This window comes from Pseudophryne corroboree, chromosome 1, assembly GCF_028390025.1.
Source record: "Pseudophryne corroboree isolate aPseCor3 chromosome 1, aPseCor3.hap2, whole genome shotgun sequence".
Lineage (NCBI taxonomy): Eukaryota > Metazoa > Chordata > Amphibia > Anura > Myobatrachidae > Pseudophryne > Pseudophryne corroboree.
Genome location: NC_086444.1, coordinates 327,201,857 through 328,355,289, shown reverse-complemented (window position 1 = coordinate 328,355,289; position 1,153,433 = coordinate 327,201,857). Strand labels below are relative to the sequence as shown.

Here is a 1,153,433-nt window from a genome sequence, read left to right as displayed (position 1 = left end):
CTGTGCTCTTCACAGATGAAAGCAGGTTCTCACTGAGCACATGTGACAGACGTGACAGAGTCTGGAGATGCCAAGGAGAACGTTCTGCTGCCTGCAACATCCTCCAGCATGATCGGTTTGGCAGTGGGTCAGTAATGGTGTGGGGTGCCATTTCTGTGGGGGGCCGCACAGCCCTCCATGTGCTCACCAGAGGTAGCCTGACTGCCATTAGGTACCGAGATGAGATCCTCAGACCCCTTGTGAGACCATATGCTGGTGCGGTTGGCCCTGGATTCCTCCTAATGCAAGACAATGCTAGACCTCATGTGGCTGGAGTGTGTCAGCAGTTCCTGCAAGACGAAGGCATTGATGCTATGGACTGGCCCGCCCGTTCCCCAGACCTGAATCTAATTGAGCACATCTGGGACATCATGTCTCGCTCCATCCACCAACGCCACGTTGCACCACAGACTGTCCAGGAGTTGGCGGATGCTTTAGTCCAGGTCTGGGAGGAGATCCCTCAGGAGACCATCCGCCACCTCATCAGGAGCATGCCCAGGCGTTGTAGGGAGGTCATACACACACCTGGAGGCCACACACACTACTGAGACTCATTTTGACTTGTTTTAAGGACATTACATCAAAGTTGGATCAGCCTGTAGTGTGTTTTTCCACTTTAATTTTGAGTGTGACTCCAAATCCAGACCTCCATGGGTTAATAAATTTGATTTCCATTGATAATTTTTGTGTGATTTTGTTGTCAGCACATTCAACTATGTAAAGAACAAAGTATTTAATAAGAATATTTCATTCATTCAGATCTAGGATGTGTTATTTTAGTGTTCCCTTTATTTTTTTGAGCAGTGTATTTATACAGGTTGAGTATCCCATATCCAAATATTCCGAAATACGGAATATTCCGAAATACGGACTTTTTTGAGTGAGAGTGAGATAGTGAAACCTTTGTTTTTTGATGGCTCAATGTACACAAACTTTGTTTAATACACAAAGTTATTAAAAATATTGTATTAAATGACCTTCAGGCTGTGTGTATAAGGTGTATATGAAACATAAATGAATTGTGTGAATGTAGACACACTTTGTTTAATGCACAAAATTATAAAAAATATTGGCTAAAATTACCTTCAGGCTGTGTGTATAAGGTGTATATGTAACATAAATGCATTCTGTGCTTAGATTTAGGTCCCATCACCATGATATCTCATTATGGTATGCAATTATTCCAAAATACGGAAAAATCCCATATCCAAAATACCTCTGGTCCCAAGCATTTTGGATAAGGGAGACTCAACCTGTATATACACACGATAGGTGCGATAGGTTATTAATACCCCACTTTAAGTGAGCTTCAAAGATAATGCAAGCAGGTAAGTTGAATATAGCTCCTGTGCAATGTTGTGTGCTCCTCTTCAAAATGTGATAGGTTATTAATAGCCCTATTGCACTTTTGGGAGGAGCACACAACATTGCACAGGAGTTATATTCAACTTACCTGCTTGCATTATCTTTGAAGCTCACTTAAAGTGGGGTATTTAAAAAAGTTTGTAAGAAAGGACTTTTGTATCCAATTGGATTGAAGTTTCATAATATCCATAACATTTTACCACAAATCTGTTTATAAACAATTGTTCCTATGATTGTCACTTGGATTGACTGTATAGCTACACAGACCATCCCTCTGAAGAATTCCTTATAGGACGAACCGCGTCAGGGCTGAGGAGAGAAAAAGACCCTTCATAAAGTCAAACTGACACAACTGGCATGATTTGTGTATTGAAAGGGTGTATCTCTGTATCCACATAGCAAGAAGTGGTTTTAGAAAATTTTAATAAATGATTGTTATTGGTCATTTATGTAAATTGCTGGTTATTACTTGGAGAGTGATCTATAGCGCCCTCGATCTCATTTGGAGGTGGTATTTGTGTTTGAGCCTCACTAACAGGAGGATTGAGATAGAGGAGCAGCATTACTATAGCGCAAGACAAGGGTATATTTTTTGTTTTTATATATATATATATATATATATATATATTTATACACACATTTATCTACACACACACACACACACATATATATATATATATATATATATATATAGACAACATACGGGTCCGGCCCTCCCAATAGTGGGTACAATAGCGCTGGGTGCCTCCACAGACATCAAATACAAACAGCGGCGGGTGCGGCACTCCAAGCGGCGGAATCAACAGTACACTTACGTCCGAAGTTGTGACAACGTTTCAATGCATTTTAATAGTGCATTTTCATCAGGTCAAGTGACAAAAGAACAAACAGTGCTTACCTAAATAGTGTGTGCGCAAACGCCATCACCGCACTTCCGGATCACAGGCACACGCCTGGTCCGTCGGCGCTCACCCATGACGTCACTACCCACGGCCGGTAGCCATGGTAACATCAATAAACATCAATCAAAACAATACAAACATATTAAATCTACTAAGAGTACAAGTATAATACATAGTACAGATAACAGCAGCCTGGTAACCAGCATAAAGGACATGCATATAAACAGGACATATTAGAGTATATGCAGCAGTGACTAAGTGTAAGCATATAGCCTAAATCAACCAGCGTAAACCAGCATGGTGTAAACAAATGTATACCAATATGTCTACCGGCAGCATCTAAAGCCAGTCCATGATATCAATCAAGCATAATGCGAATAAATATATTTGTATAGGAGCACACATATTGAATCTTACTCTGACTGGACTCCACAACATTAAGCCCAGTGGTCCCTGCATGCCTACTGTCCTGCAAAGCGACTCCCGCAGCTATACAGTGTCCAATACCAGTAACGCTTATAGGAATACATTCAACCCTAGATGCTCATTCAAGCCTCTAGGGTGTAATGTCCCCAGGCGGTGAATCCATCTAGTTTCAAGCTGAAGGAGCTTCATACATCTATCCCCACCCCGGGTAAGGGGGGGGGACATGATCAACCATGCGGTAGCGTAGAGCCACTAATGGGTGTCGTACTACCGCAAAATGCCGGGCAACTGGCTGGTCGCTCGAGCCTTTGGCAATAGCTGCTTTGATTGCCGAACGGTGGGCTGCCATACGTTCTTTAAACATTCTTACCGTTTTGCCTATGTACGACAGCCCACACGGGCACAATAGCTGATAAACTACAAACTTAGATGAACACGTAAGTGTATAGTTGTAATGTTGTGGGGTCCAGTTAGAGTAAGATTCATTATGTGTGCTCCTATACAAATATATTTATTCGCATTATGCTTGATTGATATCATGGACTGGCTTTAGATGCTGCTGGTAGACATATTTGTATACTGTACATTTGTTTACACCATGCTGGCTTATGCTGGTTGATTTAGGCTATATGCTTACACTTAGTCACTGCTGCATATACTCTAATATGTCCTGTTTATATGCATGTCCTTTATGCTGGTTACCAGGCTGCTGTTATCTGTATTATGTATTATACTTGTACTCTAAGTAGATTTATTATGTTTGTATTGTTTTGATTGATGTTTAGTGATGTTACCATGGCTACCGGCCGTGGGTAGTGACGTCATGGGTGAGCGCCGACGGACCAGGCGTGTGCCTGTGATCCGGAAGTGCGGTGATGGCGTTTGCGCACACACTATTTAGGTAAGCACTGTTTGTTCATTTGTCACTTGACCTGATGAAAATGCACTATTAAAATGCATTGAAACGTTGTCACAACTTCGGACGCAAGTGTACTGTTGATTCCGCCGCTTGGAGTGCCGCACCCGCAGCTGTTTTTATATATATATATATATATATATATATATATATACACCTCAACGTGACCCTCCCCAGGAGGGACAAAATGCTCTGCTTCTGGACTTTGATTGTTGGCACCTGTGTTGAACAGGTTAATGGATAAGAAGGGTGTTCAGCACAGGTGATGCTAATCATAAATTAAGAGGGAAGTTCAGGAGCAGAGCATTCTGTCCCTCCTGGAGAGGGTCATGTTGGGAGGTATGAGATAGAAAGATAGATAGATAGATAGATAGATAGATAGATAGATAGATAGATAGATAGATAGATAGATAGATAGCTTATAATCTAATGCAGACAAACAATGGCAGTTACTCTATCATTCCTGGAGAAAATTATATCAGGTGCTAGAAAGGGGGAGTGGTCACAGAAAACAGCAGACAGAGAGGGGGGGGGTGCTTTTTCCCCCCTTGGTATCCCCCCAGCACACTAAAAAATTACCTGTAACCATACCTGAACCTAGATGGTAATAGAATCTCAGAGAATCAGTCACACGTGTTTGCAAAGACATGTTTAGCTGCTGAGCCGTGCCAAGGCTTCTCCGATATCAGCAATCCTAACAATACATAATAGCAGTGCCCACGTAGGGCCATGTAATTTGTCTACAGTAGACCTCATGATAAAGGCTCATACCAAAACACATCCAGATAGAGAGCTAACTTACCCGGGAGCCACCCCCAGGATCTCCCATTAGCACTACAAGGAACAGCATGCCTTCCAAATACTGCTCCCATTCAATGCCTTTCTCACACATGCAGACAAACAATGGCATTTGCTCTATCATTCCTGGAGATAATTATATCAGGTGCTAGAAAGGGGGAGGGGTCACAGACAAACAGCAGACAGAGAGGGGGGGTGCTCCCCCCCAGTATACCCCAGCACACACAAAAATTACCTGTAACCATACCTGAACCTAGATGGTAACAGAATTTCAGAGAATTAGTCACATGTGTTTGCAAAGACATTTAGCTGCTGAGCCGCACCAAGGCTTCTCCGATATCAGCAGTCCTAACAATACATAATAGCAGTGCCTACATAGGGCCATGTAATTTGTCTACAGTAGGCCTCATGATAAAGGCTCATACCAAAACACATCCAGACATGCAGTGTGCTGGGGGGATACCAGGAAGGGGGGAAGCATCCCCCCTCTCTGTCTGCTGTTAGCCTATAATCTAACACAGCCACTTTTGCATAAGCCTTACTTTTGAAAACTACAGTGCTTCTGGCACTGCACTCAGTCCTCCTTGCGGTGAGGATAGGAGCCTGGTGGTAGCTCAATGGCCGGAGTCAGAATGACTCCGCAAAGTCCAATGGGAGGAGGAGCTGCTGCCTCTGGGCATGCGCAGCAGCCCTCCTCAAAGACCGGCAGCCATATTGGTTATGGGGAGCAAGGAGCCTCCAAAGCAGCTCGCAGACTGGCCCACCATCAGTGCCGCTGCCCACAGCCGCGTCTGCACCCGCTCCGGTGCTACCGCAGGCGGCTCAGCTCAGATATGCAAGAGAAGAGCTGCCGGTGGTGCCCCATGGACCACCAATGTTAGTTGAGCTGGCTCCTTGGCATAGTAGGGAATTTGCCTAGTCTGCCTATAGCTAGGGCCGGCTCTGCCACTCTGGGTCTGCAATCTGTAAACTACTCACAACTGATGTAGCTGAGTGTATACTCCTGAACTCGATGCTGTTTTTCTTAAATCTTGATGTACGTTTTTGCATGCTACTATTAAATGTAACTCATTATGCTGCACACCCTGTTCTTTGCGTAGACATCTTAAAGTGACTCCTGAGGAGGAGTAACATTTCAAAGGGTGCTGCAAATAATGAATGGGAGATAAGACATGATAATGACCTACTTCCTCTAACTTTATTGCATGGACTAACGACTGTGCATGGTGATATACAATGGTCATTGTTTAGAAATATATTACTACAGTATATAAAATGGATGAATAGGTTTAATAAGTGTATACATTTTGTAACCACGAAAGAGAGTATTTTACCATAATTAGAAATTGGAAAAATGGTACGTATAATGAAACCATGCTACTGATAAGGTGATAGCCATTCATTACTCTAGGACAATGATTATTATTAAAATTATTGTACTTTAATAGGCAGCTTACAATTGTTTTTAATCAATTTCTAGCTTTATGTACATCTTTGTAATTTTTTTAATTGTGTTTAGGTAAGATGATCTCACAAAAGTAATATAATTACATAAAATGTGTTCTTAATTATATTGAATAAAGAGTAAACCATAAAATGATTTGTTTCAGCCCTAAATGCACTGCAGATTTATCTGAACTCCTTTCATTCTTTATGTTCTTTTTTCTCTGTTTTGGGATGCAGTCTGCGCTGTTTTATCCCTGATAGAAGGATATCCTGTCTGACCCTCACTATTCAGATACGTATTTATTTAACGCTACAAAATATCTAGTTATATGAATTGTTATGGCCTTTCGTAACTTCATAAGGCATAGGGGGATATTTACTAATGGAGTTTTTGTTGCTGTTTGTAAACTGCCACACAACTCATTGCGCTTGATCACTGGTGATCCAGCCAATCATCTCCCAACTGTCATTTTTCAAACACATGACAGTTAGGAGCTGAACACATGGCAGGAGCTGATTGGCTGGAGCACCATTAACATACATTTATCATTCACAATGAGTTTTATCACTCATTGATAAATGAGCCCCTTAGTTTTAGGGCTGAAAATTAAAACTACAGATGTGTCCTCATACTGTACATCAAGCCTCAATATGCCACACAGCACGAGATGCCTGGCGTGAGTGAACCTCCAGGCAGGCTTGGACTGGCCCACAGGGGTACATAGGAAACCACCGGTGGGCCCTACTGCCTGGGGCCCCCCTTCTGCTCTAAGGATCAGGTTCCAGACTGTGCACTTGAATTATACATTATACCTATGTTACCTTATACTGGACTATGGTGTATTTGCTGTTATTAATCTGTTATTAATCTGTTACATTATCATGCATGCAGCAGCTGAATTTACTGTATATATTTATGAAGGGGCCCAGACGTTGGACTCTCTAATGGTTAGTCAAACCAATGAGGTGGCAGGCCACTGTTAGGGTCTCCTGCTCTGTGCTGCCACGTCGTCATGGCAACCGGGATACAAGTGCTAGCGGAGTAACCTGAGCGTAGCTGATACTCCGGTTCGGGTCTTTGGTGTGCAGTGGTTACAGGCTCTGTGCACGGCAGGGGATCCGGTGCTGGTTTTTGTGCTCACAGTCTGTGAGGTCTGAGTGGGGCGTGGACAGCACCTGCTATATAAACCCTCTTCTCAGGTTAGGCAGATGCTGCTGAATCTTTGTTGGTTAGTCAGTTCCTGAAAGCTAGCTAGTACTGTGTAAACTTTGTCTTTGTTTGTTGCTTACTGCAAATAGGCCTTGGGATTTGGTATTACACTCTGCCAATCCAGACCTAGCAGTAAGACTGGAGTCAGTCGTTTAACCTGCTGGGGTTCTTTTGCTACTCTGTGAACCTAGCAAGTTTGCGGCTGTATTCTCAGACTTGCTTGCCAAAATCCTTTCTCACTGTGCAAGGTGTTCAGGTGTCAGTTTAGTGGCAGTAAGCTGAACCAGTGCACTGCAAGTGAGGACTAGGATTGTGGAGACTCTCCTTGTGTCTATTATTCCATCTCTGACCAAGGAGTTTACTGCCACACCCGTTGGTAACCCTTTAGGGTTTTGCTGTTGCCCTTAGCAACAGCATTTCGGGTTCTCTACGTATTAAATCACTACATCTCGCTTCTTTCCATCTGAGCATTCCTAATACTAGGGAGACACCCAGTTTCTTAGCCTTTGGGCTTCTCTGTTCACTTTGTGTTTATTTTGTTACCCTATCACCTTCTGTGTATGTAATGTCATATTCCCCAGTCTGTCTGTGAGTTCATTTGTTTTGCATCCCTCACCGTTCAGACACCAGTACATTCCTGCTGGCACTGGTGTGCATAACATATTCAGCAGCCTAATACTCCTGTTGAAATTTTGTGGGAATATGGAGCATACCCCTCAAAATACTTTGCAACAGGTGGTCGATCAGGTGCAGGTCCTGACACGACAATTTAATGATTTGTCCATTAAAATGCACACCTCGAAGGCCGCTGGCGGAGCTCCCGCAGCAGCAGTACCTTCAGGGGTTAAGGAGCCGGAAGTAAATCTCCCAGATCGTTTTTCTGGAGATCGCTCGCAGTTCTTTTGTTTCAAGGAGAGCTGCAAGCTATATTTCCAGCTTAGGCCTCAGTCTTCTGGGTCGGAGATTCAGCGGGTGGGCATAGTGATTTCCTTGCTACAAGGAGACCCAAAGATCTGGGCATATGGGTTGCAGCCTGACTGTCCGTTGCTTAAAAGTGTTAATGCTTTTTTTACGGCACTGGGCATGTTGTATGATGACCCTGACAAGACTGCCTCAGCCGAGGCTCAGATTTCGATCCTTAAGCAAGGGCGAAGGCCAGTTGAGGTTTATTGTACGGAGTTTCGGAGGTTGGCCCATGATACCCAGTGGAATGACCCAGCCCTGAGACACCAGTACCGAAGAGGTCTTTCTAACCAGTTAAAAGACCAACTGGTACAATATCCCTTGCCTGATAGCTTGGATCAGCTCATGCAGTTATCCATTCGGGTGGATAGACGGCTGAGAGAGCGCAGGCTTGAAAGGGAGACCGAGGTTTCCTTCTTTCCCAAGGGAACCTCAGACTGAGGAATTTTCCGAGGAGCCTATGCAGATTGGGGCTACCCGCCTCTCCTCGCGTGAGAAGACGCGGAGGAGACAGCAGGGGTTATGTTTGTACTGTGGGAATAAAGGTCATGTGGTAGTATCATGCCCAGAAAAGCCGGAAAACTTCAGGGCCTGAGGGTGATGGGAAATATCCTGTCAGGTCAGAAGTCGGAATTTCCCAAGAAGACTTTTATCATTCCGGTGACCTTGAAGATCCTCGGTCAAACTGTCAAGACTGAGGCCTTTGTGGACAGTGGGGCCGACGGGGTTTTTATGGACCGCCAATTCGCCCTGAAACACTCTGTTCCCTTAGTACCCTTGGCATCGGAAATTGAGATTTGTGGGTTAAACGGGGAACCATTATCCCAGGGTAAAATTACCTCTTGCACTAGCCAGATTTCTTTGTTTATTGGAGCCATACACTCTGAAAAATTGTCCTTTTATGTGACTGTCTGTACTTTTGCCCCATTGGTGTTGGGGTTACCCTGGTTAAGGGCCCACAATCCTCAATTTGACTGGGTCTCTGGGGAGATTCTTAGTTGGGGTACTGATTGTTTCAGGAGTTGCTTGAGCCTTCCAGTCAGGCTTTCGCAGCTAAGTTTGCCAGGATTGCCAGGATGTTATGCAGATTTTGCGGACGTGTTCTCCAAAATAGTTGCAGAGGTACTACCTCCCCATCGCCCCTATGACTGTGCCATTGATTTGTTGCCGAATGCTAAGCTTCCCAAGAGCAGGTTGTACTCCCTGTCACGTCCTGAGACTCAGGCTATGGCAGAGTACATTCAGGAGAACTTGGCTAAGGGATTTATCAGACCTTCACAGTCTCCAGTTGGGTCGGGGTTCTTCTTCATGGGTAAAAAGGACGGTTCGTTGCGACCCTGCATCGACTTCAGGGAATTGAACCGTATCACGATTAAAAACTCATACCCACTGCCTCTCATTTCGGTCTTGTTTAACCAGCTTTGTACTGCCACCATTTTTTCTAAGATTGACCTACGCGGTGCGTACAATCTAATCCGAATAAGAGAGGGGGATGAATGGAAGACTGCCTTTAATACCCACTCAGGGCATTATGAATATTTGGTGATGCCTTTTGGGCTCTGTAATGCCCCGGCAGTCTTCCAGGACTTCATGAACGATGTGCTCAGGGAATATTTGGATAGATTCTTAGTTGTATACTTAGATGACATCCTAATCTTCTCCCATTCCCTGGAGGAACATCGGAAGCATGTACGCTTAGTCCTCCAGAAACTCAGAGACCACCGGCTTGGGGCGAAGCTGGAGAAGTGCGAATTTGAAGTTCAGCAAATCGCATTTCTAGGATATATTATCTCCCCAGAAGGTTTCCAAATGGAGGGTTCCAAGGTACAGGCAGTCCTGGATTGGGTGCAGCCCACTAGTTTGAAGGCGCTTCAGCGTTTTCTGGGCTTTGCAAATTTTTATAGACGATTTATCGCTGGATTTTCGTCTATAGTGGCGCCCTTGGTGGCACTCACTAAGAAAGGGGCGGATGTTGCTCACTGGTCTTGTGAGGCCAAAGCGGCTTTTGCCCGTCTCAAAAGGGCATTTGTCTCGGCCAAGGTGCTGCGACACCCAGATCCAGAGCGTCCTTTTGTGGTGGAGGTGGATGCCTCTGAGATGGGTATTGGGGCAGTGCTCTCTCAGATGGGGGTGTCTGATAATCGCCTTCATCCCTGTGCTTACTTTTCCCGTAAATTTTCGCCTGCCGAGATGAATTATGATGTGGGTAACCGGGAATTGTTGGCTATTAAGGATGCACTCAAGGAGTGAAGACACTGGCTTGAGGGGGCTAAGTTTGTGGTCTCAATTCTCACCGACCATAAGAATTTGGCATATTTAGAGTCAGCGAAGCGCCTCAATGCCAGGCAGGCACGATGGGCTTTGTTTTTTGCTCGCTTTAATTTTTTGATAACATATCGCCCTGGGTCAAAAAACATCAAGGCTGATGCGCTCTCGCGGAGTTTTGCTCCAATCCAGGAGACCACCGAGGAGCCATTGCCCATTGTGTCCCCATCATGTATTAAAGTGGGCATTACCCAGGACCTCTTGTCATTAGTCCTTAGAGCACAGGAGCAGGCTCCTCCAGACCTTCCGGTAGGTCTTTTGTTTGTGCCTCCTAGGTTAAGATAGCGAGTGTTCCTGGAATTCCATGCCAAGAAGTCGGCAGGTCACCCGGGTATTGCCAGAACTCGGGAGTTGCTATCTAGGGCGGTGTGGTGGCCCTCGGTGGCTAGGGATGTGGATCAGTGGGTTCGGGCATGTGACATCTGTGCCCGAAATAAGACTCCTAGAGGGGTTCCTGTTGGCCCATTACATCCACTCTCTATTCCATCTAAGCCATGGACCCACATTTCAATGGATTTTGTGGTGGACTTGCCCAAATCCTCGGGGATGACAGCCATCTGGGTTGTCGTTGACAGGTTTTCGAAGATGGCGCACTTCGTTCCATTGGTTGGGCTACCATCGGCTAGACGCCTGTCTGAATTATTTATGCTGCATGTTGTGCGCCTCCGCGGGTTGCCACTTGATCCCAGTTTGTGGCCAAATTCTGGAGGGCATTTTGTTCCGATCTCCAGATTTCTGTCAGCTTGTCGTCAGGCTACCATCCGCAGTCTAATGGGCAGACTGAAAGGGTGAACCAGTCCTTGGAGCAGTTCCTCAGGTGTTTTGTCTCCAAGTGTCAGACTGACTGGGTGGCTCATCTGTCCATGGCGGAGTTTGCCTATAACAACGCGGCTCACTCTGCTACAGGGATCTCTCCCTTCCTTTGTGTGTATGGGCATCATCCTAAGGCCAATTCTTTTGACCCCCTGGACTCCACGCCTGGTGGTTCCTCTGTGGTTTCGGTCCTTAGAGGTATTTGGAGGAAAGTGAAGAAAGCCCTTGTGTCTGTGTCATTAGTGACCAAAAGGGTTTTTGATATGCGGAAAAGACCCTGCAGCTTCAAATTAGGAGACTTCGTCTGGTTGTCTACCAAGAATTTGAAGTTGAGACAGCCATCTCATAAGTTAGGCCCCTGGTTCATCGGTCCTTATAAGATCACTAGGGTTATCAATCTGGTGGCATTTCAGTTAGATCTACCCCGTTCTTTGGGTATCAATAAAACATTTAATTGTTCCCTTTTAAAACGGGCGATTAGTAATCCTTCTTCCAGTGGAAGACCTTCCCCTCTTCTGATACGTGGCCAGAGGGAGTTTGTTGTTGAAAGGATTCTTGACTCCAAGATGGTTCGGGGTCGGCTGTCATTTTTGGTGCACTGGAAGGGGTATGGCCCGGAGGAGCGGTCGTGGGTGCGCAGTTGTGATCTTCATGCCCCCAGACTGTTACGCTTTTTCTTCTCGCAGTTCCCCGATAAATCCGGTGGTAGGGGTTCTTTGACCCCTCGTCAGAGGGGGGGTACTGTTAGGGTCTCCTGCTCTGTGCTGCCACGTCGACATGGTAACCGGGAGACAAGTGCTAGCGGAGTAACCTGAGCGTAGCTGATACTCCGGTTCGGGTCTTTTGCTGTGCAGTGGTTACAGGCTCTGTGCTCGGCAGGGGATCCGGTGCTGGTTTTTGTGCTCACAGTCTGTGAGGTCTGAGTGGGGCGTGGACAGCACCTGCTATATAAACCCTCTTCTCAGGTTAGGCAGATGCTGCTGAATCTTTGTTGGTTAGTCAGTTCCTGAAAGCTAGCTAGTACTGTGTAAACTTTGTATTTGTTTGTTGCTTACTGCAAATAGGCCTTGGGATTTGGTATTACACTCTGCCAATCCAGACCTAGCAGTAAGACTGGAGTCAGTCGTTTAACCTGCTGGGGTTCTTTTGCTACTCTGTGAACCTAGCAAGTTTGCGGCTGTATTCTCAGACTTGCCTGCCAAAATCCTTTCTCACTGTGCAAGGTGTTCAGGTGTCAGTTTAGTGGCAGTAAGCTGAACCAGTGCACTGCAAGTGAGGACAAGGATTGTGGAGACTCTCCTTGTGTCTATTATTCCATCTCTGACCAAGGAGTTTACTGCCACACCCGTTGGTAACCCTTTAGGGTTTTGCTGTTGCCCTTAGCAACAGCATTTCGGGTTCTCTACGTATTAAATCACTACATCTCGCTTCTTTCCATCTGAGCATTCCTAATACTAGGGAGACACCCAGTTTCTTAGCCTTTGGGCTTCTCTGTTCACGTTGTGTTTATTTTGTTACCCTATCACCTTCTGTGTATGTAATGTCATATTCCCCAGTCTGTCTGTGAGTTCATTTGTTTTGCATCCCTCACCGTTCAGACACCAGTACATTCCTGCTGGCACTGGTGTGCATAACAGCCACTCACCCTCTGCAGACTGGCCACACCCCTAACATGGGCCCCTACCACTGCATTTCCCCGGTGGGCCCTACATGCCCCAGTCCGACACTGCCTCCAGGTGCCAAGCAATTCTGCTGGCGTTGGGCATCTTTCTTTTGCCAAAAAATACCTCTTAGGGCCAGATGTACTAAGCCTTAAACAGTTATACATTTCACGGTGATAAAGTACCAGCCAACCAGCTCTTAACTGTAATTTTTCAAACCCAGCCTGTGACATGGCAGTTAGGATCTGATTGGCTGGTACTTTATCACTGTGAAATCTATCACTTTTTAAGGTTTAGTACATATCCCCTTTATGCTAGCCATACATCAGACCAACTTTTCTCCAACACTCCAAACTTCCAACCATCCAACTTGTCTGTTCAACTAAAACAGTGCCCCACACATCTCACCAACTTTTTACCAGTGCTCCACACATCTAACCAACTTTTCATCAGACCAACCAACCTTCCAACTTCTGTCCAACTTGTGATGTCACCGAAGTAGGCGGACAGTGCCTGCCTACAGTTCTTCAGTTTTGTTTTGTTTTTTTAATTTCAAAACATGCAGAAGTGTCTTTTTTTCAGTGAAACTGGGCTTTTCTTTCACCACCATACATTTATTAGGTTTACTTATTTTTATACTGAACTATGGATACCAGCATGGTTGGGCTGCCAAGGCAAATATATATATATATATATATATATATATATATATATATATAAGATGTAGATATTCGGCACTCCCAATGTAGTAAAATGTACAGCTTGCCTGGTGCCCTCTTTTTTGGAGGCACAAGTATTATTTATATATTTTTAAAAAGATTATTATTATATATATATATCTTTTTTTTTAAATGGAATGGGAAAAACCCGAAAAAAATTTGCGTGGGGTCCCCCCTCCAACGCATAACCAGCCTCGGGCTCTTCGAGCCGGTCCTGGTTCTAAAAATCCGGGGGAAAAACGGACAGGGGATCCCCCGTATTTTTAAAACCAGCACCGGGCTCTGCGCCTGGTGCTGGTGCAAAAAATACGGGGGACAAAAAGAGTAGGGGTCCCCCATATTTTTTACACCAGCATCAGGCTCCACTAGCTGGACAGATAATGCCACAGCCGGGGGTCACTTTTATACAGTGCCCTGCGGCCATGGCATTAAATATCCAACTAGTCACCCCTGGCCGGGGTACCCTGGGGGAGTGGGGACCACTTCAATCAAGGGGTCCCCCCCCAGCCACCCAAGGGCCAGGGGTGAAGCCCGAGGCTGTCCCCCCCATCCAAAGGCTGCGGATGGGGGGCTGATAGCCTTGAGAAAATTTAAAGAATATTGTTTTTTCCAGTAGTACTACAAGTCCCAGCAAGCCTCCCCGCAAGCTGGTACTTGGAGAACCACAAGTACCAGCATGCGGGAGAAAAACGGGCCCGCTGGTACCTGCAGTTCTAATGGGAAAAAAATACCCAAATAAAAACAGGAGACACACACCGTGACAGTAAAACTTTATTTCACACATGTCGACACACACATACTTACCTATGTTGACACGAAGCAGTCGGTCCTCTTCTCCAAGTAGAATCCACGGGTACCTGAAAATAGAAGATAATTATACTCATCTGATCCAGCGTCCTTATACGTAATGCCACCCCTGTAGTAGTAGTAGCATCCTTATACGTAATGTTCCCCCAGTAGTAGTACCGCCCTTATACATAATGCCCCCCCAGTAGTAGTAGCATCCTTACATGTAATGCCCTCCCAGTAGTAGTAGCACCGTCCTTATACATAATGCCCCCCAGTAGTAAGAGTCCTTATACATAATGCCCCCCAGTAGTAAGAGTCCTTATACATAATGCCCCCCCAGTAGTAGTAGCGTCCTTATATGTAATGCCCACCCAGTATTAGTAGCCTCCTTATACATAATGCCCCCCCAGTAGTAGTAGCATCGTTATATGTAATGCCCCCCTGTAGTAGTAGCGTTCTTATACATAATGCCCCCCCAGTAGTAGTAGCATCGTTATATGTAATGCCCCCATGTAGTAGTAGCGTTCTTATACATAATGCCCCCCAGTAGTAGTAGCATTGTTATAGGTAATGCCCCCCCAGTAATAGTAGCGTCCTTATACATAATGCCCCCCCAGCAGTAGTATCGTTATATGTAATGCCCCCCCCCAGCAATAGTAGCGTCCTTATACATAATGCCCCCCCTATAGTAGTAGCTTCCTTATACGTAATGCCCCTCCTATAGTAGTAGCGTCCTTATACGTAATGCCCCCCCTATAGTAGTAGCGTCCTTATACGTAATGCCCCTCCTATAGTAGTAGCGTCCTTATACGTAATGCCCCCCCTATAGTAGTAGCGTCCTTATACGTAATGCCCCTCCTATAGTAGTAGCGTCCTTATACGTAATGCCCCCCCCTATAGTAGTAGCGTCCTTATACGTAATGCCCCTCCTATAGTAGTAGCGTCCTTATACGTAATGCCCCCCCTATAGTAGTAGCGTCCTTATATGTAATGCCCCTCCTATAGTAGTAGCGTCCTTGCATGTAATGGCCCCCCTAGCAGTGGCGTCCATAAAGCGCGCACACACAGACATACCTCACACACACACAATTCACACATATATACAGACACACACACACACACACACACACACCCCACCTTGCACACACACACATCTCCACCATACACACACACACACACACACACACACACTTCACATATATACAAACACACACACATATATACAAACACACACACACATATATACAAACACACATATATACAAACACACACACACTTCTCTCTCACCCTCCACTTACCAAGTCTGGCTGGCCGTCACTGCAAAGCTGTCTGGTCCCGTGTAGCTCCGCCCCTCTATTCCGTGTAGCTCCGCCCCCTCGTGCCACCGTAGCTCCGCCCCCTTTTCAGACCCCGCACTGCACAGCCCGCTGTCACAGGTGATTGGGGGGGGGAGGGGCGCTTTTCATGCTGCCGGCACAGTAGGCGGACACTAGCAGGCAGTGTCCGCCTACTTATCGTTCAGTTGGGTGGAAAGTTTCCCCTACACCTGAACGATTGGTTGGGAAAATCAAACAGGTTTGATTTTCCCAACTAGTTGGACAGACCGTTTCTGTCCGTTTTTCAGCGTGTGGGAGCAAACGGCTGATAATCGTTTGCTCCCACACACTGCCAGATTATCTTTCCAACCAGCCAACTAGTTGGCTGGTTGGAAAGATATCGTCCTGATGTATGGCCAGCTTTAGTCACATCACAATGGGGCAGATGTATTAACCTGGAGAAGTGATAAAGCAGTGATAAATTAGTGATAAGCACAAGGTGATAATGCACCAGGCAATCTGCTCCTAACTGTCATTTTTCAAATTCTTAATGATTGGCTGGTGCTTTATCACCTTGCGCTTATCACTGCTTTATCACTTCTCCAGGTTAATACATCCGCCCCTATGTGACTAGAACACATCAGGTGACGGTGCTGATTAATTTGATATGTGACACTTGCATATTGTGTGTGACTGAGTCCATGTACGGTGCACAACAGAATTTCTTTTGAAAAAAGCTGTAGCTGCTACGTTGTAGCACTTCATATACAAATTCAGAGAGTCAGTTGCACACATAATTACAAATGTCACATATCAAATTAATCTGTACAGTCTCTTTGTGCATCCTAGTCGCATGCGACTAAGATGCATTTTCAGCAAAAAAAGCAAAATAGATGCATCCAACATGTTAAGCCAAACCACATGTGGTAGGCTCTGAGGGGCCAAGTTTACTCTAATTTGTTTTTACGTTTTTCTTTGATGGGGATGGGAGCCCAAACGAGTATGATTCCTAAGGGCCCATGGGACTTTTAAGTGGCTCTATTCCCATGCCCAAAATCGATCCAAGCACCAGCGCTCTTTGCTTGGGGTCAGGGCTGGCTCTAGACCTTGTGGCACTCAGGATGAAAGTTTCCTTTGGCACCCCCCCCCCTCCCCCCAACAGGTAAAACAGGGTTAGTGAAAAAATAGGGACATGGCTTCATAGGGAAGGGGCGTGGTCACAGTTATGTGCTCTGTAGCTGTGCCCGCTGTAGTTTTGGCCCCAGTAGCTGTACTCCCAGTAGTTTTGCCCCCTGTAGATGTGCCCCCTTTACTGTGCCCCCTGTAGCTGTGCCCCCAGTATTAATGCCCCCTGTAGTTGTGCCTCTAGTATTAATGCCCCCTGTAGCTATGCCCCCAGTATTAATACCCCCTGTAGCTGTGCCCCCATTATTAATGCCCCCTGTAGTGCCGCTTACACAAATAAATAAATAAATAATCACCAGCCCCGCCCCTGCTTCCCGACCGCTGCTGTCCTCAGTCTCCGGCCGCCGGCACCGTTCCTCAGATCATGACGTCTCTCCCATAGCACCGCACAGACACTAGAAGTCAATTGTGACCTCTAGTGTCTACGGCCGCTCCCACAATGCCGTGCGGTGCGCGATTACGTCAGGTGCACCACACGGCACCAGTAGCGGCTTCTGCCACGGCGGCGGCGGTGCCCTTGGGACATCGGCGCCCCCGGCAAAAAGCCTGCTTTCCTATGGCAAGAGCCACTACTGCTTGGGGTCCATCTATACTGTGTGTTGTCAGACACCAGTAGCACCTACAATCCAGTGCTGCAAGCAGCATGTCGTGTACAGTATGTTTGCTAAAGTGAATTTGCATTTTTGTGTAATTTTCACAATGATATCTATCTGCACACTGCAGTGTATTGTCACTTGTGAGACTGGGATTTTAAGATTTGTCTAAACAATACTGTGCTGTGTCTGCGTGAGCTGCACCCCAAAACTAATAAGTGGAAAAGGCATTTTTTTCTGGTCTTAAAAAAACATATCAAGTCTTTTATAATAATAATTCAATTTAAATAAAACATTTTCAAGAGTGTAGGTTTCATAGAGGCAGTATATATTACTCTACTTAGGGCCTAATTCAGCATGGGTTGTAGATGAGCAAAAAATTACACACCTACATCCCTTTACTCTGACATGTGGGGGGACGCCCAGCACAGGGCGAGCCTGCGATCCACCCAGCAAATGGTCTGGACATGCTTGCATTGTCTGGACCACACCTCTCAAATGCCCCCGCAATTCCACTAAAATGCTGCCGTGACGCCCCCTCTCGCCCCTGCGTGTGCGCACACTGAAGAGGGCTTCAGCATGCAAACACTGTCAGAGCAGTGTTCCATGCTGAATTAGGCCTTTAGTGGGCGAGGGCATGTTCCTGTCATCTTCACCACAAAAATAAGCCATGCCAAAATTTATTTTTTTCCCTGTTATAACATTTCAAGTCTTTCATAATAATAATTTAAATTGTGTTTCTTCAAGAATGTGTGTTTCATAGAGGCAGTGTTTTTTACTAAGCTGAGAGTGTGGACATGTTCCCATCATCTGCACTACAAAACTGATCAATGGGAAAAAAAAAAAAATTATTGCTGGTGTTAAAAAGAAAAACATTTTCAAGTTCATTATACTGAACATTGAATGTAAATCATATTTCTTCATGGGTGTGTGTTTCATACAGGGCCGACCCTATAATTACGCATATTACGCAGATGAGTAAGGCACCGCACATAGACTCACTCAGTCTGCTGTCATTCAACAAAGCAGTGCTCAGCACAGCCCAGTGACTGTATTACTCACTGTGCTGCTGCGGCTGCCTGGGTGCAGTGAGCATATCTGTGCTTGGGCAGGACGCCGGCCACCGCGCCATTGCCGCGGCGCCTCGTGTGGTGCGTGCTTGCCTGACCTTGAACGGAGGAGACATCTATGAGCGGGTCACGCGCACAGGCCGCACTGCTCGCTTCTCTGGCTGCCGCTGATGGAGAGAGGAGGTAGAAGACTAGAGTGTTCTTTGAGATCCTGATTGCTGGGCTGGCAGGCAGGCAGGCAGTGTAAAGGAAATTGTACAGGCTACAGCACATCATCATGAATATCTGTATTATTTTTTCATATATATAAATATATATTGAATATATATTTACTTGTATATATAATATAGACTAGTCTATAATTATTACAGAGGGAGCAATATTCTGCACATGTGTGCTGTTGCAATTTTTTTCAGTGGGCAATGGGCTCAAAACTTGCAGATGGCATGGCCCCCTCATTAGTGCAGAAGATTGCTCCCTCTGTAATAATTATATATATATATATATATATATATATATATACAAACACACACACACACACACACACACACACACAACGAGAGTACTCGTGTGTGTATATAAGTGGCGGAACTAGCGAGCGGTGGGACCAGGTGCAACAAAATGCTTCCCCCCCCTCATCCCATCCAAGTCCACCCCCTCTCCCCTGGAGAGAATCTGATGAGGGGGACCTGCTCAGGGCCAGGTAAATGGATACCTAGCAACAGTGCCTAGAACTAGACATTTTAGTGCTATGTGCAAGAAATGGCATTGGCGCCCCCCCCTCAATGTAAAATAGAGGCAGTGCGTGCAAAAAATATAGGGACGTGGCTTCATGGGGAAGGGGTGTGGCCACAAAATAATACCAATTAATATTACGGTGCACAGTAGTCTCCATTATTCAAATTATGCTGCACAGTAGCACCACTACACCAGGTAGAGCCCCTTTTACACATTACGGCGGACAGATTTCCCTTTTTACACATTACGGCAGACAGTGTCCTCTTTTTACACATTACGGCAGACAGCGTCCCCCTTTTTACACTTTACATCAGACAGCGTCCCCTTTTTTACACAATACGGCAGACAGCGTCCCCCTTTTTACACTTTACATCAGACAGTGTCCCCTTTTTTACACAATACGGCAGACAGCGTCCCCTTTTTTACACATTACGGCAGACAGCGTCCCCTTTTTTACACATTACAGCAGACAGCGTCCTCTTTTTACACATTACGGCAGACAGCGTCCCCTTTTTTACTCATTACGGCAGACAGCGTCCCCATTTTTACACATTACGGCAGACAGCGTCCCCTTTTTACACATTACAGCAGACAGCGTCCCCTTTTTTACACATTACGGCAGACAGCATCCTCTTTTTACACATTACGGCAGACAGCGTCCCCTTTTTTACACATTACGGCAGGCAGCATCCCCCTTTCTACACATTACAGCAGACAGCGTTCCCCTTTTTACACATTACGGCAGACAGCGTCCCCTTTTTACACATTACGGCAGACAGCATCCCCTTTTTACACATTACGGCAGACAGCGTCCCCTTTTTACACATTACGGCAGACAGCGTCCCCTTCATCCCCCTTTTACACATTACGGCAGACAGCGTTCCCCTTTTTACACATTACGGCAGACAGCGTCCCCTTTTTACACATTACGGCAGACAGCATCCCCTTTTTACACATTACGGCAGACAGCGTCCCCTTTTTACACATTACGGCAGACAGCGTCCCCTTCATCCCCCTTTTACACATTACGGCAGACAGCGTTCCCCTTTTTACACATTACGGCAGACAGCGTCCCCTTTTTTACACATTACGGCAGACAGCATCCCCTTTTAACACATTATGGCAGACAGCATCCCCTTTCTACACATTATGGCAGACAGCATCCCCTTTTTTACACATTACGGCAGACAGCGTCCCCTTTTTACACATTATGGCAGACAGCATCCCCTTTTTTACACATTATGGCAGACAGCGTCCCTTTTTAAACATTACGGCAGACAGCGTCCCCTTTTTACACATTATAGCAGACAGCGTCCCCCTATTTACACATTACGGCAGACAGCGTTCCCCTTTTTACACATTACGGAAGACAGCGTCCCCCTATTTACACATTACGGCAGACAGCGTTCCCCTTTTTACACATTACGGCAGACAGCGTCCCCTTTTAACACATTACGGCAGACAGCATCCCCTTTCTACACATTATGGCAGACAGCATCCCCTTTCTACACATTATGGCAGACAGCATTCCCTTTTTTACACATTACGGCAGACAGCGTCCCCTTTTTTAAACATTACGGAAGACAGCGTCCTCTTTTTACACATTACAGCAGACAGCGTCCCCTTTTTACATATTACAGCAGAGAGCGTCCCCTTTTTTACACATTACGGCAGACAGCGTCCCCCTTTTTACACATTATGACAGACAGCGTCCCCTTTTTTACACATTACGGCAGACAGCGTCCTCTTTTTACACATTACGGCAGACAGCGTCCTCTTTTTACACATTATGGCAGACAGCGTCCCCTTTTTTACACATTACGGCAGACAGCATCCCCTTTTTACACATTACAGCAGACAGCGTTCCCCTTTTTACACATTACGGCAGACAGCATCCCCTTTCTACACATTAGGGCAGACAGCGTCCCCCTTTTTACACATTACGTCAGACTGCGTCCCCTTTTTACACATTACAGCAGACAGCGTCCCCTTTTTTAAACATTACGGCAGACAGCGTCCCCTTTTTACACATTACGGCAGACAGCGTTCCCCTTTTAACACATTATGGCAGACAGCGTCCCCTTTTTACACATTACGGCAGACAGTGTCCCCTTTTTACACATTACAGCAGACAGCGTCCCCCTTTTTACACATTACGGCAGACAGCGTCCCCCTTTTTACACATTATGGCACACAGCGTCCCCTTTTTACACATTACGGCAGACAGCGTCCCCTTTTTACACATTACAGCAGACAGCGTCCCCCTTTTTACACATTACGGCAGACAGCGTCCCCTTTTTATACATTACGGCAGACAGCGTCCCCTTTTTACACATTGCGGCAGACAGCAACCCCTTTTTTACACATTACAGCAGACAGCGTCCTTTTTTTACACATTACGGCAGACAGCGTCCCCTTTTTTACACATTACGGCAGACAGCGTCCTCTTTTTACACATTACGGCAGACAGCGTCCCCTTTTTTACACATTGCGGCAGACAGCGTCCCCCTTTTTACACATTACAGCAGACAGCGTCCCCTTTTTAAACATTACAGCAGACAGTGTTCCCCTTTTTACACATTACGGCAGACAGCATCCCCTTTCTACACATTACAACAGACAGCGTCCCCCTTTTTACACATTACGGCAGACAGCGTCCCCTATTTACACATTACGGCAGACAGCAGCCCCTTTTTACACATTACGGCAGACAGCAGCCCCTTTTTACACATTACGGCAGACAGCGTCCCCTTTTTTACACATTACGGCAGACAGCGTCTCTTTTTAAACATTACGGCAGACAGCGTCCCCTTTTTACACATTATAGCAGACAGCGTCCCCTTTTTACACAGTATAGCAGACAGCGTCCCCCTTTTTACACATTACGGCAAACAGCGTCCCCTTTTTTACACATTACGGCAGACAGCGTCCCCTTTTTTACACATTACGGCAGACAGCGTCCTCTTTTTACACATTACGGCAGACAGCGTCCCCTTTTTTACACATTACGGAAGACAGCATCCTCTTTTTACACATTACGGAAGACAGCGTCCCCTTTTTTACACATTACGGCAGACAGTATCCCCTTTTTACACATTACAGTAGACAGCGTTCCCTTTTTTACACATTACGGCAGACAGCGTCCCTTTTTTTATACATTACGGCAGACAGCGTCCCCTTTTTACACATTACGGCAGACAGCGTCCTCTTTTTACACATTACGGCAGACAGCGTCCCCTTTTTTACACATTACGGAGGACAGCATCCTCTTTTTACACATTACGGAAGACAGCGTCCCCTTTTTTACACATTACGGCAGACAGTATCCCCTTTTTACACATTACAGTAGACAGCGTTCCCTTTTTTACACATTACAGCAGACAGCGTTCCCCTTTTTACACATTACAGTAGACAGCATCCCCTTTCTTCACATTACGGCAGACAGCGTCCCCCTTTTTACACATTACGGCAGACTGCGTCCCCTTTTTACACATTACAGCAGACAGCGTCCCCTTTTTTAAACATTACGGCAGACAGCGTCCCCTTTTTACACATTACGGCAGACAGCGTTCCCCTTTTAACACATTATGGCAGACAGCGTCCCCTTTTTACACATTACAGCAGACAGCGTCCCCCTTTTTACACATTACAGCAGACAGCGTCCCCCTTTTTACACATTACGGCAGACAGCGTCCCCTTTTTACACATTACAGCAGACAACATCCCCTATTTTAAACATTACGGCAGACAGAGTCCCCTTTTTACACATTACGGCAGACAGCGTCCCCCTTTTTACACATTATGGCACACAGCGTCCCCTTTTTACACATTACGGCAGACAGCGTCCCCTTTTTACACATTACAGCAGACAGCGTCCCCCTTTTTACACATTACGGCAGACAGCGTCCCCTTTTTACACATTACAGCAGACAGCGTCCCCTTTTTTAAACATTACGGCAGACAGCGTCCCCTTTTTACACATTACGGAAGACAGCGTTCCCCTTTTAACACATTATGGCAGACAGCGTCCCCTTTTTACACATTACGGCAGACAGCGTCCCCTTTTTACACATTACAGCAGACAGCGTCCCCCTTTTTACACATTACGGCAGACAGCGTCCCCTTTTTACACATTACAGCAGACAACATCCCCTATTTTAAACATTACGGCAGACAGAGTCCCCTTTTTACACATTACGGCAGACAGCGTCCCCCTTTTTACACATTATGGCACACAGCGTCCCCTTTTTACACATTACGGCAGACAGCGTCCCCTTTTTACACATTACAGCAGACAGCGTCCCCCTTTTTACACATTACGGCAGACAGCGTCCCCTTTTTACACATTACGGCAGACAGCGTCCCCTTTTTACACATTGCGGCAGACAGCAACCCCTTTTTTACACATTACAGCAGACAGCGTCCTTTTTTTACACATTACGGCAGACAGCGTCCCCTTTTTTACACATTACGGCAGACAGCGTCCTCTTTTTACACATTACGGCAGACAGCGTCCCCTTTTTTACACATTGCGGCAGACAGCGTCCCCCTTTTTACACATTACAGCAGACAGCGTCCCCTTTTTAAACATTACAGCAGACAGTGTTCCCCTTTTTACACATTACGGCAGACAGCATCCCCTTTATACACATTACAACAGACAGCGTCCCCCTTTTTACACATTACGGCAGACAGCGTCCTCTTTTTACACATTACGGCAGACAGCGTCCCCTTTTTTACACATTACGGAAGACAGCATCCTCTTTTTACACATTATGGAAGACAGCGTCCCCTTTTTTACACATTACGGCAGACAGTATCCCCTTTTTACACATTACAGTAGACAGCGTTCCCTTTTTTACACATTACAGCAGACAGCGTTCCCCTTTTTACACATTACGGCAGACAGCATCCCCTTTCTTCACATTACGGCAGACAGCGTCCCCCTTTTTACACATTACGGCAGACTGCGTCCCCTTTTTACACATTACAGCAGACAGCGTCCCCTTTTTTAAACATTACGGCAGACAGCGTCCCCTTTTTACACATTACGGCAGACAGCGTTCCCCTTTTAACACATTATGGCAGACAGCGTCCCCTTTTTACACATTACGGCAGACAGCGTCCCCTTTTTACACATTACAGCAGACAGCGTCCCCCTTTTTACACATTACGGCAGACAGCGTCCCCTTTTTACACATTACAGCAGACAACATCCCCTATTTTAAACATTACGGCAGACAGAGTCCCCTTTTTACACATTACGGCAGACAGCGTCCCCCTTTTTACACATTATGGCACACAGCGTCCCCTTTTTACACATTACGGCAGACAGCGTCCCCTTTTTACACATTACAGCAGACAGCGTCCCCCTTTTTACACATTACGGCAGACAGCGTCCCCTTTTTACACATTACAGCAGACAGCGTCCCCTTTTTTAAACATTACGGCAGACAGCGTCCCCTTTTTACACATTACGGCAGACAGCGTTCCCCTTTTAACACATTATGGCAGACAGCGTCCCCTTTTTACACATTACGGCAGACAGCGTCCCCTTTTTACACATTACAGCAGACAGCGTCCCCCTTTTTACACATTACGGCAGACAGCGTCCCCTTTTTACACATTACAGCAGACAACATCCCCTATTTTAAACATTACGGCAGACAGAGTCCCCTTTTTACACATTACGGCAGACAGCGTCCCCCTTTTTACACATTATGGCACACAGCGTCCCCTTTTTACACATTACGGCAGACAGCGTCCCCTTTTTACACATTACAGCAGACAGCGTCCCCCTTTTTACACATTACGGCAGACAGCGTCCCCTTTTTACACATTACAGCAGACAGCGTCCCCTTTTTTAAACATTACGGCAGACAGCGTCCCCTTTTTACACATTACGGCAGACAGCGTTCCCCTTTTAACACATTATGGCAGACAGCGTCCCCTTTTTACACATTACGGCAGACAGCGTCCCCTTTTTACACATTACAGCAGACAGCGTCCCCCTTTTTACACATTACGGCAGACAGCGTCCCCTTTTTACACATTACAGCAGACAACATCCCCTATTTTAAACATTACGGCAGACAGAGTCCCCTTTTTACACATTACGGCAGACAGCGTCCCCCTTTTTACACATTATGGCACACAGCGTCCCCTTTTTACACATTACGGCAGACAGCGTCCCCTTTTTACACATTACAGCAGACAGCGTCCCCCTTTTTACACATTACGGCAGACAGCGTCCCCTTTTTACACATTACGGCAGACAGCGTCCCCTTTTTACACATTGCGGCAGACAGCAACCCCTTTTTTACACATTACAGCAGACAGCGTCCTTTTTTTACACATTACGGCAGACAGCGTCCCCTTTTTTACACATTACGGCAGACAGCGTCCTCTTTTTACATATTACGGCAGACAGCGTCCCCTTTTTTACACATTGCGGCAGACAGCGTCCCCCTTTTTACACATTACAGCAGACAGCGTCCCCTTTTTAAACATTACAGCAGACAGTGTTCCCCTTTTTACACATTACGGCAGACAGCATCCCCTTTATACACATTACAACAGACAGCGTCCCCCTTTTTACACATTACGGCAGACAGCGTCCCCTATTTACACATTATGGCAGACAGCAGCCCCTTTTTACACATTACGGCAGACAGCGTCCCCTTTTTTACACATTACGGCAGACAGCGTCTCTTTTTAAACATTACGGGAGACAGCGTCCCCTTTTTACACATTATAGCAGACAGCGTCCCCTTTTTACACAGTATAGCAGACAGCGTCCCCCTTTTTACACATTACGGCAAACAGCGTCCCCTTTTTTACACATTACAGCAGACAGCGTCCCCTTTTTTACACATTACGGCAGACAGCTTCCTCTTTTTACACATTACGGCAGACAGCGTCCCCTTTTTTACACATTACGGAAGACAGCATCCTCTTTTTACACATTACGGAAGACAGCGTCCCCTTTTTTACACATTACGGCAGACAGTATCCCCTTTTTACCATTACAGTAGACAGCGTTCCCTTTTTTACACATTACGGCAGACAGCGTCCCTTTTTTTATACATTACGGCAGACAGCGTCCCCTTTTTACACATTACGGCAGACAGCGTCCCCTTTTTTACATATTATAGCAGACAGCATCCCTTTTTTACACATTATGGCAGACAGCGTTCCCTTTTTACACATTACGGCAGACAGCATCCCCCTTTCTACACATTACGGCAGACAGCGTCCCCTTTTTACACATTACAGCAGACAGCGTCCCCCTTATTACACATTACGGCAGACAGCATCCCCTTTTTTACACATTACGGCAGACAGCGTCCCCCTTTTTACACATTACAGCAGACAGCATCCCCTTTTTACACATTACAGCAGACAGCATCCCCCTTTATACACATTACAAAAGAAAGGAAGAAAGAAAGAAAGATAATAGATTATACTTATTGGCTCCTCGGTGCAGGCAGATGATGATCCCGGGCAGGCAGCGAAGGAAGAGGAGGGAGGTGGAGGAGGGAGCCGCAGCAGCGCAGTGTAATTGGTGGAGGCGCTGCTGCAGCTGTCCTCTCCTTCCACATAGACTGGCCATTGCTGCTGTGATGAGGGAAGTGCATCCCATCATTCACAGCGGCGGAGGACAGCCTATGTGGAAGGAGAGGACAGCTGCAGCAGCACCTCCACTAATTATAGTGCGCTGCTGCAGCTCCAGTCCTCCTCCTCCCCGTGGCTGTGTTCCTGCACTGAGTGCACTCTCCTCCTCTGCGGCCCGCAGCGACAGGCGGCATGTAATGAGTCAGTTTTACTCATTACATGCCGTGCTGGCTTTGGGCCCCTTCACAGTGGCAGGCCCCAGTGCCAGGCACTGCTTGCACTGGCGGTAGTTCCGCCACTGGTGTATATATATATATATATATATATATTTATATATAGCACACATGTGCAGAAGATTGCTCCCTCTGTAATAATTATAGACTATATATATATATATATATATATATATATATATACATATATACAGTATATACATGTGTATATATATATATATATATATATATATATACAATGGGAGTACTCGGCACTCTGCTAATAATACAAGTTTAGCCTGCCCGGTGCCCTCCTTAGCTAAAAAAAAAACAATATAGCATATGTGATAGGCGGCACTCACAGGTCTTGTAATGTGAGTAGAAACGAGATCACTCTGTTCTGTGAACGTGTGCTGTTGCAGTTTTTTCAGTGGGAAGGGGGCTCAAAACTTGCAGATGGTATGGCCCCCTCATTAATTATAATGCTACAGTATCTTGCGAAGTTTTAACTTTATGGTAGACAGTTGATTACACCCATAATTTGCTTGATGCGGTTTAAGCTGTTTTGTGTATAATATTTTCCATCATCCATGGGGGGGGGGGGCGCCACAATCTATATTCGCTTACCAAAAATTTAGGCTTGGGCCGGCCCTGGTTTCATAGAGAGCATAAATCAGTATACATAGAAGTGTGGCTGTATCCCCATCATCTGCACCCAAAAACTAATACTGTAAGTGGATTTATTTATTTTTTGCTAGTGTTAGAATTGTATTTCAAGAGTGTGTGTCCTGGAGAGGCAGCATATATTACTTTACTTACTGGGTGTTGTAATGAGACTGTCCTCATCAGCTGCACACCAAAAATTAGATATAAGTGGGTTCAGATTTACTTCGTTCTTTATCTGGGTTTTTCTCCAGCAGGGTCCACAGGTTATCCACAAGATAACATTGGGATATGATGACGCGACAGCGGATTAGCACGGTCAAAGCTTTCAGCTTCCCAGCATGCAACGGGCCAGTCCACAGATACCCGCCTCCTGGTTTAGGAAAATCAGTTTTTTATTTGGTGTGTCAGGAGCCAGACCAAGGTCAATGGGCTGCTGGTTTTTAGCAACCATAAGCTTTTTTATTTTATTTTTATAGTCTTGCTAATTTTTTTGAGCGATCTTTCTAAAAAGCGTCTTATACGTACCTTAGAAAGAGTCGCTCCAACTCCCCACCGGGTCACGACAACGCTTACCCACGTGTACAATGCTGTTTCGGTGGGCAACTGTGTAGGCTGTACTAGCAAGTCCAACAGATGTTACCAGACTGTGACAGGAGCACGGGGAGAAGGTAAGGCATCAGTTCCACTTAGTAGGGGAATACAGACACAGCCGCACTGTTTTGGGAGGAGACTACCAAACAGTCGCTGATGTGGCTGCCGCCTTGTGTTCACCAGTGCTAGGCCTTAGGAATCATAGGCTCCAGGGGTAGTATGCAGCCACGATCCCTAGGGTTGAGGTCAGCAGTGGGGAGTAAGACGCTCCCTTGGTTGTCCCTCCCACCGGTTCATGACCATTTTCCTCTGAGTTTCCTGCCATGAACTGAGTTCCCGCTTCTGTCTGAGACACTGTGTATCTAAAGGGACCCAGTTGCAGCATAGACGGCTGTGTGACTAGTGTGTCAGTGTTCACTTGGGTGACTGTGTTCACTGTAGGATCCACTCAGCGTTCGCTAATGTATTGATCGATCCTGGAAGCGGGGTGAAGTCTCCCTGAATCCCACTCTCCTGAGCCGGGTGATACAGCACTAAGTCTCTATCTAACTTTGAGTACAAATAGTTGGATAAGTGCCTGATGCATATGAGTCTGAAAACTATTGCTGCTGTTTCCTTTCGCTGTGCGACTGAATACGTTAAAACTCCTATATAAGGTAATGCAGTAGTATGTTCTCCTACATACTTGAAATGTATTTGTAGTTGATTATGTGCTCATATTGCTTATTATACTAATGTATAACCTGGGACTGATTGCTAGTGTGATTGCTGACTTTACTATAATTCTGTCAGTTTTCTGTGTATTCTGGTCCTCAATGCTGGTGCAAAGCAGGGTAGGGTCAGCTTATATGTCACTTTAACAAATTTTAAAGTGATTACAGTCACAAATTGTGTAGTTAACGCTGTACAGGTGTGTGATTTATTTATTGTGTCCAAGAGCGGCAAGGGTTAGGAAAATTCACTTTCCACAGCAGCAACAACACTCATTTCATGTTTGTCTTGCAAAGCTGGGTTAACCTCTCAGGATCTGGTTCAAAATGGATTATGTGCAAATTGTTTTAGCTTTCACTGAAGCCTCTTAAATAATCTGAGGCAGGCACAGGTTCAAGTTGAACCCTCATGGGCTACTTTTGCACAGACATTTTCCAGTGTAGCTGAGTGGATAATGCCAGCTCCTATACCAGGGATAGGTTATCCTATTAACCCTTACATGCAACATTCCACCTGGGGTTTTTAACATCCAGTACAGGAATTGGCAGCCTCTCAACAAAAGCAGACTGAAAGGCCAGTGGTAAGTAAATCACATGAAACAACATCTTCACAGTCTACACATGTTTCAGATGAGGATTCATCATCGGAGGAGGACTCATCGCACTCTGGGTCTGCATACAGAGATGAGGAGGAAAACCTCAGCTCAGTGGATATACCTGAGCTACTTAGTGCTATGAAAGCCATTCAATCCTAAGAAGAGGCAGCAGAGCCTTTGTTAAAATCTAAGGCACCTGTGTTTAAACGTCCCAAAACAGTTAGGACTGAGTTTCCTGGGTCAGATCAGCTGATGGAAATTATGCAAGAGGCCTGGGTTACACCCAGTAAGAAGTTTAGGATTCCAAAGAAATGGAATTCCCATTATCCTCTTCCAGCTGGGGACTGTTTAAAAAGGGAGGTGGCTCCCAAAGTAGATACGCATGTCATTCGATTGGTGCGAAAATTCTATGTTACCTCTGCCTTCAACGTCATTAAATGATGTCACGGATAGGAAGATAGATGGTTTTCTAAGAACCATTTTCTCATTGTCTGGGGCAATCTTAAGACCAGCCATGGCTTCAGCCTGGATGGCAACAGCAATGGCAGCCTGGGATGATGCATTGGAGGATGATCTTTCAGTGGCATCTAGAGAACAAAAATCCCATATTGCACATATCAAACATGCAGCTATTTTTATGGAAGAAGCAGCTTTGGATATGGGTACAGTTACTTCTCAGGCATCAACCTCAGCAGTAGCAGCTCACAGAGCAGTCTGGCTACGTACATGGAAAGCTGACTCAGAATCCAAGAATGTTCTGGAGTCTCTGCCTTTCACTAGAGATATTCTTTTTGGTAAAGAAATAGACAGTATTTTGGAGTCAGAAGCAGATTCCAAGAAAGTAAAGTTTCCTTCCATACACAAATCCAAACCTAGATTTCCAGCTTTCGGTCTCAAGAAAAAGCAAAAGGAAAGGGTTATGGCAAACAGTCCCAATCTGACAAGTCTAGTAAGACTAAAAAGCATTGGGCTACCAGAGGACTGGCTTCTAAATCAGAAGATAAGCCATCAGCCTGATGGTGCGGGCCTCCACCTGGGGGACCCCAGGGTGGGAGGTTGACTTCTTCAGTTTGCACAAATTTGTCAGCAACCTACCACAGATGCCTGGGTGCAAGAAGCGGTATCTCACGGTTATGTGTTTGCTTTCAAGAAACACCCTCCTCAAAGGTTTTTTTGTACCAGTCCAGAAGTTGCTTCAGTCAGGAGTGATAATTCCAGTTCTCCCTGCAGAACGAGGATAAGGTTTTTATCCCAACCTGTTTCTAGTCCAGAAGCCAAATGGGTCGTTCCGGCCCATACTCAATCTGAAAGTGCTGAACAAGTACATTTGGGTGCCTCGGTTTCATATGGAGACTTTATGTTCCGATATGTTGGCCATGGAACCGGAGGATTTTATTTTATCCCTGGATATCCAGGGTGCTTACCTACATGTTCCTATAGCACTGTTCCATCAGCACTATCTCAGGTTTGCTATCCTCAAGCATCATTTTCAGTTTCAGGCATTATCATTTGGACTGGCCACAGCTACCAGAGTATTCACCAAAATTATGGTGGTGATGGCATCTTATCTCTGTCAGCAGGGGATAAGGATTTTTCCATACCTCGATGACTTATTAATCGTGACACAGTCTCAGGAATTGCTTCAGTGTCCTCTGCGGCAGACAATAGCTTGTCTACAGAGACACGATTGGCTCATAAATTAAGCAAAGTCGTCCCTGGTTCCGTCACAATGGATGACTCATTTGGGGGCTGTGCTGGATTCAGGTCTTCAGAGAGTATTTCTACCTCTGAACAAAATATCCAAAATTCAGTCAAGAATTCAGGAGCTGCTACACAGTCAAAGGGTATCCATTCACGCCGCAATGCATGTGATGGGGTTTATGGTGTTGACATTCGACATGGTTGAGTATGCTCAGTTCCATTCGAGGCCTCTGCAATGTCTGATCGTTTCCAAATGAAATGGTTTTCCTCAGACAATGAAAACACAGACTATGGTCCTTCCTCTGGGAGTAAGGAGGTCATTAGCCTGGTGGCTACAGACATCCCATCTGGACAAAGGGAGACCCTTTTGAATATCAGATTGGAAAATTCTGACAACAGATGCCAGTCTTCAGGGCTGGGGAGCAGTGTCAGGAAGGAATTGCTTCCAGGGGCAGTGGACCAAGGAAGAAAGTTGCCTGCCAATAAATATATTGGAACTTTGGGCCATATATATGGCACTTATTCAGGCAAAAGACATCCTTCAGGGGAAACCAGTCCAAATCCACTAAGACAATGCAACGGCAGTAGTGTACCTCAACCATCAGGGAGGAACTCACAGTCAGAATGCAATGAAGGAGGTAAGTCACACATTAAAGTGGGCAGAACTTCATCTTGCAGCCTTGCCCGCAGTGTTCATTCTCCGAGTCCTAAATTGGGAAGTGGATTTTCTCAGTCGACACGCCATTCATGCAAACGAATGGGCTTTACACCCAGAGGTCTTTCAAATTCTGGTAGACAAATTGGGGTTACCAGAGATAGATCTCATGGCGTCATGCTAGAACAACATAGTTCCCAATCACCCTGTTACCCAGGATAATGAGAGAGGTAAAACAAGCAAAGGCCGCAGTAATACTATTAGCTCCGGCTTGGCACAGAAGACATTGGTACACAGGTCTGCAGAGGATATCGATGGATGCTCCAGTCTTACTCCCTCAACATCCAGATCCACTGTCTCAGGGTCCTTGCTATCACAAGCATCTTTGACAGCGTGGCTCTTGAGACTACCATCCTGAAAGCAAGAGGTTTCTCACAACAGGTAATTCAAACAATGCTCAGACCAAGGAAACCTTCCTCAGCATTTATCACCGAATATGGCAAGCCTATTTTCAATGGTGCAGTGACCGGAAATTTTACCCTAGGGTGTTCAGAGTTTCCAGAGTCTTGGCATTCCTTCAGGCAGGAATGGACAAAGGTCTATGGGTAGCTTTCTTGAGAGTGCAAGTGTCAGCACTGACTATATGGTTCCAAAAGAAAATTGCTAACCTTCAGGATGTGCACGCTTTTTTCCAGGGAGTGCTGCACATTCAACCTCCTTTTGTTCCTCCTACAGTGCCTTGGGACTTAAGTTTAGTCCTAAAGGCCCTTCAAGTTGCCCCATTTGAACCACTTAAATGAGTGGATCTTAAATGGTTGGCAGCTAAAGTTCTCTTTTTACTGGCTATTGCTTCAGCTAAAAGAGTTTCAGATTTAGGGGCATAGTTATGTCACCTTCCTTTTCTGATATTTTATCTCAGAGCCAAATCTGGGTATCTTCCTAAGGTGGTGTCTAAATTCCACCTTTATTAAGAAATTGTAGTCCTGGCCTTCCAGGGACCGGACCGTTCTGCGGGAGATGCATCGTTGGATGTAGTCCGTGCCTTAAGGATCTACGTGGATCGTACCAGTACCATCAGAAAGACAGACACTCTCTTCGTTCTCTACGTATTTTACAAGAGAGGATGGCCTGCTGATAAGCAGACACTGGTGAGGTGGCTTCGGATGACAATTTCAGAAGCATACTCTCAAGTTGATCTCCCTGTTCCGGCTAATGTCTACTCGTAAGGTAGGTCCGTCATGGGCAGCACAACGTGGTGCTTCAGCAGAACAGATATGTAAGGCAGTCACATGGTCTTCCATTAACACATTCATTAGACATTATGCATTTGATACTTTTGCCTCTCAGGACGCTGAATTCGGGCAAAGGATTCTCCTGTCCAATCAGGAGCGTCCCCACAACTAAATTGCTTTGGGACATCCCCATATTATCCTGTGGATAACCTGTGGACCCTGCCGGAGAAATAATCATTATGGTAAAACTTACCATTGAAAGCTATTTCTCCTAAGTCCACTATCCACAGGGATCCCCCCCTGACGCATCTGATTTGAGGATCCTTTCCACTCACTAACCACTTCTTGTATGGAAGGGTGTGCATGTGTGTTCTTCTCGCCTGATTAGGGCTCTCTATGATGCTCCTGCCTTGAGCTTTGGAAAAACAACTGATTTGCCTGAGCCAGGAGGATGGGACCATTGCATGCTGGGAGGCCAAAAGCTTTGACCGTTGGGTGCAAATCCGCTGTAGCGTCATCATATCCCAATGTTATCCTGTGGATCCTGTGGACTTAGGAAAAATAGCATTATCAACCGGACGTTTTACCATAATGATTATTTCTGATTAGCTATCCAAAACATGTGACTTCCAATAAGATGCCATTTTGAGATCTGGGTAAATTCAGGTAAATCCAAACCCGCACATCTTTACCAAAAATAAAATTTTTTGCTGGTGTCAACAAAGATCTACAGTCTTTTAATTAAACTGCATAGTAAAGGTAACCATCCCTCATTTCCCTATATCATTATACATTTACTATGTTGGTTGGCAGTTAAGTTCAACTACAGTAGTGTTACTTCGCCCTAGTGCTAAAAATAAAATCAATCATGAATCAGTCGATAGAAGAGCACGAGCAGCCCAGCATTAGTACTGGCAGTCATAGTCCTTCTTCATCATCTACTAAAGGAGGTCAAGGGGAAAGAATGTTTAAAAGGCACCTCAACTCTTAAGTAGAGTACTTCACACTCTTAAAGAAAACATAATCTTTAACTATGAAGAAAACAGTGCCTAAAAAAAGTAAAAATTGGCAACATATCATTCAGCACATGTAGTGGCAAGGAAAGTCTCAGAGAATGACCTTTATTTGTGAGTGATGGTCCTGCTACTGCTCATGCACTAAAAGGCTATTGCAAAAGCCAGGGCCAAACACAGTCAGGCATCTTCTGTTTCATCGCATGCACCACTAAGTCCAAATGTGCCACCTTTAAAACAGGCAAATCAGTGCAAAAAAAAAGTACACTAAGGCTGAAGAACAAACTATGGGCGGGATTCAATTCTTTTCACCCCTTTCCACACCCATTCTGTTTCTGCCCTCAGGGACGTTGTATCATTATTTCAGCTTGCTACCCCCGGAGCAGTGAGGCACACAACCCTTTACACAGCTAAACCTGATTACTATGGGCGCAATATGCGCGATAGCGGAGATCATTTTAGAAAGGAAATTGGGCGTGATATATCATTTGAATCTCACCCTATGTGTTTACAAACTTCACAAATCCCTGAGGAGAGTCTAAGGGTATCTGAGTGATATGTCTAAGTCTCATTGTTTTGATTCTGACACTGTAATACTAGAGAAGCCTCCGTCCACCATTTCTGAACCATCTGCAAATGTGAGCATGAGTAGTAGTAAAAGTAATGATGATAATGAGGATGCAACATTGGAAGTGCCAAGGGATGAAGGGGATCATTATGTATCTGGCATAGACATTGAGGATGCTACTTGGGAAGTTAGAAGAAATGAGGGAAATCATTATATATCTGGAGCTAATGAGAATGTTGATGATGAAAGTGTTGGACAAGATATAGTTGATTAAGTTCAGGAGGATGATGTTGTTTGTGTCAGTAAGTCAGCCACCAATAGCAGTAGTTCTTACCAGAGCTAAGAAGATGCATTGACAAAAGATCAAAACAGCCACCTCTTCTGTGTGGATTTGTTTTACCCAAAACCTAACAACATTTGTTAAGGCATCAGTTCCCTTTGTAGATTGAAAGTAAGTAGAGGTAGTGGTGTTAACCAACTAGGGACTTCCTCCCTGTTAAATCATTTGCAGTGAGCTCATATATTGGTAATGATAAATATAGTGTGTGTGCCTCTTCACAGTTTACTAAAACTTGTTAATTTAATGATAATTACACACCTCTGCATTAGATGTTTGTTTGGCTTTGAAAATCATATTGTCTCTGTTGGGATATCAAAGGTAGTGAGGTGTGTGTAGAGTTTACTGTAATGATGTTTTAATATGTATTGATCACTAGAATACTCTCTGTATTATACCTTATACAGGTCTCTAAATGTGCTATGTAATGTATGAAGGTCACTAGAATGTGTTCGGTATTGTACATTGGTCGATAGAATGCTATGTTTTGAATAGAGGTTACTAGAATAGTCTCTGCTTTGTCAGATGGAGCTAGCAGGTGTAGCATTTGTTTATAGCACTTTGATAGTTTTCTTATATTTCAAAGGATATACAAACCACATCCATATTAGTCAAACCATGCTTGCACAGCTTTTATCACACCCATGTTTATGTTACTCCACGCTGGCACAAAAGACAAGGCCACTTGCCTATGTTTTCCCCCATGCTGAAAGTATCCAGCCAGCCCCTGGGCACCAGCCACAGCACAATGGTTTTCAAGTAGATTTATTTAGCCATGGAGAAAGCCTTGCCTGAAGTAATAATTGCTACCATTGCAAAGCGATAACAAAACATGGATGGCAGAAAGTAAATTATGCTATATTCTTTCCCATGACTGTGCTGTCCACTTGGAAGAACTGGCGTGAGCACAGGAGTCTCTCAATGGAATTGAGTAGAGGCATAATTACCTATAACCCATTTGTTGAATCCCTGAATCAGGTCAAAACTGTAGTGCCCTAAACAGTACAATTTCAGTCACATCTCCTAAAATGTATTCCGTCGAAGGAATCGATTAAAGCAAATTTGTTCTGCGTTTAAGATCTGTCTGTATTTGACTAGAAATTTGTGTATAGTGCCATAAAACAGAGAAAAGACTCTTTCCTAATCACAGTTTAGCATGAAGTTATTGATCGAACACCAGCATTGATTATCTTTAATGTAACTGTGAAGCAAGTGGCTTCAGGGTGAAGGTATAGGGCACATTATTCTGCACCATGGTAGGGGCTAACAGACTGTACTGCATGGAGTACAGTTTGAGTTGTATTAACCAGTAATGTGCAATCTCATAAAACAAGGATTTATAATAATATTATATCAATGCCGACAAGTTAAATACAGAATTTCAATTTGCAGGTGAATAAATTAACACAAAAGTGTAAAATATAATATAATATTAAAGTCGATTGCTGTAATATTGTAAAATGTACAGTATAGATGCACACACTGGATATTGAATGGCGCATTGTGGAGATTATTATAGTTGTTCCATGCACTGATAAAGAACTTTGGTAGGAGGGTATGCCCTTTCTGTTTTTATTGAATTAATTTACTTCTGCCAGGTGAATTGAAGCAGCACAGAATAATAACAGGATGCATCGTCTCACATTTTCATAAAACTGTAGCTGTAATGCTCATTTTTTACTTTGCAAATGTGAACTGACAGTTTATGGCTTTCATAAGAAAATTATATTATTGAGCCTATAAAATGGGAAAAGAAGATGATAATTCATGATACTAAGGTGCTTTTGAGACATATATTATTATATCTGGTAATGTATATTATAAAGATATTATAAGTCGCAGGAAAGAGTTCCATGATCATGTTATACCAGTGTTTGAAATAGATTAAAAATACATACATTTGTTATACAGGGGGTTCTGTCAATATTAAATATTACAAGCATATGTATATAAAATAAAAAAATAAAACAGAGCATATGCTATGGATAGAGAAGAATGAAGTGTAGGGTTGGGCTGAGAGACACTTGGAATAACAATAAAAATCATATTTGCCTTCTCTCCTAGTATGTCTGGGAGCAGGGCCAGCCCAGGACTAGTAGCACCCCGCGAGCGAGAAATTTTGAAGCCCCCCCCCCCCCCACCCAAATTCGGTGCACCTTAGGCATATTCACCCCCTCTATACACACAATTAGCAGCTTTGCACATAACACCCACAGTAGTGCTCCTTACACATAATGTCCCCAGTATAGTGTCAGATACACATAATGTTCCAGTATAGTGCCAAATATACATAATGCACAAGTAGAGTGCCAGATATACATAATGACCCCAATAGAGAGCCAAATTCACATAATGACCCCAGTAGGGTGCCAGATACACATAATGACCATAGTACTGCAGTGCCAGATACACATATACCCCCATCAGTGCCAGATACATACATATGCCCCCAATAGTATATGCCCCCAGTAGTGCAGTGCCAGATACACATATGCCCCTTATAGTGCCAGACACACATATGCCCCCAGCAGTGCCAGATACACATATGCCCACAATAGTGCCAGATACATATATGCCCTCAGTAGTTCAATACTAGACACACATATGCACCAGCAGTGTCAGATACATATATGCCCCCAGCAGTGCCAGATACAAATATTGTATGCCCCCAATAGTGCCAGATACACATATGCCCCCAGTAGTGCAGTGCCATATACACATATGTCCCTAATAGTGTCAAATACACATATGCCCCCAATAGTGCCAGATACATATATGCCCTCAGTAGTTCAGTACCAGACACACATATGCACCAGCAGTGTCCGATACACATATACCCCCAGCAGTGCCAGATACAAATATTGTATGCCCCCAGCAGTGCCAGATACACATATGCCCCAATAGTGCAGGATACACATATGTCCCCAGTAGTGTAGTGCCAGATACACATATGCCCCCAGTAGTGCCAGATACACATGTGGCCTCAGTAGTGCAGTGCCAGATACACATATGGCCCCAATAGTGCCAGATACACATATGCCCCCAAATAGTACTAAATATACATATGCCCCCAGTAGTGCAGTGCCAGATACACATATGGCCCCAATAGTGGTAGTTACACATATGCCCCCAGTAGTGCAGTACCAGAAACACATATGCTCCCAATAGTGCCAGATACACATATGCCCCCAGCAGAACCAGATACACATAGTGCCCCAAGAGTGCCAGATACACATACTGCCCTCACAGTGCCAGATACACATATGTCTTCAGCAGTGCCATATACACATATGCCCCTAATAGTGCTAGATAGACATATGCCCCCAGTAGTGCAGTGCCAGATACACAGATGCCTACAGTAGTGCCAGATACACTTATGCCTCCAGCAGTGTAGTGCCAGATATGCATATACGCCCAGTAGTGCCAGATACACATACAGCCCCCACAGTGCCAGATACACATACTGCCCCAACAGTGCCAGATACACATATGCCCCAAGTAGTGCTGCTCACTGCCACTGCCCACCAGGTTCTGCTGCTGCTGCCACTGCCAGGCCCTGCTGCTTCCACTGCCAGGCTCCACTGCTGCTGCTGCATCTGAGGGGAGGAGAGCACAGCGAGTGCCTCTCCTGCCCCTCAGTTCAGTGACCGGTGGTGGGTATCTCAAATCAGGTGCCGGTTCATGAGCCAATCAAAGCTTACTGTCCAGCAGTCAATCAGAAGCCACCACTGCCAGTGTGCGAGTTCTGATTGGCTGACGAATCGGCGCCTGATTTGAAATGGTAGATGGCTGACGGCCATCCTTAGGAGTCTGGCCCTGTCTGGGAGACTAGTAAATTTTGTGAAGAATTCCCAGACTCTCAGGGGAGCATCCACCCCCGTCTGATATAAATGCAGCACAGTCTATCATTGCAGCAGCACTCACCATGTTCCTCCAACCTTGATGTCACCTTCCAGAGAGAATTTTGACACATTCAGTAAGTATGCTATAAATGCAGTTTGCGTACCCAGAAATGGATAGGCACATTTAGTTCTCACTACCACAAATTTTTAAAGGATAGTTCAGATTTCCAAACAAGGGGAATATGACCCATCAAAGTCAAATTCCGTAAAAATGCCCAAAAATATAATTTTTTACACCTCATGTTAACATGCCTGATTCTTCTTGCTGGCAGCTGCTCTCTGATTTATCTGGTCTGGTGCACTGAAAGAGTGTCGACTGGAACAACCCCTATGTTAGCCTATGAGTAATTCATACCTACCAACTGTCCCAATTTTCACGGGACAGTCCCATTTTTTGGGGCCTATACCTCTGTCCCACCCGCGGGCCACAGTGCCCTGTTGTGGGGGGGAGGGCATTTGAGAGGCTTCTGTCACTCGCTGCTCTGCAGCAGTGAAAAGATGCTGTGTGCATGTGCACAGTATCTATTCACAGGAGACAGAGGGACTGGGGGCATGCCAGTGGCTCAAAGAGCTGGGCATGCCCCTTAATAATGAAAATGGGCGCATGGCCCGTGATCGCGGCTCTCCCGTGAGACCACGCTCCTTTTTCCATAGGTCATGCTCCCTTTAGGTCACACATGGCAGAGCCGCGCTAGGGGGTCCCGCTTTCGCAGCAGATGTTGGGCGGTATGATAATTACATTCTGGTTTCTCTTGTGTATATTGGTAAGACCCAGTACTAACACTTCTTCTACACATTAAGGAGAAAATGTAGTCCACTGGATGAACCTCAAATGTCCAAAGGACTGTACAGTATAGGCATACTTGCCCTCTCTTTTGGACTGTCCAAAGACACCAGAATTTTGGGGAGTTCTCATGCCACCCTTCAGTATCCTGTCCACTTCTCTAGTGAAGTGGGAGGGCTTGATGCGTGGTCATGGCACTGCCCCAAACTGCAGGGGACTGGGCCACGATGATGCAAATTTTGCTGCCAAGGTTCCTGCATTTGTTCTCTTGACCTTCCCTTTATTATCTCCTATATAAAGTATATAAACTGTAAGTTTTGTTGATATAGTGTATGAATGCTTGTATAAGCTAATGTGATATTTCATTGTCATTCTATCTTTATAAATGTCTTTGCACTACTGTGTCCAGGAAGTGACTACCAAAATACTGTTGCTCTTCCTTATCTTTTTCATCCAAATTATTTTCTGAGCAGTGTGACAGCATATTTTATCTCAAAACAAAGAATATATTTAAAATTTTTATGACAGGTATTTCATACAGTTGTGGTCAGTCTACATTGCTCTGAAAAAAATGGAGTATAATTGTTTTACTATTTTGTTTATAGCTAAATTCCTATTTTATTTCTGACAGATGAAACTTTATGGTAGCATAGGGAATAGATATATTGGGGGTTATTCAGAGTTGCTAGCAAACCAAAAAAAGCACACTGAGGGGCAAAACCATGTTGCACTGCAGGTGGGGTGTGTTCAAACTGAAATCTAAATTGCAGTGTTAAAATAAAGCAGACAGTAATTGCCATGCACAGAAACAATATAACCCACCTAAATCTAAATCTCTCTGCACATGTTACATCTGCCATCTGCCCCAAGCTGCAGTGCAACATGGTATTATCCAATTGCTTACTTTTTTGGTTTGCTAACAACTCATCGTGTGCAATATGTAAGGTAAAGTGCTGATAGATTAATAAGCAATTCATTGTATATATATATATATATATATATATATATACAGTATATATATATATATATATATATATATATATATATATATGAACAATGGCTATAGTTTTTCAAAAATATTTTTATGTTTAATAATAGTACAATCTATTTGAAACTATTTTTGAGCAGCTCCTCTTGATAAGAACCCACCAGTACAGGTTCTGGTGAAACACTATTGCTCTATATCTAAAACTATTTAAGTAGTTATCCTATATATCAGAATGCACTGTACAACAGTAGTGTATCAGATCGCTGAAGGGGTGGGCCACGGTGGCTGCGTGACGCCACACGCAGCCTCCGTGACCCTCAACATGGTGGCTAGCCATCTGCCTTCGCAGCTAGGCTGCTCAGGCAGAGGGCTACCCCTGACATGTGAAAGCATCGCCGCTGTGCGATGCTCTCGCATGTCTGCTGGGGGGAAGGCTGGATCCAGCATGCAGGGCGGACTTGCCCTGTGCTGGGCGTCCCCCCACATGTTAAAGAAATTGATCACAGATATGCGTTTTCTCGCACATCTATGATCAAGTTTGAATTAGGCCCATTGTCTGGTGATCACCCTGTTTTTGAACGAGAGCGTGCCGGGAGCATGTTCATGGCGGCTGTGTGAGCAGGGCTCAACCTTAATTCAAAGTACCCGCAGTTAAATTGCAGATGCATCGTGAGGTGGCGCCACACATGATGGATGCCGTGCCCTGGGGGACCCCATCATGTGAGGAGGTTGAAGTAGATCTTGTTGTGTATGCAGCGATTTGCGTCTATCTCTGAATAACCCCCCATAGACCCCCTAAGTTCTGTAACAGGAACAATTAACACTAGTGTCTATTACACCTGTGTACTGTATACTCCTGTATATTACACCAGGAAACCTTACTATAGTGGTTTACAAGATTTTGTTTTATGGAATTATACAGAGAAAGTTTTGTAGCCGCTTTAATGATTGACAATATTATAGGGCATTTATATATAATTTAGGGGTAAAATAAAATCTTGCATGTTTTTAGGTGTTATCAAATTGTTTGTCCTAGTTTTATTAAGCATATAAATCTAGGTCAATTCATTAAGAATCAGACAAAGTATATTTGCTGTGACACGCTAGGCTGTCCCGGAGAGAACCTGTCGATGTGGCAAATGCAGGGTTAACCATTTAACAAAAGAAATAAACAAAATTCTTTTATCAAGTTGGCAAAGAAATTTCTAATTCTTCCTTTCTGTGAAAAGACTACTTAGGTCTGACTTTTCTATACAAAAACAACATCTCATTACTGTTAATGTTGTGTTTTGTTAATTGTTAATTTTCAGAATGTTGTATGTATTTTGCTGTGTATAATAAATTTAGAGGTTCCAGAGGCACCAATGACAATTCTGTACAAATGACCATATTGAATTTGCAGCATAATGATGCAATTGATCTTGAGACCAAGATGTATACAGAATAGTAGTGTTTTATGGTACATTACTCTACAATGTCATTATCTCTTATCAAATCCCTTGCTTTCCAGAATAAACACCTGGTAAATCCGTCTAATGACAAGTTTTATAATAAGTTCATTATATACAGCAGGTTCATGATTCTACAGATTACATTAAATGAGCATCTCATGTTTTGTAAATTAGTCAGGTACTAGGGAAGTAATCTCATTATATTTCAGTTCCAATCCTCTAATTTATATATGTTGACCCATGGGACAAAGATATGGAGTGCTGATCCAGCTTTCCGACTTTGTATACCACAAGCGTGCTTTTATATAAGGAGTGAAAGCGTGGCAGAACACAGCATAAATGTTTGTTTTTTTCAATCAAATGTTCAATATTACATAACAAACATGCACAGATCAATGATGAACTGTATTCAGAAACTTGCTGACTGTCCCTAATTTCCAGAAACTGTGCCAGGTTATAAATTGTTTCCCTGCAAATGTTTCTGGTTTTCAGTATAACCAACTGCATGCTAAAATTCCACTTTACTTATTTTTAAAATTCATTCCTATGTATATTCTGACCTTTATAAATTAACGTATTTTGAGAAGTATTTAAAATGCAGAATGTATGTTATAATCAAATTCTGTGTCTTGTACATAGAAGTGCTGCAAAGCCCACTGAAAAGAAAGAGATGTGAATACATGCATCTGCTCATTAGCTAAATATCCTGGAAACTAGTTTAAACATTGCCAATTATAATATAAATTAAGAAGTACTCTACCTAAACTTAAAAAGTGACAATTCTAGGATTGGCCATTGACCATTGATGGTTTACCACAAAAGAATGATGGTTTTGCCATCAATGGCAGAGTTCTGATAGTTCTCCACCACTGATGGCAGACAGTGCAGTGATGTTTCCTCCCTAGTGCAGAGAACACAGTGCACACTTACTGTACAACTGATGTGACCCACATAGCTCCACTCTCTTTCTCTGATTGGCCTACCACCCACTGAATGCCAAGTTCCTCTCAGAGCCACTGCAGTGATGGTCATCAATTGCATATTCCATTGGTGGCTTCCATCATTGGTTTACTGCCATCTATGTAAAACATAGATGGCACCATTGATGGTAGACCTGTTGATGACCATCCCTACAATGTACAGTATAGCCCATGGATAGTGGTACTCACCATTGGTGTTCCCTGCGGCCTGTTGATGAATAGCTAATGTCTTCTAATTCTCCCGGAGAGTTTATAGCAGTACAAGTAGTGCACACTTCCTGTGTCTTTTGAACTTGGAATTGATGTCCTGATCTCTGAACTTGGCCATCAACATGTAACGAGAAAAATCTGACAGCAATACTCTGTTGTTTAACATAGAAACATATTCTGTAGAATTTGACGGCAGATAAGAACCACTTGGCCCATCTAGTCTGCTCCTTTTTTACCATATTTTTACTGTAGCCCTCAACAGTGTGAAAAACATATTTTATAGGAGGAGCTACATCAAGCCTTGGAGAGAGATAAAGTGGAAAAGTTGCCCAAATCAACAAATCAGCTTCTATCTGTCGCTTCATAGACTGTGTTAGAGAAATGACAGAAGCTCACTGGTTGCTATCTGCAACTTCTCCACTTTATCTTTCTCCAAGGTTTGATACATAGTTACCTAGTTAGTGAGCTTGATACATCTCCACTATACTGATTTATTCATGGTAGAATTCTGCTTCCTTACTATATACAGTACATAGGTACCCCAAAGATCAGAGTTTTCCAAACTCTACCATTACAGTCCAGATTTTAAGGATATCCATGCTTGAGCACTTAATTAGTACCTCATCTAGACTCAAGCATACATAGCCTTAAAACCTGGTCTGTAATGGTGTAGTTTGGAAATCTCTGAGGTGTTGTGCTGTCAGTATATTAACTAATGAATAATCATAAGTGCATATATATTTTATTTATTATCATTTATATAGTACTGTAAAGGCATATAAGCAACACTTTATAGTTAGAACAAATACTGTAATAATATTAGACTATTTACATAGAATAATAGTATATGAGTTTAATACATGAGACTAAATGCTACATAATGGTAATTGGCCCAGCCAGATTGCAATGCTAACAAGTCCTTAGTGGGCTATATGATCTAGCCACACAGCAATGTACAGTAAGCCTGGAGTCAGTAGGGTAAGTGAATGTAGAAAGAGAGCACAGATGAAAGTTGTGTGTGGATTGTGTAGTAGCGAGGAAATTGGGTAGAATAGTTTATGGAGGTGTTGTGGGTGGTTCAGTTATTTAATAAACTTGCCTGGAGAGGTAAGTTTTGAGGGAATAGTTGAGGTTATGGAACCTAGAGGAAAGAGTTTTTGTGGGAGAGTCATATTGTTACAATGGTAATTGCAAAATTATGGAATTACATTAAACTAGTGTACAAATTGTGGCAATGTTGAGATTTACATTTACTATAGAGTGAAGCATTTGTTTACAGTATCTAGCAACAGTTTATGGGATTGAAAATGTCCCAAAGAATTGAATTGCATCAACTTTTTATCACTTCATCTAGGGAGTGTTATCATGTGATGTAGCTCAAGCACCAATCACACTTCAGATTTCACTTCAGCAAGAACAATGGGAGATGTACTGCTGTAGTGCCAGTAAATTACTGCTGTTCTCTCCTGAGTCCTGCTCTAGTGTGTTTATAAGGGAGAGACACATCCTCATATAATATATTGGACACTACAATAATAATAATATAATAAAGGACCTCCTTTTGAATAATATGTTTGGATGCTTGATGATGATGTACAGTCTAATAGCTTGATCATATATTAATGTGTAGAGAGGTGTCACTAATCCCTCATAATGAGGATATCTGCTCCTCTAGGGAAAATAATATTGTGAACACCTGACTACTATAACCGACTGTTATACATCTAATTACTATTGACATCAAGCATTTGGATATTAATGAATCACATTCTGCATAGAAAGTGTGAAAAGGTAGTGGATCCAACTAATTAAGAAGGTATCACCAGCCCTTATAAATGAAGGTGTTTGCCTTCAAGGGACAACAATAGTGTGAATACCCGAACATCATAAGAGAGTGTCATATACTATATTGATATGAACAACTGAGGAAGATATTCCTCCCCTCAGAGTGTATTACACATCAATAATAGATTTATAGCATCATCTTTATATTTCATATTATATTATATTTCTGATCTAAGTAGATATAGCAACGAATATTTCATTATACCTAATTTGAAACCAAACAGCCTATAATAAATTTATATTTAGGGTATCACCACAATTGATACCTATGCCTCCTTCATAAATTTGATAAGGACTAAACATACGAATTAATACTGATCCAATTATGCAATAATAGACTATACACACCTGGACATTAGAATAAAACACGTGGACACACATTTTAATCTTAAAATCACCTTTATTTCATTGCACTTTGTATGTTTTGTTTATGTCAACATTTTAACCTCTATGTTTCGCTTATACTCATGGTCATGTGTAAGTATAATACACCAGTTTTAAATAGATATCAATAAAAGTTACATTTTATTAAAATATAGGTAGATGTGATAACCAGATCTAGTCTTCCTTATGTGCACTGACAATACAGTTCTTTCCTTCTTTTTTCCTGTATTTACGATAAACTGTAGTTGGTAGCACCCCCACTGTAGATGGTAATCACCACTAATTCAATAGGGGTTTGTGATGGAACGGATGTTCCAAATATAGATGAGATAAAGATAGTGTGTGTGTAGATACAATTTTCTGTTTTATAATATCTAAAAGACCTGTTAGTTCTTCCTGTTCATTATTTTCATGGAGTTTTGCAAAAATAAAAGATATCCCTGACAGAAATGGCTCTGACAGGGATACACCTAAATCTTTGGCCTGTATTCATTTAACCCTTCATGCATGAATTAGGATAACCTAATGCAAGATTTAAAATAAATCAATATATTAGTATGCAGGGATTCTAAAAACACAAAAAACTTTTTAAAAAAAAACTAAAGAAGTTATACACATGTCCACTTAAGTTGACATCATGCATCTGCAACATAATAAATTGCCCTACTATCATGGAACAGTATTTTAACAATGAAAGTTTTTTTGTCTTGCAAAAAAAAAGTAAGGTAAACTGAAAAAGAAAAACAAATGTCTGGTATGGTTCCAACTTGTTCTTATGTTGTTTATTGTATTTTTGTACAAAATATCCTCTAAGTTAAAAACAATAAATTGTTAAACCTATTTATGGATATACTCGTTCAAAAATGTCCTCGGTATTTATAATACATATATTTTCATTTACTTCTGAGTTTGCTTCATACCTAGAAAGTTAGCCTTTTTCAAGAACTGGATTTGACTGATTTTAATGCTTGGGGGGGGTCACTTCAGTTAGGTGTGAGTTGAGAGTATGTTTCATGAAACTTGCAAACTTTTTATGGATGCATGCACCCAAGAATTATCCAAACCAATTAAAAATGCCTATTCGCTGTACTTACAGCTGGAGTTTGCGATTTGTCTGCCAAGTGCAATGTGACAAAAGTGTAGGAAAAAGTGGGGAGACCTTCCTGGACCCCAAGAAGTGACAATTTTATTTACAGAATCATATGCATAAACTATGTTAAATGGCTGATTTGTGCATATTTTAAAAAAAGTAAAAAAAAAAGATAAAAAGCAACTTTTTTCGTTTACTTTCATAAGAAAAAAAATAAATATGCAAATAAAAGTAGGAAAATCCCAATTATTATAATTTTTTTTTAACAAACACTCTAATTCAATTTTGGATGCGTACAGCTACGAAAAGTTGATTTTGGGGTAATTTGAGGCCATTAAAAATTAAATGTAATTATTGGACTAAGTAAACTAAATCCTTCTGATTGCCTAATTAGAAATTAGGGTTGGTGTCCAAGGGGTTCTGCATGGTGACCCAACATTTTAACCTTAAAATAAGGATTTCACTCCCATGTCTCACCTTTAGTAAGGTGCAAATGGAAAAATGTGAGTTTACACTGACTGGTTCGATTAAGTTTCTAATTGGATTGCAAAATGAATTGCAATGCAAATTTGCAGACAAAATGGCAACTTGCATTCGGCAACTCACACCTACTGTAACTGGATTTACCCATTTGTATGAAAGTTGGAGAACTACCCTGAAGACAAAGGCTCAAGATACTGCATGCAGATGTACAGTACTTAGGGGGTTATCCAGAGATGGAGGCAGCTCTTGCTTCCCCAGCAAGATCTGCGTCCATCTACTCACATGCTGGGGGCCACCCACCACAGGGCAAGGCGCCCAGCATGTGTGTGGCGCCACCCTGTGATGCATCTGCAATTTAATTGCAGATGCACCGATTTAATGTCAACCCCTGCCCGTGCAGCCACCCTGAAAATTCTCCTGACATGCCCCCATTTTGCCTGCAGTGTTGCGTCACCACCAATACCCTCTGCTGTCAATCATTTTGCGGATGCATCCTTCGGGGATGCACCCGCAATGTGTTTGACCGTTCTTCGGCAAACTGCGCACGTACAGTGGCCACATCAGCAGCAGGCTCTGAATAGGGATCTTATTTTTTTGTGTACAAAGTGCATTGTGGCATCTGTTAGCATGTTTTGTATCCGTAAGCTTTGGCCAGTGATTTCCAACACTGAACCTGATCTCAGGGTGTCTCTTTGAAATAACCCTCTGCTTTAACAGATATGGTGTCTCACTTGATCGTCCTCTTCAAAATTACTCCATAGAGTCAACATTGATCAATGCTTGAGCAATGTATGCTTTGAAATATAACTGATACATTCATTTAATCTAGACATTCGATACAACAGCCATTTCACATCAATACAGCAGCCAAGACACATCAATACAACAGTCAGATCACATCAATACAGCAGCTAAGTCACATAAGAAAATGAAAGAACATCCGAATGTACCATTTCCTGATTTTGTGTTCTGTATGGTTACATCGCCACATACTTCTCCATGAGATCCACTCCTCTCATGTGCGCTGTTTCAGAAATACTGCCACCCTTTGCTCTAAAGCTTCTAATCATCCATTATTGTAACTCGGATAAATCGTCCCTTTTACCCATAACAGCAATGAGTTATATGGGTGGCGACAGCCTACCGCACACCTTATATACCCACCAAGCCAGCGCAGGACTTGTGATGTACTTCATGGGCTATGTGCTGCCGATGTCAGTTGTAGGAGGTTGATATAATAATGTGACTCGACCATGTATTATGCCCTAAACTTTACTTTCCTTGATTATCTTTTTTTACCCACTCTGCTATCTTTGAGTAAAAATATTTTACAGAAATTCCTGAAGTACTCTGTGCAGGTGAAATTTTCTCACCCATTTTTTTTTTGACGTTTTTGTTTTTGTAGGAATTAAAAACTGCCACTAGGTGGCGTACATTCTAAGTTTGGTAGAGGTCCAAAGAATAGGACACATTGCACTAGTGATGTCAAAGGAGAGTTTCTGTAGGAGGTAATGACTTAAAAACAGCTGTTCACTGTAGTGGTCTTTATGCATGAGGTCCCTTTCTGGGGAAGAACCTGTACCTGGTACCAGGGATGAACTTACAACTGTGAACTATGTTTATTTATCAATTATTAGAGCACTGTATTGGAGTGTTAGCAGAGCTGAAACTAGGATTTTTGGCACCCGGGGGAAGATAGTAATTTGGAGAAACTCCCCACCCCTCAAAAAAAAATTTAATTAAATTACTCCACACAGTAGTGCAACCTTATTCACATTACACCACACTGTAGGACCCCTTATTAATATTACACTACACAGACATGCCCCTTATTTACTCTACACCACACACTAGTACCCCTTATACACATTATGCCACACAATAGCGCCCCTTATTCACAATATGCCACACTGTAGTAATGCCCTTTATAGCACATTATGCCACACAGTAGTATCCCTTAAACATGTTATGGCACACAGTAGCAATGCACCTTATACACATAATGCCACACAATAGTAGTGCCCTTTGGCTCAAGCGCGTTGAGTGAAGCGAAGATGTTCTGAAGCAGTTTAGTTAACACACCACCAATAAACAGGACTGCACATATATACACAGCCACTGAATACCGGTCCTTGCTGCAGTTAAGTATAATCAAAAAATCAAGGGGGTTGACGTGGGGTGTACCCGGCAGCGATGGCGCATGCACGGCTACAAACGAAGGGCCTAATTCAGACCTGGTCGCAAGCAGGCTTTTTAGTACTGCTGCGACCATCTAGTCTCCGCCTACAAGGGGAGGGGGTAATCGCTGTGCAGGAATGCGAATGCATGTGCAGAGAGCTGCAAAAACAAAAGTTTGTGCAGTCTCTGTACAACTCAAGACTTACACTCCCTGGAAAGGGTCAGTTGACACCCACAAACGGCCTCTTCCTGTCAATCGTCTTGCGATCGCCGGTGCGAACGCTTTCTTCAGTAAGTCTGTTACTCTCCGGCGATCCCTGTCGCTGGGGGGTGACGCGCCTGCGCATTGAGGAGCATACACATGCGCAGTTCTGACCTGATTGCAGCGCTGCAAAAAAAATAGCATGCGATCAGGTCAGAATGACTCCCTAAGAGTCTTTATCACAGAAAAATACCCATGGATTTGCAGTAAGTCAGAGAGAAAGAGCTTTCTCACAAGCTCTGTATCTGCAGTGCAGAGTGGGGCAAATTTATCATATTAGATTCGCATCTAAGATGCAGATTGTGATAAATATGCCCCTTAGTGCTTAACCAATAATGACTGTCTTCAATATTCCATCAGACCAAGCTAGTAGTGGTAGACAGGATGTTCCTCATTAGTAAAGTAAAATAATCAGCAAGTTTGTGCATTAGTATAAAGTTAGCAACCATAAAGCGTCAGTCTCCATAGATAAATCCTGTTATAACTGTTATTAATTCTGCATGGAATACTACAGAAAATGTTAATAGCAAACAAGCCCACCAGCAGATGCTCTATGTAGCAGCATAAATAAAGTTCTAAAGATAATGAAGTAATTAAAACTTCAGGCTAGATGCCCTCTTACCACTTTGTATTGTAGTGCAATATGATATCCCCCTTACTTGGTCTGTCTCCTGGGTAGCACACAGTGAATTTCAAACTGGTGTGTATATGGCCCAATAAATCATGTGCTAGATAATCCTCAGGACATGATTATAAGGTAAGTCCTGCCACTCCTGCAGAATGTGAATGGAGCCATGCTGCACAGTCGGGTCTGATAGTCATACTGCCTCTGGATAACAACACTCACTGCTGTCCCCTACAGCCTGGAGAAAAACGAAACAAACACATATTTTTTCTTACAATCAATGAAAGCCTGGAAAGACATCGGCTTATAACTGTGGGAGCAGGAGAGATGAAATATGTACAGGGTATCTGCAACACGGAGGGATTATTATTATGTATTAAAACAAAACGTTATCTACCGGGCCATTCCAGTGTCATGTATGGCACATTTGTACAACTTTTTAACATATCAATTTTTGTTAAAACGTAACATACCTCCCAACTTTCCGACTGCCCAAGAAGGAACATAGTCGCATGTCGGAGGCACGCTCCTGAAATTAGTGGATGTGGCCTCATGGTAAGGGGGCATGGCGCTGACCATACCTCCTGTCACTCTCTGCAAGTGAATAGACGCTGTGCGCATGCACACAGCATCTATTCACCCGTGCTCTGCTAATCAGAGCAGCATGACAGAGGGACTCCCAACTGACCCCCCCCCCACACACACACACACACACACACACACACACACACTCCCACCGTGGGACATTGCAGCCCATGCGGGTGGGACAACGGAACAGTCTGTGAAAAACAGGACTATCCAACCAAAATTAGAACACTTGGAAGGTACAGTATGCTTAGCACCAGGAAGTTTTTTTTTTCTTTTAATAATGATGGATGTAATATCAAAGTGTTTAAGTAGGCTTATTTTTTAGATAGGAAAAAAAATCTTCATTATACGCAAACAAAATATCACAAAACTTCGTTGTCACGTACAGGACAAACCAAGTCGACCACTGTTTTGTTTCTTAGTGATAATTCCCCTCAACTCCAAATTAAAAGCCTGTCTTATTTTTTTATTTTTTTATGAAAACCTATGTTGAAGAGCTATAATTTAACTTGTCAACCTATGTTGAAAACTCATATGATGCAAAGCTACAGATTTATTTTACAGGGGACATTTTTAATAATTTTTATGGATAGACCCTACAGCAACAGAAACAGCAAGTGAATATATAATATAGGCAAAATAGTCATCCTCTCAAAAGAGCTATAGTAAGACTCTTTGCCTCTTGTGTTCCAATATATTATATTATCAATTATTCAGTATGTAACTGATCATAATGAGACCACGAGAACATTATTTTGATACATTTCAATGAAAGTGTTTACCTGCCTCCTTCTTCTTCATGGACAGATAAACCCACAAAGCCCTAGTGGGCTTTTAGTTTAATTCCCCTTTGAAACGAACAGTATAAAATGATGAAGAGCCTTGGGTTAGTGCATGCAAAAAGAGGGTCTTCCCAGACACATAGGAGCATTAGTGTTGTCTGTTTAGTAGATACTGTAGGCTGGACAGTCAGAGCAGAGAAAAACAAAGAAACATATATTGCAATATTTCTGCAAAACTCGATCTCACATCTCATAATATTATTGGATTGCTGAATAAATTGCCTTGCTTATACCAGATTCTTCATCTTGATCTTAATTGGAATGCACCATGTTTTTTCTTATAGACTCTCTACAATGACTTGCTAAAGTCTTCTTAATCTTAACAAATTCTGTAATTTTACTGAATGAACAAATCCTACTTTGAAATCAAGTTATTTGTGATCTTTTTTATTTTAAAGCGCTGAAACTGGTATATTACAAACATCCCCAGAAAGAGGGTATCCAGCAGTAATTATCTGCACAATCCATTGTTCCATCTAATTGAACGAGATGCTTAGTCCCCATTGACGAAAACCAGCCCCACAACATAATGCTGCCACCACCATAATCTAAATGTATGCATACATTTTTCTATATATTGTATTATAGCTACTTGGTGACTTTTATGCTTTTAATTAAACTCCAGATGGTTTACAGTATTTTGTGTAATGGCTTGTTTTCTGCCACTGACCATCCAGACCAGTGTTATGCAGTGGCGTGCGGTGAGGTCAGTGGCTGGTGAGGCACTACAGCCATAATGTCCACCGAATCTGCCGATGACCCCTACCGCCGCCGAGTAAATGCCCGCTACTGACCCTGAGTCGATGCCCTGTGCCACCGCCAATGGCTTACAAACTCACCCACCATCAACTGACCCAGCCCTCCGCTACTAATTTGCATCTCAGTCCGATGCCGACAATGCCCGCTGCCTGCCTGCTCATCATACTTGTGATATATTGTACATTTTTATAGAAAAAAAATAGTGTTTGGGACTGGGAAGGGAGTGGGAGGACATGAATGCAATTTTGTTGTCCAGGGCTTCCATTAACTTAATGGAAAAGGGTCTGAATGGGTAAAAAAAAAATGCGTGAGGTCCCCCCTCCTAAGTGTAACCAGCCTCGGGCTCTTTGAGCCAGTCCTGGTTGTTTAAATACTGGGGAAAAATTTGACAGGGGATCCCCCGTATTTAGACAACCAGCACCGGGCTCTTAGTCCGGTCCTGGTTCCAAAAAATACGGGGGACAAAAGACATAGGGGTCCCCCGTATTTTTGAAACCAGCACTGGGCTCCACTAGCCAGGGACATAATGCCACAGCCGGGGGACACATTTACGTAAGTCCCTGCGGCCGTGGCATTACCCCCCCAACTAGTCAACCTTGGCCGGGGTTCCCTGGAGGTGTGGGGACCCCTTAAATGAAGGGGTCCCCCCCTCCAGGCATCCAAGGGCCAGGGGTGAAGCCCGAGGCTGTCCCCAGCACCCCTAGGCGGTGGGTGCCAGGCTGATAGCCATAAGTGTGTAAAAAAAGAGTATTTTTGTTGTTGTTGTGGAACTACAAGGCCCAGCAAGCCTCCCCCGCTTGCTGGTACTTGGAGAGCCTCAAGTACCAGCATGCGGGGAAATAACGGGCCCGCTGGTACCTGTAGTTCTACAACAACAAAAATACCCAAATAAAAACACAACTCACACACCGTGACAGTAAAAGTTTATTAAAAACACACTTACACACTCACACATACTTACCTACATCCCATGCCGGTCACGTCCACTTGTCCAGTAGAATCCAATAGGTGGTTCCTGTAAAAATAAGAGAGAGATTACTTACCTACATCCCACGCCGGTCACGTCCACTTGTCCAGTAGAATCTAATAGGAACCAGGCACCTGGAACAAGAATGCAAATAAATACGAGAGAGAGAGAGACCCGGCCTCACTCTGACTCACAGACAGCTCCCGGCCCGTTGCTTAGTAATGGGACGCGCCTGGCAACACAAGTCACAGTGCCGCAGGCAGGAAGGAGGCGGCAGCGGTTGGAGGCGGAGGGCCAGGAGGAGAATTGAGCACTACGGGGACTGCTGCAAGGCAACACACACATACATACATACATACATACATAAAACTCACCCGTCACTCCTGCTTCAGGCCCGTCGCTCCAACGCCAGTCACAGCCGCCGGGTCCCGCCGCCTCTTCCCCCTCCAGCATCGTGTTGGTTATTGGACAGCGGATCCAGCACTGGATCCGCTGCCCAATCACAGGTGCCTCGCTGACATGGGGGTGGTGTCCCTGTCAGCGAGGCACTTGTTTCAGTGCCGCTTTCCTGCTCTGTTTCAATGGGCTTTTAAAGCCCAGTGTTTGGCCCCGCCCCCCGCTCTGCCCCCGTTCCCATTGTCCACGGGAGGCACTGCTATCAGTGCCTCCCAAAGTCATTTACACGCATCAAATTATTACAATTAAATAAAGAAGATACTTATGACACAGACTATGTGTCATAAGTATCTTCTTTGTATGATTTTAATAATTAATTACAGGGGAGGCACTGCCTCCCCTGCCTCCCCTGACTGCACGTCCCTGGTGTTATGTACAGCTTGTGCTATGGAGCCTTATGCCTGCCTCAGCTACTCATCTGTAGATCCTTCAAGAGATTGCCAGCCTCTACAGAGCTTCTCTTACAAGTATCCTTCATAATATGCACAGAGTTTAAGGGAAAACCTGTACACACAGCGCCTTGATGTTTTGATGTTACTTCCACTTTCTAATAATTTAATAGTGCCAGTGATGGACATCCAAACAATTGGATATTGTCTTGAATCCTCCTCTTAATTAATGGATTTGCCTTAGGGATTTGTATTAGTTTATAATATATTTAAGATGGTCTTTAATTTATAGCTGCCCTTTATATTCATATGAATAGTGATCTTTTAACTGTAGGTGTTTTTCAACAAAAAGTGGAATTAGTTATACAGTATAAAAATAGGGGTTGATTCTATTAGGTACATCTTGCCCCCCTCACAGCCCAACCTTATCCCCATGGCAATAATCAGTGAGTCCAGAAGTACTCGTAAATGTGCAGCATATAGTCTAACTTATCAATGCCGCGAGTGGTCTCATGGCTAATAGAATCAAGGTCTTTGTGTTTCTACAACACAGGAATTAATACTTCAAATATCATACAGTGTTTCTGGGGTTTTTTAAATATATGTTTTGTAAAACAATGTTATATATACAAACTGCACTTGAGGTTCAGTGCATTCAAATAAATGTATCTCACAATAAATTATCAGCTGAAATATTTTTATTCTGTAATATAAGATAATTGGTCAAGGATCACTTTACATGTGCCTTAGCAAGGCACTGTATATTTGCAAATACTATTATAGATGCAAATGCAATTTGCATTGCAATCTCATTTTTAGCACTTATCACGTGGTATATTCCCAGGCTACAGTATTGCTCTGGATACAGACTTTTGTTATCACCTTCTAATATCTCATAGCCATTGCTCTCAAACAGCATGCTACATTACTGTATGTCTCCTTCTGCACAATGCTTTCAAATGGCAAATTATACCCAGTAGTGAATAGTATCAAGAATTAAATCCAACAGCCAACAGTTCCGCATTCATATGCACAGACATCACAATGATAGCTTGCAAATTGTTTTATTCCCACTAGGAAAACAACAGAAAAAAAGAAAGAGACATTCTACAAATGTATACATGGACTTAATTAAATAAATTCTTGGGTAAGCGATTGTGCTAAGGGATATATTTTGACAGCTAAAGAATAAGGTACTTAATAATTTATATTTACACTTCCATCTTAGATCATTCTTTTAGAATGGCTTATTTTTCCTGTTTTGTTTCTAAACATTTTGTTATCATAAAAGCCTGCAGCAAACACAGATTTGTTGTTTTTATATGCTGCTGTTGTTGCTTCTTCTTTTTTTTTAACCAAAGTAAGTTATTTAAAAGAGCAATAATACAGAATAGTGCTCCAATGCAAATGTTGCTATAATTGCCAGAATTTGCCAGAATTTGTTGCTATTGCTCAGTTAGTAGGAAACTATGGCAGCTGTAGTTCATCAATAACTAAGCAACCAAAGATTACCGTTTTGATAACTTGGCGCAAGTAGTACATGAATTCAGCTGACATTTGCAAGCCAGACTTGAATCCCAAAAGCTTTCAACTTCTATGGAATTAGATTGCTATTAAGTGATATCATCTATAGAATATAAAACATACATAACACTTTGTGTTAATATAGAAAATGCTACAATTTACTGTATACAAAGCTGAAAACCTAATGAAAACAGTGGTGCAACTGGAGACTACAAACGCTCTATTATAATGGCGCACAACTCCGGCCTACATTTGGAAACATAGCCTGTGCCAATTGGTCATGCAGAAGCTTGCAAATGCTATGGTTTGCATTAGTCATCTAAATGTGAATCTTAGTTTCCATGACAAACCTCATCTATTATAGTCCTCCTGATGCAAATACATCAACAATACTCACTTGATATTTAGAAGTTAATACTGTATACAGTATGATTTTATATTACTCATATTGTAAATCCATTATTGAAACTTAATCATGTACAATGTCTTGTAGATAGATGCACATTTCCCTGCTCAAAACTTACATAAACAGACATTTATAGGCTCTAGGCTTTATCTCAAGATTGTGGCCAGCTCTGCATGGATAGCATGTACACCAGGTTTACCCCTGGAGAAACAATAGCGTATGCACCACATTAACACTAGGATAAACAATAGTACAGTTTATACAGTACATCTGGTTAATGCAAGTAGATGTAGCTTAATAGTGTTAGTAGCAAATGCTAATTGGTACACTGCGCTTTTTGTTAGTGATGTGCACCGGACATTTTTCGGGTTTTGTGTTTTGGTTTTGGATTCGGTTCCGCGGCCGTGTTTTGGATTCGGACGCGTTTTGGCAAAACCTCACCGAAATTTTTTTGTCGGATTCGGGTGTGTTTTGGATTCGGGTGTTTTTTACAAAAAACCCTAAAAAACAGCTTAAATCATAGAATTTGGGGGTCATTTTGATCCCATAGTATTATTAACCTCAATTACCATAATTTCCACTCATTTCCAGTCTATTCTGAACATCTCACACCTCACAATATTATTTTTAGTCCTACAATTTGCACCAAGGTCGCTGGATGGCTAAGCTAAGCAACACAAGTGGCCGACACAAACACCTGGCCCATCTAGGAGTGGCACTGCAGTGTCAGGCAGGATGTCACTTCCACAAAATTGTCCCCAAACAGCACATGATGCAAAGAAAAAAAGAGGCGCACCAAGGTCGCTGTGTGACTAAGCTAAGCGACACAAGTGGCCGACACAAACACCTGGCCTATCTAGGAGTGGCACTGCAGTGTCAGGCAGGATGGCACTTCAAAAAAATTGTCCCCAAACAGCACATGATGCAAAGAAAAAAAGAGGCGCACCAAGGTCGCTGGATGGCTAAGCTGAGCGACACAAGTGGCCGACACAAACACCTGGCCCATCTAGGAGTGGCACTGCAGTGTCAGGCAGGATGGCACTTCCAAAAAATTGTCCCCAAACAGCACATGATGCAAAGAAAAATTAAAGAAAAAAGAGGTGCAAGATGGAATTGTCCTTGGGCCCTCCCACCCACCCTTATGTTGTATAAACAGGACATGCACACTTTAACGAACCCATAATTTCAGCGACAGGGTCTGCCACACGACTGTGACTGAAATGACTGGTTGGTTTGGGCCCCCACCAAAAAAAGAAGCAATCAATCTCTCCTTGCACAAACTGGCTCTACAGAGGTAAGATGTCCACCTCATCATCATCCTCCGATTCCTCACCCCTTTCACTGTGTACATCCCCCTCACAGATTATTAATTCGTCCCCACTGGAATCCACTATCTCAGGTCCCCGTGTACTTTCTGGAGGCAATTGCTGCTGGTGAATGTCTCCACGGAGGAATTGATTATAATTCATTTTGATGAACATCATCTTCTCCACATTTTCTGGAAGTAACCTTGTACGTCGATTGCTGACAAGGTGAGCGGCTGCACTAAACACTCTTTCGGAGTACACACTGGAGGGAGGGCAACTTAGGCCTCCAAATTGCCTCTTTTTCCTGCCAGTATACGTACGGACTGTCTGACGTGCCTACTTGGATGCGGTCACTCATATAATCCTCCACCATTCTTTCCATGGTGAGAGAATCATATGCAGTGACAGAAGACGACATGTCAGTAATCATTGGCAGGTCCTTCAGTCCGGACCAGATGTCAGCACTCGCTCCAGACTGCCCTGCATTACCGCCAGCGGGTGGGCTCGGAATTCTTAGCCTTTTCCTCGCACCCCCAGTTGCGGGAGAATGTGAAGGAGGAGATGTTGACGGGTCACGTTCCACTTGACTTGACAATTTTCTCACCAGCAGGTCTTTGAACCTCTGCAGACTTGTGTCTGCCGGAAAGAGAGATACAACGTAGGTTTTAAATCTAGGATTGAGCACGGTGGCCAAAATGTAGTGCTCTGATTTCAACAGATTGACCACCCGTGAATCCTGGTTAAGCGAATGAAGGGCTCCATCCACAAGTCCCACATGCCTAGCGGAACCGCTCTGTTTTAGCTCCTCCTTCAATGTCTCCAGCTTCTTCTGCAAAAGCCTGATGAGGTTAATGACCTGACACAGGCTGGCAGTGTCTGAACTGACTTCACGTGTGGCAAGTTCAAAGGGTTGCAGAACCTTGCACAACGTTGAAATCATTCTCCACTGCGCTTGAGTCAGGTGCATTCCCCCTCCTTTGCCTATATCGTGGGCAGATGTATAGGCTTGAATGGCCTTTTGCTGCTCCTCCATCCTCTGAAGCATATAGAGGGTTGAATTCCACCTCGTTACCACCTCTTGCTTCAGATGATGGAAAGGCAGGTTCAGGAATGTTTGGTGGTGCTCCAGTCTTCTGTACGCGGTGCCTGAATGCCAAAAGTGGCCCGCAATTCTTCGGGCCACCGACAGCATCTCTTGCACGCCCCTGTCATTTTTTAAATAATTCTGCACCACCAAATTTACTGTATGTGCAAAACATGGGACGTGCTGGAATTTGCCCAGATGTAATGCACGCACAATATTGCTGGCGTTGTCCGATGTCACAAATCCCCAGGAGAGTCCAATTGGGGTAAGCCATTCTGCAATGATCTTCCTCAGTTGCCGTAAGAGGTTGTCAGCTGTGTGCCTATTCTGGAAAGCGGTGATACAAAGCGTAGCCTGCCTAGGAACGAGTTGGCGTTTGCGAGATGCTGCTACTGATGCAGCCGCTGCTGTTCTTGCTGCGGGAGGCCATACATCTACCCAGTGGGATGTCACAGTCATATAGTCCTGAGTTTGCCCTGCTCCACTTGTCCACATGTCCGTGGTTAAGTGGACATTGGGTACAACTGCATTTTTTAGGACACTGGTGAGTCTTTTTCTGAGGTCTGTGTACATTTTCGGTATCGCCTGCCTAGAGAAATGGAACCTAGATGGTATTTGGTACCGGGGACACAGTACCTCAATCAAGTCTCTAGTTGCCTCTGAATTAACGATGGATACCGGAACCACGTTTCTCACCGCCCAGGCTGCCAAGGACTGAGTTATCTGCTTTGCAGCAGGATGACTGCTGTGATATTTCATCTTCCTCGCAAAGGACTGTTGGACAGTCAATTTCTTACTGGAAGTAGTACAAGTGGTCTTCCGACTTCCCCTCTGGGATGACGATCGACTCCCAGCAGCAACAACAGCAGTGCCAGCAGCAGTAGGCGTTACACTCAAGGATGCATCGGAGGAATCCCAGGCAGGAGAGGACTCGTCAGACTTGACAGTGACATGGCCTGCAGGACTATTGGCTTTCCTGGGTAAGGAGGAAATTGACACTGAGGGAGTAGGTGGTGTGGTTTGCAGGAGCTTGGTTACAAGAGGAAGGGATTTAGTGGTCAGTGGACTGCTTCCGCTGTCACCCAAAGTTTTTGAACTTGTCACTGACTTATGATGAATGCGCTGCAGGTGACGTATAAGGGAGGATGTTCCGAGGTGGTTAACGCCCTTACCCCTACTTATTACAGCTTGACAAAGGCAACACACGGCTTGACACCTGTTGTCCGCATTTGTGTTGAAATAATTCCACACCGAAGAGCTGATTTTTTTTGTATTTTTAACCAGGCATGTCAATGGCCATATTCGTCCCACGGACAACAGGTGTCTCCCCGGGTGCCTGACTTAAACAAACCACCTCACCATCAGAATCCTCCTTGTCAATTTCCTCCCCAGCGCCAGCAACACCCATATCCTCATCCTGGTGTACTTCAACAGTGACAACTTCAATTTGACTATCAGGAACTGGACTGTGGGTGCTCCTTCCTGCACTTGCAGGGGGCGTGCAAATGGTGGAAGGCGCAAGCTCTTCCCGTCCAGTGTTGGGAAGGTCAGGCATCGCAACCGACACAATTGGACTCTCCTTGGGGATTTGTGATTTAGAAGAACGCACAGTTCTTTGCTGTGCTTTTGCCAGCTTAAGTCTTTTCATTTTTCTAGCGAGAGGATGAGTGCTTCCATCCTCATGTGAAGCTAAACCACTAGCCATGAACATAGGCCAGGGCCTCAGCCGTTCCTTGCCACTCCGTGTCGTAAATGGCATATTGGCAAGTTTACGCTTCTCCTCAGACGATTTTAATTTTGATTTTTGGGTCATTTTACTGAACTTTTGTTTTTGGGATTTTACATGCTCTCTACTATGACATTGGGCATCGGCCTTGGCAGACGACGTTGATGGCATTTCATCGTCTCGGCCATGACTAGTGGCAGCAGCTTCAGCACGAGGTGGAAGTGGATCTTGATCTTTCCCTATTTTAACCTCCACATTTTTGTTCTCCATTTTTTAATGTGTGAAATTATATGCCAGTATCAATAGCAATGGCCTACTACTATATTTACTGCGCACAACTGAAATGCACCACAGGTATGGATGGATAGTATACTTGACGACACAGAGGTAGGTACAGCAGTGGCCTACCGTACTGCTATATATAGTATACTGGTGGTCACTGTGTCAGCAAACTGCAAAACTAAAATGCACCACAGGTATAGAATGTAGATGGATAGTATACTTAATGGATGACGACACAGAGGTAGGTACAGCAGTGGCCTACCGTACTGCTATATATAGTATACTGGTGGTCACTGTGTCAGCAAACTGCAAAACTAAAATGCACCACAGGTATAGAATGTAGATGGATAGTATACTTAATGGATGATGACACAGAGGTAGGTACAGCAGTGGCCTACCGTACTGCTATATATAGTATACTGGTGGTCACTGTGTCAGCAAACTGCAAAACTAAAATGCACCACAGGTATAGAATGTAGATGGATAGTATACTTAATGGATGACGACACAGAGGTAGGTACAGCAGTGGCCTACCGTACTGCTATATATAGGTTACTGGTGGTCACTGTGTCAGCAAAACTCTGCACTGTACTCCTCCTATATAATATTAATTATACTGGTGGTCCCCAGTCCCCACAATAAAGCAGCACACTGAGCACAGATATGGAGTGTTTTTCAGGCAGACAACGTATACTGGTGGTCACTGTCAGCAAAACTCTGCACTGTACTCCTGCTATATAATACAGCTGCTCCCCAGTCCCCACAATTAAGCAGTGTGAGCACAGATATATTATGCAGCACACTGAGCACAGATATGGTATGGAGCGTTTTTTTCAGGCAGAGAACGGATAAAAACTGGTGGTCACTTATCAGCAAAACTCTGCACTGTACTCCTCCTAACAGCTGCTCCCCAATCCTCCCCACAATTAAGCAATAAAGCAATCAACTTCAACAATAAACGGAGAGGATGCCAGCCACGTCCTCTCCCTATCATCTCCAATGCACGAGTGAAAATGGCGGCGACGCGCGGCTGCTTATATAGAATCCGAATCTCGCGAGAGTCCGTCAGCGGGATGATGACGTTCGGGCGCGCTCGGGTTAGCCGAGCAAGGCGGGAAGGTTCGAACCTGCCTCGGACCCGTGTAAAAAGGATGAAGTTTGGGGGGGTTCGGTTTCCGAGAAACCGAACCCGCTCATCACTACTTTTTGTGCACAATATAGTACTTTAATGAAGTATCATATACTGTAAGTATCATATGCATCAGACAGTATATCTGTGTTGTTAAATAAATACTAAAGTCATATTTGTAATGTAAATATAATTAATTAATAATGCAAATACTAAATAAAAGTACTTAATAAGTTCAATTTAACACAAACCTTTTGTCATTAAAAAATCATATGGGCTTTCCTGTTGCAGGCTGAATACTAATATTAAATAAATAACGGAAAAAGCAAAAAAAATAAAAAATACCATTATGTCCAATGCTACATTAGCCCTTATATTGTTTTCAGTTACTTAAATACTATATATACTTAGGAAATGACTGCAATATATTACTGTATCCAAAATGTACTCACCCTCTTTTAATCTTACCATATGTCCTTCTCTGGAATATACTGTACTATTACTAACCTGAACTACTTTTATTTATTTTAATCTCTTTAGCAGTTTATGCCTAAATAAGTTTAAATACAGCCAGAATAGGAGGCATAGGTTATTCTCTAGTATTGAGGCTTATTATGCTCTAGAGCCACTAAACAGTTGCCTGTCATTGTAGGGATGTGTTCATATGTAACTAAGGGATTTATTCATTAATATAAAGTACACATATATAATAAAACATTATCTGTGATGCAGTTTATCAGTAATATATAATTGGGACAGCTGAACAATACTGGCCCAGATCGGTGAGATATAATTACTACTTTGGGGTGTATCCTATTAGCCCCGATGCAATTTCGGCCATTAAAAACGGCCTGATATCGTGATTAATGACCGATGGTCATTATTGCAGTATCCATAATCCTTGATAAGTGACGGTATTGGGGGAAAAGGACGCTGACATTGGGGCCAATAGGATCGCTCCCAGCGATCCTATTAGCAGCGGTAAAGTACTGCTGCTATTAGGCTAAGTCTGAGGGTATGTGTGATCCAGCTAGATTTACACATAAAATAAACTTATTTTACATAAAATAGACAAATAAACTTTTTTTTTTAAAAACAACCAAATTCTAAAATAATAATAAAAATAACAACAATACAAGAATTAGCTATAAAAAATGCTTTAGTCATTCATTTAATATAAATCAAATTAACTATGTATACCGCAATAAAAGTTAAATAATCATACCCATAGGGAACTTTGTGTCAGACGAAACCTGACCTTGACACCTTGATGATTATCTTTTGCCCTATGTTAAATATGCCCCTTAGAGTAGCTCGAAGCATAACAGTAAAAGGAAAAATACAGTTATACAATAATTCCAATATGCACACTTTTGCAGCTGGGGCTTATTTTATGAAACCTTGTGCACAGTTTTTTTCAGAGAACAGCATTTGTCTTACAAGCCTGTAAAATGATTATTCTTTTAAGTGAACAAGGATTGAATAATGCATAAGTGAATTTTGTTTATTGCAGAGAATGAAACTAAACTGCATTTTTGTCCCCGGGGCTGGTGGCTTGTGTGCTTTTGATGTCTACTTACACCAGCATTTCCCAGCTGGGACTCATAATTTTGTCAAATTCAAATCTTTAAACATCACGGTAAAGCCGCTGCAAAATTATGGAGGCAGTTATATATCCATAGATTTTATTGAACATTTCAAGTAATGGAAGAAAGCAACACTTTGTGGGACCCAGCAGAGAAAACAAAGTTGGTTAAAATATATCTCTTTAATAGTAAAGCCTAAAAACATACAACATTTTATTACAAGAAAACAAAGATAGCTTAGCAAAATTCAATATTCATTTTAAGATTATGACTACTCCATGAATCTCTTCACTGCACTTCACTGCCACTAAACTTTGATGATCTTTTGATTTCTCAGATTTCTGAAATAGCTAATACATAAGAGATTTTCAGCAGATGGATGAGAAATTCAGTATAACAAATAATCATCTTGCAAGCTGCAAACAAGTCAATATTCAATGATAAGTCTGAATGCATATGACCATTGCTGTTTAGTACTCAAAAGTGTTCTTTAATGGTCTCTTTACATGCTTCTATTTTTTTCCCTTACCAATAAGCACAGCAAGAGATGTCAGGGAATGCAAAGCTAAGAGAATGTCCATTGTGATTATATAGTGCAGGGGAAAATACATCAAATCTTCATGCTGCCTAATAGATGTGCTGTATGCATTCCTTCTCACAAAACCTTTTGTCCTAATGATTTCAAATCATGCTGTAATTCAGCTCATGAATACTACCCTACTGCTGCTACAGCTTGCACATTCAGTATTACCAGAGGCCTATCAATAACTCCTATTTTGACTTCAAACAGCATTAGGAAAAAGCAGTAGGAGATCTCTATCTTTTAAAGCCATCCAGATGCCTCCATGCTACTTTGCTATCTCTCTGCATGGAGACATGAGGTGTAATTCAGATCTGATCGCTAGGCTGTGTTTTCGCACAGTGGGCAATCAGGTCTAAACTGCGCATGCGTATGCACCACAATGCGCAGGTGCGTCGCATGGGTACAAAGCGGATTGTCACTCAGCGATGGGTTTGTGCGAAGAATCCATTCGCACGAGGCGTTCGCAAGGAGATTGACAGGAAGAGGGCATTTGTTAGTGGCAACTGACCGTTTTCAGGGAGTGGTTGGAAAAACACAGGCAAGTTTTTGGGTTCCTGACGTCAATTCCAGTCCCGGACAGGCTGATGTGATCGCAGCGGCTGAGTAAGTCCTGGGCTGCGCAGAGACTGCACAAAATCTGTTTGTACATTTCTGCTACACATGCGTTCGCACACTTACACAGCTAAAATACTCTCCCCTATGGGCGGCGACTATCTGATCGCATTGCTAGCGATCAGGTCTGAATTAAGCCCTTGGTGTACAGTATGTCCCTGTTACTTAGTGTTCTGGGTGCTCCAATAGCATATACTGTACTTATACACTACTCTTCTGTCCGACACTTTGCTACTGTTTGTCCACTCTGTGCATCAGACCTGTGAAAATGTGTCAGACCACACTTCAGCCTATTCTCTGCCTTTATTTTATTTATTTATTTGCATTAACATTTATTTATATAGTGCCAGCATATTCCAATGCACACACTTTACAAAAGGGAACAAAACACTAATAAAACAAGGCTGGGTAATTACAATGAACAATCACACGGTAACAATTTTTTAGGGAAACAGGCATTTTATACACAAGATTAATGCTATATATTGTAAATAGGTCTACAAATATTCTTGATGGCTGTAAGTTCCAATTACACAGCAATGTTGGTCTGGTTTCAGTGGGATGTGTGAGTGTAGAAACAGCACATACTGTATGTAAAGTTATATGTGTACTATCAAGAGGGGAGGTAAATGGGTAGAATAGCTTACGGAGGTTATGTGGTCGGTTCTGGGATTTCCAGAAGCTTGCCATAAGAGGTGCATTTTCAGGGAATGCATGAAGATTTGGAGACTTAAAGAAAGTCTTGTGCATGGGCGGCCATTCCACACAGTGGGTAAAGCCCAATAAAAGGTTTGTGCCCATAAATGGGAACTGGTAATAAATGTTGATGAGACACATAGAATTTGCGCAGAGCATAGGGGACGAGCTGGAGATATTTTGAGGTAAGATTACTGCTTATAGATAATTGTACCAGACTTGGAACTGGATTAGACCTTACTTTATGTCTGTTCCATATTACTCTGCTTGTCAATTTACTGTAGCTCTCTCTGCTAACCACTTGTACCAGCAGTATCAGTATTAAAGCATCCTTTTATCACAAGCATATGGTCTGTCTATGTTGCCTGCATGCTCTAATCTCCTACCAGTGTGGGGTCCACCCCTGAATCTTATCGGTAGCATCTCTACAATATGAACATGACAGAATCACCTAGCCCCTACTATGCACTCCATAGGACACTCATCTCCGAACACTGACACGGGTTTGTTACAAGCTAACCCAACAGTTTTTTAGGACTATTGGCAGCTATGCGAAAAAGGATAGATGCAAGCAGCTCATGTAATACAGACTCCAGTGATGGCAGCAATGGATGGCACTGCAATGCCTGCTATGAATCAGTATCCTTAATGACTGATTAAGCTTCCTGAGACAGTTGGTAGTGACAGAGCTTAGTACTGTCCATTTAATGCTCAGTGCCAACTAGAGTTTCAAATGTGTTCCAGAACGTATTGTATAACACTCTGAAGATGGCGCTTATTCTCACAGTACTATAGGGGGATTCCCTAGCCTGGGCGACACACTACTTGGAAAGCCATAGCGCTCTTTAAGTGTCTGACACCATTTATTCAAGCTTTTGGAAAAGCCTTTGATGACCTTCAAACTACAGCGGAGGCTAAGCTTACTATTCTGTGACATAGTGCTCGCTCTGTGCTAGAGTACAAAATTAAGTTTAGACAATGGATGAGAGATACAGATTGGAGCAATAGTTTCAAAAGGGACTGAATGATGAAGTTTAAGAATGTATAGGCCTGCATGGATTTTCCTCAAGTCCTTGAACAATCCATTGAGCACTGCATTGCCATACACTTGTGTCTTAAAAACTTAACTGACAAATTATTTTCCGAAAAACAGCTCAGAAAATGTCGGGGGGTTTTATGAGTGAATTAGATGTAGAATGTGTATTAGACCTTATGAAAAATTATTTTAGTTAAAAAGAAAAAAAATATATATTTAAAAAATATATATTTTCCCCCCAAAACATTGGAACATCGGTCACCACCATCTGAACATCGCAGCTATCGGAAACATCACGACCATCGCAGCTTTCATTTTGAAAGCCAGGAAAGCTACCAGGTACATAGGAGTGGCTTGGGGGGTTAATTTACACTTCTCCCAGCGGCTGCTATTGTCTGCAGCCATGGGTAGTGGGTCCTGCCGGGCTGACCGATTAGCAGTGATCGGCAACACGGCAAACTCTGGGGGGGGGGGTTCGGGGAGGCAGATGGACCTTCCGGTCCCTCTGAGAGCATCAGCGGAGGGAAGTTTCTCTTCCCTGCTGCTGCAAATGCTGCTTATATGACTGGTCGTATCCTGTGCGACCAGGTCAGATAAGACACTTGCTGGTATGGTCGCATAGGATGCGACCATGCCAGGCAAGTGGTTAATAAACAGTGAACGGAAAAGCGCAAAATGCAGTGCTCACTAAATTATGTTGCTACTAGTTACCAGCCCATCAAAATGATGGAACATAATAGTACTGTCAGCATCGGGGGCTGTGCACGCCCAGACAGAGCAACACCTTAATTGCTTCGTCGGGTGCCATGTAGTGGCCGCCAGTGCAAAAAACACTTAAATTCCACCCATAGTGGTGAGGAGCAGTGTCAGCCTTTAATTATATACTGTAGGAAGTCTAGACTACCTAAATCTACACATGAAACTCAGGATCAGAGCCTATGCAGTTTTGAGGAGTAAGAGGTTCCCTGTCTCCTAAAGAAAGACTATTTCACAGAAAGCTTCAATTACGACTTTTCTGTGCCAGCCCTGCTCACTAGTTAGCTGAATGTACTTTATGAAGAAAACCCTTCAGGAAATGCAAGGGCCCACAACTCAAATCGGAATACATATGAAATTCCGCCGGTTGGGATGCCAGCGGTCACATGACCAACAGCAGTATCCCGACTGTGAAGATACCAACATCAGAGGGGGTAATTATTTCTACCCCCCCTGTGCCCTACCCTAACCATAACCCTCGGGGAATGGCAGGTATGGCTAACCTCCCAGGGATTGTCGGCTATGGCTAACCCTCGAGTGGTGGAGGCTAGGGCTAACAACCCCCCCCTAGTGCCTAACCCTAGCCCCTCCAGTACCTAACCCTAGCCCCCCTGGCTCTAACTCTATTCCTTGACACTTACTTTTTGGCATCCTGGCTGTCAGTGATCCAGTGCCGGTCTCCCGGTGTCGGAATTCTCCTATTGTCACAGCATTACAGAGCTCGGGTTTGTACACCAGGTCGGATGGCACTGATCTACCCATGTTGCGGCATCTCCCTGTAGTGATCTTCCTTTTGGACACTGGCTTCTTTCTCCAGCTGCTGCTCTGTTTCAGGCAATTTTATTATTTATTAACAGTATATTAGTGCAGTATATTCCATTGTGCTTTACAATTTGAACAACAGTAACAGGACAAAACTGGGTAACAACAGACAGACATAGAGGAAGAAAGGCCATGCTAGCAAGCTTACAATCTATAGGGAAATAGGCATTGATACACAAGTATACTGTAGGTGCTACCTATTGCATAATGGTCCTGCTAGATTGCAAATGTTCATAATGGGCTGTATAATATGGTCACCCAGCAATGCATGGCAAGGTTCTGGAGGATGTGAAAGTGAAAAAAGAAAAGATATCTGAGGGTTGTGTGGACTGTACAGTGAGCATGTAACTAGATAAGGAGTGGGTTCAGAATTTGATAAGCTTGTCTGAAGACGTGAGTTTTCAGGGAACACTTGAAGATTGGAGACTAGAGTAGTCTTGTGCATGGGAGGACATTCCACAGAGTGGGTGCAGCCTGGAAAAAGTTCTGTAATTTTGAAGGGGAGCGAGTAATGTGTGTGGATGAGAGACACAGATCTTGTGCAGAGCGTATAGGTCATATAAGGGGATATTTTGAGATGAGAAAAGAGATGTATGTTAATTAATGTAAGTAAAAGTATTTTATATTAAATACCGGTAATCAACGGATAGACTGACAAAGTGGATTCATCTAGAAAGGAATATCAGCCTCACAGCTGCATTCAAAATGGATTGTAATGGTAAGAGCTTATTTTTAGAAAGACCAGTATGGAGACTATAGCAATAATCATTGCAGGAGTTAATGAGAGCATTGATTACAGTTTTTGCACTATCTTGTGTAAGATATGGTCATATTTTAGATATGTTTCTTAAGTCCCGTATTCACAAACCGCTCAGCACACATCTCTCCCACCGCTCAGCACAGCTGAGTGAAATGAGCGACCTTCTAGATTGGCCTGCATGGCAGTCCAATCTAGCACCAGCGATAGCGATGTGCGGGCTGCGCATCGCTATTGCTGTGGGGGGTACACACGGAGAAATCATGCTTAAAATCTAAGCAATCTAGTCAGATTGCTTAGATTATCGCTTCGTGAGTACCCCCCTTTAGATGTATGTAACATAATTTTGAGACAGATTGAATGTGGGGAAAAAAGGACAGTTCAGAGCCAAGAATGAAACCTAGGCAGTGAGCTTGTGTGGTAGGGTTAATTGTTGAGTTATCAACAGTGATAGAGATATCAGGTTGGTAACTATTATTTGCCATGGAAATATAATGAATTCTGTTTTGGAAATATTACATTTGAGGTGGCGAGATGATATCCAAGATGAAATGGCAGAAAGGCATTCAGTGACATGGACCAATAAAGATGGTGACAAATCTGGGGAAGATAGGTAGATTTGAGTATCCTCTGCATACAGATGATACTGAAATCTGAAAGAGCTTATTAGTTTGCCAAGGGATGTGATATCGATTGAGAAAAGAAGACTGAGCCTTGCTGTAGTCCAAATGATAGCGGTAGAGAAAAGAAGATAAACAAACACTGAAAGAGTGATTAGATAGGTAGGATGAGAACCAAGAAAGGGCTGTGCCCTGGAGACCTATGGATTGTGGTCTTTGTAAGAGAGTGGTCAACAGTGTCAAAAGCAGCAGAGAGATCAAGAAGAATAAGAAGTGAGTAATGGCCTTTAGATTGAGCAGTGGCTAGCTTATTCACTACCTTAGTCAATGATGTCTCTGTGGCGTGTTGGACACAGAAGCCTGAAGGAAGTGGGTCAAGTAAGTTGTGTGAGCTAAGGAACTGTGTGAGATCAGTGTAGGCAAGTCTCTTAAGTAGCTTGGAGGGGCATGGGAGCTGAGAAATAGGACGGTAATTTGAGAGGGTCACAATTTTGTTTTGTTTTTCTGAATGGGAGTAATCACTGCATGCTTGAACGGGAATGGAAAGATGCCAGTAGATGAGAGAGATTACAGATTTTACTTAAGGTTGGGATGAGCACAGGAGACTTTACGTATTTGTGAGGGTATAGATCAGAAGGAAAGGTAGTAGAGTAGGCAGATGAGAATAGTGTAGATACTTTATTTTCATTTGTGGAATCAAATGAAAAGTGCCAGATGGTTCAGGGAGGAAATGAGCAGGTCAATGGCTGTGGAAGAGCAAACCATTTAATTTTTGATCTTATCAATCTTGTCTTGAAATAGGAAAATAGATCTTGTGCACTGATAGTAGCTGGTGAGATTGGTGAAGGAGGGATAAGTAGTAATTTAAATGTATTAAAAAGTCACTTGGGGTTAGAGGCTCGAGCAGAGATAAAAGTTTGGAAATATGTTTGGCAGTGTCCAAAGCATTACAATAAGAGTAGTAAGTGGTCTTATATGTGAGGAAGACACTTAAAGTATGAGATTTACGCCACTGATGTTCTACTTTACATGAAAGTGTTTGTAGATGTCTTGTGAATTTAAAGCACCATAGTTGACATCTAAGTCTACAAGGAGTATGATGGGGAGCTGGAGCCACTTAATCGACTTCTATTTCTAAAGTCTGATTCAGGTGTGATACAGCAGTCTCAGGAGAGGTGACTGTAGAAATTGGTGAGAATAGTTGTTGCAGAGAGGTGGATAGTTGTTTAAAATTTAACAGTGTTAATATTTCTGCAGGTTTGAGGAGGTTTGGTAGACTTCAGTGACATTGATCATAGAAACATAGAATTTGACGGCAGATAAGAACCACTTGGTCCATCTAGTCTGCCCCTTTTTTATCCTTTAGGTAATCTCAACCCTTTTTGAACCTTAATTCTTTGTAAGGCTCTTGAAGTAATGGAGGAGAGCATGCAGGTGATAAGGTTGTGATCTGAGAAAGGGACAGGAGTGTTAGTAAATTCAGAAACTGAGCATAGTCTGGTGAATACACGATAAAGGCAGTGGTCCTGATGAGTCAGTCCATTGGGAGAAGCCAAGAGAGGAGGTTAAAGTAGCTTGGAGGCATGGGGAGATTGTGGACAGTCAAACATTATATTGAAATTGCCCATAATGATGGTGGAGATGTCAGAGGATAAGAAGTCAGAGAGCCAAGCAGAGAAATCTTCCAGAAATTGTTTATGTTGTCCAGGTGGACGATAGATAGCAGCAACATGCAGAGAAAAAGTGGTGAAAATCCTGATAGAATGTATTTCTAATGATTTACTGTAAATGTGAGTGTGTAAGGGGTTGGGCACCCTCGCTACGCTGGAGGTAGCAAGCTGAAAATATTATGCCATGCCCATCAGCAGAAACAGAATGGGTGTGGAAGGGGGTTAAAATAATTGAATACCGCCCATTGTATTTGCGCATCAGGGTAAATCTCTGCCATTGGGAGGAAGCTCAGGAAAGTTTCAGTTTCAAGTTAGCCCATTAATTCACAGCTCCTGTTGTACCTCCTGATCAACCCATGCAGGTCAGAAAATCACTACTTCCTGCTAAGCAGAGAGAGAGAGATTTAAAAACATGCTTTTACTGTGGAGACATGGGTCACCTTCTTACTAGCTGCCCGAAGCTTCCGGTACGAAAAAGCCTAACAGATCAGGGGGTGATCAGTTTAGGCATAATTCAACGCACCCCAAAAGACAATACATATGTGTACTATTGATGTATCCTTGTTGTGCAAGTTCAATGCTTTATTCAATTGTATATTGCAACTAGAGATGAGCGCCTGAAATTTTTCGGGTTTTGTGTTTTGGTTTTGGGTTCGGTTCCGCGGCCGTGTTTTGGGTTCTAACGCGTTTTGGCAAAACCTCACCGAATTTTTTTTGTCGGATTCGGGTGTGTTTTGGATTCGGGTGTTTTTTTCAAAAAACACTAAAAAACTGCTTAAATCATAGAATTTGGGGGTCATTTTGATCCCAAAGTATTATTAACCTCAAAAACCATAATTTACACTCATTTTCAGTCTATTCTGAATACCTCACACCTCACAATATTATTTTTAGTCCTAAAATTTGCACCGAGGTCGCTGTGTGAGTAAGATAAGCGACCCTAGTGGCCGACACAAACACCGGGCCCATCTAGGAGTGGCACTGCAGTGTCACGCAGGATGTCCCTTCCAAAAAACCCTCCCCAAACAGCACATGACGCAAAGAAAAAAAGAGGCGCAATGAGGTAGCTGTGTGAGTAAGATTAGCGACCCTAGTGGCCGACACAAACACCGGGCCCATCTAGGAGTGGCACTGCAGTGTCACGCAGGATGGCCCTTCCAAAAAACCCTCCCCAAACAGCACATGACGCAAAGAAAAAAAGAGGCGCAATGAGGTAGCTGTGTGAGTAAGATTAGCGACCCTAGTGGCCGACACAAACACCGGGCCCATCTAGGAGTGGCACTGCAGTGTCACGCAGGATGTCCCTTCCAAAAAACCCTCCCCAAACAGCACATGACGCAAAGAAAAAAAGAGGCGCAATGAGGTAGCTGTGTGAGTAAGATTAGCGACCCTAGTGGCCGACACAAACACCGGGCCCATCTAGGAGTGGCACTGCAGTGTCACGCAGGATGTCCCTTCCAAAAAACCCTCCCCAAACAGCACATGACGCAAAGAAAAAAAGAGGCGCAATGAGGTAGATGACTGTGTGAGTAAGATTAGCGACCCTAGTGGCCGACACAAACACCGGGCCCATTTAGGAGTGGCACTGCAGTGTCACGCAGGATGTCCCTTCCAAAAAACCCTCCCCAATCAGCACATGATGCAAAGAAAAAGAAAAGAAAAAAGAGGTGCAAGATGGAATTGTCCTTGGGCCCTCCCACCCACCCTTATGTTGTATAAACAAAACAGGACATGCACACTTTAACCAACCCATCATTTCAGTGACAGGGTCTGCCACACGACTGTGACTGATATGACGGGTTGGTTTGGACCCCCCCCAAAAAAGAAGCAATTAATCTCTCCTTGCACAAACTGGCTCTACAGAGGCAAGATGTCCACCTCATCATCACCCTCCGATATATCACCGTGTACATCCCCCTCCTCACAGATTATCAATTCGTCCCCACTGGAATCCACCATCTCAGCTCCCTGTGTACTTTGTGGAGGCAATTGCTGCTGGTCAATGTCTCCGCGGAGGAATTGATTATAATTCATTTTAATGAACATCATCTTCTCCACATTTTCTGCATGTAACCTCGTACGCCGATTGCTGACAAGGTGAGCGGCGGCACTAAACACTCTTTCGGAGTACACACTTGTGGGAGGGCAACTTAGGTAGAATAAAGCCAGTTTGTGCAAGGGCCTCCAAATTGCCTCTTTTTCCTGCCAGTATAAGTACGGACTGTGTGACGTGCCTACTTGGATGCGGTCACTCATATAATCCTCCACCATTCTATCAATGTTGAGAGAATCATATGCAGTGACAGTAGACGACATGTCCGTAATCGTTGTCAGGTCCTTCAGTCCGGACCAGATGTCAGCATCAGCAGTCGCTCCAGACTGCCCTGCATCACCGCCAGCGGGTGGGCTCGGAATTCTGAGCCTTTTCCTCGCACCCCCAGTTGCGGGAGAATGTGAAGGAGGAGATGTTGACAGGTCGCGTTCCGCTTGACTTGACAATTTTGTCACCAGCAGGTCTTTCAACCCCAGCAGACTTGTGTCTGCCGGAAAGAGAGATCCAAGGTAGGTTTTAAATCTAGGATCGAGCACCGTGGCCAAAATGTAGTGCTCTGATTTCAACAGATTGACCACCCGTGAATCCTTGTTAAGCGAATTAAGGGCTCCATCCACAAGTCCCACATGCCTAGCGGAATCGCTCCGTGTTAGCTCCTCCTTCAATGTCTCCAGCTTCTTCTGCAAAAGCCTGATGAGGGGAATGACCTGACTCAGGCTGGCAGTGTCTGAACTGACTTCACGTGTGGCAAGTTCAAAGGGCATCAGAACCTTGCACAACGTTGAAATCATTCTCCACTGCGCTTGAGACAGGTGCATTCCACCTACTATATCGTGCTCAATTGTATAGGCTTGAATGGCCTTTTGCTGCTCCTCCAACCTCTGAAGCATATAGAGGGTTGAATTCCACCTCGTTACCACTTCTTGCTTCAGATGATGGCAGGGCAGGTTCAGTAGTTTTTGGTGGTGCTCCAGTCTTCTGTACGTGGTGCCTGTACGCCGAAAGTGTCCCGCAATTCTTCTGGCCACCGACAGCATCTCTTGCACGCCCCTGTCGTTTTTTAAAAAATTCTGCACCACCAAATTCAAGGTATGTGCAAAACATGGGACGTGCTGGAATTTGCCCATATTTAATGCACACACAATATTGCTGGCGTTGTCCGATGCCACAAATCCACAGGAGAGTCCAATTGGGGTAAGCCATTCCGCGATGATCTTCCTCAGTTGCCGTAAGAGGTTTTCAGCTGTGTGCGTATTCTGGAAAGCGGTGATACAAAGCGTAGCCTGCCTAGGAAAGAGTTGGCGTTTGCGAGATGCTGCTACTGGTGCCGCCGCTGCTGTTCTTGCGGCGGGAGTCCATACATCTACCCAGTGGGCTGTCACAGTCATATAGTCCTGACCCTGCCCTGCTCCACTTGTCCACATGTCCGTGGTTAAGTGGACATTGGGTACAACTGCATTTTTTAGGACACTGGTGAGTCTTTTTCTGACGTCCGTGTACATTCTCGGTATCGCCTGCCTAGAGAAGTGGAACCTAGATGGTATTTGGTAACGGGGGCACACTGCCTCAATAAATTGTCTAGTTCCCTGTGAACTAACGGCGGATACCGGACGCACGTCTAACACCAACATAGTTGTCAAGGCCTCAGTTATCCGCTTTGCAGCAGGATGACTGCTGTGATATTTCATCTTCCTCGCAAAGGACTGTTGAACAGTCAATTGCTTACTGGAAGTAGTACAAGTGGGCTTACGACTTCCCCTCTGGGATGACCATCGACTCCCAGCAGCAACAACAGCAGCGCCAGCAGCAGTAGGCGTTACACGCAAGGATGCATCGGAGGAATCCCAGGCAGGAGAGGACTCGTCAGAATTGCCAGTGACATGGCCTGCAGGACTATTGGCATTCCTGGGGAAGGAGGAAATTGACACTGAGGGAGTTGGTGGGGTGGTTTGCGTGAGCTTGGTTACAAGAGGAAGGGATTTACTGGTCAGTGGACTGCTTCCGCTGTCACCCAAAGTTTTTGAACTTGTCACTGACTTATTATGAATGCGCTGCAGGTGACGTATAAGGGAGGATGTTCCGAGGTGGTTAACGTCCTTACCCCTACTTATTACAGCTTGACAAAGGGAACACACGGCTTGACACCTGTTGTCCGCATTTCTGGTGAAATACCTCCACACCGAAGAGCTGATTTTTTTGGTATTTTCACCTGGCATGTCAACGGCCATATTCCTCCCACGGACAACAGGTGTCTCCCCGGGTGCCTGACTTAAACAAACCACCTCACCATCAGAATCCTCCTGGTCAATTTCCTCCCCAGCGCCAGCAACACCCATATCCTCCTCATCCTGGTGTACTTCAACACTGACATCTTCAATCTGACTATCAGGAACTGGACTGCGGGTGCTCCTTCCAGCACTTGCAGGGGGCGTGCAAATGGTGGAAGGCGCATGCTCTTCACGTCCAGTGTTGGGAAGGTCAGGCATCGCAACCGACACAATTGGACTCTCCTTGTGGATTTGGGATTTCGAAGAATGCACAGTTCTTTGCTGTGCTGCTTTTGCCAGCTTGAGTCTTTTCATTTTTCTAGCGAGAGGCTGAGTGCTTCCATCCTCATGTGAAGCTGAACCACTAGCCATGAACATAGGCCAGGGCCTCAGCCGTTCCTTGCCACTCCGTGTCGTAAATGGCATATTGGCAAGTTTACGCTTCTCCTCCGACAATTTTATTTTAGGTTTTGGAGTCCTTTTTTTTCTGATATTTGGTGTTTTGGATTTGACATGCTCTGTACTATGACATTGGGCATCGGCCTTGGCAGACGACGTTGCTGGCATTTCATCGTCTCGGCCATGACTAGTGGCAGCAGCTTCAGCACGAGGTGGAAGTGGATCTTGATCTTTCCCTAATTTTGGAACCTCAACATTTTTGTTCTCCATATTTTAATAGGCACAACTAAAAGGCACCTCAGGTAAACAATGGAGATGGATACTAGTATACAATTATGGACTGCCTGCCGAGTGCAGACACAGAGGTAGCCACAGCCGTGAACTACCGTACTGTACTGTGTCTGCTGCTAATATAGACTGGTTGATAAAGAGATGTCTATGTAACTATATATGTATAAAGAAGAAAGAAAAAAAAACCACGGTTAGGTGGTATACAATTATGGACGGACTGCCTGCCGAGTGCAGACACAGAGGTAGCCACAGCCGTGAACTACCGTACTGTACTGTGTCTGCTGCTAATAATATAGACTGGTTGATAAAGAGATGTCGTAGTAGTATGTATGTATAAAGAAAAAAGAAAAAAAAACCACGGTTAGGTGGTATACAATTATGGACGGACTGCCTGCCGAGTGCAGACACAGAGGTAGCCACAGCCGTGAACTACCGTACTGTACTGTGTCTGCTGCTAATATAGACTGGTTGATAAAGAGATGTCTATGTAACTATGTATGTATAAAGAAGAAAGAAAAAAAAACCACGGTTAGGTGGTATACAATTATGGACGGACTGCCTGCCGAGTGCAGACACAGAGGTAGCCACAGCCGTGAACTACCGTACTGTACTGTGTCTGCTGCTAATATAGACTGGTTGATAAAGAGATGTCTATGTAACTATGTATGTATAAAGAAGAAAGAAAAAAAAACCACGGTTAGGTGGTATACAATTATGGACGGACTGCCTGCCGAGTGCAGACACAGAGGTAGCCACAGCCGTGAACTACCGTACTGTACTGTGTCTGCTGCTAATATAGACTGGTTGATAAAGAGATGTCGTAGTAGTATGTATGTATAAAGAAGAAAAAAAAAACACGGTTAGGTGGTATACAATTATGGACGGACTGCCTGCCGAGTGCAGACACAGAGGTAGCCACAGCCGTGAACTACCGTACTGTGTCTGCTGCGACTGGATGATAAATGATATAAAAAATATATATATATCACTACTGCAGCCGGACAGGTATATATTATATATTATATAATGACGGACCTGCTGGACACTGTCTGTCAGCAGAATGAGTTTTATTTTTATAGAATAAAAAAAACAACAACACACAAGTGAAGTCACACGACGAGTGTTTAACTTTTTCAGGCAATCACAATATAGTATACTACTAACTATACTGGTGGTCAGTGTGGTCAGGTCACTGGTCAGTCACACTGGCAGTGGCACTCCTGCAGCAAAAGTGTGCACTGTTTAATTTTAATATAATATTATGTACTCCTGGCTCCTGCTATAACCTATAACTGGCACTGCAGTGCTCCCCAGTCTCCCCCACAATTATAAGCTGTGTGAGCTGAGCAGTCAGACAGATATATAATATATATAGATGATGCAGCACACTGGGCTGAGCCTGAGCAGTGCACACAGATATGGTATGTGACTGAGTCACTGTGTGTATCGCTTTTTTCAGGCAGAGAACGGATATATTAAATAAACTGCACTGTCTGGTGGTCACTCACTATATAATATTATGTACTCCTGGCTCCTGCTATAACCTATAACTGGCACTGCAGTGCTCCCCAGTCTCCCCCACAATTATAAGCTGTGTGAGCTGAGCAGTCAGACAGATATATAATATATATAGATGATGCAGCACACTGGGCTGAGCCTGAGCAGTGCACACAGATATGGTATGTGACTGAGTCACTGTGTGTATCGCTTTTTTCAGGCAGAGAACGGATATATTAAATAAACTGCACTGTCTGGTGGTCACTCACTATATAATATTATGTACTCCTGGCTCCTGCTATAACCTATAACTGGCACTGCAGTGCTCCCCAGTCTCCCCCACAATTATAAGCTGTGTGAGCTGAGCAGTCAGACAGATATATAATATATATAGATGATGCAGCACACTGGGCTGAGCCTGAGCAGTGCACACAGATATGGTATGTGACTGAGTCACTGTGTGTATCGCTTTTTTCAGGCAGAGAACGGATATATTAAATAAACTGCACTGTCTGGTGGTCACTCACTAGTAAACTCTCTGCACTCTCTACACTTCTACAGTACTCCTCCTAGTCCTAAGCTCCAGTAAATCTCTCTCTCTTATAATCTAAATGGAGAGGACGCCAGCCACGTCCTCTCCCTATCAATCTCAATGCACGTGTGAAAATGGCGGCGACGCGCGGCTCCTTATATAGAATCCGAGTCTCGCGATAGAATCCGAGCCTCGCGAGAATCCGACAGCGTCATGATGACGTTCGGGCGCGCTCGGGTTAACCGAGCAAGGCGGGAAGATCCGAGTCGCTCGGATCCGTGTAAAAAAAGCTGAAGTTCGGGCGGGTTCGGATTCCGAGGAACCGAACCCGCTCATCTCTAATTGCAACCTAAGTTTCTCAAAAGCAGATAGTAATTCTTATAATTGCTAAACAGATTTTTTTTAAACAGTGTCAGCAATAATATATTAAATTAGTCCTCGAAGAATCATTGTGTAATTTAAGATTCAATACTGAGACTAGAGTGAGATTATTTGCCTCTGCAATATGTACTTTACAACTGGTGGGCAAAGTATCAATTAATTAATATGGATACAATTGTGTCATTATGTTGTAAATGTTTATCCACTTCAATTTAATACATTGCAGGTGATATTACCCACCAGTTGGCTTAAGAAAAATCTTTTATTTTGGTGTCATACTGGCAATATTAAGCTGCTTAAACCTCTAATATAGTAGCAACTACAAAATCCATGCTGCTAAATATATCTGTATAGAATATTTAGCTGTTTTTTTTATATTCCATATACCTGTGTACCCCTGTGAACAGTAGTGTCAAATTGCTCACTGTGGCATATGTATAGAAATATAAATAATCTGTTTTACAGGGAAGGGATATGTTGAATTGTCTCTGTGTTTTCTGATTTAACTTAAATACGATATATGCCGAAAAATTTTCACCAATAGACAAGGGCCCTCAATCCGGGTTGTTCACTCGCTAGCTGTTTTTAGCGGCATTGCACACGCTAGGCCGCCGCCCTCTGGGAGTGTATCTTAGCTTAGCAGAATAGCGAACGAAAGATTAGCAGAACTGCAATTAAATAATTCTTAGCAGTTTCTGAGTAGCTCGAGACTTACTCCTACACTGCGATCAGCTCAGGCCGTTTTGTTCCTGGTTTGACGTCACAAACACGCTTTGTGTTTGGCCAGCCACTTCCCCGTTTCTCCAGACACTCCCGCGTTTTATCCTGGCACGCCTGCTTTTTTCCGCACACTCACAGAAAACGGTCAGTTTCCGCCCAGAAACACCCACTTCCTGTCAATCACACTCCGATCACTTCAGCGATGAAAATTCTTCGTTCTGACGTGAGTAAATCTACTAAATTTTGTGCTAAAATACTTAGCGCATGCGCGCTGCGCACCATGCGCATGCGCATTTTTGCCTTAATCTCTCCGTTGCAAAAATCGGCAACGAGCGAACAACTCGGAATGACACCCAATATACGGTCTTTAAGATTATTAACACTTTAAACACAGAATTCTAAATATATGATATGTTATTAATCCTTTGGGCAGACTAGTTATTAAAATAGCAAGTATACCCTAATATTTTAAAAGAAGTGAAATATATGTTTTAAATGTATCAACCATTTCTACACCAACATAAGAGTGCCCCAAGAAAGGAATTACTTTCTGTGCTAGCCAATGCTAACTCTTTCTTTCTGAGCACAAAATATTTATTTCCTGGCAGCACCAACTCTGAGAAATGACTAGATAATTGACATTATCTAAATACATTGGTACCAACACATTTTCCTGAGTTATACAATAATCCTGTACAGGATCATCTCTTATTCCTGAACTATATCAGTGAAAGATGTTATAAGAACATGACATATGCCTCCGCAAGGTCCTCCAAAGAGTCCAATAAATCAACATGCAGTTAAACCTTGACACATGTTATTTCAGAGTCATTTATATTTTTGTGTTGTCTATGTCTAAGTTACCTCTGCATGTAAAGGCATCCTAGGTTAAAGGGGGGTACACACGGAGAGATCCGTGCTTAAAATCTAAGCAATCTTGCTAGATTGCTTAGATTTTAAGCACGGATCTGCCGTGTGTATGCCCTCCAGCGATAGCGATGCGCGGCCCCGCGCATCGCTATCGCCGATGCTAGATTGAGCTGCATGCAGGCTCAATCTAGCGGGTCGCTCACTTCACCGTTGTGTGAAGTGAACGGCTCCCCGTCGGCTTTCCCCCTCGCTCAGCACATCGCGCTGTGCTGAGCGGGGAGAGAGATGTGTGCTGAGCGGTCTGTGTTAAGATCGCTCAGCACACATCTCTCCCGTGAGTACCCCCCTTTAGTCTCTAATACACCCCCACACATTTCAGTTCATTATTGTATATTTACCACACAAAATGCTATGATTCACACATTAACTATTAATACACTATTCTGGTCTTGTGTATACAGTACGATAATTATATTATTATATTGTATATAAATAGCATAACATGAATGTAGTGTTAACGACTAACAATGTCAAGCTACAGCTACTGTGCCTGCTATTGTGGGACGGGAGTATGCACACTTGCTATATGTCTGGTGCAAAGGCATTTCAGCTGGACGCTTCTGATACATAGAGTATGACTCAATATACATACAGGTGTACGATTTTTTGTGTGTCTTTTCATATATGTTTGTTATTTACATTCTTCCAATTTTAGATGTGATAATTATTAAAGTCCCATTACAACCACACAAACAATAATCATTTTAAATATTGCAGTGTGTGTATACAGTATATATACAGCATGCAAGCATAACATTCTGAATTAGATTCTGTTTGGTTTTACAGAGAAATCCTATGGGTTTGGTTATGATTTGAACACAATTTGACCATGTTCTAGTTGGCTCAAACATGTTTAAGCTTAAATTGCATATTCAAAAATTAATAAATGGCAGAAATTACCTCATTTCACAGTTTATTTCAGTTTATTTAACTGTTGCTATGAATGCAGCCTTTGAATTCAAGTTAACAATTTAGCAGTTCTAAAATAAGTACTATGGTGGTAAAACAAACAAAAAAATGTAAATTGTTTTAAAATGACTACTGTATGTCAAAAGTTCTAGGTGAAATTTCAGCTGGTGTGTGTAGTTCAAGCAACTCATTAGCTATCAATGCATTAAATACAATTAAGATGAATCCCCAGGGCAGTTGCTAAAGAGGTAGACAAAAAGTCTTATAAGAACTCCAGGCAGCCTAATGTGGTTCTGAAGTCCCTGAAATGCAGGTCACAACAAAATGCGGAAGTGTATTTGGTAAACAGTCCCCTCAAAGCACACTCTGGCTAAGATGAAACTGACGGAGGTGGTAAAATTGTCTGTTTTTCATTTTCTTACCCTGCTAAGTAACATAGAAATATAGAAACATAGAATTTGACGGCAGATAAGAACCACTTGGCCCATCTAGTCTGCCCCTTTTTTATTTTATCCTTTAGGCAATCTCAACCCTTTTTTAACCTTAATTCTTTGTAAGGATATTCATATGCCTGTCCCAAGCATGTTTAAATTGCCCTACAGTCTTAAGGCCCATACACACTTGACGATAAAATGAACGACGTCGTTCATTTCAGCCCTCATCAACGACGTCGCTCATTATATCGTCAAGTGTGTATGCATCCGACGACCACCGATGCGCGGCCCCGCGGGACGTTAACGACCCTCGCTTATCTGTGGAGCATGTATGCTCAATTTCCACTATGGTCGTTACCGACCAGAGACGTCGTTGAATGTGTATGGTGTGAAAGACCAACGACCAACGACCAAGCCACTGTTCACCAGCCCTGTTCCCAGCTCATTATTTTAATAAACTGTTCAGCTTGGATGCTTCAACGATGAATGGTCTTTGGTCTTTCGTCTTTGGTCTTTCGTCTTTCGTCGTTGGTAGTTTGTATGCTCATGTCGTTTGCTCAGCTGTTCAAGGGAAGTCGTTAACGACGGTCGTTAACGATGTGTGCATCGTCAAGTGTGTATGGGCCTTTAGCCTCTACCACCTCTGATGGGAGGCTATTCCACTTATCCACTACCCTTTCTGTGAAGTAATTTTTCCTTAAATTTCCCCTGAACCTCCCCCCCTCCAGTCTCAATGTATGCCCTCGAGTTCTAATACTTCTTTTCCTTTGAAGAATGTTTCCCTCCTGAACTTTGTTAAGACCCTTGATATATTTGAAAGTTTCTATCATGTCCCCCCTTTCCCTTATGTCCTCCAAACTATACATGTTAAGATCTTTTAGCCTTTCCGGGTAAGTTTTGTGATGTAGGCCATGCACCATTTTAGTTGCCCTTCTTTGTACACTCTCTAATGTATTTATATCCTTCTGGAGATAGGGTCTCCAGAACTGGACACAGTATTCCAGATGGGGCCGTACCAATGACCTATACAGTGGCATTATGGCAGGGAACTGTGGGGGCACAGCACCACGAACAGGCTCAGCAGGGACATCCCCATTGCTTCTGAGTATGCCCCCCACATTCTCCTACCCACCCGTACTAAGATCTGATCAAAATGTTATCCCAATCCTACTTCTGCCACTAGTTACCTGCTATTGTGTGTTTTTTTTTCTCTCTTCATTGCTCGCTTCCACCCCACCATGTGTTTTTCCTGTAATGTTTACCTCCACTGATTGCACACCTTTCCATTGTGCCCTACATGCAGGGTACATCATACTACTACATAAGCATCAGTCTTCCCATATATGAACTTGGCCCTTTTATGGCTCACCTCCCACAGTGTAACCTTCAAAGTGTGCCCAACATGGCTGCCCCATATGGTACACTTGTGGATGGGATGAAAAATACATAGGCCTGATGGTTTTGATGGAACCCTACTGTCACGATCCGGGTACTGAGACACCATTCTCCCTTCTGGATGTACGTTCTCCATGGGCCTCTGCTGCCACTTCTGTCTCGCTGACCGCCGCGCGCCGCTGGGCGCATGTTATTCTGCTACTGCGGCCTACATCGCAAGTGTTGCACCTTTCCTATAGTACTTAATTCCCCTTCTTTGTTTGTTCATGGGCGCAGCCATGTTAGACTCCAGTCACATGACATTATTCCTCCTATCCACGGTGCTGGAGCCTTGTCATAATTGCCCAGCCAATCCCTGCTATGCAGCAGGTATAAATATCCGGTCCCAGCTCCCAAAAGATGTCAGTGCTTTCATTGTCAACAGTATTTCCAGCCTACAAGCTTCACTACAGACTTCCTCCTGCAATTCCATTCTGCAGATCAGCCTGACTTCCCTGGTGATTACACTCTGCTGTGTAATCCGACTCTCCAGTGTTAACCCCTACAGCCTACTTTGGATTCCTGTGTTTGAACTTTTTGCTTTGCAGTAATCATCCTTCATTCTTCAGTTCCTGCGCACTCCAGTTTCATTCCTCATCTTCCAGCGAACCACAGCTTCATTCCTCATCTTCCAGCGAACCCCAGCCTCACTTATTGTTTACAGGACTTTCTTCCATATTCCAGGTTACTGGCCTTTACCGATTGTGAACCTAATTATCACGTGTGACTTTATATTATTCTTTTGCACGTTATTTGACTTTTTATTTAATAAAAGCACTTAAGGAATTCCCAGTTGTCGTGGTCACGCCCTCGGGCATTCTTTGCTGCTGTCAATACGTATGTCCAGGAGTCACATAGCTCCTCCTAAATTTAAGTACCCGTCAGCCCCTACAACTGAGGCTCCCAGTAACGGTCCCCAGCCCTCAGTTGTGACACCTACTCTGAACTGTAGGACTCTGAAATCGCCCCCATTTTGTGTCACATCTTTTCGGGGTGGACTGTTCCACCCTGGGTAATCCTACGCTGAGCGCCTAAGATGGCTGCCGCACCTGGTACCTTGTGAGGGTGGAATACACAACCCTTGGAAGTTATTACCCAAAATGCCTACACCAATCCTGCATTATGCTTTCTGTGTGCTTAAGGTTTTCTTTTGTCTATGTTGCTTGTCTATTGTTGTATTACTCAAATCCTCTGTATCATGTGCATTGTTTTTGATATCTGTAAAGCGCCTTGAGTCCTGTTGGAGAAAGAGCGCTATATAAATAAAATTATTATTATTATTATTATTATTATTATCACTTCTTTTTTCCTGCTACTGATTCCTCTCCCTATGCAACCAAGCATCTGACTTGCCTTTCTCATTGCTTTGTTGCATTGCTTTCCTGCCTTCAAGTCACTTGAAATAGTGACTCCTAAATCTCTTTCCTCCTCAGTAGTTTCCATTATAGTACCCTTGATACTATATTTAGCCTTTGGGTTTTTTAGACCTAAGTGCATGATTTTGCATTTTTTAGCATTAAACTGTAGTTGCCGTGTTCTTGACCATTTCTCAAGCCTACCTAGGTCATCAATCATTTGTTTGACCCCTCCCGGTGTGTCTACCCTGTTGCATATCTTTGTATCATCTGCAAAAAGGCATATCTTCCCTTCAATACCATCTGCAATGTCACCAACAAAGATATTAAAGAGAACTGGACCAAGTACAGATCCCTGGGGTACTCCACTGGTACCATTTCCCTCCATAGATTGCACTCCATTAACTACGACTGTCTGTAGCGTGGGCAGATGCAGGATGGGAGTTTCCATATGTTTTATTTTAGAGCAATTGTCACCAGCTCATGAAGGATTTAGGATGCAATATAGAGCAATTGTCGCCAACCCATGAAGGATGCATAATCAGGATGTAACAAGTTTGCCCAAAGTGCTGTTTATGTAATACAGTACGTCAGACATATGCAGGCCAAATGATCATAGGAGGTCACTTACCAAATTCTCTCTCTTTTTGTGATGACTGAGCTCTCAGATCCACAGACACACACACAGCAGACTTGGTAGGAAAATGTGCAGCAGCTCCATTCTGCCCTTTATACTGCTTGCATTGGCCCCTGGCCAGGCTGTGGGGAAGAGGGGTTTCCAGGCAACTGGAAACCTCTTCCCTGTATCTGCCTATGGGTAGCACCTATTCCTCACTTGTACTGTCTGAGACAGATGAAGAAGAGCCTGGAGTACAAAGAACATGAGCAGGGTTGGTTAATAGAAGCAATTACACTACTGGATCATGGTGCACTGCGCTCTTCATCATTAGATGTTTAACAAGTGGGTTGCAGTTAATTTTCCAGCTGTCGGGATCCTGGCGATCCAGATACCGACACCGAAATCCCAACAGCCAACAATGCTGACAGCCGAAATCCCGGAGCACATGGGCTATTCCCACTCGTGGGTGTCCACGACACCCACAGAGTTGGAACAGAACCTGTGGCGAACGCCGCCGGTAAATCATACTGATCCCTAACATGCATTGGCATAATGCTCTTCTGTGTTTTTTTTTATATATTTCATTAAATGTTATTAAGCCCTTAGAATAAAAACAGAGGGTTAAGTTCCAACCATTATATAGAATAATATGAATTGTACTGTGCAATTTGTCAGTATAGACAAGCATGGACATTTCCAGTGACTACTTTAAACCTGTGACTAGTCTTGGAAATTAGGGATATTGGCAACTATACTATGACCCTCATTCCGAGTTGTTCGCTCGGTAATTAAATTAGCTATGCAGTTAGGTATTTTACTCACGGCATTACGAGGTTTTTTTCTTCGTTCTGGTGATCGTAATGTGATTGACAGGAAGTGGGTGTTTCTGGGCGGAAACTGGCCGTTTTATGGGTGTGTGCGAAAAAACGCTGCCGTTTCTGGGAAAAACGCGGGAGTGTCTGAAGAAACGGGGGAGTGTCTGGGCGAACGCTGGGTGTGTTTGTGACGTCAAACCAGGGGGGTCATTCCGAGTTGTTCGCTCGCAAGTGGATTTTAGCAGATTTGCTCATGCTAAGCTGCCGCCTACTGGGAGTGAATCTTAGCATCTTAAAATTGCGAACGATGTATTCGCAATATTGCGATTACACACCTCGTAGCAGTTTCTGAGTAGCTCCAGACTTACTCGGCATCTGCGATCATTTCACTGCTTGTCGTTCCTGGTTTGACGTCACAAACACACCCAGCGTTCGCCCAGACACTCCCCCGTTTCTCCGGCCACTCCTGCGTTTTTTCCGGAAACGGTAGCGTTTTTTCCCGCACGCCCATAAAACGGCCTGTTTCCGCCCAGTAACACCCATTTCCTGTCAATCACCTTACGATCGCCAGAACGATGAAAATGCCGTGAGTAAAATTCCTAAGTGCATAGCAAATTTACTTGGCGCAGTCGCAGTGCGGACATTGCGCATGCGCATTAAGCGGAAAATCACTGCGATGCGAAGATTTTTACCGAGCGAACAACTCGGAATGACCCCCCAGGAACGAAACTGACTGAACTGATCGCAGTTGCCGAGTAAGTGTGGAGCTACTCAGAAACTGCTAAGAAGTGTCTATTCGCAATTCTGCTAATCTTTCGTTCGCAATTTTACTATGCTAAGATTCACTTCCAGTAGGCGGCGGCTTAGCGTGTGCAAAGCTGCTAAAAGCAGCTTGCGAGCGAACAACTCGGAATGACCACCTATGTACTTACCTGTTATAAGGGCTGATTTTGGGCTGTGAACAATGACAAAGAAATCACATAACTTTGCACCTGACCAAAAAACATGTTGCAGTGGCAAGGGGTGCAAATACATTTATGTTTCATGCATGCAGGCTAAATAGTGGTTAATTTAGCATTTACAGTAGCCCACAAATACTGGACAGCTCTATTTATACACTGCAATTTAGATCTCAGTTTGCACACGCCCCTCTGACATCTACTGTAGATCTCTGCACATGTTACATCTGCCCCACCTGCAGTGCAGCATGGTTTTGCCAAGAGGCAAAGTTACTTGCTCTTTTTTTTTTGCGTTGCTCGCAACTTTGAATCAACCTCACAACTTGCATTAGTTATTTTTCTACAATAATATTAAGGTGACGTTGAGGAAAAAATATCTATTTCATTTTATTCAGAGAAGAAACTGTCATTCATTGTTTTCTGATAATTATGAATTAATACGTTTTTCCAAGCTGCTTATGTTTCACCTTGATAAACAGACCTCCGACCCCAAAGACTCTTTGGAGCATCATTTTATCACTGGTTTGCTTTGTAATAGTTTACTTGTGCTGCTTTTAAATGATATGCATGATGCATGTGCCACGGGTATTCAGTATTCAGACTAATAAATCATAAGCGGAGTACTTGTCATAACCTTGCTTCCAACAGCTAAGTGTACTTCCTGCTCAGCCAGTGACAGAATCTGTACATATCAGGCCCTTTCATGCTTCAGCAATGCCGGCCTTGGGAAGGAGAAGAATGCCACACTCACTTGGTTTTATCATAAATGCTCATAGACCCCTAGCTATAAAACTCTTTTTAAATCACTGTTTGTTCCGAGACTTTTCTAGTGTAACCTTAACTGTTTGTTTGCTACATGAGTGAATCTACATTCCAGAATTAATAAAAACTACATTTGAAGAAAATCCATACAGTTCTAAGCATAGTCCCATGCATTTTAATCTGCTATTGGCACCACATCTGAGAGGGATGATTATACGAAGGCTACCTATTAAGATGTTCCTATCAATATACAGATGGAGCATGTTTGTGTTTGACAAACAACGCTACCCTGGCACCTCCAGAACAGACAGAGCATTAACACTTCCCACCCACGGTTACTTGATCATTCTGTTCACCTAAAACCATCAGGCTCCATCTGTAACATTAAATCCCACGACTTGTCAAAAATGTTTCATCTGCATATTATTTTATTTCATATAAAATATCCTGGGCTTAAATGAAAAAGCATAACCTGAAAAATAAAAACCTTGTATTTTTCAACTTTGTAGTATACCTGCCATGAATTAATGCATTTCTATTATATTCCGTGAGTAAATATGGCCAACGCTGGACCACTTTCCATTTTAACATTGTTGATATGGAAGGAGTATTCAACTCCAGTCCTATAGTACCCTCAGCAGGTCATGTTTTCAGTATTTCCGTATGGAAACTGATGGGATAAATACTGACCCAGTGTAATAGATGAACTCATCTGTAATAATTAAAGAAATCGTTTAACCATGACCTGTTGGGGACACTTGAGGAATGGAGAAGCATTTGGGATAGGGTGTTGTTGTTCACATACAATATCAGGCTCTGGCAACCTTAAAATGTATCCAGTTTTTCGTACTAGTGGTAGAAACAAAAGGACAAAGAGATATACTGTACCTCCCAACTGTCCCAATTTTGGTAGAACAGTCATGTTGATCAAGAACTGTTTCATTGTCCTGTGGTGGTGGGGAGAGAAGTTGGAAGCCCCCTCTCACTTGCTGGTCTACTTAGCAGAGCAGTGGGGAATAGACACTCTGTGTATGCACATGGCATCTATTCCAAGGAGAGAGGGTCTGGGGGCATGGTTAGCAGCTCACAGTGCGCTGGGCGTGCCCACTCGGTGATGAAAACAGGGCGTGGCTTGCATTCACTGCACTTTCCAAGAGGCCACCCCCCTAATTTTGGGCACTCATCTATGGAGCACACAGCTGTCCCTTTGCCAGCCCAGACAAAGGGCCTAATTTAGACCTGACCGCAGATGTGCAAAAAAATGCACATCTACGATCAAAATCTTTGGCATGCAGGGGGATGCCCAGCACAGGGTGTGACATTACGCAGTTGCCGCGGCCTGCCCTGCAAACAGTCTGCCTGCATTGTCCAGACCATGCCCCCCCAACACTGCCAACATGCCCGAGACTGCCCCGCGACCGCCTCTGCCTGTCAATCTCACTGCGTGCGCACGCGGCATAAGGCTTCAGCCTGCGATCACTGCCGCTGCAGCGTCTGAATTAGGCCCAAAGTAGGGAGGTATGAAAGAACTAAGAGGGATGTGTCATGTTTAAATCATTTTGCATCTCCCCTGTGGTATCAAGGTATTCTCAGAATTCACCCATTTGCTCTATAATGCAAGAGTACAGAGGAGGTAAGGTAATATAGAAAAAGTGCCTTAACCACATCAAAGTAAAGCACTGGAAACATCCAAAAGTGGCTTGTTTATAGGTTAGCGCTTCACACTGCAGTAACATGCAGGAAAACCATCTTTTATCCTACCACCTGGGCTTCTGCAACCAGGTGCGAGAATACAAGTCATTTAAAAATGATTTAGCAAATACAATGGACAGTCCTACAAGATGGTAGAGCATATTAATACTGTGCTATCTAAGAACTCACTTATCATAACAATTTGGTAGCATAGTAGCATCATAAAATCCTATAGTAAGTATCAGATTGTAGGCACAGGTAATGTGCCCTGCTAATGAACAAGAGTATTCCCTGCAGGACTTAATTGGTGTGTAGTAAAATGAATGAACACTATAGTGATCACAGAAGGTTAGATGTGTCATTGGCTCTAGCTAATAAATGACAGTACATTTCTATTATTTTTTATGTTACTACTTGGACACTTGCATACCTTTTCAAAATCATCTTATGTTTTTACCTCAGACCTGCCAGGTGTTAATCTGATTCATATTAATTTTCCCTGGATTTACTGCAGACCTTCACACGGCTGCTCATGTTGATTTAAGATTATAGTAGGTATTTCTTTCTGGTCTTTCGTGTTTCTGTGCTGTTCCTCCATTTGTCATAACCAGCTGTCCTTAGAGCCACAGTTGGTATGGATAATGCTAGAGGCCATGTACTGCCAACACTTGGCTCTACTCTTAGGGGAAAAATGTAAAACTGTTTTCATTCTGCCAGAATGGAAAGTTCTGTGACAACCGCTATTACATGTAAATGGGTTTTCTCAGGCAAGTATACTCTCTAACAGCAATTGTGATTTGTAGAACTCTACTATTTAAGTGCATTTATTTTGCAGAGCTCAGGAAGGCAAAGGTCTTCTTTAGCTAATCTGATTTAAATATGAATTAAAATAAAAATGTTCAGTCTAAATGCATTGCAGTATCATGTAATTGCACCTGCTCTATTGTGGCAATAGTAACAGGATAAATCATATTTATCGGAATTTTAAGTGACCAAGGTGGTAATGTAAAACCACTACATAGAAGCAACAATGTGATGATAAACATCACATTGGCAGACAGCGCTGGGACTGTGACAGTATAGACTATTTGATTGTATAACCAGGAAAGCTGAAGCTCCTCTATGGGCAGTTATATTCTAAAAAAATAAAACTCATACACAACTTGTAAAGTCTGTAGACCTACTGTATGGTGCTTCTTATGCAAGGCAGTCAAGAATACATGAAGTTGCATGTCTACTGTGCTGTCTTAACATGGCCATACACTGACACATGATCTGGCAAATCAGATCAAAAGACCACCCTGATTAATCATCTGTCAGATTAATAAATCGCGGCTAGTTCCTTTTATCTTTCAGGTGTGCACCTTAATGTATATGATAAAGAGTATTTTTATTCCCTCTGTTTTTATTGATGGTTGAGTGCACTGAGAGTTGTGTGGTGGAAGGTGAAGAGTGGCTGCAGACACGAGACAGAGGAGCTGCAGTCACAAGACAGAGAAACCAAGAGAAGCTCCTCTGGACTGAACCTTGCAGTGAGCATGACAGGAGTGGCGCGCAAACAGCAGTTAAACAGTAGGTGGGGTGGGGCGGAGTGGTCAGTTGCTGAGGGAGCAGGTTACCTGGAGGAGAGGTGACTCTGCTGAGTCGATTTGGCTAGTAGTGTTGGTTTCCACTGGTGACATCTAGGCTGCCATCACAGAGTATCCAGAGGCAGGAGTCTTCAGATGCAAGTCCAGCCTCTCAACCAATAGCTGTGCCTTAGACTTACAAATTATATGAATGCCTGCCAAAACGGGATGTAGTTAAAGTGCCACCAGATGGGATCCCGATGGTCGAAATACCGACACCAGAATGACGGCCTAAGGCCCCTTATCAAAATCCCGACGCAGCTCAGGATCCCGACATCAAAATACTGACACCTGGAATCCTGATTGTTCATTCAGCAGGACGTGCTCGCTTTCTGCTGCGGGGGTGGGAGGTTAGGTTTAGGCATTAGAAGGGGAGTTAGGGTTAGGGTCCACGGACGGGAAGGGGATGGTTAGGTACAGGGGAAGGGGCGTTAGGGTTAGGCATTTACAAGGGGAAGTTAGGGTTAGGCACCACCGGGGAGGGTTAGGATTATGCACCACCAGGGAGGGTTATGGTTAGGCAGCACTGGAAGGGTTAGAGTTAGGCAGCACCAGGGAGGGTTAGGGTAGGGGGCAGGGGAGGGTTAGGGTACATTCTGGGGGGCTGTCAGGATTCTGATGGTAGGGATGCCACAGTCGGTATTCTGACTGCTGGCATCCCAGCCATTGGGATATCATACAGACTCCATCAAAACCCCAGCTTCAGCAGCAGTGCAGGACACTTACCACACCTCATCATTATAACTATACTGGAGCAGCTGAACTAAACCCTAAGATAGTGAATACAGCATTCATATCAGAAGATACAAGTGTATAAATGAGCTTACATCACAATTCCATTCATTCTGTGTAAGCAGCAGACATATATGCCATTATATCATGGATTCTGTATACCGTGAGGAATGGATTGCACGCCTAACTCTGTTCAGCCTTGACACTATCTTTAAGAGACACAGACAATATATTGTAGACGCTATTAGGTAACAAGGCTTGATTTTACAGAGTTAGAATCAACTCCTCAGTAAATAGTGGATTGTTCACCTCAATATGTAATGTGCAAAACAGAAGTAATTCTCTCAGCCTAAATAAATTCGCAATGCATCTGAGTTAGGAGGAGTGTACCAGTATCAATCTGGTTTGTGCACCAACATTAGAAGAACCACAGGGCACTGATACAAACTTTTATATTATATGTATTTTACAGACCTAGCTTGAATTACTCTGTTTATATGAATTGATCACCCGGTAGTTAAAAGAAATGAAGTTCAGTTATGAGGCTAAAGAGTTAAGAAACATTGTTTATGTGTTATTAACATATAGCTCTATGTTATTGTTAATACACTATTTTATCATAAGTGTTCACTACCATTTTGATATAATTGATTAAATGTTACTTACTGTACCTTAAATATTGGTGTCCACTAAATGAGATCCAATCGGAGGTGTTTATTAACCATTTATTTTGTTGAGTCTACAAGAAGATACAAATTCTAGTAAAATAAAATAATATCCCTTTGTTGTTTCATTTTATTTCTGTGTCTTTACTATAATGCCACAATGTACACCACCCCTAGCAAAAAAAACTATATGGTATATCTAAAATTGTGCAGGTGTAGCAGGGGTTGTCAGAAGCTAGCCGCTTAGTGCTCTTTAAAGAACATTCCTTAGCCTGGGTGGAGGCACCAGTTGTTATAGTTACCCGATCATACAGGAGAAAAAAGGAAGTTACAGTATGATGTAATGTTAATACATTTGTAGAATAATAGATAATCACTTTTCATATCATAAATGCAACGTTTGACTGAGTGACCTTACAAAGTGTTCTATACCAAACTATAGACAAATGAGGATGCTTTTTCCTACAAATGTAATAGCCATATTAAAGGTTTATTATTCACAATCTAATGCTCTGACTTGAAAGAAAAAACATCTACTGTGAATTGAAAATGTGTGGTTTGAGCTGTTTAGAAGAATCTCTACTAATTACAGATTGATTAGTAATACATACAAAACAAGTCTGAAGTGTGTTTATAGACTGGCTGTTTGTTTCCCATTGTTTTGTTCCAAGATAAGCAACAAAGACCAAAATTGTGCTACTAAATAATATGACTATAGTATATGGCTTCAACATGTTGTGCTGCACTTTTATAGAGTTATGTTATCAAATGATTTATTATAATAGTAAACACAATACAAGACTCCTATTTAACATAGCACAATCACCAAAGGACTATTAATAACATCTCAGATTTAACAGGTTAACCCCCCCCCCTCCCCTCCAAGGCCTTTCAGGATACCTGCTGCCTGGGCTCTGTTAGCAAAAGAGTTCCTACTGACACACACACACACACACACACACACACACACACACACACACACACACACACACACACACACACACACACACACACACTGCTCTTGGGTAGGCTTAACATTCTATCCCTTGTAGTCAGGATGCTCATGAATTACACAGGTTCTGTGGCTTGCTGACTTTATCAACTCAATTATCGTGGGCCAGCTGCACGGACGGCACTGGCTACCATGGAAGATTTCCGGGCTACATCACTTCTAAATTCCCTGGGGACCACCAGCGCTGATTGCACGGCGCCCGGGAATCGGCATAAACCATGACAGGGTTAAGGCAACCCCCTGGACTCCAATCAAAGCTCTTTAATATATCACCAGTACGATCCTCCCTAGCTAGTGTGAACAGTGCATCCCAAAGTTCTGCTTTGGAGACATGGAGGACCCAACTATTGCCAGGAACCTATCCCAGATTGTCCACCCGGGAGGATCGTACTGGTGATATATTAAAGAACTTTGATTGAGAACTGTTTTCCACCGGTTCTCATGTTTTTCTGGTAATTTTGCAGTCTATTCACAATATCCACAGCACTCAGGACATAGCTGTTCGATGTTTGTCTATTATTGCTATTTGCACCAATTGTCTTTTTAATGTGTAATTAAAAAATACTGTACCACAGATGTTGTATCATCTGTTTTCTCCCTATGTGCTGATTATACGGGAGTAGAAGAAATTATCCTTGGAAAGAACTATTCCACGCATATGAAAGGGATGTATTACTGAGTATTCTTCTCATTAATTATTTTTGTTGGTTTGTGTGGCGCTCTGTGTAACGTGTACCGTTTACATTTACCCTTTTGCACGGTGATAAAGTACCAACCAATCAGCTCCTAACTGCCATGTTACATGCTGTGTTTGAAAAATGATAGTTGGTACTTTATCACTTTGCAATTTATCACTCTCCAAGGCTTAATAAATCTGGGACTTTATTTGGAAAAACTGACACACCCTTCCTCAGCACCTGATCTCTATACAGTATTAAGACATGACTAGGGGTGAGTTCATTTCAAAAGGCCAGCAAAAACAGGGAGCATGCTGGGAGATGTAGTTAAACTAGACAATAACTACAGGGAAAAATAAAAGCACAATCTTTTACACAGAGGAGAGACCATCGAAACTAGAGATGAGCGCCGGAAATTTTTCGGGTTTTGTGTTTTGGTTTTGGGTTCGGTTCCGCGGCCGTGTTTTGGGTTCGACCGCGTTTTGGCAAAACCTCACCGAATTTTTTTTGTCGGATTCGGGTGTGTTTTGGATTCGGGTGTTTTTTTCAAAAAACCCTAAAAAACAGCTTAAATCATAGAATTTGGGGGTCATTTTGATCCCAAAGTATTATTAACCTCAAAAACCATAATTTACACTCATTTTCAGTCTATTCTGAATACCTCACACCTCACAATATTATTTTTAGTCCTAAAATTTGCACCGAGGTCGCTGTGTGAGTAAGATAAGCGACCCTAGTGGCCGACACAAACACCGGGCCCATCTAGGAGTGGCACTGCAGTGTCACGCAGGATGTCCCTTCCAAAAAACCCTCCCCAAACAGCACATGACGCAAAGAAAAAAAGAGGCGCAATGAGGTAGCTGACTGTGTGAGTAAGATAAGCGACCCTAGTGGCCGACACAAACACCGGGCCCATCTAGGAGTGGCACTGCAGTGTCATGCAGGATGGCCCTTCCAAAAAACCCTCCCCAAACAGCACATGACGCAAAGAAAAAAAGAGGCGCAATGAGGTAGCTGACTGTGTGAGTAAGATAAGCGACCCTAGTGGCCGACACAAACACCGGGCCCATCTAGGAGTGGCACTGCAGTGTCACGCAGGATGTCCCTTCCAAAAAACCCTCCCCAAACAGCACATGACGCAAAGAAAAAAAGAGGCGCAATGAGGTAGCTGACTGTGTGAGTAAGATAAGCGACCCTAGTGGCCGACACAAACACCGGGCCCATCTAGGAGTGGCACTGCAGTGTCACGCAGGATGTCCCTTCCAAAAAACCCTCCCCAAACAGCACATGACGCAAAGAAAAAAAGAGGCGCAATGAGGTAGCTGACTGTGTGAGTAAGATAAGCGACCCTAGTGGCCGACACAAACACCGGGCCCATCTAGGAGTGGCACTGCAGTGTCACGCAGGATGGCCCTTCCAAAAAACCCTCCCCAAACAGCACATGACGCAAAGAAAAAAAGAGGCGCAATGAGGTAGCTGACTGTGTGAGTAAGATAAGCGACCCTAGTGGCCGACACAAACACCGGGCCCATCTAGGAGTGGCACTGCAGTGTCACGCAGGATGGCCCTTCCAAAAAACCCTCCCCAAGCAGCACATGACGCAAAGAAAAATAAAAGAAAAAAGAGGTGCAAGATGGAATTGTCCTTGGGCCCTCCCACCCACCCTTATGTTGTATAAACAGGACATGCACACTTTAACCAACCCATCATTTCAGTGACAGGGTCTGCCACACGACTGTGACTGATATGACGGGTTGGTTTGGACCCCCCCCAAAAAAGAAGCAATTAATCTCTCCTTGCACAAACTGGCTCTACAGAGGCAAGATGTCCACCTCATCATCATCCTCCGATATATCACCGTGTACATCCCCCTCCTCACAGATTATCAATTCGTCCCCACTGGAATCCACCATCTCAGCTCCCTGTGTACTTTGTGGAGGCAATTGCTGCTGGTCAATGTCTCCGCGGAGGAATTGATTATAATTCATTTTAATGAACATCATCTTCTCCACATTTTCTGGATGTAACCTCGTACGCCGATTGCTGACAAGGTGAGCGGCGGCACTAAACACTCTTTCGGAGTACACACTTGTGGGAGGGCAACTTAGGTAAAATTAAGCCAGTTTGTGCAAGGGCCTCCAAATTGCCTCTTTTTCCTGCCAGTATAAGTACGGACTGTGTGACGTGCCTACTTGGATGCGGTCACTCATATAATCCTCCACCATTCTTTCAATGTTGAGAGAATCATATGCAGTGACAGTAGACGACATGTCCGTAATCGTTGTCAGGTCCTTCAGTCCGGACCAGATGTCAGCATCAGCAGTCGCTCCAGACTGCCCTGCATCACCGCCAGCGGGTGGGCTCGGAATTCTGAGCCTTTTCCTCGCACCCCCAGTTGCGGGAGAATGTGAAGGAGGAGATGTTGACAGGTCGCGTTCCGCTTGACTTGACAATTTTCTCACCAGCAGGTCTTTCAACCCCAGCAGACTTGTGTCTGCCGGAAAGAGAGATCCAAGGTAGGCTTTAAATCTAGGATCGAGCATGGTGGCCAAAATGTAGTGCTCTGATTTCAACAGATTGACCACCCGTGAATCCTTGTTAAGCGAATTAAGGGCTCCATCCACAAGTCCCACATGCCTAGCGGAATCGCTCCGTGTTAGCTCCTCCTTCAATGTCTCCAGCTTCTTCTGCAAAAGCCTGATGAGGGGAATGACCTGACTCAGGCTGGCAGTGTCTGAACTGACTTCACGTGTGGCAAGTTCAAAGGGCATCAGAACCTTGCACAACATTGAAATCATTCTCCACTGCGCTTGAGACAGGTGCATTCCACCTCCTATATCGTGCTCAATTGTATAGGCTTGAATGGCCTTTTGCTGCTCCTCCAACCTCTGAAGCATATAGAGGGTTGAATTCCACCTCGTTACCACTTCTTGCTTCAGATGATGGCAGGGCAGGTTCAGTAGTTTTTGGTGGTGCTCCAGTCTTCTGTACGTGGTGCTTGTACGCCGAAAGTGTCCCGCAATTCTTCTGGCCACCGACAGCATCTCTTGCACGCCCCTGTCGTTTTTTAAAAAATTCTGCACCACCAAATTCAAGGTATGTGCAAAACATGGGACGTGCTGGAATTTGCCCATATTTAATGCACACACAATATTGCTGGCGTTGTCCGATGCCACAAATCCACAGGAGAGTCCAATTGGGGTAAGCCATTCCGCGATGATCTTCCTCAGTTGCCGTAAGAGGTTTTCAGCTGTGTGCGTATTCTGGAAACCGGTGATACAAAGCGTAGCCTGCCTAGGAAAGAGTTGGCGTTTGCGAGATGCTGCTACTGGTGCCGCCGCTGCTGTTCTTGCGGCGGGAGTCCATACATCTACCCAGTGGGCTGTCACAGTCATATAGTCCTGACCCTGCCCTGCTCCACTTGTCCACATGTCCGTGGTTAAGTGGACATTGGGTACAGCTGCATTTTTTAGGACACTGGTGACTCTTTTTCTGAGGTCTGTGTACATTTTCGGTATCGCCTGCCTAGAGAAATGGAACCTAGATGGTATTTGGTACCGGGGACACAGTACCTCCAACAAGTCTCTAGTTGGCTCTGCAGTAATGATGGATACCGGAACCACGTTTCTCACCACCCAGGATGCCAAGGCCTCAGTTATCCGCTTTGCTGTAGGATGACTGCTGTGATATTTCATCTTCCTCGCAAAGGACTGTTGGACAGTCAATTGCTTGGTGGAAGTAGTAAAAGTGGTCTTACGACTTCCCCTCTGGGATGACCATCGACTCCCAGCAGCAACAACAGCAGCGCCAGCAGCAGTAGGCGTTACACGCAAGGATGCATCGGAGGAATCCCAGGCAGGAGAGGAATCGTCAGAATTGCCAGTGACATGGCCTGCAGGACTATTGGCATTCCTGGGGAAGGAGGAAATTGACACTGAGGGAGTTGGTGGGGTGGTTTGCGTGAGCTTGGTTACAAGAGGAAGGGATTTACTGGTCAGTGGACTGCTTCCGCTGTCACCCAAAGTTTTTGAACTTGTCACTGACTTATTATGAATGCGCTGCAGGTGACGTATAAGGGAGGATGTTCCGAGGTGGTTAACGTCCTTACCCCTACTTATTACAGCTTGACAAAGGGAACACACGGCTTGACACCTGTTGTCCGCATTTCTGTTGAAATAGTTCCACACCGAAGAGCTGATTTTTTTGGTATTTTCACCAGGCATGTCAACGGCCATATTCCTCCCACGGACAACAGGTGTCTCCCCGGGTGCCTGACTTAAACAAACCACCTCACCATCAGAATCCTCCTGGTCAATTTCCTCCCCAGCGCCAGCAACACCCATATCCTCCTCATCCTGGTGTACTTCAACACTGACATCTTCAATCTGACTATCAGGAACTGGACTGCGGGTGCTCCTTCCAGCACTTGCAGGGGGCGTGCAAATGGTGGAAGGCGCATGCTCTTCACGTCCAGTGTTGGGAAGGTCAGGCATCGCAACCGACACAATTGGACTCTCCTTGTGGATTTGGGATTTCGAAGAACGCACAGTTCTTTGCGGTGCTTTTGCCAGCTTGAGTCTTTTCAGTTTTCTAGCGAGAGGCTGAGTGCTTCCATCCTCATGTGAAGCTGAACCACTAGCCATGAACATAGGCCAGGGCCTCAGCCGTTCCTTGCCACTCCGTGTGGTAAATGGCATATTGGTAAGTTTACGCTTCTCCTCCGACAATTTTATTTTAGGTTTTGGAGTCCTTTTTTTACTGATATTTGGTGTTTTGGATTTGACATGCTCTGTACTATGACATTGGGCATCGGCCTTGGCAGACGACGTTGCTGGCATTTCATCGTCTCGGCCATGACTAGTGGCAGCAGCTTCAGCACGAGGTGGAAGTGGATCTTGATCTTTCCCTAATTTTGGAACCTCAACATTTTTGTTCTCCATATTTTAATAGGCACAACTAAAAGGCACCTCAGGTAAACAATGGAGATGGATGGATACTAGTATACAATTATGGATGGACTGCCGAGTGCCGACACAGAGGTAGCTACAGCCGTGGACTATTGTACTGTACTGTGTCTGCTGCTAATATAGACTGGATGATAATGAGATGTAGTATGTATGTATAAAGAAGAAAGAAAAAAAAACCACGGGTAGGTGGTATACAATTATGGACGGACTGCCGAGTGCCGACACAGAGGTAGCTACAGCCGTGGACTACCGTACTGTGTCTGCTGCTAATATAGACTGGTTGATAATGAGATGTAGTATGTATGTATAAAGAAGAAAGAAAAAAAAACCACGGGTAGGTGGTATACAATTATGGATGGACTGCCGAGTGCCGACACAGAGGTAGCTACAGCCGTGGACTACCGTACTGTGTCTGCTGCTAATATAGACTGGTTGATAAAGAGATGTAGTATGTATGTATAAAGAAGAAAGAAAAAAAAACCACGGGTAGGTGGTATACAATTATGGATGGACTGCCGAGTGCCGACACAGAGGTAGCTACAGCCGTGGACTACCGTACTGTGTCTGCTGCTAATATAGACTGGTTGATAAAGAGATGTAGTATGTATGTATAAAGAAGAAAGAAAAAAAACCACGGGTAGGTGGTATACAATTATGGATGGACTGCCGAGTGCCGACACAGAGGTAGCTACAGCCGTGGACTATTGTACTGTACTGTGTCTGCTGCTAATATAGACTGGATGATAATGAGATGTAGTATGTATAAAGAAGAAAGAAAAAAAAAACCACGGGTAGGTGGTATACAATTATGGATGGACTGCCGAGTGCCGACACAGAGGTAGCTACAGCCGTGGACTACCGTACTGTGTCTGCTGCTAATATAGACTGGTTGATAATGAGATGTAGTATGTATAAAGAAGAAAGAAAAAAAAAAACACGGGTAGGTGGTATACAATTATGGACGGACTGCCGAGTACCGACACAGAGGTAGCTACAGCCGTGGACTACCGTACTGTACTGTGTCTGCTGCTAATATAGACTGGATGATAATGAGATGTAGTATGTATAAAGAAGAAAGAAAAAAAAAACACGGGTAGGTGGTATACAATTATGGATGGACTGCCAAGTGCCGACACAGAGGTAGCTGCAGCCGTGAACTACCGTACTGTGTCTGCTGCGACTGGATGATAAATAATGATATAAAAAATATATATATATCACTACTGCAGCCGGACAGGTATATATTATATAATGACGGACCTGCTGGACACTGTCTGTCAGCAGAATGAGTTTTTTATTTTATAGAATAAAAAAACACCACACAAGTCACACGACGTGTGTTTAACTTTTACAGGCAGACATTCACAATACAATATAGTATACAATATACTGGTGGTCAGGTCACTGGTCAGTCACACTGGCAGTGGCACTCCTGCAGAAAAAAAGTGTGCACTGTTTAATTTTAATATGTACTCCTGGCTCCTGCTATAACCTAACTGCTCCCCAGTCTCCCCCACAATTAAGCTGTGTGAGCACAGTCAGATATTATACATAGATGATGCAGCAGCACACTGGGCTGAGCATAGATATGGTATGTGACTGAGTCACTGTGTATCGTTTTTTCAGGCAGAGAACGGATTATATTAAATAATATAAAACTGCACTGGTGGTCACTGGTCAGTCACTAGTATAACTGACTAATACTATCAGCAAAATTCTGCACTCTCTGTCTGAGTACTCCTCCTAAGCTCCAGTAAATGAAGTGTCACTGTCTCACTCTGTCACTAGTATAACTAACTAATACTATCAGCAAAATTCTGCACTCTCTGTCTGAGTACTCCTCCTAAGCTCCAGTAAATGAAGTGTCACTGTCTCACTCTCACTCTCCTATCTATTTCTTCTCTAAACGGAGAGGATGCCAGCCACGTCCTCTCACTATCAATCTCAATGCACGTGTAAAATGGCGGCGACGCGCGGCTCCTTATATAGAATCCGAGTCTCGCGATAGAATCCGAGCCTCGCGAGAATCCGACAGCGTCATGATGACGTTCGGGCGCGCTCGGGTTAACCGAGCAAGGCGGGAAGATCCGAGTCGCTCGGATCCGTGTAAAAAAAGCTGAAGTTCGGGCGGGTTCGGATTCCGAGGAACCGAACCCGCTCATCACTAATCGAAACTACCGGGCTCCATGTTACAACAATCAGGTTACTAACAAAAAGACACCCCCCTACACAGTCTAACCCCTCACAAACAATGCCCATGAAACCAGGGGTCAGGGAACTTGACTAACTTGACTGTTTCCAGACTTTCATAAATAAAAAAAAGAAGTGACAATACAAGTATTAAAATGAAAGTTAGTATTTTCTGTTGTCTCATCTCAATTTAAAATAAATAAATTCATAGCATAATGATGACATTCGCAGTTAGCAATCCTTTGCTGAGTTGTTGTTCTTGCACTGGCTGACTCAATACGCTGTTCTGGGGTATTTCCAGCTATTTGTATCTGGCAGGAGTTACTATTACTAGTATTAATCTAAATCATCATTATTTGTCTGCATCTGTCTCTGTGAAAATAAGCTGCTTTATGGAACAGCTTTGTATCTTCCCCCTGCTTTGTCTATTATATGTAATCCGGCAATCCGTACAGATAAAAGCTCAAGGGCTCCAATCTATGTAAACCCCTGACCACAGCAACAGTACATTGTGCAGTTGTCTGCTACAAGGGGCAGTCAGGAAATGTGATCCATTATTCCAGTGACTGTAAAAAACCTTAGATGGCCCCTGATGCAACAAAAAAAGATTAATGGTAAGTTTGATTAGATAGCATTGAAAGGGTTAAAGGGACAACTAAGAATTGCCTGTGCCCGTGTGGCTTAATTAGAAATTATTTTCCAATTTCCATTACTTCAGTGCTCTAAACCAAGCTCACTGCTCTGATCTCTTCCCAACCACATGAATCAAAATCATTAGTCCTCCAAGTACCCATGACGTAGGGAGGGGAGATGGTAGCGCTTTCTATAGCAGACAGCTGATGGATGCGAAGGTTATTCTAGGACACCACACAGATGAAGAGTCTGAATGTCAGATATCATTCAACAGACTGTGCGCACTCACTTCAGTGTGTGTAATGTCATAAGTTCCTCTTCTGCATTGGTATAAAAGGGACAGAAATCCAGGCATATGCCAAATAATAAAGTGAATGAAAGTTACCTACATTTAGAATTACAGTATACTTCAATAAAATTAAGTTTCGTTCATTTTGTTAAACCTACAACCTCTGTGCTAGACACATTTTTCACTCCAATGAAGCATTTAGCTCTCAGTGGCTGTGTGCCAAGTACCGGAAGTCCTTTTAGAATGATTTGCTTCATATTTTATTCAGAAAGTAACGTACTGACATTGCCACTGAGCTGCAAATTCCCTGTGAATTAATGGGAAGCAGTGGTTTTATAATCAATATATTCTCACCAGGAAGCATAAGCCAAAGACTCATGATTCTTGTAGTCTAAAATGGAGACCTATCTGTAGTTTTAGTTTATAGAGTATGCTGTACCTCTAAACATGATTGCAGATGAGAACTTCCAAGTCCTGATAACCAATAAGAGAGCAGACAATAATACAATATGATCCCATGTAATCTGGCTATTGCTATTTGCACCTATGCAAAACATCCATATTCCAAATGTATGTTCAAATCTCCCTATGTAATCTGGCTATTGCTATCTGCACCTATGCAAAACATCCATATTCCAAATGTATGTTCAAATCATTTGTTAGACAGTTTTGTGATTTTTGCTTTTGTTTGTAATGTAAAATACCTGCGTTTCAAAGCTTGGTCAGTGCCGCATATTTAATTAAGGCTTACTGGGCTGGTGTTTGTTTAGTCAATCACTGTGTAATGTAACACCTTTGATTAGTGGAACATTTGCCTCAGCTGTAGTTGGGTCAATTTCCCATAGTATATCTGTAACTTCAACCATGCACAGCTGTGCATGTCAGCTGTGCGTTCCAATACTCAACGCGTTCCTTCTCTAAGCGTCTTGAAAATGAACAGTTAAAAAAACAGTTAAACAAACATTAAACAGCATCAAGAAAGAAATCTGGAACATTATGTGGCCTCTCCTCACCTCTGCCATGAGAACACCAGGACCAATGCCTACTACTTCTGTGTCCAAGAACATCATGACTGCCCCGGGACTACCCCTCAAGCTCAGCAGGGAACTGAGGGACGTGCGCATCAGGACCAGACTTTGCTGGGTCAGTTCCATTGGACATTAGTGTGCACCCCACATTCTCACACCCACCCGCACTGCTCTCATGAGACCAGGACATTTATCTTTTTCACAAAATAATGTTAGTACAGTTTTTTCCTGCAAATGTGTCTTTCTCTTCTCTTTCTTCTTACACGGTACTTCCACCCCACTGTGTGCTATTCCCGTAATGTGTACCTCCATTGGTTGCACACCCTGCCAGCAGTAACCTATGCAGTGCGCCCCACATGGCTGCCTCGGATGGTTCCCCTGTGGGCGGGGTGTGCTTCATTTGGATCTTTCCATGCAGGGTATAGCATACGCCTACACACGTGTCAGTTCTCCCATACATGCATTTGGCCCCTGTATGGCTTATCTCCCACTGTGTAACCTTGTAGTGCGCCCAACATGGCTGCCTTATCTGGTGCGCTTGTGGATGGGATGAAAAATGCGTGGACCTGATGTTTTTATTGGAACCCTACTCTGAACTTAAGGACTCTGCAATCTCCCCATTTTCTGTTCTCTTCTAGGGGTGGACTATTCCACCGTGGGTAATCCTACGCAGTGCGCCTAAGATGGCTGCCGCACCTGGTGCCTTGTGATGGTGGAATACACAACCCCTGGAGGTTATTACTCAAAATGCCTACACCAATCATGCACCAATCATTCTTTCTGTGTCTTTGTCTGTGTGGTTTATCTTTTGATGTAATGCTTAAATCTTCTGTATTATGTGCATTGTGTGAGTTCTAGTTGGCGCCGCGGATGGCTGCCTCGGTGCTGCTCTGCCAAGCAGCCTTAGTTTTTAGTCTTAAATGTATAATATGTCTACTGTACAGTTGCATATGTGCAGTATGAACTCATATGTGTAATGTTTGTAATGTATGCTACGTTTTTTCCTCCATGTCGCTGCTTGGCGATGCATTGTACCACAAAGAATTCCTAGTGTACGTGAGTACACCTGGCCAATAAAGCTGATTCTGATTCTGATTCTTCTTTTCTCCATGTTTCACTGACTGTGCCTCATTTCTTCATATTTCATTGTTCAATAGCACAATGAGCACAACAGGTCTGATGCAGTGTGAGACTGTGCTGGTGAAATCATACTGCATACCCAGAACAGTATGTGCAACATATGCACCTATGCAGATTTGGGTCATTCAGTTCTTACACCTGCACCCGGTTGGGCAAAATGGAACAGTGTAGTTGTAATGTAGGACAAGCACAGTAACGGCATGTACATGCTATTCCAAACATGTGCAGACTGAGAAAAGAAACATGTAGACCTTAGAATGTAGTTTAATTTGTGTGGGCATTACCAGGTGCTAAATGGAGATGATTACTATTGCTTTATGGAATCATATTTATGAATATTAATATTTAATATAACATATATGGTTATTAATATATGGATATATTTAAATTAATATGCGTTATCATATATATCTGCAAATATATTATGTCAGGCTTACAAATTAATTGGCTGATAAATATATGCAGTCCTTATATATATATGACTTATGAAATTATGAAGTTAAGATTCCTTAAAGAGAGTTCAAGCTTGAATATTACCGCTCTTTTTATATGATTCTTTATTTACAGGCAGATCAAATCGTACAGAATAAGATATACACAGTAGTGATATATATACTAATTATAATTATATTAAGCTATGCTATGTTTCCTTCGTTACATAACATAAAACAACATGACATAAGTTTCACAAACAGTTTCAATTATTATCATATTTATACTTGCAAGTTAAAGATTGCCATCCCAAGAATCATTCCTTCTGCATGTTCTCCGTGACTTCTCCTCCTGACTGACTTCCTTCCTTCTCCTTCTTCTTCTCCCTCTCCCTCTTCCTTCTAACTCCTAACTACAAGTCTGGTCCTTTTATCTCATATTTTACCAATTCAAACTATCATATTCTCATAGTTTCCAATGGAATAGGTAATTATAGGTTTGTCAGATTCCAAGGTGTAATAAAACAAACATTGAACTGGGCTGTCGTGTCCTGTTCACGGAGGCATGGTGTCATAAAAGTGTGGTGTCCACACTGCCTTAAGCAAGTATAGTATTGTAAAATCTGGAATGTCTTTTCATCCAAAGTTCTGTTGTATTGACAAGTTTTCCTGGGGTCGGTTACACAATGTTTTATCAATGGATGTGATCTCTTTTCATAGTAGTTAATTTATACTCCCTAGCTTTTAACCTTCACTGGACAATAGACAAACCAGTAGATTCTGATCTACTGTAAGCACACCTGTGAATTCCAATGACCAACAGAGCTCTGTCACATACCTATTATCATTTATGGCCTAATACCTTTTCTCTACAATGACTCTTGATCTTACTGTAACCTCTCTGGCCTTATTTATGACTAGAGCAGAATAAACCTGTTCCCTACACTATTTTTTACCATCTTGCTGTAAAACACAAATATACAGTATATCTATATAAACACATACACAAACCTAATCTCTTAAATCAGCTAAACATTACCTCATACATTCAAACTTATTTCATATCTATTCCTTACTATATATATCCAGTATACTGTCCACTATGGTAACATCGCCTATTTATAATGAATTATATTTTGATTCAGACAATATCCATTGCCCTAATATTATACTAAGTGCAGACAATTACCTATAAGGCAACAGTCGCCCCCTTGTGGCCATGAGAAATTCTTTTGATTGGCCACACATTAAACTAGCGTAATTGCTTCCAAATACATTTCAAAATATTCCTTCAAACATAACTTTCGTTGTAACCATAATATATACCATAAGTGTAATAATAATAACCATTATGATTTTAAAAATCTCTAAAAATTCTTAGCTTACCTAACCTTATTCTACTTTTTAACTAAAGCAGACAAAACTGAGGTTTTTATTCAGTATTCATGAGGAAAACTAATTTCTACAGACATTTGGAATACCATAGCCCAATTGTAGACCTTTTTTCTGTATCTGGATCAGTACGTTTGGACATTTTTGCTGTTCTTGTATGTAGCAATTTACTGGGATAAGACTGTCATCTGCGTGGTTTGCTTGCAATTGGAGATGCCTTGCGTTTGCATTATGGCCTTGCGTTTGCAACATTTGCACCATTACTAGAAGTAGAATTCTTCGTAGCAGCTGCTCCTTTGCTTGCCATTTCGCTGTTTGAGGCAGAGGGCTGTGTACGTCGAGTGCTGTGTCTTGAACATTCAGTACTTGTGACGACCCTCAGTAATAGTAATAGTCTTTATACAGTCTTTAGCAGTTCTGTTTCCTTTGCGTTTATCCAATGCCGCAGTTGTGACCAGTGTCCATATTGCTTTTGCACAAACAGGTTGTGATTTTGAATAGAACAGGCATATATGAAACAGTCTTTTTTTTTTTCTTTCTTTCTTTCTTTCCTTGCTTGTTAATAGTAGGTCTTAATTGTCTTCGGGCAATAGTACCACAAATGGCTGTGAGTAGTACACCTACTCTGTTCTGTATTTCCTCACTGAATAAATTACCATGCAGTCTTAAATCTCCTTATTCTACCTTGTACCTATTTATACATCTCAATCTTACATAAACTTATACCAGTTTAACCCATATAAAGGCGTTTTCTATCCTACCTATATTTTGACTAATAATTATTTAAAATGCTTTTGATGTGTATATAGTAACATCCTATCAATACAATAAATGAATATAATTTTGCTTCAAACAGATATTAAATATCATTTAGGAATGGCTTTAAATATATCTAATTCCATCCAATATTATTTTATATGCAGCCATGTGCATATACAGTGACCCTGTTATGCTACAAATAATTATCTTAGACTTGTGACAGTCTTTATTAAGAGAATTATTCATCCCACTTAATAATCTCGGCCCAATTTGTTATAACGTGGTATACCATCCTGTATTAGATATTTAATTACTTTTGAAGCTTTTACGAAGGAAGCATAGGTAGTATCTATTGTGTAATATATAAAAAAAACATAAAATATTTACAAGGTATATATGCAATGATATAAAATATATCTCAGACAAATGTTTACATATATGTGATTAAGGTATATGAAGGGATGAGACAGTTCTGTATAATCACAGTGATGAGATGTGCTGTACACTGTTGTGGGAGTGTACATGTAGTTTGAAAGACAAGTAATGATTACTTGTGATGAAAGGGTTAATGAAAACCTTCCCCTTTCTTGTGAAACTGGAAAACTCCTTGAGGATTTGTCCATATATCAGTCTTTAGGGATGCTATGTAGATTTTGCTGGATAGCAGCGATGAAAGGGTTAATGAAGACCTTTTCCCTTGTAAATTGGAGTCTTTTTGGAGTCTTGCACCATTCTGTATACAGGTTGCCAGGATTACTATGAATCAAACAAAAATACATACAATGACTATCACAGATATTTATACAGTGATTTAACATAGCTTGCTATGCATTCTGTCCTATCTGCTGCATGTTATCAGGTACAGAATTTACAAATGTGTCTTTTAACGATTGAATAACAAACAAACAATTGTTTCTGGCCTGTGCCAATCTTTCCTGTCACATTGTGTGTCAATGACAGCACAATTGTCGCTGCAGATATGATGCAGGTTTAATTTGGAAACTGTGGCTGTTTGAACATCAAAGCAAACAATGGCTTCATTGGATCTAACAAGTAAAGGAATGATACTACCGTATTCACTTGTGACCATACTCCCTTGTGATGCAGCCTGGTCCCAGACTGTCTTTAACCATAGCGTTTGCTGCTTGGTGTGGCTCCTTAGTTTGGAAGAATCTTGGAGCTTCTGAAAAAACCTACTTTTGTGGGGAGAGAAACTTGTTAAACTTTGCCAAATATGTATTGCAGGTCCCAGGGCTTTCTGTCTTTCCACACCTGTAATAAAATGGTTATGGCACCAGGGCATAAAAACATTTTCATCCTGGTGATCCTTTTTGTCATTGTTAATTGGTGTGTGGTTTGCAGAATGACACTCTGCATGTGGTCTCTCTGAGAGCATGCAAACATTTGCACCATCACTAGAAGTCTCTGAGTGCTCTGTGGGGGTTACATAAGTTTGGGAACTTTGTTTGTAAACATGCATTCCTGAATTAATTTCATGGATTTTCCCTTTAAACATGTTTCCAGGTGAATACATTTCAAGGTTTGCAACTCTGGTTGCCATGGGAGTTTTCACCATGGGGAACTTCCCCACCCCTGTGTGCACTGTACTGCTGCTATCAGTGTTTAAATCTGCTGACAATTCACCTTTGCCTAAGGGCATAACAAATTCTTCATTTACATTGGGAACTCTGAGAGTGTATTCAGCAGAATACTCATAATCTGAGTTACAATGATCTTCCCCCTTACTAGACACAGTATAGGGGACATCTCCTATTGCTGCTACCTCCTTTACATTAATGTGCTGTCTGATGATAGACACATCCGGCACATTGCTACTTTCTTCCTTTACCACAGAGGCTGTTCTGCTGGTGGTCTGTGTGACCATAGCAGACTCCATGCGCTGCACATTGATGCAGTCCTGCAACATGTAACTTTCCTTAATTTTAGGATCTTGACTGATTAAGTCATTTCTGACTCCTGTAGACTCTGTGTACAGAGTTTCACATACCTCAACACTATTCCTGTTTGGTGTTTCTATCTCAGCTTGCTTGCTGGATGTTATCTCTTCATCAGAGATCTTGACAATTTGATTACAAACTGTCAGGCTTTTCGCTTCTGCCCCAAACTTTTTCTGTTTATTTTTCTGTTTAAGGGACTTAAATAACGAATGCATTTTTGCATTAATGGTCAGGCACGCCTTACGAAGACGTGAACCTGATTCTTCTTTACATTTCTGTTTGGCTTCTAGAGCCGCAGTTCTGCGCATTTTTCTAAATGCTACAGAAAACTTTTGCATTTTTAACATTTCAATGCTAAATTTATATATTCTTTGTTTTTAGTACTGAAGGTATCCTCTCCTTAAGATTGACCGGTGTCTTAAGGTTAAACTCTAATACCTGGTACATTTATACATTTATTTGGAAATACTCTTTTCCACTGTGCACATTTTCTATTCTAGGCCTTTAAATTCTTTATTCTCATTTGTAACCTATTCCACTGTGATCTTGTATTTTGCCAGCAGGCTTATAGCCTTTGGTGCTGCTTCCTAATAGATATTATGTTAGTTAAAATAACGTATATTGCACTAACACATTTATCCTAGGTTATACAGAATACAAAATTGACATTACACAATGGTAATAAATTTTCATAGATACATCCCCACCGTGATTCTGCAGATTTGGTAGCCAGCTTATAGCATTTGCTACTCCTCATAAATATTATAAATCAGATAATCAGATTCAGTAATAACAAGTCCAATTCGTGGTCGCCAATATTGCTTTATGGAATCATATTTATGAATATTAATATTTAATATAACATATATGGTTATTAATATATGGATATATTTAAATTAATATGCGTTATCATATATATCTGCAAATATATTATGTCAGGCTTACAAATTAATTGGCTGATAAATATATGCAGTCCTTATATATATATGACTTATGAAATTATGAAGTTAAGATTCCTTAAAGAGAGTTCAAGCTTGAATATTACCGCTCTTTTTATATGATTCTTTATTTACAGGCAGATCAAATCGTACAGAATAAGATATACACAGTAGTGATATATATACTAATTATAATTATATTAAGCTATGCTATGTTTCCTTCGTTACATAACATAAAACAACATGACATAAGTTTCACAAACAGTTTCAATTATTATCATATTTATACTTGCAAGTTAAAGATTGCCATCCCAAGAATCATTCCTTCTGCATGTTCTCCGTGACTTCTCCTCCTGACTGACTTCCTTCCTTCTCCTTCTTCTTCTCCCTCTCCCTCTTCCTTCTAACTCCTAACTACAAGTCTGGTCCTTTTATCTCATATTTTACCAATTCAAACTATCATATTCTCATAGTTTCCAATGGAATAGGTAATTATAGGTTTGTCAGATTCCAAGGTGTAATAAAACAAACATTGAACTGGGCTGTCGTGTCCTGTTCACGGAGGCATGGTGTCATAAAAGTGTGGTGTCCACACTGCCTTAAGCAAGTATAGTATTGTAAAATCTGGAATGTCTTTTCATCCAAAGTTCTGTTGTATTGACAAGTTTTCCTGGGGTCGGTTACACAATGTTTTATCAATGGATGTGATCTCTTTTCATAGTAGTTAATTTATACTCCCTAGCTTTTAACCTTCACTGGACAATAGACAAACCAGTAGATTCTGATCTACTGTAAGCACACCTGTGAATTCCAATGACCAACAGAGCTCTGTCACATACCTATTATCATTTATGGCCTAATACCTTTTCTCTACAATGACTCTTGATCTTACTGTAACCTCTCTGGCCTTATTTATGACTAGAGCAGAATAAACCTGTTCCCTACACTATTTTTTACCATCTTGCTGTAAAACACAAATATACAGTATATCTATATAAACACATACACAAACCTAATCTCTTAAATCAGCTAAACATTACCTCATACATTCAAACTTATTTCATATCTATTCCTTACTATATATATCCAGTATACTGTCCACTATGGTAACATCGCCTATTTATAATGAATTATATTTTGATTCAGACAATATAATGACAGTCGCCAAAACTAGCAAACCATTTGTGACTGCCTCTTTTCTGAGACTGCACTAGAACCAATTGGTGTTTTCTTCATAGCACGTTTAAGCTATTTGTGTGTGTGATAACTTAGGCCGTTCTTTTGGTTATAATAATATAATGTTCCAGGCAGCAGCACTAGGTTTGTCTGCTAAGGAACAAAAGGCTACAGAGAAGCAGATAAACAGACTGAAGGTTGCAGAACTCTGGGTGTGTAGAATGCACATCGGGCCCTAATTCAGTAAGGATTACAATTTCTGCTAATTAGCAGAATTTGCAATCCATTTCCTAGCATGCTGGGGACCGCCGCCTCCCCCCCCCCCCCCCCCTTGATAAAGCAGAAATTGCGATCGACTCAAAATTTCTGCTTCATTGTAGAAATGAATGAAGCCTCCTGCCGGCGCAGCCTAGCTGCAGCCGTAGGAGGCCCGCCGCGTTCTTCTCGATCGTGACGGCTGCGTGTGACATCATGCAGCTGCCATGATCACGCCCCCGTTTGTCCGCCTTCGCCCCCTGTTTGTGCAATGCCACCCCTACAACGCTCCGTCTCCGCCCTAGAAACTGAGGTTTGCCGCCCCCTGCCCTGCGAGCGCCTCTGCCTGATTGACAGTCAAAGGCGATTGCATTTTCTTTCCCCCCCCCCCCGCAGAAAGTGCGAGCGCAGGATGGGCGCTGCACATGCACTCGCAGGGTGATCATAACAATTCCGGTTGGATCGCGATTTGTGATCCAACCTGAATTAGCCTCCTTATCCTTGTGTACTTGTGGGAGAAATTTGCACTCTGGATATAGTAGAAATGTGATGGGTTTTAGCTATGATTCAACGGGGGTAATTCCAAGTTGATCGCAGCAGGAATTTTGTTAGCAGTTGGGCAAAACCATGTGCACTGCAGGGGAGGCAGATATGACATGTGCAGAAAGAGTTAATTTGGGTGGGTTATTTTGTTTCTGTGCAGGGTAAATACTGGCTGCTTTATTTTTACACTGCAAATTAGATTGCAGATTGAACACACCCCACCCAAATCTAATTCTTTCTGCAAATGTTAAATCTGCCCCTCCTGCAGTGCACATGGGGGCTAATTCCAAGTTGATCGCAGCAGGATTTTTTGATAGCAATTGGGCAAAACCATGTGCACTGCAGGGGAGGCAGATATAACATGTGCAGAAAGAGTTAGATTTGGGTGGGTTATTTTATTTCTGTGCAGGGTAAATACTGGCTGCTTTAATTTTACACTGCAAATTAGATTGCAGATTGAACACACCCCACCCAAATCTAACTCTCTCTGCACATATTATATCTGCCTCCCCTGCAGTGCACATGGTTTTGCCCAATTGCTATCAAAAATCCTGCTGCGATCAACTTGGAATTACCCCCATGGTTTTGCCCAACTGCTAAAAAATTTCCTGCTGCGATCAACTTGGAATTACCCCCAACGTTTAGAGGGATCGGTGCACTAAGTAGGAGTTGTCTACTGTACATGCTGACATTTTTTCGTCATTCTGCTGTGAATCATGGAGAGATCAAGAGGACAAATGTAGGGACCCTGGCAGCAAAATCAGGACAGACCCTTGACAGCGTACCATGTCATCAAGCACTACCTACGGGATGAGGTGGGATGTTGGAGGTTGGCCTGCACTTCTGGAAGCTGAGCTGAACTCCGCAAAAATATGGAATCTTATTTCAGAGAGTATGCAAGTATGCCTGTACAAGTGGACAAGTGAGGCTCCTTTGGTGGAATCAGGGCCAGGCAACAATGAGGTGGAGGAAGCTAAAGCTCCAGACCTCCACACAAAAATAGGCCCATCATCACGGCAGCATGATGATGATCAGCTGCCTAGCCAGGGCTGGACTGTCCTACAGGGGTACAGGGGAAACCCCCGGTGGGCCCTACTGCCTGTGGGTCCACCCCTTCCTCTATGCATCAGGTTCATTAGACTTATGTTACAGTATAATGCACAGGACTTTGATGTATTTAATACAGTGCATTGCTGTTATTAATCTGGTACATTATCATGCATGAATTAACAGTATTTACTATATATATTTATTAAAGGGTCCAGATCATGCACTTGCTAATAGCCAAACAAGTCTCTAAACATGGGCCCCTTCCACTGCATTACCCTGGTGGGCCCTTCATGCCCCAGTCTAACACTGTGCCTAGCTGTCCACACAGTCAGCCATAAATAATAAGCATTACAATTGGATTTCAGGTTTTTCACAAAATTATACAATTTTTAAGTTTGTGTGTATTTAGAGAGACAGTGGTGCTACTAGTGTAGGGGTATACACACACACATGGCACTGACCACACTCACACAATACTGGTCATAGTTCCTCCCCTTCTCAGTATAGACTATTAAACATTTTCGGCTCCAGATGCATATGGCCCTTAATCCGGCCCTGAGTAGAATACAACTCTCCAAAATGTGTAGTAGAAGTGTTAGTACTGGCTCTTGCATACATACATGAGAAGCCCAGAATGTAATTACTGCCCCAACTTTCCACTGTATAGTCCAATAAAACCATTACAGTACATTCCATGAACAATTGATAGAGGGATAAAACAAGAATATTTTATTTTATACACTCTCATTCAATATAAACTTAGTTCAAATGCATACAAGGATGGAAAAAATAATTGCCCATACAGAAGAAAATGTATTGCATTTTTTTTTAAATGGATTTAAGTCAACACTATTAAATGTGAATAAGGGGCACTAATATGTATCAATGGCACTACGTGCAGTAATGTGAATAAGATTGGGCTACTGTGTGGCGTAATTTGAAATGGTGGTATTATAGTGTGGCCAAGCCTCTTCCTTTTGAGACCACACCCCTTTCTACCGCCAGTTCCTTTTGTAAAGTATAGGAGGGTGCAAATTTATAGTTTGTAGGGGGGCGCCGAACACCCTAGCACTGGCCCTGCAGGTCTGTCTCTGAGGCACAGCCATGCCCTCTTCAGCAACATATATATTGTAACCCGACATTCACAATTGGATGTGATTATTCCTTAACATCTTGGCCACAGCCCCCCTAAGTACTGGGGCTCGAAATATCTGAGTCCTCATGATTAAATTCTAGTTTTGAAAAATGATCCATCAGAAATAGCCACACGTACTGTATGACTATTAAGGCAGAAGGAAACACATACATTATTTTCAGCTGATAAGTATATAGTTGACTTGACTCAAAAAATGCTCTGATATTTTGTTTTTAATATGTTTGCAGAACAAATGAAATGTCAGTTTGCCAGACTCTACTACAGTATTTACTGTGCTCTTCAATAAAGGGAGGGGGGAAAAAAAGGGAGACTAAAATGTGAGCACATTGCACCAAAAATTCTGGTGCTGCCTTAATAGAGCCACCTAATAAACTGTGGAAATAAATACGTCCGTTATTTTTATACATACCTGCACAACAGATGGTTATATGCTGTAAACTCCTTCCATTTTCAGCCAGTAGAACCCGGAAAATATCCACAGGCTACTAAATACATTTACAATTGCTGCAATTTGCTCACGTAGAGTTGACAAGTATGAATAACTTCATTTCTATATGAAAAGCTAAAGAATAAAATCTATAAAAACATCTATTTCTTGTAGTGGGCTGGATACATTTTGGAAAGTTATCACATAATTGCATTTTAGGAGAACAATGCCCTATATTTGCTATACTGTATTCACTCATTCACACACGACATACTGATCTGAAAAACACTGTTAAAATATACTCCTTTACTCTACCTCTCTAATGTGTTACAGCAGGTATTCCCAACCACCGTCATCAAGGCACACTAATACCCCGATCAGATTGCAATTGCCGGGTCGTACCCGGGAATTGAATACAGGCCCTTCACGGGTGGGACCTGGCATCGGACCCTGAGAACATGCTTCCCGACCCGGCAATATGCTGTGTCGGGTTGCAATCCGGGAGTGGGAACCATGGCAGCATTGGGGGCAGGTGCGGAGGCGGCGCTGGAGATGAGATCATCTCTGCGCCACCTCGCCCTATGCAGTGAACGGGTACCGGATCGCATCGACCCGGGTAACCCGTTCATACTGCGCCTGACCCAGTAATAACTCGGAAATAACCTTCTTTATTCCCGGGTTGAAATACCTGGTCAGGTGACCTGGGAATTCGGCAGTGACCCATTCACTCCTCACAGCGACCCGTGTCGACCCGGTAAAATCCTGGGTCGATACCGGGTTATTTGTGCAGTGTGAATGGAGTATTACAGTCCAGGTTTTAAGGATAGGCATACCCAATTCAGACCTGATCACAGCAGCAAATTTGTTCTCTAATGGGCAAAACCATGGGGGTCATTCCGAGTTGATCGCTAGCTGCTGTTCGCAGCGCAGCGATCAGGCTAAAAATCTGCATTTCTGCGCATGCGTATGCACCGCAATGTGCAGGCACGTCGTTCAGGTACAATGAGCATCGTGGGTTTGCACAGAGTCTAACGAACATTCCTGTCGCACGGCCGAACGCAGGAAAATTTACATGAAGTGGGCGTTTCTGGGTGGCAACTGACCGTTTTCAGGGAGTGTTTGGAAAAACGCAGGCATGGCAGAAAAAATGCAGGCGTGGCTGGACGTTCGCTGGGCGGATGTGTGACGTCAAAAGCCGTCCCTCAGTCGTTAGAATCAACGCAAACGAAGAGTAACTTAAGGACTGGTCTTAGAATTTGACGGCAGATAAGAACCACTTGGCCCATCTAGTCTGCCCCTCTTTTTTTTTTTTTTACTTTTTTTTTACTTTTTTTATCTCTTGTCTTGTTTTGCACAAAAAGATTTTGCAGGCGCTCTGCTGCACAAGCATTCGCACTTTTGCAAAGCGAAAATACACTCCCCAGTGGGCGATGCGATTGCACGGCTGCTAAAAACTGCTAGTGAGCGATCAACTCGGAATGACCCCCCATGTGCACAGCAGGTGGGGCAGATTTAACATGTGCAGAGAGAGTTAGATTTGGGTGTGGTGTGTTCACACCTAAATCTAAATTGCAGTGTAAAAATAGAGCAGCCAGTATTTACCCTGCACAGAAACAAAATAACCCACCCAAATCTAACTCTCTCTGCACATGTTATATCTGCCACTCCTGCAGTGCACATGGTTTTGCCTATAAGAGAACAGTTTTGCTCCTACGATCAGGTCTGAATTAGGCCCTTAATTAGAACCTTGGATATTTTGAATTACCTATCTGTGGTCAAACATGGATATCACTAAAACATGGACTGTGCGTCTTGAAGGCCGTGGTTGGAAAACACTGTGTTACAGGCTGCTATATTAACGTAACGTATTCTGCTAAATAATATGCCTACATATACAGCTAAAAGATGCATTTGCCTCAAAATGATAAAACATGACCCATATCTTGTAAGCCTGCCAGTACTGTGAGGCATGTTTGAAATATACATTATGAATAAAGCTTGTATGGAAGCGGATTACTGCCCTACAGACTATGCATTGAGATTAAAATACCAAACATAAAATCTTCTGGAACACAAGCTATCAAGCGAAACAGTGTGAAGTTTTGTTTTTTTCATAAGCAGACATCCCTCAAGGCCTAGTAAATCCTAAATCCTCCCAACAGATGAATGCACATTTTACTACCAGACAATTATTAAGTATCTATCTGTGAGGCTGCCAGCAGATTTACTGAGTGATAAACATTTTCTTCCTGTAAAGATTGTTAATCAGCTCCAGATCACGGTCTCTGTAATGAGAAGGCTGGGCATGTGCTTGGCCTGATTAATGACAAGGGGCAAGCCTGTGTCGTCTGCGACACTCAGAGAATTCTTAAATTCTAGTCAAAATGTTGTATTATCACCTCCTACATCTACTTATAACATTAAAACAATTTTAGTGCTAATTGCTTCAGACTCATACAGAAACGGACTAACATAGCAGAAAGGCATGAATATTATCTATACTTTTTGAGTAAAGTTTAGAAAATTTTAGTCAAATTATCCTGTGAATCAAATTTCACTGTGGAACAGGCCATTTCGCTAAAATGGGAAGCTGCTTCTCTGTGCTCCAGAATGCCATTCTGCACTGTATTTTATGCAACAGAATTTATGGATCTGGGAGGGTGATGGACAGTTCATTGTACAGTGTCGTAGTTGGGGTATTATTGGGAACACTTCAGACCATGGGGTCTATTTTTGAATCAGTGACGAGTGGAGAAGTGAGCCAGTGGAGAAGTTGCCCATGGCAACCAAGGTAACATTTATAAAGTGCATTCTATAAAACCGTACGTAGCAGCTAACTGGTTGCCATGGGCAACAGCTCCACTGCTCACTTCTCCACTTTTTTCACTGCTTCAAGAATACACCCCCAAATCTGGTAGCCTGACATTTTACAGCCAAATATGAAATGTGGTGAATATTTTGCTTAATTACTTTTACAATATTGCTCATTGCTAGTATTGCGGTTGAACTTACTGTACTGTGGTTGAACTATTCAGAACTTACTGCAGGGCCATCTTTTCGTATGGGCTCAATGGGCATTTGCCCAATGGCCCCAAGCTTTTCAGGGGTACCAGATTTTTAAAATCGGCCCTGGGGAACAGGCGGTAACCAACTTCAAAGTAGTAGTCCCCATCCGGGCCTGTTAATTACTCTTCTTAGCCAGATATCTTGGCTTTTATCTGACTTTTCTGGGGGTATATTCCAAAGGCTGGGACTCTCCCCTTTTGCTGGACAATGGCAGCTTGTCTCTATTATGCCCAGAACCAGAGATATCAGCCTTCCAGCAGCAGGTCCCTGCTCCAGTTCCACACACCTGGTACGCAGTTTTATATTTTGGTTGGTGGATTGCTCTAGCTCCTAAACTCTGATCCCCTAGTCCACAGTACATCCTGTGTTTTTATCCCATTGAAAGCCAAGAAATCTATTTCCAGGAACTGGATATACTGTATGTATATATATATATATATATATATATATATATATATATATAGTATATATACTAACCAGAACACTGGAATAGTGTTTGAAGGCAGATATATGTGTCCAAAGTTTCTAATCTATGTATTTTAATACCCTGGGATTATGTTGTGCTTGTTTTCCTGAGAGCTTTTTGGGTTTTAGTAAAAGCCTGTAAAGGGATCCTGGGGTTTGGATGGAGAGAGAGGACGGGCTTTATCCATTGAGATCCCGTTTTGGTCTTAGGGCATGTTGGCCTCACAGAAGGCTAAATAATGATTTCAGCTACATGAGTGTTATAAGGCTTGCAGCATGATAACTAGCTCTCTCATACTGCCTGGGGAAAAGGAGACTAAGAGTCTCTGTGAGAGAAGCCTGCTACTGTATACAAGTGATATGTTATTTATGGTTTTGTAGTGTTAGTCAGGAGAGACTTACAGATGGAGCCACGCTAATTGTGGCTCCGTCTGTGCCCGGGCGTGTCTGGTGAGGCAGACTGCCTGGAGCAAACGGGCCGCGCGTGCATCGTAGATGCGCATGCGCCCCATTCAAAGTGAATGGGAGCATCTGTGTATGCTGGGCGGTAGGCAGAGGCGCAGGTGCGCCTAGGCTCAACACTTGCCCCCGCCTGTGATGTAGCCATGCTAAATCTGTATGTTTAGCTAGTGCCAGACGGCAAGGTGTTTTTTTTCCTTCAAACTGAGTCCGCCCGAACTTCACGGAACCAAGAGAATCTGAACTGTGGCTCAGTTTTCCTGCACAGCTCAGATTCCATATTGAGACAAAACATCATCATTCTGGTGTCAGATCTCACAGGTTTTGGATTCCTTTTCACACAGGAACATTAATATTATTATTATTATTATTATTATTATTAATAATAATAATAATATCAGTAATTTAAGTTTATGCTGGAGCACAGCCCAGAGCTCATAAGTGCAGTGATTACCATCATTAACTAGGGATGAGCGGGTTTGGTTCTCTGAGATCCGAAACACCCTCCACCCCCCGGACTTCAGGATCTGAGCCCGGATCTGAGTCCGACTCGGGACTTCCCACCAGACTCGGATACCAGAACGAGGAAAAACGTCATCATCCCGCTGTAGGATTCTCGCAGGTTTTGGATTCCATATTAGGAGCTGCGTGTCGCCGCCATTTTCACTCCAGACTTGGAGAGTGAGGGAGACAGACCTCTGTCTCTCTGTGGGTGGTGGCGTCAGGTGGGGTCAGTGTGTGCTCTTTAGGGGCATTGCTGTCCTGTTTCCTGTTAAGGGTGCTGTACAGGGGTGCTGTCCTGGGGTGTCCTGAGCTATTTGGGGTGCTGTACAGGGGTGGAGCTGTCCTGTGCAGTCCTGTGCTGTACATTGGTGGTGTGCTGTGCTGTTTGGTGTGCTGTACAGGGGTGTTGCTGTCTTGTGCTGTCCTGGGGTGCTGTCCTGTGGTGTCCTGTGCTGTTAGGGGTGCTGTACAGGGGTACTGCTGTCCTATGCTGTACAGGGGTGCTGTCCTGTGCTGTTAGGGGCACTGTCCTGTGTGCTGTAAAGCTAAAGTGGCACTGTTCTGTGTGCTGTAAAAATAAAGGGGTGCTGTAAAAATAAAGGAATGCTGTGTTCCTGCCAGGTGCTGTCAATATAAAGGAACGCTGTGTCCCTGTGCTGTAAGCTGTAAAAATATAGGGGTGCTGTAAAAAAAAGGAACGCTGTGGCACTGTCGGGTGCTGTAAAAATAAAGGAACACTGTGTCCCGGGTGCTGTAAAAGTAAAGGAACGCTGTGGCCCTGTCCTGTATGCTGTAAAAATATAGGGGTGCTGTAAAAATAAAGGAATGCTGTGTTCCTGTATGGTGCTATAAAAATAACGGAACACTGTAGCCCTGTCCTGTATGCTGTAAAAATATAGTAGTGCTGTAAAAATAAAGGAACGCTGTGTTCCTGTCGGTTGCTGTAAAAATAAAGGAACACTATTTCCCTGTCGGGTGCTATAAAAATAACGGAATGCTGTGGCCCTGTCCTGTATGCTGTAAAAATATAGTAGTGCTGTAAAAAGAAGGAACGCTATGTCCCTGGTGGTTGCTGTAAAAATAAACGAACACTGTCCCTGTCGGGTGCTCGCAGCAGCAAATATATTAGCAGTTGAGCAAAACCATGTGCACTGCAGGGGGGGGGGGGGCAGATATAACATGTGCAGAGAGAGTTACATTTGGGTGTGGTGTGTTCAAACTGAAATCTAAATTGCAATGTAAAAATAAAGCAGCCAGTATTTACCCTATACAGAAACAAAATAACCCACCCAAATCTAACTCTTTCTTCACATGTTATATCTGCCCCTCCCCCCTGCAGTGCACATGGTTTTGCCCAACTGCTAACAAATTTGCTGCTGCGATCAACTCTGAATTTCCCCCTAAATAAGCAGTGTATAGAACAGAACTAAAGGCGAGTACTCACTGGCCGATGTGGGAGAGATGTGTGCTGAGCGAACCGCTCAGCACACATCTCTCCCGCCGCTCAGCACAGCACAATGTGTGCTGAGCGTGCGGGGGGAGACAGGGGGGCGCTCATTTCACCCAGCGGGTGAAGTGAGCGACCTGCTAGATTGGCCTGCATGCAGGCCAATCTAGCACCAGCAATAGCGATGCGCGGGGCTGCGCATCGCTATCGCTGTGGGGGGTACACACGGAGCGATCATGCTTAAAATCTAAGCAATCTAGTCAGATTGCTTAGATTTTAAGCAGCGATCGCTCCGTGAGTACCCCCCTTAAGAACCAGGAGGACACATGCTAGCAGTAGTATTGGAAACTATTGTTGATAAACAGATAACTGATTGCAGTATGCAGCAGCAGTGGCGTAACTACTGCCCCTGCAGTCCTCGCGGTGGCTTGGGGGCGAGGGGCTGCGGGGACGCCACCACTGATTTAGAGCAGATTGACATGCGGACGAGCGTCCGCATGTCAATCTGCTGTCTCCTCTCCCTCCCTGCTGTAAGGAGGGACACGGAGGGCACAGAGCGCGCCCCTCCCGTGTCCCTCCTGCATCTCCGTCTGGTCTAATAAAGGAAGTGCCGGTTCATAAGCTCTGATTGGCTCACGAACCGGCACTTCCTTTATTAGACCAGACGGAGATGCAGGAGGGACACGGGAGAGGCGCGCGCTGTGCCCTCCTTGTCCCTCCTTCACAGCAGTGAGGGGGGCACTGAGGGGACATATATGGCACTGGGGGGACACTGAGGGGGCATGTATGGCACGGGGGGGCACTGAGGGGGCATATATGGCACTGGGGGGGCACTGAGGGGGCATATATGGCACTGGGGGGGCACTGAGGGGGCATATATGGCACTGAGGGGGCATATATGGCACTGGGGGGGTACTGAGGGGGCATATATGGCACTGTATGTGTACCTGGCACATGGGGGGGGCTATATTTGGCACTGGGGGCACGTGAGCACCTGGCACTGTGGGGGAATATCTGGCACTGGGGGCATATGTGGCACTGGGGTGGGGGGGGCTATATTTGGCACTGGGGGCATGTGAGTACCTGGCACCGTGGGGGAATATCTGGCACTGGGGACATATGTGGCACTGGGAGCACAGCCCTAGCAACAAGCACTACCCCCTAGCCACGAGCATGACACCCAGTGCATGAAACCCCTGGCAACGAGCATGACACCCAGTGCAAGAAACACCTGGCAACGAGCATGACACCCTGAGCATGAAAACCCCTGGCACCGTGCATGGAACCAAGAGCATGAAACCCCTGGCAACGAGCAGGTAATTTAAAAGTAATTAGAAGCCTTACTGTAGGACTTAATGTGTTATGGGCATTACGGTGTGTGGCATAATGTATCACGGACATTGCGGTGTGTGTCATAATGTGTCACAGGCATTACAGTGTGTGGCATACTATATCACGGGCATTGTGGTATGTGGTATAATGTCTCAGGGACAATGCAGTGTTGCATAATGTATAACGGGCATTGCGGTATGTGTCACAGGCATTACGGTGTGTGGCATACTATATCACGGGCATTGTGGTATGTGGTATAATGTCTCAGGGGCATTGCAGTGTGGCATAGGGTATAACGGGCATTGCGGTATGTGTCACAGGCATTACGGTGTATGGTATACTATATCACGGGCATTGTGATATGTGGTATAATGTCTCAGGGTCATTGCAGTGTGTGGCATAATGTATCACGGACATTGCGGTGTGTGTCATAATGTGTCAGGCATTACGGTGTGTTGTATACTATATCACGGGCATTGTGGTATGTGATATAATGTCTCAGGGTCATTGCAGTGTGGCATAATGTATAACGGGCATTGCGGTATGTGTCAGGCATTACTGTGTGTTGTATACTATATCACGGGCATTGTGGTATGTGGTAAAATGTCTCAGGGTCATTGCAGTGTGTGTCATAATGTGTCACAGGCATTGTATGTGCTATAATCTATCAGGGGCATTGCAGTGTGTAGCATAATGTATAACGGGCATTGTGATTCCTGTCGTCATGTGTCACAGGCATTACGGTGTGTGGCATAATGTATCACAGGCATTACGGTGTGTGGCATAATGTGTCACAGACATTGCATGTGCTATAATGTATCAGGGGCATTGCAGTGTGTAGCATAATGTATAACGGGCATTGCGATTCCTGTCGTCATGTGTCACAGGCATTACGGTGTGTGATATAATGTGTCACAGGCATTACGGTGTGTGGCATAATGTGTCACAGGCATTATGTGTGTGCATATTGTGTCATGTGCATTATTGTGTGTGGAATAATGTCTAAGGGCCATTGCAGTATGTGGCATAATGTATACTGGGCATTACTATAAGGAGGAAAAATGACAAATAATGTAAGGGGCATGAATCAGGATTATTTTTCTTTCCTGTGGTGGCTAACGTCTGGGCGTGCAGGTTGCAAAACTGGGGTATAAGGAAGTCTTTTCCTGCAATGCCACGCCCCTTTATGCAAAGCCACACCCATTCCAACGAAGCCACGCCCCCTTTCTGCGGCATGTGTGTCCCTTTAATAGTGCCAATTATGGGGGATGGGGTGGGGGGGGGCGCCGAAGAATTTTTTTGCTTGGGGGAGAAAAACTTCTAGTTATGCCACTGTGCAGCAGGTTTGATTTCCAAGCAGTAGAGTTTAGTCCAAATAAAAAGGTACAAGCATGTACTGTATGAAACTAACTGAGCATGATTGAAGGCAGAGTAACCTGATGGTCTGACAGAGAATTCCAGATACAGAGATCTGGCACAGAAGTTCTGACATGGTTAAAAGATACAGATTTTCTGACATAATAATCTGGCAAGGGAAGTACTGGTAAGCAGGTAATAATTAGAGATGGGTTTGGATCTGTATTTTGTTTCTAAAAGAATGCTAAGATCATGTCATTTGCGCCTGATTTTGTTCCTACAGTGTTATTAACATTAAAAAAAATTATTTCTTCAATAATTTCCAGTCAATTTTGACCACCTGACAATATTATTCACCAATACTGGCCAAAGGCTAGCTGGCTAAATTAAGCAACAGAGCAGCATCACAAACACACGGCAGTTATTTCTGTTTAAAATGTGTTGCAAATTAGTAATGTATTAGAGCAATAACCAATAAAAATGTTTATGTAAAAAATACCCTCCCCAATGCCCCACAGAAATGCAGCCTATTATGAAAAGAAAAGTGGTGCAAGATGGAATTGTCCTTGGGCCCTCCCAATCTTACAGTATGTTGCATATTACCAGGCATCAAAATATCTTTCTTTCTGTCATGGGCAAGAACTGCTGCCACACAAACAACATTATAAAATATCCTCATCATCATCAGATAGTACACAAATATCCCCCTCATCTTGTTGCATTTCCACAAGAGCATCCTCAATTTCAATTATGTACTCATCACCATATTTACCTGTACTACTCATTCCCATTATAATTATTAGAACCATGAGGGGGGATATTATTACAGCTCGGTGAGAGATAACAGTGTGAGAAATAAACTCCCAGCCAATCAGTTTCTGCCTTCCATGTTACAGGCGGTGTTTGAAAAATAACAGTAGCTGAATGGATGGTACAGTATCTCTCACAATTTTATCTCTCTCCAAGCATTTACAAATACCCAATAAAAAGTTTAATTTTAATGAATAGTGCACTTCCTTAAAGCAACTTCTGCTTTCCTTTCTTTCATCATATAAGACACAACATCAGAGCTGTAACTCAGTATATACACACATTCATGTGCTCCATTCTGCTGCTGCTATCACACACATTCCAGGACTCTTCAGCTCAAGGGGGGCTACAAAGGGGGTTTGTGTGCAAGGACAGAAGTTAGCAGTGACTGTAGCAAATCACTATGAAATGAGTGGAGAGATCTGTCCTAGTTCATCAGCCCCCTCAGTCTTTCCTCCTGGGTGCCCCCTCCTGACAGCTGAAGCCTGGAGGCCAGTGCCTCCATTGTCTCTGGGAGTTATGCCTCTGCCCCCTATCCTTTCTTTGGATAATGTTATATTTTTTTCTTTTTTTTCGTGAGGCTGTGGAGGTATAGAATGGTCTTAATATATGTTTGACTTTTGTGAATAGCCTTGCTGTTGTGTTAAAATAACAAATCTGCTGTTATGTTTTTCATTGTTTGGGTCTGCTGTCCTTTTAAGTTCAGGCAAAGTCAATACCTCCTTACAGGTGTGGAATGGCCCTTTTTTCAGGTGTAGATCTGAGTTTGAATGGTATGTCTGTATCTTTCTTGGATATCCTGTGCTAGGCCACCTTACTTTATTTGCTGTTGACAATAAACCTTTGCCATTTTTCATGTTAAAGAGTTATTCAGGTAAGTTTAATGAAACTGGGTTACGAGGAGATCTCATCTGGTATGATGATTATGGTTTTTCTGTGATTATTGTAGACTCTGATTAGGACCAAAACTAGGGTCGGATGTAAAGTGGCTGTGTTTGTGTGATACAGCGGAAGCCAGATTTCCTATCTTGATTTAAGCTTCTGGAGGGCTATTGTGAAGATCCATGCCGCTCCATCCATTGTTTTCTCTGTCCACATCTGCAATCATCATCATCAGTAGCGCCATTTGCACCAGCCCAATGCTAGGCTGAAACAGGCTTCCCTTTCCCATACAGATGTCTCAGCATAGCACGGAACTCAGTTGCTACATGCCTGTGACACTCCCACAAGATAGAATAGTTTCTTACTCAGGGCCGGTGCTAGGGTGTTCGGCGCCCTCCTGCAAAATATAAATTTGCGCCCTCCTGTACTTTACATGCAGGGCCGGAGGGTTACCATGGCCTCTTGGGCCCCTGAGCTGCAGGAGATCCGTGTAAGCCTATGGATGTGAACTCTCTGCCCATACACACCCTGTGCAGCGCTAGTTACGGCCCTACACACAGACAGTGCCGTAACTAGACATTTTAGCGCTGTGTGCAAGAGAGGGCATTGGCGGACTCCCTGTATGTAGAACAGGGGCACTGCGCGCCGCAGGGGCGCGCAAAAAAAATAGGGGCGTGGCTTCATGGGGAAGGAGTGTGGCCACAAAATAACACCAATACATATTACATATTATAGTAGTCTCCATTATTCAAACTACGCCGCACAGCAGCGCCACTACACCAGGTAGAGCCCCTTTTACACATTACGGCGGACAGATTTCCCTTTTTACACATTACGGCAGACAGCGCCCCCCTTTTTACACGTTAAGGCAGACAGCATCCCCCTTTTTACACATTACGGCAAACAGCGTCCCCTTTTTACACATTATGGCAGACAGCGTCCCCCTTTTTACACATTACGGCGGACAGAGTCCCCTTCTAACACATTACGGTAGACAGCATCCCCTTTATACACATTACGGCAGACAGCGTCCAATTTTTACACATTACGGCAGACAGCATCCCCTTTTTACACATTATGGCAGACAGCGTCCCCTTTTTACACATTACGGCAGACAGCGTCCCCTTTTTACACATTACGGCAGACAGAGTCCCTTTTTACACATTACAGCAGAGAGTGTCCCCTTTTTACACATTACGGCAGACAGCGTCCCCTTCTTACACACTACGGCAGACAGCGCCCCCTTTTTACACATTACGGCAGATAGCGTCCCCCTTTTTACACATTACGGCGGACAGTGTCCCTTTTTTACACATTACGGCAGACAGTGTCCCCCTTATTACACATTACGGCAGACAGCGTCCCCTTTTTACACATGACGGCTCTGCATACAGATACACACATACATAAATACAGTATATACATAAATACTAGTGATGAGCGGGTTCGGTTTCTCGGAAACCGACCCACCCGAACTTCAGCCTTTTTACACGGGTCCGAGCCGTGCTCGGATTCTCCCGTGTGGCTCGGGTAAACCGAGCGCGCCCGAACGTCATCATCCCGCTGTCGGATTCTCGCGAGATTCGGATTCTATATAAGCAGCCGCGTATCGCCGCCATTTTCACACGTGCATTGAGATCCGTTATAGTAGAAAAGACTGAGTGACTTAGTTATAATTGTGGGGAGGATTGGGGACGGGAAGCAGCTGTTAGGGAGTACAGTGCAGGGTTTTGATTATAATACCACCAGTGAGTTTAATCCGTTGTTTCTCTGCCTGAAAAAAACGCTCCACCATATCTGTGCTCACTCAGTGTGCTGCACTGCTGCATGATATATCTGTGCTGAGTGCACTGCTCACACTGCCTAATTGTGGGGACTGGGGAGCAGTTATAGCAGAAGTACAGTGCACAGTTTTGCTGACAGTGACCACCAGTCCAGTATACGTTTGTCTGCCTGAAAAACACTCCTGTGGTGGCTTTTTTTTTCTTCATACTACTAGTTTAGCAGTCTGCTGACAGTGTCCACCAGTTCCGTTATTATTATACAGTATATTATATATATATATATAGCAGTACGGTAGGCCTCGGCTGTACCTACCTCTGTGTCGTCAGTGCACTCGTCGTCCATAAGTAATATAATACTATACTATCCATCCATCTACATTGTATACCTGTGGTGGCTTTTTTTTTCTTCATACTAGTTTAGCAGTCTGCTGACAGTGTCCACCAGGTCCGTTATTATTATTATACAGTATATTATATATATATATATATATATATAGCAGTACGGTAGGCCACGGCTGTACCTACCTCTGTGTCGTCAGTGCACTCGTCGTCCATAAGTAATATAATACTATACTATCCATCCATCTACATTGTATACCTGTGGTGGCTTTTTTTTTCTTCATACTAGTTTAGGAGTCTGCTGACAGTGTCCACCAGGTCCGTTATTATTATACAGTATATTATATATATATATATATATATAAAGCAGTACGGTAGGCCATGGCTGTACCTACCTCTGTGTCGTCAGTGCACTAGTCGTCCATAAGTAATATAATACTATACTATCCATCCATCTACATTGTATACCTGTGGTGGCTTTTTTTTTCTTCATACTAGTTTAGGAGTCTGCTGACAGTGTCCACCAGATCCGTTATTATTATACAGTATATTATATATATATATATATATAGCAGTACGGTAGGCCACGGCTGTACCTACCTCTGTGTCGTCAGTGCACTAGTCGTCCATAAGTAATATAATACTATACTATCCATCCATCTACATTGTATACCTGTGGTGGTTTTTTTTTTTCTTCATACTAGTTTAGCAGTCTGCTGACAGTGTCCACCAGGTCCGTTATTATTATACAGTATATTATATATATATATATATATATATATATATATATATATAGCAGTATGGTAGGCCACGGCTGTACCTACCTCTGTGTCGTCAGTGCACTTGTCGTCCATAAGTAATATAATACTATACTATGCATTCATCTACATTGTATACCTTTGGTGGCTTTTTTTTTCTTCATACTAGTTTAGCAGTCTGCTGACAGTGTCCACCAGGTCCGTTATTATTATTATACAGTATATTATATATATATATATATATATATATATATATATAGCAGTACGGTAGGCCACGGCTGTACCTACCTCTGTGTCGTCAGTGCACTCGTCCTCCATAAGTAATATAATACTATACTATCCATCCATCTACATTGTATACCTGTGGTGGCTTTTTTTTTCTTCATACTAGTTTAGCAGTCTGCTGACAGTGTCCACCAGGTCCGTTATTATTATTATACAGTATATTATATATATATATATATAGCAGTACGGTAGGCCACGGATGTACCTACCTCTGTGTCGTCAGTGCACTCGTCGTCCATAAGTAATATAATACTATACTATCCATCCATCTACATTGTATACCTGTGGTGGGTTTTTTTTTCTTCATACAAGTTTAGCAGTCTGCTGACAGTGTCCACCAGGTCCGTTATTATTATACAGTATATTATATATATATATAGCAGTACGGTAGGCCACGGCTGTACCTACCTCTGTGTCGTCAGTGCACTCGTCGTTCATAAGTAATATAATACTATACTATCCATCCATCTACATTGTATACCTGTGGTGGCTTTTTTTTTCTTCATACTTGTTTAGCAGTCTGCTGACAGTGTCCACCAGGTCCGTTATTATTATTATACAGTATATTATATATATATATATATATATATATATATATAGCAGTACGGTAGGCCACGGCTGTACCTACCTCTGTGTCGTCAGTGCACTCGTCCTCCATAAGTAATATAATACTATACTATCCATCCATCTACATTGTATACCTGTGGTGGGTTTTTTTTTCTTCATACTAGTTTAGCAGTCTGCTAACAGTGTCCACCAGGTCCGTTATTATTATACAGTATATTATATATATATAGCAGTACGGTAGGCCACGGCTGTACCTACCTCTGTGTCGTCAGTGCACTCGTCGTCCATAAGTAATATAATACTATACTATCCATCCATCTACATTGTATACCTGTGGTGGCTTTTAGTTGTGCGCATTAAAATATGGAGAACAAAAATGTGGAGGTTAAAAAAATAGGGAAAGATCAAGATCCACTTCCACCTCGTGCTGAATCTGCTGCCACTAGTCATGGCTGAGACGATGAAATGCCATCAACGTCGTCTGCCAAGGCCGATGCCCAATTTCATAGTACAGAGCATGTAAAATCCAAAAAACAAAAGATCAGTAAAATGACCCAAAAATCTAAATTAAAAGCGTCTGAGGAGAAGCGTAAACTTGCCAATATGCCATTTACGACACGGAGTGGCAAGGAACGGCTGAGGCCCTGGCCTATGGTCATGGCTAGTGGTTCAGCTTCACATGAGGTTGGAAGCACTCGCTAGAAAAAAGAAAAGACTTAAGCTGGCAAAAGCACAGCAAAGAACTGTGCGTTCTTCGAAATCACAAATCCCCAAGGAGAGTCCAATTGTGTCGGTTGCGATGCCTGACCTTCCCAACACTGGACGGGAAGAGCTTGCGCCTTCCACCATTTGCACGCCCCCTGCAAGTGCTGGAAGGAGCACCCGCAGTCCAGTTCCTGATAGTCAAATTGAAGATGTCAGTGTTGAAGTACACCAGGATGAGGATATGGGTGTTGCTGGCGCTGGGGAGGAAATTGACAAGGAGGATTATGATGGTGAGGTGGTTTGTTTAAGTCAGGCACCCGGGGAGACACCTGTTGTCCGTGGGAGGAATATGGCCATTGACATGCCTGGTCAAAATACAAAAAAAATCAGCTCTTCAGTGTGGAATTATTTCAACAGAAATGCGGACAACTGGTGTCAAGCCGTGTGTTGCCTTTGTCAAGCTGTAATAAGTAGGGGTGTGGACGTTAACCACCTCGGAACATCCTCCCTTATACGTCACCTGCAGCGCATTCATAATAAGTCAGTGACAAGTTCAAAAACTTTGGGCGACAGCGGAAGCAGTCCACTGACCAGTAAATCCCTTCCTCTTGTAACCAAGCTCCCGCAAACCACACCACCAACTCCCTCAGTGTCAATTTCCTCCTTACCCAGGAAAGCCAATAGTCCTGCAGGCCATGTCACTGGCAAGTCTGACGAGTCCTCTCCTGCCTGGGATTCCTCCGATGCATCCTTGAGTGTAACGCCTACTGCTGCTGGCGCTGCTGTTGTTGCTGCTGGGAGTCGATCGTCATCCGAGAGGGGAAGTCGGAAGACCACTTGTACTACTTCCAGTAAGCAATTGACTGTCCAACAGTCCTTTGCGAGGAAGATGAAATATCACAGCAGTCATCCTGTTGCAAAGCGGATAACTCAGGCCTTGACAACTATGTTGGTGTTAGACGTGTGTCCAGTATCCGCCGTTAGTTCACGGGGAACTAGAGAATTGCTTGAGGTAGTGTGCCCCCGTTACCAAATACCATCTAGGTTCCACTTCTCTAGGCAGGCGATACCGAGAATGAACACGGACGTCAGAAAAAGAGTCACCAGTGTCCTAAAAAATGCAGTTGTACCCAATGTCCACTTAACCACGGACATGTGGACAAGTGGAGCAGGGCAGACTCAGGACTATATGACTGTGACAGCCCACTGGGTAGATGTATTGCCTCCCGCTGCAAGAACAGCAGCGGCGGCACCAGTAGCAGCATCTCGCAAACGCCAACTCGTTCCTAGGCAGGCTACGCTTTGTATCACCGCTTTCCAGAATACGCACACAGCTGAAAACCTCTTACGGCAACTGAGGAAGATCATCGCAGAATGGCTTACCCCAATTGGACTCTCCTGGGGATTTGTGGCAACGGACAACGCCAGCAATATTGTGCGTGCATTACATTTGGGCAAATTCCAGCACGTCCCATGTTTTGCACATACCTTGAATATGGTGGTGCAGAATTATTTAAAAAACGACAGGGGCGTGCAAGAGATGCTGTCGGTGGCCAGAAGAATTGTGGGCCACTTTTGGCGTACAGGCACCGCGTACAGAAGACTGGAGCACCACCAAAAACACCTGAACCTGCCCTGCCATCATCTGAAGCAAGAGGTGGTAACGAGGTGGAATTCAACCCTCTATATGCTTCAGAGGATGGAGGAGCAGCAAAAGGCCATTCAAGCCTATACATCTGGCCACGATATAGGCAAAGGAGGTGGAATGCACCTGTCTCAAGCGCAGTGGAGAATGATTTCAACGTTGTGCAAGGTTCTGCAACCTTTTGAACTTGCCACACGTGAAGTCAGTTCAGACACTGCCAGCCTGAGTCAGGTCATTCCCCTCATCAGGCTTTTGCAGAAGAAGCTGGAGGCATTGAAGGAGGAGCTAAAACAGAGCGATTCCGCTAGGCATGTGGGACTTGTGGATGGAGCCCTTCATTCGCTTAACCAGGATTCACGGGTGGTCAATCTGTTGAAATCAGAGCACTACATTTTGGCCACCGTGCTCGATCCTAGATTTAAAACCTACGTTGTTTCTCTCTTTCCGGCAGACACAAGTCTGCAGAGGTTCAAAGACCTGCTGGTGAGAAAATTGTCAAGTCAAGCGGAACGTGACCCGTCAACATCTCCTCCTTCACATTCTCCCACAACTGGGGGTGCGAGGAAAAGGCTACGAATTCCGAGCCCACCCGCTGGCGGTGATGCAGGGCAGTCTGGAGCGAGTGCTGACATCTGGTCCGGACTGAAGGACCTGCCAACGATTACTGACATGTCGTCTACTGTCACTGCATATGATTCTGTCACCATTGAAAGAATGGTGGAGGATTATATGAGTGACCGCATCCAAGTAGGCACCTCAGACAGTCCGTACGTATACTGGCAGGAAAAAGAGGCAATTTGGAGGCCCTTGCAGAAACTGGCTTTATTCTACCTAAGTTGCCTTCCCTCCAGTGTGTACTCCGAAAGAGTGTTTAGTGCCGCCGCTCACCTTGTCAGCAATCGGCGTACGAGGTTACTTCCAGAAAATGTGGAGAAGATGATGTTCATTAAAATGAATTATAATCAATTCCTCCATGGAGACATTCACCAGCAGCAATTGCCTCCAGAAAGTACACGGGGACCTGAGATGGTGGATTCCAGTGGGGACGAATTAATAATCTGTGAGGAGGGGGATGTACACAGTGAAAGGGGTGATGAATCGGACGATGATGATGAGGTGGACATCTTGCCTCTGTAGAGCCAGTTTGTGCAAGGAGAGATTGATTGCTTCTTTTTTGGTGGGGGCCCAAACCAACCAGTCATTTCAGTCACAGTCGTGTGGCAGACCCTGTCGCTGAAATGATGGGTTCGTTAAAGTGTGCATGTCCTGTTTATACAACATAAGGGTGGTTGGGAGGGCCCAAGGACAATTCCATCTTGCACCTCTTTTTTCTTTCATTTTTCTTTGCGTCATGTGCTGTTTGGGGAGTATTTTTTTGAAGGGCCATCCTGCGTGACACTGCAGTGCCACTCCTAGATGGGCCAGGTGTTTGTGTCGGCCACTTGGGTCGCTTATCTTAGTCACACAGCTACCTCATTGCGCCTCTTTTTTTCTTTGCGTCATGTGCTGTTTGGGGAGTATTTTTTTGAAGGGCCATCCTGCGTGACACTGCAGTGCCACTCCTAGATGGGCCAGGTGTTTGTGTCGGCCACTTGGGTCGCTTATCTTAGTCACACAGCTACCTCATTGCGCCTCTTTTTTTCTTTGCGTCATGTGCTGTTTGGGGAGTATTTTTTTGAAGGGCCATCCTGCGTGACACTGCAGTGCCACTCCTAGATGGGCCATGTGTTTGTGTCGGCCACTTGGGTCGCTTATCTTAGTCACACAGCTACCTTATTGCGCCTCTTTTTTTCTTTGCGTCATGTGCTGTTTGGGGAGTATTTTTTTGAAGGGCCATCCTGCGTGACACTGCAGTGCCACTCCTAGATGGGCCAGGTGTTTGTGTCGGCCACTTGGGTCGCTTATCTTAGTCACACAGCTACCTTATTGCGCCTCTTTTTTTTCTTCTTTGCGTCATGTGCTGTTTGGGGAGTATTTTTTTGAAGGGCCATCCTGCGTGACACTGCAGTGCCACTCCTAGATGGGCCTGGTGTTTGTGTCGGCCACTTGGGTCGCTGAGCTTAGTCACACAGCTACCTCATTGCACCTCTTTATTTCTTTGCGTCATGTGCTGTTTGGGGAGTATTTTTTTGAAGGGCCATCCTGCGTGACACTGCAGTGCCACTCCTAGATGGGCCAGGTGTTTGTGTCGGCCACTTGTGTCGCTTAGCTTAGTCACACAGCGACCTTGGTGCGCCTCTTTTTTTCTTTGCGTCATGTGCTGTTTGGGGAGTATTTTTTTCAAGTGCCTTCCTGTCTGACACTGCAGTGCCACTCCTAGATGGGCCAGGTGTTTGTGTCGGCAACTTGGGTCGCTTAGCTTAGTCACACAGCTATCTCGGTGCAAATTTTAGGACTAAAAATAATATTGTGAGGTGTGAGGTGTTCAGAATAGACTGAAAATGAGTGGAAATTATGGTTATTGAGGATAATAATACTTTGGGAATCAAAATGACCCCCAAATTCTATGATTTAAGCTGTTTTTGAGGGTTTTTTGAAAAATACATCCGAATCCAAAACACACCCGAATCCGACAAAAAATTTTCGGTGAGGTTTTGCCAAAACGCGTCCGAATCCAAAACACGGCCGCGGAACCGAACCCAAAACCAAAACACAAAACCCGAAAAATTTCCGGTGCACATCACTAAAATACAAACACACACATACATACACATACCCACACACACACACACACACACACACACACACACACACACACACACACAACACACACACACACACACACACACACACACTTTCTCTCTCACTCTTTTACATCCACAGTTGTGCTGGCCAGATCTTCAATAGCATGATCCTGTGTAGCTCCGCCCTATTGGTCCGTGTAGCTCTGCCCCTTTTCGGCCGAACGATCACTGACACTCCTCTCCCTGTCACAGGGGAGAGAGGAGAAGGCTTCATGCTGCTGCGGCTGCCTGTCAGTGTGACAGGGCAGGCGCAGCAGCAGCAGCAGCAGGGGGGGACAGGACGGCGCTTCAGCTGGGATGCAGAGCAGTGAAGGCGCCTCTCCTGCCCGGCGCCTACCTGCACTGCATCCCTTTGCTGAGCGGGTAGCGCCGGGCCTGTTCTTACTATTGCATTGTCGTCACCCAGTTCTCACCTGAAGCCCCATTTCAGGCAAAGAGAGATACGGCCATGTCAGACTCTGGTAGAGATACGCAAAAATATATAACTTTTCTTCTGCAGATGTGCTCTATGCTAAAGCTTGCGGTTTTGCGGATGTAAAAAACCTTTGTCAGGTTAAGGGTATATGTTTCTTACAATCAATGCCTCATCCAGTACATAAGGTTAGTGTTTTTCACAATATATTCTATTCCTATTCTCTCACTTGGTCAATAATTCTCTTTGATAAATATTCAAATTAATGAAAGCAGAGATGTAGATGTAGTTTGAATAGTTATGGTTATTAATCTTAGTCGTTTTCTAGTAAGCTTATGTGAATGAGAATGTCATTGGCATGCTAAGATGGAGTCAATGGTTTTGTGAGAGAATTCCAACAGCAGACAGTAGCTCTGTGATATATAGTAGGAGGCTCATCAATATATAGATCTCTTAGGATAAGCCCCTTTTCATTTACTATAAAAACAATGGCATTAAGCCGCAGTTTAAATAGGTGTAGGGACATGCATCTTGCTCTCATTCCTGTCTCCATAAACAAAAACTGCTACCTTATCTCCTTTAAAAAAATAAAAAAACACCTTTGTTTTGGACTAAATAGGTAAACTCAACAATACACACACATAGACACACATACATACATACATACATACATACATAAATAAATACATAAATACACACATGTAGACATATAGGGCCATATGCAATTGCGGTCGAATTGCCGCAAATGTCGAAAAAGGGGGCATTTTCGACAAAAAAACCTGTCGAACTGGATTCGACAATGCAATACAGTACTTTTCGTCGAAAAACCTGCCGTTTCAGATTCAAATTTTTGCAATTCAACATTTTTAAATTCGACAGGTCTGCAATGGTAAAAATGCGGCTTTTCGACAAAAGTATATTCAATTGAAGAATGTCGATTCGACAACAGTGCTTTTCGACAGTCATTTCGTCAATTTCAGTTCTCCTCATTTTGCTGTCGTGATCTAATAAAAAATGTAAAAAACATTTTTGGGGTGTTTTTTGATTGCTAATAGCATATCTATTTATATTAGAAGGGATTATCTACTTGGTTTGTCTATTTAGGAGCCACGAGTATTATTTAATATATTTTTTTTAAAGAATATTTTTTTTTTAACTGACTAAAATAATATGGAGAGATCAGAGCATGTTTTTCAGTGGGAAGGGATGGGAATGGGTTAAAAATCCTGAAAAAAATGTGTGGGGTCCCCCCTCCTAAGCATAACCAGCCTCGGGCTCAGTGCCGTCTTAACAGCAGTGTAGGCCCCTGGGCACAGCAATGCACTGGGCCCCATATCCATCCTCCAGAAGCAGGGATTTGGGTGCTATCAGCGGCGGTAGGGGCTGTTCTATCTTCCGCTCACATGTAGGACATGGAGCAGTAATTTCTGCTAATTACTCCTTTACTGCACAGATGGGGCTAAACTGTAGAAGGAGGCATTGGGCTGAATGAAGAAGCCCTGATACATGACTTCCAGGGTGGTAGGGGGTGTTTAATACGTAGGGGAGGGTGTATAGTGTAGTGGGCTTAATATTCATAATTTTCCGGTGGGAGGGCAGCTTGCTTGACTGCAGGTATCTCAAGTTCCTGAAAATAGATTTCTTAGCTTTGTATTGGATAAAAACTAGAGAGTCACACATTTCTGGAGGTACTAGGAACTTGGGGATCAGAGCTCAGGAGCCAGAGCAATTCACCAACGAAAATATAAAACTGCATATTAGGCTTGTGGAGCTGAAGCAGGGGCCAGCTGCTTGAAGGCTGTTATCTCTGGTTTTTATTTGGGTATTTTTTTTTTAGTATAATTACAGGTACCAGCAGGCCCGTTTCCCCCTGCATGCTGGTATTTGTGGTTCTCCAAGTACCAGCTTGTGGGGGAGGCTTGCTGGGACTTGTAGTTCTGCTACAAAAACAATATTGTTTTTTTTGACACTTGGCTATCAGCCTCCCATCCGCCGCCCTTGGATGGGGGGACAGCCTCAGGCTTCACCCCTGGCCCTTGGGTGGCTGGAGGGGGGACCCCTTGATTTAAGGGGTCCCCACTTCTCCAGGGTACCCCGGCCAAAGGTGACTAGTTGGGGATTTAATGCCACGGCCGCAGGGATCGGTATAAAAGTGTCCCCCGGCTGTGGCATTATCTCTCTAGCTAGTGGATCCCGGTGCTGGTGTTAAAAATACGGGGGACCCTACGTGTTTTGCCCCTTGTATTTTTGGCACCAGGACCGGACGCAGAGCCTGGTGCTGGTTGTTAAAATACGGGGGATCCCATGTAATTTCCCCCCCCGTATTTTTACAACCAGGACCGGCTCAAAGAGCCCGAGGCTGGTTATGCTTAGGAAGGGGGACCCCACGCAATTTTTTTCAGGGGTTTTTTTAACACTTTTGTGCCATCTATGAAGTTGAATCCAGGACGCACACTATCGTCAATTGGTCCGTTTTTCGACTGTCGAATCCGTTCTTTATTGAATATGTCGAATTCGGGTCCCGGCCGCCGGGATTCGACGGTCGAATTGTGTCAAATCCAAAAACGGTCTAATTCCAGCCGGAATTCGACCGCAATTGCATATACCCGCATAATCTGACACCAAAATCCTGTATTTATTTTGATTCACTCCAGCACTCTACTCTTGTTAATTTTAAAAAATAGCTAATTGCATTCTTAATCCTTGCATACTGTAGCACACTTTAAGAGGGTTCTCACATCAATAGATTTTTATTGAAATTTGATGAGATAGTCACTGTAGAAGCTACAATCTTTATATATAACAATCTTAATCCTCAAAATACTGCCATAACAGGTAAGATAGTAAAATACAAAGAAAAATATATATCAAATAAAACAAGCATGGCAAATTTTATTATTAAAATACACTTACAAACATAACAAAAGTCTAGCCTAAAAACAGTTAATACAAATAAGCTGGCCATATCCCAGACTCAGATTCCAATGTGCCTGTATCCATTTTTATTTTTTGACCACCAGGAATTATGAAAATAACCTTGGCCCCAGGAGTGATCCAACCAATCCCCATGGACATGTTTCAAGTTGTGATAACTCTTGGTCAAAGCTACTGGGTGTATAAATGAATACTGTATTTATAACAAAAATGACCAATCATTAGTAATGCTAATTGTACAATATATACTGTAAAAATGTACAATAAAATGATTATGCAGAATATTTATTTAAATAAATCCTGACATCTACATAATAATAATAATAATAATAAAAATAGAGGGGGGGGGGGGTTCAAAATATACACAAGGCTATGATTGTGATATGGACTTAAAATCATACTGAAAGGTAATTCAGTGCTCAAAACAAAAAAGTTGCAATTTTTCTACGATGATGTGCTACTTCAATATAGTAATTATAAACAGTGGATTTATGCAATTAGTGCAATTTTTCCCTTTTCATGTAATTTTTTCAGAAAATTAAGCAAGCTTTAGCTAATGAATTTTAATATGTTGTTAAATGTTTATTTTTTATTTATGTTGTTATTTAGATATCTACAATAGCCTTTTAGAACCTCTTCATTACATCTCAGTATATGTTATATACCTCTGTCATGACACTAGGTTCATCCTGTATGCATGCCTTTCCGAAACCAAACTAGTCTTGAAAAAGATCATGAAAGTTTTGCATAACAGAGAGCAAACATAGTACCCATTGCCACCTCAAACTGTTCTATATAATAATTACCATTAAATTAAAATAACTATTTTTTAATATAAAATCCCTTCAGTGATGACATTTTGAACTCATCTTCCATATTATCCTACAGTACAGTATAAAGATAATTTCATATCCTCTGTTCCTTTCATACGTTCTATAATAGTGTATAGCAAACTAACATCTGCTGTTTCTAAAAAAAGATTTTCATCTCCAACTACATATTTTAATTTATTCAAGATATCTTTGGTATTTTTAACATAGGATTCACCTTTAATATGAATGGTTGTAAACAATTATCTTTCTAAGATAATATTACAATAATCTTGTTTTTACCAACCACAATTATTTTTAACTTTATGGCAGAAAGTAAACATCTGGCATTGAAATGAAAATATTTCACTTTTTCTTCAGTTATCGTAGATTCACATATTTATAAATAAATTCTTTACATTTTTATTTATATTATTCATTGGATCTCACATTAACCCCTTCACTGCTGATAGTTTTCTTTCTCATGTGCAGAGGTCATTTTTCACATTTGCACTCGCACATTCCAACATTGATAACACTGAGTGGTTTATGCAGAATCCACACTCATTATACAGTACCATGGTTTTTTTTTGTTGCTGTTTTTTTTGTTTTTTTCAGAATACGTGGGTTTTAAAATCTACACTTACATAATAACACTGAACAAAGTAACAGGAGACATGCCAAGTGTGTACAATTACATAAGAAAAAAAAACACATAAATTACACAGTATATGAAACACAGTAAATAGACCAATAGTACAGCAGAAAATTCAGTAAGGAAGAGAAAGACTGGAGCAATAAGTGCACATTCTGTATAAACAGAATGAAGTGAGTCACCAAAACTCCATACTACTTTACAAGAACAAATCCAATACAAAAGGTGTCAGGAAATCAGGAGTAGAAGTTCCATTTTTACTGCATGAAATATTATTGGGAACAATTGAATTATTTATTTATTTATTTATTACCAGTTATTTATATAGCGCACACTTATTCCACAGCCCTTTTACAGAGAATATTTGCCCATTCACATCAGTCCCTGCCCCCAGTGGAGTTTACAATCTAGATTCCCTATCACATGTACACACAGACACATTCACTAGGGTTAATTTTGTTGGGAAACAATTAACCTACCAGTATATTTTTGGATTGTGGGAGGAAACCGGAGTACCCGGAGGAAACCCACGCAAGTACGGGGAGAATATATAAACTCCGCACAGTTAGGTCCATGGTAGGAATCGAACCCATGACCTCAGTGCTGTGAGGCAGTTATGCTAACCATTACACCATCCATACTGCCCAATCCCGCCTTTAGTGTATAAGGTGTATATGAAACATAGGTGTATATTCAATTGAAGTTGGATCCATTCCGACATGCATTTGTCAGAATGGATCCGACAACCCCTATTCAAATCTCATCTCATTTCGACTTTTTAAAGCCGAATTTAGATGAGGGACCCAGAGGAGGAGAGGGGGGGAGCAGCGGGAGACCAGCGGGGACAGCCGCCGGCAGACGCAGGAGATCAGCACTACAGTAGCGCTGCAGGGGGATGTCACACAGCCGCCCGCTCTCACGGCAGTGTCCACCCGGCTCCAGCAAGCGTGAACTCACTTGCTGGAGCCGGGTGGAAGCTGCCGTGAGCGGCGCGGCTGTGTGACATCCTGCTGCAGCGCTGTGCTGTTGCACTGATCTCCCCTGGCTGCCCGCGGCTGTCTCCCCATCTCCCTGCGGCTCTCCCCCCCTCTCCTGCTCTAATCCCTCATCTCAGTCCGACATTTTTTTATGTCGGACTGAGATGGTCGAAAAGGGGGCCAAAACCGACAGGCCCCATTTTCGACACAAGCACGTGGATTGGCAGCTATTCAACCGATCCACATGCTTTTCAACAAGTTGAATTCATCGACTTGTCGAAAAATTTGGGGATATATTGAATAGGTTGAATCAGGATTCGACCTTAAAAAGTCGAAAACTGCCGTCTTTTCGACAGACGGCAGTTTTCGATTTCAATTGAATATACCCCATCGACTTTTAGAGTTGGGTCCGATCCCAAAGACATCTCCATTATGGTTTGCAAAATACGGAAAACTCTGAAATCCAAAATACTACTGGTCCCAAGTATTTTGGTTATGGGAAACTCTACCTGTAAACTTATTTTAAATATATGACACTATATGCCAATTTTTTTCATCCCACATATAATTTCCAACATCATAGGAAACTAGGAGCTACATGAGTCACCTGTCACAATAACACGTTTAAGAAATATTGTAAGGATCATATAGGACGAAAACATATTGTTTTGCCTTACTACACAGCAAGAGGGAAATTTACTAAAGGTCAATTTTAATTGATTTAAAATCAATGAAAATAATCTAAAATTGGTCTCAACTGATACTTGGTTTCAGGGGCTGAAGCACACATTTGCTAATGGGTGATATTTTTTTATAATAATTTTTAAATATTATTAAATGTGTGTTTTGTTCCTAGAAGTAAAACATCAAATTTGATCAATTTTCAATCGATCAAAATCGACATTTAGTAAATTTCCCCATAAGTGTGCACTTTATTTTGGATCCTATTAAAATTCTCATTGGTATACTGCACTAGGATGCACCTGTTGTCTCTATTTGAACTAAAGTTATGTGAATTAAAGCTGAGCAGTTCAGATTTACTCGGTTATGTTTGTGTTTCAAAAACAGCATCTTCTAGACTATTGGCTCTCACATGGTTTGAATAGCCAATAAGATAAATCAAGATAAATCCGAACTTGTGTTAGTTTGGCTAAATGAATCAAGTAAAACCAAACCCGCACATCTCTAATGTGAACTATAGGACTCTAAGAGCTGACACCCTACATGGAGTGTTTTACCTTTCAGAAGTCTCATCTATGGGCTATGAGATATATACTGCAGTGTAATGTGTAGGGGACATTTATATAATGTCTGAGTCCTGCCTATGATTATTTTAAACCACCTTCTTCATCCAGTTTTAACCCTTCCTTTATATTTTAAAATACTACTTGGTTTTCATATAATTGAATGGACTTCCTGCACTGGTAATGGGTCACTCCAGGGCTTTCTCGGTGAGCAAACTCAGTGGCAAACCCAGGATTTGCATGGGGGTGGGGGTCCAGAACTGGGTGGAGCCAATCACGGGGGTGGGGACTGAGGTGACCCAGAATATGCTGGGTCCGTAAATCTAGTGTGTCTGTGTGTGTGTATATATACTGTACATATATCTACACATATATATATATACATGTATATATATATATATATATATATATATATACATACACACACATACATATACACATATACATAGCATATTAAACATGCATACATATATATATATATATATATATATATATATGTACAGTACACATATATATACACATGTATATATATATATCGTGCGTGTGTGTGTTTACATGTATGTATGTATGTATGTATATACATGTGTATATATGTATGCACATGGATATATATGTACTATAAGTAAAATAAAGTAAACTTTTATTGCACTTACAAGTGCCACCAGGAAGACAGCAGGCTGCAGAGGACGCTAGACAGCCATTAATAATACTCATGCAGCTAAAAAAAAAATTTTTTTTTTATTTTTTTTTAGTGGAGGGGGGTTTCTGGGTGCTCGGAAACCCCCCCTGGGTGAGCCACTGAAACTGGCACTTCCCTTACTCCTTTATTTCCTCCTTATTGAGAAGATAAGAAAGGTGTATGCCCCAATTCTAAATCAGGCGACTGATGTTTGGTGTGCTGCACATACTTTATTTGGATCTCAGGGCTGGGATCCAGATACACCGCTTTGGGACAATACTGTACTCTCCGAGCTTGGAACTTTCATGGTGAGTCATTTTGGCTCGTTCTTAGGACATGTTTACCAGGGAATTTCTCTTAAAACTTTTGATCAGGTCCTTTTCCCAAGTCGTCCTTTTTTTCGTTACTTAAAATTGTGTCATGCCCAGTTCGGGGATTCCCCTGCCCCTGTATCTTAGACTGAAAAAGCTACTGCTTTCCATGATCTCCCATAAGGTTGGGTTTGCTGTTTATTTTATGTTGGCATTCTTCTCCTCATAGGGGGTAATTCCAAGTTGATCGCAGCAGGAATTTTTTAGCAGTTGGGCAAAACCATGTGCACTGCAGGAGTGGCAGATATAACATGTGCAGGGAGAGATAGATTTGGGTGTGGTGAGTTAAATCTGCAATCTAAATTGCAGTGTAAAAGTAAAGCAGCCAGTATTTACCCTGCACAGAAACAAAATAACCCACCCAAATCTAACTCTCTCTGCAAATGTTATATCCGCCCCCCTGCAGTGCACATGGTTTTGCCCAACTGCTAAAAAATGTCCTGCTGCGATCAACTTGGAATTACCCCCATAGTCTTATGCACTTTTTGAAAGCTACTGTAGTTATTATTATTATTATTATTATTATTTTACTTTATTTATATGGCGCAACAAGGGTTTCGCAGCACCCAATTATAGAGTACATATGCACATAATCAAAACAGGAAAACAGTGTCTTACAGTTGAAGACAATATAGGACAAGTACAGGGTAACTAAGCATAACTACATCAGTAGACGACATTGAGATAAGTTTCAAGGTGGCCGAAAACTGCAGGATTTGGGCAATTGAGGATTATTAAAGTAAGAAAAGGATAAGAACATGAGGGAAGAGGGCCCTACTTGTGAGAGCCTACATTCTAAAGGGGAGGGGCAGGCAGACACGGGTGACACAGATGGGGTAGGCCGAGCATGGAACAGAGGGTTAGGATGAGATTTGTTTGGGTTTGGTAAAGAAGTGGGTCTTAAGAGCCCATTTGAAGTTCTGTAGAGAGGTGGTGAGTCTGAGGGGGAGAGGTAAAGAATTCCAGAGTAAGGGAGAAGCACATGAAAAATTTTGGAGATAGGAGTGGGAGGAAGTAATCAGAAGACAGGAGAGTCTGCGTGCATTAGCAGATTGAAGAGGACGGGTGGGAGAGTAAAGGGAAATAAGGTCAGAGATGTAAGTGGGAGAAGAGTGGGTGAGAGCTTTGTATGTGAGTGTGAGAAGTTTGAATTGGATTCTGAAAGGGAAGGGAAGCCAGTGAAGGGCTTGTAGGAGAGGGGAGGTGGATGTAGTGCATTTGGTGAGCAAGATTAGCTGGGCTGCAGCATTGAGAATAGATTGGAGTGGAGAGAGGTAATTTCAGGAAAGCCAGTTAGGAGTCGATTACTGGAAATAATCAGTGAGTGGATAATGAGCTTGGTGTCATCCTGGGTAAGAAAGGGTCTGATCCTGGAAATGTTTTTGAGATGAAAATGACAGGTTTATGAGAGGTGCTGAATGTGTGGTTTGAAGGAGAGGGAGGAGTCAATGATTATGCCAAGACAGCATACTTGGGGGGCTAGAGGAGATAGTTGTGCCATCAATGGATAATGAGATTGTGGGAGGTGAGGTTCTGCGGGAGGATGGGAAGATGATCAGCTCAGTCTTGGGAAACTGACGTATGAACAGTGGCGGATCTACTGTGAAACTAATGAAGCTTAAGCTTCAGGGAAGCTAATTCCATAGGGGCCCTGAAGCAACATTTTTTCACCTCTTATTTTTATGTATTGTATGGTTATAGCTCGTCACTAATAATATTTCTTTCAAGGAATATCCGCCTTATATGATAATCCTAGGGCTAATGTACTTGCCAACGGGGTAATGTCTCCATCCTTCCTGATTTCCAATGGGACTCGACAGTGTTGCCCTTTGTCCCCCCTTATATTTGCCCTGTCTATAGAGCCACTTGCAGCGCGGATACGTGCCAACCCACATATAAAGGGTAAAAAAATAGGTTCTCTTGAACACAAAATTGCACTTTATGCAGATGATGTTTTACTTACAATTTCTGACCCCGTGCACTCTCTGCCCCATCTTTTCTGGGAAATAGAGGGATTTGAGGTACTCTCTGGCTACAAAATAAACACAGACAAAGCTGAGGTTCTTGACTTTTATATTCCGCAAAGCTCTAAGGATATCCTGGAACAGACCTTTCAATTTAGATGGAACACATGACAGTTAACATATCTCGGAGTTTCCATTACCAAAAATTACCGCTTTCTTTTTCAAGCCAACTACCCCAAACTACTTGCCCAATTTCAGAAGGATATTGAAAATTGGGGGAGTCGCTAAATATCTCGGATTGACCGTATCAATGACGTTAAAATGAACCTATTGCCAAGACTTCTATACTTATTCCAAACACTCCCCCTATGTTTTCAAGCACCTTCAACACATAACTTCACAGTTTATATGGTCCAAGAAGCGGCCCAGAGTGAAGCGCACAATAATACAAAAACACACCTCAGAGGGTGGCCTTGGGGTCCCGAACTTCAAATCCTACTATTTAGCGGCCAGACTAGCACAATGTATTCAATGGAACAGTGCTAAGGATGAGAGGGTTTGGGTCTCGATAGAAACCGATGCTCTTAAATTGCATTACATTTCCTCACTATTGTGGCTTCCTAGGCCAGCCCGACCCCGAATTATCCAACTTCATCCTGTGGTATCCCACTCCCTAGATGTTTGGGACTTGGCTAATTGTCAATATAATATAGCCCCACACCAGAGCCCCCTAATTTTGTTGTTTGACAATCCCGCTTTTAGACCAAGTTGTCAACCAGCTGCCTTCGCACACTGGCAGGAAGGTGGTATAAGGTTGCTGCTTTTCTAGATATCCAATCCAAAGTTTCTATCCCTCATACATTTTTCTTCCAATATTTGCAAATTCGACACTTTCACGCTACATTAGTATCGCAATTTAATCATAGATCCCTTATTACTTTAGAAGACCTTGCTCTACACAAGGACTCAACTAAAGGGCTTATTTCCACTATATACGCATCTCTTTTGCTCCCCTCACAAACGGACAGAGATCCTCACGAAAGAGCATGGGAATCAGACTTAGGAGAAATACTAGATGACGAATGGTCTGATATTTACTCAAATTTAGCGTTGAGTTCCATCTGTGTACGAGTGAAGGAAAATGCGTATAAGCTCTTTTATAGATGATATTATGTTCCCACCCGCCTTAAAAAAATGCATCCTGACCTCTCTCCCTTATGTTGGAGGTGCAACACGTCGGACGGAACGTTTTAACATATTTGGTGGGATTGGCCAAAAATATTGCTTTTATGGAAAGAAATAGGGTCTTTGATTACCTCTATTTTAGGTATTCAGATTCCTTTATGCCCTAAATATTTTCTTCTTGCAGTGTCCCTACCTGAAGCCTCTTGATGTCAAAACAAATTATTTACCCATATAGTCCTGTCAGCTAGATGTGTCATAGCCTCAGTCTGGAAATCTACAGAGGTTCCCACCATGGGGGAAATTATAGGGAAAATTTGGCACATTCACTCTATGGAACATATTACTAGCATTTTAAAGGGGTCTTCCAAAAGTTTTATCAAAGTCTGGAAGCCGTGGACTTGTTTTTTCAAACCCCCCCCCCCTCCTTTAACTGAATGACCTCTTATCTCCTATCTACACTAGATGTATAAATGCCAATACGGTGTTCTCTATGTTGTTACCCAGAGATTTGACCAGTCGAGGTTCTTTCTTTCTACTCCTCTTACCTACCTCTCTTCTACTTTATCTTTACCTCTTACCTCTTTCAATTTCTTTACCTACCTCTCCTTTTCCTTTCTTCTCTTAGTTCATACACTGTTTATTATACTAAAAATACGATGAGACTGTTTAACTGTTTACAGATTACTATGTTTTCAGAAATTTTTCTATATCAGATATCGGGTCTGGGACTCCGGATACCCAGATATCGCCTTTACAAATATTGTAATTTCTGAAATGTCTATCAATGTACTAGGAATCCTGTTGCGGGCTTCCGCTGGAAATTTCTGTATTATATCTCATCTCTGCAAATAAAAATGTTACTTTAAAAAAAAATAACATCATGACAACCAGACTTTTAGTACGGCATAGCGTCTTTTACATCTTGGATGCACATTGCTTAATACCATGGGAGCTACTGGGAGTTCTAGTCTAGCTCTGTGATTTGTGCTCTGTAAATAGAGTGAAACATGTATACATTTTAAACTACAATTCCTGACAGTCTGCAGAACTTCTCTTTGTGACATTCCCAGGAATCGCAGCCTGAGAGGGCCCATCGCAGGGAGAAGGCTGGGAGCAATGAAGGGTTAGGAGTGCGTGAGAAGGAGGCGCCTAATAAGGCAATTTTGCTGGCACTGAGTGGTATGTGCTGTCCTTGCAAGGGCAGTTAGACCATTTGGAAATTTTGTTGCCCTACTGTTACTGGTTGTGAAGGGGTCCCCATAATATTTCAAGCTTTATGGTCCCATTAATGGTGGTCCGCCACTGTTTAAAAACCCTCTCAGATTAGCAGTGGGTCCATATGCTTGGTGCTACTGCCAGATAAAAAAAAATTTGTTTTTCATAGAATGTATTACTCTCCACTTAGTCTCTTTAATATGGAGATTCGGACTGACTTCAATTGATGTAGATGCGGGCTGTCAGAGGCAGCTTTTTGACATGTCAGGATGTGCAACAATTTGGGGATCAGATGTGCGATTGTGTCTATACTGCGCTACCTGCTTTGCCTCTTCTTTATCCAGTCATATGCCTTTTTGGTTTCTCCATTGAATAATCATTCAATGTTATAACATACCAATATGTTTTTAAGTTGCTGTCATTAGTTACCGTTATTATAAAGTGGAAGCTGCTGTGGGTTTATCAGCCTGATTTCAATAGTTGGGACTCACTGGTCAATGAAACAGTCAATCATTAGAGATACTTGTACATGACTAGAGAGGCTTTGCCTAGATTTAATAAATTGTGGTCACCATGGTATGCCTCTCACTGTGGTCAGAGGGGTGGAGTTTCTCCATCTTTTGGAGAGGGCTGCTTGTAGGGGGGTTGCCAGTGCACTAGTGTATTATTATTCATTGTTTGGCTTACTGTATGTCTTTGCCACTTGCTTGCGCATGTTGAATCCTCTGTAATTGTTGCTTGATTACCACAACTATAATGTGTTCCTATGCATATTTTCCATGCAATTTGTATGTATTGTCCACCTTGTGTCTGTTGGACAACTATCAGGGGGGCCACAACTTTTTAGTTGAGGGGGCCAAGATATAATTTCATTTTGGTGCCCCTAAATCTCTGAATGTCTCCCCTCAAGGACAGCTGGACTTACCCACCACACCACCTACCTAATGACAGAGAAGCGAAATATAAAGTACAGTAGATATCTTTGATATCTGCTGAAGAACCCTTCTAATACTTTCATGGGATACTTACATTTTAAGGGTATCACGATTTTTCTTTTGATTTCCCACAAAATGTTTATAATAAATATTAGTGATGAGCGGGTTCGGTTCCTCGGAAACCGAACCCCCCCGAACTTCACCCATTTTACACGGGTCCGAGGCATACTCGGATTCTCCGGTATGGATCGGTTAACCCGAGCGCGCCCGAACGTCATCATCCCGCTGTCGGATTCTCGCGAGATTCGGATTCTATATAAGCAGCCGCGCGTCGCCGCCATTTTCACTCGTGCATTGGAAATGTTAGGGAGAGGACGTGGCTGGCGTCCTCTCCGTTTATTCATTGTTGATGCAAATATTTGTGCTTGCTTATATCTTAATTGTGGGGACTGGGGAGCAGCTGTATATTAATATAGGAGGAGTACAGTGCAGAGTTTTGCTGATCAGTGATCACCAGTTTTATCCGTTCTCTGCCTGAAAAAAACGCTCCTTATCTGTGCTCAGTGTGCTGCATACATCTGTGCTCACACTGCTTAATTGTGGGGACTGGGGAGCAGCTGTATTATATAGGAGGAGTACAGTGCAGAGTTTTGCTGACAGTGACCACCAGTATACGTTGTCTGCCTGAAAAACACTCCATATCTGTGCTCAGTGTGCTGCATATATCTGTGCTCACACTGCTTTATTGTGGGGACTGGGGACCACCAGTATTATATTATATAGGAGGAGTACAGTGCAGAGTTTTGCTGACCAGTGACCACCAGTATACGTTAACTTGTCTGCCTGAAAAACACTCCATATCTGTGCTGCATTGTAGTATATAGTAGGAGTACAGTGCATAATATTGCTGACCACCAGTATATAATATATAGGAGTACGGTACAGAAGGCCACTGCTGTACCTACCTCTGTATCGTCAAGTATACTATCCATCCATACCTGTGGTGCATTTCAGTTTTGCACAGTTTGCTGACCACCAGTATATAATATATAGCATTACGGTACAGTAGGCCACTGCTGTACCTACCTCTGTGTCGTCAAGTATACTATCCATCCATACCTGTGGTGCATTTAAGTTTTGCACAGTTTGCTGACCACCAGTATATAATATATAGCATTACGGTACAGTAGGCCACTGCTGTACCTACCTCTGTGTCGTCAAGTATACTATCCATCCATACCTGTGGTGCATTTCAGTTTTGCACAGTTTGCTGACCACCAGTATATAATATATAGCATTACGGTACAGTAGGCCACTGCTGTACCTACCTCTGTGTCGTCAAGTATACTATCCATCCATACCTATGGTGCATTTCAGTTTTGCACAGTTTGCTGACCACCAGTATATAATATATAGCATTACGGTACAGTAGGCCACTGCTGTACCTACCTCTGTGTCGTCAAGTATACTATCCATCCATACCTGTGGTGCATTTCAGTTGTGCGCAGTATATATAGTAGTAGGCCATTGCTATTGATACTGGCCTATAATTCCACACATTAAAAAATGGAGAACAAAAATGTGGAGGTTAAAATAGGGAAAGATCAAGATCCACTTCCACCTCGTGCTGAAGCTGCTGCCACTAGTCATGGCCGAGACGATGAAATGCCATCAACGTCGTCTGCCAAGGCCGATGCCCAATGTCATAGTAGAGAGCATGTAAAATCCAAAAAACAAAAGTTCAGTAAAATGACCCAAAAATAGAAATTGAAAGCGTCTGATGAGAAGCGCAAACTTGCCAATGTGCCATTTACGACACGGAGTGGCAAGGAACGGCTGAGGCCCTGGCCTATGTTCATGGCTAGTGGTTCAGCATCACATGAGGATGGAAGCACTCCTCGCTAGAAAACTGCAGTGCCACTCCTAGATGGGCCAGGAGTTTGTGTCGGCCACTTGGGTCGCTTAGCTTAGTCACACAGCGACCTTGGTGCGCCTCTTTTTTTCTTTGCATCATGTGCTGTTTGGGGACTATTTTTTTTAAGTGCCATCCTGTCTGACACTGCAGTGCCACTCCTAGATGGGCCAGGTGTTTGTGTCGGCCACTTGTGTCGCTTAGCTTAGTCACACAGCGACCTTGGTGCGCCTCTTTTTTTCTTTGCATCATGTGCTGTTTGGGGACTATTTTTTTGAAGTGCCATCCTGTCTGACACTGTAGTGCCACTCCTAGATGGGCCAGGTGTTTGTGTCGGCCACTTGGGTCGCTTAGCTTAGTCACACAGCTACATCATTGCGCCTCTTTTTTTCTTTGCATCATGTGCTGTTTGGGGACTATATATTTGAAGTGCCATCCTGTCTGACACTGCAGTGCCACTCCTAGATGGGCCAGGTGTTTGTGTTGGCCACTTGGGTCGCTTAGCTTAGTCACACAGCTACCTCATTGCGCCTCTTTTATTCTTTGCATCATGTGCTGTTTGGGGACTATTTTTTTGAAGTGCCATCCTGTCTGACACTTCAGTGCCACTCCTAGATGGGCCAGGTGTTTGTGTCGGCCACTTGGGTCGCTTAGCTTAGTCACACAGCTACATCATTGCGCCTCTTTTTTTCTTTGCATCATGTGCTGTTTGGGGACTATATATTTGAAGTGCCATCCTGTCTGACACTGCAGTGCCACTCCTAGATGGGCCAGGTGTTTGTGTTGGCCACTTGGGTCGCTTAGCTTAGTCACACAGCTACCTCATTGCGCCTCTTTTTTTCTTTGCATCATGTGCTGTTTGGGGACTATTTTTTTGAAGTGCCATCCTGTCTGACACTGCAGTGCCACTCCTAGATGGGCCAGGTGTTTGTGTCGGCCACTTGTGTCGCTTAGCTTAGTCACACAGCGACCTTGGTGCGCCTCTTTTTTTCTTTGCATCATGTGCTGTTTGGGGACAATTTTTTTGAAGTGCCATCCTGCCTGACACTGCAGTGCCACTCCTAGATGGGCCAGGTGTTTGTGTCGGCCACTTGTGTCGCTTAGCTTAGCCATCCAGCGACCTCGGTGCAAATTTTAGGACTAAAAATAATATTGTGAGGTGTGAGGTGTTCAGAATAGACTGAAAATGAGTGTAAATTATGGTTATTGAGGTTAATAATACTATGGGATCAAAATGACCCCCAAATTCTATGATTTAAGCTGTTTTTGAGGGTTTTTTGTAAAAAAAACACCCGAATCCAAAACACACCCGAATCCGACAAAAAAATTTCAGGGAGGTTTTGCCAAAACGCGTCCGAATCCAAAACACGGCCGCGGAACCGAATCCAAAACTAAAACACAAAACCCGAAAAATTTCCGGTGCACATCACTATATGCCCCACTAATATAAATGTAACATGTGAGTGACTTTATGTAGAAGATGAAGAGACAGAATGCACTCATAGCTTGCACCCAGGCTTAGGCTGTGCATGGAGGCTAATGAGACTTTACAGGGTTAATTTTCAACTGAACCCAGTTAAAAATGGGGGGAGGTCAGGGGGTGCCATGAGGGAAGGGGGTGGGGGGCACAAAGGAGAAATGAGGGGGAAGGTGTGAAGAACTTATGAAGTTGGAGGTGAAAAGGGTACAGGCATTGCCAGAGTGGAAGACTCACATTAACTAGCCACACACTGTAGGGGTTGGAGCTGGGGGCAGGGGGTAGTAGAGCCCTGGAGGCAGCCGTATTTGGGTTGTGGGGAGGGAGCAGGTGGACCAGCTGAAAAGTGTAATATCTCCACTGCCCCTAATAACTGCAGATGGTAGCCGCACTGCACCCCATGACCTAGTACTTTGACTGGCACCTTTAAAATATTTGTGGGGGCAAGCCACCTCCCTCCCTCCCTTTCCTGGTTACATCTATGATGACCTATGGTCTATGCTCGGTTTTCTTTTTTTCTTTTATATTGTTTTTTGTATTTGTACTTGCTAGAAAAAAAAAATACTACTTGGTTTATGCTCCTTTACTGTATGTCATAATGTAACCATAAAAGTCAGGGCATAATTGGACTGTCTTTATTACATGTGACACTTTTTGAGGTTTTTTATTAGTTATTACATTTTCCTTAAACACGTCCCATTGAAAGAATAGTGTGAATTCTTATTACTGGTTCTGCTTTTATACCCATTTAAACTCCATTGAAAAGATTAATTTGCTGTGATGCATTCCTGTAGCACCCTCAGCAGACAATGCATCTCAACCGGGATCCAGATGTGGCTTATTCTTTGTACTTGCAGTATGTTATACGTATGTTGTTTCCAAGCTGTGTTTGTATCCAGAAGGTTATGATGATTCTAGTATTGGAAATGACAGTGCATTAATACAAATGTTTGAAAATCCTGTCCGAGGCACATATACACAAATATGAAATGAAGAGATTTAATTTATATACACAGAGTTTGGAAAACAAGTATACGTGCAGAAGTGATATTCTCCTTATTTCAATCCCAACCTTAATTGTTAGAATCATATGTTCTGTATTCTGTCCTCTTTTAGGTGAATCTGGAAGAAGGTGGAGAAAAGAGCTATGGTTGGGGAAGATATAATGAGGCAAGGTCTCAAAAAAGGAGAGGCCGGTCACAAGTTTTGGGGCACCAACATACAAACCATAACTATGGACTGTTGGTTTATCAAAGACAAAATGCTGAATTTGAGCAATGTTAAGGTTACTCTTAGACATCTGCAACCCCTGTTAGGAAAGTTTCAGTTTTGCCTGCAGAGTCATGCCTGAGTCCAGGAATTTCTACAAGCCAGTGTCTCTGGCGTCAGTAGGCTTGCATTCTGTCTGTATTCAGGTGACTTGGGACTTAAAAATCTACAGTAAGTGTCAGGAACAAGTTCTTGGCTGATTACTATGGGAAATCATTATTGTTAGCAAGAGTTCAGCCCTATTCAGACCATTCATTATACAGTACAACAATTGGTGTGCGAGTGAATTAGCCAAGATGTGGCATGAAAATGGGTTAATAAGAAACTAGGACCTGATTTAGAAGAAAATTGGGTAGTTATGCATGGGGAAAAATGCATATATTAGTTTGTATGCAGATTTACTCTATTTGTATACCTGCTTTGCTACTAGTCATCATCAGTATCTGTGAGTACTTGCACCTTCACTATACAAGGTACAAAAGATACTCCTTCTAACAGACATATTTTTGGCAGAAGAATATGTGTTGCTGGGTATGTTGCATTATTTATCATTATACTGCTTTGAGGCTTACTGTAAGGGTAAGGTCCCTTACTGTATGGTCCCAGTGAAGTGATAGATAATGGTATTCAAATTTACATATTTTTCATATTTTAGTTTTAAAAACTGTGCCCAATTAATAGCTTTTATTGTTGCTGAAAAGTTCTGGATATTTTCCTGACCGTCCTATGGTATTTTGATCATTAACTAATGCTAAAAAATGTACCTTAGAGTGGTAGCTCTTTCCCAAACAACATGCTTGTGATTGGATGATCCTTCTAACCTTCAAGGTCCAAGGTGCCACAAGTTCAAGATTCTTTTAACCAGCGGTTGCTTCAGAGGTGGGGCAACTCCAAATGCTGCCAAACTTTGCTGTCTGGGACTTATTGGCAATTAGTGAGGCTCCCTTATTTGAATTTTGGACTGTGGTACAGTGTCACCTCTGGAACCACTATTGCTTGTATCTCTCAACAGTAAAGCTAGACTCTCTGTCACCCGGGGCAAAGACATAGCTCAGCGTCAACACCCATTCCCAGTAGGTATTAGTCACCCTCTACCTACAGTATATGACAACCATATAATGGAGAGAACATCACAGTGTGATGGAGAGAACATCACAGTGACCGCCATACTACATATAGCATCACAGTGAGCATTGAAGTGACTGCAATAAAATGCAGAAAACATCACAGCGCCCTCCTCAGTAGAAATAAGTTACCCTCTACCTATATGACTGCCATGTAATGCAAAGAACATCACAGTGACCACCATACAATACAAAGAGCTTCACAGTGAACATTGGCGTGACTGCAATAAAATGCAAAGAATATCACAGTGAGCACCACATCACATAAAGTATACCACAGTGGCTGCCAAATTATGCAGAGTACATTGCAATGACTACTATATAATGCAGAAAACATAGTGACTGCAGTATATAAGAGAGAGAACATCACAGTGACTGCCATATAAAACAGAAAGCATCAGTGACTACCATATAATACAGAGAGCAACAGAGACCTCCATATGATGTTGACAGCATCATTCTGCACCATACTTTATATAAATCACTAATGACAGCTATATGATACATAGAATTGTGACCTCCATGCAAAACAGAGAGTATTTTGATCACCTTACAGTATCATTCCCTCATCAATATTTAACCCTTCCTCAAGTATTAAACTATTTCAGGGTCATTTGTAGCAGCTCCATTCACTATAATTAATATACCACCATGTACAATAATTACTGCTGTAACTCTGGCTCCCCACTTAGTGCACATGCTTCGTTTGTCCCCACCCCGCTTTGCAGCACCCTTGACTCTAAATATACTGTAGGGGCAAGGTTTGGCTCATATACAAATAGCATCGAAGCACATTTTTAAGCAATGCACATTAACTTACATCCAGCTGCCCAAAATGGGTTTAGTGGAAATGCCTGTGATGTCATCAAATCACATTATTTTCCATGCAGTATGGAAAGACCCTGTTAAATGACTGGTGACCTGAATCATACCTCTTATGTAAATAGTATTACTGTTTTGAGCCATGAGAAATAAATATAATTGCCATCTCTATATACTCTAGTTAGGGTATATCTAAATGGCTCCCGGCAGCCGAAATACCGATTCCGGAATCCCGACTAGGTCAGAATCCTGACCAAGTCAGCATTTCGACGCTGGGATACTGACACCCAGGATCTTGAAGGTAAGTATACACGGAAGGGTTAGAATTTGGCTGTGGGGGAAGCGGGTAGGTTTAGGCATCACTGAGGGGGGGTTAGGGTTAGGCTGTGAGGGTTCGAGGGAGGGAGGTTAGTGTTAGGCTGCAGGGAGGGGGAGTTAGGGTTAGGTACCACCAGGGGGGCTAGGTTTAGGCACTAAGGGGGGGGGTAGTTAGGCTGCGGAAAGGGGGGTTTAGGTTTAGGCACTAAGGGGGAGGTTACAGTTAGGCAGTAAGGATGGATGTTAGTCTTAGGCTGTGGTAAGGGAGTTTGGGTTAGGTTTAGGCGCCACCTGGGAGGGGTTAGGCTGCGGTGTGGCAAGGTTAGGGTTAGGCTGCAGGGTTGGGGAGTTAGGATTAGGTACCACCAGGGGGGCTAGGTTTAGGCACTAAGGGGGAAGGGGGTAGTTAGGCTGTGGAAAGGGAGTTTAGGTTTAGGCACTAATGGGGAGGTTACAGTTAGGCAGTAAGGAGGGATGTTAGTCTTAGGCTGTGGTAAGGGAGTGGGGGATATGTTTAGCCGCCACCTGGGAGGGGTTAGGGTTAGGCTGCGGCAAGGTTAGGGTTAGGCTGCAGGGTGGGGGAGTTAGGATTAGGCACAACAGGGGGGGTAGGTTTAGACTGCGGAAAGGTGAGGGCTAGGTTTAGGCTGTGGTAAGGGTGAGTTAGGGGGGTAGGTAGAATACTTACCCCACCCCTGTCCGGATCATGAACATCAGGGTGCCGGTATCGGTATTGTGACCGGAGGCAATGGAACTATTAGTTTCAACAATTATGTAGACCTACACCTTCCACTATTGTGAGTCCCAGACAATTTCACCCAACACAAAATAACTCACTTCAGACACATAATTTCTAAAGCAATTATTTGCTAAAATAACAAATGAAGAGTGGGTTCAAAAGACCCTTCTGCTAAAAAGAAAGTCCTCTACTTTCTATTTCCCTGAGGTTTTCCAACCAACAATGAGGATATTTAAGTTGATATTTTTGCTGCTAGACACTACTTAATCTAGATGTCATGCTCCGATCCACCTACAAGTGTCACACACACACCCCACGAGTGTCACACACACTCATAAGAGAATGCAGCACATATTGATTCAGCTGATGCACTTAAGCAGTATGGTGCAACAATCAAGAGTATGGGCCTAATTCAGATCTGATCGCTGTGCTGCAAATTGCACTGCCTTGCGATCAGATAGTCACCGCCCAGGGGGAGTGAGAATTTGCCCCATGAAAGTGTGTGATTGCATGTGTACGCCTTGCAAAAATTCCCGTCTATCAGCGGACAGCTGCAAAACCAATTGCATCACACTCACCGTCAACTGTTTTTCCCATTATGTGCAGTGTGTGCAGCTCAATACTTACTCCTCCAGTGCGAAGATATCAGACTGATTGGGTCCAGAGCTGATGTCACACACCCGCCCTGAAAATGCTTGGGCACGTCTGCGTTTTTCCTGACACTCCCAGAAAACGGTCAGTTGCCACCCACAAACGTCCTCTTCCTGTCAATCACCTTGCGAACGCCCGTGCGATCGAAATTTTCACACCATCCTGTCACTGTTTGGCGGTTTGCTTGCGCATTGCAGCGTCTGTGCATTGTGGTGCATATGCATGCGCAGTCAGTCGATAATCAGCCGCTGTGCAGTTTCGCACAACAGCGATCAGGTCTGAATCTGGTCCTATGTACTGATATTTAGGAAACTAAATGTTGATACCCTGAGGGTAGAAAATCTTCCAAATCACTGAATTAATATTGCATATATTGGCTGGAGTATTTGAAATTTGAAAACAAGCAACACTCTCATGATCAAACCTGCTGGCGAAGACACAAGGAAATCATATCAAATCCAGGGTTTGAATTTGTAATCAGAAGCAAGCATAATTGGCCGCACTGCCCAGTGGTAGCAAATAAAATAAATCTTCCCCTTTTCTTAGTCCTCCCTCTGCTCACGTTCTTTTAAAGCTGATTAGCAAAATGGCAACAGAACCTTTCTGAACTGCTTCCAAAGGCTTCCAAAATCTAAGCTATTGCTTTTCACTGATGTCATTTCAAATATCATAAGAGCCAAGCTGGACTAGTAACCCAAAGAGAAACTTTGACAAGCTTGGTTGCTTTAGAAGCTCCCCATGCAGGAATCCTGATTAGATGTATCTTCTTTTACAACTTATTTTTCTCTGCATGCACATTTTGGATTTAGTACCAGTGATATGTACAGTATTTTTTCTGAGCCTAATCCAAATGTAACCGTAATTTATTTATGGCATTCTTCCAGCAAACCTATAGATGCTACAAGAAGTAGTTAGGGCAAAATCAGGGCAGCTTCTGGCTGTTGTTGCGCCCTGGGCAAAACTATAGGGGCGTGGCTTCACACAGGGGCGTGGTCAGTAACGCTCCCATTTGTGCCCCCTGTAGCGTCGCTGGAATAAAAAAAAAAAAATATATATATATACTTACTATCCCCGTTCCTGATCCAGACCGCTACAAACAGCCGCCGGCGCCGCTCCACGATCAGCATAGACACTAGAGGTCAATTATGACCCCTAGCGTCTGTGCCACAATGCTGTGTGGTGCGCGATGATGTCATCGCGCACCGCACAGCAAAGGTCCCCTCCACGAAGGGAAACTAGACGCGTAGCATCTGGTTCCCTTCAGAGCGGGGGACCAGCGGGGGGCACAGCGGCGGGAGTGACAGCGGGGGGCACAGCAGCGGGGGGGGGGCACAGTAGCGGATCTTGCCATGGTGCGGCGCCCTCCAGAAGGCGCCAGCGCCCTCCGGAAGGCGGCACCCTGGGCAAAATTCCTGCTTGCCCGTGGCAAGATCCGCTACTGGGCAAAATATGATGGCAAAGGCTTTGGAATTATATTTAAACATTTCTTTACACACACACACGTGTATATATATATATATATATATATATACTAGTGATGAGCGGGTTCGGTTCCTCGGAAACCGAACCCCCCCGAACTTCACCAATTTTACATGGGTCCGAGGCATACTCGGATTCTCCCGTATGGCTCGGTTAACCCGAGCGCGCCCGAACGTCATCATCCCGCTGTCGGATTCTCGCGAGATTCGTATTCTATATAAGCAGCCGCGCGTCGCCGCCATTTTCACTCGTGCATTGGAAATGTTAGGGAGAGGACGTGGCTGGCGTCCTCTCCATTTATTGTTGAACTTGATTGTGCTTTATTGCTTAATTGTGGGGAGGACTGGGGAGCAGCTGTATAATATAGGAGGAGTACAGTGCAGAGTTTTGCTGATCAGTGACCATCAGTTTTATCCGTTCTTTGCCTGAAAAAAACGCTCCTTATCTGTGCTCAGTGTGCTGCATATATCTGTGCTCACACTGCTTAATTGTGGGGACTGGGGAGCAGCAGTATTATATAGGAGGAGTACAGTGCAGAGTTTTGCTGACAGTGACCACCAGTATACGTTGTCTGCCTGAAAAACACTCCATATCTGTGCTCAGTGTGCAGCTTTATTGTGGGGACTGGGGACCACCAGTATAATATTATATAGGAGGAGTACAGTGCAGAGTTTTGCTGACCAGTGACCACCAGTATACGTTGTCTGCCTGAAAAACACTCCATATCTGTGCTGCATTGTAGACAGTATATAGTAGGAGTACAGTGCATAATTTTGCTGACCACCAGTATATAATATATAGGAGTACGGTACAGAAGGCCACTGCTGTACCTACATCTGTGTCGTCAAGTATACTATCCATCCATACCTGTGGTGCATTTCAGTTTTGCACAGTTTGCTGACCACCAGTATATAATATATAGCATTACGGTACAGTAGGCCACTGCTGTACATACCTCTGTGTCGTCAAGTATACTATCCATCCATACCTGTGGTGCATTTCAGTTTTTCACAGTTTGCTGACCACCAGTATATAATATATAGCATTACGGTATAGTAGGCCACTGCTGTACCTACCTCTGTGTCGTCAAGTATACTATCCATCCATACCTGTGGTGCATTTCAGTTTTGCACAGTTTGCTGACCACCAGTATATAATATATAGCAGTACGGTACAGTACGCCACTGCTGTACCTACCTCTGTGTCGTCAAGTATACTATCCATCCAAACCTGTGGTGCATTTCAGTTGTGCGCAGTATATATAGTAGTAGGCCATTGCTATTGATACTGGCATATAATTCCATACATTAAAAAATGGAGAACAAAAATGTGGAGGTTAAAATAGGGAAAGATCAAGATCCACTTCCACCTCATGCTGAAGCTGCTGCCACTAGTCTTGGCCGTGACGATGAAATGCCATCAACGTCGTCTGCCAAGGCCGATGCCCAATGTCATAGTAGAGAGCATGTAAAATCCAAAAAACAAAAGTTCAGTAAAATGACCCAAAAATCAAAATTGAAAGTGTCTGATGAGAAGCGTAAACTTGCCAATTTGCCATTTACGACACGGAGTGGCAAGGAACGGCTGAGGCCCTGGCCTATGTTCATGGCTAGTGGATCAGATTCACAAGAGGATGGAAGCACTCATCCTCTTGCTAGAAAAATGATAAGACTTAAGCTGGCAAAAGCACAGCATAGAACTGTGCATTCTTCTAAATCACAAATACCCAAGGAGAGTCCAATTGTGTCGGTTGCGATGCCTGACCTTCCCAACACTGGACGGGAAGAGCTTGCGCCTTCCACCATTTGCACGCCCCCTGCAAGTGCTGGAAGGAGCACCCGCAGTCCAGTTCCTGATAGTCAAATTGAAGATGTCACTGTTGAAGTACACCAGGATGAGGATATGGGTGTTGCTGGCGCTGGGGAGGAAATTGACAAGGAGGATTCTGATGGTGAGGTGGTTTGTTTAAGTCAGGCACCCGGGGAGACACCTGTTGTCCGTGGGACGAATATGGCCATTGACATGCCTGGTCAAAACACAAAAAAAATCAGCTCTTCAGTGTGGAATTATTTCAACACAAATGCGGACAACAGGTGTCAAGCCGTGTGTTGCCTTTGTCAAGCTGTAATAAGTAGGGGTAAGGACGTTAACCACCTAGGAACATCCTCCCTTATATATCACCTGGACTGCATTCATCAGAAGTCAGTGACAAGTTCAAAAACTTTGGATGACAGCGGAAGCAGTCCACTGACCACTAAATCCCTTCCTCTTGTAACCAAGCTCCTGCAAACCACACCACCAACTCCCTCAGTGTCAATTTCCACCTTACACAGGAAAGCCAATAGTCCTGCAGGCCATGTCACTGGCAAGTCTGACGAGTCCTCTCCTGCCTGGGATTCCTCCGATGCATCCTTGAGTGTAACGCCTACTGCTGCTGGCGCTGCCGTTGTTGCTGCTGGGAGTTGATCGTCATCCCAGAGGGGAAGTCGGAAGACCACTTGTACTACTTCCAGTAAGCAATTGACTGTCCAACAGTCCTTTGCGAGGAAGATGAAATATCACAGCAGTCATCCTGCTGCAAAGCGGATAACTCAGGCCTTGGCAGCCTGGGCCGTGAGAAACGTGGTTCCGGTATCCACCATTAATTCAGAGGCCACTAGAGACTTGATTGAGGTACTGTGTCCCCGGTACCAAATACCATCTAGGTTCCACTTCTCTAGGCAGGCGATACCGAAAATGTACACAGACGTCAGAAAAAGAGTCACCAGTGTCCTAAAAAATGCAGTTGTACCCAATGTCCACTTAACCATGGACATGTGAACAAGTGGAGCAGGGCAGACTTAGAACTATATGACTGTGACAGCCCACTGGGTAGATGTATTGCCTCCCGCAGCAAGAACAGCAGCGGCGGCACCAGTAGCAGCATCTCGCAAACGCCAACTCGTTCCTAGGCAGGCTACGCTTTGTATCACCGCTTTCCATAAGAGGCACACAGCTGACAACCTCTTACGGAAACTGAGGAACATCATCGCAGAATGGCTTACCCCAATTGGACTCTCCTGGGGATTTGTGACATCGGACAACGCCAGCAATATTGTGCGTACATTACATCTGGGCAAATTCCAGCACGTCCCATGTTTTGCACATACATTGAATTTGGTGGTGCAGAATTATTTAAAAAACGACAGGGGCTTGCAAGAGATGCTGTCGGTGGCCCAAAAAATTGCGGGCCACTTTCGGCATTCAGCTACCGCGTGCCGAAGACTGGAGCACCACCAAACATTCCTGAACCTGCCCTGCCATCATCTGAAGCAAGAGGTGGTAACGAGGTGGAATTCAACCCTCTATATGCTTCAGTGGATGGAGGAGCAGCAAAAGGCCATTCAAGCCTATACATCTGCCCACGATATAGGCAAAGGAGGGGGAATGCACCTGACTCAAGCGCAGTGGAGAATGATTTCAACGTTGTGCAAGGTTCTGCAACCCTTTGAACTTGCCACACGTGAAGTCAGTTCAGACACTGCCAGCCTGAGTCAGGTCATTCCCCTCATCAGGCTTTTGCAGAAGAAGCTGGAGACATTGAAGGAGGAGCTAAAACAGAGCGATTCCGCTAGGCATGTGGGACTTGTGTATGGAGCCCTTAATTCGCTTAACCAGGATTCACGGGTGGTCAATCTGTTGAAATCAGAGCACAACATTTTGGCCACCGTGCTCGATCCTAGATTTAAAACCTACGTTGTATCTCTCTTTCTGGCAGACACAAGTCTGCAGAGGTTCAAAGACCTGCTGGTGAGAAAATTGTCAAGTCAAGCGGAACGTGACCCGTCAACATCTCCTCCTTCACATTCTCCCGCAACTGGGGGTGCGAGGAAAAGGCTAAGAATTCCGAGCCCAGCCACTGGCGGTGATGCAGGGCAGTCTGGAGCAAGTGCTGACATCTGGTCCGGACTGAAGGACCTGCCAACGATTACTGACATGTCGTCTACTGTCACTGCATATGATTCTCTCACCATTGAAAGAATGGTGGAGGATTATATGAGTGACCGCATCCAAGTAGGCACGTCAGACAGTCCGTACTTATACTGGCAGGAAAAAGAGGCAATTTGGAGGCCCTTGCACAAACTGGCTTTATTCTACCTAAGTTGCCCTCCCTCCAGTGTGTACTCCGAAAGAGTGTTTAGTGCAGCCGCTCACCTTGTCAGCAATCGGCGTACGAGGTAACTTCCAGAAAATGTAGAGAAGATGATGTTCATCAAAATGAATTATAATCAATTCCTCCGTGGAGACATTCACCAGCAGCAATTGCCTCCAGAAAGTACACAGGGACCTGAGATGGTGGATTCCAGTGGGGACGAATTAATAATCTGTGAGGAGGGGGATGTACACAGTGAAAGAGGTGAGGAATCGGAGGATGATGATGAGGTGGACATCTTGCCTCTGTAGAGCAAGTTTGTGCAAGGAGAGATTGATTGCTTCTTTTTTTGGTGGGGGCCCAAACCAACCAGTCATTTCAGTCACAGTCGTGTGGCAGACCCTGTCGCTGAAATGATGGGTTCGTTAAAGTATGCATGTCCTGTTTATACAACATAAGGGTGGGTGGGAGGGCCCAAGGACAATTCCATCTTGCACCTCTTTTTTCTTTCATTTTTCTTTGCATCATGTGCTGTTTGGGGACTATTTTTTTGAAGTGCCATCCTGCCTGACACTGCAGTGCCACTCCTAGATGGGCCAGGTGTTTGTGTCGGCCACTTGGGTCGCTTAGCTTAGTCACACAGCAACCTTCGTGCGCCTCTTTTTTTCTTTGCATCATGTGCTGTTTGGGGACTATTTTTTTGAAGTACCATCCTGCCTGACACTGCAGTGCCACTCCTAGATGGGCCAGGTGTTTGTGTCGGCCACTTGGGTCGCTTAGCTTAGTCACACAGCGACCTTGGTGCGCCTCTTTTTTTCTTTGCATCATGTGCTGTTTGGGGACAATTTTTTTGAAGTGCCATCCTGCCTGACACTGCAGTGCCACTCCTAGATGGGCCAGGTGTTTGTGTCGGCCACTTGGGTCGCTTACCTTAGTCACACAGCGACCTTGGTGCGCCTCTTTTTTTCTTTGCATCATGTGCTGTTTGGGGACTATTTTTTTGAAGTGCCATCCTGCCTGACACTGCAGTGCCACTCCTAGATGGGCCAGGTGTTTGTGTCGGCCACTTGTGTCGCTTAACTTAGCCATCCAGCGACCTCGGTGCAAATTTTAGGACTAAAAATAATATTGTGAGGTGTTCAGAATAGACTGAAAATGAGTGTAAATTATGGTTATTGAGGTTAATAATACTATGGGATCAAAATTACCCCCAAATTCTATGATTTAAGCTGTTTTTGAGGGTTTTTTGTAAAAAAACACCCGAATCCAAAACACACCCGAATCCGACAAAAAAATTTCAGGGAGGTTTTGCCAAAACGCGTCCGAATCCAAAACACGGCCGCGGAACCGAATCCAAAACCAAAACACAAAACCCAAAAAATGTCCGGTGCACATCACTAATATATACGCAGTTCGCATCAGTAATGCAGAAGGGGTCATGACTATATTAGTGCTATCACTGCTGCTTCTATGTAAGCAGCAGCAATAGCATCTCCATCCACATCTGAACGAGGAACACATTCCGAGTTGATCGCTCGCTAGCTGTTTTTAGCAGCCACGCGAACGCATACTCGCCGCCCACAGGGGAGTCTATTTTAGCCATGCAAGTGTGCGATCACATGTGTAGCAGAGCTGTACAAAAACATTTTGTGCAGTTTCTGAGTTGCCCAGGACTTACTCAGCCCTTGCGATCACTTCAGCCTGGCCGGGGCCGGAATTGACGTCAGACACCCGCCTTGCAAACGCCTGGACACGCCAGCGTTTTTCCAAACACTCCCAGAAAATGGCCAGTTGACACCCACAAACGCCTTCTTCCTGTCAATCACCTTTCGATCGGCTGTGCAAATTAATTCTTCGTACAATCCATCGCCCAGCAATGATCTGCTTTGTAGCTGTACGACGCGCATGCGCATTGCGGTGCATATGGATGCGCAGCTGGTACATGGGTCAGGGAGAAGTGTGTCTGTGTTTGTAGCACTGGTCGACATTGTGGGTAGGAGTGTAACACAGAGACAGGGTGCAGCCAGTCTCTCATCTAAGGAATCAATGAAGACACAAATGAAGACTGTTTGTGGAACTTCTGTGCCACTCAAGCTCTGCGTCCCGGCATGTCCCTGGCTGCCGGCCGCTCTCCTCTGCCACAGATATACCAACGATGCTCAGCCCTGCTATCTTTGACTGTAACCTCAGACAGCAATTCCAGGAAAGTCTGGAGCAAATCTCCGTCAGTATGTCCACCTTGTTAGAGGGAAGGCTGTGGAGCAGTGCGGACTAGGGGGAAATGAGACAGACCAGAAACCCAGGAGTCAGGCTGTCCAATGTTGTGAATTCTGGACAACACCCGTCCAAGATTGTAAATGCTCTGGACTCAGGTCAGATGTCCAGGTTTCCGGAGCAAGTCCGGACAGGTAGCATCCCTAGCTTATAATGGCCCTTCCTTAAAGACACAGACCATTAACACATTGTAGTATATGGAAATCTTAATGTGACAGACTACAAATTTCTATTATTGCCTATTAATTACACAAAATGTGAATGAATCCAAAATGACCAAAACCATGAGTACCCATGCAAAAAGATAATAAGGAGGAGGATTTATGATTTATTCTAAGAAAAATATGTATGAATCCATAAAAATACATGAATGCATATAAACAGTTATGCAACATGTACATTCAAGCATACATACAAGCACACAATCAACCACAAAAAATATATTCATGTCCTAGTGAACAAAAAATAAGAATAACATTAATATTTTTAAAGCTATAAAAATTAATTGAATGTACAAAAGTTAAAGTCAAAGTCGTGGCAGGCGAAAATGCATCCTGGGAAAGCCATGCCCCCAGCACATGACATCATAAAGAGTTCGCCAGGCTGCTGCCAGGACCATGAAGATGAGTTCCTGGCAACTCCAAATCTACAGGCTCAGGCACTCTGCAAGTCAAATACAGGATTACTGTGGCAGTGAGCGTGACATCCTCTTGGCCTTGTGCCCTGAGCGGTGGCACCCCTCTCGCACCGATAGTCATGGCCCTGATAAATGTAGAGTTTTATAGAATATATAATGACTTCCCATACTGTATGTACTGTACTTATGGATTTACAATTGTAAACAATTAAAGGCATCATCAAATGGAAACCAAAACACACTATAAGTGATATTATATCTGCTAACATTTCTGCTAGGTGTCCTTTGAAGCTTCAGTCGCAACAATTACACCAGTAGTGTTAGGAACTTTCTATTTTTACATAATTTTATTATTAACAGTTTCTTATATACCGCAGCAAAGTCTGTTGCGCTATATTAACTTCATAGTTATATAGACTTTGTGGGCCCCATTGCAACAATTTGTAGGGGCCCCCGTCCCAATGCTTCTCTACAGCAGTTGTTACTTGTATGCCCTATAATAGTGCCCTAGTTCATTTTCTGAACCACAGTAGAGCCTTATTTAATGTTATGCCCCATAGTAGCACCCTAGTTTCTTTTATGAATCGCAGTAGTGCTTAAATTCACCCCATGTTACATTTCAGAGCTGCCAGTACACATTATGCCACACAGTACCCCCAATTCACATTACGATATATAGTGCTCCCCGTTCATATTGTGCCTCATTACAGAGCCCTAGTTCATATTATATAACATTAAAAATGCCCTCCAGTTCATTTTATACCACACTACAATGAGCAGGTCCAGCGGCATACCTAGATATATTGCAGGCCCGAAGGAAAAAGTTTGAAAGGACCCCTAAGTACCACCCAATGGTGAAAAATGTATATAACACATATAACTTTGACAGGGAAGGTGGGCCCCTCTCAGCTCTGGGCCCCATATCAGCTGCACTGCCTGCACCTATAGTAGCTACGCCCTTGGACTTTGTATGCCTATGTTAAATATGTTGTTTATCTTTTAGAAACTGAAATAATTCTTCCATTTCTTTGAGTCATCATCTTCATCTTTCTTTTCCTAAGTTCAATTCAATTAACCACATTAAATCATTTTCAGGGGATAACACAGCTAAGTGCTACTTGCTAATGCTAACATAGCCAGCTGCAAATTTTTGTTCAATTAGCCACAAAAATGTAGTTGCATTAACTTTCCATAGGATATAATGCAGGTTTTATTCTCGCAGCTCCCGAGCAGGTGAAAAGTTTAGGAAAATCCCTATTTTAAGGTAAAAATGTTGGGACTTGTTTCTGAACCCATGGGACACCTCCCTAATGATTAATTAGGCACTTAGAAGTTTTTAATTACTGGCCAATTATGATATGTCATTTTTGGGGTGATATTCTGCAAATTGAGGTGGGACAGGTAAATGGGGTTATTGTATTGATAGGACAGTTTTTTAGGTTTGCAGGTGGGACTTTTTAACAAATTTTTAAAAGTGACTTAAAGTGACAGAAAAAAATCACAGGTATTTGTGTGCAGTCTAAACTAAACTAATCTAGAACAATTAATTTGCTGGAAAACTATTGCTTTCTATAATTGTTTCAGTATTATTAAAACCTGCAAATATCAACCATGTGACACTTTTTATGAGCCCCAATTACTGTGCTTTTGGCCACAACTATATTTTTATACTTTTATCCAATATTATTTTGCACTCTTTTGTGTTATACATTTGGTTGATTTTCCCATTTTTCCCCACACAATGCAGCTACCATCATTGACAGTTACGGCGATAACACTTTTTACTGTATACATTTCATTTGCTGGCTGTTGGGACCCCAGAGGTCAGGAAGCCGACGCCGGAATCCTGACAGCTGGCAATGCCGGCAGCCAGTATACCAGCGCAACAGTACTATTCCCACTCATGGGTGTTCAGGACACCCATAGAGTAGGAAAAGAACCTCGCGAGCCACAGAGCCCACAACATGGTCAGCGCAGTAAGCCCGCAAGGGGACTCTTTGCACTCACCCCGCTGCCGGCATGCTAGCGGCTGGGATGCCGATGTCAGTGTACCGGCCACAGGTAAAGCATACTGAACCCCTTTTACAATTGGATAGAATGCTAATTGGGAACAGGCATATCCGCACTGGGGCAGATGTATTAACCTGGAGACGGCATAAGGAAGTGATAAACCAGTGATATGTGCAAGGTGATAAAGACAGCAGCCAATCAGATCCTAACTGTTAATTTACATATTGGAGCTGATTGGCAGGTGCCTTTATCACCTTGCACATATCACTGGTTTATCACTTAATAATGCCTTCTCCAGGTTAATACTAGAGATGAGCGGGTTCGGTTCCTCGGAATCCGAACCCGCCCGAACTTCAGGTTTTTTTACACGGGGCCGAGCGACTCGGATCTTCCCGCCTTGCTCGGTTAACCCGAGCGCGCCCGAACGTCATCATCCCGCTGTCGGATTCTCGCGAGGCTCGTATTCTATAGCGAGACTCGGATTCTATATAAGGAGCCGCGCGTCGCCGCCATTTTCACACGTGCATTGAGATTGATAGGGAGAGGACGTGGCTGGCGTCCTCTCCGGTTAGACTAGAGTACTAGAGAGAGACACAAATTTTGGGGAGCATATTATTAGGAGGAGTACTACTTGCTGCTGATAGTGTGACCAGTGACCACCAGTTTAGTTAATCCGTTCTCTGCCTGAAAAAAAATGATACACAGTGTGACACAGTCACATACCATATCTGTGCTCAGCCCAGTGTGCTGCATCATATGTAATACTGTATATCATTATCTGACTGTGCTGAGTGCTCACTGCTCACACAGCTTAATTGTTGGGGAGACTGGGGAGCAGTTATAGCAGGAGTACATATTTTAAGTACAGTGCACACTTTTGCTGCCAGAGTGCCACTGCCAGTGTGACTGACCAGTGACCACTGACCACCAGTATTGTGATTGTCTGCTGACCACCAGTATATTGTGATTGTCTGCATGAAAAAGTTAAACACTCGTCGTGTGGTGTTTTTATAAACGCATTCTGCAGACAGTGTCCAGCAGGTCCGTCATTACATAATATATACCTGTCCGGCTGCAGTACTAGTGTGATATATATATATTTTAATTTTATCTCATTATCATCCAGTCTATATTAGCAGCAGACACAGTACGGTAGTCCACGGCTGTAGCTACCTCTGTGTCGGCAGTCGCTCGTCCATCCATAATTGTATACCACCTACCCGTGGTTTTTTTTTTCTATCTTCTTGATACTAGTAGCTTACTTTAGGAGTCTGCAGTGCTGAGTCTGACAGACAGTGTCCAGCAGGTCCGTCATTACATAATATATACCTGTCCGGCTGCAGTACTAGTGTGATATATATATATATATTTTAATTTTATCTCATTATCATCCAGTCTATATTAGCAGCAGACACAGTACGGTAGTCCACGGCTGTAGCTACCTCTGTGTCGGCAGTCGCTCGTCCATCCATAATTGTATACCACCTACCCGTGTTTTTTTTTTTTCTATCTTCTTGATACTAGTAGCTTACTTTAGGAGTCTGCAGTGCTGACAGACAGTGTCCAGCAGGTCCGTCATTACATAATATATACCTGTCCGGCTGCAGTACTAGTATGATATATATATATATTTTAATTTTATCTCATTATCATCCAGTCTATATTAGCAGCAGACACAGTACGGTAGTCCACGGCTGTAGCTACCTCTGTGTCGGCAGTCGCTCGTCCATCCATAATTGTATACCACCTACCCGTGGTTTTTTTTTTTTCTATCTTCTTGATACTAGTAGCTTACTTTAGGAGTCTGCAGTGCTGAGACTGACAGACAGTGTCCAGCAGGTCCGTCATTACATAATATATACCTGTCCGGCTGCAGTACTAGTGTGATATATATATATATTTTAATTTTATCTCATTATCATCCAGTCTATATTAGCAGCAGACACAGTACGGTAGTCCACGGCTGTAGCTACCTCTGTGTCGGCAGTCGCTCGTCATCCATAAGTATACTAGTATCCATCCATCTCCATTGTTTACCTGAGGTGCCTTTTAGTTGTGCCTATTAAAATATGGAGAACAAAAATGTTGAGGTTCCAAAAATAGGGAAAGATCAAGATCGACTTCCACCTCGTGCTGAAGCTGCTGCCACTAGTCATGGCTGAGACGATGAAATGCCAGCAACGTCGTCTGCCAAGGCCGATGCCCAATGTCATAGTACAGAGCATGTAAAATCCAAAACACCAAATATCAGTAAAAAAAGGACTCAAAAATCTAAAATAAAATTGTCGGAGGAGATGCGTAAACTTGCCAATATGCCATTTACCACACGGAGTGGCAAGGAACGGCTGAGGCCCTGGCCTATGTTCATGGCTAGTGGTTCAGCTTCACATGAGGATGGAAGCACTCAGCCTCTCGCTAGAAAAATGAAAAGACTCAAGCTGGCAAAAGCACAGCAAAGAACTGTGCGTTCTTCGAAATCCCAAATCCACAAGGAGAGTCCAATTGTGTCGGTTGCGATGCCTGACCTTCCCAACACTGGACGTGAAGAGCATGCGCCTTCCACCATTTGCACGCCCCCTGCAAGTGCTGGAAGGAGCACCCGCAGTCCAGTTCCTGATAGTCAGATTGAAGATGTCAGTGTTGAAGTACACCAGGATGAGGAGGATATGGGTGTTGCTGGCGCTGGGGAGGAAATTGACAAGGAGGATTCTGATGGTGAGGTGGTTTGTTTAAGTCAGGCACCCGGGGAGACACCTGTTGTCCGTGGGAGGAATATGGCCATTGACATGCCTGGTGAAAATACCAAAAAAATCAGCTCTTCGGTGTGGAAGTATTTCAACAGAAATGCGGACAACATTTGTCAAGCCGTGTGTTGCCTTTGTCAAGCTGTAATAAGTAGGGGTAAGGACGTTAACCACCTCGGAACATCCTCCCTTATACGTCACCTGCAGCGCATTCATAATAAGTCAGTGACAAGTTCAAAAACTTTGGGCGACAGCGGAAGCAGTCCACTGACCAGTAAATCCCTTCCTCTTGTAACCAAGCTCACGCAAACCACCCCACCAACTCCCTCAGTGTCAATTTCCTCCTTCCCCAGGAATGCCAATAGTCCTGCAGGCCATGTCACTGGCAATTCTGACGAGTCCTCTCCTGCCTGGGATTCCTCCGATGCATCCTTGCGTGTAACGCCTACTGCTGCTGGCGCTGCTGTTGTTGCTGCTGGGAGTCGATGGTCATCCCAGAGGGGAAGTCGTAAGCCCACTTTTACTACTTCCACCAAGCAATTGACTGTCCAACAGTCCTTTGCGAGGAAGATGAAATATCACAGCAGTCATCCTGTTGCAAAGCGGATAACTGAGGCCTTGACAACTATGTTGGTGTTAGACGTGTGTCCGGTATCCGCCGTTAGTTCACAGGGAACTAGACAATTTCTTGAGGTAGTGTGCCCCCGTTACCAAATACCATCTAGGTTCCACTTCTCTAGGCAGGCGATACCGAGAATGTACACGGACGTCAGAAAAAGACTCACCAGTGTCCTAAAAAATGCAGTTGTACCCAATGTCCACTTAACCACGGACATGTGGACAAGTGGAGCAGGGCAGGGTCAGGACTATATGACTGTGACAGCCCACTGGGTAGATGTATGGACTCCCGCCGCAAGAACAGCAGCGGCGGCACCAGTAGCAGCATCTCGCAAACGCCAACTCTTTCCTAGGCAGGCTACGCTTTGTATCACCGGTTTCCAGAATACGCACACAGCTGAAAACCTCTTACGGCAACTGAGGAAGATCATCGCAGAATGGCTTACCCCAATTGGACTCTCCTGTGGATTTGTGGCATCGGACAACGCCAGCAATATTGTGTGTGCATTAAATATGGGCAAATTCCAGCACGTCCCATGTTTTGCACATACCTTGAATTTGGTGGTGCAGAATTATTTAAAAAACGAGAGGGGCGTGCAAGAGATGCTGTCGGTGGCCAGAAGAATTGCGGGACACTTTCGGCGTACAGGCACCACCAAAAACGCCTGAACCTGCCCTGCCATCATCTGAAGCAAGAAGTGGTAACGAGGTGGAATTCAACCCTATATATGCTTCAGAGGTTGGAGGAGCAGCAAAAGGCCATTCAAGCCTATACAATTGAGCACGATATAGGAGGTGGAATGCACCTGTCTCAAGCGCAGTGGAGAATGATTTCAACGTTGTGCAAGGTTCTGCTGCCCTTTGAACTTGCCACACGTGAAGTCAGTTCAGACACTGCCAGCCTGAGTCAGGTCATTCCCCTCATCAGGCTTTTGCAGAAGAAGCTGGAGACATTGAAGGAGGAGCTAACACAGAGCGATTCCGCTAGGCGTGTGGGACTTGTGGATGGAGCCCTTAATTCGCTTAACAAGGATTCACGGGTGGTCAATCTGTTGAAATCAGAGCACTACATTTTGGCCACCGTGCTCGATCCTAGATTTAAAACCTACCTTGGATCTCTCTTTCCGGCACACACAAGTCTGCTGGGGTTCAAAGACCTGCTGGTGAGAAAATTGTCAAGTCAAGCGGAACGCGACCTGTCAACATCTCCTTCACATTCTCCCGCAATTGGGGGTGCGAGGAAAAGGCTCAGAATTCCGAGCCCACCCGCTGGCGGTGATGCAGGGCAGTCTGGAGCGACTGCTGATGCTGACATCTGGTCCGGACTGAAGGACCTGCCAACGATTACGGACATGTCGTCTACTGGCACTGCATATGATTCTCTCCCCATTGAAAGAATGGTGGAGGATTATATGAGTGACCGCATCCAAGTAGGCACGTCAGACAGTCCGTACTTATACTGGCAGGAAAAAGAGGCAATTTGGAGGCCCTTGCACAAACTGGCTTTATTCTACCTAAGTTGCCCTCCCACAAGTGTGTACTCCGAAAGAGTGTTTAGTGCCGCCGCTCACCTTGTCAGCAATCGGCGTACGAGGTTACTTCCAGAAAATGTAGAGAAGATGATGTTCATTAAAATGAATTATAATCAATTCCTCCGTGGAGACATTGACCAGCAGCAATTGCCTCCACAAAGTACACAGGGAGCTGAGATGGTGGATTCCAGTGGGGACGAATTGATAATCTGTGAGGAGGGGGATGTACACGGTGATATATCGGAGGATGATGATGAGGTGGACATCTTGCCTCTGTAGAGCCAGTTTGTGCAAGGAGAGATTAATTGCTTCTTTTTTGGTGGGGGTCCAAACCAACCCGTCATTTCAGTCACAGTCGTGTGGCAGACCCTGTCACTGAAATGATGGGTTGGTTTAAGTGTGCATGTCCTGTTTATACAACATAAGGGTGGGTGGGAGGGCCCAAGGACAATTCCATCTTGCACCTCTTTTTTCTTTCATTTTTCTTTGCGTCATGTGCTGTTTGGGGAGTATTTTTTTGAAGGGCCATCCTGCGTGACACTGCAGTGCCACTCCTAGATGGGCCAGGTGTTTGTGTCGGCCACTAGGGTCGCTTAGCTTACTCACACAGCTACCTCATTGCGCCTCTTTTTTTCTTTGCGTCATGTGCTGTTTGGGGAGTGTTTTTTGGAAGGGCCATCCTGCGTGACACTGCAGTGCCACTCCTAGATGGGCCAGGTGTTTGTGTCGGCCACTAGGGTCGCTTAGCTTAGTCATCCAGCGACCTCGGTGCAAATTTTAGGACTAAAAATAATATTGTGAGGTGTGAGGTGTTCAGAATAGACTGAAAATGAGTGGAAATTATGGTTTTTGAGGTTAATAATACTTTGGGATCAAAATGACCCCCAAATTCTATGATTTAAGCTGTTTTTTAGTGTTTTTTGAAAAAAACACCCGAATCCAAAACACACCCGAATCCGACAAAAAAAATTCGGTGAGGTTTAGCCAAAACGCGGTCGAACCCAAAACACGGCCGCGGAACCGAACCCAAAACCAAAACACAAAACCCGAAAAATTTCAAGTGCACATCTCTAGACTTAATACATCTGCCCCACAAAGTGAAATTGCTGCACAATAGATAATAATACAGTATGTACATTCAAGCCACAAAAAACAAAAAATGTACCACAGCTAATTGAATTCCCTCTATGTAATTTTAAATATTGTCACACTGGAGTGCCACCAAACTCCTCAGGTGACTGCTATCTGAGCATTAACCATATTAACGTCTGTAAAGATAGCCATTTATGTTGAAGCATCCATCTTATCTCTTAAATATTACGAATATATATGTGGTCTTTATCAAATTCCATTATGATCTACTGTATTTCATTAAAATAATTGAAAAGAGATTAAAAAAAATCGCTAGTAGAACTAGACCACATTAAGACTTTTAACGATTGGGGCTTCTGTCACCAAATCGTGACGTGATTCACATCAATCTATGATTCTGATAAGAATTTTCTATTTTTTGTAAACGTTGATGTAAATCAATTTAATTAATATGGTATTAATGTTACAGTTTGTGTTTTTCTGTGACTAATGGTTAAATGCAAAATAGTGCTAACGTTCTGTAAGCTTTTGATTCAAAAACAATTTAGATCGATACATGTGAATAAGCAATTTCTTATTTCTATAAAGGCAGCTAGTGAAGACAGGAGAAATCCTTGTAATATGGAGTAAATAATAACATGTTGTATATATCTGATTTTGTCTGCATGTCTCATTCCCTGTGCCTCAATGATGACTGGTATGTCAATCATAGAGAACATAGTGCCACTTTGTTGTGTACATTAAGTTAGGATGGATGATGTCTGAAAAGATGTAGAAGAAATATGTCATTGTTATGAAAAAAAATATTCCTGCAGGTTTGTCAGTCAGTAAACTTGTTTGTTTCTTTTCTTTACAGGTTTCAGACCGATGTGACTATGTCTTTGTAAATGGAAAGGAAATTAAAGGAAAGGTTAATGCCATTGTAAATTTCACATATCAACATTTTAAAGCCTCACTAGACATGACAGTGTGGGTCCCACGGCTCCCTCTGCTGATAGACGTGTCTGATACTGAATTAAACCAAATTAAAGGCTGGAGGGTTCCCATTCTGACAAACAAAAGGTATGTTCTGTCTTAGTGTGCTTAACATCAATTAGCACAATTCATAAAGCTGGATAAATCTTGGCAACATTTTTCCCATTGTTAACAATAAATACTTTTCACACAAAGATATGTAGATCCGCACCAGCCATGACATAAATTATAGAAGAAAAATGTTAAAAACCAATGTTAAACTGTTAAAGTTAATTACAGAAAAGTATTTATTGGCGGTGCTCCCAAATATTTCGTAGATTGGACTACATTTTGAGTTGAAAGTAAAGACAAAAAGAAATTGTTTGGGAGCACTCGTTTGTTAAATTAAGGAATCAAATGTTTGAAAAGTCAGTTGGGTGTCTGTTTTTTCCTGTCTATTAGATAGGAAAAAACAGATGCCCAACTGACTTTTCAAACAATTGAATACCCCCCATAATGTCTACACTTGATTTTTCATGATTTTAGAGTTAAGGTTAGGTGAAGGGATAGGGTTAAGCTGTGGTTAGGGTTAGGCCAGTTTTAGAGTTTGGCTGTGGTTAGGGTAAGTTAGGAGCCTTATGGCAGACTGCATGGTTGACACGCGCAATTTCTATATTATGAAAATGTCCACATTTGACATGTCGCGCTCCCATCCATGTTGACATACTGAATGGCAATATTCAGTCTGATGTGAAAATCGCCATACTTAACGTCAACATATTTTGGGGTCTATTCATGAAGCAGTGAAAAGTGTGGAGAAGTGAGCCTGTGGAGAAGTTGCCCATGGCAACCAATCAGCTGCTCAGTATAATTGTATAGTATGCAAATTATAAATGTTACTTCAATGCTTATTTGTTGCCATCGGCAACTTCTCCACACTTTTCATTGCTTCATGAATAGACCCCTCTATCACTCCCATAAAAACAGATGTTGCATATTGTATAAAGAATACCCAGGTCCAATGAGGCAGTGTGTGCAGAGGGTGTTCTATTGAAAACAAATTGTCCGATTCACCCAGCTTCTCCCATTTTCAGCTACTGTATCTTTTCCTATAGGAACATGTCAATGTTTGCAAACCCCCATCAATCTATATGTGGTAATAAATAGGCATCCAATGTATTTTAAGGTGCATGTGTACAAAATACTGTAGTTACATGAAAGAACAAAAAGTTATGTGAGCAATCTGCCAGCATTTTTATGGTATCATAAATGGAATTTTTTATGTGTGGCAATTATATTAACTATGTAAATGCATAGTGATATGTACAACAGTATTCATAGGGCGGTATTCAAATGATATATCACGTCCAAGCTCCTCTCTAAAGTGATCCCTGTTATCGCACATATCGCGCCCATAGCAATCAGGTTTAGCTGCGTAAAGGGTTGGGTGCCCTCTCTACCCTGGGGGTAGCAAGCTGAAATGATTATACCACGCCCGTCAGCAGAAACAGAACGGGTGTGGACGGAGGTGAAAAGAATTGAATACCGCCCATAGTATTAAACTGTACAACAGGTTGCCTGCTTATGGGTAGCTAATAATAGCTAAGCTTAATATTACACTGTCCTGCAAGTAAAATACTGTATAGTAAAATATTTAACCTTTCACAAATTACTAACTAAAGAGGGAAAAAAAACAAAATGTGCTCCATGACCTAGATTTTTGATATTTCAGAACATCTCAAAGGTCCCTTAAACCTATGTATCTGTGACAGAAATAATAGAGATGGATGTGGCTGCAGGGCGGAACTCCAAGCTATCTTTTTAGTTGTGCAACAATATAATTGTTGGAGTGTAAAGACTGAAAGAGAAGTGTGACTAACTAGAGTCTCTATCTGCATCTGAAGCAGTATCTAATTATACTATTGTCTGCTTGTGTAAAAACCAGAATGGAAAACTAATATGAATATACTGTAGAAGATCTCACCTAGAGATTGATGTAGGTCATTAAAAAATACACCTATCCATATGTAGATTTTGTAGCTTCTAACACTTACTACTCATTATGGCTTGGGAGGTGAAACAGAAGAGGGAAAGGATGAGAAAGCAGAGTGAGAACAGTAATGGAAATAGACCTGGGCACAGACACATACTTACCTCTCAGGTGACATACTCCAGTTTTTAGTGTTCCTGCTATATTGCGTGATATTGTATTTTGTTTTCGTTTATGGCTTTAACTACATTTGCTATGTTTATTAATAACATTGTGAAGACACTATCCTCACTTATGACGTCAATACATTATTGTCTATAAAGAGTATATATATATATATATATTATAAGGGCACGGTCGTGCCCTTATATTAAGGCTGAATCGAACAAACGGAATTCTCCCATAGGGAACTTCTGAGATGGGGGCATGGTGTTTGAGGGGCTACACCTCAAAACTGATTGGACGTACCGAGCTGAAATTTGGCATGGACGTGTAGAATCGTCACCCGCTGGTGCATGCCAAATTTCAGGGCAAAATAATAAAAAATGAGGAATTGAGAGTAAGCTAAAGTTCCAACTGTCAGTTTTTTTCTGCCACTCCCTCTGTGGCTTTTTGACATGGTTTTCCTATAGAGTGAATGAGGATTTTTTTGGGAAGGCATAACTCAGGATAGAGGACAAATTAAGACTTGGGGTTTGTTTTATTAGATAGAGTATGTCCCAGTGTAGTGCCTTTTGGGGTTGTGGTTTTTCAAAAAGTTATAGTTTTTTTTTAATTAAGTAAAATATGCCCCATTATAAAGATAGGGCTTTTCAATTTGTTGCGCCTGCGCAGTGGCCGCCAGCAGGGGGTGAACATAGATGAGCTTGTCAAGTTGTGCACGAGGAGAGCGCGGGAAGCAGTGTCTCGTGCATGACGAGGACAGCTGCAGGCGGCGGGAGGACGAGAAGGAGGGAGCCTCTACAAGACCCGGAGGAGATCGCGGGACGTGAGCGACGGAGGGAGCCTTACTGGGGGAGGAGAACGACGGAGCAGAAGCCGGGTCCCCTTCAGGAGTGTCAGCGGGAGGAGATAGCCGCAGCTCGGAGGAAGCCGGGCCCACTTAACTCAGCGGGAGCGTCGGCAGGATGTATGCCATCCTTTCTTATTTTTCTTATACTTCTCCCGCCCTGTTGTGTCCGCCCGCCCGGCCGCCCTGCTGTGTCCGTCCCCCGCCTGCCCGCCCGGCCGTGTCCGCCCGGCCTGCTGTGTCCGTCCTCCGATGCTGTGCCCGCCCTGCTGTGCCCGGCCGCCCGCCCGCCCTGCTGTGTCCGCCCGGCCTGCTGTGTCCATCCGGCCTGCCGTGTCCGTCCTCCGCCCTCCCTGCTGTCTACGCCCATCCCCCCGCCCTCCCTGCTGTCTACGCCCATCCCCCCCCGCCCTCCCTGCTGTCTACGCCCATCCCCCCCCGCCCTCCCTGCTGTCTACGCCCATCCCCCCCCGCCCTCCCTGCTGTCTACGCCCATCCCCCCCGCCCTCCCTGCTGTCTACGCCCATCCCCCCCCGCCCTCCCTGCTGTCTACGCCCACCCCCCCCGCCCTCCCTGCTGTCTACGCCCATCCCCCCCCGCCCTCCCTGCTGTCTACGCCCATCCCCCCCCGCCCTCCCTGCTGTCTACGCCCATCCCCCCCGCCCTCCCTGCTGTCTACGCCCATCCCCCCCCGCCCTCCCTGCTGTCTACGCCCATCCCCCCCCGCCCTCCCTGCTGTCTACGCCCATCCCCCCCCGCCCTCCCTGCTGTCTACGCCCATCCCCCCCCGCCCTCCCTGCTGTCTACGCCCATCCCCCCCCGCCCTCCCTGCTGTCTACGCCCATCCCCCCCCGCCCTCCCTGCTGTCTACGCCCATCCCCCCCCGCCCTCCCTGCTGTCTACGCCCATCCCCCCCGCCCTCCCTGCTGTCTACGCCCATCCCCCCCGCCCTCCCTGCTGTCTACGCCCATCCCCCCTCGCCCTCCCTGCTGTCTACGCCCATCCCCCCCCGCCCTCCCTGCTGTGTCCGCCCATCCCCCCCCGCCCTCCCTGCTGTGTCCGCCCATCTCCCCCCCGCCCTCCCTGCTGTGTCCGCCCATCCCCCCCGCCCTCCCTGCTGTGTACGCCCACCCCCCCGCCCTCCCTGCTGTGTCCGCCCACCCCCCCCGCCCTCCCTGCTGTGTCCGCCCACCCCCCCCGCCCTCCCTGCTGTGTCCGCCCATCCCCCCCCCCGCCCTCCCTGCTGTGTCCGCCCATCCCCCCCCGCCGTCCCTGCTGTGTACGCCCATCCCCCCCGCCCTCCCTGCTGTGTACGTCCACCCCCGCCCTCCCTGCTGTGTACGTCCACCCCCCCCCGCCCTCCCTGCTGTGTCCGTCCATCCCCCCCGCCCTCCCTGCTGTGTCCGTCCATCAACCCCCCGCCCTCCCTGCTGTGTCCGTCCATCCCCCCCCGCCCTCCCTGCTGTGTCCGTCCATCCCCCCCCGCCCTCCCTGCTGTGTCCGTCCACCCCCCCCCGCCCTCCCTGCTGTGTCCGTCCACCCCCCCCCCGCCCTCCCTGCTGTGTCCGTCCATCCCCCCCGCCCTCCCTGCTGTGTCCGTCCATCCCCCCGCCCTCCCTGCTGTGTCCGTCCATATCCCTGCTGTGTCTGTCCATCCCCCCCCCCCGCCCTCCCTGCTGTGTCCGTCCATCCCCGCCCTCCCTGCTGTGTCCGTCCACCCCCCCCCCCCCGCCCTCCCTGCTGTGTCCGTCCATCCCCCCCGCCCTCCCTGCTGTGTCCGTCCATCCCCCCCGCCCTCCCTGCTGTGTCCGTCCATCCCCCCCCGCCCTCCCTGCTGTGTCCGTCCATCCCCCCCGCCCTCCCTGCTGTGTCCGTCCATCCCCCCCCCGCCCTCCCTGCTGTTTCCGTCCACCCCCCCGCCCTCCCTGCTGTGTCCGTCCATCCCCCCCGCCCTCCCTGCTGTGTCCGTCCATCCCCCCCGCCCTCCCTGCTGTGTCCGTCCATCCCCCCCCGCCCTCCCTGCTGTGTCCGTCCATCCCCCCCCGCCCTCCCTGCTGTGTCCGTCCATCCCCCCCGCCCTCCCTGCTGTGTCCGTCCATCCCCCCCGCCCTCCCTGCTGTGTCCGTCCATCCCCCCCCGCTCTCCCTGCTGTGTCCGTCCATCCTCCCCCGCCCTCCCTGCTGTGTCCGTCCATCCTCCCCCGCCCTCCCTGCTGTGTCCGTCCATCCTCCCCCGCCCTCCCTGCTGTGTCCGTCCATCCCCCCCGCCCTCCCTGCTGTGTCCGTCCATCCCCCCCGCCCTCCCTGCTGTGTCCGCCCATCCCCCCCGCCCTCCCTGCTGTGTCCGTCCATCCCCCCCCGCCCTCCCTGCTGTGTCCGTCCATCCCCCCCTGCCCTCCCTGCTGTGTCCGTCCATCCCCCCCGCCCTCCCTGCTGTGTCCGTCCATCCCCCCCTGCCCTCCCATCCCCCGCCGCCCTCCCTGCTGTGTCCGTCCATCCCCCCCGCCGCCCTCCCTGCTGTGTCCGTCCACTCCCACGCCGCCCTCCCTGCTGTGTCCGTCCATCCCCCCCGCCACCCTCCCTGCTGTGTCCGTCCATCCCCCCCGCCGCCCTCCCTGCTGTGTCCGTCCATCCCCCCCGCCCTCCCTGCTGTGTCCGTCCATCCCTCCCCGCCGTCCCCAGACGCATCACCTGACACTCACACGGACCTGACACACACGCACACATTCACACGCAGCGCCTGACACACACAGACGCGCAGCGCCTGACACACACAGACGCGCAGCGCCTGACACACACAGACGCGCAGCGCCTGACACACAGACGCGCAGCGCCTGACACACACAGACGCGCAGCGCCTGACACACACAGACGCGCAGCGCCTGACACACACAGACGCGCAGCGCCTGACACACACATACTCGCAGCGCCTGACACACACAGATGCGCAGCGCCTGACACACACAGACGCAGCACCTGACACACACACACACACGCAGCACCTGACACACACACGCAGCACCTGACACACACACGCAGCACCTGACACACACACGCAGCACCTGACACATGCACTCACACGCAGCACCTGACATACTCACACGCAGCACCTTACACACACACACACACATGCAGCACCTGACACACACGCAGCACCTGACACACGCAGACATGCAGCACCTGACACACGCAGACACGCAGCACTTGACATGCAGCACCTGACACACACACACGCAGCACCTGACACACACACACACACACACACAGCACCTGACATTCAGACATGCAGCGCCTGACACATACACACACGCAGACATGCAGCGCCTGACATGCAGCACCTGACAGACACACACACAGACATGCAGCACCTGACACACACACACACAAATATGCAGCACTTGACACACCCACACACATACAGACATGCAGCACCTGACACACACACACACACAGGCAGCACCTGACACACACACACAGACGCAGCACATGACACTCACACGGACCTGACACACGCACACACTCACACGCAGCACCTGACACACACACACAGACGTGCAGCGCCTGACACACACAGACGCGCAGCGCCTGAAACACACAGGCACGCAGCACCTGACACACACACACAGACGCTCAGCACCTGACACACACAGACGCGCAGCACCTGACACACACACACAGACGCGCAGCGCCTGACACACAGACACAGACGCGCAGCGCCTGACACACACAGACGCGCAGCGCCTGACAGACACAGACACGCAGCGCCTGACACACGCAGCGCCTGACAGACACGCGCACTCACACGCAGCACCTGACAGACACGCGCACACGCACTCACACGCAGCACCTGACAGACATGCGCACACATACTCACACGCAGCGCCTGACAGACACGCGCACTCACACGCAGCGCCTGACACACACGCGCACTCACAGGCAGCGCCTGACACGCACACACACTCACACGCAGCGCCTAACACACTCACACGCAGCGCCTGACACGCACATACTAGTGATGAGTGGGTTCGGTTCGTCGGAATCCGGACCCCCCGAACTTCACCCCTTTTACACGAGGCAGGTTCGAACCTTCCCGCCTTGCTCGGCTAACCCAAGCGCGCCCGAACGTCATCATCCCGCTGTCGGATTCTCACGAGATTCGGATGTCTGCATTCGTGGAAAGGGGTCCCATGTGTAAACATGGGACCCCTTTCAGTCCGTCTGGTCCGGGTGTTCGGTTTGTTGTTTTGCCAAGTACGTGGATTTAATCTGGAACCTGGATCAGGTGAGTATAATTATCTTTTATTTTCAGGTACCCGTGGATTCTACTTGGAGAAGAGGACCGACTGCTTCGTGTCAACATAGGTAAGTATGTGTGTGTCGGCAGGTGTGAAATAAAGTTATACTTTCACGGTGTCTGTGTCCTGTTTTTATTTGGGTATTTTTTTTCCAGTAGAACTACAGGTACCAGCGGGCCCGTTTTTCTCCCGCATGCTGGTACTTGTGGTTCTCAAAGTACCAGCTTGCGGGGGAGGCTTGCTGGGACTTGTAGTACTACTGGAAAAAACAATATTCTTTCAATTTTCTCAAGGCTATCAGCCTCCCATCCGCAGCCCTTGGATGGGGGGGACAGCCTCGGGCTTCACCCTTGGCCCTTGGGTGGCTGGGGGGGGGGACCCCTTGATTGAAGGGGTCCCCACTCCCCCAGGGTACCCCGGCCAGGGGTGACTAGTTGGATATTTAATGCCACGGCCGCAGGGCACTGTATAAAAGTGACCCCCGGCTGTGGCATTATCTGTCCAGCTAGTGGAGCCCGATGCTGGTGTAAAAAATACGGGGGTCCCCTACTCTTTTTGTCCCCCGTATCTTTTGCACCAGCACCAGGCGCAGAGCCCGGTGCTGGTTTTAAAAATACGGGGGATCCCCTGTCCGTTTTTCCCCCGGATTTTTAGAACCAGGACCGGCTCGAAGAGCCCGAGGCTGGTTATGCTTTGGAGGGGGGACCCCACGCAATTTTTTTTTCCGGGTTTTTTACATTCCATTTAAAAAAATAATAATCTTTTAAAAAATATATAAATAATACTTGTGCCTCCAAAAAAGACAAACCAAGTACCTAATCCCTTCTAATATAGATATGCTATTACCAAAAAAACAACAACTTTTATTTATTAGATTCCGCCTGCAAAGTGTGACGGATTGAAAATGACGAATTTACTGTTTAAAAGCACTGTTGTCGAATTTACAAACTTCAATTGAATATACTTTTGTCGAATTGCTGCATTTGTACCATTGCAGAAAAGTCGAATTTGTCAAATGACGAATTTTAAAAAGTCGAATTTTGAAAGCCTGTAAGAATAGGCCCCGCCCCCTTCTTCACATCAGCCGTCCCCTTCTACCCCTGTACCTTGCTCTCTCCTGTCTGTGTTCTCTCCCGTCTGTAGGACTAGGCCCCGCCCCCTTCTTACCCTCCAGTGACTGCTCTCTCCTGACAAGTGGACCAGGCCTGCCCCCTACACGCTGCTGGTGTCTTCATTGTTACTTGGTCTGGAGCTCCGTTGGGGAGAGAACTCACGTGAGCTCATTAAGAATGAGGAACTGGGATGTGCACCTGACACACACGCACACACGCAGCACCTGACACACACACACACGCACACACGCAGCACCTGACACACACGCAGACACGCAGCACCTGACACACACACACACACACACACGCAGCACCTGACACACACACACAGCACCTGACACACACACGCAGCACCTGACACACACACACACGCAGCACCTGACACACAGACACGCAGCACCTGACACACACACACGCAGACATGCAGCGCCTGACACACACATGCAGCACCTGACAGACACGCACACACAAAGACACGCAGCACCTGACACACACGCAGCATTTGACGCAGACACGCAGCACCTGACACACAGACATGCAGCGCCTGACACACGCAGACATGCAGCACCTGGCACACACATGCAGCACCTGAAAGACACACACACACACACACACACACAGACATGCAGCACCTGACACACACAGACATGCAGCACCTGACACACCCACACACATACAGACATGCAGCACCTGACACACACACAGGCAGCACCTGACACATATATACATGTGGCATTTAACGCACGCACGCACAGCACCTGACACACAATCATATACACACGCAGCACCTGCTACTCACACATATATACACATGCAGCACCTGCCACTCCCACATACATGAACAGCACCTAACACACACATATATACATGCAGCACCTGACACACACATACACGCGCAGCACCTGACAGTCGCACACATGCAGATGCGACACCTGACACAAACACATACACTCTCAACACCTGACACCCACGTGGCAGCTGACGCATACAAATGAAGCCCCTGAGATACACACACATACACGTGCAGCACCTGAGACACACACACACATGTATGTACACGCGCGGCTCCAGGCACACATATACGTACGTACACGCGCGGCACCTGACACACACACACGTACATACACGTGTGGCACCTGACACACACACACGTATGCACACGCGTGGCTCCTGACACACATACACACATGTACGTACACGCGCGGCTCCTGACACACACACATACACATATATGTACGTACACGCGCGGTTCCTGACACCCACACACATGGACATGCGCGGCTCCTGGCACACACACACGTACACGTGCGGCACCTGACACATACACGCGTGTACGTACACACATGCACAGCACCTGACATACACATGTAGGTACGCGCCACCTGACACACACACACGTACACGCACGACACCTGACACACGTACGTACACGCACGGCACCTGACACACACGTACGTGCACGCACGGCACCTGACGCACACGTACATACTAGTGATGAGTGGGTTCGGTTCGTCGGAATCCGAACCCCCCGAACTTCACCCATTTTACACGGGTCCGAGGCAGGTTCGAACCTTCCCGCCTCGCTCGGCTAACCCGAGCGCGCCAGAACGTTGTCATCCCGCTGTCGGATTCTCGCGAGATTCGGATGTCTGCATTCGTGGACATGGGACCCCTTTCAGTCCGTCTGGTCCGTGTGTTCGGTTTGTTGTTTTGCCAAGTACGTGGATTTAATCTGGAACCTGGATCAGGTGAGTATAATTTATCTTTTATTTTCAGTTACCCGTGGATTCTACTTGGAGAAGAGGACCGACTGCTTCGTGTCAACATAGGTAAGTATGTGTGTGTCGGCAGGTGTGAAATAAAGTTATACTTTCACGGTGTTTGTGTCCTGTTTTTATTTGGGTATTTTTTTCCCAGTAGAACTACAGGTACCAGCGGGCCCGTTTTTCTCCAGCATGCTGGTACTTGTGGTTCTCAAAGTACCCGCTTGCGGGGGAGGCTTGCTGGGACTTGTAGTACTACTGGGAAAAACAATATTCTTTCAATTTTCTCAAGGCTATCAGCCTCCCATCCGCAGCCCTTTTATGGGGGGGACAGCCTCGGGCTTCACCCCGGGCCCTTGGGTGGCTGGGGGGGGGACCCCTTGATTGAAGGGGTCCCCACTCCCCCAGGGTACCCGGGCCAGGGGTGACTAGTTGGATATTTAATGCCACGGCCGCAGGGCACTGTATAAAAGTGACCCCCGGCTGTGGCATTATCTGTCCAGCTAGTGGAGCCCGATGCTGGTGTAAAAAATAAGGAGGACCCCTACTCTTTTTGTCCCCCGTATTTTTTGCACCAGGCGCAGAGCCTGGTGCTGGTTTTAAAAATACGTGGGATCCCCTGTCCGTTTTTCCCCCGGATTTTTAGAACCAGGACCGGCTCGAAGAGCCCGAGGCTGGTTATGCTTTAAGGGGGGACTCCACGCAATTTTTTTTACGGGTTTTTCACATTCCATTTAAAAAATAATAATCTTTTAAAAAATATATAAATAATACTTGTGCCTCCAAAAAAGACAAACTAAGTACCTAATCCCTTCTAATATAAATAGATATGATATTACCAAAAAAGAAAACTGCAAAAAAAACATGTTTTTACATTTTTTTATTAGATTCCGCCAGCAAAGTGTGGCGGATTGAAAATGACGAATTTACTGTTTAAAAGCACTGTTGTCGAATTTACAAACTTCAATTGAATATACTTTTGTCGAATTGCCGCATTTGTACCATTGCAGAAAAGTCGAATTTGTCAAATGTCGAATTTTTAAAAAAATCGAATTTTGAAAGCCTGTAAGAATAGGCCCCGCCCCCTTCTTCACATCAGCCGTCCCCTTGTACCCCTGTACCTTGCTCTCTCCTGTCTGTGCTCTCTCCCGTCTGTAGGACTAGGCCCCGCCCCCTTCTTACCCTCCAGTGACTGCTCTCTCCTGACAAGTGGACCAGGCATGCCCCTACACGCTGCTGGTGTCTTCATTGTTACTTGGTCTGGAGCTCCGTTGGGAAGAGAACTCACGTGAGCTCATTAAGAATGAGGAACTGGGATGCTTTAATTTTATTGTGAGTAGTGTAGTGTGGTGATGTAGTATGTTGTATGGGGGGTATAGTGTAATTATGAAGTGCAGCATATGGGAGGGCTATAGCATAGTGATGTAGTGTGGCATATGGGGGGTGGTAGCGCATAGGCGTGCGTACAGGGGGTGCCTGGTGCGCACAGGCACTCCCTAATGTCCAGCATCGCTGCACGCCACGCTTGCTGTAGCACAGTGATCACTGAGTGTGTGATCGGTGGAGCCTAGCCTGCAGCTCATTTCCGTACCTCCCACCACCGATGCGCCCGCCCCCCCTCTGCCTGCTGCTAATACTATGCTGAGTGCATTAGTTGGCGGCCTCACTGGGGGGACTGGCGTCACCTTGCAATGTGACTTGGTGATGTCCGCCCATGCTCTCCTCCCGCCCACCTGTGCTTTCCTCCCGCTGCGGTCTCTCAGTCCTAGTGTGCCGCGGCCGCCACACCACTGGGGACTGGGAGCCGCCGGCAGACACATTCTGCTGAGACTTACTTGTCAGTGCGGGTTCCGGACGGCAGGCGGCGGGTGGGAGGGCAGACGGGGAGCAGGTGTCACAAGGAGTGTGTGGGTAACTAATTCACAATACTTCCGCTCAACGTGGCACTGCTGGTCCTTCATCTCCCATGTCTCTTCACCAGGTGGCGGGCGGCCCGGAAATTAAGTGATGTGTTGTGCAGCAGTCAGTGTGAAGTGACTGTGAGTAACACTGGTGGTGCTGATGATGCTGCTGCAGAATCGGGAAGCAATTAATTCATAAATATAATGTACTCTATCAATGTATTATACATACATAAACATGGACATACGTGTATTTGTGTATACATGTATATACATGAGTGTGTGTGTGTGTGTGTGTGTGTGTGTATATATATATATATATATATATATATATATATGACTTGGGGTTTGTTTTATTAGATAGAGCATGTCCCAGTGAAGTGCCTTTTGGGGTTGTGGTTTTTCAGAAAGTTACAGGTTTTTTTTAATTAAGAGAAATATGCCCCATTAGAGATCGGGCATTTCAATTTGTTGCGCCTGCACAGTGGCCGCCAGCAGGGGGTGTATTAGAGTGCCTTCACTTGAGAGCCGCAATATGGCCGCCTTCTCCCCGGTTATTCTGTAAATAGGAAAATAACCTCACAGGTTCACATAGGGCAGAGTTGCCACCACTAGTGCAGGGCTGTAACGTACAGTACTAAGGAAAAGCCATATACTAAAGCGGCACGGTGACCTCACCCCTCTCAGAGACACCAGGGCGCAGCACACTGTACGGGGTACACTTGGTACACACACCTGTTAGCTCAGGGCAGCACTATAGGACCCTCCTGTAATGCTGTGCTGGAGGCGTGTAGTGATCAGGGCACTGGGAGACTGGCTGGCTGGTCTCCGTCTCTGCTGCCTATAGAACTTCCACCTCTGTTATATATCAGGGCTGCTCTCCTGTGTGTTCTCTTCCTCTCCTACTTCACACTGGAACTAGCCGCCCAGAGAACGAGAGGGCAGCGGCTGACATCAGAGAGGGTGCAGCAATCTGTGTGGGCAGAGCCCCTCACAGCAAGGTGTCCTTTTGCTGTGCCCCATGTAATCACTGTGATCCATACAGACTCTCACCCTGGTAAGCTCTCTATTTATTATTTATTTTTGTACACTGCAGCATGCTCGAGGGAAGGGAGCAGGCACCCCCCCACCCCACCGCCACTACTCCTCCGCCAGCATCACTGCCGAGCCGGTCAGTGTTCCGGTGGCAATGAGCAGTAGGCAGCCACCAGCAACAACAGCCAGGAAGCTGTTACTCCCGGCAGCAGTAGCGTCAAGCTGCAATTCAGCCAGCGGCACGATGATCCGGGAGACAGTGGCAGCACAGGGAAGCAGTACCCCCTCCAATCGCAGCACCAACCTGGAGACTGAGGCAGCAACCCACCCCCAGCAGCAGCACCACCCTGATGATAGGTAAGATGCATTTTGGTGTCACAAGAAGGTGGCCGGAGTAGTGGCTGGCTGTGGTCACACCCCGGGCAAAAGTGATAGTGATTTCAGTGTTCCCTTGCGCGGGGATTGGATGTGTAGATGTATGAAGGCTATGTTTGTATAGATGTGAGCGGCAGTGTGCGGATGTATGAGAGCGGCAATGTACAGCTGTATGAGTGCGATGGTGTGCGGCTGTAAGAGTGCGATGGTGTGCGGCTGTAAGAGTGCAATGGTGTGCGGCTGTAAGAGTGCAATGGTGTGCGGCTGTAAGAGTGCAATGGTGTGCGGCTGTAAGAGTGCGGCAGTGTGCGGCTGTAAGAGTGCGGCAGTGTGCGGATGTATGAGAGCGGGGTTGTACGGATGTATGAGAGCGGCAGTGTATGGATGTATGAGAGCAGCAGTGTACAGTTGTGTGAGAGCGGCAGTGTATGGATGGCAGCATCATGGGGAGGGATGTCAGAATGCTGTTATAGGGTTCCTAATACAAAATGGAATCCGTATAGTGGGCGGGGCTGCACCATGGCACCACGTTGGGCTTTATGGGCAGGTAGTGCGGCAAGCACACCCAAATTGGCGTCTGACGTCGCCCGCAGTCCACACTGTTGTGAGGAGTCAGAGTTAATTTTGACTGTGTAGTGTACTCACAGAGGACCTACCGCCCGTCCCCTCCTCGCATCTGAGCAGCAGGTCAGTCTCTTATTTTCTTTTTAATCAGGAGAGGCCGAGTGAACTCTGAGCAGGGGGGCAGAGCTACATGGGACCCAGAGGGGCTGCTGTGCTGTCAGAGAGGAAGAGAGAGATGAAGCTACTGCAGATCCCCAGCTGATTGTGAGGTGCCGGGTTGAAGGGTGATGTGATCACCCTTCTCCCTCGCTGCAGCTGGGGACCGCATCTAGGCTTCCTCCATCGAGTGCATGCGGCGCAGCAGTGGGCGGCGTGTAATGAGTTTGTCTGACTCATTATACTGCTGCCTGTTGTGGACACCTCCGTCCGTACGGACTGGTGTACATGCCCAGCACAGAGGTGACAGTGTTGGTAGAAGTGCTGCCCAGCTCTGACCCTGCAGGCCTCCCTGATCTGGCTGCTGCTGCTGTGGCCTGAAACCCCTGCCGATCCCCTCCATAGACTTCCGCCTGGCCAGCGCTGAGGTACATGGGGTAGCCCAGCTGCGGGAAGGGTATGTCTCTGGCTTTCTCTCCGGCAGGGGAAGGTGACAGCGGCGGAGGAAGTGCTGCCCACCTCAGACACTACAGGCCTCCCCGATCCAGCTGCGGCCACAGCTGATGCTGCCAGAACCCCCTGCTGGTCTCCTTTGTTGACTGCCGCATGGCCAGTGCTGAAGTACTGGGGGTAAGCCAGCTACGGGAAGAGTGTCTCTGCCTCTGGCTCTCTCTCTCTGGCAGGGGAAGGAAGGGCTGATTCTCTGGCACAACAGGGAGGGCTGGGCTGCAGGAACACAGCACTGGAAGAAACAGGAGGCCGAACTCATGACCAAAAAGTGAGCAGTGCAGTGATCAGCCCCCTAGTCTTTCCCTCTCTCTGGGTGCAGAGCTGTATTCTACAGAGAGAGCTGGGATGGGAAGAAGGGGAACGGCACTTGACATACACATACACGCGCAACCTGACACACACATACACGTGCGGCACCTGACACACACACACGTAGCATCAGACACAATAAAATAAACATGCAGCACCTGACCCACACATACACGCGCAACACCTGACACACACACATATACACGTGCGGCACCTGACACACACACGTAGCATCAGACACAATTAAATAAACATGCAGCACCTGACACATGCATATACACGCAGCACCTGACACATACATATACACGCACACCATCAGACACACACATACACATGCAGCACCTTACTCACACACACATAGACACGTGTAGTACCTGACGCACACACATGTACACGCGCAGCACCTGACGCACACTCATGTACACACGCAGCACCTGACGCACACTCATGTACACGCGCAGCACCTAATGCACACTCATGTACACACGCAGCACCCGACGCACACTCATGTACACGCGCAGCACCTAATGCACACTCATGTACACGCGCAGCACCTGATGCACACATGTACACGCGCAGCACCTGACACAGACATACGTATTCATGCACAGCACCAGACCTACCCTTGTACACACGCGGAGCACCTGATACTCACACACATATACACCCGCAACACCTGACACACATACACGTGCGGCAGCTGACGCATACACACGCACCATCAGACACACTCGTATATACACGCAGCACCTGACACACATACACACACACACAGGAGCTGATACACAGGCAGCACCTGACACACACACACATATACACGCGCAGCACCTGACACCACGCACTCACACGTACAAGCAATGCATTTCACGCCTACCTCCAGCCTCAGTCACAGGCTGCTGCCGCCTACCCCCCTCCCTGCATCAGCTGCAAAGGCAGCAAAATATTTTGACCAAAGTCTAAAGGCCCATACACATTAAACGATGTCGCTCTGTGAGCGACATCATCTAATGTTTCCCCCGGCCGGCCGGTGGCCAACTGTACACGCTGAGCGATATGACCGCTCATATCGCTCAGTGACGTCACGCCCCCGCCAGCCCTGCATGAAGGTCGTGGACGACAGTCCACATCCTTCATGCATGACCTACCGACAGCGACGATTGTTGCCGACCCGCGGGGCCGCGCATCGTTCATCGCTGGCGGCATACACACTTAACGATAAAACGAGCGACATCGCTCAAAGAGGGGGAAAATGAGCGACGTTGCTCATTAAATCGTTAAGTGTGTATGGACCTTAAACAATTCGGTTTGGTTAATAAAATAATTTTGCACAGAACAGTGATGTTATACGAACATTTTCATTAAACATTTAAAAAATCAAATGTTTATTCTTACAGTGAAATTTTACATTTCTGAATAAAAAGAATAAATTTAAAAAAAGCGATGAAATTCCATAGACAAAAAACCTTACGGTTTCACATGTCCCATTAAGGCTTCTTAGACATGATCGAAATTTCAGAAACCTGTTGTAACTCTTCCACTCAAACTCCAAAAAGCAATGAAATTCCGATCATTAAGGCTGACGCCTTAATGGACGTGTTCCTTGCGCAATACAGATATGGTATGCCATCACAGCCTGTGGGTAAGTGCAGATTCAGCACTCTCACAGAGTGAGATTGCTGTCACTCACACAATGGTGGAGCTGCTAATTCACAGATTTGTGTGCTCATTGGAATACACACATGCAGTCTATGCAACTGAAGGTCTGAGCGGAAGACAAAGCTGCTCAGATGAGGTAAGAGTGTTGTTGATTGGAGGGAGGAGAGCGGTGTGGATGGGGAAACAGAAGTGTGTGGATAGAGTTGAACACTAAGCAGCACTGATGGGGGGGACAAAGAAACACAGGGGGTAATTCAGACCGCAGCAGCAGCAATCGCAGTCTGAATTAGTTTGTGAGGTGCGCACGTGCAATGGCCGCACTGTGCGTGCGTACCCCAGGAGCCCAGTGAGATGCTATCAGCATCTCACTGGCTGCGATCACCCTGCCTGATTGATAGGCAGAGGTGGTTGCGGGGAAGGAGGGGGGCGTGCAAACAGCGTTAGCATGCCATTGGCAGGGCATGGTCTGCACAACGGAGGCGTTTCCAGACCACTGGGGGGTGGGCTGTAGCGGTTATCCCCCTGCCAAGAGCACATGATCCACGAAATTTACCTTCAGGATGTCAGCTACATGAATGGGGTAAGAGTGGTGTGGATAGGGGGTAGATTAAGCAGCAAGTATGGGAAGGGAGACAGAGCGGTGCAGATGGGTTGAAAACACTGGCATGGATGGGTAGAAAACTGGTGCAGATGGGAGAGAAAATAGTGTGCCATGTACTGAAGGAGGCAGAGTGACGTTGAAGAAGGAAACACTGAGCAGCACAGAGAAGGAAACGGTGGTACAGACAAGGCACAGGTGGGGAAAGACAGATGGTGCAGATAAGTTAGTACAGACTAGCACAGATGGGAGAACACAGCAGTAGGGATTGGGGAAGACAGGGCAGCATGGGGGTGTATAGGGGAAGTAAGTGTAGATGCATAGACCGTAGATAGGGTATTATAGTTTTAGCAATTAACCAAGATTTTTGAGGGAGCTAAATGTGTATACTATGTGAGATGGATGTATGGAGTCAGAAGGATGTTGTAACAAGGTGGGATGGTTGTGGTGACCGAATGGGATGGTTGTGGGCACTGTGTGGGATGGGAGCACCACAAAACTGCTCAGACCTTCAGTTGCATAGACTGCATGTGTGTATTCCAATGAGCACACAAATCTGTGAATTAGCAGCTCCACCATTGTGTGAGTGACAGCAATCTCACTCTGTGAGAGTGCTGAATCTGCACTTACCCACAGGCTGTGATGGCATACCATATCTGTATTGCGCAAGGAACACGTCCATTAAGGCGTCAGCCTTAATGATCGGAATTTCATTGCTTTTTGGAGTTTGAGTGGAAGAGTTACAACAGGTTTCTGAAATTTCGATCATGTCTAAGAAGCCTTAATGGGACATGTGAAACCGTAAGGTTTTTTGTCTATGGAATATATATATATATATAATTAAAAAAGTATACGCGCTGATCCACTCAGTCCAAGTCTTTATCAGGGTTAATTGGATGCTCCTGAAGAATCCTCACTGGACACAACAATCCTCTGCAGCCTCCTCAAGATAAGAGCCGTACCACGGGCTCAATGGAATTACATGCAGAAAGAACAAATGAGGGGCGCGGAGTATAAGTAAAGTGCTTCAACAGTTATTTTAATTGTAGTACATAGATACATACATCTCAGTTTAATATAAACGGCTCAGTCAGTCCCCCTCGGTGTCTCCGGATAACATCCGATATGGAAACCTCCCGCCGGCAATTCACCGCTCACCGCTCTCCGATATATGCGTTACACAGTCAGGGCAGCATACAGGACGTCAGCACATCCACTCTGTCGTTGTCACGCCAACGCATTTCAACCATCAAGGTCTTCGTCGACGAAGACCTTGATGGTTGAAACGCGTTGGCGTGACAACGACAGAGTGGACGTGCTGACGTCCTGTATGCTGCCCTGACTGTGTAACGCATATACCGGAAAGCGGTGAGCGGTGAATTGCCGGCGGGAGGTTTCCATATCGGATGTTATCCGGAGACACCGAGGGGGACTGACTGAGCCGTTTATATTAAACTGAGATGTATGTATCTATGTACTACAATTAAAATAACTGTTGAAGCACTTTACTTATACTCCGCGCCCCTCATTTGTTCTTTCTGCATATATATATATATATATATATATACATACAAACAAATCTAGAAAACCACAGCACTCGCCACCCCAGAGGCGGGGTGCAATATCTGCACTCACCACTCATAGGGTGGGGTGCATGCAGCCCATGGCCACCAACCCAAATATATACAAACAGAAAGTTCAGCACTCACCATAGCAAGCTCACTTATCCTCACAACATCAATAAATAAATGATGGGGGTTTAGTTAGTGAATTGGCCAATGTACGGAAGCTATGGTGAGTGCTGAACTTTCTGTTTGTATATATATATATATATATATATATATATATATATTGATGTTGTCTGTATATTAATAGGATGATGTGATTTTCACTGGGCCTGTTTTTCAGAGATATACTCAATGTTGATGTTGCATGCAGGAGAGCAATTATTTGCCACAGCGCATGTGCAGCGTTTGATTCGCGATGGGACGCACACAGAAGATTTATTCACTGAGTGAGCAACAGGGGGAGGTAACGTGGGATGACTAGAGAAACTATTTTCTGACCATTTTTTGGGTGTGCTAAAATCAGCCATTGTGAATCCGCTCGCAGCTGGAGAGCCCCCGGCATCATAGAGGAGCTGTTCTGTCTGAGGCGGCTTACACTTACTCAAAAGTTTAATGGTCCGATGTTCCTGCTTGTACAGAAACAGCGTATGTGAGATGCCAACAATGAGTGTCTCAAAGCACAAGGAGTCATTAGCATATTTCCGAAATTGCACAGCAGGTGAAATCACATATGTGCAGGGGTTAAAGTGAGTCGGAACGGGGCGGAACTGCGCCGGTTCCACTTGGAGACGGAACACAGTTCCGCCTCCTCCAGCTCACCTAACCCGATGTGTGCCCGTCACCACAGGGAGATACGGGCGCCCGCTGAGATTGTGTTACCAGCGGGCGCCCGGCTCCCTCTCCACAGCGGAAGCCGGTGGCAGGAGCTCACTACTGAGCTCTGGCTTCTGGCTCTTTCAGTGTGCGATATGGGAGAGATGTCTTGACGTCTCTCCCATAGTGCTGGGGAGCGGACGCCGGAAGGACCACAGCGGTCGGAGGTGGGAGCGGGGCTTGGTGAGTATGGTGTTTTATAGTTTTTTTAACATATGTGCGAGTGAGTGTATTAGCGGCGCTTCTCCTGGGGGCAAGCCACAGGGGACTAACTACTGGGTGCAAACTACATGAGGGCAAGCTACAAGGGGCAAACCTCTGGGGGCAAACTACAAGGGGGCCAACTACTGGGGGCAATCTACAAGGGTGAAAGCTACTGGGGGCAAGCTACAAGGGGGCAAACTACTGGGGGCAAACTACAAGGGCGCATTACTACTGGGGGCATTACTACTTGGGGCATAACTACTGGGGGCATAACTACAGGGGCTAAACTACTTGGGGGCATTACTACTTGGGGGCTAAACTACAAGGGGCAAACTACAGGGGGGCATTACTGCTGGGGGCATTACTACTTGGGGCTAACTACTGGAGGCAAGCTACAAGGGGGCAAACTACAAGAGGGCAAGTTACTGGGGGCAAACTACAAGGGGGCAAGATACTGGGGGTAGACTACAAGGGAACTAACTACTGGGGGGAAACTACTGGGGATAACTACTGGGGGCAAACTACAAGGGCGCATTACTACTGGAGTCATTACTACTTGGGGGCAAACGACTGGGGACATAACTACAGAGGCTAAACTACTGGGGGCATTACTACATGGGGGCTAAACTACAAGGGGCATTACTACTGGGGGCTAAACTACTGGGGGCAAACTACTGGGGGCAAGCTACAATTGGGCAAACTAAAAGAGGGAAAGTTACTGGGGGCAAACTACAAGGGGGCAAGATACTAGGGACAAGCTACTGGAGGCAAACTACAAGGGGGCTAACTACTGGGAGCAAACTACAGGGGCGCATTACTACTGGGGGCCATAACTACAGGGGCATTACTACTGGGGGCATAACTACAGGGGCATTACTACTGTGGGCATAACTATAGGGGCTAAAGTACTGGGGGCATTACTACTTGGGGGCAAACTACTGGGGGTATAACTACAGGGGCTAAACTACTGGTGGCATTGCTACTTGGGGGCTAAACTACAAGGGTGGCAAACTACAGGGGGGCATTACTACTGGGGGCTAAACTACAAGGGGGCTCTTCTTTATGTTTTCTATATTTGAATACCTCAACTGCGTATTGTGGGTGTCATTCCGACCCGCTCGCTCGCTGCAGTTTGTCGCAGCGCAGTGCCCGGGTTGGAACTGCGCATGCGCCGGCGCCGCAGTGTGCCGGCGCATGGCAGCTTTCATTACCTAGTGATCGCCTCTGAGACAGAGGCGGTCGCTAGGCGGGAGGGGTCTGAACGGCGGCGTTAAGCCGCCGTTTAGGGGGAGTAGTCCGGCCAATGCAGGCGCAGCCGGACCGTTGGGGGGGCGGGCCGCGGCGGCTGCGTGACGTGTCATGCAGCCGCTGCGGCCAGTGGGAGCTCCTCAAATACAAAGGTATCGCCTCTGTGCGATGCTTTTGTATTTGTGCGGGGGGCCGGCACTGACATGCGGGGCGGACTAGCCCTTTGCTGGGCGTCCCCCTGCATGTCTGAGTTAACGATCGTAGCTGTGCTAAACTTAGCACAGCTACGATCAACTCAGAATAACCCCCTGTGTGTGCACCCCAGCTGGCGAGAGGCAGCCTGTCCTCTCTCTCCCTGTGTGGGTGGGATGCGAGTGATCGCATCCCGCACCCTGTGACACTTTTTCATGGCAGGTGTGTTTCATCACACGCAGCCACTCAGACCTAACAAAATTAAGAAAGTAAGAAAAATAAAATAGTAAAGAACTAGTGCATGTAAGGCATAGACAGTGGTATTGCTTCAGGGGTGGTGGTACACTGAGGGTTTGTGAATGGTGTTATTGATGAAGTACAGGGTTAGTAGAGTTTGTGTTTTTGTAGTGCAGGTTTGAAGGTGGTGGTGTTGCTGTAGTGCAGGTTTGGGGCCAATGATGTTGATTTAGTGCCAAGCTGTGGGCATTGGTGGGGATGGCTGTATTGACATAGAGTGACAGTGGAGTGATGATTTTGCTTACTTAGTACTATAACTGAATTAAGATGCAAAATGCTGGAAAAAGTTCACAATCTTGGGAAAAATAAGGGCAAAGGTCAGAGGTACCAGTGACCCGCACCATTTATCGTTATGCTTAAATTGGCATATAGGGGTAAATGTAATAGCCTATAAACTGCAGGCATCGGCACATCCCCTGCACCTGGTTTTGATTTTAAAATGAATGCTACAATAAAACATTGGGCAGACGGCTGGGAATCCGCCAATCTCTGCAGTGTGCAGGCTGTTACAATTACACCATAGTCATGTAAATATATATATATATATATATACACAATGGCATTTGGAATGTGCAAAAGAGTCTGATATGGAGATATAATAATCTGTCCAAAAAATTCTTGACCAATATTCCACCCAGTTCTAAGAAACTGTGAAACAAAAAAAAAAAGAGAAAACTAGAGCAGTATATAAAACATCATTGCATCCAGTGTGTACATGCAGGAAAGGTAAAATTGTGCAGAAATGTCCCCAAAATGGAGATATATGAATAGATAACAGCAAATGTGAAAAGTCTTCACCAAATCCCTTATGGTTTTATGCTTACACCAAAAAGATTTGACTCTTAACGAATATTAAATCCTTTGTACCAATGTATCAATGTAGTAATGCGATGCAAACAGCCTTCACCATACCCCTTCAGGTTTTATGCTTACACCAAGAAGACTTGACACAAGGCATGTAACAAATCCTTATCCTCTCAGAGGGCCTTATTCAGGGGTTGACACAATGCTGATGTTTTTGAAAATGTATTCGCCTGAGTTGCAGTGGTCTTGCGATGGCAGTCGTAGGTTGAATTAGGATGCAGTGATTGACAGAAAGTGGGCATTTATGGGAGATATCGGGGGAGATGACTACAAAATTGCAGGTGTGACAAGACCATTTCGGGGGCATGTCACAGCCTGCGACTGCATCATAGTATGCAGTCAAAGTGGCGTCTTAGTTCCGTCTGAAATTCTGAGCAACAATAATGTTTCTCAGATGTCTGATGGTGCGAGTAATGTTCGTCTGATAGTGCTACTTTGAAGGAGTCTCAGCATAAATCCCGGTGTCTGCAACATTTGCATAAGAGGCCACAGCAATGGGATTAGCATCCACCTCTGAATCAGGGCCAGAAACACTGCAGAAGATCCAGTTTCTGATCACTTCTGTATATTGGCCCTCATTCCGAGTTGTTCGCTCGGTATTTTTCATCGCATCGCAGTGAGAATTCTCTTAGTGCGCATGCGTAATGTTCGCACTGCGCATGCGCCAAGTAACTTTACTATGAAGAAAGTAATTTTACTCACGGCTTTTTCATCGCTCCGGCGATCGCATTGTGATTGACAGGAAATGGGTGTTACTGGGCGGATGTATGGCGTTTTATGGGCGTGTGGCTGAAAACGCTACCGTTTCCGGAAAAAACGCAGGCGTGTCTGGAGAAACGGTGGGAGTGCTTGGCCGAACGCTGGGTGTGTTTCTGACGTCAGCCGGGACCGAAAAGCACTGAACTGATCGCACAGGCAGAGTAAGTCTGGAGTTACTCAGAAACTGCTAACTCGTTTTTGATCGCAAAAATGCGCATACATCGGTCGCACATTTAAGAAGTTTAGATTCACTCCCAGTAGGCGGCGGCTTAGCGTGTGTAACTCTGCTGAAATCGCCTTGCGAGCGAACAACTCGGAATGAGGGCCCTTATATAAAAAAGAATGACTGTATTTGTGTTAGGAATGGAGTGTCTCTTTTAATACAGTACATACTAGGCTGCTGGTTTATACTGCGCTCTAAGTTATGCTCAATTTTGGTGAGGTGGGGGGCAACAAAGGAAATTTTCATCCTGGACTCTATTTGCTCTAGATGCGGCGTGAGAAATAATTCACCAGTGACACTGCTAATTTGGACAGGTTGTGTTGCAGCACTTCAAGTCATGGTCATGACTGTGTAATTGCATTGTCATCAGCATTTTCATTAAGAAGTTTGTTTTTTTCCCATTGCTAAAGGTTTAGCTAGGATTTTAAGCCATTGTATGCATTTGAGACTCTTTGCTCTGGTTATAACCTATTAATGTTAGATTCCTTGAGCAAGGATATTGCTTTAATTAACAGTTTACTAAATAATGAACAAAGAGGTGTAAAATATAATTGTATTTATTTGTTTTCTAGGCCAGCTAGGGACAGTGATGATGATGACGACGATGACAAAAAGGGAAGAGGTTGTACTCTCCAGTATCAACATGCCATCCTACGGGTCCTCACACAGTTCATAGCAGAGTCTTCTGAGTATGCTGGCCAGCTCTCCTACCTGCTTGGATCTGACTGGCAAGTTGACATCACGGATTTAATAAGTGAATTTATCAAAATGGATGAACCAAATGTTGTGCGGCTCAAAGGCCAGATTCTGATAGGACAGGAAGTTGGTATGACTACATTACAGGTAATTATATAAACAAATTATCCTAATTCCTCATATTTATATTTCCAGGACAATCGAAATGATAGAAGTAAATTGATCATATAAACTGTTGCAGCCTAACAGATGAAATCTGGCAACAGAAACCCTTTCTTTTTGGACAGTACATTACGTTACAATTTTTTAAAAGGAATGAAATAATCAAACTTTATTTAGCAATGTTGTTGTTTTTTATTGTGAGAGAGAGATATCAAGCCATGGAGAGCGATACAGTGGAGAAGCTGCCAAAGGAACCAATCTTCTGTCATTTATCTAACACAGGGGTCTGTTTATTAAGCCTTGGATGGAGATAAAGTGGACTGGGATAAGGTCCCAATCAACCAGCTCCTAATTATCATTTTTCAAACACAACCTGTGACAAGGCACTTAGGAGCTGATTGACTGGTACTTAATCTTCGTCCACTTTACCTCCATCCAAGGGTTTGTAAATAGTCCCCACAGTCTTTGAAGTAACAGTTGCTTTGGGCTACTACTCCACTTTATGTCTCTCAGAGGCTTGATACATCTCCCCTGGTGTCTGCTTCTTATGGATGTTGGTGGGGTCGGTGGTACTGCTGTTCTCATTATCCAGCTGTCTGAACATGTACTGTACTTGGACTAACTGATATTGCTTCCCAAGGGACGGTGCTTATAGCACCGGCATCAACCATTGTGCTGATATCAGTCCAAATATGGGCAGATAGTAAACTGTAATACTGTATATGGTGTTTGTTGCCTGATTTAGAAGATAATATTGATAAGTGTACATTCACTCTGTTGTTTTTCAGATACTATCCCCTCTTTCTGATGCCATCCTAGCCGAGAAGACAGTGATGGTTGTAGATGAGAAGGTGACCATCACAGATCTAGGCATTCAGGTGGTGACGGGCCTGTCTCTCTCTCTTCAGCTCAGCCCTGGAAGTAACCGAGCAATCTATGCAACTACCATAGCACAAGAGCATTTTAATTCCCCAAAGCAGGTATTAGTTCTATCTTATGTTAAATGTTATCTAGTAATATGTATCGTTTTAAATTAATTAGAATTGGTCATGATGGTTCAACGTGTGGTCACCAATCATGAAAGTTTCAGTCAATAGTTAAATGTATTTTATGCCTACATTTAAATCTAAATTAAATCTGGAAAGACAAAAGTTAAAATCTTAAATTTCAACCTGAAGTGCTCATAAAGAATCTGCTGTTTGTTGGAGGTCTGCACCATATACTGTAGTTATAACAATAATAATAATAATAATAATAATAATAACATACAGAATATATATTTAAAATGAGTTTTGTTTTTAACAGTATGTTTTCCAGATCCCACTGTACCAGATCTAATCAGGGCCACAGAAAGCCCCCTGAGTGTCCCTTTCATCCACTTACCCCTAGCCCACCTGGTATCCGGATGACAGGTCGACCTTAAATAGGTCGACCACTAATGGTTGACATGCATTATGTCAACATGGACAAAAGGTAGACATGGTCATTGGGTCAACAAGTAAAAGATCAACAGTGCTTATGGTTGACAGGTACAAAAGGTCAACAGGTGCAAATGGTCTATACGCATATAATCGACACAGATTTTTTGGGGGGGGATTCAACTTTTTCATACTTTACCATCCACAGGGACTATGATTGGGAATAGTAACCTGTGCGGGGCGCAGCGGTAGCGGAGCAAGGCACCTTGCCCATGTGAGGGGATGTGGTACATTAATTGGAGTTCCCTGTACTCTTACGTAGAAAATGACACCAAATAAATGAAAAAATATTGTGTTGACCTTCTTTGTGTCAACCATTTGTCATGTCAACCTTTTCCAGTGTTGACCTTTTGTCCCTGTTGACCTTTTCCAGTGTCGACCTTTTGACCATGTCAACCTTTCACATGTTGACCTTATCATGTCATGTTGACTAATAGTGGTCGGCCTAATGACTGTCGATCTAATTAGGGTCGACCCTGTAATCCATACCCAGCCCACCTTACCTCCACCACTTCTTACATTTTGTGAAGCAGTGTGGGCTACAGCTTCTGCTACTGTGTCAGGCTATGAGCGTGGTGCTGAGGTGTGACATCCTACCCTATTGGCACAATCGCAGCCTATCACTGGCATGGATGAGTAACAAATAGCAACTTCACATGTAAGAGCCTTGTGGCTGGCTCTTGATGCTTTGCAAAACACTGAATGACATCATACATAATACATACATAATACAATTTGCTTTCCAAGTGACAGGGACTTGATTGTCATGTTTAACACATCATGTCTTACTCTTTCAGTACATATTACAGTATATTACGCATATGTAAGGAATAAATAAAATATGCCATTACTAGTGTATCTTAGTAGAGTGCCGAAATTGTTGTAGGATCATCTTTATAGAAGAAAATAAAACATGCTTACAAATTATACCTCATACTGGAGAAAGCTTTTTGTACCATTGAAAGAATAAGCCATTAACGTATAGTTATTCCTATTGTTCCATAATGATCTTGTTCCTTTTTATATGCTATGCCCTAATATGACACTGCACACCGCTGCGATTAAATTTAAATTAAGGAAAGTATTGTTGCTGCAACTGAGTTTGAAATGTTTTAAAGAAAATGTAGAAAAGTGGAAAAGTTTATCTCAAATTACTATGTACTTTACCATAATTATAAAGCTTTTTTATTTATGTACCAGAAGATAAATAATCGGTAAACAATTTTCTCTTATAATAAACAGAACTGAACTTCAGCTACTGTATTCTGAATGAACCTATTTTGAACAAGAAAAGTTTTTGAGCGTAAAAAAAGAAAATGTTTTATATAGTGTAGAAAAAGTACATATTCATTGCCGTTATGTGAAGGTTACATATGGTACTTTATAATTTCTTATAAATAATCACAGAAAACTTCAAATTAATCCATTTTTGAAAAATGCAATTCTTTTTCATTTAAATACACAACTGCGATAATTTAAGTCAGCATATAATAATGTCTTCTGACAGTCACTTTATTATTCCGCTGTTAAAGTTGAATCCATATCGCCCCAGGGACTCATTGTCTTTTTAGAACCACTGAGAAAAAACACATTTATTGCCAAGAAATTTAAAGTAGTGTTTTTATGTCTTAGAAATGAATTTGTGCCCTTCACCTCTTAGTGGTTTACAATTTATTACAGCATAAAATGTACTCTATGGAAACATTTTCATCTTTTTATCTGTTGTTGTTTGCTGATCTTTATATTTCTTTTTTGTTTTACATACAGGAAGTAGAAATCAGTTGTTGGATCCAGTTTAGTGATGGTACAGTGACTCCCTTGGATGTTTATGATCCTAAAGACTTCTCATTAAGTGTGACATCTTTGGATGAGAAGGTTTTTTCTGTTTCTCAAGATTCCAAATCCAAATGGCCAGTTTTTTCAGCCATTGCAGAAGGGCAAGGAGCACTAGTCAAGGTGGAACTCATGATAAATGAGTTATGTCAGAAGTCTAAACGAAAGAGCATTCTTACGGTTGGCATTGGGCACATTAAAGTTAAATTTAATCAGAACAATGGAAATGAGAGTAGGTTTGTCAATAGTAGGGATCGTTTTGATAATCATTACACTGGTAGAAGGCAGAAGACTCTACTAGAAAGAGTAAGACCAGATGGTGCTTCATTTGGTACCCCATCCATGGAGGGAGACATCCACATTATGAACAGGGTTACTACTGACAAAGCCCAGATAAGCAAGAAAAGAGAGCGAGAGAGTCTTTTAGATGACGATGGTCATCTTCCAAACATGCCCATGGATTTCACCAGTTTTCCTGCCCAGGTTGACCTACCAAGTAACAATGGAGATGTGGAAGAAAATGATCTTGCACAAAATACAAGAGGCTTAAGTGACTTGGAAATTGGGATGTATGCTTTATTAGGTGTCTTTTGTCTGGCCATACTTGTCTTCCTTATAAATTGTGTGACGTTTGCATTAAAGTATAGGCACAAACATGTCCCTGTGGATGAGCAAGAGACCATGACACATTCACACGACTGGGTTGGACTTACAAATCGAACAGAAATTTTGGAAAACCACATTAACTTTCCTTTGCAGCAGGAGGAATGCATAACAGCTATAGACAGGGGAGTGAATATTGCAGAAAGCAAATACCTTATCACTTCAAACCCTGCTAAAACTGTTAATGGGCAGACATACAGATCTGCAGAGACAGCCTTCAATGAAGGGAAAGAACAGAGGGGTGAACCTGCTACCTCTCCCACCTCCAAAAGGAAACGTGTAAAATTTACCACATTTACAAATATTCCTAATGAGGATGGTTGTCCAAACATCAACTCCATTTTAGTGAACAATGATGAAGATATAAAGTGGGTTTGCCAAGACATAGACATGGGGGAATGCAAAGAACTCAGAAACTATATGGAAAGGTTACATGAAAATGTGTAAACTGAGATAAGAACATCTTCTACTGTACAAGATGTTTAGCCATCCTCACAATGATGAAGTCCAAACATAGGCTACTTTCTTCAACAAATATTTTGCTCCACAAAAAGCATCTGCTATGAAAGATGGAATGACTAATAAATGCACAAAATGTTAACGTTTTATACAGACTATTACAGGGTATAGCAAAAATATAATGCAAAGTCTTGGTAAAATACAAATGTATGTATTGTATGTAACATGTCACATGAAGTGCATATCTTGAAAATAACAGTAATTACAAGGCGAACCCTGTTATTTCACTTTATTTCAGACTACCAAAGGAAAATGTAGTGTTATTTATGCAGAGTCAACTAAATTTGCAGTTTTGTACTATGTCACATTTTCCTTGGGTAGAGAGATAGCTCTACATGAGTGAAACAGTTTAGCTAATCAATATTTATGAGAATGCAGACTATCAGTTCAATAGAACCCAGTGCTGAGTTATGAAGAATATTGACTCATCCCACCTATACTGTTCTTATGAAACAGGTCATTTTAATTGTCCATTCTCTTTAAACCCATAGCCATGCAATAAAGGGATGGCCTGTGCCCCAGTTGCCTTTCCACCCTTGAAGGCTTTTTTTTCTTCTATTAAATCTCTTGATAAACCATAGTTGCCGACTTTCTGACTGCCCACTTTGGGAGAGGGCTGCCAAGTCAGCACAGCAGGGGGCAGTACGGGGACATGACTCATCATAGTGTTTGGAGTGGGGGTGGGGCAAGTCATAGGAGGCTGTTTGTGGCATGGTTTCTGCGATTGTGTGATCATGGCCATGGTCCTGTTATAAAATGAGGAGATTATTGGCATTGCAAAGCAGGGGATGTGGCAACGATGATGCAATTTAGTGCCAGTTTTATGGGCAACCAGGAGAGCCACCAAGTTTTTATGAGCCTCCCAGCTGTTCCAGGAGACTAGGCAGGTATGTAATAAACCCTAAATCTGGATATACAGGTTGAGTCTCCCTTATCCAAAATGCTTGGGACCAAAGGTATTTTGGATATGGGATTTTTCCGTGTTTTGGAATAATTGCATACCATAATGAGATATCATGGCGATGGGACCTAAATCTAAGCATAGAACGCATTTATGTTACATATACACCATATACACACAGCCTGAAGGTAATTTTAGCCAATATTTTTTATAACTTTGTGCATTAAACAAAGTGTGTCTACATTCACACAATTCATTTATGTTTCATATACACCTTATACACACAGCCTGAAGGTCATTTAATACAATATTTCTTAATAACTTTGTGTATTAAACAAAGTTTGTGTACATTGAGCCATCAAAAAACAAAGGTTTCACTATCTCACTCTCACTCAAAAAAGTCCGTATTTCGGAATATTCCGTATTTCTGAATATTTGGATATGGGATACTCAACCTGTATGTTGGACAATGACATCCAATAGTAATCTTAACTTTCTGTACAGAGATATTGCACTGATTTTGGTTCTTTTCTGGAATTATACTATTTCTCAAACCTCAAATAAACCTGACAAGCGCATAGTTCCTTCCTTTGTATTTGTATTAAATGATTGGAAAACTGAGCCTCTTTAGTTACAATCTATCTACATCTCCTGCTCACCTGATGTCTTAGGTTTTGAAATGGGCTGTCAGAGATCATATAATATAGCTCTAAAAAATGTTCATATTATTATTATTATTATTATTATTAATAATAATATTATTATTTTGTAATACATATTAATACAGTGGATTTATATAGCTCCGGCATGCTCCTCAGACTTTTGCAATTGATAGGCAGAGACAGATTTTCAAATATATGGGCAGTACAGAATATTTTAGGATATGCTCTAGAATGCAAAGCAATCTAGAATTCAGCCCCAGGCTTCATAGACTATATTACCGGGAGAGAGTTCCTCCAGAACCCTTCTTGGCAATCACCACAGCACACGTGTAGTCAGCAGACCCAGCACTGAGGAGGCACAAAACAGAAGTGAAGTGACCGCTAATGCTACCACTTCACTTCCAACACATCTCTAACAAACTACTTTTTGAGCCCCTGTCCCTGGATATGTTTGTTGATACAGTTCTGCGAATAGTAATTTCTTATTGCTACTAATAGTAGCAATAAGAAGTTACAATGTTTGGGTCTGAAACCTGGTAATTATTTATTACCAGCTATTTATATAGCACACAGAGAATATTTTGGTCATTCACATCAGTCCCTGCCCCAGTGGAACTTACAATCTATATTCCCTACCACATGTGCATGCACACACATTCACGCTAGGGTTCATTATGTTTGGAGACACTCACCCTATCAGTACATTTTTGGATTGTGGGAGGAAACCAGAGTACCTGGAGGAAACCCACGCAAGCATGGGGAGAATATACAAACTCCACACAGTTAGGGCCATGGTGGGAATCAAACCCATGACCTCAGTGCTGTGAGGCAGTAATGCTAACCATTACACCGCCCATGCTGTTCCGATACATATGCCCCTTAGAGTTTTGCAGTGGATGGAGCAGGGTCCCTTAACAGTAGTAATGTGAAGCATCTGTCAAATATATGCAGGAATATTGTAGTGTCAAAGAAACCTAATTAGAAAAAGAAGTTCATACTGTACATTCAGCTTGTTAGAAATAACTGTCAACTTAATTAATGCATTCATGCCAATTGGAGACCACCATGAATTGCTGTTTAATGTTTTAAATGTCTATATATATATATATATATATGACAACCTTTTAGAGGTTATAGACTGCTCACTAGAGGTCAAATGAATCCCCCTTGATTATAATACCACACATACAGTAGTGCATGTGCATTGATAAATAATATAGTTGCAGTAGTTTGTGTCCTCTTTGCATTCTAAATGCACAGAGTGGATGTGTACACTCATCTAGCAAGAGAGATCTATTGAGGTAAAGAGGTTAAATAATTTGCAGATACGGCTAACTTGTGCTTTACAGGTTACTAGATACATAGCAATATACAGTATTTGCTTTATTAATAATATTGGCAACACTTGTTCACGGATTTGTAAATATGTAAACTTTGAGAACAATAAAAATATGAGGCACAAGTTCCATATTTTGTCCAAAACAATAAGGTGGCATGCTATATTTAGAAACAAAGATTCCATTTATGAAGCAGAGATAAGCTAAATCTGCTGTAACCTATTTTGAGGCCGTATGCCATCAGTTTTAACAAGTGGCAAAAATACTTTGTTTTTCACCACAAATTAAACTATTCATCATACTAGCCCAGAGTGCACCATCAAAGCTCAGAGGGCTTTAGTATATTCCGACTGTGTTCCATTTCTATACATATGTGCAGACAGTAGCCACACATGAGCATATTACTGTACACTTTGCTGGCAGTGGTGTGCAGTTTATGAGAGTAAGAGCATGTATGGGTGGCGTATCTGCATTTTGTATCAGTGTAATAATTTGCAGTGGTATATACCACAGCCACTGAACCAATGATGATAGACAGAGCCCTAAGTAACACTGAAATAAAATTAAGCACTTGCCAAAAGTGTGCTTCTCTCTCTGACCACCTGCTCTGTCAATAGCAGTCTGGTGCAAAGTGTATACTGTATCGCAGTTCCTGCCAGTTAGATACCGTCATGCAGCACTCTGTCATAGTCTGTGCTATGTATTTCTCTACAGCAAGCAAAGACTCTCAGTCCTATTAAGTGCACCAATTTCTAGACAAAGGGTCTATATCATGGGTGGGCAAAATACGGCCTGGCAGGCAATTTAGTACAGCTCACCCTCTTCTTCCCTCCACAACATGTATGTGGCCTGCTCCCACTTACACTGCTCTTCATTGTGCAGTTTAGAAGTCAAATGGTAGGTTGGCAACTTTACATGGCCTGGCAGGGAGCTGGTAACAGACACAGGTTTGTGCCGGTGGGGAGCACTGTTCTGGAGTGAGGGGCCGGGGGAAGAATGTTTGTTATACCTCGGTTCCACCTCTCTGCACATGTTCCTGCAGAAAAGACAAACGAGTGGTGGTAGGTGTGGGAGAATTGTTGATTCTGATGGGCATGTTTCAATGACAATGGACTGATTCCATGTACTGTAAGGGCATGTCATACTATAAAAGGAACATGCAGAACTGTATGATGGCATAAATGGTGCATCCTTTTATATGGAGTCATTTACAGTTTACTAAAACGTGTTAAGTATCCCCCCACCCTGGTCTATAGTATTTAGGATGTGGTTATATGTAACTGACATCTAATGCAGGCCATACAGTATATCTACACGGCAAGTCTCCTATTCCTGACCAATTGTTGATCGATAATTTGTCAGGGAATCAAATACAGCATGTGAGAAATCCCAGACTCACTGATTCCGATCATTTTTGGGATGGAATTGGCGAATCGAGGACTTACTACATGTTATATTTTGCCAATGACCCGACCCAGTTATCGACAAAACAGGGAATTGCCCCAATTGATTTTAGATGTACGGGCCCTATTAGTCTATGTTATTGCATGTTTTAATGTCTCAGGAAAGGATAACTTAAGATAGCTTGTGAGTCACCTAGCGGTTTTATGGCTCTGTCAAGGATATGTAACCGATAATTCCCCAACACTATGTAACTGTCAAATCCCCCAAATACCCTTATACTGTATATAATCATAAAACAGAAAGTACAGTATAAATAGACAGTGATTGCCACTAAAAGGCCACAGCTTTATTAATATACTGAAAATATCAGGAAGGGTGGCAAGAAAGCAGAAACAGGAGTCCTGCAAGACTCCTGTGAGACAGGTGACAAATGAGTGACTGTGGGCTTGCCCATATGTGGAAGAGAGAGTAGCATTTCCCAATAGTTGAGGAGGTAGAGGAGCTCACCAGTGGCCTACTGTAGCTGTAGGCAATTCCATGAGCCAACGGTGTGTGGGGTGCAGAGAGGGAGAGCCCAACATTTGGTGTGGGGGGGCGGGGGGGGGGGATGAGTGGCGAGTAAAGGGGGAAGAAAAATGGGTGGAAAACAAAGTACAGTAAGAGCAGATGGGAGAGAGAAAGGGAAAGAGGGTTGAACGATGGCAATAAAAGCAGAAAGAAGAGGATTAAACAGATAGATAGCATAAAATAGATGAAAGACAAGACAGCAGGGAAAATCTAGACAAACAGGAAAAATATAGATACCAAATTTGGTAAAAACAGCTAAATTGATAAGCAAAAGCAACACTCATCCTGTGTTTACAGTATGTATAACCTGGAAAAACCCTTCCCCTTTCTCCAGCCATAGGCCAGAGTCTGTCAGATATACCTGACACAGAGGGTTATTCAGAGATGAATGCAGATGGCTGTATACACAGCCAGATCTGTGTTCATCTCTGCACATGCTGGGGGGCCGCGCAGCAAAGGGCAAAGCCGCCCACCATGTGTAAGGCCACCTCCAGATACATTCGCAATCTAATTGGTAATGAATCGCATCTAAGGTTGACCCCTGGTTGCGCAGTCAGGCAGTCAGCAGGCATTTTTTTTTCGGAGCACGGCGTGCGATATCACGCAGTCCCCCAAAAATGGTCCTGGCCTGCCCCGGTTCGTCCTGCCCTTCCAACGCAATCATATTGCGATCGCATGCATCGGGGATGCAACCGCAATGTGTGTGGCTGCGTAGCCTCAATGCGGCCATGGCGCATACGCTGTTTGTTGATATCGGCAAACTGCACTGCAAACCACATTATCGGCAGGGTCTGAATGACTCTCACAGACTGTTACTACACCAAAACTTCTCAGCACTTATATGTCCTCAGATTTAAAGTTAGCTCTCATCTACTTCACAGCACAAACATCATTTTTATTTTTTAAGTTAGAAATAAAAAGCACACGCATACAATACATGTATATAACAAGTTTATCTATACCCTAAATGTACAGCAGACCACTGATAAAGGACAAATTCATATAAAAGTTAGAGCTTGCATAATAAATGATTGGCACAATTTGTGGGGTGAGTTTATAAAGTCACAGATAGCTAAAAAAAAAGGGGATAACTATGATACAACAACAGAAGCAGAAGGCCTTACCTCCCTCAACCCAACTGTCCTAATATTGGGGGTAATTCAGACCTGATCATAGCAGCAAATTTGTTAGCAGTTGGGCAAAACCATGGGGGTCATTACGAGTTGATCACTAGCTGCTTTCGGTCGCTGAGCAGCGATCAGGCAAAAAATTGGCACTTCTGCGCATGCGTATGCGGCGCAATGCGCACGCGCGTCGTACTATTACAACGAATTATGTAGTTTTACACAAGGTCTAGCGAAGCATTTCAGTCGCACTGCTTGCCGCAGAGTGATTGACATGAAGAGGGCATTTCTGGGTGTCAACTGACCGTTTTCAGGGAGTGTTCGGAAAAACACAGGCGTGCCAGGAAAAACGCAGGCGTGGCTGGGCGAACGCAGGGTGTGTTCATGACATCAAAACAGGAACGTAATAGTCTGAAGTCATCGCAAGCGCTGAGTAGATCTGAAGCTACTCTGAAACTGCACAAAATTATTTTGTAGCCTCTCTGCGATCCTTTCGTTCGCACTTCTGCTAAGCTAACTTACACTCCCAGTGAGAGGCGGCATAGCGTTTGCACGGCTGCTAAAAACTGCTAGCGAGCGAACAACTTGGAATGACTACCCATATGCAGTGCAGATTTGGGTGGGTTACTTTGTTTCTGTGCAGGGTAAATACTGGCTGTTTTATTTTTACACAGTTTGAACTTTGAACACACCCCACCCAAATCTAACTCTCTCTGCACATGTTATATCTGCCCCACCTGCAGTGCACATGGGGGGTCATTCCGAGTTGTTCGCTCTGTATTTTTTTCTCGCAACGGAGCGATTAGTCGCTAATGCGCATGCGCAATGTCCGCAGTGCGACTGCGCCAAGTAAATTTGCTATGTAGTTAGGTATTTTACTCACGGCATTACAAGGTTTTTTCTTCGTTCTGGTGATCGGAGTGTGATTGACAGGAAGTGGGTGTTTCTGGGCGGAAACAGGCCGTTTTATGGGTGTGTGCGAAAAAACGCTACCGTTTCTGGGAAAAACGCGGGAGTGGCTGGAGAAACGGAGGAGTGTCTGGGCGAACGCTGGGTGTGTTTGTGACGTCAAACCAGGAACGAAACTGACTGAACTGATCGCAGATGCCAAGTAAGTCTGGAGCTACTCAGAAACTGCTAAGAAGTGTCTATTCGCAATTCTGCTAATCTTTCGTTCGCAATTTTAATATGCTAAGATTCACTCCCAGTAGGCGGCGGCTTAGCGTGTGCAAAGCTGCTAAAAGCAGCTTGCGAGCGAACAACTCGGAATGACCCCCATGGTTTTGCCCAACTGCTAACAAATGTGCTGCTATGATCAGGTCTGAATTACCCCCATTGCCTGCTAAACCTACTCATAAGTTCCAAGCAGTGATATGTGCGGTGGGGTGAGGCAGAGCTTTTCTGTAATACCTACGCATACACCAGAGTTTTGACTATATAAAGTATATGAAAAATATAAAGACTATATTATCATACTTGGCTACATCTAGGCTGCACCCTCTGGGAGGGAGCAGCCAGGTCACAAAGCAGGGGGCGTGGAGGAGGCAGAACAGGGGCGTGGTGACGTGAACGCGTCATCACCCCACCCCCTTCTGTCTAGCCGAGGGAAGCCAGGGGATGAGGTGAGCGGGGGGATGTCGCGGGGATTGAGCGGCATTCCGGGGGACTTGCCCACTTCCCCGGGGGGCGTGAGTGCCACCCGATTTTTGGGAGCCTCCCGCCTTTTCCGGGAGAGTAGGCAAGTATGTATATTATAAATATCTTCTTTGTATTACTGTAATCATTTTTATAGTCAAAACTCTGAAGTAAAAAGTCTATGACAGGTGTGGCAGGCCGCCCCTACCTATCTTTTCCTCATGTCGCTGATCAAAACTCACCAAATTTCCAGCAGTATATACTGCTGTACCTTTGTATAATGCCCACATGCACCTTGGGCTCATATAATGTATGTAAATCTGTCTCTGGAAGTAGTCAGTGCCTCCTCAGCCATCTACAGTACCTCACCGCATGTCCCTGGTTCCAAGTCCCCTCACCTTCCATATAAGCCTTCTTTGATCATCACATGACAGTGGCTGTGAAATGTATTTAACCCCTTTGAACTTTTTACATTTTGTTTTCTTGCAGATGTGTCCTCATACACGCAAGGCTGAGATACAAGGCTGCAAATGTAACTGAACAGGAATTGCTTTTGCACATACTTTATATAGTCACAGATTAAGCACAACGGAATTTGGCAGGAGGAAAGCTTCGGCTGTTTGCATCAGAGACTTGTTGCACACAGATGTACAAATATCACAAATCACAGTGGTCTTCATACAATAGCAATACAGCTTTGTCACTTCCACTAGTTTTATATGTGTATACTGTACAGTACATTGCACATTTTCAGTGACAGCCATTCAGCGTGGCCAAGTCGCCTGGCACCTGGGGTGCCAAGAGGGACTATTTGGAATGATTTGAGCAACAGTGTATGAGGACATGTCTGTATACTGTATGTATTTTTTTTACTAATTAATGACAAATAAAAACAGACAATTATTGGTTGCATAAATATGCCCACATAATGTTTTAATATTTGGTAGAAGAAACTTTTACTGTAATTACAGCTGTAAGCAGGGCCGCCTGAACAGGCAAGTCTGTACATGCTTTGTGCAACTGGACACTGCATTCTTCTTCTCAATATCACATGACCCACATCAGTTGGAACGTGTACTACTATTGCTCAATAGCCATTATTAAACCAAATCACAGATACTTGATGGGTTTCAAGACTAGACATTGTCAGTACTAGGACCAGGGCATATTTTTAATTTATGAGGTCTTTTCTAACTTCAAAGTAACCTGTACAGTATAATACATTTGGGACACATGGTTTGTGACTTTTGCTATATAATATATTGGTTGTGCTGTTGGAATATACATTTTCACCAAATATTAAAAACTATTGCAGTCTGCTGCAGTTTCTCAGTATTTGTTTATGTCTTGATCCATACAATTTGTAGTTATAGTCAAGTTCTGATGTCTAACAGTCCCTGACATAAAGAAGCATCTCCATAGTATTACAACCATGCTTCGTGGGAGAGGTAGTACTTGAGATGATGCATAGGGCTAGATGCATCATCATTTGGAAAGTGATAAAATGGAGAGAAAGTATCAGCCAATCAGCTCCTAATTGCCATGTCACAGGTCCTGTTTCAAAAATGACAGTAAGGAGCTGGTTGGTTGATAGTTTATCACTTTCCATTTTATCACTCCCCAAGCAATGATGCATCTAGCCCATAGTGTCACCAAACATAATGCCTAACACTGAGGCCATACGGTCCGCTTGGGTGCTGTTGGTGGAGCAAATCTTAAATATTTTCACACTGTGAATGCACCAAAACTGAGCGCAAAGCTGATGCATGTGTTGTACACATTTCAGTCAAATCTACACTTCCAATGGTCATTAGTACATTATGTAGGCAAAAGTTAGTGAAGGTTTGTCGACAGATCTACAGGCTACTCAAATCTTGGTGCAGGCATCAGTATACATTTTTGAAAGGCATAACTAAGTATAACAGTGAAGGGACAGGTGCACTGCAAGTTTGGTACCACTCTAGATAATGTCTGATATATGCATTTTGTCCATGTACGCAGTTTCCATCCAACTCTGCATCAAGGGTCTTGGTTTGATCATACTAAATAATTCAACAGGTATGAGGGTCTCTGAGCAATAGCTTGTCTTTTGCAACTGTCCCATAAAGCCAGAGCCGACAACAGAAATCTTGGGCCTCGGTACAGTGATATCTCTGGAGCCCCTCAGATTTTATATATATATATATATATACACTGTATATATAGAGCAATGGAATTTGCTGTGCTATATAATAAACTTAATATATATATTTACTATTGATCTATACACATTTATAAATATTTACTGTAATGTTAAGTTTTGTCTCCCTGTACTGTCATTTGTACGGCGCTGCAAAACACTTGTGGCGCCTTATAAATAAAATTTAATAATAATAATAATATATATCTCTTCCCTCCCACAAACCCCACAGTCTGTCTCTCCCCAATGATATCATGCTGCATTTCCAGCTTCCTCACCACATCCCACAGAACTGTATACCCTCACCAACCCACTCTTACCTCAGGGGGAGAGTCAACTGCGCTGCACTCCCCAGTATCCAGACCCAAACACCACACAGCAGGTACCTGCGACCAGAGCCAGATTAACAATGAGGCGGGTTGAGCTTCAGCTCCAGGCCCCCAAAGAAAATAGGCTCACAGCAGGATAGTCACCAGTAAGACTGACCAGGCAAAAAATGGAGTAAATCCCCCAGAGCTGCGCTGCCTTGTGGCTACTGAGCACTGCCAGTTAATTGCGGGTGCAGTCACTGTTCTTGCACCATTGTGGACACGCTTGCGCCATTGTGGACACGCTTGCCCTCAAAAACATGCACCGGCTATCCATGAGATCAGACAAGCAGAAGTGAGCGGCTAAGCACCTGATAGCATGTATGTAAGAGCCAGTGCTGGGGATGCAGAAGTTAATGGGATGCACAGGGCTGATGTACTGCTGCACGAGTCAGTGGAGGCCACCCAGGTCCGGGCGCATGAAGAAAGGTGACTCAGCTGATGCAGTGTGTACATTGGGACATCTTCCATAGAGCTCCTCCTTCTGCTAATACTGGCTGAGAGTCACTATGACTACTCTGCCTCTGGATTGGAAGCACTAAACAGTAATGTAAGTAAACATACATGAGAGAAAGGGGGGAGGGGGGACACAGCATGCATTGTCACTTGCAGTAATTCCTCCATTCCTTCCTTCCAGACCTCCTCCTTAAATTAGGTCACCAATGAAGCGTGCTGTCACCACCCGCAGATCATAACCAGATACCTGGAGCCCGCAGTTTCAGCCAAATTGTAGAATTGACTCCAGTCCAAAATGTCTCCCTGCCCTCCCGACCAATTGCATGACATCATGGGGGAGGGGGTGCTGTACATTCAGGCAGCTGCTTATTGGCTGTGACCAGTGCAACTATGATACATGTTAATTACATGATGAGGCAGCCTTAGGTACAGACATGTCACTGTCTGCCCCCAAGACTGTGTTAACCTCCGTACCCTCCAATACTTATCTACACCACCTCCTTTACACCTCCATGCCCACCAATGTTGCCCTGCACTAACCCCCTTACCAACTACTACTATGCTGAACTACCTCCTGTCCCCTCTATGCCCACCACTACGTCCCTGTCTAACCCCCTGACCCCTCCATGCTCACCACTACCTCTCTGCACTACCTCCCTGAACCCACTACTACCACTACACTACCCTCCTGTACCCGCCATTCCCATCACTACCTCCCTGCACTACCCCCCTGACCACTCCATGCTCACCACTACCTCTCAGCACTACCCCCTGACCGACTACTACCACTCTGCACTACCCACCTCTACTCTCCATTCCCATCACTACCTCCCTCACTACCCCCCTGACCACTCCATGCTCACCACTACCTCTCAGCACTATCCCCCCTGACCCACTACTACCACTCTGCACTACCCACCTGTACCCTCCATTCCCATCACTACCTTCCTGCACTAACCAACTGACCCCAGCATACCCAAAACTGCTTTTTTGCATTCACATAACTGATTTCTCCTTAACCAGCACTACTTTACTGCACTACATCACTTAGCCCCACATAACTGACCCCTCTACACCCAGCACTATAACACTGATCACTCCACATTAAGCAGAGCACCTTATTCTTCCTCTTCTCCAGATAAAGCTAGGTTGAAGTAAAGGCAGCAGAGATGCTCATATATGGTAATGCAGCAGTAGGCATCTGGTTTAAGTAGAAGCTTCCTGCATGCATGTGTGATCCATTGCTACATCCGAGGATGCAGTATTGGATCATTTGCGACACCATTGGCAGACTGAGTGACCAATGAGGTCACGCAAGCCGGCTGCCACATCACCTTCCAATAGGCCAGGAAATCTCCATCGGAAGACATGGACCTGGCTTTGACACTCCTACAAACAGAGTCAACATGCTTCCACTTTGTGAAATCACTGTCACCTCACCCCCAAATGGCTGCAACCTTACTGCATCCGATAACACAGAACCTGTACTGCACATACATGAAGTACCGGTGCGGTGATGCAATGTAGGAAAGTAGCGTAGTGATAGTGTGAAGAGATAGTACAGTGATATAGGCCCTCATTCCGAGTTGTTCGCTCGCTAGCTGCTTTTAGCAGCAGTGCAAATGCTAAGCCGCCGCCCTCTGGGAGTGTATCTTAGCTTAGCAGAAGTGCGAACGAAAGGTTCGCAGCGCTACTACAAAAAAGATTGTGCAGTTTATGAGTAGCTCGAGACTTACTCCTAGCTAGCGATCACATCAGACTGTTTAGTTCCTGTTTTGACGTCACAAACACGCCCTGCGTTCGGCCAGCCACGCCTACGTTTCCCCAGCCACTCCTGCATTTTTATTCAACACGCCTGCGTTTTTACACACACTCCCCGAAAATAGTCAGTTACCACCCAGAAACACCCACTTCCTGTCAATCACTCTGCAGTCAGCAGTGCGACTGAAAAGCGTCGCTAGACCTTGTGTGAAACTGCATCGGATTTTGTGAAAGTACGTCGCGTGTGCGCACTGCGCCCCATACGCATGCGCAGAAATTCCACTTTTTTACCTAATCGCCGTGCTGTGAACGAAATCAGCTAGCGATCAACTCGGAATGAGGGCCATAGTGCTCCACCACACCCTCCCTGCCTGCCCAGGAGAACTTATCTGAGGCGCTAATCATACCCCCAGAGGTGGCACAAAAAAGGTCCTTGACAAAATGTCAGCTCCAGGCCCATGTGGATCTTAATCTGGCTCTGCTTGTGACCCTCACAACCCACCAAAAGAGGGTGACGCAGGGCACGGGAATCCTGGCCAGTGGAGCTGCTGTCATGTCCTGTAACTGCCTTGCGCCATATCAGTCACTGTGTGTGAGAGGCTCCCGTTACACTGAGGCTGCGCCTACAGCTTGCTACCCTATTTGGACAAGAATGCTCACATCCCTGTCGGGCACTAAGTGGTGTATCCTTGGGGCCCCTCTGATCTTTGGGGCCTGGTACAGGCAGAGCCGTAACTAAGGGGGGGCTAGGGGGGCATGTGACCTGGGCGCCGGATTGGAGGGGGCGCCGCAACGCTTACACCCTCTCCGAGTCCCGATGCGCACAGGTCCCTTCGTCGGAGCAGCACAAAGCAGTCCAGGCTGTGTGTGATGAAACGGAAAATAAACTACAGCTCCCAGAAGCCCTTGCTGCGGGAGCTGTAGTTTACTTTCAGTTTCTTCTATGCTGACTGTCGTGTGCTGCCTGTTGTGCCCTAAAACGGGGCACATGGAACAAGTTACCCCAGCCCCCCCTGCTGCCTTTGATAACCGCAGCAGTGCACTATTGCACTGCTGAGCTGGAAAAATTATTGGTCCGAAAAGGGGGCGGAGCTACACGGCAATTTGCTCAGTACCAAGCCAGACAGCACCATCGAAGAGAGGAGGGGAGAGGAGCAGCAGCAGCACACACCAAAGCCTAAATAGTGAGTGTGACACTGTATGTGTGTGTGCAACTACTATATGTGTGTGTGTATAAATGTGTTGTGCATGTGTGTGACTGTATGTAAATAGGTGTGTCACTACATATCTGTATGCGTGCTTGTGTGTCACTATGTATGTATGTATGTATGTATGTATGTATGTGTGACTATGTATGTATACAGGTGTGTGACTATGGCCCTCATTCCGAGTTGATCGGTCGCAAGGCGAATTTAGCAGAGTTACACACGCTAAGCCGCCGCCTACTGGGAGTGAATCTTAGCTTCTTAAAATTGCGACCGATGTATTCGCAATATTGCGATTACTAACTACTTAGCAGTTTCAGAGTAGCTCCAGACTTACTCTGCCTGTGCGATCATTTCAGTGCTTGTCGTTCCTGGTTGACGTCACAAACACACCCAGCGTTCGCCCAGGCACTCCCACCGTTTCCCCGGCCACTCCTGCGTTTTTTCCGGAAACGGTAGCGTTTTCATCCACACGCCCCTGAAACGCCGTGTTTCCGCCCAGTAACACCCATTTCCTGTCAATCACATTACGATCGCCTGAGCGAAGAAAAAGCCGTGAGTAAAAATACTTTCTTCATAGTAAAGTTACTTGGCGCAGTCGCAGTGCGAACATTGCGCATGCGTACTAAGCGGATTTTCACTGCGATGCGATGAAAAATACCGAGCGAACAACTCGGAATGAGGGCCTATGTACGTGAGTGAATGAATGTATGCGTGCGTGTATGTGTTTAGATGTGTGACAGTATGTATGTGTGTGATTTTACATATGTATCAATGTATGGGGTATTATTTCCTTTTTAACTTCATCTGTAGCCCAAATGTCTAACTAAGGGGGGTCATTCCGAGTTGATCGCACGTAGCAATCAACTAGACACCGCCTATGGGGGAGTGTATTTTAGCATAGCAAGGTTGTGATCGCTTGTGCAGCCCTGCTATGCTAAAAAAGTTTTGTGTAAAACAAGACCAGCCCTAGACCTACTTACCCTGTGCGAGGGATCTAGCGATGAAGGTACCGGAATTGACATCAGACATCCGCCCTCCAAACGCCTGGACACACCTGCGTTCGGATCTCCACGTCTGGGAAATGGTGAGTTGACACCCCCCAGAACGCCTTCCTCCTGTCAATCTTCTTGCGGTCGCCGCTGCGACTGCTTTCTTAGTATGCGGTGTCGCTGCCCGGAGACTGCCGTCACTAGGCAATGACGCGCCTGCACAATGCGGCCACCGCACACGCGCAGTTCTGAACCATTCGCACCGCTGCAATGAACCGCAGCATGCAAACGGGTCGGAAATGACCCCCTGAGTTCAGCTAAACGTCTAGAAAAGAAGCTATATAGCAGCTACCAGCCCTTTGCTCTCATGGAGTATATATGGGTTGGGGTTACGTGGCCGGTGCACGGTCAGCATACCGATGCCAGGATCCCGGCCACCAGAATGCCGTCAGGGGGTGAGTGTAAAAAGCCCCTTGTGGGCTCGGTGGCTCGCTACGCTCGCCACAGGTTCTATTCCCACTCTATGGGTGTTGTGGACACCAATGAGTGGAAATAGCCCGTTAGCTGGTACTGGCTGATGGCATTGTCAGTCCTCGCACAGAGTTACACGTGGTGGTGGGTTGGTTGTCTGTGCGTGTGTGTGTGGGGGGGGGGGGGGCGCCGGATTACTGTTTTGCCCCGGGTGACAAGAATCCTAGTTTCGGCCCTGGGTACAGGTGTCCCCTTTGACCCCCCCCCCCCCTCTCACTGGCCCCGCATAAAGCACAAATATTTGAAGTGCACACTTTATTGTTGTTCATGGATATTTCTCTGCCAGGAATGACTGTGCTATCACTGCCGTAAGGTCTTTATGGCCTAACAAGTTATCTTGTTTCAGAGAGGCTCAGTTTTGGAGAACAGGTGTTGAAGACTAATTTAATGTAGCGCCATTTCATCTCTATTTCTTTATGATGGACTTCACAGCCAAACACAGGTGGGTTTGCAGTTGCCTGGAAACCTACCTACCCGCCTCATACAATGACCATAGTAGCAATAGTATATTTATAATTTTACTAGAGCTGCAAACACAAATTAAATAATAAGTACCACCTGTGAATTTTAGAAAATGTAACAGCATGTAATTAATATACATGTGCACCAACTAGGAGATCTGGGAAAACATGCACTGTTAGGGGTACACTGCTATAAATCATCATATAGTATCATATAGTTAATAAATAATACAGTATATAAACATACACTACCCAGTGTATAAGGAGACCAATGTGTGTCCAGGTTGCTCTGCAGCTCCAATGTGTCAGCATTGGGGAAACAGTCCTGCCCATGAGGACTGGCCCTACAGTCACATCTTATGGCTTATGCTGATCATGTGCCTTGTATACAGTATGTCTGATGTATTACATATAGTGCAATTTATATGAGGCAGACCATAGCGGCATAAGTGCTAATTATGACCTCTTCATAGATGGCCTTATTCACTCTAAAATCAATCATTTGGAAACCCCCCTCTAGAAATCCTGTGTTTGCCCCTGGATTTGACAATGCCACTGATATCTTCTTATGTTACGATCATAGGTATACACTATGCGATATGTAATTTGTTCAGCTGATGAATGACATATCACATAGTGCATCTGTCCTTGAGTACAGACCATATGTTTGTAAATGATGTAGTTTACAGACATATAGCGTTTGCCCTGTAGCACAGCCAATGCCGACTCACATACCAACCTGTTAAGTGGCCGCGGGAACTGCCGGCAACAACATCACAATTGGCCAGACATATCGAGCAGCAGATGGGTAAGTGCATATAGATTTACCAATAGGCTGCTAAGTCGGTAGATCCGTGGGTCGGAGGACAAGTCGGCCAGGTGTGTACCTAGCATTACCCTGCTTGGTCTTTTCAATAACATTTTCTTGGATTTGCATTAAATGTTTGATCCTCCTGATGAAAATGACTATGGGATCTCTGACAGGTGTATATATTTTTACATACAGTACAGTAGGTGGACTTCAATCAATTGATAATGTAACCACTGAAGACTAATGGATTTACTTAGAGCGTATCTTAGCAATATTTGTGAATACATAAGCAATCAATTATTGTCTAGTTTATTTTATTTGTTAATAAGTAGAAACTTTAGATTTTTTTTTTACATTGCAGAGTATTTTCTGATGATCATTGGAAAGAATTTCTGAATAAAACTATTTTGATTCCATGAGAAATAAAATGTCAGAAATGTCAAAATGCAGTTTGAGTTACAGATCCAGCAGGAACATAATAAAAAGGCACATTAAATATACATATTAAGAGGTCACAAATTAAAACCAAATTTAGGGCCCCAAGAAATTAATAATCATAGTTATGGGACACAATTATTTAATTAAATTACTATTGGTGGCAAATAAATAATAAAAATAAATAACAACATTTGAATTACGTGAACAACATATTTAATAAATAATTATTGGACAATATTATTTAAAATGTAAATAACAAGGCTAATAATATTGTTTTTAAAACTTGACTTTTAATAATTAACTCTTAAGGTACTGTGTTCATAATATGTTCACAACTTTCCACAGTTGTCAGTAGGGCACCACAGAAAGTATAATAATACCAAAATTTAAGTTCTTTATGATTAAAGACAAATTTCTTCAACAATTTTGGAATAATAAGATTATTTTATATAGGACAAAAAAATGTATATTGACAGTACTACTGTATATTGTCCATTTGCGGCAAATCATAATTTACTAGTACTGCAAATATAACAGGCACAGGACACTCTATTCATACGATCACCTATTGAATTAGGTAAATATATGCTTATTGAAATATATCTCTCAAAATAATTTATATTCAATAACTAAATCCCATCTGTGCTACATCTGGTACCAAGTTAGAAGATTTGAAGGGTAAGTGCATCTAAGTTTACACCTAGATAAAACCTTTGGTTTGTATGGGTAGGTACATCCCAGAAAATCAGTATCCAACAGCTACAGTAGTTCCAAATAATCCTTTTGTTTGTGCACTGTGGATAGATGCATCTAAAAAAAACTGTGTATCAAAAGTTGGACCTAATTCAATTCTCTCCCTCCAAATCACTAACATTGTTACACTTTTAGTTAGTTAGTATATACAGTACAAAGGACTATAAACTGTGCACTTCTGTATTATCTAGTATAAATAAATACACCCCAGTGCTGTACAGTACAGTATGTATCAAAGATAATACAAAATTAAATGTCTTGATTTTTATATTGTGGGTAGATACACCAAAATGTGTGGTATATCTGACTATTGTATAAAAGTTGGTACTTATTTTATATACTTTCCAACAAGAGTCACCTATCTAGAGTCAGAAACTTCTCAAACCATGCACTTTAGATTACAGCAGAAGGTGTCAGAAGCAAGAACTTGTCACTTTCAGTTGGCTATAACTGTACATTTTAGGGACCAGAGACAAAAATCCATAAATAGCTGCAATTAGAGCATATACTTCATACATTAGATGTCCATTACAGTAATTATCACAGGTAAACAAAAATGTTTGATTGTTACTTATTATAAGTATTTCCTTGAAACACTTGCCTATGCAAGAAAACAAAGGTGGTGTAAATAGTTGGGGTTTGATTAATTAGCAATTAACATTTGAATACATTGCCAGCATTAGAGTGAATCATAGCATATGACATACAGTAATTTCTTATGCATAATTCTGTTGTTATGTAAATATATAATAGAGGAAAGAATCCTATCAGTGATCCCTTATGCTTCTACAGTCTCACAGTGTGTCTATGCATTATACTGTAGAGTGGATGAGAGCACACAACGGTAGATAGGGTGTGAGAAGAAAGATTAGAAGGGTTCCTGCTTTCTTCAATCACTGCAAGAGGAAGAGCCTGTTGTCAATGGATATTGCAGGCAATCCTTACTGAGATGATAAGAGAGCCCTGAAGATACCATTATGTAGTATTATTATTATTATTATTATTAATTTGTCCTAATGATACATTCATTAAATAATATCACCCGAAATGTATTTAGTAATTGTTTGGGTTTCTTAAGTATTACTGCACCTATAGCACACAGAAAAGGTATCATTATTCAACACTTACTTGACTCAAATCACGTTAATAGAATTTATGCCTTACAGCTTAGTTGTATAAACGAAAGAACAATGTTGAATGAACCAATATAAAGTTTTGAAATGATTTGAGTAACCTAAAGTAAGGGAACAGCACATAAATAACAAAATTGCACTCTCACTGCACTTGGTAAATGATCCAATTAATCACATGTTGTCTCATTCAATTAATTATTCAATTATTTTAATTTGACATGCAAATAATCCTACTTGAAAAATGTCTACTTTGAATCAAGTTAACTCTTTCTTTATTCATTTTTATTTTTTTGACAGTTTGAATTTTCTTTTTACAGTTGATGTGTTGTAGCGGATAAGAATATGTGCCATTAAAGTACACAAGCAGCAAAATCATCAAGCTATAATCATAATAATAATTATAATAATAATAATGATGATTTTCTTTAATAATAAAAAAAAAAAAAACATTATGTTCATGTTTAGCTTTTGTTCTTTTCTCTTTCTTTACCATTTTTCCTGTATATTGTTGCTTGGCAACCTTTTACCATATATCATAGTACAGTACGTCACTGCTCTTCTATCATGGTAGGCAGGAAGGATGGAAAACCAGAGCAGTTTATTTGTTATTTTAAATCGATTTTGAAAGGTTTCAGAAACAGAAGAGTCACATAAATTCCAAACAAGATAAACATAATGTAATACAGACATCCCATAGCAAAAATAATATTCTTATTTTGTTAAATACTGTATGAATGCTACTGTACATTTGTTTTAACTGCAATCTGTGCCAATGAAAGCTTTGACATAGACTACTACGTATGTAGTCAAGAGAGCCAATTATTTTTAAGTGATTTTTCATTGCTGTCATTTTATTCAGACTAGGGCTTTTAATAAAGTGTATACTGGTAAATATGTTATGTATATGAATTGGTGGTTTTTATTTGCTTATTTCATTTTCTAATGTCCTGTCGTTTTCCATTTTTCTGACTTGATCCAATGTATTATATATAGAGGGTTGTAGATTGTAAATATTATAATATATATTTATAACATATTGCCTGTAAATAAAGTTTGCTTTCTGTTCTCTGATTTCCTCCAGCTGCAAAGTATTCATTTAGTGAAATGTTGTTGAAACACTTTATAATTTGTGCAAAATGTGAATCAGTACTTGACTATTCGCTCTAAGCATACTAAAGTCAAATTACAGGCTGCAAAGTTAAGAGACGTGATGGAAATTTATATTGGAAATATGTCCTTTTCAAGATTTGTAGTATTTTACTAAAAGGGGTTCTTAGAGATGATCGGTTTCGGTTCCCTGAGAACCAAAGCCCCCGAACTTCACTACCCAAGCCCGGATCCGAGTCAGGCTCGGGTTTTCCCGCCTGAACTCGGAAACCAAAATGAGGCAAAATGTCATCATCCCGTTGTCGGATTCTCGCAGGGTTTGGATTCCATATAAGGAGCCGAGCGTCGCCGCCATTTTCACTCCGGCATTGGAGAGTGTAGAGAGAGGACGTGTATCCGTCTTCCGTCTCCTGCATCAGTTCAGTGGTAGTGTCTTGTGCTGCATCAGTCCAGTCACAGTGGTGGTGTCAAAGAATTGTATACCAAAAGGTAATGGATCGGGCGCTGAAGGTTGCCGCACCTCTAATGCTGCTGCTAATTATAATGGGATAGTCACACCCAAATTATAACAAAACACAAACAAACAGTAGCAGCGCTAATCAACTTACTAACACATAAGGATTGAGTGAAAAAAAATATTCAATTTAATATACTGGCAATCTTTAGCCTATTAAAACCAACATACATAGCTCATAAATAAAATGATTAAAATGGGTATCAACTTTAAATTGCCTCTAATAAGCAGTCCGTTCCTATTTAATGAACTGGATATGCAGATAAAAAATTCTTAGAAAAGAGACTGACTGCGCAGTCTACCATCCAACTTTACCAATACCGCTAGAGGTGAAGTCCCTTGGTAATTTCAGTTGTTTGTGAATGTCCAAGCGGGTTCCTCAATAGTTTGCGGTGTCCTTTTCCTTAATGTTAGGAGTGGTAGGATGTGAGCAAATTCTTTCCTTATTTTTTCTGCAAAGATGGAGGTCCAGTTCTGGTCCGGAGATAGGCAATATAACGTGGCAAGTGATGACCCAAGGTGTCTGTTCCTGACGCGTTTCGCTGTGCAAGCTACAGCTTTTTCAAAGGAACTGAAAAAGCTGTAGCTTGCACAGCTTTTTTTATATTGCCTATCTCCGGACCAGAACTGGACCTCCATCTTTGCAGAAAAAATAAGGAAAGAATTTGCTCACATCCTACCACTCCTAACATTAAGGAAAAGGACACCGCAAACTATTGAGGAACCCGCTTGGACATTCACAAACAACTGAAATTACCAAGGGACTTCACCTCTAGCGGTATTGGTAAAGTTGGATGGTAGACTGCGCAGTCAGTCTCTTTTCTAAGAATTTTTTATCTGCATATCCAGTTCATTAAATAGGAACGGACTGCTTATTAGAGGCAATTTAAAGTTGATACCCATTTTAATCATTTTATTTATGAGCTATGTATGTTGGTTTTAATAGGCTAAAGATTGCCAGTATATTAAATTGAATATTTTTTTCACTCAATCCTTATGTGTTAGTAAGTTGATTAGCGCTGCTACTGTTTGACAGTGGTGGTGTCCTCTGCTGCCATATGTCCCGTGCTGCTGTATAAGTCCAGTCCAGTCGTGCTGTGTTGTGCTGCATCAGTCCAGTGGTGGTGTCTTGTGCTGCATCAGTCCAGTCACAGTGGTGGTGTCCTCTGCTGCCATATGTCCAGTGCTGCTGTATAAGTCCAGTCCATTGCACTGGTGCTGTGTTATCCTGCATCAGTCCAGTGGTGGTGGTGTCCCTGTACTCCTGTGTTTGTCCAGTGGTACTGCCATATATGTCCAGTGATACTGCCGTATATGTCCAGCAGTACTGCCGTATAAATCCAGTGATACTGCCGTATATGTCCAGTGGTACTGGTGTATAAATCCAGTCCAGTGATACTGCCGTATATGTCCAGTGATACTGCCGTATATGTCCAGTGTTACTGCCGTATAAGTCCAGTGGTACTGCCGTATAATTCCAGTGATACTGCCGTATAATTCCAGTGATACTGCCATATAATTCCAGTGGTACTGGTGTATAAGTCCAGTGATACTGCCGTATAAATCCAGTCCAGTGGTACTGCCATATAAGTCCAGTGGTACTGCCGTATGATTCCAGTGATACTGACATATAATTCCAGTGATACTGCCGTATAATTCCAGTGATACTGCCGTACAATTCCAGTGATACTGCCGTACAATTCCAGTGATACTGACGTATAATTCCAGTGATACTGACGTATAATTCCAATGGTACTGGTGAATAAGTCCTGTGATAGTGCCGTATAAGTCCAGTCCAGTGGTGCTGCCATAAAAGTTCAGTGGTGCTGTCCTGTGCTGTATATTATTTACTCCAAATAAAGGGGTAATTAATATTTATTCCAAATAATTTTCACAGGGTTTGCCCTGTGTGGTGTAGAGGTACGCTCTCATGTACCGCATATTGTTATATACTGTAACTCCAGAAAAATAATGGAGAACAAAATTTTGGAGGATAAAATAGGGAAAGATCAAGAACCACTTCCTCCTAGTGCTGAAGCTGCCGCCACTAGTCATGACATAGACAATGAAATGCCATCAACATCGTCTGCCAAGGCCTATGCCCAATGCGATAGTAGAGGGCATGTAAAATCCAAAAAGCCAAAGTTCAGTAAAAAAAAAATAATAATAAATTTAAATGGTCTGAGGAGAAACAAAAACTTGCCAATATGCCATTTATGACACGGAGTGGCAAGGAAAGGCTAAGACCCTGGCCTATGTTTATGACTAGTGGTTTAGCTTCACATGACAATGGAAGCCCTCATCCTCCCACTAGAAAAATGATAAGAGTTAAGCTGGAAAAAGCACAGCAAAGAACTGTGCATCCTAAGATGGTATCACAAATCCCGAAGGAGAGTCCAAGTGTGTCAGCGGTTGCAATGTCTGACCTTCCCAACACTGGATGGGAAGAGGTGGCTCCTTCCACCATTTGTATGCCCTCTGCATGTGCTGGAAGTTGCACCCACAGCCCAGTTTCTGATATTTAAATTGAAGATGTTACTGTTGAAGTACATCAGGATGAGGATATGGGTGTTGCTGGCGCTGAGGAGGAAGTTGACGATGAGGATTCTGATGGTGAGGTGGTTTGTTTAAATCAGGCACCGGGGGAGACACCTGTTGTCCGTGGGATGAATAAGCCCTTTGTGATGCCTGGGCAAAATACCAAAAATGCCACCTCTTCGGTGTGGAATTATTTATCCACAAATCTGGACAACAGGGCTCAAGCCATGTGTTGCCTCTGCCAATCTGCAATAAGTAGGGGTAAGGATGTTAACCATCTACGAACATCCTCCCTTATACGTCACCTGCTGCACATTCATCAGAAGTCAGTGTCAAGTTGTGAAACTTTGGGTAAGAGCGTAAGCAGTCCACTGACACCTAAATCCCTTCTTCCTCTTGTACCCAAGCTCCTGCAAGCCACACCACCAATGCCCTCAATGCCAACTTCTTCCTCAGTCAGGAAAGTCAGTAGTCCTGCAGGCCATGTCACTGGCAAGACTGAGGAGTCCTCTCCTAACCGGGATTCCTCCGGAGGATCCTTGAGTGGTAAGCCTGCTGTTGCTGCCGCTGCTGTTGTTGCTGCTGGGAGTCGATCGTCATTCCAGAGGGGAAGTCAGACGACCAGTTCTACTACTTCCAGTAAGCAATTGACTGTCCAACAGTCCTTTGAGAAGGAAGATGGAATATGACAGCAGTCATCCTGTTGCAAAGCAGATAACTGAGGCCTTGACAGCTATGTTGGTGTTAGACGTGCATCCAGTATCCGCCATTAGTTCAGTGGGACTTAGAGAATTGTTTGAGGTACTGTGTCCCCGGTATCAAATCCCATCTAGGTTCCACTTCTCTAGGCAGGCGATACCGAGAATGTACAGAGACGTCAGAAAAGTGTCCTCAGTGTCCTACAATATGCAGTTGTACCCACTGTCCACTTAACCATGGACATGTGGACAAGTGGAACAGGGCAGACTAATGACTATATGACTGTGACAGCCCACTGGGTAGATGTATGGCCTCCCGCAGCAACAACAGCAGCAGCACTAGTAGCAGTGCCACTCCTAGATGGGCCTCATTCCTAGGCAGGCTACGCTATGTATCACTGCTTTCCATAAGAGGCACACCACTGACAACCTCTTACGGAAACTGAGGGACAACATCGCACAATGGCTTACCCCAATTAGACTCTCCTGGGGATTTGTGATATCGGACAACGCCACCAATATTGTGCGTGCATTACATCTGGGCAAATTCCAGCATGTCCATGTTTTGCACATACAATTAATGTGGTGGTGCAGAATTTTTTTTTAAATGACAGGGGCGTGCAGGAGATGCTGTTGGTGGCCCGAAAAATTGCGGGCCACTTTCGGCATTCAGCCACCGCGTGCCGAAAACTGGAGTGCCATCAAACACGCCTGAACCTGCCCTGCCATCACCTGAAGCAAGAGGTGGTAATGAGGTGGAATTCAACACTCTATATGCTTCAGAGGATGGAGGAGCAGCACATGAAGTCAGTTCAGACACAGCCAGCTTGAGTCAGGTCATTCCCCTCATCAGGCTTTTGCAGAAGCAGGTGGAGATATTGAAAGAAGAACTAAGATGGAGCGATTCCGAAAAGTATTAGAGACTTGTGGATGGAGCCCTTCATTCGCTTTGCTAGGATTCAAGGGTGGTCAATCTGTTGAATTCAGAGCACTACATTTTGGGCACTGTGCTCGATCATAGGTATAAAGCCTAAGTTATATCTCTATTTCTGGCAGACACAAGTCTGCAGAGGTTCAAAGACCTGCTGTGGAGAAAATTGTCAACTCAAGCTGAACGTGACCTGTCAATAGCTCCTCCTTCACTTTCTGCCACAACTGGGACTGCGAGGAAAAGGATAAGATTTCCAAGCCCACCCACTGGCGGTGATGCAGAACAGTCAGGAGTGCTGACATCTGGTCTGGACTGAAGGACCTGCCAACTATTACTGACATGTCTACTGTCACTGCATATGATTCTGTCACCATTGAAGGAATGGTGGATGATTATTTGAGTGACAACATCCAAGTAGGCATGTCAGACAGTCCGTACGTATACTGGCAGGAAAAAGAGGCAATTTGGATGCCCTTGCACAAACTAGCTTTATTTTACCTAAGTTGCCCCCCTCCAGTGTGTACACTGAAAGAGTGTTTAGTGCAGCCGGTAACCTTGTCAGCGATCGGCGTAGGAGGATACTTCCACAAAATGTGGAGAAGATGATGTTCATCAAAATGAATGAAAAACTCCTACGGGAAGACCTTGACCAGCAATTGCCTCCAGAAAGTACACAGGGACCTGTGATGGTGGATTCCAGTGGGGATGAATGAATACTCTGTGAGGAGGAGGAGGATGTACACAGTGAAATGGGTGAGGAATCGGAGGATGAGGATGAGGTAGACATCTTGCCTCTGTAGAGCCAGTTTGTGCAAGGAGAGATTGATTGCTTATTTTTTGATGGGGGCCCAAACAAACCAGTCATTTCAGCCACAGTCATGTGGCAGACCCTGTCGCTGAAATGATTGGTTTGTTAAAGTGTGCATGTCCTGTTTATGCAACATAAGGGTGGGTGGGAGGGCCCAAGGACAATTCCATCTTGCACCTCTTTTTCTTCTTTACATCATGTGCTGTTTGGGGACTAGTTTTTTAAAGTGCTATCCTGTCTGACACTGCCATACAACTCCAGGGGTACTGCCGTATAAGTCCAGTCCAGTGGTGCTGTCTTGTGCTGTATCAGTCCAGTGGTGGTGTCTTGTGCTGCCATAAGTCCAGCGGTGGTGTCCTGTGCTGTATATTATTTACGCCAAATAAAAGGGTTATATACATTACTTATATTATTATCCAAATGATTTTTACAGGGTTTGCCCTGTGTGGTGTAGGGGTACACTCGCCTGTGCTGCATATTATTATAATAGCTCCAAATAAAAAGGTTATTATTATCCAAATTAATTTTACAGGCTTTGCCGTGTGTGTTTGGTTTAGGGGTACGCTCTCCTGTGCCACCGATATTGTGTGTGTATTACATCTGGGCAAATTCCAGCACGTCCCATGTTGTTTGTGCCGCACATTTGTGTCACTTTGCTTAGTCATACAGCTACCTCATTGCACCTCTTTTCTTCTTTGCATGATGTGCTGTTTGGGGCCTAGTTTTTTTAAGTGCCATCCTGTCTGACACTGCCGTACAACTCCAGGGTGTCAGAGTCGGTTTAGTTTGTGTCCCCGGAGGGGGCGCTAGTGGGTCAGTGGAGGTAGGTGGAATGAAGTGAGGAGGCAGTATTGGGTTTCTGCGCATGTGCACAATGTAGATTTATTAATAACAGAAAGTCCAGATAATAATGCAGCAGAAAGTAAAACAAACGAATGCAATGGAAATGACAATGGTAACGGCAATGGTAATGGCAATGATATAATATGGTTTGAAACTGAAAGTCTATGGCAGAGTTTGTAATGCAGAAATGGAACCAGAGTAATTAAAACGTGAGCCAGCAGAGGTGGAATAATGGTAGCAAACCTGGTAGCAATGCAGGAGACTGGATGGTAATGTTCACTGTGCTGTTGGAAGTGCACAATCAGCATGCAGGCTGAATCACAGGTGAGATGACGGAATGCACCTGGAGAGGGAGTCTCTACTGCTGTAGGCTGGAGCACACTGCAGGTGTAGAAGGTGTGAAGCCAGAAAGGTATTGCTGGTGCTGGTACTTGTAGTTCCACGGAAGTAACAGGTACAGAAGAATATCCAGGAACACGGAGGATCAGGAGAATATCCAGGAACACGGAGGAACAGGAGAACAGGTCCAGACACACGGGTCGCAGGAGTGACACAAAGTTCAGGACCACCTCTGACTCACCCTGCAGCTCCTGATATACCCCCTGACCGGCAGGTATTGGCTGGAGTGAGACGAGGAGGTGCGGCCAAGCTCCGGATTGGCTGCCGCACTTACACTGGGGAAAACTGTCATGGCGGCGCCCATGACGCGGCCCGGCTGGGACGCGGCGCGCCCACACGCCCTTTGACTCCAGGGGCGCTCCCAGGCCTGAGATGGTATCCACGAGCAGGGTGACAGGTGACAGCAACATGCAGTGACCCCGGACGGAGTCCGCTCCGGCGGACAGACATAACAGCGGTAAGTCGATTCCTGACAGTACCCCCTCCCTTATGGGTGGGCACCGAACACCCATGTGGCTTGGAAGGATGAGACCTGTGGAAAACACGGACCAACCTGGGAGCGTGGACATCAGCAGAGTTCACCCAACTCCTCTCCTCAGGACCATAGCCGGCCCAGTCGATGAGATATTGCAGACGACCATACCGGTGACGGGAGTCCAGGATCTTCTCTATCTCGAACTCTATGCCCCGCTGAGTTGGAATGCTGGGGCCAGCTGGAAGAGCTCTTTGGAAGCGATTTAGGACTAATGGTCTGAGGAGAGAGACATGGAAAGCATTAGGAATACGCAATGAAGAGGGTAACTTGAGCTTGTAAGCCACAGGATTTAGAACTCTTTCGATGGAGAAAGGACCAATGAAGCGTGGTGCAAACTTAATCGAAGGCACTTTAAGACGAAGATTCCGGGTTGACAGCCAGACTTTATCCCCAGGTTTCAAGCTGGGAACTGCACGTCTCTTGCGGTCGGCAAAGAATTTGTACCGGGCAGAAGCCTTTTTGAGTGAAGTATGAATCTTCCTCCAGATTGTTGAGAACTGACTGAGGACAGTAGTGGCAGCAGGAACATCGATGCTAGGAAGGTCTTGAAAATCAGGAACTCGTGGATGCTGCCCATAAACAGCGAAGAACGGAGTAGTTTCAGTAGCAGTATGGTAGCGGAAATTGTGAGCGAATTCTGCCCACGGGAGCAAATCTACCCAGTCATCTTGGGAAGATGATATGTACAGTCTCAGGAAAGTTTCCAACTCCTGGTTTACCCTCTCTGTCTGCCCATTCGTCTGAGGATGATACGCTGACGAGAACTTGAGATGGACCTGCATGGCAGAACAGAGAGCTCTCCAAAACCTTGCCACAAACTGAACTCCACGGTCAGATATTATTTCAGTGGGTAGTCCATGTAAACGGAAAATCTCCCGTAGGAAGATTTGAGCCAGTTTTGGAGCGGAAGGAAGTCCTTGGAGTGGAACAAAATGAGCCATTTTGGTAAATCTGTCGACCACTACCCAGATGGTATTGAATCCTTGGGAGGAGGGAAGGTCAGAGATGAAATCCATAGACAGATGTGACCAAGGACGGCTGGGAATGGATAATGGCTGTAACTGACCTGCTGGAGACTGACGAGGAGTTTTGTGCTGCACACATTTAGGGCAAGACGCCACAAAGTCTTTGATGTCGACTTTCATCTTCGGCCACCAGTATGTTTCAGAGAGAAATTTAAAAGTCTTTAGGACACCAGGATGCCCAGTAAATTTAGACTGATGAGCCCAAGACAACAACTTAGAACGGAGTTCAGGAGCAACAAAAGTCTTACCAGGAGGCGGAGCTGGAGAAACTTGTGAAGAAGCAAAAGCAACAGGATCCAGGATGGAGCGTGGTACTGGATCGGATATCTCGTCCTCAGATTCCATGGATCGAGACAAGGCATCTGCTTTGGTATTCTGAGAACCTGGGCGGAAATGGAGCTTGAAATTAAAACGGGAGAAGAACATAGCCCATCGGGACTGGCGAGGATTAAGGCACTGAGCTGCCTTCAAGTAGAGTAGGTTTTTATGATCCGTATAGATATTAAATGGAAACTTCGCCCCTTCCAGGAGATACCTCCATTCCTCAAGGGCCAGTTTAATCGCCAGAAGCTCTTGATCTCCGATGGAATAATTAACTTCTGCAGGAAGAAACTTACGGGAAAAGAATCCACAGGGATGAATCTTCCCGTCAGCTCCCATCTGAGAGAGAACAGCTCCCACTCCTACTGTGGAAGCATCCACCTCCAACTCGAATGGCTTATTAATATCGGGCTGTAACAAAACTGGAGCGGTAACAAAAGCCATCTTGATTTTTTGAAACGCAGCCAGGGCATCTTCTGACCAGTTGGAATGATCTGCCCCTTTCCGAGTTAAGCTAGTAATAGGAGCAATGAGAGTTGAAAAGCCTCGGATGAATTTCCTATAATAATTGGCAAAGCCCAGGAATCGTTGAATGGACTTGAGAGTGTTCGGAATGGACCAATTGGCAATAGCTTCCAATTTTGCCGGGTCCATCTGGAGATCCGATCCAGAAATTATATACCCCAGGAAGGGTATGGAGGTAACCTCAAAGGTACACTTAGATAATTTGCCGTAAAGACAATTCTCACGAAGACGTCGGAGGACTTCACGGACTTGGAGACGATGAGAAGGGAGGTCTTGAGAGAAGATGAGGATATCGTCCAGGTAAACAACGAGATACTTGTACAGAACGTCACGGAAAATTTCATTAACAAAGTGTTGAAACACTGCTGGAGCATTGCTCAACCCGAATGGCATTACCAGGTACTCGTAATGGCCATGCCGAGTATTGAAAGCTGTCTTCCATTCGTCACCGCTGCGGATTCTGATGAGATTATAGGCACCGCGGAGATCTAACTTGGTGAAGATGCGGGCTCCTTTGACTCTATCAAATAACTCGGTAATAAGAGGTAACGGGTAGCTGTTCTTAACGGTAATATCATTAAGTCCCCGGTAGTCAATACATGGACGTAGTCCTCCATCTTTCTTTTTAACAAAAAAGAAACCTGCCCCAGCAGGTGATGATGAGGGACGGATGAATCCTTTCTGTAGGTTTTCTTTGATGTATTCGCTCATCGCTTCGGTTTCAGGAACAGATAACGGGTAGGTGCGCCCCCTAGGTGGTTTTTTGCCAGGAATGAGGTCGATGAGGCAATCCCACTCTCTATGGGGCGGCAGGACATCAGCGGCCTTCTCGCTGAAGACGTCAGCGAAATCTTGATAGGCCATAGGAAGAGTAGACTGGGTCTTGATTTCAGAAGTCTTGACAGGAACAACTTGGGCTAAACAGGACTGACGGCAATGTGAACCCCAAGCAGTTAGTTGTAAGGTAGCCCAATCAATCTGTGGGTTATGTAGCTGGAGCCAGGGCATACCTAACACAATCTCCTGAGTTGCCTGAGGAATAACTAGAAATTTTATTAACTCAGAATGCAGGAACCCAACCCCCAGTATCACTGGCCGGGTTTGTTGAGTGATATACCCCTTAGAAATACGACTACCATCAACTGCCGTGATGTAGACTGGATATGGAAGTTCATAGACCGGCAGATGAAACTTGTCTACCGCAGCTTGAGTGATGAAATTCCCCGCTGCACCACAGTCTACCAACGCAGTTGCAGATTGGAGTCCAGCCGCCGTCTCTAAGGTCACAGGAAGAATGAAATCTTGGGTTGAAGGAGCTTGCTTGAAAGATCCCAACTTGACTCCTCCCCTACAAGTCAGGATCTGGCGTTTCCCGAACGCACTGGACAAGAATTTATTTGGTGACCTACTGCCGCACAATAAAGACACAGTCTCTCACGAAGTCTCCTTGACCGCTCCTCAGAGGTTAAGCGGGACCTATTAATTTGCATAGGCTCGTCAGAAGGTGGAGGCTGAAACTGTACAGGAGGTACCATTCTTGGTTTGCGACACTCAGCACGAGCACGCTCACTATTGCGTTCGCGGATGCGAGAGTCCAACTTGATACATAGGGAGATTAATTCTGGTAATTGCACAGGGATATCACGGGTTGCAAGTTCATCTTTTATCCGTTCCGAGAGTCCATGCCAGAAGGCTGCTACCAAGGCTTGGTTATTCCACTGAACCTCTGCGGCTAACGTCTGGAACTGGATGACGTATTGGCCCATACTGCGAGTCCCTTGACGGAGCTGGAGAAGATCTGCGGAGGCTGATGTTGCACGACCCGGTTCATCAAAGATGCGTCTGAAGATGGAAACAAACTCGGCATAGTTGTTCATCAACGGGTCGGCACGTTCCCACAGAGGAGACACCCATCTCAGGGCTGATCCTGAGAGCAGTGAAATAATATAAGCAACCTTGGATCTTGGCGTGGGAAAATTATGAGGTAAAAGTTCAAACTGGACTTCACACTGGTTGAGGAACCCACGGCATAACTTCGGACTGCCATCATACCTGCTAGGCACAGGCAGGTGCAAACGAGATACAGGAGCAGATGCAGCCGGAGAAGAAGAACCCCCTACACTTGCATGTGCAGGGGTAACAGGAACTGGAGGTGCAGGCGCACTTAGCAGAGATTGTTGTAACGTATCAATCCGGGAGGACATCCCTTGCAGAAACTGGAATATCTGCTGCTGCACAGCCTCTTGTCCATCCAAACGGGAGACCAGGTTTTGTAAGGCCCCTGACCCCACACTCTGACCACCGTCCGAGTCCATCGGTCCTGAACTTACTGTCAGAGTCGGTTTAGTTTGTGTCCCCGGAGGGGGCGCTAGTGGGTCAGTGGAGGTAGGTGGAATGAAGTGAGGAGGCAGTATTGGGTTTCTGCGCATGTGCACAATGTAGATTTATTAATAACAGAAAGTCCAGATAATAATGCAGCAGAAAGTAAAACAAACGAATGCAATGGAAATGACAATGGTAACGGCAATGGTAATGGCAATGATATAATATGGTTTGAAACTGAAAGTCTATGGCAGAGTTTGTAATGCAGAAATGGAACCAGAGTAATTAAAACGTGAGCCAGCAGAGGTGGAATAATGGTAGCAAACCTGGTAGCAATGCAGGAGACTGGATGGTAATGTTCACTGTGCTGTTGGAAGTGCACAATCAGCATGCAGGCTGAATCACAGGTGAGATGACGGAATGCACCTGGAGAGGGAGTCTCTACTGCTGTAGGCTGGAGCACACTGCAGGTGTAGAAGGTGTGAAGCCAGAAAGGTATTGCTGGTGCTGGTACTTGTAGTTCCACGGAAGTAACAGGTACAGAAGAATATCCAGGAACACGGAGGATCAGGAGAATATCCAGGAACACGGAGGAACAGGAGAACAGGTCCAGACACACGGGTCGCAGGAGTGACACAAAGTTCAGGACCACCTCTGACTCACCCTGCAGCTCCTGATATACCCCCTGACCGGCAGGTAAAGGCTGGAGTGAGACGAGGAGGTGCGGCCAAGCTCCGGATTGGCTGCCGCACTTACACTGGGGAAAACTGTCATGGCGGCGCCCATGACGCGGCCCGGCTGGGACGCGGCGCGCCCACACGCCCGTTGACTCCAGGGGCGCTCCCAGGCCTGAGATGGTATCCACGAGCAGGGTGACAGGTGACAGCAACATGCAGTGACCCCGGACGGAGTCCGCTCCGGCGGACAGACATAACAGCGGTAAGTCGATTCCTGACACAGGGGTTCTGCCGTATAAGTCCAGGGGTACTGCCATATAAGTCCAGTCCAGTGGTGCTGTCTTGGGCTGTATCAGTCTGGTGGTGGTGTCCTGAGCTGTATATTATTTATTCCAAATAATAGGGTTATATACATTACTTACATTTTTATCCAAATAATTTTTACAGGGTTTGCCCTGTGTGGTGTAGAGGTACACTCGCCTGTGCTGCATATTATTATAATAGTTTCAAATAAAAGGGTTATTATTATCCAAATTAAATTTACAGGCTTTGCCGTGTGTGTTTGGTTTAGGGGTACGCTCTCATGTGCCACCAATATTGTGCGTGTATTATATCTGGGCAAATTCCAGCACATCCCATGTTGTTTGTGCCGCACACTTGTGTCGCTTAGTTTAGTCATACAGCTACCTCATTGCACCTCTTTTTCTTCTTTGCATGATGTGCTGTTTGGGGACTAGTTTTTTTTAAGTGCCATCCTGTCTGCCACTGCAGTGCCTCTCCTAGATGGGCCAGGTGTTTGTGCCGCACACTTGTGTCGCTTAGCTTAGTCATACAGCTACCTCATTACACCCCTTTTTTTTCTTTGCATGATGTGCTCTTTGGGGCCTAGTTTTTTTTAAGTGCCACCCTATCTGCCACTGCAGTGCCAGTCCTAGATGGGCCAGGTGTTTGTGCCGCACACTTGTGTCGCTTAGCTTAGTCATACAGCTACCTCATTACACCTATTTTTCTTCTTTGCATGATGTGCTCTTTGGGGCCTAGTTTTTTTAAGTGCCACCCTATCTGCCACTGCAGTGCCAGTCCTAGATGGGCCAGGTGTTTGTGCCGCACACTTGTGTCGCTTAGCTTAGTCATACAGCTACCTCATTGCACCTCTACTGTTTGGGGCCTAGTTTTTTTTAAGTGCCACCCTATCTGCCACTGCAGTGCCAGTCCTAGATGGGCCAGGTGTTTGTGCAGCACACTTTTGTCGCTTAGCTTAGCCATACAGCTACCTCATTGCACCTCTTAAACTTCTTTGAATGACGTGCTGTTTGGGGACTATTTTTTTTAAGTGCCATCCTGTCTGCAACTGCAGTGCCACTCCCAGATGGGCCAGGTGCTTGTGCCGCACACTTTTGTCGCTTAGCTTAGTCATACAGCTACCTCATTGCACCTCTTTTTCTTCTTTGCATGATGTGCTGTTTGGGGCCTAGTTTTTTTAAGTTCCATCCTGTCTGCCACTGCAGTGCCACTCCTAGATGGGCCAGGTGTTTGTGCCGCACACTTGTGTCGCTTAGCTTAGCCATACCGCTACCTAATTGCACCTCTTTTTCTTTTTTGCATGATGTGCTGTTCGGGGCCTATTTTTTAAATCTGTCATCCTGTCTGCCACCGCAGTGCCACTCCTAGATGGGATAGATGTTTGTGCCGCACTTTTGTGTCGCTTAGCTTAGTCATACAGCTACCTCGGTGAAACTTTTAGGCCTAAAAACAATATTGTGAGGTGTGAGGTGTTCAGAATAGACTGGAAATGAGTGGAAATTAATGTTATTCAGGTTAATAAACCATAGGATGAAAATTACCCCCAAATTCTGTGATTTTAGCTGTTTTTATGGGGTTTTTTTTAATTATCCAGATCCAAAACCAAAACACGAAAATGTGGTTTTGGCAAAACCAACCCAAAACCAAAACACGAGCAGGGAATTAGAACTAAAACCAAAACACAAAACACAAAAAGTGCCCGCCGCACATCTCTAGTAATTCTATTCTCCTTTCTCTCTCCTATCTCACCACTTGATGATAAATTGCCACAATATAATTTGTCTCCAGTGCTGAAGCAATAGTGGCTGAATTAGATACGCAGATTTCGGTGCATTTGAGAGCAGATGTACTAAGCTTTGGAGAGAGGTAAGTCAGGATGTAATGGGAGCCAATAATGCCACTCGGGAAATTATCGCACCACATTAGACATTACAAATGTGCGTCTATTTCCCCGGAACTTGGCCAATGTAAAGACATACATCTTTTTCCTGGGCTTCTGCGTATCAGGTCCGAGTTGTTAAATGTATGTGTTTTTTTTTTTGTTTATGAGGTCCACAGTGTGAAAGTCACCCATTGTCCCCAAAAAATACATGATTGAAACATCACCCTATATAAACTCCACACCCTCCATTTTGTCCTTTGAAAGGTTGTAGGTACTTCGGGGAGGAGTAGGTGTTTTAAGAGGGAGGAAGCATTTTCTTAAGAGACATGGAATCCAGGCAAGTAGGTAGAGAGAGGATGAGGGGGCTGGTAGAGAAGGAGGAGGTGGAGGAGGCCATGTACCAGGTGCAGGAGACTGCTGTGGAGGACATTGAGGAAGAGGATGAAAAGGCTGTGACATCAGCATGTGGCAGGACCAAGGCCATGCACAGTGCAAGGTTTTCATTTGAGGAGAACCATGCCATGGTGCAGGTGTACCCATGCCTGCTGGGTGACCAGGTGTACAGGTCTACTGCATCCCGGAAGAAGGCCATCTGAAGGTCGATCCAGGATGCAATTAATGCAGTCATATTCAAGAAAAGTTTTCAAATCAGCGCTCCAAATCAGCAGTGCTGAACCGTCCGCTGAAGTGGTCACCCCCACTTCCAAAGAAACGTTTAGACAATTCACAAAATGCAGATATACGCACCCCGGGGTAGTACGGGATAATTGTTCAGGTATTAGTTTTGTATGTAAAACGTTCGATATTCAAATATTCAAATCCTTCCCTTTAGATCAGAACAGAGTTCCTCTTCATTCCCTCAAAGAAACAAAAATGAGGGAATATATAGGGGTATATGCAATTAGCGGCGAATTCCCGAAATTGTCGAAAAACGGCACTTTTTCGCCAAAAAAAAAAAAATTCGACAATGCAATTCAGTACTTTCCGACAAAAAACTGACTTTCAAAATTCGACTTTTTGAAATTCGACTTTTTGCAAATTCGACTATTCTGCAATGATACAAGTGCTGCAATTCGACAAAAGCATATTCAATTCAAGTTTGGAAATTCGACAGCAGTGCTTTTAGACAGTAAATTCGTCATTTTCAATCCGCCACACTTTGGAGGGTGAAAACAATAAAAAAAAAAATTAAACATGTTTTTTTTTGTGGTTTTTTTTTTTTTGGGAATAGCATATCTATTTATATTAGAAGGGATTAAGTACTTGTTTTTTTTTTTTTTGGAGGCACAAGTATTATTTATATATTTTTAAAAATATATTATTATTTTTTTATTGCTGGAACGGTAAAATAAAATAAAAAAATGGCGTGGGGTCCCCCCTCCAAAGCATAACCAGCCTCGGGCTCTTCGAGCTGGTCCTGGTTCTAAAAATGCGGGGAAAAATTGGGCACGCCGACTGCCACGGTCTCCGACGATCCGAGGGTACCTGTGAAAAAAATTATACTCACCTTCCAGCGTCCAGAGATTTTTTTCACAGGTACCCTCGGATCGTCGGAGACCATGGCAGTCGGCGTGTCAACATAGGTAAGTATGTGTGTGTTGGCAGTGTGTAATAAAGTTTTACTTGTCACGGTGTCTGTGTACTGTTTTTATTTGGGTATTTTTTTTCCAGTAGAACTACAGGTACCAGCGGGCCCGGTTTTCTCCCGCATGCTGGTACTTGTGGTTCTCCAAGTACCAGCTTACGGGGGAGGCTTGCTGGGACTTGTAGTACTGCTGGAAAAAACAAAATTCTTGTCATTTTTCTCAAGGCTATCAGCCTCCCATCCGCAGCCATTGGATGGGGGGGACAGCCTCGGGCTTCACCCCTGGCCCTTGGGTGGCTGGGGGGGGGACCCCTTGATTGAAGGGGTCCCCACTCCCCCAGGGTACCCCGGCCAGGGGTGACTAGTTGGATATTTAATGCCACGGCCGCAGGGCACTGTATAAAAGTGACCCCCGGCTGTGGCATTATCTGTCCAGCTAGTGGAGCCCGATGCTGGTGTGAAAAATACGGGGGACCCCTACTCTTTTTGTCCCCCGTATTTTTTGCACCAGCACCAGGCGCAGAGCCCGGTGCTGGTTTTAAAAATACGGGGGATCCCCTGCCCAATTTCCCCCCGCAATTTTAGAACCAGGACCAGCTCGAAGAGCCCGAGGCTGGTTATGCTTTGGAGGGGGGACCCCATGCCATTTTTTTCCCGGGTTTTTCCCGTTTTTTAAAATCGCGGCAAAATCCGGCAAATCGGCCGATTTTCGCCCACGGGACTGTCGAATCCGTTTTTCATTGAATATGGTGAATTCCGGCAGCCACCTGCCGGAATTCACCTGTCGAATTAAAAAACGGCGATAATTTGCCGTGAATTGCATATACCCCATAGTGAAGTACAGTTTTATTATGGGTGTAAACAACACAAACAGGTAATATACAATTCCACCAACTTGTAGTGGGGCAAATATGCGTACCAGAATGTGTGGGGTCCCCAGCGATGGTTACCCTATAGCACTTGTGAGGTGGTAAACAGATACCTCCCGGGATCTCAGCACTGTTCCTCCTCTAGCCGCGGTAGTCCTGGGTACTTCCACTCTTACTGGATCTGTCGCAGTCTGTCCCACAGCACCAACGCGTTTCTGCTCTCAAGGAGCCTTTCTCAAGGTGTGTGGTGGAATGAAGAACTGGGAGTATTTAAACCCAGTGCTGTGGTGTGATTGGTTCAGACTGGACCATGCAGTAATTATAGTTCCCTCAGTCAATTAGCTTGTACTGCCTATTATGGTGGGTTTCTTGTATATAATTTATAGCCCCTTTGGTGGAGAAAACTTAAAATACACTTCCTTAATAACTTTAAAATGCTCAAAACTCCGTGATTCGGCGTGCGTTCCAACTCGTGGAACGCACACCGTACTTCCGGTTCCGCCCGCCGTTCGTGTTAATACACGCCCGGCGTTGTCAAGCCTCTCATGGAGCATGCGTTCCATGTGCTGGAACGCATGCTATTTCCGTTTCCGCCTCGGCTCCTAGTGGCATTGATGTGATATTCAATGCCCGAACTTCCGGTCACGGATGGAATCAGCTGTGGCACGCATACATTAGTATGCGTTCCACCGGCTTCCATTAGATACAAAACAAACCCTTTATAGATCTCACCTTAGTAAAATGGGCAAGAGATGGGGAAAAACAGAACAAAAAATTGGACATCAATATATAAATATAAAAGATGTGAAACATCAGGTCAATTAATACAGGGTATTACTCATATAAAACCTCGTACTCCTCAAGAATGTGAACCACATTTTTAAAAATAGGACAATTCATTGCGGAAACATATAATATTGGTATAAAATGATAATTAATAAACAAATAATTAATAAAAAATATATATCAATAAATTATCATAAAAACCATTTAAATTCAAAGTCCAGATTCAGTCCCTTGGGGGATAAAGTCCCCATATTGTAAATCCACCTCATTTCTGTTTGTGCGAGACTCTCTTCCAGATTTCCATTCCGCCAGTGATTCTGAACCATTTTAATGCCTATTACTTTCTCCAAAGCGTTACAATTTTTATTGTGGACTGCCTTAAAATGATTTGAAACTGAGTGGTTTTCAAAGCCCTTCTTTATGTTCCGAGTATGTTCTGCCCATCGTTCCTTAAGGGGTCTGGTGGTCCGACCAATATACTGTAATTTACAACTGCACTCAATCAAATAAATACAGTTTTTAGTGTTGCACGTGATAAATTCAGAGATATTGGCCCTCATTCCGAGTTGTTCGCTCGCAAGGCGATTTTAGCAGAGTTACACACGCTAAGCCGCCGCCTACTGGGAGTGAATCTTAGCTTCTTAAAATTGCGAACGATGTATTCGCAATATTGCGATTACAAACTACTTAGCAGTTTCAGAGTAGCTTCAGACTTACTCGGCATCTGCGATCAGTTCACTGCTTGTCGTTCCTGGTTTGGCGTCATAAACACACCCAGCGTTCGCCCAGACACTCCTCCATTTCTCCAGCCACTCCCGCGTTTTTTCCGGAAACGGTAGCGTTTTTATCCACACGCCCATAAAACGCCGTGTTTCCGCCCAGTAACACCCATTTCCTGTCAATCACACTACGATCGCCGGAGCGAAGAAAAAGCCGTGAGTAAAAAAACTATCTTCATAGCAAAATTACTTGGCGCAGTCGCAGTGCGAACATTGCGCATGCGTACTAAGCAGAAAAACTCTGCGATGCGAAGAAAATTACCAAGCGAACGACTCGGAATGAGGGCCATTGTATGTATTCCCAGTGGTGTTAGACCTAAATTCCTCCGTCTTACTGGGCTGCTTGGTGTGACTTCTACACATCAAGCACAAGCCGCATCTATGAAACCCTTTTGTTTTTATTCTGCTAGATTTTTTAGGTGCAATCGCACTTTTTACTAGCTTCTGTTTTAGATTGGGTGCTCTTCTGGGATCCGGTCTGAAGATCGACAGTGTCTAGGTCGACAATGTTTAGGTCGACCACTATAGGTCGACAGTCACTAGGTCGACATGTATGGAAGGTCGACAGGGTTTCTAGGTCGACATGTGCTAGGTCGACAGGTCTAAAGGTCGACATGAGTTTTTAACATTTTTTGGGGGGGATTTTTTCATACTTAACGATCCACGTGGACTACGATTGGAACGGTAATCTGTGCCGAGCGAAGCGGTAGCGGAGCGAAGGCACCATGCCCGAAGCATGGCGAGTGAAGCGGTGCACTAATTTGGGATCCCGGTCACTCTACGAAGAAAACGACACAAAAAAAACAACCTCATGTCGACCTTTAGACCTGTCGACCTAGCACATGTCGACCTAGAAACCCTGTCGACCTTCCATCCATGTCGACCTAGTGACTGTCGACCTATAGTGGTCGACCTAAACATTGTCGACCTAGACACTGTCGATAAAACGAACCACACCCGCTCTTCTATATACGAATTTTGGGTTCTGTGGTATGATTTTCTCTAAAATTGGATCTCTGGTTAAAAGATGCCAATGTTTTTTAACAATTTGTTCCAATTCCTTATGTTGGCCATTAAAAGATGTTATAAAAGGTAAAGTGCATGTGTCTTCTTGGAGTTTTCTTTTCGGTTTTAAAAGATCTTGGGGGTCATTCCGAGTTGTTCGCTCGGTAAATTTCTTCGCATCGCAGCGATTTTCCGCTTAGTGCGCATGCGCAATGTTCGCACTGCGACTGCGCCAAGTAAATTTGCTATGCAGTTAGGAATTTTACTCACGGCTTTTTCTTCGTTCTGGTGATCGTAATGTGATTGACAGGAAGTGGGTGTTTTTGGGCGGAAACAGGCCGTTTTATGGGCGTGTGTGAAAAAACGCTACCGTTTCTGGGAAAAACGCGGGAGTGGCTGGAGAAACGGAGAGGTGTCTGGGCGAACGCTGGGTGTGTTTGTGACGTCAAACCAGGAATGACAAGCACTGAACTGATCGCACTGGCAGAGTAAGTCTCGAGCTACTCAGAAAATGCACAGAGATGTCTTTTCGCAATATTGCGAATCTTTCGTTCGCAATTTTAAGAAGCTAAGATTCACTCCCAGTAGGCGGCGGCTTGGCGTGTGTAAAGCTGCTAAAAGCAGCTTGCGAGCTAACAACTCGGAATGAGGGCCCTTGTCTGTTCGCTTCTTGTATTTCCTTGATATATTCATCAACTCTATCACCGTCCTATCCTTTAGAAACAAATTTTTTCTTCATATCAGCGGATTGGTTTTTAAAAACAGTGATATCGGTGCAGTTTCTTCTTATTCTTCTGATTTGGCCTTTTGGTAAATTTTTTAACCAGTTGAAATGGTGGTTACTTGAAACTGAAATGTAGGAATTACTGTCCGTTGGTTTAAAATATGATTTTGTTTTTAAAACATTATTTTCGATATAAAAAGTAAGATCCAAAAAATGTACTTCCATTTTACTAATATTGAATACCAAGGAAATATTAAAATCATTCTTATTAAGAGATTCGCAAAAAGAGTTAAGAGTTTCTTCATCACCTTCCCAGATAAAAATAATGTCATCGATAAAACGATACCATAATTTGATGTTAGATAAAAAGGGGTTGCTTTCTGTCCATATGTGATGATTTTCCCAATAACTCATGAAGAGGTTAGCATATGCTGGAGCAAAGCGTGTGCCCATAGCAGTCCCCATTTTTTGTAAACAAAATTTTCCATTATGCCAGAAGAAATTGTTATTTAAAATAAACCTAATACTCTCCAATATAAATGGAATCTTGCCCCGGATAATAAACTCAACAAATTCGAAACCTATCTGGACATCCAGAAATTCATTAGAAAGGTTTTGCTTAAAAAATATTTTTTAAGTCAACCAGGAGAAACAACATCAGATAGAAACCCCTTCAAACCGAAGTCAACCTTCAACCCCACTTTCTCAAGAGGATGTTTCGTGGAAAGCTTTAATAAAGCTGTAACTACTGATCTGGACCAACTCCAACCACATTGGAAGAAAGAACCCAATACCACGAAAAAAGAAAGAGAAGCAATTAAAGCACTACAAGACAACAAGGAAATTGTCATTAAACCCTCAGATAAAGGGGGGGGAGTTGTGATTATGGATGCTAAAAAATACGAGGAAGAAATCAGCAGACAAATAGAAGATAAATCCACGTATATGGTTTTAAGAGGTAATCCAAATGAAAGAATAGAACGAGAATTAAAAACACTCTTAAACAAATACAAAAATGAAGGTATCATTCAAGAGAAAGAGGAACAGTATATTAACATCAAAAACCCTACCCTACCTGTTTTTTATGTATTGCCAAAGATCCATAAAAGTTTATCTAACCCCCCAGGAAGACCCATAGTAACGGGAACAAACTCGGTTACATCAAATCTTTCCCATTTTATTGACCACCATCTCCAGCCCGAAGTTTTGAAAGTAAGATCATACATCAAAGACACTGTGGATATCCTACAAAAAGTGGAAAGCTTCAAATGGGAACATAATTATATCATGGCCACTGCAGACGTTAGTAGTTTATACACAATTATTGACCATGAAAAAGGAATCAATGCCGTGAAATATCATTTACAAAACAGCAATTTTGAAACAGGCAAGATTCCATTTATATTGGAGAGTATTAGGTTTATTTTAAATAATAATTTCTTCTGGCATAATGGAAAATTTTATTTACAAAAAATGGGGACTGCTATGGGCACACGCTTTGCTCCAGCATATGCTAACCTCTTCATGAGTTATTGGGAAAATCATCACATATGGACAGAAAGCAACCCCTTTTATCTAACATCAAATTATGGCATCGTTTTATCGATGACATTGTTTTTATCTGGGAAGGTGATGAAGAAACTCTTAACTCTTTTTGCGAATCTCTTAATAAGAATGATTTTAATATTTCCTTGGTGTTCAATATTAGTAAAATGGAAGTACATTTTTTGGATCTTACTTTTTATATCGAAAATAATGTTTTAAAAACAAAATCATATTTTAAACCAACGGACAGTAATTCCTACATTTCAGTTTCAAGTAACCACCATTTCAACTGGTTGAAAAATTTACCAAAAGGCCAAATCAGAAGAATAAGAAGAAACTGCACCGATATCACTGTTTTTAAAAACCAATCCGCTGATATGAAGAAAAAAATTGTTTCTAAAGGATATGACGGTGATAGAGTTGATGAATATATCAAGGAAATACAAGAAGCGAACAGACAAGATCTTTTAAAACCAAAAATAAAACTCCAAGAAGACACATGCACTTTACCTTTTATAACATCTTTTAATGGCCAACATATGGAATTGGAACAAATTGTTAAAAAACATTGGCATCTTTTAACAAGAGATCCGATTTTAGAGAAAATCATACCACAGAACCCAAAATTCGTATATAGAAGAGCACCCAATCTAAAACAGAAGCTAGTAAAAAGTGCGATTGCACCTAAAAAATCTAGCAGAATAAAAACAAAAGGGTTTCATAGATGCGGCTTGTGCTTGATGTGTAGAAGTCACACCAAGCAGCCCAGTAAGATGGAGGAATTTAGGTCTAACACCACTGGGAATACATACAATATCTCTGAATTTATCACGTGCAACACTAAAAACTGTATTTATTTGATTGAGTGCAGTTGTAAATTACAGTATATTGGTCGGACCACCAGACCCCTTAAGGAACGATGGGCAGAACATACTCGGAACATAAAGAAGGGCTTTGAAAACCACTCAGTTTCAAATCATTTTAAGGCAGTCCACAATAAAAATTGTAACGCTTTGGAGAAAGTAATAGGCATTAAAATGGTTCAGAATCACTGGCGGAATGGAAATCTGGAAGAGAGTCTCGCACAAACAGAAATGAGGTGGATTTACAATATGGGGACTTTATCCCCCAAGGGACTGAATCTGGACTTTGAATTTAAATGGTTTTTATGATAATTTATTGATATATATTTTTTATTAATTATTTGTTTATTAATTATCATTTTATACCAATATTATATGTTTTCGCAATGAATTGTCCTATTTTTTAAAATGTGGTTCACATTCTTGAGGAGTACGAGGTTTTATATGAGTAATACCATGTATTAATTGACCTGATGTTTCACATCTTTTATATTTATATATTGATGTCCAATTTTTTGTTCTGTTTTTCCCCATCTCTTGCCCATTTTACTAAGGTGAGATCTATAAAGGGTTTGTTTTGTATCTAATGGAAGCCGGTGGAACGCATACTAATGTATGCGTGCCACAGCTGATTCCATCCGTGACCGGAAGTTCGGGCATTGAATATCACATCAACGCCACTAGGAGCCGAGGCGGAAACGGAAATAGCATGCGTTCCAGCACATGGAACGCATGCTCCACGAGAGGCTTGACAACGCCGGGCGTGTATTAACACGAACGGCGGGCGGAACCGGAAGTACGGTGTGCGTTCCACGAGTTGGAACGCACGCCGAATCACTGAGTTTTGAGCATTTTAAAGTTATTAAGGAAGTGTATTTTAAGTTTTCTCCACCAAAGGGGCTATAAATTATATACAAGATACCCACCATAATAGGCAGTACAAGCTAATTGACTGAGGGAACTATAATTATTGCATGGTCCAGTCTGAACCAATCACACCACAGCACTGGGTTTAAATACTCCCAGTTCTTCATTCCACCACACACCTTGAGAAAGGCTCCTTGAGAGCAGAAACGCGTTGGTGCTGTGGGACAGACTGCGACAGATCCAGTAAGAGTGGAAGTACCCAGGACTACCGCGGCTAGAGGAGGAACAGTGCTGAGATCCCGGGAGGTATCTGTTTACCACCTCACAAGTGCTATAGGGTAACCATCGCTGGGGACCCCACACATTCTGGTACGCATATTTTCCCCACTACAAGTTGGTGGAATTAATGCAGTCAGTTCGGACCTGAAGATTGTAAAAAAGAGATATGGAGACATTAAGTGGGTCCTGTAGGCCAAGATGGCTGAGGAGCGGTGCCAAAGTCTCAGGACACTAGGAGGATGAGCCCCACTGATCCACTACACAGCCTACGATGAGAAATTTAAACAGATCATCCCTCTGGAGATTCTCCCAGGAGTGCATGTAGTTGACACAGACTGCCCAGTGGCCCTACCTCATCCTGGTAAGTAAATGGAAAAATGTACCATTTTAAGTGTAGCAACCTAAAACAGTGTCAAGTGTGGGGGGTTTTTTGTATATATTTAAGACATTTTTTTATGCAGGGGGAAATATTTTTTTGTTTCATCTTTAACAATTAATTTATTGTTAATTAACTGGAACCTAAAATAAACGTGGCCATGTTGTCTCAAAGATATTTAGGACAACATGCCACCTCTTGGGTGTGGAATTATTTTCCCCCAAATCCTGAAAACATTAGTGAAGCCATCTGCTCTATTTGTATGGCCAAATTTAGTAGAGATAGGGAAGTTAGCAATCTAGGCACCTCCTCCATGTTACATCATTTGCTGCAAGTTCATGATATTTATCTTAGAATATTATAATGTATTTAAACCCTCATCATCAACCTCCTTATTAGTGATCGGAGGTAGTCCTTTTAAAAAATTGTTTTGTGGGGGCCCAAACAAAGTAAACACTTTAGCTACAAAAGGGACAGTCCCTGTTGTTGAAGTTCTTGGCCTGTTTAACTGCGCATGTTCTTTTTAATATCCAACATACTGTAAGGGAGGATGGGAGAGTCCAAGGACTACTCCGTCTTGCACCACTTTTAATTTCTGCCACTTTTTTGTGGCAATGTTTCTTAGATGTGCTATAAACTGCCGTGTATTTGTGTTGCTGCTGTGATAATTAGTAACCAGCCAGCTAGCTGCAGCTTTTGCCCTTAAGCAGATCAAAACAATATTGTGAACTGTGAGGTCATCAAAATTGACTGAAAATTTGTGGAAATGAATATTATGGAAGTTAATAATACTTTAGGACCAAAAAAAGGCCCAAAGTATGTGATATTAGCTTTTTTTTCCAAAACCAAACCTGGGTGACGAAGTAGAACCAAAACTAGCAAAAATGGTCTGGTGCACATCTGTAATTTTATACAATATACGTCACTATGTAAGTATGAATGCATTAGCCCTATTATAATATCTTTAATATTATTATTACAAGCAAAGGGGGACAACTTATTCAAATATCAGTCTGAGGTATACTGACTGTAAATTAGCATCATGAGTAGAGATGTGCTGTTCAGATTTTTATTAATCCAAACATCCCTGAACATAGAGATCCAAGTGTTACCGAGTCTGGCTTGGGTCTTCCAGCAACACTCGGATCCCAGAACGAGTTAAAATAGCATGTTCCCGATGCCATATCTCATGTGTTTTGAATTTCTTCGGTGCCGTATATCACATGTTTGGGATTCTATATAGTCCCTCCTTTGTGATAATGGGCGGCACACTGTGGAGCAGAGGGAGAGGATATGGGTCAGGGCTGGAGAGCAGGTTGTTAAAAGAAATTATTTGCACACCATCAGGGCACCATAAAGGTGCTATTAGGACTGGAGTACATACATACTACACTTACTGGGGGGAGAGATCGCAGGGTGTCAATATACAATTGATGTTCCCTATCACGCTGATCGCGACCATTAGTGTCGGGAAAACTGCCATTCAGCCCACCACCCCTTGTGGGTCCGAGCTGAAATGTAGATGTTGGCCGCCGATCGCGCCCGAATGGAGCTATGGCCTTCATTCCGAGTTGTTCACTCGCTTGCTGCTTTTAGCAGCATTGCACACACTAGGCTGCCGCCCTCTGGGAGTGTATCTTAGTTTAGCAGAATAGCGAACGAAAGATTAGCAGAACTGCTAATAAATAATTTTTTTGCAGTTTCTGAGTAGCTCCAGACCTACTCCTAGATTGCGATCAGCTCAGTCCGTTTAGTTCCTGGTTTGACGTCACAAACACGCCCTGCGTTCGGCCAGCCACTCCCCCGTTTCTCCAGACACTCCCGCGTTTTTCCCTGACACGCCTGCGTTTTTTAGCACACTCCCGGAAAACGTTCAGTTACCACCCAGAAACGCCCCTTTCCTGTCAATCATTCACCGATCAGCAGTGCGACTGAAAAGCGCCGCAGAATCCACAGCAAATCTACTAAGTTTTTAGTTAAATAACTAAGCGCATGCGCCCTGCGTGCCTTGCGCATGCGCATTTTGCAACAAATCGCAGCATAGCGAAAATCGGCAACGAGCGAACAACTCGGAATGTCCCCCAATATTAGAATAGATCCGTTCAACGCCATCTAGTGGATGTCGGTCAGAAAAACATTTGAATTCCGCCCACTGCGTGGTGCCTGCCAAAAACTGGGAAGGGTTTCTGGCTGTCAGTGTCTGCAGGCATCATCATTGTCATTGTTTGTCACACACACTGCAAAACTGCATACACACACACACACACACACACACACACACACACACACACAAAAGGTTGTTGATCTTTAAAGTGAACCTGCACTTTTCTGATATAGGAAATTATTCTGCAGTGCAGAATTGCTTGTCACTTATAGGCAGAGACTTATGGGCAGAGACTGGACAGAGACGGTGTTGATTTGATTAAATGTCCAAAAAATATAATACTTTGCTGCACCCAAAGAAGTCATCTTTTGAGTATTTTCATGTTTAAAAAAACCCACTTCTTTAAGAGTGATGCAGCATATACAGTATACTATATTATTAGCTGGGTTGTGCTACTGCCAGGTGCCTGCCTGATACATACCGCCTATATGTCTACTACAAAATTATAATAATAATAATAATAATAATTATTATTATTATTATTATTATTATTATTATTGAAATTGACCAACTGTTCCTGTTCTTTTCAAAATTTAACAAGTAATGCAGCGTATATGTATTATTTTAGTTGGGTTGTGTTGTGCCTGCCTGATACGTACCCAGCACCGCTGAGAGGAGGGAGAAGGGTACTAATTACCCTGGCCCAGGCTTGCTGGAAGGAGCCGGGTCCACCTTCCCCCCAGACCCCATTCCCAGAGTATCCTTACCTTGATCTGGAAAGTGGACACCACCCTCACGATGGGCTCCTTCATCCCACGTGACATGTTCGGAAAGATGGCACCACACATTGAAATTGCCATGCGCACTTGGGATGAGGCATATATGAGAACAGCCACAGGAAAGTGAGAAATGACAGTGCAAAAGGAGAGAAAGAAAGATATGGGACCGTCATGAAAGAAGAAACAGGGGGGAGGAGAGGATATAGGCAGAAATGGAAAGAAAAAAGGGTGTGAAAAACAATGGGCCAGATGCATCAAGCTTGAAACTTTGTATGCGATGCATCCCGCCACTCATCGGAAGTGTATGCTTATGCTGTATGCTTGAATAAGATCTCTCTTGAAGCTCTCTCTTAAAGAGCTGTCCTTTGAGATGAGAGGACTTCTTGGTTTTATGACCACATGCTACAGGGGACACTGGGAGGGATCCAATTGGACCCCTCTCAGTGTACAACATGATAAGAAACCCCTAGGCTCTTGATAGGTAACACCAGCTACAGATGGTGTTATAGGTCCTACACAGTGGGCAATAGTTAACTACGATAAAAACGATATAGTTCAGAAATTAACAATATATCATTCATATCGTTGTGTGGAGGCACTGACGATGAACTATGTGCATCCCCTCAGTCATTCATCATTGGTTTTTCATTATTAAACATAGCAAGTGAATTTGGACAATATCGTTCAATGTTCATATTGATCATCATCCAAATCACACAAATCATCCAGTGTGTAGGGCCTATTACCTACCGGGTCTGTTAGGGAACTTCAGCACTATGTGTGGGATATCTGTAGAGCCCTCAAGAGGGTCTTATGCCAATAGCAACCCCCCGCTGTTCCTTTAGCGCTTTATATGCACATCGGTACTTGGGGGCCCCCTGGACTTAAACCTCCAGTAGGGGTTCACGCAATAGGCTAAGAATACAAGTTGATTAACCTGGAGAGTAGCAACTGGCAAGGAAAGGTTTAGTTACAGATTGGATGCAGGGTGACATGGCAAGGCTAGGGTTAATAACAACAGACTTGGGCTAGTTTATGTTCATTGATACTTGACAGGAGTTTGGATATGGATCAGGACCAAGCATGAGAATCACTGGAAGACCTCGGCAAGACTAGGACACATAGCATGAATAAACACAGGATGGCAGGTACAGGGCAGGATCCAACAGGGCATGGGTGCAGGACTAGCAGGGACAGCAAACTGAGGACTGAGGCAGGATACAAGGATGCAGGACTCAGACAAAAAAAAACAGGACACAGGAACAGACAGACTGGGAACTGTACAGCATACAGCAACAGTGTGACTGGCTTCACTAGGACACAGGAAATAGGGAATATCACCTTCAGCAGGAACTGAGCAGAATCCCTAATGAAAGGCAGAGAAACCAATTACAGGAGTAATCAGGCTGAAGTCAGGTAACAAGGTATTCAAAACAGGTATATTGCTGCACATAGCAGCTAGTGTCCAAGCTGCTAAGCAAGAGCTGGAATGCAAACAGGAATTCTTTGGGTTAAGCCATCGCCAGGAACATCGGCTTCCCGTCCTGAGGTTAAGCCATCAGCAGGAGGCCGAAAGGCCAAGGGTTTTTTCCTATGTCTTCATGCCATAGGGCAAAACCATCATGCCATGAGGCAAGGGCAGAGGCGTCCTCATGCCATGAGGCAATGGCGGTAGCATCCTCATGCCATGAGGCAAGGGCAGTGGCATCCTCATGCCATGGGGCAAGGGCAGATAGAGCCTTAGGCCACAGGGCAGACAGAACCTCATGCAACAAGGCGAGGGCAGTAGCATCCTTAGGCCACAAGGCCAGGGCAGTTGCATCCTGAGACCGCGAAGCCAGGACAGTAGCAGACTCCCCACCTGGGTTATTGGCACTTGAGACCCCTCCTCGGGCATTGGCACTCAAGACCACTCCTGGGGCTTTGCCATTCTAGACCCCTCCTGGGGCTTTGACACTCGAGACCCCTTCACCTGGCATCTCCGGCTGGGCAACTCTGTGTGGCGTTTTTGGCTGGGCAGTTCTGTATGGATTGGGACCGGCAAACAAGACATGAAGTCCCTCCTTGGGACAGGCAGACAAGGCATGATGTCCCTCATTGGGACCAGCATGAAGTCCTTCCTTTTGACTGGCAGACAAGACACAAAGCCACTCCCTGGGACCGACAAACAAAGGATGAAGCCCCTCCCTGGGTCCAACAGACATGATGGCTCCCTCTAGGATAGCAGTGTAAGGTATATTTCCTAGAACTATAGGACCAGGGATTGCCCTGAAAATGAGGGATTCACATACCCTTAGTCGCTTTCAAAATCTTAACTTGGGGCTTCAGGTCAGAGGACCCGAGTTATAGACCTCATCCCCTTCATGGGAACCTTTGGCACCATTATTGGAAGTAAGGGAGTCTGGAATAACCACTTGAGATGACTTATAAGTCTGGACTTTAATGTGTTGAAAGTTGTCACTTCTCGGTGATCTGCGGAGAGAACAGTTGCTTATGAAGTGACTTGTGCTTCCACAGTACAAAAAAAACAGCTACTCCTTTCGACACTGGCACTCAGCCTCAGAGAGTTTAGGGTGCCGAAAACTCTGGATTCTCCTTTTAGACAGAAGGAGCCGCCCCTAAACTAGGGGAACTAGAGTCTGCAGTCTCTGCTGCCTCTGGAGATAGGGAAATTACTTTTGTGGCTTCCAAATAACTTCCAAATATGTCAGAAATTTGCTGACTTTCTTCAAGAAATGATGTTATCAACTGTTCAATTAGAGCCTGTATTATCAATTATTATTGTTCAGGACTCCCATTACTGGCAAACTGAGGAGGCAGAGAACATTCTTTATGAAAGGTGCCATATACTCTATGTCTGTCCACATGATTAACAAAGATTTGAATTATCAGAATTTTTTTTCTATGTGCGGAAACCTGCTGTTGCAGAATATCTACATGGATAGATAGCGCTAGGAAGGCTTGTGGTGTGAGAGTTATCATGTCCTCACAGATCTTCAGTCTGCTAAACAGGACCAGAACTGGATCCTCATCCGGATTCTGGCTTGAGGTGGTAGACTGGACCAGATTTTGCAGAGCAGGACCCATCTTACTATAGTCCAGTATGTGCGGGCGGTGATAATGTTGGTCTTCTGTCAATAGCACCCCTACATCCCCCCCCCCCCCACACACACACACACACACACACACACCACCCCATCTCCCCCCTGCTGGTCCCTTAGTGCTTTTTATGCACACTGCTTCTTAGGGTACCCTATGGACATAAACCTCCAGCAGTAGTGGCTCACACAATAAGCTGGAGACCACAAGGTTTTAACTTAGAGTGTAGCAACTATCAATTAAAGGGCTAGTAGCAGACAGACTGGATACAGGATGACTTGGCAAGGCTGGAGTTGATAAAACAAAATATGTATGGTCACCAATGCGCTAATCACACATGTTCTTAACAGATCAAAATATCTTACATCAAGTGATAAGTCAGAAATATTCAGTCTCTATTCCAATATTCCTCCCGGGATGGTCAGGGCACCGTGCAGAAGAGGATATTTGGTAAGGAATAAATCCTCTTATCCTCCCATATGTAGCTCCACCACAGGAATAGATGTTACCTTTAAATTTTCAAAGATAAGCAAAAATAGTGCAAGTACAGTCGAATGTAAAGTTAAATTGATGTTTTAATAAATTTGCACTCACAAAAAACAAACCATGGGCACCAGATTCGCCCCCAGTTATGCCAATTTATTCATGGCGTATTGGGAAACCATGAAGGTATGGCATCATGGTCAGCTGGGGGCGGGTCTGGTGACCTGGCACCGTTTTATAGATGACATTTTATTCATATGGAACGGAACATCTGAAGAATTAGAAGAATTCTGTAATAATCTTAATACAAATGATTTTAATGTGAAGCTCACTTTTTCAATAAGTAAAATGACCATCACATTTTTAGATTTGTGTATTTACGTGAAAGATAATACCCTCCTCACTAAACTATACAGAAAAGATACAGATTCAAATAGTTTTATTGAGAGAAGTAGCCTACACCATAAAAACTGGTTAGACGGAATACCATATGGTCAATTTTTAAGGGTGAAACGTAATTGCACAGAACCAACTGTATGTGATCAGCAAATTACTGAGATGAGTGAAAGATTCCTTGATAAAGGGTATAAGAAGGAGGAAATTATAGCCTCTAAAATACGTGTGGAATCTATTGATAGACAACAGTTGTTAAAAGGCAACAATAGAAAGGACAAAGGTACGGGAAGTCAATTACAAAAGTGGAATTTTATTAGTAATTATGGGGTCCAACATAAAGAAATCGAATCCATTTTCAAAAAACACTGGAAAATATTAAAAGAGGACCCGGTCCTGGGGAAGGAAATACCCGACAGACCCTGTTTTACTTATCGCAGGGCCAAGAGTTTAAAAGACAAACTGGTACACAGTGCGCTTAACGTGACTAAACGCACAAGCACCAGGAGTCACGGGTTCCATAGATGTGGGATGTGCACTATGTGTCGTTTAGTCAAAGGTCCGAGCAAACAAAAGGACTTTGAAGTAAATGGGGAAAAATTCACTATCTCTAACTTTATAACGTGCAATGCTAAAAACGTGGTTTATATTTTATCTTGTACTTGTGATCTGTTTTATGTCGGCAAGACGAGTAGAAATCTCAAGACTCGTCTTGCTGAACATACGTACAATATCAGAAAGGGGTTGGAAACGCATACAGTATCTATGCACTTTAAAACTATGCATCAGTGTAACCCTAAGCACCTTAAAATGTTTATCGGTATCCAGGCAATTACCCCAAATTGGAGAAATCGTGATGTGGAGAATAATTTGGCTAAATCCGAGATGAAATGGATTTTTAAACTAAATTCTTTAATCCCCAACGGTCTTAATTCAGATTTTGAGCTAAAATGGTTTTTATAAATATGAGTTTTAATTGTTTTTATCATTTTTGTTTTTTGGGTACCTGTCGTCATGCACTTTATGGACTCTATCTTAAGACTTGGACACTTTATTTTTACCAATGGACACTCTGAAGAACATTTATGGAGCTAAAGAGGATGGATCCCTACATATATGGATCAATTCCGCCATGTGGAGCGCTCTGTGGAACGCAAGAGGCTAATTTCCGGCGGAAAAACGAGTGGAACGCATTGTGGAACGCATAACGGCTACTTCCGGTTCCGGCCGGAAGTACCGCGAACGTCATTTCCGGCGGAAAAAGAGATCGAGAATCACTGTGGCGGGATTGTATGCTACAGCTGACACTTATGAGGACATTAAGTGAGGGTATATAAGAGGGAGACTTTTAACCAGCCACCATGCCTCTGATGAAGGACTGAGGTCCGAAAAGCTTTAGGCGTGGTGACTAGTGTTCTTGGGACTATTCCTGGCGGTGACAGTTTTCCTGCAAGTGGGTTCAGTGTATCCGGACCATTGATCCACATCATCCCATCTGAGACCTGGGAGGGTAACTTCACGAATGCCTGGCAAATGTCCTAACCCACAATAGTGGTTACATGCTGTTTATCTATTTGTTTTTTGTGAGTGCAAATTTATTAAAACATCAATTTAACTTTACATTCGACTGTACTTGCACTATTTTTGCTTATCTTTGAAAATTTAAAGGTAACATCTATTCCTGTGGTGGAGCTACATATGGGAGGATAAGAGGATTTATTCCTTACCAAATATCCTCTTCTGCACGGTGCCCTGACCATCCCGGGAGGAATATTGGAATAGAGACTGAATATTTCTGACTTATCACTTGATGTAAGATATTTTGATCTGTTAAGAACATGTGTGATTAGCGCATTGGTGACCATACATATTTTGTTTTGTCTACTATTTGGGGACCTGTGAGGAGTCCTTTTTTGGTACACTAAAGCTGCTGTTCACAGTCGGCGCGATATACAGTAATATTTGTTTATAAGGCTGGAGTTGATAACAAGCTGCCTAGCTCAAGCCCTATAAGAAGCCTGGACAGGATTATGCTGTGAAATAAGCAGCTTCACCAGCTTGAGAGTTCTATCTTGTGGTCACTTTGGTAATACAACTGACTGTAAGGTTCAGTACTCCCTGCTGCATAGCGAATAACATGAATTTCAACTCAAGGACACGGTTATAGACAGAGACACTGTATTTGCTGTAATGCCTTTACTTAAAAAGTGCTCTCTCAGGACAAAGGGTTGAGATTTACATTGAAGTTCTATTATGATGTTTTGTTTACTGCAATACTGTGAAAGTAGTGTTAAGTATGATATGCCAGCGCACGGGATGGTGGCGGTCAGTATACCGACGACGTCATCTCGAAAGTTGAAATCCCAATGGGGGAGGTTATAGTGTTCCCCCCTGTCCCCTACCCCCTAACCCTTCCTTCCCATAACCTAACCCTAACCTCCCCCAACAGTGCCTGACCCTAACCTCTACCCCAGTGGTGCCTAAACTTTACTCGCCTGTCCCGCAGCCTAACACCTAACCCTCCCCTTTACTGCCTAAACCTACCCTCCCCCCGATGGTGCCTAACCCTAACCACCCCTCCCCGCAGCCTAACACTATCCTCCCCCCCCCCACCTGCCCCCCATAGCCTACCCTATCCTCCCTGCGTGGTGCCTAAAGCTAACCCTCCCCTGTCCCTAATTCGCTCGCTACACTTACTTTCAGGATGCTGGCTGTCAGGATTCTGGCATTGGCATTCTGAAGTCTGCTGAGATTCCGGCATCGCCATTCTGACTGATGTAATCCCAACAGCCGGCATCTTGACCGCATCCCATGAAAGTGCTAGAATCCATGTGATATAACCTATGATAAAAGGTTATATTGTATGCATTTTCTGTACTTAAGTGAAAGTAACCTTATCCAAGTGAGTAACTGTTTACTGTGATTGAATTATATAGTTTTCTGCAACTTTAATCCTTATTTCCTGAAATAGAAAGTGACTCACTGTTACTGCAATATAAAATAGAAAGTCACTGTCCTAACGTGTGGTGACTGTATTGGGGTTCTGGGGGGTGCCCTATCACTCTGACATGGTAAGGAGACATCTAAAACACCAATCGATATCAGAACAGGTTCATTCAAGAGCTGCAAGTATGATCCACCCATCAACATCCACACTCATAGGGGGTATTACATGTGTGTTCTGCCAGAAACCTCTGAAAGTAACACTGACACTGTGGGAACAGTCAGAGGTCAGCCAACTGTCATTACCTTTCAACATGATTATATAATTTTAATCAGCCAATTTATTATACAGATGGAACCTCGCTCACCTATGCTGTCTATGGCATTTGTCCCGATCACGGAGTCGCAGTGTGCCTGGTCCAAGGCAGCATGTTTTGCCGCAGGGTGGTGCATACAGCTTAGAGAGACGTATAGCGTTACCAGTGAGTGTAATACCAGTGATCATCCACCAGATGTCGCTTTTGAAAATTACCATTGCGCATGCGTGAGGTTAGCGGAGCTGCCCAGCAAATGACAGCCTACACACGCCAGGCATCTCTCGATCTCTAGGTGCATGCACAATGCTAACATGCTTCATGAATGAATGTGCCCTCTGTGGCTTCTGGGTGAGACATTATTTGCCAGGCAGTTCTGGTTATGTTGGGCGTCTTTTCTTGCTCTAAATGCATCTTACGATGTGTCCTCTTACATCCTTGCTGCAGTCACGCTAAACAGCCCTTGAAGTCACACCAAGCAGCAGCGGGACTCTGTAGTGCTGATAGTGTTTTTTTTGCTTTTTTTCCCGTGAAAATGCGTCTTAGACGCAAAGTAATATAATAGGATGCACAAGCAGCTTCTACTGATTAAAATGATATGGCAAAATCAGATTTGTATAAAGTCTCAAACATGTACACAGATATACAGTCAAAATTAGAAAATAAACTTTAGGTGCTACTTAGTACACAAATATTCAAGTGTGACTTTTCAAATTCCGAGAGTCTTATCTTTATGAAACTGAGCAATGGACCATTGCTTTAACACATTAGTTTGCGTCTGTATACACTATTTTTATTTATTTATTGATTCATTTTTTTGGCCCCAACAGAAAATGTATATTTTCTACAGCATCCTTTTATTTACTGAATGCTATACACTTCAAGTTCCTGATTGACTCTCTACGTGTTACCATTGGTCTGTGTGTATATCATTACAGTTGTCACTGGCCATTTGCCAGAGCTTGCTAAGAGTACACTATTACAGTACGATTACTGTACTGTACTGTGTATCCATCCGCCGCTATTCGCTCTACTGTACTGGATTAGTGGAGCATTAGCCACTCAGTGGTGAATATGCGTATTGCATGCTGTGTATGTTGTTGCACCTCAACGAGCCTCTCCGTGCAACAACTTAACAACCTGAGCTATAGCTAAGGCGCGACAAATACTCTGTTTAGGCAGAGAAACTGCAAAGATGAGGGAGGCTCCATCTGTACATGATTATTATTAAAAAAAAATGTCCAACTACTGTGTTTGATAGTTGAGGACTTGCCCCCTAATACCAGATTCTAGCAAAGCCAGGGGCATAAATGCATGAAACAACCGAAGGCAGTTGCCCGGATGCCAGCCCTGCACACTGACCTCCTTTATTGCTCCGGGTAGTGCTTTATGTGCCCCAGAGCAGGAATAAACAGGGAGCCCAGTGCCCTTGTGCTGCAGTCCTGAATGTGACTGTGATCTGCAGAGGACAGGGCCCCTCCTGCAGCCCCTCAAACAGCAGCCTCCATCTACAAGGAAAGACTTCCTCTTGAGTACACACTTCCTCCACCCTCATGCCCAATACTCTTCAGACAGGGGGCACAAGCAGCCGAACAGGGGGGCCATGCCCCTTTAGCAGATGACCCGGGTTGGGTCCTTCTAACAATTAGTACCGACTTCCAGGGCCGGCTCCAGGCATGTTCGACTAGAGCGGCCGCGCGGGGCGCCACTCTTACAGGGCGCCGCACGCTGCGGCCGCCATTTTCCTGCCTGGAGCCAGCCTCTGTGTGTCCGACTCTGACTCCCGGCCGCTTGTGTGCGCGCTATGCAGCGCGCTGTGCGGCGCCAGCGTCTGACGTTGGACGCCGGCGCCGCGCAGCGTGCATAGCGCGCACACAGTTTTGTTCCTCCGTCTGCGGCCCGCCCACAGCAGTATTCCCGGCTCTCAGCAGCACCGCAGTGTCAGTGACAGACAGGTAAGTTAAAATCTGTCTGGCACTGTGTGGGGCCGTTTATTTTTCTGGCACTGTGGGGGCATTATTTTTCTGGCACTGTGGGGGCATATCTGCACTGTGGGGGCATTATTTTTCTGGCACTGTGGGGGCATTATTTTTCTGGCACTGTGGGGGCATATCTGCACTGTGGGGGCATTATTTTTCTGGCACTGTGGGGGCATTGTTTTTCTGGCACTGTGGGGGCATATCTGCACTGTGGGGGCATTATTTTTCTGGCACTGTGGGGGCATTATTTTTCTGGCACTGTGGGGGCATATCTGCACTGTGGGCATTATTTTTCTGGCACTGTGGGGGCATATCTGCACTGTGGGGGCATTATTTTTCTGGCACTGTGGGGCATATCTGCACTGTGGGGGCATTATTTTTCTGGCACTGTGGGGGCATATCTGCACTGTGGGGGCATTATTTTTCTGGCACTGTGGGGGCATATCTGCACTGTGGGGGCATTATTTTTCTGGCACTGTGGGGGCATATCTGCACTGTGGGGGCATTTATGTTTCTGGCACTGGGGGCATTTATGTATCTGGCACTGTGGGGGCTTTTATGTTTTGTGGCACGGCGGGCATTTATTTATCTGGCACTGTGGGGGCATTTATGTTTTGTGGCACTGGGGGCATTTATGTATCTAGCACTTATGTATCTGGCACTGTGGGGTCATTGATGCATCTGGCACTGTGGGGGCACTTATGTATCTGGCATTGTGTGGTCATTTATGTATCTGGCATTGTGGGGGCATTTATGTATCTGGCACTGGGGGCATATCTGCACTGTGTGGCCATTTATGTATCTGGCACTGCTGGGGGGCATGTCACGTGTAGCTGGCACTGCTGGGGGGTATGTCACGTGTAGCTGGCATTGCTGGGGGGCATGTCACGTGTAGCTGGCACTGCTGGGGGGCATATCATGTAGTGTATCTACTAGGCGTCTGTGGCTAGGCAATGTGTCTATCGTGCGCTGCCTGGCGCAAAGTGTCTATCGTGCGCTGCCTGGCGCAAAGTGTCTATCGTGCTCTGCCTGGCGCAAAGTGTCTATCGTGCTCTGCCTGGCGCAAAGTGTCTAACGTGCTCTGCCTGGCGCAAAGTGTATAGGAGGTTCTACCTGGTGCAATGTGTATTAGCTGCACTACTATGTGGTGTAATGCGAATTGCCACTACTCTGTGGTCATGCACCTTCCCCACGAAGCAACGGCCCTAAATTTTTGCTGCGCGCCTTCGGCGCGCACTGTCCCTGCTTCAGCATGTGGGTGGAGGAGCACCAAGCATTACAGTATGTACATCATTTTGCCCTCCTTACTTAAAAATGTGCCCTCCTTGTGATCAGCACCCTGCCCTAAAACGTGAACACTATCATGTGTAGCTGGCACTGCTGGGGGTCTATTGTGTGTAGCTGGCACTGTTGAGGGGCATGTCATGTGTAGCTGGCACTGCTGCGGGGCATGTCATGTGTAGCTGGCACTGCTGCGGGGCATGTCATGTGTAGCTGGCACTGCTGCGGGGCATGTCATGTGTAGCTGGCACTGCTGCGGGGCATGTCATGTGTACCTGGCACTACACTGGAGACATTGTGTGTAAGGAACACTACTGTGGCTGTTCTGCATAAGGCTGCTAATTGTGTGCATAGAGGGGGTGTGAAAAAATATATTTATTTATAGTTTAATAATATGAAGTTACGAGGCCACACCCACTTTCCCAGGAGGCCACGCCCACTTTCCCCGAAGCGCGCGCGCCGAAGGCGCGCGCATAGGGGTTGGGGGGCGCTTTTACATTTTCTCGCACAGGGTGCTAGTAGGCCTGGAGCCGGCCCTGCCGACTTCCATACCATCTTGGGTAGAGGTGTAGCTAGGTGCCATGGTGCCCGGAGCAAGGGTATGTTTTGGTGTCCCCATCCCCTTTACTGAATTGGGGGCCTGTATAACATGTGGGGGCATGTTACATTTGAAAAGAAAAAATATTTACAAATCCTAAATTGGTGACAGGGCCAGTTCTAGACTTTGTGGAGCTCAGGGCAAAAGTTTACTTTAGGTGTCCCATGGTTAAAACATGGACAGTATGAACTGAAGGTGCACAAGTAAAATATAGGGACGTGGCTTCATGGGAAGGGGTGTGGCCACAAAATAGTACCAATTCCCATTACACCGCACAGTGGTGTCCGATATTCACATTACACGACACAGTAATACCCCTTATACATGTTACGTCACACAGTAGAGCTGCTTATACATGTTATGCCACACAATAGAGTCACTTATACACAAGTTACGCCACAGTAGATTCTGCTTATACACATTATGCCACAAAGTAGAGCTGCTTATACATGTTACGCCACACAGTAGAGCTGCTTATGCACGTTACACCACAGTAAAGCTGCTTACACACGTTACACCACAGTAGATCTGTGGAGGCAGAGTGGTGATGCAGGACAGAAGTAACCCTGCTGCACAGCCACAAGCACACAGTGAGATATATAAAGAGAACGGGCATAGCTCCTGTATGTGCTGACTTTCAGTATCTCCTGCTGCCGCCTCTTGCCTGCCCTGTTCCCTAGAAATACATTGGGGATTAACTCCCGGTGTCCCCCAGCACACCAAGCTGTACCTGTACCAAGACATGAAAGACCATATATATAATAAAAACCCAGAGGTCTTAGTCACATACATTTGCAAATACACTGCTCAAAAAAATAAAGGGAACACTTAAACAACACAATGTAACTCCAAGTCAATCACACTTCTGTGAAATCAAACTGTCCACTTAGGAAGCAACACTGATTGACAATCAATTTCACATGCTGTTGTGCAAATGGAATAGACAACAGGTGGGAATTATAGGCAATTAGCAAGACACCCCCAATAAAGGAGTTGTTCTGCAGGTGGTTACCACAGACCACTTCTCAGCAACTATGCTTTCTGGCTGTTTTAGTCACTTTTGAAAGCTGGTGGTGCTTTCACTCTAGTGGTAGCATGAGACGGAGTCCACAACCCACACAAGTGGCTCAGGTAGTGCAGCTCATCCAGGATGGCACATCAATGCAAGCTGTGGCAAGAAGGTTTGCTGTGTCTGTCAGCGTAGTGTCCAGAGCATGGAGGCGCTACCAGGAGACAGGCCAGTACATCAGGAGATGTGGAGGAGGCCGTAGGAGGGCAACAACCCAGCAGCAGGACCGCTACCTCCGCCTTTGTGCAAGGAGGAACAGGAAGAGCACTGCCAGAGCCCTGCAAAGTGACCTCCAGCAAGCCACAAATGTGCATGTGTCTACTCAAATGATCAGAAACAGACTCCATGAGGGTGGTATGAGGGCCCGATGTCCACAGGTGGGGGTTGTGCTTACAGCCCAACACTGTGCAGGACGTTTGGCATTTGCCAGAGAACACCAAGATTGGCAAATTCGCCACTGGCACCCTGTGCTCTTCACAGATGAAAGCAGGTTCTCACTGAGCACATGTGACAGACGTGACAGAGTCTGGAGACGCCAAGGAGAACGTTCAGCATCCTCCAGCATGACCGGTTTGGCAGTGGGTCAGTAATGGTGTGGGGTGGCATTTCTTTGGGGGGCCGCACAGCCCTCCATGTGCTCGCCAGAGGTAGCCTGACTGCCATTAGGTACCAAGATGAGATCCTCAGACCCCTTGTGAGACCATATGCTGGTGCGGTTGACCCTGGGTTCCTCCTAATGCAAGACAATGCTAGATCTTATGTGGCTGGAGTGTGTCAGCAGTTCCTGCAAGACAAAGGCATTGATGCTATGGACTGGCCCGCCCGTTCCCCAGACCTGAATCCAATTGAGCACATCTGGGACATCATGTCTCGCTCCATCCACCAACGTGGATTGTCCAAGAGTTGGCGTATGCTTTAGTCCAGGTCTGGGAGGAGATCCCTCAGGAGACCATCCGCCACCTCATCAGGAGCATGCCCAGGCATTGTAGGGAGGTCATACAGGCACGTGGAGGCCACACACACTACTGAGACTCATTTTGACTTGTTTTAAGGACATTACATCAAAGTTGGATCAGCCTGTAGTGTGTTTTTCCACTTTAATTTTGAGTGTGACTCCAAATCCAGACCTCCATGGGTTAATAAATTTGATTTCCATTGATAATTTTTGTGTGATTTTGTTGTCAGCACATTCAACTATGTAAAGAACAAGGGCCCTCATTCCGAGTTGATCGGTCGCAAGGCGAATTTAGCAGAGTTACACACGCTAAGCCTACGCCTACTGGGAGTGTATCTTAGCTTCTTAAAATTGCGACCGATGTAATCGCAATATTGCGATTACAAACTACTGAGCAGTTTCTGAGTAACTTCAACCTTACTCTGCCTGTGCGATCAGTTCAGTGCTTGTCGTTCCTGGTTTGACGTCACAAACACACCCAGCGTTCGCCCAGACACTCCCCCGTTTCTCCAGCCACTCCTGCGTTTTTTCCGGAAACGGTAGCGTTTTCAACCACACGCCCATAAAACGCCGTGTTTCCGCCCAGTAACACCCATTTCCTGTCAATCACATTACGATCGCCGGAGCGATGAAAAAGCCGTGAGTAAAAATACTATCTTCATTGTTAAATTACTTGGCGCAGTCGCAGTGCGAATATTGCGCATGCGTACTAAGCGGATTTTCATTGCGATGCGATGAAAAATACCGAGCGAACGACTCGGAATGAGGGCCAAAGTATTTAATAAGAATATTTCATTCAGGAGACTTCCGGTTCCGGCCTCATGCTGTAAAGACGCAATATAGCTGAGCTCCAGAGATTCCCGACCCGGCATCGCTATAACGACTGATTTATCAGTCTCCAAGAGCCGACACCCTCCCCACCACCTCGGCGGATCCTTCCCGCACGTTCCTGCTGACATCTGTCAGCCCAGACAAGCCGCACTCCTTCTACGGGACTTCCCCCGCCAGGCGGCACGCCGCTGCAGTGACCCTCTCGGAGCTCCAGACCGAGCACCACGATCTGCAGAGCCTCGTTCACCCTCCTGACTCACCTCTGGCAGAACACATCAAGGACGGGCACTGCTCCCACCCGCCTCGAAACTTCTGACTGCCCCGACAAGCCGCACTTCAGTTACGGGTCTCCCCCGCCAGCCAGCAAACCGCTGCAGTGACTCTCTCGGTGCCTCAGACCGAGCGCCACATTCTGTAGCGCTCCGTTCACCCGCGTGATCTCCCTCCGGCAGGACACATTAAGGACGGGCACAGCTTCTAGCCGCCTTGTGTCTTCTGACTGCTCCGACAAGCCGCACTCCCGCTACGGGGCCCCCCCGCCAGCCAGCACGCCGCTGCAGTGACTTCCTCGGAGCTCCAGACCGAACGCCACGATCTGTAGCACTCTGCTCACCCCCGTGAAACATCGCCGGCAGGACACACCGAGGGCGAGCACTGCTTCTGGACGCCTAGAGATCATAACAACCACGCCACAGAGACTCTCACTACGCTGCTTCTCCTTAATGCTGCAGGGTTCACCTAGCTTATTCACTAGTCATATTAGCTGCACTCTTAGAGCTACCAACGGCAAAGTCAGAGCTCCACACTCAGGAGTCCCTTGACGGTAAGCTGTTATTATTATTATTTTTCAGCCTTTCACAAATCACCACAGCGGGTGAAGCACAGCACGACCCACATAACAATCCACTCCCTTTCAGAGCATCTTCTAGCTTAACCCTTGATTTAAGAGCAATTTCTGCTGCTTCCATATCAGCTTTTACAAACAGTCTTCTCCATACGCCATTCAGCTTCCTTATATATTGCAGGGGAATAATACTTGCTGAACTTTCCCCTCCTTCTTCTGTCAATGGACCGTTTTCTTTCTCCCAATCCTGCAACCTCCGCATCACCCTCCTCCCTCCCAGTCAGACAAGAGAAAAGAAGAGCTAATTCCACTATGGCTCCTGGCATTACTACCCCCCCTTCATCTCCAGCCCCCAAAAAATTAATTGCATCGCAATCCCCTTCACGTAACATCACATCTAGCAGATCCTCTGACTCACCTATCACATATGCGGATCTGACAGAAGCCATCACCCAGGCTGTATCTCCACTGTTGTCTAAAGCAGTCTCAGATATTTCTCTACAACTGCAACATCTCTCGCATAAAGTCTCTGTTAACGAAAATAGAATCGGTGGTCTATGTCATGATATGGCCGATGTACAGGGCTGTGTCAAACGTCTTGAAAAAGAAAACTACCAATTGTGGATGAAGCTAGACGACGCAGAAAACAGGTCCAGAAGAAATAATATAAGGCTGGTAGGCCTTCCGGAATCTGTTAAAGGAGAGGATCTTTCTCATTTTGTCCAGGTGACACTTCCTACCCTCCTTGGTATTGCTGACTCCTGCAGGGACCTAGTGATTGAGCGTGTACACCGTGTGGGTCCTCTGCCTCGCTCTGCTGAAGGCAGACCTAGGGTTACTCTATTCAGATGCCTCAATTACCTTCACAAAGTTGCCATATGGACTGCGTCTAGAAAGATTCGATCCCTACAGTGGGAGAACAACCGTCTACTTATTTTTCAAGACTTTTCTGCCGAATTATCAAGAGCTAGGAAAGCCTTCAACCCAATTTGTTCAAAGCTAGTATCCGCCAAGCGCAAGTTCTCCTTACTCTACCCAGCGAAACTCCGACTCTACGATGGAGACAAACACCTGGATTTCTCCACACCAGAAGACGCAGCGTCCTACCTTCAAGAGGGGCTTACAGAAACACATGATGACATCGCAGATGCCGCCCCTACCCCTGACACTTGATCTTCAGGTCCTCCTCATAATTTTGTAACATTAAGGTTCTTCCCCCCTCCATTTGTTCTTGTTTAATCCACTTAAATTAAATTAGAAAAGTTTAATTCTGCATTAAACCTTGTGATAATCCTCAATATGTCGATCAGTTTCCTCTATAATCCTAGATTCACTGTAGAATCATACATATCATTTAAACGTAAAGCCGTCACCAAAATCGACTCTTATTTTGAGCCTACCATGTTATCCATATTTGATTATCACAATTTTTATGCCTATTGATGTTTAATTTAAATAAGAATACTTCTCATTATTTCCTATACCTACTGTCACATATCTTAGACTAGCTCTACTAGACCATATATTGTAGCTTTTCCCCAGATGCCGATGTCGGGAAATCATTTGGAGCATTGTTCCGGACCAGTTGCTATGTTTAGAATAATTTTAGTTGTTATTTTAAATTCTTGGCCCGGAAGTTTGTTTGCTTGCCAAACGTTAACCAAGTTTTTCTGTATATGTCCATTTTCTCCCTATGTCCCTCCCCCCCCTATCCCCGTTTCCTATTCCCCCTATCGGATCCGATCATTTGGAATATGGTTGATTTTTAGATTTTCCCTCCTCTCATGGTTATTTAAATGTCTGACCTAAAAATTTGTACCCTGAATGTTGGTGGAATTAATTCCCCGGCTAAACGTCGCAGAATCCTCATGTATTTATCCAAATTGAATATAAATATAGCATTTCTTCAAGAAACTCATTTGTCTCTCCAGGAATCCATGAAATTACAGATGTCACACTGGTCCCTCATAGCAGCAGCCCCATTTAACTCTAAATCTAGAGGCGTTGTTCTCTTAGCAAAACGTAATCTTAACATTACAATAATGTCCTCAGACATAGACCCTAATGGCCGATACTTAATCGTAAATCTCACTATTGACTCACAAATTATGGCTCTTTGCAATATCTACGCTCCAACTACGTACAAAAAATCCTTCTTCCAGATGTTAATAGCTAAACTGACACCATTTTCTAATGATAACCTTATTGTTTGTGGTGACTTCAATTTAGTTTCTTCTAGTTATTTAGACCGCTCCAACACTTCTAGAAACCCCCAACTCCTCCCTAAACTTGGTATACCTGCCTTTTCTGAGATCCTACAACTAATCGATATATGGCGCGCTCTTAACCCCATAGAAAAAGAATATTCGTGCCATTCTTCCGCTCACGATACATTTTCTAGAATCGATTATGTTTTTATTTCCCATCAGCTTTTCCCCTCAGTTACAGACACAGCCATTGAACCTATTGCTATCTCTGATCACGCCTTAGTTTGGTTCTCTATCACTTTACGTCCCTCTCACTCCCTATCCCCTCAATGGAGATTTCCCTCTCACCTTTCTAACTCTACAAAATTTTGTGATTCCCTACAAGCGTCCTGGGACTCCTTTTACTTCACAAATGAACAGCACTCAACATTAGACCCCTCTTTGTTCTGGCAAGCCGCCAAAACGGTCCTTAGGTGCAATATCATTTCATATTCCTCGGCCTTAAGGAAGAAATATGCTAATTCCTATATAGATTTACAACGTGCTCTCTCCACAGCCTTTCAAACTTTCAAATCCCATCCCTCCCAGTCTAATAAATCTTCATATTTAACTATAAAACTCCAGTTTAACGAATTTCTTTCCCTGATGGGCGACAAATATAAATTTAAAGTTGATTACCGGTTTCACAAGTTTGGAAATAAGACAGGCAAACTTCTCACAAATTTGTTGAAAGGTTCCTCTCCTCCCATGCTAGTACATCCACTGAAACTCCCTGATGGGTCCTTAACTAATGACCCCCAATCCATAGCATCTATCATGAAGTCATTCTATGAAACATTATATTCCAGCCAATCTCCCCCCTCTGATGAGCTCTCTCAACCTTGGTCCTTTCCACTCTTACCCCAAATCCCTTCCGAATTTCTCGTTTCTTTAACCAAACCCATTACTCTGGAAGAAGTTCGTTCAACTATCAACCACTTGAAACCTAATAAAGCTCCAGGTCCGGATGGCTACTCTAATGAGTTCTATAAACTACTAATTGACAAAATTGATAAACACCTGTTGGCATTGTTCAACTCAATAATTTTTTCAAACTCCATTCCCCTATATTTTAATAGTGCCACAATCAAAGTTCTTCTGAAACCAGGACGAGACCCTTCCCTTCCAAGCTCCTACCGCCCAATCTCTCTGTTAAATTCAGACTATAAAATTTTTACAAAAATATTAGCAGACCGTCTAAAATTTTCCCTCCCTCACATAATTCATCCAGACCAATCCGGGTTTATCTGGGGCCGCCATTCTGTGACAAATGTCCGTAAAGTACTTTCCGTAATACAACACTTAAAATTACACCCCACATCAATAGATAACATTGTATTGGCCCTAGATGCAGAAAAGGCTTTTGACCTCTTGGAATGGTCACACCTTTTTAGATCCATGCGACTTTTTGGTTATCCCTCAACCTTTATTTCGATTCTTCAATCCCTTTACGCCTCTCCATCCTCACAGCTTTACTGTAATGGATACTTATCTGCTCCCTTCACAATTTCTCGAGGTACCCGTCAGGGCTGTCCCCTTTCTCCTCTACTCTTCGCCATTGCCATTGAACCAATGGCAATCTCTATCAGAAACTCCCCAGACATTCATGGCATCCAAATCGGAAATATCCCATTAAAACTTGCTTTATATGCGGATGACCTTTTACTGTTTCTGTCTAACCCTTCTACTTCTATACCTAATTTATTTTCACTTATTGCTAACTTTGGCGCTCAAGCAGGGTTTAAGATAAACATGAATAAGTCGGAAATCCTACAATTAGAAGGCCCTAGTTTCATCACTCAAATTCCCTCAGATCCTCCCCTCTCATCTTTACTCAAAACAGAAATCAAATATTTAGGCATACGTATTCCATCAGATCTCTCCTCTCTATATAAACTAAACTTTACTTCGACCCTCTGCAAAATTTCCTCACTATATGACTCATGGCTAAATCTCCCATTATCTGTCATAGGGAGAATAGCAGTAGTTAAAAGCATAATTTTTCCTAAAATTTTCTACATGCTACAAATGCTACCAATTGGTCTTTCTATTTCTGACTTGAAACGATTTGATCAGATTACCTCTCGATTTATATGGCAAAACAAACGCCCCCGAATTGCTCTACACAAATTACAAACTCACAAATCCCACGGAGGTATGTCCCTTCCAAACCTAAAGCTATATACTCTAGCGACTCATTTCAGATATATTTCAGACTGGCTTCTTGCTAATTCTACTTACACCTCATCTTCGTTAGACTCCGCTCTTTTCAGTCCGTACTCTCCAAGTGCCCTTCTTCACTCCAAAAAATCCGAAATACCCTCTAATATTTTGCACCATATTATGTTTCAGGACACTTATTCGTCTTGGATCACCATCAATACAAAATTAACAAGAAACCCGTCTTCTTCCCCTTATAACACACTTTGGGGTAATCCATCATTCCACCCTTCGCTATCCAACCCTATTTTTCACACTTGGAGAGATAAAGGCCTTTCACTTACATCACAGGTTTTTGATCCAGGAGGCCAAATACTGGCTTTCTCTACTCTTCAATCTCAGTTCTCCCTACATACCTCTAACTTCTTCATGTACTTACAATCGCGGCACTACGTCTTTTCTCTAGATCCAAAAACTAGATACCTAAACTCAATTGATCCCATTAACTCACTGTTACGACTATTAAATTCTTCCCCCTATCGTATTAAATTTATTTATACTCTATTGTTACCATCCTCCAACACAAAATCATGGCAATCACTGACATTAACTTGGCAAAACGATATCCAAGACATTGACTCCCCTTCGATTCTCACTAAACACAACTCTAAAATCATGAAATACCTGAAATCCTCCTACTTACAGGAAGTACATTGGAAAACAATAAATAGAGCTTACATATCCCCCGCTCAAAGAAGTCATATGATCCCAGATACATCAGGCTCCTGTCTTAAATGTCATTACTATCATGCAAATTTTTTCCATTGTTTCTGGGATTGTGGGAAAATAAAACGCTTCTGGAATAAAATAATTGCATACCTAAACTCTCTATTTTCCACTCATTTATTCCCTGACCCTTTAGCCTGTCTATGTGCAAATTTTAAGAACTGGCTCCCTAACAGTGATCTCTCCCCCTATATTCCGTTGCTAGCTACCATTGTAACACTTGCAAAGAAAATTATTCTTACTCATTGGATCACCTCCTCCTCTCCCTCCCTGCAAGAACTGAAGTTGAAACTCCTACAGCTACTTTATTTTGATAGAAACAGTACCTTTCCCGATGTGGATAGACATGTGGACAGATTTTATGCTAAATGGTCCCCATTCATACATTCTTTAGACGCGCCCACCCGAGACAGAATTATGAAAGTGTACGAAAATACAGACTGGCATCATTTACGTATTATTGCAAAATCCTAATTCCACTCAACATTGGTCTTCTAACTAATACTGTTTAGATGATTACAAACCATTCCAAACCTCGCCTGACAATAGAGATCGGACCACTCTCCCCTCCCCCCTCCTTCCCTCCCCCACCCATTCATTGTTTTCCTCTCTTTTCTTAATTTTTCCTTTTCTTTTATCCTTTCAAAATTATTTCTTGTTATATGTAATCGTCCTAGTTTTGCACGGACAAGCAGTATCAGATCCTCAATTTGTAATCCAGTCTGCACTACTTCTGTTGTTGTCTCCCTTCAAATTATTACATAGTACTTGGATCCGTTTTTCATGTTAAAAGTACCTGTACTGCTATGTATGTATTTGACGATGTATCTTTTGATTGTTGGCTTCTTTATCTTCAAACAATAAAAAATTGTATTTAAAAAAAAGAATATTTCATTCATTCAGATCTAGGATGTGTTATTTTAGTGTTCCCTTTATTTTTTTGAGCAGTGTATATGAGAAAGCCACCAGACCCTGACAGGCTCCTCTGATGCTGGTTGTCCCTAACTCTAGATCTGAGCCTGGGGTGCAGAACCCCACAAATCGGCAAAGGCCAGCAACCCCAGGGCAGCACAATGCGAGAAGGTACAGTAAAGTGTTAGTACAGTACGTGTTAATAAAAGGAAAGCAAAATCTATATACAGAAATGAATATACTAGTAAAGGTGTAACTGAAAGACCTGAAAAATTAATTAATGTGTCAAGGGGGCGCTAGATAAGATCTCACAGTGTGCTACCCAAAAGCAGTCCTGTTTCCTACCTAGTCTCAGAGTCCGAGTCCGTTTGCGCCCCTTCTACTCCACCAGCTCTGCGGCTGCCTGTACAGCGGCGCGATGCACAGTGGGTGGGGTGGCTAGAGACGGCGCGTCTTCTAACTTTTCCGGCGCCTGGAGCTTGTGCTCCACCAGAGACACCCTCGCTACACCCCTGATCTTTGGGCCTCTGGATAGAGTGTGTGTCTGGGTTCTGCTGGGACAGGATGTTAGTAGTGAATGTGAGAGGGGTGTGGGGGGCACCAACAACTATTTTCAATCTTGGCTCCTAATGTGAAGCCATTTATCTGATCCAGAAACAACACAAATTAAGTAAATGAGATACCAGACCACCCACTTTTCCGGGGAAGAACAGCAGGCAGGATATAGAAATTGATGTAATCTTCCAGGATGGCGTACAGGGGGTACACACGGAGAGATCCGTGCTTAAAATCTAAGCAATCTGACTAAAGTTAAGCACGGATCTCTCCATGTGTATGCCCCACAGCGATAGTGATGCGCGGCTCCGTGCGACGCTACTGCCAGTGCTAGATTGGCCTGCATGCAGGCACAATCTAGCACAGCGCTCATTTCACCTGCTGGGTGAAATGAGCGTGTGTCCCCCTCACTCAGCACACATCGTGCTGTGTGCAGCGCGGGGGAGAGATGTGTGCTGAGCGGTCTGTGACAGATCGCTCTGCACACATCTCTCCCCGCGTGTACTGCCCTTAAAGGAGAACTGGATGTAATTCAGAAGTCTCCTGGACATTGCAGGAGCGTAGCCCAGTATGTAGCAAGATCTATGTGTGAACAGAGGTCTTATAAAGAAGAGATTTAAGAATAAAAGAAATATAATGACTGACCCTGGTGTGTTTCTCACTAGCAATATAAACAACAAAATGTAACCACTCATACAGGCATACATATCCCCTGTTTAAGCCAGTCTTCTATTAATAATGATATGATATAACTGCTAATCAGTGTTAACTGTACTGTGCATGAACAGGATTCCTGCAGGATGATTTACACAGCAGTTTGCTGTCAAAGAAGAAAAGCCATATTAAGCGGAATAAGGAGTGACAATTCTTGTTCAGTGTGGCAACGATGATAAATGTCCAGACCAGGTAATTAGCATACATGACAGTGGATAGAGCTGATTCTTCTTTTGTTACAGCAAAACGAAGAGTTTGAAACTTTCTTCCTAGAATTTATGAAATGTCATCAACATTTAAATGAGCCTAGAACGTATTGTCACCTCATCCCACCATTCTTTGCTGCCATTCTAATTTATCTATATTGAATTGAGCTTGCAGGAACTGTTAAGGAACATCTTCACAGCAATGGGATTTACGCATATAAAGAGCTGCTGGGTAAGAATGTTTAATGCAGAGGTAAAGATAATTACTCTGAATAGCCATTCAAATGCTATTATATTATTAAATAATTTGAGGGACTATTATAGACAAATAATTTCTGAATTGCTGTAATTTGCAGTAGCCCAGCAATTATCGTTGTAGAGAGTACAGTAGGTTGCATGTAACCATAGACTCCTGAGTTTGGCATTACTAACAAATATTTATATAAATTAGCAACATATCTGAATCCTCAGAAGTTCATGCAAAAGGATGAAAGACAGAGTACATGCTCTACTACAGTGCAGTGTTTCCCAGATCCAGTCCTCAGGGCACCCTAATAGTGTATGGCATTCATATCTCCTTGCTGGTTCACAGTTGTTGTTGTTGTGAAGGTACTGGATTAAGAACATAAAGCCCACCTTTATTTTCTGACCCCCTTAAATACAGTGCTGACAAAGATAAGGAGAAGGATCCTTATAACCACACATTTACCTGAAGGTAATGTATACAAAACAAAAAAATAACACAATCCTCCTAGGTAACATCACACAATCACCAAAGTGCTTTTTGAAACATATCATAATAATTATATTGAACACCAGTCTCCCCAAAACTCATCAGAGGCAGTTACACCAGTTTAAGACAGTTCCTACCAGTTTCTCAGGTAAACATCTGCAGCAAACTCTTCAGGGTCCCTGCTGCTTAGCCACTGCACTTCACCAACATGGTGGGGTCCCGACAACTATGACCTGTCATCTGCATCTTACTGGGATATACCAGCGAACCTCCCAGCACCTTTATAGTACCTACTGCAGGGGCAGATTGGGAACAAAAAGTGGCCCTGGAAAAAAATTGTACTAGTGGCCCCACATGGGCAGCACCAGAGGTGTAAGGTCTAGCTATGGCAGTAGCACCCTCCCCCCAAGACTTTCCAGATAGTGGGCATGTCCAGCATCAAGGGGAAGTTAAAAGGAAATTAAATTAAATGTTATGAGCACTATTATTATATGATACACCTTTAGAATTTAGGAAACTATATAATTCTTTAGAAATATATATTTTCTTGCTTATTACACCAACCATATCCCAATCACTATCCACTCAATCTTATATGTCAGCCAAGCAGGCAGACAGAGCATACACTAGGTCATCTGCAATCACAGGCTAAGTGGCAAAGTAATTTTTATATATGCAAATTGTTTGGCATCTTATTCATTATGTCTATAAATAGGACCACATGTCCTCAAACAAAACAGGCCCCACGGGTGCGTCGGCCCATCGGGAATCTTCCCTGTAGACCCTATGGCCAATCCGCCTCTGCCTACTGCCCAGGCACTGCTAGCATAACAGCACCTGTGATACCCGCCTTCAGTGTCTGGTGGTCTGGGTAGGTTTATATGGTAGGTGTGCTTCCTTTTTCTTCTTTAGCAGAAAGGTGAAGGCAATACAACACTTGACCCAATAATCATATAGGTCTTTAATTAAAAATGAAGTTTTTTATAGACTAATTTGCTTCCTACTGTAAGTAGTACATCTTGTTTTACTCTGGATACATAGAGCTAGGAAAACAATAATGTGACATACTTGTTAAGCAGTATAACACACATCCTTACGGCATTTACCTATTTTTAGTTTTCTTTGCTTCATCATTGACTGTCAGATCCAAAAATATACATCAGTTACTTAATAAACGTTACTAGGCCTCTCAATGTTACTATGCATCTGCAATCTGGTAGCTGCAGTACACTACACACCCTGAATTATGTCCACTATTAAGGCATGCAGTATCTCCTCCATACACTTTAAGTATAATAATACACTTTACAGTAGTAATACATATCAGTATACACTTTAACTATATACAGCATAGAGGGGGTTATTCAGAGTTGTTAGCAAAAAAAAAAAAAAAGCACACTAATGGGTAAAACCATGTGCACTGCAGGGGGGAGATATAACATGTGCAGAGAGAGTTAGATTTGGATGGGTTATTTTGTTTCAGTGCATGGTAAATACTGGCTGCTTAATTTTTACACTACAATTTTTATTTCAGTTTGAACACACCACACCCAAATCTAACTCTCTCTGCACATGTTACATATTTTTCCTCTGATGAAACAACCAGTCCCTAACGGTCCAGAAACGCGTCAGGACTCGGGATCCCTGCTATCTATCACAGACAGACTCACAGCAGCGATCAGGTCTGAATCGGCCCCTATGTGTTCACTGTGACTGCAGTATATTGGAGACAATCAGAATCACTTATACATATGCTTATGTTAATTTTATATGCAAATAGAAGATCAGAAATATTGTTGTGAGCAGTTCGAGACATACTGTATTTACTAAAAAATTTAACTATAATCACACTGACTAACTGGTTTTGATAAGTAATTTCTTGGAATAATAATGACTCCTTTTATATGTGCTAGCAGTTATAAACCACTTTGGAAACGTAAATAAATATATATAGGAGATGCTATTTGAATATAATTACCATCACTATAAACATACGGGACATCACCATTTTCTTGTAAGCAATACCTTATTATTAAGATATTCAAGTGGATATACAGTGTGCAGTATATTTTAATAACATTTTTTAATATTTTTACATATCTCTTTTTTTGTCTTACATATTTCGCTGGTTTCAGTATATGGCCCTAAATTTTAAATATGAAATATTAAATCTTCTGCGCGACATTTGACAATTCTTTTATTTTTCTAATTGCTATGTTTATGTCATTTGTCCAAGGTAGCACCACACCCCACCTTTTTGATAACTTTTTGTAATTGATGCAGTATATTGGGGGGGTGTCTATTAATTCAGTATACTAATAACTAATATTTTGTGCAACTGACGTAAACATACATTTTTGTTTTGTGCCTTATATAGTCTAGAGCAGTTGTTATTCATGTAATACATCTGTATTGTGTTCGACTAAAGGGTATACTGTCGTCATCACCATCTCTTTTATTAACTTGGCCCATTTATATCTAGGCAGTAATTGATTTTAGATACTGTAATTGTTATTAAGTTATAGCAATGCTGGTTATTTATATTCATTATATTAATGTTCTTCATAAAAAAATGGATGGTATTTTATGTATATATGCCTATATCCTGGTGTCTTTCTTCTGCTTTGTTTTTCACAAATATTGGCAGTGCTGCATAGTTTTCTGGCACAATACAAATAAATCTAAATAAATAATACATGAATGTACACCTGTCCATCAGCAAGCATCCACTGAAACTGAAATATTGGTAACTATAATGCTCCACACATACTGTATGTCCAGCAGAGATGCTTAAATGCCTATAGATTTTATGAAATAAATGTCTTCAATAGTTCTCTTGGTCTAGTTCTTTTCATGCCAAAAATACAAATAGCTGTCCTCCTGCCAGCCATTAATAAACGCTTACAACTTTCTGTCATCATTCATATAGACAGAAACAATCAATAGTTCTCCTCTTAGTTTTTGGCATTCTCTCTTTTTAGCTGGTCAACCTCTGAAGGTCAATGATTTAACCCCCTCCCCCAGCATTCTGTATCTATTGCAACAATGTATTGCTGACCACATCACAATTGCAGGTCAAACTTTAATTTCTTATGATTTAATGTCATAACTGGCAATATGGCTAGGTGGGCTTTTTAGTGGAACAATTGTGTACAGTACATTAACAAGTATGACAGCCAGGTAGAATGAATTGCTATGTTTTGCATACAGAAAGTTGAATTGTAATATGTAGCAGGTAACACTAAAGTACTAAGAAGGTTTTCATTTTACATTATGATATGAAGGGCACTGCTTCCAAAGGCACATGGCGCCTAATTCAGATGTGGTTGGAGGAGGCGCTATCACTGTTGCTTCCTTAGAAGGGTTACACATCCAGGTCTGGACAGAGTACATCTTTACAGTCAAACCACTCTGGAAACGTCCAATTTAGTCTGATCTTGGTAACTAAGCAGTGTTGGACCCATCCAGTACCAGATTGTGAGACTGCCTGGGAATACTAGGTGCTGTACTTATAATTAACTACTCCTACTGTACTTGAACATTTTTAACCATCAATTAGTTTATGCACTTTTCATTACTCCCATTCTAAATAAACACAACTCTGACCCAAACACACTACCGTCCAATTTCTCAGCTACCAGGTCCCTCCAAGCTACTTGAGAGACTTGCCTACACTCGCCTTACACACTTTTTTAACTCCCACAACTTATTGGACCCACTTCAGTCAGGCTATCGTGCCCAACACTCCACAGAGACGGCACTGACCAAAGTAGTAAACGATCTGGTCACTGCTAGATCAAAAGGCCATTACACACTACTTATTCTTCTAGATCTCTCTGCTGCTTTGACACTGTTGACCACTCTCTTCTCATACAAACACTACAATCCCTAGGTCTTCAGGACACAGCCCTTACTTGGTTCTCATCCTACCTATCTAATCGCTATTTCAGTGTTCACTTCTCTGATTCTACCTCCTCTTCTCTACCTCTATCAGTTGGTGTACCGCAAGGCTCAGTCTTAGATCCTCTGCTGTTCTCAATCTATACCTCATCTCTTGGTAAACTAATCAGCTCCTTTGGATTTCAGTATCATTTGTACGCTGATGATACTCAAATCTACCTATCCTCCCCAGATTTATCACCATCTGTATTGGCTTGTGTCACTGGATGCCTGTCTGCCATTTTATCTTGGATGTCATCTCGCCACCTCAAACTCAACATTTCCAAAACAGATTTAATTATTTTCCCACCAGCCAAGAGTAGTTACTAACCTGATATCTCCATAACTGTTGACAATGCAACTATCCACCCTACCCCACAAGCTCGCTGCCTAGGTGTCACCCTTGACTCTGAACTGTCCTTTGTTCCACACATTCAATCTGTCTCTAAATCATGTTACATGCACCTTAAAAACATATCCAAAATATGCCCTTATCTTACACAAGACACTGCAAAAACTCTAATCCATGCACTCATCATCTCCCGCATTGATTATTGTAATAGTCTCCTTACTGGTCTTCCCAAACATAGGCTCTCACCACTACAATCCATTTTAAATGCAGCTGCGAGGCTAATCTTCCTCGCTAGACGTTATTTGTCTGCTGATCCGCTCTGTCAGTCCCTCCATTGGTTACCGGTATTCTACCGTGTTAAATATAAAATACTTTTACTTACATACAAGGCTATTAACCAAACTGCACCATCATACATCTCCTCACTCATCTCAAAATATTTCCCTACCCGACCTCTCCACTCTGCACAAGATCTGCGTCTCTCATCCACATATATTACCTGTTCCCACTCAACATTACAAGACTTTACCCGGGCTTCACCCACTCTGTGGAATGCCCTCCCATGCCCAATAAGACTCTCCTCTAGTCGCCAAACCTTGAAACGTTCCCTGAAAACTCATCTCTTCGGACAAGCCAACCAAATTCCAGACCCACCCACATAACCTTCAATGCTTCCCTATCCAATTACATCCTCTCTGTATAGTCCACATAACCTCACATTTTGTCTTCCAACATTGCTGGGTGATCATATCATACAACCCATTAAGAACCTAGCAATCTGGTGGACCATTATGTAACAGGTAGCATCTATCCTTGTGTATCAATGCCTATTTCCCTATAGATTGTAAGCTTGCGAGCAGGGCCTTCCTACCTCTATGTCTGTCTGTCTTTGCCCAGTTTTGTTCTATAACTGTTCTAATTGTAAAGCGCAACGGAATAAGCTGCACTATATAAGAAACTGCTAATACATAAATTACCCCTCTGGAACTAGCTCATCAATGGATAACCCACCGATGGCCATCCCTACCCCCAACACCACCCAGTGCCTGATGTCACAAGGTGATTCCTGACGACTGCAGTGCACCCTGTGACATGACTAACCTTTCCTCACTGCGGCAGTGGCTTGGAGCTACTGCAACGCAATGAAACGCAGCTGGTTGGGCCACTTTTCATTACGCACTGGTAGAAGGCCCCGTGCTGGGCAGAATCAGTTCCGTATTCTGTCCACCCCTTCTAAGGCAGGTATGAGGAACCTTCGACCCTCCAGCTGTTGTGGAACTACACATTAGAGATGAGCGGGTTCGGTTTCTCTGAATCCGAACCCGCCGAACTTCAGCTTTTTGTACACGGGGCCGAGCAGGCTCGGATCCTCCCGCCTTGCTCGGTTAACCCGAGCGCGCCCGAACGTCATCATCCCGCTGTCGGATTCTCGCGAGGCTCGGATTCTATCGCGAGACTCGGATTCTATATAAGGAGCCGCGCGTCACCGCCATTTTTCACACGTGCATTGAGATTGATAGGGAGAGGACGTGGCTGGCGTCCTCTCCGTTTAGAGTGACTAATAGTACTAGAGAGAGAGAGACACAAATTTTGGGGAGCATAATATAGGAGGAGTACTACTTGCTGCTGATAGTGTGACCAGTGGCAGTGACCAGTGCCACCAGTTTAATGAATCCGTTCTCTGCCTGAAAAAAAAACGATACACAGTGTGACACAGTCACACATACCATATCTGTGCTCAGCCCAGTGTGCTGCATCATATACTGTATATCATTATCTGACTGCTGAGTGCTCACTGCAGTGCTCACACAGCTTAATTGTGGGGGAGACTGGGGAGCAGTTATAGCAGGAGTACATATTTTAAGTACAGTGTACACTTTTGCTGCCAGAGTGCCACTGCCAGTGTGACTGACCAGTGACCACTGACCACCAGTATATTGTGATTGTCTGCTGACCACCAGTATATTGTGATTGTCTGCCTGAAAAAGTTAAACACTCGTCGTGTGGTGTTTTTATAAACGCATTCTGCAGACAGTGTCCAGCAGGTCCGTCATTACATAATATATACCTGTCCGGCTGCAGTACTAGTGTGATATATATATATATATTTTAATTTTATCTCATTATCATCCAGTCTATATTAGCAGCAGACACAGTACGGTAGTCCACGGCTGTAGCTACCTCTGTGTCGGCAGTCGCTCGTCCATCCATAATTGTATACCACCTACCCGTGGTTTATTTTTTTTTTCTATCTTCTTGATACTAGTAGCTTACTTTAGGAGTCTGCAGTGCTGACAGACAGTGTCCAGCAGGTCCGTCATTACATAATATATACCTGTCCGGCTGCAGTACTAGTGTGATATATATATATATATATATATATATATTTTAATTTTATCTCATTATCATCCAGTCTATATTAGCAGCAGACACAGTACGGTAGTCCACAGCTGTAGCTACCTCTGTGTCGGGACTCGGCAGTCGCTCGTCCATCCATAATTGTATACCACCTACCTGTGGTTTTTTTTTTTTCTATCTTCTTGATACTAGTAGCTTACTTTAGGAGTCTGCAGTGCTGACAGACAGTGTCCAGCAGGTTCGTCATTACATAATATATACCTGTCCGGCTGCAGTACTAGTGTGATATATATATATATATATTTTTTAATTTTATCTCATTATCATCCAGTCTATATTAGCAGCAGACACAGTACGGTAGTCCACGGCTGTAGCTACCTCTGTGTCGGGACTCGGCAGTCGCTCGTCCATCCATAATTGTATACCACCTACCCGTGGTTTATTTTTTTTTCTATCTTCTTGATACTAGTAGCTTACTTTAGGAGTCTGCAGTGCTGACAGACAGTGTCCAGCAGGTCCGTCATTACATAATATATACCTGTCCGGCTGCAGTACTAGTGTGATATATATATATATATTTTAATTTTATCTCATTATCATCCAGTCTATATTAGCAGCAGACACAGTACGGTAGTCCACGGCTGTAGCTACCTCTGTGTCGGGACTCGGCAGTCGCTCGTCCATCCATAATTGTATACCACCTACCCGTGGTTTATTTTTTTTTTCTATCTTCTTGATACTAGTAGCTTACTTTAGGAGTCTGCAGTGCTGACAGACAGTGTCCAGCAGGTCCGTCATTACATAATATATACCTGTCCGGCTGCAGTACTAGTGTGATATATATATATATTTTTTTTAATTTTATCTCATTATCATTTAGTCTATATTAGCAGCAGACACAGTACGGTAGTCCACGGCTGTAGCTACCTCTGTGTCGGCAGTCGCTCGTCCATCCATAAGTATACTAGTATCCATCCATCTCCATTGTTTACCTGAGGTGCCTTTTAGTTGTGCCTATTAAAATATGGAGAACAAAATTGTTGAGGTTCCCAAATTAGGGAAAGATCAAGATCGACTTCCACCTCGTGCTGAAGCTGCTGCCACTAGTCATGGCCGAGACGATGAAATGCCAGCAACGTTGTCTGCTAAGGCCGATGCCCAATGTCATAGTACAGAGCATGTAAAATCCAAAACACCAAATATCAGTAAAAAAAGGACTCAAAAATCTAAAATAAAATTGTCGGAGGAGAAGCGTAAACTTGCCAATATGCCATTTACCACACGGAGTGGCAAGGAACGGCTGAGGCCCTGGCCTATGTTCATGGCTAGTGGTTCAGCTTCACATGAGGATGGAAGCACTCAGCCTCTCGCTAGAAAAATGAAAAGACTCAAGCTGGCAAAAGCACTGCAAAGAACTGTGCGTTCTTCGAAATCCCAAATCCACAAGGAGAGTCCAATTGTGTCGGTTGCGATGCCTGACCTTCCCAACACTGGACGTGAAGAGCATGCGCCTTCCACCATTTGCACGCCCCCTGCAAGTGCTGGAAGGAGCACCCGCAGTCCAGTTCCTGATAGTCAGATTGAAGATGTCAGTGTTGAAGTACACCAGGATGAGGAGGATATGGGTGTTGCTGGCGCTGGGGAGGAAATTGACAAGGAGGATTCTGATGGTGAGGTGGTTTGTTTAAGTCAGGCACCCGGGGAGACACCTGTTGTCCGTGGGAGGAATATGGCCGTTGACATGCCTGGTGAAAATACCAAAAAAATCAGCTCTTCGGTGTGGAAGTATTTCAACAGAAATGCGGACAACATTTGTCAAGCCGTGTGTTGCCTTTGTCAAGCTGTAATAAGTAGGGGTAAGGACGTTAACCACCTCGGAACATCCTCCCTTATACGTCACCTGCAGCGCATTCATTATAAGTCAGTGACAAGTTCAAAAACTTTGGGCGACAGCGGAAGCAGTCCACTGACCAGTAAATCCCTTCCTCTTGTAACCAAGCTCACGCAAACCTCCCCACCAACTCCCTCAGTGTCAATTTCCTCCTTCCCCAGGAATGCCAATAGTCCTGCAGGCCATGTCACTGGCAATTCTGACGAGTCCTCTCCTGCCTGGGATTCCTCCGATGCATCCTTGCGTGTAACGCCTACTGCTGCTGGCGCTGCTGTTGTTGCTGCTGGGAGTCGATGGTCATCCCAGAGGGGAAGTCGTAAGCCCACTTTTACTACTTCCACCAAGCAATTGACTGTCCAACAGTCCTTTGCGATGAAGATGAAATATCACAGCAGTCATCCTGACGCAAAGCGGATAACTGAGGCCTTGACAACTATGTTGGTGTTAGACGTGCGTCCGGTATCCGCCGTTAGTTCACAGGGAACTAGACAATTCTTGAGGTAGTGTGCCCCCGTTACCAAATACCATCTAGGTTCCACTTCTCTAGGCAGGCGATACCGAGAATGTACACGGACGTCAGAAAAAGACTCACCAGTGTCCTAAAAAATGCAGTTGTACCCAATGTCCACTTAACCACGGACATGTGGACAAGTGGAGCAGGGCAGGGTCAGGACTATATGACTGTGACAGCCCACTGGGTAGATGTATGGACTCCCGCCGCAAGAACAGCAGCGGCGGCACCAGTAGCAGCATCTCGCAAACGCCAACTCTTTCCTAGGCAGGCTACGCTTTGTATCACCGCTTTCCAGAATACGCACACAGCTGAAAACCTCTTACGGCAACTGAGGAAGATCATCGCGGAATGGCTTACCCCAATTGGACTCTCCTGTGGATTTGTGGCATCGGACAACGCCAGCAATATTGTGTGTGCATTAAATATGGGCAAATTCCAGCACGTCCCATGTTTTGCACATACCTTGAATTTGGTGGTGCAGAATTTTTTAAAAAACGACAGGGGCGTGCAAGAGATGCTGTCGGTGGCCAGAAGAATTGCGGGACACTTTCGGCGTACAGGCACCACGTACAGAAGACTGGAGCACCACCAAAAACGCCTGAACCTGCCCTGCCATCATCTGAAGCAAGAAGTGGTAACGAGGTGGAATTCAACCCTATATATGCTTCAGAGGTTGGAGGAGCAGCAAAAGGCCATTCAAGCCTATACAATTCAGCACGATATAGGAGGTGGAATGCACCTGTCTCAAGCGCAGTGAAGAATGATTTCAACGTTGAGCAAGGTTCTGCTGCCCTTTGAACTTGCCACACGTGAAGTCAGTTCAGACACTGCCAGCCTGAGTCAGGTCATTCCCCTCATCAGGCTTTTGCAGAAGAAGCTGGAGACATTGAAGGAGGAGCTAACACGGAGCGATTCCGCTAGGCATGTGGGACTTGTGGATGGAGCCCTTAATTCGCTTAACAAGGATTCATGGGTGGTCAATCTGTTGAAATCAGATCACTACATTTTGGCCACCGTGCTCGATCCTAGATTTAAACCTACCTTGGATCTCTCTTTCCGGCAGACACAAGTCTGCTGGGGTTCAAAGACCTGCTGGGGACAAAATTGTCAAGTCAAGCGGAACGCGACCTGTCAACATCTCCTCCTTCACATTCTCCCGCAACTGGGGGTGCGAGGAAAAGGCTCAGAATTCCGAGCCCACCCGCTGGCGGTGATGCAGGGCAGTCTGGAGCGACTGCTGATGCTGACATCTGGTCCGGACTGAAGGACCTGACAACGATTACGGACATGTCGTCTACTGTCACTGCATATGATTCTCTCCCCATTGAAAGAATGGTGGAGGATTATATGAGTGACCGCATCCAAGTAGGCACGTCAGACAGTCCGTACTTATACTGGCAGGAAAAAGAGGCAATTTGGAGGCCCTTGCACAAACTGGCTTTATTCTACCTAAGTTGCCCTCCCACAAGTGTGTACTGCGAAAGAGTGTTTAGTGCCGCCGCTCACCTTGTCAGCAATCGGCGTACGAGGTTACTTCCAGAAAATGTGGAGAAGATGATGTTCATTAAAATGAATTATAATCAATTCCTCCGTGGAGACATTGACCAGCAGCAATTGCCTCCACAAAGTACACAGGGAGCTGAGATGGTGGATTCCAGTGGGGACGAATTGATAATCTGTGAGGAGGGGGATGTACACAGTGATATATCGGAGGATGATGATGAGCTGGACATCTTGCCTCTGTAGAGCCAGTTTGTGCAAGGAGAGATTAATTGCTTCTTTTTTGGTGGGGGTCCAAACCAACCCGTCATTTCAGTCACAGTCGTGTGGCAGACCCTGTCACTGAAATGATGGGTTGGTTAAAGTGTGCATGTCCTGTTTATACAACATAAGGGTGGGAGGGAGGGCCCAAGGACAATTCCATCTTGCACCTCTTTTTTCTTTAATTTTTCTTTGCGTCATGTGCTGTTTGGGGAGTGTTTTTTTGAAGGGCCATCCTGCGTGACACTGCAGTGCCACTCCTAGATGGGCCAGGTGTTTGTGTCGGCCACTAGGGTCGCTTATCTTACTCACACAGCTACCTCATTGCGCCTCTTTTTTTCTTTGCGTCATGTGCTGTTTGGGGAGTGTTTTTTGGAAGGGCCATCCTGCGTGACACTGCAGTGACACTCCTAGATGGGCCAGGTGTTTGTGTCGGCCACTAGGGTCGCTTAGCTTACTCACACAGCTACCTCATTGCGCCTCTTTTTTTCTTCTTTGCGTCATGTGCTGTTTGGGGAGTGTTTTTTGGAAGGGCCATCCTGCGTGACACTGCAGTGCCACTCCTAGATGGGCAAGGTGTTTGTGTCGGCCACTACGGTCGCTTAGCTTACTCACACAGCTACCTCATTGCGCCTCTTTTTTTTCTTCTTTGCGTCATGTGCTGTTTGGGGAGTATTTTTTGGAAGGGCCATCCTGCGTGACACTGCAGTGCCACTCCTAGATGGGCCAGGTGTTTGTGTCTGCCACTAGGGTCGCTTATCTTACTCACACAGCTACCTCATTGCGCCTCTTTTTTTCTTTGTGTCATGTGCTGTTTGGGGAGTGTTTTTTGGAAGGGCCATCCTGCGTGACACTGCAGTGCCACTCCTAGATGGGCCAGGTGTTTGTGTCGGCCACTAGGGTCGCTTAGCTTACTCACACAGCTACCTCATTGCGCCTCTTTTTTTCTTCTTTGCGTCATGTGCTGTTTGGGGAGTGTTTTTTGGAAGGGCCATCCTGCGTGACACTGCAGTGCCACTCCTAGATGGGCCAGGTGTTTGTGTCGGCCACTAGGGTCGCTTATCTTACTCACACAGCTACCTCATTGTGCCTCTTTTTTTCTTTGCGTCATGTGCTGTTTGGGGAGTGTTTTTTGGAAGGGCCATCCTGCGTGACACTGCAGTGCCACTCCTAGATGGGCCAGGTGTTTGTGTCTGCCACTAGGGTCGCTTAGCTTACTCACACAGCTACCTCATTGCGCCTCTTTTTTTCTTTGCGTCATGTGCTGTTTGGGGAGTGTTTTTTGGAAGGGCCATCCTGCGTGACACTGCAGTGCCACTCCTAGATGGGCCAGGTGTTTGTGTCGGCCACTAGGGTCGCTTAGCTTACTCACACAGCTACCTCATTGCGCCTCTTCTTTTCTTCTTTGCGTCATGTGCTGTTTGGGGAGTGTTTTTTGGAAGGGCCATCCTGCGTGACACTGCAGTGACACTCCTAGATGGGCCAGGTGTTTGTGTCGGCCACTAGGGTCGCTTAGCTTACTCACACAGCTACCTCATTGCGCCTCTTTTTTTTCTTCTTTGCGTCATGTGCTGTTTGGGGAGTATTTTTTGGAAGGGCCAACCTGCGTGACACTGCAGTGCCACTCCTAGATGGGCCAGGTGTTTGTGTCGGCCACTAGGGTCGCTTAGCTTACTCACACAGCTACCTCATTGCGCCTCTTTTTTTCTTTGCGTCATGTGCTGTTTGGGAAGTGTTTTTTGGAAGGGCCATCCTGCGTGACACTGCAGTGACACTCCTAGATGGGCCAGGTGTTTGTGTCAGCCACTAGGGTCGCTTAGCTTACTCACACAGCTACCTCATTGCGCCTCTTTTTTTCTTTGCGTCATGTGCTGTTTGGGGAGTGTTTTTTGGAAGGCCAATCCTGCGTGACACTGCAGTGCCACTCCTAGATGGGCCAGGTGTTTGTGTCGGCCACTAGGGTCGCTTAGCTTACTCACACAGCTACCTCATTGCGCCTCTTTTTTTCTTCTTTGCGTCATGTGCTGTTTGGGGAGTGTTTTTTGGAAGGGCCATCCTGCGTGACACTGCAGTGACACTCCTAGATGGGCCAGGTGTTTGTGTCGGCCACTAGGGTCGCTTAGCTTACTCACACAGCTACCTCATTGCGCCTCTTTTTTTTCTTCTTTGCGTCATGTGCTGTTTGGGGAGTATTTTTTGGAAGGGCCATCCTGCGTGACACTGCAGTGCCACTCCTAGATGGGCCAGGTGTTTGTGTCGGCCACTAGGGTCGCTTAGCTTACTCACACAGCTACCTCATTGCGCCTCTTTTTTTCTTTGCGTCATGTGCTGTTTGGGGAGTGTTTTTTGGAAGGGCCATCCTGCGTGACACTGCAGTGCCACTCCTAGATGGGCCAGGTGTTTGTGTCGGCCACTAGGGTCGCTTAGCTTAGTCATCCAGCGACCTCGGTGCAAATTTTAGGACTAAAAATAATATTGTGAGGTGTGAGGTGTTCAGAATAGACTGAAAATGAGTGGAAATTATGGTTTTTGAGGTTAATAATACTTTGGGATCAAAATGACCCCCAAATTCTATGATTTAAGCTGTTTTTTAGGGTTTTTTGAAAAAAACACCCGAATCCAAAACACACCCGAATCCGGTGAGGTTTTGCCAAAACGCGGTTGAACCCAAAACACGGCCGCGGAACCGAACCCAAAACCAAAACACAAAACCCGAAAAATTTCAAGTGCGCATCTCTACTACACATACCAGCATGCCTTGCTACAGTTTTGCTATTTGGCCATAGTAAAACTGTTGCATGGCGTGCTGGTCTGTGTAGTTCAACAGCAGCTGGAGGGCTATAGGTTCCCCATCCCTGTTCTAAGGTATCCTAAGATGACTGATGACAGATGGGTGCAAATCATGTGCACATCTATTTTGCTGTGGCACACTTCACTTGCTTGTAAAGAATAATTTCTGTATACTATATCTATTAGTGATACCATGTGCTTAGTATATATTATAAAGCTCCCGTATTTTGTAGACATACAATAGTAACTTAGATGTGGAAATAAGTATCATGTCACGTCAGCACAAACCTGATCCTCATGTGTCTCCATTATTAAAACCTTACTTGAAAAGAAGGGATAGTTTAAATGTTACACTTCACTGAGCATTGAAAGGGTCCCTATGCCATATAATTGCAGTGTTAATCTCATGTCATTACTCTCTGGGCCTAATTAAGATGGGAACGCAATTCTGACGGTTTTGAGTATTTTTCAAATACGCATGCGTGCAATGGGCTAGTAAGCATCACTGCGCACACATGGGTGGCTACTTGCAAAAGCAAGCACAAAACATCCATTATCACAAAGACAACAGCAGAAAACTGCTTTTTTGGGGAATTCCTAGGTAAGGAGTGGGGTGTAGCTGAAACACCATTGCAAACATGGGCAAGAACATTGGTGTGTCTGGAGGGGTTGTGTGCTGCGTTTCTAATATGGCAACACTGTTCTTGTATAGCTAGTATGGTAGTGTCTTCTCACACCTGGGACACACAGAATGTGATACTAATGGTAATTGCCCCTGGAAAACATAGATGTTTAGTACACATCACACAGCTGTGCATACAGGCGAGATTTTTTTACAATGCAATTGTGGCTAATTTGTAATTCTGATGATGCTTTTAGAATACATTCTTACTGCACAGGAGTGTGAGGAGATACAGTATGTATGTTTTCATTTTGACAATGTGAGAGTGTTTTTGGGACTGAAATGAACACATTTTACTAACTTCAGGATCTCTGTGTACACTTGCCTCTGCTTAGCAACCAATTCAATTATACTAAAATATATTCAGCACTTGCTGTGTAATGCATTTATTGAATACCTTAATGTGTTTACATTTTAAAAAGCACATCCGCACATGTACTGCACTTTGCACAACCATTTAGGCAGTCTTCTTTTGCCTGCTCAGTTTTTTTAAAATAAATAAAAAAATTATACTTTCATTTTGGATAATTATGTTCCACCTGAGTCTCGTTAACTTACAAGTATTGTTGTATAATTCATGTATATGTTTGGAAGGCTCTTAATTATTTTGTATTTGTGGGGAAATCTATTTTTTTTTTTTAATAAAGTGTGCATGGATGTCAGACAAATACCTTAATTCATGTAGACCACTAATGATATTTTTTAAGTTTGTTAGCCCCCCCGCCCCACACATTTGTCTTAAATAGGCTGACCATATTATCCCTTTAACCTGGGACACTCATGGATTACACAGGTTCTGTGGCTGGCTGGCTGGCTGGCTGGCTGACTACAAGTCTGCATTTCACCTGGTTTTAAGCAGCCACAGAACCTGTGTAATTCATGAATGTCCCAGGTTAAAGGGATAATATGGTCACCCTATCTTAAATAACACACTCATGGAGACCATCATAAAAAGTGTTAACAAACATGCAAAAAAAAAAATAATTTATTATGCCAAAGTATAATTGCATAATGACATTAACAGAAACCAATTTTTAAAAAAAGCATTAAAAAAAACAATGACTATCATCTGAGATAAGAATGAATGTTAGGATTTCCTGTATGAGTTGCTTGCAGACCTGAAGTCACAGGAGGATATACAAGTGGGTGTTGCTGTAGCTGCTTCTCCTCAAATACCCTCTCCATATGTACAGTAGCAAGCAGAACTGCAGAAACCACCTGTACAATAACAACTGATTATGACATTTCCAGCCAACAACTGCAACATATTACCCAGAAGGAGATTGAAATCCTGATTAAAGAGGCAATGGCAAGATGGAAAAGCCACAGCATAAGGCCTATTTGCAGTTTCTGTACAGTTACTTGTGACACCCGTGCTTTACAGGAGACTGAAGTGTCGATAGTGTAACAGGCCTAGACAAAGATGTAATGCCTGCTGCCGTGCAGGTGTCGTCACTCCACCCACCTGGGCAACTCCCGTCACAGACGATACCCAGAAGCGTCAGGGGCTCCGCTCTCCGGACCAATCACCAGCGTGAACACCACCTCGCAGCGGCCGAAGAGGAACCTGGAAGGAAGAAATATACCGGTTGAGACGTACGCCTCGACCTCCGTCCGGAGTACGGGGCACGTCAGGGGTAGCCGCGACCTTCACCGGCTGGGCGGAAGGCCATCACTGGCCAACAGGCCTCAGCTACCCAGTTCTCACACACTCGCACTTTCGCACGTTGTGTGGTGAGGGGGGTCCTCACGTTCGTGAGCAAACCCCCGACCGGTATACAGGGACGATGACAGACAGACACAGGATAATACTCACTTCCAACATGCTGGTCACCTTGAGTGTCGCACCTCTCCGCTCCTGTTGGGGCAAGAAGAGCAGCCTCCCTACCTGCAGGCTACACTACGGCTAACAACAATTACAGCCAACTACGCCTGCCTAAACAAACTGCTTTAAACAACAGAGGCTACTGGTTCTATTCCAAACAAGCAGAGACCGGACTAATTAACCACATTCACTACCCGACAAGTCAGTGGAGCAATTCCCCGGCCCAACAGGTTAACCCTGAACAGCCAGTCCTACCTTCCAGATGCTGGTCACGGGCCACTGCCTTCTGTTCTTAACCGGGGACGAGAACGGGGGTCCAGAGCGGACAGCTACTACTCCAGACGATCAGGAACTCGCGACGTGTGGGACGGGAACGTTACTCCACACTACCAAATCCCCTGGAGTCTACACCGCGTGGGGCCGGTCGGCTCCTAGCGCCGGCCACGGATCCCTTGGAAGCTGCCGCACAGCCCACCTCCAGCCGATCCGGATCGGTCCGCACAAAGTCGCCCCAGGTCCCGTATGATGCAATGGCCCTGGACGCCTAGGAGAGAGCGCAGGCCTGAGAAGCCTGGAATGGGCACAGGCCTGAGGGGCCTGGAATGGGCACAGGCCGAGGGGCCCGGAGTGGGCACAGGCCGAGGGGCCTGGAGTGGGCACAGGCCGAGGGGCCTGGAGTGGGCACAGGCCGGAGGCCTGGAGTGGGCACAGGCCGGAGGCCTGCCTACCGTGCGCACAGGCCGACAGGGCCTGATTATTCCCGCAGGCCTAGTGCCTGTCCCTGGTGCTCTAGGGTGGACTAAATGTATGTGGAGGTGGCCCAAGGCCGCCTACCTGTCTCGGTGGGAGAGGCTGCAGCGGGGAGCTTCGTTAGCTCTTTTGCTCTCCACGCGCTGCAGCACTCTCCGCCGGACTTCGGGTGGTGGCCGCCTTCCTCCGCCGACGTCTTCCTCCTTGCCGCCGGCTCCGTGGACTCCGCTTCCGCTGCCGCCGCCCGATCTTCCGTCTTCCGCGAAGGGTCTTCTTTCTTCTTTGGGAGATCCTCTTCTGTCTTCTTCCGGCGCCCGACTGACTGTTCCCGCTCCGCAGCGTCTCTTATAGGACGCTGGGAGCGGGCGGAGCTATGACGCGGCGAGCTCCGATTGGCTCGCCGCGGCGAGCTCCGATTGGCGGGCAAGGCGCGAGCCCTGATTGGCTCGCGCTTGGCGCGCTGTTCAAAATGAGACGTCGCGATTGGAGGGACTTGAATCCTTTCGGATGCAAGCCCCTCCAGGCTAGGGCCTGCCCGCCGCGCCGAAACCCGTCGCTCCGCCGCCCGCCGCGATGCACGGGAGAAGGGGGCAACCCCCTTCACATTCCCCCCCCTTTGTCTTTTGTGGTCCCCACAAAGCAAGAGTCCGACCACACAAAGTTTGGATCCGCGTAGTGAGGGCCCGGGACGCCCCTATTTGAACGCTGAGAACGTCTTGGTAAGGGGGAGGCAACATCGGCTAGGGGTTGAGTCCCCGATGCCTCCTCCGGCTGATTCTCCTCGACCGGCAACCACCCTTCTTCGTCTGGCAGGGGGGCAGGAGCTTCCCAGGCAGGGGCCCCAACTCCGTCCTCCTCTGCAGGGGACTCAGCCTCAATAACCGGATCCAGGAAAGGACAAGGTCGCAGTTTACTCCGATGTAACGTGCGCAGGCGTCCCGTTCCGTCAGTAGACTCCACTTGATATACTGGACCACCCGGGACGGCGAACCAGGTATGGGGTAACCTCCCACCGTTCTGACAGTTTCCCCCCCCCGGCGGATCTCTCGCACCAACACTCGCTGGCCCACGGCCAGCGGCCCAGGTTCGTGGGACCTCACAGGTGGATGTTGGTGGTCTGCGATAAGCCTTCTAGCCAACTTGTGGGCCGTCTTCAGCCGTAGGCGGTGTTCCTCGACCCATTCGGCAGGGGCTAGGGGCGTTTCCTCTTCAGTCCCGGACAGTTGTAAATCGTGTGCCTCCCGCCCTGGTCGACCGAACAACAAAAAAAAAGGGGAAAATCCAGTGGTGTGATGAACTCTGTTGTTATAAGTCCAGACCAGTTCCTGTACATGTTCGGGCCATCGCTGCTTCTCAGCTCGTTCCAACACGCGGAGCATCTGCAGCAGAGTCTGGTTAAATCTCTCACAGGCTCCCTTTTCCTTACGGGTGGTAAGGCGTCGTACGGGACTTTTGAACGCCATAAAGCTGGCAGAGGCGTTCCATCAGCTGCCCCTGGAAACAGGCCCCTTGGTCCGAATGGATCCGCTCGGGGCAACCGTACTGCAGAATGAAATGCTCAACGATCGCTCGTGTTGCTGACTCCGCAGTTTGGTTTCGGGTCGGGACCACTACTGTGAATTTAGTGAAGTGGTCAGTCATCACCAGGGCATACTGGTGTCCACTAACTGACTCCCCGATCAACACGTAGTCAATCATCAGCATCTCCAGTGGCCGACTGGTCCGGATCATCTGGATGGGCACATGCTGTTCCTGTGGCTTAACTACCGCACACCTCCTGCACTCGCGACACACCTGGTCCACGACCGCTTGCAGCCGGGGGGGCGAAATATTGGCGTCTCAACCAATGGTATGTCTTATGGGGTCCCAAATGGGCCCCCTGCTCGTGCGCCTCTTCCACCAATGACCGCACCCGGACTTCCGGCACCACCACCTGCTCAACAGTACGCATTTCCTGCTCCAAATAGCATTGCCTCCGCAGGGTACCAGCGCAGACCCGCAATTGGTCCCAACGACGCACCACCTTCCTGCAGAACCCGGTCAGCCCATCCTGCTCCCATCGAGATGGCAGATGACCCCTCTGTATCCACTGTCGAATGAGGTCCAAACCTTCGTCAGCCTGTTGTTCCTGTGCCCAGTCCATTTCCGTGTACCTGAGTAAGGCAGTCTGGGCGTTCTGCTGACACAACTCTCCGCCAACGGGCTGCCGCACACGAGTTAGATCCGGCATTTCTTCTCCACAGTCGTCTTCTTCCTCACCAGGCTCTGGGGTTTCCACTGGGAAGCGAGACAGGGCATCCGCGTTGGTATTACTCTTCCCTGAACGATAACGAATCTTGTAGGAGAACTTGGCCAACCTGGCCACCCACCGTTGCTCTAAGGCACCCAACTTGGCCGTCTCCAGGTACGCCAAGGGGTTGTTGTCCGTAAAAATGTCCACGTGAGCGGCGGTCAAGTATTCCGCAAATTTCTCGGTTACGGCCCACACCACTGCCAGCAATTCCAGCTTGAAGGAACTGTAGTTGTCTGGGTTCCTCTCGGTCTCTCGCAGGCTATGACTGCCGTAAGCAATCACCCGCTCCTGCCCATCCTGAACCTGAGCCAAGACCGCGCCCAACCCCTGCAGACTTCCATCCGTGTATAAAACGAAGGGCTTCTCGAAATCTGCATACCCCAACACCGGAGCTTCCGTGAGACTTTCCTTCAGTCGGTTAAAGGCCAGGTTCTGCGCTTCTCCCCATGTCTCCAGGGTAGCTTTCTTCGTGGTCGCAATCCCTCGAAGCAAGGCGTGTAGGGGTTCCGCGATCCGGGCAAATCTTTGATGAAGCGTCGGTAATACCCCACCAAACCCAGGAATGCCCGCAGCTCCGTGACAGTGGTGGGCACCTTCCACTCCTGAACTGCCGCCACCTTGCTGGGGGTTGGGTACACCCCATCGCGGGACACCACATGTCCGAGGTACTCCAAATTGGATTTCAACAGATGGCACTTCCGGGGCTTGAGCTTCAGACCATACTCTTCCAACCGCTGGAGAACCATGTCGAGTCGAGCAAAGTGCTCCTCCAAGGTCGCGGCGAACACGATGATGTCGTCCAGGTAAATCAGCAAGGCCTCAAAATTCAAGTCTCCCAAACACCTTTCCATCATCCGCTGGAAAGTGGCGGGCGCATTGTTCAACCCAAATGGCATGCGACAAAATTCGAACAATCCCATGGGGGTAACAAACGCGGTCTTCTCCCTATCCTGTGGGGCCACCAGTACTTGCCAGTATCCACTGGCCAGGTCTAAGGTCGAAAAGAATTTTGCATTGCCCAATGCGGCTAGTGACTCCTCAATCCTAGGGAGAGGGTAAGCGTCCCGGACGGTGCAACTATTCAACTTCCGATAGTCCACACAGAAACGGATGGTCCCATCCTTCTTCCGGACTAGGACTATGGGTGCAGCCCATGGACTTTTACTCTCCTGGATCACGTGGTTGTCCAGCATCTGACGCAGCATGTTTTTTACTTCTTGATACAACCGGGGCGGTATCGGCCGATACCGTTCTCGAACAGGGGGGGCGTCTCCGGTGCGGATCTCATGCTGCAGGTCCTCCGTGTATCCGAAATCTTCCTCATGCCGTGAGAACACTTTCTGCCGATTCCAGAGCATCTGGTCCAGCTTGGCTACGTCCCCGGCCGCGCACTCTTCCAGCGACACGTCCATCTGCGTTCGGATAATTGTACTGTTCCACTCGGGGCTGGCCCCCTCCTGCTCCTCCACTCGAACAGACAATGCCCATGCTTCGGGAGCCTCCGGCTGCAGGGAGAGTTTTCGCATCCCCTGAATGCTACCCTTGTGAATCGCCACCACCTGAGCAATGACTGTCCCTGCCGGGACTCGACAAAGCTGGTCGGTGAGGTTACACAGACGGACGGAGCCCTTTTCCCCCCGGTCACCATCGACACGGTGCGCGCCACCATCACTCCAGACCCTACCCCCAGCACATCAGTTGGTTCTACCATTACCTCCATGCCATTTAGGCTCTGATGAGTCCGTACCTCTAGAGGGATAAGGATCTCTTGGCGAGGGGGCAACTCCAGGCGCTGGTGGTGACCAATCTTCAAAAGACACAGGTGCTCATCGATAGCCCCTAGGGCCCTGGCCCCCCGTCGCCCCACCTGTTGGAGAGCCTGCTGAACAGGACGCCGAACTCCCAGACTCTTCCAATATCGTGGTCCATTTTCCTGGAACAAGAGCTGATCGAGATGTCGGAGTACGTTCATCCCGAGGATCACCGGGCCATGGCTCAGCCCCGGGCTGCTGACTACCAGCAGCCCCTTCCTACCCAGGTCTTGGCCACAAACTACCATTTCCATCCACACCACCCCCACCACGGGGATGGGCAAGTTATTGGCCGCCGTGAGGGTAATGAAGCTCTCAGACACCTCACTCTTGAGATGAGCGTAATGCTCAAGAAAACAGGCCTCGGAAATGGTGAATACCTGAGAGCCGGTATCCAACAGGCAGGATTGATCTTTCCCACCAAGGCGGCTGACTACTACGGGACACTCTCCTACCAATTCAGCCTGTTCGTTAATGGCTGACTTCCCCTCATCGCTCTCCCCCGCGGGTGGTCCCGTTACCGCGAGGGAGGTCAGTTTAACTGTGCCTCCGGGATCGCTTCGGTACAGGTTCGGGCAATATGCCCGTACCGATGGCAGCGGTAACAACGAGGGCCCCGGCCCTCTCCAGGACGGCTATCGGGTCCCGTGCTTTGTCCACGGGGCCGTCTGGTGTCCCTCTCTCGAGACCGGGACTCCGTACCCTGGTGGTCCCGCCGGTACACCTCATCCCTCAGCTGGGCGACCTCTGCCCTCATCTCCTTGGTCACCCGGAGGAAGATTTCTTTTAGGTCTTGCACCCAGGTCTCTAATGGGTTGGTCTCCTTGCTAGCCACTGGCGCGGAGACCGGTTGCACCCATTGGGGAAATACAGCGTGGGGTCCGTAATTGGCATTGCGGTCCCTGGCTACGGCGTCAATTTCCACCTGATGGAAGGTCAGGGTGTCATCCTGGGATATCTTATCCAGCATAACCTGCCTCAGGGGCACATTCCTGAGTCCCATGGTGAACTGATCCCGCAATATCTGACTAGTGTTGGTGAGTGCCCAAAACCAATCGGGATCCTTTCGACGCACTTCTCCCATCATCTCCTGGAGTGCGTTGGCGTACTGGGGTATGGACTCGTCCTCCCTCTGGGACCGGCCAAACAGGCGCTGCCGGAGGGTCCCCGCCGAGGAGGTGTCTCCGTAGATATCTCCCAGGATAATGTAGATCTCCTCCAGTTCCTCGCGTTCATCTTCGGGTCGTAAAAGGATCGTCCGACGAGCCTCGCCTTCCAGGGAATTCAGGGCGAGGGGCACTTGCAGGTCGTCGGGCACCCGGTAGATGAGGAAAGTCGCCTCTAATCGGGCCTTCCAGTCCTCTAAGGTCATATTTCGCCCGTCGTACCGGGGTAGGTGGGCGAGGGCTGGTCCGACGTTGAGTCGACGGGATGACCTTCGTCGCTCGTCGTCCGATCCCCTCCGGGCCACCTGAGTGGAACTGTCGACCGAGTCTCTCCGTGCGGATCGTTTTGGCTCATCTCCCCACGCCTTCTCGGCTGCGGGTTGTGACTGATCTTCGTCCATCCTGCCGACTACGCCAAGTGTAACAGGCCTAGACAAAGATGTAATGCCTGCTGCCGTGCAGGTGTCGTCACTCCACCCACCTGGGCAACTCCCGTCACAGACGATACCCAGAAGCGTCAGGGGCTCTGCTCTCCAGACCAATCACCAGCGTGAACACCACCTCGCAGCGGCCGAAGAGGAACCTGGAAGGAAGGAATATACCGGTTGAGACGTACGCCTCGACCTCCGTCCGGAGTACGGGGCACGTCAGGGGTAGCCGCGACCTTCACCGGCTGGGCGGAAGGTCATCACTGGCCAACAGGCCTCAGCTACCCAGTTCTCACACACTCGCACTTTCGCACGTTGTGTGGTGAGGGGGGTCCTCACGTCCGTGAGCAAACCCCCGACCGGTATACAGGGACGATGACAGACAGACACAGGATAATACTCACTTCCAACTTGCTGGTCACCTTGATTGTCGCACCTCTCCGCTCCTGTTGGGGCAAGAAGAGCAGCCTCCCTACCTGCAGGCTACACTACGGCTAACAACAATTACAGCCAACTACGCCTGCCTAAACAAACTGCTTTAAACAACAGAGGCTACTGGTTCTATTCCAAACAAGCAGAGACCGGACTAATTAACCACATTCACTACCCGACAAGTCAGTGGAGCAATTCCCCGGCCCAACAGGTTAACCCTGAACAACCAGTCCTACCTTCCAGATGCTGGTCACGGGCCACTGCCTTCCGTTCTTAACTGGGGACGAGAACGGGGGTCCAGAGCGGACGGCTACTACTCCAGACGATCGGGAACTCGCGACGTGTGGGACGGGAACGTTACTCCACACTACCAAATCCCCTGGAGTCTACACCGCGTGGGGCCGGTCGGCTCCTAGCACCGGCCACGGATCCCTTGGAAGCTGCCGCACAGCCCACCTCCAGCCGATCCGGATCGGTCCGCACAAAGTCGCCCCAGGTCCCGTATGATGCAATGGCCCTGGACGCCTAGGAGAGAGCGCAGGCCTGAGAAGCCTGGAATGGGAACAGGCCTGAGAAGCCTGGAATGGGCACAGGCCGAGGGGCCTGGAGTGGGCACAGGCCGAGGGGCCTGGAGTGGGCACAGGCCGAGGGGCCTGGAGTGGGCACAGGCCGGAGGCCTGGAGTGGGCACAGGCCGGAGGCCTGCCTACCGTGCGCACAGGCCGACAGGGCCTGATTATTCCCGCAGGCCTAGTGCCTGTCCCTGGTGCTCTAGGGTGGACTAAATGTATGTGGAGGTGGCCCAAGGCCGCCTACCTGTCTCGGTGGGAGAGGCTGCAGCGGGGAGCTTCGTTAGCTCTTTTGCTCTCCACGCGCTGCAGCACTCTCCGCCGGACTTCGGGTGGTGGCCGCCTTCCTCCGCCGACGTCTTCCTCCTTGCCGCCGGCTCCGTGGACTCCGCTTCCGCTGCCGCCGCCCGATCTTCCGTCTTCCGCGAAGGGTCTTCTTTCTTCTTTGGGAGATCCTCTTCTGTCTTCTTCCGGCGCCCGACTGACTGTTCCCGCTCCGCAGCGTCTCTTATATGACGCTGGGAGCGGGCGGAGCTATGACGCGGCAAGCTCCGATTGGCTCGCCGCGGCGAGCTCCGATTGGCGGGCAAGGCGCGAGCCCTGATTGGCTCGCGCTTGGCGCGCTGTTCAAAATGAGACGTCGCGATTGGAGGGACTTGAATCCTTTCGGATGCAAGCCCCTCCAGGTTAGGGCCTGCCCGCCGCGCCGAAACCCGTCGCTCCGCCGCCCGCCGCGATGCACGGGAGAAGGGGGCAACCCCCTTCACAATAGGACGGGTTCCTGGCTGATTTTCTGGTGCCCTGGCCAGGGATGATACCTGCCTCGCCAGGGAAGGGGGGCAGTTGTTCTGTGGTGGAGAGGGTGCCAGACAGTCTGGCAGCAATCTCCCTCAGTCCTTGAGATAGAAGAGCAGACTGCTTCCGCATGCTGTTCTGAAGGATCTGATTCTGCCTCCCTAGGAGTACATTCTATGTTGCTCAAGTGCCACCCTAATCCCTGTGAGGACTTCGATAAGGGGGCCATAGGAAAAAATAACATCTTTTTTTTTTGCTATCTTTAACACACTTAGGGCAGGATTTACTAAAAGAAACATGCGGTAAAACCCCCATTTTTAAAATGTACTAACCCCCGGGTGCCCGCTTTTCGATGTGGAGGGTATCTCCAGCTTTTTATGGTGATACCCTATAGAAGTCTATGGGAATCCCGCGGACCAGCACTGCTCACATTGCCCCCCTCATACCTGACTGCAGGCAGCCTCCCCGTCGCAGTCCCAGATCCCAGCCTCCTCCCCCCCAGCAACACAGCCAGCTGTCCATCCGGCTGCAAGGAGGAGGAGTCCAGGACTGACTGCAGACTTCAGGGCTGGGAGGTGACGGAGACCCCGGGAGACCACCGCACACCCTCTCCTCCGGAGCACCAGCTATCGCAAGGGGCCCCTTTCATCGCATTGTAATACTAATCGCATATGTTAGTACATATACAATTAGCATCGCTGCGATGGCCCGCGATCAGCATTAGCAAATCCCGCCCTCAATGACGATCAGTAGCAACTGGGATTGTATAACATTTGTAGAATAAGGAAAAACAAAGCATAAACTAATACACTGTGACACCATTTCATTCAGCACATAATAAATAATGTGGATGTGAGGTCCACACACACACACATGTATGTAAGTAAAATATCTCACCGTCTGCGCATAAATAAAATCTTGCATATCACAGGCACCACCAGATCCTTTCATACTGATTTTGACTCACGAGCTTGCTTCCTGAATGTAATCTAGCCATTGGCTCTTTAACCCCTTGCCTGGCATGGTGGCATGAGATGCGACCACTCCAAGCTGGGCTTTCCCTGACAAAGTTGCATCTGATGCAGCTGTGTCCGAAGCGGCTGCTGGAATCAATGTGATCTCCAGAAACTGCCAGGCTCAAGAGGTAGTGTCGGCCACAAGGCTCCATATGAGTCACTTGCAGTCTCCTCCTTTCTCCCCGGGCACAGAAAGAGGATCGTAGCTTAGCTGCAGGGCTGCCTCGGATGTCAGTGCCTGCACCCCCCCCCCCCTTCCTGAAAGGATCACTCACAGTCAGCAGCTCTCATATCCCTGCAACTGCGTGGCCGTGTCCCTGCCCCCACACCCCATGCACTCCCCCTTTCCCGCTGCAGCAGACCCGACCCCCACCCCCCCTCTGCAATCTTATTTGCTTGTTCTTACAGAACTGTTAAGTCCTGCAAGAAGTAGGCTTACACAATACACAAGAAATATATAGAATACAATACTGTGCAAACGTTTTAGGCAGGTGTGGAGAAAATGCTGCAAATTAAGAATGCAAGTTTGGAGCTGCATTTCAGCAAATGGAGGGATTTGGTCCAAATTAATGGTGTCCTCAATGCTGAGAAATACTGGCAGGTACTTATCCATCATGCAGTACCATCAGGGAGGCGCCTGATTGGCTCAAAATGTATTCTGCAAAAGAGCAACCACCCCAAACATACAACCATTGTTATTAAGAACTATCTTTAGCGTAAAGAATAACAGGGAGTTCTGGAAGTGATGATAATGGCTCCCACAGAGCCTGATCTCAACTTCATCGCGTCTGTCTAGAAGTACATGAAGAGACAGAAGGAATTGAGCAAGCCTACATCCACAGAGGATTTGTGGTTAGTTCTCTGAGATGTTTGGAACAACCCCCTGTCGAGTGTCTTTGAAAACTGTGTGCAAGTGTACCTAGAAGAATTGATGTTGTTTTGAAGGCAAAGGGTGGTAACACCAAATATTGATTTGATTAAAATTTCTCTTCTGTTCATTCACTTTGCATTTTGTTAATTGAGTAAAAAAACACTTCTATTTGTGAAAGCATTCTTACTTTGCAGCATTTTCTCCACACCTGCCTAAAACTTTTGCACAGTATTGTATATAAATAGTAGGGGTTTTTTTTCCTCTTTTTTTCTTAACTGTATAAAACCTTCTTTTTTTTTTCTAAATATATCCATATGTCCCCCAAAAGAGTTTTTTTTTTTTTTTAATTATCCATTTGTATAAATACAGATGTGCCCTCTTATATCCTTGCTGCGATGCAGGGACACCGCGGCATAGCGGGGCATGTGCGATCGCATGCTTCCACCATGCCATTGACTTAACTGGGAGCTGACGTGTGCATGCGCCGCTTCCCATTCACTTCAACGGGGCAATGTTCGTGGCATTTCAGTACCACCACAGCACTGCTCTATTAGCAGAAAAGCTATAGCGGAACACATCTGTAATAGCTTTATGACTTTGATTCAGCATAATTTTATTACCAAATCTGCATATTTATTCAAACATATATGCTGAATCAGGTTTAACTAGCTATTATTTACATAATCCAATTATAAAAAAAATCCAGACAATTTTGAAGACATTTTAAAAAAAAAATATTAGCCAGTTAAGTGGTTAATGAGGATTGCTTGGTGATATGTGGCCAGGGGCAAAAGCAAGATTTCTGGAGGGGGGATTCCAATAGTTTGATTGTAGAGTGATTGTCGCCAGCCGATGACGGATGTATAATTAGCATGTAACAAGCTATCGTCTACCCCAAAGTCCAGTTCATGTAATACAGTGGGGTACATTTACTAACATTCGTAATTTCCGAAAATAGGTCAAAGTTCAATCACGAATGACATCGACAGTGTAAAACTGCAACTTTTTGAATTTATTACGATGGATTTACTAAGCTGTCGTATTCGGGTTTTTCTTTTCTTCCGATGTCGATGTCATTCGTTTTTTTTTACCTAATTTTACGGCAGTGATTAGCAAAACACTGCCGTTTTTTTTAACAATCAATCTCGGCCGGATCTGTGTGATCCGTGCTGGGGTTCTTTTTTTTTTTTTTTTTTAATTAAACAATGTAAAATCCCAAAAAAAAATGCGTGGGGTCCCCCCTCCTAAGCATAACCAGCCTCGGGCTCTTTGAGCCGATCCTGGTTGCAGAAATATGGTAAAAAAAATGACAGGGGTTCCCCCATATTTAAGCAACCAGCATCGGGCTCTGCGCCTGGTCCTGGTCCCAAAAATACGGGGGACAAAAAGAGTAGGGGTCCCCCGTATTTTTAAAACCAGCACCGGGCTCCACTAGCTGGACAGATAATGCCACAGCCGGGGGTCACTTTTATACAGCGCCCTGCGGCCGTGGCATCAAAAATCCAACTAGTCACCCCTGGCCGGGGTACCCTGGGGGAGTGGGAACCCCTTCAATCAAGGGGTCCCCCCCCCCCAGCCACCCAAGGGCCAGGGGTGAAGCCCGAGGCTGTCCCCCCCCATCCAATGGGCTGCGGATGGGAGGGCTGATAGCCTTTGTTGTAAAATAAAAGATATTGTTTTTAGTAGCAGTACTACAAGTCCCAGCAAGCCTCCCCCGCATGCTGGTACTTGGAGAACCACAAGTACCAGCATGCGGCGGAAAAACGGGCCCGCTGGTACCTGTAGTACTACCACTAAAAAAATACCCAAAAAAACACAAGACACACACACCGTGAAAGTATAATTTTATTACATACATACACACATACATACATACATACTTACCTTATGTTCCCACGCAGGTCGGTCCTCTTCTCCAGTAGAATCCAAGGGGTACCTGTTGAAGAAATTCTACTCACCAGATCCAGTGGTCCAGGCTCCTCGGCAAATCCAGGGTTAATCCACGTACTTGAATAAAACAAAAAAACGGTTGCCCGACCACGAACTGAAAGGTGACCCATGTTTGCACATGGGTCACCTTCCCACGAATGCCAGAAACCCACTTTGCCTTCTGGCTAAGTGGGTTTCTTCAGCCAATCAGGGAGTGCCACGTTGTAGCACTCTCCTGATCAGCTGTGTGCTCCTGTCTTCACTGACAGGCAGCACGCGGCAGTGTTACAATGTAGCGCCTATGCGCTACATTGTAACCAATGATGGGAACTTTCTGCTCAGCGGTGACGTCACTTTAGGTCAACCGCAGGGCACAAAGTTCACATCATTGGTTACAATGTAGCGCATAGGCGCTACATTGTAACACTGCCGTGTGCCGCCTGTCAGTGAGGACAGGAGCACACAGCTGATCAGTAGAGTGCTACAACGTGGCACTCCCTGATTGGCTGAAGAAACCCACTTAGCCAGAAGGCAAAGTGGGTTTCTGGCATTCGTGGGAAGGTGACCCATGTGCAAACATGGGTCACCTTTCAGTTCGTGGTCGGGCAACCGTTTTTTTGTTTTATTCAAGTACGTGGATTAACCCTGGATTTGCCGAGGAGCCTGGACCACTGGATCTGGTGAGTAGAATTTCTTCAACAGGTACCCCTTGGATTCTACTGGAGAAGAGGACCGACCTGCGTGGGAACATAAGGTAAGTATGTATGTATGTATGTGTGTATGTATGTAATAAAATTATACTTTCACGGTGTGTGTGTCTTGTGTTTTTTTGGGTATTTTTTTAGTGGTAGTACTACAGGTACCAGCGGGCCCGTTTTTCCGCCGCATGCTGGTACTTGTGGTTCTCCAAGTACCAGCATGCGGGGGAGGCTTGCTGGGACTTGTAGTACTGCTACTAAAAACAATATCTTTTATTTTACAACAAAGGCTATCAGCCCTCCCATCCGCAGCCCATTGGATGGGGGGGGACAGCCTCGGGCTTCACCCCTGGCCCTTGGGTGGCTGGGGGGGGGGGACCCCTTGATTGAAGGGGTTCCCACTCCCCCAGGGTACCCCGGCCAGGGGTGACTAGTTGGATTTTTGATGCCACGGCCGCAGGGCGCTGTATAAAAGTGACCCCCGGCTGTGGCATTATCTGTCCAGCTAGTGGAGCCCGGTGCTGGTTTTAAAAATATGGGGGACCCCTACTCTTTTTGTCCCCCGTATTTTTGGGACCAGGACCAGGCGCAGAGCCCGATGCTGGTTGCTTAAATATGGGGGAACCCCTGTCATTTTTTTCACCATATTTCTGCAACCAGGATCGGCTCAAAGAGCCCGAGGCTGGTTATGCTTAGGAGGGGGGACCCCACGCAATTTTTTTTGAAAAAATAAGCACTTTCCCACCCCTTCCCACTGATATACATGCACGGATCTCATGGATCCGTGCATGCCTATCCAATCACGAATAAAAAAAAAAGGTCTGTTTTTTTTTAGCACTTTTTTACGAGTTGTAATTTTTCACGGCAGTGTTTGTTCTTTTTTGGCTTTGCACTTCTTAGTAAATGACCGAGATTCATACTTAAACAGCCGCGTTTTGACCGATGGTGTATTCATTCGTAATTTTTTACCTGAACTTGCAAAAAATTACGAATGCCCTCATCACTGCCGTGATTAGTGTTTAGTAAATGACCGAGATTAACCGAGATGACACTTTGAAGAAAAAACGGCATCTCGGTCAAAATCGGGAGCTTAGTAAATATACCCCAGTATGTCAGACATATGCAGGCCTAATGATAATGGTAACCCGCCTACCAGATCTGTCTTATGTGCGATGAGTAAGCTCTTTGATCCACAGAAACACATACAGCAGACGTTGTAGAAAAAATGTGCAGCAGCTCCATTCCACCCTTTACACTGCATGTAGTGGCTGATGGCCAATCTGTGGGGAAGCCCAGAAAACCCCCACTCCACCAGCATTTGTCTATGGTGGCACTTGTCAGCTGGAAATGTCAGCATTAGAGATGTGCACTTGAAATTTTTCGGGTTTTGGTTTTGGGTTCGGTTTCGCGGCCGTGTTTTGGGTTCGACCGCGTTTTGGCAAAACCTCACCAAATTTTTTTTGTCGGATTCGGGTGTGTTTTGGATTCTGGTTTTTTTTTCAAAAAACCCTAAAAAACAGCTTAAATCATAGAATTTGGGGGTCATTTTGATCCCAAAGTATTATTAACCTCAAAAACCATAATTTCCACTCATTTTCAGTCTATTCTGAACACCTCACACCTCACAATATTATTTTTAGTCCTAAAATTTGCACCGAGGTCGCTGGATGACTAAGCTAAGCGACCCAAGTGGCCGACACAAACACCTGGCCCATCTAGGAGTGGCACTGCAGTGTCACGCAGGATGGCCCTTCCAAAAAACACTCCCCAAACAGCACATGACGCAAAGAAAAAAAGAGGCGCAATGAGGTAGCTGTGTGAGTAAGATAAGCGACCCTAGTGGCCGACACAAACACCTGGCCCATCTAGGAGTGGCACTGCAGTGTCACGCAGGATGGCCCTTCCAAAAAACACTCCCCAAACAGCACATGACGCAAAGAAAAAAAGAGGCGCAATGAGGTAGCTGTGTGAGTAAGATAAGCGACCCTAGTGGCCGACACAAACACCTGGCCCATCTAGGAGTGGCACTGCAGTGTCACGCAGGATGGCCCTTCCAAAAAACACTCCCCAAACAGCACATGACGCAAAGAAAAAAAGAGTCGCAATGAGGTAGCTGTGTGAGTAAGATAAGCGACCCTAGTGGCCGACACAAACACCTGGCCCATCTAGGAGTGGCACTGCAGTGTCACGCAGGATGGCCCTTCCAAAAAACACTCCCCAAACAGCACATGACGCAAAGAAAAAAAGAGGCGCAATGAGGTAGCTGTGTGAGTAAGATAAGCGACCCTAGTGGCCGACACAAACACCTGGCCCATCTAGGAGTGGCACTGCAGTGTCACGCAGGATGGCCCTTCCAAAAAACACTCCCCAAACAGCACATGACGCAAAGAAAAAAAGAGGTGCAATGAGGTAGCTGTGTGAGTAAGATAAGCGACCCTAGTGGTCGACACAAACACCTGGCCCATCTAGGAGTGGCACTGCAGTGTCACGCAGGATGGCCCTTCCAAAAAACACTCCCCAAACAGCACATGACGCAAAGAAAAAAAGAGGCGCAATGAGGTAGCTGTGTGAGTAAGATAAGCGACCCTAGTGGCCGACACAAACACCTGGCCCATCTAGGAGTGGCACTGCAGTGTCACGCAGGATGGCCCTTCCAAAAAACACTCCCCAAACAGCACATGACGCAAAGAAAAAAAGAGGTGCAATGAGGTAGCTGTGTGAGTAAGATAAGCGACCCTAGTGGCCGACACAAACACCTGGCCCATCTAGGAGTGGCACTGCAGTGTCACGCAGAATGGCCCTTCCAAAAAACACTCCCCAAACAGCACATGACGCAAAGAAAAAAAGAGGTGCAATGAGGTAGCTGTGTGAGTAAGATAAGCGACCCTAGTGGCCGACACAAACACCTGGCCCATCTAGGAGTGGCACTGCAGTGTCACGCAGGATGGCCCTTCCAAAAAAACACTCCCCAAACAGCACATGACGCAAAGAAAAAAAGAGGCGCAATGAGGTAGCTGTGTGAGTAAGATAAGCGACCCTAGTGGCCGACACAAACACCTGGCCCATCTAGGAGTGGCACTGCAGTGTCACGCAGGATGGCCCTTCCAAAAAACACTCCCCAAACAGCACATGACGCAAAGAAAAAAAGAGGCGCAATGAGGTAGCTGTGTGAGTAAGATAAGCGACCCTAGTGGCCGACACAAACACCTGGCCCATCTAGGAGTGGCACTGCAGTGTCACGCAGGATGGCCCTTCCAAAAAACACTCCCCAAACAGCACATGACGCAAAGAAAAAAAGAGTCGCAATGAGGTAGCTGTGTGAGTAAGATAAGCGACCCTAGTGGCCGACACAAACACCTGGCCCATCTAGGAGTGGCACTGCAGTGTCACGCAGGATGGCCCTTCAAAAAAATACTCCCCAAACAGCACATGACGCAAAGAAAAATTAAAGAAAAAAGAGGTGCAAGATGGAATTGTCCTTGGGCCCTCCCACCCACCCTTATGTTGTATAAACAGGACATGCACACTTTAACCAACCCATCATTTCAGTGACAGGGTCTGCCACACGACTGTGACTGAAATGACGGGTTGGTTTGGACCCCCACCAAAAAAGAAGCAATTAATCTCTCCTTGCACAAACTGGCTCTACAGAGGCAAGATGTCCACCTCATCATCATCCTCCGATATATCACCGTGTACATCCCCCTCCTCACAGATTATCAATTCGTCCCCACTGGAATCCACCATCTCAGCTCCCTGTGTACTTTGTGGAGGCAATTGCTGCTGGTCAATGTCTCCACGGAGGAATTGATTATAATTCATTTTAATGAACATCATCTTCTCCACATTTTCTGGAAGTAACCTCGTACGCCGATTGCTGACAAGGTGAGCGGCGGCACTAAACACTCTTTCGGAGTACACACTTGTGGGAGGGCAACTTAGGTAGAATAAAGCCAGTTTGTGCAAGGGCCTCCAAATTGCCTCTTTTTCCTGCCAGTATAAGTACGGACTGTCTGACGTGCCTACTTGGATGCGGTCACTCATATAATCCTCCACCATTCTTTCAATGGGGAGAGAATCATATGCAGTGACAGTAGACGACATGTCCGTAATCGTTGTCAGGTCCTTCAGTCCGGACCAGATGTCAGCATCAGCAGTCGCTCCAGACTGCCCTGCATCACCGCCTGCGGGTGGGCTCGGAATTCTGAGCATTTTCCTCGCACCCCCAGTTGCGGGAGAATGTGAAGGAGGAGATGTTGACAGGTCGCGTTCCGCTTGACTTGACAATTTTCTCACCAGCAGGTCTTTGAACCCCAGCAGACTTGTGTGTGCCGGAAAGAGAGATCCAAGGTAGGTTTTAAATCTAGGATCGAGCACGGTGGCCAAAATGTAGTGCTCTGATTTCAACAGATTGACCACCCGTGAATCCTTGTTAAGCAAAATAAGGGCTCCATCCACAAGTCCCACATGCCTAGCGGAATCGCTCTGTGTTAGCTCCTCCTTCAATGTCTCCAGCTTCTTCTGAAAAAGCCTGATGAGGGGAATGACCTGACTCAGGCTGGCAGTGTCTGAACTGACTTCACGTGTGGCAAGTTCAAAGGGCAGCAGAACCTTGCACAACGTTGAAATCATTCTCCACTGCGCTTGAGACAGGTGCATTCCACCTCCTATATCGTGCTCAATTGTATAGGCTTGAATGGCCTTTTGCTGCTCCTCCAACCTCTGAAGCATATATAGGGTTGAATTCCACCTCGTTACCACTTCTTGCTTCAGATGATGGCAGGGCAGGTTCAGGCGTTTTTGGTGTTGCTCCAGTCTTCTGTACGTGGTGCCTGTACGCCGAAAGTGTCCCGCAATTCTTCTGGCCACCGACAGCATCTCTTGCACGCCCCTCTCTTTTTTTTAAATAATTCTGCACCACCAAATTCAAGGTATGTGCAAAACATGGGACGTGCTGGAATTTGCCCATATTTAATGCACACACAATATTGCTGGCGTTGTCCGATGCCACAAATCCACAGGAGAGTCCAATTGGGGTAAGCCATTCCGCGATGATCTTCCTCAGTTGCCGTAAGAGGTTTTCAGCTGTGTGCGTATTCTGGAAACCGGTGATACAAAGCGTAGCCTGCCTAGGAAAGAGTTGGTGTTTGCGAGATGCTGCTACTGGTGCCGCCGCTGCTGTTCTTGCAGTGGGAGTCCATACATCTACCCAGTGGGCTGTCACAGTCATATAGTCCTGACCCTGCCCTGCTCCACTTGTCCACATGTCCGTGGTTAAGTGGACATTGGGTACAACTGCATTTTTTAGGACACTGGTGAGTCTTTTTCTGACGTCCGTGTACATTCTCGGTATCGCCTGCCTAGAGAAGTGGAACCTAGATGGTATTTGGTAACGGGGGCACACTACCTCAAGAAATTGTTTAGTTCCCTGTGAACTAACGGCGGATACCGGACGCACGTCTAACACCAACATAGTTGTCAAGGCCTCAGTTATCCGCTTTGCAACAGGATGACTGCTGTGATATTTCATCTTCCTCGCAAAGGACTGTTGGACAGTCAATTGCTTGGTGGAAGTAGTAAAAGTGGGCTTACGACTTCCCCTCTGGGATGACCATCGACTCCCAGCAGCAACAACAGCAGCGCCAGCAGCAGTAGGCGTTACACGCAAGGATGCATCGGAGGAATCCCAGGCAGGAGAGGACTCGTCAGAATTGCCAGTGACATGGCCTGCAGGACTATTGGCATTCCTGGGGAAGGAAGAAATTGACACTGAGGGAGTTGGTGGGGTGGTTTGCGTGAGCTTGGTTACAAGAGGAAGGGATTTACTGGTCAGTGGACTGCTTCCGCTGTCGCCCAAAGTTTTTGAACTTGTCACTGACTTATTATGAATGCGCTGCAGGTGACGTATAAGGGAGGATGTTCCGAGGTGGTTAACGTCCTTACCCCTACTTATTACAGCTTGACAAAGGCAACACATGGCTTGACAAATGTTGTCCGCATTTCTGTTGAAATACTTCCACACCGAAGAGCTGATTTTTTTGGTATTTTCACCAGGCATGTCAATTGCCATATTCCTCCCACGGACAACAGGTGTCTCCCCGGGTGCCTGACTTAAACAAACCACCTCACCATCAGAATCCTCCTTGTCAATTTCCTCCCCAGCGCCAGCAACACCCATATCCTCCTCATCCTGGTGTACTTCAACACTGACATCTTCAATCTGACTATCAGGAACTGGACTGCGGGTGCTCCTTCCAGCACTTGCAGGGGGCGTGCAAATGGTGGAAGGCACATGCTCTTCACGTCCAGTGTTGGGAAGGTCAGGCATCGCAACCGACACAATTGGACTCTCCTTGTGGATTTGGGATTTCGAAGAACGCACAGTTCTTTGCTGTGCTTTTGCCAGCTTGAGTCTTTTCATTTTTCTAGCGAGAGGCTGAGTGCTTCCATCCTCATGTGAAGCTGAACCACTAGCCATGAACATAGGCCAGGGCCTCAGCCGTTCCTTGCCACTCCGTGTGGTAAATGGCATATTGGCAAGTTTACGCTTCTCCTCCGACAATTTTATTTTAGATTTTTGAGTCCTTTTTTTACTGATATTTGGTGTTTTGGATTTTACATGCTCTGCACTATGACATTGGGCATCGGCCTTGGCAGACGACGTTGCTTGCATTTCATCGTCTCGGCCATGACTAGTGGCAGCAGCTTCAGCACGAGGTGGAAGTCGATCTTGATCTTTCCCTATTTTTGGAACCTCAACATTTTTGTTCTCCATATTTTAATAGGCACAACTAAAAGGCACCTCAGGTAAACAATGGAGATGGATGGATACTAGTATACTTATGGATGGACGAGCGACTGCCGACACAGAGGTAGCTACAGCCGTGGACTACCGTACTGTGTCTGCTGCTAATATAGACTGGATGATAATGAGATAAAATATATATATATATATATATATATATATATCACACTAGTACTGCAGCCGGACAGGTATATATTATGTAATGACGGACCTGCTGGACACTGTCTGTCAGACTCAGCACTGCAGACTCCTAAAGTAAGCTACTAGTATCAAGAAGATAGGAAAAAAAAAACACGGGTAGGTGGTATACAATTATGGATGGACGAGCGACTGCCGACACAGAGGTAGCTACAGCCGTGGACTACCGTACTGTGTCTGCTGCTAATATAGACTGGATGATAATGAGATAAAATTAAAATATATATATATCACACTAGTACTGCAGCCGGACAGGTATATATTATGTAATGACGGACCTGCTGGACACTGTCTGTCAGACTCAGCACTGCAGACTCCTAAAGTAAGCTACTAGTATCAAGAAGATAGAAGAAAAAAAACCACGGGTAGGTGGTATACAATTATGGATGGACGAGCGACTGCCGACACAGAGGTAGCTACAGCCGTGGACTACCGTACTGTGTCTGCTGCTAATATAGACTGGATGATAATTAGATAAAATTAAAATATATATATATATATCACACTAGTACTGCAGCCGGACAGGTATATATTATGTAATGACGGACCTGCTGGACACTGTCTGTCAGCACTGCAGACTCCTAAAGTAAGCTACTAGTATCAAGAAGATAGAAAGAAAAAAAACACGGGTAGGTGGTATACAATTATGGATGGACGAGCGACTGCCGACACAGAGGTAGCTACAGCCGTGGACTACCGTACTGTGTCTGCTGCTAATATAGACTGGATGATAATGAGATAAAATTAAAATATATATATATATATATATCACACTAGTACTGCAGCCGGACAGGTATATATTATGTAATGACGGACCTGCTGGACACTGTCTGTCAGCACTGCAGACTCCTAAAGTAAGCTACTAGTATCAAGAAGATAGAAAAAATAAACCACGGGTAGGTGGTATACAATTATGGATGGACGAGCGACTGCCGACACAGAGGTAGCTACAGCCGTGGACTACCGTACTGTGTCTGCTGCTAATATAGACTGGATGATAATGAGATAAAATTAAAATATATATATATATCACACTAGTACTGCAGCCGGACAGGTATATATTATGTAATGACGGACCTGCTGGACACTGTCTGTCAGACTCAGCACTGCAGACTCCTAAAGTAAGCTACTAGTATCAAGAAGATAGAAAAAAAAAAAACACGGGTAGGTGGTATACAATTATGGATGGACGAGCGACTGCCGACACAGAGGTAGCTACAGCCGTGGACTACCGTACTGTGTCTGCTGCTAATATAGACTGGATGATAATGAGATAAAATTAAAATATATATATATATATCACACTAGTACTGCAGCCGGACAGGTATATATTATGTAATGACGGACCTGCTGGACACTGTCTGTCAGACTCAGCACTGCAGACTCCTGAAGTAAGCTACTAGTATCAAGAAGATAGAAAAAAAAAAAACCACGGGTAGGTGGTATACAATTATGGATGGACGAGCGACTGCCGACACAGAGGTAGCTACAGCCGTGGACTACCGTACTGTGTCTGCTGCTAATATAGACTGGATGATAATGAGATAAAATTAAAATATATATATATATCACACTAGTACTGCAGCCGGACAGGTATATATTATGTAATGACGGACCTGCTGGACACTGTCTGTCAGACTCAGCACTGCAGACTCCTAAAGTAAGCTACTAGTATCAAGAAGATAGAAAGAAAAAAAAACACGGGTAGGTGGTATACAATTATGGATGGACGAGCGACTGCCGACACAGAGGTAGCTACAGCCGTGGACTACCGTACTGTGTCTGCTGCTAATATAGACTGGATGATAATGAGATAAAATTAAAATATATATATATATATCACACTAGTACTGCAGCCGGACAGGTATATATTATGTAATGACGGACCTGCTGGACACTGTCTGCAGAATGCGTTTATAAAAACACCACACGACGAGTGTTTAACTTTTTCAGGCAGACAATCACAATATACTGGTGGTCAGCAGACAATCACAATACTGGTGGTCAGTGGTCACTGGTCAGTCACACTGGCAGTGGCACTCTGGCAGCAAAAGTGTGCACTGTACTTAAAATATGTACTCCTGCTATAACTGCTCCCCAGTCTCCCCCACAATTAAGCTGTGTGAGCACTGCAGTGAGCACTCAGCAGTCAGATAATGATATACAGTATTACATATGATGCAGCACACTGGGCTGAGCACAGATATGGTATGTGTGACTGTGTCACACCGTGTATCGTTTTTTTTCAGGCAGAGAACGGATTAATTCAACTGGTGGCACTGGTGTCACTGGTCACACTATCAGCAGCAAGTAGTACTCCTCCTATATGCTCCCCAAAATTTGTGTCTCTCTCTAGTACTCTAGTCACTCTAAACGGAGAGGACGCCAGCCACGTCCTCTCCCTATCAATCTCAATGCACGTGTGAAAATGGCGGCGACGCGCGGCTCCTTATATAGAATCCGAGTCTCGCGATAGAATCCGAGCCTCGCGAGAATCCGACAGCGGGATGATGACGTTCGGGCGCGCTCGGGTTAACCGAGCAAGGCGGGATGATCCGAGCCTGCTCGGCCCCGTGTAAAAAAAGCTTAAGTTCGGCGGGTTCGGATTCCGAGAAACCGAACCCGCTCATCTCTAGTCAGCATTCGTTGTATCAGTACTGGTGTTATCTGCATTTCTGCTAGCCGCATTTGGAGTTGGTGTTTGAATTAAGGAGCAGCAACAACACCATTCTGTACATCCTCAAGGGCCCTCATGTCTGCAAGGAACACATCCATTCATTTATGAAAGTCATTTCTTTCTCCGGTCATAATTGATGCAGGTCAAATCAACTGCATGGCACCATGATGGCCACCGGAGGCTTATGTACTGTATTGCATGCGTGAGCATCTGACATGACAGGTGTGGAACCAAAAGAGAAAGTGCACCACTGCTATCATGAGAGCCGCATGTTTCACTAAGCAGATGTTCCTTGTCCTCACTTACTTCATGGACCACATATTGGGGCATGCGGCCCAGTTTGTGACTAATAAAACAAAGTTAGCGGATTAGCGGGAGGTGCGTAGGCGGCTATGTAAGGAGCTACACTTTAATTAGACCCCTAACCCTTGTGTACGTCCAAATGTGGTGGGTATGGGTGTTTGACTGTTGTGTCTGCATAACAGCATGAAGGCATTAACAAAACGTGACCCTTAGTGGAAAAGAGGGATAACAGGTAGCCTAGACAATTATTACTTGCCATGCTGTCTTGTCTCTCAAATACCTGTTTTTCAATAAAATAATTGCTGCAGTACAGATTTCCAGAATACTTTATATACTGTACTTATAAATCCAGAAAACGGTCTGTCTTATGAATGCCTTTTTCTCACTGAAATAATGACTTCAATATTTGCAGTTATACTTCACTAGAAAATGTTCTGTCTGTTTATCAAATCTTTAAAAGTAGATTAAACCACAATATATATTTTGCTTATGGTCAAAGTGATATAGTTGGAAGGGAGTGAAATGAGTTAGGACCCTCTGAAATGCAAGCTTCACAAATGCATACATCCTCAAACTATACATACACTTATGGAGAATTAAACAGCAAAGCTGATGGTAGACAGATACGTTCTGATGCCAAGAACAAAATGATGCTGACAAATTTTCTTTCATTTTTCTCAGACCTTCAAAAGTCTGTGCAAATAAATATCAGTAGGTCTCCCGAAGTGGGCTTACACCTGCCACCTTCCCCCGCAGCCACCCACACTGCCCTCTTGGCTTTCTACTCACCCCTATAACCTCCCGAGGAAAAGTGGGTGGGGTGATGATGCGATTCACGCTGAATCTCATCATTGTAGCCCAGCAATGCGGGGCTAATGTGGGCACTGTATAGTAGGGCCGCCATGACACAATCACATCTCCACGCCCCCTGACCATCCCCTTATACTGGAACCATGCCCCTGTTGTGCCAACCTGGCTGAACCCTCCCAGAAGGGCAGCCAGAAAGTTGGCATGTATGACAAATGGGCCAATACAGAGTTATTCTGTATGCTGAGCAAACAGTATGTTACAGTTTTTCACATTGTACATTGCATACACCAAGTATGCAACTACATGACGCAATTCAGTCACATCTGCATGTACAAAACATAAAATGGATTTGTATGTGTAAACTAGAATTTCCCAACCTCGGTCCTCAAGCCACACTAAAGGGGCCTACACATTGGGCAATGTTTTCGACCATCGATATTATCGACCAACGATCTTAATGATGGTCAATTTTACCTACACACTGGACGATATCAGTTTGGACATATGAGAGTACATACATATATATCATCCAAACTGACTCGCATGTATCAACGATGATCAGTCGTTCATATATTTCAGTGTGCACACACGGTGAGATAAATCTGTAATATAGTCAATATCTTCTGAAAAGTTATCTCAAGGTGTTAGGCAGCTTGCGATGCAGATTCGATCCTGATGCGCGCTCCCATAGGGTCAGAATCGTAAGGCTAGATAGACTGTGCAAGCAAGTCAATCTTCACTATCTAGTGTACTATCTAGTATAAAGTATAGTCAAAATTCACTTCATAGTCAAAATCTGTGCTCTGCGGGAGTTCAAGGGAAATCGCATAGTCAATCGGACATAGCAAAGATCTAACCCTGTGTACACATCTTTAGTGTGCCCTGAGGACAGAGGTTGGGAATACCTGGTGTAGACAGTATTACCGTGTTTTACAGCATTATTATTACTGATCAAAGTGACGTTAGTTAACAATATATATATACAGTGCATCTGGAAAGTAGTCACATTGCTTCACCTTTTCCACATTTTGTTATGTTACAGCCTTATTCCAAACTGGAATAAATAAATTTTTCCCTAAAAATTCTGCACACAATACCCCATAATGACAACGTGAAAAAAGTGTCTTTGAGATTTTTGCAAATGTATTAAAAATAAAAAAAACAAGAAATCACATGTACATAAGTATACACAACCTTTGCTCAATACTTTGTTGATACACCTTTGGCAGCAATTACAGCCACAAGCTTGGCACACCTATCTTTGGGCAGTTTTGCCCATTCCTCTTTGCAGCACCTCTCAAGCTCCATCAGGTTGTATGGGAAGCGTCGGTGCACAGCCATTTTCAGATCTCTACAGAAATGTTCAATTGGATTCAAGTCTGGGCTCCAGCTGGGCCACTCATGGACATTAACAGAGTTGTTCCGAAGCCACTCCTTTAAATTCTTAGCTATGTGGGGCATGGCTACGCAGACATGGAGTAGCGGCTAGTAGTCAGCGCTCTCTGTTCCTAATATCCTGGTTACGCATACTAGTGGCTCTCAAGTACTACCTTTTCGGATGACAAGGTGTGGGAACTCTTGCTGCACACCCTGATCCTGACCGAGTGCTGTGTCTGATTCGTTCTGCACAAAGCTCGGACAGCGAGGCGGTAACCTACGTGGAGAGGAGACGCTGGCGTCATTACAAGACGTATGTAGGAGCAGCGCACTGCATGTTAGAAGCAGTCAGTGGACGGACGGAGGGAGAAGAAAGCAGCGGCTACTGGAGATTACACTCCGTGCCTTCCCTGTGTGGTGCAGGAACGGTCAGTATTCACATCACTGCCGCTCGCGGAGGCTGTCCGGTACCGGAGCGCTCTGTATCGGCTTGGGAGGTGAGAGACGCCGGAGGACCTGGATGCTATTGTGGGGAGAGACACGCTGGGAGACCTGCGTCAACGTAGATTGTTATCTTAGGGAGGAGCGGGAGCTGGACGGGCAGACTGCCAGTGACTTGCTCAGCAGAGAGATGAGGCGCTGTGAACCTGATGACAGCTGAGAGGGGTCTTCACTGTGGGGCTCAGTACTGATGGGGCTGCAGTATTGGAAGCGCCACCATTTTGTAACTACAGTCAGCATCTGGTATAGGGTGGGAAACCTGGAAGAAGTTTCTTCTGTTGCACTAAAACCCCATTCATAGATGCTGGGGGAAAATTTGTGCTTAAAATGCTTTAAGTGCCTGCCACACATATGAACTGTGCCTGGAACTGTTTTTGAATCATATGCCTACACAGTGTGGTCAGTTATCACTGGATCTATACACCCCTACTGTTTATTCAGCCTGCTGCCAGTACTTTATCCACAATCTCTCCCCTTGCACTGTGCCTGGACTTCACAATACTTTTGTGACTTATGTATACATATATAGAGAGCTCCGGAAAAACAGCCAATTGTTTAATTTACCGGATTGGTGTCAGCTTTTTCTCTGATGAGTAGTACTCTTGCACTATTTGTTATCAGTGTCTCTCCTCCTCACTTCTGCGAGATGCTGAGACCACAGCAGGCGCCTGCTGCTGCTAAGCTGGAGAAATTTTCTACTACACCCAACCCTTACCATAAAGGAACGACTCCTGAGCGGGATCCTCCCTCACAGCCACCCTATCCTCAAGGATCCATAGTCTCTGAATCTCCCCCTTATGCAGCTCTTCAAAGGGTACTTGATGCTGTTTCTGCTTGTGAGACTAGACTGGCGGAGAAAATAGATCAGGTTCAGTCTGACTTGTCTATTATACATCATGACCTGCAAAAGGTTAGAGAACGTGTTGGCAAAGTGGAATCCCGTACGTCTACACTGGAAGATTCGGTGACCCCGCTTTGTACCAAAGTTTCCTCTGTCACAGCCCAACTGACAGATGTCCAGAATAAGTTGACATGGAAGGGAGATTGCAGAGATTTAACGTCCACTTTGTGGCCCTGCCTGAATGGGAAGAGGGTCATGCTCCTCAGAAATTCCTGGAAAATGGCTTTGCGACATGTATGGTGCTGAGTCTTTGTCACTCATCTTTACTGTGAAAAGAGCTCATCGGGTTCCCTCTAGGCCCCTTCCAACGGAGGCGCTTCCTCGAACCTTGATAGTCAAGCTTCTCGATTACCGTGATAGAGATGCTAATCTCAGGATGAACTGTATTAAAGGCCCGCTTATGTGGAATGGCTCTCGGGTCTCTGTATTCCCTGATTTCGCTGTGGAGGTCCAGAAAAGGGACCAGTTTACTCCTGTCAAAAGACGTCTGCGTGAGATGAATATTTAGTATGCGATGATGTTCCCATCTAAACTCAGAGTGGTTGTTGATGGGGACACAAAATTATTTTCTACTCCAAGGGAGGCTTCCATGTGGCTTGATACTGCAAGACTGGCGAGGAGACCTATGGCTGCGGAATAATGCTGTGTGACTGTTTCTTTTTTCTAAATTCATCATGTTCTTATTTATTGATTTGCTCTTTATTTTTTGGCATTCTATATGACAGTTATGTGAGTGTTCTAGCTGGGGAAATTACTTCCTGAAGACTTGTATGAGTACATAACATAAAAAAACTTTTTTATCAGGCGCTAATATCAAATGCTATAAAAAACCCTTTTGGATATAATAACAATCAGCTGCAAAAAGTTAATGACCTGGGGTTAGCAGGTCAATCAAATTGCACTGGGCCACCCAAGTGCAATTAACCACAAAACTCCAATTGTTAGAAACTTTTGCGCTATATTATAAATTTATATGATATGGCTGACAAAAATAACAGACTCCTAATGAATTAAAAATATTTAATAATATATGAATAATCACAAATCATAAAACAAGACCGGTCTTAGTAGTTTAAACATCTAGGATAACAAGTATATATACTTTCCAATAAAAGGAGGTGGACTTAAGCATATTCTCTGCACAGAGGTGTAAAAACTAGCTCTATAGCTAAATGACTTAATTTACAAAGTAAAAAAAATAGATCAAGTGTAGCTGCTGGTAGAACCCGTATAATAAATGTTTCCAAAAGACAGTCACTTTGTATCAAAGTTCCTTTGAATGTAATAATCCAACATAGGTCAGTAAAATGAATGAGAGCCGTTTTCAACCGGAATCTTACGTGAGGTGTGAGCAAGTAGTATCAGCAGGAATACATCCCGACGTCCACCACACTGGCTTCTAGCTGTGGGGAAAACGGCACCTGCACTGGCGCCTGCTACAACCTGTCCTGCTCGGTCTGAATGCTCCACAGGTCTCCACCTCTACGTGCCGTTTGCGGGCACCGGTGAGCGGCTCCTCTCCACTCAAGAATAAACAACCAGCAGATGAATGCTGCGGCCGGTATGTACTACGGGTCTAACTCCAGCTGGGGTCCATCCTCCCACAGGGGCTTCCTCAAAGAAAATGTACTACTTGCTCACACCTCACGTAAGATTCCGGCTCTCATTCATTTTACTGACCTATGTTGGATTATTACATTCAAAGGAACTTCAATACAAAGTGACTGTCTTTTGGAAACATTTATTATACGGGTTCTACCAGCAGCTACACTTGATCTTTTTTTTTTACTTTGTAAATTAAGTCATTTAGCTATAGAGCTAGTTTTTACACCTCTGTGCACAGAATATGCTTAAGTCCACCTCCTTTTATTGGAAAGTATATATACTTGTCATCCTAGATGTTTTAACTACTAAGACCGGTCTTGTTTTATGATTTGTGATTATTCATATATTATTAAATATTTTTAATTCATTAGGAGTCTGTTATTTTTGTCAACCATATCATATAAATTTATAATATAGCGCAAAAGTTTCTAACACTTGGAGTTTTGTGAGTACATAACATGCTAATATGACACAGTTGTTTTGCTCTAAACTATCTCTGATATACGGAGGGTTTACTTACTTTCATTGGTGAATGTATATTATTTATGATGTATGTTAGGGCTCCTTTTTCCAGTCAATGCTTGTGTGCCTTGGAGATTCTGGAAGTTATGTTAGATGGTTATTTATATGTCTGTGGGCGTCTTTAGATATTTTGGTTATATTGAGAGCTACAGCTACTAGACGGAGAGTGTTGCAACATATCCAGTCGCGACTGTATTTTTTGCCCACTCAGGACAAGTTATAGCTAGTTTGTTTTAGTTACTGACTGGGGATTTGTGGTGTTTAAGGGGATAAAGCAGGGCCGGCTCCAGGCATGGTCGAGTCGAGTGCCCGCGCAGGGCGCCACCCTTAAAGGGCGCCGCATGCTGGCGCCGCCATGTTGGAGCCTGGAGCCGGCCCTGTCCTATGCTAAAGTGATCTGTGCGCGCTGTTTGGCACCGGCGTCTGATGTCAGACACCGGCGCCGAACAGCGCGCACAGATCACTTACAGGCACAGGCACCGCACAGCGTGCCCACCAACAACGGCACTCCTCCTCCCTCATCGCCAACACATCAGGTACTCTGGGGGCATATGTGGCACAGTGGGGGCATTAATGTATCTGGCACTGTAGGAGGCATTAATGTATCTGGCACTGTGGGGGGCATTAATGTATCTGGCACTGTGGGGGAATATCTGGCACTGTGGAGGCATTAATGTATCTGGCACTGTCGGAGGCATTAATATATCTGGCACTATGGGAGCATTAATGTATCTGGCGCTGTGGGGTCATTTATCTATCTGGCACTGTGGGGGCATATCTGGCACTGGGGGCATTAATGTATCTGGCACTGTGGGGGCATATCTGGCACTGTGGGGAACTTTAATGTATCTGGCACTGCAGGGGGCATTAATGTATCTGGCACTTTGGGGGCATATCTGGCACTGTGGGGGGCATTAATGTATCTGGCACTGTGGGGGCATTAATGTATCTGGCACTGTGGGGGGCATTAATGTATCTGGCACTGTGGGGGCATATCTGGCACTGTGGGGTCATTTATCTATCTGGCACTGTGGGGGCATATCTGGCACTGGGGGCATTTATGTATCTGGCACTGCTGGGGGGCATGTCATGTGCATCTGGCACTGCTGGGGGGCATGTCATGTGCATCTGGCACTGCTGGGGGGCATGTCATGTGCATCTGGCACTGCTTGGGGGGCATGTCATGTGCATCTGGCACTGCTGGGGGGGCATGTCATGTGCATCTGGCACTGCTAGGGGGGCATGTCATGTGCATCTGGCACTGCTGGGGGGCATGTCATGTGTAGCTGGCACTGCTGGGGGGCATATCATGTCTATCTGGCACTTCTGTGGGGCATATCATGTGTAGCTGGCACGGCTGGGGGGCATATCATGTAGTGTTCCCGTGTCTCAGTGCAATACCTGGTGCAATGTGTCGCAGTGCTCTACCTGGCGCAAAGTGTATAAGTGCTCTACCTGGAGCAGTGTGTATAGGAGGTTCTACCTGGTGCAATGTGTATTAGCTGCACTACTGTGTGGTGTAATGCGAATTGCAACTATTATGTGTCCACGCCCCTTCCCACGAAGCAATGGCGCTAAATTTTTGCTGCACGCAATTTCGCCGGGAGAGCACCAAGCATTACGGTATGCACATCATTTTGCCCTTCTAACTTAAAAATGTGCCCTCCTGAATGCAAAATGTGCCCTCCCCGTGATCAGCACCCTGCCTTAAAAAAATCCTATAGTGAACACTATCATGTGTAGCTGGGGGGGGCATGTCATGTGTAGCTGGCACTGCTGGGGGCATGTCATGTGTAGCTGGCACTGCTGGGGGGCATATCATGTGTAGCTGGCACTGCTGGGGGGCATGTCAGGTGTAGCTGGCACTGCTGGGGGGCATGTCATGTGGAGCTGGCACTGCTGGGGGGAATGTCATGTCTATCTGGCACTGCTGGGGGGTACATCATGTCTATCTGGCACTGCACTACTGTAGACATTATGTGTAGCTGGCACTATACTGGAGACATTGTGTGTAAGGAACACTACTGTGGCTGTTATGTGTAAGGCTGCTTATTGTGTGCGTAGAGGGGGTGTGAAAATATATTTATTTATAGTTTGATAATATGAAGTTGTGAGGCCATGCCCACTTTTACAGGAGACCACGCCCACTTTTACAGGCGCGCACATAGAGTATGGAAGGGGGCGCTTTGAAATTTTCTTGCTCAGGGTGCTAATAGGCCTGGAGCCGGCCCTGGGATAAAGTATGCCTAGGTTTGGCGAGGTATATAAGGTGGGGGGCCTGGGGAGGGAGAGGATGAAACAGATGTTACTTGTTATGTTTCATTATCACTGCATTCTGTTATGGGAATTTAAATGGTCATGTTTCATGGTTTACTGGATACAACTTTTTGTAATTCAGGAAATACATGCGCAAGCGGAGTTATTGCTATTTGTGCTACTGAACTATTATGGCAGCCAACACAGTTAAGTTTTTGTCTTGGAACATGCGGGGTCTAAAAATAAAACAAAATAAAGAGGGCATTAGTCCTTAGACAGATCCAACGCTATGAGACGGATGTTGTATGCCTGCTGGAGACTCATCTTGTGGGGGCTAAGGTGTTGTCTTTGAAAAAACCTTGGGTGGGTTGGGCATACCATTCAACCCATACCTCTTCTTCCAGGGGTGTGTCGGTGGTTCCATTCACAGTGGAACACGTACAAATTGATATGTGGGGGAGATCGGGTTTTATTAAGTGCCAGATGCATTCCATATCCCTAATTTTACTAGCTGTTTACATAATGCCTCCATATTCTCATGATGTCCTGAAAAAGGCTGCCGAGTTCAATGCTAAATTCCCTAATATTTCAGTAATTAGCCTGGGAGATTATAACAACACCCTAAATCCGACCCTGGATAGAGTTACAGGTTCTAGGGAGGGATCCTGACAGGGAGGTGGCACGTTTAAGGCACTTGTGGAAGGTATGGGATTGATTGATATATGGAGCCAGAAATATCCAGATGTCAGGCAATACTCCTACTTTTCCCTTACACATTCTGCATTGTCTCGGATAGATCTGGCTTTATTGTCTCCTGAGATATTGCCACGAGTATGCCCTGTACAGTATGAGATAAGGGGTATTTCAGCTCACTCCCCGATATCACCGGTTCTAGATATAGGGGTTTACATGGTCAGGCATTCTAGAAACTCAATCAATTGTGGCTTACCTGAATGGGTTCTGGTACGGAATTAGAAGGTACGTGGAAAGAGTTTATGGAACTTAATGAGGGTACGGCTTATCTTTCAATACTTGGGGATGCATTTAAGTCTTATATACGAGGTACTCTTATTCAGGCGGTGGCGACCTTGAAGAGATCCTATAAGAGGGTGGAACTCGAGTTTGAGGCTTCTTGTAGATCTCTTGAACTTGCTTACTTGTCTGACAACTTGGACTCTTTTAAGGAGGCTTGGGTAACTGCTCAAAGGACATGGAATGACTGTCTGACCGATAAGGCAAAACACAAGCTGCTTTTTGTCAAACGTTCACAGTACGCAACTGGAGACCGACCGGGTAGTTATTTTGGCTAGATTGGCGCAAGCTGAGCAACCATCTACTACCATTGTTGAAATACTTGGACGGGATGGAGCTGTGTATAATCATACCACTGATATTGCTAAACAATTTCTTGATTACTATAGCTGGTTGTATAGTAGTAGGTTGACTAGGTTGTGGTGATAGTAATTTGCGGATGTTCCTTATCACATTACTCATGCCGACATTGTCTCCTGACACACGTGACTTTCTTGACCCCCCACTCTCAGCTGATGAAAGAGAAACAGCAATCCAATTGTTTCCTGGTGGTAAAGCGCCGGGACTGGACGGTATCCCTCTAGAGTTATACAACAAGCATGGTGATTTTTATGTGCCCAGATTGTTAGCACTGTTTCATGGGATATTTAAGTTGGAGTTGTTACCTGGGTCTATGTCGAAGGCGCTGATTGTAGTGTTGTTGAAACCTGATAAGGACCCCACTAGAGTGGAGTTATAATGGCCCATCTCTCTCCTACCTACAGACATTAAAATATTAGCCAAAGTATTGGCTATTAAACTTAATTCCGTTATTGCTCAATTAATTCCTGAGGATCTGACCAGCTTTATGCCTGGTAAACCCACTCTGATCAACCTCAGGAGATTATTCACCCACCTTCAGGTCCCCCGTGGGGATGCCCATACCTCTGCTATAGTTTCTTTTAGAGATGAGCGGGTTCAGTTCGTCGAGATCCGAACCCCCCCCGAACTTCACCTATTTTACACGGGTCAGAGGCAGCCTCGGATCTTTCAGCCTTGCTCGGTTAACCCGAACGCGGACGAACGTCATCATCCCGCTGTCGGATTCTCGCGAGATTCGTATTCTATATAAAGAGCCGCGCGCCGCCGCCATTTTCACTCGTGCATTGGAGATTGAACGGAGAGGACGTGGCTACGTTCTCTGCCTGAAAAGCTCCATATCTGGGCTCTGTGTGCTGCAAATATCTGTGCTCGGTGTGCTGCAAATATTAGAGATGAGCGGGTTCGGTTTCTTTGAATCCGAACCCGCACGAACTTCACTTTTTTTTCCACGGGTCCGAGCGACTCGGATCTTCCCGCCTTGCTCGGTTAACCCGAGCGCGCCCGAACGTCATCATGACGCTGTCGGATTCTCGCGAGGCTCGGATTCTATCGCGAGACTCGGATTCTATATAAGGAGCCGCGCGTCGCCGCCATTTTCACTCGTGCATTGAGATTGATAGGGAGAGGACGTGTCTGGCGTCCTCTCCATTAGAATAGAGATAGATAGATTAGATAGAGAGAGATTGTGCAGAGTCGCAGACAGAGTTAGTTTACCACAGTCAGTGACCAGTGCAGTTGCTAGTTAACTTTTATTTAATATAATATATCCGTTCACTTCTCTCTGCTATATCCGTTCTCTGCCTGAAAAAAAAAACGATACACAGCACAGTCAGTCACACAGTGTGACTCAGTCTGTGTGCACTCAGCTCAGCCCAGTGTGCTGCACAGTCATCAATGTATAAATTAAAAGCTTATAATTAATTGTGGGGGAGACAGGGGAGCACTGCAGGTTGTTAGCAGGAGCCAGGAGTACAATTATATTAATTAACAGTGCACACTTTTGCTGCAGGAGTGGTGACCAGTGCCTGACCACCAGTATAGTATTGTTGTATACTACTAATATCTCTTTAAATATCAACCAGTCTATATTAGCAGCAGACACAGTACAGTGCGGTAGTTCACGGCTGTGGCTACCTCTGTGTCGGCACACGGCAGGCAGTCCGTCCGACCAGAATTGTATTATTTATTATTATATACCTACCACCTAACCGTGGTTTTTTTTTCATTCTTTATACCGTCATAGTGTCATCCTAATTGTTACGAGTATACTACTATCTCTTTATCAACCAGTGTACAGTGCGGTAGTTCACGGCTGTGGCTACCTCTGTGTCGGCACACGGCAGGCAGTCCGTCCGACCAGAATTGTATTATTTATTATTATATACCTACCACCTAACCGTGGTTTTTTTTTCATTCTTTATACCGTCATAGTGTCATCCTAATTGTTACGAGTATACTACTATCTCTTTATCAACCAGTGTACAGTGCGGTAGTTCACGGCTGTGGCTACCTCTGTGTCGGCACACGGCAGGCAGTCCGTCCGACCAGAATTGTATTATTTATTATTATATACCTACCACCTAACCGTGGTTTTTTTTTCATTCTTTATACCGTCATAGTGTCATCCTAATTGTTACGAGTATACTACTATCTCTTTATCAACCAGTGTACAGTGCGGTAGTTCACGGCTGTGGCTACCTCTGTGTCGGCACACGGCAGGCAGTCCGTCCGACCAGAATTGTATTATTTATTATTATATACCTACCACCTAACCGTGGTTTTTTTTTCATTCTTTATACCGTCATAGTGTCATCCTAATTGTTACGAGTATACTACTATCTCTTTATCAACCAGTGTACAGTGCGGTAGTTCACGGCTGTGGCTACCTCTGTGTCGGCACACGGCAGGCAGTCCGTCCGACCAGAATTGTATTATTCATTATTATATACCTACCACCTAACCGTGGTTTTTTTTTCATTCTTTATACCGTCATAGTGTCATCCTAATTGTTACGAGTATACTACTATCTCTTTATCAACCAGTGTACAGTGCGGTAGTTCACGGCTGTGGCTACCTCTGTGTCGGCACACGGCAGGCAGTCCGTCCGACCAGAATTGTATTATTTATTATTATATACCTACCACCTAACCGTGGTTTTTTTTTCATTCTTTATACCGTCATAGTGTCATCCTAATTGTTACGAGTATACTACTATCTCTTTATCAACCAGTGTACAGTGCGGTAGTTCACGGCTGTGGCTACCTCTGTGTCGGCAGTCGGCAGGCAGTCCGTCCATCCATAATTGTATTATTATTATAATATATACCACCTAACCGTGGTTTTTTTTTCATTCTTTATACCGTCATAGTGTCATCCTAATTGTTACGAGTATACTACTATCTCTTTATCAACCAGTGTACAGTGCGGTAGTTCACGGCTGTGGCTACCTCTGTGTCGGCAGTCGGCAGGCAGTCCGTCCATCCATAATTGTATTATTATTATAATATATACCACCTAACCGTGGTTTTTTTTTCATTCTTTATACCGTCATAGTGTCATACTAGTTGTTACGAGTATACTACTATCTCTTTATCAACCAGTGTACAGTGCGGTAGTTCACGGCTGTGGCTACCTCTGTGTCGGCAGTCGGCAGGCAGTCCGTCCATCCATAATTGTATTATTATTATAATATATACCACCTAACTGTGGTTTTTTTTTCATTCTTTATACCGTCGTCATAGTGTCATACTAGTTGTTACGAGTATACTACTATCTCTTTATCAACCAGTGTACAGTGCGGTAGTTCACGGCTGTGGCTACCTCTGTGTCGGCAGTCGGCAGGCAGTCCGTCCATCCATAATTGTATTATTATTATAATATATACCACCTAACCGTGGTTTTTTTTTCATTCTTTATACCGTCGTCATAGTGTCATACTAGTTGTTACGAGTATACTACTATCTCTTTATCAACCAGTGTACAGTGCGGTAGTTCACGGCTGTGGCTACCTCTGTGTCGGCAGTCGGCAGGCAGTCCGTCCATCCATAATTGTATTATTATTATAATATATACCACCTAACCGTGGTTTTTTTTTCATTCTTTATACCGTCGTCATAGTGTCATACTAGTTGTTACGAGTATACTACTATCTCTTTATCAACCAGTGTACAGTGCGGTAGTTCACGGCTGTGGCTACCTCTGTGTCGGCAGTCGGCAGGCAGTCCGTCCATCCATAATTGTATTATTATTATAATATATACCACCTAACCGTGGTTTTTTTTTCATTCTTTATACCGTCGTCATAGTGTCATACTAGTTGTTACGAGTATACTACTATCTCTTTATCAACCAGTGTACAGTGCGGTAGTTCACGGCTGTGGCTACCTCTGTGTCGGCAGTCGGCAGGCAGTCCGTCCATCCATAATTGTATTATTATTATAATATATACCACCTAACCGTGGTTTTTTTTTCATTCTTTATACCGTCGTCATAGTGTCATACTAGTTGTTACGAGTATACTACTATCTCTTTATCAACCAGTGTACAGTGCGGTAGTTCACGGCTGTGGCTACCTCTGTGTCGGCACTCGGCAGCCCGTCCATAATTGTATACTAGTATCCAATCCATCCTTCTCCATTGTTTACCTGAGGTGCCTTTTAGTTGTGCCTATTAAAATATGGAGAACAAAAATGTTGAGGTTCCAAAATTAGGGAAAGATCAAGATCCACTTCCACCTCGTGCTGAAGCTGCTGCCACTAGTCATGGCCGAGACGATGAAATGCCAGCAACGTCGTCTGCCAAGGCCGATGCCCAATGTCATAGTACAGAGCATGTCAAATCCAAAACACCAAATATCAGTAAAAAGCCTCTTTTTTTCTTTGCGTCATGTGCTGTTTGGGGAGGGTTTTTTGGAAGGGACATCCTGCGTGACACTGCAGTGCCACTCCTAGATGGGCCCGGTGTTTGTGTCGGCCACTAGGGTCGCTAATCTTACTCACACAGCTACCTCATTGCGCCTCTTTTTTTCTTTGCGTCATGTGCTGTTTGGGGAGGGTTTTTTGGAAGGGCCATCCTGCGTGACACTGCAGTGCCACTCCTAGATGGGCCCGGTGTTTGTGTCGGCCACTAGGGTCGCTAATCTTACTCACACAGCTACCTCATTGCGCCTCTTTTTTTCTTTGCGTCATGTGCTGTTTGGGGAGGGTTTTTTGGAAGGGACATCCTGCGTGACACTGCAGTGCCACTCCTAGATGGGCCCGGTGTTTGTGTCGGCCACTAGGGTCGCTAATCTTACTCACACAGCTACCTCATTGCGCCTCTTTTTTTCTTTGCGTCATGTGCTGTTTGGGGAGGGTTTTTTGGAAGGGCCATCCTGCGTGACACTGCAGTGCCACTCCTAGATGGGCCCGGTGTTTGTGTCGGCCACTAGGGTCGCTTATCTTACTCACACAGCGACCTCGGTGCAAATTTTAGGACTAAAAATAATATTGTGAGGTGTGAGGTATTCAGAATAGACTGAAAATGAGTGTAAATTATGGTTTTTGAGGTTAATAATACTTTGGGATCAAAATGACCCCCAAATTCTATGATTTAAGCTGTTTTTTAGTGTTTTTGGAAAAAAACACCCGAATCCAAAACACACCCGAATCCGACAAAAAAAATTCGGTGAGGTTTTGCCAAAACGCGTTCGAACCCAAAACACGGCCGCGGAACCGAACCCAAAACCAAAACACAAAACCCGAAAAATTTCAGGCGCTCATCTCTAGCAAATATCTGTGCTCAGTGTGCTGCAAATATCTGTGTCACTGCAAGTATCCATTCCATATCTGTGCTGCATTTTTGTGAGCAATATATATAGTAGTACAGTGCAGCATTTTGGTGACCAACAGTATATAGTTATACAGTACAGTAGGCCATTGCTGTATCTTGCAGCTCTGTGTCACTGCAAGTATCCATTCCATATCAGTGCTGCATTTTTGTGAGCAGTATATATAGTAGTACAGTGCAGCATTTTGGTGACCAACAGTATATAGTTGTACAGTACAGAAGGCCATTGCTGTATCTTGCATTTCTGTGTCACTGCAAATATCCATTCCATCTATGTGCTGCATTTTTGTGAGCAGTATATATAGTAGAACAGTGCAGCATTTTGGTGACCAACAGTATATAGTTATACAGTACAGTAGGCCATTTCTGTATCTTGGAGCTCTGTGTCACTGCAAGTATCCATTCCATATCTGTGCTGCATTTTTGTGAGCAGTATATATAGTAGTACAGTGCAGCATTTTGGTGACCAACAGTAAATAGTTGTACAGTACAGTAGGTCATTGCTATTGATATAATAATATTACTGTCATATAATTCCACACATTAAAAAATGGAAAACAAAAATGTGGAGGGTGAAATAGGGAAAGATCAAGATCCACTTCCACCTAGTGCTGAAGCTGCTGCCACTAGTCATGGCAGAGATGATTCAATGCCATCAACGTCGTCTGCCAAGGCCGATGCCCAATGTCATAGTAGAGAGCATATAAAATCCAAAAAACTAAAGTTCAGTAAAATGACCCAAAAATCTAAATTAAAAGCGTCTGAGCAGAAGCGTAAACTTGCCAATATGCCATTTACGACACTGAGTGGCAAGGAACGGCTGAGGCCCTGGCCTATGTTCACGGCTAGTGGTTCAGCTTCACATGAGGATGGAAGCACTCATCCTCCCGCTAGAAAACTGAAAAGAGTTAAGATGGCAAAAGCACAGCAAAGAACTGTGTGTTCTTCTAAATCACAAATCCCCAAGGAGAGTCTAATTGTGTCGGCGGTTGCGATGCCTGACCTTCCCAACACTGGGCGGGAAGAGATGGCTCCTTCCACCATTTGAACGCCCCCTGTAAGTTCTGGAAGGAGCACCCACATCTCCAGTTCCTGATAGTCAAATTGAAGATGTCACTGTTGAAGTACACCAGGATGAGGAGATGGGTGTTGCTGGCGCTGAGGAGGAAATTGACAAGGATGATTCTGATGGTGAGGTGGTTTGTTTAAGTCAGGCACCCGGGGAGACACCTGTTGTCCGTGGGATGAATATGGCCATTGACATGCTTGGTCAAATTACAAAAAAAAAATCACCTCTTCGGTGTGAAATTATTTTAACAGAAATGCGGACAACAGGTGTCAAGCCGTGTGTTGCCTTTGTCAAGCTGTAATAAGTAGGGGTAAGGACGTTAACCACCTAGGAACATCCTCCCTTATACGTCACCACTGGAGCGCATTCATCAGAAGTCATTGACAAGTTCAAAAACTTTGGGTGACAGCGGAAGCAGTCCACTGACCACTAAATCCCTTCCTCTTGTACCCAAGCTCCTGCAAACCACACCACCAACTCCCTCAGTGTCAATTTCCTCCTTAGACAGGAACGCCAATAGTCCTGCAGGCCATGTCACTGGCAAGTCTGATGAGTCCTCTCCTAACTGGGATTACTCCGATGGATCCTTGAGTGTAACGCCTACTGCTGCTGGCGCTGCTGTTGTTGCTGCTGCTGGGAGTCGATCTTCATCCCAGAGGGGAAGTCGGAAGAACACTTGTACTACTTCTAGTAAGCAATTGACTGTCCAACAGTCCTTTGCGAGGAAGATGAAATATCACAGCAGTCATCCTGCTGCAAAGTGGATAACTCAGGCCTTGGCAGCTGTGTTGGTGTTAAACGTGTGTTCGGTATCCACCGTTAATTCACTGGGACTTAGAGAATTTCTTGAGGTTGTGTGTCCCCGGTACCAAATCCCATCTAGGTTCCACTTCTCTAGGCAGGCGATACCGAAAATGTACACAGACATCAGAAAAAGAGTCACCAGTGTCCTAAAAAATGCAGTTTGTACCCAATGTCCACTTAACCACGGACATATGGACAAGTGGAGCAGGGCAGACTCAGGACTATATGACTGTGACAGCCCACTGGGTAGATGTATTGCCTCCCGCAGCAAGAACAGCAGCGGCGGCACCTGTAGCAACATCTTGCAAACGCCAACTTGTTCCTAGGCAGGCTACGCTTTGTATCACCGCTTTCCATAAGAGGCACACAGCTGACAACCTCTTACGGAAACTGAGGAACATCATCGCAGATTCGCTTACCCCAATTGGACTCTCCTGGGGATTTGTGACATCGGACAACGCCACCAATATTGTGCGTGCGTTACATGTGGGCAAATTCCAGCACGTCCCATGTTTTGCACATACAAATAATTTGGTGGTGCAGAATTAAAAAAAAAATGACTGGGGCGTGCAAGAGATGCTGACGGTGGCTCGAAGAATTGCAGGCAACTTTCGGCATTCAGCCACCGCGTGCCGAAGACTGGAGCACCAGCAAACACTCCTGAACCTGCCACTCCATCAGCTGAAGCAAGAGGTGGTAACGAGGTGGAATTCAACCCTCTATATGCTTCAGGGGACGGAGGAGCAGCAAAAGGCCATTCAAGCCTATACATCTGCCTACGATATAGGCAAAGGAGGGGGAATGCACCTGACTCAAGCGCAGTGGAGAATGAATTCAACGTTGTGCATGGTTCTGCAACCCTTTGAACTTGCCACACGTGAAGTCAGTTCAGACACTGCCAGCCTGAGTCAGGTCATTCCCCTCATCAGGCTTTTGCAGAAGCAGCTGGAGAGATTGAAGGAGGAGCTAAAATGGAGCGATTCTGCTAGGCATGTGGGACTTGTGGATGGAGCCCTTAATTCGCTTAACCAGGATTCACGGGTGGTCAATCTGCTGAAATCAGAGCACTACATTTCGGCCACCGTGCTCGATCCTAGGTTTAAAGCCTATGTTGTATCTCTCTTTCCGGCAGACACAAGTCTGCAGAGGTTTAAAGACCTGCTGGTGAGACACTTGTCAACTCAAGCGGAACGTGACCCGTCAACAGCTCCTCCTTCACATTCTCCTGCAACTGGGGCTGCGAGAAAAAGGATAAGAATTCTGAGCCCACCCGCTGGCGGTGATGCAGGGCAGTATGGAGCGAGTGCTGACATCTGGTCTGGACTGAAGGACCTGCCAACGATTACTGACATGTCGTCTACTGTCACTTCATATGATTCTGTCACCATTGAAAGAATGGTGGAGGATTATATGAGTGACAGCATCCAAGTAGGCATGTCAGACAGTCCGTACGTATACTGGCAGGAAAAAGAGGCAATTTGGAGGCCCTTGCACAAACTGGCTTTATTTTACCTAAGTTGCCCCCCCTCCAGTGTGTACTACGAAAGAGTGTTTAGTGCAGCCGGTCACCTTGTCAGCGATCAGCGTACGAGGTTACTTCCACAAAATGTGGAGAAGATGATGTTCATCAAAATGAATTATAATCAATTCCTCCGTGGAGACATTCACCAGCAATTGCCTCCAGAAAGTACACAGGGACCTGAGATGGTGGATTCCAGTGGGGACGAATTAATAATCTGTGAGGAGGGGGATGTACACAGTGAAAGGGGTGAGGAATCGGAGGATGATGATGAGGTGGACATCTTGGCCAAAATTTACTAAGAATTCGAGTTTGTCCGATTTGTGGGTTTTTTTCTAAGTCGGCAGTGTTTGGACTATTCGTAATGGTTTGATTAGCAAAGTTCAGAAATACGAATGAATAGACCATTGGTCAAACACGGCTGTTATTTCATACAATACGGGCATTCACTATTCATTCGTATTTGGGTGTTAGTCTATGAGTGCTCAAGTGCGGGTCTGTTTTTTTTTGATTCGTTAAAAAAAGCAGCAAAAAAATAGACCTGATTTTTCCAGTCGAGTTTGGATAACCATGCACGGATCAGTGAGATCTGTGCATGGTTATCTATGAGAAAGGGTCTGTTTAGTGTTAAAATATAAAAAAAAATTGCGTGGGGTCCCCCCTCCTAAGCATAACCAGCCTTGGGCTCTTTGAGCCGGTCCTGGTTCCAAAAATATGGGGGACAAAAAGCGTAGGGGTCCCCCGTATTTTTGAAACCAACACCAGGCTCCACTAGCCAGGTACATAATGCCACAGCCGGGGGACACTTTTATACTGGTCCCTGCGGCCCTGGCATTACATACCCAACTAGTCACCCCTGGCCGGGGTACCCTGGAGGAGTGGGAACCCCTTAAATCAAGGGGTCCCCCCAGGGCCGGACTGGGACTAAAAATAGGCCCTGGCATTTTTGAAGCACAAAGGCCCACCTCTGTGACTCCTCCCCTTACTATTCCTGACTCCTCCCACTTATTAGTCTATGTTCTTACAAATATAATTAATATTCTAACAACATACAGGCGTACATCATTCTCTATTAAAATATACTCAAGCAGTGGTTGAAGTGGAAATTTTTAAGTGGGGGTATGGAAATGTGAGGTTTGTAATTAAGTGCGCGCCTTCAACGCGCGCGCTCCGGAAAATGGGGTGTGGCCACTCAAAGGGGGTGTGGTCACTCAAAAGGGGGCGTGGTCTTCAGTGTAGTTTACCACACCATACACCCCTTATACGCATTATGCACCACAATAGTAGGACCCCTTATACTATCTAGTACTGCTGCCCCTTTCACATTATACCACACAGTATGAGCCAAAATTCACATTACAGCACCCGGTATGAGCCGAAATTTACATTATATGCCCCCGATAGTGCAGTGCCAGGTATACAAATGCCCCCACAGTGCCAGGTATACAAATGCCCCCACAGTGCCAGGTATACAAATGCACCCACAGTGCCAGGTATACAGATGCCCCCACAGTGCCAGGTATACAAATGCCCCCACAGTGCCAGGTAAACAATTGCCCCCACAGTGCCAGGTAAACAATTGCCCCCACAGTGCCAGGTATACAAATGCCCCCACAGTGTCAGGTATACAAATGCCCCCACAGTGCCAGGTATACAAATGCCCCCACAGTGCCAGGTATACAAATGCCCCCACAGTGCCAGGTATACAAATGCCCCCACAGTGCCAGATCCACAAATTCCCCCACAGTGCCAGGTATACAAATGCCCCCACAGTGCAAGGTATACAAATGCCCCCACAGTGCCAGGTATACAGATGCCCCCACAGTGCAAGGTATACAGATGCCCCCACAGTGCCAGGTAAACAATTGCCCCCACAGTGCCAGGTATACAAATGCCCCACAGTGCCAGCCAATTGCCCCCACAGTGCCAGGTATACAATTGCACCCACAGCAGCCAGTGCTGCAGCTACTTACCGCTGCTGCGCTGCTGCTGCTCCTCCTCCTCCGGTCTGTGAGGGACGGGGGTGAGAGCGCCGGGCGCCCGCCAGTGCGGCTGTGTCTGGCGCGGCAGCGTATAGCGTTCAAACCAGCCGCCGGTTCGTGAGCCAATCAGAGCTCGCGGACCGGCGGCTTCTGATTGGCTGCCGGTCCGCGAGCTCTGATTGGCTCATGAACCGGCGGCTGCTTTGAAGTCCGCTATACGCGCCGCGCCAGACACAGCCGTGCTGGCGGGCGCCTGGCGCTCTCACCCCCGTCCCTCACAGCTCTCCACTCCTGACAGCTGAGACGCGCTGCCGCCGGACTGAGTGGCAGCGCGTCTCAGTGACCGCTGGACCGGCCCACGTGGCCATCAGCCCTTCTGGCATCTGCCAGAAGTGCCAGATGGCCAGTCCGGCCCTGGGTCCCCCCCTCCAGCCACCCAAGGGCCAGGGGTGAAGCCCGAGGCTGTCCCCCCCATCCAAGGGTGGAGGATGGGGGGCTGATAGCCATGTGTAAAAAATGTGAATATTGTTTTTAGTAGCAGTACTACAAGTCCCAGCAAGCCTCCCCGCAAGCTGGTACTTGGAGAACCACAAGTACCAGCATGCAGTTGAAAACCTGGCCCGCTGGTACCTGTAGCACTACTACTAAAAAAAATACCCCCAAAAAAACAGGACACACACACCGTGAAAGTATAAGTTTATTACATACATGCACACCTCCATACATACATACATACTTACCTATGTTCCCACGAGGCTCGGTCCTCTACTCCATGTAGAATTCTTGGGGGACCTGTGAAAAAATTTATACTCACATAATCCAGTGTAGATTGTGTCCAAAGTATAATCCACGTACTTGGCAAAACAAAAAAAACGGGTTTCCGACCACGCACTGAAAGGGGTCCCATGTTTACACATGGGACCCCTTTCCCCGACTGCCAGGACCTCCCCTGACTCCTGTCAAAGAGGGTCCCTTCAGCCAATCAGGGAGCGCCACGTTGTGGCACTCTGCTGATTGGCTGTGTGCTCCTGTAGTGTCTGTGAGGCAGCACAAGGCACAGATACAATAAAGCGCCTATGCGCTCCATTGTAGCCAATGGTGGGAACTTTGCGGTCAGCGGTTGACCGAAAGTAACCTCACCGCTGACCGCAAAGTTCCCACCATTGGCTACAATGGAGCGCATAGGCGCTACATTGTATCTGTGCCGTGTGCTGCCTCACAGACACTACAGGAGAATAAGGCAAGCTAGCGGCTCCACTGCCAATGCAAACAGAGTGGGGGAAAGGGGTCAACCTTGTCTGGTTCCCCTTTGTAAAGAGAATGAGGAGGAAATAAAACCATTAACTGAAACTCTAGCACAAGGAGCGGAGTACATCAGTTTGACCCATTTAATGTGATAGTATTAGTGGCAGGGATCCGCGATCCCTGCCTACCATTCTGCAGAGTTTGGCAGCGGGGCAGTACCAGTTTCACAAATGGGGACTCAGCGTAATTTTTTAAATTCAAGATGGCCACCGCGAGCCAATCATGACTTGCTGCATCATCGCCCCGCCCCCACCTGCTGACTTATATAAGTGAGCGCAAGGCAATGGCGTCAGTTTGACGGCGGAGGAGGAGCAGTGAAGAGCTCCTGAAGAAAGAAGACGCCGTGGAAGTCCTGGATGGGCGGTGGCTATGAAAATAGCTTAACACCCGCCGCCCACCAGGTGAAGACGCCGGAAGCCCTGGGAAGGTGGCGGCCATTCAAAAGAGCTTCAAGGCCGCTGCCTCACAGGTGAAGATGCCGGGGGAAGACGTCGGAAGCCCTGGGAAGGCGGCGGCCCCCCCAGGTGAAGACGCCGGAAGCCTTGGGAAGGCAGCGGCCATGCAAAAGAGCTAAAAGGCTGCCGCCCTAGACCATGTCTAATAAAACTTTTTTTTTAAGATGTGTGGTGTTTTATTTTAAGATTTTCTTTACAGGTGGACTACAGGTGCCAGCGGGCCCTTGATGTCTGTGCATGCTGGCACTTGTGGTTCTCCAAGTGCCAGCATGCTGGGGCAGGCTTGCTGGGACCTGTAGGCCACCTATAAAGAACAATATTAACATACAATGAACCCTGCAGCCACCGCCACCAGGGGTGTGGGGCATAGCACTGGGCTATCAGCCCAGTGCTGGTTGTTGCTCGGGAGGGGGGACCACATTTTTATTTTTTGGGGGCCCCACTTTCTGAGGAATTCCAGCCCTGGGCTGACTGGCTTGGGGGTTGTTTAATGTTATGGCAGGGATACCCCACACTGAGTGTCTCCCCTGCTATGGCATTATCCCCCCTGGCTGGTTCTGCCTGGTGCTGGTTTTAGTGATATGTGGGGGACTACACTTTTTATTTCCTCTATGGGGTGTGTGTGTAGGGGGGTGTTTAGCTGCCAGTGCCTCCCCGGCCACTGACCTCACTGCACGTCACTGCTCTAGTGGGTGCTAAAGATAAGTTGGTTTATTTATTATATCTCTGTTTAAAAGGAAGGATACGCTCTTCAGAAGTCTCTTTACTTATTGTTTGCCCATATGTATATGGCGTGAGATGCTCCACAAGGAATAGCGTAATGTATTTTTCTTTATATTTTGCATCTTCATCACATGCAGAGGCAGTGAAAACCCACCCACAGTCTACCACAGTGACTCGAGGCTGTGACTTTAATGGCACAGGAATTGATATTATAAATATCTTTTTTGTATTATTCTAATCTTTGTTATAATCAAAAATATGGAGTATACTGGTCTATGGGGGTAATTCCAAATTGATCGCAGCAGGATATTTTTTAGCAGTTGGGCAAAACCATGTGCACTGCAGGGGGGGCAGATATAACATTTGCAGAGAGAGTTAGATTTGGGTGGGTTATTTTGTTTCTGTGCAGAGTAAATACTGGCTGCTTTATTTTTACACTGCAATTTAGATTGCAGATTGAACTCACCACACCCAAATCTATCTCTCTCAGCACATGTTATATCTGCCCCCCTGCAGTGCACATGGTTTTGCCCAACTGCTAAAAAATTTCCTGCTGCGATGAACTTGGAATTACCCCCTATAGCAGGTGAGGCACTTTCTCACCTACCTACCTTGGGGCTAATTCAGACCTGATCGCTGCTTTGCATGTTCGCACAGCAGCAATCAGGTCTGAAGATGCCATGCGCCACAGTGCGCCAGCGCATAGCAGATAGCCGACGGCTGTCTTAGCTCTGCGATCGCCTCTGCCTGATTGACAGGCAGAGGCGGTCGCTTGGCGGGAGGGGGCGGGCCGGCAGCATTTAGCCGCCATTTAGGGGGCGCGGTCCAGGCAATGCAGGCGTGTCCGGACCATTGGGGGGGGCGAACCGCATTGGTTGCGTGATGTCACACACAGCCGCTGCGAGCCAGGCAGCGATGAGTAGCTCCCTGCCAGCGCACAGGAGCTATGCTGGCTGGGAGTTACTCCTACAGTACAAAAGCATCGCTGCTGTGCGATGCCTCTGTACTTGTATGATGGGGTAGGGCCTGATATGCGGGGCGGACTAGCCCTGTGCTGGGTGTCCCCCTGCATGCCAGGGAAGCTGATCGTAGATGTGCTAAATTTAGCACATCTACAATCAGGTCTGAATCACCCCCCTTGTCCGCACATCTCTAATCAAAACTGACCAAATTCCAGCAGTATATACTGCTGCACTTTTGGATAATGCCCATATGAACCCTTGGGTTCATATATGTGTGTGTAAATCTGGCCTGATAATAGCCAGAGCCTCCACAGCCATTTACTCCACTGCACATCACTGGTATATACTGTACCTATCAGGGGAATGTGCCTTGACAACCCCTGGTGGGAAGACAGTATTGGCTTAGGTGGAGGCACCACAATAAATCAATTGCTGTAGCCAGTAGTGACCCTAAAGGTGATAGCACAGTAAAGCAAAGGGGTACCCCAGTTACAATATAACCACATCCCTAATTATCTTTGTCCAAAAACCATCTAAGAGGAGCCGATTGATCTAAGAGTTGAGAAATAAACTTTCCTAAGTAAGTAATCATTCCTAGGAACCTTGACCACTAAGGTGCCTTGGGAACCTCTGCTTTAAACACATTACTGTATTCTGCACTAATTTGCACTCATCTTCTACTTGTGATGTCACCATAAAAAGTTTCTTTATCAAGTTAAGCTTCTCACTGGAACTTAAACTTAAAATTGGTTACACGTTTGTCCATAATCATAAGAGATGTTTTAAACTTGTTTCCTCTATATTTTACTGTCACTGGGGAGGTACTGTACCTTTTACATACTTCCCAATGGGATGGTATCGGGATCCCGGTGCTTGGGATATCGTTGGTCAGAATATTGACAGCGGCATTCCAACACCTGGTGAGTATTGTATCTCTTACCCCTTAACCTGTTAACCCTCCATCTCCACAGCCTAACCCTAACACTCGCTTCATACAACCTAAACTTAACCATTCCCACTGCAGCCTAACCCTCCCTGCTTAGTGGCTAACCCTCTCTCTCCGCAGCCTGACCCAAACCTCCCCTCCCCACACACAGCCTAACCCTAACCTCCCATATACTGCCAAAACCTGCTTCCCCCACGACCTAACCCTAACCTGCCCCAACATACTTACCTTCGGGATGCCGGCAGTCGGGATTCTTGCGCCGGCATTGTGATCAATGTTGGAATCCCAGCGTCAGTCTTCTGACTGGTGTCAGGAATCTGACTGCTGCCATCCTAAACGTCGGCATGCTGACTGGATCCCCTCCCAACATGACCCTCTCCAGGAGGGACAAAATGCTCTGCTTCTCAACTTCCCTCTAAATGTATGATTGTCATTCCTGCATCACCTTTCCACAAGGCCATGGAAATCTGCCAATTCATAGGGACTAGGAAGGTTGGAAGGTATGTTATCGGCATGTTATGGAAGTGTCACAGGTGTGTCCCTGAAGTGTTGCAAGCTCCGATACATAATCGCTTACATTGGAGGCCATACTCTGATGGAGAAGCTGCACCTAGTATGGGGCTGCTGCAAGCTTCGATGATGCAACTGACGGTTGTGTCTAAATAAGCACCAAGCAGTATTTGAGCTACTAATGACACTCAAAGTATGTGTCTCAGTCCTTGCGTGACCAGACGCACACAGGATTGGACTGGCGCACAGGGGTACAGAGGAAACCCCCAGTGGACTCCACTGCATCTGGGCTCACCTCCTCCTCTAGGGATCAGGTTCCAGACTGTGCACTTGAATTATACATTATGCATATGTTACCTTATGCTTAGGCTTACCATACCATCCCTTTAAACTGGGACGCTCATGGATTACACAGGTTCTGTGGCTGATTAAAACAGACGCACGCACAGACGCATACATGTCCGACTCAGAATCAGACCCATTTTTTGCATATGAAAACTACCTTTACTGTGTTCCATTTACAGGCAGGACGTAATGCCGCCCAAGTTCAGCCGGCGTGCGGGACTTTGGCCGTACTCTGTTTTTAAAGGGGCAATTACTTACAAGGCTTGGTTTGCCCCCCTTAAAGAAAAGTCAGCGTTCGGACAGAATCCCGCCCTACATGTGCTTTTTATGCATTGAAAACACTTGAAAACAAGTTGGAAAGACCACATATTGGCTCTTTACTTATTGTATTTTGAAATTACAAAAACTCACTCCACACAAGTTAAATATACTATGATTATTGCTGTAATAACTTTTCCATTATTCAAATAGTTTGTTTTGAGACAACATTTACAGCCACTTCATGAAACTCTTTCCTTGCACTTTGTCATCTCTTAGACAGAGAGTCTGCCTAGCAGAGATAAAGGGCTACAGTAGATGCATCATCGCTTGGAAGGTGATAAAATGGAGAGTGAAAAAGTACCAGCCAATCAGGTCCTAACTACCATGTCACAGGCTGTGTTTGAAAAATGTCAGTTAGGAGCTGATTGGCTGGTACTTTTTCACTCCCCATTTTATCACTTTCCAGGCGATGATGCATCTGGCCCAAAGTCTGAACATGTTAGCTCCTCTAAACAAAGAGGCTGCCTCTATTAAGCTACAGACAATACCTTTGAAAAAGCTGCTAGCTGAACGCAGCGAAACGCGTCAGTTGTACAGATATCCAAGCCAGGAACAAAGGTGTGAAGGACCGGACCATCCCCTGACTCTGTCCAGACCTATTCATTAGCCTCAGGAGGACTTCCAATTAGCAAATCCCACCAAAGAAATACATCAATACCGTATTGCATGAGGAGCTCATCATTTAAAGATCCTGGAGCACGCCATCCTCTAACGGTAACATAGCTACTCTAATGGAAATTGCTTTACCTTCAGAGACTTACTAAACACTGGACTTTACAAATACAGGGGAATACTTTGGAACGGACTCCCATACATTATCACTCCGATAAGTTCCTGACCGATTGAGTAATAAACAATCTTTGCTATTGTATGTAATATACAGTTTTTAACAAAAATATGCATAACATTCATGGTGAATCCAAACTTTTAATTTGAAGTAATTATAGTATCTAATATACTTATCCTTCTATACAATAAATCGTGATATTTTAATTAGAGATGAGCGGGTTCGGTTCCTCGGAATCCGAACCCGCCCGAACTTCAGCTTTTTTTACACGGATCCGAGCGACTCGGATCTTCCCGCCTTGCTCGGTTAACCCGAGCGCGCCCGAACGTCATCATGACGCTGTCGGATTCTCGCGAGGCTCGGATTCTATCGCGAGACTCGGATTCTATATAAGGAGCCGCGCGTCTCCGCCATTTTCACACGTGCATTGAGATTGATAGGGAGAGGACGTGGCTGGCGTCCTCTCCATTTAGATTAGAAGAGAGAGAGTGAGATTGAGACAGAGACACTTGATTTACTGGAGCTTAGGAGTACTAGAGAGTGCAGAGTTTGCTAGTGACTGACCACTGACCAGTGACCACCAGTGCAGTTTTATTTAATATAATCCGTTCTCTGCCTGAAAAAAACGATACACAGTGACTCAGTCACATACCATATCTGTGCTCAGCCCTGTGTGCTGCATCATCTATGTATAATATCTGACTGTGCTCACACAGCTTAATTGTGGGGGAGACTGGGGAGCAGTTATAGGTTATAGCAGGAGCCAGGAGTACATATTATTAAAATTAAACAGTGCACACTTTTGCTGCAGGAGTGCCACTGCCAGTGTGACTGACCAGTGACCTGACCACACTGACCACCAGTATAGTATACTATATTGTGATTGCCTGAAAAAGTTAAACACTCGTCGTGTGACTTGTGTGGTGTTTTTTTATTCTATAAAAAACTCATTCTGCTGACAGTGTCCAGCAGGTCCGTCATTATATATAATATATACCTGTCCGGCTGCAGTAGTGATATATATATTTTTTTTATATCATTATTTATCATCCAGTCGCAGCAGACACAGTACGGTAGTTCACGGCTGTAGCTACCTCTGTGTCGGCACTCGGCAGTCCATCCATAATTGTATACCACCTACCCGTGGTTTTTTTTTCTTTCTTCTTTATACATACTACATCTCATTATCATCCAGTCTATATTAGCAGCAGACACAGTACAGTACGGTAGTCCACGGCTGTAGCTACCTCTGTGTCGGCACTCGGCAGTCCATCCATAATTGTATACCACCTACCCGTGTTTTTTTTTTCTTCTTTATACATACTACATCTCATTATCATCCAGTCTATATTAGCAGCAGACACAGTACAGTACGGTAGTCCACGGCTGTAGCTACCTCTGTGTCGGCACTCGGCAGTCCATCCATAATTGTATACCACCTACCCGTGGTTTTTTTTTCTTTCTTCTTTATACATACTACATCTCATTATCAACCAGTCTATATTAGCAGCAGACACAGTACAGTACGGTAGTCCACGGCTGTAGCTACCTCTGTGTCGGCACTCAGCAGTCCGTCCATAATTGTATACCACCTACCCGTGGTTTTTTTTTCTTTCTTCTTTATACATACTACATCTCATTATCATCCAGTCTATATTAGCAGCAGACACAGTACAGTACGGTAGTCCACGGCTGTAGCTACCTCTGTGTCGGCACTCGGCAGTCCATCCATAATTGTATACCACCTACCCGTGGTTTTTTTTTTCTTCTTTATACATACTACATCTCATTATCATCCAGTCTATATTAGCAGCAGACACAGTACAGTACGGTAGTCCACGGCTGTAGCTACCTCTGTGTCGGCACTCGGCAGTCCATCCATAATTGTATACCACCTACCCGTGGTTTTTTTTTCTTTCTTCTTTATACATACTACATCTCATTATCATCCAGTCTATATTAGCAGCAGACACAGTACAGTACGGTAGTCCACGGCTGTAGCTACCTCTGTGTCGGCACTCGGCAGTCCATCCATAATTGTATACCACCTACCCGTGGTTTTTTTTTTTTTCTTTATACATACTACATCTCATTATCATCCAGTCTATATTAGCAGCAGACACAGTACAGTACGGTAGTCCACGGCTGTAGCTACCTCTGTGTCGGCACTCGGCAGTCCATCCATAATTGTATACCACCTACCCGTGGTTTTTTTTTTTCTTCTTTATACATACTACATCTCATTATCATCCAGTCTATATTAGCAGCAGACACAGTACAGTACGGTAGTCCACGGCTGTAGCTACCTCTGTGTTGGCACTCGGCAGTCCATCCATAATTGTATACCACCTACCCATGGTTTTTTTTTCTTCTTTATACATATTACATCTCATTATCATCCAGTCTATATTAGCAGCAGACACAGTACAGTACGGTAGTCCACGGCTGTAGCTACCTCTGTGTCGGCACTCGGCAGTCCATCCATAATTGTATACCACCTACCCGTGGTTTTTTTTTTCTTCTTTATACATACTACATCTCATTATCATCCAGTCTATATTAGCAGCAGACACAGTACAGTACGGTAGTCCACGGCTGTAGCTACCTCTGTGTCGGCACTCGGCAGTCCATCCATAATTGTATACTAGTATCCATCCATCTCCATTGTTTACCTGAGGTGCCTTTTAGTTGTGCCTATTAAAATATGGAGAACAAAAATGTTGAGGTTCCAAAATTAGGGAAAGATCAAGATCCACTTCCACCTCGTGCTGAAGCTGCTGCCACTAGTCATGGCCGAGACGATGAAATGCCAGCAACGTCGTCTGCCAAGGCCGATGCCCAATGTCATAGTACAGAGCATGTCAAATCCAAAACACCAAATATCAGTAAAAAAAGGACTCCAAAACCTAAAATAAAATTGTCGGAGGAGAAGCGTAAACTTGCCAATATGCCATTTACCACACGGAGTGGCAAGGAACGGCTGAGGCCCTGGCCTATGTTCATGGCTAGTGGTTCAGCTTCACATGAGGATGGAAGCACTCAGCCTCTCGCTAGAAAAATGAAAAGACTCAAGCTGGAAAAAGCACAGCAAAGAACTGTGCGTTCTTCGAAATCCCAAATCCACAAGGAGAGTCCAATTGTGTCGGTTGCGATGCCTGACCTTCCCAACACTGGACGTGAAGAGCATGCGCCTTCCACCATTTGCACGCCCCCTGCAAGTGCTGGAAGGAGCACCCGCAGTCCAGTTCCTGATAGTCAGATTGAAGATGTCAGTGTTGAAGTACACCAGGATGAGGAGGATATGGGTGTTGCTGGCGCTGGGGAGGAAATTGACCAGGAGGATTCTGATGGTGAGGTGGTTTGTTTAAGTCAGGCACCCGGGGAGACACCTGTTGTCCGTGGGAGGAATATGGCCGTTGACATGCCTGGTGAAAATACCAAAAAAATCAGCTCTTCGGTGTGGAAGTATTTCACCAGAAATGCGGACAACATTTGTCAAGCCGTGTGTTCCCTTTGTCAAGCTGTAATAAGTAGGGGTAAGGACGTTAACCACCTCGGAACATCCTCCCTTATACGTCACCTGCAGCGCATTCATAATAAGTCAGTAAAAAGTTCAAAAACTTTGGCCGACAGCGGAAGCAGTCCACTGACCATTAAATCCCTTCCTCTTGTAACCAAGCTCACGCAAACCTCCCCACCAACTCCCTCAGTGTCAATTTCCTCCTTCCCCAGGAATGCCAATAGTCCTGCAGGCCATGTCACTGGCAATTCTGATGATTCCTCTCCTGCCTGGGATTCCTCCGATGCATCCTTGCGTGTAACGCCTACTGCTGCTGGCGCTGCTGTTGTTGCTGCTGGGAGTCGATGGTCATCCCAGAGGGGAAGTCGTAAGCCCACTTGTACTACTTCCAGTAAGCAATTGACTGTTCAACAGTCCTTTGCGAGGAAGATGAAATATCACAGCAGTCATCCTGCTGCAAAGCGGATAACTGAGGCCTTGACAACTATGTTGGTGTTAGACGTGCGTCCGGTATCCGCCGTTAGTTCACAGGGAACTAGACAATTTATTGAGGCAGTGTGCCCCCGTTACCAAATACCATCTAGGTTCCACTTCTCTAGGCAGGCGATACCGAGAATGTACACGGACGTCAGAAAAAGACTCACCAGTGTCCTAAAAAATGCAGTTGTACCCAATGTCCACTTAACCACGGACATGTGGACAAGTGGAGCAGGGCAGGGTCAGGACTATATGACTGTGACAGCCCACTGGGTAGATGTATGGACTCCCGCCGCAAGAACAGCAGCGGCGGCACCAGTAGCAGCATCTCGCAAACGCCAACTCTTTCCTAGGCAGGCTACGCTTTGTATCACCGCTTTCCAGAATACGCACACAGCTGAAAACCTCTTACGGCAACTGAGGAAGATCATCGCGGAATGGCTTACCCCAATTGGACTCTCCTGTGGATTTGTGGCATCGGACAACGCCAGCAATATTGTGTGTGCATTAAATATGGGCAAATTCCAGCACGTCCCATGTTTTGCACATACCTTGAATTTGGTGGTGCAGAATTTTTTAAAAAACGACAGGGGCGTGCAAGAGATGCTGTCGGTGGCCAGAAGAATTGCGGGACACTTTCGGCGTACAGGCACCACGTACAGAAGACTGGAGCACCACCAAAAACTACTGAACCTGCCCTGCCATCATCTGAAGCAAGAAGTGGTAACGAGGTGGAATTCAACCCTCTATATGCTTCAGAGGTTGGAGGAGCAGCAAAAGGCCATTCAAGCCTATACTATTGAGCACGATATAGGAGGTGGAATGCACCTGTCTCAAGCGCAGTGGAGAATGATTTCAACGTTGTGCAAGGTTCTGATGCCCTTTGAACTTGCCACACGTGAAGTCAGTTCAGACACTGCCAGCCTGAGTCAGGTCATTCCCCTCATCAGGCTTTTGCAGAAGAAGCTGGAGACATTGAAGGAGGAGCTAACACGGAGCGATTCCGCTAGGCATGTGATACTTGTGGATGGAGCCCTTAATTCGCTTAACAAGGATTCACGGGTGGTCAATCTGTTGAAATCAGAGCACTACATTTTGGCCACCGTGCTCGATCCTAGATTTAAAGCCTACCTTGGATCTCTCTTTCCGGCAGACACAAGTCTGCTGGGGTTGAAAGACCTGCTGGTGAGAAAATTGTCAAGTCAAGCGGAACGCGACCTCTCAACATCTCCTCCTTCACATTCTCCCGCAACTGGGGGTGCGAGGAAAAGGCTCAGAATTCCGAGCCCACCCGCTGGCAGTGATGCAGGGCAGTCTGGAGCGACTGCTGATGCTGACATCTGGTCCGGACTGAAGGACCTGACAACGATTACGGACATGTCGTCTACTATCACTGCATATGATTCTCTCAACATTGAAAGAATGGTGGAGGATTATATGAGTGACCGCATCCAAGTAGGCACGTCACACAGTCCGTACTTATACTGGCAGGAAAAAGAGGCAATTTGGAGGCCCTTGCACAAACTGGCTTTATTCTACCTAAGTTGCCCTCCCACAAGTGTGTACTCCGAAAGAGTGTTTAGTGCCGCCGCTCACCTTGTCAGCAATCGGCGTACGAGGTTACATCCAGAAAATGTGGAGAAGATGATGTTCATTAAAATGAATGATAATCAATTCCTCCGCGGAGACATTGACCAGCAGCAATTGCCTCCACAAAGTACACAGGGAGCTGAGATGGTGGATTCCAGTGGGGACGAATTGATAATCTGTGAGGAGGGGGATGTACACGGTGATATATCGGAGGATGATGATGAGGTGGACATCTTGCCTCTGTAGAGCCAGTTTGTGCAAGGAGAGATTAATTGCTTCTTTTTTGGGGGGGGTCCAAACCAACCCGTCATATCAGTCACAGTCGTGTGGCAGACCCTGTCACTGAAATGATGGGTTGGTTAAAGTGTGCATGTCCTGTTTTGTTTATACAACATAAGGGTGGGTGGGAGGGCCCAAGGACAATTCCATCTTGCACCTCTTTTTTCTTTTATTTTTCTTTGCGTCATGTGCTGTTTGGGGAGGGTTTTTTGGAAGGGCCATCCTGCGTGACACTGCAGTGCCACTCCTAGATGGGCCCTGTGTTTGTGTCGGCCACTAGGGTCGCTTATCTTACTCACACAGTCAGCTACCTCATTGCGCCTCTTTTTTTCTTTGCGTCATGTGCTGTTTGGGGAGGGGTTTTTGGAAGGGACATCCTGCGTGACACTGCAGTGCCACTCCTAGATGGGCCCGGTGTTTGTGTCGGCCACTAGGGTCGCTTATCTTACTCACACAGTCAGCTACCTCATTGCGCCTCTTTTTTTCTTTGCGTCATGTGCTGTTTGGGGAGGGTTTTTTGGAAGGGACATCCTGCGTGACACTGCAGTGCCACTCCTAGATGGGCCCGGTGTTTGTGTCGGCCACTAGGGTCGCTTATCTTACTCACACAGCTACCTCATTGCGCCTCTTTTTTTCTTTGCGTCATGTGCTGTTTGGGGAGGGTTTTTTGGAAGGGACATCCTGCGTGACACTGAAGTGCCACTCCTAGATGGGCCCGGTGTTTGTGTCGGCCACTAGGGTCGCTTATCTTACTCACACAGCGACCTCGGTGCAAATTTTAGGACTAAAAATAATATTGTGAGGTGTGAGGTATTCAGAATAGACTGAAAATGAGTGGAAATTATGGTTTTTGAGGTTAATAATACTTTGGGATCAAAATGACCCCCACATTCTATGATTTAAGCTGTTTTTTAGGGTTTTTTGAAAAAAACACCCGAATCCAAAACACACCCGAATCCGACAAAAAAAATTCGGTGAGGTTTTGCCAAAACGCGGTCGAACCCAAAACACGGCCGCGGAACCGAACCCAAAACCAAAACACAAAACCCGAAAAATTTCCGGCGCTCATCTCTAATTTTAATACCAGATACACTGTTACGATTGTCACATTGATCCATTCCAGCGCAGTCTCAACCTTGTTTTTCTGCTTCCACTGTGGGAGTGACTTCCCCCTCTTTAGAGACTGCTGCTTGGCGGAGCACCCCATACCCAAAGCGCCCGAGTACCCTTTGTTAAATCCATTTGACCTCTAAACAAAGAGGCTGCCTCTATTAAGCTACAATGAGAACCTACACTTACACTTAGTGCTGTCTGTGCCTGCATTTGGACCCCACCGAGTACCATTGTGCTGGGCGGGATTGCAGGTTTGTTTGTTTTTTAGCTTCCGGCACCATTTAGACAACGTATTGAATAGTAACATAAAGATGTCATGCATTGTTACAGAGAGCAACAGCAATGGCAGGGAGAAGAGATGTTCCCTATGTGATAAATGATATTCCCTCCTGATAACAATATGCACAGGAACTGCGTACTTATGGCTATATACAGTATATATAACACATAGGAGGATATGTATCAAACCTTGGAGAGAGATAAAGGGGCATACTGTATGTATAAAGCATGGAGAGAGCTCACATACCAACCAATCAGCTCCTATCAGATTACAGGCTGTTTGAAAAATGACATTTAGGAGTTGATTAGTTAGTATTTTATCTTTTTACACTTTGGGCAAAATATGAATAACCTTCGAGAAGAAGGAAGTGCGGGACTTTGTGCAATGCTGGCCGGATTTTTTAAACGGCAATCAGTTACATGGCATAACCAACCTGGTTATGCTGTGTAAATGATTGCTGCTTTAAATATATGACAAGACTCGCACAGAGTCCTGCACTTTGCCCTTCTCACAGGCTATTACATTTTGGGTGGGATATACTAATTGACATTGACGCTCATCACACTGATACCTATCGCATATGCACTAACATATGTGATTGATATTGTAAAGGACAGCTCTTCTGATAAGAACGGTCCTTCGCGATCTCCAGTGGGCCCTGGACGTCTGGGCTGTGAGACATTTTGCGCATGTGCAGAGTGATGGGGCATGCTGGGAGGGATCGGATCCCTCACACCAGCACTGCGGAGAGAAGCCCATAGGCTTCTATGGGGTAACTCCAGTAAAAGCTGGTGTTCCCCCCTGTGGCGGAGTCCCGGTGGGAAGGTGTTAGCTCATTCGGAAAACGCGGTAAATGGGGGTTTACCACATTTTCCATTTAGTACATCCCACCCTTATTTCTTTATCTCTCTTCGGGGGAGATGTATCAAGCCTTATAGAGAGCTGAAGTTAGCGACGTGCGGTGGGGTGAGATAGCTGAGCAGAGTCTTTCCTGTCATACTAACGTACATTCTAGAGTTTAGACTATATAAAGTATATGAAAAATACAAAGAATATATTAGAAACAGGGCCGGTGCAAGGTTTCTCAGCACCCTAGGCTAATCGACAGCACAACCCCCCCTCCCCCACCAAAATACTAAGCCCCTCAGCTGAAAATGTTTATCACATATATAAAATTTGGACCCATCCTACACGCCACATTATTGGTTCCCCAAATGACATAGAGAGCAGTCAGGTGTGTTTCAGGGACATAGGGAGCAGTCAGGGGCATAGGGAGTAGTCAGGGGTGTATCAGGGACATAGGAGCAGTCAGGGGCATAGGTAGTAGTCAGGGGTGTATCAGGGACATAGGAGCAGTCAGGGGCATAGGGAGTAGTCAGGGGTGTATCAGGGACATAGGGAGCAGTCAGGGGCATAGGGAGTAGTCAGGGGTGTATCAGGGACATAGGAGCAGTCAGGGGCATAGGGAGTAGTCAGGGGTGTATTAGGGACATAGGAAGCAGTCAGGGGCATAGGGAGCAGTCAGGGGTGTATCAGGGACATAGGGAGCAGTCAGGGGCATAGGTAGTAGTCAGGGGTGTATCAGGGACATAGGAGCAGTCAGGGGCATAGGGAGCAGTCAGGGGTGTATCAGGGACATAGTGAGCAGTCAGGGGCATAGGGAGTAGTCAGGGGTGTATCAGGGACATAGGGAGCAGTCAGGGGCATAGGGAGTAGTCAGGGGTGTATCAGGGACATACGGAGCAGTCAGCGGTGTAACAGGGACATAGGGAGCAGTCAGCGGTGTATCAGGGACATAGGGAGCAGTCAGCGGTCTATCAGGGACATAGGGAGCAGTCAGCGGTCTATCAGGGACATAGGGAGCAGTCAGCGGTCTATCAGGGACATAGGGAGCAGTCAGCGGTCTATCAGGGACATAGGGAGCAGTCAGCGGTGTATCAGGGGCATCGGGAGCAGTCAGGGGCATAGGGAACAGTCAGGGGCATAGGGAGCAGTCAGGGGCATAGGGAGTAGTCAGCGGTGTATCAAGGACATAGGGTGCAGTAAGGGGCATAGAGAGCAGTCAGCAGTGTATCAGGGACATAGGGAGCAGTCAGCGGTCTATCAGGGACATAGGGAGCAGTCAGCGGTGTATCCGGGACATAGGGAGCAGTCAGCTGTGTATCCGGGACATAAGGAACACTCAGGGGCATAGGGACCAGTCAAGGGCGTATCCGGGGCATAGGCAGCAGTCAGGGGTGTATCAGGTGCATAGGGAGCAGTAAGGGGCATAGGGATCAGTCATGGCTGCAGAATGCTGTAGGGCATGGGGCTGTACTAGTGAACTGCTGCGAGTGTACATCAGGCAAGCAGAGTCAGTGACAATCACTGACTGACCTGAAGTAGCAGCTCCAGTCCCGGTGTCCTGGCCTCCTGTGTCCAATGCTGAGGCTCCTGTAATGTCCACTCCCTGTGGATGGTCCTGACTTCCGCACCAACCTCGGATGATCAGGGTCAGAGGAGCTTTATCATAGAGGCGGCCACTGGTCCCTGGGGAGGGGTCAGCCAGCGACCCGGATGTGCATTGTAAGTTTAGCCGGCCCCCGCGATGTGCACTGGAGCTGGCTTAGAGTCAGGAGCACCCTGCCTGCGCATCAGCCTCTAAGAAAAGTTCCGGCTCTGGATGCTGGGGGCTCCTACAGGCGGGTGCTGGGCGGCAAATAAATACGTTTCTATACACCACTGGCACCCAGCTTCCAGCGGCGCTGTGGCCGGATTGTGGTTCCGCCGGAGGGAGAAAATCTAAAAATCTACATGCTCATCGGGTCGGGTGGGGGAGGGAGAGTGGGGGGAGTGAGCGAGCAACGACGGAGGGGCAAGTGGCTCTAACCCAGCTGATCTGACACCGGGTTAGCAGGGAACGGGTCCCCCTCACATCCCTCATGTCGAGCAGAGTCACTTACTTAATTTTTTTTTTGCATCAGCGCCGCCCTTCAAGTGCCGGCGCCCATAGGCAGCTGCCTAAAGCTGCCTAATGGTAGCGCCGGCTCTGATTAGAAATATCTATTTTGTATTATTCTTAGTATTATTATAGTCAAAACTCTGGAGTAAAAGGTCAATGAACGGTGAGGCAGTGACTACCTTTTCCACATCTCTCTGATCAATGGGCCTAATTCAGACCTGATTGTAGCAGCAAAATTGTTCTCTAATGGGCAAAACCATGGGGGTCATTCCGAGTTGTTCGCTCGGTAAATTTCTTCGCATCGCAGCGATTTTCCGCTTAGTGCGCATGCGCAATGTCCGCACTGCGACTGCGCCAAGTAAATTTGCTATGCAGTTAGGAATTTAACTCACGGTTTTTTCTTCGTTCTGGTGTTCGTAATGTGATTGACAGTAAGTGGGTGTTTCTGGGCGGAAACTGGCCGCTTTATGGGTGTGTGTGAAAAAACGCTACCGTTTCTGGGAAAAACGCGGGAGTGGCTGGAGAAACGGAGGAGTGTCTGGGCGAACGCTGGGTGTGTTTGTGACGTCAAACCAGGAACGACAAGCACTGAACTGATCGCACTGGCAGAGTAAGTCTCGAGTTACTCAGAAACTGCACAGAGATGTCTTATCGCAATATTGCGAATCTTTTGTTCGCAATTTTAAGAAGCTAAGATTCACTCCCAGTAGGCGACGGCTTAGCGTGTGCAAAGCTGCTAAAAGCAGCTTGCGAGCGAACAACTCGGAATGACCCCCCATGTGCACTGCGGGGGGGAGGGGGGGATATAACATGTGCAGAGAAATTTAGATTTGGGCGGGTTATTTTGTTTCTGTGCAGGGTAAATACTGGCTGCTTTATTTTTACACTGCAATTTAGATTTCAGTTTGAACACACCCCACCCAAATCTAACTATTTCTGCACATGTTATATCTGTCACACCTGCTTAGCACTTGGTTTTGCCCACTAGAGAACAATTTTGCTGCTGCAATCAGGTCTGAATTATGCCCATTATTCACAAATTTCCAGCAGTATATACTGTTGCACCTGTGTATAATGCCCACATGGACCCTTGGGCTCATACATTGTGTGTAAATCTAATCTGACTCTGGTACGAGCTAGTGCCTCCTCAGCAAGTTCAGATCAAGTTCAGACCTCATGCGCAGTTCAGACCTGATCGCTGCTGTGCGAAAACGCACAGCAGCGATCAGGTCTGTATTAGGCCCAATGTCCCCATATCTCTGTGCAAATCCATGTATAATCTACAAGCTACTAGATGTAGGGTATAAATGATCCTTTGAATCCGATTAAACTCATTCATGTTGATAATATGTCTCTTAATTGTAGTCCATGAATTTTAGATTTACAGTACAGTATATTGTTTTGTCTAAAGCAGACATAACAATAGTCACGTGACCATTTTTTATATAACATTGGATGCCGTTTACTTACTAATTTTAATGATATTAAATGTTTGTGAATATATATGTTTTTCAGATATAAAGATATATAAATCAATTGAGAAAATGTGTGTGTTCAGTCATTTATGCACCTGAGATTTATATAGCGCTTAAAGTCAAAAGTAAATTGTGTTCAGTTCTATAGTGCAGATCGTTTTATCCAGCTGTGACTAATTATAAGTTGTATATACACAGACACAACTGGACTGCTCATTTCATTTCTGGATAGATTACATACATATGCAGTTTTAATGAAAATTGCATGTACATTAGCGCCTCAATAAGTTGTGTGTAGCTATGCTTTTGCACCTGCCGAGTGGCTTTCTGCCTGCGCAGCCTAGCTGCGGCCCGCCCTCCACAACAGTCCGGACACACGCTTGCATTGTCCAGACCGCGCCCCCTCCCGCCCTGTGACCGCCTCTGCCTGTCAATCAGGCAGAAGCGATTGCAGCCCTGAGATGCTTTTAGCATTTTACTTGGCCTCCCGGGTGCGAGGGCGATCTCCCCAAAGGGCTTCAGACTGTGATCACTGCTGCTGCAGCAATCCAGTCTAAATTAGGCCCTTAGCCTGCTGTGACAATTAAGATGATTTGAACCAGGCATAGACTGGGCAGAGGAATGCTAGATAGGAGTAACACTAGTCAAGGTGGGAGATAATTAGAAAGGTTTACAGTATCTTGGGTAAGACAACTGTATATTTTGGCGATATTGTATTGTGGAAGCCACAAGACTGACTTGTGGTGTTCTTGATGTTAAGGGAGATCTGAGGAGAGTTGCTGACTGAAGAAGTCCTAAACAGAAGAAGTGCATTAGGTATATGTGGAACACCTTCTGGCCATTAGGATCAAGTAGCTGAGATAAGCTGTTTTTATTCTTTTACAAATGTATGCATAATGTTTATCCACCTTTTTTTTAACTGTACTATATTTATGTGACAATATTACCGTAATAAAGCCAATTTGTCATTGTATATATCCTTGAATTTCTGAGGTGACAACAACTACAATCTGAGAGAACATTCAGATGCCCTGAAGCAGACATGGTCAACCTGTGGCTCTCCAGATTTTGTGAAACTGCATATCCCAGTTAGTGATGTGCACCGGAAATTTTTCAGGTTTTGTGTTTTGGTTTTGGATTCGGGTCCGCGGCCGTGTTTTGGATTCGGACGCGTTTTGGCAAAACCTCCCTGAAAATTTTTGGTCGGATTCGGGTGTGTTTTGGATTCGGGTGTTTTTTTACAAAAAACCCTCAAAAACAGCTTAAATCATAGAATTTGGGGGTCATTTTGATCCCATAGTATTATTAACCTCAATAACCATAATTTCCACTCATTTTCAGTCTATTCTGAACACCTCACACCTCACAATATTATTTTTAGTCCTAAAATTTGCACCGAGGTCGCTGGATGGCTAAGCTAAGCGACACAAGTGGCCGACACATACACCTGGCCCATCTAGGAGTGGCACTGCAGTGTCAGACAGGATGGCACTTCAAAAAAATAGTCCCCAAACAGCACATGATGCAAAGAAAAAAAGAGGTGCACCAAGGTCGCTGGATGGCTAAGCAAAACGACACAAGTGGCCGACACAAACACCTGGCCCATCTAGGAGTGGGACTGCAGTGTCAGGCAGGATGGCACTTCAAAAAAATTAGTCCCCAAACAGCACATGATGCAAAGAAAAAAAGAGGCGCACCAAGGTTGCTGTGTGGCTAAGCTAAGCGACACAAGTGGCCGACACAAACACCTGGCCCATCTAGGAGTGGCACTGCAGTGTCAGGCAGGATGGCACTTCAAAAAAATAGTCCCCAAACAGCACATGATGCAAAGAAAATAAGAGGTGCACCAAGGTCGCTGGATGGCTAAGCTAAGCGACACAAGTGGCCGACACAAATACCTGGCCCATCTAGGAGTGGCACTGCAGTGTCAGACAGGATGGCACTTCAAAAAAATTGTCCCCAAACAGCACATGATGCAAAGAAAAAAAGAGGCGCAATGAGGCAGCTGTGTGACTAAGCTAAGCGACCCAAGTGGCCGACACAAACACCTGGCCCATCTAGGAGTGGCACTGCAGTTTTCTAGCGAGAGGATGAGTGCTTCCATCCTCATGTGAATCTGAACCACTAGCCATGAAGATAGGCCAGGGCCTCAGCCGTCCTTGCCACTCCGTGCCGTAAATGGCATATTGGCAAGTTTACGCTTCTCATCAGACGCTTTCAATTTTAATTTTTGGGTCATTTTACTGAACTTTTGTTTTTTGGATTTTACATGCTCTCTACTATGACATTGGGCATCGGCCTTGGCAGACGACGTTGATGGCATTTCATCGTCTCGGCCATGACTAGTGGCAACAGCTTCAGCACGAGGTGGAAGTGAATCTTGATCTTTCCCTATTTTAACCTCCACATTTTTGTTCTCCATCTTTTAAAGGGGGGAATTATATGCCAGTATCAATAGCAATGGCCTACTACTATATATACTGCGCACAACTGAAATGCACCACAGGTATGGATGGATAGTATACTTGACGACACAGAGGTAGGTAGAGCAGTGGCCTTCCGTACCGTACTGCTATATATACTGGTGGTCACTGTCAGCAAAACTCTGCACTGTACTCCTCCTGTATAATACAGCTGCTCCCCAGTCCCCACAATTAAGCAGTGTGAGCACAGATATATGCAGCACACTGAGCACAGATATGGAGTGTTTTTCAGGCAGACAACGTATACTGGTGGTCACTGGTCAGCAAAACTCTGCACTGTACTCCTCCTATATAATATTATACTGGTGGTCCCCACAATAAAGCAGTGTGAGCACAGATATATGCAGCACACTGAGCACAGATATGGAGTGTTTTTCATGCAGACAACGTATAATGGTGGTCACTGTCAGCAAAACTCTGCACTGTACTCCTCCTATATAATACAGCTGCTCCCCAGTGCCCCTAATTAAGCAGTGTGAGCACAGATATATGCAGCCCACTGAGCATAGATATGGAGTGTTTTTCAGGCAGACAACGTATACTGGTGGTCACTGTCAGCAAAACTCTGCACTGTACTCCTCCTATATAATACAGCTGCTCCCCAGTCCCCACAATTAAGGAATAAGCACAAATATTTTTGCATCAAGATTAATAAACGGAGAGGACGCCAGCCACGTCCTCTCCCTAACATTTCCAATGCACGAGTGAAAATGGCGGCGACGCGCGGCTGCTTATATAGAATCCGAATCTCGCGAGAATCCGACAACGGGATGATGCCGTTCGGGCGCGCTCAGGTTAACCGAGCCATACGGGAGAATCCGAGTATGCCTTGGACCCGTGTAAAATGGGTGAAGTTCGGGGGGGTTCGGTTTCCGAGGAACCGAACCCGCTCGTCACTAATCCCAGTATGCACTGACACAGTTTTAGCATCCCCTTATAGCAAGACTATGGCAGAGCATGCTGGGACTTGTAGTTTCACAACAGCTGGAGGACCACATGTTGGCAAGGCCTGCCCTAAAGAGACGCATATATGTACTAATCCTTTCATTTATTACCCATAATAGCTAGAAGCAAAAAACACATGACTATTATTTTTAAAATGATCATTGATTTAAATTTGTTAGTGAAATAGAAATGTGGAGAACAGCAGACATGTGAAAGACTCAGAGTCAGCAACACAGCACTATATGGAAGGAGGAGAAATTAGCATAGCATTGAGTGAAGATGCGGCAGTTTAGAGCATTTCCAGTTACATGCTGCAGCAGGCTGTTTTGCTAAAGTGCATATTCTGGTGATACAATCTACAGGGCAAAATCAGTTTGCATCACGGTAAACTTCTGTACCACAATAGCTCTAATTTTCTTGTACTCCTCTATGCCAGTGGCATACCTCCCAACATAACCCTCTCCAGGAGGGACACAATGCTCTGCTTCTGGACTTCCCTCTTAATTTATGATTGCCATCACCTGTGTTGAGCAGGTTGATGGATCAGAAAGGTGTTTCACCACAGGTTATGGCAATCATAAATTAAGAGGGAAGTCCAGGAGCAGAGCATTCTGTCCCTCCTGGAGAGGGTCATGTTGGGAGGTATACAGTGGTTCTCAAACTCGGTCCTTGGGGCCACAAACAATTCATGTTTTCCCAGCCAATGAGCAAGGGCAAACAATCACTAAACTAAGTGTTCAGCGGCATTACATGCTGATTATGTGCGATTCAGAATCAGGCCCTACATGAAGACAGATACAGCTTCTGTATCATTTACTTAACAGTCTACAGTATTTGCATTTAATTTTCTCTCCAGCTTGTGTTTTTGCTTTGCTTTTAATTAATAGCCGGGCACGTTTGTGACCTCAATCATGAAGGTCATCATTAGCTGATGTTGGCCCGCGGCCAGTATTGCAGATTTCTGCTAATAACACCTCTTTAAATCATTTCATTATACTGGAGATTCGATACATAGAGCTTGGGGAAATTTATCAACTCTTGTCTGCAAATAAAATCCTAGTTATATCAAAGCGCTGGGCCACATAAAATAAAAGCAAGACACAATCTAATGCTGTTTCTTTCATTTAGCAAATCTTATGCAGCTGTTTCTTCAGAATTGCAGCTGAGGAACTCTGATAAAGATTGTAATTTGTTTTGTTGTGCTCTTTTGAGCTTGTGATGGCTTTTTACCATGTGAAGACATTTGTAGCCTTGGATTAGCACAAATTGCTTACAAATAGTTTAGCAAAATGGAAGCATAAAATGCCTGCACCAGACCTGCACACAGCCTTCTGCAGCGGTATAAATTTGGAAAGTTGACAGATTAAAGTCTTGCTGGGCCGAAGGCAGCAGAAGCTCTTTTTCATTCTAATTGCTTTGCAGACCATTCCTCCTTCAAAAAGTGCCTTAGCTAAAATATTGCAGTGGCCATAAATTTGATGTATACTCAAAGGACAGTGTGATTATTAGGCTTCTTGGGCTACATCTGTCTGTAGCAAAGCTGGTTTAGGGAACAGAACTAAAAAATATCACAAATTATTGTACAGTTTAAACAAGATAAAAAAAATTAAAAAAACAACACCACACATTGCTGTACAGATGATCTGAATTTATTTAGTAGCCGAGTGTTGCTTTAAAGAAATTTGAAATCTAATCCACTTACAGATGTTGCATGTGTCAAGTAGTGTTCTAACTCCAGGCGCTTTGTAGTCATTTTCCATGTACTGCCAGTTAAGGATACACATCAAATTGTGTCAAGTGTGCTTCACAGAACATAAGATTGAAATGGTCTATATCACTATTTTAGACATATTCACAAATCCCAAAAACACTGTAGCATCCTGTGTATGTACTTGTCAGCACTTTTCACAGTAATGTTCTTTTTATTTTATGGAGGAATAGAATCACTGGCATGTTTATAATGGGTGCCTTATTTTTAATACTCACCCCTCGAGTCCCGCGCCGATGTCAGCAGCTCTGTTAAAACACTGTGAAAATGGTGCAGCGGCCATTTTCCCAGAGATCTGTGCATGCGCAGTAGAGTCTGAGCCCTCTAGTGCTCAATCAAGATCATTGGTAAAAACCCCATTCACCTAAAGCCCCACCCCCATTGTGGCTGTAAAGCCACCCATTTACCGCCACACTCCCACACCTCTCCCTGGATGAGTTGGCAGCTGACCCTGGGCACTGAAATTATGAGAGGAGTGCTTAGAGAAATACAGACAGAGGAAATACTGGGACGAAGAACACATGTCCACAGGGCAGCTGTCACCGTATGCGAGGTCTACCTGCATCCCACAAGTCAGTGTAATGTCTGGTGCTGCTCTGCGTGTGTTATCATCTTATCCTCGGGCTGTGTATATGTGTGTGTGTGTTTATGTGTGTACACACTCGCATACACCACCTCTCACTCTGTCCACCTGTCTTACTTTCCACTCTTCCTCCCCCATCTCTGGTGTTCTGCAAGGTTCCAATATACATAGCTTGTTCTAGACCTATTTCCCCCCCCCCCCCCCCCCTTCTCAAACAATTATTTTCACCATAGCCTCACACAGAGGCGGAACTAGCGAGCGGTGGGCCCATGTGCGACAAAATGCTTTGCCCCCCCTCATCCAATCCAAGTCCACTCCCTCACCCCTGGAGAGGATCTGGTGAGGGGGACCTGCTCAGGGCCAGAGAAATGGATACCCAGCAACAGTGCCGTAACTAGACATTTTAGCACTGTGTGCAAGAAACGGTATCGGAGCCCCCCCCCCCCGCTACTCCATGCAAAACAGGGGCAGTGCGCGCCGAAGGTGCACGCAAAAAATAGGGTCGTGGCTTCGTGGGGAAGGGGTGTGGCCACAAAATAATACCAATTCATATAACGGTGCACAGTAGTCTCCATTATTAAAATTACGCTGCACGGTAGCACCGCTACACTAGGTAGAGCCCCTTTTACACCTTACGGCAGACAGATTCCCCTTTTTTACACATTACGGCAGATAGCGTCCCCATTTTTACACATTATGGCAGACAGCGTCCCCTTTTTTACACATTATGGCAGACAGCGTCCCCATTTTTACACATTACGGCAGACAGTGTCAACCTTTTACACATTACGGCAGACAGCGTCCCCTTTTTACACATTACGGCAGACAGCGTCCCCTTTTTTACACATTACGGCAGATAGCGTCCCCAATTTTACACACTACGGCAGACAGCGTCCCCATTTTTACACATTACGGCAGACAGTGTCAACCTTTTACACATTACGGCAGACAGCGTCCCCTTTTTACACATTACGGCAGACAGCGTCCCCTTTTTTACACATTACGGCAGATAGCGTCCCCATTTTTACACATTACGGCAGACAGTGTCCCATTTTTACACATTTCGGCAGACAGCGTCCCCATTTTTACACATTACGGCAGACAGTGTCCCATTTTTACAAGGCAAGAGATGCAAACTCAATATAAAAATAAATAAATACATACGTGTGTGTGTATATATATATATATATATATATATAAAATTGTGTTTATACATATGCAACACAATTAAAGACATTTAAAATAACTAATTCCTGCCAGGGGCTGTTGCTGCACACAGGGAATGACCAGCAGCTCCAGCTCCTCTCTCTCTCTCTCTCTCTCTCCCTCCCCCTCCCTCCCTCCCATTATGACAGTGGGCGCCGGGGACGGCCACGAGATCTTGGCGTGATGCTTGTCAGATCCCCGGCGCCCAAACACAGAGAGAGAGAGAGAGAGAGAGAGGAAGCCAAGGGAGGGGCGGAATATAAACAGGAAGGGGGAGGAGCTGAGTTAGCTGCCCCTCCTCACTTTCCTGATTGACATCTTGCAGCAGCATTTTATTATAGGAGGACGTGTGGAGGAGGAGGCGCTGGAGAGAGCGTTCCCTCCTTACAGCAGCAGCCAGTGAGACCTGACCTACCAGTAAGTTTGTATGAGGGAGGGACGGACCCTCCTCCCTCTTCGGCCGGGACTCCTCCTTCCCCTTCAGCCGGGCTGCCGCAGGTGCTGAGTGTGTTACACAGGCGGCGGGCGGCAGCCGCGGCAGCGTGGCTGGTGCTGCCCTGATCTATTCGTGACACGGGCGGGCGGTGGGACGCAGACCCGACGGAAGCGTTGCTGGTGCCTGGTGTGCGGCGGCCACGGCATGATACAATGAGTCATTGTGACTCATTGTAATGCCGGCGGCTGTGGGCCCCTTGAGTGCGGAGGGGGCCCCAGTGCAATGTACTGGCTGCACTGCCAGTAGTTCCACCCCTGGCCTCACACACATTCTGCCACCATAGCCTCACACACACACTGTCCTATAGCCACACACACATATACATACCCCAGAGCCTTACACACATATGCTGCCCCCATAGCCTTGCACACACATGCTACTCCCATACACATGCTACTCCATAGTTGTACACACAGAATCGCTGCCCCAGCCCACACACACACATACGCTACCCCATAGTCTCACAAAGGCATGCTGCCCCATAATCTTGTAAACACACTTCCCTTACATAGCCTCACACTCATGCTGTCCTATAGCCTCCCACACACATGTGCTGCTCCCATAGCCTCACACACGCACGTTGCCTCATAGCCTGGCACACACAGACACACTGCCCCCAAGGCCCAGCACTCACGTGCTTCTTCCTACAGCAGCTCCAGCATCCGCCTGGATTCTGAGGGTGCTTAATACTTGAGTAACCCCCTAAAACCTAGTGTTTCACGCCGCAGAGCTGGTTACTGCTACGTGGTGCAATAGGGGTGGGGCTAAGCTCCGTGTCCTCCTGAGAGGAAAAAATAAATCACTCACTCTCTGTAATCAATGGTGAAGAACCATTGGATGTGTAATTATTTCACAATAGCTTAGATAATTGAGATAAGTTGAACATCTCAAATATCTACATTAGCCATAAAGAGCTTAAGACTATAAGTGGATATAATAAATTATTAAAATAATCTACTGTAGGATACAGTATACTTTGTTCTTCGGATGGTCATATAGAGAACCGTTAAATGAACTACACCACAGAAGGAATAATTACTTCCGACTCATACCCCTTTCAGACATATGACCTGGGAATTTTCCTGCTTCAGTCCCGGGATTTTCTCTTCAGCAAAAACTCAAGTTTTTCTACAGACACCCTTTCACACTACACCACAGACCCGGGAAATTCCCGGGTATGCCCCTTTCAGACATAAGCTGGTTTTTCCAGTTTTGAGGGCAGTCTCATCATTTGAAGGGGACGGTTTGCAGGCACACAATAATGAGGTCATGCAAAGGGGAGGCAGGCTATAAATGGACTGGGTGTGGTGCCCATAATGCATTGCTGGATTGCTTGATTCATGGCTTGCAAGCATTTGTGTAGCATGGCGAGTTTGTTTGCTGTGGTGGAGTTGCTGTTTTACACAGCAAATGATGCTCTCATGCACAGACTGAGCTGAAAAGGAGAAGGCAGATCATTTTGGAGGAGAGAGAGACCAACTGGGCCTTGATCATGACCAGCGTCTCATCCATATTGCGGATAACCGGAGGGTCATCTCGCACACTGTGGGCTCGAGATCGCAGACATGGTGAGGCCTTTTGGGCTACGGGGGAGGCATAGACAGAGAACCAGTGGAAGGCACATTTTAGGATGTCACATGGCACCTTTAATTACCTCCTGGGACTCCTCACCCCAGCACATACCAGGAACACCACCCGCTGGAGACAGCCCATTTCACCAAGCAGGAGATTAGCGATCGCTTTGTGGTGGTATGCCACCCCTGGCGAGTACCGCACCCTCTCCTGCTTGTTTGGTGACGGGATCTCCACCGTGTGTGTTTTTGTACGTGAGGTGACCAAGGCAATCCTGGACACATTGTATCACTGGTTTATTGCCCTACCCCAGGGGCAGTGACTGGCTGAGACTGTGTCTGGGTTTTTGCGTCGCGGTTACCCACAGCATGCCGGAGCAATTGATGGCACCCACATCCCTATAATAGCTCCCCCAGACAGCCCAGCTGACTACCACAACAGGAAGGGGTGGTATTCGATTATTCTACAAGCGGTAGTTGACCATAGATATTGGTCAATTTGGATGGATAATATTCATATTTTTAATTTGGATGGATAATATATGTGTATATTTGTAACAATATAATATCTGTATTTCCCAGCTTTACTGATGTCTTTATTGGCTGGCCTGGTCATGCACATGACGCTCGTGTGCTAGCCAATTCGGATCTGTTCAAGATTACGGAGGAGAGACAAAATGGGTGGCTGTTTCCTTGTGAGGTAAACATATGTACTATTCTGATTAGCTTTTATGACAAATATATGCATATAATATTTAGTAAAACTATTTTCTTTTGTAGACGTCAAAGTTTGTGGACGATGTGGAGGTACCTGTTCATATAATTGGAGATGCAGCTTACCCATTACGGAGGTGGCTTATGAAAGGATTCAGCCTACAGGTTCAGCTTTCACTGGAGAAGATCCACTACACCCATACCCTCAGCTCTGCCCGAATGGTGGTGAAGAACGCATTTGGATGGCTGAAGGGACGATGGCTCTGTCTATTAAAGTGAAATGATGTGGAAATTCACTTTGTGACTGATGTTGTTGCTGCTTTCTGCGTCCCACATAACATCTGTGAGATGCAGAGGGACCAATACCTCTCAGAGTGGGATGTCTTGGAGAAGCCTATTGGGAATGATCCTGCTCCCCTAACCACTCCCTCTATTGGCCAAAGTACTCAGAGTTCTGCAGAATTAATACGAACCAAGATTGTTAATAATTTTAATTTCATGTTAGGAACACAGTAATCCCATTTATATAAATATATATATATATATATATATATATATATATATATATATATATATGGTTGGTAGAAGGCGGCACTCAGGAGACTTTCATAAATATGGAAACGTGCTTTAATGTGCGTCAACGTTTCGGGAGTCGCACTCCCTTCCTCAGGACACAGCAAAACAAGTGACAAACAGTACAAATACATCAATTAAATAACTTACCATCCCCTGGCTCGTCCACCTCCGTCACGGCCAGCGGCGTCCCGGTCCACGGAGCCCGCACTTCCGGATTCGGCTGTACCCGCCCCTCCCGAGTGACGTCATTCCGTAGCCAGGTGGCGCGGCCGCGGGGAGGGTGCACACTGGCAATGAACACACGTTGTCATGGGGATGTATCGCTATTAGAGATGGGCGCCGGAAATTTTTCGGGTTTTGTGTTTTGGTTTTGGGTTCGGTTCCGCAGCCGTGTTTTGGGTTCTACCGCGTTTTGGCAAAACCTCACCGAATTTTTTTTGTCGGATTCGAGTGTGTTTTGGATTCGGGTGTTTTTTTTTAAAAACACTAAAAAACAGCTTAAATCATAGAATTTGGGGGTCATTTTGATCCCAAAGTATTATTAACCTCAAAACCTGAATTTACACTCATTTTCAGTCTATTCTGAATACCTCACACCTCACAATATTATTTTTAGTCCTAAAATTTGCACCTAGGTCGCTGGATGACTAAGCTAAGCGACCCTAGTGGCCGACACAAACACCGGGCCCATCTAGGAGTGGCACTGCAGTGTCACGCAGGATGTCCCTTCCAAAAAACCCTCCCCAAACAGCACATGACGCAAAGAAAAAAAGAGGCGCAATGAGGTAGCTGTGTGAGTAAGATAAGCGACCCTAGTGGCCGACACAAACACCGGGCCCATCTAGGAGTGTCACTGCAGTGTCACGCAGGATGTCCCTTCCAAAAAACCCTCCCCAAACAGCACATGACGCAAAGAAAAAAAGAGGCGCAATGAGGTAGCTGTGTGAGTAAGATAAGCGACCCTAGTGGCCGACACAAACACCGGGCCCATCTAAGAGTGTCACTGCAGTGTCACGCAGGATGTCCCTTCCAAAAAACCCTCCCCAAACAGCACATGACACAAAGAAAAAAAGAGGCGCAATGAGGTAGCTGTGTGAGTAAGATAAGCGACCCTAGTGGCCGACACAAACACCGGGCCCATCTAGGAGTGTCACTGCAGTGTCACGCAGGATGTCCCTTCCAAAAAACCCTCCCCAAACAGCACATGACGCAAAGAAAAAAAGAGGCGCAATGAGGTAGCTGTGTGAGTAAGATAAGCGACCCTTGTGGCCGACACAAACACCGGGCCCATCTAGGAGTGGCACTGCAGTGTCACGCAGGATGGCCCTTCCAAAAAACCCTCCCCAAACAGCACATGACGCAAAGAAAAAAAGAGGCGCAATGAGGTAGCTGTGTGAGTAAGATAAGCGACCCTAGTGGCCGACACAAACACCGGGCCCATCTAGGAGTGGCACTGCAGTGTCACGCAGGATGTCCCTTCCAAAAAACCCTCCCCAAACAGCACATGACGCAAAGAAAAATTAAAGAAAAAAGAGGTGCAAGATGGAATTGTCCTTGGGCCCTCCCACCCACCCTTATGTTGTATAAACAGGACATGCACACTTTAACCAACCCATCATTTCAGTGACAGGGTCTGCCACACGACTGTGACTGAAATGACGGGTTGGTTTGGACCCCCACCAAAAAAGAAGCAATTAATCTCTCCTTGCACAAACTGGCTCTACAGAAGCAAGATGTCCACCTCATCATCATCCTCCGATATATCACCGTGTACATCCCCCTCCTCACAGATTATCAATTCGTCCCCACTGGAATCCACCATCTCAGCTCCCTGTGTACTTTGTGGAGGCAATTGCTGCTGGTCAATGTCTCCACGGAGGAATTGATTATAATTCATTTTAATGAACATCATCTTCTCCACATTTTCTGGATGTAACCTCGTATGCCGATTGCTGACAAGGTGAGCGGCGGCACTAAACACTCTTTCGGAGTACACACTTGTGGGAGGGCAACTTAGGTAGAATAAAGCCAGTTTGTGCAAGGGCCTCCAAATTTCCTCTTTTTCCTGCCAGTATACGTACGGACTGTGTGACGTGCCTACTTGGATGCGGTCACTCATATAATCCTCCACCATTCTTTCAATGGTGAGAGAATCATATGCAGTGACAGTAGACGACATGTCCGTAATCGTTGTCAGGTCCTTCAGTCCGGACCAGATGTCAGCATCAGCAGTCGCTCCAGACTGCCCTGCATCACCGCCAGCGGGTGGGCTCGGAATTCTGAGCCTTTTCCTCGCACCCCCAGTTGCGGGAGAATGTGAAGGAGGAGATGTTGACAGGTCGCGTTCCGCTTGACTTGACAATTTTCTCACCAGCAGGTCTTTCAACCCCAGCAGACTTGTGTCTGCCGGAAAGAGAGATCCAAGGTAGGCTTTAAATCTAGGATCGAGCACGGTGGCCAAAATGTAGTGCTCTGATTTCAACAGATTGACCACCCGTGAATCCTTGTTAAGCGAATTAAGGGCTCCATCCACAAGTCCCACATGCCTAGCGGAATCGCTCCGTGTTAGCTCCTCCTTCAATGTCTCCAGCTTCTTCTGCAAAAGCCTGATGAGGGGAATGACCTGACTCAGGCTGGCAGTGTCTGAACTGACTTCACGTGTGGCAAGTTCAAAGGGCAGCAGAACCTTGCACAACGTTGAAATCATTCTCCACTGAACTTGAGACAGGTGCATTCCACCTCCTATATCGTGCTCAATTGTATAGGCTTGAATGGCCTTTTGCTGCTCCTCCAACCTCTGAAGCATATAGAGGGTTGAATTCCACCTCGTTACCACTTCTTGCTTCAGATGATGGCAGGGCAGGTTCAGTAGTTTTTGGTGGTGCTCCAGTCTTCTGTACGTGGTGCCTGTACGCCGAAAGTGTCCCGCAATTCTTCTGGCCACCGACAGCATCTCTTGCACGCCCCTGTCGATTTTTAAAAAATTCTGCACCACCAAATTCAAGGTATGTGCAAAACATGGGACGTGCTGGAATTTGCCCATATTTAATGCACACACAATATTGCTGGCGTTGTCCGATGCCACAAATCCACAGGAGAGTCCAATTGGGGTAAGCCATTCCGCGATGATCTTCCTCAGTTGCCGTAAGAGGTTTTCAGCTGTGTGCGTATTCTGGAAAGCGGTGATACAAAGCGTAGCCTGCCTAGGAAAGAGTTGGCGTTTGCGAGATGCTGCTACTGGTGCCGCCGCTGCTGTTCTTGCGGCGGGAGTCCATACATCTACCCAGTGGGCTGTCACAGTCATATAGTCCTGACCCTGCCCTGCTCCACTTGTCCACATGTCCGTGGTTAAGTGGACCTTTGGGTACAACTGCATTTTTTAGGACACTGGTGAGTCTTTTTCTGACGTCCGTGTACATTCTCGGTATCGCCTGCCTAGAGAAGTGGAACCTAGATGGTATTTGGTAACGGGGGCACACTGCCTCAATAAATTGTCTAGTTCCCTGTGAACTAACGGCGGATACCGGACGCACGTCTAACACCAACATAGTTGTCAAGGCCTCAGTTATCCGCTTTGCAGCAGGATGACTGCTGTGATATTTCATCTTCCTCGCAAAGGACTGTTGGACAGTCAATTGCTTACTGGAAGTAGTACAAGTGGGCTTACGACTTCCCCTCTGGGATGACCATCGACTCCCAGCAGCAACAACAGCAGCGCCAGCAGCAGTAGGCGTTACACGCAAGGATGCATCGGAGGAATCCCAGGCAGGAGAGGACTCGTCAGAATTGCCAGTGACATGGCCTGCAGGACTATTGGCATTCCTGGGGAAGGAGGAAATTGACACTGAGGGAGTTGGTGGGGTGGTTTGCGTGAGCTTGGTTACAAGAGGAAGGGATTTACTGGTCAGTGGACTGCTTCCGCTGTCGCCCAAAGTTTTTGAACTTGTCACTGACTTATTATGAATGCGCTGCAGGTGACGTATAAGGGAGGATGTTCCGAGGTGGTTAACGTCCTTACCCCTACTTATTACAGCTTGACAAAGGCAACACACGGCTTGACACCTGTTGTCCGCTTTTCTGTTGAAATACCTCCACACTGAAGAGCTGATTTTTTTGGTATTTTCACCAGGCATGTCAACGGCCATATTCCTCCCACGGACAACAGGTGTCTCCCCGGGTGCCTGACTTAAACAAACCACCTCACCATCAGAATCCTCCTGGTCAATTTCCTCCCCAGCGCCTGCAACACCCATATCCTCCTCATCCTGGTGTACTTCAACACTGACATCTTCAATCTGACTATCAGGAACTGGACTGCGGGTGCTCCTTCCAGCACTTGCAGGGGGCGTGCAAATGGTGGAAGGCGCATGCTCTTCACGTCCAGTGTTGGGAAGGTCAGGCATCGCAACCGACACAATTGGACTCTCCTTGTGGATTTGGGATTTTGAAGAACGCACAGTTCTTTGCGGTGCCTTTGCCAGCTTGAGTCTTTTCAGTTTTCTAGCGAGAGGCTGAGTGCTTCCATCCTCATGTGAAGCTGAACCACTAGCCATGAACATAGGCCAGGGCCTCAGCCGTTCCTTGCCACTCCGTGTGGTAAATGGCATATTGGCAAGTTTACGCTTCTCCTCCGACAATTTTATTTTAGGTTTTGGAGTCCTTTTTTTACTGATATTTGGTGTTTTGGATTTGACATGCTCTGTACTATGACATTGGGCATCGGCCTTGGCAGACGACGTTGCTGGCATTTCATCGTCTCGGCCATGACTAGTGGCAGCAGCTTCAGCACGAGGTGGAAGTGGATCTTGATCTTTCCCTAATTTTGGAACCTCAACATTTTTGTTCTCCATATTTTAATAGGCACAACTAAAAGGCACCTCAGGTAAACAATGGAGATGGATGGATACTAGTATACTTATGGATGGACTGCCGAGTGCCGACACAGAGGTAGCTACAGCCGTGGACTACCGTACTGTACTGTGTCTGCTGCTAATATAGACTGGATGATAATGAGATGTAGTATGTATGTATAAAGAAGAAAGAAAAAAAAAACCACGGGTAGGTGGTATACAATTATGGATGGACTGCCGAGTGCCGACACAGAGGTAGCTACAGCCGTGAACTACCGTACTGTGTCTGCTGCTAATATAGACTGGTTGATAATGAGATGTAGTATGTATAAAGAAGAAAGAAAAAAAAAACCACGGGTAGGTGGTATACAATTATGGATGGACTGCCGAGTGCCGACACAGAGGTAGCTACAGCCGTGGACTACCGTACTGTACTGTGTCTGCTGCTAATATAGACTGGATGATAATGAGATGTAGTATGTATAAAGAAGAAAGAAAAAAAAAACCACGGGTAGGTGGTATACAATTATGGATGGACTGCCGAGTGCCGACACAGAGGTAGCTACAGTCGTGGACTACCGTACTGTACTGTGTCTGCTGCTAATATAGACTGGATGATAATGAGATGTAGTATGTATAAAGAAGAAAGAAAGAAAAAAACACGGGTAGGTGGTATACAATTATGGATGGACTGCCGAGTGCCGACACAGAGGTAGCTACAGCCGTGGACTACCGTACTGTACTGTGTCTGCTGCTAATATAGACTGGTTGATAATGAGATGTAGTATGTATAAAGAAGAAAGAAAAAAAAACCACGGGTAGGTGGTATACAATTATGGATGGACTGCCGAGTGCCGAGTGCCGACACAGAGGTAGCTACAGCCGTGGACTACCGTACTGTACTGTGTCTGCTGCTAATATAGACTGGATGATAATGAGATGTAGTATGTATAAAGAAGAAAGAAAAAAAAAACCACGGGTAGGTGGTATACAATTATGGATGGACTGCCGAGTGCCGACACAGAGGTAGCTACAGCCGTGGACTACCGTACTGTACTGTGTCTGCTGCTAATATAGACTGGATGATAATGAGATGTAGTATGTATGTATAAAGAAGAAAGAAAAAAAAACACAGGTAGGTGGTATACAATTATGGATGGACTGCCGAGTGCCGACACAGAGGTAGCTACAGCCGTGGACTACCGTACTGTACTGTGTCTGCTGCTAATATAGACTGGATGATAATGAGATGTAGTATGTATAAAGAAGAAAGAAAAAAAAAACCACGGGTAGGTGGTATACAATTATGGATGGACTGCCGAGTGCCGACACAGAGGTAGCTACAGCCGTGAACTACCGTACTGTGTCTGCTGCTAGTAGACTGGATGATAAATAATGATATAAAAAATATATATATATCACTTCTGCAGCCGGACAGGTATATATTATATAATGACGGACCTGCTGGAGTGGACACTGTCTGTCAGCAGAATGAGTTTTTTAATTTTTATAGAATAAAAAAACACCACACAAGTCACACGACGAGTGTACTTTTTCAGGCAGACATTCAATCACAATATACTATACTGGTGGTCAGTGTGGTCAGGTCACTGGTCACAGTGGTCAGTGGTCAGTCACACTGGCAGTGGCACTCTGGCAGCAAAAGTGTGCACTGTTTAATATGTACTCCTGGCTCCTGCTATAACCTATAACTGCTCCCCAGTCTCCCCCACAATTAAGCTGTGTGAGCACAGTCAGATATTATACATAGATGATGCAGCACACTGGGCTGAGCACAGATATGGTATGTGAGTGTGACTGAGTCACTGTGTATCGTTTTTTTCAGGCAGAGAACAAGAACAGAACGGATTATTAAATAATAATAAATTATAAAACTGCACTGGTGGTCAGGTCACTGGTCATCAGTCACTAGTATAACTCCTCCTAAGCTCCAGTAAGTAAATGAAGTGTCTCACTCTCACTCTCCTATCTATTTTAATTTCTAAACGGAGAGGACGCCAGCCACGTCCTCTCCCTATCAATCTCAATGCACGTGTGAAAATGGCCGCGACGCGCGGCTCCTTATATAGAATCCGAGTCTCGCGATAGAATCCGAGCCTCGCGAGAATCCGACAGCGTGATGATGACGTTCGGGCGCACTCGGGTTAACCGAGCAAGGCGGGAAGATCCGAGTCGCTCGGACCCGTGTAAAAAAACATGAAGTTCGGGCGGGTTCGGATTCAGAGAAACCGAACCCGCTCATCTCTAATCGCTATGGTAACGAAACATAACAGAATAGACATAAACAAATGTGCCAATACGACCACAAACGTGGATATTAATATAACAGATCATCACATTTTTAAAACCCATAGTGCCTAAGACACACATTGCTGTCGCCTTGTGTGAGATATATGAAAATACACATCACTAATAAATGAAAAAAATAGAGGGATAAAAAATATTAAAAACAACAAGACACATGCTGCTGTCATTTGTGTAAACAACTCGCTATTAGGCAAACATATGGAGAAGCAAACCGCAGGCCACCAAACCTATAACCTTGATGTGCAATCTAATTGAGAGAATGTCTCTCAGGGATACAAAAGCCACTAGGGGTAGACCACGGAGGGTGCTGCCTGGCAGAAAGGTATAGTATTACTCCTCGTAAGAAAGATGTTTTAATACAGTATTTTGATGTACTGCAGGAGACTGATTGCATATTAAAACCCAGGGAGTGCAGGTATTCACCTTTATCCAGTTTAACACAAATGCACCTTCTGTCTCATAAAAAGCTACTCAGACTTAAATACTCATTTAGCCCTCGAGGATGGATCGTATCCAACTTGTGGATCCATCTCGCCTCTAATTGCAGCAATTTTTTAGCTCGATTACCCCCTCGCAATGAATCAGGGACCTGGTCCACTATTTTATAGCGAACAGAGGCAAGACTGTGGCGCATCTGTACAAAATGGCACGCCACAGGTTGCTCACTGCTCCCTGATGCTAATGCTGCCCTGATCGCAGACCTGTGTTGGGCCATACGTTCTTTAAATAGGCACTGGGTCTTACCCACGTAATACAGGCTGCAAGGGCAAATCAATACATAAATTAAAAACATGGAGCTGCATGTTAATGGTTTTTGAATTTTCATATTTTTCCAAGTGTGGGGATGTGAGATGAAATCCCCCGTCAGCATGTAGCTGCACGTAGTGCAGCCCAAGCACTTATAGCAGCCCGCCTTGCGCGTCAAAAAATGTGTCATGGCCCGTATCTTTGTGAATCCCGTGACATCTTTCTTAACCACAATTTAATGTTTGAACTGCGGGTGTAACAGGGTATAATTCTGCTATGTTTTAAGCTTTGTAGATTGGGATCTGAAGTGATCATGGGCCACAATTGCTTGACTTTTTTTATTGGTCCATCTGCTGGTGGTATTAAATTGGTTTACCCAAGCCATCTTGGGGGCAGAGGACACAGGCTCTTTGGCCTGTAATAATTCCTGTCTATACTTAGATTTGGCCCTTGCACATGCTTGCTTCAAAAGGCCTGATGGGTAGCCCCTTTGCAAGAATCTGTTGGTCATGGCTTTTAACTGGACCTCCAGTTCATCAGGGGCGCTGGTGATTCTGCACACCCTGAGGAACTGGGAATATGGTAAGCCCTGTATTAAAGCTGGAGGGTGAAAGCTGTCATATCTGAGGAGTGTATTGCGGTTCGTGGGTTTAGAATATATTGTGGTCTGCAGCTCACCTCCTCGCACCAGGATTTTAGTGTCCAAAAAACATATTTCAGACCTATGGGTAGATAACGTGAATTAAATTGGACTGGATGAGTTGTTATGATCTTCTACTAATTTGACCAAGGATTCCTCGTCCCCAGTCCAAAACAGTAGAAGATCGTCTATATACCGCGTGTAAAGGAAAACAGAATTGGCGATCTCTACATCCTCAAAGAACACTTGTCTCTCCACCTCCCACATGTATGCATTGGCTAGTGATGGGGCCACCGCTGACCCCATCGCACAGCCAGTCTTCTGTAGGAAGTACCTGCCATTAAACAAGAAATAGTTATGGCTAAGGGTATAATCCAGCAGATTAATGAAAAGGTCCACATCAGGGCCCGTGTACCTGGAGTTATTGGTAATGCGGTGTCTCACGGCTGCTAGCCCGGCCCGGTGTGGAATGCATGTATAGAGGCTTGCCACATCGAGCGTGGCCAACACCGTGCCTGGTTGTATTGGCCCTAATTGTGCAAACTGTCTCAACAACGCACTTGTGTCTTTCAAGTGTGTGGGGGTGGCCTGAATGCAAGGTTGCAGGAAAAAATCCAGGTATCTAGCAATGGACTCACATAATGAGCCTCTGGCTGAGATAATGGGGCGCCCGGGCGGATGCTGCGCATCCTTATGGATCTTAGGAATTGAATAAAAAACAGGAACCACCGGGTATGGACACATCAATTTGTTATAGATGTCATTGGTGATCAACCCCTCTAGTTTGGCATGCGATAACATCTGATCCAATTCTACCTTAAACTATGTGGTCGGATCGCCATCTAACAGACCATACAGTATGTCTGGCTGTTAGATAGCAGTCGATCACACTCGGCTATATAATCATCAGTGTCTAGTATAACAATGGCACCCCCTTTATCAGCGCCCCTGATAATAATGTCCTGTCTGGCGCTTAAATCCTGGAGGGCGCCATGTTCTTCCTTGGACATATTCCTGTAAACATGCGGAGGAGGGTCGTCTTGCAGATGTTCCAACATCCGTGTACATTTTCTGATGGCTGCATTTTGCGACACCGGATCAAATTGCGTACCAGAGGTCAGTCCTTTTATCAACGGAACAGACTTCCCCTCCTGTATATGATCAGCGTGTTTGTCAAAGTGTTCTTTAAGTTTTAAACTTCTGTTGAATTTGAATGTTTCAAGCTTCCATTGAAAATCATCTGGTGCTTTGGTGGGTACATACGACAGTCCTCTGCTAAGGACAGCTGTTTCGGCTGTCGTTAATACTGAATGTGATAAGTTAAAAATTAAGTCCGACGCGGCCTGGGTGGTCTTCCTCCCCGCCTGCCGCCTCGACTGGCCGCCCCGTCTGGTGGGTTTCTTCTTTTGCCGGAGGCCAGAGCTCGAGTGACGGCCCCTAAAGGGACACCTTGTGAAGAGGCTGCCGAATCAGAAACAGCTGTTTCATCCGCTTCACTCGCGGAAGTGCTTAGTTGGGGTCTCTGGGTCCTTCGTCTGTATACTCTCTCAGTCTTCCCTCTGGTTGATGCACCTGTGGCTTTAGCTAACCAGGTGTATACCCGTTGTTGCTCATAGTCGGCTTGTACTTTAAGAAGTTTAACCTTCTTATATTTAAGCAACTCGAGCCTGTATGTCTCCACCTGGTTTTTCAGCTTATCCAGCCAATTAGTGGTTTTATCATCAGAGAGACTCTGGAGATGTTGTTCCTCAAATGTGCGAAGTTTCTCCCTGGTTAAATTGACCTCACGGGTGGATTCCTCTATAACTAGGAGCATGAGGTCCATGGCACATTTATTGAGGACTGAGATCCACCGTCTACAGAAGTTCGCATTGTGACTAGTGATGAGCGGGTTCGGTTTCTCGGAAACCTAACCCCCCCGAACTTCACGCTTTTTACACGGGTCCGAGGCAGACTCGGATCTTCCCGCCTTGCTCGGTTAACCCGAGCGCGCCCGAACGTCATCATCCCGCTGTCGGATTCTCGCGAGACTCGGATTCTATATAAGGAGCCGCGCGTCGCCGCCATTTTCACACGTGCATTGAGATTGATAGGGAGAGGACGTGGCTGGCGTCCTCTCCGTTTAGAGTAGACTAGAGAGTAGTAGAGAGTGACCCTTGATTTACTAATTTTGGGGAGCACATTAGGAGTACTACTTGCTGATAGTGTGACCAGTGACCACCAGTTTAATTAATCCGTTCTCTGCCTGAAAAAAAACGATACACAGTGTGACACAGTCACATACCATATCTGTGCTCAGCCTCAGTGTGCCCTCAGTGTGCTGCATCATCTATGTAATACTGTATATCTGACTGTGCTGAGTGCTCACTGCTCACACAGCTTAATTGTGGGGGAGACTGGGGAGCAGTTATAGCAGGAGTACATATTTTTAACAGTGCACACTTTTGCTGCCAGAGTGCCACTGCCAGTGCCAGTGTGACTGACCAGTGACCACTGACCACCAGTATATTGTGATTGTCTGCCTGAAAAAGTTAAACACTCGTCGTGTGGTGTGTTTTTTTATTCTATAAACGCATTCTGCTGACAGTGTCCAGCAGGTCCGTCATTATATAATATATACCTGTCCGGCTGCAGTAGTGTGATATATATATATTTTTTATATCATTATCATCCAGTCTATATTAGCACTGCAGCAGACGCAGTACGGTAGTCCACGGCTGTAGCTACCTCTGTGTCGGCAGTCGCTCGTCCATCCATAATTGTATACCACCTACCCGTGGTGTTTTTTTCTTTTTTCTATCTTCTTGATACTAGTAGCTTACTTTAGGAGTCTGCAGTGCTGAGCTGACAGTGTCCAGCAGGTCCGTCATTATATAATATATACCTGTCCGGCTGCAGTAGTGATATATATATATATTTTATATCTCATTATCATCCAGTCTATATTAGCAGCAGACGCAGTACGGTAGTCCACGGCTGTAGCTACCTCTGTGTCGGCAGTCGCTCGTCCATCCATAATTGTATACCACCTACCTGTGGTGTTTTTTCTTTTTTCTATCTTCTTGATACTAGTAGCTTACTTTAGGAGTCTGCAGTGCTGAGCTGACAGTGTCCAGCAGGTCCGTCATTATATAATATATACCTGTCCGGCTGCAGTAATGATATATATATTTTATATCTCATTATCATCCAGTCTATATTAGCAGCAGACGCAGTACGGTAGTCCACGGCTGTAGCTACCACTGTGTCGGCAGTCGCTCGTCCATCCATAATTGTATACCACCTACCTGTGGTGTTTTTTCTTTTTTCTATCTTCTTGATACTAGTAGCTTACTTTAGGAGTCTGCAGTGCTGAGCTGACAGTGTCCAGCAGGTCCGTCATTATATAATATATACCTGTCCGGCTGCAGTAGTGATATATATATTTTATATCTCATTATCATCCAGTCTATATTAGCAGCAGACGCAGTACGGTAGTCCACGGCTGTAGCTACCACTGTGTCGGCAGTCGCTCGTCCATCCATAATTGTATACCACCTACCTGTGGTGTTTTTTCTTTTTTCTATCTTCTTGATACTAGTAGCTTACTTTAGGAGTCTGCAGTGCTGAGCTGACAGTGTCCAGCAGGTCCGTCATTATATAATATATACCTGTCCGGCTGCAGTAGTGATATATATATATATTTTTTATATCATTATCATCCAGTCTATATTAGCAGCAGACGCAGTACGGTAGTCCACGGCTGTAGCTACCTCTGTGTCGGCAGTCGCTCGTCCATCCATAATTGTATACCACCTACCTGTGGTGTTTTTTCTTTTTTCTATCTTCTTGATACTAGTAGCTTACTTTAGGAGTCTGCAGTGCTGAGCTGACAGTGTCCAGCAGGTCCGTCATTATATAATATATACCTGTCCGGCTGCAGTAGTGATATATATATATATATTTTTTATATCATTATCATCCAGTCTATATTAGCAGCAGACGCAGTACGGTAGTCCATGGCTGTAGCTACCTCTGTGTCGGCAGTCGCTCGTCCATCCATAATTGTATACCACCTACCTGTGGTGATTTTTCTTTTTTCTATCTTCTTGATACTAGTAGCTTACTTTAGGAGTCTGCAGTGCTGAGCTGACAGTGTCCAGCAGGTCCGTCATTATATAATATATACCTGTCCGGCTGCAGTAGTGATATATATATATTTTATATCTCATTATCATCCAGTCTATATTAGCAGCAGACGCAGTACGGTAGTCCACGGCTGTAGCTACCTCTGTGTCGGCAGTCGCTCGTCCATCCATAATTGTATACCACCTACCTGTGGTGTTTTTTCTTTTTTCTATCTTCTTGATACTAGTAGCTTACTTTAGGAGTCTGCAGTGCTGAGCTGACAGTGTCCAGCAGGTCCGTCATTATATAATATATACCTGTCCGGCTGCAGTAGTGATATATATATATATATATATTTTTTATATCATTATCATCCAGTCTATATTAGCAGCAGACGCAGTACGGTAGTCCACGGCTGTAGCTACCTCTGTGTCGGCAGTCGCTCGTCCATCCATAATTGTATACCACCTACACGTGGTGTTTTTTTCTTTTTTCTATCTTCTTGATACTAGTAGCTGACTTTAGGAGTCTGCAGTGCTGAGCTGACAGTGTCCAGCAGGTCCGTCATTATATAATATATACCTGTCCGGCTGCAGTAGTGATATATATATATTTTATATCTCATTATCATCCAGTCTATATTAGCAGCAGACGCAGTACGGTAGTCCACGGCTGTAGCTACCTCTGTGTCGGCAGTCGCTCGTCCATCCATAATTGTATACCACCTACCTGTGGTGTTTTTTCTTTTTTCTATCTTCTTGATACTAGTAGCTTACTTTAGGAGTCTGCAGTGCTGAGCTGACAGTGTCCAGCAGGTCCGTCATTATATAATATATACCTGTCCGGCTGCAGTAGTGATATATATATATATATATTTTTTATATCATTATCATCCAGTCTATATTAGCAGCAGACGCAGTACGGTAGTCCACGGCTGTAGCTACCTCTGTGGCGGCAGTCGCTCGTCCATCCATAATTGTATACCACCTACCTGTGGTGTTTTTTCTTTTTTCTATCTTCTTGATACTAGTAGCTTACTTTAGGAGTCTGCAGTGCTGAGCTGACAGTGTCCAGCAGGTCCGTCATTATATAATATATACCTGTCCGGCTGCAGTAGTGATATATATATATTTTATATCTCATTATCATCCAGTCTATATTAGCAGCAGACGCAGTACGGTAGTCCACGGCTGTAGCTACCTCTGTGTCGGCAGTCGCTCGTCCATCCATAATTGTATACCACCTACCTGTGGTGTTTTTTCTTTTTTCTATCTTCTTGATACTAGTAGCTTACTTTAGGAGTCTGCAGTGCAGAGCTGACAGTGTCCAGCAGGTCCGTCATTATATAATATATACCTGTCCGGCTGCAGTAGTGATATATATATATTTTATATCTCATTATCATCCAGTCTATATTAGCAGCAGATGCAGTACGGTAGTCCACGGCTGTAGCTACCTCTGTGTCGGCAGTCGCTCGTCCATCCATAATTGTATACCACCTACCCGTGGTGTTTTTTTCTTTTTTCTATCTTCTTGATACTAGTAGCTTACTTTAGGAGTCTGCAGTGCTGAGCTGACAGTGTCCAGCAGGTCCGTCATTATATAATATATACCTGTCCGGCTGCAGTAGTGATATATATATATATATTTTATATCATTATCATCCAGTCTATATTAGCAGCAGACGCAGTACGGTAGTCCACGGCTGTAGCTACCTCTGTGTCGGCAGTCGCTCGTCAATCCATAAGTACACTAGTATCCATCCATCTCCATTGTTTACCTGAGGTGCCTTTTAGTTGTGCCTATTAAAATATGGAGAACAAAAATGTTGAGGTTCCAAAAATAGGGAAAGATCAAGATCGACTTCCACCTCGTGCTGAAGCTGCTGCCACTAGTCATGGCCGAGACGATGAAATGCCAGCAACGTCGTCTGCCAAGGCCGATGCCCAATGTCATAGTACAGAGCATGTAAAATCCAAAACACCAAATATCAGTAAAAAAAGGACTCAAAAATCTAAAATAAAATCGTCGGAGGAGAAGCGTAAACTTGCCAATATGCCATTTACCACATGGAGTGGCAAGGAACGGCTGAGGCCCTGGCCTATGTTCATGGCTAGTGGTTCAGCTTCACATGAGGATGGAAACACTCAGCCTCTCGCTAGAAAAATGAAAAGACTCAAGCTGGCAAAAGCACAGCAAAGAACTGTGCGTTCTTCGAAATCCCAAATCCACAAGGAGAGTCCAATTGTGTCGTTTGCGATGCCTGACCTTCCCAACACTGGACGTGAAGAGCATGCGCCTTCCACCATTTGCACGCCCCCTGCAAGTGCTGGAAGGAGCACCCGCAGTCCAGTTCCTGATAGTCAGATTGAAGATGTCAGTGTTGAAGTACACCAGGATGAGGAGGATATGGGTGTTGCTGGCGCTGGGGAGGAAATTGACCAGGAGGATTCTGATGGTGAGGTGGTTTGTTTAAGTCAGGCACCCGGGGAGACACCTGTTGTCCGTGGGAGGAATAGGGCCATTGACATGCCTTGTGAAAATACCAAAAAAATCAGCTCTTCGGTGTGGAAGTATTTCAACAGAAATGCGGACAACATTTGTCAAGCCGTGTGTTGCCTTTGTCAAGCTGTAATAAGTAGGGGTAAGGACGTTAACCACCTCGGAACATCCTCCCTTATACGTCACCTGCAGCGCATTCATCATAAGTCAGTGACAAGTTCAAAAACTTTGGGCGACAGCGGAAGCAGTCCACTGACCAGTAAATCCCTTCCTCTTGTAACCAAGCTCACGCAAACCACCCCACCAACTCCCTCAGTGTCAATTTCCTCCTTCCCCAGGAATGCCAATAGTCCTGCAGGCCATGTCACTGGCAATTCTGACGAGTCCTCTCCTGCCTGGGATTCCTCCGATGCATCCTTGCGTGTAACGCCTACTGCTGCTGGCGCTGCTGTTGTTGCTGCTGGGAGTCGATGGTCATCCCAGAGGGGAAGTCGTACTCGTAAGACCACTTTTACTACTTCCACCAAGCAATTGACTGTCCAACAGTCCTTTGCGAGGAAGATGAAATATCACAGCAGTCATCCTGCTGCAAAGCGGATAACTGAGGCCTTGGCATCCTGGGCGGTGAGAAACGTGGTTCCGGTATCCATCATTACTGCAGAGGCAACTAGAGACTTGTTGGAGGTACTGTGTCCCCGGTAACAAATACCATCTAGGTTCCATTTCTCTAGGCAGGCGATACCGAAAATGTACACAGACCTCAGAAAAAGAGTCACCAGTGTCCTAAAAAATGCAGTTGTACCCAATGTCCACTTAACCACGGACATGTGGACAAGTGGAGCAGGGCAGGCTCAGGACTATATGACTGTGACAGCCCACTGGGTAGATGTATGGACTCCCGCCGCAAGAACAGCAGCGGCGGCACCAGTAGCAGCATCTCGCAAACGCCAACTCTTTCCTAGGCAGGCTACGCTTTGTATCACCGCTTTCCAGAATACGCAGACAGCTAAAAACCTCTTACGGCAACTGAGGAAGATCATCGCAGAATGGCTTACCCCAATTGGACTCTCCTGTGGATTTGTGGCATCGGACAACGCCAGCAATATTGTGTGTGCATTAAATATGGGCAAATTCCAGCACGTCCCATGTTTTGCACATACCTTGAATTTGGTGGTGCAGAATTATTTAAAAAACGAGAGGGGCGTGCAAGAGATGCTGTCGGTGGCCAGAAGAATTGCGGGACACTTTCGGCGTACAGGCACCACGTACAGAAGACTGGAGCAACACCAAAAACGCCTGAACCTGCCCTGCCATCATCTGAAGCAAGAAGTGGTAACGAGGTGGAATTCAACCCTCTATATGCTTCAGAGGTTGGAGGAGCAGCAAAAGGCCATTCAAGCCTATACAACTGAGCACGATATAGGAGGTGGAATGCACCTGTCTCAAGCGCAGTGGAGAATGATTTCAACGTTGTGCCAGGTTCTGCAACCTTTTGAACTTGCCACACGTGAAGTCAGTTCAGACACTGCCAGCCTGAGTCAGGTCATTCCCCTCATCAGGCTTTTGCAGAAGAAGCTGGAGACATTGAAGGAGGAGCTAACACAGAGCGATTCCGCTAGGCATGTGGGACTTGTGGATGGAGCCCTTAATTCACTTAACAAGGATTCACGGGTGGTCAATCTGTTAAAAACAGAGCACTACATTTTGGCCACCGTGCTCGATCCTAGATTTAAAACCTACCTTGGATCTTTCTTTCCGGCAGACACAAGTCTGCTGGGGTTCAAAGAACTGCTGGTGACAAAATTGTCAAGTCAAGCGGAACGCGACCTGTCAACATCTCCTCCTTCACATTCTCCCGCAACTGGGGGTGCGAGGAAAAGGCTCAGAATTCCGAGCCCACCCGCTGGCGGTGATGCAGGGCAGTCTGGAGCGACTGCTGATGCTGACATCTGGTCCGGACTGAAGGACCTGACAACGATTACGGACATGTCGTCTACTGTCACTGCATATGAAAGTGTTTTTTGGAAGGGCCATCCTGCGTGACACTGCAGTGCCACTCCTAGATGGGCCAGGTGTTTGTGTCGGCCACTAGGGTCGCTTAGCTTACTCACACAGCTACCTCATTGCGCCTCTTTTTTTCTTTGCGTCATGTGCTGTTTGGGGAGTGTTTTTTGGAAGGGCCATCCTGCGTGACACTGCAGTGCCACTCCTAGATGGGCCAGGTGTTTGTGTCGGCCACTAGGGTCGCTTAGCTTTCTCACACAGCTACCTCATTGCGCCTCTTTTTTTCTTTGCGTCATGTGCTGTTTGGGGAGTGTTTTTTGGAAGGGCCATCCTGCGTGACACTGCAGTGCCACTCCTAGATGGGCCAAGTGTTTGTGTCGGCCACTTGGGTCGCTTAGCTTAGCCATCCAGCGACCTCGGTGCAAATTTTAGGACTAAAAATAATATTGTGAGGTGTGAGGTGTTCAGAATAGACTGAAAATGAGTGGAAATTATGGTTATTGAGGTTAATAATACTTTGGGATCAAAATGACCCCCAAATTCTATGATTTAAGCGGTTTTTTAGGGTTTTTTGAAAAAAACACCCAAATCCAAAACACACCCGAATCCGACAAAAAAAATTCGGTGAGGTTTTGCCAAAACGCGTTCGAACCCAAAACACGGCCGCGGAACCGAACCCAAAACCAAAACACAAAACCCGAAAAATTTCCGGTGCTCATCACTAATTGTGACGTCCAATTATCGGGGTGTTTTGTACCCGGAATCCCCTAGGGATCTGCTTGCTTCTGTAGTAATCCGAGAGAGTTGGTCCGTGGTACATAAAGTCCACTTCTCTCTTGCGTAGTTTGAACAACTCTCGGAAAAGTTCCTCATTAGATGACACCAACTTTTCTTTAAAGGCAGGCTCTTTCAACAAGATGTTTTCTGCCTCTAGATCAGAAAAACTTAACACATCGTAATTATCACATTGCAGTAGGTAAGACTGGGCATCCCCAGGATCCAATTCCAACGTGGCCATTTTGTATCTAGAAAGGTCACCTTTCTGGATACAAAATGGCCACATCGGAATTGGATCCTGGGGATGCCCAGTTTTACCTACTGCAATGTGATAATTACGATGTGTTAAGTTTTTCTGATCTAGAGGCAGAAAACATCTTGTTGAAAGAGCCTGCCTTTGAAGAAAAGTTGGTGTCCTCTAATGAGGAACTTTTCCGAGAGTTGATCAAACTACGCAAGAGAGAAGTGGACTTTATGTACCACGGACGAACTCTCTCGGATTACTACAGAAGCAAGCAGATCCCTAGGGGATTCCGGGTACAAAACACCCAGACAATTGGACGTCACAATGCGAACTTCTGTAGATGGTGGATCTCGGTCCTCAATAAATGTGCCATAGACCTCATGCTCCTAGTTATAGAGGAATCCACCCGTGAGGTCAATTTAACCAGGGAGAAACTTCGCACATTTAAGGAACAACATCTACAGAGTCTCTCTGATGATAAAACCACTAATTGGCTGGATAAGCTGAAAAACCAGGTGGAGACATACAGGCTCCAGTTGCTTAAATATAAGAAGGTTAAACTTCTTAAAGTACAAGCCGACTATATGAGCAACATCGGGTATACACCTGGTTAGCTAAAGCCACAGGTGCATCAACCAGAGGGAAGACTGAGAGAGTATACAGACGAAGGACCCAGAGACCCCAACTAAGCACTTCCGCGAGTGAAACGGATGAAACAGCTGTTTCTGATTCGGCAGTCTCTTCACAAGGTGTCCCTTTAGGGCCGTCACTCGAGCTCTGGCCTCCGGCAAAAGAAGAAACCCACCAGACGAGGCGGCAGGCGGAGAGGAAGACCACCCGGGCCGCGTCGGACTTCATTTTTAACTTATCACATTCAGTATTAACGACAGCCGAAACAGCTGTCCTTAGCAGAGGTCTGTCGTATGTACCCACCAAAGCACCAGATGATTTTCAATGGAAGCTTGAAACATTCAAATTCAACAGAAGTTTAAAACTTAAAGAACACTTTGACAAACACGCTGATCATATACAGAAGGGGACGTCTGTTCCGTTGATAAAAGGACTGACCTCTGGTACGCAATTTGATCCGGTGTCGCAAAATGCGGCCATCAGAACATTTACACGGATGTTGGAACATCTGCAAGACGACCCTCCTCCGCATGTTTACAGGAATATGTCCAAGGAAGAACATGGTGCCCTCCAGGATTTAAGCGCCAGACAGGACATTATTATCAGGGGTGCTGATAAAGGGGGTGCCATTGTTATACTAGACACTGATGATTATATAGCCGAGTGCGATCGACTGCTATCTGACAGCCAGACATACTGTATGGTCTGTTAGATGGCGATCCGACCGCACAGTTTAAGGTAGAATTGGATCAGATGTTATCGCAGGCCAAACTAGAGGGGTTGATCACCAATGACATCTATAACAAATTGATGTGTCCATACCCGGTGGTTCCTGTTTTTTATTCAATTCCTAAGATCCATAAGGATGCGCAGCATCCGCCCGGGCGCCCCATTATCTCAGCCAGAGGCTCATTATGTGAGTCCATTGCTAGATACCTGGATTTTTTCCTGCAACCTTGCATTCAGGCCACCCCCACACACTTGAAAGACACGAGTGCGTTGTTGAGACAGTTTGCACAATTAGGGCCAATACAACCAGGCACGGTGTTGGCCACGCTCGATGTGGCAAGCCTCTATACATGCATTCCACACCGGGCCGGGCTAGCAGCCGTGAGACACCGCATTACCAATAAATCCAGGTACACGGGCCCTGATGTGGACCTTTTCATTAATCTGCTGGATTATACCCTTAGCCATAACTATTTCTTGTTTAATGGCAGGTACTTCCTACAGAAGACTGGCTGTGCGATGGGGTCAGCGGTGGCCCCATCACTAGCCAATGCATACATGTGGGAGGTGGAGAGACAAGTGTTCTTTGAGGATGTAGAGATCGCCAATTCTGTTTCCCTTTACACGCGGTATAAAGACGATCTTCTACTGTTTTGGACTGGAGACGAGGAATCCTTGGTCAAATGAGTAGAAGATCATAACAACTCATCCAGTCCAATTTAATTCACGTTATCTAGCCATAGGTCTGAAATATGTTTTTTGGACACTAAGATCCTGGTGCGAGGAGGTGAGCTGCAGACCACAATATATTCTAAACCCACGGACCGCAATACACTCCTCAGATATGACAGCTTTCACCCTCAAGCTTTAATACAGGGCTTACCATATTCCCAGTTCCTCAGGGTGTGCAGAATCACCAGCGCCCCTGATGAACTGGAGGTCCAGTTAGAAGCCATGACCAACAGATTCTTGCAAAGGGGCTACCCATCAGGCCTTTTGAAGCAAGCATGTGCAAGGGCCAAATCTAAGAATAGACAGGAATTATTACAGGCCAAAGAGCCTGTGTCCTCTGCCCCCAAGATGGCCTGGGTAAACCAATTTAATACCACCAGCAGAAGGACCAATAAAAAAAAGTCAAGCAATTGTGGCCCATGATCACTTCAGATCCCAATCTACAAAGTTTAAAACATAGCAGAATAATGCCCTGTTACACCCGCAGTTCAAACATTAAAGACCTTGTGGTTAAGAATGATGTCACGGGATTCACAAAGATACGGGCCATGACACATTTTTTGACGCGCAAGGCGGGCTGCTATAAGTGCTTGGGCTGCACTACGTGCAGCTACATGCTGACGGGGGATTTCATCTCACATCCCCACACTGGGAAAAAGATGAAAATTCAAAAACCATTAACATGCAGCTCCATGTTTTTAATTTATGTATTGATTTGCCCTTGCAGCCTGTATTACGTGGGTAAGACCCAGTGCCTATTTAAAGAACGTATGGCCCAACACAGGTCTGCGATCAGGGCAGCATTAGCATCAGGGAGCAGTGAGCAACCTGTGGCGCGCCATTTTGTACAGATGCGCCACAGTCTTGCCTCTGTTCGCTATAAAATAGTGGACCAGGTCCCTGATTCATTGCGAGGGGGTAATCGAGCTAAAAAATTGCTGCAATTAGAGGCGAGATGGATCCACAAGTTGGATACGATCAATCCTCGCGGGCTAAATGAGTATTTAAGTCTGAGTAGCTTTTTATGAGACAGAAGGTGCATTTGTGTTAAACTGGATAAAGGTGAATACCTGCACTCCCTGGGTTTTAATTAGTGATGAGCGGGTTCGGTTCCTCGGAATCCGAACCCCCCCGAACTTCAGCCTTTTTACACGGGTCCGAGGCAGGTTCGAACCTTCCCGCCTTGCTCGGCTAACCCGAGCGCGCCCGAACGTCATCATCCCGCTGTCGGATTCTCGCGAGGCTCGAATTCTATCGCGAGACTCGGATTCTATATAAGGAGCCGCGCGTCGCCGCCATTTTCACACGTGCATTGAGATTGATAGGGAGAGGACGTGGCTGGCGTCCTCTCCGTTTATAGAGAAGAGAGTAGAGAGTTAGAGACACTATTTAGTATTTACTAATTTTGGGGAGCATATTAGGACTGGAGTACTACTACTTGCTGATAGTGTGACCATTGACCACCAGTTTAATTAATCCGTTCTCTGCCTGAAAAAAAACGATACACAGTGTGACACAGTCACATACCATATCTGTGCTCAGCCTCAGTGTGCTGCATCATCATATGTATTACTGTATATCTGACTGTGCTGAGTGCTCACTGCTCACACAGCTTAATTGTGGGGGAGACTGGGGAGCAGTTAGAGCAGGAGTACATAAATAATATATTTTAAGTACAGTGCACACTTTTGCTGCCAGAGTGCCACACTGCCAGTGTGACTGACCAGTGACCACACTGACCACCAGTATATTGTGATTGTCTGCTTAGGACGGAGTACTACTTGCTGATAGTGTGACCAGTGACCAGTGACCACCACCAGTTTAATTAATCCGTTCTCTGCCTGAAAAAAAAAACGATACACAGTGTGACACAGTCACATACCATATCTGTGCTCAGCCCAGTGTGCTGCATCATATGTAATACTGTATATCATTATCTGACTGTGCTGAGTGCTCACTGCTCACACAGCTTAATTGTGGGGGAGACTGGGGAGCAGTTATAGCAGGAGTACATATTTTAAGTACAGTGCACACTTTTGCTGCTAGAGTGCCACTGCCAGTGTGACTGACCAGTGACCACTGACCACCAGTATATTGTGATTGTCTGCTGACCACCAGTATATTGTGATTGTCTGCCTGAAAAAGTTAAACACTCGTCGTGTGGTGTTTTTATAAACGCATTCTGCAGACAGTGTCCAGCAGGTCCGTCATTACATAATATATACCTGTCCGGCTGCAGTACTAGTGTGATATATATATATATTTTAATTTTATCTCATTATCATCCAGTCTATATTAGCAGCAGACACAGTACGGTAGTCCACGGCTGTAGCTACCTCTGTGTCGGCAGTCGCTCGTCCATCCATAATTGTATACCACCTACCCGTGGTTTTTTTTTCTATCTTCTTGATACTAGTAGCTTACTTTAGGAGTCTGCAGTGCTGACAGACAGTGTCCAGCAGGTCCGTCATTACATAATATATATACCTGTCCGGCTGCAGTACTAGTGTGATATATATATATATATATTTTAATTTTATCTCATTATCATCCAGTCTATATTAGCAGCAGACACAGTACGGTAGTCCACGGCTGTAGCTACCTCTGTGTCGGCAGTCGCTCGTCCATCTATAATTGTATACCACCTACCCGTGGTTTTTTTTTCTATCTTCTTGATACTAGTAGCTTACTTTAGGAGTCTGCAGTGCTGACAGACAGTGTCCAGCAGGTCCGTCATTACATAATATATATACCTGTCCGGCTGCAGTACTAGTGTGATATATATATATATATTTTAATTTTATCTCATTATCATCCAGTCTATATTAGCAGCAGACACAGTACGGTAGTCCACGGCTGTAGCTACCTCTGTGTCGGCAGTCGCTCGTCCATCCATAATTGTATACCACCTACCCGTGGTTTTTTTTTCTATCTTCTTGATACTAGTAGCTTACTTTAGGAGTCTGCAGTGCTGACAGACAGTGTCCAGCAGGTCCGTCATTACATAATATATATACCTGTTCGGCTGCAGTACTAGTGTGATATATATATATATTTTAATTTTATCTCATTATCATCCAGTCTATATTAGCAGCAGACACAGTACGGTAGTCCACGGCTGTAGCTACCTCTGTGTCGGCAGTCGCTCGTCCATCCATAATTGTATACCACCTACCCGTGGTTTTTTTTTCTATCTTCTTGATACTAGTAGCTTACTTTAGGAGTCTGCAGTGCTGACAGACAGTGTCCAGCAGGTCCGTCATTACATAATATATATACCTGTCCGGCTGCAGTACTAGTGTGATATATATATATATATATTTTAATTTTATCTCATTATCATCCAGTCTATATTAGCAGCAGACACAGTACGGTAGTCCACGGCTGTAGCTAATTCTGTGTCGGCAGTCGCTCGTCCATCCATAATTGTATACCACCTACCCGTGTTTTTTTTTCTATCTTCTTGATACTAGTAGCTTACTTTAGGAGTCTGCAGTGCTGACAGACAGTGTCCAGCAGGTCCGTCATTACATAATATATATACCTGTCTGGCTGCAGTACTAGTGTGATATATATATATATTTTATTTTTATCTCATTATCATCCAGTCTATATTAGCAGCAGACACAGTACAGTAGTCCACGGCTGTAGCTACCTCCGTGTTGGCAGTCGCTCATCCATCCATAAGTATACTAGTATCCATCCATCTCCATTGTTTACCTGAGGTGCCTTTTAGTTGTGCCTATTAAAATATGGAGAACAAAAATGTTGAGGTTCCAAAAATAGGGAAAGATCAAGATCGACTTCCACCTCGTGCTGAAGCTGCTGCCACTAGTCATGGCCGAGACGATGAAATTCCATCAACGTCGTCTGCCAAGGCCGATGCCCAATGTCATAGTACAGAGCATGTAAAATCCAAAACACCAAATATCAGTAAAAAAAGGACTCAAAAATCTAAAATAAAATTGTCGGAGGAGAAGCGTAAACTTGCCAATATGCCATTTACCACACGGAGTGGCAAGGAACGGCTGAGGCCCTGGCCTATGTTCATGGCTAGTGGTTCAGCTTCACATGAGGATGGAAGCACTCAGCCTCTCGCTAGAAAACTGAAAAGACTCAAGCTGGCAAAAGCACAGCAAAGAACTGTGCGTTCTTCGAAATCCCAAATCCACAAGGAGAGTCCAATTGTGTCGGTTGCGATGCCTGACCTTCCCAACACTGGACGTGAAGAGCATGCGCCTTCCACCATTTGCACGCCCCCTGCAAGTGCTGGAAGGAGCACCCGCAGTCCAGTTCCTGATAGTCAGATTGAAGATGTCAGTGTTGAAGTACACCAGGATGAGGAGGATATGGGTGTTGCTGGCGCTGGGGAGGAAATTGACAAGGAGGATTCTGATGGTGAGGTGGTTTGTTTAAGTCAGGCACCCGGGGAGACACCTGTTGTCCGTGGGAGGAATAGGGCCATTGACATGCCTGGTGAAAATACCAAAAAAATCAGCTCTTCGGTGTGGAAGTATTTCAACAGAAATGCGGACAACATTTGTCAAGCCGTGTGTTGCCTTTGTCAAGCTGTAATAAGTAGGGGTAAGGACGTTAACCACCTCGGAACATCCTCCCTTATACGTCACCTGCAGCGCATTCATAATAAGTCAGTGACAAGTTCAAAAACTTTGGGCGACAGCGGAAGCAGTCCACTGACCAGTAAATCCCTTCCTCTTGTAACCAAGCTCACGCAAACCACCCCACCAACTCCCTCAGTGTCAATTTCCTCCTTCCCCAGGAATGCCAATAGTCCTGCAGGCCATGTCACTGGCAATTCTGATGAGTCCTCTCCTGCCTGGGATTCCTCCGATGCATCCTTGCGTGTAACGCCTACTGCTGCTGGCGCTGCTGTTGTTGCTGCTGGGAGTCGATGGTCATCCCAGAGGGGAAGTCGTAAGACCACTTTTACTACTTCCACCAAGCAATTGACTGTCCAACAGTCCTTTGCGAGGAAGATGAAATATCACAGCAGTCATCCTGCTGCAAAGCGGATAACTGAGGCCTTGGCATCCTGGGTGGTGAGAAACGTGGTTCCGGTATCCATCATTACTGCAGAGCCAACTAGAGACTTGTTGGAGGTACTGTGTCGCCGGTACCAAATACCATCTAGGTTCCATTTCTCTAGGCAGGCGATACCGAAAATGTACACAGACCTCAGAAAAAGAGTCACCAGTGTCCTAAAAAATGCAGCTGTACCCAATGTACACTTAACCACGGACATGTGGACAAGTGGAGCAGGGCAGGGTCAGGACTATATGACTGTGACAGCCCACTGGGTAGATGTATGGACTCCCGCCGCAAGAACAGCAGCGGCGGCACCAGTAGCAGCATCTCGCAAACGCCAACTCTTTCCTAGGCAGGCTACGCTTTGTATCACCGGTTTCCAGAATACGCACACAGCTGAAAACCTCTTACGGCAACTGAGGAAGATCATCGCGGAATGGCTTACCCCAATTGGACTCTCCTGTGGATTTGTGGCATCGGACAACGCCAGCAATATTGTGTGTGCATTAAATATGGGCAAATTCCAGCACGTCCCATGTTTTGCACATACCTTGAATTTGGTGGTGCAGAATTATTTAAAAAACGAGAGGGGCGTGCAAGAGATGCTGTCGGTGGCCAGAAGATTTGTGGGACACTTTCGGCGTACAGGCACCACGTACAGAAGACTGGAGCACCACCAAAAACGCCTGAACCTGCCCTGCCATCATCTGAAGCAAGAAGTGGTAACGAGGTGGAATTCAACCCTATATATGCTTCAGAGGTTGGAGGAGCAGCAAAAGGCCATTCAAGCCTATACAATTGAGCACGATATAGGAGGTGGAATGCACCTGTCTCAAGCGCAGTGGAGAATGATTTCAACGTTGTGCAAGGTTCTGCTGCCCTTTGAACTTGCCACACGTGAAGTCAGTTCAGACACTGCCAGCCTGAGTCAGGTCATTCCCCTCATCAGGCTTTTGCAGAAGAAGCTGGAGACATTGAAGGAGGAGCTAACACAGAGCGATTCCGCTAGGCATGTGGGACTTGTGGATGGAGCCCTTAATTCGCTTAACAAGGATTCACGGGTGGTCAATCTGTTGAAATCAGAGCACTACATTTTGGCCACCGTGCTCGATCCTAGATTTAAAACCTACCTTGGATCTCTCTTTCCGGCAGACACAAGTCTGCTGGGGTTCAAAGACCTGCTGGTGAGAAAATTGTCAAGTCAAGCGGAACGCGACCTGTCAACATCTCCTCCTTCACATTCTCCCGCAACTGGGGGTGCGAGGAAAAGGCTCAGAATTCCGAGCCCACCCGCTGGCGGTGATGCAGGGCAGTCTGGAGCGACTGCTGATGCTGACATCTCGTCCGGACTGAAGGACCTGCCAACGATTACGGACATGTCGCCTACTGGCACTGCATATGATTCTCTCCCCATTGAAAGAATGGTGGAGGATTATATGAGTGACCGCATCCAAGTAGGCACGTCAGACAGTCCGTACTTATACTGGCAGGAAAAAGAGGCAATTTGGAGGCCCTTGCACAAACTGGCTTTATTCTACCTAAGTTGCCCTCCCACAAGTGTGTACTCCGAAAGAGTGTTTAGTGCCGCCGCTCACCTTGTCAGCAATCGGCGTACGAGGTTACTTCCAGAAAATGTGGAGAAGATGATGTTCATTAAAATGAATTATAATCACATCTTATACCTCCTGCACCACAGAGACAGCAGAGCCGGAAGATCTGCTAGGCCTCCCCTCACTACCCCAAAGGCTAGATCTCTGGTCGAGACCCGCTGATCCACCCTGACCCGCCCGCGACCTGGTGACCCCCCAACTGTTTCTCCCTCACACTCACCACCAGAGGCGCTAAACATCACCCGCAACTGCCACAAATCCTCATCAACTCCGAGGCTTTTAGTGGAGATTAACGGGGACACGCCGGCCACTGCCCATAACACCGGGCAACTGTTGCTACCCTTACAATCCTACGCCCGGTCCCCCCCTCCTAGGTGGCCTCCGGACACTAAACGTACCACCCCTCCGGTCCGAGTCTCCCCACAGGAGCGAGGTTGCCGCACCCTTCAGCTCCGCATCTATTTTTCTCAGTGTCGCACTCACTTATCTACAATACGCGACCGCACAATGCGGCAACGGAGCGCTACCTCTGATCTACCAACGGTCACCCACGACCACGACTGTGACGCCCGACCATGGCCCACAGACCTCCTATGCCTCGGTGACTAATATACTCACAAGCGGCACCGATTGGGTATACCTCAACTCTCTAAAACGCCCACCAATTCTCATGTTCCACTGATCACATCATAACTCAGCCCTCCAGTGGTTCCCTCTCTGGCAAGTAAATAATCCCACTTTACAGTCCTATCTTAACGCTTTGAGTGGTCCCCTTTCCCTCCATACCCACCCACCAAGGTGCAAACATGTCCAAACCCAACCCGAACACAAGAAGACGTGCGGGTACAGACATTTCCCAGCATTTCACCAAAACCGACAAAGGCGACAAACCCTCCCTACCCTCTGGCCCTCCCTCTCCCAGCCTATCTTTTCCAGGTGGAGACGACCCGCTACCCTCGCCCGCCCCATCGACCAAAGAGGATATCATGGCTCTAAAGTCGCTCATAATGGACTTTAAAGAATCACTAGAAACCAAGCTCGACAGAGCAGTTACCTCTATTAGGTCGGATATCTCATCCTTATCCTCCAGAACCTCCAAACTTGAAGCCAGACAAGACGTCCTCCAAAAAGACCACATAGAAACGGTCAGAGATATAGACCATCTAATCCAAGACATAACAGAGCTCCGATCCAAGAACGAGGACTTGGAAAATCGCGAAAGGAGAAACAACCTCAGAATTCGCAACATTCCTGAGTCCATACTCCCGGCAACCCTCGAAACATACCTCCAAAGGCTGTTCTCCACTCTTATGCCAAGTGCAGCTTCTCGGGAGTTGCCCCTAGAGAGAGCTCACAGAGCCCTCCGCCCTAGACCCCGAGATGGCGAGCCCCCGAGAGACGTTATCATGCGCTTCCTCAACTTCAAGGATAAAGAGATGGTCCTTCTCCCGACCCGGGGCAAACCACATATAATGTTCGAGGATGTCAAACTACAATTTTTTCAAGACTTAGCCCCCTCCACTATACTTAAAAGGAGGGAACTCAGAGATCTAACGTCAGCTCTACGCACACGTGGTATACGCTACCGCTGGGGTTTCCCCTTCAAACTCCTGGTCGAATATAACGGGAAAACAGTCATCATTAAAGACCCGAGAGACGGAAACGACTTCCTATCACACCTGGAGGACTCTGACCCACTTGCTGACCACAGCTCTGGGCATCACCCACCCTGATTATCTCAACACCTGTAACCACATTGACATCTCGTTCATTGTATTGTTATAATATTCCTGTTTACCACTTTACCTGTTTTAGTTTTACATCTTGACCATTCCATCTATATACTGTATATTGTCTACCCTCACCTTTCTACAGCCCACCTCGCTAGCCCCGCCACTTGAAGCCCCATGGTTTAAGCTACCCCCCTTGGCCCGCCCTCATACATGCCTCATGCAACATACTGACAACCAACACACACTCGCTATCCCTTTATGGGAACTATGATGTCCAATTCGAAAATCTAACTACATTTTAGTTCTGTTGATATTGATGTAGTATTGCTATTACTATACTTGTTGTTTGACCTTGCATGTTTCCTTTTAACCACACACCACCTACACAAAGACTCACCCGCCTCTTAGCTACTAGTGCCTCTACCACACAGACCACCACTGGAGGGATGTGTTCCCTCAACCCCTGTACTTACCACATAACCCCACGCAGGCCCACACTGTTGTTTTCAAGCATCTAAGCCCACCCCCCCCCCACCTCCTCCCCTCCGTGGAGGGAGAACGATCGCTACCCGACGCTCCTCCACTTTGGATCCTTTGATCCCACTCCCTGTGCCCGTTCCTTTTCGCTGGTCGTAAGGAACTCCTACACAGGCTCACCCTACCTCCCCCCCCCCCTTTTTTCTTTTCTTTTTTTTCTCTTCTTCTCTTATCTTTTCCCTGTCCCTTTTCTTTATCTCATTTACACTCTATTTTCTCATCCTTCTCTCCTCCTACGCCCCCCTCTCTCTCCTCCATTTCTCCTCTGTGCACCCTCCTAACGCCACAAAAGATGCCCCTGCTCCTGGCGTCCTTGAACACCAAGGGTCTCAATACCACCAGAAACGCTCATCCCTGTTCCGCTCGCTTCAAACCCTAAAAGCGGGAATCGTGCTCATTCAAGAAACTCACTTCAAATCCCGATCGCACCCTTCCCTAACCACTAAACGCTATCCAACGGCCTTTTACTCTTCAAGTCAATCGAAACACAATGGGGTAGCCGTCCTGATCCACTCCAAAATCCCATTCACACTCCATTCGGCCCACACAGACTCGGATGGCCGATATATCATTCTAACGGGGACGCTCGGACACCTAGAATGCACGATCGCCACTGTTTAGGCTCCCAACTCTGGGCAATCCTCTTTTTTTAACACCTTTTTCTCAGATCTAAACAAAATCAGAAAAGGTTACTTAATATTAGGAGGAGATTTCAACACTGTCCCAGACACCGACCTAGATAAATCTCCTGGCCAGTCCCGCCCCCACCGAGATTCTCCCTCACGCTCTTTAAATAAACACATCCTCGAATCTGGTCTCTTCGACGTTTGGCGTGCTCTCAACCCAACAGCCAGAGACTATACCTTCTTCTCGACCCCACACCAATCATACTCCCGAATCGATCTATTTTACTGCGGCACATTGCTCTCCCAACACGTACTAGACTCATCTATCCTCACTAATCCTTGGTCCGATCACTCCATTATCACCGCCTCCTTCGACTTTCTTGACACCCCGACTACTCGCCCCAACTGGAGACTAAATGAAACGCTCTTAAAAATCCCTCAATTCCAGGAAAAGATCAAGCTAGCTTTAGCCGGCTATTTTTCCCTAAACATGACTGACTCAATGTGCACCCCACTAATCTGGGAAGCCCATAAAGCCGTAATCAGGGGACACATCATTAACTACGCGTCACATAGGAACAAAGATCGCAAACAACAAATATCGTCCCTCACAGTTGAGGTTCACAACCTGGAAACACAACATAAGCAACGACCCTCACAACCTCTCTACTCAAAACTCACATCCACCAGGGCCACTTTGAACGCGCTGCTAGCCGAAAAAACCGAGCACTCACTCCGCTGGCTGAAACAAAAATTCTACGAAAAAAGTAATAAAGCCGATTCACTATTGGCCGGCAGACTGAGGGCTCGGAAAGCGCACACTGCTATTCCGGCTATCAAAGACGAACATAACACCCTCCAATACAACCCAAAGACTATCAATTCTCTCTTTCGAACCTATTACGAGCAGCTCTACAACTTACCAGACACCTCCTCCACAATAGACCCGACCCACCCCACGATTAAAGACTACCTAGCCTCCGCAGACTTGCCTCGTATCGACACCATCACCTCCACGGCCTTGAACAAACCCATCACCCCCGAGGAATTATCCCTTGCCATTGGTAGTCAGAAACCATCTAAGGCCCCGGGCCCGGATGGCTACCCAATGTCATACTATAAAACTTTTCAACCCGCACTACTCCCCCACCTCACGTCATTATTCAATCTTATCTTGGATGGATCTTCCTTTCACCCCCACACCACCAAGGCCGTCATTACCATGATCCCAAAACCCAATAAATATCCCCAATTCATTTCTAACTATAGACCCATATCACTTTTAAACTCAGATCTGAAAATCTTCGCCAAAGTACTAGCTAATAGACTTAACCCTATTCTCCCCTCGCTCATACACCCCGACCAAGTGGGCTTTGTTCAATCCAGACAGGCACTCGACAACACTAGACGTGTCGTGGATATCATCGACCACATTAATCTCCACAAGATCCCATCCCTGACCCTGAACCTGGCCCTAGACGCAGAGAAGGCCTTTGACAGAGTTTCTTGGCCCTTCATGCAACAGACCTTACAACGTTTTGGCCTTCAAGGTAAATTTCTCCAAGCCATACAAGCCCTATACCAGAACCTGCCTCGGTTCTCTCTAATGGCCTACTTTCGGACCCCCTCAAAATTTCAAATGGCACACGACAGGGATGCCCACTATCTCCCCTTATATTCGCACTCATCATCGAACCCCTTGCAAGCCACATCCGGACTAACCCTGACATCACAGGAGTTCAAGTCAACCATACTCAATACACCATCTCCCTCTTTGCCGATGACATCCTCCTGACCCTGACAAACCCAACTATTTCTCTCCCAAACCTTTTCCAAGAACTAGCCACATATGGCAATCTCTCGGGTTATAAAGTTAATCAGACTAAATCCGAAGCCCTCTCTATGCACATCCCCAAACTCACTAAGCTACAAATACAACAGAATTTTAACTTTTCCTGGCGTAGACGCTCCCTCAAATACCTCGGAATCTCCATCACCAAATCTTACAACTCTCTCTACAAGGCTAACTACCCCCCCCCTCATCACGTCAATCATCAATGATATCCAACAATGGGAATCTTACTTTCTCTCCTGGGTGGGACGAATTAACGCTATAAAAATGAATGTCCTTCCCAAACTTCTCTACCTATTTCAGACACTCCCAATCGCCGTGCCCTCCCAGACTCTTAACAAACTCCAGTCCTCCCTCTGTAAATTTATCTGGAACCACAAAAAGCCTAGAATCCGGAGAGATATCTTAGCCAAACACTCTAAAAACGGGGGTCTAGGCCTCCCTATCCTTCAACGCTATTATGACTCGGCCAGACTAAGCCAATTGGTTGCCTGGCACGCCCCAGAACACACTAAAAGATGGGTCGATCTAGAGAGCGATTTGTCGGGACTCCCTTCTGTCTCTTACTTGCCCTGGCTCTCTAGCAAAATACGCACCCCATCCCATCGCACCTCCCCTGCAATAGAATTGACACTTACACATTGGCGACACCTGAACAAAAAATTAAAATTATCAAGCCACCCTTCCCCCCTGACTTCCATCTGGAGCAACCCAGCATTTACCCCGGGACTTTCTCGGGAAATGGCCCGCCCCTCGATCTTGGCAGGAGCTACCAGAATACACCACTTCACAGGGACGCACTCTATTAAATCATTTTCTGACCTACAAACCGCGCACAACCTACCTAACTCACTGTTCTATCAGTACCTACAAATCCGCCACTTCCTTTCCTCTCTACAATTAAAGTTCCCTCTATCGACCCCCACACCTCTGGAGAGACTCTGCATTTACAACCCCACCATTAGAGGCACCATCTCCCTCCTCTACAAAACTATCCTCAGCCCCACACCCCCACCTCTAGAACCACACGAGATAGCATGGGAGGCTGACTTGGGATGCCACCTAGAGGACGAGGGTTGGGATACAATCCGCACCGCAATTTCACAATGCTCCATCAGCGTGGCCATACGGGAAAACTCATACAAAATATATACTAGATGGTACCTGGTACCGGACCGACTACATAGGATCTACCCCGACACCTCCAACCTTTGCTGGAGAGGCTGCGGCCAAGTAGGCACATTCTATCATATCTGGTGGACCTGCCCAGTGATTGTTCAATACTGGGCAAAGGTCCGTAAGCTTATTTCACGACTAATCGACTTACCAAAGCCCTTATCGCCCTTGAACCTCCTCCTCTGCTCTCCGCCCGATCACATCTCCAAGGAATCTAAAAACCTAGTCCTCTTCATATCTTGCGCAGCAAAATACCAAATAGCAAGTAATTGGAAGAAACCCGAATCCCCCAACACCCAGGCTCTCATAAATAGAATCTGGTTTGTGGCAAACATGGAATACATTACTAGCCTTCGTCATAACACAGTTAAAAAGTTCCATTCCACCTGGCTCCCATGGTACAGGCTCCACGACCGCCACTTCCCAGGACTTAACTAATTAAAGACCTCACCGTGCAACCACAACCCCTCCTTCAATATCCCCTCCCCCCTATCTATATTTTATTAATATTTTTTTTTTCTTTTTTTTTTTCTTTTCTCTTCTCTCTCTCTCCACTTCTTCTTTTCCTCTTTCTCTACCCTATCCTCTCTCTTCTATTTTTTCCTCCCATCCTCTAGACTCACGTCCCATTATAGACGCTGTTCAATTCCTTTGCTCTCTCCCCCCCTACATAGCTCTGGATTCTTCGGCTTCCAGTTCTTCTCCCTATCAATCATACCACACTTTTCCATTGTTCTCTCAAAGAAGTTTACTTACATGTTTTGTTTCTGTAACGACCTTTCTGTTTTTACAATCTCTTGTTTACTGCTTGTATATCGACAATTGACTTATCTGTTTCTAACATAAAATAAAAATCATATGATGAAAAAAAAAAAAGAATTATAATCAATTCCTCCGTGGAGACATTGACCAGCAGCAATTGCCTCCACAAAGTACACAGGGAGCTGAGATGGTGGATTCCAGTGGGGACGAATTGATAATCTGTGAGGAGGGGGATGTACACGGTGATATATCGGAGGATGATGATGAGGTGGACATCTTGCCTCTGTAGAGCCAGTTTGTGCAAGGAGAGATTAATTGCTTCTTTTTTGGTGGGGGTCCAAACCAACCCGTCATTTCAGTCACAGTCATGTGGCAGACCCTGTCACTGAAATGATGGGTTGGTTAAAGTGTGCATGTCCTGTTTATACAACATAAGGGTGGGTGGGAGGGCCCAAGGACAATTCCATCTTGCACCTCTTTTTTCTTTCATTTTTCTTTACGTCATGTGCTGTTTGGGGAGTGTTTTTTGGAAGGGCCATCCTGCGTGACACTGCAGTGCCACTCCTAGATGGGCCAGGTGTTTGTGTCGGCCACTAGGGTCGCTTAGCTTACTCACACAGCTACCTCATTGCGCCTCTTTTTTTCTTTGCGTCATGTGCTGTTTGGGGAGTGTTTTTTGGAAGGGCCATCCTGCGTGACACTGCAGTGCCACTCCTAGATGGGCCAGGTGTTTGTGTCGGCCACTAGGGTCGCTTAGCTTACTCACACAGCTACCTCATTGCGCCTCTTTTTTTCTTTGCGTCATGTGCTGTTTGGGGAGTGTTTTTTGGAAGGGCCATCCTGCGTGACACTTCAGTGCCACTCCTAGATGGGCCAGGTGTTTGTGTCGGCCACTAGGGTCGCTTAGCTTACTCACACAGCTACCTCATTGCGCCTCTTTTTTTCTTTGCGTCATGTGCTGTTTGGGGAGTGTTTTTTGGAAGGGCCATCCTGCGTGACACTGCAGTGCCACTCCTAGATGGGCCAGGTGTTTGTGTCGGCCACTAGGGACGCTTAGCTTACTCACACAGCTACCTCACTGCGCCTCTTTTTTTCTTTGCGTCATGTGCTGTTTGGGGAGTGTTTTTTGGAAGGGCCATCCTGCGTGACACTGCAGTGCCACTCCTAGATGGGCCAGGTGTTTGTGTCGGCCACTAGGGTCGCTTAGCTTACTCACACAGCTACCTCATTGCGCCTCTTTTTTTCTTTGCGTCATGTGCTGTTTGGGGAGTGTTTTTTGGAAGGGCCATCCTGCGTGACACTGCAGTGCCACTCCTAGATGGGCCAGGTGTTTGTGTCGGCCACTAGGGTCGCTTAGCTTACTCACACAGCTACCTCATTGCGCCTCTTTTTTTCTTTGCGTCATGTGCTGTTTGGGGAATGTTTTTTGGAAGGGCCATCCTGCGTGACACTGCAGTGCCACTCCTAGATGGGCCAGGTGTTTGTGTCGACCACTAGGGTCGCTTATCTTACTCACACAGCTACCTCATTGCGCCTCTTTTTTTCTTTGCGTCATGTGCTGTTTGGGGAGTGTTTTTTGGAAGGGCCATCCTGCGTGACACTGCAGTGCCACTCCTAGATGGGCCAGGTGTTTGTGTCGGCCACTAGGGTCGCTTAGCTTACTCACACAGCTACCTCATTGCGCCTCTTTTTTTCTTTGCGTCATGTGCTGTTTGGGGAGTGTTTTTTGGAAGGGACATCCTGCGTGACACTGCAGTGCCACTCCTAGATGGGCCAGGTGTTTGTGTCGGCCACTAGGGTCGCTTAGCTTACTCACACAGCTACCCCATTGCGCCTCTTTTTTTCTTTGCGTCATGTGCTGTTTGGGGAGTGTTTTTTGGAAGGGCCATCCTGCGTGACACTGCAGTGCCACTCCTAGATGGGCCAGGTGTTTGTGTCGGCCACTAGGGTCGCTTAGCTTACTCACACAGCTACCTCATTGCGCCTCTTTTTTTCTTTGCGTCATGTGCTGTTTGGGGAGTGTTTTTTGGAAGGGCCATCCTGCGTGACACTGCAGTGCCACTCCTAGATGGGCCAGGTGTTTGTGTCGGCCACTAGGGTCGCTTAGCTTACTCACACAGCTACCTCATTGCGCCTCTTTTTTTCTTTGCGTCATGTGCTGTTTGGGGAGTGTTTTTTGGAAGGGCCATCCTGCGTGACACTGCAGTGCCACTCCTAGATGGGCCAGGTGTTTGTGTCGGCCACTTGGGTCGCTTAGCTTAGTCATCCAGCGACCTCGGTGCAAATTTTAGGACTAAAAATAATATTGTGAGGTGTGAGGTGTTCAGAATAGACTGAAAATGAGTGGAAATTATGATTTTTGAGGTTAATAATACTTTGGGATCAAAATGACCCCCAAATTCTATGATTTAAGCTGTTTTTTAGGGTTTTTTGAAAAAAAAAACCCGAATCCAAAACACACCCGAATCCGACAAAAAAAATTCGGTGAGGTTTTGCCAAAACGCGGTCGAACCCAAAACACGGCCGCGGAACCGAACCCAAAACCAAAACACAAAACCCGAAAAATTTCAAGTGCACATCTCTAGTTTTAATATGCAATCAGTCTCCTGCAGTACATCAAAATACTGTATTAAAACATCTTTCTTACGAGGAGTTATACTATACCTTTCTGCCAGGCAGCACCCTCCGTGGTCTACCCCTAGTGGCTTTTGTATCCCTGAGAGACATTCTCTCAATTAGATTGCACATCAAGGTTATAGGTTTGGTGGCCTGCGGTTTGCTTCTCCATATGTTTGCCTAATAGCGAGTTGTTTACACAAATGACAGCAGCATGTGTCTTGTTGTTTTTAATATTTTTTATCCCTCTATTTTTTTCATTTATTAGTGATGTGTATTTTCATATATCTCACACAAGGCAACAGCAATGTGTGTCTTAGGCACTATGGGTTTTAAAAATGTGATGATCTGTTATATTAATATCCACGTTTGTGGTCGTATTGGCACATTTGTTTATGTCTATTCTGTTATGTTTCGTTACCATAGCGATACATCCCCATGACAACGTGTGTTCATTGCCAGTGTGCACCCTCCCCGCGGCCGCGCCGCCCGACTACGGAATGACGTCACTCGGGAGGGGCGGGTACAGCCGAATCCGGAAGTGCGGGCTCCGTGGACCGGGACGCCGCTGGCCGTGACGGAGGTGGACGAGCCAGGGGATGGTAAGTAATTTAATTGATGTATTCGCACTGTTTGTCACTTGTTTTGCTGTGTCCTGAGGAAGGGAGTGCGACTCCCGAAACGTTGACGCACATTAAAGCACGTTTCCAGGAGCTGATACCCTGCGGGAACGAGGAGTGCCAGACCAAGTATTGTGTTATATATATATATATATATATATATATATATATATAGATAGATAGATAGATAGATAGATACACACACACACCAATAAATAGCAGACCAGTTTTTATTTTCCAAAATTGATTATTCTAGAAAGAATAAAAGTTTTTTGTTCAAGTTGTAAAACGTGTGTGCAAATCTTTTACATGTTTAATGAGATCCTCCGAATTCTGAGGACATATATGGTATCATATATGGGGGTCATTCCGAGTTGATCGTAGCTGTGCTAAGTTTAGCACAGCTACGATCGTAAACTCAGACATGCCGGGGGGACGCCCAGCACAGGGCTAGTCCGCCCCACATGTCAGTGCCGGCCCCCCCCGCACAAATACAAAAGCATCGCACTGCGGAGATGCTTTTGTATTTGAGGAGTAACTCCCGGCCAGCGCAGCCTGCGTTGGCCAGACCGCTCCCCCTAAACGGCGGCTTAACCACCTCTCCCAACATAGACATACAGTAGTCCCCACCCCCCTCCCATCACATAACAATAGTCTTTGCCAGCAGAGATAGCCATAGTCCCCCTCCCTGCACATAGCCCCTCACCTCCCCAAGCACATAGCCATAGTACCCATCCTCCTCCCAGCACATAGCTGTAGTCCGCCCTTAGCACATAGTAGTAGTATTCTCCCCCACTCCCTGCACATACATAGCCTCCCCACCAGTAGTGCAAGTAGAATAAATGTCTTATAGGTACTGTGTGGGCATGGTCAAATGCCACATGGGGCATGGCCAATGAAAATGGGGGCGTGATACACATATGGGGGGGGGCCAGATACACATATGACCCCAATAGTGCCAGATACACATTGCCCCACAGTGCCAGATATACATTGCCCCCACTGTGCCAGATATACAAATGCCCCCACAGTGCCAGATACACAAATGCCCCACTGTGCCAGATATACAATGCCCCCACAGTGCCAGATATACAATGCCCCCACAGTGCCAGATACACATTGCCCCCACAGTGCCAGATATACATTGCCCCCACAGTACCAGATATACAATGCTCCCACAGTGCCAGATATACATTGCCCCCATGGTGCCAGATATACATTGCCCCCCTGTGTCAGATATACAATGCCCCCCTGTACCAGATATACAATGCCCCACGGTGCTAGATATACAATGCCCCCTGTGCCAGATATACATTGCCCCCACAGTGCCAGATATACTATGCCCACCTGTGCCAGATATATAATGCCCCACTGTGCCAGATATATAATGCCCCCACAGTGCCAGATATACATTGCCCCACTGTGCGCTCATTAGACCCCCCCACCACTGACCGCTGGCTCTGTTTCGTCTATGTGAGGGAAGGAGAGCACAGCGCAGCACCTCTCCTGACCCTCAATTCTCTTTGATGCCTGGTCTCACTCTCCAGCGGTGGCGGTGACGGGGTCAATCTGAAATGAGGCGCATGTTCGTAGCCAAACAGAGCTTGCAGACCGGCAGCCAATCAGGAGCCGTGGCTGCCGGTCCGCGAGCTCTGATTGGCTAGCAAACCGGTGCCTTATTCAGATTGACCCTGCCGCCGCCAATGGAGTGAGACCAGGCATCAAAGAGAATTGAGGGGCAGGAGAGGCACTGCGCTGCAGTCTCCTTCCCTCACACAGAATGAAGAATGGGATGCAGTATGGTGGACGGCTCGGCTGTACGGCGTACTGGCTGGGAATTTCTCACCAGTACGCTGTACTGCCCCGTACCGCCATACTTGCAGCGCTGCTCCCCTCACAGCACATAGCCCTAGTCCCAACCCCACAACATCCCAGCAGATAGCCATAGTGTCTGGCAATACCTGCTGTGCCTGGAATGGAGGGAGGAAGATCGCTCAACAGGCAAGAGCTGGCGCCGGTGTCCGGCACCGCACCAAACTACGTGAAGAAACTGAAAATAAACTACAGCTCCCAGCAGCCCTTGCCGCCGGGAGCTCCCGACAGCAAGAGTTGCTGGAAGTTGTAGTATATTTTCAGTTTCTTCCCTGTAGTGCATTGCGGTGCCGGACACCAGCGCCAGCTCCAGCGTGCTGAGCGATACTCCGCCCTCCATCCCAGGCAATGCACAGGCAGCTCGGCACAGCAGGTATTGCCATACACTACGGCTTAAGTGACTCCGCCCATTGGCCGAGGGTGGCTCCCCTGGCAAGTGCCATCCTGGCCAATGGGTAGATATGCCCCTGATATAAGCACTTGGTTGAGTGAAGTATTGAACTGGATAATTATCTTCTGTGTAAGGACTGGAGCCAGCCGGAGAGGTGAACCTTGTGAATAATTTCCAATCAAGTGAAGATTCCTGTAAAAATAAAGTTAAATAACATACATAAGTGTGGATCATTCATGGGTGTCACTGTCATGGTATAACTGCATAATTCTTAAGCAAAATTAAGTTTAGAAAATAAAGTAAGTATAAGAAGAAATAGAACTCTTTGGTACAGCCATGTTCTCTGTATTATAAGGTTGTCACTGCAATGCTCTCTGTGTAATATGCTCTGTGACACTCCCCACACTATACAACAGTCACTGCAGTGCTCCCTGTATTATATGGCAGGCACTGTAATGATCTCTGTATTATATGGCAGTCACTGTATTATATGGTCACTGCGACACTCTCTGTACCAAATAGTTGACACTGTAACACTCCCTGTATTATATGGCAGTTACTATGATGCTTCTGGAATTATATGGCGGCCAATGCAATGCTCCCTGTATTTTATGGCAGCCACTGTTATGCTTCCTGTATTATATGGTGGTCACTGTGATGCTCCCTGTATTATATGGTGGTCATACCGATGCTCTCTATATTATCTGATGGTCACTGCAATGTTATCTGTTTTTTATGGCAGTCAGTGTAATGCTCCCTGTATTATATGGAGGGTACTGTGTTGGTCTCTGCATTATATGGCTGTCACTGCAATGTTCTCTGCATTATAGAGGGTTTTTTGACAGTGGATGTGCTACTGTGCAGACCAAATGCTGGTTTTTAAGGTGAGGCTTATTCCCTAACAAAGATGGCCACCGAACCTAGCACTGTGCATGCGCAGCGCCATCTTGTCACTGTGCACAAGCAGACTGGTCAGCTGTATGACATCCTGCTCTGCTCAAGCTCCATTCCATCCAAACAGTGTGTATCCAAGTGAGTACGGCTGTACCCATTACTGCTTAAATATACCAACTCAAGTGGTTAAGCAACTGGGATGATCACAGTTTTAAGACCTCTGATGGTGTGTATATTTACTTTGCTCCATCTAAACCATGGCCCTCATTCCGAGTTGTTCGCTCGGAGTTTTTCATCGCATCGCAGTGAGAATTCTCTTAGTGCGCATGCGCAATGTTCGCACTGCGACTGCGCCAAGTAACTTTACTATGAAGAAAGTAAGTTTACTCACGGCATTTTCATCGCTCCGACGTTCGCATTGTGATTGACAGGAAATGGGTGTTACTGGGCGGATGCACGGCGTTTTAGGGGCGTGTGGATGGAAACGCTACCGTTTCCGGAAAAAACGCAGGAGTGGCCGGAGAAACGGTGGGAGTGCCTGGGCGAACGCTGGGTGTGTTTATGACGTCAGCCAGGAACGAAAAGCACTGAACTGATCGCACAGGCAGAGTAAGTCTGAAGCTACTCAGAAACTGCTAACTCGTTTGTAATCGCAATATTGCGCGTACGTCGGTCGCAATTTTAAGAAGCTAAGATTCACTCCCAGTAGGCGGCGGCTTAGCGTGTGTAACTCTGCTACATTCGCCTTGCGAGCGAACAACTCGGAATGAGGGCCCATGTGCACACAGCACATATTCCAACAGGTTGCGCACATGTACCTGGCACACAGAGTCGAAGCAATATATAGTAAAGACTGCATATATAGTAAAGAATGCTACAGAATACAGAGCGAACACCGCAAAAGTGTTTCTAGTGAAGCATGACAGCAGTGAAGCTAATTAGAGCACAGAGGCTGCTCAGATTATGTCTGTAAGAAGCATACATACAGGAGCTACACCCATAGTGGGATTAATCAAGATAGGTGCATAAAATTATACAATTAGGTACAATCTAGGTACAGAAAATTATACAACATGGAGGTTTGTTATGGAAATGAAATTAAAACATGAAAGATTATATACAAAATGTTCGAACTTACAAGCTGGTATCTATATAGGCAAATGGAAAAAGACTCATGATATGAAAGGAAAGATTAGATGTTCTACACACCCTTCTGAGAATGGATAGCAGTTTACCGTCTTGGCTTCACAGACATATGGGTGATGTACCTACTGTAGTCGGCAGCTGCAAATGGACATAGGGGCTCATTCTGACCCGTTCGCACGCAGCGGTTGTTCGCTGTGGTGCGAATGGGTCAGAATTGCGCATGCACGGTGTGCGCATTGCGCACGCGTGACGTTGCCCGGCGACATATACGTCGCCAGGCAATGGAGCGCCTAGCGAGAAGAAAAGACGCAGCGCTGGACGGAAAGAAGATTGACAGCGGAGAGGTGGTCCGGGGTGGATACTCACCATTGGAGGCCGTTTTCGGAGAGTGGTAAGAAGAACGCAGGCATGTCCAGGCGAACGGAGGGCGGATGTCTGACATCAGGACCGGGACCTTCATCGCTGGATCCGTTGCACTGGGTAAGTAGCTGTAGGGCTGGTCTTCTTTTGCAGGAAACTTTTTTAGCATAGCAGGGCTGCGCAAGCGATCGCAGCCCTGCTATGCTAAAATACACTCCCTCATAGGTGGGGATAAGTTGATCGCAGCAGCAGCAAAAAGTTGCTGGCTGCGATCAACTCGGAACGACCCCCATAGTTCATTCATTTCACAATATTATTTTTTTTGTCTCTGTCTTTGTCGTCCCCCTTACCCCTTGGATTTGCCTATGTTGCATTACAGTAATATTGTATTTGTCAAATATATGAGTTGAGATTAGACTCTAGACTGAGATTATATATATATATATATATAGAGAGAGAGAGAGAGAGAGAGATAGATAGATAGATAGATAGATAGATAGATAGATAGATAGATATCAATTTTATTGTATCAAAAACATGTACAACGAATATATTACATATTGGCTACTTTAATATTTCTTCTGTACGCCATTTACTATACTTCTGCTAATTCCACGAATATCTGGAACATAGGTAGGACATATTTTGACAGTATACATCGTTGTATTTTGTATATTGAGAGTTGTAATCTCCGCCTTTGTAATATGTAATGCATTGTATATTATTTTATTACTTTGTTGAATACTAATAAAAAAAAAATTATATAAAAAAAATGAAAGATTATGAAAAGTAACAGTAGATCCTGGTGTCAATCAAAATCCAGTTGCTGTAGTTAGAGCCAAGAGAACTACTGGCTTAAGTGTACAGCAACATGTGTACTCTAAAATACATGGGAAGATGTTGGCTAAAGACATCTGAACAGTACTGTAGGCAGCATATCAAGATGGAGCAGAGCCGTAACTAGGTGTGTGCCAGAGGGGCATTGCACACAGCGCAACTGCACTGTGGGCGCACCATCTGGCAGCATCACCCGCACGGCCGCTGCCCGCCGCCCACTCTTAATTGCCTCCTGCCTCCCGCCGGCCGCCGCTGCAGTGCTTTCCTGCACGCAGGCAGAAACCCCCCCTGAGACGGACACACTTCTGCCTCAGTGGCGGATTTACGGCAAAGCAATTAACGCCTAGGCAGAAGTCGGCGGGGCCTAGGACCCATTGCGGCTCTGCAGGAAGGCACAACCTTGGACACACTGGCTCTCCACGTGGTTGCTCTCCAGCGTCCTGCGGGCCTCCCCACTGTGTGTGCGCCGCAGCGCCGGTGACGAGACAACGGTGAGGAGCATCATCCCGATCTTCAGGCTCTCAGCTAATGGGAAAGGATGTGCTGCCAGCCTACCTCCCAGGACTCACTCGGCCCGGGTAAGACTCCGGAGATCTGGGTGTCCGCAGTGCGCCTGTAGCACATTTACTGTATGTTGAATGGTTAATGGGTGTGTGTGTGTGTAATGATTAATGCAGCATGTGGGGGGGTAATTATTAATGCAGCATATGGGGGTAATTATTAATGCAGCATATGGGGGGGGTAATTATTAATGCAGCATATGGGGGGGGGTAATGATTAATGTGGCAAATGGGGGGGGTGTAATGATTAATGCAGTGTGTGTGTGTGTAATGAAAGTACAGCATATAGGAGGAATGTAGTGTAGTGTATAAAAGGGGGTGTAATGACTTGGTGCAGCATATAGGGGGGATGTAGTGCAGCATATTGGGGGAGGGGGATGTAGTGCAGAGTATGGGGGGGTGTAACGACTTAGTGCAGCATATACAGTAGGGGGATGTAGTGCAGCATATTGTAGTGATGTGGTGTAGCGATGTAGTGCGGCATGTAGGAGGGCGTAGTTATGTAATATAGTGATGTAGTGCAGTGTATTAGGGGCGTGTACTGATAAAGTGCAGCATATTGGGGGGGTGTAGTGTAGTGGTCTAGTGCAGTGTATAGGAAGGCGTACTGTAGTGATGTAATGTAGCGATGTACTGCGGTGGTGTAGTGCAGCAAAGTATTGTAGCCTATGGGGGGAGTAGTGCATTGATGTTGTGTAGTGGGGAACGCGCTGCTGTGGAAGGGGCATGCCAGTGAGACACTGCAAGCACACAATGAGGATTGTTTGAGAAAGGGGGGTTCCCCTTGGTGTCTTGCTTAGGGCCCCATGAAGTCTAAATCCGCCTCTGCTCTGCCTCTGTCTCCTTTAGTGATTCCCGCAGCGGTGATCGGCGCTGCCAGCAGCACCTATAGATAGAGAGTGCTGCTCAACAAAGCTCTCCTGTGCTACGGCTGAGAGGAGCTTCGGGCACCCGGCGTCAGGGGAAGCGGTAGAACCGGCAGTGGCGGCAGGCACTAAACAGCAATGCACAAAGGATTTTTCTCTATTGGGCGCCGGGCGGCCTTTACACTCTTCTCACCGGGGCTGACCTACACTCTGCTGTGCTCCCAGTTCCAGCGCCGCTGCCTCCTTTTTCAGTGTTCCCAGCTTAACAGGACTTCAAGGGGCAGGCTCCGGCTCAATGAAGGCAGCAAAAATGGACAGACCCTTGCGGCGCTGACTTCAGGTTACCTGCCCCCTCCTGTTCTATATATCGTGTATATTATATATATATATATATATATATATATATATATAAAATATACAAAATACTGTCATATATCTATGTGTATATATCTATCTTATACTGTGTGCCTCCCTATATATATACTATAGGGAGGCACACAGTATAAGATAGACATTTACACATAGATATATGACAGTATGTTTGTGTGTGTATATATATATATATATATATATATATATATAAAGAAGGTAGTTACTGCTTTATTAAAGGCACTCCGGTGCACAGGTAGCATAATCAGCATGAATCCATATCAGTATCAGCAACGGCACTCAGAGTTGGCATGAGGCAAAGAAGATTTGTATTGGACAAGCGTTTTCAGGGCATGCGCCATGTAATCAAGACCACACAATTATTATTTATGTTGTTTTAATAACAGTTTGCATGCCCTGAAAACGCTTGTCTAGTACAAATCTTCTTTGTCTCATGTCATCTCCGAGTGCCGTTACTGATATGGATTCATAAATATATAATCTGGAAACCCCCCTTTACAAATTCTGCGTTTGCCCCTGCTGTGTGTGGTGTGCGCTCAGCTCTTCTGCTGCTGAGCGCACCCACAACCTGCACCAACGCAGCACCTTCTCCCCTGGCCCAATCAGATGCTTTGCCTCCCTCCTACCTGCAAGGGAGAGACGTGATGACGTCTTTCCCAACTGTTTCCCACAGCGCCCCGTGCCACGAGTTGCTGCGGCGTTCGGGCGGGCAGTCAGGGAGCATTCAGTCCAGCTGAGCTCACACTGACCACTGCAGCAGCACCCCAGCCTGCAGCTTCCCGTCCCTCATTAGGCTTCGCCGCTGGTCTTCCCCTGTGTCTGCAGCATTTAGGCTGGAGGGATGTCAGTATAAAATCAATATCTCTCTCTCCATCCCTCTCTCCCCCAGGGTAATGTGTAAAAGGTGACTCTACCTTCTGTAATGTGTAAAAGGTGACTCTACCTGCTGTACTGTGTCTAAGGGAGCTCTGCCTGTCGTAATGTGTAAAATGGGGCTCTACCTGCCGTAATGTGTGTAAGTGGTGCTACTGTTCGGTGTAATTTGAATAATGGAGACTACTGTGCAGCATAGTATGAATTGGCATAATTTTGTAGCCACGCCCCTTCCCATGAAGCCACGCCCCTATATGGGGGGCGCCGTTGCTGTTTCTTGCACACAGCGCTAAAATGTCTAGTTACGGCACTGAGATGGAGGTCTCATGAGAAAGATAAACTTAAGTAAACTTAAGACTTGTTTTGTATAACATCCAATTGAGTGAATGCAGCAGTATGAGTAACTACATTGATAAATTTACGTCTGTTTTTCAACAAGTAATGTCTGTTAGAGCACATGTAAAAAATGAAGAGATTGCTACAGCAATGCTACAGAACTTGACATCAGAGTTTGACTTCCAAGCTGTGTCATTGGAGGAAAACACAGCAAAGTTACCAACAGACACAGTGAGAGCAAAGTTATCACAGTTAAAGTATGTGTGCACTGTTAGTCAACTGCTGAGTCAACTGTATTACATTAAAAAAATCAGAAAGTTAAAGTGCTACAATTGTCACAAGATAGGGCATAAAGCAAATGACAGCAAACAAAAGAATGTGAATCCTATGCAAAACATAAAATGCAATGGCATAGGCGAATCAGCCCTGAGTGTTACAGACAGCTGCAGAAAAGATTGTTGGTGTTTTGATTCAAATGCAACGAGGAGTGGTACACCAAGTTAACAAAACATAATCCTATCAAAGTCAAAAGGCTTGGCAATCAAGTACTTATAGCTACTAAACGTGGAACAATGAAAGTCCTCTTCAGAGTTACTGCACTGAGATTAGAGCGACATGCTTTACATACCAGAAATGGGAACAAATATCAAAGCTATCAACCATTTCCCAAGTGAGCAAGCAGAGCTACAAAACCATTGAAAGAGTACAGTATATTCAGATGTGTGCGGATTGTGTGACAATTATAGATAACTTCACAAGAATGACATACATGTATTCCATCAGAGTGAAATCTGAAGTAGCAAAGAAAATTGCACACTACAAAAAATCAAACAGATCAGACTCAAGACCCTGAAATCTGATAATGAAGGAGAATATCTTAACAGAGAGGTGGAAAAATTCTTGAGAAATTATGGATTAGACTACAGCATCAATTGACTGTTGCCTATACTGCTAAACTAAATGGTGTAAGTAAACAAGCAAACCAGACACCAGTGGAGAAAAAACAGGATGTATGCTGAAGGATGCAGGCCTACACAAGCAGTTTTGGGCGGAAGGCGCGTCCACAGCAGTTTATTGCAAAAACTGTTCTCCTTCAATTGCTCTAAAGAACATAACACTTATAGAAGCGTGGTCAAACAAAAAAAAACAAGTGAAAAATATCTCAGAACTTTTAGAAGTATGGCCTATGTTCACATACCAAAAGAAAGCAGGGTGGATTCACAATCAGTGAAGTGCATTATGCTTGGCTACTGCCATGAAAGCAGCGGTTACTAATGATAGAATCTAAGCACCAAAAAGTTTGACAAGTCTAGTGATGTCATATTCAAAGAAACAATGCAAGTCACAGAAAAGCTGGTAGTTCATATGCAGAACATATATGTGTCACTGGACATGCCAGCAGTTGGAAATGTATCTGAACCAATGAATACTGTACCAACATGGAATTTCAGCCACGGAAAAGGTCTTCTGCAAGATCAAATATTGGCAAGCTGCCTAAGAGATATGTAGATGAATTTGCAAATGTTGTATTCAGTGATCCTCAAGACAGCCAGAAGCCAAAAGCAAAATCTGATTGGTGTGAGTGCAAGCCCAAGATAGGCAAAGGGACTTCATATAATTGTGACTGTGTGAGTACCACAAAGGAAGACAGTATTGTTCTTCTGAGCTCCAGTGAGACCTGTGATTAGCTGCTGATGAAGATGCTATTCCAGCATTCTGCAATGCTGCCCAAACTACACTCAACCTACTGGTGAGCTGTATGACGCCCCACTATGCTCAAGCTCCACTCCATCTACCAGTGTGTATAACAGTGAGTCTGACTGTACCTGCTTTATCGTCATTAAAACCACTTTACTGTATAAGTAACTAGGCTGTTTGTAGTTGTAAGGCAAAAACTCTGCTACATCCTCAAGCCTGTACACACCTATTTCCAACATAATAATGTACATTACTGTATTAAAGTTAATTCTCAAAATTTGGTAAATGCTGAATAGATTTATACAGGTGTTACATAAAGTCATATTTGCTGACTTTTTAATGTCCTTCCCAGGATATCATCCAGGTGGCAGGAGAGTGGGTTAGGACACCATGAATTGTGTCATCATGGACCTACCCCCACCAAATTTTTGCTGCAATGTGTAGCAGGGGATGGGGCTATGAGGACACAATTCATCAGGAATCATGTCTTCAAGTCCAAGGGCCACTCACTTCACTAAGGAAGTGGGTGAGATGTGGGAGGACAAGTTACTTTATGGGGAGCATCCCAACATTTGTGAATCTTCTGGACATTCTGGGAGCAGGGGCAGATTTAGGAGTGAGCGCCACCCTAGGCACAACAGTAATGCCCCCATCCCACCACCATATTTTATTTTTATTGATTGGTTATAAGGCCTCATTTGATGATAGCCAAATAGAATAATAAAAAAGCCACTATGATTTTTTATTTATTTTTAGTTACCTATAACATATTAACTAAGTAGGACATCTTACAGGTGCAGTATGTGCATGTTCTAACTGTAGTACTAGCACATGCATCCAAATGCCACCCCTAGGCACGTGCCTAATGGGAAATTCACCACTCTCTGGGAGAGTAAACAAGTAAAGTACCTTCCCGTAAAAGATCTGCAAATTGATTCATGGCATGATATAATCTAACATGTTTTGTATGGTTGATCTTTTGTGGTGTTGTTTTTCATACTTTTTTTCAATCAAATGTAAATTTAACACTATGACAAGATCTAATCATGAGTAATCTATTTACAAAGTTGCCTTTAGTATTAAACAATGCAAAACCTTAAAATCTTGTGAGAAATGTTAAACGTAGCAAATCCAAATCACAGCATTGCCTGCATTCGCTTTTGATTTTTTACTGCGGTCAGATTCTTCTTTTAGACACAAATGTACCTCAAGCTGACATAATTTTACACCACTCAGGGACTGCTGTCAGCTTATAAAATGAAGTCTTTGAAAAGCACTAGCTAATGCATAGACTCCTGTCCCTTAGCAATACAGAATGCCTCCAGTCATCCAATGATATAGTCACATTGTGGTGTGTATGTGCCGAAGGCTTGCTCTGAGCAGGGGACAGTAATTTATGACAGCAAGGCCATGTATTTCATGTAGAATAAGACAGTCAACAGGATAATTGCAATGCTTAATCTTCTGCTAGTATCAGTATGACTTTTTTTAACAATATATAATGTCAATACGTTGAATGCTGTGATTAATTATAGCTAGATGCTATTGGCATATATAGACATATCTTATTTCAGCTTTCTGTAATGAATGATTAGCATCTATAGCTAACTGGTGATGAATTTTAGTTGGAAAAAAAATACTTTGAAAAACAATTCAGAAAAATGTATCAAACTTGGAATTTCTTTAATTGATCTACACAATAGTATATTAGAGATAAGCTGTGCAGATTCAGGGACATAGAACATACCTAATATTATATATCAAAGTTGGTTCTTGGATTGACTTCTCGGATCTGAAAGCTAGGCAAAATTTAATTTTCACGGGATCAGATCTGAAGATTTGGTCAAGGTTTTGGATTTTCTGCTAGTTGTCAAAGTGTACATTATGTTATACCAGAGCACAACTACAACTAGTGGGCAGTAATCTCTAAACTGGTGACCAGAGAAATTAAGGGAACCCCTACTCAGCAGGCACAGTATTTCCAGCCTGTAGCAAGGTATAAGTAAGACAGGACAATGTGTATTTTAGTTTCAGTGGTTATTTTAATTGCCAAGTTCTGGTATTTTATAAGTTGTTCCTGTATCACTCCATCATTCTAATGGTCACTACTATATCAATTTTATTTTCTGTTCATCCCACCCCACATTATGGGAACAGACATGCAGCCCTGATTGCGATTTAAACAGTCAGTCTCAAGCCTACTTAATTTGGCAAGCCTATATAAAGCTGTTCTGAGCACAGAGTATTAGGGTCATTAACTGGGCTCCAGCGTTCCTATATTCTTGTCTCCTGACCCTGTCAGGGATGGTGCAAGGTTTACAGGTATTCTAGTGAAAGCTTCACCCGCCTGACCCTGCTCCCTTCAGTACTTTATTCCTAGCCCCTCATATACACACTTAATATTTTAAAATTTTATATTTATTAACTACACAATGTTTATGTGTATGACTTGGCTTGCTGGTTCGCATATGTTCAGAGCATTGCAAATTATATAGCTGTGTCCATTTTTAGTTTGTGGAGCACCAAACTAAAAAGTAAATAGGTATAATTACTGCGCTTGCTGAATAAAAAGATTATTCTTATCTATAATTAAAAATAATACACAAAATCAATTATGGTTGGCTGCGTGGCTTCCAATAAATAGATGGGAAACTCATGCTTAGTCCAACAATCACCTGAACTGAGGCTCCTCGCACTGGTGAGTGCTTCACCATTGGGCATCGGAGCACCGGGGAACACCCAGGCTGGAAGCAGCAATCTGTACACACTGCCTGGACTGAGGTGTCCGCAGCGGTGAGTGCTTCACCATCGGGCATTGCAGCATCGGGGAACGCCCGTGGTTAGAAGCAGTATACATACACTGCCCAGACTGAGGCACCCGCAGCAGTGAACGCATCAATATCGGGCAACTGGACACCGTTGAATGCCCACAGCATCCCTCAACATATAGGGGGATATTCAATTGTTTGAAAAGTCAGTTGGGTGTCTGTTTTTGCCTATCTAATAGACAGGAAAAAACAGATACCCAACCAACTTTTCAAACAATTGAATTCCACCCATAGTGTCCCTTTAGGAGTTTGAAGCGGACTTGCAGGTAATACACATTGCCGCTCATAGAGTGACTGCGCCATTGGGAATAAAGCTCCTGAAAATTCACTGGGAATACTCCTAGATATATCGTGGCTGGAGAGAATACAATACAAACCTTCCGGAGGGGTAACTATACACTTTAGCCACACAGGCTAATTGATTACAAAAACAGCTGGGATGCCGGCATTTTTGTCATCATTTATTTTGTATATACCCCTTTATATGCTTCAATAAATCAGCTTTTATAATATTATTGCTGGTTTAATAAGAAACGGCTACAGGTATATACTGGCCTGTAACATCTGTCTGGAGAAGTTTGTAGCAACAAGCTAAAATAGAGCCAGTGGAGAAAGTTTAACAACACAACAAATTTACTTACCAATAGAACAGTGAATGTATCCATGTTTGTATCTTTTGTGTATTTTTAAATAATTGGGCATTTACAAGAGAAAATGCATTTATTGTCTCTAGCTTAACTGCCTATTATATTAACTAATGTTTGTATGTTTTGTCTGATATTTATTAAATATTGTTGAACTAATCATGAGTTTCCCATCCATTTATTAGAAGCCACGCAGCCAACCATAATTGATTTTGGCCCTCATTCCGAGTTGTTAGCTCGCTGCTAATTTTAGCAGAATTGCTAATAGGCTAAAATCCGGCAGTTCTGCGCATGCGTATGCACAGCAGGGCACACGCGCTAAGCAATTTTACACAAAACTATGCTATTTTACTCACGGGCGAACAAAGCTTTTCAATCGCTCTGCTGATCGTAGTATGATTGACAGGAAGTGGGTGTTTCTGGGCGGAAACTGGCCGTTTTCAGGGAGTGTGCTAAAAAACGCAGGCGTGTCAGGAAAAAACGCGGGAGTGGCTGGAGAAACGGAGGAGTGGCTGGCCGAACGCAGGGCATGTTTGTGACGTCAAACCAGGAATTAAACGGACTGAGGTGATCACAATCTAGGAGTAGGTCTGGAGTTACTCAGAAACTGCAAGGAGATTGCTTTCGTTAGCAATGCTGCTAATAATAGCAGAATTGCTAATCTTTCGTAAGCAATTGCTAATCTTTCATTAGCAATTCTGCTATGCTAAGATACACTCCCAGAAGGCGGCTTTGTGTTTGCATTTCTGCTAAAAGTAGCTAGCGAATGAACAACTCGGAATGAGGGCCTTTGTGTATTATTTTTATTTATAGATAAAAATGATCTTTTTATTCGCAAGGGCAGTAATTCTACCTATTTACTTTTTTGTCTGCCATTTGGGGTTCTAAACAAACCCTTTAATTACTTGCAGCTACAGTGAGAGGAAAAAAAAAAAAATATATATATATACATACACACACATTTTTTTATAATAATTAGCACCAGGAGTAGTGCAGGCCAGTACAAATACCCTCTAGCATTTCACAAAACTAAAAAATCTGATGTACTGTATACAGTAAAATGAGACCCATTATCTAGCTATGTGATCGGTAGCTCCTGAACTGCCACTCAATGACTTTGAACTTTTCTACCTAGAGCTATTATATCCTTAGGGTTTGGCAGCTACACACTTACAGAAGGTCTGAAGGGATACTGCAGTATTGGCAAATTCTCAATTATTTTTTCTTGAGGAGATTTTGCAGGTATAGGGGAGGTTAATCTTCTCTACACTCTCTTAGCTTTAGTTATCTTTAGTTAAGGCACGATCTGCATGTTGTGGTGTCTTTTTTTAATAGCCTACAGGGTGTCTTAATTCTGTTGTAATTAAGTAGTTAAGAAGTATCTAGTAAGTAATCTGCTGTTACAGTAGCTGCTGCTCAATCAGAGCTGTCCATGGTGCTGATCTCTGCTCTCCCCTTCATTTGCTCTGACTCAGCTTCCACTGTCCAATCCCCTCAAGAAGCAGGATTTCAGGCACCTATGACTGGTTGTCCCTGATTATCTCCTCCTTCCAGGCCACTTTAGGATGAGTCTCCACTCTCCAGTTCCTCCTCCAGCCATCTGCCAGTTTATTTACAACATGTCCCTCTATCTCTAGCTGCTCCCTCCATTCCCTCAGGTAAAACTCCTCAGCGCCAGCCAGAGAGCACTGGAAGAACCGCTCAATGGCCAGTGCCAACTGTCACTCCACAAACTGATAACAGCCCCCCTTCCAGGGATACTGACTACAGAATACTGACCGTGACATCGCGATGGTTCAGATCTAGATAAAGACTTGGGGGTAAATTTACTAAGGTGGGAGATTTTTAGAACTGGTGATGTTGCCCATAACAACCAATCAGATTGTATCTATTATCTTCTAGAAGCAGCTAGACAAATGTTAAGTAGAATCTATTTGGTTGCTACGGGCAACATCACCAGTTCTAAAAAAACTACCACCTTAGGAAATTTACCCCTTGGTCAGGATCAAGTCACATCTTATTTTATATATAAGAAACACAGGGAGAAATGTATCAAGCGGTGAAAATAGTGGATAAATGGACCAGTGGAGAAGTTGCCCATAGCAACCAATCTGCTTTGAGGTAGCATTTATCAACTGCACTATTTAAAATGATAGAAGCTGATTGGTTTCAATGGACAACTTCTCCATTTGTCCCCTTCTCCACTCTATTCACTGCTTGATACATCTTCCCAACAGTACATTCATATCATACATATATGTACAATCCCTCTATTCCATATCGCCCATTATGTGGATGGGGGTTACATTTCAACTATATATTGGATAAAAAAAAGAATAATCCAGGCATGTGTTATCCTGCAAAAAATGTATGAATAGATTTTTTCCATTTCAGTTTTGCTCTCACATGTTGGCCCACCTATATGTTGGATTTCAATAGTGGTGGAAGAGGCGCCTTAGCATGTGCTTGCTCCATGCTACACCTCTACGCATGCTCTGTGGAATTTAAGGCCAAACTTTAAAAAAAAGTGAACTCCTTAACTGATGACTTACTAAAGTAATATATATATATATATATATATATATATATATATATATATAGTCCCTCTATTGCTGAATTAGCAAATGGCACGTCACTCCAGGTTACTGAAAAAAGGATTTTACATGTAAATTGTCATGGACTATTAAAAATCCTTTTTTCAGTAACCTGGAGTGACGTGCCATTTGCTAATTCAGCAATAGAAGGACTATTCAAACATAGCATGGGCACCCAGGCCACTGTTTCTTCCCATATCAGGAGTGCCGGATGATTTAAAGATACATATATATATATATATATATATTATTATTATTTAAAAAAAATATATATATATATCTAGGGGGTGTTTTGCACCCCCCATCCTCAACTTGTCCATAGGCAGCCCATTATAAAATAACTTCCCATTGGCAATAGACCCCCCAGTGGTCTTAAATTATAATAATCGACCCCCCCCACACACACACACACACACACACACACACACACCCTTAGTAGTAAAGAAAACATATTTTATAAACCACCCTCGTTAACAGCCCTTCTTTATGTACCCCACCCAATACAATATTTTATTTTTATTGAAAAACATCATATTTTAGATAGTTAACTTTATCTCCACTGTCCCCACTGGTTAAACCCCCCCCCCCCCCCTGGGGATTGACCCCCCATGAGCATATACTCCCCTCCCCTTACCCATGCAGAGTGCAGTGGAGCGTGTGTCAGGACTGCTGCAGCTGATTCTCTGCACATGCAGAGATCAGTTAAATTGTGCAGAGAGAGGAATGAAGTTTCCCTTCCTGCACTGTAATTCCCGGAGCATGTGCTCCAGAATGCCAGCCACACAGCATTCTGGGGCGTGATTCCAGCAGTGACCAGAAACATTGTAGAGGGCAGCAGACACCAAGGGCTGAGGAAGCTGGGGACTGTGGACGGCAGGGGCAAGCCAGGTAACAGACATCTGGCTTTGGTTGCCAGGAAGTGGTCAAAATATATCCAATACTTTTAAAGAAAAAATTTATATTTATATATATATATATATATATATATATATATGAAATAATTTTTTTACAATTGTTCCCCCCCTGATTTATTACACTAATTCAGGGTGGCTGCAGAGAGGAGCAGACATCAGGCACACTGAGGGGGGCTGCTGCTTATACTCCCACCACCTGCAGAGAGGAGCGTGTGCTGCAGCTGACTTTCCCGGCATTTGCAGAGAGGAGCAGGCATCAGGCACACTGAGGAGGCTGCAACTGACTTTCCCGGCACCTGCAGAAAGGGGTGGGGGGGGGGGATGTTGCACAGTACACTGAATAATTTGCAGCTGTCACAAAAGTCAGTAAGACTATATAAACCAGGGGTGGGGAACCTTTTTTCTACCGAGGGCCATTTGGATATTTATAAAATCCTTCGGGGGCCATACAAAAATTCTCAACTTAAAAAATGACCCTGCCCCCCAGTAGGTCTGCCCCTCAGAGGCACTGTGTGTGCGCGCCGGAGGCGCGCACGCAACAAAAAAATGGGTGTGGCCAGTTAAAATGGGACGTGATACACATATGCCCCCAATAGTGCGGTGCCAGATCCACAATTGCCCCCACAGTGCCAGGTATACAGATGCCCCCACAGTGCCAGGTATACAGATGTCCCCACAGTGCCAGGTATACAGATGCCCCCACAGTGCCAGGTATACAAATGCCCCTCACAGTGCCAGTTATACAGATATCCCCACAGTGCCAGGTATACAAATGCCCCCCACAGTGCCAGGTATACAAATGCCCCCCACAGTGCCAGGTATACAGATGCCCCCCACAGTGCCAGGTATACAGATGTCCCCACAGTGCCAGGTATACAGATGCCCCCACAGTGCCAGGTATACAAATGCTCCTCACAGTGCCAGTTATACAGATGCCCCCACAGTGCCAGGTATACAAATGCCCCCCACAGTGCCAGGTATACAAATGCCCCCCACAGTGCCAGGTATACAGATGCCCCCACAGTGCCAGGTATACAAATGCCCCTCACAGTGCCAGGTATACAGATGTCCCCACAGTGCCAGGTATACAGATGTCCCCACAGTGCCAGGTATACAGATGCCCCCACAGTGCCAGGTATACAAATGCCCCTCACAGTGCCAGTTATACAGATGCCCCCACAGTGCCAGGTATACAAATGCCCCCCACAGTGCCAGGTATACAAATGCCCCCCACAGTGCCAGGTATACAGATGCCCCCACAGTGCCAGGTATACAAATGCCCCTCACAGTGCCAGGTATACAGATGTCCCCACAGTGCCAGGTATACAGATGCCCCCACAGTGCCAGGTATACAAATGCCCCTCACAGTGCCAGTTATACAGATGCCCCCACAGTGCCAGATATACAAATGCCCCCACAGTGCCAGGTATACAGATGCCCTCCCCCCTCCCCTCTCCCCTCCGTGCTGCTTACCGTGCTCCTTTCGGCGGGACACAGAGGAGAGCACGGCTGTCGGGTGGGAGCGGCGGCGTGTAGTACTTCAAACCAGCCGCCGGTTCGAGAGCCAATCAGAGCTCGCGGACCGGCAGCCGCGGCTCCTGATTGGCTGCCAGTCCGCGAGCCCTGATTGGCTCATGGACCGGCGGCTGGTTTGAAGTACTACACGCCGCCGCTCCCACCCGACAGCCGCACTCTCCTCCCTGTTCTACTTCTGACAGCTGAGACACGCTGCCGCCGGACTGAGCGGCAGCGTGTCTCATTGACACAAGCTGGTGGGCCGGACCAAACGGCTTCGCAGGCCGTATACGGCCCGCGGGCCGGAGGTTCCCCACCCCTGATATAAACTATTGAGGTTGGGTTTCCATGGAGAGCCTAATATAGCAGCAGCAGTGGAGCAGAGGTGCTAATCATGGAGCAGAAGTCAGTCTTGGCTGATGTTGGAGGAGATCCTCAGCTCTATACCTTGGATGGCAAATGCCCAATACTGCAGTTTCTGGATGAAAGGGATCTGGGGGTAGATATATGATGCAGTGAAAAGAGTGGAGGAGTATGCCAGCATAGAAGTTGTCCATAGCAACCAATCAGCTTTGAGGTAACATCAAGTGCATTCTATAAAATCATATGTAGCAGCTGATTGGTTGCCATGGGCAACTTCTCCTCTGGCTCACTTCTCCACTCTTTTCACTGCTACATACATCTCCCCCCCTCACACTACAGCGCAACTTTTGTACATGTTCCAGGCCTCCCAAGGATCCACAGTGGAGCTGCATGTGGGAAGTCCCAGAAGGATCATGGTGTATGCAGGTGGGTAGTACTGCCACTGCTCAGGCCATGCATTACCGACCACATTGCCTTTCTTTTTGTAAGGTCTTGTGACATTATTCCCACTTCTCTACGGAATCCTATAGTACTTGAGACTTAGGGCTTGGTACAGAGGTGCACACAGTGGTGATCTGCATGAATTTGCCCAATGTTTTTTCTACGTCATGTGTCAGAATCGTACCATGCATGCCTCTCGATTGCACACAGAATCAAAGTACAGATTGAGAAGCAGGGTCTGGAAATTATCATGGCCATTTCTGGGAGGCAATGGTGGGGGGGGGTGACAAAACTGATGCGGGATTGTCACATGTATTTAGCTGAAAGTAGCTGCATACAGAGACGCAGAGCTGCTGACGTAGGAGGCCAGACTCAGACACAGAAACCGCACCTGCTCTAGGGATACTGCAATTGCCACAGATGCTGTGCCAATGGTGCACCTAAAGAAGCACGCTTTGGCAATATCCTATCTTAAGACTTTGCAATTGGGCATCTCAGTCCATCCACAATTGGATGCAGCCTTAGCAAAAAGACCTCTAAATCAGTCCCTTTATGTTTATCATCCCAGGTATTTCTAGAATCAAACATCCAGTATGGGAGTCATGGATGACTAACAGACCAATGTGTATAATTTTGAGACACAAATCTAAATTTCTACTCTATGTTATGAAATATGTTGTGACAAATGGAAATTAACATAGCAAGAACATGGTAATCCACATTCAACCCAATATGACAAATAATATTTTTTTTTATACTATTTAAGTATCTGTTCTGTTGTAGAATGTTTATGTGAAAACATTCTAACAACTAGATGGTAAATTAAATATTAAATAGCATTAATAAATGTCACTTCTTTTACTGCAGATGGTTTAAAATGTAATTTGTGACACTTGTAAAGATTGTAAACAAAAGTTTTAGAATTGTCTTTTAAATGTACTAATTATATCTGATCCTTTTCATTGCCTCTGTCTTTATTTACCAACATTTTCCTTCCACTATTCATTGTCATAAAATCTTTTTTATCCTTTTGTAAAAATTGCAATTTTCCTTTAGCGAGACTCGTTTTGCCCTTTGTACAGTTTAAAGATGACCCAGTTCTCTGCTGTTGCAATTATCGATTGTTAGTGGTATAGAACACATTTATGTAAAGAGGAATGAGGCGGAGGGGGGCGGGGGAAATTCTCGCACAGGCGAGAAAGTGTTGATGTGAGTTAGAGACTGATAATAAAAGTGCACTAACTAAACTCACAGCCAGACACTGAGATAACAGAACATATCAAAGTACAATGAGATCAGCTTAGAGGGGCTCTCATGAGCAAGTATAGGTGGTCATTCCGAGTTGTTCGCTCTGTAATTTTTTTCGCATCGCAGCGATTTTTCCGCTTAGTGCGCATGCGCAATGTCCGCAGTGTGACTGCGCCAAGTAAATTTGCTATGTAGTTAGGAATTTTACTCACGGCTTTTTCATCGTTCTGGTGATCGTAGTGTGATTGACAGGAAGTGGGTGTTACTGGGCGGTAACTGGCCGTTTTATGGGAGTGTGTGAAAAAACGCTACCGTTTCTGGGAAAAACGCGGGAGTGGCTGGAGAAACGGAGGAGTGTCTGGGCGAACGCTGGGTGTGTTTGTGACGTCAAACCAGGAACGACAAGCACTGAACTGTTCGCAGATGCCGAGTAAGTCTGGAGCTACTCAGAAACTGCTAAGAGAGGTGTATTCGCAATATTGCGAATACGTCGTTCGCAATTTTAAGATGCTAAGATTCACTCCCAGTAGGCGGCGGCTTAGCGTGAGTAAATCTGCTAAAAACAGCTTGCGAGCGAACAACTCGGAATGAGGGCCATAGTCAATAAACATTGGGAAAGGGGGAACCGGACTGTTGGTCGACATACACTGACAGTCATTTGGTCGACATGGATAGAAGGTAGAGATGGACAAAAGGTTGACACTGGAAAATGTCGATAGGTTCAAAAGGTCGACAGATTCATATGTCGACATGGCAATGGTCGACATATTTTTTGGAGGGTTCATGTTTTTTTTTACTTTTCCTTCCTTTACTATCCATGTCACAAATCATAACCTTTAGTAACCTTGTTACGAGCGGAGCGAGACACCTTGCCAAAAGTACGGCGAGCTAAGCGATCCTGCAAGTGGGAACGTTTCAACAGTTGGTAGTCTCAGATGTCAAAACTATCCACACTAACCCCAAATATGCAAACAAAATGTGCTGACCATTTTTGTGTTAACCATTGTCATATCGACCTTTTGACTTTGTTGACCTTTTTCAATGTCGACCTTTCATATGTCGACCTTTTGTCCATGTCAACCTAGTGCCCGTCGACCATATGGAGTTGACCTGATGACTGTAGACCTAATGAAGGAAGATCTTCTATACCACACCTGGGAAAGGGGGAGTCCTCAGAAAGATAAGGACACTCTAATGGAAATAAATATGTTAAAAATGACTCCATTTATTCTAAGTTGCATTAAAATCATAACAATATCCATACCATGAGCAAAAACACATATAAGAGTAAATTCAAAATATTAACTACTAACATACAGAAAAATAAATGATTATAATAAATTCACCTGTATATTTACAATATAAATATGCTGGATTAAAGTTAGAGAAGTTGAACAAAGCTGGGTACACACTAGATGATCTGCTCCATGAGCGATATCGTCAGTGTTTGCCCTCGAACTCCTGGGCAAACACACTCCTGCCACCACCCCGAACATGCAGTTTAAGATGATATAGTGAAAATTGACCTGCATGTACAGACGACAGAAGACATCGTCAACGACTCGCAGGAGTGTGCATCGTTGACAAAACAGCGCATACACACTGGACAATATCATTCAACAAATGTTATCACCCATATCGCTAATAAATATCACCTAGGATATACCCAGCTTAAGGGTCTAAATGAGACCAGTATATGCATAACATAATGTATCAATCCTTGATATATCAGTATTTTATCAGAACAAAATGAAATACAGGGCCAGACTGGCCATCTGGCTGTCATGTCAAATGCCAGGAGGGCCAATGGCCAGATGGGCCGATTCAGCTGAGCAGCAGACACGCCTCCTGGCTGTCTGTCTGCTGGGGGGGCAGGGTTTCTCTAAAACACGGTTGCATACAAACTGGCCTGGCCTTTCACCACCACTGAGTTTGTCACGATCACACAACAAAAAAACCTGAAGGCTGTCTCTGAGAGAGACTGCCTACTCATAAAACTGCACTGGTGGCAGCCGCTGTGGCTGTACTTAGCCGCAGCCACCATTATCTGTCATCACACACATGTCCTCGCTCACTACCAGAGCAAGGTCTCTGCCAGGCTGTGGCATCCGTCCGGGCTATTAGCAGTGACAAGCACTGTTTACAAGTGTGGGCACTTGAACCTTTGCCTGCTTTGCTATCTCCTGCTCTTATCTCCTCCTCTTCCTTTGTAGAAGAAAATGAGGAGCCGGTTGCAGGTAGGCATCAAAATCTCACACATTTATTTCCAAATTGGGGGCCCCAGTGCCTAAGTAGGTTCCAGGGTAATGCACATGTCCCTCCTTTCGTCTTGTTATATTCCAAGTAAAGTGTGAAATAGTGTGTTAGAAGGGGCAGGGCCGGATTAATGGCCACATGGGCCTGGAGCTGAAAATATTCAAGGGCCTATTGTGAGAAACTAAGGAGGTGTGATCAGTGCTGTGTGGGGGTGGAGTGAGCTATTTGGGCGTGTACATCCCCTACACTATCAGCTCCAATATCTCCCTAAATATGTAAAAATATAAAAAAAAATGCATAATTTTGTAAGTAAGATAGAAATGCAATCTTAATAGTTATGATCCTTAGCTGACCGTGTGGCCAACTGGTGGCTAGTGATAAAACTGCCATGATGATGGGCCTACTTTTCTGTGGAGGCCTGGAGCTGTAGCTCCATTCGTCCCATTGTTAATCTGTGCCTGAGAAGGGCATTACTACTGCATAGCATAATGTGTTACATGGGGCATTACTACTGCGTGGCACAATGTGTTACAATTGGCATTACTGCTGCATATCATAAAGTTTTACAAGGGGCATTACTACTGCATGGCATCAAGCATGGGTCTTCAAACTGCGGCCCTTCAGCTGTTGTGGAACTACACATCCCAGCATGCTTTGCTTCAGTTTTAGCATGCCTTAATAGCTAATTTGTGGCAGGGTATTCTGGGATGTGTAGTTCCAAAGCAGCTGGAGGGCCACAGGTTGAAGACCCATGGCATAAAGTATTACAAGGGGCATTACTGCTGCATTACATAAGGTTTTACAAGGACATTACTGCTGCATGGCACAATATGTTACAGGGGGCATTACTACTGTGTGGCATAATGTGTTGTTACAAGGGGCACTACTACGTTGTGGCATAATGTGTTAAAGGGGCACTACTACTGCGTGGCATAATGTTTTACAAGGGGCACTATTACTGCATGGTATAATGTGTTGTTACAAGGGTCACTATTATTGCATGACATGGGGGTAATTCCAAGTTGATCGCAGCAGGAAATTTTTTAGCAGTTGGGCAAAACCATGTGCACTGCAGGGGGGGCAGACATAACATTTGCAGAGAGAGTTAGATTTGGGTGGGTTATTTTGTTTCTGTGCAGATTAATACTGGCTGCTTTATTTTTACACTGCAATTTAGATTGCAGATTGAACACACCACACCCAAATCTAACTCTCTCTGCACATGTTATATCTGCCTCCCCTGCAGTGCACATGGGGGGGTCATTCCGAGTTGTTCGCTCGCAAGCTGCTTTTAGCAGCTTTGCACACGCTAAGCCGCCGCCTACTGGGAGTGAATCTTAGCTTATCAAAATTGCGAACGAAAGATTAGCAGAATTGCGAATAAACACTTCTTAGCAGTTTCTGAGTAGCTCCAGACTTACTCGGCATCTGCGATCAGTTCAGTGCTTGTCGTTCCTGGTTTGACGTCACAAACACACCCAGCGTTCGCCCAGACACTCCTCCGTTTCTCCAGCCACTCCCGCGTTTTTCCCAGAAACGGTAGCGTTTTTTCACACACTCCCATAAAACGGCCAGTTTCCGCCCAGAAACACCCACTTCCTGTCAATCACATTACGATCACCAGAACGAAGAAAAAACCTTGTAATGCCGTGAGTAAAATTCCTAACTGCATAGCAAATTTACTTGGCGCAGTCGCACTGCGGACATTGCGCATGCGCATTAGCGACTAATCGCTCCGTTGCGAGAAAAAAATAACGAGCGAACAACTCGGAATGACCCCCCTGGTTTTGCCCAACTGCTAACAAAAATCCTGCTGCGATCAACTCAGAATTACCCCCATAATGTGTTACAATAGGCATTAAAGCTGCATGGCATAAAGTGTTACAAGGCGTATTACTACTGCATGGCATAAAGTATAACAAGGGGCATTACTGCTGCATTACATAAAGTTTTACAAGGAAATTACTGCTGCATGTCATAATAATTTAAAAGGGGCATTACTACTGTGTGGTAAAATGTGTGGTTAAAGGGGCATTACCACTGTGTGGCATAATGTGTTATAAAGGGCATTACTACTGTGTGGCATAATGTGTTATAAAGGGCATTACTACTGTGTGGCATAATGTATTATATGCGGCATTACTACTGCATGGCATACTGTAATGTGTTATAAGGTGCATTTACTACTGCAAGGAATAATGTGTAATACGTGGCATTACTACTGAATGGCATACTATGAATGGGGGACCTTAATGTCTGGCATACCATGAATGTTACTACAGTAAGTATTGGCAGTCCTGCAGTGTGTCTTACTATGAATTGGGGGCCCTGATGTGTGTCTTACTATGAATTGGGGGTCCTGCTGTGTGCCGTGCTTTGAATTGGGGACCCTGGTGCGTAGTATAGACTTGTTTGGGGGCAGGTGGGTGAATCCTTAAGGAAATGGGTCCTTAGAGACTGCACAGAAGGGGGTTCTGCATAACATAAAAACCAGACATTAAACATAACATATATTTCTGCCTTCCAGTTTCAGATGAATGGCAGCCTTACTATGGTTCATAAAATAAACTAGGGCGTGAGACTACTCATTTTACTCACACCCTCACAAGGTTAATACTAGATTAGATTATTTATTTGTCTCCCATAGGTCAAGGAGGCCATATAGAGTTACAATAACACCAACGATTTACCTGACATGTCGAGAGTTAAAGTCTGGGAGGCCCACAAATGTGTTATTAGGGGCAAACTCATTCAACTGGGAACATATTTAAAAAATAACGCATAACACATTGTGAGGCTCTACTGAAGAAGATAGAGGCCCTAGAGCTTTTACATAACTTTCACGTTACTTTCAGTGGGGGAACAAGTCAGGCAAAATGTTTTCCTGTGCACTCTGTGGCCTGAAATCATCCACTTTCATTGCCCGAATAAAATTCCAGCACCCTTTTATCATGCTACCTAGGATATAGGATGAGGTGGGGTTCCCTTCCCTCTCTGAAACAAAATCAGTGCCTCTTGATGAGCCAATCACTCTTGAAGCGTTAGACAGGGTTAAGGTTGGCAAAAGTCCAGGCCCGGATGGATACTCCATTGCTTATTATAACACCTTTGAGGGCATCCTCTCTCCGTTACTGCTTGGGGCAGTTAATGAGGTCTCTGACACCTCCCCCTTCTCTCCCCAATCCCTCCTAGCCCACATCACAATTATTCCTAAGGAGGGTAAAGACCCAACCCAGTGTTCCAGTTACAGACCCATCTCTCTGTTGAATGTGAAATTTAAGCTTTATGCCAAACTCCTGGCCAATAGATTGAAAATCCTTCTGCCCGGACTGATTCATACAGACCAGGTGGGCTTTGTCCTTGGTCAACAGTCCAAGGACAACACCACCAAAGTCCTAGATTTGATCCATTTAGCCTCCTGTAGTGAGACCTCAGGGTTGACTTGGACTTTTTGATTGGTGTACTGGAGCACCTAGGTCTAGGCCAGACCAGCCTTCACAGAACTTTACTCCTCCCCTTCAGCTCAGATGCGCATAAATGGGGATTTGTCTGCCCACTTTGCGATCTCAAATGGCTCTTGCCAGGGCTGTCCTTTATCTACTCTGGTTTATATATTATGTATGGTGGCTTTGTCGAGAGCCATTCGACAGAACACCAACATAGCGGACATGAAGGTGAATGAGAAGAGATATTAACTAGCTCTTTTTGCAGGTTACCTTCTGCCAATTTTAACTGGACCCCTAGTGTCCATTCCCAATCTCCTCACTGAATTTGACTGCTTTGGCACCCTATCTAACTTCAAGGTGAACCTGTCTAAGTCTTCTGCCCTGAATCTCACTACAGACCCGGCTACTATAGCGGGTCTGCCGTTAGCGTCCCATTTTACGAGGCACCCAACTCAGAATAAATATATGGGAGCCCTATTCACAAATTTTCTCACCTAATTTCTCCCCCTTACTTCAAAAGCTTCAGACAGACCTTCAAAAATGGCGCTCTTCACCTATCTTGTAGACAAGGAAGATTGGTGTGATTAAAATGAATGTGTTGCCTATGGTCCTGTATCTTCCACAAACTCTGCTTATTGTGATACCCTGCTCCTGGTTCACAGATCTTCACCGTGTTATTAAAAACTATGTGTGGATGGGTAATAGCCCTATTTCAAGCACAAGATCTTCTATATGCATAAGCATTTATGTGGTTTACAGTTGCCACAATTTCTTTCTTATTAGCATGCAGCTCTACTAACAAGGCTTACGGAATGGACCAGGTCAAGAGATGCAAAGAAAGGGGTAAACATAGCAGCATCATCCCTTCCAGGTGGGTCTCCTGACACACCCTGGCTCTCAACCATGCCTCAAACTCACCATCTATTGCTGAGCCCTATTTTCTCCTGTTGGCACCATCTCCAAACCCAACCACTCTAATCACCTATCCCGTTCCCTCTGACCCCACTATTTAGTAACCCTGCCTTTCCCCTTGGGATCCTTTCCAACTCATTTAGGTCTTGGCGCTCACAGGGAATCTCAAGGGTCCACTATTTGGCAGTCTGCTCTGGTATTTTGAGCTTCACATCCCTCCAAACTCAATGGGACTTACATAGTAATGAAATGTGGCAATAACCTCAATTAAAGCATTTTTTCATTTCCACAGGTTGCCGTGGGTTGACCCCCTTTACCACCAAGACTAAATTTACCAGGGACTGGGAATCTGATCTTTTCAGTTTGGTTAGCAAAGATGATTGGCCAGAAATATTTTGCAACACCCTCTCTAGCTCAATGAAAATGCTGGCTAAGATGTACCCTGGGATTCCGATCTCTTGTTGGAGTTGTAATACAGCAACTGATACTCTGCTTCACATTTTGTGGGAATGCCCGGTATTGCATCAATTTTGGACCAAGGTAATAGAAACTGTGAGTATCATCCTCCAGGAGGACCTTCCCTTCTGCCCTAGTTTTTGGCTTTTGAACCTAACACATAGGCCCCAGTCTTGGTTTAAAAAGACATTACTATGCTATATTCTCAGCGCCTCTAAAACTGTTTTTCCTGTCCACTGGCACTCAGAGGCCCCTAAAACTATGACAAAGTGGTGTGCACAGCTTTATTTCTACATGTCAATAGATGACCTAATACTGCCAGTGCTTGGTGGGCACCAAGACTTTACAACAGTTTGTCATCCATGGCCCGAATAGAAAGAATCGGTGCATTACCAATCCTTGTGTACAGAATATACAGAGAAGATCTGGTTTTAGAGTTGCCATTTTCCTTTGAAAACACCTCAATTTGACTCATAAGCTCAACTTGTATCAAAAAATGCTTGTATCCCCAATGACCCCCCCCCCCCCCATCCTTTCTTTGATATCTTTTCTTTCCCCTCACACTATCTCATGTTCTTTTTTCCCTGTTTTTTTTTATATATATGTTTAATTCCTGTTTGTAAATCCTGGGCCAACCGTTCATCTGTACTAGTTGATTTAACGCATCCCTCATGTTTTATTGTCTTTGATGTGATTGTTTAACTGATGGTTTCAAAACCTTGCCATTTGTTGGCAGGGCCGTCTTTTCATATGGGATCAATGGGTAGTTGCCCACAGGCCCCAGGAGTAGAAGGGACCAAGGCTTATAGCTGAGGGTGCCCTTTTTTTTCCAGGGCTACCAGATTTTTGAAAATCGGCCCTGGAGAACCAGAGATATCTGACATCAAAGCAGTGGTACCTATCAGAGACTGTGAATTGCTCTTCCCAGCCATATATATTGGGTTCTTTCTAACTTAGAGTTTTTCTGAGGGTATAATCCAAAAGCTGGGACTCTCCTCTTTCAGTCAACACTTGCAACTTGTTTCTACTATGCCCAGGACCAGAGATATCAGCCTCCCAGCAGCTGTTCCTTGGTCCAGCTCCACACGCCTGGTTTGCAGTTTTATATTTTCGTTGGTGGATTGCTCTGTCTCCGGAACTCTGATCCTCAAGTCCCAGTAACACCTGAAAGGCGGGACTCTCTAGTTTTTTTTTATCCAATTGAAGGCTAAGAAATCTATTTCCAGGAACTGGAGATATCTGCAGTAAAGCAAACTGCCCTCCCACCGGAAAATGATGAATATTAAGCCTACTCCACTATCCACCACTCCCCTGCATATTAAACACCCCCTACCACCCTGGAAGTCATGTACCGGGGCCCCTTCATTCAGCCCAGTGCCCCCTTCTACAGTTAAGTGTTCTCCCTCCCACCCAATCTCTCACCATCTGTACAGTAAAGGAGTAATTAGCAGAAATTACTGCTCCAGGTCCTACATGCTGAGAGAAAGATAGAACACCCCCTACTGTCCGCAGGACATCAAAGCTCCCACTGATATCACCCCCCAACCCCTACTGCTGGAGGAAGGGTAGGGGCCCCAGTACATTGTTTTGACCAATGGCCTACACTACTGTAAAGACGGACCTGTTTGTTGCTCCTTAATATACATAAATTGCATTAAAAAAAATAAACTAGGGCACTACTACGGTTCAGAAAATGAACTACTGCACTATTATGGGGCATAAAATTAACAACTGATGCGCAGAGTGTATCTCTAGAAGCATTGGGACAAGGGACCCTTCAAAATGTTACTATGGGACCCACAAAGTTCTGGCTATGCCCCTGTTTAGGTGATTTTTGATTATCCATTTTTACTCTATATTGCCTTATAAATAAAATGTAATAATAATAATAAGAAGAATATACACAGTTACAAGAGACAAACAGTAACAAGGGAGAGGAGATGCGGGTATAGATAGTCACTGAGTAGGAGAGAGCTGTAATTGAAGTGAGAGAGAAGAGGGCTGTGTGAATAGTAGGGATGAGGGCCCTGCTCCAAGGGGTTTACAATCTAGGGGGAGGGGGGAGACAGGCATGTGACATGAGATGCAAGCAAGCGGAAGGTGGCCTGATGGCAGGAAGTAAGCGAGGCCTAGATGGCCAAGCCATGAGGCAGGGGGTTGAGTGAGTGGCCTTGAGACTAGGTAATGCGTAAAGGTACGCTTTGATTAACAGGTTGGGTTTTCAGTGCCCATTTGAAGCTTTGCAAGGTTGGGGAGAGTCTAATAGAACAAGAACATTCGTTCCAGTGAAGTATATAGTACAATGAAAAAAAATATTTTTTTATTTCTTGTTTTTATACTTTTTTTTAAATTTGATTATATAATGGTGCAAATGCATTTATTGTTTTTGTAATTGGGAAATAAACTGGATGGTTTTGTAAGTAGTGAGCAAATACTGTGCAGCTTTGTTTTACACTGAAAATGATAATTAAGCTACTGTACCTGCAGTGCAGCATGGTTTTCCAAGGTGCAAGGTTCTCTTTCTTTATTTGCTCCTATCTCTAAATCAGGCTCCCAGTGTAGATGGCAGCTTAAAGTATTTGCTTGCAACATTTCACTGCAAACTGGCAATTCACAGTGTGAATTTGTGGAGTGCACACTAGCAGCAGGCGCACTGTGCGTGTGCACCCCAGGAGCCCAGTGAAATGCTAAAAGGATCTCAGGGCTGCAATCGCCTCTGCCTGATTGACAGGCAGAAGTGGTCGAGAGGGGGGGAGGGGACGTGCCAACAGCGTTAGAACTCCACTGGCGTGTCCGGACCATTGTGGGGGCAGGCCGCGACCCGGGATGTGGCGGATAGCTCCCTGCTAGAGCGCAGGAGCTGCACAGGCAGGGAGCTACTCGCCGGGTGCAAACGTATCGCCACTGTGCAATGCTTTTGCACCAGGGAGGGGGGGGGGGGCAGAGCCAGACATGCGAGGTGGACTAGCCCTGTGCTGGGCGTCCCCTCGCATGTCTGAGAAAATTTACGTAGATGTGCTAAATTTAGCACTTTTACAATCAGATCTGAATTACTGTAGGCCCAAAATCAGAAGCATGCTGTCAGCAAGAAGCCACCTGTTTAAAAAATAAATGTTTGAGCAATAAATGAACATGATTATCTAAGCAAACGTATGTGGAAATTGTACATCCAATTGTACTGCAACAATACAGAATGGAACAAAAAGGTGAAAGGTCATATAAACAACAACTGTTGCAGTCTAAAATGGTGTTACCTTCACATTTATAAAAACATTCAGGTTTATAGGTCTGTTTTACTAATATTAGTAGCCTTATCAGTGGTGTCATTATGGTGGCGCAGGCTTTCTCCAAGTGTTACCCTCCAAGAGGTAACACCAAAGTTCCGGCTCCTCCTTAGTGTCAGGAGCAGGGTGCTGGACTGTGACATGAAGTGCAGCACTTGGCTCCTGTCACAGTTTAGGAGCCGGAGTGCAGCCCAACAAGTCTCCGGGGGCAGCCCAGCATGTACGGGAATGCTGGGCACACCTCAGGGATCAACCTCAAATTGATGCATTTGCAATTAAATTGCGAATGCATAGCGGGGCAGCACCACACACATGCTGAGCGCCTTGCCCTGTGCTGGGCAGCCCCCAGCTTGTGAGTAGATGGATGCAGATCTTGCTGTGGAAGCAAGATCCGCGTCCATCTCTGAATAACCCCTTGGGTGTACCTAATGTTAATCTGTCAGCAGGGCATGCTGCTTATGGATCTAAGTGACATTTTAAGAATGTTCAGCGTTATGTTTGAGTTTAACCTCCAACAGACACAGGCTAATGTGAATGATTCAGTGTTTCTGAAATTTGATTTCACAGAACCCCAAGGTTCATCAAATGGGTGTCAGAGGTTGAAGGTGATGAAAATACATGATGTGGGGTCTACAATGTAGTGATTGTTCTAGATTTGTATGAAGTACAAATTAAAATGTGTGTGGTGTTGTTAGGTACTAATTCTTCCCCTACTGAAACTCAAACTCCCTCCCTACACAGATGGTTCCAGAATATTCTTAGTAACACCCCTGACCTAATACCTCATGGAAAGTTCTATGCCTCGAGAAACCTCAGCTGTCGGTCGGTTAGTAGAGCCTATTATGGGAAGAATGAGTCACACACAGATTATATTTTTATTTTAATCAGCATAATCTGCTTGATCATTTTTTTTTCGCGTTTTTCATTTGATAAAATGCACAAATACACATAAAAACGCCTGGCTTCAGTAAACTCGCTCACGACAAGGCACAACTAGGAGGGCTTTTTAACGTGACCACAGCAATGATGATGAAGGTCCAGTTTTAGCTGAATATGGTATATGGACTGTTATGAGTAACTCATTAAGTTATATATAACTCTTCTAGAGTTCTGTGTGCTAAAATGGATTGAGAACCACTACTCTAGAGGGCCAAATTACACTTATATAAAGTCTGTATAGTCTACTGTATATGGAATTGCACAGTTCAGCAAAGGTGAGATGAATTTCAACTTGTCTATATACAGTACCTAGAATATAATACCAGTGTGTGTGTGTGTATATATATATATATATATACATAGCAGATATAAAAGGCGGAACTCAGAGACTTGACTTATGCAAAACAAACTTTTAGTGCAAAAACTGCAGGTTACAGCATCAACGTTTTGGGGCAAATTGCTACGTTGCTGTAAAAATGGTCTGTGACCCTAAAAACATTTTTACAGCAACGTAGCATTTTGAGATTTTTTTTATATTTTAATTGACTGTTTTATAACAACACTGTGGTGTGGAGAGATATAAGCACATTTATACTTTATTTTATTTATCCACCAAGTAATGTGTAAATATGTACTAGGCACTTTTGTGAGTAACCAAAATATTGAAATGAGTAAAACTTTATTGGCTCTCATTCAAGCACACTGATGTGATACCAGGCAGTCCAGCTCCATGACAGGTTTTGTCTGTTGCACAGGGTTACCGTGGCAACACAGCCGGGACCCGTGACGTCACTTCCAGGGGAAGTAGACAGCCCAGGGGGACGAAGCCGGGCCCGGGACGTGTGAGCAGCAGTGACCAGCATGGGGGAGACTACAGGGGTGAGTGCACCTATATATGTTGGTAACTGTTCACTTTGGGGGTTATCCTGATGAAGGGGCTACGTGCCCTGAAAACGTTGATGCTGTAACCTGCAGTTTTTGCACTAAAAATTTGTTTTGCATAAGTCAAGTCTCTGAGTGCCGCCTTTTATATCTGCTATATACATGGAGGTGCAAACCTCATTGGAGGGCACCAAGAGCCAGTTAACCCTTGGAGGTTTTTCGAGAGCCAGACACAAAAAGGTATTTATATATATATATATATATATATATATATAAGGCACAGTAAACAGTTATGAGTTCATTTGTGAATTTGCTAATTAATTTCATACATATTAGCTATTGCGGTATATTTGAGAAGATACAATAGCTAAAATAAGTTTGGAAACACAATCTTACCTTTATGCCAGAGGCCTTACCAAAGAGAAAGAAAGCATACAGTGCAGTTTTTCAGTGTGTTGTCCTTCAAAAGGGAAAAAAAGCAAGATAACTTGAATGATTGATAATCGCTGTACTTAAAAATTGCTATATAACAGAATGCTTTCATTGATGGATACATTTTGTTAAAGAAAAGAGTAATTTGATTCTCAGCTATCACCAAAAGCTCCTTCTGTGTGCTGTTACCATAACAAGAGTAATATTTCACAATATGTGACATCCCTAGTCATCCCTTAAGCTCGGTGCTATAAAGTATCAGGGCTTATAATAACTTGTGTCCCCTGCAACTAATGTTGTTGGGGTCATTCTGAATAGATCACTTGGCTGACTGGCTGTGCTGTGGTGCTTGTCAGGACATCGTAAAAGCCTGCACATTAAATGGTTTAGGTCTCTGTTTAGTGAACATAAAAATGTTTTTTCACCAGCATTTTAGGCAATTTTTGTCTTCTCCATAGTCATAGAAAACTGCAGGACAATTGCCAATTTCACCGATTTGTCTTATCTCATCTCTTAGTGATGCAGCTCCAATAGTTCTCAATAGGGAGCGATTAGTTATGTGATTTATGGATGAAGAGAAGAACTTTTCTTCCCCCAAAACTTGCATTGCAACATGATAGGTTCCAGCAGTAAATTGCTCCTTGCAAGATCCTTTTTTTTCCATTTGCTAATAACTAGAGGCTTTGTTCTGCTGCACACATAGCAGAGGCAGTTTAAGAGAGGAAGGGGCCCATCCATGTGCAGTCTCTGTGAGGGCCAGCGCAGTTGCGGAGTAGACGCCACACTCCTGAGAGGTACTGTAAGTATAATGTATAAGGTGAGCCCACCTGGACATAGAAGCCTGTGTGCACCTCACATCCTGTACCCACTCCAGATATGCCCATGACACTCAGTATTGATGAACATTTATTTGACTTCTGCTCTGGTCTCATGTAAACAGCTTCAGATATAACGCTATTTAAGTCCTCATACTCCAAAGCTTATCACTGAGAACATGTATCAGGATCCTCTGTAATGGATGCCGCTCACACTCATCCAGTGGGGACATGATTCAAGTGATTGTTACCTGCTGTCCCTAACCTGCTATTGACATACATTTGAAACACTCTCAAGGTTTCATGGGGCTATATTTCTCCTGAATGGATACAGCTTTACTAGTTCTAGCAATTGCAACTTTAAATGACACCTTAAGGACACATTTGTTGCTCTTTGACACTATTTTACTCCTTTATGGAGTGGACATATACAGTATGTGTGATTGTTACATTTGACACCAGATAGTAATAGGTCCACTTCCAGTTATGTGGCTATTATGTTTGTGTTAAAGCATGTTTCTCAAACACATGGCCAACGATGACAGACAGAGGCTTTGTAGTATGACTCCCAGCTGTGATGGTCTGATTAGCTAGAGACTTGAAGGAAAACGTAAAGTGTGTACAGCAGATGTAGAAGCTTCCATTTCTATAAGACATTGATTAGGTTTACCTGAACCTGATGCAGTTAATGCATCTGTTTAGACTTCAGAACTACATGACCTAAAAGGACAATTATGCTCATAATATCTTTGCTACCAGAAGTCAATCAATATTGTAGCTAACTGCAGATTTTAAAGAGTTAGTATTCTGCTGCTGAGTCAGGCAATAAGGACATTGTGATTTCCAATAACTGGAGTAAAAGCATGCTCCTGCTGATTGTTTCGTCATTTGTCTGCCTGGAACTATTGTTTGGCCTCCCAGTGTGTCTCTGCTCTGCCCCCGCTAGCTCCGAACTCTAATCTAAGAATCTGTGATCTCCAATTGTAAAACTTCTAAATGTGTAGCTGCCTGCTTACACCCTTCTGTATTCTACAATAGGTAGCTTTATTTAAAATGCCATTAACATCTTTTTTCCTGCCAACCCCCTGCAGTTTTTATATGTGGGATCTGGACAGAGTTAAAACACTATAGACAAAGCCACAACACCAGCCTACTGAGCTTAGTCACTGGGATCTGAAATCTCTGACTATCAGGAAAAAAATAAAAAATAAATATATATATATATATATATATATATATATATATAAAAAACACTCACTTCTCCAGCGATGCAGAAAAGGTAGACAAGCCAGCACTCACGTGTAGATGAAAGAAAAGCAGGATTTATTCCTTAACCAAATGGCATGGTGAAGTACAGCAAATACAACAAACACAGCCCGACAGCTGTTTCAACTGACTGGTCTTCCTCAGGGGCTAACCGCACTGTTGTCAGAACATGAAATATAAGCCTCAAATGGCACCACAATCAACCCAGCAGCATCAGCACGTGGGTTGAGACAAGTCCGGACATGCCTAATGCATCCCCTGCTGTCTCCTCCCACTCCATGACACTGGTAACTAAGCTAAACAAACCTGGTGTCATGCATAGCAATGGCTCCGGAGCGCGGCAAAACGTGCGGTGGGTGGTCTCAGCAGCCTGACTAGTAAATGTCATGCTGATAGTGAGGGGAATTGCAAAGACGCTGTATATCAAAACAGCAGTGAATGAAATGAAGTGATGTGTTTAAAAAAATAGGGCTGAAGCTCAGCAGAGCAGGGTTCCCTGAAAGTGCTGGCTAGAAAGTGCAAGGTGCAAAAAGCAGGAAGGAATGACAAGTCTAATAGAAATAATAGCAGGTGACACAAGGACAACCCTCAAAACAACCTACTGCAAAGCAATGCCCACTTGTTACGGCAATCAATATAAATACGAATATATGTGCAAAAAGAATCCAAACTGCCCTATTGGGGAGAAAACCCACAGAATGCACAATGTCCGCTGCCTTGTGGTATTAAGTGAGTGATGTACAGCACCCAGTATTCCCAGATCGTCACCGATACTGGTACTGACTGGGCCCAACACTGCTTAGTTTCCAAGATCAGCCAGAATTGGACGTTTGCCAGTGTGGTATGGCTGTAAATATCACTAGACCAACATATGTTGTCTACTGGGGAATCCCATATAGGCAGCTGGAGTCTGATACTGCTAAATACAACACCAAAGATGGACAATAAGCTGCACATAGTGAGCAAGAGAGGGTCTACATGGTGGATGTTGAAAGCGAGGGTGGAAGGAAAGGTGTCACTGCTAGTGTAGTGGGGACCTGTCAGGATCAAGTCTCTAGATCTATAAAGACACACGGCGGTGTCTGACAGCACATAGCATGCAAAGAACATCAATGACAGGACACACGGTGGTGTTTAAGAAAATTAAACCAGACAGCGGAATGTAGAGTCCAACAAAAAGTCACTATAATATGTCACAGGAAACAACCTAAACAAAAATCTTCATTAAGGCCAATCGGAGTAAGGCAATTAAGTCTGTGTATCCATTGTAGTTCTCGTTGTAGCAAAATCCTGTCCCGATCACCCCCACGTTGTAGGGGCGGTATGTGATCAATGATACAACATTTGAGCTGGTTAACAGTATGATGTGCATCCTTGAAGTGTCTTGCAACCGGTAAGTTAGTAAAGTCTTTTGAGGTGTCTGTAGCAATTAGGCACTTCTTGATAGATGAGCGGTGTTGGCTGAGCCATTCTTTCATCATTCTACTAGTCTTGCCGACATACAGACGGTTGCATGGGCATCTCAAAATGTAAACAACAAATCTACTGTTACAGTCCAGCCTATATTTGATGGAATATTCCCTCCCATTAGTGGGATTTTTGAAGTGATTGCCTATTATCAGAATAGAGCAATTCGAACATCCTGTACACTTAAATACTCCCGGTTTGGTGGTAAGCCAATTGGACATCTGTCTAGGTTTCCACTGTGAAAAGTCTGTCTTGACCAAAAGGTCCTTGAGATTCGGTCCTCGTCTATAAGCAAATCTTGGTATTAGAGATAAGTCTTTTTTCAATGTCGGATCACTGGAGATCAAATGTCAATGTTCCCTGATGTGGTTACGTATAAAGGCTGATGCCGTAGTGAACATACTGGAAAAATTGAGCCTATCCCGATCTTTATTGGTAGGATCAGTTTTCACATGTAGAAGTTCAGTTCTGTTAAGTTTCTCAATCCGCGATAAAGCATTATTGATTTCATTCTTGGAGTATCCTCTGTCCAAGAATCTCTGGCACATAGATTCCAGAGCTCCTGGTAATTCCATTGGATTAGAGGTGATGAGTATCACCCTCAGCAGTTGGGAGAAAGGCAAGCCCTTTTTCAAAGGCGCTGGATGAAAACTGGAGTGCAATAAAAGAGTGTTACAGTCAGAGTCCTTACTGTAGATTGAATTTAGCAATGTATTATTCTCCTTTTTGATGGTCACATCCAAAAAATTTATTTGTGTTTTACTGAAGGTCAAACTGAATCTGATGGTTCCAGGGAGGGCGTTAAGTTCATTGATGAATTCCAAAAGATGTTCTTCACTGCCTTGCCAAATAAAAAATAAATCATCAATGTATCGTACATTAAATGCTAAAAAGTGACAAAAATGTGAATTACCAATGATGTGCTCATATGCTGCCATAAAAATGTTGGCATAAGAGGGCGCCATGGTAGAACCCATGGTGGTCCCTTGTTTCTGCAAGTAGAAACAATTTTCAAAAAGAAAATAATTTTTGTTGAGGATGACGTCAATGAGTAACATAAGATAGGAGACTGACGGTCCAAAAAATGCATCTCTGTTGGAGAGAAGATCTCTGCATGATTCAATACCCTGTATATGGGGGATGTTGGTGTAGAGACTGGAAACGTCCAAAGTGACAAGCAAGGTATCCTCTGTCACACTCTGCACTCCTTCAAATTTCCTCAAAAAGTCAGAGGTGTCCTCTATATAGCTGGATGTTCTCCTAACCAGTGGTTGTAGATAAAAGTCGACCAATTGGGAAAGGGGCTGACACAGGGACCCTCTGGCCAAGATAATAGGTCGTCCAGGAGGCTGAGTTAGTGATTTGTCTATTTTTGGAAGTGTATACAAAAATTGAATTTTGGGATGTGTGGTGGTCAAAAATTCAGCTGTGCTTTGATTGATATAGCCATTGTTGAGTCCCGTTTGTATAATAGAGTCAATCTCTGTTTTGTACACTCCTGTTGGATCGTAAGTGAGTTTCTGATAACACATGGTATCCGAGAGTTGGCTGTTGGCCTCCCGTATGTAGTAGTCGTAATCAATGAGTACGATTCCCCCGCCTTTGTCCGCAGCTCTGATGATTAACTGGGTGTCGTTGCGCAATGAGTCAATGGCTTTTCTCTCTCCCAATGTGATGTTGTGATGGTTAATTCTTTGGTTGGCGATGTATGGAATGGTATCCCTTTTGAGAACCCTCATAAAAGTGTGTAAAGAAGGGTTTTGTGATGGTGGGTCAAATAGGCTTGGCTTTTTTGGTAAACTTGACTGGTTGGTTGAGGATGTTGATCCTGAATCGAGGTTAGTTCCTGCAAAAAAATCTTTAAGCAGAATTTGCCTGCCAAATTTGTAAAGATCCACGTGCCATTTAAATTCATCCTGTGTTATTGTGGGAACAAAGGATAGGCCTTTGTTCAGAATGGACAGTTCGTCAGGTGTTAAGGAATGCTGGGATAGATTGAAGACTACCATTTCTAATTGTGTTTTTGTTGTCTTTTCCTTTCTTTTTCTCCCACCTCGACGGGTGGGTACAGCGGGTTTTTTGGCGGTCTTCTATTCCTGGAGGATCTCGGTAAAGATGTAAAGTTTTGGCCAGAGGTAGATGGAGCGTCTGAGTCACTTGCCGAAGTTTGGGACTGGCTGTCAATGTCTATAAAGGGTTGTATAGGTCTTCTGCCATGTTGGAACTGTGGTTTATATCTTCGGGGTTCACTACGCGAATACCAAGGATATACCCTGTTATCCTTGTAGTCCAATTTGACCTGTTTGTACTTGTTCTTTTTGAACTTCAGCAAATCACCTTTAAATTTATCTATGTCCTTGTTCAGCTTGGACAGAAGCTCATTGTCTGGGGTTTGGATTGACTTAAATACGTCTGATGCTTCTAATTCGGAGATGTCCTTCCTGATATCATTCAAATCAATGCCTGCCTGTTCAATCACCAGCAGCATTAAGTCAAATGAACACTTATTCAGTATGTTGCACCATCTGGTGCAGAAATCATTGCTATGTCTTCCCAGTGTGGGTTGGTTACGCAACCTGAACCCCCTGGGAATAAATTGCTCTTTATAATATTGCGATAAGGTAAGTCCATGGAGTTGAAGTTCAACTTCCCATTTCTTTAATCTTAGAAGATCACTGATAAACTCCTCCGGACTGTCAGTGTGAAAGGCCAGTGAGTCAGTGTCATCAAAGAGAATGCGTTCTGCATCAGCATCATTAAACTGTAGCACAGATGTAATTTCCTTACTGGTAGACATTAAAAAAAGAAAAACTATAATGATAGATATTTGTTTGCTCAGACTAGTAAAGGCGTGCCTGATCACACACCACAAGGCTGTATATGTGCAAAAAAGATACTGGTAACAAGAAAACAAAAAAAAATACTGAAAAGTTCATTGTTAACCAAGGAGAGAACATGTAAACTCCACGGGGCAGGTGCACATCAAAAAATTGAGTAACTATAGGAAATCACAACAGCACTCAAAGCCTTTGTATATAAAGCAAAAAATGGTGGTGCAAGGCAGCAATAAATATAAAACACTCACTTCTCCAGCGATGCAGAAAAAGTAGACAAGCCAGCACTCACGTGTAGTTGAAAGAAAAGCAGGATTTATTCCTTAACCAAACGGCATGATGAAGTACAGCAAATACAGCAAACACAGCCCGACAGCTGTTTCAACCGACTGGTCTTCCTCAGGGGCTAACCGCACTGTTGTCAGAACATGAAATATAAGCCTCAAATGGCACCACAATCGACCCAGCAGCATCAGGACGTGGGTTGAGACAAGTCCGGACATGCCTAATGCATCCCCTGCTGTCTCCTCCCACTCCATGACACTGGTAACTAAGCTAAACAAACCTGGTGTCATCATAGCAACGGCTCTGGAACACGGCAAAACGTGCAGCGGGTGGTCTCAGCAGCCTGACTAGTAAATGGCATGCTGATAGTGACGCCTTTACTAGTCTGAGCAAACAATATCTATCATTATAATTTTTCTTTTTTTCAATGTCTACCAGTAAGGAAATTACATCTGTGCTACAGTTTAATGATGCTGATGCAGAACGCATTCTCTTTGATGACACTGACTGACTGGCCTTTCACACTGACAGTCCGGAGGAGTTTATCAGTGATCTCCTAAGATTAAAGAAACGGGAAGTTGAACTTCAACTCCATGGACTTACCTTATCGCAATATTATAAAGAGCAATTTATTCCCAGGGGGTTCAGGTTGCGTAACCAACCCACACTGGGAAGACATAGCAATGATTTCTGCGCAAGATGGTGCAACATACTGAATAAGTGTTCATTTGACTTAATGCTGCTGGTGATTGAACAGGCAGGCATTGATTTGAATGATATCAGGAAGGCTCCGAATTAGAAGCATCAGACGTATTTAAGTCAATCCAACCCCCAGACAGTGAGCTTCTGTCCAAGTTGAACAAGGACATAGATAAATTTAAAGGTGATTTGCTGAAGTTCAAAAGAACAAGTACAAACAGGTCAAATTGGACTACAAGGATAACAGGGTATATCCTTGGTATTCGCGTAGTGAACCCCCGAAGATATAGACCACAGTTCCAACGTGGCAGAAGACCTATACAACCCTTTACAGACATTGACAGCCAGTCCCAAACTTCGGCAAGTGACTCAGATGCTCCATCTACCTCTGGCCAAAACTTTACATCTTTACCGAGATCCTCCAGGAATAGAAGACCGCCAAAAAACCTGCTGTACCCACCCGTCGAGGTGAGAGAAAAAGAAAGGAAAAGACAACAAAAACACAATTAGGAATGGTAGTCTTCAATCTGTCCCAGCATTCCTTAACACCTGACGAACTGTCCATTCTGAACAAAGGCCTATCCTCTGTTCTCACAATAACACAGGATGAATTTAAATGGCATGTGGATCTTTACAAATTTGGCAGGCAACTTCGGCTTAAATATTTTTTTGCAGGAACTAACCTCGATTCAGGATCAACATCCTCAACCAACCAGTCAAGTTTACCAAAAAAGCCAAGCCTATTTGACCCACCATCACAAAACCCTTCTTTACACACTTTTATGAGGGTTCTCAAAAGGGATACCTGTCAGGTTCGGTTTTACTTGTGTCCCCGGTGGGGGCGCTAGTGGGTCAGTGGAGGTAGGATAGAAGAAGTGAGGAGGCTGGATTGGGTTTCTGCGCATCAGCGCAATGGTGTTTTATTTAACATAAAAGTTCACACAATATGGCAGCAGAATAACGTGCAGGGATAAACAATAAAAAGTATGCAATGGGAATGGTGCAGCTTGGAAGCTGAGAGTCTATGGAGGAAATGGCAATGATAAATATGTTCACTGATGTGAGAACCAGAATGGTTTAAAACGTGGAGCCAGCAGAGATGGTAAATAAATGTATAGCAACCTGGTAGCAGATGCAGGAGACTCAGGTGAATGTTCACAGTGCAGTTCGTTAGGCACAGGCAGCTAGCAAGCTGCTTCACAGGTGAGGTGATGGAATGCACCTGGAGAGAGTCTCTACTGCTGAGGCTGAAGCACACTGCGGTTGTAGAAAGGTGTGGAGCCAAATACCAAAGCAGGGGTTGCTGATGCTTGTAGTTCCACGGAGGTGCAGGAAGGTAACCAGGAATATGGAGGAACAGGTAGGTAACCAGGAACACGGAGGATCCAGGAAGGTAACCAGGAACACGGAGGAATCCAGGCACATGGGTCGCAGGAGTGACACAAAGTTCAGGACAACCACAGGCTCATCCTGCAGCTCCTGATATACCCCCTGGTGTGCAGACATTGGTTGGAGTGGGACAAGGAGGTGCGGCCAAGCTCCGGATTGGCCTCCATACTCTGACCGATGGAGACTGTCATGATGGCGCCCATGCCGCGGCCCGGCGGGAACGTGGCGTGCTCTCACACCCGCCGCTACAGGAGCGCTCCCAGGCCCAGGATGACGTCCGGCGGCAGAGGAGCGGACGACAGCAGAACGCAGGGACCCCGGACGGAGTCCGCGCCGACGGACAGGCGTGGCTGTGGTGAGTCGATTCCTGACAGTACCCCCTCCTTTATGGGTGGGCACTGAACACCCACGTGGCTTGGAAGGATGAGTTCTGTGGAAGACACGGACCAACCTTGGAGCATGGACATCTGACGAATTTACCCAACTTCTCTCCTCAGGACCATAACCGGACCAGTCGATAAGGTATTGTAGATGACCGTACTGGCAACGGGAATCCAGAATCTTCTCTATCTCGAACTCCACGCCCCGCTGAGTTCGTACTTTGGGGCCGACTGGAAGAGCTCTTTGGAAGCGATTCAGGACTAACGGTCTGAGGAGAGAGACTTGAAAGGCATTAGGTATTCGTAGAGAAGGTGGTAACTTGAGCTTGTAGTCCACAGGATTGATGACTCTTTCGATGGGAAAGGGACCGATGAAACGTGGTGCAAATTTCATCGAGGGGACTCTAAGACGAAGGTTTCGGGTGGAAAGCCAAACCTTGTCACCAGGTTTCATGCTAGGAACTGCACGTCTTTTACGGTCAGCAAAGAACTTATACCGGCTAGAAGCCTTCTTGAGAGAAGAATGAATCTTCCTCCAGGTTGAAGAGAACTGACTCAAGACAGCAGTGGCAGCAGGAACATCAATGTGAGGAAGTTCTTGAAAATCTGGAACACGGGGATGTTGTCCATATACAGCAAAGAACGGAGTTGTTTCTGTAGCAGTATGATAGCGGAAATTGTGGGCAAATTCAGCCCATGGGAGCAGGTCCAACCAGTCATCTTGAGAAGACGAAACATAAAGTCTTAAAAAGTTTTCTAACTCTTGGTTTACCCTCTCCGTCTGCCCATTCGTCTGAGGGTGGTAGGCTGACGAAAACTTGAGATTGACTTGCATGGCAGAACAAAGGGCTCTCCAAAATTTTGCCACAAACTGAACTCCACAGTCAGATATAATTTCAGTGGGTAGTCCATGTAAGCGGAAAATCTCCGGTAGGAAGATTTGGGCAAGCTTCGGTGCGGAAGGAAGGCCCTGGAGTGGTACAAAATGGGCCATTTTGGTAAACCTGTCAACCACAACCCAGATGGTATTGAATCCTTGAGAAGAGGGAAGGTCAGAGATGAAATCCATGGACAAGTGTGACCAGGGACGGCTGGGAACAGATAATGGTTGTAACTGACCTGCTGGAGATTGTCGAGGAGTCTTGTGCTGCGCACACTTCGGGCAGGATGCCACAAAATCTTTGATGTCAACTTTAATCTTCGGCCACCAGTATGTCTCAGAGAGGAACTTGAAAGTTTTCAGGACACCAGGATGCCCAGTGAATTTGGACTGATGAGCCCAAGACAGCAACTTGGAACGGAGTTCTGGGGAAACAAAAGTCTTACCAGGAGGTGGAGCAGGAGAAACTTGAGACGAAGCAAATACCACTGGACTCAGGATGGAATGCGGAACCGAGTCGGACGTCTCCTCTTCGGACTCCATAGATCGGGATAAAGCGTCTGCCTTGATATTCTGAGAACCTGGGCGGAAATTAAGCTTAAAGTTAAAACGAGAGAAGAACATAGCCCACCGGGACTGGCGAGGATTGAGGCACTGGGCTGCCTTCAAATAAAGCAGATTTTTATGATCCGTATAGATGTTGAACGGAAATTTGGCCCCTTCCAGGAGATACCTCCATTCCTCAAGGGCCAGCTTGATCGCTAGTAGTTCTTGATCTCCAATGGAATAGTTAGCTTCTGCAGGGAGGAATTTACGAGAATAAAATCCACAAGGGTGAATCTTCCCATCAGTTCCCTTCTGGGAGAGAACAGCTCCAACTCCTACTGTGGAGGCATCCACCTCCAACTCGAATGGCTTGTTTACATCCGGTTGAGACAGAACTGGAGCAGACATAAAGGCCAGCTTGATCTTTTGAAATGCCGCTAAAGCTTCTTCTGACCAGTTGGAATGATCTGCCCCTTTCCGGGTTAAGTTGGTAATAGGAGCGATGAGAGTTGAAAATCCTCGGATAAACTTCCTATAATAATTGGCGAATCCCAGGAATCGCTGAATAGACTTGAGACTACTTGGAATGGACCAATTGGCAATGGCTTCCAACTTTGTCGGGTCCATCTGGAGATCCGATCCGGAAATTATATACCCCAGGAAGGGTATGGAGGGGACTTCGAAGGTACACTTGGATAATTTGCCGTAGAGACGGTTCTCACGAAGACGTCGGAGGACCTCACGGACTTGCAGACGATGAGAAGAGAGATCTTGGGAGAAGATGAGGATATCATCCAGGTAAACTACGAGGTATTTGTACAGGACGTCACGGAAGATTTCGTTAACAAAGTGCTGGAACACTGCTGGGGCATTGCTCAACCCGAATGGCATTACCAGGTACTCGTAATGACCATCTCGAGTATTAAAAGCTGTCTTCCATTCGTCACCATTACGGATTCTGATGAGGTTGTAGGCACCGCGGAGATCTAACTTGGTGAAGATGCGGGCTCCCTTAACTCTATCAAACAATTCAGTGATGAGTGGTAATGGATAACTGTTTTTGATGGTAATGTCATTGAGACCCCGGTAGTCAATACATGGACGTAATCCTCCATCCTTTTTTTTAACAAAGAAGAAGCCCGCACCAGCGGGTGAAGATGAGGGACGAATAAATCCTTTCTGTAAGTTCTCCCTGATGTAGTCGCTCATCGCCTCAGTTTCAGGAACGGATAACGGATAGGTACGCCCCCTTGGTGGTTTCTTGCCGGGAATGAGGTCAATGGGGCAATCCCACTCTCTATGGGGCGGCAGAACATCAGCGGCCTTTTCACTGAAGACGTCAGAGAAATCTTGGTAAGCCGCAGGAAGATCTGACTGGGTTTTGACTTCAGAAGACTTGATAGGACAAACTTGGGCTAAGCAGGACTGGCGACAATGTGAACCCCAGGAAGTGAGCTGTAACGTAGACCAATCAATCTGCGGATTATGTAGTTGGAGCCAGGGCATTCCCAACAAGATCTCCTGGGTTGCCTGAGGAATAACTAAAAACTTTATTAATTCAGAATGCAGGAACCCGACTCCCAGAACCACTTGTCTGGTTTGGTGAGATATATTCCCCTTGGAGATTCGGCTCCCATCTACTGCAGTGATGTAGACTGGATATGAGAGTTTGCAGATAGGCAAGCGAAACTTATCCACCGCAGCTTGAGTGATGAAGTTTCCTGCGGCTCCACAGTCCACTAACGCAGATGCAGACTGAAGACCATCTGTAGTCTCTAAAGTCACAGGAAGAATGAGGTCTTGGTTTGAAGGAGCTTGTCTAGAAGATCCCAACTTGACTCCTCCTTTACAAGTCAGGATCTGGCGTTTCCCGAACGCACTGTACAAGAATTGATCTGGTGACCTGCAGCCGCACAATAAAGACACAGTCTCTCACGGAGTCTTCTTGACCGCTCCTCAGGAGTTAAGCGGGACCTATTAATTTGCATAGGCTCATCAGAAGGTGGAGGCTGAAATTGTACTGAAGGTACCATTCTTGACTTGCGCGGCTCACTACGAGCACGCTCACTGTTGCGTTCGCGGATGCGAGAGTCCAACTTGATACATAGAGAAATCAGTTCAGGCAATTGCTCAGGGACATCGCGGGTAGCCAGTTCATCCTTGATCCGATCTGAAAGTCCATGCCAGAAGGCTGCTACCAGGGCTTGATTATTCCACTGAATCTCTGCGGCTAACGTCTGGAACTGGATGACATATTGTCCCATACTCCGGGTACCTTGACGAAGCTGAATAAGGTCTGCAGAGGCTGATGTTGCACGACCTGGCTCGTCAAAGATACGTCTGAAGGTTGACACGAATTCAGCGTAGTTGTTCATCAGTGGGTCAGCACGTTCCCACAGAGGAGACACCCAACTCAAGGCAGAACCAGAGAGCAGTGAGATAATGTAGGCAACCTTGGATCTTGACGTGGGGAAATTGTGTGATAATAATTCAAACTGGATTTCACATTGGTTAAGGAACCCGCGACATAGCTTCGGACTGCCATCATATTTGCTAGGCACAGGCAGGTGCAAGCGTGACACTGGAGCTGATGCAGCCGGCGTAGAAGAACTCACAGCACTTGCAGGTGCTGGGGTAACTGGAACTGGAGTAGCAAGTACACTAGGCAGGGTTTGCTGTAGTGTATCAATCCGGAAGGACATCCCTTGCAGAAACTGGAACATCTGCTGCTGCACAGCCTCTTGACCATCCAAGCGGGAGACCAGATTTTGTAAGGCCCCTGACCCCACACTCTGACCACCGTCCGAGTCCATCGGTCCTGAACTGTCAGGTTCGGTTTTACTTGTGTCCCCGGAGGGGGCGCTAGTGGGTCAGTGGAGGTAGGATAGAAGAAGTGAGGAGGCTGGATTGGGTTTCTGCGCATCAGCGCAATGGTGTTTTATTTAACATAAAAGTTCACACAATATGGCAGCAGAATAAAGTGCAGGGATAAACAATAAAAAGTATGCAATGGAAATGGTGCAGCTTGGAAGCTGAGAGTCTATGGAGGAAATGGCAATGATAAAGAAGTTCACTGATGTGAGAACCAGAATGGTTTAAAACGTGGAGCCAGCAGAGATGGTAAATAAATGTATAGCAACCTGGTAGCAGATGCAGGAGACTCAGGTGAATGTTCACAGTGCAGTTCGTTAGGCACAGGCAGCTAGCAAGCTGCTTCACAGGTGAGGTGATGGAATGCACCTGGAGAGAGTCTCTACTGCTGAGGCTGAAGCACACTGCGGTTGTAGAAAGGTGTGGAGCCAAATACCAAAGCAGGGGTTGCTGATGCTTGTAGTTCCACGGAGGTGCAGGAAGGTAACCAGGAATATGGAGGAACAGGTAGTTAACCAGGAACACGGAGGATCCAGGAAGGTAACCAGGAACACGGAGGAATCCAGGCACATGGGTCGCAGGAGTGACACAAAGTTCAGGACAACCACAGGCTCATCCTGCAGCTCCTGATATACCCCCTGGTGTGCAGACATTGGTTGGAGTGGGACAAGGAGGTGCGGCCAAGCTCCGGATTGGCCTCCATACTCTGACCGATGGAGACTGTCATGATGGCGCCCATGCCGCGGCCCGGCGGGAACGTGGCGTGCTCTCACACCCGCCGCTACAGGAGCGCTCCCAGGCCCAGGATGACGTCCGGCGGCAGAGGAGCGGACGACAGCAGAACGCAGGGACCCCGGACGGAGTCCGCACCGACGGACAGACGTGGCTGTGGTGAGTCGATTCCTGACAATACCATTCCATACATCACCAACCAAAGAATTAACCATCACAACATCACATTGGGAGAGAGAAAAGCCATTGACTCATTGCGCAACGACACCCAGTTAATCATCAGAGCTGCGGACAAAGGTGGAGGAATCGTACTCCTTAATTACGACTACTACATACGGGAGGCCAACAGCAAACTCTCGGATACCATGTGTTATCAGAAACTCACTTACGATCCAACAGGAGTGTACAAAACAGGGATTGACTCTATTATACAAAGGGACTCAACAATGGCTATATCAATCAAAGCACAGCTGAATTTTTGACCACCACACATCCCAAAATTCAATTTTTGTATACACTTCCAAAAATACACAAATCACTAACTCAGCCTCCTGGACGACCTATTAGCTCGGCCAGAGGGTCCATGTGTCAGCCCCTTTCCCAATTGGTCGACTTTTATCTACAACCACTGGTTATGAGACCATCCAGCTATATAGAGGACACCTCTGACTTTTTGAGGAAATTAGAAGGAGTGCAGAGTGTGACTTGCTTGTCACTTTGGACTTTTCCAGTCTTTACACCAACATCCCCCATATACAGGGTATTGAATCATGCAGAGATCTTCTCAACAACAGCGATGCATATTTTGGTCTGCCAGTCTTCTATCTTATGTTACTCATTGATGTCATCCTCAACAAAAATTATTTTCTTTTTGAAAATTGTTTCTACTTGCAGAAACAAGGGACCACCATGGATTCTAACACGGCGCCCTCTTATGCCAACATTTTTATGGCAGCATATGAGCAGGTGCACATCATTGGTAATTCACGTTTTTGTCACTTTTTAGCATTTAATGTACGATACATTGATGATTTATTTTTTATTTGGCAAGGCAGTGAACAGAGCCGGCCCTAACCAATATGGTGCCCTAGGCAAGATTTTGGCTGGTGCCCCCTAGCACCACTGCTAGTTCCGCCTCTGATCCTGCAACCCTTTCCCAGCACCATCACCCCCCACCCACAGCAGTCCTCTTTTTTCCCTACCCCTTGTAATTTAAATAAGAATAGTGTGCATATTCGGTGAACAGCCCAAAAAAGGTATGTGTTTTTGCTGGCAAGGGGCATGCCCACACAATAGTACCCCCAATTCAAATTATGCATCACAGTAGTGGAACTTTATTCACAATTTATCATGCAACAGTGTCCCTTATTCACACAGTAGTACCACTTTACCTTATATACGTTACTCCTCCCAGTAGTGCCCCTCATTCACATAACATCATACTGAATTGCTCCTTATTCACATTACACCACACCATATTGCTCTTTATTCTCATTACACCACACCATATTGCTCCTTATTTACATTTCACCACACCATATTGCTCTTTATTCACATTAGACCCCACAGTAGTGCCCTTTCTATACGTTACGCCACACAGTAGAGCACCTTATACACATAATGCCACACATTGGTAATGCATTTATACACATAATATCACACAGTAATGCCCCTAACACATATGACACTCATTATTAATGTCCTTATAAACATAATGCACCTTACACATTATGCCAACCCTTATTAATTCCCTTATACACATAATTTCCCTTACACATATGGCGTACATTGTTAATGCCCTTATACACATAATGACACACATAATGTCCCTTACACATATGCCGCACATTATTTGTGCCCTTATACACATAATTACACACATAGTGCCCCTTATACATATGTTACACATTATTAATGTCCTTATACACATAATGACACATATAGTTCCTGGCGTGAGTCAACTGGCAGCTCTGCTAACGTCGGGTGCCTATTTTTTTTATGAAAATGCATCTTATTTGCATTGCTTTGTGGGTAGGATGCACAAGCAGCTTCTGCTGATTACAATGATATGCGGTATGCCTATATACTGTGTGCGACTGTAGCTGTATCTGCATACGAAATGCTACACACAGAATATAGGCATGCCACATATAATTTTAATCAGCAGAAGCTGCTTGTACCCCTAGGCATACCAGATGCCCTAGGCAATTGTCTAGTTTGCCTATGCCTAGGGCCGGCTCTGGCAGTGAAGAACATCTTTTGGAATTCATCAATGAACTCAACGCCCTCCCTGGAACCATCAGATTCAGTTTGACCTTCAGTAAAACACATATTAATTTTTTTTGATGTGACCATCAAAAAGGAGAATAATACATTGCTAACTTCAATCTACAGTAAGGACTCTGACCGTAACACTCTTTTATTGCACTCCAGTTTTCATCCAGCGCCTTTGAAAAAGGGCTTGCCTTTCTCCCAACTGCTGAGGGTGATACTCATCACCTCTAATCCAATGGAATTACCAGGAGCTCTGGAATCTATGTGCCAGAGATTCTTGGACAGAGGATTCTCCAAGAATGAAATCAATAATGCTTTATCGCGGATTGAGAAACTTAACAGAACTGAACTTCTACATGTGAAAACTGATCCTACCAATAAAGATCGGGATAGGCTCAATTTTTCCAGTATGTTCACTATGGCATCAGCCTTTATACGTAACCACATCAGGGAACATTGGCATTTGATCTCCAGTGATCCGACATTGAAAAAAGACTTATCTCTAATACCAAGATTTGCTTATAGACGAGGACCGAATCTCAAGGACCTTTTGGTCAAGACAGACTTTTCACAGTGGAAACCTAGACAGATGTCCAATTGGCTTACCACCAAACCGGGAGTATTTAAGTGTACAGGATGTTCGAATTGCTCTTTTCTGATAATAGGCAATCACTTCAAAAATCCCACTGATGGGAGGGAATATTCCATCAAATATAGGCTGGACTGTAACAGTAGATTTGTTGTTTACATTTTGAGATGCCCATGCAACCGTCTGTATGTCGGCAAGACTAGTAGAATGATGAAAGAATGGCTCAGCCAACACCGCTCATCTATCAAGAAGTGCCTAATTGCTACAGACACCTCAAAAGACTTTACTAATTTACCGGTCGCAAGACACTTCAAGGATGCACATCATACTGTTAACCAGCTCAAATGTTGTATCATTGATCACATACCACCCCTACAACGTGGGGGTGATTGGGACAGAATTTTGCTACAACGAGAACTACAATGGATACACAGACTTAATTGCCTTACTCCGATTGGCCTTAATGAAGATTTTCATTCAGGTTGTTTCCTGTGACATATTATAGTGACTTTTTGTTGGACTCTACATTCCGCTGTTTGGTTTAATTTTCTTAGACACCGCCGTGTGTCCTGTCATTGATGTTCTTTGCATGCTATGTGCTGTCAGACACCGCCGCGTGTTTTCATAGATCTAGAGACTTGATCCTGACAGGTCCCCACTTCACTAGCAGTGACACCTTTCCTTTCACCCTCGCTTTCAACATCCACCATGCAGACCCTCTCTTGCTCACTATGTGCAGCTTATTGTCCATCTTTGGTGTTGTATTTAGCAGTATCAGACTCCAGCTGCCTATATGGGATTACCCAGTAGACAACACATGTTGGTCTAGTGATATTTACAGCCATACCACACTGGCAAACGTCCAATTTCAGCTGATCTTGGAAACTAAGCAGTGTTGGGCCTAGTCAGTACCAGTATCGGTGACGATCTGGGAATACTGGGTGCTGTACATCACTCACTTAATACCACAAGGCAGCGGACATTGTGCATTCTGTGGGTTTTCTCCCCAATAGGGCAGTTTGGATTCTTTTTGCACATATATTCGTATTTATATTGATTGCCATAACTAGTGGGCATTGCTTTGCAGTAGGTTGTTTTGAGGGTTGTCCTTGTGTCACCTGCTATTATTTCTATTAGACCTGTCATTCCTTCCTGCTTTTTGCACCTTGCACTTTCTAGCCAGCACTTTCAGGGAACCCTGCTCTGATGAGCTTCAGCACTATTCCTTTTATTTTTTTAAACACACTACTTAATTTCATTCACTGCTGTTTTGATATACAGCGTCCTTGCAATTCCTCTCACTATCAGCATGCCATTTACTAGTCAGGCTGCTGAGACCACCCGCCGCACGTTTTGCCGCACTCCGGAGCCGTTGCTATGCATGACACCAGATTTGTTTAACTTAGTTACCAGTGTCATGGAGTGGGAGGAGACAGCAGGGGATGCATTAGGCATGTCCGGACTTGTCTCAGCTTACGTCCTGATGCTGCTGGGTTGATTGTGGTGCCCTTTGAGGCTTATATTTCATGTTCTGACAACAGTGCGGTTAGCCCCTGAGGAAGACCAGTCGGTTGAAACAGCTGTCAGGCTGTGTTTGCTGTACTTCACCATGCCGTTTGGTTAAGGAATAAATCCTGCTTTTCTTTCATCTACACGTGAGTGCTGGCTTGTCTACTTTTTCTGCATCGCTGGAGAAATGAGTGTTTTATATTTATTGCTGCCTTGCACCACCATTTTTTGCTTTATATACATAGGCTTTGAGTGCTATCGTGATTTTATATATATATATATATATAAAATGTCCAAATGCCCGGCACTCCCTTTGGAATAATCACATATCACATAATTTACCTTCCACAGAAAAATAATATATCCCTTGTTTTACAGTGTTGTGCCAATATCACTCATACAGCTTGCTGATGTAATAGATGGCAATTCCTTACTGTTACCTCCCTCAATCTTATAGGGGTACATTTACTATAGTGCGGGTTTTCAGAAGTGGAAATGTTGCCCATAGCAACCAATCGGATTCTACTTATTATTCTAGCACCTTCTAGGAGATAATAGCTATATTTTGATTGGTTGCTATGGGAAACATCTCCACTTCTAAAAACTTGCACTTTAGCAAACATACCCTATAGCAGGCATGTTCAAACTGTGGCCCTCCAGCTGTTGAGAAACTACACATCCCAGCATGCCCTGACACAGCTTTAGTATTTTCTGACAGCAAAACTGTGTCAGAACATGCTGGGATATGTAGTTTCACAACAGCTGGAGGGCCGCAGTTTGGACATGCCTGCCCTATAGCCTCAATGCACACATGAACACATGCTGTAGAAAATACTAATGTACAGTAGTGTTCCTTTAAGTAATGAAAGCAACTTAATGACCTGGGAGATCATACAATTCTACAATTTGCGGCAGATGTACGGGTGTATGAGATCGCCGCAGGTGCGGGATGCCTGCCGATCTCAGGTGTTTTTTTTTTTTAAAGTGACTGCCCCTTTAAAAAAAAAAAGGCTGAGATCGTCCGGCATCCCGCACCTCCGACGAACTCGGACTACATTACATCCCGCTGCTGAACTTTGGTCTCAGAAGAGAGATAGGAAAATGAAAGTTTTTGGGACTTCTTTCAGTGGATTGTACAGACATAAAATTTATGATGCATTACAGCCCCTCACACAAAATTTCACTTGACAGATCTGATGTACTGTATTCACACATTATCTACCCAAAGTGAGAACATTAATTCCTGTCACTGTCACATACTGTACTAGAAAAAGAAGAAACAAAAGTGAATCAGAAAGAATTCCTTATACACCCTGGCAACACTTAATACACAATATTTTATTTAGACATAAAGATAAAAATATTGCAAAATGACCTTGGATTCTTAGACAAGTTTCCTTGTTAATTTGTATATTAAAGAATACATTAAATGGAACACTAACAACCCATCCTCAGTCTGTAAAACCGCAAGTGCCAACAAATACACAGAAAATTATAAAGTTTTAATCTGGTGCTGAGTTAATATGAAGTCTTTTTATACTATTCACTATTAAAGATATACATTTGCAAAAAAATCAAAAGTCTTAACAAAATGGGAACATGGTACTTGGAAGTGCTATTTAACTATTTTATTTGTAAATTGTATTTATCTTTTGAAACACCTACATTACATACTTGCCTACCTGACCCTCTCCATGAGGGAGAAAATGCTCTGATCCTGGACTTTCCTGGTAATGTATGATTGCCATCACCTGTGGTGAGTTAGTTAATTGATAAGAAAGGTGTTTCATAACAGGTGATGGCAATCATACATTACCAGGAAAGTCCAGGAACAGAGCATTTTCTCCCTCATGGCTCATGTAGGCAACTATGCTACATTATTCACACTGTCCTAGGGTGGAATATATAAAGTGTCCTACTGCATACCTCCCAACATGACCCTCTCCAGGAGGGACAGAATGCTCTGTTCCTGGACTTTCCTCTTAATATAGGATTGCCATCACCTGTAGTGAAACACCTTTCTTATAAATTAACTTGTTCAACACTGGTGCCGGCAATCATAAATTAAGGGAAAAGTCCAGAAGCAGAGCATTGTTCCTCCTGGAGAGGGTCATGTTGGGATGTATGCTACTGTAATCTATGTATGGTAGTACATAGAAGTAAAGAATCATAGTATAGTACTGTATGTATATAGCACAGCAGTTTAAACTGAAACATATCACAAGATGAGAACTGCCAGCTAAGAGATAATTTGACATCTAGAGTTATTTTTAAACTTCTTATTGGAAAATAACCTAAAACTGTTTGCCATATGTCTGCTTAAGTTTCTATCAGTTTGTGTTCTATTTTTAAGATACATATAAAAACATAGGCATACCTAAATAAATTATAAACTATACTTTAAATTCTGCATATTCTTCCAGTCTCTTAGGGTTCCTTAAGTGGCTGCTCAGTTGAGCCATCAGGGGAAACCAGGTCTTTTTTGTGTTTCAATGTTATTAGACATATTACAGATTTCCTCTCTCTCCCTCTCAGTCCCTGTTGCTTCTCTGTTCACAATTTATGAAACCTACATTACAACCTGGTCTTAATTAAGATTACATAAAATGCCTCTTTTTTTCCAATACAATATTTTATTGGTCTTTTTGGATATACTCCCTTAAAGTGTTTCAAAATAAGTAATGTTTTCTCAAAAAGATCATTACCAGAACCCAGATACTTTTATCAGTTCATTCACATCATCAGTTCATTTGAACAAGATCTGGAAGAGTCACTAAGAACTTGGAGAAAGTATGTATCTGTGGACTAAGGTTCCATTAACACTGATCTCTTGGAGGCCGGGTATAAGGTATCGATGAAGTGGACTCGGTTCCCACTAGAATCTACTTTTTTATTTTTCCTTGTTCCATTTGTTGCTTTATTTTTCCTTTCAACATATTCTATATAATAAAAGGCTAATGCTGCTCCTCACCGCTATAGGGTGAATTCAAGTGTTTTACGTGTCAGTGACCATTAGATGGCACCCAACGGAGCAATTCAGTTGTTCGGGCGCGTACAGCCGTTGGTGCAGACATTACTGTTATGTTGTTCCATCATTATGATGGGCTGGTAACTAATGCAAACATTTGTGATACAAGATGGGTGGTTCTGAAGAGCTCAGTGACTTCAAGCATGGTACTGTAATAGGATGCTACCTCTGTAATAAGACAGTTCATGAAATTTCATTTCTGCTGGATATTCCACAGTCAACTGTAAGTGATATTATTATAAAGTGGAAGCATTTTTTACGAACAGCAACTCAGCCATTTATGTGCAAATCAGTCTGAATCTGAAGTGTCATGGCTTTTTCTCATGTCAAGTTCCATTCTGTGACTTTATACGCATTTAAAACTAAAGCATGGATGGAGCCATGGGAAAAATATTGGCACCAGCGCACTGCGTGAGAAGAACATACAAACAGGTATGGGAGGGATGGGCAGAAGAGAGCCAAGACAGGCCAAACCCAGGTACTGCTGGGGGCATGACATAATTGTGGAGACATTGCTGTAACTAGACATTTCTCTAACGTCCTAGTGGATGCTGGGGACTCCGTCAGGACCATGGGGAATAGCGGCTCCGCAGGAGACAGGGCACAAAAGCAAGCTTTTAGGATCACATGGTGTGTACTGGCTCCTCCCCCTATGACCCTCCTCCAAGCCTCAGTTAGGTTTTTGTGCCCGGCCGAGAAGGGTGCAATCTAGGTGGCTCTCTTAAAGAGTTACTTAGAAAAAGTTTTTAGGTTCTTTATTTTCAGTGAGTCCTGCTGGCAACAGGCTCACTGCATCGAGGGACTTAGGGGAGAGATTTTCAACTCACCTGCGTGCAGGATGGATTGGATTCTTAGGCTACTGGACATAGCTCCAGAGGGAGTCGGAACACAGGGCTCGCCCTGGGGTTCGTCCCGGAGCCGCGCCGCCGACCCCCCTTGCAGACGCTGAAGATGAAGAGGTCCGGAACCAGGCGGCAGAAGACTCTCAGTCTTCATCAGGTAGCGCACAGCACTGCAGCTGTGCGCCATTGTTGTCAGCACACTTCACACAGCGGTCACGGAGGGTGCAGGGCGCTGGAGGGGGGCGCCCTGGGCAGCAATGTATAATACCTGTATGGCGAAAAATACATCACATATAGCCCTTGAGGCTATATGGATGTATTTAACCCCTGCCAGATATCTAAAACTCCGGAGAAGAAGCCCGCCGAAAAGGGGGCGGGGCCTATTCTCCTCAGCACACAGCGCCATTTTCCCTCACAGAAAGGCTGGTGGGAAGGCTCCCATGCTCTCCCCTGCACTGCACTACAGAAACAGGGTTAAAACAGAGAGGGGGGGCACTGATTTGGCGATATGTATATATATTAAAATGCTATAAGGGAGGAACACTTATATAAAGGTTGTCCCTGGATAATTATAGCGTTTTGGTGTGTGCTGGCAAACTCTCCCTCTGTCTCCCCAAAGGGCTAGTGGGTCCTGTCCTCTATCAGAGCATTCCCTATTTGTGTGCTGTATGTCGGTACGTGTGTGTCGACATGTATGAGGAAAATATTGGTGAGGAGGCGGAGCAAATTGCCTGTAATGGTGATGTCACTCTCTAGGGAGTCGACACCGGAATGGATGGGTTATTTATGGAAATTACGTGACAATGTCAACACGCTGCAAGCCGGTTGATGACATGAGAGGGCCGGCGAACAAATTAGTATCTGTCCAGGCGTCTCAAACACCGTCAGGGGCTGTAAAATGCCCATTTACCTCAGTCGGTCGACACAGACCCAGACACGGACACTGATTTCAGTGTAGACGGTGAAGAAACAAACGTATTTTCTTTTAGGGCCACACGTTAAGGGCAATGAAGGAGGTGTTACATATTTCTGATACTCCAAGTACCACAAAAAAGGGTATTATGTGTGAGGTGAAAAAACTACCTGTAGTTTTTCCTGAATCAGATAAATTAAATGAAGTGTGTGATGATGCGTGGGTTTCCCCCGATAGAAAATTATTGGCGGTATACCTTTTCCCGCCAGAAGTTAAGGCGCGGTGGGAAACACCCCTCAGGGTGGATAAGGCGCTCACACGCTTATCAGAACAAGTAGCGGTACCATCTACGGATAGGGCCGTACTTAAGGAGCCAGCTGATAGGAGGCTGAAAAATATCCTAAAAAGTATACACACACATGCTGGTGTTATACTGCGACCAGCGATCGCCTCAGCCTGGATGTGCAGAGCTGAGGTGGCTTGGTTGGATTCCCTGACTAAAAATATTGATACCTTTGACAGGGACAGTATTTTATTGACTATAGAGCATTTAAAGGATGCATTTCTATATATGCGAGATGCGCAGAGGGATATTTGCACTCTGGCATCAAGAGTAAATGCGATGTCCATATCTGCAAGAAGATGTTTATGGACACGACAGTGGTCAGGTGATGCAGATTCCAAACGGCACAAAGATGTATTGCCGTATAAAGGGGAGGAGTTATTTGGGGTCGGTCCATGGGACCTGGTGGCCAGGGCAACTGCTGGAAAATCCACCGTTTTTTACCCTAAGTCACATCTCTGCAGAAAAAGACACCGTCTTTTCAGCCTCAGTCCTTTCGTCCCTATAAGAGTCATATCTGCCCAGGGATAGAGGAAAGGGAAGAAGACTGCAGCAGGCAGCCCATTCCCAGGAACAGAAGCCCTCCACCGCTTCTACCAAGTTCTCAGCATGACGCTGGGACCGTACAGGACCCCTGGATCCTACAAGTAGTATCCAAGGGGTACAGATTGGAATGTCGAGAGGTTTCCCCCCTCGCAGGTTCCTGTAGTCTGCTGTACCAATGTCTCCCTCCGACAGGGAGGCAGTATTGAAAACAATTCACAAGCTGTATTCCCAGCAGGTGATAATAAAATTACCCCTCCGACAACAAGGAAAGGGGTATTACTCCACACTATATGGTGGTACTGAAGGCTAGGTGAGACCTATTCTAAATCTGAAAAATTTGAACACTTACAAGGGTTCAAATCCAGATGGAGTCACTCAGAGCAGTGATAGCAAAGAACAAGGGGACTATATGGTGTCCCGGGACATCAGGGATGCTTACCTCCATGTCCCAAAATTTGCCTTTTCTCACCAAGGGTACCTCAGGTTCGTGGTACAGAACTGTCACTATCAGTTTCAAGACGATGCCGTTGGATTGTCCAAGGCACCCCGGGTCCTTACCAAGGTAATGACCGAAAGGAGGATTCGTCTTCAAAGAAAATGGACGACCTCCTGATAAGAACAAGGTCCAGAGAACAGTTGGAGGTCGGAGTAGCACTATCTCAAGTAGTTCTACGACAGCACGGGTGGATTCTAAATATTCCAAAACCGCAGTTGTTCCGACGACACGTCTGCTGGTCCTAGGGATGATTCTGGACACAGTCCAGGAAAAGGTGTTTCTCCCAGAGGAGAAAGCCAGGGAGTTATCCGAGCTAATCGGGATCCTCCTAAAACCAGGAAAAGTGTCAGTGCATCATTGCACAAGAGTCCTGGTAAAAATGGTGGCTTATTACGAAGCGCTTCCATTCGGCAGATTTCACGCAAGAACTCTTCAGTGGGATCTGCTGGACAAATGGTCCGGATCGCATCTTCAGATGCATCAGCGGATAACCCTATATCCAAGGACAAGGGTGTCTCTCCTGTGGTGATTACAGAGTGCTCATCTTCTAGAGGGCCGCAGATTCGGCATTCAGGATTGGATGCTCGTGACCACGGAGGCCAGCCTGAGAGGCTGGGGAGCAGTCACACAAGGAGTGTGATCAAGCCTGGAGAATTCTCTCCACATAAATATACTGGAGCTAAGAGCAAATTTATAATGCTCTAAGCTTAGCAAGACCTCTGCTTCAAGGTCAGCCGGTATTGATCCAGTGGGATAACATCACGGCAGTCGCCCACGTAAACAGAAAGGGCGGCACAAGAAGCAGGAGGGCAGTGGCAAAACTGCAAGGATTTTTCGCTAGGCGGAAAATCATGTGATAGCACTGTCAGCAGTGTTCATTCCGGGAGTGGACGACTGGGAAGCAGACTTCCTCAGCAGGCACGACCTCCACCCGGGAGAGTGGGAACTTCATCGGGAAGTTTTCCGCATGATTGTGAACCGTTGGGAAAGACCAAAGGTGGACATGATGGCGTCCCGCCCGAACAAAAAATGGGACAGGTATTGCGCCAGGTCACGAGACCTTCAGGCGATAGCTGTGGACGTCCTGGTAACACCGTGGGTGTAACAGTCGGTGTATGTGTTCCCTCCTCTGCTTCTCATAACCAAGGTATTGAGAATTATAAGACATAGAGGAGTAAGAACTATACTCGTGGCTCCGGATTGGCCAAGAGGGACTTGGTAACCGGAACTTCAAGAGATGCTCACAGAGGACTAATGGCCTCGGGAGCTAAGAAGGGATTTGCTTTCAGCAAGTACCATGTCTGTTCCAAGAGGAACCGTGGCATCGGCCATTAAGAAAGGACCTGCTCCAGCAGGGACCTTGTCTGTTCCAAGACTTACCGCGACTGCGTTTGACGGCATGGCGGTTTGAACGCCGGATCCTAAGGGAAAAGGCATTCCGGAAGAGGTCATACCTACCCTGGTCAAAGCCAGGAAGGAGGTGACCGCACAACGTTATCACCACATGTGGTAAAAATATGTTGCGTGGGTGAGGCCAGGAAGGCCCCACGAAAAAATTTCAACTAGGTCGATTTCTGCACTTCCTGCAAACAGGAGTGTCTATGAGCCTCAAATTGGGGTCCATTAAGTTTCAAGTTTCGGCCCTATAGATTTTCTTCCAGAAAGAATTGGCTTCAGTTCCTGAAGTCCAGACGTTTGTCAAGGGAGTATTGCATATACAGCCCTTGTGTGCCTCCAGTGGCACCGTGGGATCTCAACGTAGTGTTGGGATTCCTCAAATCATATTGGTTTGAACCACTCAAATCTGTGGATTTGAAATATCTCACATGGAATGTGACCATGCTGTTGGCCCTGGCCTCGGCCAGGCGATTGTCAAAATTGGCGGCTTTGTCTTACAAAAGCCCATATTTGATTTTCCATTCGGACAGGGCAGAACTGCGGACTCGTCCCCAGTTTCTTCCTAAGGTGGTGTCAGCGTTTCACCTGAAACAACCTATTGTGGTGCCTGCGGCTACTAGGGACTTGGAGGACTCCAAGTTGCTAGACGTTGTCAGGGCCCTGAAAATATATATATATATATATATATATATATAATTCCAGGACGGCTGGAGTCAGAAAGTCTGACTTGCTGTTTATATTGTAGGCACCCAAAAAGCTGGGTGCTCCTGCTTCTAAGCAGACTATTGCTCGTTGGATTTGTAGTACAATTCAGCTTGCACATTCTGTGGCAGGCCTGCCACAGCAAAATCTGTAAATGCCCATTCCACAAGGAAGGTGGGCTCATCTTGGGCGGCTGCCCGAGGGGTCTCGGCTTTACAACTTTGCCGAGCAGCTACTTGGTCAGGGGCAAACACGTTTGCTAAATTCTACAAATTTGATACCCTGGCTGAGGAGGACCTGGAGTTCTCTCATTCGGTGCTGCAGAGTCATCCGCACTCTCCCGCCCGTTTGGGAGCTTTGGTATAATCCCCATGGTCCTGACGGAGTCCCCAGCATCCACTAGGACGTTAGAGAAAATAAGATTTTACTTACCGATAAATCTATTTCTCATAGTCCGTAGTGGATGCTGGGCGCCCATCCCAAGTGCGGATTGTCTGCATTACTTGTACATAGTTATTGTTACAAAAAAATCGGGTTATTATTGTTGTGAGCCATCTTTTTTAGAGGCTACTTCATTGTTATCATACTGTTAACTGGGTTCAAATCACAAGTTGTACGGTGTGATTGGTGTGGCTGGTATGAGTCTTACCCGGGATTCAAGATCCTTCCTTATTGTGTACGCTCGTCCGGGCACAGTACCTAACTGAGGCTTGGAGGAGGGTCATAGGGGGAGGAGCCAGTACACACCATGTGATCCTAAAAGCTTGCTTTTGTGCCCTGTCTCCTGCGGAGCCGCTATTCCCCATGGTCCTGACGGAGTCCCCAGCATCCACTACGGACTATGAGAAATAGATTTATCGGTAAGTAAAATCTTATTTTTAGCGCTGTGTGCAAGAAACAGCATCGGAGACCCCCCATATTTAAAATAGGGCTAGTGCGCACAGCAAAATAATAGGGGCATGGCTTCATGAGGAAGGGGCCTGGCCACAACATAATACCAACTCATATTACGCTCCATTATTCAAACTACTCCGCACAGTAGCGCCATTTACACACATTACACCAGGTAGAGCCCCTTTTACACATTATGCCAGGTAGAGCCCCTGTCACACATTACACCAGGTAGAGCCCCCTTTTACACATTATGGCAGGTAGAGCCCCTGTCACACATTACGCCAGGTAGAGCCCCTGTCACACATTACACCAGGTAGAGCCCCTGTCACACATTATGCCAGGTAGAGTCCCCTGTCACACATTCCGCCAGGTAGAGCCCCCGTTTACACATTACGGTAGGTAGAGCCCCTGTCACACATTACAGCAGCTAGAGCTCCCTTTTACACATTACGGATGGTAGAGTGCCCTTTTACACATTGCAGCAGCCTGCCCCCTACACACACACACGCACACACACACAGCCTGTCCCCTACACACACAGTCTGTTCCCCCAATGCGCGCGTGCACACACACACACAGCCTGTCCCCTACACACAAACACACTGTACACAGCCTGTCCCCTACACACACAGTCTATTCCCCCAATGCATGCATACACACAGCCTGTCCCCTACACACATACTAGCCTGTTCCCCCAGTCCCCAAACAAACAATCCCTAGTGCTTATATAACCACTAATTCTGTTTGGTCTCTCAATAGAACTAAAAGTGCTACTAAGCTGCTCCCAAATGTCACCACTATAGTGACAAAAATTACTAGAGGTGAAAACAGATGATATAGAATATCAAGGGAGCACTTCTGGAATCGACTGTATATAGAAAATTTGTTTTATTTTTAAAAATATATGAAAAATAGCACAACATAAATTACATACACATTACATGCATATACAATAAAAAATGAATATGTTATAAAAAAAAATATTTCACAACCGTAGATGTATCCGGAAAACAATCGTCCTCTATGGATACTCTTCATTTATACTACAAGTATCTCCTGCAACTTTAATTTTATTTATATCATGGACAGTGAATTGAGCTAATAGTCTAACGAGATCCTTGGCCAATAATAAACCATCAGCAGAGGATGATTGTTTTCCGGATACATCTACGGTTGTGAAATAGTTTGTAATGTGTATGTAATTGATATTGTGCTATTTTTCGTATATTTTTAAAAATAAAACATTTTCTATATAGATTCCAGAAGCGCTCCCTTGATATCCTGTTCAAGTAAACCACACACACTCAGCCTGTCCCCTACACACACAGTCTGCTCCCCCAATGCACACACACTCAGCCTGTCCCCTACACACACAGTCTGTTCCCCCAATGCACACACACTCAGCCTGTCCCCTACACACACAGTCTGCTCCCCCAATGCACACACACTCAGCCTGTCCCCTACACACACAGTCTGCTCCCCCAATGCACATACACTCAGCCTGTCCCCTACACACACAGTCTGTTCCCTCAACGCACACACACTCAGCCTGTCCCCTACACACAGTCTGTTCCCCCAATGCACACACACTCAGCCTGTCCCCTACACACAGTCTGTTCCCCCAATGCACACACACTCAGCCTGTCCCCTACACACACAGTCTGTTCCCCCAATGCGCGCACACACACACATACACACACAGCCTGGCCCCTACACACACAGTCTGTTCCCCCAATGCACACACACACCGCCTGTCCCCTACACACACACACACACACAGCCTGGCCCCTACACACACAGTCTGTTTCCCCAATGCACACACACACCGCCTGTCCCCTACACACACAAACACACACACACACACAGGCTGTGTGTGTCCCCTACTTCTGGAATCGACTGTATATAGAAAATTTGTTTTATTTTAAAAAATATACGAAAAATAGCACAACATAAATTACATACACATTACATGCATATACAATAAAAAATGAATATGTTATAAAAAAAAATATTTCACAACCGTAGATGTATCCGGAAAACAATCGTCCTCTATGGATACTCTTCATTTATACTACAAGTATCTCCTGCAACTTTAATTTTATTTATATCATGGACAGTGAATTGAGCTAATAGTCTAACGAGATCCTTGGCCAATAATAAACCATCAGCAGAGGATGATTGTTTTCCGGATACATCTACGGTTGTGAAATAGTTTGTAATGTGTATGTAATTGATATTGTGCTATTTTTCGTATATTTTTAAAAATAAAACATTTTCTATATAGATTCCAGAAGCGCTCCCTTGATATCCTGTTCAAGTAAACCACACACACTCAGCCTGTCCCCTACACACACAGTCTGCTCCCCCAATGCACACACTTAGCCTGTCCCCTACACCAGGGTTGTCTTAACAGCAGTGTGGGCCCCTGGGCACAACAGTGCACTGGGGCCCCTACCCAACTTCCAGCTGTAGGGGTGGGGGGTGCTATCAGCGGTAGCTTTGATGTCCCGGGGCGGTAGGGGGTGTTCTATCTTCCACTCAGCATGTAGGACCTGGAGCAGTAATTTATGCTAATTACTCCTTTACTGAACAGATGGGCAGGAGGGAGAACACTAAACTTTAGAAGGGGGCATTGGGCTGAAAGAAGGGGACCCGGTACATGACTTCCAGGGTGGTAGGGAATATTTAATACGCAGGGGAGGGGTGGATAGTGGAGTGGGTTTAATATTCACCATTTTCCGGTGAGAGGGCAGCTTACTTGACTGCAGATATCTCCAGTTCCTGGAAATAGATTTTATAGCTTTGAATGGGATAAAACCACTAAAGAGCCTCACCTTTCAGGAGGTCCTGAGGACTTGGGAATCAGAGTTCAGAAGCCAGAGCAATCCACCAACAAAAATATAAAACTGCATACCAGGCGTGTGGAGCTGGAGCAGGGTCCAGCTGCTGGAAGGCTGATATCTCTGGTTCTGGGCATAGTAGAGACAAGCTGCCCGTGTTCACCAAAAGGGGAGAGTCCCAGCTTTTGGAGTGTACCCTCAGGAAAACTATCATTTAGACAGAACCCGAGATATCTGGCTGGGAAGAGCATTTAACAGTCTTGGATGGGGACCACTGCTTTGAAGTCGGATATCTCTGGTTCCCCTTGCCCGATTTTCAAAAATCTGGTACCCCTGGAAAGAGGGGACCCTCAGCTATCAGCCTAGGACCCTTATACTCCTGGGGCCCTTGGGCAAGTGCCCATTGAGCCCATATGGAAAGACGGCCCTGCCCTACACACACAGTCTGTTCCCCCAATGCACACACACTCAGCCTGTCCCCTACACACACAGTCTGCTCCCCCAATGCACACACACTCAGCCTGTCCCCTACACACACAGTCTGCTCCCCCAATGCACACACACTCAGCCTGTCCCCTACACACACAGTCTGTTCCCTCAACGCACACACACTCAGCCTGTCCCCTACACACAGTCTGTTTCCCCAATGCACACACACTCAGCCTGTCCCCTACACACAGTCTGTTCCCCCAATGCACACACACTCAGCCTGTCCCCTACACACAGTCTGTTCCCCCAATGCACACACACTCAGCCTGTCCCCTACACACACAGTCTGTTCCCCCAATGCGCGCACACACACACATACACACACAGCATGGCCCCTACACACACAGTCTGTTCCCCCAATGCACACACACACACCGCCTGTCCCCTACACACACACACAGCCTTGCCCCTACACACACAGTCTATTTCCCCAATGCACACACACGCCGCCTGTCCCCTACACACACACACAAACACACACACACAGGCTGTGTGTGTCCCCTACTTCTGGAATCGACTGTATATAGAAAATTTGTTTTATTTTAAAAAATATACGAAAAATAGCACAACATAAATTACATACACATTACATGCATATACAATAAAAAATGAATATGTTATAAAAAAAAATATTTCACAACCGTAGATGTATCCGGAAAACAATCGTCCTCTATGGATACTCTTCATTTATACTACAAGTATCTCCTGCAACTTTAATTTTATTTATATCATGGACAGTGAATTGAGCTAATAGTCTAACGAGATCCTTGGCCAATAATAAACCATCAGCAGAGGATGATTGTTTTCCGGATACATCTACGGTTGTGAAATAGTTTGTAATGTGTATGTAATTGATATTGTGCTATTTTTCGTATATTTTAAAAAATAAAACATTTTCTATATAGATTCCGAAAAGCGCTCCCTTGATATCCTGTTCAAGTAAACCACACACACTCAGCCTGTCCCCTACACACCCAGTCTGCTCCCCCAATGCACACACACTCAGCCTGTCCCCTACACACACAGTCTGTTCCCCCAATGCACACACACTCAGCCTGTCCCCTACACACACAGTCTGCTCACCCAATGCACACACACTCAGCCTGTCCCCTACACACACAGTCTGCTCCCCTAATGCACACACACTTAGCCTGTCCCCTACACACACAGTCTGTTCCCTCAACGCACACACACTCAGCCTGTCCCCTACACACAGTCTGTTCCCCCAATGCACACACACACTCAGCCTGTCCCCTACACACAGTCTGTTCCCCCAATGCACACACACTCAGCCTGTCCCCTACACACAGTCTGTTCCCCCAATGCACACACACTCAGCCTGTCCCCTACACACACAGTCTGTTCCCCCAATGCGCGCACACACACACATACACACACAGCCTGGCCCCTACACACACAGTCTGTTCCCCCAATGCACACACACACCGCCTGTCCCCTACACACACACACACACACACACAGCCTGGCCCCTACACACACAGTCTGTTTCCCCAATGCACACACACGCCGCCTGTCCCCTACACACACACACACACACACACACACACACACAGGCTGTGTGTGTCCCCTACTTCTGGAATCGACTGTATATAGAAAATTTGTTTTATTTTAAAAAATATACGAAAAATAGCACAACATAAATTACATACACATTACATGCATATACAATAAAAAATGAATATGTTATAAAAAAAAATATTTCACAACCGTAGATGTATCCGGAAAACAATCGTCCTCTATGGATACTCTTCATTTATACTACAAGTATCTCCTGCAACTTTAATTTTATTTATATCATGGACAGTGAATTGAGCTAATAGTCTAACGAGATCCTTGGCCAATAATAAACCATCAGCAGAGGATGATTGTTTTCCGGATACATCTACGGTTGTGAAATAGTTTGTAATGTGTATGTAATTGATATTGTGCTATTTTTCGTATATTTTTAAAAATAAAACATTTTCTATATAGATTCCAGAAGCGCTCCCTTGATATCCTGTTCAAGTAAACCACACACACTCAGCCTGTCCCCTACACACACAGTCTGCTCCCCCAATGCACACACACTCAGCCTGTCCCCTACACACACAGTCTGTTCCCCCAATGCACACACACTCAGCCTGTCCCCTACACACACAGTCTGCTCCCCCAATGCACACACACTCAGCCTGTCCCCTACACACACAGTCTGTTCCCCCAATGCACACACACTCAGCCTGTCCCCTACACACACAGTCTGCTCCCCCAATGCACACACACTCAGCCTGTCCCCTACACACACAGTCTGCTCCCCCAATGCACACACACTCAGCCTGTCCCCTACACACACAGTCTGTTCCCTCAACGCACACACACTCAGCCTGTCCCCTACACACAGTCTGTTCCCCCAATGCACACTCACTCAGCCTGTCCCCTACACAGAGTCTGTTCCCCCAATGCACACACACTCAGCCTGTCCCCTACACACAGTCTGTTCCCCCAATGCACACACACTCAGCCTGTCCCCTACACACACAGTCTGTTCCCCCAATGCGCGCACACACACACAGCCTGGCCCCTACACACACAGTCTGTTCCCCCAATGCACACACACACCGCCTGTCCCCTACACACACACACACACAGCCTGGCCCCTACACACACAGTCTGTTTCCCCAATGCACACACACGCCGCCTGTCCCCTACACACACACACACACAAACACACACACACACAGGCTGTGTGTGTCCCCTACTTCTGGAATCGACTGTATATAGAAAATTTGTTTTATTTTAAAAAATATACGAAAAATAGCACAACATAAATTACATACACATTACATGCATATACAATAAAAAATGAATATGTTATAAAAAAAAATATTTCACAACCGTAGATGTATCCGGAAAACAATCGTCCTCTATGGATACTCTTCATTTATACTACAAGTATCTCCTGCAACTTTAATTTTATTTATATCATGGACAGTGAATTGAGCTAATAGTCTAACGAGATCCTTGGCCAATAATAAACCATCAGCAGAGGATGATTGCTTTCCGGATACATCTACGGTTGTGAAATAGTTTGTAATGTGTATGTAATTGATATTGTGCTATTTTTCGTATATTTTTAAAAATAAAACATTTTCTATATAGATTCCAGAAGCGCTCCCTTGATATCCTGTACAAGTAAACCACACACACTCAGCCTGTCCCCTACACACACAGTCTGCTCCCCCAATGCACTCACACTCAGCCTGTCCCCTACACACACGGTCTGTTCCCCCAATGCACACACACTCAGCCTGTCCCCTACACACACAGTCTGTTCCCTCAACGCACACACACTCAGCCTGTCCCCTACACACAGTCTGTTCCCCCAATGCACACACACTCAGCCTGTCCCCTACACACAGTCTGTTCCCCCAATGCACACACACTCAGCCTGTCCCCTACACACAGTCTGTTCCCCCAATGCACACACACTCAGCCTGTCCCCTACACACACACAGTCTGTTCCCTCAACGCACACACACTCAGCCTGTCCCCTACACACAGTCTGTTCCCCCAATGCACACACACTCAGCCTGTCCCCTACACACAGTCTGTTCCCCCAATGCACACACACTCAGCCTGTCCCCTACACCAGCCTGTCCCCTACACACAGTCTGTTCCCCCAATGCACACACACTCAGCCTGTCCCCTACACACAGTCTGTTCCCCCAATGCACACACACTCAGCCTGTCCCCTACACACACAGTCTGTTCCCCCAATGCACACACACTCAGCCTGTCCCCTACACACACAGTCTGTTCCCCCAATGCACACACACTCAGCCTGTCCCCTACACACACAGTCTGTTCCCCCAATGCGCGCACACACACACACACACACAGCCTGGCCCCTACACACACAGTCTGTTCCCCCAATGCACACACACACCGCCTGTCCCCTACACACACACACACACACACACAGCCTGTCCCCTACATGCACAGTCTGTTCCACACACATGCACTCACTCTCCCACCCTCCCGTTCCCACTGTATTATCTCCAGAAGAGCCAAGGGATGCAGACACTACAAGCCACAGGTAAAGTCGGGGGCGTGTCCTAATCATGGACCCATGGCCACGCCCCCTTTAAGGGGGAAAAACAATACAGCAATCATGATAGGCGGCCTGGCAGAGGATGCACATGACCGGAAAAATGCAAACTCACCCGACGTCCGGATCCACAGCTGACAAACTTCCGCGGACACACCAAGCAGCGCGGACCTGCAGGTGTTGCCAGCGATCCTGCACCCTCAGTGCACATGCGCTGTGTGCCAGGCACTGCCGGTACATACCTAGTTACGGCCCTGTGTGGAGACATGGCCCAGCTCCTTCAAAACAAAGATCAGAAAAATACAGTTTACACGGCCTTTCAAGCAGCCCCTTTTTGCCTGGTTAGGGGGAGACAAGAAATCAGTCTGACTGCTAACCCCCCCCCCCCCCCCCGCCCCGACACACACACACATACATTCGGTACATCTGTGATACCCCAGTCCTAGTAAACTGTGGCTGACAAATGGTGGGCAGGGGTACATGGGGACTGAGTGAGAGGGGAGTGAGAGGGTAAGATAGAATGGAGTACTGCAGTATGAAATTATGCTGCATCACTCACCAGCAGTGTAGTCAAGGTCAAAGAGCAGTGTCCGTTATAGTAACCAAATATCTGGCTTTCTGGTGCAGATGGAAAGCTCTGGGTGGCCGCCACCTTATCTCACCCAAAATACATCCTTTCTTTTGCTAGTCCATCTCCTTTTGTATAAATAGCACCTCCTTCTTATCAGGACCCTCTGATAAGTGCAGAATTCACAACCTGCCCCTCTGACCATAGTTGAGGAGGACTCCTTCTCCCAGGGCCGGACTGGGACTAAAAATAGGCCCTGGCATTTTTGAAGCACACAGGCCCACCTCTGTGACTCCTCCTTTTATTATTCCTGACTCCTCCCACTTATTAGTCTATGCTCTTACAAATATAATTAATATTCTAACAACATACAAGCGTACATCATTCTCTATTAAAATACACACAACCAGTGGTTGAAGTGGAAATTTTTAAGTGGGGGTATGGAAATGTGAAGTTTGTAATTAAGCGCTCCGGAAAAGGGGGCGTGGCCACTCAAAAGGGGCGTGTCCTTCAGTGTAGTTTACCACACCATACACCCCTTATACGCATTATGCACCACAATAGTAGGACCCTTTATACTATCTAGTACTGGTGCCTTTTTCACATTATAGCACACAGTATGAGCCGAAATTTACATTATATGCCCGCAATAGTGCAGTGCCAGATCCACAATTGCCCCCACAGTGCCAGGTATACAAATGCCCCCACAGTGCCAGGTATACAAATGCCCCCACAGTGCCAGGTATACAAAGGCCCCCACAGTGCCAGGTATACAAATGCCCCACAGTGCCAGGTATGCAAATGCCCCCACAGTGCCAGATCCACAAATGCCCCCACAGTGCCAGGTATACAAATGCCCCCACAGTGCCAGGTATAAAAATGCCCCACAGTGCCAGGTATACAAATGCCCCACAGTGCCAGGTATACAAATGCCCCCACAGTGCCAGATACTCAAATGCCCCCACAGTGCCAGATACACAAATGCCCCCACAGTGCCAGGTATACAAATGCCCCACAGTGCCAGATCCACAAATGCCCCACAGTGCCAGGTATACAAATGCCCCCACAGTGCCAGGTATACAAATGCCCCCACAGTGCCAGATCCACAATTGCCCCCACAGTGTGGATCCCCCCATTGTGGATCTGACACTGTGGGGGCAATTGCATACCTGACAGGTATACAAATGCACCCACAGTGCCAGGTAAACAATTGCCCCCACAGTGCCAGGTATACAAATGCCCCACAGTGCCAGCCAATTGCCCCCACAGTGCCAGGTATGCAATTGCCCCCACAGCAGCCAGTGCTGCAGCTGCTTACCGCTGCTGCACTGCTGCTGCTGCTGCTCCTTCTCCGAGCTCCGGCTGTGAGGGACGGTTGAGTCAGGAGAGGAGAGCGCCCGCCAGCGTGGCTGTGTCTGGCGCGGCGGCGTATAGCAGACTTCGTTCAAACCAGCCGCCGGTTCGTGAGCCAATCAGAGCTCGCGGACCGGCGGCTTCTGATTGGCTCACGAACCGGCGGCTGGTTTGAAGTCCGCTATACGCCGCCGCGCCAGACACAGCCGCGCTGGCGGGCGCTCTCCTCTCCTGACAGCTGAGACACGCTGCCGCCGGACTGAGCAGCAGCGTGTCTCAGTGAGCGCTGGACCGGCCCACGTGGCCATCGGCCCTTCTGGCATTTGCCAGAAGTGCCAGATGGCCAGTCCGGCCCTGCCTTCTCCCATAGCTGCAAGGATTAATAATTAATTTCATTAGGTTCTGGCCTGGGGGACTGCCTTTTTTATTTCAACCCTGCCCAGAAGCAAGATCTGATCAGCCAGCCCCAGCCAAAATCAGGGGAGGGGAAGAAGGGGTGGGGCTGGTATACCCAGGCCCCAGCCGGCCCCTCCAACAAGCCCAGGTAATCAGTACCTGCTACCCCCCTTGGTGCCACTGCAGGGGGCCCTCATTGGGGAGGACCCACTGCACAGTTCTTAATACACCCCTGGTAGTAACACTAATAGTGTCAAGAAAATTAGCTTATTTTTTTACATAGTAAGTTTAGGTAGCATTGGGACACACTACTGGAAAAGTATAGAGGGAGTTGTAGGAGGAGAGGCCAGGGCAGGAGAAGTGGATTTGTGTGCCATCAGAACAGTTTTTAGCAGAAGTAAAAAAAGTAATATACAGTACAGGTTCACCAAGAGCTATAAATAGAGAAAAGCAGAAGATCAAACATAGCTTTAAAGTTCCCTTACCCCAAAATAGTTGAATACTGTAGAATCATTGTCAGCAGTAGAAACACTGCAGAAACATTTAGAAAAGTAGAAAGTAAACCAAGAAGTAAAAGCCAAGGTAGTGAAGTATGTCGAAGAGGATGGACAAATGTATCAAAAATAAAAAAGATGTCTTGAACTTAGCCAGGAGTTGATCACTTTTTAGCAGTAGAAGCCTGATTGCAGAGGGTCCAGAAGGTTATGAGAGAAGAAAAAGTGGGTCAGGCTCTTTGTACGTGCCAAACAAGTATCTTGGAAACAAAGTGGATGCGAGAAATGGGACATTAGATGAAAGATGGTTAAGGACAAGAGATAGCTTCTTGATGATAGGGAAGATGAGAGCATGTTTGAAGGTAGATGTAAAGGTTTCAATGGAGCAGAACAGGTAAAAATATTGATCCAAATTAGGGTGTGGAAGAGCTGGAACAGGACAGATTTAGGATACATGTTGTCCGGACAGAGAAAGATAGGATTGTGGAAATCTCATCTTTAATAACAGGAGTAGGTAGGTGAGTTTAGAAGAAGGTGGGAAGAGAAGATCTAGCAAGAGATTTCTTCACAGATTATGTAGATTTTGCTTTGAAGTAGGTGGAAAAGTTATGAGCAGTGACGGAGCTTGGCAGTGTGACCAGTGCCAGAGCAGGGCATTTATGTGTCTTGTGCAGACCTCAACCTCAAACACATGACATCAGGTCGAGGGGTAGGGCCATGGGCACCAGTAATTACAACACTGCCAGGTGTGTCCTTAGTGCACTCCAGGTGACTGTACAGGCTGCGCAATGTGTGCCGTAGTGTGAAAAGGGGCACCTCAATATATGCACAGTCCACTGCTTAAAATACATTAGACTATTCTGTCATGCAAAATATAATATTATCTTTTGCAATCACACATAAAAACACATTATTGCATTTATGCTACATTTTAGGTGAAGCACCATGTTTCACACAAGTCTATCTAGATGCACTCATCAGACTGAGCACCTATATTCTGATTTTCTTACCATAGGTTACTCACATAGATACTGTACACAACAACCATCCAAAATGTTTTTGTGGATTGTGGGAATAAATTCTTATAAATATAGGAAGGACATATATCTAAGCCTTACCTCATTTTTGGAGTCACATTTCTAAAGATATCTCCTTAAGGATGTGAGAAGGCATCTACTTTACCTGGACAGAGCTGATGTTTTATTGCAGTGATGAACTTCATATCATACACAGTAAATTCTTCCTTATATAATGTATGTTTATTCTCTCTTAGTTAAAAATGTTATAATGGCTGGATACACTGCAAACTGGATAATGACAATTCAATTCCAAAATACTAAAATCTCCCAAACCATATAGAGGATATCTATATATATGTCTAATATTGTCTCACAGGTCTTAAGCCCCGTATACACGGAGGAGATGTGTGCTGAGCGATCTAGTACAGAATGGTCAGCACACATGGCAAATCTAGAGTCAGCGATCACGACGCGCCGGGCCACGCATCGCCATCACTGTGGGGCATACACACAGAGAGATCCGTGCTTACTTTAACATAGTATCTAAGGTTGAAAAAAGACAATTGTCCATCGAGTTCAACCTATTTGTGGTCTCCTATGCACGATTATTTTGTAGAAAATTTTGACTGAAGTTGATGACTGCCGTTACGTTTTACCCCTCTTTTTTATAATAACCATAGTGCGTGACTATGCCCCGTAACCCTGGATATCCTTATCCATTAGGAATTTATCTAACCCATTCTTAAAGGTGTTGACTGAGTCTGCCATTACTACTCCCTCAGGCAGGGAATTCCAAACACGTATCGTCCTTACCGTAAAAAAGCCTTTACGCCGTATTGTGCGGAATCTCCTCTCCTCTAACCTGAGCGAGTGTCCACGAGTTCTCTGTGTTGATCTAACCAAAAACAGGTCCTGTGCAAGATCTGTATAATGTCCCCTTATATATTTGTAAATGTTGATCATGTCCCCTCTTAATCTCCTCTTTTCCAGTGTAAACATGCCTAGTCTTGCAAGCCTTTCCTCGTATTCCAGCGTCTCCATACCCTTAATTAGTTTGGTCGCCCGCCTTTGAACCTTTTCTAGCTCCAGGATATCCTTTTTGTAGTAAGGTCCCCAGAATTGTACACAGTATTCAAGGTGTGGCCTCACAAGTGATTTATATAATGGGAGTATAATACTCTCGTCCCTAGCATCAATTTTCAAAGTTTTATGCATGCTAATATCTTATTAGCCTTCTTTGCTGCAGTCCTACTTTGGGTACTACTGCTTAGTTTGCTATCTATGAGGACACCTAAGTCCTTTTCCAGTACAGAATCCCCTAATTTTACCCCATTTAGTAGGTAGGTGTTATTTTTGTTCTTGTTACCACAGTGCATTACCTTACACTTGTCTGTATTGAAGCACATTCTCCATTTCGCTGCCCAAGCTTCTAATTTAACTAAGTCGTTCTGAAGCGACTCAGCATCCCCCTCCGCATTTATAACTTTACACAATTTGGTATCATCTACAAAAATTGACACCATGCTCTCTAGACCTTCTGTTAGGTCGTTAATGAAAATATTGAACAATAGCGGTCCTAATACTGAGCCTTGCGGCACACCACTTAGCACTTCAGTCCAAGCTGAAAAAGATCCATTAACCACAACGCGCTGCTCCCTATTATCTAACCTGTTTTTTGACCCAAGTGCATATTGTGCTTCCTAGCCCTGATTCTTGTAGCTTGTAGATAAGTCTCATGTGTGGTACAATGTCGAATGCTTTGGCAAAATCTAAAAAGATTACATCCACCTCTTTACCCTGATCTAGGTTTGCGCTTGCTGTTTCATAAAAGCCAAGTAAATTGGTTTGACAGGATCTGTCCTTCATAAACCCATGTTGATTCCTTTTAATGACCTTATTGACTTCAAGGAACTTCTGAATACTATCTCTTAGAATACCTTCCAATACTTTCCCCACTATAGATGTAAGACTAACTGGTCTATAATTACCTGGTTCAGCTTTACTTCCCTTTTTGAATATAGGCACTACTTCCGCTATACGCCAGTCTTTGGGAACCATACCTGATATTACTGAATCCTTAAAGATCAAAAATAGCGGTTTTGCAAGTTCAGAGTGATGCTCCATTAGAACCCTTGGGTGAATACCATCGGGACCTGGTGACTTATTAATCTTTAAATGTTTTAATCGGTCACAGACTACTTCCTCGCATAAATAAGTACCTATCAGTGGGATATTCTCATTATTGAGATTATGTGTTAGTCCCTGAATTGGGTCATCTCTAGTAAATACTATTGAAAAAAACTCATTTAGTGTGTCTGCTGTGTCATTATCATGTTTGCTTAAGACTCCCAACTTGTCTTTTAAAGGGCCTATACTCTCCTTCTTTAATCTCTTGCTATTAATGTATTTAAAGAATTTTTTGGGATTTGCTTTGCTTTGCTACTAGTTTTTCAGTTTATACTTTTGCCGCTCTTATTTCTTTTTTGCATATTTTGTTACATTCCTTATAGTGCTGAAATGACTCTGCTTCCCCGTCAGATTTGTATTTTTTAAATGCTCTCCTTTTCTTGCCCATAAGTTCCTTTATCTTTTTGTTAAGCCATATCGGTTTATGATTTTTAGTCCTTTTTTTGCTGCTCGTAGGAATAAATTTGAGTGTGTTTTTAGCTAGCAGGAATTTTAGTACCTCCCATTTCTCTGTAGTATTTTTTCTTAAAAACAAACCTTCCCATTCAATATCCCTGAAAAATACCCTAATCTTTTCAAAATTCGCTTTGCTAAAGTTTAGAGTCCTAGCTGAGCCAGTATAGGGCTGTTTATGAAAATTGATATTGAATGTGACCATATTGTGGTCGCTGTTTCTTATGGGTTCCCCTACTATAATACCTGATACCAAATCCCCATTGTTTGTTAATACCAGGTCTAAGATTGCATTGTATTTAGTTGGTTCCTTAATTAGTTGAACTAAGTAGTTATCATTAAGTGTGTTTAAAAACATATTGCCCCTAGCAGTATCACATGAATCGTTTTTCCAGTTTATCTCTGGATAGTTAAAATCTCCCATCACTACTATGTCTCCTACTCCTGCTGCTCTTTCAATATGCTTTAGTAACAATTCCTCATCAGATACATTGATACCAGGCGGGTTATAGCATACACCCAATACTAGCTTTTTTATTCCTTTTCCCCCGGATGCAATTTCTACCCATAATGTCTCGACAGTGTCTACAGTCCCCTCCTGAATATCTTCCCGTATATCAGGTTTTAAAAATGGCTTTACGTAAAGACACACCCCTCCACCCTTTTTATTTAGTCTGTCTCTCCTAAACAGTGTATAGCCCTCTAGATTGACTGTCCAATCATGAGATTCGTCCCACCAAGTTTCAGTAATGCTTATATCATACTGATTGCTTGCTGCAAGTATTTCTAGTTCGCCCTTTTTACCAGTAATGCTTCTAGCGTTTACATACATACAACTAAGATAAGTATTTTCCCTTGCATTAGGCACATCTTTCACCTTATGTAGCAATGATGACCTGTAATCATCATTGGTTAGTGCTTTGGTAAAATCTCTTTTAGTACCCATGTTAGTAACCTTACCGCCTGCTCTTACCCTCCCCCCAACTTCTCCCCCATTTCGTTTACTACCGCCATCCCTACTATTCTCACTGCATGACCCGTAGTTTCTAGCTAAACCCTCCCCCCAGGCTCCTAGTTTAAAATCTCCTCCAACCTTCTAACCATCCTTCCCCCCAGCACCGCTGCCCCCTCCTCTAGTCAGATTGCTTAGAATTTAAGAACGGATGTCTCCGTGTGTACCCACCTTAATAATGCTAATACGACATGTCTCATTCTAACACCTGTGTTACTAAGCTCTTACTGTATCAAACTTTTCTGATGATTACACACATTTAGTCCTGCTATTATGTTACTTTTCTATGATGATACTAATAAATGTCTTGGAAGATGTGTATACAGAAAATATCTCCTATATATTAGCCCTGTGACTCTGTGGCTGGCTTTCTAACGCTGGGTGGAGTCATAGACGTAGGCGGACTTAGCATCTCCTGCCCTGTCCCAGTGGCAGCACACCACACACCACATCACTAGCAGAAGGGACCACCATTCCCAGGCAAGGCACAAGTCAGCAGTGCATCGACGCCACACACTAGCAGGTAAGCATGGACACCCAGACAGCGTCACCCCACACCACCCCTCCGCTGCAAAGACCCACCGCCACCTACCACACCGGGACACACAGCCCCAACCGAGGCCGCCGCTAACCCCCCCTACCATCTGTACAAGTGCAGCCGCACCGCGGCCACACACTCACGGCTAATCACACACCGCTCCCCACTACCGCTGCACACACTCTCACAGAGGTGCCCGACAGCACACCGCCAGCCTCCCTCACTCCCAGCCCCATCACCCGCACCTGTCTTCCTGTGTCCGACAAGGCCGCACACACCGCTTCCCCCCTACCCACTACCGCTGCACACACTCTCGCACGGAGCTGCCCGACACCTGGCCGCCATCCTCCCTCACTACCAGCCCAGCTCCCTCTGCCCTTCACCAGCCCCCTCACCTGCACCTGTCTTCATCCACCCAACAGGCCCGCACACACCGCTCCCCACTACCGCTACACACACTCTCTCACCAGCCTCCCTCACTAGCACGCCAGCTCCCTCTGCCCTTCACCAGGCCCGTCACCCGCACCTGTCTGCCTGTGCAAGACACTCCTGTTGCCACTCCAGCAACACCCACTGCAACCTTCACCCAACACCCTCCCCATCCACCCGCAGCCCCCAACACCATCAGCCACACAATAATCTATGTGGCTTATATACGAGGCAGCAGCAGCGCACCCCTTCCCCCTTCCCCACCTTGGAAGGAAGGCTGATATGGGGTGGGGGGAGATAACGGAATGCCTGATATTATGGGCGAAGGGAGGGAGGGGCATGCCTTATAAAGGGGAGGAGATAACTGATATTGGGGGAGGGGGATGGCTCATGTTATGGGGGGGGTGCCCATCTATTCTTGTGTGCCTTTTTCCCTCTTGCCATGGTGGAGGTGCTGCGATTTGAGAGGGTTTTTTTTACACCTGCCGCTGGGGACAGGACTGCCAACAGCCCTGTCACCCCCACCCAGGCAGCTGCCGCTGACGCTACTGTGGACGTTCACAGGGTCCGGACGTTGTGGTGATGCCCACTCCCGAAACAGTGTGGGACGGAGTCCCCTGTATTATACACTTTCTGCTGGGGTAGTGGGGAGGCCTGGAACCTTCACTGTAGCCCCCCTGTTTCCATCACTGTGTGACCCCAGCACACCTGCAAACCAACACATGTTGGTGGGCTTTGCAGACCTCTATGTTGCCCCTGTCTGCGCCGACGTGGTGGGGAAGCTGGGTGTACTACGCTAACAACATACATCACTACCCAACACTTTTTACTTACACACATACACAACCACTTACCCCTCTGCAATTACACTGCAACACCTACATAACCTTCCAGACCCTCCACAATCCTGCACACCACCACACAACCCCTACTACACACCCACCACCCTCTCTATACAGCCCATGCATTCTGACAACACAATAACACAACCATATGCCCACAATGGAGCCCTCCCCACCACACACGCAATAACATGCCAACTCATGTCCCCCCCCAACTTCCACACAGTACAATACCATACACAAAGTTCCAAAAACATACAACACACAGCCATGCCACCTTCCGGTCCCATCCGCATCTTCCCCGCTCCCGCCACTCCCCCACCACAGCACCTACTAGGTGATTCACCAGGCCCTGCGTGCGCTGTTCACGCCGTTGCAAGGGGCTTCGACCCCTTAACCATTGCACGCCCTTTGTCCGTGCAATATTTAACCACTCACACAATTATGATTGGATGTAATACTCCATATAATAAAAATATTGCACGCCACAAGGGTGTGCAAGGGTTAAGGAGGCGTAGCCCCTTACGACGATGTGAAGAGCGCCCGTAGGGCGCGATGAATCACCTAGTTTCCTAATAGTTACTGCTTGCTTTATGGTGTCCAAAGTAACTAAAATTATATGGCTGTGTATCAAACTGGACACTTCATCACTTTTAGATGACATGAAAAGCAGGTTATTTAAACCAAGGACAATTATTTGGATTCTTCTCTGTGGATAAGTGTAACATTGGTTTGTGGGTATTTGTGGGTATTTGTGTGAGCTTTTAATATTTGGCTTGCAGAGTCACTACATAAATATAATCCTGGAACGTTTTCAATAATAAATTGTGTAACTAGAAACTAGTGATTGCAGTTTAACTGTATATACTATATGTGTACAGTATACGCCTCAAAGGGATATTGGTTATAAAATAAATTTGATACTATATACTGTATATTATTTATTTATATGGTTATGGTAAAAAGTCAACAGTGCCACCAACAGGCTGAAACAAAATGATGTTTCTACACACAAACACTTTTTATTAATAGAGGTCAATTAAACTTAAAATACAGAATGATTAAGTATAAAAAGTCACTTTGTACCACTGGGCACAGGGGGTCAGTTCTTCGCTGCAGTGCAAACGGGTCAGGACTGCGGCTGCGTGGTGCCCGCAATGCGCACATGTGTTGTTGCCGGGCAGCGGCGATCGCATGAAGACTGACAGGCGGGAGGCGCTCTGGGGCGTCAACTGACCATTTTCAAGGTGTGGTGAGACAAACGCAGGCGGATCCAGGTGTTTGGAGGGCGGATGTCTGACGTCAATCCCGGGACCTTCGTCGCAGGATAAGTCTGACCCTGGTCTTGTTTTGCAAGAAACTTTTTTAGCATAGCAGGGCTGCACAAGCGATCGCAGCCCTGCTATGCTAAAATACACTCCCCCATAGGTGGCGTCAAGTTGATCGCACGGGCAGCAAAAAGTTGGTACGTGCGATCATCTCGGAATGAGGGCCACAGTGTATAGCATTGTTGTATTGCAGTGCTGGGAATTTATCTTTGAATCTCACTAGGGCCCAATCTGTTTGTCGTTTGCATTTCCTCCCCACCTCTGCATTTGCATACTTGCTTGAACTTCCTGACGTTCCAGGATGTTCACATGTACTCCCAGAAAGTGTAGGTCACCCTCCCACAGCTATTCACTAGGAGGTGGGTGGGATGGGGGTGCAATGATGTTATTCTAAAGGAATAGCATCATCTTACGGGCCTTATAATGAGAAGTGCTCAGACCCGGCACAACAGTGATCAGCTGGATCCCAGAGAGGAACATTTTAAAGTTGGCATATATACTGCATTGGATTCCTCACGTTTTTTTGTAAGGTCATTTTGTAGCTTATTTATCAAAAAATCAATTATGAAAAGTTCTTTAGGCAAAAATAGGATTTTAATTACCTACTGGTAAATCCTTTTCTCGCAGTCCGTAGAGGATGCTGGGGTCCACATTAGTACCATGGGGTATAGATGGGTCCACCAGGAGCCATTGGCACTTTAAGAGTTTGAGAGTGTGGTCTGGCTCCTCCCTTTTTGCCCCTCCTACCAGACTCAGTCTAGAAACTGTGCCCGAGGAGACGGACATCTTCGAGAGAAGGATTATACACAGATAGTGGCGAGAGTAATACCAGCTCACACATACAAGGCAAACCAAGCTAACAAGCTTGAAACTCAGCGAAAGCTGAAACATTACTTAACCAAGTAACAAAGGCAGATAACCACTGCAGGATCATGAAGCGCTGGGCGTGCGGACAGCATCCTCTACGGACTACGAGAAAAGGATTTACCGGTAGGTAATTAAAATCCTATTTTCTCTTGCGTCCTAGAGGATGCTGGGGTCCACATTAGTACCATGGGGATGTACCAAAGCTCCCAGAACAGGAAGGAGAGCGCGGAGGCTCCTGCAGAACTGACTGACCGACTTTAGGTCCTCAGAGGCCAAAGTATCGAATTGTAGAACATAGCAAATGTGTTCGACCCTGACCAAGTAGCCACTCGGCAAAGTTGTAAAGCCGAGACACCCTGGGCAGCCGTCCAGGAAGAACCAACCTTACGAGTAGAGTGGGCCTTAACAGATTTTGGACACGGCAATCCTGCCGTAGAATAGGCATGCTTGATAGTGAACCTAATCCAGCGAGAAATAGACTGCTTAGAAGCAGGACACCCAATTTTCTTGGGATCATACAGGACAAACAAAGAGTCCGATTTCCTGTCACGAACAGTCCTCTTCACATAGATCTACAAAGCCCTCACCATGTCCAAGGACTTTGATGTAATTGAGGAGTCAGTAGCCACTGGCACCACAATAGGTTGGTTGATATTAAAAGCCGACACAACCTTTGGAAGAAACTGCTGACACGTCCTGAGTTCAGCTCTATCTTCATGGAAGATTAAATAGGGGCTTTTACAGGATAAAGCCCCAAACTCCGACACACGTCGAGCAGAAGCTAAGGCCAACAAAGTGACAGCCTTCCACGTGAAAAACTTGACCTCAACCTCCTGTAGAGGCTCAAACCAATCTGATTGCAGGAACTGCAACACCACGTTAAGATCCCAGGGTGCCGTTGGCGCCACAAAGGGAGGCTGGATGTGCAGAACCCCTTTCAGAAAAGTCTGAACCTCAGGGAGGGCAGCCAATTGTTTCTGAAAAAAATAGATAAGGCCGAAATCTGGACCTTTACGGATCCCAAATGCAGACCCATATCCACACCTGCTTGCAGGAAGAGGAGAAACCATCCAAGTTGAAACTCCACCATAGGAAATTTCTTGGATTCACACCAAGACACATATTTTTTCCAAATGCGATGGAAATGTTTAGACGTTACCCCTTTCCTAGCCTGTATCAGGGTAGGAATAACCTTGCTTGGAATACCCTTACGGGCTAAAATCTGGCGTTCAACCTCCATGCCGTCAAACATAGCCGCGGTAAGTCCTGATAAGCGAACGGCCCCTGTTGCAGAAGGTCCTCGCGAAGAGGAAAAGGCCACGGTTCTTCCAGCAGTAGATCCAGAATATCCGCGTACCAAGCTCACCTTGGCCAGTCTGGAGCAATGAGAATTGCCCGAACCCTTGTTCTCTTTATGAGCTTTAGGATTCTTGGAATGAGTGGAAGTGGAGGGAACACATACACTGACTGGAACACCCACGGAGTTACCAGGGCATCCTCCGCCACTTCTTGTAGGTCTCAGGACCTGGAACAGTATCTCCAAAGTTTCTTCTTGAGACGTGAGGCCATCATGTCTATTTGAGGCACGCCCTAACGTCAGGTCACGTCTGTGAACACCTCCGGATGGAGGCCCCATTCCCCTGGATGGAGATCGTGTCTGCTGAGGAAGTCTGATTCCCAGTTGTCCATGCCCGGAAGGAAGATTGCTGACAGTGGCAATGTGTGCCTTTCCGCCCAGAGTAGGATTCTTGTCACCTCTGACATTGCAGCTCTGCTCTTTGTTTCTCCCTGGGGTTTATGTAGGCCACCGCCGATACATTTGTCTGACTGTACTTGAATTGCCCGATCTTGTAGAAGATGAGCCGCTTGGAGAAGACCGTTGTACATGGCTCTTAATTCCAGAATATTTATTGGAAGATTGGCTTCCTGATTTGACCATCTTCCTTACAAGGTTTCCCCCTGGGTGACCGCTCCCCAACCTCTGAGACTTGCATCCGTGGTCAGAACGATTTAGTTCTGAATTACGAACCTGCGGCCCTCCAGAAGGTGAGGCATTTGCAGCCACCAGAGGAGCGAAATCCTTGCCTTCTGCAACAGACGTATCCTCTTCTGCATGTGCAGATGAGACCCCGACCATTTGTCCAGGAGATCCAGTTGGAAGGGTCGAGCATGGAATCTTCCGTACTGTAGAGCCTCGTATGAGGCCACCATTTTCCCCAGAAGGCGAATGCACTGATGAACCGACACCCGGGCAGGCTTCAAGACATCCTGGACTATAGACTGTATCACCAATGCTTTCTCCCTTGGAAGAAACACCCTCTGCACTTCCGTGTCGAGGACCATCCCCAGGAAAGACAATCTCCTTGTTGGCTCCAAATGTGATTTCGGAAGGTTCAGGATCCAACTGTGATTCCTGAGCAGTTGAGTCGTAAGAGTAATTGACTATAACAACCTCCCCCTGGATACTGCCGTTATCAGCAGATCATCCAGGTATGGAATTATGTTTACTCCCTGCCTGCGGAGGAGAACCATCATCTCCGCCATCACCTTGGTGAACACCCTCGATGCTGAGGAGAGGCCGAATGGCAGAGCCTGAAACATATAGTGACTGTCTAACAGTGCAAATCTGAGATAAGCCTGGTGCGGCGGCCAAATTGGAATGTGAAGGTACGCATCCTTGATATTCAGGGATACCAGAACTCCCCCTCCTCCAGACCTGAGATCACCACTCTCAGAGATTCCATTTTGAATTTGAACTCCCTCAGATAGGGATTTAACGATTTCAAAATCAAAATTGGTCTGACCGAACCATCCGGTTTCGGTACCACAAAAAGGTTGAAATAGTAACCCTTGTTGTGCATATGAGGTGGAACTGGAACAATGACCTGTGACCCTGCTAATTTTTGGATGGCTTCCTGTAGGATAGCCCTGTCTGGCAGCAAAGCTGGCAAGCCTGATTTGAAGAATCAGTGAGGCGGGAGCTCCTGAAATTCCAGCCTGTACCCCTGGGACACAATATCATGCACCCAGGGGTCCAGGCCCGACGTCACCCAAACGTGACTAAACCTTCTGAGCCTCGCCCCCACCGGTCCTTCCTCCAGGCCGTGTGGTCCACCGTCATGCTGAGGATTTTGATGTACCAGAAGCAGGCTTCTGGTCCTGGGAGCCTGCAGCAGCAGGTTTTTGGGATTTTGCCTGCCCTCCTCTAAAGAAGGTGTTATGCGGCTTTATTGTTCTTGATTTAGGAGTCCGAAAGGACTGTGACGTAGCTGAAGAAAAGGGTTTCTTTGTGGCAGGCGCAGCTGATGGAAGAAGAGGTGACTTACCCGCCATTGCTGTGGAGATCCACGCATCTAGCGCTTCCCCAAATAGGGCCTGACCTGTGTAGGGTAGGTTCTCCACGCCTTTCCTGGATTCCATGTCGGCAGACCATTGGCGCAGCCAGAGTCCTCTACGAGCTGAGACCGACATGGAAGATATCCCAGCAGCTATCAAACCCAGGTCCTTCATGGATTCCACCGTAAATCCCGCAGAATCCTGTATGTTACGTAAGAACAATTCAACGTCACATTTATCCATTGTATCCAATTCCTTAAGTAACGTGCCTGACCACTTTACTATAGCTATAGAAATCCATGCACAGGCAATAGTAGGCCGTAATATCGCCCTTGAAGCCGTGTATTTGGATTTGAGCGTAGTGTCAATTTTGCGATCAGCCTGTTCTTTCAACAAGGCAGATCCCGGGACAGGTAAAACCACCTTTTTTGACAGTCTGGATACCGATGCGTCAACTATGGGTGGGGTTTCCTATTTCTTTCTACACTCCACAGGGAAGGGGAATGCAGCCAGAACCTTTTTTGGGATCTGGAATTTTTTCTCTGGGTTTTCCCAGGATTTTTTTTTTTTCGAATATAGCATTTAATTCTTTAGACGCAGGAAAGGTTAGTGAGGCTTTCTTAGTATCAGTGAAGTAAGCCTCCTCAACCTGCGCAGGTATTGTGTCAACAATATTCAACACATCTCTAATGGCTTCAATCATTAACTGCACCCCTTTTGCAGCCATAGAGGTCTGTAAAACCTGAGTTGCATTTTCATTTTGTGCTACTCTAGTAGAAATCTGAGAAATCATACTCTTGATAGAGGTTAACCACTCCGGTTCTCTTAATAGAATCTGTGCTAAACCATAGCAATCCTGATTACATGGAATGGGATCATCCTGAGATGAAATATCTTCTGCAGCATATGACACAGAATCCCTAGAAATGGCTTATGTGAGACAGCAGCACCCCCACACACAGGGAAATGGCAGACAGAGTTTCCTCACTAAGAATGCCAAGAGAGACACAGAGTTTGGAGCCAACCCACACACAGCGCCTTGAGAGATATGGACACCCCTTACCAGCTCTAACTGTGTACCTTAATAGGTTACACAGTCTAAATCACAGTCGTCCGTCCCCCCCCTTCTACAACCTCCTGGTAGCGTTACAAGGCAGCTGGAGTCGATGTGGAGGGACAGCTCTCCCCTGTCAGCGTCTGCATGCAGGAAAGATGGCGCTGAACGCTGCTGGGTCTGCTCTGAGGAGAAACTCCGTCCCCTTCAATGGTGCTGGCTCCCGTTCATATTTGAATTTTTATACTGGCCTGAGGGGAATTGCTGGCGGTGATCCGGGGTCCCCGACAGGCTGTGTGACCAGTTTAGGGTGTAGGCGCTGGCTCTGGGCACCGCTCACAGCACCGCACCATGTGCAGCTAAGCCCCAGAGTGCAGTTAGTACTGCGCTCCCTAACCTGTTGCCGCCATCTTCACACCGGCTCCCCGCTTGTCAGGGGGTTGGTGGCATGCTGCTGGGGTGAGCGATCCCCTGTGGCGGCAATCAATCTGTCCCCTCAGGAGCTCAGTGTCCTGTCAGTGGAGATAGTGGCTTGCATCCCTAAGGGCAGACATTACTCCCCCCCTTAGTCCCACGAAGCAGGGAGGCTGTTGCCAGCAGCCTCCCTGTGCCTAAACTCTATTCAAAAAAATAAAACTAAAGAAACTCCTATGGAGTAGATTTGGGTGTGGTGTGTTTAAACTGAAATCTAAATTGCAGTGTAAAAATAAAGCAGCCAGTATTTACCCTGCACAGAAACAATATAACCCAGCCAAACCTAACTCTCTCTGGAAATGTTATATCTACCACACCTGCACTGCACATGGTTTTGCCCATTAGAAAAAGATTTTGCTTTTGCGATCCATGCTGAATCAGCCCAAAGTTAGCAATCTCTTACAGACAGACGGCAAGTAATCTTGTATCTGAGAAATAGAACAACTGAACCTATTCTCATACAGGGCCTGGTTCAGAGGTTGACGCAAATTATGTTTTGCGACTGAGCCTCCGTATGTAGCAGTACTGAGAAAAAATGCTAATGCCACATCCACTGGGATTAGTACAGAAGCGTCCACCGCAGTATCTTTAATTCATCACTTGTGTACAGAGACACGCCCTATGGTTCAGAATGTCTGTCACAACAAATCTACCTGGCCCACAACAACTGCGTACAAGGATGCAATCGCTGGCTGCATCACGCCCACAAAATGCTTGTGACACCCCTGCATTTGACTGACCACCCTGTTACCTCCCATAAATGCACACTGACTGTAAATCACTCTGCATCCATTTGTAATCAAACTTGGTGCATACGCAATGCAATTTAGAACACATATAGGGGGTAATTCAGAGTTGATCGCAGCAGCAAATTTGTAAGCAGATGGGCAAAACCAAGGCCCTCATTCCGAGTTGTTCGCTCGCTAGCTGCTTTTAGCAGCATTGCACACGCTAGGCCGCCGCCCTCTGGGAGTGTATCTTAGCTTAGCAGAATTGCGAACGAAAGATTAGCAGAATTGCGAATAGAAATTTCTTAGCAGTTTCTGAGTAGCTCCAGACTTACTCAGCCATTGCGAACAGTTCAGTCAGTTTCGTTCCTGGTTTGACGTCACAAACACACCCAGCGTTCGCCCAGACACTCCCCCATTTCTTCAGACACTCCCGCGTTTTTCCCAGAAACGCCAGCGTTTTTTCGCACACTCCCAGAAAACGGCCAGTTTCCGCCCAGAAACACCCACTTCCTGTCAATCACACTACGATCACCAGAACGATGAAAAATCCTCGTTATGCCGTGAGTAAAATACCTAACTTTTGAGTAAAATAACTAAGCGCATGCGCTCTGCGAACCTTGCGCATGTGCAGTAAGCGACTAATCGCAGTATAGCGAAAATCGGCAATGAGCGAACAACTCGGAATGACCCCCCATGTGCACTGCAGGTGGGGCAGATATAACATGTGCAGAGAGAGTTAGCTTTGGGTGGGTTATTTTGTTTCTGTGCAGAGTAAATACTGGCTGCTTTATTTTTACACTGCAATTTAGATTTCTGTTTGAACACACCCCACCCAAATCTAACTCTCTCTGCACGTTATATCTGCCCCCCCCCTGCAGTGCACATGGGTGGTCATTCCGAGTTGTTCGCTCGCTAGCAGTTTTTAGCATCCGTGCAAACGCTATGCCGCCTCCCACTGGGAGTGTATTTTAGCTTAGCAGAAGTGCGAACGAAAGGATTGCACAGCAGCGGCAAAGATTTTTTCTGCAGTTTTAGAGTAGCTCAATACCTACTCAGCGCTTGCAATAACTTCGGACTATTCAGTTCCTGTTTTGATGTCACAAACACGCCCTGCGTTTTTCCTGGCACGCCTGCATTTTTTCGAACACTCCCTGAAAACGGTCAGTTGACGCCCAGAAACGCCCACTTCATGTCAATCACTCTGTGGTCTGCAGTGCGACGGAAAAGCATCGCTAGACCCTGTGTGAAACTACATCGGCCGTTGTAAAAGTACGTTGCACATGCGCATTGCGCCGCATACGCATGCGCAGAAGTACATTTTTTTGCCTCATCGCTGCACAGCGAACTAATGCAGCTAGCGATCAACTAGGAATGACCACCATGGTTTTGCCCAGCTGCTAACAAATTTGTGCTGCTGCGATCAACTCTGAATTAGTCCCATAGTTCCTCTCCTTTTCGACTGGATCCACCCCTGGTGCTCTATAATATGTTGGTGCTACTGTAGATAAATGAATAAATAATAATAATAATAATAATAATAATACCCACGTGACATGATGGGACCTCATGAGCAAAGTGTATCAAACTAATAAGTTAATCAAATTTTACAATTATTTTATATTTTACTTTGATGTTGTTGTATCTTGTTTTTACACAATGCCCTCACAAGTGACAGGTTCTGTGAATGGCTTTGACCAGCCAGACCATAACTCTTATAAAATTAGAATGGCTGTGTAACTGCCCTTGCGCCATGACATTGTCATTTAGCAAATAAACAGAAAATATGGGAAGCGCATTATCCAGCTGGCACCTGACAGCTGCTTACATGTGTTATGTTACATGCACTACTTTTCAGTGCTGTTAGGTCTCATTCAGTTACAGCACATTAAACTGGTGATGGCTGAACTAATGTATAATTACATGTAATATTTCTGTATTAAATGTATTAAAATGTTATGCCACATTAATCATGTGATGCCTGTCCATGATGTATAATACTTTGTCAGAAATGAAAAAAAGAATGTTGAGAATTTGTTTTATTTGAAGTTACAGTATTATAGAATGATTAACTAGATAAACCAAGGTAAAACAAATTCTTTGTTAGAGTTAGCCTAATGCAGGTAGTATATTTATGTTCTACGGTAATGGGAGGAATAAATAGAAGCTGTTGCACAGGGGTGTATCTAGGGGTCCGAGCGCCCCTGGCAAAGTAAGGGACTGGCGCCCCCCCAGAGAGAGCACTGCAGGCCAGTGGCGGCTGCAGTAGAGACGGAATTTGAAATAAGGAGCCACAGAAACTGTCCCCCCAATTGCTGGAAAACATTGCTGGCAAGGACTCACTGTTAGGGTGCAGCCAATGAGAACTGGCCAGTAGCAGCATAAGGAGACAGGAAACCGAGCACACAGGAGTATAACAGGAGAGGCCCTGCCTCCCCTGACTACTCTTACTGCACTTCACTGAATCAGCCCACCCCCCAACCTCCGCTGACAACAGATTTCTATAGGCTAGCTAACCTGCCTGCCCTAGACTAGGTGTCATGGGCCCTCATTCCGAGTTGTTCGCTCGGTATTTTTCATCGCATCGCAGTGAGAATTCTCTTAGTGCGCATGCGTAATGTTCGCACTGCGCATGCGTCAAGTAACTTTACTAAGAAGAAAGTAATTTTACTCACGGCTTTTTCGTCGCTCCGGAGAACGCATTGTGATTGACAGGAAATGGGTGTTACTGGGCGGATGTACGGCGTTTTAGGGGCGTGTGGCAGGAAACGCTACCGTTTCCGGAAAAAACGCAGGCGTGTCTGGAGAAACGGTGGGAGTGCTTGGGCGAACGCTGGGTGTGTTTATGACGTCAGCCGGGACCGAAAAGCACTGAATTGATCGCACAGGCAGAGTAAGTCTGGAGTTACTCAGAAACTGCTAACTCGGTTTTGATCGCAATATTGCGAATACATCGGTCGCACATTTAAGATGTTTAGATTCACTCCCAGTAGGCGGCGGCTTAGCGTGTGTAACTCTGCTATAATCGCCTTGCGAGCGAACAACTCGGAATGAGGGCCATGGTTGGTGTCCCGCCCGCCCCAGACTATCTGATCGGGGCTTGTTCTCCAGGGCAAAATTTTCCTTTGGTGTACCACGCTTCCCCTCCATATTAAAAATGAACATAATGATATGTGCATAAGGCATGGCGCTGGTCTCTCGTATCTACCTCTAGCCTTTGCCTTTTTTCTTTTACCCAAATTGCATACTTTTTCCTGCATTTTGTGTTTTAATTCAATAAGTGTAGCAAGTACTTGGGTTTAGTATCTTCACTGACCCCTCTATACCCCACACTACATCACTGACCCCTCTATACCCCACACTACATCACTGACCCCTCTATACCCTACACTACATCACTGACCCCTCTATACCCTACACTAAATCACTGACCCCTCTATACCCTATGCTGCATCACTGACCCCTCTATACCCTATGCTGCATCTCTGACCTCTCTATACCCTACACTACATCACTGACCCCTCTACACCCTACGCTACATCACTGACCCCTCTACACCCTACGCTACATCACTGACCCCTCTACACCCTACGCTACATCACTGACCCCTCTACACCCTACGCTACATCACTGACCCCTCTACACCCTACGCTACATCACTGACCCCTCTATACCCTATGCTGCATCTCTGACCTCTCTATACCCTACACTACATCACTGACCCCTCTACACCCTACGCTACATCACTGACCCCTCTACACCCTATGCTACATCACTGACCCCTCTACACCCTACGCTACATCACTGACCCCTCTACACCCTACGCTACATCACTGACCTCTCTACACCCTACACTACCTCACTGACCTCTCTATACCCTACACTACATCACTGACCCCTCTACACCCTACGCTACATCACTGACCTCTCTACACCCTACACTACCTCACTGACCGCTCTACACCCTACACTACATCACTGACCCCTCTATACCCTACATTAAATCTCCTGTATGCCCGCCGGCTGTCCCCCCGCGGCTCGCCCCCCTCGCCTCCTCTGCGTCCCATCTTAAATTCGACTTGAAAAAGTCAAATTAAGATGGGGATTGAATAGGGGTTGTAGAAACCATTCCGACAAATACATGTCGGAATGGATCCGACTTTAATTGAATATACCCCTCTATTATAAACACTGCCCTGCCCCCCTCATGGAAACCCTCACAAATACACATTACCTTTATACTCCCAAATCTAGCACACACACATATCCCCCTCCACTGTCAACTCTGTCACACCAATCCCCCCTTCCTCCCCTCCAAACCGACAGCTCCCTCATACACATGCCCCTCTTCACATACTGACAATTCTCTCACCCCATCCTCCCCTTCCCACCCACACTAACAGCACACATACACAAATCCCCCCTTCCTCCCCTGCCGACCAACAATTCCCTCACACACATCCATCGGCCACCCCCCCATACACATCTCTCTCACCCCCTTACAACCAACTCTAACAGCACAAATACACAAATCCCCCCTTCCTCCCCTGCCGACCAACAATTCCCTCACACACATCCATCGGCCATCCCCCCATACACATCTCTCTCACCCCCTTACAACCCACACTAACAGCACAAATACACAAATCCCCCCTTCCTCCCCTGCCGACCAACAATTCCCTCACACACATCCATCGGCCACCCCCCCATACACATCTCTCTCACGCCCTAACAACCCACTCTAACAGCACAAATACACAAATCCCCCCTTCCTCCCCTGCCGACCAACAAATCCCTCACACACATCCAGCGGCCACCCCCCCATACACATCTCTCTCACCCCCTTACAACCCACACTAACAGCACAAATACACAAATCCCCCCTTCCTCCCCTGCCGACCAACAATTCCCTCACACACATCCATCGGCCACCCCCCCATACACATCTCTCTCACCCCCTTACACCCCACACTAACAGCACAAATACACAAATCCCCCCTTCCTCCCCTGCCGACCAACAATTCCCTCACACACATCCATCGGCCACCCCCCCATACACATCTCTCTCACCCCCTTACAACCCACACTAACAGCACAAATACACAAATCCCCCCTTCCTCCCCTGCCGACCAACAATTCCCTCACACACATCCATCGGCCACCCCCCATACACATCTCTCTCACCCCCTTACACCCCACACTAACAGCACAAATACACAAATCCCCTCTTCCTCCCCTGCCGACCAACAATTCCCTCACACACATCCATCGGCCACCCCCCCATACACATCTATCTCACCCCCTTACAACCCACACTAACAGCACAAATACACAAATCCCCCCTTCCTCCCCTGCCGACCAACAATTCCCTCACACACATCCATCGGCCACCACCCCCCCCATACACATCTCTCTCACCCCCTTACAACCCACACTAACAGCACAAATACACAAATCCCCCCTTCCTCCCCTGCCGACCAACAATTCCCTCACACACATCCAGCGGCCACCTCCCCATACACATCTCTCTCACCCCCTTACACCCCACACTAACAGCACAAATACACAAATTCCCCCTTCCTCCCCTGCCGACCAACAATTCCCTCACACACATCCATCGGCCACCCCCCCATACACATCCCTCTTACCCCCTTACAACCCACACTAACAGCACAAATACACAAATCCCCCCTTCCTCCCCTGCCGACCAACAATTCCCTCACACACATCCATCGGCCACCCCCCCATACACATCTCTCTCACCCCCTTACAACCCACACTAACAGCACAAATACACAAATCCCCCCTTCCTCCCCTGCCGACCAACAATTCCCTCACACACATCCATCGGCCACCCCCCCATACACATCTCTCTCACCCCCTTACAACCCACACTAACAGCACAAATACACAAATCCCCCCTTCCTCCCCTGCCGACCAACAATTCCCTCACACACATCCATCGGCCACCCCCCCATACACATCTCTCTCACCCCCTTACACCCCACACTAACAGCACAAATACACAAATCCCCCCTTCCTCCCCTGCCGACCAACAATTCCCTCACACACATCCATCGGCCACCCCCCATACACATCTCTCTCACCCCCTTACAACCCACACTAACAGCACAAATACACAAATCCCCCCTTCCTCCCCTGCCGACCAACAATTCCCTCACACACATCCATCGGCCACCCCCCCATACACATCTCTCTCACCCCCTTACAACCCACACTATCAGCACAAATACACAAATCCCCCCTTCCTCCCCTGCCGACCAACAATTCCCTAACACACATCTATCGGCCACCCCCCCCCCCATACACATCTCTCTCACCCCCTTACAACCCACACTAACAGCACAAATACACAAATCCCCCCTTCCTCCCCTGCCGACCAACAATTCCCTCACACACATCCATCGGCCACCCCCCCATACACATCTCTCTCACCCCCTTACACCCCACACTAACAGCACAAATACACAAATCCCCCCTTCCTCCCCTGCCGACCAACAATTCCCTCACACACATCCATCGGCCACCCCCCATACACATCTCTCTCACCCCCTTACAACCCACACTAACAGCACAAATACACAAATCCCCCCTTCCTCCCCTGCCGACCAACAATTCCCTCACACACATCCATCGGCCACCCCCCATACACATCTCTCTCACCCCCTTACACCCCACACTAACAGCACAAATACACAAATCCCCTCTTCCTCCCCTGCCGACCAACAATTCCCTCACACACATCCATCGGCCACCCCCCCATACACATCTCTCTCACCCCCTTACAACCCACACTAACAGCACAAATACACAAATCCCCCCTTCCTCCCCTGCCGACCAACAATTCCCTCACACACATCCAGCGGCCACCTCCCCATACACATCTCTCTCACCCCCTTACACCCCACACTAACAGCACAAATACACAAATTCCCCCTTCCTCCCCTGCCGACCAACAATTCCCTCACACACATCCATCGGCCACCCCCCCATACACATCTCTCTCACCCCCTTACACCCCACACTAACAGCACAAATACACAAATCCCCCCTTCCTCCCCTGCCGACCAACAATTCCCTCACACACATCCATCGGCCACCCCCCATACACATCTCTCTCACCCCCTTACAACCCACACTAACAGCACAAATACACAAATCCCCCCTTCCTCCCCTGCCGACCAACAATTCCCTCACACACATCCATCGCCCCCCCCCCCATACACATCTCTCTCACCCCCTTACACCCCACACTAACAGCACAAATACACAAATCCCCTCTTCCTCCCCTGCCGACCAACAATTCCCTCACACACATCCATCGGCCACCCCCCCATACACATCTCTCTCACCCCCTTACAACCAACTCTAACAGCACAAATACACAAATCCCCCCTTCCTCCCCTGCCGACCAACAATTCCCTCACACACATCCATCGGCCATCCCCCCATACACATCTCTCTCACCCCCTTACAACCCACACTAACAGCACAAATACACAAATCCCCCCTTCCTCCCCTGCCGACCAACAATTCCCTCACACACATCCATCGGCCACCCCCCCATACACATCTCTCTCACGCCCTAACAACCCACTCTAACAGCACAAATACACAAATCCCCCCTTCCTCCCCTGCCGACCAACAATTCCCTCACACACATCCAGCGGCCACCCCCCCATACACATCTCTCTCACCCCCTTACAACCCACACTAACAGCACAAATACACAAATCCCCCCTTCCTCCCCTGCTGACCAACAATTCCCTCACACACATCCATCGGCCACCCCCCCATACACATCTCTCTCACCCCCTTACAACCCACACTAACAGCACAAATACACAAATCCCCCCTTCCTCCCCTGCCGACCAACAATTCCCTCACACACATCCATCGGCCACCCCCCCCCATACACATCTCTCTCACCCCCTTACAACCCACACTATCAGCACGAATACACAAATCCCCCCTTCCTCCCCTGCCGACCAACAATTCCCTAACACACATCTATCGGCCACCCCCCCCCATACACATCTCTCTCACCCCCTTACAACCCACACTAACAGCACAAATACACAAATCCCCCCTTCCTCCCCTGCCGACCAACAATTCCCTCACACACATCCATCGGCCACCCCCCCATACACATCTCTCTCACCCCCTTACACCCCACACTAACAGCACAAATACACAAATCCCCCCTTCCTCCCCTGCCGACCAACAATTCCCTCACACACATCCATCGGCCACCCCCCCATACACATCTCTCTCACCCCCTTACAACCCACACTAACAGCACAAATACACAAATCCCCCCTTCCTCCCCTGCCGACCAACAATTCCCTCACACACATCCATCGGCCACCCCCCATACACATCTCTCTCACCCCCTTACACCCCACACTAACAGCACAAATACACAAATCCCCTCTTCCTCCCCTGCCGACCAACAATTCCCTCACACACATCCATCGGCCACCCCCCCATACACATCTATCTCACCCCCTTACAACCCACACTAACAGCACAAATACACAAATCCCCCCTTCCTCCCCTGCCGACCAACAATTCCCTCACACACATCCATCGGCCACCCCCCCCCCCATACACATCTCTCTCACCCCCTTACAACCCACACTAACAGCACAAATACACAAATCCCCCCTTCCTCCCCTGCCGACCAACAATTCCCTCACACACATCCAGCGGCCACCTCCCCATACACATCTCTCTCACCCCCTTACACCCCACACTAACAGCACAAATACACAAATTCCCCCTTCCTCCCCTGCCGACCAACAATTCCCTCACACACATCCATCGGCCACCCCCCCATACACATCCCTCTCACCCCCTTACAACCCACACTAACAGCACAAATACACAAATCCCCCCTTCCTCCCCTGCCGACCAACAATTCCCTCACACACATCCATCGGCCACCCCCCCATACACATCTCTCTCACCCCCTTACAACCCACACTAACAGCACAAATACACAAATCCCCCCTTCCTCCCCTGCCGACCAACAATTCCCTCACACACATCCATCGGCCACCCCCCCATACACATCTCTCTCACCCCCTTACAACCCACACTAACAGCACAAATACACAAATCCCCCCTTCCTCCCCTGCCGACCAACAATTCCCTCACACACATCCATCGGCCACCCCCCCATACACATCTCTCTCACCCCCTTACACCCCACACTAACAGCACAAATACACAAATCCCCCCTTCCTCCCCTGCCGACCAACAATTCCCTCACACACATCCATCGGCCACCCCCCATACACATCTCTCTCACCCCCTTACAACCCACACTAACAGCACAAATACACAAATCCCCCCTTCCTCCCCTGCCGACCAACAATTCCCTCACACACATCCAGCGGCCACCTCCCCATACACATCTCTCTCACCCCCTTACACCCCACACTAACAGCACAAATACACAAATTCCCCCTTCCTCCCCTGCCGACCAACAATTCCCTCACACACATCCATCGGCCACCCCCCCCATACACATCCCTCTCACCCCCTTACAACCCACACTAACAGCACAAATACACAAATCCCCCCTTCCTCCCCTGCCGACCAACAATTCCCTCACACACATCCATCGGCCACCCCCCCATACACATCTCTCTCACCCCCTTACAACCCACACTATCAGCACAAATACACAAATCCCCCCTTCCTCCCCTGCCGACCAACAATTCCCTAACACACATCTATCGGCCACCCCCCCCCATACACATCTCTCTCACCCCCTTACAACCCACACTAACAGCACAAATACACAAATCCCCCCTTCCTCCCCTGCCGACCAACAATTCCCTCACACACATCCATCGGCCACCCCCCCATACACATCTCTCTCACCCCCTTACACCCCACACTAACAGCACAAATACACAAATCCCCCCTTCCTCCCCTGCCGACCAACAATTCCCTCACACACATCCATCGGCCACCCCCCATACACCTCTCTCTCACCCCCTTACAACCCACACTAACAGCACAAATACACAAATCCCCCCTTCCTCCCCTGCCGACCAACAATTCCCTCACACACATCCATCGGCCACCCCCCATACACATCTCTCTCACCCCCTTACACCCCACACTAACAGCACAAATACACAAATCCCCTCTTCCTCCCCTGCCGACCAACAATTCCCTCACACACATCCATCGGCCACCCCCCCATACACATCTCTCTCACCCCCTTACAACCCACACTAACAGCACAAATACACAAATCCCCCCTTCCTCCCCTGCCGACCAACAATTCCCTCACACACATCCAGCGGCCACCTCCCCATACACATCTCTCTCACCCCCTTACACCCCACACTAACAGCACAAATACACAAATTCCCCCTTCCTCCCCTGCCGACCAACAATTCCCTCACACACATCCATCGGCCACCCCCCCATACACATCTCTCTCACCCCCTTACACCCCACACTAACAGCACAAATACACAAATCCCCCCTTCCTCCCCTGCCGACCAACAATTCCCTCACACACATCCATCGGCCACCCCCCATACACATCTCTCTCACCCCCTTACAACCCACACTAACAGCACAAATACACAAATCCCCCCTTCCTCCCCTGCCGACCAACAATTCCCTCACACACATCCATCGCCCCCCCCCCATACACATCTCTCTCACCCCCTTACACCCCACACTAACAGCACAAATACACAAATCCCCTCTTCCTCCCCTGCCGACCAACAATTCCCTCACACACATCCATCGGCCACCCCCCTATACACATCTCTCTCACCCCCTTACAACCCACACTAACAGCACAAATACACAAATCCCCCCTTCCTCCCCTGCCGACCAACAATTCCCTCACACACATCCATCGGCCACCCCCCCATACACATCTCTCTCACCCCCTTACACCCCACACTAACAGCACAAATACACAAATTCCCCCTTCATCCCCTGCCGACCAATAATTCCCTCACACACATCCATCGGCCACCCCCCCATACACATCTCTCTCACCCCCTTACAACCCACACTAAAAGCACAACTACACAAATCCCCCCTTCCTCCCCTGCCGACCAACAATTCCCTCACACACATCCATCGGCCACCCCCCCCCCCCCCCATACACATCTCTCTCACCCCCTTACAACCCACACTAACAGCACAAATACACAAATCCCCCCTTCCTCCCCTGCCGACCAACAATTCCCTAACACACATCTATCGGCCACCCCCCCCCCATACACATCTCTCTCACCCCCTTACAACCCACACTAACAGCACAAATACACAAATCCCCCCTTCCTCCCCTGCCGACCAACAATTCCCTCACACACATCCATCGGCCACCCCCCCATACACATCTCTCTCACCCCCTTACACCCCACACTAACAGCACAAATACACAAATCCCCCCTTCCTCCCCTGCCGACCAACAATTCCCTCACACACATCCATCGGCCACCCCCCATACACATCTCTCTCACCCCCTTACAACCCACACTAACAGCACAAATACACAAATCCCCCCTTCCTCCCCTGCCGACCAACAATTCCCTCACACACATCCATCGGCCACCCCCCATACACATCTCTCTCACCCCCTTACACCCCACACTAACAGCACAAATACACAAATCCCCTCTTCCTCCCCTGCCGACCAACAATTCCCTCACACACATCCATCGGCCACCCCCCCATACACATCTCTCTCACCCCCTTACAACCCACACTAACAGCACAAATACACAAATCCCCCCTTCCTCCCCTGCCGACCAACAATTCCCTCACACACATCCATCGGCCACCCCCCCACATACACATCTCTCTCACCCCCTTACAACCCACACTAACAGCACAAATACACAAATCCCCCCTTCCTCCCCTGCCGACCAACAATTCCCTCACACACATCCAGCGGCCACCTCCCCATACACATCTCTCTCACCCCCTTACACCCCACACTAACAGCACAAATACACAAATTCCCCCTTCCTCCCCTGCCGACCAACAATTCCCTCACACACATCCATCGGCCACCCCCCCATACACATCCCTCTCACCCCCTTACAACCCACACTAACAGCACAAATACACAAATCCCCCCTTCCTCCCCTGCCGACCAACAATTCCCTCACACACATCCATCGGCCACCCCCCCATACACATCTCTCTCACCCCCTTACAACCCACACTAACAGCACAAATACACAAATCCCCCCTTCCTCCCCTGCCGACCAACAATTCCCTCACACACATCCATCGGCCACCCCCCCCATACACATCTCTCTCACCCCCTTACAACCCACACTAACAGCACAAATACACAAATCCCCCCTTCCTCCCCTGCCGACCAACAATTCCCTCACACACATCCATCGGCCACCCCCCCATACACATCTCTCTCACCCCCTTACACCCCACACTAACAGCACAAATACACAAATCCCCCCTTCCTCCCCTGCCGACCAACAATTCCCTCACACACATCCATCGGCCACCCCCCATACACATCTCTCTCACCCCCTTACAACCCACACTAACAGCACAAATACACAAATCCCCCCTTCCTCCCCTGCCGACCAACAATTCCCTCACACACATCCATCGCCCCCCCCCCCATACACATCTCTCTCACCCCCTTACACCCCACACTAACAGCACAAATACACAAATCCCCTCTTCCTCCCCTGCCGACCAACAATTCCCTCACACACATCCATCGGCCACCCCCCCATACACATCTCTCTCACCCCCTTACAACCCACACTAACAGCACAACTACACAAATCCCCCCTTCCTCCCCTGCCGACCAACAATTCCCTCACACACATCCATCGGCCACCCCCCCCCATACACATCTCTCTCACCCCCTTACAACCCACACTAACAGCACAAATACACAAATCCCCCTTCCTCCCCTGCCGACCAACAATTCCCTCACACACATCCATCGGCCACCCCCCCATACACATCTCTCTCACCCCCTTACACCCCACACTAACAGCACAAATACACAAATCCCCCCTTCCTCCCCTGCCGACCAACAATTCCCTCACACACATCCATCGGCCACCCCCCCATACACATCCCTCTCACCCCCTTACACCCCACACTAACAGCACAAATACACAAATCCCCCCTTCCTCCCCTGCCGACCAACAATTCCCTCACACACATCCATCGGCCACCCCCCCATACACATCTCTCTCACCCCCTTACAACCCACACTAACAGCACAAATACACAAATCCCCCCTTCCTCCCCTGCCGACCAACAATTCCCTCACACACATCCATCGGCCACCCCCATACACATCTCTCTCACCCCCTTACAACCCACACTAACAGCACAAATACACAAATCCCCCTTCCTCCCCTGCCGACCAACAATTCCCTCACACACATCCATCGGCCACCCCCCCATACACATCTCTCTCACCCCCTTACAACCCACACTAACAGCACAAATACACAAATCCCCCCTTCCTCCCCTGCCGACCAACAATTCCCTCACACACATCCATCGGCCACCCCCCATACACATCTCTCTCACCCCCTTACAACCCACACTAACAGCACAAATACACAAATCCCCTCTCCCACAGTCGATACAGATAGCTGCCACAAACTTCTTGGAATATGGGCTCACCATTGTGTCTCACAGGAGGATGTCCATCAGCATCCAGCCAAAGTCTCTCCGCCCGCGGCGCTGTGTTATTCTTTGCAGGCACCTCCAGCAATCCTCCTCCCAGCGCTGCCGTGGTGAGCATGGGCCTGTGGATCTACGGGTGCAGGGGGTGGGGCTATTTCCTTTCAGTGACAGAGGAGGGAGGTGCAGGAGCTGAAGCTGAGAGGAGTTTTATGCTGTAGCAGAAACGGCTGCAGCCAGCACTTCATTCGGGAGTCCCGCTTGTAATTTGTGCAAACCTGATGGCGCCACTCTGTGCACAACCGGACTACAGCGTTCTAGCCCTTGGCCGCAGGTGGCACCTCCGGGCAGCGCCCCCCTCCTGCTGGCGCCCCTGGCGAGTGCCATCCTGGCCAAGGGGTAGATACGCCCCTGCTGTTGCATTATGATAACAATTAATTACAATCTGTTTGTAAAACCAAAATAAATGTGTTCTCTAGGAACATGGTGAAAGGGAAGTACTCAGAAAGAGAAGAACACTCTAACACCCCTTTTAGACAGAACAACATTTCCCGGGTTATTGCACATGAACGCGCATCAACCCGGGAATTTGCTCAGTGTAAAAGGGTCCCGGGACAAAATCCCGGGAACCATGCCCCGGCATTTCAACCCTGCTATCTACCAGGGTTGGTCCCGGGATCTTCCCGGGAACCTGTCCAGTGTGAACGGTGCAGGGACATGTCCCGCCTTCTCGGGTTGCCTCTGCTGATGCTGATTGGCTATTCAGGGCAGTTCCTGGTGTTGTGATTTTTCTGAGACGCGCAGAGGCAGCATGTTATACGTTTGCTATGTGTTCCCCATATGTTGTCATTTTATGCAAAGTTTCACTCTATACATACCTCCCAACATTCATCCTGTGGAAAGAGGGACACACGCGCGGCTGCTCCCGAAAGGGGGCGTGATCTATGAAAAGGGGCGTGGCTTCACGGGAGGGCCCGCAATCGCGAGCCACGCACTCAGTGATGGGGCATGCCTATCGATCCGTGAGCTGCTGGCATGCCCCCTCTCCTCCTGTTTGCACTGAATATACGCTATGCCCAAAGTATGTATGGGCTGCTGCCAATGCCAAAGGGATGCGTACCTATGGTGCCAAAAGCTGATTAATTTCTCCTGTACCACTGCTACCCTGTATAGCAGTTCCTATTCTATTGTAAAGTATGGTTCTCCCTTGGCCAGTCTCTCAGCTTTCCACAATACAAGCACTTTCACCACATATCTGTCGGCATTTTCCAATGCACTATCATTAAGCTGGTCTTGAATAAAGTCCTGGAGTGATACCATCAGGGATACTGGGGACAAATTATCTCCACAAGCTGGCAAGGTTTCCATTTTCTCCTATCTTTCTCTAGCCAGGACTTCTTCCCGTTCATCTTCTGTAACGTGATGCTGGTCTAGGTATAGCCAAAGCCTGGTACCCAGACTACAGATATTGCTGCTTCTTGATCTCTCCCTCCGGTTCCAGGATAGGAGTAACAGAATCAACTAGTGTCAGATGCCCGGCCAGTGACTCAGTTGCCATCATGTCCAGACCAATCTGGTCGATTATAATTTCTCGAAACAAGGGAAAGCCACACCCAGAACCGGCGCTAGCCACTCAGCAAAGTGATACAGTGCAGGGAGGCGCTGGGCTAGAGAGGCGCTCTTCATCTCTCTGCAGTCTGTTGGTGCTGCCAAGCCATACCGCAGTGCCAGCAGCTATGTGGAAATGGTGCAGCATATACTTTTTTTTATTGCAATCAAGGTACAGCAGTGGTCTCTCCCAGAAGTTATAGTAGAGTTGGCCAAGCCATCAACACCACCAGCGTGATTGCAGAAAGCCCACCCCCTTATGCCCCACGCCCACAGCGCCTTATAATATTGCTGCTGCGGCCAGCCACACCAGGGTCCTCACAGCTGTACTCATTGGTGCTTCTGGTTACAGTGAGGAAACCAGCAGCTGCTCTGGGAAGAGACAAGCAGCCCAGGGCGGGTGGTCACGGCTGAGCGCTGTGCAGTTCAGGACAGGTCACAGAGCAGTGGGTGGGCATGAGACTGCAAGCACCGCTGAGACTCCGGGATCTTGTGATGTTGCAGAGTCAGACACCCGGAAGTCTCGCTATACCTTCCCCCCTAGTGTTCTGTCACTGTGCCACCTCCTCAGTGGTCTGTCAGTGTAACCCCCTCAGTGTTTTATCACTGTGCCACCACCCTAGTGGTCTGTCAGTGTCAACCCCCCTCCCCCAGTGTTCTGTCACTGCGCCACCTCCCCAATGGTCTGTGTCACCCCCCCCCCCAGTGTTCTGTCACTGTGCCACCTCCCCAGTGGTTTGTCAGTTTCACCCCCACAGTGGTTTGTCAGAGTCACTCCTCCAGTGTTCTGTCACCATGTCCCCCCCCTCCTGTGTTCTGTCACTGTGTCACCCCTCCCCCCCCTGTATTCTGTCACTGTGTCACCCCTCTCCTGTGTTCTGTCACTGTGTCACCCCCCCTCCTGTGTTCTGTCACTGTGTCACCCCTCCCCCCTGTATTCTGTCACTGTGTCACCCCCCCTCCCCCCTGTATTCTGTCACTGTGTCACCCCTCTCCTGTGTTCTGTCACTGTGTCACACCCCTCCTGTGTTCTGTCAACCCCACCCTCCTGTGTTCTGTCACTACGCCACCCCCCCTCCTGTGTTCTGTCACTGTGTCACACCCCGTCTGTGTTTTGTCCCAGTCACTGTTACCCCCCCCCTCTGTGTTCTGTCACTGCATCACACCACCCCTTCTCTGTGTTCTGTCCCAGTCACTGTGTCACCCAGTTACTTTGCCAACCCCACCCCCTCCTCATGTTCTCTCCCAGCCATTGTGCCCTTCTCCCCTGTATTCGCTGCAGAGCAATCTCCTGCTGGTCACTGATCAATGCGGGTACAGGTGTCTCGCCCCTCCCCCTCCATGCCGCTCATGTCAACCTGCCTTACAGGCACCGCGTAGAAGCAATGCCTGGCATGCGCTGTCCCGTTGTTAAGTATGGGAGTGAGGGTGCAAATTTATAGTTTGCAGGGGGGCGCCGAACACCATGCACCGGCCCTGGCCACACCCCATAACAAGGGGGTATGGCAGCCTTGGTGTTATTGTTGCCACCACTTTCATTGTTTGTCCCCTCACAGTAACGGAAAGACAGGCACACTCATGTTCCTTGGTGGCCCCATAGATGCATAGGACCTTTACAGATGGTAGCCGGGTGATCAGACTGTTTGGAATTACAGTGCTGGATACAAAGGTGACCTCACTGCCCAAATTCATCAATGCCAACAACACCTTTTGTTGTATCAGGGCAGTCACTCTGAACAACAACAAGCTACCCATGGATGAAGACATGGTAAAACAAGCAGGAAATGCGTGGCTTAGTCGTACCACCAATAGGTTATTGAAAATTTGGACAGTTCCTCCATAAGTGGCCCGGTTCGCTTATACTCAAAGCACCGTACTGGACTTACCTTGCAGTCTGTTCCAACACCTAGTGCTGGTATTGACCTGAGGTTCTGCCTGCCCACTTTCTCTGCTGTCTGGACCATAATCTCCATGGCATAATACCGGTTAATGGCTGCCTCAAGCTTTTCAAATGATGAGGATCAGTTTGTAGAACCCATCTTTGCAGTTCCCAGTGTAGGTTTCGCACATAACAGTTGATTACCACAATTTCCAAGATTCTAAATCTCCATTCATAAAACTGTTGTGCCTTCCTAGTCCCTGTCACCCCTATCCACACCGGAAATCGCAGTCTTAGTCGCTGATAACTTGCTGCCTGTTCTTCATGCAAATCCCCATAGGTCCACTGTGCTTCACTCAAATAAGGATCCAATTTTGCTACCCACCCTTCTGTTGGCCATCTTAGCCGAATTGCTGTCCTTTCAAATGACAACAGTAACACCTTAACATTGTCATGCATATTATCGGACAGGTCCACCATATGTGGAGCATAGTACCTCTACAGCCACAACCTCTCCAGCAATTCGGAGAAGTAGATGGAAAGAGCTTATTGAGTCTTTCAGGAGTATAATACCAGCGATAATAAACCTTGTATGAAGTCTCTTTGATATTGGTTGCAATTGAGCTCCTTGCAATCCCCAGTCTCATGTCGTCCCAGTCCTCAGCTGTTGGGGGAGGTCCAAGATCTCGTTCCCAAGCAGTTTCATGGGGTCTGGAAGGGGGAAGGGTGGCGTCTAATAGAAGGGCATAGAGCTGGGAGATTAAGCCTTTGGAGAGGGGGGAGTTTTTACATATCGTTTCAAAGGGGGTAAGGGCACGAAGTACTTTGAGTGGGGGCAGGGAGCATAAAAAATGGCAAATTTGTAGGAATTCAAAGGGGTTAAAAGTTCGTGAAGGGTTTTTCTGTTGGAGATCAGACAGGGATAGCCATTGGCCCCGATTGGCAAAATCAGCTGGAAATTTAAACCCCAGTTGAGTCCGTGCACAAAATCTTGTAATCGAGGAACCTGGGGGAAATAGAGGGTTCTGCCAAATAGGGGTCAAGGGGGAGGGAAGGGTGGTAAGATTTAGCTTTACAGAACAACAGTCCCAGATTCTAAGATTAAATTTGATGGTAGGAAGCAATTTGGAAGTAAGGGGTCGGGATGTGGAGGGTAGACCCCATAAGGGTGTCAGATCCGGGAGGGAAATGTAAGCCGATTCAATATCAAGCCAGGAAACTGATCCAGAGGGAACATAGGAGGCTATAACATGAGAGAGATGAGAGGCGAGATAGTAGAGTTTAATTTCAGGAAGACCCCTACCACCGGCAGAAACTGGTCTTTTCAAGGTGTTTGCGGCAATGCGCGGGGGCCTGTGGTTCCAAATAAAATGGATAAGGGCTTTCTGAGTATTGCGAAGGAAGGAGGCAGGGACGGCAACAGGAAGAGTCTGGAAGAGATAAAGCCATTTGGGGATTATATTTATTTTGATGGCGATGATCCTGCCCAGCCACAAAATAATACGACTATTCCTAGATGACAGGTCAGATTGCATCTTGGAGAACAGAGGTGGGAAATTTCAACGGAAGAGAGGGTCATAATGCGAGGTGAGATAAATCCCCAGATATTTGATCCTCTTGGTTTGCCATTTGAAGGTAAAATTTGTTCTGAGGGATTCGGCTTCTCGGGGGGGGGGGGGGGGGGCATGGAGCAGCATGGCCTCCGACTTGGAGTAATTAATCTTATAGCCCGAAACAACACCATAAGATCGGACTGAGTTTCTTAATTAGTTAATTGATCATTGACACCTGCATGTATGTAATCATTTGCTTTATATACTGATACCTGGACTGAGGGGATATACCTTTGAGAAAGTCACGTGGAGCGTGACAAAACCGGTCAGGACTCCTCAATTCCTTTTTACCTACTGGACTTTTACACTCTGCCTAACAAGCATTTTGCACGATTAGCACTTTCATCTATATTACTAGACCAATATTGGCCTCACAGCCCCTGCAGCGGCTCATCATTCTTTGTACGCCGCAGCTGACATCGAGGCCCGCCGAGTGGCATTGGCAACATAGTCTCCATAGCGGCTCCTTTATACCTCCAGCAGCGTCTCCGTGTAGGACTCCGCCCGGTGCAAGCCCTGCACTCTCCCTCCCAGTGACAGCTACGTGGTGGGCAATGCAGGATACTCTAACTGAGGACGCTCGGTTGGAAACCAGCCCATGGGAGAGGTAATTTTGACTTTATCTGACATTGGAGCATTTCAACATAGCGGAGCCATATTAAAACATTCATGGGACTGCAGTTACCTTTCTAAAACCTATGAACTACTCTACATTATAACATTTAATTCATACCCAGGATACAATACTGTTTCTATTTGTTGGATACAAATGTTGCATATTGTTACCGCTCACATCACAAGTGCTTGTTTTATTTTATATCCAGTACAGGGCATTTGACTATTTCCCTATAAGGTTTAAGTCCAGATTATATGGTTTATTGTATGGAAAAAAAAATTATTGTCATATTAAATTCTTTTTTATAATATATCTCAGCATACGTCAGCTTGTGTTCATGTTTCCAATTTCATTGCGCAGCTGAGTCCTTTTTCAATCGATATCCTTCACTACACGTCAGAAATGAAAGAACAGTCAAAACAGTGGACTTCACCAGGTGAACGTGCACCAAAGAAAGTGAAGTTGGTTCCACCGGGCAGAAAGGTCATGGCCACCTTTTTCTGGGATTCGAAAAGCATAATCTTCATCGACTATTTAGAAAAGGGAAGAACAATCACAGGGCAGTATTATGCTCAATTATTGGGCAAATTCGACGATGCAATGAAGAGAAAATGGCCCCACTTGACGGAGAAAAAAGTGCTGTTCCACCATGACAATGTGCCGGCACACTCGTCCCACATCATCACAGCGAAATTGGTGGAATTGGGCTATGAATTGCTGCCGCATTCACCATATTCTCCAGATTCTGTCCCCTGCAACTTCTTCCTATTTCCAAACATGAAAAAATGGTTAGACGGAAAGATATTCTCATCGAACGAGGAGGTCATCACCGAAACTGAAGCCTATTTCGCAGAGTTCGACAGATCCTATTTTTTGGAGGGCTTGAAAAAGTTGGAATATCGTTGGGCCAAGGGTATCGAGCTAAAAGGGGACTATGTCGAAAAATAAATAAAAAATAATGCAAGCAGGTACAGTAAGTTGAATATAGCTCTTGTGCAATGTTGTGTGCTCCTCTCCTATTGCACTTTGGGGAGGAGCACACAACATTGCACAGGAGCTATATTCAACTTACCTGCTTACATTATTTTTGAAGTTCAGTCAAAGTGGGGTATTTAAAAAAGTCTGTAAGAATGGACATTTGTATCCAATTTGATTGAAGTTTCATAATATCCATAAAATTTTACCACAAATCTGTTTATGAACAATTGTTCTTATGATTGTCATTTGGATTGACTGTATAGCTACACAGACCATCCCTCTGAAGAAGTCCTTATAGGACAAAATGCGCCAGGGTTGAGTAGAGAAAAAGACCCTTCATAAATTCAAACTGGCACAACTGGCATGATTTGTGTATTGAAATGGTGTATCTCTGTATCCACATAGTAAAAAGTGGTTTTAAAGGTTTTTTAATAAATTATTGTTATGAGATTATTGGTCATTTATGTAAATTGCTGGTTTTTACTTGGAGAGTGACTTATAGCGCCCTCGATCTCATTTTGGAGGTGATATATATACAGATGTAGCTACACTCATGGTTAGCAGTGAGGGTGTGGCAAGTGTGCCCACGCATACGCACGCACACACATAGAAGTCTATGGAGTGAATGCGGCCATTTGCATTTGCACTATGCCGCAATGTTCAGAGGGTTCATTTGACCAGGTGATCAATACACACAACTCAGCTGGCAGTCCAGTCAAGTTTACTTTTGTTAGGGATAAGGAATCAGCTAACTTTCTGTCTGTCACTATTACTAGAAAGGATCATAAACTTTATACAGTGTATGTCCTTGTACACAAAATCTACTGGCCAAAACTATTTGCTGTTAGTGTCGAATTCACACCTGCGCTCAGTGGAAGATGCATTCCCTTATTCCCAACAGAAATTAAACAGATTGGTATTATGCATTCTGTCAAAGTCAGAAAAATATCACTATGCACACTGCCATATTTGCACCTCATGCGAGCTCCCGCTGCGCGTGCAAGAGCTCTCCCGTGCGTGCGCATACTCGCCTTCGCGTGCACCCGCAGGCGCACGATATGCAGATTTACGGTAGAGTTTGTATGCGTCTAGCGGGCGACTCAATCGATATATATATTTTAACTGTATAACGTATTTTGTAGATCATGGTCCCTTTGATAGATTCTGAAAGTTAAGTTAATGTAGCATGTTCATGGACAGAGAGATCCCTCTTTGTCTGATACAAGGGGTCAGACAAGGATTATACAGTGGTGTTTAGTATCCATCGGAAGAGTATTTAACTAGCAATATTCCGGTGTTGGTTTGGAGCAGATTAATCGCTCGTGCGAATAGTTATGGACATAAGAAGTTTATGTCCATTTACTATTATTTGCACTTACTTATCCATGCGGCGGGAAACCTAGTTTCCCACCCACCTGAGCAGTTGGAAGTAGACTCAGCCCACCTGTATGAATCAACCTATGACCTTTTGTTTTAGTGCGAAGACGAATTCCTGTGTCCAATGAACAATGAGATTGTAGGGACCATTGAATTGTATTGTGTGTGGGGCATAAATAGACAAGCCGATCTTATCCAGCTCACTCTTCAACGGTTCTCATTGCTGATAATCGGGAGCTGGATATCCAGAGGCGCATGCGATCGTTCCCCTTTGTGCGTAAGTTTTCTCCGCAATCATATTGTCTTTTCTTGTTATTCTGAGCCATATCTCTTTCTCTCTCTCTCTTCACTTTCTCTCTCATTTCTCTTATATAGTTATTGTACTGATATTGTATTTTATGTGTAGTTATCTGGTTAGGTAGTCTATGTTATATTGGTAGTGTATGACTTGTGTTGTATTATTCTTTTGAACGTTCATTCATTTCCTTAAAAGGCGTTAGACCCTTAGACCGGTATTGTGTGTTCATTATATTTCAGTGGGTAATAGGAGCGTCTCTATCGCTCAAACAGCTTTAGTGTAAACCCGCTTACACAGTGTTGCATTCTCATCTTATCACTACACCAGGGTTTACTGCATAATACACTGTTTTATGGTATAGTTATAAAGATTTAACATTGTGAGCGTATGCGCCGCTGGTGATCTCCTCGTGGTCCCGAGCGTCCGCTACGCTATAGCGAATCATTACGTTAGTCGGCAGCCAATAGCGTGCCTGCCTGTGATCTCTTGGCCGTGAGCGAACGTGACGCTTGAGCGTCTCGACTACGGCTAAGCGATTGTTACGCAACGTGCGTACCCTTACGGTATTCCACACGTTAATAGCGTACATTGTTCTTAGACCTCTTAAAGGGTTTTATGTAAGATAAATATTTAGCTTTATCAATTGGCGGCTCGTCCGTCCTTCACATATCTATACTAGGTAATTTCAGCAGACATTATCCATCAGCAAAGGGCGGGAGATCATATTCCTCGTAGTGCTGTCTGGATAAGCGTCTGCTTCGCTTAGTAAAGGGTGCTGAAGGAATCCGGAACCGGAGGTAAGAAAAAAACGCTAGTGTCTTTTAAAACTGTTTATTTCTGTCTTGCGTACGCACGCACGCATATATCTGCATTTCTTTTCATTCGTGTATTTTCATATATCACTCTCCTGTTTGCCATTTTATAATTGATAAACGTGCTAAGAGAAATTTGTCGCTATTTCATAGTTAAAGTATAAAAGTAATACATTAAGGGATAAATTGCAAAGCACGCACGCAGCTCTACCTAAAGATACAAGGAGAGATTGGTGTGGTGTTCGGTAGATGATTGAGGATCATCTACATTGATAAACGTGTACATTGTGTTACGGTGGATAGTTGCTTTGTGTACACGTGTCTCTAACAAAGGGTGAGACTCGCGTACGCAACTCAAAGGCCGACGCACGCAGCGTATATTACGCAACGGAGCGTCCGGGTACGCCCACGTAACTCAAATCACACGCTAGTGTTATTGTAACAGGCGAAAAGGTGGCAACGCGATAAATAGCGCAAATCTATTTTAGTGTCCGAAAGTTAGACTAACAGATCCTTCTCCAAATTTACAACACATCTGGTCTAAAGGAAAGAAAATTTCTGCGCAGAAATAGAAATAGAAACAAAAGTGTACATGTGGTGAGTGAGTGTTTGCATGTATAAGTTTATACAATTTTTTTTGAGGTTGAACCACAAGAAGTCGAGTTCTCGCCGGGTACATACATGTAAGTGACGTGCATGGTGGCTAGGGAGGCATCCCTTGTTAAACATAAAATCTGAGCATTAGAGTATAGCAGACCAGGAGGTCATACTGTAGCACAGACCAGGAGGTCCAGAACAGACCAGGAGGTCCAGGTACAGCAGACAAGGAAGTCCGCTATAAATAAAATAAAGAGCACAACCCAGGGGGTTGGTGCAGAACCCATATAGGCCAATAAAGCTCATGCTGAAGGAATTCGCAGCCGCAATTTTCGATTCCACTGGTCACTCTGCACATAAGATTAGTTGCTTATGTGCAGACTGATTGTACCGCACGTAATTGTGTGCATTAGTTAATCTGACCAGTACCATTTGTGTACGAAACGGGTCATAAACACTATTTGTACATTCTGACGTGATTTGTGTAATTTTTTATTTTCTAAAGGGAGGTTCGCTGGTCACTCAGGAACTATCCAACAACCGATACTTGCTGGGAAACACGCCCCAGTAAATAAAGGTTCACAGGGGCCCTAGGTTGGGTACAACAGCTCTGGATACAGTGATTGCAGTACTGGCCAACGTGGGCGAGGAGTGAGTGGAGTACTCAGTAAACTTCGCCGCCGGCCTGCCCCGGACATCTTGGTTTTTGTAAGGGTTCGCTGAAGAAAAGCAACACCTGCAAGTTATGGGGGCCAGTTGTTCAGGTAGGGGGCGATCAACCTCGGTTCGGGTTGATTTAGTAAACCGACCAATCGGGTCGGCAAGGTATGTAATGTGTGAAAAACACGGTTCACACACAGAGGTTTTATGTGATGAATGGGAAAGAATGACTGTACATGACGGGGAGAAGTTCCCAAGAGTAGGCAGCTTTAGCCCAGATGTGTTACTGAATCTAAGGAAAAGGATAGGTCTTATTAAATCAGCAAAGAGACGGATCAAACATTATGATTGTTTAAAATTATGGCAACAGGAAAGTGAAATGCAAAGAGAGTTAACTGACATATCTGACTCTCATCTTGGGAGGAGAGATATGGCAATGGAGAGGATTATGGTTGCGGAGAAAGGCACAATGTTGTACGATAAAAATGCACTTAGTAACTGTATTAAGAATGAAAGTGTAAAATGTAATAATGTTTATGAAAATGAAAGTGTAAAAATTACAAATGTTAACCCGTGCAAGTCGCACCCCATGTCAAACTTCCCTCAGGAATACAAACAAGAAAGTGAGCCCAGCACGATGTCGGCACCTCTTCCAGCAGCCATCACACAAGACATCCAGGTGGACGCGACCAAATCGGTAAAGGCAATAATCAAACCCCCTAACGGAGGGTCAGGTGAGGTCGTGTCCACAGGTACGTACAATGTTTTATATCACGCACAAACAAATGTACCCCATATTGTAAGGCCAAAACAAGGTGATGTAATTGAGTTTAGTCCTGTCAGGGTGATCACAGTCCCCAATGGGAAGACTGACGATCAGGGAACCATTCCCGTCCAGGACAGTGCAATGCGCTGTCCTTGGTCCCGGACCGAATTGAGATCAATTATGTCTGAATTTCCTGATCCTAGGAAAAATCTAGTCGCATGTCAAAGGTTCATTAAAGAACTAGGAAACTCAACAGAACCCACCAACAAAGATTGGCGGACAGTGCTGAGGGCATGTTTGCCCTCCGATGTTGACTCTGCGAAATTTATTACTGATTGTCAACTAGACACAGAAGTACCTCAAACGGAGGAACACAATCAGGAATGTATTACGCAGATTAACCGACAGTTGGAAGTATATTTCCCTGCCGTTGTCAAGTGGAACGAAATTTTCTCCATAAGACAAAACGAAAGGGAAAGTATTTTCAATTATTTCAATCGAGCACTGCAAGTAATGGCTAGGAACACTGGGATCACAGACATCAAAACATGCGCACAGCATAGAGAAATAGCGGTTAAGGTATTAATGAATGGTTTAAAGGAGGCATTGAGAACAAGGGTACAGACCACTAACCCAAACTGGAGAAATATCTCGGTGGCCGCATTAAGAGAGGCCGCTATTGATCATGATCGAAATATCACCAGACACAGAGAGTCACAAAGTGACAAGTTAATGGCCGCAAGTATACAGGCCCTAACCACAAGACCACTCCAGCATAAGCCCCAAACCCCTGCGAGAAATTCAAATGTGGAAGTCTGTTACAATTGCCAGAAGGAAGGTCATTTTGCAAGAGATTGTAGATCAGGAAGTAGACAAAAGTCACATCAGCCCCCTAGACAACGACATAACCATGATATCCAAGGAAACAGGGAAATACAGGGAAAACGGTTGATGGTGATGAGCATCCGAGCGTTTGAGGAGGCATCAAATCAACCAAGACCTCAGGTCATTGACACTTGGAGGAAACCCAGGGTTTGTTATCTTTGTAAAAGAGAAGGGCATTATGCCAGCAACTGCAACAGCCCACATAAAATCAGACCCCCTAGACATGAAAATGAGCAAAAGTTAGGACACACCAAATTATAATCAGGGATCAGATAGGAAGAATTTTGGCCCACACCCATAATATGTAGTCAGGAAAGGTGATCATTAGGACTGATGGTAAGCCTGAGGTTATAGTTAATAAATTGGGAGGTCATTCCCTGAAGACACAGGAATGACCGGGTGAAACGTTGTATATGTATCTGTGAAATGTTTCTTTTTCTCTCCCCATCTCTGACGATTATTGGTAGGACTCAAACATTGCATATCTGCTTGGTCTTTGCAGAAGTCTACCAAACCCCAGCATGACCTACCCACATCAATGTATCCTGGCCAGATACAGAGGGTGGAGTATGGAGGTGCTGGGGGGGAGGGACTGCGCAAGGAAACCATTGGACATGTAGATATGACAGCCTGATGATCTGACAATGTTTTAAAAATGTTTGAAAAATGATTTTATTTTTTTTTTGTTTATTGATGTGTTATGTTATATATATATATATATATATATATATATATAAATTGTTCTCTCTCTCTTTTGTTTTTTTTGTTCTCTCTCTCTTCTCACTCATGTTTTCATGTTTTAAAGATGGTATGTCACACATCAGTTAGACAAATGGTAATGCAAGATTTTTGATCCTTACAGAAAGATCGCTGGTTTGGAAGGAATATTGCATCACCGGAATGTTCGGTTGGAAGACTGAGAGACAGCACCTTTGAGATGACAGCAGAACAAGAAGAACAACAAGACTAGAGAACTAATTATCGTAACAAGTTTCTCTTCCCCTCAAACTGTTTTCCTGTACCCCCATTACAAATTTCTCCTTTTCTCCTCCTGTAAGATGGACTTGCCCCAAGAGACTGTGATCCGGATTTTCCTGTTGACCATGATGTTGACCAGAGCAGTCTGTTCCGGCGAGAGTACCATGGAGGTCGAGAGAGGTTCTGGAATGGGTTCTGATGACAGAGATGAAGGCGTAGTTTTCCAAGAACAACATAATCAACAGGCAAAGGCGAGTATCAGAAAACGATCCGATAACATAGACCATAGAAGGAATTGTGAAGGATTGTTAGCTGAAGAAAACTGTATCTGTAGGCTCTGTGACAATGTAGTTGAGGACGGGTGTATCAAGAAATGTCAGTCCAGTTTTAATATCCACATGGACCGGCATCCATTGACTATCACTCCTTAGTGGGTAGTGTGTTAAATCAGACAGATTGTTGGGTATGCTCTCAAGTACCTCAAGGCCATAGTAAATCAGGCTTAGTACCATTTCCTTTAACGATAGGGGAGGTACTTGAGCTAAGTGGTGGGAGGCCGGTGGACAGGAGGTTTAATATCTCCAGTCCTCCTAGTTTGAAGCTCCACCAATACCATGTGGATAGATCCCTAATATGTTTTAACATTTCCAACCCCCGAAAGCCGGGAAATTGGGAAGTGTCATGGAGTAACCAAACCATGACCTTTTCATATAGAGCAGATAGAATGCCAACAGATACAGAGCTTATACGCCACATAGCCAGTAGAGGAAAATCTTTCCGATATAGGTATACCCTAGGAAGTAGGATTACGAGAGTTGGAGAGGTATCACCAGGATACTGTGCACATATCGTACAAGCTGATACGTGTACTAGACAGATGGGAGAATTAGGGTTAGGAGATTTCACATGGAAGATGTGTAATATGGTTATGTCCTACTCCGTCCCATATGTTCTCCCCGATGATGCATATTTCACATGCGGGAGAAAGGCGTATGAGCGGCTTGCCCCAAACTCAGAAGGATTGTGTTATATTGGAAAAGTACTGCCTGAAGTAATGACTGTATCACATGCCAAAATGAAAGATATACACCATGGTGCCCAAGCTCCTTATACTCACACTCATTACGAGCACGTCGTTAAAAGGCAACTGACAGAAAGGACAGAGCATCCGGCCTCTGACATGATCCATGAATCCACTGGGATTCAGTTTCTACTTGCGTTAGACATCACTCGCACCGCCAGAGGAGTGTTGAATTATAAATACATATCTGCGCTCGCAAATTTGTTAGACAATATCACAGAAATGTATGATGACACTTTTAGGTATACTGGAAGGGAGCTTCAAGCTTATAAAACAGAACTGGTTCAGCATAGAATGATTCTCAATTATCTCACGGCAGTGACAGGTGGATATTGTGTCACACTGGCAACGCAGTACGGCGTGAAATGCTGCACATATATAACGAATAGTACCGAGGACCCGGTCGAGGTCATAGACCAAAAGATGGACGATATTCTCCAATTAAAGTGGGAATTTCGCAGGAGACACAATCTCACCCTTGCTGCTGTGGGTAATGAGCTGACTGGTTGGGTGTCATGGTTGAACCCGCAAAATTGGTTCTCTGGTTTAGGAGAATGGGCTCAAGGAGTCATAATGGATGTAGGGAAGTTTCTTCTATGTATCTTAGGTGTTGTCATAACGATTGGCTTGATATTTAGATGCGGTCAGGCTTTAATGAAGTGCAAACGTAGTACCAGGGTAATGAGTTTAAGGAGTGAGGAAATTGTAATTCCAATGGATTTGATTTATGACCCAACGGTAGAGACAATGATGTGATGAAAATGCGATTATACGGTCCGTTTCTTTCACCTGTTTTTCCGTTTTCTCCAAGGTAAAAAGACCCACTTGGACGAGAAATTTGACGAGCCTGTATACAGACAACAGATGGATTAAAGAAGAAGTTTTGACAACCTTATACACAGATATTTGATGAACTATGCCATAGACCCCCAGTTTCCCTAGAAATTTTAAAATTACGCTAGCCCAACACTTTTTGTAAGTCTATGGACATTGACAAAGCTTTTGCTCACACCTATTGGCAAAAGCCCAAAGAAGAGTGCATTCAACAGACACCGAACAAGACTTCAACCGACAAATGTTCATTAACCTGACATAGAATACCACTGCATTTACCATAATTGTGTCTTATCTTCATCTCTACAACCTTCAGGTAAAGCACACACATAGGCGATAGGGAATACCGGCACAGATACCAGCATTCACATATTCCCCCATTCATGTATCATCAACTAAAATGTGCTCCCCCATTTTATTGCAACCAAAAGCAAAAGAGAGCTCGGTAAAGTTTGACAGCCCATCCACAGACCCGTACCACGGGATAAGAAGGAATTCGAATGTATACTTCGCAATACCTCGAAGCTTGATTTAAAACATATACGGCACGATGATACATGACCCACCAAACATGGATTCATACACACATGCTTCTGCTATCTCACTAGGTCATACCCTTTTCCTACCTTCTCCTCTCCTCCCCTACCCAATCATGGAAATGTATTTACACTTGACATATATTTTTCTCGTTTTGAAATGTTTTAGGAAGTGGCAGTTATTGTTGACTGCCAAAGGGTGGACTGTCAAAGTCAGAAAAATATCACTATGCACACTGCCATATTTGCACCTCATGCGAGCTCCCGCTGCGCGTGCAAGAGCTCTCCCGTGCGTGCGCATACTCGCCTTCGCGTGCACCCGCAGGCGCACGATATGCGGATTTACGGTAGAGTTTGTATGCGTCTAGCGGGCGACTCAATCGATATATATTTTAACTGTATAACGTATTTTGTAGATCATGGTCCCTTTGATAGATTCTGAAAGTTTAGTTAATGTAGCATGTTCATGGACAGAGAGATCCCTCTTTGTCTGATACAAGGGGTCAGACAAGGATTATACAGTGGTGTTTAGTATCCATCGGAAGAGTATTTAATTAGCAATATTCCGGTGTTGGTTTGGAGCAGATTAATCGCTCGTGCGAATAGTTATGGACATAAGAAGTTTATGTCCATTTACTATTATTTGCACTTACTTATCCATGCGGCGGGAAACCTAGTTTCCCACCCACCTGAGCAGTTGGAAGTAGACTCAGCCCACCTGTATGAATCAACCTATGACCTTTTGTTTTAGTGCGAAGACGAATTCCTGTGTCCAATGAACAATGAGATTGTAGGGACCATTGAATTGTATTGTGTGTGGGGCATAAATAGACAAGCCGATCTTATCCAGCTCACTCTTCAACGGTTCTCATTGCTGATAATCGGGAGCTGGATATCCAGAGGCGCATGCGATCGTTCCCCTTTGTGCGTAAGTTTTCTCCGCAATCATATTGTCTTTTCTTGTTATTCTGAGCCATATCTCTTTCTCTCTCTCTCTTCTCTTTCTCTCTCGTTTCTCTTATATAGTTATTGTACTGATATTGTATTTTATGTGTAGTTATCTGGTTAGGTAGTCTATGTTATATTGGTAGTGTATGACTTGTATTGTATTATTCTTTTGAACGTTCATTCATTAATTCAAATAGTTTTTTTGCGAGCAGGTACAATGTATCTAACCTGAACAGCTGCGTTTTAAGAGAGGAGGAGGCACGGGTGCAGCCTCCTCCATTCGGGCCCCCTCCTCTCTGCCGGCAGCACTGAGAGTCTGCACACTAGAGCGCTCAAACTCTACTGCGCATGCACAGATCTCTGGGAAAATGGCACGGCGGGCATTTTCCCTGAGATTTCTCTACTGCGCATGCGCAGAACTCCGTGAAAATGGCCGCTGGGTCATTTTCACAGAGTTTTAATACCGCCGTGGACGTCACTGCGGGACTCCGGAGGGGTGAGTATTTAGAAAATGGGTGTAGCGTGTGCGGTGGGGGCCCCTTCTGGACTCAGGGGCCCATGTGCACCGCACACACTGCACCCATTATAGAAACGCCAGTGAACCTGAACAAGTTGGCAGCAAAAGCTTTAGCTATGCCACAAGAATAACTGTTACTGGGTAAAACTACTAAAACTAAGAAACAAAGGCACATGTAGGTGAACAAATGTAATCGTGAAGCAAAAACATTTTGCCCTATGATCAGTTGCGTCTCTTGTCACGGGCAAGCAGGCTTTTTACCCGGGGCGTCGCTGCCCCGAGGGCGCCGCCGCCACTGTGGTAAGAGCCGCTACTCCTGATCCCCGCTCTCCCCGGCTGCAGCGGGCGCCGTGGACTGTGTGGGCGCCCGCTGCAGCCAGCTCCAGTGACAGACACTAGAGGTCATAATTGACTTCTAGTGTTTGTGCAGCGCTGCTATGTGAGAGACATCATGACATCTCTCCCATAGTGGGCTCACAATTACTGGGGGCACTACTACAGGGGGCACAGCTACTGGGACACAGTTACAGGGGGCACAACTACTGGGGGCACTGCTACAGGTGGCAAAGCTACTGGGGCAAATCTACTGGGGGCACAGCTATGGGGCACTGCTACAAGGGGCACAGCTACTGGGGGCACAGCTACAGGGCACGCAGCTGCTAGGGGCAAATCTAATGGGGGCACAGCTAGGGGGCAGCTAGGGGGCACTGTCATGATTGGACGCCATTCTGGCGCCAGAACGTGCATAACTGCAAATAATATTGTATTGATCACGCTCTGCAAATGCCCTGTGTGTGGTTACGTATAAATCCTGTGTGCAAAGGTCATAAGAGACTTCGGCCTGACGTGCCACTGCTCCCATGCTGATCTTTATAAGTGGAGGTGTTATGATCCAAGCTATTTCAAATAGGACTGTTAATAAGTAGTGTGATATCAATATAGATGACACTAGGATATCCGAGTGACGTATCAATGGATGTGATGCCAATGCATCTGGGTTATATCGAAATGGGCATGATTGAAATTTGTATTATTCCAACTGATGTATCAATGTACCATTGTATTATACCAGTCAGTGTCTTTGCATGTTAAATGGTAGAGACTTAATTGATCTGCTCGTATAGAGCTGTTTACAGTACAGAGATGTCAGATATCTTTTGATGCAGGGACCCAGAGATGGTTGGGAGAACGCATTTGTAAGTTGTAAAAGAGCAGGATGTGTACACAGGCATAAAAGATGAGAAGAACCAGAAAGGTGCTATGCCCTTCCTGACTGGTTTGTAAATGATATTTATCCAGGCCTTATTTCTGCAGTTGTAAACACTAGCTCAGAGCTTCAAACGAGCAATTAAAATATAAGCCACTAATAGTGTCTGGCGCTAATTGTTATATAATTGCGGATGGGTGCATGCGTCCACAGTCACACCTACCCCGCACAAATAATTAAGATATGACTTAATATTATTTCTTAGAACTTGTATAGTCTATAAAGCAGCAAAAGGTATATTGGCTTGTGGATATAGCCAACACAATCCCACCTGATTAAAACCAGATGTAAACTTGAACAAACTCTATATCCCCTTGCGCTAATATACTTAATTTGAGGCAACAGGACATGAATAAACTCAATATAGTAGTTTTGAGATAGTTTTAATATCTATAAAATCAATCATATAAGAACACAAAAAAAAACACATCACAAAATTGAAATAATTGATATGCGCATATAGATAAAACCCCAATCAAAATAAAATGATATTACTAATTGAGCATAAGAGGTGGATCATGTATCTAATAGTGACCACAGTAGGCTACTCAATACTCATAAAAATTATGATGTCCTTACTTTTGTTCCCAAATTGGACAGTCCCATTAGATGTGCTTCTACCTATCCAATAGTAGCCGCCGTAAGCGGAAACACCTACGTCCTCATTGGACAGGACGTGCCTCTAGACAGACGCACCAGAACGGGAGTCTCTCTACTCCCGCCCCCCGCCTCTGGTCCGACATCATCAGCCGTGATTGGCTGCTGCCTAATTTCTATTATTTTTAAACCCCTCACCGTGATCTAAACCTCAGATCCCGGAAGTGAACAAGCCCGCACGGGCGAAACGCGTTTTCCACGAAGGGACCACTCCATGGAAGGACCTGCTGGCACCAGCTGTTTCCAGGACATGACACCCCTATCACTCCCTTTGACTGTCACAGTTGGAGTTTCGTAAGCCTGCACCCGCTGGGTAAAAAGCATTCTTTATACCCACATTTGTATACCTATATCTGACACACTTTCATTTATATGTGATCAGTATATTTAGGCATAGTCTTATATACAATTTGTGGGCATACCCACACCTGATACACATTTATTCACATGTGATCATTATACACACATTTATTTACATGTGACTATTGTATCCAGGTCAATCAGCTATTCTTTTGTGCAGCAAACAGTCTATAAGTGTCAGTCCGAGTCACAAATAACACATTGTCCTGATTAACAGTGTAAAGCACAGTCTATTCATTAAGGGATACCACTGTTACTTCTCAGCTCATTTGTCTTTAGATTTATATGAAATTCATCTTCAGACTATAATCAGCAGTGTAATAATTGCACTTAATTCCGTCTACAAGTTTTTGTTTTGGAACTGTGCTTAATTTATGAATGATCTCTGGTTACAATAATATTTGATGTCTCCATTTAGGAGAATATATGTCTGACTCACATATAATTTATAAATCTGCCTGACGCTTGAGATCAACTTGGAGCTCTTCACTCCTAAAAGACTCCCTAATAAATTATAAAAATAATAAAAAAATAAAACAATATTTCTTTACAATCTTTTTCTGACTTACTATCCTTCCGTGGACTCTCATCCACGATCCAGGGCGCACGACACCACGGCGGTGGTAGGCGTTGCACCTTGCCTAACGGGGAAAGCAGATCCACACCTTATACTCTTTCTTCTTTCAAACTATAGTCTTTACTGTGCTTATATAGGTGCACTCTCATTGGTATATAGTTCCTCTACTATCATACCACGCTGCTAATGCCCAATCTCGTCCGATCTTGGAAGCCAAACAGTATTGGGCTGGGTCAGTACTTGGAGAGGAGACTTCCTGGGAATACCCGGTATTGTAGAGTAGGAATTATTCCTTTTATTTAAAAGGCGAACACCAACAGCAGTATCACCACTAATCTTCTTTCCTTTCTTTGTTTTGTTATATAATAGTTCAGCTTCAGGCTTTGACAACTTTAGCAGATATCCAAAATATGTGTGCAATCGGAGTAACTGGTGGCCAGCCAAGTGTATAACATAGATCCAATCATAGTGGTTCTTTGAAGATACACCTATCACACACTCTGTTCCTTCCTTGGTCCCATCAATACAGAATCTCTGTACTGGTCAGGAGAAACGGCTGTTAGACAACCAAGTGTCTACAACCTTTCTAAAAATAGACCAGAACATTTTAAAAAAAATTCATATTTTCTCACAATCCTCCTTATTTCACATTTTGGATCATATATGGGTAACGATTTTAATTTTGAACAATAAACCGATGTTTTAAATATTTTCTTGACACACATTTGAAGAACCTCCTTCCTTGTATAAGAGTGCGCCCACACAAGAGCTTTCTTTTTCTCCCGTTGTTAGTACTCTGGCAAAAGCAAACAACATATCGCCAGGCATTTTGCCACGGCGAAACACGGCTTGTCACCTCTTAGGTACTACATTATTGACCTCCGCTATGTTCCTCCGCTGGTCCGTGGTGGTGAAAGGTCAAAACATCTATTAATGCTTGAGTCACAGTGGATTGTACGTCTAGATACGTTGGTCCCCCAGGGGCTAAATTAAGTAACGTTCTTTATCTAAGAAACATTCTTTATTTCAACATTCTGGGATTAATCCCGCCGTCCAGAAAACAAGCACAAACGTGATAATACATACATAAATGCCAATACCACCCCCATCTCCTCGGAAGCACCAAGAAAGTATACATTTACAAGGGCAATCACCGCACGCCTGGAGCAGCGTTCCCACAGCACGGATGCCGGGGGAGCCTGAAGGGGTGCCTGCACAGCAGTAAGACATCAGGTAATCAAGGGTTTTTCGTTGGGGAAGGGGGTTATGCATGTATTTTCACATTTGTTCTTGTTTTCCTGACCATAGGATTAATACCAAAACGTTGCAATAAAGAATGTTTCTCAGATAAAGCAGTCTCGGAGTGCCGCCATCACGTTACATATATTGGAGGCCTACACCTCACGTAGGGCACTGAACTGCTTACAATCAAGGAGTACCAGTCAAAAATAAACTGTATATACATTATATGGGTGTGGTTCATCAAATCGACAGTATCTAGGTCGACAATGTTTAAGTCGACCACTATAGGGCGACAGTCACTAGGTCGACATGGATGGAAGGTCGACAGGGTTTCTAGGTCGACATGTGCTAGGTCGACAGGTCTAAATGTCGACATGAGGATTTTTATTTTTTTTGGTGTCGTTTTCTACGTAGAGTGACCGGGATCCCAAATTAGTGCACCGCGTCCCCTCGCATGGCTCGCTTCGCTCGCCATGCTTCGGGCATGGTGCCTTCGCTCCGCTACCGATTTGCTCGGCACAGATTACCGTTCCAATCGTAGTCCACGTGGATCGTTATGTATGAAAAAATTTAAAAAAAGAAAAAACATGTGAAAAACTCATATCGACCTTTAGACCTGTCGACCTAGCACATGTCGACCTAGAAACCCTGTCGACCTTCCATCCATATCGACCTAGTGACTATCGACCTATAGTGGTCGACCTAAACATTGTCGACCTAGATACTGTCGATCTTCAGACCGGATCCCACATTATATATGCGAATAGTGAATCAGGTCGCTCTGTAGATCCGCCATGCGCAGATCTCTACTCACATAGAAGGAGATGTCTTTCGAAATTGCAAAAGATGCCTTGGTCTGTCCCAGAACTTCAACACAGTGAAATTGCTTTTCCATTATGCCATGAAAAAGTGAGATATCGGAAAAGCAATTTTGCCTTTTTGTACATAAAGCACTTAGTACCCTATTACACTATAAGCAAGCATCAAATAGAACAGTAAGCAATCTACTGCATTAAAAATAGGAGCTTAAACCTTAAAAATCCTGGAGACTTAGGCTAGTAAATAATAATTTATTTGAAAGCACAGTGATCTCTTATGTAACTCATGTTTTAGAGTGAACAAATAGCATCTCTGATCATAAAAGGCCCCTTGCCAGGAAAATCTAATACTTGTCTACTATTGATGCGCAGAATAAAGAATATCCCACCAGTTAGGAGATTGTTCGCTGACATCATTGTTCAGACACCAGCAGAGTAAGAAGAGCTTAGAAGTTCAAGCATATTATGTGTATAATTTAATATTGATCCTCAGAACATGTAGAACATATTTATATACAGTGCATCTGGAAAGCATTCACAGCACTTTACCGTTTCCACATTTTGTTAATGCAACGTGAAAAAATATTTTCTTGAGATTTTTGCAAATTTATTAAAAATAAAAAAACTAAGAAATCACATGTACATAAGTAGTCACAGCCTTTGCCATAAAACTAAAAATGTGAGCTCACGTGCATCCTGTTTCCACTGATCATCCTTGAGATGTTCCTACAGTTTATTGGAGTCCACCTGTGCTAAATTCAGTTGATTGGACTTGATTTGGAAAGGCACACACCTGTCTACATACAAGGTCTCACACTTAACAGTGCATGTCTGAGCACAACCCAAGCATGAAGTCAAAGGAATTGTCTGTAGACTTCCGAGACAAGATTTTCTCGAGGCACAAATCTGTATAGAAAAATATCTGCTGCTTTGAAGGTCCCAATGAGCACAGTGGCCTCCAGCCTTTATTAATGGAAGTAGTTCGGAACCACCAGGACTCTTCCTATAGCTGGCCGGACGTCTAAACTGAGTGATTTGGGGAGAAGGGCCCTAGTCAGGCAGGTGACCAAGAACCTGATCGTCACTCTGTCAGAGCTACAGCATTCCTCTGTGGAGAGAGGAGAACCTTCCAGAAGGACAACCATTTCTGCAGCAATCTGCCAATCAGGCCTGTATGGTACAGTGACCAGACGGAAGCCATTCCTTAGTAAAAAGCACATGGCAGCCCACCTCGAGTTTGCCAAAATGCACCTGAAGGACTCTCAGACCATGAGAAACAAAATTCTCTGGTTCGATGAGACAAAGATTGAACTCTTTGGCGTGAATGCCAGGCGTCATGTTTGGAGGAAACCAGGCACCGCTCATCACCAGGCCAATACCATCCCTACAGTGAAGCATGGTGGTGTCAGCATCATGCTGTGGGGATGTTTTTCAGTGGCAGGAACTGGGTGAGTAGTCAGGATAGAGGGAAAGATGAATGCAGCAATGTACAGAGACATCCTAGATGAAAACCTGCTCCAGAGCACTCTTTTGTGAATGTCCTTCAGTGGCCCAGCCAGAGGCCAGACTTGAATCCGACTGAACATCTCTGGAGAGATCTGAAAATGGCTGTGCACTGACGCTTCCCATCCAACCTGATGGAAGTTGAGAGGTGCTGCAAAGTGTAATGGACGAAACTGCCCAAAGATAGGTGTGCCAAGCTTGTGGCATCATATTCAAAAAGACTTGAGGCTGTAATTGCTGCCAAAGGTGCATCAACAAATTATTGAGCAAAGGCTGTGAGTACTTATGTACATGTGATCTCTTCATTTTTTTATTTTTTATAAATTTGCAAAAATCTCAAAAAAAACTTTTTTCACGTTGTCATTATGGGGTATTGTGTGTAGATATTTGAGGGGAAAAAATAATTTATTCCATTTTGGAATAAGGCTGTAACATAAAATGTGGAAAAAGTGAAGTGCTATGAATACTTTCCGGATGCACTGTAGTTTGCTGTGACTCTTCTTTTGACCAGGAGTCACAGCATGCCTTACCAGGTCCAGTAACACTGTTCTCCGGGGCACCCACTGCAGCGGTTCTTCTCCCCTGCTGCTGCAGGTACAGCCCAAATTTCTGTTCTCCCCAGATGCTGTGGGTGGCTCTGCACCAGGTGGCTGCAGCTCCTATGTGTAGATACAAGTACATTTAAAAGGGAGAAGGTCCTAACAAAACTCTCAATACTGAAAGTGGTAAATCACTGGAGCCAGATGGGATACATCCAAGGATACTATAAGAGCTTAAAGGGGTGCTGGTAAAACCATTAACATAATTATTCAACCAGACACTAGCTACAGAACTAATTCCAGAGGACTGGAAAACAGAGAATGTACAATAGTCCCACTGCACAAAAGTGGAAGCATGGAAGAGTCAAGCAATTACCGACCAGTGAGCCTTACATCAGTAGTAGGGAAAATTATGGAAACACTCTTAAAAGAAAGAGTTGTAGAATATCCAAAATTCAGGAATTTACAGGATCACAAACAGCCTGGATTTACTGGGGGGGGGGGGGGGAGATTATGTCAAACTAATCTTATACTGTATACTTTTTTGACTGGGTGACTAAAGTTACTGCTTATTAAGTATACTTCACTGTGGGCTTAGTGTGTCACAGAAATACAGTATGAACACCAAATGAATACCCATATATTTACAATACATATATTAAAACATGAAAAGGAATAAGAATTCATGAAAACTATTAGATCTGATAAATACCAAATATTTTAGTATTGTATCAAACAATTGATAAACAATGATACCATGTACCAATGTGGTGCTTAACACTGAATATTTATGTCCCTCTAAATATATTTCAAATAAAGTCCATTAGGAGATTCATATCTCCAATAAAACAATAGTGCTGGAACTAATCAAATGGAAACAAAGTTTGTAATGAACAAATACCCATTGGTCATAATAACTCAAATTAATAGGACTCCTCTTGCACTTGGCAGATTCTAAAAGTTAAATAGGTGTCCAGCTAGTACAGGGGTTTTTAGACGTGGTACTGAAGACACCCAAATGGGCCAGGTTTCAAGTATATCCATGGCTCAGCACAGATGGTTAAATCAAATTGACTTAGGTACTAATTAAGTCACCTGTGGCCAAGCATATCCTTAACACACACAAAAAAAAAGGAGAGTTGTGGTAAACTTACCATTGTTAACTCTCTAACTCTCTTTATGTGAGGTACATTGGGTTCCATAGGGTAACATCAGGGGGAAGGCGGGGGGGGGGGGTGTAGAGTGGATCTTGATCCAGAGGCACCAACAAGTTTTAGGCTGTACCAGGATTCACTGGGGTCTTCTCTATAACCTCGCCTTGAGGCACCGTGAGCTCAGTTTCGTTAACCAGTCCAATGCAGGAGCAGGTAAGAGAGAAGGTAGATGTTAGTCACAAAGAACCACATTCTTACGACAGGAGAAGGGACCAGCGGCTAATGCCATACAAACCCATAGAAGCTAGGTGTGTCAGGGTGAGTGCCCTGTGGAACCCAATGTACCTCGTAGAAAGAGAGTTAACATTGTTAAGTCTACCATAACTCTTCTTTTCTGCAACAGGTTACATTGGTTTCCACAGGGAAAGGTCCGGATAAAGACAAGGGCCCTGCACTAGGAGGTTTGGGCACTGAGGAAGTAGAAGAGGACTCTCTGTCGATAGACCCTGCAGGTTTGAGAACCAATGCCATCTGGGACATGCTGGAGTGACTAGAAGTAGAAATCCTTGTTGTTTGAACTTCCGCAGAAACTTGGGCAGGAGTGACACTCGAGGGAACACGTAGGGCAGCTGAAAGTTCCATGGACTTGCCAGTGCATCCCTTGATCCGAAGACTGGAACTTTACGATTATGTCGAGACACCATCAGGTCTATGTCTGGTAGGCACCACTTGTCCACTAGGAGTTGAAAGACTTCTGGATTAAGTCTCCACTCTCCGGCGGGCACGTCCTGGCGACTGAGGAAGTCCGCTTCCCAGCTTATGATGCCGGGAATGAACACTGCCAATATTGCTGGCAGATGGCGCTCCGCCCAACAAAGGATTTTTGACACTTCTATCATAGCCATGCGGCTTTGAGTGCTGCCTTGATGGTTTATGTATGCCACCATAGTGGCATTGTCTGACCATACTTGAACCGGCCTGTTCTGTACCAGAAGCAGGGACGAGAGTCAATGCATTGAACACTGCCTGCAACTCCAGAATGTTTATTGGGAGTAGTGACTCCTCCTTGGTCCAGCGACCCTGAAAAGAGTGTTGCTCCAATACCGCACCCCATCCCCTCAGACTGGAATCTGTTGTCAGCAGGACCCAGTCGGGGATCCAGAAGGGAAGGTTTCCGCTCAATTTCTGGTCCTGTAGCCACCAGGTCAACGACAGACGAACCTCCGGAGTGATTGTGATCATGTGAGATCTGATCCGATGAAGTAGGCTGTCCCACTTGGAAAAGATTAACCTCTGCAGAGGGCGAGAATTAAATCAAGCGTACTCTACTATGTCGAATGCCGACACCGTCAGGCCAAGTACTTGCATCACCGAGTATATCGACACTCTGGGACGACAAAGGAAGCATCTTATCCTGTACTGAAGTCTCAGGAAAACAGTCATTGACTGTGTGTGTCCAGGAGTGCCCCCAGGTGCACCATGCTCTGAGCTAGGACCAGCGAGGATTTTTTCCAATTGATGAGCCACCCATGGGCTTTTAGGAAGCTTACCATCAGTTGCAGATGACAGAGGAGGACATTGTGGGAGTTTGCCAGAATCAGTAAGTCGTCCAGATACTGCAGGATCCTGACTCCCAGATGACAGAGATGGGCCAAAGAGCCGTTGCCAGTCCAAATGGCAGAGCCTGGAACAGAAAATGGAGGTTGCCAATAGCAAACCGCAGATACTGCTTATGCGACAAGGCAATGACAAGGCAATGTGTATATGCAGGTACGCATCATTTATATCCAGGGATACCATATAGTCTCTGGGTTCCATAGCCAGTACAATCGAGTGCAGTGTTTCCATAGGGAACATGGATACTCTCACAAACTTGTTAGTGATTTGAGGTTGAGTATAGACTGGAAAGACCCATTGCGTTTCGGAACTAGAAACAGGGTCAAGTAGTAACCTCTGCCTCTCTGGGACAGAGGAACCGGCACTACCACTCATGTATTCAGGAGGGAACCCACAACCTTTTGCAGAGCTTGCTCCTTTAACGGATCCATAGGGATAACATGGTGCAAAACTGGCGAGGGGTACATCTCTTGAAGGAAACTGCGTACCCGTGAGAGACAACTTCCCGCACCCATGCATCTGAAGTGGCCTTTAACCAGACCTGGGTGAACTGCAGAAGTCGCCCCCCCCCCCCTGGGATCCCCCAAGGGGAGGTCCGCCCCATCATGCGGCAGGCTTGTCTTGTTTAGAAACAGGCTGATGGGCCACCCAGGACTGCTTTGCCTTGGGCTTAGTGGTTTTGGGAGCACAAGATTGTCTCGGGTATGTCTGACCTTTTGCCTTTACCTTTAGCTTTCTGTGCAGAACAATTAGTATTTGGGAGAAAGGCAGTCTTAGCAGCCGTCAATTAAGACACAATTTTATTTAGGTCTTCCCCAAACAAAATGCCTCCCTTAAAGGGGAGTACCTCCAAGGTATTTTTGGAGTCTAGGTCCACTTTCCATGACCTCAACCACAGAATACAGCGAGCCAGGACAGACATAATCGACGCCATGGCTGCCAACACACCCACCTCATAGGACGCCTCCTGAATGTAATAGGCGGCGGTGGTAATATGAGACAGGTATTGTCTGGCATTGTCAGATATATCCTCGGGCAGCTCTTCCTCTAATGCCTGAAACCATGCTTCAATTCCTTTTGGAACCCAAGAGGCCACAAGAGTGTACAGCACCTGTAAGGGAGTAAATAAACTTCAGGCATCCCTCTACACGCTCATCTGTCAGTTCCTTCAGTGAAGTGACAGTGGTGACAGGCAGAATGGATGACACCACTTAGCAGGTGACATGAGAATCCACCTGCGGTGAATTTTCCCACTTGTTATATAACTGCAGGGAGAGGATAGCGAGCCAAGGCCCATTTAGACAGAGGGAATTTCTTCCCTGGATTAGACCAGGGTTCCTGCCTGATGTCCACCAAACGGTAAGAATAGGATAATAAATTTGTAACCACCTTCTGCCATTTAAACATATCAGTTTTCTTAGCCACAGTAATGGAATCCTCATCATCAGTAATTTGTAGGATTTGCTTAATAGCAACCACAAGGGCAGGGACATCAATTTGCAATGAGAATCCTCATCACATACTCCTGATTCAGTGTCTGACAGGATAGTATGCTCCCCCTCCTCTTCAGATGAAACATCTGAGGGATTAGTGGATTGTGAGGAGAAAGCAGCCTGCTTAGATGACCCAGAGACACGAGTGTGACCTGGAGTAGATTTTTGCCTGACCAAGGAATGATATAATTGCTGCAACTGGTTTTACAAATTATTTGCCAAAGGCGGATTAACCATAGGGACAATTTTTGGCTGTAATGGCACAGGTGGTCCCATAGTGGGTGTAAGGCGTTCCACCAGAGAACCCAGTAGGGTTGTGAATGCAGCCCGGGGTGGCTCCTGATTGGTTACAGGAGCTGCAAACTGATTGGGAGCTGTATTACATGTAGTACACAGACCATCATACACAGCTTCCCCCTCTGGTAAATCTTGGGCGCATGCTTTGCATGATGCAGCAGCGTCCACAGACTTACTCCCCTGCTTGTTAGACATTGTACACAAATGCAACAACAGAGTGACTTACGGCCTAATTCAAACTTGATCGTAGCAGTAAATTTGTTAGCAGATGGGCAAAACCATGTTCATTTCGGGGGTGGGGGGCAGATATAACATGTGCAGAGTGAGTTAGATTTGGATGGGTTATATTGTTTCTATGCAGGGTAAATAATGGTTGCTTTATTTTTACACTGCAATTTAGATTTCACTTTTAACACACCACACCCAAATCTAACTCTCTCTGCACATGTTATATCTCCCCCCTGCAGAGCACATGGTTTTGCCCATCTGCTAACAAATTTGCCGCTACGATCAAATCTGAAGTAGGCCCTTAGTACGATAAAGCCAGGCAGAGTACGATATCTGCGAATAAATCCGTTAGTATATGACACAGTAGAATACATATAAAAGGTAAATACTGTGACGCACTATATATATGACCCTAACACATCTAGTCCCTTAGGGTATAGAATATAGTGATAGATATATCTGGGAAACACTGAAAAGTGAAAACATACAGCAGATACAGGCACACACAGTCACAGGCAATGCTGATTATTATGACAATAAACTGCACTGGACTAGTATATGTACAGATAAATATATACATCTTGATAAAAGTGTGGACGCACTGAAACGTTGATGACCTAAACAATGTGTCGGGGATTTTCTTTATTAAGTAGTCCAGAGTGCCGCCGATGCTGTGCAGCCTAACGACGGAAGGCAACTGGCAAGTTCACGTTTGGACACAGTCTGAGTGCCGGATTATTTGCTTTTATATATATATATATATATATATATATATACACAAACAAATAGAAAACCACAGCACTCGCCACCCCAGAAGTGGGGTGCAGTGTCCGCACTCGCCACTAATAGGGTGGGGTGCATGTAGCCCATGGCCACCTACTCAAAAATATAGAAACAGAAAGTTCAGCACTCACCAAAATAAGCTCACTTATCCTCACAACATCTAGGAATAAATGAATAAATGATGGGGGTTTAGTAAGTGAATTGGCCAATGCATGGAAGCCTGCACACCGCTCGCCAAGGTACCCCCCCTTCATGCAGGTCCTACACTATCACAAAATAAAAACCTGGCAACTGTAACACACATAATATAACTGCAAATATACCTACTTGGTTTAAGGTGTATCTGCCATGAACTCCATGGCTTTTAAAGGTACACTCGTCACCTGACACTGGCTGATAAATTACTGAAAGGCAGCTGACACAGGTTTAAGATAATAGGGGTGCATAAACAGAGCTTGTGGCCACAGTTAATGAGTTAACCAAGGATTAACCCTAAAATATACAAACAAATAGAAAACCAATTCACTAACTAAATCCCCATCATTTATTCATTTATTCCTAGATGTTGTGAGGATAAGTGAGCTTATTTTGGTGAGTGCTGAACTTTCTGTTTATATATATATATATATATATATATATATATATATATATATATATATATAACACTGCGTGGTCCTAGACCAGAAGGTATATATCAGAATACTCGTACAATATATCCTGTAATAGGTACACTTTTTCTCAGCTAGCGCTGTCTGTATAAAGACATGTAGATTACTCAAGTGTTTGTGAAGTCACAGCGCTGTACACAGGTGGCTTTACATGGGAGACCTTGCTCTGCAGTCCCTAAGACAAGCTGCAGCTATGCTTACATGGCGCCCATCATCTCAGTCAGGGAGTGAGGGAGAGTGTGAAGCAGCTCCAGGGTGGGAAAATCCACAGTAGATGGCGCATTGGGCCGGGGGAGGGGCTAGAGGTCTAGCGCCGACTCCCCTATGCTGGGCTTTCACCCCGGGTATTGTGAGCCTTATTAAATGGGGGTGTTAGTACACCCGACCTGTACTCAATATGCCCTGGTGGTCTAGTGGGGTCCCTGCTCGGTGACAGTGACCATGCCAGAAACGAGACCCGTCTCCCTAGGTCACAGAAGGAACGCAATCTAATGGCGGGTCCAGCCTGCGGGAACCTCTTACCTCCTCCTGGCAGCAGCCATGCGAACCAGGAGAGCAACTGCCACCGTGTGCCTAAAGCCAGAGCATCTCCACCGCAAGTACCTGGGAACAGACCGTGGGAGTATGCAATGCTGCTTGAGAGGTGATGGAGCCACAGCACTGAATGTCACACTGATATATCAGCACTTTAGCCTTTGAAGTCTTTTTAGAAAGCTTTTCAGGGCTGCCCAGCGCAGCCCCCTTGTTAAGTGACCTGCTGTCTGCAGGCACCAACTCGAAACTGAGCTCACAGTGCCTGGAGGTGGGATTATAGAGGAGGCCTCAATGCATCCTGGGACAGCCTTAAGCTTAAGCTTGTTGGTGCCTCTGGATCGAGATCCACTATACACCCCCCAATGGTTCCCTGTGGAAACCAATGTAACCTGCTGCAGAAAACCTGTCATGGTGCCTTGAGGATTGAGGGGGTAATTCAGACCTGTTCATAACAGCAAATTTGTAAGCAGCTGGGCAAAACCATATGCACTGTGGGGTTGGGGGGGGGGGGGCAGATATAACATGTGCAGAGAGAGTTAGATTTGGGAGGGGTGTCTTCAAACTGAAATCTAAATTGCAGTGTAAAAATAAAGCAGCCAGTATTTACTCTGCACAGAAACAAAATAACCCACCCAAATCTAACTCTCTGTAAATGTTATATCTGCCACACCTGCAGTGCACATGGGGGGTAATTCCAAGTTGATCGCAGCAGGAATTTTTTTTAGCAGTTGGGCAAAACCATGTGCACTGCAGGGGAGGCAGATATAACATTTGCAGAGAGAGTTAGATTTGGGTGGGTTATTTTGTTTCTGTGCAGGGTAAATACTGGCTGCTTTATTTTTACACTGCAATTAAGATAGCAGATTGAATTCACCACACCCAAATCTATCTCTCTCTGCACATGTTATATCTGCCCCCCCCTCCCCCCTGCAGTGCACATGGTTTTGCCCAACTGCTAAAAAATTTCCTGCTGCGATCAACTTGGAATTACCCCCATGGTTTTACCCAACTGCTAGCAAATTTGCTGCTACGATCAGGTCTGATTCTGAATTATCCCCTGAGTTTGGGAACCTGTGAGCTAGTAGTATGACTGTTTTAGAAATAAGTTCTATTCATGCTGAGGCTTGATTAAAGGTGCATCATACTTGCCTACTATTGAAAAAGCATTTCAGGGAGATGTGACAGTAGCACCTATCAGTGCGGGCGCGTACTGCTACATCTGAGAGGCGTGTCATGAAAATGACTTACATCCAAATGTAAATGAGCCCCAAAGTCAGTAAGATCTATTTGTTGAAGAAAAGACTCATATTTTGCAGGATTTGTCTGTGTATTGTGTTTTACAAGAGCTTCCATATACTGTAAGTGGCCACAAGAAACCTTTAAAATGCATGTAGCCTTATAACCAATACAGGGAAATGGCACTGATGATACCATTTAAATGTATGTATCTATGATTTATTTTTTTCAGGGAGATTGAGGGGCCATTCAGGGATTGAGGGAGATTGCTGCTATTTCAGGGAGTCTCCTGCAGAATGAGGGAGGGTAGGCAACTTTGAGGTGCATATAATCCAACACGCAACACATGGATGCATTTCTGCACTTTACTGTGCAGTTACATTTCCCTGAAGAAACTGCACAGTATCTAGTGGAGAGATGTGTCACAGACATTACATTACACCCATTTTCAACTATCCTTTTGTCTCTTGTTGTCTAGCAACATAATAACAATATATTGTATTAGTTTCTAGACACCATGGGGTAAATTTACTAAGGTCCCGATTTTGACCGAGATGCCGTTTTTTCTTCAAAGTGTCATCTCGGTAATTTACTAAACTCAAATCACGGCAGAGATGAGGGCATTCGTATTTTTTTGGAAGTAGTTGTAAAAAAATACGAATGAATACACCATCGGTCAAAATACGCCAGCAAATTAGTAGAACTCGGTAATTTACTAAAAAGTGCAAATCTCCAAAGAGGAAAACACTGCCGTGAAAAATTACAAATCGCAAAAAAGTGCTAAAAAAAAGCAGACCTGCTTTTTATATTCGTGATTGCATAGGCATGCAGGGATCCATGAGATCCGTGCATGTCTATCAGTGGGAAGGGGTGGGAAAGTGTTTTTTTTCCAAAAAAAAAATTGCGTGGGGTCCCCCCTCCTAAGCATAACCAGCCTCGGGCTCTTTGAGCCGATCCTGGTTGCAGAAATATGGTAAAAAAAATGACAGGGGTTCCCCCATATTTAAGCAACCAGCATCGGGCTCTGCGCCGGGTCCTGGTTCCAAAAATACGGGGGACAAAAAGAGTAGGGGTCCCCCGTATTTTTAAAACCAGCACCGGGCTCCACTAGCTGGACAGATAATGCCACAGCCGGGGGTCACTTTTATATAGTGCCCTGCGGCCGTGGCATCAAATATCCAACTAGTCACCCCTGGCCGGGGTACCCTGGGGGAGTGGGGACCCCTTCAATCAAGGGGTCCCCCCCCCAGCCACCCAAGGGCCAGGGGTGAAGCCCGAGGCTGTTCCCCCCATCCAATGGGCTGCGGATGGGGGGGCTGATAGCCTTTTGTGATAATGAAAAGATATTGTTTTTAGTAGCAGTACTACAAGGCCCAGCAAGCCTCCCCAGCATGCTGGTACTTGGAGAACCACAAGTACCAGCATGCGGCGGAAAAATGGGCCCGCTGGTACCTGTAGTACTATTACTAAAAAAATACCCAAAAAAAGACAAGACACGCACACCGTGAAAGTAAAGATTTATTACATACATCCACACAAACATACAAACATACTTACCTTATGTTCACACGCAGGTCGGTCCTCTTCTCCAGTAGAATCCAAGGGGTACCTGTTGAATAAATTACACTCACCAGATCCAGGGTCCCAGGCTCCTCAACGCATCCATGTGTAATCCACGTACTTGAATAAAATAACAAAACGGATACCCGAGCCACGAACTGAAAGGGGCCCCATGTTTTCACATGGGACTCCTTTCCCCGAATGCCAGAAACCCACTCTGACTTCTGTCTAAGTGGGTTTCTTCAGCCAATCAGGGAGCGCCACGTTGTAGCACTCTCCTGATCGGCTGTGTGCTCCTGTACTGAGTGACAGGCGGCACACGGCAGTGTTACAATGTAGCGCCTATGCGCTCCATTGTAACCAATGGTGGGAACTTTCTGCCCTGCGGTTGACCTAAAGTGACGTCACCGCTGAGCAGAAAGTTCCCACCATTGGTTACAATGGAGCGCATAGGCGCTACATTGTAACACTGCCGTGTGCCGCCTGTCACTCAGTACAGGAGCACACAGCCGATCAGGAGAGTGCTACAACGTGGCACTCCCTGATTGGCTGAAGAAACCCACTTAGACAGAAGTCAGAGTGGGTTTCTGGCATTCGGGGAAAGGAGTCCCATGTGAAAACATGGGGCCCCTTTCAGTTCGTGGCTCGTGTGTCCGTTTTTTTATTTTAATCAAGTACCTGGATTACAAATGGATTTGAAGAGGACCGATCTACACTGGATTTTGTGAGTATAATTTTTTCTACAGGTACCCCATGGATTCTACTGGACAAGAGGACCGACCTGCGTGTGAACATAAGGTAAGTATGTATGTATGTATGTTTGTGTGCATGTATGTAATAAATCTTTACTTTCAAGGTGTGTGTGTCTTGTGTTTATTTGGGTATTTTTTTAGTAATAGTACTACAGGTACCAGCGGGCCCGTTTTTCCGCAGCATGCTGGTACTTGTGGTTCTCCAAGTACCAGCATGCGGGGGAGGCTTGCTGGGACTTGTAGTACTGCTACTAAAAACAATATCTTTTCATTTACAACAAAGGCTATCAGCCCCCCCATCCGCAGCCCATTGGATGGGGGGGACAGCCTCGGGCTTCACCCCTGGCCCTTGGGTGGCTGGGGGGGGGACCCCTTGATTGAAGGGGTCCCCACTCCCCCAGGGTACCCCGGCCAGGGGTGACTAGTTGGATTTTTGATGCCACGGCCGCAGGGCACTATATAAAAGTGACCCCCGGCTGTGGCATTATCTGTCCAGCTAGTGGAGCCCGGTGCTGGTTTTAAAAATACGGGGGACCCCTACTCTTTTTGTCCCCCGTATTTTTGGAACCAGGACCAGGCGCAGAGCCCGATGCTGGTTGCTTAAATATGGGGGAACCCTGTCATTTTTTTCCCCATATTTCTGCAACCAGGATCGGCTCAAAGAGCCCGAGGCTGGTTATGCTTAGGAGGGGGGAACCCACGCAATTTTTTTTTTAATTTTACACTGTTTAATTTAAAAAAAAAAAAAAAAATGAACCCCAGCACGGATCACACAGATCCGGCCGAGATTCATTTTTAAAAAGTCGGCAGTGTTTTGCTAATCCCTGCCGTAAAAATAGAAAAAAAAACACGAATGACATCGACATCGGAACAAAAGAAAAACCCGAATACGACAGCTTAGTAAATTAGTCGTAATCAATTCAAAAAGTTGCAGTTTTACACTTTCGATGTCATTCGTGATTGAACTTTGACCTTTTTCCGAAAATTACGAATGTTAGTAAATTTACCCCCATCTCTGTGGCAATTAAGTATTCAGAGATTATTTAGGAAGTGTCCGGTTGTAAATGTGCCTTGCTAGTAAAAGCATTGCCCTTTTAATTGGGTAGCAGTTGATTTACCGACGGACATAATACCGACAGTCATAATCCCGACAGCCATTGACTGACAGTCAAAATACCGACATGGTCATAATGCAGACATTCGTTATACCGACATGTCCAAAATGCTGACATCGAATACCGACATTTAAAATGCCGACATGTCAAAATTCTGATGTGTTTTTATGTAATTTTTGCCCCAAAACAGACTTGTTCATATTTTACCATCCCAGTGGACCTGGAGGGGGAATATAATAGTGTGCCGAGCGCATGATGACCTATGTCCACATTGACACCAAAAAAAACAGAAAAATTCATGTTGGTATTTTGAAATGTCGCCATTTCAAATGTCGGTATTCTGACTATGTCAGCATTTTGAACATGTCGGCATGATGAATGTCGGTATTTTGACTGTCGGTATTGTGTCCGTAGGATACTCATACCGAAACCCTATTAAATATCGGGCATAAACACGATCAGAAATGCTGGGTTTTATAACCCAATACTTTGTTAATAAACCCCTTTTTAATTAGGGCATTACACAGTGCCGTAACTAGGCATTTTAGAGCTGTGTGCAAGAAACGACATTGGCGCCCCCCCCCCCCCCCCCCAATGCAAGATAGGGGCAGTGCGCGCCGTAGGCGCGTGAAAAATATATAGGGGCGTGGCTTCATGGGGAAGGGGCATGGCCACAAAATAATAGCAATTCATACTACGGTGCACAGTAGTCTCCATTATTCAAATTACACTGCACAGTAGCGCCACTACACCAGGTAGAGCCCCTTTTATACATTACAGCAGACAGCGTCCCCCTTTTTACACATTACAGCAGACAGTCCCCCTTTTTACACATTGCAGCAGCCAGGACCCCTTTTTACACATTGCGGCAGCCAGGACCCTTTTTTACACATTGCGGCAGCCAGGCCCCCTTTTTACACATTGCGGCAGCCAGGCCCCCTTTTTACACATTGCGGCAGCCAGGACCCCTTTTTACACATTGCGGCAGCCAGTCCCCCTTTTTACACATTGCGGCAGCCAGTCCCCCTTTTTACACATTGCGGCAGCCAGTCCCCCTTTTTACACATTGCAGCAGCCAGGCCCCCTTTGCGGCAGCCAGTCCCCCATTTTACACATTGCGGCAGCCAGTCCCCCTTTTTACACATTGCGGCAGCCAGGACCCCTTTTTACACATTATGGCAGACGGTGTCCCCCAGAGAGAGAGAGAGAGAGAGAGAGAGATACTTACCTTCTCCCCGCTGACAGGCTCCTCGTGCTGGCATCTCCCTCTGTGCAGTGTGCAGGCATCGGACAAGGAGGAGGAGGGAGGGGGACTGGAGCCGCAGCAGCGCTATTTCATTGGTAGTAAGCGCCGCTGCAGCATCCCCCTCTCCTTCCGTATTGGTTGCCTGGCGCTGCTGTGGATGCTGGGATGGAGGAACCGCATCCCAGCATCCACAGCAGCGCCGGGCAGCCTATACGGAAGGAGAGGGGGATGCTGCAGCGGCGCTTACTACCAATGAAATAGCGCTGCTGCGGCTCCAGTCCCCCTCCCTCCTCCTCCTTCTCAGCTGCCTCCGGCGCTTCTCTCTCCTCCAGCGCGGCTGCGGTGCACGGCGCGGACTTCAGAGGCGGCATGTAATGAGTCAATTTGACTCATTACATGCCGCTGGCCGTGCGCCCTCAGGGCAACTGCGCTGTGTGCCAAGCCCACTTGGCACACACGTAGTTACGGCCCTGGCATTACACATGTATATCATAGAGCTCTGTACTCAGGCTTTCAAATATTTTGTCAAATATATCTTTACTTGCTGCATGTAAGTGTAAAGTGAGTTCTTAGCTACTGTAGTGTCGTTCTAATGGACTGCTACTGTTGTCATGATACAGAGAATGTTTACAATGTGTGGAAGTTTAAGTTTTCCTTGAGAATGTTCTCTAAATATATATATATATATATATATATATATATATATATATATATATTGTGGAGAAAACACTATATACAGGTTGAGTATCCCTTATCCAAAATGCTTGGGACCAGAAGTATTTTGGATATCGGATTTTTCTGTATTTTGGAATAATTGCATACCATAATGAGATACCATGGCGATAGGACCCAAGTCTAAGCACAGAATACATTTATGTTACATATACACCTTATACACACAGCCAGAAGGTAATTCTAGCCAATATTTTTAATAACTTTGTGCATTAAACAAAGTGTGTCTACATTCACACAAATCATTTATGTTTCATATACACCTTATACACACAGCTTGAAGGTCATTTAATACAATATTTTTAATACCTTAGGGTATTAAACAAAGTTTGTGTACATTGAGCCATCAGAAAACAAAGGTTTCACTATCTCACTCAAAAAATTCCATATTTTGGAATATTCCGTATTTCGGAATATTTGGATTTGGGATACTCAACCTGTACATAGTTAGGATGATGTGATCTGTAACTAGCAGTACCCTATAGAACTGGTTACATTTTGGATTATCATAAATTGTGGGCAGTGCAGTAACTACACATTTTTGCGCTGTGTGCAAGAAACAGCATTGGCGCCCCCCCCCCCCCATATTTAAAAATGGGCAGTCTCCATTATTCAAATTACGCTGCACAGTAGCGCAACTTACACACATTACACCAGGTAGAGCCCCTTTTACACATTACGCCAGGTAGAGCCGCTATTTACACATTACGGAAGGTAGAGTCCCCTTTTACACATTACGGCAGCCAGAGCTTCCTTTTATACATTACGCCAGGTAGAGTGCCCTTTTATACATTACGGCAGCCTGTCCCCTGCACACACACACAGTCTGTTCCCCCAATGTATACATACAGACAGCCTGTCCTTTACACACACACACACACACACACACACACACACACACACACACACACACACAGTCTGTTCCCCCAATGCATACACACATACAGCCTGTCACCTACACAGACACACTCAGCCTGCTCCCTACACGCAGTCTGTTCCCCCAATCCGCAAACAATCCCTAGTGCTTATATAACCACCAATTCTGTTTGGTCTCTCAATAGACCAAAAAAATGCTACTAAGCAGCTCCCAAATGTCACCACTGTAGTGTAAAAAATTACTAGAGGTAAAAACAGATGATATAGAATATCAACGGAGCGCTTCTGGAATCTTTATAGAAAATTTGTTTTATTTTAAAAAATATACGAAAAATAGCACAATATCAATTACATACACATTACATGCATACATAATAAAAAATGAATATGTTATAAAAAACTATTTAACAACCGTAGATGTCACCGGAAAACAATCATCCTCTACTGATGGTTTATTATTGGCCAAGGATCTTATTAGAGTTTTAGCTCAATTCACTGTCCGTGATACAACTAAAATTAAATTTGCAGGACAAACTTGTAGTATAAATGAAGGGTATGTTTGGAAGTGTTTGGGGTGGTAGTAGGTGTGGCTCCCCTATTTGAATTTTGGACTGTGCTGCAGCCCAACCTCTGCAGCTGCCACTGTTCCTGACCATCGGGAAACTGCAAAGACTGAGGACCTAATTTTGAGCTGATCGTAGATGTGCGAAAAAACGTACTAAAGTATCGACACTGGCGATGCTTTTGCACCTGCCGAGTAGCTCCCTGCCTATGCAGCCTAGCTGCGCCCTGCTATGTTTTTGGCCACAGCGGCTGTATGTGACGTCACGCAGTCGCTGTGGCCCACACCACAAATGGTCCATACACGTCTGTGTTGTCCAGACCGCTACCTGAAAACGCCACCGTAACGCCGTTGACACGTTCCGCGACTGCCTCTGCCTGTCAACCAGGCTGAGGCGATCGCACCAGTGAGATGCCTTCGCATCTCACGTGTGCACACATGCAGTGCGGCTGCTGCGCATGCGCACACAGCACAGGGCTTCAGTCTGCATTCACTGCAGCGACAAGGTCTGAATTAGGCCCAGAGTCACTTAATAATAGGAGCATCACATCCAGTGTTAGTGATACCTGAGGATGTTCTCCGCTGAGTAGGCTGTTTCAGTGGTTGGTTACATGGACACCAGTGTGCAGTCAGCAGTTTAACAATTTAACTTTCTGCATTCACTTAAAACAATACCCATTAGTAATGGTATATTATAAATCAAATACACTTAAGAAAAAAAGAAAATAGTAGCAATAACAAAAGTTATACATACCAGACTCCAAAAAGAACATTAGAAATTAAAAACTATGCGTATAGTGGGGGTAATTCTGAGTTGATCGCAGCAGGATTTTTGTTAGCAGTTAGGCAAAACCATGTGCACTGCAGGGGAGGCAGATATAACATGTGCAGAGAGAGTTAGATTTGGGTGGGTTATTTTGTTTCTGTGCAGGGTAAATGCTGGCTGCTTTATTTTTACACTGCAATTTAGATTGCAGATTGAACACACCACACCCAAATCTAACTCTCTCTGCACATGTTATATCTGCCTCCCCTGCAGTGCACATGGTTTTGCCCAACTGCTAACAAAAATCCTGCTGCGATCAACTCAAAATTACCCCCAGTGTTCTAAACACTCCTATAAACTAATCTTATATAATCCATTCCTTTCACAGATACCAAATCATCAGTCAATAATAACAATTCACATTAGTTTTAACTATTTATTGTGTATTAATTACATAATATTCAAGCAGGCCCTGGCTGCAAGGTCATACTGCTATTTGTAGCTCTACAAGCTTCTGGCAGCCACTGAAACCCGGCATGTTGATGCTTGAAGTTCTAGAAAGTGCTAGCAATCCAAAGTAGTCAATGTCTACAAGGGCTTGCTAAGACTTGCTGTTCCACAACAGTATCTAATCATTTGATGAATCTACAGTATTAATCTTATATTCCAGGATAAAATGTAGTTTTATTCACCACTGGAATAGTTTGTCCTGCTTGAAAAGGCTCATACTCATGGGCAGGTTTGCAGAGGGTATATGCGCCTTTGGCTGGTCCAATGTTTTCTGATTTGGGCTGGCTGCTGGCAATTGTGGGCTTGGTTGCACTCTACTTGTAGACTTAGAGAGACAGGCAGTGTGCACCACTGTGCTGCCTGCCCATTTACGCAGCCTCTTGTATCCTAGCCCCCGACTCCACCTCCACTTCCCTCTGCTTCCTCCATTGGCTGGGCTGCCTATATCACAGTGTGCTGCACAGTCCTGGCCAAAGTCAGTGTCAGGTAAATTTCCTCTGATCTGTGCTAGCACGGCAGACCTCTGGTATAAGGCTAAGAAGGATCAGTCTAAAAGCATCAGTGATGAGGACTATAAATTCCACTACTGTCTGCATTAAAACACATTGATAACTACTGTACTGATGACACAAATTAGTAGCACCTGTGTATAAAAGGATGCATCTGGTAAGCACAGAACACTCCTAAAAAGTAATACACAACATTAATTGGACCGTTACATTACTGTAGTAGTTATTAGGTAAAATCATTAATAAATACCATAATCTCAATGGAAAACTGATACATATAATATATAGATGTGTCATCATAGATCATTGCTGCGCCAAACTTTTATATACATACTCCGTATTCCATCTTTTAGTGCTTTTATTGGTTCCCTTCATAGTGTGTGTAAGGGGTACTACTACTGTGTTGCATGATGTGTGTAATTGGTACTACTACTGTGTGGCAAAATTTGTGAATAGACAATACTCCTGTGTTGCATGCTGTGTAAATGTTACTACTACTGTGTGGCATAATTTGTGTATGGGGTACTACTACTATGTGGCATCATTTGTGTATGGGGTACTACTACAGTGTGTATAATGGGTACTATACTGTATGGCATAATGCATATAATGGGTACTACTATGGTGCGGCATGTGTATAATTGGTAATACTACAGTGTGGCATAATGTGTATACTGGACACTAGTACGGAGTGGCATAATGTGTATAATGGGCACCACTACTGTGTGGCATTGTGTGTATAATGGACACAACTACTATGTGGCATAACATGTTTATGGAGTACTACTACTGTGTGGCGTAATGTGTACATGGGGTATTACTACTGTGTGGTATGTTTAGAATTTATAAGAAGCTACCTTGGAGCCACCCCTGACTTAATTAGTTAAAAAAAAAAAAAACAGGTCTTGCTTATTTATTTTTCAAAAAGGCCCCAGGCAGCAATAAAAGTTTTATACTGTATTTGCAAAATTTTTATTTTGTTTTGTATTTCATTCTGTAAGCAGTTTTATAGCAATTAACCAGTTTATGTATCTATACAAGATTTCTATCATGCTTACATCATTTTAATTATTTATTTTCTTTGGTGGGGGGGTTTACGCCTCTGGTCGGAGGTGCTGTCGGGCTACTTGATCAGCAGTAATCAGAAGCACAGGAAGACACAGAGGGGAGGGAACCAGGAAGTGAAAGGGCCAGAAGGTCCCTCTGACAGTGGAGCTGCAGGAGGATTCGCTTTCAACAGCCGCACAGTGGGCTTTCTGACAGGGCACATCAGATGCCACCATGTCAGGGAAAGCCCAGTCTGGTGTGGTCGTGTCTCGTGCAACCACGCCAGGCAGGTGGTTAAAAGGACCATTTTGCATACTGTATATCTCAATGGCAATAGCGCCTTATGTGTACACTCTGTAACACAAGCACCATACGTGTTTTTAGGAAATGTTATGCATGCACAGTTGTAAAAAAAAAAAAGGTGCCCAACAACATGAACATCGGCATTGTCTCTCATTTACTGATAAGGTAGATGGGATCCCGCACTCTTAGAAATCCTGAAATGACAAGCTGTTTTTGTGTGACCAGATATGCGCATTTGGCAAGAGAAAAGAGGCAGCAAATAACCCGTTTAAATTGAAAAAAACAGGTCAAGAGGTCAAGTAACAGGTCACATTCCATTAAAAAACAAAATATATTCAGATATTATGCTGTTTAAATTAAATATACAGCAATAACTATACTCCTATACTGTACTTTGTTAAAGATAACAGAAAATTACATTACAAAATATAAAATGACAATGCATTAAAAACAATTTTAAATAAATCATGCTTTAGAACATTTCAGTTTGTGATGTTATCACACTTAGGACCAAGGGAAAGTTATTTGTGTTTGAAAAGCTGTGGACAGAAAGGTTACACTGAAGAAAGCACTCCACCAAGAAATCAAATTACAGCTAGTAAAAGCAGAAAATTCACGTTTTAGCACGGATAATAACGTTTAACCATCTAAAAGTCAGAAAGAATGTAGTCCACAAATTATATAAAGTGGTTTTTAGTTTTCAAATGTTGCTTTTAAAGCAGTGAACGTGTCATTTATTAGGGACCTTAAATATGGCACTTAGCTTCACAAGGATCCACAGTTAAATGGTGTCTGACCGCAACTCCACATGAATCCCCATTACTGCCTCAATAGATTAAACACTTAACAGAACCAGTGGTGACAGTAAGAATGTATCACCTACCAGGTTTGGATAAGGCCTCAGTCAAATAACCCTGCTGAACTGTAAGTAGTTTACCTCTAAGTGAATGGAGAAATAAAGGCTGTCACACTGAACCCTAAAGATAAAAAAAATAACGTTAACAAATCACCTAATGCGGGCCATACATCTATGGGCTACAGTAGATTCCCCATTTTACTGATCCGCAATTATATTCACCAATCAGAGGCATCAAGGAGTGGTGATTCGTCAGGGAATCAAGGAAATTAAACATGTTAGCATTTTACAACTCGCCTATCCCAGCCATCGGAATTGACCAGTAGGTGAAATCCAACATGTTGGATTTCTCAGATCTGCAGATCTAGTCACTGGCAGAATGGGAAATCCTCTCACTCTGTCTCTTGCCCAGTGGGTTTTTTTTGGTGGGGATGGACACAGAGTCAATTTTATTGGTGGTAGCCCCCACTAGCCTTAAAATTATTTAAAAAAAAAACATTTTATAATGGAAAAATACAAAAATACATTGAAACCTTATTTAAAAAGTAACGTGGTTTTAATGCATTATGCATGTACGTATCAAGATGCATGCAAATCTACATTGCATAGCTCATCAAAAACAAGTACTAAATACATTTACATTTGAACGAGTTGTATTTGAATGCTTCAATACATATCATGAATAAGCTCTAATTTGCAGACGACAACTAAATCAGTATATCAGAAGAATAGCGCAATTTGTCTACGATAAGTTACAGCAAATCTGCAAGTGTGACTGAAGCCCAGTAGTGATTGTTAAAAAGAAAATCAATGAAACAACATTGACTGGAACAATCCATCTTTTATTTTCATATAATACATGAAAAAAACACTGTTTAAAAAAACAACCTAATTTTAAATATTTCACATGTATCTTATAAATAAGTTCCCTTTCTCAAAACAATTATCAACACAAGCAACTGTGAATGTATATGCAAGTTGAAGGTATGAACAGTATGAATTATAAAATGAAATAGATTTCAAACTGTTATCTATAAAGAAAATCGACCAAACATCTGTATAATTAATAAAATAATGTACAAATTTAAATTAACTTGTCTCGAACACATAAAACTAGTTCTGAATTTCATCAAATCACCAGGCTGCTTTACTAGACCTTAAGAACAAGCACTGAAATGCCTGTGCTCACGTGGTATTAAACACCCCAAAACGGACGGTCAAAAAAAATAAAAAAATACCAGTACATGAGCACACTTTTGTACAAATTGTTCGTTTTAATGTCACCTATAGCAGTCTGAAGCACTAACATACTGTAAAGCATAATAGCAGTTTTACAGGAGCAGCCATTAAATACATGGTACAGAATGCTGCTGCAGTAAAAGCTACCAATGCTCAGTTAAAAGCCAGAACAAAGTACAAACCTTCAGCAGTGTTTTTCACACATCTGTTTTTACACGTCCTACAGGTAAATAGACCAAACTGGAAAAGTTTTAACAGCATAGAAAAAAAGTGTGCCGCTCTATCGACCTAAAATTGAGGTAATAAAATTTCAGATGGAAATAAATTACGTACAACTAACTTGAAATACATAAAGTTAACTATAAAATGTATGATTTTACTCATTCTGTTGATTCCCATGACTCCTTATTTGCCCACAGTATAAATATTGTATACCTCAAAGATACATCAGAGAAAATGAAAAAACAAACAATGACTCTCTGGTAGGGTGTGGTATGGAATGTCAAAGTCGAAAAATACCATGCTTCACATTGCCATATATTAACCCCATGCACATGCCCGCTGCTCGTGCATATAGTCTGCTGTACGTGCACATGTCCGCAAATTGCGTACGCTCGCTCCGGCGAGTACACGCGGTATATGCGTATTTACGGTAGAGTTTATGAGCTTGTAGCGGGCGACTCGTTTATAGTATATTTAACCCACATAGCGTGTTTTGTAGGTAATATTCCCTTTAATAATATCTGTAAGTATGTTTAGTGTAACTGGTTCATGGACAAAGGAATTCCTCTTTGCATGATACGAAGGGTCAGATGGGGTCTGAGCGGTGGTGTTTAGTACCTAACTGAAGAGTATTTTATTAGAAACAATCCGGTGCTGGTTAGGTAGAGATTAATCGCTCCTGCGTATAGTTATGTCTATGAGTAGTTTATAGACATTTACTGTATTTGCAGTTCATTACACATGCAGGGGGAATCCAGAGGATGCCTCCCACCTGAGCAGTTGGAGAGAGACACGTCCCCCCCGTACGAACCCACCTATGACCTTTTGTTATAGTGCAAAGAGACATTCCTGTGTCCAATGAACAATGAGATTGTAGGGACCATTGTATTGTGAATGTAGGCTGTAAATATAAGGCAGCCAGCCTGGGCCAGCTCACTCACTTCTCTCCACAAGGTTTTCATAATTGATTAACTGAGAGCTAGATTTCCAGGACTGCGCTTGCGATCATTCCCACGTGTGTAAGTTTCTCTGTGACCATCTTTGTTCTCCGCCTGTGTTAGCCATTTACTCTTTCTCTTTGTATGTTATTGTTTACGATTATGCCGCTATTGTATATGCATGTCTAGCTATTCTGTTTAGGTATTAATATTAGTTTTGTAGTGTATAAGCTGTAACTGTTTTCCCCTTTTTACATACTAAAATCGTCAGTAAAGGTTTTGGAACCTTACAAGGTAGAGTGTGTTCATCACTACATTGCTAAGGGTATACTGAGCGTCTCAGTCGCTCAAGCAGCTTTTATATTAACAAGGTTAAGAAGCGTTATATCATTACAGTGTTACAGTACTAAGGTTTACAGTGTAAGCATATTCTGTGTTTAAAGTTTATAAAAGTACTGTCTGTGTGTGCGCTCTCTGTGTGTATTCCGTACACCCAGCGCAGCGTGTGTACGTAACTTGCGTACCACGTGTGAGGTCTTCATACGCAGATAGCGTACAGAGTGCGTAGCACGTGCACGTGGTTTAGCGGCCATTACGGCTACACGGTGTTAGGAAATAGCGTGTGTTATAAGATAAATAATTAGCTTTATCAATTGGGGGCAAGTCCGGTCCACCTCATATCCGCAGTCAGGCGAAAACGCGCAGACTTTTATCGATCAGCAAAGGGCGGAAAGGTGGTATCTTGTAGTGGTGATCAGATGAGCATCTGCGTCTGATTTTCTTGGTTTGTACATTACGCTATTGTCTTTTTAAGTCTGGTTTTAATTTCTATTTAGTGCCAACTGCACACGCAGATTGGATTGCTTGTCTGTTTAAATAGGTTTAAAAGTATTTTTAATCGCTCTGCATAGCTTGATAGTTTTATTTTTAACCCAGGCCTAAAAATAACTTCAGGGGCTTGTATGATGATTTTCTTTGTGACAAAAGAAGCCGCATGGTTTGTCCTCCATTTTGTGTAACCCTCATGGTTGTGGAAGGGGGAGGAGCAGCGGCCATTTTGGGAATAATCAGCCATCCTTGGTCAAAAAGAAATCACCATTTATGAGTTACCAATGCATTTATTTAACCCATGCCATAGTCAATTACAAATAGATTCAAATAGGGTTTAATGTAAGTTAATAGTAAAATTAATATTTGATGTAAGAACGACACACAGAAATAAAACAAAGTTGTTGTTTTTTTTTCTCCCTTCAAGAGTCTGTTTAACTCTGCTACTTGTGAGATGGGCCATTGAAATGCAAATGAACCTGTGTAACTGTTTTTTTTTCTCCCAGCAGTGAAGGAAATCACCTTCACAGATAGTTAAAAGCACATTCATATGCAAATTAGAAGCACTGAATAAGGTCTCATAGATGTAATATTATATGTGTGTGACATCAATGTATGTTATTAGATTAATTTAGAATTGCATTTTCATCTGTGTATTTTCACCTATCTACCTTCCTGTTTGCCATTTGCATTGATAATGTGCTGAGAAAGATTTGTTGCTATTTGTAGTTAAAAGTAAAAATTAATATTTAAGGGAGTAATTTTAAAACACGCACACAGCCTGGTCTAATGTAAGTTGATACAATGAAATCTGTGTGGTGTTCGGTAAATGATTATAGCTAAATATCATTTGCATTTATAGAAACGTGTTATTTGCGTTACTGTGAGCATATCTGGCTTTTTGCATACGTGTCTCGGGCAACGTGCGAGATTACGTACGCAAACACAAAGGCCTACACACGTGGCATGTTTACGCAACGCAGTGTGCAGATACGCCCACTAGATACAAATCACACGATAGCATTGTTTTAGTAGGTGATACGGAAGCAACGCGATAATAGCACAAATTGATTTCAGTTTCCAAAATTTAGTTTAAATACCTTACTTTACTGTAATACCTCTGGGGAGAGCTATCAGATTACGGGAAATGATTATTTTTTTCTGATCAGAAAACTATAGAATGATAGTGGGTTGAAAACGGTATGAGTGTATTGAACTCCTCTTGGTGAAGTCTTGGTGAAATCTTGGTGAAGTCTTGGTGAAGTCTTGGTGAATCACGGTCTAGGTGAATACGTGATGAGCACGGTCTAGGTGAAAACGTGCGTGCACGGTCTTGGTGAACACGTGCGACGAAGTGTGATAATTTTGTGGTATTACACTCCGGCTGTTCTGGAGCACAGTAGGGAGACTCCAATGATCCTACCATTTATAGGCAACAAGTGTCTATAAGTGGTACGATTGGACCGCACGGTTGTATGTGTGACCAATAACGCAACGTGATATGAGGTTGTATATTTAAATTGCCCTCATGCGTGTTGTAGGGAGCACATGCAAGCGTGATTTGTGTAAAATATAAAGGTAAGGAATTTTCGCTGGTAGGGCCTGCAACGATTACGTGGGTCTACTAAAAGAGGTGGATTCGTTGTACTCGGAGCAGAAGAAGCTGGTGGAAGAGCTTGGAAAACTCCCACCGTAGACTACTGTGTTTGGTGCATTTTAGGAAGTTTTTCTGTGTTAAAAAGGTCCACAATGGAAGCCAAGTGCACAACACAGGGACGTTTAGCAGTCAGGGTTCAGACTGAAGAGGCTTGCAGACCCCGAGGGTCTGCTCGGTTAGTAATGTGGGGGAAGTATGGTCCCCACACTGAGACCTTTTGTGATGAATGGACACGAATGACTGTGGGGGATAAAGCACCTTTTCCTGGGATAGGTAGTTTTGACTCAGAGGTATTGCATAATTTAAGGAGAAGGATCTGTCTCATAAAATCCGGGAAGCAACGGATTAGACATTATGATTGTTTACAGATATGGCAACAGGAAAGTGAGTTACAAAGGGAATTAGCTCACGCAGCTGGTTCTCACCTTAGCAGGAAAAATATGGCAACAGGAGAACAAATGGCTGCAGAGAATAGCACACTGGTATATGATAATTGTGCACTTAGCAACTGTATTATTAATGATAAGAGTAAATGTGATAAGTATAATAAATGAAATAATGATAGAAGGAAAACTGATAAATGTACAAATTCTAACCCGTGCAAGTTGCACTCCGTGTTAAACTTCCCTCAGGATTACAAACAAGAAAGTAAGCCCAGCACGATGTCGGCACCTTTTCCAGCAGCCATCATACAAGACATCCAGGTGACCCAATCGGTAAAGGCAGTAGTCAAACCCCCAAACGGAGGGTCAGGTGAGGTCGTGTCCACAGGTAAGTACGGTGTTATATATCATGCACAAACAAATGTACCTCATATTGTAGAGCCAACACAAGATGATGTGGTTGAATTTAATCCTGTCAGGGTGATCACAGTCCCAAATGGACATACTGACACTCTGGGAATCACTCCCGCCAGGAACGGTGCAATGCACCGTCCCTGGTCCCGGACAGAATTGAGAGCAATTATGTCTGAATTCCCTGATCCTAGGAAAGATCTAGTTGCATGTCAGAGGTTTATTAAAGAACTAGGAAACACCACAGAACCCACCAACAAAGGTTGGCTGACAGTGCTGAGGGCATGTTTGCCCTCCTATGTTGACCTTGCGAAATTTATAACTGATTGTAAGTTAAACGCAGAAGTACCTCAAACGGAGGAATACAATCAGGAAAATATTAAGCAGATCAACCTACAGTTAGGAGTATATTTCCCAGCCATTGTCGAGTGGAACAAAATCTTCTCCATAAGACAAAGAGAAGGGGAAAGTACTTCTGATTATTTCAATCAAGCACTGCAAGAAATGTCTAGAGACACTGGGATCACAGACATTGAGGAAAATGCACAGCATAGAGAGATAGCGGGTAAAGTATTAATGGATGGTTTAAAGGTAGTATTGAGAACAAGGGTACAGACCACCAACCCAAACTGGAGAAATATCTCGGTGGCTGCATTAAGAAAGTCCGCTGTTGGGCATGATCAAAACATCAGCAAGCACAGGGAGGCACAGGGAGGTAAGAAGCCTCAGATCCCTGTGGGTAAGTCAAAGGTGATAAGATGTTATAATTGCCAGAGGGAAGGTCATTTGCATGAAATTGTAGGTTTTGAAGATACACACAAGGTAGATAAACCCCCTAGGAAAAAAAAAACACGACCAAAGTCACGATACACGAAATTGTAATCAGGAATCACCTAGGAAGAAGTTTGGGCCGCACCTGTAATGTGCAGTCAGTAAAGTTGATCATTAGTCGTGACAGTAAGCCTGAGGTTACAGCTCATGAAATTGGGAGGTCATTCCTTGTAAACACAGGGACGGCCGGGTAAGCTTTGTAATTTATCTGTAAATGTTTCTTTTTCCCATCTCTGACGTTCACCACGACAGCTCCAACGTCACATGACTACTTGGTCTTTTCAGAGGACTACCCAACCCCAGTATGTCCTACCAGCATCGTTGTGTCCTGGCCAGGCAACAAAGGGTGGAGTGTGGAAATACTGGTGGGGGAGACTGTGCAAAGATACCAATGGACGTGTTGATGTGACAGCCTGATGGTGAACGGAAGATCTGACAATGTTTTTTTTTTGTTGTGTCTTATGTAACATATATATATTGTTCTCTCTCTTTAGTTTTTTTCTCATGTTTTCATGCGTTACAGATGGTATGTCACACATCAGTTAGACAAATGGTAATGCAAGATTTATTCTCCTTACAGAAAGATCGCTGAGTCTGAAAGAATATTGCATCACCGGAATGTTCGTTTGGAAGACAGAGAGACAGCACCTTTGAGATGACGACAGAGCAAGAAGAACAACAAGACTTGAAGACAAGAAAAAAAAAATCATCGTAACATTTTTCTCTCCCCTCAATTATTTTCTGTACCCCCATTACAAATTTCTCTTTCTCCTCCTGTAGGATGGACTTGCCCCAAGAGACTGCAGTCCGTGTTTTCCTGTTGACCCTGTTGTTGACCAGAGCAGTCTGTTTCGGTGAGAGTACCAGTGAGGTCGAGAAAGGATCTGGAATGGGTTCTGATGATCAGGATGGATTCGTAGAATTCCAATAGCAACACAATCACCGAGTAAAGGCGAGTATCAGAAAACGATCTGGTAGCATTGACAATAGAAGGAATTGTGAAGGATTGTTAGCTGAAAAGAACTGCATCTGTAGGCATTGTGACAGCATAGTCGAGGATGGGTGCATCAAGAAATGTCAGTTTAGTTTTAATATCCACATGGACCGGCATCCATTGAGTGACTATCACTCCTTAGTGGGTAAAATGTTAAACCAGACAGACTGTTGGGTATGCTCTCAAGTACCTCAAGGTCATAGCAAATTAGGACTAGTACCATTCCCTTTAACTGTAGGAGAGGTACTTGAGTTAAGTGGTGGGAGGCCGGTGGACAAGAGGTTTAATATCTCTAGTCCTCCTAGTTTGAAGCTCCACCAATACCATGTGGATAAGTCCTTAGTGTGCTTTAACATTTCCAATCCCCGAAAGCCGGGAAATTGGGAAGTGTCATGGAGTAATCAAACCATGACATTTTCACATAGAGCCGATAGAATGCCCATAGATTCAGAGCTTATACGCCAGATAGCCGACAGTGGAATATTTTTCCGGTATAGATATACTCTAGGGAGTAGAACCATGCGAGTTGGAGAAGTATCACCAGGATACTGTGCACATATCGTACAACCAGATACGTGTACTAGACAGATGGGAGAAATAGGGTTAGGAGATTTCACATGGAAAATGTGTAACATGGTAATGTCATACTCCGTCCCATATGTTCTCCCCGATGATGCATATTTCATATGCGGGAGGAAGGCGTATAAGTGGCTTGCCCCAAACTCAGAGGGATTGTGTTACATTGGAAAAGTACTGCCTGAAGTAATGACTGTATCCCATATCAAAATGAAAGACATTCACCGCGGTGCCCAAGCTCCTTATACTCACACTCATTACGAGCACGTCGTTAAAAGGCACCTGATAGAAAGGACAGAGCATCCGGCCTCTGATTTGATCCATGAATCCACCGGGATTCAATTCCTACTCGCGTTAGATATCACTCGTACCGCCAGAGGAGTGATAAATTATAGATATATATCTGCGCTAGCAAACTTGTTAGACAATATCACCGAAATGTATGACGACACGTTCAGGTATACTGGGAGAGAGTTACAAGCCTACAAAACAGAGCTGGTTCAGCATAGGATGATTCTCAATTACCTTACAGCAGTGACAGGCGGGTATTGTGTTACCCTAGCAACTCAGTATGGTGTAAAGTGCTGCACGTATATTACAAACAGCATTGAGGACCCGGCCGAGGTCATAGACCAAAAGATGGATGACATTTTGCAATTGAAGTGGGAGTTTCAAAGGAGGCATAATCTCACTCTCGCTGCTGTGGGTAATGAGTAGAGATGAGCGGGTTCGGTTCCTCGGAATCCGAACCCGCCCGAACTTCAGGTTTTTTTACACGGGGCCGAGCGACTCGGATCTTCTTGCCTTGCTCGGTTAACCCGAGCGCGCCCGAACGTCATCATCCCACTGTCGGATTCTCGCGAGGCTCGTATTCTATCGCGAGACTCGTATTCTATATAAGGAGCCGCGCGTCGCCGCCATTTTCACACGTGCATTGAGATTGATAGGGAGAGGACGTGGCTGGCGTCCTCTCCGTTTAGACTAGAGTACTAGAGAGAGACACAAATTTTGGGGAGCATATTATTAGGAGGAGTACTACTTGCTGCTGATAGTGTGACCAGTGACCACCAGTTTAATTAATCCGTTCTCTGCCTGAAAAAAAAGATACACAGTGTGACACAGTCACATACCATATCTGTGCTCAGCCCAGTGTGCTGCATCATATGTAATACTGTATATCATTATCTGACTGTGCTGAGTGCTCACTGCTCACACAGCTTAATTGTGGGGGAGACTGGGGAGCAGTTATAGCAGGAGTACATATTTTAAGTACAGTGCACACTTTTGCTGCCAGAGTGCCACTGCCAGTGTGACTGACCAGTGACCACTGACCACCAGTATTGTGATTGTCTGCTGACCACCAGTATATTGTGATTGTCTGCCTGAAAAAGTTAAACACTCGTCGTGTGGTGTTTTTATAAACGCATTCTGCAGACAGTGTCCAGCAGGTCCGTCATTACATAATATATACCTGTCCGGCTGCAGTACTAGTGTGATATATATATATTTTAATTTTATCTCATTATCATCCAGTCTATATTAGCAGCAGACACAGTACGGTAGTCCACGGCTGTAGCTACCTCTGTGTCGGCAGTCGCTCGTCCATCCATAATTGTATACCACCTACCCGTGGTTTTTTTTTTTCTATCTTCTTGATACTAGTAGCTTACTTTAGGAGTCTGCAGTGCTGAGTCTGACAGACAGTGTCCAGCAGGTCCGTCATTACATAATATATACCTGTCCGGCTGCAGTACTAGTGTGATATATATATATATATTTTAATTTTATCTCATTATCATCCAGTCTATATTAGCAGCAGACACAGTACGGTAGTCCACGGCTGTAGCTACCTCTGTGTCGGCAGTCGCTCGTCCATCCATAATTGTATACCACCTACCCGTGGTTTTTTTTTTTTCTATCTTCTTGATACTAGTAGCTTACTTTAGGAGTCTGCAGTGCTGACAGACAGTGTCCAGCAGGTCCGTCATTACATAATATATACCTGTCCGGCTGCAGTACTAGTGTGATATATATATATATTTTAATTTTATCTCATTATCATCCAGTCTATATTAGCAGCAGACACAGTACGGTAGTCCACGTCTGTAGCTACCTCTGTGTCGGCAGTCGCTCGTCCATCCATAATTGTATACCACCTACCCGTGTTTTTTTTTTTTTCTATCTTCTTGATACTAGTAGCTTACTTTAGGAGTCTGCAGTGCCGAGTCTGACAGACAGTGTCCAGCAGGTCCGTCATTACATAATATATACCTGTCCGGCTGCAGTACTAGTGTGACTGATATATATATATATTTTAATTTTATCTCATTATCATCCAGTCTATATTAGCAGCAGACACAGTACGGTAGTCCACGGCTGTAGCTACCTCTGTGTCGGCAGTCGCTCGTCCATCCATAATTGTATACCACCTACCCGTGTTTTTTTTTTCCTATTTTCTTGATACTAGTAGCTTACTTTAGGAGTCTGCAGTGCTGAGTCTGACAGACAGTGTCCAGCAGGTCCGTCATTACATAATATATACCTGTCCGGCTGCAGTACTAGTGTGATATATATATATATTTTAATTTTATCTCATTATCATCCAGTCTATATTAGCAGCAGACACAGTACGGTAGTCCACGGCTGTAGCTACCTCTGTGTCGGCAGTCGCTCGTCATCCATAAGTATACTAGTATCCATCCATCTCCATTGTTTACCTGAGGTGCCTTTTAGTTGTGCCTATTAAAATATGGAGAACAAAAATGTTGAGGTTCCAAAAATAGGGAAAGATCAAGATCGACTTCCACCTCGTGCTGAAGCTGCTGCCACTAGTCATGGCCGAGACGATGAAATGCCAGCAACGTCGTCTGCCAAGGCCGATGCCCAATGTCATAGTACAGAGCATGTAAAATCCAAAACACCAAATATCAGTAAAAAAAGGACTCAAAAATCTAAAATAAAATTGTCGGAGGAGAAGCGTAAACTTGCCAATATGCCATTTACCACACGGAGTGGCAAGGAACGGCTGAGGCCCTGGCCTATGTTCATGGCTAGTGGTTCAGCTTCACATGAGGATGGAAGCACTCAGCCTCTCGCTAGAAAAATGAAAAGACTCAAGCTGGCAAAAGCACAGCAAAGAACTGTGCGTTCTTCGAAATCCCAAATCCACAAGGAGAGTCCAATTGAGTCGGTTGCGATGCCTGACCTTCCCAACACTGGACGTGAAGAGCATGCACCTTCCACCATTTGCACGCCCCCTGCAAGTGCTGGAAGGAGCACCCGCAGTCCAGTTCCTGATAGTCAGATTGAAGATGTCAGTGTTGAAGTACACCAGGATGAGGAGGATATGGGTGTTGCTGGCGCTGGGGAGGAAATTGACAAGGAGGATTCTGATGGTGAGGTGGTTTGTTTAAGTCAGGCACCCGGGGAGACACCTGATGTCCGTGGGAGGAATATGGCCATTGACATGCCTGGTGAAAATACCAAAAAAATCAGCTCTTCGGTGTGGAAATATTTCAACAGAAATGCGGACAACATTTGTCAAGCTGTGTGTTGCCTTTGTCAAGCTGTAATAAGTAGGGGTAAGGACGTTAACCACCTCGGAACATCCTCCCTTATACGTCACCTGCAGCGCATTCATAATAAGTCAGTGACAAGTTCAAAAACTTTGGGCGACAGCGGAAGCAGTCCACTGACCAGTAAATCCCTTCCTCTTGTAACCAAGCTCACGCAAACCACCCCACCAACTCCCTCAGTGTCAATTTCCTCCTTCCCCAGGAATGCCAATAGTCCTGCAGGCCATGTCACTGGCAATTCTGACGAGTCCTCTCCTGCCTGGGATTCCTCCGATGCATCCTTGCGTGTAACGCCTACTGCTGCTGGCGCTGCTGTTGTTGCTGCTGGGAGTCGATGGTCATCCCAGAGGGGAAGTCGTAAGCCCACTTTTACTACTTCCACCAAGCAATTGACTGTCCAACAGTCCTTTGCGAGGAAGATGAAATATCACAGCAGTCATCCTGTTGCAAAGCGGATAACTGAGGCCTTGACAACTATGTTGGTGTTAGACGTGCGTCCGGTATCCGCCGTTAGTTCACAGGGAACTAGACAATTTCTTGAGGTAGTGTGCCCCCGTTACCAAATACCATCTAGGTTCCACTTCTCTAGGCAGGCGATACCGAGAATGTACACGGACGTCAGAAAAAGACTCACCAGTGTCCTAAAAAATGCAGTTGTACCCAATGTCCACTTAACCACGGACATGTGGACAAGTGGAGCAGGGCAGGGTCAGGACCATATGACTGTGACAGCCCACTGGGTAGATGTATGGACTCCCGCCGCAAGAACAGCAGCGGCGGCACCAGTAGCAGCATCTTGCAAACGCAAACTCTTTCCTAGGCAGGCTACGCTTTGTATCACCGGTTTCCAGAATACGCACACAGCTGAAAACCTCTTACGGCAACTGAGGAAGATCATCGCGGAATGGCTTACCCCAATTGGACTCTCCTGTGGATTTGTGGCATCGGACAACGCCAGCAATATTGTGTGTGCATTAAATATGGGCAAATTCCAGCACGTCCCATGTTTTGCACATACCTTGAATTTGGTGGTGCAGAATTATTTAAAAACCGAGAGGGGCGTGCTAGAGATGCTTTCGGTGGCCAGAAGAATTGCGGGACACTTTCGGCGTACAGGCACCACGTACAGAAGACTGGAGCACCACCAAAAACGCCTGAACCTGCCCTGCCATTATCTGAAGCAAGAAGTGGTAACGAGGTGGAATTCAACCCTATATATGCTTCAGAGGTTGGAGGAGCAGCAAAAGGCCATTCAAGCCTATACAATTGAGCACGATATAGGAGGTGGAATGCACCTGTCTCAAGCGCAGTGGAGAATGATTTCAACGTTGTGCAAGGTTCTGCTGCCCTTTGAACTTGCCACACGTGAAGTCAGTTCAGACACTGCCAGCCTGAGTCAGGTCATTCCCCTCATCAGGCTTTTGCAGAAGAAGCTGGAGACATTGAAGGAGGAGCTAACACAGAGCGATTCCGCTAGGCATGTGGGACTTGTGGATGGAGCCCTTAATTCGCTTAACAAGGATTCACGGGTGGTCAATCTGTTGAAATCAGAGCACTACATTTTGGCCACCGTGCTCGATCCTAGATTTAAAACCTACCTTGGATCTCTCTTTCCAGCACACACAAGTCTGCTGGGGTTCAAAGACCTGCTGGTGAGAAAATTGTCAAGTCAAGCGGAACGCGACCTGTCAACATCTCCTCCTTCACATTCTCCCGCAACTGGGGGTGCGAGGAAAAGGCTCAGAATTCCGAGCCCACCCGCTGGCGGTGATGCAGGGCAGTCTGGAGCGACTGCTGATGCTGACATCTGGTCCGGACTGAAGGACCTGACAACGATTACGGACATGTCGTCTACTGTCACAGCATATGATTCTCTCAACATTGAAAGAATGGTGGAGGATTATATGAGTGACCGCATCCAAGTAGGCACGTCACACAGTCCGTACTTATACTGGCAGGAAAAAGAGGCAATTTGGAGGCCCTTGCACAAACTGGCTTTATTCTACCTAAGTTGCCCTCCCACAAGTGTGTACTCCGAAAGAGTGTTTAGTGCCGCCGCTCACCTTGTCAGCAATCGGCGTACGAGGTTACTTCCAGAAAATGTGGAGAAGATGATGTTCATTAAAATGAATTATAATCAATTCCTCCGTGGAGACATTGACCAGCAGCAATTGCCTCCACAAAGTACACAGGGAGCTGAGATGGTGGATTCCAGTGGGGACGAATTGATAATCTGTGAGGAGGGGGATGTACACGGTGATATATCGGAGGATGATGATGAGGTGGACATCTTGCCTCTGTAGAGCCAGTTTGTGCAAGGAGAGATTAATTGCTTCTTTTTTGGTGGGGGTCCAAACCAACCCGTCATTTCAGTCACAGTCGTGTGGCAGACCCTGTCACTGAAATGATGGGTTGGTTAAAGTGTGCATGTCCTGTTTATACAACATAAGGGTGGGTGGGAGGGCCCAAGGACAATTCCATCTTGCACCTCTTTTTTCTTTCATTTTTCTTTGCGTCATGTGCTGTTTGGGGAGTATTTTTTTGAAGGGCCATCCTGCGTGACACTGCAGTGCCACTCCTAGATGGGCCAGGTGTTTGTGTCGGCCACTAGGGTCGCTTATCTTACTCACACAGCTACCTCATTGCGCCTCTTTTTTTCTTTGCGTCATGTGCTGTTTGGGGAGTGTTTTTTGGAAGGGCCATCCTGCGTGACACTGCAGTGCCACTCCTAGATGGGCCAGGTGTTTGTGTCGGCCACTAGGGTCGCTTATCTTACTCACACAGCTACCTCATTGCGCCTCTTTTTTTCTTTGCGTCATGTGCTGTTTGGGGAGTGTTTTTTGGAAGGGCCATCCTGCGTGACACTGCAGTGCCACTCCTAGATGGGCCAGGTGTTTGTGTCGGCCACTAGGGTCGCTTAGCTTACTCACACAGCTACCTCATTGCGCCTCTTTTTTTCTTTGCGTCATGTGCTGTTTGGGGAGTGTTTTTTGGAAGGGCCATCCTGCGTGACACTGCAGTGCCACTCCTAGATGGGCCAGGTGTTTGTGTCAGCCACTAGGGTCGCTTAGCTTAGTCATCCAGCGACCTCGGTGCAAATTTTAGGACTAAAATAATATTGTGAGGTGTGAGGTGTTCAGAATAGACTGAAAATGAGTGGAAATTATGGTTTTTGAGGTTAATAATACTTTGGGATCAAAATGACCCCCAAATTCTATGATTTAAGCTGTTTTTTAGCGTTTTTTGAAAAAAACACCCGAATCCAAAACACACCCGAATCCGACAAAAAAAATTCGGTAAGGTTTTGACAAAACGCGGTCGAACCCAAAACACGGCCGCGGAACCGAACCCAAAACCAAAACACAAAACCCGAAAAATTTCCGGTGCACATCTCTAGTAATGAGCTGACCGGTTGGGTGTCATGGTTGAACCCACGAAATTGGTTCTCTGGTTTAGGAGAATGGGCCCAAGGCATTATAATGGATGTAGGGAAATTTCTCTTGTGTATTCTGGGAGTCGTCATATTGGTTGGTCTGATATTTAGATGCGTTCGGACTTTAACGAAGTGTAAACGTAGTACCAGAGTGATGAGTCTGAGGAGCGAGGACACTGTAATAACAACAACTAATTTAATTTATGACCCAACGATAGAGACAATGTTGTGATGAAAATGTGATTCCACGGTCCGTTTCTTTCACCCGTTTCTCCTTTGCTTTCCTCCAAGGTACAAAGACATCCGCTTGGAAGAAGAATTTGACAACCTCTTTTATACAGACCATTGATGAATTGTGTCACAGACACCCAATACTTTTAGTGACTTTAACTATCTACTGGAAACCCAATACTTTAGAGACTGTAATTTTATGGACACTGGAAAAGCTTTTGTTCACCACTTACAGCAAAAGCACCGTGAGACATCAGACAACATGTACATCAGACAAGACATCAGACAAGACCTCAATCGGCGACTGTACACTAAAACTCACATAGTATATGACTGCATTTATAATGATTGTTTCTTATCTTCATCTCTACAACCTCCAGGTAGTATCCCACATAGTCGACAGGTGATATTCACATACTAGCATCCACATACTCTCCCCGTTCATGTATCATCAACTAATGTGCACCCCATTTGTTGCAACCAAAAGCCGAAAAGAGCTCGGTAGAGTTTGACAGCCCATCTACAGACCCTTAATATGGGATAAGAAGGATTCAAATGTATACTTCGCAATACCTCAAAGCTTGATTTAGAACAAACGGCACGATGATACATGACCCCTCAGACATGGATTCATATACACATGCTTTACTATCTCACTAGGTCATATCTTTCCCACCTTCTCCTCTCCTCCCTTTACCCAATCATAAAAAGGTATTTACATGATGACATATATTTTTCTGTTTGAATTGTTTAGGAAGTGGCAGTTATTGATGACTGCCAAAAGGTGGACTGTCAAAGTCGAAAAATACCATGCTTCACATTGCCATATATTAACCCCATGCACATGCCCGCTGCTCGTGCAAATAGTCTGCTGTACGTGCACATGTCCGCAAATTGCGTATGCTCGCTCCGGCGAGTACGCGCGGTATATGCATATTTACGGTAGAGTTTATAAGCTTGTAGCGGGCGACTCGTTTATAGTATATTTAACCCACATAGCGTGTTTTGAAACAGACAAAATCAGCTGCGCAAAGTATCAGGGAAAGGACAGTACAATTTTAGGAGAACCGATGTATGTATATAAATTGATTTATTAATGAAAAAGCATAAAATAGCAGTAAAAGATGACATAAAATTGTTGGATATAAAAAGGCACACCTTGACTAAGTTTATCCGTTTAAACAGACACCAAATAGTGTCGGTTCTCTATATGGAAGTCCACAAAGGGAAATAAAGTCCAGCTGTTTGTTGGAAAGCAATAGATTGTAATAGCCGTAATGTTAATACTGGAAGTGAATGATCAGTGCAGTAGACATCCCATAATAATAAATTGGGGGAGTGATCCAGTGTTATTACACTATTTGGTGTCTGTTTAAACGGATAAACTTAGTCAAGGTGTGCCTTTTTATATCCAACAATTTTATGTCATCTTTTACTGCTATTTTATGCTTTTTCATTAATAAATCAATTTATATACATACATCGGTTCTCCTAAAATTGTACTGTCCTTTCCCTGATACTTTGCACAGCTGATTTTGTCTGTTTCTATATTCTCCAACCAAACACCCACATAGTGTTTTTCAGCCGCGCATGTATCAGGGTAATTTGATTATTAGCCTCCTGCAATTGAGGCGCTGTAGAAGCAGTCTTCTGTTTTTTTTCTCACATAGCGTGTTTTGTAGGTAATATTCCCTTTAATAATATCTGTAAGTATGTTTAGTGTAACTGGTTCATGGACAAAGGAATTCCTCTTTGCATGATACGAAGGGTCAGACAGGGTCTGAGCGGTGGTGTTTAGTACCTAACTGAAGAGTATTTTATTAGAAACAATCCGGAGCTGGTTAGGTAGAGATTAATCGCTCCTACGTATAGTTATGTCTATGAGTAGTTTATGGACATTTACTGTATTTGCAGTTCATTACACATGCAGGGGGAATCCAGAGGATGCCTCCCACCTGAGCAGTTGGAGAGAGACACATCCCCCCCCTACGAACCCACCTATGACCTTTTGTTATAGTGCAAAGAGACATTCCTGTGTCCAATGAACAATGAGATTGTAGGGACCATTGTATTGTGAATGTAGGCTGTAAATATAAGGCAGCCAGCCTGGGCCAGCTCACTCACTTCTCTCCACAAGGTTTTCATCATTGATTAACTGAGAGCTGGATTTCCAGGACTGCGCTTGCGATAATTCCCACGTGTGTAAGTTTCTCTGTGACCATCTTTGTTCTCCGCCTGTGTTAGCCATTTACTCTTTCTCTTTGTATGTTATTGTTTACGATTATGCCGCTATTGCATATGCATGTCTAGCTATTCTGTTTAGGTATCAATGTTAGTTTTGTAGTGTATAAGCTGTAACTGTTTTCCCCTTTTTACATACTAAAATCGTCAGTAAAGGTTTTGGAACCTTACAAGGTAGAGTGAGTTCATCATTACATTGCTAAGGGTATACTGAGCGTCTCAGTCGCTCAAGCAGCTTTTATATTAACAAGGTTAAGAAGCGTTATATCATTACAGTGTTACAGTACTAAGGTTTACAGTGTAAGCATATTCTGTGTTTAAAGTTTATAAAAGTACTGTCTGTGTGTGCGCTCGCTGTGTGTATACCGTACACCCAGCGCAGCATGTGTACGTAACTTGCGTACCACGTGTGAGGTCTTCATACGCAGATAGCGTACGGAGTGCGTAGCACGTGCACGTGGTTTAGCGGCCATTACGGCTACACGGTGTTAGGAAATAGCGTGTGTTATAAGATAAATAATTAGCTTTATCAGGAAGGTAGACAGTAACTAGGTCGACAGTGTCTAGGTCAACCACTATTGATCGACAGTAACTAGGTCGACATGGTCTCGAGGTCAACAGGTTCTAGGTCGACAGGTCAAAAGGTAAACATGAGCTTTTAATGTTTTTTTGTGTCGTTTTCTTCGTAGAGTGACCGGGAACCCCAATTAGTGCACCGTGACCCCTCATATGGCTACATCGGGCAAGGTGCCTCGCTGCGCTCGGCACAGGTTACCGTTCCCAATTGTAGTCCACGTGGGACGTTAAGTATGAAAAGGTGAAAAAAAAAGAAAAAAATGTGAAAAGCTCATGTCGACCTTTTGACCTGTCGACCTAGAAACACTGTCGACCAATAGTGGTCGACTTGGATAGTGTCGACCTAGAGACCGGATCCCCTCTGGTAATATACATTATCTGTACATCCACTCTACAATGTGCAAAGCAGAGTTATAACTAAAAACAGAAGATTTGATTTTCAAAAGTTGATGGGGATCAAAACATTTTTTATTTTTTTTTACTTAATTCATGCCCCCTTTATAATAGGACAATTTACAGATTAACATTCTTTTTCTGCTATCTTTTGATTGACAAACTTAAAAAAAAAAAAAGATTTTAAACCTACCAGTAAATATTTTTCTCGTAGTCCGTAGAAGATGCTGGGGACTCCGTAAGAACAATGGGGATAGACGGGCTCCGCAGGAGACATGGGCACTTTAAGAAAGACTTTAGGTCTGGGTGTGCACTGGCTCCTCCCTCTATGCCCCTCCTCAGTTAGACCTCAGTTAGAGAAACTGTGCCCAGAGGAGACGGACAGTACAAGGAAAGGATTTTTGTTAATCCAAGGGCAAGATTCATACCAGCCACACCAATCACACCGTATAACTTGTGTATCAAGTAAACAGTTAACAGTATGAAAAAATAACGTAGCATCAGTCCAACCTGATGGAACTATAACATAACCCTTATGTAAGCAAAACTATATACAAGTCTCGCAGAAGTAGTCCGCACTTGGGACGGGCGCCCAGCATCCTCTACGGACTACGAGAAAAAGATTTACCGGTAGGTTTAAAATCTTATTTTCTCTAACGTCCTAGAGGATGCTGGGGACTCCGTAAGGACCATGGGGATTATACCAAAGCTCCCAAACGGGCGAGAGAGTGCGGATGACTCTGCAGCACCGATTGAGCAAACAGGAGGTCCTCCTCAGCCAGGGTATCAAACTTATAGAACTTTGCAAAGGTGTTTGACCCCGACCAAGTAGCAGCTCGGCACAGCTGTAGTGCCGAGACCCCTCGGGCAGCCGCCCAAGACGAGCCCACCTTCCTAGTGGATTGGGCCTTAACCGATTTCGGTAACGGCAATCCTGACGTAGAATGCGCCTGCTGAATCGTGTTACAGATCCAGCGAGCAATAGTCTGCTTTGAAGCAGGACCGCCAACCTTGTTGGCTGCATACAGGACAAACAGTGCTTCTGTTTTTCTGATCCTAGCCATTCTGGCCACGTAATTTTTCAAAGCCCTGACCACATCCAGGGACTCGGAATCCTCCAAGTCACGTGTAGCCACAGGCACGACAATAGGTTGGTTCATATGAAAGGATGAGACCACCTTAGGTAGGAATTGAGGACGGGTCCGCAATTCCGCTCTATCCATATGGAAAACCAGATAGGGGCTTTTATGTGATAAAGCCGCCAATTCTGAAACTCGCCTAGCCGAAGCCAAGGCTAACAACATGACCACCTTCCAAGTGAGATATTTCAACTCCACTGTTTTAAGTGGTTCAAACCAATGTGACTTAAGGAAACTTAACACCACGTTAAGGTCCCAAGGCGCCACCGGAGGTACAAAAGGGGCTGAATATGCAGTACTCCCTTCACAAAAGTCTGTACTTCAGGTAAAGAGGCCAATTCCTTTTGAAAGAAAATGGATAAGGCTGAAATCTGAACTTTAATGGAGCCTACTTTTAGGCCCAAATTCACTCCAGTTTGTAGGAAGTGAAGAAAACGGCCTAGATGGAATTCTTCCGTAGGAGCATTCCCGGCCTCACACCAAGAAACATATTTACGCCATATTCGGTGATAATGTTTAGCTGTCACGTCCTTCCTAGCCTTTATCAGCGTAGGAATAACCTCATCCGGAATACCTTTTTCCGCTAGGATCCGGCGTTCAACCGCCATGCCGTCAAACGCAGCCGCGGTAAGTCTTGAAACAGACATGGCCCCTGTTGTAACAGGTCCTGTCGTAGAGGAAGAGGCCACGGATCTTCTGTGAGCATTTCCAGCAGATCCGGATACCAGGTCCTTCTTGGCCAATCTGGAACAATGAGAATTGTTCTCACTCCTCTTTTTCTTATTATTCTCAATACCTTGGGTATGAGAGGAAGAGGAGGAAACACATAAACTGACTGGAACACCCACGGTGTCACCAGGGCGTCTACTGCTACCGCCTGAGGATCTTTTGATCTGGCGCAATACCTCTGTAGCTTTTTGTTGAGACGGGATGCCATCATATCTATCTGGGGCAGTCCCCACTGACTTGCAATCTGTGCGAAGACTTCCCGATGAAGTCATCACTCCCCTGGATGCAAGTCGTGTCTGCTGAGGAAGTCTGCTTCCCAGTTGTCCACTCCCGGAATGAACACAGCTGACAGTGCGCTTACATGATTTTCCGCCCAGCGAAGAATCTTGGTGGCTTCCGCCATTGCCACCCTGCTCCTTGTGCCGCCTCGGCGGTTTACATGAGCCACTGCGGTGATGTTGTCTGACTGGATCAGAACTGGTTGGTCGCAAAGTAAGTTCTCCGCCTGACGTAGGGCGTTGTATATGGCCCTCAGTTCCAGGATGTTGATGTGAAGACAAGTCTCTTGACTTGTCCAGAGTCCTTGGAAGTTTCTTCCCCTTGTGACTGCTCCCCACCCTCTGAGGCTCGCGTACGTGGTCACCAGGATCCAATCCTGAATGCCGAACCTGCGTCCTTCCAAAAAGTGAGCACTCTGTAGCCACCACAGGAGAGATACCCTGGCCCTGGGGGACAGGGTGATCCGCTGATGAATTTGTAGATGTGATCCGGACCACTTGTCCAATAGGTCCCATTGGAAAGACCTTGCATGGAACCTGCCGAAGGGAATGGCCTCGTATGTTGCCACCATTTTTCCCAGGACTTGAGTGCAATGATGCACAGACACTTGTTTTGGCTTCAATAGGTTCTTGACTAGAGTCATGAGTTCCTGAGCCTTTTCTATTGGGAGAAAAACCTTTTTCTGGTCTGTGTCCAGAACCATGCCCAAGAAGCTCAGACGAGTCATAAGAACCAGCTGCGACTTCGGGATATTGAGAATACAGCCGTGTTGCTGTAACACCTTCACTGAAAGTGACACACTGTTCAGTAACTTCTCTCGTGATCTCGCTTTTATGAGGAGATCGTCCAAGTATGGGATAATTGTGACACCCTGCTTGCGCAGGAGCACCATCATTTCCGCCATTACCTTTGTGAAAATCCTCGGGGCCGTGGAAAGCCCAAACCGCAATGTCTGAAATTGGTAATGACAATCCTGTACCGCAAATCTCAGGTACGCCTGATGAGGTGGATATATGGGAACATGAAGGTATGCATCCTTTATGTCCAGGGATACCATAAAATCCACCCCTTCCAGGCTGGCGATGACCGCTCTGAGCGATTCCATTTTGAACTTGAACCGTTTTAAGTATAGGTTCAGGGATTTTAAATTCAATATGGGTCTGACCGAACCGTCCGGTTTCGGAACTACAAACAGGGTGGAGTAGTATCCCTTCCCTCTCTAAAGTAGAGGAACTTCGACCACCACTTGTTGAAGACACAATTTGTGAATAGCATTTAACACTATCTCCCTTTCCAGGGGAGAAGTCGGTAGAGCCGATTTGAAAAACCGGCGAGGAGGCACCTCTTCGAATTCCAGCTTGTATCCCTGAGAAACAAATTCTATTGCCCAGGATTCCACCTGTGAGTGAACCCAGATGTGGCTGAAAAGTCGAAGACGTGCCCCCACTGGGGCGGACTCCCCCAGCGGAGCCCCAGTGTCATGCGGTGGATTTTGCAGAGGCCGGGGAGGATTTCTGTTCCTGGGAACTAGCTGTGCTGTGCAGCTTTTTACCTCTGCCCTTACCTCTGGCAAGAAAGGACGATCCACGCACTCTTTTGCTTTTATTTGAACAAAAGGACTGCATTTGATAAAGTGGCGCTTTCTTAGGTTGTGAGGGAACAGAAGGCAAAAAATTTGATTTACCTGCCGTAGCTGTGGAGAAGGTCCGAGAGACCTTCCCCAAACAATTCCTCCCCCTTGTAAGGTAAAACCTCCATATGTCTTTTTGAGTCGGCATCACCTGTCCACTGCCGGGTCCAGAGGACTCGTCTAGCAGAGATTGACATAGCGTTTATTCTGGAACCCAGTAAACTAATGTATCTTTGAGCATCCCTCATATATAAGACAGCATCCTTTATATGGCCTAGGGTCAATAAAATGGTATCCTTATCTAGGGTTTCAATCTCCGCCGATAAGGAATCTGTCCATGCTGCAACCGCGCTACAAACCCAGGCCAACGCAATTGCCGGTCTGAGCAATGTACCAGAATGTGTGTAAATGGATTTCAAGGTAATCTCCTGCTTGCGGTCTGCAGGATCCTTGAGGGTAGCCGTATCTTGTGATGGCAGCGCCATCTTTTTTGACAAGAGTGTCAACGCTTTGTCCACCTTAGGGGATGATTCCCACCGTACCCTGTCCGTTGGCGGGAAAGGATACGCCATAAAAATCCTTTTGGGAATCTGCATTTTTTTGTGTCTGGAGATTCCCAAGCTTTTTCACATAATTCGTTCAACTCATGTGAGGAGGGAAAAGTTACCTCAGGCTTCTTTCCCTTATACATGTGTACCCTCGTGTCAGGGACAGGGGGTTCCTCTGTGATATGCAACACTTCTTTTATTGCAATAATCATATATCGAATACATTTAGCCACTTTCGGCTGTAACTTTACATCATCGTAGTCAACACTGGAGTCCGAATCCGTGTCGGTATCAGTGTCTGTTATTTGGGATAGTGGGCGCTTCTGAGACCCTGAAGGTCCCGGCGACATAGGGACAGACACGTGTTCACTCCCTGACTGTTCCTTAGCCTCAGCTTTGTCTAATCTCATGTGCAATAAGTTCACACTAGCACTTAAAACATTCCACATATCTACCCAGTCAGGTGTCGGCACCTCCGACGGAGACCTCACATTCATACGCTCCCCCTCCTCTCTAGGTGAGCCTACTACCTCAGACATGTCGACACACGCGTACCGACACACCACACACACAGGGAACCTCTTATCTGAAGACAGTTTCCCCACCATGCCCTTTGGAGAGACAGAGAGAGAGTATGCCAGCACACACCCCAGCGCTGTATGACCCAGGACAAAAACACAATAATATTATGTTTACCCAGATAGCGCTGTTTACATATACAATATGCGCCAATTTTGTGCCCCCCCTCCTCTTTAAAACCCTCTGTCTACCGTGGTATAAGCAGGGGAGAGTCCGGGGAGCTTCCTCTCAGCGGTGCTGTGGAGAAAAAATGGCGCTGTGAGTGCTGAGGGAGAAGCCCCGCCCCCTCTCAAAATTTGGCGGGGGCTCTTATATATGTACAGTGCCCAGCTGTACATATACTTATTTTTGCCAAAAGAGGTCTATATGCTGCCCAGGGCGCCCCCCCTGCGCCCTGCACCCTTACAGTGACTGCCGTGTGTGAGGTGTATGGGAGCAATGGCGCACAGCTGCAGTGCTGTGCGTTACCTCAGTGAAGATCATGAAGTCTTCTGCCGCCTCTGAAGTCTTCTTTTCTTCTCACACTCACCCGGCTTCTATCTTCCGGCTCTACGAGGGGGACGGCGGCGCGGCCCTGGGACGGACGGCGAGGGTGAGACCTGCGTACCAATCCCTCTGGAACTAATGGTGTCCAGTAGCCTAAGAAGCAGAGCCTTGAAACTCACAGAAGTAGGTCTGCTTCTCTCCCCTCAGTCCCTCGATGCAGGGAGTCTGTTGCCAGCAGGCTCCCTGAAAATAATAAACCTAACAAATATACTTTCTGTCAGGAAGCTCAGGAGAGCTCCCTGAAGTGCACCCATCTCCTCTGGGCACAGTATCAAACTGAGGTCTAGAGGAGGGGCATAGAGAGAGGAGCCAGTGCACACCCAGACCTAAAGTCTTTCTTAAAGTGCCCATGTCTCCTGCGGAGCCCGTCTATCCCCATGGTCCTTACGGAGTCCCCAGCATCCTCTAGGATGTTAGAGAAATTACATTCTCTGCAGCACAAGTGTGGTCTTAAACAATATGCTTACAGTGGTGTGAAAAAGTTCATGGCCCTTCCTGACTTCTTCTATATTTCACAATTAGAGCCTAATTCCGCTTAGGCTCGCTACGGAGGCAGAAATAGCGATTTTCTCAATCCTGCTTCTGCTAAAAATCGTATGTGAAGATCCGCCAAGAAAGGTAAAAGACACCCACCGATGCATTCGCATAACTGCGATGCATACACAAAAATCGAGTACCATCAACAATTGCGGTTGACCCAGGGCTACTCAGAATAATGAGAATGCAATCACCAGGGGCGTAGGGAGGGTGGAACATGTGGAGCTCGAGCTCCAGGCGCGGCTGGGGACAGAAGGCGCAGGCTCACTGCACAGCTGAGAGCCGGGATCTTGAGCAGGAGGAAATTACTAGAAGAGAGGGAGGGGTGCCACCACACTGCCTGCATGTTGCGGATCACTGATTGCACAGTGCAGAGAGTCCAGTGCAGTGTGGTGTGTTGTTAGGGAAGAGGGGAGGTTTAAAGGCTTGTCAGAAGAACTTTCCTGGCTGTCAGGGATCTGCATTCAGTGATCTGGAACATGCAGGCAGTGTGGTGACCACCCCTTCCCTTTCCTCAGTCCTTTTCTTCTACCCACAAGGCCCAGCCTATCAATCACATAGAAGCTTCGCCCCTCCAGGCTGTAACGAGGAGCTGCTCTGCTGCTGGCCTCTTGGTGAGAATTACTGTGTGTTTATGTCTGTGTACACTGTGTGTTTATGTGTATATGTCTGTGTATCTGTGTAAATGTGTGTATATATCTGTGTGCTAATGTGTATATATGTATGTGTGCGTGTATGTATATATATATATATATATATATATGTGGAAAGTGTTTTTATAGATCAGTGCGCTTATCCAACGTTCGAATATTCCTTCCAAAGAAGGGGTCGCCGAATGTCAATATGCTGAGACTTAATTAGTCGTATTGGGTCCGTAACAATAGCCGTCTAGCGAGTAATCCGTGCTCAATAGACACCTCCCAAACTTCTTTGGTGGCAGCTCAGTTCTTCAAGAAATGACCTGGGTAGATTCAGTCATGCGATTCTGTGGAGGTGGGGGAGAGGAACAAACGCCATATGGTGTAGTAATTCAAATAAATGGGATAATTATGGACACGTAATTGTATTGTAAGTACCGGATATAGTCTTGGAATCAGGCCTATCGGTCTCTCTTTTCTCAGTGGCTGTTCTCCACCTATATGTCAGGAGACAAAGATCATTGCCATATAGAGTAGTACCTTTGTAAATATCTTAGGGAACCCTCCCCTATATGTCATGCGTACCAAATCAATATTTCAATCAAGCATATAGGATAAACTTATATCCAGATGACTCAAGCAGGTCCTGTATGGTGTATTTGTTCATTCAATTTCAATCTACTGCCTTGTATGATGATACAAAGTTTTTAATAAATCAAATAAAACATAGTACATAAATAAATAAAATATAATATATGAAAAATCTTAGCTCAGAGATACAGGCAGTAGGTAGGTAGGTCAATCTCTCAACGCGTTTCGCCTTTTGGGCTTCCTCAGGAGAATACACCATAACAAAAAGTGCACACATTTATAGCTGCTTTCGGTTTCATATTGCTATCACTTCCGGTTCACGTCATTTCCGGAACCGGAAGTGTCTTACGATCGTAAATGGACTACTTATAACAAATCAGGGATGATTATATATCAAAAACATTGGTGGGGCAGTGGTTCTGTGGGTGGTAATACTATTATGATGCTTCACGGGCGAGCAAAGACATCAGACGTCGCCTGTGTGTGCTCGATAACCGGAAGTGACGCGGCTCGTCCCGGCCGCGGCCGCGTCACTTCCGGTCAAGTCATACCAGCTCCCGTGGCCGGCGTGCGTACCAGCATTGGGCGGAAGTGACTCGTCCTTATTGCTATTCACTTCCTGTTACTTACTGGCGGAAGCATAGTAGTAAGCAGGTATAGCTATTGGCGGAAGTGACATAAGTGCTGTCATTTGTAAGTTGCTTCTGTGCTATAGTGGAGGGGGAATAATTACCAATTCCTTATGATGATAGACAACCATCCGTGCACATAATGTAAAAAATGGACTGACACCATATGTATCCCCAGAAATAGCAAACATTAGTTATGACAGTAGGACCTAGTTCATCCATTATTGACCTTAGAAATATCTTATGCTTATATGAATCTAAAGTCATTGACAATGCATACAGAATTGATCGCAGTCGTGAATAAGTCTAAAATCACAATTAAAAAACTTAATGGGCACACAATTAGTACAACCAGACATAGTATATATATAGGACCAGCATAGATGTTAAAATATTAAAATATTAAATCACATCCTAATAAAAAAGAATATATTGATAAATTAATAAATTTGGCCCTGGGGCTGAAGTAGGTAAGGGAGTTATGTGGGAAAAAAACTGATTTTTGGGGGACCAGAGGCAAGGGCTAAATTGGACCCTCAATGTATCTCATAAAAAAGGGGCAATCTCATAGCCTTCATTGTGACCATGCGGTTGGAGAGTATTTAAAGTAAAAATCCAATACATCTCCCTTTGGGATAATTTTCTCAGTAGGTCTCCCCCTCTAGGTCCCATTTTGACGTGTTCAATGGCTCTGAATGTAAAGGTTTCCGTACTTGAGTTGTGAGTTTCAGCGAAGTGTCTAGAGAGGGGGTGACTCTCCACTTTATTTTTAATGTTTCGTACATGTTCCTGGATACGAAGTTTCAGGAGTCTTTTGGTCTTGCCCACGTATTTAAGGTGGCATCCACATTCAATCACATATATTACGGATGTCGTATTGCAGTTAATGAAATCCTTCATCTTAAATTCCTTTGTCTGTTCCGAATTAGAATTTGTCCCCTCCAGGCTGTAACGAGGAGCTGCTCTGCTGCTGGCCTCTTGGTGAGAATTACTGTGTGTTTATGTCTGTGTACACTGTGTGTTTATGTGTATATGTCTGTGTTTGTGTGTAAATGTGTGTATATATCTGTGTGCTAATGTGTATATATGTATGTGTGCGTGTATATATATATATATATATATATATATATCTTTGTATACAGTATGTGTATGTGTGTGTGTTTATGTATGTCTGTGTCTATATGTGTATGTCTGTGTGTGTGTGTGTATATATATATATATATATATATATGTCTGTGCCTAAATGTGTGTGAATGTATGTATGTGTGTGTGTGTGTGTGTGTGTGTGTGTGTGTGTGTGTGGTGGTGGTGGGTGGGGGCGCCGTGACATGACCCTGCTTCGGGTGTCATGTCTCCACGCTACGCCTCTGGCAATCACACAGGCTCCATGTTTTTAATCACAATCCATTACAATTTATGTGAGATACATGCCCCGGAAACGGACATGATCCGCCTGCGTTTTTCCAACCACTACCCACAAACGCCATGTTAACATCCATGAACGCTCACTTCCTGTCAATCAAATTGCGATCGCATTTCACTGAACTGCGATTGCAATTTAACCTTCGCGCATGTGCAATGCATTCACAGCGCATGAGCAATCTGCTGATAATCGCCCTATTTGCGATTTTGCAACTGAAGCTAAAAAAAGTCCCTTAGGGAGGAATTCATCACGTGCAAATTGATCCCACGGGTCTATCCAATTAGCCCCGAATGCAAATGCTATCAGAGATTTTTTTTTTTGGTACCTCAGTAGGCTCTGAAAAATAATCCCCGCTAATTAGCCTGTTTTTGCGATGCCAGCAGTATTAATGCATAGATGAGACACAGACAGCCTGAGTAAGCACAAACTACAGTTCTTAAATGAGCATGTCAGATCCTATGTTATGGGCCCAACATTGGTACTGTATGAACCAGAGTGAATGAAACAAGGTGCAAGAACACCACTTCTCAGAGCTTTACTCACAGGATGCTGACCAGTAAGGAGAGCAGAATAATTCTTTGAAGCTTAAACACAATAAGGAATGATGTATGATATAGAAGCATCAAGAACATAGAATACACACTAGTGATATGCACTTTCAGCAGGTGAGGCCCTGAGTACAGATGTGTTCTCCTCCATCTTTGCTGCAGTCATGTTAAACAGCCCTTCTAGTCGCACCTATTCGTGAGCGCATTTACCAACGACGGACATCTTTTTGTGCATTTTTCCCTGAAAATGCGCCTTACTTGCATTGCTATGCGAATAAGATGCACAAGCAGACCCTGCTGATTAAAATGATATGCAAAGGCCTATATTGTGTAAAGCTCTGTCTCCGGTGCTCATCCCTACCTTAACTAACATCTGTAATCTCTCTCTCTACTGGTATTTTTCCTTCACTGTTCAATCATGCAGTGCTTACTCCCATTTTGAAAAAACAAACAAAAATTCTGACCCTCTTACTCAATCTACCGCCCTATCTCTCAGCTCCCTTGTCTCTCTAAGCTACTTGAGAGACTTGCCTACACTCGACTCACACACTTTCTTAACACACACAATTTATTGGACCCACTTCAGTCAGGCTTCCGTTCCCAACACTCCACAGAGACTGCACTGACTAAAGTGGTTAATGATTTGGTCACTACGAAGTCTAAAGGCCATTACTCACTACTTATTCTTCTAGATCTATCTGCTGCCTTTGACACTGTTGACCACTCTCTTCTCATACAAACCCTACAATCCCTAGGTCTTAAAGACACAGCCCTCTCTTGGTTCCTATCCTACCTATCTAATCGCTCCTTCATTGTTCGCTTCTCTGAATCCACCTCCTCTTTGCTACCTCTTTCAGTTGGAGTACCACAAGGCTCAGTCATGGGTTCTCTGCTTTCACTATCTATACCTCATCTCTTGGTAGGATAATCAGCTCTTTTGGATTTCAGTACAGATGATACTCAAATCTACCTATCCTCCCCTGATTTGTCCCTATCTGTACTGGGCCGAGTCACTGAATGCCTTTCTGCCATTTCATCTTGGATGACATCTCGCCACCTCAAACTTAATATTTGAAAAACAGTTAATTATATTTCCACCGGCCAGTAGTAGTTACCAACCTGATATCTCTAACACTGTTTAAAACTCGACAATCTACCCTACCCCACAAGCTCGCTGCCTAAGTGTCATCCTCGACTCTGATATGTCCTTTGTTCCCCACATTCAATCTGTCTCAAAATCATGTTACATGCATCTAAAAAACATATCCAAAATACAACCATACCTTACACAAGACACTGCTAAAACTTTAATCCATGCTCTCATTATCTCCCGCATTGATTATTGCTATAGTCTCCTAACTGGTCTTCCCAAAACGAGACTCTCACCACTACGATCCATTCTGAATGCAGCTGCGAGGATAATCTTCCTTCCTAGATGCTCATCATCTGCAACTCCACTCTGTCAGTCCCTCCATTGGTTACCTGTGTTCTACCGTATTCAATATAAAATACTTTTACTCACATACAAGGCCATTAACCAAACTACACCAACGTACATCACTTTGCTTATCTCAAAATATCTCCCAAGCCGACCTCTTCGCTCTTCACAAGATCTGCGTCTCTCATCCACACTCATTTCTCGCGACTGCAGGATTTTCTACGGGCCACACCCACTCTGTGGAATGCCCTACCACGCAAAATAAGACTCTCCTCTAGTCTCCAAACCTTCAAGCTTTCCCTGAAAACGCACCTCTTCAGGCAAGCGTATCAAATTCCAGAACCGCCCACATAACTTTCATAAACCTTCCTATCAAATTGCATCCACTCTGCACAGTCCACACATATCCTCACATGTCTTCTCATTCTTCACTTTCCCTTCCTCTCTACCCCGGTTCATTATTGCTGTATGACCATATCATACAGCCCACCAAGAACCTTTGCAATCTGGTGGACAACTATGAAATAGATAGGGAAATATGCATGTATACACAAGGATATTTGCTATCGATTGTAAGCTTGCAAGCAGGGCCTTCCTACCTCTATGACTGTTTGTTATTACCCAGTTTTGTTATATCATAGTTATTTCCAATTGTAAAGCGCAACGGAATTTGCTGCGCTATATAAGAAACTGTTAATAAATAATTAACTGTAGCTCTATCTGCATACGAAATGCTACGATACAGTGTTTTCCTGGAAAACACTGTAATGTAGCATTTCATACACCGATACAGCTGCAGTCACACACAGAATATAGGCATGCCGCATACGATTTTAAATTCACAGAGCAATGCAAATAAGACACATTTTCTCCCCCAAAAAGATGCCTGACGTTAGCAGAGTTGCACAGCGATAGACGGCTCACTCATGCCAAGCATCTCGCAGTGCATGGCGTATTGATGCTTGACGTATGAGGACATACTTGTATCTGTAGATTACTGGAAGCCTGTAGAGAGATAAATACTGCATGATGGTATCTAACAGAGACAATACACAGGTTTCAATGGTAAATAGTGCAGGAAGGAATATACTTGTTGAGACTGCACAGAATAATTACAGGTAAAGACCGCAGGTAGGCATTTCCAGGCAGAGTCTGCAGGTTAGTACAGGCTGAGGTATTACAGGCAGTGAATCGACAGTGCCTGGTAAAGTAAGAGGGTTTGAGAACCCACTTGTGGCTCTGTGTGAAACACAAACTGCTCCCTTTGTTACTCACTTAACCAATGAACCAAACGGAAATGAATTGGGTTCTGTTACAGTAGACACAGCCAGGCTTGATTACTGCCATTCCTGTTGAATCTAAACATCACTAAATAGCACTTTTATAGCAATGTGACTTTGGCTACAAGGTCCAACAAGCAGCACAGTATGCTGTGATCAAAAGAAATTCCAGAGGAGATGAGAAAATTATTGAAATATATTAGTCTGGAAAGGGTAATAAAGCCATTTCTAATGCTATGGGGCTCCAGCAAACCACAATGAGAGCTACTGGTGGTCGTGCGGGATGCTGGCTGAACACGGACATTTTTGTAAAGCGGCAATAATTCACAAGGCTAACCCATGCCTTGTAAATCATTGCCCCTTAAAAAAAAAAAAAAAAAAACAACATCATTACATCATGGCCATTATATCCAAATGGAGAGAACTGGAAACAGTGGTGAATCTTCCCATGAGTGGCCAGCCTACAAAAATCTCTCCTAAAGCAATTAACAACATATCCAGCAAGTCACAAAAGAACACAAACATCTAAGAAACTGAAGGCCTTGCTCACATCAGTTAGAATCAGTGTTCAAGATTCCAAAATATATATCAATAGGAGAGGTGCAAGGCAAAAACCACTGTTAAACAAGAATAACATAATGGCTTGTCTAACATTTGCCAAAAACACATTAACCAACACCAAGCCTTTTGGGCTAATGTTCTGTGGCCTAATGAGTAAAAAAATAGGATTATGGTTACCTACCAGTAAATCCTATTCTCGTAGTCCGTAGAGGATGCTAGGTGTCCACATTAGTACCATGAGGTATAGATGGGTCCACCAGGAGCCATTGGCACTTTAAGAGTTTGAGAGTGTGCGCTGGCTCCTCCCTCTATGCCCCTCCTACCAGACTCAGTCTAGAAACTGTGCCCGAGGAGACGGACATCTTCGAGAGAAGGATTTAACACAGATAGTGGGAAGATTCATACCAGCTCACACATACAAGGCACATCAAGCTCACGTAGCTTGAAAACTCAGCAACCGCTGAAAACATTACTTACCAAGTAACAATGCAGTACTTAACTAAAAACAAAGTAGTACTGAACCAGATAACAATTGCAGGAAAACGAAGCGCTGGGCGGGCGCCCAGCATCCTCTACGGACTACGAGAAAAGGATTTACCGGTAGGTAACCAAAATCCTATTTTATCTTACGTCCTAGAGGATGCTGGGGTCCACATTAGTACCATGGGGATGTACCAAAGCTCCCAGAACGGGAGGGAGAGCGCAGAGGCTCCTGCAGAACTGATTGACTGAACTTCAGATCATCAGAGGCCAAAGTATCGAACTTGTAGAACTTTGCAAACGTGTTTGACCCAGATCAAGTTGCAGCTCGGCAAAGTTGTAAAGCCGAGACACCCCAGGAAGCCACCCAAGAAGACCCGACCTTACGAGTAGAGTGAGCATTGACAGACGTAGGACACGGCAATCCTGCCGTAGAATACACATGCTGGATAGTGAACCTGATCCAGCGAGAGATCGTCTGCTTAGAATCAGGACACCCAATTTTCTTGGGATCATACAGGACAAACAGAGTCTGATTTTCTGTGACGAGCAGTCCTCTTCACATAGATTTTCAGAGCCCTTACAAATGCAAAGGACTTTGATGAAATTGAGGAGTCAGTAGCCACTGGCACCACAATAGGTTGGTTGATATGAAATGCTGACACAACCTTCGGAAGAAACTGCTGACGTGTCCGGAGCTCAGCTCTATATTCGTGGAAGATTAAGTTTGGGCTGTTACAGGACAAAGCCCCCAACTCCGACACACGTCTAGCAGAAGCTAAGGCCAACAACGTGACAGCCTTCCATGTAAGAAATTTGACCTCAACCTCCGGTAGAGGCTCAAACCAGTCCGATTGGAGGAACTGCAACACCGCGTTAAGGTCCCAAGGCACTGTAGGCGGTACAAAGGGAGGTTGGATGTGCAGAACTCCCTTCAAAAAGGTTTGAACCTCAGGGAGGGCAGCCAATTGTTTCTGGAAGAAAATGGATAGGGCCGAAATCTGGACCTTCACAGATCCCAACCTCAGGCCCATATCCACACCGGCTTGTAGGAAGAGGAGAAATCATCCCAGTTGAAACTCCACCGCAGGAAATTTCTTGGACTCACACCAAGACACATTTTTTCCCAATTCGATGGTAATGTTTAGACTTTACTCCTTTCCTAGCCTGTATCAGGGCAGGCATAACCTTGTTCAGAATGCCCTTTCGAGCTAGTATCAGGCGTCCAACCTCCATGCCATCAAACGTAACCGCGGTAAGTCTTGATAGGCGAACGGCTCCTGCTGCAGCAGGTCCTCCTGAAGAGAAAGAGGCCTCAGCTCTTACAGTAGATCCAGAAGATCCGCGTACCAAGCCCTTCTTGGCCAGTCTGGAGCAATGAGGATCGCTTGAACCCTTGTTCTCCTTATGAGCTTTAGAACTCTTGGGATGAGTGGAAGTAGAGGAAACATGTACACCGACTAGAACACCCACGGAGTCACTAGGGCGTCCACCACCACTGCTTGCGGGTCCCTCGACCTGCAACAATATCGCCGAAGCTTCTTGTTGAGACGAGAGGCCATCATGTCGACCTGGGGTACACCCCAGAGATCTGTTACCTCCTTGAACACCTCCGGATAGAGACCCCACTCCCCTGGATGGAGATCGTGTCTGCTGAGGAAGTCCGCTTCCCAGTTGTCTACTCCCGGATTGAAGATTGCCGACAGCGCCAACGCATGTTTTTCTACCCAGAGGATGATTCTTGTTACCTCTGACATTGCAGCTCTGCTCTTCGTTCTGCCCTGTCGGTTTATGTTAGCCACTGTTGTCACATTGTCCGACTGCAGTTGAACGGCCCGATTTCTCAGAAGATGGGCCGCTTGAAGAAGACCGTTGCAGATGGCTCTTAGTTCCAGAATGTTTATCGGCAGGCCGGCTTCCAGACTTGACCACCTTCCTTGGAAGGTTCCCCTTGAATGACTGCACCCCAGCCCCGGAGACTTGCATCCGTGGTTAGAAGGATCCAGTCCTGAATCCCGAACCTGTGGCCCACCAGAAGGTGAGGCAGTTGCAGCCATCAGAGAAGTTGAATACTGGCCTTTGGTGACAAACGTATTCTCTGGTGCATGTGTAGATGGGATCCCGACCACTTGTCCAGGAGATCCAGTTGGAAGGACCGAGCGTGAAACCTCCCGTACTGCAGGGCCTTGTAAAAGGCCACCATCTTTCCCAGAAGGCGAATGCACTGATAAACCGACACCCGGGTTGGCTTCAGGACATCCCGGACCATTGTTTGTATCACCAACACTTTTTCCTCTGGAAGAAACACCCTCTGCACTTCCGTGTCGAGGATTATTCCCAGAAAGGACAACCTCCTGGTTGGTTCCAAATGTGATTTTGTAAGATTCAGGATCCAGCCATGTTCCCTGAGAAGCTGGGTCGTGAGAGCTATGAACCGCAACAGCTTCTCCTTGGATGATGCTTTTATCAGCAGATCGTCCAGATATGGAATTATGTTCACCCCTGTCTGTGGAGGAGAATCATCATTTCCGCCATCACCTTGGTGAATACCCTCGGTGCTGTGGAGAGGCCGAATGGCAGGGCCTGAAACTGATAGTGACAGTCCAACAGTGCGAATCTGAGATGAGCTTGATGCGGCAGCCAAATCGGAATGTGTAGGTACGCATCTTTGATATCCAGGGATACCAGGAATTGCCCCTCCTCCAGACCTGATATCACTGCCCTTAGATAATACATTTTGAACTTGAACTACCTCAGAAAGGGGTTTAGTGATTTTAAGTTTAGAATGGGCCTGACCGAACCATCCGGTTTTGGTACCACGAAAAGGTTTGAATAATAACCTTTGTTTTGCATATGAGGTGATACTGGCACAATGACCTGTGCCTCCACCAACTTCTGGATGGCTTATTGCAGGACAGTCCTGTCCGCCAGCAGAGCTGGCAAGCCTGATTTGAAAAATCGGTGAGGAGGGAGATTTTGAAATTCCAGCCTGTACCCCTGGGACACAATATCCTGCACCCAAGGGTCCAGGCTGGATGACACCCAGATGTGACTGAAATGCCTGAGTCTCGCTCCCACTGGCCCCACCTCCAGGGCGTGCAGTCCACCGTCATGCGGAGGACTTTGGTGTACCTGAAGTGGATTTCTGTTCCTGGGAACCTGCAGCAGCAGGTTTCTTTTACATGGGCCGACCTCACCGGGCTTGGTAGACCGAAAGGGCTGTGATGTAGCTGAAGAAAAGGGTTTCTTCGGAGCAGGTGTAGCTGAGGGAAGAAAATGTGACTTACCAGCTGTAACCGTGAAGATGCACGCATCTAACGCTTCCCCAAAGAGAGCCTGACCTGTATAGGGTAGGGTCTCCACACTTCTCCTGGAATCCACGTCGGCAGACCACTGGCGTAACCACAGTCCTCGACGAGCCGATACAGACATGGAAGAAATTCCCACAGCCATGGAACCCAGGTCTTTCATGGATTCTACCAGAAATCCTGCCGAATCCTGAATCTTATGTAAAAACAATTCAACATCACATTTCTCCATAGTATCCAAGTCTTCAATTAACGTGCCTGACCACTTTACTATAGCTTTGGCAATCCAAGCACTGGCAATAGTGGGACATAGTATTGCCCCAGAAGCCGTGTACATGGATTTGAGCGTATTATCAATTTTACAGCCGCCTCTTTCAAGGCGGTAGATCCTGGTACAGGTAAAACCATCTAGTTTGAGAGTCTGGATACTGACGCGTCAACAATAGGCGGGTTTTCCCATTTTTTCTATCCTCTATCAGGAAAGGAAATGCCACCAGAACCCTTTTAGATATCTGGAATTTTTTAATAAGGGTTTTCCCAAGCCTTTTCAAAAATAGAATTTATTTCCTTTGATGCAGGGAAGGTTAGCGAGGCTTTCTTATTTTCCGTGAAGTAAGCCTCCTCATGTGTTGTATCAGTAATATTCAACACATCTCTAATAGCCTCTATCATCAACTGCACCCCTTTAGCAAGAGATGCTGCCCCCTGCAACACATCCCCGTCCCCATCTGCAGTGTCAGAATCGGTATCGTATCATTCTGCATGATCTGCGCAAGAGCACGTTTATGTGAATATACAGAGGGGAGCCCTGAAGTACCAGAACTGGGACAGACTGTCATAGAGTTCTGTAAAGCCTGAGTTACAGATTCATTTTGTGCAACCCTATTTGAAATCTGAGAAATCATAGATTTGATAGAGGATAACCACTCAGGCTCCCTTGCTGGTATCTGTGCTAAACCAGTGCAATCCTGATTACATGGAATGGGATCATCCTGAGAGGACATATACTCTGCAGCATATGACACAAAGTCCCTGGACATTGTTTAATGGAGACCACAGACACTCCACACACACACAGGGGAGGGCAGACAGAGTTTCACCCCCAAGAAAGGCAAGAGAGACAGAAATTGGAGCTAACCCACACACAGCGCTTTTAATGTAAAGGGAGACCCCACTAGCGCTGACTGTGTACATTAATCGGATACACAGTCTTAATGCAGCCAATCCCCCCTTCTACAACTCCCTGGTACCGTGAGAGATAGCTGGAGTTGCTGTGGAGGGTCTTGCTCTTCCTGGACAGCGCTGTGCAGGCAGGAAAATGGCGCTGAATGCTGCTGGGTCCGCTCTGAGGAGAAGCTCCGCCCCCAAAATGGCGCAGTCTTCCAAGGATTATACTGAGATAAAATGCTGGCTGAGATCCACGGACCCTGACAGGCTTGCTGACCAGTGCAGGGTTCAGGTGCTGGCTCAGGGTGCCCCTCACAACGCCGCTCTAAGTACCGCTGAGCCTCTGGAGCGCCGTTAGTACTGCGCTCCTACCCTGTTGCCGCCTTCTTCACACCGGCCCCCCGCTTGCTAGGGGGGGGGGTCGGTGACTCACTTGCCACAGATTTTCAGCTCTGTAAGGGGGGGTGGCATGCTGCTGGGGTGAGCGATCCCTTGTGTCGGGGAACGATCTATCCCATCAGAAGCTCAGTGTCCTGTCAGCTGAGATAGTGGCTCAGACCCCGCAGGGCGGACACTACTCCCCCCATTAGTCCCACGAAGCAAGGAGGCTGTTGCCAGCAGCCTCCCTGTAAAATAATAAACTCTAAAAATAAACTTTACTAGAGGAACTCTGGAGAGTCCCCCTAGCTGTGACCGGCTCATCCGGGCACATTTTCTAAACCGAGTCTGGTAGGAGGGGCATAGAGGGAGGAGCCAGCCCACTCTCTCAAACTCAAAGTGCCAATGGCTCCTGGTGGACCCGTCTATACCCCATGGTACTAATGTGGACCCCAGCATCCTCTAGGACGCAAGAGAAATTTAACTTTTTGGAAGACATGGGCCCTATTACATCTGGTGTGAAGCTAACAAAGCATTCCACATTAAGAACATCACACTACCAGTCAAACATGTAAGTGTGATGCTACTTCAGTACCTGGGCGATCTGATAAATTTCTGGAATCACAAAATCTACTGTCTACCAAAATATTTGAGGAAGAATGTCCAGTTATCAGTCCATGATCTGAAGCTCATGTGCACCTGAGTTATGCAGCAAGTAAACAATCCAAAGCACACCTCTGAATGGTATAAGGTTTTGGAGTGGTCTAATCAAAGTACTCACTTGAATCCAAGTTAGATGTTATGGCAGGACCTTAAATGGGTAGTTTCAACATTTGGAATCTCTACAATGTGGCTGAATTACAGCAATTTTGCATAGAAAAGTGGGCCAAAAATCCTCCCCATTGATGGGAAAGACTTTTCTCCAGTTTTCTTAAGTATTTGGTTGCAGTTATTGTTGCTAAAGGTGGCACAACTGGTTAATAGGTTTAGGGGTAAACAATTTTTCACATTGGTGATATAAGTGTTGGGTAACTTTTTTCATCAACAAATAAAATGATCAATTAAAAACTGTATTTTGTGTTTAAACCGGTTGCTAAAACCTTTTTCATGCCACTGTAAGAGGACTGATGTTTAAGACATTTTGTTTTATACTTTCTTACAGTATAGTACACTTGGCTACAGTATATTGTGAGTTTAGAAGCAATCAGTAGTAAGCGATGAGTCCATCTTTGCAGATGACATTCAGCAATTGCTATCGTGCCCACACATTTTACACTATGTACCTGGCATAGGAAGCACAGCAAACCTGTTACCAGTTTAGGACATGCATGTCAAAATGATCTTAAACGTGACAGAGCCTTCTGTTCAGTTAGCTGCCGTCCTGGCTTCCAAGTTTGTTACAGTGAATGTGGGAGGACAGGGGTTAGATTTGTCTATATATACTGTAAGTACAAATGTTAGAATAGCTCTAGTATCTGCTTGTTTCCACCGAAAGGCAGCAATGAAACCACCAAATCAATCACTTAAAGTAAATCAAGTACAGATTAAAATATTCCATATACAGTATAAAGTATGCATTGAGTTTAGGGATGTGTATAATCTGTTGTTCATGCAGTACAATGTTGACAGATTGGTACTGGAGAGAAATGAAATCAATGGGGCTCATGTAGAGAATACTACTGCAGTTTGTACTGTATAGTGTAAATGGCATTTCACTTGGCCCATGCCCAGATTTGCACAATTGTGCTACTACGCTTTGTCTGGATATTCATGTTGTTGCAATTGCGAACACATGATCACGGAAAAGATGATGCGTATGAACCTGAGAAAGCCATTTATTTGATGGTGGTCAAATAGCAGATCATCTGACCACAACTGCCAGTATTATTAGTGAACTGTTTGTAATTGGCGATTTCAAAATTCACTGCTGACTCTGTTTGGCAATTTAATCGTTGCTCGGGCACATATGATTTGTTAACAAAATGATTTTTGGAATTGCACCGGTATCCAGCTTCCTGTTATGGTCCTCTCAACTGTGATATCATGTCATATGAAGCGGGTGGCGGAAGACAGGGGCTACTAAATGGTAGCTACATTGTTCTACACTTTCACTGACATCACAGATGTTACATCAACAAATCTGACTTGTGTTGTAAAGCAGATAAGAGTAGCGGAACTAACCCTGAAAAAAATGTTCTTTGTGCAGCGTCTTTTAAGCTGGAGCAATCTTTTGTAGCGGGAAAGGGGGAAAAAAAGTATCAAGCTTTATGAGTGGAGAAGTTGACCATAGCAACAAATCATCTTCTAGCTAGTATAAAGTGCATTCTATAAAATGATAGGTAGAAGTGGATCACCTGCTATTGGCAACTTGAAAAGAAAAGGTACAATCTCACTTGCACTCCAAGAATGTCCCAAACTTTAGATGGTCCTCAATGTGAGGATTTCACAATATCTAAACGGTTAAAATTATGTAGTGTCCAAAGGTAATCACATGAAAAAAAATAAAAAAATCACATAAAAGTGTAATATTGTAAATGAAATCAATTGCACCAGTCGGTGATTGCAGGAAACATTGTGTGAATAGTCCCAATCAAATTCCAGGTCCCTCCCTCCTTTACGTCGACACCCGAAATGGTGACAAAAGCAAGCTGTGCAAATTCTTACATGTATGATTACTTGTAGAAAACTGGATGTGAAACACATAAAGGTTTCTTTGAACTTCCATTAGGTCCTCGCTGGATATTAGTGGGAACAGTTGTTTCTCATTTCATATGCATATAACCAGAAAGGGACCGGATTAGAATCCAAAGTTATTTATTAAAAAATGCTAAACTAACACAAGATTGGACAGGACGGCTGTACCATATTGATGTTATAATGAATCCACTGGAAGATGTAACTCGAATATCAAATACACAGTGGGCTCAGAAAAATGGAAATGGGTTGTCAGACCAATATGAACAACACTTTCTACGCGTTTCGATGCTTTGTGTCGTCTTTATCAAGTTGATAGAAGTGTTGTGAGCACTGATTCTATCAGATATCAGTTTGTTCCCAGTCAGTGTGTCCGGAGAAGCTATTGGCAAATTCCCCACTTGTACACTCTTTAGAATGCTTCATATATCTCTCTCAGAAAATTGTAAATCTAATCCAATGAACACTGTACATTCCACTCTAGAAAATCACAGCATTCAAACGCTGCTGGTGTGCGACACTGCCATTGTGCTGTGACGGTTGCAATGCATTTTGTAATACTTTAAAACACAAGAAAAGTGCATATAAACCATGTTGTAACAAAAGAGGACCTATCTGTTTATGCTGAATACATATTAAAAACATGTTTATAAATGTATCGCATTGCATTTAAAACATGCTCACATTTAAAGTAATATCATTCTTCAGCTGCTTTAACTCACTATAGAACAAGAAGCATGCAGAAATATGCACTGCAACACAATGAAGTGTGCAAAACACGTATGTACGATCACATTTATAAAATGATTTAATTTGTATGAAAAATGCACCTGAAACAAATAATTTGAAAGTCAGTATCTACATATCAATGTTTAGCATTTTTAAGCTGGTTTACACAAAAAATAAAATGTCTTCATCACCACGGCCATTGTTGTTTAAGTTATTTACACAAAAAATAAATTAGGAACATGTTTAAATGAAGTAAAAAATGCATTAAGAAAAGTAATAAAATAAATGTGTAGTACAAAAAAGTACAAAAAGGAGTCATGCAAACACAAAAATGGAAAGCAAGAATACGTATAATCCCTTTAAAAACATACATTGCAAAAAAAATATTTAAACCATCCCTTTCTTTAAATTTCCTAAATAAAATAAAAAAATGAAGAAAATCCCTTTAAAAACATACATTGCAAAAAAAATATTTAAAACATCCCTTTCTTTAAATTTCCTAAATAAAATAAAAAAATGAAGAAAAAAAAAATCACAATATCAAAATATAGTAAATTAATTGCTTCTAAAATAATGATGCATTTTAAATGATGGTAATTTCCTTTCACACCAAAGTCTATTCATTTGTTAGATTTTGAACAAGATATTGATAGGTTTCTCATTCAAGCTTCCATGAATGGTAGGTGCGAATATATTGTTTTGCATTATAAATAATTTTCTTTTTCAGATCAGGTTCACTTATCAATCTTTTGGACAGCTGGACAAACTCCTAAAAGAGAACACAGTAAATCAATATGAAAACAAATATTCAAGGACATGTCACATGATCAGCAAAGAGGATACAACACAGTCAGAAATGCTGTTTTAGGAAGGAGGCTCACAAAGTTCTGGCTACACCCCTGGTTGCTCTGATATGTGATGTTGTGACTGCTGTCCTCTCGATGATGCCACTATTTGCACACCACAGAGGATTAGAGCAGCAGCCAGTGGGTATCTTGGTAGATAGCGCATCGGTTGCGGCATTAGCATAAGTTTGTAGTAGTCGCTGCGGCATCTAAGTCAACCTATGAATCAGAACCTCAGATTCAGAACCAAGTCTTTGGCATCCTTAAATACTGCTTTATGAAAGTCCAAATTGCAATTATTGCATATTTCTGAATAACCACCAGGTCCCTTTTCTTAATTATGGTTGTTGTGGATGCCAACAATGTATGTCTGCCCATACATAGACCTAAAGGAGTATGTTTTCTTATTTTAATAGTCATCCTTCTCTAAGTAACAAAGTAACAAAGGGCTAATAGCTTCAATTCATTGTTTATGCCACTTTCAATACGTTTATAGAAATATACTAAGGTCACTTGCTCAATCCAGCCTTTCATGTGAACCAGAGTGCTGTTTGCTTTGGGAATCAACAAACACAAGGACATCTTTGAAAGAATGGTACTTTAAAGTAAGAAAAGTTGATTTAAAGTATAAAAAAGTTAAAAGCTAGAAAGCTGGTATCACTGTAAGTGAATATATGGTTTGTTCTCTGGTCCAACGCTACAAATTATGATAGTGTAACATTAATTTAAGGGCAAATGACGCATGGTGGTGTCTACTGTTAACCAAAGTAAGCACTGTGTAAAAGAATTCAAAGCACAGTCAAAAAAAAAAAAAAAAAAGATGAAAAATATATACATAAAAAGAGAATACAGTGACTTTCGCCTGTCACGGATATACAGTAACCAGAGATAGTAATAATCGGACAAGTATTGTGATGGCATAAATGCATTCACCATACTTATTTAATATGCAGTTGGGTTTAATTAGTGTTTTTATACCACTATTATTTTTCATATCCCATAGAGGTTTTCCTCTTGTAATTACCTGCAATATGCGCAGTCGCACATGATGTAAGGTTCTGAAGTAAAATCGCCGCTAATTGAATCTCCAAACATTTTTTTTCTTGGGGCCCCATATTAAGAAAATTACTTTGAAAAGATGACCACAAGATTTTTTTCTCAGCTAGCTTTCCACAGTTAGATAAGCATTCTTTGCCGAGCCTCTCCTTATGTGCCAGTCCAGAGCATCCCCTTATGTTACTTACCTCTCTTGGTCAGTGCCTGAGTTCTGTCTCCCTCAGGCTGTCGGTCGACTGTTGTAGTCTGCACTGACAGTGTCGGCCAGCCCGGCAGTGATGGCACCAGGTCATGCTGTCAAGCAAATAATTTACTACTTCCAGAGTCCCAACAAGGATGCGCTAATCTTCAGAAGAATCCCAGACCTAAGCTGGGTACACAATGGCTGATATATTGAACAGCCAATATATCATGGGAGTGTCGGCGGGTGTGTACCACCAGCAATCTGTCTGAATGACCTTAACAGACATATTGTGTCAGCCCTGCAGCACAGTCTATGGCAGATATATATGCAGATATACTGGCGCATCGTGCTGTGTGTACAGGCAGTCTGCCACACACTTGTGGCAGAAGCTGATGGTGACTGACATCACAACTGTAAATGCATATGGAAATGCCCACCCTGTTTGTTGTGATATCAGACACAACTCATCGAGCAGACGATTGGTAAATGTGTATGCAGTTACCAATCGTCAGATAGGTCATCAGATCAGCTGTCCTACTGTGTATAAGAGGACAGCCAGACTCTAGCCGAGATAGGCTGCGCTTGGCTTGTGGGCCATAGTTTGGCTGCCTCTATCTTAGAGAAATATACATACAACGGTCACACAGTAACGTAGTGTGTGCAACTTCTGTCTGTTGTAGTAGTGAATACAGAGTGTCAGTCTATATTGTAATTCAGTAGTGCACTTCGGGTCAGTTTGTAGTGTAGTGTGGACAGGGCCATTCTGTGGTGTAGTATGTGAAGGGTCATCTGTGGTGTAAAACAGCAGGCGCAAGGTTAGTGTGGTGTACTGCAGTAAGTACAGGGTCAGGCTATCATATACAGTAGTGTTAACAAGGTCAGTCAGTTGTGCAGTGCAATCTGTGCATTTTCCGTCTGGGTGTAAAGCACAGTGCACAGGTTCACTTGTAATGTGGTGGATGTAGAGGCTCAAACCAGTCCGATTGGAGGAACTGCGACACCGCGTTAAGGTCCCAAGGCGCTGTAGGTGGTACAAAGGGAGGTTGGATGTGCAGAACTCCCTTCAAAAAGGTTTGAACCTCAGGGAGGGCAGCCAACTGTTTCTGGAAGAAAATGGATAGGGCCGAAATCTGGACCTTCACAGATCCCAACCTCAGGCCCATATCCACACCGGCTTGTAGGAAGAGGAGAAACCATCCCAGTTGAAACTCCACCACAGGAAATTTCTTGGACTCACACCAAGACACATATTTTTTCCAAATTCGATGGTAATGTTTAGACGTTACTCCTTTCCTAGCCTGTATCAGGGCAGGAATAACCTTGTTCAGAACGGCCTTTCGAGCTAGTATCAGGCGTTCAACCTCCATGCCATCAAACGTAACCGCGGTAAGTCTTGATAGGCGAATGGCTCCTGCTGCAGCAGGTCCTCCTGAAGAGAAAGAGGCCTCTGCTCTTGCAGCAGATCCAGAAGATCTGCGTACCAAGCCCTTCTTGGCCAGTCTGGAGCAATGAGAATCGCTTGAACCCTTGTTCTCCTTATGAGCTTTAGAACTCTTGGGATGAGTGGAAGTGAAGGAAACACGTACACCGACTAGAACACCCACGGAGTCACTAGGGCGTCCACCACCACTGCTTGCGGGTCCCTCGACCTGAAACAATACCGCCGAAGCTTCTTGTTGAGACGAGAGGCCATCATGTCGACCTGGGGTACCCCCCAGAAATCTGTTACCTCCTTGAACACCTCCGGATAGAGACCCCACTCCCCTGGATGGAGATCGTGTCTGCTGAGGAAGTCCGCTTCCCAGTTGTCAACTCCCGGAATATAGATTGCCGATAGCGCCAACGCGTGTTTTTCTGCCCAGAGGATGATTCTGGTTTCCTCTGACATTGCAGCTCTGCTCTTCGTTCAGCCCTGTCGGTTTATGTAAGCCACTGTTGTCACATTGTCCGACTGCAGCTGAACGGCCCGATTTCTCAGAAGATGGGCCGCTTGAAGAAGACCGTTGCAGATGGCTCTTAGTTCCAGAATGTTTATCGGCAGGCCGGCTTCCAGACTTGACCACCTTCCTTGGGAGGTTCCCCTTGAGTGACTGCGCCCCAGCCCCGGAGACTTGCATCCGTGGTTAGAAGGATCCAGTCCTGAATCCCGAACCTGTGGCCCACCAGAAGGTGAGGCAGTTGCAGCCACCAGAGAAGTTGAATCCTGGCCTTTGGTGACAAACGTATTCTCTGGTGCATGTGTAGATGGGATCCCGACCACTTGTCCAGGAGATCCAGTTGGAAGGACCGAGCGTGAAACCTCCCGTTCTGCAGGGCCTTGTAAGAGGCCACCATCTTTCCCAGAAGGCGAATGCACTGATAAACCGACACCCGGGTTGGCTTCAGGACATCCCAGACCATTGTTTGTATCACCAACACTTTTTCCTCTGGAAGAAACACCCTCTGCTCTTCCGTGTCGAGGATCATTCCCAGAAAGGACAACCTCCTGGTTGGTTCCAAATGTGATTTTGAAAGATTCAGGATCCAGCCATGTTCCCTGAGAAGCTGGGTCGTGAGCGCTATGGACCGCAACAGCTTCTCCTTGGATGATGCTTTTATCAGCAGATCGTCCAGATATGGAATTATGTTCACCCCTGTCTGCGGAGGAGAATCATCATTTCTGCCATCACCTTGGTGAATACCCTTGGTGATGTGGAGGGGGCTAATGGCAGGGCCTGAAACTGATAGTGACAGTCCAACAGTGCGAATCTGAGATGAGCTTGATGCGGCAGCCAAATCGGAATGTGTAGGTACGCATCCTTGATATCTACGGATACCAGGAATTGCCCCTCCTCCAGACCTGATATCACTGCCCTTAGATAATACATTTTGAACTTGAACTACGTCAGAAAGGGGTTTAGTGATTGTAAGTTTAGAATGGGCCTGACCGAACCATCCGGTTTCGGTACCACGAAAAGGTTTGAATAATAACCTTTGCTTTGCAGATGAGGTGGTACTGGCACAATGACCTGTGCCTCCACCAACTTCTGGATGGCTTATTGCAGGACAGTCCTGTCCGCCAGCAGAGCTGGCAAGCCTGATTTGAAAAATCGGTGAGGGAGATTTTGAAATTCCAGCCTGTACCCCTGGGACACAATATCCTGCACCCAGGGGTCCAGGATGGATGACACCCAGATGTGACTGAAATGCCTGAGTCTCGCTCCCACCGGCCCCACCTCCAGGGCGTGCAGTCCACTGTCATGCGGAGGACTTTGGTGTACCTGAAGTGGATTTCTGTTCCTGGGAACCTGCAGCAGCAGGTTTCTATTACATGGGCCGACCTCACCGGGCTTGGTAGACCGAAAGGGCTGTGATGTAGCTGAAGAAAAGGGTTTCTTTGGAGCAGGTGTAGCTGAGGGAAGAAAATGTGACTTACCAGCTGTAGCCGTGAAGATGCACGCATCTAACGCTTCCCCAAAGAGAGCCTGACCTGTGTAGGGTAGGGTCTCCACACTTCTCCTGGGATCCACGTCGGCAGACCACTGGCGTAACCACAGTCCTCAACGAGCTGATACAGACATGGAAGAAATTCCCACAGCCATGGAACCCAGGTCTTTCATGGATTCTACCAGAAATCCTGCCGAATCCTGAATCTTATGTAAAAACAATTCAACATCACAATTCTCCATAGTATCCAAGTCTTCAATTAACGTGCCTGACCACTTTACTATAGCTTTGGCAATCCAAGCACTGGCAATAGTGGGACATAGTATTGCCCCAGAAGCCGTGTACATGGATTTGAGCGTATTATCAATTTTACGGCCGCCTCTTTCAAGGCGGTAGATCCTGGTACAGGTAAAACCACCTTGTTTGAGAGTCTGGATACTGACGCGTCAACAATAGGCGGGTTTTCCCATTTTTTCCTATCCTCTATCAGGAAAGGAAATGCCACCAGAACCCTTTTAGGTATCTGGAATTTTTTAATCAGGGTTTTCCCAAGCCTTTTCAAAAATAGCATTTAATTCCTTTGATGCAGGGAAGGTTAGCGAGGCTTTCTTATTTTCAGTGAAGTAAGCCTCCTCAAGTGTTGTATCAGTAATATTCAACACATCTCTAATAGCCTCTATCATCAACTACACCCCTTTAGCAAGAGATGCTGCCCCTGCAACACATCCCCGTCCCCATCTGCAGTGTCAGAATCGGTATCCGTATCATTCTGCATGATCTGCGCAAGAGCACGTTTATGTGAATATACAGCGGGGATCCCTGAAGCACCAGAACTGGGACAGACTGCCATAGATTTCTGTAAAGCCTGAGTTACAGATTCATTTTGTGCAACCCTATTTGAAATCTGAGAAATCATAGATTTGATAGAGGATAACCACTCAGTCTCCCTTGCTGGTATCTGTGCTAAACCAGTGCAATCCTGATTACATGGAATGGGATCATCCTGAGAGGACATATCCTCTGCAGCATATGACACAAATTCCCTGGACATTGTTTAATGGAGACCACAGACACTCCACACACACACAGGGGAGGGCAGACAGAGTTTCACCCCCAAGAATGGCAAGAGAGACACAGAGATTGGAGCCAACCCACACACAGCGCTTTTAATGTAAAGGGAGACCCCACTAGCGCTGACTGTGTACCTTAATAGGATATACAGTCTTAATGCAGCCTCTCCCCCCTTCTACAACCCCCTGGTACCGTGAGAGATAGCTGGAGTTGCTGTGGAGGGACTTGCTCTTCCTGGACAGCGTTGTGCAGGCAGGAAAATGGCGCTGAATGCTGCTGGGTCCGCTCTGAGAAGCTCCGCCCCCAAAATGGCGCCGTCTTCCAAGGATTATACTGGCCTGAGGTAAAATGCTGGCTGAGATCCACAGACCCTGACAGGCTTGCTGACCAGTGCAGGGTTCAGGTGCTGGCTCAGGGTGCCCCTCACAGCACCGCACTAAGTACCGCTGAGCCTCCGGAGTGCAGTTAGTACTGCGCTCCCACCCTGTTGCCGCCTTCATCACACCGGCCCCCCGCTTGCTAGGAGGGGGTCGGTGAATCACTTGCCACTGATTTTCAGCTCTGTAAGGGGGTGGTGGCATGCTGCTGGGGTGAGCGATCCCTTGTGGCGGGGAACGATCTATCCCCTCAGGAGCTCAGTGTCCTGTCAGCTGAGATAGTGGCTCAGACCCCGCAGGGCGGACACTACTCCCCCCCATTAGTCCCACGAAGCAGGGAGGCAGTTGCCAGCAGCCTCCCTGTAAAATAATAAACTCTAAATATAAACTTTACTAGAGGAACTCTGGAGAGTCCCCCTAGCTGTGACCGGCTCATCCGGGCACATTTTCTAAACAGAGTCTGGTAGAAGGGGCATAGAGGGAGGAGCCAGCCCACTCTCTCAAACTCAAAGTGCCAATGGCTCCTGGTGGACCCGTCTATACCCCATGGTACTAATGTGGACCCCAGCATCCTCTAGGACGTAAGAGAAATTTAACTTTTTGGAAGACATGGGCCCTATTACATCTGGTGTGAAGCTAGCAAAGCATTCCACATTAAGAACATCACACTACCAGTCAAACATGTAAGTGTGATACTACTTCAGTACCTGGGCGATCTGATAAGTTGCTGGAATCACAAAATCTACTGTCTACCAAAAAATTTGAGGAAGAATGTCCAGTTATCAGTCCATGATCTGAAGCTCATGTGCACCTGAGTTATGCAGCAAGTAAACGATCCAAAGCACACCTCTGAATGGTATAAGGTTTTGGAGTGGTCTAGTCAAAGTACTCACTTAAATCCAAGTTAGATGTTATGGCAGGACCTTAAATTGGTAGTTTAAACATTTGGAATCTCTACAATGTGGCTGAATTACAGCAATTGTGCATAGAAAAGTGGGCCAAAAATCCTCCCCATTGATGGGAAAGACTTTTCTCCAGTTTTCTTAAGTATTTGGTTGCAGTTATTGTTGCTAAAGGTGGCACAACTGGTTAATAGGTTTAGGGGTAAACAATTTTTCACATTGGTGATATAAGTGTTGGGTAACTTTTTTCATCAACAAATAAAATGATCAATTAAAAACTGTATTTTGTGTTTAAACCGGTTGCTAAAACCTTTTTCATGCCACTGTAAGAGGACTGATGTTTAAGACATTTTGTTTTATACTTTCTTACAGTATAGTACACTTGGCTACAGTATATTGTGAGTTTAGAAGCAATCAGTAGTAAGCGATGAGTCCATCTTTGCAGATGACATTCAGCAATTGCTATCGTGCCCACACATTTTACACTATGTACCTGGCATAGGAAGCACAGCAAACCTGTTACCAGTTTAGGACATGCATGTCAAAATGATCTTAAACGTGACAGAGCCTTCTGTTCAGTTAGCTGCCGTCCTGGCTTCCAAGTTTGTTACAGTGAATGTGGGAGGACAGGGGTTAGATTTGTCTATATATACTGTAAGTACAAATGTTAGAATAGCTCTAGTATCTGCTTGTTTCCACCGAAAGGCAGCAATGAAACCACCAAATCAATCACTTAAAGTAAATCAAGTACAGATTAAAATATTCCATATACAGTATAAAGTATGCATTGAGTTTAGGGATGTGTATAATCTGTTGTTCATGCAGTACAATGTTGACAGATTGGTACTGGAGAGAAATGAAATCAATGGGGCTCATGTAGAGAATACTACTGCAGTTTGTACTGTATAGTAGAGATGAGCGGGTTCGGTTTCTCTGAATCCGAACCCGCCCGAACTTCATGTTTTTTTTCACGGGTCCGAGCGACTCGGATCTTCCCGCCTTGCTCGGTTAACCCGAGCGCGCCCGAACGTCATCATGACGCTGTCGGATTCTCGCGAGGCTCGGATTCTATCGCGAGACTCTGATTCTATATAAGGAGCCGCGCGTCGCCGCCATTTTCACACGTGCATTGAGATTGATAGGGAGAGGACGTGGCTGGCGTCCTCTCCATTTAGATTAGGGTTGAGAGAGAGAGAGAGAGAGATTGACCTGAGGTAGTGATACTGTAGAAGAGAGTGCAGAGTTTAGTGACTGACGACCACAGTGACCACCAGACAGTGCAGTTGTTTGTTTTATTTAATATATCCGTTCTCTGCCTGAAAAAAACGATACACAGTGACTCAGTCACATACCATATCTGTGTGCACTGCTCAGCCCAGTGTGCTGCATCAATGTATATATATATCTGACTGTGCTCAGCTCACACAGCTTATAATTGTGGGGGAGACTGGGGAGCACTGCAGTGCCAGTTATAGGTTATAGCAGGAGCCAGGAGTACATAATATTATATTAAAATTAAACAGTGCACACTTTTGCTGCAGGAGTGCCACTGCCAGTGTGACTAGTGACCAGTGACCTGACCACCAGTATATATAATATTAGTAGTATACTATCTCTTTATCAACCAGTCTATATTAGCAGCAGACACAGTACAGTGCGGTAGTTCACGGCTGTGGCTACCTCTGTGTCGGCACTCGGCAGCCCGTCCATAATTGTATATACCACCTAACCGTGGTTTTTTTTTCTTTCTTTATACATACATACTAGTTACGAGTATACTATCTCTTTATCAACCAGTCTATATATTAGCAGCAGACACAGTACAGTGCGGTAGTTCACGGCTGTGGCTACCTCTGTGTCGGCACTCGGCAGCCCGTCCATAATTGTATATACCACCTAACCGTGGTTTTTTTTTCTTTCTTTATACATACATACTAGTTACGAGTATACTATCTCTTTATCAACCAGTCTATATATTAGCAGCAGACACAGTACAGTGCGGTAGTTCACGGCTGTGGCTACCTCTGTGTCGGCACTCGGCAGCCCGTCCATAATTGTATATACCACCTAACCGTGGTTTTTTTTTCTTTCTTTATACATACATACTAGTTACGAGTATACTATCTCTTTATCAACCAGTCTATATTAGCAGCAGACACAGTACAGTGCGGTAGTTCACGGCTGTGGCTACCTCTGTGTCGGCACTCGGCAGCCCGTCCATAATTGTATATACCACCTAACCGTGGTTTTTTTTTCTTTCTTTATACATACATACTAGTTACGAGTATACTATCTCTTTATCAACCAGTCTATATATTAGCAGCAGACACAGTACAGTGCGGTAGTTCATGGCTGTGGCTACCTCTGTGTCGGCACTCGGCAGCCCGTCCATAATTGTATATACCACCTAACCGTGGTTTTTTTTTCTTTCTTTATACATACATACTAGTTACGAGTATACTATCTCTTTATCAACCAGTCTATATATTTGCAGCAGACACAGTACAGTGCGGTAGTTCACGGCTGTGGCTACCTCTGTGTCGGCACTCGGCAGCCCGTCCATAATTGTATATACCACCTAACCGTGTTTTTTTTTTCTTTCTTTATACATACATACTAGTTACGAGTATACTATCTCTTTATCAACCAGTCTATATTAGCAGCAGACACAGTACAGTGCGGTAGTTCACGGCTGTGGCTACCTCTGTGTCGGCACTCGGCAGCCCGTCCATAATTGTATATACCACCTAACCGTGTTTTTTTTTTCTTTCTTTATACATACATACTAGTTACGAGTATACTATCTCTTTATCAACCAGTCTATATTAGCAGCAGACACAGTACAGTGCGGTAGTTCACGGCTGTGGCTACCTCTGTGTCGGCACTCGGCAGCCCGTCCATAATTGTATATACCACCTAACCGTGGTTTTTTTTTCTTTCTTTATACATACATACTAGTTACGAGTATACTATCTCTTTATCAACCAGTCTATATTAGCAGCAGACACAGTACAGTACGGTAGTTCACGGCTGTGGCTACCTCTGTGTCTGCACTCGGCAGGCAGTCCATAATTGTATACTAGTATCCATCTCCATTGTTTACCTGAGGTGCCTTTTAGTTGTGCCTATTAAAATATGGAGAACAAAAATGTTGAGGTTCCAAAATTAGGGAAAGATCAAGATCCACTTCCACCTCGTGCTGAAGCTGCTGCCACTAGTCATGGCCGAGACGATGAAATGCCAGCAACGTCGTCTGCCAAGGCCGATGCCCAATGTCATAGTACAGAGCATGTCAAATCCAAAACACCAAATATCAGAAAAAAAAGGACTCCAAAACCTAAAATAAAATTGTCGGAGGAGAAGCGTAAACTTGCCAATATGCCATTTACGACACGGAGTGGCAAGGAACGGCTGAGGCCCTGGCCTATGTTCATGGCTAGTGGTTCAGTTTCACATGAGGATGGAAGCACTCAGCCTCTCGCTAGAAAAATGAAAAGACTCAAGCTGGCAAAAGCAGCACAGCAAAGAACTGTGCATTCTTCGAAATCCCAAATCCACAAGGAGAGTCCAATTGTGTCGGTTGCGATGCCTGACCTTCCCAACACTGGACGTGAAGAGCATGCGCCTTCCACCATTTGCACGCCCCCTGCAAGTGCTGGAAGGAGCACCCGCAGTCCAGTTCCTGATAGTCAGATTGAAGATGTCAGTGTTGAAGTACACCAGGATGAGGAGGATATGGGTGTTGCTGGCGCTGGGGAGGAAATTGACCAGGAGGATTCTGATGGTGAGGTGGTTTGTTTAAGTCAGGCACCCGGGGAGACACCTGTTGTCCGTGGGAGGAATATGGCCGTTGACATGCCAGGTGAAAATACCAAAAAAATCAGCTCTTCGGTGTGGAGGTATTTCACCAGAAATGCGGACAACAGGTGTCAAGCCGTGTGTTCCCTTTGTCAAGCTGTAATAAGTAGGGGTAAGGACGTTAACCACCTCGGAACATCCTCCCTTATACGTCACCTGCAGCGCATTCATAATAAGTCAGTGACAAGTTCAAAAACTTTGGGTGACAGCGGAAGCAGTCCACTGACCAGTAAATCCCTTCCTCTTGTAACCAAGCTCACGCAAACCACCCCACCAACTCCCTCAGTGTCAATTTCCTCCTTCCCCAGGAATGCCAATAGTCCTGCAGGCCATGTCACTGGCAATTCTGACGAGTCCTCTCCTGCCTGGGATTCCTCTGATGCATCCTTGCGTGTAACGCCTACTGCTGCTGGCGCTGCTGTTGTTGCCGCTGGGAGTCGATGGTCATCCCAGAGGGGAAGTCGTAAGCCCACTTGTACTACTTCCAGTAAGCAATTGACTGTTCAACAGTCCTTTGCGAGGAAGATGAAATATCACAGCAGTCATCCTACTGCAAAGCGGATAACTGAGGCCTTGGCATCCTGGGTGGTGAGAAACGTGGTTCCGGTATCCATCATTACTGCAGAGCCAACTAGAGACTTGTTGGAGGTACTGTGTCCCCGGTACCAAATACCATCTAGGTTCCATTTCTCTAGGCAGGCGATACCGAAAATGTACACAGACCTCAGAAAAAGAGTCACCAGTGTCCTAAAAAATGCAGCTGTACCCAATGTCCACTTAACCACGGACATGTGGACAAGTGGAGCAGGGCAGGGTCAGGACTATATGACTGTGACAGCCCACTGGGTAGATGTATGGACTCCCGCCGCAAGAACAGCAGCGGCGGCACCAGTAGCAGCATCTCGCAAACGCCAACTCTTTCCTAGGCAGGCTACGCTTTGTATCACCGGTTTCCAGAATACGCACACAGCTGAAAACCTCTTACGGCAACTGAGGAAGATCATCGCGGAATGGCTTACCCCAATTGGACTCTCCTGTGGATTTGTGGCATCGGACAACGCCAGCAATATTGTGTGTGCATTAAATATGGGCAAATTCCAGCACGTCCCATGTTTTGCACATACCTTGAATTTGGTGGTGCAGAATTTTTAAAAAAACGACAGGGGCGTGCAAGAGATGCTGTCGGTGGCCAGAAGAATTGCAGGACACTTTCGGCGTACAGGCACCACGTACAGAAGACTGGAGCACCACCAAAAACTACTGAACCTGCCCTGCCATCATCTGAAGCAAGAAGTGGTAACGAGGTGGAATTCAACCCTCTATATGCTTCAGAGGTTGGAGGAGCAGCAAAAGGCCATTCAAGCCTATACAATTGAGCACGATATAGTAGGTGGAATGCACCTGTCTCAAGCGCAGTGGAGAATGATTTCAACGTTGTGCAAGGTTCTGATGCCCTTTGAACTTGCCACACGTGAAGTCAGTTCAGACACTGCCAGCCTGAGTCAGGTCATTCCCCTCATCAGGCTTTTGCAGAAGAAGCTGGAGACATTGAAGGAGGAGCTAACACAGAGCGATTCCGCTAGGCATGTGGGACTTGTGGATGGAGCCCTTAATTCGCTTAACAAGGATTCACGGGTGGTCAATCTGTTGAAATCAGAGCACTACATTTTGGCCACCGTGCTCGATCCTAGATTTAAAGCCTACCTTGGATCTCTCTTTCCGGCAGACACAAGTCTGCTGGGGTTGAAAGACCTGCTGGTGACAAAATTGTCAAGTCAAGCGGAACGCGACCTGTCAACATCTCCTCCTTCACATTCTCCCGCAACTGGGGGTGCGAGGAAAAGGCTCAGAATTCCGAGCCCACCCGCTGGCGGTGATGCAGGGCAGTCTGGAGCGACTGCTGATGCTGACATCTGGTCCGGACTGAAGGACCTGACAACGATTACGGACATGTCGTCTACTGTCACTGCATATGATTCTCTCAACATTGATAGAATGGTGGAGGATTATATGAGTGACCGCATCCAAGTAGGCACGTCACACAGTCCGTACTTATACTGGCAGGAAAAAGAGGCAATTTGGAGGCCCTTGCACAAACTGGCTTTATTCTACCTAAGTTGCCCTCCCACAAGTGTGTACTCCGAAAGAGTGTTTAGTGCCGCCGCTCACCTTGTCAGCAATCGGCGTACGAGGTTACATCCAGAAAATGTGGAGAAGATGATGTTCATTAAAATGAATTATAATCAATTCCTCCGCGGAGACATTGACCAGCAGCAATTGCCTCCACAAAGTACACAGGGAGCTGAGATGGTGGATTCCAGTGGGGACGAATTGATAATCTGTGAGGAGGGGGATGTACACGGTGATATATCGGAGGGTGATGATGAGGTGGACATCTTGCCTCTGTAGAGCCAGTTTGTGCAAGGAGAGATTAATTGCTTCTTTTTTGGGGGGGGTCCAAACCAACCCGTCATATCAGTCACAGTCGTGTGGCAGACCCTGTCACTGAAATGATGGGTTGGTTAAAGTGTGCATGTCCTGTTTTGTTTATACAACATAAGGGTGGGTGGGAGGGCCCAAGGACAATTCCTTCTTGCACCTCTTTTTTCTTTTCTTTTTCTTTGCATCATGTGCTGATTGGGGAGGGTTTTTTGGAAGGGACATCCTGCGTGACTCTGCAGTGCCACTCCTAAATGGGCCCGGTGTTTGTGTCGGCCACTAGGGTCGCTAATCTTACTCACACAGTCAGCTACCTCATTGCGCCTCTTTTTTTCTTTGCGTCATGTGCTGTTTGGGGAGGGTTTTTTGGAAGGGACATCCTGCGTGACACTGCTGTGCCACTCCTAGATGGGCCCGGTGTTTGTGTCGGCCACTAGGGTCGCTAATCTTACTCACACAGCTACCTCATTGCGCCTTTTTTTTCTTTGCGTCATGTGCTGTTTGGGGAGGGTTTTTTGGAAGGGACATCCTGCGTGACACTGCAGTGCCACTCCTAGATGGGCCCGGTGTTTGTGTTGGCCACTAGGGTCGCTAATCTTACTCACACAGCTACCTCATTGCGCCTCTTTTTTTCTTTGCGTCATGTGCTGTTTGGGGAGGGTTTTTTGGAAGGGCCATCCTGCGTGACACTGCAGTGCCACTCCTAGATGGGCCCGGTGTTTGTGTCGGCCACTAGGGTCGCTAATCTTACTCACACAGCTACCTCATTGCGCCTCTTTTTTTCTTTGCGTCATGTGCTGTTTGGGGAGGGTTTTTTGGAAGGGACATCCTGCGTGACACTGCAGTGCCACTCCTAGATGGGCCCGGTGTTTGTGTCGGCCACTAGGGTCGCTTATCTTACTCACACAGCGACCTCGGTGCAAATTTTAGGACTAAAAATAATATTGTGAGGTGTGAGGTATTCAGAATAGACTGAAAATGAGTGTAAATTATGGTTTTTGAGGTTAATAATACTTTGGGATCAAAATGACCCCCAAATTCTATGATTTAAGCTGTTTTTTAGTGTTTTTTGAAAAAAAAAACCGAATCCAAAACACACCCGAATCCGACAAAAAAAATTCGGTGAGGTTTTGCCAAAACGCGTTCGAACCCAAAACACGGCCGCGGAACCGAACCCAAAACCAAAACACAAAACCCGAAAAATTTCAGGCGCTCATCTCTACTGTATAGTGTAAATGGCATTTCACTTGGCACATGCCCAGATTTGCACAATTGTGCTACTACGCTTTGTCTGGATAGTCATGTTGTTGCAATTGCGAACACATGATCACGGAAAAGATGATGCGTATGCACCTGAGAAAGCCATTTATTTGATGGTGGTCAAATAGCAGATCATCTGACCACAACTGCCAGTATTATTAGTGAACTGTTTGTAATTGGCGATTTCAAAATTCACTGCTGACTCTGTTTGGCAATTTAATCGTTGCTCGGGCACATATGATTTGTTAACAAAATGATTTTTGGAATTGCACCGGTATCCAGCTTCCTGTTATGGTCCTCTCTTCTGTGATATCATGTCATATGAAGCGGGTGGCGGAAGACAGGGGCTACTAAATGGTAGCTACATTGTTCTACACTTTCACTGACATCACAGATGTTACATCAACAAATCTGACTTGTGTTGTAAAGCAGATAAGAGTAGCGAACTAACCCTGAAAAAAATGTTCTTTGTGCAGCGTCTTTTAAGCTGGAGCAATCTTTTGTAGCGGGAAAGGGGGAAAAAAAGTATCAAGCTTTATGAGTGGAGAAGTTGACCATAGCAACAAATCATCTTCTAGCTAGTATAAAGTGCATTCTATAAAATGATAGGTAGAAGTGGATCACCTGCTATTGGCAACTTGAAAAGAAAAGGTACAATCTCACTTGCACTCCAAGAATGTCCCAAACTTTAGATGGTCCTCAATGTGAGGATTTCACAATATCTAAACGGTTAAAATTATGTAGTGTCCAAAGGTAATCACATGAAAAAAAAATAAAAAAAATCACATAATAGTGTAATATTGTAAATTAAATCAATTGCACCAGTCGGTGATTGCAGGAAACATTGTGTGAATAGTCCCAATCAAATTCCAGGTCCCTCCCTCCTTTACGTTGACACCCGAAATGGTGACAAAAGCAAGCTGTGCAAATTCTTACATGTATGATTACTTGTAGAAAACTGGATGTGAAACACATAAAGGTTTCTTTGAACTTCCATTAGGTCCTCGCTGGATATTGGTGGGAACAGTTGTTTCTCATTTCATATGCATATAACCAGAAAGGGACCGGATTAGAATCCAAAGTTATTTATTAAAAAATGCTAAACTAACACAAGATTGGACAGGACGGCTGTACCATATTGATGTTATAATGAATCCACTGGAAGATGTAACTCGAATATCAAATACACAGTGGGCTCAGAAAAATGGAAATGGGTTGTCAGACCAATATGAACAACACTTTCTACGCATTTCGATGCTCTGTGTCGTCTTTATCAAGTTGATAGAATCAGTGCTCACAACACTTCTATCAGATATCAGTTTGTTCCCAGTCAGTGTGTCCGGAGAAGCTATTGGCAAATTCCCCACTTGTACACTCTTTAGAATGCTTCATATATCTCTCTCAGAAAATTGTAATTCTAATCCAATGAACACTGTACATTCCACTCTAGAAAATCACAGCATTCAAACGCTGCTGGTGTGCGACACTGCCATTTTGCTGTGACGGTTGCAATGCATTTTGTAATACTTTAAAACACAAGAAAAGTGCATATAAACCATGTTGTAACAAAAGAGGACCTATCTGTTTATGCTGAATACATATTAAAAACATGTTTATAAATGTATCGCATTGCATTTAAAACATGCTCACATTTAAAGTAATATCATTCTTCAGCTGCTTTAACTCACTATAGAACAAGAAGCATGCAGAAATATGCACTGCAACACAATGAAGTGTGCAAAACACGTATGTACTATCACATTTATAAAATGATTTAATTTGTATGAAAAATGCCCCTGAAACAAATAATTTGAAAGTCAGTATCTACATATCAATGTTTAGCATTTTTAAGCTGGTTTACACAAAAAATAAAATGTCTTCATCACCACGGCCATTGTTGTTTAAGTTATTTACACAAAAAATAAATTAGGAACATGTTTAAATGAAGTAAAAAATGCATTAAGAAAAGTAATAAAATAAATGTGTAGTACAAAAAAGTACAAAAATGAGTCATGCAAACACAAAAATGGAAAGCAAGAATATGTATAATCCCTTTAAAAACATACATTGCAAAAAAATATTTAAAACATCCCTTTCTTTAAATTTCCTAAATAAAATAAAAAAATGAAGAAAAAAAAAATCACAATATCAAAATATAGTAAATGAATTGCTTCTAAAATAATGATGCATTTTAAATGACGGTAATTTCCTTTCACACCAAAGTCTATTCATTTGTTAGATTTTGAACAAGATATTGATAGGTTTCTCATTCAAGCTTCCATGAATGGTAGGTGCGAATATATTGTTTTGCATTATAAATAATTTTCTTTTTCAGATCAGGTTCACTTATCAATCTTTTGGACAGCTGGACAAACTCCTAAAAGAGAACACAGTAAATCAATATGAAAACAAATATTCAAGGACATGTCACATGATCAGCAAAGAGGATAAAACACAGTCAGAAATGCTGTTTCAGGAAGGAGGCTCACAAAGTTCTGGCTACACCCCTGGTTGCTCTGATATGTGATGTTGTGACTGCTGTCCTCTCGACGATGCCACTATTTGCACACCACAGAGGATTAGAGCAGCAGCCAGTGGGTATCTTGGTAGATAGCGCATCGGTTGCGGCATTAGCATAAGTTTGCAGCAGTCGCTGCGGCATCTAAGTCAACCTATGAATCAGAACCTCAGATTCAGAACCAAGTCTTTGGCATCCTTAAATACTGCTTTATGAAAGTCCAAATTGCAATTATTGCATATTTCTGAATAACCACCAGGTCCCTTTTCTTAATTATGGTTTTTGTGGATGCCAACAATGTATGTCTGCCCATACATAGACCTAAAGGAGTATGTTTTCTTATTTTAATAATCATCCTTCTCGAAGTAACAAAGTAACAAAGGGCTAATAGCTTCAATTCATTGTTTATGCCACTTTCAATACATTTATAGAAATATACTAAGGTCACTTGCTCAATCCAGCCTTTCATGTGAAACAGAGCGCTGTTTGCTTTGGGAATCAACAAACACAAGGACATCTTTGAAAGAATGGTACTTTAAAGTAAGAAAAGTTGATTTAAAGTATAAAAAAGTTAAAAGCTAGAAAGCTGGTATCACTGTAAGTGAATAAATGGTTTGTTCTCTGGTCCAACGCTACAAATTATGATAGTGTAACATTAATTTAAGGGCAAATGACGCATGGTGGTGTCTACTGTTAACCAAAGTAAGCACTGTGTAAAAGAATTCAAAGCACAGTAAAAAAAAAAGAAAAAAAAAAAGATGAAAAATATATACATAAAAAGAGAATACAGTGACTTTCGCCTGTCACGGATATACAGTAACCAGAGATAGTAATAATAGGACAAGTATTGTGATGGCATAAATGCATTCACCATACTTATTTAATAGGCAGTTGGGTTCAATTAGTGTTTTTATACCACTATTATTTTTCATATCCCATAGAGGTTTTCCTCTTGTAATTACCTGCAATATGCGCAGTCGCACATGATGTAAGGTTCTGAAGTAAAATCGCCGCTAATTGAATCTCCAAACATTTTTCTTAAGAAAATTACTTTGAAAAGATGACCACAAGATTTTTTTCTCAGCTAGCTTTCCACAGTTAGATGAGCATTCTTTGCCGAGCCTCTCCTTATGTGCCAGTCCAGAGCATCCCCTTATGTTACTTACCTCTCTTGGTCAGTGCCTGAGTTCTGTCTCCCTCAGGCTGTCGGTCGACTGTTGTAGTCTGCACTGACAGTGTCGGCCAGCCCGGCAGTGATGGCACCAGGTCATGCTGTCAAGCAAATAATTTACTACTTCCAGAGTCCCAACAAGGATGCGCTAATCTTCAGAAGAATCCCAGACCTAAGCTGGGTACACAATGGCTGATATATTGAACAGCCAATATATCATGGGAGTGTCGGCGGGTGTGTACCACCAGCAATCTGTCTGAATGACCTTAACAGACATATTGTGTCAGCCCTGCAGCACAGTCTATGGCAGATATATATGCAGATATACTGGCGCATCGTGCTGTGTGTACAGGCAGTCTGCCACACACTTGTGGCAGAAGCTGATGGTGACTGACATCACAACTGTAAATGCATATGGAAATGCCCACCCTGTTTGTTGTGATATCAGACACAACTCATCGAGCAGACGATTGGTAAATGTGTATGCAGTTACCAATCGTCAGATAGGTCATCAGATCAGCTGTCCTACTGTGTATAAGAGGACAGCCAGACTCTAGCAGAGATAGGCTGCGCTTGGCTTGTGGGCCATAGTTTGGCTGCCTCTATCTTAGAGAAATATACATACAACGGTCACACAGTAACGTAGTGTGTGCAACTTCTGTCTGTTGTAGTAGTGAATACAGAGTGTCAGTCTATATTGTAATTCAGTAGTGCACTTCGGGTCAGTTTGTAGTGTAGTGTGGACAGGGCCATTCTGTGGTGTAGTATGTGAAGGGTCATCTGTGGTGTAAAACAGCAGGCGCAAGGTTAGTGTGGTGTACTGCAGTAAGTACAGGGTCAGGCTATCATATACAGTAGTGTTAACAAGGTCAGTCAGTTGTGCAGTGCAATCTGTGCATTTTCCGTCTGGGTGTAAAGCACAGTGCACAGGTTCACTTGTAATGTGGTGGATGTAGAGGCTCAAACCAGTCCGATTGGAGGAACTGCGACACCGCGTTAAGGTCCCAAGGCGCTGTAGGTGGTACAAAGGGAGGTTGGATGTGCAGAACTCCCTTCAAAAAGGTTTGAACCTCAGGGAGGGCAGCCAACTGTTTCTGGAAGAAAATGGATAGGGCCGAAATCTGGACCTTCACAGATCCCAACCTCAGGCCCATATCCACACCGGCTTGTAGGAAGAGGAGAAACCATCCCAGTTGAAACTCCACCACAGGAAATTTCTTGGACTCACACCAAGACACATATTTTTTCCAAATTCGATGGTAATGTTTAGACGTTACTCCTTTCCTAGCCTGTATCAGGGCAGGAATAACCTTGTTCAGAACGGCCTTTCGAGCTAGTATCAGGCGTTCAACCTCCATGCCATCAAACGTAACCGCGGTAAGTCTTGATAGGCGAATGGCTCCTGCTGCAGCAGGTCCTCCTGAAGAGAAAGAGGCCTCTGCTCTTGCAGCAGATCCAGAAGATCTGCGTACCAAGCCCTTCTTGGCCAGTCTGGAGCAATGAGGATCGCTTGAACCCTTGTTCTCCTTATGAGCTTTAGAACTCTTGGGATGAGTGGAAGTGAAGGAAACACGTACACCGACTAGAACACCCACGGAGTCATTAGGGCGTCCACCACCACTGCTTGCGGGTCCCTCGACCTGAAACAATACCGCCGAAGCTTCTTGTTGAGACGAGAGGCCATCATGTCGACCTGGGGTACCCCCCAGAAATCTGTTACCTCCTTGAACACCTCCGGATAGAGACCCCACTCCCCTGGATGGAGATCGTGTCTGCTGAGGAAGTCCGCTTCCCAGTTGTCAACTCCCGGAATATAGATTGCCGATAGCGCCAACGCGTGTTTTTCTGCCCAGAGGATGATTCTGGTTTCCTCTGACATTGCAGCTCTGCTCTTCGTTCAGCCCTGTCGGTTTATGTAAGCCACTGTTGTCACATTGTCCGACTGCAGCTGAACGGCCCGATTTCTCAGAAGATGGGCCGCTTGAAGAAGACCGTTGCAGATGGCTCTTAGTTCCAGAATGTTTATCGGCAGGCCGGCTTCCAGACTTGACCACCTTCCTTGGGAGGTTCCCCTTGAGTGACTGCGCCCCAGGCCCGGAGACTTGCATCCGTGGTTAGAAGGATCCAGTCCTGAATCCCGAACCTGTGGCCCACCAGAAGGTGAGGCAGTTGCAGCCACCAGAGAAGTTGAATCCTGGCCTTTGGTGACAAACGTATTCTCTGGTGCATGTGTAGATGGGATCCCGACCACTTGTCCAGGAGATCCAGTTGGAAGGACCGAGCGTGAAACCTCCCGTTCTGCAGGGCCTTGTAAGAGGCCACCATCTTTCCCAGAAGGCGAATGCACTGATAAACCGACACCCGGGTTGGCTTCAGGACATCCCAGACCATTGTTTGTATCACCAACACTTTTTCCTCTGGAAGAAACACCCTCTGCACTTCCGTGTCGAGGATCATTCCCAGAAAGGACAACCTCCTGGTTGGTTCCAAATGTGATTTTGAAAGATTCAGGATCCAGCCATGTTCCCTGAGAAGCTGGGTCGTGAGCGCTATGGACCGCAACAGCTTCTCCTTGGATGATGCTTTTATCAGCAGATCGTCCAGATATGGAATTATGTTCACCCCTGTCTGCGGAGGAGAATCATCATTTCTGCCATCACCTTGGTGAATACCCTTGGTGATGTGGAGGGGGCTAATGGCAGGGCCTGAAACTGATAGTGACAGTCCAACAGTGCGAATCTGAGATGAGCTTGATGCGGCAGCCAAATCGGAATGTGTAGGTACGCATCCTTGATATCCACGGATACCAGGAATTGCCCCTCCTCCAGACCTGATATCACTGCCCTTAGATAATACATTTTGAACTTGAACTACGTCAGAAAGGGGTTTAGTGATTGTAAGTTTAGAATGGGCCTGACCGAACCATCCGGTTTCGGTACCACGAAAAGGTTTGAATAATAACCTTTGCTTTGCAGATGAGGTGGTACTGGCACAATGACCTGTGCCTCCACCAACTTCTGGATGGCTTATTGCAGGACAGTCCTGTCCGCCAGCAGAGCTGGCAAGCCTGATTTGAAAAATCGGTGAGGGAGATTTTGAAATTCCAGCCTGTACCCCTGGGACACAATATCCTGCACCCAGGGGTCCAGGATGGATGACACCCAGATGTGACTGAAATGCCTGAGTCTCGCTCCCACCGGCCCCACCTCCAGGGCGTGCAGTCCACTGTCATGCGGAGGACTTTGGTGTACCTGAAGTGGATTTCTGTTCCTGGGAACCTGCAGCAGCAGGTTTCTTTTACATGGGCCGACCTCCCCGGGCTTGGTAGACCGAAAGGGCTGTGATGTAGCTGAAGAAAAGGGTTTCTTTGGAGCAGGTGTAGCTGAGGGAAGAAAATGTGACTTACCAGCTGTAGCCGTGAAGATGCACGCATCTAACGCTTCCCCAAAGAGAGCCTGACCTGTGTAGGGTAGGGTCTCCACACTTCTCCTGGGATCCACGTCGGCAGACCACTGGCGTAACCACAGTCCTCGACGAGCTGATACAGACATGGAAGAAATTCCCACAGCCATGGAACCCAGGTCTTTCATGGATTCTACCAGAAATCCTGCCGAATCCTGAATCTTATGTAAAAACAATTCAACATCACAATTCTCCATAGTATCCAAGTCTTCAATTAACGTGCCTGACCACTTTACTATAGCTTTGGCAATCCAAGCACTGGCAATAGTGGGACATAGTATTGCCCCAGAAGCCGTGTACATGGATTTGAGCGTATTATCAATTTTACGGCCGCCTCTTTCAAGGCGGTAGATCCTGGTACAGGTAAAACCACCTTGTTTGAGAGTCTGGATACTGACGCGTCAACAATAGGCGGGTTTTCCCATTTTTTCCTATCCTCTATCAGGAAAGGAAATGCCACCAGAACCCTTTTAGGTATCTGGAATTTTTTAATCAGGGTTTTCCCAAGCCTTTTCAAAAATAGCATTTAATTCCTTTGATGCAGGGAAGGTTAGCGAGGCTTTCTTATTTTCAGTGAAGTAAGCCTCCTCAAGTGTTGTATCAGTAATATTCAACACATCTCTAATAGCCTCTATCATCAACTGCACCCCTTTAGCAAGAGATGCTGCCCCTGCAACACATCCCCGTCCCCATCTGCAGTGTCAGAATCGGTATCCGTATCATTCTGCATGATCTGCGCAAGAGCACGTTTATGTGAATATACAGCGGGGATCCCTGAACTACCAGAACTGGGACAGACTGCCATAGATTTCTGTAAAGCCTGAGTTACAGATTCATTTTGTGCAACCCTATTTGAAATCTGAGAAATCATAGATTTGATAGAGGATAACCACTCAGTCTCCCTTGCTGGTATCTGTGCTAAACCAGTGCAATCCTGATTACATGGAATGGGATCATCCTGAGAGGACATATCCTCTGCAGCATATGACACAAATTCCCTGGACATTGTTTAATGGAGACCACAGACACTCCACACACACACAGGGGAGGGCAGACAGAGTTTCACGCCCAAGAATGGCAAGAGAGACACAGAGATTGGAGCCAACCCACACACAGCGCTTTTAATGTAAAGGGAGACCCCACTAGCGCTGACTGTGTACCTTAATAGGATATACAGTCTTAATGCAGCCTCTCCCCCCTTCTACAACCCCCTGGTACCGTGAGAGATAGCTGGAGTTGCTGTGGAGGGACTTGCTCTTCCTGGACAGCGTTGTGCAGGCAGGAAAATGGCGCTGAATGCTGCTGGGTCCGCTCTGAGAAGCTCCGCCCCCAAAATGGCGCCGTCTTCCAAGGATTATACTGGCCTGAGGTAAAATGCTGGCTGAGATCCACAGACCCTGACAGGCTTGCTGACCAGTGCAGGGTTCAGGTGCTGGCTCAGGGTGCCCCTCACAGCACCGCACTAAGTACCGCTGAGCCTCCGGAGTGCAGTTAGTACTGCGCTCCCCCCTGTTGCCGCCTTCATCACACCGGCCCCCCGCTTGCTAGGAGGGGGTCGGTGAATCACTTGCCACTGATTTTCAGCTCTGTAAGGGGGTGGTGGCATGCTGCTGGGGTGAGCGATCCCTTGTGGCGGAGAACGATCTATCCCCTCAGGAGCTCAGTGTCCTGTCAGCTGAGATAGTGGCTCAGACCCCGCAGGGCGGACACTACTCCCCCCCATTAGTCCCACGAAGCAGGGAGGCAGTTGCCAGCAGCCTCCCTGTAAAATAATAAACTCTAAAAATAAACTTTACTAGAGGAACTCTGGAGAGTCCCCCTAGCTGTGACCGGCTCATCCGGGCACATTTTCTAAACAGAGTCTGGTAGAAGGGGCATAGAGGGAGGAGCCAGCCCACTCTCTCAAACTCAAAGTGCCAATGGCTCCTGGTGGACCCGTCTATACCCCATGGTACTAATGTGGACCCCAGCATCCTCTAGGACGTAAGAGAAATTTAACTTTTTGGAAGACATGGGCCCTATTACATCTGGTGTGAAGCTAGCAAAGCATTCCACATTAAGAACATCACACTACCAGTCAAACATGTAAGTGTGATACTACTTCAGTACCTGGGCGATCTGATAAGTTGCTGGAATCACAAAATCTACTGTCTACCAAAAAATTTGAGGAAGAATGTCCAGTTATCAGTCCATGATCTGAAGCTCATGTGCACCTGAGTTATGCAGCAAGTAAACGATCCAAAGCACACCTCTGAATGGTATAAGGTTTTGGAGTGGTCTAGTCAAAGTACTCACTTGAATCCAAGTTAGATGTTATGGCAGGACCTTAAATTGGTAGTTTAAACATTTGGAATCTCTACAATGTGGCTGAATTACAGCAATTGTGCATAGAAAAGTGGGCCAAAAATCCTCCCCATTGATGGGAAAGACTTTTCTCCAGTTTTCTTAAGTATTTGGTTGCAGTTATTGTTGCTAAAGGTGGCACAACTGGTTAATAGGTTTAGGGGTAAACAATTTTTCACATTGGTGATATAAGTGTTGGGTAACTTTTTTCATCAACAAATAAAATGATCAATTAAAAACTGTATTTTGTGTTTAAACCGGTTGCTAAAACCTTTTTCATGCCACTGTAAGAGGACTGATGTTTAAGACATTTTGTTTTATACTTTCTTACAGTATAGTACACTTGGCTACAGTATATTGTGAGTTTAGAAGCAATCAGTAGTAAGCGATGAGTCCATCTTTGCAGATGACATTCAGCAATTGCTATCGTGCCCACACATTTTACACTATGTACCTGGCATAGGAAGCACAGCAAACCTGTTACCAGTTTAGGACATGCATGTCAAAATGATCTTAAACGTGACAGAGCCTTCTGTTCAGTTAGCTGCCGTCCTGGCTTCCAAGTTTGTTACAGTGAATGTGGGAGGACAGGGGTTAGATTTGTCTATATATACTGTAAGTACAAATGTTAGAATAGCTCTAGTATCTGCTTGTTTCCACCGAAAGGCAGCAATGAAACCACCAAATCAATCACTTAAAGTAAATCAAGTACAGATTAAAATATTCCATATACAGTATAAAGTATGCATTGAGTTTAGGGATGTGTATAATCTGTTGTTCATGCAGTACAATGTTGACAGATTGGTACTGGAGAGAAATGAAATCAATGGGGCTCATGTAGAGAATACTACTGCAGTTTGTACTGTATAGTGTAAATGGCATTTCACTTGGCCCATGCCCAGATTTGCACAATTGTGCTACTACGCTTTGTCTGGATAGTCATGTTGTTGCAATTGCGAACACATGATCACGGAAAAGATGATGCGTATGCACCTGAGAAAGCCATTTATTTGATGGTGGTCAAATAGCAGATCATCTGACCACAACTGCCAGTATTATTAGTGAACTGTTTGTAATTGGCGATTTCAAAATTCACTGCTGACTCTGTTTGGCAATTTAATCGTTGCTCGGGCACATATGATTTGTTAACAAAATGATTTTTGGAATTGCACCGGTATCCAGCTTCCTGTTATGGTCCTCTCTTCTGTGATATCATGTCATATGAAGCGGGTGGCGGAAGACAGGGGCTACTAAATGGTAGCTACATTGTTCTACACTTTCACTGACATCACAGATGTTACATCAACAAATCTGACTTGTGTTGTAAAGCAGATAAGAGTAGCGGAACTAACCCTGAAAAAAATGTTCTTTGTGCAGCGTCTTTTAAGCTGGAGCAATCTTTTGTAGCGGGAAAGGGGGAAAAACAGTATCAAGCTTTATGAGTGGAGAAGTTGACCATAGCAACAAATCATCTTCTAGCTAGTATAAAGTGCATTCTATAAAATGATAGGTAGAAGTGGATCACCTGCTATTGGCAACTTGAAAAGAAAAGGTACAATCTCACTTGCACTCCAAGAATGTCCCAAACTTTAGATGGTCCTCAATGTGAGGATTTCACAATATCTAAACGGTTAAAATTATGTAGTGTCCAAAGGTAATCACATGAAAAAAAAATAAAAAAAATCACATAATAGTGTAATATTGTAAATGAAATCAATTGCACCAGTCGGTGATTGCAGGAAACATTGTGTGAATAGTCCCAATCAAATTCCAGGTCCCTCCCTCCTTTACGTCGACACCCGAAATGGTGACAAAAGCAAGCTGTGCAAATTCTTACATGTATGATTACTTGTAGAAAACTGGATGTGAAACACATAAAGGTTTCTTTGAACTTCCATTAGGTCCTCGCTGGATATTAGTGGGAACAGTTGTTTCTCATTTCATATGCATATAACCAGAAAGGGACCGGATTAGAATCCAAAGTTATTTATTAAAAAATGCTAAACTAACACAAGATTGGACAGGACGGCTGTACCATATTGATGTTATAATGAATCCACTGGAAGATGTAACTCGAATATCAAATACACAGTGGGCTCAGAAAAATGGAAATGGGTTGTCAGACCAATATGAACAACACTTTTTACGCATTTCGATGCTCTGTGTCGTCTTTATCAAGTTGATAGAATCAGTGCTCACAACACTTCTATCAGATATCAGTTTGTGCCCAGTCAGTGTGTCCGGAGAAGCTATTGGCAAATTCCCCACTTGTACACTCTTTAGAATGCTTCATATATCTCTCTCAGAAAATTGTAATTCTAATCCAATGAACACTGTACATTCCACTCTAGAAAATCACAGCATTCAAACGCTGCTGGTGTGCGACACTGCCATTGTGCTGTGACGGTTGCAATGCATTTTGTAATACTTTAAAACACAAGAAAAGTGCATATAAACCATGTTGTAACAAAAGAGGACCTATCTGTTTATGCTGAATACATATTAAAAACATGTTTATAAATGTATCGCATTGCATTTAAAACATGCTCACATTTAAAGTAATATCATTCTTCAGCTGCTTTAACTCACTATAGAACAAGAAGCATGCAGAAATATGCACTGCAACACAATGAAGTGTGCAAAACACGTATGTACTATCACATTTATAAAATGATTTAATTTGTATGAAAAATGCCCCTGAAACAAATAATTTGAAAGTCAGTATCTACATATCAATGTTTAGCATTTTTAAGCTGGTTTACACAAAAAATAAAATGTCTTCATCACCACGGCCATTGTTGTTTAAGTTATTTACACAAAAAATAAATTAGGAACATGTTTAAATGAAGTAAAAAATGCATTAAGAAAAGTAATAAAATAAATGTGTAGTACAAAAAAGTACAAAAATGAGTCATGCAAACACAAAAATGGAAAGCAAGAATATGTATAATCCCTTTAAAAACATACATTGCAAAAAAATATTTAAAACATCCCTTTCTTTAAATTTCCTAAATAAAATAAAAAAATGAAGAAAAAAAAAATCACAATATCAAAATATAGTAAATGAATTGCTTCTAAAATAATGATGCATTTTAAATGACGGTAATTTCCTTTCACACCAAAGTCTATTCATTTGTTAGATTTTGAACAAGATATTGATAGGTTTCTCATTCAAGCTTCCATGAATGGTAGGTGCGAATATATTGTTTTGCATTATAAATAATTTTCTTTTTCAGATCAGGTTCACTTATCAATCTTTTGGACAGCTGGACAAACTCCTAAAAGAGAACACAGTAAATCAATATGAAAACAAATATTCAAGGACATGTCACATGATCAGCAAAGAGGATAAAACACAGTCAGAAATGCTGTTTCAGGAAGGAGGCTCACAAAGTTCTGGCTACACCCCTGGTTGCTCTGATATGTGATGTTGTGACTGCTGTCCTCTCGATGATGCCACTATTTGCACACCACAGAGGATTAGAGCAGCAGCCAGTGGGTATCTTGGTAGATAGCGCATCGGTTGCGGCATTAGCATAAGTTTGCAGTAGTCGCTGCGGCATCTAAGTCAACCTATGAATCAGAACCTCAGATTCAGAACCAAGTCTTTGGCATCCTTAAATACTGCTTTATGAAAGTCCAAATTGCAATTATTGCATATTTCTGAATAACCACCAGGTCCCTTTTCTTAATTATGGTTGTTGTGGATGCCAACAATGTATGTCTGCCCATACATAGACCTAAAGGAGTATGTTTTCTTATTTTAATAGTCATCCTTCTCGAAGTAACAAAGTAACAAAGGGCTAATAGCTTCAATTCATTGTTTATGCCACTTTCAATACATTTATAGAAATATACTAAGGTCACTTGCTCAATCCAGCCTTTCATGTGAAACAGAGCGCTGTTTGCTTTGGGAATCAACAAACACAAGGACATCTTTGAAAGAATGGTACTTTAAAGTAAGAAAAGTTGATTTAAAGTATAAAAAAGTTAAAAGCTAGAAAGCTGGTATCACTGTAAGTGAATAAATGGTTTGTTCTCTGGTCCAACGCTACAAATTATGATAGTGTAACATTAATTTAAGGGCAAATGACGCATGGTGGTGTCTACTGTTAACCAAAGTAAGCACTGTGTAAAAGAATTCAAAGCACAGTAAAAAAAAAAGAAAAAAAAAAAAGAAGAAAAATATATACATAAAAAGAGAATACAGTGACTTTCGCCTGTCACGGATATACAGTAACCAGAGATAGTAATAATAGGACAAGTATTGTGATGGCATAAATGCATTCACCATACTTATTTAATAGGCAGTTGGGTTCAATTAGTGTTTTTATACCACTATTATTTTTCATATCCCATAGAGGTTTTCCTCTTGTAATTACCTGCAATATGCGCAGTCGCACATGATGTAAGGTTCTGAAGTAAAATCGCCGCTAATTGAATCTCCAAACATTTTTCTTAAGAAAATTACTTTGAAAAGATGACCACAAGATTTTTTTCTCAGCTAGCTTTCCACAGTTAGATGAGCATTCTTTGCCGAGCCTCTCCTTATGTGCCAGTCCAGAGCATCCCCTTATGTTACTTACCTCTCTTGGTCAGTGCCTGAGTTCTGTCTCCCTCAGGCTGTCGGTCGACTGTTGTAGTCTGCACTGACAGTGTCGGCCAGCCCGGCAGTGATGGCACCAGGTCATGCTGTCAAGCAAATAATTTACTACTTCCAGAGTCCCAACAAGGATGCGCTAATCTTCAGAAGAATCCCAGACCTAAGCTGGGTACACAATGGCTGATATATTGAACAGCCAATATATCATGAGAGTGTCGGTGGGTGTGTACCAGCAGCAATCTGTCTGAATGACCTTAACAGACATATTGTGTCAGCCCTGCAGCACAGTCTATGGCAGATATATATGCAGATATACTGGCGCATCGTGCTGTGTGTACAGGCAGTCTGCCACACACTTGTGGCAGAAGCTGATGGTGACTGACATCACAACTGTAAATGCATATGGAAATGCCCACCCTGTTTGTTGTGATATCAGACACAACTCATCGAGCAGACGATTGGTAAATGTGTATGCAGTTACCAATCGTCAGATAGGTCATCAGATCAGCTGTCCTACTGTGTATAAGAGGACAGCCAGACTCTAGCAGAGATAGGCTGCGCTTGGCTTGTGGGCCATAGTTTGGCTGCCTCTATCTTAGAGAAATATACATACAACGGTCACACAGTAACGTAGTGTGTGCAACTTCTGTCTGTTGTAGTAGTGAATACAGAGTGTCAGTCTATATTGTAATTCAGTAGTGCACTTCGGGTCAGTTTGTAGTGTAGTGTGGACAGGGCCATTCTGTGGTGTAGTATGTGAAGGGTCATCTGTGGTGTAAAACAGCAGGCGCAAGGTTAGTGTGGTGTACTGCAGTAAGTACAGGGTCAGGCTATCATATACAGTAGTGTTAACAAGGTCAGTCAGTTGTGCAGTGCAATCTGTGCATTTTCCGTCTGGGTGTAAAGCACAGTGCACAGGTTCACTTGTAATGTGGTGGATGTAGAGGCTCAAACCAGTCCGATTGGAGGAACTGCGACACCGCGTTAAGGTCCCAAGGCGCTGTAGGTGGTACAAAGGGAGGTTGGATGTGCAGAACTCCCTTCAAAAAGGTTTGAACCTCAGGGAGGGCAGCCAACTGTTTCTGGAAGAAAATGGATAGGGCCGAAATCTGGACCTTCACAGATCCCAACCTCAGGCCCATATCCACACCGGCTTGTAGGAAGAGGAGAAACCATCCCAGTTGAAACTCCACCACAGGAAATTTCTTGGACTCACACCAAGACACATATTTTTTCCAAATTCGATGGTAATGTTTAGACGTTACTCCTTTCCTAGCCTGTATCAGGGCAGGAATAACCTTGTTCAGAACGGCCTTTCGAGCTAGTATCAGGCGTTCAACCTCCATGCCATCAAACGTAACCGCGGTAAGTCTTGATAGGCGAATGGCTCCTGCTGCAGCAGGTCCTCCTGAAGAGAAAGAGGCCTCTGCTCTTGCAGCAGATCCAGAAGATCTGCGTACCAAGCCCTTCTTGGCCAGTCTGGAGCAATGAGGATCGCTTGAACCCTTGTTCTCCTTATGAGCTTTAGAACTCTTGGGATGAGTGGAAGTGAAGGAAACACGTACACCGACTAGAACACCCACGGAGTCACTAGGGCGTCCACCACCACTGCTTGCGGGTCCCTCGACCTGAAACAATACCGCCGAAGCTTCTTGTTGAGACGAGAGGCCATCATGTCGACCTGGGGTACCCCCCAGAAATCTGTTACCTCCTTGAACACCTCCGGATAGAGACCCCACTCCCCTGGATGGAGATCGTGTCTGCTGAGGAAGTCCGCTTCCCAGTTGTCTACTCCCGGAATATAGATTGCCGATAGCGCCAACGCGTGTTTTTCTGCCCAGAGGATGATTCTGGTTTCCTCTGACATTGCAGCTCTGCTCTTCGTTCAGCCCTGTCGGTTTATGTAAGCCACTGTTGTCACATTGTCCGACTGCAGCTGAACGGCCCGATTTCTCAGAAGATGGGCCGCTTGAAGAAGACCGTTGCAGATGGCTCTTAGTTCCAGAATGTTTATCGGCAGGCCGGCTTCCAGACTTGACCACCTTCCTTGGGAGGTTCCCCTTGAGTGACTGCGCCCCAGGCCCGGAGACTTGCATCCGGGGTTAGAAGGATCCAGTCCTGAATCCCGAACCTGTGGCCCACCAGAAGGTGAGGCAGTTGCAGCCACCAGAGAAGTTGAATCCTGGCCTTTGGTGACAAACGTATTCTCTGGTGCATGTGTAGATGGGATCCCGACCACTTGTCCAGGAGATCCAGTTGGAAGGACCGAGCGTGAAACCTCCCGTTCTGCAGGGCCTTGTAAGAGGCCACCATCTTTCCCAGAAGGCGAATGCACTGATAAACCGACACCCGGGTTGGCTTCAGGACATCCCAGACCATTGTTTGTATCACCAACACTTTTTCCTCTGGAAGAAACACCCTCTGCACTTCCGTGTCGAGGATCATTCCCAGAAAGGACAACCTCCTGGTTGGTTCCAAATGTGATTTTGAAAGATTCAGGATCCAGCCATGTTCCCTGAGAAGCTGGGTCGTGAGCGCTATGGACCGCAACAGCTTCTCCTTGGATGATGCTTTTATCAGCAGATCGTCCAGATATGGAATTATGTTCACCCCTGTCTGCGGAGGAGAATCATCATTTCTGCCATCACCTTGGTGAATACCCTTGGTGATGTGGAGGGGGCTAATGGCAGGGCCTGAAACTGATAGTGACAGTCCAACAGTGCGAATCTGAGATGAGCTTGATGCGGCAGCCAAATCGGAATGTGTAGGTACGCATCCTTGATATCCACGGATACCAGGAATTGCCCCTCCTCCAGACCTGATATCACTGCCCTTAGATAATACATTTTGAACTTGAACTACGTCAGAAAGGGGTTTAGTGATTGTAAGTTTAGAATGGGCCTGACCGAACCATCCGGTTTCGGTACCACGAAAAGGTTTGAATAATAACCTTTGCTTTGCAGATGAGGTGGTACTGGCACAATGACCTGTGCCTCCACCAACTTCTGGATGGCTTATTGCAGGACAGTCCAGCCCGCCAGCAGAGCTGGCAAGCCTGATTTGAAAAATCGGTGAGGGAGATTTTGAAATTTCAGCCTGTACCCCTGGGACACAATATCCTGCACCCAGGGGTCCAGGATGGATGACACCCAGATGTGACTGAAATGCCTGAGTCTCGCTCCCACCGGCCCCACCTCCAGGGCGTGCAGTCCACTGTCATGCGGAGGACTTTGGTGTACCTGAAGTGGATTTCTGTTCCTGGGAACCTGCAGCAGCAGGTTTCTTTTACATGGGCCGACCTCCCCGGGCTTGGTAGACCGAAAGGGCTGTGATGTAGCTGAAGAAAAGGGTTTCTTTGGAGCAGGTGTAGCTGAGGGAAGAAAATGTGACTTACCAGCTGTAGCCGTGAAGATGCACGCATCTAACGCTTCCCCAAAGAGAGCCTGACCTGTGTAGGGTAGGGTCTCCACACTTCTCCTGGGATCCACGTCGGCAGACCACTGGCGTAACCACAGTCCTCGACGAGCTGATACAGACATGGAAGAAATTCCCACAGCCATGGAACCCAGGTCTTTCATGGATTCTACCAGAAATCCTGCCGAATCCTGAATCTTATGTAAAAACAATTCAACATCACAATTCTCCATAGTATCCAAGTCTTCAATTAACGTGCCTGACCACTTTACTATAGCTTTGGCAATCCAAGCACTGGCAATAGTGGGACATAGTATTGCCCCAGAAGCCGTGTACATGGATTTGAGCGTATTATCAATTTTACGGCCGCCTCTTTCAAGGCGGTAGATCCTGGTACAGGTAAAACCACCTTGTTTGAGAGTCTGGATACTGACGCGTCAACAATAGGCGGGTTTTCCCATTTTTTCCTATCCTCTATCAGGAAAGGAAATGCCACCAGAACCCTTTTAGGTATCTGGAATTTTTTAATCAGGGTTTTCCCAAGCCTTTTCAAAAATAGCATTTAATTCCTTTGATGCAGGGAAGGTTAGCGAGGCTTTCTTATTTTCAGTGAAGTAAGCCTCCTCAAGTGTTGTATCAGTAATATTCAACACATCTCTAATAGCCTCTATCATCAACTGCACCCCTTTAGCAAGAGATGCTGCCCCTGCAACACATCCCCGTCCCCATCTGCAGTGTCAGAATCGGTATCCGTATCATTCTGCATGATCTGCGCAAGAGCACGTTTATGTGAATATACAGCGGGGATCCCTGAAGTACCAGAACTGGGACAGACTGCCATAGATTTCTGTAAAGCCTGAGTTACAGATTCATTTTGTGCAACCCTATTTGAAATCTGAGAAATCATAGATTTGATAGAGGATAACCACTCAGTCTCCCTTGCTGGTATCTGTGCTAAACCAGTGCAATCCTGATTACATGGAATGGGATCATCCTGAGAGGACATATCCTCTGCAGCATATGACACAAATTCCCTGGACATTGTTTAATGGAGACCACAGACACTCCACACACACACAGGGGAGGGCAGACAGAGTTTCACGCCCAAGAATGGCAAGAGAGACACAGAGATTGGAGCCAACCCACACACAGCGCTTTTAATGTAAAGGGAGACCCCACTAGCGCTGACTGTGTACCTTAATAGGATATACAGTCTTAATGCAGCCTCTCCCCCCTTCTACAACCCCCTGGTACCGTGAGAGATAGCTGGAGTTGCTGTGGAGGGACTTGCTCTTCCTGGACAGCGTTGTGCAGGCAGGAAAATGGCGCTGAATGCTGCTGGGTCCGCTCTGAGAAGCTCCGCCCCCAAAATGGCGCCGTCTTCCAAGGATTATACTGGCCTGAGGTAAAATGCTGGCTGAGATCCACAGACCCTGACAGGCTTGCTGACCAGTGCAGGGTTCAGGTGCTGGCTCAGGGTTCCCCTCACAGCACCGCACTAAGTACCGCTGAGCCTCCGGAGTGCAGTTAGTACTGCGCTCCCACCCTGTTGCCGCCTTCATCACACCGGCCCCCCGCTTGCTAGGAGGGGGTCGGTGAATCACTTGCCACTGATTTTCAGCTCTGTAAGGGGGTGGTGGCATGCTGCTGGGGTGAGCGATCCCTTGTGGCGGAGAACGATCTATCCCCTCAGGAGCTCAGTGTCCTGTCAGCTGAGATAGTGGCTCAGACCCCGCAGGGCGGACACTACTCCCCCCCATTAGTCCCACGAAGCAGGGAGGCAGTTGCCAGCAGCCTCCCTGTAAAATAATAAACTCTAAAAATAAACTTTACTAGAGGAACTCTGGAGAGTCCCCCTAGCTGTGACCGGCTCATCCGGGCACATTTTCTAAACAGAGTCTGGTAGAAGGGGCATAGAGGGAGGAGCCAGCCCACTCTCTCAAACTCAAAGTGCCAATGGCTCCTGGTGGACCCGTCTATACCCCATGGTACTAATGTGGACCCCAGCATCCTCTAGGACGTAAGAGAAATTTAACTTTTTGGAAGACATGGGCCCTATTACATCTGGTGTGAAGCTAGCAAAGCATTCCACATTAAGAACATCACACTACCAGTCAAACATGTAAGTGTGATACTACTTCAGTACCTGGGCGATCTGATAAGTTGCTGGAATCACAAAATCTACTGTCTACCAAAAAATTTGAGGAAGAATGTCCAGTTATCAGTCCATGATCTGAAGCTCATGTGCACCTGAGTTATGCAGCAAGTAAACGATCCAAAGCACACCTCTGAATGGTATAAGGTTTTGGAGTGGTCTAGTCAAAGTACTCACTTGAATCCAAGTTAGATGTTATGGCAGGACCTTAAATTGGTAGTTTAAACATTTGGAATCTCTACAATGTGGCTGAATTACAGCAATTGTGCATAGAAAAGTGGGCCAAAAATCCTCCCCATTGATGGGAAAGACTTTTCTCCAGTTTTCTTAAGTATTTGGTTGCAGTTATTGTTGCTAAAGGTGGCACAACTGGTTAATAGGTTTAGGGGTAAACAATTTTTCACATTGGTGATATAAGTGTTGGGTAACTTTTTTCATCAACAAATAAAATGATCAATTAAAAACTGTATTTTGTGTTTAAACCGGTTGCTAAAACCTTTTTCATGCCACTGTAAGAGGACTGATGTTTAAGACATTTTGTTTTATACTTTCTTACAGTATAGTACACTTGGCTACAGTATATTGTGAGTTTAGAAGCAATCAGTAGTAAGCGATGAGTCCATCTTTGCAGATGACATTCAGCAATTGCTATCGTGCCCACACATTTTACACTATGTACCTGGCATAGGAAGCACAGCAAACCTGTTACCAGTTTAGGACATGCATGTCAAAATGATCTTAAACGTGACAGAGCCTTCTGTTCAGTTAGCTGCCGTCCTGGCTTCCAAGTTTGTTACAGTGAATGTGGGAGGACAGGGGTTAGATTTGTCTATATATACTGTAAGTACAAATGTTAGAATAGCTCTAGTATCTGCTTGTTTCCACCGAAAGGCAGCAATGAAACCACCAAATCAATCACTTAAAGTAAATCAAGTACAGATTAAAATATTCCATATACAGTATAAAGTATGCATTGAGTTTAGGGATGTGTATAATCTGTTGTTCATGCAGTACAATGTTGACAGATTGGTACTGGAGAGAAATGAAATCAATGGGGCTCATGTAGAGAATACTACTGCAGTTTGTACTGTATAGTGTAAATGGCATTTCACTTGGCACATGCCCAGATTTGCACAATTGTGCTACTACGCTTTGTCTGGATAGTCATGTTGTTGCAATTGCGAACACATGATCACGGAAAAGATGATCCGTATGCACCTGAGAAAGCCATTTATTTGATGGTGGTCAAATAGCAGATCATCTGACCACAACTGCCAGTATTATTAGTGAACTGTTTGTAATTGGCGATTTCAAAATTCACTGCTGACTCTGTTTGGCAATTTAATCGTTGCTCGGGCACATATGATTTGTTAACAAAATGATTTTTGGAATTGCACCGGTATCCAGCTTCCTGTTATGGTCCTCTCTTCTGTGATATCATGTCATATGAAGTGGGTGGCGGAAGACAGGGGCTACTAAATGGTAGCTACATTGTTCTACACTTTCACTGACATCACAGATGTTACATCAACAAATCTGACTTGTGTTGTAAAGCAGATAAGAGTAGCGGAACTAACCCTGAAAAAAATGTTCTTTGTGCAGCGTCTTTTAAGCTGGAGCAATCTTTTGTAGCGGGAAAGGGGGAAAAAAAGTATCAAGCTTTATGAGTGGAGAAGTTGACCATAGCAACAAATCATCTTCTAGCTAGTATAAAGTGCATTCTATAAAATGATAGGTAGAAGTGGATCACCTGCTATTGGCAACTTGAAAAGAAAAGGTACAATCTCACTTGCACTCCAAGAATGTCCCAAACTTTAGATGGTCCTCAATGTGAGGATTTCACAATATCTAAACGGTTAAAATTATGTAGTGTCCAAAGGTAATCACATGAAAAAAAATCACATAAAAGTGTAATATTGTAAATGAAATCAATTGCACCAGTCGGTGATTGCAGGAAACATTGTGTGAATAGTCCCAATCAAATTCCAGGTCCCTCCCTCCTTTACGTCGACACCCGAAATGGTGACAAAAGCAAGCTGTGCAAATTCTTACATGTATGATTACTTGTAGAAAACTGGATGTGAAACACATAAAGGTTTCTTTGAACTTCCATTAGGTCCTCGCTGGATATTAGTGGGAACAGTTGTTTCTCATTTCATATGCATATAACCAGAAAGGGACCGGATTAGAATCCAAAGTTATTTATTAAAAAATGCTAAACTAACACAAGATTGGACAGGACGGCTGTACCATATTGATGTTATAATGAATCCACTGGAAGATGTAACTCGAATATCAAATACACAGTGGGCTCAGAAAAATGGAAATGGGTTGTCAGACCAATATGAACAACACTTTCTACGCGTTTCGATGCTCTGTGTCGTCTTTATCAAGTTGATAGAAGTGTTGTGAGCACTGATTCTATCAGATATCAGTTTGTTCCCAGTCAGTGTGTCCGGAGAAGCTATTGGCAAATTCCCCACTTGTACACTCTTTAGAATGCTTCATATATCTCTCTCAGAAAATTGTAATTCTAATCCAATGAACACTGTACATTCCACTCTAGAAAATCACAGCATTCAAACGCTGCTGGTGTGCGACACTGCCATTGTGCTGTGACGGTTGCAATGCATTTTGTAATACTTTAAAACACAAGAAAAGTGCATATAAACCATGTTGTAACAAAAGAGGACCTATCTGTTTATGCTGAATACATATTAAAAACATGTTTATAAATGTATCGCATTGCATTTAAAACATGCTCACATTTAAAGTAATATCATTCTTCAGCTGCTTTAACTCACTATAGAACAAGAAGCATGCAGAAATATGCACTGCAACACAATGAAGTGTGCAAAACACGTATGTACTATCACATTTATAAAATGATTTAATTTGTATGAAAAATGCCCCTGAAACAAATAATTTGAAAGTCAGTATCTACATATCAATGTTTAGCATTTTTAAGCTGGTTTACACAAAAAAATAAAATGTCTTCATCACCACGGCCATTGTTGTTTAAGTTATTTACACAAAAAATAAATTAGGAACATGTTTAAATGAAGTAAAAAATGCATTAAGAAAAGTAATAAAATAAATGTGTAGTACAAAAAAGTACAAAAATGAGTCATGCAAACACAAAAATGGAAAGCAAGAATATGTATAATCCCTTTAAAAACATACATTGCAAAAAAATATTTAAAACATCCCTTTCTTTAAATTTCCTAAATAAAATAAAAAAATGAAGAAAAAAAAAATCACAATATCAAAATATAGTAAATGAATTGCTTCTAAAATAATGATGCATTTTAAATGACGGTAATTTCCTTTCACACCAAAGTCTATTCATTTGTTAGATTTTGAACAAGATATTGATAGGTTTCTCTTTCAAGCTTCCATGAATGGTAGGTGCGAATATATTGTTTTGCATTATAAATAATTTTCTTTTTCAGATCAGGTTCACTTATCAATCTTTTGGACAGCTGGACAAACTCCTAAAAGAGAACACAGTAAATCAATATGAAAACAAATATTCAAGGACATGTCTCATGATCAGCAAAGAGGATAAAACACAGTCAGAAATGCTGTTTCGGTTGCGGCATTAGCATAAGTTTGCAATAGTCGCTGCGGCATCTAAGTCAACCTATGAATCAGAACCTCAGATTCAGAACCAAGTCTTTGGCATCCTTAAATACTGCTTTATGAAAGTCCAAATTGCAATTATTGCATATTTCTGAATAACCACCAGGTCCCTTTTCTTAATTATGGTTGTTGTGGATGCCAACAATGTATGTCTGCCCATACATAGACCTAAAGGAGTATGTTTTCTTATTTTAATAGTCATCCTTCTCGAAGTAACAAAGGGCTAATAGCTTCAATTCATTGTTTATGCCACTTTCAATACATTTATAGAAATATACTAAGGTCACTTGCTCAATCCAGCCTTTCATGTGAAACAGAGTGCTGTTTACTTTGGGAATCAACAGAAACACAAGGACATCTTTGAAAGAATGGTACTTTAAAGTAAGAAAAGTTGATTTAAAGTATAAAAAAGTTAAAAGCTAGAAAGCTGGTATCACTGTAAGTGAATAAATGGTTTGTTCTCTGGTCCAACGCTACAAATTATGATAGTGTAACATTAATTTAAGGGCAAATGACGCATGGTGGTGTCTACTGTTAACCAAAGTAAGCACTGTGTAAAAGAATTCAAAGCACAGTAAAAAAAAAAGAAAAAAAAAAGATGAAAAATATATACAGTACATAAAAAGAGAATACAGTGACTTTCGCCTGTCACGGATATACAGTAACCAGAGATAGTAATAATAGGACAAGTATTGTGATGGCATAAATGCATTCACCATACTTATTTAATAGGCAGTTGGGTTCAATTAGTGTTTTTATACCACTATTATTTTTCATATCCCATAGAGGTTTTCCTCTTGTAATTACCTGCAATATGCGCAGTCGCACATGATGTAAGGTTCTGAAGTAAAATCGCCGCTAATTGAATCTCCAAACATTTTTCTTAAGAAAATTACTTTGAAAAGATGACCACAAGATTTTTTTCTCAGCTAGCTTTCCACAGTTAGATGAGCATTCTTTGCCGAGCCTCTCCTTATGTGCCAGTCCAGAGCACCCCCTTATGTTACTTACGTCTCTTGGTCAGTGCCTGAGTTCTGTCTCCCTCAGGCTGTCGGTCGACTGTTGCAGTCTGCACTGACAGTGTCGGCCAGCCCGGCAGTGATGGCACCAGGTCATGCTGTCAAGCAAATAATTTACTACTTCCAGAGTCCCAACAAGGATGCGCTAATCTTCAGAAGAATCCCAGACCTAAGTTGGGTACACAATGGCTGATATATTGAACAGCCAATATATCATGGGAGCGTCGGCGGGTGTGTACCAGCAATGTGTCTGAATGACCTTAACAGACATATTGTATCAGCCCTGCAGCACAGTCTATGGCGGATATTTATGCAGATATACTGGCGCATCGTGCTGTGTGTACAGGCAGTCTGCCACACACTTGTGGCAGAAGCTGATGGTGACTGACATCACAACTGTAAATGCATATGGAAATGCCCACCCTGTTGTGATATCAGACACAACACATCGAGCAGACGATTGGTAAATGTGTATGCAGTTACCAATCGTCAGATAGGTCATCAGATCAGCCGTCCTACTGTGTATAAGAGGACAGCCAGACTCTAGCAGAGATAGGCTGCGCTTGGCTTGTGGGCCATAGTTTGGCTGCCTCTATCTTAGAGAAATATACATACAACGGTCACACAGTAACGTAGTGTGTGCAACTTCTGTCTGTTGTAGTAGTGAATACAGAGTGTCAGTCTATATTGTAATTCAGTAGTGCACTTCGGGTCAGTTTGTAGTGTAGTGTGGACAGGGCCATTCTGTGGTGTAGTATGTGAAGGGTCAGTCTGTGGTGTAATACAGCAGGCGCAAGGTTAGTGTGGTGTACTGCAGTAAGTACAGGGTCAGGCTATCATATACAGTAGTGTTAACAAGGTCAGTCAGTTGTGCAGTGCAATCTCTGCATTTTCAGTCTGGGTGTAAAGCACAGTGCACAGGTTCACTTGTAATGTGGTGGAGGTAGGGTTAATTTGTAATGTAGCACAGCGAGCTCTGGGTAAGTCTAGTGTAGTGTGAGCAGTGTCCCTCCTGAAAGCAGGCTTAAACTACATATCATTGTCAGTCACGCACTGCTTTTTTTCACAATGTACAGTGTCAGCACCTGCCTGTCCCCAACCTGGGCAACAGAACATTCTGGAGCCCGTGCTTTATGTCACAGCCACAGAGTGGAACAAACATGTGGTACACAGAAGAGGGATCACACAGGGGGCGGAGTTTGGTTCATGTGACTCGACCCATTTCACCTATCTGCTAGCTGGCCATTAGAAGTAGCAAGGGAAGAGAAAGTATATGTAGAGGTGGGGCCGGACCACAAGTATGTGAATGTGCCAGCAACACAGTGCAACACACTGCTCTCCTCCAGCACGGCCGCCAGAGTTTAGAGTCTACAATAGAACTAGAAAAAAAGCATGCCGACAGCAAGTGCAGACAAGCCTCCTAAGACACACCGGGCCCTAGGGCCCGCCTGCACTGCCTTGTGGGTAATTCAGCTCTGCTAGAGTAGAGTGTACATACTGTTAGGCCCATGAATATTTGGACACTGACAATTTTCAATACTTTTGATATTTCTCAAAACACATTCAAAATACAGTTATACAGATGTGCCTTCATACACCCAGCCTCAATACACCATGAGACGCAGGGCCGGTGCTAGGGTGTTTGTCGCCCCCCCTGCAAACTATAAATTTGCGCCTTCCTTTCCACTCTTTGCTAAGGGATGTGCAGCGAAAAGGGGTGTCGTCTCACAAGGAAGGGGCATGGCTACACAATAATACCCACATTTAAAATTACGGCACACAGTAGCTCAATCTTACTAGTAGTCACAATTCACATTACACCACATAGTACTGTCAATTATTCAAATAATGACACACAGTAGTGCCCATTATTCATGTAACATCACACAGTAGTGCCCATTATATGTTTTACACTACACAGTAGTGCCCCTTATACACATAATGCTCACAGTAGTACTGCCAGTTATACACATAATCCTCGTGTAGTAGCGCCGCTTATACACATTATGCCCATAGTAGTAGTGACACTTATACACATAATCCTGCTGTAGTGGAGCCCCTTATACAAATAATGACCACAGTAATAGTGCCCCTTATACACAATCTCCCTGTAGTAGCACCACTTACACACATAATGCCCATGGGTAGCGTTTGCCACTGAGTGGGTTGCACTGCCCCTAAATATATTTCTGGAAGCAGTCCTAATAGGGGTGGGTCATTTGGACCACCTTGCCCTCCACAGAGAGACACATGCTTGTCTGAATAAAAACCCTTCTTTTACAATTAAAATTTGTACTTTTTTTTGAACTTTTTTTCTTTATACAACAGGTTAATGTGGACTTTTTTATGTTTGTATGTTTTAATATAGGGTCTAAGCAATAACCCCTACCCTCATGTAGTTGGCATCCCAATGTACGGGATGCCGGCCATCAGGAGACCAGCGCCAGAATCCTGACACCTGTCAGAATGCCAGCAACGGAAACCTGAACGTAAGTATGCCGGGTAGGGTAAGGGAAAGGCTGCAGGGGGAAGGGATAGGTTGTATTGAGGGAGGATTAGAACTAGGCTGAGGGAGTGGAGGGTTAGGTTAGGCTGCGGGGAGAGGGTTAGGCTGCAGGAGGGATTGGGATAAACTGCAGCAAGGAGAGTTAGGCTCTGGGAGGGGTGGGTTGGTGTTAATTTGCAGGGAAGGAGGGTTAAGCTGAGGGAGGGGAAGGTTAAGTTGTGAGGGGAAGGTTTGGCTGTGGTGGGGAGTTAGGCTACAGGGAGAAGATCAGGATGCGGGGGGGGGGGGAGAGAGGGTAGGATTAGGCTGTGGGGGTTGGGGTTAGGCTGTGTGTGTGTGTGTGTGTGTGTGTGAGGGGGGGGGGTGTTAGGATTAGTGTTACACTGCAGTACCTTCTGGCTGTTGGTGTCCTGGAATCCTCCATCTGCCTGAAGTACTGGTATCCTTAGGATGGATGTGAGCTGCTTAGCTGCAGGGTGAGCCCACTCTGCACACAGCATCATCTGTCACCTCCAGCCTCAGCTCCAGGGCAGGTCAGTGAACAACATCCTGCCATGAAGCCTCCGCGGCTGGAGAACTGTAGTCTCTTCTCCCCTTACTGCATCCTCTGTTGCTGCTCAGGGCTCCGCCTCCTGTACACTACAGTATAGGGAACCATGCAGCGGCACTGGCAGCATCCTATCAACTAATTAAAGTACCACTACCGCCTGGACTCAATGGGCTGCATATATGGAGCCCTACATTACGTCTAGCTGCTGCTCCGCTGAACACATGTCCAGCTCCTTCCACACCTGCCAGCAGTATAAGAGATGAGGTCCGCTCCCTATCAGCAGTCCTTCAGGGAGTGAATATGAGAGCAAGCTGTATAGGTGCAGGAGCAGGGCCCCAGCGCTGAAACCTAGCCAGCAGGTCAGACGCTGATGACACAGCAAGGAGGAGGCACCACTGTTCACATTGCCGGCGCCTCTGCCTGTCAGTCTGACAAGTGCAGCGGCAGCAATGGTAGACCCAGCAGCAGGGTAGCAGAGTGCTGGTCCTCTCCTGGCCGGCGCCTCCCTGCAATGCATGCCCTCACTGAGCGGGTTCCGTCGGCTCTGATGAGACACCTGGAGCGAGTGAGATTTTCACGCGAATGTGTGTCTTAATCTCAGTACAATGTGACAAAACCACTTGATGACACTGCACTGATTAATAGGATTTGTGACACTTGTTTATCTATGCAAGTGTGAATCTATATTCAAAACACAATGGAACTTGCAAAAAAGCCATCGCAGCACTTCCTATACAGATTCAGACTCTGTCGCACACAGATAAACAAGTATCGTATATCAAGTTAAACAGTGAAGTTTCATTAAGCAGTGTTATTGATGATGTGACAGAAGTAGCTGGATGAATTCTTAAGTGTATTGTGATACAATGCCTGTTTCAGAGGTGCGCACAATGTCAATGTTGGACGCAGTTGAACTATTTTTTGCCACTGTACAGGCGTCAAAGCCAGGCGCAGTGAGTGATTAGTGACTGTGGACGCACAGATTATTTATTTTCAGTGAGTGACAAGTAGTCAGCATTCAGAGGCGGTAATGTGAAGTGATTAGGAAAATGAAGGACCATTTTCTGGGCATTCCCTGGTCAGCCACTGCAAATTCATTTGCAGCTGGAGAGGCCCCAGCATCTTAAGAAAGCCGCTCTGTCTGAGGCAGTGTAGGGTTCCCTATTGATGTGCGCTCGATGCTCCTGCTTATGCATTAGTGGCAGATGTGAGATGCCAGCTGTGGGCATCTCTGCACCCAGACGGCAGCTGAATCATTAGCATATAAGTAAGTCCACTGCGAATAAAATTGCAGCTGTGAACCTATGAATCAGGCCCATGCTGTTTGCTCAGTCAGCCAAATTCAGTGAAGTAGATTGGACAGCGCTTTACAGTACAGATGGACAATGACCGTAATCATACTGCGAAAGCAACCCAAGAGTTTTTATAGGCGAAGTAGTGGAATATTCTACAATGGGTTCCAGACTTCAAGCAGTCATTGCCTGCAGAGGATTACTGACAAAGTATTCAAAATTAACATTTTATTTATGATTACCGTATGTTAATTTGTTCAATTACAGTTGAGCCCCGAAAAACAGGGGACTGTGTATAAAAATGGCTGCAATTGCTAAACATTTCATACAATATTTTTGTTAAACCCCTTGAACTAAAGCTGATAGTCTGTACTTCAATTGCATCTCCATTGATTCATTTCAAATCCACTGTTGTGGCTTACGTTGCCAACATAAATTGGGTCAGTCCAAATATACATGGACTTAACTGTAGTCAATTATCAGTCCCGAAGCCCCAGCTGTGTTCATGGTGGCTAACCTCCTGCCTTTATCTGCCCTATCTATTATATTATCTTAATGACTTCCTTCAGACTAGGGCAGAGCAAATCACTTTAAATTAGACCCTATTAGGTACTTAAGTTGAATGCTATCTACACTGTTCTAGACAGGGCAATTTAAAAACAAAGCTAAAAAGACTAAAAATAAGATTTTACTCACCGGTAAATCTATTTCTCGTAGTCCGTAGTGGATGCTGGGAACTCCGAAAGGACCATGGGGGATAGCGGCTCCGCAGGAGACTGGGCACAACTAAAGAAAGCTTTAGGTCACCTGGTGTGCACTGGCTCCTCCCACTATGACCCTCCTCCAAGCCTCAGTTAGGACACTGTGCCCGGACGAGCTGACATAATAAGGAAGGATTTTGAATCCCGGGTAAGACTCATACCAGCCACACCAATCAGACCGTATAACTCGTGATACTATACCCCAGTTAACAGTATGAAATACAACTGAGCCTCTCAACAGATGGCTCAACAATAACCCTTTAGTTAACAATAACTATGTACAAGTATTGCAGACAATCCGCACTTGGGATGGGCGCCCAGCATCCACTACGGACTACGAGAAATAGATTTACCGGTGAGTAAAATCTTATTTTCTCTGACGTCCTAGTGGATGCTGGGAACTCCGAAAGGACCATGGGGATTATACCAAAGCTCCCAACCGGGCGGGAGAGTGCGGATGACTCTGCAGCACCGAATGAGAGAACTCCAGGTCCTCCTCAGCCAGGGTATCAATTTTGTAGAATTTTGCAAACGTGTTTGCCCCTGACCAAGTTGCAGCTCGGCAAAGTTGGAAAGCCGAGACCCCTCGGGCAGCTGCCCAAGATGAGCCCACCTTCCTTGTGGAATGGGCTTTTACAGAATTTGGCTGCGGTAGTCCAGCCGCAGAATGCGCCAGCTGAATTGTGCTACAAATCCAGCGAGCAATAGTCTGCTTAGAAGCAGGAGCACCCAGTTTTTTGGGTGCATACAGGATAAACAGCGAGTCAGTTCTCCTGACTCTAGCCGTCCTGGAAACATAATTTTTCAAGGCCCTGACTACGTCCAGTAACTTGGAATCCTCCAAGTCCCTAGTAGCCGCAGGCACTACAATAGGTTGGTTCAAGTGAAAAGCTGATACCACCTTAGGGAGAAACTGGGGACGAGTCCTCAATTCTGCCCTATCCATATGGAAAATCAGATAAGGACTTTTATATGACAAAGCCGCCAATTCTGATACACGCCTGGCCCAAGCCTAGGCCAATAACATGACCACTTTCCGCGTGAGATATTTTAGATCCATGGTTTTTAGTGGCTCACACCAATGTGATTTTAAGAAACTCAACACCACGTTGAGAACCCAAGGTGCCACTGGAGGCACAACCGGGGGCTGAATATGCAGCACTCCTTTTACAATGTCTGAACTTCAGGTACTGAAGCTAGTTCTTTTTGGAAGAAAATCGACAGAGCCGAGATCTGTATCTTAATGGAGGCTAATTTTAGGCCCATAGACACTCCTGCTTGTAGGAATGCAGAAATCGACCTAGTTGAAATTCCTCTGTTGGGGCCTTTTTTGGCCTCACACCAAGCAACATATTTCCACCATATGCGGTGATAATGTTTTGCAGTTACATCTTTCCTGGCTTGAATCAGCGTAGGAATGACTTCCTCCGGAATGCCCTTTTCCTTTAGGATCCGGCGTTCAACCGCCATACCGTCAAAACGTAGCCGCGGTAAGTCTTGGAACAGACAGGGCCCCTGCTGCCGCAGGTCCTGTCTGAGCGGCAGAGGCCATGGGTCCTCTGATATAATTTCTTGAAGTTCTGGGTACCAAGCTCTTCTTGGCCAATCCGGAACCACGAGTATCGTTCTTACTCCTCGCCTTCCTATTATTCGCAGTACCTTTGGTATGAGAGGCAGAGGGGGAAACACATAAACCGACTGGTACACCCACGGTGTTACCAGAGCGTCCACAGCTATCGCCTGAGGGTCCCTTGACCTGGCGCAATATCTTTTATAGCTTTTTGTTGAGGCGGGACGCCATCATGTCCACCTGTGGCCTTTCCCAATGGTGTACAATCCTTTGGAAGACTTCTGGATGAAGTCCCCACTCTCCCGGGTGGAGGTCGTGTCTGCTGAGAAGATCTGCTTCCCAGTCGTCCACTCCGGGAATGAACACTGCTGACAGTGCTAACACATGATTTTCCGCCCACCGGAGAATCCTTGTGGCTTCTGCCATCGCCATCCTGCTTCTTGTGGCGCCCTGTTGGTTTACATGGGCGACTGCCGTGATGTTGTCTGATTGGATCAGTACCGGCTGGTTTTGAAGCAGAGGCCTTGCCTGACTCAGGGCATTGTAAATGGCCCTCAGTTCCAGAATATTTATGTGTAGGGAAGTCACCTGACTTGACCAAAGTCCCTGGAAGTTTCTTCCCTGTGTGACTGCCCCCCAGCCTCAAAGGCTGGCATCCATGGTCACTAGGACCTAGTCCTGTATGCCGAACCTGCGGCCCTCTTGAAGATGGGCACTCTGCAGCCACCACAGTAGAGATACCCTGGTCCTTGAAGACAGGGTTATCAGCCGATGCATCTGAAGATGTGATCCGGACCACTTGTCCAACAGGTCCCACTGAAAAGTTCTTGCATGGAACCTGCCGAATGGGATTGCTTCGTAGGAAGCTACCATTTTTCCCAGGACTCGCGTGCAATGATGCACCGATACCTGTTTTGGCTTCAGGAGGTCTCTGACTAGAGATGACAGCTCCTTGGCTTTCTCCTCCGGGAGAAACACTTATTTCTGGTCTGTGTCCAGAACCATCCCCAGGAACAGTAGACGTGTCGTAGGAACCAGCTGTGACTTTGGACTGTTTAGAATCCAACCGTGCTGTTGTAGCACTTTCCAAAATAGTGCTACCTCGACTAGCAACTGCTCCTTGGACCTCGCCCTTATAAGGAGATTGTCCAAGTACGGGATAATTAAAACTCCCTTTTTTTCGAAGGAGTATCATCATTTCGGCCATTACTTTGGTAAACACCCTCGGTGCCATGTACAGTCCAAACGGCAGTGTCTGGACTTGGTAATGGTAATCCTGTACCACAAATCTGAGGTACTCCTGGCGAGGATGGTAAATGGGGACATGCAGGTAAGCATCCTTGATGTCCCGGGATTCCATGTAATCCCCCTCGTCCAGGCTTGCAATAACCGCCCTGAGCGATTCCGTCTTGAACTTAATGGGTCACACCGAACCATGCGGTTTCGGTACCCCAAACCGTGTGGAATAGTAACCCCGTCCTTATTGAAGTAGGGGCACCTTGAGTATTACCTGCTGGGAATACAGCTTATTAATTGCCTCTAGCGCAGCCTCCCTGCCTGAGGGAGTTGTCGGCAAGGCATATTTGAGGAAACGGCGGGGGGGAGACAACTCGAATTCCAGCTTGTACCCCTGAAATACTACTTGAATGAAACAGGGATCCACCTGTGAGCGAGCCCACTGGTCGCTGAAATTGTTGAGACGGCCCCCCACCGTACCTGGCTACACCTGTGGAGCCCCCGCGTCATGCTGTGGACTCAGAGGAAGCGAGAGAAGAATTTTGATTCTGGGAACAGGCTGACTGGTGCAGCTTTTTCCCTCTTCCCATGTCTCTGTACAGAAAGGAAGCGCCTTTGACCCGCTTGCTTTTCTGAAGCCGAAAGGACTGTACCTGATAATACAGTGCTTTCTTAGTCTGTGAGGAAACCTGAGGTAAAAATATTTCTTCCCAGCTGTTGCTGTGGATACGAGGTCCCAGAGACCATCCCCAAATAATTCCTCACCCTTATAAGGCAGAATCTCTATGCGCCTTTTAAAGTCAGCATCAACTGTCCAGTGACAGGTCTCTAATACCCTCCTGACAGAATGGACATTACATTCATTTTGGATGCCAGCCGGCAAAATATCCCTCTGTGCATCCCTCATATATAAGACGACGTCTTTAATATGTTCTCATGTTTGACAGGGTCATCGACCACGCTGCAGCAGCACGATCTGCAGGTCTCAGTCTAGTACCTGAGTGTGTAAATACAGACTTCAGGATAGCCTCCTGCTTTTTATCAACAGGTACCTTCAAAGTGGCCGTTCCTAAAACGGCAGTGCCACCTTTTTTGACAACCGTGTGAGCGCCTTATCCACCCTAGGGGATATCTCCCAGCGTAACTTATCCTCTGGCGGGAAAGGGTACGCCATCAGTAACTTTTTAGAAATTACCAGTTTCTTATCGGGGGGAACCCACGCTTTTCACACACTTCATTCATTCATCTGATGGGGGAACAAAACACTGCCTGCTTTTTCTCCCCAACATAAAAAAACATTTTTAGAGGGTTAATGTCAGAAATGTGTAACACATTTTTTATTGCCGGGATCAAGTCACGGATGTTCCTAGTGGATTGTGTATATGTCGCAACCTTGTCGACACTGGAGTCAGACTCCGTGTCGACATCTGTGTCTGCCATCTGAGTGAGCGGGCGTTTTTGAGCCCCTGATGGCCTTTGAGACGCCTGGGCAGGCACGGACTGAGAAGCCGGCTGTCCCACAGCTGTTACGTCATCCACCCTTTTATGTAAGGAGTTGACACTGTCGGTTAATACCTTTCACCTAACCATCCACTCTGGTGTCGGCCCCACAGGGGGCGACATCACATTTATCGGCATCTGCTCCGTCACCATATAAGCCTCCTCATTAAACATGTCGACACAGCCGTACCGACACACCACACACACACAGGGAATGCTCTGACTGAGGACAGGACCCCACAAAGCCCTTTGGGGAGACAGAGAGAGAGTATGCCAGCACACACCAGAGCGCTATATAATGTGGGGATTAACACTATAACTGAGTGAAATTTCCCCAATAGCTGCTTGTATATATAATATTGCGCCTAAATTTAGTGCCCCCCCTCTCTTTTTAACCCTTTGAGCCTGAAAACTACAGGGGAGAGCCTGGGGAGCTTTCTTCCAGCTGCACTGTGAAGAGAAAATGGCGCCAGTGTGTCTGAGGGTGATAGCTCCGCCCCTTTTTCGCGGACTTTTCTCCCGCTTTTTTCTGGATTCTGGCAGGGGTATTTACCACATATATAGCCTCTGGGGCTATATATTGTGGTATTTTTGCCAGCCAAGGTGTTTTTATTGCTGCTCAGGGCGCCCCCCCCAAGCGCCCTGCACCCTCAGTGACTGGAGTGTGAAGTGTGTATGAGGAGCAATGGCGCACAGCTGCAGTGCTGTGCGCTACCTTGGTGAAGACTGATGTCTTCTGCCGCCGATTTTCCGGACCTCTTCTTGCTTCTGGCTCTGTAAGGGGGACGGCGGCGCGGCTCCGGGACCGAACACCAAGGCTGGGCCTGCGGTCGATCCCTCTGGAGCTAATGGTGTCCAGTAGCCTAAGAAGCCCAAGCTGGCTGCAAGCAGGCAGGTTCGCTTCTTCTCCCCTTAGTCCCTCGCTGCAGTGAGCCTGTTGCCAGCAGGTCTCACTGAAAATAAAAAACCTAAATCTATACTTTCTTTCTAGAAGCTCAGGAGAGCCCCTAGTGTGCATCCAGCTCGGCCGGGCACAGAAATCTAACTGAGGCTTGGAGGAGGGTCATAGTGGGAGGAGCCAGTGCACACCAGGTGACCTAAAGCTTTCTTTAGTTGTGCCCAGTCTCCTGCGGAGCCGCTATCCCCCATGGTCCTTTCGGAGTTCCCAGCATCCACTAGGACGTCAGAGAAACACACAATAGATATACTAGCAAACCCGTAATGTCTGTCTATATTGCACATAAGTATAAGCTCATTAAAAACAAAACAAAACAAAAAACTATAGCACTGATTAAGGAATGACGCAGCAGCGGATCACACAAGTATGCAGAAGAAGTCTATTTACACAAGACATCTCCTGCAGCATTATCAGATTTTCACATCCATAGATGCAGCAGTGAAGTGACCGGCGTCCATCAGCAATAATTCATGTCAACAAAATTCATTTTGGTTGTCTAAATAATGTACCTGTTGCTATATGATGTCTATATTTTGACTGTCAAGTAATATATTGCACCTCTCACATAGACCTAGCTATATTAAAATTACTGCGGCAACATACCATGAGGCAAAGAGGAGGCGAACCTCAAACTCATCTCTAACTTAGAAAATGAATTGCACCTAATGCTCTGGCATTCAGCTGCTCCTGAAATGTTATTCTCCATGAGATAAAGTTTTAAATTCATAATTGGATTCACCTTTGCTCTTATGGGCCCTACACACTGCGTGACCCGACGCCGAGCTGTCCGACCGCCGATACGGCAGACGGGCGACCCGGCGGCGGGGGAGAGGTGACGGGGGGAGTGAAGTTTCTTCACTCCCCCCGTCACCCGGCTCAATAGCAGTGCATGCAAATATGGACGAGATCGTCCATATTGGCCTGCATGCACAAGCGACAGGGCACCAACGATGAACGAGCGTGGTGAGGCACATCGTTCATCGTTGCTGCCTCCACACTGAAAGATATGAACGGTATCTCGTTCATTAATGAACGAGATTGTTCGTATCTTTCAGTAATATCGCCCAGTGTGTAGGGCCCATTAGGATTCTGCATAAAAATGACCTGTGTGTGCCAGGGCTTAGCACTGCCCTTGCAGGTCCTAACAATTCAGATTAGACATTATAATAAAACAAATGTTGTATTGAATGTTGTGTAAGAATTTGTTACAATTGTGCTTCTCTAGATAAATAGCTGCATAGCTTACCACTGTGACTTTGTTTGATGCACAAAGGTTTTTTTTTTAGAAGGCAGAACATACAGTAAGCTTTGTTCTTGTGACTTGTAATCATCAGCTATTCTTTAAAGAAGACCATATCTCATTGTCACACGATCCATAAACTTGCAAATTCAGACAATGGGAGAAATAAAACAAGGATTGAAAAACAAATTACAAGTGATCACCTGGCAAGATTGTTCAGTGTTTTTTCATCATTATTTTGCTGAGCTACACTATATATTAGATTCAACGAACAAAACGGCATCTTTAGATGCTTAGGTACAGCAAGCCAAGAAATACAAGAGTTTTTGCAGATACTGTATAGAAAAGATCTGGCTCCTAAGACTTCAAATAGTAGTGGGAATTACTTGGGAAAAGTGTAAAGTACAACTTAGCACCTGGCAATACTACATTTACAAAGTGAGCTGCTAAACTATCAAAAGACTTGAGACTATGCCCAATATCAAGCTCAATACAGTCACAGTAGCTGTTAGCCTGCAGGTTCCAGAAAATGATGCATCGCAACATGCATCCACACTTGAAAGAAAAGTATATGAGGCATAGAATAAGTTGTATTTACATATGTGTACTCTTGGCACTCCAGGGAATCCCCAAAGGCAAGCATAGGAGGCCATGGTCAGACGAAGACACTGCACCTGACATAAGGATGGTATAATTTTTGATGAAGAAACAGATGGCTGCACCAATCTATATCACAAGCAGCACAGGCACCAAAAGTGGACATCTCAATCCTTACACATCGGGCTGCACGGATGTGCACACAGACAGGCGACCGCCAATGGACACTGCTGCATTAACTTTGCACCTGTGAATAATACTCCTCCAGATAGATGCAAGTGCATCTTTGTTGCGGCCTGTATGAGACGCATGTGTGTGACCACTCCCTTACCATACCTGGCTATACGCTTGCATTCCCACTCCATTCCCTCCACTGCAAGTGTACGAGGTCTGGCAAAAAATACATCTGCATCATCAGGGGTGGATGCATAATAAAAAGCACAATTTGTGCAAAATCTGACTGCTATTTGCACTTACGCCCAACAGTACATGCACCTAAGTATTCGTGTTGCCGCTGTGACTAACCAGAGTACATTCCATTTTTCAGTCATAATCAGGGGAGTTAATGACTGTATGTATAATATTTTCTAAAAGCTGGCTCCTATGAATTCATGATTCACTTGTTTTGAGTCATCCTCCTATCTCTGTGTTCTGCCTTCAGGGACAGGTACCAGCTTACTGAGCCACTGCTCTAAAAACACAAGCTTTGCCTGGATAGTAGAGAAGTTACAGTACTTGACTTAGGGGCCAATTTATCACTATCCGCATCTGATGATGAGAATTACAGGTTCAAATATCGGCATGTGATAATTGAGTACATCGCATGGATGCATCAATCATCACATGCAGGGATAGAGCTTGTGAGAAAGCTATGTCCCTGCGATGCCTCTCCGCAGCATCATCGAGGTAATAACCCGATGTCCTGCTGCACATGCACCGCCGTCTGTCGCAGGGATCCCCCCCGTCGTGACTGCCCCCACGCCGCAAACAGCCCTCCCCCCGTGGAATTTATACTTACCAGTCCGAGAAGCGGGTGTACACTGCTTTCAGCTGCCAAGGTCTGGCTCTTGCGCTGTGACCTCGGTGCTGTAGAGTTAGCTGCCGCTTTGCAGCGTCACTTTACTGCAAAGGGGTCACAGGGCAGCACATGCCCAGCAGCGCTGACTGGAACATCGATCCCCAGATCCTGTGACTGGTAAGTATGATTTATTTATTTTTTTAAATGTGATCAGCTTGTGTGTCCATCGGGCACACATAGCTGATCAACGGAGCCCGGTCCCGCACTGCTTTCTCTGCCGGGGGCCCCCCGAGAAAGCTGTGCAAAAGGCTGATTATTTCAGTGCTGTCAGCTGGAGCTGGTTTTATTATTATCACAGGGCACGCTGCAGTGTTTTTATTTTATTTTTTTAGTAAATTTGGCCATATCGCATTTCCCATTATGTATGGGAAATGCGATGTGGGTTACTAAAAAAAAATTACAATTAAAGGGTTTGGAGCAGTTTTTCGCGAAAACTGCTCCAAATGCCCTTTAATACATTTGAGAGACACTAAAATAATGTGAAAAGGGTGTGGAAACATCCTTTTCCATATTTTTTTAGTAAAAATGATGTTAATAAATAGGCCCCTTAATCACCAAGATATTCCAGTCTGTAACCAGAGGAGGGTGCTAGCACAGCACTTACATTTTTGTTGGTAACTGGAAAATGTTATCCAGATAAATGTTCAGTCCTTATACAATCAGGTTCATGCCAACTTTTAAAGTACAGTTATTTAGTACATGTTTTCACCTAGATCTCATACTGTAAAAGCCTGATAAACAGAAAGTAACACAGACAGTAGGTAGGCATATACAGCGCCTAGTTGAATATGTAATAACAGAAGAAGCATTTCTCCCAGTAACAAGGGTGATTACAAAATGCAACATGTGAGATACACTTCCGTATCAGAAGATTGTGTAGCACGATCGCACATCCATATACAAATACTGTGTGTAGAACTTACTGTTGTGTTACATTAGTTAAGTCATCGCCATAAACATACACAATGTCACACATGGTCAACAAGGGAATTTGCAAAGTGGAAATAAGTAATTTCAAAGTCCTGACTGCCCTCACTTTAGGACCGCCAACTTAGCTACACTTTTTTTTAATATTCCTACTACCACTTTGCTTGTTGGAAGCAGAATAGATGTATTTAATAACGAGTTTTATGGTAAGAACTTACCTTTGTTAAAACTCTTTCTGCGAGGTACACTGATCTCCACAAGTCTGGACAATAGGGTGTAGAGTAGGATCTTGATCCGAGGCACCAACAGACTCAAAGCTTTGACTGTTTGCAGAATGCACAGCGCCGCCTCCTATATCACCCTGCCTCCCAGCGGGTGTGGTTCATCAAATCGACAGTGTCTAGGTCGACAATGTTTAGGTCGACCACTATAGGTCGACAGTCACTAGGTCGACATGGATGGAAGGTCGACAGGGTTTCTAGGTCGACATGTGCTAGGTCGACAGGTCTAAAGGTCGACATGAGGATTTTTTTTTTTGTGTGTGTGTGTCGTTTTCTTCGTAAAGTGACCGGGATCCCAAATTAGTGCACCGCTTCGCTCGCCATGCTTCGGGCATGGTGCCTTCGCTCCGCTACCGCTTCGCTCGGCACACTTTACCGTTCCAATCGTAGTCCACGTGGATCGTTAAGTATGAAAAAATTCAAAAAAAGTGAAAAACTCATGTCGACCTTTAGACCTGTCGACCTAGCACATGTCGACCTAGAAACCCTGTCGACCTTCCATCCATGTCGACCTATAGTGGTCGACCTAAACATTGTCGACCTAGACACTGTCGATCTTCAGACCGGATCCCCCTCCCAGCACAGGAGCTCAGCCCAATGCAGTAGCAGGAAAAGAGACGACAACGGCTAGTAGCCACATACACCACACTCTCACGACAAGAGAAGTGTCAGCGACTAATGCCAAATGAACCCAAAGAAGCTAAGTGCGTCAGAGTGTGCGCCTTGTGGAGCTCAGTGTACCTCGCAGAAAGAGTTTTAACAAAGGTAAGTTCTTACCATAAAACTCGTTTTCTGCTGCGGGGTACACTGGGCTCCACAAGTCTGGACAATGGGGATGTCCTAAAGCAGTTCCTTATAAGAGGGGACGCACTGTAGCGGGCACAAGAACCCGACGTCCAAAGGAAGCATCCTGGGAAGCGGCAGTATCGAAGGCATAGAACCTTATGAACGTGTTCCCGGAGGACCACGTAGTTGCCTTGCACAATTGTTCAAGGGTCGCACCACGTTGGGCCGCCCAAGAAGTTCCAACAGACCGAGTAGAATGGGCCGTAATGTGAGCAGGAGCTGACAGACCAGCCCTCACATAAGCATGTGCAATCACCATTCTAATCCATCTGGCCAGGGTCTGCTTGTGAGCAGGCCAGCCACGTTTGTGAAATCCAAACAAAACAAAGAGAATCAGATTTTCGAATAGAAGCAGTTCTCTTCACATAGATACGGAGAGCCCGTACCATATCCAAAGACCACTCTTTGGGAGACAAATCAGGAGAGACAAAGGCTGGAACCACAATCTCCTGATTAAGGTGGAACGAAGAAACCACCTTAGGTAAATATCCGGGACGAGTCCTAAGAACTGCCCGGTCACGGTGAAAAATCAGATATGGGGAACTACAAGACAAGGCACCCAGATCCGACACCCTTCTAGCAGAGGTAATAGCCAGCAAGAACACCACCTTAAGGGAAAGCCACTTAAGGTCAGCTGAACCAAGAGGTTTGAATTGAGGCTCCTGCAACGCCTCCAAAACCACCGACAAGTCCCAAGGAGCCACATTCAGGACATAGGGAGGTTGGATACGCAACACACCCTGAGTGAAAGTATGAACATCAGGTAAAGTCACAATTTTTCTCTGAAACCACACCGACAAGGCAGAAATATGAACCTTGAGGGAGGCCAGACGCAGGCATAAATCTAGGCCCTGCTGCAGAAAAGCCAACAGTTTGGCTGTACTAAACTTGGAAGCGTCATAATTGTTAGATGCGCACCAAACAAAGTAGGAATGCCAGACCCTATAGTAAATACGAGCAGAAGCCGGTTTCCGGGCCCGCAACATAGTTTTAATGACCCCTTCAGAAAAACCCTTAGCCCTCAAGACGGAAGCTTCAAGAGCCACGCTGTCAAAGATAGCCGGGCTAGGTCCTGGTAGACACAAGGGCCCTGAACGAGGAGGTCTGGGCGTTGTGGAAGTAGAAGTGGACTCTCTGATGATAGGCCTTGCAGGTCTGAGAACCAGTGCCGTCTGGGCCACGCCGGAGCTATGAGAAGCAGATTTCCTTTTTCTTGCTTGAACTTCCGAATTACCCTGGGCAGGAGTGACACCGGAGGGAACACGTACGGCAGCCGAAACCTCCATGGCACCGCCAGCGCATCCACGAATGCTGCTGGAGGATCCCTTGTCCTTGCTCCGAGGACCGGAACCTTGTGATTGTGTCGAGACGCCATCAGATCCACATCTGGAAGACCCCACCTTTCCACGAGGAGTTGAAACACTTCTGGATGGAGGCCCCACTCGCCGGCATGTACATCCTGTCAACTGAGAAAGTCCGCTTCCCAATTCAGGACTCCCGGAATGAATATTGCCGATATTGCCAGTAGATGGCGTTCTGCCCAACGTAGAATCCGTGAGACTTCCTTCATTGCCAGACGGCTTTGCGTGCCGCCTTGATGATTTATGTAAGCCACTGTGGTGGCTTTGTCCGACTGTACTTGAACAGGACAGTTCTGAATCAAATGCTGGGCTAGGATCAACGCATTGAAGACCGCCCGCAATTCCAGAATGTTGATCGTGAGGAGAGATTCCTCCTTGAGCCACCAGAGCAGCGACAGACGGACCTACGGAGTCAAAGAGATCATATGAGACCTGATCCGGTGAGGCAGGCCATCCCACTTGGCTAGAATCAGCCTCTGGAGGGGGCGAGAATGGAATTGAGCATACTCCACCATGTCGAATGCCGAGACCATGAGGCCCAGCACCTGCATTGCTGAATGTATCGACACTTGCGGACGAGAAAGGAAGCAACGAATCCTGTCCTGAAGCTTCAGGACTTTCTCCTGAGACAAGAACAACCTCTGGTTGTGAGTGTCCAACAGCGCTCCCAGGTGCACCATGCTCTGAGCAGGGACCAGGGAAGATTTCTTCCAGTTGATGAGCCACCCGTGGGCTTGTAGAAACCGGACCGTCATGTCCAGATGATGCAGGAGAAGATCTGGGGAATTTGCCAGGATTAACAAGTCGTCCAGATACGGCAGTATCCTGACCCCTTAACGGCGGAGTACCACCGTCATCACCGCCATAACTTTGGTGAAGACTCGCGGAGCCGTTGTTAAACCAAAAGGTAACGCCCGAAACTGGTAATGTAGGTTGCCAATAGCGAACCTCCGGTATTGTTGATGTGACACTGCTATAGGAATATGCAGGTAAGCATCTTGTATGTCCAGGGAGACCATGTAGTCCCCAGTTTCCAAGGCCAGAACTATAGAGCGAAGGGTTTCCATACGGAACTTGGATACCTTCACAAACCTGTTCAGTGCCTTCAGGTTGAGAATGGGCCGGAAGGACCCATTCGGTTTCGGGACTAGAAACAGCGGAGAATAGTACCCCCGGCCTCTCTGAGCAGTATAGGCACCTGTACTACGACTCCTGTATCCAGGAGGGTCTGTACCACCGAATGTAGAGTGTTTGCCTTTGTCTGGTCCGACGGAACGTCTGTTTGGCAAAATCGATGATGGGGTCGGTTTTTGAAGGCTATGGCGTAACCTCGAGTGACGACTTCCCGTACCCAGGCATCTGAAGTGGTCTTCAACCATTCCTGGGTATACCCTAGAAGCCGGACCCCCACCCTGGGATACCCCAGAGGGAGGCCCGCCCCGTCATACGGCAGGCTTATCAGTCTTGGCAGCTGGCTGACAGGCAGCCGAGGCTCTTTTGGGCTTCAGCTCACCAGGTTTGGAAGGGCGGGCCTGCTTATGGTACGTCTGACCTTTTGCTTTACCTGAGGGACGAAAGGGGCGAAAGGACGTGCCTTTGGCCTTCGACACAGAAGGAGCTGTATTAGGCAGACAGGCAGTTTTGGCAGTAGCCAAGACAGCCACTATCTTATTTAAGTTCTCCCCAAACAGAATATCTCCCTTGAAAGGGAGTACCTCCAGGGTTTTTCTAGAGTCCAGATCCACAGACCAGGATCTCAGCCACAATGTCCGGCGACCCAGGACTGACGTAGTAGAGGCCTTGGCTGCTAGGATACCGGCATCAGAAGCCGCCTCTTTAATATAGCGAGAAGCTGTGACAATATATGACAAGCATTGTCTAGCATGGTCAGAGGAGATTTCAGCTTCTAACTCCAAGGCCCATGCTTCAATAGCCTCTGCAGCCCATGAAGCTGCAATGGCGGGCCTTTGTGCAGCACCCGTGAGGGTGTAAATCGTTTTCAGACAACCCTCGACATGTTTATCCGTAGGCTCTTTTAGAGACGTGGTGATGGTAGCGACAGGTAGAGCTGAGGAAACCACCATCCTAGCCACACGTGTCTACTGGAGGAGGCGTTTCCCAATTCTTAGACAGCTCTGGCGCGAGGGAATAGCGAGCCAGCATCTTCTTTTGAGGCACAAACTTCGTACCCGGGATTTCACAGGGTTCCTGACGTATATCCACTAGGTGGTCAGAGTGAGGTAAAACCTGCTTAACCACCTTCTGACGCTTGAACCTATCTGGTTTCTTAGGAGGAACGGATGGCTCGGGATCATCCGTAATCTGCAGAATTAACTTAATAGCCTCCAAAAGATCAGGAACATCCACATGTGAACTACCCTCCCCATCAGCCGTATCTGAGTCAGAACCTGTGGGGTCAGTGTATGTGCTGTCTTCATCAGACGAGGTGTCAGTGACAGCAGTGGATTGTGAGGAGACGAGCACTCGCTTAGAGGACCTCTTGGACTTAGGCGAGCATTGGTCAGACTTTTTAGTAGTCAGGGACTGATTCAACTTCTTTAATTGAGCAGATAAATCATCCACCCACGGCGGGTTAGCTGCAGGGACCACATACGGTTGTACCGGCATTGGGGGTCCCATAGGGGGTGTTAGTTTGTGAACTAGCGTATGTAGAAGTGTGGAAAAAGCGGCCCACGGAGGGTCAGTATGTGCCTCCGTTGCCACAGTCCCACTGGGGGGCAAAGAGCCCCCAGAACCAGAGCCCACAGCTGCTATATTCTCCTCATATGGGTCTGTGACCGCAGCAACACCGGCAGTGTGTTCAGCCCCAGAACCGTTACCCTCAGAAGCAGACATGATATAACTTGCAGTATGAGGTAACACAGTACGATTATTAGCAGCACTATATCCCTAAACCCAAACCCCTGCGCAGTGTAGTCAGCACCAGCAGAGATAAAGGAGAGATATGGTGACTAAATCACAGAGAAAAATACGTAATACAGTATATCTTTGTGAAAATCCTATATTAAATAACACCTGACGCACCAAACCCCTCAGGTTATGAAATATAGGGATAGCAAGTTGAGTGAAAGACACGAAATGGACACCACTCAGCTATCAAATGCACACACAAATAGTCACAGTTTGTACAATGCAGAGGTTATTACAGACAATAATACTGCACTGGACTAGCTTACACAGCTATATAGGCAATAGATATAACACTACACAGTTAGAACTGGATGTATATCACAGGGTAATTGTACTATAAACCCCTGACTAAATGCACTCTTTCTTAACTAGCACTGACTAAAAATAAGAATTTACTCACCAGTAATTCTATTTCTCGTAGTCCGTAGTGGATGCTGGGAACTCCATAAGGACCATGGGGAATAGACGGGCTCCGCAGGAGACTGGGCACTCCAAAAGAAAGATTAGGTACTATCTGGTGTGCTCTGGCTCCTCCCTCTATGCCCCTCCTCCAGACCTCAGTTAAGGAAACTGTGCCCGGAAGAGCTGACACGACAAGGAAAGGATTTGGAATCCAGGGTAAGACTCATACCAGCCACACTAATCACACTGTACAACTTGTGATAACCATACCCAGTTAACAGTATGAACAACAACTGAGCCTCAGTAACAGATGGCTCATAACAATAACCCTTTAGTTAAGCAATAACTATATACATGTATTGCAGAGAGTCCGCACTTGGGGCGGGCGCCCAGCATCCACTACAGACTACGAGAAATAGAATTACCGGTGAGTAAATTCTTATTTTCTCTGACGTCCTAGTGGATGCTGGGAACTCCGTAAGGACCATGGGGATTATACCAAAGCTCCCAAACGGGCGGGAGAGTGCGGATGACTCTGCAGCACCGAATGAGCAAAGGCAAGGTCCTCCTCAGCCAGGGTATCAAACTTGTAGAACTTAGCAAATGTGTTTGAACCCGACCAAGTAGCAGCTCGGCAAAGCTGTAAAGCCGAGACCCCTCGGGCAGCCGCCCAAGAAGAGCCCACCTTCCTTGTGGAATGGGCTTTTACGGATTTAGGATGCGGTAACCCTGCCACAGAATGAGCTTGCTGAATCGTGTTACAGATCCTGCGCGCAATAGTTTGCTTTGAAGCCGGAGCACCCAGTTTGTTGGGTGCATGCAGGATAAACAGCGAGTCAGTTTTCCTGACTCCAGCCGTCCTGGCTACATAGATTTTCAAAGCCCTGACTACATCAAGTAACCTGGAGTCCTCCAAGTCCCGAGTAGCCGCAGGCACCACAATAGGCTGGTTCAAATGAAACGCTGATACCACCTTAGGGAGAAATTGGGGACGAGTCCTCAACTCTACCCTGTCCATATGAAAGATCAGATATGGGCTTTTACATGACAAAGCCGCCAATTCTGACACACGCCTAGCTGAAGCTAAGGCCAACAGCATGACCACCTTCCATGTGAGATACTTTAGCTCCACGGTCTTAAGTGGCTCAAACCAGTGTGATTTCAGGAAATCCAACACAACGTTAAGATCCCAAGGTGCCACTGGAGGCACAAAAGGGGGCTGAATATGCAGCACTCCCTTAACAAACGTCTGAACTTCAGGCAGTGAAGCCAGTTCTTTTTGAAAGAAAATAGATAGGGCCGAAATCTGGACCTTTATGGACCCCAATTTTAGGCCCATAGTCACCCCTGACTGTAGGAAGTGCAGAAATCGACCCAGCTAGAATTCCTCTGTTGGGGCCTTCCTGGCCTCACACCAAGCAACATATTTCCGCCATATGCGGTGATAATGCTTTGCTGTCACATCCTTCCTAGCTTTTATCAGCGTAGGAATCACTTCATCCGGAATGCCCTTTTCCGTTAGGATCCGGCGTTCAACCGCCATGCCGTCAAACGCAGCCGCGGTAAGTCTTGGAACAGACAGGGCCCCTGCTGTAACAGGTCCTGTCTGAGAGGCAGAGGCCATGGGTCCTCTGAGATCATTTCTTGTAGTTCTGGGTACCAAGTTCTTCTTGGCCAATCCGGAACGATGAGTATAGTTCTTACTCCTCTCTTTCTTACTATCCTCAGTACCTTGGGTATGAGAGGAAGAGGAGGGAACACATAAACCGACTGGTATACCCACGGTGTCACTAGTGCGTCCACAGCTATCGCCTGAGGGTCCCGTGACCTGGCGCAATATTATTTTAGCTTTTTGTTGAGGCGGGACGCCATCATGTCCACCTGTGGCAGTTCCCAACGATTTACAATCTGTGTGAAGACTTCTTGATGAAGTCCCCACTCTCCCGGGTGGAGGTCGTGCCTGCTGAGGAAGTCTGCTTCCCAGTTGTCCACTCCCGGAATGAACACTGCTGACCGTGCTAGCACGTGATTCTCCGCCCATCGAAGAATCCTTGTGGCTTCTGCCATTGCCATCCTGCTTCTTGTGCCGCCCTGGCGGTTTACATGGGCGACCGCCGTGATGTTGTCTGACTGAATCAGTACTGATTGGTTTTGAAGCAGGGGCTCTGCTTGAAACAGGGCGTTGTAGATGGCCCTTAGTTCCAGTATATTTATGTGTAGAGAAGTCTCCAGACTTGACCACTGTCCTTGGAAGTTTCTTCCCTGAGTGACTGCCCCTCATCCTCGGAGGCTTGCATCCGTGGTCACCAGGACCCAGTCCTATATGCCGAACCTGCGTCCCTCGAGAAGATGAGCACTCTGCAGCCACCACAGCAGAGACACCCTGGCCCTTGGGGACAGGGTGATCAACCGATGCATCTGAAGATGCGATCCGGACCATTTGTCCAACAGATCCCACTGAAAGATCCTTGCATGGAACCTGCCGAAGGGAATTGCTTCGTAAGAAGCCACCATCTTTCCCAGGACTCGCGTGCAGTGATGCACCGACACCTGTTTTGGTTTCAGGAGGTCCCTGACCAGAGATGACAATTCCTGGGCCTTCTCCTCCGGGAGAAACACCTTCTTCTGTTATGTGTCCAGAATCATTCCCAGGAAAAGCAGACACGTCGTAGGAATCAGCTGCGACTTTGGGATATTCAGAATCCAGCCGTGCTGTTGCAACACTTCCTGAGAGAGTGCTACGCTGACCAACAACTGCTCTTTGGACCTCGCCTTTATGAGGAGATCATCCAAGTACGGGATAATTATAACTCCCTTTCTTCGAAGGAGTATCATCATTTCGGCCATTACCTTGGTAAATATTCTCGGAGCCGTGGAGAGACCAAACGGCAACGTCTGGAATTGGTAATGACAGTTCTGTACCACAAACCTGAGGTACTCCTGGTGAGGTGGGTAAATGCGGACATGCAAGTAATCATCCTTGATGTCCAGCGACACCATAAAATCCCCCTCTTCCAGGCTTGCAATAACCGCCCTGAGCGATTCCATTTTGAACTTGAACTTCTTTATATAAGTGTTCAAGGATTTTAAATTTAGAATAGGTCTCACCGAACCGTCCGGTTTCGGTACCACAAACATTGTGGAATAGTAACCCCTTCCCTGTTGAAGGAGGGGGACCTAGATTATCACCTGCTGGAGGTACAGCTTGTGAATTGCCGCCAGTACTATCTCCCTTTCCCTGGGAGGAGCTGGCAAGGCTGATTTGAGGTAACGGCGAGGGGGAGTTGCCTCGAACTCCAGCTTGTGTCCCGGAGATACAATTTGTACAGCCCAGAGATCCACTTGTGAGCGAACCCACTGGTTGCTGAAGTTTCGGAGACGCGCCCCCACTGCACGTGGCTCCGCCAGTGGAGCCCCAACGTCATGCGGTGGACTTAGTGGAAGCAGGGGAGGATTTTTGTTCCTGGGAACTGGCTGCCTGGTGCAGCTTCTTTCCTCTACCCCTGCCGCTGGCCAGAAAGGATGCGCCTCTGACCCGCTTGCCTTTCTGAGGGCGAAAGGACTGCATTTGATAATACAGTGCTTTCTTAGGCTGTGAGGGAACCCGAGGTAAAAAAGTCGACTTCCCAGCTGTTGCTGTGGATACGAGGTCCGAGAGACCGTCCCCAAACAATTCCTCACCCTTATAAGGCAAAAACTCCATGTGTTTTTTAGAATCAGCATCACCTGTCCACTGCCGAGTCCATAATACTCTCCTGGCAGAAACGGACATTGCATTAATTCTAGATGCCAGCAGGCAAATGTCCCTCTGGGCATCCCGCATATATTAGACGACGTCTTTTATATGTTCCATGGTTAGCAAAATAGTATCCCTGTTGAGGGAATCAATGTTGTCTGACAGGGTATCAGTCCATGCTGCTGCAGCACTACACATCCAGGCTGAAGCAATAGCAGGTCTCAGTAGAGTACCAGAGTGTGTATACACAGACTTCAGGATAGCTTCCTGCTTTCTATCCGCAGGCTCCTTTAGGGCGGCCGTATCCTGAGACGGCAGTGCCACCCTTTTAGATAAGCGTGTGAGCGCCTTGTCCACCCTAGGGGATGTTTCCCAACGTAACCTATCCGTTGGCGGGAAAGGGTACGCCATCAGTAACCTCTTAGAAATCACTAGTTTCTTATCAGGGGAACTCCACGCTTCTTCACACAAATCATTTAATTCATCAGATGGGGGAAAAGTCACTGGCTGCTTTTTCTCCCCAAACATAATACCCCTCTTGGTGGTAACCGGGTTAACGTCAGAAATGTGCAATACATCTTTCATTGCAGTAATCATGCATCGGATGGCCTTTGTAGACTGTACATTTGTCTCATCCTCATCTACACTGGAGTCAGACTCTGTGTCGACATCTGTGTCTACCATCTGAGCCAGAGGGCGTTTATGAGCCCCTGACGGCCTCTGAGTCGCCTGGGCAGGCGCGGGCTGAGACCCCGGCTGTCCCAAGGCTGCTGCGTCATCGAACCTTTTATGTAAGGAGTTGACACTGTCGGTTAAGACCTTCCACATATCCATCCAATCAGGTGTCGGCCCCGTCGGGGGCGACACCACACTAATCTGCCCCTGCTCCGCCTCCACGTAACCCTCCTCATCAAACATGTCGACACAGCCGTACCGACACACCGCACACACACAGGGAATGCTCTGACTGAGGACAGGACCCCACAAAGTCCTTTGGGGAGACAGAGAGAAAGTATGCCAGCACACACCACAGCGCTATATAACACAGGGATGTACACTATAATAAGTGATTTTTCCCAATAGCTGCTTACTTATCTTATTTGCGCCTAAATTTAAGTGCCCCCCCTCTCTTTTTTACCCTTCTTGTATCCAGATACTGCAGGGGAGAGCCTGGGGAGCTGCTTCCAGTGGAGCTGTGAAGGGAAAATGGCGCTGGTGTGCTGAGGAAGAAGGCTCCGCCCCCTCAGCGGCGGGCTTCTGTCCCGCGTTTTGTGTGACTTAATGGCGGGGGTTTGCACACATATACAGTGCCAGACTGTATTATGTGTATAATTTGTGCCAAAAGGTATTATAATTGCTGCCCAGGGCGCCCCCACCCAGCGCCCTGCACCCTACAGTGACCGGAGTGTGTGGTGTGCTGTGGGAGCAATGGCGCACAGCTGCAGTGCTGTGCGCTACCTTAATGAAGACAGGAGTCTTCAGCCGCCGTATTCGTCGTTCTCTTCTGTCTTCTGGCTCTGCAAGGGGGACGGCGGCGCGGCTCCGGGAACGGACGATCGAGGTCAGGCCCTGTGTTCGAACCCTCTGGAGCTAATGGTGTCCAGTAGCCTAAGAAGCACAAGCTAGCTGCAAGCAGGTAGGTTTGCTTCTCTCCCCTCAGTCCCACGTAGCAGTGAGTCTGTTGCCAGCAGATCTCACTGAAAATAAAAAACCTAACAAATACTTTCTTTTCTAGCAAGCTCAGGAGAGCCTACTAGGTGCATCGAGCTCTGGCCGGGCACAGATTCTAACTGAGGTCTGGAGGAGGGGCATAGAGGGAGGAGCCAGTGCACACCAGATAGTACCTAATCTTTCTTTTGGAGTGCCCAGTCTCCTGCGGAGCCAGTCTATTCCCCATGGTCCTTACGGAGTTCCCAGCATCCACTAGGACGTCAGAGAAAAGGCAGGTAGAATACTTAAGTGTCATGTAAAGGCACAGCGCTGACAACCAGGCGGCTTTACATAGGAGGATTTGCCCAAGCAGTCCCAGGAACAGTGAACTGAGGAGTAATGGCGCCGCAGGCACTGACAGGGAGTGAGGAAAAGACAGAGATGCAGCTCCAGGGCGGGAACACTTGCTGGAAATGGCGCCCTGGGGCTTCAGGTCTAAGCCTTATCTCCCTTGCTGGCAAAACCACCGGGTACTGTGGGCGATATTAAAATCGGTTTTGAGAGAAAACCTGACCTGCGCCCATGCCCTGGTGATCTAGTGGGATCTCCTGTATCCACCGCCAGCGCGCGCGGCCCGCCTCCCACTGTCCGCGCCGGATCACGATAAAGACCGGGTCCCGCGAGCGGGACCCACTTACCACCTCCCGAAGCGCGGCCACGCGATCCTGGAGAGCCCCAGCCATGTGTGCCTAACGTGAAGTAAACCGGAGCCTCCGCTGTAGGTACCCGGCAACCAGGGATCGGGAGTGTACAGCGCCGCTGGGGAGAGCTGGAGCCGCAGCAGAGAACGTCACAAGACATTTACCACTGCTGCTGCCCTGAAGTCTTCACTTTTTCTTCAGAAAAAAAAGCCTTTCTTAGGGCTGCCTGGAGCAGCCCCTCTGTTAAGTGCCTGCTTACTGCAGCACCAACTAACAAAACTGAGCTCCTGTGCTGGGAGGCGGGGTGATATAGGAGGCGGCGCTGTGCATTCTGGGAACAGTCAAAGCTTTGAGTCTGTTGGTGCCTCGGATCAAGATCCTACTCTACACCCCATTGTCCAGACTTGTGGAGCCCAGTGTACCCCGCAGCAGAAAAGTCATTTTGGGGCATGAAGGGTGTAATTATGGTGCTTATACACATTTTTATTTAATCAGCATGTTTCTTGCCCATATGAAATGCTCCAATATCAACTGTGACCAATTAGCCCACATCCAAGGGTTTGTAAAAACGGAGATGCAGCCGTGCGTCTGTATGCAGCGGCTGCATCCAGAGGGTCTGCGCACACGCACCGGTCGCAGTGTGCATGTGCGACCCTTCACCATGGGTTATTCACAGCGGTGGTCATCGGGGGGTGCGGGGGAGGGTCACAGCATTGCGGGGGCGTGGCAATAGCATTTTCGCGGTGGCTGCGTGACCTCACATGCCGCACAGAGAAAAATATGGGGCTTACCGCCTGCCAGCGCAGCCAGGGGTCAACCTCAAATCGATGCGTTCGCAATCAAGTTGCGAACGCATTGCGGGTGACACATCACACATGCTGGGAGGCCCCCAGCATGTGAGTAGATGGATGCAGATCTTGCTACGCATGCAAGATCTGCATCCATCTCTGAATAACCCCCAAAAGTCATTTTGGAGGCGATGGGGGCTCTAATGTCACAGTTTAAAATGGTGCAAACAACACAAAATGCACTTATTATCCTTAAAGGAGGGTCCACAAGGCACAAGATGTTTGCAAGTATAATAGCTGATTTGTCTAAAATATGAGGTACTGGAGGTTGATACAGCTGGATGGCAGAGGCATGAGATAATAGTGGAACAAAATTCCTATTTAAGAACAGATTCCAGGGAGCCAAGAAGGGTCTGATAGTAAGCAATAATAAAAAAAAAGTTCTTGCAATGAAGAGAACAGACTAGGGGGGTAATTCCAAGTTGATCGCAGCAGGATTTTTGTTAGCAATTGGGCAAAACCATGTGCACTGCAGGGGAGGCAGATATAACATGTGCAGAGAGAGTTAGATTTGGGTGGGGTGTGTTCAATCTGCAATCTAATTTGCAGTGTAAAAATAAAGCAGCCAGTATTTACCCTGCACAGAAATAAAATAACCCACCCAAATCTAACTCTTTCTGCACATGTTAAATCTGCCTCCCCTGCAGTGCACATGGTTTTGCCCAATTGCTATCAAAAACCTGCTGCGATCAACTTGGAATTACCCCCCAGGTTCAAAAAGGAAGAATTAGTATTAGGGCAAGCAGCATCAGAGATCACTAGAGAGTTTTTCAGGATTATTACATACATTTGTATGGATCCCATTTTTCCTGTCACACATGGGGTCTAATTCAGACCTGATCACAACAGCAAAAATGTTTTCTAATGGGCAAAACCATGTGCAGTGCAGGTGCGGCAACATGTGCAGTTAGATTTGGGTGGGGTGTGTTCAAACTGAAATCTAAATTTGCAGTTTAAAGCAGCCAGTATTTACAAAATAACCCACCCAAATCTAACTCTCGGCATATGTTATAGCTGCCCCCTCACCCCCAGCAGTGCGCATGATTTTGCCCATTAGAGAAAGATTATGTTGCTGCGATCAGGTCTGAATTAGGCCCATGCTTTCCTACTTGATGTACTGTACATACTGTATATAAAAAATATTTCAGATATTTTTTCTACATAATCTTTTATTCTTGCTGGCTTCTAGATCTCTGCCTCCCTCCATGTTTAAATCCCTGGTGGTCTTGATCCATAAGAGCCTGACAAAGACTCCCTTCTTCCAGCAACCTACTATCCAATTTCATTCCACGCCATGGATGTTTAAATCCTGACTAAGGTCTTGACTACAAGGCTGAATGCAGTTATTAGACTTATAAGTTATAATCCTTTCATTTCTTACAGCCCAAATACATTTCTGCACCCACTTTATCTACGCTTTTGACTCATTTCATACTAAATCTACACCCATTGAGCCTACATTGCTTTTCTCACCTGCATTTCTGCAATTCTTCTGCTCTGATTCCCTTACAGTCTCCTCTCCTACTTCCACTTTCCCTCAACCTATTTACCTACTTAACACTATGTCAAGGCTTTCTTATACTCCCCACATCACTCAGTGTCTACCTAATAATGTATCTTTAACCTTCCACCCTAGTCTCCAACACCACCTACTCTGTCTCCCCTCCATCCCTCTGTTTCCTTCCCCCTCCTTTCCTGTTACCCCACTTTCATTCACCTCTGCCCCATGGTCCTGCTACGCCACAACTCAGACCTGCTCCCTCTCTCCCTTCTCTGTCACCTCCCCACACCCCCATCCACATCACACTGACCTCCCTCCCTGCCCACCTCCTGCAGTTTCCCCTCCTAGCTCAGGCACCCGTACCATCACTACTCTCTCATCATCCCTGCCCTCAAAGTTAATCTAACCTCATCGCTACAGCAACCCTGATAATCTCATTCACATCTCTCCCACAAACTCATACCCCCTATCCTGTGCCCTCTGGAATGCCAGATCTGTTTGTAACAAACTGGTCCCCACTCATGACCTTTTCATTTCCAACTCCCTACACCTACTAGCCATTACTGAAACTTGGATTACGCCCTCTGACACTAATTCTCCTGCTGCTCTCTCTGCTGGGGGCCTCACATTCACACACACACACACACACACACACACACACACACACACACACACACACACACACACACACACACACACACACACCCACACCCCCCCCCCCCCGACCTGGGGGTCGCCATGGGGGTGGTGTTGGGGTCCTTTTATCTTCTAGTTACTCCTACCAACTCATACCACCAGAACCATCCCTTACATTCTCTACATTTGAGGTCGATGCCATATGCCTCTTCCAACCAGTCCATCTTAGAGTAGCTGTCATTTACCGCCCCCCTGGCACTGCTTCCAAATTCATTGACAACTTTGCTTCCTGGCTTCCTCTCTTCTGACATTCCCGCCATTATCCTAGGCGATTTCAACATCCCTATTGACATCCCCACACAATCCCCTGCCTCTAAACTCCTTAACCTCACCTCTTCACTTGGTCTCTCCCAGTGGACCTCCTCACCCTCCCATGTTAATGGGAGCTCACTGGATCTGGTCTTCACTCACCGCTGTGATATTTCTGATTTTTCCAACTCCCCATTTCCCCTCTCTGACCACCACCTGCGCTCCTTTAACCTATCTCTGTCGACTTCCCCATCTCTAACTCCTAAGGCTACCATCACTAAGCGTAACATTGAAGCTAGTGACACCCCATTCACTTCCTCCCTGTTTGACTCACTTCTCTCTCCTATTCTCTCTCTCTCATGCCCTGAACAAGCCACTTCCACATACAATGCATCCCTTACTTCTGCTCTTGACTCTGTTGCTCCACCAACCACTATTCCCCCTCGCAAATTAACACCTCAACCCTGGCACACCAAATGCACCAGATATCTGCAAAAATGCTCACGTACTGCTGAGCGACACTGGAGGAAATCACGCTCTAAGGCAGACTTCCTCCATTTCAAACTTATGCTCTCATCATTCAGTGCTGTCCTTTCTCTTGCTAAACAGTCATACTTCAAGAACCTCATCTCCTCCCAGTCTTCCAACCCCCGGCGCCTCTTTGCCACTCTCAACTCACTCCTCTGCCAACCTCCACCTCGTGTCTCCCTTCCTCGCTCTTTGCTCTTGACTTTGCCACTTACTTCACATCCAAAATTGACTCCATACGTCAGGACACCACATCATAGCAGACCATCAGTAACCAGCCTTCTTCCATCCCTTACCAACCCTCCCCATCCCTCGCACCTACTCTGACATCTTTCTCCCGTGCATCTGGAGAGGAAGTCATGGCCCTCATTTGTTCCTGTCCCCTCACCACCTCCCCACTTGACCCTATCCCCTCCCGCCTCCTCCGCTACCTCTCTCCTTCTGCTTGTTCCCATCTTTCCCACCTTCTCAATCTATCCCTCTCATCAGGCACTGTCCCCTCTGCCTTCAAGCATGCACTCATCTCTTCTATTCTTAAAAAACCTACCCTTGATCCAAACACTCTCTCCAACTACCGACCCATCTCTCGTCTCCCTTTTGCCTCCAAACTCCTTGAGCGTATTGTCTACAACCGCCTTACTTCCTTTCTTTCCTCACACTCACTGCTTGACCCATTCCAGTCTGGCTTCCGTCCTCTCCACTCCACTGAAACTGCCCTTACAAAAGTATGCAATGACCTCCATTGCTGCTAAATTTAAGGGACACTACTCTATAATTATTCTACTTGATCTCTCTGCTGCTTTTGACACTGTGGACCATCCTCTCCTACCGCAAATTCTTCACTCCATTGGTCTGCGTGACACTGCCCTCTCTTGGCTGTTCTCCTACCTTTCTGACCGTTCTTTCTCTGTCTCCTCTCATGACTCCACCTCCCCCTCACTTCCACTAACTGTAGGGGTACACCGAGGTTCTGTCCTTGGTCCTCTTCTCTTCTCTCTCTATACGTCCTCACTAGGTAAGCTCATTAGTTCTTTTGGTTTCCAAAGAGATGATCTATGCTGATGACACCCAAATCTATCTTTCCTCTCCAGACCTCTCCCCTGCTCTCCTCACTCGTATCTCCACTGTCTCTCTGCTACCTCTTCCTGGATGTCCCAGCGCTTTCTTAAACTTAACATGTCTAAGACCAAGCTGATCATCTTCCCTCCCTCCCGCATAACCTCACCTCCTACAATCTCATTATCTATTGATGGCACTACTATCTCCTCTAGCCCCCAAGTGCGCTGTCTTGGAGTAATCCTTGACTCCTCACTCTCCTTCAAACCACACATTCAGCACCTCCCACAAACCTGCCATTTTCATCTAAAAAATACTTCCAGGATCAGACCCTTTTTGACCCAGGATGCTACTAAGCCTCTTATCCACTCACTGGTCATCTCCAGACTGGACTACTGTAATCTCCTCCTGACTGGCATTCCTGACAGACAAATACCTCTCTCCACTACAATCTATCCTCAATGCTGCTGCCCGGCTCATCTTCCTCACCAAACGCACTACGTCCACCTCTCCTCTCTTACTAGACCTTCACTGGCTCCCCTTCCCTTTCAGAATCCATTTCAAGCTTCTCACACTCGCTTACAAAGCCCTCACCCACTCCTCTCCCATCTACATCTCTGACCTTATCTCCCTTTACACTCCCACTCGTCCTCTTCGCTCTGCTAATGCCGCCAACTTTCCTGCCTACGGATTACTTCCACCCACTCCTACCTCCAAGATTTTTCATGTGCTGCACCACTTCTCTGGAATTCCCTACCTCTCCCCCTCAGACTCTACACCTCTCTACAAAACTTAAAACGGGCTCTCAAGACCCACTTCTTCACCAATCCCAGCCAAATCTCATCCTAACCCTCTGTTCTACGCTCTCTATGTACCCCATCTGCGTCACCCCTGTCTGTCTACCCCTCCCCTTTAGAATGTAAGCTCTCACGAGCAGGGCCCTCTTCCTCATGTGCTTATCCTTTCTTACTTTAATAATCTTCAACTGCACCAAATCCAGCAGTCTTCTGCCACCTGATACTTATTCCAGTGTCATCTGCTGATGTAACTATGTTTATTTACCCTGTACTTGTCCTATACTGTCATCAACTGTAAGTTGCTGTTTTCCTGTTTGATTATTTGTTTATGTACTCTGTAATTGGGTGCTGCGGAACCCTTGTGGCACCATATAAATAAAGGATAATAATAATTAGACTTGGTCATTTTCTGGGTGGAGAGAGGACTCCATACATGGGACCTTTACAGATCCTACTCGTAAGTCATGGTGCCCAGCAGGTGGTTCCCATAGTTAGGCTCCTGCTATTTGGTTTATAGGGTGTCATTCCGAGTTGATCGCTAACTGCCATTGTTCGCAGCGCAGCGATCAGGCTAAAAATCAGCATTTCTGCGCATGCGTATGCACCAAAATGCGCATGTGCAACGTACAGGTACAAAGACCTTTGTGGTTTTGCACAGGTTCTAGTGAAGGTTTAAGTCGCACGGCACAACGCATGAAGATTGAGAGGAAGGGGGCGTTTCTGGGTGTCAACTGACCGTTTTCATGGAGTGTTTGGAAAAACGCAGGTGTGCCGGGGAAAACGCAGGCGTGGCTGGGTGGATGCTGGGCAGGTGTGTGACGTCAAAAGCCAACCCTCCAACGTAAGAATCAACGCACACGAAGAGTAAGTCCAGGGCTGGTCTTGTTTTGCACAAAATGTTTTTGCAGGCGCTCTGCTGCACAGACGTTCGTACTTCTGCAAAGCAAAAATACACTCCCTGGTGGGCGGCGACAATGCGTTTGCATGACTGCTAGCGAACGATCAACTCGGAATGACCCCCATAGTGTATAAGTGGCCTCCTTTAGTCTTAGAATGCAATAAGCTCCCATACGTGGCTGTGATTTGTTGTATTGTGTAGAGCAGTTATTCTCACATATTGTAAGGTTTGTTCCTCCATTCCAGCAATATTTTGATCAATTAATAGTTTTCCCTCTCAAACTCCTACTTTTATACATAACCTTAGCTACATATCATCCCATTGGGGTTCAGTTTGGTGGAAATCTTATTACAAAAGAGTGAAGAATAGTTCACATGTAAAAATAAGACCTGAAGAGAGTAACAGAATGACTACCTTGGATACATCCACTCACCCAAAATAAAAAATAAAAAAAAGAAAAGAAAAGAAAAAGGAGGTATTATGTATCCATGACGAGAATACAACATATAAGGGAGTGTCCCAATGTGTGGACAGCGCCAAATTGTAGCATTGCAGTCATCAGAAATATAATACGTCTGTGGGTCATAATAGATATAAAGCCCTTTATTAAAGTAGCCAGTTACAATGTAGAACCAGGGTGGTCAATAATTAGTCTCAAGACGTACCGAGGGCCTTCCAAAAATACCCTAGTCTTATACCAGGTGGTGTTCCTGAAGCAGTCTGCATTTTTGAGACTACAAACCAATCTTTCATTTACTGTAGTGGTAAAGCATAAAGTGAATTTGGGTAACATCTATATAATCACAAGATTCTATAAATTGCCTATTCCCATACATATCTGGTCTTACATATTTTTAAAGACTGCCAATAGTTCATATAAAGGCTCAAAAAGCACTTAAACTCTAAAGATAATATAGGGACTGCCTTCTCAGACTCACATCAACAACTGAAGACTAGATATAAAGCAACAGTACTTGCTCCCACTCAAAACTACTGGACTTTGGACCTTATTCAGTAAGGATTGCAGATTCTGCTTTTTAGCAGAATCTGCAATCCTTGCAATTGCATGCTGGGGGCCACCCATCGCAGAGCAAAGCCATCCGGCATGCTACTGTCGAAGTCGGAAAAAGCAAACAAAACAAACTACATACAGATTAGCGCTTCTCGGTGGTAGCGTAAGGAAAAGGTGCAATCACTGAGAAACGCCATAAAGACGCACACAGACATATATTTCATACAACACAAATTAAACATGTCAAGCACCAGACATTATAATGTATTTATATAAAAGTTATAACATCATATATATGTATTAATGGAACGGAACAAGATAAACATGTCATGCATGGTGTCAAAATAATCAGGGGAATGAGTGTGTTGGTTTGATAGCTGTGGTTAGGTTGTAGCACATTGCAACAATTAGTTATGATTAAATGTATGAAATCTAAAGTCACTCTTATTAGAACAAAGAACATTCCAAAGAAAGCATGTGGGCAGGAAACCAGTGGCTAACCCCTATGATGTCTGATTCAAGGCTGGACGTTGCTTGCATATGAACTGACCAATGACACATCATGAATGAGAGACCTCCCTCTCCTGTACCAATGGAAGGAGCCTGAAACCAACAACCTGTTAACTCCCACTGTTTTGATATAGGCAGTTTCTAGGACTTAGAGGGTTAGTTGCTGTTGTATGCTGTTATGGAAGGGAATGTGCATTGAGGGACAGGGTAAAGTATGCTGGCTGTAGCTGTAATGGATTCTTTTGTAACTATCTGCTTCTTGTGTAATTGTAACATTATAACTGAATGATATATATTGTACATGTGTTATATTGTATGCATATCCTTTTAATATCACATATATACATCTCTGAGCATTGGAACTCAGACAAATGTGTGCGAGTGCTTGTTTTCTCTTAAGGGATGTAGTGTTTGCGACGTACAGCGCACTTTTATCGTATATGGTAATAAGATGCGCCTTGCGTCCGCAGCATATATTAACGCTGGTATTTTAAATATTTATTAGAAATAATCTGAACTTCTCACTACCCATCGCCCACCCATTGCAATCACACTTAAATTGCAATTGCACCGCAATTACAGCGTGGTCGCAGAAACTGTGGATGCCTCCTACTGGCGGAGCCTGGCTGAGCCCCACTGCCAGATTTCCGAACGGGCTTGCTGCGTGTGACGACATGCAGCCGCCCCAAAAATACCGCTGACATGCCTCTGTTTCCCCTGTCGCCACCCCCAAAAACACTTGGTCGCCGCCGCCCGCCCTGTGAATGCCTCTGCCTGTCAATCAGGCAGAGGTGTTCACAGTTAATACGATCCAATTGCATTAACTACTCACGCAGGACGGAACGTTTTGTGTCTTTCTTCTCTTTCACACACCCCTTTCCCTTGGCCAGCATTGCTGGGTGACCATATCATACAGACCATTAAGAACCTTTGCAATTTGGTGGACCATTACACAGTAACTAGCACCTATCCTTTAGTATAAATTCCTATTTCCCTATAGATTGTAAGCGTGCGAGTAGGACCTTCCTACCTCTATGTCTGTTTATACCCAGTTGTGTTATATTACTGTTGTTTCAATTGTAACACAGTAATATAGTTGCTGAGGTTGAAAAAAGATAATTGTCCATTGAGTTCAACCTATAGAGCCATGTATTACATCATTATTACAGACTATATCCTTGGATTCTGTTTTCGGCTAAGAATTTATCCAACTCTTTCTTAAATCCATCAATTGAGTCCAACATTACAACCTTCTCTGGCAGTGAATTCCATAATCTTACTGTCTGCACTGTGAAGAAACCCTTCCTATGCTTGGTGTTAAACTTCCTCTCCTCTAACCTTAGAGGGTGACCTTGTGTCCTGTGTATAGGTCTCACGATAAGTAAATCGCCCTAAAGTTTCTTGTATTGTCCCTTGATGTATTTGAAGATATTGATCATGTCCCCTCTTAGATGCCTTTTTTCTAGTGTAAACATATCTAACCTAGCTAGCCTTTCCTCGCAATCCAATGACTCTAAGCATTTCATTAATTTTGTGGCTCTTCTCGGGACCTTTACAAGTACTACTATGTCTTTTTATAGTGTGGTACCCAGAACTGTACACAGTATTCCAGATGCAGTCATACCAATGATTTATCCAGTGGGAGGATTACACTTGCATCCTTTGTTTCTGTTCCCTGTTTTATGCATGCTAATACATTATTTTCCTTTACTGCTGCATCCTAACATTGGGCACTGCTGCCAAGTCTACTGTCAATGAGCACCCCCAAATTCTTCCCCATTACAGATTTGCCAAGAATTACCCCGTTTAATTTATAGATTGCATGTTTGGTTTTGATCCCAAAATGCATAACTTTACATTTCTCTATATTAAACCTCATGCACCACTAAGTTGCCCAAACCTACAGTTTAATTAAGTCGCTTTGAAGAGAGACAACATCCTGATCTGATTTAATCTTCTTACATAGTTTAGTGTCATCTGCATAAACGGACACTTTACTCTCAAGACCATCTATGTCATTTATAAATATGATAAATAGTAGAGGCCCTAGTACAGACCCTTGAGGTACACCACTTAATACTTTAGTCCAGCTCAAAAATGTACCATTGACCACCACTTGCTGTTACCTATTTTCCAACCAACTTTCCACCCAAGTACAAATGGTGTCCCAAAGACCAAGCTCTTAGTTTGAGAACCAACCTCGCGTAAGGTACTTTCGAAGGCTTTCGCAAAATCTAAAAAGACCACATCCACAGCATTTTCCATGTCTAAGTTTGCACTCACTTCTTCATAAAAGCTAATTAAGTTAGTTTGACATGACCTATCCCTCACAAACCCATGCTGGTTCCCACTAATTATGTTTAAGCTCCCCAAATACTCCTGAATACTATCCCTTAACATACTGTACCTTCCAGTATTTTCTCCACTATAGATGTCAGGCTTAACGGTCTGTAATTTCCAGGATTAGATTTAGCTCCCTTTTTAAATAATGGCACAACATCTGCTATTCGCCAGTCCCTAGGAACTATGGCCCTCATTCCGAGTTAATCGCTCGCTAGCTACTTTTAGCAGCCGTGCAAACGCATAGTCGCCGCCCACGGGGGAGTGTATTTTCGCTTTGCAAGTGTGCAAACGCCTTTGCAGCCCTGCTATGCAAAAACATTTTGTGCAAAACAAGACTAGCCCTGCAGTTACTTATCCTGTGTGATTAATCTAGCGACGAAGGTCCCGTAATTGATGTCAGATACCCGCCCTGCAAACGCCTGGACATGCCTGCGTTTTTCCAAACACTCCCAGAAAACGGTTAGTTGACACCCATAAACGCCCTCATCCTGTCAATCTCCTTGTGATCGGCTGTGCGAATGGATTCTTCACTAGAACCATTGCACAGCAACGATGCTCTTTGTACCCGTATGATTCGCGTGCACATTGTAGTCCATATGCATGCGCAGTTTTGCCATTTTTTTAAGTGAATGCTGCGCAGCGAACAACGGCAGCTAGCGATCAACTCGGAATTACCCCCTATGCCTGTTGTAATCAGAAGCTTTAAAAGATTAAGTATAATGGCCTTGCTATCTCTGAGCTTAGTTCCATTAGAATCCTTGGGTGTAATCCATCAGGCCCTGGAGATTTATTAATCTTAATTTTTTTCAGTCGCTCGTGGACTACATCCTCACTTAAACACATTAAGTGTTTTTGGTCATTATTCTTACTGTAATCGTGTACTATTCCCTCCATATTTTCCTCTTTAGTAAATACAGATGAAAGAATGTGTTCAATATCTCTGCTTTTTCATTGTCACTATTTAACAATTTGCCTAGTTTGCTTTTTAGGGGTCCTATGTTGCCTTTTTTTAACATTGGGGTTTGATTTGCTTTCCTTCGCTATTAGTTTTTAGTTTTCTATTTTAGCTGGTCTAATTTCCTTTTGGCATAATTTGTTACATTCCTTGTAATTGTGGAAAGACTCCATATTCCCATCAGATTTAAATGCTTTACAAGCTCGCCTTTTTTTGTCCATTAATAACCTTACCTTCTTATTTAGCCGCATCGGTATAAACTTGCTACTCTGGCTACCCATGTGGATGAACTTATTCATAAATTTGAACAACATTTTAAAGGTGTCCCACATTTCTGCAGTGCTTTTAACGTTAAAAATGTGGTCCCAATCTATGTCCTTTACAGAGTGCTTGAGCATGATAAAATTGGCTTTCCTAAAATTATACATTTTAGTTGAACTCTTGTATTGATGTTTTTGGTAGCTTATTTCGCAGCTTATTTCAATTGTAAAGAACAACAGAATATGCTGCACAATATAGAGAAACTTAATAAATAATAAATAAATAAATAAATATAGTGCTAAGCAAGGCAGCAATTTCCCTGATCTTCTAACCATCATTCTTGTTGTCAGTGATAAAGCCAGCATTTGTCCTTCTGGCCTAGTCTCAAAAACAAATGATCAGATCAAAGTGAAGTAAATTCAGACTGAAGTTATTACACCTATCGTAAATAAACGCTGCCCCCTTGAAATCCTGAACCTTTATGAACAAGTGCGATGCTAAGATATTAAAAAGCGGAAATTCTTCCTTTGGCAAGATCAGGTTTGTTGGATTTTCAGTGTTGTACATAGAAATTTAATATTTATAATGCAGTAAAATTACAGTGCACCAAAATTTTTGGCATTTTAGAAACCATTCTACAAAGCAAACGCCTATTAGTAGCCTAAATAGTACAAAAGGAAACCTAACATAGGCTAAAAATTATGTTTATTGTCTATATTAACTGCTGCAGTAGGGGATAAAGACTAGGAATAGGCAAATTTGTAATGCCCTTCAATAGGTCACAATTGTTAATAAATAAAAAAAGTAACCTAACATAAAAACATAAGAATGCTCTATTAAGCGTAGACTATATTCGTAGTTGGGACATACTGTAACTACAGTATATACATAATCCCTTCCTGACACTTTGGTGTCTTTTATGAATGTGTTAGGTACGTGGCTAGCAGAGGCTTCTGTAGATACCCCTGAATGGTTATGCTGCTCAGGAAAAAAAAAAATCACAAGTTAACACAATCTACAGATGTATCCTCATACAGTACATCTTTGCTGCAGACACGCCAAATAGCAAAAATGCATCTTATTCGTAATGCACGTGTGTGTGTGTGTGTGTGTGTGTGTGTGTGTGTGTGTGTGCGCAACAGTCTCTGAATCTGTATACAAAGCACTACAATGTAGCAGTTGCAGCTTTTTTCCCCAATACAGGTTCTGTTCTGCTCCATATACAGACTCAGTCACACACAATATAAAGTACCAAATTAATCAGCACAGTCTCCTCGTGCATCCTAGTCACACTGCATTGTAAAGAAGACACATTTTCAGCAAAAAAGAAAAAAAAAAAAAAGACACCAACAGTACTACGGGGCCTGGTGGTTCACTCACACTAGGCATCTCGCGCTGCATGGCGTACTGAGGCTGGGTGTATGAGGACACATTTGTATACACAATGTCTAAATGACTTTACTTGCCCCCCCACCTGCTTATCTGTTACCTACTTGGCTGGTGTATAGCAAACCGAAGACCAATTCCTAGTATACGCAATGATACCTGCCCAATAAAGCTGATTCTAATTCTAAAGAAATTCAATGAGGAAAACCACTGGTTTAACAATACACATATAAGGCCGGATTCCGAGCTGTATGCATCTGTGGCCCCAGCAGCCTATTTCCTTCCGGTTGCTAATGCGAGAATCTGCTTGTGTATACCGAATACCCATGCTTCTGCATAAGGAAGTCCATCCCACCCTCTGTCTATAGTCATCATTAGAACAGGGCTTGCACCAACCCCAAGAGCTCCGACAGAAACAGGCTTCACATCTGCACCCACATGCTACTACGAAGCACAGAAGTCTGCTTTGCCCATGACACTCCCACTAGGCCAGGTAAGTTCCATTCATCTGCATGGTCATTGCCCAGAAACACCCATTTCACTGAAAGCGTTGACCGTGGATGGTCAATCACTTGCAAGTTGTGTGTGTCTGTGTGTGGTTCCACGCATGCTCAGTCACAATTTATTTTCACCTCACATGCGCAGTATACAGCCATTTGCAAGATCACTGCATTGCCACTTGTGCCCAACCTAGAATCAGTCCCAAAATATAATTGCAGCTGATTGCATGTAATTGAAAAGTAAACTATTTCTGGTCATTTTTTGCATGTCAAACTACCCCTCCCCCTCAAAAAACAAACAAACACTCTTCCAAAGGGGGTGTATCATTTTTACAGTATCTGTAACTAAATCCTAGCATTTGTTTCACAATTTCATTTGTTCAATTGTACATGAAGACATCAACAGACTATGTGACAAATTGAGCAGAACAGTCACCCTAACTTTGTTTGTCCCAGTGCAATAAATGATTTAGGTTAGATAAGACATATAGCAGCACAGTCCCATTGTTTTACCTCTGTGACGTTTTCCTTTAGGGCCGTATTCACGGCCCGATTTGGGGAGAGATATGTGCTGAGCGTACCGCTCAGCACACTTCTCTCCCCTTGTTCAGCACAGCGCGATGTGTGCTGAGCGTGTGGGGGGAGACGGGAGGGGGCGCTGATTTCACCGCACCGGGCCGCGCATCGCTATCGCTGTGGGGGTACACACGGAGAGATCACTTAAAATCTAAGCAATCTAGTCAGGAGAAGATTAGATCAGGGAAGAGATCAGTTTGGGTGACTACGACTGATGTAATCGCAGAGGGTAAGGGGCTTTCATGACATGGATTATGGGCCTAATTCTGACCTTATCACTAGGCTGCGTTTTCATACAGCCTGCGATCAGGTCTAAACTGCGCATGCGTATGCACTACAATGCGCAGGCGCACTGCACGGGTACAAACCGTATCGCCGCTCAGCGATGGGTTTGTGCGACGAATCCGTTCGCAAGGAGATTGACAGGAAGAAGGCGTTTGTGGGTGGCAACTGACTGTTTTCAGGGAGTGGTTGGAAAAAAATGCAGGCGTTCCAAAGCATTTGCAGGGCGGGTGTCTGACGTCAATTCCGGTCCCGGACAGGCTGCAGTGATCGCAGCGGCTGATTAAGTCCTGGGCTGCGCAGAGACTGCACAAGATCTGTTTGTACAGCTCTGCTACACATGCGATCGCACACTTGCAAAGCTAAAATACACTCACCTGTAGGCGGTGACTATTTGATCGCAGCAGTGCAAAAATCGCCTGCTAGTGATCAGGTCTGAATTAGGCCCATGTTTCATTGCACAGGAAGGAGGAAAGTCTTCTTAATAGGACCATGCTGGGAATATGTACTTAATATGGGCTAAAGACTTGACTAAAAAGGTTGGCAGTTTTTTTATTAAATAATTTGTAGCTCAATTAGCAATTTGTGGCCAATTAGCTCAATTCAGTGGTTTACTTCAATTCTCTTTAGAAAAATGTAAAATCAGCCAAAACATCCAGACTCTCTCTTAATTAACATCAATAACTATTCAAAATCATTAACCGGGCAAGTATGATCATGGGGCTATAACTGTGCCTTTTGCAGGCAGACCATTGCAGGAAATCAGACACCATCTTGTAACAACAAATGACAAGCAGTTTCTGAAGACTGAAAGTGATGGAAATAACAATATGTCACAGAATTACAGTAGAAGTCCAAATTGCCAAGGAACAACAACCTCAAAAACAGCACACTTGCATGATCACAATATGTTACCTAAAGTATTCTAAAGCTGGGTAAACACAGATAGAGTGTGCCGATTTAATAAACCCTCCAAACTGACGGAGCGATTATTGGATTGGTGTGCAACCATACACACCAGCATTTTCTTGTCAGTGTGTACTTTCTTCAGATCTCCTTAATGGGATTGGGAGGTTGGGAACGAGATAGCGTGTGCAGTACACTAGATCCCGATCTGTATGCTGCAGGAACGACTGAAGCTGTTTAACGGCTAATGCTTCTGCATACACACTATCCAATAATCAGTCTGATCACCCAATTATCAGCTGATCGCCCCGATAATTGGATAGTTTGTGTACCTGGCTTAAATCAGAATGTATTTATTAAAAAAAAAATCTGCTAAAATACAGAAATTATGCTTACAATGATGAAACAATGTAAAAAAGGTTTCACATTTTTCTCAATTGATTGTATTCCACTTCTTTTATTATACATTTAAATATTATTAAATCTGTAATAGTAAGGTCATATCACTATGAACTCTTTAAGTGGATCAAGAGATGCAGTAATGAGCAATTATACTTCTCTATAGTCACTTAGCTACGAATTACATGACAATTTAGTGGTGTACAAACCTGAAGGGGAAGTGTGGAGAAAACGGGTCAAAGTGGAAACATTCCTTCAGCTTTCTGGAAACTAAGAGGAGTAGTAAGAAGAGTGGATGTTTGCATATGAAAGAGCTTACATTATACTTCTTTGTAAATGAGCACTATCATAGCACACATTACATATCTTCAGATAAGGAAAAATGGAAACTAGCGCAAACCCGCTGATTGTTCCAATTGCACAAATCTAAATACACAAAATAGCCTGGTCCCAGAGACACACGAGCTATAGTCTTCTATGGTATACAGTCAGACGGGATGCCGGCTGTCAGTATCCCTGCCGGAATACAGATTTCGAGGCAGCGAGTCCTCTCGGCATGCTTCGGGCCCGTGGAGAGCTGTGTCATAGGCTCTATTCCCACTCAGTTGGTGGCGTGGACCCACCAACTGAGTGGGAATTACGAGCACGGCAGTATATAGGTAATATGAAAGGGGAAGATATCAGAAGGATTGGGGTAAGAAAAGCATTGTCTATACGTATTAGCAGTGGTAATGCATGAGCAGGGGTTATATAAACTGGGAACACAGATGCGAGTCTCACAAGTCGCAATGCACATAAGGGGTCATTCAGAGTTGATCGCAGCTGTGCTAAATTTAGCACAGCTACGATCAGGCACTCAGACATGCGGGGGGACGCCCAGCACAGGGCTAGTACGCCCCGCATGTCAGTGCCGGTCCCCCCCCCCCAGCGCAGAAATGCAAAAGCATCGCACAGCGGCGATGCTTATGCATTTCAGGAGTAACTCCCTGGCAGCGAAGCTCCTGCGGCTGGCTGGGAGAACCTCTTCGCTGCCCGGGTCGCTGCCACGCCTGCGTTAGCCGGACCGCGCCCCCTAAATGGCAGCTTAACGCCGCCGTCCAACCCCCTCCCGCCCAGCAAACGCCTCTGCCCGTCAATCAGGCAGAGGCGATCGCTATGGTACAACGGCCTTCGCCCGTCCAGCATGTGCCGGCGCAGATCCGACCCGATCGCTGCGATAAACTGAAACGAGCGATCGGGTTGGAATGACCCCCATAGATCTTGCATGAGACAGCAAGCTGCGCATGTGTCAAATAAAGAAATGGGCTTCTGCACAAGCCCGGATCAGGTACCCCCAAATGGATGGATGGAAGTTGCAAGTGCATATGGATTTATCCTTCTTATGGCAAACCACACTTTCTATAAAATAGGTGTTTCTGGGCAGCAATCATGCGAATGCACAGAACTCTTCCTGCTTGTAGGGGTGTCATAGGAGTGTCGCTGGTGTCAGCCAAGTCACGAGGACAGCGGTGGATTATTTGTTTCAGCTGCCGCTTTTGCACCCAGCATGGGGCTGGTACAAGTCAAGATACTAATAATGATTCCTGCAGGAGTGGGCATAAGAACAATGGCCAAGATAGGCTTCCACATGCAGCTACATGGATTTTTACTATACAAAGGGCATATGCTCTCACTACAACAGAAAGCAGACATTGTGGAAAAATCCACTTGTATAAAGAGTACCACCTACCTTTAGTTTTCTCCTTTTTTCAGCCTCTTATTGATTCTCATGCCATTCTCTGCGTCTGTCCCTGTCACAATCCTGACTTCCTTCTCTCATGTTCTACATAACTTGTCTTGTGACTTACCTCTACCACCTGTCCTGCAGGTCAGGATCCCTGCTTATCCTTGTTTAAGAAACAGATACACACAGACATCAACATCTTAGAACATGTCTGCTGACTGCATTCATCCAGTTACAGTGCTTCGTACCTCAACTGATATCAGCAACCTATCAGTGACCTGCAATACCTACATAAGGCCACCCTGGCCATCAGTCCAATGCCAGAGCAACTAACCTCATTCCAGAGTTGTTACCTGACCTCTAGTTTCTGCTAGAGCCACTTGCTATGTTGCTAAGTAACCCTAGCTCCAGTGTACAGAAGACTTCACAGGATTACTCATCTTACTACTGTCTATCAAGCTTATGCGATCCCAGTGTCACAGTTGCATATGAACTTTAGAAACTGTTCACAGACTACAGTTATCTCATGTAGAAACGGGTTACTAGACTGTAGTATTTTCAACTTGTACTAATGTCTGTCTCTGAATGCAGAGTCTCTTTTCTGGATAATCATTCACCTGTGCCTCTCAACCTTCTGCAGAGATCCTAAATCATGTCATTCTGTTAACTCCTGAACCCCTTCTTAAGTTTCAGGGTATATATTGCCCCTACTTCCAGTCATTATATCAGTACTCAGCAGCAGTCAAATCACCAGTAATAATAATTTTATTATATAGCCTATTCCCCAATAGGACTCAAGGCACTTAACAGATAGAATGAACATAATACAATACAGAATTAATGAAGTACACAAAACCTTTTCATAGAATACAGAGCATGGAGGTACTAAAGGGATATTAAGTTTTGATTCTGTTTTTGAAGGAATCTAGAGTGGGGGGCCTCTTGAACTGTGCAGGGAAGGGAGTTCCAAGGAGTTGGCACCGCATGGCTAGAAGCTCAACCCTCCTCCTGAATTATGGAAGAATCTAGGTACAGCTAAAAGTCCTTCATTTACAGATCACAGTAAATCGAAAGGCAGCATGGAATCAGAAGCCACTTCAGGTATCCTGTGAATGTTTGCTCCTCTCCAAGCATAGTTATACCCAGCCAGTAACCAATACTACTCTATGTCTCCTGTTACAGCGCTATCTCTGTAGTAAACTACTGCTCCCAGCCAGTAACAAGTGCTACTCTGTGGTTCCAGTTGCACCATTATCTGCATGGTGAACTACTGCTGTCACTTCTGTACCTTGCCAGTTCCAGTTGGCACCTGAAGCTAAACCGGTCCCAGCCTGATATCTGTACTCCTAGCCAGTCCTAGACCGGCGAAAGAGCACTACTGGTCCAAGTCCGGTCCTGAAACCTAGTCGGACCCAGCCTGCACAAATAGCATCACCGTTTTCAGCCTGGTTCAGTACCCAGTTCTGGTCAGCATTACCAGTTCTACCTGGTTAGGAATCCCGTTCCATGCAGAGCTTCTCCAGTTTACGACCTACTCTGTAATTATCCTGTTCCAGCCTGGCCACAGTCTACTATCAAGCTTTATTACATTTCTGCTACCATTAGGCATATGAATATCCTTACAAAGAATTAAGGTTCAAAAAGAGTTGAGACTACCTAAAGGATAAAAAAAAGGGGGGAGACTAGATGGGCAAAGTGGTTCTTATCTGCCGTCAAATTCTATGTTTCTATGAACTGTGTGTACTTGAACATCATTCCCAGAGCTTATCAAGACTCCGGTTGTATCTCTAATGTCTCCATTTGACAGCAACCAGGTCGCATCAAGCACCACTGTCACGTTGTGCATTTCCCAGTACACACTCTCATTCACTCCAGTCTACGCTCAGAGACTTGGGCCCTCATTCCGAGTTGATCGCACCAAGCAACTTTTTGCTGCTGGTGCGATCAACTAATCTCTGACTATGGGGGAGTGTAATTTAGCATAGCAGGGCTGCGATCACTTGTGCAGCCCTGCTATGCTAAAAAAGTTTCACACAAAACAAGACCAGCCCTGGACATACTTACTCTGTGCGCCGGGTCCAGCGATGGTGGTCACGGCTTTGACGTCAGACATCAGCCCTCCGTTCGCCTGGACACGCCTGCGTTTTTCTTACCACTCCCCGAAAACGGCTTCAAACGGTCAGTTGACACCCCGGAACACCTTCCTGCTGTCAATCTTCTTGCGGTCACCGCTTCGACCACTTTCTTCGCTGTCAGCGACGCCACGCATGCGAATTCCAGACCCGATCGCACCGCTGCGAAGAAGTGCAGCGTGCGATCGGGTCAGAATGAGGCCCTATATTAGGCATCCCAGCTTCCAGTCATCTACCTCAGAATCCAATCCAGCCAAAGACTTGAATCCGGATATACACCGACAAATACAAATATGATAAACTTCTTTATCTTTCACCACTTGCCAATGCACTAACACCTACTAACAGTCAGAAAATATGAGTAAGCAGGCACTAAAAGTGACATGCAAGATGGACCATGGATCTGTAACCTGATCTGGAATTCTGTACGTCACTTCAACAGACCATAGACAGGCTCTAACTTTCTGCGATTAGTATGCATTATTTTTGCATCCATCCAGGGAGACACCAGAGTTTGGGAGGGTTGAGGGAGCATTGCTATACCTTTGAAGGTGTGGCTATACATTTAGTGCAGCATCACTGGCTGTATGTGACTGTATGAAAGAGGTTGTGTGTCTTGCCGTTTGTCTTTACATTATGACTACACAAGATATTTCCTGTAAGTCACAGCATCTGAAAATGCCAACGACCAATAACAAATATCCCTTACATCAGTTCAGTACTAAGTAGATTTATAGAGATGATGGAAATCTATTTTCATAGATCTTTTTATTCTACAGTACAGGCACGAGGAGTCTGACGACTTGAAAATGCAATAGCTAGCACTGTAGTGTGAAAACACTGACAGAGATTGCCTATCTGTATACCACACAGCCAAATAACAGGGACAAGTGGTGAAACAGAAGCGTACGCATGCCACAGTTCCAGGAGATCTCATGCTGTCATTTGTCTTGCCACCATTGTTGCGTGCTATGAAATCATAAGCAGTTCTCGTACAGACACATGCTCCCTATATATTTCTATTCTAACTTAAAATTTCATAACAGAATTACCCCTATAATTTTGCCTGATTTGTCCAGTCAATATATGCTTAGTGGCTGATGGAATTCAGCTACAGTATTCCTTATGGTTCAACAGTAAGGAAGAGGACTGTCAGCTTCCTGACAGCTCAAAGCATAGCCTCATATGTAACAGCTTCAAACATCTATTAAAAAAATAAAATAAAATCAGCATGCACAATCTGGAGACAAAACTACTTCATACAGTACTTCCCTTCCTACACATTTTAGTTATAAACTTGAAAAAATAAAAAATAACCTATAATTCCATCAGGTTCCAAATGCTGGCATGAACCATAAAAGTCAATCATTCTGAATGCAGGCAACAGAATGTACTTAATAAGTGTAATTTCCCTCTAGAAATAGCACAATCCTCTTTGGAAACATATTTACTTTAGGTATGTAGACAACTTCCTGACCTTTCTTCCTCTACATGCCTTCAAGAGCATTTTTTATTTGATTTCAAAGTTTTCCTTTGGCAAGGGCATCCGATCAATAAAGTGTATGCCTTATTTCTGCATTCTTCTCAGCGCTAAATTGATTTGAAAGGAACATTTTCTTCCAAGCGCAAGGTGTTGCAAGACCTTCCTTATGTGCTGAGTCAATGATTACAGACACAAGGATACGTCGTTTCAGCACATTATCCTTTATGGATAACTGAATTTTAAAAAGTGAAGGCATTTGCTTATTCAAAGTCTGATTTTTCCAAACAAATAATTTATTTTGTATTACATGAGCAGAGGTTTTAGTTTGCAATTTATATAAAGATGGCCACAGACTGGCTGATCCAGCTGCTCTACCCAAGTGCCGAGCAAAAGAATCCATTTCCCACTTGGCCACAAACATGGCTGTTCTGTACAAATCAGACACGGGAGCATGTTCATGCAATTCCCGGATGTACACACACAGACCATCAGTGGCCATCTGCCAACTGGCTCTTTCTCCATGATCCATTTCATTGCCCATCTGATTTATTCTCTGGTATAATGTCTTTTCTGGCTGCACACAGTGATTTCAGACCAGTCTGTCAGCTGTATCATTGTGTGGTGGATAAACGTCAATAGTCAAATTTGTAAGTGACCAGAACAATATTATTAGTTTTATAAAAGCATAATATTAAAAATATATGCAACTGAGATCTCTTTGTTCTTGTTATTATTATTATAGTATTCAAATCTCATTGCTGATACTTTGCAGAGTGCTGGGGGAATATTTTTCCTGTCTTTCTTGTCTAGAGGTCTTTCATGCACCCGAGAAGGATTATTAAATTAACCGCGCAGCTACCATTTTCTATTGCTGATATAAAAATATAACCAAAAATAGATCTAATAGCGGTATTTGCTGGCTCCAAAATAAGTGTGTTTGTGAGATTGCTTTTTCAAGAATAAAAGAAACATCAGATAAACGAAACAGCAATTTATAAATTTTCCCAATGTCCAGAAAGCGGTTATTTAGGGCTATTGCAGTCATGAGATGCAGACCACTCGAGTATGTATAGCATGGGTGAGTATTGACACAGATAGCTGGGGAGGTATACATTAGGGATTGCCATCGGTGTGGTCACTATTGATGGTTGCCAATATTGTAAGTGACCATCGATGGCAGACTACTATGCAATGGATGGCAATCAATGGTCATCCCTTTTCTTTGACTGACTGGCCCATGGGCCAAATCAGAACCTGGGGGCGGGGCTTGATAGGTGTCATTGGCGGAGCTATGCTCAGTGTCTCGGCACCTCAGGGAAAACAAACATTTTGGTTATGCTGTGCCATCGATGGAGAGAAACCATCTGGTTCTCCTCTATCGATGGCAAAAGTATTCTACATCTGCCATAAACCATCGACGATTATGAATTATCGATGGTTAATGGCCTTGCTTAGTAAACGTACTAACACCCAAATACCTAAATTACTAGGTAAACCAATTCAGATCACTATTGCAGCCAATTTCAACTGCTGTTAATTAAGTATTAGGTAATTTGTTCAACTAGTACTTTCATTGGATTTAGATGATCTGTGTTTTTATATCATAGCAGTCATTACATTGCATAGTAAACTTTAAAATGCTGTTATAAGTGGATTTCTATCTGTACTATGTTAAGAACTTTGATTGAGTGTGGTTTACTGACCTTACATTTGTTAAACTTGATTAACACCTTTTTGTTGGAGATGGAGGATTGCTGTGTGGGGGTTGTGATCAGGATGAACATGTGTTTCAGTAGTCCTATTTATTCAGTATAGATTAGGACGCCAGTCTATTTTAAGACGCTACAGTGTCTAGTATATGTAGTGTCTAGTTATAATGTGGCAGCTTAAAATCAATAGTAGCATTATACCGTAGGAAAACAGAAGGCAAACAGACAAACCAACATTACTACAGAAGGACTGCGTTACACAACCACAAAGCTCAGAGCCATTATGTGGACTCTCCACACCTCCGTAATGAGAGCTCCAAGACTAGGCTTACCACCCCTCCATCTAAGAACATCAGGCCTAACCCTCAACATAAGCAGGGAGCTATGGGGGGAGAGCACCAGGAGCAGGCTCAGCAGTGACATTTCATTCGGACTTGAGTGTGCTCCCCACATTCTCATACCCACACGTTCTGCTCCCATGAGACCAGGACACTAATCATTTTATCAAAATAATGTTATCCTAATTTCCCCCCTTCCATTGGTTACCTGCAAATGTTTTCTTCCCATATGTGTTTTTTTTTCTCTTCCACCTCACTGTGTGCTTTTCCAGTTTGCAAACCCAGCCAGTGTGACCTACGCAGTACACCCCAGATGGTGGCCTCACATGGTTCCTACGCAGGCATGATGTTCTTCAAGTGGATCTTTCCATACAGGGTATGTCATACTACAACTACGCAAGTGTCAGTTTTCCCACTTATGCATTGGGCCCTTGTATGGCTCACCTACTACAGTGTAACCTTTCGTAGTGCGCCCAACATGGCTGTCTCATCTTGTACGCTTGTGGATGGGATGAAAAATACATGGACTTGGTGGTTCTGTTGGGACCCTACTCTGAGTGTAGAGACGTTACAATCTCCCCATTTTGTGTCATCTCTTCTAGGGGTAGACTATTCCACTCAGGCTAATGCGCAGTGCGCCCAAGATGGCTGCCTCATCTGGTACCTTGTGAGGGTGGACAGCCAGTGGTAGCTGCTCAATCATTCCTGGAGATAATATCAAGCGCTAGAAAAGGGGAGGGGTCACAAACAAACAGCAGACAGAGAAGGGGGGGCGCTCCCGAGGGTTAGCCTTTATCTTGAGGTCTTACTGTAAACAAATCACATTGCCCTATGTGGGCACTGCTATTATATAGTGTTAGGACTGCTGACATCAGAGAAGCCTTGACGCAGCTCAGCTGCTAACCATGTCTTTGCAAATGCACGTAACCAATTCTCTGAAATTCTATTACCAGATAGGTTCAAGTATTGTTACAGGAAATAGTCATGTGCTGGGGCATACCGGGAAGGGAAGGGGGAGGGAGGGAAGCACCCCCTCTTTGTTTGCACCTTGTGAGGGTGGGATACACAACCCTTGGATGTTGTTACCCAAAATGCCTACACCAATTCTGCATTACGCTTACTGTGTGATCAAGGTTTTCTTTTTATGTCTGTGTGGCTTGTCTATTGCTGTATTACTTAAAGCTTCTGTATTATGTACATTGTTTTTTATGTATGTAAAGTGCCTTAAATCCTGTTGGAGAAAGAGTGCTATATAAATTAAATTATTATTATTATTATTATTATTATTATTATCTGAAACTGTATTATCATTATACTGTTTGACTATAGTCTCTATTGTAAAAAAAGGTTTCACTATCTATACCCGGAAATGTATAGGTAGGATTACTTTGACATAACAATAATAATTCGATTTTTAAGACTAATCAAATAAGTTTAAGGTTGTACACTAATCACGGTCAGAGCACAAAGCAAAAATGGATTTCATTTCTAAGTTACCTGAGGGGTAGAAAATAGCAAGCCTGTATCTTCATGTTTTATTATTGCAGAATTTCCTGGTATATCTCTTGCCAGCACCGGAACTTCCAAATCCATAGCCTATTAAGACAGGAGAAATTGGGCATTGTAGGATGCAGATTATTACATGTATCCAGTGCATAAAATAATACAATTACAAAGCTTAACCATGTTACATTTAGTAATATGGTGTAAGCTTATACAGGAAAATCCTGCATCAGACACAGGCGATCTAAGTCGGATGGAACAAAAAAACAAACGTATTTTTCTCATTTTTGGCAAAATACCTAAAAATGGACTAGCCAAATTTATAAAGAGCTGCAGCACCAGCATTACACACAACACAATACATTTTAGTTGTAGAACTAAAGTGGCTGTCTACAATTATTCTGGTTTTCCATCAAAATGACACCAGTTCTCAGATTCACGACCATATACAGAGAGCAGTGTACAATCACCATTGAGGAGGTGATAAGGAGGTGAGTTTATTGGTAAAATACAGAATGATAAATACAACATATGAAGCTGAGAGGAGATAAAGGTAAAATGGAGTTTTAGGCAAATATAAGTGGTCACAAATACAGTAGGTGTTGAATGGAGTAACAACTGGTAGAGGGCCTGTAATGTGAACACTTAGAAAACTATTGGCTCTTGAAAAACAGATGGCTAATCATAATGTGTACAAAGCAAATTAGTGTAAGATAAAACGCTAGATCATTAACAATAAAATAACTGACATATGGTGGGGTGTGGTGTGTGTGAGACACAGGTCCCAGTAATACAGTGAGAGTTGGATTGAACATTTTGATAATGCTGAAACATAAAAGTAATGCCTGCTGCATGTACTGAAATTCACCTTCCATGTCAAATTGATATAATGGCCATATGCTATCTCACCTAAAGCATGACTATTCATCTATACGATCAATGCCATATAGCATAAGCAATAGGACATGAAAGATCCCAACAGAAACTTTGAGATAAACTACTTCTCTACAGAATTACTAAATACACAGTATCTGTAGCTACAAACGTAAAGTACACTTGGCATGGAATTGCAGGTTCTGATCATGCATAAAAGCTTGTCATGCTTTTGCACATTGACTTATCATTGGTGTACAGAAGTATAGCTCATACTGTATGTATTAAGCATTTTTTTTTTTTAAAGAAAGCGTAATTGTATTCTGGCACATCTGTTGTAGTTACGTTGCAGAGACTCCAACACAATAATTATCCTGTCTATTGTCACTTAAAAAAATAAGATTTTAGAACTTGTGTCTTATCATATCCATGGCTTTACAAGCAGATCTGAATTGCTTTGTAGTGCAATGGTCTCCTTCAATTACACAATTGAATAACTTTACATGACCTACAGATGGGATGATATCTGGATCCTGCCGCTTCGAATGCGGCAGTCAGAATACTGACAGAGGCATCCCGACGCCCAGGATCCCGACACCTACTTGTTAATTATAGAACACCTAATCCCTAACTCACCTTACTCGCAGCCTAACCCTAACCCTCCCCCTAGGTGCCTAACCCTCAACTACCCTCTCTGTAGCATAAACCTAACCCTCCCTCCCCTGCAGCCTAACCCTGGCCTTCCCTTGGGGTACCTAACCCTATCTTCCCCCAAGCATACCAGTGTGGAGTGTTGACAGTCCTTCATTTGGGATTCCAGCGCCGGCATTTCTGTCCATGCTGGGATCCCAGCACTGGTTTTCTGAGCAGTGTCTGGATTTCGGCTTCAGTATTCCAACTGACGGGATCCCAAATGGATCTCCTCCAGGCATAGAGTTAATGTGAAAAGTAACCAGTTTCTCATTCAGGAGAACCTGGACATTTTTGGGGCAGTAATATTCATTTAAATGGAGAAGTGAGTCCAATGTTTGCCTCCTAAATGAATAGTCTATTCAGTGCAGGAACATTTAATTATAACAGAGCTGTTAACTTATCTATGAGGCCGATTCAGACACTGTCGCAGATGTGCTAAAATCGCTATGTAGCAAATTCAGCACATCTACGCACATCGGTACGCGCATGTGCAAGTTACTAATCTGCATTCTCTTCAAAACGCAATTTAAGACCTGTAGCAAGGCGGGTACGAGGCGTCAACGCCGCACTTTGTGGGCATCGATGCTCCATTTTAGGGGCATGCCCCACAAACGGTCCGGACACACCTGCACTGTCCGGACTGTTTGCGGGACGGGCAGCAGTGGCTGTGTGATGTCACATATCCCACTCACATTCAGATGATTCACAACGGAATGTAAATCCAACAAACCTTATAAACATCATGTGCATTCCATCTCCCTTCCAGTCACTAAAATGTGCCTTATGGAATGCACACTCTGTTTGCAACAAATTAGCATCCATCCAAGACCTTTTCATTTAAAAAAAACAAAAACCTCAACCTGTGGGCTATAAACATAAACATGGCTCACACAATCAGACACAGCCTCCCCGTTGCACATGGAGCTCTCCACTTCACACACACCTAAGGTTGCCCATCGATGGTTACCATCAATGGTACCATCGTTGATAACCCTCTATGGTTTGCACAACTCTATGGCCACCACTGGCAGGTGCTAGCCGGACCACAAGCCCATAAAAAAACCAAAGGGAAGGGCTTAGCGGGTAGCCGGAGGCGGGGCTAAGTTCTATGCAGGTAAAAAAAATAATTATATATATATATATATATATATATATATTTGGTTCTACTCAGCCACTGATGGCAGAGAACCATTGTCTCTCTGTCATCGATGGTGAAACCAATAGCAATAGTAGTTAACCATCGATGTTTGTCAACTATCAATGGTCATCCCTATACACACACCTCCAGTCCTGGTAACAGCAAAGGAAGTGAGGTTAGAATATTACAGTCCCAATTTTTCACATACACAATTCTACCACTGGTTCCATCACTCACATTTACATCATTTTAAGTACATACTATTAGGATGTTGCAGCTATTGATAGCCCACCTGGGCAACCCAACCAATTTCTGGAAGATTTTTCTGCTTGGCTCCCTAACTTCTTATCCTCTGACATCAAAACCATCATTATGGGCGATTTCCATATCACTATTGATAGTCCACAATCTCCCAATGCCTCCAAACTACTCTCTCGGCCTCTTCCAATGGAATAACTCCTCTACTCATCAGAAGGGCCACTGCCTTGATCTTGTATTCCCCAGACTATGCTCAGTTTCTGAATTCACTAAAACACTCCTTTCCCTCTCTCAGATCACAACCTTAGTACCTGCATGCAATCCTCCATTACTTCAAACTCAATGTCACTGAAGTCTACCAAACCTGCTCAAATCCGCAGAAATATTAACACTATTAATTTTCAACAATTATCCACCTCTCTGCAACAACTATTCTCACCAATTTCTAAATTCCTTTCCTGAGACTGCTGTATCACACCTGAACCAGACTCTAGAAATCGCGCTCGATGAGTGGCTCCAGCAAACCATAATTCACGTAAAAATAGAGTTCAACCGTGGCACTCTAAATTCACAAGACAACTACAAAAACTTTCCTGTAAAAGTAGAACGTCGGTGGCGTAGATCTCATACTTTAAGTGATTCCTCACCTATAAGACCATTTACCACTCTTATCGTAATGCTCTGAACACGTGCAAACATATTTTCAATCAAGACTCTAATCCCAAGCGACTTTCTAATACAGTTAAATCACATTTTATCCCTCCCTCACCAATCCCACCAGCTATCATCAGTGCACATGATCTCTCTTCCTAGTTCAAGGATAAGATTGAGAAGAACCAAAATGGAATGGTATTCTCTTTCACAGCCAGTGACCTGCTCAATTCCCTTCCTAAACCCTCTGTGACACCTTCTCTTCATTTGATCCTACAAATGAAGTAGAATCCAAAAAACGAACAAACGAGAGAGCGCTAATCACATCCAAGGTGGATTTTTATTTTTCTAATTCCAATAATTCAGAACTTATTGCCGGCCGGCAGTACATAAACACATATTAAAACATGAATAATATAGCCATAAAATCCTAAAAATCAATTAATCACTAATTATGCTCAGAATGATTCAATACATGTGCACATGTAGGTATATAGTTGGAATTGGAAAAATAAAAATCCACCTTGGATGTGATTAGCGCTCTCTCGTTTGTTCGTTTTTCAGTTTCTATTATAGGGGTAAAGAACCATTGCCTCTGAGAGAGCAGCTTACATATCTATATAATCACAGCGCCAGGAATTGTCTTGTTTTTGGAAGTAGAATCCACACTCTTCTCATCTACCTACTCTACTACCTCTCCTCTTGATCCTATAACCTTACAAAAAAAGTAAAGGGCCGTACAGATGGGGAGATGTGGAGGGAGATGTGTGCTGAGCGAACCGCCCAGCACACATGTCTCCCCCCGCTCAGCACAGCACGATGTGTGCTGAGCGAGGAAGGGGGACACGGTGGGCCGCTCATTTCACTCAGCGGTGAAATGATTGACCTGCTAGATTGTGCCTGCATGCAGGCCAATCTAGCACCTGCGAAAGCGACGAGCGGGACCGTGCATCGCTGTCGCCGGCACCCCTACACACGAAGCAATGTGTTCCTAATTTCTAAGCAATCTAGTCAGATTGCTTAGAAATTAAGTGAATTCAGCTCCATGTGTACCCCCATTTAAGCTCTGTCTCCTGTGCTCATCCCTACCTTAACTACAATCTGTAATCTCTATCTACTGGTATCTTTCCATCCCTTTGCAAACATGCAGTGATTACTCCCATTCTGAAAAAACAAAAATCTGACCCTAACTCTCTCGCAAACTACCATCCCATTTCTCAGCTCCCATGCTCCTCCAAGCTACTTGAGAGACTTGCCTACACTTGCCTCGAACATTTTCTTAACACACACAACTTATTGGATTTTAGTCTGACTTTCGTGCCCAACATTCCACAGAGACAGCACTAATTAAATAGTGAATGATCTGGTCACTGCTAAATCAAAAGGCCATTACTCACTTTTTATTCTCCTTGATCTCTCTGCTGCTTTTTACACTGTTGACGACTCATCTCATACAAACACTACAATCCCTAGGTCTCCAAGGCACAATCCTTTCTTGGTTCTCAACCTACCAATTTAGTCACTCTTTTAGTGTTCATTTCTTTGAATCCCCTTTTTGCTATCTCTAACAGTTGGAGTACTGCAAGGCTCAGTCTTAGGTCCTTTGCTTTTCTCAATCTATATCACATCTTTTAATCAGCTCTTTCGGATTTCAGCATCATCTGTATCTACATAACTTCCCCTGATTTGTCACCATACGTATTAGGCCGTGTCACTGAATGACTTTCTGCCATTTCATCTTGGATGTCATCTCACCACCTCAAACTTAATATTTCCTAAACAGATTTCATTAAATTTCCCCCAGGCAATAACGGTTACCAACCCTATATCTCCATCACTGTTGATAACTCCACAATCAACCCTACTTCCACAAGCTCGCTGCCTAGGTGTCATCCTTGACTCTGAACTGTCCTTTGTTCCCCTCATTCAATCTGTCTTAAAATCATGTTACATACATCGAAGAAACATATCCAATATACGACCAACAAGACACTGCTAAAACTCTAATCCATGCACTCATTGGGGTATATTTACAAAAGTGCGGGTTTTTACAAGTGGAGATGCTACCATAGCAACCAATCAGATTCTACTTATAATTTATCTAGCACCTTCTAGAAGATAATAGGCAGAATCTGACTGCTTGCAATAAGCAACATCTCCTTATAAAAACCCACACATTAGTAAATATACCCCATTATCTCCTGCAACAGTCTCCTTACTGGTCTTCCCAAATATAGTTTCTCACTACTACAATACATTTTGAATGCAGCTTTGAGGCGGATTTTCCTGGCTAGACGTTCGTCGGCTGCGGCTCCGGTATTCTACTGTATTCAATATAATATAATTTTGCTTACATACAAGGCAATTAACCAAACTGAATACATACTGTACTGAACATCTAAATACATTTATTTTTTTTATAACTACCACCAAGGACCGCTGCCCATTTCTATTTCAAAGCCACACTTCTGCTTCAACACAATACTTGATGCAAAAAAAAAAAAAAAAAAAAGAAACAGAAATAAGGCGTGATCAGTCAATATCTTAGGATCAGGTCTTTTTAGGACACTAACAATGTCACCCTCCACTTTCTAGGAGTGGACTGCAATGGATGAGGTAATCTTCACACAACCCTTCCAAATATTCACTCTCATCTCCAAGGTAAGTATGTAAAGAGAAAAGAGGGGGAAAGAACAAATGGTGAGATATAGGAATCAGCCTGGTAATACTCCAGATGGAAACCTCAGAGGCACTGACCTTAAAGCAGTGCCCTATGTGCACATAACTGTTTTTTTTGTTCATAAGCAGAACACGCAAAACTTGTCACCAGCCACCAGGACACCACACAGATATCAGGTCTGCCATCACACTGACCTTAGAGAAATTCCCTATGTTCATGTAAAGGTTTCTTGTAGACGTGACATCGTGAGGTAATGGCCGCAGCAGGCGGATTCCAGCTGCGCTCTCATGGACTCCTCAGCCATGAAAATAGTGTCGTACACAAACGGACGTCAGTGAGGCTGTTATCAAGCACCGGGGTGGATACCAATCATCTCATCCGCCAACATTTTTATACAGAAACCTTTATGTGAACATAGGGAATTTCTCTAAAGTCAGTGTGGTGGCAGACCTGATTTCTGTGTGGTGTCCTGGTGGCTGGTGACAAGTTTTGCGTGTTCCGCTTATGTAGCAAAAATTGTGGATGACCTTGCCTGGCGCAGATAGGAAAAATCTTCGATGTTCTGGTAATTGCATATGGTTTTGCAATCACCCCGCAAATTGTGATGCATTCACAATTTTTAGTATGGGCATTTTTTTCAATTTCTGGGACGGCAACTATTTGATCGCAGAAACTGCTTTTTAGCAGAATTTGCAATCCTTACTGAATCAGATCCTTAATTAGAATTACAAAGAATTGAAGAAAATCATTAAATCCCACTGGCACCTACTGCGAAGAGATCTGGTTCTAACGGACTAAGGGCCTAATTCAGACCTGATCGCACCTCTGAAAATTTGCAGAGGTTTCTGATCGGACAGTTGCCGCCCAGACAGAGTTAAAAACCTGCCCTGTGCAAGTCTGCGTACGCCGTGCGGAATATTTTGCAAACGCCGACAAGCTACAAATCCATTTGCAACTCACTCACTATCAAATGTTTTTTTCCAATCTGTGCAGTCTGTGCGTAGCCCATGACTTACTTCTACAGTGCGAAAGAAACAGGCTGATCGGGCCGGTGCGGACATCAAACACCCTCCCTGAAAATGCTTGGGAACGCCTGCATTTTCGTGACACTCCCATAAAAGGCCAGTTACCACCCCCCAAACGTCCGCTTCCTGTTAATCAGCCTGCATTCGCCTAGCGATCAAAAAAGATACTGGATTTTTTCACAGTTTGGCCTTGCACCAATGCATTACGATCTGTACACATGCGCGGTCGTTGGATAATCGCCCGCTGTGTGATTTCGCACAACAGCAATCAGGTCTGAATTAGGCCCTAGGTCCCAGAAAAGTCTACATTTATATATCGAAGAGGAAAAAAAAATTATATACAATATCACAAGCGAGCGCTTATATAAAAGTGCATTTGTCAAAGACAATTTATTGTTAATGCCATAAAATGTATACATAAAATATAAAAACAATATTGTACACTGATGGTCAACACCGCACTATAACACACGATTACCGACTCAGGGAGCCAATTTATGCTGTCCTCAATGGGTGCTTATATAGTTCATATATGACTCCACTTGGTGTAACAACAAGCTTATTGAAGATCCCATTAAAGATTCCAAATGTCTATGAAAGTTGGACAAATATTTGTTTGAATGCTGTTTGGCTCAGCATAGCCCGCAGAGCGTGCGCTATGCTACCACTTCCCCAGCCGCCAAGGTTTGTATGCTCAACACTGGGTCTGTATGGTCTCAGCGAGACCGCCAATCAATGTGCTGGTTCCGTGTCTCCGCGTGTTAGCGGCGGGTGTTCTGTCAGTTCTCAGGAAGGGAGGGCGCAGCTCTCAGTATGGACGTAGTAGCGGGTAATGTTTTGATGGAATGCTCTGGCTTTAGAGATAGCTGGTATACGTGCTGGCAGTATGGCGGGTCCTTTACGCGTTTCACAAAATGCTGTTTATGTCCTTGATGTATCTGGTTTTGTGCATGTATTGTTCTGGCTCCTATTGAGGGGCTCAAGATTAACATTAATAATAAAAATATAAACCTGTCTGGAGTGGGATTTGAACACCAGTTCGCTCACTCAGTGCTACATGGAATTAGCCCGCTAAACCACCAGGCTTTTATTACTAGGTGACTGGTTTTGTTCCTCTTGTCTTGTTCCGCTAATTAGAGTGAAAAACAATCTGCTATGTCTCTCCTATCAGTACTATTTTGTGTTTAACCAATGGTAATTTTGTTTCTCTATTAAATTTAATCTACAAATGTTGCCATGGACTATGTATTGATTTGCACATATATATGTATCCAAACTAATGCTATTGAAGTCCACATACACCAGCGAATAGTGGATTGTAATCTAGTATGTGGCAATGTGTTCATATTCACCTGTGAACAACTAATTACTACTCTATACCAATTGGTCACTTTGGATTTAAATTTGGCTCCTGAGTACACTGAACAACCTTCTGATGAAACCGTGTATCTTGGGTAACGGAGAAACGCGTAAAGGACCCGCTACACCGCCAGCATGTATACCAGCTATCTCTAAAGCCGGAGCATTCCATCAAAACATTACCCGCTACTACATCCATACTGCTGCGCCCTCCCTTCCTGAGAACTGACAGTACACCGCTGCTCCCACATTGAGACACGGAACCAGCACATTGATTGGCGGTCTCGCTGAGACCATACGGATCCAGTGGTGAGCATACAAACCTTGGTGGCTGGGGAGGTGGTAGCATAGCGCATGTTCTGCGGGCTATGCTGAGCCAAACAGCATTCAAACAAATATTTGTCCAACTTTCATAGACATTTGGAATCTTTAATGGGATCTTCATAAGCTTGTTGCTACACCAAGTGGAGTCATACATGAACTATATAAGCACCCATTGAGGACTGCATAAATTGGCTCCCTGAGTTGGTAATCATGTTAAAGTGCGGTGTTGACCATCAGTGTACAATATTGTTTTTATATTTTATGCCTACATTTTATGGTATTAACAATAAATTGTCTTTGACAAATGCACTTTTATATAAGCGCTCCCTTGTGATATTGTATATCATTTTTTTCCCTATTATGCTTGAGTATTGCAAAGTTCTCAGTTGGGAGCTGCATTATTATTACATATTTACAATACACTAATCAAATCCTTTAAAAGTGACCCTATTTGAAATGTATTGTTTTGTCAATAGAGTGCCTCATTCAATAATTATATATCTTTTATAATTGTAACTTGGTTATATATCTAAGAACACCAAACTTGAACAATTTGGTAAGAAGTGCACTTACCCAGGGGCAAAAATCCTGATAGATACTAAGGGTTTCCACAGGTGCAGTACTTGCTCTGCCTGTAGGATGGCGTCTTCCCTAAACTCAAAGGTTAATAACTTCACAATAAATGGACGGACATAAGTACACCATTAATCACTTTATAACCTGTCATACTGCAAACATAATCTATTTAGTTGTCAGATCCGGACTGCTCTCAACCTCAAGTGTAACACTATTTCCATCTTTATTACCTTACTGTGGATTTTCCCATTTTATACATAAAATTATTTTATAATAAATATTTCACCAAAAAGACATCAACTTTGGGTCATTCTTCATGATCACTGGACCTTAAAAGAACATATGGACTTTCTTAACGATACCTTTATACGAGGCTCATCCTCTTGTTGCATTTGGCTTTATTACACAAATTATTTCTTACTGTATATAAAGATACCTTTATAGGAGCAACACTCACGTTTAATATATAAGTGAGGTAAGCCATTACATTTAGACCTATGTCAACTACATCAGAATCTATCTTCCTATATATGTTAGAAGTGCTCTGATTTATACAGTAGGCTGTACTTCACATTTGTCTTTATTTTTCGTCTTCCCTCATTAAAATATTCGGACAAGAACTATTTAGAATTCCCTTATATTTCATTGACATCCACATATCTGTGAGGCTAATCAGTTGGAAGAAGGTCAAAGAAACATTTATGTGCTCAGAACATTTTATACGGGAAGCGGTTAAAGTACCGGTAGTCGCGATTCCGGCGGTCACAATGCAGACATCGGAATCACAACTAGCGGTGAAATCCCGCCATCGGAATACCGGCGCCACAGGCTTTTAAAGGGGTTCAGTAATTTATACTGAACCCCTTTGTATTGATGTGAGTGGGGATCATAGAGATCTACTCTGCATTTCTCTCTGTCTGGGGACAGATCTTCTTTATAACCTCCACAATCACTCAACAACATGGGGTGTTTTTTGTGCTACTAAGACTTACTTATCAACTGTTTTCTGTATACAGGTTGAGTATCCCATATCCAAATATTCCGAAATACGGAATATTCCGAAATACGGACTTTTTTGAGTGAGATAGTGAAACCTTTGTTTTTTGATGGCTCAATGTACACAAACTTTGTTTAATACACAAAGTTATTCAAAATATTGTATTAAATGACCTTCAGGCTGTGTGTATAAGGTGTATATGAAACATAAATGAATTGTGTGACTGTAGACACACTTTGTTTAATGCACAAAGTTATAAAAAATATTGGCTAAAATTACCTTCAGGCTGTGTGTTTAAGGTGTATATGTAACATAAATGCATTCTGTGCTTAGATTTAGGCCCCATCGCCATGATATCTCATTATGGTATGCAATTATTCCAAAATACGGAAAAAATCCCATATCCAAAATACCTCTGGTCCCAAGCATTTTGGATAAGGGAGACTCAACCTGTATTTTGTTGTTTCATGATTTCAAGTGGAAGTGAGAATTTATGAAATTGCATCGTGAGGACTTTCATGTGTGATAGAAGTATAATTTTTATTCACTTTGTTCAATAAGCTTGCTTTTTTTTGCTTTACTTTACTTTACTTACAAACATGAATCAGGCTCAGAGTGAGGATCACTGCAAAATAAACCAGAAAACCACCATGCTTAAAAAAAGACTCAAAGCTGCAGTCCCAGTCTCAAGATCAAATTATCCACATGTCATAACAAAATGAACAGACTGCAAGATCAAGAAAACAAGCAACCTTTAGGTCTTTACTGAGAATGTCCCAAAAACATTAAGGCAGTAAACAGGTATGAAATATAGTAAAAACCTTACTGGCGCCGAGGAATATGTCACACCAGTTATAGACAAAGTAACAATAAGTTTATGAATAAATATAGAGCAACAGATAACTACTAGGTGATTAACTCTGAAGCAGATGCTAGCAGAACAACAAGGCAAATACTTGGCTTAGAAGCATGAAATTAATATGTATAAAAAGAGAAATAAAAAAAACTGCAAAGAGCTGAAGGCAAAGCTATCAGGTTGTATAGGCATAAACACATAGATCATTACTGTACAGTAGCTCTGAAGCATAGACATGTAGGGTAAAAATTATCCCTGAAGTGAAGAAAAGTCTTGTACCCATCCCATTTGTGCACAATGCAAAGTCAGCCTGTTGGTGATGAAATCAAGAACAATGGAGATCCGAAAAGTGGAACAGCATGCAAAGGTGAAGCCGACACGTTTTGAGCTTACCCTGCTCTTTATCAAGAGGTGTGACATATTTCTCAATATTTCGCACCTATTAACACATCATAGTCCACGATTTTTAAAGTCACCCAAATTGAAACCAATACTAGTGCTGGCTGCCAGCCTAGGCTGGTAGTGGGAATAATCAGAGGGTCAAGGAGCATGGAGTCCCTGACGTTTCCCACAACTAGCCATAGGCTTTCCCAGCCAAGGCACTGTAGCATGGCATCCCCCCTGCCAACAAGCCGTAAACAAGTCTGCACACGGCTGCCTTCCCTAGAGGAAATTTGGCCCACAGGAAGAAATAAAATATGTGTGCCACCATCCCCCCCTTCCTCAGCCTCAGTTTAAGTAATTTGACTCTACATGTTACTTGGTGAAATAAGTGACTTATGAGCCTTATTCAGGGTTGCTAGCAAACCAAAAAAGCACACTAATGTGTAAACCCATGTTGCACTGCATTTGGGGCTGATGTAACATGTGCAGAGAGAGTTAGATTTGGGAGGGGTGTGTTTAAACTGAAATCTAAATTGCAGTGTAAAAATTAAGCAGCCAGTATTTACCCCACACAGAAACAATATAACCCACCCAAATCTAACTCTCTATGCTCATTACATTGGAATACATACGATTTATCGGCGGGCGGGATGCAGGCTGTCCATATCCCGACAGAGGCATCCTGTCCACCAGAATGCCGGCAACATTGCAAGCGCAAAGAGTCCCCTTGAGGGCTCAGTGGCTCGCTGCGCTTGCCACAGGATCTATTCCCGCTCTATGGGTGTCGTGGACACCCACGAGTGGGAATAGTCCTGTTTTGCCAGTATCCCGACAGCCGGCAAAATGAACGTATCCCGTTACATCTGCCCCACCGGAAGTGCAACATGGTGTTGCCCATTACTGTGCTTTTTTTGGTTTGCTAATAAACCTGAATAACCCCCAATACGTGACAAACTAGGAATGTATGTGGGTGTTTTTATTTAAATAAACAAAAATTCCAGGGTGTTGGTGTTTTATGGGGGGGTCAGCACAGAGCTTTTGATCCTAGGAGGAGTGACAGTGCTGACCGGTCTAGGACTTATTGGCACTATGGTGGGGACACAATATGTGTCTCCCAACTATACTTTATTTATTAACAGTTTCTTATATAGCGCATCATATTCCGTTGCGCTTTACAATTAGAACAACAGTAATAGAACAAAACTGGGTAAAAACAGACAGAAATAGAGGTAGGAAGGTCCTGCTTGCAAGTTTACAATCTATAATCCCGCTATGCTGTCACCACAGTTTTTCCCTACCAATCTAGGCTGAGCAAGCTAATGCTTGTTTCACTCTGGAGGGTGATGCACATATTTTTTTTATTTATTTACAAAACCCACGCACAGTTGTGTGTGGGTTTTATATAAGACACATTGCCATCAGCTTGGCTTCTCAGGTTCCAGATCACCAGCACTCAAAAGGCCAAAACTGCCAGAAATTCTCAACGATAGTGGCAACTTATTAGTTATGTTACAGTATGTTATATTTGATAATATGTATTCCAGTATATACATTGGTTTGTTAACCAATGATACTTCTCATCTACCTCCAGTGACTAGTTAGGCATAGAACTTCTTATGCTTTGAGAAAATGCAACTGGTGCAAAACACTTGGTGCATATGGCACGGTATTCACCTGTCAATGTGTTCTATGATTCATCAGCAACACAGTATGACAATAAAGCATTTTGATGTGATCTGACAGTTCTTTTATTAAATTCACCTCTATTGCAAGAAATTATTAATTGAAATGCAGATAATATTTCATAACAGTTATCTTCCTGATCAAATTCCTATTTGTTCATGCCAGCGGTGCAAGTAGAAATATATTCTTAGTGGTACTGAGTGCCCAAAAACGGGCATGGTCATGTGTTGTGAGGGGGTGTGAGCACATGCTGTTAGTGGGAGTGGCTACATGACACTAGCGGCGTGGCCATATTACACAGCCCCCCTTTTTTTTTTTTATCTGGAGGCAAGGCTAAAAATATATAGTAATGCCTCCAGTATAATAGAAATATATAGTGATACCTCCAGTATAATAGAAATATATAGTAATGCCCCCAATTTAATAACAATATATAGTAATGACTCAAGTATATTAGAAATATATAGTGATACCTCCTTTATAATAGAAATATATAGTAATGACCACAATTTAATAACAATTTATAGTAATGCCTCCATTATAACAGGAAAATACAGCCACCGTCGCACTCCCAGTTACCCTGACAAAGTGGGAGGAGCCGTCATGCTGCCAAGCATAATGGTCTTGTTGCTTTGTGGCACATTATAATTGTGGTAATGGCAAAGTGTGTGGCAGGTGGTACTGCGTACCCGCTGCCAAATTCTTAAGGGTACTCCGTACCTAAGGGTACCCGCATACTTGCATCGCTGGTTCCTGCTTTCCTATAGATTGTAAGCTTGCGAGCAGAGCCCTCTTATTTTATTGTTTTGTTCTCAAATATTAAGTGCAACAGAATATGCAGGCGCTATATAAGTAAAAATAATTATAACAACTCCCAAAGATGCAAATTCCATCAGGAGAGTGCCAACTTGATGGGATTGTCCTGCGGAAGGATTGGGAGGTACTTTCTTGCAGTTTGCAATACGTGCCTCCCCAGTGTCTGGCAATAAAATAGGGTATTGTAGCCCATGGGATAATGTAGCACATAAGCAGTGCTAAAGGCACATACATATGGTTCGATTCTGCCTATGTGGCCAATTTGCACTTTGCGATTTCCCTTGAACTCCCCGGAGCCTAAAACCACCGATATTGACTATTCACACGATGCGATTTTGGCTATGGACAATTTTGACTATACTATGTACCAGATTGTACACTTTCTAGTCAAAATTGACCTGCCTGCAGAGTCTATTTTTTCTTGCGATACCAACACTGTGGTAGCGTGAATAGCAAGCTATGTACACACAGTGCGATATGTACGATGTTTTCTACTGATATGGACTATATATACGAATATTGGTAGTTCAAATCGCACCGTGTGTATGCCCCTTTAGCAAACCCCTTGCGAACAAGGTCATGTGCATAAGTGATCACACACCATATACAAATAATTAATTTTCAGAGATATGAAATATATACGTTATGGTAAGAACTTACCGTTGATAGCGGTATTTCTCCTATGTCCACAGGTTTCCACAGGATAACAATGGGATATGATGGAGCGACAGCGGATTGGCACCAAACGATCACAAGCTTTCAGTCCTCCCAGGATGCAACGGGCCCGTCCATATATCCCCGCTTACTGGCTCAGGCAAATCAGTTGGATTCCAAAGCATTTAGGCAGGAGCATTATGTAGAACCCTATTCAGGTGAGAAGAACACACATGCACACTCTTCCATGCAAGAGGGCAGAGGTTAATGAGTATAAAGATCCTCAAATCAGGTGCGTCAGCGTGGGATCCCTGTGGAAACCTGTGGACATAGGAGAAATACCATTATCAAAGGTAAGTTCTTACCATAACGTACATTTCTCCGGCAGGGTCCACAGGTTATCCACAGGATAACAATGGGATTTCCCAAAGCAATTTTTAGTGGTGGGGACGCTCCTGATTGGACATGAGAACCTTACGCCCAAATTTAGCTTCCTGAGAGGCAAAAGTATCCAAGGCATAATGTCTAATGAATGTGTTAATGGAAGACCATGTGGCTGCCTTACATATCTGTTCTGCTGAAGCACCATGTTGTGCTGCCCATGAAGGACCTACCTTACGTGTAGAGTGAGCAGAGACATCGGGGGTAATTCCAAGTTGATCGCAGCAGGATTTTTGTTAGCAATTAGGCAAAACCATGTGCACTGCAGGGGAGGCAGATATAACATGTGCAGAGAGAGTTAGATTTGGGTGTGGTGAGTTCAATCTGCAATCTAAATTGCAGTGTAAAAATTAAGCAGCCAGTATTTACCCTGCACAGAAATAAAATAACCCACCCAAATCTAACTCTTTCTGCACATGTTATATCTGCCTCCCCTGCAGTGCACATGGTTTTGCCCAATTGCTATCAAAAATCCTGCTGCGATCAACTTGGAATTACCCCCATTAGCCGGAACAGGGATATAAGCTTGAGAATATGCTTCTGAAATCGTCATTCGAAGCCATCTTGCTAGCATCTGTTTAGAAGCAGGCTATCCCCTCTTGTGAAATCCGTAGAGAATGAAAAGAGAATCTGTCTTTCTGATGGCACTGGTACGATCCACGTAGATCCTTAATGTCCGGACAACGTCCAGCGACGCTTCTCCTGCAGAAAGTCCCGATACCTGAAAAGCCGGGACTACAATTTCTTCATTAAGGTGAAACTTAGATACCACCTTAGGAAGATAATCAGACCTAGTTCTGAGAACTGCTTTATCTGGATAAAAAATCAGAAAAGGAGATTTACATGACAGCGCTCCTAAATCTGATACTCTTCTAGCTGATGCCATAGTCAGTAGAAAGAGAACTTTAGCTGTCAACCATTTAAGATCCACTTTATTAAGTGGTTCAAACGGAGCAACTTGAAGAGCTTTGAGAACCAGACTTAAATCCCAAGGCACTGCAGGAGGAACAAAAGGCTGTTGAATGCACAGCATTCCCTGGAAAAAAGTATGCACATCCTGTAAATTGGCAATTTTCTTTTGGAACCATACAGTCAATGCTGATACTTGTACTCTCCAGGAGGCCACCTTCAAACCCTTATCCATTCCTGCCTGAAGGAAATCTAAGACTCTGGATACTCTGAAAGATTTTGGGTCCATACTTCTTTCACTGCACCAATGAATATAGGCTTGCCATATTCGGTGATAAATGCGAGCTGAGGGTTTCCTTGCTCTGAGCATAGTTTGAATTACCTGTTGAGAGAAACCTCTTGACTTCAGGATAGAGGTTTCAATAGCCACGCCGTCAAAGACAGTCGATCCAGATGCCTGTGATAACAAGGACCCTGCATCAGTAGATCTGGACGTTGAGGGAGCAGAAATGGAGCATCCATCGACATCCTCTGTAGATCTATGTACCAATGCCTTCTGGGCCAAGCCGGAGCTATTAGGATCACAGCACCCTTTGCTTGCTTTATTTTCCTCACCACCCTGGGTAACAGGGAGATCGGAGGAAACAGATATGCCAGATGAAAGTCCCATTTCACTGACAGTGACAGTGCGTCCACAAAGATCTCTCTGGGATCCTTTGTTCTTGACCCGTATGCTGGTACTTTGTTGTTCAGATGAGACGCCATGAGATCTACCTCTGGCAACCCCCACTTGTCTACTCGAGTCTGAAATACTTCCGGGTGTAGAGACCATTCGCTTGCTTGAATGGTGTGTCGACTGAGAAAGCTAGCTTCCCAGTTTAAGACTCCCGGAACGAACACTGCGGACAATGCTGGGAGATGGAGTTCTGTCCACTTTAGTATGTGACTTTCCTCCTTCATTGCTTTTTGGCTGCGAGTTCCTCCCTGATGGTTGAGGTACGCTACTGCCGTTACATTGTCCGAGCGAATCTGGACTGGTTTTCTTTGCAGAGTGTCCTTTGCCTGAATCAGTGCCATGTATATGGCTCGAAGTTCCAACAGGTTTATTGGCAGGCAACTTTCTTCTGTGGTCCACTGTCCCTGGAACCATAATTTTCCAGACACTGCTCCCCAGCCCTGAAGACTGGCATCTGTTGTCAGGACCTCCCAATCTGATATCCAAAAGGGTCTCCTCTTGTCTAGATGGGATGTCAGCAGCCACCAGGCTAATGACCTTTTTACCTTAACTGGAAGCACCATCGTCTGTTTCTTTATTGTCTGATGTACTCCATTCCATCTGGCCAAAATCAGACGCTGCAGAGGTCTTGAGTGGAAGTGTGCATACTCCACCATGTCGAATGAGTCATTAACTGCACCTTGGATATCTTGTTCCGAGGTAAAAATATTTTCTGCAGACTTGAATCCAATACAGCCCCCAAGTGAATCATCCGTTGTGACGGAATCAGAGATGGCTTTGCCCAATTTATGAGCCATCCGTGCTTCTGTAGACAAGCTATTGTCTGTTGAAGATGGCTCAAGAGCAATTCCTGGGATTGTGCCAGGATTAAAAGATCGTCGAGGTATGGAAAAATTCTTATCCCTTGCTTGCGTAGATAATCTGCCATAACCACCATAATCTTGGTAAATACTCTGGGGGCTGCGGCTAACCCAAAGGGTAAGGCCTGGAACTGAAAATGTTGCTGGAGGATGGCGAACCTGAGGTAGCACTGATGAGACAATGCTATAGGAACATGTAGGTAAGCATCCTGTATATCCAGCGATACCATGTAATCCCCTGGCCAAAACTATGGAGCGTAACGTCTCCATGTGGAACCGTGGTACCCAAACGTATTTGTTTAACATTTTGAGATTGAGAATTGGCCGGAATGACCCATTTGGCGTCTGAACCAAAAACAGGTTGGAGTAAAAACCCTGTCCCCATTGTGAAGGGGGTACTGGAATAATTACTCCTGAGTGAAGCAATTTCTGAACTGCTTCTTGCAGGGATCTGGCCTTCGCCTCTATACGAGACAGACTGGTGCAGAAGAACCTTCGAGAAGGCTGCTTCTTGAAAGGGAAAACATAACCCAGAGATACCGCTTCTTGCACTCAAGCATCTGTTGTCGACTGCTGCCATATGTGTGCAAATTGAAGAAGTCGGCCCCCTACCCTGGGGTCCCCCAGGTGGAGGACCGCACCATCAGGCTGATGGCTTATGTTCTGGTTTGGAAGCTGGCCCATTGCTTCTTTGCCTTACCAAATTTATTGTATTGGGGTTGCTTAGAATCACTTTTTCCTTTTGTTTTTCCTTGCCACCGAAATCCCGAACCCCTAGGGCTGGGGTTATAATTGGCAGGAAACCTGACCTTCTTGGATTCTGCTTCTGACTCCAGAATATCTGTCAATTCCTTACCAAACAGAATATTCCCAACAAAAGGCAAAGATTCCAGAACCTTCTTAGATTCTGAATCTGCTTTCCATGTACGTAGCCAAATTGCTCTGTGAGCAGCTACCGTTAAGGCTGACGCCTTGGAAGCAATAGTACCCATATCTATTGCCGCTTCTTCTAAGAATACCGCAGCCTGCTTCATGTGAGCTACAGATGTAGCCACCTTTATCTTGACTGGCTGAGGCGTTTGTCCCGATCGAGCATACGCAGCGTAGGGAGGCGCGCCTAGTCACAGAGAGGCATACCTAATCGCACGGAGGCAGAGAGAGCGTTTGGCGTTACCTTTACGTGTAATACCTGCGATCAGCCACCAGATGTCGCTTTTTACAATCACCACTGAGCATGCGTGTGGTCTCCCGTAAAATACAATACTGAAATATATAATAAGGACTACTTTACTAAGGCGTCTCATTACGCTGCATACAGTAAATACTCATTACACTGCATTATTTAATACAGTATATACGATACAGACAGATAGTACAGCATACAGTATATGATCCATCTACAGTACTTTATATGTGAGCGTCCAAGTCCCGCAGACAAAACAACAGAAAACCAGTAGTGTACACTGTCGCAAATGGACGTGTTAGAAGTTCACTATTGCCTCTTGAGATTAGGAATTTTGTACAGTATGTTAGCGTCCTAATCCCGTAGTCATTACAGCATAATCAAAACCAATGGATTTATTAATCTGTCTGCGGCGAAGTGGTGAAGTGTTCCGCTTCCTATACTCAGAGTCCTGAGTTCGATTCCTAAAGTACAAATGCATGTTAGCTTTTTCCAGACACTTTATTATTTTTTTTATTCACATAAACCAGGGCAAAGCTGCATGAGCGGTTCTACTGTTAAGGTTCTATGCACCGTACAGTACACATACAATTCTGTAGCTGGGCAGACTCAATAGAAATGGCTACCACCTATGACTCCTTGCCCCACAGAGGCCCTAGGCTACGGAGCAAGTAACAGTCCAGATTTTACAGGCTATGGGGCAATGCTGAAGGAGCGTCACAATCCCCTAGCTAAAATACACGGGGGCGATAGGGATAAGCTAGGTCTGCACATTACGGTACACCGGACTCAATCGCATAGCACACTGGCAAAATGACCATTACCCCTGAACCCCCACCTCGTGGCAGGCAGCGATGGCTACGGGGCAATGCTGAAGGAGCGTCACAATCCCCTAGCCAAAATACACAGGGGCGATAGAGATAAGTGAGGTCTATGCACATTACGTTACACCGGGCTCGATCGCATGGCAAACTGACAAAACACAAGTTTTACATAAAGCAGGGCAAAGCTGCAGGAGAGTTTCTACTGTCAAGATTCTATGCACTTTACGGTACACATACAATTCTATAGCAGGGCAAACTCAATTGAAATGGCTACCGCCTGTGACTCCTAGCTCCATGGAGGCACTCGGCTATGGAGAGAGTAACAGCACAGATTTGAAGCAATGCTGAAGGAGCGTCAGAATCCCCTAGCTAAAATACACAGGGGTGATAGGGATAAGCGAGGTCAATGCACATAACGATACACCGCAAAGTACCCCATGGTTTTGATTATGCCTTTTCTTTGAACACAGTATTTTCCACTGCCTCGCCCTACCCCCATCCCACTTTCCCCTTCCCCCCTGGGAGCCTGCAAAGTACATGCAGTAGACAGGGAGGGAGTTCCGATCAGGTTACAAGACATGTGCAACAGTATACTACTGTATGTAGGAAAATCCTCCACCTACTCTGATTTATGTGAAACCTTAACGGGCCCATTATAGTCTATGGGTATGCATTTTGCATACTGATATCTCTGGTTCTGGGTGTCCCAGAGACTCAGGACTGGTACCATACAAAAGAGGAGACTCTTGGCTTTCGGGGCAGATTAACCACTAGTTTATGTGACACTGGAAAAGGAAACGGAAAGCAACCGTGTTTCGGGTCCCCTCCAGTTGTCCGCCTAGCTTGCACAGGATGCAGTTTCTGGCTAGATAGGAAATACTGTACAGAAATGCTAAGCATGGTAATTTGACATCCAGGAACATAGGGAGGAGTTTTTATCTCTCTCCACTATACTTAGAAAAATTACACTTGCCACTGTACGTTACAAGCTGTTCGTGCTAATTAGTACACTAGTAGAACATACTGTACAGAGATACTAAGGACAGTGATTTGGCATCCACGAACTTAGGGAGGAGCTTTAATCTCTCTCCACTGTAATCTTTCTTAGTATAATGGAGAGAGATAAAAGCTCCTCCCTAAATTCCTGGGTGCCAAATTACAGTCTTTAGTATCTCTATATTCTATGTTCTACTAGTGTACTAATTAGCATGAACAGCTTGTAACGTACAGTGGCAAGTTTAATATTTCTATGTATAATGGAGAGAGATAAAAGCTCCTCTGAAAGTTCCTAGATGCCAAATCACCGTCCTTAGTATGTTCTACTAGTGTACTAATTAGCACAAACGGCTATTAACGGAATGCCAAATCACCGAACTTAGTATCTCTGTACAGTATGTCCTATTAGGGTACTAATTAGCATGAACAGCTTGTAACGTACATGGCAGGTTTAATCTTTCTATGTATAATGGAGAGAGATAAAAGCTCCTCAGTAAGTTCCTGGATGCCAAACACCGTACTTAGTATCTCTGTACAGTATGTTCTTTTAGGGTACTAATTAGCTGTTCGTGCTAACTAGTACCCTAATAGAAAATACTATACAGAGATACTAAAGACGGTGATTTGGCAACCAGGAATTTACGGAGGAGAAAGATCAAACCTGCCACTGTATGTTACAAGCTGCTCGTGCTAATTAGTACACTAGAAGAACATGCTGTACAGAGATACTACGGACAGTGATTTGGCATCCACGAACTTAGGGAGGAGCTTTTATCTCTCTCCATTATACTTAGAAAGATTACAATGGAGAGAGATAAAAGCTCCTCCCTAAGTTCCTGGATGCCAAATCACTGTACTTAATATCTATGTACAGTATGTTCTACTAGTGTACTAATTAGCACGAACAGCATGTAACACACAGTGGCAATTTTAATCTTTCTATGTATAATATTGAGAGATAAAAGCTTCTCCCTAAGTTCCTGGTTGCCAAATCACCAAACTTAGTATCTCTGCATAGTATTTTCTATTAGGGTACTAATTAGCACAAACGCTAATTAGTACCCTAATAGAACATACTGTACAGAGATACTAAGTACGGTGATTTGGCATCCAGGAACTTACTGAGGAGCTTTTATCTCTCTCCATTATACATAGAAAGATTAAACTTGCCGCTGTACGTTACAAGCTGTTCGTGCTAATTAGTACACTAGTAAAACATACTGTACAGAGATACTAAGGACGGTGATTTGGCATCCAGGAACTTACTGAGGAGATTTTATCTCTCTCCATTATACATAGAAAGATTAAACTTGCCGCTGTACTTTACAAGCTGTTACTGCTAATTAGTACCCTAATAGAACATACTGTACAGAGATACTAAGGATGGTGATTTGGCATCTAGGAACTTCCAGAGGAGCTGTTATCTCTCTCCATTATACATAGAAAGATTAAACTTGCAACTGTACGTTACAAGCTATTCGTGCTAATTAATACACTAGAAGAACATACTGGGGACTCAGACTCATACAGTACTTGCATTTCAAAAGCACAGTATTTTCCACTGCCTCCCGCTTGCCCATCGCCCTTCCCCCCTGGGATCCTGCACAGGTCATGCAGTAGACAGGGAGTAAGTTATTCACATAAACTAGGGCAAAGCTGCAGGAGCAGTTGTACTGTTTAGGGTCTATGCACCATATGGTATACATACAATTCTGTAGCAGGGCAGACTTTATTGAAATGGCTACCGCCTGTGACTCCTCGCCCAATGGAGGCCCTCGGCTATGGAGCAAGTAAAAGCACAGATTTGGTAGGTCACGGGGCAATGCTGAAGGAGCGTCAGAATCCCCTAGCTAAAATACACAGGGGTGATAGGGATAAGTGAGGTCTTTGCGCATAACGATACACCGCAAAGTTCCCCATGGTTTTGATTATGCCTTTTCTTTGAACACAGTATTTTCCACTGCCTCACCCTACCCCCATCCCACTTTCCCCTTCCCCTCTGGGAGCCTGCAAAGTACATGCAGTAGACAGGGAGGGAGTTCCGATCAGGTTACAAGACATGTGCAACAGTATACTACTGTATGTAGGAAAATCCACCGCCCACTCTGATTTATGTGAAACCTGTGTGCACCCGTCCATTGAATGTATAACAAAGAAAAATAATAATAATAAAGTGAATGTTACAGGAACACATAAAAAAAAGGTTGGCACTTCCTTCCCATTGGTGTTGATTTATGCCTTAGGGGACTCGGACGTTAATACTTGTATTTCAAAAGCACAGTGTTTTCCACCGCCTCTCCCTACCCCCATCGCCCTTCCCCCCTGGGAGCCTGCACAGGTCATGCAGTGGACAGGGAGGGAGTTCAGGTCAGGTACAATACACAAATGCTGACGATCTACAGTACTGTGTTGCTCAGTTAGTTGCGTCGGAATACACTAATTTATACTCATTACCGCTGTGTATTTGTATATAGCGGAATGAGTCGCTGCTGCAGATTTACTTTTATTTATGTGAAACCTGTGTGCACCCTTTCATTGAATGTACAACAAAGAAAAAAAATAATAAAGTGAATGTCACGGGAACATAGAAAAAAAAAGGTTGGCACTTTGTGACTCTCAGCATGGGAGGTGGGAGCCTTCATCACTAGGTTGGTATGGAAGGGGAGACAATTAGCTACCGGAGGGTACCAACCCCAATTTCTGTGACCCCCACAAGGCTCATGGCAAGCGTCGGAACCAATGGTGGGTCTGAATTAACGGTCCCATTATAGTCTATGGGAAAATGGGTCCAATTTGCGTACTGATATCTCTAGTTCTGGGTGTACCAGAGACTCAGGACTTGTACCATACAAAAGAGGAGACTCTTGGCTTTCGGGGCAGACCAACCACTAGTTTATGTGACACTGGGAAGGGAAACGGGAAGCAACCGTGTTTCGGGTCCCCTCCAGTTGTCCGCCTAGCTTGCACAGGATACAGGGTTTCTGGCTAGATAGGAAATACTGTACAGAAATGCTAAGCATGGTAATTTGACATCCAGGAACATAGGGAGGAGTTTTTATCTCACTCCATTATACTTAGAAAAATTACACTTGCCACTGTACGTTACAAGCTGTTTGTGCTAATTAGTACACTAGTAGAAAATACTATGCAAAGATACTAAGGATGGTGATTTGGCAACCAGGAACTTAGGGAGGAGCTTTTATCTCTCTGTATTATACATAGAAAGATTAAAATTGCCAGTGTACGTTACAAGCTGTTTGTGCTAATTAGTACACTAGTAGAACATACTGTACAGAGATACTAAGTACAGTGATTTGGCATCCACGAACTTAGGGAGGAGCTTTAATCTCTCCATTGTAATCTATCTAAGTATAATGGAGAGAGATAAAAGCTCCTCCCTTAATTCCTGGATGCCAAATTACTGTCCTTAGTATCTCTGTACTCTATGTTCTACTAGTGTACTAATTAGCACGAACAGCTTGTGACGTAGAGTGGCAAGTTTAATCATTCTATGTATAATGGAGAGAGATAACAGCTCCTCAATAAGTGCCTGGATACAAAATCACCATACTTAGTATCTCTGTACAGTATGTTCTATTAGGGTACCAATTAGCTGTTTGTGCTAATTAGTACCCAAATAGAAAATACTATGCAGAGATACTAAGGATGGTGATTTGGCAACCAGGAACTTAGGGAGGAGCTTTTATCTCTGTATATTATACATAGAAATATTAAAATTGCCACTGTACGTTACAAGCTGTTCGTGCTAATTAGTACACTAGTAGAACATAAGGTACAGAGATACTAAGTACAGTGATTTGGCATCCACGAACTTAGGGAGGAGCTTTAATCTCTCCATTGTAATCTATCTAAGTATAATGGAGAGAGATAAAAGCTCCTCCCTAAATTCCTGTGTGCCAAATTACCGTCTTTAGTATCTCTGTATTCTATGTTCTACTAGTGTACTAATTAGCACGAACAGCTTGTAACGTACAGTGGCAAGTGTAATATTTCTATGTATAATGGAGAGAGATAAAAGCTCCTCTGTAAGTTCCTAGATGCCAAATCACCGTCCTTAGTATCTCTGTATAGTATTTTCTATTAGGGTACTAATTAGCACGGACAGCTTGTAACGTACAGCGGTAAGTTTAATCTTTCTATGTATAATGGAGAGAGATAAAAGCTCCTCAGTAAGTTCCTGGATGCCAAATCACCGTACTTAGTAACTCTGTACAGTATGTTCTATTAGGGTACTAATTAGCTGTTTGTGCTAATTAGTACCCTAATAGAAAATACTATGCAGAAATACTAAGGACGGTGATTTGGCATCTAGTAACTTACAGAGGAGCTTTTATCTCTCCATTATACATAGAAAGATTAAACTTGCCACTGTACGTTACAACCTGTTCGTGCTAATTTGTACAACATACTGTACAGAGATACTAAGGACAGTGATTTGGCATCCACGAACTTAGGGAGGAGCTTTAATCTCTATCCATTGTAATCTTTCTAAGTATAATGGAGATAAAAACTCCTCCCTAACTTCCTGGATGCCAAATTACCATCCTTAGTATCTCTGTACTCTATGTTCTACTAGTGTACTAATTAGCACGAACAGCTTGTAATGTAGAGTGGCAAGCTTAATCTTTCTATGTATAATGGAGAGAGATAAAAGCTCCTCTGTAAGTTCCTAGATGCCAAATCAACGTCCTTAGTATCTCTGTACAGTATGTTCTACTAGTGTATTAATTAGCACGAACAGCTTGTAACGTACAGTGGCAAGTTTAACCTTTCTATGTATAATATAGAGAGATAAAAGCTCCTCCCTAAGTTCCTGGTTGCCAAATCACTGTCCTTAGTATCTCTGTATAATATTTTCTATTAGGGTACTGTGACAAGAACACTGGGATAGTGTTTGAGGGCAGGTATATTTGTCCCAGGTTCTTGTCTTACATGTTTTAGAAAATGTTAACTTCTAGGAAAAATGCTTTTTGTTTTGTCTGAACCTTTTCAGTTTGCTGTAAAAGCTGGGTAAAGGCTCTGAGAGAGAGATAAGGCGAGTTCTAGACATTGGGCCCAGTTCGGGTCTTTGGCCTCACAGAGGGCTAATCAGGGTTTCAGCTGTGTAAGAGTGATATAGTGCTTCTAACCTGATTAGTATGGGCAGACTGCCTGGGAAGGCTGCAGGATTTGTGTGTGAGAGACACGCTTTCTGATGCAAGTAAGCTATACAGTATGTACTGAAGAACTCTGTGTTTTGTTTAGTGACAGTTAGGAACATCTTATGTTTAGTTAGTGCCCGACAGGCAAGGTATTTTTATTTTGGGGTTTGTTTTATTTTCTGTTTCAATAAAACTGGCCGGGGTCAGTTGTACCAGAAACTGGACTTGTGTTGTTCCTCAGCTGCTGCGTCCTGCCATATTCCCCAGGAAAAGGCACCTTGCACCCCTACAGTGTTACAACTTGGTGGAGAATGCGAGCAGGCCGTTCTGCGCATAAGTGAAAGCAGCAGCTTTGTGAGGCCTGCAGAAAACGGTGGTTTATGCAGATACAGCCCAGTGTGAAGTTACTGAGACTCACCCCTGAGGGTTTGATATATGTCCTGGGTGAAAGCAGCTGCAAAGCCGCCTGAAAAATCTGTTGACATGGAGGATCTGCTTAAAGCCTTGCTGCAAGCTACAGCGGCTCAGCAGGAGGCCAACCGACAGCAGCAGGTGGCAATGGAGGAAAATTGGAGACTACAGCAGGAGGCCAACAGACAGCAGCAGGTGGCAATGGAGGAAAATAAGAGACAACAGCAGGCAGTTGTTGATGAACTTTACAGGCAACAGCGTCAGGATAGAGAGGCCTTAGCAGAAGTGGTGCAGAGACTTGCAGCTCGGGTTGGAGATGTGGCCGTCAGTGCTCCAACCAGCTCTAGTTCTATACGAGCCAGTCACTTCCTGCAGAAAATGACAGAGGCTGATGATGTGGAGGCCTATCTGACCACGTTTGAAAGGACTGCCGAGCGTGAGAACTGGCCGAAAGCACAGTGGGCCAGTCTGCTGGCACCTTTCCTGTCAGGTGAGCCCCAAAAAGCTTACTTTGATTTAAGCCCTGCTGAGGCTCGGGACTATGATAAACTAAAGACTGAGATCCTGACCCGCCTGGGAGTCACGCTGTCAGTACGAGCACAACGGGTGCACCGTTGGCTGTATGCCATGGAGAAGCCTCCGCGCTCCCAGATGCACGACCTTATTCAGCTAACAAAAAAATGGCTACAGCCAGAGACATTAACTGGTCCCCAGATGGTGGAAAGAGTCGTCATGGACCGCTACTTGAGATCTTTGCCCATGGTCCTGCGCAAGTGGGTGAGCCATGGAAACCCTGGTACTGCTGACCAATTAGTGGACATGGTAGAGAGGTATTTGGCAGCAGAGGAACTACTGATGACCACCCAGCAACCCATAGATCCTCGACAGCGCCCTTCAGTAAAGACTGGTAAGACTGTTCCGTGGGAAAACGTTGCTGGGCGGTTAAGAGAACGCAAGGCTGGAGAGACTGTAAACACTGGCCCTGGAAACAGGCCAATGGGGCTAGAACGGTCTATGCTGCCCAAATGGGTTGATAATAGTGTGGTTAAATGTTTTAGGTGTGGTATGCCAGGTCATGTTATTGCCAATTGCCCAGTCACGCAAGAACCCATGCAATGTGATGCTGCCTTTGAATGTCGCAGAATATCTTTCTTTGCTAGGTTAGCCTGTACTGTGGTACCTTCACCTGAGCTGGAAAAACAAATGTGTGATGTGTTCTTAGAAGGTAACCGGGTAGAGGCCTTGCTAGATTCAGGAAGTTTAGTTACCCTCGTGAAAGCTGGGTTAGTGAACCCCTTAAAGGTCCAGCAAATACCTATTGGGGTAACTTGCATACATGGGGATACCCAACATTATGCCACTGCTGAGGTGAATATAGAAACTTGTTGTGGGTCAGTAATGGTTAAAGTGGGACTGGTCCCTACCTTGGTGCATGAGGCCATAATAGGGAGGGATTTTCCTCATTTTTGGAAACTGTGGGAATCACGGTTATCAACAGATGTGAGAAGTAAAAAGCCAGTTGATAATACCGGTGATTTTATGGATGTACGTGGGTCTTCGGAACTTTCTGGCCCTTTGCCTTTTGCTAGTTTGGCTGGGGAAGTGACAGATGGGGAGTCCAGTGAGGACCCTCTTGCCGGGAACAGAGACATAGTAGTTAGAACTGAAAGCGTGCCTGACCTGGAGGTAAAGAAGGATCTGTTTGCGTCTGAACAGTTAAAGGATCCTACCTTAATAAAGGCTAGAGAGAATGTTAAGATTGTTAATGGGGAACCTGTGGTACCAGGTGACAGGGTTACGTATCCCCACATGGCCATCTGTAATGAGCTCTTGTACCACATTGTCAAAAGGGGTGAGGATGTGGTGGAACAGCTGGTAGTTCCCCAGCCTTATCGGAGAACGGTACTAGATTTAGCTCATAGTCACGTTACCGCAGGACATTTAGGGGCAGAAAAAACCACTGAAAGAGTTTTACAAAGGTTCTTTTGGCCAGGGGTTTATAAAGAAGTGTCTGAATATTGTTCTTCCTGTCCTGAATGCCAGTATCATGCCCCTAGACCCCATTTCAGGAGCCCACTAGTTCCCATGCCTATTATAGAGGTCCCGTTTGACAGAATAGCCATGGATCTCGTGGGGCCCTTGTTAAAGTCTGCTCGGGGCCATCAGTATATCCTGGTAATTATGGACTATGCCACTCGATATCCTGAGGCTGTCCCTTTACGCACTATCACAACCAAGGCGATAGCTAGGGAGCTAGTGCAGGTATTTAGTAGAGTGGGAATACCAAAAGAAATTTTGACTGACCAAGGTACTCCATTTATGTCAAGGATCATGAAAGAATTGTGCAAGTTATTTAAGGTCACTCACCTCAGGACGTCCATCTACCATCCCCAAACTGACGGGTTGGTGGAAAGGTTTAATAAAACATTAAAAAGTATGTTAAAAAAGGTTGTTGAGAGAGATGGGAAAAAATAAGATTTTACTTACCGATAAATCTATTTCTCATAGTCCGTAGTGGATGCTGGGGACTCCGTCAGGACCATGGGGAATAGCGGCTCCGCAGGAGACAGGGCACAAAAGCAAGCTTTTAGGATCACATGGTGTGTACTGGCTCCTCCCCCTATGACCCTCCTCCAAGCCTCAGTTAGGTACTGTGCCCGGACGAGCGTACACAATAAGGAAGGATCTTGAATCCCGGGTAAGACTCATACCAGCCACACCAATCACACCGTACAACTTGTGATTTGAACCCAGTTAACAGTATGATAACAATGAAGTAGCCTCTAAAAAAGATGGCTCACAACAATAACCCGATTTTTTTGTAACAATAACTATGTACAAGTAATGCAGACAATCCGCACTTGGGATGGGCGCCCAGCATCCACTACGGACTATGAGAAATAGATTTATCGGTAAGTAAAATCTTATTTTCTCTAACGTCCTAGTGGATGCTGGGGACTCCGTCAGGACCATGGGGATTATACCAAAGCTCCCAAACGGGCGGGAGAGTGCGGATGACTCTGCAGCACCGAATGAGAGAACTCCAGGTCCTCCTCAGCCAGGGTATCAAATTTGTAGAATTTAGCAAACGTGTTTGCCCCTGACCAAGTAGCTGCTCGGCAAAGTTGTAAAGCCGAGACCCCTCGGGCAGCCGCCCAAGATGAGCCCACCTTCCTTGTGGAATGGGCATTTACAGATTTTGGCTGTGGCAGGCCTGCCACAGAATGTGCAAGCTGAATTGTACTACAAATCCAACGAGCAATAGTCTGCTTAGAAGCAGGAGCACCCAGCTTTTTGGGTGCCTACAATATAAACAGCAAGTCAGACTTTCTGACTCCAGCCATCCTGGAATTATATATATATTTTCAGGGCCCTGACAACGTCTAGCAACTTGGAGTCCTCCAAGTCCCTAGTAGCCGCAGGCACCACAATAGGTTGTTTCAGGTGAAACGCTGACACCACCTTAGGAAGAAACTGGGGACGAGTCCGCAGTTCTGCCCTGTCCGAATGGACAATCAGATATGGGCTTTTGTAAGACAAAGCCGCCAATTTTTACAATCGCCTGGCCGAGGCCAGGGCCAACAGCATGGTCACTTTCCATGTGAGATATTTCAAATCCACAGATTTGAGTGGTTCAAACCAATATGATTTGAGGAATCCCAACACTACGTTGAGATCCCACGGTGCCACTGGAGGCACACAAGGGCTGTATATGCAATACTCCCTTGACAAACGTCTGGACTTCAGGAACTGAAGCCAATTCTTTCTGGAAGAAAATCTATAGGGCCGAAACTTGAACCTTAATGGACCCCAATTTGAGGTTCATAGACACTCCTGTTTGCAGGAAGTGCAGAAATCGACCTAGTTGAAATTTTTTCGTGGGGCCTTCCTGGCCTCACCCACGCAACATATTTTTACCACATGTGGTGATAACGTTGTGCGGTCACCTCCTTCCTGGCTTTGACCAGGGTCGGTATGACCTCTTTCGGAATGCCTTTTCCCTTAGGATCCGGCGTTCAAACCGCCATGCCGTCAAACGCAGTCGCGGTAAGTCTTGGAACAGACAAGGTCCCTGCTGGAGCAGGTCCTTTCTTAAAGGCCGATGCCACGGTTCCTCTTGGAACAGACATGGTACTTGCTGAAAGCAAATCCCTTCTTAGCTCCCGAGGCCATTAGTCCTCTGTGAGCATCTCTTGAAGTTCCGGTTACCAAGTCCCTCTTGGCCAATCCGGAGCCACGAGTATAGTTCTTACTCCTCTATGTCTTATAATTCTCAATACCTTGGTTATGAGAAGCAGAGGAGGGAACACATACACCGACTGTTACACCCACGGTGTTACCAGGACGTCCACAGCTATCGCCTGAAGGTCTCGTGACCTGGCGCAATACCTGTCCCATTTTTTGTTCGGGCGGGACGCCATCATGTCCACCTTTGGTCTTTCCCAACGGTTCACAATCATGCGGAAAACTTCCCGATGAAGTTCCCACTCTCCCGGGTGGAGGTCGTGCCTGCTGAGGAAGTCTGCTTCCCAGTCGTCCACTCCCGGAATGAACACTGCTGACAGTGCTATCACATGATTTTCCGCCTAGCGAAAAATCCTTGCAGTTTTGCCACTGCCCTCCTGCTTCTTGTGCCGCCCTTTCTGTTTACGTGGGCGACTGCCGTGATGTTATCCCACTGGATCAATACCGGCTGACCTTGAAGCAGAGGTCTTGCTAAGCTTAGAGCATTATAAATTTGCTCTTAGCTCCAGTATATTTATGTGGAGAGAATTCTCCAGACTTGATCACACTCCTTGTGTGACTGCTCCCCAGCCTCTCAGGCTGGCCTCCGTGGTCACGAGCATCCAATCCTGAATGCCGAATCTGCGGCCCTCTAGAAGATGAGCACTCTATAATCACCACAGGAGAGACACCCTTGTCCTTGGATATAGGGTTATCCGCTGATGCATCTGAAGATGCGATCCGGACCATTTGTCCAGCAGATCCCACTGAAGAGTTCTTGCGTGAAATCTGCCGAATGGAAGTGCTTCGTAATAAGCCACCATTTTTACCAGGACTCTTGTGCAATGATGCACTGACACTTTTCCTGGTTTTAGGAGGATCCCGATTAGCTCGGATAACTCCCTGGCTTTCTCCTCTGGGAGAAACACCTTTTCCTGGACTGTGTCCAGAATCATCCCTAGGACCAGCAGACGTGTCGTCGGAACAACTGCGGTTTTGGAATATTTAGAATCCACCCGTGCTGTCGTAGAACTACTTGAGATAGTGCTACTCCGACCTCCAACTGTTCTCTGGACCTTGTTCTTATCAGGAGGTCGTCCATTTTCTTTGAAGACGAATCCTCCTTTCGGTCATTACCTTGGTAAGGACCCGGGGTGCCTTGGACAATCCAACGGCATCGTCTTGAAACTGATAGTGACAGTTCTGTACCACGAACCTGAGGTACCCTTGGTGAGAAAAAGCAAATTTTGGGACATGGAGGTAAGCATCCCTGATGTCCCGGGACACCATATAGTCCCTTTGTTCTTTGCTATCACTGCTCTGAGTGACTCCATCTGGATTTGAACCCTTGTAAGTGTTCAAATTTTTCAGATTTAGAATAGGTCTCACCTAGCCTTCAGTACCACCATATAGTGTGGAGTAATACCCCTTTCCTTGTTGTCGGAGGGGTAATTTTATTATCACCTGCTGGGAATACAGCTTGTGAATTGTTTTCAATACTGCCTCCCTGTCGGAGGGAGACATTGGTACAGCAGACTACAGGAACCTGCGAGGGGGGAAACCTCTCGACATTCCAATCTGTACCCCTTGGATACTACTTGTAGGATCCAGGGGTCCTGTACGGTCCCAGCGTCATGCTGAGAACTTGGTAGAAGCGGTGGAGGGCTTCTGTTCCTGGGAATGGGCTGCCTGCTGCAGTCTTCTTCCCTTTCCTCTATCCCTGGGCAGATATGACTCTTATAGGGACGAAAGGACTGAGGCTGAAAAGACGGTGTCTTTTTCTGCAGAGATGTGACTTAGGGTAAAAAACGGTGGATTTTCCAGCAGTTGCCCTGGCCACCAGGTCCCATGGACCGACCCCAAATAACTCCTCCCCTTTATACGGCAATACATCTTTGTGCCGTTTGGAATCTGCATCACCTGACCACTGTCGTGTCCATAAACATCTTCTTGCAGATATGGACATCGCATTTACTCTTGATGCCAGAGTGCAAATATCCCTCTGCGCATCTCGCATATATAGAAATGCATCCTTTAAATGCTCTATAGTCAATAAAATACTGTCCCTGTCAAAGGTATCAATATTTTTAGTCAGGGAATCCGACCAAGCCACCTCAGCTCTGCACATCCAGGCTGAGGCGATCGCTGGTCGCAGTATAACACCAGCATGTGTGTGTATACTTTTTAGGATATTTTTCAGCCTCCTATCAGCTGGCTCCTTAAGTACGGCCCTATCCGTAGATGGTACCGCTACTTGTTCTGATAAGCGTGTGAGCGCCTTATTCACCCTGAGGGGTGTTTCCCACCGCGCCTTAACTTCTGGCGGGAAAGGGTATACAGGTACCGCCAATAATTTTCTATCGGGGGAAACCCACGCATCATCACACACTTCATTTAATTTATCTGATTCAGGAAAAACTACAGGTAGTTTTTTCACCTCACACATAATACCCTTTTTTGTGGTACTTGGAGTATCAGAAATATGTAACACCTCCTTCATTGCCCTTAACGTGTGGCCCTAAAAGAAAATACGTTTGTTTCTTCACCGTCGACACTGAAATCAGTGTCCGTGTCTGGGTCTGTGTCGACCGACTGAGGTAAATGGGCATTTTACAGCCCGACAGTGTTTGAGACGCCTGGACAGATACTAATTTGTTCGCCGGCCCTCTCATGTCGTCAACCGGCTTGCAGCGTGTTGACATTGTCACGTAATTTCCATAAATAAGCCATCCATTCCGGTGTCGACTCCCTAGAGAGTGACATCACCATTACAGGCAATTTGCTCCGCCTCCTCACCAATATTTTCCTCATACATGTCGACACACACGTACCGACATACAGCACACACATAGGGAATGCTCTGATAGAGGACAGGACCCACTAGCCCTTTGGGGAGACAGAGGGAGAGTTTGCCAGCACACACCAAAACGCTATAATTATCCAGGGACAACCTTTATATAAGTGTTCCTCCCTTATAGCATTTTAATATATATACATATCGCCAAATCAGTGCCCCCCCTCTCTGTTTTAACCCTGTTTCTGTAGTGCAGTGCAGGGGAGAGCATGGGAGCCTTACCACCAGCCTTTCTGTGAGGGAAAATGGCGCTGTGTGCTGAGGAGAATAGGCCCCGCCCCCTTTTCGGCGGGCTTCTTCTCCGGAGTTTTAGATATCTGGCAGGGGTTAAATACATCCATATAGCCTCAAGGGCTATATGTGATGTATTTTTCGCCATACAGGTATTATACATTGCTGCCCAGGGCGCCCCCCTCCAGCGCCCTGCACCCTCCGTGACCGCTGTGTGAAGTGTGCTGACAACAATGGCGCACAGCTGCAGTGCTGTGCGCTACCTGATGAAGACTGAGAGTCTTCTGCCGCCTGGTTCCGGACCTCTTCATCTTCAGCGTCTGCAAGGGGGGTCGGCGGCGCGGCTCCGGGACGAACCCCAGGGCGAGCCCTGTGTTCCGACTCCCTCTGGAGCTATGTCCAGTAGCCTAAGAATCCAATCCATCCTGCACGCAGGTGAGTTGAAAATCTCTCCCCTAAGTCCCTCGATGCAGTGAGCCTGTTGCCAGCAGGACTCACTGAAAATAAAGAACCTAAAAACTTTTTCTAAGTAACTCTTTAAGAGAGCCACCTAGATTGCACCCTTCTCGGCCGGGCACAAAAACCTAACTGAGGCTTGGAGGAGGGTCATAGGGGGAGGAGCCAGTACACACCATGTGATCCTAAAAGCTTGCTTTTGTGCCCTGTCTCCTGCGGAGCCGCTATTCCCCATGGTCCTGACGGAGTCCCCAGCATCCACTAGGACGTTAGAGAAACTGGGATTGTTTGTTGCCCTACTTGTTAATGGCCATCAGAGAAGTTCCTCAGTCCTCTACGGGGTTTTCTCCATTTGATTTGTTGTATGGTAGACACCCCAGAGGGCTGTTGGATGTTGCCAAAGAGACGTGGGAAGGACAGCCCACTCCTTATAGAAGCGTTATTGAGCATGTAACACAAATGCAGGATAGGATTGCAGCCGTGGTACCTGTTGTCAGAGAGCACATGGAACAGGCCCAAAGTGCTCAACAGAGGGTCTATAACCGGAGTGCCAAGATACGGGAATTTGCTCCTGGAGATAGAGTTCTTGTTTTGGTACCCACTGTGGAAAGCAAATTCCTAGCTAAATGGCAGGGTCCATTTGAGATTAGGGAAAAAGTGAATGAGGTTAATTACAAAGTATACCAGCCGGGAAAGAGAAAACCCGAACAGATCTACCATGTTAACTTAATCAAACCCTGGAAAGATAGGTTGTCTCTGTCAGCGGAGCCTTGCCCTTCGGTGTCTTCACCCCGGTTGCTTCCCGCAGTGAAGGTGTCAGAGACATTATCAGCTGATCAGAACAATCAGGTTAAAGAATTTCTCATCCAAAATAGGGAGGTATTTTCAGAGCTGCCTGGCCGAACGACCATAATAAAACATGACATTGTCACAGAACCAGGGGTCAGGGTTCATTTAAAGCCATATAGGATTCCTGAAGCTCAGCGAGAAGCTATTTCTAAGGAAGTTAAAACCATGTTAGAACTTGGAGTCATAGAGGAGTCTAACAGTGAGTGGTCCAGTCTCATAGTGCTCATCCCGAAGCCCGACGGTAGCATACGCTTCTGTAATGACTTTCGTAAGTTAAATGAGGTGTCCAAGTTTGACGCATACCCCATGCCCCGTGTGGATGAGCTTGTAGAAAGGCTGGGAACAGCCAGGTTTCTCACCACATTGGACCTGACCAAAGGTTACTGGCAAATACCTTTATCTGATAGCGCCAAAGAAAAAACAGCCTTTTCGGTTCCGGAGGGGCTGTACCAGTATAAGATGTTACCCTTTGGGTTGCATGGGGCTCCAGCAACCTTTCAACGGGCGATGGATAAAATTTTGAGGCCCCATAGAAAATATGCAGCTGCCTATTTGGATGATGTGGTAATTCACAGTACAGACTGGGGGTCACATTTGGTTAAAGTACAAGCAGTACTGGACTCAATCAGAGAGGCAGGGTTAACTGCTAACCCAAAGAAGTGCTGCCTCGCAATGGAGGAGGTCAAATACTTGGGCTTCACCATAGGCAGAGGTCTGATTAGGCCCCAATTGAATAAAGTTGATGCTATTCAAAACTGGCCTCGTCCAGTGAATAAAAAACAGGTAAGGGCTTTTTTGGGAATTACTGGGTACTATAGACGGTTTATTCCTAATTTTGCGACCACAGCGGTGCCGTTGTCAGACCTTACCAAAGGGAAGCAGTCAAATGTGGTGAAATGGAACCCTGATGCAGAAAAGGCGTTCCAAGCGTTAAAAGTGGCTTTGTGTTCACAACCGGTGTTGATAACACCAGATTTTTCAAAAGAATTTGTGGTACAGACAGATGCCTCAGAGGTAGGGATAGGTGCTGTGCTGTCCCAAACCAGAGATGGGGATGAACACCCTATCATTTATTTGAGTAGGAAACTCAATGAGCATGAAAAAAGGTATGCCATTGTGGAAAAGGAGGCTTTGGCCATTAAGTGGGCACTAGATACCTTGAGATATTACCTCTTGGGTAGACGATTCAGACTAGTGACAGACCATGCCCCTTTAAAATGGATGTATGTAAATAGAGGCAAGAATGCTCGTGTAACTAGATGGTTTCTAGCGTTGCAGGACTTTAAGTTTACTGTCGAACATAGACCGGGAACACAATTGGCCAACGCAGATGCATTGTCTCGCATCTTCTGTTTGGGGGCTACAAGTGTTCCGGCCCCTAGGTCGAAACAGGGGAGGGGGATATGTGACAAGAACACTGGGATAGTGTTTGAGGGCAGGTATATTTGTCCCAGGTTCTTGTCTTACATGTTTTAGAAAATGTTAACTTCTAGGAAAAATGCTTTTTGTTTTGTCTGAACCTTTTCAGTTTGCTGTAAAAGCTGGGTAAAGGCTCTGAGAGAGAGATAAGGCGAGTTCTAGACATTGGGCCCAGTTCGGGTCTTTGGCCTCACAGAGGGCTAATCAGGGTTTCAGTTGTGTAAGAGTGATATAGTGCTTCTAACCTGATTAGTATGGGCAGACTGCCTGGGAAGGCTGCAGGATTTGTGTGTGAGAGACACGCTTTCTGATGCAAGTAAGCTATACAGTATGTACTGAAGAACTCTGTGTTTTGTTTAGTGACAGTTAGGAACATCTTATGTTTAGTTAGTGCCGGACAGGCAAGGTATTTTTATTTTGGGGTTTGTTTTATTTTCTGTTTCAATAAAACTGGCCGGGGTCAGTTGTACCAGAAACTGGACTTGTGTTGTTCCTCAGCTGCTGCGTCCTGCCATATTCCCCAGGAAAAGGCACCTTGCACCCCTACAGTGTTACAGTACTAATATAATATACTTAGTAACTCTGTACAGTATGTTCTATTAGGGTACTAATTAGCTGTTTGTGCTAATTAGTACTCTAATAGAAAATACTGTACAGAGATACTAAGGACGGTGATTTGGCATCCAGGAACTTACTGAGGAGCTTTTATCTCTCTCCATTATACATAGAAAGATTAAACTTGCCGCTGTACTTTACAAGCTGTTCTTGCTAATTAGTACCCTAATAGAACATACTGTACAGAGATACTAAGTACGGTGATTTGGCATCCAGTTAAAAGCTGTTTATGCTAATTAGTACACTAGTATAACATACTGTACAGAGGTACTAAGGACGGTGACTTGGCATCCAGGAACTTACTGAGGAGCTTTGATCTCTCCATTATACATAGAAAAATTAAACTTGCCACTGTATTTTACAAGCTGTTCATGCTAATTAGTACACTAGAAGAACATACTGGGGACTCGGACTCATACAGTACTTGGATTTCAAAAGCACAGTATTTTCCACCGCCTCCCACTAGCCTATCGCCCTTCCCCCCTGGGATCCTGCACAGGTCATGCAGTAGACAGGGAGGGGGTTATTCACATAAACCAGGGCAAAGCTGCAGGAGCAGTTGTACTGTTAAGGGTCTATGCACCATATGGTACACATACAATTCTGTAGCAGGGCAGACTCAATTGAAATGGCTACCGCCTGTGACTCCTCGCCCAATGGAGGCCCTCGGCTATGGATCAAGTAACAGCACAGCTTTTGGTAGGTCACGGGGCAATGCTGAAGGAGCGTCAGAATCCCCTAGCTAAAATACACAGGGGTGATAGGGATAAGTGAGGTCTTTGCACATAACGATACACCGCAAAGTTCCCCATGGTTTTGATTATGCCTTTTCTTTGAACACGGTATTTTCCACTGCCTCACCCTACCCCCATCCCTCTTTCCCCTTCCCCCCTGGGAGCCTGCAAAGTACATGCAGTAGACAGGGAGGGAGTTCCGATCAGGTTACAAGACATGTGCAACAGTATACTACTGTATGTAGGAAAATCCACCGCCCACTCTGATTTATGTGAAACCTGTGTGCACCCTTCCATTGAATGTATAACAAAGAAAAATAATAATAATAAAGTGAATGTTACAGAAACACATTAAAAAGAGGTTGACACTTCCTTCCCATTGGTGTTGGTTTATGCCTTAGGGGACTTGGACGCTAATACTTGTATTTCAAAAGTACAGTATTTTCCACCGCCTCTCCCTACCCCCATCGCCCTTCCCCCCTGGGAGCCTGCCCAGGTCATGCAGTGGACAGGGAGGGAGTTCAGGTCAGGTAAAATACACAAATGCCGATGATCTGCAGTACTGTGTTGCTCAGTTAGTTGCGTCGGAATACACTAATTTATACTCATTACCGCTGTGTATTTGTATATAGCGGAATGAATCGCTGCTGCAGATTTACTTTTATTTATGTGAAACCTGTGTGCACCCTTTCATTGAATGTGTAACAAAGAAAAAATAATAATAAAGCGAATGTCACGGGAACACATAAAAAAAAGGTTGGCACTTTGTGACTCAGCATGGGAGGTGGGAGCCTTCATCACTAGGTTGGTATGGAAGGGGAGACAATTAGCTACCGGAGGGTACCAACCCCAAGTTTCTGTGACCCCCACAAGGCTCATGGCAAGCATCGGAACCCATGGTGGGTCTGAATTAACGGTCCCATTATAGTCTATGGGAAAATGGGTCCACTTTGCATACTGATATCTCTGGTTCTGGGTGTGCCAGAGACTCAGGACTGGTACCATACAAAAGAGGAGACTCTTGGCTTCCGGGGCAGACCAACCACTAGTTTATGAGACACTGGGAAGGGAAACGGTAAGCAACTGAGTTTCGGGTCCCCTCCAGTTGTCCGCCTAACTTGCACAGGATGCAGAGTTTCTGGCTAGATAGGAAATACTGTACAGAAATGCTAAGCATGGTAATTTGACATCCAGGAACATAGGGAGGAGTTTTTATCTCTCTCCATTATACTTAGAAAAATTACACTTGCCACTGTACCTTACAAGCTGTTTGTGCTAATTAGTACACTAGTAGAACATACTGTACAGAGATACTGACAGTGATTTGGCATCCACGAACTTAGGGAGGAGCTTTAATCTCTCTCCATTGTAATCTTTCTAAGTATAATGGAGAGAGATAAAAGCTCCTCCCTAAATTCCTGTGTGCCAAATTACCGTCTTTAGTATCTCTGTACTCTATGTTCTACTAGTGTACTAATTAGCACGAACAGCTTGTAACGTACAGTGGCAAGTGTAATATTTCTATGTATAATGGAGAGAGATAAAAGCTCCTCTGTAAGTTCCTAGATGCCAAATTACCGTCCTTAGTATCTCTGTATAGTATTTTCTATTAGGGTACTAATTAGCACGGACAGCTTGTAACGTACAGCGGCAAGTTTAATCTTTCTATGTAAAATGGAGAGAGATAAAAGCTCCTCTGGAAGTTCCCAGATGCCAAATCACCATCCTTAGTATCTCTGTACAGTATGTTCTACTAGTGTACTAATTAGCACGAACAGCTTTTAACTGGATGCCAAATCACCATACTTCGTATCTCTGTACAGTATGTTCTCTTAGGGTACTAATTAGCACAAACAGCTTGTAACGTACAGCACCAAGTTTAATCTTTCTATGTATAATGGAGAGAGATAAAAGCTCCTCAGTAAATTCATGGATGCCAAATCACCGTACTTAGTAACTCTGTACAGTATGTTCTATTAGGGTACTGATTAGCTGTTTGTGCTAATTAGTACCCTAATAGAAAATACTATGCAGAGAAACTAAGGATGGTGATTTGGCAACCAGGAACTTAGGGAGGAGCTTTTATCTCTCTATATTATACATAGAAAGATTAAAATTGCCACTGTACGTTACAAGCTGTTCGTGCTAATTAGCACACTAGTATAATATACTGTACACAGATACTAAGGACAGTGATTTGTCATCCACGAACTTAGGGAGGAGCTTTAATCTCTCCATTTTCATCTTTCTTAGTATAATGGAGAGAGATAAAAGCTCCTCCCTAAATTCCTGGATGCCAAATTACTGTCCTTAGTATCTCTGTACTCTATGTTCTACTAGTGTACTAATTAGCACGAACAGCTTGTAACGTAGAGTGGCAAGTTTAATCTTTCTATGTATAATGGAGAGAGATAAAAGCTCCTCTGAAAGTTCCTAGATGCCAAATCACCATCCTTAGTATCTCTGTACAGTATGTTCTACTAGTGTACTAATTAGCATGAACAGCTGTTTTACCGGATGCCAAATCACTGTACTTAGTATCTCTGTACAGTATGTTCTATTAGGGTACTAATTAGCTGTTTGTGCTTGTTCACGGGAACACATAAAAAAAAAAAAAAGGTTGGCAATTCCTTCCCATTGGTGTTGGTTTATGCCTTAGGGGACTCAGACGCTCGCATTTGTAAAGCACGGTATTTTCCACCGCCTCCTGCTAGCCCATCGCCCTTCCCCCCTGGGAGCCTGCACAGATCATGCAGTGGACAGGGAGAGAATTCAGGTCCTGTGCAATACACAAACGCCGAAGATCTACAGTACTGTTTTGCTCACTCAGAATACACTCATTTCTACTCATTACCGCTGTGTAGATGCATTTAGTGTAAAGAATCGCTCCTGCAGATCTACTCTGATTTATGTGAAACTTGTGTGCATCCTTCCATTGGATGTATTAGAGAGAAAAAAAAATATTAAAGTGAATGTCACGGGAACACATTAAAAAAAAAAGGTTGTCACTTCCTTCCCCATTGGTGTTGGTTTATGCCGTAGGGGACTCGGACGCTCATATAATTGCATTTCAAAGGCACGGTATTTTCCATCGTCTCCCCCTACCCCCATCGCCCTTCCCCCCTGGGAGCCTGCACAGATCATGCAGTAGACAGGGAAGGAATTCAGGTCCTGTGCAATACACAAACGCCGAAGATCTACTGTACTGTTTTGCTCAATTCGTTGCATCAGAATACACTCATTTCTACTCATTGCCGCTATGTAGTTGCATTTAGCATAAAGAATCGCTCCTGCAGATGTACTCTGATTTATATGTAACTTGTGTGCACCTTTCCATTGACTGTCTTACAATGAAAATAAAATAATACAGTATATTATTACAATAAAAAAAAAAAAGGCACATCAGGTCTCGAACCCTGGACCCCCAGCGTGGGAGGTGGGAGCCTTCATCGCTAGCCCACAACGCCTCATGAGAGATTCCCAATTTCATGTGTAAAAGTACAGCAAACAGCGCCCGGCCCCCTCCCCATTGGTGTTGGTTTATGCCTTAGGGGACTCAGACGCTCGCATTTGTAAAGCACGGTATTTTCCATTGCCTCCTGCTAGCCCACCATTCCCATTATGCCTTAGGGAACTCAGACGCTCATGTACTGTACATGTATTTTAAAAGCAGTGTAGGTCACCATCTTTTTCCACCGCCTCCCGTTACGCCTACAGTATTAACATTACAGTCGTCACTGACCAATTGCAAGAGCTGTAGATCAATCCGCCACTATACTGTACGATCAAAAGTACTGGATTAGTGGAGCATTAGCCACCCAGTGGTGGAGATGTGTAATGCATGCTGAGTATCTAGAATCGCCTCAACGCGCCTGCCTGTGATTAAACTCAGCTATCGCCTTAGCGTTACTAAACGTCCGTCTTGGCGGAGAATCGGTCAAGATAAAGGTGGCTACATCTGTATATGGGATTCCTGCTCCCTAGTAGGTGCCAAAAGCCTGTTTTCCAGTACGTCAGCCCATTCAGCTACCGCCTTTGCCATCCAAGCTGAAGCCATAGTTGGCCTTATGACTGCCCCTGACAGAGAAAATATGGTTTTCAAAAACCTATCCACTCTTCTGTCTGTGACATCATTTAATGATGTTGACGGTAAAAGCAATAATAAGATTTTAAACCTACCGGTAAATCTTTTTCTCGTAGTCCGTAGAGGATGCTGGGAATCCGTAAGGACCATGGGGATAGACGGGCTCCGCAGGAGTCATGGGCACTTTAAGAAAGACTTTGACTCTGGGTGTGCACTGGCTCCTCCCTCTATGCCCCTCCTCCAGACCTCAGTTAGAGAAACTGTGCCCAGAGGAGACGGACAGTACATGGAAAGGATTATTGTAATCCAAGGGCAAGATTCATACCAGCCACACCAATCACACCGTATAACTTGTGATATTCTATCTAGTTAACAGTATGAAGAACAACATATCATCGGCCCAAAACCGATGAAACTATAACATAACCCTTATGTAAGCAATAACAATATACAAGTCTTGCAGAAGTAGTCCGCACTTGGGACGGGCGCCCAGCATCCTCTACGGCAGGCATGTCCAAACTGTGGCCCTCCAGCTGTTGTGAACTTCATATCCCAGCATGCCCTGACACAGTTTTGCTGTCAGTAAATGCTAAAGCTGTGTCAGGGCATGCTGGGATATGTAGTTTCTCAACAGCTGGAGGGCTGCAGTTTGGACATGCCTGCTCTACAGGCTATGAGAAAAAGATTTACCGGTAGGTTTAAAATCTTATTTTCTCTAACGTCCTAGAGGATGCTGGGACTCCGTAAGGACCATGGGGATTATACCAAAGCTCCCAAACGGGCTGGAGAGTGCGGATGACTCTGCAGCACCGATTGAGCAAACAGGAGGTCCTCCTCAGCCAGGGTATCAAACTTATAGAACTTTGCAAAGGTGTTTGACCCCGACCAAGTAGCAGCTCGGCACAGCTGTAGTGCCGAGACTCCTCGGGCAGCCGCCCAAGACGAGCCCACCTTCCTAGTGGAATGAGCCTTAACCGATTTCGGTAACGGCAATCCTGCCGTAGAATGCGCCTGCTGAATCGTGTTACAGATTCAGCGAGCAATAGTCTGCTTTGAAGCAGGGCCGCCAACCTTGTTGGCTCCATACAGGACAAACAGTGCTTCTGTTTTTCTGATCCTAGCCGTTCTGGCCACGTAAATTTTCAAAGCCCTGACCACATCAAGGGACTCGGAATCCTCCAAGTCACGTGTAGCCACAAGCACGACAATAGGTTGGTTCATATGAAAGGATGAGACCACCTTAGGTAGGAATTGAGGACGGGTCCGCAACTCCGCTCTATCCATATGGAAAACCAGATAGGGGCTTTTATGTGATAAAGCCACCAATTCCGAAACTCACCTAGCCGAAGCCAAGGCTAACAACATGACCACCTTCCAAGTGAGATATTTCAACTCCACTGTTTTAAGTGGTTCAAACCAATGTGACTTAAGGAAACGTAACACCACGTTAAGGTCCCAAGGCGCCACCGGAGGTGCAAAAGGAGGCTGAATATGCAGTACTCCCTTCACAAAAGTCTGTACTTCAGGTAAAGAGGCCAATTCCTTTTGAAAGAAAATGGATAAGGCCGAAATCTGAACTTTAATGGAGCCTAATTTTAGGCCCAAATTCACTCCAGTTTGTAGGAAGTGAAGAAAAAGGCCTAGATGGAATTCTTACGTAGGAGCATTCCTGGCCTAACACAAAGAAACATATTTTCGCCATATTCGGTGATAATGTTTAGACGTCATGTTCTTCCTAGCCTTTATTAGCGTAGGAATGACCTCATCCGGAAATACCTTTTTCTGCTAGGAGCCGGCGTTCAACCGCCATGCCGTCAAACGCAGCCGCGGTAAGTCTTGGAACAGACAGGGACCTTGTTGTAACAGGTCCTGCCTTAGAGGAAGAGGCCACGGATCTTCTGTGAGCATTTCTTGCAGATCCGGATACCAGGTCCTTCGTGGCCAATCTGGAACAATGAGAATTGTTCTCACTCCTCTTTTTCTTATTATCCTCAACACCTTGGGTATGAGAGGAAGAGGAGGAAACACATATACCAACTGGAACACCCACGGTGTCACTAGGGCGTCCACAGCTACCGCCTGAGGGTCTCTTGACCTGGCGCAATACCTTTGTAGCTTTTTGTTGAGACGGGATGCCATCATGTCTATTTGGGGTAGTCCCCACCGACTTGCAATCTGCGCGAAGACTTCCTGATGAAGTCCCCACTCTCCCGGATGCAGATCGTGTCTGCTGAGGAAGTCTGCTTCCCAGTTGTCCACTCCCGGAATGAATACTGCTGACAGAGCGCTTACATGATTCTCCGCCCAGCGAAGAATTCTGGTGGCTTCCACCATTGCCACTCTGCTCCTTGTGCCGCCTTGGCGGTTTACATGAGCTACTGCGGTGATGTTGTCTGACTGGATCAGAACTGGTCGATTGCGAAGTAAGATCTCCGCTTGACGTAGGGCGTTGTATATGGCCCTTAGTTCCAGGATGTTGATGTGAAGACAAGTCTCTTGACTTGACCAAAGTCCTTGGAAATTTCTTCCCTGTGTGACTGCTCCCCAACCTCGGAGGCTCGCGTCCGTGGTCACCAGGATCCAGTCCTGAATGCCGAACCTGCGGCCCTCTAGAAGGTGAGCACTGTTTAGCCACCACAGGAGAGATACTCTGGCCCTGGGGGACAGGGTGATCCGCTGATGCAATTGCAGACGCGACCCGGACCATTTGTCTAATAGGTCCCATTGGAAGGTCCTTGCATGGAATCTGCCGTATGGAATAGCTTCGTATGTTGCCACCATCTTTCCCAGAACTTGAGTGCAATGATGTACTGACACTTGTTTTGGTTTCAACAGGTTCATGACTATAGTCATGAGTTCCTGAGCTTTATCCGTCGGAAGAAAAACCCTTTTCTGGTCTGTGTCCAGAATCATGCCCAAGAAGGGCAGACGAGTTGTAGGATTCAGCTGCGACTTTGGAATATTGAGAATCCAGCCGTGTCGCTGTAACACATTCAGTGAAAGTGATACGCTGTTCAGCAACTTCTCCCGTGATCTCGCTTTTATGAGGAGATCGTCCAAGTACGGGATAATTGTGACACCCTGCTTGCGCAGGAGCACCATCATTTCTGCCATTACCTAGGTGAAAATTCTCGGGGCCGTGGAAAGCCCAAACGGCAACGTCTGAAATTGGTAATGACAATCCTGTACCGCAAATCTCAGGTACGCCTGATGAGGATATATGGGGACATGCAGGTATGCATCCTTTATGTCCAGAGATACCAAAAAATCTCCCCCTTCTAGGCTGGCGATGACCGCCCTGAACGATTCCATTTTGAATTTGAACCGTTTTAAGTAAAGGTTCAGGGATTTTAAATTTAAAATGGGTCTGACCGAACCGTCCGGTTTCGGAACCACAAACAGAGTTGAGTAGTACCCCTGCCCTCTTTGAAGCAGGGGAACCTCTACCACCACTTGTTGAAGACACAATTTGTGAATCGCATGTAACACTATCTCCCTTTCCAGGGGTTGTTTCGGTAGGGCCGATTTGAAAAACCGGCGAGGAGGCACCTCTTCGAATTACAGCTTGTAACCCTGGGAAACTATTTCTATTGCCCATGGATCCACCTGTGAGTGGACCCAGACGTGGCTGAACAGTCGAAGACGTGCCCCCACAGTAGCTGACTCCCTCAGGGGAGCCCCAGCGTCATGCAGTGGATTTTGCAGAGGCCGGGGAGGACTTCTGTTCCTGGGAACTAGCTGTGTTATGCAGCTTTTTCCCTCTGCCCTTACCTCTGGCAAGAAAGGACGATCCACGTGCTCTCTTGCTTTTATTGGAACGAAAGGACTGCATTTGATAATGAGGCGCTTTCTTAGATTGTGAGGGAATATATGGCAAAACATTTGATTTACCTGCCATAGCGACGAGGTCAGAGACTCCCTCTCCAAACAATTCCTCACCCTTGTAAGGCAACAACTCCATATGTCTCTTGGAGTCGGCATCACCAGTCCACTGTCGGGTCCATAAGACACGCCTAGCAGAAATAGACAAAGCATTTATCCTGGAACCCAGTAAACTAATGTCTCTTTGAGCATCCCTCATATACAAGAACGCATCTTTTATATGCCCTAGGGTCAATAAAATGGTATCCTTATCAAGAGTCTCAATATCCGTTGATAAGGAATCTGTCCATGCTGCTACAGCACTACAAACCCAGGCAGACGCAATAGCCGGTCTGAGTAACGTACCAGAATGTGTGTAAATGGACTTCAGGGTAACCTCCTGCTTGCGGTCAGCAGGATCCTTGAGGGTAGCCGTATCTTGGGATGGAAGCGCTATCTTTTTTCATAAGCGCGTCAAGGCCTTGTCCACCCTAGGGGAGGATTCCCACCGTATCCTGTCCTGCGAAGGGAAAGGATACGCTGTTAGGATCCTTTTGGGAATCTGCAGTTTTTTGTCTGGAGTTTCCCACACTTTTTCACATACTTCGTTCAGCTCATGTGAGGAGGGAAAGGAGACCTCAGGTTTCTTTCCTTTATACATGTGTACCCTCGTGTCTGGGACAGGGGGTTCCTCAGTGATATGCAACACATCTTTTATTGCGATAATCATATATCGAATACCTTTAGCCACCTTTGGCTGTAATTTTGTATCATCGTAATCGACACTGGAGTCTGAATCCGTGTCGGTATCTGTGTCAACATTTGGGATAGTGGGCGCTTCTGAGACCCCGAAGGTCCCGGCGACATAGGGACAGGCATGGGTTGACTCCCTGACTGTGCCCCAGCTTCGGCTTTGTCTAGCCTTTTGTGCAATAAATTAACATTTGCACTTAAAACATTCCACATATCCATCCAGTCCGGCGTCGGCACCGCCGACGGAGACCTAACACTCAAACTCCCCCTCCTCCTTAGGTGAGCCCTCAACCTCAGACATGTCGACACACACGTACCGACACACCACACATACACAGGGAAGCTCTTTTCTGAAGACAGGTTCCCCACCAGGCCCATTGGAGAGACAGAGAGAGAGTATGCCAGCACACACCCCAGCGCTATATGACCCAGGAATAACACAGTAAATTAATGTTTACCCAGCAGTGCTGTTTTATGTATCTGCGCCAATTATGTGCCCCCCATCTACTTTAAAACCCTCTGTCATCGTGTGTCAAGCAGGGAAGAGTGCGGGGAGCTTCCTCTCAGCGGTGCTGTGGAGAAAAATGGCGCTGGTGAGTGCTGAGGGTGAAGCCCCGCCCCCTCGGCGGCGGGCTTCTGTCCCGCTCAATTTTTTCAATACATGGCGGGGGCTCTTTTTATACATGTACAGTGCCCAGCTGTACTTGTGTATATACATCTGTGCCATAAGAGAGGTTTATATTGCTGCCCAGGGAGCCCCCCCTGCGCCCTGCACCCTTACAGTGACCGGAGTGTGTGAGGTGAAGGGGAGCAATGGCGCACAGCTGCAGTGCTGTGCGTTACCTCAGTGAAGATCCAAGTGTCTTCTGCCGCCTCAGATGGGTCTTTTCCTCACATACTCACCCGATTTCTTTCTTCCGGCTCTGCGAGGAGAACGGCGGCGCGGCTCTGGGACGGACAGCGAGGGTGAGACCTGCGTACCGATCCCTCTGGAGCTAATGGTGTCCAGTAGCCTAAGAAACAGAGCCCTGAACTCAGAAGTGGGTCTGTTTCTCTCTCCTCGGTCCCTCGATGCAGGGAGTCTGTTGCCAGCAGGCTCCCTGAAAATAAAAAACCTAACAAAAATGCTTTCTTACAGGAAACTCAGGAGAGCTCCTGAAATGCACCCAGTCTCCACTGGGCACAGTATCAAACTGAGGTCTGGAGGAGGGGCCAGTGCACACCCAGAGTCAAAGTCTTTCTTAAAGTGCCCATGACTCCTGCGGAGCCAGTCTATCCCCATGGTCCTTACGGAGTCCCAGCATCCTCTAGGACGTTAGAGAAATAGATTTTCGCAATAATTGAATGACGTGCGTATCTACCTTAGGAGGCACTTCTCTTTTTAAACAGTCCCCAGTTGGAAAAGGGTAATAGGAATCCCATTTTTTTGGAATTCTATATTTTTTATTGGGTGCAACCCAAGCTTCTTCAATGATTTACGTCAGCTGATCTGACCCTGAAAACTCAACCCTAACTGTTTTGGGACGTTTAAACACAGGTGCCTTAGTTTTTAACACCGGCTCTGCTGAATCCTCTAGGGACAGAATAGCCTTCATTGCTCCAATTAATTCAGCTATATCCTCTGAGCTGATACCTTCTACTTGTTTTTCATATGCTGAAGCAGAGTATATAGAGCTATCATCATCTGATGTATCATCCTGTGTAGCCTGTGAATTTGATGATATATTTACCTTCGGTTTATCAACTTGTTTATTTGGAGAAGCTGTAGGGGCTATACCGTAAGAAGGGAGCTGCATGTATGGGTTAATAGTGTACCTTAACCCTGAGATTGAAGCTGTAGGGACTATCCATTCAGCTATACTGGACAAGGTCTGTGCAAACATAGCCCAAGGTGGATCTACCTGCCGTTGAACAGGGATCGGCCTTGCAATATGCTGAAACGCAAAACAATTTGTACATAACCCATCATGTGCCAGATCCTGAGAGGATAATCCCACTTTGCAGGAAAAACAGGTTAGGAGTGTTGGTGTTACTGTTAATGTAACCTCGTCACCTTTGCCGCTCTTAGACATGATAATCAGCTTTTCACAGTGTACTACACAATTTGTGACTGTAATCACTTTACTATATTTAAAGTGATATCAATCTGACCCCAACCCATGCACCAGCATTGAGGCTCTGAAGAAACCACTGACAAACATATAGTCAGCAATCACACTAGAAGTCAATCACATGTTATATATTAATCATATGAGCATATTATCAACTACAAACACATTTCAAAGTATGTAGGAGTACATATTACTGAATTCTGTTCTATACAGTTCTTTAACGTATTCAGAAGCATTGCGAAGAAAACCACAGTAATGTACACAGACTCATATGCAATAGGCACTAAAGTTAACTATTCATACTGACAAAAAGTAGATAAAAATTTAGTGCTGTATAACCCGTACTCAGTAGAGTGGGATACAGGGAGACTCACCCCACTTCCAAGATCGATCAATACGTTAGCGAACGCTGAGTGGATCCAGACCCTACTAGTGTACACTGCCGCTCCGGGACTTTTTAGTGAACACAGACGCGCTGTGCATGCAGACGCACCGGTCATAAAGACGCCTGTACTGCGACAAGGTCTCCCTGCGGTAGCGATTAGTGTACACAGACGCAGCGGCCTATGCTGCGACCATGGTAGCGTCTGAGACGGAAGTGAGGCAATCAGTTCATGGCGGGAGACCGGCGGAAACTGGTCATGAACTGGGGGGAGGGGCGACCAGGATAGTGTCTAACTCCTTACCGCTGACATCAACCCTAGGGATCGCAGCCTCATACTATTCCTGGTGCCTTATGATCCCTAAGGCCTGGCGCTGGAGCACCTGTGGTGGCGGCACGCCAGCTACTGTTTGGTAGTCTCCTCCCAATACAGTGCGGTTGTGTCCGTTATTCCCCTTCTAAGTGGAAGCGATGCCTTACCTTCTCCCCGTGCTCCAGCCAAAGCCTGGTAACGTCTGCTGGACCTGCTAGTTATATCCGAAACAAACACCCGTCGAGACAGCACTTGTACCGTGGGTAAGCATTGTTGCGACCCGGTGGAGAGTTGTTGGAGCGACTCTTTCCAATATGCGTATAAGTAGGCTGTTAGGAAAGATCACTCAGAAAACGTAGAAAATAAAATAAGAAAGCTTAGGGCTGCCACACACCGCAGCCCTGTGACCATGGTCTGGCTCCTGCCGCACCAAACAAAAAACTGATTTGCCTGAGCCAGTGGGCGGGGATATATGGACGGGCCCATTGCATCCTGAAAGCTTGTGATCGTTTGGTGCCAATCCGCTGTCGCTCCATCATATCCCATTGTTATCCTGTGGATAACCTGTGGACCCTGCCGGAGAAAAAATGTGTACATACATTCATATAATGTGCACACACATACATGCTTATATATCTAACTTTATTCAGAGTTGGATTAATTTGAGGTCTCCATTGTACTTCTCTTTTAAGCACACAACAATGGAGCTTTTAGTGGTTGACTGTGGAATAAAAAATAAGATTTTACTCACCGGTAAATCTATTTCTCGTAGTCCGTAGTGGATGCTGGGGACTCCGTAAGGACCATGGGGAATAGACGGGCTCCGCAGGAGACTGGGCACTCTAAGAAAGAATTAGTACGAATGGTGTGCACTGGCTCCTCCCTCTATGCCCCTCCTCCAGACCTCAGTTAAGGAAACTGTGCCCGGAAGAGCTGACATTACAAGGAAAGGATTTTGGAATCCAGGGTAAGACTCATACCAGCCACACCAATCACACCGTACAACTTGTGATAACACATCCAGTTAACAGTATGAACAACAAACGAGCATCACTCAACGGATGCCACATAACATAACCCTTTATTAAGCAATAACTATATACATGTATTGCAGAAAGTCCGCACTTGGGACGGGCGCCCAGCATCCACTACGGACTACGAGAAATAGATTTACCGGTCAGTAAAATTTTATTTTCTCTAACGTCCTAGTGGATGCTGGGGACTCCGTAAGGACCATGGGGATTATACCAAAGCTCCCAAACGGGCGGAAGAGTGCGGATGACTCTGCAGCACCGAATGGGCAAACACAAGGTCCTCCTCAGCCAGGGTATCAAACTTGTAGAATTTTGCAAAGGTGTTTGAACCCGACCAAGTAGCAGCTCGGCAAAGCTGTAATGCCGAGACCCATCGGGCAGCCGCCCAAGAAGAGCCCACTTTCCTTGTGGAATGGGCTTTTACTGATTTTGGATGCGGCAAGCCAGCCGCAGAATGAGCCTGCTGGATCGTGTTACAAATCCAGCAAGCAATAGTCTGCTTTGAAGCAGGAGCACCCAGCTTGTTGGATGCATACAGGATAAACAGCGAGTCAGTTTTTCTGACTCCAGCCGTTCTGGCTACATAAATCTTCAAAGCCCTGACTACATCAAGCAACTTGGAATCCTCCAAGTCACGAGTAGCCGCAGGCACCACAATAGGTTGGTTCAAATGAAAGGATGACACCACCTTCGGCAGAAACTGCGGACGAGTCCGTAATTCTGCCCTGTCCATATGGAAAACCAGATAGGGGCTTTTACATGACAAAGCCGCCAATTCTGACACACGCCTAGCCGAAGCTAAGGCCAATAGCATGACCACTTTCCACGTGAGATACTTTAGCTCCACGGTCTTAAGTGGCTCAAACCAATGGGATATCAGGAAACCCAACACCATGGTGAGATCCCAAGGTGCCACTGGTGGCACAAAAGGGGACTGAATATGTAGCACTCCCTTAACAAACGTCTGAACCTCAGGAAGAGAAGCCAGTTCTTTTTGAAAGAAAATGGATAGGGCTGAAATCTGGACCTTTATGGACCCCAATTTTAAGCCCATAGTCACTCCTGACTGTAGGAAGTGCAGGAACCGGCCCAGCTGGAATTCCTCTGAAGGGGCCTTCCTGGCCTCACACCAAGCAACATATTTTCGCCATATACGGTGATAGTGCTTTGCTGTCACGTCCTTCCTAGCCTTTATTAGCGTAGGAATAACTTCATCCGGAATGCCTTTTCCCGCTAGGATCCGGCGTTCAACCGCCATGCCGTCAAACGCAGCCGCGGTAAGTCTTGAGACAGACAGGGTCCCTGTTGCAACAGGTCCTGTCTGAGAGGCAGAGGCCATGGGTCCTCTGTGAGCATTTCTTGCAGGTCCGGGTACCAAGTCCTTCTTGGCCAATCCGGAACAATGAGTATTGTTCTCACTCCTCTTTTTCTTACGATTCTCAGCACCTTGGGTATGAGAGGAAGAGGAGGAAACACATAGACCGACTGGACCACCCACGGTGTTACTAGTGCGTCCACAGCTATCGCCTGAGGGTCCCTTGACCTGGCGCAATACCTTTTTGTTGAGGCGGGACGCCATCATGTCCACCTGTGGCAGTTCCCATCAATTTGCAATCTGCGTGAAGACTTCTTGATGAAGTCCCCACTCTCCCGGGTGGAGGTCGTGCCTGCTGAGGAAGTCTGCTTCCCAGTTGTCCACTCCCGGAATGAACACTGCTGACAGTGCTTGCACGGGATTCTCCGCCCAACGAAGAATCCTGGTGGCTACCGCCATTGCCACCCTGCTTCTTGTGCCGCCCTGGCGGTTTACATGGGCCATTGCGGTGATGTTGTCTGACTGAATCAGCACCGGTTGGTTTCGAAGCAGAGGCTCCGCTTGACTCAGGGCGTTGTATATGGCCCTTAGTTACAGGATATTGATGTGCAGACAAGCCTCCTGACTTGACCACAGCCCTTGGAAGTTTCTTCCCTGAGTGACTGCCCCCCATCCTCGGAGGCTTGCATCCGTGGTCACCAGGACCCAGTCCTGTATGCCGAACCTGCGACCCTCGAGAAGGTGAGCACTCTGCAGCCACCACAGAAGAGACACCCTGGCCCTGGGGGATAGGGTGAGCAGCCGATGCATCTGAAGATGCGATCCGGACCACTTGTCCAACAGATCCCACTGAAAGATACTCGCATGGAACCTGCCGAAGGGAATGGCTTCGTATGACGCCACCATCTTTCCCAGGACTCGCGTGCAGTGATGCACCGACACCTGTTTTGGTTTTAGGAGGTCTCTGACCAGAGTCACGAGCTCCTGAGCCTTCTCCGCCGGGAGAAACACCTTCTTTTGGTCTGTGTCCAGAATCATGCCCAGGAAGGGCAGACGCGTCGTAGGAATCAGCTGCGACTTTGGAATATTCAGAATCCAGCCATGCTGTTGCAACACTTCCTGAGAGTGTGCTACGCTGATCAGCAACTGCTCCCTGGACCTCGCCTTTATGAGGAGATCGTCCAAGTATGGGATAATTGTAACTCCTTGCTTTCGAAGGAGCACCATCATTTCCGCCATTACCTTGGTAAATATTCTCGGTGCCGTGGACAGGCCAAACGGCAACGTCTGGAATTGGTAATGACAGTCCTGTACCACAAACCTGAGGTACTCCTGATGAGGTGGATAAATGGGAACATGCAAGTAAGCATCCTTGATGTCCAGAGACACCATAAAATCCCCCTCTTCCAGGCTTGCAATGACCACTCTGAGCGATTCCATTTTGAACTTGAATTTCTTCAGATAAATGTTCAGGGATTTTAAATTCAAAATGGGTCTGACCGAACCGTCCGGTTTCGGTACCACAAACATTGTGGAATAGTAACCCCTTCCCTGTTGAAGGAGGGGAACCTTTACTACCACCTGCTGGAGATATAATTTGTGAATTGCCGCTAATACTACCTCCCTTTCCCTGTGGGAAGCTGGCAGGGCCGATTTTAGGTAACGGTGAGGGGGCATCACTTCGAATTCCAGCTTGTATCCCTGAGACACAATCTGTATAGCCCAGGGATCCACCTGTGAACGAACCCACTGGTGGCTGAAATTTCGGAGACGCGCCCCCACCGCTCCCGGCTCCACCTGTGGAGCCCCAGCGTCATGCGGTGGATTTAGTGGAAGCCGGGGAAGACTTCTGTTCCTGGGAACTAGCTGTATGGTGCAGCTTCTTTCCTCTACCCCTGCCTCTGGCAAGAAAGGATGCACCTCTGACTTTCTTGCTTTTTTGTGAACGAAAGGACTGCATTTGGTAATACGGTGCTTTCTTAGGCTGTGAGGGAATATATGGCAAAAAATTTGACTTCCCAGCCGTAGCTGTGGAAACTAGGTCCGAGAGACCGTCCCCAAACAATTCCTCACCCTTATAAGGTAAAACCTCCATGTGTTTTTAAGAGTCGGCATCACCTGTCCATTGCCGAGTCCACAGGACCCTTCTGGCAGAAATCGACATTGCGTTTATTCTAGAGCCCAGTAGGCAAATGTCACTCTGGGCATCCCTCATATATAGGACAGCGTCTTTAATATGCCCCAGGGTCAGTAAAATAGTCTCCCTGTCCAGGGTATCTATTTCCTCAGACAGAGTATCTGTCCATGCTGCTACAGCACTACACATCCAGGCCGAAGCAATTGCTTAACTCAGTAGAGTACCGGAATGTGCATAAACAGACTTCAGGATACCTTCCTGCTTCCTATCCGCAGGATCCTTTAGGGCGGCCGTATCCTGTGACGGAAGGGCCACCTTCTTGGATAAGCGCGTCAACGCTTTGTCTACCCTAGGGGAGGATTCCCAGCGTAACCTGTCCGTTGGCGGGAAAGGATACGCCATAAGTAATATTTTGGAAATCAGCACTTTCCTATCAGGAGAATCCCACGCTTTTTCACATAATTCATTTAATTCATGTGAAGGGGGAAAAGTCACCTCTTGCTTTTTCTCCCCAAACATATAAACCCTCTTGTCAGGGACAGGGTTTTCCTCTGATATATGCAACACATCCTGCATTGCTATAATCATGTAGCGGATGGCTTTAGCCATTTTAGGCTGCAATTTTGCCTCATCGCCATCGACACTGGAGTCAGAATCCGTGTCGATATCTGTGTCAACAATTTGGGATAGTGGGCGCTTTCGAGACCCTGCCGGCCTCTGAGCTGTAGGATCAGGCATGGGTTGAGACCCTGACTGTCCCAAGGCTTCAGCTTTATCCAACCTTTTATGCAAGGAGTTTACATTATCATTTAACACCTTCCACATATCCATCCAATCAGGTGTCGGCGCCGTCGGCGGAGACACCACATTCATCTGCACCTGTTCTGCCTCCACGTAGCCTTCCTCGTGAAACATGTCGACACAATCGTACTGACACACCGCACACACACAGGGGATGCTCTAATTGAGGACAGGACCCCCACAAGGCCTTTTGGGGAGACAGAGGGGTATATGCAATTCACGGCGAATCGCGGCAATTTTTCGCCGTTTTTTTTTCCGACTCAATTCGCCAGGTGAATTCTGGCAGGTGGCTGCCGGAATTCACCATATTCAATGAAAAACGGATTCGCCAGAACCGCGGGCGAAAATCGGCCGATTTGGCGGATTTTGCCGGGATTTTAAAAAACGGGAAAAAACGGGAAAAACCCGGAAAAAAAATGGCGTGGGGTCCCCCCTCCAAAGCATAACCAGCCTCGGGCTCTTCGAGCTGGTCCTGGTTCTAAAAATGCAGGGAAAAATTGGGCATGGATCCCCCGTATTTTTAAAACTAGCACCGGGCTCTGCGCCTGGTGCTGGTGCCAAAAATACGGGGGACAAAAAGAGTAGGGGTCCCCCGTATTTTTAACACCAGCATCGGGCTCCACTAGCTGGACAGATAATGCCACAGCCGGGGGTCACTTTTATGCCGTGCCCTGCGGCCGTGGCATTAAATATCCAACTAGTCATCCCTGGCCGGGGTACCCTGGGGGAGTGGGGACCCCTTCAATCAAGGGGTCCCCCCCCCCCCCAGCCACCCAAGGGCCAGGGGTGAAGCCCGAGGCTGTCCCCCCCCATCCAATGGGCTGCGGATGGAGGGGGCTGATAGCCTTTTGTGATAATAAAAAGATATTGTTTTTTACAGTAGTACTACAAGTCCCAGCAAGCCTCCCCCGCAAGCTGGTACTTGGAGAACCACAAGTACCAGCATGCGGGAGAAAAACGGGCCCGCTGGTACCTGTAGTACTACTGGAAAAAAAATACCCAAATAAAAACAGGACACAGACACCTTGATAGTAAAACTTTATTACACACTACCGACACACACATACTTACCTATGTTGACACGCCGACTGCCACAGTCTCCGACGATCCGAGGGTACCTGTGAAAAAATTATACTCACCTTCCAGCGTCCAGAGATAAATCCACGTCCAGAGAGATAATACACGTACTTGTAAAAAAAAAAAAAACGCAAATACCCGCTCCATACCGGACTGAAAGGGGTCCAATGCTTTCACATCAGACCCCTTTCCCCGAATGCCGGGACATCACGTGACTCCTGTCACTGAAGTCCCTTCAGCCAATCAGGAAGCGCTACTTCCGTGGCGCTCACCTGATTGGCTGTTCGCTGTCTGTGCTGTGACAGCGCATCGCAAAGCTGCTCCATTACTTTCAATGGTGGGAACTTTGTGGGTAGCGGTGGGGTCACCCGCCGGTCAGCCGCTGACCGGCGGGTGACCTCACCGCTAGCCGCTAAGTTCCCACCATTGAATATAATGGACTGGGCTGTGCGATGCGCTGTCTGCTCAGACGCGCAGAGCCAATCAGATGAGCGCAACGAAGTTGCACTTCCTGATTGGCTTTAGAGACCTTTCTGTGACAGCTGTCACTGACAGGTCTCTCTGCATTCAGGGATAGGGGTCTCCTGTGTCAACATGGGACCCCTTTCAGTCCGTGTGGTCGGTTGTCCGGTTTGTTTTTTTCTCCAAGTCCGTGGATTTATCTCTGGACCATGGCTGAGGTGAGTATATTGATCTTTTATTTTCAAGTATCCGTGGATTCTACATGGAGAAGAGGACCGATGTCGGCGTGTGAACATAGGTAAGTATGTGTGTGTCGACGTATGAAATAAAGTTTTACTTTCACGGTGTGTGTGTCCTGTTTTTATTTGGGTATTTTTTTTCCAGTAGTACTACAGGTACCAGCGGGCCCGTTTTTCTCCCGCATGCTGGTACGTGTGGTTCTCCAAGTACCAGCTTGCGGGGGAGGCTTGCTGGGACTTGTAGTACTGCTGGAAAAAACAATATTCTTTTCATGATCCCAAAAGGCTATCAGCCCCCCCATCCGCAGCCCATTGGATGGGGGGGGGGGGACAGCCTCGGGCTTCACCCCTGGCCCTTGGGTGGCTGGGGGGGGGACCCCTTGATTGAAGGGGTCCCCACTCCCCCAGGGTACCCCGGCCAGGGGTGACTAGTTGGATATTTAATGCCACGGCCGCAGGGCACGGCATAAAAGTGACCCCCGGCTGTGGCATTATCTGTCCAGCTAGTGGAGCCCGATGCTGGTGTTAAAAATACGGGGGACCCCTACGCTTTTTGTCCCCCGTATTTTTGGCACCAGCACCAGGCGCAGAGCCCGGTGCTGGTTTTAAAAATACGGGGGATCCCCTGTCAATTTTTCCCTCGCATTTTTAGAACCAGGACCAGCTCGAAGAGCCCGAGGCTGGTTATGCTTTGGAGGGGGGACCCCACGCCATTTTTTTTTAGGATTTTACCGTTCCAGCAATAAATAAAAAAAAAAAAAAAAAAAAAATATTTTAAAAAATATATAAATAATATTTGTGCCTCCAAAAAAAAAAAAAAAAAAGTACCTAATCCCTTCTAATATAAATAGATCTGCTATTCCAAAAAAAAAAAAACACAAAAAAAAACATGTTTAAATTTTTTTTATTTGTTTTCACCCTCCAAAGTGTGGCGGATTGAAAATGACGAATTTGCTGTCTAAAAGCACTGCTGTCGAATTTCCAAACTTGAATTGAATATGCTTTGGTCGAATTGCAGCACTTGTATCATTGCAGAAAAGTCGAATTTGCAAAAATTCGAATTCGAATTTCAAAAAGTCGAATTTTGAAAGTCCGTTTTTTGGTCGGAAAGCACTGAATTGCATAGGCGAATTTTTTTTTTGGTCGAAAATGACCCGAAATTCGACAATTTCAGGAATTCGACCGCAATTGCATATACCCCAGAGAGAGAGTATGCCAGCACACACCCCAGCGCTATATAACCCAGGGATTACACAGTAACTTAGTGTTTACCCAGTAGCTGCTGTATAACTGATTTATGCGCTAAATTTATGTGCCCCCCCTCTCTTTTTACCCTCTTTCTACCTGGAGACTGCAGGGGAGAGCCTGGGGAGCTTCCTCTCAGCGGAGCTGTGGAGAGAAAATGGCGCTGGTGAGTGCTGAGGAAGAAGCCCCGCCCCCTCAGCGGCGGGCTTCTGTCCCGCTTTCTGTGTAAAATTAATGGCGGGGGCTCATACATATATACAGTGCCCAGCTGTATATATGTGACTTTTGCCAAGAGGTATCATAATTGCTGCCCAGGGCGCCCCCCCCTGCGCCCTGCACCCTACAGTGACCGGAGTGTGTGGGTAGTGTGGGAGCAATGGCGCACAGCTGCAGTGCTGTGCGCTACCTCATGTGAAGACAGGAGTCTTCTGCCGCCTATTTCGATGTCTTCTTGCTTCTGCCGGCTTCTGTCTTCTGGCTCTGCGAGGGGGGCGGCGGCGCGGCTCCGGGAACGGACGACCAAGGTTAAGATCCTGTGTTCGAACCCTCTGGAGCTAATGGTGTCCAGTAGCCTAAGAAGCGCAACCTAGCCGCAGTTAGTAGGTTTGCTTCTCTCCCCTCAGTCCCACGTAGCAGAGAGTCTGTTGCCAGCAGAAGCTCTCTGAAAATAAAAAAAACCTAACTAAAATACTTTCTTATCAGCAAGCTCAGGAGAGCTCACTAAAAGCACCCAGCTCTGTCTGGGCACAGATTCTAACTGAGGTCTGGAGGAGGGGCATAGAGGGAGGAGCCAGTGCACACCATTAGTACTAATTCTTTCTTAGAGTGCCCAGTCTCCTGCGGAGCCCATCTATTCCCCATGGTCCTTACGGAGTCCCCAGCATCCACTAGGACGTTAGAGAAAATAAGATTTTAAACCTACCGGTAAATCTTTTTCTCGTATTCCGTAGAGGATGCTGGGTACTCCGTAAGGACCATGAGGATAGACGGGCTCCGCAGGAGACATGGGCACTTTAAGAAAGACTTTAGATCTGGGTGTGCACTGGCTCCTCCATCTATGCCCCTCCTCCAGACCTCAGTTAGAGAAACTGTGCCCAGAGGAGACGGACAGTACGAGGAAAGGATTTTTGTTAATCCAAGGGCAAGATTCATATCAGCCACACCAATCACACCGTATTACTTGTGATATACTAGCCAGTTAACAGTATGAAACCAACATAGCATCAGTCCAAGACTGATGAAAACTATAACATAACCCTTATTTAAGCAATAACTATATACAAGTCTTGCAGAAGTAGTCCGCACTTGGGACGGGCGCCCAGCATCCTCTACGGACTACGAGAAAAAGAATTACCGGTAGGTTTAAAATCTTATTTTCTCTTACGTCCTAGAGGATGCCGGGGACTCCGTAAGGACCATGGGGATTATACCAAAGCTCCCAAACGGGTGGGACAGTGCGGATGACTCTGCAGCACCGATTGAGCAAACAGGAGGTCCTCCTCAGCCAGGGTATCAAACTTATAGAACTTTGCAAATGTGTTTGATCCCGACCAAGTAGCAGCTCGGCACAGCTGTAGTGCCGAGACCCCTCGGGCAGCCGTCCAAGAAGAGCCCACCTTCCTAGTGGAATGGGCCTTGACCGATTTAGGTAACGGCAATCCTACCATGGAATGCGCCTGCTGAATCGTGTTACAGATCCAGCGAGCAATATTCTGCTTTGAAGCAGGGCCACCAAGCTTGTTGGCTGCATACAGGATAAACAGTGCTTCTGTTTCTCTGACTCTAGCCGCTCTGGCCACGTAAATTTTCAAAGCCCTGACCACATCAAGGGACTCGGAATCCTCCAAGTCACGCGTAGCCATAGGCACCACAATAGGTTGGTTCATATGAAAGGATGAAACCACTTTTGGCAGGAATTGAGGACGGGTCCGCAATTCCGCTCTATCCATATGGAAAACCAGATAAGTGCTTTTATGTGACAAAGCCACCAATTCCGACACTCGCCTAGCCGAAGCCAAGGCTAATAACATGACCACCTTCCAAGTGAGATATTTTAACTCTACCGTTTTAAGTGGTTCAAACCAGTGTGACTTAAGGAAAATTAACACCACGTTAAGGTCCCAAGGCTCCACCGGAGGTACAAAAAGGAGGCTGAAAATGCAGCACTCCCTTCACAAAAGTCTGAACTTCTGGGAGAGAAGCCAATTCTTTTTGAAAGAAAATGGATAGGGCCGAAATCTGGACCTTAATGGAGCCTAATTTTAGGTCCCAAGTTCACTTCAGTTTGTAGGAAGTGAAGGAAACGGCCCAGATGGATTTCTTCCGTAGGAGCATTCCTGGCCTCACACCAAGAAACATATTTTCGCCATATACGGTGATAATGTTTAGATGTCATGTTCTTCCTAGCCTTTATCAGCGTAGGAATGACCTCATCCGGAATGCCTTTTTCCGCTAGGATCCGGCGTTCAACCGCCATGCCGTCAAACGCAGCCGCGGTAAGTCTTGGAACAGACAGGTCCCTGTTGCAACAGGTCCTGTCTTAGAGGAAGAGGCCACGGATCTTCTGTAAGCATTTCCTGCAGATCTGGATCCCAGGTCCTTCGTGGCCAATCTGGAACAATGAGGATTGTTCTCACTCCTCTTTTCCTTATTATTCTCAACACCTTGGGTATGAGAGGAAGAGGAGGAAATACATAGACTGACTGGAACACCCACGGTGTCACTAGGGCGTCTACCGCTACTGCCTGAGGGTCTCTTGACCTGGCGCAATACCTCTGTAGCTTTTTGTTGAGGCGGGATGCCATCATCTCTATCTGTGGCAATCCCCACCGACTTGCAATCTGTGCGAAGACTTCCTGATGAAGTCCCCACTCTCCAGGATGTAGGTCGTGTCTGCTGAGGAAGTTGTCCACTCCCGGAATGAACACTGCTGACAGTGCGCTTACATGATTCTCCGCCCAGCGAAGAATTCTGGTGGCTTCCGCCATCGCCACTCTGCTCCTTGTGTTGCCTTGGCGGTTTACATGAGCTACTGCGGTGACATTGTCTGACTGGATCAGAACCGGTTGGTCGCGAAGTAAGGTCTCTGCTTGACGTAGGACGTTGTATATGGCCCTTAGTTCCAAGATGTTGATGTGAAGACAAGTCTCTTGACTTGACCAAAGAGCTTGGCAATTTCTTCCCTGTATGGCTGCTCCCCAACCTCGGAGGCTCGCGTCCGTGGTCACCAGGATCCAGTCCTGAATGCCGAACTTGCGGCCCTCTAGAAGGTGAGCACTCTGCAGCCACCACAGGAGATATACCCTGGCCCTGGGGGATAGGGTGATCAACTGATGAATCTGTAGATGTGACCCGGACCACTTGTCCAGTAGGTCCCATTGGAAGGTCCTCGCATGGAACCTGCCGAAGGGAATGGCCTAGTATGATGCCACCATCTTTCCCAGGACTCGAGTGCAGTGATGCACTGACACCTGTCTTGGTTTCAACAGGTTCCTGACCAGAGTCATGAGTACCTGGGCCTTCTCAATCTGAAGGTAAACCCATTTCTGGTCCGTATCCAGAATCATACCCAAGAAGGGCAGACGAGTCATAGGAACCAACTGTGACTTCAGGATATTGAGAATCCAGCCGTGTTGCTGTGACACCTTCAGCGAAAGTGACACGCTGTTCAACAACTGCTCTTTTGATCTCGCCCTTATTAGGAGATCGTTTAAGTATGGGATAATTGTGACTCCTTGCTTGCGTAGGAGCACCATCATTTCCGCCAATTCCCCTGAAATTGGTAATGACAATACTGTACCGCAATTCTCAGGTACGCCTGATGGGGTGGATAAATGGGAACATGAAGGTATGCAGCCTTTATGTCTAGATACACCATAAAATCTCCCCCTTCCAGGCTGGCGATGATCGCTCTGAGCGATTCCATTTTTAATTTGAACCTTTTCAAGTATAGGTTCAGAGATTTTAATTTTAAAATAGGACTGACCATACGTCCGGTTTCGGGACTACAGCCAAGGTTGAGTAATATCCCCTTCCTTGTTGCAGGAGGGGAACCTTGAGCACCACCTGTTGGAGATACAATGTGTGAATTGTATTTAATATTATCTCCCTTTCTGGGGGAGAAGCCGGTAGGTCCGACAAGGAAAACCGGCGAGGAGGCACCTCTTCGAATTCCACCTTTGAGTGAACTCAGATGTTGCTGAAGAGTCGAAGACGTGCTCCCACTGGGGCGGACTCCCTTAGCGGAGCCCCAGCGTCATGCGGTGGATTTAGTAGAGGCCGGGGAGGACTTCTGTTCCTGGGAACTAGCTGTGCCCTGACCTCTGGTAAGAAAGGACGCTCCTCGTACTTTCTTGTTTTTCTGCGACCGAAAGGACTGCATTTGATAATGTCGTGCTTTCTTAGGCTGTGAGGGAATATAAGGCAAAAGATCAGAATTACCAGCTATAGCTGTGGAGACCAGGTCCGAGAGCCCTTCTCCACACAATTCCTCAGCCTTGTAAGGTAAACCTCCATATGCCTCTTTTAGTCGGCATCACCTGTCCATTGCATGTTCCACAGGACACGTCTAGCAGAAATCGACATATCGTTGACTCTAGAACCCAGTAGACCAATGTTTCTTTGGGCATGTCTTATATATAAGACAGCATCTTTTATATATACAGGTTGAGTATCCCTTATCCAAAATGCTTGGGACCAGAGGTATTTTGGATATCGGATTTTTCCGTATTTTGGAATAATTGCATACCATAATGAGATATCATGGTGATGGGACCTAAATCTAAGCACAGAATGCATTTATGTTACATATACACCTTATACACACAGCCTGAAGGTCATTTTAGCCAATATTTTTTATAACTTTATGCATTTAAACAAAGTGTGTGTACATTCACACAATTCATTTATGTTTCATGTACACCTTATACACACAGCCTGAAGGTCATTTAATACAATATTTTTAATAACTGTGTATTAAACAAAGTTTGTGTACATTGAGCCATCAAAAAACAAAGGCTTGACTATCTCACTCTTCGGAATATTTGGATATGGGATACTCAACCTGTATACATATATATATATATATATATATATATATGTGTAGCAAAAAAATGATACAGCGCCACTTGTGGGGTATGGTCTCAGTAATATATGTAAAAAGTTTGCTAAAATGCTAAAAACACACAAAACCTTATTAGAGGTGTCTGCCAACCCTTAAGATTGCAATACTGGTACAGTACTGCTGAAAGGAGTATAGAGTGGGGGGGATAAGGGTACCGGCGAATAGTGTTGTTTATAAATGCAAATGCTAAAACTTATAATTTATGAGCCAAAAAATATATAAATTAAACAAACAGTTTTTTAATAACACATAAAAAATGGGATAAAACATAAAAGTTTTCCAAATATTGATAAAAACATGAAGGTCTTATATAAAAGGTAAGGAGTTCTGACTTAACTTAAAATAGGCAAGGGGGTCAATGCAGGGAACCCATATATATATATATATATATATATATATATATCTCTTAGGGTCAATAACATGGTATCCTTATCTAGGGTGTCAATCTCCGCTGATAAGGTATCTGTCCACGCTGCTATAAACCCATGCCGACACAATCGCCGGTCTGAGTAGTGTACCAGAATGTGTAAATAGACTTCAAAGTACTTTAACTGCATGCTATCTGCAGGATCCCTGAGGATAGCTGTTAAGTCAGCGTTACCTTTTGGGTAAACGTGTCAATGCCTTGTCCACCCTAGGGGAAGATTCCCATCGTATCCTGGCCCTAGCAGGGAAAGGATACGCCATGAGAATTCTTTTTGGGAATCTGCAGTTTCTTGTCTGGAGATTCCCGCTCTTTTTCTTCATGAGAGGAGGTAAATTTACCTCAGCTTTCTTCCCCTTAAACATGTGTACCCTCGTGTCAGGGACAGATGAGTCATCAGTGATATGCAAAACATCTTTTATTACAATAATCATCTATTGAATACTTTTCTGCCAGTTTTGGCTGTAACTTTGCATTATCGTAGTCAACACTGGAGTCAGACTCCGTGTCGGTATTAGTGTCTATTATTTTGGATAGTGGGCGTTTTGAGACTCTGAAGGTCCCTGCGGCATAGGGACAGACATGGGTAGATTCCCTGTCTGTTCTCTAATCTTTTGTGCAATAAATTTACCTTAGCACTTAATTCCACATATCCAGTCAGGTGTCGGCGTTGTCGACGGAGACACCACACACACACACATTTGCTCCATCTCCTTCTTAGGAGAGCCTTTTACCTCAGACATGTCGACACACGCGTACCGAAACACCACACACTCAGGGAACCCTCTTATCTGAAGACAGTTCCCCCACAAGGCCCTTTGGAGAGACAGAGATTGAGTATGCCAGCACACACCCCAGCGCTATATGACCCAGGAAAAAAACACAGTAATTTAATGTTTTACCCAGTAGCGCTGTTATATATTATCTGCGCCGAATTATGTGCTCCCCCTCTTCTTTAAAACCCTCTTTTCTACCGTGGTATAAGCAGGGGAGAGTCCGGGGAGCTTCCTCTCAGCGATGCTGTGGAAAAAAAATGGCGCTGGCGAGTGCTGAGGGAGAAGCCCCGCCCCCTCGACGGCAGGCTTCTGTCCCGCTCAACTATACTGTACACTGGCGGGGGCTCTTTATATATACAGTGGTTAGCTGTATATATACTATTTTTGCCAGAAAAGAGGTTTACATGCTGCCCAGGGCGCCCCCCCTGCGCCCTGCACCCTTACAGTGACTGCCGTGTGTGAGGTGTATGGGAGCAATGACGCACAGCTGCAGTGCTATGCGTTACCTCAGTGAAGATCATGAAGTCTTCTGCCGCCTCTGAAGTCTTCTTTTCTTCTCATACTCACCCGGCTTCTATCTTCCGGCTCTGCGAGGGGGACGGCGGCGCGGCTCCGGGACGAACTCCAGGGTGAGACCTGTGTTCTGACTCCCTCTGGAGCTAATGGTGTCCAGTAGCCTAAGAAGCAGAGCCTTGAAACTCACAGAAGTAGGTCTGCTTCTCTCCCCTCAGTCCCTCGATGCAGGGAGTCTGTTGCCAGCAGGCTCCCTGAACATAAAATACCTAACTAAATACTTTCTCTCAGGAAACTCAGGAGAGCTCCCTGAAATGCACCCAGTCTCCTCTGGGCACAGTATTAAACTGAGGTCTGGAGGAGGGGCATAGAGGGAGGAGCCAGTGCACACCCAGATCTAAAGTCTTTCTTAAAGTGCCCATGTCTCCTGCGGAGCCCGTCTATCCCCATGGTCATTACGGAGTCCCCAGCATCCTATAGGACGTAAGAGAAAAAACTCCTATCATGATGTGCAGGTTAGGTATGAATGTCAAGTAAACAACTGTACAATGTGTTTTTATCTCTGCTAAATAGACATACATATGTACTATTATTGCTTATTGACAACTGAAGGCCACATTAAAAATAAGATTAAATGGGTTTTTTTTTGTCTCCCCTATTGTGTTCTAACCCTTTGACAGTGCTAATGCTTTACCAGTGCAATAGATTAATAATAATGCAGCTAATGGACACCAAAATGAAAATATTTTGGGGTAAAGCATTTTATTAGTGAATATGTGTGCCATCAGTCTCCATAAATATGTATGTGTACATGGGTCATCACTCAGTTCTGCTCTTAACTGTATTTCTGTCTATGGCACTCACTAGTACTTGAGAAGTAGCTGTAGTTGTGGGCAGCTGCGGATGCCTGACTTGCTGTAAGGTCACTCGTGCAAGGACAGAATGACTGACCCTTTTCCACTTACGAGCACGGGTCGCAGCCGGGAGCCTGACACGGGAGCTGCCCCCTGCTGCGACCCGTGCTCGGCCCCTTTCCCATCAGCAGTCACAACCCGGCATATGCCGGGTTGGTGACACTTCTAGTGAAGCGGCAGGGGCGGCGCAGGGAGATCACATGATCTCCCAGCGCCGCCCTTCCATACAGTGTAAATGGGAGCCGTGTCGCATCGACACGGCTCCCGTTTACACTACAACCCTACCCGGATCAGTCCCGTGTCCTACCCAGGTAAATAGCTGGGTAGGATTCACGGGTCACTTGATCCGGGTTTACCCTTTTCCACTTGCAAAAAACACGGGTAAATGCGCGCCCCCGTGCATTTACCCGTGTTTTTTGAGCTAGTGGAAAAGGGGTATCATCATTAAACTTAGTAAATGAAATAAATACATTTTGCAAATCAAAAACTACAGTATATACTGCAATGATGGCCATTCTTCTACTATTGGATCTTCATTCCGGCAAGTGGTAACATTTCTGGAGAGATACAAATAATACCACTACATATAGGACTGTATCCTATTAGCAACTGTAAATTACAGTGGCTACTGTACTTACTTCACCTGGGGCTATCCAATTAGCTCCGATGCCAGACTTCGTTTCGCCTGCCTAAAGAGATAATCCGCGATAAACCTTTTATTCCCACAACCACAAAAACACATAGGTCTGTGACTTTTCGCGGAACCTATGTGTTTTTGCATGAAACATTTTTTCAGACTGAAAACATAAGGGCTAATTGGATAGCAAAAATAAATAAAAAAAATCTGAGATAAACCCCCCCCCCCCCGAAACATGTGGGTTTCGCAGATAATTGAATACCCCTATAGTGTAATTGACTAATAGGCTATCTTGGTAGGTTTACTATGCTAATTGCAAAAGAGTATACAGAATTACCTATTGACATTATTACTACATTTTAATTATACATATTGTATGTAGAGTTTCTTTTTGGGGCATATTAAAAATAGATAACACAAATAATAAGATTTTAAACCTACCGGTAAATCTTTTTCTCCTAGTCCGTATAGGATGCTGGGGACTCCGTAAGGACCATGGGGGGTATAGACGGGTTCCGCAGGAGACATGGGCACTATAAAGAAACATTAGTATGGGTGTGCACTGGCTCCTCCCTCTATGCCCCTCCTCCAGACCTCAGTTAGAGAACTGTGCCCAGAGGAGACGGACAGTACGAGGAAAGGATTTTTGTGAACCCAAGGGCAAGATTCATACCAGCCCACACCATCCACACCGTATAACCTGGAATATACTCAACCAGTTAACAGTATGAACCAACAGTATCAGGCAACGACTGATTTCAACTGTAACATAACCCTTATGTAAACAATAACTATATACAAGCCTTGCAGAAAAGAGTCCGCACTGGGACGGGCGCCCAGCATCCTCTACGGACTAGGAGAAAAAGATTTACCAATAGGTTTAAAATCTTATTTTCTCTTATGTCCTAGAGGATGCTGGGGACTCCGTAAGGACCATGGGGTTTATACCAAAGCTCCAGACCGGGCGGGAGAGTGCGGACGACTCTGCAGCACCGACTGAGCAAACGCAAGGTCCTCATCAGCCAGGGTATCAAACTTATAGAACTTTGCAAAAGTGTTTGAACCCGACCAGGTAGCTGCTCGGCAAAGCTGTAAAGCCAAGACGCCTCGGGCAGCCGCCCAAGAAGAGCCCACCTTCCTAGTGGAATGGGCCTTTACCGAATTTGGCAATGGCAATCCAGCCGTAGAATGCGCCTGCTGAATCGTGTTACAGATCCAGCGAGCAATAGTCTGCTTTGAAGCGGGAGCGCCAAGTTTGTTGACTGCATACAGGACAAACGGTGCCTCTGTTTTCCTAACCCTAGCCGTCCTGGCTACATAGATTTTTAAGGCCCTGACTACATCCAGGGACTTGGAGTCTGCCAAGTCTTCCGTAGCCACAGGCACCACAATAGGCTGGTTCATATGAAATGATGAAACCACCTTGGGCAAAAATTGAGGACGAGTCCTCAACTCCGCTCTATCCATATGGAAAAATCAGATAGGGGATCTTGTGAGACAAAGCCGCCAATTCGGACACCCGCCTCGCAGATGCCAAGGCCAACAACATTACCACCTTCCAAGTGAGAAATTTTAATTCAACCGTCTGAAGCGGTTCAAACCAGTGAGAGTTTTAGAACCGTAACACCACGTTAAGGTCCCATGGTGCCACTGGGGGCACTAAAGGAGGCTGAATGTGCAGCACTCCCTTCACAAAAGTCTGGACATCTGGAAGAGAAGGCAATTCCTTCTGAAAGAAAATCGATATGGCCGAAATTTGTACTTTAATGGAGCCTAACTTCAGGCCCATATCCACTCCTGTCTGAAGACAGTGGAGAAAACGGCCCAGATGGAAATCTTCCGTAGGAGCACTCTTGGCTTCACACCAAGATACATACTTCCTCTAGATACGGTGATAATGCTTCACCGTCACCTCCTTCCTAGCCTTTATCAGCGTAGGGATGACTTCTTCCGGAATACCTTTCCCAGCTAGGATTCGGCGTTCAACCGCCATGCCGTCAAACGAAACCGCGGTAAGTCTTGGAACACGCAGGGCCCCTGCTGCAACAGGTTCTCCCTGAGAGGAAGAGGCCACGGATCTGCTGTGAGCATTTCCTGAAGATCTGAATACCAGGCCCTTCGAGGCCAATCTGGAACAATGAGTATTGTCTGCACTCTTTTTCGTCTTTTGATTCTCAATATTTTTGAGATGAGAGGAAAAGGAGGGAACACATAGACCGACTAAAACACCCATGGTGTCACCAGGGCGTCCACCACCACTGCTTGAGGGTCCCTGGACCTGCACAATACCTCCGAAGCTTCTTGTTGAGGCGTGACGCCATCATGTCTACTTGAGGAAGTCCCCAATGACTTGTTATCTCTGCAAAAACCTCTTGATGAAGTCCCCACTCTCCTGGATGGAGATCGTGTCTGCTGAGGAAGTCTGCTTCTCAGTTGTCCACACCCGGAATGAAGACAGCTGACAGAGCGCTTACGTGATTTTCCGCCCAGCGTAGAATCCTGGTGGCTTCCTCCATTGCCACTCTGCTCCTTGTCCCGCTTTGGCGGTTTACATGCACCACGGCTGTGACGTTGTCTGATTGAATCAGAACCGGTAGGTCGTGAAGAAGATTCTCCGCTTGTCGTAGGCCGTTGTATATGGCCCTCAATTCCAGTACGTTGATGTGTAGACAAGCCTCCTGGCTTGACCATAGTCCCTGAAAATTCCTTCCTTGTGTGACTGCTCCCCATCCTCGGAGGCTCGCGTCCATGGTTATCAGAACCCAGTCTTGAATGCCAAACCTGCGACACTCTAGAAGGTGAGCATTCTGCAGCCACCACAGGAGAGACACCCTGGCCCTGGGGGACAGGCTTATCCTCTGATGTATTTGTAGATGGGACCCGGACCACTTGTCTAGAAGGTCCCACTGAAAAGTCATCGCATGGAACCTGCCGAAGGGAATGGCCTCTTAGGCTGCCACCATTTTCCCCAGAACTCGAGTGCATTGATGAACCGACACTCTTTTTGGTTTCAGCAGGTCTTTGACCATGTTCTGGAGGTCCTGGGCTTTCTCCATTGGGAGAAAAACCCTCTTCTGTTCCGTGTCTAGAATCATGCCTAGGAATGATAGACGAGTCGAAGGAATCAATTGAGACTTTGGCAGATTTAGAATCCAACCGTGCTGTTGTAGCACTCTCAGAGAGAGCGACACGCTTTTCAGCAATTGATCTCTCGATCTTGCTTTTATCAGGAGATCGTCCAAGTACGGGATAATTGCGACTCCCTGTCTGCGCAGGAGCACCATCATCTCCGCCATCACTTTGGTGAAAATTCTCGGGGCCGTGGAAAGCCCAAACGGCAACGTCTGAAACTGGTAATGACAGTCCTGTACAGCGAATCTCAGGTACTCCTGATGAGGAGGATATATGGGGACATGAAGGTATGCATCCTTTATGTCTAGTGACACCATAAAATCCCCCTCTTCCAGGCTGGAGATCACTGCCCGGAGCGATTCCATCTTGAATTTGAACTTTTTTTAAGTACAGGTTTAGGGATTTTAAATTTAAAATGGGTCTGACCGTGCCATCCGGTTTTGGGACCACGAACAGGGTTGAATAGTATCCTTTCCCCTGTTGTACTGGGGGAACCTTGATAATCACTTGCTGTTGACACAGCTTTTGAACTATTTCCCTCTCTGGGGGAGCAGCTGGCAAGGCCGACCTGAAAAATCGGCGAGGAGGCACCTCTTCGAACTCCAGTTTGTAGCCTTGGGACACAATATCCAGCGCCCAAGGATCCACGTCTGACAGAACCCAGACCTGGCGGAAGAGTCGAAGCCGTGCCCCCACCGGTGCGGACTCCCTCAGTGGAGCCCCAGCGTCATGCGGTGGATTTAGTGGAAGCCGGGGAGGTCTTCTGCTCCTGGGAACTAGCCGTAGCAGGCGTTCTTTTCCCTCTACCCTTACCTCTGGCGAGGAAGGATGAGCCCCGACCTCTTCTGGACTTATGCGACCGAAAGGACTGCATCTGATATTGTGGAGTTTTCTTTTGCTGTGGGGAAACAAAAGGCAAAAAGGTAGATTTACCCGCGGTAGCTGTGGAAACCAGGTCCGCGGGACCTTCCCCAAATAAAACCTCACCCTTGTAAAGTAAAACCTCCATATGCCTCTTTGAGTCGGCATCACCTGTCCATTGGCGGATCCACAGGGCTCGCCTAGCCGAAATCGCCATGGCGTTGGCTCTCGAACCTAGCAGCCCAACGTCTCTCTGAGCGTCTCTCATATATAAGACTGCGTCTTTAATGTGACCTAAGATCAATAAAATGGTATCCCTGTCTAGGGTATCCATGTCAGCTGACAAGGTATCTGTCCAAGCTGCAACTGCGCTACATACCCATGCCGATGCTATTGCCGGCCTGAGTAAAGCACCCGTATATGTGTATAAATAGATTTCAAGGTATTTTCCTGTCTGCGATCAGCAGGATCCTTGAGGGCTGCCGTGTCAGGAGACGGTAGCGCCACCTTCTTGGACAAACACGTTAAAGCCTTGTCCACCCTGGGCGAGGACTCCCATCGTACCCTGTCCTGTGCAGGAAAAGGATACGCCATAAGAATCCTCTTTGGAATCTGCAGTTTTTTATCTGGAGTTTCCCAAGCTTTTTTGAATAACTCGTTCAGCTCATGAGATGGGGGAAAGGTTACCTCAGTTTTCTTTTCCTTAAACATGTGCACCCTCGTGTCAGGGACAGACGGTTCATCTGTGATATGCAAAACATCTTTTATTGCAATAATCATATAATAAATACTTTTGGCCACCCTTGGGTGTAACCTTGCATCATCGTAGTCGACACTGGAGTCAGTATCCGTGTCGGTATCAGTGTCTGCTATTTGGGATAGAGGACGTTTTTGGGACCCTGAAGGGCCCTGTGACACAGCTAAAGCCATAGATTGACTCCCTGCTTTTTCCCTGGACTCTGCTTTGTCCATCCTTTTATGTAATAAAGTCACATTTGCATTTAACACATTCCACATGTCCAACCAATCAGGTGTCGGCGTTGCCGACGGAGACGCCACAATCATCTGCTCCACCTCCTCCTTAGACGAGCCTTCCGCATCAGACATGCCGACACACTCGTACCGACACCCCCACACACACAGGGATATATTTATATGGAGACAGTTCCCCAATAAGGCCTTTTGGAGAGACAGAGAGAGAGAGTATGCCAGCACACACCAAGCGCCAGCCCCCACTGGAAAATAAAATTCCCAGATAAATAGCGCTTTCCGTATATAATAATCTGTATATAATACCTCACTGCGCCTTACAAATGCCCCCCCCCCCCCCCCCTCTTTTCTGCCTTGTGTCACCGTGTTCAGCAGGGGAGAGTCTGGGGAGCCAGCTGAAAATGGCGCTGGTTAGTGCTGTGGGATCAGACCCCCCCCCCCCCCCTCCCCGGCGGCGGGTTACGGTCCCGCTCAATTTTGTAATACTGGCGGGGGATTTTAATATATACTGCCTCCGCAGTCTATATATGCACTAGCCAGTCCTAGAGGTATAATATTGCTGCTCAGGGCACCCCCCCTGCGCCCTGCACCCATCCATGCCTGCTGTGTGTTTTGTGTGTGGGAGCAATGGCGCGCAGTGTTACCGCTGTGCGTTACTTTAGAGAAGATCTGAAGTCTTCTGCCGCCTTAGACGTCTACTTTCTTCTTATACTCACCCGGCTTCTTTCTTCCGGCTCTGTGAGGAGGACGGCGGCGCGGCTCTGGGACGAACGGCGAGGGGAGACCTGCGTTCTGACTCCCTCTGGAGCTAATGGTGTCCAGTAGCCTAATAAGCAGAGCCTATCACTTAAGTAGGTCTGCTTCTCTCTCCTCAGTCCCACGATGCAGGGAGCCTGTTGCCAGCAGTGCTGCCTGAAAATAAAAAACCTAACAAAATACTTTCTTTTTCAGAGAACTCAGGAGAGCTCCCTGTAATGCACCCAGTCTCCTGTGGGCACAGGAACCAACTGAGGTCTGGAGGAGGGGCATAGAGGGAGGAGCCAGTGCACACCCATACTAAAGTTTCTTTATCGTGCCCATGCCTCCTGTGGAGCCCGTCTATACCCCCCATGGTCCTTACGGAGTCCCCAGCATCCTCTAGGATGTAAGAGAAAGCAACATAAGTTGCTCCAGGTATAATTATCCTTCATTTACCAAGCACTCACAATGTGGTACAGCACTGTTCAACAAATGAATCTTCCAACTAATCAATGCTAAACAAAACAGTTCAGCAAGAAGCAGCTCTTACTACAGGAATGTAGTTCAGGCACTTCTTTTTGCTCAACAGTCTTTAATGCAGGGCATGACAAATTCCTGGTACAAGGTCGCCATGGTGACTAAAATTTTAGACCTGTCCCCCATAGTTTACAGGAGCCGGGAAAACTTGAAAATAAATCTAATTGTCAAAAAAGATAAAATAAAAATCGATCAGTTACAATGCCCACTATTGGAAGTTACAGAAGTGGGCGGGATGCTGCTTACCTGTCACCGGGAGGAATGTGCACCCACCACATTCAATTAGTTCTTGCTTATGCCCTACAGTGCAGCTGGTAGAGGGAAGGAGAGTGACCGGGTCACAAGGATCTGAAGTACTACAGAGCAGAGGAGTAGATACCACCAGGGAGCTCCCTCTGGGGAGCTGTACACAGCTTGTGAGCGACAATTTGATGTTGCAAGAATGTGCTTCCATTATAATAGTGCTAAAAGTTGGGGCCACTCCCGTGTATGTGGCACACTGCAAATAGGGGGCACTCCCGTGTGTGTGGCACACTGCAAATAGGGGGCACTCCCGTGTGTGTGGCACACTGCAAATAGGAGGCACTCCCGTGTGTGTGGCGCACTGCAAATACGGGGCACTCCCGTGTGTGGCACACTGTAAACAGGGGGCCAGGTAAAGGGCAAATGCGTGTGACGGTCTGATGGATGTTGAGGAGTCTGGGGGGCATTGAAGGGGCTCTGTGGTATTCTATACAAGTTTTTATATATTTTGGCTGGGCACGGTGGTCTGGCACCTAAACTTTCAACTGGCTCCTAGTGTAAATGTTACAAAAATTTTGTGACCCCTGCTTTAATGCAATGGCAAAGAGTATAATATAGGTCTAGTTCTGAGGTAAAATCTGACATTTCATACCTCAAGTAGGGCTGCTGACATTCCTTCAGACACCGAACTATTCACCACAGCAAAGCATTTTTTTACAAAAGCCTGCAGGTCTGCCTGTGCGATTTCTCCAATAAAGCAAACTCCGTCAATACTGAAGAAGAAAATAATAATTATTATTATTATACCAACAATTTACCACTTGCGTTTCTTAGGTACACATTACTTGCTTGAACAAAAATCTAACTAAATGCTGTAACATATATTAGGTATCCATTCATCCATACTCAAAAAGGATCTATCATTCATTCACAAACATTGCCAGCATGTGCCACAGATATCAGTCTGAATGAACAACATTTTCTGAAGTCATGCTTTAAAACAAAAAGAAAAACACATTTTAAATTCAGAGAATATAAGGTTTCAAATTCATAATTCTAATCTACAAACAACACTGAAAATTAGTTTTATTGGAAAAGAAAGGCTGTTCTTGGTAAAAATCAGTGTATTTTCAAGTTGGGAGACAATTCACTAAAAATGAAGATAACATAAATGGAAAACGAGTTCTGTACTAAAACCATTTTCTAATATCTGGTCCACGCGAGCCTACAGTAGTTGTATCTAGAGATGAGTGGCCTCAGTACTCAGAGAACCGAGCACACCTGAATGTACCCAATCCAAGTGAATTCGGGCCGGGACTCTGATCTCCCTGCCTGCCTCAGACCTGAAAATTTCATCTTCAGTATCAGATCCTGGGAGTTTTAGATTCGGGCACCAAATTCGAAGTCCAATTGAAATTAATGGGCTAACCGCTGATTGGCTGAGAGAGCCACTCTCACAGTTCTCTGCAGATGTATCCCTGCATTCTTGCCCACCCAGAAACTACTGCTGCGCTACAGCCACACACAAGCCAGGCATGGCAGACAGAGCGCTGTGTACACTGAAGCGCCCAGTCCATCATCCTTACAGACACCATCGGGGGCATTTAACATCAGGGGGACCCTTCTGTCTGCTGTCACAGTAAGTGCACTATTACTTCTAGGCTGCAGCCGGCATGTCTACCTGCAATGTATTCGATCTGCACTGTAACATGCTCAATATTTAACGGTGCGTCCCAACATATTCTGCACTGTACCCCACAATGTATCCAGAAGGTACAGAACACTATTTTTAAGGTTGAGGTAAATTTTGGTGAGCTGCTCAACAAAAAGGCTGATTGATTGGGGTCCAGTGCCCCAGGAGGGTACAGAGAACAGGCATGTGTACTTGTGTAGGGGTCATCCACATCTGCTGCTGTTATTGTACACATGGTTTAAGGGTTTTCTGCTTTGTTGTTCGTTAACTACAACAACTAAAACTACAACTACTAAAACTACTACAACAACAACAACTACAATTACTAAAACAACTACTACTACTACTTTTGAGCAATGATATGAATATGGAATCCCATACACAATTCTTAGTGAACTTCTGTGTTGTATTTTCTGTTAAAAGTGCTTACGAGTTGGCGATTAGTTATTGCTAAAACATTACTAATTAGAAAAAATAAGATTTTAAATTTACCGGTAAATCTTTTTTTCCTAGTCCGTAGAGGATGCTGGGGACTCCGTAAGGACCATGGGGGTATAGACGGCTCCGCAGGAGACATGGGCACTGTAAAGACTTTAGAATGGGTGTGCACTGGCTCCTCCCTCTATGCCCCTCCTCCAGACCTCAGTTAGGACTGTGCCCAGAGGAGACTGACAGTACGAGGAAAGGATTTTTGTTAATCTAAGGGCAAGATACATACCAGCCCACACCATACATACCGTACAACATGGAATGAACCAAACCAGTTAACAGTATGAACCAAACAGCATCAGCCAAAGACTGATCTCAACTGTAACATAACCCGTATGTCAGCAACAACTATATACAAGCCTTGCAGAATTTGTCCGCACCGGGACGGGCGCCCAGCATCCTCTACGGACTAGGAGAAAAAGATTTACCGGTAGGTTTAAAATCTTATTTTCTCTTACGTAAATGGAGAAGCTTAGTGGATATACCACAATAGAACTGCGCTCAACCCCTAAGGTGTGTGTGTTTAGCTAACGAATGCACATCAGATGTAATAAAGGATAATGTATGAACAGACCCAAATTTGAGTTTGCACTTGGATATAGAAATCACAAAAATAACAATATGATGCGAATTAATTGTTGTGAGCCACTGTATTTATTGTATACTGGCCAATCTAAAGGTGTGCGGTTAATGCCCAGGGTGGGCGATATTGTCTCTTATAAAGTTCATGCAGGTGGACGATATTGTCTCAGATAAAGTTCATGCAGGTTATAATGCAGACTGCGGCGTCCCGCACATCTGCTGTTGAAAAGTCTTTAGGAAAAAATAATAATAATAACAAATGCTGGTGTTGGTAAAAAATAAGATTTTAAACCTACCGGTAAATCTTTTTCTCGTAGTCCGTAGAGGATGCTGGGGACTCCGTAAGGACCATGGGGATAGACGGGCTCCGCAGGAGACATGGGCACTTCAAGAAAGACTTTAGGTATGGGTGTGCACTAGCTCCTATCTCTATGCCCCTCCTCCAGACCTCCGTTAGAGAAACTGTGCCCAGAGGAGACGGACAGTACGAGGAAAGGATTTTTGTTAAACCAAGGGCAAGATTCATACCAGCCCACACCATTCACACCGTATAACTTGTGATAAACTAACCAGTTAACAGTATGAAAAAACAACATAGCATCAGTCGGAGACCAATAAAACCAATAAAATAACCCTTATGTAAGCAAAACTATATACAAGTCTTGCAGAAGTAGTCCGCACTTGGGACGGGCGCCCAGCATCCTCTACGGACTACGAGAAAAAGATTTACCGGTAGGTTTAAAATCTTATTTTCTCTTATGTCCTAGAGGATGCTGGGGACTCCGTAAGGACCATGGGGATTATACCAAAGCTCCCAAACGGGCGGGAGAGTGCGGATGACTCTGCAGCACCGATTGAGCAAACAGGAGGTCCTCCTCAGCCAGGGTATAAAACTTATAGAACTTTGCAAAGGTGTTTGACCCCGACCAAGTAGCAGCTCGGCACAGCTGTAGTGCCGAGACCCCTCGGGCAGCTGCCCAAGACGAGCCCACCTTCCTAGTGGAATGGGCCTTGACCAATTTTGGTAACGGCAATCCAGCCGTCGCATGTGCCTGCTGAATCGTGTTACAGATCCAGCGAGCAATAGTCTGCTTTGAAGCAGGGCCGCCAACCTTGTTGGCTGCATACAGGACAAACAGTGCTTCTGTTTTTCTGACTCTAGCCGTTCTGGCCACGTAAATTTTCAAAGCCCTGGCCACATCAAGGGACTCGGAATCCTCCAAGTCTCGTGTAGCCCCAGGCACCACAATAGGTTGGTTCATATGAAAAGATGACACCACCTTAGGCAAAAATTGAGGACGGGTCCGCAATTCCGCTCTATCCATATGGAAAACTAGATAGGGGCTTTTATGAGACAAAGCCGCCAATTCCGACACTCGCCTAGCCGAAGCCAAGGCTAACAACATGACTACCTTCCAAGTGAGATATTTTAACTCCACCGTTTTAAGTGGTTCAAACCAGTGCGACTTAAGGAAACTCAACACCACGTTAAGGTCCCAAGGCGCCACCGGAGGTACAAAAGGAGGCTGAATATGCAGCACTCCCTTCACAAAAGTCAGTACTTCTAGGAGAGAAGCCAATTCTTTGTGAAAGAAAATGAATAAGGCCGAAATCTGAACCTTAATGGAGCCTAATTTTAGACCCAAATTCACTCCAGTTTGTAGGAAGTGAAGGAACCAACCCAGATGAAATTCTTCCGTAGGAGCATTCCTGGCCTCACACCGAAACATATTTTCGCCATATACGGTGATAATGTTTAGCTGTCACATCCTTCCTAGCCTTTATCAGAGTAGGAATGACCTCCTCCGGAATGCCCTTTTCCGCTAGGATCCGGCGTTCAACCGCCATGCCGTCAAACGCAGCCGCGGTAAGTCTTGGAACAGACAGGGTCCCTGTTGCAACAGGTCCTGTTTTAGAGGAAGAGGCCACGGATCTTCTGTGAGCATCTCCTGCAGATCCGGATACCAGGCCCTTCGTGGCCAATCTGGAACAATGAGAATAGCCTGTACTCCTCTATTTCTTATTATTCTCAACACCTTTGGGATGAGAGGAAGAGGAGGAAACACATAGACCGACAGGAACACCCACGGTGTCACTAGGGCGTCCACAGCTACCGCCTGCGGGTCTCTTGACCGGCGCAATACCTCTGCAGCTTTTTGTTGAGGTGGGATGCCATCATGTCTATCTGGGGCAGTCCCCACTGACTTGCAATCTGTGCGAAGACTTCCGGATGCAGTCCCCACTCTCCTGGATGCAAGTCGTGTCTGCTGAGGAAGTCTGCTTCCCAGTTGTCCACTCCTGTAATGAACACTGCTGACAATGCGCTTACATGATTTTCCGCCCAGCGAAGAATCCTGGTGGCTTCCGCCATTGCCACTCTGCTCCTTGTATCACCCTGTCGGTTTACATGAGCCACTGCGGTGATGTTGTCTGACTGGATCAGAACTGGTAAGTCGCGAAGCAAGGTCTCCGCTTGACGAAGGGCGTTGTATATGGCCCTCAGCTCCAGGACGTTGATGTGAAGACAAGTCTCTTGACTTGTCCAAAGTCCTTGGAAGTTTCTTCCCTGTGTGACTGCTCCCCAACCTCGGAGGCTTGCATCCGTGGTTACCAGAACCCAGTCCTGAATGCCAAACCTGCGATCCTCCAGAAGGTGAGCACTCTGCAGCCACCACAGGAGAGATACCCTGGCCCTGGGGGACAGTGTGATCAACTGATGAATCTGTAGATGAGACCCGGACCACTTGTCCAGTAGGTCCCATTGGAAGGTCCTCGCATGAAACCTGCCGAATGGAATTGCCTCGTAAGATGCCACCATCTTTTCCAGGACTCGAGTGCATTGATGCACAGACACCTGTTTTGGTTTCAATAGGTTCCTGACCAGAGTCATGAGTTCTTGAGCCTTTTCCATTGGAAGATAAACCCTTTTCTGGTCCGTATCCAGAATCATGCCCAAGAAGGTCAGACGAGTCGTAGGAACCAGCTGCGACTTCGGGATATTGAGAATCCAGCCGTGTTGCTGTAACACCTTCAGTGAAAGTGACACGCTGTTCAGTAACTGCTCTCGTGATCTCGCTTTTATGAGGAGATCGTCCAAGTACGGGATAATTTTGACTCCTTGCTTGCGCAAGAGCACCATCATTTCCGCCATTACCTTGGTGAAAATTCTCGGGGCCGTGGAAAGCCCAAACAGGAACGTCTGAAATTGGTAATGACAATCCTGTACCGCAAATCTCAGGTACGCCTGATGAGGTGGATATATGGGAATATGAAGGTATGCATCCTTTATGTCCGGAGATACCATAAAATCCCCCCCTTCCAGGCTGGCGATGACCGCCCTGAGCGATTCCATCTTGAACTTGAACCTTTTCAAGTATAGGTTCAGGGATTTTAAATTTAGAATGGGTCTGACCGAACCGTCCGGGTTCGGGACTACAAACAGGGTTGAGTAATATCCCCTCCCTTGTTGAAGTAGGGGAACCTTGACCACCACCTGTTGAAGATACAATTTGTGAATTGCATTTAACACTATCTCCCTTTCTGGGGGAGAAGTTGGCAGGGCCAATTTGAAAAACCGTCGAGGAGGCACCTCTTCGAATTCCAGCTTGTAACCCTCAGAAACAATTTCTATTGCCCAGGGATCCACCTGTGAGTGAACCCAGATGTGGCTGAAAATTCGAAGACGTGCCCCCACTGGGGCGGACTCCCTGAGCGGAGCCCCAGCGTCATGCGGTGGATTTTGTAGAGGCCGGGGAGGACTTCTGTTCCTGGGAACTAGCTGTGTTGTGCAGCTTTTTCCCTCTGCCCTTACAAGAAAGGAAGCACCTCATACTCTCTTGTTTCTTTGTGACCGAAAGGACTGCATTTGATAATGTGGTGCTTTCTTAGGCTGTGAGGGAATATAAGGAAAAAACCAGGTCCGAGAGACCTTCCCCAAACAATTCCTCACCCTTGTAAGGTAAAACCTCCATATGCCTCTTTGAGTCGGCATCACCTGTCCACTGCCGGGTCCATAGGACTCGTCTAGCAGAAATCGACATAGTGTTGATTCTAGAGCCCAGTAGACCAATGTCTCTTTGAGCATCTCTCATATATAAGACAGCATCTTTTATATGTCCTAGGGTCAATAAGATGGTATCCTTATCCAGGGTTTCAATTTCCTCTGATAAGGTATCCGTCCATGCTGCTACAGGGCTACACACCCGAGCCGACGCAATAGCTGGTCTGAGTAAGGTACCCGAATGTGTGTAAATGGACTTCAAAGTAACCTCCTGCTTGCGATCAGCAGGATCCCTGAGGGTAGCCGTATCTTGGGATGGCAGCGCTACCTTTTTGGATAAGTGTGTCAACGCTTTGTCCACCCTAGGGGCGGATTCCCACCGTATCCTGTCCGTTGGTGGGAAAGGATACGCCATAAGAATCCTTTTGGGAATCTACAGTTTTTGTCTGGAGATTCCCAAGCTTTTTCACATAACTCGTTCAGCTCATGTGAGGGAGGAAAGGTTACCTCAGGTTTCTTTCCCTTATACATGTGAACCTTCGTGTCAGGGACAGGGGGTTCCCCTGTGATATGCAAAACATCTTTTATTGCAATAATCATAATCGAATACATTTTGCCACTTTTGGCTGTAACTTTGCATCATCGTAGTCGACACTGGAGTCAGAATCCGTGTCGGTATCTGTGTCTACTATTTGGGATAGTGGGCGCTTTTGAGACCCCGAATGTCCCTGCGACATAGGGACAGACATGGGTTGACTCCCTGGCTGTTCCCTAGCTTCCGCTTTGTCTAATCTTTTGTGCAATAAATTTACATTAGCACTAAAAACATTTCACATATCCATCCAGTCAGGTGTCGGCGTTGTCAACGGAGACACCACATTCATTTGCTCCTCCTCCTCCTCCCTAGGAAAGCCTTCTACCTCAGACATGTCGACATACGCGTACCGATACACCACACACTCAGGGAGTCCTCTTTTCTGAAGACAGTTCCACCACAAGGCCCTTTGGAGAGACAGAGAGAGAGTATGCCAGCACACACCCAGCGCTATATGACCCAGGAAAAAACACACACAATATGTTTGCCTAGATAACGCTGTATGTATTTTGCGCCAAATATGTGCCCCACCCCCCCTCTTCTTTAAAACCCGATTTCACCGTGGATAAGCAGGGGAGAGTCCGGGGAGCTTCCTCTCAGCGCTATGCTGTGGAGAAAATGGCGCTGGTGAGTGCTGAGGAAGAAGCCCCGCCCCCTCGGCGGCGGGCTTCTGTCCCACTCAAATATCTAAAAAACCTGGCTGGGGCTCATTATGTATACAGTGCCCAGCTGTATATATATACTTTTGCCAGAAAATGAGGTTTATTGTGCCCTGCACCCTTACAGTGACTGCCGTTTGTGTGTGCTGTGTGGGAGCAATGGCGCACAGCGTTACTGCTGTGCGCTACCTCAGTGAAGATCTGAAGTCTTCTGCCTCCTCTGAAGTCTTCTTTCTTCTCATACTCACCCGGCTTCTATCTTCCGGCTCTGCGAGGAGGACGGCGGCGCGGCTCTGGGACGGACGGCGAGGGTGAGACGTGCGTACCGATCCCTCTGGAGCTAATGGTGTCCAGTAGCCTAAGAAACAGAGCCTAACATTAAAGTAGGTCTGTTTCTCTTCCCTCAGTCCCTCGATGCAGGGAGTCTGTTGCCAGCAGGCTCCCTGAAAATAAAAAAAACCTAACAAATATACTTTCTTTCAGGAAACTCAGGAGAGCTCCCTGTAATGCACCCAGTCTCCTCTGGGCACAGTAGTAAACTGAGGTCTGGAGGGGGGGCATAGAGGGAGGAGCCAGTGCACACCCATACCTAAAGTCTTTCTTAAAGTGCCCATGTCTCCTGCGGAGCCCGTCTATCCCCATGGTCTTTACGGAGTCCCCAGCATCCTCTAGGACGTAAGAAAAAATCTTTAAAACCTTCACGATGCCCTGAGCTTACGGTGGTGGCATAAGTGGGGTAAAAAAGGGGGTCTCCGGACTGGTTTCCCCTCTCTGCCCCTGCTGCCCGTGGTGCGTCCTTGTTCAGACGCCCCCCGGGTGCAGGTCGGTCAGAGAACTCACCCGTCACCGGCTTCCTCCGCTGTCTGGTATCCTAGCAGCGCTGCTGGCTTCCGGGTTGGTCCGGTCACGTGACCGGGTCTTTTCGACGTGGGAAAGAGTCTTCCTGATGAAGTCTTTGAATCTGTAGTGGTTCTTTCTTTGTAGTTTTCCAACGCGTTTCAACCTTTCGGTCTTCCCAGAGGAAGTGGCGTGCGGCTGGAAAGGACGACAGGTGAGTTCTCTGTAAGCGGTGGGAGAGGCGCAGCTAGCCGCTCTGCAGAGCGGCATCTGAATCCTTTCCCCGCCGCTAGACAGGTCCACCTCTCTGACCGACCTGCACCCGGGGGGCGTCTGAACAAGGACGCACCACGGGCAGCAGGGGCAGAGAGGGGAAACCAGTCCGGAGACCCCCTTTTTTACCCCACTTATGCCACCACCGTAAGCTCAGGGCATCGTGAAGGTTTTAAAGATTTTTTTTACCAACACCAGCATTTGTTATTATTATTTTTTCCTAAAGACTTTTCAACAGCAGATGTGCGGGACGCCGCAGTCTGCATTATAACCTGCATGAACTTTATAAGAGACAATATCGCCCACTTGCATGAACTTTATAAGAGACAATATCGCCCACCCTGGGCATTAACCGCACACCTTTAGATTGGCTAGTATACAATAAATACAGTGGCTCACAACAATTAATTTGCATCATATTGTTATTTTTGTGATTTCTATATCCAAGTGCAAACTCACATTTGGGTCTGTTCATACATTGGTGGTCATTCCGAGTTGTTCGCTCGGTAATTTTCTTTGCATCGCAGCGATTTTCCGCTAACTGCGCATGCGCAATGTTCGCACTGCGACTGCGCCAAGTAAATTTGCTATGAAGATTGGTATTTTACTCACGGCATTACGAGGTTTTTTCTTCGTACTGGAGATCGGAGTGTGATTGACAGGAAGTGGGTGTTTCTGGGCGGAAACTGGACGTTTTATGGGTGTGTGTGAAGAAACGCTACCGTTTCTGGGAAAAACGCGGGAGTGGCTGGAGAAACGGAGGAGTGTCTGGGCGAACGCTGGGTGTGTTTGTGACGTCAAACCAGGAACGACAAGCACTGAATTGATCGCACTGGAAGAGTAAGTCTCGAGCTACTCAGAAACTGCAAAGAAATTTCTATTCGCAATTTTGAGAACCTTTCGTTCGCAATTTTGATAAGCTAAGATTCACTCCCAGTAGGCGGCGGCTTAGCGTGTGCAATGCTGCTAAAAGCAGCTTGGGAGCGAACAACTCGGAATCACCCCCATTATCCTTTATTACATCTGATGTGCATTCGTAAGATAAACACACACCCCTTAGGGGTTGAGCGCAGTTCTATTGTGGTATATCCACTAAGCTTCTCCATTTACGTATAGGTGGGTTGGAACACCCATCATAACGAGCAGCACACCCCGGCTAGCTATAGAATAAAGACACTCAGGAGGTCATTCAGAGTCGTTCGCTCAGAAAATTTCTTCGCATCGCAGCGTTTTTCCGCTTAGTGCGCATGCGCAATGTCCGCACTGCGACTGCGCCAAGTAAATTTGCTATGAAGTTTGGATTTTTACTCACCGCTTTTTCTTCACTCAGGCGATCGTAGTGTGATTGACAGGAAATGGGTGTTACTGGGCGGAAACAGGCCGTTTTATGGGCGTGTGGGAAAAAACGCTACCGTTTCCGGAAAAAACGCGGGAGTGGCTGGAGAAACGGAGGAGTGTCTGGGCGAACGCTGGGTGTGTTTGTGACGTCAAACCAGGAACGATAAGCACTGAACTGATCGCAGATGCCGAGTAAGTCTGAAGCTACTCTGAAACTGCTACGAGATGTGTAATCGCAATATTGCGAATCTTTCGTTCGCAATTTTAAGAAGCTAAGATTCACTCCCAGTAGGCGGCGGCTTAGCGTGTGCAATACTGCTAAAATCGCCTTGCGAGCGAACAACTCGGAATGAGGGCCTCAGTGCGCAGAACCTTCCAATTTATAGTCTTATTTTCTCAGATGCTGGGGACTCCGTAAGGACCATGGGGATTATACCAAAGCTCCAAACCGGGCGGGAGAGTGCAGATGACTCTGCAGCACCGATTGAGCAAACAGGAGGTCCTCATCAGCCAGGTTATCAAACTTGTAGAATTTTGCAAAAGTGTTTGAACCCGACCAAGTAGCTGCTCGGCAAAGCTGTACTGCCGAGACACCTCGGGCAGCTGCCCAAGAAGAGCCCACCTTCCTAGTGGAATGGGCCTTTTCTGAATTCGGTAACAGCAATCCAGCCGTAGCATGAGCCTGCTGAATCGTATTACAGATCCAGCGAGCAATAGTCTGCCTTGAAGCAGGAGCGCCAATTTCGTTGGCTGCCTACAGGACAAACAGTGCCTCTGTTTAACTAACTCCAGCCGTCCTGGCAACATAAATTTCTAAGGCCCTGACTACCTCAAGGGACCTGGAATCCTCCAAGTCACCCGTAGCCACAGGCACCACAATAGGTTGGTTCATATGAAACGACGAAACCACCTAAGGTAGAAACTGAGGGCGAGTTCTTAACTCCGCCCGATCCACATGGAAAATCAGATAGGGGCTCTTGGAGACAAAGCTGCCAATTCGGACACCTGCCTTGCAGATGCCAAGGTCAACAACATGACTACTTTCCAAGTGAGAAAATTTAAGTCAACCGTTTGAAGAGGTTCAAACCAATGTGATTTAAGGAACTGTAACACCATGTTAAGGTCCCACGGTGCCACTGGGGCACAAAAGGTGGCTGGATGTGCAGCACTCCCTTTACAATAGTCTGGACTTCTGGGAGAGAAGCCAATTCCTTCTGAAAGAAAATAGATAAGGCCGAAATCTCTTGATGTAGCCTAACTTGAGGCCCATATCCACTCCTGTCTGCAGGAAGTGGAGAAAACGACCCAGCTGAAAAGCCTCCGTAGGAGCATTCTTGGCTTCACACCAATATACATATTTTCCCCAGAAACGGTGATAATGCTTCGCCGTTACTTCCTCCCTAGCCTTGATCAGAGTAGGGATGACTTCCCCCGGAATACCTTTCCTAGCTAGGATTTGGTGTTCAACCGTCATGCCGTCAAACGCAACTGCGGTAAGTTTTGGAACACACAGGGCCCCTGTTGCAACAGGTCCTCCCTGGGAGGAAGAGACCACGGATCTTCTGAGCATTTCCTGAAGATCTGAATACCAGGCCCTTCGAGGCCAAACTGGGACAATGAGAATTGTCTGCACTCTTGTTTTTCTCATGATTCTCAATATTTTTGAGATGAGTGGAAGTGGGGGAAACACATAGACCGACTGAAAACACAGACGGTATCACTAGGGCGTCCACCGCCACTGCCTGAGGGTCTCTCGACCTGGAACAATACGTCCGAAGCTTCTTGTTGAGGCGTGACGCCATCATGTCTATTTGAGTTAGTCCCCAACGACTTGTTACCTCTGCAAATACCTCTTGATGAAGCCCCCACACTCCTGGATGGAGATCGTGTCTGCTGAGAAAGTCTGCTTCCGAGTTGTCTACTCCCGGAAAGAAGACTGCTGACAGAGCACTTACATGATTTTCCGCCCAGCTAAGAATCCTGGTGGCTTCTGCCATTGCTGCTCTGCACCTTGTCCCGCCCTGGCGGTTTACATGCACCACGGCTGTTACATTGTCTAACTGAATCAGAACGCGTAGGTTGCGAAGAAGATTCCCCGCTAGTAGTAGGTCTTTGTATATGGCCCTTAACTCCAGCACATTGATCTGGAGCCACCACAAGAGAGATACCCTGGCCCTGGGGGACAGGCTTATCCTCCGATGCATTTGTAGATGGGACCCTGACCACTTTTCCAGAAGGTCCCACTGAAAAGTTCTCGCATGGAATCTGCGGAACGGAACGGCCTCGTAGGCCGCCACCATCTTTCCCAATGCTCGAGTGCATTGATGAACTGACTCTTTTTGGTTTTAGCAGGTCCTTGACCATGTTCTGGAGCTCCAGGGCTTTTTCCACTGGTAGAAAAACCCTCTTTATTTCCCGTGTCCAGAACCATGCCCAAAAATGACAGCCGAGTTGTCGGAACCAACTGCGACTTTGGTAGATATAGAATCCAGCCGTGTTGTTGTATTACTCTCAGGGAGAGAGCCACGCTTTTTAGCAACTGATCTCTTGATCTTGCCTTTATCAGGAGATCGTCCAAGTATGGGATAATTGTGACTCCTTGCTTGCGCAGGAGCACTATCATTTCCGCCATTACCTTGGTGAAAATTCTCGGGGCAGTGGAAAGCCCAAACGGCACGTCTGAACTGGTAATGACAATCCTGTACAGCGAATCTCAGGTACGCCTGATGAGGCGGATATATGGGGACATGAAGGTATGTATCCTTTATGTCAAGTGACACCATAAAATCCCCCCCCCCCCTCAAGGCTGGAGATCACTGCCCGGAGAGATTCCATCTTGAATTTGAACCTTTTCCAATATAGGTCCAGGGATTTTAGACCCAGAATTGGTCTGACCGAACCATACGGCTTCGGAACCACAAATAGGGTTGAATAAAACCCTTTCCCCTGCTGCACTAGGGGAACTTTGATAATCGCCTGCTGTTTACACAGCTTTTGTATGGCAGCTGAAAATATTTCCCTCTCTGGGGGGGGGGGGGGAGCTGGCCAGGCCAATTTGAAAAATCGGCGTGGAGGCTCATCTTCGAACTCCAGTTTGTAGCCTTGGGATACTATATCGACCACCCAAGGATCCAAGTCCGACTGAACCCAGACTTGGCTGAAGAGCCAAAGACGTACCCCCACCGGTGCGGACTCCCGCATCGGAGCCCCAGCGTCATGTGGTGGATTTTGTAGAGGCCGGGGAGGACTTTTGTTCCTGGGAACTAGCCGTAGCTGGAGTTCTTTTCCCTCTACCTCTACCGAGGAAGGAAGAGTCCCAACCCTTTTTGAACTTATGCGCCCGAAAGGACTGCATCTGGTATTGAGGTGTTTTCTTTTGCAGTGGGGGAACTTAAGGCAAAAAAGAAAAACTTACCCGCGGTAGCCGTGGAAACCAGATCCGCGAGGCCGTCCCCAAATAACACCTCACCTTTGTAAGGCAAAGCCTCCATATGTCTCTTTGAATCCGCATCACCTGTCCATTGACGGGTCCACAGGGACCTTCTAGCAGAAACTGCCGTGACATTGGCTTTTGAACCCCACAGCCCATATCTCTCGCAGCCTCTCTCATATATAAGGCTGTGTCCTCAATGTGACCCAAGGTCAACAAAATACTATCTTTATCTAGGGTGTCTATGTCAGATGACAAGTTATCTGCCCCCGCTGCAATAGCGGTACCCACCCATGCCGATGCCCCTGCCGGTCTGAGCAGGGCACCCGTAGTCGCATAAATTGATTTTAAGGTAGTTTCCTGTCTGCGAACCGCAGGATCTTTGAGGGCTGCCGCGTCCGGGGACGGTAATGCAACCTTCTTGGACAAGCGCGTCAAGATCTTGTCCACCGTGGGCAAGGATTTCCACCGTAACCTGTCCGTCGCGGGAAAAGGATACGCTATAATAATTCACTTGGGAACCTGCAGTCTCTTGTCAGGAGTTTCCCAAACCTTTTCAAATAAAGCGTTCAGCTCATGAGATGGGGGAAACGTTACCTCAGGTTTCTTTTCCTTAAACATGCAGACCCTTGTGTCTGGGACAGAGGGGTCCTCCGTGATATGCAAAACATCTTTTATTGCAATAATCATACATTGATACTCTTGGCCACTCTTGGGTGCAACCGTGCATCATCATAATCGGCACTGGAGTCGGAATCCGTGTCGGTATCAGTGTCTGCTATCTGGGAAAGGGGACGTTTATGTGACCCTGATGGGTCTTGTGACACAGTCAAAGCCATGGATTGACTCCCTGCTCTATCCCTGGACACTGCTTCGTCCAATCTCTTATGTAATAAATTCAAATTAGCATTTAAAACATTCCACATGTCCACCCAATCCGGTGTCGGCTGTGCCGACGGAGACACGATCACCATATGCTCTGCATCCCCCCTAAACAAGCCTTCCGCCTCAGACATGTCGACACACACGTACTGACACCCCCACACACACTGGGATAACTGAAATATGGGGACTGACCCACAATAAGGCCCTTTGGAGAGACAGAGAGAGAGTATGCTAGCACACACCCAGCGCCACAATATACTGAAAACAAAAGTCCCAGTCTAAATAGCGCTTATAACCTATAATATTTGCACCAAATAATGTGCCCCCCCCCCCCCTCATTTTTGCCCCCTGTTATTGTGTGCAGCAGGGGAGAGTCCGGGAGCAGATTCTCTGCAACATGCTGTGGAGAAAATGGCGCTGGTTAGTGCTGGAGGATCAAGCCCCGCCCCCTCGATGGCGGCCTTCGATCCCGCTCATATCTTTATACTGGCGGGGGTTTTATAACATACTGCCCCTGCAGTATCTAAACTTGCTGCCAGATTAATGGAGGTGCTTATTGCTGCCCAGGGTGCCCCCCCTGCGCCCTGCACCCATGCTGTGCCTATGTGTGTATGTGGGAGCAATGGCGCGCTACCTCAGTGAAGACCTGAAGTCTTCTGCCGCCTTTGAAGTCTTCTTTCTTCTTATACTCACCCGGCTTCTATCTTCCGGCTCTGTGAGGAGGACGGCGGCGCGGCTCCAGGACGAACGGCGAGGATGAGACCTGCGTTCCGACCCTCTGGAGCTAATGGTGTCCAGTAGCCTAAGAAGCAGAGCCTATCATTTAAGTAGGTCTGCTTCTCTCCCCTCAGTCCCACGATGCAGGGAGCCTGTTGCCAGCAGTGCTCCCTGAAAATAAAAAACCTAACAAAAGTCTTTTCAGAGAAACTCAGGAGAGCTCCCCTGCAGTGCACCCAGTCTCCACTGGGCACAGGAACTAACTGAGGTCTGGAGGAGGGGCATAGAGGGAGGAGCCAGTGCACACCCATTCTAAAGTCTTTACAGTGCCCAAGTCTCCTGCGGAGCCGTCTATACCCCCATGGTCCTTACGGAGTCCCCAGCATCCTCTAGGACGTAAGAGAAACATTTTTAAACAGAAATAACTGCCGTGTGTTTATGCCGTTGCTCTGTTGCTTAGTTTAGCTAGCCAGCTTTTGGCCTATGTTAATGAACAATATTGTGAGCCGTGAGGTGGTCAAAACTGAGTGGAAATGTATGTTATTGAGGTTAAATAATACTGTAGGAATGGGGGGCATGGCCTGGACGTTGTGCTGAACAGACCTGCAGCAGAAGGGCTCCAACAAACTATGCCCAAAGTGCTGCTTCCAGACGTTCCCCCGGCTCCTGGTGTCCTCCTGAGGTCTGCCCACGGCCGTGGGCAGCTTGGTGTGTAGTGCCGTGCAGCTGGCTCTATATGCCACTCCGAGATCGCGGCCTACCTCCTGTTTGAAAGCCGGGGCCTCGAGTTTAGAAGTAACCCAGCAACGAGCTCCAGGACCGGAACGCAGCTGCGGCGGAACCCGTACGGCTGCCTGTGGACACCTCTCTCACTCCCCACACAGCGGGGACCCGCTCCAGACCCCCAGGCATCTACAAACGAAGGGGGAATCCCTCTAAGGGCCCAAAATCGCCAGGCACATTGTGAAGTTCCCTGCATGTACTACTGGCGGCGGCCATTTTAAATTGTATCAGGAAGCTCATGTAACCTGCACTGAGTAAGTGAGCCCGCACAGCAGCCTTGCTTTCTTCAGTTTCATTTTAACACCCCTACCTGGGTCTTTTTTGCATCTGCCATCAGACTCAGCTACTTTCTGTCATAATATACACTGCTGGCCCCCACTGGATCAGGAGTGCAGTTTGTGCCTTTACCCCGTATATTGATCCTGCTTTTTCAATACCCCTCTCACTCACCAGTTATAACCTTCCAGCTTCACAATATCATATTTGAGCCTTTTTTAGTCACAGCCTGCTTCCTCATCGGGAAGTGCTCTAACTGCATGAACCGTGACTGTTCTATTGTCCTGTGTGGAGTTTTAACAATATATTTCTATCAGTGATTGAGATTCCACACATCTCTGCAGCCCTACAGTGAGTAAAAATGTGATCTCTAGTATGTGCCTATTCCACCCAAGGTCTTATTGCTAAATATATAACGTAATTTTAGATCTTGTACTCCGTTCACTCTATAACGTACCGACCCAGCGGCCTCCATCCGCTGCATTATTCTTTAGCTCCTTTATGGCTTCTTCCATAATGCCGCCGAAGAGAGCTAGACGATCGCTTCATCCTCCAATATCCTTCCCAATTTGAAAACTACCTCAGTCGTCACCCCCGGCTCGAGGAACATCACTTCCTTCTACGAAAAGTCCTAACCCGACCGACTTGACCAGCTCGCTTTCAGTACCGGGTGTAGATCCCAACTCTGAGGAACCCCTCACTGTGAAGACCCTCTGTCAGGTCTTGGCGGCCTTCAAATAAGATCTGACCCAAGACCTGACCGCTGCCATACGTGAAGTCAAAGTCGAACTCACAGCTATCGGAGATAGGACAGACGCTCTCGAGCGCAAGATGGAGGAACTGGTGACGTCACACAATGACCTCATTGCCTAAGCCTCGATTTCTAGCTAACTCCTCACCTAGAGACACGTTGCTATGGATCCACTTCTTTACTGTTAAAGAGCGTATTCTTCAAGCAACTCGTAACACAGGACTCGGACGCTTTAGGTGGACTGCAACTTTTTCTGGACTTTTCCGCATTTACTATCTCTAAGAGATGTTGCTTGGCTCCTATCATATCTGCCCTTCGGGTCCAAGAAATCCGATACCGATGGGGCAGTGAAATTGATAGTCACTTATGACGGTTCCTCGTTTATTATATCAGAACTGGAAGCCGGAGTGAAACTGCTTGCGGACTGGGACATCTCTGTTAAACTACCGTCCCCTTCCGAGAGACGTCCCCCACCTCGTTCGGAATGGTCAACTACCTGAACGTGTTCCGTAATTATTGTTCTCACTTGTCCTCCTATACTCTTTTAGAGTTCTATGTCTTACTATAAGTTCGACTGATGCTAATGTTACTGATTATTGTGATCCAGTGAGTTACAAACTCTTAATGCTGGTTCTGTTTATGTACTTCTGATAGGGCTAAACTGAGTTTATATATTTATTTAGTCTATCTTACTAGCACACATTGAATATGGTTGAAGGCTACATCTCTCCTGATCGGATCGGATATGTCTTTTTTTTTTTTTTATATGCCAATTCTACATAGTTGGAGATGTGCCTTTATTGTTCTCTTTACATATGTTCTTTGGTTTTCTCTTTGACCCTGGGTGGCATGTCGAGTCCACCCGCCCCTCGTTTATCTACTGTATTCTTTTTCCCCTGCAGTAGCTATGCAGACCCGATATACTGGGTCATTTTGTTTTTTCTTCCTCTTCTTTATAATGTTCCTGTTTCCATTGCCCTTTTTTATCTCCCCTCACCTCCCCCTCCTATTGGGATGTCGTCAGCTCCATCGCATTCTGACTGAATTACCATGGTAGGTATTCTCTCACTAAATGTTAAAGGATTAAATTCCCCTAACAAATGTCGGTTAGCTTTATCCTCTTTTTACAAATATAAAGCAGATATAGTAGCTTTACAAGAAACCCATTTTTCCTCCAACAACCCTTCTATATTGAAAGATCAAAGATATACCGTAGGTTATTTTGTTAACGGTCCCTTTAAAAGAAACGGAGTAGCTGTTTTATTCAGGGACTGCAAGGAGTCCATCTACCACTTTGGCTGTGAGCAAACCACGGACCCCAGTTGTATTGGAACCTACAGCAAACCATTAGTCCCGGCAAAACAGCACTGCTTTTTGATCAGCAAAACCAACAGCGGAGGACTAAGGGGTTAAGCTGCATATGCTTTGGAACCAGGGGGAATAAGTGGAGAAAGGATTTTCATTTGGAAAGCCACAGTGGGTGAGATACAACTTTACATGCATGTAAAATTTTGATCACAAGCCGTGCACAGCTGTAAATCACGTGACTTTTTCAGTTCTATCATCATTGAAATTCTAAGAGCCTCTGCAATAAGGACAGTGATACATTGTATTGGACTTGAGGCTATATGGTGTAATAAGAGCATAAGAAAAGAAGTATCACGTTTCCAAGTCGTACGAACAAGTCTACATTAAGAATATCATGCATAGGTCTTAACAGTATATTCATTTATGTGTGTTTGTTTTTTATGAGAAAATAAACATGCTTTTTTAACTTAATACACATTACCGTTTATAGTGTTGTATATGAATTCATTATATATTTATAAATACAAATAAATTATTTGTTAGTGGAGTAGCACATCCCCAAATATTTTTCTTTGTTCTAACTTGATTTAATTGAGGTTGGCAATTACTTCAACAGGGGGAAGCAGCAGCATACACTAATAAACAATTAAATTGAAAAGGATATAACTCCACCAGCAGGCAAGCGCACATCATGGTTATCTGTTTTTTTTTTATTCAGGGATAATGTTCCCTTCACCCTCCAATCTCAAATTGCTGATAAAGCGGGTCGCTATCCAATACTCATGGGTACTTTGGAAAATAAACCTGTTACCATAGACTCTTTATATGCACCCAATTTGAATCAAGTGGCCTTTATTAGGAAACTATACTTAATTATCCAAAAGGTTCGGGCCAGTTCCCTAATTCTACTGGGTGACTTTAATTTAGTAATAGATCCGAAACTAGATAAAAATCGACTCAACCATCTTCAACAAAACCCAAAACCCGGCCTGGCCCTTCATTGGCGCTACGTAATGTATTGGCTGAGTTTGACCTATATGACATCTGGCGCATTCACAATCCCTCTGGTAGAGACTATACATTCTTCCCACCAGTTCATAATTCATACTCCCGTATTGACCTGGTTCTGTGTGATAAATGGACCTTACAAAATTCTGGTACAATGGATATCTTACCCATCACCTGGTCCGATCACACACCGTTATATTGGAAATGGAATATTAATAACATATTTATACCCCCTAGACCGTGGCGACTATCTCCGCATTTATTATCTCACCCGTTAGCAAAGAAGATTATTTCTGACTTTATCTCTCTCTACACAGATACTAATTTCCCCTCTGATACTTCTCTGCAAACCTACTGGTGTGCATTTAAGGCAGTAGTCGGCGGTTTCGCTATTCAAGCTGGAGCTACACTTAAAAAACAAGCCAAACAACTCCAACTAGACCTAGAACATAGACTTAAAGAAGCTGAAGATAAAAATAAGCACCACCCCACTCGGATCTTACGCAAGGAACTTTCTGAAATTCGTAGCCAGTTACAAAAATTTTTAGTTATTAGAACTCAAGCAGCTCTAAATAGACTATGACAAAAATTCTACTTAGTTGGCAATAGACCTGGTAAAATGCTTGCTCGCAGACTACGAGCTCAGCGAGCTCGTAACAGAATTAAATTTGTTTTCCTCTACAGCAGGCATTCCCAACCACGGTCCTCAAGGCACACCAACAGCAGGTTTTAGTGATATCCAGGCTGCAGAACAGATGGTTAAATCAAAATAACTGAGCTAGTAATTAAGTCACCTGTGCTGAAGCCTGGATATCACTAAAACCTGCACTGTTAGTGTGCCTTGAGGACCATGGTTGGGAATGCCTGCTCTACAGGTTCTAAGCTAGCGAACACCTTAGATATTGCTAATCAATTTGCAGAATATTATACACAGCTATATAATTTACATTCTGACCCCCTCACGTTCCAACCTACCTCTGAATCTATACAGTCCTTTCTATCCTCTGTTAATCTTCCCTCTTTGACTCCTGATCAACTAGATACCTTAAACGACCCTTGGACCGCACTCGAGGTTGAGTCAGCGATTAAATCTCTTCCTACAAACAAGGCCCCTGGCCCTGATGGATTTCTTAATGATTTCTATGTTATCTTTACAGACCGTCTCTCTAATATCTTAGCTTCTTTATTTAATGAAATCACCCGTGCTGGCAATTCCCCTAGAGAAATGCTGGAGGCCCAATTAGTAGCAATTCCCAAACCTGGCAAAGACCCTGCCTATTGCCAAAATTATTATTAACAGTGATGTAAAGCTTTACGCTAAAATTATAGCGTCCCGTCTTAATGCTTGATTACCCTTGTTGATTCATCCTGACCAGGTTGGGTTTGTGTCTGCCTCTGGTAACACCCGCAGAGTCTTTAATTTGATAGATAGGGTCTCTGAAACTGACGGATTTCTTTTATTATCTCTAGACACTGAGAAAGCGTTCGATAGATTAAATTAGTTATATACGAGTACTGTTTTAGCTAAATTTGGTTTTTCGAATCAGATTTTGTCATCAATCTTAGCATTATACAGTTTACCGACTGCAAGGGTGTTTAGTAACGGTTTCCTGTCAGACACATTCCCAATTTCTAATGGTATGCGTCAGGGTTGCCCTCTCTCACCCTTGATATATGTCTTTGGGATTGAACCTCTAGCTGCTAAAGTTAGATCAGACACAGCATTTCCCGGTTTGAGTCATAGTCCACTTTCTCACAAACTCTGTCTCTTTGCGGACGATGTGTCCCTCCTCCCTCATCTACATTATTTACTAAACAGTTTTAGCGAAGCCTCATATTACAAATTAAACACAACTAAAACTGACGCTTTACCTATTCACTTATCAGATACACTCATGGCTACTTTACTCTCTCGAATACTCATAACTGGAAATCTGACTCGCTTACATATCTTGGGATACATATTCCCCCTTCCACCTCTAAAGTTTTTGACGCAAATCTACCTTCCCTGATACTTACCTTTCAAACCATGACAACCTCTTGGCTTTTATATGAAATATCCTGGCTAGGACGTTTATCTGCCTTTAAAATGTCTTTACTACCCAAGCTTATTATTTATTTTGCACCATACCTTATTCTTTCCTTAAATTTTATCTTGATAAATGCAGAATTATTTTGACAAAATACTTATGGAAATCACATCCCTCTAAAATGGCGCGTGCAAGAATGATCCTTCCTCGTCACCGAGGAGGTCTTGCTCTCCCTGATTTGATTTTATACCAAGAAGCTTGTCTGCTTGCTCAAATTAAATCCTGGAAACTCTCCCATTCCGAGTCCCTGTGGGCACACATTGAAAATGTTGGCTGCATAGATTACCCCCTAAAAGACTTGTGTACTTCAAAAGCCCTGCGCCCCATAAACGTATTTATTCTTCCTTCTACGGCCTCATCCCTACGTGCATGGGACAATTTAATAAGCAAACTCCCTGGCTTTACTGCCCCATATGCAGCTCTTTCATTAAAAGCTGTAAGTTAATACCCAATTTAAATATTTCTGTATGGAATGCTTGCTATATTCATACTCTTGGTGAGCTATTAGATGGAAGTACTTTTCTTTCATTTGCTCAGATACATGATGATTTCTTCCTCCCGCATAAAGAACTGTTTCACTATTTTCAAATCAGACATTGGTTTAAGAGCTTACCCCATTCATAAACTCCTCCCAGCTCTATAGTTCAATCTGTTTTATCCCGTGTGTTATTCCTTACATCCTCTAAAGATATATCTTTTTGGTACAATACGCTCATAGCATTAGTTCCGTCCCAAAAGTCTAATGCCCAGAAATGCTGTGAGAAGGATTTAGACGTTTCCATTACTGAAGCACAATGGGAGAAATTATACTGTTTAACATTCCGCATGTCCAGATGTTTAAATCATTCAGAAATGCATGTTAAATTATTGAATAGACTATATTTGACCCCAGATAGATTGCACACCTTCTGGCCTCCCTGCTCTCAATTGTGCTGGAGGAATTGCGGTGAAATAGGTCATTTGTTCCATGTTTTTTGGTCATGCCCCTTTCTCCAAATTTTTTGGGCAGATGTGTTTAAGTTGATAAAGTTTTACGTTTGTCTTTAAGCCCATCCCCCACTTTGGCTCTTCTCCATATATATCCCGCGGAAGTTCCAGTCTCCCAAAGTTATTTACTGGGACACATCTGTATAGCGGCAAGGGCGACATTAGCCCAAGCTTGGAAACAATCGGTAGCGCCTTCTGAAGAATCAGTGAGGAGGGAGATCTTGAAACTCCAGCCTGTACCACTGGGACACAATATCTTGCACCCAGGAAACCAGGCCGGACGACACCCAGACGTGGCTGAAATACCTGAGTCTCACCCCCACCAGCCACACCTCCAGGCCGCACTGTTCACCGTCATGCTGAGGACTTTGGCGTGCCTGAAGCAGGCTTCTGTTCCTGGGAACCTGCCACAGGAGGTTTCTTGGATTTTGGCCGACCTCCTCTAAAGAAGGTGTTGGACGGCTTGGTCTTTCTTGTTTTAGCAGCCCGAAAGGACTGGGATGTAGCTGAAGAAAAAGGTTTCTTCGTAGCAGGTGCAGCCGAGGGAAGAAAAGGTGACTTCCGTGGAAATCCACGCATCCAGCGCTTCCCTAAAGAGAGCCTGACCTGTGTAGGTTAGGGTCTCCACACCTCTCCTGGATTCCACGCCGGCAGACCACTGGCGCAGCCAAAGTCCTCTACGAGCTGAGACAGACATGGAAGATATCCCTGCAGCCATCGAACCCAGGTCTTTCATGGATTCCACCATAAATCCTGCAGAATCCTGAATGTTACGTAAAAACAATTCAACGTCACTTTTATCCACTGTATCCATATCCTCAAGCAACGTGCCTGACCACTGTACTATAGCTTTGGAAATGCATGCACAGGCAATAGTAGGACGTAGTATAGCCCCTAAAGCCGTGTATATGGATTTGCGCGTAGTGTCAATTTTGCGATCAGCTGGTTCTTTTAACGCGGTAGATCCGGGGACAGGTAAAACCACCTTTTTTGAGAGTCTGGATACCGACGCGTCAACTATGGGTGGGTTTTCCCATTTTTTCCTATCCTCCTCAGGGAAAGGGAAAGCAACCAGAACCTTTCTAGGGATCTGAAATTTTTTCTCTGGGTTTTCCCAGGCTTTCTGAAATATAGCATTTAATTCCTTAGACGCAGGGAAGGTTAGCGAGGCTTTCTTATTGTCAGTGAAGTAAGCCTCCTCAACCTGCTCAGGTGTTGTAGCAGCAATATTCGACACATCTCTAATGGCCTCTATCATCAACTGCACCCCTTTAGCAAGAGATGCTGCCCCCTGCAGCACAACCCCATCACCGTCTGCCGCATCAGAATCGGTATCCGTGTCATCTTGCATAATCTGGGCAAGAGCACGTTTTTGGGAGCATACAGTAGGGGACCCTGAGGTAACAGAAGCGGACCAAACTGCCATAGAGTTCTGCAAAACCTGAGTTGCAGACTCTGCAGCATATGACACAGAGTCCCTGGACATAGCTTAAATGGAGACCACAAACACTCCACACACACACACACACAGGGAAGGGCAGACAGAGTTTCCCCCCTAAGAATGGCAAGAGACACAGATTGGAGCGAACCCACACACAGCCCTACAAGATAGGGAGACTCCTAACTAGTGCTTACTGTGTATCTTAATAGGTTGCACAGTACAGACATATCAGCCTGCCCCCCCTTCTACAACCCCCTGGTACCGTATAAGATAGTTGGAGTTGATTTGGAGGGACAGCCCTCACTGACAGCGTTTCTGCAGGCAAGAAAATGGCGCTGAATGCTGCTGGGTCCGCTCTGAGAAGCTCCGCCCCCTTTCATGGCGCTGCTTCCCGCTCTTCTGAAGATTATACTGGCCTGATGAAAAGTGCTGGCAGCGATCCTGGGAACCTGACAGGCTTGGTGGTCAGTGTAGGGTGTAGGCGCTGGCTCAGGGCGCCTCTCACATCGCCACGCTATGTACCGCTGAGTCCCGAAGCGCAGTTAGTACTGCGCTACATACCCTGTTGCCGCCATCTTCACACCGGCTCCCCGCTTGCCAGGGGGTCCGGTTACTAACTCTCCACTGATCATCTTGCTCTGTAAGGAGGTGGCAGCATGCTGCTGGGGTGAGCGATCCCCTGTGGCGGGGAACGGTCGATCCCCTCAGGAGCTCAGTGTCCTGTCAGTGGAGATAGTGGCTCAGACGCTGCAGGGCAGACACTACTACCCTCCCCTTAGTCCCTCGAAGCAGGGAGGCTGTTGCCAGCAGCCTCCCTGTGCCTAAACTCTATTAAAATAATAAAACTAAAAGAACTCCTATGGAGCTCCCCTAGCTGTGACCGGCTCCTCCGGGCACATTTTCTAAACTGAGTCTGGTAGGAGGGGCATAGAGGGAGGATCCAGCCCACACTTTCAAATTCTTAAAGTGCCAATGGCTCCTAGTGGACCCGTCTATACCCCATGGTACTAATGTGGACCCCCCAGCATCCTCTAGGACGTAAGAGAAAAATATAGATCCAAAACCAGTGAGGGCAGTTTTGGCAGAACAAAAACCAGACAACGAATTAAAACCAAAAACACGGGGGTTGGTTCACATCTTTAGTTGTATCCCAGTTTATTGTGCCTGATCTTTATTTAATGAACAGTATGAACTACTCCAGGCAACATGCTGCAATGTCAGCAGGTATAACGGGCTACTGGTAATGCTTTGGAGCATGTGGCCCCAATAAGAACTGGCCAGATCATTGTGCGTGTTGGTACAGGAACACTGCAAGCTTGTGTCTGCACTCATCATCTGATCTGGCTGCTGGCCAACATGTGTGGCTGCACCAGAGGTAAAGCATTTCATACTGAACTCCGCCACAGAAATATTACCATGCACGGCTTGTTTGTGGATACCTTATAGTCTAACACTGGTTTCACACAGAACGATCAAAAATACATTATTTTCATGTGTAGGATACTTACTTACGCAGCTTGGCTTTCACTTCATTTGTAAATAGTTGGTCTACCTGCAAGTAAAGCAAGACATTACATAAAATTACGTAACATTCTTAAACCCCCTCCCCCACAATATTACCATACAAAGAAAAAATAAAATCACAACTATGCAAAATATACAACAAATTATAGGAAAGATGCATGTTGGTGGTCATTGGAGAGTTTAGGGGGTAGAATGGAAATGGGTGAAAAAAATATTACCGATACATTCCCCCTTGTAGTGAATGGAAATCTGGAGACAAACTTTGTAGACCCTTGTAGGGAATGGTCAACTAGCAAGAATGAGATATACTGAACTCACTGTTTTGGCATTTATAAATTGGTGCTTATATGTATATCATGCTTACGTAAAATGCAAAATGGGACAAGTATGTTTGTACAGTACTTGTTCATGGGATCTGCATTGTCAACCACCAGTAGAATATTTAAGTGCGGATTTTCCAAAGTGGAGATATTGTCCATAGCAACCAATCAGATAATACTTATCATTTAGTTAGCACCTTCTAGAAGACAATGGCTAGAATCTGACTGGTTGCTATGGGCAACATCTCCAATTCTTAAAATCCGCACTTTAGTAAATACATACCTAAAGGTCCAATGCCATCACAGATAAGATCAGTTTGAAGAAAAGATTGGTGATGTATTGAAGGGTTTGGAGACTTCTCAAACATGTCTTTCGTAGCATATAATTAAGAGACTAGCTCAGTGGTTTCCAAACTTTCTGAGTCACAGCGCCCTAGGTTTAGTTTATTTTTGAGAAATTATGAAAAAAATACTAAATTAAATAAATTGCGTTTATATGTCATCCTTAGGTTCAGTTATGTGGTGAGGGACAGGGTTCACTCATGTTTGTCCACATATTTTATGACTGAAAGCCACAACAGCACTGGTTTTTCTATTACCTTGACCATAAATAATTTGAACTGCTCTGGACCACCAAACTAGGGCACCCCTGCAAGTACCCTGAGGCACCCCAGGGTGCCATGGCACACAGTTTGAGAACCACTGGATTAGCTGACAAGACATTTTAAAACAATATAGCCAATGCATCGCTTCTTGTTGAATAAAACAAAGATGTTTTTAAATTTAACTTTTTTAATCATGTTTCAGAGAAATTTAGCCAGTAGAGGCACTATGGGACATATTTAGTAAAAGGAGTTTGAGGGATATATACAAAAACAGGAACCTGTAAATGTTAAGAATCCTCTGGATTTACCATGTATATCTGATATCTGCAGCGGTCTCTCTCCTGAGCAAACCCTAGAAGTCGGCCTCCCACCCTGAGATCCCCCAGAGGGAGGCCCGCCCCATCATGCAGCAGGCTTGTCAGATTTGGAAGCAGGCTGACGGGCAGCCCAGACTCTTTTAGGCTTACTGGACTTGGAAGTGCGTGACTGTTCAGGTACACCTGACCCTCTCCATTAATGGCTACAGCGGCTTACAACAGCCTATAGTAGCCTGTATGGTATTCTAACGCATTCATTTTTGAAGAGGGCTCCTCCAGAACTCTCTGTGTAGGCATCTGATGAGGTTGGCTGGTGCATGTGCATTAGCCACATAGGACACGAAGCCAAAAGCAGAGTGACAGCATAAACGTTCATCTCTTCACTCTTGGGGGTATATTTACTAAAGTGCAATTTTCAAATGTGGAGATGTTGCCCATTGCAACCAATCATATTCAGACTGTTATCTTCTAGAAGGTGCCATGGGCAACGTCTCCACACATGAAAGCCCGAACAAAAAACGCAGATTATGATAAATCTGGCCCTATGACACTTGGGGCTATATTTACTAAGCACAGACTTTTGCAAGTCACAGATACTCTGCCGTTTTGCTAAAAATTCAAAGCGGCAATAACAATTACAAAACATGCCAGTTTTTGCATTTACTATTATGATCATCAAGAAAAATAGGATTTTAATTACCTACCGGTAAATCCTTTTCTCGTAGTCCGTAGAGGATGCTTAAGAGTTTAATAGTGTGGGCTGGCCCCTCCTAGCAGACTCAGTCTAGAAACTGTGCCCGAGGAGACGGACATACTTCAAGAGAAGGAAATACACAAATAGTGGTGAGATTCACACCAGCTCACACATAACAACAGAAAACCAAGCTAACCAGCTTGAAACAAGTCAGCAACGGCTGAAGAACAGTACTTAACCAACGAAGTAACAAATGCAGGAAAACGAAGCGCTGGGCGAGCGCCCAGCATCCTCTACGGACTACGAGAAAAGGATTTACCGGTAGGTAGTTGAAATCCTATTTTCTCTTACATCCTAGAGGATGCTGGGGTCCACATTAGTACCATGGGGATGTACCAAAGCTACCAGTACGGGAGGAAGAGCGTGGAGGCTCCTGCAGAACCGATTGACCAAACTTTAGGTTCTCAGAGGCCAAAGAATCGAACTTGTAGAACTTAGCAAACGTGTTCGAACCTGACCAAGTAGCCGCTCAGCAAAGTTGTAAAGCCGAGACACCTCGGGCAGCCGCCCAGGAAGAACCCACTTTACGAGTAGAGTGGGCCTTAACAGAGTTTGGAGACAACAATCCTGCAGTAGAATAAGCATGCTGGATAGTACACCTGATCCAGCGAGAGATCGTCTGCTTAGAAGCAGGCCACCCAACCTTGCTGGGATCATAAAGGACAAACAGAGCGTCCAACTTTCTGTGACGAGAAGTTCTCTTCACATAAATCTTCAAAGCAGTTACAACATCCAAGGATTTTGAATTAATTGAGGAGTCAGTAGCCACTGGCACCACAATAGGTTGGTTGATATGAAAAGCCGACACAACCTTCGGAAGAAATTGCTGACGCGTCCTGAGCTCAGCTCTATCTTCATGGAAAATCAAGTAGGGGCTCTTGCAGGACAATGCCCCCAATTCCGACACACGTCTAGCAGATGCCAACGCCAATAGTGTGACAGCCTTCTAAGTAAGAAACTTGACATCAACCTCCTGTAAAGGTTCACACCAATCCGACTGCAGGAACTGCAGCACCACATTAAGATTCCAAGGTGCCGTAGGAGGCACAAAGGGAGGCTGGATGTGCAGAACCCCTTTCAAGAAAGTCTGAACCTCAGGGAGGACAGCCAATTGTTTCTGGAAGAAAATGGACAAGGCCGAATCTGGACTTTTATGGAGCCCAAACGCAGGCCCACATCCACACCTGCTTGCAGAAAGAGGAGAAACCGCCCTAGTTGAAACTCCACCGTAGGAAGCTTCTTGGATTCACACCAAGACACGTACCTTTTCCAAATTCGATGGTAGTGTTTAGACGTTACTCCTTTCCTAGCCTGTATCAGGGTAGGAATAACTTTGTTCGGAATGCCCTTCTGAGCTAAGATCTGGTGTTCAACCTCCATGCCATCAAACTTAGCCATGGTAAGTCATCATAAGCGAACGGCCCCTGTTGCAGAAGGTCCTCTCGAAGAGGAAGAGGCCTTGGTTCTTCCAGCAGTAACTCCAGAAGATCCGCGTACCAAGCCCTTCTTGGCCAGTCCGGAGCAATGAGGATCGCCTGAACTCTTGTTCTTTTGATTAGTTTGAGAATACTTGGGATGAGTGGACGTGGAGGGGAAACATACACTGACTTGAACACCCACGGAGTTACCTGGGCGTCCACTGACACTGCCTGTGGGTCACTCGACCTGCAACAGTACCTCCGAAGCTTCTTGTTGAGGTGGGAGGCCATCATGTCTATTTGAGGTACGCCCCAAAGACTTCTCACCTCTGCGAACACCTCTGGGTGAAGGCCCTACTCTCCTGGATGGAGATCGTGTCTGTTGAGGAAGTCTGCTTCCCAGTTGTCCACTCCCGGAATGAAGATTGCTGACAGTGCCACTGCATACTTTTCCGCCCAGAGGATGATTCGTGTTACCTCTGACATTGCAACTCTGTTCTTCGTTCCGCCTTGTCAATTTATGTAGGCCACCGTTGTTACATAGTCCGACTGAACCTGAATGGCCTGATCTTTCAGAAGATGTGCCGCTTGTAGAAGACCATTGTACATGGCCCTTAGTTCCAGAATGTTTATTGGAAGGATGGATTCCAGACTTGACCACTTTCCTTGGAAGTTTTCCCCTTGTGTGACTGCTCCCCAACCTCTGAGACTTGAATCCGTGGGTAAGAGGATCCAATCCTGATTAACGAACCTGCGGCCCTCCAGTAGGTGAAAGGTTTGCAGCCACCAGAGGAGCGAGATTCTGGCTTTCGGCGACAGACGTATCCCTCTGGTGCATGTGAAGATGAGATCCCGACCATTTGTCCAGGAGATCCAGTTAGAAGGGTCGTGCATGAAATCTTCCGTACTGTAGAGCCTCGTAGGAGGCCTCCATTTTCCCCAGAAGGCAAATGCACTGATGAACCGACACCCGGGCTGGCTTCAGGACATCCCGGACCATTGTTTGAATCACCAACGCTTTCACCTCCGGTAGAAACATCCTCTGAACTTCCATGTCGAGAATCATCCCCAGGAAGGACAGTCTCCTTGTCGGCTCCAAATGTGACTTTGGAAGATTCAGGATCCATCCATGATCCTGGAGAAGTTGAGTCGAGAAAGCAATGCTCTGTAACAATTTCTCCCTCCTTTTATCAGCAGGTCGTCCAGATAAGAAATTATGTTCACACCCTGCTTACCGAGGAGTAGCATAATTTCCACCATGACCTTGGTGAACACCCTCGGCACCGTGGAGAGGCCAAATGGTAGTGCCTGGAACTGATAGTGACAGTCTAGTAGTGGAAATCTTAGAAAAGCCTGGTGAGGCGGCCAGATCGGAATGTGAAGGTACGCATTCTTGATATCTAGGGATACCAGAAACTCCCCCTCCTCCAGACCTGAGATCACCGCTCTCAGAGACTCCATTTTGAACTTCAATTCCCTCAAATAAGGGTTCAATGACTTTAGGTTCAAGATTGGCCTGACCGAACCATCCGGTTTTGGTACCACAAACAGGTTTGAGTAATAACCCTTGTTTGTTAGGTGAGGTGGAACTGGAACAATGACATTTGACCTTAGCAATTTTTTAATGGCTTCCTGTAGGGATAGCACTTTGTCAACGAAGCAGGTAAGCCTGATTTGGGACTCCAATCTGTACCCGAGTAACAATATCTTGTACCTAGGGGTCCAGACCTGATGAAGCCCAGACGTGACTGAAATTCTTTAGTCTTGCTCCCACCTGCCCGACCTCCAGTCTGGGAGGTTCACCGTCATGCCGAAAATTTTGAGGAAGCAGAAACAGGTTTCTGTTCCTGGAAACCTGTTGGTGCAGGTTTTATGGATTTCCCCCGACCTCCTCTAAAGAAAGTGGAAGGGGATTTGGACTTTAACTTTCGCGGTCCGAAAGGACTGCATAGCAGACGTAGGATAAGATTTCCTAGTCTGTGGTGTTGCAGTGGGAAGAAAGGTAGACTTACCCGCAGTTGCCGTGGAGATCCACGCATCTAATGCTTCCCCAAACAGAGCCTGACCAGTGAAGGGTAGGTTCTCCACACTTTTCTTGGATTCTGCATCTGCCGACCATTGGCGCAGTCAGAGTCCCCTGCATGCCGAGACCGCCATGGCAGAAGCCCTCACATTAAGATGTCCCAGGTCCTTCAAGGCTTCCACCGTGAAACCCGCAGAATCCTGTATGTGACGTAAAAACAATTCAATGTCACTTCTATCCATGGAATCTAATTCCTCTAGTAAAGTGCCTGACCACTTCACTATAGCTTTAGAAATCCATGCACAAGCAATAGTGGGTGTTAAAGCTACTTCATTAGCTGTGTATAGTGATTTGAGAGTAGTCTCAATCTTGCGGTCTGCCGGATCTTTCAAAGCGGTGGACCCAGGGACAGGTAAAACCACCTTCTTAGACAACCCAGATACAGAAGCGTCTACTACTGGCGGGATTTCCCACTTTTTCCTGTCCTCCTCAGGGAAAGGAAAAGTAATGAGAACCATTTTTGGGATCTGGAATTTTTTCTCTGAGTTTTCCCAGGATTTTTCAAACAATGCGTTTAATTCCTTAGACGCAGGGAATGTAAGAGGGTTTTTCTTATTGTCTGTAAAATAAGCCTCCTCTACCTGCTCAGGTATTTTCTCAGTAATGTGTAAAATGTCCCTAATGGCCTCAATCATAAGTTGCACCCCCATAGCAAGGGATGCCTGCCTCAGAGCATTGAACACTGCCCGTAATTCCAGAACGTTTATTGGGAGGCGAGACTCCTCCCAGGTCCACAGACCCAGAAGAGAGTGTTGCTCCAACACTGCTTCCCAACCCCTCAGACTGGCATCCGTCGTCAGAACGACCCAGTTGGAGATCCAGAAGGGACGCCCCTGCTCAACTGCTGGTCCTGTAGCCAGCACATTAGCGACAGACGGACCTCCGGAGGCAATGAGATCATGTGAGATCTAATCCGGTGAGGCAGGCTGTCCCACTTGGCCAGAATCAGTTTCTGGAGAGGGCGGGAATGAAACTGAGCATACTCAACCATGTCAAAAGCTGACGCCATGAGGCCTAGTACTTGCATCGTCGAGTGTATCGACACACGCGGGCGAGACAGGAAGCATCTTATTCTGTCCTGAAGGTTCAGGACCTTCTCCTGGGACAAGAACAACAGCTAGTTGTGAGTGCCCAACAGTGCCCCCAGGTGCACCATGCTCTGAGCAGGGAACAGGGATGATTTCTTCCAGTTGATGACCAACCGTGGACTTGCAGAAACTGGACCATCAGATCCAGATGACGGAGCAGAACGTCTGGTAAATTGGCCAGGATCAGCAAGTCGTCCAGATATGGCAGGATCCTGATACCGTGACAGCGGAGTAGAGCTGTCATCACCAACATGACTTTGGTGAAGATTCGCGGAGCTGTTGTCAGTCCAAAATGCAAGACCCGGAATTGATAATGTAGGTTGCCAATAGCAAACCGCAGGTACTGCTGGTGCGACATGGCAGTAGGAATATGTAGGTAAGCATCCTGTATGTCCAGGGATGCCATATAATCCCCGGGCTCCAAAGCCAGAACAACAGAGCGAAGAGTCTCCATACGGAACTTAGATACTCGCACAAATTTGTTCAAAGACTTGAGGTTGAGAATGGGCCGTGAGAACCCATTCGGTTTTGGGACTAGGAACAGCGTTGAATAGCACCCCCTGCCTCTGATTCAGAGGCACCGGCACTACCAATCCTGTGTCCAGGAGGTATTGTACCACCACCTGTAGAGTGTTTGCTTTCACCGGATCCGAAGGGATGATTGTTGAGCAAAACTGACGAGGGGGACGCTTCTGGAAGGAGATGGCGTATCCGTGAGTGACGACATCCCGTACCCAGGCATCTGAAGTGGTCTGTAACCATGCCTGAGCAAACCCTAGAAGTCGGCCTCCCACCCTGAGATCCCCCAGAGGGAGGCCCGCCCCATCATGCAGCAGGCTTGTCAGATTTGGAAGCAGGCTGACGGGCAGCCCAGACTCTTTTAGGCTTACTGGACTTGGAAGTGCGTGACTGTTCAGGTACACCTGACCCTTTGCTTTACCTGGAGGTCGAAAGGAACGAAATGAAGTACTCTTAGCCTTCGGAGCAGTACTAGGCAGACATGCAGTCTTAGCAGAGGCAAGATCCGCAACAGTTTTGTTGAGGTCTTCCCCAAAAAGAATATTCCCCTTAAAAGGGAGAACCTCCAGATCCACAGACCAGGACCGTAACCACAGGCTCCGGCGAGCCAGAATGGACATAGTAGCTGCTTTGGCCACCAGAACACCAGCATCAGAAGCCGCCTACTGAATGTATTAAGAAGCCGTAACAATATACGAGAGACATTGTTTAAGATTATCAGGAAAGTTAGACGGCAGTTCCGCTTCCACCTCCTGAACACAAGCCGTGATGGCTTCAGCAGCCCAAGAGGCCGCAATAGTAGGTCTATGCACAGCTCCAGCGAGAGTATAAATCTCAAGCAACCCTCCACATGCTTATCCGTCGGTTCTTTCAGAGAAGTGACGGTAGTGACAGGCAGAGTAGAAAAAAACACCAGCCGTGCGACTTGCGAGTCCACTGGAGGCGGTGTTTCCCAATTTGTACTTAGCTCTGCGGCAAGAGGATAGCGAGCTAGCATCTTCTTATGAGGTGTAAACTTTTTACCAGGACACTCCCAGGGTTTCTGACGTATGTCAACCAAATTGTCAGAATGAGGTAAAACAAGTTTAGCGACCTTCTGACGTTTGAACCTATCAGGTTTCTTAGAGGCCTCTTGATGTTCTGTGTCATCATCGATTGGAGAATCAGCCTGATAGCCTCCAAGAGATCAGGAACATCTACCTGTGAAACAGATTCCCCATCAGAAGCTTCTGCATCAGTGTGTGAGGGGTCTGTATACACACCCTCTTCATCAGAAGAGGTATCCGGAACATGAGTGGATTGCGAGGAAGTAAGTGCCCGCTTAGAGGGCCCCTTGGCCTTAGGCAGGCGAGGGCCAGGTATCTGCTTAGCCATTGTCTGATGGAATTGCTGTAACGGAGTGGACAGAGTATCTGCCCATGGCGGATTAACTGTAGGGACAAATTGTGGCTGTAAAGGCACAGGTGGTCCCATAGGGGGCGTGAGTCTAATTACAAGCGTATTCAGCAATGTAGAGAAAGTAGCCCAAGGTGGGTCTGAATTTGCCCCCGTTACTACAACTTGACTGGGAGGTAACTGAGCCCTCAGCTGCAATGTAATGCACAAACAGAGGATTCAAGTGGCAAATGGTGAATGAAAAGCACAGGGAAAAATAATATACAAGTATATCCTGTGAAAAACACCTATATTAAACAAAAGCCCTGACGCACTGAGCCCCCCTCAGGGTAGAGAATATAGGGTTAGCACTTATGAGATAGATACACGGAGTAGATGTCACACAGCAGCTATATTCACACACACAGTCACATATACAATGCAGAAGTTATGACAAGCAATAAAACTGCACTGGACTAGCAATACTAAGTAAATAAGATTTTACTCACCGGTAAATCTATTTCTCGTAGTCCGTAGTGGATGCTGGGAACTCCGAAAGGACCATGGGGAATAGCGGCTCCGCAGGAGACTGGGCACAACTAAAGAAAGCTTTTAGGTCATCTGGTGTGCACTGGCTCCTCCCACTATGACCCTCCTCCAAGCCTCAGTTAGGACACTGTGCCCGGACGAGCTGACATAATAAGGAAGGATTTTGAATCCCGGGTAAGACTCTTACCAGCCACACCAATCACACCGTATAACTCGTGATACTATACCCAGTTTAACAGTATGAAAACAACTGAGCCTCTCAACAGATGGCTCAACAATAACCCTTTAGTTAACAATAACTATGTACAAGTATTGCAGACAATCCGCACTTGGGATGGGCGCCCAGCATCCACTACGGACTACGAGAAATAGATTTACCGGTGAGTAAAATCTTATTTTCTCTGACGTCCTAGTGGATGCTGGGAACTCCGAAAGGACCATGGGGATTATACCAAAGCTCCCAAACGGGCGGGAGAGTGCGGATGACTCTGCAGCACCGAATGAGAGAACTCAAGGTCCTACTCAGCCAGGGTATCAAATTTGTAGAATTTTGCAAACGTGTTTGCCCCTGACCAAGTAGCAGCTCGGCAAAGTTGTAAAGCCGAGACCCCTCGGGCAGCCGCCCAAGATGAGCCCACCTTCCTTGTGGAATGGGCTTTTACTGATTTAGGATGCGGCAGTCCAGCCGCAGAATGCACCAGCTGAATTGTGCTACAAATCCAGCGAGCAATAGTCTGCTTAGAAGCAGGAGCACCCAGTTTGTTGGGTGCATACAGGATAAATAGCGAGTCAGTTTTCCTGACTCTAGCCGTCCTGGAAACATAAATTTTCAAGGCCCTAACTACGTCCAGTAACTTGGAATCCTCCAAGTCCCTAGTAGCCGCAGGCACCACAATAGGTTGGTTCAAATGAAAAGCTGATACCACCTTAGGGAGAAACTGGGGACGAGTCCTCAATTCCGCCCTATCCATATGGAAAATCAGATAAGGGCTTTTACATGACAAAGCTGCCAATTCTGACACACGCCTGGCTGAAGCCAAGGCCAATAACATGACCACTTTCCACGTGAGATATTTTAGATCCACGGTTTTAAGTGACTCAAACCAATGTGATTTTAAGAAACTCAACACCACGTTGAGATCCCAAGGTGCCACTGGAGGCACAAACGGGGGATGAATATGCAGCACTCCTTTCACCAACGTCTGAACTTCAGGTAGTGAAGCTAGTTCTTTCTGGAAGAAAATCGACAGAGCCGAGATCTGTACCTTAATGGAGCCTAATTTCAGGCCCATAGTCACTCCTGCTTGTAGGAAATGCAGAAATCGACCTAGTTGAAATTCCTCTGTTGGGGCCTTTTTGGCCTCACACCAAGCAACATATTTCCGCCATATGCGGTGATAATGCTTTGCAGTTACATCTTTCCTGGCTTTAATCAGCGTAGGAATGACTTCCTCCGGAATGCCCTTTTCCTTCAGGATCCGGCGTTCAACCGCCATGCCGTCAAACGCAGCCGCGGTAAGTCTTGGAACAGACAGGGCCCCTGCTGCAGCAGATCCTGTCTGAGCGGCAGAGGCCATGGGTCCTCTGAGATCATCTCTTGAAGTTCCGGGTACCACGCTCGGCTTGGCCAATCCGGAACCACGAGTATTGTTCTTACTCCTCGTTTTCTTATTATTCTCAGTACCCTTGGTATGAGAGGCAGAGGAGGGAACACATAAACTGACTGGTACACCCACGGTGTCACTAGAGCGTCCACAGCTATCGCCTGAGGGTCCCTTGACCTGGCGCAATATCTCTCTAGTTTTTTGTTTAGGCGGGACGCCATCATGTCCACCTGTGGCCGTTCCCATCGATTTACAATCAGCGTGAAGACTTCTGGATGAAGTCCCCACTCTCCCGGGTGGAGGTCGTGCCTACTGAGAAAGTCTGCTTCCCAGTTGTCCACTCCCGGAATGAACACTGCTGACAGTGCTAGTACGTGATTTTCCGCCCATCGGAGAATCCTTGTGGCTTCTGCCATTGCCATCCTGCTTCTTGTGCCGCCCTGTCGATTTACATGGGCGACTGCCGTGATGTTGTCTGACTGGATCAGTACCGGCTGCTGTAGAAGCAGGGATTTTGCCTGACTTAGGGCATTGTAAATGGCCCTTAGTTCCAGAATATTTATGTGTAGGGAAGTCTCCTGACTCGACCATAGTCCTTGGAAGTTTCTTCCCTGTGTGACTGCCCCCCAGCCTCGAAGGCTGGCATCCGTGGTCACCAGGACCCAGTCCTGTATGCCAAATCTGCGGCCCTCTAGAAGATGAGCACTCTGCAGCCACCACAGCAGAGACACCCTGGTTCTTGGAGACAGGGTTATTAGGCAATGCATCTGAAGATGCGATCCGGACCATTGGTCCAACAGGTCCCACTGAAAGATTCTGGCATGGAACCTGCCGAAAGGAATTGCTTCGTAAGAAGCCACCATCTTTCCCAGGACCCGCGTGCAGTGATGCACCGATACCTGTTTTGGTTTCAGGAGGTCTCTGACTAGAGATGACAGCTCCTTGGCTTTCTCCTCCTGGAGAAACACTTTTTTCTGGACTGTATCCAGAATCATACCCAGGAACAGTAGACGTGTCGTCGGAACCAGCTGTGATTTTGGAATATTCAGAATCCAACCGTGCTGGTGCAGCACCTCCTGAGATAGTGCTACTCCCACCAACAACTGCTCCTTGGACCTCGCCTTTATTAGGAGATTGTCCAAGTACGGGATAATTAAAAATCCCTTTCTTCGAAGGAGTATCATCATTTCCGCCATTACCTTGGTAAACACCCTCGGTGCCGTGGAGAGTCCAAACGGCAGCGTCTGGAATTGGTAATGGCAATCCTGTACCACAAATCTGAGGTACTCCTGGTGAGGATAGTAAATGGGGACATGCAGGTAAGCATCCTTGATCGCTGAAATTTTTGAGGCGGTCCCCCACCGTACCTGGCTCCGCCTGTGGAGCCCCACCGTCATGCGGCGGACTTGGAAGAAGCGGGGGAGGACTTTTGCTCCTGGGAACCTGCTGTTTGTTGCAGCCTTTTTCCCCTACCTCTGCCTCTGGACAGAAAGGACCCGCCTTTTCCACGCCTGTTTTTCTGAGTCCGAAAGGACTGTACCTGATAAAACGGCGCCTTTTTAGGCTGTGAGGGAACATGGGGTAAAAATACTGACTTCCCAGCAGTTGCTGTGGAAACTAGGTCTGAGAGACCATCCCCAAATAACTCCTCACCCTTATAAGGCAAAACTTCCATGTGCCTTTTTGAATCTGCATCTCCTGTCCACTGGCGAGTCCATAAGCCTCTCCTAGCAGAAATGGACAATGCACTTATTTTAGATGCCAGCCGGCAGATCTCCCTCTGTGCATCTCTCATGTATAAGACTGAGTCTTTTATATGCTCTATGGTTAGCAGAATAGTGTCCCTGTCTAGGGTGTCAATATTTTCTGACAGGGAATCTGACCACGCAGCGGCAGCACTGCACATCCATGCTGACGCAATAGCTGGTCTAAGTATAATGCCTGAGTGTGTATATACAGACTTCAGGATCGCCTCCTGCTTTCTATCAGCAGGTTCCTTGAGGGCGGCCGTATCCGGAGACGGTAGTGCCACCTTTTTAGACAAACGTGTGAGCGCTTTATCCACCCTAGGGGGTGTCTCCCAACGTGACCTATCCTCTGGCGGGAAAGGGAACGCCATTAGTAACTTCTTAGAGATTACCAATCTATTATCAGGGAAAGCCCACGCTTCTTCACACACTTCATTTAATTCTTCTGATGGGGGAAAAACTACGGGTAGTTTTTTCTCCCCAAACATAATACCCTTTTTAGTGGTACCTGGGTTTATATCAGAAATTTGTAACACCTCTTTCATTACTTCAATCATGCAACGAATGGCCTTAGTGGACATTAGAACTAGACTCATCGTCGTCGACACTGGTGTCAGTATCCGTGTCGACATCCGCGTCTGCCATCTGAGGTAGCGGGCATTTTAGAGCCCCCGATGGCCTTTGAGACGCCTGGACAGGCACGAGCTGAGAAGCCGGCTGTCCCGCATTTGGCATGTCGTCAAATTTTTTGTGTAAGGAGTCGACACGTGCACGCAATTCCTTCCATAAGTCCATCCACTCAGGTGTCTGCCCCGCAGGGGGTGACATCCCTTCTATAGGCATCTGCTCCGCCTCCACATCATTATCCTCATCAAACATGTCGACACAGCCGTACCGACACACCGCACACACACAGGGAATGCTCTAACAGAGGACAGGACCCACAAAAGCCCTTTGGGGAGGCAGAGTGAGAGTATGCCAGCACACACCAGAGCGCTATATAATGCAGGGACTAACTGAGTTATGTCCCCTATAGCTGCTGTTATATATACTGCGCCTAAATTTAGTGCCCCCCCTCTCTTTTTTACCCTTTTCTGTAGTGTAGACTGCAGGGGAGAGCCAGGGAGCTTCCTTCCAGCGGATCTGTGAAGGAGAAATGGCGCCAGTGTGCTGAAGGAGATAGCTCCGCCCCTTTTTCGCAGACTTTTCTCCCGCTTTTTTATGGATTCTGGCAGGGGTAATTATCACATATATAGCCTCTGGGGCTATATATTGTGGTATTTTTGCCAGCCAAGGTGTTTTTATTGCTGCTCAGGGCGCCCCCCCCTAGCGCCCTGCACCCTCAGTGACCGGAGTGTGAAGTGTGTATGAGGAGCAATGGCGCACAGCTGCAGTGCTGTGCGCTACCTTGGTGAAGACTGACGTCTTCTGCCGCCGATTTTCCGGACCTCTTCTTGCTTCTGGCTCTGTAAGGGGGACGGCGGCGCGGCTCCGGGACCGAACACCAAGGCCAGTTCCATGCGGTCGATCCCTCTGGAGCTAATGGTGTCCAGTAGCCTAAGAAGCCCAAGCTAGCTGCAAGCAGTTAGGTTCGCTTCTTCTCCCCTTAGTCCCTCGCTGCAGTGAGCCTGTTGCCAGCAGGTCTCACTGTAAAATAAAAAACCTAATTATATACTTTCTTTTTAGAAGCTCAGGAGAGCCCCTAGTGTGCATCCAACCTCGGCCGGGCACAAAATCTAACTGAGGCTTGGAGGAGGGTCATAGTGGGAGGAGCCAGTGCACACCAGGTGACCTAAAAGCTTTCTTTAGTTGTGCCCAGTCTCCTGCGGAGCCGCTATTCCCCATGGTCCTTTCGGAGTTCCCAGCATCCACTAGGACGTCAGAGAAATACTGAGTAAAGCTATATATGTCACTAGATATAACAATGCACAGTAAAGTCTGGATGTATATCACAGGGAACTTGTACCAGATTACCCTGCCACAATGCACTATTTCTTAACTAACACTGCCAAAAGACATGTAGAATACTTAAGTGTCCTGAAAATGCACAGTGCTGACTACACAGGTGGCTTTGCAGAGGAGGTTTTGCCCATGCAGTCCCAGAGCAGTGTGATGGCGCCAAACACTGCCACAGGGAATGAGGGAGAAGATATATGCAACTCCAGTATGGGAACATTTATATAAAATGGCGCCTGGGGCTGGGGGAGGGGCTACAGGCCGGAGCCATATCCCCTAGCTGGACTTCCTCACCGGGTACTGAGGGCCCTTGTAAAATGGGTTAAAACCCGACATGTGCCCTTGCCCTGGTGGTCTAGTGGGGTCCCTGTACCAACACAGTGTCCACGCCAGCGCGCGCGACCCGCCTCCCACAGGCCACACCGAATCGCGGTTTACGGTGGGTCCCGCATGGAGGACCCTCTTGCCTCCTCCCTGATGCGGCCACGCGATCATGGAGAGCAGTGGTGGATGTGTGTGCTATGCGCTAGGAACCGGAGCCCTCCGCTGTAAGTACCCGGCAACCAGGGACACGGGAGTATACAGCGCCACCAGGGGAGGTGATGGAGCCGCAGCATTTAATGTCAGACTGACATCCAGCACTTGTCAGTTCTATGCTGCGGCCCTTGAAGTCTTCAATCTTCAGAAAAAAAGCTCTTTTCAGGGCTGCTTGGAGCAGCCCACCTGTTAGTGATCCTGCATGCCGGGCACCAACTTACAAACTGAGCTCCAGTGCCTGGAGGCGGGGATATAGAGGAGGCGGCACTATGGATCCTGGGAACAGTCAAAGCTTTTAGCCTCGGATCAAGATCCTACTCTACATCCAAACGTTATTCCCTGTGGAATACCAGTGTCCCCGCTGCAGAAATAACAGCTATAATTCATGCTTCTTCGATCATTCTTTTCCTTTAAATGCTATATCCTTGGATAGTTCGTTCAGCTAGGAATTTATCTAATCCATTTTTAAACATATTAACTGAGTGCGCCATTCCTACCTTCTCTGGTAGAGAATTCCAAATTTTTACTGCCCTTACTATGAAGAACCTTTTTCTTTGTTTAGTATGAAACTTTCTCCTCCAACCTCAGAGGGTGCCCACGAGTCATGTGTAGAGCATTTTTGATAAACAAATTGCTTGATAGAGCCTTGAATTGTCCCTTTATACATTTGTAAATATTAATAATGTCTTCTCTTAGATGCCTGTTTTCGAGAGTAAACATATCTAACCTAGTCACCCTTTCCTCATAGTCCAGTGGCTCTAACCCCTTGATCAGTTTGGTGGCTCGCCTCTGAACCCTTTCAAGTTCCAAGATATCTTTTTTTTATAGTGCGGTGCCAAGAACTGTACACAATATTCGAGGTGTAGCTGTACCAATGATTTGTACAGTGGCAAAATTACAATCTTACCCTTTGTCTCAATTGCCCGTTTTATGCATCATAACACCTTATTTGCTTTTGTTGCTGCACTTTGACATAGGGATCTGCTACTAAATCTATTATCAATGAGCACCCCCAAATCTTTTTCACCTACTGTTTCCCCTACAATTTACCCATTTAATTTATAGGCTGCCCGATTGTTCTTCGTCCCAAGGTGCATTTTCCATTTGTCTGCCCAAACCTCCAGTTTAAATAATTTGTTCTGTAGAGACTCAACATCCATGTCTGAATGAATTACTCTAAACAGTTTAGTATCATCTGCAAAAATTGACACTGTGCTTTTTAGACCCACTCCTATGTCATTAATAAATATGTTAAACAGTAATGGCCCGAGTACTGATCCTTGCGGTATTCCACTGAACACTGAGGCCCAGTCAGAAAACATCCCATTAACCACAACAAGCTGTTCCCTGTTATCCAGCCAGTCACTTACCCAAGTACAGATAGTGTTTCCAAAACCAAGATCTCTTAATCTGAAGATCAGTCTCTTATGTGGCACTATGTCAAAGGCTTTAGCGAAATCTAAATAGACCACGTCCACTGCGTTTCCCTGGTCAAGATTATAGCTCACTTTCTCATAGAAGCTAATTAAGTTTGACATGACCTGTCCCTCACAAAATGCTGATTCCTATTAATAACCTTGGAGTTATCCAAGTACTCTTGTATGCTATCCCTCATTATACCTTCCAGTATTTTTCCCACTATAGGATGTCAAACTTACTGGTCTATAGTTACCGGGATGAGTTTTAATTCCCTTTTTAAATATTGGGACTACCCCTGCTATACGCCAGTCCTTCGGTATCATTCCTAATGTAACTGAATCACAGAAAATCAAATATAAAGGCCTTGCTAATTCTGAGTTAAGCTCCATAAGAACCCTTGGGTGCAGTCCATCCAGACCAGGAGATTTGTTTATCTTAATTTTACTTAGTCTCTCCTGGACTATTTCTTCATTTAACCAAGTACTTAGCAACGTAAAAGTTCTCATAGCTTATGTTATGCATCCCACCAACAGGTCCACTCTAGTGAACACTGAAGAAAAAAAATGTGTTCAATAAATCTGCTTTGTCTTTGTTATCATTGGTCAAGACACACGACTTGACCTTTAAAGGTCCCTTTTTTAACCTTTTACCGTTTATATACAGGTTGAGTCTCCCTTATCCAAAATGCTTGGGACCAGAGGTATTTTGGATATGGGATTTTTCCATATTTTGGAATAATTGCCTACCATAATGAGATATCATGGTGATGGGACCTAAATATAAGCACAGAATGCATTTATGTTTCATATACACCATATACACACAGCCTGAAGGTCATTTTAGCCAATATTTTTTATAACTTTGTGCATTAAACAAAGTGTGTGTACATTCACACAATTCATTTATGTTTCATATACACCTTATACACACAGCCCGAAGGACATTTAATACAATATTTTTAATAACTTTGTGTATCAAACAAAGTTTGTGTACATTGAGCCATCAGAAAACAAAGGTTTCACTATCTCACTCTCACGCAAAAAAGTCCGTATTTCGGAATATTCCGTATTTCGGAATATTTGGATATGGGATACTCAACCTGTATTTAAAAAACTTTGTAGGGTTTGGTTAACTCTCCTTGGAGATTTGATTTTCGTTCTCTATTTTAGCTGCTCTGATTTCTTTTTTGTATTTTTTGTTACATTCCTTGTTGTACTGGAATGACCCACCTTCCCGGCAGATTTAAACACTTTGAAAGAACACTTCTTTTTATCCATTTGTTTCTTAACCTTCTTGATAAGCCACATTGGTTTGAATGTAATACTCCCGCGTTTGCTGTCCTTGGGAATGAACAAATTAGTGTACTTATCAAGCAAAATTTTAAAAGAATCCCACATTTCAGTCGTATTCTTACCATGAAACAGAACTGTCCTTTATTGCTTGTTCCAGCATGCTGAAGTTAGCTTTTCTTTTCTTTTTTGTTGAAATTCTTTATTTTTGCGTGGTTAAACAGAGTAGGCAAACAAACATTGACAAAAGGGACAAATGGTCAGGAGAACCAACGTCCAACAGAAACCACAATTTTAAAATAGACAATAAAAGTAATCAAAAATAAAACATCAGTAGTCAAGTATCAGATTTGGGGGGGGAGGGGAGGAAGGAAGAGGGGGAATGGGGGAAAAGGGGAGACCACGATATAATCCAATCACAGTACATATGTTAAAAATAGTGAATTCAGAAAAAGGAAAGAAAAGGAGGGCAAGGGAAAGACGAGAGAAGATAGGAAGGAGGAAGAGAAGAGGAGGGAAGAAGAGAAAGGAGAAGAAAAGGGGGAGAGGAGATGGAGGAAGAGCAGTAGGCGATGCCCATGGGTCTGCGGAAGGAGCTAGGGACAAGAGGGGGGAGACGGCGGTCTACGTTCAGCGGCGAGCCAGGGGGCCCAAAAAACTGCTCGAAAACATGGAGATAATATGTAATCTTCTCCATTGATGCAATATGCCAAATCTTGGTTTTAAGGGATAAGAGAGGGAGGAGAGGGGTTTTTCCAATTAAGGGCTATCAGTGATTTTGCCGCAGTTAGAATATGTGTAGTCAGTTTTCGGGAGAATTTATCAAGCAACAGGGGAGGGTAGCACAGCAAAAAGATCCAAGGATCCTTCAGCACGGGGGAATCTAGAAGGGAGTGGACAAGATTCCAAAAGGGAATGATGGACGGGCAGGACCACCATATATGTAGCGTAGTGCCTCTAGATCCGCAGTTCCTCCAGCAATCAGGGGAGGAAGACAGAAAGAGTTTGTTAAGTCTATCCAGGGTGTAGTACCAACGGTAGTAAACTTTGTAAGCCGTCTCTATGAAAGCAGTAGCAATAGAGCATTTAGCAATCCCCAGTCTCATGTCCTTCCAGTCTCCACTCTCCGGAGGGGGCCCAAGATCACACTCCCATGCGAGTTCGTGGGGCCAGGAGGAGGGAAGAGAAGAATCTAGTAAAAGGGAGTAAAGTTGGGAGATTAAGCCTTTGGAGAGGTGAGAGTGTACGCATAAACTTTCAAAGGGAGTGAGGGCTCGAAGCAGGGCGGAGGAGGGCAGAGAACCCAAGAAGTGCCGGATTTGTCGGAATTGAAAGGGGTTAAGTGAGTACGAGGGGGTCTTCTGTTGTAGGTCAGGGAGGGACAACCATTGACCCCGATCGGCAAAATCAGACGGGAATTTGAAGCCCAGCGTTATCCATGTACGGAATCTCGTAATCGAGAATCCAGGAGGAAACATAGGGTTCTGCTAGAGGGGTCAAGGGTGAAGGGGTAGTGGCGAGACCCATCTTCAGAGAGTGGGAATCCCAAATTTTAAGGTTAAATTTAATAGTGGGGAGGAGTTTGGAGGTTGTGGGTCGGGAGGTAGAGGGCAGACCCCATAAGGGGGCCAGGTCCGAAAGGTTGAAGCGAGCTGCTTCGATATCCAACCAGGATGCGGATCCCGGAGGAGCATAAGAGGTGACAATATGGGAGAGATGGGAGGCCAAATAATAAAGTTTGATATCAGGAAGACCTCTACCGCCAGCGGAGGTTGGCCGTTTCAGAGTGTTGGCAGCAATGCGGGGGGAGTCTGTGGTTCCAGATAAAACGCACAAGTGCTCGCTGGGTAGTACGAAGAAAGGAGGCCGGGACTGCCACAGGGAGGGTCTGAAAAAGGTAGAGCCATTTGGGGACTATGTTCATTTTAACCGCTATGATCCTGCCCAGCCACGAAATGAAAAGACTGTTCCAGGACGTCAGGTCAGCGAGCGTTTTGGTGAGGAGGGGTAGAAAGTTTTCCCGAAAGAGAGAATCGTAGCGGGAGGTCAAGTAGATCCCCAAATATTTGATCTTTGTAGGCTGCCATTTAAAATTTAAGTTAGCGCGAAGGGATTCAGCTTCTCGGTGGGGGACATGGAGCAGCATGGCCTCGGACTTAGAATAATTGATCTTGTAGCCTGATACAAAGCTATAAGAATGGAGGACTGAAAATAGATTTGGGAGCGAGATAAGGGGCTGGGTCAAGGAAAGTAGAACGTCATCTGCAAAGAGGGAGATTTTAGGATCGGTACGGCCCACTGGTATACCATGTATACCCTGGTGAGCTCTAATTTGGGAGGCGATCGGCTCAATAACAAGGGCGAATATCAACGGTGATAGAGGGCATCCCTGACGCATTCGATATGCGGACCGGGGCAGACGGGACACCATTGATTAGAACTGTGGCGGAGGGGGTGGAGTATAGTGCCAGAACACCAGTGAGGAAGACACCCGACAAGCCATAGGCCTCCAGGGCAGCTCTCAAAAAACTCCAGGAGATCCGGTCGAAAGCTTTTTCAGCATCCAAGGAGAGCATGATAGTGGGGGATCCCCTGGAGTTCGAGATGTGTATAAGATCGATAGCACGTCTGGTGTTATCCCTCGCCTGGCGGCCCGGAATAAACCCCACTTGGTCGTAGTGGACAAGGGAAGGGAGATACAAGTTAAGGTGATTAGCTAGGATTTTAGCAAAAAATTTTAGGTCCAGGTTCAGGAGGGATATAGGGCCGTAGCTAGCGCAGTTAAGGGTGTCCTTGCCTTCCTTAGGGATCACCACAATTCTGGCCTCTAACATCTCAGGAGTGAAAGTCGCCATGGATAATCTTATTAAACAGGGATTGGAGGTGGGGGGAGAGGAGATCAGAGAATTGTTTGTAGTAAAGAGCTGTGAACCCATCTGGGCCCGGGGATTTACCGATCTTTTGCAAGAGAATAGTCTGGGCAATTTCTTCCACCGAGATCTCGTGGTTAAGATGGTCCATGGTGTCTTGAGGCAATCTAGGCAGGTTAGAGGCTGAGAGAAAGTGAGAGACCAGGTCAGAGTGGGACTGGGAGGGGGGACCAGACGGGGAGGGTGGCAGATTGCATAAATCAGGGTAGTAGGATTGGAAGGCAGCCCTAATGGCGGTAGGGTCATGGACTAACCGATTGAGAGGGTCTCTAATAGAAATAATATTAGTTTTGGCTCTTGCGGAGCGGAGTCGTGCCGCTAGGATCTTGTCCGCCTTATCCCCCTTCTCATAAAAAGACTGGCAAAGCCATTTGAGACGTTTAGCCACCCGTCTGGAGAGAAGGAGATCAAGTTCCGCTTTAACAGTACGGAGTTCAGACAAGATGGCCTGGTCGGAGGACGCCTTGTGCTGGGTCTCAAGGGTGTGGAGTTTAATAGAGAGTCTGTTAAACTCGGTGAGAGATTGTTTCTTGACTTTCGAGGCTAGGCTGATGATGTGCCCACGAAGGACTGCCTTGTGTGCCAGCCAGAGAGTGGACCTGGAAGTGTCGGGGGAGTCGTTCAGGGTAAAATAGTCAGAAAGCTTATCCCGAAGATGGGAGCGTATCTCCGGGTTGTGAAGGAGGGAGTCGTTAAGGCGCCAAGTCATGGGGCGGTGGCGAGAGAGCAGGCCCGAGAGGTCGCAGGAGATAGGGGCATGGTCAGACCAGAACAATGGGTGTATATGGGCAGCGTGGAGGTTCAAGGCAAGTTCATGGCTGAGCAGGATCATATCGATGCGGGAGTAAGAATTATGAGGAGCAGAATAGAAGGTGTAGTCACGCGCTGAAGGATCTTTTATCCTCCAGGAGTCGTAGAGAAGCTGGGATCGCATGAGACGGAGGAGGGATCTAGAGCGGAGAGAGTCCGACGGGGAAGCAGAGGGCAGAGCGGGAGAGCGGTCTATATTTGGATTTAAAACAGAGTTAAAATCCCCAGCTAGTATGAGGTCGCCTTGTCGGACTTAATTAAGAAGCGTATCTAGTTTTGCAAAGAACAACTCTTGTCGTTGGTTAGGGGCATAGATGTTAGCTAAGGTGCATAATTTGTTGTTAAGTTTCCCCACCAACACAAGAAACCGGCCATCCTTATCAGCGTGGGAGTCTAGTAGTTCAAAGGTGAGGTGACGGGCAAATAAGATCGCAACTCCTCGTTTTTTGGCCGAATGGTCACAGGCATGAAAAGAGTCTGGGTACGGTTTACATTGTAGCGTAGGGTGGGAGTTATGTAGAAAATGAGTCTCCTGGAGGAAGACCAGGTCGCCCCTATGGAGTTTAAGGGAGGCAAAGAGCTTACATCTCTTTTGAGGGCTATTCAGGCCCTTCACATTAAAGGAAAGTACCCGGAGACCCATAGGCAAGCAGCAAAGAGGTAGGCAGAATAGGAAGAGCGTAGAATTCCAAAAGTAGGGTGAAGAGGAATAACAGTAGATAACAGGGATGCAAAACATAAGATAGCGTGGTCAGAAAGGAGGGAGGGAGGAAGGAAAGGAAACCGGGAGGGGGGGGGAGGGTAATTGGTCATCCGGCGGTAGAGGCCAGGACCGGTGGTGCTGACAGGGGGAAGGGGTGCTAGGTGTCAGGAGGGCACCTAGGTCAGCAAGAGGGCTCGGAGCCCTAAGGGGGCGCAGCATGGCATTCAGACGATGCATCACTAACCGCGTAACAATGACTAAGAGGCAGGCCCCCCCTGGAGGGACCTGCAGGGAAAAGCTGGAGAGAAGACAGGCGTGAGGAACGGGTGGAGCGCCAGCTCCAGAGAGAAATCGGAGAAGAGAGAAAAGAAAGAGCAGGAAAAAACAAACAAAAACAAAACAAAATAGAAACAAGAAACAGAGTATCACACTGTAACAAGGGGTAACATCATAACAGTTGAGAACCGACTAAGGGATCGGGAAGTTAGAACATGGGAGATCTAAAGGTAAACAGCTCCCCGGCTAGGGAGTACGACCAGGAAAGGCTGACACAAATATACGTATGGTATGTCAACTCAGAAAGCTAACAGTCCATCAGGGAACTGGAGGAGGAGCCAGAGAGTCCGAAGATGCTGGAACCATGAACCACTCCGAGCGGGGGGGGCGGAGGCGGGTTTCGCTGTGTCCGTGGGGGCAGACGGGATGCAGAGGGGTCCTGTTCGTCGGTGTGGATACCCAGCTTGGAGAGTAGCGATTGAGCCTCGGGTGGGTTTCTGGCTGTAAAGTAGTTTTCCCTGATGCCAAACCAGGATACGGAATGGGAAACCCCAGCGGTACTTGACATTGTGCTGGGAGAGCAAGGAAGTGATGGGCTTAAAGTCTCTACGTTTGGCTAGGGTGAGGGGGGATAAGTCCTGGAAGATCTGCAGGGAGACATTTTGGAAAGACACAGACTCCAGTCGCCGAGCTTCTCTCATAACGGACTCTTTCGCAGTGAAGTAGTGCATTCGGAGAATGACGTCTCTAGGCTGGGAAGAGTCTTGGGAGCGGGGTCGGAGGGCTCGGTCCAGGAAGAGATGGTCTTCGGGGGTGTCGGGTGACAGGTGGGTGAAAAGGCGTTTAAGATAAAGTTCAAGGTGGGCCGCTTCAACGTCTTCAGGAATAACCCGAATCCTGAGATTATTTCTCCTCGCCCTATTGTCCTGGTCCTCATGCTCCTCCCGCAATTGGGCAACATCTTGGCGGAGTTGAAGGAAGTCGATCTCGACAGTTTGTTGGAACGTCACCACCTCTTCTACTCGTCGCGCGAGTTGATCCGTTCTGGAGCCAATTTCGGCGATATCAGACTTCAGGGAGTGGAGAGCCTGGACAGAGGTCTTGACATCCCGCACCTCTTTAAGGAGGGAGAGAAAGTCCCTGCGGTTAAGGGGTGTGAGATCGTCGTCATCAGGATCGGAGTCGGAGGGACCATGGGGGTGTTCAGGAGCATCGGACCTGTTCTTGGCTGGGGTGCTCTTTTTAGTAAGGAATGGTGTGAGGTCAGATCCCTGCGATTTTTTGCCACCTCTGGGCATCTTGTACAGTTGAGAAGGGGGGAGACGGCAGAATGGGGGGTAGAGAAGGCGCTCCAACAGTAAGGCTCAGGCCCAGGCGGGGTAAGGCGCTGGTACTAGAGAGATGTCATGACGCGGCCAGCAGGGCAGCGTGGGTGGGACCGGGCCAAGGAGCTCCGGCAGATAGAAAGGCCCACGTGGTCTCGGAGGGGAGACAATCAGAGATCACAGGAGATGGGCTGGTGTATTCCATATATTTGCCCGTATGCAGGGTCTGCGAGGATGAGGCCCGGACACGGACCAGCCAGTGACCGGGATAGTACCAAGCTCCGGTGGCAAGATAGGGGTGTCAGGCCCCAGCAGTAGTAGGGGCCGTCACAGGAGCCGGGAGAAGCAGGGGCTCGCAGGGGTGGCAGGAGTGTGGAGGGCCAGAGGCCAGTTGAAATGCGGGCTCCGGAGGGCCACAGGGGGGGGGGCCTTAACGCTGGGTCCCCGGTCGCCGGGGTGCTGAGGAGATACAGGCTGCCCGGGTGGGGGGGTTGGGGGGGACGGCAGCGCTCCGAGGGCCCACACGGAGAGGCAAGGGAAGGAGGGTGGAGGTGTGCAGGCTGCAATCACATTGGTGTTACCTGCACAGAGCCTCAGCAGTGTAAGTATCGTCCGTCCGCACCTCCCTTCACAGCCGCATGGCGCCCCCGGCTCTGACCTCAAAGCGTACGGCGTCGGGCCCCGGCTTCCGGAAGCAGAGGAGGCCGGAGATCTGGAGTGCCGTGGAATCCGCTCTCCGGGGGGGTGAGGAGGCAGACGAGGTCCAGGGCAGCCCGGAGGAGCCAGATGGCAGACGGGGATCCAGCGGCCGAGACGAGCACCGCCGCACCGAAACCGAGAAGTTAGCTTTTCTAAAGTTAAAAGTCTTAGTTGAACCCCTATAGTGTTATTTTTGAAAACTGATATCGAATGTGATCATATCATGATCGTTATTTCCCAAGGTCTCCCCTACTTCAATGTGGAGATTATATCAAACACTATTCGTTAGTACTAGATCCAGTATAGTCCTAAGTCTAGTTGGTTCCTCGATTACTTGAGACAAGTAGTGATCTTTTAGCATGTTTAAGAACCTGTTACACCTAGCTGTATTTCCTGATTCGGTAATCCATTTTATGACCAGGTAATTAAAGTCCCCAATGATTAGGACATCTCCCAGTCCTGCAGCTTTTTTTGATTTGCTGCAAGAGTTGCACACTAATATCTGGTGGTTTGTAGCATGTCCCTATAAGTAGCTTTTTATTGTCTTTTCCCCCCACTTGAAATCTCAACCCATAGTGACGCCACATTATCTCCAGTCCCCTCATAAATAACCTCCTTTAAATATGGTTTTAAGAATGGCTTAACATAAAGGCATACACCCCCTCCCTTTTTATTAGTCCTACCTCTCCTGAAGAGAGTATATCCCTCCAAATTTGCTGCCCAGTCGTGAGAATCGTCCCACCATATCTCCGTAATGCCTATGATATCATATTGATCATTTAATGCAATCGTTTCTAACTCCCCCATTTTACTTGTTAAGCTTGTTGCATTTCCAAGCATACACTTTAGTTTAGTAATTCCCTGCTCTGTATGTTTAATTGTTTCCTTAGTTACTTGAGTTTCCTTTGAATTACTATTGCTGACTATTCCCCCCCCCCCCCCCCCCTCTCCACCCCCATTATCCTTTATAGAGCCCTCTCTGGTAGTCCCATTAAATCTTTCTAAACCCTCCCCCCCCCCCCCCCAGACACCTAGTTTAAATGTTTAAAATCTCCTCCAACCCTCTAACTATCCTTCCACCAAGCACCGCTGCCCCCTCCTTATTCAGGTGCAATACATCAGGACAAAAAAAGATGGTGCCTGACTGAGAAGTCTGACTAGTGTTCCTGGAACACAAATCCCTCCTTCCTACTTGTCGCCTTTGATCGTTCTTCCTAGAGGCATATTACTCAGGGATCTTTTCTGTAATGTACTATTTACATGCACTTTTAAAACATTTAATTTTAAGCTTTCAGAAAGATTCCTTAGAATGGACTCCTGTGTTAATAGGTGAATCATTCACATTTCCAGTATGGCATGTAAACTTTGTGACACCTATAAGCTTCTAAAAGTGCTTGGGCACTATTTATTCTGTTTAAATAGCCACAGTATCGGATGACATGTATTGTATATTGCATTGCTGCATCAATGGGCTGAGGTAACCCAACATAAGCTGGATCCATTTTCAATCATATACAGTATACATGGTCAGCAGTGATGTGTGGTGGGGTGAAGCAGAGCCTTTCCTGTCATACTAACGTGTAAACCAGATGTTTGACTATATAATGTATATGAAAAATACAAAAAATATATTAGAAGTATCTTCTTTGTATTATTTAAACAATTTTTTTAGTCAAAACTCTACCTCCCCTGCTTACCTTTTCCACCCATCTCTGATCAAAACTCAAATTCCCAGCAGTATCTTTGCTGCATCTTTGCATAATGCCCGCATGAGCCCTTTAGCTCATATATTATGTGTAAATCTGGCTCTGGTACTAGCCAGTGCCTCCTAAGCCAATTTAATTACAGCACGTCCCTGATGGGCAGCAATGTAGGTATAGTACAGAAGAAATAGAAAAATTGTAATTTTCAAAAATTATTTTCTCCAAATCTGACCAAGTCCCTCTTCATTAAATTTTATGCAATTTTATTGAAGTATGTCTGGAACTCAAGGAAACCTTGCTTAGCTGGATGGACCATGTAAGACTAAAATGTCAAATTCAAGATTGGTTAGTAGCCAATAATCCTAAACCATGGGTTACTGTAGAACAGGGTATGTCCTTTCCATTTTCCCTAACAGATTTATTCTGGTTACTACAATCACATAATCACCATACTCTTTCTCACTCTGTGGTAGTGTTACCCACCCTCAGCATAAACTAGTCTCTAAATTGGGTGACTTCAGTTTACGGACTACTAGCCTTTCCTTAACAGGGGTAGCCCATTTGACCCCTAACTTGAGACTTTATAACTGAAAGAATAATGGGACAGGCTCTCTTTGTGATGTAACCTCAGCTTGTGTGCTGCATTTGGGTCAAAAAAAGTATTTCTTATATTCTACAAATAAAACATATGTTGATAAAAACCGAACTATTTAAAACAAGACAGACAAATCATACTTTCATATCTTTGTAATGTTATGTTAAAATAAAGATAATAAAAATGTAACATTTGGGGGGGGGGGGGGGGGGGAGATTAAAGACAAATAGAGCTTAAAGTACAGAATATATCTAATGTTTTTCAGCCAAATTTATGAGCAAAGACAAACACAAAATAAAAACAGAGAATCCTCCTGGGCCATACGTGAATTCGATTACCGTAATTTTCGGACCATAAGACGCACTTTTTTCCCCAAAAAATGTAGGGGGAAAAGTATGTGCGTCTTATGGAGCGAATAAGACGTGTTTGCGGGTAGCGCCGGCGTCGGCGGGTAGCGGCGGGTCCTGGATGCTGCTGCTGCGCCATCATCAGCAGAGCGCCCGCATCTCAGAGCCCATCTCAGCAGCAGAGCCGGCATCATGTGACTCCCCCGCTCCCCCCCACCTCCTCAGGAGTGCACCGTGGGCAGCGGACGCGGGGAACCACTGGTACTGTCAGTGTGTGTGTGTGTGTGTGTGTGTGTGTGTCTGTGTGTATGCTGGCTCTGATGTGTGTGTGTGTCTCTGTATGCTGGCTCTGACAGAATACAAAAGAAAATAGATAATACACTGTATGGGGCGCCAAAATGACAATGAATAGCAATATTATATAAACAACATATGATATATATGAATTTAATGTATACGTCCCTTAGCAATTCTTGAATTCAAGCGTATAGGCTGCACTGTACAGAATCCTTGTAGGAGTCTGAGAAATCACACAGAAATGGGGTTTCCAGAAAACTAGAGTACTCAAACCTTTAAGTCTCTCCATTTGTTAATGACAGTGATAATGGTTCTTAATGCCACTGTTGAGTGGTGTTCACTTTACATAGTTCAAATGCTATTCTGTTATAGTTTATTAAATATTTTATTACACTATTTGGTTCAGAATATTTTTTTCCAGTTTTCCTACTCTAAAAACTAGGTGCGTCTTATGGTCAGGTGCGTCTTATGGTCCGAAAAATACGGTATATGTCTTCTCCTGTTTGGCATTTATACACATTATAAAGTGTATGGAAATAGTATTATCCATGGACTTATTTAAGTGAGGAGGTAGTCTGTGACCGATTAAAAAAAATAAAGATTAATAAGTCACCTGGTCTCGATGGAATTCACCCAAGGATTCTCATGGAGCTTCACTCTGAACTAGCAAGACCATTACTTTTGGTCTTCAAAGATTCAGTTACATCAGGTATGGTTCCCAAAGACTGGCGTATAGTGGAAGTAGTGCCGATATCCAAAAAGGGAAGTAAAGCTGAACCGGGTAATTATAGACCAGTTAGTCTTACATCTATAGTGGGGAAAGTATTGGAAGGTATACTAAGGGATAGTATTCAGAAGTTCCTTGAAGCCAATAAGGTCATGAATAGGTAGCAACATGGATTTGTAAAGGACAGATCATGTCAAACCAACTTACTTGGCTTTTATGAAACAGTTAGTGCGAACCTTGATCAGGGTAAGGAGGTGGATGTAATCTTTTTAGACTTTGCCAAAGCTTTCGACACAGTACCACACATGCGACTTATCTATAAGCTACAAGAAATAGGGCTAGGGAGCACAATATGCATGTGGGTCAGAAATTGGTTAGATAATAGGGAGCAGCGCTTTGTGGTTAATGGATCATTTTCAAATTGGACTGAAGTGCTAAGTGATGTGCCACAAGGGTCTGTACTTGGGCCACTATTGTTCAACATTTTCATTAATGAACAGTAGGTCTAGAGAATACACACACAAAAAATTGAGAGATCACGTCTGCGCTCGTCGAGATATACTACTTATGGGGATGAAATAAAGTGTGCACAATATCCGAAGGAAAGTATTACTGAGTATAAGAACGTATTTACATAGTGCTGTTGCAGCATCTACGGTAGGTAAATGTCCTTATTGAGTCCGCTGTGGAGTATTTTTCTCCTTCGAAGTATCTCGAACAGTCGTTCTCCGGGTTTTCTCCTGTATTCGCGTCCAGGGTATCGGGATAGTTCTTATCCTCAATATTGGAGACACAAAGACAGGGAAAAGAACTGCTGATATTGTGGTAAACGTTTGAAAAATGATGGAGGTGTTTTTTAGTGGAATCTTTAACGAGATGGTGACTGCTGAATGCGTACCAGTACTCACGTGAAGACGTGATATGTCCCTCGCATAAAGGTATCTTTAATATTCCGATGATATTCTCCTCCTTCTCCAAACAGGATCCCTTATGGTACTTGTCTGAAGGGCAATTCACGCCTCTAAGTTCACGATTTGCCGTGGGGGAGTGCGTACCGTACTCACATCCGTATGGGGGTGTGGAAAACACACAAAGGTATCTTTAGCTTGATATGTTGTCATATACTGTCCCATTCATGCAAGTTAAGTAGAGGGAGGGAAAAAAATGGGCGTACCCGACTCACACTGCACAGTGGAAGAACTTGTGTGTAAAGGTATCTTTAAGGGGGTCCCACAGATCCTAGATGCTCCTTATTCTAAGATCCATTCCTCTCGTACGGTACATGAAGAGAAGCGAAGCATGGTGTCAGAGTGACACGTAAAATATTTATTGTACAAAAACTTATTTTAAAACAACATAGAAACTGCCAATGGCCTCCAGGTAAGAAAGGGGGGTGTACACGGGTGAAAAAGATGTTATTATCCGGATTATTCTCACCTTAGTAAATACCGTCCCAGATCAGTCCCTGGTGGTCCTGGCCCTCACACCAACGCGTTTCGACTGGAGAAGTCTTTTTCAAGGTGTGTGATGAGGGCACTGGAACCATTATTTATACCCCCTGACAGGAAGTCATGTGGTAGGGGTGTGGTTACAGAATATTTTGATACATAGTATCACAACCAAGGCATCTCCATGAAAAAACAATTTCAGAAAAAGGGGTATGGAACCAAACTACTTGATCCGGCATATGAAAAATATCATCAAGCCGACAGGGAACGTATGATCCAACCCACCACCTCTACGGAAGACCATATAAGTGATGCAAATACTGTTACCTTTATCACTAAATACAGCAGCCAATATAAGGGGCTGGAGCATATCATAAGGAAAAATTGGGGATTATTACTGCAGGATCCCATACTCAAACAATACATATCGGAGAAACCAAAATTTACATATCGAAAGGCCAACAATCTACGTAAACATCTTGTAAAAAGCGCACTGGAGATCCCTAAAAGAACCACCACCATCAAGAGCAAGGGCTTCTACAGATGCGGACAATGCCAAATGTGTCGCAACTGCAAGAGCAGTACATCCACTATAACCTGCTACACATCCACCAGTAACCAGAAAAAATACGACATCAAAGAATTTATCACGTGTGACAGCAAAAACGTTGTATACCTAGTACAATGTAAATGCAATAAACAGTACGTAGGGAGAACCACCAGAAAATTAAAGGAAAGAATGAGTGAACACCTCAGGAACATCAAGAAGGGTCTCCTCACCCACGGAATCTCGGCCCATTTTAAGGAGGCACATGATTGTAAACCATCGGAAATAACACTATTCTGTGGCATTCAGGCAGTGACAGGAAACTGGAGAAAGGGAAATACTGAAGAAAGACTCGCCCAGACCGAAATGCGGAGCATTTTCAACCTAGGCACCCTGAAACCTAAAGGCCTCAACCTGGAATTTGAAACTAAATGGTTTCTTTAAGGACCTTAGACCACTCACGCACCTCTGGGCTAGTCTCACATCTCCCACAAGCTACAATGCTGGGGTACTCATTTCACTCTCGGAACTATTTTAGTATTTAACCCTTTGGTCCCCCACCCTCATTTCCTCTTTTATATTGAACCACGTTTGTATTCTCATTTAAAGAGACCAATTTTGATTATTCTGCATAATAATCTTATTTTACCCGTTTTATATTAATTGCGCTTTTATTATAATCAGTACTCGCTTTATTTTGTATAATTTTTGTACTTGTCTCTATCCAGTCCTCACTGTAACTCTTATATAAACGGCAATACAATTTATATGGCCTCCCCCTTTCCACAGGATAACGTCCGTGGCAACACGTCATTTCCGGGTCCACATGCGTTCCATTAACAACACTTGGACCGCACTGTGCTCCCTACACTTCCTGTCCGCAATATATGCCTCCCCGCCAGGTGGAACGCATGACCGCTACTTCCGGTACATGCGTTCCACAGGTTTCCATTTCACACACGTCGGCACCGGAAATGACGTCCATTCCCGGTGGAACGCATGATCGCCATTTCCGGCACTTGCGTTCCACCGCGGTAACTAGGTGGATAGCGCATCTAGCTAGCTGGAGATACTTCCAGCAATACCCAGCGGCCCATCACTACTCCTCGCCACCATTGCCGTACTCCACCTCACTAAATATAATATTAAAATTATAATAGAGTTACACTATTCCCTAACACCGCCCGACGTCACTTCCGGAACCACATGCGTTCCAAACACCGGAAGTGACGCGACGTCGTCTTTTAACACATTTTCCTCTACATTTTTATCAATTTTACGATGCTCATAGCAATTTTTAGTAAATACAATATAGCATCATCTTGTTTTTTTAGCACCCAGTGTAATTTTATGCATGATACTATGTATCAAAATATTCTGTAACCACACCCCTACCACATGACTTCCTGTCAGGGGGTATAAATAATGGTTCCAGTGCCCTCATCACACACCTTGAAAAAGACTTCTCCAGTCGAAACGCGTTGGTGTGAGGGCCAGGACCACCAGGGACTGATCTGGGACGGTATTTACTAAGGTGAGAATAATCCGGATAATAACATCTTTTTCACCCGTGTACACCCCCCTTTCTTACCTGGAGGCCATTGGCAGTTTCTATGTTGTTTTAAAATAAGTTTTTGTACAATAAATATTTTACGTGTCACTCTGACACCATGCTTCGCTTCTCTTCATGTACCGTACGAGAGGAATGGATCTTAGAATAAGGAGCATCTAGGATCTGTGGGACCCCCTTAAAGATACCTTTACACACAAGTTCTTCCACTGTGCAGTGTGAGTCGGGTACGCCCATTTTTTTCCCTCCCTCTACTTAACTTGCATGAATGGGACAGTATATGACAACATATCAAGCTAAAGATACCTTTGTGTGTTTTCCACACCCCCATACGGATGTGAGTACGGTACGCACTCCCCCACGGCAAATCGTGAACTTAGAGGCGTGAATTGCCCTTCAGACAAGTACCATAAGGGATCCTGTTTGGAGAAGGAGGAGAATATCATCGGAATATTAAAGATACCTTTATGCGAGGGACATATCACGTCTTCACGTGAGTACTGGTACGCATTCAGCAGTCACCATCTCGTTAAAGATTCCACTAAAAAACACCTCCATCATTTTTCAAACGTTTACCACAATATCAGCAGTTCTTTTCCCTGTCTTTGTGTCTCCAATATTGAGGATAAGAACTATCCCGATACCCTGGACGCGAATACAGGAGAAAACCCGGAGAACGACTGTTCGAGATACTTCGAAGGAGAAAAATACTCCACAGCGGACTCAATAAGGACATTTACCTACCGTAGATGCTGCAACAGCACTATGTAAATACGTTCTTATACTCAGTAATACTTTCCTTCGGATATTGTGCACACTTTATTTCATCCCCATAAGTAGTATATCTCGACGAGCGCAGACGTGATCTCTCAATTTTTTGTGTGTGTATTCTTGTTCAAGGGAGCTGAGCGACTCCCTGTAGATATCACCACTGCGGCTCTCCAGGGCGCGGCAGTCCTTCAAACAGCCTTCTAGATTCAGTTACCCACTCACCCAGAAGGACCACTGCTGCCCTATAGTACCATCATGTTCTCCCACAGAAATGTGAGGAAAGATAAATTTGATCATATATTCAATAACAAACATGATTCTGTCGAATTAGCAGATGAAGATCTAGAGAATGTGATGTCTAAACTAGAAAGGGCATTAATTAAGGAGGGAAAGATATGGTGGGAAGTAGTAGCATTAGAAAGATATCTAGCCGAGGAAATTATACCTAGAGGGCTAAGAATAGATAAACTCCCCACCTTCACTAACAAATCCCCCGCCTTTGAAGAAGAATGGATCCGCATCATCGACTCCTGTTCCATGTCCCTAATGAGACTCATAGTCCGAGAGAGAAGTAAGGACCTGAAAAATTTAGAAACAGAAATAGAGACCCTCAGAGAAACCATAGAACCCTTGACGGATCTACCGGATTTCAAAGAGATGGAACAAGACATCATCGATAAAATTGCCACCAATGAAAAAGAGCTTATGGAAAAGAAAAAGAAAAAATACATTAGAGATATTAATGATTTTAAGGATGGAGTACAACACCAACAAACCAAGAAAGAGAAAAACTTCTTCAAAAATAAGCCTATTCCCAACAAAGTCCGATTTGAAAGAAGTGAAGACTGGCGAACCCCCGAATGGAGACAAAACTGGAAACAGATCAGACACAGAATCAGTCCAAGGAGGAACCCCCACAGCCGAACATGGACACCTAGATACAGAGCCCGTTCCCCCAACGAACCACGTACTCACTCAAGAAGGAGAAGTTCACGGGAGGAACAGTACCACCAAGAGAGGTACAACCCAAGGCACCCCTACCACCGCACCATCGAGGATAGGAATCAACGTGAAGGCAAACAATTGGAATATACCAGAAGACGCGACACCCCAGAAACCAGGAGAAGACCACCCTATAGATCCTACTCCTACAGGAGGAATGAGGACAACGACAATGTTTTTTTAGAGGGGAACAGGGGCCGCCAAAACATAAGGTAACAAGGAGAGGGAGACGAGGTAAGAACTCGTCCAAAAAACACCGATCAACATACCACAAAAAGACAAAGACCATCACTTTAACCAGGACTGATGATATTACAGAAATCGTGGAGACAGAGAGTGATAACCACGAAACCACATTCACCAAGATCTACAATCTTAGTAACCACGTTCTCACTAAAGATGAGGAAAACGTTCTCCAAAAAGGATTAAAGTACGCTCCTTCTAGTAATTTGGACAAGTTCGAGGCCTACATTGATCTACAACGATTTATAAGGAAACTGACCCTGAAAAAATTCTTCCACGACCAGGACACCGCTGTCACCCCCAACGGCCAAGGTACGACCTTATTTAAACCCAAGTCGACCTTTTTCCCCACTTTTAAGAAGGGGTGCTTCATTGAAAGTTTCGAACGGATTGTCAAAGATGAACTTGAGAACACCACATTTAAAAATATTTCTAAACCCAACATGACAAAAGGAGAAAGAGAGGCCCTAAAGAACCTCCAAGACAACCACACAATTGTCATCAAACCGGCGGATAAAGGGGGTGCAGTGGTCATCCAAAATGTAGAGGACTATAAGAAAGAGATCGAGAGACAACTGAACGACGGCAGAACTTACAAGAAACTCAGAGGAAACCCATCCGAGGCTACATCAAAAAGAATGATAGACTTACTCACCAAATATGAACGGAAAAAAGTCATTACTGAGAAAGAACGGGACTATATCATCATTCCATACCCATCTCTACCAGTCATTTACACTCTTCCTAAAATCCATAAGGACAATACACATCCACCAGGCCGACCTATAGTAGCCGGCACAGAATCTATCACTTCGAATTTATCCCAGTATATAGATCACATTCTACAGCCTCTTGCACAAAATACCAGATCCTACCTCAAAGATTCTACAGCGGTCCTGCAGGAATTAAAACTCATCAATTGGTCATCGGAATTCATCCTTGTCACAGCAGATGTGACCTCCCTTTATACATCCATCAGTCACCAACACGGTTTGGAAGCAACATCGTACTTTTTAGAAGCAGATGCCATGGACCATGATCGAAAAACCTTTGTTTTAGAGAGTATTGAATTCATCCTAACCAATAACTTCTTCTGGTTCGATAACTCATTTTACCTCCAACTACACGGCACAGCCATGGGCACCAGGTTCGCCCCCAGTTACGCCAACCTCTTCATGGCTCATTGGGAGGAAACAGCAGTCTTCAGCGACCATGAATTCGGGGCGAACCTGGTGCTATGGAAACGTTATATAGACGATATCCTGTTCATTTGGAGGGGGGACCCAGCTCAGTTGGATGCTTTCTGTGACTCCTTGAACACTAACCACAGAAACATTAAGCTCACATATCATAAGAGCACTGAATCTGTCAATTTTCTTGATCTATCCATATTTATAGAAGAAGGTTTGGTACATACTAAAACATATACTAAACCCACGGATTGCAACTCATTCATTCCGATAAACAGCAATCACCATCCCAATTGGCTATCATCGGTACCTGGAAGCCAATTCCACAGGATAAGAAAGAACTGCTCCAAATTACAAGATTATCACAACCAAGGCATCTCCATGAAAAAACAATTTCAGAAAAAGGGGTATGGAACCAAACTACTTGATCCGGCATATGAAAAATATCATCAAGCCGACAGGGAACGTATGATCCAACCCACCACCTCTACGGAAGACCATATAAGTGATGCAAATACTGTTACCTTTATCACTAAATACAGCAGCCAATATAAGGGGCTGGAGCATATCATAAGGAAAAATTGGGGATTATTACTGCAGGATCCCATACTCAAACAATACATATCGGAGAAACCAAAATTTACATATCGAAAGGCCAACAATCTACGTAAACATCTTGTAAAAAGCGCACTGGAGATCCCTAAAAGAACCACCACCATCAAGAGCAAGGGCTTCTACAGATGCGGACAATGCCAAATGTGTCGCAACTGCAAGAGCAGTACATCCACTATAACCTGCTACACATCCACCAGTAACCAGAAAAAATACGACATCAAAGAATTTATCACGTGTGACAGCAAAAACGTTGTATACCTAGTACAATGTAAATGCAATAAACAGTACGTAGGGAGAACCACCAGAAAATTAAAGGAAAGAATGAGTGAACACCTCAGGAACATCAAGAAGGGTCTCCTCACCCACGGAATCTCGGCCCATTTTAAGGAGGCACATGATTGTAAACCATCGGAAATAACACTATTCTGTGGCATTCAGGCAGTGACAGGAAACTGGAGAAAGGGAAATACTGAAGAAAGACTCGCCCAGACCGAAATGCGGAGCATTTTCAACCTAGGCACCCTGAAACCTAAAGGCCTCAACCTGGAATTTGAAACTAAATGGTTTCTTTAAGGACCTTAGACCACTCACGCACCTCTGGGCTAGTCTCACATCTCCCACAAGCTACAATGCTGGGGTACTCATTTCACTCTCGGAACTATTTTAGTATTTAACCCTTTGGTCCCCCACCCTCATTTCCTCTTTTATATTGAACCACGTTTGTATTCTCATTTAAAGAGACCAATTTTGATTATTCTGCATAATAATCTTATTTTACCCGTTTTATATTAATTGCGCTTTTATTATAATCAGTACTCGCTTTATTTTGTATAATTTTTGTACTTGTCTCTATCCAGTCCTCACTGTAACTCTTATATAAACGGCAATACAATTTATATGGCCTCCCCCTTTCCACAGGATAACGTCCGTGGCAACACGTCATTTCCGGGTCCACATGCGTTCCATTAACAACACTTGGACCGCACTGTGCTCCCTACACTTCCTGTCCGCAATATATGCCTCCCCGCCAGGTGGAACGCACGACCGCTACTTCCGGTACATGCGTTCCACAGGTTTCCATTTCACACACGTCGGCACCGGAAATGACGTCCATTCCCGGTGGAACGCATGATCGCCATTTCCGGCACTTGCGTTCCACCGCGGTAACTAGGTGGATAGCGCATCTAGCTAGCTGGAGATACTTCCAGCAATACCCAGCGGCCCATCACTACTCCTCGCCACCATTGCCGTACTCCACCTCACTAAATATAATATTAAAATTATAATAGAGTTACACTATTCCCTAACACCGCCCGACGTCACTTCCGGAACCACATGCGTTCCAAACACCGGAAGTGACGCGACGTCGTCTTTTAACACATTTTCCTCTACATTTTTATCAATTTTACGATGCTCATAGCAATTTTTAGTAAATACAATATAGCATCATCTTGTTTTTTTAGCACCCAGTGTAATTTTATGCATGATACTATGTATCAAAATATTCTGTAACCACACCCCTACCACATGACTTCCTGTCAGGGGGTATAAATAATGGTTCCAGTGCCCTCATCACACACCTTGAAAAAGACTTCTCCAGTCGAAACGCGTTGGTGTGAGGGCCAGGACCACCAGGGACTGATCTGGGACGGTATTTACTAAGGTGAGAATAATCCGGATAATAACATCTTTTTCACCCGTGTACACCCCCCTTTCTTACCTGGAGGCCATTGGCAGTTTCTATGTTGTTTTAAAATAAGTTTTTGTACAATAAATATTTTACGTGTCACTCTGACACCATGCTTCGCTTCTCTTCATGTACCGTACGAGAGGAATGGATCTTAGAATAAGGAGCATCTAGGATCTGTGGGACCCCCTTAAAGATACCTTTACACACAAGTTCTTCCACTGTGCAGTGTGAGTCGGGTACGCCCATTTTTTTCCCTCCCTCTACTTAACTTGCATGAATGGGACAGTATATGACAACATATCAAGCTAAAGATACCTTTGTGTGTTTTCCACACCCCCATACGGATGTGAGTACGGTACGCACTCCCCCACGGCAAATCGTGAACTTAGAGGCGTGAATTGCCCTTCAGACAAGTACCATAAGGGATCCTGTTTGGAGAAGGAGGAGAATATCATCGGAATATTAAAGATACCTTTATGCGAGGGACATATCACGTCTTCACGTGAGTACTGGTACGCATTCAGCAGTCACCATCTCGTTAAAGATTCCACTAAAAAACACCTCCATCATTTTTCAAACGTTTACCACAATATCAGCAGTTCTTTTCCCTGTCTTTGTGTCTCCAATATTGAGGATAAGAACTATCCCGATACCCTGGACGCGAATACAGGAGAAAACCCGGAGAACGACTGTTCGAGATACTTCGAAGGAGAAAAATACTCCACAGCGGACTCAATAAGGACATTTACCTACCGTAGATGCTGCAACAGCACTATGTAAATACGTTCTTATACTCAGTAATACTTTCCTTCGGATATTGTGCACACTTTATTTCATCCCCATAAGTAGTATATCTCGACGAGCGCAGACGTGATCTCTCAATTTTTTGTGTGTGTATTCTTGTTCAAGGGAGCTGAGCGACTCCCTGTAGATATCACCACTGCGGCTCTCCAGGGCGCGGCAGTCCTTCAAACAGCCTTCTAGAGTAGGTCTAGAGAGCATGGTGTCAATTTTTGCAGACGATACCAAACTGTGTAAGGTTATAAATATGGAGGGGGGTGCTGAGTCTCTTCAGAACGACCTAGTTAAACTAGAAGCATGGGCAGCAAAATGGAGATTGAGCTTCAATACAGACAAGTGTAAGGTAATGCACTGTGGTAGCAAGAACAAAAATAACACCTACATACTAAATGGGGTAATATTAGGGGATTCTGTACTAGAAAAAGATGTAGGTGTTCACATAGATAACAAACTAAGCAGCAGTACCCAAAGTAGGATTGCAGCAAAGAAGGCTAATAAGATAATAGCATGTATAAAACGGGGAACTGACACAAGGGACAAGAGTGTTATACTCCCACTATATAAATCACTAAATAAGGACACATTATTATTATTATTCTCCTTTATTTATACGGCGCCACAAGGGATCTGCAGCGCCCATTACACAGTACATAATCAAATGAGCAAACAGCACTTACAGTACAAGACAATATAGGACAGGTATAGAAAACCCGGGGTTAGGTGCCATCAAAGGGAGTATGGAGTATAAGATAATGTAAGTAAGAAAAGGAAAGGCACATGAGGAAAGACGTCCTTGCTCTTGCGCATCTTGAATACTGTGTACAATTTTGGGCACCATACTACAAAAAAGATATCCTGGAGCTAGAAAAGGTGCAGAGGTGGGCGACCAAACTAATTAAGGGCATGGAGACGCTGGAATACGAGGAAAGGCTTGCAAGGCTAGGCATGTTTACACTGGAAAAGAGGAGACTAAGAGGGGACATGATCAACATTTACAAATATATAAAGGGGCAATACACAGAGCTTGTGCGGAACCTGTTTTTTGTAAGATCAGCACAGAAGACACGTGGTCACTCTCTTAGGTTAGAGGAGAGGAGATTCCGAAACAAAGCGAAGAAAAGTTTTTTTTCACAAATACGTGTTTGGAATTCCCTGCCTGAGAGAGTAGTAACGGCGGACTCCGTCAACACTTAAGAATCGGTTAGATAAATTCCTAATGGATAAGGGTATCCAGGGTTATGATGCGTAGAAAAAAGAGGAATAAAAACACAACGGCTGACATCAGCATCAGACAAAATTAGTCCAAAATTAATACTGCACAGGAGACCACAAATAGGTTGAAATCGATGGACAAATTGTCTTTTTTCAACTTAGATACTATGTTACTATGACTTCTTATGTTCATTACTGTCGAAGTCGGAAAATATTACAAACCCGCACTACACATACAGACACCATTCAGAGTGGCTTCTGTGCGGTTGCGTATTAGCCGTGCGTGCGCACACCCGGACGCTGCATACATTGGCTCGTGAAGCCCTGCGTATTAGCGTGGGGTGTGGGTAAATACGGTGACATACGCAGTCGCATAGAAAGGCCCCCAAAGCCATGTTCCATATTCAATCCTTATAGTACAGAATTTGTACAGACTGTAATCTTCAAAGGCAAGTTACTGTTCACACACAAGCTAATCAAACCACACATACACATTCTTCTAAAACAATGTCTTGAAAATATCAAGACATGTCTTGTTTACGCAAAGGTTTGTGATCATGAAACAGGCACCCTGATCTGTGAGGAAAGTAAATATCTCTAGTTATCCTTATTGTTTCAGAGTGTATACTGAAGACAACACAAACCGAACAAGTCATCGTTTGGTGGGAGCCAGAACAATGGGAGACAAATATCCCAATAGATACACATAAGCCTGCGTTTTCAAATTATTAACTACAGGCAGCCTGCAGTCTAGAAAACCTTTGATATAATAGCAGGGAAACACTTATGGATATATATATATATATATATATATATATATATTTGTGTGTATCTTGAGAATGGTTGGTCATTTCATGTGTAGGATCATGTTGCTTGGAGATAGCATGACAGGGTAACATAATGAACATGGAAATATCTGTCACACATTGCATGTTTCCCAAACTTGGTGCACACATTGCACATAGTCTCCCCTTTCCCCCTCATGCAACTTTTACTTATTTGCAAGGCACAGCAAGGGAATTATCAACCTTTACAGTATGCGAGGGGACAGTAACTGATCAGAGCATCATGCATGGATATCTACGTGTTCGGATACTTATGAGTAATAATCCGGTGTTGGTTTGGAGAAGATCGCATGTCGTTGCGAATAGTTATTCGCAAAGGCAGATTAAAGGTATATTTGTGTTTATTATGTACTTGATATGCGGTGGGAATCCAGAGCTGACCAGCAGTACACACCCCTGGATCAAGGCATCGCCCATATCTTCAAACCGACCAATGACCTCTCCTGTACTGTAAACGACCATCCCTCCAACCAATCGGTGGAGAGCATACAACCCCATTGTATTGTATATTGGGCAAGGGTATATAAACCTTGCACCTGGGCCGATCGCTCTCTCTCTCTTGCTCTAAGGTCATCTTGCCAGATCGACTAGAGGACCAGATCCGGGTTGCGCAGGCGAACAAACGTACGTATCATTGGGTGTGACTCTCTCTCTGTGATTGAATTGTATTGTGTTGTACCATTTATATTTTAACTTATTGTAACCCCCTTTTACAAATATATTATTACTTGTTGCTGCTTTGGACCACAACATACAATCAAATACTGGTGTCGCATTCAGTTTCTGTTGAGCGTTTGTATAGTGTAATTGCCACACCTAGAGCTGCCTCGTGCTCTCAGCGTGTCGGTCTGTGTGTATGCACTGAGTGTAAGCTGCACGGCTATTCCGGCGTGTGTACGCAAAGTGCGTGCACAGTACGGGACTGTGTACGCGAACTGGGGACAGAGTACGTAGGTAAAGAATTTATTACAGCGGCCGCAGCGGCTTCAGTTACAGTGTGCAATAGGGGTTAGTGGCTACTTTCCAATTAGTATATCGAACTTCTCATTACCCACTCCATTTCATAGTAATACTTATTAGCACACAAAAAAAGAAGTGTTATAGGTAAAGCCAAACAAAATGATGAAGTATGTTGGATGGATGATGCCTGCTGTCACAACTTTGTAGCAAAAATATATCTATTTAGGAGCTTCCATTAACGGTTATGAAGTGATAGTTGTGCAATGTGAAATCACAATCCGCATCTCAGATGGGGATACCACCGCCGGAATCCCGACAACAGTCAAAATGCCGGCAGTCGAAATCTCGACTGCAACCCGGTATTCCCACTAGGGTGGTGGTCCACGCCACCACCCGTTGGGGAATATAATAGTGTGGTGAACAAAGCTCACCACTGAGCCCACGAGGGGACACACTGTGCTCAATGTCAGGATTTTGACTGTCGGGAATTTCTACTGAATCCCTCGAATGTGGTTGGCATGTGATAAATTCACCTACATTGACATTGGGATATTTGAAAGAAAATAGCACAACACATGCTGGAACAGAGATTGAGGGAAAGTTCTGTCAGTGTGAATCCCTTCCCTGCATTTCTCAGGGTTTTTTTTTTCACAAACAAAGGAACAGTGAAAGTCCCAGCTGGCATCTTAACTGACCACACAAAGTCACAGATAAGGAGAGCACCGATCCCTGAATGGAGATAAACAGATTGATAAAAAATAAATTAAATAAAACTTTTCTTCTCTGTGATCAGCCTATGGTCTATTAGACACACACAGGTTGATCACAGAAGACTGTCATCATGCAGGAAGGGCAGATAAATATGCCCCAGTGTGAGGATGAAAGGGGCTTTTTCATAATGAGAGTTTAAGAACATTGCGCTGGGCTGGATAAAAAATACTACTACAGAATATTAAATGATTGTGGGAAAGTCTACTACAGAAGTACATTTTCTGCATGAGTGCCAATTTTCCAGACACAGCTGAAAGAAAGCATGATGGATAAAACGAAGTATAAAAATTTACATTTTATAGAAATTATTTATCTTCGTAATATACAAACATATTGTACACAGCAACAGTGCTAAAATTCGTGTGCAGTCACAATTTACACCAGCCAAAATAACTGTAGATTTGTAGAAATTGGGCCTGGCAGATCAGTGGCAGTGGCGTGGTCTAGCTTATACACATTTTCCTGCCAGGATGGTTGGATAGTATGTATTAATTAAATCAAATAGTAGTTATACTTGTACTTTAAGAGTTTGCAATGACTCATCATGAGCATGATTCAACCAAATCTAATGGAAACAAACCGGTATCTAACACAAGATTATAGAAAATAGTCTTCAATAAAATCATACTCACCATTGGTCCAATAATAACCAAGTAAACATTTGGTTCCCTTTCATGCCACTCTAGGATAAAAGATTGTTGTTAGCCTCATTAAAACATTATTCTCTGCCAATCTAATATAGAGTGCATGGTGTGCAAGCATCCAGCATTAGTAAAGCTTATATAAACGATTTGCTATGATTGCAAATATAATCAGGAGTATGGTTATTTAGATGAGGCAAATATTTGTGCAGCTAGGCACGTCCCTTCTGCTTAGCATTAGGGGATGTAGGCCACACTTTAAAGAGATTGTGTGCTCTTGCAGCGATGGCAGGGGAGATGGCTCTTTATGGGGTATATGCAATTGCGGTCGAATTCCCGAAATTGTCGAATTTCGGGATTTTTTCGCCCAAAAAAAAAATTCGACAATGCAATTCAGTACTTTCCGACAAAAAAACGGACTTTCAAAATTCGACTTTTTGAAATTCGACTTTTGACAAATTCGACTTTTTTGCAATGATACACATGCTGCAATTCGACCAAAGTCTATTCAATGGAAGTTTGGAAATTCGACAACAGTGCTTTTAGACAGTAAATTCGTCATTTTCAATCTGCCACACTTTGGATGGTGAAACTAATAAAAAAAATTTAAAACATGTTTTTTTTGTGTTTTTTTTCTTGGTAATATCATATCTATTTATATTAGAAGGGATTAGGTACTTGGTTTGTCTTTTTTGGAGGCACAAGTATTATTTATATATTTTTAAAAATAATATATATTTTTTTTTTTGGATGGAATGGTAAAATCCCTGAAAAAAATGGCGTGGGGTCCCCCCTCCAAAGCATAACCAGCCTCGGGCTCTTCGAGCTGGCCCTGGTTCTAAAAATGCGGGGAAAAATTTGACAGGGGATCCCCCGTATTTTTAAAACCAGCACCGGGCTCTGCGCCTGATGCTGGTGCAAAAAATACGGGGGACAAAAAGAGTAGGGGTCCCCCGTATTTTTCACACCAGCATCGGGCTCCACTAGCTGGACAGATAATGCCACAGCCGGGGGTCACTTTTATACAGTGCCCTGCGGCCGTGGCATTAAATATCCAACTAGTCACCCCTGGCCGGGGTACCCTGGGGGAGTGGGGACCCCTTCAATCAAGGGGTCCCCCCCCCCCAGCCACCCAAGGGCCAGGGGTGAAGCCCGAGGCTGTCCCCCCCCATCCAATGGCTGCGGATGGGAGGCTGATAGCCTTGAGTAAAATGACAAGAATATTGTTTTTTCCAGTAGTACTACAAGTCCCAGCAAGCTTCCCCCGCAAGCTGGTACTTGGAGAACCACAAGTACCAGCATGCGGGAGAAAAACGGGCCCGCTGGTACCTGTAGTACTACTGGAAAAAAAATACCCAAATAAAAACAGGAGACAGACACCGTGAAAGTAAAACTTTATTTCATACGTCGACACACACATACTTACCTATGTTCACACGCAGACATCGGTCCTCTTCTCCAAGTAGAATCCAGGGGCACCTGAAAATAAAAGATAAATATACTCACCTCAGCCATGGTCCAGAGATAAATCCACGTACTTGGCAAAATAAAAAACCGGACACCCGACCAACGGACTGAAAGGGGTCCCATGTTGACACATGGGACCCCTATCCCCGAATGCAGACAGACCTCTCAGTGACAGCTGTCACAGAAAGGTCTCTAAAGCCAATCAGGAAGCGCAACTTCGTTGCGCTCACCTGATTGGCTGTGCGCTGTCTGAACTCAGACAGCGCATCGCACAGCGCCCTCCATTATATTCAATGGTGGGAACTTTGCGGCTAGCGGTGAGGTCACCCGCCGGTCAGCGGCTGACCGCGGGTAACCCCCCGCAGACGGCAAAGTTCCCACCATTGCAAGTAATGGAGAGGCTTTGCGATGCGCTGTCTGACAGCTCAGACAGCGCACAGCCAATCAGGTGAGCGCCACGGAACTAGCGCTTCCTGATTGGCTGAAGGGACCTCAGTGACAGGAGTCACGTGGTGTCCCGGCATTCGGGGAAAGGGGTCTGATGTGTAAGCATGGGACCCCTTTCAGTCCGGCATGGTACGGGTGTTCGCTTTTTTTTTGTTAACAAGTACGTGGATTATCTCCCGGACACTGGATTGAGGTGAGTATAATTTTTTTCACAGGTACCCCGGATCGTCGGAGACTGTGGCAGTCGGCGTGTCAACATAGGTAAGTATGTGTGTGTCGGCAGGTGTGTAATAAAGTTTTACTCTCAAGGTGTGTGTGTCCTGTTTTTATTTGGGTATTTTTTTTCCAGTAGTACTACAGGTACCAGCGGGCCCGTTTTTCTCCCGCATGCTGGTACTTGTGGTTCTCCAAGTACCAGCTTGCGGGGGAGGCTTGCTGGGACTTGTAGTACTACTGGAAAAAACAATATTCTTGTCATTTTACTCAAGGCTATCAGCCTCCCATCCGCAGCCATTGGATGGGGGGGGACAGCCTCGGGCTTCACCCCTGGCCCTTGGGTGGCTGGTGGGGGGACCCCTTGATTGAAGGGGTCCCCACTCCCCCAGGGTACCCCGGCCAGGGGTGACTAGTTGGATATTTAATGCCACGGCCGCAGGGCGCTGTATAAAAGTGACCCCCGGCTGTGGCATTATCTGTCCAGCTAGTGGAGCCCGATGCTGGTGTATAAAATACGGGGGACCCCTACTCTTTTTGTCCCCCGTATTTTTTGCACCAGCATCAGGTGCAGAGCCCGGTGCTGGTTTTAAAAATACGGGGGATCCCCTGTCAATTTTTACCCCGCATTTTTAGAACCAGGACCAGCTCGAAGAGCCCGAGGCTGGTTATGCTTTGGAGGGGGGACCCCACGCCATGTTTTTCCGGGTTTTTCCCGTTTTTTTAATTCGCGGCAAAATCCGGCAAATCGGCCGTTTTTCGCCCGCGGGACTGTCGAATCCGTTTTTCATTGAATATGGTGAATTCTGGCAGCCACCTGCCGGAATTCACCTGTCGAATTGTGTCGAATTAAAAAACGGCGATAATTTGCCTCGATTCGCCGTGAATTGCATATACCCCTATGTCTGTATTAAACATTAGTAAAACGCTGGGTAGATGGTGATCCTACAAAAGTATATTTTATATTATAAAACCTGCAAGAAAAACATCACCCTTTGAACTCCAGCACTTGTTTACATCTACTTAAATACTTAGCCAGCCAGAAACTGCTCAATACTTGCATTATAATGAACGTCAATGTGGTTTGTTGTGTATTAGTGCAACAAATATAGCTATACGTCTAATTGTTCTTTGAGCTCTGAAAATTCAGAACCTTTACAGCAATGGGCACTTGGCAAGTTCCAGTAAGGCATGCAGGAGGTTTTGCCACATAAATAACGTATGCATCCCGTCTCTGGGACACTGCATGTGTATCCTCTCACCACTCTGTTAGAAGAGCAATCACACAGTATATACGAAAGAAAATAATAAATCAGCAGGTATTGAAACTAATTAAAATCATTACAATCCAAACATTTAAATAATTTGAATTTGTGTTCAATTTCAGATTTAGCATATTGGAGAGGTTAGCTAACATTTGTTAAACATGCAGAGTATGACTTTTCAGCTTTACTTTAAAAGTTATTAAAATTTCAAATTGGAGGCAATGTTTAGTTATTACAGCTGTTTAATATGTATCCCCCTAGTTTTCAAGGGACCAAAAGTAATTGGACAATTGACTCAAAAGCTGTTCCATGGACATATGTGGGCTATTCCTTTGTTAGGTCTTTAGCAATTAGACAAAAAGTCTGGAGTTGATTAGAGTGACATCTGCATTTAAAAGCTGTTGTTGTGAAACCAATTGAAAGTAGTCTCAATGCAAATGAAACAGGCCATGCTCAGTTTGCAAAAACAAAATAAATCTATCAGAGAGTTAGCAGGAACCATAGGTGTGGCCAAGTGAACAGTTTGGTACTTTGAGGGGGAAAAAAAGAAGAAAGAAAGAAAGAAAGAAAGAAAGAAAGAAAGAAAGAAAGAAAGAAAGAAAGAAAGAAAGAAAGAAAGAAAGAAAGAAAGAAAGAAAGAAAGAAAGAAAAAAGAAGAAGAATGCTCTGGTGAGCTCGACAAAACAAATTGGCCTAGACGTTCAGACAACAGTGGTGGCTGATCACAGGATACTTTGAAATGGTAAAGAAAATGCTTTCATAGGTCCGGCAAATGAAGAACACTCTCCAGAACGTAGCCACATCATTATTCAAGTCTATCATAAAGAATGTTCAAGAAAACAAATACAAAGGGTTCGCTAAAATGACCAGATTAGAGACCAGATTAGAGACTTTGCCAAAAGACAGCTACAAAAGCCAGCCCAGTTCTGGAACAGCATTCTTTGGACAGATGAAACTAAGATCAAGCTGTACCAGAATGATGGCAAAAAAAACACGTATGGAAAATGCTTGGAATGGCTCATGGTCTGAAGCATACCGAAACATCTGTAAAATAAGGTGGAGACAGTACAATGGCATGTGCATGCATGGCTTCCAATGGCACTGGATCCAATGGCGTAACTCCCGTAGGCAACAATGGAAGCAATTGCGTCTGGGCACCAGCTATCAGTGGAGCACCGAGGAGCAGGGCCGTCTGTCAGACAGGAACGGCCGCCGCCAGGAACCTCTACTGATCAAGACTGGTGGTGCTTTTGGCAACCACAGTACCATCATTACTGCTAGTTCTAACTTCACAGATGCAGTCCAGGCTGTGATTTTCAGTGGCGTGACATCATAGGTGACACTGCCTCCCGAAGTCTTGCTAACACAGTGCTCTTAGTTGAGTAGGCCCGGAGACTGCAGCCCCTGCTTTGACTGCCGATGATTTTTTGTTTGTTTGTTTGTCGCTATGCGTGAGCCCGTTTTCTTTTATTCTAGTCTAGTGCAGTACAATGTTTTATTTTTATTTTTTTACAGTGAGGGACCATGAGGTATTTTTTTCATGAAAGGGGGGGAGCTGTGTAAACTAAAAAAATACAACACTTGTTAAACAAAAAAACCTTGTTGGGCTCTACTTGTGGCAATAGGGAATTTGTATTTGCCCAGATGTACCATTAGTGAGTAACCGGGACAGGCGACCACTGAGAAGTACTGTTTCACATTACTACCTCTTTTGACCCCTCAGCTGTGCTACAGAGTATGTGCGATGGACACCTGGAGGGGTCTATTTTACCTTCGGGTGCCTGGTATGAAGAACTTACACCCCTGATTAGGTCACTAGTGTTTATTGATGTGACAGAAGCAGCCAGAATAATTCTGATCTGTATAGGGATATACTGCTTGCTAAGTTTCAGCAACTATGATTGGACGGTACGTCAGAGTACAGATGGACAGTGATCCACAGCATGCTGTAAAAACAAACCAAGTTGTCACCTGATCTCAACTCGATCGAGCATGCATTTCACTTGCTGTCAACACTAAAGACAGAAAGACCCAAGAACTGAAGACAGCTACAGTAAAGACCTAGCAGAGGAGAATACCCAGCATTTGGCAATGTCTATGGTCAAACTGATGGATCATCATAACAGTAAAGTCAGCGCCGGCAGCTGTGCGCACCCGAACGGAGCAACACTTTCATCTAGTGGCCGCCAGCGTGCAAAACACTTGAATTCCACCCATATAAGTGAGGAGCAGCATTAGCCTTTTATTACATACTGTAGATTATATATTATATATACATATATATAGCGCACACACATTTTTCCCCCTGAATAGTCCACTAAATCTGGCTATAAAAGGTCCTTATATTGCATGAAGGTTTCATAATACTTGAACAGACCTCTCTTGTGCTACTGTACTACATAATATATTTATTCTGCCAGACTTTCATCCGTTGCCAAAACCTAAATATTTTCAATGATTGGGTTAATTGTAGTTCATTAAAATCTGTAGTTAGCAATTTAACGGAGCTTTATCAGATCTCACCTGCCCAGGGCTGGACACAAATGCTACTGAAATGCAAACATGCAGATAAAAAACAATACAGGTAAAAACCAACACAAATCAAGAAATCATAGCCCATGATCAAACCTTCACCAAGAGGGAAAAAAGAAGGCAGATCATTGGTTCCAGGAAGTGATTTAAATACACATTTTTAGATTTCACAGGCAGTGATTTCTGGGAGATTTTTCAACACAACAGTGGGTGATCTGTTATCATTATTTCAGTGAGATTCTCCATTTATACAGTACCTTTTATTCATACCACTAGGGGCCGAGAACTGCCAGTAAGTTATTTTACAATGATAGTGCATATAAATAAGGGGGGATATTAATCTGCACTCACTCTGAAACGGAAAATGTAAAAAAAAAAAAAAAGTATGTGTATGTACCGTGAAATGAAACATGCATAATCTTAAATGTGTTTATAATAAGAGACACAATGCACACAGTGCTCTATTAAAATCAGGTGTATTCCTTTAGGGAGCACACTTCACTGTGCAGTAGGAGACTCCTGTACCCCCAATTGAGAAATAGTCCAAATGCTGATTTTTCAGGTGTGTTCTTTCAGTGAGCTCTCGTCAAACAGTAAAGCAGCAGGAGAGTGCTATTCTTCCAGAGACATGCAGGTTCATCTGCAGTCTGATATGATAGGGGACAACTAGAATGGTCACTCTTGTTGTATAAGAAGTCATCATAAAGCAGAGTTTATCCAGCATCTATTGAAAGTGTGTAAGAAAGGTTTACTCAGGAGTAGCTGACCGAGTGTGTGGATTTATGCACAGATGTCTTAAAATGTGATCTCTATCCGGAGGTTGTGTGTCCTAGTAACTAAGGTGGTCATTCCGAGTTGTTCGCTAGCTGTTTTCGGTCGCTGCGCAGCGATCAGGCAAAAAGGCGGCACTTCTGCGCATGCGGCGCAATGCGCATGCGCAATGTACTTTCACAACTGCCGAAGTAGTTTCACACAAGGTTTAGCAAAGCTTTTCAGTCGCACTGCTGGCCGCAGAGTGATTGACATTAAGTGGGCATTTCTGGGAGGTAACTGACCGTTTTCAGGGAGTGTGTGGAAAAAACGCAGGCGTGTCAGATACAAACGCAGGTGTGCCTGGGGAAACGCAGGCGTGGCTGGCCGAACGCAGGGCTTGTTTGTGACGTCAAAACAGGAACTAAATAGTCTGAAGTGTTCGCAGGGTAGGAGTAGGTCTGGAGCTGCTCAGAAACTGCACAATCTCTTTTTTTGTAGCCGTGCTGCGAACCATTCGTTCGCACTTCTGCTAAGCTAAGATACACTCCCAGAGGGCGGCGGCTTAGCGTTTGCACGGCTGCTAAAAGCAGCTAGCCAGCGAACAACTCGGCATGAGGGCCTAAATCAGAATATATTCCCCAGTTCTGGAGGTGTGATCTCCACCCAGTATCATGGTGCTGGGACGGTTACTATTCCGTTCACCATGTAAGGTCACTGATAACATTTTCTTTGTATTAAAAACAAGCTTAGTGACAATCCCAAAACCTTTGACTTGAATGATCACTGTAGAAATCCCTATAGGTCACTATACCCTTTCTATAGGATTGTGGAACTGCTTGCATGTAAGGCCAATACATGTTCTTATTTTCCCAGAGATGTGTACTAAGTGATCCATCAGTGACCGCTCAGCACACATCTTTCCCCCCGCTCAGCACAGCATGATGTGTGCTGAGCGAGGGGGTGGGGGGCGCGCTACTCTCACCAATCTAGCACCTGTGATAGCGACGTGTGGGGCCACGCATCGCTATCACTGGGGGGCATACACACGAGATCCATGCCTAAAATCTAAACAATCTAGTCAGACTGCTTAGATTTTAAGCACGGATCTCTCCATGTGTACTCCCCTTAATATCACAATCAATCCTTAAAAAAATCCATTCACTGAAACAAATTCTGCTTCAACTGTATGTAATAAAATAATGGATAAAACTCACCTGCAAATGCATCAACCAGGAAAAGGGGATCTTTAACTTTTCGGAGGCCACATATTAAGAGGAAAATGTGCAAATTCCCTGCATTCTGCTGAACTCCTGGGACACAGAGTGCAAGGGGATTTATGTTAAAGAAAAGACAGAAAATTCAATAGACAAATTTTAATTTTTCAAAGTTACTGTAATGAGTCCTGGACATGTGCCTGAAAAAGCTGAGTAAAATAATGGCTCTGGATGGTTTTGGGGTCTTTGGCATGAGCATAACCAAAGTTGTTGCAGTCTGTATAGTGTCTTTCTATACTGTTACCCATGGCTTTCTGTTTGAACATAAAATTATGAGCAATGTAAAGATGTGCGATCTGTCTAGCCATCATTATACACTGCGACACATTTTGCTTACTAACTTTTTTATATTGTTAGTATGTATAAAACTACATATTTACGGGCATATTTATGATCATTGTGGCCAGACTTGGAAATAAAGATTCCTTATTTCTGAGTCACTGGCACAGGAGCTCTGACAGGAGTCTATCCCGTGATCAGTGAGATGTAAAGTGATCGCATTGCAATAATTTTACTTTCTTTGTCTCCTCAGCTACGCTACTGCACATGCGCTAAAAGATGGTGGCGCATGCGCAAGCTGGAACCACAGTGAAGGTAGTCTACAGGCTTGCGCATTCGGTAGTCCGGTAAACCTGCCAGGACAGCAGCCCCCATAGAAATCTGCTGTGTCCTTCTTACATTCTGGGGATACTTAATATTTGTGGAAATATACTTAACTAAATATTCCTCATAGACATTCACATCATCCCTGCCCCAGTGGAGCTTTCAATTTAAATTATCTACCACTCAGATAAAAGGATTTTAATACCTACCGGTAAATCCTTTTCTCCTACTCTGTAGAGGATGCTGGGGACTTCAAAAGGCCCATGGAGTATAGACGGGATCCGCAGGAGCTTGGGCACACTAAAAAGACTTTGACTGGGTGTGAACTTGCTCCTCCCTCTATGCCCCTCCCCCAGACCTCAGTTATAGGAACTGTGCCCAGGAGAGACGGACATTTCGAGGAAAGGATTTTTGTTAAACTAAGGGCAAGAAACATATCAGCCCACACCACAAACACACCGTACAACTGGATCAGCAGGAAAACCAGATAACAGAATGAACTAACAACAGCAACAAGCTGAATCTAACTGATACACAAACCTCGTGTAACCGAAAATAACCAGTATCAATATAATTGCAAGGAACAGTCCGCACTTGGATGGGCGCCCAGCATCCTCTACGGACTAGGAGAAAAGGATTTACCGGTAGGTATTAAAATCCTATTTTCTCTTACGTCCTAGAGGATGCTGGGGACTCCAAATGGACCATGGGGTCTATACCAAAGCTCCAGACCGGGCGGGAGAGTGCGGACGACTCTGCAGCACCGACTGAGCAAACATGAGGTCCTCATCAACCAGGGTATCAAACTTCTAGAACTTAGCAAAAGTGTTTGAACCCGACCACGTAGCTGCTCGGAAAAGTTGAAGTGCCGAGAGCCCTCGGTTAACCACCCAAGATGAGCCCACCTTCCAGGTAGAATGGGCCTTCACTGACTTCGGAATTGGCAATCCAGCCGAAGAATGAGCTTGCTGAATCGTATTATAAATCCAGAAAGCAATAGTTTGCTTAGAAGCAGGATTTCCAATCTTGTTGGAAGCCTCTGTCTTCCGAGTAAGAGCCGTCCTGGCGACATAAATTTTCAAAGCTCTTACAACATCAAGAGATTTTGGGACCGCCACAGCATCCGTAGCCACAGGCACCACAATAGGCTGGTTAATGTGAAACGAAGAGACCACCTTCGGCAGAAATTGTTGCAGAGTCCTCAATTCCGCTCTATCCGCATGGAAGATCAAATAAGGGCTCTTATGAGACAAGGCCGCCAACTCAGACACTCGCCTGGCAGACGCCAGAGCCAAAAGCATGACCACTTTCCAAGTGAGAAACTTTAACTCAACCTTACGCAAAGGCTCAAACCAGTGAGACATAAGAAACTGCAACACAACTTCAAGATCCCACGGCGCCACAGGTGGCACAAAAGGAGGATGGATATGCAGCACTCCCTTCACAAAAGTCTGAACCTCAGGAAGGACGGCCAATTCCTTTTGAAAGAAAACAGATAAGGCTGAAATCTGCACTTTGATGGAACCCAATTTCAGGCCCGCATCCACGCCTGCCTGAAAAAAATGGAGGAAACGACCCAAATGAAACTCCTCCGCAGGAGCTGCTTTGGATTCACACCACGACACATATTTTCTCCAAATACGGTGATAATGTTTCGCCGTGACCTCCTTCCTAGCCTTAAGGAGAGTGGGAATGACTTCCCCAGGAATACCCTTCCGAGCTAAAATCTGGCGTTCAACTTCCACGCCGTCAAACGCAGCCGCAGTAAGTCCGGAAACAGGCAGGGCCCCTGCAGTAACAGGTCCTCTCTTAGAGGAAGCGGCCAGGGATCTTCCACTAATAATTCCTGAAGATCCGGATACCAGGCCCTCCGTGGCCAATCTGGAGCGACAAGTATTGCCGGAATCCTTGTTCGTCTTATGATCCTCAGCACTTTTGGAATGAGAGGAAGCGGAGGGAAAACATACACCGACTGAAACACCCACGGAGTTACCAGGGCGTCCACCGCACTGGCTTGGGGGTCCCTTGACCTGGAACAATACTTCGGAAGTTTCTTGTTGAGGCAAGACGCCATCATGTCTATCAGAGGAGTTCCCCAACGCCTTGTTACTTCTGCAAATACTTCTTGATGAAGAGCCCACTCTCCTGGATGGAGATCGTGTCTGCTGAGAAAGTCTGCTTCCCAGTTGTCCACGCCCGGGAGGAAGACTGCTGACAGAGCGGTTACGTGCTGTTCCGCCCAGCAGAGAATTCTTGTGGCTTCCGCCATTGCCGCCCTGCTCCTTGTTCCGCCTTGGTGGTTTACGTACGCCACCGCTGTGATGTTGTCCGACTGGATCAGGACAGGAAGACCCTGAAGAAAACTCTTCGCTTGCAGGAGGCCGTTGTAAATGGCTCTTAACTCGAGAACATTTATGTGGAGAGAAGATTCCTGGCTTGACCATTTTCCCTGGAAACTTCTTCCCTGCGCGACTGCGCCCCAGCCTCGGAGACTTGCATCCGTGGTCAGCAGGACCCAGTCCTGGATTCCAAAATGGCGTCCCTCTAGAAGGTGAGACCTTTGCAGCCACCACAGGAGAGAGATCCTGGCCCTGGAAGATAGACTATTTTCCGGTGCATGTGTAGGTGAGACCCGGACCATTTGTCCAGTAGGTCCCACTGAAACACTCTGGCATGAAACCTGCCAAACGGAATGGCCTCGTAAGCCGCCACCATCTTCCCTAGCACTCGAGTGCATTGATGAATCGACACTCTTGTCGGTCTCAAAAGCTCCTTGACCATGGTCTGTATTTCTAGAGCTTTGTACTCCGGAAGAAAGACTCCCTGAAGTTTCGTGTCTAGGATCATGCCCAAGGGCAGCCGAGTCGTCGGAATTAACTGAGACTTTGGCAAATTTAAAATCCAACCGTGATGTTGCAGAACCGTCAGGAAGAGTTCCACATTCTTTGACAATTGTTCCTGTGACCTCGCCTTTATTAGGAGATCGTCCAAGTACTGGATAATTGTGACGCCTCGCTTGCGAAGTAGTACTATCATTTCTGCTATAACCTTGGTGAAGACCCTCGGGGCCGTGGAAAGCCCAAACGGCAACGTCTGAAATTGGTAATGACAATCCTGCACCGCAAATCTCAGGAAGGCCTGATGCGGAGGATAAATCGGGATGTGTAAGTAGGCATCTTTTATGTCCACTGACGCCATAACCCCCCCCCCCCCCTTCTAGGCTGGAGATCACAGCTCGAAGAGATTCCATCTTGAACTTGAAGTTTTCAAGTATGGATTGAGGGATTTTAGGTACAGAATCGGTCTGACCGAACCGTCCGGCTTCGGTACGACAAAGAGGCTCGAATAGAACCCTTCCCTCCATTGAGACGGGGGAACGGGAACAATGACCCTCTGTTGACACAACTTTTGTATTGCAGCATTTACTACTTCTCTTTCTGGAAGAGAAACTGGCAAGGCCGATACGAAAAAGCGGCGGGGGGGCATCTCCTGAAACTCCAGTTTGTACCCTTGGGACACTATGTCTAAGACCCAAGGATCCAGGGCCGATTGAAACCAGACCTGACTGAAGATTCGGAGACTGCCACCCACCGGCACGGAGCCCCAGAGTCATGCGGTGGACTTGGTAGAGGCGGGGGAGGACTTTTGCTCCTGGGTGCCTGAACCTGCAGGCGACTTCTTTCCCCTTCCTCTACCCTTCGAAGCGAGGAAGGACGAGCCCCTACCTCATTTGTATTTATTAGGCCGAAAGGACTGCATCTGTTGATGGGGCCCTTTTTTCTGTTGTGCGGGAACATGAGGAAGAAAAGATGACTTACCCGCAGTAGCGGTGGACACCAGGTCAGCCAGGCCATCACCAAACAAGACACTACCTTTGAAGGGGAGAGCTTCCATATTTTTCTTGGAGTCGGCATCAGCATTCCATTGATGGATCCACAGCGCCCTCCTGGCCGAGACTGCCATGGCATTGGCTCTTGATCCCAAGAGGCCAACATCTCTCGCCGCATCCTTTAGGTAATCTGCAGCGTCCTTGATATAACCAAGAGTCAAAAGAATATTACCTTTATCAAGGGTATACATATACGAAGCTAAATTATCAGCCCATTTAGCAATAGCACTACTCACCCATACCGACGCCACAGCAGGTCTGAGCAATGCACCAGTATTAACGAAAATGGCCTTCAAGGACGTCTCCAGCTTGCGATCCGCCGGATCCTTGAGAGCTGCCGTGTCAGGGGACGGAAGCGCCACCTTCTTGGACAAACGGGAAAGAGCCTTGTCGACATTTGGAGACGACTCCCATATTTCCCTGTCATCAGAGGGGAAAGGATACGCCATAAAAATTATCTTGGGAATCTGCCACCTCTTGTCCGGCGACTCCCAAGCTTTTTCACAAAGAGCATTCATTTCATGAGAGGGGGGAAACTTCACCTCAGGTTTTTTCCCTTTAAAGAGGCAAACCCTTGTTTCCTGAACAGTAGATTAGTCAGAGATATGTAAAACATCTTTAATAGCCACAATCATGTACTGAATACTCTTAACAACCCTTGGGTGTAAAGTAGCCTCATTAAAGTCGACATCAGAATCCGATTCCGTGTCGGCATCTGTATCTACCATCTGGGTAAATTAACGTTTTTGTGACCCTGAGGGGGTCTGCACCTGAGCCAAAGCATCTTCCATGGATTTTCTCCATGTTTGAGTCTGAGAAACAGATTTATCAAACCATCTCCAGCCCCTTTTCTGCACCCCCAGTAACCTCCTCCGGGGAGGAACACTCAGCCTCAGACATGCCGACACGCAGTACCGACAACCCCACACTCACACTGGCCAATAAAGGGGACAGCCTACAGAGAAGCCTGGAGAGAGATACACTGAGGGAGTATGCCAGCCCACACCCCAGCGCCTATATACTACACACGTATAATATATATCAGTAGCGCTGAAATAATAAAAAAAGCACCCATTTATCTGTGCCCCCCCCCCCCCCCCCCCCCGTTTTGCTCCCTATTACTTGTGAGGAGCATGGAGGTCCCGGGCCAGCGTCTCTGCAGCGGCTGCGAAGAGAAGAAAATGGCGCTGGTGAGCTGTGCGGCTAAGCCCCGCCCCTTCCCGGCGTGCTTCAGACCCGCTCAAATTTGAAAATGTATAATGGCCAGGGCACCGAATATGCCTTTAGCCAGACTGGATGACCACAGTAACTGCTGCCCAGGGCAGTCTTCTGCCGTCACTGAAGTCTTCGGTTCCTCTAATACTCACCCGGCTTCTTTCTTCTGGCTTCTGTGAGGGGGGTGACGGCGCGGCTCCGGGAACAAGCAGCTAGGCGAACCAAGTGATCGAACCCTCTGGAGCTAATGGTGTCCAGTAGCCTAAGAAGCAGAGCCCTTGAACTAAGAAGAAGTAGGTCTGCTTCTCTCCCCTCACTCCCACGATGCAGGGAGCCTGTAGCCAGCAGGTCTCCCTGAAAATAAAAAACCTAACAAAAAGTCTTTCTAGAGAAACTCAGGAGAGCTCCCCTAGTGTGTGTCCATTCACTCCTGGGCACAAAGTCTGAGGTCTGGGGGATGGGCATAGAGGGAGGAGCCAGTTCCCACCCAGTCAAAGTCTTTTTAGTGTGCCTAAGCTCCTGTGGATCCCGTCTATACCCCATGGTCCTTTTGGAGATCCTTTAGGATGTAAGAGAAACACACATTCATTTGGGTTCAATTTGTCAGAATACAGCCTATTAATAACACAGACACCCAGCATATCCCAGGCCGGTATGGGTTACTGCCGTTAGGTCGACACTCATTAGGTCGACATGTACTAGGTTGACAGGTCAAAATGTCGACATGAGTTTTTCAAATTTAAAAAAAAAATTAGATTTCTTTTCATATTTAATGATCCACGTGGACTACAATTGAAACAGTAATCTTGCCCGAAGCATGTCGAGTGAAGCGAGGACATGTGCACTAATTTGGGTTTCCCGTCACTTTATGGAGAAAACGACACCAAAAACAGTCAAAAACCTCATGTCGACCTTTTGACCCGTCGATCTAGTACATGTCGACCTAATGCCCATGTCGACCTTTTGTCCCTGTCGGCCTTCAATGGTCAACCTAATGACTGTAGACCTAAGTTGTGTCTATCCAACGACCCATACCCGTCAGGATAACTAGTATTATATACTGTATTTTACAACTAGAACTACATTATTGGATTGAACAGTTTATGGATTGTTATCCGTGCCGATTCTTGGGGCGGGCAAGCCGTGGCACTTCTGCGGGTCCTTGCTTCCTCCTCCTCCCCCTTTCAGAGTACTCCATTCGGTGGGCGGAGTTTCGCAGAACGACGCAGTTGCATCGTGACGTCACAACACAATCACATCATTCATAGAAACTCCTACTCCCGGAGTACTGATGACTAGAGGAGGGGGAGCCAAGCTACTAGAAGGACGAGGTGGCCAGCACGAGGAGGGAGAGGCGGGCCGAAGAGCGGGAAGAACCTCTGCAAATGTAAGTCTCTCTCTCTCCCTCCCCCCCACTTGACACTTGCCTGCCTAATGTGTAAAGTGGGGACTCTTGCCTGCGTAATGAGTAAAATGGGGACACTTGCCTGCCGTGATGTGTAAAATGGGGACACTTGCCTGCCGTGACGTGTAAAATGGGGACACTTGCCTGCTGTAATGTGTAAGATGGGGATTTAATGTATCAAGGGCATTGCGGTGTACGGCATTATATATATATATATATATATATATATATATATATATATATAATTTTTTATTTATTTATTTTTCTGTGGTGGCCGTGATCTGTTGGTACAAGGTCAAAAACTGGTGTGTAAGGTAGTCTTTTCAGATGAGGGCACGCCCATTTTAATGAGGCCACGCCACCTTGCCGGGAGCGCGTGCATGCTTTTTCTTTTTATATCTATGGGTAGCGTTTTTTTTTTCTTTTTATGTCAATAAGGACGGGGGTGGGGGGGTGGAGGGGGCATTTTTAAATCTCGCACTGGGAGCCAAATTAGCTAGAAACAGCCCTGATTGTTATACAAGATATCCTGTCTTATATACTGTATTTGTGAATGCATGTGCAATATTGTTATTACTGCATTTATTAAGTAACCTAAATATCCTACACTTAGGCTGCCATTTTGTTTGGTATTATTCCTAAAACTGATAAAACATCATTAAAAGCAGGATGACTTATAGTAACAATATCAAAACAGGTCTACCATACAAGATCCTAACTAGCAGCGGGCAAGTGTTGCTTCCGCCCAGGGTGCAGATCCTAGGAGGCGGCACTGTTGCTGCACCCATGGTACCTGCATTCGGCTTGCAGTGCACCTGGGTCTGCACCCTGCAACCTAGGGAGCCTGTATAATGCTCTGAATGCTCACCTTCTTCATAGTTCTAGAAGATCTGGATTTGCTAAATGCACTAAGACCCAGATTATTTGTATAGTGACTACATATTACACAGAGCCTTACAGAGAATATTTCACTATTCACATCAGTCCATGCCCTAGTGCAGCTCACAATTTATATTCCCTACCACTTTTATGCACACATCAGAAGCCAATTAAGATACAAGTAGGCGAGGTTCCTTGCAGTCTCGCTGCACTCGCCACATAGTGGGCTCGGTGGACCGCTGTGCTTGCCACAGGTTCTATTCCCACTTTGGGGTATATTCAATAAGAGTCGGATCCATTCAGACACGCAGTTGTCGGAATGGATCTGACAGTCGGATTTGGGCGTACACAGGGACCGGTCCTCCTGCCGCTGCAGTCAGCGGCTGCAGATGCGCTGACAGCAGTGGTCAGGTGCGCAGATGACGGCAGGCGAGAGCGGGACGGTGGTGAGGGTAAGCTGGGCGGCGGGGGGGGGGAGCAGAGATCGGCGGTGGCAGGAGGAGCAGGTTGCAGGGAGAGACGTGCCTGCGGGTGGCGGGGAGAGCACAGATTGGTGGCCGGCGGGAGGAGCTGGCTGTGGGGGAACATGTCTGCGGCGGCGGGGGGAGGCGCTGCAGGGAGAGAGGTGCCTGGCCAGGGTATGGCCAGGCACCTCTAACCCTGCAGCGCCTCCCCCCGCCACAGACATGTCCACCCGCAGCCAGCTCCCCCGCCGGCCGCCGATCTCTGCTCCCCCCGCGGCCGCAGCACCGATCATCTCCTCACCTCAATCTGACTTGTTTTCAAGTCGGATTGAGTTTGTCGGAAAGGGGGCCAAAACCTGTCGGATTTGGCCCCATTTCCGACAGAAGCACACGGATCGGTGGCTATTCCGCCGATCCACGTGTTTTCCGACAAGTCGGGAATTCCCGACTTGTCGGATTAAATCGACCCCTTCCGACCTATTTCTGTCGGAAGCTGCCGTCTTTCCGACAAGGTGGCAGCTTCCGACAGTTATTGAATACAGCACTTTATGGGTGTCATGGACACCCTGGAGTGGGAATAGTCCATGTCGGTGGGCATGCTGAACGGCGGGCTACTCAGTGTTCAGGATCCCGGCGTCTGTAATGTGACCGATGTTCACATAACCGCATCCCGTTTCTTTTGTAGCACAGCAAATTTACAGCTCTTTACAATTGGAAAAACAGGGTAATAACAGTCATAAAGGTAGGAAGACCCTGCTCGCAAGCTTACAATCTAAAGGGAAATAGGCATTGATACACAAGGGTAGGTATTACTCATTGCATAATGATCCACCAAATTGCAAAGGTTCATGGTGGGCTGTATATGGTCACACAGCAATGATGGCCTGGGGTCAGGAGGATGGAAATGTGAAGAACGAAAACGTGAGGTTATGGGTGGACTGTACAGTGGGATACAATTGGATAGGAAAGCTTATGAAGGTTTTTCATAAGCTTGCCTGAAGAGATGAGTTTCCAGGGAATGCTTGAAGGTTTGGAATCTAGAGGAGAGTCGTATCATGCGTGGGAGGGCATTCCACAGAGTGGGTGCAGCACAAAGAAAGTCCTGCAGTTGTGAATGGGAGTGAATAATGAGTGTGGATGAGAGACGTAGATCTTGTGAAGAGCAAAGAGGTCGGGTTGGGAGATAATTTGACATAAGAAAAGAACTTTGGTGTAGTTTGGTTAATGGCCTTGCGTGTAAGTAAAAGTATTTTAGATTGAATACGGTAGAATACAGGTAACCACTGAAGGAATTGACAGAGTGCATCCGCAGACTTTTAAAATTGCTAGCATCCGATATATTGCTCGGATATCACCAAATGCTGCAACCAATAGGAAGAGTATAAAAGTATATTTGATGAATAACCAATCATTGATTGTTACTAATCCCATTGGTTTGCCATAATAAAGCATCACGATTTTAAATGGTCAGGAGTACTTTCTTGGGGTGCTTGAAAACTGATGGATCTTTGACAGCACAAACATCTGCAATCAACATACTGTAACTATCTTTGAATGTCAACCAGCAATCATGTGTCTCCTTTTAACGTAAAAAGAGGCTTCATAAAGATTACTGAGTAAAAATAGGATTTTAGTACCTACCGGTAAATCCTTTTCTCCTAGTCCGTAGATGATGCTGGGGACTCCAAAAGGACCATGGGGTATAGACGGATCCGCAGGAGCTTGGGCACAATATAAAGACTTAAACTGGGTGTGAACTGGCTCCTCCCTCTATGCCCCTCCCCCAGACCTCAGTTAGAAAACTGTGCACAGGAGAGACGGACATTTCGAGGAAAGAATTTATAACTTAAACACAGTGAGTGTTATACCAGCTCACACCACAAACATACCGCAAGACATGGCCTTCTACAGAAAACCAGCCCACGGTATGAAAACCATACAGCCATATGCTGAGAGAATATGTAACACAACCTGTGTGTCAGCCTATCAACAATAAAAAACCACATGCCTTGGCCTGAACAACGTCAGCGATAACCTGACAGAGAAGAATCACCACAAAGTGCAACCAAAATCAATAACTGCAGACACAGTACGCACTGGGACGGGCACCCAGCATCCTCTACGGACTAGGAGAAAATTATTTACCGGTGGGTACTAGGGGGGTAATTCCAAGTTGATCGCAGCAGGACATTTTTTTTAGCAGTTGGGCAAAACCATGTGCACTGCAGGGGAGGCAGATTTAACATGTGCAGAGAGAGTTAGATTTGGGTGGGTTATTTTGTTTCTGTGCAGGGTAAATACTGGCTGCTTTATTTTTACACTGCAATTTAGACTGCAGATTGAACACACCACACCCAAATCTCTCTCTCTCTGCACATGTTATATCTGCCTAACCTGCAGTGCACATGGTTTTGCCCAACTGCTAAAAAATTTCCTGCTGCGATCAACTTGGAATTACCCCCTAAAATCCTATTTTCTCTTACGTCCTAGAGGATGCTGGGGACTCCAAAAGGACCATGGGGTTTATACCAAAGCTCCAGAACGGGCGGGAGAGTGCGGACGACTCTGCAGCACCGATTGAGCCAACATGAGGTCCCCATCATCCAGAGTATCAAACTTGTAGAGCTTAGCAGAAGAGTTTGAAACCCGACCAAGTAGCCGCTCGGCAAAGTTAAACCGCCGAGACACCTCGGGCATCCGCCCAAGAAGAACCCATCTTCCTAGTAGAATGGGTCTCCCCCTACTCCGGCAACTGCAATCCAGCCGTAGCACTAGCACACCGAATCGTATCCCAGGTCCAGCGTGTAACAGACTGCAGAGACGTAGGCGCCCCAAGCACGCTGAGAGCATACCAGACAAACAGAACCTCTGCTTTCCCAAACTGAGCCCAATTTGCGACATAAATCTTCAAAGCCATGACTACCTCGAGAGACATTGAATCAGCCAATGCTGAATTTACCACAGGCATCAAACCAGGAAGGTTTTTGATAAACCCCGAAAAACCGTTTCGGCAGAACTACTAACAGAGTTCTCAATTGTATCCACTTGGAAAATTAAACAGGGGCTCTTGTGAAACAAAGCCGCTACTTCCGACAACCGCCTTGCGGTTGCCCAAAAAGCAAAAGCATGACCACTCTCCAAGAGAGAAATTTTAAACCAACCTTTAATAAAGGTCCCAATCAGTGAGACACAAAAAAACGCAACACCACGTCAAGAGCCCACTGTGCCAATGGGGCACAAATGGAGGTTGGATGTGCAGTACTCCTTTCACGAAAGCCTGAACCTCTGGAAAGGTGGCCAACTCTTCTTCTTTTTTTGGGGGGGGGGAAATTTACAAGGCCAAAATTGCCCTGAAACAGCCTAACTGTAGGCCTGCATCCACACCTTCTTGCAAAGAATGGAGAAGAGCAACTCAGCTGAAAATCCTTCGTAGGAAGCATCTGAGATTTACACCAAGACACATATTTACGCCAAATACGGTGTTAAGGCTGTTCTCCTTACGTTTATCACCTTCAGCAGAGTGAAAGGGGAGGGGACACATAGACCGACTGAAAACTCCCAAGGTGTCACGAGGGCGTCCACTGCTATAGTTTGAGTGTCCCTTGACCTGGAACCATATTCCTAAGGTCTCTCGTTGAGGCAAGACGCCAACATGCCCAATTGAGGCACTCCTCAAAGACTTGTCACTTCTGTAAAACTTCTCGATGACGACAGTATTTCTCCCGGATGGAGATCGGCTCTGCAGAGGAAATCTATTTCTCCGTCATTTATGTCCGGAACTAAGACTGCTAATATAACGTTTACCAGTCTTTCCACCTAGCGAAAAACTATTTCCGCTTCTGCCATTGCCGCTTTGCTCCTTGTTCCGCCCTAGCGGCTCTTACGCCACTGCTGTCAAGTCGTCCGACAGAATGAAACCGTGCAGATCACGAAAAATATGTTCGTTGAAAATAGCTCTTACTTCAAGAAAGCTCATTGTAGACCAGCCTCGCAGCTTGCCCTTTTCCTCTGGAAATACTTCCCATGTAAGGACTGCTCCCCCAGCCTCGGAGATCCGCATACATGGACACCAGAATCTAATCCTGGATCCCGAACCTTCGTCCCTCTAGGAGGTGAGAACTGAGCAGACGCTACAGGAACGATAACTTGACCATTAAAATTATATTCCGGTGTATGTGCCGGTGAGATCCGGACCACATTCCCAACAGGTCCCATGAAAACCACTTCTGGCATTTGACCTGCGCTCCGAAAAGGCTTCTTAGGCCGCCCTCAACTTCTTCATCAACGGAACATATAGAGGGATTGGCACTGCAAATCTGATCCGACTCAGGATCCTCAGACCTCTTTCCACAGGAAAACACAGAACCTCAACCGTTCAGTATCTACCCTGATACCACCTCCGACATCTACGTCGTCGGGAACAACAGCCCTTACCTGTGTTGAAGAACAGTCAGAGAAAGAAACAACGATTTGTACCACTTGTTGTTTCCTGACTTCGCCTCAATCAGGCGAGCCTCTCATTACAGAATAACAATGGCTCTTACTATTGAAAGAAAACCATCATACTACCATCACTCCAGTGAAATGGCAAAGACCATTCTGGCTATCCCTCCATGTAATCTGAATGCGTAAAACAACGCACGTAAACTTTTTTTTTTTTTTTTTAATATAACCGGGACAGGAGAACCATACCCTGAACCTGACGCACCTCTGATATGGCGTCGCGTATTACCTCCCCTTCCAGAGGGGAAACGGTAAGATCTATTAGGAAACAGTGAGGGGAAACATCTGTAACTCCAGACATTCCCGCTCTGGATTCTACAATTAACTCACGGGTCCTGGCCTATTCCCGGACCAACTGAAAGGTAGTAGACGAGTCCCCACTGGAGTGGGGTCCAGGCAGATAGACTCCGCACCATGTGGTGGATGTGTGAGAAACAGAAAACGACCTCCGCTTCTGCGAACCTAACAAGGCTGCAGAACACTTACCTTTTCACACTCCATCTGCACAGAAAAGTAAAAAAAAAAAAAAAAAAGAACGGCACCAAACTAGTTAAATCGACTGCATCCCACAAAAGAATGCGTCACCAACCGTTGTGAGGGAATCTAACCCACCAAGTTAGATTTATCAGCAGCATTCGCTGAGATTGACTGAAATAAGGCATCCCCAAATAGCGGTACACCGGCCCAGGGAAAAAAACTTGAGTATCACTCGGAGTCAGCCACAGTATTTCCCCGGCTACCTCCTGTATACGCACTGTAGCCTGCCGCGATATATAGAGACAACCCAACATAAGGAAAATTCCCTATCTCTGCAGGATAATTTTATCGGTTGTCCTTCCGAATATAAACACTCCCTCATGTGCATGTAAAGCAAATAAATCCACAGAATAGAAAGAAAGTATCACTTAGCTTCCTGTATTCGATCCTTTATGACAGGACGCCGTGTCGACCAGGAGTTGACTTTCACAGTATCTTCTCCGCCGCAGGAAAAGAATAAACATTCGGACTCCTTGAGAGGGCGGGAGACCCACTCGTCACGGCCGACCTAGAGCTTTATCAACAGAGCGACCAGCACATGAAAAAGAATACTATTACTTTAGCATTCATTATAATCATAAGATGAATATACATATTGCAATACACATAAACACCCATATCCTACCAATATATACATATAATATATATATATATATATATATATATATATGCGGATTGTCCGGAAACCTTCGGGACCCAAGTGACATTAATGTGTTCTGAATGTGTATGACCATGTACTGAATCCGCAGTTGTGGCTCTACCAGGAAACAATATAGTCGACAGAAAACTTAGTTATCGTCGACAGCAGTGAGTAGTAACCAGGCAAAATAACATACTTGTGACCCCGAGGGGTCCGAGGGAGTTATACATAAATATTTTTAATAACATTCCCCCACAAATATAAACATTTCTGTGCTCGAGCCTCAGACTCTCTGAACCACACCATATAAATACATATGAATTTATATACAGGTGTAAGTCAGTTACAGCATGTCAATTTACACCCGGTAATAACCAACTACTGTGTCTCCCATACCATGTTTCCTTGAACAAGTATAACACAACCGACCTGTTGACTCTGTATCAAGTACCAAACAGGCGTCGGCGAAGCAGACAATGAGCCCCAGAGGCGTTAGTGACAGAACATTCACACATGTCGACACAAGTGTATATCTGACAGGGAGGACACAGAGTAAACACAACCCTGAGTGCATGCCCATTTCCAATTAAATAGTGTTATACCTTCCTACACAACACTAACAAAATGTGCCCCCCCCCCCCCTTGTTTGTGCTATACACAGATTTTGGCTGGGACATTGCAGAAAACGGTTCTGTCTCTTGCCGTGAGGGCTAAGCCCCGCCCCTTATCGGCGCACGGTAGCCCACTATGTTAAAAAAAAATTATGCAGGTAGGGGACCATATACAGTGGTTATCCACTGTATATGTTCTCTGGGATTTGTAAATCAATGTAAACATTCTGCCCAGGGCGCTCCCCCCCTGCGCCCTGCACCCGCTACCAGCCGTTGGTGTGTGGGAGCATCGGCGCGCAGTGGGACCGCTGCGACATGCTGGCGGGGGTAGCGGCCACGGTGCCCGGGCCCCGAATATCAAGACAAGCCAGCATATTATGTGTAAAAAAAGAGCCTCCGTAACATTGCTGCCCATGGCGCCCCCCCCCCCCACCAGCGCCCTGCACCCTGTGAGTGCGTTGGTGTGTGGGAGCATGGAGCGTAGCACGACCGCCGCATGTTACCTCCGTTACTGAAGTCTTCTGCCATCACTGAAGTCTTCTGTTCTTCTAATACTCACCCGGCTTCTGTCTTCTGTGAGGGGGGTGACGGCGCGGCTCCGGGAACAAGCAGCTAGGCGCACCAAGTGATCGAACCCTCTGGATCTAATGGTGTCCAGTAGCCTGAGAAGCAGAGCCCTTAAACTAAGAAGAAGTAGGTCCTGCTTCTCTCCCCTCACTCCCACGATGCAAGGAGCCTGTAGCCAGCAGGTCTCCCTGAAAATAAAAAAAACCTAACTATAAAGTCTTTCAGAGAAACTCAGTAGAGCTCCCCTAGTGTGTGTCCCTTCACTCCTGGGCACAAAGTCTAACTGAGGTCTGGAGAAGGGGCATAAAGGGAGGAGCCAGTTCACACCCAGTTTAAGTCTTTATAGTGTGCCCAAGCTCCTGCGGATCAGTCTATACACCATGGTCCTTTTGGAGTCCCCAGCATCCTCTAGGACGTAAGAGAAAAATTTATTTTACTGTGAATTTATTGCATTAGTCAAAGTGAAAGAGTGGAATGTGCCTTTTTTAACCGTACTGTATTTGATTTTTATTTAAATACTGCAAAATGTTGATAGTATTTAACTTTCAGAAGTCAACTGATATTCCAGATATTAGCAATACAGCATTTTTACTCTCTCAAAACGTTATATCTGCATAAATCTGCGTGTGAGGCCAGGGAATATTGTTGGACACGTGATAGGATAGTGACATTGCAATCCAGTTGCATGCCTCTGTCATTCAAGATCTCATCAGCACCTTTACATTTTTTCCCCATGGACTGGATATTGTTAAAGCCAATAGCAGCCATGACTAAGCCCTTTAATAGCTTTTAAAGGGAACATGTAATCTATTTCTGATGAGGACTTCAGATCTTTGTTGGTGACTATGGTCAGAGGTGACCCCAGCTGCACATTTGGTGGTCTTGCTATAGGCCAAATATTGATAATCTTAATAAATCTACAGTATAACGAATGCTTAAATGCCAGACTGTCGACTGCATATCTGACTGCCCTGTGTTAAAGCCAAATATTAAAACTGAACTAAGAACAGTAAAGAAAAACAAAAAAAAATCTCCTCCTGTATGTTTAAAATACACTTTATTACATTCCTATCTGTATAAGCGTGCATATCTAGTGACGTTTAGGTTTATGTTAAGCAACACACAATTATTTGCGTGGTTTTGTGTAAATACCGCTTTTCAGGCGTTCATTTAAAATTATTATGTAATGTCCATAAACCCTGTTTCCAAGAATTTAGTTATTTAATGTTTGTATGTCCCTGCCCCTGAAACTGGTTTCAGAGGCTCACCATTTTACACGATACTGGAAGACAAAGGAAATCCAGCATGAGATACTCTTGGCAGGATCCTCAGGCTCTATCAAGATCCAGATCCAGATCCACTGGCCGTGGTCTGGAAACTACTATTGACGCTGAGGTGACATCAGACCAGATGACTACAATCATCCAATAAAGAACATCTAATCCCGGCCAGCTCTGATCACGTGACCAGAATGGGTCACGTGACCAGAATGGGTCACGTGACCGGGCAAACCAAATAAATACTGTGATTATATATGAAATAATTTTATCTTCTGAATGATTTTTAGAATATATTTGGTGCCTTTCTATGTTGGACCCAGTAAGGATGCTGCTGTATTAATTTTTTACTGCTTATCATGACAGTTTGGTTAATTAATTTTCTGCCAGTCACAGGTGCATTAATTCATATCATTATAGCGGGGTATAAGCCCAGAGCTACACTCCACCATATGCTTCTGAGGAAGCTGGGTTACTAGTACCAGCGAAACGCGTTGAGCCAGGAGGACACAGATATTACCATGTGGACTCCCATCATCTATCTACCCTGGTGTTTATTGGATTGCAATATTCTTTGGATTGATCAAGTACCTTCAGAGGAACCGGAGCCATCACCTAAACCAAGCTACTGCACATTGCTGGATTGAATTGGGGATTTAACTTGGTCTCAGTCGGTTATACATCAGTACCTCTGACCATTTCATGTGGACAAGATTCCAGAGAATGTGCTAGCCAGGGTATGATATTGCCTATAAAGGAGTCAAATGAATGTATCATCTCCCTAATGATTTACTATGCTAATCATCACAGTGACAATATTTTAGCTGTTTTATATATTTTTTATTCTGTATATTACATTTATTATTTAGTTTTAATAACTACCGTCATGTGAACAATTTTTTGTTATCCTAACGTGTATGATTTTATACAGCCAGCGCTGGTATTCAATATTATTATTCTTTTGCATTCATGTGGAAGCGGTTAGTCCCTCCCCAGCTTCCACTGTTAACATCATATGGTCAGTCTATAGTAATTTCATCCTCTTCCTTCCATTCCCTGTTTCCAAATGCAGTCATTTCCTACAGCCTACTCCAAGTGAAAGCAATCTTTCCAATGATTCCCATATTACATCATAATGGGGCAGATGTATTGAGCCTGGAGAAGAGATAAAATAAGATTTTACTCACCGGTAAATCTATTTCTCGTAGTCCGTAGTGGATGCTGGGGACTCCGTAAGGACCATGGGGAATAGCGGCTCCGCAGGAGACTGGGCACAGCTAAGAAAGATTTAGGACTACCTGGTGTGCACTGGCTCCTCGCACTATGACCCTCCTCCAGACCTCAGTTAGGATACTGTGCCCGGAAGAGCTGACACAATAAGGAAGGATTTTGAATCCCGGGTAAGACTCATACCAGCCACACCAATCACACCGTATAACTCGTGATATGATACCCAGTTAACAGTATGAACATAACAGAGCCTCTCAACAGATGGCTCAACAATAACCCTTTTAGTTAATGATAACTATATACAAGTATTGCAGACAGTCCGCACTTGGGACGGGCGCCCAGCATCCACTACGGACTACGAGAAATACATTTACCGGTGAGTAAAATCTTATTTTCTCTGACGTCCTAGTGGATGCTGGGGACTCCGTAAGGACCATGGGGATTATACCAAAGCTCCCAAACGGGTGGGAGAGTGCGGATGACTCTGCAGCACCGAATGAGAGAACTCAAGGTCCTCCTCAGCCAGGGTATCAAATTTGTAGAATTTTGCAAACGTGTTTGCCCCTGACCAAGTAGTAGCTCGGCAAAGTTGTAAAGCCGAGACCCCTCGGGCAGACGCCCAAGAAGAGCCCACTTTCCTCGTGGAATGGGCTTTTACAGATTTAGGGTGCGGCAGTCCAGCCGCAGAATGTGCAAGTTGAATCGTGCTACAGATCCAGCGAGCAATCGTCTGCTTAGAAGCAGGAGCACCCAGCTTGTTGGGTGCATACAGGATAAATAGCGAGTCAGTCTTCCTGACTACAGCTGTCCTGGAAACATATACTTTTCAGTGCCAGACTACGTCCAGTAACTTGGAATCCTTCCCAAGTAGCCGCAGGCACCACAATAGGTTGGTTCACATGAAAAACTGATACCACCTTAAATAGGAATTGGGAACGAGTCCTCAATTTCGCCTTTCCCATATAAAATACAGATAAGGGCTTTTGTCAATTCTGATACACGCCTGGCCGACGCCAAGGCCCACAGAATGACCACTTTCCACGTGAGGTATTATAGCTCCACGGATTTAAGTGGCTCAACCCAATGCGACTTTAGGAAATCCAACACCACGTTGAGATCCCACGGTGCCACTGGAGGCACAAACGGGGGCTGACTATACAGCCCTCCCTTAACAAAAGTCTGAACTTCAGGCAGTGAAGCCAGTTCCATTTTGGAAGAAAATCGATAGAGCCGAAATCTGGACCTTAATGGAACCCAATTGTAGGCCCATAGTCACCTCTGACTGTAGGAAGTGCAGAAATCGACCTAGCTGAAATTTCTCCTTTGGGGCCTTCCTGGCCTCACAGTACGCAACATATTTCCACCATATGCGGTGATAATGGTTAGCGTTCACTTCTTTCCTAGCTTTAAATAGCGTAGGGATAACTTCCTCCGGAATTCCCTTTTCCTTCAGGATCCGGCGTTCAACTGCCATGCCGTCCAACGCAGCCGCGGTACGTCTTGGAACAGACAGGCCCCCTGCTGCAGCAGGTCCTGTCTGAGCGGCAGAGGCCATGGGTCCTCTGAGATCATTTCTTGGAGTTCTGGTTACCAAGCTCTTCTTGGCCCACCCGGAACAATGAGTATAGTTCTTACTCCTCTCCTTCTTATTATTCTCATTACCCTGGGTAAGAGAGGCAGAGAAGGGAACACATACACCGACTGGTACACCCACGGTGTTACCAGAGCGTCCACAGCCATCGCCTGAGGGTCCTTGACCTGGCGCAATATCTTTGTAACTTTTAGTTGAGGCGGGACGCCATCATGTCCACCTGTGGCCTTTCCCAACGGTGTACAATCATTTGGAAGACTTCTGGATGAAGTCCCCACTCTCCCGGGTGGAGGTCGTGTCTTCTGAGAAAGGCTCCTTCTCAGTTGTCCACTCCGGGAATGAACACTGCTGACAGTGCTAACACATGATTTTCCGCCCATCGGAGAATCCTTGTGGCTTCTGCCATCGCCATCCTGCTTCTTGTGCCGCCCTGTCGTTTACATCAGCGACCGCCGTGATGTTGTCTGACTGGATCAGCACCAGCCGGTGTTGAAGCAGGGGTCTAGCCTGACTTAGGGCATTGTAAATGGCCCTTAGTTCCAGAATATTTATGTGTAGGGAAGTCTCCTGACTTTTCCATAGCCTTGGAAGTTTCTTCCCTGTGTGACTGCCCCCCAGCCTCGAAGGCTGGCATCCGTGGTCACCAGGACCCAGTCCTGTATGCCGAATCTGCGGCCCCCTAGAAGATGAGCACTCTGCAGCCACCACAACAGCGACACCCTGGCCCTTGGAGACAGGGTTATCCGCCGATGCATCTGAAGATGCGACCCGGACCACATGTCCAACAGATCCCACTGGAAAATCCTTGTATGGGACCTGGCGAATGGAATTTCTTCGTAAGAAGCTACCATCCTTCCCAGGGCTCGCGTGCACTGATGCACCGACACCTGTATACGTATTAGGAGGTCTCTGTCTAGAGACGACAACTCCTTGGACTTCTCCTCCGGGAGAAACCCTTTTTATTCTGTTCTGTATCCAGAACCATACTCAGGAACAGTAGACGCGTCGTAGGAACCAGCTGCGACTTTGGATATTCAGAATCCAGCCGTGCTGTTGTAGCACTTCCCGAGATAGTGCTACTCCGCCGAACAACTGCTCCCTGGACCTCGCCTTTATAAGGAGATCGTCCAAGTACGGGATAATTATTTCGGCCATTACCTTGGTAAATACCTCGGTGCCGGGGACAGACCAACGGCAACGTCTGGAATTGGTAATGACAATCCTGTACCACAATTTTGAGGTACTCCTGGTGAAGAGGGTAAATAGGGACATGCAGGTAAGCATCCTTGATGTCCAGTGATACCCTGAAATTCTCCAGGCTTGCAATAATCGCCCTGAGCGATTCCATTTCGAACTTGAACCTTCGTATATAAGTGTTCAAGGCTTTCAATTTTAGAATGGGTCTCACCGAACCGTCTGGTTTCGGTACCACAACATTATGGAATAGTAACCCCGGCCTTGTTGAAGGAGGGGTACCTTGATTTCACCTGCTGGAGGTGCAGCTTGTGAATTGCCGCCAGTACTACCTTTCTCCGAGGGCTGCAGGCAAGGCTGAGGTGAGGTAACGGCGAGGGGGAGTCGCCTCGAACTCCAGCCTGTATCCCTGTGATACTATTTGCAGAACCTAGGGATCCACCTGTGGGCAAACCCACTGGTCCCTGAAGTTCCCGAGACGCGCCCCTACCGCACCTGTCTCCACCTGTGGAGCCCCAACGTCAAGCGGTGGACTCAGAGGAAGCGGGGGAAGATTTTTGATCCTGGGAACTGGCTGCTGGTGCAGCTTTTTCCTTCTTCCCTTGTCTCTGTGCAGAAAGGAAGCGCCTTTGACCCGCTTGCTTTTCTGAAGCCGAAAGGACTGTACCTGAAAATACGGTGCTTTCTTAGGCTGTGAGGAAACCTGAGGTAAAAAAAAAAAATTTTCTCTTCCCAGCTGTTGCTGTGGATACGAGGTCCCAGAGACCATCCCCAAACAATTCCTCACCCTTATAAGGCAGAATCTCCATGTGCCTTTTATAGGCAGCATCACCTGTCCACTGCCGGGTTTCTAATACCCTCCTGGCAGAATGGACATTGCATTTATTCTGGATGCCAGCCGGCAAATATCCCTCTGTGCATCCTTTATATATAAGACGACGTCTTTAATATGCTCTATGTTAGCAAACTATTATCCCTGTCTTAGAGTATTAATATTATCTGACAGGGTATCAAACCACGCTGCAGCAGCACTATTTATGCTGAGGCAATTGCAGGTCTCAGTATATAACCTGAGTGTGTATATACAGACTTCAGGATAGCCTCCTGTTTTTTATCAGCAGGCTCCTTCAAGGTGGCCGTATCCTAAGACGGCAGTGCTACCTTTTTTGACAAACGTGTGAGCGCGTTATCCACCCTAAGTGATATCTCCCAACGTGACCTATCCTCTGGCGGGAAAGGGTATGCCATCAGTAACTTTTTAGAAATTACCAGTTTCTTATTGGGGGAACCCACGCTACTTTACACACTTCACTCATTCATCTGATGGGGGAACAAAACACTGGCTGCTTTTTCTCCCCAAAAATAAAACCCCTTTTATGTGGTACTTGGGTTCATGTCAGAAATGCGTAACACATTTTTCATTGCCGAGATCATGTAACGGATGTTCCTAGTGGATTGTGTATATGTCTCAACCTCGTCGACACTGGAGTCAGACTCCGTGTCGACATCTGTGTCTGCCATCTGATGTAACGGGTGCTTTTTTGAGCCCCTGATGGCCTTTGAGACGCCTGGGCAGGCGCGGGCTGAGAAGCCGGCTGTCCCACAGCTATTTTACGTCATCCAGCCTTGTAAGGAGTTGACATTGTCGGTTAATAGCTTCCACCTAGCCATCCACTCTGGTGTTGGCCCCACAGGGGACGACATCCCATTTATCGGCCTCTGCTCCACCTCCACGTAACCTTCCTCATCCCACATGTCGACACAGCTGTACCGACACACAGCACACACACAGGGAATGCTCTGACTGAGGACAGGACCCCACAAAGTCCTTTGGGGAGACAGAGAGAGAGTATGCCAGCACACACCAGAGCGCTATATAATGCAGGGATTAACACTATAACTGAGTGATTTTTCCCCCAATAGCTGCTTGTATAAACAATATTGCGCCTAAATTTAGTGCCCCCCCTCTCTTTTTAACCCTTTGAGCCTGAAAACTACAGGGGAGAGCCTGGGGAGCTGTCTTCCAGCTGCACTGTGAAGAGAAAATGGCGCCAGTGTGCTGAGGGAGATAGCTCCGCCCCTTTTTCGCGGACTTTTCTCCCGCTTTTTTATGGATTCTGGCAGGGGTATTTATCACATATATAGCCTCTGGGGCTATATATTGTGATATATTTGCCAGCCAAGGTGTTTTTATTGCTGCTCAGGGCGCCCCCCCCAGCGCCCTGCACCCTCAGTGACCGGAGTGTGAAGTGTGTATGAGGAGCAATGGCGCACAGCTGCAGTGCTGTGCACTACCTTGGTGAAGACTGATGTCTTATGCCGCCGATTTTCCGGACTCTTCTTGCTTCTGGCTCTGTAAGGGGGCCGGCGGCGCGGCTCTGGGACCGAACATCAATGGCCGGTTCCATGCGGTCGATCCCTCTGGAGCGAATGGTGTCCAGTAGCCTAAGAAGCCCAAGCTACCACCAGTTAGGTAGGTTCGCTTCTTCTCCCCTTAGTCCCTCGCTGCAGTGAGTCTGTTGCCAGCAGATCTCACTGTAAAATAAAAAACCTAAAATATACTTTCTCTCTAGGAGCTCAGGAGAGCCCCTAGTGTGCATCCAGCTCAGCCGGGCACAGGATTCTAACTGAGGTCTGGAGGAGGGTCATAGTGGGAGGAGCCAGTGCACACCAGGTAGTCCTAAATCTTTCTTAGCTGTGCCCAGTCTCCTGCGGAGCCGCTATTCCCCATGGTCCTTACGGAGTCCCCAGCATCCACTAGGACGTCAGAGAAACAAGTGATAAAGCAGGGATAAGTGCAACGTGATAACATACCAGCCAATCATTGCAGATTTGAAAAATTACAGTTAGGAGCTGATTGGCTGGTGCGTTATCACCTTGTACTTATCATGGGTTTATCACTGCTTTATCCCCTCTCCAGGCTTAATACATCTGCCCCATTGTTACCAAAGGCTATTTTTTTTTTTGCTTAAATATGACTTTCATTATTGTTGGAATATTTTGATGTAAATAAAATTGAATCTGCTTCAGTCTCTGTTTACTATTCTGTTAATGAGAAATTTTCAAAAAACAGTTCCATTTTGAGTCAGTAACCTCTTCACCTTCCAGGATATGATTACAAGAACTCACAAAAATCAGTAAGACCTTCGCAATCATAAGATATGGGGGCAGATGTATTAACCTGGAGAAGTGGTAAGTGCAAGGTGATAATGCACCAGCCAATCATTATGGAATGGAAAAATTACAGGATCTGATTGGCTGGTGAGTTATCACCTTGCACTTATTACTGCTTTATCACTTCTTTATTCCTTCTCCAGGTTGAATACATCTGTCCCATGATTCCTTTTCACTTGTCCATTACTTATGAAGACAAAAGCAGACATGGTTAATACCCCTTTTCCACTAGCTCAAAAAACCCGGGTTTTTGCATGGGTGTTCGAATGGACACGTTTTTTTTTGGTAGTGGAAACAGCTCCCTCAGAAAAAACCTGGGTCAAGTGACCCGGGAATCCTACCCGGGTAGCTACCTGGGTTGGACCCGGGTAAGGGAGTAGTGTAAACGGGTTACCTGGGTCATCCGACCTGGGGAAACGTTTACAGCATGCCCAGAGCCCATAGTGTCCTGCGGGCGGTCGGGAGGGACAGCGCATGCTGTCAGCGCTGCTGACCGGGAAAGTGTATGCCGGAGGCTGGGGGCAGCTCAGGAGCTTCCAGATTGCTGGGCTGGCCCCCAGCGTGACGGTGGGCACCTTCGAATTGGGGGTTTGGCATAACGGGACAGAGGACATGCCCAGAGGTTCTCGATCTGCCGGCTTTCCAGGCGCTTGGAGATGGCGTCATCTCCAAGTGCCGGCCAGAAGACACTGCACCCAGGTGCAGTGTAAACTGCGCCAACCTGGGATATTCCCGGGTTGTGCCGCAGTGGAAAGGGAGTCATGACTCTGGTCTGACCTGGCTTGGAACCGTGTTCCAAATTCCGGGTCAGACCCGCGACTTTAGTGGAAAAGGGGTACTAAGTCCAGATCAAGAAATGGAGCAAGCAGCATAAAAATGGGACATAATATTCAACATGTTGAAAATGAGATAAATGTCCTTGCCCCCTTGGTGGTCAATAAATAATCTAGCTCCTTTCTAAGCCACTTTTCGTAATAATATATAAGTAGGAAGATAAAAGGAATGGCAGTGAAACTTGGTGCTAATGCGATGTAGACCATGTCGCACAAAATGAATCTCGTCACATTTAATCAAATCTCTGCATCCATTGGACTTGATAATTCCATTTTTTAAATTAGTTTTGTTTCCTATAAATTGCACTGTGTACTGTAACAGGATAAGAGCATACATAATGAACCACATGTTATTTCCCATTAGCTGTTGTGAAATGACAAGTCCCAGCATGCCCTGTCACAATTTTGCTATTAGGGAATTCTAAAACTGTGGCAGGGCATGCTGGGACTTGTCATTTCACAACAGCTGGAGAGCCACAGGATGGCCAGGCCTGACCTATTGCTTCCTGAGCATGGTGTCACATGGAGGTGTTAGTAGGCTGCTTATAGTGTTTGTGGAAAACTGATTAAATCCTATTATTAATGATCTACTTTGGTAATGGGGATAATTCAAGAGGTGTATTCACTGCAGCTGTCAGACACCGTGGAGCGATTTTGTGATACTGCGCATGTGTCCCGATTATGACCGAGTTGCAGTTGCAATTTCAGGTGCACGCAAAGTGTATTGAAAATGTAGTGAGTGTTCTTTGCCAGGTACAGGAAGGGGAGATGGTCCATCTTATAGACATGTTATGGCTTTGACAAAGCTGCCTGGAGCAGCGAAACGCGTTAGGTTGAGACCTTGTGTGGACTTTTGCTGACCAGCACCACCATTGCACCACCATCTACAGTCAGGACCCTGCACTTCATTTGTCTCCGTAAACCAGGACTCCACATTGGCACTGCCATCGCCTACCATTTCTATAGGAGAACCCACTCATTGGAACACGGAGCATCCATTGAACTGTGAACCAGGACTCCAACTATTGCTGCCGTTGCTACACGAATTTGCATCTATGGGAGCCTCTTTAAACGGAACACAGACTTGGTAACCACATCCAATTGGATGAATTATTATACACTTGGTCCGTATTCATGACTGTATTTGTGCTGGTTATATATATGCCATTTGGTGCCATTGCATATTAGTTGGTGCTAGTATTAACTAGGTCTCAAAGTCCACCAAAGATCCAATAGTGAGATATAGATTTTATATATATATTCATTTCAGATTGATACTTTTTAATTTGTATAAGCTTTTTTAAATTATTATTAAATACACATTTGCTTAGATCTCATTGTGTCAATTAGCGCTGTATATATTTTTCCTCTCTCATGTTATGGGTGTATTATGGTCATATATTTGTTGAGACTGTTCAAAACTTTTTCCCATGTGTAAAGTCATTAAGATACTGTATACAGTACCATATTCATCATCATAGTCACTCTAACTCAGGGACATACTCCGTTTACTTAAGCATATGCAAAACTTAACCTGGCACATATTTAACAGAACAAAATGCCAAATAGGTTGCTAATGGGAAAAAATAGGATTTTAAATACCTACCGGTAAATCCTTTTTTCGTAGTCCATAAGGGATACTGGGGACAGGATTAGTACAATGGGGTATAGACTAGAGATGTGCACTTGAAATTTTTCGGGTTTTGTGTTTTGGTTTTGGGTTCGGTTCCGCGGCCGTGTTTTGGGTTCGACCGCGTTTTGGCAAAACCTCACCGAATTTTTTTTGTCGGATTCGGGTGTGTTTTGGATTCGGGTGTTTTTTTCAAAAAACCCTAAAAAACAGCTTAAATCATAGAATTTGGGGGTCATTTTGATCCCAAAGTATTATTAACCTCAAAACCCATAATTTCCACTCATTTTCAGTCTATTCTGAACACCTCACACCTCACAATATTATTTTTAGTCCTAAAATTTGCACCGAGGTCGCTGGATGACTAAGCTAAGCGACCCTAGTGGCCGACACAAACACCTGGCCCATCTAGGAGTGGCACTGCAGTGTCACGCAGGATGGCCCTTCCAAAAAACACTCCCCAAACAGCACATGACGCAAAGAAGAAAAAAAGAGGCGCAATGAGGTAGCTGTGTGAGTAAGCTAAGCGACCCTAGTGGCCGACACAAATACCTGGCCCATCTAGGAGTGGCACTGCAGTGTCACGCAGGATGGCCCTTCCAAAAAACACTCCCCAAACAGCACATGACGCAAAGAAGAAAAAAAGAGGCGCAATGAGGTAGCTGTGTGAGTAAGCTAAGCGACCCTAGTGGCCGACACAAACACCTGGCCCATCTAGGAGTGGCATTGCAGTGTCACGCAGGATGGCCCTTCCAAAAAACACTCCCCAAACAGCACATGACGCAAAGAAGAAAAAAAGAGGCGCAATGAGGTCGCTGGATGACTAAGCTAAGCGACCCTAGTGGCCGACACAAACACCTGGCCCATCTAGGAGTGGCACTGCAGTGTCACGCAGGATGGCCCTTCCAAAAAACACTCCCCAAACAGCACATGACGCAAAGAAGAAAAAAAGAGGCGCAATGAGGTAGCTGTGTGAGTAAGCTAAGCGACCCTAGTGGCCGACACAAACACCTGGCCCATCTAGGAGTGGCACTGCAGTGTCACGCAGGATGGCCCTTCCAAAAAACACTCCCCAAACAGCACATGACGCAAAGAAGAAAAAAAGAGGCGCAATGAGGTAGCTGTGTGAGTAAGCTAAGTGACCCTAGTGGCCGACACAAACACCTGGCCCATCTAGGAGTGGCACTGCAGTGTCACGCAGGATGGCCCTTCCAAAAAACACTCCCCAAACAGCACATGACGCAAAGAAGAAAAAAAGAGGCGCAATGAGGTAGCTGTGTGAGTAAGCTAAGCGACCCTAGTGGCCGACACAAACACCTGGCCCATCTAGGAGTGGCACTGCAGTGTCACGCAGGATGGCCCTTCCAAAAAACACTCCCCAAACAGCACATGACGCAAAGAAAAATGAAAGAAAAAAGAGGTGCAAGATGGAATTGTCCTTGGGCCCTCCCACTCACCCTTATGTTGTATAAACAGGACATGCACACTTTAACCAACCCATCATTTCAGTGACAGGGTCTGCCACACGACTGTGACTGAAATGACGGGTTGGTTTGGACCCCCACCGAAAAAGAAGCAATTAATCTCTCCTTGCACAAACTGGCTCTACAGAGGCAAGATGTCCACCTCATCATCATCCTCCGATATATCACCGTGTACATCCCGCTCCTCACAGATTATCAATTCGTCCCCACTGGAATCCACCATCTCAGCTCCCTGTGTACTTTGTGGAGGCAATTGCTGCTGGTCAATGTCTCCACGGAGGAATTGATTATAATTCATTTTAATGAACATCATCTTCTCCACATTTTCTGGAAGTAACCTCGTACGCCGATTGCTGACAAGGTGAGCGGCGGCACTAAACACTCTTTCGGAGTACACACTTGTGGGAGGGCAACTTAGGTAGAATAAAGCCAGTTTGTGCAAGGGCCTCCAAATTGCCTCTTTTTCCTGCCAGTATAAGTACGGACTGTCTGACGTGCCTACTTGGATGCGGTCACTCATATAATCCTCCACCATTCTTTCAATGGGGAGAGAATCATATGCAGTGACAGTAGACGACATGTCCGTAATCGTTGTCAGGTCCTTCAGTCCGGACCAGATGTCAGCATCAGCAGTCGCTCCAGACTGCCCTGCATCACCGCCAGCGGGTGGGCTCGGAATTCTGAGCCTTTTCCTCGCACCCCCAGTTGCGGGAGAATGTGAAGGAGGAGATGTTGACAGGTCGCGTTCCGCTTGACTTGACAATTTTGTCACCAGCAGGTCTTTGAACCCCAGTAGACTTGTGTGTGCCGGAAAGAGAGATCCAAGGTAGGTTTTAAATCTAGGATCGAGCACGGTGGCCAAAATGTAGTGCTCTGATTTCAACAGATTGACCACCCGTGAATCCTTGTTAAGCGAATTAAGGGCTCCATCCACAAGTCCCACATGCCTAGCGAAATCGCTCCCTTTTAGCTCCTCCTTCAATGCCTCCAGCTTCTTCTGCAAAAGCCTGATGAGGGGAATGACCTGACTCAGGCTGGCAGTGTCTGAACTGACTTCACGTGTGGCAAGTTCAAAAGGTTGCAGAACCTTGCACAACGTTGAAATCATTCTCCACTGCGCTTGAGACAGGTACATTCCACCTCCTATATCGTGCTCAATTGTATAGGCTTGAATGGCCTTTTGCTGCTCCTCCAACCTCTGAAGCATATATATGGTTGAATTCCACCTCGTTACCACTTCTTGCTTCAGATGATGGCAGGGCAGGTTCAGGCGTTTTTGGTGGTGCTCCAGTCTTCTGTACGTGGTGCCTGTACGCCGAAAGTGTCCCGCAATTCTTCTGGCCACCGACAGCATCTCTTGCACGCCCCTGTCGTTTTTTAAAAAATTCTGCACCACCAAATTCAAGGTATGTGCAAAACATGTGACGTGCTGGAATTTGCCCATATTTAATGCACACACAATATTGCTGGCGTTGTCCGATGCCACAAATCCACAGGAGAGTCCAATTGGGGTAAGCCATTCCGCGATGATCTTCCTCAGTTGCCGTAAGAGGTTTTCAGCTGTGTGCGTATTCTGGAAAGCGGTGATACAAAGCGTAGCCTGCCTAGGAAAGAGTTGGCGTTTGCAAGATGCTGCTACTGGTGCCGCCGCTGCTGTTCTTGCGGCGGGAGTCCATACATCTACCCAGTGGGCTGTCACAGTCATATAGTCCTGACCCTGCCGTGCTCCACTTGTCCACATGTCCGTGGTTAAGTGGACATTGGGTACAGCTGCATTTTTTAGGACACTGGTGAGTCTTTTTCTGACGTCCGTGTACATTCTCGGTATCGCCTGCCTAGAGAAGTGGAACCTAGATGGTATTTGGTAACGGGGGCACACTACCTCAAGAAATTGTCTAGTTCCCTGTGAACTAACGGCGGATACCGGACGCACGTCTAACACCAACATAGTTGTCAAGGCCTCAGTTATCCGCTTTGCAGCAGGATGACTGCTGTGATATTTCATCTTCCTCGCAAAGGACTGTTGGACAGTCAATTGCTTGGTGGAAGTAGTAAAAGTGGGCTTACGACTTCCCCTCTGGGATGACCATCGACTCCCAGCAGCAACAACAGCAGCGCCAGCAGCAGTAGGCGTTACACGCAAGGATGCATCGGAGGAATCCCAGGCAGGAGAGGACTCGTCAGAATTGCCAGTGACATGGCCTGCAGGACTATTGGCATTCCTGGGGAAGGAGGAAATTGACACTGAGGGAGTTGGTGGGGTGGTTTGCGTGTGCTTGGTTACAAGAGGAAGGGATTTACTGGTCAGTGAACTGCTTCCGCTGTCGCCCAAAGTTTTTGAACTTGTCACTGACTTATTATGAATGCGCTGCAGGTGACGTATAAGGGAGGATGTTCCGAGGTGGTTAACGTCCTTACCCCTACTTATTACAGCTTGACAAAGGCAACACACGGCTTGACAAATGTTGTCCGCATTTCTGTTGAAATACTTCCACACCGAAGAGCTGATTTTTTTGGTATTTTCACCAGGCATGTCAACGGCCATATTCCTCCCACGGACAACAGGTGTCTCCCCGGGTGCCTGACATAAACAAACCACCTCACCATCAGAATCCTCCTTGTCAATTTCCTCCCCAGCGCCAGCAACACCCATATCCTCCTCATCCTGGTGTACTTCAACACTGACATCTTCAATCTGACTATCAGGAACTGGACTGCGGGTGCTCCTTCCAGCACTTGCAGGGGGCGTGCAAATGGTGGAAGGCGCATGCTCTTCACGTCCAGTGTTGGGAAGGTCAGGCATCGCAACCGACACAATTGGACTCTCCTTGTGGATTTGGGATTTCGAAGAACGCACAGTTCTTTGCGGTGCTTTTGCCAGCTTGAGTCTTTTCATTTTTCTAGCGAGAGGCTGAGTGCTTCCATCCTCATGTGAAGCTGAACCACTAGCCATGAACATAGGCCAGGGCCTCAGCCGTTCCTTGCCACTCCGTGTGGTAAATGGCATATTGGCAAGTTTACGCTTCTCCTCCGACAATTTTATTTTAGATTTTTGAGTCCTTTTTTTACTGATATTTGGTGTTTTGGATTTTACATGCTCTGTACTATGACATTGGGCATCGGCCTTGGCAGACGACGTTGCTGGCATTTCATCGTCTCGGCCATGACTAGTGGCAGCAGCTTCAGCACGAGGTGGAAGTCGATCTTGATCTTTCCCTAATTTTGGAACCTCAACATTTTTGTTCTCCATATTTTAATAGGCACAACTAAAAGGCACCTCAGGTAAACAATGGAGATGGATACTAGTATACTTATGGATGGACGAGCGACTGCCGACACAGAGGTAGCTACAGCCGTGGACTACCGTACTGTGTCTGCTGCTAATATAGACTGGATGATAATGAGATAAAATTAAAAATAAGAATTTACTTACCGATAATTCTATTTCTCATAGTCCGTAGTGGATGCTGGGGACTCCGTAAGGACCATGGGGAATAGCGGCTCCGCAGGAGACTGGGCACATCTAAAGAAAGCTTTAGGACTATCTGGTGTGCACTGGCTCCTCCCCCTATGACCCTCCTCCAAGCCTCAGTTAGGATACTGTGCCCGGACGAGCGTACACAATAAGGAAGGATTTTGAATCCCGGGTAAGACTCATACCAGCCACACCAATCACACCGTACAACTTGTGATCTGAACCCAGTTAACAGCATGATAACAGAGGAGCCTCTAGAAAAGATGGCTCACTACAGCAATAACACGATTTTTTGGTAACAATAACTATGTACCAGTATTGCAGACAATCCGCACTTGGGATGGGCGCCCAGCATCCACTACGGACTATGAGAAATAGAATTATCGGTAAGTAAATTCTTATTTTCTCTAACGTCCTAAGTGGATGCTGGGGACTCTGTAAGGACCATGGGGATTATACCAAAGCTCCCAAACGGGCGGGAGAGTGCGGATGACTCTGCAGCACCAAATGAGAGAACTCCAGGTCCTCCTCAGCCAGGATATCAATTTTGTAGAATTTTACAAACGTATTTGCTCCTGACCAAGTAGCTGCTCGGCAAAGTTGTAAAGCCGAGACCCCTCGGGCAGCCGCCCAAGATGAGCCCACCTTCCTTGTGGAGTGGGCATTTACAGATTTTTGGCTGTGGCAGGCCTGCCACAGAATGTGCAAGCTGAATTGTACTACAAATCCAACGAGCAATAGTCTGCTTAGAAGCAGGAGCACCCAGCTTGTTGGGTGCATACAGGATAAACAGCGAGTCAGATATCCTGACTCCAGCCATCCTGGAAACATATATTTTCAGGGCCCTGACAACATCTAGCAACTTGGAGTCCTCCAAGTCCCTAGTAGCCGCAGGCACCACAAATAGGTTGGTTCAGGTGAAACGCTGAAACCACCTTAGGGAGAAACTTAGGACGAGTCAACAATTCCGCCCTGTCCGAATGGAAAATTAGATAAGGGCTTTTTTAGGATAAAGCCGCCAATTCTGACACGCGCCTGGCCCAGGCCAGGGCCAACAGCATGACCACTTTCCATGTGAGATATTTTAACTCCACAGATTTGAGTGGTTCAAACCAATGTGACTTTTGGAACCCAAAACTACATTGAGATCCCAAAGTGCCACTGGAGGCACAAAAGGAGGCTGTATATGCAGTACCCCTTTTACAAACGTCTGAACTTCAGGGACTGAAGCTAGTTCTTTTTGGAAGAAAATTGACAGGGCCGAAATTTGAACCTTAATGGACCCTAATTTCAGGCCCATAGACACTCCTGTTTGCAGGAAATGTAGGAATCGACCCAGTTGTATTTCCTCCGTTGGGCCTTACTGGCCTCGCACCACGCAACATATTTTCGCCAATTGCGGTGATAATGTTTTTGCGGTTACATCCTTCCTGGCTTTGATCAGGATAGGGATGACTTCATCCGGAATGCCTTTTTTCCTTCAGGATCCGGCGTTCAACCGCCATGCCGTCAAACGCAGCCGCGGTAAGTCTTGGAACAGACAGGGTCCTTGCTGGAGCAGGTCCCTTCTTAGAGGTAGAGGCCACGGATCCTCCGTGAGCATCTCTTGAAGTTCCGGTTACCAAGTCCTTCTTGGCCAATCCGGAGCCACGAATATAGTGCTTACTCCTCTCCATCTTATCAATCTCAGTACCTTGGGTATGAGAGGCAGAGAAGGGAACACATACCCTGACTGGTACACCCACGGTGTTACCAGAGCGTCTACAGCTATTGCCTGAGGGTCCCTGGACCTGGCGCAATACCTGTCGAGTTTTTCCCAACGGTTTATAATCATGTGGAAGACTTCTGGGTGAAGTCCCCACTCTCCCGGGTGGAGGTCGTGCTGAGGAAGTCTGCTTCCCAGTTGTCCACTCCCGGAATGAATACTGCCGACAGTGCTATCACATGATTTTCCGCCCAGCGAAGAATCCTTGCAGCTTCTGCCATTGCCCTCCTGCTTCTTGTGCCACCCTGTCTGTTTACGTGGGTGACTGCCGTGATGTTGTCCGACTGGATCAACACCGGCTGACCTTGAAGCAGAGGTCTTGCTAAGCTTAGGGCATTGTAAATGTCCCTTAGCTTCAGGATATTTATGTGAAGTGATGTCTCCAGGCTTGACCCTAAGCCCTGGATATTCCTTCCCTGTGTGACTGCTCCCCAGCCTCGCAGGCTGGCATCCGTGGTCACCAGGACCCAGTCCTGAATGCCGAATCTGCGGCCCTCTAGAAGATGAGCACTCTGCAACCACCACAGGAGGGACACCCTTGTCCTTGGTGACAGGGTTATCCGCTGATGCATCTGAAGATGCGACCCAGACCATTTGTCCAGCAGGTCCCACTGGAAAGTTCTTGCGTGGAATCTGCCGAATGGGATTGCTTCGTAGGAAGCCACCATTTTACCCAGAACCCTTGTGCATTGATGCACTGAGACTTGGCTCGGTTTTAGGAGGTTCCTGACTAGCTCGGATAACTCCCTGGCTTTCTCCTCTGGGAGAAACACCTTTTTCTGGACTGTGTCCAGGATCATCCCTAGGAACAGAAGACAAGTCGTCGGAACCAGCTGCGATTTTGGAATATTGAGAATCCAATCGTGCTGCCGCAACACTACCTGAGATAGTGCTACACCGACCTCCAACTGTTCCCTGGATCTTACCCTTATCAGGGAATTGTCCAAGTAAGGGATAACTAAAATTCCCTTCCTTCGAAGGAATATCATCATTTCGGCCATTACCTTGGTAAAGACCCGGGGTGCCGTGGACCATCCATACGGCAGCGTCTGAACTGATAGTGACAGTTCTGTACCATAAACCTGAGGTACCCTTGGTGAGAAGGGTAAATTTTGACATGAAGGTAAGCATCCTTGATGTCCCGAGACATCATGTAGTCCCCTTCTTCCAGGTTCGCAATCACTGCTCTGAGTGACTCAATCTTGAATTTGAACCTCTGTATGTAAGTGTTCAAAGATTTTAGATTTAGAATCGGTCTCACCGAGCCGTCCGGCTTCGGTACCACCACAGTGTGGAATAATACCCCGTTCCCTGTTGCAGGAGGGGTATCTTGATTATCACCTGCTGGGAATACAGCTTGTGAATGGCTTCCAAAACTGTCACCCTGTCAGAAGGAGACATCGGTAAAGCCGACTTTAGGAAACGGCGAGGGGGAGACGTCTCGAATTCTAATTTGTACCCCTGAGATATCACCTGAAGGATCCAGGGGTCTACTTGCGAGTGAGCCCACTGCGCGCTGAAATTCATTGAGACGGGACCCCCACCGTGCCTGATTCTGCTTGTAAAGCCCCAGCGTATACTGAGGGCTTGGCAGAGGCGGGAGAGGGTTTCTGTTCCTGGGAACTGGCTGATTTCTGCAGCCTTTTTCCTCTCCCTCTGTCACGGGGCAGAAAAGAGGAACCTTTTGCCCGCTTGTCCACGAAAAGACTGCGCCTGATAATACGGCGTCTTCTCATGTTGAGAGGCGACCTGGGGTACAAACGTGGATTTCCCAGCTGTTGCCGTGGCCACCAGGTCTAAAAGACCGACCCCAAATAACTCCTCCCCTTAATAAAGCAATACTTCCAAATGCCATTTGGAATACGCATCACCTGACCACTGACGTGTCCATAACCCTCTACTGGTAGAAATGGACAACGCACTTACTCTTGATGCCAGTCGGCAAATATTCCGCTGTGCATCACGCATATATAGAAATGCATCTTTCAAATGCTCTATAGGCAAAAATATACTGTCCCTATCTAGGGTATCAATATTTTCAGTCAGGGAATCCGACCACGCCAACCCAGCACTGCACATCCAGGCTGAGGCGATTGCTGGTCGCAGTATAACACCAGTATGTGTGTAAATACATTTTAGGATACCCTCCTGCTTTCTATCAGCAGGATCCTTAAGGGCGGCCATCTCAGGAGAGGTTAGAGCCCTTACAAGCGTGTGAGCGTTTATCCACCCTAGGGGGTGTTTCCCAACGCACCCTAACCTCTGGCGGGAAAGGATATAATGCCAATAACATTTTAGAAATTATCAGTTGTTATCGGGGGAAACCCACGCATCATCACACACCTCATTTAATTTCTCAGATTCAGGAAAACTACAGGTAGTTTTTCCTCACCGAACATAATACCCCTTTTTGGTGGTACTCGTATTATCAGAAATGTGTAAAACATTTTTCATTGCCTCAATCATGTAACGTGTGGCCCTACTGGAAGTCACATTTGTCTCTTCACCGTCGACACTGGAGTCAGTATCCGTGTCGGCGTCTACATCTGCCATCTGAGGTAACGGGCGCTTTAGAGCCCCTGACGGCCTATGAGACGTCTGGACAGGCACAAGCTGAGTAGCCGGCTGTCTCATGTCAACCACTGTCTTTTATACAGAGCTGACACTGTCACGTAATTTCTTCCAACAGTTCATCCACTCAGGTGTCGACCCCCTAGGGGGTGACATCACTATTACAGGCAATCTGCTCCGTCTCCACATCATTTTTCTCCTCATACATGTCGACACAAAAGTACCGACATACAGCACACACACAGGGAATGCTCTGATAGAGGACAGGACCCCACTAGCCCTTTGGGGAGACAGAGGGAGAGTTTGCCAGCACACACCAGAGCGCTATATATATACAGGGATAACCTTATATAAGTGTTTTTCCCCTTATAGCTGCTGTATAGTTAATACTGCGCCTAATTAGTGCCCCCCTCTCTTTTTTAACCCTTTCTGTAGTGTAGTGACTGCAGGGGAGAGCCAGGGAGCTTCCCTCCAACGGAGCTGTGAGGGAAAATGGCGCCAGTGTGCTGAGGAGATAGGCTCCGCCCCCTTATCGGCGGCCTTATCTTCCCGTTTTTCTGTATATTCTGGCAGGGGTTAAATGCATCCATATAGCCCAGGAGCTATATGTGATGCATTTTTTGCCATCCAAGGTGTTTTTTATTGCGTCTCAGGGCGCCCCCCCCCAGCGCCCTGCACCCTCAGTGACCGGAGTGTGAAGTGTGCTGAGAGCAATGGCGCACAGCTACAGTGCTGTGCGCTACCTTGTTGAAGACAGGACGTCTTCTGCCGCCGATTTTCCGGACCTCTTCTGCCTTCTGGCTCTGTAAGGGGGCCGGCGGCGCGGCTCTGGGACCCATCCAAGCTGGGCCTGTGATCGTCCCTCTGGAGCTAATGTCCAGTAGCCTAAGAAGCCCAATCCACTATGCACGCAGGTGAGTTCGCTTCTTCTCCCCTTAGTCCCTCGATGCAGTGAGCCTGTTGCCAGCAGGTCTCACTGAAAATAAAAAACCTAAACTAAAACTTTCACTAAGAAGCTCAGGAGAGCCCCTAGTGTGCACCCTTCTCGTTCGGGCACAGAGATCTAACTGAGGCTTGGAGGAGGGTCATAGGGGGAGGAGCCAGTGCACACCAGATAGTCCTAAAGCTTTCTTTAGATGTGCCCAGTCTCCTGCGGAGCCGCTATTCCCCATGGTCCTTACGGAGTCCCCAGCATCCACTTAGGACGTTAGAGAAATATATACATATATCACACTAGTACTGCAGCCGGACAGGTATATATTATGTAATGACGGACCTGCTGGACACTGTCTGTCAGCACTGCAGACTCCTAAAGTAAGCTACTAGTATCAAGAAGATAGAAAAAAAAATAAACCACGGGTAGGTGGTATACAATTATGGATGGACGAGCGACTGCCGACACAGAGGTAGCTACAGCCGTGGACTACCGTACTGTGTCTGCTGCTAATATAGACTGGATGATAATGAGATAAAATGAAAATATATATATATATCACACTAGTACTGCAGCCGGACAGGTATATATTATGTAATGACGGACCTGCTGGACACTGTCTGCAGAATGCGTTTATAAAAACACCACACGACGAGTGTTTAACTTTTTCAGGCAGACAATCACAATATACTGGTGGTCAGCAGACAATCACAATACTGGTGGTCAGTGGTCACTGGTCAGTCACACTGGCAGTGGCACTCTGGCAGCAAAAGTGTGCACTGTACTTAAAATATGTACTCCTGCTATAACTGCTCCCCAGTCTCCCCCACAATTAAGCTGTGTGAGCAGTGAGCACTCAGCACAGTCAGATAATGATATACAGTATATGATGCAGCACACTGGGCTGAGCACAGATATGGTATGTGTGACTGTGTCACACTGTGTATCGTTTTTTTTCAGGCAGAGAACGGATTAATTAAACTGGTGGCACTGGTCACTGGTCACACTATCAGCAGCAAGTAGTACTCCTCCTATATGCTCCCCAAAATTTGTGTCTCTCTCTAGTACTAGTCACTCTAAACGGAGAGGACGCCAGCCACGTCCTCTCCCTATCAATCTCAATGCACGTGTGAAAATGGCGGCGACGCGCGGCTCCTTATATAGAATCCGAGTCTCGCGCTAGAATCCGAGCCTCGCGAGAATCCGACAGCGGGATGATGACGTTCGGGCGCGCTCGGGTTAACCGAGCAAGGCGGGAAGATCCGAGTCGCTCGGCCCCGTGTAAAAAAAACTGAAGTTCGGGCGGGTTCGGATTCCGAGGAACCGAACCCGCTCATCTCTAGTATAGACGGGTCCAAAGGAGCCAGTGCACTTTAAATTTCTTCAACTGGGTGTGCTGACTCTTCCCCTATATGCCCCCTCCTGCAGGCAGTTATAGGTAAAACAGTGCCCGACGGAGAAAGGACATACTTGAGAGAAGGATCATGATAACAAAGGGTAGTGAGATTTACACATCAGCACACCATAACATAACCGGGCCAGCAACAGAAAACAGCAACAGCTGAACAGGAAACACAGAACAGATAACCTGCAGAAGTCACCGCACAGAGGCGGGCACCCAATATACCATATGGACTACGAGAATAGGAATTACCGGTAGGTATTTAAAATCCTATTTTCTCTAGCATCCATAAGGGATACTGGGGAAAGAATTAGTACGATGGGGATGTCCCAAAGCTTCCAGAACGGGCGGGAACATGCGGAGACTGCTGTATCACTGCCTGCCCAAACTGGGTATCCTCTTTGGCCAGGGCATCAAACTTGTAGAATTTCACAAAAGTTTTCTTCCCCAACCAGGTTGCTGCTCCGCATAGTTGTAAGGCCAAGACTCCACGGGCAGCCGCCCAGGAAGAACCTTCTGACCTTGTAGAGTGGGCCTTCAGTGACTGAGGAACAGGTAAGGCTGCCGACACATAGGCCTGTTGGATAGTAAGCCTAATCCAACAAGCAATGGTCTGCTTTGAAGCAGGACAACCCTTTTTCTGCGCATCATAAAGGACAAATAAAGAATCAGTCTTCCTGACCCGAGCTGTGCGCCTGACACAGATCTTCAAGGCACGCACAACATCCAAAGACTCCGGAGGAGCCGAAGCGTCAGAACAGGACGGAACCACAATAGGTTGGTTCAGGTGGAACGCCGAGACAACCTTCGGCAGGAACTGCTGTCTAGTCCGGAGCTCCGCTCTGTCCTTGTAAAAGACAAAGTATGGACTTTTACACGATAAGGCCCCCAATTCTGAGATGCGTCTAGCAGAAGCCAGGGCCAATAACATCACTGTCTTCCATGTGAGGTACTTGTTTTCTACCATCATCAGTGGCTCAAACCAGGAGGACTGTAGAAATTTCAACACTACAGCCAAAGCCCATGGTGCTGTAGGCAGCACAAGAGGAGGTTGTATGTGAAGTACCCCTTGTAAGAAGGTCTGAACTTCTGGCAACACAGCCAATTTCTTCTGAAAGAAAATTGAGAGAGCTGAAATCTGGACCTTAACGGAACCCAGACGTAATTTTTTCTTCCACACCAGCCTGCACGAAATGTAGGAAACGTCCCAAGTGAAACTCCGCAGGCGTATACGTGCGTTCCTCGCACCAAGAGACATATCTCCTCCAGATATGATGATGTTTTGACGTCACAGGTTTTCTAGCTTGCACCATAGTGACAATTACCTTTTTGGAAAGCCCTTTGTGAGCTAGGATATTCCGCTCAACTTCCATGCCGTCAAACAAAGCCGCCGTAAGTCAGAGTAGACGAACGGTCCTTGCTGGAGAAGATACTTTCTTAGCGGCAGAGGCCAAGGGTCTTCTATGGACAAGTCCAGAAGAGTTGTGTACCACGCCCTTCGGGGCCAATCCGGCGCAAATCAGGATTGCTTGGACTCTGATGTCTGATCCGTTGGAGCACCCTTGGGATCAACGGAATCGGAGGAAATAGGTAGACCAGCCGGTAAGGCCAAAGCGACGTCAGCACATCCACTGCACTCGCCTGAGGCTCCCTGGTTCGCGAGCAGTAGCAGCGAAACGCCATCATGTCGATCTGCGGGTATCCCCACCTGTCGACAATCTGTTGAAACACCTGAGGATGTGATCCCCACTCCCCTGGGTGGAGGTCGTGGAGACTTAGGAAGTCTGCTTCCCAGTTGTTCACTCCTGGAATGAAAATTGCGGAAAGCTCTCTTGCATTTCTTTCCGCAAAGAGAAGAATTTTTGATACTTCTCGCATGCAGGCCCTGCTTTTTGTCCCTCCTTGTCGATTGATGTATGCCATTGCTGTGGCGTTGTCCAACTGAACCTGGATCGCCTGATCCCTGAGTAGAGGGGAGGCCTGAATCAGAGCATTGTAGATAGCCCAAACTTCCAGAATGTTCATCAGAAGTAGGGCCTCATGGGCAGACCACCTGCCCTGGAACTGCGCTCCCTGGGTGAAAGCTCCTCATCCTCCCAGGCTCACATCTGTCGTGAGGAGGATCCAATCCTGAATCCCGAAACGTCGACCTTCCAGCAGGTTGGAAGGCTGTAACCACGACAGGAGTGAAATCCTGGCCTAGGGTGACAGCTGAATCATTCGGTGCATCTGAAGATGTGAACCGGACCACTTGTTCAGGACTGTATCACCTTGTATGAAGCCACCATTTTCCTCAACAATTTTATGCAAAGATAAATGGAAACTCAAGCAGGTCGGAGAACCATGCAAACCATCTCTTGAAGTGTTCTCATCTTGTCCTCTGGGAGGAACACTCTTTGAGCTACAGTATCCAGTATCATACCCAGAAACAGGAGCCTTTGAGACAGTTCCAGTTGAGATTTCTGTAGATTGAGCATCCACTCATAGTGAGACAGAAGTTGGATAGTGCGATCTATATGGAGCAGTAGAAGCTCCCTTGAACTTGCTTTTATCAGGAGATTGTCCAGGTAAGGGACAATGTTCACCCCTGGACTCTGAGCTGGAACATCATTTCCGCCATCACCTTCATGAACACTCTCGGAGCTGTAGACAGGCCGAAGGGCAACACCTGAAACTGGTAGTGATCGTTCCGTAGGGCGAACTGTAGATAGGCCTAATGAGGAGGCCAAATCGGGATATGGAGGGAGGCGTCCTTGATATCCAGGAACACAAGGAATTCTTGTTTTTCCAGGCCCGCGATCACCGCTCTCAAAAAGTCCATCTTGAATTTGAAAACCTTCAGGTAAGGATTCATGGACTTCATATTCAAAATGGGTCTGACAGACCAGTCTGGTTTTGGCACTACAAACAGACTGGAGTAGTAACCTTGTCCTCACTGTATCAGGAGTACTGGAACAATGACCTGAGACTGGACCAACTTGTCGATGGCCAGTAGTAGCGTAACACGCATATTTCCCAAAACTGGAAAGACGGATTTGAAAAATTGTTGGGGAGGAGCACCGTCAAACTCCAGCTTGTAACCCTGAGAGATAAGGTCCCTTACCCAGGTATCTTGGCAGGAGCTGTCCCAGATGATGTGGCTGTAGTGACGTAACTGAGCTCCCACCACGAGATCCTCTCGGGGTGGGTGGGCACTGTCATGCCGAAGTCTTTGTGGAAGCTGAATTGGTGCTCTGTTCCTGAGAGCCGGCAACGGCTGGTTTCTTAGGCTTACCTCTGGAGCCTCTAGCTGCACTGGAGGCACCCCGGGCCCTAAATCAAAATCTGGAAGACTGAAAGGACTAAGTAGACGGTCCGGGGTAGGTACACCTAGTAGGTGGAGCCCCTGTAGGGAGAAACGTGGATTTCCCAGCAGTAACTTTGAAGATCCATACGTACAATTCACCTCCGAAGAACCATTCACCTGTGAAGGGAAGAGATTCTACATTACGTTTGAAATCAGCGTCTGCAATCAATTGACGTAACCATATGGCTCTGCGTGCAGACCCAGCCATAGCAGTGATTCTAGCATTTATATTGCCAATCTCTTCAAGGGAGTCACAGAGGACTCTTGCCATGTACTGAATATGTTTCAGGAAAGTTACAGTAGTAACCAAGGTCATATCACCCGAAAGACCCTCCTGAATCTGAGTAGCCCATATATGAATGGCATGTGTCATCCAGCAACCAGCAATGACCGGCCTTTGAGCTACACCTGCAGCAGTGTTGATAGATTTTAGCGTTGACTCTATTTTCCTATCCCCCGGGTCCTTTACCGTAAAGAGAGCCAGGAGCTGAGAGCACCACCTTTTTAGAGAGGCGAGAGAGAGACGTCTACTGCTGGAGATTCTTCCCAGAATTTCCTTCCTTCAGGGGCAAATGGGAAGGTATTTAAAAACCTTTTGGACACCTGATATTTTTTATCTGGATTTTTCCAGGCTAAATTAAATAAATCATCTAATTCTTTGGAATCAGGAAAGGCGACAGTAAGTTTGTTTTGTGGGAGGAAAAATGACTGCTGATTAGTAGCGTCCTCCAGGGGGAGCTTTAACACATCCCGTATAGCCAATATGAGGGGTTCTAAACCCTGTGTAGGGGTGGAATCCCCACTAATGGGGTCCCCATCATCCCCATCCGCCTGTACATCATCATCAGAATCCGATAGGATTGCAGGTAAAGCACATTTTTGTGCACCTGTAGACAGCGGGGGATGGGAAGCATCAGCCTTAGGTTAGCCACTGCTTGTTGCAGTTCTTGTGTTTTATTGGCATTGGCAGTGAGCTGAGATGACCTATCAGACATCATAGTTTTTATAGCCCCCATCCAGGAAGGCTCTGGACTCTCCCCCATGGTGCTCTCCCCCAGCATTTTGTGATGACTGACTACATTGCTCACATGATATGGAGCCAGATGTAATAGGGGAGAATCTGGCATTACATACACTGCATAACTTCTGTTTCACCATATTGAAATACAGACAATATACACATACAACACAGACTGAATACAATACAAGCCTGCCCTATTGCATGTGAGAGGAGACACAGAAGAGAGGACCCCAGCGCACCCAACGCTGCACTGCCCCAGTGAGACCATCAGTGTTTTATGTAGTACAATAAAACAGTGATACTGCTGAACAGATAATTTGTAAACTGTGCACTAATAGCGGCTCTCCTCCTCTACACCCGGTACCAGTGTTCCTGTGACCGTTTTGAGGAGCTGTATGAGGCTGCTGCTCGCTTATGCAGAGGAAGGCGCCAAAATGCAGCTGAGTCCGCTCTGATGTAGCTCCACCCCCCGCAATGGCGCCAGAGCTACTATAACATGTTTATACTGGCAATGTCTCAACAGGCTGTGTAGTCTCAGATAAATGCCTGGTACAACATACCTCCCGCCAGTCTCACACAGGGGCACCCGCAGGACCCCACCAGGAGGTACCTGTATTCCTCACCCACGCGTCGACCACACAATGAACAGGGGCACCCCCCTAGTGGGGCTCCCGGTTTGTACTCACCACGATGATCACCTGCAAGCTCTCTTAGGGGTGTGCGGCAAGCTGCGGCTGCGACAGCTAAGATGCAGTGCCCCGCTGAACAAACAGCCCCTCAGGTCGGTGGTTCTGCACAGAAAAGAGGCTCTGCTGCTCATGAGGCCGGTGATTGTTTCCCCCCCTAACTCCCACGGAGCAGGTATGCTGTTGGCCAAACAGCATACCGAATCAAACAAAAGTTTTAAATTAAATTGAAGAAAAACAACTCTGGAGCTGCAGAGTGTGCATACTCTCATTTTTTCTAAACTGCCTGAGGGGAGGAGCCAGCTTACCCAGTTGAAGAAATTTAAATTGCACTGGCCCCTTTGGACCCGTCTATACCCCATCGTACTAATTCTGTCCCCAATATCCCTTATGGATGCTAGAGAAATTAGAACACCTTCACAAACCCCTAAAATTGAGTTTCATATGTCCACAAGATGGAACATACCACATGTATTGCCACAAGCTTCTTTACTAAATTTACTGCAATATTTTCCCCTTGGCTCTTACAGCAAGGGGCTCAAGTGTACTCCACTTAGTTGGTAACTTGAATATGCACTGATTTCTAGAGAGGTATCTGGCTCATCTCTCTCAGGCCATTGTACCCAGCCACCTGTCAATAGTGAAGATATTGGAGGCTGTTCAGAGATGAACGCAGCAATATCTGCGTCTATGTACTCACATGATGGGGGCCGCCCAGCAATTGTGTGGTGCCGCCCCGCGATGCATTTGCAATTTAATTGCGAACGCATTGATTAAAGGACGCCCCCTGCCTGTGCAGCCGGACTGCGCTGGAAGGCGATCTAGCACCATTTTTTTTTCTTGGAGCGGCTTTGTGTGATGTCATACAGCCACCTCGAAAACGGTCCAGATACGACTGCATTATCCAAAGCACGCCCACCAAACACTGCACCAATACCCCCTCCCCCAGCAGCTGATGCTGTCAATCACCTTTTGTCGCATCCTTCCAGGATGCTACCACATGGTGAAGCGTCGCACAGGCGCACTATGGCCAGTGCGCTTACGTAGACTTGATGGACGCGGCCACTGCATGCGAACGCTGAGGCTGTGTCCATCTCTGAATAACCCCCATAGTTCACATACTCCGTTGCTTACTTTGACTTTAAGAGGTACTTAGAGGTAATAAATCAGCCACAAGCATAAGGCACACACCTAGCAATAAAGTGGATAAAATGAAACAAGTAAGCAATGACTGTTACAGAAATTTGAGTTAATACAGGATAATTTGTTGGCAGAAGAATATGCGAAAGAATGCAATTTAGGAAGTATGCAGTTTAGGAAGTTATTTAAGGAAATTTAAGCAGAATTTCAGTGGACTTGACACATTTTTGGCCCATGTTTCACATGATCCAATTCCATGTTCGATAATGAATAGATAGCACAATGGAAAATAATCTAAGTTGAAAGTGGTAGAAGAGAAGTAGCAGGAAATACTAAAAGTTTAAAATGATGTTAGCTTGGTTGGGATTATGCAGGGAATATCATTTGAAGCATATTATCAATTCATGTTATAGAGAAGGAATAGTTCTTCAAAAGAAAATGTATCCCAGTCATTCTCTGAAGAAATCATGCAAAAGAATCAAATAATGGAAAAATAACTTCTACTTTAAAATAATAAATCCCTAATTGTTTGATAAAATATGTTTTTATTATTATTGGAATGTAGGAAAGATAAATAAAAATAAATACAAATATATGTATGTATCCAGTACAAAGAAAAACAAAAAATGCACTGGAGAATACATACAGTATTAACATACAAATAAAGACATCAATAAAGAAATAAAAAAGAAATAAAAAAAGAAATCGAAAATGCTCATTGTTTATATACGTGGAGTAGTTTCTAAAATAATAACTTTACCTTTTGAGAAAACATGACAAAAAAAAAATCTTTCCCCCAGTTACATGAATTGGGAGGGAGGGGCTAGTTTTTTTATAGTTATTTTTCTCATTAGGCATATTAGGTGGTAAATTATGTAACTAAATTTTCTAGTCAGAACAAGTGAATGGTCTTTCCCAAATTAAACAACAAAAAAAAAAAAGAGAGAGAGAGAGAGAGAGGCAACCATTTTAAAATCCTTTACCAAAGTGGACTTCTAGTTAGAAAACTGTATTATCATCCCCCGTCTGTGGTAAAAGGTTATTACAGGCGGTGCTCGGAGAATGTATAATTATTTAGCAGAATAAACAGGAAAATAGATTAAAGAGAGTCCTGGTTGTATTACATTGGCTATTTCCACAGGATCTGTGAGAACAGAATAACATTGCACAGATGTCAGACTGTCCACATATATTTTGTGGTTAAACACCGCTTCAACAGCAGTGATGCCAGTTGTCAATCACAAAGCTACTTATGTTTGACTTTTCTGTGACGAGATGGGGGCATATGTAATAGGGTACAAGTTTGCCAGAGATGCGAGATTCTGGCCTATCTCTGAAGTTTTTTTAAAGCAGCAAGCATTTACAAGGTAAAAGCATGCCTCGTAAAGGATTGCTGCTTTAAAAAAAAAAAAAAAAAAAATGAGATCGACTGGCAACTCGCACTTCCAGCAAACTCAGATCTTCTTACATATGCCGCATGGATTTTAGTTAAGTAAAGGGCGGAGAAGGGTAAACCAAGCCAGTTTCAGATTTTCATTTTATGGTGGAATGGTTATTACAATACTTATACAAGTCTCAATAACCAGATGCAGCTCTGATTAAAACTGGGACAAAAGGTACTGAATAACAACATGTACTTACAAATGTGATGGATCTATTCTCTGAGTGTGGTTCATTCATTATACAGTACATACAGAAACTGAAGTGCCAGTGTGGCAGATTGGATACATTTTTCCCTATCATCTTAATAGCTTTATTCCTGCTGATAAGCAGTTTAATAATTTCACTAAACACTTAAAATACATCTTCTTGTGAGCTGAATTTCAGAACATTAATTGGAGAGTCACAGAAGAACTTCATGCTGAATATTATTTTACTATTACACCTCCCTTCGCCACAAACTTGTTGGCGTCTCTGATATAGTGGTATATTTAATAGGAGTTGGAACCATTCCGAATGCAGTTGTCGGAATGGATCTGACAATTCCCTATTCAATGGACGGCCAAATCCGACTGTCGGATTTGGCAGTCCTGTCAGGCCGCTGCTGTCAGCAGCTGCGGATGCACTGACAGCAGCAGCCAGGGGAGCAGAGAGCGGCGGCCATGAGCGGGAGGGGCTGGCTGCAGGGGACCTGTGTTGAGCCGCAGGCAGCAGGAAGAGAGGTGATGCGGGCGGCGGGTGGGAGCATTGATCGGCGGCCGGCGGGAGGTGCTGGCAGCGGGGTAACATGTCTGCGGCGGCGGGGGGATGCGCTGCAGGGAGACAGGTGCCTGGCCGGGGGACGGCCAGGCACCTCTTTCCCTGCAACGCCTCCCCCCGCCGCCGCAGACATGTCCCCCCGCAGCCTGCTCCTCCCGCCGGCCGCCGATCAATGCTGCCCCCGCCGCACCACTAGTCTCCTCATCTCAATACGACTTTTTTTAAAGTCGGATTGCGATTGTCGGAAACGGGATAAAACCTGTCAGGTTTGGCCCCGCTTCCAACAATGCAGGCTGATCGCGGCTGAAGCCGCCGATCAGTGTGCATTCCGACAAGTCGGGTTTCCCGACATGTCGGAATAAACGGGCCACTAATGAATAGGTCGGAACCCCTTCCGACCTAAAACTGTCGGAAGCTGCCGTCTTTCCGACAAGACGGCAGCTTCCGACAGTTACTGAATATACCCCATAGTAGTTCCTCGCCAGCTGTCCATTCTCTTCTGAAATTCCATACTGCTATTGGTTTGATAGTACATGCACATGGATGGCTACCATAGATGATGCAAGTGACGTTCTCTTTTAAGGGCTTAAGGGTGTACTCCATTTGCTCTAACAGTTTCGGAGCTATCGAATTCACCCCCTGCGTATTCAATTGCTGGCCTGTTTTTAAAGGCATTTTCGCCAATGCCTTTTCACTTTTTTTTATTTTCAACAAAAAAGGCATTGGTGAAAAATGCCTCAAAATTGGCGAAAGCGGACCACATGTTTTTCGTTCTGGACAAATTATTTGTCTAGGCGAAAAAAACTGCCCTAATTCAATACCCCCCTTGGTGATTTCCTTACAAGATTTTTTTTTTATTACATTTTTATATTTACCTGCGTTATGTAGAAAGGCTTCACAATGGAAAGACACATTTGGCATGGTTAAAATTCCTAGAAAAAAAAAAAAGGGAAAAAAGTAATAAAACAATAAACAATACTACTTTAAAACAGTCTATATTTCTGAAAACATTCTTCAGGGGATATCACTTCAAGGTGGGTGTAAAAGTGTTCTTTACCAGATAAATAGCTAAAAAAAACCAATATAGTATGTATATTTGTAGATGTTATGTCCATGTTGCTACGTATTAACTTTTTTGTAAAAAATGTATAACACTGTTAAAGTGTTAAAGGCTTAAATCCTCACTAATCTATAATCAAAATAAAAATACAAAAACTAAATTGTTACATTACATGAGATGACCCTGCAGCAGTCTGCATCCAATGGAAAAGAAGATTGGCAATATATATGGATAGGAAAACCGTACTGTGTACCATACTTGCCCACTCCCGGATATGAGAAGAGCAGTACAGCCTACCAAATCCAGTTTCTCTTTCACCACATCTATGCCATTTGAGAGGCGAGGTCCATAAAAGTAATCGGTATGTAGTGATTATGTTGACATTTAGAATGTCGATGTGATTGAAATGTCGAAATTGAGCATGTCAAGTTTCACCGTGTCTGCATGGGCATAATGTGAACATGGTCATTATGTTGACATGGCGAATATCTACATTACAGGTTTAGGCTGCCATTAGGGTTAATACTAGAAAAATGTTAATTTTGACATGCTCAATGTCAACATTATGACCATAACATACCACACCAACTAATAAACTATGCTGTATGTGTGTAAGGACTCAGTTTTGCCATGTTTCCCCAGGCACCGGTCACAGTAATCCTGATATGTGAGCTTCGGCTCTTCTGACTCTGTTTTACAAATAGGTATCAGGTAATTGATGACTCATTCATCAGTATGGATTGTATTTGATACTTGGCTATTTAGTCTGCCTGATCGCAGCACTCATGGCTGAGTTAATAATGTCTTTGGATCCTTTCCTGCAATTTTTTTGGTTTTGTTTTCCATTGAGTACCTGGATTATTCAGTTATCCGGACTTGCTCTGCCGCTGTGATCACTCTAATCTGAATTATCATGCAATTATCTCCACCTATATTTGTGCATATTCTGGATTCTCAGGGTTTCTGCATTACTAGGTTTATCTGCATTTCCTTGCCACTGTATCCTCCCTCAATAAACAGCCTTTGAATATATTACTACATTCTGTGACTCGTAGTCTCAACTGTAGCTAGGGGGTTCATAACAGGATGACCCCGCCCAACAAATTCAGAGACTGCTGCTCCTCTCCTATGGCTTCTCCCATTGCAGAACTTCCTGGAGTACTTTGGAATACCTTTCTTCTATGTGAATACATTTCTCAGCATTTGGACAAATAGCTTCTGCATTCTAAACAAATCTGCTACAGTTTCTGGTTGTTAAAGGGTACTGAGTAGGGAGGCCAATCCCGGGCCGTTTTTTTCAATCCCGGGATTCGGGATTGAAAAACGGTCAATCCCGGGATTCCCGGGATCCCGGGATTGCAGTAGGGACCAGTGAAAGATGTAGGGAGCAGCGCTGGAGGGCGTGTGCCGCTCTGGACTCCCCCCCCCCCCCCCCTCCACGGCACGGCATTATAGTAATCTCTCACACCCCCTGTCCTGGATATAGACTGCTCACCTGGGCGGCCCAGGTAAGCAGTCTATGTCCAGGACAGGGGAGGTGAGAGAACACTATAATGCCGTGCCGTGGAGGGGGGGGGGGGGGGAGGAGTCCGGAGCGGCACCCGCCTGTCAGTGTCTGCGCACACCTATGGGGGTAGGTAGCGGTGCGGGAGGGTGGGTGTAGGTAGTGGTGCGGGAGGGTTGGTAGCGGCGCGGGAGGGAGGGAGGGTGTAAGTAATAACATTTACTATTAGGCGGGCAGCCGCCATGGACACACTGTACACAACGGCATTTCAAATGAAGCGCCGGCCGCCAGCCAACCAGAGCTGGCGGACCGGCAGCCAATCAGGGAAGCTGCCGCAGCAGTCGCTCCTGATTGGCTGCCGCTACTGCGGCAGCTTCCCTTATTGGCTGCCGGTCCGCCAGCTCTGATTGGCTGGCGGCCGGCGCTTCATTTGAATTGCCGCTGCGTTCAGCGTGTCCATGGCTGCCGCGGCCGCCTAATAGTAAGTGTTATTACTTACACCCACCCGCCCTCCCGCGCCGCTTCCAACCCTCCCGCACATGCACACTGTAATCCCTTGAATCCCGGGATTGGAGGCTCCAATCCCGGGATTCAAATCCCGGCATTTTTGGGCCCAAATCCCGGGATTGGCCTCCCTAGTACTAAGTCTGCCATCCCAGGATCGGGCCCTAAAGTTCCAGCCCCAGGAGGAAGCCCTGAGGTTCCAGTATCAGTAGGGGGTTCCAAGCAAACAGCTTCAGGAGGGAACTCTAGTGCCATAGACCCAGAAGTGTCTCCAGAGTCCACAGCACCAGTAGGTGGAGGAGGTTCAGAGCCCACAGTCTCAGGAAGGACTCTTGTCTGCCAGTCCCAGTGAGGGACTTCTGTCAGATAATCCCAGTTGGGGAAAAAGGTCTGCCAGTTTTTGAGGGTGCCATCCTCCAGCCTGCTTCTGTGCCCAAATTGCCTTATAGTGCTGCAGTATCTAAGTTGCCTCTGAGTGCAACCCGGGTGGCTGTCAAACAGAACAGAGTGCCCATGCCTTCAGGCATAAGGTTCGTTCTGCCCTTGCATGAGGAGTTCACTACCCTTGCCTCTGGTCTGAGTGTCATATGCCGTCCTCTAGTCTGAGTGCTCCCTTGCCAGGCAATCTTGGACTACTAGCAAGGCAATAGTCACCCTGCCAGAGGTCTGAGTGGCCCATTGTCTTGCCAGAAACCCAAGAAGTTCAGTCTGGTCACTACTCCAAATCAGAGGATCTGTTTACGCAGTCCAGTGTCAAAGGAATGGATGCCGCCAGTTCAGTGGTTCAAGTTTCTGATGCCAGTCCAGTGTCCAAGAGATGACCTCAAATTGTCTAGAATCTGCCAAGTATCTTCTGCCATTCAGAAGGTTAAAATGCTTTGCTTGATTATTCAGTTATCCGGGACTTTCAGTCTGCATTTTTAACAGTACTGTATCTACATTCCCCTGTCACTGTATCTTCCCTCAATAAACATCCTTTGAATATATTACTATATTATTTGACTTGTAGCTCAACATTATTCAGGTAAATCTTACCAATATGGCACAAAGCAAGACTATCAACTACACAGAATATATACATTATGGTAAGAACTTATCGTTGATAACGGTATTTCTCCTATGTCCACAGGTTCCACAGGATAACAATAGGATATTATGGAGCAATAGCGGATTGGCACCAAACGATCACAAGCTTTCAGTCCTCCCAGGATGCAACGGGCCCGTGCATATATCCCCGCCTACTGGCTCAGGCAAATCAGTTGGATTCCAAAGCAATTATGCAGCATCATGTAGAGCTCTATTCAGGCGAGAAGAACACACATGCACACCCTTCCATGCAAGAGGGAAGAGTTTAGTGAGTATAAAGATCCTCAAATCACGTACGTCAGGGTGGGGTCCTGTGGACATAGGAGAAATATAGTTATCAACGGTAAGTTCTTACCATAATGTATATTTCTCCGGCAGGGTCCACAGGTTATCTACAGGATTACAATAGGATTTCCCAAAGCAATTTTTAGTGGTGGGGACGCTCCTGATTGGACAGGAGAACCTTACGTCCGAATTCAGCGTCATGAGAGGCACAAGTATCCAAAGCGTAATGTGTAATGAATGTGTTAATGGAAGACCATGTGGCTGCCTTACATATCTGTTCTGCTGAAGCACCATGTTGTGCTGCCCATGAAGGACCTACCTTACGTGTAGAGTGAGCAGAGACATTAGTCGGAACAGGGATATCAGCTTGAGAATATGCTTCTGAAATCGTCATTCGAAGCCATCTTGCTAGCGTCTGTTTAGTAGCAGGCCATCCCCTCTTGTGAAATCTGTAGAGAATGGAGAGAGAATCTGTCTTTCTGATGGCACTGGTACGATCCACGTAGATTCTTAATGCACGGACTACATCCAGCGAAGCTTCTCCACCAGAAAGTCCCGATACCTGAAAAGCCAGGAAAACAATTTCTTCGTTAAGGTGAAATTTAGATACCACCTTAGGAAGATAACCAGACCTAGTTCTGAGAACTGCTTTATCTGGATTAAAAAATTTTTTTTAAAAAATCAGAAAAGGAGATTTACATGACACCGCTCCTAAAACTGACACTCTTCTAGCTGATGCCATAGTCAGTAGAAAGAGAACTTTAGCTGTCAACCATTTAAGATCCACTTTATTAATTGGTTCAAACGGAGCAACTTGAATTGCTTTGAGGACTAGACTTAAATCCCAAGGCACTGCAGGAGGAACAAAAGGCGGTTGAATGCGCAGCATTCCCTGGAAAAAATAAGATTTTACTCACCGGTAAATCTATTTATCGTAGTCCGTAATGGATGCTGGGAACTCCGTAAGGACCATGGGGAATAGCGGCTCCGCAGGAGACTGGGCACAACCAAAGAAAGCTTTAGGACTACCTGGTGTGCACTGGCTCCTCCCACTATGACCCTCCTCCAGACCTCAGTTAGGATACTGTGCTTGGAAGAGCTGACACAATAAGGAAGGATTTTGAATCCCGGGTAAGACTCATACCAGCCACACCAATCACACCGTATAACTTGTGATATTATACCCAGTTAACAGTATGAAATATAACTGAGCCTCAGTAACAGATGGCTCATAACAATAACCCTTTAGTTAGGCAATAACTATATACAAGTATTGCAGACAATCCGCACTTGGGACGGGCGCCCAGCATCCACTACGGACTACGAGAAATAGATTTACCGGTGAGTAAAATCTTACTTTCTCTGACGTCCTAGTGGATGCTGGGAACTCCGTAAGGACCATGGGGATTATACCAAAGCTCCCAAACGGGCGGGAAAGTGCGGATGACTCTGCAGCACCGAATGAGCAAACTCAAGGTCCTCCTCAGCCAGGGTATCAAACTTTTGCAAAAATGTTTGAACCCGACCAAGTAACAGCTCGGCAAAGTTGTAAAGCCGAGACCCCTCGGGCAGCCACCCAAGAAGAGCCCACTTTCCTCGTGGAATGGGCTTTTACAGATTTAGGGTGCGGCAGTCCAGCCGCAGAATGTGCAAGTTGAATCGTGCTATAGATCCAGCGAGCAATAGTCTGCTTAGAAGCAGGAGCACCCAGCTTGTTGGGTGCATACAGGATAAATAGCGAGTCAGTTTTCCTGACTCCAGCCGTCCAAGAAAACATATATTTTCAGGGCCCTGACTACGTCCAGTAACTTGGAGTCCTCCAAGTCCCACGTAGCCGCAGGCACCATAATAGGTTGGTTCACATGAAAAGATGATACCACCTTAGGAAGGAATTGGGAACGAGTCCTCAATTCCGCCCTATCCATATGAAAATCAGATAAGGGCTTTTGCATGACAAAACCTCCAATTCTGATACACGCCTGGCCGACGCCAAGGCCAACAGTATGACCACTTTCCACGTGAGGTATTTTAGCTCTACGGATTTAAGTGGCTCAACCCAATGCGACTTCAGGAAATCCAACACCACGTTGAGATCCCACGGTGCCACTAGAGGCACAAACGGGGCTGAATATGCAGCACTCCCTTAACAAAAGTCTGAACTTCAGGCAGTGAAGCCAGTTCTTTTTGGAAGAAAATGTACAGAGCCGAAATCTGGACCTTAATGGAACCCAATTGTAGGCCCGTAGTCACTCCTGACTGTAGGAATTGCAGAAATCGACCCAGTTGAAATTCCTCCGTTGGGGCCTTCCTGGCCGCACACCAAGCAACATATTTTTGCCATATGCGGTGTTTTTCGATCACATCTCTCCTAGCCTCAATCAGCGTAGGAATGACTTCCTCCGGAATGCCTTTTTCCTTTAGGATCCGGTGTTCAACCGCCATGCCGTCAAACACAGCCGTGGTAAGTCTAGGAACAGGCCAGGCCCCTGCTGCAGCAGGTCCTGTCTGAACGGCAGAGGCCATGGGTCCTCTGAGATCATTTCTTGAAGTTCTGGGTACCAAGCTCTTCTTGGCCAATCCGGAACCACGAGTATAGTTCTCACTCCTCTCCGTCTTAGTATTCTCAGTACCTTGGGTATGAGAGGCAAAGGAAGGAACACATACACCGACTGGTACACCCACTGTGTTACCAGAGCGTCCACAGCTATCGCCTGAGGGTCCCTTGACCTGGCGCAATATTTTTTTAGCTTTTTGTTGAGGCGGGACGCCATCATGTCCACCTGTGGCCTTTCCCAATGGTGTACCATCATTTTGAAGACTTCTGGATGAAGTCCCCACTCTCCCGGGTGGAGGTCGTGCCTGCTGAGAACGTCTGCGTCCCTGTTGTCCACTCCGGGAATGAACACTGCTGACAGTGCTAACCCATGATTTTCCGCCCATCGGAAAATCCTTGTGGCTTCTGCCATCACCATCCTGCTTCTTGTGCCGCCCTGCTGGTTTACATGGGCGACCGCCGTGATGTTGTCTGACTGGATCAGCACCGGCTGGTGTTGAAGCAGGGGTCTAGCCTGACTTAGGGCATTGTGAATGGCCCTTAGTCCCAGAATATTTATGTGCAGGGAAGTCTCCTGACTTGACCATAGTCCTTGGAAGTTTCTTCCCTGTGTGACTGCCCCCCCAGCCTCGAAGGCTGGCATCCGTGGTCACCAGGACCCAGTCCTGTATGCCGAATCTGCGGCCCTCTAGAAGATGAGCACTCTGCAGCCACCACAACAGCGACACCCTGGCCCTTGGGGACAGGGTTATCAGCCGATGCATCTGAAGATGCGACCCGGACCACTTGTCCAACAGATCCCACTGGAAGATCCTTGCATGGAACCTGCCGAATGGAATTTCTTCTTAAGAAGCTACCATCTTTCCCAGGACTCGCGTGCATTGATGCACCGACACCTGTATTTGTATTAGGAGGTCTCTGACTAGAGATGACAACTCCTTGGCCTTCTCCTCCGGGAGAAACACTTTTTCCTGTTCTGTGTCCAGAACCATACCCAGGAACAGTAGACGCGTCGTAGGAACCAACTGCGACTTTGGACTATTCAGAATCCAGCCGTGCCGTTGTAGCACTTCCCGAGATAGTGCTACTCCGACGAACAACTGCTCCCTCGACCTCGCCTTTATAAGGAGATCGTCCAAGTACGGGATAATTAGAACTCCCTTTTTTTTTTTTGAAGGAGTATCATCATTCCGGCCCTTACCTTGGTAAATACCCTCGGTGCCGGGGACAGACCAACGGCAACGTCTAGAATTGGTAATGACAATCCTGTACCACAATTTTGAGGTACTCCTGGTGATGAGGGTAAATGGGGACATGCAGGTAAGCATCCTTGATGTCCAGTGATACCATGTAATCCCCTTCGTCCAGGCTTGCAATAACCGCCCTGAGCGATTCCATTTTGAACTTGAACCTTCGTACATAAGTGTTCAAGGATTTCAATTTTAGAATGGGTCTCACCGAACCGTCTGGTTTCGGTACCACCAACATTGTGGAATTTTATTAACCCCGGCTTTGTTGAAGGAGGGGTACCTTGATTATCACCTGCTGGAAGTACAGCTTGTGAATTGCCGCCAGTACTACCTCTCCTCGAGGGCAGCAGGCAAGGCTGATTTGAGGTAACGGCGAGGGGGAGTCGCCTCGAACTCCAGCTTGTATCCCTGTGATACTACTTGCAGAACCCAGGGATCCACCTGTGAGCGAGCCCACTGGTCGCTGAAGTTCCCGAGACGCACCCCCACCGCACCTGGCTCCACCTGTGGAGCCCCAGCATCATGCGGTGGACTCAGAGGAAGCGGGGGAAGATTTTTGATCCTGGGAACCGGCTGTCTGGTGCAGCTTTTTCCCTCTTCCCTTGTCTCTGTGCAGAAAGGAAGCGCCTTTGACTCGCTTGCTTTTCTGAAGCCGAAAGGACTGTACCTTATAATACGGTGCTTTCTTAGGCTGTGAGGAAACTTGAGGTAACTTTTTTCTTTCCCAGCTGTTGCTGTGGATATGAGGTCCCAGAGACCATCCCCAAACAATTCCTCACCCTTATAAGGCAGAATCTTGATGTGCCTTCTAAAGTCAGCATCGCCTGTCCACTGCCGGGTCCCTAATACCCTCCTGGCAGAATGGACATTGCATTAATTCTGGATGCCAGCCGGCAAATATCCCTCTGTGCATCCCTCATATATAAGACGACGTCTTTAATATGCTCTATGGTTAGCAAATAGTATCCCTGTCCTAACAGGGTAATAGACCACGCTGCAGCAGCACTATCCATGCTGAGGCAATTGCAGGTCTCAGTATAGTACCTGAGTGTGTATATACAGACTTCAGGATAACCTCCTGCTTTTTATCAGCAGGCTCCTTCAAAGTGGCCGTATTCTAAGACGGCAGTGTCACCTTTTTTGACAAACGTGTGAGCGCCTTATCCACCCTAGGGGATATCTCCCAACGTGACCTATCCTCTGGCGGGAAAGGGTACGCCATCAGTAACTTTTTAGAAATTACTAGTTTCTTATCGGGGGAACCCACGCTTCTTCACACACTTCATTCACTCATCTGATGGGGGAACAAAACACTGTCTGCTTTTTCTCCCCAATATAAAACCCCCCTAACATATACTTTCTTTTCTAGGAGCTCAGGAGAGCCCCTAGTGTGCATCCAGCTCAGCCGGGCACAAGATTCTAACTGAGGTCTGGAGGAGGGTCATAGTGGGAGGAGCCAGTGCACACCAGGTAGTCCTAAAGCTTTCTTTGGTTGTGCCCAGTCTCCTGCGGAGCCGCTATTCCCCATGGTCCTTATGGAGTTCCCAGCATCCACTAGGACGTCAGAGAAAAGTACGCACATCCTTTTGAAACCATACAGTCAATGCTGATACTTGCAATCTCAAAGAAGTCGCCTTCAAACCCTTATCCATTCCTGCGTGAAGGAAATCTAAGACCCTGGATACTCTGAAAGATTTTGGGTCCATACTTCTTTCACTGCACCAATGAATATAGGCTTGCCATATTCGGTGATAAATTCGAGCTGAGGAGGGTTTCCTTGCTCTGAGCATAGTTTCAATTACCTGTTGTGAGAATCCTCTTGACTTCAGGATAGAAGTTTCAATAGCCACGCCGTCAAAGACAGTCGATCCAGATGTCTGTGATAACAAGGACCCTGCATTAGTAGATCTGGACGTTGAGGGAGCAGAATTGGATCATCTATCAACATCCTCTGCAGATCTACGTACCAATGCCTTCTGGGCCAAGCCGGAGCTATTAGACTCACGGCACCCTTTTCTTGTTTTATTTTCCTCACCACCCTGGGTAGCAGGATGATCGGAGGAAACAGATATGCCCATTTCACTGAAAGTGCGTCCACAAGGATCGCTCCGGGTTCCTTTGTTCTTGACTCGTATGCTGGTACTTTGTTGTTCAGACGGGATGCCATGAGATCTATCTCTGCAAACCACACTTGTCTACCAGAGTCTGAAATACTTCCGGGTGTAGAGCCCATTCGCTTGCTTGAATGGTGTGTCGACTGAGAAAATCCGCTTCCCAGTTTAGGACTTCTGGAATGAACCATGCGGACAATGCTGGAAGATGGAGTTCTGCCCACTTTAGTATGTGACTTACCTCCTTCATTGCTTTTTGGCTGCAAGTTCCTCCCTGATGGTTGAGGTACGCTACTACCGTTGCATTGTCAGAGCGGATCTGGACTGGTTTTCCTTGCAGAGTGTCCTTTGCCTGAATCAGTGCCACGAATATGGCCCGAAGTTCCAACAGGTTTATTGGCAGGCAACTTTCTTCTTTGGTCCACTGTCCCTGGAACCATAATTTTCCAAACACTGCTCCCCAGCCCTGAAGACTGGCATCTGTTGTCAGGACCTCCCAATCTGATATCAAAAAGGGTCTCCCCTTGTCTAGATGGGATGTCTGTAGCCACCAGGCTAATGACCTTTTTACCTTTTCTGAAAGTACTATGGTCTGTTTCTTTGTCTGATGTACTCCATTCCATTTGGCCAGAATCAGATGCTGCAGAGGTCTTGAGTGGAATTGTGCATACTCCACCATGCCGAATATTGACACCATCAAACCCATCATTCGCATTGCTGCATGAATTGATATTGTTTGACTGTGTAACAACTCCTGAGTCCTTAACTGCACCTTGGATATCTTGTTCCGAGGTAAAAATATTCTCTGCAGACTTGAATCCAATACAGCCCCCAAGTGAATCATCCATTGTGAGGGAATCAGAGATAACTTTGCCCAATTTATGAGCCATCCGTGCTTCTGTAGACAAGTTATTGTCTGTTGAAGATGGACTAAGAGCAATTCCTGGGATTGTGCCAGGATTAAAAGATCTTCGAGGTATGGAAAAATTCTTATCCCCTGCTTGCGGAGATAAACTGCCATAACCACCATAATCTTGGTAAATACTCTGGGGGCTGTAGCTACCCAAAGGGTAAGGCCTGGATATGAATATGTTGTTAGAGGATGGCGAACCTCAGGTAACACTGATGAGACAATGCTATAGAAACATGCAGGTAAGCATCCTGTATATCCAGAAATACAATGTAATCCCCTGGGTTCAATGGCCAAAACTATGGAGTGCAACGTCTCCATGTGGAACCGTGGTACCCAAATGTATTTGTTTAACATTTTGTGATTGAGAATGGGCCGAAACGACCCATTTGGTTTCTGGACCAAAAACAGGTTGGAGTAAAAACCCTGTCCCCGTTGTGTAGGGGGTACTGGAATGATTACTCCTGACTGAAGCAATTTCTTTACTGCTTCTTGTAAAGCCCTGGCCTTCATCTCTACCAGAGATGGGCTGGTGCAGAAGAACCTTCGAGGAGGCTGCTTCTTGAAAAGGAAACCATAACCCTGAGATACCGCTTCTTGCACCCAAGCATCCGTTTTCGACTGCTGCCATATGTGTGCAAACTGAAGAAGTCGGCCACCTACCCTGGGGTCCCCCTGGCGGAGGCCCGCACCATCAGGCTGATGACTTATCTTCTGGTTTTGAAGTTGGCCCTCTTGTGGCCCATTTCTTCTTTGCCTTACCAAACTTAATGTATTGGGGCTGCTTACGATCAGTTTTTCCTTTTGTTTTTCCTTGCGACTGAAATGGCCGAAAAACCGAACCCTTAGGCCTGGGGTTATAATTGGCAGGAAACCGGACCTTCTTGGATTCTGCTTCTGATTCCAGAATATCTGTCAATTCCTTACCAAACATAATATTCCCAACAAAAGGCAAAGATTCCAGGACCTTCTTAGATTCTGAATCAGCTTTCCATGTACATAGCCAGATTGCTCTGCGAGCAGCTACCGTTAAGGCTGAAGCTTTGGAAGCAATTATACCCATATCTATTGCCGCGTCTTCTAAGAATACCGCAGCCTGCTTCATGTGAGCTATATGGGATTCCTGCTCCCTAGTAGGTGCTGAAAGCCCATTTTCCAGTACCTCAGCCCATTCAGCTACCGCCTTTGCCATCCAAGCTGAAGCCATAGCTGGCCTTATGACTGCCCCTGACAGAGAAAATATGTTTTTCAAAAACCCATCCACTCTTCTGTCTGTGACATCATTTAATGATGTTGACGGTAAAGGAAATATAGATTTTCGCACTAATCGAATGACATGCGTATCTACCCTAGAAGGGACTTCTCTTTTTAAACAATCCCCAGTTGGAAATGGGTAATAGGAATCCCATTTTTTTGGAATTCTGTATTTTTTATTGGGTGTAGCCCAAGTTTCCTCCATGATTTCCGTCAGCTGATCTGACCCTAGAAACTCGACCCTAACTGTTTTGGGACGTTTAAACACAGGTGCCTTAGTTTTTAACATCGGCTCTGCTGAATCCTCTAGGGACAGAATAGCCTTCATTGCTCCAATTAATTCAGCTATATCCTCTGAGCTGATACCTTCTACCTGTTCTTCATATGCTGAAGCAGAGTATATAGAGCGATCATCATCTGATGTATCATCTTGTGTAGTCTGAATTTGATTATATATTTACACTCTGTTTATCAGCTTGTTTCCTTGGAGCAGCTGTTGGGGATATACCGTAAGAAGGGAGCTGCATGTATGGGTTAATAGTGTACCCTACTCCTGAGATTGAAGCTGTAGGGACTACCCGTTCAGCTATACTGGACAAGGTCTGTGCAAACATAGCCCAGAGTGGATCTACCTGTCATTGAACAGGGATCTGCCTTGCAATCTGCTGAAACGCAAAACAATTTGTACATAAACCATCATGTGCCAGATCCAGATCCACTTTGCAGGATAAACATGTTATGAGTGTTGGTGTTACTGTTAATGTAACCTCGTCACCTTTGCCGCTCATAGACATGATAAATAATCAGCTTTTCAGTGTACTACACATTATGTGACTGTAATCACTTTACTATATTAAAGTGATATCAATCTGACCCCATCCCATGCACCAGCACTGAGGCTCAGAAGAAACCACTGACAAACAGCAATCACACTAGCAGTCAGTCACATGTTATATATTAGTCATATGAGCATATTATCAACTACAAACACATTTCAAAGTATGTAGGAGTACATATTACTGAATTCTGTTTTATACAGATCTTAACGTATTCAGACGCATTGCAAAGAAAACCACAGTATTGTACACAGACTCATATGCAATAGGCAATAAACTTAACTATTCATACTGACGAAAAGTAGATAGAAATTTAGTGCTGTATAACCCGTACTCAGTAGAGTGGGATACAGGGAGACTCACCTCACTTCCAAGATCGATCAATACATTAGCGAATGCTGAGTGGATCCAGACGCTACTAGTGTACACTGCTGCTCTGTGCACTGTGACGCACTGTGCATGCAGACGCACCGGTCATACAGACGCCTGTACTGCGACTGGGTGTCCTCGTGGTAGCGTCTGAGACAGACGTGAGGCAATCAGTTCATGGCGGTAGACCGACGGAAACTGGTCATGAACTGGGGGGAGGGGCGACCAGGAGAGCGTCCGACTCCCCACCGCTGACATCCACCCTAGGGATCGCAGCCTCATACTACTCCTGGTGCCTTATGATCCCTAAGGCCTAGCGCTGGAGCACCTGTGGTGGCGGCGGCGCCAGCTGTTTGGTAGTCTCCTCCCAATACAGTGCGGCTGTGTCCGTTATTCCCCTTCTAAGTGGATGCCTTACCTTCTCCCTGTGCTCCGGCCACAGCCTGGTAATGTCTGCTGGACCTGCTAGTATATCCGACACAGATGCCCGTCGAGACAGCACTTGTACCGTGGGTAAGCGTTGTTGCGACCCGGCGGAGAGTTGTTGGAGCGACTCTTTCCAATACGCGTGCAAGACGCTGTTATGAAAGATCACTCAGAAAACGTAGTAGGACTATAAAAATAAATTAAGAAAGCTTAGTGCTGCCAAAAAGAGCAGCCCTGTGACCATGGTCCGGCTCCTGCCGCACCAAACAAAAAATCTGATTTGCCTGAGCCAGTGGGCGGGGATATATGGACGGGCCCGTTGCATCCTGGGAGGACTGAAAGCTTGTGATTGTTTGGTGCCAATCCGCTATCGCTCCATCATATCCCATTATTATCCTGTGGAACCTGCCGGAGAAATACTCTATACTGGCTTTAGGCTGAAGTGGATTAAATAACAAGTGAATCCACTATATATATATATATATATATATATATATATATATATATATATATTATATATATAATATATATATATATATATATATACATATATACACACACACACACACACACACACAGTATAATATATATATATATATATATATATATATATATATATATATTTATTTTATTTATTTATTTGTTTGTTTCTTTATTTTTTTCCCCAGCAGTTTTGATCAGCACTCCATAAACCACTAACAAATGGTACCTGGGTGCCCCCTCCGAACCTCTAGGGCACAATATACAGCAGCACAAGTTGAGAGGCACTCCTCGGCTTTGTAAATAATTTCCACAGCTACAACTGCAAGCAAAAAAAAAAGCATGCAGTTGTAGCTGTGGAAATTATTTACAAAGCTGAAGAGTGCCTCTCGAATTGTGCTGATATATATATCTATATCTATCTCTAAGGCTATGTATCCCTGAATACTTGTACTTTTTCTTTTTAATTCAATAGTTTTTTTTATTGAGTTCTTTGCAAGAAACATACAATTAAACTGTAACACCCATTATACAGTATAAAAACACTGCAAATATCATTGGAACATGTACATTGTTACAATAAATTTTTTAGAAAAAGTGAACCACATTCAGTGTCATTGTCATTATGTTGGTACAAACGATGAGCATATATGCATGAGCAGATGACAGGGCCTCCAGATCAGACAAGAATGGTATTAAGATTCACACACAATATGCATCTAGCAACCAAACAATAGTGGGAAATATCTAGTTTTGCATAAACGACGAATCCAACCATCTATCCCAAATTTTGTAGTATTTAGTCTCCGCTTGTCTAGAAATATATACAAATTTTTCATGCTTAACTACCTCGTTAGTCAATGATATCCATTCTAGTCCTAGGGCCATTTGGAGACAACCACAATCTGGCCAGGCAAACTTTTACCAACGTGCACAGATTAACAATATACCTCTGAGTGGTTTTATCAAGGATGTCATCATCGAAGGCAGCTAACAAACATACTGATAGGGTGCACGCATCACGGGGAACTCCAGTGGAGGCAATAATCCTTAAGGTTTCAGACCAGAAGGCACTAACTACTGGGCAAGCCCACAATCAATGCCAAAACGTACCTTCTAGAGAATTACATTTAAGACACCTGAAATCCTCCCTGCCTCCCATTTTAAGCAAACATTCAGGTGTCAGGTACACTCTATGAAGGATAAATAGTTGGATTTGCTGAAACCTGATAGAAGTGGAGGATATACGGGTACCAGTCAGAGCAGCATCCCAGGCGTCCTGAGTTAAAGAACCCAAGTCAGCCTCCCATTGAGCTTGGAGGTGTGGCAAGTCATCACTATGATGGGCCACAAGCAGATTGGAATAAATCTGGGAGACTAGATGTAAGCTACCCAGCGATTTCAACAATTGTTTAATAGGAGATTCCTGTAAATTGAAAGAGCTATTAGGGAACTGAGCATTACAGGCGTGCCTCAATTGTAGGCATCGAAAAAATAGGTACGTGGGATTGGATAATCTAGCTGCAACAAAGAAAATAGGATTTTAATACCTACCGGTAAATCCTTTTCTCTTAGTCCGTAGAGGATGCTGGGGACTCCAAAAGGACCATGGGGGTATAGACGGGATCCGCAGGAGACATGGGCACACTATAAGACTGAGTGGGTGTGAACTGGCTCCTCCCTCTATGCCCCTCCTCCAGACCCCAGTTATAGAACTGTGCCCAGGGAGAAGGACATTTCGAGGAAAGAATTTATTGTGTAAACACGGTGAGTGTCATACCAGCTCACACCTCAAACATGCCGCAGAACGTGGCCTTCAATAGAACACCAGCCGACGGCATGAAAAAATATACAGCAATATGCTGACCGAAATTGTAACACAACCTGTGTGTAAACACGACCAATAATAGCAAACCAGCATGCCATGGCATGAATAACGTCAGCAACAGACTGACTGAAAAGAAACACATGAGTGTAACCATAACCAATAACTGCAGATACAGTATGCACTGGGACGGGCGCCCAGTATCCTCTACGGACTAAGAGAAAAGGATTTACCGGTAGGTATTAAAATACTATTTTTCTCATACGTCCTAGAGGATGCTGGGGACTTCAAAAGGACCATGGGTTCTATACCAAAGCTCTAGAACGGACGGGAGAGTGCGGATGACTCTGCAGCCCGAATTGCCCAAACAAGAGGGCCTCTACAGCCAGGGTATCAAACTTGTAGAATATTTGCAAAATCGTTTGAACCCAACGAAGCTGCTGCTTTGCAAGGCTATAAACCCGAGACCCCTCGGGCAGCCGCCCAGTATGAGCCCACCTACTTGGTAGAATGGGCCTTCACCGATATCGGTAACGGCAATCCAGTCGTAAAACGAGCAAGCTTAATCGTATTACAGATCCAGCGTGCAATAGTCTGCTTGGAAGCAGGAACCCCAATCTTGTTGGGAGCATATAGGATAAACAGAACCTCAGTTTTCCTGATCTGAGCCTATCTGGCAACGCAAATGTTCAAAATTCCGACCACATCGAGATACTCCGATGTCGCCCAGGCGTCAGTAGCCACCGGCACCACCACAGGGTGGTTCAATTGAAACAGATTAAACCACTTTTTTGGCAGAAACTGCAGCCAAGTTCTCAACTCCGCTCTATCTTCATGGAAGATTAAACAGGGCACTTGTGAGACCAAACCGGCAACTCAGACACCCGCCTTGCAGATGCCAAGGTCAACCGCATGACCACTTTCCAAGTGAGGAATTTCAACTTAACCATACTGAAAAGTTCAATCTAAGAAATTGCAGTAACCGCAACACCACGTAAATATCCCATGGTGTCTCAGAGGTACAAAGGGAGGATGGATGTGTAAGACTCCTTTTATGAAAATATAAAACTCTGGAAAGGAGGCCCATTGTTATTTTTGGAAGAAAACCGATAAGTCTGAAATCTGAACCTTAATCGAGCCCAACCTAAGATCGCCTCCACGCGATCTTGTAAGAAAAGAAGGGAGAAAACGATCCAACTGGAATTCTTCCGTAGGAACTTTCGTGGATTCATACCAAGACACAAAATTTCCCCCAAATATGGTGGTAATGATGTGACGTTACTCCTTTTCTGACTGAAGAGGAGTAGGGAAGACTTCACTGGGAATACCCTTCCGGGCTGGAATCCGACGTTCAATCTCCAAGTCGTCAATGGAAACCGCGGTAAGTCTTGGAACACACACGGCCCCTGCTATAACAAATCCTCTCGCAGATGAAGAGGTCAGGGATCTCCTATGAGTAATCGCTAAAGATCCGGATACCAGCCCTCCTTGACCAGTCTGGAGCAAGGAGGATCATCTGAACTTTTGTTCTTCTTATAAGTTTTAACATCTTTGGAAAGAGTGGAAGTGAAACACCCACCCACCCACCGACCGAAACACCCACGGTGTCACTAGGGCGTCCGTCGCTATTGCTTGAGATACCCTCGACCCATAACAAAGTTTCTGAAGTTTCTTGTTGAGGCGAGACGCCATCTTGTCTATTTGCGGAATTCTCCAAAGACTTATCACTTCTGTGAAAACCGATTGATGTCCGCCGAGGAAGTCCGCTTCCCAGTTGTCCACTCCTGGAACGAACATTGCTGATAGAGCGCATAAATGTTTCCGTCGCCCAGTGGAAAATCCTTTTGGCTTCTGCCATTTCTTCTCCGGTTACGGTCTGTAGAAAACAGTTATAAACGGTCCTTAACTCTAGACCATTAATGGGGCGACAAGTATCCCAACATGACACTTGTCCTCAGTGAGAATTGCGCCGCTACCACAGGAGCGAGATACTAGTCTTGAAACCATGATTATCCCAGGTGAGAACCGGACCACTTGTCCAACAGGTCCCGCTAAACACTCAGGCCTGCAACCTGTCCACTGAATGGCCTCGTAGGCCCCAACCAACTTTTTCAGCAACTGAAAGTATCGACGGATTGACACCGTTACAGGTCTGCCAGACTCTGAATTCTCAGAGCTTCCCCCTTTCTTTCTTTTTTTTGGAAGCAAATAAACTCTTCTCAGTACTGCCTCTAAAAGTATTGCCCAAGCCGATCACTGCGTCGTTGGGACCAACAGGGATACTGGCAAGTCCTGTTGTTGAAGAACGGTCAAGGAGAAAACAACATTTTGCACCATGTAGCTTCTTGATTTCTCCGTAATTCGGAGAGCGATCCAGTACAGAATAAATATGACTCCTTACTATCGAAGGAAACCCATCATACCGCCATCACCCTGGCGAAATGGTAACAACAATCCTGAATCGCAAACCTAATGTGGAAGAAACCGTAATTAGACCTCCTTACTCCACTTTCAGAGTGGAGAACCCTGCCATGAGAGATTCCCTCATGGAGTTTTGGTAGGAAAATTGGGATTTGTCTGACCGAGTCTTTCCGGCCTCGGGAGCACGAAAAAACTTGAAAACAGCTTCTTCTTTTTCTTTTATGACCGGAACAGCAGGACAATGACCTGATCCTGACACAACTCTTATATTGCGTCCCATACTACCTCCCTAACATGAGGAGGCTCGGTAAGGTTGATTTGAAAAAATCAGTGAGGGGGATGTCTGGAACTCCTGTATGTCCCCCTAACTTACTGGTCCATGTCCTTTCCAGGACTGACTGAAGAGTTTTAGACGAGGTCCCACCTGTGTGGGCCCCCGCAAGATAGACCCAACGTCCCACGGTGGACGTGGCAGAAAGAATGGATGATTTCTGCTCCTGTGAACCTGAAAAGGCAGCTGACCTCTTACCTTTTTACCTGCAAAGAAAAGGGGAATCCTTATCTATTCGGTCGAAATGACAGCATCCTACAACAATGCGTCACCAACCGTTGTGAGGAAACATAGGGCAAGAAGGTAGACTTACCCGTGGCACCTGCCGAGAACATATTAACAAGGCCATCACCAAACCAGGCTTCACCTTCATGGGGAAGAGACTCCACTTCTTTTCGGAGTCAGCATGTGAATCCACAACACCCTCCTAGCCGAGACCACCATGGAAGTGGCCCGCGTACCCAAGAGTCCCATCCCTTTCAGTCGCACTGCAGTATGTTGCAATGTTCTAGACATGACCAAACGTAAGGAGTTTCACCTCTCCCTTCAGGGTAATTATATTGGATGACAAAGTAACCGACCATTTCTGAATACAAGCACTCCCCCCTGCGCATGCAATGCAAGTATAATCAAAGCATATCATTAAAAATAAGATTTTACTCACCGGTAAATCTATTTCTCGTAGTCCGTAGTGGATGCTGGGACTCCGTAAGGACCATGGGGAATAGCGGCTCCGCAGGAGACTGGGCACAACTAAAGAAAGCTTTAGGACTACCTGGTGTGCACTGACTCCTCCCACTATGACCCTCCTCCAGACCTCCGTTAGGAAACTGTGCACGGAAGAGCTGACACAATAAGGAAGGATTTTGAATCCCGGGTAAGACTCATACCAGCCACACCAATCACACCGTATAACTCGTGATACTATACCCAGTTAACAGTATGAAATATAACTGAGCCTCTCAACAGATGGCTCAACAATAACCCTTTAGTTAGGCAATAACTATAAACAAGTATTGCAGACAATCCGCACTTGGGATGGGCGCCCAGCATCCACTACAGACTACGAGAAATAGATTTACCGGTGAGTAAAATCTTATTTTCTCTGACGTCCTAAGTGGATGCTGGGACTCCGTAAGGACCATGGGGATTATACCAAAGCTCCCAAACGGGCGGGAGAGTGCGGATGACTCTGCAGCACCGAATGAGCAAACTCAAGGTCCTCCTCAGCCAGGGTATCAAACTTGTAGACTCTTGCAAAAAATGTTTGAACCCGACCAAGTAACAGCTCGGCAAATTTGTAAAGCCGAGACCCCTCGGGCAGCCGCCCAAGAAGAGCCCACTTTCCTCGTGGAATGGGCTTTTACAGATTTAGGGTGCGGCAGTCCAGCCGCAGAATGTGCAAGTTGAATCGTGCTACAGATCCAGCGAGCAATAGTCTGCTTAGAAGCAGGATCACCCAGCTTGTTGGGTGCATACAGGATAAATAGCGAGTCAGTTTTCCCGACTCCAGCCGTCCTGGAAACATATACTTTTCAGGGCCCTGACTACGTCCAGTAACTTGGAATCCTCCAAGTCCCAAGTAGCCGCAGGCACCATAATAGGTTGGTTCACATGAAAAACTGATACCACCTTAGGAAGGAATTGGGAACGAGTCCTCAATTCCGCCTTATCCATAAAAAAATCAGATAAGGGCTTTTGCATGACAAAGCCGCCAATTCTGATACACGCCTGGCCGACGCCAAGGCCCACAGCATGACCACATTTCACGTGAGGTATTGTAGCTCCACGGATTTAAGTGGCTCAACCCAATGCGACTTCAGGAAATCCAACACCACGTTGAGATCCCACGGTGCCACTGGAGGCACAAACGGGGGCTGACAATGCAGCACTCCCTTAACAAAAGTCTGAACTTCAGGCAGTGAAGCCAGTTCTATTTTGGAAGAAAATCGATAGAGCCGAAATCTGGACCTTAATGGAACCCAATTTTAGGCCCATAGTCACCTCTGACTGTAGGAAGTGCAGAAATCGACCTAGCTGAAATTCCTCCTTTGGGGCCTTCCTGGCCTCACAGCACGCAACATATTTCCGCCATATGCGGTGATAATGGTTTGCGTTCACTTCTTTCCTAGCTTTAATTAGCGTAGGGATAACTTCCTCCGGAATTCCCTTTTCCTTCAGGATCCGGCGTTCAACCGCCATGCCGTCAAACGCAGCCGCGGTACGTCTTGGAACAGACAGGCCCCCTGCTGCAGCAGGTCCTGTCTGAGCGGCAGAGGCCATGGGTCCTCTGAGATCATTTCTTGGAGTTCTGGGTACCAAGCTCTTCTTGGCCAATCCGGAACAATGAGTATAGTTCTTACTCCTCTCCTTCTTATTATTCTCATTACCCTGGGTAAGAGAGGCAGAGAAGGGGACACATACCAGAGCGTCCACAGCTATCGCCTGAGGGTCCCTTGACCTGGCGCAATATCTTTGTAGCTTTTTGTTGAGGCGGGACGCCATCATGTCCACCTGTGGCCTTTCCCAACGGTGTACAATCATTTGGAAGACTTCTGGATGAAGTCCCCACTCTCCCGGGTGGAGGTCGTGTCTGCTGAGAAAGTCTGCTTCTCAGTTGTCCACTCCGGGAATGAACACTGCTGACAGTGCTAACACATGATTTTCCGCCCATCGGAGAATCCTTGTGGCTTCTGCCATCGCCATCCTGCTTCTTGTGCCGCCCTGTCGGTTTACATGAGCGACCGCCTTGATGTTGTCTGACTGGATCAGCACCGGCCGGTGTTGAAGCAGGGGTCTAGCCTGACTTAGGGCATTTTAAATGGCCCTTAGTTCCAGAATATTCATGTGTAGGGAAGTCTCCTGACTTTTCCATAGGCCTTGGAAGTTTCTTCCCTGTGTGACTGCCCCCCAGCCTCGAAGGCTGGTATCCGTGGTCACCAGGACCCAGTCCTGTATGCCGAATCTGCGGCCCCCTAGAAGATGAGCACTCTGCAGCCACCACAACAGCGACACCCTGGCCCTTGGAGACAGGGTTATCCGCCGATGCATCTGAAGATGCGACCCGGACCACTTGTCCAACAGATCCCACTGGAAGATCCTTGCAGGGGACCTGGCGAAAGGAATTTCTTCGTAAGAAGCTACCATCTTTCCCAGGGCTCGCGTGCATTGATGCACCGACACCTGTATTTGTATTAGGAGGTCTCTGTCTAGAGACGACAACTCCTTGGACTTCTCCTCCAGGAGAAACCCTTTTTATCCTGTTCTGTGTCCAGAACCATACCCAGGAACAGTAGACGCGTCGTAGGAACCAGCTGCGACTTTGGAATCAGAATCCAGCCGTGCTGTTGTAGCACTTCCCGAGATAGTGCTACTCCGACGAACAACTGCTCCCTGGACCTCGCCTTTATAAGGAGATCGTCCAAGTATGGGATAATTATTTCGGCCATTACCTTGGTAAATACCCTCGGTGCCGGGGACAGACCAACGGCAACGTCTGGAATTGGTAATGACAATCCTGTACCACAATTTTGAGGTACTCCTGGTGAAGAGGGTAAATAGGGACATGCAGGTAAGCATCCTTGATGTCCAGTGATACCATGAAATTCTCCAGGCTTGCAATAATCGCCCTGAGCGATTCCATTTTGAACTTGAACCTTCGTATATAAGTGTTCAAGGATTTCAATTTTAGAATGGGTCTCACCGAACCGTTTGGTTTCGGTACCACAACATTTTGGAATAGTAACCCCGGCCTTGTTGAAGGAGGGGTACCTTGATTTCACCTGCTGGAAGTACAGCTTGTGAATTGCCGCCAGTACTACCTCCCTTCCGAGGGCAGCAGGCAAGGCTGAGGTGAGGTAACGGCGAGGGGGAGTCGCCTCGAACTCCAGCCTGTATCCCTGTGATACTACTTGCAGAACCTAGGGATCCACCTGTGGGCAAGCCCACTGGTCCCTGAAGTTCCCGAGACGCGCCCCCGCCGCACCTGTAACCACCACCTGTGGAGCCCCAGCGTCATGCGGTGGACTCAGAGGAAGCGGGGGAAGATTTTTGATCCTGGGAACTGGCTGTCTGGTGCAGCTTTTTCCTTCTTCCCTGGTCTCTGTGCAGAAAGGAAGCGCCTTTGACCCGCTTGCTTTTCTGAAGCCGAAAGGACTGTACCTGAAAATACGGTGCTTTCTTAGGCTGTGAGGAAACCTGAGGTAAAAAAATTTCTTCCCAGCTGTTGCTGTGGATACAAGGTCCCAGAGACCATCCCCAAACAATTCCTCACCCTTATAAGGCAGAATCTCCATGTGCCTTTTAAAGGCAGCATCACCTGTCCACTGCCGGGTCTCTAATACCCTCCTGGCAGAATGGACATTGCCTTAATTCTGGATGCCAGCCGGCAAATATCCCTCTGTGCATCCTTCATATATAAGACGACGTCTTTAATATGCTCTATGTTAGCAAAATATTATCCCTGTCTAGGGTATTAATATTATCTGACAGGGTATCAGACCACGCTGCAGCAGCACTATTTATGCTTAGGCAATTGCAGGTCTCAGTATAGTACCTGAGTGTGTATATACAGACTTTAGGATAGCCTTCTGCTTTTTATCAGCAGGCTCCTTCAAGGTGGCCGTATCCTAAGACGGCAGTGCCACCTTTTTTGACAAACGTGTGAGCGCCTTATCCACCCTAGGGGATATCTCCCAACGTGACCTATCCTCTGGCGGGAAAGGGTACGCCATCAGTAACTTTTTAGAAATTACCAGTTTCTTATCGGGGGAACCCACGCTTCTTTACACACTTCATTCATTCATCTGATGGGGGAACAAAACACTGGCTGCTTTTTCTCCCCAAAAATAAAACCCCTTTTACGTGGTACTTGGGTTCATGTCAGAAATGTGTAACACATTTTTCACTGCTGAGATCATGCAACGGATGTTCCTAGTGGATTGTGTATATATCTCAACCTCGTCGACACTGGAGTCAGACTCCGTGTCGACATCTGTGTCTGCCATCTGAGGTAACGGGCGTTTTTTGAACCCCTGATGGCCTTTGAGACGCCTGGGCAGGCGCGGGCTGAGAAGCCGGCCGTCCCACAGCTGTTACGTCATCCAGCCTTTTATGTAAGGAGTTGACATTGTCGGTTAATACCTTCCACCTATCCATCCACTCTGGTGTCGGCCCCACAGGGGGCGACATCCCATTTATCGGCCTCTGCTCCGCCTCCACGTAACCTTCCTCATCCAACATGTCGACACAGCCGTACCGACACACCGCACACACACAGGGAATGCTCTGACTGAGGACAGGACCCCACAAAGTCCTTTGGGGAGACAGAGAGAGAGTATGCCAGCACACACCAGAGCGCTATATAATGCAGGGATTAACACTATAACTGAGTGATTTTTCCCCCAATAGCTGCTTGTATACACATATTGCGCATAAATTTAGTGCCCCCCCCCCCTCTCTTTTTAACCCTTTGAGCCTGAAAACTACAGGGGAGAGCCTGGGGAGCTGTCTTCCAGCTGCACTGTGAAGAAAAAATGGCGCCAGTGTGCTGAGGGAGATAGCCCCGCCCCTTTTTCGGCTGACTTTTCTCCCGCTTTTTCATGGATTTTGGCAGGGGTAATTTATCACATATATAGCCCTGGGACTATATATTGTGATGTTTTGCCAGCCAAGGTGTCTTATATTGCCCTCAGGGCGCCCCCCCCCAGCGCCCTGCACCCATCAGTGACCGGAGTGTGAGGTGTGCATGAGGAGCAATGGCGCACAGCTGCAGTGCTGTGCGCTACCTTGTTGAAGACAGAAGTCTTCTGCCGCCGATTTTCCGGAACACTTCTCTGGCTCTGTAAGGGGGCCGGCGGCGCGGCTCCGGGACCGAACACCAAGGTCGGGTCCTGCGGTCGATCCCTCTGGAGCTAATGGTGTCCAGTAGCCTAAGAAGCCCAAACTACCACCAGTTAGGTAGGTTCGCTTCTTCTCCCCTTAGTCCCTCGCTGCAGTGAGTCTGTTGCCAGCAGATCTCACTGTAAAATAAAAAACCTAAAATATACTTTCTTTCTAGGAGCTCAGGAGAGCCCCTAGTGTGCATCCAGCTCAGCCGGGCACAAGATTCTAACTGAGGTCTGGAGGAGGGTCATAGTGGGAGGAGCCAGTGCACACCAGGTAGTCCTAAAGCTTTCTTTAGTTGTGCCCAGTCTCCTGCGGAGCCGCTATTCCCCATGGTCCTTACGAAGTCCCAGCATCCACTTAGGACGTCAGAGAAATATCACTTAGCTTCCTGTAAACAATCCTTTGTGACAGGGGCCCGTACAGAACAGGGGTTGACTCTCACTTTATTCTATCCATGGCGGGAAAAGAATAAACATTCAGACTCCTCGTGATGATTTGAAACCATCTTGTCACGGCTGACCTAGAGTTATTCAACAGAGCGACCAGCACATGAGAAGGAAAAGTTTACTTCAGCATTCATTATAAAAAATTTTATAAATATACCCATTTAAAATAAGATTTTACTTACCGGTAAATCTATTTCTCGTAGTCCGTAGTGGATGCTGGGGACTCCGTAAGGACCATGGGGAATAGACGGGCTCCGCAGGAGACAGGGCACTTTAAGAAAGAATTAGGACTACTGGTGTGCACTGGCTCCTCCCTCTATGCCCCTCCTCCAGACCTCAGTTAAGGAAACTGTGCACGGAAGAGCTGACAGTACAAGGAAAGGATTTTGGAATCCAGGGTAAGACTCATACCAGCCACACCAATCACACCGTATAACTCGTGATAAACTTACGCAGTTAACAGTATGAACAACAACAGAGCATCAGACAAACCTGATGCAACCATAACATAACCCTTATTTAAGCAATAACTATATACAAGTATTGCAGAAGAAGTCCGCACTTGGGACGGGCGCCCAGCATCCACTACGGACTACGAGAAATAGATTTACCGGTAAGTAAAATCTTATTTTCTCTAACGTCCTAGTGGATGCTGGGGACTCCGTAAGAACCATGGGGATTATACCAAAGCACCCAAACGGGCGGGAGAGTGCGGATGACTCTGCAGCACCGAATGAGAGAACTCAAGGTCCTCCTCAGCCAGGGTATCAAACTTGTAGAACTTTGCAAAGGTGTTTGAACCCGACCAAGTAGCTGCTCGGCAAAGCTGTAATGCCGAGACCCCTCAGGCAGCCGCCCAAGAAGAGCCCACCTTCCTTGTGGAATGGGCTTTTACTGATTTTGGATGCGGCAATCCAGCCGCAGAATGAGCCTGCTGAATCGTGTTACAGATCCAGCGAGCAATAGTTTGCTTTGAAGCAGGAGCACCCAGCTTGTTGGATGCATACAGGGTAAACAGCGAGTCAGTTTTCCTGACTCCAGCCGTTCTGGCTACATAAATCTTCAAAGCCCTGACTACATCTAGTAACTTGGAATCCTCCAAGTCACGAGTAGCCGCAGGCACCACAATAGGTTGGTTCAAATGAAAGGATGACACCACCTTCGGCAGAAATTGCGGACGAGTCCGTAACTCTGCCCTGTCCATATGGAAAACCAAATAAGGGCTTTTACATGACAAAGCCGCCAATTCAGACACACGCCTAGCCGAAGCTAAGGCCAATAGCATAACCACTTTCCACGTGAGATATTTTAACTCCACGGTCTTAAGTGGCTCAAAACAGTGAGATTTCAGGAACTCAACACCACGTTAAGATCCCAAGGTGCCACTGGTGGCACAAAAGGGGCTGAAAATGCAGCACTCCCTTTACAAACGTCTGAACTTCAGGAAGAGAAGCCAGTTCCTTTTGAAAGAAAATGGATAGGGCCGAAATCTGGACCTTAATGGACCCTAATTTTAAGCCCATAGTCACTCCCGCCTGTAGAAAGTGAAGGAAACGGCCCAGTTGGAATTCCTCTGTAGGGGCCTTCCTGGCCTCACACCAAGCAACATATTTTCGCCATATACGGTGATAATGTTTTGCTGTCACGTCCTTCCTAGCCTTTATCAGCGTAGGAATAACCTCATCCGGAATGCCTTTTTCCGCTAGGATCCGGCGTTCAACCGCCATGCCGTCAAACGCAGCCGCGGTAAGTCTTGGAACAGACAGGGCCCCTGTTGCAACAGATCCTGTCTGAGAGGCAGAGGCCATGGGTCCTCTGTGAGCATTTCTAGCAGTTCCGGATACCAAGCCCTTCTTGGCCAATCCGGAACAATGAGTATTGTTCTCACTCCTCTTTTTCTTACGATTCTCAGCACCTTGTGTATGAGAGGAAAAGGAGGAAACACATAAACCGACTGGAACACCCACGGTGTCACTAGTGCGTCCACAGCTATCGCCTGAGGGTCTCTTGACCTGGCGCAATACCTTTGTAGCTTTTTGTTGAGGCGGGATGCCATCATGTCCACCTGTGGCAGTTCCCATCTATTTGTAATCTGTGTGAAGACTTCTTGATGAAGTCCCCACTCTCCCAGGTGGAGGTCGTGCCTGTTGAGGAAGTCTGCTTCCCAGTTGTCAACTCCCGGAATGAAAACTGCTGACAGTGCTTGCACGTGATTCTCCGCCCAGCGAAGAATTCTGGTGGCTTCTGCCATTGCCACCCTGCTTCTTGTGCCGCCCTGGCGGTTTACATGAGCCACTGCGGTGATGTTGTCTGACTGAATCAGCACCGGTTGGTTGCGAAGCAGAGGCTCCGCTTGACTCAGGGCGTTGTATATGGCCCTTAGTTCCAGGATATTGATGTGCAGACAAATCTCTTGACTTGACCACAGCCCCTGGAAGTTTCTTCCTTGAGTGACTGCCCCCCACCCTCGGAGGCTTGCATCCGTGGTCACCAGGACCCAGTCCTGTATGCCGAACCTGCGGCCCTCGAGAAGGTGAGCACTCTGCAGCCACCACAGAAGAGAGACCCTGGCCCTGGGGGATAGGGTGATCAGCCGATGCATCTGAAGATGCGATCCGGACCACTTGTCCAACAGATCCCACTGAAAGGTCCTCGCATGGAACCTGCCGAAGGGAATGGCTTCGTATGATGCCACCATCTTTCCCAGGACTCGCGTGCATCGATGCACCGACACCTGTTTTGGTTTTAAGAGGTCTCTGACCAGAGTCACAAGCTCCTGGCCTTCTCCTCCGGGAGAAACACCTTCTTCTGGTCTGTGTCCAGAATCATGCCCAGGAAGGGCAGACTCGTCGTAGGAATCAGCTGCGACTTTGGAATATTCAGAATCCAGCCGTGCTGTTGTAACACCTCCCGAGAGTGTGCTACGCTGATCAGCAACTGCTCTCTGGACCTCGCCTTTATGAGGAGATCGTCCAAGTATGGGATAATTGTAACTCCTTGCTTTCGCAGAAGCACCATCATTTCTGCCATTACCTTGGTAAATATTCTCGGTGCCGTGGACAGACCAAACGGCAACGTCTGGAATTGGTAATGACAGTCCTGTACCACAAATCTGAGGTACTCCTGATGAAGTGGATAAATGGGGACATGCAGGTAAGCATCCTTTATGTCCAGAGACACCATAAAATCCCCCTCTTCCAGGCTTGCAATGACCGCCCTGAGCGATTCCATCTTGAACTTGAACCTTTTCAGGTAAATGTTCAGGGATTTTAAATTCCATATGGGTCTGACTGAACCGTCCGGTTTCGGAACCACAAACATTGTGGAATAGTAACCCCTTCCCTGTTGAGGGAGGGGAACATTTACCACCACTTGCTGGAGATATAATTTGTGAATTGCCGCTAACACTACTTCCCTTTCTATGGGGGAAACTGGCAGGGCCGATTTGAGGTAACGGTGAGGGGGCATCACTTCGAATTCCAGCATGTATCCCTGAGACACAATCTGTATAGCCCAGGGATCCACCCGTGAGCGAACCCACTGGTGGCTGAAATTTCGGAGACGCGCCCCCCACCGCTCCTGGCTCCACCTGTGGAGCCCCAGCGTCATGCGGTGGATTTAGTGGAAGCCGGGGAGGACTTCTGTTCCTGGGAACTAGCTGTATTGTGCAGCTTCTTTCCTCTACCCCTGCCTCTGGCAAGAAAGGACGCACCTCTGACTTTCTTGCCTCTTTGTGATCGAAAGGACTGCATTTGGTAATACGGTGCTTTCTTAGGTTGTGAGGGAATATATGGAAAAAAATTTGACTTCCCAGCCGTAGCTGTGGAAACTAGGTCCGAGAGACCGTCCCCAAACAATTCCTCACCCTTATAAGGTAAAACCTCCATGTGCTTTTTTGAGTCGGCATCACCTGTCCATTGCAGAGTCCACAGGACCCTTCTGGCAGAAATTGACATTGCATTTATTCTAGAGCCCAGTAGGCAAATGTCTCTCTGGGCATCCCTCATATATAGGACAGTGTCTTTTATATGCCCCAGGGTCAGCAATATAGTATCCTTGTCCAAGATATCAAGCTCCTCAGACAGAGTATCTGTCCATGCTGCTACGGCACTACACATCCAGGCCGACGCAATTGCCGGCCTTAGTAGGGTACCTGAATGTGTATAAACGGACTTCAGGATACCTTCCTGCTTTCTATCCGCAGGATCTTTAAGGGCGGCCGTATCCTGTGATAGCAGGGATACCTTCTTAGATAAGCGTGTGAAAGCTTTGTCTACCCTAGGGGAGGATTCCCAGCGTAACCTGTCCGTTGGCGGGAAAGGATACGCCATAAGTAACCGTTTGGAAATCTGCATTTTCCTATCAGGAGAATCCCAAGCTTTTTCACATAACTCATTTAACTCATGTGAAGGGGGAAAAGTCACTTCTTGCCTTTTTTCCCCAAACATATAAACCCTCTTGTCAGGGACAGGGTTTTCCTCTGAGATGTGCAATACATCCTTCATTGCTATAATCATGTAGCGGATGGCCATTTTAGGCTGCAACTTTGCATCATCGCCATCGACACTGGAGTCAGAATCCGTGTCGATATCCGTGTCAACAATTTGGGATAGTGGGCGCTTCTGAGACCCTGACGGCCTCTGCGCTGTAGGATCAGGCATGGGTTGGGACACTGACTGTCCCAAGGCATCAGCTTTATCCAACCTTTTATGCAAGGAGTTTACATTATCATTTAACACCTTCCACATATCCATCCAATCAGGTGTCTGCGCCGTCGGCGGAGACACCACATTCATCTGCAGCTGCTCTGCCTCCACATAGCCTTCCTCGTCAAACATGTCGACACAAGCGTACCGACACACCACACACACAGGGGATGCTCTATTTGAGGACATAACCCCCACAAGGCCTTTTGGAGAGACAGAGAGAGAGAGTATGCCAGCACACACCCCAGCGCTATATGACCCAGGAATTACACAATAACTTAGTGTTTACCCAGTAGCTGCTGTATATACTGATTTTGCGCTAAATTTATGTGCCCCCCCTCTCTTTTTACCCTCTTTCTACCGTGAATTTGCAGGTGAGAGCCTGGGGAGCTTCCTCTCAGCGGAGCTGTGGAGAGAAAATGGCGCTGGTGAGTGCTGAGGAAGAAGCCCCGGCCCCCTCAGCGGCGGGCTTCTGTCCCGCGATTTTGTGTAAAATAATGGCGGGGGCTCATGCATATATACAGTGCCCAACTGTATATATGCCCTTTTATGCCAAGAGGTACTTAATTGCTGCCCAAGGCGCTCCCCCCCGCCCTGCACCCTACAGTGACCGGAGTGTGTGGGTTTGATGTGGGAGCAATGGCGCACAGCTGCAGTGCTGTGCGCTACCTCATATGAAGACTGGAGTCTTCTGCCGCCGCTTTTGACGTCTTCTTGCTTCACACGCCGGCTTCTAGCTTCTGGCTCTGCGAGGGGGACGGCGGCGCGGCTCCGGGATCGGACGACCAAGGGTGCGTTCCTGTGTTCGATCCCTCTGGAGCTAATGGTGTCCAGTAGCCTAAGAAGCATGACCTATCCGCAGTTAGTAGGTCTGCTTCTCTCCCCTCAGTCCCACGTAGCAGAGAGCCTGTTGCCAGCAGATCTCTCTGAAAATAAAAAATCCTAACAAAATACTTTCTTATTAGCAAGCTCAGGAGAGCTCACTAAAGTGCACCCAGCTCGGCCGGGCACAGATTCTAACTGAGGTCTGGAGGAGGGGCATAGAGGGAGGAGCCAGTGCACACCAGTAGTCCTAATTCTTTCTTAAAGTGCCCTGTCTCCTGCGGAGCCCGTCTATTCCCCATGGTCCTTACGGAGTCCCCAGCATCCACTAGGACGTTAAATACACATATACACACATCTATCTATATATACATATCTCATATATATATATATATATATATATATATAAGCAAAAAGCAATAGATACAGCGCTGGTTGCTTAAATGGAATACAGTATTTTTATATATATAATTATATATAGGTGGAACCACAAAGTCACTCTATGAGTGCTCAAAGCACTAGATCCTCCTTCGATAATTTAGGATCGCTGCTCCCCTTGGTCAGTCCGAACTCCCACGAAGATAAATATCTGTCAATAAAACATATAGAGGGGGCGCTCCATAGTGCGTAAACTTTTTTATTTTAAAATCAAACAAACACATAGGTATTTGTAACAAATGTAGCTGTTACACTCGTACCAGAAGGCAACCTGTGTGGGCTGGTTACCACATGATTCCACAAATAATCACCAGGCAGTACTGGAACCAGGGTCAGACCAAATCGCGCTGGAATCCTCCACCCGCCGGCGGCAGTTTCCCTGAGACTCTCGGGCAGGATTACACACGTCCGCGACTCCTCGATCAGTCAGCTGCAGGGATTGTCAGTGCGTCACCAGACTCCGCCTTAACGCGTTTCGTTATCGACTTCGTCAGAAGGCTGGAGTCTGTGACGCTGGGATCAGTATTTAACAATCCTCAACAAATTAGCATCAATCATCAAATAAATACACCTGTACGGCTGTTTGAAAGTTAAGGACCTTAAAGTGCTATGACATATGTAGATGCATATATATCAACAGTAAAACTAATTAAAATTAACCCTTAAAATATACAGGGGGTTTTTTTAAAAATGGTTTTCGAATACAAATACTATTGTGCAAAAATCGTAAACCACAAATAGCCGTGCAGTTTACAAACTCATTAGTAAAAAATACATATATATACACCTTTTAACACACAAAACAGAGAACATTACTCATAATAGTCACGATCACGGTTTTAACATACATAGTTTTTTCGAGAGATACTTTAGACAGAGAACAAACCATCATCAGATAAAAAATAAATATATGTAATTAATATATATATATATATTTATTTTTATTTTTTGTAGGAACAGCAGGGTCCCTAGTGACATTAATGCGTTCTTAATGTGTATGAAACATGTACTGAATGCCGATGTTGCGGATCTAATCAGGAAACAACATGGTCGACATAAGATATAGTATTCGTGTCGACAGCCGGGAGTGGTAACTGGGCAAAATAACATGTATACGACCCCGAGGGGTCTGAGGGAAATATATACATATTTTTAATATTACGCCCCCACAAATATTACTACGTCTGTGCTCGAGCTACAGATCAATGCAACTGTACCATACATATATATATATATATATATATATACACACACACACACACACACACACACACACACACACACACACCAGTATAGCTTTTTTGAAATGCATCACATCATCATGGTAATTTATACCCAGTCATATTACTTGGTGCCGACAGGGTCACCCACATACGTCTGTGTCTCCCATATAGTATTTTCTTTGGAAAAGTATACAACTGCTGACATGCTGACACTTAATCCCATGAACCAAGTACCATCAGGAGTCGGCGGTGCCGACAGAGGGATTCCCATAGCCGTTTGTGGCAGAGCACTCACACATGCCGACACACGTGTACTAAACACCATCGACCTGACACTGACTAGAATGGGTAGATCCCAGTATGACAGGCTCATTCTATATATATATATATAGCTTTATTTTTGCACTCAACAACTGTGCCCCCCTTCCCCCCCGTTTTACACAGGAAGCTGTGCAACCGTCTTTTGGCAGGGCCAGCATCTCCGAGGAGAAAATGGCGCTGGATAGAGTGGTGAGGGCTTAGCCACGCCCCCTTATCGGTGCGCTTCAGTCCCGCTAGTTATTTACATTATTATACTGGCGGGGGTATGAATACAGTGCCTAAGCACTGTATACCACTTTGCCAGTCCATAACATGAGGTATATTGCTGCCCAGGGCGCCCCCCCTGCGCCCTGCACCCTTGTAGTGCAGCTTGTGTGTGGGAGCAATGGCGCGCAGCGCAACCGCTGCGCGGTACCTCAGACTCTGAAGTCTTCTGCCGTCACTGAAGTCTTCTTTTCTTCTTAATACTCACCCGGCTTCTTTCTTCTGGCTCTGTGAGGGGGTTGACGGCGCGGCTCCGGGAACAAGCAGTTAGGCGCACCAAGTGATCGAACCCTCTGGAGCTAATGGTGTCCAGTAGCCTAAGAAGCAGAGCCCTTGAACTCAGAAGAAGTAGGTCTGCTTCTCTCCCATCACTCCCACGAAGCAGGGAGTCTGTAGCCAGCAGGTCTCCCTGAAAATAATAAACCTAACAAAGTCTTTTCAGAGAAACTCAGGAGAGCTCCCCTAGTGTGCGTGTCCAGTCTCTCTGGGCACAGAATCTAACTGGGGTCTGGAGGAGGGGCATAGAGGGAGGAGCCAGTTCACACCCATTCAAAGTCTTATAGTGTGCCCATGTCTCCTGCGGATCCAGTCTATACCCCCATGGTCCTTTTGGAGTCCCCAGCATCCTCTAGGACGTATGAGAAAAAGTTTTAAATAAAGACCCCAAATATAATTGACCAATAGTGGTAACACCCAATCTGCTCCATATCTCACGGAGCTGTAACCCTACCAATTCCGCAAAAAACCACTTGTGCCATCTAGTGGAGTTTCCGTGTCCTATCCCGCCATCTGCATAAGAACATTAACCTGTTCCCAGACCAATACTGCTCGTTTAAATAATGGTAACTTAATTATCCCAATATTACCCGTCCGTAAACAATGCAAAGGCGTAAACCCCAGACTCATGTCAGAGGCAACCAGAGTAGGAAGAGCCAAACCGGTTCCATCTGTTATCCATTCTGAAACATGAGCCAACTGTGCAGCATAATAGTAAAGTTTAAAAAAGGGTAATGCCATACCACCACTGTCCTTCATGTGGGTCAGAGTGGCCAGTTTAATCCTCACCCGTTTACTAGACCAAATAATCGAGGATAATACGCCATCTATCCGTTTAAATGTAGCTTGGGAAATGTATATTGGGGAGTGCTCTAGAACAAACAGTCTGAGCTGTGCTGTCATTTTAATAAGACTGTTACCCCTTTCACATCGCACAAATAACCCGGTATCGACACGGCATATTGCCGTGTCGACCCGGGTCAGTGTGCGATGTGAAAGCACTCTGCCGGAATTAGCAGGTCGCCTGACCCGGTAATTCAACCCGGTATAAAAGAAGGATTATACCCGGGTTGAATACCGGGTCAGGTGCAGTGTGAATGGGAGCCGCGTCGATGCTACACGGTTCCCATTCACAGCATGGGGAGAGGCGGCGCAGGAGATGAGCTCATCTCCCAGCGCCGCCTCCACCACCGCCCCTGCTGCGCCCCACCGCTGCTATGGCAACCGACCCGGTATATTGCCGGGTCGGAAAGCCAGCAGAGGGGAGCAAATGCCGATCCCACCCGGTAAGGACACGTTTCTTTTACCGGGTGGGATCCGGCATTTGCGATCTGAATGCGGTATAATGCGCCCAGAAACTGTAAGCGGGAGTTTCCCCCAAACAGCTATTCTGGATTTTAAATAATCTAATTGAGGTTGCACATTAAGGGCTATATAATGAGATGGATTATTAGATATCCAGATACCTAGATACTTGAATACCTCCATTGAATTGGAAGAGATATAAGAGGAACCCTGGAGCATGACCCATTAAACGGCATAATACAAGATTTATCCCAGTTAATTAACAACCCAGAGAATTTCCCAAATTCAGTGACAATATCCAGTATTTTGGGCATATTGTCTGCATAATTAGATACAAATAACAATGTGTCATCCACCTACAATGGGATTTTGTCCTCTCTCTGACCCAATACAAACCCAGAAAATGAGATTTATGGTAAGAACTTACCTTTGTTAAATCTCTTTCTGCGAGGTACACTGGGCTCCACAAGGATTGGACAATGGGGTGTAGAGTAGGATCTTGATCCGAGGCACCAACAGGCTCAAAGCTTTGACTGTTCCCAGAATGCACAGCGCCGCCTCCTCTATAACCCCGCCTCCCTGCACAGGAGCTCAGTTTTTAGTTAACCAGCCCAATGCTGTAGCAGGAAAAGAGACGACAACGGTTAGTAGCCACATACACCACACTCTCACGACAAGAGACGTGTCAGCGGCTAATGCCATACCAACCCAAAGAAGCTAAGTGCGTCAGGGTGGGCACCTTGTGGAGCCCAGTGTACCTCGCAGAAAAATTTAACAAAGGTAAGTTCTTACCATAAATCTCGTTTTCTGCTGCGGGGTACACTGGGCTCCACAAGGATTGGACAATGGGGATGTCCTAAAGCAGTTCCTTATGGGAGGGGACGCACTGTAGCGGGCACAAGAACCCGGCGTCCAAAGGAAGCATCCTGGGAAGCGGCAGTATCGAAGGCATAGAACCTTATGAACATGTTCCCAGAGGACCACGTAGCCGCCTTGCACAATTGATCTAGAGTCTCACCACGTTGGGCCGCCCAAGAGGATCCAACAGACCGAGTAGAATGGGCCGTAATGTGAGCAGGAGCCGACAGACCAGCCCTCACATAAGCATGTGCAATCACCATTCTAATCCATCTGGCCAGGGTCTGCTTGTGAGCAGGCCAGCCACGTTTGTGAAATCCAAACAAAACAAAGAGAATCAGATTTTCGAATAGAAGCAGTTCTCTTCACATAGATACGGAGAGCCCGTACCATATCCAAAGACCACTCTTTGGGAGACAAATCAGGAGAGACAAAGGCCGGAACCACAATCTCCTGATTAAGGTGGAATTAAGAAACCACCTTAGGCAAATATCCGGGACGAGTCCTAAGAACCGCCCGGTCACGGTGAAAAATCAGATATGGGGAACTACAGGACAAGGCACCGAGATCAGACACTCTTCTAGCAGAGGCAATAGCCAGCAAGAACACCACCTTAAGGGAAAGCCACTTAAGGTCAGCTGAAACCAGGGGTTCCAACGGAGGCTCCTGCAACGCCTCCAAAACCACCGACAAGTCCCAAGGAGCCACAGGCGGGACATAGGGAGGTTGGATACGCAACACACCCTGAGTGAAAGTATGAACATCAGGTAAAGTCGCACTTTTTCTCTGAAACCACACCGACAAGGCAGAAATATGAACTTTGAGGGAGGCCAGACGCAGGCCTAAATCTAGACCCTGCTGCAGAAAAGCCAAAAGTTGGCTGTACTAAACTTGGAAGCGTCGTAATTATGAGATGCGCACCAAACAAAGTAGGAATGCCAGACCCTATGGTAAATCCGAGCAGAAGCCGGTTTCCGGGTGCGCAACATAGTTTTAATGATCTCTTCAGAAAAACCCTTAGCCCTCAAGACGGAAGCTGCAAGAGCCACGCCGTCAAAGACAGCCGGGCTAGGTCCTTATAGACACAGGGGCCCTGAACGAGGAGGTCTGGGTGTTGTGGAAGTAGAAGTGGACGCTCTGACGATAGGCCTTGCAGGTCTGAGAACCAGTGCCGTCTGGGCCACGCCGGAGCTATGAGAAGATTTCCTTTTTCTTGCTTGAACTTCCGAATTACCCTGGGCAGGAGAGACACCGGAGCGAACACGTACGGCAGCCGAAACCTCCACGGCACTGCCAGCGCATCCACGAATGCTGCTTGATGATCCCTTGTCCTTGCTCCGAAGACCGGAACCTTGTGTCGAGACGCCATCAGATCTACATCTAGAAGACCCCACTTCTCCACTAGGAGTTGAAACACTTCTGGATGGAGGCTCCACTCGCCGGCATGCACCTCCTGATGACTGAGAAAGTCCGCTTCTCAATTCAGGACTCCCGGAATGAATATTGCCGATATGGCCGGTAGATGGCGTTCCGCCCAAACTAGAATCCGTGAGACTTCCTTCATTGCCAAACGGCTTCGAGTGCCGCCTTGATGATTTATGTAAGCTACTGTGGTGGCTTTGTCTGACTGTACTTGAACAGGACGGTTCTGAATTAAATGCTGGGCCAGGTTCAACACATTGAAGACCGCCCGCAATTCCAGAATGTTGTTCGAGAGGAGAGATTCCTCCTTGGTCCACCGACCCTGAAGGGAGTGTTGCTCCAGCACCGCGCACCAACCTCTTAGACTGGCATCTGTCGTCAACAGGACACAGTTGGATATCCAGAAGGGACGGCCCCTGCACAACTGTCTGTCCCGGAGCCACCAAAGTAGCGACAGACGGACCTCCGGAGTCAATGAGATCATCTGAGACCTGATCCGGTGAGGCAGGCCGTCCCACTTGGCTAGAATAAGCCTCTGGAGGGGGCGAGAATGGAATTGAGTATACTCCACCATGTCGTATGCTGAGACCATGAGGCTCAGCACCTGCATTGCCGAATGTATCGACACTTGCGGACGAGAAAGGAAGCAACGAATCCTGTCCTGAAGCTTCAGGACTTTCTCCTGAGACAAGAACAACCGCTAGTTGTGAGTGTCCAATAGCGCTCCCAGGTGCACCATGCTCTGAGCAGGGACCAGAGGATTTCTTCCAGTTGATGAGCCACCCCTGGGCTTGTAGAAACCGGACCGTCATATCCAGATGACACAGGAGAAGTTCTGGGGAATTTGCCAGGATTAACAAGTCGTCCAGGTACGGCAGTATCCTGACCCCTTGACAGCGGAGTACCACCGTCATCACCGCCATTACTTTGGTGAAGACTCACGGAGCCTTTTTTAAACCAAAAGGTAGCGCCCGAAACTGGTAATGAAGGTTGACAATAGCGAACCTCAGGTATTGCTGATGTGACGCTGCTATAGGAATATGCAGGTAAGCATCCTGTATGTCCAGGAAGACCATGTGGTCCCCAGGTTCCAAGGCCAGAACTATAGAGCGAAGGGTTTCCATACGGAACTTGGAAACCTTCACAAACCTGTTCAATGCCTTGAGGTTGAGAATGGGCCGGGAGGACCAATTCGGTTTCGGGACTAGAAACAGCGGAGAATAGTACCCCCGGCCCCTCTGAGCAAGAGGCACCTGTACTACAACTCCTGTATCCAGGAGGGTCTGTACCACCGAATGCAGAGTGTTTGCCTGCCTGGTCCGACGGGACGTCTGTGTGGCAAAATCGATGAGGGGGTCGGATTTTGAAGGCTATGGCGTAAACTCGAGTGACGACTTCCCGTACTCAGGCATCTGAAGTGGTCTTCAACCATTCCTGGGTATACTCTAGAAGCCGGCCCCCCACCCTGGGATCCTCCAAGGGGGGGCCCGCCCCGTCATGCGGCAGGCTTATCGGTCTTGGAAGCTGGCTGACGGGCAGCCCAGGCTCTTTTGGGCTTCGGCTTACCAGGTTTGTAAGTGCGGGCCTGCTTGTGGTACGCCTGACCTTTTGCTTTACCTGAAGGGCGAAAGGGGCGAAAGGACGTACCTTTAGCCTTCGACACAGAAGGAGCGGTATTTGGTAGACAGGCAGTTTTGGCAGTAGCCAAGTCAGCCACTATCTTATTTAAGTCCTCCCCAAACAGAATATCTCCCTTGAAAGGGAGTACCTCCAGGGTTTTTCTAGAGTCCAGATCCGCAGACCAGGATCTCAGCCACAATATCCAGCGAGCCAGGACTGACGTAGTAGAGGCCTTGGCTGCTAGGATACCGGCATCCGAAGCCGCCTCTTTAAAATAGCGAGAAGCTGTGACGATATATGACAAGCATTGTCTAGCATGGTCAGAGGATATTTCTGTATCCAACTCCAAGGCTCATGCTTCAATAGCCTCGGCAGCCCATGTAGCTGCAATAGTGGGCCTTTGCGCAGCACCCGTGAGTGTGTAAATCGCTTTTAGATAACCCTCCACACGCTTATCCGTAGGCTCTTTTAGAGACGTGACGGTAGTGACAGGCAGAGCTGAGGAAACCACCATCCTAGCCACATGCGAGTCCACTGGAGGAGGTGTTTCCCAATTCTTAGACAGCTCTGGCGCGAGGGGATAGCGAGCCAGCATCTTCTTTTGAGGCACAAACTTCGTACCCGGGTTTCCCAGGGTTCCTGACGTATATCCACTAGGTGGTCAGAGTGAGGTAAAACTTGTTTAACCACCTTCTGACGCTTGAACCTATCTGGTTTCTTAGGAGGGACGGATGGCTCGGGATCATCCGTAATCTGTAGAATTAATTTAATAGCCTCCAAAAGATCAGGGACATCCACATGTGAACTACCCTCCCCATCAGCCGTGTCCGAGTCAGAACCTGTGGGGTCAGTGTACGTGCCGTCTTCATCAGACGAGGTGTCAGTGACAGCAGTGGATTGTGAGGAGACAAGCGCTCGCTTAGAGGACCCCTTGGAATTAGGCGAGCGATGGTCAGACTTTTTAGTAGTCAGGCAGACTTTTTAGTAGTCAGGGACTGGTTCAACTTCTTTAACCGAGCAGATAAATCGTCCGCCCACGGTGGGTTAGCTGCAGGGACCACATACGGTTGTACCAGCATTGGGGGTCCCATAGGGGGTGTTCGTTTATAAACTAGCGTATGCAGAAGCGTGGAAAAAGCGGCCCACGGTGTGTCAGTATGTGCCTCCGTTGCCACAGTCCCACTGGGGGGCAAGGAGCCCCCAGAACCAGAGCCCACAGCTGCTATATTCACCTCATATGGGTTTGTGGCTTCAGCAACACCGACAGTGTGTTCAGCCCCAGAACCGTTACCCTCAGAAGCAGACATGATATACTTTCAGTATGAGGTAACACAGTACAATTATCAGCAGCACTATACCTCTAAACCCAAACCCCTGCGCAGTGTAGTCAGCACTAGCAGAGATAAAGGAGAGATATGGTGACTAAATCACAGAGAAAAATACGTAATAAGGTATATCTTTGTGAAAATCCTATATTTAGATAAAACCTGACGCACCAAGCCCCCTCAGGTTATAGAATATAGGGATAGCAGGTTGAGTAAAAGACACAAAATGGACACCACTCAGCTATCAAATGCACACACAGAAAGTCACAGTTTGTACAATGCAGAGGTTATTACTGACAATAATACTGCACTGGACTAGCTTACACAGCTATATAACAATAGATATAACAGTACACAGTCAGAACTGGATGTATATCACAGGGTAATTGTACTATAAAACCCTGACTAAATGCACTCTTTCTTACTAACACTGACTAAAAAGGCAGGTAGAATACTTAAGTGTCATGTAAAGTCACAGCACTGACAACCAGGCGGCTTTACATAGGAGGATTTGCCCAAGCAGTACCAGGAACAGTGAGCTGAGGGATAATGGCGCCGCAGACACTGACAGGGAGTGAGGTAAAGACAGAAATGCAGCTCCAGGGCGGGAACACTTGCTGGAAATGGCGCCCTGTGGCTGGGGGAGGGGCTTCAGGTCTAAGCCTTATCCCCCTGCTGGCAAAACCACCGGGTACTGTGGGCGATATAATAATCGGTTTAGAGAGAAAACCTGACCTGCGCCCATGCCCTGGTGATCTAGTGGGATCGCCTGTACTGCCACAGTGTCCACCACCAGCGCGCGCAGCCCGCCTCCCACTGACCGCACCAGATCGCGTTAAAGACCGGGTCCCGCAAGCGGGACCCACTTACCACCTCCCGAAGCGCGGCCACGCGATCCTGGAGAGCCCCAGCCGTGTGTGTCTAACGTGAAGAAAACCGGAGCCTCCGCTGTAGGTACCCGGCAACCAGGGTTCTGGAGTGTACAGCGCCGCTGGGGAGAGCTGGAGCTGCAGCAGTGAATGTCTCCTGACATTTACCACCGCTGTTGCCCTTGAAGTCTTCACTTTTTCTTCACAAAAAAGCTCTTTTTAGGGCTGCCTGGAGCAGCCCCCCTGTTAAGTGCCTGCTTACTGCAGCACCAACTTACAAAACTGAGCTCCTGTGCAGGGAGGCGGGGTTAAAGAGGAGGCGGCGCTGTGCATTCTGGGAACAGTCAAAGCTTTGAGCCTGTTGGTGCCTCGGATCAAGATCTTACTCTACACCCCATTGTCCAATCCTTGTGGAGCCCAGTGTACCCCGCAGCAGAAATATCATTATTATGACGACTAAGACAAGCCAGTGGTTCCACCGCCAGAGCAAAAAGGTTGGGGGAAAGGGGGCATCCCTGCCGGGTCCCTTTATGTAATGGGAAAGAGGAGGAGATAAAGCCATTGACTGAAACCCTAGCGGTGGGGTCCGAGTACAACCAGGGCCTCTTCCAAATTTCTCCAAGGTCGCGCACAGGAACGCCCACTCCACTGAATCAAACGCCTTAGCGGCACTGAATGCTTATACTAAATGTCCATCAAGCTTCACTTCTCCCTTCTGCAGTAGGCTTCCATATTAGGAAGGGTAGGCGTTTTTTACACAGCAGACAGCAGTGGTAGTTTATATTGACATGTTCTTAATGTTGACATTGACCATGTTGACATTGTCTTTAGTCAACTACTATCCTTCATGCTAATGGTAGTCCTAATGCCAATGTCAACATTAATGAGGTTAACATTTTAACCAAGATGTTGACATTCTGACTGCATTATCGACATAGGGTTGCTGACAGCATTGCTTTGCAGAAAGGGCTGATTTACACATGGTATGGCAGAGTCAGTGACATAAAAGCAATTTAAATTATTGGCTTCAGCTTTTGGACCTGCTTTAGATACCATCAAGACATTATCCTAAAAAATATGGAAGGGGCTTCAAATGTTTATAATGGTGTGGAGTTTTGTAGTAGTAAAATAAAAATAAATAAAAAATGTTATGAAAAAGGTACACCAAAATATTTTTATAGCAAAACTGCCCAGAAACAAGGGAACAAAATTGATTTAAAACAACTAAAGTGTGAGATACTGAAAGAAGAGATGTACTGTATACCAGGGAAGTTAAGTGAAATACGTGTCCACTAACATTTTAAGCAATTAATTAATTGTGAACTACACCAGTAGAATGTTTCCATGCAGTAATAGCTGCAGTTTTGCAGTACATGTATTTAATATAAGAGATCAGAGAAAACAAACACTATGGGGTCTACTTAATGCCTGTCGGATCCTCTCAGACGAAGAGGATCTGACAGGTCAGTATTCAATTTGCGGGCGTTTTACTATTTTGGTCCCGTTTTCGACATGCTAATCCAACTTTTTCTTTTAAGTCGAATTGGCATAGTCAAAAATGGGCCAAAAACCTGTAGAAAATGCCCGCAAATTCGACAAAGTATGCGTACTGGCGGCAAATTCGCCGATACACGTACTTTTCTACAGTGTCAATTTTTTCCAACAGTCGGAAAAATGACACTGTCATTGAATAGGTAGAATGCAAATTCAACCTATTTCTGTCGAAAAGTGCAGTTTTTTTCCCGACTATCGAAAAAAATGTCACAAATTGAATAGACCTGTATGTCTATAAAAAACCCTCTTTATTAATTGAGGGCAAGTTAATAAATTCTGAAAAGAGAGGAATATTATCATAAAGTTAATAAAAAAAATAAAAAAAAAGACCAGGAAACGCATCTGTTTGAAGTGAGCCACACTTTGCAGGTAAACCGTATAAACTGCTGGTGAGAAGGTAAATCATCTGGTTTATATACAGCTATATCAGTCTCTGGTTAAGACATTGGAAAATATCAGTACTTGGATCACTGCTTTAGATAGATTAGTAAACAGGACAGGCTAACTTTAAAGAAATACACATCTCTGGAGAAATACACAGCAGCTGATGGAAACCACTGAACTGTACAGCTCAAATCTGGATACTGCTGACTGGAAGCAGCAGGAAGCATAAAACAGACGATGTACTGGCAATGAGTAGTGGCCAGGAAGAGACTTATATTGGGTGCCTCGGCAGCTGATAGGACACTGGAGTCATGTACAGGAGATCAGGACTGCAATTGGTTGACCAGCAGAGGGCTGTTATCAGGAAGATGGTGGCACCGACTCCACATAAGACAAAAAAAATAGGATTTTAATACCTACCGGTAAATCCTTTTCTCTTACTCCGTAGAGGATGCTGGGGACTCCGTGAGGACCATGGGGTATAGACGGGATCCGCAGGAGACATGGGCACACTATAAGACTTTGAATGGGTGTGAACTGGCTACTCCCTCTATGCCCCTCCTCCAGACTCAAGTTAGAAAACTGAGCCCATGGAGACGGACATTTCGAGGAAAGAATTTGTAAACACGGTGAGTGTCATACCAGCTCACACCACGAACATACCGCAGAACGTGGCATTCAAAAGAATACCAGCCAACGGCATGAACAATACACAGCCACATGCTGAGAGAATATGTAACACAACCAGTGTGTCAACACAACCAATAATAAGACACCGCATGCCATGGCATGCACAACGTCAGCAACAGCCTGACAGAAAAGAAACACCACAAGAGTGTAACCACAACCAATAACTGCAGACACAGTACGCACTGGGACGGGCGCCCAGCATCCTCAACGGACTAAGAGAAAAGGATTTACCGGTAGGTATTAAAATCCTATTTTCTCATACGTCCTAGAGGATGCTGGGGACTCCGTAAGGACCATGGGGTTTATACCAAAGCTCCAGACCGGGCGGGAGAGTGCGGACGACTCTGCAGCACCGATTGAGCAAACATGAGGTCCCCCTCAGCCAGGGTATCAAACTTGTATAGCTTAGCCAAAGTGTTTGAACCCGACCAAGTATCCGCTCGACAAAGTTGAACCGGCAAGACTCCTCGGGTATCCGCCCAAGAAGAGTCCATCTACCTAGTAGAATGGGTCACCACCGACTTCGGTAACGGCAATCAAGCCGTAGAACGAGCACGCCGAATCGTATCTCAGATCTAGCGTGTAACAGACTGCAGATACGCAGGCGCCCCAAGCACGCTGGGGCATACCGGACAAACAGAGCCTCTGTTTCCCCAATCTGAGCCAAATTGGCAACATAAATATTCAAAGCCCTAACTACATCGAGAGACCTTGAATCAGCCAATGCTTAAGCAACCACAGGCATCAAATAGGCAGGTTTCTGCGAAACACCGAAACCACTTTTTGCAGAACTATTATCCGAGTTCTCAATTCCGCTCTATCCACCTGGAACATCAAACAGGGGCTCTTGTGAGACCCAGCCGCTACTTCCGACATCCGCCCTGCGGACGCCAAAGCCAAAAGCATGACCACTCTCCAAGAGAGAAACTTTAACACAACCTTTTATAAAGGTTCCAAACATTTTGACACAAGAAAACGCAACACCACGTCAAGGTCCCACGGTGCCAATGGGGGCACAAATGGAGGTTGGATGTGCAGTACTCCTTCCACAAAGGTCCGAACTTCCGTAAAGGTTGCCAATTCTTTCTCGAAAGAAAATTTACAAGGCCAAAACCGCACTGGTATGGAGCCTAACTTTAGGCCTGCACCCACACCTGCCTGCAAAGAATGGAGAAGAACGACCCAGCTGAAAACTTCCGTAGTAGCCTTCTTGGATTCACACCAAGACACACATTTTCTCCAAACACGGTGGTAAGGCTCTGCCGTTACTTCTTCTCTAGCCCGAAGAAGTGTGGAAACAACTTCACTGGGAATATCCTTTCTGGTTAGGATATGGCGTTCAACCGCCACGCCGTCAAACGCAGCCGCGGTAAGTTTTGATACACGCCCGGATCTTGTTGTAACAGTTCCCCACGTAGAGGAAGAGGCCAGTGATCTTCTATGAGTAAATCCTGAAGAACTGGATACCAAGCCCTCCTCGTTTAGACCGGAACAATGAGGATCACCTGAACCTTTGTTCTTCTTACTTTATCACCTTCAGAAGAGTGAAAACGGAGGGGAAACATAGACCAACTGAAAACACCCAAGGTGTCCAGAGGACGTCCACTGCTATAGCTTGAGTGTCCTCTGACCTGGAACAATATCTCTGAGATCTCTCGTTGAGGCGAGACGCCAACATGTCCAATTGAGGCACTCCTCAACGACTTGTCGCTTCAGTGAAAACTTCTCGATGGCGATCGTATTTCTCCCGTATGGAGATCGCGTCTGCAGAGGAATCTATTTCTCCGACATTCCCATCCGGAACGAAGACTGCTAATATAACATTTACCAGTCATTCCACCCAGCGGAAAACTTTTTCGGCATCTGCCATTGCCGCTTTGCTCCTTGTTCTGCCCTAGCGGCTTACTTACACCACTGCTGTCAAGTCGTTCGACAGAATTAACACTGGCAGATCACGAAGCATATGTTCATTGAAAATAGCTCTTAATTCAAGAAAGCTTATTGCAGACAAGCTTCCCAGCTCGACATTTTACTCTGGAAATACTTCCCTTGCACGGACTGCTCCCCAGTCTCAGAGATTTGCATGCATGGACACCAGGATCTCATCCTGGATTCCGAACCTTCGTCCCTCTAGGAGGTGAGAACTGAGCCCACACCACAGGAGCGAAAACCTGGCCATTAGGATTATATTCCGGCGCATGCGCAGGTGACACCCGGACAACATTTCCAACTGGCTCCCGTGAAAATTACTCTGGCATTTGACCTGCTCACCGAAAAGGCCTCTTAGGCCGCACCGATCTTCCTCATCATATTTATATATTATCACTGCAAATATGATTCGACTCCGGATCCTCAGACCTCTTTCCACAGGAACACACAGAACTTCAACCGTTCCGTATCTACTCTGATACCCATCTCCAACGCCTGCGTCGTTGGGAATAACAGCCTTCCCCTGTGTTGAAGAACAGTCAGAGAGAAACAACGATTTGCACCACTTGTGTCTTGACCTCGCCTTAATCAGGAGAGTGTCCCAGTCCAGAACAACAATGGCTCTAACTATTTAAAGAATACCATCCCACTGCCATCACTCCGGTGAAATGGCAAAGACAATCCTGGATATCCACCCAGGTAATCTGAATGCGGAGAACAACGCATTTAAACCTCTAGTCTTTTAAAAAAAAAAATAGGAACAGCAGGACAATGCCCTGAACCTGACGCACCTCTGGTATGGCGTCGCGTACTACCTCCCCTTCCAGAGGGGAAACGGCAAGATCTATTAGAAAATATGATTTTAGTACCTACCGGTAAATCCTTTACTCATAGGGGATCATTCCGAGTTTAGCAGATTTGCTCATGCTAAGCCGCCGCCTACTGGGAGTGAATCTTATCATCTTAAAATTGCGAACGATGTATTCGCAATATTGCGATTACACACCTCGTAGCAGTTTCTGAGTAGCTTCAGACTTACTCGGCATCTGCGATCATTTCACTGCTTGTCGTTCCTGGTTTGACGTCACAAACACACCCAGCGTTCGCCCAGACACTCCCCCGTTTCTCCAGCCACTCCTGCGTTTTTTCCGGAAACGGTAGCGTTTTTTCCCACACGCCCATAAAACGGCCTGTTTCCGCCCAGTAACACCCATTTCCTGTCAATCACATTACGATCGCCAGAACGATGAAAATGCCGTGAGTAAAATTCCTAAGTGCATAGCAAATTTACTTGGCGCAGTCGCAGTGCGGACATTGCGCATGCGCATTAAGCGGAAAATCGCTGCGATGCGAAGATTTTTACCGAGCGAACAACTCGGAATGACCACCATAGTCCGTAGAGGATGCTGGGGACTCCAAAAGGACCATGGGGTATAGACGGGATCCGCAGGAGCTTGGGCACACTGAAAAGACAAACTGGGTGTGAACTGGATCCTCCCTCTATGCCCCTCCTCCAGACCTCAGTTATAGGAACTGTGCCCAGGAGAGACGGACATTTCGAGGAAAGGATTTTTGTGTAAACTAAGGGCTACAAACATACCAGCCCACACCACAAACATACCGTTCAACCGGAGTAGCAGTAAACCAGATAACAGTATGAATTAACAACAGCAACAAGCTGAAAACCAGAAATACACAATCCATGTATAAACTAAGTTAACCAACAAGAATACACTGCAAGTAACAGTCCGCACTGGGATGGGCACCCAGCATCCTCTACGGACTAGGAGAAAAGGATTTACCGGTAGGTACTAAAATCCTATTTTCTCTTACATCCTAGAGGATGCTGGGGACTCCAAAAGGACCATGGGGTTTATACCAAAGCTCCAGACCGGGCGGGAGAGTGCGGACGACTCTGCAGCACCGACTGAGCAAACGCAAGGTCCTCATCAGCCAGGGTATCAAACTTATAGAACTTAGCAAAAGTGTTTGGCCGCTCAGCAAAGCTGTAAAGCCAAGACGCCTCGAGCAGCCGCCCAAGACGAGCCCACTTTTTTGGTAGAAAGGGCTTTTACTGACTTCGGCACCGGTAGTCCGGCCGAAGAATGAGTCTGCTGAATCGTACTACAAATCCAGCGTGCAATAGTCTGTTTTGAAGCAGGATAACCAATCTTTTCAGAAGCATACAGGACAAACAGCGCCTCAGTCTTCCTGGCAACAGCCGTTCTGGCGACGTAGATCTTCAAAGCTCTCATCACATCCAGAGACTTTGGAACTGCCACAGCATCCGTAGCCACCGGCACCACAATAGGTTGGTTAATGTGAAACGAAGAAACCACCTTCGGCAGAAATTGTTGACGAGTCCTCAATTCCGCCCTATCTGAATGAAAAATCAAGGGCTCTTATGAGACAAGGCCGCCAACTCTGACACTCGCCTGGCAGACGCCAGCGCCAACAGCATGACTACCTTCCAAGTGAGAAACTTCAACTCAACCTTACGCAAAGGTTCAAACCAGGAAGACATGAGAAACTGTAAGACCACGTCAAGATCCCATGGAGCCACAGGAGGCACAAACGGAGGATTGATATGCAATACTCCTTTCACAAACGTCTGAACCTCTGGGAGGACAGCTAATTCCTTTTGAAAGAAAATAGACAAAGCCGAAATCTGCACTTTGATGGAGCCCAATTTCAGGCCTGCATCTACACCTGCCTGCAAAAAGTGGAGAAAACGACCTAAATGAAAATCTTCCGCAGGAGCCATTTTAGTCTCGCACCAGGAAACATACTTCCTCCAAATACTGTGATAATGTTTCGCCGTAACCTCCTTCCTAGCCTTAATGAGAGTAGGAATGACCTCCCCGGGAACACCCTTACGAGCTAAGATCTGGCGCTCAACTTCCATGCTGTCAAACGCAGCCGCGGTAAGTCTGGAAACACGCATGGACCCTGCAACAACAGGTCCTTTCTTAGAGGAAGCGGCCAAGGATCTTCAACTAGTAATTCCTGAAGTTCCGGGTACCAGGCCCTTTTTGGCCAATCTGGAACGACTAGAATCGCCTGAACCCTTGCTCAACGAATGATCCCCAGTACCTTTGGAATGAGAGGAAGTGGAGGGAACACATACACCGACCTGAACACCCACGGAGCCACCAGGGCGCCCACCGCACTGGCTTGGGGGTCCCTTGACCTGGAACAATACCTCAGGAGCTTCTTGTTGAGACGAGACACCATCATGTCGATCAACGGAATTCCCCAACGCTTCGTCACCTCTGCAAATACCTCTTGGTGAAGAGCCCACTCTCCCGGATGGAGATCGTGTCTGCTGAGGAAATCTGCTTCCCAGTTGTCCACTCCCGGTAGGAAGACCGCTGACAGGGCGCTCACGTGTTGTTCCGCCCAGCGAAGTATTCTTGTGTACTCCGCCATTGCCGCTCTGCTCCTTGTTCCGCCTTGACGGTTTATATGTGCCACCGCTGTGATGTTGTCTGACTGTACCAAGACAGGTCGACCCTGAAGAAGGCTTCTTGCTTGTAGCAGGCCGTTGTAAATGGCTCTTAACTTGAGAACATTTATGTGGAGACACGCTTCCTGGAGCGACCATCTCCCCTGGAAGTTTCTTCCTTGGGTGACTGCACCCCAGCCCCGGAGACTTGCATCTGTTGTCAGAAGTACCCAATCCAGGATACCGAACCGGCAACCTTCTAGGAGGTGAGAACTTTGCAGCCACCACAGGAGAGAAATTCTGGCTCTGGGAGATAGACTTCTCTTCCGGTGCATGTGCAGGTGAGACCCGGACCATTTGCTCAGTAAGTCCCACTGAAACACCCGGGCATGAAACCTGCCAAACGGAATGGCTTCGTACGCCGCAACCATTTTCCCCAGAACCCGAGTATAGTGATGGATTGACACACTCGTCGGCCTCAGAAGTTCCCTGACCATCGACTGCAGTTCCAGAGCTTTTTCTTCTGGAAGAAATATTCTCCGTAACGCCGTGTCCAGAATCATGCACAGAAAGGACAGTCGAATGGTCGGAATCAACTGAGATTTCGGCAAATTGAGCACCCAACCGTGCTGTCGCAGCACCGACAGCACCAAATTTACACTCCTCAGCAACCGTTCCTTGGACCTCGCCTTTATCAGGAGATCGTCCAAGTACAGGATAATTGTAACCCCTCGCTTGCGAAGGAGAACCATCATTTCTGCCATGACCTTGGTGAAAATCTTTGGGGCCGTGGAAAGCCCAAACGACAACGTCTGAAATTGGTAATGAGAATCCTGTATCGCAAACCTGAGGAAGGCCTGATGCGAAGGATATATCGGAATGTGTAAGTAGGCATCCTTTATGTCGACTGACGCCATAAAATCCCCCCCTTCTAGGCTGGAAATCACCGCTCAAAGAGATTCCATCTTGAACTTGAAAACTTTCAAGTATGAATTGAGGGATTTTAGATTCAGAATCGGACTGACCGAACCGTCCGGTTTCGGCACAACAAATAGGTTCGAGTAGAACCCCTCCCCCCGTTGTGACGGGGGAACGGGAACAATGACCCTCTGTTGACACAATTTTTGTATCGCTGCCAGTACCACCTCCCTGTCCGGAGGAGACACTGGTAAGGCCGAAATGAAAAACCGGTGAGGGGGCACCTCCCGAAACTCCAGCTTGTATCCCTGAGACACAATCTCTAGGACCCAAGGATCCAGGTCTGATTGAATCCAGACCTGACTGAAGACTCGCAGACGGCCCCCCACCGGTTCGGACTCCCCCAGAGAAGCCCCAGCGTCATGCGGTGGACTTGGTAGAGGCAGGGGAGGACTTTTGGTCCTGGGCGCTGGACACGGCAGGCGACTTCCTTCCCCTTCCTCTACCCTTAGAAGCAAGGAAGGACGAACCTTTCCCACGCCTGTATTTATTGGGACGAAAGGACTGCATCTGCTGATGTGGTGCCTTTTTGTGTTGTGTGGGAAAATAGGGAAGAAAAGAGGACTTACCCGCCGTCGCAGTAGAGACTAGGTCCGCAAAGCTGTCCCCAAACAAGACATTACCTTTGAAGGGTAAAGCTTCCATAGCTCTCTTGGAGTCGGTATCAGCATTCCATTGATGGATCCACAACGCCCTCCTGGCCGATATCGACATGGCATTGGCTCTTGATCCCAAGAGACAAACATCCCTCGCCGCATCCTTCAGATAATCTGCAGCGTCCTTGATATAACCAAGAGTCAAAAGAACATTATCTTTATCAAGGGTATCCATATCATTAGCTAAATTCTCAGCCCATTTAGCAATAGCACTACTCACCCACACCGACGCCACCGCAGGTCTGAGCAATGCACCCGTATTAGCGAAAATGGACCTCAGAGACGTCTCCAGCTTGCGATCCGCCGGATCCTTGAGAGCTGCCGTGTCAGGAGACGGAAGCGCCACTTTCTTAGACAAACGATATAGAGCTTTGTCAACATTTGGAGACGACTCCCATTTTTCCCTGTCATCAGAGGGGAAAGGATACGCCATGTAAATCCTCTTGGGAATCTGCCACATCTTGTCCGGCGACTCCCAAGCCTTTTCACAAAGAGTATTCATTTCATGAGAGGGGGGAAACTTCACCTCAGGTTTTTTTCCCTTAAACAAGCAAATCCTTATTTCCTGTACCGCAGGTTCATCAGAAATGCGTAAAACATCTTTTATAGCCACAATCATGTATTGAATACTCTTCACTAAACGTGGATGCAAAGCAGCCTCAGTGAAATCGACCTCGGAATCAGAGTCCGTGTCAGTATCAGTATCTACCACTTGAGTAAATGGCCGATTTTGCGACCCCGACGGGATCTGCACCTGAGACAACGCCTCCTCTATGGACTTTTTCCACACCTGCGTCTGTGACTCAGACTTATCCAATCTCTTTGATAAAGAAGCTACATTCGTATTGATTGTACTTAGCAATGTGAGTAAATCAGGTGTCGGCTGTGCCGACAGGCCCAAATCTAGACCCGCATCCGCTCCCCCTACAACCTCCTCCGGTGAATAACATTCAGCCTCAGACATGCCGACACGTATTATCGACACACGGACACAAAAAATGTCTGAGCTAGGGGACAGGCCCACAATGAAGCCCAGATAGAGGACACAGAGGGAGTATGCCAGCTCACACCCCAGCACCCCAATATCCCGTCAAGGGATATATGTGACCAGCGCTGCTTAAATTATAATAAAAATGCACCACAACTGCACCCCCTCCCCCTTCGATTAGCTCCCCGTTACTTGAGAGGAGCTGTGGAGGTCCCGGGCCAGCGTCTCCTTCAGCCACGTGTTGGAGAAGAAAATGGCGCTGTGAGCCGCGCGGCTAAGCGCCGCCCCTTCCCGGCGCGCTTCAGACCGCCAGATTTGAAAATTGTAAAAATGCCGGCGGGGGTCTGCGAAACGGTGCAGAGGCACCGAAAAGGCTTCTGCCGGCTCCCGGACCCCAGTAACATGCTGCCCAGGGCGCCCCCCCCCCAGCGCCCTGCACCCTGTGAGTGCCGTTAGTGATAGTGTGTGGGAGCATGGAGTGCAGCGTTACCGCTGCGTTGTACCTGGTTACTGAAGTCTTCTGCCGTCACTGAAGTCTTCTGATCTTCACATACTCACCCGGCTTCTTTCTTCTGGCTTCTGTGAGGGGGGTGACAGCGCGGCTCCGGGAACGAGCAGCTAGGCGCACCAAGTGATCGAACCCTCTGGAGCTAATGGTGTCCAGTAGCCTAAGAAGCAGAGCCTTTAACTCACAGAAGTAGGTCTGACTTCTCTCCCCTCAGTCCCATGATGCAGGGAGCCTGTAGCCAGCAGGTCTCTCTGAAAATAAAAAACCTAACAATAATAAGAATTTACTTACCGATAATTCTATTTCTCGTAGTCCGTAGTGGATGCTGGGGACTCCGTCAGGACCATGGGGAATAGCGGCTCCGCAGGAGACAGGGCACAAAAATAAAGCTTTAGGATCAGGTGGTGTGTACTGGCTCCTCCCCCTATGACCCTCCTCCAAGCCTCAGTTAGGATACTGTGCCCGGACGAGCGTACACAATAAGGAAGGATATTGAACCCCGGGTAAGACTCATACCAACCACACCAATCACACCGTATAACTTGTGATCTGAACCCAGTTAACAGTATGACAAACGTAGGAGCCTCTGAACAGACGGCTCACAACAAATAACAACCCGATTTTTTTGTAACAATAACTATGTACAAGTATTGCAGACAATCCGCACTTGGGATGGGCGCCCAGCATCCACTACGGACTACGAGAAATAGAATTATCGGTAAGTAAATTCTTATTTTCTCTAACGTCCTAAGTGGATGCTGGGGACTCCGTCAGGACCATGGGGATTATACCTAAGCTCCCAAACGGGCGGGAGAGTGCGGATGACTCTGCAGCACCGAATGAGAGAACTCAAGGTCCTCCTCAGCCAGGGTATCAAATTTGTAGAATTTTGCAAACGTATTTGCCCCTGACCAAGTAGCAGCTCGGCAGAGTTGTAATGCCGAGACTCCCCGGGCAGCCGCCCAGGATGAGCCCACTTTCCTTGTGGAATGGGCCTTGACAGATTTAGGTTGTGGCAAGCCTGCCACAGAATGTGCAAGTTGAATTGTGCTACAAATCCATCGAGCAATCGTCTGCTTAGAAGCAGGAGCACCCATCTTGTTGGGTGCATACAATATAAGCAGTGAGTCAGACTTTCTGACTCCCGCCGTTCTTGAAATATATATTTTCAATGCCCGGACCACGTCCAACAACTTGGAATCCTCCAACTCGTTAGTAGCCGCAGGCACCACAATAGGCTGGTTCAGGTGAAACGCTGACACCACCTTAGGCAGAAAATGAGGACGCGTCCGCAGTTCTGCCCTGTCCGTATGGAAAATCAGATATGGGCTCTTATATGATAAAGCCGCCAATTCTGATACTCTCCTGGCTGAAGCCAGGGCCAGTAGCATGGTTACTTTCCATGTGAGATACTTCAGCTCCACCGATTTGAGCGGCTCAAACCAATGGGATTTGAGAAAATCCAAGACTACATTAAGATCCCACGGTGCCACTGGGGGCACAACCGGGGGCTGTATATGTAGTACTCCTTTTACAAAAGTCTGGACTTCAGGAACTGAAGCCAATTCTTTCTGGAAGAAAATCGACAGGGCCGAAATTTGAACCTTAATGGACCCCAATTTGAGGCCCATAGACAATCCTGTTTGCAGGAAATGTAGGAATCGACCCAGTTGAAATTCCTCCGTGGGGGCCTTCCTGGCCTCACACCACGCAACATATTTTCTCCAAATGCGGTGATAATGTTGTGCAGTCACCTCCTTCCTGGCTTTTACCAGTGTAGGAATGACCTCTTCCGGAATGCCTTTTTCCTTTAGAATTCGGCGTTCAACCGCCATGCCGTCAAACGCAGCCGCGGTAAGTCTTGGAATAGACACGGTCCCTGCTGAAGCAGGTCCCGTCTTAGAGGTAGAGGCCACGGTTCCTCCGTGAGCATCTCTTGAAGTTCCGGGTACCAAGTTCTTCTTGGCCAATCCGGAGCCACTAGTATCGTTCTTACTCCCTTCTGCCGTATAATTCTCAGTACTTTTGGTATGAGAGGCAGAGGAGGGAACACATACACTGACTGGAACACCCACGGTGTTACCAGAGCGTCCACAGCTATTGCCTGAGGATCTCTTGACCTGGCGCAATACCTGTCCAGTTTTTTGTTGAGGCGGGACGCCATCATATCCACCATTGGTTTTTCCCAACGGTTCACAATCATGTGGAAGACTTCTGGATGAAGTCCCCACTCTCCCGGGTGTAGATCGTGTCTGCTGAGGAAGTCTGCTTCCCAGTTGTCCACTCCCGGAATGAATACTGCTGACAGTGCTATCACATGATCTTCCGCCCAGCGAAGAATCCTTGCAGCTTCTGCCATTGCTGTCCTGCTTCTTGTGCCGCCCTGTCTGTTTACGTGGGCGACTGCCGTGATGTTGTCCGACTGGATCAACACCGGCTGACCCTGAAGCAGGGGTTTTGCCAGACTTAGAGCATTGTAAATCGCTCTTAGCTCCAGTATATTTATGTGAAGAGACATCTCCAGGCTTGACCATACTCCCTGGAAGTTTCTTCCTTGTGTGACCGCTCCCCAGCCTCTCAGACTGGCATCCGTGGTCACCAGGACCCAGTCCTGTATGCCGAATCTGCGGCCCTCTAACAGATGAGCACTCTGCAACCACCACAGAAGAGACACCCTTGTCCGTGGCGATAAGGTTATCCGCTGATGCATCTGCAGATGCGATCCGGACCATTTGTCCAGCAGATCCCACTGAAAAGTTCGTGCGTGGAATCTGCCGAATGGAATCGCTTCGTAAGAAGCCACCATCTTTCCCAGGACTCTTGTGCATTGATGTACAGACACTGTCCCTGGTTTTAGGAGGTTCCTGACAAGTTCGGATAACTCCCTGGCTTTCTCCTCCGGAAGAAACACCTTTTTCTGAACCGTGTCCAGAATCATTCCCAGGAACAGCAGACGTGTTGTCGGGGTCAACTGAGATTTTGGAAAATTCAGAATCCACCCGTGTTGTTGCAGCACTACTTGGGTTAGTGCTACTCCGTCCTCCAGCTGTTCTCTGGACCTTGCCCTTATCAGGAGATCGTCCAAGTAAGGGATAATTAATACGCCTCTTCTTCGCAGAAGAATCATCATTTCGGCCATTACCTTGGTAAAGACCCGAGGTGCCGTGGACAATCCAAACGGCAGCGTCTGAAACTGATAATGACAGTTTTGCACCACGAACCTGAGGTACCCTTGATGTGAAGGGAAAATTGGGACATGCAGGTAAGCATCCTTTATGTCCAGGGACACCATAAAGTCCCCTTCTTCCAGATTCGCTATCACTGCTCTGAGTGACTCCATCTTGAACTTGAATTTTTGTATGTACAGGTTCAAAGATTTCAGATTTAGAATAGCTCTTACCGAGCCGTCCGGCTTCGGTACCACAAATAGCGTGGAGTAATACCCCTTTCCCTGTTGTAGGAGGGGTACCTTGACTATCACCTGCTGAGCAAACAGCTTGTGAATGGCTTCCAATACCGTCTCCCTGTCTGAGGGAGACGTTGGCAAAGCAGACTTTAGGAACCGGCGAGGGGGAGACTTCTCGAATTCCAACCTGTAACCCTGAGATACTACCTGCAGAATCCAGGGGTCCACCTGTGAGCAAGCCCACTGTGTGCTGAAATTCTTGAGTCGACCCCCCACCATTCCTGAGTCCGCTTGTAAGGCCCCAGCGTCATGCTGAGGGCTTTGCAGAACCCTGGGAGGGCTTCTGTTCCTGGGCAGGGGCTGCTTGCTGCCCTCTCTTACCCCTTCCTCTGCCCCTAGGCAGATATGACTGTCCTTTTGTCCGCTTGTTCTTATAGGACCGAAAGGACTGCGGCTGAAAAGACGGTGTCTTTTTCTGTTGGGAGGGGGTCTGAGGTAAAAAGGTGGATTTTCCGGCAGTTGCCGTGGCCACCAGATCCGATAGACCGACGCCAAATAATTCCTCCCCTTTATACGGCAATACTTCCATATGTCGTTTGGAATCCGCATCACCTGACCACTGTCGCGTCCATAAACTCCTTCTGGCAGATATAGACATCGCATTTACTCTCGATGCCAGAGTGCAAATATCTCTCTGCGCATCTCGCATATAAAGGAAAGCATCCTTTAATTGCTCTATAGTCAATAAAATACTGTCCCTATCCAGGGTATCAATATTTTCAGTCAGGGAATCCAACCAGACGACCCCAGCACTGCACATCCAGGCTGAGGCGATGGCCGGTCGCAGTATAACACCAGTATGTGTGTATATACTTTTTAGGGTAGTTTCCAGTCTCCTATCTGCTGGATCCTTGAGGGCGGCCGTATCCGGAGACGGTAACGCCACTTGTTTTGATAAGCGTGTGAGCGCCTTATCCACCCTAGGGGGTGTTTCCCAGCGCGCCCTAACCTCTGGCGGGAAAGGGTATAATGCTAATAACTTTTTTGAAATCAGCATTTTTCTATCTGGGTTAAACCACGCTTCATCACATACATCATTTAATTCCTCTGATTCAGGAAAAACTACAGGTAGTTTTTTCACCCCCCACATAATACCCCTTTTTGTGGTACTTGCAGCATCAGAGATATGCAAAGCCTCCTTCATTGCCGTGATCATATAACGTGTGGCCCTACTTGAAAATACGTTTGTTTCATCACCGTCGACACTAGATTCAGTGTCTGTGTCTGGGTCTGTGTCGACCGACTGAGGTAAAGGGCGCTTTACAGCCCCTGACTGTGTCTGAGACGCCTGGGCAGGTACTAACTGGTTTGCCGGCCGTCTCATGTCGTCAACTGATTTTTGTAATGTGCTGACATTATCACGTAATTCCATAAACAAAGCCATCCATTCCGGTGTCGACTCCCTGGGGGGTGACATCACCATTATCGGCAATTGCTCTGCCTCCACGCCAACATCGTCCTCATACATGTCGACACACACGTACCGACACACAGCAGACACACAGGGAATGCTCTTATCGAAGACAGGACCCCACTAGCCCTTTGGGGAGACAGAGGGAGAGTTTGCCAGCACACACCCAAGCGCTATAATATATATGGGAACAACCTTATATAAGTGTTGTTCCTTATAGCAGCTTAAATATATCCAGTATATCGCCAAAAAATGCCCCCCCCTCTCTGTTTTACCATGTTTCTGTAGTGCAGTGCAGGGGAGAGTCCTGGGAGCCTTCCTCACAGCGGAGCTGAGCAGGAAAATGGCGCTGTGTGCTGAGGAGAATAAGCCCCGCCCCCTATTTCGGCGGGCTTTCCTCCCGTGGATTTAGATAACTGGCATGGGTTAAATACATACATATAGCCTTAATGGCTATATGTGATGTATTCTTTTGCCTTAAGGTAATAAAATATTGCTGCCCAGGGCGCCCCCAGCAGCGCCCTGCACCCTCCGTGACCGTTTGGTGTGAAGTGTGTGACAACAATGGCGCACAGCTGCAGTGCTGTGCGCTACCTTCATGAAGACTGAAAAGCCTTCTGCCGCCTGTTTCCGGACCTTCAATCTTCAGCATCTGTAAGGGGGGTCGGCGGCGCGGCTCCGGGACGAACCCCAGGGTGAGACCTGTGTTCCGACTCCCTCTGGAGCTAATGGTGTCCAGTAGCCTAAGAATCCAATCCATCCTGCACGCAGGTGAGTTGAAATTCTCTCCCCTAAGTCCCTCGATGCAGTGAGCCTGTTGCCAGCAGGACTCACTGAAAATAAAAAGCCTAAAAAAACTTTTTCTAAGCAGCTCTTTAAGAGAGCCACCTAGATTGCACCCTGCTCGGACGGGCACAAAAACCTAACTGAGGCTTGGAGGAGGGTCATAGGGGGAGGAGCCAGTACACACCACCTGATCCTAAAGCTTTATTTTTGTGCCCTGTCTCCTGCGGAGCCGCTATTCCCCATGGTCCTGACGGAGTCCCCAGCATCCACTTAGGACGTTAGAGAAAAAGTCTTTTAGAGAAACTTAGTAGAGCTACCCTAGTGTGTGTCCAGTCACTCCTGGGCACAGAATCTAACTGGGGTCTGGAGGAGGGGCATAGAGGGAGGAGCCAGTTCACACCCAAAGTCTTATAGTGTGCCCATGTCTCCTGCGGATCCCGTCTATACCCCATGGTCCTTACGGAGTCCCCAGCATCCTCTAGGACGTATGAGAAATAAAAAATAAAGTTTAACTATTGATTATGGCTTGGAACATGTCCTGGCAGTTTAGGTGAGTTATGCACTACCATGCAATTAATTCATTTAGCCAACATCATGATTTGCCCACTATTTTTAATTCACTTGCCCTCACTTAAGAAATTTGGGTTTTACAGACAAAGTGTTTTTTTCTGAACTTGACTTGTCTATATCATACGTTTCATTAGTATTAGAGCCCAAAAACACACATTGTTTTGTCTTTTTCATGTTTTACATCAGCTGAAAAATCCCTGGAGCCAGATAACCAATGTTAAAAAATAAATAAATGCTGGCACCTGACTTTTGGGAGTCATTTAAAAAGTTATAAAAACATGCAGGATCCTAGATTTGACTGGATTGATTGGATTCTCAATGCTATGTTCTTATAATCATCCAAGGCTATAAATTGCCTATTTTGGGAACAATGGCCCTCATTCCGAGTTGATCGCTCGCTAGCGACTTTTAGCAGCCATGCAAATGCATAGTTGCCGCCCACAGGGGAGTGTATTGTCGCTTTGCAAGTGTGCGAACGCGTGTGCAGCCGAGCGGGACGACAAAGTTTTTGCAGTTTCTGAGTAGCTCTGGACTTACTCAGCCCTTGCGATCACTTCAGTCTTATTGGTCCCGGAATTGATGTCAGACTTCCGCCCTGCAAACGCTTGGACACGCCTGTGTTTTTCCAAACACTCCCTGAAAACGTTCAGTTACCACCCACAACGCCCTCTTCCTGTCAATCTCCTTTCGATCGGCTGTGCGAAGGGAATAGTCGATAGAAGCAGTGCAAAACAACGATGCTCTTTGTACCCGCACGCCGCGCGTGCACATTGCGCCCCATACGCATTTTTTTAAATGAACGCTATGCAGCGAACATCGGCAGCTAGCGATCAACTCGGAATGACCCCCAATGTCCTTCCAGGGAAAAGGGTTTGTAGGAGATTGACGTAATTTCTCGGCTGGAGAATGAGAAATGTCGCAATGAGCATATAATAAGAATTTACTTACCGATAATTCTATTTCTCATAGTCCGTAGTGGATGCTGGGGACTCCGAAAGGACCATGGGGAATAGCGGCTCCGCAGGAGACTGGGCACAAAAGTAAAAGCTTTAAGACTACCTGGTGTGCACTGGCTCCTCCCCCTATGACCCTCCTCCAAGCCTCAGTTAGGATACTGTGCCCGGACGAGCGTACACAATAAGGAAGGATTTTGAATCCCGGGTAAGACTCATACCAGCCACACCAATCACACCGTACAACTTGTGATCTGAACCCAGTTAACAGCATGATAACAGAGGAGCCTCTGAAAAGATGGCTCACAACAATAATAACCCGATTTTTTTGTAACAATAACTATGTACAAGTATTGCAGACAATCCGCACTTGAGATGGGCGCCCAGCATCCACTACGGACTATGAGAAATAGAATTATCGGTAAGTAAATTCTTATTTTCTCTGACGTCCTAGTGGATGCTGGGGACTCCGAAAGGACCATGGGGATTATACCAAAGCTCCCAAACGGGCGGGAGAGTGCGGATGACTCTGCAGCACCGAATGAGAGAACTCCAGGTCCTCCTCAGCCAGGGTATCAAATTTGTAGAATTTAGCAAACGTGTTTGCCCCTGACCAAGTAGCTGCTCGGCAAAGTTGTAAAGCCGAGACCCCTCGGGCAGCCGCCCAAGATGAGCCCACTTTCCGTGTGGAATGGGCTTTTACAGATTTTAGCTGTGGCAGGCCTGCCACAGAATGTGCAAGCTGAATTGTACTACAAATCCAACGAGCAATAGTCTGCTTAGAAGCAGGAGCACCCAGCTTGTTGGGTGCATACAGGATAAACAGCGAGTCAGATTTTCTGACTCCAGCCGTCCTGGAAACATATATTTTCAGGGCCCTGACTACGTCCAGCAACTTGGAATCCTCCAAGTCCCTAGTAGCCGCAGGCACCACAATAGGCTGGTTTAAGTGAAATGCTGAAACCACCTTAGGGAGAAATTGAGGACGAGTCCTCAATTCTGCCCTGTCCGTATGAAAAATTAGGTAAGGGCTTTTATAGGATAAAGCTGCCAATTCTGAGACACGCCTGGCTGAGGCAAGGGCTAACAGCATTACCACTTTCCATGTGAGATATTTTAAGTCCACAGTGGTGAGTGGTTCAAACCAATGTGATTTTAGGAACCCCAAAACTACATTGAGATCCCAAGGTGCCACTGGAGGCACAAAAGGAGGCTGTATATGCAGTACCCCCTTGACAAACGTCTGAACTTCAGGAACTGAAGCTAGTTCTTTTTGGAAGAATATTGACAGGGCCGAAATTTGAACCTTAATGGACCCTAATTTTAGGCCCATAGACAGTCCTGTTTGCAGGAAATGCAGGAAACGACCCAGTTGAAATTCCTCTGTAGGGGCCTTCCTGGCCTCATACCACGCAACATATTTACGCCAAATACGGTGATAATGTTGCACAGTTACATCCTTCCTGGCTTTGATCAGGGTAGGGATGACTTCATCCGGAATGCCTTTTTCCTTCAGGATCCGGCGTTCAACCGCCATGCCGTCAAACGCAGCCGCGGTAAGTCTTGGAACAGACATGGTCCCTGCTGGAGCAGGTCCTTTCTTAGAGGTAGAGGCCACGGGTCTTCCGTGAGCATCTCTTGAAGTTCCGGGTACCAAGTCCTTCTTGGCCAATCCGGAGCCACGAGTATAGTCCTTACTCCTCTCCTTCTTATGATTCTCAGTACCTTGGGTATGAGAGGCAGAGGAGGGAACACATACACTGACTGGTACACCCACGGTGTTACCAGAGCGTCCACAGCTATTGCCTGAGGGTCCCTTGACCTGGCGCAATATCTGTCCAGTTTTTTGTTGAGGCGGGACGCCATCATGTCCACCTTTGGTTTTTCCCAACGGTTCACAATCATGTGGAAGACTTCTGGGTGAAGTCCCCACTCCCCCGGGGGAAGATCGTGTCTGCTGAGGAAGTCTGCTTCCCAGTTGTCCACTCCCGGAATGAACACTGCTGACAGTGCTATCACATGATTTTCCGCCCAGCGAAGAATCCTTGCAACTTCCGTCATTGCCCTCCTGCTTCTTGTGCCGCCCTGTCTGTTTACGTGGGCGACTGCCGTGATGTTGTCCGACTGGATCAGCACCGGCTGACCCTGAAGCAGAGGCCTTGCCTGACTTAGGGCATTGTAAATGGCCCTTAGTTCCAGGATATTTATGTGAAGTGACGTTTCCATGCTTGACCACAAGCCCTGGAAATTTTTTCCCTGTGTGACTGCTCCCCAGCCTCTCAGGCTGGCATCCGTGGTCACCAGGACCCAGTCCTGAATGCCGAATCTGCGGCCCTCTAGAAGATGAGCACTCTGCAACCACCACAGGAGAGACACCCTTGTCCTTGGAGACAGGGTTATCCGCTGATGCATTTGAAGATGCGATCCGGACCATTTGTCCAGCAGATCCCACTGAAAAGTTCTTGCGTGGAATCTGCCGAATGGAATCGCTTCGTAAGAAGCCACCATTTTTCCCAGGACCCTTGTGCATTGATGCACTGACACTTGGCCTGGTTTTAGGAGGTTCCTGACTAGGTCGGATAACTCCCTGGCTTTCTCCTCCGGGAGAAACACCTTTTTCTGTACTGTGTCCAGAATCATCCCTAGAAACAGCAGACGTGTCGTCGGAATCAGCTGCGATTTTGGAATATTTAGAATCCATCCGTGCTGTCGTAGTACTACTTGAGATAGTGCTACTCCGACCTCTAACTATCTCTGGACCTTGCCCTTATCAGGAGATCGTCCAAGTAAGGGATAATTAAGACGCCTTTTCTTCGAAGAAGAATCATTATTTCGGCCATTACCTTGGTAAAGACCCGGGGTGCCGTGGACAATCCAAACGGCAGCATCTGAAACTGATAGTGACAGTTCTGTACCACAAACCTGAGGGACCCTTGGTGAGAAGGGCAAATTGGGACATGGAGGTAAGCATCCTTGATGTCCAGAGACACCATATAGTCCCCTTCTTCCAGGTTCGCTATCACTGCTCTGAGTGATTCCATCTTGAATTTGAACCTTTGTATGTAAGTGTTCAAGGATTTCAGATTTAAAATGGGTCTCACCGAGCCGTCCGGCTTCGGTACCACAAACAGCGTGGAATAATACCCCTTTCCCTGTTGTAGGAGGGGTACCTTGATTATCACCTGCTGGGAATACAGCTTGTGAATGGCTTCCAATACCGCCTCCCTGTCGGGGGGAGACGTTGGTAAAGCAGACTTCAGGAACCGGCGAGGGGGAGACGTCTCGAATTCCAATTTGTACCCCTGAGATACTACCTGCAGGATCCAGGGGTCCACTTGCGAGTGAGCCCACTGCGCGCTGAAATTCTTGAGACGGGCCCCCACCGTGCCTGAGTCCGCTTGTAAGGCCCCAGCGTCATGCTGAGGACTTGGCAGAAGCGGGGGAGGGCTTCTGTTCCTGGGAAGAGGCTGTCTGCTGCAGTCTTTTTCCCCTTCCTCTGCCCCGGGGCAGATACGAGTGGCCTTTTGCCCGCTTGCCCTTATGGGGACGCAAGGACTGAGCCTGAAAAGACGGTGTCTTTTTCTGCTGAGAGGTGACCTGGGGTAAAAAGGTGGATTTCCCAGCCGTTGCCGTGGCCACCAGGTCCGATAGACCGACCCCAAATAACTCCTCCCCTTTATACGGCAATACTTCCATATGCCGTTTGGAATCCGCATCACCTGACCACTGTCGCGTCCATAACCCTCTTCTGGCAGAAATGGACAGCGCACTTACTCTTGATGCCAGAGTGCAAATATCCCTCTGTGCATCTCTCATATATAGAAATGCATCCTTTAAATGCTCTATAGTCAATAATATATTGTCCCTGTCCAGGGTATCAATATTTTCAGTCAGGGAATCCGACCAAGCCACCCCAGCACTGCACATCCAGGCTGAGGCGATTGCTGGTCGCAGTATAATACCAGTATGTGTGTATATACTTTTTAGGATATTTTCCAGCTTCCTATCAGCTGGCTCCTTGAGGGCGGCCGTAACAGGAGACGGTAACGCCACTTGTTTTGATAAGCGTGTGAGCGCCTTATCCACCCTAGGGGGTGTTTCCCAACGCGCCCTAACCTCTGGCGGGAAAGGGTATAATGCCAATAATTTTTTAGAAATTAGCAGTTTTTTATCGGGGGAAACCCACGCTTCATCACACACCTCATTTAATTCATCTGATTCAGGAAAAACTACGGGTAGTTTTTTCACACCCCACATAATACCCTTTTTTGTGGTACTTGTAGTATCAGAAATGTTCAAAACCTCCTTCATTGCCGTGATCATGTAACGTGTGGCCCTACTGGAAAATACGTTTGTTTCCTCACCGTCGACACTGGAGTCAGTGTCCGTGTCTGGGTCTGTGTCGACCACCTGAGGTAACGGGCACTTTAGAGCCCCTGACGGTGTTTGAGACGCCTGTACAGGTATTAACTGATTTGCCGGCTGTCTCATGTCGTCAACAGTCTTTTGTAAAGTGCTGACACTATCACGTAATTCCTTCCATAAGACCATCCAGTCAGGTGTCGACTCCCTAGGGGGTGACATCACTAATACAGGCAATTGCTCCGCCTCCATACCATTTTCCTCCTCATACATGTCGACACAGCGTACCGACACACAGCACACACACAGGGAATGCTCTGATAGAGGACAGGACCCCACTAGCCCTTTGGGGAGACAGAGGGAGAGTTTGCCAGCACACACCAGAGCGCTATATATATACAGGGATAACCTTATATAAGTGTTTTTCCCTTATATAGCTGCTGTATAGATTTATCTGCCAATTTAGTGCCCCCCCTCTCTTGTTTTACCCTGTTTCTGTAGTGCAGGACTGCAGGGGAGAGTCAGGGAGCTTCCCTCCAACGGAGCTGTGAGGAAAAATGGCGCCAGTGTGCTGAGGAGATAGGCTCCGCCCCCTTCTCGGCGGCCGTTCTCCCGCTTTTTTATGGAAAAACAGGCATGAGTTAAATGCATCCATATAGCCCAGGAGCTATATGTGATGCATTTTTTGCCCCCTAAGGTGTTTATATTGCGTCTCAGGGCGCCCCCACCCAGCGCCCTGCACCCTCAGTGACCGGAGTGTGAAGTGTGCTGAGAGCAATGGCGCACAGCTGCGGTGCTGTGCGCTACCTTATTGAAGACAGGACGTCTTCTGCCGCCGATTTTTCCGGACCTCTTCTGCTCTTCTGGCTCTGTAATGGGGACGGCGGCGCGGCTCTGGGACCCATCCATGGCTGGGCCTGTGATCGTCCCTCTGGAGCTAATGTCCAGTAGCCTAAGAAGCCCAATCCACTCTGCACGCAGGTGAGTTCGCTTCTTCTCCCCTTAGTCCCTCGATGCAGTGAGCCTGTTGCCAGCAGGTCTCACTGAAAATAAAAAACCTAAAACTAAACTTTTTTCTAAGCAGCTCAGGAGAGCCACCTAGACTGCACCCTTCTCGTTCGGGCACAAAAATCTAACTGAGGCTTGGAGGAGGGTCATAGGGGGAGGAGCCAGTGCACACCAGGTAGTCTTAAAGCTTTTACTTTTGTGCCCAGTCTCCAGCGGAGCCGCTATTCCCCATGGTCCTTTCGGAGTCCCCAGCATCCACTAGGACGTCAGAGAAATACACTTATTGCTAGGAGCAAATTGGAAACAAAAGGCGGTATGAAGAGTATTTTACAACAGCAACATTTCATGACCAGTAAACTCTATGTATAGTGAGAAAATGGTACTGTATATTTTATTTAACATACGCAAAACTCTACAATACCAGTTTGTCTAGCTAGAAAAACATGCTGTAACAATGCCCTTTAGGAAGGAAAATAAATTCTATACTGAATGTATGCCCCTTTACAGATGTGTCCTTTTATATTCTTGCCTTGTGGCAGTGCTATGCCGCAGGAGCCAACACTCAGTCACACCCGTGGGTTTGCAATGTTAATCTAATGGCAGCGGGAGTGTGCGTGCGCACAGCTCCGCTGTGCCGGGATTCGCACGCCAAAAGGACACAACTGTACACTGCAGTTTGCAGGGAATTTATATCCTATGGCCATGGAGACAGCTAGCCTTTATATAAATAGCTAAACAACAAACTAAACATGTACAGCACAATAGCATAATCTTATTACATCACTATACTGCAGGACACAGACTCATTGCTGGATTCAATTAGATGCGGTAATTTACAGCACAAGGAAAAAGGTGGTAGCCTCAGGCTTTAACGTCCGGGACTATTCAATTACAGCTCCTTTCCTCACACGGTAAATTATCCACTAATGCACATTACCCTATTAGAATCCTGGATAGGCTCCAGGAACTATGAGTTAACAAGTCTAGAGCACCCACGATCAGGGCTGCCATGTGCTATAATTGAATAACCTTGGCAGATCAATTAGCCCATGGTAATTAACTGCAACTAATAGTTTTGTGCAGCAGAACATAGGTCTTTATCATTTGACAACAAAATTTGTTGAGCAAGGACTTGTATAATAAAAAGTACAACAAATTACAAACCCCGGTACGTTGTCAGCATCCCAGTACTACTTTAGTGTATTCAACTTCAATCAAAATTATAGTGTAATGTATAATGTCACACATGCAAAATAATCAGAGGGGGGATTTATTAAGCATTTACCACATTAACTTGGTAAATAGTCACAGCAATTAGTGGATACTTGAAGGGGGGAAAAAAACAACAGGATTTTCATTACCTACCGGTAAATCCTTTTCTCGTAGTCCGTAGAGGATGCTGGGGTCCAATTTAGTACCATGGGAGTATAGATGAGTCCTTTGGGAACCACTGGCACTTTAAGAGTTTAATAGTGTGGGCTGGCTCCTCCCTCTATGCCCCTCCTACCAGACTCAGTCTAGAAACTATGCCCGAGGAGATGGACATGAGAAAGAAATACACAGATAGTGGTGAGATTCACACCAGCTCACACGTAACAAAAAAGGAAAGCAAAGCTAGCCAACTTGGAATGATTCAGCAATGGCTGAACCAACAAACGTAACCAAGTAACAATGCAGGAATACGAAGCACTGGGCGGGCGCCCAGCATCCTCTACGGACTACGAGAAAAGGATTTACCGGTAGGTAATTAAAATCCTCTTTTCTCTTACGTCCTAGAGGATGCTGGGGTCCAATTTAGTACCATGGGGATTTACCAAAGCTCCCAGTATGGGAGGGAGAGTGCTGAGGTTCCTGCGGAACAGATTGGCCTCTGAGGACCTAAAGTTTGGTCAAAGTATCGAACTTGTAAAACTTAACAAACGTGTTCGACCCTGACCAAGTAACCGCTTGGCAAAGCTGAAGAGCCGAGACACCCCGGGCAGCCGCCCAGGAAGAACCCACTTTACGAGTAGAGTGGGCCTAAAAAGATTTTGGACAAGCAAAACATGCCGTTGAATAAGCATGCTGGATAGTATACCTAATCCAGCGAGAAATTGCCTGCTTAGAAGCAGGACACCCAATCTTGTTGGGATCATAAAGGACAAATAGTGCATCCGACATCCTGTGATGGGCAGTCCTCTTCACATATATTTCAAAAGCCTGCACAACATCCAGGGACTTTGAGGTAATCGACGTGTCAGTAGCTACTGGCACTACAATAGGTTGGTTGATATGAAAAGCCAACACAACCTTTGGAAGAAATTGCTGACGCGTTCTAAATTCAGCTCTATCTTCATGGAAAATCAAGTAGGGGCTCTTGTGTGACAATGCACCAAATTCAGACACACGTCTTGCAGATGCCAATGTCAACAGTGTGACCGCCTTCCAAGTAAGAAACTATGTCCACACCAATCTGATTGTAGGAACTGCAGCACCACATTATGATCCTAAGGGGCCGTAGGAGGCACAAAAGGGTGGTTGGATGTGCAGAACTCCTTTCAAAAAAAGTCTGAACCTCAGGGAGAGCAGCCAATTGTTTCTGGAAGAAAATGCACAAGGCCGAAATCTGGACCTTGATGGAGCCCAAGCGTAGGCCCACATCCACACCAGCTTGCAGAAAGAGGAGAAAACGTCCCAGTTGAAACGCCACAGTAGGAAACTTCTTGGATTCACACCAAGACACATACTTTTCCAAATCTGATGGTAATGCTTAGATGTTACTCCCTTCCTAGCTTGGATCAGAGTAGGAATGACCTTGTTCGGAATGCCCTACCGAGCTAAGATCTGGCGTTCAACCTCCATGCCGTCAAATGTAGCAGCGGTAAGTCTTGATAGGCGAACGGCCCCTGTAGTAGAAGGTCCTAGCGAAGAGGAAGAGGCCTCGGATCCTCCAGCAGTAATGCCAGAAGATCAGCGTACCAAGCTCTTCTTGGCCAGTCCGGAGCAATGAGGATCGTCTGAACTCTTGTTCTTTTTAGTAGTTTGAGAATCCTTGGGATGAGTGGAAGAGGAGGGAACACATATACTCACTGGAACACCCACAGACTTACCAGGGCGTCCACTGCCACTGCATGCAGGTCTCGCGACCTGGAACAGTACCTCCAAAGCTTTTTGTTGAGGCGAGAGGCCATCAAGTCTATCGGAGGTACACATCAGCTTGTTACCTCTGCGAATACCTGGTGGAGGCCCCATTCCCCTGGATGGAGATCGTGTCTGCTGAGAAATTTTGCTTCCCAGTTGTCCACTCCCAGAATGAAGATTGCTGACAGCGCCAGCGCACACCTTTCTGCCCAGAGGAGGATTCTTGTTACCTCTGACATCGCACCCCTGCTCTTCGTTTCGCCCTGCCTGTTTATGTAGGACACCGCTGTGACGTTGTCCGACTGAACCTGAATGCCTCGATCTTGTAGAAGATACACCGCTTGTAGAAGGCCGTTGTATATGGCCCTTAGTTCCAGAATGTTTATTGGAAGGACAGATTCCTGACTTGGAAGTTTTTCCCCTGGGTGACTGCTCCCCAACCACTGAGGCTTGCATCCGTGGTTAGAAGAATCTAATTCTGAATCCCGAACCTGCGGCCCTTGAGTAGGTGAGAAGTTTGCAGCCACCAGAGGAGTGAAATTCTGGCTTTCGGCGACAGGCGTATCCGCTGGTGCATGTGAAGATGTGAACCCGACCACTTGTCCAGGAGATCCAGTTGGAAGAACCGTGCATGTTATCTCCCGTACTGTAGAGCCTCATAGGAGGCTACCATCTTCCCCAGAAGGTGAATGCACTGATGAACAGATACTCGGGCTGGCTTCAAGACATCCCGGACCACTGTTTGTATCACCAATGCTTTCTCCAGTGGCATAAACACCCTCTGCACTTCCGTGTCGAGTATCATCCCCAGGAAGGACAGTCTCCTTGTCGGCTCCAAGTGCGACTTTGGAAGGTTCAGGATCCACCCATGATCCTGGAGCAGCTGAGTTGAGAGAGAAATATCCTGCAACAGCTTCTCCCTGGAAGATGCCTTTATCAGCAGATCTTCCAGATATGGAATTATGTTCACTCCCTGCTTGCTGCGGAGGAGCATCATCTCCGCCATGACCTTGGTGAACAACTTCAGTGCTGTGGAGAGGCCAAATGGAAACGTCTGGAACGGACAGTGACAGTCCTGTAGTGCAAACCGTAGATAGGCCTGGTGAGGCATCCAGATCGGAATGTGAAGGTATGCATCCATGATATCCAGGGATACTAGGAATTTCCCCTCCTCCAGACCTGAGATAACCGCTCTCAGAGACTCCATCTTGAATTGGAAAACCCTCAAGTAGGGGTTCAATGACTTTAGGTTCAATATAGGCTTTACCGAACCGTCCGGTTTCGGTACCACAAACAGGTTTGAGTAATAACTCTTGGTTGTTATGTGAGGTGGAACTGGAACAATTACATTTGTTCGTACCAATTTTCGAATGGCTTCCTGTAGGATAGCAGTTTCTTTCAGCGAAACTGGTAAGCCTGATTTGAAGAATCTGTGAGGTGGGAATTCCTGAAACTCCAGTCTGTACCCCTGGGCAACAATATCTGTCACCCAGGGGTCTAGGTATGATGACGCCCAGACGTGACTGAAAGCTTTTAGTCTCGCTCCCACCTGCCCGATCTCCAGGCTGGGAAGTCCACAGTCATGCTGAAGATTTGGAGGAAGCAGAACCTGGTTTCTGTTCCTGGGAGCCTGTTGGTGCAGGTTTTCTGGATTTTCCCCGCCCTACTCTAAAGAAGGTGTGTGTGTGTGGGGGTGGGGTTGGATTTTTTAAACTTTGCGGTCTGAAAGGACTGCAGTGAAGGCGTAGGATAAGATTTCCTAGTCGGTGCTGCTGCAGAGGGAAGAAATGTCGACTTACCCGCAGTCGCCGTGGAAGACCACGCATCCAATGCTTCCCCAAATAGTGCCTGACCTGTGAAGGGCAGGTTCTCCACTCTTTTCTTGGATTCTGCTTCCGCAGTCCATTGGCGTAGCCAGAGTCCTCTGCTTACCGAAACTGCCATGGAAGTAGCCCTTGCATTAAGCAGGCCAATGTCCTTCATGGCCTCCACCATGAAACCTGCAGAACCCTGTATGTGATGTAAAAACAAGTCAATGTCACTCCTATTCATAGTATCTAAGTCCTCTAGTAATGTGCCTGACCACTTTACTATGGCTTTAGAAATCCACGCACAAGAAATAGTGGGCCATAAAGCCACACCTGTAGTAGTGTATAGTGATTTGAGCGTAGTCTCAATCTTGCGGTCAGCTGGCTCCTTTAAGGCGGTTGAACCAGGGACAGGTAAAACCACCTTTTTAGACAACCTAGATACAGAAGTGTCTACTATAGGTGGGTTTTTCCACTTCTTTCTATCCTCTTCAGGGAAAGGGAAAGCAATGAGAAGTCTTTTGGGGATCTGGAATTTTTTCTCTGGGTTTTCCCAGGATTTTTCAAACAAAGAGTTTAACTCCTTAGAAGCAGGGAAGGTAAGCAAGGATTTCTTATTTACTGTAAAATAAGATTCCTCTTCCTGCTCAGGTACCTTTTCAGTAATATGCAAAAATCTCTAATGGCTTCAATCATGAGTTGCACCCCCTTAGCAAGTGATCCATCTCCCCCTTACATATCCCCATCACCGTCCCATGTATCAGAGTCGTTATCAGTGTCAGCTTGCATTATCTGGGCAAGTGTACATTTTTGTGGGTATGTAGGTGAACTTTTAGACGAAGTAGTGGGAGCTGAATACTTCAAACCCTCTAAAGATTTTCTCAAAAACTGTGTCTCTTTCTTAGTATGCGACATCCTAGTTGAAATCTGGAATATCATTCCCCTTAAAGAATCCACCCATGGGGATTCGGATTCAGAAGGCTGAGACAGCACATTGCAGTCCTGATGGAATAGACTCCTCAGAAGAAGATAAACACTCTGCAGCACAGGACACAAAGTCCTTAGACATGGTAATGTGGGATATACACACTTACACACACAGGAAAATGTCAGACACAGTTTCCCCCAGAGTACCTTCAGAGAGTCACAGAGTATAAGGAGCCAGCCGCACAGCGCCCCTGTAGGCAGTTATTATGATAAAAGCCCGGCACTGACCTTAATAGGGTAATTAGTACTAGTATTACACTCCCCCCCCCCCCCCTCCCCTTTCTATAACACCCTGGTAACGCAGAGGTATAGCTGGAGTGATGTGGAGGGCAGCGCTCCCTAACAGCGTCTCTTTCCTATGATCTGCAGGGAGAAAATGGCGCTGGTGAGTGCTGGATCCGCTCTAAGAGGAAGCCCCGCCCCTTGTAATGGCGCGCGGCTTCCCGCACTAGTTGTTTAAACTGGCCTGAGGTTTTTCATTGCTAACAGCGGGATTAACCCCTGTTAGCGGCATAACCAGTATAGGGTATTCTGCACTGGCTCAGGACGCCCCTCAAAGTGCCTACAGTGTTACAGGCTGCGCTCCGGGAAGGCTCTCACCCTTGTGCCGCCATACCCGCCGGCGACCCGCTATCCGGGACGCCGGCGCTGTACTCCCCATTCCTCTTACTTCTGGCTCTGTTAGGGGGTGGCGGCCGTGCTGCGGGAGTGAGCGGTCGCCTCGTGGGCTTGCGATCTACACCCTCAGGAGGTCAGTGTCCTGTCAGCGGAGTAGAGGACCATTAACTCTTCAGGAAGTTGGTTCCTACTCCACCCCCCCCCCCCTCCCCCCAAGTCCCACGAAGCAGGGAGGCTGTTGCCAGCAGCCTTCCTGAAAATAATAAACTCTAGATTAAAAAAGAATACAAGAAAAACTCCTAAGAGCTCCTCTAGCTGTGACCGGCTCCTCCGGGCACATTTTCTAAACTGAGTCAGGTAGGAGAGGCATAGAGGGAGGAGCCATTCCACACTATTAAACTCTTAAAGTGCCAGTGGCTCCCAAAGATCCCGTTTATACCCCAACGTACTAAATTGGACCCCAGCATCCTCTAGGACGTAAGAGAAAACCATAAAAATAAAAATAAAGACCTCTGTTGTGTATTGCTTAAATCTCAATTCCATAATTGCACGGCTATCCATTACAATCCTTTAGGAAAAGCCACATTCACAGTGATAAGCTAGACCTATTCTATCACCTGTTTCTATTACTTTTTTGGCCCCATTTGTGTCTACACTACACTCATTTCAGCAACATAATAAATGACTATTAATTTACTCAACTGCTACATCTAATCAGTTACAAATTAATGGCCACTATAACCTGTCAGTTATCACTTGTATAGTCACTGTGGGCTAATGCACTGTATATGGATGAAGCCAAATAGGACAATACCTGGAGGTAATGAATCTGTGGTTTGGCAAAGCAGGAACCCTCTGCGATTACAGTATGTAATATATAGCCACTATTTTATGTATAAGGGAGGACATTATCATATTTTCTGCAGTATAAATAATTTACTTACTACTATTGGGACTATAATTACTCCACCTAACACGTTTCTTTTTATTTGATAGGTCTAAAATTAGGGCATATGATAGTGTGGTATTTTTTTTATTCTCTTTACACTTACAGCATGCATAAGTGAGAAAAGTAAGGTTGTTATATTGATGGTTCATTATACATTCTTACTCCATATGATGTAACTTCCCAACTCCAGGAAATCAAATATTGATTAGACTTCATTCCATTACATATTAATTTCTGTACCATAAATACATTTAGCAATAATTTGTTAAGCAATTTTTAGACCAAACCTTCAGCAAAGTAGTACTTTGGTAGCACTATACCTGGCAGATGAGACCATATAATATGCTCATATGATCCTGCAGTGTTCCCAATGTGTTTTCCCTCTCCCTTCATGAGATTTTCCCACTCTTAGACTATTTTTTACTCCATACTGCCTTCAACGACACCTAACCCTCAGTTTCTGCCACCCTGATGATTATTTCAGTGTCCTGTCCCCTAATGCAGAAATGTTAACATACCATGTAATTGTAATAAAATGGACATTCATTGCATGTATTAAAAAAAAAACAATGCTAAATATACAGTACGTTATGGTAAGAACTTACCATTGATAACGGTATTTCTCTTAAATCCACAGCATGCAACGGGCCCGCCCATATATCCCCGTCTCCTGGCTCAGGCAAATCAGTTGTATTCCAAAGCACAAGGCAGGAGCATCTTGTAGTGCCCTAATCAGGCGAGAAGAACACACATGCACACCCTTCCGTACAAGAAGGAAGAGGTTAGCGAGTAAAAGGATCCTCAAATCAGGTGCGTCAGGGTGGGATCCCTGTGGACTTAGGAGAAATACGGTTATCAACGGTAAGTTCTTACCATAACGTATATTTCTCTGGCAGGGTCCACATGTTATCCACAGGATAACAATGGGATATCCCAAAGTAATTTAGTGGTGGAGACGCTCCTGATCGGACAGGAGAACCCTTCGCCCGAATTCTGCGTCATGAGAGGCAAAGGTATCCAAGGCATAATGTCTAATGAATGTGTTAATGGAAGACCATGTGGCTGCCTTACATATCTGTTTTGCTGAGGCACCACGCTGTGCTGCCCATGATGGTAGGATGAGCAGACACATTAGCCGAAACAGGGAGAACAGCCTGAGAATATGCTTCAGAAATCGTCATCCGAAGTCATCTTGCCAGCGTTCGTTTACTAGCAGGCCATCCTCTCTAGTGATATCCATAGAGAATGAAGAGAGACTTTCCTGTCTTTCTGATGGCACTTGTACGATCCACGTAGATCCTTAATGCACGGACCACGTCCAGCGATGCATTTCCCGCAGAAAGTCTCGGTACCTGAAAAGCCGGGACTACAATTTCTTCATTAAGCTGGAATTTAGACACCACCTTCGGAAGATACCCAGATCTAGTTCTGAAAACTGCTCTATTTGGATAAAAAATCAGAAATGGGGAACAACATGACAATGCCCCTAAATCTGATACTCTTCTAGCTGATGCCATAGTCAGTAGCAAGAGCGCTTTAGCCGTCAACCATTTAAGATCCACTTTATTAAGTGGTTCAAATGGGCCAACTTGAAGTGCTTTCAGGACTAAACATAAGTCCCACGGCAGTGTAGGCGGAACAAATGGAGATTGAACACGCAGCATTCTCTGGAAAAAAGTATGCACATCTTGTAAATTGGCAATTTTCTTTTGGACCTATACAGTTAATGCAGACACCTGCACTCGCAAGGAGGCCACCTTCAAACCCTTATCCATTCCTGTCTGAAGGAATGCTAAGACCCTGGAAACTCTGAAAGATTTAGGGTCCACCTTTCTTTCACTGCACCAATGAATATAGGTTTGCCATATTCGGTGATAAATACGAGCTGAGGAAGGTTTCCTTGTTCTGAGCATTGTTTGAATTACATGTTGTGAGAATCCTCTTGACTTCAGGATAGAGGTTTCAAGAGCCACGCCGTCGATCCAGATGTCTGTGATAACAAGGACCCTGCGTCAGTAGGTCTGGACGTTGAGGGAGAATAAATGGAGCATCCATCGACATTCTCTGCAGATCCGTATACCAATGCCTTCTGGGCCAAGCCGGAGCTATTAGTATCACGATACCCTTTCCTTGCTTTATCTTCCTCACCACCCTGTGTAATAGAGTGGTTGGAGGGAACACATAAGCCAGATGAAAGTCCCATCTCACCGACAAGGTGTCCACAAAGATCGCTCTGGGATCCTTTGTTCTTGACCCGTATGCAAGCACTTTGTTGTTCAGACGGGACGCCATGAGATCTCTCTCTGGCAACGCCCATTTGTCTACTAGAGTCTGGAAGACCGCCGGGTGTAGAGCCCATTCGCTTGCTTGAATGGTGTGTAAACTGAGAAAGTCCACTTCCCAGTTTAGGACTCCCTGAACGAACACTGTGGACAAGGCTGGATGATGAAGTTCTGCCCACTTTAGTATGTGACTTACCTCCTTCATCGTTTTTTGGCTGCGAGTTCCTCCCCTATGGTTGAGGTACGCTACTGCCATCGCATTGTCCGAGCAGATCTGGACTGGTTTTCCTCGAAGAATGTCCTTTGCCTGAATCAGTGCCATCTATATTGCTCGAAGATCCAACACAATTATTGGCAGGCAACTTTCTTCTTTGGCCCATCGCCCCTGGAAACACAACCTTCTGGACACTGCTCCCCAGTCCTGGAGACTGGCATCTGTTGTCAGAATTTCCCAATCTGACATCCAAAAGGGTCTCCCCTTGTCCAGATGGGACGTCTGTAGCCACCAGGCTAATGACATTCTTACTTTTATCGAAAGTACCATAGTCTGTGTTTTTATAGTCTGATGTAATCCATTCCGTTTGGCAAGAATCAGACGCTGCAGAAGCCTTGAGTGGAATTGTGCATACTCCACCATGTCGAATGTTGACACCATCAAACCCATCACCCGCATTCCTGCATGAATGGATACCGTTTGACTGTGTAGCAAGTCTTGAATCCTTAACTGAACCTTGGATATCTTGTTCCGAAGTAAAAATACTCTGCAGACCTGAATCCAGTACAGCCCCCAAGTGAGTCATCCATGCCTCTGCAGACACACTATCATCTGTTGGAGATGACATAGGAGCAATTCCTGTGTCCACATACATCTTTGCTGCATCCCACCATGTATGGCATGGTTTTGCATGCCACAGACTCAGAGATTTAGTCATATCTTGTGATTTTTCTTAATTTGCTTCTTTAATATGTTACTTTATACATATTCTATTATGGCAAACAAAAATGTTAAAATCCATCCACTCACTACTTATGAAAAACAGCTTAGCCGTGTTTTGCATGTTGTGCCAAATTCAGCAAAATAGCAAAGATGTAAGTGGACACATCTGATTATGGGATTTTTGCTCTCTAGAAGCTACTGAAAAATCCCCCTCCAATGCATCAGCCCAGGCAGCCACTGCCTTTGCCATCCAAGCTGAAGCCATGGCTGGCCTTATGACTGCCCCACAGACAGGGAAAAATAAGATTTTACTTACCGGTAAATCTATTTCTCGTAGTCCGTAGAGGATGCTGGGACTCCGTAAGGACCATGGGGAATAGACGGGCTCCGCAGGAGATAGGGCACTTTAAGAAAGCTTTGGACTCTGAGTGTGCACTGGCTCCTTCCTCTATGCCCCTCCTCCAGACCTCAGTTAGGGAAACTGTGCCCAGAGGAGATGGACAGTACGAGGAAGGATTTTTGTAAATCTAAGGGCGAGATCCATACCAGCCACACCAATCACACCGTATAACTTGTGATACACTACCCAGTCAACAGTATGAACAACAACATAGCCTCGGTTCAACCGATAAACTATAACATAACCCTTATGTAAGCAACAACTATATACAAGTCTTGCAGAAGAAGTCCGCACTTGGGACGAGCGCCCAGCATCCTCTACGGACTACGAGAAATAGATTTACCGGTAAGTAAAATCTTATTTTCTCTAACGTCCTTGAGGATGCTGGGACTCCGTAAGGACCATGGGGATTATACCAAAGCTCCCAAACGGGCGGGAGAGTGCGGATGACTCTGCAGCACCGATTGAGCAAACAGAAGGTCCTCTTCAGCCAGGGTATCAAACTTATAGAACTTTGCAAAGGTGTTAGACCCCGACCAAGTAGCTGCTCGGCACAACTGTAATGCCGAGACCCCTCGGGCAGCCGCCCAAGAAGAGCCCACTTTCCTAGTGGAATGGGCCTTAACCGATTTAGGCAATGGCAAACCTGCCGTAGAATGCGCCTGCTGAATCGTATTACAGATCCAGCGAGCAATAGTCTGCTTTGAAGCAGGAGCGCCAACCTTGTTGGCCGCATACAGAACAAACAGAGCTTCAGACTTCCTGATTCTAGCCATTCTGGTCACATAAATCTTCAAAGCCGTGACCACATCCAGGGACTCGGAATCCTCCAAGTCCCGTGTAGCCACAGGCACGACAATAGGTTGGTTCACATGAAAAGATGAGACCACTTTTGGCAGAAAGTGAGGACGAGTCCTCAACTCTGCCCTATCCACGTGAAAAACCAAGTATGGGCTTTTATGTGATAAAGCCGCCAATTCTGAAACACGTCTTGCCTATGCCAATGCCAACAACATGACCACTTTCCACGTGAGGTATTTCAACTCCACAGTTTTGAGTGGTTCAAACCAAGGTGACTTGAAACGTAACACCACGTTAAGATCCCAAGGCGCCACCGGAGGCACAAAGGGAGGCAGAATATGCAGCACACCCTTCACAAAAGTCTGTACTTCAGGAAGAGAGGCTAATTCTCTTTGAAAGAAAATGGATAAGGCCGAAATTTGGACCTTTATGGACCCTAATTTTAGGCCCAAAGTCACTCCTGTTTGAAGGAAGTGAAGTAGACGGCCCAAATGGAACTCCTCCGTAGGAGCAGCTCTGGCCTCACACCAAGAAACATATTTTCGCCATATACGGTGATAATGTTTTAATGTCACGTCTTTCCTAGCCTTGATCAGGGTAGGAATGACCTCCTTCGGAATCCCTTTTTCCGCTAGGATCCGGCGTTCAACCGCCATGCCGTCAAACGCAGCCGCGGTAAGTCTTGGAACAGACAGGGCCCCTGCCGCAGCAGGTCCTGCCTTAGAGGAAGAGGCCATGGATCTTCTGTGAGCAACTCTTGCAGCTCCGGATACCAAGTCCTCCGTGGCCAATCTGGAACAATGAGGATTGTTCTGACCCTGCTTATTCTTATTATTCTCAACACTTTGGGTATGAGAGGAAGAGGAGGAAACCCATAGACCGATCTGAACACCCAAGGTGTCACCAGAGCGTCTACCGCTACCGCCTGAGGGTCCCTTGACCTGGCGCAATACCGCTTTAGCTTTTTGTTGAGACGGGATGCCATCATGTCTATTTGAGGCAGTCCCCACCGACCCGTGATCTGTGCGAAGACTTCTTGATGAAGTCCCCACTCTCCCGGATGCAGGTCGTGCCTGCTGAGGAAGTCCGCCTCCCAGTTGTCCACTACCGGGACAACTTACATGGCCTTCCGCCCAGCGTAGAATCCTGGTCGCTTCTGCCATGGCCACTCTGCTCCTCGTTCCGCCTTGGCGGTATATATGAGCCACTGCCGTGACATTGTCTGACTGAATCAGAACCGGTTTTTCCCGAAGCAATTCCTCCGCCTGACGCAGGGCGTTGTATATGGCCCTCAACTCCAGGACGTTGATGTGGAGACAAGTCTCTAGATTTGACCAGAGACCATGGAAATTTCTTCCCAGTGTGACTGCTACCCAGCCTCGGAGGCTTGCGTCCGTGGTCACCAGAACCCAGCCCTGAATGCCGAACCTGCGACCCTCTAGTAGGTGAGCACTGTGCAGCCACCACAGGAGAGATACCCTGGTCCTGGGAGACAGGGTGATCCTTCGATGCATTTGTAAATGGGACCCGGACCACTTGTCCAAGAGGTCCCATTGAAAAGTCCTCGCATGGAACCTGCCGAAAGGGATGGCCTCGTATGAAGCCACCATCTTCCCCAGGACCCGCGTGCAATGATGCACTGAAACCTGTTTTGGTTTTAATAGGTTCCTGACCAGGGCTATGTGCTCCTGAACCTTTTCGACCAGAAGAAAAACCTTTTTCTGGTCTGTGTCTAGAATCAGGCCCAAAAAAGTTAGACGCGTTGTAGGGACTAGCTGGGACTTCGGTATATTGAGAATCCAGCCGTGTAACTGCAACATCTTCATGGACAGAGACATGCTGTCCAGCAACTTCTCCCGAGATCTCGCCTTTATGAGGAGATCGTCCAAGTATGGGATAATTGTGACCCCCTGCCTGCGCGGGAGCACCGTCATTTCCGCCATTACCTTGGTGAAAATTCTTGGGGCCGTGGACAGCCCAAACGGCAACGTCTGAAATTGGTAGCGACAGTCCTGCACTGCAAATCTCAGGAACGCCTGATGAGGGGGGAATACCGGAACATGAAGGTAAGCATCCTTTATGTCCAGGGACACCATCCAATCCCCCCCCTCCAGGCTGGCGATGACCGCCCTGAGTGATTCCATTTTGAACTTGAACCTCTTCAAGTACAGGTTCAGGGATTTTAGGTTTAAAATGGGTCTGACCGAACCGTCCGGTTTCGGGACCACAAACAGGGTTGAGTAATATCCCTCTCCTTGCTGGAGATGAGGAACTGTGACAATCACCTGTTGAATATACAATTTTTGGATTGCTGCCAACACTAGCTCCCTCTCTGACGGGGAAGCCGGCAGAGCCGACCTGAAAAACCGGCGAGGAGGCAAGTCTTCGAATTCCAGCCTGTATCCTTGAGAAACAATCTCTATTGCCCAGGGATCCACCTGCGAGTGAACCCAGACGTGGCTGAAAAACCGAAGACGAGCCCCCACTAGATCTGCCTCCCCCCGGGAAGCACCAGCGTCATGCGGTGGACTTTGCAGACGCAGGGGAGGACTTCTGCTCTTGGGAACTAGCTGTGTGCAGCTTCTGCCCCCTGCCTTTCCCTCTGGCAACAAAGGACGATCCCCGTACCTTTTTGTTTTCATTGGAACTAAAGGACTGCATTTGAGAATGAGGTGCCTTTTTTGTATGCTGCGGGGGACCATAAGGTAAGAAATTCGACTTACCAGCCGTAGTAGTAGAGACAAGGTCCGAGAGGCCGTCTCCAAACAACTCCTCCCCTTTGTAAGGCAAGGACTCCATATGCCGCTTTGAATCGGCGTCTCCCGTCCACTGTCGGGTCCACAAGAGCCGCCTAGCAGAAATAGACATAGCATTTATTCTGGAGCTTAATAAACAAATGTCTCTCTGAGCATCTCTCATATACAAGGCAGCATCTCTGATATGCTCTATGGTCATTTGAATGGCATCCCTATCTAAGGTGTCAATCTCCGTAGATAAGGAATCTGCCCATGCCACAACCGCACTACAAACCCAGGCCGACGCCATAGCCGGTCTAACAATAGTACCTGAATGAGTGTAAATGTGCTTCATGGTAATTTCCTGCCTGCGATCAGCAGGATCCTTGAGGGAAGCCGTATCCTGAGAAGGCAGTGCCACCTTTTTGGACAAGCGTGTCAGCGCCTTGTCTACTTTAGGCGAAGATTCCCATCGTATCCTATCAGTTTGTGGAAAAGGATACGCCATAAGAATCCTTTTGGGAACTTGTGGTCTCCTATCCGGAGATTCCCAAGCCTTTTCGCACAATTCACTCAGTTCAAATGAGGACGGAAAGGTGACTTCAGGCTTTTTCCCTTTATACATGTGTACCCTCGTGTCAGTGACAGGGAATTCCTCAGTAATATGCAAAACCTCTTTAATGGCAATAATCATGTACCGAATACCTTTTGCCACCCTCGGCTGTAATTTTGCATCTTCATAGTCGACACTAGAGTCAGTATCCGTGTCGGTATCTGTGTCATCGATCTGGGATATGGTGCGCTTCTGAGACCCCGAAGGGCCTGGCGCCACAGGGACAGGCATGGACTGGCTACCTGACTGATCCCTAGCTTCAGCCTGGTCTAACCTTTTATGCAATAGATTGACATTTGCATTCAAGACATTCAGCATATCCACCCATTCCGGAGTCGGTGTTGCCGACGGCGACATGACATTCAAGCACTCCCCCTCCACATTAAGCGAGCCTTCCCCGTCAAACATGTCGACACACGCGTATCGACACACTTCAGAAAAGAGGTTCCCTGTTTGTGTGAAGACAGTATCCCCTTCAAGGCCCTTTGGAGAGACAGAGAGAGAGTATGCCAGCACACACCCCAGCGCAATGACCCTGGAGACCACCACAAATAAGATTTTACTCACCGGTAAATCTATTTCTTGTAGTCCGTAGTGGATGCTGGGAACTCCGAAAGGACCATGGGGAATAGCGGCTCCGCAGGAGTCTGGGCACAACTAAAAGAAAGCTTTTAGACTACCTGGTGTGCACTGGCTCCTCCCACTATGACCCTCCTCCAAGCCTCAGTTAGGATACTGTGCCCGGAAGAGCTGACACAATAAGGAAGGATTTTGAATCCCGGGTAAGACTCATACCAGCCACACCAATCACACCGTATAACTCGTGATACCATATCCAGTTAACAGTATGAAACATAACTGAGCCTCTCAACAGATGGCTCATAACGATAACCCTTTAGTGAACAAAAAATAAGAATTTACTCACCGGTAATTCTATTTCTCGTAGTCCGTAGTGGATGCTGGGAACTCCGTAAGGACCATGGGGAATAGCGGGCTCCGAAGGAGGCTGGGCACTCTAGAAAGATTTATGACTACCTGGTGTGCACTGGCTCCTCCCACTATGACCCTCCTCCAAGCCTCAGTTAGGACACTGTGCCTGGACGAGCTGACATAATAAGGAAGGATTTTGAATCCCGGGTAAGACTCATACCAGCCACACCAATCACACCGTACAACTCGTGATACTATATCCAGTTTGACAGTATGAAAACAACTGAGCCTCTCAACAGATGGCTCAACAATAACCCTTTAGTTAGCAATAACTATTTACAAGTATTGCAGACAATCCGCACTTGGGATGGGCGCCCAGCATCCACTACGGACTACGAGAAATAGAATTACCGGTGAGTAAATTCTTATTTTCTCTGACGTCCTAGTGGATGCTGGGAACTCCGTAAGGACCATGGGGATTATACCAAAGCTCCCAAACGGGCGGGAGAGTGCGGATGACTCTGCAGCACCGAATGAGAGAACTCCAGGTCCTCCTCAGCCAGGGTATCAAATTTGTAGAATTTTGCAAACGTGTTTGCCCCTGACCAAGTAGCTGCTCTGCAAAGTTGTAAAGCCGAGACCCATCGGGCAGCCGCCCAAGATGATCCCACCTTCCTTGTGGAATGGGCATTTACAGATTTTGGCTGTGGCAGGCCTGCCACAGAATGTGCAAGCTGAATTGTACTACAAATCCAGCGAGCAATAGTCTGCTTAGAAGCAGGAGCACCCAGCTTGTTGGGTGCATACAGGATAAACAGCGAGTCAGATTTTCTGACTCCAGCCGTCCTGGAAACATATATTTTCAGGGCCCTGACAACGTCTAGCAACTTGGAGTCCTCCAAATCCCTAGTAGCCGCAGGCACCACAATAGGCTGGTTCAGGTGAAACGCTGACACCACCTTAGGGAGAAACTGGGGACGAGTCCTCAATTCTGCCCTATCCATATGGAAAATCAGATAAGGGCTTTTACATGATAAAGCCGCCAATTCTGACACTCGCCTGGCTGAAGCCAAGGCCAATAACATGACCACTTTCCACGTGAGATATTTTAGATCCACGGTTTTTAGTGGCTCAAACCAATGTGATTTTAAGAAACTCAACACCACGTTGAGATCCCAAGGTGCCACAGGAGGCACAAACGGGGGCTGAATATGCAGCACTCCTTTCACAAATGTCTGAACTTCAGGTACTGAAGCTAGTTCTTTTTGAAAGAAAATCGACAGAGCCGAGATCTGTACTTTAATGGAGCCTAGTTTTAGGCCCATATTCACTCCTGCTTGCAGGAAATGCAGAAATCGACCTAGTTGAAATTCCTCTGTTGGGGCCTTTTTGGCCTCGCACCATGCAACATATTTCCGCCATATGCGGTGATAATGATTTGCCGTAACATCTTTCCTGGCTTTAATAAGCGTAGGAATGACTTCTTCCGGAATACCCTTTTCCTTCAGGATCCGGCGTTCAACCGCCATGCCGTCAAACGCAGCCGCGGTAAGTCTTGGAACAGACAGGGCCCCTGCTGTAGCAGGTCCTGTCTGAGCGGCAGAGGCCACGGGTCCTCTGAGATCATCTCTTGAAGATCCGGGTACCACGCTCGTCTTGGCCAATCCGGAACCACGAGAATTGTGTTTACTCCTCGCTTTCTTATTATTCTCAATACCTTTGGTATGAGAGGCAGAGGAGGGAACACATAAACCGACTGGTACACCCCACGGTGTCACTAGAGCGTCCACAGCTATCGCCTGAGGGTCCCTTGACCTGGCGCAATATCTTTTTAACTTTTTGTTGAGGCGGGACGCCATCATGTCCACCTGTGGTTTTTCCCAACGGTTTACCAGCATCTGGAAGACTTCTGGATGAAGTCCCCACTCTCCCGGGTGGAGGTCGTGTCTGCTGAGGAAGTCTGCTTCCCAGTTGTCCACTCCCGGAATGAACACTGCTGACAGTGCTAGTACATGATTCTCCGCCCATCGGAGAATTCTTGTGGTTTCTGCCATTGCCATCCTGCTTCTTGTGCCTCCCTGTCGATTTACATGGGCGACTGCCGTAATGTTGTCTGACTGGATCAGCACCGGCTGGTGTAGGAGCAGGGATTTTGCTTGACTTAGGGCATTGTAAATGGCCCTTAGTTCCAGAATATTTATGTGAAGGGAAGTCTCCTGACTCGACCATAGTCCTTGGAAGTTTCTTCCCCGTGTGACTGCCCCCCAGCCTCGAAGGCTGGCATCCGTGGTCACCAGGACCCAGTCCTGTATGCCGAACCTGCGGCCCTCTAGAAGATGGGCACTCTGCAGCCACCACAGTAGAGACACCCTGGTTCTTGGAGACAGGGTTATTAAGCGATGCATCTGAAGATGCGATCCGGACCATTTGTCCAATAGGTCCCACTGAAAGATTCTGGCATGGAACCTGCCGAAGGGAATTGCTTCGTAAGAAGCTACCATCTTTCCCAGGACCCGCGTGCAGTGATGCATCGATACCTGTTTCGGTTTCAGGAGGTCTCTGACTAGTGATGACAACTCCCTGGCTTTCTCCTCCGGGAGAAACACTTTTTTCTGGACTGTATCCAGAATCATACCCAGGAACAGTAGCCGTGTCGTCGGAACCAGCTGTGACTTTGGGATATTCAGAATCCAGCCGTGCTGGTGCAGCACTTCCTGAGATAGTGCTACTCCCACCAACAACTGTTCCTTGGATCTCGCCTTTATTAGGAGATCGTCCAAGTACGGGATAATTAAAACTCCCTTTTTTCGAAGGAGTATCATCATTTCCGCCATAACCTTGGTAAATACCCTCGGTGCCGTGGACAGTCCAAACGGCAGCGTCTGGAATTGGTAATGGCAATCCTGTACCACAAATCTGAGGTACTCCTGGTGAGGATGGTAAATGGGGACATGCAAGTAAGCATCCTTGATGTCCAGGGATACCATGTAATCCCCCTCGTCCAGGCTTGCAATAACCGCCCTGAGCGATTCCATCTTGAACTTGAATTTTTTTATGTATGTGTTCAAGGATTTCAAATTTCAAATGGGTCTCACCGAACCGTCCGGTTTCGGCACCACAAATAGTGTGGAATAGTAATCCCGGCCTTGTTGAAGTAGGGGTACCTTGATTATCACCTGCTGGGAATACAGCTTGTGAATTGCCGCTAGCACCGCCTCCCTGTCTGAGGGAGCAATCGGCAAGGCAGATTTTAGGAACCGGTGGGGTGGAGACGCCTCGAATTCCAGTTTGTACCCCTGAGATACTATTTGAAGGATCCAGGGATCCACCTGTGAGCGAGCCCACTGATCGCTGAAATTCTTGAGGCGGCCCCCCACCGTACCTGGCTCTGCCTGTAGAGCCCCACCGTCATGCGGCGGACTTGGAAGAAGAAGCGGGGGAGGACTTTTGCTCCTGGGAACCTGCTGTTTGTTGCAGCCTTTTTCCCCTACCTCTGCCTCTGGACAGAAAAGACCCGCCTTTTCCACGCTTGTTTTTCTGGGTCCGAAAGGACTGAACCTGATAAAATGGCGCCTTCTTAGGCTGTGAGGGGACATGGGGTAAAAATGCTGACTTCCCAGACGTTGCTGTGGAAACTAGGTCCGAGAGACCATCCCCAAATAATTCCTCACCCTTATAAGGCAAAACTTCCATGTGCCTTTTAGAATCTGCATCTCCTGTCCACTGGCGAGTCCATAAGCCTCTCCTAGCAGAAATGGACAATGCACTTACTTTAGATGCCAGCCGGCAGATTTCCCTCTGTGCATCTCTCATATATAAGACTGAGTCTTTGATATGGTCTATGGTTAGCAGGATCGTGTCTCTGTCTAGTGTGTCAATATTTTCTGACAGTTTATCTGACCACGCGGCGGCAGCACTGCACATCCATGCTGACGCAATAGCTGGTCTAAGTATAATGCCTGAGTGTGTGTATACAGACTTCAGGATCGCCTCCTGCTTTCTATCAGCAGGTTCCTTGAGGGCGGCCGTATCCGGAGACGGTAGTGCCACCTTTTTAGACAAACGTGTGAGCGCTTTATCCACCCTAGGAGGTGTTTCCCAACGTGACCTATCCTCTGGCGGGAAAGGGAAAGTACCTTCTTAGGAATTACCAATTTTTTATCAGGGAAAGCCCACGCTTCTTCACACACTTCATTTAATTCATCTGATGGGGGAAAAACTACGGGTAGTTTTTTCTCCCCAAACATAATACCCTTTTTAGTGGTACCTGTATTTATATCAGAAATGTGTAACACCTCTTTCATTGCCTCAATCATGCAGTGAATGGCCTTAGTGGGCATCAGGTTAGACTCATCGTCGTCGACACTGGTGTCAGTATCAGTGTCGACATCTGGGTCTGCGGTCTGAGGTAGCGGGCGTTTCAGAGCCCCTGATGACCTTTGAGACGCCTGGACAGGCACGAGCTGAGAAGTCGGCTGTCCCACATTTGGCATGTCGTCAAATTTCTTATGTAAGGAGTCTATACGTGCACTCATTTCTTTCCATAAGCTCATCCACTCAGGTGTCTGCCCCGCAGGGGGTGACATCCCTTCTAAAGGCATCTGCTCTGTCTCCACATCATTATCCTCATCAAACATGTCGACACAGCCGTACCGACACACCGCACACACACAGGGAATGCTCCAACAGAGGACAGGACCCACAAAAGCCCTTTGGGGGGACAGAGTGAGAGTATGCCAGCACACACCAGAGCGCTATATAATGCAGGGACTAACTGAGTTATGTCCCCTATAGCTGCTTTTTCTATATAAATGTATACTGCGCCTAAATTTAGTGCCCCCCCTCTCTTTTTTACCCTTTTCTGTAGTGTAGACTGCAGGGGAGAGCCAGGGAGCTTCCTTCCAGCGGAGCTGTGAGAGAAAAATGGCGCCAGTGTGCTGAAGGAGATAGCTCCGCCCCTTTTCCGCGGACTATTCTCCCGCTTTTTCCTATATTCTGGCAGGGGTATTTTCCACATATATAGCCTCTGGGGCTATATATTGTGGTATTTTTGCCAGCCAAGGTGTTATTATTGCTGCTCAGGGCGCGCCCCCCCCCCCCCCCAGCGCCCTGCACCCTCAGTGACCGGAGTGTGAAGTGTGTGTGAGGAGCAATGGCGCACAGCTGCAGTGCTGTGCGCTACCTTGGTGAAGACTGATGTCTTCTGCCGCCGATTTTCCGGACCTCTTCTTGCTTCTGGCTCTGTAAGGGGGACGGCGGCGCGGCTCCGGGACCGAACACCAAGGCTGGGCCTGCGGTCGATCCCTCTGGAGCTAATGGTGTCCAGTAGCCTAAGAAGCCCAAGCTGGCTGCAAGCAGGCAGGTTCGCTTCTTCTCCCTTTAGTCACTCGCTGCAGTGAGCCTGTTGCCAGCAGGTCTCACTGAAAATAAAAAACCTAATTTCTATACTTTCTTTCTAAAGGCTCAGGAGAGCCCCTAGTGTGCATCCAACCTCGGCCGGGCACAAAATCAAACTGAGGCTTGGAGGAGGGTCATAGTGGGAGGAGCCAGTGCACACCAGGTAGTCATAAATCTTTCTAGAGTGCCCAGCCTCCTTCGGAGCCCGCTATTCCCCATGGTCCTTACAGAGTTCCCAGCATCCACTAGGACGTCAGAGAAACTATGTACAATTATTGCAGACAATCCGCACTTGGGACGGGCGCCCAGCATCCACTACGGACTACGAGAAATAGATTTACCGGTGAGTAAAATCTTATTTTCTCTAAAGTCCTAGTGGATGCTGGGAACTCCGAAAGGACCATGGGGATTATACCAAAGCTCCCAAACGGGCGGGAGAGTGCGGATGACTCTGCAGCACCGAATGAGAGAACTCAAGGTCCTTCTCAGCCAGGGTATCAAATTTGTAGAATTTTGCAAACGTGTTTGCCTTGACCAAGTAGCAGCTCGGCAAAGTTGTAAAGCCGAGACCCCTCGGGCAGCCGCCCAAGATGAGCCCACCTTCCTTGTAGAATGGGCTTTAACTGATTTAGGATGCGGCAGTCCAGCCGCAGAATGCGCCAGCTGAATTGTGCTACAAATCCAGCGAGCAATAGTCTGCTTAGAAGCAGGAGCACCCAGTTTGTTGGGTGCATACAGGATAAATAGCGAGTCAGTCTTCCTGACTCCAGCCGTCCTGGAAACATAAATTTTCAAGGCCCTGACTACGTCCAGTAACTTGGAATCCTCCAAGTCGCTAGTAGCCGCAGGCACTACAATAGGTTGGTTCAAGTGAAAAGCAGATACCACCTTAGGGAGAAACTGGGGACGAGTCCTCAATTCTGCCCTATCCATATGGAAAATCAGATAAGGGCTTTTAAATGACAAAGCCGCCAATTCTGATACACGCCTGGCCGAAGCCAAGGCCAATAACATGACCACTTTCCACGTGAGATATTTTAGATCCACGGTCTTTAGTCTCAAACCAATGTGATTTTAGGAAATTCAACACCACGTTGAGATCCCAGGGTGCCACTGGAGGCACAAAAGGGGGCTGAATATGCAGCACTCCTTTTACAAATGTCTGAACTTCAGGTAGTGAAGCTAGTTCTTTTTGGAAGAAAATCGACAGAGCCGATATCTGTACCTTAATGGAGCCTAATTTTAGGCCCATAGTCACTCCTGCCTGTAGGAAGTGCAGAAATCGACCCAGCTGAAATTCCTCTGTTGGGGCCTTATTGGCCTCACACCAAGCAACATATTTCCGCCATATGCAGTAATAATGTTTTACAGTTACATCTTTCCTGGCTTTAATCAGCGTAGGAATGACATCCTCCGGAATGCCCTTTTCCTTTAGGATCCGGCGTTCAACCGCCATGCCGTCAAACGCAGCCGCGGTAAGTCTTGAAACAGACAGGGCCTCTGCTGCAGCAGGTCCTGTCTGAGCGGCAGAGGCCATGGGTCCTCTGAGATCATCTCTTGAAGTTCCGGGTACCACGCTCTTCTTGGCCAATCCGGAACCACGAGTATTGTCCTTACTCCTCGTTTTCTTATTATTCTCAGTACCTTTGGTATGAGAGGCAGAGGAGGGAACACATAAACTGACTGGTACACCCACGGTGTCACTAGAGCGTCCACCGCTATCGCCTGAGGGTCCCTTGACCTGGCGCAATATCTCTCTAGTTTTTTGTTGAGGCGGGACGCCATCATTTCCACCTGTGGCCGTTCCCAACGATTGATAATCAGTGTGAAGACTTCTGGATGAAGTCCCCACTCTCCCGGGTGGAGGTCGTGCCTGCTGAGGAAGTCTGCTTCCCAGTTGTCCACTCCCGGTATGAACACTGCTGACAGTGCTAGCACGTGATTTTCCGCCCATCGGAGAATCCTTGTGGCTTCTGCCATTGCCGTCCTGCTTCTTGTGCCGCCCTGTCGGTTTACATGGGCGACCGCCGTGATGTTGTCTGACTGGATCAGTACCGGCTGGTGTAGAAGCAGGGGTTTTGCTTGACTTAGGGCATTGTAAATGGCCCTTAGTTCTAGAATATTTATGTGTAGGGAAGTCTCCTGACTCGACCATAAGCCTTGGAAGTTTCTTCCCTGTGTGACTGCCCCCCAGCCTCGAAGGCTGGCATCCGTGGTCACCAGGACCCAGTCCTGTATGCCGAATCTGCGGCCCTCTAGAAGATGAGCACTCTGCAGCCACCACAGCAGAGACACCCTGGTTCTTGGAGACAGGGTTATTAGCCGATGTATCTGAAGATGCGATCCGGACCATTGGTCCAACAGGTCCCACTGAAAGTTTCTGGCATGGAACCTGCCGAAAGGAATTGCTTCGTAAGAAGCCACCAACTTTCCCAGGACTCGCGTGCAGTGATGCACCGACACCTGTTTTGGTTTCAGGAGGTCTCTGACTAGAGATGACAGCTCCTTGGCTTTCTCCTCCGGGAGAAACACTTTTTTCTGGACTGTGTCCAGAATCATTCCCAGGAACAGTAGACGTGTCGTCGGAACCAGCTGTGACTTTGGAATATTCAGAATCCAACCGTGCTGGTGTAGCACCTCCTGAGATAGTGCTACTCCTACCAACAACTGCTCCCTGGATCTCGCCTTTATTAGGAGATCGTCCAAGTACGGGATAATTAAAAATCCCTTTTTTCGAAGGAGTATCATCATTTCCGCCATTACCTTGGTAAACACCCTCGGTGCCGTGGACAGTCCAAACGGCAGCGTCTGGAATTGGTAATGGCAATTCTGTACCGCAAATCTGAGGTACTCCTGGTGAGGATGATAAATGGGGACATGCAGGTAAGCATCCTTGATGTCCAGGGATACCATGTAATCCCCCTCGTCCAGGCTTGCAATAACCGCCCTGAGCGATTCCATCTTGAACTTGAATTTTTTTATGTATGTGTTCAAGGATTTCAAATTTAAAATGGGTCTCACCGAACCGTCCGGTTTCGGTACCACAAACCGTGTGGAATAGTAACCCCGTCCTTGTTGAAGTAGGGGCACCTTGACTATCACCTGCTGGGAATACAGCTTGTGAATTGCCTCTAGCACAGCCTCCCTGCCCGAGGGAGTTGTTGGCAAGGCAGATTTGAGGAAACGGCGGGGGGGAGACGCCTCGAATTCCAGCTTGTAACACTGAGATACTACTTGAAAGATCCAGGGATCCACCTGTGAGCGAGCCCACTGATCGCTGAAATTTTTGAGGCGGCCACCCACCGTACCTGGCTCTGCCTGTGGAGCCCCACCGTCATGCGGCAGACTTGGAAGAAGCGGGGGAGGACTTTTGCTCCTGGGAACCTGCTGTTTGTTGCAGCCTTTTTCCCCTACCTCTGCCTCTGCACAGGAAAGACCCGCCTTTTCCTCGCCTGTTTTTCTGGGTCCGAAAGGACTGTACCTGATAAAACGGTGCTTTTTTAGGCTGTGAGGGAACATGGGGTAAAAATGCTGACTTCCCAGCTGTTGCTGTGGAAACTAGGTCCGAGAGACCATCCCCGAATAACTCCTCACCCTTATAAGGCAAAACTTCCATGTGCCTTTTGGAATCTGCATCCCCTGTCCACTGCCGAGTCCATAAGCCTCTCCTAGCAGAAATGGACAATGCACTTATTTTAGATGCCAGCCGGCAGATCTCCCTCTGTGCATCTCTCATGTATAAGACTGAGTCTTTTATATGCTCTATGGTTAGCAGAATAGTGTCCCTGTTTAGGGTGTCAATATTTTCTGACAGGGAATCTGACCATGCAGCGGCAGCACTGCACATCCATGCTGACGCAATAGCTGGTCTAAGTATAATGCCTGAGTGTGTATATACAGACTTCAGGATCGCCTCCTGCTTTCTATCCGCAGGCTCCTTCAGGGCGGCCGTATCCGGAGACGGAAGTGCCACCTTTTTAGACAAACGTGTGAGCGCTTTATCCACCCTAGGAGGTGTTTCCCAACGTGCCCTATCCTCTGGCGGGAAAGGGAACGCCATTAGTAATTTTTTAGAGATTACCAATCTTTTATCGGGGAAAGCCCACGCTTCTTCACACACTTCATTTAATTCTTCAGATGGGGGAAAAACTACGGGTAGTTTTTTCTCCCCAAACATAATACCCTTTTTAGTGGTACCTGGGTTTATATCCGAAATGTGTAACACCTCTTTCATTGCCTCAATCATGCAACGAATGGCCCTAGTGGACATTAGATTAGACTCATCGTTGTCGACACTGGTATCAGTATCCGTGTCGACATCTGCGTCTGCCATCTGAGGTAGCGGGCGTTTTAGAGCCCCTGATGGCCTTTGAGACACCTGGGCAGGCACGAGCTGAGAAGCCGGCTGTCCCGCATTTGGCATGTCGTCAAATTTTTTGTGTAAGGAGTCGACACTTGCACGTAATTCCTTCCATAAAACCATCCACTCAGGTGTCTGCCCCGCAGGGGGTGACATCACTTCTATAGGCATCTGCTCCGCCTCCACATAATTTTCCTCATCAAACATGTCGACACAGCCGTACCGACACACCGCACACACACCGGGAATGCTCTAACAGAGGACAGGACCCCACAGAAGCCCTTTGGGGAGACAGAGAGAGAGTATGCCAGCACACACCAGAGCGCTATATAATGCAGGGACTAACTGAATTATGTCCCCTATAGCTGCTATAATATTTACTGCGCCTAAATTTTGTGCCCCCCCTCTCTTTTTTTAATCTTTTCTGTAGTGTAGACTGCAGGGGAGAGCCAGGGAACTTCCTTCCAGCGGAGCTGTGAGGGAGAAATGGCGCCAGTGTGCTGAGGGAGATGGCTCCGCCCCTTTTTCGCTGACTTTTCTCCCGCTTTTTTAAGGATTCTGGCAGGGGTAATTATCACATATATAGCCTCTGGGGCTATATATTGTGATTGTTTTGCCAGCCAAGGTGTTTTTATTGCTGCTCAGGGCGCCCCCCCCCCCCAGCGCCCTGCACCCTCAGTGACCGGAGTGTGAAGTGTGTATGAGGAGCAATGGCGCACAGCTGCAGTGCTGTGCGCTACCTTGGTGAAGACAGAAGTCTTCATGCCGCCGATTTTCCGGACTTCTTCTTGCTTCTGGCTCTGTAAGGGGGACGGCGGCGCGGCTCCGGGAACGAACACCAAGGCCAGTTCCATGCGGTCGATCCCTCTGGAGCTAATGATGTCCAGTAGCCTAAGAAGCCCAAGCTAGCTGCAAGCAGGTAGGTTCGCTTCTTCTCCCGTTAGTCCCTCGTTGCAGTGAGCCTGTTGCCAGCAGGTCTCACTGTAAAATAAAAAACCTAAAATATACTTTCTTTCTAAGAGCTCAGGAGAGCCCCTAGTGTGCATCCAGCTCGGCTGGGCACAAAAATCTAACTGAGGCTTGGAGGAGGGTCATAGTGGGAGGAGCCAGTGCACACCAGGTAGTCTAAAAGCTTTCTTTTAGTTGTGCCCAGACTCCTGCGGAGCCGCTATTCCCCATGGTCCTTTCGGAGTTCCCAGTATCCACTAGGACGTTAGAGAAAAATGTTTTCCCCCCAGCCGCGCTGTATAATATGTTATCCGCCAATTATGTGCCCCCCTCTCTTTTAAACACCCCTTCCCCGTGTGTAAGCAGGGGAGAGTCCGGGGAGCTTCCTCTCAGCGGTGCTGTGGAGAGAAAATGGCGCTGGTGAGTGCTGAGGGAGAAGCCCCGCCCCCTCGGCGGCGGGCTTCTGTCCTGCTCAAACTTACTAAAATATGGCGGGGGCTCTTTTATATACATGTACAGTGCCCAACTGTACATGTATATTGTCTTTGCCCATAATAGAGGTGTTATATTGCTGCCCAGGGCGCCCCCCCCCCCCCCCTGCACCCTTACAGTGACCAGAGTATGTGAGGTGTATGGGAGCAATGACGCACAGCTGCAGTGCTGTGCGTTACCTCAGTGAAGCTGAAGGCTTCTGCCGCCTGACGTCTTCTGACTTCGGTTCTTCTGGCTCTGTGAGGAGAACGGCGGCGCGGCTCTGGGGGTGGACGCCCAGTAAGAACCTGTGTTCACCCCCTCTGGAGCTAATGGTGTCCAGTAGCCGAGGAAAGCAGAGTCCATCTTAGACAAGAAGGTATGCCCCTCTCTCCTCAGTCCCTCGATGCAGGGAGCCTGTTGCCAGCAGTGCTCCCTGTAAAAAAGTAGAAAAAAATCCAAACAAAAATGCTTCTAGGCAGAGACCTCAGGAGAGCGCTCTGCAGTGCACCCATCTTGCTCTGGGCACAGTGTAAAACTGAGGTCTGGAGGAGGGGCATAGAGGGAGGAGCCAGTGCACACCGAGAGTCCAAAGCTTTCTTAAAGTGCCCTATCTGCTGCGGAGCCAGTCTATTCCCCATGGTCCTTACGGAGTCCCAGCATCCTCAAGGACGTTAGAGAAATATGTTTTTTAGAAAACCATCCACTCTCCTATCCGTGACATAATTTAATGATGTTGAAGGCAAAGGTAATGTATATTTTCGCACTAATCGAATCACATGCATATCTACTTTAGGAGCCACCTCCCTTTTTAAACAATCCCCAGTTGGAAGAGGATAATTGGAATCCCATTTTTTGGGAATTCTAAACTTCTTATTGGGTGTAGCGCAAGCCTCTTCCATGATTTCCGTCACCTGATCTGACCCTGGAAACTCAGTCTTAACTGTTTTGGGACTTTTAAACACAGGTGCCTTGGTTTTTAACACAGGCTCTGCTGAATCCTCTAAGGATAGAATGGCTATCATTGCTCTAATTAACTCAGCTATATCCACTGAGCTGAGACCTTCTTCCTCCTCTTCGTATGCCGAAGTAGAATTAATTGAGCTTTTATCTTCCGATGAATCCTCCTCTGCCTCATGTGTAGCCTGTGAAGGCGAAGATTTACTTACCATCGGTTTATCAGCTTGTTTCTTTTGAAAGGCTGCTGGTGGAAGTGATATACCGTAGGTAGGGAGCTGCATGTAAGGGTTAATAGTGTAACCTATTCCTGGTACAGAAGCTGTAGAAATCATCCGTTCAGCTATACTGGATAAGGGGGGGGGGTCATTCCGAGTTGATCGCTCACTAGCAGTTTTTAGCAGCCGCGCAAACTCATAGTCGCCGCCCACGGGGGAGTGTATTTTCACTTTGCAGGAGTGCGAAAGCCTGTGCAGCAGAGTGCCTGAAAACACATTTTGTGCAAAACAAGACCAGCCCTGTAGTTACTTATCTTGTGCGATGATTGCTGCAACGAGTGACACGGTAATGACGTCAGATATCCGCCGAGCAAACGCCCGGCCACGCCTGTGTTTTTCCAAACACTCCCAGAAAACGGTCAGTTGCCACCCATAAACGCCTTCTTTCTGTCAATCTCCTTGCGGTTGGCTGTGCAATTGGAATCGTCGCTACAACCAGTGCAAAACCACAATGGACTTTTTACCCGCACGACGCGCGAGCGCATTGCGGTGCATACGCATGCGCAGATTAGCCATTTTTTTCACAGATAGCTACGCAGTGAACAACGGCAGCTAGCAAGCAACTCGGAATGACCCCCAAGGTCTGTGCAAACATAGCTCAAGGTGAATCCATCTGTACCGGACGTTGTACAGGAATCTGCCTTGTATTTTGCTGAAAACTAAAACAATTAGCACACAAACCACCCTGAACCAGATCCTGAGAGGATAATACAGTTTCGCAAGACAAACATGATATGAGTGTTGGTGTTGCTGTGAGTGTACCTTCCTCACTTTTGCTGCTCTTAGACATGATAAATAATCAACACTTCCACAGTGTACTACACAATTTGTGACTGTAATCACTTTAAACTTTCGAAAAAGACATACAATCTGACCCTACCCATGCACCAGCATTGAGGATCAGAAAACAAACTGACAGACATAGTAAAGTCAGCAATCACACTAGCAGTCAGTCACATGTTATACATTAGTATAAATTAGCAATATGAGCACATCAACTACAAACACATTTTTAAGTATGTAGGAGAACATATTACTGATCATGTTTGAACAGGTCTAACGTATTCAGACGCAAATGAGAAAGAAACAGTAAATGTATACAGACTCATAAGCAATAGGCACTTATCTAACTATTCATACTCAAAAAAGTAGATAGAGATTTAGTGCTGTATAGCCCGTACTCAGTAGAGTGGGATACAGGGAGACTCGCCTCGCTTCCAGGATCGGTCAATACGTTGGCGAACGCTGAGTGGATCCAGACGCTACTAGTGTACACTGCCGCTCCATGAACCTACACAGTAGAACACAGACGCACCAGTCACACAGCCGCCTATGCTGTGACCGGGTCCCTTCGTGCACAGCGTCTGGGACGGAAGCGAGGAAACATCTCATGGCGGGAGACTCGGAGGAAACTGGTCATGAACCGGGGGAAGGGGCGACCAGGAGAGCGTCTGACTCCCCCTGCTGACATCAACCCTAGGGATCGCGACCTCATGCTATTCCTGGCGCCTATGATCCCTAAGGCCTAGCGCTGGTTCACCCACGGTGGCAGCCGCGTCAGCTACTGTTTGGTAGTCTCCTCCCAAAACAGTGCGGCTGTGTCCGTATTCCTCTAGCTAAGCGGAACTGATGCCTTACCTTCTCCCCGTGCTCCGGCCACAGCCTGGTAATGTCTGCTGGACCTGCTAGTATATCCGACACAGACGCCCGCCAAAACAGCACTGTACTCGTGGGTAAGCGTTGTCGCGACCCGGCAGAGAGTTGTTGGAGCGACTCTTTCTACTATACGTATAAGACGCAGTTTAGAAAGATCACTCAAAAAACTAATAAGACTATAAAAATAAAATAAGAAAGCTTAGGGCTGCTAAAAAGCATAAGCCCTCTAACCATGGTCCGGCTCCTGCCGCACCAAACAAAAAACTGATTTGACTGAGCAAGGAGGCGGGGTTATAGGTACGGGCCCGTTGCATGCTGGGAGGCCGGAAAGCTTTGATCGATTGGTGCCAATCCGCTGTCGCTTCATCAAATCCCATTGTTATCCTGTGGATAACCTGTGGACCCTGCCGGAGAAACCCCTGTTAAGCTAGGTTATACCAGGGACGCTTCCTGGCAATATTGATAGGCATCTTCGGGAAACATTAAATGCAATTGTTATTTTCATAACTTAAAAATAAAAAAGCATCCATATTCCCTCATTATATACACAGTGTCACATTTAATATTACTATAAAATCTTACCTTGAGATTGGATGTGTATTTTATATTTTGCTTGCGGCTAAGAAATAATGAAAGAGGAAATCAGCCTTTTACTACAGAGCGGAAACATCAGAAAGCCAACACACTCAAACTTTTTTTTTTCCGCAGCAAGTCACATTTTAGTCTTCAGCAGGAATACATGTTAATATAAAAAAAAATATATATATATATATATATATATATATATATATATATATATATATATATATATATATAGATAGATAGAGAGAGAGAGAGAGAGAGGCTATACTGATCAACCTGAACCAAGGCTGTGGGGCAGATATTGTGTAGACCATGAAACGCTTGCCTTAAGGCCCGTACACACTGGCCGATATATCGGCCGTTCTCTTGAACGGCCGATATATCGCGGGTCTGTCGGCCAGTGTGTACGGCCGATACTCCGTCGTTCACAGACGTATTGCGTCGGCCCCGCAGCACAGCCGACGGCTAATATATCTACCGATATATTGGCGCGTCGCTGTGTGTGTACGGGGCGGTCGGCCGACCGCCCGTACACATGCTGAGGCGGCCGGCGGTGATTGACAGCTAAACTGGGCGGGTGTGTACACGCCCGCCCAGTTCATGACGTCAGTCCCCGACGGATCAGCCAGTGTGTATGCACAGCACACTGCCCGATCCGTCCATAGATATATCTTTCCAGTGTGTACCCACCTTAAGATTCCAATGATAAGAAATTGACACTATGCAGTCTACAGGCCTTTTTTTTTTTTTTTTTTCAATCAGTAAGTCTATTAGTCAAAGCCTAGAGCCATAACTTACTACTTGGACTGTGTGACATTAAGTGCTGGTGCTGAAATGTTATAATCAGTGGGACGGTTACAAACAAGGCTTACAGAGCAGATCCCCTTAAGAATCAGCTGCCAATAGTGTTAAACAGTTAAAAATTGTAAAATGCATTTTCAATACCTAAACCAGGTCATGCTGGCCAAGGAAAGTCTCATTCAAAATTCAGAGCAGGGATCAGGACCTGCACTGCAAACATACAACAGGCTGTGAAGGAAGAAGGGACCTCATGAAACACACAGTATATCATGCCTTGAGCAATATTTTTTTTTTTTTTTAATTTCATGAAAATTGTTCTTCTAAATCCCATGAAACTATACATGGCATATCTAAAAGATTGATGCTATAACATACTGTATTATTACTGCGATCAATAACCACAGACTACGTATTGTGCTAAGTAAACTAGGATACCGGGAAACCACTTTTCAGGTTATGCAAATACTCCAGGGATAGAAAAGAAACTACACCCATACAGATATGTCCTCATACATGTAGCCTCAATACGCCACAGAGTATTGAGGAGTAATTTCCTCATATAAACTAGAACATTCAATTTTAGTGCTTTATGAAATTATTCTGTATTGGATTGTAAAAGTGCTGGACCAAAGCTGCCCTATACTTGGATGCCAAATAAATAGGAGTGTCATACCCAGTGTTTTGCTGCAACATCTTTCATCTTGCAAGTAAATGCCACTGCAAACCTGTAAAACAAATTGAAGGATCACTATAAAACAGCGAAAAACATTACCAAACTAATTCTGCATGTCTTACAACAGTGAATCGTTAAATATAGGGTTTTTGTGTTTTTTGTTTTCGCTTCTATACAATAGAAGCTAGAGTAACACAAGATGTTTGGGATCACAACAACGTGTCTAAGGGCAGTATCTCAACAGGAAGAAGAGGGAACATTCTTTGACAGCAGTTCTCAACAACTGGCACAGTAACCCCTACGGGTCTTGCTTTAACGTTCAGGAATATGTGAAAAATGTACAGATGTAATTGTGGGGTGGTATGGGGGACTTCCAGGTATAATTAAAAATCTAGGGAAAGCCAGGATCTCTGACCCCAAAAATCACAGATGACTCTGATAACAGTCAGGTAAATACATGATCATTAATGTTTCCTACATAAAAAAATAAGAATTTACTTACCGATAATTCTATTTCTCGTAGTCCGTAGTGGATGCTGGGGACTCCGTCAGGACCATGGGGAATAGCGGCTCCGCAGGAGACAGGGCACAAAAGTAAAAGCTTTAGGATCAGGTGGTGTGCACTGGCTCCTCCCCCTATGACCCTCCTCCAAGCCTCAGTTAGGATACTGTGCCCGGACGAGCGTACACAATAAGGAAGGATTTTGAATCCCGGGTAAGACTCATACCAGCCACACCAATCACACTGTACAACCTGTGATCTGAACCCAGTTAACAGCATGATAACAGCGGAGCCTCTGAAAAGATGGCTCACAACAATAATAACCCGATTTTTGTAACAATAACTATGTACAAGTATTGCAGACAATCCGCACTTGGGATGGGCGCCCAGCATCCACTACGGACTACGAGAAATAGAATTATCGGTAAGTAAATTCTTATTTTCTCTGACGTCCTAAGTGGATGCTGGGGACTCCGTCAGGACCATGGGGATTATACCAAAGCTCCCAAACGGGCGGGAGAGTGCGGATAACTCTGCAGCACCGAGTGAGAGAACTCCAGGTCCTCCTCAGCCAGGGTGTGCCCCTGACCAAGTAGCAGCTCGGCAAAGTTGTAAAGCCGAGACCCCTCGGGCAGCCGCCCAAGATGAGCCCACCTTCCTTGTGGAATGGGCATTTACATATTTTGGCTGTGGCAGGCCTGCCACAGAATGTGCAAGCTGAATTGTACTACACATCCAACTAGCAATCTTCTGCTTAGAAGCAAGAGCACCCAGTTTTTTGGGTGCATACAGGATAACAGCAAGTCAGTTTTCCTGACTCCAGCCGTCCTGGAAACCTATATTTTCAGGGCCCTGACAACCTCTAGCAACTTGGAGTCCTCCAAGTCCCTAGTAGCCGCAGGTACCACAATAAGCTGGTTCAGGTGAAACGCTGACACCACCTTAGGGAGAAACTGGGGACGAGTCCGCAGCTCTGCCCTGTCCGAATGGACAATCAGATATGGGCTTTTGTGAGACAAAGCCGCCAATTCTGACACTCGCCTGGCCGAGGCCAGGGCCAACATCATGGTCACTTTCCATGTGAGATATTTCAAATCCACAGATTTGAGCGGTTTAAACCAATGTGATTTGAGGAATCCCAGAACTACGTTGAGATCCCCCAGTGCCACTGGAGGCACAAAAGGGGGTTGTATATGCAGTACTCCCTTGACAAACTTCTGGACTTCAGGAACTGAAGCCAATTCTTTCTGGAAGAAAATCGACAGGGCCGAAATTTGAACCTTAATGGATCCCAATTTGAGGCCCATAGACACTCCTGTTTGCAGGAAATGCAGGAATCGACCGAGTTGAAATTTCTTCGTGGGGCCTTCCTGGCCTCACACCACGCAACATATTTTCGCCACATGTGGTGATAATGTTGTGCGGTCACCTCCTTCCTGGCTTTGACCAGGGTAGGAGTGACCTCTTCCGGAATGCCTTTTTCCCTTAGGATCCGGCGTTCAACCGCCATGCCGTCAAACGCAGCCGCGGTAAGTCTTGGAACAGACATGGTACTTGCTGAAGCAAGTCCCTTCTTAGCGGCAGAGGCCCTGAGTCCTCTGTGAGCATCTCTTGAAGTTCCGGGTACCAAGTCCTTCTTGGCCAATCCGGAGCCACGAGTATAGTTCTTACTCCTCTACGTCTTATAATTCTCAGTACCTTCGGTATGAGAAGCAGAGGAGGGAACACATACACCGACTGGTACACCCACGGTGTTACCAGAACGTCCACAGCTATTGCCTGAGGGTCTCTTGACCTGGCGCAATACCTGTCCAGTTTTTTGTTCAGGCGGGATGCCATCATGTCCACCTTTGGTTTTTCCCAATGGTTCACAATCATGTGGAAGACTTCCGTGTGAAGTCCCCACTCTCCCGGGTGGAGGTCGTGCCTGCTGCGGAAGTCTGCTTCCCAGTTGTCCACTCCCGGAATGAACACTGCTGACAGTGCTATCACATGATTTTCCGCCCAGCGAAGAATCCTTGCAGCTTCTGCCATTGCCCTCCTGCTTCTTGTGTCGCCCTGTCTGTTTACGTGGGCGACTGCCGTGATGTTGTCCGACTGGATCAGAACCGGTTGACTTTGAAGCAGAGGTCTTCCTGGCTCAGAGCATTGTAAATTGCCCTTAGCTCCAGTATATTTATGTGGAGAGAAGTCTCCAGACTTGACCACACTCCTTGGAAATTTCTTCCCTGTGTGACTGCTCCCCAGCCTCTCAGGCTGGCATCCGTGGTCACCAGGACCCAGTCCTGAATGCCGAATCTGCTGCCCTCTAGTAGATGAGCACTCTGCAGCCACCACAGAAGAGACACCCTTGTCCTTGGAGACAGGATTATCCGCTGATGCATCTGAAGATGCGATCCGGACCATTCGTCCAGCAGATCCCACTGAAAAATTATTTCGTGAAATCTGCCGAATGGAATCGCTTCGTAAGAAGCCACCATTTTTCCCAGGACTCTTGTGCATTGATGCACTGACACTTGGCCTGGTTCTAGGAGGTTCCTAACTAGCTCGGATAACTCCCAGGCTTTCTCCTCCGGGAGAAACACCTTTTTCTGGACTGTGTCCAGAATCATCCCTAGTAACAGCAGACGTGTCGCCGGAATCAGCTGCGATTTTGGAATATTTAGAATCCACCCGTGCTGTCGTAGAACTACTTGAGATAGTGCTACTCCGACCTCCAACTGTTCTCTGGACCTTGCCCTTATCAGGAGATCGTCCAAGTAAGGGATAATTAAGACGCCTTTTCTTTGAAGAAGAATCATCATTTTGGCCATTACCTTGGTAAAGACCCGGGGTGCCGTGGACAATCCAAACGGCATCGTCTGAAACTGATAGTGACAGTTCTGTACCACGAACCTGAGGTACCCTTGGTGAGAAGGGCAATTTGGGACATGGAGGTAAGCATCCTTGATGTCCAGGGACACCATATAGTCCCCTTCTTCCCGGTTCGCTATCACTGCTCTGAGTGACTCCATCTGGATTTGAACCTTTGTAAGTGTTCAAATATTTCAGATTTAGAATAGGTCTCACCTAGCCTTCTGGCTTCAGTACCACAATATAGTGTGGAATAATACCCCTTTCCTTGTTGTAGGAGGGGTACTTTGATTATCACCTGCTGGGAATACAGCTTGTGAATTGTTTCCAATACTGCCTCCCTGTCGGAGGGAGACGTTGGTAAAGCAGATTTCAGGAACCTGCGAGGGGGAAACGTCTCGACATTCCAATCTGTACCCCTTGGATACTACTTGTAGGATCCAGGGGTCCTGTACGGTCCTAGCGTCATGCTGAGAACTTGGTAGAAGCGGTGGAGGGCTTCTGTTCCTGGGAATGAGCTGCCTGCTGCAGTCTTCTTCCCTTTCCTCTATCCCTGGGCAGATATGACTCTTATAGGGACGAAAGGACTGAGGCTGAAAAGACGGTGTCTTTTTCTGCAGAGATGTGACTTAGGGTAAAAAACGGTGGATTTTCCAGCAGTTGCCGTGGCCACCAGGTCCCATGGACCGACCCCAAATAACTCCTCCCCTTTATACGGCAATACATCTTTGTGCCGTTTGGAATCTGCATCACCTGACCACTGTCGTGTCCATAAACATCTTCTTGCAGATATGGACATCGCATTTACTCTTGATGCCAGAGTGCAAATATCCCTCTGCGCATCTCGCATATATAGAAATGCATCCTTTAAATGCTCTATAGGTCAATAAAATACTGTCCCTGTCAAGGGTATCAATATTTTTAGTCAGGGAATCCGACCAAGCCACCTCAGCTATGCACATCCAGGCTTAGGCGATCGCTGGTCGCAGTATAACACCAGCATGTGTGTGTATACTTTTTAGGATATTTTCCAGCCTCCTATCAGCTGGCTCCTTAAGTACGGCCCTATCTGTAGATGGTACCGCCACTTGTTCTGATAAGCATGTGAGCGCCTTATCCACCCTAAGGGGTGTTTCCCAACGCGCCCTAACTTCTGGCGGGAAAGGGTATACCGCCAATAATTTTCTATCGGGGGAAACCCACGCATCATCACACACTTCATTTAATTTATCTGATTCAGGAAAAACTACAGGTAGTTTTTTCACATCCCACATAATACCCTTTTTTGTGGTACTTGTAGTATCAGAAATATGTAACACCTCCTTCATTGCCCTTAACGTGTGGCCCTAAAGGAAAATACGTTTGTTTCTTCACCGTCGACACTGAAATCAGTGTCCGTGTCTGGGTCTGTGTCGACCGACTGAGGTAAATGGGCGTTTTACAGCCCCTGACGGTGTTTGAGACGCCTGGACAGGTACTAATTTGATCGCCGGCCGTCTCATGTCGTCAACCGGCTTGCAGCGTGTTGACATTATCACGTAATTCCATAAATAAGCCATCCATTCCGGTGTCGACTCCCTAGAGAGTGACATCACCATTACAGGCAATTTGCTCCGCCTCCTCACCAACATTTTCCTCATACATGTCGACACACACGTACCGACATACAGCACACACATAGGGAATGCTCTGATAGAGGACAGGACCCACTAGCCCTTTGGGGAGACAGAGGGAGAGTTTGCCAGCACACACCAAAACGCTATAATTATACAGGGACAACCTTTATATAAGTGTTCCTCCCTTATAGCATTTAATATATATTCATATCGCCAAATCAGTGCCCCCCCTCTCTGTTTTAACCCTGTTTCTGTAGTGCAGTGCAGGGGAGAGCATGGGAGCCTTCCCACCAGCATTTCTGTGAGGGAAAATGGCGCTGTGTGCTGAGGAGAATAGGCCCCGCCCCCTTTTTGGCGGGCTTCTTCTCCGGAGTTTGTGATATCTGGCAGGGGTTAAATACATCCATATAGCCTCAAGGGCTATATGTGATGTATTTTTCGCCATACAGGTATTATACATTGCTGCCCAGGGCGCCCCCCCCCCCGCGCCCTGCACCCTCCGTGACCGCTGTGTGAAGTGTGCTGACAACAATGGCGCACAGCTGCAGTGCTGTGCGCTACCTGATGAAGACTGAAAGTCTTCTGCCGCCTGGTTCCGGACCTCTTCAATCTTCAGCATCTGCAAGGGGGGTCGGCGGCGCGGCTCCGGGACGAACCCCAGGGCGAGACCTGTGTTCCGACTCCCTCTGGAGCTAATGGTGTCCAGTAGCCTAAGAAGCCAATCCATCCTGCACGCAGGTGAGTTCACTTCTCTCCCCTAAGTCCCTCGTAGCAGTGAGCCTGTTGCCAGCAGGACTCACTGAAAATAAAGAACCTAAAAACTTTTTCTAAGCAACTCTTTAAGAGAGCCACCTAGATTGCACCCTGCTCGGACGGGCACAAAAACCTAACTGAGGCTTGGAGGAGGGTCATAGGGGGAGGAGCCAGTACACACCATGTGATCCTAAAAGCTTACTTTTTGTGCCCTGTCTCCTGCGGAGCCGCTATTCCCCATGGTCCTGACGGAGTCCCCAGCATCCACTAGGACGTTAGAGAAATATATATAGTCATATCGCCAAATAAGTGCCCCCCCTCTCTGTTTTAACCCTGTTTCTGTAGTGCAGTGCAGGGGAGAGCCTGGGAGCCTTCCCACCAGCATTTCTGTGAGGGAAAATGGCGCTGTGTGCTGAGGAGAATAGGCCCCGCCCCCTTTTCGGCAGGCTTCTTCTCCCGTTTTTCTGAGACCTGGCAGGGGTTAAATACATCCATATAGCCCCCAGGGGCTATATGTGATGTATTTTTAGCCAGAATAAGGTACTATCATTGCTGCCCAGGGCGCCCCCCCCCCAGCGCCCTGCACCCTCAGTGACCGCTGCTATGAAGTGTGCTGACAACAATGGCGCACAGCTGCAGTGCTGTGCGCTACCTTATGAAGACTGAAAAGTCTTCTGCCGCCGGTTTCTGGACCTCTTCACTTTTCGGCATCTGCAAGGGGGTCGGCGGCGCGGCTCCGGGACGAACCCCAGGGTGAGACCTGTGTTCCGACTCCCTCTGGAGCTAATGGTGTCCAGTAGCCTAAGAAGCCAATCCATCCTGCACGCAGGTGAGTTCACTTCTCTCCCCTAAGTCCCTCGATGCAGTGAGCCTGTTGCCAGCAGGACTCACTGAAAATAAAAAACCTAACAAAACTTTTACTCTAAGCAGCTCTTTAGGAGAGCCACCTAGATTGCACCCTTCTCGGCCGGGCACAAAAATCTAAATGAGGCTTGGAGGAGGGTCATAGGGGGAGGAGCCAGTGCACACCACCTGATCCTAAAGCTTTTACTTTTGTGCCCTGTCTCCTGCGGAGCCGCTATTCCCCATGGTCCTGACAGAGTCCCCAGCATCCACTTAGGACGTCAGAGAAAAAAAAATTATATACTCAATTTATGGGCATAGGGCCTTATTCAGGTTGGTCACCAAACAAAAAAAAGATAGAAAATGGGCAAAACCACGTTGCACCAAAGGTGGGGCAGATGTAACATGTTCAGAGAGGTTTAGATTTGGGTGGGGTGTGTTCAAATCTAAACTGCAGTGTACAAATAAAGCAGCCAGTATTTATCTTGCACAGAAACAAAATAACCTACCCAAATCTAAATCTATTTGCACGTTACATCTGCCCCAACTGCAGTGCATTCGAATTCATTGAAATCAGTATACTATCCTTACTGGCTGAATAAAGGATTTGAACAGCTGAAATAAATGTATTTATTGACTTAACAATAACTTAGATCACAGTAAAAATTCAGCGATTAAGGATAGAATACTGATTTCATTTACTGAAGGGCATAGTGACACATAACAGTGAAAAGGAATATGAAAATTATTTCCATGTAACAATGTACCCAACAATAAAAGACAAACGGAGCACACAATTCTTTTAATCTATCTTAGAGCACGTATATCTAACTTGTGTAATTGGTTTTAAATATATATTTATATATACACCAAGACACAGTTTTTGCGCAAATACCAGTCCACCTTGCAAGTCCTTTGTGGAACAACAAGCCCCAGCTTCAGTTGTTAAAAAGGTAGGCCATCCACAATATCCAATGGATTCCAATCAGTCTCCTTTTGCACTCAGATTCTTAAAATCGGCAGCTCCCTTTACACACCAGTATCCACAGTTGGTAGTTAAATCTGTGATACAATCAAAAAGAGGAGCGCTCCATAGTGCATAACTGTATTTAAAAATTAGATTTTTTTAAAAAGATTAGACACACACAGGGTAGAAAATGTACAGCAAGCGGCGGTATCAACCACAGAGCCCTCTGATGAAGTCTGTAGTGGCGAAACCGGTAGGGATCAGGCCTAGTGCGAGGATCACCGTGCAGCAGGAAAGCACCCTTCAGATGTGAAGTCCGGTTTATTTTATGCATATGTGTTATACTTACGGTGGTTGATACTGCCGCTTGCGGTACGTTTTCCAACCTATGTGTGTCGAATCTTTTAAATAAATCAAATTTTAAAATACAGTTATGCACTATGGAGCGCTCTTCTTTTTGATTGAATTACAGATATTTATATATATATCAACCCCTAGATAGCATCTTAATGTAAATAATAAAGGTTATATTTTAATAACATTAGTGTGCATCTTATTTACACAAGCCTATTTCTCTGACGTCCTAGTGGATGCTGGGACTTCCGTAAGGACCATGGGGAATAGCGGCTCCGCAGGAGACTGGGCACAAAAGTAAAAGCTTTAGACTAGCTGGTGTGCACTGGCTCCTCCCCCTATGACCCTCCTCCAAGCCTCAGTTAGATTTTTGTGCCCGAACGAGAAGGGTGCATGCTAGGAGGCTCTCCTGAGCTGCTTAGAAGTAAAAGTTTAAATAGGTTTTTTATTTTCAGTGAGTCCTGCTGGCAACAGGCTCACTGCATCGTGGGACTAAGGGGAGAAGAAGCGAACTCACCTGCGTGCAGAGTGGATTGGGCTTCTTGGCTACTGGACATTAGCTCCAGAGGGACGATCACAGGTTCAGCCTGGATGGGTCCCGGAGCCGCGCCGCCGGCCCCCTTACAGAGCCAGAAGAGCGAAGAGGTCCGGAGAAATCGGCGGCAGAAGACGTTCCTGTCTTCAAATAAGGTAGCGCACAGCACTGCAGCTGTGCGCCATTGCTCTCAGCACACTTCACACTCCGGTCACTGAGGGTGCAGGGCGCTGGGGGGGAGCGCCCTGAGACGCAATAAAACACTGTAAAAACCTTATATGGCTAAAGAAATGCATCACATATAGCTCCTGGGCTATATGGATGCATTTAACCCCTGCCAGTTTTCCTGAAAAAAGCGGGAGAAAAGGCCGCCGTGAAGGGGGCGGAGCCTTTCTCCTCAGCACACAAGCGCCATTTTCATTCACAGCTCCGCTGGAAGGACGGCTCCCTGACTCTCCCCTGCAGTCCTGCACTACAGAAACAGGGTAAAACAGAGAGGGGGGGCACTATTGGCAGCTAATATATAAATACAGCAGCTATAACAGGGAGTAACACTTATATAAAGGTTATCCCTGTATATATATATATATATATATATATAGCGCTCTGGTGTGTGCTGGCAAACTCTCCCTCTGTCTCCCCAAAGGGCTAGTGGGGTCCTGTCCTCTATCAGAGCATTCCCTGTGTGTGTGCTGGGTGTCGGTACGATTGTGTCGACATGTATGAGGAGGAAAATGATGTGGAAGCAGAGCAATTGCCTGTGTTAGTGATGTCACCCCCTAGGGAGTCGACACCTGACTGGATGGTCGTATTTAAAGAATTACGTGACAATGTCAGCACTTTGCAAAAAACTGTTGACGACATGAGACAGCCGGCAAATCAGTTAGTGCCTGTTCAGGCGTCTCAGACACCGTCAGGGGCGCTAAAACGCCCGTTACCTCAGATGGTCGACACAGACCCAGACACGGATACTGAATCCAGTGTCGACGGTGAGGAGACAAACGTAATGTCCAGTAGGGCCACACATTACATGATCACGGCAATGAAGGAGGCATTGAACATTTCTGACACTACAAGTACCACAAAAAAGGGTATTATGTGGGGTGTGAAAAAACTACCAGTAGTTTTTCCTGAATCAGAGGAATTAAATGAGGTGTGTGATAAAGCGTGGGTTTCCCCCGATAAAAAACTGCTGATTTCTAACAAATTATTGGCACTATACCCTTTCCCGCCAGAGGTTAGGGCACGTTGGGAAACACCCCCTAGGGTAGATAAGGCGCTCACACGCTTATCAAAACAAGTGGCGTTACCGTCTCCTGATACGGCCGCCCTCAAGGAACCAGCTGATAGAAGGCTGGAAAATATCCTAAAAGGTATATACACACATACTGGTGTTATACTGCGACCAGCAATCGCCTCAGCCTGGATGTGCAGTGCTGGAGTGGCTTGGTCGGATTCCCTGACTGAAAATATTGATACCCTGGATAGGGACAGTATTTTATTAACTATAGAGCATTTAAAGGATGCATTACTATATATGCGAGATGCACAGAGGGATATTTGCACCCTGGCATCGAGAGTGAGTGCGATGTCCATTTCTGCCAGAAGGGCGTTATGGACGCGACAGTGGTCAGGTGATGCAGATTCCAAACGACATATGGAAGTATTGCCGTATAAAGGGGAGGAGTTATTTGGGGTCGGTCTATCAGACCTGGTGGCCACGGCAACGGCTGGAAAGTCCACCTTTTTACCCCAGGTCACCTCTCAGCAGAAAAAGACACCGTCTTTTCAAACTCAGTCCTTTCGTTCCTATAAGAACAAGCGGGCAAAAGGCCACTCATTTCTGCCCCGGGGCAGAGGAAGGGGAAAAAGACTGCAGCAAACAGCCTCTTCCCACGAACAGAAGCCCTCCCCCGCTTCTGCCAAGTCCTCAGCATGACGCTGGGGCTTTACAAGCGGACTCAGGCACGGTGGGGGCCCGTCTCAAAAATTTCAACGCGCAGTGGGCACACTCGCAAGTGGACCCCTGGATCCTGCAGGTAGTATCACAGGGGTACAAATTGGAATTCGAGACGTCTCCCCCTCGCCGATTCCTGAAGTCTGCTCTTCCAACGTCTCCCTCCGAGAATCACTCAGAGCAGTGATAGCGAACCTGGAAGAAGGGGACTATATGGTATCTCTGGACATCAAAGATGCTTATCTCCATGTCCCAATCTTCCCTTCTCACCAGGGGTACCTCAGGTTTGTGGATCAAAACTGTCATTATCAGTTTCAGACGCTGCCGTTTGGATTGTCCACGGCACCCCGGGTCTTTACCAAGGTAATGGCCGAAATGATGATTCTTCTTCAAAGAAAAGGCGTCTTAATTATCCCTTACTTGGACGATCTCCTGATAAGGGCAAGATCCAGGAAACAGTTAGAGTTCGGAGTAGCACTGTCTCAGGTAGTGCTACGTCAGCACGGGTGGATTCTAAATATCCCAAAATCACAGCTGATTCCAACAACACGTCTACTGTTCCTGGGGATGATTCTGGACACAGTCCAGAAAAAGGTGTTTCTCCCGGAGGAGAAGGCCAGGGAGTTATCCGAGCTAGTCAGGAACCTCCTAAAACCAGGCCAAGTGTCAGTGCATCAATGCACGAGAGTCCTGGGAAAAATGGTGGCTTCTTACGAAGCAATTCCATTCGGAAGATTCCATGCAAGAACTTTTCAGTGGGATCTGCTGGACAAATGGTCCGGATCGCATCTTCAGATGCATCAGCGGATAACCCTATCTCCAAGGACAAGGGTGTCTCTCCTGTGGTGGTTACAGAGTGCTCATCTTCTAGAGGGCCGCAGATTCGGCATTCAGGATTGGATGCTGGTGACCACGGATGCCAGTCTGAGAGGCTGGGGAGCAGTCACACGGGGAAGAAATTTCCAGGGCTTGTGGTCAAGCATGGAAACGTCTCTTCACATAAATATTCTGGAACTAAGGGCCATTTACAAGGCCCTAAGTCAAGCAAGGCCTCTGCTTCAGGGTCAGTCGGTATTGATCCAATCGGACAACATCACGGCAGTCGCCCACGTCAACAGACAGGGCGGCACAAGAAGCAGGAGGGCAATGGCAGAAGCTGCAAGGATTCTCCGCTGGGCGGAAAATCATGTGGTGGCACTGTCAGCAGTGTTCATTCCGGGAGTGGACAACTGGGAAGCAGACTTCCTCAGCAGACACGACCTCCACCCGGGGGAGTGGGGACTTCACCCAGAAGTCTTCCAAGTGATTGTAAACCGTTGGGAAAAACCAAAGGTGGACATGATGGCGTCCCGTCTCAACAAAAAACTGGACAGATATTGCGCCAGGTCAAGGGACCCTCAGGCAATAGCGGTGGAAGCTCTGGTAACACCGTGGGTGTACCAGTCGGTGTATGTGTTCCCTCCTCTGCCTCTCATACCCAAAGTACTGAGAATCATAAGAAGGAGAGGAGTAAGAACTATACTCGTGGCTCCGGATTGGCCAAGAAGAACTTGGTACCCGGAACTGCAAGAGATGCTCACGGAGGACCCGTGGCCTCTACCTCTAAGAAAGGACCTGCTCCAGCAGGGACCTTGTCTGTTCCAAGACTTACCGCGGCTGCGTTTGACGGCATGGCGGTTGAACGCCGGATCCTGATGGAAAAAGGCATTCCAGATGAAGTCATCCCTACCCTGATCAAAGCCAGGAAGGATGTAACCGCGAAACATTATCACCGCATTTGGCGGAAATATGTTGCGTGGTGTGAGGCCAAGAAGGCCCCCACAGAGGAATTTCAACTGGGTCGTTTCCTGCATTTCCTGCAAGCAGGACTGTCTATGGGCCTAAAATTAGGATCCATTAAGGTTCAGATTTCGGCCCTGTCGATCTTCTTCCAGAAAGAACTGAAGTTCAGACGTTTGTCAAGGGGGTACTGCATATACAGCCTCCTTTTGTGCCACCAGTGGCACCTTGGGATCTCAATGTAGTTTTAGGGTTCCTAAAATCACATTGGTTTGAACCACTCACCACTGTGGAATTAAGATATCTCACATGGAAGGTGGTCATGCTGTTAGCTCTGGCGTCAGCCAGGCGTGTCTCAGAATTGGCGGCTTTGTCATATAAAAGCCCTTACCTAATTTTTCATTCAGACAGGGCAGAATTGAGGACTCGTCCTCAATTTCTCCCTAAGGTGGTTTCAGCGTTTCACATGAACCAACCTATTGTGGTGCCTGCGGCTACTAGGGACTTGGAGGACTCCAAGTTGTTGGACGTAGTCAGGGCCCTGAAAATATATGTTTCCAGGGCGGCTGGAGTCAGAAAATCTGACTCGCTGTTTATCCTGTATGCACCCAACAAGCTGGGTGCTCCTGCTTCTAAGCAGACGATTGCTCGTTGGATTTGTAGCACAATTCAGCTTGCACATTCTGTGGCAGGACTGCCACAGCCAAAATCTGTTAAAGCCCATTCCACAAGGAAAGTGGGCTCATCTTGGGCGGCTGCCCGAGGGGTCTCGGCTTTACAACTTTGCCGAGCAGCTACTTGGTCAGGGGCAAACACGTTTGCAAAATTTTACAAATTCGATACCCTGGCTGAGGAGGACTTGGAGTTCTCTCATTCGGTGCTGCAGAGTCATCCGCACTCTCCCGCCCATTTGGGAGCTTTGGTATAATCCCCATGGTCCTTACGGAAGTCCCAGCATCCACTAGGACGTCAGAGAAAATAAGAATTTACTTACCGATAATTCTATTTCTCGTAGTCCGTAGTGGATGCTGGGCGCCCATCCCAAGTGCGGATTGTCTGCAATACTTGTATATAGTTATTGTTACAAAAAAATCGGGTTGTTTATTGTTGTGAGCCATCTTTTCAGAGGCTCCTACGTTTATCATACTGTTAACTGGGTTCAGATCACAGGTTGTACGGTGTGATTGGTGTGGCTGGTATGAGTCTTACCCGGGATTCAAAATCCTTCCTTATTATGTACGCTCGTCCGGGCACAGTATCCTAACTGAGGCTTGGAGGAGGGTCATAGGGGGAGGAGCCAGTGCACACCAGCTAGTCTAAAGCTTTTACTTTTGTGCCCAGTCTCCTGCGGAGCCGCTATTCCCCATGGTCCTTACGGAAGTCCCAGCATCCACTACGGACTACGAGAAATAGAATTATCGGTAAGTAAATTCTTATTTTTCTCTTCTTGTGTTTTTGAATGTATCATTGGTTGTTATAGGTAGCATCCCCCGTCAATATAGAATAAAATGAGTTATACTAATCGGGGTAGCTCTCTCTAATTTTTGGTGTCCATAATTAATTTAATCATTATAGTGTGCAGATTAACTTTAGCTCTACCCACCTGCAGTGCAACATGGTTTTTACCAATTGCTAACTTTTTTGGTTTGCTAACAAATCTGAATAATCTGCCTAGATAATAGTTATTTTGAGAGTAATCCCACCAAAACAGCTATTTTCAAAGAATCGTTGCAACGCACCTACTTTAATAAATGGATGCAATTATTTTCATGACAGCATTGAGATTTGGGGCAAAATTTACATGCCACAACATGGGCATTGGTTTTATGGCCCTTAATATATCCATATCATCTCTTGCACAGTGCCACTAATGTCAGAATGTCTTATTAATATATAATACCTGTTTCTAAGTTAATTCCAAATAAAAAAGTTGCAAAAGAATGTAATAAAAGGAAGAAAAAAAAGTTTGTCCCCTGTAATTGTTACAACAATATTATTATTATAGTTTATTTATAAAGACACAAAATATTTTCTACAGCACCGTACAAGGGGTAATAATCAAAACACAAAAGAATCACAAAGCGAAAGCACAATACATAGAAATAAGTACAAAGCAGAGAACAAAACATACAGTAACATTATAGTCGTTGAGAAGAGGGGCGTACAAGACTCCAAAATAAGGGACAACAACAAGTAGGTAGACTAAAACTGAGAGGAAGCGATTTCAAACAAATTGCATGGCAGACAGAACAATTCAGCCTACGTAGAAGACTGACAGACATGAACATAACAGTAATGCAGAAGATGAAAAGATGCAGTTTAAGGGAAGTGCAAACAGAACTAATTCAGCATCCCGCCTGCGAGATCTTACATTCTAAAAAGAAGGGAGCCGTCTCAGATGCAGTAATACAGTAATGGGGTGGAAACTCAATGGTGAGAAGGTTGTAAGTAGCGAAAAGGCAACATATGAAGTAATGACAAATGCTAGATGAAAAAAGTAGGCAAAATAAAAATTGCAAAAACAATAGGAAGCATAAGCTAAACAAAATAAACCTTGGGGAGAATACAGAAGAATAGACATGGTAATACTGATTAAAAAAAAACGGTAATAGAGTGAATATTAATAGTAGATTGACTAAAGCAATCAGCAGATGGAATAGAAAGTGCATGTAGGCCAGAGAAACAGGAGGCCTGGATGGTTAAGAAGCATGTTTTGTGATGAGGCCTGGGTGGCAGAGGGAGAATCCTGATGTTGAGGCCCAAATGAGAAAGGGATAGTTTGGTGCATGGGCCAAAGAGGTACGTGTGCAGTTAGAACCCTGCTGGCCTAGGTGGTGGCCTGGAGGTCAAGAGATCGAGAGTCAGGTTAATGTGGTGGCCTGTGTGCAGCCAGATCCCTGCTGATCTAGATCGTGTAAAGACCAATAAGAAGTTAAGACATGGACTTTACTTGAAGATGGTCTTGGATGTGGAGGGACAAGATAGCACAACAGATCTGGAGTTGGCACAATGCATTTCATCTGGATTGCGGGTGTGACTAGTCGCATGTGCCAGAGAATGGCACACTAATAGCAACAAACTAGTCGCACCTGCAAATAGTCACGGGTGCAATGACAATGGGACACATCTGTATGAACATACCATACTGCAGCTTGAAAAAATAAATAAATATGAAATCATATGTGGTCTTTAGCTTTTGTCACACACAAGCCCTGTTACCTCACACTGTGCTGCCGCTTCCTGGCATTGGAGGCTCCCACAGGCCGCTGAAGACATCACTGAGCCTTGTGTGCTGCCAACCAGCCGAGCAGTTAGCATGTTTCATAGTTCTTCTCTCATGTCAGTGGTGCATGGATGTCCCCATCTGGATACCTATCAGCTGACACACCATTCTCCAAACGCAAGCCGCTTGGGATAAGCTGGCTTTGCTAGGGAGGGGCCTATCAACCCAGAAGGTGTTCTATTTAAGGCTGTTTTGGTGTACAGACCAGAGCCAGAACAGCTTCACCCTGTGACCTGCTCCTGCCCGCTACTCCATGGAGTGTCCTTGATCCTAGTGTATTCCTGTTTGCGGTTCTTGACTCCAGGATCATTCCATGTCAGTTCAACCAGGTGTATCCACCACCCATCTCAGATTTTTGTAAAAATTTTTAGTTGAGAGGATGTGAAAAAAAACAAACCTATTTCTGCAAAATATCTCGACTGTCTGACAATTTGTTTATTAAATATTGATTTTTCAATTTATTAAATTATTTACTAATCTCGGCTTCTTTATCCAGTTTAGTTGTTTATTAAGGAATCACCACAAAATTTGCACCACTAAGGTAACTCTTCCTCCTGAATACAAAAATCCAAACAAATTCAATCAACATTAGATATCCCAAATTTTTTTAGGTGCTTAACAAAAGTTATACATTATTACCACACAAAAATTAGGCATGATACTCTGTTTAATAGTGGAGAGAAAAAAATCATGAAGTAGACGTTCAATTACTGTTGTACAGCATACATAATGAACACAAGAAACCATGAAATTTAAAAACGTAAACATTACTTGAGTCTGTAACTTAAGTTGAGTCAACAATCACATTATCTTTCCCTTGTTTGGAACCTGTTGTAGTGCTCTATAATTTTTCTTAAAGTGTCAGCAGACAGTGCTTTCCAGTACTTCATTGGATAGTGGGCACTTCCATTACACTGGGGATGTGAGTAAAAATAGGATTTTAATACCTACCGGTAAATCCTTTTCTCTTAGTCTGTAAAGGATGCTGGGGATGCTTCAAGAACCATGGGGTATAGACGGGATCCGCAGGAGACATGGGCACTTTAAGACTTTAAATGGGTGTGAACTGGCTCCTCCCTCTATGCCCCTCCTCCAGACTCCAGTTATAGGAACTGTGCCCAGGGAGACGGACACTTCGAGGAAAAGGATTTATTGTTAAACTAAGGGTGAGATACATACCAGCTCACACCACAAACACGTCGTACAACCTGGCATTAAACAGAAATCTAGTCAACGGCATGAAAAAAATCAGCCACAGGCTGACCATAACTGAAACATGGGTGGTCTTCTGTTTGCCGGCGGTCGGGCTCCCGGCGCTCAGTATACCGGCGCCGGGAGCCCGACAGCAGGAATACCGACAATTATTTTCCCTCGTGGGGGTCCACGACCCCCATAGAGGGAGAATAAAATAGTGTGGCGCGCGTAGCGCGCCACCGTGCCCGTAGCGTTGCGAGCGCAGCGAGCCCGCAAGGGGCTCATTTGCGCTCGCCAAGCTGTCGGTAAGCCGGCGGTCGGGCTCCCGGCGCCGGGATGCTGGTCGCCGGGAGCCCGACCGCCGGCCAGCCGTAGTGAACCCCTGAAACATAACCTTTGTGTAACACAAGCAATTACTATTAAACAAGTACCTGCAGATAGTGTCCGCACAGGGACAGGCGCCCAGCATCCTCTACACACTAAGAGAAAAGGATTTACCGGTAGGTATTAAAATCCTATTTTCTCATACGTCCTAGAGGATGCTGGGGATGCTTCAAGAACCATGGGGTTTATACCAAAGCTCTAGAACGGGCGGGAGAGTGCGGATGACTCTGCAGCACCGATTGACCAAACAAGAGGTCCTCCTTAGCCAGGGTATCAAACTTGTAGAACTTCGCAAAAAAGTGTTTGATCCCAACCAAGTAGCAGCTCGGCAAAGCTGTAATGCCGAGACCCCTCGGGCAGCCGCCCAGGATGAGCCCACCTTTCTGGCAAAATGGACCTTCACCGATTTCGGTAACAGCAATCCTGCCGTAGAATGAGCCTGCTGAATCGTATTACAGATCCAGTGTGCAATAGTCTGCTTGGAAGCAGGAGCCCCAATCTTGTTGGGAGCCTACAGGACAAACAGAGCCTCTGTTTTCCTAATTTGAGCCGTTCTGGCGACATAGATTTTCAAAGCTCTGACCACATCGAGAGACTTTGATTCCGCCAAGGCGTCAGTAGCCACTGGCACCACAATAGGCTGGTTTACGTGAAACGATGAAACCACTTTGGGCAGAAATTGCTGACGAGTCCTCAACTCCGCTCTATCAGCATGGAAGATTAAATAGGGGCTTTTGTGAGACAAATCCGCCAATTCAGATACCCACCTTGCAGATGCCAAGGCCAACAACATGACTACTTTCCAAGTAAGGAATTTTAACTCAACCTTACGTAAAGGTTTAAACCAATGAGATTGCAGGAACTGCAACACCACATTAAGATCCCATGGTGCCACTGGGGGCACAAAGGGAGGTTGGATGTGCAGTACGCCTTTCACGAAGGGAGGCCAATTCTTTCTGAAAGAAAATTGATAAGGCCAAAATTTGTACTTTAATGGGGCCTAACTTCAGGCCCGCATCCACACTTGCTTGCAAAAAATGGAGCAAACGCCCCAGCTGAACATCCTCCTGATAAAACTGAATATTTATCGTATATAATACCCTTTATGAGGTCTAAGAACACTGTACGCTATCTACGTATGAAGTACCGTAAGGGTACGCACGTTGCGTAACAATCGCTTAGCCGTAGTCGAGACTCTCAAGCGTCACGTTCGCTCACGGCCAAGAGATCACAGGCAGGCACGCTATTGGCTGCTGACTAACTTAATGATTCGCTATAGCGTAGCGGACGCTCGGGACCACGAGGAGATCACCAGCGGCGCTGACGCTAACAATGTTAAACCTTTGTATCTAAACCATAAACAGTGTAATATGCTGTAAAACCTTAGTATATAAATAGAGTGTAAATGTAACACAGTGTAACCTTATTAACTCAAAAGCTGTATGAGCGTCAAAGACGCTCTGAGAATACTTAACACTATAAGAAATACACAGATACCTGGGCTTAGGGTCCAACGCCTAATATATATATATTATGAATGATATACTTGCAAAAGAATTAATACAAATACAAATCATACACTACAATATAACATAGACTACCTAACCAGATAACTACACAGGAAATATAATACAATTGCTATTTAAGGGAAAATAAGAGAGAAAGAGGAGAAGAGAGAGAGAGAGATTGGCCCACAATAACAAGAAGATCAATATAGTTGCGGAGAAAAACTTACGCACAAAGGAAACGATCGCATGCGCCTCTGGACATCCAGCTCCCGATTTTCAGCAATGATAACCGTTGAAGAGTGAGAGCTGGATGTGATCGGCCTGTCTATTTATGCCCCACACACAATGCAATTCAATGGTCCCTACAATCTCATTGTTCATTGGACACAGGAATTCCTCCTCGCATTATAACAAAAGGTCATAGGTTGATTCATACAGGTGGGCCGTGACTATTTCCAACAGCTCAGGTGGGAGGGAAACTGGGTTTCCCGCCGCATGGATAAGTAAGTGCAAATACAGTAAATGTTCATAAACTTCTTATGTCCATAACTATTCGCACGAGCGATTAATCCGCTTCAAACCAACACCGGAATATTGCTAATTAAATACTCTTCCGATGGGTACTAAACACCACTGTATTACTCCTGTCTGACCCTTCGTATCAAACAAAGAGGGATTTCTCTGTTCACGAACATTCTATATTAACCAAACTTTCAGAATCTATCAAAGGGACCATGATCTACAAAATACATTATATAGTGAAAATATGTAACGATTGAGTCGCACGCTACGATCACATAAACTCTACCGTAAATACGCATACCGTGCGCCTGCGGGTGCCCGCGACTGTGAGTATGCGCACGTACGGGAGAGCGTACGCATGCGCAGCACGGACCTGTGTGAGGTGCAAATATGGTAGTGTGCATAGAGATATTTTTCTGACTTTGACACTCCGTAGGAGCCTTCTTGGATTCACACCAAGATACATATTTTCTCCAAATACGGTGGTAATGCTTAGCCGTTACTTCTTTTCTAGCCTGAAGAAGTGTGGGAATGACTTTACTGGGGAATACCCTTTCGAGCTAAGATTTGGCGTTCAACCGCCATGCCGTCAAACGCAGCCGCGGTAAGTCTTGATACACGCACGGTCCTTGTTATAACAGGTCCTCTCGTAGAGGAAGAGGTCAGGGATCTTCTATGAGCAACTCCTGAAGATCTGGATACCAGGCCCTCCTTGGCCAGTCTGGAACAATGAGTATCGCCTGAACCATTGTTCTTCTTATGATCTTTATCACCTTTGGAATGACTGGAAATGGAGGGAACACATAGACCGACGGAAACACCCATGGTGTCACTAGGGCGTCCACCGCTATTGCTTGAGGGTCCCTCGACCTGGAACAATATCTCTGAAGTTTCTTGTTGAGGCGAGACGCCATCATGTCTATTTGAGGAATTCCCCAACGACTTGTCACTTCTGCAAAGACCTCTTGATGAAGACCCCACTCTCTTGGATGGAGATTGTGTCTGCTGAGGAAGTCTGCTTCCCAGTTGTCCACGCCTGGAATGAAGACTGCTGACAGAGTGCTTGCATGTCTCTACGGCCAGCGAAGAACGTTCTTGGCCTCCGCCATCGCCGCTCTGCTCTTTGTTCCGCCCTGGCGGTTTATGTACGCCACTGCTGTTATGTTGTCTGACTGAATCAAGACGGGCAGACCGCGAAGATGTTCCGCTTGCCGAAGGCCGTTGTAAATGGCCCTTAATTCCAGAATGTTTATGTGCAGACAAGCTTCCTGGCTTGACCATTTTCCCTGAAAATGTCTCCCCTGTGTGACTGCTCCCCAGCCGCGGAGACTTGCATCTGTGGTCACCAGGATCCAATCCTGAATCCCGGACCTGCGTCACTCTAGGAGGTGAGAGCTGTGCAGCCACCACAGAAGAGAGATTCTGGTCCTGGAAGATAGGATTATTTTCCGGTGCATGTACAGGTGAGACCCAGACCACTTGTCCAACAGGTTCCACTGAAACACTCTGGCATGGAACCTGCCAAACTGAATGGCCTCGTAGGCCACCACCATCTTCTCCAGCAACCGAGTGCATTGAAGAATCGACACTCTTGCCGGTTTCAGAATCTGTTTTACCATGTTCTGTATTTCCAGAGCCTATTCCCCTGGAAGAGAAACTCTCTGTAATTCTGTATCCAGAATCATACCCAGGAACGACAGCCGTGTCGTCGGAACAAACTGTGATTTTGGCAAGTTTAGGAGCCAACCATGTTGTTGCAGAATCGTCAGCGAGAGTGCAACGTATTTCAGCAATTGCTCCTTGGATCTCGCCTTTATGAGGAGATCGTCCAGGTACGGGATAACTGTGATTCCCTGCTTGCGCAGGAGTACCATCATTTCCGCCATAACCTTGGTGAAAATCCTCGGAGCCGTGGACAGACCAAACGGCAACGTCTGAAATTGGTAATGACAATCCTGAACAACAAACCTCAGGTAAGCCTGATGTGGACGTGCAAGTAGGCATCCTTTATGTCGACCGACACCATAAAATCCCCCTCCTCCAGACTGGAGATCACTGCTCGGAGAGATTCCATTGAATTTGAATTTTTTCAGAAAGAAATTGAGGGATTTTAGGTTCAGAATCGGTCTGACTGAGCCATCCGGCTTCGGGACCACGAACAGACTCGAATAAAAGCCCTCCCCCTGTTGTGACGGTGGTACCGTGACAATGACTTTATTTTGACACAGCTTTAGTATTGCAGCGCATACTACCTCCCTTTCTGGAAGAGAAGCTGGCAAGGCCGATTTGAAAAATCGGTGAGGGGCACACCTTGAAACTCTAATTTGTACCCTTGGGTTACTATTTCTAATATCCAAGGATCCATGGCCGAGTGAACCCAGACCTGACTGAAGAGTTTGAGACGTGCCCCTACCGGTGCGGACTCCCGCAGAAGAGCCCCAGCGTCATGCAGTGGATTTGGTAGAAGCCGGAGAGGACTTCTGTTCTTGGGAACTTGCCACAGCCTGTGACCTCTTTCCCTTTCCTCTCGCAGCAAGGAAGGAGGACCCTCGTCCTTTTTTGTATTTATTGGGCCTAAAGGACTGCATCTGATAGTGAGGCATTTTCTTTTGTTGTACAGGAACATAAGGTAAAAATGATGACTTACCCGCGGTAGCCGTAGATACCAGGTCAGTGAGGCCGTCACCAAACAAGACACTACCATTAAACGGTAGAGACTCCATAGTCTTCTTAGAGTCCGCATCAGCATTCCATTGATGAATCCACAATGCCCTCCTAGCCGAGACTGCCATGGCATTGGTCCTTGATCCCAAAAGGCCAATATCCCTTGCAGCTTCTTTTAAATATGCTGCAGCGTCCCTGATATGATCCAGAGTCAAAAGCATGCTATCCCTGTCCAGGGTATCTATCTCAGATGACAAGTTATCTGCCCACTTTCAATAGCGCTACTCACCCATGCCGAAGCAACTGCAGGCCTGAGTAGCGAACCTGTAGTGACATAAATGGATTTTAGTGTATTTTCCTACTTACTATCCGCAGGATCCTTTAGGACTGCCGTGTCAGGAAACGGAAGCGCTACCTTCTTGGACAGACGCGATAAGAGCTTTGTCCACCGTGGGGGTTGACTCCCACTTTTCCCTGTCCCCAGAGGGGAACGGATATGCCACTGGAATTCTTTTGGGAACCTGTACCTTCTTGTCAGGATTTTCCAAAGCCTTTTCAAAAAGAGCGTTTTGTTCATGAGAGGGAGGAAACGTTACCTCAGGTTTCTTTCCTTTAAACATACAGACCCTTGCATCAGGAACAGCAGGGTCCTCCGTGATATGTAATACGTCTTTTATCGCCACAATCATGTACTGAATGCTCTTAGCCAGTTTAGGATTCAATCTGGCATCACTATAGTCGACACTGGAATCAGAGTCCGTGTCGGTATCTGTATCTGCTATATGGGTAAATGCACGTTTCTGTGACCCCGAAGGGGTCTGAGCTTGCGACAATGCATCCTCCATGGATTTCCTCCATGTCTGGTTCTTAGACTCAGATTTATCTAATGTCTCAACAGAGTCACATTCAAAACACTCAACATATTTACCCAATCAGCCGTCGGCGGTGCCGACACGGTCACTCCCACAGCTTTTTCTGTCCCCACTGCAGCCTCCTCCAGGGAAGAGCATTCAGCCTCAGACATGTCGACACACGTGTACCGACACCCACAACCACAATGGGGCTATAGGGGACAGACCCACAGAAAAGCCTGTTAGAGAAACACAGAGGGAGTTCTGCCAGCTCAAAACCCAGCGCCTATCCCGGTAGCGAGTAATATACTGCCCAGACCTGTTAGCGCTTTTAAATTCAATAAAATAGCACCAAAATTACTTGGTCTCCTGAAAATAATAAACCTAGCAAAAAGTATTTTTTCTGAGAAACTCTGGAGAGCTCCTCAGTGTGCATTCAGTCTCACTGGGCACAGAATCTAACTGGAGTCTGAAGGAGGGGCATAGAGGGAGGAGCCAGTTCACACCCATTTAAAGTCTTAAAGTGCCCATGTCTCCTGCGGATCCCGTCTATACCGCATGGTTCTTGAAGCATCCCCAGCATCCTCTAGGACATATGAGAAAGGAACAAAACACTGAAGGACAACACATTTGTTGATTGGTTTCGACACTAAAGGGGTTATGCAATTAGCCATGGTAAATTAACGCAGCTAGTTGTCCCATCAGGGGCTATCCAATTGGCCCTGTAAAGCCGCGGCTCGCACCGGCTTATCAGGAATTTTGTTTCACCTGCCTCAGGCAAGCAAAACCAAAACCACAGAAGTTTCACTGAACCTGTGTGTTTTTGGGAGATAATGTATTTTTTACAGGCGACCAAATTTGATAGCCTGTAAAAATAAGAATTTACTCACCGGTAATTCTATTTCTCGTAGTCCGTAGTGGATGCTGGGGACTCCGTAAGGACCATGGGAATAGACTAGCTCCGCAGGAGACTGGGCACACTAAAAGAAAGATTTGGTACTACCTGGTGTGCACTGGCTCCTCTTTCTATGCCCCTCCTCCAGACCTCAGTTAGGATACTGTGCCCGGAAGAGCTGACACAATAAGGAAGGATTTTGAATCCCGGGTAAGACTCATACCAGCCACACCAATCACACCGTATAACTCGTGATATTTAACCCAGTTAACAGTATGAAATACAACTGAGCCTCTCAACAGATGGCTCAACAATAACCCTTTAGTTAGGCAATAACTATATACAAGTATTGCAGACAATCCGCACTTTGGATGGGCGCCCAGCATCCACTACGGACTACGAGAAATAGAATTACCGGTGAGTAAATTCTTATTTTCTCTGACGTCCTAGTGGATGCTGGGGACTCCGTAAGGACCATGGGGATTATACCAAAGCTCCCAAACGGGCGGGAGAGTGCGGATGACTCTGCAGCACCGAATGAGAGAACTCAAGGTCCTCCTCAGCCAGGGTATCAAATTTGTAGAATTTAGCAAACGTGTTTGCCCCTGACCAAGTAGCAGCTCGGCAAAGTTGTAAAGCCGAGACCCCTCGGGCAGCCGCCCAAGATGAGCCCACCTTCCTCGTGGAATGGGCTTTCACTGATTTAGGATGCGGCAATCCAGCCGCAGAATGCGCCAGCTGAATTGTGCTACAAATCCAGCGAGCAATAGTCTGCTTAGAAGCTGGAGCACCTATTATGTTGGGTGCATACAGGATAAAAAGCGAGTCAGTTTTCCTGACTCCAGCCGTCCTGGAAACATACATTTTCAAGGCCCTGACTACGTCCAGTAACTTGGAATCCTCCAAGTCCTTAGTAGCTGCAGGCACCACAATAGGTTGGTTCAAGTGAAAAGCTGACACCACCTTAGGGAGAAACTGGGGACGAGTCCTCAATTCTGCCCTATCCATATGGAAAATCAGATAAGGGCTTTTACATGACAAAGCCGCCAATTCTGACACACGCCTGGCCGAAGCCAAGGCCAATAACATGACCACTTTCCACGTGAGATATTTGAGATCCACGGTTTTAAGTGGTTCAAACCAATGTGATTTTAGGAAACTCAACACCACATTGAGATCCCAAGGTGCCACAGGAGGCACAAAAGGGGGCTGAATATGAAGCACTCCCTAAACAAAAGTCTGAACTTCAGGCAGTGAAGCCAGTTCTTTCTGGAAGAAAATCGACAGAGCCGAAATCTGGACCTTAATGGAACCCAATTTTAGGCCCATAGTCACTCCTGACTGTAGGAAGTGCAGAAAACGACCCAGCTGAAATTCCTCTGTAGGGGCCTTCCTGGCCTCACACCACGCAACATATTTTCGCCAAATGCGGTGATAATGGTTTGCGGTTACTTCTTTCCTGGCTTTTATCAGCGTAGGAATGACTTCCTCCGGAATGCCCTTTTCCTTTAGGATCCGGAATTCAACCGCCATGCCGTCAAACGCAGCCGCGGTAAGTCTTGGAACAGACAGGGCCCCTGCTGTAGCAGATCCTGTCTGAGCGGTAGAGGCCATGGGTCCTCTGATAACATTTCTTGAAGTTCCGGGTACCAAGCTCTTCTTGGCCAATCCGGAACCATGAGTATCGTTCTTACTCCTCGCCTTCTTATTATTCTCAGTACCTTTGGTATGAGGGGCAGAGGAGGGAACACATAGACCGACTGGTACACCCACGGTGTCACTAGAGCGTCCACAGCTATCGCCTGAGGGTCCCTTGACCTGGCGCAATATCTCTTTAGCTTCTTGTTGAGGCGGGACGCCATCATGTCCACCTGTGGCCTTTCCCAGCGGTTTACCAACAGTAGGAAGACTTCTGGATGAAGTCCCCACTCTCCCGGGTGTAGGTCGTGTCTGCTGAGGAAGTCTGCTTCCCAGTTGTCCACTCCCGGAATGAACACTGCTGACAGTGCTAAGACGTGATTTTCCGCCCATCGGAGAATCCTTGTGGCTTCTGCCATGGCCACCCTTGCTTCTTGTGCCGCCCTGTCGGTTTACATGGGCGACTGCCGTGATGTTGTCTGATTGGATCAGAACCGGCTGGTTTTGTAGCAGGGGCCTTGCCTGACTTAGGGCATTGTAAATGGCCCTCAGTTCCAGAATGTTTATGTGTAGGGACGACTCCTGACTTGACCAAAGTCCCTGGAAATTTCTTCCCTGTGTGACTGCGCCCCAGCCCCGAAGGCTGGCATCCGTGGTCACCAGGACCCAGTCCTGTATGCCGAATCTGCGGCCCACTAGAAGATGAGCACTCTGCAGCCACCACAGCAGAGACACCCTGGTCCTTGGAGACAGGGTTATCAGTTGATGCATCTGAAGATGCGATCCCGACCACTTGTCCAAGAGGTCCCACTGGAAGGTCCTTGCATGGAACCTGCCGAATGGAATTGCTTCGTACGAAGCCACCATTTTTCCCAGGACTCGTGTGCAGTGATGCACCGATACCCGTTTTGGTTTTAGGAGGTCTCTGACTAGAGATGACAGCTCCTTGGCTTTCTCCTGCGGGAGAAACACTTTTTTCTGTTCTGTGTCCAGAATCATTCCCAGGAACAGTAAGCGTGTGGAAGGAACCAGTTGTGACTTTGGAATGTTTAGAATCCAGCCATGCTGTTGTAGCACTTCCCGAGATAGTGCTACTCCGACCAGTAACTGCTCCCTGGACCTCGCCTTTATTAGGAGATCGTCCAAGTACGGGATAATTAAAACTCCCTTTTTTCGAAGGAGTATCATAATTTCCGCCATTACCTTGGTAAACACCCTCGGTGCCGTGGACAGTCCAAACGGTAGTGTCTGGAATTGGTAATGGCAATCCTGTACCACAAATCTGAGGTACTCCTGGTGAGGAAGGTAAATTGGGACATGCAGGTAAGCATCCTTGATGTCCAGGGATACCATGTAATCCCCCTCGTCCAGGCTTGCAATAACCGCCCTGAGCGATTACATCTTGAACTTGAATTTTTTTATGTATGTGCTTAAGGATTTCAAATTTAAAATGGGTCTCACCGAACCGTCCGGTTTCGGTACCACAAACATTGTGGAATAGTAACCCCGTCCTTGTTGAAGTAGGGGTACTTTGACTATCATCTGCTGGGAATACAGCTTGTGAATTGCCTCTAGCACAGCCTCCCTGCCCGAGGGAGTTGTCGGTAAGGCCGATTTGAGGAAACGGCGGGGGGGAGGCGCCTCGAATTCCAGCTTGTACCCCTGAGATACTACTTGAAGGATCCAGGGATCCACCCGTGAGCGAACCCACTGATCGCTGAAATTTTTGAGGCGGCCCCCCACCGTACCTGGCTCCGCCTGTGGCGCCCCACCGTCATGCGGCGGATTTGGAAGAAGCGGGGGAGGACTTTTGTTCCTGGGAACCTGCTGCGTGGTGCAGCTTTTTTCCCCTTCCTCTGCCTCTAGACAGAAAGGACCCGCCTTTTCCCCGCCTGTTTTTCTGGGGTCGAAAGGACTGTACCTGATAGTACGGCACTTTCTTAGGCTGTGAGGGGACATGGGGTAAAAATGCTGACTTCCCAGCTGTTGCTGTGGAAACAAGGTCTGAGAGACCATCCCCGAATAACTCCTCACCCTTATAAGGCAAAACTTCCATGTGCCTTTTAGAATCTGCATCCCCTGTCCACTGCAGAGTCCATAAGCCTCTCCTAGCAGAAATGGACAATGCACTTATTCTGGATGCCAGCCGGCAGATCTCCCTCTGTGCATCTCTCATGTACAAGACTGAGTCTTTTATATGCTCTACGGTTAGCAATATAGTGTCCCTGTCCAGGGTGTCAATATTTTCTGACAGGGAATCTGACCAAGCAGCAGCAGCACTGCACATCCACGCTGAAGCAATAGCTGGTCTCAGTATAACACCAGTGTGTGTATATATAGACTTTAGGATAGCCTCCTGCTTTCTATCAGCAGGTTCCTTTAGGGCGGCCGTATCCGGAGACGGTAGTGCCACCTTTTTAGACAAACGTGTGAGCGCTTTATCCAACCTAGGGGGAGTTTCCCAACGTTACCTATCCTCTGGCGAGAAAGGGAACGCCATTAGTAATTTTTTTGAAATCACCAATTTCTTATCAGGGAAAGCCCACGCTTCTTCACACACTTCATTTAATTCTTCAGATGGGGGAAAAACTATTGGTAGTTTATTCTCCCCAAACATAATACCCTTCTTTGAGGTACCTGGGTTTATATCAGAAAGCTGTAAAACCTCTTTCATTGCCTCAATCATGCCACGAATGGCCCTAGTGGACATTAAATTTGACTCATCGTCGTCGACACTGGTATCAGTATCCATGTCGACATCTGTGTCTGCCATCTGAGGTAGTGGGCGTTTTAGAGCCCCTGATGGCCTTTGAATTGCCTGGGCAGGCATGAGCTGAGAAGCCGGCTGTCCCGCATTTGGCATGTCGTCAAATTTTTTAAGTAAGGAGTCGACACTTGCACGTAATTCCTTCCATAAGTCCATCCACTCAGGTGTCTGCCCCGCAGGGGGTGACATCACATTTATAGGCATCTGCTCCACCTCCACATGTCTCCTCATCAAACATGTCGACACAGCCGTACCGACACACCGCACACACACACAGGGAATGCTCTTAAAGGAGACAGGACCCCACAAAAGCCCTTTGGAGAGACAGAGAGAGAGAGTATGCCAGCACACACCAGAGCGCTATATAATGCAGGGACTAACTGAATTATGTCCCCTATAGCTGCTATAATATTTACTGCGCCTCAAATCTGTGCCCCCCCCTCTCTTTTTTACCCTTTTCTGTAGTGTAGACTGCAGGGGAGAGTCAGGGAGCTTCCTTCCAGCGGAACTGTGAGGGAGAAATGGCGCCAGTGTGCTGAGGGAGATGGCTCCGCCCCTTTTTCGGCTGACTTTTCTCCCGCTTTTTTCTGTATTCTGGCAGGGGTAATTACCACATATATAGCCTCTGGGGCTATATATTGTGGTTATTTTGCCAGCCAAGGTGATATTATTGCTGCTCAGGGCACCCCCCCCCCCAGCGCCCTGCACCCTCAGTGACCGGAGTGTGAAGTGTGTATGAGGAGCAATGGCGCACAGCTGCAGTGCTGTGCGCTACCTTGGTGAAGACTGAAGTCTTCTGCCGCCGATTTTCCGGACCATCTTCTTGCTTCTGGCTCTGTAAGGGGGACGGCGGCGCGGCTCCGGGAACGAACACCAAGGACGGGTCCTGCGGTCGATCCCTCTGGAGCTAATGGCGTCCAGTAGCCTAAGAAGCCCAAGCTAGCTGCAAGCAGGTAGGTTCGCTTCTTCTCCCCTTAGTCCCTCGTTGCAGTGAGCCTGTTGCCAGCAGGTCTCACTGTAAAATAAAAAAACTAATATATACTTTCTTTCTAGGAGCTCAGGAGAGCCCCTAGTGTGCATCCAGCTCGGCCGGGCACAGAAATCTAACTGAGGTCTGGAGGAGGGGCATAGAGGGAGGAGCCAGTGCACACCAGGTAGTACCAAATCTTTCTTTTAGTGTGCCCAGTCTCCTGCGGAGCCCGTCTATTCCCATGGTCCTTACGGAGTCCCCAGCATCCACTAGGACGTCAGAGAAAGAAAAAGAAAAATATGGGTGAAACATTGGTAAAAATCGCCCAATGCATTTTCACCTGTAATTGGATACCCACCAAACTGTGGTTCCTGCTATCTTCATGTCGTCTGATGCAACCGGAATATGTCTAGTTCATCATATGATGATCTCATCTTTGCGCCGCCTCTCCCTATGTAGTGAACGGGTCCCGGGTCGCATCGTCCTGGGAAATTATTCATGCTGCTGTATTCAACCCGGGAATAACACTGCTTTATTCACGGGTTGAATTACCGGGTCAGGCGACCTGGGAATTCAACCATGGCCCTTTCACACTGCACACCGACCCGTGTTGACCCGGCAATATGCCAGGTCGATACCGGGTTATTTGTGCGGTGTGAAAGGGCCATGGTCGAATTCCTGGGTCGCGTGACCTGGTAATTCAACCCGGGAATAAAGCAGTGTTATTCCCGGATTGAATAAAGCAGTGTGGCAGCGTGCAACCCGGGACCCGTTCACTACATAGGGAGAGGCGGTGCGGAGATGAGCTCATCTCCCAGCAGCGCCTCTGCAACTGCCCCCGCTGCTGGCTCCAGCCCTGCCACTATGGCAACCGACGCGGCAAACTGCCAGGTCGGTTAGCCTGCTGATAGGGTTCAATGCCAGATCCCACCCGGGAAGGACCAGTTTCCAATTCCCAGGTGGGATCCGGCACTGGCGGTGTGAAAGGAGTATTATAGGCCAAAATTGGTGATGAGCAAGTGTTCCTACCACAGTCTTTGCCGTTTCTAAATGGCTATGCAGCTTGGTTTTGTGGTCTTGTATTTCATTTTGTGACACGTAGAAAAACTTTATGCCATGTATCTTTTCAGCCCAGCTATACAGGTCCAAAGGTGTCAAGATTTGATGAGTTTCGACTGCTTGCAGACTGGTGCAGGTGGCTAGCTGTTTACTAGCACCATCACTAAAGTAGTTAACATACTCCAATTTTATTAATAGTTCCGCTAAGTGTTTCATAACTACCGTAATGAAGGTATGCACAGTGACGACTACATGGACATGGGTATCACTTATAAAACACAGGCTCACACAGTTTAAAGTGTCCCGCAATCATCTTGCCTATTAAACAGATGTGGCCACTCTATGCCGCGATGTGTATGCCATGCGCACGCATCGTAGCATAAGATGAGTGTGGCTCTGTTTGTATACAGCAAATGGGTGAAGTGTTGCTTGTGAAGTGTCCCAGGGGAATCCTTGAATTGCATCCTGACACACACATTAATAATTTTCTGCACGGAATTGTTCCACAGTATTAGTGATTGTAACCAATTTACTTTGGTCAGTGTGGACACACTACTTATAAACAACTGTGTCCTCATCATCCATGTCACGATCGTGAAAAAGTTTTTCAACTATTTTCTAGAGTGCTTCCAGACCTGGGCATTTATCACATCGATGAAGCATACAAGTTTTTGAGACTGAAGAACAAATGAGGATTTCAGTTAGGTCTTTGTAGTTCATTTTTAGTGGTAGAGCAGAAACCAATAATTTTTTACGTTTTGGTGAGTTTCGCAAACACACACAGAATGCATACCTCTTGCATCAACACTAACACACCATGTAGGTCATAAGGAACAAACCTTAGACAATCCAACTTGAATGTCTGGAAAATGGTATTTGAAAACAAGATGAAGTTCTTTCAAGTTTACTAGAAGGAGCCTGTTCTGTTTGAATTATTTTTCCTCCTGGAACTTTTACAGAAACAGACCTTCTTTCCAGGGCACATCCGAGAATGTTCATCTTCGTAAAACTGCTGTACCTGATAAACAATTTGTACAGGAAAGGCTTTCCCTCTATATTTTTCAGGTTCTGCCAGTATGCTATGGTTTTTTTTGTTTGTTAAGTTATCTTGATTGTTTTACCATGCATTCTGTGACATTAAATAAGTTAGGGACTCAAGTTATGTTTACGTTTTTAAATTTCATGATTTCTTGTGTTAATTATGTATGCGGTACAACAGTAATTGAACGTCAACTTCATGATTTTTCTTCACTATGAAACAGAGTACCATGCTGATTTTTTGTGTGGTAATAATGCATACCTTTGTTAAGCACATAAAAAAATTGGGATAACTAATGTTGATTGAACCTAGCTTTTTTAAGTCTTTTCTAAAAACATGCGTTTTTACCGTAACTCGAAACGTAAAGCAGATAAAGTAATTTGGTTTTGATTTTTGGATTCGGGAGGAAGAGCCAAATTTCATGCTGATCGCTTAATAAACACCCGTGATACTTTATATAAATTGGATAAAGAAGCTGCGATTAGTAAATAATTTCATAAATTGAAAAAACAATATTTAATAAACGAATTGTCAGACAGTCAAGATATTTGGCAGAAATAGTTGTTTGGACATCCTCTCAACTGGGGGAAAAAAAAAAAAACTACTGTAAAAATCTGAGATGGGTGGTGGACATTTTAATTTTTTGGGGGTGATTTGATGTGGAATGACCCTCCAGTCTGATAGAATCTGTATCCAATATACACTGTGCTCTCCAGACTGCAAACATCAGCATTTATTCTGCAATCAATATACACAGTGCACGTCAGACTAAAATCACCTGCATGTTGTGTAGTCCAGACTGCAAACTGTAGTGCACTGTCATTCTACACAGTGCACTTCAATCTACAGTCACTAGAATTATTTCTACACAGTGCACTCCTCCCGGCAAGCTCAAGCAAATCATTCCACAAAGTGTACTGCAGTCTATTAGCACCAAAATCCATTCCTCGTGGTGCACTTCATACGGCAACAATCGGTACCTATTGATGCTGAGCCTTACTCACTCTCTGCAACAGTGTGTGGCACTCTCCACTTGCAAGTGCCTACTTCAACTATATGTAGTGTCTTTAAACCAGTTTGAGACGCATCCAGGACTGTGTGCTGGCTTGTAGCCTTTCTTCACTGTATACCAGTCTATACAGCGCTACAGAAACATGTTGACATAAACAATGTCCATTTACAAAATATCAACACTGAGAAAATGTCAACATGTTCAAAATGTTGACAAGTACATAATGCCACCATCCAATTTTAAGCCTAACCCTAAATTTTAACTGCTAAAACTTAAATTGTTGACAATTTGACTGTGTAGACATTCCATGTTGATAGTTAAACTCTGTTGACATTTTGACTAGGTCTTTATTTTAACATTTAACATTATGGTGTCAACATTGTGACTGACGACATGTTGACTACATCCCATACAGAATTAAGTATCAGTTATTTATCAAGATTACAAATAATATGAAAAAGACGCCCCTCCTCTGGTGCAATCTTACATGTTGGCAGCCCGTTTAAAGCGGACTGCGAACTCCTCCAGCCATTTATTTCTTCTTCGTCAATGGCAATTGCACATGCAAGACAAAAAGGCAGAGCATGCACAGTAAAAACTGCTGTCACTGCTGTAGTGATAAGTGTGCATTCACAAGCCTACAGAAGAAGTTATCGGAGACGTCAGATGCAAGACTGCAGTGGACAGTACACATAATGCCATCCAGAGTTGGCATTCTGTTTTTCCTTCAAACCGTGATAAGATTAGCTTAATAAATTGATTGCTCATCACAGTTCCCATAGTGGGCTATAAGGCTGCAATGCATAAATGAGACTGCAGGAAAAATCTGTGATCGCTCTTCTTAAAGACTGATCACCCATTTCTTTCAGACCCCCAACACTCCACAAAAGATGATATCTGTGCTTCATAAACTGAGCCCAAAATGTTTTAGGGGTAGAAAATAGAACACTACTTTGCTACTCAAACTAGATACAGTATACTGTATGTACAAGTAGTTTAGCTTAGTAGCAGTCACTACTATACACAACTACACTGGTATCTTTAGAATACAGATTGGAAAAACCTGCTACCCTCTACTAGTAACAAAATGGTGGCCAAAATCCCAGTTTAGTTTTGAAATGGACACACTGGGAAGATTTTAATGGAGGGCGATTTGCACGATAGTTTGGGAAAGTTTAATAATATAAAATTCCCTGGAAATTGCTAAAACTCATTTTTCAAGTGAATACTTATCCAAATTGTTTAAATGTTCTGAAAATAACCTGACAGTTCCAAGGTGCAGCCAGAACATTATGGGCACCATAGCAAACATTTTAAAGGGGGCCCAGCTCCAATGCATCTAGGAGACATCTTTCACTGCAGTGTTCTTTTATGGCCCACAGTAGTGCCCTAGTTAATCTTTTACCTCATGGTAGTGTGCTATTTCACGTTATACCCTACAGTATTGCCCTAGTTAATGACCTATCCCGCTCCAGATAGCGAAGTGCCTAGAGGTGCCATCAGCACAAATGATGATGGCACCTACAGTTGCCTTGCTACCTGAAGAGGCGTATGGACCTTGGCTTCCCCAGAGCACAGCACCTTCAGTCTAATGCTCCCTATGACTCTTAGCTGTGGCATTAAGCATGTGCAGGAAGCTTGGGCAATGAAGGTGGTGCCCCTTCCTCCATTATTTCATATAGCCTTGTTCCTGGTGACAGGGCCAACCACCAGGAACTAGAATCCCAGGATAACCAGTATGTTTGCAATTCAGGCAAGAGGAGAGGGCAACAGGGCTTAGCCACAATACTGTTGTATCACTCAGTCACATTGATGATTGGAGTGGAGTGATTCGCCAACTACTTGACCTGACCCCCAGTTATTTCTGGAATAAATCATAATGTCTACAGTCATGGCCAAAAGATTTGAGAATGACACAAGTATTGTTATTCAAAGTTTTCTGCTTCAGTGTTTTCAGACCTTTTTGTCAGATATTACTATGGTATACTAAAGTAAAATTACAAGCATTTCATAAGTGCCAAAGGCTTTTACTGTCAATTACATTAAGTTTATGCAAAGAGTCAATATTTGCAGTGTTGACCCTTCTTTTTCAAGACCTCTGCAATTCGCCCTGGCATGCTGTCAATCAACTTCTGCACCACATACTGACTGATGGCCACCCATCCTTGCCTAATCAATGCTTTGAGTTTGTCAGAATTTGTGGGTTTTTGTTTTTCCACCGACCTCTTGAGGATTGACCACAAGTTCTCAATGGGATTAAGGTCTGGGGAGTTTCCTGGCCAAAATTTCAATGTTATGTTCCCCGAGCAAACTTAGTTATCATCATGCTGGAAACGGCATTGTTCATAACCAAACTACTCTTAGGTGGTTGGGAGAAGTTGCGCTTGGAGTATGGTTTTGGTACCATTCTTTATTCATGGCTGTGTTCTTAGGCAAAATTGTGAGTGAGCCCACTCCATCGGCCGAGAAGCAACCCCACACATGAATGGTCTCAGGATGCTTTACCTTTCCTTCTCCGGACAAGTGTTTTTCCAGATGCCCCAAACAATCTGAAAGGGGATTCATTAGAGAAAAATACTTTATCCCAGTCCTCAGCAGTCCAATCCCTGTACCTTTTAAAGAATATCAGTATGTCCCTGATGTTTTTCCTGGAGAGAAGTGGCTTCTTTGCTGCCCTTCTTGACACCAGGCCATCCTCCAAAAGTCTTCGCCTCACTGTGCATGCAGATGCACTCCCACCAGCCTGCTGCCATTCCTGAGCAAGCTCTGCACTGGTGGTGCCACCATCCCGCAGCTGAATCAACTTTAGGAGATGGCCCTGATGCTTGTTGGACGTTCTTGGGCACCCTGAAGCCTTCTTCACAACTATCGAACCTCTCTCCTTGAAGTTATTGCTGATCCGACAAATGGTTGATTTAGGTGCAATATTGCTAGCAGCAATATCCTTGCCTGTGAAGCCATTCTGTGCAAAGCCATGATGACTGCTTATGTTTCCTTGCAGATAACCATCGTTAACAGAGGAAGAATAATGATTTCAAGCACGACCCGCCTTTTAAAGTTTCCAGTCTGTTATTCTAACAAAATCAGTATGACAGAGTGATCTCCAGCCTTGTCCTCGTCAACAATCTCACCTGTGTTAATGAGAGGATCACTGACATGATGTCAGAGGGTCCTTTTGTGGCAGGGTTAAAATGCAGTGGAAATGTTTTTTGGGATTAAGTTAATTGTCATGACAAAGAGGGACTTTGCAATTAATTGCAATTTATCTGATCACTCTTCATGACATTCTGGAGTATGTGCAAATTGCCATCATAAAAACTGAAGCAGCAGACTGTGAAAATTTATATTTGTGACAGTCTCAAAACTTTTGGCCATGGCTGTATATTCTTTTTTTCTAAAAAGGAAAAAAAGTGTATTAACTATATGTACGGCCTGTAGTTCACCAGCACTGCGCCACTTTTTCCACTTACACTTTTGTTTTCAAATTTCCTGCAGCCTAAAGTCGGTGATTGACACCATATTACCCAGGCAGTGGGAGATTTAAAAACAATGGTACAGGTGGAAATAAAGGTGCAATGCTTCTGAGTGCAGTGACATCTTTATAATACACAACAGAAAAGCAAAGTTTATACATTTTAATACGTTTTTTTGTTTAAAAAACAAAAAAAGAACATGACAGAGTGCAAAATTCTGGAAGTGAAACTGCATTTTTTTTTTTTAATCCTAAAATACAAAATAATAATTGTAAAATACAGTACAAGTACTTTGCTAGATTAAAGTTAATGAACTCTCTTTCTCTTATTCTCTGATATGTCTTAGGTCTCCGGCAAAGGGGGTGGAAGGAGGAGGAGGAGGGGGACTGTAGGTTCCCAATTCTTTTTGGCAGATGAAAGATAGATAAATAGATAAATATCACACTTTGAGTCTGTGGTATCATGAGCCTAATGCACGTAATTGTAAACATGGCTGAGTATATTTCTGTACTGTAAGAACCACAATACAAAAAATATAACAAATTAAACTTACACTTTGCTGATGTATTATAAATTAGCTATATCTAAAGCCAGGGCCAGATTAGCAATGGGGCAGATGGAGGTACGGCTCCAGGCCTTCACATAAAAATAGGCCCATCATAAATGACATCGCTGGTCACACTGTCAGTCATAAATTCTAAGTATAAAAATATTTTATTTCGGTCTCCTCTTTCTCACAAAATTATGCAATTGCTCTATATTATTTAGGGTCTGGGATGGCCAGACTATTGGATCTGGTGATCAAATATAAAAGGATGAACATCTTTCACAATCTACCATATTGAATGGTGCAAAACCTTTTAGGGCTACGAGGAGAGCAGCGTTACAGTAGCGCTGCAGAAGGACGTCTCATAGCCACCCAACCTCACGGCAGTGTCCACCCGGCTCCAGCAAGCGTGACCTCACTTGCTGGAGCCGGGTGGACGCTGCCGTGAGCGGCACTGCTGTGAGACATCCTGCTGTAGCGCTTCTCTTCCCTGTATGCCCGCAGCTGTCCCCCACCCCATCTCCTCCTCTGGGTCCCACATCTCAGTCCGACATTTATTTTTTTATGTCGGACTGAGATGGTCGGAAACGGGGCCAAATCCTATCGAATTTGGCCCAGTTTCACTCAAAGGTACGTGAATCGGCAGCTATACCGCCGATTCACGTACTATTCGACAAGTCGAAATCCCAGACTTGTCAAAAACAGCTGGGATTGAATAGGTCATATCACGATTCGACCTTAAAAAGTCGAAAACTGCCGTCTTTTCAACAGACGCCAGTTTTCGACCCTAATTGAATATACCCCTTAGTCTGCGACCCGGCTAAGCTTGGCATTAGCGATAAGGGCGCAGTGTGCTGGTTCCATACTCTCTCTGGTTATCTCTGGAAGGGCTCTTTGTGGGTTAATTGTGCTTTTAACCTTTTCCTGTGTGTGTGTAGTCACTACTGCAGTATGTCAGGCAGAGAGTGTGTTTCATGTAAGGCACAGTGTTCCTCTACTCCAGGGGGTTCACTAGTGTGTACTCAGTGTAGTATCCCTTCCCAGGCTAATGGGACAGAACCAGCTTGACTGGACTCCATTAGGGGAATGATTTCAACCACTTCTACTAAATTATCTCATAATGAGAAAGACACAATACTTAAGACAGTCTATGGCTGAGTTAATGATAAAGTACCCAGACCAGCGTCTCAGTCCTCTACCATGTGTCCGCAAAAGCATACTTTGGCCCATATTCTGCAGTCTGACTCTGATGATGAAGGGTCAGAAATAGAGGAAGGTGAGGTGGACATAGACGTGGGGGAGGGTACTCTGTCGCAGGGTGTAGAGGCTCTGATAGACGCTATCAGAAGTTCTAAATATACCTGATAAGGTGACAGAAGAGACTGAGGAATCTTACTTTAATATAAAGAAAAAATCCTCAGCCACTTTTCCTGTGTCAAAGGAACTAAATACCCTGTTTGAAAAACCATGGGTAAATCCTGATAAGAAATTTCAAATTCGTAGGCGGTTGTTATCTTTTACTTTTCCTCCTGAGGATAGGAAATAATGGGAAACGCCATAGATAGTGGATGCGTCAGTCTCCAGGGCTATCGCGTAAAATTGTTTTACCTGTCCCTGGTGCAGCCTCACTGAAGGATTCGGCTGATCGCAAGATTGAGACTACACTCAAACCTCTGTATACAAATGCTGGGGTAGCCCAGAAACCCATTATAGCATGTGGGTGGATTACACGAGCTACTGCAAAATGGTCAGGTAATTTGCTTGAGGGGTTAGACACCTTACCTCAAGAGGAAATTGTTTTGCTCCTGCACACATACAAGACTCTGCAAATTGTATGGTGGAAGCCGTAAAGGAGATAGGTTTGCTTAATGCACACACTACGGCTATGGCAGTGTCGGCAGGCAGGGGATTATAGCTACGTCAGTGGACTGCAGACGCAGACTCCAGAAAAGGAGTGGAAGGCCTGTATTCACAGGTGAGGCCTTATTTGGAGATGAACTTGACAAATGGATCTCCAAAGCTATTGCGGGTAAGTCCACATACATACCTTCTGCAGCTCCGCCAGCTAGAAAGGCCTACTCAGGTCTCATTTTACAGTCCTTTCGGACTGCCAAGTTTAGGGGCAAGGCCAGAGGTTCCTCTGCTGCCGGCAGAGGTGCTAGAGGGAAACCATACAAACCAGCGCCTGCTGGTTCACAGGAACAAAGCTAAGGCTCTGCCTCCTCAAAGCCTTCCGCATGATGGTGGACTGCGATGCCTGGGAGAAAGGCAGGTGAGAGCCTGGCTACAATTCTTCAGTCACACCTGGACAAGATCTTGCCAGGATTCCTGTGTCAGAGACCTTATTTCCCGGGGCTACAGACTGGAGTTCCAGGAACTCCCACCTCACAGATTAGTCAAATCAGGCTTACCAGTTTCACAAGAGGCAAGACTAACCTTACAAGATGCCATTCAAAAACTGTTGTTACAGACCCAGGTCATTGTTCCAGTTTATCTACAAAACAAGGGTTACTATTCCAGCTTGTTTGTAGTACTGAAACCAGACGGTTCAGAAGACCGATTCTGAACCTCAAGTCGTTGAACCCGTACTTACGAGTGTTCAAATTCAAGATGGAGTCTCTGAGGGTGGTGATCTCAGGTCTGGAGAAAGGGGAATTCCTAGTGTCTTTGGATATCAAGGATGCATACCTTCGCTTTCCGATTTGGCTGCCTCATCAGGCTTACCTACGGTATGCACTGCAGGACGGTCACTACCAGTTCCAGGCCATACCATTTGGTCTCTCCACGGCACCGAGGGTGTTCATCAAGGTGATGGCAGAGATGATGGTACTAGGGTCCTCATTCCGAGTTGTTCGCTCGCTAGCTGCTTTTAGTAGCCGTGCAAACGCTAAGCCGCTGCCCTCTGGGAGTGTATCTTAGCAGAAGTGCAAACTAAAGGATCGCAGCGCAGCTACAAAAAAAAAAAAAAAAAGAAGATTGTGCAGTTTCTGAGCAGCTCCAGACCTACTCAGCGCTTGCGATCACTTCAGACTATTTAGTTCCTGTTTTGACGTCACGAACACGTCCTGCGTTCGGCCAGCCACGCCTGGGTTTTCCCAGGCACACCTGCGTTTTTCCACACACTCCCTGAAAACAGTTACCTCCCAGAAACGCCCACTTCATGTCAATCACTCTGCGGTCAGCAGTGCGACTGAAAAGCGTCGCTAGACCTTGTGTGAAACTACTTTGGCTGTTGTGAAAGTACGTCGCGCGTGCGCATTGCGCCGCATGCGCAGAAATGCCGCTTTTTTGGCTGATCGCTGCGCAGCGACCGAAAACAGCTAGCGAACAACTCTGAATGACAACCATAATTCCGTACCTGGACGATCTGATAAAAGCACCGTCCAGGAAGCAGTTATTGGAGAACATTGGTTTCTCAACTAGACTTCTCCTGGATCATGGGTGGATTCTGAACCTACCAAAATCTCACCTAGAACCAACGCAAAGGCTGCATTTCTTGGGAATGATACTGGACACAGTCTCAGAGTATTCCTTCCCTTGGAAAAGGTAATGGTAATCCAGTCGATGGATCGGGCTGTCCTGAAGCCAACCCAGATCTCGGTGCATCTCTACATACGCCTTCTAGGGAAAATGGTGGCCACTTGCGGGGCGTTTCAGAACAGAAGGTTTCATGCGAGCCCCTTCCCGCTGGATCTGTTGGACAAATGGTCCTGATCGCATCTTCACATTCATCAAATGATTCGTCTGTTCCTAAAAGCCAGGCTCTCCCTCCTGTGGTGGATACAAACTTCTCACCTAGTCGAGGGTCGGAGGTTCGGTATTCAGAATTGGATTCTGCTAACCACAGACGCAAGCCTCAAAGATTGGGGCGCAGTCACCCAGGGGGTACAGTTTCAGGGAAGATGGTCAAGTCAGGAAGTCATCCTTCCAATAAACATCCTGGAACTCAGGGCTATCTACAATGCCCTTCTGCAGGCCTCATTTCTTCTTCAGAACCAGGCCATTCAGGTCCAGTCGGACAATGTGACGGCGGTGACGTACATAAACTGACAGGGCAGAACGAAAAGCAGAGCTGCAATATCAGAGGTGTCAAGAATTCTCCTCTGAGCGGAAAAACACGTTGTGGCATTGTCGGCGGTCTTCATTCCAGGAGTAGACAACTGGGAAGCAGACTTCCTCAGCAGACACGACTTGCACCCGGGGGAATGAAGCCTTCACCTGGAGGTGTTCCAGTGGTTGACACGTCGGTGGGGATATCCACAAACCGACATGATGGCCTCCCGACTCAACAAGAAGCTCAAGCGGTATTGTTCCAGGTTGAGAGACCTACAGGCAGTGGCGGTAGATGCCCTGACAACTCCGTGGGTCTACCAACTGGCGTACGCATTTCCTCCACTTCCTCTCATCCCAAGAATTCTAAAAAGAATACAAAGGAAAAAAGGTTCAAGCAATCCTCATTGCTTCGGACTGGCCATGAAGGGCCTGGTATGCGGATCTTCTCGAGATGCTGATTGAAGATCCGTGGCCTCTGCCTCTTCGCGAGGATCTTCTGCTACAGGGCCCGTTCCTATATCAAGACTTACCGTGGCTACGTTTAACAGCATGGAAGTTGAACGGCTGATTCTAACCAGGAGAGGGATTCCTGATAAGGTCATCCAGACTATGATCCACGCCAGGAAGGGGGTAATGACTAAACATTACCATCGTATCTGGAAGAAATATGTCTCTTGGTGTGGGAGCAGATGATATTCTGCGTGGAATTTCATCTGGGACGTTTCCTGCTTTTTCTGCAGTTGGGAGTGGATGTGGGCCTACGTCTACGCTCCATAAAAGTCCAGATTTCAGACTTGTCTATTTTCTTTCAGAAACAACTGGCTTCTCTCCCTGAGGTCAAGACGTTTTAAAAGGTGTTCTGCACATCCAATCTCCTTTGTGTCTCCCACGGCACCTTGGGGTCTCAAATTGGTGCTGCAGTTCTTCCAATCGGACTGGTTTGAACAGTTACAGGAGGCAGGCTTAAAGTACCTTACGTGGAAGACCGTCACACTATTGGCCTTGGCTTCAGCAAGACGTGTGTCGGAACTGGGGACGTTGTCTTACAAGAGCCCCTACTTGATTTTACATGAGGACAGAGCTGATCTCAGGACTCGGCAGAAATTTATTCCTAAGGTGGTGTCCGCGTTTCACATCAACCAACCTATTGTGGTTCCGGTTGTTACAGATACCTCTGCTACTTCAAAGTCTTCGGATGTTGTGAGGGCTTTGAAGGTGAAGGTCAAGAAAACAGTTTGTCACGGGAAGTCGAACTCGCTGTTCGTTTTATATGATCCCAATAAGATTGGGTGTCCTGCTTCAAAGCAGTCAATTTCACGCTGGATCAGGCTCACTATACAGCATGCTTATTCCATGGCAGGTTTGCAGATTCCAAAATCTGTCCAGGCCCACTCTACTAGGTCGGTGGGTTCTTCCTGGGTGGCTGCCCATGGTGTCTCGGCTTTACAGCTCTGCAGAGCAGCTACGTGGTCGGGAACGAACACGTTTGCTAAGTTTTACAAGTTCGATACTTTGGCCTCTGAGGACCTACAGTTTGGTCAATCAGTTCTGCAGGAACCTCAGCACTCTCCCACCCGGTTTGGGAGCTTTGGTACTCCCCCATGATACTAAATGGATTCCCAGTATCCCCTAGGACGTAAGAGAAAAGAGGATTTTAATTACCTACCGGTAAATCCTTTTCTCGTAGTCCGTAGGGGATACTAAGCACCCACCCGGTGCTTCGTTCTTCCTGCACGGTTACTTGGTTAAGTAATGTTGTTTGGTTCAAGCTGTTGCTGTTTACAAGTTTTGGCTAGCATGGCTTTCCTCTTGCTATGGTTGTGCTGGTTCGAAATCTCACAACTTTCCTTTTCTATATCCTTCTCTCAAAGTATGTCAGTCTCCCCGGGCACAGTTTCCTAGACTGAGTCTGGTAGGAGGGGCATAGAGGGAGGAGCCAGCACACCTAATCAAACTTCTATAGTGCCCATGGCTCCTAGTAGACCTGACTATACCCCATGGTACTTAATGGATTCCCAGTATCCCCTACGGACTACGAGAAAAGGATTTACCGGTAGGAAATAAAAATCCTATTTTTTCAACAGAAGACTCAGATGCCGCAAACACAGCACACATGAAGAGTTATCATCCATCCATATCATTGCTAGATAAAGCAGATAAAACTTTTCACAAAAGAAAGTATCAAAAAAATAACAAAAATGGAAAAATGTATTATATTATTTGGCAAGTAGCGTCCTCATACATCTAGGGGTATACTCAATTGATATCATATCTTTTCTGACAGAAAGGAGCAGACATCTCAGTATTTGGCCATTCACGACAATGCTAATCCGACCTTTTTTAAAGTCGGATTGACAGTGTCGGAAACAAGGCTAAAACCGGTCGTATTTGGCTGCAAATCCGACAAAACACGTGGATCCGCAGCTAGGCTGCACGATCAACGTGTCTTCCGACAAGTCGGAATTGCCAACTTCTCTGGGAAAAAGCAGGACCACTAAATAGGTCGGAACAGGTTCCAACCTAATAAAGTCAGAAACTGCCGTCTTTCCTTCAAGACTGCAGTTTCTGACTACAATTGAATACACCTCCTAGCCTCATCACACATTGCGACTAGGAAGCATTTTTTGGCAAAAAAGACACCAGACAGTAGCAGAGTCTCAAGGGACCTGGCGCTCCTAGAGGGGCTGTTTGGCGCGACTGCAGCACAGATGTATGAAGACACATCTGTATAGTTAGACTGTTATATACTAATGATTTAGAAAAATAGAGTCTTGGTAGACTTACTATTGTTAACTCTTTCTGCGAGGTACATTGGTTACACAGGAAAACATTGGGGTGTCGACTGGATCTTGATCCAGAGGCACCAACAGGCTAAAGCTTTAGGCTGTCTATGGATGCATTGGAGCCTCCCCTATAAATCCCACCTCCAGGCACTGAGAGTTCAGTTTCGCTAACCAGTCCAATGCAGGAGCAGGCAAGAGAGAAGGTAGCTGTTACTGACATAGAACCACATTCTCACGACAGGAGACGGTACCAGCGGCTAATGTCATACAAACCCATAGAAGCAAGATGCGTCAGGGTGCGCGCCCTGTGGAACCAATGTACCTCGCAGAAAGAGAGTTAACAATGGTAAGTCTACCATAACTATTTTCTGCAGTAGGATACATTGGTTTCCACAGGAAAACATCAGGGATGTCCTAAAGCAGTTCCTTAAGGGAGGGGACGCGCCTTAGCGGGTATAAAAACCCGGTGTCCAAAGGAAGCATCCTGTGAGGCTGGAGTATCAAAGGAATAGAACGCCTTGCACATTGTTCCGCGGACGCGCCACAGCGGGTAGCCGAGAAGGTCCAACAGACTGAGTAGAATGGGCTTACCAGGACTGACTGATTTTGTGAATCCGTTAACCTTGGACCAACTGAAGGTGTTGGTGCCGAAGTATGGTGGAAACAGGGAGGACGAAGAAAGTTCTGTTTCATATATTTATTAGGAAGCTACAATTCCAGTAAGGAGTTAAATGACAATCATAAGACACCACATTTAAACTGAGGTACTGCAATGAATGGCATAACAATAAGCAGGATATGTATTAAAGATGCATTGAAGAAATGTTCATATGAATAAGATAAAACGTGCCTGAACATTAGTGAAGAATTGACCAATATGAAGCAAAGATTGGTGCCAAACTGTAAAGAAGTGTTATCTGGATATTGTAGACAAAGATGAATAACTGTGAAGACTTGTTGCTGACGCTTAAAGGCTGAACTGGAGAACTGTGAAGAATTGTCTTTGAATGATGCAAAAACGTAGATAGAAAACTGAAAGAAGTACTTGCAGGTTGTGAAGATTATACTTGAAACACAGAAGAGCTGCAGCAGGAGACAACGGTGAAGAATGGGTTAACAGAGATGAATAAACGAGGACCAGGATTAAGTAGAAACTTCCACAGGCTGTGTGATTAGAGCAGACAGTCACTGAACGAACAGGGTAAGCTCTCACGGGACTCCGGGAATCCACTTGTTGCCACTTGGAGAGCGATTCACTGACAGCACAGCAGGGAGCTGGTGGATCACTTGCGGTGAAGGCTGCAGGCAGATCTCTGGGAGCGGAAGCGATATCCGGACTACTGGAATCACACAGAAATCCACAGGGATAGCACAGAGATAGGGTACAGAGTAGCTACAACAAAGCACTGGCCAAGAGTGAAATAATCCCAGCCTACCTATAGGCAGCACAGCCACGGGATTGGCTAACACATACCCACAGGTGCTGCATTTGGTCTCCAACATGGCCACCTCCTATACTGCAAACATACAGAGTCGCCTCCGGCCATTAGGTCCCCGCACTCTCGACTCCCAGAACCTGCACCACCTCTGCCACGACCCTGCCGCGTCCCCACACGGCCACACAGCACCGCGAGCAACCGCGCCGGCAACGGACAGACCCCAGAACCCGCAACGGCGAGTGACCATTTCGTGACAGGGCTTTATTAGCAGCAGAAGATGGGAGTCCAGCCTGTGCATAAGCTTGTGCAGTCACCATTCTAATCCATTTGGCCAAGATTTGCTTATTTGCAGGCCAGCCATGTTTGTGGAAACCAAACAGTACAAAATATGACCTCCTGATAGAATCAGTCCTCTCCACATAAATACGGAGAGCCCTTACCACATCCAAAAAACAAACAAACGCTTTTTGGAAGACAAGTCTGAAGAGATAAAGGCCAGAACCACAATCTCTTGGTTAAGGTGAAAAGATGATACCACCTTAGGCAAATAACCTGGTCGAGTTTGTAGGACTGCCTGGTCATGTGAAAAATCAAATAGGGTATACGATAGGACAAGGCACCTAGGTCAGACAACAGTCTTGCCGGGGCAACAGCCAGCAAGAACAGGACCTTGGCAGTGAGCCATTTAAGGTCAGACGACTCAAAAGGTTCAAATGGAGACTCTTCCAGGGCTTTCAGTACAATAGTCAAATCCCATGGAGCCACCGGAGGGACATAGGGAGGCTGAAGCCTAAGTACGCCCTGAGTGAAAGTATGAACGGCAGGTATAGATGCAATTTTTCTCTAAAACCATAACGACAAGGCAGATTTGTGAACCTTGAGGAAGGCCTCGTTGCAGAAAAGCCAGAATTCTGGAAGTTCTGAACGTAGAGACATCATAATTCTCATCAGCACACCATGTGAAGTAAGAATTCCAAACCCTGTAATAAATCCGGGCAGAGGCCGGTTTGCGGGATTTTAACATAGTCTGGATAACCGCCTCAGAGAAACCTTTGGCCCTCAGGAGTGATGCTTCAAAAGCCACGCCGTCAAAGCCAGTCTGGCGAGGTCGGGGTAGAGACAAGGGCACTGCAAGAGGAGGTCCGGGCACTGAGGAAGTAGAGGAGGACGCTGTCAATAGACCCTGCAGGTCTGAGAACCAATGCCGTCTGGGCCACGCTGGAGCGACTAGAAGTAGAAATCCTCCTTGTTTGAACTTCTGCAGGACACTGGGCAGGAGTGACATTGGAGGGAACATGTAGGGCAGCCAAAAGTTGCATGAAACTGCCAGTGCATCCACGAACACTGCTTGATGAGCCCTGTTCCTTGATCCGGAGACCAAAACCTTCAGATTGTGTCAAGATGCCATGAGGTCTACATCAGGTAGACACCTCCTGTCCACTAAGGCTTCTGGATGAAGACTCCAATCTTAGGCGTTCACGTCCTGGCGACTGATGAAGTCCGCTTCCCAGTTCAGGACACCCGAAATGAACACTGCCAATATGGCTGGAGGATGGCATTCTGCCCCACAAAGAATTTTTAACACTTCCATCATTGCTATGCGGCCTTGAGTGCTGCCCAGATGGTTTATGCATGCCACCGTGGTGGCGTTGTCTGATCATACTTGAACAGGCCTGTTCTGTACTAGAGGTAGGGCGAGAAATGTGCATTAAACACTGCCCTCAGCTCCAGATTTTTTATTGGAAGGAGCGATTCCTCCTTGATCTAACAACCTTGAAAAGAGTGTTGCTCCAATACCTCTCCCCATCCCATCAGACAGGCGTCCTTTGTCAGCAGATCCCAGTCGGGGACAGCCCCTGCTCATGCTGATCCTGGATTCACCAGGTCAGCGACAGACGTACGTCCGGAGTCAAAGAGATCATGTGAAATCTGATCCAATGAGGCAGGCCGTCAAACTTGGCAAGGATTAACCTGTGTAGTGGGCGGGAATGAAAAGGAGAGTACTTTACCATGTCGAAGGCAGATAACATCAGACCAAGTACTTGCCTCGCCGAGTGTATAGACACTCTGGGACAACTAAGGAAGCATCTGATCCTGTCCTGAATCTTCAAGACTTTTTCTGGAGACAAACAGTCTCTGACTGTGTGTACCCAGGAGTGCCCCCCAGGTGCACCATGCTCTGAGCTAGGACCAGCAAGGACTTCTTCCATTTGATAAGCCACCCAAGGGCTTGCAGGAATGTTACCTTCAGTTGCAGATGACAGAGGAGGACTTCATAGGCATTTTCCAGAATCATCAGGTCGTCTAGATACAGCAGAATGCTGACCCCTTGGCGATGGAGATGAGCTGTCATAACAGCCATGACCTTGTGAAGATTCTAGGATCCGTAGCCAGTCCAAATGGCAGAGCCTAGAATTGGAATGGAGGTATCCATTAGCGAACCGCAGAAACTGCTGATGCGATATGGCAATAGGTAAAGTATATGCAGAAATCCATCCTGTATATCTAAGGATACCATATTAGTCTCCGGGTTAGCTAGCCAGTACAATGGAGCGCAGTGTTTCCATGTGAAACCTGGACACTCTCACAAGCTTGTACAAAGATTTGATATAGGCCGGAAGGACCCACTGAGTTTCGGACAGAAACAGGGTCAATTAATAACCTCTGCCTTCTGGGACTGAGGTACCGGCACAATCACTCCTGTACTCAGGAGAGAACTCACCACAGTTTGTAGAGTTTGCCCCTATAACGGATCCGAAAGGAGGGCCGTAGTGCAAAACTGGCGAGGGGGACGTCTCTTGAATGAGAGAGTACCCGTGAGAGACAACTTCCAGTACCCATGCATCTGAAGTAGTTTTTAACAAGAAGTAAACTGTAGAAGTCGGCCTCCCTCCCTGGGATACCCCAGAGGGAGACCCGCCCCATCATGCAGCAGGCTTGTCATGTTTTGAAGCAGGCTGATGGGCTGCGCAGGATTGTTTGGCCTTGGGCTTTGTGGTTTTAGGAGCACAAGATTGTCTCGGGTATGCCTGACCTATTGCATTCCCTTGAGGCCGAAAAGGAATGAAAAGTGGTACCTATTGCCTTCTGCAGAAGGATTAGTAGTAGGGACAAAAGCCGTCTTAGCGGCTGCTATTTCAGAAACTATTTTATTTAGGTCTTCCCCAAACATAATGTCTCCAGTGAAGGGGAGTACCTCCAAGGTCTTTTAGGGTTCGGGTCCACTTTCTATGACCTCAACCACAGTATGCGGCAAGCCAGGACAAACGTGATCGACGCCGAGGCTGCAAATACACCCGCCTCAGAGGACACCTCCTGAACGTATTAGGTGGCGGTGGCATTGTGAGACAGGTATTGTCTGGCATTGTCAGATATATCCTCGGGCAGCTCTTCCTCTAATGCCTGAAACCACGCCTCAATACCTTTTGCAGCCCAGTAATGGAGTATACAGACTTCAGGCATCCCTCCACACGCTTATCTCTCTGTTCCTTCAGTGAGGTGACGGTGGTAACAGGCAGAGTGAATGCACCACCCTGACATACAGCGCTGACAGCCCAGTTGAATAAATCTTCTTATGAAAGCTTTTTCAGGGCTGCCCAGTACAGCCCTCCTGTTAGGTGACCTGCTGCTACAGGCACCAACTCAAAAACGGAGTTCTCAGTGCCTGGAAGCGGGGTTTATAGGGGAGGCCCCAATGCATCCTGGAACAGCCAAAAGCTTTAGCCTGTTGGTGCCTCAGGATCAAGATCCACTCTACACCCCAATGTTTTCCTGTGGAAACCAATGAATCCTGCTGCAGAAATGTGACCAGTGCACTTTAAGACAGTTTATAACTTGCACAATATTTTGTCACCTCAGAGAAGGAAAGGGGTGTCCCCCTCCAGAACAAGAGCACTTTCAATTCCTCATTTAAACACATCTCTTCATGAAAATAATGTCTCTTGTATGAATGGCTCATGGCTTCCGGGATCACTTCGTGTTGTGTGAAGCACTACCTCTATATGTCACTACCCTATTACACATAATGCGCTGACCCACATTTTCACAGGCATCATTCAGACATAACTAGAGTGAATATATTACACTACAAAAAACTTCTTAGATTCTTTAAATAAATAAAATCCCCCCTTCCCCCGAGTAACATAACCCTGCCAGGCACAGGATACATTGCAGCCTTTGGCAGGTAGTCTGTTCTCTTGATGGAAACCCAGCAAAACTTTTAAGCAATACAAAAACCAATGTAAGTGTATTTACAGCACAGATTAGGTAGGTTGCCCAAGTCATATCAGCATGTTTAATAAACTTGCTCCATTCAAGGAGTTCACTCCGTGTTTTCCAGAGGTTTGATGCCTGGCAAATGGACTGTTTACTGGCTGTGGCGAGTACTAAAGAAACCACAATTCTGCTATTCTGGAGTGGGATTCTTTTTTTTTTTTTTTTTTTTTTAATCCAATATATGTGATGCAGTTGCTCACAGTCCCTGGGAGTGCACTGCAAGGTGACCTCATCACTGTGTGCGGCATGATCCCAGCCAATCAGTGACTAAGAGCAGCTGCATCATGGGACTGCATCTATTCAACAGCAACTGGAAGAGATTAAGGGGACCAGATAATGCGTCTGGAACCGAAAAGGTAAGTATTATCCCACCGGCCCAACGCACAGTGTGTTTAAATCCCAGGTTTTATGGTATTCCAATGATTATAGTTCCGACTATTTTTGGGACTGAAAAACGTCCAGGATCCCAGGATTGGCTCCAGCTCTTCTACTGCAAATGAGCATGGAAGAGGACAACACGAGGGGGAAGGGGCAGGCTATCTTTGTACAATTCAATCCCAGGAAACCTGGGATTTAGTTTTTTTTTTAAACCAGAATCACAGGATTACAAAAATAGGACAGGAATGGCTTCCCTAATTTCAGGGTCACTTTTTAGTGTTTATCATGTATCCTTACAGATTATGGGGTATATTCAATTGAAGTCGAAAGCTGCCGTTTGTCAAAAAGACGGCAGCTTTCGACTTTTTTAGGTCGAAAGGGATTCCGACCTATTCAATCTAACCCCATATTATTCGTCAAGTCGAGGAATTCGACTTGTCGAAAAGCACGTGGATCAGCGGAATAGCTGCCGATCCGCGTGCTTGTCTCAAAAGCAGGGTGGCCCCTTTTTCGTCAGGGCCGTCTTTTCGTATGGGCCCAATGGGCACTTGCCCAAGGGCCCCAGGAGTATAAGGGCCCTAGGCTGATAGCTGAGGGTCCCCTCTTTCCAGGGGTACCAGATTTTTGAAAATCGCCCTGGGGAACCGGAGATATCCGACTTAAAAGCAATGGTCCCCATCCAAGCATGTTAATTGCTCTTCCCCACCAGATATCTCGGGCTCTACCTGACTTAGAGTTGTTCTGAGGGTATACACCAAAAGCTGGGACTCTCCCCTTTCACTGCACACTGGCATCTTATCTCTCCTATGCGCAGAACCAGAGATATCCGCCTTCTAGCAGCTGGTCCCTGCTCCAGCTTCACATGCCTGGTATGCAGTTTTATAATTTCGTTGGTGGATTACTCTGGTTCCTGATCTCTGATCCCCAAGTCCCCAGTACCTCCTGAAAGGTGGAACTCCCTAGTTTTATATCCAATTGAAAGCTAAGAAATCTATTTACAAAAATTTGAGCTATCTGCAGTCAAGCAAGCTGACAGCTCACCAGAAAATTATGAATATGAAGCCCACTCCACTATCTACCCCTCCCCTGCACATTAAACACCCCCTACCACCCTGGAAGTCAAGTACTGGGGCTCCATCATTCAGCCCAATGCCCCCTTCTACAGTTTAATGTTCTCCCTCCCGTCCCATCTCCCACCATCTGTGCAGTAAAGAAGTCATTAGCAGAAATGACTGCTCCATGTCCTACATGCTGAGTGGAAGATAGAACACCCACTACCGCCCGCGGGTCATCAAAGCTGCCGCTGATACCCCCTACTGCTGGAGTGCATTGCTGTACCCTACTGTTAAAACGGCCCTGCTTTTCGATTCTCAATTCTACTCTCAATTCGACTTTAAAAAAGTCGAAGTGAGATGCGGGAGCAGAGACAGGGAGAGCCGCAGGCAGCCAGACTGGGAGAGCAGCGCCGGAGGATGTATCAAAGCAGTCACTCACAGCAGCATCCACCCGGCTCCTGCAAGCGAGACCTCCCTTGCTGGAGCCGGGTGGCCGCTGCCGTGAGCGGCGGCTGTGATGCGGGGACGGGGAGAGGCAGAGAGATGGGGGGGGGGGACCAGCGGGCAGACGAGGGAGAGCAGCGGCTATACAGCCATTGCTGTAGCGCTGCTCTCCCTAGTCTGCCCTCGACTTGACGAATAATTTGGGGTTAGATTGAATAGGTCAGAACCCCTACCGACCTAAAAAAGACGAAAACGGATGTGTTTTCGACAGACGGCAGCTTTCGACTTCAATTGAATATACCCCATAAGTCTTTATGCCTACAATTCCGGTACTACACTGTGATTTTTTTTTGTCACCCGAATCCTTTCATTTATTGTAAATGCATTTTGCATTGTCAACTTTTTTTCAATAAACAGTTTGCATAAAAAAAGTTTTATATAGGGATTAAGTCAAACATTTCCATAAAAAAAGGGAAGAAAACCTTCAGTAAACATTAAGATGTACGAATTTGATAATTAAAACATGCAGCTATTTCAGCTAAGACATATTGGAACTTTTCACCTTGCACTATAATTCTAGGCCTTGATGGCAATCTTTGACACAGAGAGGAGCATTCTCTCAGTAAATTCCAATTCATTTATTTATGTAGCGCTGGTTCTGTGAAACTGGTACTGGCACTAGAGTCTATGAGAGAAGATGATACAGTAGAGTTGGTGGAGGAAGCATGGAGCTGAATACTGAGGGAAGGACGGCAGATTGCTTCTCATCATTAGGTCTCATGCTCACATGGAGCAATGCTACACATCACGAGTCGATGAAGAAGGGATGAGACGAAGGGCCAAATTCAATTTGCGTTTTTCAGTGCTCGCCTACTTCTACAAAGTCATCATGTTCATCATTGCCCGAGCTACTCCAGTCAGCCCAGCGGAAGGATCAGTGCTGGATCAGTCCTGCACTGAGTGTCTGCATCACTAGTTTCACCACCGTGATCAACCCACTACAACAGCAGCACCTCCAGTATCCCCTGCAAGCATGAGTCGTCATCCCCCATCCACCCAGTGCGGTCACCTCCCCAACAGAAGCACCTTCAGTGTATCCTGCAAGTACAATATCCCCACCCCTGCAGCGACTGACTCCTGCCTCTCCCCTTGATCAGGAGCACCCCCGTGACTGACCCCCTACCCCCATCAACAGGAGGCACCCCGCTACCAGGACCAAGGGAGTGCAAGCTCTGGCCGCAGGGGCATCCCCACAGTGCTCAAGCACTCCTTTCCTCTTCTTCCTGCCCCTAAGGCGCCTCAGTCCCAGTGGAGTAGCCAGGACTTCTGCTGCTTCCACCATGTCCGTGTAAAGCTGAGTACACACTGGCATTTATTCCTGCAGTTCAATTGATCTGCAGATACATCAGAAAAAATAAGAATTTACTTACCGATAATTCTATTTCTCGGAGTCCGTAGTGGATGCTGGGGTTCCTGAAAGGACCATGGGGAATAGCGGCTCCGCAGGAGACAGGGCACAAAAGTAAAGCTTTCCGATCAGGTGGTGTGCACTGGCTCCTCCCCCTATGACCCTCCTCCAAGCCAGTTAGGTACTGTGCCCGGACGAGCGTACACAATAAGGGAGGAATTTTGAATCCCGGGTAAGACTCATACCAGCCACACCAATCACACCGTACAACTTGTGATCTAAACCCAGTTAACAGTATGATAACAGCGGAGCCTCTGAAAAGATGGCTCACAACAATAATAACCCGATTTTTGTAACTATGTACAAGTATTGCAGATAATCCGCACTTGGGATGGGCGCCCAGCATCCACTACGGACTCCGAGAAATAGAATTATCGGTAAGTAAATTCTTATTTTCTCTATCGTCCTAGTGGATGCTGGGGTTCCTGAAAGGACCATGGGGATTATACCAAAGCTCCCAAACGGGCGGGAGAGTGCGGATGACTCTGCAGCACCGAATGAGAGAACTCCAGGTCCTCCTTAGCCAGGGTATCAAATTTGTAGAATTTAGCAAACGTGTTTGCCCCTGACCAAGTAGCTGCTCGGCAAAGTTGTAAAGCCGAGACCCCTCGGGCAGCCGCCCAAGATGAGCCCACCTTCCTTGTGGAATGGGCCTTTACATATTTTGGCTGTGGCAGGCCTGCCACAGAATGTGCAAGCTGAATTGTATTACACATCCAACTAGCAATAGTCTGCTTAGAAGCAAGAGCACCCAGTTTGTTGGGTGCATACAGGATAACAGCAAGTCAGTTTTCCTGACTCCAGCCGTCCTGGAACCTATTTTCAGGGCCCTGACAACATCTAGCAACTTGGAGTACTCCAAGTCCCTAGTAGGTGCAAGGCACCACAATAAGCTGGTTCAGGTGAAACACTGACACCACCTTAGGGAGAGAACTGGGGACGAGTCCGCAGCTCTGCCCTGTCCGAATGGACAAACAGATATGGGCTTTTTTGAGAAAAAACCACCAATTTGACACTCGCCTGGTCCAGGCCAGGGCCAAGAGCATGGTCACTTTTCATGTGAGATGCTTCAAATCCACAGATTTGACTGGTTGTAAACCAATGTGATTTGAGGAATCCCAGAACTACGTTGAGATCCCACAGTGCCACTGGAGGCACAAAAGGGGGTTGTATATGCAATACTCCCTTGACAAACTTCTGGACTTCAGGAACTGAAGCCAATTCTTTCTGGAAGAAAATCGACAGGGCCGAAATTTGAACCTTAATGGACCCCAATTTGAGGCCCATAGACACTCCTGTTTGCAGGAAATGCAGGAAACGACCGAGTTGAAATTTCTTTGTGGGGCCTTCCTGGCCTCACACCACGCAACATATTTTCGCCACATTTGGTGATAATGTTGTGCGGTCACCTCCTTTCTGGCTCTGACCAGGGTAGGAATGACCTCTTCCGGAATGCCTTTTTCCCTTAGGATCCGGCTTTCCACCGCCATGCCGACAAACGCAGCTGCGGTAAGTCTTGGAACAGACATGGTACTTGCTGAAGCAAGTCCCTTCTTAGCGGCAGAGGCCATAAGACCTCTGTAAGCATCTCTTGAAGTTCCGGGTACCAAGTCCTTCTTGGCCAATCCGGAGCCATGAGTATAGTTCTTACTCCTCTACGTCTTATAATTCTCAGCACCTTAGGTATGAGAAGCAGAGGAGGGAACACATACACCGACTGGTACACCCACGGTGTTACCAGAACGTCCACAGCTATTGCCTGAGGATCTCTTGACCTGGCGCAATACCTGTCCCGTTTTTTGTTCAGACGGGACGCCATCATGTCCACCTTTGGTATTTCCCAACGGTTTACAATCATGTGGAAAAAACTTCCCGATGAAGTTTCCACTCTCCCGGGTGGAGGTCGTGCCTGCTGAGGAAGTCTGCTTCCCAGTTTCCATTCCCGGGATGAAACACTGCTGACAGTGCTATCACATGATTTTCCGCCCAGCGAAAAGTCCTTGCAGTTTTTGCCATTGCCCTCCTGCTTCTTGTGTCGCCCTGTCTGTTTACGTGGGCGACTGCCGTGATGTTTTTCCCACTGGATCAATACCGGCTGACCTTGAAGCAGAGGTCTTGCTAAGCTTAGAGCATTATAAATTTACCCTTAGCTCCAGTATATTTATGTGGAGAAAAGTCTCCAGACTTGATCACACTCCCTGGAAATTTTTTCCTTGTGTGACTGCTCCCCAGCCTCTCGGGCTGGGCTCCGTGGTCACCAGCATCCAATCCTGAATGCCGAATCTGCGGCCCTCTAGAAGATGAGCACTCTATAAACACCACAGGAGAGACACCCTTGTCCTTGGATATAGGGTTATCCGCTGATGCATCTGAAGATGCGATCCGGACCATTTGTCCAGCAGATCCCACTGAAAAGTTCTTGCGTGAAATCTGCCGAATGGAATTGCTTCGTAGGAAGCCACCATTTTTACCAGGACCCTTGTGCAATGATGCACTGTTTTTAGGAGGTTCCTGACTAGCTCGGATAACTCCCTGGCTTTCTCTTCCGGGAGAAACACCTTTTTCTGGACTGTGTCCAGAATCATCCCTAGGCACAGCAGACGTGTCGTCGGGATCAGCTGCGATTTTGGAATATTTAGAATCCACCCGTGCTGTTGTAGCAGTATCCGAGATAGTGCTACTCCGACCTCCAACTGTTCCCTGGACTATGCCCTTATCAGGAGATCGTCCAAGTAAGGGATAATTAAGACGCCTTTTCTTCGAAGAAGAATCATCATTTCGGCCATTACCTTGGTAAAGACCCGGGGTGCCGTGGACAATCCAAACGGCAGCGTCTGAACTGATAGCGACAGTTCTGCACCACGAACCTGAGGTACCCTTAGTGAGAAGGGCAAATTTGGGACATAGAGGTAAGCATCCCTGATGTCCCGGGACACTATATAGTCCCCTTCTTCCTGGTTCGTTATCACTGCTCTGAGTGACTCCATCTTGATTTGAACCTTTGTAAGTGTTCAAAAAAAATTTTTAGAATAAGTCTCACCTAGCCTTCTGGCTTCAGTACCACAATATAGTGTGGAATAATACCCCTTTTCTTGTAGTAGGAGGGGTAAATTAATTATCACCTGCTGGGAATACAGCTTGTGAATTTTTTCCCATACTGCCTCCTTGTCGGAGGGAGACCTTGGTAAAGCAGACTTCAGGAGCCTGCGAAGGGGAAACGTCTCGACATTCCAATCTGTACCCCCGGGATACTACTTGTAGGATCCAGGGGTCCTGTACGGTCTCAGCGCCATGCTGAGAACTTGTCAGAAGCGGTGGAACGCTTCTGTTCCTGGGAATGGGCTGCCTGCTGCAGTCTTCTTCCCTTTCCTCTATCCCTGGGCAGATATGATCTTATAGGGACGAGAGGACTGAGGCTGAAAAGACGGTGTCTTTTTCTGCAGAGATGTGACTTAGGGTAAAAAACGGTGGATTTTCCAGCAGTTGCCGTGGCCACCAGGTCCGATGGACCGACCCCAAATAACTCCTCTTCCTTTATACGGCAATACACCTTTGTGCCGTTTGGAATCTGCATCACCTGACCACTGTCGTGTCCATAACATCTTCTGGCAGTTATGGACATCGCATTTACTCATGATGCCAGAGTGCAAATATCCCTCTGTGCATCTCGCCTATATAGAAATGCATCCTTTAAATGCTCTATAGTCAATAAAATACTGTCCCTGTCAAGGGTATCAATATTTTTAGTCAGGGAATCCGACCAAGCCAACCCAGCTCTGCACATCCAGGCTGAGGCGATCGCTGGTCGCAGTATAACACCAGTATGTGTGTGTATACTTTTTATGATATTTTCCAGCCTCCTGTCAGCTGGTCCTTGAGGACGGCCCTATCTATAGACGGTACCGCCACTTGTTTTGATAAGCGTGTGAGCGCCTTATCCACCTTAAGGGGTGTTTCCCAACGCGCCCTAACTTCTGGCGGGAAAGGGTATACCGCCCATAATTTTCTATCGGGGGGAACCCACGCATCATCACACACTTTATTTAATTTATCTGATTCAGGAAAAACTATGGTAGTTTTTTCACATCCCACATAATACCCTCTTTTGTGGTACTTGTAGTATCAGAAATATGTAACACCTCCTTCATTGCCTTTAACGTGTGGCCCTAATAAGGAATACGTTTGTTTATTCACCGTCGACACTGGATTCAGTGTCCCTGTCTGTGTCTGTGTCGACCGACTAAAGTAAACGGGCGTTTTAAAACCCCTGACGGTGTTTTTGAGACGTCTGGACCGGTACTAATTGTTTGTCGGCCGTCTCATGTCGTCAACCGACCTTGCAGCGTGTTGACATTATCACGTAATTTCCTAAATAAGCCATCCATTCCGGTGTCGACTCCCTAGAGAGTGACATCACCATTACAGGCAATTGCTCCGCCTCCTCACCAAAATCGTCCTCCTACATGTCGACACACACGTACCGACACACAGCACACACACAGGGAATGCTCTGATAGAGGACAGGACCCACTAGCCCTTTGGAGAGACAGAGGGAGAGTTTGCCAGCACACACCAAAAACGCTATAATTATATAGGGACAACCTTATATAAGTGTTTTCCCTTATAGCATCTTAATATATAAGCATATCGCCAAATTAGTGCCCCCCCTCTCTGTTTTAACCCTGTTTCTGTAGTGCAGTGCAGGGGAGAGCCTGGGAGCCTTCCCTCCAGCCTTTCTGTGAGGGAAAATGGCGCTGTGTGCTGAGGAGATAGGCCCCGCCCCTTTTTCGGCGGCCTCGTCTCCCGCTCTTAACGGATTCTGGCAGGGGTTAAATATCTCCATATAGCCTCCGGAGGCTATATGTGAGGTATTTTTAGCCAAAATAGGTATTCATTTGCCTCCCAGGGCGCCCCCCTCCCAGCGCCCTGCACCCTCAGTGACTGCCGTGTGAAGTGTGCTGAGAGGAAAATGGCGCACAGCTGCAGTGCTGTGCGCTACCTTTAGAAGACTGAGGAGTCTTCTGCCGCCGATTCTGGACCTCTTCTTACTTCAGCATCTGCAAGGGGGCCGGCGGCAAGGCTCCGGTGACCATCCAGGCTGTACCTGTGATCGTCCCTCTGGAGCTAATGTCCAGTAGCCAAGAAGCCAATCCATCCTGCACGCAGGTGAGTTCACTTCTTCTCCCCTAAGTCCCTCGTTGCAGTGATCCTGTTGCCAGCAGGACTCACTGTAAAATAAAAAACCTAAGCTAAACTTTTCTAAGCAGCTCTTTAGGAGAGCCACCTAGATTGCACCCTTCTCGGCCGGGCACAAAAATCTAACTGGCTTGGAGGAGGGTCATAGGGGGAGGAGCCAGTGCACACCACCTGATCGGAAAGCTTTACTTTTGTGCCCTGTCTCCTGCGGAGCCGCTATTCCCCATGGTCCTTTCAGGAACCCCAGCATCCACTAGGACGATAGAGAAATAGGATTTTGATAACCTACCGGTAAATCCTTTTCTCCTAGTCCGTAGAGGATGCTGGAGATGACGACATCAAGACCATGGGGTATAGACGGTATCCGCAGGAGACATGGGCACTCTAAAGACTTTTCATTGGGTGTGAACTGGCTCCTCCCTCTATGCCCCTCCTCCAGACCTCAGTTGTAGGAACTGTGCCCAGGGAGACTGACATTTCGAGGAAAGGAATTACTTAACTAGTGGTGAGATATCTACCAACTCACACCCTCAACCATGCCGCACACATGGCATTCAACATAACACACGCCAACAGGCATGAACTAATTGCAGCAACATGCTGAAACCCAGATAACACAACTTGTGTAACTGTAATAACTAAACTGCAGGTACAGTACGTACAGGGATGGGCGCCCAGCATCCTCTACGTACTAGGAGAAAAGGATTTACCGGTAGGTTATCAAAATCCTATTTTCTCATACATCCTAGAGGATGCTGGGGATAACATCAAGACCATGGTGTCTATATGAAAGCTCCAGTACGGGCGGGAGAGTGCGGATGACCTTGCAGCACCGATTGACCAAACTTTAGGTCAAGGTGTCAAACTTGTAGAACTTAGCAAATGTGTTTGACCCTGACCAAGTAGCTGCTCGGCAAAGTTGCAATGCCGAGACCCCACCGGGCAACCGCCCAGAATGAGCCCACCTTCCTAGTGGAGTGGGCCTTTACCGACGTCGGTAACGGCAATCCAGCCGTAGTATGAGCTTGCTGAATCGTATTTCTAATCCAACGTGCAATAGTCTGCATGGAAGCAGGACAGCCAATCTTGTTGTGATCATACAGGACAAACTGTTAGGGTCTCCTGCCCTGTGCTGCCACGTCGTCATGGCAACCGGGAGACAAGTGCTAGCGGAGTGACCTGAGCGCAGCTGATACTCCGGTTCGGGTCTTTTGCTGTGCAGTGGTTATAGGCTCTGTGCATGGCAGGGGATCCGGTGCTGGTTTTTGTGCTCACAGTCTGTGAGGTCTGAGTGGGGCGTGAACAGCACCTGCTTTATAAGGCCTCTTCTCAGGGTAAGCAGATGCTGCTGAATCTTTGTTGGTTAGTCAGTTTCTGAAAGTTAGCCAGTACTGTGTAGCTTTGTATTTGTTTGTTGCTTACTGCAAATAGGCCTGGGGATTTGGTATTACACTCTGCCAATCCAGACCTAGCAGTAAGACTGGAGTCAGTCGTTTAGCTTGCTGGGGTTCTGTTACTACTCTGTGAACTTAGCAAGTTTGCGGCTGTATTCTAAGACTTGCCTGTCTAATCCTGTCTCACTTTGCTAGGTGTCAGGGGTCAGTTTAGTGGCAGTAAGCTGAACCTGTGCACTGCAAGTGAGAATTAGGATTGTGGAGACTCTCCTTGTGTCTATCATTCCATCTCTGACCAAGGAGTTTACTGCCACACCCGTTGGTAACCCTTTAGGGTTTTGCTGTTGCCCTTAGCAACAGCATTTCGGGTTCTCTACGTATTAAAACACAACATCTTGCTTTTCTCATCTGAGCAGTTCTAATACAAGGGAGATACCCAGTTCCTTAGCCTCTGGGCTTCTCTGTTCACTTTGTGTGTATTTTGTTACCCTATCACCTTCTGTGTACGTTATGTCATATTCCCCAGTCTGTCTGTAAGTCCATTTGTTTTGCATAACAGTTCAAACACCAGTACATTCCTGCAGGCACTGGAGTGCATAACAGTCCTGACACCAGTACTTTCCTGCAGGCACTGGTGTGCATAACACAAACAGAGCAGCTTGTGAACTCAAGAGTCAAATATCCTTCATTGCTTCCAGCAAGGCGGCAGCGTCCTTGATATTCCCTAACTTAAGGAGTATCTCATCTTTATCAATCGTGTCAATTTCTGATGACACGCTTTCTGACCATTTTTCAATAGCGCGAATCACCCATGCGCAGGCAATAGTGGGCCTGAGCAGTGTACCATTGGTAACATAAATGGATTTCAATGTCGTTTCCATTTTGCGGTCTGCCGGCTCTTTAAGAGAAGCCGTGGCAGGAGCAGGGAGAATTACCTTCTTTGTCAACCTGGAAAGTGCACTGTCTAACAAAGGGGGTGACTCCCATTTTATCCTGTCTTCAACCGGGAAAGGATAAACTATGTTAATCCTTTTGGGAATATGAAATTTTTTATCAGGATTCACCCACATCCCTTCAAACAGAGCATTTAGTTCGTGTGAAGGAGGGAACGTGACTTTGGATTTCTTTTCCTTACATAAATAAGCTTTCTCCTGAGGTACAGGAGTGCTTTCTGTAACTTCCAACACGTCCCTTATAGCCACAATCATATATTGTATACTTTTTGCCAATTTATGATCTATCTATCTGGATTCACTATTGTCGACACAAGAATCAGAATCCGTGTCGGTATCAGTGTTTACAACATTTGCAAATGGTCTCTTATGTGACCCAGAGGGGCCGCCCGCATAAGGAATAACAGCATCCTGAAAAATCACATTTTCCACAGATTTTCTCCAGCATGCAGCCTTAGATTCTGACTTATCCAATCTACGGTTAATCAGATGCATACTGTCCCGTAGCTCTTTCACCCATGCAGGCTCTTGGTGTGCCGGTAGCGCCACCACATTACAACTCTGTGTCCCTAAATTGGCTTCCTCCGGGGAGGAACTCCCTGCCTCAGACATGCCTCACACGTGTACACCACACTCACAGACACACTGGGACTTATTTTGGGGACAGACCCACAGTAAAATCTGTCAGAGAGACAGGATAGGAACAGCCAGTTCACAATCCCAGCGCCAGTATTGCCTGTGAACACAGTATGTCCACAGCCCAAAAGTGCTTTTAAATAGTAATATACACTATCAAATGCACCACAATCGCTTTGTGCCCCCCCTTTATAGCACCCTGTACTTGTCAGAAGTGGAGGAGAGGACCAGCGTGTTCTCTGCAGCCTGAGGAGAGAGAGAAAATGGCGCTGAGTAGTGTGCTGGCTGCCTGAGGAAGAAGCTCTGCCCCCACAATGGCGCGTCCTTTCACTCAATATATTGACTTATTATTTATACAGGCGGGGGTAGGGCTGTGTCAGCAGCATCTTATATCCCCTTATAGCCAGTTTGAGGTATTTTTCTTGCTGCCCAGGGCCCCCAGGTCCCCCCGCACCCTGCAGTGCGTGAGTGCGCGTGTGTGTGTGTGTGTGTGTGTGTGTGTGTGTGTGTGTGTGTAGCAATGGCGCACTGTGCTCCCGCCAGCCGCGCCGCACCTCAGACGTCACTTACTTGATTGAAGATAATTCTTCTCATACTCACCTGTCTTCTGACTTCTGGCTCTGTGAGGGGGGTGACGGCGTGCTGTGGGAGTGAGCATCTAGACACGGCTAGCGTTCAGTTCCCTTCAGGAGCTAATGGTGTCCTGTCAGCCAGAAGCAGAGCCATGAAACTGAGGAAGTTGGTTCTGCTTCTGCCCCCTCAGTCCCACGAAGCAGGGAGTCTGATGCCAGCAGATCTCCCTGAAAATAAAAAACCTAACATAAGTCTTTTTAGAGAAACTCAGTAGATCTCCTCAGAGTGCATCCAGTCGACCTGGGCACATTTCTAAAACTGAGGTCTGGAGGAGGGGCATAGAGGGAGGAGCCAGTTCACACCCAATGAAAAGTCTTTGGAGTGCCCATGTCTCCTGCGGATCCTGTCTATACCCCATGGTCTTGATGTCGTCCCCAGCATCCTCTAGGACGTATGAGAAATTTTGGTTGCTCATACACACAGAAAGATACACCAATATATCTGTGAAAGACATTGTTCACAGACATATTGCTTGTACACACCTGCAGATCAGCAAAACATATATTGGCAGATCAATTGATTGGCCAATATATCTGCCAGTGTGTACCCAGCATTAGGGGTTAGCACTGCCTGACTATGGGTTCTTAGTTTTTTCCGCCCGTCTCTCCCTCCGTGGTGCTGACAATGAAGAGGCTGCAGAGGAGGAGGAGTTGGAGTGGGCAGTGGCCTGGGGCTGAGAGAGGGCTGAGCTCCCCTGCATCGGGGGACATAGAAGATAAAACATCACTCCACACTGATTACCTCACCCTGCCTATGTGACCCCCGTGTGCCCCTGGAACCCAAAACCAGTGTACCGGTCCTACTCTGCCCCGGGGTCGTTGCACTCACTCCCTGAGAGGGACAATTTATAATAATAAACAGTATCTGTGCAAAGTAATCTACCTTCTATAATGTACAGTATACCTAAAATAAAACTATAGTTCACTAAAAAAGAATTGTAAAAAACAATACCCTAGTTTTAGTAAAAACAAAAAATATGCAAAGTTTTTTTTATATATAAAAATACATATTCAAAATATGCAGAAGTAGACAGACACTGTCTTTCTACTTAGGTGTCATCACAAGTTGGAAAGGTTGGATGGTCTGATGAAAAAGTTGTTAGGTGAATGGGACAGTGTTTTAGTTGGACAGACTAGTTGGACGGTTGGATGAAAGTTGGTCTGACGCATGGCTCACATTAGTCATTCTCTGTGGTTCCTACTTTCAAATCTGCAGTTTTCTTACCATTTTCTACCTCCGCTCAGCTCTATCTTCCACACTGAGGTGAATCCCCCCCCACCCCCACCCCAAACACACCCTCCTGCCCCACTGTAGAGTCTGTAGCACAGGGAGAAATCCCAATTCTCCTTTGTCAAAGTCGAAAATATTGCAGCCATACGCACCAAGTACAAACACCACACAGATGGCCTCCGTGCACGTACTTTCTCTATCGTCCTAGTGGATGCTGGGGTTCCTGAAAGGACCATGGGGAATAGCGGCTCCGCAGGAGACAGGGCACAAAAAGTAAAGCTTTCCGATCAGGTGGTGTGCACTGGCTCCTCCCCCTATGACCCTCCTCCAAGCCTCAGTTAGATTTTTGTGCCCGGCCGAGAAGGGTGCAATCTAGGTGGCTCTCCTAAAGAGCTGCTTAGAGAAAGTTTAGCTTAGGTTTTTTATTTTACAGTGAGTCCTGCTGGCAACAGGATCACTGCAACGAGGGACTTAGGGGAGAAGAAGTGAACTCACCTGCGTGCAGGATGGATTGGCTTCTTGGCTACTGGACATCAGCTCCAGAGGGACGATCACAGGCACAGCCTGGATGGTCACCGGAGCCTCGCCGCCGGCCCCCTTGCAGATGCTGAAACATGAAGAGGTCCAGAATCGGCGGCAGAAGACTCCTCAGTCTTCTAAAGGTAGCGCACAGCACTGCAGCTGTGCGCCATTTTCCTCTCAGCACACTTCACACGGCAGTCACTGAGGGTGCAGGGCGCTGGGAGGGGAGCGCCCTGGGAGGCAAATGAAAACCTATTTGGCTAAAAAATACCTCACATATAGCCTCCGGGGGCTATATGGAGATATTTAACCCCTGCCAGAATACACTAAAGAGCGGGAGACGAGCCCGCCGGAAAAGGGGCGGGGCCTATCTCCTCAGCACACAGCGCCATTTTCCTTACACAGCTCCGCTGGTCAGGACGGCTCCCAGGTCTCTCCCCTGCACTGCACTACAGAAACAGGGTAAAACAAGAGAGGGGGGGCAAAATAGTGGCAAAAATTATATTATAAAAGCAGCTATACAGGGAGCACTTATTATAAGGCTATCCCTGTCATATATAGCGCTTTTGGTGTGTGCTGGCAAACTCTCCCTCTGTCTCCCCAAAGGGCTAGTGGGGTCCTGTCTTCGTTAAGAGCATTCCCTGTGTGTCTGCTGTGTGTCGGTACGTGTGTGTCGACATGTATGAGGACGATATTGGTGTGGAGGCGGAGCAATTGCCAAATATGGGGATGTCACCTCCTAGGGGGTCGACACCAGAATGGATGCCTTTATTTATGGAATTACGGGATAGTGTCAACACGCTAAAGCAGTCGTTTGACGACATGAGACGGCCGGACAATCAGTTAGTGCCTGTCCAGGCGCCTCAAACTCCGTCAGGGGCTGTAAAACGCCCTTTGCCTCAGTCGGTCGACACAGACCCAGACACAGGCACTGATTCCAGTGGCGACGGTGACGAATCAACCGTATTTTCCAGTAGGGCCACACGTTATATGATTTTGGCAATGAAGGAGGCGTTACATTTAGCTGATACTACAGGTACCACTAAACAGGGTATTATGTGGGGTGTGAAAAAACTACCTATAGTTTTTCCTGAATCAGAAGAACTAAATGATGTATGTGATGAAGCGTGGGTTGCCCCCGATAAAAAGATGCTAATTTCAAAGAAGTTATTAGCTTTATACCCTTTCCCGTCGGAGGTTAGGGCGCGCTGGGAAACACCTCCTAGGGTGGACAAGGCGCTCACACGCTTATCTAAACAAGTGGCGTTACCCTCTCCTGAGACGGCCGCACTTAAAGATCCAGCAGATAGGAGGATGGAAAATATCCAAAAAAGTATATACACACATACAGGTGTTATACTACGACCAGCTATAGCGACAGCCTGGATGTGCAGTGCTGGAGTAGCTTGGTCAGAGTCCCTGATTGAAAATATTGATACCCTGGATAGGGACAATGTTTTACTGTCTTTAGAGCAAATAAAGGATGCATTTCTTTATATGCGTGATGCACAGAGGGATATCTGCACACTGGCATCACGGGTAAGTGCTATGTCCATTTCGGCCAGAAGAAGTTTATGGACGCGACAGTGGTCAGGCGATGCGGACTCAAAACGGCATATGGAAGTTTTGCCGTATAAAGGGGAGGAGTTATTTGGAGTCGGTCTATCAGATTTGGTGGCCACGGCTACAGCCGGGAAATCCACCTTTTTACCTCAAGCTACTCCCAAACAGAAAAAGACACCGACTTTTCAACCGCAGCCCTTTCGTTCCTTTAAAAACAAGAGAGCAAAGGGATATTCATATCTGCCACGAGGCAGAGGAAGGGGGAAGAGACACCAACAGGCAGCTCCTTCCCAGGAACAGAAGCCCTCCCCCGCTTCTACAAAAGCCTCAGCATGACGCTGGGGCTTCTCAAGCGGACTCGGGGGCGGTGGGCGGTCGTCTCAAGAATTTCAGCGCGCAGTGGGCTCACTCGCAGGTAGATCCCTGGATCCTGCAGATAATATCTCAGGGGTACAGGTTGGAACTAGAGACAGATCCGCCTCGCCGTTTCCTGAAGTCTGCTTTACCAACGTCCCCCTCAGAAAGGGAGACGGTTTTGGAAGCCATTCACAAGCTGTACTCTCAGCAGGTGATAGTCAAGGTACCTCTTCTACAACAGGGAAAGGGGTATTATTCCACTCTATTTGTGGTACCGAAGCCGGACGGCTCGGTAAGACCTATTCTAAATCTGAAGTCCTTGAACCTGTACATAAAGAAGTTCAAGTTCAAAATGGAGTCACTCAGAGCAGTGATAGCGAACCTGGAAGAAGGGGACTTTATGGTGTCCTTGGACATCAAGGATGCGTACCTCCACGTTCCAATTTACCCCTCACACCAGGGGTACCTCAGGTTCGTTGTACAAAACTGTCACTATCAGTTTCAGACGCTGCCGTTCGGATTGTCCACGGCACCTCGGGTCTTTACAAAGGTAATGGCCGAGATGATGATTCTTCTTCGAAGAAAAGGCGTATTAATTATCCCATACTTGGACGATCTCCTAATAAGGGCAAGGTCCAGAGAACAGCTAGAGAGGGGATTAGCACTGTCTCAAGAAGTGCTAAAACAGCACGGCTGGATTCTGAATATTCCAAAATCCCAGTTAATGCCGACAACTCGTCTGCTGTTCCTAGGGATGATTCTGGACACGGTTCAGAAAAAGGTTTTTCTCCCGGAGGAAAAAGCCAAGGAGTTATCCGAGCTTGTCAGGAACCTCCTAAAACCAGGAAAGGTGTCTGTACATCAATGCACAAGAGTCCTGGGAAAAATGGTGGCTTCTTACGAAGCAATTCCATTCGGCAGATTCCATGCACGAATTTTCCAGAGGGATCTGTTGGACAAATGGTCAGGGTCGCATCTTCAGATGCACCAGCGGATAACCCTGTCTCCAAGGACAAGGGTATCTCTTCTGTGGTGGTTGCAGAGTGCTCATCTATTGGAGGGCCGCAGATTCGGCATACAGGATTGGATCCTGGTGACCACGGACGCCAGCCTGAGAGGCTGGGGAGCAGTCACACAAGGAAGAAACTTCCAGGGAGTGTGGACGAGCCTGGAAACGTCTCTTCACATAAACATTCTGGAACTAAGAGCAATCTACAATGCTCTAAGCCAGGCAGAACCTCTGCTTCAAGGAAAACCGGTGTTGATCCAGTCGGACAACATCACGGCAGTCGCCCATGTAAACAGACAGGGCGGCACAAGAAGCAGGAGTGCAATGGCAGAAGCTGCAAGGATTCTTCGCTGGGCAGAGAATCATGTGATAGCACTGTCAGCAGTGTTCATCCCGGGAGTGGACAACTGGGAAGCAGACTTCCTCAGCAGACACGACCTTCACCCGGGAGAGTGGGGACTTCATCCGGAAGTCTTCCACATGCTGGTAACCCGTTGGGAAAGACCAATGGTGGACATGATGGCGTCTCGCCTCAACAAAAAACTGGACAGGTATTGCGCCAGGTCAAGAGATCCGCAGGCAATAGCTGTGGACGCGCTGGTAACGCCTTGGGTGTACCAGTCGGTGTATGTGTTTCCTCCTCTGCCTCTCATACCAAAAGTATTGAGAATTATACGGCAAAGAGGCGTAAGAACGATACTAGTGGTTCCGGATTGGCCAAGAAGGACTTGGTACCCGGAACTTCAAGAGATGATCACGGAAGATCCGTGGCCTCTACCTCTAAGGAGGGACTTGCTTCAGCAGGGTCCCTGTCTGTTTCAAGACTTACCGCGGCTGCGTTTGACGGCATGGCGGTTGAACGCCGGATCCTAAAGGAAAAAGGCATGCCGGAAGAAGTCATTCCTACTTTGATTAAAGCAAGGAAGGAAGTAACCGTGCAACACTATCACCGCATTTGGCGAAGATATGTTGCGTGGTGCGAGGTTCGGAGTGCTCCGACGGAGGAATTTCAACTGGGTCGATTCCTACATTTCCTGCAATCAGGATTGTCTATGGGTCTCAAATTGGGATCTATTAAGGTTCAAATTTCGGCCCTGTCGATTTTCTTTCAAAAAGAATTGGCTTCAGTTCCTGAAGTCCAGACTTTTGTTAAGGGAGTGCTGCATATACAGCCTCCTGTGGTGCCTCCAGTGGCACCGTGGGATCTCAATGTGGTTTTGGAATTTCTAAAATCTCATTGGTTTGAACCACTAAAAAAGGTGGATTTAAAATATCTCACATGGAAAGTGACCATGTTACTAGCCCTGGCTTCGGCCAGGAGAGTGTCAGAACTGGCAGCTTTATCTTACAAAAGCCCATATCTGATTTCCATTCGGACAGGGCAGAACTGCGGACTCGTCCGCATTTTCTCCCTAAGGTGGTGTCAGCATTTCATCTGAACCAGCCTATTGTAGTGCCTGCGGCTACAAGTGACTTGGAGGACTCCAAGTTACTGGACGTTGTCAGAGCATTAAAAATATATATTGCAAGGACAGCTGGAGTCAGAAAATCTGACTCGTTGTTTATATTGTATACACCCAACAAGATGGGTGCTCCTGCGTCTAAGCAGACGATTGCTCGTTGGATCTGTAGCACAATCCAACTTGCACATTCTGTGGCAGGCCTGCCACAGCCTAAATCTGTAAAGGCCCACTCCACAAGGAAGGTGGGCTCATCTTGGGCGGCTGCCCGAGGGGTCTCGGCATTACAACTTTGCCGAGCAGCTACGTGGTCAGGGGAGAACACGTTTGTAAAATTTTACAAATTTGATACTCTGGCTAAGGAGGACCTGGAGTTCTCTCATTCGGTGCTACAGAGTCATCCGCACTCTCCCGCCCGTTTGGGAGCTTTGGTATAATCCCCATGGTCCTTTCAGGAACCCCAGCATCCACTAGGATGATAGAGAAAATAAGAATTTACTTACCGATAATTCTATTTCTCGGAGTCCGTAGTGGATGCTGGGCGCCCATCCTAAGTGCGGATTATCTGCAATAATTGTACATAGTTATTGTTAACTAATTCGGGTTATTGTTTAGGAAGCCATCTTTCAGAGGCTCCTCTGTTATCATACTGTTAACTGGGTTTGATCACAAGTTGTACGGTGTGATTGGTGTGGCTGGTATGAGTCTTACCCGGGATTCAAAATTCCTCCCTTATTGTGTACGCTCGTCCGGGCACAGTACCTAACTGAGGCTTGGAGGAGGGTCATAGGGGGAGGAGCCAGTGCACACCACCTGATCGGAAAGCTTTACTTTTTGTGCCCTGTCTCCTGCGGAGCCGCTATTCCCCATGGTCCTTTCAGGAACCCCAGCATCCACTACGGACTCCGAGAAATAGAATTATCGGTAAGTAAATTCTTATTTGTTCTGCCGTGCGTGCACATACTCGCAGGTTGCGTATGACCGCTCACGCGGTAGTGCGTATTATCGCGTGGTATGAGTAATTACGGTAGCATATGTTTTTGCATGGAAAAGCCACATTTCATATTTAATTCACATAGTGCACGATTTACACACAGCCTACATGCACCACACCAGCAAGTTACACTTTCTTAAAAGGTACAGTAACAAAGGAATTCACCTTTACAGGATATGAGGGGACAGAATTAGGTTAGGAGGTGGTGTTTGGTATCCAGTTGTACAGTATTTTAAGAGCAATATTCCGGTAGCAGTTTGCAGAAGATAGCACGCTCCTGCGCATAGATATGCGCAGGAACAGAATATTAATATTACACTGTATTTACTGTACTTTGATATTCGGCGGGAATCCAGTGGAGACCATCTGCAAGTGCACCTGAGCCAGGCATCACCCACCTATTCAAACCGACCTATGACCCCTCCTGTACTGTAAATGACCAGCCCTGTGACCTATGGGTGAAGAGATTACAGTTTCTATTGTATCATGAAATGGACAAATGTATAAAAAGCCAAGCTGCCTGGCCGGCCACAAATTCTCTGAAAGTCATCTATCCTGACTGACCGAGGACCGGGACCGGGTGGCGTTTGCGGACAAACGTATGTATCATTGATTGTAGCCTGCATCTCTTATTGTGAATTGCATTACTATTGTAACCCCCTGCTAGTAAATAACTGTTGGTGGGTCGGATCCCAACATATTTAAATACAATTGGTGTCGTGTCCCTTTCCTGCTAAGGTTTAAGGTGTATTTCAGCCACACGTGTAGCTGCATTGTGCTTACAGCGTGTCGGTGTGTACGCAAAGTGTGTACTTTGTACGACCGTTGCGGCGTGTGTACCCAAAGTGCTTACACGGTACGGGCCTGTGTACGCTAACTGGGTAAAAAGTACGTAGGTTAAGGATTACATCCAGCAGCCGCAGCGGCTAAGGTTTTAGTGTAAAAGGTATAGCTTTTCTGTCCTGTAAGTTAATCAACATTAACATCTTCATACAACTTCTCAGCCATTTTTTAACCCTCCTAAACTCCCACTCACTTTCAGGTGTAGCAAAAGGTACAGATAGTATATCAGAAAATAATTAGGGGTATATTTACTAAAGTGCGGGTTTTAAAAAGTGAAGATGTTGCCCATAGCAACCAATCAGATTTTAGCTATTATTTTCTAGAAGGTGCTAGATAAGTTACATAAATTCTGATTGTTTGCTATGGGCAACATCTCCACGTCTTAAAAACTGCACTTTAGTAAATATACCCCATAGAGACTATTAATTTAACTTTACATCCTCATTTAGAAAAAAAAAAAAAAAAAAGTGTTGTTTCATTCATCTACCTTTTTCTTTGTTAGTGGTATAAATATGTGCCTTGACCGCTGTGTCGTCCTAATAATGGAAAGCTCTTCCACATGCAGCTGTTTGACCATCATATCACTTCTGTTTACTGGAACATTCATTTCCCTTGTGGTCCTTATTGAGGTCAAAGGCAGGTAAACTTAATGTGGTCACATGCCGATAATGGTGTTATGGTGGTCACAGAAAGGCAGTACATGTAGGGCATAGGCTGGTCATGTGTCATGGTGGTCACAGACCAGTGAAATATGTATGGTAACTCTATGCTGCCCAGGATGCCATGTTGCCTGCCTGCTTATGCAACATAGGTATGGACCCTTACAGTATTTAGTTCCCAAGTTTAGGTGCCAGCTGCTAATTTTGGGAACAATTGTCCCACCTTCTATAAAGTGAAGTATGTGCAGCTTTTAAGAAAATATACATTACACAAAATGTGCTGCCACTAATCCAAACTAAATGGCTCCGCAGAACTCTCGCGTCACTCACATGGTAAATCCACCAACTGCACAAGCAACAGAAAGCAGAAGCACACATTTTCTTTTGCAATTATCAAAAGGAGAAGTATTTTTATTTTTTATTTTTTTACTTTAGTGGGAGAACGGGTGATTAATTGAATATGAGGAAGCTAAGACATCACAGGCTAGGTCGCAGACAGACAATGGACGTGTCATGTGAAGATAAGTAATCACCAACCACTTTCAAAGTCAACACTAAACTTTACAGCATTATGTGGGGCTGGGAAATGTGCATGATGTGAAGCAACATACAGTAGCTGTGTCAGTAAGACACTGTGTCAGTACCTGGCATCTGCAAGCACATCTCCCATAATTCTGTATTTTTCTTCATTCTTCACATCTTCATTGATGTCTGTCCCACCAAAGACTGCCCCAAAGGGGATCTTGTTGCCTAAAAATAGAATACAAAAACCAGTCACAACTCTGTGGTCTATTTGATATTATTTGAAATATAAGACCTAAGTAAATCTATAAAACCAGAAGAGACCACTTAATTTTTTTTTTATTATCGTGTTTAAAGAAACAGTAAATAGGGAATTTACAGTAATGAAAAGGTCCAATCACTTTGGGTCATGCGATGCCTTTGTTCTGTATAAATATGCGCTGCCAGTAAGATTTTCTTCCATGGTTTACCACTGCTTCTTAAGCTACGAAGAGATAGAAATTCATAGAAAAAAAAATGTGTGATATCCCACAATAGTAAGCATTTCAAATCTTATTGGTCCCAAAAATGTAAAACTTACCAAGCTCCGAAATGCAAAGCATTCATGGAATGTAAACAGATAGGAACACCAACTTTCAATAGCAATAACCATTGCAGTCTATAGGCTACACTGCACCAACTTTTACTGACCGTACTTGCACAGAAGTACTGTCCAGACCAGGATTTGCAAACACTTTACTTCTTACAGATCTGGCTGCTGTCAGAGCTCTCAACCCTGTATGTGTTTCTTTATATAATCAGTTAGTAGAACCAAGTCCCAAAAGAGTGAGAGTGTGAGAGAGGGAGAAGAAAAAAGAAAAGAAAAAGAGAACAGAAAAAGACAAAAAAAGAAAGAAAAAGAGAAAAATGAAAAAAAAAATAAAAAAAAAATAGGATTTTAAAATTACCTACCGGTAAATCCTTTTCTCGTAGTCCGTAGAGGATGCTGGGGTCCACATTAGTACCATGGGGTATAGACGGGTCCACTAAGAGCCATTGGAACTTTAAGAGTTTGAGAGTGTGGGCTGGCTCCTCTCTCTATGCCCCTCCTGCCAGACTCGGTCTAGAAACTGTGCCCGAGGAGACCGACATCTTCGAGAGAAGGATTTTACGCAGATAGTGGCGAGATTCATACCAGCTCACACACAAGGCAAACCAAGCTAACTAGCTTGAAACATCAGCAACGGCTGATCAAGATTACTTACCAAGTAACAAAACAGTACTTAACCAAGAACTAAGCAGTACTGAACTAAGTAATCACAGCAGGATCACGAAGCACTGGGCGGGCGACCAGCATCCTCTACGGACTACGAGAAAAGGATTTACCGGTAGGTAATTAAAATCCTATTTTCTCTTACGTTCTAGAGGATGCTGGGGTCCACATTAGTACCATGGGGATGTACCAAAGCTTCCAGAACGGGAGGGAGAGCACGGAGGCTCCTGCAGAACCGACTGACCACACTTGAGGTCCTCAGAGGCCAAAGTATTGACCTTGTAGAACTTTACAAACGTGTTCGACCCAGACCAAGTAGCCACTCGGCAAAGCTGAACAGCAGAGACACCCCGGGCAGCCGCCCAGGAGGCACCCACCTTACGAGTAGAGTGTGCCTTTACAGACATAGGACACGGCAATCCTGCCATAGAATACGCATGCTGGATAGTGAACCTGATCCAGCGAGAGATTGTCTGCTTAGAAGCAGGACACCCAAGTTTCTTGGGATCATACAGGACAAAGAGAGAGTCCGATTTTCTGTGACGAGCAGTCCTCTTCACATAGATCTTCAGAGCCCTTACAACATCCATGGACTTTGATGAAATTGAGGAGTCAGTAGCAACTGGCACCACAATAGGTTGGTTGATATGAAATGCCGACACAACCTTCGGAAGGAACTGCGGACGTGTCAGGAGCTCAGCTCTATCTTCATGGAAGATCAAGTAGGGGCTTTTACATGACAAAGCCCCCAACTCCGACACATGTCTAGCAGAAGCCAAGGCCAACAAAGTGACAGCCTTCCACGTGAGAAACTTGACCTCAACCTCCTGTAGAGGCTCAAACCAGTCCGACTGGAGGAACTGCAACACCACGTTAAGATCCCAGGGAGCCGTCGGTGGCACAAAGGGAGGCTGGATGTGCAGAATTTAAAAAGGTCTGAACCTCAGGGAGGGCAGCCAACTGTTTCTGGAAGAAAATGGATAGGGCCGTAATCTGGACCTTTACGGAACCTAATCTCAGGCCCATACCCACAACTGCTTGGAGGAAGAGGAGAAATCATCCAAGTTTAAACTCCACCGGAGGAAACTTCCTGGATTCACACCAAGACACATACTTTTTCCAAATGCGATGGTAATGCTTTGACGTTACTCCTTTCCTAGCCTGTATCAGGGTAGGAATAACCTTGTTCGGAATGCCCTTCCAAGCTAATATCTGGCGTTCAACCTCAATGCCGTCAAACGTAGCCGTGGTAAGTCTTGATAAGCAAACGGCCCCTGCTGTAGCAGGCCCTCCCAAAGAGGAAGAGGCTTCAGCTCTTCTAGCAGTAGATCTAGAAGATCCGTGTACCAAGCCCTTTTTGGCCTGTCCAGAGCAATGAGGATCGCCTGAAATCTTGTTCTCCTTATGAGTTTTAGAACCCTTGGAATGAGTGAAAGTGGAGGAAACACGTACACCGGCTGGAACACCCACGGAGTCACTAGGACGTCCACCGCCACGGCTTGCAGGTCCCTCGACCTGGAACAATACCGCCAAAGCTTCTTGTTGAGACAAGAGGCCATCATGTCTATTTGAGGCACACCCCAAAGATTTGTCACCTCCGTGAACACCGCCGAATGGAGTCCCCACTCTCCTGGATAGAGATCGTGTCTGCTGAGGAAGTCCGCTTCCCAGTTGTCTACTCCCGGAATGAAGATCGCTGACAGCGCCAACGCGTGTAATTCCGCCCAGTGGATGATTCTTGTTACCTCTGACATTGCAGCTCTGCTCTTCGTTCCGCCCTGTCGGTTTATGTAAGCCACTGTCGTTACATTGTCCGACTGCACTTGAATGGCCCAATTTCTCAGAAGATGGGCCACTTGGAGAAGCCAGTTGTAGACGGCTCTTAGTTCCAGAATGTTTATCGGCAGGCCGGCTTCCAGACTTGACCACCTTCCTTGGAAGGTTTCCCCTTGAGTGACTGCGACCCAGCCCCAAAGACTTGCATCCATGGTTAGAAGGAAACAGTCCTGAATCCCGAACCTGTGGCTCTCCAGAAGGTGAGGTAATTGCAGTCACCAGAGGAGTGAGATCCTGGCCTTTGGCGACAGACGTATTCTCCGGTGTACGTGTAGATGAGATCCCGACCATTTGTCCAGGAGATCCAGTTGGACGGGCCGAGCATGAAACCTCCCGTACTGCAGAGCCTCGTAAGAGGCCACCATCTTCCCCAGAGGGCAAATGCACTGATGAATCGACACCCGGGCTGGCTTCAAGACATCCCGGACCATTGTTTGGTATCACCAGCTCTTTTTCCTCTGGAAGAAACACCCTCTGCACTTCTGTGTCAAGGATCATTCCCAGAAAAGACAACCTCCTGGTTGGTTCCAAATGTGATTTTGGAAGATTCAGGATCCAACCATGTTCCTCGAGAAGCTGGGTCGTAAGTGCTATGGTATGAAACAGCTTCTCCCGGGACGAAGCCTTTATCAGTAGATAGTCCAGATATGGAATTATGTTCATCCCGTTTGCAAAGGAGAACCATAATTTCCGCCATCACCTTGGTGAAAACCCTCGGTGCTGTGGAGAGGCCGAACGGCAGGGCCTGGAATTGAAAATAACAGTCCAACAGTGCGAATCGGAGATAAGCTTGATGCGGCTGCCACATCGGAATGTGGAGGTATGCATCCTTGATATCCAGGGATACCAGGAATTCCCCCTCCTCCAGACCTGATATCACTGTCCTTATAGACTCCATTTTGAACTTGAACTCCCTCAGAAAAGGGTTTAGTGATTTTAAGTTCGAATGGGCCTGACCAAACCACCCAGTTTCGGTACCACGAAAAGGTTCGAATAGTAACCTTTTGTTTGCATCTGGGGAGGAACTGGTACAATAACCTGTGCCTCCACCAACTTCTGGAAGGCTCCCTGCAGGGTAGCCCTGTCTGCCGGCAAGCATGATTTGAAGAACCGGTGAGGAGGGAGATCTTGAAATTCCAGCCAGTACCCCTGGGACACAATATCTTGTACCCAGGGATCAAGGCCGGACGACCCCCAGACGTGGCTAAATGCCAGAGTCTCGCCGCCACCGGCCCTACCTCTGGGCCACGCGGTCCACCGTCATGCTGAGGACTTTGGCGTACCTGAAGCAGGCTTCTGTTCCTGGGAACCCGCAGCAGCAGGTTTCTTGGATTTTGGTCGACCTCCTCTAAAGAAGGTGTTGGACGGTTTGGCCTTCGTTTTAGCAACCCGAAAGGACTGTGATGTAGCTGAACGTTTCTTCGTAGCAGGTGCAACTGAGGGGAGAAAAGGTGACTTACCCACTGTAGTCGTGGAGATCCACGCATCCAACGCTTCCCCAAAGAGAGCGTGACCTGTGTAGGGTAGGGTCTCCACACCTCTCCTGGATTCCGCATCGGCAGACCACTGGCGCAGCCACAGTCCTTGACGAGCTGAGACCGACTTGGAAGATATTCGTGCAGCCATTGAACCCAGGTCTTTCATGGATTCCACCATAAATTCTGCAGAATCCTGAATGTTACGTAAAAATAATTCATGTCACTTTTATCCATTGCATCCAAATCCTCGAGTAACGTGCCTGACCACTTTACTATAGCTTTGGAAATCTATGCACAGGCAATAGTAGGACGTAGTATCAACCCTGAAGCCGTGTATATGGATTTGAGCGTAGTATCAATTTTGCGATCCGCCGGGTCCTTTAAGGCAGTAGATCCTGGAACAGGCAAAACCACCTTTTTCGAGAGTCTGGATACAGACGCGTCCACTATGGGTGGGTTTTCCCATTTTTTCCTATCCTACTCAGGGAAGGGGAAAGCAACCAGAACCCTTCTAGGGATCTGGAATTTTTTCTCCGTGTTTTCCCACGCTTTATCAAAAACAGCATTTAATTCTTTGGACGCAGGGAAGGTTAGCGAGGCTTTCTTATTGTCAGTGAAGTAAGCCTCCTCAAGCTGCTCAGGTGTTGTATCAACAATATTCAACACATCCCTGATTGCCTCTATCATCCACTGCACCTAGGGAGGCCAATCCCGGGATCGGAATCGGCGGGATCCCGGGATTTGGGCCCAAAAATGCCGGGGATTTGAATCCCGGGATTGGAGCATCCAATCCCGAGATTCACGGGATTATACTGCGCATGCGCGGGAGGGTGGGCGTAAGTAATACTACTTACTAATATTAGGCGGGCGGCAGCCATGAACAAGTTGAACGCGGCGGCACTTCAAATGTAGCGCCGGCCGCCAGCCAATCAGAGCTGGCGGACCGGCAGCCAATCAGGGAAGCTGCAGTGGCAGCCAATCAGGTGCGACTGCTGCGGCCGCTTCCCTGATTGACTGCCGGTCCGCCAGCTCTGGTTAGCTGGTGGCCGGCGCTTCATTTGAAATGCCGCCGCGCTCAGTGTGTTCATGGTTGCCGCCCGCCTAATAGTAAGTACTATTACTTACACCCACCCTCTCTCCCTCCGTGCAGTCAGTGGTGCTCTCTACAGCCTTCCTCCCTCCCGCACCGCTACCAACCCTCCCTGCCGCTACTTACACCCTCCCTCCTGAGTCCCGCACCGCTACCTACACACTCCCTACCTCCCGCACCGCTACCTACACCCTCCCTCCAGAGCTGCTCCCTACAACTTTCACTGATCCCTACTGCAATCCCGGGATTGACCGTTTTTCAATCCCGAATCCCGGGATTGAAAAAATGGCCCGGGATTGGCCTCCCTAACTGCACCCCTTTAGCAAGAGATGCGGCCCCTCACAGCACATCCCCATCACCATATGCCGTGTCTGAATCGGTATCCGTGTCATCTTGCATAATCTGGGCAAGAGCACGTTTGTGGGAACCAACAGAGGAGGGCCCTGAGGTAACAGAACCGGACCAAACTGCCATAGAATTCTGTAAAACCTGAGTTGCAGATTCATTCTGTGCAACCCTAGTAGAAATTTGAGTTATCATAGATTTGATCGAATGGCAAGAGAGAAACAGAGATTGGAGCCAACCCACACACAGCACTTTCAATGGTATAGGGAGACCCCAACCAGCGCTGACTGTGTATCTTAATAGGTTACACAGTCTTTACACAGCCTTCCCCTCCCCCCTCCTACAACCCCCTGTTACCGTAAGAGATAGCTGGAGTTGCTCTGGAGGGACTACACTTCACAGACAGTGTTTCTGCAGGCAGGAAAATGGCACTGAACGCTGCTGGGTCCACTCTGAGGAGAAGCTCCGCCCTCCTCAGTCTTCTCGCTGTCTTCTCGCTCTTCAGAAGATTATACTGGCCTGAGGATTCAAGCTGGCAGCGATCCCGGTACCCTGACAGGCTTTAGAGGTCAGTGTAGGGTGTAGGCGCTGGCTCAGAGCGCCCCTCAAAGTGCCGCACTATGTACAGCTGAGCCACGGAGCGCAGTTAGTACTGCGCTCCATACCCGTTTCTGCCATCTTCTCAACGGCTCCCTGCTTGTTGGGGGGCTGATGACTCATTCGCCACTGATCTTCTGGATCTGTAAGGGGGTGGCGGCATGCTGCCGGGGTGAGCGATCCCGGTGGCAGGGAACTTTCTATCCCCTCAGGAGCTCAGTGTCCTGTCAGCGGAGATAGTGGCTCAGACCCCGCAGGGCGGACACTACTCCCCCTCCTTAGTCCCACGATGCAGGAAGGCTGTTGCCAGCAGCTTCCCTGTAAAATAATAAACTCTAAAATAAACTTTTACTGAAGAAGCTTTGTAGAGCTCCCCTAGCTGTGACCGTCTCCTCCAGGCTCATTTTCGAAACTGAGTCTGGTAGGAGGGGCATAGAGGGAGGAGCCAGCCCACACTCTCAAACTCTTAAAGTGCCAATGGCTCCTAGTGGACCCGTTTATAACCTATGGTACTAATGTGGACCCCAGCATCCTCTAGGACGTAAGGAGGAAAGGAAAAAGGAAAAAGAAAGAAAAGAAAAAGAAAAAGAAAAAGAAAAAGAAAAAGAAAAGGAAAGGAAGAGAGAAAGAAAGAAAGAAAGAAAGAAAAGAAAAAAAGAAACAAACAAACAAAGAATCAAACTTGGAGGACAGAGCCACATAATGTGGGGACACTGAATTGTACAGAAACTTAAATATAGCATACGGGAAGAAAACCTTCCAGATACCAGGTAATAAGAAAGTACATAGAAGTGACTAATAATATTTCTTTACTGTAAAGCTAACAATCTAAATTAGGAAAATGATATGACAAATCACTGAATGCATATGAAAATTGAAATTGTAGGAAGGAAAGGAAGCTTCTAATTGCCAGTGAACAGTCAAAATTGAAAAATGTATTTTTTTACCAACTTATGTACAATAATGGATTCATATATTGCTTGTAAATACAGGTCTTGGCCAAGAGCAATATTAGTACAATATTCTGAAACAACAAAATGAGGCATTCCATTCCTCAACAATTTCATGTCTCCTAATTAATGTAGTGGAAGTTCTTCACTAAAAGTAATTTCTAAATAAATTAAAATTATGCCTTCCTTTGACAGTCAGGGCATCGTAAAGATGAAAATATCTTTCATTGATAATACTTCAACTATTGCTCAAATGATAACTGCATATATGAACTGGTGTTTTTAAACGGAAGGTCATTGAGGACAGATAAGTTGAAGGCACTTCCGTTTTGTTCATTAGCATGATAATCACTAAGGAAACCTAGGAAGGGGGTTTTGTGTAGCTTCATTAAAATTTACATCACTTATGGCATCATATGAGCAGTAAAACAATTACTTGTGCAGACCAGGTGTCCCAGGGAGATTAAATTTATAAACAATACCTTTTGTCCAGGTCTGAGTATAGATTATTTGAGGATGGGATGGTTAGTTGTCTCCAAACTCAGCAGGGGGTATTCAAAGAGCTGCCTAACCAAAAATAATATTTCTAGAATAGCTAGAAGTTCCTTAAATCATAAAAAAATATCTGAGGTCTGTAAACTGGTCTGATGTGATTTGGGAGTCACTAGGATGTACAGTTTGAAGAAATTAGGTATCTATCCAACCGCACATTATAGCGCAAATCTTGTTTACACCACAATTAGTTTATATAATAAGAGAGTAATGTGAACATAACAAATTTTATGTGGCTATTACACAGGGGGAATTATGTACAGCTAGTTGAAGTTACATGAGCAGTCCTGGGTTAATTACCAAGCCAGTCAGTAATCACGGACTTTGTGAGGGGGAACAGGTGATAAACGGTATAGGACTCTTTGTTCTGTTTCAGACTTGGGGGAGCAATTCTAAGTTGAAGTATGGACTTGCATTTTCTTGCTCTTGTCCACAGCCTCAGAATAAGCACAGTAATTATTTAAGTTTCTCCTTTTATTTTTAAATTGCAACATGTCTGTGCTATTTATATCATCTGCAACTAATCCTGTAAATAAAATGTTCCTTTATTAGTCTAATTTCATATATGCTTCAGAACCAAGTCTTCGAAGAAGCTATTACATTGCTAAGGATATGATAATAGGATTTTGGTACTTACCAGATAAATCCTTTTCTTTGAATCCATAGGGGGCACTGGAGTACTCTTGGGATATGGACGGTTCCACTGGAACTAGGCACTGAACAGTTAAACTTTGACTATATCTCCCCTTTTACTGAGCCGAACTGGAGCTATAGAGGTTGACAATGGAGACATATATATAACAAAAAAAATGGACAACAATAAAGTTGACACAAACAAAAAATGACAACTAACAGTTGACACCAACCCGACAGAATTTCTAATTTGAAACAGTCGGTAAGAGTGTGTTACCATAATATTCCCTGCACTCACCACAACCAGGTAACAACTGCTCTGGGTGGGCGTCCAGTGCCCCCTATGGATTCAAAGAAAAGGATTTATCTGGTAAGTACCAAAATCCTATTTTCTTTTTCATCCACTAGGGGTCACTGGAGTACTCTTGGGACGTACCAAAGTTTCCCCCGTGGGCGGGAGAGCTATTTGGCACCTGTAACCGTAAACGGCCAAAGCTAGATGCTGATGCCGCAAAAGTATCAAACTTATAAAAGCGCACAAACGTGTGCACTGACAACCATGTAGCCGCCCGGCAAAGCTGTGTCGTAGAAACTCCCCGACCAGCTGCCCATGAAGTTCCCACAGAACGTGTGGAATGAGCTGTTACCGAAGTAGGCGGCTGTAACCTAGCCTGAAGATAAGCCTGACGTATGGTCAGTTTTATCCATCTGGATAAGGTCTGCTTAGAGGCTGGCCAACCCCTCTTGGCAGCATCATAGAGAACAAACAACGTATCCGTCTTACGAACCGTGGACGTTCGAGACACATAAACGCGTAAAGCGCGTACCACATCCAGAGTTTCAGAATGTCCTGATAACACAGGAACTACTATTGGTTGGTTGATGTGAAAAGATGACACTACCTTTGATAAGAAAGCGGAATTCGTCCGAAGTTCCGCTCTGTCATCATGAAACACCAAATATGGCGGCTTGCATGACAAGGCACCCAAATCTGAAACCCGCCTTGCCGAAGCCAAGGCTAGAAGAAAAAATAAGATTTTACTTACCGATAAATCTATTTCTCGTAGTCCGTAGTGGATGCTGGGACTCCGTAAGGACCATGGGGAATAGCGGCTCCGCAGGAGACAGGGCACAAAATAAAAGCTTAAGGATCAGGTGGTGTGCACTGGCTCCTCCCCCTATGACCCTCCTCCAAGCCTCAGTTAGTATACTGTGCCCGGACGAGCGTACATAATAAGGAAGGATATTGAATCCCGGGTAAGACTCATACCAGCCACACCAATCACACCGTACAACTTGTGATCTGAACCCAGTTAACAGTATGATAAACGCAAAGGAGCCTCTGAAAAGATGGCTCACAACAATAATAACCCGAATTTTTGTAACAATAACTATATACAAGTATTGCAGACAATCCGCACTAGGGATGGGCGCCCAGCATCCACTACGGACTACGAGAAATAGATTTATCGGTAAGTAAAATCTTATTTTCTCTGACGTCCTAGTGGATGCTGGGACTCCGTAAGGACCATGGGGATTATACCAAAGCTCCCAAACGGGCGGGAGAGTGCGGATGACTCTGCAGCACCGAATGAGAGAACTCCAGGTCCTCCTCAGCCAGGGTATCAAATTTGTAGAATTTAGCAAACGTGTTTGCCCCTGACCAAGTAGCTGCTCGGCAAAGTTGTAAAGCCGAGACCCCTCGGGCAGCCGCCCAAGATGAGCCCACTTTCCTTGTGGAATGGGCTTTTACTGATTTTGGCTGTGGCAATCCTGCCACAGAATGTGCAAGCTGAATTGTACTACAAATCCAACGAGCAATCGTCTGCTTAGAAGCAGGAGCACCCAGCTTGTTGGGTGCATACAGGATAAACAGCGAGTCAGATTTTCTGACTCCAGCCGTCCTGGAAACATATATTTTCAAGGCCCTGACAACGTCAAGCAACTTAGAGTCCTCTAAGTCCCTGGTAGCCGCAGGTACCACAATAGGTTGGTTCATGTGAAATGCAGAAACCACCTTAGGTAGAAATTGAGGACGAGTCCTCAATTCCGCCCTGTCAGAATGAAAAATTAAGTAAGGGCTTTTATATGATAAAGCCGCTAATTCTGACACACGCCTGGCTGAAGCCAAGGCTAACAGCATCGATACCTTCCATGTGAGATATTTTAAGTCCACAGTGGAAAGTGGTTCAAACCAATGTGACTTTAGAAAACTCAACACCACATTGAGATCCCAAGGTGCCACTGGAGGCACAAAAGGAGGCTGTATGTGCAGCACCCCTTTTACAAATGTCTGAACTTCAGGTACTGAAGCCAGTTCTTTCTGGAAGAAAATCGACAGGGCCGAAATTTGAACCTTAATGGACCCTAATTTTAGGCCCATAGACAGTCCTGTTTGCAGGAAATGAAGGAAACGACCCAGTTGAAATTCCTCTGTAGGGGCCTTCTTGGCCTCACACCACGCAACATATTTACGCCAAATGCGGCGATAATGTTTTGCGGTTACGTTCTTCCTGGCTTTGACCAGAGTAGGGATGACTTCTTCTGGAATGCCTTTTTCCCTCAGGATCCGGCGTTCAACCGCCATGCCGTCAAACGCAGCCGCGGTAAGTCTTGGAACAGACAAGGCCCCTGCAGTAGCAGGTCCTTTCTTAGAGGTAGAGGCCACGGTTCGTCCGTGAGCATCTCTTGAAGTTCCGGGTACCAAGTCCTTCTTGGCCAATCCGGAACCACGAGTATAGTTCTTACTCCTCTCCTTCTTATGATTCTCAGTACTTTTGGTATGAGAGGCAGAGGAGGGAACACATACACTGACTGGTACACCCACGGCGTTACCACTGCTATTGCCTGAGGGTCCCTTGACCTGGCGCAATATCTGTCCAGTTTTTTGTTTAGACGTGACGCCATCATGTCCACCTTTGGTTTTTCCCAACGGTTTACAATCAGGTGGAAGACTTCTGGGTGAAGTCCCCACTCTCCCGGGTGAAGGTCGTGTCTGCTGAGGAAGTCTGCTTCCCAGTTGTCCACTCCCGGAATGAACACTGCTGACAGTGCTATCACATGATTTTCCGCCCAGCGAAGAATCCTTGCAGCTTCTGCCATTGCCCTCCTGCTTCTCGTGCCGCCCTGTCTGTTTACGTGGGCGACTGACGTGATGTTGTCCGATTGGATCAACACCGCCTGACCCTGAAGCAGAGGTTTTGCTTGACTTAGGGCATTGTAAATGGCCCTTAGTTCCAGAATGTTTATATGAAGAGATGTTTCCATGCTTGACCACAAGCCCTGGAAATTCCTTCCCTGTGTGACTGCTCCCCAGCCTCTCAGGCTGGCATCCGTGGTTACCAGGATCCAATCCTGAATGCCAAATCTGCGGCCCTCTAGTAGATGAGCACTCTGCAGCCACCACAGGAGAGACACCCTTGTCCTTGGCGACAGGGTTATCCGCTGATGCATCTGCAGATGCGATCCGGACCATTTGTCCAGTAGATCCCACTGAAACGTTCTTGCATGGAATCTTCCGAATGGAATCGCTTCGTAAGAAGCCACCATTTTTCCCAGGACCCTCGTGCACTGATGCACTGAGACCTGGCCTGGTTTTAGGAGGTTCCTGACTAGCTCGGATAACTCCCTGGCCTTCTCCTCCGGGAGAAACACCTTCTTCTGGACTGTGTCCAGAATCATTCCTAGGAACAGTAGACGTGTCGTTGGAATCAGCTGCGATTTTGGAATATTTAGAATCCACCCGTGCTGACGTAACACTACTTGAGATAGTGCTACTCCGACTTCTAACTGTTCCCTGGATCTTGCCCTTATCAGGAGATCGTCCAAGTAAGGGATAATTAAAATGCCTTTTCTTCGTAGAAGAATCATCATTTCGGCCATTACCTTGGTAAAGACCCGAGGTGCCGTGGACAATCCAAACGGCAGCGTCTGAAACTGATAATGACAGTTTTGTACTACAAACCTGAGGTACCCTTGGTGAGAAGGGTATATTGGGACGTGGAGATAAGCATCTTTGATGTCCAGAGACACCATATAGTCCCCTTCTTCCAGGTTCGCTATCACTGCTCTGAGTGACTCCATCTTGAATTTGAACCTTTTTATGTAAGTGTTCAAGGATTTCAGATTTAAAATTGGTCTCACCGAGCCGTCCGGCTTCGGTACCACAAACAGCGTGGAATAATACCCCTTTCCTTGTTGCAGGAGGGGTACCTTGATTATCACCTGCTGGGAATACAGCTTGTGAATGGCTTCCAAAACTGCCTCCCTGTCGGAGGGAGACTTTGGTAAAGCAGACTTCAGGAACCGACGAGGGGGAAACGCCTCGAATTCCAGTTTGTACCCCTGCGATACTACCTGTAGAATCCAGGGATCCACTTGCGAGTGAGCCCACTGCGCGTTGAAATTCTTGAGACGGGCCCCCCACCATATCTGAGTCTGCTTGTAAAGCCCCAGCGTCATGCTGAAGACTTGGCAGAAGCAGGGGAGGGCTTCTGCTCCTGGGAAGTGGCTGCATGGTGCAGTCTTTTTCCTCTTCCTCTGCCCCGGGGCAGAAAGGAGTGGCCTTTTGCTCGCTTGTACTTATGGGAACGAAAGGACTGAGTTTGAAAAGACGGTGTCTTTTTCTGCTGATGTGAAGTGACCTGGGGTAAAAAGGTGGATTTTCCAGCCGTTGCCGTGGCCACCAGGTCCGATAGACCAGCCCCAAATAACTCCTCCCCTTTATACGGCAATACTTCCATGTGCCGTTTGGAATCCGCATCCCCTGACCACTGTCGCGTCCATAACGCTCTTCTGGCAGAGATGGACATAGCACTTACTCTTGATGCCAGGGTGCAAATATCCCTCTGTGCATCACGCATATATAGTAATGCATCCTTTAAATGTTCTATAGTTAACAAAATATTGTCCCTATCCAGGGTATCAATATTCTCAGTCAGGGAATCCGACCATGCGACTCCAGCACTGCACATCCAGGCTGAGGCGATTGCTGGTCGCAGTATAACACCAGTATGTGTGTATATACTTTTTAGGATATTTTCCAGCCTTCTATCAGCTGGTTCTTTGAGGGTGGCCGTATCAGGAGACGGTAACGCTACTTGTTTAGATAAACGTGTGAGCGCCTTATCTACCCTAGGAGGTGTTTCCCAACGCGCCCTAACCTCTGGCGGGAAGGGATATAATGCTAATAATTTTTTAGAAATTAGCTGTTTTTTATCGGGGGAAACCCACGCTTTATCACACACCTCATTTATTTCCTCTGACTCAGGAAAAACTATTGGTAGTTTTTTCACACCCCACATAATACCCTTCTTTGTGGTACTTGTAGTGTCAGAAAGGTTCAATGCCTCTTTCATTGCCGTGATCATGTAACGTGTGGCCCTACTGGACATTACGTTTGTCTCGTCACCGTCGACACTAGACTCAGTATCTGTGTCAGGGTCTGTGTCGACCCACTGAGGTAACGGGAGTTTTAGCGCCCCTGACGGTGTCTGAGACGCCTGGACAGGCACTAATTGATTTGTCGGCTGTCTCATGTCGTCAACAGTTTTTTGCAAATTGCTGACATTATCACTTAATTGTTTAAATACAATCATCCAGTCAGGTGTCGACTCCCTAGGGGGTGACATCACCAACACAGGCAACTGCTCCGCCTCCACATCATTTTCCTCCTCATACATGTCGACACACGCGTACCGACACACAGCACACACACCGGGAATGCTCTGATAGAGGACAGGACCCCACTTAGCCCTTTGGAGAGACAGAGGGAGAGTCTGCCAGCACACACCCAGCGCTATATATATATATATACAGGGATAACCTTATATAAGTGTTATTCCCTTATAGCTGCTGTTATTATCGTTATTTGCTGCCAAAAATGCCCCCCCTTCTCTTTTTTACCCCGATTCTGAAGCAGGACTGCAGGGGAGAGTCAGGGAGCCGTCCTTCCAGCGGAGCTGTGAGGGAAAATGGCGCTTGTGTGCTGAGGAGATAGGCTCCGCCCCTTCACGACGTCCTTATCTCCCGCTTTTTTGTGTAAAAATGGCAGGGGTTAAAATACATCCATATAGCCCCAGGAGCTATATGTGATGTATTCTTTTTGCCACCTAAGGTATATACTGTTATATTGCGTCTCAGGGCGCTCCCCCCCAGCGCCCTGCACCCTCAGTGACCGGAGTGTGAAGTGTGCTGAGAGCAATGGCGCACAGCTGCGGTGCTGTGCGCTACCTTAGTCTGAAGACAGGATGTCTTCTGCCGCCGATTTCACCGGACCTCTTCGTCTCTTCTGGCTCTGTAAGGGGGACGGCGGCGCGGCTCCGGTGACCCATCCAGGCTGAACCTGTGATCGTCCCTCTGGAGCTAATGTCCAGTAGCCTAAGAAACCCGATCCACTCTGCACTCAGGTGAGTCCGTTTCTTCTCCCCTTAGTCCCACGATGCAGTGAGCCTGTTGCCAGCAGGACTCACTGAAAATAATAAAACCTAAACTAAACTATTATTCTAAGCAGCTCAGGAGAGCCACCTAGATTGCACCCTTCTCGGCCGGGCACAAAAATCTAACTGGGGCTTGGAGGAGGGTCATAGGGGGAGGAGCCAGTGCACACCACCTGATCCTTAAGCTTTTATTTTGTGCCCTGTCTCCTGCGGAGCCGCTATTCCCCATGGTCCTTACGGAGTCCCAGCATCCACTAGGACGTCAGAGAAATTGTTTTCCAAGTGAGAAATTTAATATCCACTTGTTGTAAGGGTTCAAAATGAAAAGACTGTAAGAAATCTAAAACCAGATTCAAGTCCCATGGCGCTGTAGGTGGAATGAATGGAGGCTGTACTCTGTGTACTGATGGCAAAAGAGCAATCGTCTTTGAAAGTAAATTGACAAAGCAGATATCTGCACTTTTAGTGTGGATAGACGTAGACCTCCATCTAACCCCATCTGCAGAAATAACAAAAGACGGGATAACTTGAAAGAAGATGTCGGAAATTTGCGAGCTTCACACCAACCTATATAGGCACGCCAAATACTGTAATAATGAGCTGCCGTAACCGGCTTTCTAGCTCGTAACATGGTTGGAATGACTGATTCTGGAATGCCCTCTCTTCTTAAGAGGGAGGTCTCAACAGCCACCCCGTCAAACGCAGCCGCGCTAAATCGGGGTAAAGAAACGGACCCTGTTGTAACAGGTCCGGACGTAGTGGGAGCGGCCAAGGATCGTCTGCGAGTAATCCGCGAAGATCCGAGAACCAAGCTCTCCGTGGCCAATGAGGCGCCACTAGTATGACTGTGACGAACTCTCTTTTGATCCGTTTTAGCAATAGAGGGAGCAGCGGAAACGGTGGGAACAGATACACTAGACTGTATGGCCACCGGACTGTGAGAGCATCCACCGCCACTGCCTCTGGATCTCTCGTTCTGGATACATACTGGGGCATTTGATGATTGTGGCGAGATGCCATCAAGTCCACCTGCGGGTAACCCCACCTCTGGACCAGCATGAGAAATACTTCTGGATTTAATGCCCATTCTCCTGGATGAAAATCCCGACGACTGAGATAATCCGCCTCCCAGTTGTCCACTCCCGGAATGAACACTGCCGACAATATGACCTGGTGGTATTCTGCCCAATTGAGAATTCGAGCTACCTCCCGCATTGCCATGCGGCTTCTCGTTCCGCCTTGTTTGTTGATGTATGCGACCGCCGTCGCATTGTCTGATTGCACCTGAACCGCCTGCGCCTGCAGGATGTGCACTGCCTGTCGCAATGCATTGTAAATTGCCCGGAGTTCCAGGACATTTATGGACAGCAATCTTTCGTGATCCGCCTAGAGACCCTGGAGCTAAAGATTCTGAACTACAGCTCCCCAACCTCTGAGACTTGCGTCTGCCGTGAGAATTATCCAATTCCAGGTGCCGCACTGTTTCCCTGCGGTTAGATTCTGTACCCTGAGCCACCAGAGTAGAGACACTCTGGTCCTTGGAGACAACCTTACCCTGTGGTGAATCTGTAAGTGTGAGCCCGACCACTGTGCGAGCACATCCAGTTGAAAAGGACGTGAGTGAAATCTCCCGAACTGAAGTGCTTCGAAAGCCGCCACCATTGTGCCTAAGAGGCGAATGCACAAATGAACCGAGACTGTGCGTGCCTTGAGCACTAATTGTACCAGATGACGAATGACCCGTACTTTCTGTTCGGGTAGGTAAATCCTTTGGTCTACCGTATCGAGAATCATACCTAGGAATTGAAGTCGTTGGGACGGAACTAGATGTGACTTCTTGAAGTTGACAATCCAACCGTGGTGAACCAGAACATTGTATGTCAGCAATGCCTGTTGAAGGAGTATTTGTTGAGACGGAGCTTTGATGAGCAGATCGTCCAAGTATGGAACTATTATCACTCCTAGAGATCTGAGATGAGCTATCAACACAGACATCACCTTGGTGAATACCCGAGGTGCTGACGAGAGGCCAAACGGTAGAGCCTGAAACTGATAATGGTTCTGTCGTATTGCAAACCACAAAAACCTTTGATGAGGAGGCCAAATCGGAATGTGTAAGTACGCATCCTTGAGATCCAGCGCAATCATAAACTCCTGTGGCTCTAGACCTGCAATTACTGATCGTAGAGATTCCATCTTGAATCTGTAGTAAGTGACGTACTGGTTGAGGCCCTTTAAGTTCAATATTGGCCTGACCGAGCCATCCGGCTTCGGTACTACAAACAGACTGGAATAATAACCCTGACCCTGTTGGTGCACAGGGACCGGAACAAAAACTGCTGCGTCCAGCAAAGACTGAATGGCAGTCTGCAGAATCGCCCTCTTGTCGTCCGACCGAGGCAGTCCTGTCCTGAAAAACCGCATTGGCGGGAGACAGTCGAACTCTATTTTGTAACCTGTTAAAACTAAATTGCGGATCCACCCATCTGTGGACGTCTGAAGCCACGCCAACTGGAATGACTGAAGACGTGCTCCTACAATAGGAGATCCGAGATGGGCTGGGAGCCCGTCATGCCACTGGCTTACCGGTGACTTTAGTATCCTGACGAGTGGTATTGGCTCGTTGGAAACTACGTCCCCGACCTCGTCTACCTGGTGTGGCCGTTCCCCTGCCACGCCCGCGAAAAGACTGAGGTGTAAAAGATTTGAACGCCGGTCCAGAATATCTTTTTCTAGGCACTGTTGGAGGAAATGGTAAGAAAACCGACTTTCCTCCCGTGGCCTCAGAAATCCATTTGTCCAATTCAGGACCGAATAACCTCTCGCCCTCATAAGGTAATGCTTCTATTCCTTTTTTTACCTCTGCCTCAGCTCGCCAAGAGCGTAGCCGGAGCGCACGTCGTGCTGTGACTAGTGATGAAGAAAGGCGAGAAGTAAGCTGACAGACGTCAGTAGAAGCTGTACATAAATAGTCAGCCGCTTCCCAGATTTGATCAGCGAGAAGTATAAGATGATCATCAGTTAAGGCAGATCTGAGTTCTGTTATCCATACCATTAGTGCTTTAGTTACCCAAATGCCACTCAACCCAGGTCTAAGCAGCACTCCTGCCGCTGTATACATGGACTTCAGCATAACCTCTATTTTACGGTCCGAAGGGTCCTTGAGTGTAGTTGCAGCTGGTACTGGTATGGTTAATTTCTTTGTAAGTTTAGACACGGATGAATCCACCAACGGCGGATTCTCCCATGTAGCCGTCATAGACTCTGGAAATGGATAGCTAGACCTAACTCTGTGAGGTACAGAAAACCGTTTATCCGGATTCTTCCTTGTTTCTAGTAACATTTTATTAAGAGATTCTGACACAGGAAAACAAACTGGAGTTCTTTGTCGTTTAGTAAAAACGACCTCATCATTTGTCAGAGGCTCCTCAGTTTCTGTAAAATTCAGAGACTGACGCACTGCTCTGATGAGATTATCAATACCTGGCCTGTCAAAATTGTCACCCTCTGACTGCTGGTCTACTTCGCCCTCCTCACCCATATCTTGTAAAGTGAGGTCTGGCGAAGAATCATCAGACATTAACATAGCAGCCGGTAGCTTATAGGAAAAATGAAACTTATCCCCTTTAGTCAAAGAAGATCTGGACCTTTGGTAAGGCTGAGACCCCTCAGGAAGTTCTAGCGGTCTCACCCTAGATTCAGATCTTGCCGCCTCTCGCTCTTGCCGAGAGGCGGCCAACTCTGATTGCAATCCAGCTAAAATATCTGCTAATATAGCCCATGGCGGGTCCGGGGTTGAAATGGGATTTGAAACCGGAGCAGGAATTGTATTTGTTTCAGAATTTACAACACATACTTTACATGTGGTAAATCCATCAGGTAATACACACTTACAGGCATTGCAGTAAACCTGCTTCTTGGACTTTGCTGGTGTCTTACTCATTATGCCAAAAAAAAAAAAAAAAACAATACAAAGACAAAGAACCTGTGCGACTCAGTAAATAGCACTATGGTGTCTCTATATCTCTGGCCAAATGTGCCGGTAATATGTCTGATCCCAAAATCCCCCTAACACCCAGCGCCTTCAATGGTGGAGAGATGTGTACAGGAAATTCTGAAAAGAAACAGGAAAAACAGGAAGCATGGTTTATATATGTCCCCATGCTCACAGAATATCACATAGTGCACACATTAATCTATGTAGCAGATTATACTTAAATGCATATATTCCTGTTACTTATCTATACAGCGCTGCTGGCACTGTGTTAGGTCATACATACTTTCAAAGAAGTGTGCCCCCCCCCTCTCCCCCGTGCTCCGTGTACCGCTACTCTGTACACGGAGACCGGCCTTGTGCGCCCTCCGGAAGTGCATCGGAGCAGACGATATGCCGCGTGGAGCGGCCTCCAAAGACCAGCGTGGCTCAGCGCAGCGGAAGAGACATTAACACAGCGGCGCTGGAAGCAGCGGCGGGCGGCTGCGGGCAGCGGCGCGGCACAAATACACACATAGTAATCCCACACAGCGGGGCGGCAGCTCAACAACATACCTGGACCCTGTGGTGAGGGCAATGACGGGGCTTCTCTGTAAGCACTGTCAGCCTTTTACTGCAGGTGACCTGCACGTGGAAGTGAGGGAGCTCTTTTTAGAGAGGTCCGACACCCACAGCTGCAACAGCAGCTTTCACTATCCCAAACCCTCGCCTTCTTGGAAGGGGGAAAGGGATGTTTTCAAAAAATAATCAAAGAAAAAATCAATAATTGTGGATCCACTTCCACAAGCCTAGTTGCTCTGTGAGCACCGAAAAAACACTGAGGTACTCTGGGATATGGAGGGGAGATATAGTCAAAGTTTAACTGTTCAGTGCCTAGTTCCAGTGGAACCGTCCATATCCCAAGAGTACTCCAGTGACCCCTAGTGGATGAAAAAGAAAATAAGAATTTACTTACCGATAATTCTATTTCTCGTAGTCCGTAGTGGATGCTGGGAACTCCGTAAGGACCATGGGGAATAGCGGCTCCGCAGGAGACAGGGCACATCTAAAGAAAGCTTTAGGATCACCTGGTGTGCACTGGCTCCTCCCCCTATGACCCTCCTCCAAGCCTCAGTTAGGATACTGTGCCCGGACGAGCGTACACAATAAGGAAGGATTTTGAATCCCGGGTAAGACTCATACCAGCCACACCAATCACACTGTACAACTTGTGATCTGAACCCAGTTAACAGCATGATAATAGAGAAGCCTCTATAAAAGATGGCTCACTACAACAATAACCCGAATTTTTTGGTAACAATAATTATGTACCAGTATTGCAGACAATCCGCACTTGGGATGGGCGCCCAGCATCCACTACGGACTACGAGAAATAGAATTATCGGTAAGTAAATTCTTATTTTCTCTGACGTCCTAGTGGATGCTGGGAACTCCGTAAGGACCATGGGGATTATACCAAAGCTCCCAAACGGGCGGGAGAGTGCGGATGACTCTGCAGCACCGAATGAGAGAACTCCAGGTCCTCCTCAGCCAGGGTATCAAATTTGTAGAATTTTACAAACGTATTTGCTCCTGACCAAGTAACTGCTCGGCAAAGTTGTAAAGCCGAGACCCCTCGGGCAGCTGCCCAAGATGAGCCCACCTTCCTTGTGGAGTGGGCATTTTAAGATTTTTGGCTGTGGCAGGCCTGCCACAGAATGTGCAAGCTGAATTGTACTACAAATCCAACGAGCAATCGTCTGCTTAGAAGCAGGAGCACCCAGTTTGTTGGGTGCATACAGGATAAACAGCGAGTCAGATTTTCTGACTCCAGCCGTCCTGGAAACATATATTTTCAGGGCCCTGACCACGTCAAGCAACTTGGAATCCTCCAAGTCCTTAGTAGCCGCAGGTACCACAATAGGTTGCTTCATGTGAAATGCAGAAACCACCTTAGGTAGAAATTGAGGACAAGTCCTCAATTCTGCCCTGTCAGAATGAAATATTAAATAAGGGCTTTTATATGATAAAGCCGCCAATTCTGACACACGCCTGGCTGAAGCCAGGGCTAACAGCATCGTCACCTTCCATGTGAGATATTTTAAGTCCACAGTGGTGAGTGGTTCAAACCAATGTGACTTTAGGAAACTCAACACAACATTGAGATCCCAAGGTGCCACTGGAGGCACAAAAGGAGGCTGTATATGCAGTACCCCTTTTACAAATGTCTGAACTTCAGGCACTGAAGCCAGTTCCTTTTGGAAGAAAATCGACAGGGCCGAAATTTGAACCTTAATGGACCCTAATTTTAGGCCCATAGACAGTCCTGTTTGCAGGAAATGGAGGAAACGACCCAGTTGAAATTCCTCTGTAGGGGCCTTCTTGGCCTCCCACCACGCAACATATTTTCGCCAAATGCGGTGATAATGTTTTGCGGTTACGTCCTTCCTGGCCTTGACCAGGGTAGGGATGACTTCATCTGGAATGCCTTTTTCCTTCAGGATCCGGCGTTCAACCGCCAAGCCGTCAAACGCAGCCGCGGAAAGTCTTGGAACAGACAAGGCCCCTGCTGGAGCAGGTCCTTTCTTAGAGGTAGAGGCCACGGTTCGTCCGTGAGCATCTCTTGAAGTTCCGGATACCAAGTCCTTCTTGGCCAATCCGGAACCACGAGTATAGTTCTTACTCCTCTCCTTCTTATGATTCTCAGTACTTTTGGTATGAGAGGCAGAGGAGGGAACACATACACTGACTGGTACACCCACGGTGTTACCAGAGCGTCCACCGCTATTGCCTGAGGGTCCCCTGACCTGGCGCAATATCTGTCTAGTTTTTTGTTTAGACGGGACGCCATCATGTCCACCTTTGGTTTTTCCCAACGGTTTACAATCAGGTGGAAGACTTCTGGGTGAAGTCCCCACTCTCCCGGGTGAAGGTCGTGTCTGCTGAGGAAGTCTGCTTCCCAGTTGTCCACTCCCGGAATGAACACTGCTGACAGTGCTATCACATGATTTTCCGCCCAGCGAAGAATCCTTGCAGCTTCTGCCATTGCCCCCCTGCTTCCCGTGCCGCCCTGTCTGTTTACGTGGGCGACTGACGTGATGTTGTCCGATTGGATCAATACCGCCTGACCCTGAAGCAGGGGTTTCGCTTGACTTAGGGCATTGTAAATGGCCCTTAGTTCCAGAATGTTTATATGAAGAGATGTCTCCAGGCTTGACCATAAGCCCTGGAAATTCCTTCCCTGTGTGACTGCTCCCCAGCCTCGCAGGCTGGCATCCCTGGCCACCAGGACCCAGTCCCGAATGCCGAATCTGCGGCCCTCTAGAAGATGAGCACTCTGCAACCACCACAGGAGGGATACCCTTGTCCCCGGTGACAGGGTTATCCGCTGAAGCATCTGAAGATGCGACCCGGACCATTTGTCCAGTAGGTTCCACTGGAAAGTCTTGCGTGGAATCTGCCGAATGGGATTGCTTCGTAGGAAGCCACCATTTTTACCCAGAACCCTTGTGCATTGATGCACTGAGACTTGGTTCGGTTTTAGGAGGTTCCTGTCGGATAACTCCCTGGCTTTCTCCTCCGGGAGAAACACCTTCTTTCTGGACTGTGTCCAGGATCATCCCTAGGAACAGAAGACAAGTCGTCGGAACCAGCTGCGATTTTGGAATATTGAGAATCCAATCGTGCTGCCGCAACACTACCTGATATAGTGCTACACCGATCTCCAACTGTTCCCTGGATCTTACCCTTATCAGGGAATCGTCCAAGTAACGGATAACTAAAATTCCCTTCCTTCGAAGGAATATCATCATTACGGTCATTACTTCAGTAAAGACCCGGGGTGCCGTGGACTATCCCTACGGCAGCGTCCGAACTGATAGTGACAGTTCTGTACCATAACCTGAAATACCCTTGGTGAGAAGGGTAAATTTTGACATGAAGGTAAGCATCCTTGATGTCCCGAGACATCATGTAGTCCCCTTCTTCCAGGTTTGCAATCACTGCTCTGAGTGACTCAATTTTGAATTTGAACCTCTGTATGCAAGTGTTCAAAGATTTTAGATTTTAAAATCGGTCTCACCGAGCCGTCTGGCTTCGGTACCACAATAGTGTGGAATAATACCCCGTTCCCTGTTGCAGGAGGGGTACCTTGATTATCACCTGCTGGGAATACAGCTTGTGAATGGTTTCCAAAACTGCCTCCCTGTCAGCGGGAGACGTCGGTAAAACAGACCTTTGGAAACGGCGAGGGGGATACGTCTCGAATTCCAATTTGTACCCCTGAAATATTACCTGAAGGATCCAGGGGTCTACTTGCGAGTGAGCCCACTGCGCACTGAAATTCATTGAGAACGGGACCCCACCGTGCCTGAACTTGTAAAGCCCTAGCGTCATACTGAGGGCTTGGCAGAGGCGGAAAAGAGTTTCTGTTCCTTGGAACTGGCTGATCTCTGCAGCCATTTTCCTCTCCCTCTGTCACGAGCAGAAAAGAGGAACCCTTTTGTCCGCTTGCCAACCAGGCCTGCGCCTGATAATACGGCGTCTTATTTTGAGAGGCGACCTGGGGTACATCCCCTCTTTTAAGGCAATACTTCCAAATGCCGTTTGGAATCCGCATCACCTGACCACTTTACTGGTATAATTGGACAACGCACTTATACTTGATGCCAGTCGGCAAATATTCCGCTGTGCATCATGCATATATAGAAATGCATCTTTTAATTGCTCTATAGGCAATAATATACTGTCCTTATCTAGGATATCATATTTCCAGTCAGGGAATCCGACCACGCCAACCCAGCACTGCACATCCAGGCTGAGGCGATTGCTGGTCGCAGTATAACACCAGTATGTGTGTAAATACATTTTAGGATACCCTCCTGCTTTCTATCAGCAGGATCCTTAAGGGCGGCCATCTCAAGAGAGGGTAGAGCCCATGTTCTTACAAGCGTGTGAGCGCCTTATCCCCCCTAGGGGGTGTTTCCCAACGCACCCTAACCTCTGGCGGGAAAAGGTATACTGCCAATAACTTTTTAGAAATTATCAATTGTTATCGGGGGGAAACCCACGCATTTTATTTCTCAGATTCAGGAAAACTACAGGAAGTTTTTCCTCACCAACATAATACCCCTTTTTTTTTGGTGGTATTCATATTATCAGAAAAGTGTAAACTTTTTTCATTGCCTCAATCATGCAATGTGTGGCCCTATTTGGAAATCACGGTTGTCTCTTCACCGTCGACACAAGAGTCAGTATCCGTGTCGGCGTCTGTATCTGAGGTAACGGGCGCTTTAGAGCCCCTATATGAGACGTCTGGACATGCACAAGCTGAGTAGCCGGCTGTCTCATGTCAACCACTGTCTTTTATACAAAGCTGACACTGTCACGCAATTTTCACAGTACATCCACTCAGGTGTCGACCCCCCAGGGGGTGACAACCCTATTACAAACACTCTACTCCGTCTCCTCATCATTTTTCTCCTCATACATGTCGACACAAACGTACCGACACACAGCACACACACAGGGAATGCTCTGATAGAGGACAGGACCCCACTAGCCCTTTGGGGAGACAGAGGGAGAGTTTGCCAGCACACACCAGAGCGCTATATATATATATACAGGGATAACCTTATATAAGTGTTTTTCCCTTTATAGCTGCTGTATTGTTTATACTGCGCCTAATTTGTGCCCCCCTCTCTTTTTTGACCCCTTTCTGTAGTGTAGTGACTGCAGGGGAGAGCCAGGGAGCTTCCCTCCAACTGAGCTGTGAGGGAAAATGGCGCCAGTGTGCTGAGGAGATAGGCTCCGCCCCTTTCTCGGCGTCCTTATCATCCGTTTTCTTGTATGTTTTGGCAGGGGTTAAATGCATCCATATAGCCCAGGAGTTATATGTGATGCATTTATTTTAGCCATAAAAGGTTTTCTAACGATTTATTGCGTCTCAGGGCGCTGCCCCCCCAGCGCCCTGCACCCTCAGTGACCGGAGTGTGAAGTGTGCTGAGAGCAATAGCGCACAGCTGCGGTGCTGTGCGCCTACCTTTATCTGAAGACAGGAAAGTCTTCTGCCGCCGATTTTTCCGGACCTCTTCGCTCTTCTGGCTCTGTAAGGGGGACGGCGGCGCGGCTCCGGTGACCCATCCAGGCTGAACCTGTGATCGTCCCTCTGGAGCTAATGTCCAGTAGCCTAAGAAGCCCAATCCACTCTGCACGCAGGTGAGTTCGCTTCTTCTCCCCTTAGTCCCTCGATGCAGTGAGCCTGTTGCCAGCAGGTCTCACTGAAAATAATAAACCTAAACTAAAACTTTCACAAAGAGCTCAGGAGAGCCCCTAGTGTGCACCCTTCTCGTCGGGCACAGAAAATCTAACTGAGGCTTGGAGGAGGGTCATAGGGGGAGGAGCCAGTGCACACCAGGTGATCCTAAAGCTTTCTTTAGATGTGCCCTGTCTCCTGCGGAGCCGCTATTCCCCATGGTCCTTACGGAGTTCCCAGCATCCACTAGGACGTCAGAGAAATAACCTTAATTAACTGGTAAAAGCAGATGGGAGACCACCTAACTGCACGGTAGTTTGAAGTGCCGAGCTTACACAATTGTGAGTGTTAGGGGACCTGCGGCCCCTTTGTGCATATGCTACAGGTGGTGGCAACAGAGTGGTGTATGGTTGAACAGGCAAAGTGACAGAAAATGCATAGTTATTACATTTGGCTCTGCCTGACTACGCAAGTACTTGGGGATCTGTGCGATTACAGTCCTGAGGCTATTGTAGTACCTAGTATTTGTCGGGGTGTTACTACTGGCTCTGGCCATAATCAATGCATACCTCAGGAATAACTTCTGGGGTCCTTGACATCTCTACGCAAGTCTTACAATATTGTTTTGTTGTTATTGACTGGGTTTACTTAGAAACTGGTCCTATGTATAGGAAACAATAGTACCAAGCCATTTATCACGTGTCCATGCTTCTATCCCTACTTAAAATTTTTGCATCTGAACTTGATGCACCTTAACCTTTATCCTAGTCTCAGTCCTGGTGTGGCCATGTACATTAAGGGGCAGATTCTAAGGCACATGGATCTCTGTTTATGGACGCAAATGGCAAGTGCACATGCAAGTTTAGCACATTTGTATGTCTGTTATTTCGGGGACACCTTTTCTTTATGTGAAATAGGATATATTGGGGTGTGAACTGAGCAGTGACAACACGATCGCAAGTACACACCCTCACTTGTGGGAGTGTCATGGGACTGTTATGGGAATGTATCAAAAGCCCTGGTCAATTCTGACTTATGTATAAGGGGAAGGGAAGCCTGTTTAAGAACTATTTATTGCGCCTAGTATGAGGCTGGTGCAAGTGCACATACTGTACTAATGATGACTGCAACAGCCAGCATAAAGATCAATGGGCAGTACAGGTTTCCACGTGCATGCATGCGCACACACACACACATTATATATATATATATATATATATATATATATATATATATATATATGCAGTAAAATGTTTTTCCTACATACATGAAATGTATCTGTAGTTGAATATGTGCTCGTATTGCTAATGTATACTAAAATATAACAATGTGACTGATTGCTAGTGTGGCTGCTGACTTATACTTGGTTTCTGTCAGTTCTGCTTTCTCATATATCCGATTCTCAATGCTGGTACAAGGCAGGGAGGGATCGAATTGTATATCACTTTAGCATTCTTAAAGTGAATAGGGTCACTAATTGTGTAGTTAACACCAGATAGGTGTGTGTGATTTGTATATCATCATGTCTAAGAGAGGCAAGGGTGAGGAGGATACATTATCCACAGCTGTACCCACATTGATATCATGTTTGTCATGCAAAGCAGGGTTAACCTCTCAAGATCTGGTTCAAAATGGGTTATGGGCAAATTGTTTTAGCTTCCATCAAAGCCTCCTTAGTATGCCAAGGCAGGGTCAGATTCAGGCAGAACCTCTATGAGCATCATTTGCACAAACCTTATCTAACATAGCTGAGCGAATTGGGCCAGCTCCAGTACCAGGTATAGGTTACCCTATTAATCCTTATGTGCAGCATTCCTCCTGGGTTATGACACATCCAGTTCAGGAAGATGCAGCCTTTCAACAAAAGCAGGCTGAAAGGCCTGTGGAAATTAAATCACACAGACATGATACATCTTCACAGTCTACACATGTTTCGGAAGGGGACACTTCGGAGAATTATTCCTCACATTCTGGGTCTGCATACAGAGAGGAGGATGAAGGTCCCAGCTCGGTAGCTATACCTGAGCTAATTAATGCTATGAAAGCCATTATATGCTTAGAGGAGAGCCTCTGTTAAAATCCAAGGCACCTGCAGTTAAACGTCCCAAAACAGTCAGAACTGAATTTCCGGAGTCAGAGCAGCTGACGGAAATCATGCAAGAGGCTTGTGTCACACCCAGTAAGAAATTTAGAATTCCTAAAAAATTAAGTTCTCATTACCCTCTTTCGGCTGGGGATTGTTTAAAAAGGCATGTTGCTCCCAAAGTAGATACGCATGTGATTCGGTTGGTGCGTAAATCTACATTACTTTTGCCTTCAACATCTTTAAATGTTTTAATGGATAGAAAAATTTATGGTTTTCTAAAAACTGTTTTTTCCTTATCAGGGGCAGTGGTGAGAATGGCCATGGCTTCAGCCTGCATGGCAAGAGCAGTGGCGGCCTGGGCTGATGCATCAGAAATGGACCTTTCATTGGTGTCTACAAATACATTTGGATGCCTCAGTTTTATATGGAGACTTACGTTCCATTATCTTGGTCATGAAGCAGGTGGATTTTATGGTATCCCAAGATATCCAGGATGCTTACCTGTATATACCTATAGCACCGTCTCATCAGTGCTATCTCAGGTTTGTCCTCTGGCAACATTTTCAGTTTCAGGCCCTACCATTTGGACTGGCTACAGCTACAAGAGTGTTTACCAAAATTATGGTGGTGGTGGTGGCTTATCGCCGTAGTCAGGGAATAAGAATTTTCCCACACTTGGACAACCTGTTAATCCTGGCTCAATCCCAGGAAACGCTCCAGTGCCATCTGCAACTGCCAACAGCCTGTTTACAAAGTTACAGCTGGCTCATAAATTGGGCAAAGTCATCCCTGGTTCCATCACAATGCATGACACACCTGGGGGCTGAATTGGATTCCAGGCTTCAGAGAGTTTTTCTACCTCTGAACAAAATATCCACAATACAGACAAAGATTCAGGAGCTACTACACAGTCGAAGAGTATCCATTCATGCAGCAATGCGAGTGATGGGAGCTATGGTGTCAACATTCAACATGGTGGAATATGCTCAACTCCACTCGAGGCCCCTTCAACGTCTGATTCTTTTCAGATGGAATGTACATCAGACAATAAAAACTAAGACTATGGTCCTTCCTCAGGAAGTACGGAGGTCGTTAGCCTGGTGGCTGCAGACATCCCATCTGGACAAAGGACGACCCTTTTGGATCTCGGAGTGGGAGGTTCTGACAATGGACGCCAGTGTTCAGGGCTGGGGAGCAGTGTCAGAAAAGTGCTGCTTTCATGGGTCAGTTGACCAAGCAAGAAAGTTGCCTGCCGGTAAAGATTTTGGAACTTCGGGCCATATATATGGAACTCACTCAGGCAAAGGACATACTTCAAGGAAAACCAGTTCAGATTCGCTCATACAATGCGACAGCAGTAGTGTACCTCAGTCATCAGGGAGGAACTCGCCACCAAAAGACAATGAAGGAGGTAAGCCGCACGTTAAGATGGACAGAACTTCATCATCCGACCTTGTTCGCAGTGTTTGTTCTGGGAGTCCTAAACCGGGAAGCGGATTTTCTCAGTCGACACGCCATTAATGCAAACGAACGAGCTTTACACCCAGAGGTCTTCCAGATTCTAGTAACCAAGGGGGGGCTGCCAGAGATAGACCTCATGGGGTGTCGTCATAACAACAAAGTTCCTGTATACGGGTCAAGGACAAGGAATCCCAAAGTGATATTCGTGTATGCTCTGTCAGTGATATGGGACTTTCATCTAGCCTATGTGTTTCCACCAGTCGCCCTGTTACCCAGGGTGATCCGGAAAGTCAAACAAGGAAAGGGCACCATGATACTAATAGCGCCGGCATGGCCCAGAAGACATTGGTACACAGATCCGCAGAGGCTCTGTGGAGACTCCATTTCTACTGCCTCATCATCCAGATCTACTGTCTCAGGGTCTTTGTCATTACAAGCATCTGGATCAAACTTTCTTTGACGGTGTAGCTCTTGAGACATCAATACTGAAAGCAAAAGGGTTTTCACAACAGGTATTCAAAGAAAGCTTAGAACAAGGAAACAATCTTCGGCTCGCATTTATAACCAGATATAGCATGCATATTTTCAATGGTGCAGTGCCAGGATGCTTGACCCTAGGTCTTTTAGAGTTTCTAGAATCCTAGCATTCGTTCAGGCAGGAATGGACAAAGGTCTCCATGTTGCTTCCTTGAGATTTCAGGTGTCAGCGTTAACTGTTTGGTTTCAAAAGAAAATTGCTAACCTACAGGATGTTCGCACCTTTTTCCAGGGAATACTTCACATCCAACCTCCTTTTGCTCCTCCTACAGCTCCTTGGGATCTACATTTAGTCCTAAAGGCACTTGAAGTTGCTCCATTTGAACCACTGAGTCAAGTGGATCTTAAATGACTGACAGCTAAAGTTCTTTCTACTGGTTATTGCTTCAGCTAGAAGTGTACAGGGGAGGGGTCCTGGGGTGCACACCGGTAATGAGAGGTGCGACCCTGCGGAGACCTTTCAGTAGAACTGCATACAAAGAAAAAGGTTGCAGGTGCACAATTCAAACATTACCAATTTATTAATAATAATAATTGCAATAAAATTTTGCATTTTAAGCGAGGTTCTTCGCATAGTTATGGCCATAAGTAACGGCTTGCCCACCGCGTCCAGGTGACCTCATTAGTCGGGCAAGTCCCTAACATTTTGGGGGGTACAAATCTAGGGTGCGGGACCCCCCAAAATGAAGCAGCTGAGTGACCCCAGGGCAACACAAAAGTGAAAAAATATATAGTGAAAAAGTGAAAATAGGTTAGTGAGAGAGGCTGCTGAAAACAGCAGGGGTAAATTAGTGAGAGGTAGTGAAGGGGGAGATAAAGTAGTGAGAGGTAAAGTAGTGAAAAGTGAAGGTAGGAAATGAATTACATTGAAACAAAACACACGATAGGGATGAAAGTAAATATGAAAATAAGTGTTTTCAATGGTGCAGTGCCAGGATGCTTGACCCTAGGTCTTTTAGAGTTTCTAGAATCCTAGCATTCGTTCAGGCAGGATTGGACAAAGGTCTCCATGTTGCTTCCTTGAGATTTCAGGTGTCAGCGTTAACTGTTTGGTTTCAAAAGAAAATTGCTAACCTACAGGATGTTCGCACCTTTTTCCAGGGAATACTTCACATCCAACCTCCTTTTGCTCCTCCTACAGCTCCTTGGGATCTACATTTAGTCCTAAAGGCACTTGAAGTTGCTCCATTTGAACCACTGAGTCAAGTGGATCTTAAATGACTGACAGCTAAAGTTCTTTCTACTGGTTATTGCTTCAGCTAGAAGTGTTTCAGATTTAGGGGCATTGTTATGTCTCTCTGCACGTTATATCTGCCCAACCTGTCATGCACATGGTTTTGCCCATTAGAGAAACATTTTGCTGGTGTGATCAGGTCTGAATTAGGCCCTTAATTAGCGCCTTAGTCAATTTGATGTAACCATCCGTCATGGATATCCCTAAGGCCTGGACTATTTGGGAACCACTGTCCTAGCCTTTTCTTGGAAATATATCTTGTTTTAGCTCATTTTACTTGTTGTCTATAAATCATAATCTATTTTAGATACTGATAATGGTTCCTATACTGATCATTGCAGTCTTGTTACATTACCCTATTTTATAGGCTGAATGTATTATAAAAGGAATATATTACCCAGTAAAAACCTTCCTGCTTTGTACAAATGGATAGCCAGTGCTGCTTCAAACTTCTTTTGGGCAATCAACATCCCAACTTCAACTGGACTCTGCAAGCCAGCTGCATCGCGGAGTTCAACCTCATGGCCTGCAGCTTCAAGATGACCTCTAAATAATAAAAAAAATACAATAGCATAAATTTATTTGAGCAAAAAAAATATATATTTAAAAGTAAACCACAAGTGCTAACAAGGAATGGTAATCACGTCTATTAAACAGTGAAAACAATTACAGGACTAAATGTAATAGCCCTCGAGTTGCCAGAGGTGTGGGACTTTGAGAGTCTTGTTTTCTTTTAATGCAGCAATCCTTTACAAGGTCAAACCAAAGAGAAATCAACGCCAGGATGATTGCATATGGCTTACCTTATTGTGTATAGAGCAGAGGAGTCATTACATTGTTTTCATTTGTGTCCTGAAATTCCTTTTCTTCTTTGATAACATTGCAAAACAGTGTAATTTAAAAACTACAAAAAATGGATTCGCACTGACTTTTTTGCCCCTGATCTGGATTGTGACCCCAAACACAAGTTTTAGATACTGCCATTTTGTTTCTCAAATCTATGGGCTTAATCATAAAAATGGGTGATGTCACAAAACACAATTTGTACCACAGGTTGAGACTCCCATATCCAAAATGCCTGCGTCCAGAAGTATTTTGGATATTTACATATTTGCATACCATTATGAGATATCTTGGGAATGCAACAGTCTATAAATGCATTTATGTTTCATAACGGTCGGGATCCCGGCAGTTGGAATCCCGACAGCACTCTGAATGCCGGTGCCAGCATCCCAACTAGGATAACAATCCCAACCGCCAGGATCACGAATGAGTGTTTGCTGGGCCGCTGGAGAGGTAAGCCACACGGGGTGGGTAGGTTTAGGCTTCAGGTGGAGACTCTTTATGGTTAGGATGCTGGGAGGGTTAGGTTTAGGCTACAGGAAGGGAGGGTTAGGGGGAAGTTGAGGAAAGGTAAGTATACTTACCTTTACCCTGTAGGGATTATCACCACCGGGATGCCGCAGCCGGCATTACAGACCCAACCCTCATTCACACATTATACACAAAGCCTGAAGGTAATTTTATATAATATTTTCCTAATTTTGTGCATGAATCAAAGTTTGTGATGCTTCAGTGTACACAATCTTAGTCTCACTCAAAAAATAAAAAAATATGTGGATTTCGGAATATCTCACATTTTTGGATATGGGAAACAACTTGTACCTTGAAAATGCTTTGTTAAAGCCACATTCTTCCCAAGCGTCTCCTGGCTTCCATTCAACCTTACTTCCATTGAAATGGGAAGCTTTGCTCCCTGCTGCCTAGGTGGAGTTAGATCAGCATGTTTAAGCGGTGACAAGCACAGTGATCCCTACTGTTAATTTCTATTAGGTCAGTACTTTCTTTAAGCAGCCAACCTATACAATTTCATCAACTCTATAAAAGAGATGATGCAATTTACCTACGGGGCGTACAAATGCTAATTGTGAAATGGTCTCATGGTGAAGAAGCAATTCCTTCATTCACTTTGTAGCGCCGATATCTACTATGCCGTTAGACTTCCTGCAATACCATGGCAAGATTTAAAAAGAAATAAAAAAAATTTTGTTAACATTAGGATGTATTTACAGCAAACTAATGTATTCAAAATATACTTCCAGAATTATTATAGCTGGTTATTTTTGCCATCGTTAGCGGAGTGCTACTACATATAAAAATTTTACATTCTCCAAGTCTTACAACTTTATAGACCTAATGTTGCGAGAAAGCCTGCCAATAACATATTTTACTTAATCATTATTTATTCAACAAAGCATATGCCAATATGAAATAGGCCATGTGTGAGGAAGTAAGCACTCCCTGCAAATAAATAAGGAAAATCAATTGAACCTTGTGCACGTCACAAATTGTCAGAGCATAGCATTGGAGAGGCGATGATTTGCGATGGTTTTCATGTCTTAAGGCAGGCCTGGCCAACCTGAAGCTCCCCAGCTGTTGTGAAACTACACATCCCAGCATGCACTGCCACAGTACTGGTATTAGGAAATATTAAAACTGTGGCTGGGCATGCTGGGATGTGTAGTTTCACAACAGCTGGAGAGCCACAGGTTGGCCGGGTCTGCCTTAAGGCATGTCCGTCTCACAATCACTGAGCACTATAAATGCCCCTTTATATTGTAGAGGAATATGTCAAGCTATCTGTACAGACAGCTGAAGCTAGACCAGACTGGATAATGTAGCGAGAAAGTGGGAACACACTTGCCTATATATCCTTCATACAGCCAAAGAACATATCAGCTGAACCCTCCACTGATGTGTACACATGATATATCAGCGAACCACAAAATTCACAGAAATATCACGTCTACTTTGCAGCATGGCAAATGCAGATATATTGTTAAAACTGTGGGTGTGTACTGGTGACTAACCGAACGATATTTCGGCCCCAGAATCCATTGAATATGACATTACAAGTCGGCGGGCATATTCAAATCATGTCTGCTGGCCATTCATATCGGGCAGATGATTGGTAAGTATGTATGCACAAGATTGTTTGTGCATAACACTTAAGAATCATTCAATTGGAATCTTGGAAGCTATATAGTGTAGGGCTGGGCAAGTACCTGCAGGGAGACCCCCAGGGAATACCCAGTGTAGTAGGTTTGGGCTAACAGGATTTTCCAGGTCTAACGTTGAAAGCAGATTCACTACTAATTGATTCCTTTTCTAAAAACATCTACTTTAATTCCTATACGAGCACTTATTATCTTTTTTTTCTCTGGATCAGCACTTTGGAGATTAAATAAACATTCAGATTACCTCCTGTGGGAATAATTGTCAGTTTAGAAACTAGATAACATTTCAATATTTCCCCATGAGGGTGCTCTGGGTTTTAGTTCATAATCGGACCAGTAATTGAATTACTTCCTTGCTGCAAATAACCCATTTATGGATTAAACTGTGACGTAGACATTGTTTGCGTACTGACATGACTTAATAAGTTAGCAAATAATCAAAAGTCAAAATGATCTATGATACGAATATATTTTTAAAGAAATTTTTTTTTTCTTGTATGTCTTTTAGGGGATTAATTTTTTATAAAAACCAATAAATGTTATGTTTTAAACTTTTTTTCTTGATAATTCTCTTTCTCCGACAGGGTCCACAGGTTATCCACAGGATAACAATGGGATATGATGAAGCGACAGCAGATTTGCACCAATCGATCATAGCTTTCTGGCTTTCCAGCATGCAACGGACCTGTCCATATATAACTGCCTCCTGGCTCAGGCAAATCAGTTTTTTGTTTGGTGCGGCAGGAGCCGGACCATGGTCAGAGGGCTGCTGGTTTTAGCAGCCCTAAAGCTTTCTTATTTTATTTTTATAGTATTACTATTTTTTTTGAGCAATCTTTCTAAGGGTGGTGAGAAATAGAAAGTCGATCCAACAACTCTCCGCCGGGTTGCGACAACGCTTACCCACGAGTACAGTGCTGTTTCGGCAGGTCAGATATACTAGCAGGTCCAGCAGACGTTACCAGGCTGTGGCCGGACACGGGGAGTAGGTAAGGCATCGGTTCCGCTTAGAAGGGGAATACGGACACAGCCGCACTGTTTTGGGAGGAGACTACCAAACAGTCGCTGACGCGGCTCCAGGAATAGTATGAGGCCGCAATCCCTAGGGTTGATGACAGCAGTGGGGAGTCAAATGCTCTCCTGGTCGCCCCTCCCCCCAGTTCATGACTAGTTTCCTTCGAGTCTCCCACCATGAACTGTTTTCCCGCTTCAGTCTCAGACTCTGTACACGAGGGGACCCAGTCGCAGCATAGGCGGCTGTGTGACTGGTGCGTCCGTGTTCACTGAGCGTCTGTGTTCACTAGAAGTTCATGGAGCGACAGTGTACACTAGTAGCGTCTGGATCCACTCAGCATTCACTAACATATTGATCTGTCCTGGAAGCGAGGTGAGTCTCCCTGTATCCCACTCTACTGAGTACGGGTAATACAGCACTAAGTCTCCACCTACCTTTTGAGTATGAATAGTTAGATAAGTGCCTATTGCATACAAGTCTGTATACATATACTGTTGTTTCTTCACAATGCGTCTGAATATGTTAGATCTGTTTAAACATGATTCAGTAATATGTTCTCCTACATACTTGAAATGTAGTTGTAGTTGATGATGTGCTCATACTACTCATTATACTAATGTATAACATGTGACTGACTGTTAGTGTGATTGCTGACTTTACTATATTTTGTCAGTTTTGTTTTATTTCGATCCTCAATGTTTGTGCATGGGTAGGGTCGGATTGTATGTCACTTTAAAAAACTTAAAGTGATTACAGTCACAAATTGTGTAGTACACTGTGGAAGGGTTGATTATTTATCATGTCTAAGGGCGGCAAAGGTGAAGATACACTCACAGCAACACCAACACTCATATCATGTTTGTCTTGCAAAGCTGTGTTATCCTCTTAGGATCTGGTTCAGGAAGGCAGTTTCAGGTGCAGATGGATCTACCTTGGGCTATGTTTGCACAGACTTTATCCAGTATAGCTGAACGGATAATTCCTCCAACTCCTGTACCGGGGATAGGTTACACGATTAACCCTTACATGCAGCTTTTCACTTGTGGTGTATCACTTCCAGCAGCAGCCTCTCGGAAGAAATAGGTTGATAAGCCAGTGGTAAGTAAATCTTCATCCTCACAGGCTACACATGGTTCAGATGAGGATTCATTGGAGGATGAAAGCTCAATTAATTCTACTTCGGCATACGAAGAGGAGGAGGAAGGTCTCAGCTCAGTGGATATAGATGAGTTAATTAAAGCAATGAAAGCCATTCTATCCTTAGAGGATTCAGCAGAGCCTGTCTAAAAAACCAAGGCACCTGTGTTTAAACGTCCCAAAACAGTTCAGACTGAGTTTCCAGGGTCAGTTTAGCTGACATAAATCATGGAAGAGGCTTGGGCTACGCCTAATAAGAAGTTTAGAATTCCTAAGAAATGGAATACCAATTATCCTCTTCCAGCTGGGGATTGTTTAAAAAGGGAGGTGGCTCCTCAAGTAGATACGCATGTGATTCAATTAGTGCGAAAATCTACATTTCCTTTGCCTTCAACATCATTAAATGATGTCACGGATAGGAGAGTGGATGGTTTTCTAAAAAACATTTCTGCCATTTCTGGGGGCAGGCATAAGGCCAGCCATGGCTTCAGCTTGAATGGCAAAGGCAGTTGCTGCCTGGGCTGATGCATTGGAGTGTGATTTTTCAATAGCATCTAGAGAGCAAAAATCCCATATATCACATATAAAGCAGGCTACAATATTCTTGGAAGAAGCAGCATTGGATATGGGTACTATTGCCTCCAGGGCATCAGCTTCAACAATAGCTGCTTGCAGAGCAGTTTGGCTACGTATGTGATAAGCCGATTCAGAATCCAAGAAGGTTTTGGAATATTTGCCCTTTTCTGGAGATATTCTTTTTGGTAAAGAATGGACAGATATTTTGGAGTCAGAAGCAGACTCCAAGAAGGTCAAGTTTCCTTCCACATACAATTTCAAACCTAAAGTTCCGACCTTTTGGTCTCAAGGAAAAGCTAAAGACAAAAGTGATAGCAGGCAGTCCCAATACAAGTGCTACCAGAGGACCGGTTGGTAAAACAGATGATAAGCCATCAGCCTGATGGTGCGGGCCTCCACCTGGCAGACCCCAGGGTGGCAGGCTGACTTCTTCAGTTTGCACAGATATGGCACCAGTCTACAACAGATGCCTGGGTGCAGGAAACGGTATCTCTAGGTTATGCTTTTGCCTTTAAGAAGTACCCTCCTCAAAGGTTATTTGTATCAGGCCGTCTTGGGTAGAGACGAAGGCCAGGGCTATGTAAGAGGCAGTTCAGAAATTGCTTCAGTCAGGAGTAGTCATTCCAGTTCCTCCTGCACAAACAGAACAGGGTTTTTACTCCAACCTGTTATTAGTTCAGAAGCCAAATGGGTCATTTCAGCCCATCCTCAATCTCAAACTGCTGAACAAATACATTTGGGTACCTCGGTTTCACATGGAGACCTCACGTTCCATCATTTTGGCCATGGAGCCAGAGGATTATATGGTATCCCTGGATATACAGGATGCTTACCTACATGTTCCTATAGCACTGTCCCATCAGTGCTATCTCGGGTTCACTAACCTCCAACAGCATTTTCAGTTCCAGGCCGTACCTTTTGGGTTAGCCACAGCCCCAAGAGCATTTACCAAGATTATGGTGGTAATGGCAGCTTATCTCCGACAGCAGGGGATAAGAATTTTTCCATAACTCGACGATCGTTTAATCCTGGCACAGTCGCAGGAATTGCTCCTATGTCATCTGCAACAGACAATAGTGTTTCTGCAGAAACACGGGGGGCTCATAAATTGGGCTAAATCATCTCTGGTTCCATCACAGCGGATGACTCACTTGGGGGCTGTACTGGATTCAAGTCTTCAGAGAGTAATGATAAAAATATCCAAGGTACAGTCAAGGATTCAGGACTTGCTACACAGTCAAAAGGTATCCATTCACACAGCAATGCGTGTGATGGGTTTGATGGTGTCAACATTCGACATCGTGGAGTATGCACAATTCCACTCGAGGCCTCTGCAGAGTCTGATTCTTGCCAAATGGAATGGGCTGCATTAGACGATAAAAACACAGACTATGGTGCTTACGATAGAAGTAAGAAGGTCATTAGCCTGGTGGCTACAGACATCCCATCTGGACAAGGGGAGACCCTTGTGGATATCAGATTGGGAAATTCTGACAACGGATGCCAGTCTCCAGGGCTGGGGAGAGGTGTCTGGAAGGTTGTGTTTACAGGGGCAATGGACCAAAAAGAAGGTTGCCTGCCAATAAATATATTGGAACTTCGGGCCATATACATGGCACTGATTCAGGAAAAGGACATTCTTCGGGGAAAACTGGTCCAGATCCGCACGGACAATGCGACGGCAGTAGCGACACCTCAACCATCAGGGAGGAACTCGCAGCCGAAAAACGATGAAGGAGGTAAGTCACAAACTAAAGTGGGAGTGGCTCTTGAAACCTCTATCCTGAAGCCAAGAGGATTCTCACAACAGGTAATTCAAACTATGCTTAGAGTAAGGAAACCTTCCTCAGCTCGCATTTATCACCGAATATGGCAAACCTATATTCATTGGTGTAGTGAACGGAAAATGGACCCTAAGTCTTTTAGAGTTTCCAGGGTCTTAGAATTCCTTCAGGCAGGAATGGATAAAGGTTTGAAGGTGGCTTCCCTGAGAGTGCACATGTCAGCATTGACTGTATGGTTCCAAAAGAAAAATTGCCAACTTACAGGATGTGCGTACTTTTTTCCAGGGAATGCTGTGCATTCAACCTCCTTTTGTTCCTCCTATAGTGCCTTGGGACTTAAGTCTAGTCCTGAAAGCCATTCAAGTTGCCTCATTTGAACCACTTAATAAAGTGGATCTTAAATGGTTGACAGCTAAAGTTCTCTTTCTACTGGCTATGGCGTCAGCTAGAAGAGTATCAGATTTAGGGGCTTTATCATGTCGTTCCCCATTTCTGATTTTTTTTATCCAGATAAAGCAGTTTTAAGAACTAGATCTGGGTATCTTCCGAAGTTGGTGTCTAAATTCCACCTTAATGAAGAAATTGTAGTCCCGGCTTTCCAAGTACCGGGCCTTTCTGCGGGAGATGCATCGCTGGACTTGGTCCGTGCATTAAGGATCTACATGAATCGTACCAGTGCCATCAGAAAGACAGATTCTCTCTTCATTCTCTATGGATTTCACAAGAGGATGGCCTGCTGATAAGCAGACACTGGCAAGATGGCTTTGGATGACGATTTCAGAAGCATATTCTCAACTGATCTCCCTGTTCTGGCTAATGTCTCTGCTCACTCTACTCGTAAGGTAGGTCCATCATGGGCAGCACAACGTGGTGCTTCAGCAGAGCAGATCTGTAAGGCAGCCACATGGTCTTCCATTAAACACATTCATTAGATATTATGCCATGGATACCTTTGCCTCTCATGACGCTGAATTCGGGCGAAAGATTCTCCTGTCCAATCAGGAGCTTCCCCACCACTAAATTGCTTTGGGAAATTCTATTGTTATCCTGTGGATAACCTGTGGACCCTGCCGGAGAAATATACGTTATGGTAAGAACTTACCATTGATAACGGTATTTTTCCTAAGTCCACAGGATCCACAGGGATCCCACCCCGACGCACCTGATTTGAGGATCCTTTTACTCACTAACCTCTTCCTTCTTGTATGGAAGGGTGTGCATGTGTGTTCTTATCGCTGTCTACAATGCTCCTGCCTTGAGCTTTGGAATACAATGGATTTGCCTGAGCCAGGAGGCGGGGATATATCGACGGGCACATTGCATGCTGGAAGGCCAGAGAGCTTTGACCGATTGGTGCAAATCCGCTGTCGCTTCATCATAAACCATTGTTATCCTGTGGACTTAGGCGAAATACAGTTATCAACGGTACATTCTTACCATAACGTATATATTTCTCTAACGTCCTAGTGGATGCTGGGGACTCCGTAAGGACCATGGGGAATAGATGGGCTCCGCAGGAGACTGGGCACTCTAAGAAAGAATTAGGACTACTGGTGTGCACTGGCTCCTCCCTCTATGCCCCTCCTCCAGACCTCAGTTAGAATCTGTGCCCGGAAGGAGCTGGGTGCATTTTAGTGAGCTCTCCTGAGCTTGCTATTAAGAAAGTATTTTAGTTAGGTTTTTTTTATTTTCAGAGAGCTTCTGCTGGCAACAGACTCTCTGCTACGTGGGACTGAGGGGAGAGAAGCAAACCTACTAACTGCGGCTAGGTTGCGCTTCTTAGGCTACTGGACACCATTAGCTCCAGAGGGATCGAACACAGGAACCTAACCTTGGTCGTCCGTTCCCGGAGCCGCGCCGCCGTCCCCCTTGCAGAGCCAGAAGACAGAAGCCGGCGGGTTGAAGCAAGAAGACGTCAAAATCGGCGGCAAAAGACTCCTGTCTTCATATGAGGTAGCGCACAGCACTGCAGCTGTGCGCCATTGCTCCCACACTAACCCACATACTCCGGACACTGTAGGGTGCAGGGCGCGGGGGGGGGGGGGGGGCGCCCTGGGCAGCAATTGAGTACCTCCTGGCAAAAAGCAGCATATATACAGCTGGGCACTGTAATATGCATGAGCCCCCGCCATTATTTTTACCCAAAATCGCGGGACAGAAGCCCGCCGCTGAGGGGGCGGGGCTTCTTCCTCAGCACTCACCAGCGCCATTTTCTCTCCACAGCTCCGCTGAGAGGAAGCTCCCAGGCTCTCCCCTGCAGAAGAAGAGGGTGAAAAGAGAGGGGGGGCACATAAATTGGCGTAAAAACAATATATACAGCAGCTACTGGGTTAACACTACGTTACTGTGCGATTCCTGGGTCATATAGCGCTGGGGTGTGTGCTGGCATACTCTCTCTCTGTCTCTCCAAAGGGCCTTGTGGGGGAACTGTCTTCAAATAGAGCATCCCCTGTGTGTGTGGTGTGTCGGTACGTGTGTGTCGACATGTCTGAGGTAAAAGGCTCCCCTAAGGAGGAGATAGAGCAAATATGTGTGTGAGGGTGTCTCCGTCGACACCTGTTGGATATGTGTAATTAAGTGCTAAGGTGAATTTATTGCACAAAAGATCAGAGAACAGACAGGAAATCTACCCATGTCTGTCACACTGTCGCAGAGACCTTCAGAGTCTCTCAATGCTCACTATCCAAAATAATAAACACTGATGTCGACACGGAGATTGACTCCAGTGTCGACTACGATAATGCAAAGTTACAGCCAAAATGGCAGAAAAGTATTCAATATATGATTATTGTAATAAAAGATGATTTGCATATCACTGATGGCTCATCTGTCCCTGACACAAGGGTACACATGTTTAAGGGGAAGAAAGCTGAGGTAAATTTCCCTCCTATCATGAGGAAAAAGAGCGGGAATCTCCAGACAAGAGACTGCAGTTTCCCACAAAGTATTCTCAGGCAGTATCCTTTCCCCACTAGGGCCAGGATACGATGGGAATCTTCCCCTAGGTGTCACGTTTGCCCAAAAGGTAACCTGTCGTAACAGCTGTTCTCATCCTGCAGATAGCGTGCACATTCTGGTACACTACTCAGACCGGCGATTGTGTCGGCATGGGTTTATAGCGCTGGGGCAGTGTGGACAGGTACCTTATCAGCAGAAATTGAGACCCTAGTATGTAGATAGATATATATATATATATATATATATATAGATATATGTATATATAGATATACCACCGTTTCTGGGTCTGGCACTCCTCAATCCCACAGGGTATTCGCTCCGGTGCCCTCCTTAAGGGGGGATCGCTCAATGTATAGTCTGTAGAAGGCGGCACTCAGAGACTTTCACAATTTCTATAAAGTGCTTTTAATGTGCGTCAAAGTTTCGGGAGACGTGCTCCCTTCCTCAGGACACAGCAAACAAGTGGATATATAGATATATATATATATATATATATATATATTAATGCTGTCTTAAGAGAGACATGAGTATACTGGGTACTAGAGACAAAGCTATGTCGGTTTCTGCTTGACGTGTCCTGTAGAATATGCAATGGACAGATGATGCCGACTTAAGAGGCATATGGAAGGCTGAGGATTGTGTGGAGAAGGGTTCTCTGACCTGGTCTCCACAGCTATAGCTGGTAATTCTGTTGTTTTGCCTTATATTCCTGCACAGCCTAGGAAAGCACGACATTATCAAATGCAGCCTTTAGAACAAAGAAACAAGAAAGTCCGAGGTGCGTCCTTTCTTGCCAGAGGCGGGGGCAGAGGAAAGAAGCTGCACAACACAGCTAGGTCCCAGGAACAGAAGTCCTCCCCGGCCTCTACAATAATCCACCACATGTCGCTGGGGCTCCACAAGGCGGAGCTAGGCCCGGTGGGGGCACGCCTGCGTAAGTTCAGCCACAAGTGGGTTCACTCCCTGTTAGATCCCTGGGCAATAGATATTGTGTCTCAGGGATGCAAGCTGGACTTTGAGAAGATGCCACCTCACCGACGGCCCTGCCGGCTTCCCCCCCACGAGAGGGAAACAGTGTTAACTGCAATTCACATATTGTATCTTCAGCAGGTGGTGGTCAAGATTCCCCTCCTTCAACGAGGAAAGGGTAACTATTCGATCATGTTTGTAGTACCGAAACCGGTCAGACCCATATTGAATTTAAAATCCCTGAACATATACCTGAAAAGGTTCAAGTTCGGAAGGGGGGTATTTTATGGTGTCTCTGGACATAAAGGATGCATACCTTCATGTCCCCATTTATCCACCTCATCAGGCGTACCTCAGATTTGTGGTACAGGATTGTCATTACCCATTCCAGACGTTGCCGTTTGATCTGTTCACGGCACCGAGAATATTAACCAAGGTAATGGCAGAAATGATGGGCTTCTGCGAAAGCAAGGAGTCACAATTATTCCATACTGGGACGATCTCCTCATAAAGGCGAGGTCCAGAGAGCAGTTGCTGATCAGCGTAGCACACTCTCGGGAAGTGTTGAAACAGCACGGCTGGATTCTGAATATTCCAAGGTCGCAGCTGATTCCTACGACGCGTCTGCCCTTCCTGGGCATGATTCTGGACACAGACCAGAAGAAGATTTTTCTCCCGGCGGTGAAGGCTCAGGAGCTCGTGGTCAGAGGCCTCTTAAAACCAAAACAGGTGTCGGTGCATCAATGCACGCGAGTCCTGGGAAAGATGGTGGCGTCTTACGAAGCCATTCCCTTCGGCAGGTTCCATGCGAGGAACTTTCAGTGGGACCTGTTGGACATGTGGTCCGGATCGCATCTTCAGATGCATCGGCTGATCACCCTAACCCCCAGGGCCAGGGTGTCTCTTCTGTGGTGGCTGCAGAGTGCTCACCTTCTCGAGGGCCGCAGGTTCGGCATACAGGACTGGGTCCTGGTGACCATGGATGCAAGCCTCCGAGGAGGGGGGGCAGTCACTCAGGGAAGAAACTTCCAAGGGCTGTGGTCAAGTCAGGAAACTTGTCTATGACATCAATATCCTGGAACTAAGGGCCATATACAACGCCCTGAGTCAAGCGGAGCATCTGCTTCGCAACCAACCGGTGCTGATTCAGTCAGACAACATCACCGCAGTGGCTATTGTAAACCGCCAGGGCGGCACAAGAAGCAGAGTGGCGATGGCAGAAGCCACCAGAATTCTTCGCTGGGCGGAGAATCACGTGCAAGCACTGTCAGCAGTGTTCATTCCGGGAGTGGACAATTGGGAAGCAGACTTCCTCAGCAGGCACGACCTCCACCCGGGAGAGTGGGGACTTCATCAAGAAGTCTTCACACAGATTACAAATCGATGGGAACTGCCACAGGTGGACATGATGGCGTCCTGCCTCAACAAAAAGCTACAAATGTATTGCGCCAAGTCAAGAGACCCTCAGGCGATAGCTGTGGACACACTAATGACACCGTGGGTGTTCCAGTCGGTTTATGTGTTTCCTCCTCTTTCTCTCATACCCAAGGTGCTGAGAATCGTAAGGAAAAGAGGAGTGAGAACAATACTCATTGTTCTGGATTGGCCGAGAAGGACTGGGTATCCGGAACTGCAAGAAATGTTCACAGAGGACTCATGGCCTCTGCCTCTCAGACAGGATCTGTTGCAACAGGGGCCCTGTCTTTTCCAAGACTTACCGCGGCTGTGTTTGACAGCATGGCGGTTGAACGCCGGATCCTAACAGAAAAAGGCATTCCGGATGAGGTTATTCCTATGCTAATAAAGGCTAGGAAGGACGTGACGGCTAAGCATTATCACCGTATATGGCGAAAATATGTTGCTTGGTGTGAGGCCAGGAATGCCCCTACAGAGGAATTCCAGCTGGGCCGTTTCCTTCACTTCCTACAGTCGGGAGTGACTTTGGGCTTAAAATTGGGGTCCATTAAGGTCCAGATTTCAGCCCTATCCATTTTCTTTCAAAAGGAACTGGTTTCTCTTCCTGAAGTTCAGACGTTTGTTAAGGGAGTGCTGCATATTCAGCCCCTTTTGTGCCACCAGTGGCACCTTGGGATCTTAACGTGGTGTTGAGTTTCGTGAAATCACACTGGTTTGAGCCACTTAAAACCGTGGAGTTAAAATATCTCACGGCTAGGCGTGTCAGATTTGGCGGCTTCGTCATGTAAAAGCCCCTATCTGGTTTTCCATATGGACAGGGCAGAATTACGGACTCGTCCGCAATTTCTGCCAAAGGTGGTGTCATCCTTTCATTTGAACCAACCTATTGTGGTGCCTGCGGCTACTCGTGACTTGGAGGATTCCAAGTTACTAGATGTAGTCAGGGCTTTGAAGATTTATGTAGCCAGAACGGCTGGAGTCAGGAAAACTGACTCGCTGTTTATCCTGTATGCATCCAACAAGCTGGGTGCTCCTGCTTCAAAGCAAACTATTGCTCGCTGGATCTGTAACACGATTCAGCAGGCTCATTCTGCGGCTGGATTGCCGCATCCAAAATCAGTGAAAGCCCATTCCACAAGGAAAGTGGGCTCTTCTTGGGCGGCTTTGCCGAGCAGCTACTTGGTCGGGTTCAAACACTTTTGCAAAATTATACAAGTTTGATACCCTGGCTGAGGAGGACCTTGTGTTTGCCCATTCGGTGCTGCAGAGTCATCCGCACTCTCCCGCCCGTTTGGGAGCTTTGGTATAATCCCCATGGTCCTTACGGAGTCCCCAGCATCCACTAGGACGTTAGAGAAAATAAGATTTTACTCACCGGTAAATCTATTTCTCGTAGTCCGTAGTGGATGCTGGGCGCCCGTCCCAAGTGCGGACTTCTTCTGCAATGCTTGTATATAGTTATTGCTTACATAAGGGTTATGTTATAGTTGCATCAAGGTTGATCTGATGCTCTGTTGTTGTTCATACTGTTAACTGGGTAAGTTATCACAAGTTATACGGTGTGATTGGTGTGGCTGGTATGAGTCTTACCCTGGATTCCAAAATCCTTTCCTTGTAATGTCAGCTCTTCCGGGCACAGTTTCCTTAACTGAGGTCTGGAGGAGGGGCATAGAGGGAGGAGCCAGTGCACACCAGTAGTCCTAATTCTTTCTTAGAGTGCCCAGTCTCCTGTGGAGCCCGTCTATTCCCCATGGTCCTTACGGAGTCCCCAGCATCCACTACGGACTACGAGAAATAGATTTACCGGTGAGTAAAATCTTATTTTCTTTGAATCGTTAGAGTGGATAGACGATCCATTGGCCACGTATGTATCCAACATAAAGCTGAGTACACATTTGAACTATTTTACAAATTTTGAAATAGTCCTCCCAATTTCTCTAACTATGATACGATGCCAGAACATATGACTGAGCATACACACTCTGCAATCATCATTATAATCACAAGATATACTGTATTGTGCCCCAAGATCGTAGTCAATTAATCAGTTCAGATGATGTCCTCAAAAGGACTTGATTGTCCAACAAATTGTGAAATACACTATTTGTAAACACTCTCATACATCACATCTTCCCTCACATCTTCCCAACTGATGTGCAGCACATTCACTGAGACGATGTGACCTGAGTAGAGTTTACACAACTGGTTGTACATACTATAAGATGGTCTTGCAGATTAGTTGAATATTTTATTATTGCCCAGCAAATATGCAACAGAGTAGCTGAAAAATAATAACCAAGGTTTGGGAATGTGCAAGCAAAAATCCAGATCTCTTCCCCACTGGGATAATAGGGAGGGACCTTATGTGACCCAAACATCAAAGTATATTTGTGGCTATATCCCCAAAAAACACCCATTTTGGGGGGCTAGCCGCAAATATAAGGTATCTCTTGAATGTATGTAGGAGGGACCATAGTAGGTATCTCCAATATCTGCTGCAATCCCTCCACTGCCGCCGGCAGCTGCATTCCCCATAGGTTTCTATGGGGGAAGTGATGCTGCTAAATTTATCAATATCCGGGGTGCAAAGCATTTCCAATATTTTTTACCGGCGCTACTGCCACCTGAAGATGGCAGTAGAGTGGTGGTAGGCTTCTATGAATTGATGAGTTTTGAGAGTATGTTTAAAGGCTAGGAGGCAAGATTGAGTGTGAGGGCATTCCCGACAGTAGTGGAGTAGAAATATTGGAAACCTGGCTTAGCAGGAGGTTATTGGGAGGTGGAGAGGTACTGTAGCAGGTGTGTGATACATGTGCCCGGCGGACAGGATGCCAGCGGGTACATGACCGACACAGACATTCCGACCTTCAGAATACCGACAGGGGACATGGTAATTATTTTACCCCTAACCTACCTTGCGTGGCAGCTAGGGCTTAAGATAGTGGGGGTGGCGGCTAGGCCTAAGACAGAGGGAGTGGGGGCTACGGCTAACTGGCGGTGGTAGCTAGTGGTGACAGTGTTTCGGAGTGGGTCACCTGACCACCCGCATCCCGACTGCCGGGATGCTAACTGCATCCCATTTTGACAAGGGCAGCCAGAAAGTAGGCCAATTCAGTAACACTGATCTAGATACTATAAAGAAAGCAAGAAAACTTGTGTGACTTGTGTGCAATTCTGAATTAGGCTCATTCTTTAGAACAGTAGTTCTCAACCTTGGTCCTCAAGTACCCCCAACAGTTCATGTTTTCCAGGTCACCTAGCAGTTGAACAGGTGTATTCATTACTCACTGACACATTTTAAAAGACCCCCAAGGTGGAGCAAATTATTTCACTTGCAATCCTGTGAGGAGACCTGGAAAACATGAACTGTTGGGGGTACTTGAGGACTGCGGTTGAGAACCACTGCCTTAGTATATAAATGCATAAATTCCACTGAACAGTTAAATTCACTTTGTACAGTGCCTGCTGTAACTAGAGAGACCAGTAAAGAAATCTTCCTCACACAGCTTGGGCCAGATGTACTAAGCCTTGAAAAGTGATACAGTTCATGGTGATAAAGTACCAGCCAATCAGCTCCTAACTGTCATTTTTCAGACCCAGACTGTGACATGGTACTTAGGATTGGCTGGTACTTAATCATTGTGAAATATATCACTTTTCAAGGCTTAGTACATCTGGCCCACTTGAATAAGTTATCCCAATGATCTTGCAGTTCACACATTTAACTCCAATAAATGTCACTGTAAAATGAAAAGTGTTCGTAATAGGTTAATCAATCAATCAATACAGAAACATGATTTGCTTAGTTTAACAACAACAAAAAAAATTATCCTGGTCTTTTATTAATATTAAACAGAAATTAATGAAACGTGAATCCGTTATCTGTTATCTGTTTCATGATGGCCTACTCGGACATCCAAACACTACAGTGAAATAACACTGCTGCTGAAAACATGAAGTGTAAGTCACTGGTGAAAATGGAGCATGCACATGTGTGCACAATGGCCTCCGTGCCTGCAGGACTTTACCTCTGCCAGCTCCCAAAAAAAACTTCACAGGTGCGCTGCTTTCAATTCCCCGAATACTAACATCTGTTTTGTCTAGAAATACAACAATAAAATATTACTCATCTTTAACTCCCCCATGTGGTAAAAAAAGCCCCTAAAACATCAGCTAGTAGTTTTTATTACTATTCCTGGATTGCATTTTTTGTATACAAAAAAGTACCATTATTATCTATTTGCTACTAAAGAGCACTATTAATCAAGCTAGCCATAGACTTGAAAGTTATGCCATGTACAAAGCTACCTAATGGGAGAGCTTGGATAGCCGTTTGGTCATTCAATCACTCCAAGACAGTGTACAGTATACAGATAATGTCCAACATGTGGGTGGGCAGATCGGTCGACTGGTGCCATGAAGGAGCTCAGTATGAACCATGCTCACCCTGAAAAAGCAATATTATGACCCACTGAGCATCACTGATCACCGATAGCCTATTTACACTATTACATTACAGGCAGATTCAGAGCTCCTGGTATAAGACAAAGAAAACAAAAGTCTACAAGTAAAATTCCATAAGAGGGTAGAAGTAGTCGGCAGTGAGAGGTGATTACCAGAGATGAGGCAAGAAGCGGATCAGAGGGAGTATATTTTGATAAGGAGAATTGAGATGTATGGAGGGCTTGTGTTGTTAAAGTCTATGTATATAAGGGTGTCAAAGTCGAAAAATATCATGATACATATCCCTTGTACTAACCCCTCATGCACATGCACGCTGCTCGTGCACCTGGTCCCCCGTGCGTACACATACCCGCAAGTTGCGTAAGAGACGCTCCGGCGACTCGTGCGCATGATGTGTGTATTTACGGCGGAGTTTGTGAGCGTGTAGCGTGCGACTCGAACGTAGCATATTTAACCCAAATAGTGCATTTTGTAGATAATATTCCCCTAGACCATGTCAGCGAGTATGATTAGTTTAAACAGTTCCTGGACAGAGAGATTCCTCTTTGCATGATAGGAAGGGTCAGATAAAGGTTGAAAGGTGGTGTCTAGTATCCAGCTGTAGGGTATTTTAAGGGTAACATTCCGGTGTTAGTTAGGAAAGAACCGCATGTTCCTGCGTATAGTTATGTGCAGAAGTAGAATATAGATATAAATTGTATTTAAAAATATTACGAATGGGGCGGGAACTCCACATCCCAAGTCCTAGCCATCGCCCACTTCTTGAACTAACCAATGGTCCCCGATGCAGGACATGTCCCACCCCCTAACCAATGGAAGAAGAGCACACAGTGTCTATTGTATTATGTCTTGAGCTACTGAATAAAGAGCGAGCAGCAGGCCAGGTCACTATCAAAGACTCTGAAGGCTTTCTACCTGAATAGCTGAGGACTGGATCCAGGTTGCGCTTGCGAACGCACACGTATGTATATTCTCTGTAGCCATCATTATTCTCTGTTATTCTGTTAGATTTCCTCGTTAGCTTGTAGTGTATAACTTGCATCTGTTTTCCCCTTTTTCTCTGAATAATCCACTGCGGTGTTAGAGCCCTGTGGTTTACCAAAACCCGGTGTTGTGTTTTCACTTTCCTGCAAAGGGCTTTCTTAGCGTCTTAATCGCTCTAACAGCATACACATTGTTAAGGTTTTCAGGCGTCACATCGTTACAATATTTGACTACTAAGGTTTAGAGTATAAGCACATTGTTAGGTTCCTGGTGCTCAGAACAAGGGAGATGTTATGAAGCGAGTCCAGAGCACCAGGACGTAATGCTGGGAAAGGGGAATGGAAAGGGAATAGCCCCTGGCGCCCTAACTCCGTTGTCTCGCCCGTGTGGTCAGAAATCCCCTGCGAGACTATGGTTGCTTGAGCCCATGGCAGCCGCGTTTGAAGGGCGGATTATGTCTGCCCAACTCCGATGCCCCCTCAGGTCTTAATGGGAGACAAAGGGAAATCCGAGACAGGGTGATAACAAGGGGCCCTCTGACTAAACAACCAGGCCAGGGGCTACAAGCTAACTGACTAAACCTGAGGTATGTGCGGTAACCCGCCAGGGAAAAGGACAACCAAAATCCACTAGTCCGTACTCCTACCCAGCACCGCTGGATACCAGAGTGGATCTGTGGGAGCGGAATCCTCCGCAAAAGCTCCGGAACACAAATAATAAAAGATAAATAATTAAGCGGCCCAGCCGCAACACACGGCTACGCCGTGACTCACGAACACCACTGGATGTTCAAAGGTGCTCAGTCAGGACTCCAGGAACAGATGACGACTTCCGAGTACAGGACAACTGAGAACAGGAACGACCGGATACAGCAGGACTGGAAACACTTTCAGCAAACAGATTCAGCATTCAGGATGCTCAGGAACTAGCAGGAACCAAGCTCAGAACTCAAGCAGACTGAAAACCCAGAAATATCACCAGCATCTGCGAACTGCAATCAGCCAGCATATAACAGAGAGGCCTAATTAATAATCCAGTGCAGCTGGCCTATTGCAGGACTCCAAGCTGACAAGATGCAATTAGCAGCCAGATGAGGCTGAACACATGGGAACAAGCTGCAATTGCACAGACTCACCAGCGGCAGCAGACAAGAGTAATCTAAAACAGAGCAATGGGAAATCCTGGCATGCAAGACAACTAAATAAACATAAAATAGAAATGAACCACTACCTGTGGTTCATAACAGTATCCCCTCCTTAAGGGTGAGCTCCGAGCACCCCATGACACCCACGGGGAACATAAACAGAAGTATAACATAAAATACATAACAAAAATGCAAAACAGGAATGAGCCACAGCCGTGGCTCATAACACACATCCATACATTGTTTTGTTAACAAGGTTTACTGTATATCATTCTGTGAGCGTACGTGTCGCTCGTGCGTCGCGCCCACGGCTTAGCGTCTGCTACGCTAAGTGCGTACCCATACGTTACTCAGTGCGCAAATAGTGTACTTAGGGGTATATGCAATTGCGGTCAAATTCCCGAAATTGTTGAAAAACGGGACTTTTTCGCCAAAAAAAAAAATCGACAATGCAATTCAGTACTTTCCGTCAAAATTCGACTTTTTGAAATCCGACATTTGTCAAATTCGACTTTTCTGCAATGGTACAAATGCGGCAATTCAACAAAAGTATATTCAATTGAAGTTTGGAAATTCGACAACAGTGCTTTTAGACAGTAAATTCGTCATTTTCAATCCGCCACACTTTGGTGGGTGAATCTAATAAAAAAAAAATTAAAACATGTTTTTTGGGGTGTTTTTTTTTATTGGTAATAGCATATCTATTTATATTAGAAGGGATTAGGTACTTGGTTTGTCTTTTTGGGAGGCACAAGTATTATTTATATATTTTAAAAAATATTTATTTTTTTAATTTTTTTTAAATGGAATGGTAAAATCCCGAAAAAAAATGGCGTGGGGTCCCCCCTCCAAAGCATAACCAGCCTCTGGTTATATCTGGACACTAGATTGAGGTGAGTATAATTTTATTCACAGGTACCCCGGATCGTCGGATCAGGAGACGTGGCAGTCGGCGGGTCAACATAGGTAAGTATGTGTGTGTCGGCAGGTGTGTAATAAAGTTTTACTCTCAAGGTGTGTGTCTCCTGTTTTTATTTGGTCTTTTTTTTTCAGTAGTACTACAGGTACCAGCGGGCCCGTTTTTCTCCCGCATGCTGGTACTTGTGGTTCTCCAAGTACCAGCTTGCGGGGGAGGCTTGCTGGGACTTGTAGTACTACAGGAAAAAACAATATTCTTTACATTTTCTCAAGACTATCAGCCTCCCATAAGCAGCCCTTGGATGGGGGGGGGGGAGACAGCCTCGGGCTTCACCCCTGGCCCTTGGGTGGCTGGGGGGGTACCCCTTGATTGAAGGGGTCCCCACTCCCCCAGGGTACCCCGGCCAGGGGTGACTAGTTGGATATTTAATGCCACGGCCGCAGGGCACTGTATAAAAGTGACCCCCGGCTGTGGCATTATCTGTCCAGCTAGTGGAGCCCGATGCCGGTGTAAAAAATACGGGAGACCCCTACTCTTTTTGTCCCCCGTATTTTTTGCACCAGCGCCAGGCGCAGAGCCCGGTGCTGGTTTTAAAAATACGGGGGATCCCCTGTCCATTTTTCCCCTGGATTTTTAGAACCAGGACCAGCTCGAAGAGCCCGAGGCTGGTTATGCTTTGGAGGGGGGACCCCACGCAATTTTTTCCCGAGTTTTTACCCGTTTTTAAAAAAACGGAACAAATCCGTCAAATCGGCCGTTTTTCGGCAGCGGGACTGTCGAATCCGTTTTTTATTGCATATGGTCAATTTCGGCACCCACTTGCCGAAATTAGACTGTCGAATTGTGTCGAATTGAAAAACGGCCGATAATTTGCCGCGATTCGCCGCTAATTGCATATACCCCTTAGTCCGTAATGTGTGTAATAAGTCTAGCGGCCATACCGGCTCCACGGTAATAGTGTATAGCTTTATGTTTTAAGATAATAATTGACATTGTCAATTGGGGGCATCGTCCTGTTCTCCTCATATCCGCAGCCTAGCAGGACAAGGCAGACTTTTATCTATCAGCAAAGGGCGGGAAGGTAGTATCCCCTGTTACCTTTTTTGTGGTCGGGGATACATTGATGCTGATTAGATAAGCGTCTGCTCCGCATGGTTTGTAGGGATGCTGGTGAGATCTGAAAGGTAAGAACATAAAGCTATTTTTTTTTTTTTTTAAATCTGTTAAATTTCTGTTTGATGCCAACTGCGCACGCAAAACACGTAACACACACACACACCTGTATTTATTTGCGTATCCTGCATATCTATTCGCTTGTTGTCATTAGCATTGATTATTAGATGCATTTTGACCCGTGCTGAGAAATTTGTTGCTATTTAGTTAAAAGTATAGAGTAATATTTAAGGGAGTACATGTAAAACACACACGCAGCTTGGCCTAGTTATAAAGGTTTATACAGGAGATACTGTGTGGTATTTGTATTACTGCGGACGTATCCGGCCTTTGTACACGTGTCTCGGACAGCGTGCGAGACTGCGTACGCAACGCAAAGGCCTACACACGTGGCGTATTTTACGCAATGTGCGTACAGATACGCCCACTAAATACAAATCACACAATAGCATTGTTTCAGTTTAGGCGAGACGGTAGCCACGCGATAATAGCACAAATTGATCAGTGTCAAAAATTTCGTTTAAAATTTTTTTTTTCTGTATTACCTCTGGGGAAAGCTATCAGTTAACAGGAAAGGATTTTTTCTGATCAGAAAACTATAGAATGTTAGTGTGGGCTGAATAGGGTGTGAATATATTGAACCCCGCTTGGTGGTCTTGGTGGTCTTTGTAAAGCTTGGTGAAGCACGGTCTAGGTGTACACGTGCGACGGAGTGTGATAGAGTTTTCGTGGTATTACGCTCCGGCTGTTTTGGAGCACAGTAGGGAGACTCCAGTGATCCTACCACTTACAGATAGCAAGTGTCTATAAGCGGTACGATTGGACCGCACGGTTGTATGGGCAACACGTGACGCAACGTGATACGAGGTTTTGCATATTTGTGCGTAAATCTTGTTATCATACGCGTTGTAGGAAGCACATGCAAGCGTGATTTGTGTAAAGTAAAGGTTTAGGGAATTTTCGCTGGTCTCCCAGGAAAATCTCTAGAGGTAGGGCCTGCAACGGCTACACGTGTCTGCTAAAGAAGGCGGATCGGGGATACTCGGAGCAGTAGAAGTTCAGTGGAAGAGCTTTAAGGATTTCCACCGTAGACTACTGTGGTTGGTGCATTTTAGGAAGTTTTTCTGTGTTAAAAAGGTCCACAATGGAAGCCAAGTGCACAACACAGGGACGTTCAGCAGTCAGGGTGCAGACTGCAAAGTTCAGACCCCGGGGGTCAGCTCGGTTAGTAATGTGGGGGAAGTATGGTTCCCACACTGAGACCTTTTGTGATGAATGGACACGAATGACTGTAGGGGATAAAGCACCATTTCCTGGGATAGGTAGTTTTGACTCAGAGGTATTGCATAATCTAAGGCTTAGGATCTGTCTGATAAAATCCCAAAAACAGAGGATCAGACACACAAACTGTTTACATTTATGGCAACAAGAAAGTGATATGCAGAGGGAACTAGCTTACACAGCTGGTTCTAACCCTAGCAGGAAACTGATAGCAACTGCACAACCACCGTACACTACAGGAGAGATGATGGCTACAGAGAATGGCATACTGGTATATGACGATAACAGTGCACTTAATAAATGTATTAATGACAATAAGAGTAAACGTAATAAATGTATTAATGACGATAAGAGTAAAACTGATAAATGTATAAATTCTAACCCGTGCAAGTTGCACCCCATTTTAAACTTCCCCCAGGATTACAAGCAAGAAAGTGAGCCCAGCACGATGTCGGCACTTTCTCTAGCAGCCACCATACAGGACACCCAGGTGGGCACGGCCCAATCGGTAAGAGCAGTAGTAAAGCCCCCTAACGGAGGGTCAGGTGAGGTCGTGTCCACAGGTAAGTACGGTATTGTACATTATGCACAGACAATTGCACCTCACATTGTAGAGTCAACACAAAATGGTGTAATTGAACTAAATCCTGTCAGGGTGATCGCAGTCCCCAATGGGAGGACTGACGCTCAGGGAGTCACTCCAGTCAAGGACATTGCTATGCATTGTCCCTGGTCCCGGGCAGAATTGAGGACAATTATGTCAGAATTTCCCGATCCCAGGAAAAATCTAGTTGCATGCCAGAAGTTTATTAAAGAATTAGGTAATGCCACCGAACCCACAAACAAAGATTGGCGAACAGTGCTTACGAGTATGTCTACCCTCCAATATTGACCCTGCAAAATTCATAACTGATTGTAAATTAGACGCAGAGGTACCTCTCACTGAGGAATACACTCAGGAGAATGTACGACAAATCAATCTGCAATTAGGAATATATTTCCCAACTGTTGTCAAGTGGAATAAAATTTTCTCCATTAGATAAAAAGAAGGTGAAACTGCTTCTGACTATTTCCATCGAGCACTGCAGGAAATGGCTAGATATACTGGGATCGAAGACATTAAGAATAATGTGCATCATAGAGAGGTAGCTGTGTCCGTATTAATGGAAGGTTTAAAAGAAACGTTGAGAACCAGGGTACAAACCACTCAACCTAACTGGAGAGGTATCTCGGTGGCTGCATTAAGAGAGTCCGCTATCGAGCATGACCGTAATATCCAAAGAACCAGGGAAGCACAGGGAGAGCGGTTGATGGTGATGAGCATCCAAGCACTGAAAGAGGCATCAACTCGACAAAAACCCCAGGCCCCTGGCACATGGAGGAAGCCAAGAGTTTGTTATCTGTGTAAAAGGGAAGGGCATTATGCCAGCAACTGTAACAGCACACAAAGTCAGACCCTCCAAACAAGAACACGAGCAAAGTTATGACACACACGTAATTGGAATCAGGGATCATATAGGAAAAATTTTGGGCCGCACCTGTAGTCTGCAGCCAGTGAAGTATAGGTGGTAGATCATATCTTGTAGATACAGGGGCGGCCAGGTAAACTCTGTGATTTATCTTTAAATGTTTCCTCTTCATCTCGGACGTTCACCAGCAGAACTACAGCTCAAACGTCACATGTCTATTTGGTCTTTTCAGAGGTCTGCCCAACCCCAGTATATATTACCAGCATCATTGTGCCTGGCCATGCACAGAGGGTGGAGAGTGGAAATACTGGTGGGGGAGACTGTGCAGAGATACCGATAGACATATTGGTGTGACAGCCTGATGGTGAACGGAAATCTGACAATTTTTCTCTTTCCTATTATTCTCTCTCTCTTTGTTTTTTCATGTTCTACGGATGGTATGTCACACAACAGTTAAACAAATGGTAATGCAAGATTTATGCTCCCTACAGAAAAGTCGCTGATTCGGAAAGAATATCGTATCACTGGAGTGTCCGTTTCGGGAAGACTGAGAGGCAGCACTGTTGAGACGACATCTGAGCAAGGAGAACAACAAGACTAGAGGCAGTTATCGTACCAGTTTTCTTTCCCTTCTATTATTTTCTTTACCTCCCATTACCACTCTTTCTTTCTCCTCCTGCAAGATGGACTTACCCCAAGAGACTGCGTTCCGGGTTTTCCTGTTGACCCTGTTGTTGACCAGAACAGTCTATTTCGGTGAGAATACCAGAGAGGTCGAGAAAGGATCTGGAATGGGTTCTGATGACAAAGACGGATTAGTAGAATTCCAAGAGCAACATAGTCACCGAGCAAAGGCGAGTATCAGAAAACGATCTGGTAGTCATGACACTAGGAGACATTGTGAAGGATTGTTAGCTGAGGAGAATTGTATCTGTAGGAATTGTGAAAACATAGTTGACGACGGGTGCATCCAGAGATGTCAGTCCAGCCTTAATATCAACATGGACCGTCATCCATTGAGTGACTATCACTCATTAGTGGGTGAGGTTTTAAACCAAACGGAATGCTGGGTGTGCTCACAAGTACCTCAAGGTCAGAGCAAGTCAGGACTAGTACCATACCCTTTAACAATAGATGAGGTACTTGAATTAAGGGGTGGGAGACCGGTGGACAAGAAATTTAATATTTCTAGGCCTCCTAGTTTGAAGCTCCACCAATATCATGTGGATAGGTCCTTAGTATGTTTTAACATTTCCAATCCCCGAAAGCCGGGAAATTGGGAAGTGACATGGAATAACCAAACCATGGCATTTTCACACAGAGCCGATAGATTGCCCCAAACTCAGAGGGATTGTGTTACATTGGAAGAGTGTTGCCAGAAGTAATGACCATTACCCATGATAAGATGAAAGACGTTCACCGCAATGCTCAAGCTCCTTACACTCACACTCACTACGAACACATTGTTAAGAGATACCTTATAGATAGGACAGAGCACGCAGCCTCTGATTTGATCCACGAATCCACCGGGATTCAATTTCTACTCGCGTTAGATATCACCCATACCGCCAGAGGAATTATAAATTTTAGGTATATTACTGCGCTAGCGAACCTGATAGACAATATCACCGAGATGTATGATGACACCTTCAGGTATACTGGGAGGGAATTGCAAGCTTACAAAACGGAACTGATCCAGCACAGGATGGTTCTCAATTACATCACAGCGGTGACAGACGGGTATTGTGTCACCCTAGCAACTCAGTATGGTGTGAAGTGCTGTACATATATCACAAACAGCACCGATGACCCAACCGAGGTCATAGACCAGAAGATGGACGATATCTTGCAATTGAAGTGGGAGTTCCGAAGGAGACACAACCTTACCCTTACTGCTGTGAGTAATGAACTGACTGGCTGGGTTTCATGGTTGAACCCACGCAATTGGTTCTCAGGTTTAGGAGAATGGGCTCAAAATGTTATCGTGAATGTAGGAAAATTTCTCCTTTGTATCCTGGGAGTTGTCATAATGATTGGTTTGATATTTAGATGTGTTCGGATTTTAATGCAGTGCAAGCGCAGTACCAAAGTGATGAGTTTGAGGAGCGAGGGCATTGTTACAACAACTGGTTTAATTTATGATCCATCAATTGAGACAATGTTGTGATAAGACGTGATTCCACGGTCCGTTTCTTTCACCCGTTTCTCCTTTGTTTTTCTCCAAGGTAAAAAGACATCCACTCGGAAGAAGATTTTGATGAACATTTCTACAGACCTTTGATGAACATTTCTACAGACCTTTGATGGACATTTCCACAGACTTTGCGAGACACTTTAGAGACTTTAAAAGACTTCGAATGGACACTTGAAAGACTTTGCTCATCACCCACAGCAAGGATACACCTATCCGGACAAGACTTCAACAGACACCCAAGGACAATCACACACATTATCATATGAATGTATTTGTAACATATGTTTCTTATCTTCATCTCTACAATCTTCAGGTAGTGACACACATAGTCGACAGGTGATATAGGTACATATATTAGCACTCACATGTTTTTCCCCCCTCCATGTATCATCAACTAATGTGCACCCCATTTGTTGGAACAAGAAGCCGAAAAGAGCTCGGTAGTGTTTGTTGGCCCACTTACAGACCCTTAATACGGGATAAGAAGGATTTAATGTATACTTCGCAATACCTCGAAGCTTATCTAGAACATGTACGGCACGATGATACATGACCCCCCAGACATTAAGTTCATACATACATGCTTCTGCTATCCCACTAGGCCATACATTTCCCACCTTCTCCTCTCCTCCCTCTACCCAATCATTTATAGGTATTTCATTGTATTGTATATTTTTCTGCTTAATTGTTTAGATAGTGGCAGTTATTGATGACTGCCAAAGGGTGTACTGTCAAAGTCGAAAAATATCATGATACATATCCCTTGTACTAACCCCTCATGCACATGCACGCTGCTCGTGCAGCTGGTCCCCCGCACGTACACATACCCGCAAGTTGCGTAAGAGACGCTCCGGCGACTCGTGCGCATGATATGTGTATTTACGGCGGAGTTTGTGAGCGTGTAGCGTGCGACTCGAACGTAGCATATTTAACCCAAATAGTGCATTTTGTAGATAATATTCCCCTAGACCATGTCAGCGAGTATGATTAGTTTAAACAGTTCCTGGACAGAGAGATTCCTCTTTGCATGATAGGAAGGGTCAGATAAAGGTTAAAAGGTGGTGTGGGTATTTTAAGGGTAACATTCCGGTGTTAGTTAGGAAAGAATCGCATGTTCCTGCGTATAGTTATGTGCAGAAGTAGAATATAGATATAAATTGTATTTAAAAATATTACGAATGGGGCGGGAACTCCACATCCCAAGTCCTAGCCATCGCCCACTTCTTGAACTAACCAATGGTCCCCGGTGCAGGACATGTCCCACCCCCTAACCAATGGAAGAAGAGCACACAGTGTCTATTGTATTATGTCTTGAGCTACTGAATAAAGAGCATGCAGCAGGCCAGGTCACTATCAAAGACTCTGAAGGCTTTCTACCTGAATAGCTGAGGACTGGATCCAGGTTGCGCTTGTGAACGCACACGTATGTATATTCTCTGTAGCCATCATTATTCTCTGTTATTCTGTTAGATTTCCTTGTTAGCTTGTAGTGTATAACTTGCATCTGTTTTCCCCTTTTTCTCTGAATAATCCACTGCGGTGTTAGAGCCCTGTGGTTTACCAAAACCCGGTGTTGTGTTTTCACTTTCCTGCAAAGGGCTTTCTTAGCGTCTTAATCGCTCTAACAGCATACACATTGTTAAGGTATTTAGGCGTCACATCGTTACAATATTTGACTACTAAGGTTTAGAGTATAAGCACATCCATACATTGTTTTGTTAACAAGGTTTACTGTATATCATTCTGTGAGCGTAGGTGCCGCTCGTGCGTCGCGCCCACGGCTTAGCGTCTGCTACGCTAAGTGCGTACCCATACGTTACTCAGTGCGCAAATAGCGTACTTAGTCCGTAGTGTGTGTAATAAGTCTAGCGGCCATAGCGGCTCCACGGTAATAGTGTATAGCTTTATGTTTTAAGATAATAATTGACATTATCAAGGGTGAGACATTTGAGTTGTATTCTGGGGGACATAAGGAGCCAGCATAGGGATTTGCAAAATGGTGTGGCATATGTGTAGTGAAGAGTAAGGCTAGAATAGGCTTGCTGCAGCGCTGGATTGAAGCAGGGTGTGTAAAATGACAGATACTGTAGCAAGAGGTTGCAGTAGAAAAGGCAGGTGCTGATAAGTGAGTGGTTAAGAGTTTTGGTAGTATCTTGGGAAAGATTTTGAAGATTAAGGCAACAGGACTGGAATCAGAGACTGGATGTGCAAAATAAACCAAGGGTGATGCCAAAGCAGCTACCTTGAGACACTGAGGAAACTCTGCTGAGATTTGATAATAGCGTGTGACTCTGGGAGGAAGAAAAATGATGATGCTGTTTTGGGCCTATTGAGCTTTAGGTAGCACTGAGATGATCATGTGCTGATAGCAGAGACTGTTGCTTATGCACGACCATAAAGAAGAGAGGTTAGATTGGGACACCAAGACAAGAGGTGTCCAGTGAGGAAACCAGATGGCCAAAAACAAAGCATTATGGAAACCCAATAATTAACGTTGAATGGAGTATGGGTAGGAAGTAGACACTAAAGAAGCAGTTTTCTAAGTAAGAAGTGAACTAAGAACTGTGCCATTAAGGCCAATGGAAAGAAGGGAATGCATGAAACAAGGGTTAAACAGTGATGAAATCAGCAGAGAGGACTAGGCTGTAGCGTATAGAGAATTGACCTTTAGAATTTGTTTTAAGTGGATCATTGATCATTTTTGCGACTGTAGTATCAGTGGAAAAATGGGATGAGATAACAGAATGTGATAAAGTCAAATGATGTCAAAGAGAAGGAGAGAAATAAGGCAGTGTTTAGAGAGGGAGGGCAGTGTCGAGTGATTGTTTTTAAGAATTGGTGAGAAGTTATTTTTTAAATTAGGATGGATATGTGCAAGTGGAGGGACAGGTTAAAGCGGTGAGCTAGAGGTAGGCATGCAGCAAGCAAGAAGCAGCAGAGAAGTTGGTAGTGCATAGGGTTAAGGGACAAGTTTTAGGGCGAAATGATAAGTGATGAAACTTCATCTTTGGCTATTGGACAGAATTTACACAATTTGGCATTAATAAATATCTACTGTAGTTGCACGGTTTCCATTTGGTCTTTCAAATAGGAAAACAAATCACAGGTTAGAAAATTGGATGGATAATTGAAAAAGGAAGTATGCTTGTTTGACAAATGAAAAGGCAGTGCTGTAAGTATGAATTTTTAGTGCAGGAAACTGGAGCAGGAACATAAAGGAGCCCTGTGGTAAAGGATTTACACGGCTGACTCACTGCACATGGGTCAGGAGTTTGATTTGCAACCAGGGCAATATCAATGTGGAGTTTGTATGATTTCCCTGCATTTGTGTGTTTCCTGTAAGTCAGGCATGTCCAAACTGTGGCCCTCCAGCTGCTGAGAAACTACACATCCCAGCATGCCCTGACACAGCTTTAGCATTCTTTGAAACTGTGTTAGGGCATACTGGGATATGTAGTTTCACAACAGCTGGAGGGCCCAGTGGTGCACCCAGGGGGGGTTTCCGAGCACCCAGAAACCCCCCTCCACTAAAAAAAAAAAAAAAAAAGAATTTTTTTTTTTTTTTTTTTTTTTAGCTGCATGAGTATTATTAATGGCTGTCTAGAGTCCCCTGCAGCCTGCTGTCTTCCTGGTGGTACTTGTAAGTGCAATAAAAGTTTACTTTATTTTAATTATAGTACATATATATCCATGTGCATACATATATACACATGTATATACATATATATATATATACACACACACATGATATATATATACATGTGTACTGTATGTGTACATATATATATATATATATATATGTATGCATGTTTAATATGCTGTGTATGTGTGTGTGTGTGTGTGTGTGTGTGTGTGTGTGTATATATATATATATATATATATATATATATATATATATATATATATGTGTGTGTAGATATATGTGTATATATATATATATATATATATATATATATATATATATATATATATATATATATATATATATATACACACACACATACACATATACAGACACACTAGTTTTACGGACCCAGCATATACTGGGTCACCTCACTCCCCACCCCCATGATTGGCTCCGCCCAGTTCTGGAAACCCCCATGCAAATCCTGCGTTTGCCACTGGGGCCGCAGTTTGGACATGCCTGCTGTAAGTAATCCAGGTTCCTCGAATGCTTCCAAAACAAATACTAGTAGGTCAACTGGCTGCCAACTAAAAATGTACACTAGTGCGTGGGCATCAAGGAATTAAAAACTGTCAGGATTAATGGGGGAAGGGACTAAAGTGAATAACATTCTCTGTAGAGCACTGAGCAAATGGTGATAAATAATAATAAAAGGAGAGAGATATACACATATACTGTCAGAGGCTTATTTACTAGTGCAGTATTGGGTATGACTCCATTTGTTCTACGAACAGCCTGAATACTTGGTGGCATTAATCCAATAAGGTGCTGATTGCATTCATTGAGGATTCTGGTTCATGTTGCACATGGTAGAATCTGCATATTTATTGTCTACAAATTTATACCGCAAGTCTCCAGTTTCACCATATCCCAAAGAAACTCAACTGGACTGACATCTGGTGATGGTGGTGGCCCCTTTAGTACACTGAACTCATTGTCAAGTTCGTATAGCCAGTTTGGAAAGCCCTGTGCTTTGTGAAGGTATCCGGTCTATAGATCTACACTAAAAAGGTCAATAGGTCGACCACTAGTGGTAGACATGCATTAGGTTGACAGGGTCAAAAGCTAGACATGTAAAAGGTAGACCGTGTGATAAGGTCGATGTGACAATGGTCGACACACATATGATCAACACAAGTTTGTTTTAAATGGTTTCCTTTTTCATACTTTACCATCCACATGGACTATAATTGGGAATAGTACCCTGTGCAGTGCGCAGCCCAAAGCATGACGAGTGCAGCAAGCTAATGGTGCTTGTTTGTGGCATAAAAGTGACAAAACACAGGGGGGAAAAATGATGTCTATCTTTTTTGTGTAGACCACTTCCATGTCAACCTTTTGAACTGTCTACCTTTTACATGTCGACCTTTTGACCCTGTCAATCTAATCCATGTCTACCATTAGTGGTAGACCTACTGACTGTAGACCTTTTTTAGTGCAGATCTAATAATCCACACCCCTTTGTGAAGGCGTGTAAGCCAGTTGGAATCCATTTTATTATTATTTCAGGAGCCAGTGAACCACACACATACTTAAAAAAATAAGATTTTACTCACCGGTAAATCTATTTCTCGTAGTCCGTAGTGGATGCTGGGACTCCGTAAGGACCATGGGGAATAGCGGCTCCGCAGGAGACTGGGCACAACTAAAGAAAACTTTAGGACTACCTGGTGTGCACTGGCTCCTCCCACTATGACCCTCCTCCAGACCTCAGTTAGGATACTGTGCCCGGAAGAGCTGACACAATAAGGAAGGATTTTGAATCCCGGGTAAGACTCATACCAGCCACACCAATCACACCGTATAACTCGTGATACTATACCCAGTTAACAGTATGAAATATAACTGAGCCTCTCAACAGATGGCTCAACAATAACCCTTTAGTTAAGCAATAACTATATACAAGTATTGCAGACAATCCGCACTTGGGATGGGCGCCCAGCATCCACTACGGACTACGAGCAATAGATTTACCGGTGAGTAAAATCTTATTTTCTCTGACGTCCTAAGTGGATGCTGGGACTCCGTAAGGACCATGGGGATTATACCAAAGCTCCCAAACGGGCGGGAGAGAGCGGATGACTCTGCAGCCCCGAATGAGCAAACTCTAGGTCCTCCTTAGCCAGGGTATCAAACTTGTAGACTCTTGCAAAAGTGTTTGAACCCGACCAAGTAACAGCTCGGCAAATTTGTAAAGCCGAGACCCCTCGGGCAGCCGCCCAAGAAGAGCCCACTTTCCTCGTGGAATGGGCTTTTACAGATTTAGGGTGCGGCAGTCCAGCCGCAGAATGTGCAAGTTGAATCGTGCTACAGATCCAGCGAGCAATAGTCTGCTTAGAAGCAGGAGCACCCAGCTTGTTGGGTGCATACAGGATAAATAGCGAGTCAGTTTTCCTGACTCCAGCCGTCCTGGAAACATATATTTTTCAGGGCCCTGACTACGTCCAGTAACTTGGAATCCTCCAAGTCCCAAGTAGCCGCAGGCACCACAGGTTGGTTCACATGAAAACTGATACCACCTTAGGAAGGAATTGGTAACGAGTCCTCAATTCCGCCCTATCCATATAAAAAAATTAGATAAGGGCTTTTGCATGATAAAGCCGCTAATTCTGATACACGCCTGGCCGACGCCAAGGCCAACAGCATGACCACTTTCCACGTGAGGTATTTTAGCTCCACGGATTTAAGTGGCTCAACCCAATGCGACTTCAGGAAATCCAACACCACGTTGAGATCCCACGGTGCCACTGGAGGCACAAACGGGGGCTGACTATGCAGCACTCCCTTAACAAAAGTCTGAACTTCAGGCAGTGAAGTCAGTTCCATTTTGGAAGAAAATCGATAGAGCCGAAATCTGGACCTTAATGGAACCCAATTTTAGGCCCATAGTCACCCCTGACTGTAGGAAGTGCAGAAATCGACCTAGCTAAAATTCCTCCGTTGGGGCCTTCCTGGCCTCACAGCACGCAACATATTTCCGCCATATGCGGTGATAATGGTTTGCGTTCACTTCTTTCCTAGCTTTAATTAGCGTAGGGATAATTTCCTCCGGAATGCCCTTTTCCTTCAGGATCCGGCGTTCAACCGCCATGCCGTCAAACGCAGCCGCGGTACGTCTTGGAACAGACAGGCCCCCTGCTGCAGCAGGTCCTGTCTGAGCGGCAGAGGCCATGGGTCCTCTGAGATCATTTCTTGGAGTTCTGGGTACCAAGCTCTTCTTGGCCAATCCGGAACAATGAGTATAGTTCTTACTCCTCTCCTTCTTATTATTCTCATTACCCTGGGTATGAGAGGCAGAGAAGGGAACACATACACCAACTGGTACACGCACGGGGTTACCAGAGCGTCCACAGCTATCGCCTGAGGGTCCCTTGACCTGGCGCAATATCGTTTTAGCTTTTTGTTGAGGCGGGACGCCATCATGTCCACCTGTGGCCTTTCCCAACGGTGTACAATCATTTGGAAGACTTCTGGATGAAGTCCCCACTCTCCCGGGTGGAGGTCGTGTCTGCTGAGAAAGTCTGCTTCCCAGTTGTCCACTCCGGGAATGAACACTGCTGACAGTGCTAACACATGATTTTCCGCCCATCGGAGAATCCTTGTGGCTTCTGCCATCGCCACCCTGCTTCTTGTGCCGCCCTGTCGGTTTACCTGAGCGACCGCTGTGATGTTGTCTGACTGGATCAGCACCGGCCGGTGTTGAAGCAGGGGTCTAGCCTGACTTAGGGCATTGTAAATGGCCCATAGTTCCAGAATATTTATGTGTAGGGAAATCTCCTGACTTTTCCCTAGTCCTTGGAATTTTCTTCCCTGTGTGACTGCCCCCGAGCCTCGAAGGCTGGCATCCGTGGTCACCAGGACCCAGTCCTGTATGCCGAATCTGCGGCCCCCTAGAAGATGAGCACTCTGCAGCCACCACAACAGCGACACCCTGGCCCTTGGAGACAGGGTTATCCGCCGATGCATCTGAAGATGCGACCCGGACCACTTGTCCAACAGATCCCACTGGAAGATCCTTGCATGGGACCTGGCGAATGGAATTTCTTCGTAAGAAGCTACCATCTTTCCCAGGGCTCGCGTGCATTGATGCACCGACACCTGTATTTGTATTAGGTGGTCTCTGTCTAGAGACGACAACTCCTTGGACTTCTCCTCAGGGAGAAACCCTTTTTTCCCTGTTCTGTGTCCAGAACCATACCCAGGAACAGTAGACGCATCGTAGGAACCAGCTGCGACTTTGGAATATTCGGAATCCAGCCGTGCTGTTGTAGCACTTCCCGAGATAGTGCTACTCTGACGAACAACTGCTCCCTGGACCTAGCCTTTATAAGGAGATCGTCCAAGAACGGGATAATTATTTCGGCCATTACCTTGGTAAATACCCTCGGTGCCGGGGACAGACCAACGGCAACGTCTGGAATTGGTAATGACAATCCTGTACCACAATTTTGAGGTACTCCTGGTGAAGAGGGTAAATAGGGACATGCAGGTAAGCATCCTTGATGTCCAGTGATACCATAAAATTCTCCAGGCTTGCAATAATCGCCCTGAGCGATTCCATTTTGAACTTGAACCTTCGTATATAAGTGTTTAAGGATTTCAATTTTAGACTGGGTCTCACCGAACCGTTTGGTTTCGGTACCACAACATTCTGGAATAGTAACCCCGGCCTTGTGAAATCAAGGTACCCCTCCTTCAACCTGCTGGAAGTACAGCTTGTGAATTGCCGCCAGTACTACCTCCCTTTCACCGAGGGCAGCAGGCAAGGCTGATGTGAGGTAACGGCAAGGGTGAGTCGCCTCGAACTCCAGCCTGTATCCCTGTGATACTACTTGCAGAACCTAGGGATCCACCTGTGGGCAAGCCCACTGGTCCCTGAAGTTCCCGAGACGCGCCCCCACCGCACCTGTCTCCACCTGTGGAGCCCCAGCGTCATGCGGTGGACTCAGAGGAAGCGGGGGAAGATTTTTGATCCTGGGAACTGGCTGTCTGGTGCAGCTTTTTCCTTCTTCCCTTGTCTCTGTGCAGAAAGGAAGCGCCTTTGACCCGCTTGCTTTTCTGAAGCCGAAAGGACTGTACCTGAAAATAAGAATTTACTTACCGATAATTCTATTTCTCGTAGTCCGTAGTGGATGCTGGGGACTCCGTAAGGACCATGGGGAATAGCGGCTCCGCAGGAGACTGGGCACAAAAGTAAAGCTTTAGAACTACCTGGTGTGCACTGGCTCCTCCCCCTATGACACTCCTCCAAGCCTCAGTTAGGATACTGTGCCCGGACGAGCGTACACAATAAGGAAGGATTTTGAATCCCGGGTAAGACTCATACCAGCCACACCAATCACACCATATAACTTGTGATCTAAACCCAGTTAACAGCATGATAACAGAGGAGCCTCTAGAAAAGATGGCTCACTACAGCAATAACCCGATTTTTTTTGGTAACAATAACTATGTACCAGTGTTGCAAACAATCCGCACTTGGGATGGGCGCCCAGCATCCACTACGGACTACGAGAAATAGAATTATCGGTAAGTAAATTCTTATTTTCTCTGACGTCCTAGTGGATGCTGGGGACTCCGTAAGGACCATGGGGATTATACCAAAGCTCCCAAACGGGCGGGAGAGTGCGGATGACTCTGCAGCACCAAATGAGAGAACTCCAGGTCCTCCTCAGCCAGGGTATCAAATTTGTAGAATTTTACAAACGTATTTGCTCCTGACCAAGTAGCTGCTCGGCAAAGTTGTAAAGCCGAGACCCCTCGGGCAGCCGCCCAAGATGAGCCCACCTTCCTTGTGGAATGGGCTTTTACAGATTTTGTCTGTGGCAGGCCTGCCACAGAATGTGCAAGCTGAATTGTACTACAAATCCAACGAGCAATAGTCTGCTTAGAAGCAGGAGCACCCAGCTTGTTGGGTGCATACAGAATAAACAACGAGTCAGATTTTCTGACTCCAGCCGTCCTGGAAACCTATATTTCCAGGGCCCTGACAACGTCTAGCAACTTGGAGTCCTCCAAGTCCCTAGTAGCCGCAGGCACCACAATAGTTTGATTCAGGTGAAACGCTGAAAACCACCTTAGGGAGAAACTGAGGACAAGTCCTCAATTCCGCCCTGTCCGAATGGAAAATCAGATGAGGGCTTTTACAGGATAAAGCCGCCAATTCTGACACGCACCTGGCCCAGGCCAGGGCCAACAGCATGACCACTTTCCATGTGAGATATTTTAACTCCACATATTTAAGTGGTTCAAACCAATGTGACTTTTGGAACCCAAAAACTACATTTAGATCCCAAGGTGCCACTGGAGGCACAAAAGGAGGCTGTATATACAGTACCCCTTTCACAAAAGTCTGTACTTTAGGGACTGAAGCTAGTTCTTTTTGGAAGAAAATTGACAGGGCCGAAATTTGAACCTTAATGGACCCCCATTTCAGGCCCATAGACACTCCTGTTTGCAGGAAATGTAGGAATCGACCTAGTTGAAAATTCCTCCGTCGGGGCCTTACTGGCCTCGCACCACGCAACATATTTTCGCCAAATGCGGTGATAATGTTTTGCGGTTATATCTTTCCTGGCTTTGATCAGGATAGGAATGACTTCATCCTTCAGGATCCGGCGTTCAACCGCCATGCCGTCAAACGCAGTCGCGGTAAGTCTTGGAACAGACAGGGTCCTTGCTGGAGCAGGTCCCTTCTTAGAGGTAGAGGCCACGGATCCTCAGTGAGCATCTCTTGAAGTTCCGGTTACCAAGTCCTTCTTGGCCAATCCGGAGCCCGAATATAGTGCTTACTCCTCTCCATCTTATAATTCTCAGTACCTTGGGTATGAGAGGCAGAGGAGGGAACACATACACTGACTGGTACACCCACTGTGTTACCAGAGCGTCTACAGCTATTGCCGGAGGGTCCCTTGACCCGGCGCAATACTTGTCGAGTTTTATAAACATGTGGAAGACTTCTGGGTGAAGTCCCCACTTGCTGACAGTGCTATCACATGATTTTCCGCCCAGCGAAGAATCCTTGCAGCTTCTGCCATTGCCCTCCTGCTTCTTGTGTCACCCTGTCTGTTTACGTGGGTGACTGCCGTGATGTTGTCCGAATGGATCAACTCCGGGTGACCTTGAAGCAGAGGTCTTGCTGAGCTTAGAGCATTGTAAATGGCCCTTAGCTTCAGGATATTTATGTGAAGTGATGTCTCCAGGCTTGACCATAAGCTCTGGAAATTCCTTCCCTGTGTGACTGCTCCCCAGCCTCGCAGGCTGGCATCCGTGGTCACCAGGACCCAGTCCTGAATGTCGAATCTGCGGCCCTCTAGAAGATGAGCACTCTGCAACAACCACAGGAGAGACACCCTTGTGCTTGGTGACAGGGTTATCCGCTGATGCATCTGAAGATGCGACCCGGACCATTTGTCCAGCAGGTCCCACTGGAAAGTTCTTGCGTGGAATCTGCCTAATGGGATTGCTTCGTAGGAAGCCACCATTTTTCCCAGAACCCTTTCATTGATGTACTGAGACTTGGCTCGGTTATAGGAGGTTCCCGACTAGCTCGGATAACTCCCTGACTTTCTCCTCCGGGAGAAACACCTTTTTCTGGACTGTGTCCAGGATCATCCCTAGGAACAGACGACGAGTCGTCGGAATCAGCTGCGATTTTGGAATATTGAGAATCCAATCGTGCTGCCGCAACACTACCTGAGATAGTGCTACACCGACCTCCAACTGTTCCCTGGATCTTACCCTTATCAGGGAATCGTCCAAGTAAGGGATAACTAAAATTCCCTTCCTTCGAAGGAGTATCATCATTTCGGCCATTACCTTGGTAAAGACCCGGGGTGCCGTGGACCATCCATACGGCAGCGTCTGAAACTGATAGTGACAGTTCTGTACCATAAACCTGAGGTACCCTTGGTGAGAAGGGTAAATTGGGACATGAAGGTAAGCATCCTTGATGTCCCGAGACATCATGTAGTCCCCTTCTTCCAGGTTCGCAATCACTGCTCTGAGTGACTCAATCTTGAATTTGAACCTCCGTATGTAAGTGTTCAAGATTTTAGATTTAGAATCGGTCTCACCGAGTCGTCCGGCTTCGGTACCACAACAGTGTGGAATAATACCCCTTTCCCTGTTGCAGGAGGGGTACCTTGATTATCACCTGCTGGGAATACAGCTTGTGAATGGCTTCCAAAACTGCCTCCCTGTCAGAAGGAGACATCGGTAAAGCCGACTTTAGGAAACGGCGAGGGGGAGACGTCTCGAATTCCAATTTGTACCCCTGAGATATCACCTGAAGGATCCAGGGGTCTACTTGCGAGTGAGCCCACTGCGCGCTGAAATTCATTGAGACGGGCCCCCTCCGTGCCTGATTCTGCTTGTAAAGCCCCAGCGTCATACTGAGGGCTTGGCAGAGGCGGGAGAGGGCTTCTGTTCCTGGGAACTGGCTGATTTCTGCAGCCTTTTTCCTCTCCCTCTGTCACGGGGCAGAAATGAGGAACCTTTTGCCCGCTTGCCCACGAAAAGACTGCGCCTGATAATACGGCATCTTCTTATGTTGAGAGGCGACCTGGGGTACAAACGTGGATTTCCCAGCTGTTGCAGTGGCCACCAGGTCTGAAAGACCGACCCCAAATAACTCCTCCCCTTAATAAGGCAATACTTCCAAATGCCGTTTGGAATCCGCATCACCTGACCACTGTCGTGTCCATAACCCTCTACTGGCAGAAATGGACAACGCACTTAGACTTGATGCCAGTCGGCAAATATTCCGCTGTGCATCACGCATATATAGAAATGCATCTTTTAAATGCTCTATAGGCAATAATATACTGTCCCTATCTAGGGTATCAATATTTTCAGTCAGGGAATCCGACCACGCCAACCCAGCACTGCACATCCAGGCTGAGGCGATTGCTGGTCGCAGTATAACACCAGTATGTGTGTAAATACATTTTAGGATACCCTCCTGCTTTCTATCAGCAGGATCCTTAAGGGCGTCTATCTCAGGAGAGGGTAGAGCCCTTGTTCTTACAAGCGTGTGAGCGCTTTATCCACCCTAGGGGGTGTTTCCCAACGCACCCTAACCTCTGGCGGGAAAGGATATAATGCCAATAACATTTTAGAAATTATCAGTTGTTATCGGGGGAAACCCACGCATCATCACACACCTCATTTAATTTCTCAGATTCAGGAAAACTACAGGTAGTTTTTCCTCACCGAACATAATACCCCTTTTTGGTGGTACTCGTATTATCAGAAATGTGTAAAACATTTTTCATTGCCTCAATCATGTAACGTGTGGCCCTACTGGAAGTCACATTTGTCTCTTCACCGTCGACACTGGAGTCAGTATCCGTGTCGGCGTCTATATCTGCCATCTGAGGTAACGGGCGCTTTAGAGCCCCTGACGGCCTATGAGACGTCTGGACAGGCACAAGCTGAGTAGCCGGCTGTCTCATGTCAACCACTGTCTTTTATACAGAGCTGACACTGTCACGTAATTCCTTCCAACAGTTCATCCACTCAGGTGTCGACCCCCTAGGGGGTGACATCACTATTACAGGCAATCTGCTCCGTCTCCACATCATTTTTCTCCTCATACATGTCGACACAAACGTACTGACACACAGCACACACACAGGGAATGCTCTGATAGAGGACAGGACCCCACTAGCCCTTTGGGGAGACAGAGGGAGAGTTTGCCAGCACACACCAGAGCGCTATATATATACAGGGATAACCTTATATAAGTGTTTTTCCCCTTATAGCTGCTGTATTTTTAATACTGCGCGTAATTAGTGCCCCCCTCTCTTTTTTAACCCTTTCTGTAGTGTAGTGACTGCAGGGGAGAGCCAGGGAGCTTCCCTCCAACGGAGCTGTGAGGGAAAATGGCGCCAGTGTGCTGAGGAGATAAGGCCGCCGAGAAGGGGGCGGAGCCTATCTCCCGTTTTTCTGTGTATTCTGGCAGGGGTTAAATTCATCCATATAGCCCAGGAGCTATATGTGATGCATTTTTTGCCATCCAAGGTGTTTTTATTGCGTCTCAGGGCGCCCCCCCCCCCCCCAGCGCCCTGCACCCTCAGTGACCGGAGTGTGAAGTGTGCTGAGAGCAATGGCGCACAGCTGCGGTGCTGTGCGCTACCTTGTTGAAGACAGGACGTCTTCTGCCGCCGATTTTCCGGACCTCTTCTGTCTTCTGGCTCTGTAAGGGGGCCGGCGGCGCGGCTCTGGGACCCATCCATGGCTGGGCCTGTGATCGGTCCCTCTGGAGCTAATGTCCAGTAGCCTAAGAAGCCCAATCCACTCTGCACGCAGGTGAGTTCGCTTCTTCTCCCCTTAGTCCCTCGATGCAGTGAGCCTGTTGCCAGCAGGTCTCACTGAACATAAAAAACCTAAAACTAAACTTTTCACTAAGCAGCTCAGGAGAGCCACCTAGTGTGCACCCTTCTCGTTCGGGCACAAAAATCTAACTGAGGCTTGGAGGAGGGTCATAGGGGGAGGAGCCAGTGCACACCAGGTAGTTCTAAAGCTTTACTTTTGTGCCCAGTCTCCTGCGGAGCCGCTATTCCCCATGGTCCTTACGGAGTCCCCAGCATCCACTAGGACGTCAGAGAAAATACGGTGCTTTCTTAGGCTGTGAGGAAACCTGAGGTAAAAAATTTTCTTCCCAGCTGTTGCTGTGGATACGAGGTCCCAGAGACCATCCCCAAACAATTCCTCACCCTTATAAGGCAGAAACTCCATGTGCCCTTTAAAGGCAGCATCACCTGACCACTTCCGGGTCTCTAATACCCTCCTGGCAGAATGGACATTGCTTTAATTCTGGATGCCAGCCGGCAAATATCCCTCTGTGCATCCTTCATATATAAGACGACGTCTTTAATATGCTCTATGTTAGCAAATATTATCCCTGTCTTGGGTTATTAATAGTATCTGACAGGGTATCAGACCACGCTGCAGCAGCACTATTTATGCTGAGGCAAATGCAGGTCTCAGTATAGTACCTGAGTGTGTATATACAGACTTCAGGATAGCCTCCTGCTTTTTATCAGCAGGCTCCTTCAAAGTGGCCGTATCCCCAGACGGCAGTGCCACCTTTTTTGACAAACGTGTGAGCGCCTTATCCACCCTAGGGGATATCTCCCAACGTGACCTATCCTCTGGCGGGAAAGGGTACGCCAGCAGTAACTTTTTAGAAATTACCAGTTTCTTATCGGGGGAACCCACGCTTCTTTACACACTTCATTCACTCATCTGATGGGGGAACAAAACACTGGCTGCTTTTTCTCCCCAAACATAAAACCCCTTTTATGTGGTACTTGGGTTAATGTCAGAAATGTGTAACACATTTATCATTGCCGAGATCATGCAACGGATGTTCCTAGTGGATTGTGTATATGTCTCAACCTCGTCGACACTGGAGTCAGACTCCGTGTCGACATCTGTGTCTGCCATCTGAGGTAACGGGCGTTTTTTGAGCCCCTGATGGCCTTTGATACGCCTGGGCAGGCGCGGGCTGAGAAGCCGGCTGTCCCACAGCTGTTACGTCATCCAGCCTTTTATGTAAGGAGTTGACATTGTCGGTTAATACCTTCCACCTATCCATCCACTCTGGTGTCGGCCCCACAGGGGGCGACATCCCATTTATCGGCCTCTGCTCCGCCTCCACGTAACTTTCCTCACCAACATGTCGACACAGCCGTACCGACACACCGCACACACACAGGGAATGCTCTGACTGAGGACAGGACCCCACAAAGTCCTTTGGGGAGACAGAGAGAGAGTATGCCAGCACACACCAGAACGCTATATAATGCAGGGATTAACACTATAACTGAGTGATTTTTCCCCCAATAGCTGCTTGTATACACATATTGCGCCTAAATTTAGTGCCCCACCTCTCTTTTTAACCCTTTGAGCCTGAAAACTACAGGGGAGAGCCTGGGGAGCTGTCTTCCAGCTGCACTGTGAAGAAAAAATGGCGCCAGTGTGCTGAGGGAGACAGCCCCGCCCCTTTTTCGGCTGACTTTTCTCCCGCTTTTTTCATGGATTCTGGCAGGGGTAATTTATCACATATATAGCCCTGGGACTATATATTGTGATGATTTGCCAGCCAAGGTGTTTATATTGCCCTCAGGGCGCCCCCCCCCAGCGCCCTGCACCCATCAGTGACCGGAGTGTGAGGTGTGCATGAGGAGCAATGGCGCACAGCTGCAGTGCTGTGCGCTACCTTGTTGAAGACTGAAGTCTTCTGCCGTCGATTTTCCGGAACACTTCTTGCTTCTGGCTCTGTAAGGGGGCCGGCGGCGCGGCTCCGGGAACGAACACCAAGGTCGGGTCCTGCGGTCGATCCCTCTGGAGCTAATGGTGTCCAGTAGCCTAAGAAGCCCAAACTACCACCAGTTAGGTAGGTTCGCTTCTTCTCCCCTTAGTCCCTCGCTGCAGTGAGTCTGTTGCCAGCAGATCTCACTGTAAAATAAAAAACCTAAAATATACTTTCTTTCTAGGAGCTCAGGAGAGCCCCTAGTGTGCATCCAGCTCAGCCGGGCACAAGATTCTAACTGAGGTCTGGAGGAGGGTCATAGTGGGAGGAGCCAGTGCACACCAGGTAGTCCTAAAGCTTTCTTTAGTTGTGCCCAGTCTCCTGCGGAGCCGCTATTCCCCATGGTCCTTACGAAGTCCCAGCATCCACTTAGGACGTCAGAGAAAGTTTGTTAATGTGCAACCCCTTCCCCTTAGGCAAGTAATCATGAAAAAAAATATTTTTATTTAAAAAAAGTTCTATAAAATCAGGTTTAAAAGCAACATTTGCCATTTGCACATAACATCTCAGGGGAAATTTCTATGCCATCGGACCCAGCACATATCATCAGACTTCCCTCAAAAGTCCCTCACATCTACCCACATACCGATCACACCGTCTTTTAGCATCTGTAACCAAGGTCCATTCATCTAGAGTAGGGCAATTTGCCAACTTGTAATAATAACACCCAGTACCCTTAAGTGCAAGGCAGACAAGTAAATAATGAAAAGTCCAGTAGGGTGCAGGAGCCAAATAAGAACCGTTAAAATGTTATTCTGCAATGGTGGCACATACAGCAATTAGTAGCGGCTCCAAAAATAGTCCCCGATGGGATACTATAACATAGGTTAGTGGAAAAATTTTATGCAAACAACCAGATTATGAAACATGGACAATGCAAACTTCCCAGGAAATTAAAAAAAAAAAAAAAAAAAACAGCTGGTAGAGAGAGTAGGTCACTGCCCTCCCCAACTGAGCAGTCCCAAACAGCCAGCCACGTATGATAGCCACTCGAGGTGCAGTCAGTCCGTTAGGGAGAGCAATATAAGCATCTGACAACAGCTAGGGCTTCAGCGGAAAGTGTCACCGGAAACTCCTAGGGTACTGTACAGCCTTCAGCAGAATACATCCCCGAATCCAGAGGTTATGCAACATTTTATGGCTCTGCCACACACACACACCCCACTGTACATCTCCCATGTGGTCAGCAAACAACGGGCCCGATTCAATTCAGCGCGGATTGAATAGTGTCGGGAGGGAACCTCCAGAGCTATTCAATTCAGCATGCTGTCATCCCTGACTAGAGGATTTCTTCTTGCACCCCTCCGGGGGTGAAGGCAGAAATCAGTCAAAACTTAGGTCCACTATGCTGTTTTGTGTCGCAGCACAGACAAAACCACATTGTGGCGGGCACTTTAGACAAAGAATGCCCGTTCTCGCGCCTAAACACCCAGTTTAGTCCGCAAGTACGGGCATTCTCTGAGTTAGCATTGCGCTGAATTGAATAGCTCCGGGAGCTGCCTCCAAGTGCTATTCAATCCACTCTGAATTGAATCGAGCCCAGTGAGAGAAAAGCTGAATTAGGAGCTGTGACTTTTTTAGAAGCTACACTATCTAGCCATTAGGTCTAAAATCTTAACAACCATGATCATTGTAATTTGTCAAGCCCTGGATTAGTTTGAACTAGATGATGGATAAACTGTGGTTATAAAGGAATGCACATTGTCAGCAAGGTATGGCATTTTAACAATGCTCATTTGATATTAAGAGGCATAAGGGAAGATGTATCAACCCTTGGAGATAAAGTGAAATTACCCATAGTTGCCCTTAGCTTCTAGCGATCATTTCATTTATTTTATTGAGCAGCTTCTCCACTTTGGGGGTAATTCAGAGTTGATCGCAGCAGCAAATTTGTTAGTAGTTGGGCAAAACCATGGGGGTAATTCCAAGTTGGTCGCAGCAGGAAATTTTTTAGCAGTTGGGCAAAACCATGTGCACTGCAGGGGGTGCAGATATAACATTTGCAGAGAGAGTTAGATTTGGGTGGGTTATTTTGTTTCTGTGCAGAGTAAATACTGGCTGCTTTATTTTTACACTGCAATCTAGATTGCAGATTGAACTCACCACACCCAAATCTATCTCTCACTGCACATGTTATATCTGCCTCCCCTGCAGTGCACATGGTTTTGCCCAACTGCTAACAAAGTTCCTGCTGCGATCAACTCAGAATTACCCCCCATGTGCACTGCAGGGGGGGCAGATGTAACATTTGCAGAAAGAGTTAGATTTGGGTGGGTTATTTTGTTTCTGTGCAGGGTAAATACTGGCTGCTTTATTTTTACACTACAATTTAGATTTCAGTTTGATCACACCCCACCCAAATATAACTCTCCCTGCAAATATCTCCCCCCCCCCCCCTCCCCCTGCAGTGCACATGGTTTTGCTCAACTGCTAACAGATTTGCTACTGCGATCAACTCTGAATTAGACCCTTTATCTCTTAAAAGTTTGCTACAATACAATCATAAAGTGTCATAATAAAACATTCCCCATACCATTACACCACCAGCTTTAATTGTTGACACAGGGCAAGGTAGGCCCATGGATCAATGTTTACATCAAAATTGGACCCTACTATAGCAGAAATAGAGCTTAGGTAGATCAGACAACTTTTTCCATTCTTCAACTGTGAGTATTTGGTGAGCCTGTGCCTACTGTAACCCACACAATTTAAAGTTTGATGTGCTGTGCATTCTACTAATGCTCATATACATACCATTGTTGTAACATATACTGTATCAGTTATAGGCCCTACACACTGGCCGATTTTTTTAAAGATATGAACGATCTCGTTCATAAATGAACGAGAACTCGTTCATATCTTTCAGTGTGGAGACTCCTGCGATGAACGATGCGCGGCCCCGCGCTCGTTCATCGCTGGTCTCCCGTCGGCTGTGCATGCAGGCCAATATGGACGATCTCATCCATATTTGCCTGCACTTCAATGCAGCCGCGTGACGGGGGGAGTGAAGAAACTTCACTCCCCCCGTCACTGCCCCCCCGCCGCCGGGTCGCTCGTCGGCCGTATCCGCCGTCGGGCAGCTCGGCGGCGGGTCGGCCAGTGAGTAGGGCCCTTTAGTGTTGCCTACATGTCAGAGTCAGAGACACTCGCAATAGAAATAAATTGGGATGCAGTGATTGGTCAGAAACACTGCAAACTACGCAATTAACATTGAGAGTGCCCGAGTGAGCGCCCATTTGCGATATGGATCACTGAAGAACAGCAGTGTAAAGGGGGGTACACACGTAGCGATGTGTGCTTAAATTCTAAACAATCTGACTAGACTGCTTAGAAAAGAAGCACACATCTCTCCGTGTGTATGCCCCATGGCGATGCGTGGCCCCGCGCGTCGCTATTGCTCACACTAGATTGGCACTGTGTGAGCTGAGCGTTCTGTGCTAGATCACTCAGCACACATCTCTACCGTGTGTACCCCCCTTTAGTTTTTTGTTTTGCAATTTGGGGATGATACATGGAGGGTGTGTACCCCTACATTTTGTAAGTAATAAATGTGTCATTGAAGACAGTGTGGGAGTGTTTTTATTTATTAAAATAATACAGTGTATCATCAATTTGAGGTATAAAACTTCAGACCTCTGACAGCAAAAAGTTAATGCTTAGAGAAGTGTGTACAGAACAGGAACAGGGAAGTTGTAAATAACCCTACACTGATAAAGTACAGTAGCTGACGTGGAACAGACAACTGCAGGAGCATTCAGTGACCATAACTCAAGACAACAAAATACTGTAAATAACTCAAGATTTAACAGATCTTAAAAATGGGGTAAAGGTTTGTAGGTTTGGTAATTTTTTTTGAACACACAAAACTGTGACTATGAAATGCCTCAAGGTGCTTAAACAAAATTCCTTTAGAAGAATGCAGAAGTGCAACTACAGACAGTAAAACACATCACTGCACTTTCCAATATAAATACTCTGATCTCTCAGATGCCATCCGAAACGGGTGGTATTCATGTGACCGCCGGTCAGCTGACCGACAGTCACATGACCTCCTCCACCAGCCCGACGGGTCACTGTCCCGATGGTCGGCATGCCGACCAACAGGGACTATTTCCACTCGTGGGTGTCCACGACACCCATAGAATGGGAATAGAACCCGTGGGGACCACAGGTCGCCACCGAGCCCGCAAGGGGCTTGCTGCACTCGCCCCTCCCCGCCGGGATCCCGGCGTCGGTAAGCTGCCGGGATCCCGGCGTCGGTAAGCTGACCGGCGGTCAGGAGACCGCCGGTCAGCCGTACTACACCCTCAGAAACAGCTACAGTAGTGGAATGTCATATACACTGCAATATGAAACTACCAAGACTTCCACCACATACATACTGTAGATAACTTGGCTGTGCATAATTCACACACTGTAATTTGTATTTACAAGCCATGGTACTGCACTCTGCAATTTTGGGGACATTATAATATTTTACATTATAAACAGACTCAGCTGTAACTACAGTATGTTTCATCCTATTTTATTGCTGATCATGAGATTCCCATCACCACAGATGCAGGACTACTCATATGACCAGTGGCATCCAGGCACAGTACTTTGGATTTGGGACTCGCATACAGTAGCTGGAAAACATTTAATGGGAGTGAACCTGGGACAAGACTTGTTCTCTGTCCAATGCCAGCTGTGCATGTGATGCGAGTGCCTGCTGCATGCTTACTTGATCCTCTGTGCTGTGGTGGCATTGCCAGTGTGGGCTCTGAGGCAGGCCAGGAAGAGGAGCCTCATGGCTGTCAGTGCAGGGAGAGGAGGAGAGTCCCGATGCTGCTGCTGCTGCCGCCGCCGCCACCGCTGCTCCCTCCACTCACTCTGCTGCTGATGATGCCTCTCTCCTGCTGCAGCTGCTGGTATACATCCGGCTCGTCTGCGGCATCTGGAACCCGTGCATGGCCCACACCCAGCCAGGGGTAGGGAGCGATGGGGAGCCGGCGAGTACCTGCACACCGGCCGCACGCTTTCTTTCCTGGCTAATATTTATAAACAAACAGTCCGTCCCATAAACGTGTTAGTGACAAACCAGGCCGCGCTGCTAAGGTTCCTACCGGCAACACAGCCGCAGCTGCCGGACACATGACATTACCCTGGGCCAAGACTCAGGATGACAGGGAGCAAAGTGACTGTAACTACAGTATACAGTATTACACAGAGAATTATGCACATCCCGTGTATACACCGCCCGTGCAGCGAGCAGGCATAAAATATGCTGATTAGCAGCACGTTTGATTTGGGCCATAGACAAACAAAGTTGTTTTGATACAGTATAGGGCTAAAACACATGAGCCGGCATTTGCCGGCCGGGAAAAAGCCGTATATGGCTTTTTCCCGTGCTGGCATTGTAATGAACAGTGTGAGGTGTAGTGTCGTTACACACTGCATGGCCCCGGCCCAGCTGCCGGGTTGCAGCCGGAAATATCCACTGGAAGGTCCGGCTGCCGGGCCGTCTTTGCAGCCAGTAAACCGTATGTGTGAAGGGGAGCTTTCACACACAACATTTTTTTTCCAAACCGCGTCTAATGCTGCGCATGCGCACAGCATCACACACGGCTCAAAGCCGTCCTGTGTGAGAGACTGCCGGTTTCTCCCGGATGGCTAAAAGCCGGACGCCAGCGCGTGTGTTACAGCCCTATCTCTGACAATAATTACTATAGTACTATGGCTCACTGATACCTGTTCCTGATTTTCTGAATTACATATATACAGAAGATTTTAATAATTCGTATATATCTATCTATCTATATATATACAGAAATACAGTTTATCTATTATGAGGCTGAAGTTAGCTTCTTATTCGGCAAGCTTCTTATTAACTTTATTCTAGCTGCAGCTTCTTATTTAGAACATTGCAAAACGTCATGCTCTGATTAAAACCACTTAACTGACTATTTTTCCCTTCAAAACTGTTAATAACATTGTTTTTTAAAATTAATTTTATTTTAGTCAAAAGTTTAAAAATAATTTTTTATAATATTTAAACATTATATTATTCACATCTGCAGAATGGATCTCCTCATCAAAAACGGGGGGACAGGGTGGGACGGCGCAGTCGCATGAGATCTGACCATGCCAGTTAAGTGGTTAGGAGCTGGAGCTTGAATAAGAAGCTAACTTCAGCCTCGTTTATCTAATGTGATACAATAAGTTTTGTTACTACTTCGTGAATTCAGGGGCTAATTCAGTATAGATAAGTGTCGTGATCCTCTGCCCAGTTCGCGATTATTTGGAACTTATTACTGCACAGGGGCCTGAGCATGTGCAGAACGGTTCCTGCATGATCTCAGACAGCCCTCCGTAAGTCTCTGCCTTATGGACAGATTCCAGCTAGAGAATGGAGAGGTTAACCTCTCTTAGGGGGGCTATTTCTCAGATTTCTGAAAGGGTTGCAGGGACTGAGCATGCTACTCAGGTACTGCAGTCCTCTATGGCAATATGGTACGATACTGCTCCCGCAGGGCCCCCTGCGGTACATTCTCACAAACGTGCTCTTGCCCAGATTATGCAAGATGACACGGATACCGGATGACACAGCAGACGGTGATGGGGATGTGTCGAGGGGGTCGGCATCACTTGCTAAGGGGGTGCAGTTGATGATTGAGGCCATGCGGGATGTGTTACATATTTCTGACACACCTCCTGAGCAGGTTGAGGCGGCCTTTTTCGCGGACAGTAAGAAAGCCCCTCTCACCTTCACGGCATCTAAGGAATTAAATGCTATATTTGAAAAAGCCTGGGAAAACCCAAAGAAAAAATTCCAGATCCCTAAAAGGGTTCTGGTTGCTTTTCCCCTCCAGAAAGATGATAGAAAAAAAAATGGGAGTCTCCACCTATAGTTGACACCTCTGTCTCTAGGCTGTCAAAACAGGTAGTCTTACCAGTCCCGGGATCTACCGCGTTGAAAGACCCGGCAGATCGCAAAATGGATGCTATGCTCAAATCCATATACACGGCTTCACGGGCTATACTGCAGCCTACTAATGCCTGTGCATGGATTTCAAAAGCTATAGCAAAATGGTCAATCACTCTGCAGGAGGACTTGACTACGATGGATAAAGGTGACGTTGATTTATTTTTACATAACATACAGGATTCTGCAGGGTTCCTGGTACAACCCATGAAGGATCTGGGTTCCATGGCTGCAGGGATCTCCTCCATGTCCGTCTCGGCTCGCAGGGGTCTCTGACTGCGCCAATGGTCTGCAGACGCGAAATCCAGGAAAAGTGTGGAGAGCCTACCCTATACAGGTCAGGCTCTATTTGGGGAGCCGCTGGATGCGTGGATTGCCACGGCTACAGCGGGTAAGTCTCCTTTTCTCCCCTCAGCTGCATCGGCTACGAAGAAGCCTTTTACTCCCAACCCATCACAGTCCTTTCAGCCCACTAGGCCTAGAAAGAACAAGCCCTCTCACACCTTCTTTAGAGGTGGTCGTGCCAAATCCAAAAAGCCTACTCCCACAGGTTCCCAGGACCAGAAGCCTGCTTCTGGTACCCCAAAGTCCTCAGCATGACGGTGGACTGCAAAGCCTGGAGGAAGGTCAGGTGGGAGCAAGACTCCGGCATTTCAGCCACGTCTGGGTGTCGTCTGACCGACCCCTGAATACAGGATATTGTGTCCCGGGGGTACAGGCTGGAGTTTCAAACTCTCCCACCTCACAGATTCTTCAAATCAGGCTTGCCGGCTTTGCCGGCAGACAGAGCTATTCTACTGGATGCTATCCGAAAATTTATAGTGTCCGAGGTCATTGTTCCTTATCATTCATTGTACCTCATCAGTTGACCAAAGGTTACTTTTCAAACCTTCTTGTGGTTCCGAAGCCGGATGGTTCAGTAAGGCCAATTCTGAACTTGAAATCTTTGAACCCTTATCTCAGGGACTTCAAATTCAAGATGGAGTCTCTGAGGGCAGTTATCTCAGGACTGACGGAATATTCCGTATTTCAGAATATTTGGATATGGGATACTCAACCTGTATAAGGTTATTTTAAAATGTGAATTGCTTTTTGTGTTACACATTAAATAAAAAAAAGTAAATTCTATTATTAATATCATAAATCAGTACTGTTTTATTGAATAACCTTTATCAAAATGTGGAATCATTTGTTTTAAACAATAGCCTCAGTGTTTGGGGACTAAGGGGTACATTTCCTAAGCAGTGATAAGAGCGGAGAAGTGAGCCAGTGGAGAAGTGCCCATGACAACCAATCAGCACTGAAGTAACATCTATAATTTGCATACTATAAAACTATACAGAGCTGCTGATTGGTTGATGGGGAAATATCTCCACTGGCTCACTTCTCCACTCTTATCACTGCTTACTGCTTAGTAAATGTACCCCTAATGCGGAGCTGGCAGGGTAGAACTGATTCTGAACAGGAGTGAAGAAGCTAGTGTGCTGGGCTGAGCACAGCTGCAGGATACAGATTCCGGACTGTGATCAGTTGGACTTTTGGTGTTAGGCTGGGACCGCTATTGGATACTGAGACCAGGTGGTCCCGGTTAGACTTCTTGTGCCGGGCTGGGACTGGCCACTGTGTACAGATACCAGGCTGGAACTGGTTAGACTTTTGGTGCCAGACTGGTACCAGCTACTGGATACAGATACTGGCCTGGAACCACTTAGGTTTCTGGAGCCAGAGTGGGTCCAGCTACTGGATACAGATACCGGGCTGGAACCGGTTAGACTTCTGATGCCAGACTGGGACCAGATACTTGATACAGTCTGGTGCCAGGCTGGGTCCGGCCACTGGATATAGATACTGGGCTGGAACCGGTTAAGCAGATTGGAGTCAGCATTATCACTGGCTGATAAAGAAGCAGCTTAAGATGGTCAAGAAGTAGCAGACAGGCTTATAGAATACGCAGCTCTCCAATGCTGAGAATCAGAATACTGAGTATAGGGATCTGGACACAGAGTTCTGGAGCCTAAGGCGTATCGGTACAACAACGTTGCTCTGGCAATTTGCAAGCCTCTGGCAAGGAGCTTTATACCCCTGGTTAGCTGTGATTGATGCATGGTGCCTTATGACTGGAGTCCAGCCTCCTGTTGGTGATACGGTGGTCAGCTCAGCACCACCAAGATGGTTGCACCCAGGGCCTGTAGCCGGCAGGAGAAAGAGAGGGGATGCCAGGCCCATGTGGAAGTCGGGGGGCAACCAGTGCAGGAGAGCCAGGACCATTCAGAAGGGCAGTGCTGCAGCGGTAACCGGAGTCGTAGGCATCGCCAGGCTCATCCAGAAGGACAGGGACCTGACAATGAGCCAGCAACAGAAATATGTGCTGTGGCAGAAACCATGTGGATGTGGTTTATCTAGCATGGGCGTGGTTATGTATGGTGAATATACAGTATATGGAAAAGTATACCACAGAACTATGATCAAATACAACATACTGTATACAGAGAGTACATCACAGAGTACAGAGCATATAACTGCTTCACGTTACAAAGAAAATTCTTATGAATGCCACACACTACAGAGCGCATATTTGTGACACCACCCATGCCACATTATGCCCTCCCCAACCACATCACACAATGCCCTCTATACCACATCATGCCCTGTCAGCCATTCATGTCCACCCCCAGCACCACGGAGAGCACACCACACAGTACATGGTACCTGTTTCAGAGATTTACACAAATGCCATCTCAGCTACAAATTAGTACGCAGCTGCTGTGCAGAAATATGCAAATATTGCCATCGCAGGGACTTGTAGTGACACACTGGTGACATCTGAGATCCACCACTTGTGTATGAAGACGCAGACACACATCTACATTGGCCTTCTGAGTAACTGTATGGTCACGCTGCATGGCAGCAGGAAGAAAGATGTCAGAGCCATTGTGACTGTGTATGGGATTGTCGAAGTCAATAATATTACATAGAAAGAACATACAAACTCTACACACATATAAGTCGCTATACTTGCAAATACGCACAGCGAGCACAGCAATATATGGTAACACACACATTTACACGGACATGCCACAGAGATGGATTCGACACTTATTTCATACAGTACATAATTATAATAATATCAAGCGCCAGACATCATAATGATTTAAAATTATATAGTGAAGTAATGTCATGTATGTGTATTATTTGAACGAAGCAAGATAGGCCTGTCATATTCTGTATTAAATCAAGCAGATTAATGTGTAGATTCATTTGATACTTGTTATTAAGTTGTAGGACACTGCAACAAACAGTTATGATTAAATGTATGAAAGCTAAAATCACTCTTATTAGGACAGTGGACAGGAAGCTCAGGCCAGCCTCTTTTGATGTCTTCAAGGCTGAACCTGTTTAGCATACGAACAGACTAGTGACTCATCATGAATGAGAAAGTTCCCTCCCCCAAAACTAGATAACACATTGCTGATCAGACACACGGGAGTTGCTGTTTTTTCCCAGACGATGATGGAGATGCTGTCTGCCCAGTTCCTGCATGATTTTACAGAGAGAGAGAGTGTGATATGGAGGGACAAATTTATATGAGAAAGATACGGTAATTGTATCGCTGTAACTGTATGTATTTTGTATTAACTGATTACTGTGCTATTGTACAAGAATTTGAGAGGAAAAACAAGAGGAAATCTGCACTGTTGACGCACTGAACAGAATGAATTAATCATAAAATATAACCTTTATTAAGTATGTATTAAAATTGGATATATATTAGTGTTATTATCCCAAACTGCAGTGAAACATATAGGTTAAAACCACAAAACTAACATATATGTGAATAAAGAAAATAAAGAAATGTGAAGAAGAATTTAAAAAGCGTGTCCACGTGTGGTTATTTTTGAAGGCACAACCCTCACAAGGTTGTTTATATAAATATATATGTTGCTAATAATAACTTTTTAGTGTAATATTATTTAATAGCTGTTTATGTCTATATCGTCTGGTGCCACTGGGTCTTGTCCTATACACTCCCTTCACTCAATAGGGGTTACCTCCCGGGAAGCCATCCCCATTGGCGAAATTGTGGGGGTGAATGGGTATGACAGATAAGCTGACCTCCAATTGTGGGATATTTTGGTAATTGGGGATCACTATTTCTCTATGTCCCCTAAGGCCATATTCCTAAATCCAATGCCACTGGAGGATAACTTTCCATATATCAGATAAGGAATCACTTAATAAATAAATCTCCAGACAACATGGAAAAGTCATATTTATTAATATCCAGGAGGAAAAATGAATTGCTTTAATTTAGCCGTTTAGGTATAGTTAATTGGCAAGATATACCAATAGGTGGGGTTGCCTTAAGGAATATAGCAATTCCAATTCTCATATAAATAGCAACCTTCCTTCATATAAGCAGCCAGATCTTATTTAATCTGATCCAGATATAAGCAATATTGACTTCCGACTTTAACTATATGTATACTGTACATTGTAATATATTGAATCCATATCCTTTTAATAACAAATATATACATCAAATAGCTTTGGAACTCAGATAATGTGTGGGTGTATTGTTTTCTCTTATGGGATGCAGTGTTTCGCTATGTATAGCGCACATTCATGGCACATGGTAATAAGAGGTGCAGGCGTTTACAATATATATTAGAGCGGGCATTTGAAATATTTGTTAGAAAGCAATTTGGTATTTACAGATGAGGGCTCTTTCGGGATATCATGGTCTTAATGATGCACTGTACATTATAAACGCGACGCTGTGGTCGATCAGCTTGTGATGGACGCATCCTGACGCTGAAAAAAATCATATCCGAGTGTGTTCTGTTGTGTTATCAGTAAGCCAATGATATGAAAATTCAAGGGAAAATGTGTTTCTCATAATATTTAAGATGCTAAAATGTATTTTTATTGTTGCAAAACAAAGTTCAAATAAGTCATTTTGTGTTTGATTCAGATTGAATTGTTTATCTGTTAAGTAGATTTAAAAGTACATTTAAAAGTTGCTGCATAGCCTTGATATAGTTTTTTTTTTTTTTTTTACTCAGGCCTAAAATAACTTCTGGTGCTTGTATAATGTGTGATTTCTTTGTGACAAAGGAAGCCGCATAGTCTGTCCTCCATTTTGGACTAACCACATCGCCTGTCCACCATCTTGTGTAAACCTCATGGATGTGGAAGGGGGAGGAGCAGTGGCCATTTTAGGAAGGTCATTTTCTAAATAGCTGATTTTCAGTCTGCTCAGAACAATCAGTTTCCTTTGTCACATCAAGCACCATTTATGAGTTACCAATGCATTTATTTAACCCATGCCATAGTCAATTACAAATAGTTTCAATTGAGCCTAGTGAGAGTAAATGGTGAGATAAATGCTTGGCTTGGTGTAAGAAATTGCACACAGAAAAAAAAAGAAAAAATACTTTTTTTTTCTTCTTCTTTCCCAGGATTTAGTTAACTCTCTGTTTGCTATAAGATAGGCATTGAAATGTTAATTAACTGGTTCAACCACTAGTACAGGCAGGCAAAACATCTTTGATATGCAAATTAGAAGCACTGAATGGGTAAATGAGTCACATAGAAGGCCAGTGAATGATACATATATATAATATTATTGTAATTATGTGTATATTTATATCAGTGTATGTTCTGCAAGATAGCTATCCAATCTGAATCATATCATTTAAATGATAGATTATTGCAGTCATTATAGATCTGTGTGAAATCGGATACATTTGTTGCTATATAGGTAAATTTGAAATAACAGTATTTAAGGAAGTAAGTTTAAAGACACAAACGCAGTTCTGACCTGGTTGTTAAGAAAAAACTGGGTGTTGTGTTAAGTGAGCGATTATAGTTAGTATTGCTCACATTTATAGAGTTGTGTGATTTGTTTTATTGTGTACACACATTGGTACACGTGGTACGGAACGCGAGGACAGCGTACAAAAACGTGCACGTGGCGCAAGGCCGCACACGTGGCATAGAGGTGCGCACGGTTGCGTAATTACGCAAGTTTGCGTAGGGTTGTGTGCGCATAATAAAACCACACGATAGTTCATTTAGTTAAAAGGTGGGACAGTAGCCATGCTACAATAGCACAAAACTACCCGGTTTCTAAAGCAGATTAGTATAAAACTTTTGTTTAAACCGTATTGCCTCTGGGGGTAAAGCTGCCAATCAGAACAAGTGAAAATTTTCTGTACAGAAAAACAAAGTGTATTTGAGTGAGCAAACGTAGGAGTGAGTGGATTTGAACCCTGGAAATCGGGTCCTGTGGTACACCAAGTAAGTGAAGGCTTGGTGGCGTGAGGCGGCTGACTCACGTTAATATAGATTGAAATACGCAAATCGTGAGGAGATTTGCAGAGGAGCATAATAGGGAATTGTGCATTGTGTAGTATTGAAGTAAAAAGGTTTTTTGTTACGCTCCAGCTGAAGGGTCGCAGTTTGTACATCGGCCCGTGGTTGTACGGCAAATAGGTAACAAGTACCTATACACTGTGCAATTGGACCGCGCGTTTGTGGGTGCGATATATAGCGCAACTTGATACCCCTTTTACGAGCTTTTGCGTAAAATCGCGGTATCATTATCCCTGTGTAGAGCATACGCAAGTGTGATTTGTGTATAAAAAGTGTATAGGGAGTTTTCGCTGGTCTCTCTCAGGAAAATCTCCAGCGGTGGATATTTACTGGAAAAGGTAAGTCACTCCTAACACTTCCAGTAAATAGAAACCAATAGGGCCTCACTGGGTACGCGGTGTTCACTATTGGAGTGAGTCGTGGTACTCAGCTGAGAAGGAGCGAGTGAAAGCGCTAGGTGTCTTTCACCGTCTATTTGCGGTGTGCATTGGGGATTGCGTTTATTGGCAAAAAGTTCGCGATGGGATCCAATTGCACAAGCAGTGGGCGTTTGGTAGCTAGGGTTCAGGCTGGAGAAGTGGGACCGAAAAGGTCAGAATTGCGACCGAGACGGTCAGCAAGGTTTATTATGTGTGAAAAATATGGTTCACACACGGAGGCTTATGGTTATGTATGACTGACAAAGATAGGGTGCCATTCCCTAGGGTGGGCAGCTTTGAACCAGCGGTATTGCAGAACTTAAGGATAAAAATATGTCTGATAAAATCCAGAAAACAAAGGGTCAGACATACAAATTGTTTAAACCTGTGACAGCAAGAGGGGTTGGTGAGTTTTATCCTAAGGTACTGCAGGTGGTAGGTCTAACAAAAGTCATATAAGACAAGAATGGAAATATAAGAACTTGTAGCAACAATAAACAAGTAGGAAAAAAAAAAAGAGACTGCAAGTACACCGCCATATGTAGATGTGGAAGCAGTTACGGCCAGCATACAAACTATAGAAAATATGAAAAATATGACTGTAACCTATATATGTAATAATGAATGTTGAAGTTTTATTTAGGAGGAGAAGGTGACCTGATTGTTTTCAGCCATTTCTCATGCACCCAGAGGAGTATCCAACCGGTAAAAGAAGAGCAGTAGCCTGTGGGGGAAGTGGCTGAGACCAGTGGAACAGGTAAGTATGGTATCATTCTTGTACATATATAGTAAAACCCAAAAATAAAAAATAAAAATCAAGAAAGTAACGTCAGAAATGGAGAAAAACCTGTCCGCACATTAGTATTTGCCAGTAGGAAAGCGGACAGAGACAAGGTAACCCCCGGGCATTTCTTTCAGTTACCATATAAGAAGTATTCATTCCTAGTAATGCCCCTAGTCAAGATGAAAATGTTAGTTGGACCATGTACAGACCCTTATTACGGGATGAGAAGGATTGAATGAATACTTCGCATGACCTTTTTTTATTTTTATTTTTTGCAGTAATAGAAAACTCTCCATCTGGATAAGACCACTGCTAAACACTAATTCGGCAAATGGGAGGTGGCTGTCTCTGTGCTAATGGACGGGCTCAATAAGGCATTGAGGGTCAGGGTGCAGACTTCTTTGCCAAATTGGAAAGGGGTCACAGTAGCAAATCTTAGAGAGTGTGCTATTGAACATCACAAGAATAGTGCTAGGCGCAGAGAACAACAGGTGGAGAGGTTGAGGACGGTAAGTATACTGGCACATACAGGAAAGACCCATCAGTCCAAACCCCAGATCCCTAATGGTCAATAATATGTTACACTTGTAGGAAGGAAGGGCATTTTGCCAGAGATTGTAGGAGTAGAAGAACACATAGTCAATATAGACCCCGTAGACAGAAAACACAAGCCATATTATTAAACACATAGACGGGACCAAGGGACATATAGTAAGGAATCATAAGCCATATATAAAACAAAGATTCGGCTAATGGGAAGAACAAAATAAATGCAACATTACCCTTTGACAAAACTTGCTGGGGTTAAGATGGGGCCTCTAAACTTTTGCTTCTTTTTCCTAGCAGAAATGGCCCCTGATTAACTTAATTTTGTTAGATATGATATACATATACTGTGCTCCCGCTCAGGAAGTACAAAATAGGATTTTAGTACCTACCGGTAAATCCTTTTCTCCTAGTCCGTAGAGGATGCTGGGGACTCCAAAAGGACCATGGGGTATAGACGGATCCGCAGGAGCTTGGGCACACTTTAAAGACTAAAACTGGGTGTGAACTGGCTCCTCCCTCTATGCCCCTCCTCCAGACCTCAGTTCGAAAACTGTGCCCAGGAGAGACAGACATTTTGAGGAAAGAATTTATAATTTAAACACAGTAAGTGTTATACCAGCTCACACCACGAACATACCGCAAGACATGGCCTTCAACAGAATACCAGCCCACGGTATGAAAAACATACAGCCATATGCTGAGAGAATATGTAACACAACCTGTGTGTCAACCCAACCAATAACAAGAAACCACATGCCAAGGCATGAACAACGTCAGCGAAAGTCTGACAAAGAAGAAACACCACAAAGTGCAACCAAAAGCAATAACTGCAGACACCGTACGCACTGGGACGAGCGCCCAGCATCCTCTACGGACTAGGAGAAAAGGATATACCGGTAGGTACTAAAATCCTATTTTCTCTTACGTCCTAGAGGATGCTGGGGACTCCAAAAGGACAATGGGGTCTATACCAAAGCTCCAAAACGGGAGGGAGAGTGCGGACGACTCTGCAGCACCGATTGAGCAAACATGAGGTCCCCATCATCCAGGCTATCAAACTTGTAGAGCTTAGCGAAGGTGTTTGAAACCCGACCAAGTAGCCGCTCGGCAAAGTTAAACCGCCGAGACACCTCGGGCATCCGCCCAAGCAGAGCCCATCTTCCTAGTAGAATGGATCTCCCCCGACTCCGGTAACGGCAATCCAGCCGTAGAACTAGCACACCGAGTCGTATCACAGATCCAGTGTGTAACAGAATGCAGAGCCGCAGGCTCCCCAAGCACGCTGGGAGCATACCGAACAAACAGAGCCTCTGTCTGTTTTCCCAAACTGAGCCCAATTGGCGACATAAATCTTTAAAGTCCTGACTACATCGAGAGACATTGAATCAGCCAATGCTGAAGTTACCACAGGCATCAAACTAGGCAGATTTTTGATAAACCCTGAAAACCCTTTTCGGCAGAACTACTATCCGAGTTCTCAATTCTATCCACTTGGAGGATCAAACAGGGCTCTTGTGAGACAAAGCCGCTACTGCCGACAACCGCCCTGCGGCCGCCCAAAAAGCAAAAGCATGACCACTCTCCAAGAGAGAAATTATAACACAACCTTTAATAAAGGTTCCAATCAGTAAGACATAAGAAACGCAACACCACAGCAAGAGCCCACTGTGCCAATGGGGCACAAATGGAGGTTGGATGTGCAGTACTCCATTCACGCAAGTCTGAACTTCCGGAAATGTGGGCAATTTTTTATTTTTTTTTAAAGAAGATTTACAAGGCCAAAACTGCCATGAAACGGAGCCTAACTGTAGGCCTGCATCCACACCTGCTTGGAACGAATGGAGAAGAACGACTCAGCTGAAAGTCTGCCGTAGGAAGCTTCTTAGATTTACCCAAGACACATGAAAATGTGGGTGTGTTACACTGCGCTTACCATATAGCTTTACAAGTGGCAAATTTTAGTGAAAAACTGTATTCCAATATATACAAAATCAAGAGGAAGCATGGAAATATAAAAAAAATGTTTATTAATAATACGATAAAAGATTATAATAACCTAATACCGGTATACTATACAGGTAGGACAAAACATATAGACAAAAACACAAAACATAAAAAAGGATGGTATTTTGTGGGGTAGATACACAGAATTACGTTTTACTCGTCCCCCATAATAAAAGTCCAAATGGATTAACTGGAGAATGAGGCACGAGTATAAGTGCCTGAATGTTTCTATAAAACATCCTTTGCTGGGATGTAAATCTGTTTCTTATGTCCAGAAATCAAAGTAAATGTTGTATATGAGAGCAGTTTTACTCACAGTAATAACAGGTGTCACTACGGACACCTGTTATTACTGTGAGTAAAACTGCTCTCATATACAACATTGGGGTATATTTACTAAGCTCCCGATTTTGACCGAAATGGTGTTTTTTCTTCAACGTGTCATCTCGGGAATTTACTAAACTCAAATCACGGCAGTGATGAGGGCATTCGTATTTTTATTACGGCTGTGTAGTAAAATTACGAATGAATACACCATCGGTCAAACGCGGCTGTTTTGGTATTGAACACGGTCATTTACTAACCATTCGTATTTGAAATCTCTGCCGTTAAAATGCATTTGCGGCCGTGAAAAAATACAAATCGTAAAAAAAGGCTAAAAAAAAGTAGACCTGCTTTTGAGAAGCGTGTTTACATGTGTTTCCAATTATACATTACTCACACCTGAATTTTTGGCCCTTTAAAAGGGACCCTAGCACATTTTGAGCAACTCTCACTCTGAAATGGCTGCTGCCGTGTGTAGTACAGATTTCTTGTTTGCTGGGGGATACCTGAGACTGCTCCATGAGGCTACAATAAACCAGGGCCAGGAAACTGAACATGGTCAGCAGGTTGTACAGGTGCCGCGGAGGCTGTGCAGGCCTCATTTTTTTAGGGGGCGTTTAAACTTGAACGCATTGGCCGATGACCTGGTTATACAGATGTTCCGGCTAAATAGAAACAACATTTTCCGTCTGTATGACCTTGTCAAACTGGACCTAGACCCTGAGACAGCACGCTCTCGCTCTGTCTCAGGCCTGCACAAACTCCTGGCTGTGTTGCACTTTATGGCTACAGGCAGCTTCCAGGCTGTGACTGGCGATGTAATTAGTATCTCACCGGCCACCTTTTCAAAATATTTAAATCAGGTGAGTTAAAACATACATACATGTCTATGTCTAAGTGGTGCTTCTGTAATGTAATATAACACAGTATTGTATTGATTACAGGTCATGACACTCACCTTATATTTTGTAATGTCCACTCAGGTTTTGGATGTCTTCGAACCCCACATAGATGCCTCTATCTGCTTCCCTATCCAGGAGTCGCAGTGGCATGCAGTTGGGGTAGCTTTCTATGAGCTTGCTGGCATGCCCAATGTGCTGGGTGCCATAGATTGCACACAAGTTGAGCTGAGACCACCTAGGGGCAGGCAATATATTTTTACAAATAGACATATGGGACAATCCACTAATGTCCAGGTGGTTTGTGATGCAAATCTAAAAATTATGAGTGTTGTTGCGGGTTACCCTGGTGGCTGCCATGACTCCTTCATCCTCAGTCAGTCATCCCTCTTTGATAAGTTTGAGGACGGACAAATGCCTAATGGCTGGCTGCTGGGTATGTTCCAAGTGTGTTGCGTGTATGTGTGGTAACTTCAACCTCCTCATTTTTGTATGTTATTTACCATAATCCACATGTCCTAATGTTGCCTATATCTGTCTTTCAGGTGATGGTGGTTATGGCTGCTACTCTTGGCTCCTTACTCCATTGTCCCAACCTGATTCTCCTGCTGAACACAATTATAATAATGCACATAAGTCCATGCGGAATGTGATAGAAAGATGTTTTGGGGTGCTGAAATCTAGGTTTCGGTGTCTGGATAAGTCTGCAGGGCTTTTGTTGTATAGTCCCTCAAAGGTGACTAGGATTGTGTTCTGCTGCTGTTTTCTTCATAACATGTGTTTGCGGCAACATCTGCCACATGTTGTTGATGAAGAAAACAGTCAGCAAGTAGGTGAGTTAGAAACATCTGGTGACAGTGTGAGTACAGATGTAGGGAGGCAGGTAAGGCAAGAAGTGATTCTGCGTTATTTTAACGGTAAGTATTATTTAGTCATAAATAACCTTGCCTAACCACTATTCTAAAATGTTTTTTAGGTGTGAATTCTGTTTGTGTAGCGCTATTGTTTGTTATTTCTCATGTTGTTTACAGTTAGGCAATAAAATGTATAACTTACACTGTCACTCATTAGCAAATTAAACAATACACATATTGCGTGTGAAAAATGTATTACCTTGAACACAGGCATTTTTTGTGAAACAATTCCCAAAACATTATTTGTAAACAACTATTTGCTGCAGCCTTCATCATTTTTTATTTTTTTGTGTGCTGGGTGCAGAGGATTGGCCTGGTTCGTTGGTCCGTGTTCTGCTGGAGCGTCTAACTGGGGAGGTAACTGGGGTCTGGCTTGGTGTGGTTGTTCCCGAGCTTGAGCTTATTTGTTGGGATGCCAACACATTAAGGCTTTGGCTCAGGTTGTTTATGCTTGCAGTCAGTTGTGTTGTTGGCAATAATTCAGGAGAGGTTTTCGTTTATGAGTTGGTTGTGTTGAATAATTTGAATGAGGGCTTGTTGCTGCCGCTGTTGTTCATCCATGATTCGGAGCAAATTGGCTTGCATTTGGCTGTTGTCTGCCCTCATCTGCTCCATTGAATTGGCAATTCTGCCAACCTGAACTATCAGTCTGCCTGAGTTCCAACTGAGTCGAGGCAGATGATGGGGCAGACTGGCAAGGTATTGGGTGTGGGTGTTCAGGCAGGCATAGTGTTGCGCCTGTTGTGTGGCCCAACTGCTCCAAAACTCTGGGGCCATTTGTTGCTGGGGTGGTGCTGGGTTCAATTGGGGGCTGTGGGATGTTTGGGGTGGTTGGGTTATGTCCTGCGGCGTGGTTGGCTGGGTAGGATCTATCGCTTGCAGGTGTAGTGTGTACGTAGCCTGCAAGTCCGATTCCTGCTGGGCATCCTCGGCCATGATGGGTGGTTCTGTATGGGGTTGAAGACAGCCACTATTTAGTCAATATTTTGCATTGGTCTTTTTATAGGTTTACGTCAACATGCATTACTTCTTAATATTCATGTTGAAAATGATCAATAGATTGTGGCCTAAACTTAACTATGTAGCTCACCTTTTTGTAGAAATATGTGGCTTCTAACGTTCCCTACTCAGTTGAAAAATGTTTGAGGGAATTGTTGGACTCTGAGCCATAATTAATGTGCAAACACGAAGAACTCTAACAATTACAAATTACTACATTTACATATTGTGTATGAACCTTCCTTTTGTTAAACACACACAATACAATAAATGTGTTGAGCAATACACTCATACATTGTTCAAGGCAGTCAGTGGTCTGGCCAAAACTTTAGCAAATATAGTGAATAAAAAAAAAATCTTTAAAAATGGTTGAAAATGTCTTAAGGTGGCCTATGTTTAGAACTGGTGATGTTGGGCATGCAAAACAATTGGATTATAGTTAACATTTATGTAGCTGTTTTTAGCAAATTAAATAAAAAACAAAATTGGTTGCTATGGCCAACATCACAAAAAAATAACGTTACCCCCATGTGCTTGCTGTTGGTGATTATTACAAGGAAGAATTCTTATTTGTAACACATTATTTTTGGCTGTGCACAAACAGTGGGGCAGATGAATTAACCTGGAGAAGGCATAAGGAAGTGATAAACCAGTGATATGTGCAAGGTGATAAAGGCACAAGCCAAACAGCTCCAATCTGTAATTTAACAGTTAGGATCTGTTTGGCTGCTGCCTTTATCACCTTGCACATATCACTGGTTTATCACTTCCTTATGCCTTCTCCAAGTTAATACATCTACCACACTGTTTTTAAACTTATTTACAATTAATTTTTATGTTTACTCACCAGACAGCTGAGGGGATTGTGGATCCTCACTTTGTGGACTGGCCAAAATGGCTTGTGGTGGCAGGGACGACACTGTGGAGATGCGCCGTTGTGGTGGTGAGGATGCTGCTGGAGATTCAGCCTCAAGATGGCGTCTCTTGGTAGGCATCCTATGGAGAGTATCCGAGCCCTGTGATGGGCTCCTTAGTGGAGGGGGGTTTGATGAAGAAGGACCTATGTGATAACATAAACATTAACATTCTGCTTTTCTATGTGTTTTCCGAATATGTGTATAGACTACATTCTTACCTGCATCGCCAGCATCTGCATCTCTTGGCAGTGTGGGTTGTGGCCTGGCTGTGCTGCGTCTCTTTCGTACTGTAGAAATATGAAGAATGTCCTTATGAACATACTATTATGTTTATATGTTTATGCAAAATCCTTATTGTGATGTAAACAAATGAGGAACCTGATGAGAAGTAAACAAAACTATGCTTATGCTTTTCTGCCTAACTTCATTGGGCGTGTATAGTTCAATTATGAAACAATTACACCAACCAATCCATACAAAAAGGTGCATAATTCACAATATTATACTACTTAAAACTAGTGATGAGCGGGTTCGGTTTTACTCGGATTTACTCGGTTCTCAAAACGGCACCTTATTGGCTCACGGATGTCATGTGTTTTGGATAGCCAATAAGAAAAATCCGGATAAAACCGAACTGGCGTTAATTCTGGCGTTAAATCCGAACCCGCTCATCACTACTTAAAACCCAAACGTGGTAGCTTAACACAACCAGAATATTGCTCTGTTTTTTACATTTTTTTGCTGATAACAACCAAACACTATCCCCAAATCTATGCACAAAATTGTAAGCATCAAAAACAAATATGCATGACAAATCACATCAACCACACAAAGGACAACCCAGAACAACACACAATAACCATAAGTCCATTGAAAAAATTGTTTTTTTTATAAAAAATTGCTAAAAATCATGACTCACACTTCTTTTAAAGACACCAACAACAATTTACTTTTGTATTAAAAGTTTAAAACACCAGAAAAAGCCCAAGGCCACCTGCTAAATTGACAATACAAAGGATAAAAACATAACTATTTTTGATTAAAACTACATCACCAACACAGTAGAAGAATGAACCAACTTACAATCACAATTAGCTAGAAGACATTTCAGACAACTAAGGACAAAGCACAGATGTTTTTTTTTTTAATAAACAAAAAAAAAAAAACCTCACCATCCTGCCTTGGGCGATCCGAATCCCGGACATGAGTCGCACCAACCACTTCTGGCGGAATCAGAGTACGCACAGGCTCCTCCCAATCCCGATATGACACTCGGAAGGGGTGTCCACCCCCGGTTTGGCGGGCTGATTTAGCCTCCTTAGACATCTTAGCCTTGACACGGCGCTTGATGTCGTAGAATCGCTTACGACACGTGTCCTCGGTCCTCCTCACCACACCCTCACTATTAACAGCCGCAACGACCTTCCCCCACAGAGCAGTCTTCCTGCGTGACGACACCTTTGCAGCATCATGGCCAAACAACTGTCGATGATGCCTCATCAGCTCCCGCACCAATGCCATATTCTCTGCGTAGCTGAATTTAACATTGCGGCCCATCTTTGTAGTGCTGCGTGGCTGCGGAGCCACAACACCATCACTATCACTATTAGTGGAGGCCGCAGCAGCAACCTCACCCTCCTCCTCACTAACCTCCTCCACCTCACTCACCTCCTCCCTCTCACGCACCTCCTCCACCTCACTCACCTCCTCCACCACACTCACCTCTGACTGGGACATAATCAGGACAAACAACAAATAACACTGAGAAAAAAAACAGTAAACAAACTCCTCCACTACCACTACACACCACACACCAAACACACACACACACACTCACAAACAATGACAATAGACGTAAAAAAAAACCAATGACAAAAAACTAGACAGACTTTTAAATAACTACACAACAAGTATGACAAGACTACTTACACACACAGTACAGCACTCAACAATCGAAAAGAACCTCCTCAAATCCTCCACAAACTCCAAAAAACTCACCAACTCCTAACACACCTTCCTCTCACCTCTCCACTAGCTAAACCCACGAGGTGCTGACGGTTTGGGGCGTTTTTATAGTAATGAGCACAGACAGTCCTCCATCACGAATCAAACCAATCATGGACGAGTGACAAAAACGAAACTTAGAAAAAAAACGCGTCCGGGAACGGATAAACACTGCCGTAACAGAAATGTGACGCAGTCGTATAAAAACCTGAGAACACGGCCGCAAAACCACAAAATCGGCCGCATTCTAGCTTACAAAACCACGAATGACATCGACATCGGAAAACAAGAAAAATACAAATACGACAGCTTAGTAAATTAGGCGTAAAATTTTCAAAAAGTTGGAAAATCACACATTCGATGTCATTCGTGATTAATCTCCCTCCAAATCGGTACAAATACGAATTTTAGTAAATTTACCCCATTGACTTTGATCTCTGGACATAAGAAACGGATTTACATCCCAGCAATCCTCATGCCTCATTCTCCAGTTAATCTATTTGGACTTTTATTATGGGGGACGAGTAAAACACAATTCTGTGTATCTACCCCACAAAATACCATCCTTTTTTATGTTTTGTGTTTGTCTATATGTTTTGTCCTACCTGTATAGTATATCGGTATTAGGTTATTATAATCTTTTATCTTATTATTAATAAACATTTTTTTATATTTCCATACTTCCTCTTGATTTTGTATATATTGGAATACAGTTTTTCACTAAAATTTGCCACTTGTAAAGCTATATGTTAAGCGCAGTGTAACACACCCACATTTTCATTGTCTATATCGGAAGGGAGTGAGGATCCCCTCCATTTGCTTGCACAGCTGCTGCCTAAATATAGCTGGTGATTAAGCGCAGCCCTCACCTCTACCCATTCCAATTACCCAAGACACATATCTACGCCAAATACGGTGTTAAGGCTTCACCGTACTTCTTTTTTAGCCTGAAGAAGTGTGGAAATGACCTCACTGGGAATACCCGATCGGACTAGGATATGGCGTTCAACCGCCACGCCGTCAAACGCAGCCGCGGTAAGTCCTGATACACGCCCTGATCTTGCTGTAACAGTACTTCCCCTAGAGAAAGAGGCCAGGGATCTTCTATGAATAAATCTTGAAGAACTGGATACCAAGCCCTCCTTGGCTAGACCGGAACAATGAGGATCGCCAGAACCTCTGTTCTTCTTACGTTTATCACCTACCGTAGAGTGACAGCGGAGGGGACACATAGACCGACTGAAAACACCCAAGGTGTCTCGAGGGTGTCCACTGCTATAGCTTGAGTGTCCCCTGACCTGGAACCATATTCCTGAGGTCTCTCGTTGAGGCGAGACACCAACATGCCCAATTGAGGCACTCCTCCAAGACTTGTCACTTCTGTGAAACTTCTCGACGACGACAATATTACTCCCGGATGGAGAGTGCGTCTGCAGAGGAAATCTATTTCTCCGTCGTTTACGACCGGTACGAAGACTGCTAAAATAACGTTTACCAGTCTTTTCCCCAGCGGAAAACTATTTCAGCTTCTGCCATAGTGGCCTGAGTAACAACATCCCATTGAGAGCCATAAAAAAGAGGGCACGAAAACAAAGACTTCCCAGGATCCAACAACCCATAAAAGAATAAGAACAAGTAGAATGGGTACCCAGAACCCGCCACAAGGACAAAGGGAGAAAAGGGAAGTGAGAGAAAAGAAGGCCACAGAAGAAAAGTAAAGAAGAGCAAGAAGAAAGAAAAAGCCCATTTGGGCAAAAACCCTGTAGCAATGGGGCCCGTAACAGGGCCGCCAAACTAAAGAAAAACGTAGTCAAAAAAACAATCAAGGCAGGGAGCATGGGGGTAGTGGCACGAACCTGAAAGCAAAATGTACAATAGCAGACATAACAGGTGAAACGTTTAAAGAGCTATCATATATAGTGCCTGAGATAAACTAGGGGGTTCATGAAGCAGGGACCAGGTCAACCCGCTCCGTGGAGGGCCCCCAGTACTATAAAAAAAAAACACAAAACCACCAGCAACTATTGTCATTGGAAATAGAACAGTAAAGGCAAGATATCTAGCAACATATAGAAAGAAACAAAGGAGGTCCAAAGAACCGGGGATGGTCAGTCCAGGGGGAATCTCCAGCAAACCGGAACAATGGCATAGTGAAACCAATAGCAGAGAAGAGGGCAGGCAATCAGGGGTGAGCATCGTCTTCAGCTCTATGACGAGACACTTTCGTCCAGTCTGGCTGAGGCGGATGGGGACTGTCAGGAATCGGCATTCTCCGTCGCATCACTACTGTGGAACTACAGGTTCCAGCAGTTCAGTTCAGGTCCAGTTCCAGTTTTCAGTCTACTGCAGGCTGGAGTACACAGTGCTTCAGCTAACTCACAGCTGATCTGAACACCCAATCCAGCGGGGTGTGTTCTCACAGATGCAACATCCAATCATCACAGACCAAGGGGTATAAACTCCAGTTCCTGGCTCAGTCTCATCGTCTTGGACAACACGTCACATTCTGTGAACAGGCGTCTCCTGTTTGCAGTCCTCTGTCTGCAGAGATACCCCTGTGTATTGGACCTGTGGAACTACAGGTCCCAGCAGTTCCGTTCCAGTTCCAGGTTCCAGTCTGCAATCCCCTGTTTCCAGTGATCTCCTATTTCTGGCATTTCCAAGTTGTTTCCCTGTTCCAGTGTTCCTGTGGAACTACAAGTACCAGCATCCATTCCAGCTTTCCTACGAGTCGCATTCGGTGTACAAGTTCTCCTGGTTCCTGTGTTCCTGTTTCCAGTGGTTTCCCTGTTGTCATTCTTCAGTCTTCAGTTTGCTATGAACTCCAGCCACAGTTTGCCACAACAACTTGCAGTAAGAGACTTTCTTCAGGTGTTCTTCCATTGCTCAGCCTGTGCACCTGATTACCAGCATCTAGCATTGTGCATTGCATTCAGCACTTAACAACTTGCTGTGTTAGGACTGTCTCCTGCTAGGGCCTTGCTTGGCTTAAAGACGTGTGCTTCTACAGAGACTGTGTGCTTTGATTGCTGTTTGTTATATATCGGAGTTTTGTTTGCTGCATCTGATTTCATTATTGCCTTATCATTTATATCAAGTTACAAGTTCATCTTCATTGCTCATTTGTTACCAGTGACTTTTGAAATATTCATTTATCGGATTAAGTTATTATTCATTGTTCCTGTCATCCGTTATCCCTGTGTGATAATAAATATCAAGCGCACATGCGCGGAACTTTTCGTCAGTCTCCCCGTTTCCTCTATCACTCCTACACTGACCCACTAGTGCCCCCTCCGGGGACAGACAAAGTTACAGAATCCTGACAGTTTGTCCAAGGCCCATGGACCCGGATGGTGGTCAGAGTGTGGGGTCAGGGTCACTCCAAAGTTCAGTGTCACGACTCAATGATCAAGAGTCAAGTATCAATGGACCTAACCCGGTTCCAGCCGTCGGTCCAAAGACCCCACTGGTTCCAGCCAGCCCAAGTAGCTCTGTTTCCAATGATGGCTACCTCCTTCGGTTCCAGCCGATTCCAGTAAGCCTCCTTCGGTTCCAGCCGATTCCAGTAAGCCTCCTTCGGTTCCAGCTGATTCCAGTAAGCCTCCTCCAGTTCCAGCCGGTTCAAGCTCTTCCGGACCCAATCCGGTTCCATCCGTCAGTCCGGATTAGCCTCCTTCGGTTCCAGACGATTTCAGCATCTTCGGATCAAATCCGGTCCTATCCGTCAGTCCGAAGACGACTCCTCTGGTTCCAGCCGGTTCAAGCTTTTCTGGACCCAGTCCGGTCCCATCCGTCTGTCCAGATCATCCTCCTTCGGTTCCAGCCGATTCCAGTAAGACTCCACTGGTTCCAGCCAGCCTGAGTGGCTCCAATGATGGGCTACATCCTTCGGTTCCAGCCGATTCCAGCATCTTCGGATCAAATCCGGTCCTATCCGTCAGTCCGAAGACTCCTCCAGTTCCAGCCGGTTCAAGCTTTTGTGGACCCAATCCGGTCCCATCCATCTGTCCAGATCAGCCTCCTTCAGTTCAAGTCAATTTAAGTAGTCCTGGACAAATCCCGGTTCCATCCGTTTGTCCAGAGTTGCCGTCGGTTCCTACCGATTCCAGTTCCTCCGAACCCGGTGTGGTTCTCTCCAGTGTTTCAAGTAAGCAACTCCTGTCGCTATGTCCAGTGTCCACAGTTCTTGCAGATATTGCAGTTGCCTCAACCCAGATGGAGGCTCTAAGCATCTCACCCCAAGATAAAGCTTCTAGTGTTCAGTCAACCTCAGCTGAGAATTCCCGTCAGTCAATCCTGGAGATGACGTCCTCTCTCAACCCTAGAGTATTTCAAGTTGATTCTACTCCTGCTTATGAATGCTTATTCCAGTCCTCTACTCTCAAGTGTCCTACATTGTCTTTTGAGACTTCAATTGACATTCAGCCTTCCAAGTTCCAGCGTGGGTGTTCGGTGCCCACCCATAAAAGGGGGGGGGTACTGTCAGGAATCGGCATTCTCCGTCGCATCACTACTGTGGAACTACAGGTTCCAGCAGTTCAGTTCAGGTCCAGTTCCAGTTTTCAGTCTACTGCAGCCTGGAGTACACAGTGCTTCAGCTAACTCACAGCTGATCTGAACACCCAATCCAGCGGGGTGTGTTCTCACAGATGCAACATCCAATCATCACAGACCAAGGGGTATAAACTCCAGTTCCTGGCTCAGTCTCATCGCCTTGGACAACACGTCACATTCTGTGAACAGGCGTCTCCTGTTTGCAGTCCTCTGTCTGCAGAGATACCCCTGTGTATTGGAGCAGTGGAACTACAGGTCCCAGCCGTTCCAGTTCCAGGTTCCAGTCTGCAATCCCCTGTTTCCAGTGATCTCCTATTTCTGGCATTTCCAAGTTGTTTCCCTGTTCCAGTGTTCCTGTGGAACTACAAGTACCAGCATCCATTCCAGCTTTCCTACGAGTCGCATTCGGTGTACAAGTTCTCCTGGTTCCTGTGTTCCTGTTTCCAGTGGTTTCCTTGTTGTCATTCTTCAGTCTTCAGTTTGCTATGAACTCCAGCCACAGTTTGCCACAACAACTTGCAGTAAGAGACTTTCTTCAGGTGTTCTTCCATTACTCAGCCTGTGCACCTGATTACCAGCATCTAGCATTGTGCATTGCATTCAGCACTTAACAACTTGCTGTGTTAGGACTGTCTCCTGCTAGGGCCTTGCTTGGCTTAAAGACGTGTGCTTCTACAGAGACTGTGTGCTTTGATTGCTGTTTGTTATATATCGGAGTTTTGTTTGCTGCATCTGATTTCATTATTGCCTTATCATTTATATCAAGTTACAAGTTCATCTTCATTGCTCATTTGTTACCAGTGACTTTGAAATATTCATTTATCGGATTAAGTTATTATTCATTGTTCCTGTCATCCGTTATCCCTGTGTGATAATAAATATCAAGCGCACATGCGCGGAACTTTTCGTCAGTCTCCCCGTTTCCTCTATCACTCCTACACTGACCCACTAGTGCCCCCTCCGGGGACAGACAAAGTTACAGAATCCTGACAGGGACGTTGTGGTTTCGGTGAGGCTGTTATGATTCCAGCACTCTGGTCTGAGGAGAACTTTTGCGAGGACCGGAGCACTGGAACGAAATGCTGGGGAAGGGAGCGGGAATGGAAAATAGCCCCTTGCGCCCTAACTCCGTTGTCTCGCCCGTGCTGTCAGAAATCCCCTGCGAGACTATGGTTGCTTGAGCCCATGGCAGCCGCGTTTGAAGGGCGGATTATGTCTGCCCAACTCCGATGCCCCCTCAGGTCTTAATGGGAGACAAAGGGAAATCCGAGACAGGGTGATAACAAGGGGCCCTCTGACTAAACAACCAGGCCAGGGGCTACAAGAAACTAAAAACTAGAATATGTGCGGAAAAACCGCCAGGGAAAAGGACAACCAAAATATCCACTTGTCCACTCTCCTACCCGGCACCGCCGAGTTCCGGAGAGGACTTGTGGAAGCGGAACCCTCCGCAAATGCTCCGAAACAGAATATAAAGAAAAAGCAGCTGAGCCGCAACATACGGCAGAGCCGTAACTCACGAACACCACACGATATTCTCTGGTGATCGTTGAGGACAACAGGGGACCAAACGACTTCTTGGGATGAGATGACAATTCCAAGATACAGAACTTCTGAGGACAGGAATGACCCCGATCAGAAACAATATCAGTGAGCAACCCATGAAGCCTGAACACATGGCGAAGGAACAAAACTGCCAACCCTTGAGCAGAAGGCAATCGGGGAAGAGCAATAAAATGAGCCATTTTACTAAAACGGTCCACTGCCACCCATATGACTCGGAATCCGGCTGAAAGGGGAAGGTCAACCACAAAATCCATGGAAATATGAGACCATGGCCTGAGAGGGACACTTAAGGGCATAAGTTGCCCTATAGGCAAGGAACGGGGAACCTTATGCTGTGCACAAACCTGACATGAATAAACAAATTCCCTAACGTCTTTAGAAATACTAGGCCACCATACTGAGCGAGAGACTAACTCCAATGTTTTAGTGATTCCCGGATGCCCTGAAACTTTGTTGTCATGGAATTCAGTTAAAACAGAAGCTCTCAAAAATTCAGGAACGTAAAGACGACCAGCAGGAGTAAATCTAGGAGCTTGATGTTGAAGTTGGTTTAACTGGGTAAATAAATCCTGTGTGAGGCCTGCCCGGATGACCGAAGATGGAAGTATTGGGGTAACAACAGGATTGTTATTGTGAACCGGAAGAAAGCTACGAGACAGGGCATCAGCTTTAGTATTCTTGGAACCAGGCCTGAAAGTGATTATAAATTTGAAACGAGTAAAAAATAATGCCCAACGTGCCTGCCGGGCATTAAGCCGTTTAGCTGATTCAATGTATTACAGGTTCTTATGGTCAGTCAATACCGAAATAGTATGCTTCGCTCCTTCCAGCCAATGCCTCCACTCCTCAAAAGCCCACTTTACCGCCAGTAACTCCCGATTACCAACGTCATAATTGGATTCAGCGGAGGAGAACTTCCTGGACATAAAGGCACAAGGATGTAAGTCCAAAGACACCGGATCCTTTTGAGAAAGGACAGCCCCCAATCCAACCTCTGAGGCATCAACCTCCACAACAAAGGGCAATTCCGGATTAGGATGTCTGAGGACTGGAGCTGAGACAAAGGCTTGTTTCAGAACCCGGAAGGACAACTCAGCTTCATGCGACCAGTTGGTAGGATCCGCTCCTTTCTTTGTCAGAGCCACAATGGGAGCAACCAGGTCAGAAAAAGAATGAATGAACCTCCTATAATAATTCGCAAACCCTAAAAAGCGCTGAATTGCTTTTAAATTGGTGGGTTGCGCCCAATTAAGGATGGCCTGAAGCTTCTTAGGTTCCATGGAAAATCCCTGAGGGGAAATTATGTACCCTAAAAAAGATACTTTAGTGACGTGAAATTCACACTTCTCCAGCTTGGCATATAAACGATTCTCACGTAACTTTTGAAGAACCAGACGCACCTGGGTGATATGTTGTTCCATCGATTCAGAAAAAATCAAGATGTCGTCTAAATAAACGACCACAAATTTCCCTAGGAAGTCACGGAGCACATCGTTAATGAGGTCTTGAAAAACTGCTGGAGCATTAGACAGGCCGAACGGCATCACCAGGTATTCGTAGTGACCCGACTGAGTACTGAAAGCCGTCTTCCACTCATCTCCAGATTTAATTCGGATGAGGTTGTAAGCTCCTCTCAGGTCAATTTTAGAAAAAATCACAGCAGAACGTAACTGATCAAAGAGTACAGAAATCAACGGCAAAGGATAAGTGTTTTTGACTGAGATTTTATTCAAGGCTCTAAAATCTATGCATGGTCTAAGCGAGCCATCCTTTTTCTCCACAAAGAAAAAAACAGCACTTAAAGGGGATTTTGATGGTCTAATAAAACCTTTCTGTAAGCTCTCCTGAACATAGTCATTCATAGCCGAAGTTTCTGGCCCGGACAATGCATATAATCTCCCCTTTGGCAATGCGGCACCAGGGATTAGCTCAATAGCACAATCATAAGGCCGATGGGGAGAATGTCCGCATTGCCTTTGGAGAATACATCGGCAAACTCCTGGTATTCCACAGGAATGAGTTCTGGAATGATAGCTGCTACTCTATCTGAAAACGAAATACATTCCTTAGCACAAAAAGTACCCCATTGTGAAATCTCCCCGGACCACCAATCAATGGTGGGATTATGGAAGGCCAGCCAAGGGTGACCCAGAACAACTGGAACTGCTGGGCAATGCGTTAGATAGAACTCGATCTTTTCGGAATGTAAAGCTCCTACTGTAAGTACTACGGGAGGTGTACGGTGAGTAATAACCCCGTTGGAAAGCGGACTCCCATCTAAGCCAAGCATGGTGACACACCTACCCAATGGTAACTGAGGAATGCCTAAGGCCTTAGCCCAAGTTAAATCCATAAAGTTTCCTGCAGCTCCACTGTCAACAAAAGCCGACACCAAAGAACTGAGGCTGTCAAAGGAAACCTTAACTGGAACTAAAAGAGAGTTATTCGAGGAGATAAGCTGCAGACCTAGGTGAACCCCCTCACAATTCACCTGGTCAAAGCGTTTCCCGACTTGTTCGGACAGTTACGAGCAAAATGTCCCTTACCACCACAGTACAAACAAAGACCGGAATTTTGCCTTCTGGTCCTTTCCTCAGGAGACAGCCGGGAGAGACCCATCTGCATGGGCTCCTCGACGTCTTCTGGAATGGAATAAACACAAGGACTTGACCTTACAGATGTTCCTCTTTCAGCTCTCCGCTCTCTGAGACGACGATCAATCTTAATAGAAAGCTCCATGAGTTTATCGAGAGTCTCAGGAGCGGGGTACTGGAGGAGACTGTCTTTAATAGACTCTGATAAGCCGAGGCGAAACTGACTGCGCTGGGCTGGGTCATTCCAGCCACAGTCGTTCGACCAACGGCGAAACTCAGTACAATAAACCTCTGCAGGATTTCTACCTTGTTTGAGAGCGCGCAGCTGACTTTCAGCGGACGCCTCTCTATCTGGGTCATCATACAAAAGCCCTAAAGATTTAAAGAAAGCGTCTACTGACAACAACGCAGGATCCTCTGCTCTTAAACCGAATGCCCAGGTCTGAGGATCCCCCTGGAGTAAAGAAATAATAATCCCAACCCGCTGAGATTCAGTACCCGAGGAAGTAGGTCTTAAACGAAAATAAAGTTTACAGGACTCTTTAAAATTAAAAAAATCTTTTCTATCACCAGAAAAACGGTCGGGCAAATGCATCTTTGGTTCAGGGACCACCTTTGGGGAGGCTCCCAAAAGATCTTCCTGCGACCTCACCCGAAGAGAAAGATCCTGAACCATCTGAGTAAGTTCTTGAATCTGATTGACTAAGAGCTGGCCAGGATTTGGCCCTAAAGCTGTCGGATTCATGCGGACAAAAAACTTTAACAAAAACTGAATGAGAGGAAAAAATTAAAGCCCTGTATAATTTAATTTTTTTGGTATGGCCGGTAATAATGTTATGATTCCAGCACTCTGGTCTGAGGAGAACTTTTGTGAGGACCGGAGCACTGGAACGAAATGCTGGGGAAGGGAGCGGGAATGGAAAATAGCCCCTGGCACCCTAACTCCGTTGTCTCGCCCGTGCTGTCAGAAATCCCCTGCGAGACTATGGTTGCTTGAGCCCATGGCAGCCGCGTTTGAAGGGCGGATTATGTCTGCCCAACTCCGATGCCCCCTCAGGTCTTAATGGGAGACAAAGGGAAATCCGAGACAGGGTGATAACAAGGGGCCCTCTGACTAAACAACCAGGCCAGCGGCTACAAGAAACTAAAAACTAGAATATGTGCGGAAAAACCGCCAGGGAAAAGGACAACCAAAATATCCACTTGTCCACTCTCCTACCCGGCACCGCCGAGTTCCGGAGAGGACTTGTGGAAGCGGAACCCTCCGCAAATGCTCCGAAACAGAATATAAAGAAAAAGCAGCTGAGCTGCAACATACGGCAGAGCCGTAACTCACGAACACCACACGATATTCTCTGGTGATCGTTGAGGACAACAGGGGACCAAACGACTTCTTGGGATGAGATGACAACTCCAAGATACAGAACTTCTGAGGACAGGAATGACCGGATACAGCAGGACAGGAACAGACGTTCAGCAAACCAAGGCAGCATGCAGGAAGCTATTACCAGCGTCTGTGTGCAGCACTGGGCAGGTATTTAGCAGGGAGTCCTCCAATCAGCTGTTCAGAGCCTGATTGGTATTAATGCCGTGCAGCTGCCTTGCTGCACGGCCAGAAGACAAGTGTGTGTGCAATTAGACCCTGCAACGGGGAACGCGGTCCGCCCGTGGCGTCCCCGTTGCTAGGGTCCGTGCGGATCAGCGCGCCCGGCGTCTAGCGTTGCTAGGAAGCCGGCGGCTGAACGCGCACTGCGTCCCTAGTTGCTAGGCGCCGGGCCGCGCGGACATTGCGGACCCCGGCGCCTAACAGAGGCAGACAGGTCGAGAGAAGAGGACGACGATTCTGGGAGGAGATCAAGCTTGCGAAGCAGTTCCTGCCCTTGTGCCAGGGTCTTAAGTGTATAGTTGATGCCATTGAAAGAAAATTGCAACTGAAGGGGGAATCCCCAGCGATATCGAATGTGGTGTTGGCGAAGAAGCCTAGTAATCGGAAGGAGGTCCCGTCTTTTCTGGATGGTCGAGGGCGCCAAGTCCTGGTAAATCTGCAGTTGCATGCCCTGAAAGGCTATATCGGAGGAATCCCGTACTGAAGCAATTATTTTCTCCTTCGAGTGGTAATAATGGAGACGGGTTATAATGTCCCGAGGGGGTTGTGACGTTGAAGGTTTGGCCCGCAGGGCCCTGTGTGCCCTATCAAAGAGGCAATCCTCATCAGATAAGTCCGGGACTAAATGCTGGAAGAGGTCTTTCAAGAAGGAGGGCAACGTAGAGCTCTGGACTGATTCCGCCACATTACGTATGCGCAAGTTGTTGCGAAGGGACCGATTCTCCTGATCCTCTTGGTGCTCCTTCAGGGTCTCAACCTCAGCATGGAGCCTCGACAGTTCATGGTCTAGACCAGGGGTGGGCAATTATTTCAGCTGAGGGGCCACTTGACATTTCCTGTCAGTATCCGAGGGCCACATACAAAATAGCAGCTCCCCCCACTTGCCAAAAATATAGGGACGTGGCTTCATGTGGAAGGGGTGTGGGCAAAAAATAATACAGATTCATATTAGGCTGCACAATAGTCTCCATTATTCAAATTGCGCCACACAGCGCCACTTACACACATTACACCAGGTAGAGCCCCTTTTACACACATTACAGCAGGTAGAGAGCCTTTTTACATATTAACATTTTATTTAGGATAATTATTGTGCAGCAAGCAAATTATCCAGTGTCTTATGGCCCCTGGGGAAAGGTGTGACACGGTGACAGAACACGGGGGGGGGGGGGTGACACGGTGACAGAACACGGTGGGGGTGACACGGTGACAGAACACGGTGGGGGTGACACTGTGACAGACCACGGTGGGGGTGACACAGTGACAAAACACGGTGGGGGTGACACAGTGACAAAACACGGTGGGGGTGACACGGTGACAGAACACGGTGTGGGTGACACAGTGACAGAACACGGTGGGGGTGACACGGTGACAGAACATGGGGGGGGGTGACACGGTGACAGAACACAGTGGGGGTGACACAGTGACAGAACACGGTGGGGGTGACACAGTGACAGAACACGGTGGGGGTGACACAGTGACAGAACACGGGGGTGACACTGTGACAGAACACGGGGGGGTGACACGGTGACAGAACACGGTGGGGGTGACACGGTGACAGAACACGGGGGTGTGACACGGTGACAGAACACGGGGAGGGGGGGTGACAGTGACAGAACACGGGTGTGTGACACAGTGACAGAACACGGTGGGGGTGACACGGTGACAGAACACCGGGTGTGTGACACAGTAACTGAACACGGGGAGGGGCGGTGACAGTGACAGAACACGGATGTGTGACACGGTGACAGAACACGGGTGTATGACACAGTGAAAGAACACGGGGAGGGGGGGTGACAGTGACAGAACACGGTGGGGGTGACACGGTGACAGAACACGGGGGGGTGACAGTGACAGAACACGGATGTGTGACACGGTGACAGAACACGGGGGGTGTGACACAGTGACAGAACACGGTGGGGGTGACACGTGACAGAACACGGGGGTGACACAGTGACAGAAAACAGGGGGGGTGACACAGTGACAGAACACGGGGGGTGACGCAGTGACAGAACATGGTGGGGGTGACGCAGTGACAGAACACGGTGGGGGTGACACAGTGACAGAACACGGTGGGGGTGACACAGTGACAGAACACGGGGGTGACACGGTGACAGAACACGGGGGGGTGACACGGTGACAGAACACGGTGGGGGTGACACGGTGACAGAACACGGGGGGTGTGACACGGTGACAGAACTCGGGGAAGGGGGGTGACAGTGACAGAACACGGGTGTGTGACACAGTGACAGAACACGGTGGGGGTGACACGGTGACAGAACACCGGGGGTGTGACACAGTGACAGAACACGGGGAGGGGCAGTGACAGTGACAGAACACGGATGTGTGACATGGTGACAGAACACGGTGGGGGTGACACAGTGACAGAACACAGGGGGGGTGACACAGTGACAGAACACGGGGGGGGTGACACAGTGACAGAACACGGGGGGGTAACACAGTGACAGAACACGGGAGGGGTTGGTACAGTGAGAGCTAAAGATCTCTCCCCCAAACCTAAAACAGTCTGACGCCACTGCCCGCACACACAAATATACGCACACTATCACACACACTTTCTCACACACACTTTCTCACACACACACACACACACACACACACCCTTTCTTTCTCTCACTTTTCCCATTAACTTACTGATCTGGCTGGCAGTGGCAGGAAGGATGGATCTGTAGCAGTCTGGCTCTTGTCCCGTGTAGCCCCGCCCCCTGAGGTCCCGTGTAGCCCCGCCCCCTCATCGGCATGTAGCCCCGCTCCCTTTTCGGCTGAACACAGCCGTTGTCACTGGGGACTCTGGAAGCGGGAGGAGGAGGCTGCTACAACGCAGCAGCAGCAGGGGAGAGAGGCGCCGCCGGCAGCTTGGAGGTACTGCAGTGCAGAGCAATGACAAGCAGCTCAGCCGGTCGGGTCGCTTGTCATTGCTCGCTGGTGGGAGGCAGTGGGCCGGGCAGGATCGGTTTGCGGGCCGCATCCAGCCCGCGGGCCGTATTTTGCCCACCCCTAGTCTAGACGCTGTTGCGAGCGACATAAGTCGTCAGTCTTCGTCTCCAAGGCATCCGTACGATTTCCAAGCGAGGCAATCTCCGTTTTGAAGTCCAAGACAGCTTTGGACGTTCCTGCTTAAAGGCTGTTTGCACGCCTTCCAGGAGGCCAGACATCACTGCTTGTATCTGAGGGTCGATACCCGACTCTGAAGAGTGTGGTGACGAAGGGGACTCCGGGGAGGGCGCCATAGTCTGGGGACCCTTAGCCTTGTTGCCAAGAAGTTTGCGGAGGCCTGGGGAGCTTTCTTGTTCCTTTGTGACATAATGGATGCCAGTCGAGGGAAGAGCTATCTTCTCCAGTAAAGTTGCAATAGAGAGGGGGGAAGGAGCGGTGGGGCGGAGAATAGGAATCGACACAGGTGGGTTATGAGGCGGTCAGGCCGAACATGGGGTGTTATTCATCCAGAGTCCATCGCAGCCGCGAGGAACACCAGGGCCAGACTGTATAGGCAGGAAAGGCAATATTGTAGCCGTGGGTAACAGCGACCACTGGGGGGGTCAGTGTATCAAAAATGGATCAGCAGAATCCAAGCAGAGGCATTATATCAGATTAAGCTGTGGAGAGACAAGGATATAACTGTCGTGCCCCCTAGTAGAGGGTATTGGCCCTTAGTGGGCTTTCAGCAGGTGAGAGCGTAACAGCTCGTGGGTAGCGGGAGACCTTTTGTGGATGGCGAATAGAAGGTGTGGGGGAGAGAGGATGAGGTTTCCCATAGAGCAGATCCCAGAGCGTGGTCAGAGCCTAGATCGCTCTGATCGCAGCCTCCTATGGGTACTTGCGGGGGGGGGGGAATATAGCAGGCCCCTGAGAGTTGCAGGGCAGCTGCAGTGGGGGGTGTACAGAGTCAGAAGTGAGGAGAGGGGACCAAGAGCCTCAGTCCACCAAGAGGAAGAGCAAGCACCACAGGCTGGAGATCGGCGGATATGGAGCACCGGGGGCATCAGTCAGCTACCACCGCGCACTCCTGGGTCTTACCTCCCGCCAGTAGGTCTTCCGATCCACAAGTGAGCTCCACAACAGGCAGCAGAGGACAGGTGTCTGCGCGGTCTGGAGCCCGTCAGAGTGCAGCCGCTGAATCAGGAGCCCCCAGGCATGAACCTGCCCAGTCCACCTCGCCTGGCTCTGGAGGCACAGAAGAGAGAGCAGGGCCCCTGCAATCCAGAAGAGCTTGATGGGGAGAACAGGCAGCCGTCACAGCGTGTCCAGCACACAACACGGGTCCCACTAAGCTCCAGGTGTAGATGTCTCCCCCGCTTCAGCCAGCGAGGCACCACCGGCCAGGCAAGCGCAGGTCCTCCTGTGTAACACAGAATTTTTTTTTTAAGGGGTATAGACAAGTAAAGAATCACTTCCCCGTAGTGCCCAATCCAGTTGTCAAATTTTTATAAAATCTTCTCCACCTCTACAAACTCATCTGTCACCAACCTCTATTCTGTTTCTCTACAGTTTCCTCTTCATCTTTTGCGTTCACGCAGGGTGGTACAATACATGGACCCGATTACAGTTCAAACTCCACATGCCTAGGTCCTTCAGAGTTCTGCCCAAACCCAGTATATCTCAACAGCACGATAACACCAGTATTACTGCAGTGTGCCTTGTCATGCACAAAGGGTGGAGGAAGGATGAGAATACTGGTGAAGGGAAATTTTGTATAGACACTGATATGCCTGTTGGTGAATGGCAAACCTGACATTTTCTTTTTCATTTTCTTCTTCTTTCTCTCCCCTAGAGATGTTTTTTTTCTTTTTTTTTTAGTTATGCTCATGATACTCTACATTGCAAACACACGATAGTAAATTAAAATGAAAAATTTGTGTTCCCTACAGAAAAAAGGCAGTCTGGAGGACAAAGGGGTATGGCCAGGAGTCCTCAGGACTGTGGACAGGTGGACACGGTAAGCCATTAGCCCCCAGAGCATACCTTCCAAGTCTAGCTGAGGTGGCACATGGTCTGACTCATCTAGGCAAAGAGGGTATGTGCAGGCTGATGAGAGCCTACTGGTGTGCGCCAGTATTCTATTCTCATGCAGGTAAGAGAGCAATGACCTGTCTTACTTGCTTGAGGAAGAATATTGGTATGGCAATACCAACAGAGCCATCCCATATCCCCCCTGCAGACGGATCTTTTCAGGAAATACAAATCGACTTCGTACAGTTAACACCCTTTAGGAATTATTGTTATGTATTGGTGTGCACTGATGTTTTCTCAAACTGGGTAGAGGCATTTCCTGCCGCCATGGATGCTGCTGTGTTTACCGCAAAGAAAAATTGCGCAGAAATTTGTGTGTAGATAATGGTACCCCTAGAAGTAGGAGCAAAGCTTGAAATTGTACTATTGTGATCATAGATACTGCCACTAGTATTATGTAGCATCGGAACCACTCCAAGATCTTCACTTAACAAATCACCCTCTTCGAAATTTGTTTTGGTTTTGGTTTCGGTATTTGTGTCTTTTTGGGTTGTTTTTGGAAGACAACCTCATGTCATGATTGATCCACACAATGATCAGAAATACACCAATGAGGTGACAGTACAGTACCTTATTGAGATAAGCCAGCATTTGAGAACTTGACAAAAGAACTTGAAACTGTTGATTGCTGGTATGCCAAATACTAACTGTCTTGATTGTGAACCAAGAGACTGTGTGATTGTTCTTACGCTCAGGTTGCCTAATAGGTGGGAAGGACCATACCAAGTTTTGTCGATAGCACTATCCCAGTGAAAGTAGCCGTGAGAGAGACTTGGGTCCACGATTCCCATTGCAGGAAAGTCGGTAGTCCAGAAGGAACTCGTAAATGGAATGAGATCGCAAAAGTATCACCAGAGACTCTGTTCCGTGAAGACTGAGAGGCGGCACTGTTGAACACTACCTGAGCGTACTAAAGGATTGCAGAAAGACCAGTCATTGTAATTGATTTGTTATGAACAAGAGTTGTTTTGTTCTATTTTTCTTTTCTCTCTTTCCCGCTGACAAACATTTTTTTTCAGGACATTCTATTTTTGTGAGGTTTTTTTATGAGGAGTCGAGTGTGGGACTGGAACTGGTTCTGGAGGAAGGAGTGATTTCCTTATAGGATCCCAGGATTAGCCGATCAGTTTGTTAAAGGCAGAGAAAAATCAAAGGTCTAGTAGTTATTGAGTTCGGAGGTAATCAGGAACAATCAGACAATGGCTATTCACACATTGCAGATAAAGAGCTCATTAATATATGTGGAAGAAAGGTTTATGAGTGGCTCTCCCCGAACTCCGAAGGTTTATTTTATTTAGGAAGGACACTACTTATAACCCTTGTTCAATTATTAAACAGACCTAGCATACGTTCCAAAAATGGAAACAATGTACAGAAAATGATAGGAATATGTAGATCATAAAAAATTTATATGTCACTTTCACGATTTGTTTGTGTCTTCATCTACCCAGCAGAACCTCAATCGAATCCAAACACCAGTGTACAAAGACGTAGGTACATGTATGTGTGAAATGTTCGTCGTAAATCAGACATTATAGGCCAAAGCACTGTCCCAGCATACTCTATAGGTTGAATGTTGTCCCACACCCAACCAGTGGTCCCGTGACCGCTGAGTGCATATAGAGGATGTCTCGTCCTCCTCCCTGTCTTCCCCAAATATAGTAAAGTGTCTGATTTGCGAAATGAACACATACTTGTGTCTAGGTCACCGATTATTGTATGAAATATTTTTTTCTTATGTTAATAATTGATGGCAGTTATTGTTTACTGCCAAAGGGTGGACTGTCGAAGTCAAAAATATTACATAGAGAGAACATACAAACTCTACACACATATACATCGCTATACTTGCAAATACGCGCTGCGATCACAGCAATATATGGTAACACACACATTTACACGGACATGTCACAGAGATGGATTCGACACTTATTTCATACAGTACATAATTATAATAATATCAAGCGCCAGACATCATAATGATTTCAAATTATATAATGAAGTAATGTCATGTATGTGTATTATTTGAACGAAGCAAGAAAGACCTGTCATATTTGGTATTAAATCAAGCAGATTAATGTGTAGATTCATTTGATACTTGTTATTAAGTTGTAGGACACTGCAACAAATAGTTATGATTAAATGTATGAAAGCTAAAATCACTCTTATTAGGACAGTTGACAGGAAGCTCAGGCCAGCCCCTTTTGATGTCTTCAAGGCTGAACCTGTTTAGCATACGAACAGACTAGTGACTCATCATGAATGAGAAAGTTTCCTCCCCCAAAACTAGATAACACATTGCTGATCAGACACACGGGAGTTGCTGTTTTTTCCCAGACGATGATGGAGATGCTGTCTGCCCAGTTCCTGCATGATTTTACAGAGAGAGAGAGAAAGAGAGTGATATGGAGGGACAAATTTATATGAGAAATATATGGTAATTGTATCGCTGTAACTGTATGTATTTTTGTATTTTGTATTAACTGATTACTGTGCTATTGTATCCATGTAACTATATGTATACTGTACATTGTAATATATTGAATCCATATCCTTTTAATAACAAATATATACATCAATGAGCTTTGGAACTCAGATAATGTGTGGGTGTATTGTTTTCTCTTATGGGATGCAGTGTTTCGCTATGTATAGCGCACATTCATGGCACATGGTAATAAGAGGTGCAGGCGTTTACAATATATATTAGAGCGGGCATTTTAAATATTTGTTAGAAAGCAATTTGGTATTTACAGGATCACAGTTGCAAGCTGTGAAATGACCCCGAAATGGTCACTATTCACCTATGTTTGAGTCACCACTCCCACGATACCTGCCACAAACACTCTCTGTCTGTCACTCACTGTGCAAATAAATTGTCACTGTGACGCGGCACATGCGCAGTGCTACTTATTCACATGTACTGTGGCAAACATCGCTCCGCAACTTCAGCATTGTGTATATCTCTAAATCGGACCCAGAAAACATGATTGCCACACAATACAAATAGAATTTTAATGATGGCCACACAATATAGGGCTCGTAATTTGACACCACACAATACAGAGATTACGCTTCCTTGCCATATCATGCCTTCCCCCACCACAGTTACTACCTCGCCATATTATGCCCTCCCAAGCCACATCACACAGTGCCCTCTATAGCCACATAATGCATACCACTAGAACCAGAGAGTGTGAATGCCATGCAATACAAAGAAAATCTTTCTAATTGCCACACATTACAGAGTGCATAATTGTGACACCACGCAATACAGATATTATGCCCTTCCAAGTCACATCATGCCACTCAAGTCACATCCTGCCCTCCTTAGAAACAGTATAAATATTTCAGAAACCTTTACTTGAAAAATAGGATTTTAATACCTACCGGTAAATCCTTTTCTCTTAGTCCGTAGAGGATGCTGGGGACTCCGTAAGGACCATGGGGTATAGACGGGATCCGCAGGAGACATGGGCGCACTATAAGACTTTGAATGGGTGTGAACTGGCTCCTCCCTCTATGCCCCTCCTCCAGACTCCAGTTAGAGAATTGTGCCCAGCTAGACGGACATTTCGAGGAAAGAATTTATTGTTTAAACACAGTGAGTGTCATACCAGCTCACACCTCGAACACGCCGCAGAACGTGGCATTCAATAGAACACCAGCCCACGGCAAGAAAAATATACAGCCATATGCTGTGAGAATATGTAACACAACCTGCGTGTCAACACAACCAATAATAAGCTACCACATGCCATGGCATGAACAACGTCAGCAACAGCCTGACTGAAAAGAAACACCACAAGAGTGTAACCATAATCAATAACTGCAGATACAGTACGCACTGGGACGGGCGCCCAGCATCCTCTACGGTCTAAGAGAAAAGGATTTACCGGTAGGTATTAAAATCCTATTTTCTCATACGTCCTAGGGACTCCGTAAGGACCATGGGGTTTATACCAAAGCTCAAGACCGGCGGGAGAGTGTGGACGACTCTGCAGCACCGATTGAGCAAACATGAGGTCCTCATCAGCCAGGGTATCAAACTTGTAGAACTTTAGCAAAAGTGTTTGAACCCCACCAAGTAGCCGCTCGGCAAAAATGAACCGCCGAGACACCTCGGGCATCCGCCCAAGAAGAGCCCATCCTCCTAGTAGAATGGATCTCCACCGATTTCGGTAACGGCAATCCGGCCGTAGAATGAGCATGCCGAATCGTATCACAGATCCAGTGTGTAACAGACTGCATAGAAACAGGTGCCCCAATTTTGCTTGGAGCATACAGAGTAAACAGAGCCTCTGTTTCCCCGATCTGAGCCGATCTGCCGACATAAAAATTCAAAGCCCTGACTACCTCGAGAGACTTTGAATCAGCCAACGCTTAAGCAACCACAGGCATCAAAATAGGCTGGTGTCTGCGAAACACAGAAACCACTTTTGGCAGAACTATTTTCTGAGTTCTCAATTTCGCTCTATCCACATGAAAGATCAAATAGGGGCTCTTGTGAGACAAAACCACTACTTCCGACACCCGCCATGCAGACGCCAAGGCCAATAGCATGACCACTTTCCAAGAGAGAAATTTTTAACACAACCTTTCATAAAGGGTCCAACCAGTGTGATATCAGAAACTGCAACACCACGTTAAGGTCCCACGGTGCCAGTGGGGGCACAAATGGAGGTTGAATGTGCAGCACACCTTACACAAAAGTCTGAACTTCCAGAAAGGTGGCCAATTCATTTTTGAAAGAAAATTTAAAAGGCCGAAAACTTCACTGAAATGGAGCCTAACTTTAGGCCTGCATCCACCTCTGCTTGCAAAGAATGGAAACAACCGACCCTGCTGAAATTCTTCCATACGAGCCTTCTAGGATTCACACCAAGACACATACTTCCTCCAAATATGGAGGTAAAGCTTCACCGTTACTCCTTTCCTAGCTTGAAGCAAAGTGGAAATGACTTTACCGGAAATACCCTCTCGGGCTAGGATATGGCGTACAAACGCCATGCCGTCAAACGCAGCCGCGGTAAGTCGTGATACACGCCCGGTCCCTGCTGCAACAGGTCATCTCGTAGAAGAAAAGGCTATGGATCTTCTATGAGTAAGTCTTCAAGATCTGGGTACCAAGCCCTCCTTGACTAGACCGGAACAATGAGGATCGCCTGAACCTTTGTTCTTATGTTTATCACCTTCGAAAACAGTAAAAGTGGAGGGGACACATAGACCGACTGAAAACACCCAAGGTGCCACGAGGGCGTCCACTGCCATAGCTTGAGTGTCCCTTGACCTGGAACAACGTCCCTGAGGCCTCTCGTTGAGGCGAGACGCCATCATGTCCAATTGAGGCACTCCTCAAAGACTTGTCACTTCTGTGAAAACTTCTCGATGACGACTGGATTTCTCCTGGATGAAGATTGCGTCTGCATAGGAAATCTATTTCTCTGCTGTCTACATCCGGAACGAAGACTGCTAATATAGCGTTTACCTGCCTTTCCGCCCAGCGGAAAACTTTTGCAGCTTCCGCCATTGCCGCTTTGCTCCTCACTGCTGTCAAATCGTTCAACAGAATTAAGACGGGCAGATCATGAAGAATATGTTCGTTGAAAATAGCTCTTAATCCAAGAAAGCTTATTGCAGACAAGCTTCCCAGCTTGACCTTTTCCCCTGTAAATACTTCCCATGGAAAAACTGCTCCCCAGCCTCAGAGATCTGCATGCATGGACACCAGGATCTAATCCTGGATCCCGAACCTTCGTCCCCCTAGGGGGTGAGAACTGTGCAGACACCACAGGAGCGATATCCTTAGGATTATATTCCGGTGCATGTGTAGGTGAGACTCGGACCACATGTCCAACTGGTCCCGTGAAAACCACTCTGGCATTTGACCTGCTCACCGAAAAAGGCCTCTTAGGCTGCACCCATCTTCTCCATCAACGGAACATATTGATGGGTTGTCACTGCAAACCTGATCCGACTCTGGATCCGCAGAACTCTTTCCACAGGAAAAAACAAAACCTCAACCGTTCAGTATCTACTCTGATACCCACCTCCGACATCAGCGTCGTTGAGAACAACAGCCATTCACTGTGTTGAAGAACAGTCAGAGATAAACAACGATTTGCGCCACTTGTTTCTTGACCTTGCCGTAGTCAGGACAGCGTCTCAGTACAGAATAATAATAATAATAATGGCTCTTACTATTGAAGGAAAACCATTGTACTGTCATCACTCCGGTGAAATGGCAAAGACAATCCTGGATAGCAACCCAGGTAAGCTTAATGCGGAGAAAAACGCATTTAAACCCCTTTCTTCCTTTACGTGTTGGAGCTCCCTGGTCTGAGAGATTCCATCTTGTAGTTCAACTTCTTAAGTAGAAATCTATGTGACAATGTCCTGAACCTGACGCAACACAGGTATGGCGTCGCATACTACCTACCCTTCCAGAAGAGAATCGGTCAGATCTATTTGAAAAATCAGTGAGGGGAATCATCTGTAAACTCCAGTATGTCCCCCTTTGGATTCTATTATTAACTCACAGGTCCAAGTCCCTTCCCGGACTGACTGAAGAGTATTAGACGAGTTCCCACCGTTGTGGGCTCCAGCAAGATAGACCCAGCGACATGCGGTGGATGTGGCAGAAACAGAAGACGGTATCCGCTTCTGCGAACCTAAAAAGGCTGCAGAGTTCTTACCTTTTCACCTTCCACTATCTGCAAAGAAAGGGAAAAAAGAACGGTATCCAACCGGTTAAAATGACTGCATCCCACAAAAGAATGTGTCACCAACCGTTGTGAGGGAACCTATCACACGAAGGTAGACTTACCAGTGGTATACGCCGAGAGTAACTTAACTAAGGCATCCCCAAGCAGTGGTTACACCGTCACAGGGAAAATACTCCAGTATCTCTCTGAGTCAACCTCAGCATTCCCTTGGCCATACCTCCTGTAGTTGCATGGCAGTCTGCCGCAATGTTATAGAGAAGACCCAACATAAGAAACATCCCCTCTCTCTCTAGGGTAATTCTATCGGATGCCAAGGTAACCGACCATTTCCGAATACAAGCACTCCCCCATGCGCTTGTAATGCAAATATCCTCAAAGCATATAAATAAAATATCACTTAGCTTCCTGTATACGATCCTTTGTGACAGGGCCCCGTGCAGACCAGGAGTTGACTTTCACTGTATTCTATCCGCGGCTGGAAAAGAATAAACACTCGGACTCCTCGTGAGGAACTGAGACCAACTCGTCATGGCCGACCTAGAGCTTTATCAACAGAGCAACCAGCACATGAGAAGGAATACTTTTACTTCAGCATTCATTAGAAATCGTAATATGAATATACATATTGTAATACACATATGCACACATATTATATATATATATATATATATATATATATATATATATCATACATATAAGCAGTTTGTCCGGGTCCCTAGTGACATCAATGTGTTCTGAATGTGTATGACCATGTACTGAATGCCCAAGTTGTGGATCTAACCAGGAAACCTTATGGTCGACATAAACATAGTATTCGTCGACAGCAGGGAGTAGTAACCAGGCAAAATAACATTCTTGCGACCCCGAGGGGTCCGAGGGAAGTATACATATATCATTTTAATATCACTCCCCCACAAATACTACCATGTCTGTGCTCGAGCTACAGGGCCATGGAACCGTACCATACATATACATATAAATATATATACAGGTATAAGTTAGTTACAGCATGTTCATTTACACCCAGTATTAACAGTTGGTGCCGACAGGGTCACCCACATATTACTGTGTCTCCCATACAGTGTTTACTTTTTGAAAAAGCATACAACTACCGACCTGCTGACACTTCATCTACTGAATCAAGTACCACAGGAGTCGGCGATGCCGACAGAGAGATTCCCATAACTGTTTGCGACAGAGCACTCACACATGTCGACACATGTGTACTAAAAAGCTATAGTGGGTATCTGACAGGGAAAACACAGACACTTATGTACAACTCACTGACTACACGCCCATTATCTAATATAGTGCTATATTTGATTCTATATTGTACTAACCACTGTGCCCTCCTTCGGTGTACACTGCTACTGTACACAGTGCTTTGGCGGGGACTGTGGAGAAAATGGCGCTGTATCATGTTGTGAGGGATAAGCCACGTCCCCTTCTCTGCGTCCTTCTGCCCCACTATTATTTTAGCGTTTCATGCCGGAGGGGGTCCGTATACAGTGCCTATGCACTGTATACATGTTTAGCCAGGCTCCTTAGAGAGGTATATTGCTGCCCAGGGTGCCCCCCCCCCCCCTGTGCCCTGCACCCTTGTAATGCCATTGGTGTGTGGGAGCAATGGCGCGCAGCGCGACCGCAGCGCGGTACCTCCGCGACTCTGAAGTCTTCTGCCGTCACTGAAGTCTTCTGTTCTTCTAATACTCACCCGGCTTCTTTCTTCTGGCTTCTGTGAGGGGGGTGACGGCGTGGCTCCAGGAACAAGCAGCTAGGCGCACCCTCTGGAGCTAATGGTGTCCAGTAGCCTAAGAAGCAGAGCCCTTAACTCAGAAGAAGTAGGTCTGACTTCTCTCCCCTCAGTCCCACGAAGCAAAGAGCCTGTAGCCAGCAGGTCTTTCTGAAAATAAAAAAACCTAACATAAAGTCTTTTCAGAGAAACTCAGTAGAGCTCCCCTAGTGTGTGTGTCCAGTCTCTCCTGGGCAGATAATCTAACTGGAGTCTGGAGGAGGGGCATAGAGGGAGGAGCCAGTTCACACCCATTCAAAGTCTTATAGTGTGCCCATGTCTCCTGCGGATCCCGTCTATACCCCATGGGACTTACAGAGTCCCCAGCATCCTCTAGGACGTGTGAGAAATAACATTAAATTGCCATGAAGGGCTTAAATCATGAACATAATGACCAATAATTCTGATAAGATTGCACACCAAGGGCCCCATTTATCAATGATACATAACCTTTTTAGCACTCACTAAAGGGGTAATGTCCTACTTTCAGCATTCATCTAAGTTTACTGCTGTATGCTCCTGAACCACTCTCACCATCTATAGACTGTGTCCCAGCTCGGCCTTTCCGGCTTTAGCACTGCACCTCGCTGGAGCGGTGAGTACATAATGCTGAATACCAACTGCATTTTTGTTTGTATCACAATGATGATGGGGCCCCTATTCTGTTATAAACAATGTGCTTGCAGTCACAACTCTGCAGCTATACAGTATGTTGCCTCCGAGTCTCACTCTGTCTACACTGCTGTAATATTTATGCTAGCCATACAACTAGTTGGCTGGAACAATAATCTGGCAGTGTGTGGGAGCAAACGATTATCAGGTGTTTGCTCCCACACTCTGAAAAACGGTCGGTCCAACTAGTTGGGAAAATCAAACCTGTTTGATTTTCCCAACTAATCGTTCAGGTTTAGGGGGAACTTTCCCCCCAACTGAACGATAAGTAGGTGGACACTGACCGTCAGTGTCCGCCTACTTCTTCAAAATCACTGCCAGCTGGGCAGACCCTGTCAGCCCAGGATCACCCCAGCGGTGGCAGAAGAGTGGGAGCCGGGAGGAGGTTCAGGGGCAGCTGCGGCAGTGCTTCACTGCTGCCGGGCTGTCCCTGTCAACCCGGCGGCGGTGGCAGAGGAGCAGGAGGAGGTTCAGGGGCAGCTGCGGCAGTGCATAACTGCTGCCGGGCTGCCCCTGTCCCCCCAGCAGTGACCGCAGAGGAGCGGGAGCTGGGAGGAGGTTAAGGGGCATTTGCGGCAGTGCATCACTGCTGCTGGGATGTCCCTGTCACCCCGGCAGCGGTGGCAGAGGAGCAGGAGCCAGGAGGAGGTTCAGGTGCAGCTGCAGCAGTGCATAACTGCTTCTGGGCTGCCCCTGTCACCCCAGCAGTGGCGGCAGAGGAGAAGGAGCTGGGAGGAGGTTAAGGGGCAGCTGCGGCAAGGCATTACTGCTGCCGGGATGTCCCTGTCACCCCAGCGCTGGCTGCAGAGGAGCAGGAGCCGGGGAGGAGGTTCAGGGGCAGCTGCGGCATCACTGCTGCCAGGCTGCCCCTGTCACCACAGGACCCGTCAGCAGCGGCAGTAATGCTGTAGCTGGGAGGAGGTTCAGGGGCAGCTATGGTGCATCACCGGTAGGGTCGGACTGGCCCACAGGGGTACCAGGGAAACCACCGGTAGGCACCACTGCTTGAGTGCCCAATCCTTCCGCTAGGGATCAGGTTCCAGACCTTGCACTTGTATTATACATGGTAGACATGTTGCATTACACTGCACTACACTATTGTGTATTTCAAGCCTCTGTGGAGGCTGGCCACACCCCCTTTGTAGGCTGGCCACACGCTTAAGTATGGGCCCCTATCACTGCATTCCCCCGGTGGGCCCTTCATGCCCCAGTCTGACACTGATCACCGGTGCCGGGCTGCCCTGTGTATATATTGCATTTTCAAGTTTTAAAGATATCTCACATTCACTTGGATTTATGTATTTCAGCTCAGTACTAAATACAATACTAGAGAGATAAATTAACTAAAAACCATTGGAACATATTTAGAACCACTGCTCTAACTGGATGCCAGTCATGTTGTCTGTAAATAAATCAAAGTCGAGCTAACTGTTAAGAAAACAAAATCAACAAAGTTCCACATAAATTTGAAACCCCTGCTGCACCCACCTCAGAGTGGGAGCACAGATTCCCCTGCCCCCGACCTCAACAGTGAATAAGGGGCTCTACTGTGTGACTAAGGGGCTCTACTGTGTGACACCGTGACTAAGGGGCTCTATTTTTAAATAACTATTGAAAACATGCAGAAGTAGGCAAACACTGTCTGCCTACTTCTGTGACATTACAAATTGTAGAGACGTTCTGCTGAAAAAGTTGGTCAGGTGTGTAGGGCAGCGTTTTAGTTAGACAGACAAGTTGGACGGTTGGTCATTTCGATGGTTGGAGGAAAGTTGGTCTGAATTATGGCTCACATTAGTTTTAAACTTTAACAAGGCACCAAGTGTGCTGAAGGGCTTACCTGCACTGATTCAAACTATGGCTGTGCCAATTCAGCAACAAAGTTTTGCTCTGATCCAATCGCCAATGCTGCTAATCAGAAAAAAAAGTTGGTAGCAACAGGACCCAGAAACCGCTCTACTCCCTCTCAGCGGCGACACCGTGGGCGGAAATAGCAGGCGCTCTGTGTCTGCCGGTTGCTCTGGCTTACTCTGACCTCCCTCAGTCATGCGCAAGCCTCCTCACGTCCCACCCATGGTCTGTAATGCCTATCCCTTTCCCAGTACACCCCGCTTTGTTGTCCCGTCCCCATAATTACTGTGTTCCTGCCAGTACATTCCTACTCCTCTCCTGGCTCCTGAATGCTATGGTCTGTCAGAGCAGACCTAACACAATTATACAGTGTGTGTGTGTGTGTGTGTGTGTGTGTGTGTGTGTGTGTGTGTGTGTGTGTGTGTGTAATATATATATATTCCATAGACAAAAAACCTTATGGTTTCCCATGTCCTATTAAGGCATAGTACACGTGATCTGCCATTTCAGAAACCTGTTGTAACTCTTCCACTCAAACTCCAAAGAGCAATGAATTTCCGATCATTAAGGCTGACACCTTAATGGACGTGTTCCTTCCGCTATACAGATATGGTATGCCATCACAGCCTGTGGGTAAGTGCAGATTCAGCACTCTCACAGAGTGAGATTGCTGTCACTCACACAATGGTGGAGCTGCTAATTCACAGATTTGTGTGCTCATTGGAATACACACATGCAGTCTAGGCAACTGAAGGTCTGAGCAGTTATGTGGTGCACCCATCCCACTCAGTGGCCACAACCATCCCATTCGGTCACCACAACAATCCCACCTTGTTCCAACATCCTTCTCACTTCATACATACATCTCATTTAGTATATACATTTAGCTCCATCAAATATCTTGGATAATTGCTAAAACTATAATACCCCATCTACGGTCTATGCATCTACACTTCCCCTATATGCCTACATGCTGCTCTGTCTTCCCCAATCCCTACTGCTGTGTTCTCCCATCTGTGCTAGTCTGTAGTCATTTATT

General features: G+C 45.8%; 2 protein-coding genes and 3 pseudogenes across 8 annotated transcripts in view; 3 read left to right on the top strand and 2 right to left on the bottom strand.

Moving 5' to 3' along the window:
- Positions 1–206,075, top strand: part of LOC135068640 (transmembrane protein 132D-like) — a 1,425,735-nt gene extending 1,219,660 nt beyond the window's left edge. For all 3 annotated transcript variants that reach the window (XM_063964609.1, XM_063964610.1, XM_063964611.1), the window contains 4 exons: positions 172,258–172,463; positions 196,428–196,698; positions 197,502–197,693; positions 199,959–206,075. In XM_063964609.1, coding sequence (XP_063820679.1) covers positions 172,258–172,463; positions 196,428–196,698; positions 197,502–197,693; positions 199,959–201,134 — 1,845 coding nt within the window. In that variant the 3' untranslated portion in view covers positions 201,135–206,075. The remainder of the gene's footprint in view (positions 1–172,257; positions 172,464–196,427; positions 196,699–197,501; positions 197,694–199,958) is intronic.
- A 225,289-nt stretch (positions 206,076–431,364) lies between these two features.
- Positions 431,365–431,484, bottom strand: LOC134947749 (5S ribosomal RNA; annotated as a pseudogene).
- A 14,924-nt stretch (positions 431,485–446,408) lies between these two features.
- LOC134941814 (5S ribosomal RNA) lies at positions 446,409–446,528 on the top strand (annotated as a pseudogene).
- A 67,928-nt stretch (positions 446,529–514,456) lies between these two features.
- LOC134936279 (5S ribosomal RNA) lies at positions 514,457–514,575 on the top strand (annotated as a pseudogene).
- A 100,995-nt stretch (positions 514,576–615,570) lies between these two features.
- On the bottom strand, positions 615,571–1,108,056 carry GLT1D1 (glycosyltransferase 1 domain containing 1). Of its 5 annotated transcripts, XR_010254814.1 has the most exons (15): positions 1,107,581–1,108,056; positions 1,060,751–1,060,899; positions 1,029,762–1,029,867; positions 959,809–959,860; positions 958,335–958,371; positions 863,706–863,762; positions 816,506–816,601; positions 808,606–808,655; positions 766,301–766,344; positions 741,303–741,423; positions 734,151–734,201; positions 668,073–668,171; positions 660,920–661,076; positions 659,400–659,460; positions 616,171–616,197 (listed from the first exon to the last, which is right to left on the bottom strand). XR_010254814.1 is itself a non-coding variant. In XM_063964608.1 (14 exons), exons 1-13 carry the CDS (start codon positions 1,107,646–1,107,648, stop codon positions 659,446–659,448), a joined length of 945 nt encoding a protein of 314 aa, XP_063820678.1. In that variant the 5' UTR covers positions 1,107,649–1,108,056; the 3' UTR covers positions 616,110–616,197; positions 659,400–659,445. The 5 variants fall into 5 exon arrangements, 3 of the variants coding, with proteins under 3 accessions (XP_063820676.1, XP_063820677.1, XP_063820678.1); XM_063964608.1 differs by lacking the exon at positions 660,920–661,076 and having other exon boundaries at positions 616,110–616,197; XR_010254820.1 differs by lacking the exon at positions 659,400–659,460 and having other exon boundaries at positions 616,122–616,197.
- Positions 1,108,057–1,153,433: the final 45,377 nt, after the last annotated feature.

What these genes read in the sequence shown, in the direction of transcription:
- GLT1D1 (XM_063964606.1), bottom strand. Translation starts at nt 1,107,648, where the DNA reads ATGAGGCTCCTCTTCCTGGCCTGCCTCAGAGCCCACACTGGCAATGCC. An exon ending in AGCAGGAAGGTTTTTACTGG is followed by an intron (nt 1,029,868 to 1,060,750) that starts GTAATATATTCC and finishes TTCTATTTTTAG; the next exon opens with GCAACAAGATCCCCTTTGGG. An exon ending in TGTCAGCAGCCCTACTTGAG is followed by an intron (nt 734,202 to 741,302) that starts GTATGAAATGTC and finishes TTATCTCTTTAG; the next exon opens with GCAGGCGAAACGAAGTCTGG.